This window comes from Schistocerca cancellata, chromosome 3 (genome assembly GCF_023864275.1).
Source record: "Schistocerca cancellata isolate TAMUIC-IGC-003103 chromosome 3, iqSchCanc2.1, whole genome shotgun sequence".
In the NCBI taxonomy this organism is placed as follows: Eukaryota; Metazoa; Arthropoda; class Insecta; order Orthoptera; family Acrididae; genus Schistocerca; species Schistocerca cancellata.
The window spans coordinates 555,923,915-557,068,841 of record NC_064628.1 but is presented as its reverse complement, the minus strand read 5'-3'; the positions used below and the strand labels follow the sequence as shown (position 1 = coordinate 557,068,841).

At 41.9% G+C, this 1,144,927-nt stretch overlaps 1 protein-coding gene and 1 non-coding gene across 2 annotated transcripts; one reads left to right on the top strand and one right to left on the bottom strand.

Moving 5' to 3' along the window:
* Nucleotides 1-157,766: 157,766 nt before the first annotated feature.
* On the top strand, nucleotides 157,767-157,841 carry Trnat-ugu (transfer RNA threonine (anticodon UGU)). Its single transcript has one exon. It is a non-coding gene; the product is annotated as a tRNA-Thr (tRNA).
* Nucleotides 157,842-237,442: 79,601 nt separating this feature from the next.
* On the bottom strand, nucleotides 237,443-739,285 carry LOC126175399 (Ca(2+)/calmodulin-responsive adenylate cyclase). Its single transcript, XM_049922190.1, has 28 exons — nucleotides 739,231-739,285; nucleotides 615,774-616,057; nucleotides 608,595-608,795; nucleotides 586,365-586,377; nucleotides 585,648-585,853; nucleotides 507,915-508,064; nucleotides 494,831-494,949; nucleotides 454,823-454,934; nucleotides 416,072-416,199; nucleotides 412,873-413,031; nucleotides 411,525-411,669; nucleotides 397,680-397,841; nucleotides 394,998-395,099; nucleotides 389,785-389,970; nucleotides 377,073-377,351; nucleotides 371,089-371,363; nucleotides 368,967-369,087; nucleotides 358,570-358,689; nucleotides 345,369-345,530; nucleotides 319,667-319,889; nucleotides 312,861-312,985; nucleotides 309,744-309,918; nucleotides 298,783-301,012; nucleotides 263,250-263,382; nucleotides 263,144-263,161; nucleotides 261,744-261,960; nucleotides 258,839-259,188; nucleotides 237,443-238,590 (listed from the first exon to the last, which is right to left on the bottom strand). The coding sequence occupies exons 2-27, from the start codon at nucleotides 615,939-615,941 to the stop codon at nucleotides 258,839-258,841; spliced, it is 6,279 nt and encodes a 2,092-aa protein (XP_049778147.1). The 5' UTR covers nucleotides 615,942-616,057; nucleotides 739,231-739,285; the 3' UTR covers nucleotides 237,443-238,590.
* Between the last annotated feature and the right edge of the window lie 405,642 nt (nucleotides 739,286-1,144,927).

The following is a 1,144,927-nucleotide window of genomic DNA, read 5'->3' as shown; positions in this document are numbered from 1 at the left end:
CAGGGAGGTCCGGTGCCATGTGATGCCACCTCAGACGCCTCTGGGCAGATGAAAGTCATGTTTGGGCATTTGGCACCATTACCGTAACAGGGGAGTACCTCGGTCTCTCATAACTCTTCATCATCATGGTGACGACGACCTTCCTTTTACTATTCTCTCGCGAATAGGAACTCATCTGAACTTTTCCAGCAAACTGGAATTAGGCCTGCCATAAACCCATTGCTGGTTCTTTCAAGAATCGGTATACTGTGCATAAAATGTCACACGTCTCAAACTATGTGTTGCACAATCGTATTATAATTCTGCAGGTACATTCAGTTGTGTATGTAGATACCGTATGCAAAATATGTCACGGCCACAGTTAGTGGTTAGGCAGTAATAAATTACACAACTTCGTGCTTAAGGTGGCAGTTTTACTGCGTGAACTGCGAAAATGTAGTTAGAGATTTTTTTTTTTTTTTTGAGGCGGGGGGGGGGGGGGGGGGGAGGACGTCGGCGGGAAAAAGTTTGACATTATGTCTTAAGTTTGTTGAAAGTTGCGAAAGTGTCATTCTCAAACACTAGACGATATACTCTGGATAATTTGGGCGCCGTGAACTGCACTTCTTCAAGACTTGGCACAGTTTCTGACTATCACTTGCCTTACTGTGAAAAACTTTTGACATAAGATTATACCTCTTAATGAATAGATGACAGTATTTTTTATTTTTAAATTCGGTCGATAATTATGTGAAATATAGAAAATCAAGTTTTTGTTGCCCCTAGAAACCCTTACATGGGCAACGTGCAGCTCAACTGACACTGTGCACTATCTTATTTTTTCTTTTTTTAGTAGTTACCGTCAAGTAACAATTTATTGTACATCTAAAAAATATGACGATGGTGTTTATATGTAGCCTACCTAAAGGATAGTGAAAGTCACAGCAAATGCAAAATAAACAAAAACCATGAGTACATACAATAATGCAAAATACAGAGGCTGGCAGTTTTTTAATAGACCAAATGTTATGAAAGGGTGGATGCAACTGTTTTATTCCAGTACAGTACAAATCTATATTAGTCACAGAACAATTCATTTGCACTGTAAATTAATAATAGATGACACACTAATGTACAAATTACTACTGTATCAAAATTGAGGAAAATTTTGACTTGTTTCTTTGGAGAAATACCTTCCATATTCATTATCTAAGTTGATCATTCTTTTATAACAATTAAGAACAGAAATTTGGGACTGTACCTACGCACAGATGGTAGTTTGCTCCAGATATGCGCAATGATATACTGAAACAAAGTTAAATGTTTAAAGGGAAAATAGATTGTAAAAGACATATCCAAGAGAGATAGTAAACTTGTGTGACATATCTGTTGACTCCTGATTGCAGATGGAGAATAAAAACCATCTATGCAGCACTGTGATCAAGACCACCACTCATAACCATAGGCCTACTCAACATGAAAGAAAGTAATATTAAAGAAAAACATGAAGAATAATTCTAAAAACTGCAGTGTATGATGTATGAAATAAGGGCACAAGACAATAAGTTACTAACACATTATGGATCATACAATGAGAGACAGTGGCAGTTAACATATTCAGGGATCAAATGATTTAACTGTGGTGTAGTTTAGTATTCTAGGGACAATAATTAATTCTGATGGTGCCTACTGCAGCACACTTTATCTTTACTCCCTGAATAAATATTTAGTGAAGCTAGAACTTGTTTCTTTAGCAAGTATCCAAAGTGATAACTGAAAATAGATGCCAGAACCAGGACTCAAACCAGTGTCACTGTTTTCCAAGTAACTGCTTACCGTGAAGCTATCCAAACATGCCTCTTGGCCTGACTCAGTGGTTCCTCCTACTTGCCAAAATTTCCTCTGCTGATTGAATTATCAAATGGACATAATATATCATAATATGAAAAATCAAAACTGGAATAAACCTTTCAGTCTGTTGTAATGAGTAGAGGGTAATGAAAATTTCTGCCAGACTGAAATTCTGGGCCCAACTGAGACTTTAGAGCAGATCTTTGACTCTCCAGGAAATATTTCATCAGTGTAGCCACCCAAGCCTATATGTTTGCTTGACTTGAAGTAGCAACCTGTCAGTAGCACTTTCTCATGTATCCAAATTACGCAGTGCTCTTCTATGTCCTTTACTGAAAGTGAATCTTTCACTATACATAAACTATGTGTCACACTGAAACTTTGTGAGATATTAAAACCATATGCCAGACAGACACAAACCCAGAGCTTAGCAGTTATTATTAGACATTAATTTAATGTTTATTATGTTAGTAGTGTTTAATCAAATTTAGCACTTAAGGCTGCAAAGATTAGTATCATTGTTTTGAAACAGATCTTCATGCCTGACTGAGATGACAGAAATTGAGCAAATTTAGGGGCTTGAGCAAAAAATTTACTGAAAATTTCTTTTTCAGCCTATTATCACCCCTCCTACATCTGAAACAGCTCCTGTTTGTATACAGTGTCAGTTACATCCGGGCATTCCCATCACATCACATTATGTAGGGTGCTTACATAGGCACAGGTATTGTTAGAAAAAGCTACTTATAAGTCATACACTATCTTCAACATGCAGACATACAAGGTCCCAATGAATACCAAAAACTTCTCAAAAGACTCTAGTTAAATTCTCAAGACATTTTCCAAAGCATTAAAATAAATAATGATAAAATCCTCAAAAAGAACAAAAGACAAATTACATTTCAAATTTGAATCTGTGCAATGGCAACATCAAAGTTAACTTCAGATACTTTTGCCTGTAATCAATGAATTTTATGAATTATGTGTATCTTATTTCTTACTAAGTGCATGAAAAATACTATCTTTTTTTTTAAAAAAAAAGCTGTTAATATGAGACATAGAAAATTTTACAACATTTATTTTGAGAAGACACTGAACAACAAGCTTAAAAAAAATGAGTGAGGAGGAGGCAACAAAGTGGTCACTATTTGAATGCCTGATGTACTCACATCATACTGAGGTGACAAAAAGTCATTGGATACCTCCTAATATCCTGTAGGACCTTATTTTGCTCAGTGTATTGTAGCAGTTTGATGTGGCACTGACTCAACAACTGGTTGGAAGTCCTCTGCAGGAGCATTGAGCCATGCTGCCTCTATAGCTGTCCATAATTGCAAAAGTGTTCCCAGTACAGGATTTTGTGCACAAGCTAAACTCCCGATTATGTCTCATAAATGTGTTATGGGTGCTCATATCATTCACTCAAATTGTCCAGAACGTTCTTCAAACCTATCAGGAACAATTGTCACCCCGTGGCAAGGAGCATCATCATCCATAAAAATTCCTTTGTTGTCTGGGAACACAAAATCCATCAATGGCTACAAATAGTCTCCAAGCAGCCAAACATAAGGATTTCCAGTCAATGATTGGTTAAGATGGACCAAAGGACCAATCCCTTCCACAGCCCACAACATCAGGAGCTGCCACCAGCTTGCACAGTGCTTTGTTGACAACTTGGGTCTATGGCTTCATGGGGTCTGCACCACACTCAAACCCTATCATCAGCTCTTACCAACTGAAATCAGGGCTCATCGGACCAGGCCACACTTTTTCAATTGTCTAGGGTCCAATCAATATGGTCACAAGCCCAGGAGAAGCACTCTAGGCGATGTCATACGGTTAGCAAAGGCACCCATGTTGTTTGTCTGCTGCCATAGACCATTAATGCCAAATTTTGACACAATGTTGTAACAGATACTTTTGTTGCATGTCCCACATTGATATCTGCAGTAATATCAAGCATTGTTGCTTGTCTGGTAGAACTGACAACTCTACGCAAATGCTGTTGCTCTCCGTCATTAAATGAAGGCCATCAGCCACTGCATTGTCCCTGTTGAGAGGCAATGCCTGAAATTTTGTATTCTTGGCACACTATTAATGCTGTGGGTCTCAGAATATTAAACTCCCTGATGATTTCTGAAATGGAATATCCCGTGTGTCTATCTCCGACAACCATTCCATGTTTGAAGTCTGTTACTTCCCACGTGTGGCCACAGTCTAGTCAGAAACCTTTTCTATGAATCACCTGAGTATAAATGGCAGCTCTGCCAATGCACTGCCCTTTTATACCTTGTGTACTATCAGCATCTATACATGTACACATCACTATCCCATGACTTTTGTCACCTCAGTGTAAGCTCAAACAATTCAGTAATATCCCTCACTATATTCCTCAGTAATCAGACACACTTGCATGCTGAAAATTTTGGTATTTATAAGAAGTACTGCAATGTTATCAATATATTAGGTCTTTGAAGCACTTTTAGAAAATGTGGACAAATGCTGAAAAATTCTTGAGCTGGATGCTAAAAGAAATTCTACATTCATCAACAAAAATAACAAAGCTATCGAAATCAAAATTCTGTTTCAAATAAAAAAGACCACATCAGTCATATGATCATGGCAACATACATTCATCTTTTAAAACATTTCCAAGTTTTCTACTTTTCCTTACTGTACTAAGTTAGCCCAACTATTTGTTTTCCTGCTTTATTTGATGATTGTGGCACATTAAGTCAGTAACCCCTCTAAAATTACCTTTCCTACTTCATGTTGTAATTTGTCTTTCTTCACCTTCCTTGAACAAATTATTTCAAGCATTCTATCTGATTCATTTTTCACTTCAAATTTCCTAATTTTTTCCTTTTTTTATGTCATATAATTCTCTTTTCACTATATTGTCTATTTGATTTTTCTTCATTTCCCCTTTCTGTTCATTCTCATCCTCTCTCTCTCTCTCTCTCTCTCTCTCTGCCTCTGTCTCATTTACAGATGGCGAGATACATACGCACGTGGAAAAAGTCAGAGGCACAGGGTTCACATATACACTGGAGGAATAGATGATTTTTAAAAACTAGTGCATTACATGTGTCTGTGCACTACCACTCATTCATCTACAGGCGAGTTGTTGCCCTTCTCAAATCTGGGTTTTGTTTTCATGTTAGCTGAGTGGTCACTAGTATAACTGTTTAAATTTCTTGGATGTCTGAGTGCTTACTAGGAACAGTCTATTGTTTCAATAGCAATGTAGCAGAAAGTACTGCCACTTGTATCAATGTTTGGATTGACGCTCGTATGACTCCAGGCTTTTGTTTGTTTGTTGATTTTGGTTAGAACAGCTCAGTGTCTGTCAAACTGTCAGTGAAGAAGCACCTTTCATTCCCCTAGCTGAACAGGCAAGTACTCCATTCATTTGTGAATTATTTTTATGAGCTTCAAACAAGAGTGACTTATTTCCAAATACCTGAGTGGTTACTAGGACAAATCGTTAAGTTTCTAGCATGCTTGCTAGGAACAGCTTTTCATTTTAATAGCAGTGCAACATAAAGTACCACTGCTTGTATCAATGTTTGTATTGTCCCTCTTATTGTACATGCTTTTGTTTGTTTGTTTTGGTTAGAACAACTCAGTGTCAGTGAGATCATCAGTGAGACAGCTTCCCGCAGCAGATCAGATGAGTAGACCATTTGTTTATGAATTATTTTTATGAACTTGAAACTGGAGCAACTTATATTCAATTATCTGAGTGGTTACTGTCTAGACTTTATTCCACCATCTTCAATATGGATAGGAAAAGTGATTGCTGTGTTCAGATGCAATCTGACGTGTTGACTCTTCACTCACAGCTCCAGGCAGTGTTGGCTTCAATCATACAGCATGAGGTTGCTGCCAGTGGGCATCACTGTTGGGGGCTGGATGTGGGGATCTGAGGGATGTCCAGCATGACCCACATGTCCCCCAATTGGTCCACTACTGTGGCCACCTCAGGTACTGCCTATACTGAGGTTGCCCCTCACCTTTGGTCAAGTGAGAGGTTGTCCTATGGTGTGGCACACAGTGAGAGACTTTCTGGGTGGCTGATTAGAGAGCCTCCTGGGGTCATCTGATCAACAGGTTTTGAATGCTGTCTGTGGCTGACAAAGACCTTGAGACAAATGCAGCTGCTTGTCTTGCTCCCAAAGAAAGCCTCCAGCCTGCAAGGTCAGGGCAATCACAAAGGATGGGATTACTGGTAGTTACTAAGATGTAGGTGCATAATGTGGCACCTTACGGATTCAGCTTCCTATGAGGGTCTTGAAACCAGTGTGCACTCTATGTGTGTACTGGAAGGATTCATTCCAGAAGTGGAAAAGCTGCTTCAGGCTGCCATGAAGAGCATAGGGCGCAGCCAGCAGCAGGTGGTGTCTCATGTCAGTACTGATAATGTATGTCACTTTGTATTGGAAGAGATTCTCTCTGGTTTTGGACAGCTAGCTGAAGTGATAAAGACTGCTAACCTTGCTTGCAAGATGAAGGCAATGTTAGCTTCAGTCGCACAGCTTGAGGTTGTTGCAAATGGGCATCACTGTGGGGAGCTGGATGTGAGAATCTGAGGGATGTCCAGCATGAACCACATATCCCTCAATCGGTCCACTACTGTGGCCACCTCTGGTACTGCCTGTACTGAAGTTGACCCCTCATCAATCTGTAGCATCAACAACAGAACTGAAGGTGGTTGTTTGGTACAGAGCCAAGTGGAGGGTCTGAATCAGAGTCTCAAGTGGTTCTTTGACCATGTATGTTGCAGATTCCTCAACTTCCACCATAGAGTGATGGGTTCCCAGGGCCCACTTAATACATGTGTGCTCTACTACAAAAAGGATGTGTCTGCATTGGTAGGGAGGGCTGTGTAGAGAGGCTGGAGGGCTTTTAGATTAGTGGGAAACTATAGAAAGGGATCAGTCTAAAAGGGTGCAGGTCAAACACAGAAAGTAGACCCAGCAACAGTTGGTACTGTAGTTGTAAATTGTCATAGGTGTATTTGGAAAGTGTCAGCTTCAAGCATAACAGAAAGCACTGAAACTCAAATCATTATAGGTATGGAAATCTAGCTAAAGCCGAAAATAAAGTTCAGACAAAAATTTTTACAAAGGACCTAACCATGTACAGAAAGGATAGATTAATACAGTTGGTAGTGGAGGGTTTATTGCTGTCAAAAGTGGTATACCTTGCAGCGAAACTGAAGTAGATAGTTCCTGTGAGTCACTGTGGGTATAGATTATACTTGACAACTGGAATAACTTAATAACTGCTTCCTTTTACTGACACCCCAACTCAAAGTGTAACAGTTGCTGAAGACCGGTCTGGCACACAGTTTTTATCTGCCAGGAAGTTTCATATCAGTGCACACTTCACTGCAGAGTGAAAATCTGGAAACATCCCCCAGGATGTGGCTAAGCCATGTCTCCGCAATATCCTTTCTTTCAGGAGTGCTAGTTCTGCGAGGTTTGTAGGAGAGCTTCTGTAAAGTTTGGAAGGCAGGAGACGAGGTACTGGCAGAAGTAAAGCTGTGAGGATGGGGCGTGAGTCGTGCTTGGGTAGTTCAGATGGTAGAGCACTTGCCCGCGAAAGGCAATAGGTCCCGAGTTTGAGTCTCGGTCAGGCGCACAGTTTTAATCACCAGGGAGTTTCATATCAGAGCACACTCTGCTGCAGAGTGAAAATCTCATTCTAATTGCTGAACAGTTCACTGAAAACTTGAGTCTCATTTCAAATAGGTACCACACGCATACAGTTATAGTTGGTGGTGACTTCAATCTACCTTCAATGTGTTGACAAAAATACATGTTTAATGTCAATGGTAAGCATACAACATTGCCCAAAATATTATTGAATGCTTCTGAATGCTTTCTCAGAAAATTATTTTGAACTATTAGTGCAGGAGCCCACTTGAATTGTAAATCTCTGTTGGTCCATCATGGTTATGTGACATCAGCTGGTAAGATGGCAAAATGAATTGCTGAAAGTGGTTGCTTTCAGAATAAATTAAATATCTTAAAGTACATGGCTGTTTGTGAAGTTTACTGGCATTGAAAAATTAAGTGTAAATGGTTGTGAAAATGTATTTGACATTTTAGCAACAAATAAGTCTGAGCAAACAGGATCATCATGACAGATACAGAAGTTAGTAGCCACTAGGTTGTTGTAGTCAGACTGAATACTGCTAACACCCAGACTCATAAAATGTAAAATACATCTACTCATATTTTAAAAAAGCAGATAAAAATTCTGTTGATGCCTTCCTAAGAGACAGTTTCCATTCATTACGATCTGACTATATAAGCATAGACCAGATATGGTTCAAATTCAGAGGAATAGTATTGACAGTAATTGAGAGATACATACCAAATAAATCAATAAGAGATGTAATGGTCCCTCATGTTATACAAAATAAGACAAATATTATTGCAGAAGAAACAAAAAAAGCTTGCCAAATTCTAAAGATCACAAAACTCCCAAGATTCATGAAGTTTTACAGAAGCTCAAAATTACCACCAAATTCAATGTGAGATGCTTTTCATAGTTTCCGCAACAAAACCCTATCTTGAAATCTGGAAGAAACCCCAAAGAGATTCTGGTCACTTGTATAGTACACCAGTGATGAGATCCAGTCAATACCTTCACTATGCGATGACAATGGTGACAGTGATGCTGATGTTACAGTGCCATTAAAGCACAGTTACTAAACACAGTTTTCTGAAATTACTCCACCAAAGAAGATGAAGTAAGTATTCCACAATCTGAATCAAAAACAACTGCCAACATTAGTGACTTAGAAGTAGATGTCCTCAGTGTTGCAAAGCAGCTTAATTCAGCTACTTAAGGAAGAATTTTGGAACATATGCTGTGTTTGAACATTATTTACTTAAAAACAGATTCAGAAAACATCATTCTTAAACACAGCTAGCTCTTTATTCTCACAAAGTAATGAGTGCTATCAACAGAGATATCAAATTGATTCCATACTTTTAGATTTTCAGAAAGCTTTTGATACAGTTCCTCACAAGCAACTGATAATTATAAAAATTTTGTGCCTATGGAGTGCTGTCTCAGTTTGAAACTATATTTGTGACTTCCTGTCAAAAAAGTTACAGTCTGTAGTAACTGACAGAGTGTCAATAGGTGTAAAACAAAGCATAGTGCTATATATAGAGAGATGCTGAATAAAACACATTTGGCTGTCAAGGGAGCAATGCATGATGTAGAATCAATAAGAATATTGTCAAGTGATCTTTCACAGAATGCAAAGAAATTCTGGTCATATGCAAAGGCTGTTAGTGACACTGAAGTTAGTGTCCACTCCCTAGTGAATGAAACAGGAACTGAAATTGAGGGTAGCAAAGCATAAGCTGAAATGTTTAACTTCATTTTCAAATGTTGCTTTACAAAGGAAATCCCAGGAGAATTGCACCAGTTTAAATCCTGTGCCACTGAAAAGATAAGTGAAGTAAGTATTAGTGTGAGTGGTGTTGAGAAACAGCTGAAATCATTAGAACTGAACAGAGCTTCAGGCCTCAATGTAGCCCCTGTCAGATTCTATACTGAATTTGTGACTGAGTTAGCCCCCCTTCTAACCATAATCTCTCATAGATCCCTGGAACAAAAAAACTGTGCCCAGTTCCTGCAAAATGCACAGGTCACACCCATCTACAAGAAGGGTAGTAGGAGTGATCCACAAAACTACCATCTAATATCCTTGACATCAATTTGTTGTAGAATCTTAGAACATATTTTGACATCAAACATAGTGAGGTATCTTGAACAGAATGGCCTCCTCAATGCTAACCGGCATGGATTTCGAAAACATCAGTCATGTGAAAAACAACGTGCAGTTTCATCACATGACACAGTGAAAGCTTTGGATCAAGGCAGTCACATAGATTTCTTGATTTCCAAAAAGCATTTGACTCAGTATCACACCTACGGATACTGTCAAAAGTACAGTCATATTGGGTATCAAGTGAAATTTGTTACTGGATTGAGGAATTTTGGTAGGGAGAATGCAGCGTGTTATCTTGGATGGACAGTCTCCATCAGATTTAGAAGTAACTTCAGGTGTGCCCCAGGAAAGTGTGTTGCAACCCTTGCTATTCATGTTGTGTATTAATGACCTTGCAGACAATATTAATAGTAAAATCAGGATTTTTTCAGATAATGCAGTTATCTACAATGAAATACTGTCTGAAAGAAGTTACAAAAATATTCAGTTACATCTTGATAACATTTCAAAGTGGTGCAGAGATTTTAAACTTGCTTTAAACATTCAGAAATGTAAAATTTTGCACTTCAAAAAACGAAAAACCATATTATTCTATGACTATAACCTCAATGACTCACTGCTGGAATTGGCCAACTAATTCAATTACCTGGATGTAACACTTTGTAGTGATATGAAATGGATTGATCACATAGGGTAAAGCATGTAGTAGATTTTGGTTTATTGATGGATTACAGGGGAAATGCAATCAGTCTACAAAGGAGATTGCTTACAAATCACTCATGTGACCAGTACTAGAATACTGCTCAGGTGTGTGAGACCCATTCCAGATAGGCCTGACAGGGGATACTGATTATAAACAGGGAAGGCCAGCACAAACGGTAACAGATTTGTTTAATCTAGGGAGAGTGTCACAGAGATAATGAAGGAACTAAAATGGAAGACTTTTACTATCCTAAGAAAGGCTATTAATGAAGTTTCAAGAACTGACATTAAATGATTATTCTAGGAACATAAGAACCCTCCATGTATTGCTCTCATAGGGGTCATGAAGATATGACTAGAATAGTGCACATGCAAAGGCATTCAAACAATTATTCTTCCCATGCTCCATATGTGAATGGAACAGGAAGAAACCATAATAACTGGTACAATGGGAGGTACCCTCTGCCATACAACTTGTGCTAGTTTGCAGAGTATAGATGTAGATGTAGAAAGCCATCATGTAAAACAGAAGTACTATCTAGCACTCACAAAGGAAGTGTTATAGGCCCTCTCCTGTTTCTGATATACATAAATGATTTAGGAGTGTAGTTTCAGTTCTCTGAGACTGCAGACGTGTGTGCAAGTTGCGTTTGCATGAGCGTGTGTGTGCGTGTGTGTATGTATGTCTACTGCTGACAAAGGCCTTAATGGCTGAAAGCTACAATTGTGTGAATCTTTTTGTTGTGCCTATCGCGACTTAGCATCTCCCCTATACGGTGAGTAGCAACTTTCCTTCTCTGGTATTGTTAAATGATTTAGGAGATTGTTTGCAGATTATTCTGTCATTTACTGTTTTATAAACTCGCCAGATGATCAAAATCAACTGCAAAATTATTTAGAAAGTATATCTGTATGTTGTGCAAACTGGCAATTGAATCTAAATAATGAAAAGTGTGAAGTTATCCACATGAGTGTTAAATTGAACCTGCTGCATTTTGGTTACACAATAAATCACACAAATTTAAAAGCTTTACATTCAGCTAAGTACTTAAGGACCACAATTATGAATAACTTAAATTTTAATGACCACATTAGATAATGTTGTGGGCAAGGCAAACCAAAGACTGTGATCCATTGGTAGAACACTTAGAAAATGTAATAGATCTACCATGCTTGTCTGCCCTCTTCTGGAGTACAGCTGTGTGGTGTGGGATCCATATCAGATAGGATTGATGGAGAACATCAAAAAAGTTCAAACAAGGGCAGCTTATTTTGTATTATCACAAAATAGGAGGGAAATTGCAAAGAATATAGTATGCAAATTGGGATGGCAATCATCAAACAAAGTTTTTTTTTTTTCATTTTTTTTTTTCATTTTGGCAGCATTTTCTCATGAAATTTCAAAACTGACTTCCTGTTCAGAGTGTGAGAATATTTTTTTGGTGGTCACTCGTATAGGGAGAAATGATCATCATAACACAATAAGAGAAATCAGAGTTCACACAGAAAGATTTAAGTATTCTTTTTCTCCACATGCTGTTCGAGAGAGGAACAGTAAAGAAATAGCTTGAACAGTCCACCACTTAGTTGTGAATTGTAATGTAATCATGTAGATGTAGATGTAGGTGCGCTATCCCTCATTCATCTACAGGTGGATGGTTACCCTCCTGAAATTTTGACTGAGCAGGGTAGTGCAGTGGTTAGCACACTGGACTTGCATTCGGAAGGCGATATTTCAAACCCACATCCAGCCATCCTGATTTAGGTTTCCATTAATTTCCCTAAATCACTTAAGGCAAATGCTGGGATGGTTCCTTTGAAAAGGCATGGCCAATTTCCTTCTCCATCCCTCCCTAAACTGAGCTTGTGCTCTGTCTCTCATGACCTCATTGTCAATGGGACATTAAACACTAATCTCCTCCTCTTCCTCAAATTTTGTGTTTTATTTTGACTATGCACTTTTCATAAGTGTAATATAGCAACAATACATAATACAGAAGAGGAATTGACATTTTCCCAGTGCACACAAGTAATGGAAAAAGTTAACAGTGGAAAAAAACATGTTCCCATCATATATTTTTATGACTGCCAGATCCGTCATTTGGGTACAGGGAAAACATGAAGTGGAGGTGACAAAGAAAAGTACAGGGGTATAAGAAAAGAAAGCAATCTCACAACATTATGTTATGAGAAATACAATGAATGAAATGAAATAAGCCTGTGGCATCGTTGGCCGAGAGGCCCCATGTGGGGAATTTCGGCCGCCGAGTGCAAGTCTTATTTCAGTCAACACCACAATGGGTGAATCACATGCTGGTGATGAGGATGAAACAATGATGAGGACAACACAACACTCAGTCCATGAGTGGAGAAAATCTCAAATCTGGCCGGGAATCAAACCCGGGCCCACTGCATGGGAGGCAAGCATGTTACAACTCAGCTAAACAGGCGGACGATACAATGAATAGTATGAAGTAACACACAATTACAGAAGTCAAACTGAAATTTCAAAGTGACCAAGAAACAGGCAAGTCAAAGCTGAGACCAAAAGACTGGAATATGTTAGTATGAGATAATTAAGGACACAAAGAACCTTTACAAAATGGGTCATCAAAAAATCAGATGCAACATTAAGCTTAACTCAGTTCTTTTTAACCAGTTTCAAAGAATGTTGTGTGGACATACAACGTCACACACAAACAATGCAACCTAGCCTATGGCGGCAGCATTTCTCCATTCGCCAAGTGACTAAAAAGTGGTAACCACCATACCCACGAGGTACCACATTCATCGATAGCGCACAGAAATCTGACATTAAACATTGGCCCCTGTGTGAATCACCCCTGAGTTGGCTAACTACACATAAAATTAATTTAATTACTTCAAACTCACAACAAAATAAATGACGTAGTACGGAATGAGAACGTGTGTCATTGAAAAAATTAATAAGGACTTATGGTACCACAAAGAGATTTATTGACTAATATCAAGGCCAAGAGAGAACAAACATATAAACAGAAACTCCAACTGTGACATTTCATTAAATGAACTCAGGCTGGTTGGCAATAGACTTAGGGGAACCTAATTGGAAATTATGTGTAAATGAGACTGGCTACTGTGAGTGACAGGATGCCAGTCTAGACAAGCACACTCTGCTGTATCGTTCCACTGATTGGTCTCTTGCGTCAAGATACAATAAAGCATGAAATGGGCACTGGGAGTGACTGCTGTGAGTAAAAGGCTGGCATGAAAAAAAAGATTATCCTGAATACAATTGACAGGCTTCTGAATTTGCCGAAGCTGTGCAATGTTACCGAAATAGATGTTGAAAGATGAGACACTGTCATCTGCATACAGGATCTACTGAAGCGTTGTACTGCAAAGAGATGATCCCACATCTGCCAGTGATTGTATCACGTCTGCGAAAATATAAAGATTGGCTCCCGGGTGTCCAGACATCGTTACAACTAACTGTTCTCTCCATATAAACGGAAGAGCCCTAGCGACTGCACTCCGCAACCATTGAGAAACGAGACCCCACCTCTCCATTTTTCTCAATCTTGCAAAAAACAGTTGTTCACTCCGATGTTCTCGAATAAACCTATCATGGCCCAGCAGTGGTTACCGTGCCAATCATGTTTTCTAGCAAGGAGACCCGATATCCTCAACCAATCTCTGCAGTGCAGTACACATTCAGTTCTCTCAAAAAAACAGCACACAGTTTCTGGAGGTCCTGCAGCCAAACTCCCAGCACATTTCACAAGACGAGGGAAGCTTTCTAGTCAAAACAAGCTCTGTCTTGTCCATAAAATGATTTTGTGGGCGCCATTTTGGCAGGGTGTGGCAGCATTTAAGAAACATGACATCTGGAGAAATTTGTCGTACCGTCTCACAGGGTATGCTGTTCCTCTAATAAACACATTAGCAGGGCATCAGCCTGATGCCGCTTTACCTGGGCCCACACATGAGATAAGGAGACCAGGCTCCCACACCACATCCACTTGCTAATAAAGTGGCTAGGCTGGCGCCAGGATGCCAGGCACCATAAGTTTCTAAAGAAGTGTCATTTAGCATTCAGCCATGGTTTTGCCACCCTCTTGCTTGGCCAACAGCAGAACAAGGCTGACCGCCAGAATGGCAGCCCATAAACCACTGCCCTGCCATGCACATGGCCCACTTCGGTGATTACAAAGGAATCCTCGCACTTGCTTGCTGCTCAGGGAAAGTTTGAAGCTGCCCCTAATGGAATGGTCACCTCCAGCTTCAAAATCTGACTCTGTAGCCAAGTTTAATTCTACTACTGCTTCTCAAGTCATACAAGTACTGTTAGATCAGTCAGTGGTTTACCCTAACCCTAATAGTCCATCAGATTAATATCAATCAGGGAAAATTTAGATACAACAAAGGCGAATGTAATTGTACGAGGTGCATTCAAGTTCTAAGGCCTCCGATTTTTTTTCTAATTAACTACTCACCCAAAATCGATGAAACTGGCGTTACTTCTCGATGTAATCGCCCTGCAGACGTACACATTTTTCACAACGCTGATGCCATGATTCCATGGCAGCGGCGAAGGCTTCTTTAGGAGTCTGTTTTGACCACTGGAAAATTGCTGAGGCAATAGCAGCACGGCTGGTGAATGTGCAGCCACGGAGAGTGTCTTTCATTGTTGGAAAAAGCCAAAAGTCACTAGGAGCCAGGTCAGGTGAGTAGGGAGCATGAGGAATCACTTCAAAGTTGTTATCACGAAGAAACTGTTGCGTAACGTTAGCTCGATGTGCGGGTGCGTTGTCTTGGTGAAACAGCACACACGCAGCCTTTCTCGGACGTTTTTGTTGCAGTGCAGGAAGGAATTTGTTCTTCAAAACATTTTCGTAGGATGCACCTGTTACCGTAGTGTCCTTTGGAACACAATGGGTAAGGATTATGCCCTCGATGTCCCAGAACATGGACACCATCATTTTTTCAGCACTGGCAGTTACCCGAAATTTTTTTGGTGGCGGTGAATCTGTGTGCTTCCATCGAGCTGACTGGTGCTTTGTTTCTGGATTGAAAAATGGCATCCACATCTCATCCATTGTCACAACTGACGTAAAGTAAGTCCCATTCATGCTGTCATTGCGCGCCAACATTGCTTGGCAACATGCCACTTGGGCAGCCATGTGGTCGTCCGTCAGCATTCGTGGCGCCTACCTGGATGACACTTTTTGCATTTTAAGGTCGTCATGCAGGATTGTGTGCACAGAACCCACAGAAATGCCAACTCTGGAGGCGATCTGTTCAACAGTCATTCGGCGATCTCCCAAAAGAATTCTCTCCACTTTCTCGATCATGTCGTCAGACCGGCTTGTGCGAGCCCAAGGTTGTTTCGGTTTGTTGTCACACGATGTTCTTCCTTCATTAAACTGTCACACCCACGAACGCACTTTTGACACATCCATAACTCCATCACCGCAAGTGTCTCCTTCAACTTTCAATGAATTTCAATTGGTTTCACACCACTCAAATTCCTAAAACGAATGATTGCACGCTGTTCAAGAAAGGAAAACGTCTCCATTTTAAGTATTTAAAACAGTTCTCATTCTCGCCGCTGGCGGTAAAATTCCATCTGCCATATGGGGCTGCCATCTCTGGGACGTATTGACAATGAACACGGCCTCATTTTAAAACAATGCACATGTTTCTATCTCTTTCCAGTCCGGAGAAAAAAAATTGGAGGCCTTAGAACTTGAATGCACCTCGTATGATAATCAATGAAACACAATGAAAGGGGAGGTGCCTGACGGGTATTACCACAACAGTGGCCTGCCTGGGAGGCACTGCCATCTTTCAACATATCAGTTGAGGTGTGGCTGAAAGCATATAAACAATCCAAGTTCAGAAACAATCTGGTGGTGCAAGGCTATGTTGCAATTTAAAGCTAAAAAGAAAAGAGTTAAGGACATTGAGAAGCTCTTATTGCTATATAAGTAGTCATGAGAAATGAAGGTCAGAACTGATAAAGATCTTTTTCAATGACGATTATCAGTAAACAGGTTTTTTTAAGCCAAGCACGACATTCAGAGAGGTTGCTTGTGATTTAGGATTTGTGGGGGGAAAATCTTCATAAAGAGAATAGTTAATACTAGTAGGAGGTGAAAGTAACAGTTTGGACCACAATCTTAATCAAACAATTGAGTCTGGCATCAAGCACATTGCTGAGAATGCACACTAGGGTGAAGGTTGTGTCTTGAACCACTCAGGAGAGAGAAAAGATCACACAGGAGTGTAACTAGTTCGTGACCCCTCATTCAGTTACAATATTTATGGCACTGATTGCGACAGAATGCTTATAATAAGGGGTTCCTTGCATAGCTAATTAACAGAAGCATCCAGCACGAGCAAAACAATCTCATTTCGTAAAGGATTCTCCAGAGACAAAGCCATATGAAACCTCAAAAATGGAGTTCTGGTAAAAATAAACAAGGAAAAACCTCTTCTTGGTGTACCATGCAGCCTCCCCAAATCCTTTGATTGTGTAGACTGTATAATTCTACTTGACAAACTAAAATATTAATGCATTAAAGCCATATCTCTTTCTTGGGTGTAACTGAAAGTAGAGACGATGTTGACAGTCTTTATCATGAGAATAAAATGAAATTCAGAATGGAGGGACATTATGTGTGGGGTTCCACAAGGATGCAGTTTTGGCTAACTGTGGTTTACACCATCACAATGCAAGGCACATAAATAATTTTCATCCAGCTTCTCAATCACCTAAGCTTCAGTGTAATATGGTATAAAGGACTTCAACAAGCACCTGTGAAACGAAAAGTGAGAAATTGAGAATCCCTGCCTGTTCAAAAGAAAATTCAGAACACTTTAGACTCTCCTTCTACAAATTACTTGTTTATCTAGATTCAAGACCTCGAAGCTTCTCTTAACTGTATAGTTAGAAACAATGATCATTGTAAAATAGGAAGACAATTAGTAATTTGTTGTAAACAGGCTTCTGCTGTTTCATACATAGTAACTTACTAGGTACATTTATGTGCTGTAAACATGAAGAGTATCGTGCACACATGACCACCATCCCTGGCAGCTTGGAACAGAATGCAACTGTCACATGGAATGGAAGCAGCAATCTGGAGGGGGCAGGAAAGGGAAAGGGATAGCAGAGTAAGCGTCAGGAGAGGTGGCTGTGGGGCAGGGAGGTGGGGAGGGGAGTGGGCGGAAGGAGCAATAAAGGAGAAGAGCAAGGAAAGATGGATGGGTGCATTGGCAGAAGGCGGCACACAAAGAGTTTTGGAGACAAGAATATGGAGGAAGTGATAGGGCAGAGGTGTGGAAATTGTTGACGGGGGCTGTTGGGACATTATGTTACTGTAGGTTGAGGCCAGGATAATTTAATGAGCAGAGAATGTGTTGTAAGGATAACTCCCACCTGCACAGTTCAGAAAAGCTGGTGGTGGAGGGGAGGATTCCGACAGCTTTTGTAGTGAAGCAGCAATTTAAATCAATGTGCATGAGGTGTGCTTGCTTGTGTGAATGAATGTATGCGTGTTTCTCTTCCTTTTCCTGGCAGAGGCTGTGGCCAAAAGCTAATGTGTAAGTGTATTTTAACTATGCCTCTCTGCAGCTTTATGTGTCACTTTTACAGTAATTAGTACTCTATCTGTTCCTTACATTGTTGAAATTTCAACCTGGAATTTCCATTATTTGTTTTTAAGAATTGTTTCCTTTACTCACTGCACATACTTGAACATCCTCCTCCTTGATTTCTGAAAAGTTTTGGAGGCTCTACCAATTTTAGCAGCAATACAGTGTTTGAAAAATTAATATCCCTTCACTAGCAATGTAGGTATTTACATAATTAGTGCAATGTGTACACTTTTTTTTCAGCTTGTTGACAAGCTTACAAAATGCTTGGAAGTGTGAGATTTGGATGTAAATGCAGTTTTCAGGAAGTTGATTGGTGTGGCATAATTCTATGTTGTGCACATAATGTAACTGTCATATCATGTTTAATTTTGTAGTAACCCATACATTACTACACATTTGCTGCCACTATCATTGTGCACATCATGCAGTTTTGAGTAGTGTGCCGCTTGGCTGCTCCAGGCCTCCACCAGACATTGTTGATCATGGTCCAGCATCTCAATAGCCTGTAGCCAAAAGCCAGTGGCTCCTGGCAAATAAATGCTCTTTATATGGCCATGTATCAGCCCCAGCTGACAGTCTGTACATGTCAACAGGTCTGTGCTCATCACTAGTCTTGTACATGTCCATAAACTGTATTATTTTATTAAGTCCCATAAGATTTCACACACATTTGAACATTTGTATTGTTTTATGTATGTTTACACTGTTACACCATTACACAATAAATAGTTGTTTATTTCTCATGATTGTGTCTTTTATCATGTTCTGAGCCACAACAGATTTAGTTTCCCCTTTCAACAGCAGAACATGTTGTCTGCATTTCTGCTAGTTTTGAGTTCATTACAGAGCTATGTTAGAGAATGTACCTCAAAAAAACAAAAATCAGACTTCCAGGGACTCAATAAATTTTATACCGTGTTTTCCTCTCATTATAACAGAAATCATTTTGATGTGTGTTAATACTTCAGTTCTGTAAGGTAGCATAAGAAATTCCTAAATTAAAAGAAAAAAATCACCAATCTAACCTACATGTTATTGGTTTACTATTATGAAAAAGAACACATTCAACAAGTAACAACACAGCCACACTGTGAATGCTGTTCTCAAGCACAGGATGAGTTAGTTGCTCTTCATAAGCAGCTGGGAATCACCCCAAAAATTGTCAGCCAATTGGAAGATGCTGCAAATGGGTGTGTTGGGAGGGCTATCAGGATACATGTATCAGAGATAACAAAAGGCACCTCACATGTGACCATCATCAATGGACACTGTTTCCTCTACAGTAGGTGTACGGTTTATCACCATTTGTTCACTTGACAATGTGTCATGCCCGTTGTAGGTCTAAGGCCTACCTCCTCCTCTTCCTCCTCCTCATTCTTCGTCCTGGTGTACCTGAGATAACCAACTTAGGGATTATATAGTGATAAATTGAAATACTGTGTTGTTAGGGCCTCCATTCGGGTAGACCGATCGCCTGGTGCAAGTGTCTCGAGTTGACACCACTTTGGCGACTTGCATGTCAATGGGGATGAAATGATGATGATAAGGACAACACAACACCCAGTCCCTGAGCAGAGAAAATCTCCGATCCAGCTGGGAATTGAACCTGGGCTGTTAGGTATGGCATTCCATTGCGCTAACCACTCAGCTACCAAGGGCGGACTATATAGTGATTAAAAATACTAATAACAACATCAAATTCTCAATTGATCACTTTATTGTTTCTGATGGTGGTAATTTGAGCATACTCCCGTCAAATCCCTACCCAATATTCTGCAAATTGGTTAAAGACATAGCAAACTGAGCTGAAATTTTAAATTCTCAGCTATTTCCAATGTCATGGTCTTTCTGCCAAAGGACATACCTCTTCCAGTATCCGCCAACAGGATGGAAGGAAAAATCCAGAAGTTTGGAATTTGGACAGTTGCAGGATCTAATCCTGGTATCCCCCACCACATATACCAGTCCTAGTATCCATCAATAGGATGCAAAAAGAATTGTCCCACACAGAGGGTATCAAGTTAATTGATTAGTCAATCAATTTGATAGAGTGGAGGACCTATTTCCAAGACATCCACAGTCAAGCATTTTCAGAAAGGCTGGTGATTTCCCAGGTACCCGCTAATTGGTTTCTGATGGCACACCGTTGCCACCTAGCTCTTCCAGAACCCAGGTACCCGCTAATTGGTTTCTGATGGCACACAGATGCTACCTAGCTCTTCCAGAATGCCTTTGTACCATCTGCTGCAGCTTTCCATAGCACAGGTAGCGTGAGAACAAAGGGATATACCAACTATCAGCGGCAGGAATGGGGAGGGTGGAGGAACGTCTTGGTCTCTGTGTGTTTGCACACATTAGTTCACTCACAAACAGGAAGTATCCACTTGAGAGAGAGCTGTGATGTTGTCATAGGTATCAAATGTCAAAGGTTGTCACCACCTGATATTTTGTTCAACAGGAAGTAGCCACTTGAGTGGGGTTGGTGCACATGCTGACTTTCAGTCCTGCTCTGGCTAGCAGCGGTGATGCGTGGTGTGGTCACGGCAAAGCCAGCGGCACATGGATGTGCGAAAATGCAATTTCCTGGCCAGTGTGGCCCCTGGCATGTCTGCCCTGCAGTCAGTGTGAAGGCACAATTTGAAGATTTTTTACAGTGAATTACATGTGGTGAGGTATGCTGACATTGCTTTCATGAAGGTATTCCTTGTGCAATAGGAAAGGAAGCAATCTATTTAAGTATTTCTTTTCGATGTGTTTTACAAGACATGACTCTTCCAAAACAGCAGAGGATGATGAGTTTTTCCTGCCTGATAAAAGAGAGATCAATCCCTTGCAAACTGAATTTTATAAATAAACAATACATTTTTATACCCTCTGCTACGTAGTCAAATTACCTGTCATGGGATCCTTCCAGTCCACCAGTTCAGTTATTTAGCCTGCCAATTTTTTTCTGGGAGTGGTGGGGAGTGTGACGTCCTCTGGTTGTGGCATTGAGATCTGGCTCGATCGATCTCTACAAGTCAGAGTGAGCACACATGCGAAAATTTTCCAAGAAGTCAACACCTCCAATCAGCAGCAGTGTTATTACATAATTAGGACATGTAGTTGCTGGACATGGTAATACTGCAGCTTCCATGCCAACAGCTCTGCACAGAGTAAGCTATTTTCCTGACAATTTTTTTCTGAGTGGGGAGGGGGGGGAAGTAGGGAGGGAAGAGGAGAGGAGGGGAGGGAAGGGCTAGGGGATTTCTCAGGAAGGGGAGGGGATAAATAATTGATCAATTAAATTAATTTGATATCAAAAATATGCTTGTACCAGTGAGGGGGGATGGGGGGTGGGAGGGTTGGGGATTACCAAAGGGGTGGGGGAGGAGGAGGAGGAGGAGGAGGTGGAGAAGGAGGGGTGGGGAGGTTCCTCAAAAGGATAGATTATCCCCACAGGGTCATAAATCAACTTCCAGGTGTCATAATTAACAACAAATTTGCCTCTGAATGTGTGTTTGCCCCTGGAAGTATGCAACCCACACAAATAAAATGGGCCAGAACATGTATTACTGTACTCCTACACCGAATTTCGTCATCTGCCCAGAGATTCGCAGACCTGTCATTGTTTGTCATTTGCATTCATCATCAGGTGAGTGCGAACTGGTCAGGATACGCGAATCAGAAGGCTCTCTGATACCAGCGATCCCAGGCAGAATTCACTTCAGGAAACACAGTTTCCAACTAATTTCTTATAATGTCTCCATAAATTATTTAAATGAAGTCATAGCTGCTCGTTCACCTCTGATTTTAGGAAGGGGATGCAAATCAGAGCTCAATACATGCAGAATGTTAATGTTGTTAGACCCATTCTTTTATAGTTCGTGGAACAGGAAGGCTATGTGTTTGTCCTTGCTCGCCCACACACTGCCCGTAAAACTCAACGTGCTCTGCAAGATGTGCAGCAACTTCTCTGGCTAGCATGATATCTGGACTTGGCTCCAAATCTAGTTCATGAGAATACGATTGGACGAGAAGTGACTCTTGTGACTTGCCAACCAACAATGTTTACAGAACTACATAAATAGTTGGAGCAGGCTTGGCATAACATAACCAAGGACAGTATTCATCATCTGTCTGATTGATTGGATCCCAGAGTTAGCACCTGCACTGGCGCCCATGAGGGCTATACCATGTACTAATATGTGTGTTTCAGCAGGGATTTGTATCTGGTACCTCAGAACTGGCAATGCCATGATCCGTAAATGTAATCATTTTATTTACTCCATATGCAGCGTTGCATCAATAAATCTCGAGTGAACTTGAAACCTCTAGAAGGGTGAAATAATTTCTTTCCACCAGTGTATATTAAGTTTGTCTTCTCTGGCCATGCTTATAAAAGGTCATTCAATTACAGGAATTAAATAGCAATTACAATACAAAATACGTAACATTTTCACTGTCATTTGACATACACAGGAAAAGAACTCAATGGATTGTTACACCTTGTCCTCTGATTGAAGTGAGGAATTTTATTTATAAATTACTCACTGGAATCTAATGTTCTTTTCGCAGCTGTGAGTGTCTATGTAGGACATGTATTTCATACATAATCTTAATACATTTCACTCGATTTCAGTCTGTTCACTTAACATAAGGTTGCCATATCTAGCTGGGAACTCGTTGTGACACTATGAGATGGGGGTGTAGTAATGGAGTAAAAAATTTATTTAATATGAGCTCCACCTGGACAGGCCTCAGGAGGCCCAATGGTACTGAGCAGTTCATCTTCAGCCTTTTGGCGTCACTCGATACGGATATGGAGGGGTCAGCACACCTCGCTCTGCCATTGTCAGTTTTCTTGACTGGAGCCACTACTTCTCAAGCAAGTAGCTCCTCAATTTGCCTGACAAAAGGTGAGTGCACCTCACTTACCAAAAGCGCTTCGAAAACCAGGCAGTCATGCATCCAAGTGTTAGCCAAGCCCAACAGCACTTAATTTTGGTTAGCTGATGGGAACCGGCGTTACCACTGCAGCAAGACATTTGGCATTTAATAGAATTGATTTTTAATACAATTACATGGACCTTGTTGCAGAAGAACTGGTTTGTACACAATATTTCCCCTTTTACGTATTTAGAAAAGTCCATATAAAATGGTATGTAGGTGAACTGGCTCCGTAAGATTGATTCTACAGTCTCCAGCAGCAGTTGAATTCTTTCATAAATCTGTTGGAAAATTTCAGGGAAAACACTCTTTCCACCACAGCGTTGTGTGAGGGAACAGAAAACAAATATTCACATAATCTTATCAGCTGGCATTTGTGTTCAGCATTTTCGGTTTCCTTAAGAAAGTAGATTCACCTTTCTTCTACAGAGATCTTAGACTCTCCATTTTTCTGAGTTACACTTAGTTTCTAAAAATCTCTTCAGGTACATACCTTTCTGAAAATAATTGTCACCTGATATCTTCACATTATTTTTAGGCAGGTTTATAAAACTGTTTTCAATCATAACCCAATATGAGGTTTCCGATAGCATCATCAAATCAAATACTCGAAATTTATTGAAAGAAATAGCCCGTCTCTCTAAGTAACCAAATGCTATGGTAAGAAAGGCATTGTCTCTTCTTCAGATTTCGAAGTCAGTTTAATTATTTGTTGGTTAGGATTCTCGTTCTTTAATTTCTCCACATCCATCTTGACTTGCATGCCAATAAAATTGACAGACTTCAATTAATTCAGACATCTTTTAGTACTAATTAACATAATTCTTATTTCAGTTATCAAGACTTTATTCTTCTCCAGGCTTTTTATATATTTTTTTTCAAATACAGCCAAGTTTGACTGCAGAAACATGAAATAAATTTCACTTATAGGAAATTATTTTAGGTGGCCTGTCTTCGGTGTCAAAAAACTGTTTTAATGAAATCCAAAGTTGAAGAATTCTCTTTACTTTGAGCATTGACAGCCATCTTGTTTTTGAGTGAGATAGAAGAGTCTGATGACTGATATCATATAGGCAGAACTCTTTCAGCTTCTCTGTCTTAATCGTGTATATTGAAAAATACTTACATATTTTCATGATGATTATTTCAGTGTCGACAGTTGAGACTACAGCAGTGCTTGTATAGTATTGTGAAGAATATATGAAGGGCATCCAATCTCTTCCACATCTTTTCCCAGTTCTTCTTTAATTTAGTGAAAGACATTCCACTGACCGTGTCGATGAAGCCCTCTGAAGTTGGTACCATCTCGACAAAAAAACATTGAATTTTTTAAAGGAATTTTCAGTCGTCTTAAAGTGCCTAGCCAAAACTTTGTATTTGTCTCTGATGTTTCATTATTCAGCAAATCAAACTTCAACAGCTTCTATCTAATTCCATCAGTTTCAGTTTAGTACTGAATGAGGAAACAACTTTCTAACCTTGTAGCTCGATATGTTGGCGACTATACTGTAAAATGAAATTTATTGCTATTGTTTTCTGCATTCAGACACGTAGTGTAGTGTGATAATATTTTTAACAATCACTATAGCTGCTGTCCTGAATGTAGACTGTGTGGGTATTATGTGGTGTAGAACCATAATAACACACTTTTGCTGTCGAATGAACATTTATTTTAACACTGATCAAAGCAAATACAAGAGAAGCTGTCGAACTTAGCGCACAGTGTGACATAGACAAAGTGAACTAAAAAGTAAAGTCAAAGAACATCGGTTCAAAGACATGGTGCTTACGCCAGAGGCGCCACAGAGGCCCCCCCCCCCCTCTCCCATCCCCCAGCAGTGCGGAGCATGGGGTCAAAGCTAGCTCATGTCAACACAAAATCCTCATGCCAGCATGGTGGATGAAGGCGTTGTCCGGCAAGCAAAGTGGGCGGCTTGCAAGCCGCATCAGACAGCTGCACAGGTGGTGGCGAGTCATTGGAGGCTGCATCGTCAGTGGACGAGGCGCCAGAAGTCTTGCCGGGGCATGGGAATGTGGCTCGGAGATGGACCACACAGGTTTTAATTGGTGCACTGAAACCATATTTGGTCGTCCATTGTGTAGAATCACGAAAGTATTAACTCCACAGTGTTAGATGTGGTGTGGACTGGAGTATTGTGGTTGCAGGGCCACCCGTACAGAGTCATCTCGTAGCATGACAAATTTGCATGATGTCAGGTCTTTGTGTACAAACACTGGTGGCATGTGACTGTGAGGCAGGATGGGGGGGGGGGGGGGGGGTGAAGGCGGGCGACATGCACACACACTCATTCTATAAGGGCTGTTGCTGATTGCTGATGCCCCCGAAGGGAGGCAGACAGGGTGGGCACAAGCGATGGTGGTTCACTGACCTATCCAGGCCAGAATGGCGTGGGCGGTGCGTTGGCAGCAGACAACGAATGAGTGTGGGGCACAGCAGCCATGTGATGCAAGGAATCCCACGAAGCGAGAACATGAGCATCCTTGCCGTGCCGGAGTGGCTTGGGTGGGGCGTTGGCAGCAGTTAACGACTGAGGGCGTGGCGCAGCAGCCATGCAATACAAGGGATCCCGCAAAGCGAGAACATGACCATCCTGTAGATTCACCTGCAACGGCACGGGAGCGGCAGCAGGGAGAGGGATACTCGATACAGGTGCGATGCAATGTGAAGACACAGCAGAAGTAAATGACGGTTCTGAAAGAAGCAGCTCTGTGGACAGGCTGCCGATCATATTCCATGCATGTGACAAATCAGCAGAGGCACCGGCAATGTGGGTGCGTAATGCCTCGTTCTGTGTGCGGAGCTTGTCGATTTGTGGGCTGTGTAGTAAAACGCTTGAGCAGAGATGCACATGTGGAAAGCATTGCTAAGGAAGCAGAGAGCAAAGTGATGCTGAACTCATTCAAGCACAGTATGGTAGAACCAGACACGTGGCAGAGCATGGTGGCCTGCAGGTCTGGTGAAAGTTCATAATGGTGTAGGAACTCCAGCCTAATCAAAGACTCATCCACGTCAGCGACAAGGAAAGGTAGCAAATGGTGATAGGTGAAGCGAAATCTTGATGGAGCCAAGGACCACGATAGGAGAGTGATTTGTAGCGATCAGAGCAAGGTTAGCAGTAGAAAGCATGCTGCCCATGTGTTTGGCCGGGATAATGATTACATCAGCGCCAGTGCTGACGAGGAAGCGAGTGCCCGATGACAAGTCGGTGACGTAGAGGCTTCACGTCGCTGGAGCAAGTGTTGCGGCATCTGATGGTAGGCGCCATGAAGGACTGTGGTGGGACATAATGCCTAAGCATGCTTGCTGGTCACAGTTAGGAAATGCGCGAGGCACATGGCAGTTGCTGGCGGCGTCCCAATAAGTAGCGTGGAACCAACACAGCGCAGCTGACTGTGTCGGGGCCGGAAGCGAATCTATTTGTATGATTTTTCTTAGAAATCTGATGCCTCACATCTGCCTCATCTCTGTGGGTTACTGAGATTTAAGAGCTACAAATTTCACACAACTCTTTCTGAATGGTACATCCATTCTTGACAAAAGACCACTCCTTTGTGTATTCAACCGAAAAGTAACACCTTCTCTTTCCATCCTTAGGCATTTTCGTAAGCTATAATAAGTTCATTAGACAGTAAACAGTCGTCAGTAACACTAGTCATCGAAGTACACGTCGCTGCACACTTCACGCCACATTTATCCGCAGTAACCACATCCAGACATTACTATCTTGCACTCGTGCGTATTACGTTTAAAAAGAATCATTTTATCAGATCGCTATTCAAAAGAGAACTGGCCGATTCTTCTGCGTGGCGCAGCTTAACAATTCCAGCCCCACTCTACTGGAGAAATTTGGTATTTTCTCGAATTATGGCGCTAGATCTAGAAGATGCTTGCATCATTGATACGGGATACGCAACATGCAACACTCTGTGAGACGACCTTGTCAACATAAACTTGTTGACATAAATAAAACTAACTAAGGCTGAATTTACATGTTGCGCTAACAGATGACGTTACTTCAGAATTTGAGACTAGCTCGTGTCAGTATTTTGCAAAACCTGGGAAAAATTGGTTCTTGTCGGGACAAGGAGGTCCATAACAGTGACGGTCCCGATATATCAGGACATATGGCGACCATAACTTTATACATAATAAAAAGTTACAAAAAAATGACTTCAAATATTTTTCTGGAGAGAGAAAAAAGTTTGACAATAATAACTTTATAATTTTTTTTAAGTAAAATGTAGTTCGTTCATAATGTATTGTCGTGCTCGTGGTAGACGTGAGATCAGGAAAGATGAATCGCAGACACAATGATGTAACGTTCAAGGACCTGTCTTCTGAACCAGGAACCTCCACGAAAGTTTCTAGTACATACAGATTAGGTAGTTCCTAAACATATTGCGTAAGAATCCAGGAAGTTGCATCGACGACCAGAAATTGTGGTTTACATATAAAAATGCATACCAATGGGAGTGATTGAACGTGTGATTTATAGCACATGCAAGAAAACACGTACCGATAGCGAGTTATTTGTTTGGTCTTTAATTATATTAGGCATTAAAGGTTATTTTTGATATATGGATTGATCTGTATGTGATTCTCGTTAGTGTAATACAGGCCATGGTCCATGGTACCATTTGGTAATGTAGTGGTCTCACACTGCACATATACATTGTTAAATACTGCATGTACCTGTTGACACTAGTTCATTCACATGATAGCAGCTAAATATAAAATAGCAAAACAGATGCTACTTGTGGCCTGACTTCATACATCATCTCTTACATTACAAAATTATCTTTCTTCATCCACTTAAAAACGTCAATACTACGGACCCTATATCTAAGGCACCGCCAAGAATTAGAATTAATCCGCCTCAAGGATCGGTTCGTTGCTCACGCTACCGTGTTCCTATAGTCAGTAGCAGCGCCCCAACTGCATTAAACACTCCTTGTGTTTTGTGTATGCACTTCTCAGCTGAAACTTTAACTAAGTCAGTTGTCTCTTGGGTGGAATATCATTTCAAGTGGACAACGAGAACTCATTTCAAGATCACTACACAGTATTACAGGTACGCAAGTATACATTACTGTAGTCTGCACCTGCACGAACTATACTGTTAGCTTTTGAAGTCGATTTTGTACTGATTTCTTGAAAATAGTTACTACTGTAATTCCTCTCCGTCTTCACTTATGTACATATAGTTTTACAAGTTTCTAGGCATTACTCACGAGAAATCCGATTAGAATACAGTTAACTCTTAACCAGACACATGGCCATCGTTGAGTTCTTCTGGAGACTGACTAACTGGCGCATTTCTGATCTAATGTATCAACACCACCTTTTGTTCTGTTGTACAATTCAATTATCTCAGGTTTTCCACTGTTGTCATTGACTGAATTGTCATGGTGCATTGATGAGATTACCACTACACTTCGATTCTTTTTTGGGACATAAGATGCCAATGTTTTATCCTTCACAAAACCAAATAACGTAGATCCTACTACCCGTCGTTTACTGGCTAAAACTTCTGGTGGTATTTCCCTTTTATTTTTGCGCATCGTTCCAACATAGGTCAAACTATTTCAATCAGTTTGTCAACCAACCCCACAGAAGAGAACCAGTTATCAGCAGTTATATTTCTGTTTGTTCCAAATAAAGGTTCTGCAAGCTGCAGTACATTCTGTGTTGGAACTGAGAGTTGGCTTGTTTTATTAGTGATAGCTTCGCCCATATAGATAAAAGCATTGTATAAATAGTGTGTTTTAGCGTCGCAAAGGCACATAATCTTGATGCCATATTTAGCAGGCTTTGATTTCATGTAAACCCTGAAAAAACATTTCCCTCTACAAGGGCAAAGCATTTCATCAACTGTCAAATATTCTGAGCAGCTATACTTTTTCTGACAGTTCTGAATGAAATTTCCAAATATTTCTGAGATGAGACCAGCGCGATCATTAGTTATTCTTTTTTCCCTAGAATTCACATCATCAAATCTCAAAGCAGATAACAGGAACATAAATCGCTTTACCGACATCGTTATTCTGAATATATCTCGCCCAGTTCCATCAGTTGCACATAAACTTTCTATTTCTTCATGGCCAGATTTGAATACACCTGATAATAGCAACAACCCAAAGAATGCTTTCATTTCCACAATACTCACATGGTTAGTGTAAGTAGCATTAGTTTTATACTTTTCTGAATATTCTAATATTTTCTGATTAGTGTGAGTGCAAATAATTGCGATCATTTCATCTGATATCAGCAACTGCCATGATTCAATTGGTGACATGTTACGCTTTTCACGAGCTGTACCGATGAGACCAGGCAGGTAAGTGATGATGTTGTGGCTTCTAACTCTGAACCTAGCTGGTGGATGAGTAGACCACCTGAATCGATTTTTGCCACGAAAATATGCACTACTTGACAGCCAGCTATCTCTCTCTACTGAATCATCATATGATGAATTACTTGAATCAGAAGCAATTTCTTGTTGTGTATTTTCATCGTCACTTATGTTCTCTTCATCACAAGGTTGACAATCACTTAAAAGATTCTGTGTCTGAATAATTTTCGTCTAATAATAGTTCACAGATTCCTTTTTCAGTGAGGCCCCGCTGCATTGTGGCAATAAAGTGCCTGAAACACCACAAAATAAATCGGTATACGCTGACTTCAAAAATCCCGTATTTGGAATCGCGGGTCAAATTGGACCCAGCGATGTCACTTACCTCCACTTCTAGTAAATTTCAATCAGCGAGCTCCCGACCCCTGGTGCACCTCACAATGTACTGACTTGTGAGATTACACTGGCGCGCGAAACAGACACTCCGCGCGTTTCCATTGTTAGACGGTTTTATTGTTGTCGGTGGGTCCAAAATGACCCACGATTCCGGTTAAGGGTTGACGTATCTAAAACCTTTACATTTCAATACAACAATTTGCACGTTTACAGATTGCCTGCATACCTCATTAACATTTTACGGAAATAATTTTTTTTACGGATAGTATCCCCGTCATTTGTTCCTAAAAGAGAAGGATCACGTAATAACTTTAGGCATTACTGGCGAATCGGTCATGATCGCTTTAGTCATGCTGTGAATAGCACCATACTCGTGCAGGAAAGCATCGGAGACGTGATAAAATCACTATTCACGTAGCTCCTTCGGAAAAGGAAAAGAAAAATTATACGAGTTTGAGACTTGTTTTATATTATTTCTGGATCTTCAACACAGGTAACACAATTTTTTGTACACAATGCGCGCATCGAAACATTCCTAGAGTGCTTGCTATATGACATTATTTTCGTCTCTTTGCTAACGTTATGTGTAATAGCTAATTGCTATTGTGCGTGACAAAACTTACTGCTACCACATGTACATATACACTCATAGAAACCTATATAGACACGGTAATTCATAAGAGAATGTAAGAAAATTCTTTGCTATCGCTACGTGGTTTTTCCAAAATTGAAGTGATGTTCTGCGCTCTGCCCTTATTGGTTGTACAGTTAACTTTATTCATGAGTTCATCCGTCACCAGGTGGTTAACAAATTTTACTTGATTTCCGACACAGCGGATAATTAGGTAAACGATAAGACACCATCATCTTGTGGCCGCAAAAGTCTTTATTTACTATGGGGCTTTCATGTAACCAAGAAAATGAAATTGTCTCATCACTGTACATAACAAAAATTTTCTTTCGACAATAACCTCGATGACAGTCATTCCCTCATTAGAAATCTTCACGATCTAGGTTCGTTTGAGTGTAATTATTCGTCAATTTATATACTTACATTTTTATATACACATCATACAATGTTTCTCGCATTTTGCTCACCACATTTAAAATCACACGACAAAAACTTCTCCCACAAGCAGACAGAGCAATCACTGACCCAGATTCAAGTACATGATGGTTAAATGAAATCCTTAAATTACAGGCTAACACATTTACTTTATATCTTAGCTACAGACCGCAGATAGGCTTATAATATGATCTTTTGCCTAAACTTTACGATCACTAGCAGTCCTTTAGTAGATTATGTTTTAAGGAGATAGCATTGAGCTGACTACCCGTGTTGCATTTGAAGTTCTTACATACACTCATTCACATACATATTATACAAAACACTTTCATACCTTGCTGATGGCCGATAATTTTTCACCCCCTCTTAATAGGCGTATAATCAAACTGCTTTTACTCGTACATACTAAATGGGTCATGTCCATTGACTCCGATGCCCTTAATCAGTACTTAAACTAAGGTCGCAGTGGTCATACTACGCAGTTTCCTCTCACACTTCAAGTGCTGCATGTTTTCACGTGAATGGGGGACTAGTCTTCTACGTGCTAGGTTCTGTTGCAACACCAATAACTTTTGCATATGAATTATACATACATTCTCACGTACTTGCAGCCAGGGCATTACCCCTATAAAAACTAAAACTTGGTATGTCGTGGTAATTTAAATTCCCAATTTCTTAACACTATTAACTGAGCAAAAAATTATACTCACTGTAATTAGTGCAGTCCCATTACCAAAGCCTGTGCTCATCTTATTTTACATGTTCTTGCAATATATGCATTCAGTTACGGGAAATACTTCAAGTCATGACGTGGATACAGACCATTAATTTTGCCTGTAGGCGGGTGGGCCAATAGGTAATACGAGCTAACAACATATTTAACACCCCCACTCCATCCTGTGGTCAACACGGGGGGGGGGGGGGGATTAAATGTGGCCGTCGCCAGTTTGTTGAACTAGCCGCTACAGAAAGATTCTCATTTGTAACATAGATAATACTCACTGTGGGTTTTTAATTACGCCTCTGTGTTAACAACTTTACTTGAGGATTCCATTGGGGATAAGTGCTGCTGTTTGCATTAAAGGGTATCATATTCTGCTGACTGGAGTGACACTGGTTGTATGAATTATATTGTGTTGTACTGAACAGTGATGTGTTTTGAATACTGGAATTGCACTGACTACGGTTATTGTGGTTATTTCAGATGCATTCTTCATTACTTTGATAACCCGGATAATGCCCATTATCGTCTCTCCTTCACCTCTTCTGAATTGAAGAGTCAGTATTTAAATACCCGCCAGCACTATAAATCTGAGGCGCCGGTGGCGGGGCAACAAATATGACACAGGTATCAGCTGATCGGCGGTGATTGTGGAATGCATAAGTTGTAATTAATGTTCACCAACCTGCAGTCTTCTATAGCTGTTGTCCCCTGCGCAGAGAACAGCACGTAGATCGTGAATATGTTATCTTGGGGCTATAATGAAGTCTTAGCGAGGAACTGATATTTTATAAATAATTAAATTTCCAATTGCTTTGTTTATAGGTGATGTCAAGCGCTTCTTATTAGCAGAATACGAGAAACTGCACAATTATATTCCACTTAATGAATTGCAAATAATCTCCAATCTTCATACTTTCATAGAAACAAAACAATGCTCTGTGATTTGCATGATTACTATCAAATTATTCTCAATTACATGTCCACATAACCAGAAATTGCTAATATAGTCTTAACTGACACCGACCGCGGCAGAGAACAAGTCTGTCCTCCGAGGCTGCTGAACCAGCTCTCACATGTACAAACCAGATTTTGCCAATAAAGTCTTAACTGATACCGTCCGTGGCAGACATGTCTGTCCTCCATACCAGCTTTGGTCTTACAGCCGACCACATCGCCCGCTATCCAAGTCAGGCACAGTCTGAAGATCACCGATGACCTCCATCTGCCTTTTCGTTTTACAGCTGTTATATTATTCTACTGGTTATCAATACTTATGAATTAATGGAATGATAGCACGCTATTGAGAGATGCTTTTATATGAAATCCAAGTAAATACGCTGTTTCGTTTTTCTAATATTAATAACAGAAGGTTATCATTTTGGCACGCAACTTCCGAACGCAGCAGCCAACGCGGAGAAGGATCACAATTTAGGCGGCCTTTTTCAGGATACCCGCGCCGAACAAACCATCTGTCATCAGTATCTCACATCGCATTACATCATCTTGCCACTGCTGCCTTCTCAACTGCTCTAAGAAGAGCATCTTGTAGCAGAGTATGCTGGCTGCAAATCCAGAAATATTACAATGTGCATTGCGAACTTGCTTTTCAGAATACGTAACACATCTTTATCAAAATACTTTCTTAGGCATCCCTGTCTAGGACTGTGAAATTCTGGATTAGAGTTTTTTTCTCAATTTTTCTTGAGCGCATTTTGACCAATACTTTTCCAAAAAGTCATTTTTGAATTGTTCGTACGAGAGCATAGCCCGTAGGCCAGATCCGCCCTGGACAAAGCCTGTGTCGTGATGAATTGAATCTTTTGTGGGTCAGACCACGTTTTAGGCAATACGATTCTAAAAGATTTCTGGTAAGAACATCTGAAATTGTCTATTTTTGAGGACTTTCGCCCAACAACACAAGTGTAATGGTGGGCCCTTTCACAAATCTCCTGCTGGAATAGTTTGGTGAGAATTGTCTACCTGAGCATACGTCATCAATGCATGCATTGTTTTGAGATATCGGATTATGACTGCGGTTACTGGCTCCATCTTATTGAGCTAGATGTGATGTATTATCACCAATTTGCTCTTTTACAGTGTGTAATTCCTATTCCACACGATCAGTTTGACTAATTAATTTATCTTGAACCTCTTGTTGTCATTTGGACAGATCCTGAGTCAGTGTTTCCCTCAAGGAATTAAGTTCGCTCTTAACAGCTTGCACTGCAGTGCCCTATTCAGCATGTACCTCAGCTCTACTTCGAATTTTTCAGTAATCTGAATATCCTTTTGTTTTAGAAATCCCTTTGTTTTTCATTCGGGCTGAGCAGGCACATTTTCTAAGCACGGCACTATCTGCTTCACTGTGAGCTTCAGACTATTTTGCGCTGGTTGCAAAAACGTCCGAACTGTCGCACAAATGTTTCACCTTTCCAGGAAAGTCCTTAAGGGTTTCCAGCAAACCTGATATTTACGTTTTTATGTGATACAAATCGAATCGAAATACCTTTGTTACGCGGTTAGCCACTTCTGCATTCAACTTTTCGTTTAGTTTGTTAACTTGTTCACTTACTTGCTCCACTTGTTGTTTCAAACTAGAAAAATCATTAGATGTAATGTCTTGTTTATGGTTTACTATTCATGGTTCCTTGTTGTCGTTTTAGTGTTGAAAACTCAGTAGACATGCTTTCTAATTTTTGCTAAATCAGTTCAAGAGTACTTGAGGAGTTGTAACAGATTCAGTCGCGAGGGCTGATGTTACATTATCTACTCCGACAATGGGGCTAGAAATCGTTGCATCTGGATCAACTGCTTAATTAAAATTCATAGTATTAACTTTAGCAGTAGAACTAAAGGTCATTATATTAGATTCTGTACACATGTTAGTTGCAACTAGCGATTTAATACAACTCACCGCAGCACATCTCGCCGTTAACCATTTGAGTATTCTCATGTACAGTATTAGTGTCAGTGTCATTTTCAGCATCTGCTGACGAGTAACACCATAAGAAGGGGTTGGACCACTCTAGAAACTGATCACTTTTCGTAATACAACTGTAAATACTGCAGAGGTAATGTTCTCCACTCGTTAATGCACATAGCGAAAAGCATCTTTGGTAACAGGCGCCGATCGCACTAATCACTGGCATGGGGTAACTAGGGTAATCGTAGTCAAGCGCGTGACGTCAGTACACTGAAACCAACATCTGTCACGCGACTTGGGGCAGCCGCCAAGCACAGACCAACTGTGACGCCGAGTTTAATGTTTCTCTGATTACACGCTGTGTGGAATGGAGTTGCAGTTACAGTCTTTCTCATTTATAGCTGAAATCAAGCACTGATTTTAACAAAAAAAAGCCATTTGCCTTATTACACAAGTAGTAATGCAATCAATCTGATTTCTCCGAAATTCCTATAATTAATGCAATTATCACCGTTTTTACACGTGATCAGGTGAAACGTACTGACAGTTCTGTTTACAAGCAACAAAATTACAGATTTCCAGTAATACTTATTTTTCGTTGCACTGTGAGGCTTTTTAGTCCACCGTTTCTACAGGAGTGGAACACAAAATATCAATTTGGCAGGCAACATTACTTTTCTGACGATTCCTCTACATAATAAGTGGAATGTTTCGTTATCTTTTATAAGAAATGAAATCCGTTTATAACTATAAGGTCCAGTTTTTTACGTTGAATAAGAGTTTATATTTCATGACTTTTGCCACTTAATGATGTCAGTTTGTAAAGCAAGTAAAAAATTGACAGTTTACATTAAAAGAATCTCCTGAGGGAGTTTAAATGGTTCACTCAACAAGAACAGATTTTATTGATATAATTATCAGTGTACACTAATCTTAAGTTGTGTATGGCGCTGTCAGAAGTAGATCTGCACCACTAAGGACTTTCGTATCAGTATATAAACTCATTCACGACCTGCTGGAAGTGTTTTTTTAATGCTGTGATAAGTCGTGGAGGATCAGAATATCAATCTATGGGTCTGAAGCGGCTTCCGAGAGATTTTTGGTACATATTCAGATTGGTAGATCTACTAGTGCTGATTACTCTGCATAAATAACGACCATGATTACATACCTCGACTAGGAATCGCTAAAAAAAAACTGGAGTGCCACATTTGGCAAATTTCACCATATTGTAAAATTTGTAGTACCAGTATCTTGAACAGAAAAAAAACAAGGGTGGATTATTTATCATATCCAATGATGATGTTTATTTGTGCAAAATGGGCCAGAAAGTATTAGACAAATGTCCATTCTTAATGTGAAAAACCCTTTTAAAAAATTGGTTACCTCAGCTTTGCCTAAGGAATGATGTTGCCCTTCAGCTGAATAAACATATTTCAAACGTCCTCCCCCTTGACAATCACATTCATCACCTTAAAAAAAAGCTGCACTCACCAAGTATTCTAAAATAAGCTACGTGATGAAGTGAGACTCTACAGCAAGAAGCTACACCATGCTCTGATTAGAAGAGTCCTCAGAAAAACAGTTTTGTTTAATAATCTGTGATTTTGTGATTGTTTTGAAAATAGACTTACATACACACGTGGTGGACTTACAGCTGCAGAAGTCAGGCCATCTACAGCTGTGTTTGCCTGTGTGAAATAAATTACTGAATTTGAGTCCCATTCCGTAAACCTTCTCTGTATAGCTCTGTTGCTGAGAAGTCAGAAATTAATACCTTATATTTGTTTCAGTGTGTAATTCAGAATATCAGTTTCGAAATTTCTGTGCCTTTAAACTGTGTTATCATCTTAATTTTTAAGAAGGCTGAACTGCCCCCCCCCCCCCATACTGAGTTTCCACTGCAGCAAGAATTGTATTAAATAAAGTAATAAATTTCCACAGTACAATGATATAAGTTCTGTAAGGCCTGTTTCCCTGTGAAAAATTAAGTGCTTTTATTATTACCATCAGTACTTTCATTTTTATTTTGTGTTAACTGCTGATTTTAGAATTCTGTGAATATGTTTTCATCAGAAATGTACTCTCCTCCTGACACTTTACGTGAAAAAGCTGCAACCTTAACACATGCAGTGTCGCCTATTGCAGATCCTAAGGAAGTTGCGTACAGTGTACATTGCTTTCAAAAAATGGTTCAAATGGCTCTGAGCACTATGGGACTCAACTGCTGAGGTCATTAGTCCCCTAGAACTTAGAACTAGTTAAACCTAACTAACCTAAGGACATCACAAACATCCATGCCCGAGGCAGGATTCGAACCTGCGACCGTAGCGGTCTTGCGGTTCCAGACTGCAGCGCCTTTAACCGCACGGCCACTTCGGCCGGCCACATTGCTTTCCATGTAAAGGATTTTTGTGTGTATGTGGGGGGGGGGGGGGATATTTTCAGTCTGCTCTATGAAGCATATGGCCATGCGTCGTAAATAGTCTCTTTTCACCAGAAGTGAGCAGCAAAATTATTGTGTAAAGCAGATAACCACACACTGTGCAGAATGCTTTTAAGGCTCTTGGAATTCTTATTCCCCAAGACCTGTAATCCTTAATGGTTTTTCTTACTGACAACATAAACCAGTTTCTGCTGAACTATGATGTACTTAACACAATACTAGTTGACATTCTTTCAAATCAGATTTCAGAAATGTACATATTATGGAGGACTTGGGCAGTACTTCTCACGAAGCGCTGCTACCTCAAAGTGTGTTTTTAGTTCAAGCAACTGAGACGAAGCACGAGAATCAGCCTCTAAAATAGACATCCAATGTGTATTGCACTTCTCAACTATTTTCAATCGATTAACTCAGTCATTTATTGCTCTGAGTAACTTTCTATAAGCAATTTTACGAGATGAAAACTTGGAAAACCAACAATACGTTTCTGACAACAACAATTCTGAATTCTGTGGCAAAGTTTCAGCTGCAGCAGAAGATACCGCCAGCTGCATAGAATGGCAGACACAGTGAATTACGACAAGATGAGGAACTTCTCTTTTCAAATTCTGATACACACCATTGTTGATGTCTACCATAACTGCTGAATTGTCAGTACCCAAACTGCGCATTAAATGAATGTTCAAGCCATACTCATGTTTGCTCTATGTAATTACTTCTTACAAGACTTACATGTTACCAAACAGCAAAGAATGATGAGCAAGAGAAATTCAACCCCCACAAATTGATTTTCTTAGAAATAAACAATAAACCCTTGAATTTCCTGTTATGAGACCCTTCCTCCCCTCCACCAAACCACCATCCTGTATTACACCATGGAAGGGATGACAGCATCCTCTGGTGGTGCTACTGTGTACTAGGTCAGTTGTACTCCGGAGGCCATGGCGACCACATTGCTTCCCGCCATTTTCCCCACCATCTTGGATTATTGGATTACGTCACGGAACAGACGACAGTGCCCTCTGGTGGCTGTACTGTGTACTAGGTCAGTTGGAGTCTGGACCTTGTGGCGAAAACACTGGATGGTGGGTACTGCCTCTCGTTGTTTAAATAAAGACTGGTACATGCAAAATAAAGACTTATGTCCAGCACAGGTCAAGTCCTTTCCTGCCAATCCCTAGGAAGAGGTGGCGGTTGGGTGACTTAGGTTAGTGGAGGTAGCCTAAGTGCCCTTTCTTTCCTGCCATTTTCTTAGGTTAGTAGAGATAATCGAATTGGCCTATCTTCCCTCCAAAATTCAAACTTTGCACCAATCCCTAGAAAGAGGTGGCGGTTGGATGACTTAGGTTAGTGGCGGTAGCCCAAGTGAGCTATCTTCCTGCCGTTTTTTTTTTTAGGTTAGTAGAGGTTGCATTGTCCTGATGGCAGGTGGGTGTGGCACTTTCCCACCAGAGAGGTTAATTAATTGATCAATTTAATTAAATAGTCAATCAAATTGATAAGAGTGAGAGAGGGGCCTATTCCAATAACTCAGACCTGAAAGTGTACCTGCAGGGGAGGGGGTTAGGGGGAGGGGGCAGGGGCGGGGACGATAGGTTAAGTACATATCAATCAAAAGGAAATGGTGGAGACATGAAAAAGCACTTAACAGAACAATAGGTTAACTCAGACTTGAAAGTGTATCTGTAGCAGTGAGGGGTGGGTTTTGTGAGAGGGGAATGGGGGTGGGAGGGTGTGGGGGAGCAATAGGTTAAGTGCAGTTACATGGAAAACCACTTAACAGAACAATAGGCTAAGGACCTGTCAATCAAAGGAGAACAATAGGTTAATTACTTCTCAATCAAAGGAGAGCAATAGGTTTGCCCTGAGTGCATACCTGTCCCTGATGTAGGCAACCTGCACTAACAAAATGGTCTCATTCTCTCCTAGCTCTACTACTTATTCATACTCCGCTGCCAGGATGACAGTCTAGAATTTCTAATGCATGGCCGTGTGGATATTAATTAGTACATACGCGTCAGAGGCAAGGACGTTATGTAGACGCAATATTTGAAAGTAACAGAAGTTTTTCCTAAGCAAAGGAATGTAGTCACAATTCATGGTATTATTTACTTATCTATGAATTATATCGAAATGAACAGAAGATAACAGAAATAAATAAGAACAAAATAAGTTCACACTTACATGTGTGAAATACGTTATTGTCGTAGCAGAATTTATGTGACAGAAAAGCACCTTTAAATTCTGTTACAGTATAGAGCGTGGTGAAGTTGTGATGTTATAAGTCAGCGTTAATTTATAATAATAATTGTTGAACCCAACGAGATTACTGTGGGAGAGTGGGGTTTTTGGGTGGGAAGATACTAAAATGCAACATAACAACGGGAAAAATGAAATAAATAATGAAGTATATAGAACAGTAGCATGAAAGAAGGAAAAACCGACACAGAAATCTTAAAAAGGCAGTACACACATAACGAAAATTAACAAAAGTGACAAATATTGGAATCAAGCATTAGAACTTACCTAAAACAAACGTTAATTCTAATTCCCGATTCCAATCTTAGTTACTTTTTCGCAGCAGTTCAAAGAGCAGTTACAAGTGCAGATACCCCATTTCATTTCAGTGCTCACATCTGCCAGGAAAAAGATCTAAATAATGAACCATGAAATTGTTGGAATCGGTAACTATAACTGACGTATATATGAGGTCAAGTCCAGTGTTGGTTTGCAACCACTCGATGGTTCATAATTCTGGACATGTTTACAGGAAGTGTGTGAACTCAGGTTTTTGTAGGAGTTCAAGAGTTATTATTGATCTCTGAACAACTGTGAAAAAGTAACAAATATTGTAGGTACTGTTCCAATTTTTTTTTTCGTTGTAGTGAATACCAAACGTGGAAATTCGATAACAGTATAGTGCACACACTTGTTGCAAAGACCGTCTAAATGAGCCGTGGAATGATTGCAGTCGCTAACACGCCCCACGACATTACAGAGTCTCCACCAGCTTGAACAGTCAGCTGCTGACATGCAGGGTCCATGGATTCATGAGGTTGTCTCCATACCCGTAAACGTCCATCCGCTTGATACAATTTGAAATGATACTCGTCCGACAGGCATCATGTTTCCGTCATCAACAGTTCAATGTCGGTGTGGACTATGCCCAGGCGAGGCGTAAAGCTTTGTGCCATGCAGTCATCAGGGATACACGAGTGGGCCTCTGGCTCCGAAAGCCCGTATCGATGTTTCGTTGAATAGTTCACACGTTGACACTTGTTGATGGCCCAGCACTGAAATCTGCAACAGTTTGCGGAAGGGTTGTGCTTCTGTCACGTTGAACGATTCCCCTCAGTCGCCGTTGTTCCCGTTCTTGCAGGCACTTTTTACGGCCGCAGCGATGTCAGAGCTTTGATGTTTTACCGGATTCCTGATAGTCACGGTACACACATGAAATGGTCGTACGGGAAAATCGCCACTTTTTCGCTACTTCGGAGATGCTGTGTCCCATCGCTCGTGCGCTCACTATAACACCACATTCAAACTCACTTAAACTTTGATAATCTGCCATTGTAGCAACAATAACCGACAATTGTTGCCTTATATAGGCGTTGCCGACCGCAGTGCCGTATTTTGCCTGTTTACACATATCTGTATTTGAATACGCATGCCTATACCAGTTTCTTTGGTGCTTCAGTGTATACTTCTCTTTTGTTTTGTTCTCATTTATTTCCGTTATCTTCAATTCGTTTTGATGTAATTCGTGGTTATGTAAATAATCGCTTGAATTGTGACTGTAATTTTGTCGTATGCTGCATTCTTTTGTTTACGAGTATCATACTGTCCTCTAAGCAGCGTCCTTGCCTCTGATACGACGTCACTGTTAAAACCTGATGGGTGAAATTGGACACTGGAATTGACCCGGGCTTTGTAGTGAAATAATAAATGCAGGCTCTGAAAACTTTTGCTAACATTAGCAGCAATCTGCACGAGAAGTAGAAAAGGGTTGATAACTGTTCGGCAAGTCGTTATTTCGGAGAGCACTTATAGAAACTGGAATCTCATGTTCGTCAGCTGTGAAAATGGTGATTATTACAAACACACACATCATTTCCAATTAATGGAATTTTCAGATAGACTGAAATACGCTATTATCAAACCATTGCATAACAAAGGGAATACGTCTGATGCTAGCAACTACCACCCAACTGGACTCGCATTCGGGAGGACGACGGTTCAATCCCGCGTCCGGCCATCCTGATTTAGGTTTTCTGTGATTTCCCTAAATCGCTCCAGGCAAATGCCGGGATGGCTCCTTTCAAAAGGCACGACCGACTTCCTTCCCCGTCCTTCCCTAATCCGATGAGACCGATGACCTCGCTGTCTGGTCTCCTTCCTCAAAACAACCCAACTACCACCCAACCTCACTTCTGACAGCTGTATCCAAAATGCTTGAAAAAGTAATGTATTCAAGAGTAGCATCACATATTTGTAAAAATGAAGTACTAACAAAATGTCAATTTGGTTTTCAGAAAGGCTTTTCAACAGAAAATGCTATATATGCTATTACTGATCAAATATTAAATGCACTGAATAACCGAACATCACCCATTTTGTGATCTCTCTAAGGCTTTTGATGGTGTGAATCATGAAATTCTTCTAGATAAAGAAATGGCGCTGAGCACTATGGGACTTAACATCTGAGGTCATCAGTCCCCTAGAACTTAGAACCACTTAATCCTAACTAACCTAAGGACATCATACACATCCATGCCCGAGGCAGGATTCGAACCTGCGACCGTAGCGGTCGCGCTGTTCCAGACTGAAGCGCTTAGAACCGCTCGGCCACAACGGCCGGCTTTCTAGATAAGCTTAAGTGTTACTGTATGTGTGGGACAGTGCACAAATGGTTTAATTCGTATTTAACTGGAAAAATGCAGAAGGTTGAAATTAACAGTACAGATAGTCTGCAAAAATCAGCAGAGTCCTCTAACTGGAGAGGCATCAAGAATGTTGTCTCACAGGGTTTAGTCTTGGGTCCCTTATTGTTCTTAATATATATTAATGACTTGCCACTTTATATTCATGAAGATGCAAAGCTAGTTCTTTTTGCTGATGATACAAGTACAGCAATCACGCCCAACAAACAATAATCAGCTGAGGAAATCGTAAATAAGGTCTTTTAGAAAATGAAAAATGAAGTGTCGTGTGGCTAGGGCCTCCTGTCGGGGGGAAATTATTAAGTGGTTCTCTGCAAATGGACTCTCACTAAATTTCGAGAAAACATAGTATATACAATCCTGTACAGTAAATGGCATAACATCATTGATAAATATAAACTATGAATATAAGTCTGTTGCTAAAGAAGAATATTCAAAATTTCTGGGTGAGTGCACTAATGAGATATTGAATTGGAAGAAACACGATGATCTGCTGAAACAGTTAGGTTCAGCTACTTATACTATTAGGGTTATATCAAATTTTGGTGATGAACATATCATTGAATTTAGCCTACTACGCCTAATTTCATTCACTGCTTTCATATGGCTCATATTTCGAGGTACTTCATCATTAAGAGAAAAAGTATCCATTGCACAAAAGCGTGTAATCAGAATAATAGCTGAAGCCCACCCACGATCACCTTGCAGACATTTATTTTAGGAACTCGGGATATTCACAGTACCTTCGCAATACAAATATTCACTTATGAAATATTTTATTAATAACCCATCCCAATTCTAAAATATCGACGAAGTGCATACCTACAACACTTGAAGAAAGGATGATATTCACTAGTCTGAGTTAAATTTGACTTTGGCACAGAAAGGGGTGAATTATGCTGCCACAAAAATCTTTGATCATTTGCCAATTAGCATTACAGGTATGACAGATAGCCAACTAACATTTAGAAACAAATTAAAAGAATTTCTGAATGACAACTCCTTCTACTCGATAGATGAATTTTTATATATGTAGTAGCAACCGTATATTCTCTGTAAAGAAAACTTCGTTAAAGTGGCATGTTCCACATCTTTACAAAATGTTGTATTCGAGATATATGAAATAAGTATTAATGTATGTATGTATGTACAAATATGTTTGCTTCTGCGCATCGTTTACTGCCTCTTCCTGGTCAAGCTGAAATCGCGAGACTGTTTGGTTTTGACTCTGCATCTACTTCTATACTCTGCAAACCGCTGTAAAGTGCATGGCAGAGGGTATGTCCTATTGAACCAGTTATTAGGGTTTCTTCCCGTTCCATTTACGTATTGAGTGAGGAAAAACTGACTATTTAAATGTGTTGGGTTTAATCTAATCTTGTCCTCACGACTCCTACCTGTGTGATAAGAATGAGGTTGTAATACACTGCTGAATCATAGTTTTGAATCTTTGTAACTAGGCTTTCAGGCTAGCTTGCGTCTATCTTCAAGAGTCGACCAGTTCAGTTTCTTCAGCATTTATGTGTTACTCTCCTACGGGTCAGACAAAACCGTGACCATTCGTGCTGTCCTTTTCTGTATATGCTCAATATCCCCAGTTACTCCTATATGGTACGGGTCCCACATACTTGAGCAATATTCCGGAATGGGTAGATTGTCTTTTCCCAGTATTTTACATAGGCCAAAGTCTGCCACTTGTTTTACGCACGACTGTGATCATTCCATTTCATATTACTACAAAGTGTGGAGTTGCCCAATTGCTAATATGACCCATTGATGTTAACTGATGTTTTAGGATCCTTCGGTTTTTGGTTTTGTGAAATGCACAATTTTAAATTTCTGAGCATTTAAAGCAGGTTAAAATCCTTGCACCACTTTGAACCTTATCAAAATCTGACTGAGTATTTAAGCATATTGTTTTAAATTGTGCTTCACTGTAATTAACTGCGTCATCTACGGTTACTATTAATATTGTCCATGAGGTTATTAATTTACAACATGAACAGCAACCGTACCAGCACAATTCCCTGGGACACACCCAAAGTTACTTCTACATCTGACAATGACTCTCCATCCAAGACAACATGGTGCATCCTCTCTACCAAAACATCCTCAGTCCAGTCACAAATTTCATTTGATACCCCTTATGATCGTACTTTTGACAATAAGCATAGGTGTGGTACTGAGCCAAATGTTTTACGGAAATCAAAAAAATACTGCATCTTCCTCACTGTCTTGATCCAAAGCTTTCAGTATGTAATGTGAGAAAAGTGCGAAGTGGGTTTCGAATGATCGATATTTCCGGAATCTGTGCTGACTGGCATGGAGAAGGTCATTGTGTTCGAGATACCTCATCATGTTTGAGCTCAGAATATGTTCTACAACAAGTCAATGTCAAGGTTATTGGACAGTAGTTTTGTGGATCATTTTTACTACCCTTGTTGCAAACGTGATCTACGACAGATTATATTTAGAAGAAGGGCTAACTGTCACAAATTCGGTACAGAATCTGATAGGGATTCCATCTGGTCCTGGAGCTTTGTTCAATTTTAATGATTTCAGCCGTTTCTCAACACGACGTACACTAACACTACTTCACTCATCTTTTCAGTGGTATGAGGATTAAATTGGGGAGATTCTCCTGTGTTTATCTGTGTATAAAGGAGCTTTTGGAAACGGATTTAAGCGTTTCAGACTTTGCTTTGCTACTCTCAATTTCTGTTCTGTTCATTCGCTAGGGAGTGGACACTAACTGTGGTGTCACCATTGTCTTTACGTACTACCAGAATTTCCTTGTTTTGTGAAAGACCATTTGACAATATTCTGCTACGGTAGTCATTGAAGGCTTTGCGTATTGCTCTCCTGATGGCCAAACACACTTCATTCGGCATATTTCCATCTGTAGCCCTGTGCTCCGTTTTACACATATTATACAGTAATCTTTGTTTCTTTAGAAGTTTCTTTACAGTGACTGCATCGCTTGGAGAGTCCCTCCTATTATGAACTGTTCGCTGGATACATATTTATCCAGTGCATGATCAACTATTCTTTTCAGCTTGACCCATAGTTCCTCTAGATGCTACTGTCCTGCTCTGAAAGTTTCAAGTTCCTCACTGAGATATGACATTACTGCTTTTTTACTTAGTTTATTGAAAATCTATATCTGTCTGCTTGTTTTAGTTGTCTTTAAGTACTTTGGTAATCATTTTTGCCACAATCGCGTCATGATCACTGATACCAGTTTCGATGTGGGTGTCCTCAAAGAGATTAGGTCCGTTTGTTGCCATTAGATCTAGTATATTTCCATCACGAGCGGGGTTTCAAACAATCTGTTCTACGTAGTTTTAATAGAAGGCATTTAGGAATGTTTCAAGAGATTTCTTGTCATACCTGCCTCTAACAAAGCTGTAATTTTTCCGAATGATTGTTGGATTATTTAAGTCTCCACTGATGATTACAGTATGACTGGGGGGCTTACGTACAAGCAAACTGAGATTTTCTCTAAAGTTTTCGGTGACATAATGAGTGAGTCTAGTAGCCGACAGAAGGAAGGATCCAACTGCCATTTTACGCCCGCCCTTGTACTGACTTTTGCCCAAACAATCTCGCATGCAGCTTTAATTTACATCTCGATGGTTTTGAATTTCTTGTCTACTGAGATAAATGCACCACCTCCATTTGCCATTAACCTATCCTTGGGATATGCACTTAAATTTTCCCGAAAAATCTCAATGCTCTCAATTTCTGGTTTCAACCCACTTTCTGTACCAAGTATTATGAGGCCTTCACCGCTTTTCAGGAGCACTTCAAACTCTGGCACTTAGTTGCAATTGCTTCGGCATTTAACTAGTGGGATTTTAACACTCTCGTTTGTAGTGGGCGTTCTTTTTTGACCTTACACTTATATTTCTGGGTCTCCTACAGACATCATTATAGCCCACCCTCTGATTGAAACTGAAAACTTCTGCAAAAGTTCAGATTAGAAATGGTCATAATCAGTAATATTCTTAACCCTGCATAATATCGACGTGTTCAAGAGATCTTTCTTCTGGGCATGGCTACAATGGGAACATACATTGTAGATCGTTGCCCAGCAACTATATCCGGAGCCGGACTGGAAAGTGAGAGACCTCAATTTACGTAAATTTCGCTTTATCAACCGTGAGTATATTTACTTTTCCATGCGACACTCATTGCATTGTACGTACTGAAATGCTGGTAACGTAAGCTAATTTCGCTGCAGCTACGATTGGAGTAAAGTTTTAAAGTATTGGGGAGGGAGACAGTTTGGGAGCGATCTCTCTCTTCGTGCACGTTTCAGCTTACAGCAGCATAATTAACAGCAATCGTAAAAGATCACTGCTCCTCATTTTGGCACACTTACCGTACATAGCGTTGGTTTTGACGCGTATGGTTATGAGCACGGCAGTTGACGCCATGCTGTCAGGCCTTTATGCGGTAATCACAATTCCCTTTTGTTGTTTGGATTCAGAAACAAACTTGGGCACCAGCAGAAATTAACCCAAGAAGGGGCAAAATTCTAAGATTGCCGTTTTTCATGTTAAGTGATTCAATGTGTCTGAAAATGTCTCTTGTCCCAAAAACTAAAGCTGACAGCACAACTGAAACTTATGGTACGGTATCTCAAACGTTTAATAGTTATCCAACTATTTTAAGGTAGATTCCTTTCATTCCTAAATGGCAAGCATATTTAACCAGTATATATAAAGCACGTCTTTTCATATTGTTAGTAGGAATGCGGAAGCCACCATTTTGAATTAGCAATATGAAATTAGAGGCTTATGTGATGAAAGGCAGCATATTCCACGAGTTAGTAAATCTATGCTACTGTGGCATCACTATTCACAATTGAATACTGACGTCGTAAATGTTACAACCGTTACTTTAATCAACAGCCAAAATACTGTGGGCCGTGGGGCAAGAACAGAGAGATCTCTCAAAAGCAAGGACGACACAGAAACAAAGAGCTGTTAACACGCTCGTTACAAAGACACAAAGTTAGTCCACACTAACAGTTACGTGTTCAACTGCTTGCGTCGCCTGTAGAGCGAAGCTACTGGAATGAAAACATAGGCTGCTGAATTATCCAGCCCGCTCTCGTGCGAATCGGAGCCGACATCGATGACTGCGGGTTCTCGTTAAGAGGAAGTTCTTGTCGAATTGTTAACGTCTGCAGCGGCTGACTCCACGGACGGTGACGGCAGGGCGAAAGTGGCGGTGTGGGGTCGTAGTCAGCAGGAAAAGATCTAGGAGCATTCGCGGCCGATGGCGAGGCTACCGTAGCGCAGTGTCATCTGACGAAAGCAGGAATGCTGGTTTTACCCGTTTAGTGGAAACCCTCTTTGGCTTGGCGTTAACTAAGAACGTCATTGAATGATAAATCATGATAAAGTTGATCCACGATGAGTCATTGCGAACCGAAAGATGAGGAAGTACCAGAAATTATTGTGCCTTTCATCGCAAGTAACTGTCTCATCCAGATCTGTTCGAGCGTGGCGTTAGAAACCTCGGACGTGGAAACCAGTGATCGCGGGTGACGCCAAAAAGCGGAAGGTGCCTTGTGACCAACAGTTTCACGTTGCAGCACTTCTTGAATGCGGATGTCTTTCGGTTTGTGTGGTCAGCGAAGTACACTGTTCCTGATGTGTCCCTCAGGAGGCGTGTTGTGCACCACATCCGATTATAATAAAGTATTCATTACTGAGGACAAAATGCATGTTATTACCTGAGACGCTACAGGCTTCGAAGGAAAGCTCAAGAAGTCGGAACCAAAGATCAGGCTGTTGCGACACGTACGGCAGTGCGTCGAATTTACTATGTGGCGCGAAAAGCCTCTCGGTGGCGAACTGTCTGCGAGATGCATTCGACTTTAAGTGTCCGGCGCTTGCTCGGATGTTAATGTCGGTTGTAGAATAGTCTGAATGTATCCTAAAACACCCGGAAGTGTCTTGGAGGAGTAGTGTCCACGTTAGTAGGCGAAATCATCTCGGTCTTGATTAGCTTATCGGCCGCCTTTGTGGGAACTGCCATCTGCAGTTGAATACCGACATCGTAAATATTGCAATTGTACTACTTTAATCAGCAACGAAAATCAAGGACAAAATACTCTGGAGCGGAAACAGAGATCTTACAAAGCAAGGAGGACACATAAACAAAGATGCTGTTAATCCTGCCGTCACATAGATACAAAGATAGTCCACACTTTCAGTTACTTCTTGTTGCTTGCTTCGCCACAGTATTATAAACACAAGACGTTGTTTACGGTTTTTACCAAAAATTTCGAAATGTTCTTGACTGATTTACATCACATATTTACCCAGTGCTCTAACAAACACTCGGATGGACATAGACTATATATTTTACAATATATAAATTTGTATATTAAGGGAAAACGTTGATGCCCAAAAATCTCGAAAAGTTCGTGATCGATTTAATAGAAGTTTTTCCACAATGCTCTAATAAGCATTTAGACGTGCACACTATATATATATATATATATATATATATATATATATATGGTGTTACAAAAAGGTTTCCACAATGCTCTAATAAGCATTTAGACGTGCACACTACATATATATATATATATATATATATATATATATATATATATATATGGTGTTACAAAAAGGTACGGCCAAACTTTCAGGAAACATTACTCACACACAAAGAAAGAAAATATGTTATGTGGACATGTGTCCGGAAACGCTTACTTTCCATGTTATATATATATATATATATATACTTCACTTAACAAAAGAGAGCAGCGGCGTTTGCGTAGAGTTGTCAGTGCTAACAGACAAGTAACATTGCGAGAAATAACCGCAGAAATCAATGTGAGACGTACGACGAACTTATCCTCTAGGGCGGCTAAATTTGGCGTTAATGAGCTATGGCAGCAGACGACAGACGCGGGTGCCTTTGCTAATAGCACGACAATGCCTGCAGCGCCTCTCCTGGGCTCGTGACCAGATAGGTTAGACCCGAGACGACTGGAAAACCGTGGCCTGATCAGAGGAGTCCCGATTCAGTTGCTGAGAGCTGATTGCAGGGTTCGAGTGTGGCGCAGACCCCACGAAGGCATGGATCCAGGTTGTCAACAAGGCAATGTACAAGCTAGTGGTAGCTCCGTAATAGTGCGGGCTGCGTTTACATAAAATGGAGTAGATTCTCTGGTCAAACTGAAATGGTAATGTTCGGCTACTTGGAGACCATTTGCAGCCATTCCCAAACAATTGTTCCGATTGGTTTGAAGAATATTCTGGACAGTTCGTGTGAATGGTTTGGCCTCCCAGATCGCCCGACATAAAACCCATCGAACATTTATTGGATGTAATCGAGAGGTCAGTTCGTGCACAAAATCCTGTAACAGCAGCACTTCCGCAAATTTCTGCAGGGGCTTCCTGCGGCTTGTTGAGTCCATGTCACGTCGAGTTCCTACACAACGCCGAGCAAACGGAGGTCCGACACGATATTGGGAGGTATTCTACGACTTTTGTCACTTCAGTGCACGGTACATCTGCAACGATAAAATAGGTTGGCAATGCAGCAGTTCCCTACGTTCGTGACACGACTTTAAAATTACAAGCGTAATTTAAGCGATTATTAAAGTAGAAATTACTGTCTTAAAGCTGCGTCACAAGTAATAACGTACTATGAATAGGACTCAGTGCTTACAGATGAAAAAATGTTTTATTTGAAATAACCTATGTAATCAAGCAAACATTAATAGCAGATAAAAAGCAGCTACATAATATAATAAAACTGAGAAGGCAGCAGGTTTTTGAAAGCAGCAGCTTTCATACTACACAGACGGAAAAAAATCGCAGCATCAAGCAAAAAGTAATGTAGAATAATGGAATTACCGTAATACATTTGTCTAGGTAACATATTCAAGCGATTAATGTTGCAAGATCACAGGTTAATGTAAGCACGAGATAAGCCATTGCAGATGTGAAATGGTGGTACATTAATAATCGTGTAACTGCTAAAATGTTGAATGCAAGCATTGTGTTCTACAGGTGCCAGTTAGTGGGACGGAGTTCCAGGCCTGTTACACTTGGACGGTCAGTACAGGGACCGTTTAAGCTGATTTTGGATGACGCTGGTGTTGCCATCCGATGATGTTGCATGCGTGCTCGAGTGGAGACATCTGGTGATCAAGCAGGCCCAGGAAACATGTCGAGTCTGTGTAGAGTACGTTGGCTTACAACAGTGGCGTGTGAGCGAGCATTATCCTGTTGGAAAACAACCCCTGGAATGCTGTTCATGATTGGCAACAAAATAGGTCTAATCGCCGAACTGACGTACAAATTTGCAGTCAGTGTGCGTGGAATAACCACGAGAGTGCTCCTGCTATCATACAAAAACGCACGAAGACCAAAACACCAGGTGTAGGTCCAATATGTTTAGACCACAGACGTGTTGCTTTCAGGTGCTCGCCTGGCCTCCTTATAACCAACACACGGCCATCAGTGGCAACGAGGCAGAAATGGCTTTCATGAGAAAATACACCTGCACACCATCCTCCAGTGAGCTCTCGCTTGACACCACTGAAATCGCAAACTGTGGTTGTTTGGAGTCTGTGGTATGCACGCTACAGGGTGTCTGGCTCGGAGCTGTCCTCGGAGGTAACCGATTTGTAACAATTCACTGTGTCACTGTGGTGGCAGTTGCTGCTCGAACTGCTGTTGGCGACGCAATACGACGCGCCAGAGCCAAACGCTGGACATGACGGTCTTCCCTGTCAGTAGTGGCACGTGACCATCTCGAGCTTGGTCTTCTTACTAGAGATGGGGGATCCGCTCTTGAACTAATTCATAGAGTTGAATCTTTCAAAGGATTGAACAATCAGTGATTCAGAAAAAAAGAACGGTAGCTCCAAACGTTTCCCACGGCAGAGAGAGAGAGAGAGAGAGAGAGAGAGAGAGAGACGGAGCATATCAGCAGCGCCTCTGCTGGTCAGAGCACAGTGCACGCCACACAACACAGCCAGCGCCGGCCTCTGCCCTGCTTCTACCTTGGCTGCCTGCATTGTGCAGTGCCCCATTGGATTTTATGTTTCACATATGCCGTGCCGTCTCTGTGCGTCGTCTGCCGCGTGCAGTGTCGCACTCTGTCGGCGATCGTTTCAGTCGCATGTCCTGCCCTCTGGGCAGTTGATGCGAGCAACAGGACAGAGAGCCACCTAGCGGATAACATAGGAACTACTTGCAACAACCTGCTCGCAAGGGAACGGACGATTTGTCTCGGAGCGGGTGAGTTCACCGCTCCCCCCACCCTCGGAACTCGCCTGTTCAACGCTCACCCCACCGTCTCGACTCTAGCCAGAGCGTTGAGCAAAGCGACTCAGGTGTCACTCTGGTCGCTGCGGTCTCAGCTCACGCAGTAATACAGCTCGCGGCTCGACCTATTCGACTCAGCGCCTCTGCATCGGAGTTCGTCCCTACTGGATATTGTTCTTCAAAGTAATACCGCTATGTATATTACATTATTATGTTATGTATACATCAATTGTTTTTATTTTATTTTTATTTGTTTAAACTGATTAGATTAGGTTCCTGATGACTCCTCTTACTATAGGATTTTTATTATGGACACCCGAATTTACGCTTTAATTACGAGCGAACCGATAAACGTATTGCAAAATGTGATACACCAATATTTTCCTTGTTTTATTCTGCGTAAGGCTATATGCAGCACTTTCGTTTTACAGTCAAATTTATATTTTGCGATTTTAGGCTTCTTCGGAAGGAAACGTTCACTTTAAAAATATATGGCTTGCGATGTATTTGTATGAGGTTAATGAAATTTTAATACACTCCTGGAAATGGAAAAAAGAACACATTGACACCGGTGTGTCAGACCCACCATACTTGCTCCGGACACTGCGAGAGGGCTGTACAAACAATGATCACACGCACGGCACAGCGGACACACCAGGAACCGCGGTGTTGGCCGTCGAATGGCGCTAGCTGCGCAGCATTTGTGCACCGCCGCCGTCAGTGTCAGCCAGTTTGCCATGGCATACGGAGCTCCATCGCAGTCTTTAACACTGGTAGCATGCCGCGACAGCGTGGACGTGAACCGTATGTGCAGTTGACGGACTTTGAGTGAGGGCGAATAGTGGGCATGCGGGAGGCCGGGTGGACGTACTGCCGAATTGCTCAACACGTGGGGCGTGAGGTCTCCATAGTACATCGATGTTGTCGCCAGTGGTCGGCGGAAGGTGCACGTGCCCATCGACCTGGGACCGGACCACAGCAACGCACGGATGCACACCAAGACCGTAGGATCCTACGCAGTGCCGTAGGGGACCGCACCGCCACTTCCCAGCAAATCAGGGACACTGTTGCTCCCGGGGTATCGGCGAGGACCATTCGCAACCGTCTCCATGAAGCTGGGCTACAGTCCCGCACACCGTTAGGCCGTCTTCCGCTCACGCCCCAACATCGTGCAGCCCGCCTCCAGTGGTGTCGCGACAGGCGTGAATGGAGGGACGAATGGAGACGTGTCGTCTTCAGCGATGAGAGTCGCTTCTGCCTTGGTGCCAATGATGGTCGTATGCATGTTTGGCGCCGTGCAGGTGAGCGCCACAATCAGGACTGCATACGACCGAGGCACACAGGGCCAACACCCGGCATCATGGTGTGGGGAGCGATCTCCTACACTGGCCGTACACCACTGGTGATCGTCGAGGGGACACTGAATAGTGCACGGTACATCCAAACCATCATCGAACCCATCATTCTACCATTCCTAGACCGGCAAGGGAAGTTGCTGTTCCAACAGGACAATGCACGTCCGCATGTATCCCGTGCCACCCAACGTGCTCTAGAAGGTGTAAGTCAACTACCCTGGCCAGCAAGATCTCCGGATCTGTCCCCCATTGAGCATGTTTGGGACTGGATGAAGCGTCGTCTCACGCGGTCTGCACGTCCAGCACGAACGCTGGTCCAACTGAGGCGCCAGGTGGAAATGGCATGGCAAGCCGTTCCACAGGACTACATCCAGCATCTCTACGATCGTCTCCATGGGAGAATAGCAGCCTGCATTGCTGCGAAAGGTGGATATACACTGTACTAGTGCCGACATTGTGCATGCTCTGTTGCCTGTGTCTATGTGCCTGTGGTTCTGTCAGTGTGATCATGTGATGTATCTGACCCCAGGAATGTGTCAATAAAGTTTCTCCTTCCTGGGACAATGAATTCACGGTGTTCTTATTTCAATTTCCAGGAGTGTACATTATAGCCAAATATATTGTTAATGTAAATCTCAAGTTACAACATTTTCCGATCACCGAAAAAACCACGATAGTGCAAAATAAATCAATAATCAAAAACTTTGTCATATCGTGGAAATTTCAATAAACAATACAAAATTCTTACTCATTATCTGTGTTACTTCAAAATAGGATCAAATTAGATCAAAATACAGGTATAGTACTGGAATAAACCAAGTTTAAAGGGCAATGTGCCTTCCATTTATTTTCTATTGTAAATGAGTGGTGAGTCATGAAAAAGAGCTAATTCATTTCAGGGAGTGAACAGTTCTGATCCAATCTCTGAAAAGAACAGTTTTGCCCATCTCTACTTCTTACTATCGTACCTTCGCGTTACTGCCGCTGCAAGCAATCACGTACAGTAGCTACATTTCTGCCATGTCTTTCTGAAATATCGCCGAACCAAAATCCAGCTTCTCGCAGCCCTATTACGCGACTACGTTCAAACTCAGCTGTTGATAATGGCATCGTCGTTGTCTTAAAGATAATCTTCGCTAAGGTCAACTCACTACGTCCAATCTCAAAATTCCTAACGCCACTCTTATCCGACTAGCGCCAAAGTTCAATAGACGTAATCTTTTGGATGTAGAAACATGCCTATCAACTTCCGCTTATCTCGCTCTACATCTTCTTGTGTTGCGATTTTTTTCCGTCAGTGTATTTATTGATTAAATGTAGATAGCATAAGCGTGAATCAATGAATGAATGAATAATAAGCTTACAACCAGGGTAGCAGTTACACGTAGTCTATCTTGGCCCATACCACAAAGGTGTGATGCACACAAAAAGTTCAAATTAGCTGCCTGACAAACATAGTGAAGCACCCAGAAAACATGGTCGAGATGTAATTTAGCTTGGTAAATGTACACACTTGCGGCGGGTATGTCAATGATTAGAACTGCAATTTTCTCTGACGGCCACAGCAGTGCGTGTCGTTCGTGTTTCGTGTTGTTACTAGGGCAGTTGATATTTTTAAAAAATCAGATATATAGAGATTTAAAAAACAATTATCGTTATCTACTCTCGATATATGAAGCGATATATCGTCGGGGAAAATGTCGAAGTACCGGCCTTTAAAAACGTCGGTTGCATATTGTAAACATACTGCCAGTTTTAGAGCTACATATTTAAGTATCGATTGATAATTAGATATTCTGTACATCACCAAGCTAGCAGTCTGCGTATCCTCCTTTGAGAAAGAACTGAAAGTAAAACGATGCACGTTCACGCTTGGCGATAAACACTTAGCTAACAATGGTAACTGCATGTTAAGTGGCACAATAAAAGGTGTCCGATGATTCCATCGTTCGGTTTCGTCGCATATCGGATTTGTTCGGAGCACTTCATGTCGACATCCCTGTTTGTTTCATTTCTGTCAAAGCCAGTGACATAGCAGTTGTAGTGTTGAAACTGAGCGTGGTGAAACTAACCCTTGCAATTCCTGTTGGTAGCGCAGAGAGCCGATTACGTCAACGATTCCCCTCGCACGTCTTCGCCCACCGCAAATACCAATTTTGTCATTTTCAGCAACTGTTTTTGAAGAATACCGATGTGACGAAATGGCACACTAGTTGCATTATTTTTTTTCACGCAACTGGTTAGCGATTTATTCACGTCAGAAATCTTGTTATCCCATTTACACAGTCACCCCCCCCTGCCCCCTCCCCCCAGTGCCATTGGATTACTTATTTTATGCCACCTGTACTTTCTCTTTCTTCACACATTCAGAAAGAGAGATTAGACGTGATGAAAGCTCAAAAATTAGTGAGACTCCTTCACACAGCGAAAGTAAAATTATGTTCCACTACAATTTCAAAAGATCAAGTTCAAATACTTACCGAAAATTATGAAAAAAATATAATGTAAAATAAAAATGTCGGCACTCAATATTGTCATTTTTATAACAATATATCGAGAGAATAATATTACCGATGTTATTCGATGTATTTTGGAAAACCGATATTTCGGTATTTTATCAACAGTCCTAGACTTGTTACCATGCCTGTTATGGTATACAAGGAATGTGTAAAGCATCAGACGTTGAGTGGTCACTGTGTAGGACAAAAAGATCCCACTTACTCATATGGGACAGCGTTATGAGCACATAGCAGGGTTTGTAAGGGACCTCATTGCAGGTCTGCATTTAGCCGGCTGGTCGGATCGTACAACATCCATATTTATGGGGCATTCAGATGGGAATGTGATGACAGACATATTCATCGTCAAGGTTCTGGCGGACCACGTCTAACCACCACGAGGGGGAACTGTCGTATTGTGCTCCAAGCACATTGTAACCCATTCACATCTGCGCCTGCTATTCGAGGGCAAGTAATGGGCTCCGTGCAACGTTCTGTGTCATCCTGCACCATAGGATGGAAGCTAGATTATGGAATAGCATGCCATGTCTAGTCTCCCGTTTAACACAATAAACACAAACGGCTACGTTTGAAGCAGTGCCGTGAGCGGAAAGCATGGACTGATGTTACCTCGCTTGCGACAGTATTTCGGTGCCACTTCACTTGAGAACAGTGTTCATCCACACGTTATGTGTCTCTATGAACCATCTGTGTGATGTTGAGGTACTCCCATGGCCAGCAAGATCTCCAGATCTGTCCCTGATAGAACATGTCTGGGACCAGCTCAGTGATCAACTCTGTCCCATTGCGCATATTCAGAATATCAAGTACCACTTATAACAGTTACTTATTATTTTAGTGTACAATGTCTATGTTTACAGTTCAGATTATACGATGTTCCTACATACGTTTGAAGGAAGAGTCAGTGCTTTATGATCCACAGCTGCTCTGTAACTATTAGGAAATTTTATTTGCACATTGCGAATCTAAATTGACGTCTGTTGTATTATACAGGATGTACATGAAGTCTGGGAACACTTTCAATTATTTACTGCAAAAGAACCAAACATTGTACAGATATCATACATATGTCATTTTGAAGAGAAACCCTGAAAGTTTTCTTTTTTTTTTCATGTAAACCGCCACAGCGTAGTTTGGTAATTTGCCGACAGTCAGCGCTAGTCGCAAACATGGCGAGTTCGGGTGCTGAGCGAGCTTTCTGTGTGTTGGAGTTCGACAAAAACAAGTGTGCTACAGCTGTTCAACGGATGTTTAGAAGTACGGTAAGAAGCCATCAACAAGGAAGGCCATTTACCACTGTCACAACAAATTCATTACGACGGGTTGCTTGTGCCCGGCAAAGAGAAGCGGACGTGCCAGTGTAAGGGGAGTGGAATTTGTACGACAGACATTCATAAGGAGTCCAAAGAAATCAGTGCGTCGTGCAATGGCTGATGCCTCAAATTCAATCGGGCCCTCCAATCATCTTTCAGCAGGATGGGGCTCCATCCCAATTTCAATTGTGAAGTTTTTGGGTACATGAACAAGGAGCTGCTGCATTGATGGATAGGCCGTGCTACAGAAAGGGACAGCTCTTTCATGAAATAGCTTGCCCGATCACCACAGCTCACTCTGTGTGACTTTTTTATGTGGAGACACATTACAGATCTGGTGTATGTACCACCTCTACAATGTGGTGTAGCAGATCTCTGGGAGAGAATTCGGGAAGCGACTGCCACAGTCGACGATGCCATGCTGGGACAGGGATGGCAAGAATTCGATTACCATGTTGATGTCTGCTTGGTCACTCATGGTTCGCATATCGAATGTTTGTAAGAAAAACTTTCAAAGTTTATCTTCAAAATGCAATATGTACGACATCTGTACAAAGTTTAGTTCTTCTGCAATAAATAATTGAAAGTGTTCCCAGATTTTATGTACACCCATTGGGAAATGAAAATCTGTGCCAGACCAATACTCGAACGCGGATCCGGCTTATCGCGAGTGGCCGCCTTATCGGCTATCCATGCACACCTCCTGGACCGCCCAAACCCATAAACTCAAGTGATGTTTGGGTCAGTCTGGGAGGCTGCACGGATAGTCGAAGTCTACCCTGTTAGCGATAAGAGGGAAATCCGGGTTTGAGTATTGGTCTGGCACAGATTTTCGTGTATTCCCAATACAGCTGAAGTCAAATTACATTCGCAACTCCCCAATAAAATTTCGGAATATTTATAACATTCATTGGGCAGCTTGTCTCAGAAGCGGGTACAACGGCCTTATGACAAACTTACAAACCGATTCAGAGCATTCATTCAGGCAAGAGATGATGTAACATCATACTGATAAATGGGTTCATACTGCCAAGTAATTTGTAAATGTGACTCGGTTTTGTAGCATCATCTATCCTTTTAACAAGTGAAGTTTCTTTTCGTTTCCTCCTACCCTTCATGGTGCTCCACTTTTTTTGTTGTCAGACAACGTATAAAAAAATCTATGTTTTAATGCTTTGGTGCAGGCACTCTTACAATTGCAAAAGACGTAGACGTAATTATTTTGTGAGGGCTTCTTCGACTGAATTTTTTTGTAGTCAGCTAATATGAATTAAGTCTGCGTTCACCTGTCGAACCCTACGCTCTCTCACGTCAAATTTTCAGTGGCGTCCGATCAAAGGCGTCGCAATGCAGTTGATAAAATTACTAGAAGTTTTAAAAGGACAATTAACAGATTTTGGCACTCTGAATTGAGTTCCATTTTTGGAAAGCCTGTTTCTTCCCCGCCTCATTTCATTCAAACCGGGAAGCGGATCTTTCTTATCAGAAGCCGATTCTTCAGCTCTTGAAGCTGGGGGAAGCAATTTTCAGATAACCCAATTCGTTAAGGAAATACTGCAGAAATGTACAAAATGTGTTAATACCCGTAGTGTCTGAAGAATATTACAAATAGCTTTATTAAAGTGAAGTACAGTCGCAAACCAACTAGCCAATAAGATTATTTCCGACTTTTGTTTTAATTGTTTGAGAAATTATTGTATTTGAATCAAATAGAAGTAAAATCAAATTGATAGTAACATTCCTTTTGATGCCTTGCTTTTCCCCAACACACATGTTCGCTTGTCGTTATGGCATTTTATGTTTTTAATTGAAATGTTGAGTTTTCCATGGACATGAATCTCAACCTTTTGCTCATTTTATGGTTCCGAGCCTCAATCGGTAAAAACGGAACCCTTATAGGACCACTTTATCTTCCGTCTGTTTCTTTGTATTTCCGATTGTTAAAAACCTTTTCTTCTCAGAACGAGTAGACCTGCAAAGTTGAGATTTATGTCACATACTAAGGTCTATGGTCCCTTGGTGATGTAAAAACAGAAAGTCTCTAAGACAGTGCGATCAAACATACGGCCGTCTATCTCACACAACTCAAGCACCTTGCAAGTATCAAAGACGCAGCACACAGGAAATATACATGGCACCCGAAATATGAATGACACCTGAGCTCCGAGAAACGCCGGCCGGTGTGGCCGGGCGGTTCTAGGCGCTACATTCTGGAAACGCGCAACCGCTACGGTCGCAGGTTCGAATCCTGCCTCGGGCATGGATGTGATGTCCTTAGGTTATTTAGGTTTAAGTAGTTCTAAGTTCTAGGGAACTGATGACCTCAGAAGTTAAGTCCCATAGTGCTCAGAGCCATTTGAACCATATGAACCGAGAATCACCTCGCCTACAACCGACAACGCAACAGAGTAACACAGTCAGTGAGAAATGCAAAACTCAGGTACGCCCACTTGTCAAGTGAGGATTTTCAAAGGCCTTCCGTGTTGTGAAAAATCTGTGAGGGCTAGCAATAGGCAAGCCTCAGTCTCCAGCTGAACTTATCGTTCCTATTGAGGATCTAAGTGAGCATTTCGCCACGCCTACATCTCCACTTGACGAACTTACAAGGACGTAGACCATAGAATCCCTTTAAGTATCTGCGATCGATATAAACGATTTTTTTTTTTTTCTGCGGGCAAGGAAGTGATTTGCGCGAATTCGTCTGTAGCTGCAGAACACGTCATTGTCGCAATACAAGCTATCAGTGTTCTCGTCGACTCATTATTGCCGCTAATAACATACGTTTTTAACCATTCTCTGACCTTCAGCATTTTCCCAATGGCCTCTGCCTAAAAAGGAATCTGTCAAAGAACCTTCTGACTACAGGCCCATTTGCATTCTACCTGCATTATCTAAGGCTTTAGAATACATAGTTCACAATCAGCTTACCGGTTAATTAACCTCAAATAACCTTCTGGATGAATACCAAGCTGGCAGTAGTAGGATAAGGAGAGCACGAGCCGACTTTTGATACCGAATTGATATGAAAATCAATTAAATTGATCAGTTAATAATGGACCAGTATTCAGAACGTTTAAAAGTTTCAAAAGCTGCTCGTCTGCCACAGTGCTGTGTGGCATTTTCCATATAATTTTATTGATGATGACCTGATTCTCGTCTTGAGCTCCTTGAATGTATGAGTTGCTATCCGTTTACTCCATACCAGAATAAGCTCGTTTTTAGCATTGATAATAATTCGCTGCATGTCCTCAAAGTACCCCACATGCATTTTTAAAGGTATGCATGCAGTAAATCAGCAGTATTCTTTTGCTGTTCTGCCCACAGGAGCCTGCATTTTCTAGACCATTCAAATCAAAGAGTGATAATGAGACATATGTTTTAAGGCTCCAGTTAGTCCAATGTCTAAACTGTAACTGGAAGGTATATAGCGTTGGCAGGAGTCTCAACAATCTTATGCCCTGTTTCAACTGATGGGAAGAACCCATATATTGAATGAACTAATGTATCGTTGAGGTTTCAGTTCGTTGCAGTGTTACATTCAACACGGATTATACTGACAGGGAGAATATCCACTGCCTGATCAGATTTGTAAAATGTACTAGGATCTGTCTTCAAAATCTGTCACTTTGTGAAATACAGTAGCTTATTGAAACTTTCTTCTTAAAGTCAGTTGATGCATTAACCGACCTTATTTCAGATTTAAGTGTACTGATGTTTGCACGGAGCTCAATCCCTTTTCCAGACTGTTTTGAAACTTCGTTTACGTCGTCAATATCTTATTCACAAGGTTCAGTTTCCACAATTTCGTTCTTACCATTAATTTCTAGATGCAGTTTAGCCTATGTGATATTTGGGATGGTGTTTTACGTCTCCAGTCCAATCAGTGTGGTACTCCAATCTCCAGTCTTTAAATCGATTGGTGGAAAGTAATTCGCACGGAATACAGACGATCGTTCTTTTAAAGTCTGAATGTACGACATTGTATCTAAACATCAACTGGTGAGTGGATGCTCAGTACCAGTCCTGATATATCATTCGTAAACGGCAGTAGTGACATGATGCATAGATGACCACACATCCATATATTAAAATCTTGGTAGCGTCGAAAATTGTAGAACACATGTCTTCTGCCTGTGAAGTATCGTTGTAATTCTTCTGGGGGTCGCAGGTCGCCGAATGAGTCGAAATAGTAGACGTTAATCGTATTTCTTTTTTGACATATGCTACCCAATGAGTTTTAGGTCCTCCTGCTACATCCATATTCACAATTCCGCATTCTCCTGATTTCCATCTAGTCTTCAGTAATGTATTCCGCGTAAACACGTCTCGGAATGTTGAATTACTGCTTAATAAACTTGAACAGATCTGTATTGCAGCCTTTTTTTGTTTTGTTTATGTAGAGACCAAGTCCTTTCTCGTATGATTTTAAGTATAGCTCTTTTCCGATGGGCTGCTGCCTCCACCACGCTGTTATTTCTTCATGCCTCCTGCAGTTGTTCGTCATAGTTTTGTGCATTCTTGACTGTCCTGGCAATAGCCGCAGCACCTCCCTCCTGTGAACCCCTCACTGGGAGACCGGTTCAAGTGGTTCAAATGGCTGTAAGCACCAGGGGACTTAACATCTGGGGTCATGAGTCCCCTAGAACTTAGAACTACTTAAACCTAACTAACCTAAGGACATCACACACATCCATGCCCAAGGCAGGATTCGAACCTGCGACCTGAGCACCAGCGCTGGTCCGGACAAAGCGCCTAGAACCACTCGGTCACAGAGGCGGCCTCAGAGTCCGGCTAGGGCAGGAACGAGGAAGGAAACAATTCCACCCGACGTCGTTGGTGTTGGTATCGTAGAACAATGGGTGTTTTAATAGAACTTTTTTCCTCGCTCCTTTCTGCTTCAGGGCGCTTTTAGCTGCATTCAACGCTGTCAGGATACAGTTTTTCATGCAACTTTTGGTTGTCATCTTCTTCCTTAGCGCCCTACCTGCAGCTCTCATAACTTGGCTGAATTTTTTCGCACCCAAGCTTAACTTAGCTTAACTACGCATAGTTTTTTTAACTGCAAAATGCTGCAATGCGTTGACCTATACCAATATCCATTCTTGTATTGCTTTAGCTTTATCAGTTAAAATTCGATCGGCGGCACGACGATCTTTATTAGCTGCGTGTGCGGTATTCTGTTCTACACTCGCTTCGTCGGGCAGATTTGTCACCTATCACCACGTGCTAATCAATTTTGAAGTTTTGTTCCAGGTCCACAGTAGTTATATTCAGGAATGTGTAATTCGACTGGTACTTCATCGAGAATACCACCTCCTCCTCTGATGCGTCTACTATCACGCATGTTATGCTACTCAGGTGGTTGTGGTCTGCTGTTTTCTTCACCATACAATATAAGTTTTATAATGGATTTGTATTTCACATTGCTTCGGCTTTTGGCATTCTTATATCAGATCAATCAAAAGCAATATTTCACGATATATTTCCAGATCTTTAGGCGAATAATTTACAGTTTTTGTGGGTCTTAGGAAAGTAAGGTGTAGTAGGCTGGGTGTTCTTTGAAATTTTATAACCGATCTATATTGTTTTTTCATTTAAAGTTATAGGCTGCATGCACAACATGTATCGGTTTTCATCACTGACACCAAATGTTGTGTCTATCCAAGCGTCGTTGTGACGGTTATTGATATCAGTAACAGCGTCATCGCCGTCATTGTGGAATTTCGCTGAGAGTTCATCGAGATATTCAGTAACTGGTTTCAAGGTTTCTCGTAACGCCTGCTCCCACTTAAAATGCCCTTCCTGACTCAGCAACCTTTCTCGCGAACGGCCTTCCGTGCCTCGATGACTTTGCTAAGTCGACATCTCGTTGTACACTAATCGGACTTACGTGCAGCGTGAGGTTTTATATATCCGCTGTGCTTCATCTTCTTATGCTGCTCCCCTTTCTCTGTAACAGCTACTTTCCCATCAGTTAAGTCGTCTACTTTATTTTCAATTACGGTAACCAGTTTATACAATGTGCCCTTCTCAATATCAGCTAATTCCCCTTCACTTAACTCGTTTACTTTCTTCTCGACTGCAATAACCTCATCATTCATTGTATTGTTCAGTCTCAGAAGGGTAAGGCAATACGCCTCTGGTTCCTTGCGTATACCTCTAACTTTCCGTTCGACAGTTTGAATTTTCGCGTCCATGTACAAGCGAATGTTTTGTCTGTGCACACCTATTCTATCAAACTGAGCCCCCGCCATGCGTGCGAATTTATCCATGGTGATGCGTATACTGATGTACTCACCTCTTTGCCTGGCTATATATGTAGGAACTCCTGGAAGTTCCGTCTATACCTGCGATCTTGTTTTATCAACAACGAGAAACCCATAGTGTGAGTTAGTTCAGCAATCTGTACATATCTTTACAACACCATTGAACAAAACAGAAATCTCACCGAATTTGATCTTGGTTCTTCACACCAACATCGTCAAATATGAACATTGTGTTTGACCTCACTTTTTCCATTGGAGGGATATCACTGTTCCCACTGAATATCGTGTATGTCACACCATTTACACCCTGCAATATCTCCTGTAATAGTTGGTATTTGGGCTGAAACGGTGTTTTTGAAAATACACATGCTTGTTCAAAGTGGACTCCATCCGGATGTGTTAGCAGTGACATTAGAACATTTATCTTATTGCAGTTGGATGGACCTACAATGTATGTATGTATGTTGCATGTATGTTGTTGGGATGGTGTACGCCATTCTTCTTCCTGTCTTCTTGCACACTGTCAAGTTCCAGTCGCTTACAACAAGGTCTTGGTGTTTCACCCACCCTGCCATGATACCTACTGTGTCACGTACTGGTGTGCAATGGGTTTTTATAGAAAATAATGACCACTATGCCCTTCCATGATACCGACTATATCAGGTACTGGCGTGCAACGGGCTTTTACGGAGAATTTAGTTAAATGACATAATTTTCTGCTGTTGCATGTTTGCAGTAAAAATACTGGTGGCAATAGCTTTAGTACTTGCAGCATAATGAGAGGTAAGAGATAAAAAACACATACATGGTTACATACATTTTTATTCAATGATCATACACAGGATGCACTACATCAACAGGTTCTTTCCTTATCTTAATACCAGTACGAATATAGAAGATAAAGCCTTCTTGTGAGCACAAAATTCAGCTTATTGGCACTACATTAGTTTTCGTTGGCACCATATTGATCCACTGTGCAAAGTCGTCTGCATGCACATTTTTCATACTTAGATACTCGGTAATGTTTCTATACACAGCTTCAACACAAGGCAACCATCTGTTTGGAGTGTTTCTATACACAGCTTCAGCACAAGGCAAACATCTGTTCAGTCTTTCCAATGCAATGGATAACACAATCTGTAGACTGAACAAGTTTTTAATGGTGGAGTGCTGTAGATAGATGGATGGTAGCCTGATATCTCATGGAGTGCAGAATCACTATAGACTGTTGTAATGGATAGAGTTAGAGGAGAACAGTAAATGTCTGGAGGAGGACGGCTCGGACGATGCTCATGGAGTGCAGAATCACTATAGACTGTTGTAATGGATAGAGTTAGAGGAGAACAGTAAATGTCTGGAGGAGGACGGCTCGGACGATGCTCAGTGGTCAGCCGCTACTTGATGTAGGCTTTTCCATGAGAAGTTCATTCCATCCCACCTCTGTAAACAGCAATTTAATACTTTTAGCTGCATTCTCGATCTCTATCACAACACGCCAGTCTCTGTCTTCAGTTTCCTCGATACTAATATGTGAATGCTTCGAACCACTAGCAATTAAATCATACACTGAAGTGAAGATTAGTGGCACACAGGAGTAGTGGGACTAAGTTCATACTAGCGCATTTTGTTAGTGTGGATTGCCTATATCAGGGGCAGGTGTGCACTCAGGGGCAAACCTATTGTTCTCCTATGATTGATAGGAACTTAGCCTGTTGTTCTAATTTGATTAACAGGTACTTAACCTATTGTTCTGCTAAAAGGATCCATCCTTTTGATTGACAGGCACTTAACCTATCATTCCCCCAGCCCCTCCCACCCCCTGCCACTCAGGAAACCTCACCCCTCACTGTTACAGGTACATTTTCAGGTCTGAGTTACTGGATACCCCTCTCACTCTTATCAATTTGATTGACTACTTATTTAACCTCTCTCCCTCTGGTAAATCTCACCCCTCCCACCCCACTCTCCCAGAAAATGGTGGGAAGTTCAAATTCCATCAGCATAATGCAACATACCGCAGCTACCTCCACTAACCTAGGAAAATGGTGGGAAAAAAGGGCACTTGGCCTACCTCGACTAACCTAAGTCATCCCACCATGACCTCTTCCTAGGAATTTGTGGGAAAAGGACTCAGCCTATGCTGGACATACCTTTATTTTCAGTCTTTATTTAAACAATTAGAGGCAGTATCGCCACAAGTGTGTTCACCCTGAGGTCTGGAGTCCAACTGACCTAGTACACAGTACTGCCACCAGAGGGCATTCTGTGTCATAATCCAAGATGGCGGACTGGTAGTAGAGAGGAAGGATCTCATAACAGGAAATTCAAGGTTATATTGTTTATTTATAAAAAAATCAGTTTGGGGAGGTTGGATTTCTCTTGCTCATCATGCTCTGCTGTTTGGAAACATGTAGGTCTTGTAAGAAGTAATTACATGGGGCAAACATGTTGCATAACCTAATGTTTGGCATTGTACTCTGGGTGTCTTAACCTAATGTTTGGCCCTTTTTTGGCACTTTACCTATTGTTCTGTTAAGTGGTTTTTCATGTCACTACCATTTCCTTAAACTATCGTAGCGCCTAAGACACCAAATTAAGTAATTAGTTATGTCCTCCCACCATTTTCTGGTACACTTTTTGAATGTCACATTCTTTTGAAAGCCATTTCTGCCACATTCTTCTTTGCCACCCACCCGCTTAAACTATTGTATTACGTTTTACATAAAAATTATGCAAATTAACCTAGTGCTCTGCACTTAATCTGCTTTTCTGCTCCATGTCATCCACTCACACACACCCTCCCCTTAACTATTGCACTGTTAACACCGCCTTGATATAAAAAATTTGTGCAAAGTAATTAAATCGATGTTCTTCAAATGCATGGGATAGTTTCTTTTAATTAGCAGCATCCTACTGGTTGGTAAAATCGACAGAATATCGTTTAAACAAAAGATCTCTAATGAAAAACACGTCCCACCACTCAATGCATGACACCAATGGCGCTGACTCCGCATAGGTGTCCGTGCCGGTTCCGCAAGCATGATGTGGTGGCATCTCTTTCATACATGACACTCAAGAAATTCCTGTTGAAATATATGTTCACCTAGGCACCATTGCTGGTGCGATGATGCATAGCTGCGGTGCAGGCTGAATTGTTTCTAGTGATCCTAACAGGGCAGCCCATCCATCACTGAATTTACCCGTCAAACTGTTGGTGCTGCTGGCGTGGGAGCACTGTCTGCCATAAATTTCTGCAGACGAGATTTTCAATGCCAAAATTATTTTGTACAGATCGCTACATAGCACTGACAGTTAAACCCTGAAAAAGTTGTCTACAGATCGTCAAATACATACAAGACTCACAATAATATTGGGAACCAGTAACATATTTATCAGTGTAGCTACAGTTAAGCATTACGATTGCTGCTGCAGTCTGACACCAATCGATGTACAGGTAATGTCTCTTCTTGACAGTTGTGGTTCTGGAACGAATCTCAGTATCTATAATGCACATAATTTTCCACACAAAAATCTCTCTCATACCCTCATGGTTATTGTTGTGCTGAATCTATGTGTCCCCCGTGATAGGACACACACTCATCTTCTCTTTTCATGACATAATATAAGCCACAGTAATATGACACTGCAATATATACGCGTTTTACACAAACAGTACAGCTATCTTTTGCATCTGTAGAGCGTCCAAAAAAATTATGGTATGCCTACACTCACACCAGCTATATGTCTCGATTCACCTCAGTGCTAGGAAAGTATCTAATAAAGTTTTCGAATCAGCGCTTCTGGAATGTTTTGCATCCTGCCAAGATTCTCTTAAACAAGTGTTACGAAGGACAGGCGTGCGGCACTGTGTGATAATGAATGCCGCACACACAGACGTAATGCTTGGAAAGACATCACCAACACGGGTTGGTGTACTGAAATCAACATCACTATCAATAGAACAACAAGGAAAATGCGAGGCTAGGCTTAGGGTGGCCAGTAAGGGGACATCCTGCAAAGTGGCCTACAGATTGTCAAATACAGAAAGACTCTTACTCAATTACACTGCTCTGCCACTGAGGGTGGGAGCTTGAATATTAGAGCATGAAACCGATCTCCAACCTGGCAATATACCGCCGCGTGCTGTGTCAATATAGTCAACACATAATTCGTATCATACACCATACAAAATCGCCCATTTTACATGATTCATATATCTATTGACCGCTAGACACTTGTACATAACCCGCGATGACAGACAGCATAAACACATGTACCATAGGTATACTTCTCGCTGCACTACGTGTTTCCTGTGAGGTCATCCACTCCCAACTCATAACCAGAGCTCTCTCAGTAGACTGAATTCCCTCTCAGAGCTGTTCCACAAATTCGGGGTCAGCACAAACGTGTTACTGTTTCTGGTCTGGACCTGCTTGCTTGCTTTTCTACACCCATCTCCAGACTCTGGGATTACAAGAACACATGTATTTTCTCATGGTTTGCCATATTATTATACCATTAGCGCAATACATATCTATATCAAGCACATAGCAGTATCCTACTGACCGCTCGCGCAACATATCTCCAAAGATATAGACTGGAAATTATTTCTCTACAAACCTGAAACTTTAGAGAGGTGGAGTGTGCTCTAAACCACTAAGTAACTAGAAACTTATCGCATCTGCAAAGACCTTTACGTGAGAAATCAAAAACAAAAAAAAAAATAGAAGAAACTGATATTTCCTCTCAAATACCAATGTCGGTGATGTAACAGATTCCAAATCACCCCCTATAATTTACAAAGTCGAATAAGGTCTTTCTAATATCTAGAGAACCAGCAAATGTGTTTTCCACCTGCTAGATGCACACACCACAATCGATGTTCCCTCGAATAAAGAAAGGTGCGAAATGTGCATAAGCAGTCAACAGGACAATTTACATGGAAGGGAATAATGGTCCAGCGCAGACACACGTCCAAATTGAATATTCTCAAATTTCCACATGATCACGAAAGCTATCCAACATATATCAAGTATTAGTTCGCTATTTGGCCGTCTAGAGGACAACACAGTTAAGTCAGCTACATTCCTACACTCCAACAGACCTGTCCATTCCGATGGCTCCTACCACTTAATGGGAAATGTGAATCATTCCCATCACAGGTCACTGGTGCTGCATGCCAAGAATGCAAAGACAGAATCGTCCTAGGAAAAAAACCAGCTTCTTGTATATTTTATCCCTGTATTTACAACTGAATGTTACGATTGCAGTCTCAGTTGAATGACATTCTACAATGAGCAAAGTAATACACCTAGCTCGTGGCTGTGGCTCTAGAAATAGAAATATCCATACCATTCTTATGACTTGACATACTCTTCCCTTTGCTATCACAGTACTCCACGTCAGATCCACACCTTCCTTATGACTGTATACAGTCACAAACGCATACTTTATAAGCCTGATGCTCAAAGCGAACCTATCACACACCCCCTACTACTAAGTATAATACTTAGTCAATAACTGATTGCTGGTGATACAAAATAATACTGACCGAAAATCAACGATGGGTGGACACCTCTCATAAGTTTTTTGTGAGTGCTACCAGTGTGTCTTAGGAAGAGAGACATAATCGTCTTACAAACCGCTATATGTTAAAAAAAACACAATCATATTACCATCCCAAGCAGTCTTGGTTCTACAGGTGCACACAAGTATCCATGTTAAAAGCTACACCAGCTTTATAAATCTACATATGGCATTACCTACAAATGATATGGTTTTACTAGACAAATACCGTGACACTGAATATAACTGGTGATCGCCGGAGTGTGTATCAGACCAGCAGTGCATTACACATTGCCAATAGTGCTCCCTCATAATAAAATTACCGAATTATGAAAGTGATTCGGCGTGGTATGAAACTGGTATTTGCAACCCCCTCATGCCACCATCGCTAGATATTTCTCCGGTATTTGTAGCATGCATCTGCATTAAGGGATAACAGAGAGTGAATGGGGTGATCGATTGAGATGGAGCTGTAATGAGGACATAACTAATTACTTAATTTGGTATCTTAGGTGGTACAATAGATTAAGGAAATAGGGGTGACATGGAAAACCACTTAACAGAACAATAGGTGAAGTGCCGAAAAAGGGCCAAACATTAGGTTAAGACACCCACAGTACATTGCCAAACATTAGGTTATGCAACATGTTTGCTCCATGTAATTACTTCTTACAAGACCTATATGTTTCCAAATAGCAGAGCATGATGAGCAAGAGAAATCCAACCTCCCCAAACTGAATTTTTTTATAAATAAACAATACAACTTTGAATTTTCTGTTATGAGATCCTTCCTCTCCACCACCAGACCACCATCTGGGATTACGTCATGAAAGTAACAACGGCGCCCTCTGGTGGTGCTACTGTGAACTAGGTCAGTTGGACTCCAGAGCCCATGGCGATCACACTGTTTTCCGCCATTTTCCCAGCCATGTTGGATTATGTCACGGAATGGACGACAGTGCTCTCTGGTGGCAGTACTGTGTACTAGGTCAGTTGGACTCCGGATCTCATGGTGAACACACTTGATGGCGGTACTGCCTCAAATTGTATAAATAAAGGCACGTCCAGCATAGCCTGAGTATTTTTCCCATCAATTCCTAGGAAGAGGTGGTGGTGGGATGACTTATGTTAGTGGAGGTAGTCCAAGTGTCCTTTTTCCCACCATTTTCCTAGGTTAGTGGAGGTAGCCATAGTATGTTGCATTCTGCTGATGGAATTTGAACTTCCCACCATTTTCTGGAAGAGGGGGTGGAAGGGGGAATTTACCAGAGGGGGAGAGGTTAAATAAGTAGTCAATCAAATTGATAAGAGTGAGAGTGAAGTATGCCTGTAGCAGCGAGGGGTGACGTTTCCTGATGGGGAGGGGGGTGGGAGAGGGTGAGGGAACAATAGGTTAAGTGCCTGTCAGTTAAAAGGAAGGATCCTTTTAGCAGAACAATAGATTAAGTACCTGTCAATCAAATGGGAACAATAGGTTAAGTACCCGTCAATCAAAAGAAACAATAGGTTAGCCCCGAGTCCATACCTGCCTCTGATGTAGGCAATCCGCACTAACAAAATGCGCTTGTATGAACGAAGTCCCAATACTCACAGGACTTAATTGTCGTCTTCTCATCCACTACACCCTCACTATGCCCATGCAGTATCACTGAAATGTTCTGTGATGGCGCATATGATTGGGTCCATTATGAAGGGGTGCTGATTAGGACTCCCCAGTGCACTTCAGCAACCAGGGGCTGGCTGGGTGTCTTCAACGGACAATAACAGCTGATTGTCCTGCTCCATCAAGCAGACCAGTTGTGTGAGAAGTTACCAGGGAGCTGTCGCTGCTGTGGGTCCTGACAGGCAGGGACAAGTGACTGTTGCAGCCCCTGACAGGCTGGAGGACATCGCATCCACTGATGAGCAAAGAAGAAAAACTGTTACAACCGATGATAGGAGCACAAAGATTTCATTGTCTCACATGGCAGTAACAGAGACAGCAAGCACGTGTGCTTACTTCTCCGCAGCTTCTTCCTATTCTGTTGCTGCTGTGGCTTGGCGGCATTTCATGATCCTGGCTGGCACATCATGATGGCTGACTGACAGCAACTGAGACTGCGGAACTGCTGGGCCCACCTTATATCATCGATGTGATCAGATGCTGTGTTCCTATTGGCTATTGCCAATAGGGGGGGGGGGATTTTCTTGGGCTTTCCCATGGAGGGACGTCAGCTCAGCCTTGGGGCAAAGAAATTCCCTCCAAAATTCGAAATTCCCATCAAAATTCGAAGTTCCCGCCAAAAGCGTAGTTGGGGGTGGGGAGGGGGCTGGGACCCACTTGCAGGCTGATGAAAACACATAATGTCATATGGGGGTGGGGGTGGGCGTGGTCAGGGGGTGATTAATATATCAATTTAATTAATTTGTGTATCAATTTGAGATAAAAAGTAGGCTTATGCCCCCCTTACCCTACTACTTCTGGCTTATCGAATAATTGCAGCACAGCGACTGCTTTTACAAAAGTGAATCCACTGAAACAAGATGTGGACAAACAGGAGGCAACTATTATGTGCGTTTTAGATTTCAGCATAGCTTTAGACACTGTGGGCTTGCTAAACTGAAAAGTCAACATTGTTCCATTCATACCTCATATAAATCCAACACTGTATAGTGATCGGAACACAGAGGTCACAATGGAAGACTGTAGTATCAGGGGTACCACAAGTATCAGTATTGTGCCCATGACTTTTTCTCCTTATATGTTAATGATGTATTGACTCTTATCTCCCATTGCAAATTCCATTTATACACTGATGACTGTCAGTTATATCTAAGTACAAGCACAAAAATTCAGCACACAGCCGTGCCTAACGTAAGTGCTGAATTACTTGCTTTGCCAGAATGGGTGCAGAACATAGGTGTGAAAATTAACCCATTTAAAACGCAAGTAATCTTAGTCACACACAAGAGAATCATTTTTCTCAGTTCAGAGAATCTCTTCCACCCTGAATCCTAAACAGCACAGAAATTAACTTTTCTTCTTCTGCAAGGAATTTGGGGATATTTCTGTACCATCACCTAGACTCGATTGAACACACAAGTGCAGTTCATTACAGAAATATAAAACGTTATTTCCTTTCGAGTTTAAAAAGAAATTCATAGAGTCCTTAATCCTACCCATCCCTGATCATGGTGATCCTGTTCTCCAAGGACTTTCGTATTATGGGTGTTCACATCAGCTGGAGCTGGAGCTGGCGATGAGTGCTTGTGTGCCATACATTTGTGATGTATGCTCTTTCAACCATATCACTCCTGCCTATGCACGATCATCATCGCTACATGCTCATAAGCTTTGTTTGCTGTATCGTCTCCTGAATCATTGCACTCTTTCCTACTTATCTTCAACCCTTACACTACTATCTGAACAACACAACAGAAATACTGGTTAATAACATACCAGAATCCTCTCTGTACCACTGCATAAAACAGCCATGTTCTCTGAATCTTTTTCAGTATTAGGAGCCCGACTTTGGAACACACTTACTCAATTTAGATCCTTTCAAACTTCAGAAGACAGCTAATGGGCCACCTTCTACCACAAAAGCTCTCTCTTCTTGCAGCCCATTCTCATCAACTCTACCTCCCCACGATTTTTCCTTCCCCTTGTCTGTAAAGTTCTTTATTGAAATTCTCTTCTTTCCTAGCAACCATTGTAACTTTCATTTCAATACTCTCCTCTTTCATTATCCCTTCCACTTCTTCTAACACCAAACAAGACTTCAGAAGTGTGAAACTAATCAATATCATTTTCAATGCCTCCATTACTTTATTATGATTATGATTATTATTATTAGTGTCACTATTATTTTATTGTCAGTATTATTACTGCAAACTATTTTGTTAATAATGCAAATCATTGTTATTGAGTTAGTCATTAATAACTAATTAATATCATTCTTAGTTCCTCCATTATTTTATCATCATTATTAGTGTTACTATTAGTATTGTTATTGCCAGCTGTCATTTTTAATAATGATGCATATTATTATTATTGTGATTGTTATGTAATATTTCTTTGTATGTGTTGTTTCTGGTCAGATGTAAGAGAGATCCTTAAGGTCCAAATCTGGTCAGGTTAAATAAGCAATAAATAAATAAATATTTTGATACTCACAAATTTCCTCATCAAACTTTGTTTTGGGGCCCACAGTGCAACATATATCTTTTAATGACATGATTATTATGAATAATAGCAAGCTACACTGTTATAAAAATTGTTTATATTTTGTATCATTCACGATGATTCCATTTCGACTTAATGCCATCATCAGACGCTCTGTAAATACATAAGTAAGCAATGATCTTAATATGATGGTCTTGTAACTATGATCTGAAAAGCTATATTACATCATTAGGTGTATTTAGCTTACATATAACATCGTTGCTGTCATGTCCTGTTTTTTATTAGAATTATTGCTTTCTCCTAGGGGTACACTGGAGATGTTTGTAGGATTTTAGCTGGTTTCATTATATGCTACTTTTGTGACAGCATGGATGATAGTGGATCAGCGTATTACATGTTTACATAGTTACCACTATAAATAAGTGATCTGTGAAATTCAGTTGTTTTTTTATTATTTTTAAAGGCTTGGTTCTAATTATGTTTTTGCCTAGTGTTTGTTTTAGTCTTACATGAGATTTTTATTTTACAGTTTTAATTTTTTCGTAATAATTTTGTTATTGCCTATGATTTATGTTGGTGTTATGTCTCTGTTTAATACCCTTCATGTTGTTATCGCTGTTATTATGGACATGTTATTGAGCATCTCTGATATATTACTTTACCTGTTTTCTTGGTTTATAATGTGAATTAAGTTTTCTATGTACTGTTTGTGCTTTAGGTCGGTTTATTCGTTCAGTAAATTTGTTGGGTTGCTATATGCATCTGAATATGTCTCTATTTCTTTGAGGATGTTCCCTTTGGCCTAATATGGAGGATTTCTAGTGCTTTGTTTATAGGTTTAACGTCGTATTTTTCTGTTTGTAAATGTTGAAAAATGTGGATGAGTGGTGACCAGAGAAAGTGAAAACAACCATCCACATACATGGAAACCAACTAAAATGTGATATATATCTCCAGTGTACAGCTAGGAAAAAGTAATAGTTCTAAAATAGACAGGCCACGACAGCAACAATGTCACATGTGAAGTAAAAACGCCTAATTCTGTAACTAGCTTTTCAGATCATAGTTATAAGACCATTATATTAAAACCATCGCTTACTTACATATTTACAGAGCATGTGACGATAGTAATATGTCAAAATGAGCTTATCGTGAACGATATAAAATGTAAACAACTTCCATAGCAGTGTATCTGGCTATTATTCATAACAATTCCTCATCAAAGCCTATGAGGTACCCCCCGTTTACCTAAAGTCATGAAATTTGGCAGCTGAAGCAGTTCAAGTAAAGGAAAAGAAACGGAAAATTGTTAATTTGTAATTAGATCACCGAAAAATATTTATCATTTGGTATCCGACTGTCTCTCCGTCCGTCTCTTATGACCCCTTTTTCTCAGGAAGAGGTGGACATACCAAGTTGAAATTTATGTCACATACTAAAGTCTATGATCGCTTGGCGATGTAATAAATGTAAGCTTCTAAGTCAATACAGTCAAAAGATATGGCCATTTATGTCACATATTTTGATATTCGCAAACGCACTCATTAAAATCTACAGGGCGCTTTCCATTGTCATAGAATTATAACATTTGGAAATAAGAAGCGTTCACAATCTAAGTAACGGAAAAAAGTCCGAAAATTATTTGTCTGTAATTATACCAAACGAAAAAATATTGCTTTTCTTATTTGTTATCCTGTTTCAAACTTGAAATTAAAGCATTATCGAAAGTCTTACAATTCGCGGTATCGATATCTTCCTAGTATCAATGTCGATAACGGCAAAAATCGTCGAGATTCGTGATCCCCGTAACGGATGAACTGTCTGTATACATAATTAAGTTTGTATGGAGCTTTCAGAGCGCGAATCCTACACGCACCCGACCAATTTTTTTGATACCATTTTATTAGGTTGGTTTCGTTCTGTCTGTTTAATACAAAATTTACAGTTGATTTTAAACTAACTTTCCGATGAGCTGGAGAGTCGAAAATTACATCATGGCTCAGAACTAGATGCCAAGAACTCGCATGCTTGGTCTGGTGTGTGACAGAAGGTAGTCGTTTAGCACTAACACTTTCCTATGAGATACGGTCTTGAAACTTTCAGCGGCGAACTTGATCGATAGCAGATCAGAGACATTACAGTTAGCGTCTGCCAGGCGAAAGCTGGGGTGTGGCTAAAAGTCACGTGGGCGAGAGCAGATATAGCAGCTCGGATCTAGACAAGCGGCCGCGTGACAATCCCGAATAATACACCGTACGTATAGTTACAAATCACGAGAGTTAGTCTCCTTGTTCAACAAACAGTTTTAATCTGGCAGGAAGTTTCATATCAGCGTACACTCCGCTGCAGAGTGAAAATTATAAGGGGCGACCAAAACGTTTCTGTTTGATGACGCTGCTGCAGGGTGCATACAAAGTAGCGTGACTCCTATGCGGGTATACAAGCACCGACATGTAAACAAGGGAATAGTGTGGCATTCGTGCCTTTCTGACATGTGTCCGGTAAACGTGGAAACGTGAACTATGGAGACGTTATTACCAAATACATCCAAACAGGACCAATGTGCTGTTATTCTTTTCTTGGCTGCCGAAGGACAAACATCGGCAGACATCCGTCGGAGAATGAAGGATGTATACGGGGCAGTATGTCTGTCGAAAACCAACTGCGACAAATGGTGTTGCTGCTTCATGATAACGCACATCCCCACGTCGCAAATGATGTAACACAGAAGTTATGCAAACTCAAGAGGGAGACACTGTAACACACGCACTAGAGTTCTGATGTCTCCCCATGGATTATCACGCCTTCACTCCCTTGGAAGAGACCTGGAAGGGTCGACGATTCCAGTCAGATAGTGATGCGCAGCAAGCAGCTGCAAACAGCTACTTTCAAACTGGTGCGTCTGTGGCGTGATTGCCTCAATGCTCGTGCCGATTTTGCCTCGCAGGCATGGACTGCACAGCCTTCTTATGGAAACTTTTTGATCGCCCTTGTAATTGTGAAAATTACCATGTCGTGTTTTCGGCACATCAAGTACCAGCGTTATGGGCCCCAGTTTATCAAATTCGGCAGCAACAGCTGTCACGCCAACAGCAACAGTTTGCGGCTCAAGAGAAACAGCAGGTCGTTCTCCTGCAGCTCGTTTCTCAGCAGCAACAACAACATTAATAAATGGTCGTGGCTACGTCCCCAAGGCCGTTTGCTGCATTCAACGATTCTGGGAGAGCTGGGAAATCTGCCTGTGCGGCATTTCGAACTGTGATGTTTGCTAGTGGCATTTCTGGTAGGCATCCAAGTGCTTTGCTTTTGTCTTCTAGTTGTCGTTTATACGAAGTGGAGCAGAAATTACAACTACTCTTGGAACCTTGTGAATTGTCTTTCATTATCTCAGTGATCTTTGTCCAAATACCGCTGCATGCAGACAAACCCAAAGGAAGATTGCATATGCTGTAAAATGCAGACACTGCCCTACTGCATTTTGTGGCAAAGCAAGGAAATCTGACGAGCGAAACAACGTCTCTCTCTTTGCGGGAATCATACGATTTCCATGCGAGCACTATGCGACGTAGGCACTAGTACATACAGAAGATCGAGCTGACATGCCCACCTTCATTGCTCTTGCCTCCTCCTTAACAGTATCAGCCACAGTATATCCATTTCCATGATTCTCAGCTGAAATGCATAGGGCGGCCGCGGTGGTCTAGCGGTTCTAGGCGCTCAGTCCGGAACGGCGCGACTGCTACGGTCGCAGGTTCGAATCCTGCCTCGTGCATGGATTTGTGTGATGTCCTTAGGTTAGTTAGATTTAAGTAGTTCTAAGTTCTAGGGGACTGATGACCACAGATGGTAAGTCCCATAGTGCTCAGAGCCATTTGAACCATTTGAAATGCATAGAAATTTTTACAGTTTCCCTGACCCCATTTTTCCATTCATGCATAATTAGGATAGCGTATTTGACTGTATTCTGCACATTTCGTAAATGCCGCATTATGTCATCTTATGCTCATTTACACTGACATCGTGTTTTGGATTTTACGTTTCGTAAATTGAGTTGGGAATAACGTGTAGTACCACATTGTACTAATACATCTATAAAAACACCCGAAAAATTAATTCAGAAAGTTTCAAAGAATGAGAAGATAAACAAAATGTGGTTATAACTCGCTCCTAGAGATCCAAATGGTTAAGTAGCCCACTTCCCTATATGATACGTCAACAATTTGGGTCTTAAAAACAAAATTGAAAAAACGCATTTTCCAGAGCTCCTGCAGCTCGTCGAAGTTTATAACATGCATCTCATGAATGAAAATGTTTCGTATTTGGTGTTACAGTCTAAAAATACTACGGCGGAGATGTTGCATCTCTGTCTACTGTCGTTGAGGATTCGATCGCAGATAAACAGTTGTGACAATCAAGAATATGAAGATGACTGCTGCTAGTTACAGTCCCTAATTTAAGTTGTGCTCTTAGATTCCTGTCTAACGGCAACTCGGAAATCGCTACACATTCGGAAAAAATCGTAAATTATTTCTGACAAGAAAAAATATATAGGTCTCTGTCGGTTGTTTCACTCACAGCAATTTCATATTTTGTTTTTTGAACACACAGAAATCACGAAATCATTACTGAAGAAGTGCGCTCTTACATGTAAGTAATAACGAATATTGCAGAAAAATTTTAACTTACACAAATAACATTGTCTCAGAACGCGTTGCATATATAGAGGGAAGAAATTTTTTTTTCAGCCATTCGTGCGTAAACCCGTACCCTTTTGCACGGGATTCCCACGCGCTAACCATTTAGCCACGCCAAACAACAGAAACAAGGCACTCATTTCTCTTATTATTGTGTAGAGGAACGTAGGCTGACTACGTTGCCAAATGGTGCTGCATAAGTCATAATTGCGTGATACTTTGGAATGTTTCCAATATCAGGCTTCACATAATTGCTTTCCGTTGTTACTTGAAAGTTGTAAACACGTTTCGATAATTACTAACTAAACCATTTGTGGGAAAAAGTACACAAATTCACTTTTAACGTCAGTTCACACTCATGTAATATACATAAGCAGAGCCGATGTCTTGATATTTAATGATCTTTAAACTCTAATTTTAATTTGCATAAAAATAACACGTGTTTTGAGAGCATATTGGCCGAAAACTTTTTTTTTATGTTATCATCCACAGCAACAACCTAACCTAACCATATTTCCAACAAAGCAAAATAGTCTTTTGTGAACTCACTTTCCAACCGAATGCGTCCTCTGGTGATTCTTTAGTATCACAATCACTAAATCCAAAGCTAAAACCGCTAAATATGTTAAAAATGACAAATTATAGGAGTACATAAACCACAGCTCACCGATCGACAGGCCGCACCGAAATCCAAAACCTCTCGGTATAATTGTCGTAAAATCCGTGGGAGGACTGTTCGGTAACAGGTCTCATCTGCTTACTGAATAGGATATTTCGATAAAGAACCGAAAATGACGTCACTACCGAGACTAACCTACTACACCGATCGGTATGAACGATACAGAATAGGGCCCCTGCGGCATGCGTGGCTGCGGTTGGCCGAGGCGACCGCTTGCGTAAAGAGGGGAATCCAGGTTCGAGTCCCAGTCCAGCACAAATTTTCATATGTTACTAGTAAATCTTGTAACAGTTATACAACAATATTCACAGTTTGCAAATGCACTTCATAATCCTCCAGATGTTGTGGTAACAAATTTTGAAGGAAATCAAGACACATTACTCCATTAAGATGGTTATCTAGACTGATAAGTTGGTCATCAATAATAACGCACCACACATTCACTGAGAAACGTCGTTGAAAATTTTGGTTCCACAGTAGGGGGCAGATTTCCATCTGCCCACACGTTGCGCGTGTAATTGACGCCGTTGCGGATAAATGTTGATTCATTAGTCAGCAGAATACCTGGAATACAGCGTCCATTGGCAACGATATATTTACAGAATTCCTTTCGGTTGACATCATCTCCTAACTGCAGATGTTGCTCCCTCTGCCGCTGATGCAGATGCAGACCCGGGTCTATACTGTGCTTTCACTTGTTGTTTGTGAAATACCGAGCTCGAGGAAAATTTGATTGTATCAGACAAATACCAAGCTGTGCAGCAATTCTTCTAGAACTGGCAGCCGAGTTGCGTTCTACCCTCTCAAGAATGTTCTCAACTTCACTAAGAACTTGTTTGGACTAGACATTCAGATACAACATGTACTCTGGGAAGCGTACCATGCTCACGCAATCCGCAAAACACCCTGTTAAATACACAGCTTCCAGGAATTTATATTCGCCAACAATGGCCCTGAAATTCTCATTACAAAAACCGTGAACCAAGATCATGTCACCAATGTCCGCTTATGTTAAGACTTATGGCATTTTGCAGTACAATGAGCTTTCATTTTTCGGGTGTTCGGTCAGAGCGCTGGCTGGTCAAAAAAAAAAAAAAAACAAAAAAAAAACAAAAAAAACTGAGTGAAGGGATCAACAACGAACTTCAACGGATGTCATGTGATGTCCACTACAACCAAATACAACGAACAATAACGAATAAAATGCTAAAGAAGAGAAAAAGTGATCGCGGCTTTGACTTGAAACGAACCGTGCATTTTTTACGTTGTATTCAAATTTGTGTCTGTGTCATGCTGTAATGTCCGTTTGCAACATCCAGAAGTAACATATGGACCTATAATGACAGTTGATTCTGACCAGTTACTCTCTTAGCAGCCACAAGCAAGTGACTTTCAAATTGGAACCGCAAACGTTCGATGACAAGGCTACAAGTCAACCGAACCTCCACCGGAAAACACGTCTGGTGTGCCCTGCACGGCACTAGTGACAACACGTGTGTCATATGATAGGAATCTCTTATCGACGCACCTACGTAAATTGTACGCCTGGTAAGTGAGTCAGATATGCCTTCTTGCCGGTTTAGGAGTGCATATGAATGTGATCACTCCCAAGGAAATGATGAAAAATATTAATTTGTCACATAAGCTGGAAAAGAATGAATGCAAGTGTTTCACAATCACATAGTTTCTCTGTTCTCTGTCAAAACATGTATTTAACGTTTTTGATGTTGCGTTCCGTTTTGGACGGTTTGGCACTTGAATTCCTCTGTTTTAACATAGTTCACACCTGTTTATTTGTTATTTCCATTTCTGTGAGACGCCCATGTGTGGTATCTCGCCTGCTCTCACTATTCATCACATTTACTTGCGACAGTAACGTATTCTTACTACTTGATTTATATTCAATAACCAATGTATAGTGTGACAACTGGCAAGACTACAGAAAGAGAACAAACATTTCAATGACTGGACAGAAAATTCATGATGTTGTGAAAAACAATGACATGAGGGAGTTGTGAACACGGCTCGCCCACTTGGCAGTGCAACACCGTGACCAAATAACTATGACGCCGCGTTGTTCAGTTTCACTTGATTATTGCACCTGCAAAGCTTGGACCGTTCACAGTTTTTACGAGGGTGAGTCAGATGAAAACATTAAATCTGTAATAACCAATCGAAATTTCGCGCCGTTATCCTGTAAGTTGGTAAGCGTGCTACAAGCACTGTACAGAATGGCCTGTAGGCGGCAGCATAGTGCAGATGAACACATACCATCGCAGTATCAGTATAAAGATGGCTGCCCCACTTGCGACTTGCACCAGGGAAGAACGTCGTTCCGTTATGCGGTTTTTGCGTAGTGAAGGTGTGAAACCTATTGAAATTCATCGACGCATGAAGGTTCAGTAGGGTGATGCATGTTTGTCACAGCAGCAAATCTATGAATGGAGTAGGAAGTTCGCAAATGGTGTGACTTCAGTGGAAGATGCTCCTCGTCCAGGTCAGGCACAACGAGTTGTGACTCCACAGAACATTGCAGCAGTTGAAGCCATAGTGAAGGAAAACCACCAAGTGACACTGAATCACATTGCAGCATGTTTACAGATTAGTCATGGGTCAGCACACCACATTGTGCATGATGTGCTCCAGTTTCACAAAGTGTCTGCAAGACAGCTGACTCCTGAAATGAGAGAACGGTGTGTTGATGCTTGTGAAGCACTGCTTTGGCGCTTTGAACGAGGAGGTGATGGCTTCCTTGCAAGAATCGTTACTGGGGACGAAACCTGGGTTCACTTCCACCAACCGGAAACGAAGAGAGTGAGCAAGGAATGGCGCCATTCCTCATCACCAAAACTAAAGAAGTTTAGAACAGAACCATCAGCAGGGAAGGTTATGCTGACTCTCTTTTGGGACGAAAAAGACGTCATTTTGGAGCATGACAAGCCTAGAGGGACCACTGTCACCATTGCATCACACACAGATCTCCTAAGAAATCATCTGCGGCCTGCAATCAAATCAAAGCGACGTGGATTGCTGTCAGCAGGTGTCCTTTAGCAACATGACAATGCAAGGCCCCCCACTGCCCATAGAACAGTTGCAACAATGGCAGACCTGCATTTTGAGTGTCTTCCTCATCCACCATACTCACCAGACCTTGCCCCAAGTGATTTCCATATGTTTGGACCACTCAAAGACGCAATGGGAGGAAAGATGTTCCGTTCTGATGAAGAGGTACGCCACGCGGTGCGTGAGTGGTTGTGTGGACTACCAAAAGAATTTTTTTCTAAAGAAATTTATGCACTTTGTAAGCGCTGGAGGACTTGCATTAAGCGTGAGGGAGATTATGTTGAAAAGTGATACAGCTTTGTACCACTTCTGCACAATAAATAATATTTAAAAAATATTTAAGGGTTTCATTTGACTCACCCTCGTATTTTGCTTTTTTTTTCACAGTTCAGTACACCTTCCCGTTTTCAAGCTTGATCTGCATTCAGTTTTGACGGGCCATCTTACCATTAAATGTGAGGGGGTTTCCCTTGTGAGACGTGAGGTAAGCAACATGTGCACATGCAGGACTCATTGCCCCACCACGCAAAGGGGAAGTGCACATTGAAATGGTCAGAACACTATGTAGCCTAACATCGCTTTTGTCGTGTTCGCATATGAGTGCAGGTGAAGAAGGATGTATGACTGATGCCCATGATTTTCAAACAGCTGTGTTCTGGTACATCCTTCGAAAATACTATAATGTCATCTAGGTAAAACATACATGTCTTTGGTTTCAATCCCCTTAAAATCCCATCTAATAGTCGCTAAAAAGTTGCAGGTGCATTCTTCAACCTGAATGGCATATGTTTATACTGATAGTGTATGGGATAGGAACAGTTGCCTTATCGTCTGGCGCTACTTCCAACTTATGGTATTCACCCAGAAAATCCATCCTTGTAAAATACTTACATTGTCCCAAACTGTCCAATGTGTCCATGATATTCGGAATCGGATATGTGTCCGAAATGGTTTTCGTATTCAGAAACCTATAATCACAACAAAACCTATATTTCCTTGTATCATCTACCGACTTCTTAGGTATGAGAACTACATTGCTTGAATATGGACTATCGCTGTGCTCTATGACTCCATCCCGTAGTTGTTGTTCTATAAATTCCTCTAGCAGCGGTTGCATAAGACGTGCTATCCTATATGGTTTCCTAAACACTGGTGTATTATCCTCCGATGGAATGTGATGCTTCGTAATCGGTGTTGCTGGTAACCTACCCTCCGTTCCGAACAAATCGCTAAATGTTAATAACAATTCCTCCAACGCGATCCTGTCGTCTCCCTGCAAATGCTCTAATTTTCCCCTTAATTGCGCTGCATCGACGTGAGGTTGTGGACCACTGCAGCTGCGGCGGGGACGGAGCCTCTCCGTCGTTTCTAGGCCCCCAGTTAACATACAATACCTATTATTAAGCATATTTATGGGTCTCGGTGTCGAAATCTGTTAAACACAAATGTAGACGACGATATGTGCCCTCGAAGATGATGCAGCTGTGCAGTTGAGTGTTGGCCAAATTAAATCTTCCGTATTCCATATAAGTTTGTCAGAAGCATCATAACCCTTAGTTGGTAACATGTGACAAACTGGCACTAACATTAACTTCCGTCTGGGAGACTAAGATGACCAAATTTACCATTTTACGCCCGCTTTAGAGAATTTCGAAAATAAATACCTATTTGAAATGTTGATGAAATATTAATGCTAAGATATTTATTGTGTTTAAATGATATATTTAAGTACAATGTACAAAAATTAGAAAAGAGAAGTATTCGTTTTTCAAATCAGATGGTTTATAAGGGTTGGTTATTCTTACATGAAAGTTACAAAATTAAATATTAGTCTTTCAAATGAAATAGTTTCTAGAATTGGTTGTGCTTCCTGAGATACCTTGGTCTATATGCAGATAACGGAAAAAGTTACAAAGTTTCCACGCAGATTTCACGTATTTTCCCTAAGCACGGTAAGCCCTTGGGTTTATCACATTTCACGTACTTGTATTCCGTCATTCCGTTGAGTGTTTGGGACATATCGCTTCTTTCAGTTTTTTCATCGATCACTATCTCTTTGCTGTTCACCGAAAATATTTGAAGCAGTTTTCCTTAGGTCATCCGTTAAGTTTGGAATTTCGAAGCCATCTGCACCATTCTTAGCTTCTTAGTGACACATGAGTGATTAGTAGCCATCGGTAAGAAAGAAACATTTGAAAAATAAGGTGTGTACCAAGGAAAACTTACTCGTGTACCAGACGGAGGAAAACTCTTACCTATACAGTAACATCCGTCTGCGAAACAACGTGGCTGACGAATGAGCGCGACCGATACTGTCGCGGAAATGTAACAATGACGTTCAGACAATAATGAGTTCAACTCACGTATGAATCACACCTGAAATACACTCCTGGAAATGGAAAAAAGAACACATTGACACCGGTGTGTCAGACCCACCATACTTGCTCCGGACACTGCGAGAGGGCTGTACAAGCAATGATCACACGCACGGCACAGCGGACACACCAGGAACCGCGGTGTTGGCCGTCGAATGGCGCTAGCTGCGCAGCATTTGTGCACCGCCGCCGTCAGTGTCAGCCAGTTTGCCGTGGCATACGGAGCTCCATCGCAGTCTTTAACACTGGTAGCATGCCGTGACAGCGTGGACGTGAACCGTATGTGCAGTTGACGGACTTTGAGCGAGGGCGTATAGTGGGCATGCGGGAGGCCGGGTGGACGTACCGCCGGATTGCTCAACACGTGGGGCGTGAGGTCTCCACAGTACATCGATGTTGTCGCCAGTGGTCGGCGGAAGGTGCACGTGCCCGTCGACCTGGGACCGGACCGCAGCGACGCACGGATGCACGCCAAGACCGTAGGATCCTACGCAGTGCCGTAGGGGACCGCACCGCCACTTCCCAGCAAATTAGGGACACTGTTGCTCCTGTGGTATCGGCGAGGACCATTCGCAACCGTCTCCATGAAGCTGGGCTACGGTCCCGCACACCGTTAGGTCGTCTTCCGCTCACGCCCCAACATCGTGCAGCCCGCCTCCAGTGGTGTCGCGACAGGCGTGAATGGAGGGACGAATGGAGACGTGTCGTCTTCAGCGATGAGAGTCGCTTCTGCCTTGGTGCCAATGATGGTCGTATGCGTGTTTGGCGCCGTGCAGGTGAGCGCCACAATCAGGACTGCATACGACCGAGGCACACAGGGCCAACACCCGGCATCATGGTGTGGGGAGCGATCTCCTACACTGGCCATACACCACTGGTGATCGTCGAGGGGACACTGAATAGTGCACGGTACATCCAAACCGTCATCGAACCCATCGTTCTACCATTCCTAGACCGGCAAGGGAACTTGCTGTTCCAACAGGAAAATGCACGTCCGCATGTATCCCGTGCCACCCAACGTGCTCTAGAAGGTGTAAGTCAACTACCCTGGCCAGCAAGATCTCCGGATCTGTCCCCCATTGAGCATGTTTGTTACTGGATGAAGCGTCGTCTCACGCGGTCTGCACGTCCAGCACGAACGCTGGTCCAACTGAGGCGCCAGGTGGAAATGGCATGGCAAGCCGTTCCACAGGACTACATCCAGCATCTCTACGATCATCTCCATGGGAGAATAGCAGCCTGCATTGCTGCGAACGGTGGATATACACTGTACTAGTGCCGACATTGTGCATGCTCTGTTGCCTGTGTCTATGTGCCTGTGGTTCTGTCAGTGTGATCATGTGATGCATCTGACCCCAGGAATGTGTCAATAAAGTTTCCCCTTCCTGGGACAATGAATTCACGGTGTTCTTATTTCAATTTCCAGGAGTGTATTTGATCAAAATAAACCCGCACATGTTTCAACTGAACGTTAAGAAATTTCATATCTGCCTATGAGACAGACCAACTAAACGACAAGCGACAGCTGGAATTGTAACTTTCTTCCAGGCATGCTTGATAATGTTGAATATGGGGGCACTGAATTGATTATGGCTAAGTGCTTGAAGGTTGATGACTGCGTTACGACTGCCGATTTCAATATCAGCGGTGTCGAGTAGAATCTGTTCATGAAAATATTTAGCGATCTTTTCTCACAGGTGAAAAAGTATATGTCCAAAGGTCGAACATGTGACGTTGAGCCAAAGGGAATGGTTGTTAACTTCATGTGTTTATCTGGAATTAACAAATGGGGGTCAAATGGCTCTAAACATTTATGGGACTTAACATCTGAGGTCATCAGTCCCCTAGACTTAGAACTAATTAAACCCAAGTAACACAAACACATCACACACATCCATGCCCGAGGCAGGACTCGAACCTACGACCGTAGCGGCAGCGCGGTTCCGGACTGAAGCGCCTAGAACCGCTCGGTCACATCGGCCGGCCTGGAATTAATGAACAGATCCTATTGATGGAGTGAAAATGAATTTAGAACCAGACAACATTTTGTTTCAGTACTGGGAGAGAGATTGTTATCCCACCATCGTTCAAGAATACGCTTGTCCACTTTGAAGTCGTTGTGTGTAGGTTCGGAGATGGGTTTATTTTCTTTAGCCCAATGGGACCAAATGCACCACTTGGTTCAAGGAAGACAATGAGTAGTGGAGAAAGATGTCTAACTTCCATGAAAATAGTTGGCTGAATGTAACATTCCAGACGCTGCTCGCAGACCGACAATCGCGTCTTGTTTACCCGTGCTAGACAGTGTGCTGTCTCTGTGAATGTCATAATTAAATCCAAATTGATTGGTATGTGCAATTTTAACTGCTAAGTAGTCCGTGAATTCCACATCAAATGCTATCGTAGAATTCTCTATCTCTTCTTGCGCTTGAGTATGTTTGGACGTTAAAGAATGCGTTACTTTGCGACTCACAATCTTTTGAACGCATACAGGTAGATCCAGCTGTTAAATCCATCAGTCCAAGCGCTCTAACTTTTGTGCATGCTCACCGGCTTATTTAAATATCACGCACAGCCGCCGGCCGGTGTGGCCGTGCGGTTCTAGGCGCGTCAGTCTGGAACCGCGTGACCGCTACGGTCGCAGGTTCGAATCCTGCCTCGGGCATGGATGTGTGTGCTGTCCTTAGGTTAGTTAGGTTTAAGTAGTTCTAAGTTCTAGGGGACTGATGACCACAGATGTTGAGTCCCATAGTGCTCGGAGCCATTTGAACCATTTGAGCCACGCACAGCCAGGGAATCGCCGCTTTCCTCTTGAAAAGTATACCAAACATACTAAGATACGACCTTGAGTTTCTCACGTTTTGATCCTTGTTGTTCATAATATTTCTGATAACGAGATAGACAGTTCTTGCCCTTGGCCCTTCTGAAGTGATGCATAGTCATTAGCTAAATCATCAGTAAAAGGCTCATTAACTGGTTCGACTTCAGTAATTTGCTCAGAAGGCATACTGTATGCATCTGTTCTTCACTCTCCTCGATTTCATTGATAATGGCATCTTCAAGTTTCTTGATCAAACAGAAGATAGTGTTTGCAATGGCTCTTTCCTCTTCATGTACTTCACGTGATGAGGACAGTACTTCCAATTGGTGTAAAATCTCTAATATCTTGTTTACTTCAATTCTCATTGTGCACAATAGAAATACAAAACAAAATGTCCACTCATAGTTCACTATGTCACTCACACACAAACACTGTGGTGTCACATTGTACTTCTCTTGCACTGCCAAGGCACCATGCTGCCGCGTGCACCGATCATCTGCACTCGACGTTCTGTCATGAACCAGTTAGAATGGGCAGCTAAAATGTGCGTTCCTTGATATCTAGTTGATCAGCTGTGCCTACGTACAAAACATGAGCTCAATGTCTATCAATCACTTAGCAGACATACATTGTAAGACCATAGCGCAACAAAAATTACGCGTTTTCAGAGAGAGTAAATGATATCGGCTCCTGCGCACAGTTCTACTGCGGTACGGAGAACAGATGCTTCACAGTGTGGACGTGAAATGACGTGGCAACTGGAAATATACTCCAAAGCCGAAGTGCGCATGTCAGTACGATTCTTGTGGGAAAAACGTCTAAATTACACACAGATTCACGCTCGTCGTGTAGACTATATGCCATATCGTATCCCGCTACAGTAAAATGGTGCCAACGATTTGACCTAGGCCGCACACACGTGGGTGATGCTGATGGGGAAGGAAAGCCATTGACATCGGCCACAGACGACAACGCCCTGGTAATTGGCAAGCTTGAAAGAACATTTGAGAGGGAAAGAGATTTTCCAGGAACGAGAACGCTCACACAGCGATTCTAGAGTGGCTACGGATTTCTATTGTCGAGGAAATGAACGACTGATAGAATACTCCGATCGTTCAGACACTTGGCGGCTGTTGAAAGATAGTGCCATCTATCTGTGTCACTTTAAAGTGTAGCGCAGCATCCAATAAAAGTTACTTGGCCTGCCGTAATAATGTGTTGCTTACTTTTGCAAGACCACTCGTAGGTGTCCGAATGTATACGCCAGCATGAAACACGTGAAGCTATGCATTGCACCTAACACTGAACTGAAGCTCCAACCTCCTTTAGCATTATTCCAAAACATTACACGGAAGTCCGTTGACGCTTTTCGTAGATTCTCATTACAACTAAGGGGAAATTTAAAAGTGGCACGCTAATTATGGATGAACAACATAACCCGATGAAAGCCTGGCATTTATGCTCTGGTTATTTGCAAATAGAGGCATTTATCTAGGTAACTGTTTCGTATGTTAGTAGCTGATAGTAGATCTCAAATAGTTCCCGATGTCTTCAGTGAAAGATGCAAATCACATCAGAACTTTATTAAAGTACATGTTACGAATATAATGTCAATAAAATGATTAATGATATATGAAATATAAATACTATCTGTCACAGACTACGTCATAAAACCTGCTATAGAGTTTGTTAGATAGGAGAGAGCGTGAACACGGGAAAACGATTTTTATTTGTTCAGTTATTGCATCAAAACCCTATAAAAAACACTGATACCTGAGCGATGTAATTACAGCTGTCCTTTGTATATTTTTAATTTTAATCGGCTTGATATATATTCGTATAATTTACTTTCAAGGAAATTTATCGTGCTCTCGCTTTCTCTTAAAAAAAATTACAAAATTTTTGCTTATTCACTCCAATGGCGCCTGACAAAAGCTTCAAATGGATTTATCATTTTTCTCAGGTAAACCTTTGAGTGTCTCGGCAATTTTCTACCGCTTTTTTTTCTCCTTTTTTTTTGCAGTGGATCACTTGGATCCCACAAGCCGCTCTAGACGAATTTCTTTTTGAAAATTCGTAGCCTGGTTTTAAAAAAAAAGTTTTTATGTGTCTTGCATGAGCAGGATTAAAAATAATGTGTTCATTAATGTTAATACTAATCACGTAAACATATCCTGTAAACTGACGCGTTCCACATCATTTCCATAAAAGAGTCGTTCAAACGATGTATGGAACATGTCACTAACTAATTCTATACTGTTATGCAAAACTTAAGGATAAAAGTAACTTCGCGTGATGACTCTGGCAAGTAAAATAGCTGGGTGATATCTGAACCATACATAGAAAGAAGTGGGACAGTGTAGTACAGGCGGTAACTGAAAGAAACACATATGAGACGAACAAAAATGACGCTTTTATTCAATAGCAATAATAAAACTGAAGTCACTGCGATTTATGATGGTGGTGGACATTACAAAAGGCGGGGCACTGTTCTTAACCCTCAAATGGAGTTGTGCAGTCCTTTTCGATACCACTGAAACTTTGTACCCCTCCTATTTCCTCTGTTGGTTATTCTACTTTGGGTACTTCCACATCTATTGTCGGCAGGTGCCCGCATCTCGTGGTCGTGCGGTAGCGTTCTCGCTTCCCACGCCCGGGTTCCCGGGTTCGATTCCCGGCGGGGTCAGGGATTTTCTCTGCCTCGTGATGGCTGGGTGTTGTGTGATGTCCTTAGGTTAGTTAGGTTTAAGTAGTTCTAAGTTCTAGGGGACTGATGACCTAAGATGTTAAGTCACATAGTGCTCAGAGCCATTTTTTTGTCGGCAGGTGATAACCGACCTGCTGACAAACTATAAGCATTGTCGAGTCGTCAGCTTCCTCAGTGCACAGCTGGAAAGTTTGTGGGGTGCCAGATTGACAATACGAGACGATATTTCTGTTTTCTGTATGGTCCAAGTATATCATTTTACTTTTAGGCTTAATTAGTTTTTTCATTTAGTTTCAGTGTCACTAGCTTCGAGCTCTCATTCACGTATATCAGTGACTGAATCAAATTTTCTGGTCTTCGAACAAAAATCGTATGAGTTTAGAAGAAATCTCTCCCAAGATCGCGAGTACCATTTCTGGATTCAACGAGCAAACGACGTGCGCTGTGTCCCCACGCCAGCAAGGAAAAGACCAACCATTATCGTGTCTGCTACAGTCGTCAAGTTTGCTAGACCTGTCGTTCAGGGATATGTAACGATTGTGGAAAACAGAATTTCGGTGAATTTGTGAAAAATTGTATATCTGTTCAAAGGTGAAGTTCATTGTATGTTGCTAATTCTTCACGGTCTGTATGTTCATCTTACAGCAATCTATAACTGTTCTTATTTCTAATGCACTAAGCGAATTTGAATTTTTATGTTTGATTTCACTTCGCTACTTTGCAGGGTTACATAAACATGTTTTCCATTTGAGATTTATTTGGAGTTTTTTGGGTGCTAAACTGATGTTTTGTATTTTCCTACATGCAGGAAATTTATGACATGCAGGAAATTTATGATCTCTGTGCTACTGCACGTCGGAACATTGTGTCCCTCTAGTCCGAACACTGGTCTTCGATGTATGAGAACAAACTCCGGGAAATTAAACACCTCCCGATAGCTTTGACGACTTCCTCTCGCCGCGAGGAGATACTTTTAGCTGGGCACTGTCGTTTCAATCATCGTCATTTGTTAAGTGGAGACCTACATCACTCTGTGCGTACTATAACCAACCATTGACAGTGAGTCATTTTCTGATCCATCGCCAGTTTTATAACCGCTTACATTTGAATGTATGTTTGCCTTCTGATTTATCAGATATCTTAGCAGGTACTCGTAAGCAGTAGACCGCATTTTAATTTTTATTCGTCGTGGTAATTGTGTTGTGGTCTTCAGTCCAGAGACTGGTCTGATGCAGCTCTCCATGCTACCCTATCCTGTGCACGCTCCTTCATCTCCCAGTACCTACTGCAACCTACATCCTTCTAAATCTCTTGGTCTCCCTCTACGATTTTTACCCTCCACGCTGCCCTCCAATACTAAATTGGTGATCCCTTCATGCTTCAGAACATGTCCTACCAACCGATCCCTTCTTCTAGTTAAGTTGTGTTACAAATTGCTCTTCTCCCCAATTATATTGAATACCTCCCCATTAGTTATGTGATCTACTCATCTAATATGCAGTATTCTTCTGTAGCACCACATTTCGAAAGCTTCTATTATATTCTTGTCCAAACTATTTCTCGTCCGTGTTTCACTTCCATACATGGCTGCACTCCATACAAATTCTTTCAGGAACTACTTCCTGACACTTAAATCTATACTCGACATTAATAAATTTCTCTTCTTCGGAAACGCTTTCCTTGCCATTGCCAGTCTACATTTTATATCCTCTCTACTTCGACCATCATCAGTAATTTTGCTCCCCAAATAGTAAAACTCATTTACTACTTTAAGTGTCTCATTACGTAATCTAATTCCCTCAGCATCACCCGACTTAATTCGACTACATTCCATTATCCTCGTATTGATTTTGTTGATGTTCATCTTATATCCTCCTTTCAAGACACTGTCCATTCCGTTCAACTGCTCTTCCAGGTCCTTTGCTGTCTCTGACAGAATTACAATGTCATCGGCGAACCTCAAAGTTTTTATTTCTTCTCCATGTATTTTAATTCCTACTCCGAATTTTTCTTTTGTTTCCTTTACTGTTTGCTCAATGTACAGATTAAATAACATCCCCCTGGTAGGCTACAACCCTGTCTCACTCTTTTCCCAACCACTGCTTCCCCTTCATGCCCCGCAATTCTTGTAACTGCCATCTGGTTTCTGTACAAATTGTAAATAGCCTTTCGCTCCCCGTATTTGACCCCTGCCACCTTCAGAATTTGAAAGAGAATATTCCACTCAACATTGTCAAAAGCTTTCTCCAAGTCTACAAATGCTAGAAACATAGGTTTGCCTTTAATATGGCGAAGGAAATTTAATTTTCAACCTTTTGAGCGTCGTCCTCAGAAGGGAAGCGATTGTTTTTAGCTGTCTCTCTACTGCAGTCTACTAGGCTCTGAGTGTTATCGACTTCAATTTAATCCGGTCATTGACCATTTAAAGTTATGACACGGGCGCTTATGACCTCAGCTGTTTTGCGCCCTAAAGCAACAACAGCAGCAGAAAGTACAGTAAATTACCTTTCATGGGTAAAACAAAGGGGATATCCTTTTGGACCCTGTAACGCCATTTATGATGCAAAGAAGCCGTAACTCCATTTGAGGGTTAATAGTGTGTGTAGTCACCACGGATAGCACTGCGCGGCGCGCTCTACGACGTGATCCCATGCTGGCCACAATGCTGGTAAGGTGTTCTTATGATAAGGTGTTCCATTCCTCCACTAGCGCGGATGACAACTGCTGGGATGCTCGTCGGTGCATGTGGATATGCTGCAGTACGTCTCTCGAATGCATCCCACACATGATCAATAGGCTTTAAATTGCGGGAATGGTGAGGCAAGACCATTCACCGAATGTTCTCTTGTTCCAAGAGCTCCTCCACCTGGCCGGTCGGGGTGGCCGAGCGGTTCTAGGCTCTATAGTCTGGAACCGCGCGACCGCTACGATTGCAGGTTCGAATCCTGCCTCGGACATGGATGTGTGTGATGTCCTTAGGTTAGTTAGGTTTAAGTAGTTCTAAGTTCTAGGGGACTGATGACCTTAGAAGTTAAGTACCATAGTGCTCCGAGCCATTTGAACTATCCTCCACCTGCACAGTTCGATGCGGTCGCACATCGTCACCCTTGAAAAGGCGTGTTTGGGGAAGGAGTATGGTAAACTATAACGTTGACTGCCGCGTGTACTGTGTTCAAAGATTTGTGGTCAGTACACCCATGCAGTATTATGCCTCCCTCAGCATTACAGTTCAACCACCAAAACAATCACGTTGGACAACGGTCCTGAGCACATTACATACTCCCACCTCTTGCCGTATGAGGGTGCGAAGGCTGTCAGAGGGGAGAGAGAGTGACTGGGGGAAAATGATTTTTACTTATTCGGTTATTACAACCAAAAAAATCTATAAAATGAGAGTGATTCATCAGTGATGTAGCTACAGCCTTTATGAATATAAGCGAAGATAATGATCAGGTCTTTCGTACAGTTTTAACTTTAATTGGAATAATTTATACATTTTCGTATTTTTTTACTTTTAAGGAAATTTATCATGCTGTCCCTTTTCAATAAAAATATAAAAAGGTTTGTGCTTATTCACTCCTTTGCCACCTGACGAATGTATCTAATGAATGTATGTTCTTTCTCATATTCCCAATTGTACCTTTGAGAGTACTTTGGCTATTCTTTATAAATAGCAAAATGTTCAAATGTGTGTGAAATCTTATGCGACTTAACTGCTAAGGTCATCAGTCGCTAAGCTTACACACTACTTAACCTAAATTATCCTAAGGACAAACACACACACATCCATGCCCGAGGGAGGACTCGAACCTCCGCCGGGACCAGCCGCACAGTCCATGACTTCAGCGACTGAGACCGCTCGGTTAATCCCACGCGGCTATAAATAGCACTTTATTTTGTTTGGCATTTTGTGCAGTGGGCCACTTGGATCCCACACGCACCAATGACGTCTATATTGTACTACTAGCGATATTACTTTCTCTTCGGGCTACACCATCGTTCACGCAACTCACGTCAACAGCAAAAGTAGCTGGAACGCAAAACGGCAGGTGACTGCCCTGTTATGCGAGCGCCAAAGCGGGGAGGGCGCGAACTTCCTCTGATGGTTTGATGAAAGACCGACAACCGGCGAAAGATGAGCGAGCACCTGCGAATGCGAACTGAACACGTCGAATGGGGTTCGCTTGTTTTTGCCACCGTTTACACCAGAGATAATTCTCTTTCGTTGATGTTCGTTTGTTTGGATTCACTGGGCCTGGACAGACAGAAAGCAGTCTGGCGGTGAGGCCTGCGGCAGTGACGACCAGGTTGCATCGCTGATCGTTCGTTACTATATTAGTGTCGGTCGCGCAGAGTGCGACTTTGTCACAGCCTGCCGCACCGGCCGGCCCCGAATTGCCTCAGAATACAGACTCACCGCAGGCCGGAAAGGCAGTGAGCACTTGCTGGCGCATTTGGCTGCTGTTTGGCGGCAGCGGCGGGTGGAACATATGTTTTACCGTGCTACACGCGCAAACTGCTAATGAGGTTTCGGGTGCTTCCGCGGTGTGACAGCTGACGCAGCAACAGCAGCCGGTAAGGGCAGTAATACACTATCAAATTTCTTTGTCAAAGATTTGATCAAAGATGTGATCAAATATATTTGACAAAGATCGTTGACGTGGTGCTAAAAAGGGGTATTACAAGTTGTTGTCAACAGCAGTTGCATGTACCACAATTGTACTGTGTGCACATGCGGGAAAGAAGCGGGGGAAGAAAAGGAAACGGGTGAAGCCGTGGGTTTTACGACGACACGATGAAAGCATTGAACAAAACTTGTTACGTGAGCTTATAGTGAGGACGTCAAGTCGTACTTCAATTACTGAAGAATGGATGAGCATACATTTCTGTATGTGCTCAGTGAAATGTATCCTCATATCACAAAGCAGAATACTCACTTAAGAACTGCTACATCTGCAGAAGGCAGGCTCACTGTAACATTCCGATTCCTTGCTACAGGAGAGGATTAAGTTAGATTAGGTCTCCAATCTTCTAAATCTATTTTTGTATTCAGGGTGCCTCACTTTGTAAAGCGCCTCATCAACTTCATACATCTCTATTAATTTTGTAGTTGTTGGTACACACCAATTGTATTTACCAGCAATGATTATAAAAACACTACAGATGACAGAACACTGCAGCGATGCCAGCGCTCCACGTGGTAACATGTCACATTGCAGTGAACAGAAGACAAGCGACTTCTTTGATCAAATCTACAGTGAGGCCCTAGATTTGATCAAATATTTGACGACATTTGACAAAGTTCCCTATTACACCATCAAATTTCTTTGACAAAGATATCTGACAAAGATATTGGACAAAGAAATTTGACAGTGTAATACTGGCCTAAGCCCAGTTGCTCTTTCGTGTTCGGCGTCCCTTGCCGCTGAATGCCCGCCACAGTCTGCTGTGGCAGGAGCCACACCAGCAGCAGCTTTCTGTCTGGCCAGGCGTTAAATTAGGATTTTCAATGCGGCAGTAGCTGTAAAGCGCAGGTGGTCACAGCGGTGTTCCTCCTGCCCGGCAGGATGAGCAGCAAGTTCGCGTCGGTGGCGGCCCGCCACAACACCGGCCTGCGCCCCGCATCCACTACGAACCCCTCCAATCTGAGCATCCTAAGGGCGAAGCTGGTACGAGCCCTTCTCGATACTAACGGTAAGGTGCAACCTACAGCTGCATCGCGTTCCGCTCTTTACTGCGTCAATCAGCAATTACTGTCTCCTGATTTTTATCTCTGTAAATATATTAACTAATAATGCAACAAATTCCACAAGTCTGGACACGCCGCGAGAAATGCATGCTGTAACATAAATGCAGATGCCAGCCAAGCATGCAGGCTGCACTGTTGTACTTGACAACAAACGGCACCAATGCAGTGTCCTCAGTACATTGCAAATGCCTGTCATTGTCAAATCAGTGTTATTTGTGGTTGTGAGTGCCTTATATCAGAGCTACGTGAATTCAAACATGGAAAAACTGTTGGTACTCGTATGGTGGGTAAAGATAAAGAAGCTTTGGTATTTCGGGACGCACCACGTCAGTTCATACTGCTAAGCCACACCGTGGGAGAAAGTGTTGTGTGTTGAGTGATCGTGACAAACGGTTATTAAAGAGGATTATGGCGAAAAATTAAAGAACGACAGGTGCAAAAGTCACTGCAGAATTGAATGTCGCATTTGCGAGCCCTGTCAGCACCGGAACCCCTCGAATGTGGCTCCAAAAGCAAGCCAGGCGAACTGGGATACTAGAACCACTAATCAGTGACGCAAGTGTCCATAACAGGGCAACGTGGTGCCAAAGCCATAAAACTTGGACTGTAGAGCAATGGAAGAAAGTTATTTGGTCAGATGAGTCGTGTCTCAAACTGTGTCCGAGTTTACATCCCAAGAGTGAAAAATAGCAAGAGGTTTGGTGGTGATTTGGGCAGCTGTATAAGGATACTCCAGAGCCCCGTGATTACTCTGCAGGGTAGAATTACTGCCAAGGGCGATATGACCTTTCTGACAGATTTAGGTCCGTCTCACAGTACAATGTTTGTTCCCTAATGGTGACGCTGTAGTATTTGAAGAGGACCAGACCCCTGTTTATACAGCTCACATCGTGCCGGACTGGTTTTGCGAGCACTAGTATGAATTGTCCCCTGCCCACCACAGTCACGAATCTCAGTATTACTGAGCTGTTGTGATCTTCCTTGGAGAGAAGGATGCATGGTCGCCATCCACCTCCATCGCCATTACTTGAACTTGCCACTATTTTGCAGGAAGAATGGTATAAGATTCTTCTGAAAATCATATAGAACCTATATTTATCCATTCTGAGATGATTGGAAAATGTTTTGAATGCCACCGTATAAGGCATGCTAATACGTTGTGTTTTTGGTGTTTCCATAGTACTGTCCACCCCCTGTGCTTGAACTTCTTAGCATGTCTTATGTCTATGTGGTAGCATTGAAATGCTTGAGAACAATGGTCGACATTCTATAAATTGTTTATGCCATCGGATTCCCTCTGACTGAATGAATAGACGACGTCGGCACGTAAAAGTCATCTGACCTCCGCAATTTGTTTCTCACAACAGACGAAAGCACAAAACAAAATAGTGGGCCGAGCGCAAGATGCCATGCACTGGAAGTACTAATTACTGTGTCAAGAGAAGCAGTCGTCCGGAGGGCGAAAGGAGAGCAGAAGCTATCAACACCATTCAGAAAATAGCAGCATGATGGTAGTAAAACAACGATGGAATACATGCGACTGGATGTTTTGGAAACTTACAGATCCAGTATGTGCTAGGTGTCCTGTTAGTTGATTAACTGATGGTGACCCCCTGGCACACCGTATTCATACTTTCTTGGGTACCGCTATTAGGGAATTTTAAGTGAAGTGAATACCCACTATACACTGAAGTGCCAAAGAAATTGGTACACCTGCCTAATATTGTGTAGGCCTCCCGCGAGCACACAGGACTGCCGCAACACGACATGGCATGGACTTGACTAATGTCTGAAGTAGTGCTGGACAGAATTGACACCATGAATCCTGCAGGCCTGTCCATAAATCCGTAAGAGTACGAGGTGGTCGAGATCTCTTCTGAACAGCGTGTTGCAAGGCAACCAAAATATGCTCAAAAATGTAGCCAGCGGAAGTGTTTAAACTCAGAGGAGTGTTCCTGGACCCATTCTGCAGCAATTCGGAACGTGGGGGGTATCGCATTGTCCTGCAGGAATTGCCCAAGTCCGTCGGAATGTACCATGGACATGCAGGCATGCAAGTGATCAGAGAGGATGGTTACGTATTTGTCACCTGTCGAGAGTCGTATCAGGAATTCCATATCACTCCAACTGCACATGTCCCACGCCATTACAGAGCCTCCACCAACTTGAGCAGTCCCCTGGTGACATGCAGGTTCCATGGATTCATGAGGTTATCTCCATACTCCTATACATCCATCCGCTCGATACAATTTCAAACGAGACTCGTTCGACCAGGCAACATGTTTCCAGTCATCAAAGGTCCAATGTCGGTATTTACAGGCCCAGGCGAGACGTAAAACTTAGTGTTGTGCAGTCATCAAGGGTACACGAGTGGGTCTTCGGCTCTGAAAGCCCATATCGATGATGTTTCGTTGAATGGTTTGCATGCTGACATGTGTTGATGGCCTGGTCCCGTTCTTGCAGGATCTTTTCCTGGCCGCAGCGATGTCGGAGATTTGATGTTTTACCGGATTTCTGATATTCACAGTACATTCGTGAAATGGTCTCACGGGAAAATACCCACTTCATCGCTGCCTCAGAGATGTTGTGTTCCATCGCTCGTGCGCCAACTGTAAAACCACGTTCAAACTCACTTAAATCGTCTCGAAAACCCAAACACCGACTTTTGATATACAAAAAACAGACGTGCGTAAAATTTAATTCCAAGCAAAAGGGTTAATAACCTTAAATTAACTTAACCCATAACGGTTAAAACCTGAAGTTACTCTACTTACGACTTAAAAGTTACACAACGTCTAGCCATAGTTGCAATAATAAATACAAGTTTTCATTGTGTAACTCACCTTTTCCTTGGAATTCAGTGAGGAGGTTGCGTCTGCTTTTCCATGGCAGAGAGCTCTGAAGTCAGTAACCACGGACGTCAAATAAAGTCTCAAATCATTCTTAGCACAAAGTCTGTGTCTGTATTTATTTTTGAAATAGGCATATGAAGACAACTACTTTTCGCACAAATGTGTAGATGAAAAGTGTAAAAAGCCGATATGGCTTTATTCTCTAACACTGGGCTAAACTTAACCAAAAACTAATTAATGGCAAAGTTTTATAACTTCGCTGTGAATGAAGATCTATGGATATTTCAAGGAGCTGTTCTTTTTAATTGTGCTTCATGCAAATTCTAAAACTGTGGACTCTTCGTAAGGATTGCGAATCGAGTTGTTATTGGACATAGCAGAGAAATATTCTCTGAAGGTTTTTCCAAGTTTTCCATCAAAAGTTTTTTGACCATTTTCTTGAAATTTTCATCCTAAGAAAGATGATTTTCCATCAGGATGTCGTGAAGGGTATCAAAGCACTTGATTTGAAATGAAAAATGAATGATTCGATACAGTTTTGCAGAATATAAACTTTTATAGTTGACCCCTGTAGAGTTAAGTTTAAACTGTTAATTTTTGAGAAACTTTCTGCCAAATAAGCTAAAGTCTGAAGGTAGATTTCATCTTCCATGCATTTTGCTTTGTGAAAGGTATGGCTGGTGAGAAAAACGTAAACTTAGTCTTTAAGATCATACGCTCTGGAAATAGTTCGATCTCGAGATAGCCACCTAACTTTAGTGTGAGACAATAAACACTCACAAAGCACTGCAAAGATGTGGAGTTTGTAGGGTGAGCCTTAATAAAATTAATTATTTTCACTGCGACGTCACAGATTTCGATCCATCGGATACGCATTCAGAAACAAGAGCCTGCCTATGAATGCAACAATGTGTGTAAGAAACGTTAGGTGCTACCAATTTCACTATGAGAACAAATGCCTACATAGCGAGTCCAGGCTATTGAATTTTCGCGAAGTATTCGTCGGTTAACTTAAATATAGCTGCTCCTGCAATTCCGCTTTTTATTTAAGGGCCTATAGAGTAGTAGTTCCCCTTCTACAGATTCCCCAGTAATACGGACGAAAAGTAACAAGACGGCTAAATCGACATAATTAGTCGATTCGTCAGGTTGAATCGCAAACGTAGGACTGGCACGAACTTCATTAATCAAGAATCAAGAATTTTATTCACCGTAGATCATTTTACAATGATATTGGCTTCGTCATACAAGATGTACTAGTACATACAGAATAATAAAATAAACTTCTATCAATACATTATAGAATACATTTGAAGCATGGCAGTGTACCAAATTACAAAGGATAGCTTTTAAAAGTTAACGCAACAAGCTATCTTATAATCTAATATAATATGGTATTTTATTGTTTGTAGTATAAACTTTGTAATTACACACGGTTAACCACAGCACAAAATAATATGTTTAACTACAGACAACTTTTAAATGCTTATATTCTCCTCAGGCATCTCAAAGAATTCTTTAATGTCATGGATTCTTTAATGTCATGGATGATCTGACAGCCAGCTGTACCACTTAATTTTAAAAGAATTTGTATCCATAGACTGATCATGAACTGGCAGTTTATTGAGCATTTTGAGTGGGTTAACTTTGTGGGAATTTCCTGTTCTCGCTAATCTGTGGCGCGGTATGTCTAAATTACCGTTAGCCCTGGTGTTGTGTTCGTGTATTTCCCTTCTGGCAATAAATTCTGAAATATTATTTTTAATATAAAGTACAGACACATAGATGTATAGATTATAATTGTAAGTTTTCTGAGCCTGGAAAAAATAGGACGACAGTGCTCCCTATGACCTCTTTTACATATTATACGTATGACTTTTTTTTTTTTTTTTAATTTCAATACGTTTATGATGTGAGGGGACTGCCCCCATATAAGCAGACCATATGAAATATGTGACTGGAATAGCCCAAAGTATGTCACCCTGAGGTACTCCAAGCTCACCACCTCCCTTAGTTTCAAGAGAAGGTATGCCACCCGAGATATTTTTTCACATACATGATTGACATGTTCCTCCCAACATAGTTTTGAGTCAATGTGAATACCTAAGAGTTTTACCGACTTATTGCCTACTTCATTTGATGTTCCCATTAAAAGTTGTTGTGTTTTGTAAGGGTTGCATAGGAGCTTATTGGCTGCAAACTAGTCCAGGGCCTTATCTAGTGTTTCTTTTGTTAGGTTATTCAGATCTGACATGTTCTGATGTGTGGTAAGTATTGTTGTATCGTCAGCATAACACACAACAGGGTGAGCTATATTTTTAGGCAAATCATTAATAGTGACAATGAAGAAGAAGGGTCCAAGGATAGACCCTTATGGTACACCTGTGCTGATTTCCAAGATGGAAGAATTTAAATTTCTGACTGGAACGAATTGTTTTCGGTTACTTAAATACGAATTTATCACAGATAAAGTGCTCCCTCTCACCCCATAAAACTCTAGTTTCCCCAGTAGTATGTCAACAGGAATGCAATCGAAATCTTTGCTTAGGTCACATAATACCAGTGATACCATGTTATTATTTTCAAAAGCTGTTAAGGTTTGGTCAATGATTTCCAAGATGGCCCGTCTTGTGTTCTTCCTCTTTCGAAAGCCAAACTGATTGTTACATAGGATATTGTGTTTTTCAAAGAAGTTGCTTATTTGTGTGTGTATCAGCGCCTCAAATACCTTTGAGAATAATGGAACAATGGAGACTGGTCTGTAGCTTTGGGGGAGATGTTTATCTCCTTTTTTAAAAACTGGGACAACTTTTGATACCTTGAGTGCATCCGGAAAAACTCAAAATTCTACACATTTATTAAAAATATAAGCTAATGGTTTGGCGATTGAGTGTATTGTCTTTTTAATTATGTTATTTGGTAACCAATAACAGTCCATACTTTTAGAACCTGAAAATTTGGATACAGCTTTTGTAACATCAGCAGGTGTGACAGCCCTCCATTGAAATGCCAGGTTAACAGGCAGTGGTGTTCCAACAAGGTTCATTGCAGATGAATTTGTTGCTTTGATACTGTTACTTATTTCTTTAACTGAGTTTGAAAAGTACTCATTTAATTCTTCAGGATCAAGCAGAGCTGTTTCTGTGCGTTTCGGTGTATTCTCTTGTTTTATTATTTGCCAGGCTGCCTTGCATTTATTGAGATCTCTTTCTATATAGTTCTCCACTGCTTGCTTTTTTGCCAGAAGAAGTTTAGCTTTATAGTATTTTTTGCATTTCAGATATGACCTATGAATGTTCACACTCTGTTCTGCCCCTTGGTCAGAGGCTTGTTTATGCATCTGGTACAGCATATGCAAGTTTCCTCCAATTTCTACTAGCTCTTGTGTGAACCACTTCAGACTTTTCTTTTTCATTTCATTTGGATATCTAATTTTTTTTACTGGTGAGCAAGAATACCATAAATCTATGTGCTTTTTAAAGAAGTTACCAAAGCTAATTTCAGCTTCCCTTTTTCCAGGTTGACAATTATATATAAAGTCCCAATCTGCACTTCCTAATCTATCAACAAACATATTTATGTACTCTTCCTTCTGTCTTCGTACCACTACTACTTTAGATTCTTCAGTTTTAACTGGCTGCCTCTTACAGAGTGTGAAGAGTAGTGGCTCATGATCTGCAAGTCCACTTCCTGCAAGTCTAACTGTAAAATCCTCCCTATGGAAATTCACAATAATATTGTCTATACAGGGATTCTTATGTGTGGCACAGTTATTTGCACAATAGAGGTCTAATGATCTTAGCATATTCAAAAATGTCCTAGCAACTGGTCTCTGTGTGTTTACCATTTCTATGTTGAAATCACCACATATAGCAATTCTCGTTTTACTCTTCAATATTTTTTAAATTATTAATTCACATTTTTCAATAAACAAATTTACATCACCATCTGGCGACCTATATAGACTAACTACCACTATATTTTCATTCATTAGTTTTACACAATTTAACTCCCCATCTAGCTCTGAGGAGTATGTATATACATCAATTCTGGAAAACATTATTCCTTCTTTGACAAAAATTCCCGCCCCACCATTCTTTCTCTGTTTTCTACATATCATGTCTCCCACAACATACCCTTGGAGAATGAACATATTCACTTGTTCTTGTGTTAACCAGTGCTCAGATACACATATAACATCTACATGCTCAGTGTTACATAAATGTTCTAATTCTAAAATTTTATTTCTAATACAACGTATGTTAACTTGTAGAAAAGTAAGTAGTTTGTCTCTGTCTGTATTCCTCTGAGAGCAATTTGACTTTACATTTGAAGTTGTAGGTTCCGTTAATGTCTTTAATCTTGATGCACTGTGATCATATGTGTTATGATAGTCACATACCTGTTCATCCACTTGATGACTCACTTTGTTAACTGCTTTTGTCTGTGAAACCACTGCTGATCCCACCAAAAATCCTGGTCCCTCGGTTGTGGTTTCTTTTTACGGGTTGACTGCCGTACTCCACGTGTTGGTATTCTCATCCCTTGAGCTTGATTTGCTGTTCTTCTTTTTGCAAGTAGGTCTCTCTTCTTATATGGTGCCTTCTTTCCTGCCACCTCATTTGCTGCTTCTTCAAACTTTTGCACTGTCCTCGGCAGTTGATCATATCGCTGGACAATGATACCATATTGACTCTTCTGTGAAAGATTTTCGAAGCTGTACTATGTGGCTGCACTAAATGTTCAGATCCAGAATGAGGTTCGTCATTATTTGCAACAGATACAGACATAATTAAACCATTTTTCCACTTGTTAGCTTCAACACTAACTTGCAATTTTATTGTGAACGGAAACGATTCTAATATACAACAGGCAACTTACTGCATTTGCCACAAGTAAAGGAGAAGTAGGCTAGTGTTGAAAATCAAAGACCTGACCACCATGTAACCATTTCTTAGTGGGCCGTACAGTTAGCAGTGTTAGAACACAAAAATGTTGGCAGACTAAATTTCTATTGTATCGAAATCAAATGCATTTCTAGCATTGTTACATTACTGTAGATCAGGCATGTGCAGTAAATATTAATTTTTTATGGTAATAATGTGATAAATTCTCAATGTTACACATAGGTAACAAGGGGCATTATAGGGTTAATTTAATATTATTATGATAATCCAGCAGGAACTAAGAAAACATTAATAGGCGTAACCATGAACCCTGCCTTTTTTATGGACAGGAGTTTTGGTGAACCCCTTGAAATATTTTGCGAACCCACTTGCGGTTCATGAATGACAGCTTGGGAAATGATGAGATGGGTAACACATATATGGAACCTTTTCACATGGTTCCTTTCATATTCGAAAGTAGACTGCATAATAATAATAATAATAATAATAATAATAATAACAATCACCAGTTTCTGCAAAATATTGTAATTTACGTATAAAAAAGGTAACAACAAGGGGAAAAAAAACTGTTTCCCCATTCTACATAACCTTTGCAAATTGTTTGGAGACTCTACAATCAAGTCTTTTATATTTATTACAATATTGTGAAGTTTTCCTGTCTACCTTTGATGGGAAAAGGTAACACCACTTCCTTTTAGGTTCTTGAACGGGTGGCTGCTCCTCACTTCTGTGATTTTGAGGTTCGGATGGACACTCCTCTCCCAAGCTATTGCGAATTAGGGTTCTTAGTGATAATGGTATTCTGGTGTGGTGAATGCCGCCTGCTGAAGATGCGGAAGTACTAGTCTCATTGCCAAATCTTTCATGAAGGTTTTTCTTTCAATACCGTATTCATGTGATCTTCCTTGCTTTGAAAGAGTATGAATGAATTCAATATAGTCATGTCTAACGTGGCATGAAAGGTAGTCACTGAATACGAATATCTACAAATGCAGCGACTTCTGCTGTAGTTTGCACATTTTGTATCTGCACAATCCACCCTTCCATTTGTCAGATTATAAACCACAACTATTTCTGGCTTTTTGTATCCGGATCTACTGTTGAACAAAAATGCATGTTTGATAACGTTGTCACTGCCCTGCACTTCTTAAGAATGTACGATGATGCAATGATGTCATTTGTGTAGCCGTAGCCTTCTGGATCACTTCTCTTAGAGAGAGAAGCTGATGGAATTATCCCTCTGTTTTTCCAATGAGTACCAACTCATGTCAGTATTTCTTTTTCAGTTCTGTCGCATCTTCCACTGGAGAGAAACCAGTTATCTCCAGCTATTTTATGATTAGACAATAAATTGGCCAGGCTAATGTTAGGACGTCGTTATCAGGAGAAAGAAAACTGGTGTTCTATGGATCGGAGCGTGGAATGTCAGATCCCTTAATCGTGCAGGTAGGTTAGAAAATTTAAAAATGGAAATGGATAGGTTAAAGTTAGATATAGTGGGAATTAGTGAAGTTCGGTGGCAGGAGGAACAAGACTTTTGGTCAGGTGAATACAGGGTTATAAATACAAAATCAAATAGGGGTAATGCAGGAGTAGGTTTAATAATGAATAAAACAATAGGAGTGTGGGTAAGCTACTACAAACAGCATAGTGAACGCATTATTGTGGCCAAGATAGACACAAAGCCCACACCTACTACAGTAGTACAAGTTTATATGCCAACTTACTCTGCAGATGATGAAGAAATTGATGAAAGGTATGATGAGATAAAAGAAATTAGTCAGGTAGTGAAGAGAGACGAAAATTTAATAGTCATGGGTGAATGGAATTCGAGAGTAGGAAAAGGGAGAGAAGGAAACATAGTAGGTGAATACGGATTGGAGGTAAGAAATGAAATAGGAAGCCGTCTGGTAGAATTTTGTACAGAGCATAAATTAATCATAGCTAACACTTGGTTCAAGAATCATGAAAGAAGGTTGTATATATGGAAGAACCCTGGAGATACTAAAAGGTATCAGATAGATTATATAATGGTAAGACAGAGATTTAGGAACCAGGTTTTAAATTGTAAGACATTTCCAGGGGCAGATGTGGATTCTGACCACAATCTATTGGCTATGAACTGTAGATTAAAACTGAAGAAACTGCAAAAAGGTGGGAATTTAAGGAGATGGGACCTTGATAAACTGACTAAACCAGAGGTTGTAGTGAGTTTCAGGGAGAGCATAAGGGAACAATTGACAGGAATGGGAGAAAGAAGTACAGTAGAAGAAGAATGGGTAGCTCTGAGGGATGAAGTAGTGAAGGCAGCAGAGGATCAAGAAGGAAAAAGACAAGGGCTGGTGGAAATCCTTGGGTAGCAGAAGAAATATTAAATTTAATTGATGAAAGGAGAAAATATGAAAAGGCAGTAAATGAAGCAGGCAAAAAGGAATACAAACGTCTCAAAAATGAGATCGACAGGAAGTGCAAAATGACTAAGCAAGGATGGCTAGAGGACAAATGTAAGGATGTACAGGCTTATCTCACTACGGGTAAGATAGATACTGCCTACAGGAAAATTGAAGAGGCCTTTGGAGAAAAGAGAACCACTTGTGTGAATATCAAGAGCTCAGATGGAAACCAAGTTCTAAGCAAAGAAGGGAAAGCAGAAAGATGGAAGGAGTATATAGAGGGTCTATAAGGGGCAATGTTCTGGAGGACAATATTATGGAAATGGAAGAGGATGTAGACGAAGATGAAATGGGAGATACGATACCGTGTGAAGAGTTTGACAGAGCACTGAAAGACCTGAGTCGAAACAAGGCTCCCGGAGTAGACAACATTCTATTAGAACTACTGACGGCCTTGGGAGAGCCAGTCCTGACAAAACTCTACCATCTGGTGAGCAAGATGTATGAGACAGGTGAAATTCCCTCAGACTTCGAGAATAATATAATAATTCCAATCCCAAAGAATGCAGGTGTAGTCACATGTGAAAATTACCGAACTATCAGTTTAATAACTCACAGCTGCAAACTACTGACATGAATTCTTTACAGACGAATGGAAAAACTGGTAGAAGCCGACCTCGGGGAAGATCAGTTTGGATTCCGTAGAAATGTTGGAACACGTGAGGCAATACTGACCCTATGACTTATCTTAGAAGAAAGATTAAGGATAGGCAAACCTACATTTCTAGCATTTGTAGACTTAGAGAAAGCATTTGACAATGTTGACTGGAATACTCTCTTTCAAATTCTAAAGGTGGCAGGGGTAAAATACAGGGAGTGACAGGCTATTTACAATTTGTACAGAAACCAGATGGCAGTTATAAGAGTCGAGGGGCATGAAAGGGAAGCAGTAGTTGGGAAGGGAGTGAGACAGGGTTGTAGCCTCTCCCTGATGTTATTCAATCTGTATATTGAGCAAGCAGTAAAGGAAACAAATGAAAAGTTCGGAGTAGGTATTAAAATCCATCGAGAAGAAATAAAAACTTTGAGGTTCGCAGAAGACATTGTAATTCTGTCAGAGACAGCAAAGGACTTGGAAGAGCAGTTGAACGGAATGGACAGTGTCTTGAAAGGAGGATATAAGATGAACATCAACAAAAGCAAAACAAGGGTAATGGAATGTGGTCAAATTAAGTCGGGTGATGCTGAGGGAATGAGATTAGAAAATGAGACACTTAAAGTAGTAAAGGAGTTTTGCTATTTGGGGAGCAAAATAACTGATGATGGTCGAAGTAGAGAGGATATAAAATGTAGACTGGCAATGGCAAGGAAAGCGTTTCTGAAGAAGAGGAATTTGTTAACATCGAGTATAGATTTAAGTATCAGGAAGTCGTTTCTGAAAGTATTTGTATGGTGTGTAGCTATGTACGGAAGTGAAACGTGGACGATAAGTAGTTTGGACAAGAAGAGAACAGAAGCTTTCGAAATGTGGTGCTACAGAAGAATGCTGAAGATTAGATGGGTAGATCACGTAACTAATGAGGAAGTATTGAATAGAATAGGGGAGAAGAGGAGTTTGTGGCACAACCTGACTAGAAGAAGGGACCGGTTGGTAGGACATGTTCTGAGGCATCAAGGGATCACAAATTTAGCATTGGAGGGCGGTGTGGAGGGTAAAAATCGTAGAGGGAGACCAAGAGATGAATACACTAAGCAGATTCAGAAGGATGTAGGTTGCAGTAGGTACTGGGAGTGAAGAAGCGTGCACAGGATAGGGTAGCATGGAGAGCTGCATCAATCCAGTCTCAGGACTGAAGACCACAACAACAACAATGTTAGGACAGGGTGTGTAGACTTATTTAAGTACAAAGCAGGTAGAAAACAGTGCCTCTATGTCATCTAAAGGATTTTTTTAATATCAAGCACAAGAAGGAAGTCACTATGATAAGTATAACTAAATGTTTAATAGTCTTTCACGAAAATATAAAATCCAAAAGAACAAAGTTTAGGTGTTAGAAGTTAATTCACAAACACTAGACAGCTCAACTGTATGTCCTACAGAGATTTAGGGCACAGAGAATGCAGTTTTCTGTTTAGCTTTAACCGCATATGAACTTCTTTTGGCGGTAGAGGCTTCATGAAAGTTGGACATCGTGTATTTATATTAAAAGAGTTATTTCATTTAAAGTCAGAAATAACATTATTACATTATGTGGTGATAAATTTTCGAGCTATCACCTGTTCAAGTATGAGAACATAGCATGCCAAAAAAGTAATCGTAATCGGAGTGTACCAATCCCACAGTGGTAATACAGATTCTTTTTCTCAAAAATAAACCAGACACTAGCTCCAGTATCTTGTCCAAAAACAAATATAATAATTTGTGGGGAAGTAAATATCAGTACAATGAAGTCAGATTCCTACTTTAATATCCTGTACAGTTATGGAATATCTTCACTTGTAAATTTTCCTACTGGAGTAACCAAACAATAAATATTAGAAGGAAGTGCTAGGTTGCAGAAAGCTCTTTAATTGCTCAGAAATGTCACTTTTCACCTGGGTAGGGCATCATCTGGCTATCTCGGGTGATGTACATCATCAGTTACAGCTACATACAGTAAGATCACGCTCATCAGTTATAAACATGGCCTCAGCACGAACTGCCGGTGCATACTACAAGAACCACATCCATCAGGTTAAAGAGCAGCTGCTCACCTCCCTTACATCCAGGGCAGAAGAAGACGTCTTTCAACTGATCACAGAGGTAGGTAGAACTCCCAGTTCCACTCTGGCCTCTGAATATTAGGAGCCTACTCCCGTCCTCCTCGAAGGTTTCCAGAGGCTGTACGCCAGGCGACTGATGCTATACGTCATGTGATAGTGTCATACCAGATGAACAGTTTGGGTTTAGGAATGGCCACTCCACTTCTCACCAGCTGCTGACAAGGAACCCCTTGAGTGTGAGGTTGCAAGTTCAGTCATTAGTAAGGCTCATTTTAAACTACTGTGTTAACGATTAGGACAGGAAAAATATTAGCTGTAGTGCATCAGGAGGGCGACAGAAAATCACTGTCCAGGTGGTCCAGATATCAACCATCTATGAGTCGTGTGTATTGCATGTCACAAAATGGACGTCCGCAACATTAAAGAAATGTTCAAAACAAACCATTAACATGCACCATGAACACCGAATGAAAAATGGCATGCCACAGTGATAAAAAAGCTTGGCACCATCAAGACTGAAGGCGAACTCCTTGGGAGTTATAAACCGTGTGGGACGTTCAGCTAGGTATCCACTCTTGAAGAATCATATTGCTGTAATGCACACAGTAAAGATACTGTTTCGACTGCAGACAGCACAAACTGTTTTGTGCATGCGACAGACTGTGAAATGAAACATAAAATATGCTACAACATTTTCGTGTTGTATGTTGATATGAAAAACTTTAACTGTGAATGTATGATGTGCTGATTGCTGCGTAATCGAAGTGATTGCGTAGACAACTGCACACAGTACTTATTGCTCTAGTTAACCACGGACTAATGGTTTACAGAACAATCGACTTAATGTACGTTGAAAAGTGCCTAGTTGTGATCATAAACCATAAATCTGAAAACAGTAGTTGAAGTATATAATCCACATTATTACGTCAGACTACGTCACGCGTTAATTGAAAGAAGCGTCTTTAATTCTTGTCGCTGTATGCAGATTGGAATTAATTCTGCAAACATCGAGTGCTCCTAGAATGAGATTTTCACTATGCAGCGGAGTGTGCAGTGATATGAAACTTCCTGGCAGATTAAAACTGTGTGCCGGACCGAGACTCGAACTCAGAATGAGGTACTGGCAGAATTGAAGCTGTGAGGACAGGTCGTGAATCGTACTTGGGTAGCTCACATGGTAGAGCATTTGCCCGCGAAAGGTAAAGGTCCCGAGTTCGAGTCTCAACCCGGTACAGAGTTTTAATGTGCCCAGAAGTTTCATCGAGCCTTCCTGTTAGATCTGTAGCAGGTACCCATTGGATTATGCACTCAAGCATCATGGACTAACGAGGTGAACGTCGAAAACTTGTCAACAGCATCAGCTAAATGGAAACTGTTTTAAAGGAACATTGACTAAGAGACACCGCATATCTAATCAGTGATGTAAAAGCTCAATATGCATCAGCAAGAGAAACTTCTCATGGTGATTAATTTTACATAATAGTAAATTGCCATGTTGCCTTGCTATTTTGATTTCTTTTCAGTAAAAGCTTTCAAAAAAATAGTTAACCTGGTTTTTTGGTTATTTTATTTCTTTCCATAATCAAAATAATATTGCGAATTGATGGACTTCCGATATAGTCCATGTTATTGCAAACAATTGCTATGAATACTAACAAGGTAAAAGTTCCTTCATTAGCTTTTAATTGCCAAAGCTTCTTTGTTTATTTATTTCATAGGTGTTGATCTGCATGTGCATGTTTTACTGTCTTGCATGTGGTCTGACGCAAATTATTGTGCTCCGCCGATGAATTTTGCGCGCTATGCATTATTTGCCATTGCATTATTAGGTAAAAACACATCATGATTTATTTAATTTGTTTAGGAGAATATTTAATCAGTGGTAGTCTGTTTGGTTTAGACTAATGGGTGATAGTCGTATTGCAGCAGTTTTTGGATAATTACTTGCATGCACAAGTGTAATGTTCAGCCAAATGAAAGAAAAGTAGACTATTCCTGTTTCCAGTCAACTTAAAATTTCCGGGTGCGGTAAATTTAGGGGAGATGGATGGGAGTATTTTCAGTACGAGTAGTTGAACACGGTCGGTTCTAGCCCAGTCGAAGTTTGAGAGATGCTGTTTCAGATGAAACTGTTACATTTTGCGATGCCTTCTAATCTGTGATCGCCTCAAGATGGGATTTGTAGCTCCGTGTCTGACAAGGATGATGAATACATGGCTTGACATCTGTTCCAGTATCACTTTCATTTGCTAAGCACATATCATAATCACCTTTGTACTCTTCATGTGCATTTTCCACATAGCCGAGCTTATATGACACCACACATTACACTGACTCATCTTGCAGAAATGCCAACATTTCCTCTGCCACTTCTGTCTCACTCTGCGAAATTCTTTGTGTTTCTTTATGATGGAATGTCAACTTTGGCCCCAGTTGTTACAGATGGAATGCAATGGTAGCTTTGTTTATTGTTTCCATAGCTTTGCTTTGTATCAATACCACTAGCAATGTAGCACGGTTGTGAGTTACTCATCAACTAAGCAGTTCAACTGTGCTCGATAGTCTCATGCTGTGCTCACCACTGGCTACATTTGGTCCTGCCCCCTGTTGCCATTAGGAGCCAAAATTGCAGGTACATGGTAGACAATACGTGGGGGCATCGAATGCCGTAAACATCATTGGCCTTTTGTGACCTCATGCTCAAGGGGTTTTCTTGTGACAGCGGTAGAACTTACATTGAGGACGCTGGGAACAAGGGAGTATCTTGGAGCATACAATGTTTATTGGATCCTTCTGTCACCCACTAGACTTATCTTCTGGTGTTACTGAAAACTTTAGAGAAAACTGCAGTTAACTTGTATGTAAGTTTCCAAATCATACTGTAATCTTTGGTATAGACATTAATCATCCAACAATTAATTTGGAAAATTACAATTTTGTTAGTGGTGGACATGATAAGAAATCCTGTGAATATTACAAAATGCCTTCTCTGAAAAGCACCTAGAACAGATAGGAACATCACTCATAATGGAGACATAGTATATCTAATGGAAACACATAGACCTGACCTCTCTGAGGATGTCCACATCGAATCTGGTATCAGTGACTGTGATGTGATTATGGCAACAATGATTACCAGAGTACAAAGTACAGCTGAGTAGCCCAGATGCAAAAGCCACTAACTGCATGATAAGTGAAACTGACGTAATAGTGATAAACTCATTCTATCCAGACTACTTAAGTTAAAGACTTCATTTCTTTTTTTAAAAGCAAGTAAAAATAATTAACTACTTGATATTAATGACTGAAAACTGTGAGTGTTTTATACACTAAAATGTTAGTGAAATACTGACTTAGAGGTTTTTGCACTACATTTATGGATGTAGCGGGTTTTGCAAACCCTGCTATTCGGTGATATGTCAGGAATGACAGAAGGAGGGAATTTAATTGTTGTGAACATAACCAGAATATGTTTTATTTCAAGGATAAGTCTGAAAATTCTACAAAATTAGGATGTCAAAATACGAAAGTGGCATTATTTTACCAGGAAAAACTGATATTTTGTGTCAAAAAGAGAACAAAAATGAATTTTGAGCATTAGGTTTTTTTAAAAAGGAAATGCACCATCATGCTTTGGCTCACCATACAATTTGCACACCAGATGAAAGAGTTTTCTTATGGTTGGCTCTCCCACAGCTATCAGTAGATATGACAGATTATCATTAGTGCTCTATCAAATTATTCACTTAGTGTCATATCTCCCATCTCATCTATGTTCTCTTCCAGTACTATAATATTGCCTTCAAGTTCATCTCCCTTGTATAGGGCCTCCAAATACTCCTTCCACATTTCAGCTTTCTCTTCTTTGATTAGTACTGGTTTTCCATCTGAGCCCTTGATATTCATGTGTCTACTTCTCTTTTCTCCAAAAGCCCGAAGGCTGTATGTTTCTACTCTAATGAAATATGATTCTAAATCATTACATTTGTTCACTAGCTATGCCTGCTTAGCCACTTTGCTCTTCCTGTCAGCCTCATTTTTTTAGACATTTGTATTTCCTTTCACCTAATTCATTTGCTGCATTTTTATACTTCCCACATTATACAAGGATTTTTATTAGGTCTTGTTTTTTTGCCTATTTGATCTGCTGCCTTCACTATCTCATCCCCCAACAACAGTATTCTTTTCACCTGTTCTAGCCAACCATTACCTAACGCTCCCTGTGAAACACTCAGCAACTTCTGGTTCTTTCAACTTATCCAGGTCCCATCTCTATAATTTCCTACCATTTTGCAATTTCTTCAACTTCAGTCTAGAGTTCATTACCAATAAATTGTGGTCAGAGTCCACATCTGCCCTAGGAAACATCTTACAATTTAAAATCTAGTCCCAAAATCTCTGTCTAACCATTATGTAATCAATCTGGAAACTTCCAGTCTCTCAAAGTCTCTTCCACATATGCAACCTTCTTCCATGATTCTTAAACCAAATGTTAGCGATGATTAAATTATGCTCTGTGCAAAATTGTACCATGCAGTTTCCTCTGTCATTCCTTTCCCCCCAGCCCATATTCACATACAATTTTTGCTTCTGTTCCTTTTCCTACCATCAAATTCCTATCCCACATTAGAATTAAATTTTTGTCTTCCTAATCTATCTGAATAATATATTTTATCTCATTATACATTTTTTCAGTCTCTTCATCATCTGCAAAGCTAGTTGGCATGTAAACTTGTACTGCTGTGGTGGGTGTTGGCTTAGTGCACAAGAATACTGTTTTGGTTGATGTTACAAGACCTGATTAGTTAATCAGCCAGACCGTTGCCCAAGGCTGCTGCCCTCTTTATGAACCACATGCTTGTCTGGCCTCTCAACAGATACCCCTCCATTTTCAGTTGCACTTGGGGTTGCATATAAACTGCAGCAATGTCCTCAAACAAATTTCTTTTTTTCTGCTGTTCTTTTTCCATCTTAATACAATGTTCTGGATAGGACTAAAGTTTTTCCAGGTTCAGAAATTAATTTCACAACTAGCTGAGAAGTTGTAAGAATTGCAAATATACATAACCTATTATAACTTTTAGGTGTCCTGCTACATTTATTTATTATTTCTGAAACTGTCTTAAGTGTTTCAGTATTCCATCATTTTCAAAGACTATAAAATACAATACAAAACTCGTATCAAAAGATACAAAACATACAGGGATATCAGAATGAATCATCCTATTTGGCACGTCTATGTTTCTGAAACTAATAAACACATGCAATGAATATTGCTTTTTGATGAATGGGAAAGTCAAAAACCTTTTTTCATACGTTTTCATAGGTGTTCAGTAGCCCCCTTGAGATGCACAGGGTATGTCAATGTGGTATTCAAATTGTTTCCCCACTGCAGTGAGCATGTCTTGAGTTACAGCTTCCACAGCCGCTGTTATGTGATGCCTTAGTTCATTCATTGTTGTTGGTAAAGGAGGCACATAAGCAGAGTCTTTTATAAATTGGCCACTAACCTAAGGCTGAATCATTTGGTCCACTGTGACTGATCCATTATTCAGTAATCCTGCGATTTAAAAATTCCTGCACTTCCAGATGCCAGTGTGGCAGTGCCTCATCCTGTTGGTAAATGAAATCATTCAAATCAGTCTCCAACTGTGGGAAAAGAATGTTCTCAAGCATATTAATATATGTGCGTCTTGCAACAGTGTTCTCAGCAAAGAAAAATGGACCATGCACCTTTTCCCATGAAACTGCACAAAACACATGTGGTTGTCCCATACCCCACATTCTCACTTTATGATGATTCATCTTTCCATTTAAATGGAATGTTGCCTTGTCAGCAAACACTAAGTATGGAAGAAAACTGTCATCCTCCATATTGAAAAGAACGAAATTACAGAATTCCACACATTGTTTGTCACTCACATGAAGAGCTTGCAGTAGCTGAATTTTGTGTGGTTTCATGTCTAAACGTCGACGCAAAATGGTGGGCATGCTGAGCTGTCAAGCTGCATGGCAAAAGGATTTATGCAACTCCTTATAAAACTATGGCAGGCGCATTGAATGTCTGTGTCAGACACTTGGGGACGGCCTGGCGATTTGCCTTTACATAAACAACCTGTTTTTCAGAATGTTCATACCATCATCTAGTGCCTTGTGCTGTAGGAGGATCCACAACACACTTACTATGAAAGTCATGCTGAATAATTACTACTGATGCGCACTGCGCAAAATGTAGAATACAAAACATTTTCTGTTGTTATGGCACCATTTTTACTAGAACTGAACTACACATACACTGCTGCTATCTAGTGAGAACCATGTAAAATTCATAGAGTTTGCTCTTTCCAACAATACATTGTACATGCACATACCTCAAATAACATAATAGTCATGATTTTTTAAAATCGGATGATCCTTTTTGATACACCCTGTATTACTTTTTCACTGTTGATTAGAGACATCGCACAGAGAGTTGAATATCGTTTTTGGATTACTAAATGTTATTGCATCATATGAAACATAGAAAATTGTGAAAAGAGTATAATATATAGCACCAAAATCGTTTACCAAGGGACAAGTGCAAAGTGCTATCAAGGAGCAAGATTGCAACCAATTGGAGTAAACTGCTACACTGTGATAACAGTGGATTTGTTTGTTCACAACTACGTTTTTCATACTTAAAGGATATAAAACAATTCCCACTTGTAAATTATTCATAAAAATTCACTTTACGAAGTTTTACCACACGTATTTTTTTTTACAAAACAATGTGTAACAGCTTTGAAAGCTTGGAAGTGGTACAATGGAAGAAGCTGCTGGGCAGAACTAGGGTACAGTGAGGCAAATTGTTTGTTAACAAGCATAATTATTAACTAATTATGACATGTAAAATAATTGCATCAGTAAAATTTCATAAATATCCTTATTAAAAAGTTTTGCAAAGTATTGAAATATCAGTAGACGAATGAAGCAATTACTTTTGGAAGAAAAGGTGGTGTCCACATATTTCCATCTCTGCCAGTAAGAGCAAAACCAAGTGATATGGGAGCAAATGCATAAATACCACACAAAAAGAAAATTCAAACATGTTTCATATTGCAATTTCTTGTATGAATCAAAGATAACTCTTACAGAAGACATATAACCATGTAATAAAACTTAGCTGGAATTGTATGCCTATAATTATACATTGTAATCATTATATTATACATTGTAATCAAAATTAAAATTAAAGAAATTATAGAGGTGGGTGGGTCGGAGGAGGGGGTGGGAGGAGAATAGGACTAAGATTAGCACAATTTTATACATTGTAATTAGTTAAAAATTATGCTTGTTAACAGACAATTTGCCTCATTGTACCCTAGCACCACCAAGTATCTTCTTCCATTGTATCATTTCAAGCTTTCAAAGCTGTTACACATGGCTTAAAAAAAACCTGCTATGAACATTGAAAAGTAAATTTTGATGATGGGAATTGTTTTATATATTGTAATGATGAAAAACATACTTGTGAGCAAAGAAATGGGTCGTGTACCATGTATCTAGCACAGCCTAACAGTTTGGTCCTTTTAGTTTCAATCTTGTTCCTTGATAGCAGTTTGCATATGTCTCTCGGTTAAGAATGTTGACAAGATACAATGTATTCATTTGATGATTTTCACTGATTCAGTGATGACATTATATTTGCTAAGCCAAAAAACCATATTCTACTCACTATACTATGCCTCTAATCAGTGGTGAATGATTCCCATGAAGTAATGAGTGCTGTTGACACGGGATCTCAGATTGATTCCATATTCCTAGATTTCCAGAAGGCTTTTGATACTGTTCCTCACAAGTGACTATTAATCAAATTGCATGCATATGGAGTATCGTCTCAATTGTGTGACTGGATTCGTGATTTCCTCTCAGAGAGGTTGCAGTTCCTAGTGATAGATGGAAAATCATAGAGTAGAACGGAAGTGATATATGGTGTTCCGCAAGGTAGTGTCATAGGCCCTCTGCTGTTCCTGATTTACATAAATGATCTAGGTGATAATCTGAGCAGCCGCCTTAGATTGTTTGCAAATGATGCTGTAATTTACCATGTACTAAAATCATCAGACGATCAATTCCAATTACAAAATGATCTAGAGAGAATTTCTGTATGGTGCAAAAAGTGGCAATTGGCACTAAACAAAGAAAAGTGCGAGGTCATCCACTTGGATACTAAAAGAAATCCGATAAATTTTGAGTATACAATAAATTGCACAAATATAAGGGCTGTCAATTTGACTAAATACCTAAGAACTACAATTACAAATAACTAAAATTGGAAAGACCACATAGATAATATTGTGGGAAAGGCCAAACAAAGATTGAGCTTTGTTGGCAGAACACTTAGAAGATGCGACAAACCCACTAAAGAGACAGCCTACATTACACTTGTCCATCCTCTGCTGGAATATTGCTGCATGATGTGGGATCCATACCAGGTAGGATTGACAGAGGACATCGCAAAAATGCAAATAAGGGCAGCTCATTTTGTGTTATCCACTATTCTGGATTAAATCTCACTTTGGCACAGAAAGGAGTGAATTATGCTGCCACAAAAATCTTTGGTCATTTGCCAAATAGTATTAAAAGTCTGACAGATAGCCAACCAAAATTTAAAAGCAAATTAAAAGAATTTCTGAATGACAACTCCTTCTACTCAATAGATGAATTCTTAGATATGAAGTTAAAAAAAAAAAAAAAATAAAATAAAAAATAAAAATAAAAATAAAAAAAAATAAATTAATTGATTAATTATTTTGTGACACGTTCCACATCATTACAAAATGTCGTGTTCATGATTTATGGAACAAGGATTAATGTATGTATGTATGGGTGAGAGTATCATTGATATGATACATGTGTTGGGGTGGCAGTCACTGAAACAGAGGCAGTTTTCTTTGTGGCGAGATCTATTTACGAAATTTCAATCACCAATTTTCTATTCTGAATGCAAAATTATTTTTTTGACACCCACCTACGTAGGGAGAAATGATCATCATAATAAAATAAGAGAAATCAGGGCTTGAACAGAAAGATTAAGGTGTTACTTTTTCCGACGTGCCATTCGAGAGTGGAATTGTAGAGAAGTAGTATAAAAATGGTTTGATGAAGCCTCTGCCAGGCACTTAAGTGTGAATTGCAGAGTAACCATGTAGATGTATATGTAACATATTTTATATCTTTTGATACCACGTTTGTATCATATTTTATAGTCTTTGAAGATGAGGAATGCTGGGATGCATAAGCAATTTTGGAAATAATATGAAGTGTGGCCAGGACATCTGGAAGTTATTAAAGTGCTTCCAATGGTAGCTTCCCTCATAGCATTTTCATGCAAATTTAGCTGTATGTTTATCATAATTGTGCTAGGAGGAATAATGAAACAAAAATGGATTGCTGCTGTTGAAGCAGTAAGACTATGTAACCTCAGATTTAGGCATAAAAACATAGGATGGCACAGAAAAAAGTAGCCTGTGTAAGTATAAAGGAAATGAAGTGAAATTACAGAAACAGAGAGCTGAAATGGACTTACCAATTGTTTACAACGAAAAATACAGTGAAAAATACATTTATAGAAGATGTTGAAAGCGACCCCCTGCAACATCAATACACAGCTGTGAATGTCTAAGCATATTCAGATACAGGCAACGTACAATTGGGATATTGATGGTGGCAACTTTACAGCTGATATTGTCTTTCAGTTCCTGTATTTTATGTAGATTTGCTTCATAGGCCTTGGTTTTCAAGCGTCCCCTCAGGAAAAAATCACTTGCTGTTATATGTGGTGAACATGGTGACTATAAATGATTGCTGATAGTTCGTTCCTCAGTGAAGATATCATGAACTCATTCCAGGGATAACTTAGACATGTAGCATCTTGCTCCATTTTGCTGGAAGAAGCAATATTGTCTTTCATATCCAGTGAGTTGAGCACAAAATGTATCAAAAATTTCCATATATGCAACAGTGTTGAGGGTAGTGCCAAAAAATATCGATCCAATGATGTGCATTCCTATTACACCACACCAACACTGACTTTTTGGTCATTGAGTGGTTGCTGATGTACAGTGTTAGGGTTCTCCATTGCCCAGTACTTCATGTTCTGTGAAATCACATGATTGGAAAGGTGAAACCATGCTTCATCACTCATGACATAATGGATAGGGTCTAACAAACCATTGTTGCTGTTATTCAGAAGCCATGTGCAGTAACCTCAGACTTTGAATATCCACAGGCAACCTCTCCTTGTTACTTGCACCTGTCGGATGAATTTGCAAGTAGATTTCTTTGAGCTCTGAATAACTCTTTGGCGAATGTCTGTAATAACTTCTGGTGTGTGAACTGAAGAAATTCTTTGAATTTACATTTTGCATGGATCCATAGGTCTGACAATTTTTATACAGCCTCTCTTTTTACTGGTAGTTCTCTATCTGCATACTTGACCCCGAAAATTTCCTTAATCAAACAAATATGCTTCCACAATTTTAATTCTTTCTTCTGTCAAGAAAGTCATTTTGCAGACCACAAAGAGAAAAAACATCTAATGTCAGTGATGAAATAAACTGAAATGTTTGCAGAAGAATGCTAACAATTGTTTATTGCATAAAACTTTTCATTGTTGTATCTGTTTTCTTCTGAAATAGAAGTCAAAATATTGCATTTGCTTTCAAAGGGGAGACAGGCTACTTTTAACTGAGCCACCCTGCAGATGCTCCATTGCACAGACTGGAAACAATGGCTATTGAAAATTATCTGTCACTTTCTATGATAAGGCTTTACTTGATCTACTATCTGTCCAAGGAAGTGGATCAACTGTGCAACAATAATAATGAAAATCAAAGGAAAGCTACATCAATAAAGCAAAGAGTATTGTGTCTGTAGCAGAAAAAATGAATGTCAAATCCTAGGTACCAGTATTTAAAAATAATAATAATAATAACAATGACAACAATAACAACAACAACAAACAAAGGCTGGGAAATCTGAGACAAATAATCACCTGTTCTTTAATCTTTTCAATTTATTTTCTTTTTTGATACTTTGAAACCCTAATGTCAGTTGTGTCACCTATTCTTTTACAGGCAAAATTATGGAATATGGAAAAGCCTTGGAACAAAATCATTCAAGTGATTGGTTTGAATGGAAAGATCTTGATGAGCTGAGGAAGAGGCATGAAGACCTTGCCAAGCAATATGCCATGCAAGTGAAGAGTGAGCAGCAGGTGTCAGAGGACCTGCAAGAGATACAGTGGCGCAGTAAGTTGCAAGTAACTCGGCGACAGCAAAAGCAAGAAGCTGTCAAGTGGCAAGCAGAGCGATCAGCCCAGGCAGCTTATGAGTACCACACAATGATATGGCAGCACCGTCTGAAAGAGGTACAGCTCCGCAAGGAGGCACAGGCTGTGCGTGAACGCAGGGAGGAGGCTGCCAGGGTCCGTGCACAGAGTGAAGCAGAGGCCGAGCGCAACAAACTACGGGTCCAGCGACGCTTACGACATGAACAGTACCTCTTCAGCATAGCTAAGCATGAGGCACATGCCCGTGAGTTGAACAGGCTTCGTACACAAAAGGTCTGTTGCCCTACAGAGACTGCTTCTCCTTACTCTGTAGGTGGAAGTTTCCGTTACTTTTGGTGGTCAGTAGGAGCTTTGCATCTTACAACTATTATCCAAAAATCTATCTTCAATGCAGGAAAAGATAGATTGCTACTTACCATAAAGAAAGCAGGTTAAGTTGGAGACAGGCACAGTTAAAAGACACTTATACAAAACTTTCAGTCACAGCCTTCATCAGCAAAAGAGAAGTACCCTCCACTCATATACAGAAGCAAGCACACCACAAGCATACATGACCACCAACTCCAGCAGCTCGGGCCAGAATTTTTTCTAAAGGAACGTTTGAAAATGGAGTTAAGCACTTCTGCTTTTGCTTTGTTACCCTCAATTTCAGTTCCCTCTTTATTCACCAGTGACTGGACACTAACTTTCATGCCACTAACAGCCTTTACACATGACCAGAATTTCTTTGGGTTTTGTGAAAGATCATTTGCCAATATTCTTCTACAGAAGTCATTGAAGGCTTCACGCATTGCTCTCTTGACAGCCAAACATGCTTGATTCAGCATCTTTCTATTTATAGCCTACTGGTTTATCTTATGGCTGGTATGCAGTAGTTTCTGTTCCTTTAGGAGTTTCTTTACAGTGACTGTATACCAAGAAAGTCCCTCCCATCACCAACAGTTCTACTGGGTACATATCTATTCAGTGTTTGGTCAACTATTTTTTTTTTAAATTGAGCCATAGTTCCTATACATGCTCCTGTTCTGAATTAAAGTTTCAAGGTACTATTGGAGATAAAACACTAATGCTTCTTTATCTAGTTTGTTTATCACTTACATCTACATTCTTGTTTTAGTTGTCCTTTTTACTTTGATAAGCATTCATGCTGCAACTGCTTTAAGGTTGCTGATAACAGTTTCAATACAAACATCCCAAAGAGATCAGGTCAATTTATTGCCATTAGATGTAATATATTTCTATAATGAGGAGGGTTTTGAAAGAAATATTCTAGGTAGTTTTGAGAGAAGGCATTCAGTAATGTTTCACAGGATGTTTTGTCATGCCCACCACTAATAAAACTTTATTTGTCCAGTTGATTGTTGGATGATTTAAGTCTCCTCCAGTGATTACAGTATAATTGGCAAACTGAGGTTTTCTCTAGTGTTTTAGATTTTATCAAGAGGTGAGTCTGGTGGTCGATAGAAGTATCAATTATAATTTTATGCACATCCCTCACACTGAGTCTTGACTAAATGATCTCATGATTTCCCATTAACCTAAACCTGTCAATACAAACTTACATGTTCCCTAAAAAATCTTACTAGGTCAACTTCCAGTCTTGACCAGCTTTTTGTACCTAGTTTTACACGAGATTCACTGCTTTTTAGAAGCACTTCAAATTCTGTTGTGAATAATTTGGCAGTCAACTACAAGGATTTACCTCTTTCCTATGGGGCCCTGTCTTTGTTTCTTATACTGGTACTTCCATGGATCCTACAGCTTTCATTAGCTAGTCCAGATGGAGAGTCTCTAACACTACCATTCCCTATGTTCTATTCAAAAGTCATGATTATGCAACTTGATTAGAATGTATTGCAGTTCTTCAGATAGTTAAAAACAGCTATTTAAATGCATAATTGTATTTGTGGGAAACAGTAATAAAGAAAAATGGTTCTCAAATGGTTGCAATGAGTTTTCACTGATATATTCATGGCTCCACATGTCATCTTCTTGTCATCTAGCAGATGATGTTTCAGTACAGATTTTAAAGCTTAAGCAAAGATAATTATTTGCATTGTCTTATCATTGCAGTTTAATTCCCGTCTGAACATAGCAAACAATGAAATTCAGACACCAGCATTTTTGCTCATTGCTAAAAAGAGTTTTTCCCCAAATTCCATAGATTTCAGGACAAACAATGCCCTCCAGTTGACAAGATTATAACACATATCACATGCAGTTTCAGTTGTAAATGATGCATATTCTTTCTGCGGTACCAGGACAACTCATACTACACAACTTATAAAACAAAAACTGTCCTACTTTTGCCCGCAGCAAAGACTCTGCTACTTGAACTCCAAGCATCGGTTGACTTGCTTTTAGCATGTATCACAACAATATATTACAGCTTGGAGTTTGACATTGTTCTGGAACCAATTAAAGATCAAAGTAATTTTTGTACATATTTTTCTATGCACATAAGTGAAATATAATAAAGAAGACACAATACTTAAGTTTCGTAAATTTTGCACAATTAAAGATAACTATACATTATTAAACAAAATTTTGAATTATAGCTTTGGAAGGTTTGCAGAGTATGTTGCATTGCTATATTGATAAACATTTATATTTTACGTGGCTGATGTCTATGGAAAATTATAACAGTTCTTGATTTAATTGAAAGGAAAATGTTACGAAGAAATTAAGTAACCAAGTGTTGCAAAATGCAAAATATATGTCAATTATGGTCAAATGAAAGTAATGGAATTTATAGGATAATTAACTTCTTTAAAATCAAAAATAAAAATGGTATACTAAAGCATTCCAGCAGACCTGGAACAGAGTAACAGTGAAATAAATATTTCTGTACAATACATTGACCCTATCAGCCCCTCTTTTGAATATCAGACTTGCAATTTTAGATAAGTCATTGCTGAAAAAAAAAGAATGGAATAACAAATTTTGTCAATTAGACCAGTATTGTAATCTACTACTGATTAAAGATCCTTATAATTATGGTTCATTATTCGTAACCTAATCCAAAATCCCTGGTGGGTATCCCACACACACAGTCAAATACGTGAGTAGCAGCGTATAATAATAATAATAATAATAATAATAATAATAATAATAATAATGGAGGCCAAGGAAGAGAATAGGCCTCCGGTGTGTTCTGCCAGTCATAAAAGGCGACAAAAAGAACAAACCATTAATAGGGCTAACCCCCCTTTTAGTGTGATTAGTTGGTTCAGGACAGAACTAAAGAAGCCTCGGACAAGCGCCGTCTTGGTCGGGGACGACGTTTGAACCCCATGCCCGCCCATAATGGTAACGACACTGCTAGCCAACTGGAAAATGATTTAAATCCAAATAGAGGTGTTTTGCAGGATATGCTTCCTGCAACCACCCTAGAAGGAAAACAAAGACAGAGGATGAGATGGTCAGATGAAGTTAATCGACACCTCATGTTCTGTTATTACCAAGCAACAAACCTAGGAACCAACACAACTGGATACAGATCACAAGTATACACAACATTTATTACCAGATATCCAGAATTAAAATTTTTAACAGAACAACGACTAGCTGATCAGATCCATGTAATAATCAAAAATAACAGGATACCGCAGTCAGAATTAGAAAACATCAAACAACAAGTACAACAAATACTGGAACAAAATAATGTGCAATCAGAAGAAGAAGAAAATACAGTAATGGACTCAAACATCCCAGAGCAAACAAACAAACAACAACACACATCAATTAAACAATCAGAGGAAAACAAAATCTTAAGACAGCCACCAGAACAAGCACAAATAGAACTCGAAGTAACACACAAGTTAGATATAGAAGAAAAATTTCAGCTGACATATATAGAATACAAAGACACAAATACAGACATTAGACCATTCCTGCATAGACCGCCAAATAAACCACAAGTCGAAACAACAATAAAAACTATCAACACAATCATACACAACAAAATAAATGAAAACACAACTATGGAAGAGTTACAACTACTGGTTTATATAGGAGCACTCAATACACTAAATATACACACTGGTCAGAGATCAGAGCCAACCAACACACAGAAGAAACCCACAAAACCAGCATGGCAACACAGGCTACAGATCAGAATAGAAAAACTGAGAAAAGACATTGGACAGCTAACACAATTTATAGGAAATGAAATGTCAGAAAAAAAAAAAAAACGAAAAAGGTTAGGTAAAATCTCACAACAAGAAGCGATAGAGCAATTAGATGAAAAGAAGCAGAAATTACAAGCATTGGCCAAACGACTTAGAAGATACAAAAAAAGTGAAAATAGAAGGAAACAAAACCAAACATTCAACACAAACCAAAAAAAATTTTACCAGACAATAGATAACACACACATTAAAATAGACAATCCACCAAACATAACAGACATGGAACACATCTGGAGCAACATATGGTCAAACCCGGTACAACATAACAGGCATGCACGATGGATACAAGCAGAAACAGATATAAAGATGATACCACAAATGCCTGAAGTGATAATTTTGCAACATGAAGTCACCCAAGCAATTAATTCTACTCACAATTGGTAAGCCCCTGGAAAAGATAAAATAGCAAATTTCTGGCTAAAGAAGTTCACCTCAACACATTCACATCTAACTAAATTATTTAACAGTTATATTGCAGACCCATACACATTCCCTGATAGACTTACACATGGAATAACTTATCTGAAACCTAAAGATCAAGCAGACACAGCAAACCCAGCTAAATATCGCCCCATGACATGCCTACCAACAATATACAAAATATTAACTTCAGTCATTACACAGAAATTAATGACACATACAACACAGAACAAAATTATAAATGAAGAACAAAAAGGCTGTTGCAAAGGAGCACGAGGATGTAAAGAGCAACTGATAATAGATGCAGAGGTGATATATCAAGCTAAAACTAAACAAAGGTCACTACACTACGCATACATTGATTACCAAAAAGCTTTTGATAGTGTACCCCACTCATGGTTACTACAAATATTGGAAATATACAAAGTAGATCCTAAATTGATACAGTTCCTAAACATAGTAATGAAAAATTGGAAAACCACACTTAATATCCAAACAAATTCAAATAATATCACATCACAGCCAATACAGATTAAGCGTGGAATATACCAAGGAGACTCATTAAGCCCTTTCTGGTTCTGCCTTGCTCTGAACCCACTATCCAACATGCTAAATAATACAAATTATCGATACAATATTACTGGAACATACCCACACAAAATCACACATTTGCCATACGTGGATGATCTAAAACTACTGGCAGCAACAAATCAACAACTCAACCAATTACTAAAGATAACAGAAGTATTCAGCAATGATATAAATATGGCTTTTGGAACAGACAAATGTAAGAAAAATAGCATAGTCAAGGGAAAACACACTAAACAGGAAGATTACATATTGGATAACCACAGCCACTGCATAGAAGCGATGGAAAAAACAGATGCCTATAAATATCTAGGATACAGACAAAAAATAGGAATAGATAATACAAATATTAAAGAAGAACTAAAAGAAAAATATAGACAAAGACTAACAAAAATACTGAAAACAGAATTGACAGCAAGAAACAAGACAAAAGCTATAAATACTTACGCTATACCAAATTGACCTACTCATTTGGAGTAGTGAAATGGAGTAACACAGACCTAGAAGCACTCAATACACTTACACGATCACAATGCCACAAATACAGAATACATCACATACATTCAGCAACTGAAAGATTCACATTAAGCAGAAAGGAAGGAGGATGGGGATTTATCGACATTAAAAACCTACGTTATGGACAGGTAGACAATTTAAGAAAATTCTTTCTAGAATGAGCAGAAACTAGCAAAATACACAAAGCAATCACTCATATAAATACATCGGCTACACCACTGCAATTTCATAACCACTTCTGCAACCCTTTAGATCACATAACATCAACAGATACAAAGAAAGTAAATTGGAAAAAGAAAACACTACATGGCAAGCACCTGTATCATCTAACACCGCCACACATCGATCAAGACGCATCCAACACATGGCTAAGAAAAGGCAATATATACAGTGAGACGGAAGGATTCATGATTGCAATACAGGATCAAACAATAAACACCAGATATTACAGTAAGCATATTATTAAAGATCCCAATACCACAACAGATAAATGCAGACTTTGCAAACAACAAATAGAAACAGTAGATCACATCACAAGCGGGGGTACAATACTAGCAAATACAGAATACCCCAGAAGACATGACAATGTAGCAAAAATAATACATCAACTGCTTGCCTTACAACATAAACTTATAAAACAACACATTCCCACATACAAGTATGCACCACAAAATGTACTGGAGAATGATGAATACAAATTATACTGGAACAGAACCATTATGACAGGTAAAAAAACACCACATAACAAACCTGACATCATACTCACCAATAAAAAGAAGAAATTAACACAACTAATCGAAATATCCATACCCAATACAACAAATATACAAAAGAAAACAGGAGAAAAAATTGAAAAATACATCCAACTGGCTGAGGAAGTCAAGGACATGTGGCATCAGGATAAAGTTGACATTATACCAATTATACTATCAACTATAGGAGTCATACCACACAATATCCACCAGTACATCAATGCAATACCGCTACATCCAAACTTATATATACAACTACAGAAATCCGTAATTATTGATACATGTTCAATTACCCAAAAGTTCCTAAATGCAATATAACATATACCGTACATTTAAAAGGAAGTCACGCTTGATCAAGGTCCGTGTCACTTTCCATTTTTGACCAGACATAACGTCTGAGAAAAGAAAGAAAGAATAATAATAATCTTTATTCATCTGTCTTAACTTTATAGTCTTGGACATTATAATTTTTGTGCTTTTATAACAATGATATCATGCCATACATATAATTATCCTACACATCAAGTATCACGTTATATACTCTTGTATAAATGTTTACTACTAATAATACACTGCAACATATAAAAGTAGAACTATCTGTACCGTAGCTCAGAATTATTTAACTGCATATAAACATCTTTGAATTAACATCTGTTTCAGCTTCTCCTTATAAAGTTTGCCATGGAGTTGCTCTATATTACAGTAAAATTTGCTGAAATCGCCTCATTTATAATTTTGAAATCTACCGAAACTGTACAAATATTTCAGTCCCGACACATTCAGTGCACTTTTATATGCTGATTTTTTGTATAAAGCGGAATGTGCCTAATGCAGAAATGGAAAGTAAATCCTAGAACATACTAAATAATTCATTCTATACTGTGGAAAAGAGCCTATACATTACTACTGTATTACAGTTCATTAGTAATTCATGACTCTACGAGGCCGTTGCTTTTTAACACCTCTGTTAAGGAGCGCAACCAAGAAAAGAGGTCCAGTGCAGTGCGGTGCTACTGGTGCGGCCCTCAAACCGCGCCACTCTGTGCAACAACTGTAGTGCTTCGGGAAATTCTGCATAAATTCTAGAACCACTTGGCCTTCCTCCATCTTGAACACACAATATTTTAAATAGAAATGTGAGAGAGATGAATCTGACCTACTGCACATTGCATGTTTGTGTGTGCAGGTCTCAAAACAGCCACAAGCAAAATGTGGACGCAGAGGCCAACAAGTACCTGCTGTAGGATCCATAGAGTTTCAGTGTATGTGTAGAGAAGATCAAGGAGTGTTTATGTATTATTCTGTGATTTTAGTGACTGTGATGATTGTTAAGGACAAATGAAGAAATGAGATTAGACTTTTAAGTAATTCATGTGTTGGACTTGCTAAAAGCAAGACATGTTCATAAATTATGAGTGGTTCTTAAACCAACTCGCTTATGAATATTAATTTAATACATTTCTAAAGCTCAAAATACGAGTGAAATACGAGAAGATGGAGATATTTACATGTGAAATGCGAGAATGTTATTCTGCACAATACAATACATCATTAATTGGTGAAAACATAAAGATTGTATATTTACTCCACATTTTCTATCGTCAAAAAGCGTTAGAGAGTGGCGACCAGTGAAAAGACTCGAAAAAGTGGGAATTTTGGGAAGAAATTGAAGAAGGTATGATGTGCTGCCATAGCAACCAGATATAACAAGACAAGAGAACTGTTTTGTGTAATTGGATTAAGTCAAAAAATCAAATGGAAAAATTTGTGGATGCAACAAAAGGGAAGACGTAAGGAAGTAATTAACAGTAAAAGGATGGAAAGAAGACCTTGATGTATTAGACTAAGAATTGAATAATTCAACAAAGAACATGCAGTGGGGGGAGTGTACAGCTCTCACACACATTGCGGCAATGCTGACGTGGAAACAAAATCCGATGCCACCGGCACCAGTTGTGGTTCACCGGTGCTGACCTGCTTCCACAGCTGTCTACTGACACCGACCTCGACACAAACATCTGACGCCACTGGCTTGCTATTCAATGGTGCTGACTTGCCGTCACATCAGTTTATCTGCATTGCGAGAATTCTACGCTGGGTGAGTGCAAAACAGAACTTCAGTACCTTAGCAAGAAGTGAAACAAATAGTAGAGTGACTTTTATTGGTGTAGTTATCATACTCAGAGTTGAATTTTTTAAAGTGATTACTAGGTCTAAATATTATAAGAATATGGATCAGGAACAGCAAATTGGAGAAATGTCAGAACCAGGCATGGCTAAGAAAATTAGTAAACAAAGGCCAGACTGGTCTGAATTAATAAACCTAATCAAAGCTCAAAATGCTAAATTAGATGCCTAGAGTGCAGCTTCAACTGCTCAAAATGAAACCTTAAATAAGAACGAGGCTCAGTAAATTCTCAATTAAATTTGTTAAATGTCAATGTAGAATCGAAAGCAAAGAATTTGGTAGTCTATGCAAAAGCATGGGGGCTTTAAGGATTGAAATTGACAATTTAAATAATAAAGTAGAGGATTTGAAATTAGAATTAAAGACTGAAGTAACTAACTATTTAAACCTCTATGTAAATCAACTGTTCACTGACTTTAGTCAGAAACAGAATGATCAAATTCAGGATTTGATAAAAAAGTTAGAATAAGATATTGAAGATAAATGTAATAATGTGGAATCTGAATTTAGTGGAAGGTTAGGATCATTTGAAAATTTGTTTTATGTTAAGTTTGATGCTGTAAAACAGAGACCACATACTTTAAAAGGGAGCATTGATAAGAATAGCGAATTAATACCAATAATCCAATCGCAAATTACAGTCGTTAATACATGAGTAGAAAATGTAGAAAGATGTTCCCAAGAGATGATAGCTAACTCTCATACAGTAAATATAAGTAGCCTGGAAGAACAATTTGAAGGAATTATAGATTGAAAAGTCACTGAGAGAATAACATCCAGGAATGTGTCGCCTCTTGTTTCTTCTGAATGTACTGATACCAGGAAGAGCATAGACGAACTCTGGAGGGATGTCAAACTTATCCAGGAACATGTAGAAAAATGAATAGCTTCACCTAACGCTGTGTTACCTAGTGAAGTGTTGTTCAAATAAAATGTACTGGTCTGCACTTGCTCAAGTGAAGTTAATATCAGATCCATAGGATCTGGGTGGAGTTAAATATTCCCCAGGGACGTTAACATTCTTAGTTAACGGGTGGAGTGATGACCGTCGGGTCCCCGAGTTGTTTTCGGTGTTTCTTCTGCATTAATTTTCCTGCACCGAATTCCTCCAAACTTTTAAACTATTCTATCCTCCCACACTTAGAGGTACTGGTAAAAACCTTACCAGGGAGAATTTGTTATTACATCATTCAAAATTGCTCCTGGTAAGAGATTTACTTCTTCCAGTCATTTAGGCTACTAACAAGCTCTAACTCCCTATGAATTTTTGGTTGCATCATCCTCAGTTGTGAGAGAAACATACCAGCGAGTATTTATTATTACATCATCCAAAATTGCTCCTGGTGAGAGATTTTCTGGTTCCAGTCAGTTAGATGTCCTGACTTTGTTCGACTGCAGCATGAGAACTGCACACATGTTGTCTCCGATCTCAGTCATTTGGCACAGCCTTGGGACAGGATATATTAGGTGCCTGGTCAGTTCTTATCTCCCTCGGTCATGGGAATACTATTCTCATGCAGAATGTAATATAGTCAAGCCAGCTTTTGCCTTTTTGCTCGGCACGAGGTTTCTGTCCTTGCTGAGCTGGCCTTAGGACACCTGCAGTATTCTTTGACAGATGTACCGCCATAGTCGGTCCAGAGTTCAGATTTATATTTCCTAATGCATATTTGTCTTAATGAATGGAAGTGAATATTACGTTAGTAGAACATATAATATTTGATGAGTAATTACATAATGATGATACTATAGCATATAATTTTCTATTTTGTATAGAATATTTTATACCATTTATGAGATGTGATGTAGACGGGATGGTTTGTATTGATTTTGAAAGGGGTGGGTAATGTAAATAAGAGCATGATTTACACCAAAAGATAAATAATCGCTAACACTGACTGGTTCTTCACCATTTGCTGTCTCCATAGGGTTGCTAAGATTTTCTTTTTGCTAAGATTTTCTTTGGGGATCTCAAGGGTGAAGGTGGGAATGCCCGTTTTGTAGGAGACGATTAACACCATACCTAATCCGGCTTCTCACTCAAGTACCGGTGAGGTAGGGATCCTGGGGAAGGGGATTGGGAAGGGTTTCCCATCTTTGGGGCTGTCTTCTTTCTCTTCTTCGATCTTAGCAACCATTTCTATTTTTTCCTTTCTTACTTCTCTTTTGAGGACCTAAGTAGTTTTTTCCTCTTTCCATATTCATATACTCCTATTGCAGAAGTCCTTCCTAGTCAAACACATTTATACATACACACAAAGAAACAGGAATACACAAACAATGAAATCACAGGCTAGAAGGATGTAAGAACCGTCAAGGGTTGTAGGAAAGTAGATATATGTACATCTAGAAAGATGCACACATTGTTTTTATTATGACAGTTCTTTTCATGTAAATAGGTGATACAGAACCGTCATAATTGTCATGTAAATAGGCGATGTAGAACCGTCATAATAAAAACAATGTGTGCATCTTTCTAGATGTACATATATCTTCCCTCATTATTTTCTGCCACTTTCAGTTGACTAGTAGCACTTCAAGAGATACAGTAACATGATGTCCAACAAATGGTATGAGTCATTAACACTTAACGAAAAGATTAACGTAATTGAAGCTAGTGAGAAAGGAAAACTCTCTGTGTGCAAAATTATGTTGCGTTTCAATTGCGGTAAAACACAAATTTATGAGACTTTCAGAAATAAGGATAAGATTCACAACAAATGGATGAAAGCAAACGCGCAGATGAAAAGAAAGATGAGGAAGACCGGAAATAAAGAAATTAATGAAATAGTGTGGGCAATCTTTCCTTTATCTGGACCATGTTGCAGAGTGAGGCTCTGAAAGTTGCTAAAGAGTTCGAATCACAGAGTTTAAGGCATCCAGAGGAAGACTGCATAGTTTCAAAGCTAGGCACAACATTGTGTGGAATGAAGTGTGTGGGGAAGCTAAGGATGTGCAGGAAAGTGTAGCAATAGAACGGAAGACAATACTGTCCAACTTAATTATGAATTATAACCGAAAAAATCTGTTCAATGCCAATGAAACGGGTCTGTTTTATTGTGCGGTGCCTTCAAAATCACTAGCAATTTGAGGTGAAAATTTCAGCAGTGGAAAAATGTCTAAGGGAAGACTCTCTGTACTGTTGTGTGGAAACATGTTAGGTGAAATGGAGAAGCCACTGGTGATTGGGAAGGCAGCAAAACCATGCTGTTTCAGGAACATAGATGTCAGTAAGCTTCCAGTCACATGGCGAAGCAATAAAAAGGCGTGGATGGTGAGTGATCTTATGGAAGAATGGCTGGGCTCTTTCAATGCCAAAATGAGAAAAGGAAATCGCCAAGTTCTTCTTTTCCTAGACAATGCAACCTGACACCTGAAAGTAATGTTATCAAACGTGAAATTGGCTTGGATCCTTCCAAGTTAAACCAGCCTCACACAACCCATGGACCAAGGGGTGGTTTACACATTCAAGTGTCATTATAGGCGATCACTGATGCAGTCTCTTATTCTTAGTGTTGAAGAAGCTGAAAGTGTGTTTGCCCTTGTATGGTCAGTTTCTGTCTGTGGCTATTGAAGTTCAAGAAAATGCAGCAGCAATTGCTAAATTAAAGAAAATGTGAAACATTTCATGTAGTGCAGGTGATTACATTCAAAGCGATGACTTTGAGTCAACTTACTCCACTTTCACTTCAGCAAGAGATTTAAAAGAAATCCGCAAGATGGAGGATGATGAAGAAGAAACAAAGGAAGAAGAAGAGGTGCATAAGTATGTCCCTAGAGAAATTAACACACCTGGAGATGCCACTGCATGCATAAAGGATGTTATCCAAGTTGTTTGAACATCTACTGTGCTAGAGTGAAGGTGAATAAATACAGTATGTGCATATTGCTTTTTTTTTCTTTTAATTTTACTGTACTTTTGTGCATTGATATCTGACAAATTTTATGCAGCCTGGTGAGTTTTGTGTAATTCGGAAACTTATCAATTTGGAAAATTATGTTAGTCCCAGGCGATTGCCTTTTGAGCAAGTTTTATTGTGTTTGGCAACTTATTATAGAATTGTCTCCCAGTTTTGAAAGGACTGTGATCTGTAGCTCTTTTGTTAGTCAGTGTCCTGTGATAGTCACAAATGGTTTGTGGTTTGTAGTTATTGATGTTTCTGTTTATTACACTTATTTCATCACTCTCTTTTACAAACGTTATGTTCTTAAGAAAAATACAAAGAATATGGTCTTAAGGACATACAAAGAATACAGTCAGTAAATTAAATTGTAATTTTGGAAGTAGTCCCCACAGGACTGGCGTAAATTGCTTATTGGGTGCCCCACCCCAAATCTCAATCCCACATTGTAAATGTGACTGGATTAAATGGTAGTACATTTGCTTAAGGGCGATGTACTTGAGGACAATATTTTGGAAATGGAAGAGGATGTAGATGAAGATGAAATGGGAGATACGATACTGCGTGAAGAGTTTGACAGAGCACTGAAAGACCTGAGTCGAAACAAGGCCCCCGGAGTAGACAACATTCCAGTAGAACTACTGACGGCCTTGGGAGAGCCAGTCCTGACAAAACTCTACCATCTGGTGAGCAAGATGTATGAAACAGGCGAAATACCATCAGACTTCAAGAAGAATATAATAATTCCAATCCCAAAGAAAGCAGGTGTTGACAGATGTGAAAATTACCGAACAATCAGTTTAATAAGCCACAGCTGCAAAACACTAACACGAATTCTTTACAGACGAATGGAAAAACTAGTAGAAGCCGACCTCGGGGAAGATCAGTTTGGATTCTGTAGAAATACTGGAACACGTGAGGCAATACTGACCTTACGACTTATCTTAGAAGAAAGATTAAGAAAAGGCAAACCTACGTTTCTAGCATTTGTAGACTTAGAGAAAGCTTTTGACAATGTTGACTGGAATACTCTCTTTCAAATTCTAAAGGTGGCAGGGGTAAAATACAGGGAGCGAAAGGCTATTTACAATTTGTACAGAAACCAGATGGCTGTTATAAGAGTCGAGGGGCATGAGAGGGAAGCAGCGGTTGGGAAGGGAGTGAGACAGGGTTGTAGCCTCTCCCCATTGCTATTCAATCTGTATATTGAGCAAGCAGTAAAGGAAACAAAAGAAAAATTTGGAGTAGGTATTAAAATCCATGGAGAAGAAATAAAAACTTTGAGGTTCGCCGATGACATTGTAATTCTGTCAGAGACAGCAAAGGACTTGGAAGAGCAGTTGAACGGAATGGATGGTGTCTTGAAGGGAGGATATAAGATGAACATCAACAAAAGCAAAACGAGGATAATGGAATGTAGTCGAATCAAGTCGGGTGATGCTGAGGGTATTAGATTAGGAAATGAGACACTTAAAGTAGTAAAGGAGTTTTGCTATTTGGGGAGCAAAATAACTGATGATGGTCAAAGTAGAGAGGATATAAAATGTAGACTGGCAATGGCAAGGAAAGCGTTTCTGAAGAAGAGAAATTTGTTAACATCAAGTATAGATTTAAGTGTCAGGAAGTCATTTCTGAAAGTATTTGTATGGAGTGTAGCCATGTATGGAAGTGAAACATGGACGGTAAATAGTTTGGACAAAAAGAGAATAGAAGCTTTTGAAATGTGGTGCTACAGAAGAATGCTGAAGATTAGATGGGTAGATCACATAACTAATGAGGAAGTATTGAATAGGATTGGGGAGAAGAGAAGTTTGTGGCACAACTTGACCAGAAGAAGGGATCGGTTGGTAGGACATGTTCTGAGGCATCAAGGGATCACCAATTTAGTATTGGAAGGCAGTGTGGAGGGTAAAAATCATAGGGGGAGACCAAGAGATGAATACACTAAGCAGATTCAGAAGGATGTAGGTTGCAGTAGGTACTGGGAGATGAAGAAGCTTGCACAGGATAGAGTAGCATGGAGAGCTGCATCAAACCAGTCTCAGGACTGAAGATAACAACAACAACAACATTTGCTTAAGGATGGGAGGGATGTTGTATGTGCAAGACGTTTTAGTAACTAAATATTACTGGTAACCTTTCTACAGATGGAGCTGATATGTTCTTTCCAAGTGAGATGTTCGTCAATCAGAGTGCCAAGAAACTTAAGTTTATCAGATGTTTCAACTGTAGAAAGTGATTCAATATGAGTATTATAATAATTTAACATGAACTTTTATTACTACAGTTTTGCCCTTATTCAGTATAAGTTTATTCATTTTTAGATATTCTGTGATCATTTTAAAGTTCTCTTTATTGTTTAGAATGCTAGCTGCTCAGTATAGTCCTAGCTAATAAATGATCAACATAGTTCAATAGTTTTGAGTTTTGTGGCTGTGTTATGTCAATATATACAAGAATGGGCCTTGTATACCTCCCTGTTGGACTCCACAGTTGAGAGTTCTCTATGTTGATTATACTGCTTTAATCTTAATTTCATTGCTATAACTTACAATTAGTTTAGCACACTGTCTTCTACATTGGAGATAAGAACTTAAGAATTTTAGTGCTACTCATCTTATATCATAAGTTTCTAAATTGGATAATAGTCTGAGGATGTTGCTAATAACAGGGTGGAGTGGTATTCTTCCTCTGTGGACTTCAGGCCCTTAAGGTCTGGGTCAGTGGTTCCCAACCTTGGGGTAGTTACCCCTGAGGGGTAAAAACTAAATGTTTCAATTCTATTTCAGTCACAAAACTAAATTATTTTCGGAAGGTTCATAGCTATTATCTCAATTTTGTAAGACTCTAATACTGATTATACACTGAAAAGCCAAAGAAACTGGTACACTTGCCTAATATCGTGTAGGGCCCCTGCGAGTATGCACAAGTGCTGCTACACAATGTGGCATGGCCTCGACTAATGTCTGAAGCAGTGCTGGAGGGAACTAAGAGCATGAATCCTGCAGGGCTGTCAATAAATCCGTAAGAGTACAAGGGAGTCGAGATCTCTTCTGAACAGCACGTTGCAAGGCATCCCAGATATGCTCAATAATGTTCATGTCTGGGAATTTGGTGGCCAGCGGAAGTGTTTAAACTCAGAAGAGTGTTCCTGAAACCACTCTCTAGCAATTCTGGATGTGTGGGGTGTTGCATTGTCCTGCTGGAATTGCCCAAGTCTGTTGGAATGCACAATGGACATGAATGGATGCAGGTGATCAGACAGGATGCTTATGTGCATGTCACCTGTCTGAATCATATCTAGACAAATCAGAGGTCCTATATCACTCCAAATACACACTCCCAACACCATTACAGAGCCTCCATCAGCTTAACAGTCCCTGCTGACATGCAGGGTCCATGGATCCACAAGGTTGTCTCCATACCCGCTCACACCCATCTGCTTGAGACAGTTTGAAATGAGACTTTTCAGACCAGGCAACGCATTTCCAATCATCAACAGTCCAATGTCAGTGTTGACGGGCCCAGATGAGGCACAAATCTTTGTGTCATGCTGTCATCAAGAATACATGAGTTGACCGTAGGCTGCGAAAGCCCATATCGATGATATTTCATTGAATGGTTCACATGCTGATGCTTGTTTATGGTCCGGCATTGAAATCTGCAGCAATTTGCAGAAGGGTTGCACTTCTGTCAGGTTGAAAGATTCCCTTCACTCATCATTGGTCCTGTTCTTGCAGGATCTTCTTCTGGCTGCAGCAATGTCAGAGATTTGATGTTTTACCATGTTCCTGATATTCAGGGTACACTCGTGAAATGGTTGTATAGGAAAATCCGCACTTCATGGCTACCTCAGGGATGCTGTGTCCCATCGCTCATCTGCCGACTATAATACCATGCTCAAACTCACTCAAATGTTGATACCGTATTTACTCAAATCTAAGCTGCACTTTTCTTCCAGTTTTTGTAATCCAAAAAACCGCCTGTGGCTTAGAATCGAGTCCAAAGTAAGCGGAAGTTCTGAAAAATGTTGGTAGGTGCCGCCACAACTAACTTCTGCCATCGAATATATGTAGCGCTACACAGGCATGATTTGCAGGCACAAAGATAAATACTGGCGCCAAAACCTCCGAGTCAGTAAATAAATTAAAAAAAGAAGGTGGAAGACGAGCTTTTTTCTCCGCCCCGAGTATCGACCACTGCATTATCGTACATTATCCAACGAAGTAAATACAAATTTCGTATTGTTCATCTTCTAATGTAGCAGCATTTCAATGTACTATGAAAATCCGACTGGCAAGACTGTTTGGGATGTTTGTCAATATGGGAAACTCTACGTTCTGAATTTTTTTCTACCTGTGAGAAATGACGGTTGCTAATAGGAATTTTTATGAATTGTGAATCACATGCAGTATTCTCTTCACCATAAGAATAATATGACTATATACATTTTGTCATGTATTCTTTCGTGTTTGCAGCTATCTCATTTAAATCCTGTCTACATAATAAACTACGAAACTAGAGTGAGACAACAGCAAACGCGGAAGAATACACATATCATGTCATGTTTATTTTCATATTATTCTTATGCCTAATAGTGATACAGTCAGAAATGAAGCACGGCAATTGACTAGATTTTTAAATCTAAGATGACTAATTTCTGTGCAGAATGTAATGTACTAAAGAGCGGTCTGCAAAGATTTTCAAACGGAGGAACATTTTCGCTAAACTCTCCTTCACAACATCTGTTGATCATTGTCAAAGAAAGCAGCAGTGTAAGTAACAACAAATAGCAGTCTCTTGCCATTGTTTCACTAATGAGATGATTCCTCCTTTTTTTTAAAAGCGGTGATACCGTGCAAAAAAGCAAGCCATGCGGCGAGCAGCGACAGGCCGTAAACACTCACTATCAGAAAGCGACAAACAATGCATGACACAATGCATTTTCAGCTTAGAGTGATGTAAACACCTATAACAAAGAGAACGGCACTTATCAGATAAAAAAAAAAAATGAGCAATCAATTCAAACCAGACGAAGCACATGAAAAAGGAAGGGTACCCGTATAAATACGGACGGAGCGCCTGACGCTTAGCAATGACTACCTGGTGAAGCTTACCTGCTAAGCTTACTACTGGAACCAAACTACTGTAGCTGTATCATCATTCATTCGACCTAAATTGTGTCTCATATTATAACGGACCAACTGTTTCGATTTGGAGGTGCGGCCTAAAACTTTTTTGTTCCCTTAAATTTCGAGTCTCAAATTTCAGGTGTGGCTTAGATTCGGAAAAAATTTTTTCCTTGATTTTGAGTCTCATTTTTCAGGTGCAGCTTAGATTTGAGTAAATACGGTAACCTGCCTTTGTAGCAGCAGTAACTGATCTAACAACTGTGCCAGACACTTGACTTATACAGGCATTGCTTACCACAGCACTGTACTCTGCCTCTTTACATATCTCTATATTGGGATACCATGCCTATAGCAGTTTCTTTGGTGCTTCAGCATACAAGTTATCAATAATTACTCTGTCTCAAAAAAGTATTTCATTCTACTGGCCAGTTACGTGCTAAAGTTGGTGGTAATGTTGGGAAAAGGGGGGGGGGGGGGGGGGGAGGTGTTGCTAGCTGTCTCACTGCAGTCAGGAGTAGTGGTCTAAGAAAGGTTGGGAACCACTGGTCTAGGTGCTGCAGCTGTTTGTCGAAGAAGGCTCTTCACCAGCTTGTTATCTTGGAATGTGTGTTTGGAGAAGCTCAATAGTCTTCCTTTTCATTCAGCTGGTAGGATTATCTTCAGTACTGCTGTAGGCAACATTCTGTATTAGGTAATATATATTATGGTTGTGTACTTGGTGTGATACCAGGACTGTAAAATTTCCTTTCTCTACTAGGAGAATGATTGTCTCAGAATCCTCTCAGAGGCATTTGTGCACTTTCCTCTCTTCTTTGGAGAAGTTTGGCTTCAGTGGAACAGCCTTAGTAAGTATAAGGTGTGTTTCACATCTTATTTCCTCTGCAGCGTCTGTGGAAATATAAGACAGTCTGTTCCAACATGGTGAAGTACGCAGGTGGTAGGGTCATTAGTCTCAATGCAAAATTTAGTCCCCTTTCCTAGTACAGATAAGGTAGCCTCATCAGTTATTTTCTCTTTACTGTTGATTACAATTCTATGAAGTTTTTCTTGTGGTGATTTAGCCATAAGACTTTTCTATTTAGCAGCTTGTCTGCTATGCTCTGTTGGCTCGAGGCAAGTTAACTGTGTCTATCCACTCACACAAGGCAGGCAAGAGTGTTGACACAAACTGCAGGTGAAGTATGAACAGCTCTTTAGAGATCCCATTGAGTGTGCATTGAGGGTACTAGATCCTCTCCCTGACTAGTGCCAGGCTGGTTTTTTGGTGATGTGGTTCCCTCAATAGCTGCTGGAATAGCCTCTTCAACATATTGAATGAGGCCCACAGGCCTGTGCACTGAGAGCACATGGTGTTCCTTCCCATTCTTTACTGCCATGTCTCAAAAGGGTACCATTATTTGCTGGATGTATGAATTTGTTATGATTAATATACCCCTACCCTCTTGTGTCTGCCTTCCTTTGACAAGAGGCTTTGGCATGTTTACCAACAGATGGAGTGAATCTTTGAATCTATCCAGGAACAGCTGGCCAAACCCTTGGAATTATACCATTAGACATATTACTGTGATCACTGTGACTCTGTTTACAGTTCTAGCTGATGGTGCATCCTGTGTGGGTGCACTAGTGAATTAGGTATATACCAGGATGTACATTGTGTCTGTATACATTCATCTCACTAACGTCACAGGTACAGAAAAGAGTTACAAAAAAGGCTTTTGACACAAGAGGCCAACACTTAAGAAATTGTGAAATTTAACTAGTTTTATGGTCCGGTGGTGAAAGTGTACTGGAAGTGGACTAATTACACTATTTTGAATAAACATCATCCCATTTTCAAAGCCCCATGAGCCACTGATGTCCATGGTGAATGTTGACTAGGTTCTGATAACTGACCAGTATAGCTCAGCTCCAAGTAAACCACACAGCAATCAGACTCATGTGGAGCACAACCATTCAGCAGAGCCTCTTTAGTATGGATCCCAGGCAGTTTATTGGTGACTACTAATGGTGATGGACTGGTGGAAATGACATGAATTTTTTTGCAGTCTATAAATGGAGTTCCTCCTGATTGGTGGATTGGCGATAAGTCGTATTTTTCTGCTTCATAGTGTTGCTGGATTACAATAATTATGTATGGTGAGAAACACAAGACAACAGGTACACTGTAGCCATAGCAGGATGAACACTAGGATGTAGAAATCAAGATATCTGTGGGACCTTTCATTGTCTGATCCAGTAATGTCCAGCATGTCTATATGCTGTGTGTACTCAAATAATAGCTATTCTTGATGCTTGCAGGGGGTCATTGTGATGTGACTCAACAATATTTAATGTAAGAACAATGAGCTGCAACCTAATTTTCTCAACTCTGTAGTGGGTTCACAGCACTTTGTGAACATGTGCATGGTGCACATGGGGCCTGAGCCATTGCAGTATTTTGTCTTACTCTATGCTGCAATTCCCTTTGCCCCCTTTCTATCTATTCTTCCTCTCTGAGTTGTAAACCATGATGACTTCTTTGACATAGATTGAGCTTACACTGAGATTCAGATTTTAGTCACTCTTCCACTTCCTTGGTCTTTATCATATCTCCTTTTTTGACTAATCAAGTAGAGTTCTTCTTAATGGGTCTGACCCTCCAGTTCCCAAAATTTTCTCAGTAGTGCAGACTGTGCAAGGAAACTTCACCCACTGGATATGATAACCCACCTTATTCCCTTATTCACCTGGTTTGCAGAGAGAGAGAGAGAGAGAGAGAGAGAGAGAGAGAGAGAGAGAGAGAGAGAGAGAGGAGAGAGGAGAGAGGAGAGAGGAGAGAGTAGCCAGCCGGCCCACCCATTATGGGGTCATCAAGTATGTGTGCCTCTTGTGGTGCTCAGGGGAAGAGATCCCATCAGAGTACATCATCAAAGTGGACAAATCACAATGATAATGTCTATACTGTCCCCAGGTGATGGTCATACAATCCAAACAGTCTCACTTAAAAGATCAGGTGGTTACAATTCTGAGATATATGGTCACAAGACATTTCCTCTCTTAGTTACACCTTGCAAGGAAAACTCATTTAAGAAACAAAATATGCTCCCCAACCCATGGTCTGTTCCAGAACAGATTGCAAATCCATATTGAATTTTAAAACATTGTTCTTTGCAGAACAATTGAAAATGAGTATTGTGGAGTTGCATCAATATTAATCACACAGTCTCAAGCCTTGCCCTGCTGTACTAAGCCTGGTGATATCCTGGTCACTATTACACCTCATAACAGCCTCAACAGGGTGCAAAGGATAATTTTTCATCATTATCTTATGCTATAAACAGATAAAGAATTATAGGTTAACTTAAAAAGAACTGGACCCACTTTAATCATTGTGTCCAGCAAGGCTAGAAGGCTAGTATGACAGAGAATGGAACATTCATCCTCACTTTTGAAGTTGTTACAAACTCAGGGAATCTGAAGATGATCACCCATTGATATGATGTTAAATATATAAACCATATTGTATGTAGTGTTTTGAATGCTTGCACTTTCAAGACATGTTGTCATGCAGTTTGAATCACCCAATTTGTGGAACATTACACGAGAACATTTCATATTGAAAACCACCAATTTGTTCCCACTCACTGACTTTATAATATTAGTGGTATTTAAAAAAATAATGTAATATTTTATTTATCACTTTTGCTGGTGGCAAAGCTTCTGAAATGGTGAAATGGTACATAGAAAATTTTTACATGTTGGTAATGAAATTATATTCCACCATTCAGCATCAGAATCCCATCAACCCAATGAGAACGTTGACCAATGGCATTGTTTAGAGGCCAGTGACAGATCTCAAAATTACTCAGTTTGCATAATTACATTGTCTGGATACTGATAGAAAAGACCAGTAAAAGAGATCTCAGGGACATTAAAATAAAAGTTCGTTACAGTAAATGCCGACTGAACACTAGTAGCGTTTGGCTTTGTCCTCCAAACAATTCGTTTGCAACTCTCCTTCGCTGCAGCCTGAAAAAGTTCTAAAATGCAACATAATAAACTGAGATTGGCATTAATGGAAGAGGAAAGTAGGTTCTTAATTCAAACATGGCTACTGTAATTAAATTAGCATAATTATTTAGCCAAAATCTACAGATATGAGAACAACACTTACATTTTGTGAAACAGCCATTGAAAACAAACAAGAGCGAGAGAGAGAGGGAGAGAGAGAGAGAGAGAGAGAGAGAGAGAGAGAGAGAGAGAGAGAGAAAGCAAGCTAACAGCTTCTGATTTTATGTAATCCAAAAACAAAATATGGTGACTCTGTTCAACTTGCTTTAAAGTTTTGATATATAAACGTTTCTCTGGCTCATTTCTTATCAGAACAGCAAACAATACATTCTTTTCATTAAATCGTGGTCTTTTCTCCTTACTTTACAGATTTATTTAACAGAGAAAATTTATTCTTAATGTATTTTAGCTTTAATGTAATGATTGGGGCATATTTTATTAATTATTCAAAAAGCAACATTTCAGCTTGTGATGTCTACATAATAGAACATAAAATAAAAGAATATAAAAACTTTTACTGACTGAAGTCTTTGAAGCTCAGAAGAAATATGAATGATTACATCCTGTACAAATGATGTCAAATTTCACACAAGTAGTAACCAAGGTACTACTTCAACAGGAAAGAGTGCTTACTTTCCCCATTTCATCATTATAAATTAGGTCCAAATAGTCCCAAGCATTCCCCATCAGGGAAAAGGTGTTCTCCCCACTATTAGCCCTTTTGCATATATTCATGGCATTGGTCTTTTCTCCCTGAGCAGAGCAGTATCTTCCTTGATAGATATCTCTCAGAAAACAGCTACCCCCCCCCCCCCCCACCCCCCACTGCCCATTCCATCACATTCCACAACCACAAATCACACCTAAACAACAACAAGGAAGTGCAAGAAACGGTCTGTAGGACAGTATGTTCATCTCCAGTACCAGAAACCTCCTCAGACATTTCTCAACTGGAATTAAAATTCCAAACTTAAAAGAAGAAAAAGGAAGAAAAGAAGAAACTGATGGGAAAGATGACTCTGGTAACTATAACAGCTTCAGATCCTCTGATGCCCTGTTGAGAATTTATGAAAATTGACAACAATCCCCCACTCAGATGGTACTGGCTCTCACTTAAGCATGACATTAAGTTTTCAACACTTTTTATTTTACTTTAATAATAAAATGTGAACATTTCAATGAATGTAGGAGTTTGTTTTCTTATATCTAGGAATCATGAGGACTAAAACTTTAGTTTCCAATCATAAGCTCCAGGTGTTCATGATACTTGAGTAGTTTATTCTAATTCCTTGTACTAGTTTTTCGTTAGTACATACTAGTATCATTATTTATAGTAGTTTGTAGTCTGGAGGAACTCTGGGTAACTGAAAGTACTCTTTTCAACACTTTTAAACTCTCATAAAACATAATAAAGCTAGTGGTGTATAGCATTCAAACTTACCAGGATAATTCCTATTAAATGTGTGGCTTCTGTCACGATATTGTCCTTTCCCCCAAGCATCAGTAACTATACCTTACATGTGGGTTGACCCTATGAGTGCACTTTCTCCTTCCATTCTGGTAAGTATGCCGCTTTATAAAACATCCCTATTCATCAGGCCACGGGTCAGCTATCTCTATGTAGGTACGCCTGCCCTATATTGTTAGCAAATGTCAGGTATGCCGTCCCCTTAACCTTTATGATTGGGCCTCATGGTTCATTGTCCAAGTATACATCTTTATGTACACTATAATTAAATATTACCTGGTAAAATAAAAATCTATTTTACACTTCACTCTCACTTCTTAGTACCCCATTTAATACCCTAGAGTCCTCCTCTGCTTTTCAACTTCTATAATCTTAGTAGATTAAATCTGGTTTTGCAGGACAGAGCGGGTCAGATCATGGAAAGGGGCCAAGGGCAATTACTGTTAGTTATACAAGAACACACACAACTTTATTGCTCAAACCAGTGCACAGTTTTCTCCTTAAAATAACAAAGGTCAATCCATGGCTGAGGCCCCAAGTAACTTCTCCAGAATAAGTTTGAATGAGTGCTTTTAAAACACCAGGATTCAGAGTAATGGTTGAAGGCCTTACTTAAGCAAAATTACAGTATCTTCTCAGCTAAAGGTCGAAATAATATTTCAGATCAGCTAAGGAAATTCTTTAAAAGCTAAGCATTTACATATTCCAGCTAAAAGCCATATTAAGGAAAATTCAAGTTAATTCTGTGGTTGAAAGCCCAACAAAAAAAATTTCTTTACATAATAAAGAAGAGGCTTTAAAGATAAAGTTTTTACACTGTACAACAGCAAAACATCTTAAGAAAACTTGAAGTATCTTATCGGCTGAAGGCCCAAACAATTACTCAAGAATAATTAAATACAATCTTTACAGAACACGGCTGAAGACCATTTCAAGAATTCAAGATAATTAAAGAGAAACCTTACAGACAAGGATTTACATACTACAGCCTCAGGTTCTGAAACAAACATGGCTGAAGGCCTAAATACAGGGCAACAAGAATTTTAAATGAAACACAGCTGAAGGCCTAATCTTAAAGCTGTTATGAAGTTCAGCTGAAGGCCATATATTAAACATAAAACAGACAATATTAATACATGGCTGAAGTCTCTGTGACCAAATAAAATGATAATCACAAACAACAAACAGTGGTGCTCAGAAGTGTTCCGAGGGTCAGCCTGGGGAGAAAATTCTAACCACAGTTTAGGTGAGACAGACAGCCAAGCATAACACTAAACAATTGGGTTGCAGCATGACCTAGGGATGGCTGACGAACTAACCAACCACCTAATGAATTCCCTTCCACCTGACCAACAGCACAACAACCAAAGGTATCAGCAGAGATGAGGGTTGCAGCAGGACTATGTCTTAATAATTGGTGTATAAACACAGTCAAGGCACAATAAACACTCAAAGAGAAAAAGAGAACAACACCAAGCTGTTGAACTACATACCGTGCTGGGCAGCATCAACACAGCAAGAAAAACACACTGGCGCAGTACTACACTAACAACCAGGGCAGGTAATCGGAACATTAATGGCCACAAGGTAGAAGATACCGCTGGTGCACTTCACTAATAAATTATAATCATTTCAAAGGTTAAACACTATACAAGAAGATGGCTGCAAAATTTTGCCGACTCCAACACACCATCACATTGCTGCGGGCGGGGATGGCCCAAGATGCAACAACCAGCAATCAACAAAGAGATGTCACAATGGTTGAGCTTTCATGACAGGTTCACTGATTACTCAACTCCAGTATGCAGGTGCGGTGGGTGATGAACTTAGCAGTTCTCGCAGCTAATGCCACACAACTCCGACCGTGCGTGCATGCCACCAGCGGCCCCAGCCTGATCACATGCCGCAGAGACTTCCTCGCTGCTCCACCGCAACCGACCAACTCCCCACACACACCATGACACAGGAATATAACTGCCACACCAAAGAAGTTATGGCAGTACTAGTATCAATAGACGCTGCTTCTGCCACTGATGGAGGCAAGTGAGCAACTCGTTCAGATAGTAACTGAGGGAGGAATAAGACGCCACTCGATGGTGACAAAATGCCCAAAAGGAAAAATGGCATTAGTGCAAGCCAACCATGGCTCAGTAGATACTATGTCTACACATATTATTCAACTCATGGTAGATACTATGTCTACCTATTTTGTTCAAGCCCCACTATCATACTGTTTATCAATTTATCTGAGTATTCGGTACACTGACTTTTCATAAATAAACATCACAATTAACTTCAATCTGGCTTGTGTTCTCCTTCATTACTCGTGCTTCCTGCTTATGTATACTCTTTGTAAGATCATCATAGTTTTTCTATACTTTTGTACATAGGCGATATGGAATCTTCGTAGGCGATGTAGAACTGATAATAAAAAAAATGTGTGCATATTTCTAGATGTACATATATCTTCTCCCCTGCAACCCTTGGAAGTTCTTACATCCTTCTAATCTGTAACTTCATTGTTTCGTATTTCTTTGTGTGTATGCGTATGTGTGTTTGGGTGTTCTGATTCCTTGGCCTTCTTATGTGAAAATAAGTTGTAGGTTATTGGAAACCATGGAGACTGGGAAGGACTTCTGCAATAGAAGTATATGAATATGGAAAGAGGGAAAAATAGTTAGGTCCTCAAAAGTGAAGTAAGAAAGGAAAAAAATAGAAATGGTTGCTAAGATCAAAGTAGAGAAAGAAGACAGCCCCAAAGACAGGAAACCCTTCCCAACCCCCTTCTCCAGGATCTCTACCTCGCCGGTACTTGAGTGAGAAGCCAGAGGAGGTATGGTGTTAAATAAGGGCCAGCCAGAAATTGTGCTCGCATGCAGTGCTCCTGCACATGTGCAGCTTCCGGGTCACAGCGTGCACGCCGCAGCCGTCAGCGTTAAGAATGTTACTATGACCAAACTTAAACAAAAAATATTTTCAGCATTTTACCTCGACTGAGCCAGTGTACTTAGGTATAGTAAGGTATGTCACTGTACTCCGCTCCTAATTCCTCCAAGAATTGCTGAAACTGGCGATGTGTAAGCCCATGTGTCTTCAGATAGTTTACAGTACATAGAACAATGTGCATGATGTTTGCTATAGTTACTGATTTTGCACAAAGCGCCTCTTGATGCAGAATGCAGTGAATTTCATACAACGTCTTGTCTGTGCGTCCTAGCTTTTTGTGCATCTGTGCTATGAGTCCTCTCTGATGGCCTTGCATTGATGGTGCTCCATCTGTGGTACTGAGACTAACCGATTCCAGTCCATACCGACACCATCAATCGCTTGCTCGACAGCTTGGAGTAAGTCTGCACATGTAGTAGTCCCTTTCAAATGTACTAAGTCCAAAACATCCTCGGTTACACGAAGTGCGTTATCGAACCTCATATGTATATCACAACCTGGGCTGTATCTGTAAAATCTGTTGCTTCATAGAGCGCAACAGAGAAAGCAACAAAGTCTTTAGCCTTATTTATTAGCTGGCTGTGCACATCGCCAGCCATAGCACTGATATGTCTTGTCACTGTTTGTTTGGATAGACTGATTTCTTGAAACCTGCTAAGGTTCGTGGGACACACAAGTTCTGCAGCATCAGTCAGACACCCTTTCACAAACTCCCCTTTGGAAAAGGGTTTCCCAGATTGTGCAATTCTTAATGCGGTTTTAAAACTTGCTCGCAGTGAAGATCTAGTGTGGTTATCATTCTGGAAAATTGAAAACAGTACATTGTACACCGTACAGTAAAATAGACATAAATGTAACACAAGAAACTAAGAGTTCAAGAAGTATGAGTTACTTTGACGTGCAGTAAAATTGAGTTGTGTGTCTCATCCATTTTCTTAAGGACATTTAATTTTGCTTGCCATTCTTCACTGTTGAGTACACTACACTCATCTTTGTGATATGTATTGTAGTGTCTTTCAATTGAAAACTTACGCTGGCCACCTATTATTCAGTGGCACAGCAAACACTGTGACTTTTCGCCAACGGCTACAAAAAAGAATTGCAGTTCCCAGTCATTTTTAAATGACTGAGAACATAGATCTCCCGTCCTTTGCTTTTTCACAGTACCTGCCATTTCTCAGTACTTCTCTGTTAAGGTTACGGTCACCAGGGGTAAACAAGACTGGGTATGTTGCGCTCTTGCTTGTACCACATAAACAGGGAAGTGGAGCTGCTGCCGTTCATTTAGGACACATGTCTAATAACAGATGTCACTGTCGCACACGTGCACAGCACTTTTGCACATCTGCACACTGTGCAGCATTTGGCCAGCCCTGTGTTAAATCGTCTCCTACAGAACGGGCATTCCCACCTTCACCCTTGAGGTCCCCGAAGGAAATCTTAGCAACCCTATGGAAACAGCAAATGGTGAAGAACCAGTCACACTTGTTTGCGAGGGTTGTTTGAAAGGTGTGACGTGTTTTATGTTAGCCATTATTTATCTGTTGGTGTAAATCATGCTATTATTTTCACTACCCACCCCTTTCAAAATCAATATGAACCCTCCCGTCTACATCACATCTCATAAAAGGTATAAAATATTCTATACAAAATAGAACATTATATGCTATAGTATCATCATTATTTAATTATTCATCCAATACTATATGTTCTGATAACGTAACATTCACTTCCATTCATTAAGACAAATATGTGTTAGGAAATATAAATTTGAATTCTGGACCAACTAAGGCGGTACATCCTGTCAAAGAATACTGCAGTTGTCCTAAGGCCAGCTCAGCGAGGACAGAAACCTCGTGTAGAGCAAAACGCAAAATCTGGCTTGATTATATTACATTCTGCATGAGAATAGTATTCCCATGACAGAGGGAGATAAGAACTGACCAGGCACCTAATATATCCTGTCTCAAGGCTATGCCAAATGATTGAGATTGGAGACAACATGTGTAGTTCTTTGCCTCATGCTGCAGACGAGCAAAGTAGGACATCTAACTGACTGGAACCAGAAAATCTCTTACCAGGAGCAATTTTGGATCATGTAATAACAAATGCTCGCTGGTATGTTTCTCTCACAAATGAGGATGACGCAATCCAAAATTCATAGGGAGTTAGAGGTTGTTAGTAGTCTAAATGACTGGAAGAAGTAAATTTCTTACCAGGAGCAATTTTGAATGGCATAATAACAAACTGTCACTGGTAAGGTTTTTACCAGTACCTCTTAAGTGTGGGAGGATAGAATAGTTTAAGAGTTTGAGGTAATTTGGTGCAGGAAAATTATTACAGAAGAAACACCGAAAACAACTTGGGACCCAACGGTCATCGCTCCACCCGTTAACTAAGAATGTTAACATTACTGGGGGATATACAACTTTATGTCTTTTACCCTGTATTTTCCCTTTTCTGATCCAGATGTTAGATCCACTAAAAATAATGTCTTGGGATGGACTACCATTTGTACTCGGTAAGGTCCTTCATATTTTTGGAAAAACTCACGTGTTTCTTTCTTTGGGGCAGAGCTTTGAAGATGTTGTTTTACTAGAACTAGGTCATCAATCTCGTATTGAGGTTTGACAGCTTTCTCATTATGTCTACTTACTCATTGTTGTGCTTTTTCAACTAAGTTTTTAGAAACTAGTTCCTGCTTAAGTTCGTAATCATCATTAGGCTGTTCAGGCCAAATAAAACATTTAATAAGAGGTTCTCCTACAAAGGGTTTGCCTATTATGTCTAAAGGTTGATAAATGTGGCAATTCATTTAAAATAAGTTCAAAGTCTTTAATTTTTGTTGCCCATAAAGTATGTTTTTCATATCAGTAAGTACGGCATAATTTCCCAATTTCTTTCATAACTCTTTCACATGGATTTGAGGATGTGTTATAGTTGGATATTAATACTTGACAAATACCTTCACAAGCAAGAAACTCTTTAAAATCGTTGCTTACTAACGGTGGTCCATTATCTGTGAGAAATCATTTTGATTTACCTACCTCCAGAAAGTACTGTTAAAAACAGTGTATAACTGTTGGCGTATTTGCTTTTTTGACAGGGTATAGCTTAACATACTTTGACCAGGACTCTATGATGACCGAAATGTATGACACTCCTCCCTTTCCTTTCAGAACTGGTCGAAAAAAAATCCGGTGCTGTGAGATCATGTAATGACTTAGGAAGAATCTGGTACATTTTGTACTTCGCATGAATGTTATTCTCTTTCACCTTCTGACAGATCTCACAGGTTCTGATTAAAGATAGTACTTTATGCCCTATCTTCTTAAAATAATAGGACTTATTCATGTGAGCTATACACTTTTTTATTCCGAAGTGTCCATATCACTTACAAACATACCACACAATTTCGTCTTCCATTAACTTCAGAATACATATGCGCCAATGTTGCAATGTTATACTGTCTCTCCAAAACAAATTATGCCCTGTAATTTTCCACTTCTGTGCTTGATTAGGAGGTAAAAAATTTCTGACACACCTAGCAAACATTTCTGTAAAATAGGGATCATGATGGATGTTTTCTGTTATTCTTTGAGCCATCTCTTGTACCCTGGTGTGTGGATATTCTACTGTCACAAAATTAATTACAAAAATTATGCTGAGTCCTTCCATATGTTTTAATTCTCCCATTCCTATGGGTAATCTAGATAAAGCATCCAGTACAATATCTTGGAACCTGTTATATATTGTATCCTAATATCATATTCCTGGAGGAAAAGCATCCAGCCAATTAATCTACCATGTAACAACCGACTACTCATTAAAAAAGATAGAGCTTGATGGTCTGTATAAATGTGAATTTCTGAACCCCATATTAGTGTTTGAAATTTTTGGATACTCCATGCTATGACAATAGTTCTTTTTCAGTAGCTGAGTGGTTTAATTCGTGTTTATTGAGATTACAGCTAGCAAAAACTATGGAACTATGGTTTACATTATCTAGACCCCACTCTCCTTGAAAAAGTTCTGCTGCGATACCATAATCAGATGCATCAGTTGACATTTTAAATGGCTCACCGATACTCGGATTATGTAATACGGATGATTCTACCAGTGCTCTTTTTACATTTTCAATCACAAAACTTGCCTCTTGATCCCAAACCCACAGTATTCCCTTTCTTAAAACATAAAATTCTTGGGTCGTTCAGTTCTTGACCTCGTATATACCGTCTGTAGTATCCGGTCATCCCTTCAACTGTCTTACATTTCTAGGGGGTGAACATTCTTGAATAGCTTTTATGTGCTCAAGATCCGGTAATCCCCTGCACCCCTACAATATGCCCTATAAACTTAAGCTCTTGTCGCGCAAAGTGCGATTAGACAATTTCACTGTAATACATTGTTCTTTAAATTTTTTTGGGGTCTTACTCAAGGTTAGACAATGTTTTTCCCAGGTAGCTGAGATTATGGGGATATCATCTACATATATTATTAAATCCTTCAATAAATCTCTTCCTGATGCCTCATCCAGAGCATGTATAAATATGGATACTGAGATATTTAGACCGAACGGTAATACATTAAAATGATACGATTTACCATCAAAGTGAAATGCTGTATACTTCTTTGAGTCATGATGTAGCCTAATTTGCCAATATTCCACCATCAGGTCCATCATGCTAAAAAACCTTGTTTTCTCAAATTTGGATAACAACTTGTCGATGTTAATTGGTTTTTCTCATTCTGTCTCTGTATGCTAATTCAATGTACTTGCATCTAGCACTAATCACACATCTCCTGTAACCTTTTTTACCACTACTAAAGGGTTATTAATGGGGCTAGAACTATGTTCTACTATATTGTTGTCGATCATTTTGTCAATTTCCTCCTTAGCTGCTTCTTTCAAACTTACCAGTACTGGATATGGCTTACAGAAAAATGGAGTGTCAGCTTTCATTTTTAAACTTACATATGTAATTGCTGATATTACCAGGGCGATCAGAAAATACTACTTCATATTCCATCAGAATTCTATATAAATCCAGTTTCTGTTCAGTGGCCAATAATAGAGACTCATTTACTTTGTTTTGTATGTCAGCTCGATGTGATACGTGCTCTACATTATCGATCTTTGCTGTAGCAGTTAATCATAAACATTGAATCTCAGTTGTTTGTCTTGCAATGTAATTATCTGTCACAAATGGTATCCAACATCTCCTGTCATCTTTACCAAAACAAAGAAGATTTTCCTCAAAATTCAGCATGACGTTAAATTCTAATAACCAATCAAAGCCAAATAACACATCCCCATTAATATTTTCTACTATTAAAAGTGTTTGACAAAATGGGATATTTCTAATGTGGCAGTTCACTTGGGTTTCGTGTTTCACAACCTTACTTTTTGTCCCGGATATAGCGATTATGTGAACTCCAGGTACTGGTAACAGTGGTAAGTAATGTTTAGTCTGTAATGTCTTAAAGAACATGCTGGAAATGAGTGACACTTCACTCCCTGAGTCTATAAATATGTTAACTTCAGAAGTCTCCATGGTTCCTGCTACTATTGGTTGTGGATTATTGGTAGTCAAGCTTGGTTCTTCCAGTAACAACCATTCTTTTGTAGGTATTTTGTGCATGAAATTAACATACTTATTATGAACCAGGCCTCCTAGTCTATCTCTACAACCTGGGCCCTGGCCCAGGATCCAGATCACACTACGTTTTCCTCATTATTAGTAAACACTGGTTGGTTACTAAATCATTACTACTTTGTGGTCTGTTATTACTTGGGACATATTTCTGTGAAGTTACTAGACCTAAATTCGAAGGTGAATGCTTCTTCTGATAATTATAATTGCCATTATTTCTGTTGCACTGGTGTACTCTAGCTAAGTTGGCCTCATGTCTTTTAAAATTATTATTACTATTCCTTTTGTAATTCTGATTTTCACTTTGGCGTATGCTCTCATTGTGGTCTTTATTTGAGGCATCAAGTGCATCCACAAAGGACAACAATTCTACTGTTTTCCACCCACTACATAATACAAGGGTAATCCCAAAAGTAAGGTCTCCTATTTTTTTTTAAAAATGTACCTAGAACTGTTTATTTCTACAATGGTTTACATCAGTTTACAGCTTGAACATTTAGCTATTTTTCGACATAATCACCATTTATGTCGATCCATTTTTGTGGATGCTGTGACAGTTTTTGTATGCCCATGTCATACCAGCCTGCTGCCATGCTGTTTAGAAAGCTATGAACCTCTTCTTTCACCTCGTTGTCAGAGCTGAATCACTTTCCAGCCAAATATTCTTTTAAGTTAGGGAACAGGTGATAGTCACTGGGCGCCAAGTCAGGACTATAGGGTGGGTGGGTGATTATGTTCCACTGAAGAACAACAGTTTGGTGAGCGATGTGTGGGTGAGCGTTGTCATGGAGAATGTGAATGCCCTTGCTCAATATTCCTCTTCTCTGGTTCTGAATTGCCTGTTTGAGTTTTTTCAGAGTCTCAGGTACCTGTCAGCATTAATTGTGGTCCCAGTGGGCATGAAGTTGACCAACAATACTCCTTTCTGATCCCAAAAAATGGTTGTCATGACTTTACCAGCAGACTGTGTTTGTTTGAATTTCTGTGGCTTTGGCAAAGAAGGATGCCGCCACTGGCATGATTGTTGCTTGGTCTCAGATGTAAAGTGGTATGTCTAGGTTCTGTCACCCATGACAATTTTGAGTCCAGAAAGTTGTCCTGTTTGTCTTCAAGGCAGTGAAGAAATGTGCAGGAAGCATCAACTCATTGTCACATGTAGTCCTCAGTCAACATGTGTGGCACCCATCTTGCACACACCTTCCGGTAGTTCAATGTTTCTGTTAAAATTCTGTGAGCAGTGCTTCGGGAAACCTCAGGAACCAATGTGCAGAGATCATCCAGGGTGATCCACTGATCTTCACGCATGCTTTGCTCAACCTTCGACACTGTCTCCTCAGAAATTGACGGTCTCCCGCTCCTTTGTTTGTCGTGAATTTCGGTCTGACCAGTTGCAAACTCTCTACAACACTAATGAACATTTTTGACATCCATGCATGACTCACTATACACTTCGTCAGTTGGTGATGGATTTCAATCAGCACAGTGCCCTATGCATTCAAAAACCGAATGACTGCATGCAATCCGCACTTGGTGGTAACATCCAACGGGAGCTCTATTCTCAACTGCTGCCAAGCCAAGACTGAGTGCCTCAGCACAGCGTGTGCATGTTTACACACAGCATGTGAAGCACTCTCCATAGTGCGACCAACTGCTACACAAACAGAGTTCTCTGCTTATAAAAGAAATAGGAGACCTTACTTTTGGGATTACCCTTGTATATCTTTCCTCGCATAAATGGGTAATCGTCTTATTAAAATTGTCACTAACCCCTCTTCTTACATTCGATTATCTAAGTACTTCGCCCATGTTAAATGCCAGCCAACATACTTTCTCAATGTTCCCCATGTATTATTGTAATACTTTGGGTCCCACAAATCTGATATCAGTTTTTCCTGTGCACTAGCAGACCAGTAGTTTTCCTTAAATTTCTTCTGGAAGTCTCCTCAAGAAGAAAAGTTCTTGATATTTATGGTACTCCACTCCGAGCCTTTCCCTAAAAGGTACCCCACAGCAAATTCAATTTTCTTAGAATCTTCCCAGTTCTTTGGCAAGGTCTGGTTGAATCTTTTTAAAAAATGTGTTGTGTGTACATCCCTGTCTGGCTTAAACTTAGGGAATTGCCTGGATAATCCTGAATTGGCCCCCCATTGTAAATCAATCATCACTTCACTGGTCAATACCACATTAGGAGAAGCCACCCTCTTGTCTACTTTATCCTGGATAAGTTTAAATTCTTTCCACAAGTCATCTATAACCTTTCGGGTATCTGAAAGTTCTGAAGAAACAAAAGGTGACATGTTCCCGGATGTTATTCTCTTGGTGACTTTTGATCTATATTTCCTTCAAATTGTTCCTCCGGACTACTTATACTTACAGTATCAGAGTTAGCTATTCTCTCTTAGAAACTTCTTTCTATGTTTTCTACTTGTGTTTTAACGCCTGTAATTTGCGATTGGATTATTGGTATTAATTTGCTGTTCTTTTAAAGTTAGCAGTCTCTGTTTTACAGCGTCAAACTTAACATTACAAACATTTTCAAATGAACCTAACCTTCCACCAAGTTCAGATTCCACATTATTACATTTATCTTCAATATCAAATTCTAACTTTTTTGTCAAATCCTGAATTTGATCTGTTTCTGACTAAAATCAGTGAACAGTTGACTTACATGGAGATTTAAAGAGTTAGTTACTTTTTTCCTTAATTCTAATTTCAAATCCTCTACTTTATTATTTAAATTGTCTAATTCAGTCTTTAAACCCCCCATGCTTTCACATAGACTACCAAATTCTTTGCTTTGCGATTCTATTTTAGCATTTTAACAAATTTAATAGAGAATTTACTAAGCCTAGTTCTTTAATTAAAGTAACATTTTGAGCAGTTGAAGGTGCACTCTGGGCATCTAATTTAGTATTATCAGCTTCATTTAACTGTAAACTCTGGGCTTCTAGTTTGGCATTTAAAGTCGCACTTAGTTCCTTTCTTAAAGCTGCTGAATCTGCACTTTGGGCTTTGATTAAATTTACTAATTCAGACCAGTCTGGCATTTCCTTACTCACTTTCATAGCCAAGGCTGGTTCTGAAGTTTCCCCAATTCTCTGTGTATTATCCATATTCCTATTAGTTTCAGATCCAGTAATCATTTAACGCATTAACTCTAAGTATAATAACTACACCAATAAAAGTCACTCTACTGTTTGTATCACTTCTTGGTAAGGTACTGTGGGGATCAAGATGTTACATATGGTAATATCGAACCCAACATTAAGTATTTGCTCGTTTATAATGAATTAACTTTATTTTGATCATGTCGGTACAAACACATCCGCTCGAATACAGAGTTTGGAACACACTAAGATCAACAGTTTTCAAAGTTCATTCTCAAAGATGAGGTGGTCGACTCTTGCAGTCGATAACCGCCACAGTACTAAAGTTCTATTTTGCACTCACCCGGTGTAGAATTCTCGCAATGTAGGTAAGCGGATGTGATGGCAAGTCAGCACCGGTGAACAGCAAGCCGGTGGTGTCAGATGTTGGTGCTGACGTTGATGTCGGTAGGCAGCTGTGGAAGCAGGTCAGCACCAGTGAACTGCAACTGGTACCGGTGGCGTTGAATTTTGTTTCCGTGTCTGCGTTGCCGCGATGTGTGTGAGAGCTGTATACTACCCCCATTGGATGTTTTTAGTTGAATTATTCTTGTTGTATCTCTTCTTAGTCTATTACGTTGAGGTCTTCTTTCCACTCTTTTAACGTTATTACTTCCTCACGTCTTCCCTCTTGTTGCATCCACAAATTTTTCCATTTGATTTTTGGGCTTAATCAAATTACACAAAATAGTTCTCTTGTCTTGTTATATCTGGTTGCTATAGCAATACATCATATCCTCGTCTTTGATTTCTTCTCAAAATTCCTGTTTTTTTGAGTCCTTTTCACTGTTCACCATGCTCTAATGCCTTAGACGACAAGAATCGATGTGGAGATGGTTTGCCAATTTCACATCTCTCTCACATCAGTTGACTTACTTGGTATGCACAGCCGATTTTCCTCTCTGGATTGATATCCAAAAACTTCTTCTCTGAAGAATAAAGCTGGTTAAGGGAATTTACCCAACTCTCTCTCTCTCTCTCTCTCTCTCTCTACTCATGAAATAAGTGGGTACTCACACAATACTTTTAGTTTAGTCTTGGTATATTTCAACTTCCTCAAAGAACTAATTCACCATTTCTCACATAAATATTTGATAGTTTGCAAGTCATCCAATTCGTCTCCCATTAGACTCAATTAAATACATGTACAATATCATTGGTTTAATAAACACATAATTTATGAACATGTCTTGCTTCTAGCAAGTCCAACACATGAATTACGTAAAAGTCTAATCTCATTTTTTCATTTGTCCTTAACAATCATCACAGTCACTAAAAGCACAGAATAATGCATAAACACTCTTGTTCTTCTCTACACATACACTGAATCTCTATGGATCATGCAGCAGGTACTTGTCGGCCGCTGCATCCACATTTTACTCATGACTGTTTTGAGACCTGCACACATGAACATGCAATGCGCAGGAGGTCAGATTTGTCTCTCTCACACTTCTATTTAAAATATCGTGTGTTTGAGATGGAGGAAGGCCAAATGGTTCTAGAATTCTCAAAGCACTACAAGTTGTATTAACCAAAATCTGTGTGCAAACAATGGTATTGCGTGGTCCAACACTCCTATCAAAAGTTTTCCATCAGATAAGTTACATCCAGTGGATTTTCTGCCCCACTGCAAGATAGCTTTATGTCAGGCATGAATGACAATCAAAAAATTAAATTTGTTAAAAGAGTTCTTGAAGGTGAAGAAGCTCTGTCATTTAAATTTAAGTCAGTGGGAAACATATCAGAGTTCTGAGAAAAGTTTTTAAAATAAATTTTGGTCGGAAGCAGAACAGGAGAGAATCAAAATTCAATTTTTGAGTGGTTTTAATTATAGGAATACGGACAGCACTTTGAAACAGTTTTATAAGAACCAAGTTAAAAAATTAGCACATCCTGACAAAACATTGGACAAAATGACTTTGATTGATACACTTAAAAGGAGATTACTAGAAAGATTGCTGTGGGATTTAGTACACAGACCTGACGATTGTCTTGAACAGTTGTTACTATATGTTGACAGGATGGATAGTGCAGTAAAAAGAAGTATGTACCATAATAAAAGGAATGATAGAAACCACAATCAGAGTAATCATAGAAACAGAGATAATGGTAACTTCCATCAGGATCAAAGTGTCAATAGAAGTTCTAAACAGCAGCAGGATAGAAATAATGGGAATAACCATGGGCTTTTTAACAGAAGAAACGATCATGGAAGTAACTACTCGGACAATGGCAGTTTGCCTCAATGAAGGTCCAGAGTTTTGGGGTGAAGAAACGTAACAAGTAAGGATCCCTAAGTTACACTTGCAATTAGGTGATAATAACAGTATTGATGCTATGGCATTTGTATCCGAAACTGAACAGAAGGAATATCAGATTTCTCATTTATGTTTTGATCAAAAGTTTTGAGATACTATATCTAATTATGGTGATGTAAGTGCTAATCAAAAACCAGAATGTGAGACTAATGAGAATTTTGATGTAGTGTGTACTAATTATTTCTTCTCTTGGGTGGAAAGCAGTGTTGTTGATGTATGTAAATCAAGTGATGACTGTATCAGATCTGAACTAGGTGGTATTTTTGATGTAGATGAGAATGAGAGCTGTGTAATAACCAAGGATGGCAAGTCTGAGACTGGTGGCTTATTGCAAATGAATGTAGGTGAGGTAAGTGACTTTGATGGAGATGAGATTTGTATTGTCAGTGATGTTGTTGATGAAATAATTTTGGAGGAATAAGATGATGATGAGCATCAGGTGTTTGTGGAGTTTAAGAATAATGAAATTTCAGAGTTATTTTCAATGATGTTGACAATACAGGTAAGGTAAATGATATATGTGATGTTGTAAGTGAGGGTCATGGAATACCAGTCCAGTTAAAACAGTTTTTCATTAATGTCATGCAGAGTAATGGTCCAGACAGTAAAGGCGAGGTATCTGTGAGCCTCTAGAATAAAAGTGAAAACTTTTTTAAGTTTGTTTGGGACCAGATTGATGATAACTTGGATAAAGGTGCATTCTGGAATTTGTTACCTGTGGTTAGTCAGAAATTGTATCCCAATTGGTGGAATGAAGTGAAAGAGAATCTAAGCAGGAAGTGTAATTTTGAAAGCTTTGAATGCTTCATGCCTGTGTGAACATTTGAAGAAGAATACTGTTTGGGATTGGAATCAGGAATGTCAGAATGCTTTCGTTGAGATCAAAGGATAGTTGTGTCAAAGTCAGATATTGTTCAGACTGAATTTGTCTCTTCCTTTTTGTATCATGCCTGACAGTAGTGATGTTTGTTTGGGTGCTCGTTTATTTCAGGAAGTTGAAGTTGAAGGTGTTACTGAACATAGATCTCTTGCATTTGCTAGTACAGTGTTGCACAAGCATGGAAAGACATACACTGTAACTGAGAAAAAACTTTTGGTTTAAATAGGATGTTCAACAAGTTTAAACCTTATTTACTAGGTCACAAAGTCATCATCTATATTGATCACAAAGCATTATGTTATCTCCAGGAGTGTAAGCTGCACCATAACAGAATTACTTGTTGAGCCTTGTTTTTACAGCAGTTCAATTATGACATCCGATACATTAATGGCACAGACAATGTTGTTGCTGATGCTTTGTCTAGGCTGCCTTTAGGGAGTGAATAATCTCACAACTTTGGAGAAAGAGAGAAAGAGTTTAAAATTATGTACTTGAGAGGTGTGAAAGATGAAAAAGAGATCTTGAAAATTTGCAAAAACAACTGAAGGTATCAAAATTATGATCAAAATTGAAAATTGGTGAAGGACATTTTGGGTAAGAAAGGAAGAGAAGAGACTGAACAATATTATAAGGTACACATGTATATTGTATTCAGGAGATATATATGACGGTAGTATCTGTTCCGGAAAGAACAGTTACCGTAAATGACCATGCAGCTTTGCTAGAAATGAAATGATAATTAAATGGACACCCTAGCTGCAAACAGGCATTGATGTACTTCATTGGGGACATGTTGAAAATGTGTGCCCTGACTGGGACTCGAACCCGGGATCTCCAGCTCACATGGCAGACGCTCTACCCATCTGAGCCACCGTGGGCACAGAGGATAGTGCATCTGCAGGGACTTATCCCTTGCACGCTCCCCGTGAGATCCAAATTCCCAACATGTCCACACCACTACATTTGTAGTGCGCCTAATAGATGTTTGCCCATCATACATGTTGGGAATGTGGATCTCACGGGGAGCGTGCAAGGGATAAATCACTGCAGACACACTATCCTCTGTGCCCGCGGTGGCTCAGATGGATAGAGCATCTGCCATGTAAGCAGGAGATCCCGGGTTCGAGTCCCGGTTGGGGCACACATTTTCAACATGTCCCCAATGAAGTACATCAACGCCTGTTTGCAGCTAGGGTGTCCATTTAATTATCATTTCGTATTCAGGAGACATAAGATTGACTCAGATGATTGGAAACTATGATGGCTGGAACATGCATTGATACTTCAATTACTTATAAACATGAGAGTTTTGGTCATTGTGGAGGAACCAGCAAAAGATCCAGGAAAACATCTATTTTTATAACATAGGAAGGAAGGTAAGGAAAAGAATACCAGCTGTGGGAGATGTCAAAGAGTGAAGGTAAGTAACCAAACAAGTAGAGGACAAATGCAAAACATACCGCCTAATTCTAACCTAGACCTCATGTCTGTGGACATCTATGGACCTTATTTTACTGAGAGGAGAGGAGGAGATTAGTGTTTAACGTCCCGTCGACAACGAGGTCATTAGAGACGGAGCGCAAGCTCGGGTGAGGGAAGGATGTGGAAGGAAACCGGCTGTGCCCTTTCAAAGGAACCATCCCGGCAATTGCCTGAAGCGATTTAGGGAAATCACGGAAAACCTAAATCAGGATGGCCGGAGACGGGATTGAACCGTCATCCTCCCGAATGCGAGTCCAGTGTGCTAACCACTGCGCCACCTCGCTCGGTCCTTATATTACTGTGGTGATCATTTCTCCCTATGAAGGTCGGTGACAACAAAATATTTTTGCATTCGGAGAAGAAAGTTGGTGATTGGAATTTCGTGAGAAGATTCTGTCGCAACGAAATATGCCTTTCTTTTAATGATGTCCAGCCCAAATCCTGTATCATTTCTGTGACACTCTCTCCCATATTTCGTGATAATACAAAAAGTGCTGCTCTCCTTTGAACTTTTTTGATGTACTCCATCAGTCCTATCTGGTAAGGATCCCATACCGCACAGCAGTATTCTAAAAGAGGACGGACAAGCGTAATGTTGTCAGTCTCCTTAGTAGATCTGTTACATTTTCTAAGTGTCCTCCCAATAAAATGCAGACTTTTGATTAGCCTTCCCCACAACATTTTCTATGTGTTCCATCCGATTTAAGTTGTTCTTAATTGTAATGCCTAGGTATTTAGTTGAATTTATGGCTTTTAGATTAGACTGATTTATTGTGTAACCAAAGTTTAATGAATTCCATTTAGCACTCATGTGGATGACCTCACACTTTTCCATATTTAGGGTCAACTAGAATCTCTTGCTACTAGTGGTGTAACAGAAGTAACAAAATACGTCAATGATCAGGGACTCAAGGTGAATGTCACCAAATCTCAACTACTGACATTTAAAACAGGAAGTTCTCACCACAACAATAAGAATAGCGTATGTAATATCTCTGCAACAGAAAATGGTAACTGTAAATTACTGGGTGTGTATGTTGATGAAAACTTGCGGTGGACATACCACATTAATTATGTATGTGGTAAAGTCAGTAGTGCCATATATCTCCTCAGCCAGCTAGCAAAGATAGTTCCTAGCCAAGCACTGAAATTAGTGTATTATGGACCACTTTACCCCTTTCTCAATTACGGAATTGAACTATGGGGCTGTGCAGCTGATGTACATTTAAAAAGAATACTACTACTACTACTACAGAAAAGAGCAATAGGACATATACATTGGATGGGACATAGAGATTCATGTCATGAAGTGTTTGTGCAGCACAAATATCTGACAATATATTCTCTGTACATCTTCAAAATAGTTGTATTTCTTATAAGTCAACCAACAGAAGCTATCAAAGGCAGTGACGTATGTGACCACAACACTAGAACGAAGTGTAACTATTTCCGTAAGAGAACAATGTTAAAAATAACTGATAGAAGTCCATATATCGGTGGTTTGATCTGGTAAACAAGCTACCAAACGCTCTAAGAATGTACGCGGGAAATTTCTTTAAAACAAAATTAAAATCTTTTCTCATAAAAAAATGTTTATATTCTCTCAACGAATTTTAAGATAGTGATTGTAACATGAGGTATTAGCATATCAGTTGTAATGCGATAAATGTAAAAAAATAGACATAAGAAGCAACAGCTACAGAATATAGTGTATCTTGTAAGTGTAAATATAACCATAGTATTAAGTCTGACGTTTGAAAAAGCCATAATTATGATGGCTCCACACAAAGAAAATGTAAATAAATAAATGAAGGTTTGTATATAATCCAGTAAGTATAAATACACTCCTGGAAATGGAAAAAAGAACACATTGACACAGGTGTGTCAGACCCACCATTCTTGCTCCGGACACTGCGAGAGGGCTGTACAAGCAATGATCACACGCATGGCACAGCGGACACACCAGGAACCGCGGTGTTGGCCATCGAATGGCGCTAGCTGCGCAGCATTTGTGCACCGCCGCCGTCAGTGTCAGCCAGTTTGCCGTGGCATACGGAGCTCCATCGCAGTCTTTAACACTGGTAGCATGCCGTGACAGCGTGGACGTGAACTGTATGTGCAGTTGACGGACTTTGAGCGAGGGCGTATAGTGGGCATGCGCGAGGCCGGGTGGACGTACCGCCGAATTGCTCAACACGTGGGGCGTGAGGTCTCCACAGTACATCGATGTTGTCGCCAGTGGTCGGCGGAAGGTGCACGTGCCCGTCGACCTGGGACCGGACCGCAGCGACGCACGGATGCACGCCAAGACCGTAGGATCCTACGCAGTGCCGTAGGGGACCGCACCGCCACTTCCCAGCAAATTAGGGACACTGTTGCTCCTGGGGTATCGGCGAGGACCATTCGCAACCGTCTCCATGAAGCTGGGCTACAGTCCCGCACACCGTTAGGCCGTCTTTCGCTCACGCCCCAACATCGTGCAGCCCGCCTCCAGTGGTGTCGCAACAGGCGTGAATGGAGGGACGAATGGAGACGTGTCGTCTTCAGCGATGAGAGTCGCTTCTGCCTTGGTGCCAATGATGGTCGTATGCGTGTTTGGCACCGTGCAGGTGAGCACCACAATCAGGACTGCATACGACCGAGGCACACAGGGCCAACACCCGGCATCATGGTGTGGGGAGCGATCTCCTACACTGGCCGTACACCACTGGTGATCGTCGAGGGGACACTGAATAGTGCACGGTACATCCAAACCGTCATCGAACCCATCGTTCCACCATTCCTAGACCGGCAAGGGAACTTGCTGTTCCAACAGGACAATGCACGTCCGCATGTATCCCGTGCCACCCAACGTGCTCTAGAAGGTGTAAGTCAACTACCCTGGCCAGCAAGATCTCTGGATCTGTCCCCCATTGAGCATGTTTGGGACTGGATGAAGCGTCGTCTCACGCGGTCTGCACGTCCAGCACGAACGCTGGTCCAACTGAGGCGCCAGGTGGAAATGGCATGGCAAGCCGTTCCACAGGACTACATCCAGCATCTCTACGATCGTCTCCATGGGAGAATAGCAGCCTGCATTGCTGCGAAAGGTGGATATACACTGTACTAGTGCCGACATTGTGCATGCTCTGTTGCCTGTGTCTATGTGCCTGTGGTTCTGTCAGTGTGATCATGTGATGTATCTGACCCCAGGAATGTGTCAATAAAGTTTCCCCTTCCTGGGACAATGAATTCACGGTGTTCTTATTTCAATTTCCAGGAGTGTATGTTTTGCTTTATACACTTCCTTTTGCAACAGTATAAAAAGTTATAAGAATTCATTTCCTCCCTACAGACAGCCAGAGATTCCTGTTATTTGCCACGGAAAGGAAAGATGGAGTGTCAACAGATGATTGTGCTTATCAGAATATCATATAGCAATCACTGAAAATGGACAGATGCAGACAGTTACAAGCTAATACCATACTTGAGTAGAATCAGTAAGAGGAAACAGGTTGTGGCTATACAAGGTTTAACAAAATGGTACCAAAAAATTTCAGGGGATTGCAGAGGGGATGCTGAGGAACAAAATTAAGGACAGGAATCCGTGTCTGGAAACATCATCCAACAATTCTGCAAATGTCAAAGCTGTAAGGGCGAACATCTACTGTTAAGCCAACTCTTTGATAGAAAAATGAATTTATATGCTCTACAGTATTACTGTGATAAGCACTGACATGTTTGACACCATTTAATGCCACAAATGGTGTTAAGCCCGTTGTGAGATCTTCTTGTGGTCCATCAGTATATGAACTCTTGTTAGCTACCAAAGGGGTTGCCTCGTAGCAGGCACCTTTAACTTCAACTTCAACACTCGTTATTGCTGTAGGATGATTTTTCTGGACTGGGTTTCCTATCCTCAATTTGTCCCTCAAGACACTCTCTACAATCTCTGGAAGTTAGTATCATTTCATTACACTCTATTTATATAAAACTTCGAGTCATGTCCCAGGCCATGTGGCTTAATGAATATTGTGATGAACAGCTCTTTCAATGCAGTGCCGCAACACTGGAGCATGAAACACTAAGCTATTAGCACTCACAATTTACAGGCTGCCAGCAGGAAATATCCCAAACTTCAGAAAGAAATTAGAACCAGTTTTAATAAAGTTATATGAACTTAACAAGAGAATAAATAACTGAGGCAATGGGAAGCGTAAGGGCTTAAAGCACAGACTCACCAATTTTGAGATTTTAGCATGTGCACATGCTTCTGACATCTACTGATCTTATGGTGAGCCAACTTTATCTATATCTGTTGGCATACACTGTATATATGAACATACATGAAAAGCTGCCTCACTGATTTCTGGGATATTGATTTCCTTTTGGACCCAAAGCACAAAGCATAATTTTGTTGATCTGTGCCGCTCAATCATTATCTGGGGTTTGGAATGTAATGTACATAATGTACATAATAGTAGTACTTTGTGATTGGTGATATATCGGCAGTTTTATTTGAACCTCTAGCCACAGACTCTGCTTGACGAAAATCATGTTAACAAGGACCCTGAGGTGCCAGTATAGATCATAACTGTGTGTGTCATGCTGTTAGTGTTTGTTCTTTGTGTTCTGATTCTAGTTTCACATTAATTACAATCTTAACAGCTGTCAAAAGTCATTATGTCACTAGCCTATATATTGAAATTTTGTAAAAAAACATTAATAATGTAATATAAACCTAAATATTAATTAATATTTCATAACATAAAGTGGGTACATTATTTTTTTGTAGGAAATATAGGATGTTGAAACTTGGTTAAAAATTAAGACAGACCTAAGAGACTGGTGGTCTTTCTACAAATTTGTTTTTCATGAACAATTATTTTTTAAAAAACTTTGTATCTGTGTTTTGAAGGCTTATAGTTCTCAATCCATCAGCTATCTGTAAAGATTTTCTGTCAGATAGCACTGACTAAGGACAACGTAAGCTTTTGATGTTCACCATTGGATTATTTGCTATGATAAAGTTGCCGATAAGGATTGAAGGACGTTATGCAAAAACCATCAAAAATTTGTTTTTAGAACCAGCAAGCTTACATGTAAGTAGTCTATCTCACGATGACCATGAGTTAATAATAAAATATGCTTATCAGTTAGGTTAAGATCGTAGAAGAAGGGTATTATTTTAGAGCCTCAAAAATAAAAACTCAGTACTGGTGTTCAGAGACAAATTACAGGAAGAAATTTATGAAGTATACAGTGTAGATGGAAAATATAACCTTTTCTTAATTGTTTTCCTAAGGCACTTTGAGTCTTGTTTTCCCCTACAAACAAGGCTAAAATCAAATAAATGCTGTAAATGAGTGAGTGAATTGTCTTATACAGAATTTTTCTCTGATCATTATCAAACATATATAATATTAGCTTCTTTCACTAATATTCAGCAACAACTATTCTTTATGTCATATTTAAGTGCTTATTGTACTGAGTAATTACACCAAGCCTTGTTTTGTGTTTATAATTTGTATTAAAGATACAATAACATAGAAGCTTCTATATTATTGTTACACAAACAATGTTTATTTTCCTGCAGCTTAGCAGTTAATTCATTTATGAAGCGGAGTTCAGAGACCATGTGTAACTTAAAAGTAATGTAATGCAATTCTTAGGAAGCAGAGGAGAAACAAAAACAGCAGAAGCTACGACGAGTTCTACTACAAGATCTCAGCACAAGACTAGCAGTGCGTCATCATAAGCCAATCATAGCCCAGGAGGCAAAGCAACACTTGAAAGTGCTTTCATTGAAAATTCTACAAGAATTTCAAAGGAAAATGCTTGCAGAGTGTGAAGACCGATACAAGGGTGAGTAGTAACTATAGGCCATTTCCATTTCATTGTCTTGGCAATTATTCAACAAGATTCAATGTGTGTTGTTCACCGGCAACAGTTAACTGAAAGACATTGGACAGTCACAGATACTGGTGATCTGATGCTGATTTTTTTTAATGATTCTACATAGCATTATTTCAGTCTCTCCACTGGTTTTGCTGCAGACAAAATTATGACATGATTAATGGTTGGCTCATTCATGCTCTGTAGCTCTACATGTTCCACACTTCTTATCAAGAAGAAGAACCTCCAAATCTATGGAACAAGTCAAAGCAATTAATAGAAACTTAATATGTACTCTGCATAACCAATGAACTGTCATTCTACTGCTTGACACTATTTCTGCTTATGTCAACTATATGTGACTTGGTAAATTAACAGGTAAGCCACTGCATTCTCAGTTGTACTGGATGGCTACTATTAGCTTAATATTTACATGTACATTCTGGTATTTTTCAAAGAAAACAGTTACCTACACTTGTAACAACAGAGGCCTGTTTATAACATAATAGTAATTATCAAGCAGTTTTTGCTACTAGCAATGCAGATACCAAGGATTTTCAATCTATGAATGTAGATAACCAGATAATTCATAGAAGGAGTGGTTCTTTTCAATTGGAAGTAATTCTCAATTTCGTCCTTTATGTTGGATGGGAGTTTCTTGGGATCTTTTCACCAGGGTATGCAGATCCATGCTTAGTCCTAGAAAAGGAAGTAAAGTCTATATGAAAATTATTTTTGTGTCATGTATTATGATTAGAAAAATCACTATTCAGCTGAAACTGCAGCCTAATGGGACCCCTTCTGTTATATTCCCTCATTCTGGAGTTAGATTTATTTCTATGTCTGTGAATGTGATCTTTTGCTTTCAGTTGTAAATTGAAAACTATATCCATGTAAGAGGGATATTATGAATTCCATAACATTTTATTTTACCACGGAGAATTTAGGAGTCCATAGAATAACAGGTTTTCTCAGAGTCAAAGAATATACAAAGAGAATCATTTTTCTTGTTTAGCTCTGCCAACGCTTTTAGGGGAGAATGCAGTATGAGAGCCAAACTGAAAGGCAGTTAAAAAATCCTGCTCGTATAAATGAGTCAGAAATCTTTCATAGGCTACTTTCTCAAAAACTTTTGAAAAGACTGGATGGAGTGAAAGTCTGTAAACCGAGATGGCTTCCTTGTCTCCAGTTTCAAAGATGGATATTATTACAGCTTATTTAAATCTGTCAGGAATTATGCCCTGGGCTGTTGACAGATTGTAAAGATAGTTCAAAGTTAGTCCTATCACATCTGCACAAGATTTTAATTTTGTGGTAGAAACACCATCACAGCCAAAAGTTTTTGGCTTAAGCCCATCAGTCCTTAGCTGTGGGAAGCAGTCCAAAGCTGCATTTAAAAAACTCTGTGCATCCTCAATTAGCACATCTGATGAAAACATGGCATTAAAGTCTCAACAAAAAGTGATTTTCTAGTTATGTACACAAAAATTTATTTCACTCTTTCTCTAACTGCTGCAGCAAGTTTAAGATACCTCTTATTGATACTGTACTACTATCTTGTGTATTTTTGATCCACTTCTGTGTACATCCATACTCTGCAAAAATGGGTTTTAAAATACTGAAACAGACTAAAATAACTGATATAAGCCCATAGTTTTGTATTTTTGTTTGATGACCCTTCTTCAATGTGGGAATGATGCACATTTTCTCTGATTGCTAAGAACACTTCATTCCTCCAGCAAGTTAGTTCTTCTGTATACTCCATGTAGAATTGTATAAATACCACTCAAAGTCCTGTCACCTATCCTCTGTTGAATGATTGCAGTTGATTTTCTATCCCACAGTCAATTATTTTTATCATTTTGATGTTCATGGAACAAGAGGCATGGTATAATCTTCCTCAGTGAAACAGTTCTAGAAAAAGTAATTTAGTATTTCACCTTTCTCTCTGTCATCTTTTGTTTCAGTGCCATTATGGTCGCTGAGAGTCTGAACAAACGGCTTTGATCTGTTGCCAGAGTGGTAAATGCACTTTCAGATTCACTGAATGCTCAAAACATAGCTCCTCTTACATTATTTGTGGCTTGATTCAATTTTTGTTTGCCTGTGAGGTTTTGACTGAGTATTAAACCTATGGTGAAGCTCTCTTTATTTTTGGAGCAACATTTAACATAGCTGTTGAATCATGGTGAATCATTCGCATATCTAAAAACTTTGATCAGAGTATACCTGTCAAAGGTGCACAGTATACTACTCTTGATTTTTGTCCATTGATTCTCAACATTTTCGGTCTCAGAGATGAATGTTTAATGTTGATTGCTCAGGTACTCTGAAATATGTTCCTTGTTGCACTTACTAAGCAGAAATATCTCCTTACCCTTCTTTACATACCTGTTTACACCTTTACTAACTGATGCTATAACAGCTTATGATCACAGATGCCCTTCTCTAAATTAATTGAATCAAAAAGTTTGGGTCTGTTTATAATCAGGAACTCTAAGGTGTTACCCTCACAAGTCAGTTTTCTGATTAACGTTCAAGGTAATTTTTTTTAAAAAAAGCACTTTGAACAATTTTAGATAATTCCCTGTTCCTACTACGTGATTTAATAACTTGAGTCTTTCAGTCTTGGTAATAAGTTGCAATGTTCATCTAATACTATAATATGATTGATAAATTTACAGCTAATGTCCTCAAATTTTTCTGTGAAATGTTCTCACTACTACCACTCCTGAAGCAAACAGTCCCTAAAAGCATCTAATTACCATATTTGACCCACTTTCAACACTTATCTTCACCTTAGTTATTTTACATTTGGGTTCTGTGCTAACCTCACTAAATATTACAGTATTTTTTACAGCTGTAAACACACCTCATTACTGACATCAAGTCTGCATTTGTGATATGAATTCCACATGGAATTCCATTGCTATTAATATATGATATCAACCAGCTTCCTGTCCCTAGAACTATGTGGACATTGTTACCGTTTACATGTGAGATTAGTTCCATTTCCATGGATTCTCTGCATTTCTATATTGACATTTCTTTCTCTGATAAACCGTGGTGGCACAACATAAATTAGTGGGCATGTGGAGTGAGTCCTCTATCCTAAGAAACTAACATGTGCACACATACTCTGTTACTCTTGTTGTTGCTTTCTGTGTGTACTTCAAGCCTGATCTATTAAGTGGGGTTTTAAAAGTTTTCATCCAGTAGCATAGCTCAGGAAATTTGTGTACAGGAGCTCATAAAATTATGTGAACCTCTCATTTAAGCCTTCCACTTGGCTCCAAATCAGAGGACTTCTTTCAGTTTTGAGAATGTTGCTGTAAAATGCTTGTTTGTCTTCCACCTCAGGCAGGAGATCAGCTGTCTTCAATGCAATCAGCCACCTGTGTGAAATGAAGATGGCCTCTGAAACCAGCCAGCAGCCATCGTTTGTGACAATATGAGCCACAGTTTACAGCTGGCTGCATACAGTGTGCTATGTCATTGCTGGCAGAGTCTCTCCACACCTCAGATGAGACACTCTGGCAAGCATAGGTGTGGACACTGGTCTTCCTTCCCTACCTGCCTGCTGTTCTCCTAAGGATCCCAGTGTGAGTCAGCTTGAAGCAGCACAAGGAATATACCAATGTTGTCTGATGAGGCAGCACACAAAGGCAGCTGGGTGGCAACACTGACCAGAGTGGATGGGCACCACCTGTCTAACCAGATAAGAACTAAACATTCTTCGCCCACTTTGGCACAGCAAGTGGCTAATGTGCTACACTGCAGGAATGGAACTGCATGCATGCCAGCTACTTCTAAAATTATTTTATTTCATAAAAAAGTCTTATTCTCTCACATCTCATAATCTCATTTGTCAGCTTCATAGTGAATTGCCTGTCATTCTGTTAATGGTCATAACTATTGAGACTTTTCAAAATTAAGTAGCCCACTAAACAAAATTTAAATAGTTTTCAATGGAAAATAGAAATCACTATGAGTTTACATTTGGTACATGTTAGATTATAATGTGAATGTGGACTGATAAGGATGAATATGATTTTATTCATAGCTGTTATTTTCTCAGCAACTGTGATATATATTTCAGAATAAAATTCATTTCTCAGCTGCAGAAATAGAAAATTTATTTTATTATACTGCTTTCAAAAGATTAATCTCTCATCTTCAAAAGCCAACAAAATTTGGGATGAATTATTAGAGCTTTGGAATATATGACTTATTTAGTTGCAAAAAGAAAAAAGTTTTCACGTACATATATTGATTAAAACATAGTGTTGTGTTTGTAACCTCATTATGAAAATGTGTACACTCTTCCCAAGGAAAGGAACATAGAACTCCTGAACAGTTTTAATATAAAAGATATTGTCACTTAAGTTGGAATTACAATGCATATCAATCTGTTTCATCTGCACATGACAGGGGTACTCTCAACTGAAACAACACAGTCTCAAAAACAGCTCAAAAGAGATTGGCACTGCCCTTAAAACATTTAGAAAACTATTCTTTCAAGGCATTACAAAAACTTTCTTAATATTAGTTTAGTGGAGGTCAGTATCTTCTTCACAGAAGCATAATGGCATGACATGTCAAGAAATGTACATACCAGTATTGCATGTGATAATTATAGACACAGCAATAATTTGCAGTATATGAATCACCTCTATTTATTTGTACATAGTCAAGTTGTTGTGTTAACAGCAAGGAACATACATAAAAGCAGATAAAAAGTGTAACTAATATAGAAAGGATAGAAAGGATAGATTGCTACTAACCATATACAGTAGACTTTGAGTCAACTCAGTGCCTCCTCTATATGGTAAATAACAATTTCTCCCTTCCGTACTGTTGTTACTCCATCCTGGACTTTACATTGCTCGAAAAATGTAACTAACGTATATGAAGGAAGTTGTATATAATACATACGAAGAAGATACTGACATCTGCTAAACCAATATTACATAATACACTTCTTATACTTTGCATGCCTGGGCAGTCAAATTCTAATAATTTATAATATCACAAATGTTTTAGGCTTGTGAAAGTGACAGATCAATAAATCAAAATAAATTTTATTACTCAGTAATGCCATGGACAGTCACAATCGCAAGAAACTTCTCTATTTTTTTATGAGGTTACTGATTACGGTCTGTTTCAGACCACCTTCAGTCCTACCACCGTGATGGCAGATGGTGGCGGTAAATAAACCAGGCACTATGGCTCCAGAAACCCTAACTGCTTGGGTGATTAGCATTTGTGGAGATGTAGTGCCAGCTCCATTTACTGCCACCATCTACCATCATGGTGGTAGAGCTGGAAATGATCTAAAATAGACCGAAACCAGTAACCTCATAAAAATAAGAAGTATCTTGTGGTTGTGACTGTTCATGTGCTTTTTTTTTTTTTTTTTTTTTTTTTTTTTTTTTTTTTTTTTTTTTTTTAAAAAAAGGACCCTCTGTTCTCCAAGAGTAATGTTCTCAAAAAATAATAAATTTTGTAATGTGCAACTGATAACTGATTTGTATACATGATAGTTGAATGTATTGGAAGTTATCACAACATTGTGGTTCCAAGTGATGCTTCAGGCACCAGAGGTGCCACAACTTTCAGCCATTGTGTCTAAACACTATCACATCCCATGGCAGCAGCCTGAAGCCTGGTGACCGTGGCCAATGCAGCTTACAATTTTTTTTTTTAATGTGTAAGATTCCCCTTGCACTCTTACATGGCAGGTGCAGTCCCTATCCATCTTTAACCCTTATCCATCTCTATAAAAAGGAGTTAATAGGAGTAAAAGCAGTTAATAGGTGTGATCTCATTTCAGCTGCTGTGCTGCTTCTCCCTATCACTATGCTATAAAGTCTCATCACGTACTGAAAATGCTCCAAAAAAATTTAAACACTAAAAAGAAATAAACAGACAGTAATCAGCACAGATAAATACACAGATATTATTCTCTTCTTCATGGAAGCCCATGAGAAAAGACTGAACTAAATGTTGCGTAGAAACTACTATTGCAACTGGTGTTGGAATGTGCACTTGACTCCACATCTGAAACTGTGACTCTACATCTGAAACTTTACAGTATTCAGGTACGGTTTGTAATGGTCATAAAATTCAGTCTGAAATAAGTAATAGTAGTGCTTATGTTAGCGTGACGATGCACTAGAAAGTCACCTTATATAATGGAAACTCTGTAGAGTACGAAAACAGTTAGAAAATGTTAATAGACACTAGGCAACACAGATAAATACACACTTCTTCACTGAAACACTTAAAAACTACTAAACTAAATGTTGTGTAGATACAGGTACCCCCAAACAATGTGGGTTCCAAAAACCACTGAGCATGTGAACTTAAAATCATTTCTCTTGGACAGCTCCTTCTATTCTGTTGACGAATTTCTGCTTAACAACTGGTAGGCAGAAAAGAGAGAGATAGAGAGAGAGATAGACTTATTTTTAAGCCTAGTTTCATGAGTAGGCCTAAAATAATAATGTGTTATTAACATTAACACTAATCATATATACATATCCTCTACTCTGACTCTTTCCACATTATGCTTAAGAATCGTCCAAATGATCTACCAACTAACTAGCTACCAAACTTGCACTTTTCTCAAATAACATTCAAAAAGTCAGGCACCAGTGCAATCAGGGAGATGCAGATTTCTCATTTTCAAAAAATCATTTGATTCAGTACCACACTAACAATTATTACCAAAATTATGATTATATGTAATATCAAAAGAAATTTGGCCAGGCAGAGAGTTGATTGGAGTTGACTGTTAGGGAGAGCACAACATATTATACTGCATGGAGAGTCATCAACAGAAGTAGTAGGAATTCCACCATGACCCATAAACAATGGAAAAGTGCTATGACTGTTTTGTTCTCATTTTAAATTACTAACTGAGCTGACAACTTTAATAGTTACTTCAGATTTTTTTGCATATGGTGCAGTTATCTACAGTTAAAGAAAAGCTGCACTGACTTTCAGTCAGACCTCGATAAAATTTCAGAGTGATAAAAGTCTGGCAACTTCCTTTAAATGTTCAGAAATGTAAGACAGTACACATTATAAAAAACAAAACCAGATTATCTTATGACTGCAACATAAATGGATCACAGTCAGAGTCATTCAACTCTTGGATGCAACAATTTGTTGGGATATGAAATGTAATTATCACAATGGCTCACTCGTAAGTCAACCAAATGGCAAATTTTGGTTGATTAGTAGGATATAGGCAAAATGCAGTCAGTCTACAAAGGAGGTTTCTTACAAAACGCTCTTGTGACATCCTAGAATAGCCTTAAGTGTGTAGGGACATTACCAAATAAAACTAATAAGGGATATTTAGTGTATAAAAAGTATGGCAGTGCAACTGGTTATACATGTGAATTCCATGGAAGAAGAGCATCACAAAGATTGTATAAAACTTGAACTGGTAGATGCTTTAAGACAGTCACCAATTATCCCAAGAAAGCCTGCTTTCAGGGTTCTAGAATCAATATTAAGTGAGGAACCTAGAAATATATGTTGCTCCTATAAAGACTGGAAAGACAAGGTTAGCCATTTAAGCAGTCATGCTTCTCATACTCAATACACAATTGGATAACAAGATGCCTTAACGTGTGGTACCATGCTAAATACCCTCTGCAAGCACTTCACAGTTGTTTGCAGAACAAGAATTGTGAATTTGCAAAATGACTTAAGTCTGTATTTCCATGATTTTGAATTCTGGTCATAGCAATGTTCCAATATCCAACTTGCATCACTTAATACTAAAATGACTTTAGTTTGTAACTTCTGTACATTATTTCCAGTATGAGAATACCGGCAAAACAGCCTTGGTCCAGGACTCAAGTTGGTTCAAAATGTGTGTGAATACCTAAGGGACAAACTGCTTAGGTCATCAGTCCCTAGACTTACACATGACTCAAACTAACTTAACTAACTTATGCTAAGAACAACACACACACACACACCCATGCCCAAGGGAGGACTCAAACTTCCGATGGGAGGGGCCGCGCAGTCGGTGACATGATGCCTCAAACCGCGCGGCACTTAAGTTGGTTGGCTTGTCAGGTACCAATGATTATAACAGATTCATGTATAGCTTTAAATTGGTAAAATGTCTATATTACTATTGACTGTATGATAGACCTGCACTACATAAGTTGAAAATGAAAATGGCATTTAATAGTAGTGCTTTATGTATTGGTGTTGTTGCAAATGAAAAACATAATTACCATACGAGGGGGAAAGGAATTAAAAGGGGTGCAGAATACAAGAGACCTACAATAAATGTGCTAAGGTTAAAGGTTTGGAGCATGTATATCATGTGGAAGTTAGGTTCACCTGCTCAAACAAGACCTGTTTGCTGATAAGCAATTTGGATTTAATTTTGTTTTACAATATTGTTGTACACAATATTCTTGTACACATCATTCTAGCTTGCCAAGACTGGCAATGACATTAGTAATGCAGACTCTTGTTTATAAGATATTGTCATACATTTCAGATGCAGGAAACAATGTTTCAACTAGATTTACAATAAGTCATTGTTAGAAGCAGTTAATTATATGAAAGATATTGAAACTAAAAACAAACAAGATGTGTTGTTACAGGGACAAATTGAAAGCACTGCCACAAGAAGGTGAAGACAAAGGAAAGATGAGGCTGGTACTAAGGCAGCTATGTTCAAGTATTATGTTAGAGAATTAGACAAGTGGATAGAGGCATGTGAGAAAGCCTTCCTCAGTGTTTATTGTGTTACTGAATCAGGGTTGAAGAGATTATGTAAGTTCGTGCTCAGTGGCAAGTCTCCTGAAGACCAACGTGGAAAAAAACAAACCAGAGAATGCAAAAGAGGCTGATATACTTGCTTCTATTCATGCTCATATTGCTTCATGTCTGACTAAATAAACCCACTATGAAAAAACAGATGTTTTCTGCTTAAACAGTAAACTAACTATAAAAACAATGCATGAAATGTTTCTTGTCAAATGTCCTGATAGTAATGTTTCTTACCACTATTACCACAGATATTCAATAACCATTTCTGTTTGAGATTTGGTAGGCCCAGTGTAGACACATGCATTACATGCGAAGAACTGAATGTTGAAGTGAAAAGCAGTGCACTTAAAGATTGTGCTAAACATGTAGCTGCAGCAGGACTCCTAGTTCACAAACGTCACAACAAAATGTTTAACACCACACTGGAAGATGCAACCAAGTTATGCACTAGAGAGAGGATTTTCTTGCTTTAACATTTGACTATATGCAAAATGTATGCTTGCGTAAGATACCAGTTCAGGACATGTTTTATTATTGTCAACTGACAGTTCCAGTTTTCTCTCTGCATAAAATGGAAACTAACTCAGTATCGTCCTACATATACCTTGTGGGGCAAGCTAAGAAAAATCCAAATGAAGTATGCAGTTTTCCCCTCCATTATTTCAATACCTGTGTTTCATCTAGTATTAAAAAACTCTGGCTGTTTTGTGGTGGATGTCCAGGCCAGAATAAGAACTAAACCTAACTGATCTTCAACAAGTGATTTTATCACTTACATATTTTTGGTATCTGTATATGTCATGGATACCATTGTACACAAATCTTTTGAGGTGAATAAATATTATTGTCTGGTACCAGAACTGTTGACATGATAATACCACTGTTGTTGTTGTTGTGGTCTTCAGTCCTGAGACTGGTTTGATGCAGCTCTCCATGCTACTCTATCCTGTGCAAGCTTCTTCATCTCCCAGTACCTACTGCAACCTACATCTTTCTGAATCTGCTTAGTGTATTCATCTCTTGGTCTCCCCCTACAATTTTTACCCTCCACGCTGCCCTCGAATACTAAATTGGTGATCCCTTGATGCCTCAGAACATGTCCTACCAACCGATCCCTTCTTCTGGTCAAGTTGTGCCACAAACATCTCTTCTCCCCAACCCTATTCAATACTTCCTCATTAGTTATGTGATCTACCCATCTAATCTTCAGCATTCTTCTGTAGCACCACATTTCATAAGCTTCTATTCTCTTCTTGTCCAAACTATTTATCGTCCATGTTTCGCTTCCATACATGGCTACACTCCATACAAATACTTTCAGAAATGACTTCCTGACACTTAAATCTATACTTGATGTTAACAAATTTCTCTTCTTCAGAAACGCTTTCCTTGCCATTGCCAGTCTACATTTTATATCCTCTCTACTTCGACCATCATCAGTTATTTTGCTCCCCAAATAGCAAAACTCCTTTACTACTTTAAGTGTCTCATTTCCTAATCTAATACCCTCAACATCACCCGACTTAATTCGACTACATTCCATTATCCTCGTTTTGGTTTTGTTGATGTTCATCTTATATCCTCCCTTCAAGACACTATCCATTCCGTTCAACTGCTCTTCCAAGTCCTTTGCTGTCTCTGACAGAATTACAATGTCATCGGCGAACCTCAACGTTTTTATTTCTTCTCCATGGATTTTAATACCTACTCCGAATTTTTCTTTTGTTTCCTTTACTGCTTGCTCAGTATACAGATTGAATAGCATCGGGGAGAGGCTACAACCCTGTCTTACTCCCTTCCCAATCACTGCTTCTCTTTCATGCCCCTCGACTCTTATAACTGCCATCTGGTTTCTATACAAATTGTAAATAGCCTTTCGCTCCCTGTATTTTACCCCTGCCACCTTTAGAATTTGAAAGAGAGTATTCCAGTCAACATTGTCAAAAGCTTTCTCTAAGTCTACAAATGCTAGGAATGTAGGTTTGCCTTTCCTTAATCTTTCTTCTAAGATAAGTCGTAAGGTCAGTATTGCCTCACGTGTTCCTGTATTTCTACGGAATCCAAACTGATCTTCCCCGAGGTCGGCTTCTACTAGTTTTTCCATTCATCTGTAAAGAATTCATGTTAGTATTTTGGAGCTGTGGCTTATTAAACTGATTGTTCGGTAATTTTCACATCTGTCCACACCTGATTTCTTTGGGATTGGAATTATTATATTCTTCTTGAAGTCTGAGGGTATTTCGCCTGTTTCATACATCTTGCTCACCAGATGGTAGAGTTTTGTCAGGACTGGCTCTCCCAAGGCCGTCAGTAGTTCCAATGGAATGTTGTCTACTCCGGGGGCCTTGTTTCGACTCAGGTCTTTCAGTGCTCTGTCAAACTCTTCACGCAATATCGTATCTCCCATTTCATCTTCATCTACATCCTCTTCCATTTCCATAATACTGTCCTCAAGTGCATCGCCCTTGTATAGACCTTCTATATACTCCTTCCACCTTTCTGCTTTCCCTTCTTTGCTTAGAACTGGGTTTCCATCTGAGCTCTTGATGTTCATACAAGTGGTTCTCTTATCTCCAAAGGTCTCTTTAATTTTCCTGTAGGCAGTATCTATCTTACCCCTAGTGAGATAAACCTCCACATCCTTACATTTGTCCTCTAGCCATGCCTGCTTAGCCATTTTGCACTTCCTGTTGATCTCATTTTTGAGACGTTTGTATTCCTTTTTGCCTGCTTCACTTACTGCATTTTTATATTTTCTCCTTTCATCAATTAAATTCAATATTTCTTCTGTTACCCAAGGATTTCTACTAGCCGTCTTCTTTTTACCTACTTGATCCTCTGCTGCCTTCACTATTTCATCCCTCAAAGCTACCCATTCTTCTTCTACTGTATTGCTTTCCCCCATTCCTGTCAATTGTTCCCTTATGCTCTCCCTGAAACTCTGTACAACCTCTGGTTCTTTCAGTTTATCCAGGTCCCATCTCCTTAAATTCCCACCTTTTTGCAGTTTCTTCAGTTTTAATCTACAGGTCATAACCAATAAATTGTGGTCAGAGTCCACATCTGTCCCTGGAAATGTCTTACAATTTAAAACCTGGTTCCTAAATCTCTGTCTTACCATTATATAATCTATCTGATACCTTTTAGTATCTCCAGGGTTCTTCCATGTATACAACCTTCTATCATGATTCTTAAACCAAGTGTTAGCTATGACTAAGTTGTGCTCTGTGCAAAATTCTACCAGGCGGCTTCCTCTTTCATTTCTTAGCCCCAATCCATATTCACCTACTACGTTTCCTTCTCTCCCTTTTCCTACACTCGAATTCCAGTCACCCATGACTTTTAAATTTTCATCTCCCTTCACTATCTGAATAATTTCTTTTATTCCATCATACATTTCTTCAATTTCTTCGTCATCTGCAGAGCTAGTTGGCATATAAACTTGTACTACTGTAGTAGGTGTGGGCTTCGTATCTATCTTGGCCACAATAATGCGTTCACTATACTGTTTGTAGTAGCTTACCTGCATTCCTATTTTTTTTATTCATTATTAAACCTACTCCTGCATTACCCCTTTTTGACTTTGTGTTTATAACCCTGTAGTCACCTGACCAGAAGTCTTGTTCCTCCTGCCACCGAACATCACTAATTCCCACTATATCTAACTTTAACCTATCCATTTCCCTTTTTAAATTTTCTAACCTAGAATGTTCTAAAAAAAGTAAATCTGCATCATAAACAATGAGTTGGTTATGTCCATACAAATCAAAAGCGAATATAAAGTTCACAGTCAAATAGATATATGAACAGATAAGTCAGCAGATATTCAAACTATGTGAGAAAAATAAGTGACTACAGAGTTGAATATGTTTTCAGGATTGAATACATGTTCCCATAATCTGATGGATAGACAGCTCTCTAAATTTATTGCCATAGTTACTTAGTTTTCTTTTACAGTGCTTCTGATGTAATAATTTACCTTAGAGTGATGTAAATTTAATCCAGTATACATAAAAATTTAAAGATGCAGTAGAGCTTTCTTTGGCTTTTTTTGTTTGGTGAACTTTGTTTTGTTTATTATTGCATAGATTGCTGTGTCCTTAAGTTTTTTTCTTTGCATTAATGGGCACTGATTATTGTTCCTGAATTTGTACTCTTGTAGTTACATCAGTTATTTCTTGTCACTTTGAGGAGCTGTAAGCTTTCCAGTGTTGATTTTTTTCTGTAATGGGGTTTCTTGTGAAGTACTGTGATGTTATATTCATGTCATGTTATAAGGAGAGTTTTTTTCCTTATTTGCTAATTTTTGTTAGCTTATGAGTAATGATTGTATTTTCAAAGAAATAGATGTTGTTGTTGTCGTCTTCAGTCCAAATAATGGTTTGATGCAGCTCTCCATGCTACTGCATCCCATGCGATCCTCTTCATCTCCGAATAACTACTGCAACCCACATCCTGCTGAATCTGCTTACTGTATTTATCTCTTGGTCTTCCTTACGATTTTCATCTATGACACTTCTCTCCAAAACTAAATTGGTGATTCCTTGTTGTCTCAGAATGTGTTCTGTCAATTCGTACCATCTTTTGGTCAAGTTGTGCTACAGCTTTCTTGTCTTCCCAATTCTATCCAGTACCTCCTCATTAGTTATGTATTCAACCCATCTAATCTTCAACATTTTTCTGCGGCACCACATATTGAAAGCTTCTATTCTCATTATGTCTAAACTGTTTATCATCCATGTTTCACTCCCACACTTGATAACATCCCAGACAAATACCTTCAGAAAAGACTTCCTAACACTTAAATCTATATTTGATGTTAACAAATGTCTCTTCTCCAGAAATGCTTTTCTCCCCATTGCCAGTCTACATGTTATATCCTTTCTACTTTGGCCATCATCAGTTATTTTCCTGCCCAAATAGCAAAACTCCTCCATTACTTTAAGGGGAGTTGGAAAGATGAAAAGGACAAAATTAACGTTTCTTTTTTTCATTATAAAATTATTTGGAGTTTTCTGAATAAAACAAATCAAGTTTCACCCTTCTAAGTGAATTCTAAGTGTGTTTTTTATTGCTGCAAAGTTGACGCACCGCGTAAACGGTTGTAGCGACTTGGGTGTGTCACCTCTGATGGCGCCGCTCGCTGGCTGCAAGCAGGGTATCTTTGCGGAATTAGACAGTGTTTTGTTTTCCATCGTTGTATGGCTTTATCTCTGTGACAAGTGACTGTTCATATCAGTAAAAATAAATGCTATACTGTGTGTGTTAACTTGTGGAGTTTGCTTTGTGTTGTTTAGCTGTTCAATTTTGTGTATTTGATGAATTTTGCTCATACCCATTTTACGTATTTTTTGTGGATATCAATATGCCCCATTTCAGCAATCGAGTGTTTAAGAAAAGGCACAATTAGTGGAAGAAGAAATCTTTTGTTGTTTTGAAGGGAGATGCTGCTCAGACTTATACACCAACTACTCCAAATGAATATGATAGAACTTCTTCCAGCAAGAAACTTTCTGAAAGCAAAGAAAAATTTGAAAACTATGAAAGTGACAGTAATGATGTGAATGAAATAATTAACATTTCTTTGCTCTCTAATATTTTGAAACATAACGTATTTGCAAAGAAACAGGACTGGAATTGAAAATAAGTTCACGCATTGGTTTGGCATGTAAAATGTTATTGAAGTGTAACAAATGTGCTGCAGAAAATTTGTTTTCTAATTCTAACAGTATTCCTTGTAGTGGTAATAGTGGAAAGAAGGTGTACAATATAAATGTTAGGCTAGTGTATGGCTCGCGTTGCATTGGCAAGGGCAGAGCTGCAGGGACGATGTTATGTGGAATTATGAACTTGCAAAAACCACCAACCAATTTTGGATTTTATAATTAATTGGTGAGATCTTCTGCTGAAGATATTGCTCAAGTAACAATGAAGAAAGCAGTTGAAGAAGCTGTGACAGGTAATGGGAATTGTAGAGATTTAACTGTTGCTTTAGATGGATCATGGCAATGAAGAGGTCATAAATCTCTAAATGGGGTTGTGACAGCTACCAGTGGAGACAGCTGCAAAGTAATTGATGTTGCTATTCTCTTAAAACTTTTTAGATGTAATGGAAATACCAAGGGCGGACATAGTGAAAGTTGTGAAGCAAATTTTCACGGCACGAGTGGAGCGATGGAAGTAGAGGGAGTGAATGCAATTTTTTCCCGATAACAGGAGTGGTACAATGTATGATACACTACCTATCTAGGAGATGGTGATTCTAAGGGATATAAAGCTGTAGAGGAACTCAAACCTTATGACAATGAAATTCACATTAAACAACAGGAGTGCATTGGACATATCCAGAAGTGCATGGGAACTCACTTGCACAAACTAAAGCAGACATTAGGATCCCAGAAGCATAGTGATGGTAAGACTCTTGGAGGAAGAGGAAGATGACCAATGAAGCAATTGATAGATTGCAGAGGTATTATGGGTGTACAATTAGGTAAAATACAAGAAGCGTGGAGCATATAAGGAGAGCAGTATGGGCATTATTTTTTCATACTTCATCAACAAATGAGTGCTCACAACGTGCACTGTGCCCCACAGGTGATGACTAATGGTGTAAGTACCAATCAGGAAAGGAATATGTCCATAAAAACAGTTTGCCAAATGCTGTAATTGATGTAATTACGCCCATATTCAGAGATTTACCACAGCCAAGTTTATTGGAAAAGTGTTTACATGGGAAAACACAAAATCCAAATGAAAGTGTAAATAATTTAATTTGGATTAGGATTCCCAAAAGAGTGTTTGTACAGATAAAAACATTGCATTTTAGAGTGTATGATGCAGTGGCAACATACAATGAAGGAAACATTATCAAATGTGATGTGTTGAAACGTTTAGGTTTCCAACCAGGACACAACACCATTTCCACAATGCGTGTAATTGATGAAGGAAGACTAAAAGGTGCAGGAAGAAGAGACAGAAGTCTACAACATGCAGCAAAAGGGAAGAAAAGGCCAGTGAAAAGGAAACTAACACTGGAAAAAGAAGAGGATGCTGATAATCCATCATATGGGGCAGGAATGTATTAAAAAACTTTGGAAGCCGTTTCCCGTAACTTTAAATTTTCATTTTTGAGGAACATTTTCTCAAAAACTACTAACAGTATATCAATGAAATTTATGCACAATATTGTTTACTTCTTTTCCTTCATTTTTATAACAAATTGTAAAAAAAATATTGTATAATTCAAGAGTCACAGAAAAAAAAGTGCAAAATTTTAGAGAAAAAAATAAGTATCTGTTTAAAAAAAATGTAAAACAAAAACCAATAAATGTTTCTTAACATGGCATTATAACTTTGTAAAGAAATATTCACTGAACATGCAGTCCAAATTTCAGAGCAATATGTTTAATGGTTTCAGAAAAAATGTTCCTTCTATTTGCTAAAATTAAAATGGAGGAGATTGATCGTTCTGGCTCCCCTTAAGTATCTCATTTCCTAATCTAATTCCCTTAGCATCACATGATGTAATTTAACTGCATTCCATTATTCTTGTTTTGATTTTTCTGGAATTCATCTTATATCTTCCTTTCAAGACACTGTCCATTCCATCCCAAGTCCTTTGCTGTCTCTGACAGAATTACAATATCCTTGGCAGATCTCAAAGTTTCTATTTCTTCTCCCTGAACTTTTAATTCCTACTCCAGATTTTTCTTGGTTCCTTTTTGCGTATTCAGTATATGGATTGAATAACATCTGGGACAGACTACAACCCTGTCTAACTCCTTTCTCAACCACTGCTTCCTTTTAATACCCCTTGACTCTTATAACTGCCATCTGGTTTCTGTACAAGTTGTAAGAAGCCTTTCTCTCACTTCAGAATTTCAAAGAGAATATTCCAGTTAACATTGTCAATAGCCTTCTCTGAATTTACAAATGTCATAATTATAGGCTTACCTTTCCTTAACCTATCGTGTAAGGTAAGTTATAGGGTCAGTATTGTCTCGTGTGTCCCTGCATTTCTCCAGAATCGAAACTGATCTTCCCCGAGTTCAGTTTCTACCAGTTATTCCATTCTTCTGTAAAGAAGTCATGTTAGTAGTTTGCATTCATTATCTATTTTCACTCCTGTAAGCAACTGCTTTCTTTTGAGTAGGAATTACTACATTCTTCTTTAAGTCTAAGGGTATTTCTCCTGTCTCATACATCTTGCACACCAGATGGAAGAGTTTTGTTGTGGCTGGCTCTCTCATGGCTATCAGTAGATCTGATGGAATAGTGTCTACTCCCGGGCACTTGTTTCAACATAGGTCTTTCAGTGTTCTGTCAAATTCTACTTTTAGTATCACATCTCTAATCTCATATTCCTCTATATCCTGTTTTATTTCTATAATATTGCCTTCAATTTCATCTCCCTTGCAAAGACCCTCAATATACTCCTTCCACTTTTCAGCTTTTCCTCCTTTGCTTAGGACTGGTTTTCCAGCTGAACTCTTGATGTTCATACAGCTACCTCTTCTGTTTTCGTGCAGGTGGTATCTATCTTAGCCACAGTGAAATATGCTTCTCTAATTCCTTACATTTGTCCTCTAGCCATTCCTCGTTAGCCACTTTGCACTTCCTGTCAATGTCATTTTTCAGACGTTTCTATTCCCTTTTACCTGGTTATTTTGCTGCATTTTTATATTTTCTTGTTTCATTGCTTAAATTCAGTATCTCCCATGTTAACTAGGGATTTCTATTAGGTCTTGTAGTTTTACCTATTTGATCCTCTGGTGTCTTCACTATTTTGTCTTGCACAGCTATCCCTTCCTCTTTTACAGTATTCTTTTCCCCTGTTCTAGTCAACCATTGCCTAATGCCCCCTCTGAAACTCACAGCAACCTCTGGTTCTTTCAACATGTCGAGGTCCCATCTCTTTAATTTCTTACCTTTTTCCAATTTCTTCACTTTTAATGTAGAGTTCATAACCAATAAATTGTGGTCAGAGTCCACATCTGCCCCTGGAAATGTCTTACAATTTAAAATCTGGTTCCTAAATCTCAGTTTTATCATTATATAATCAGTCTAAAACCTTCCAGTGTTTCCAGGCCTCTTCCATATATCCAACTTTCTTTTGTGATTCTTAAACAATATGTTAGTGATGATTAAATTTTCTCTGTGAAAAATACTATCATGTGGCTTCCTCTTTCATTCCTTTCCCTTAATCCATATTCACCTACTATATTTTCCTTCTGTTCCTTTTCCTACAATTGAATTCCAGTCCTCCATTACAATTAAATTTTCATCTCCTTTAACTATGTGAACAGTTTCTTTGATTTCATCATACATTTCTTCATTCTAATCACAATCTGCAGTGCTGGTTGGCATATAAACATGTACTACTGTCGTAGGTGTGCGCTTTGTGTCTTATCTTGACTATGGTAATGCATTCACTATGCTTTATATAATAGCTTACCCACATTCCTGTTTTCGTATTCATTATTCAACCCACTCCTGCATTATCCCTATCTGACTTTGTGTTTATAACCCTGTATTTACCCGACCATAAGACTTGTTCCTTCTGCCACTAAACTTCACAAATTCCCACTATATCTAACTTCAACTCACCCATTTCCCTTTTTAAATTTTCTAACCTATCTGCCTGATTAAAGGATCTAACATCCCATGCTCCGATCCATAGGAATGCCAGTTTTGTTTCTCCTGGTGATGACATCCTCCTGAGTAGTCTCTGCCTGGAGACCCGAGTGGGGTCCTATTTTACCTCCAGAATATTTTTCCCAATAGAGTGTCATCATCACTTAACCATACAGTGGATGTGCATGCCCTCGGGCAAAATTATGGCAGTAATTTCCCTTTGATTCCAGCCTTTTGCAGCACCAGCACAGTAAGGCCATTTTGGTTGATGTTACAAGGCCAGGTCAGTCAGTCATGTAGACTGTTGCCCCTGCAACTACTGAAATGGCTTCTGCCCCTCTTCAGGAACCACACGTTTGTCTGGCCTCTCAATAGATACCCTCTGTTGCGATTGCATCTATGGTAGAGCTGCTACTGCAGAAATAGATAGTAGAGGTCAATTATGTACCGCTGATTTGATGTTCTGTTTCTTTCTTTGCAGGCATTACACATGACTGATTTTTAAGGTGTACTTTAACTGCTTCACTTATGTGTTTACAAAAAGGCAATACTTGAAAATGTGTGTCAAGCTCCATTCTCGAACAACAGTTAAGAAATGTATAAGTGGCAACTGTAAGCAACACCCAGGCAACCAACTGTTACTTCATGTTATATGAATTTTTCAGCTCCAAGATTATAATTCTCCTAGGTATGAGTAATATCACCTGTCATCAAAAAATGGGGGGCTGTGTAATGGATCATTTCGAGGCTGTAGCAATTGGCTAATTTTGGCCACTTTTGTGGGTGATGCCATCTGTTCCCTGGCCTCAATGGGACAGGAACTGTTCTCACTCATGGAGTGAATTGGATAGTCTATCTGGCAAAGTTTTGCTCCGATATAAATTTGAAGTGTGCCATTTTCATGTATGTTCTTAATCTCTTTGACTTAAGACTGTGTTGCTGCATCATTTACAGAAGAGATGGGATAAATCTCTTGGTGGCAGTGTTGTGACAGACTGTGGTGATTGTTGTCCAATCCAGTGGTCAGACTTGGAAGTTTTGAATATTGTCAAATGGTTTCAGCACATTGAATAGTGGTATCAAGGAAGTGACTGTTGTAATCCTGTCTCATGGGTTTAAGCGAGACACATGCTTTTGGGTTTGTAGCCTAGGTGTAGCAAGGCCTAGATATTATCCAACACATCATTAAATGTTTGAGGAGAAGTCTATAGGACAAAACTTTTATATCTTCAAATTTAACACATATTTCGGACAACAACACATATAAGTCACTGAGTAAGTTGACCTGTGTACAAGTCGGCATTCGATTAAACACTGAGTCTCAGTCTAGCGGCCGCTGCTCGGCTGGCCGCTTAGGTGGCGCAGCTGCTGCGTGGCTGGCACTTTGAATAATCGGCGAGTCACAACACTTTTCCCCCCTTTGAAATTGTTGCACTGGTCTTGATGGAGGTGTCCTGGAGATGGCTAACGTCCATAGGCGTTGTTTGACTCGCCATAAAGTCTCGAGGAGGAGGCTTCCCGTACGGACGGAAGTGTCCCCGATGATAACGGGTTGAGATGACAGGAGATGTAGGGGTTGAATCTGCTGGGGCCCCCTGCACCAATCTGCCCGTTGCGGCAAGTCCTGTTGATATGACAGGAGACATGGGCGATGTGTCGGCGTCTGTTGGAGGAGGAGGCAAGTAGATGTACTCTGACAGAGGAGGGTCCTCCGGTTCCTGCATGGGCACGTCTCCTGGTGGCGTCCGTTCTGGTGCTGGCATCGCAATGACGGTGAGAGGGCTGCGTTGTGAGTATTGAGAGATGCCAAGATCCCGAGCATCAGGTAGAGCCAAAGGTGGTGTGGCGGCATTCGGAACAGGCGTTGCTGGCACCCGAGTCCGAAGCTGGTCCGAATGACGTACTGCAACGCCCGTGTCCGTCTGGATTTCATACAGGCGTCTGCCACGGCGTCGTAAGATGCGGCCCGGGCTCCATTTTGGCCGCCTGCCATATCCCCGCAGCCAGACGAGGTCATCGGCGGTGAACCAGCCAAGTGAAGGCACCCGCGGCCGTGAGGTGGGAGGCCGCAGAAGATGAAGTAGCGTGCGGGGCTGTCGGCCATGTAAGAGCTCAGCCGGGCTGTGATCACCCATGGGGGTGAAACGGTAAGATGCCAGGAACTGGAGAAGCGCGTCATCAACAGCAGAAGAAGTCAGAAGTTTCCGCATCTGAGCCTTAAATGTGCGGACCAGTCGTTCAGCCTCACCGTTGGATTGTGGATGGAACGGCGGGGCCGTGACATGCGTAACACCATGACGAGCACAAAAATCCGCAAAGTCGTAAGAGGCAAATTGCGGACCATTATCAGTAACAAGAGTAGAGGGGAGGCCTTCCAAAGAAAAAATGGGGGCCAGAGCACTGGTGGTTGCCGCGGTGGTAGGCGATGTGCAACGGACAATGAAAGGAAAGTTAGAATAGGCGTCAATTACGAGGAGCCAATAAGTACCTATAAAGGGTCCCGCAAAGTCAGCATGAATGTGCTCCCAGGGCTTCTCAGGCGAAGGCCACGGTGACAAAGATGACTTCGGGGCAGCGGCCTGTGACGCACAAGGGCCGCAGGCAGCAACCATGTGTGCGATGTCAGAGTCGATGCCAGGCCAGTACACATGACGGCGTGCCAGAGATTTTGTGCGAGACACACCCCAGTGCCCCTGGTGAAGGAGGCGCAAGACCAAAGCACGCAAAGACTTAGGTACCACAACACGCGGCGAAGCATTGTCAGTGGAGAGGAGGATAACACCATCCCTAGCCGTGAGGTGGTAGCGCAAAATGTAGTAGTTCCGCAATGGATCAGAAGTCTTAGTGGACGGGCGATCTGGCCAACCCTTCTGAATACAGCGTAAAACCCGGGAGAGGGTAGGGTCAGAACCCGTAGCAGCCGCCAGCCTGTCCCCAGTGATGGGGAACCCGTCCACAACCCGTTGCTCGGCAACATCCAGGTGGAAACACAAAAGTTCGTCCCTATCGAATGCCTGATCAGGACCCATGGGAAGGCGAGACAAAGCATCAGCATTCGCATGTTGAGCCGTTGGCCGGAAATGAATCTCATAATTGAAACGGGACAAGTAAAGAGCCCAACGCTGGAGGCGGTGTGCAGCCTTGTCGGGAAGTGATGTTGATGGATGAAACAAGGAAACAAGCGGTTTGTGATCCGTAACAAGATGAAATTTTGAGCCATAGAGAAAAACACCAAACTTATGAAGAGCATAAATGATGGCCAAAGCTTCTTTCTCAATTTGAGAATACTTTTGTTGGGCATCCGTGAGCGTTTTGGAGGCATAAGCGATGGGTTGTTCCGAACCGTCAGAAAAACGGTGCGCAAGGACTGCACCGACCCCGTATTGAGAGGCGTCTGTGGCAAGAACAAGATGTTGGCCAGGTCGATAAGTAGCCAGGCACGGGGCCTGTTTCAGAATAGTCTTTAATTTCCGGAAAGCCGCGTCACATGACGCGGACCAGTGAAAAGGCACGTTTTTATGCAACAGGCGATGCAACGGCTGAGCCACCGACGCCGCAGATGGTAAAAACTTGTGATAGTATGCTATTTTCCCCAAGAAGGCTTGCAGTTCCTTAACAGATGTAGGGCAAGGAAGGGCATCGATCGCAGCAACAGTGTGTTGAAGCGGACGAATACCACCCCGAGAGAGTTGAAACCCCAAGTACGTGATATATGCCTGAAAAAATTGTGATTTCTGAAGATTACACTTAAAACCGGCAGTCTGTAAGACATTAAAAAGTGTGCGGAGATTTTGAAGATGTTCTTCAGTGGTGGAGCCAGTGACAACAATGTCGTCCATGTAATTGATACACCCCGGGACAGGGAGCAATAATTGTTCCAAGAATCGCTGAAAGAGAGCAGGGGCGCTAGCAACCCCGAATGGCAAGCGTTGGTATTGATAGAGGCCGAAAGGCGTGTTAAGGACCAGAAACTGCCAGGAAGCAGCATCGAGAGGAAGTTGATGATAAGCTTCCGACAGATCAATTTTAGAAAAATACTGTCCTCGAGCGAGTTTAGTGAACAGTTCTTCAGGACGGGGCATAGGGTAAGTGTCGATGAGGCATTGAGCATTTACAGTGGCTTTGAAATCGCCACAGAGACGAATATCACCATTGGGCTTAGCAACTACAATGACAGGAGAGGACCACTCACTGGAACTGACAGGAAGCAAGACCCCTGAAGAGACGATGCAACTCCTGTTTTACCCGATCACGAAGGACCACAGGAATGGGCGGAGCCCGAAAAAACTTAGGCCGCGCCATGGGTTTGAGCGTGATATGAGCTTCAAAGTCGTTTGCATGGCCTAACCCAGGAGAAAAAAGGGACGAAAATGTCGTCGACAAGGAATCCAGTTGAGCATAAGGAATAGCGTCAGAGACAATATTGACAGAGTCATCTATGGATAACCCAAAAACGCGAAAGGCATCAAAACCAAAAAGACTTTCTGCGGTGCTCTGGTCGACCACAAATATGGGAACAGTGCGAACGACAGATTTGTAAGATACTTCAGCATTAAACTGTCCCAAGAGAGAAATCTTCTGTTTATTGTACGTCCGTAATTGCCGAGTGACGGGGGACAGGAGTGGAGAACCCAGCTGAAGATACATCTGAGAATTAAATTATAGTGGCAGCAGAACCGGTATCCACTTGCATGCGAACATCTCGACCAAGGATTTGGACAGTGAGGAATAACTTCCCTGAAAGGGAAGAAGTGCAATTGACAGACAACACAGAATCAGAATCAGCGTCATGTTCATGATCATCATGTATGCGGTCGGATTTACAAACGGAAGACACATGACCTTTCTTTTTGCAATTGTGACACACAGCCCAATGTTGGGGACAATCCTCGCATGAATGTTTCATAAAACACCGCGGACATGAAGGAAGTTGCTGGGGATTTTGCTGCAGTTTCTTAGTGGGTTGTTTACGGCTAGGCCGAGGCTGCGCATGGGAACGCACTGCGGCCACGTCGGCCGGCGGGGACGCGCCGCACGCGTCGTCAACAGCACACAGAGGTTGTATTTCCCTGACGTCACCCCACGATTCTATTTGCGCTCCAGCGGCGCGAGAAATTTCAAAAGACTGCGCAATGGAGAGAACTTCATCTAGAGTCGGATTCGCCAACTGAAGGGCACATTGCCAAACTTCTTTGTCGGGCGCCAACCGGATAATAGCATCCCGTACCATGAAATCGGCATAGGATTCTTTGTGAACGTCAGTAACAAATTGACACTTTCGACTGAGGCCGTGAAGTTCAGCAGCCCAAGCGCGATAGGACTGATTTGGTTGTTTTTGACAACGATAAAAGGCAACACGAGAGGCTACCACATGCGTTTGCTTTTGAAAATAGACAGACAGAAGGGAGCACATTTCAGCAAAGGACAAAGATGCAGGATCCTTCAAAGGAGCCAATTGCGACAACAACCGATACATTTGAGGTGAAATCCAGGAAAGGAACAGAGAATTACATGGTTGTTCGTTCGTGACATGAAATGCCAAGAAGTGCTGTCGAAGACGTTTTTCATAATCAGACCAGTCTTCCACCATCTCATCGTAAGGTGGAAAAGGAGGTACAGCCAATGACGAGAAACGCCCCGCATTTGATGCCGCGACGAAATCGCGAATCGCCGCTGTTAGAAGCGTTTGCTGATCGTGAATCGCCGTCGTTAGCAGCGTTTGCTGTTCAAGGAGATTTTGCAAGAGCTGCTCGACAGTAGCCATGGAACCCTGTGAGTCAACGGTGAAAAGGAAAAATCCACTACCTCGTCGCCAATTTTTATATCTTCAAATTTAACACATATTTCGGACAACAACACATATAAGTCACTGAGTAAGTTGACCTGTGTACAAGTCGGCATTCGATTAAACACTGAGTCTCAGTCTAGCGGCCGCTGCTCGGCTGGCCGCTTAGGTGGCGCAGCTGCTGCGTGGCTGGCAGACAGCGCCGCACGTAGAGGACGTGCATAATTGCGCGGCGGCACTTTGAATAATCGGCGAGTCACAACAAAAACATCATGTGACTTGTCAATTAAATTTTCATCTCCTTTAACTATGTGAACAATTTCTTTTATCTCATCATACATTTCTTCATTATCTTCACAATCTGCAGTGCTGGTTGGCATATAAACATGTACTACTGTCATAGGTGTGCACTTTGTGTCTTATCTTGGCACTGTGCAGTGCTGCACAGTGCTAAGAGTTCATGAGCTTTGGCTGCAGCCATGACAGGATTTATACCGCCACTACTGAAGCTCCAAGACGACGAATGAGGAGCTACGTTTCAAAGTGTGTATGTCAGTGCTGCAGTTGCACCACTGGAAGTTTAAAAACAATTATGTAAAAGCTGTAAAGAGCTTCTTGTAACTCTTACATGTACTCTAAAAATAATATGAGGTATTGTGATTTAAAATAATTGGATGTACCAGCACCAGCACCACATTTGTCAAATCACACCACTCTTTGATTAGTAAATGCAAGTTTACCTATGTTGCTATGTTGGTTTTGCTTTTTGAGGGATCAAAAATTGCTTTTATGGTAATTACAAATCTCATATATCATGTCACCAACTTGAAAACTGGCAAAATTTTTGGCACTTGTGATTGTCCTCATCAGTAAATTTAATAGAGCAAGCAATAAAGAAATGAAAGAATAACAAGGCTTGTGGTGAAGGCCGGATATACACTGATCTGTTAAAGAACGCAAGACCACAACTCGAATTGAACTTCAGTTTTTAATATGAACAATTTGGAAGATAGAAACCAGATCTGCAGACTAGAAAGACACAGTTAAATGCCCCATATTTAAGAAGAAGGATCCCCTTGTGTGCAATAACTACATAGGAATTGCTTTACTGGATGTCACTTACAAAATTCTATCTATCTATATGCCTATTAAACAGGCTGATCCCAGTAACTCAATAACTAACTTGGGCCTACCAGTTTGGCTTCCACAGAAATAGATCCACATTAAATCATTTATTTACTGTGGGACAAGTAATTGAGAAGGTGTGGGAATTCAGGGTAGGTGTCCTCATATTGTTTCTAGATTTTAAAAAGGCCTCTGATTGCAAACACTGACAGCCTTTGATAAATGTAAAGATGGAATTTGAAATATCCTTAAAGCTAATGAGATTAGTTAAAATGTGTACAGACAAAACTTCATGTTGTATGATGATACATGTACAAGAAACTGAAAATTTTGAAGTTTACACTGGACAGAGACAAGGAGACACCATTTCACCTATTTTATTTAACCTTGTTTTACAGGAGATCAATGGACAATTTAGTAAAAGTAATCCACAATATATCCAACATTACTAGACTTGCCAGTGCAGATGATCTAGCATTAATAAATAGTTCCAAACAGAATTAATCAAAATGGTGAAAAATTATTACACAGTCGTTGAGATAACACAGTATCAGATCACGAGTATGAAAGTCAAAATGATGCACCTCTTGCTGTAGATGGAGTCCCTTCTAAGACAGTTGGCCACTTATAGTTCTTAGGTAGTCTCCTTAGTAATAACAATAAAATGAATACAGAAATAGATGCCTGTATAGCAACAGCAAACAAAATATATTTTAGTTTTATAAAAATCTTAAAGAAAAGATCACTCAGTACTAACTTCAAAATTCACTTGTATCAACTGGCTATTATGCCAGTAACATTAAGCAGATGTGAAGCATTAATATTTAGAAAAAAAGGTGAAGAAAAACTGTTACTGTAAAATTTGGAAGCAAAATACTAAGAAAATTTTTTGGACCAGTATATCTTGAGAAAATAACATGGAATGGAGGATAAGATAAAAATAAAGAATGAAGCCATATTCTGAGAATGATAGAGAATTAGACTCCCTAAATAACATTATGCAGATCAATAGATGGAACAAGAGGAACATGAAGATCCAGAATTAGGTGCTGAGGTAACATCCACGAGGATACAGCCAGGGTAAACATCAACATCATATGGACAAATAGTGCATGTGATGGAAAGAAATGGAAGAGAATCATAGAGCAGGCATATGGTCGATACGGCCCTTGCAAAGTAACATAAAGTGATTGATCCTTTTCAAGAATTTCTCCATAGGTTGTAGTTGCTGCATTGCAGGGCTATTCATAAGCACCTCAGGTGGTTCAGACTATGACTGTGCAAAAATTACAAGACATAGAGAAAATAGACACATATCAGTGGATAGAGCATCTCTCAAAGTTTGTAACTTGCATCATAGTTGCTCAATATGGGCCCCATTTGTGACAAAGCAAACGTCATGACTGTGTCTGTTCACTGAGTTGACTTTCCACAGGCATGAATTAATTTGATGCAATAATATGAAAAATGTGATCTGTCTACGTGCTCTGGCAGGCATGCCCCTAGTGGTGTGCTATGCAATTATGCCACAATATGATGAAAATTTGGAGAGATACTCTACACACTGATGTGTGTCATTTTTCTGTATCTCTTTGTTTTTATAGATTTATTGTATTTGTTGAAGCATACATTGAGTTGATCCACATTTCCTGTAGATTCTCTTTACTGATAGCATCTACAGAACATGGTGAATGAAGCATGTTGGAGGTGAAAGGGATACATCTTTTTACCTTGTAGTGTTTTCCTCATAAATATTGATGCTATACTGAATTGTATAGTAGTTAGTCATTTCCTAGTTGTTGGGCTGCAGTGCAGTACATGTAGCACTGATCAAAATACACAGTTAACAGTCATCTGTGTTAAATATTTTTCAAAAGAAGTACAACTGTTACCTCTGCAAACACATTTCAGTTTGAATGCGGGTAACTCACTACAGTTAGCGCTCGTGGTCTTGCAGTAGCGTTCTCGCTTCCTGCACATGGGGTCCCAGGTTCAATTCCCAGCGGGGTCAGGGATTTTCTCTGCCTCGAGATGACTGGGTGTTGTGTGTCTTTCATCATCATTTCATCCTCATTCACTCGCAAGTCGCCGTAGTGGCATTGCAGAACTTGTGGAGCGGCAGCCGAACGGCCCCGCGAGGGGTCTCCCGCCTACCTATGCCATACGTTTATTATTATTACTACAGTTAGCAATATTTGCTGAAGTAAAACACAATGATGTTAATTTTAATGTAGTTCTTAAAAAAATTGTCTTGTGCACATCTATACTCTGCAAATGACCATGAGGTGCATGGCAGAGGGTGTGTCCCGTTGTACCAGTTATTAGTGTTTCTTCCCATTCCATTCACATAAAGAGTGCAGGAAGAATGATTGTTTGAATGCCCCTCTGCATGCCATAATTATTCTAATCTTATCCTCATGATACCTATGTCAGTGATATGTAGGGGATTTTAGTGTATTACTAGAGTCATCATTTAAAGTTTGTTCTTTAAACTTTGTTAATAGACTTTCTTGGGATAATTTATGTCTGTCTTCAAGAGTCCTCCAGTTCAGTTCCTTCAGTATCTCTGTGACACTCTCCCATGGATCAAACAAACTTATGCCCTTCTCTGTATTCATTCAATATATCCTGTTAGTCCTATCTGGTACCGGTCCCACACACTTGAGCAATATTCTAGAACCTGTCACATGAGTGATTTGTAAGTAATCTCCTTTGTAGGCTGATTGCACTTCCCCAGTCTTTTACTAATAAAATGAATTCTACCACATGCTTTACCCATGATGGAGTCTATGTGATCATTCCATTTCACATCCCCACAAAAAGTGTTACAGCCAGGTACTGTGTGAGTTGGCTGATTCCAGCAGTGAGTCATTGATACTATAGCCATATGGTACTACATTTTTTCATTTTGTGAAGTGCAAAATTTTACATTTAAAGCAAGTTGCCAATCTCTGCACCACTATGAAATCTTATCAAGGTCTGACTGAATATTTGCAGCTTCTTTCAGATAGTCTTCATTATAGATTACTGCATCATTTGCAAAAAGCCTGGGGTTACTATTAATGTTGTCTGCAAGGTCATTAATATACAATGTGAACAGCTTTGTTCCTGACACACTTCCCTTGGGCACACCTGAAGTTACTTCTCTATCTGACAATGGCTCTGCATCCAAGATAACATGGTGTGTCTTCCCTATCAAAAAGTCATAAATCCAGTCAAAAATTCCACTTGATATGTCATATGATCATACTTTTGACAATAAGTGTAGATATGACACTGAGTCAAGAGCTTTTTGGAAATCAAGAAGTACTAAATGTACCTCACTGCCTTGGTCCGAAGCTTTCAGCATGTCATGTGAGAAAATTTCGAGTTGCATTTCACATGATCAGTATTTTCAGAATCCAAGCTGGGTGGTATTGAGGAAGTCATTCTGTTCAAGATACCCCATTATGTTTGAGCTCAGAATATGTTCAAAGATTCTGCAACTAATTGATGTGTAGGATATTGGACGGTATTTTGTGAATCATTTCTACTTCCCTTCTTGTAGATAGGTGTGACCTGTACTTTTTTCCAAGAACTGGGCATGGTTTTTTGTTCAACGGATCTACGATAGATTATCATTAGAAGAGGGGCTAACTCAGCCACAAATTCAGTATAGAATCTGGCAGGGATTCCCTCGGACCCTGGAGTTGTTCAATTTTAATGATTTCAGCTGTTTTTCAACACCACTGACACTAATACTTATTTCATTCATCTTTTCAGTGGTATGAGGATCATGAACAAAAAATTACATCTACATACATTGTTCATTAGTGACATTTACATTTACAATGTTCAATAACAATGCATCATAGACTACATGACTATACTCTCAATTAGAGTCGTATCCCAGAATATTGTGAATAGTACCAGTTGTCTGTAAAATGAGATAACTGACATTAATCTATCAACAAGTGCAAATGAAAATACTAATAAGCACACTCTGTTATTAATGACTGAAGGTTTGACAACTGTAATGACACAATAAAGTCATGTTTCTTTTACAATAACCTAGTTGTTGTTGTGGTGGTCTTCAGTCCTGAGACTGGTTTGATGCAGCTCTCCATGCTACTCTATCATGTGCAAGCTTCTTCATCTCCCAGTACCTACTGCAGCCTACATCCTTCTGAATCTGATTAGTGTATTCATCTCTTGGTCTCCCTCTATGATTTTTACCCTCCACGCTGCCCTCCAATACTAAATTGGTGATCCTCGATGTCTCAGAACATGTCGTACCAACCGATCCCTTCTTCTAGTCAAGTTGTGCCACAAGCTCCTCTTCTTCACAATTCTATTCAATACCTCCTCATTAGTTATGTGATCTACCCATCTAATCTTCAGCATTCTTCTGTAGCACCACATTTCGAAAGCTTCTATTCTCTTCTTGTCTAAACTATTTATCGTCCACATTTCACTTCCATACATGACTACATTCCATACAAATACTTTCAGAAAAGACGTCCTGACATTTAAATCTATACTCGATGTTAACAAATTTTTCTTCTTCAGAAATGCATTCCTTGCCATTGCCAGTCTACATTTTATATCCTCTCTACTTCGACCATCATCAGTTGTTTAGCTCCCCAAATAGCAAAACTCCTTTACTACTTTAAGTGTCTCATTTCCTAATCTAATTCGCTCAGAATCACCCGAGTTAATTCGACTACATTCCATTATCCTCGTTTTGCTTTTGTTGATGCTCATCTTATGCACTCCTTTCAAGGCACTGTCCATTCCATTCAGCTGCTCTTCCAAGTCCTTTGCTGTCACTGATAGAATTACTGTCATCGGCGAACCTCAAAGTTTTTATTTCTTCTCCATGGATTTTAATACCTACTCCAAACTTTTCATTTGTTTCCTTTATTGCTTGTTCAATATACAGATTGAATAACATTAGGGATAGGCTACAACCCTGTCTCACTCCCTTCCCAACCACTGCTTCCCTTTCATACCCCTCGACTCTTATAACTGCCATCTTGTTTCTGTACAAATTGTAAATAGCCATTTTCTCCCTGTATTTTACCCCTGCCACCTTCAGAAATTGAAAGAGAGTATACCAATCAACATTGTCAACATTGTGCTGGCATCGTGACGGTGACGGTGAGAGGGCTGCGTTGTGAGTATTGATAGATGCCAAGATCCTGAGCGTCAGGTAGAGCCAAAGGTGGTGTGGCGGCATTCGGAACAGGCATTGCTGGCACCTGAGGCCAAAACTGGTCCGAATGACGCACTGCAACACCCGTGTCCATCTGGATTTCATACAGGCATCTGCCACGGTGTCTTAAGATGCGGCCCGGGCTCCATTTTGGCCGCCTGCCATATCCCCATACCCAGATGAGGTCACTGTCGGTGAACCGGCCAAGTGAAGGCACCCGCGGCCATGAGGTGGAAGGCCGCTGAAGATGAAGTAGTGTGCGGGGCTGTCGGCCATGTAAGAGCTCAGCCGGGCTGTGATTGCCCATGGGGGTGAAACGGTAAGACGCCAGAAACTGGAGAAGCGCATCATCAGCAGCAGAAGAAGTCAGAAGTTTCCGCATCTGAGCCTTAAATGTGCGGACCAGTCGTTCAGCCTCACCGTTGGCTTGTGGATGGAACGGCGGGGCCGTTACATGCATAACGCTGTGATGAGCACAAAAATCCGCAAATTCAGAAGAGGCAAATTGCAGACCATTATCAGTAACAAGAGTAGAGGGGAGGCCTTCCAAAGAAAAAATGCAGGCGAGAGCACTGGTGGTTGCCGCGGCGGTAGGCGACGTGCAACGGACAATGAAAGGAAAGTTAGAGTAGGCGTCAATTACGAGGAGTGAATAAGTACCTAAAAAAGGTCCTGCAAAGTCAGCATGAATGCGCTCCCAGGGCTTCTCAGGCGAAGGCCACGGTGACAAAGATGACTTCGGGGCAGGGGCCTGTGACGCACAGGGTCCGCAGGCAGCGACAATGTGTGCTATTTCAGAGTCGATGCCAGGCCAGTACACATGACGGCGTGCAGAGATTTTGTGCGAGACACACCCCAGTGCCCTTGGTGAAGGAGGCACATGACCAAAGCACGCAAAGACGCAGGTACCACAACACGCGGCGAAGCATTGTCAGTGGAGAGGAGGATAACACCATCCCTAGCTGTGAGGCGGTAGCGCAAAGCGTAGTAGTTCCACAACAGATCAGAAGTCTTAGCGGATGGGTGATCTGGCCAACCCTTCTGAATACAGCGTAAAACCCGGGAGAGGGTAGGGTCAGAACCTGTAGCAGCCGCCAGCCTGTTTCCAGTGATGGGGAACCCGTCTACAACCCGCTGCTCAGCAACATGAAATGAATCTCATAATTGAAATGAGACAAGTAAAGAGCCCAATGCTGGAGGCAGTGTGCAGCCTTGTCAGGAAGTGACATTGATGGATGAAACAAGGAAACAAGTGGTTTGTGATCCATATCAATATGAAATTTTGAGCCATAGAGAAAAACACCAAACTTATGAAGAGCATAAATAATGGCCAAAGCTTCTTTCTCAATTTGAGGATACTTTTGTTGGGCATCCGTGAGCGTTTTGGAGGCATAAGCAATGGGTTGTTCCGAACCGTCAGAAAAACGGTGCGCAAGGACTGCACCGACCCCGTATTGAGCAAGAACAAGATGTTGGCCAGGTCAATAAGTAGCCAGGCACGGGGCCTGTTTCAGCATAGTCTTCAATTTCTGGAAAGCCGCCTCACATGATGTGGACCAGTGAAAAGGCACATTTTTATGCAACAGGCGATGCAACAGCTGAGCCACCGAAGCTGCAGACGGTAAAAACTTGTGATAGTATGCTATTTTCCCCAAGAAGGCCTGCAGTTCCTTAACAGATGTAGGGCAAGGAAGGGCATCGATCGCAGCGACAGTTTGTTGAAGCGAACGAATACCATCCCGAGAGAGTTGAAACCCCAAGTACGTGATATATGCCTGAAAAAATTGTGATTTCTGAAGATTACACTTAAAACCGGCAGTCTGTAAGACATGAAAAAGTGTGTGGAGATTTTGAAGATGTTCTTCAGTGGTGGAGCCATTGACAACAATGTCGTCCATGTAATTGATACACCCCGGGACAGGGAGCAATAATTGTTCCAAGAATCGCTGAAAGAGAGCAGGGGCGCTAGCAACCCCGAATGGCAAGCATTGGTATTGATAGAGGCCGAATGGCATGTTAAGGACCAGAAACTGCCAGGAAGCAGTGTCGAGAGGAAGTTGATGATAAGCTTCTGACAGGTCAATTTTAGAAAAATATTGGCCTCCAGCCAGTTTAGTGAACAGTTCTTCAGGACGGGGCATAGGGTAAGTGTCGATGAGGCATTGAGCATTTACAGTGGCTTTGAAATCGCCACAGAGACAAATATCACCATTTGGCTTAGCAATTACAATGACAGGAGAGGACCACTCGCTGGAAGTGACAGGAAGCAAGACCCCTGAAGTAGTGAGACGATCCAACTCCCGTTTTACCCGATCACGAAGGGCCACAGGAATGGGCCGAGCCCGAAAAAACTTAGGCCGAGCAGTGGGTTTGAGCGTGATATGAGCTTCAAAGTTGTTTGCACGGCCTAACCCAGGAGAAAAAAGGGACGAAAATGTCGTCGACAAGGAATCCAGTTGAGCATAAGGAATAGCGTCAGAGACAATATTGACAGAGTCATCTATGGATAACCCAAAAACGCGAAAGGCATCAAAACCAAAAAGACTTTCTGCGGTGCTCTGGTCGACCACAAATATGGGAACAGTGCGAACGACAGATTTGTAAGATACTTCAGCATTAAACTGTCCCAAGAGAGAAATCTTCTGTTTATTGTACGTCCGTAATTGCCGAGTGACGGGGGACAGGAGTGGAGAACCCAGCTGAAGATACATCTGAGAATTAAATTATAGTGGCAGCAGAACTGGTATCCACTTGCATGTGAACATCTCGACCAAGGATTTGGACAGTGAGGAATAACTTCCCTGAAAGGTAAGAAGTGCAATTGACAGACAACTCAGAATCAGAATCAGCGTCATGTTCATGAACATCATGTATGTGGTCGGATTTGCAAACGGAAGACACATGACCTTTCTTTTTGCAATTGTGACACACAGCCCAACGTTGGGGACAATCCTCGCGTGAATGTTTCGTAAAACACCGCGGACATGAAGGAAGTTGCTGGGGGTTTTGCTGCAGTTTCTTAGCGGGTTGTTTACGGCTAGGCCGAGGCTGCACGTGGGAGCGCACTGCGGCCACATCGGCCGGTGGGGCCACGCCGATTTGTCGTCAACAGCGCACAGTGGTTGTAGTTCCCCGACATCACCCCACGCCTCTATTTGTGCCTGAGCGGCGCGAGAAATTTCAAAAGACTGCACAATGGAGAGAACTTCATCTAGAGTCAGATTCGCCAACTGAAGGGCACGTTGCCGAACTTCTTTGTCAGGCGCCGACCGGATAATAGCATCCCCTACCATGGAATCGGCATAGGATTCTTTGTGAACGTCAGTAACAAATTGACACTTTCGACTGAGGCCGTGAAGTTCAGCGGCCCAAGCGCGATAGGATTGATTTGGTTGTTTTTGACAACGGTAAAAGGTAACACGAGAGGCTACCACATGCGTTTGTTTTTGAAAATAGACAGACAAAAGTGAGCACATTTCAGCAAAGGACAAAGATGCAGGATCCTTCCTTGGAGCCAATTGCGACAACAACTGATATATTTGAGGTGAAATCCAGGAAAGGAACAGAGACTTACATGGTTGTTCATCCGTGACATGAAATGCCAAGAAGTGCTGTCGAAGACGTTTTTCATGATCAGACCAGTCTTCTGCCGTCTCATCGTAAGGAGGAAAAGGAGGTATAACCAACGACGAGAAACGCTGCGCATTTGACGCCGCGATGAAATCGCAAATCGCCGCTGTTAGAAGCATTTGCTGTTCAAGGAGGTTTTGCAAGAGTTGCTCGACAGTAGCCATGGAACCCTGTGAGTCAACTGTGAAAAGGAAAAATCCACTACCTCGTCGCCAATTGTTAGAAATTCAAGTTTAACAGATATATTTCAGAACAACACAACAACACATATAAGTCACAGAGTAAGTTCCCAAGTAAGACAAGTGCACACGTTAGCATTTGAATGAGCACTGAGTCCCAGTCTAGCGGCCGCAGCTCGGCTGGCCGCTTAGGTGGCGTAGCTGCCGCATGGCTGGCAGACAGTGCTGCACGTAGAGGACGCGCGTAATTGTGCGGCGGCACTTTGAATGATCAGCGAGTCACAACAGATACCTTCTAGTATCTCCAGGATTCTTCCATGTGTACAACCTTCTTTCATGATTCTTGAACCAAGTGTTAGCTATGATTAAGTTATGCTCTGTGCAAAACTCTACCAGATGGCTTCCTCTTTCATTTCTTAGCACGAATGCATATTCACCTACTATGTTTACTTCTCTCCCTTTTCCTACTCTCCAATTCCAGTCACCCATGACTATTAAATTTTCGTCTCCCTTCACTACCTGAATAATTTCTTTTATCTCATCATACATTTCATCAATTTTTTCGTCATCTGCAGAGCTAGTTGGCATATAAACTTGTACTACTGTAGTAGGCATGGGCTTCGTGTCTATCTTGGCCACAATAATGTGTTCACTATGCTCTTTGTCATAGCTTACCTGTACTCCTATTTTTTTTATTCATTATTAAACCTACTCCTGCATTACCCCTATTTGATTTTGTATTTATAACCCTGTATTCACCTGACCAGAAGTCTTGTTCCTCCTGACACCGAACTTCACTAATTCCTACTATATCTAACTTTAACCTATCCATTTCTCTTTTTAAATTTTCTAACCTACCTGCCCGATTAAGGGATCTGACATTCCACGCTCTGATCTGTAGAACACCAGTTTTATTTTTCCTGATAACGACGTCCTCTTGAGTAGCCCCACCTGGAGATCCGAATGGGGGACTATTTTACCTCTGGAATATGTTACCCAAGAGGACGCGATCATCATTTAATCATACAGTAAAGCTGCATGCCCTCAGGAAAAATTACAACCGTAGTTTCCTCTTGCTTTCAGATGTTCACAGTACCAGAACAGCAAGGCCATTTTGGTTAGTGTTACAAGGCCACATCAGTCAATCATCCAGACTGTTGCCCCTGCAACTACTGAAAAGGCTGCTGCCTGTCTTCAGGAACCACACGTTTGTCTGGCCTCTCAACAGATACCCCTCTGTTGTGGTTGCACCTACGGTACGGCTATCTGTATCGTTGAGGCACCCAAGCCTCCCCACCAACGGCAAGGTCCATGGTTCATGGGGGAGGGGGGGGGGGGGGGGGGGGGGGGGGGGGGGGAGGGGGGGGGGGGTACAATAACCTAATGGCAATTAAATTAGATTCTACGTGTGGTTCCTTATAACTTTAGTGATTTTACTATGGGAAATTGAGAAAATAGCTTTCTAAACAGTTACTGGGAAAGCAAGACTAAATACATTTTATTATTATGAACTTCTCTTCGTACATTTAACAGTGGAAATTGAACTTCAAATATATCCTTTACATAAAGTGAAGATATCGTGACATTAGGAATTATTATTCTTAGATCATAGATATAGTATACTACTACAAGGTTCAAGCCAAAGTTAATGCAAGTTTCTGCTAGTATGGTTTTACGCAAAGATAAATTTTCAACAGTCAAAGATAACCATGATGGGTTAACTGAAAATCAGACTTTGTAAATAACTTTAAAATGCAGGTTGTTCAGAATGTAGAGTGCAAGAAATAAAGGAAAACTAATTTTGAGCTACTTCTAGAATTAAATTAAAATATCATGCCACATTCACATAAATTGGAAGGAAAGAAAAAGGTTTCCGTTTCAAAGAAAGAACATTTTTTTGTAAATTCATCACTAATAATTATTATGTAATGGTAATTCAACTTACATGAATAGGCAGCAAGCCTCTATAAATTGAATGGCATACAGAGCCATGACGGGGTATATATGACCCGGGACAACCGGGAGATCTGGGAAAAACCTGGGAATTTTTTTCATCCGGGAGAAAACTGGGAAAAAACCGGGAATTTTTTAGAATTATGGGAATTTTTTGTTTTAGTTTTCTGTTAAATTTTTATAGTTTTGACTGATAAGAAACAATACCCTAACAAAGGATGTTACTGTATCCTCCTCCTGCAGAATAATACTGCAACGATAAAACATGAATGAGAGACAAAAAAAAGAAAATAAAAACTTAAGTTGTAAAGGAAATATGCCATATGCAAAAAAACACAGAGCTCATACAAGTGTTTGCGAGCAGCAGAATGTTTCAAAGGCTTTAGGAAGACTATGCAATGCTTCATAATCACAAATTGCCTCCGATGAGTGTGACGTCACAACCATTTACATTAGATTTGTTTGAGCAGTTGTGAGTGGGCTCATGTGCATGCACAGTTGAGTTGCACATCTGTAGTACCTTCTCCTACTTCTGGCTACAGAAGTGTGGCTGTTAGCTGTGTAAGCAGTAGCAGCAAGCAGCAAGATGCAACCCAGAAAAATTTTACTGGCGCACGCAAGCTGCCATGTTCACATGGGGCAATTCGGGGTATCTGTTCCCAGGAGGGGGGTCACCAAATTCACATTCTTGAGGAAAAAAACCTTATTTCACAAAGTGCCTAGTATCCAGCCCATGTTGGTCTGTCGATTATTCATATGATTTTGAAACACATCCCTGTTGGTTTTTGAACATTTTTGAATTAATTCTAGGTTGATTTCTGAATGAATCATAAGCTGATTTTTGTAAGCATGCATAGTGTATGTGATGTCTCTGCCAGTGGAGTCCCTGTCGTATCTAGAAATAAAATTTCCCACAGACAAAAGGGGATGATGATATACGCGCTGATGGAATAAAGCTGAACAGATGATTGCCAATCGCTGTCTGATTATGCAGTTGATTGGGTTTGTGAATGATCAGCGTTGTTATAATTACTAGTGAAATGCATAGATTCGGACTACCAGAGTGGAAATAAATGACTAGCAGGAATAACAGGCAAGAAAGACTACGTATTATCTTCTTGGTGTATCCAAGAAAATGAATTGAAATAAGTTTTGACATGGCAGGAATAGTTACAGAATTAGTGATGACAAGATTGTTTGTTAGAATGAGGAAGGAGAAGGAAGGAGGGCATCACACAAATTATGGAAGAATATGACAATTCCAAATTTATATAAACATTTCTTACTACTACTTTTCGATCTCATACTTGAGAAACTGGAGCGTATGAATGAAATGTGAAACTATTTCCTAACAAAAAGCTTTTTGCCTGTAATAGGCCTCATAGGCACTTGATATTGGTACTTCATGAATTATATTCTGTTGTGTTATAAAAATGACCATTTGCGCCAAAACAGTTTTGTTTATTTGGTGTGTGTTACAACTGCTGCAATATTAGAAAGGCCTATTTTGTTTTATCTAGCGGACAGTGACAAAAGGATGTAATCAGATCGAGAAACCACACCAGTCTTGAGTACTATTTGTATTAACAGCTTTTCGAGTGTTAGACATTTCGATTTTTCATGAAGAAAAATGTTTGACAAATGTTGATGAGGTAATAGATTGTTTCACAGAAAGGAAAGAATGCTATGTAAAGCTGTAGCAAGATTAGAGAGAGAAAAATGCTAGGAGCTAAGGATTGAAAAGATGTGTACTGTATTGCTTGTCTCTTGTCTTTACTGGTTTTATGTACCCTATATTTAATTTAATGTCACACAAAACAGCAAGTTATTAGCTAATAGGCAGTAAAGAGTGCAAATTGTCTGAAGAGTTCTTGTTCTCCCAGTTGCAAATAATCTGATCCAGTATTAATTGAGAGTATTTTTAAGAGGGTCAGGATGTCAAACAGGCCAACTGGGAGCAGGAGAGGCACCACAGGACATTTTAATTTCCACTGCTCTGAATATAGTTTGATGGCAACCATTACAAAATATACATGCTTCAATTCCACAGAGCGAAATACAGTGACATGCGATAGAAGAATGCTATGTGAAGAGGTGTGGCACTGGACTTTGGCACACTTAAGACCAAATAACATGTCTTACATTTCCTCTAACAGGTATGTTTTATGTGTCAGACTCTTCAGAAAGATGTGCCCTACAAAATGAACATAATTTTGAAAATTTGTTTTTTTTTGTAAGTTTTTGATGTCCTATCTCAAATGCTTGAGGGAGGGGGAGGGGGCGTGCCACTATCTATTATTTCCCCAGTTTGGAAATATCGTAGATCCAGGACTGATACACAGAGCAGTCAGAGTTGTAGTGGGGAGGTGGGTAGTCTCCACGTGACCCGTGTTCACATTTAGTGATTTTGCTGTTTCCTCTTTGTTTAGTGCTGCCACGTCAAATGAAAACAAAACGGATATCTGCTGGGAGCTATCAAGTGAATTAAAATACATTCACGTAATTACGGAAGGCTAAAATATGTTATTAGTGTCATATTTAATTTTATTTCCACCTTTCTGACAGTCAAGTATTAATCGTCTTGCAGAACAATGAAGTTATTTATGTCGATTTGCAAAAGAAATTGGACTTTTATTCATATTTTCCACTGAGGCAGTCAACGTATCTGAAACGAAGTATTTAATTCCACACTATCGGCTAGTTTCAACTGTTTACTGCATTTCAAGTTCACGAAATCTTTTAGCACATATGTCATTATACCATAATAAAGAACCAAACATGAGATTATACAGTACTAGTACTCCAAGAAAATGTACATCCCGAAAACCACACTGAAAAGCTTAATATCAGGTCAAGGCCTACTTCATTGGGAATCTGGACATATAAATGTGCTCTTTAAGTATGCTCTTTAGATGTGCACATTTTAGTATGGTTCATGCAGTTCTGATGGTCTTGGAGTATCCTCTGATATTTTGTTTCTTTTATGACATAGTGAAAGATCTTTTAATGTTTTACATGCACGAACATAAGGGTGTCCTACGTCATCATAGCTTGCACAAGTGCTATAACCCCTGATATCTGGCGCTTTGTGGCAACTGCTGAAACGTACCTATTTCTAATTTCCTTTTATGGAAGTTGAACTATGTATGAGAATGTATGATCAATTTCTTAAATCACAGAGGTCTTGACTCACATTTAAAAATCAACTCTTTGATGATGAGCCATTTAGAAGAATTTCAAGCCCAGAAGATCAGACATTTATGTAATTATTTAAACTGCTGCTGGCACATTTGTGTGATATATGTTGAAGTCTAACATGCGCAAAGAAGATCAACATTATATGTGAAAGGTTAGCTTCTCTTGCAGCTTATTAACCTTAGAGACTAACAATATATGTGAAAGCTTTGCTTTTCTTGTAGCAACACTATGTATATTAATTTAAACCATTAACTCTTCCTGTTTGTGTACTCGCGCTACTTAACAGTGATGTTGCTATTGGTTGACTACATCACGTGTCCTATGCTCTGAATATCCACTGTCATCGGCTGGCAGGATAACTTGACATGAGCTATGACTGGCTTACAAAAGCACATCACAATCTTGATTTTGATGCTTCCGAAAGTAACATGCAGTGTTTGGTGGAATTCGAATTTAAACTTTCGTAATATGAAAATATGCAGCGTACATGTTGCTGCATATCAGAGATCTTTCCAAAACGTGTTTTTTTCCCTGAGTTTTATTTCCTAAAGTGACGGGAAATTCTACACCCGTGTATAAAACCACAACCATACAAATAATTGATAAGTTTTACAGTTCCAAGGGAAAATATACTGTCACTTAAGATGGGAAAAGTGTGTTTTCACACGGGAGAAAGTGTATTTTTTACTGGGAAATCCAGGAAAAATCCAGGAATTTTTTTCCCTTGTACACATATACACCCTGCATGAGTGCAAGACGAGACAAGAACTAAGCAGCAACCTCAAAAAGACAAGCAATAACAGAGATAACTTGCCATCTTTCCTTTACATAGTAGTTCATGGAATCTTTATCTGTCACTGAGAAATGTGCAGTTTCAATACTCTACTTGTGAGAAATATTCTTTGTTAAGCATATATCATTGTAACTACTTTTACAACTAATGAGAGGCATCACACATTAAATGGCCCCAGTAGATAATTCTGCTCAAGAAACCTATTAAATTGAAAGTAATCTAATTTTGTGGCAATTCTCTCTTTTGTTGCAGAGATAAGAATCAGAAATCAGAGAAAGATTGGGAAACCATTTCCTGCTATAAATTTTACAGGTAACAAAAGACTTAATGTTATAGATGTTCATATGATTACTGCTATACATGGATGCCTTATTATAAATTGATTCTGTTTTAAATTTTTTTCACTGTGAATGGTATGTTTTTTCAGATTCCCAAGCAAGTGTTCAAAAGTGGAGAGATCAAAATGTGAAACAGGAAAGTGTAATCCAAAACTGCAAGTGATAGTTTGATTGATGCCATTCCGGCACATTGTAAATTAAATGTATGTACGATTAAATGTTTTTGACATTGAACTTTTTTGTATTAATTTACAATGTTTTGACATAATTTCAAATTAAATTCTTGTTTTATACAATTTGCCAGAGGATATCGTATTAAGAAACTGGTGTGCCATTCCAGCACATTGTAAATTAAATGTATGTCTGATTAAAATCTTTTGACATTGACCTTTTTTGTATTAATTTACAATGTTTTGATATCATTTCAAATTAAATTCTTGTTTTATACAATATGCCAGAGAAAATTGTATTAAGAAATTGGTGTAGCTGTTTTATACATAATTTATGTGAATTATCAAAAAATATTCTTGAAACATGTTTAAATAAGAAGAATGTACCGCTGACTGGAAAATAGGCTATATTTCAAAACCGCACAAAAAGTTAGAAAAGATGATTGTGAAAATTATAGAATGTCACAGTTAACAGCATCATTAGCAGACTGTATGGAAAAAAATCTCCAACCAACCTGTGGAAAGCTTCAAAATCAGTAGAATAAATCTAAAAATAATAATTGCAATTCAACGTTATATAAGAATTCCATACCAAAAATTAAACAATGGAAACTTCACTTCACATGACTGCCAACTTGAGCAAGTCTTGAGTTGGTCATCAATGTGTGCGTGAGTGTGCAAGCTTGTGTGTATGAATGGTTTGTTTCTCTAGTCCTCTTTTGCTGATAAAGGCTGTGGCTGAAAGCATTGTGGGTCTTTTAATTGTGCCTGACTGCAACCTAACATGTCTTCTTTATGGTAAATAGCAATCTGTCTTTTCCTACACTGTTCATATCATCAATTAAGATTGGCAGATTCACTGCTGGTCAAATTGCAATGTCAAAAAGGATAAGATAGCAAATAACAAAATTTTACTTCTTGTGCGTATACAGTATACAGTGAAACACCTATTTTATGTTTTCGTGCAGTCCAGACTTTTAAAAAAATGCAAAACTGAGGAAAATGCAGAATTGAGGAAAGTGTTCAAACTCCCAAAATACAAGCAAAACACATTTAATTGGCATATATGTTTAAAAATCACTATTCTCTCCAATACTTTGTATAAAATCTGTGTAAGTGAAGGAAATTAAATGTGCAATACTATGTGTATACATTAATTTGCGGTAATGAATTACATCATTTCTTAAAAATCACAGATGTGTTACAACAAAAAACTCATCGAATTATTGAAACTGGTATCTGGGTACAAGGTAATTGAGCTATTTTCTGACATGCTATGACCACAAATTACATGTTCGAAACACATGTTTTTTGAGAGATCATCCATTGTGCTCACCCAGAAAAAAGCAAAAATTGATGAACCTGTTGAATGAAACCAAAACATCACAGCAGCTAAGTGGTTAAATCATAAGCATAAATACAGAGATCTGCTTAATGACAAACTTTCTCACCATTGCTGTTACTGTTTAATGATTTTCTTACAAGCCACATTTCATATGCTCACCACCATTAAAGTGTTATTTTAGGCTTGATGAGATGTGAAAAACTGAGTTTACTCCCCCAGCTGATGTTACAAGCTTATTAGAAGTCAGCTCAGTGAATTTCTGTACACTGTGTAAAATGTAAATTTGCAAGAAAACTCAGGTGCTACAGTTAAGCTTCATGTCCTCTATCACTGCTGCCAGTCTTTATGATCTACAGTGTGTGGTGCGAAGTATATACGTGAAAAGTGTATCTAGTTTTTGCAGCTAAATAATGTTAGATTTGAATATGAAAATCTTTAAAATGTGCCACTCTCCATCTCCACACATCCAGTAGTTTTTGCTTTAGGACCCAAACATCAACTGATGTCATACGCACCCAAGTCAAAACTATAGAACACAAACACAGAGAGGAGTTAAATAACTATACGTCAGTCCCAATTGACAGAATAGAAGACAGATAAAAACAGGCACGTGGAAAAAGGGTTAAAGGACACAATACAGAAACAGAGGTCCAAAACTAAAAATTAAATGGCCTTCACCATATTGCTTCGGTGGATAAAAAGTAAAACACGGTCGACAGCCCGTATGTCATTTGCTAAAACGGCTGATAAATCAGACAGAAAACACAAGCTGGACATAAAATGCTAAAAAAAGGGCATTTTATAAGGAAGTGGTGGACAGTTAAAATTTGGGTGCAATATGTACAAAGTGGTGGGATAGTGCCACTTAGCAAAAGACGATGGCTAAAAATGCAGTGCCCAATATGCAGCAGAGTTAAAATAATCTCCTTCTGGTGGGAGGGCTGAGAGGAGGTCGTGTGTTAATGTGGTGAGGTGACTGCATGGGATATTGGGTGACTTACCAAGCCACCAGCCAATAAGAGTTCTCTAGCCAGAAATGAGCATGTTTCATTGATTATGACTGAGCATATTCTTTGAGATTCAGTGTTTGGATTTGAAAGGCTGGTGATTCATATTGTTGCTGAATACAGTACATTGGAATTACATGCAAAAAGATGAGACTGAGTTACATGTAGCACAAGAAAAGGTGATGGCTGGGCCCCTTTGTCTCACATTGGTTCAGTCCAGAACACTTTGTGTCAACTGTCTTGTTCTCCATTACCACAGTAGTTGTATCATAATTGTGTGGTGAAGCTAAATGTTGCAAGTTGTGTTGGCAACACCGATTGTGGATTTTGTCAGTGCCTCTCTTATGTCTCCCCTCCCTGTAATGACCTAAAATGTTCCCTTAACTCTGCCACCACCTGTGGTGAGAACCATCTTCCTTTTGTGTCACTTATAACTCATTCAGTCACTTCAAATGTCAATAGGGAAAAACGAAACAAAGTAAAGCAAGATGCTGGGTAAGAAGTTAGAATCAAGGTAAAACTTACTAGGAAGAAATTGGGGAATTTTTAGCATTGATCTTATGGGATTTTCTCAGGGACTATGAATTTATGGTGTAGAATCGCAAAAAATGTAAAATCAGAGAACCTGACATTGAAGTTCCACTGTATTAAGAAGAATGCATGGCTGAATTTGTAAGTGATTTGGGGATGCATTTGGTGCAAAATTTAGTATACAGAACTGCCACTTCTGGCAGTGACAAAGGCAACAATGACTCTAACATAGGTAGGCATAGTGTAATTGATATTGGATGACTGATATGGGCACATGTACTTTGTTCTATGCTGCTTCAAGCCTCTGCCACAGTTCAACAGTGGTAGTGGCTGGCCAATGACACAAGCCAGTCTCTCAGATATTTTTAATGCATGAGAGACATGGAGAACATGTTGGCTAGGAGAACAGTCAGCATCCCCTGCACTGTGGTATGTCAGGACACAGCTACCTGTCTTAATACATTATAAATACACAAGTTGGAGTCCAAATAATTGGCTATGAGAACCAGGCATCCCATACCATCACGTCACATGCTGGATATGGATGACTAAAATATGTGATGTCTAGATCTATATCTATACTCCGTAGACCACTGTGAAGCTCATGGTGGAGGATATGTCCAATTGTATCAGTTATTAGGGTTTCTTTCTATTCCATTCACATACAGAGCACAGGAAGAATGATTGTTTGAATGCCTCTTGTGTGTACTATAATTATTCTAATCTATGCTCATGAATAAGATTCTCATTTTGTGAAGTGTGCAGTGTTCCATTTTTTAACATTTCAAGCAAGTTGCCAATCTTTGCACCACTTTGAAATCTTATCAAGATCTGACTGAATATGTATGCATGTTCTTTCAGATACTATTTCATTATAGATAACAGCATCATCTGCAAAAAACCTGAAGTTGTTGTTAATATTGTCTGCAAGGTCATTAACATACAACATGAACAGCACGAGTCCCAACACATTTTCCTGGGGTACTCCCAACACTGCTTCTACATCTGACAATGACTATCCATCCAAGATAACATGCTGCCTCCTCCCAACCACAAAGTCCTCAAACTAGTCACAAATTTCACTTGATATCCCATATGGTCATTCTTTTGATAATAGTCGTAGGTGAGATACTGAGTCAAAACATCTTTTGGAAGTCAATAACTCCTGCATCTACCTGACTGCCTTGATCCAAAGCTTTCAGTATGTCATGTGAGAAAAGTGTGAGTTGAGTTTCACAGCATCAATGGTTTTGGAATCCATGCTGGTTGGTGTAGAGAAGATCACACTGTTTGAGATATATCATTATGTTTGAGCTCAGAATCTTTTCTAAAATTCTACAACAAATTGATGTTAAAGATATTGGGCAGTAGGTTTGTGGGTCACTTCCTACTACTCTTCTTGTAGATGTGTGTGACCTGTGCTTTTTTCCAGGAACTCAGCATAATTTTTTGTTTGAGAGATCTGTGGTGGATTAGAGTTAGAAGAACTCTGTTGCAAATTCAGCATAGAATCTGACAGGGGCTGGCCGCAGTGGCTGAGCTGTTCTAGGCGTTTCAGCCCGGAACAGCGCGACTGCTACTGTCGCAGGTTCGAGTCCTGCCTCGGGCGTGGGTGTGCGTCATGTCCTTAGGTTAGTTAGGTTTAAGTAGTTCTAAGTTCTAGGGGACTAATGATCTCAGATGTTAAGTCCGATAGTGCTCAGAGCCAATCTGATAGGGATTCCACTGGGCCCTGAGCTTCGTTCAGTTTTAATGATTTTGCGTGTTTATCAAAATCACTGACACTGATACTTACTGCAGTCATCTTTTCAGTGGTACAAGGATTAAATTGGGGCATTTATCCTGGATTTTCCTATGTAAAGGAACATTTCAAAACAGAGTTTAGCATTTCAGATTTTGCTCTGCTATCCTCAGTTTCAGTTCCTGTTTAATTTGCTAGGGATTGGGCACTAACTATGGTGCCACTAATAGCGTTAACATATGACCAGAATTTCTTTGGGTTCTGTGAAAGATCACTTGACAATTTTCTGCTTCAGTTGTCATTGAAGGCATCATGCATTACTCTTGACATTCAAATGCATTTCATTCAGCATCTCTCTCTCTATAGCCCTATGCTTTGTTTTACACCTATTATGCAGTAATCTCTGTTTATTTAGAAGTTTCTCTAAAATGACTGTATACCATGGAGGTTCCCTCACATTACAAACTGTTCTACAGGGTACATACCTACCTAGTGCATGGTCAACTATTCTTTTAACCTGGAGGCAGAGTTCCTGTACACCTTTCTGCCCTGTGCCAAAAACTTCAAGTTCATCATTGAGATATGGCAATACTGATTTTTATTAGTTTATTGAAGATATATATCTTTCTGCTTGTTTTAGTTGCCCTTTGTACTTTGGTAATGAATGTTGCCACAACTGCGTCATGGTCACTGATACCAGTTACGATGTGGACATCCCCAAAGATGTCAGGTCTATTTTTTGTCATTAGATCCAATATATTTCCATCATGAGTGGGGTTCCAACTACCTGTTGTAGGTAGTTTTCAGAAAAAGCATTTAGTAATGTTTCATTGGATGTCTTATCACTCTCATCACTAATAAAATTGTAGTTTTTCCAGTTGATTGTTGAATGATTAAAGTCTCCACCAATGATTACAGTATGATTGGGGAACTTATCTACAAGTGAACTTAGGTTTTCTCTAAAGTTTTTGGTTAAATCAGGAGATGAGTCTGGTGGGCAACAGAAGAATCCAATTATTTTACGCCCACCCCTGATACTGAGTCTTGTCCAAACAATCTCACAAGTAGCTTCAATTTCTATTGTGGTGGATTTAAATTTCTTGTCTACTGCGACAAATACACTACTTCCATTTCCCATTTGCCTATGTTTTCAATAGACACTTAAATTTTCCCCATAAATCTCACTGTTATCAAATTCAGGTTTCAACTATCTTTCTGTACCTCATATTATGTGAACTTCACTACTTTTCAGAAGCACTTCAGACTCTGGCACTTTGTTGTAAATGCTTCAGCAGTTAACCATTAGGATTTTAACACTCTCATTTCTGGAAGGCATTTCTTTCAATCTTACACTTATACCTCAGGGTTTCCTACAGCTATCTTTATCTGGACTGGATGGAGAGTCACCTAAAAAATCCTTGTTTGCACATTGCACACCGTTAGCTTCCTGAGTAGCAGCCTCTGAAGTGTAGTGCACACCTAACCCATTTAGGGGGACCCTACAGTTCTCAATCCTATGGCACAAGTGCAGTGAGTCACACTTTAGTTTGTCATAGAACCTTCAAAGTCTCCATTTCAGTCCTTTCACTTGACTCAGAACCAGAGGGACACAATCAGTTCTGGGGATAATGCTGTAAATTGTGACATTCCAAGTGCAAGGCTAGTGTTCTCAACCTTCTCTGCCAGATTCTGGAATGACTCAATTATGACCTTGGATCCCAGATGAGAGGCACCACCCTGTTTCCTCAATGGCTGCTACTATAGCCTCTTCAACATGTTGAATGAGCCCCCCAGGCATAAACACTGAGTGCACCTGCTGTCCTTTCCTGTCCCTTGCTGCCGTTTCCCCAAGGGATAAGGTGCTTTTTCTGTCCTTGGAGCCTCCACACACGAATATGTCCTTCATGATGCTGAATTGCCCATTTGAGTTGTTTCAGAGTCTCAAAGTACCTGTCAGCATTAATTGTGGTCCCAGCGATTCATCTCCAATGACGAGGTGAAAGAAGAGGTTCATAACTTTCTAAACAGCATGGCAGCAAGCTGGTATGACATGGGCATACAAAAACTGCCACAGCGTCTACAAAAATGGCGATTATGTCGAAAAATCGCTAAATGTTCAAGTTGTAAACTGATGTAAACCACAGTAGAAATAAACAAGTCTATGTACTTATAAAAAAAAATAGAAGACCTTACTTTTGAGATTACCCTCGTAATATCCATGTACACTAATACACTTGCAGGCACACTCAGATAACTTATGAAAATCCTTCAAATAAAAGGTCTTTGATTTTGAGCTCAACCAAACGTTCACTCCATCATCTTTGTCAAATCATTGTCCTTTGGCGAGGTTTGGTAAAAGAAAAAAAATGTAATAGAGCCAAATCTGGAGAATATGGCTGATGAAAAAACAATTCAAACTCTTGGGCACCCAGAGTTTCCAGTATTGTGATGGGGTTTTGCACCACTGTGTTATCCTGATTCAAAAGAACGCCGTGCACCCATTTTCCATGCCTTGCTTTCTTTATCACTGCTCTCAAACAGCACAGTAGGTTGCAACAGTATGATGCACTGATAGTTATGCCCTTTTGCAAGTAATCCACAATAATTATTCCTTCTGCATCCCAGAAGACCGATGCCATCACCTTACCAGTTGATTTTTGCATCCAGAATTATTTTGGGGTTGGGGATAAAGGATGTTTCCATTGTTGTGACTTGTTTTGTCTCAGGATCAAAGTAGTGATCCCATGTTTTGTCCATTGTCATGTATCTTGCAAGAAAGCTGCCTTCGTCCACTTCAAGTTGGTGGACAATTTCTTCACAACACTGCACACTCTCCCGTCTCTGATGTGCATTCAAGTCTTTTGAGACCCACTGAAGAAACTTCAGACATTCCCAAAATATCCACAACAATATCAAGAGCACACCTATGGGAGATTCCAAATGTGGTTCCAATGTGCTGCAACATTGTTTGACAATCCTGCAAAATTGTATAGTTAACTGAAGTCACTGTTTCGTCAGTGGCAATGGTAACAGGCCTTCCACTCCTTGGCGTGTCTTCCACACTCGTTCTTCCACGTTTGAAGTTGGACACACAGTTTTTCATTATTGCATAAGAAGGAGCACTGTCTTTAAGTGTATTCTACATGTATTTCACAATTTCTGTGGGTGTCATTCCTATCAAATGAAGATATTTGATCAAAGCACAGTCAGTTCTTGGTTCTCTCAATATTTGCCATTTTGCTTACACTAAGGTATACAACAAATTTAGTGTCAAAACTAATAAAGCTGGAGCTGCAAAATTTGACTAGCATTCCCACAAAGGGTCACCATAAAAGTAGGTGGTTTTGTTCGTGTGAGACATTACGGTAACTTTCTCAGGCTAGAAGCTTTTTGACTGCCTCTCGTATAAAGGTATAGTATAGAATTAATAGTTTTTAAGTATGTAATGGAAGATGGAAGTGTGTGAATTTGACTCCTGACTGTGTGTGGGCTTAAATAATGAGTAGCCACCTCATGAAACAGTAGTCAGCTTTGAGGACTGGAGCAGGCTACAAGTTCATATGAGCAAATGTTAGACTGTGTCTCGGTAGTGTCCAGATATTTCCAAGTGTTAACACGGGGACTTGGATTTTCTTGTGCTTGTTGGCATGAATACTTTGAAACAATTTACATTAGATGAACTAGACAGTACTCTGAAACTTTTCTGTGACTTTTTGTGAGTGACTTGAACAAGTTATTTTAACTGAATCACTAATATGGAAATTTAATTTAAGACTTGTGCTGACTGAACTTTGATTTATTTCCAAGATTTTTACTGGAATTTTGCACAATTATTAACATGAAATACTACTCTGATTATTTCTAAGCTCTCATACAGTCATAATTTAATTCAGTGACAAAACAATTATTAAGTTGATACAGTATTGAGGAGACAGTGGGTAAACTCAATTTTATTTAAATCACAAAATACAGTGAGTTGAGAGCATTATTTTACACCACATATGCTGCCTGCATATATTTTTGGAACTTTTGTGACTAGACTTTGAGGGTAAATGTGAAATACAACTATAGTGTATACATATCATAAAAAAACAAACCACACATTCTGGTACCCTAAGTACAGTGGCTTTGGACTAAGCAGTGCCAGATAGGCCATGTGGCTCCAGACACTGTCGCACTGTCTGTGTGGGTACTTATCTTTCTGAAAACAAATTCATTTTCAGACTCAATGTATGTGACATGACTATGATTTTGTGTAGCAAGGCGAACAGTGTCAGTCCTCTTGCTTGCTGTTCATATGAAGCCATAAATATCCTCCATAGTGCTGAGTATGGCCCTCCTAAAGCAATAAATTCTATTTTCCATGACAGTCATGGGATCAATGTAAGCAGCAATATAATGGAACAATAAACAGCAGTCACAATAGGCCACATGCCTGTCACTCTTGAATTTTCACAATAAAGTGCCTGGCAGAGGGTTCAATGAACCACCACCATGCTATCTCTCTACCATTCCACTCTCAAACGGTGCACAGGGGAAAAGGAGCACTTAAATTTTTGTGTGCATGCCCTGATTTCTCTTATTTTATTGTAATGATCATTTATCCCTATGTAGGTGGGTGCCAACAGAGTGTTTTTGCAATTGGAGGAGAAATCTGGTGACTGAAATTTCATGAGAAGATCCTGCCACAACGAAAAATGCTTTTGTTTTTAATGATTGCCACTCCAGTTCAGGTATCATGTCTGTGGCACTATCTCCCCTATTTCGTGACAATACAAAACAAGCTGCCCTTCTTTGAACTTTTTTGATGTCATCCATTAGTCCCACCTGATGTGAATCCCACGATGCACAGCAATACTCCAGGATAAGACAAACAAGGATGTTGTAAGATGTCTCTGTTGTACATCTGTTGCACCTTCAAAGTTTTTCTGCAAATGAATGGCTTTCTTTGGTTTGCTGTACCCATAACATTATCTATGTGATCATTCCAATTTAGGGTATTTGTCATTGTAATCCCTAAGTATTTAGTGTAATCAAAATTCAACGGATTTCTTTTAGTACTCATGTGAATAACTTCACACTTTTCTTTATTCAGGGTCAGTTGCCACTTTTTGCACCAAACAGATATCTTATATAAATATCATTTTGAAATTTGTTTTGGTCATCTGATGACTTAACAAGATGGTAAATGACAGCATCATCTGCAAACAATCTAAGAGGGCTACGCAGATTGTCTCCTATGTCATTAATATAGACCAGGAACAACGGAGGGCTTTATAACACTTCCTTGGTGAATGCCGGATATTACTTCTGTTTTAATCGATGACTTTCCATCTATTACTATGAACTGTGACCTTTCCGACAGGAAATCAAGAATCCAGTCACACAACTGAGACGATGTCCCATAGGCACGCAGTTTGGTTTGAAGACACTTGTGAGGAACGGTGTTGAAAGCCTTCTGGAAATCTAAAAGTATGGAATCAATTTGACATCCCCTATTGATAGCACTCATTACTTCATGAGTATAAAGAGCTAGTTGTGTTTCACAAGACCTATATTTTCTGAATCTATGCTGATTATGTGTCAATAAATCATTTTCTTTGAGGTAGTTCATAATGTTTGAACACAGTATATGTTCCAAAACTCTACTGCAAATCAATGTTTCGACATCTGATGTGAGATGATTACACTTCTTATATAAAGTAGAAGATAATCTTCTGAAAAGCAACTGTCATTTAAATGAGATTTGAGAATGACAAATCCCCTGTGTAATCTTCAAAAAATGGTTCAAATGGCTCTGAGCACTATGGGACTTACCTTCTGAGGTCATCAGTCCCCTAGAACTTAGAACTACTTAAACCTAACTAACCTAAGAACATCACACACATCCATGCCCGAGGCAGGATTCGAACCTGCGACCGTAGCGGTCGCGCGGTTCCAGACTGTAGCACCTAGAACCGCTCGGCCACTCTGGCTGGCGTGTAATCTTCCCTTATATACAGAACATTCAATGCCAGTAATCCTGTCTATGAGGCAAATTTGAGAAGTTCTCTATATGGAATAGAAAGAAATGACTTACCACTGTGAAACTTTTTAGTTTAATCTTCCTGTGCTCTAATCCACTCGGTCCAATGATTTTCCAGTGCCTTGATCTTACCTCAGAAATGAGATCCCTTCAGGCCTGCGAAATACACACCAAATTCAGATGTCGCTTTGTTTGAAGAGAATCTCCATTCACCAAGGTAAATTCTGAGTTGGCAAAGATATGGAAGTCTGATGGAGCCAAATCAGGTGAATAAGGTATGTGTATGTTTGTTCATGTATTTTGTATAGTACTGGGTCCAAGCATCATCTGTGGTCACAAACTGGAGCGAAATATCTTGTTAGCTGCTCTGAAAATGGATCAAACATAGTTCAGACATTTCCATTCTGTTGTGTTTCTGATCTGTGTTAAGAGTTATGTCACCCATATAGCACATCATATTTTCATAACCAATTCTACTGTGAAAACCTAATTATTCCCACACAGGTGACATTCCTCCAGCTTCAGCAATTTCTCACAGTTTCAGTTGGTGGTCCTTCATGACCATTTTATGCACTTTTGTCGTAATTTCTGTGGTAGTGGCACAACTTGGCCGACCACTATGTAGGTAATCATCTAAGCTGTCCTGGCCAAATTTAAACTCATTTGTCCATTTGGCAACAGCTGATCATGAAGGAGCAGAGCCCCTTAGTGTATTCTGAAAATCGTCAAAAATTTCCTTTGGTTTCATACCTTTCTTTACAAAGTACTTAATCACTACTCAAATCTCGAAATATTCCATCTTCATATATCACTAAACAGGAACAACAACTACAGAGACGCATTCACACCACTGATCTCTACCCAGAGCACTGATGCACCATGTGTTTACTCATAAAGGATGACCTGTTATTACATGGGAACCTTTTTGCACCACTGCTGACATCTGGTGGTGATTGCAAAACTTTTCAAACTACCATCGTATGATGTGTGGTTTGAATATCCAAGCACGTAGTACAAGTCCTACCATTTTGATGTTTGTTGCACGGTGAATGCATGGAACTACAGTTTTAAAGGCCAGCAGCATGTTTATCATCTTGACTTCAGGGTGAAATTGTTGTGTCAGAACTGATCCATTTCACCTATATTTTATAACATACACAAAGAATGAACACTAAGACAGTGAAATAAAAAATAAAAAATGTACATATCCCAACAACTGATAATATGGTGTATTCACATTGCAATCTGCAAGAATCAAGAAATAACATATTAAGGAAACTAACTGGTGCTTGCTGGGAGATATAATGAATACGCCTTAAGAATTGCAACATAAGCAATTTTTTACCCTCTTGCTGAATACTGTTCTCCTGTTTGGTGTAGAAATAGTCATGTCAACAAAATAGATATCCATCTAAATGGCATGATGAGAGTCATGACGGGACCTCTTAAATCCACACCAATACCACGGCTGTCAGTACTTGCCATTATTGCCCGTTCAAATGTCTGATGACAACAAGCAGTAACACATGAATGGATGAAACTCAGAAGATCTAGAGACTTACCAATCCATGAGACACTGAACAACTTACCGCATACCCAACTAAAATCTAGAGAACCAATCTGAGTAAACAATGGACACCAAAAAGCTGTAATCTAAGATATAAATGAAAAATTGATGGACATCTTTCCATGGTCATTAGAAGTCAGGTAAAACATCCAATCACCCAACCTTCTGGAGTGAATCAACAAAGAAAAATATGAAGCACCCTCAACCTTATCAGAAATGGCCCCATGTCATGACCAAAACAGTGCTACACAGAATTACAGGAGATGACCAATGTGACTGTGGAATGTTGAAATAAACTTTGAAGCACATTTTGCGTGACTTCCCAAAAAGATAATTTGTGGGCACCTGGAAGACATTGTAGATGCAACACCTGCAGTAAATAACTGGCTGGAACATTGGATGTCCAACTACGATGAAAAATGGATATCTCAACTTCTTGTAGCTAATGCTGGTTCTCCAGCTTTCATTATTTTGTATACAAGCATATATTCAGGGTCAAGAAAAAATGCCACTCTTAGAGGTCAGACAGTGATTCCTCATCCAGATTCAGGACAAAGTTTTATGTAGTAAAATCAGATCGGATGAATTTTGAAAACACATGTATGAAAATGAGGAGCTGGCAACACTGTCACATGGTGCAATGCATCGAAATGTACAGAGGAAGATGTATCACTTTATGCCACTGTACCAGCTGCTGTAGTTCACTGAGTGGGATGCTGGGCACAAAACCCACGTCCACCACGCAACTAAGATTTGCATCCTTGTCAGGTTGCTTTTTTTATTTTTTATAAGTCTGTTCCCTAGTTCTTTTTGTTAATAAGCAGGGCATCATTTTGTCACATGATAGCAGGATTCATTAAACTGCACACATCTGTCTACTTACCATGCAGTGCACAACCACAACTGGTCCTGTTAAATTCAAGTAGGGCAGCTTCCCGATGGAGTACACAAACGATGAATGTATCAATATGCTTTTGGTGTTGGCGCCTTCGATAACCAAGCTGCTGCTACTGCTTGTGCATATGCTGCATGGTACCCTCAAAGGCACCATACTGATAAAAATGTTTTTTATTGCCATCTTCGTCTGCAAGCAGTAGACAGAAGTCACCCAAGGACTACAAGTACCCCACAAACACAATATGATTCTTGGAACTGTTCACCAATTACCTTGGCGAAGTAACCAAGATCTTGCAAGGCAGTTCCAGATATTTCAGTGACTGGTTGTTGAAGTGTTGCATCATGAAGAATTGCATCCATATCATTAAACATTAACTCAACACCAGCAACTAGAAGACCACATTCGACAAGTACAGTTTTGTGAATGGCTTTTGCACCAAGTGGGAGATGAACATTTTATAAATAATGTGATATGGACAGAGAAATCCAACTACACTCATGGAGGTATTTTCAACCTCTACAACAGCCATTATAGGTTGGAAATCGGACCACATGTTACCTATGGACATGGCTTTAAGGTATGCCTTGGAATAAACCTGTGGGCTCAAATTGTGGGAGGAGTGCTTTTGGACCCTTACCTATTGCCAGACAATGCACCCCTGTATCAAACATTTCTTTGTAATACTTTACCTGATGCATTAAAAAACATTCCACTTGGTGTTCAGCAACAACTGTGGTGTCAGTATGATGGTGCACTGCCACACTTTGGAATAAATGTGCATAATTATTTAAGTAAAGCATTTCCAGGGAAACAGATTGGTCATAGAGGTCCAATATTCTGGCTTCAACATTTCCCAGACCATAATCCACTAGATTCTTTTTTGTGTGTGGGGACCTTAAGGGACCATTAAAGAAACATGTTTTTAGTACTCCACCCATGGACATACACAACCTGATACCTCGCATTCCTGCTGCTTTTGCAATTGTGGATACAGGCGTGTTGCATAGGGTCCATAACATCCAGGAAGTGGTGAAGTGTTTGCAAATGCAAGGTGGTCACTTTGAACATGTTCTCTAAAGTGAACGGTGCTCGTACATGTAAATGGAATTATTGTGTGTTGCATGATGTGCAATCTAGTGTAGCCTACCTACTGTTTTTTTTGTACCTCAGTGGATGCAGACAATGTTACTGCATCAACTATTATTTTCTATTTTATTTATTTGTGTCATTGATAAACAGTGGTTATTTATACCTGTAAGACGGTGATGTTATGTCTGAAGGTTATAGTAGTAATAGAAAGAAATACACAAAATGCAAGATTTTAGATGTGTAAACTGAATAGAAAGTTTGGCTAATGGGACAGCTCTGACACAGCCCAGAGTTCATGCTACCTGTTCTTGGCCATGCTGCATGCAGTTATAGCATTGCCAGTGTCTCGTTTTTAAATCATGTCAAAGCTATTGATGGGACTAGGTTTTGCTAGATACACTTTTGTCTTGAACAGGGATGAGGAATTGAATGCTAAGTGCAGCATTTTTTCTTCATCCTATGTAGATGTATCTACTTGTACTGATTCATATCATTTTATCTTATCTTGTACAAACTTAGCTGTATGTACTTGTGAAATATAATTCTGTAAGCCATAAGCTAATTGCAATTGCAAAGCAATTTGTAAGTCTCCCACTAATTTTAGCTCAAGACTATGAGGATATTGTGTATATGGGTATGAATTTGATACAAGATGTTATGTCCTTACGTAATGTAATATTACTGTAATATTCCGGCTGCAAGTACCAGCAATGATGCACTACTGTAATTGAGACAACAACACTCTTTGCTATGAAAAAGGAGCATCTATGGTTTTTGTAATTGTTGGAGGTAAGGAATGGTGATTGGACATGGCTTTTTCTGGGGTAAGGTAAGTTTGCATATAGACGTAATTTGAAATGCAGATGAAATACAACTTGTAATCGCAGTTATCAAGAATAAAAAATTTAATTTGCACATTATGCAACACACAATAATTCCATTCTGTATATTTGATGTCAAGGCTTTTGTTTGATTTTGATCCCCAGACCTTCATTAAATGATTAGTATGTTTATCAGTTCAATGCAGAATGATTTCTTCATAAATGAACAATACTGGGTGAATCTGCTACTATCATGGTCCAAATGATGCAAAATATTTCGCCATCAGCTTGTGTGTTAAAGATGTTCTCTAAGTGACCAGTTTGTTAGTAAGAATATATCATAGTGCCACTGTTGTTCAACATTCTCATTCTGAAAGTGTTTCCAGAAAATCTTACGGTGACTGTGAGTACTTTAGCTGCCATGAGAGACAGAGAATTCATCGTGAGTTATGGCAGTTTTCATTTCCATGTATGTATACTATTGGTAAGAAGTGTACTATAACGTGTTTCTGTGTTGCATACCCTCTCCTTGTTCGAGACCTCTATGGAGACAGAGGGGCCAGTAGACTGATGCTGTACGGTTCATCTCAACAGACCACCTGAATGCCCAGACTGCATTCAAGCAACAGCAAGTTTACACACCAGAAATCTAATATTGTCCTTTTCTGTAGAGTCTTCCTATTTCTATTAGTTATAGATGTATATTTAAAAAAAATATTCATGTGTAGATTTGTACTGATTTTGTGTGTGTATTTTGAAACTATGTGGGTCATGGGACGATTTTTTTTTTTTTTTTTTTTTTTTTTTTTTTTTTTTTTTTTTTTTTTTTTTTTAGTGATTTATGGTTAGGACAGGCACCCAGTCGAGACTGGAATGGGAACAGAATACAACAGACAGTATTCAGTCAGTTGAGGAGGTCCTTCCCACTGATAGTTCAGTACCTGCAATGACCACAGCTAGGACTGAGTAGTTTAACATTAAAGATCTTTTACTTAGTATATCCAAAGTGGTGCAGACATTAACTGGAAATCAACAACTGATGTCTGCTACAGTGCAATCCGTAGCAACTGAACAGTCTAGGATAACTTCCACACAAAAATCAATGGCAGTGGAAGAAAACAAAATTTCCACTATAGCTCATACTGTAGCAGTTGAACAGGCAAGTCTCCCTGCTAAACAAGATTGTCTCATTAAACAGCAGGAGGCACTAGTAACTGAACAAGCAAATGTCAAGCTAACTATGCAAGATATTATTGTTGTGGTTGAGTCATTGCAAACCAAACAGTATTTTGAGAGTTTGAAATGTGAATTGGATCATTTAAGCATTCGGCAAAGTGATCTTGTTACGGAAATGGCAAATCTTAAGCTGTCCCAGGAGAAAGTTTCTGAGGAAATTTCTAAAATCCAAACCAAAGTAAAAGATGTTTATGCAACTGTAGATTCTCTTGTGTCCAAACTGGAACTTGTTAAATCAGATTGCGTCACAGTTATAGAAGAGAGAGTGACACACTGTGCTAATGAACAACTGCAACAAGCTGTGCAAAATGTTCAACTGGATAATGTGTTGGATTCCACAAGGATCCAGATTGATAGTGATGTGATAAGCCAACAATTTGGTGAAGAGTTCTTGAAGTGGAAAGAAAGAGCGAGTTGTTCTGACACGCATGTCAAATTTTCCGTGGAACCAAATTAAAATGTAGTGAATTTGATGTCAGTGATGAATAGCCCAAGGCGTACGACAAAAAGTGCACATGTGTTGTCTGACCCTGTTTATGGCAATATACGACCCACAACATATACGCCAGTATGTCAAAGGAGGAGAAGCTCCTAAAACACTGGCAGTTCCAAGCCTTCTGTCCAGAGAAGAAAACTGTTAACCCCGTTGTTTTCATTTGTGCATTCAGAGGTGTTTTGCCCCGTGCGTGGGCTGATGTGCAAAAGATTTCTTTTGTCGCTTGCTACATAGAAGGGGAAGGTAGTTTATGGTGCACAGATATTATGGAAACCTGTGGCATTTACAAGGCTCTTGAGCTAGCATTCTTGAGTAGGTATTGGTCTAAGGGAATTCAAGAATGGCTGAAAAAAGAGGTTTATAATTCAGAACCATTCTCAGTCAAGAGTGGGAACTTGTGTTAGTACTTTGAGAAGTACCTGAATAAAAGTAGATACTAGGAGACTCCAGTCCCACATGTAGATATTTTGAAGATTATGGCTAACGCTACAGATCAGTTTGCATAAAAAATCACTTTATTTATGAAAATACAAAGTACAGTCACCAACAAACTTTACATATTCACATACTCCTTTACCTTTAACCCAAATGAACACAGACTCATTTACAGATATTTTTCTCTTATTACGAGTATACAACACCAGTGCAGATGGAGACGTATAAGCTGATTTACCAAAGTCTTTATTTGCAAGTTCGGCCACATGGTAGGTACGATAGGCAATGATGTCTCTATCAACAAAACTTTCAAGTCCAGGAACACTGGGTACACCTGTACCTCCACGTACAACGGCTACAGTGAGCCACCCATTACTGTGTGAAAATGTATCATTAATGTCAATGCTAAAATTAAGTCTACAACCACAGAAAACACAAGGTCCATCGACAAGTGCAGTAGCAGCAACACTCTTGACTGGTATGCGGTTCTTCTTATTCCCAGCTGTTGTCGCAAATTCTATGTTCTCGATTGTTTTATAGACTGTATGTTTAGAACGGCGACGAAGTCTCCTGTAAGGCATCATGATGGCTTTCACACGGTAATGGGTGGCTCACTGTAGCCATTGTACGTGGAGGTACAGGTGTACCTAGTGTTCCGGGACTTGAAAGTTTTGTTGATAGAGACATCATTGCCTATCGTACCTACCATGTGGCTGAACTTGCAAATAAAGACTTTGGTAAATCAGCTTATACGTCTCCATCTGCACTGGTGTTGTATACTCTTAATAAGAGAAAAATATCTGTAAATGAGGTTGACATGACACCAGAAACTACCGGTCTTTCTTGTGAGTAGTCATGAAGTTATAGGTGCAATTGGTATCAGGACGCAGAAGGTAAAGATACAGACGCTTATTGAATTAAGAATAGGAAATGTAGCGACAATATGCACATTCCTAGTAATAAATAAATTAATAGAGGACTGCATTTTGGGTATTGAGAGTATCCGGGAGACGGACATAAAATTTGACTTCTCTGTGGGCTGTGCCTCTTTTAAGATTCGTGATGAGAATGTATGTGTGGAACTGATCAGAGAAGACTGTAACCATGGAAGATATTGTTGGGGTTCAACACTTAAGGTTGTAAGGTGTTTAAAGAAGAGTTGGAGATCAAATGCAGAAGAGGTTTATCAAGTATGCACATTAACTGATGATGTATTTCAAAAGACATCTGAATGTAACTGTTTGGATGATCTGCAGCGAAAACAATTGGCAGACTTATTGCAGCAGAATATCAATGTCTTTAGTGGAAAACCATGTAGAGTGAAAGCCTGTGTGTGTAATTTAGAAGTGTACCCACATAGTACATATTGCCAAAGTTTTTATCCTGTACCTTGGTGACTTTGATGATCTGTAAATGAATAATTGCAACAAATGTTGGACTGGAAGTTAATTGAGCCATCCCCGAGCCTGTACTGTAGTCCTTTATTGGTTGTCCCTAAACCAGAAGGGCAAAGTTCAACTAGTTTTGGATGCAAGACAGATAACTAAGATTATAGTTCCTGTCTGCACTCATCCAGAAAATATAAATGAGCTTATACAGAAGTATCATGGCAATAAATTCTTTTCAACTTGTGAACTTAGACCCTCTTACTAGTAGATAATGCTAAGTCCTAAATCGAGGAAGTACGCAGCATTTGTTTATGCAGAGAGAATTTTAAGGTTCTCCAATTTGGCCTAAATGTTAGCTCTGGTGTGTTTAGCCAGGCACTGGATGCTGTTTTAGGCCCTGAACTGCATAGTCAACTTACGATTTTTGTCGATGATATTCTCATTGCTACATCATCTGGGAAAGAATGCATTAACCTCTTGGCCAGAGTCATAAATGCATTTAGTACAGCAGGCATGAGAGCTAACCTGCAAAAATCTAATTTTTCACTTGAACAGATTTGTTTCCTCAGGCATATAATAGACAATAAGGGAATAATGCCAGTTTCAGTGAAGGTGTGTGCCATCAAGATATTTCCCACACCATCAAACAAGATGCAGTTCAAATCTTACATAGGAATGACAACTTTTTATAGGCGATTTTTAAACAAACAGGTGATGAATGCAGAGCCCTTACACCAGCTTCTATTAAAAATGTACAATGGAGGTGGACAAATGACTGTGAAGTTGCATTCCAGCTCATCAAAGACACTCTTGCAGATGCAAAATTGTTACACCATCCGGATATGACTTTGGAGTTTGGTTTAATGACTGATTTATTGAGCATTGGTTTAGGTTGCTGTTTGTTTCAAATCAAGGACATCAATAATCAGTCAGTGTTCTGTCCCATAGCTTATGCAAGTCATGTGTTATCATGTTGCGAGCACACCTACACAACCAAAGAATTGGAAGCTTTGGCGGATGTGTGGGCGTTTAGAAAATTCCACTATTACTTGTTTGGAGCATGCATTACTGTGTACTGCAATCATCAAGCTCTCACATTCCTGCAACAATGCAAACTACTTTAAGCTCGTCTATCATGCTGGACCTTGGCTTAACAAGAATATAATTTCAGAGTTGTGTACATAAAGGGACAACATAACCAGATTGCAGATGCTTTATCTAGACTACCTGAAGGCAGTGGTGTCGAAGATGAGGAGAAGCATAATAGGATTTTGCTGATGAAAGATATGGAATCCAGGAGATGATATTTATACATGTCTTAGTAACCTATATGTCCTCCAACAACAAGATGATCATTGGTTTACAATTTTGAATACACTGAGTCAGCCAGACCAACGGCAACTCTGAAGACTTTTCAAAGTAGTTGATAATGTTTTGTTCTGCAAAAGGTCTGATACTTCAGCTAAATGGTGTGTAGGGGGTGTATACCAGAAGATTATGTGAAAAAGCTCATACTGCACTCTCACTATGTTTGGGGACATTTTGGCATACTTAAATGTGCAAGCAAGATAGGTAGCTATTGTTGCTTTGTGAATATCAAGAGAAGAGTTCAGCAGGTTTTGAAGAAATGCAAAGTTTGACAGCTGACTAAGCCTTGTTACAAAGATACACAAGATGAGGTGCACTTCATCATTCCACATAAGCCCTTAGATCTAATCTCTGTGGACACCTGTGGGCCAGTTCCAAGGGCAAGAGGTTGGATTTTTGGCTACGTTTTCAAAGTATATAATGCTGTACTCAATTCAATCAGCCACCAGCAAATCTGTTATCAAGAAATTGTTTTCTGATTTTATTCCATCTGTTGGGAAGCCAAAAATGATTCTAATAGACAATGCAATGATTTTCACGTGTTATACTTGGAACCATGGACCTTACCGTTGGTGGGGAGGCTTGCGTGCCTCAGTGATACAGATGGCCGTACCGTAGGTGCAACCACAACAGAGGGCTATCTGTTGAGAGGCCAGACAAACATGTGGTCCCTGAAGACAGGCAGCAGCCTTTTCAGTAGTTGCAGGGGCAACAGTCTGGATGATTGACTGATCTGGCCTTGCAACATTAACCAAAACGGCCTTGCTGTGCTGGTACTGCGAATGGCTGAAAGCAAGGGGAAACTACGGCCATAATTTTTCCCGAGGGCATGCAGCTTTACTGCATGGATGGTGTCCTCTTGGGTAAAATATTCTGGAAGTAAAATAGTCCGACATTTTGATCTCCGGGCGGGACTACTCAAGAAGATGTCATTATCAGGTAAAAGAAAACTGGCGTTCTATGGATCGGAGCGTGGAATTTCAGATCCCTTAACAAGCAAGGCAGATTAGAAAATTTAAAAAAAGAAATTGATAGGTCAAAGTTAGATATAGTGGGAATTAGTGAAGTTTGGTGGCAGGAGGAACAAGACTTTTGGTCAGGTGAATACAGGATTATAAACACAAAATCAAATAGGGGTAATGCAGGAGTAGGTTTAATAATGAATAAAAGAATAGGAGTGCAGGTTAGCTACTACAAACAGCATAGTGAACGCATTATTGTGGCCAAGATAGACACGAAGCCCACGCCTACTACAGTAGTACAAGTTTATATGCCAACTAGCTCTGCAGATGATGAAGAAATTGAAGAAATGTATGATGAGATAAAAGAAATTATTCAGGTAGTGAAGGGAGATGAAAATTTAATAGTCATGGGTGACTGGAATTCGAGAGTAGGAAAAGGGAGAGAAGGAAACATAGTAGGTGAATATGGATTCGGGCTAAGAAATGAAATAGGAAGCCGTCTGGTAGAATTCTGCACAGAGCATAACTTAATCATAACTAACACTTGGTTCAAGAATCATAAAAGAAGGTTGTATACATGGAAGAATCCTGGAGATATTGACAGGTTTCAGATAGATTATATAATGGTAAGACAGAGATTTAGGAACCAGATTTTAAACTGTAAGTCATTTCCAGGGGCAGATGTGGACTCTGGCCACAATCTATTGGTTATGAACTGTAGATTAAAACTGAAGAAACTGCAAAAAGGTGGGAATTTAAGGAGATGGGACCTGGATAAACTGACTAAACCAGAGGTTGTACAGAGTTTCAGGGAGAGCATAAGGGAACAATTGACAGGAATGGGGGAAAGAAGTACAGTAGAAGAAGAATGGGTAGCTCGGAGGGATGAAGTAGTGAAGGCAGCAGAGGATCAAGAAGGAAAAAGACGAGGGCTAGTAGAACTCCTTGGGTAACAGAAGAAATATTGAACTTAATTGATGAAAGGAGAAAATATAAAAATGCAGTAAATGAAGCAGGCAAAAAGGAATACAAACGTCTCAAAAATGAGATTGACAGGAAGTGCAAAATGGCTAAGCAGGGATGGCTAGAGGACAAATGTAAGGATGTAGAGGCTTATCTCACTAGGGGTAGGATAGATACTGCAGGCAGGAAAATTAAAGAGACATTTGGAGAAAAGATAACCACTTGTATGAATATCAAGAGCTCAGATGGAAACCCAGTTCTAAGCAAAGAAGGGAAAGCAGAAAGGTGGAAGGAGTATATAGAGGGTCTATACAGGTGCAATGTACTTGAGGGCAATATTGTGGAAATTGAAGAGGATGTAGATGAAGATGAAATGGGAGATACGATATTGCATGAAGAGTTTGACAGAGCACTGAAAGACCTGTGTCAAAACAAGGCCCCCGGAGTAGACAACATTCTATTAGAACTACTGATGGCCTTGGGAGAGCCAGTCCTGACAAAACTCTACCATCTGGTGAGCAAGATGTATGAGACAGGCGAAATACCCTCAGACTTCAAGAAGAATATAATAATTCCAATCCCAAAGAAAACAGGTGTTGACAGATGTGAAAATTATCGAACTATCAGTTTAATAAGTCACTGCTGCAAAATACTAACGCGAATTCTTTACAGGCGAATGGAAAAACTGGTAGAAGCCGACCTCGGTGAAGATCAGTTTGGATTCCGTAGAAATATTGGAACACTTGAGGCAATACTGACCTTATGACTTATCTTAGAAGGAAGATTAAGGAAAGGCAAACCTACGTTTCTAGCATTTGTAGACTTAGAGAAAGCTTTTGACAATGTTGACTGGAACACTCTCTTTCAAATTCTAAAGGTGGCAGGAGTAAAATACAGGGAGCGAAAGGCTATTTACAATTTGTACAGAAACAAGATGGCAGTTATAAGAGCCGAGGGGCATGAAAGGGAGGCAGTGGTTGGGAAGGAAGTGTGACAGGGTTGTAGCCTCTCCCTGATGTTATTCAATCTGTATATTGAGCAAGCAGTAAAGGAAACAAATGATAAGTTCGGAGTAGGTATTAAAATCCATGGAGAAGAAATAAAAACTTTGAGGTTCGCAGATGACATTGTAATTCTGTCAGAGACAGCAAAGGACTTGGAAGAGCAGTTTAACGGAATGGACAGTGTCTTGAAAGGAGGATATAAGATGAACATCAACAAAAGCAAAATGAGGGTAATGGAATGTGGTCAAATTAAGTCGGGTGATGCTGAGGGAATTAGATTAGAAAATGAGACACTTAAAGTAGTAAAGGAGTTTTGCTATTTGGGGAGCAAAATAACTGATGATGGTCGAAGTAGAGAGGATATAAAATGTAGACTGGCAATGGCAAGGAAAGCGTTTCTGAAGAAGAGAAATTTGTTAACATTGAGTATAGATTTAAGTGTCACGAAGTCGTTTCTGAAAGTATTTGTATGGAGTGTAGCCATGTATGGAAGTGAAACATGGACGATAAATAGTTTGGACAAGAAGAGAATAGAAGCTTATGAAATGTGGTGCTACAGAAGAATGCTGAAGATTAGATGGGTAGGTCACGTAACGAATGAGGAAGTATTGAATAGGATTGGGGAGAAGAGGAGTTTGTGGCACAACTTGACAAGAAGAAGGGACCGGTTAATAGGACATGTTCTGAGGCATCAAGGGATCACAAATTTAGCATTGGAGGGCAGCGTGGAGGGTAAAAATCGTAGAGGGCGACCAAGAGATGAATACACTAAACAGATTCAGAAGGATGTATGTTGCAGTAAGTAGTGGGAGATGAAGAAGCTTGCACAGGATAGAGTAGCATGGAGAGCTGCATCAAACCAGTCTCAGGACTGAAGACCACAACAACAACATGTGTTGATAAAATGTCACCATTGTGTGCCATGAACTGGTGTTCTAAAATGTGTGAACTTTCAATCCAGATGTAGGGACATAACTATGTGATTTATTTATGGTTACTTTCACCATGCTTGATTTTCTTGTCAGTTTTCATTACTTGTAGGATAATCTACAGATTGTTTTTTTTTTATTCTATAGGTTATTCCATTTTTTACTAGTTTCTGATTTTGTGTCTTAGCATTAAGTGAGTTTCATGGACTCTCATCTGAATAGGGTATCCTATCTCTTTTCCTGTTCTTTTGTCTATTAGTCTAGTGTTCTAGTTTTATATGATCGCAGATGGGAGCATTGTTGCTGTTTGACTGAAAAGGTAAAACTTGAAAATAATATTATATACACGTAAATGTTCTGTAACATTATGTGTTATGTTTTGTCATGATTACTGTGTCTCATGCTAACTAGTGACTGTTTTATACAGTATTCTTTGGAATTGTGTGAAATCACCTTCAGCGATATAGAGACAGTGAAGTTTGTTCCTGTGAGTTGTTACAGGCATATGTCCTGTCTGACAATGAAACTTCAAAGGAAGTGTTGTCGATTGACAGTGATAACATTTTTGTTGTGTTAGGCAGAATACTGTTACCATGCAAAGACTGATCCATTCTGCTCAATCGCTAGTACACGTGTGACTGTTTGCACCAATCTTCTCTGAAGAGTTTTAGTGCCATTTTTGAATGCAATTGCGGGTACTCTGGACAAAGTATCTGATGTTGCAAAGATATCTCAGAGTACATTGTTTTCACCATGCTGCAACTTGTTTGTTTGTTTGCTGGACACTCTTGGGTGCAAGTACAAACACGAACCGAAGTGGTCTGTTTATACACATGAGCGAGTTTGGTACAGTTGAACGCTAACTCGTTTTATTTCAGATAGGCACTGTAGTTAGCCATTTTGTTCTTGCTCATTCTTTTGTACCTTTTTCTATGCCGTGAGAACTTCTTCCTTGGCGCTGTGAGGCCTTAGTAGTTCCATTCCAGCCTCCAGTCCATGCAGTCCTTCACTAACAGCTTTGCATCTAACCACCTGACCAGCCAGCACCACCATTCCATCCCGATGTCTTGCAGCTTCTCACCATCCTGCTGTACCATCGGCATCACACAGTTGACTTCGTACCATTATCACTGCATTGTTGATATAATATCTAGATTGTGATTGTCTGTTAAGTGATTTTTGTATTGTGGGAATAACTCTGTTTTCAAAGATTCTAAACAGTTCTGCAATCATTTCAATGATTTTTGTGTAATTTTTTTTCATACAAACTGAGTAACGTTTTTCTTTCAATATTCATGCTGAAAACCAATATGTTTGATTCAGAGTTCCGGTGTTTTTGCTAAATATGATAATTACAACTGGTCTGATGAGGCCCATTGGGGAGTTTTGATATTGAGTTTCCTCTGCCAACCATGCCTGAATGGGTGGGCCTCATTTCCGCTGTAAAATCCATTCCCAAGAAAATTAGTATGATTATTTATGCCAGCTAGTAATGAGAGTTGCTAATAAAGCACAGAAAACTCAATGATTTAATTTATAACCATAATATTCATGAACAAACCATTTAGAAACTTCATTACTTTGAAAATTATGTTATTCCAATTTATCTGTTTGAATAGATGTTGTGGCCACATAATAGTTTTTAAAAAAAAGAAAAATTTTGACCAAGAGGGGGCCATGTAATGCCCCTATATAACATAATATTATTGTAATATTCTGACTGAAAGTACCAGCAATAAAGATGCGCTACCGTAATTGAGATGACAACACTCTTTGCTGTGAAAAAGTAGCATCTATGCTTTTTGTAATTGTTGGAGATATGGAATAATGATTGGACATTGTTTTTTGTTTGGGTCAGATAAGTTTGCATATAGACATAATTTGAAGTGCAGAGGAGATATAACTTGTAATCGCAATTATCAAGAATAAAAAATTTAATTTGTGAAAAAGGAGGTAAATATCGTCTACGAACTTTTATTCGATGTTGGATCTCCGGACCTTCATAAAATGATTAGTGTGTTTAGTAATCCAGTGCAGAGTGATTTCTCAGCAAATTAACAGTCTGGGCAAATCTGCTATCATCGTGGTCCAAAGAACGCAAAATATTTTGCCATCAGCTTGTGTTAAAGACGTTCCCTAAGTGACCAGTTTGTTGTAAGAAGATATCATGGTGCCACTGTTATTCAACTTTTCACTTGAAAGTGTTTCCAGAAAATCTTACAGTGAATGTGAGTCCTTTAGCAGCCACAAGAGACAGAGTTTCCATCACGAGCTGTGGCAGTTTTCTCCAACTATGCCTGTCATTCTCTGCTAACCAGAGAAATGGAAACCTCCGACTGCCAACTCATCCTGTACCTAACCCGTTCTGTCCTTACAGCAGCCACGAAGAAAACATCTTATCTGTGTCAAAGTCCAAAGTCAAGTTAATTAATTTTTACTTATGACACAGCAGTTCATTATGAAGAATATTTAAAGTGGAGTGTAAATGCAAACACCAGTAAAATGGTAACTGGTGGAATAAATGAAAATTTAGTACTTCACAAAGGGATGGGAACAAAAGCTGCTACTGATTAATAAAAATATCTAGAGGTGAAAATTACAAATGATGTGGAACAAGGCAAAGAATCTAGATTAAGAATATATTCGGGAAAGGTGAGTCCTTCTGTATTAAAAGGACTCTTTTGAAATACAATGAAACAAGAATATTTAAAACAATATTTAGGAGAATTTAATATATATGGTTCAGAAATTTGAACAATGAGATAGCAACTGTATTTAAAATTAACAGCTGCGGTGATAAATTTCTGGAGATGTTTGGTACTGCTATTGAGAAAAGAAAAATAAGAAATGGAGTAATCAGAGAGGCAGTTTATGTAAAAAATTCAGTCACTGATTTTGTTCAACAAATACAACTACAATGATATGAGCATGTAAAAGGTATGCACAAAGGCTTCCAAAATGTATAATGGATTGGATAACAAATAGAACAAAAAAAGGGGGATGACCAACTAATACTTGGGTTCATGAGATTTAATTACTAATGCAGAGAGGAAAATTTCTGAAAAATTGTGGAGATATAGGGAAGTGTGTCAGTTTAGTAGTGTACAAAGGGGCGCAGGAAATTTTTCAAAGTATTAATAACAATAACATCATGCAGTAACCATTCAAATTATCAAAACAATTACAACAATTAAAAAGTGAAGAAAGACGAGAATCAGAATAGTTGGATAAAGGTGCTTTATTCATAACTACCCATTTCATGTCAGTATAGACTCGGCTTCAGGTTTGTCAAAAATACAAATCACTGTGTGAAATTTTTGAAATGGTAGAAGTACAGAACCATAGTGCTGACATTCAACAAGAAACAATAATGAGTACTCACAATGGTTGTATTTCACAATGGAGATGGACAGTAACAGATTCCCAACTTTCACGAAGTTATCCATGTTAAAAGTTAAACCACAACGTTGGGTTGTCATAATAAAATTGAATAAACCCAAAAGACACTTGTAACACTGTACAAAGTGTGGCTGATAAATGAGCCAGGCCTAGAAAAAGTGGGGAGAAAACTAATAATACTGGAACATTACTGTGAACAGGGAAAAAATGCCTAAAAACAACTAACATCTAGGGAAAGTATATGGGAAATATTATCCCAGAAATAGTACTCCACTATGGAACCAAAATGTTGAGAATGGAAGAACTCTGAAAAATAGCTTACTGGATAACATCATGTAGGATAAGGTCCAATGAACAACATCTATATAAAACCAATTAAGTAAAATTTAAAATCCCATGTAATGTGCATACTTTACCTGTATTTATAATTCGTCAATGTGTTATAAGCAGCCTGTGGAGGCTAACAATACGCTGGAAGGTGGAAGCCCACACTGACTTACAGGCAACCAAAGTAAACACACTAACAAAGGAGAAAAACAAACACAAATAGGAGAACAACTGAGGGCTGGGAACTGTATTACATAACTTTAAAATATGTAGTTTATTGTAGGCATAAATGAAAAATAAAAGATAAACAGTGCCTCAGTACTATAAAATTACAAAAGTAGTAGTATTTGAATATTACATAGTGGCTAAATTAATGTGAAAATTATCCTAATACCTACCTGAACGGGCTCAGCTAGTGGCCCTTTTCTTACTGAAGACTTCTTTATTGACCTTCTTCACAAAATCACTATCCCAAACATTTGATGCTGCTATATGCTGAATAATGTGGTATACTCATTGAAAGGCTTCCATTTTAAGTGGTATGCTATGTAACCATTGTTATAGTGCCCTACAAGCTATGTTTTTGTACTTCATGGGATGATTTGATGACTGATTGATAGTCGTACTGGTAGTAGCAGGCTTCCACAGAAGATCAAAAGAGGAAGTAGTGCTTTCCATAGTTACACAGTCCAAATACAGTGGGGAGTTGTCCATGCTATGTTCGGTTGAAAATTTAATTTCATCTTACAGAGAGTTCAGACAATTTAAAAGCTGGTTATAATCATTATCTGAACCTCTGTATAGCATAAATAAATCATCTGCATATTTACTCCTTTGGTAATTTTACAATATTGAGGTACTGTTGTAAAGCAGACTATATTTTATTTTTCATTTGTACCTATAATAAATTACAGATTTTTTAAAGTTATGTACTACGGTTCCCAGCCTTCAGTTGTTTTCCTGGTTATGATTTCCTTCTTGCAGCTGCTCATGTGTATACTTTGGTTGCCTCTTAGTCAATGCGGCCTTTCGCCTCCCAGTGCATTCCTACCCTCCACAGGCTGATTACACCACATCACCCAGTTACCAATGTAGCAGATGTATGCACATTACATGGAATTTTAGCTTTTACTTTATTGGTTTGATAGAGTTGGTGTCTACCAGATCTTATAATACTGGGTGATCAAAAAGTCAGTTTAAATTTGAAAACTTAATAAACCACAGAATAATGTAGATAGAGAGGTAAAAATTGACACACATGCTTGGAATGACATGAGGTTTTATTAGGGGAAGTGGGGGGGGGGGGGGGAGGGGGGGGAAGAAGGATTTCACAAAGTGTCCAACAGATGGCACTGGACAGCAAAACTGCTACCGTGATGGGTGAGAAGTACACCGATATGTTACAGAATCGCATCATCCCCAGCCTGGCTGATAAACACCTGCTGGAATGTACGATGTTTATGCAGGATGCACTCCATTCCATATTGCTAGACATGTGAAAGATCTCTTGTGCGCCTCGTTTGGTGATGATCGTGTGCTCAGCCGCCACTTTCATCATGTTTGGCCTCCCAGGTCCCCAGACCTCAGTCTGTGCGATTATTGGCTTTGGGTTTACCTGAAGTCACAAGTGTATTGTGATCAACCGACATCTCTAGGGATGCTGAAAGACAACACCAGATGCCCAATGCCTCACCATAACTCCGGACATGCTTTACAGTGCTGTTCACAACACTACAGCTATTGTTGAGGAATGATGGTGGAAATATTGAGCATTTCCTGTAAAGAACATCATCTTTGCTTTGTCTTACTTTGTTATGCTAATTATTGCTATTCTGATCAGATGAAGTGCCATCTGTCGGACATTTTTTGAATGTTTGTATTTTTTTGGTTCTAATAAAATCCCATGTCATTCCAAGCATGTGTGTCAATTTGTACCTCTCTATACACATTATTCTGCGATTTATTCAGTTTTCAAATTTATACTGACTTTTTGATCACCTACATAGTGTTATCCAGTAAGCTCCTTTTCAGTTTCCTTTCATTCTCATTGTTTTGGTTCTGTACTGGAGTATTATTTTTGCGATATTATTTCCTATGTACTTATAGTACTTTCCCTTGACTATAATTATTTTTAGGCATTTTATCCCTGTACACAGTAATGTTCAGTTCATTGTTAGTTTTCCCCTGGTCTTTTCTAGGTCTGGTTCATTCAGCAGTCATGCTTTGTACATGTATGTTTTGCGTGTACTCAATTTTATTATGACAACCTATCATTGTGGTTTGACTTTTACATGGATAACTTCCAAAAAGCTGGGACTCAGTAATTATCCATTTACATTATGGAAGTATAACCATTGTGAGTACTCGTCATTATTTCTTGCTGAATGTCAACACTATGGTTCCGTATTTCTACCATATCAAAAATTTCAGACAGTGATTTGTATTTTTAACTGACCAACCTGAAGGTGCATCTATATTTATGTGAAACCAGTAGTCGCAAATTAAGCACCTTCACCTTCGTATAGCTATATGACTCCTGAAAATACATAATTCTTGACTTTTTAATTGTTGTAATTTTTATGATAATTTGAATAGTTATTGAGTGTTGTTGTTGTTATTAATAATGTATCTGATATGTGGTTACCCTCTCCAGAAACTAGTTTTTCAAAGTAGTTAACTGAGAAATAATTCTCATAAATATCAGTGTTTGTCTTTAAAATTCACATTAGTGTTTGTCTGTTTGCATTTGTTATAATTTACTCTTACACTGAAGAGCCAAAGAAACTAGTACACCTGCCAAATATTGTGTAGGTCCCCTGTGAGCACGCAGAAGTGCCGCAACATGATGTGCCATGGACTCAACTAATGTCTGAACTAGTGCTGGAGGGAATTGACACCATGAATCCTGCAGGGCTGTCCATAAATCCGGAAGAGTATGAGGGGGTGGAGATCTCTTCTGAACAGCACGTTGCAAGGCATCCCAGATACGCTCCATAAATGTTGATGTCTGGAAGGTTTGGTGGCCAGTGGACGTGCTCAAATTCAGAAGGGTTTCCTGGAGCCACTCTGGATGTTGCATTGTCCCGCTGGAGTTTCCCAAGTCTGTTGGAATGCACAATGGACATGAATGGATGCAGGTGATCAGACAGAATGCTTACATACATGTCACCTGTCAGAGTCATATCTAGACATATCGAGGTACCATATCTCTCCAACTGCACACGTCTCACACCATTAGAGAGCCTCCACCAGCTGACATGCTAGGTCCTTTGGTTCATCAGGTTGTCTCCATACCCATACATATTCATCCACTTGATACAACTTGAAACGAGACTCATCCAACCAGGTAACATGTTTCCAATCGTCAACAGTCCAATGATGGTGTTGGCAGACCCAGGCAAGGAGTGAAGCTTTGTGTCCTTCAGTCATCAAGGATTCCTTAAAATGAAGACTGTTTCCAGAAAATGTTACTGCATGCTTCCATAGTATACCTCATAGTAACCTGGCTTCATCTGCCAGAGATGCTGGTCATGTGTGTGAGAGTTGTGTTCGGGGTGGGGGGAGGGGAGGGGGGAGGGGGCATGTTCTTCGTATACGTGCGCGCGTGGTGTAAGTATCCAATGAAGGGTTTGTTGGCCAAAAGCTCACTTTCCAACTGTCTTTTTGTTGTGCCTATCTTTGACTCAGCATCTCCGCTATAAGGTCAGTAGCAAACAATCCTTTTCTTAACACTGTTACATTCCATTCTGGATTTTCCAATGTTTGATTTCATAATGACATAGCAAATCTCATTAAAAGTTAGTCTCCAATCTGGGAAGAAATTATTACCACTTAACTTTCACCACTTGCAAATATTTGTGTTTCTGGAAAGGAAATCAAGATGCAGCATGCATGGGATTTTTACAGTAAACTGTTGTCTAGTAAGGCCGGCCGGAGTGGCCGAGCGGTTCTGGGCACTACAGTTTGGAACCGCGCGACCGCTACGGTCGCAGGTTCGAATCCTGCCTCGGGCATGGATGTGTGTGATGTCATTTGGTTAGTTAGGTTTAAGTAGTTCTAAGTTCTAGGGGACTGATTACCACAGCAGTTGAGTCCCATAGTGCTCAGAGCCATTTGAACCATTTGTTGTCTAGTAAACTGGCTGGATGTAGCATGTTGAATAACACAACATGATGTTCGAGTCAACATTTGGGTTTGTGACTCCTTTACCTTAGTTTTGTACATTTGAGGAAAATAAGGTTACTGGCTGTTTGCTGAACAGACTGATTTTATTTATTTTTCCTGCATATTGTAGTACAATAAGTCTGTTTTCTCTGAAACAATGTATTTAGGGCAGTAATAATTTTCTTGAACTTGAAGTTCCAGTAAAAGTATACACATAAAAAGACAGCTGAATAAGAAAGATGATATAGGCAAAATGTTGAATGAAAAAAATTTGTTACAAATGAACCTGTAGGCACAGATGTAAATATGAAGGGCACATAATCACAACCAAATAGGCAAAACTGTCACTTTTTGCATCTGGTATTATATGACATGAACAGCCAGAAAATAAATATTCTGCACGATAGTTTCAAGATAAATAAAGAATTTGTATGCTTTAAGAAATAGTCTTATGTGCAATAATGAACAACAACAGTTTGCCAGTGATTGCAGATATGACAAACAAATTACAGTACATTCATTTACACCCCTCATGTCTCATGCATTACATTCATGAACATACTGCAACAATGCTCTCTCTCTCTCTCTCTCTCTCTCTCTCTCTCTCTCTCTCTCTCTCTCTCTGACACACACACACACACACACACACACACACACACACACACACACACACACACACACAAGAAAAATGCACATTCCATTCACTAGCAAAATTTATAGAGCTGCACTCTTTCTTTTACATGAGTTAGTGATACTATCACTTTCTCTGTAATACAGTTCTGGCATGAGTATATGCCAATAACAATGACAAAGTACAAAATAATCATCTGAGTATTAGAAGGGATGATATATGGTGCTGACAAACACACACAAATCCAGGAGAAGAAAAAACTGGCCATTTTATTCCCCTGAAGTACCTATTATAAACAGTCACTTGAAACTCTAAAACAATATTCAGTCTGCATCGTAATTTCAAGAGTACCACTTTATTGTCACATCTCACGTACACACCAGCAGTCTTCACAGGCAAGAGGAAACATAGTGAAAGTAGTCGAAAGTCCAAATTGTGTGCATAGTATTCTACAGAATTTACACATTTAATTGTTAATATACAAAATTTGTACTGGAATTGTTGATTAGTGCTTCTGATAACAGTTACACATACAAAAAGACTCATTAGCTCAGAACAATTAAGCAAAAAAATGTAGATTAGCACAGATTTTAAATGCTAAGGAATTAATAAGTTTTTGATTACTATTTGTTTAGGGCCATCCAAAGTACTTCTGTTGTTGTTGAAACGTAGTAATAAAGTCAGCAAGTCTGCCGAAATATGGTTTTATTTTGTATTTTCTCTATGGTCTCTGAATTAAATTACTTGAATGTGAGCTACCTGTTTTTACATTAAATACACACAAATATTACAGCCCAAAAGTAAAATGGTAATGGAAGGCTTCAATCCTGAATAAGTCACTAGATATCTAAAGACTTATTGGGATAGACATATCTACATATACAAATATGTGAAAAAGACACCAAAAATATACATTGGCAGTAAGAAAAATTGCTATATGTTCGGAAATGCTAATATTTACACACACAGAAAATACAACAACAAGAATTTATTAAAATGTATTTTCTTTAAAATTAACAATAAATTACTTTCTACAGATTATTTAAATCCCAAACAAATTAGACACAGCAAAAAATTTGGAATAACACCCAGAATATTTTTATGCAATGAAGAATGCAAAATAGAGTTAACAGCTGCAATTTGTGTTTTCGACTACTTTTATTTTACTATCTGCTAATATTGACAATGTTCCACATGACGTTGTATTTTGCTTTTTATTTTTTTCCAGTTTTTAACTTTACACACTGATCCTTTCCTTAATATTATGTGAGGCATATCTTCTTGGTCTGCTATTCCCATTTGTACATTTAACAAATATTTGGTGTTTTGTATAAATGCAGTTAACAAACCGTCTGCACAGATGCTGTGGAGACTTATCTGATGTCCGATATGGCTAACACCTCTGGAAAAAAGAAAAAGGAAAATCAGAGACATGAAATAATATGGTATGCAAAGCTATTTTTCATAATGTATCACACATATTGTGGCTTCCTTTGTATTTCAATACACGCCTCTTTTAATGCTTCAACAAAATGAATACCAAATCATCTATTGGCCACGCACAGTGTGTGCAGTGCTTCATTCACCATTACATTCATTTTCATTTATTAGGGCAATACATTCTCAGAACGTTTCACATTTCTCATCTTTTTCCTGCTTATATCAGAAAGTGTTGTCTGGATGCACATTTCATATTTACGTTTACATTTGGCTCCAATTTTACTACTTGCTATGTATTTACAGCAAGTTTTATTATCTATACCTCATCTACCTGTATTTGTCGTGCAGTTATTTATATTTATAGTTTTTGAATACCTTCAATTTTTTCAATACAAAACAGACAGGAAGTTAATGGTAAAGAAAAAGTAACTATATTACATAACATCTCCAGACTAACATTATTTTTAATTCTAAGGACGACAGCACATACTTAACAGTGGGTCAGTTCCTCTATTTTGCTACTATTACAACATTCAATCTTTAGAAAGGTTTTTTAGTCATATCTGGTACATGCAATGCAAATTTGCTTTCTGATTCTGGACGTGTTATGACTATTTACTGTTGATTTGTGAACAAACTGATACAGCATGCAACATCTACACTTATAAATTAAAGTCCCCACATTGTATTTTTCAGTCTGTATGTGAAGGCTAATCTAAGGAACTACTACAGGGATTTTGATACGGCTTTCACTAATAGATAGACTGAGTCGTGAGGAATCTTTTAGAATGGTGGAACCTAATATCCAACAGAATTCTATGCAAAGACTCAAAAGAAATTCAGTTGGGTTCAGGTTGGGGCTTTGAGCACGCTAATCCAGAAAATCCATCTGATTTTCTTCAATCCACAATACAATGGTCCTTGCTTTGAGATCAGTAGCATTATTGTGGATATACAGAAAAGGCACAGATCTGAACTGTACCCAAAGTGTGCTAACATCTAAAAGGTTTCAAATCTGCCCCAATTCATTGCTAACCATCAGATCTAATGTCCTCAGTGTTCCATAGAGCATTGCTGTTGAAAACTTGCAAATGATGTCCTCAGTGCAAATCATGTGGCATTACCAGAGTCATGTACTGAAACTGTCCATGACAATCTGAACATTATAGACAGAAAAAGGTCCAGAATGAAAACAATAATATTTGATGAGCAACAGGGCTCAATATTGTGACGATTTCTTTTTTAAAATATGTGAATGAGCTTCCTAGTACACAAGATAATGAACCATTCAACACCATGTCTTCCTATGACACATCTATTCTGCTGGAGAAATGATCCCTGTAATGTTTGTAAGGAAGTTCAAATTTATGGGTTAACTTCTCAAAAACCAAAGTAATGTACTTTCAGCCTGGGGGATCAACCTGGAAATGTCAGATTGATCATGTACGTAATAAGCTAATGTCTAGTCTCCATGCTTCAAGGATAGCCCCCCTATATATAAATTCAGAGGTATTAAGTGTATTATATTGGGCTTTTGTACCATTTCTGTGATATGGTACTATAGTGGTAATTAGTTACTTATTCCACAGATCAAATTCACAATAAGTGTTGTGATATGGAATGCGTAAAAAGTGCAAATGTATAACACCTATATACTACTTCAAAATATGTACAAGAAATAACATTTATATGACTGAATTGTGCAGTTTTTAATGGCAAATTATCTCTACTCAATAACTCTTCTATGGTATGGAAGGGGTCGTTAAAGAAAATCATCTTTAATCTACATTTTAAAACACTTATGCTGTCAGACGTTATATTTCTGTGGGTGGATTGTCAAAGAGTTCTATAGCTGCATATTTCACCTCTTTCTGTGCCAAAGTTTGGTTCATTAGAGGGTAATGGTGATAATTTTTCCTTCCTAAGTTGAACTTGATGGATTGTTAATAACAAATTTTATTAGTTAATAAAATGTTGTGAAGCTGTAGTTAACATACGCCACTGATTAAGGAGATACCTGCAAGATTTACGTTTGTGAAGTCCACACATTATTCTAATTACTTTCTTTTGTGCAATGAATACTTTTCCTATGTGAGAAGTTACCCCAGAATATTATCCCATAAGACATAAATGAATGAAAATACATTAATTTTTTGACTTCTCTATCCACAAAGTTGCCAGTTATTCTAATGGCAAAAGTTATCAAACTGAAACGTTTTAGCACATCTCCTATATGGTTTTCACAGTTGTTCATCAGTATTCACAAATAACAACTTCTTATCCTGTTTATTATTTGTTTGTGATAAACTAGGTTAACAGGAGGTAGGATATTTTTGTTAGTATGAAACAAGATGAACTGCATTTTTTTAAAGTTTAAAGCTAGGCCATTGTGCAAAACAATTAAGTAACTTTCACAAAAACATCTTTATCTATTTTCTCTGTTGAGTTTTCTTTCATCAACTTCATAAAAATGCTTGAATCATCTGCAAACAGGACTAATTTCGCCTCTTGATTCAGGTAAAATGGCAAATCATCATTATAAAGCAAGAGCAGTAGTTGGGCAATGATTGAATCCTATGGGACTCCCATTGCATATTATGTGGCACACCTTATTGTATTACTCTAGCAGCCTAGGGTAATTTTATGCATTCTGTTTCTTAAATCAGAACTAAATCAACCATTTGCATATTCCATGACTAAGTTCTCTAAAAAAATATTATGACTGACAAAATCAAATTCTTTCCTAAACAGGAGATGTTTTATATTTAAAGATTTTATTGTGTGTTCAGTAAATGTATAAACAGCTAACCTGATAGAATGACCATTTTGAAGTCCAAACTGCGGCCCTTTACTACCCAGGTAGGTTAACAAACCTGGTACATACAATTGCCTGCTCAAAAATTTTAGGAAGTGGTGTGACAATGGCAAGTAGTTGTTGATATCTATCAAGTCACCCTTTTTATACAGAAGGCTAACAATGGCACTTTTCAATATTTCTGTGAAAATACCCCGAGTTAATGATGCATTGTGTAAGTGACTAAGAACATTACAACTATAGGGCCACAACTTTTTGGGTCTTGTTCAAGATATTATCCATGCCCTATGGACATGTACTATTTACAGTCATGATGATGATCTTCTCCAATTCAGATGGTGATGCAATATTAATTTTTAATTCATTAAATGACATCTTTATTGATTCTTCAGTGTACTGTTTTGCTTTCTCTTCTGAACTATTTGAATCCATTATCTTGCATAAAAAGTAATAATTAAAAATATCTGGTAGTCACAAACTGCCCTTTACAACTCTCCCATTCTCTTTAAAACAAATTCTGTCATGTTCTGTGGCATCTTTACCGGCCTCGTTTTGCCAAAATTCCCTATGTATTGATTTTACTTTGATATCTGATCTGTCAATTTCAGAGAAGATGTGCATACCCCTGAAGTTTTTATAATGTTTCATAATATGTTGCAGTGTTTCTGGGGCATTATTTGTGTAGTGAGTTTTGTGGGGAGGAACATATCACACACTCATTTATACAGTAACTGAACCAACTTGAGTAACGCCAACCTCTTCATCTATTATGGATCATATCTTGAAAAATGCGTGCAAATATGTGTATAACATGTTAGTTTTAGTGGTCACAATGCTCAAATTCTTGCAATGAATATTTCAGGACACTCAATTCCCAGCAGAATATGACACATAGTAAGGAATTTCAGTACAAAAAATGTGGAATGTTTTTGTTCTCTCCTAAACGGTAAAAGTTGGAAAGATGTATATGACTGTAATGATACCAATGGGAACTATGAGTTATTTTAAAGCAAAAAAAAACTAAAAAATTTTGTCAATATTGTGTAATTCCAAGAATAAAACTAAAGCAAACTGGCAAATTATAAGGAAAGAAATGGGCAACAGGCCAGTTAATCACAGTAATATAGAGCTGATTATGAATAAAAATAAACTGACCGCAAACATGTGGCTAGTGCTTTCAACAATAATTTCTCTAATATAGCACAGTAGTTAATAAATATACACCTTGACAAATAGCCAGCCAGTCACTCAGATCAAAAAATTCACCCAAACACATTATTTATGTATCCAGCAACACCTGAGGAACTGTCAATAATCATAAAAGAATAACCTAATAAATATTCAGTGGGTGTTGTTGGGATCCCAGATGCTATTATCAAACTTCACACAACATTTATTGTGGAACTGCTAACAGACATAGTAAATTCATCTTTTGAGAGTGGTGTGTTTCTAAATAATCTAAAAACTGCAAAAGTAACACCTTTGCATAATAAGGGTGCAAAAAGTAATATTATTAATTATAAGGCAGTTTTAGTATTTTCAGACTTCAGCAAAATTATGGAAAAAAATGTTCCTTGGAAGGTTAACAGTTTTCTTGAATAGAGAGAGGCTGATAAATGACTCCCAACATGAGTTCAGAGCTGGAAAGTCAACTCAGACAGCAAATTTTGCCTTCGTAAATGAAATATTAGAAGCAGTTGATGATAAGCAACATGTATCTGGGATATTTCTGGATCTAAGTAAAGCCTCCAAATGTTATTGATCATGGCATTCTCTTGCATAAATTAAGTAATTATTGAATTAGAGGCCAGTCTGAAAGGTGGCTCCAGTCGTACCTCAGTAAACGTCAGAAGATGACAGAAATAAAACACAAAGATAGTGAAACACAAAAAATTTCTAGTTTTTACAGTGATGAGGAGAAAACCAAGTATGGAGTCCCACAAGGGTCAGTTCTGGGATCTGTCCTATTTCTGCTGTATATGGATGACTTGGCTAGTAAAATCCGCGATGGAACCACTGTACTCTTTGCAGATGACACTAACATTCTGATTAAATTACAGAATGAGAGAAATCTGCAAGAGGCTGCAATATCAGTTAAGCGCACCTCAATGCACTGGTTGAGGACCAATAGGGTCGTCATAAATTCTGAGAAACTGTGGCAGTTAACTTCCACACCACACAAAACCTCCATCCTGTAAACCTTATTTTCATTATCAAAGGAGAAAATGTGTCTAAGGTCAGTGGTACAAAATTTCTAGGCACTCATGTTCAGGCAGATCTGAAGTGGGAGGTGCACCTAAACAGTCGCTACTTATGTATGGAATAATTTTTTGGGGGAATTTCACAAATTCTACAAAAACATTTAAAATACAGAAAAAGATTATCAGGGTGAGAAAAAGGCTAAATGCAAGGATTCCTATAGACCCCTTTTTAAAACTCTCAAAATACTGTTGCTGCCTTGCTTGTATATACAGGGTGTACATAAAGTCCAGGAACACTTTCAATTATTTATTGCACAAGAACCAAACATTGTACGATATGATACATATGTCATTTCAAAGAGAAACCCTGAAAGTTTTTTTTCATGTATACCGCCACAGCGTAGTTTGGTAATTTGCCGATAGTAAGCGCTAATCACAAACAGGGCGAGTTCAGTTGTGAACCAAGCATTCTCCGTGTTGGAGTTTGACAACAACAAGTGTGCTACAGCTGTTCAACAGAAGTTTAGAACCAGGTACAGTAAGAAGCCACCAACAAGAAAGGCCATTTAGCACTGGCACAACAAATTCGTTGGGAACAGGTTGCTTGTGCCCGGCAAAGAGGAGCGGACATCCCAGTGCGGGTGAAGTAAATGTGGAGTGCGTATGAGAGACATTCATAAGGAGTCCAAAGAAATCGGTGCATCGTGCATATTGTGAACTCAAAATGGCTCCATTGACAGAAGCTGTCTATGAAACCATTCACACTGGAGCTAGCGCAGAAGCTCAATGATGACGACAAAGACAAGCGTTCTGTATTTTGTTTGCAGTTGCAACAACTGAATGAGGATGGGGATGGCATTGTTGATCACTTAATTTTTGGTGAAGAAGCAACTTTTCACACTAATGGGAAAGTAACAGGAATAATTGCGAATCTGGGGTACAAAGGATCCACACGAATGCACTGAATTTGAGCGTGATTCCCCAAAGGTAAATGTTTTTTGTGCCTTGTCATGTCGAAAACTCTACGGGCCATAGTTCTTCACCGACAGCACTGTCACTGGATATTCCTACTTGGACGTGTTGCAGCACTGGCTGATGCCTCAAATGCAATCGCACTCTCCATTCATCTTTCAGTAGGATAGTGCTACACCTCATTTTCATCATGAAGTTCGTGGGTACCTGAACACAGAGCTGGTGTATCGATGGATCGGCAATGCTACAGAAGGGGACAGCTGTCTCATGAAATGGCCTCGCCAATCACCAGATCTCACTCCATGTGACTTTTTTCTGTGGAGACTCATTAAAGATCTGGTGTACGTACCACCTGTACCACGTGTTGTAGCAGAGCTGCGGGAGAGAATACAGGAAGCAACGGCCACAGTCGATGATGCCACGCTGGGACAGGTATGGCAAGAATTTGATTACCGTATTGACGTCTGCAGAGTTACTCATGGTTCGCATATCGAATGTTTGTAAAAAAACTTTCAAAGTATCTCTTCAAAATGCAATATGTATGACATATGTACAATGAAACTAGGCAGAAGATGAACTGTTACATGAACACAGTAAATACAGACTTATGAAAAGAGGATTGTATTATACTGGAGCTATGTTATATAACCATTTGTCTTCTTACCTAAAATGCATACCAACATTAAATGCATTTAAAACAAAGTTGAAACAGTTCTTGCTTGATCACTGCTTCTCGTCTTTGTCTGATGTTATGGAACACCATAATAGGTAAACCTCATTTACCAAATTTGTGCATATCATGCTGTCTCACTTAATAACTGCTATTATCACATGTAGAAGCAATGTAGTACATCAACCTACATTGTAAATTAACTAGGTTTACCACTGTCCTATATCATATGTACAAACAATGTACTAAAATGATTCTTGGAAAAATTAACAAATATAGAGTCTTTGTGTTACAGAATATGACTCTGACGATAGTAGCTTAAGTCAAAAAGGGAATCTAATGTAACAGTCTATTTTTAAATGTTTGTATTGTGACTGTATATACAGTATTGATTTCCAAAACCACAACAGTGAAAGGGGACAGAAAAATAACTAGCACAAATATGTAATTTTGTGGTTATAATACAAGGAATAAGGAATATTTTAACTTAGCCACAGAAGACTTAGATTAATGGATAGAAGTCCATGTATCAAAGGTGCCATGTACTGCAACTCCTTACCCAGTGAGCTCATAAATTTAAGAGAGACGTCATGATAAGGTTTATAGTTAAGTGGAAGCAAGGTTAAGGATGACTCAATGAATATACTTTCTTCCAAATGCCACAAACCCATTTTGCCTCATACTAAAGCATTTTTGTTGTAGGTCAGATGTCTATGAATAACACCTTCTGAACGCAAACAATACAACTAACACAACGGCATTGTTCAAAATGCTTGCTCTATCCTACTGCCTCATTACAATTCAGAATGATCTCACTTTTCCTTGAGTGTGTCTGACCACATGCTCGGTGTAACACGTAATATGCTGGCCAACATATGGAAGACAAATTTTGTTCAGTTCAATAGCTAATGAGGGCTGCATCGCATTAATGATGAGCTTTATGGCATATTTCAGAGGTGTAGTTCTCCAGAATATAGGTGTTTCCATCAAAGATACCTACAATGTAATGTTAATGAAGTACCTGCTGAAGCAGAAGACCTGGGGAACTGTTTATCATGAGGATGGCACTGAGGGAAAAACAAAATTATCTGTTGATTATCTGTGTCATTGTTTCAACAGTGCCTTTCCTCTCAAAAGACATAGAAAAGCCATTCAGAAGTGATGGGTACAAAAGATGAATCACAAAGGGAATAATCATCTTTAGTGCAACCAAGAATTAACTTTATATAGAATGTACTGTACAAAACAAAACAAATTGTGGTCCAAATTTCCAAAGATACTTTAAAAAGTATAAAAAAAACTCCTCAGTGAGGTTCTTAATATATGCAATCATCAAACTACCAGTTTACTGTGTTGTTGTTGTTGTTGTTGTTGTTGTTGTGGTTGTGGTCTTCAATCTGAAGGCTGGTTTAATGCAGCTCTCCATGCTATTCTATCCTGTGTGAGCCTCATCATCTCCAAATAACCATTGCAACCTACATTCTTCTCAATCTGCTTCCTGTATTCATCTCTTGGTCTCTCTCGACTATTTTCACACCCTGCACTTCCCTCCAATACTAAATTGGTAATCCCTTGATGTCTCAGAATGTGAACTAACAACCAATCTCTTCCTGTAGTCAAATTGGGCCACAAATTCCTTGTCTCCCTAATTCTATTTAGTACCTCCTCATCAGTTACATGATCTAACCAACATTCTTCTGTAGCACCACATTTCAAAAGCTTCCCCTCCTTTTTTGTCTAAACTGTTCATTGTCAATGTTTCATTCCATACATGCCTACAGTCCAGACAAATACTTTCAGAAAAGACTTCCTAACAGTTAACTCTAAATTATATGTTAACAAATTTCTCTTCTTCAGAAATACTTTTCTTGCCACTGCCAGTCTACATTTTATGTCTTCATTTAAGCCATCATCAGTTCTTTTGCTGCCCAGATAGCAAAACTCATCTACTACTTTAAATGTGCCATTTCCTAATCCCATTATTCATGTTTTGCCTTTGCTGATGTTCATTCTATATCCTCCTTTCAAGACAATGGCCACTCCGTTCAACTGCTCTTCTGAGTCCTTTGCTGTCTACGACAGAATTTCAGTGTCATTACCTCAAAGTTTTTATTTCTTTTCGCTGAACTTTAATTCCAACTTCAAATTTTTCTTTCGTTTTCTTCACTGCTTGTTAAGTGTAGAGGTTGCATAAGATAACTTGTAAGTTCAGTATTGTCTCAATTGTTCCTGAATTTCTTCAGAATCCAAAATGATCTTCTCCAAGGTCAGCTTCTACCAGCTGTTCCATTCTTCTGTAAAGAATTTGTGTTAGTAGTTTGCAAGCATCACTTAATATAGTTTGGTAATTTTCACACCTGTCAGCAAATGCTTTCTTTGGAAATGGAATTATTACATTCTTCTTGAAGTGTGAGCATATTTTGCCTCTCTCATACATCTTGCCAACTAGATGGAGAGTTTTGTCGTGACTGGCTCTCCCAAGACTATTAGTAGTTCTAACAGAATGTGTCTACTCACGGGCCCTTGTTTTGACTTAGATCTTTCAGAGCTCTGTCAGTTTCTTCTCTTAGTAGCGTATCTCCCACCTCATCTTCATCTACGTACACTTCCCTTTCTACAATATTGTCTTCAAGTTTATCTCTGTTGTATATACCCTCTACACACCCCTTCCACCTTTCTGCTTTCCCTTCTTTGCTTAGGATTAGTTTTCCATCTGAACTCTTGGTATTAAAACAGCTGCTCTCTTTTCCCCAAAGGCCTCTTTAATTTTCCTGCAAGCAGTATCTATCACTCCCCTAGTGAAATATGCTTCTAAATCCTTACATGTGTCCTCTAGCCATTCCTGCTTAGCCACTGTGTACTTCCTGTCATCTCATTTTTTCAAAGCTCTGTATTCTCTTTCATCTGCTTCATTTCCTGCATTTTTAAATTTTCTTCTTTCATCAGTTAAATTCAGTATATGTTACGTTATCCAAGGATTTCTATTAGGTCTTGTCTTTTTACCTATTTGATCCTCTGCTGCCCCCACTATTTCATCTCTCAGAGCTACCCATCCCTCTTCTACAGTATTTTTTCCCCTGTTCTCGTCAACCGTTGCCTAATGCTCCCTCTGAAACTCTCAGCAACCTCCAATTCTTTCAAATTATCCGGGTCCCATCTCTTTAATTTCCTGTTTTTTCCCAATTTGTTCAGTTTTAATCTATAGTTCATAACCAATAAATAGTGGTTGGAGACCACATCTGCTCCTGGCAATGTCTTACAATTTAAAATCTATTTCCTAAATCTCTGTTTAACCACTATATAATCAATCTGAAACCTTCCAGTGTTGCCAGGTCTCTTCCATGTATATTACCTTCTTTTATGATTCCCAAACCAAGTGTTAATGATGATTAAATTATGCTCAGTGCAAAATTCTACTGGATGGCTTCCTCTTTCATTCCTTTCCCCAAATCCATATTCACCTACTACTTACCTTTTCATACTTTTTCTCCTATCAAATTCCAGTACTCCATCACTATTTAATTTTCATCTCATTTAATTATCTGAATAATTTATTTTATTTCCTCACATATTTCTTCACTCTCTTCATCATCTGCTGAGGTAGTTGACATATAAACTTGTACTGCTGTCATAGATATTGTTTCAAGTCTGTCTTGGCTACGATAATGTTCCACAATGCTGTTCATAGTAGCTAACCTGCATTTCTATTTTATTATTCATCATTAAACCTACTTCTGCATTATCCCTATTTGATTTTGTATTTATAGCTCTGTATTCACTTTACCAGAAGTTCGGTTCCTCCTGCCATAGAACTTCACTAATTCCCACTGTACCAAAAATCAACCAGCCAATTCCTCTTTTTAAATTTTCTAACCAATTAAGGGCTCTAACACGCCCCTGTCTGATCCATAGGACACCAGTCTTGTTTCTCCTGGTGACAACACCCTCCTGAGCACTCCCTGCCCAGAGATCTGAATGTGGGACTATTTTACCTCTGGAATATTTTACCCAAGAGGACTCCATAATCATTTAACCATATAGTAGAGCTGCAGGCACTCAGGATTATGGCTGTAGTTTCACTCTTGCTTTCTGCTGTTCACTGCACCAACACAGCAAGGCCACTTTTGATTGATGTTACAAGGCGGAAATTTTCACATCTGTATGTAATGCGATAAACAGCTCAACCAAATATTGTTTCCCAGAAGTACTAAAGACCTCAAGAATAATTCTAGTTTCTTGGAGGTATGTTCCATTTTGCAATTAAATGAAAGACAGTTTGTTTTTTGCCATACAGATTTCACTTCTTTTATTTATAAAGCACATTTAGTGGCCTGTAACTGTATATGCGAAATGCGTTATGTAGTAGTTAAAGATAGATTGCTACTTAACTTAAAGAAGAAACGTCTAGTTGCAGACTTCTCGGGCTGGAATGCAACATCACGTGGGATGGAGGGGGTGGGGAAGGCGAAGGGCTAGTAGTGTATGGGTGGGAGAGAGATGAACACTGTCTGGTGAAATGTTGAGAGAGTGGACTGCCAACATGGGCAGCGCCACAAGGTTGTGGGGCAGGGAGGTGGGGAAAAGAGGAACAAAATAGGAGAGGAATGGGGAAAAGACAGGCATAGGCATTGGTAGAGGTCTGCAAATAAACAAGGTGGGATGTGAGAAGGGGGAGAAGATGATAAGACAGAGGGGGTGGAAACTACCCTCCACCCAACAGTTTCCACTCCCTCTGTCGTGTCATCTCCTTCCCATTCTCGTCCCCCACCCTGTTTATTTGCAGCCCTCTGCCAATACATCTGTCACTCTTTCCCTGCTTCTCTCGTTTTTTGTCCCCTCCCCCTCCCCCCCGCCCCACCCCACCCCGGCACCCTGCCCAACAACATCCAGATGCTGCACCTTCAGTAGTCTAGTCCCTGCACACTCCACCAGACAGCATTTGTCTCTCCCCCCACCCATACACTATTATCACTATCACTATCACTATCACTAGTAACACAGTAACATACTTGCAACTACTATATAATCCATTTCTTATATATTATATAAAAGAAAATATGTATTACAGGTCACTGAAAATGCTTTATAAATAAAAAAGGAGCTGCCTTCCATTTAGTTCAAAAGACAGAACATATCTCCATGAATTTTGAAGCAACTAATGAACATAGGAATATGCCTTTTCTATTCTATAAAAACTATTATCACCCTTTTGTTATACTCCCAACTTTTTTTCCATCAGCTGGCGGATAGAAAATATCGGGTCGATCATGCTTCTTCCTTTCCTAAACCCATGCTGTCCTTTACCTAGCTCCTTTTCTATCTTTTCACTTATTCGATTTTGTAAAATTCTTTCAAAAATCTTGGCTGTATGAATCATAAGGGTTAGTCCACTGTAGTTTTTACAAAGCCTTTTATTGCCTTTTTTGAAGATTGGGAACAATGTCTCCTCTTCTCCAATCATCAGGTATTGTACTGTTTCTCCACACACTTGACAGTACTCTATACAGCCACTGCATTCCCACTGGACCTGCTGCTCTTATCATGTCCACTGATACTTCATCAGGTCCTGGAGCTTCCATTACTTCCCTTGTAATTTGTCCTAATTCTGCTTCCCAACTTCTCTCAATTTCTCCATTATTTGTTGTTTCCTCATGTACCTGCTCCTCAGCATTTAACAGTTTCTTAAAATGTTCTCTCCAGAGATCTTTTATATTCTCTGGATCTTCAATCACAGTACCATCCTCTGGTTCCATCTTTACCGGTGTTTCAGAAGCCTTCCTTTTATTTTTCATCATTTTATAGAACATTTTCTTATTACTCTTCACATCTTTTTCAAGTTCTTTTCTAAACTCTTCCCATGCATTTTTCTTTGCTGTTTCCACTATTTATTTACACTACTTCCTTTCCTCTACATATCTTTTATGGTCCTCGTCATTTTTAGTTCTCCACCACTTTCTCCATGCTCCATTTTTTCTTCTAACTGCTTGGATTGTGGTATCATCTCACCAACCTCTATCTCTTACTTTTTCCTTTCCAGATGTTCCACCACATACTTTTTGTGCTGCTTCGACTAAATTGCCTTTGAATAAACTCCATTCTTTTTCTACATTGCAGAAAACGTCTTTTGGAAATTTTTGTGTGATTAATTCTCTATACTTTTCAGCCCTTTCACTTTCCTTCAGTTTCCAATCCCGTATCCTCACCATTTTCTTTTGGTTTCTATTTTACACACAGTGATTCATTATCCGTTGTCCCACCAGTAATCTATGGTCTCAATCTGCTGTCATGCTTGGAATTACCTTCACATCTGTTACTTTCTCTCCCCATTCCTTATGTACTAGAATTTAATCAATTAAACTCTTGATTCTTCCATCTCAACTGTATCCGGTGATAACATGACTTTCTCTCTTCATAAACCGGTTGCTTGCTATTTTAATTCCATTCCTCTGGCACAAATCCAGGAGTCTTTCGCCTTCTTCATTTCTGTCTCCATATCCAAAACATTCTAATGCTTGCTCAAATCCATTTCTGTCTTTGTCTACCTGTGCATTAAAATCTCCTATCACTATATTAGCACACTCCATAGTGATAGGAGATTTTGATGCACAGGTAGGCAAAGACAGAAAGGTTCTAATATATGTATAAGTCCTAATATATGTTTATAAAACTAGTTTTGTTGAAATTAACACGCTAACTAATCATTACTGCTAAAATAGATACAACATTTAAATGTAATTCCATGTACAGAAATATCCATTTGAAATGAGATAATTAAGTACCCACTGTTAGACTAATTCTAATACCCACAGAATCCCTTATCCAATTTGTCTTTATATTTTTTTCTTAACTTTCTATATGAAACTAAATCGAACCCACTGGAACTCTTTGGAAAGACTAGTAGCCAGAAACAAAGTGGATTGATAGTCACTCCAATGGAACCACCACAGAAAGAAACAATTAAAAAGGTCACACTTATGCATTCATAATCCTCAGGCAATCCTGTGATGAACACCCAAGATAGTGTGCCATGGGATTACACACTCAACAACAGAATATCCGTCCCTTTCTGGGGAGTTACACACACAAAAATATTCCTTGTGCAAAAAAGAATAATATAAATAATACAGAAAATACTAATGTGATCAGCCACAAAACATTTTTTTAAAGAACATAGTATATTGCCAAGCCTCTGTATATATATTCTAGAAACTGTCTCTTTTGAGGGGAAAAATTGTTTAGTCTACTTACAACTGACAGAGAAATCCACAACTGATACACACAAACCAAGGTAAACATTCATCTGGTGAGCCAAAGATTGTGCATAGTTGTTCTTGATCATCTAGTGGTAAAGCTTGTGCCAGGAAATTGAGAGGTTACAGGATCAAATCCCATTCATACTGTGGAAATTTTCAGTCTGACTTTAATCTAGCTTTCCCCTCCCAACAATGTATGGGACTACCACGAATGACACAAGGTTAGGATTCCATGTTAAATTGCAGGCCCCTCTTCTCCATATGTAAAACTGGTGTAGATTAGGGGCATGAACATCACTGAAGCGCACCTTACCCTTGAACATCACAGAATAATGATTAACAAGCCAATTAATAAAATAACAGCAATACTTTTAAGACAAAAAAGGAATTGATAGGTGCAATACACTTTTTATTCTGTTGATGAGTACCTGAAGGCAAATTTGCATTAAGTGTACGGTCCCATCCTCTCCCCCCCATATAATTTAAATCTTAAAGAAAACTGTTTCCTAAATATATCATGTATGATACATACCCACAGTCATCAACAGTATCCATACTACTGCAACAGTGCATTTAATTTGCAGTTGCCTTACATCTCGTATAGTTGTTTCACTGTTAAGTGCCTAGATCAACTTAAGTCATAATATTCATGTGTTGATATGTATCATATTCTATGAATGTACTAACATGCATTCTTTGTATTTATTTACGTTAACATTGCCTGTGTGTGTTTTGTCATTTCTGTATCCATAGCCATTGTTTTTGGCACAACAGGCGCGTAGAATTTTGATGTCTATTTTACTGTAAAAAGAACTTTTAACATTACAAATATCAAACTTTTTTTAATGTTGTAAATGCCATTCCAATATGAAAATCTTTTTACTGTGTATCTAAGATTTTGCCGTCATCTTAAGTTGAGAAGTACCTGCAATGAAAAAATATCTGGAATGTGTCTGTCCGCTGGCTAAATTTAGAAAAAAATATTTGTTAGGAAACTGCACAAATCGGTCATGTCAATAACAATTCATAGCTCAAAAGCCTGCCAGTGAGGGGTGAGATGGAGAGCAAAGTAATGGTATTTCTCACCAAACACACTGTGAGGAACCTACATCCTCACGTCATAGATCTTCATTATTTTTTGCCATTTTCTTTATTAAGGATATTCTTTTCTGTTGCACCATACGTTATTAGGTATTGGTAAGTCATGTAGCAACAGCTGGTTAAGCTACGCCCAGTAGTAAATAATAATCTCTGCCTCTGCCTGTCAATAAGGGCTCATGATTTGTCATTATCTGTAAATGCTGGGCATAAAATTTAGTAGTTGTTGTTCAATAACATTCATGACACTGGATCAATCAAAATAGAGGAATGTTGCGATGGTGGTTTTAAAATGCTTCAAGTGTTTTACTTTGTCTCTCCCTCCCAATGGAACACACTGCACAGAAGATTAATACAGTCATATGAAACTGTCAGGAGAGTCTCTCTGTGGGATGTTCAACTCCTGTATCACATTTGCACCTTCTTCAGTCTTGGCAAACCATCAGAACCCATTTTGCACTTTTTTCCGGTAGGTTTTTATTGACAACACAAAGTGTTGTCACCTGTGATGATTTTTTTTCACAAAAAAGAATTGTTCACATTTTGAATTTCAGTCAAGAAGTGTTATACAGCCATGCTTCATCATTTTTGTTTGGGAGTCAAGGCGTACGGGACAAACTTTGCACAAAATTTTCTGTTCTTCAAAACATCCTGGAGAATGTCTTGGAGTCTTTATTTAGAAATGCTGCTCTATTGCAATTTGTGACACAACAATGTTGACACAATACAGTCACATGTCCACTATTTAGCACTGCCTGCTCACAGTTGATTTGTTGAATGTGCACTTGGTGTTTATAATTGTTAGTTCAAGCTGTCAGATTCACTGACATCACTTATATACATAAGGAATAAAATTGATCTTAGAACTTTTTGGAAAGGCGATGTTTGTTATAATGAATTATAATGTTTCAGCCAACATGTTCAATATTAGATTATTCATTCCTGTTAGAATTTTTGGCTGCATTGAAGAATTACAGGACTTTTTTTCTAAAATCTGATATAATTTTATCTGGTTTTATTTTACACCATTAACTTATTTTTACAAGTTAAAGGTTTAATGTGAGTGTATGTGCAAATAAAAACACAAGTGATCATGTTTTTGACTTTAAAATACTGTATGCCTCATGTGGCAGCACACAGCACACATTGACAGATATATTTTCAGAAATACCAGAATGTTAAGAAGACTGTGACAATTATTGTACCACTGAAATCTTTTGAAGTCCATAACACTTACAATTTTAAACGAATTGCATTCTAAGTAGCATGTCCAAGGTCATAGATTCAACTAAGTTCCTATGGATTGCAATTAAAAACAGCTTAAAATGAGAACACCACATAGAAAATGTTGGGTGGAAGGTGAACCAAAGACTGCATTTTATTGGCAAAACACTTACAATGTGCAACATATCTGCTAAAGAGAGTGCCTGCCTACACTATGCTTGTCTGTCCTCTTCTGAAGTATTGCTGTGCAGTATGAGATCCTTACCAGATAGGATTGACAGCTGTCGTTGAAAAAATTCAGTGAACATCAGCTTGCTTTGTATTATCACAAAATAGAGGAGAGTGTGTCACAGATGTGATAAGTAAGTTGGGGTGGGAGTTGTTGAAACAAAGGTGTTTTATGTGTCAGTGATATTTCATGAAACTTCAATCACCAACTTTCTCCTCCATATGCCAAAATACTTTGTTGACTCTTACATACATAGTGAGAAATGGCCATTGTCATAGAATAAGAGAAATCAGAGCTAACATGGAAAGATTTAGGTGTTCACTTTTATCATAGGCTATTCAGGAGTGGAACAATCAAGAAATAGCGTTAAAGTGGTTCTATGAGCCTTTTTGCCACACATTTGAGTGTGAACTGCAGAGTAATTGTGTACATGCAGATTGTGTTGAAACACAATGTCCGACCACAGCTGCATTCATACTGTGCATACCATCAACAAAATGGGTCCTCTTGATCATTTTGTCAGTACTGTTTGGATGCCTGGAATTTAAACGAGGTCTCTGTGCACGCTGTCTTTTTATTGTAATCATCCATAAGGGTTAACTAATTTTAATGTACAGACTAGTTAAGGCTTTCATAGCCTCTTGTTGAAAAATTGCCTTTTGGCTTCTGTCTTGGGTTCTTTGACCAACATCCGTTTGATGATTTTTCTGATGTTTCACATTGACAAGTTGCTGACATTGTCAAAGCTTCATCCTCCATTGCTTGTGGTGGACTCAAGTGGAGCTTGCAGCCACAGATTATATATAACTGGCATGTAAACATCCAATGGCTTTTCCATGGTCTTCACTGCAGCAGTTCTCACCTTGTTACTCACAACGGTTGTTCACTGCAGCATGGGAATCTAGGATCCATTCACCTTGAGGCTTTCCTCTTTCTTGTTGAAGCTATTGTCATTTGTGTGTGTTTCTATGGCTTCCTTGAACAAGTGGGCATGATAAGCTCTTCCCTACACCAAGAACTTCTCTGTTGGAATTTTACTACATGATCTGTGTCACACTATGCATGCTCCACCGCAGCTGATTTCTCGACCTGGCCCAGTCTGCAATGCAGTTTCTGTACAGCGATTCTGATATCCATGGTTTGTCCATTCATTGCAACATAGACTTTTCCACATGCACATAGTATGAGGTATGTGGTGTATTTCTGAAATTGCAAGTGGGTCCCTTTTCTGCTTTGCCGATCTGAGACACACTTTGATCTTCATCAGCCAAAGAACCCAAGACGGAAGCCAACAAGCAGTTCAAATTTTTTTATTCTCAAGAAGGCAATGAATTAAGCTATAGTGACGCTTACATATGGGCTAACTGATTTTGATTGAGTGTTTAAGGAGACCAAACAGCCAAGGTCATCAGTCTCCAGTGCACCCCCCAGTATAAGAACAGTGTATGCTCTGTGTTTTTGTATAGAGTAAATTCTCTATGCACCAGTGAGAAAGTGTTCTAAATATTTGCATAGCATATATCTGAAGCAGAACATGGGAACCTGGCTGGGATAATCCAAGTGGGATGTGAGAACCTACCTAGAGACCACATCCAGGCTGCTCAGCACACAGACCCCTCATTGTTCATTTTTAGGGCAGATTTGATCTGGGGCCACCCTGAAAGTTGTCATGTTAACATGTGCATCTACGGGGTTAGGTATGGGCTGACTCATTGGGTTTGCTTGAGAATGATGGAAGGCCTGTAATTACTTTGCTAATATTACAGATTATGAATAAAATACAGCCTGTGCAGGAAAATGTAAAAATGGTTCAAATGGCTCTGAGCACTATGGGACTCAACATCTTAGGTCATAAGTCCCCTAGAACTTAGAACTACTTAACCTAACTAACCTAAGGACATCACACACACCCATGCCCGAGGCAGGATTCGAACCTGCGACCGTAGCAGTCCCGCGGTTCCGGACTGCAGCGCCAGAACCGCACGGCCACTGCGGCTGGCAGGAAAATGTAAAAACAGAAGTACAACATCAAATGGCCAAGATCGCTGTTGTTCAGCATTTATTGTAATGACTGGTTTCAGAAAACTAAGTTGACACCATCAGATCTTCTGAGTCTATGCATTTGACCAAGATTCAGTGAAATGTACTGCAGAAGATATGATGATGGCAACACAGTTTGCTGAAACCAGTCATCACAATAAATGCTGGTTGTTTAAAGATGTATTTCTCTTTCTGATTTAGTGTAGATCACCACCTAACTTGATAATGGCTCTGAGCACTATGGGACTTAACATCTGAGGTCATCAGTCCCCTAGAACTTAGAACTACTTACACCTAACTAACCTAAGAACATCACACACATCCATGCCCGAGGCAGGATTCGAACCTGCGACTGTAGCGGTCACGCAATTCCAGACTGAAGTGCCTAGAACCACTCGGCCACAGTGGCTGGCTAACTTGATAATGTCAGGCATATATACTACATAGGGAAAATGTTTCCCCTACAAGAAATTCATTTTGGCTGTGTTCCCAAATAACAAAAGACATCAAAGGAGTGGTCAAGCTCAGAAGAACTCTAAGGAAGGTGTTAACTTTAACACTAACATATTCAGCAACAGAAAGGGATTTACGAATAACCTATTTCATTTGACAATTGCTTTTTATCCCATTTGACTCCATGATGGAAGAGATACACAGCTAAATAATAAGGGATGTGTTACCCTCTATTGTTCACTATACAGTCATTTGTATTACATGTGTAAGAATCATTGATTTTTTTTGTGTTGTTTTAATTAATATGACAGAACAATAATGGTACACACTGTATCTGAAAAATAGAAAATTTGTGTTTTAATATTTTTAACTATACACTCTTAACTATGTATTTTTGTTTTCATTTCTGTGTAGCAGTAAATGTCCACTATGAGGGTTGGAACTTAAATACTGGCAACTATTTATTCACAACCGATACAAAAGAGTTACAAGTTTGCACTTGTTACTGTCCTTCAAAGTAGTCACTAGCATAGTGTAGAATCTGTTGCCAGCAATGTGGAAGGCGTAGTATACCGTTAGCAGAGCCTATTCGTTGATGGTGCGAATGGAGCGTTCTAAAGTTATGTAATTCTCATGTACGACTGTGATGGTGTTATCCTAATGTGTTACTTCCTCTATGGCAGACCGTCAATGCACAGTATTACTGTTCATTTTTGGAGCATCACATGTGACCAGCTTTTTGAAAGAAGCGGCGACACTTTCTGCACAACCCACCCATCATTTTGCACGACAATGCACGGGTGCATACAGCGCAAGCTGTGGCTGCTCTGTTAGGTCGATGGGACTGGCAAGTACTGTACCATCCACCATACACCCCAGATTTAAGTCCTTGTGACTTTGATTTGATTCCAAAGATTCTGAAGCATTCGCTTCAGAACTGTTCCAGAGATTTGACAGGCAGTAGACCACTCCATTTGCACCATCAACAGAACAGGCTCTGCCAACGGTATACTACGCCTTCCACATCACTGGCAACAGGTTTTACACAATGCTGGTGACTTCTTTGTAGGACAGTAACAGGTACAAACATGTAACTCTTTTGTATTGGTTGTGAACAAACAGTTGCCACTATTTAAGTTCCAAACCTGATATATGTATCTCTATGGAAACTGATAACATAAAGCAACAAAACAGTCCAAATATTAACTATACCATAAGTGATACACATTTAAAATATAGTAAAATTTTGAGTTACCTAAACATCACTATCTGGGTCTGTTTCACTCCTGGGCTGCCCAAAATTTCTTGTAATGCTTTCTGACATAGATCTTATGTTAGCCAAATTTATATCTGTGTCTGTCGTGACAGCTGAAAAGTAATCAATTCTATCAAGATCAGGTACAGTATCAGCTGTGTTGACATCCTCATCGGTACGGTAGCAATTGTCATACTCTGAATCGTACAGTACACTGAGTGAATCCAAGCTCATCATAGCATCAGAATCAAAGATTCTTGAAGAAGCGCGAGATGACATGCTTGTGTTGTCATCCATGTCTGCATCATGACCTAAGTCATTGAAAACAGAATTCACATCACTTAGAGCTCCTGAAAATGAAACAAATTGGTTGTTTAGCAATTTCTTTATTCAACATTTCTATTTAAATGCTTATAATTACAAACAAATAAGCTATAAATAAGGAAATGGAGATTGATAATTTACACTAAGAAGACAACCATCTAATTACAATCACTGCAGCTACAGCAACAGAAGGACAAATGATAGAAAAATGCCAGATACTGAATGTGTAGTAATGTTCCACTGACACGTTCACTTCATGTTACAACTTCACTGTCCAAAGACAACTCAAAACTACAAATTCACTATCCACAGACAAAAAGTGGTCTGCTATCACTCTCCACACCTTAGTGTTACCGATAGAACATTGAAATAACTCTTACAGTGACCAATCACTGAACTGAAACAGTATGGGAGGAACAATAGTAATACAGAAGATAGATTGGTGTCACCACTCTCATACTCTTTCAATTTGAGACACTGGTAACTACAAAAGGAATTGAAATGACCTACTGGCAATATAGTCAGGATCTCTCCAAAATCTCCTCAAAGGGAGGACTACTTTTTCAGTCATATAACCATTTTTGTAGCTGTATTGGGAAAATCTGTCTTTTGATATACATAAGGCGCATCACAGATCAATCAAATAAAGTGTTCTCAGAGCACCAACAGTATATTTTCAAACAATAGTTGCTGCATGACCAATATAGTCAGTCATTATGCACAATTAGAGCTGGAGGCATCCAATAGGAGAAGGCACAAGGAACATGAACTGAACTGTTTTTCTCCGTATTACCTTATATGCTTTTTTGTTGTAACCCCTTTTTTCTTTATACATTTCTATTCCTTCTTTGCAATGGAAAATATTACTGACTGCCCCATTTTATCTATTCAACTAAACTGCAATGACAGCAAAAAGAACATGCTTAACACACTTGTTTCTCCACATAATATCAAACTGCAATAGTTATAAAATTGTCTGTTAACAAATACAGATTAGGTAACGTTTTCAAAATTCGAAGTTAAACTATGATTGCACTAGGCAAAATAAAATCTTTCCAAGTTGTAAAAAAATGGAAGCATCACAAATTAAAAGAGAGTTGAAATGGTTTGTATGTGTGTTTGACAGATCTGGCAAAACAAAAACACAGGATTTCTAAGAGGATACCTATTAAATGCTATTAATGATAACCAAAATGCATATTAATGATAAGCAGAGCTGAATTTTTGTGATTTGCATGACCATGTTTCATGGATAACATGATCAAGGGCGAATTCTTCATACAATGGAATGCATTAGAAGTATAGAAAGCAAAATATGCTGTCAACCTGTAGATCTTTTTTTCACTGGAAATGTAAATGAGAAAAACACCAGTTGTCCTACATACTGAAACAATGTGTAGTATTGCATTATAATTTTTTGCATAACTCACACTAACTGCAGCTTTCATCTATGGAATATCTTAGCAAATAGAATAAGTCTGACTTTCACTTGGACATGATGGTATCAGATTGTCTGCTGGTTAGCAGATAGCAATCATGCAAACTATGAGTAAGATACAAGACATCGGTAGATTTTAGTCACATTATGAGGGGCATACACAGTTACTATTATATGTCTAAAGTTGTGCGGGCACTGGGTTTGTCAGGAGTCACAGTTAGAGGATATCGTGTGAACAGCTCAGTCTGGGTAAAACCACTGCTGCCAGGGTCAGTTGCACAAAGGATAGAAAATACATGCTGTTTTATGCTATTTTAGATTATAATAGCATGATGCACATATTCTCATTGTAACGGATCACACACAGTTCACTCCTGGGCAACTTCTATTTGTGCAAGAAGACCAGAAGACCACCCAACAATCATCTGCTCACTATGCGGCTAAAGAAATTACTATCTGTTGCAAACACTTCTGACAATTATAAGGAAAATAAAATTGGCAACCATGGAAAAATTGGATCTGGACTATATTAGTGGCTGGTGGTGCATTTTAAAAGCAGTTCATCCTAAACTGCATAAAGTAATGGCCTCTCTTCACAGTAATGTATAAGTTCAGTGTCTCCATGTGATGAATTATTACATGGTTTGAATGGGACCCTTGATATATCTGACACTGGTCCCCAACGGCTAATGGTTTTGGACCTACAATCAGACCATGTACACTAATTTCTTTACCTGTTAGTTTAATGCACATTCATGAATCATTACACCATCTTAACACTCAGATATTGCCATAAAGTGATTCAGTGAACACTTCACCAATGTGTAATAAGAATAACTTTGATTACTTAACCTACTGAACATACGTAATACACTGTCAAGAGGGACATGAACCTACTTGGTTGACCTCAATAAGCTGAAAGTAGCTATTGTGTTGTCACAGATCAATAAAGCTCCCCAACACTTTTGGAGTTTTCTGAAATCCACACCATGCTGAATCAGTGCAGTCATCAGGATGAAAGGAGAGGATATGAAGAAGAAGTTTAAATTTGTTCCTCATAAGTATACATCAAACTTCTAAACTGTGCTGTTTATAGTAGTCTTATCTGTAAACAGGCATTTTGATGGCATATGAAAATTTTACCTTCTGCATCAGTAAGGCCTGTTTCATTGAGCATTGAAACATTTTCAAGTGCTGGGTCATCTGTTGTATACCCAGTGGATTCCCTGTCTGCCAGAAGAGGCTCTGAGGCAGCACCCCCTTCATCATCGTCATCTTCACTCCACTCTGACTGACTAGCTTCACCTGCACCAGCACTGGTGGCAGCACTCACTTCCAAGATACGTTTTACTTCTGCCTCCTGCACATAAAGTGTAAGGTTCACAAGGGTATAAAATATTTATAGTAAAACCTGATCAGTAAATATCACTGCTTATTATTTCTTCAAGTAAATTTAGAAAATGGGAGCAAAAATTATCAGAAATTAAATAGAAACAAAGTCAGTTTGAAAAAGATAAGCAAATTTATACATATGGCAGAAGGGAAGAAATGTAACAGAGAAATTCACAACTCATGGTCAAGGTAAAGGAACACATCAAGGAGCAAATAAATTTTACCCATAATTCATTTACTATATTTATTCTGCGTTTACCCTATTAATACTTTCTCTCACATTATAGCTTTTTTTTATCATTTTATTTACTTCCATCTAACTGCTAATTTCTCCTTGTAAAGCTACTTCTCATTCCACACACGACCTGTCTCTCTGACTGCACTGGTCAGAGTCTGGCACAAGCAACCAGAGATAGCGGTGATGGTGTGTGTGTGTGTGTGTGTGTGTGTGTGTGTGTGTGTTTTTTTTCTTCTTTTTTGTTTTCTTTTCTGATGGAAGCATTGGCCAAAAGCTTAATGTGTAACTGTCTTTTGTTGTGCTTGTCTGCAACACTACATGTAATTTTTAAGGTGAGTAGCAATCTGCATTTTATCCTTTCCATAATTGGCGATATTCTAACCTGGACTTTTCATTGTTTGATCTTGGCAATGTTAGGGACAGATGGTGGTCCCTCACGACAGAATCTGTGCACCCCAATTGTACGGGTCTAAAACAAGTCATGTCCAAGTGTGAGAATGTTTTTCTAAATGTTTCATGTAGTGTGGCATGGGACATGAGTACCAGCCCAATATTCACCTAGTTGGATGTGGAAAACTGTCTAAAAGTTGTATCCAAGGGCGGCTGGCTCACCAGCCATCATTGTTAAGCCACGAGACAAATTTGATCCATGGACGTTTCACCTCCCCAAATCCCAGAGGCAGTGCATTAATGCATTCAGCCATCAAAGTGTGTCCTTGTAAAGCTAGGGCAGTTCCAAAATTTGATATTATTCTTTTGAATGTTTACAGGTTCAGCTGCACGTCCTTCTGGTATGACATGGCAAACTGATGGTTTTCTTATGCTCTATAAAAAGCAGTATTTTGGTACTATACTATGCCACTTCATGAAAAAATTTAAAAGAAAACTAGTAATGTACTTATCAATAGCTTACCAGTTCCATGTCCAGTGGCTGCTTGTAATAATAAGTCAAGAAGGATATAAAGATATTTTTCACAGGTATTAATAAAACATCTTGAGACAGAAACACAGAACTATACCTGCCGCTGAACCTCCTCTGCTATTCGTTTTTCTTCTCTCTCAAAACTGGACACATCACTTTCTTTCTTACAATCCTCATCATGAGTATCACTTTCCAAATTTTCATATTCACTGGTGTCTTTGCTTTGACTTCTGTAAGTAAAAACAATTAATTCAATCAAAGTAAATGGCAGTTTGGGTGATATTGAGAATCTTTAAATATTAAACAAAAAATAAAAAAATAAATAAAAAAGCAGAAATACAGACTTCAGTTTAGAAATATGCTTACACTATACAGAAAGCTGTATACAACATACATGATTTAGTATTTCTGTTATACGGTGATGACATTAAGTTGGAGTGAAATTAATATATTTATCCATCTCCCCAGTAGGCCTACATCTTACTACACAAAAAGATCTGAGAAGTAAGAAAATAAAATGCCTCATGTAGAGTACCGAAAAATGCCACACAGACCTTCCTCCTTCCATTCTGCTTCTACACTTCAAAATGACATGCCTTGAAAATTCTGATAATGAAGGAATATACTAGGTGTTTTCTTTAAGCATCCCAGATTATATTTAAAATATGTTTCATTCCACACTGTATGTTTTAGAATCTTAGATCACATTCTGAACTTAAATGTAATGAGGTAGCTCTAGCAAAAGGACTTCCTTCAAGCCAACCAGCACAGATTTTGAAGACATCATGCATGCAAAATCCAACTCATGCTTTTCTTACATGACATCCTGTAAGCCATCAATCAAGGCAATCAGGTGGATGCCGTATTTCTTTCCCTCTGAAAGGCATTTGACGAAGTATCACGCTAAAATTTAATAATTAATAATGGTACAATTGTATGAGGTATCAAACAAAATTTGTGTCTGGACTGAGGATTTTTTAGCCAGGCAGATGCAGCATGTCCTTTTGGATGAAGAGTCATCAGTAAATGTTGATGTAGAAGATGAAAGTTTTGCAAATGCAGTTATAACTGGCATCCAAAGGGTTAAAACTGTGTATGATACTGCCACCAATAGCCATGCTGTTAATAACAAACAGAAATGCAAGCATGTGTTCATCTTTTGAACAATAAAATTATTTTTAAATGTACTTTTTGACAAAGTGAAAAAAATTTAAAAGCCTTTGCAGGAACTTAATAGGACATGAAACACTAACAATAAAATATACTCAAACTAATGATATATTTCAACACGCACTCCTTTCTCAGTGTTGGACTTTTTGGATTATGTCTTGGCTAGACATACTTATAACTCTATACATACATCTACAGCTACTTGCCAAAGCAGGTAAATAGTGCGACGAATATTAAAAACTTCAGGTATAGCTGCTGTACTATAATGATCAAATTTCTCATGTATGGAGTGAAGCACGTGTAAGTTTTATTTTAGAAGTTTTGTAATATTTAGTGGTTATAATGTCACATAGACTGACAACGGGAAGCATTGAAGCAGCTTATTTCCATAATTTTATTATGTGTTTTCCTTACATGCTGTTTTCTGTGCGATGTGCAAAACTGTTTGCATATACTTATGCAAAAAAGATATATTTTCTGTCTCTTTAGATGTGTATTTCAGAAAAAAGAGCCAGTTGAGCCTGCTACATGGTATGCAAATTACTTACAGCATAGCAAAAAGTATGCTACTTTGTCTGTTAGCAGATAGTGGAAAGAATGATGACCCTACATCTTCCACAGATTCACGTTCCTCAGATATTGATATTCCCTAATCTGACAGCCACTGATTTAAGGAAGTAAAGCATTCCAGAACACTGCTACGAATCTGCTGTGATGCACAGATGTCAAAACATAATGATTTATATATTTTGTATATTCAAAATAACCTGTCCTTAACAAAAGCATTACTTCTTTGTTACCCTAATGCAAACTGCTGATCACACACATCCACAAACTGTTACATTTGTACAAATATTTGTTCAAATATATAGCATATTTATAAATTAACATTACAATGTTGAGTACAGCCTTCTGTGTTACTGTTAATCATAACTAATAATGAAGGATATGAAAAAACTGTAGCCATTCATTGCCTTTTGCTCATTAATTCATTCCAATGTGTTTTCGAGTTTATATTTTGAAATGATGTAGAAGTCATACAGTTATTCTTTCAAGTGCATAAGTTTTAGTTTCCTTTTGTCAGGAATGCCATATATAGGTTAGGGTGAGAAAAACCAAAGCAGATTAGCTCTAAAGAATAACTGTGTGTCTTATGTGTGACCTGAAGATGGAACACAACACAATGTAATGAATTAAAAAAGTTGGTATTAGTAAGTACTTATAGTCTCTTCTCCATCTTCATAATCACCTATGGTATTATATTGAACTTGTGCAAACTTGACCAGTAATGCAAAGTGACAACAGATTTTATAATTTCATAAATATGACAGCCCATAGAAATCGATAATCAGATATGTTATTAGTTAACAACATACAAGAATAGTATTAGTAGATCAATAATAATGTACAACTTTTTACTCCACTTGATTAGGAGCAGAAGTGTGTGCTGTTACTAAAATGCGTTTGAGTCTGGAAGTGTAAAAGTCAAAATATATACTGCAAGAACTCTTCGACATTACTCATTGCTAACTGTTCTGATGCTATGCTAATTTTTGTATATTTATACTCAAGACAATATGTATTTAACAAGTTGGTCAATACAGTAGTGAACAACCACTTGAAATCTGGACAAAACCAGACCAGTCATGAAAGAGTACTGAAATATAACATACAAGGATGGAATCTAAAATACCCTCAGCCACTAAGTTGAGGCTAATAAGGCAAGTAAGATATTCAGATACTCTTGTACCACAAATCCTAAAAATATAGATATGTTTTTCAAACTGCACAAAAAGTAAAATAATAATGATAATAATAATAATAATAATAATAATAATAATACAGTATAGTATTAGAATAGAAATTGGCTAGAAAATAAGCATAGAATTTTTATGTGGTGCTACAGCTAATTTACAATAGCATTAGCATGACACAAAATTTCTGTTTGATAAACACAATATTTTCCCATAATATTTAATTCTCTAACTTCTAGCTCAACATAAATAAATGGAAATGTCGTGTGGCTAGGGCCTCCCGTCGGGTAGACCGTTCGCCTGGTGCAGGTCTTTCAATTTGACGCCACTTCGGCGACCTGCGCGTTGATGGTAAATGCACACTAATGTTCTGTTAAACATACATCAAACACTGATACATTCTTCTTGTGGCAAGCAGTGAAAAACTTAATCCAAATTAATTAACACATATTTTTGTTAATTACAGTAAGGTTTTAATATAGACCAAAGCTATCCTTTTTTTATTTTAGGAAATCATTCAAAATTTTTTCTCAACATGACTACACATTTTTAGATCTCACTATTATGAAACAGAATGCTTAAAACAGCATTTCAATATGCTTCCTGGTTTCTGTTCACCAGACCTTCCCACAAGAAAGTTTTTGTTACTCCCAACACAAATGTGAAATCTGTTGACCCCAGAACCTACTGAAATATTTTGGCTAATTGATCGACCTTGAAACTAGGTTTTACAGAATGACTTAACAAAATGTAAGAAGAAACCATGGACACAGGTTATGATGAAACCATGCTCTTGTTACACAAATGTCTTGTGTAAAATATCAGAGCACTAATTCACACTGTTTGTATCAGAGGAAAACATTAAATCTTTTTTGAAATCTTACATCTGATTTCTATGATGGTTACTGTGTATCTATGAATGATTGATTCTACTGTCGCAAATATGAGTACCTGTTCCCTTATCTGTACACAACACAATATAAGGATGGTCTGGAATATATTCATTTCATTTGCTGATGCAGCTATATTATAAAAACTCGTGATCTCAAAGTTTTTGAATTTTTTTCATTCTGAAAGTATAACGAATGAAGACTCTGTTAGTGATGTTACAATTTGAACGCTTGTTCTTGGGTTGTCAAAATGGACTGGCATCTTCCCTTCAAGTTCTGATGCATGAACTGTAAACACAGTTCTAAGGTGCAATGTGTTGTGTGCTGAACACAGTCTCTAAACAGGGATCTTTGCCTACCGCCTGTGCATCCAAGTATGACTTGGGATCCACCCTCACAGATTTAGTTCCATCAGCACCTCTCTCCAACTTTTTTTCAAAGATCACAGAAGTTGTTCTGTGTACCTTGCTGGGATTAACACTCCTGAAAGGAAGGACACTGTGGAGAAATGACTTAGGCACAACCTAGGGCATTGTTTCCAGAATAAATTTTGATTATGCAATGGAGTGTGCAGCAATTTGAAACTCCCTGACACTTGCCTGTGAACAGGAAATATCACTGGTTCAAGACTGACCTAAGACACAGTTTTAATGTGTTTCAAATCAATGTACACACTGCCACAGAGTGAAAATTCATTCTAGATATAGTCAACAAAGCTAATCAATTACGCTACCTACCTCTTTGAGTGACGAATGCCACTTTGGGAAAGGTAATGTTTAAGTCTTCTGAGTCCTGTCCATTTCAACCGTAGCACCAAACACAATAATTCATGTGAACTAGCCCTCTTTTACAGACACAATGAGTGTCCAACTCTAGGAAATTAATAAATGATTATAGTGTGGAATTAGTAACACTGAATGTAAGAGAAACTGGAAGTACAGGAATTTCTGAACAATGCACCCAGCATGTATGATCTCAGCCAGAGGCAATTATATTGAAAGTTAGTAAATGTGTGTTTGGTACACATGTAACAGCATACAGAATTTCACAATGTTTTAAGCTATTATTTTCATTGTTTTGTTACTGTCATCTTGTTCAACAGTCATTTTGGTTGTGGCGGTGGTGGTGGTGGTGGTGGTGGTGGTGGTGGTGGTGGTGGTGGTGCTGCTGAGATCCCCCCGTTGCCTCCTCTCCAACCTCTCCTTACTTGTCTCCTTGCCCCATACATCAATTATACCCCCTCCCCCTCCACCCCCCCCACCACAAGTCCAGCCCCATTGTCAGCCTGGGCAGCTGCTCATTGATGACTGGTGTCACTTTGACAGAGTATGTACATTTAGCTTTTAGTGAATCTATGTGTGCATGATACTGGAAAAAAGTAGCCCAGAAGCTAGTGAACTTCTTAGAACTATAATGTGTATTATTTGCCAGACATCAATCAGCTACAAGCAAGTAAATGGCTACCCCAATTTTTGTTCACCCATTATATCTTGCAATTTCCATATGCTAAATGAAGGTTATTAATGTGTTCCATACACTACACATTGTTGCTGTATTTATCAGAAGTGACATTGCTTGTAATAACATTTAATTCACCACTTCCTCATTTCAATGATTTAGCCACATCATGACACATCATCCCCCACCCCACCCATTAGTAAGCACAACACAAAAGGGGCTCATGGCAAATGTTTCACTGCAGGTTCAGTTGGAGGTCCAGAATCTACTGAATATTTAATTAGAAGTATCCACACATTAAATTACAAGATTGTTGAGCTTGATTGTTTCAGTATCTTTGCCTGTTATTTGCAGCTTCAGTCGTAGATAGCTGAAACTATGAACTCCATCCAAATTTGTTGTATAGCACAATAAATGATAAATGTATGCACGGCACAATAACTAAGTAAACCTGTAAATATTGTACATTACTTGAAATACAGCCATTCTTATAATCATTTGTAATCCTTGTTTCTTTTTGTCTTTGTGTATTAAAACTTTCAAATCTGAAGTGATATCCCAGTGTTGGCCTTCAGTTTGATTTTCAACACAGTTCTTCATTTGGCTTTTATTCTTCCCATTTTCCACAGTAAATGCTGTCAATAGAATACATCTCTTTTAATGACTGTGCCACTTTCACAACTTTTGGTTGCACACCTGCTACATGCAGCTTCTTGTTTAAAAGTAAGGATTAAGGACATTTATATTTTCTGTTTCATTACATTACTGCCTTTTATTTTTCACATATGAAACATTCCTTGTACTTTGATAATTACCAAAAATGAGAGGAAAGTTATATAAGCTTCAATTTCTGCCACTTGCAATCAGCTGACATGCATCCTTTTTACATACCAAATCACACTGTCACATACTGTGGCCCCAGATATGTTTCTTAGAGGACAAGGAGTGAGGAGCAGAGTAAGGGTATGATATGCTATTTTATCTGAGCAGAGAAAATTACTAACAGCCCATTCAGCCATTAATAGTATATAAAGTGAGGCCATATTATTGTTCTATAGCTGAAATCTAAAATGAGACAACAACTTCTCTCTCAACACATACCTTTTTTGGGATGTAATAAATTGGATTCAGTACTGATACAGCACACTTTGATGGTTCAAAAAACTTTCATTTTTAACATATTAAAAACAAAACTCTGTTTTATATCACAGCTTATGTGGTGGAATAGGATACTATTGATGTTTCAATCAGCATTTGGAGGCCGAATCTTCTTTTCTATAAAATGCTTAGCACTCAAGCACCTAGCACTATATGATGAATTAGAAAGGGAAGCAGCAAGGAAGGTTACAGCAAAACCTCAATTTTATAAAGTGTTTTAAGCTCCAAGGGTTATCTAAAAGCACAAAACATCCAGCATTAATCATTACAACTGTGGTTTTCACAATAATACACACTGTTGGTTACGAATCTTTTGCTATCTATGAGTATGATATAATAAGTCTATTTTGAGAAGTATGCAGTACTAAATATTTAATATAATTGTACATATCCAACAGCTAAAACCGAACTCAATCTGACAGAGTACACGTGTTCTTCATCTTTATACCTCTAAGTAAGTAGGTTTGAACACTTATTAACTTGCGTTATTCCAAACACTACACGATGGATCACCAGCAACAACTTTATCCTACAAAATTTACTCCAATTTATTTCATATTTTTTAAATTCTAAAATGCATTTTTGTATATGATGTTTGTAACCACTTGTCATTCAAAAAACTATCCTGTTCAAATCTCACACATAAGAAAACTGTCATATGCCTGAAATATAATTGTTTGGAAGATCATGTCTAAACTGCACAAGTAAATACTTTTAAATTTCTAATAATTTACATGTTTTAATTCTAAGTGGAAGACTTGCACTTGTACCCCACAACTTTCTTCAAAACCAAGCTTATTCTGGGTCTAGAAAGTCCCAAATTACAATGAATGAACAATGAACATCTCTCTCTCTCTCTCTCTCTCTCTCTCTCTCTCTCTCTCTCTGTGCGTGTGTATGTGCACATTTGTGGGCATGTGTGAGCACGCGCATCGCGCATGCATGTAGTTCTTGCGAGTATAGAGGAACAGGTAAAAGATTCTCACTGATTTATCACACCTGAAAGCGTCCAATGGATTGTAGTGGATTACATAGTAAAATGAAGTTGAGCGTGTTGATCTTGCGTATCAGGAAATTTTATTGTATTACATTCCAAGGGACAACTAAGTATATAATATTGTGCCATATAACACCATTAGGAAGACAACCCCTCCTTTAAACTTCCTGAGTATTGATAAATGAATTAGTACAGAAAAGTACCAAATATTCAAACCAGTATTGTCCACCGAAGAAATATTACTCTCTCATATGTCAGAATTCCATTCTAAAGGCTTTCAAATCTGTCAAAAGTGCCAACAATTTCTTTGATGTTTCTGCATTCACAAAAGCTTCACATCTGTAACTATAATTAGCAATTTGTTTTGATCAATATTTGCTTCCCTCTTTTTCACAATAAACACTAAATTGGTTTACTCAACAATAATGAATTTAATGATCAACTAGTCACATCATTTTTAGAACGATGTGCAAAATAAGGTTAAAGGATTTTATGCAATACACCTCTTCAGCATTCCTTCAAAAGGAATGTGTTGTCCCATCACTTTTTTTTCTGCTCTTGGAAAACAAGAAGTAATAAAATTTCAAAGCCACACCAGGAAATAAAATTACAGGATTTGTAATGCTTCTGTTTGTAAGTAAGTTATACTAACAGCATTTCAACACTTTATGAGTAAAGCAGACTACTAACTGAGTAGCAGAAGCACTGAGTCATAACAGGCACACCCAAAAGAGAAAGAAAACTTAATAGCTTTCAGAGTAAATCCGTTGGGAACTAGAATACACATAAACACATGAATGTATATATGTGCATTTTGGAGAGAGCAGAGGGATGGGAAGCAGGAAGAGGAGCAGGAAGAGGATAGCAAACGGCTTGGTACGGAAGCAGCAGGTTTGCTGACTAGCAATGTGGGAGGGGAGGGGGGGGGGGGGGAGGGGGCTGGCATGTGCATATGTGCATGACCTAGGCTTGTGATACACAGGTGCCAGAGCCAGTGAGGTGTGGTGACAGTACACAGGAAGAGGGAACTGCTGGGTAGAGGGTGTGGAAACAGTGGATTAATTGAGACTGAGGCCAGGAGGGCAACAGGAGTGAAGGATGTGTTCCAAGGGTAACTCCCATCTGTGTAGTTCAGAAAAGCTGTTGGTGGAGGGAAGAATCCATATGGCCCAGATTGTAAAGAGCTACTGAACCCAATGATGTTGTGCTCAGCTGCATATTGTCCTACTGGATGGTCAACTTTATTTATAGCTACTGTTTGGCAGTGGCCTTTCTGATCAACAGGTGGTTAGTTGTCATACCAACATAAAAACCTGTGCAGTGATTGCAGCAGGTTTTTTGTACGCCATAGCTGCTTTCACAGGTGGCCCACACACTGATGACATAGGGGCATAGGATAATCCTGTGACAGGACTTGAGTAGGAAGTGCTGAGAGGGTGGACTGGACAGGTCTTGCACCTTGGTTCACCACAGGGTTATCATCCCTGTGGCAAGGGATTGGGATTGGGATTGGGAGTAGCACAGTGATGGACCAAGATATTGTCAAGACTGGCAGAGTGGAGGGGGGCTGCAATCAAATACTACTTTAAGAGAAGTTGAAAGGTTATTATGTAGAACATCCCTCATTTCATGGTGTAAGGACAGATAATCAAAGCCTTACTTCACTTCTTTCACAGGCTTATCATACAAGCAGGGCCACCAATAAAGCAGCCATGTTGTGTACAAAAACTGCTGCAATCACTGCATAACTATTTTATGTCAGCATGACAACCAACCTGGTGTCCATCAAAATGAATGGCCATGACCAAACTGTAGCCAAGAACAAAGTTGACTACCCAGCGGCCCAACATGCAGTTGAGCAAAACAACTCAAGTACAATAGTTTCTTCTCAACCCAAACCATGTGGATCCTTCTGTCCACCACAAGCTTTTCTCAACTATGCAGATGGATGTTACCCTTCCAACACATCATTTACTCCTGTAACCCTCTTAGCTTCTGTCTCCATTAATCCACTGTCCCCACACCCTCTACCCTGTGCCCCAGCAATCCCTCTCTCCTTCATTCCTAGCCAGCAAACTTGCTGCCTCCATCCAAGCCACTACTTACGCATCCCGCCCCCCCCGCTTCCTGTCTCCTGCCGCTCTCTCCTCTACACATCACCTGACACAACCCCCACCCCACCCTACCCTACTAAACCTGCATTTTGTGTTCAGCCAGCATAACGTATGGGCACGTGTGTGTGTGTGTGTGTGTGTGTGTGTGTGTGTGTGAGAGAGAGAGAGAGAGAGAGAGAGAGAGAGAGAGAGAGAGACATACCCTAGCTCAGCAAGGGATTTATTCTGAAAGTCAGCAAGTACTCCTGTTCTTCAGTATATGCCTGCTGACAACTCAAAGCTTCTGCTGATTGGTGAGTGGTCTTCTTTACTCCTAAAGTACGAGGGTTGGAACTTCAATAGTGGCAACTATTTATTTACAGCTTGTACAAAATAGATACATGTTTCAAATTTTTACTGGCCTTCAAGGTAGTCACCAGCATTGTGTATAACCCATTGCCAGCGATGTGGAAGTCTTAGGATACTCTTAGTAGTGTCAGTTGTGTTGGCAGTTCGAGCAGCACTGTCTAATGCCCGACAAATTTTCAGCAGTTCTGAAGCAAATGCCGTGAAGTGTTTCCTTCAGTTTAGAAATCGAGTTGAAATCATGAGGGGTTAAGTCAGGGGAGTGCAGCCTCATCAGTCAAACAAATCAGTAACAGCTTACACTGTGCTTGAGCATTGTCCTGCAAAATGATGGTCAGGTTCTGCAGAAAGTGTCATCACTTCTGTCCCTCAGCTGGTCGTAGGTTGTGTTCCAAAAATAAACAGCACAGAGACAGAAGTGATGACACTTTGTCAATTTCTGTAGGACCTGACCATCATTTTGCAGGACAATGCTCAAGGACGTACAGTGCAAGCTGTCACTGATTTGTCTGACTGATGGGGCTGCTAAGTGCTATACAACCTACTGCACTCCCCCGACTTGAGCCATTGTAAGTTCAACTTGATTTCTAAACTGAACAAAACACTTCATGGCATTGGCTTCAGAACTGCTACACATTCATCGGGCAATAGACTGTGCCGCTTGAACTGTCAACACAACTGGCACTGTTAAGAGTATCTTACAACTTTCACATCACTGGCAACAGGTTATACACAATGCTGGTAACTACTTTGAAGGCTAGTAAAACTTTGAAACACGTGTCAATTTTGTGCGAGCTGTAAATAAATAGTTGCTACTGTTAAAGCTCCAAGCCTCGTATTTACATTCTGCTAGATCTTCCCTTGCTATATTTATACTAACAGCATGTCATTTTAGGTTCATGAATGCAAGTTGTGTCTGATGACCAGTTACTATATTCCATATTACTTACAGTGTACTCTGCAGATATTTTCAAGAATGAAATGACAGCAATTTAGATGCCCAAGTTTCTGTCAGTGTGAAATGGAACATAACACTCAGTGTTCACCTAATCAGACTAAAACTTTAAACCAATTATTTGTTCTGCTGTAAATCTGGTACTTAGAAAATTCCTGGTCTATAAAAACAGTAAATATTAGTCTTTTTCAATATTTATTCTTGGAATACTGATGCTTTCTTGGATTGTGGGCTTTGAAGAATGTCCAGGGCAAGGATCACTTTTGAGAGACACCATCATCTTCAATTAATTATTTTCATCAGCCCAGTTTTACCAGTGGCATTCCCTAAGTAACAATCAGCGCAGTATATGGGCTGACAATACTGTCACAGGAACTTTAGCTTTGACACTGGTAAATATTTTTGGAATGATCCTCACATGGTAACAAAGTGTAGTTTTGCAGATGGCACATGCATTAAACACTTTTATTAGCACTCTTTCTTCGTCTGAATTTTATGTAAGCATTGGCTTTAAAAAAAAGGGCTTTTTGATTTTTGATTCCAACGTTACATGTACACTGTTGGCCATTAAAGTTGCAGCACCATGAGGTAGTATTGCAACAAGTGTCAAACTGGCATGATTTGTACTGCATAATTGGATATGCAAAAAATTAGCATTTCAGCACAACCACATGAAGCAGATAGGAGTAATTCCATCAAAATTCTTTAATAAACCAAGATTATACAGCAGGTTCCTCATCCAGAAATCAAATATGAATGTTGGCCGCTTGGAAGTGTAAGTAGGAGAAATGCAGGGCTGCATTGAGACAGAGGATGTTCAGCTGTTGACCTAGCCAGATTACTCACCCACTGAAAACATCTCATCATTGATTGGGTGCCACCATTTACCATACACTAGGGTTGATGAATTCTGACGTGGAGCTGAAGCAGAATGGGATGATATACCTGAGTCTTTCACAAGCTCAGTTCAGCTCAATAGACAACCGCGTTAAGAGTCTTTTTGCTGCAGAATAAGTAAAATCTTGTTATTTGATATTCTTCCTTGTGTCATGTTTTTAATAGCCTGCAGTGTAAGTTTTTAGGCATGAGAGGTAATACGGAAAACAAAGAGAGAAGTTCTATTTATGGGAGACTATGTGATTTTGTAGCACTAACTTAACAATGATGTGACATAACCTATTACACAGCAAAGGTTTTCATGCATGAATAGAATGATTGAGAACTAAAACTAAACTGAAAGAAGGAATGTTGTGTTCATTCTGCACACATGTCTAGAACTGTGGGTAAGGTCTTAGAGATGTCACATTCATTTTGCAATAAAAAAATCCTCATTTTTGTGTAAAATATGCCCAAGATCATGCATAAACTGTACATGTCTCTTCCTTACATGCACAAATCAACAAAGAGGAGAAACAGCAAATCACTGTGCTATTAAAGTATCCTCTTCCAAAATCATACCACTGATATCTTAGAATGAACACCAATCTACAAATAATTGAAATTTTGGCAATATATTGTTCAGTTATCTGGCAAAATAAGCATAACATTCTAAGCTTCTAAGATGTGCATACTGTCATTATTTAGAGGGAAAAAATAAAAGAACAGCGAATAGCACTGGAGCACTGTAAACCTAGAATTTAGGTACTTATGAATAGATACTAAATATATAATCCAAACAAGTTAGAAAATAACAAAAAGAACAACAGTTTTCTATTACTATATAAAGAAAATATTGTGCAATAAATTCAATGTATATTTTATCAATTAAGTACTGTGAACACTCACATCTAGATAATTTCATGCAAAGTATTACAATTCACTGAATATATTTTATCAGAACTAAATCTGGCTATCAAAAGTGGTGTCTTACTTTACCACAAACTAAAAACAGCGTATGCACATTAGTAACTGGATACATTTAGACTACTTTATCTTCATCCTTTTTTATGTGTTACAGTGACTTCTTTCTTCAACATATAACCCAGTGAATGTTCAATTCAGTTTGCGACATTGTCAATATCTCCAACAAAATTTTAAAATAAAATCTGAGATGAAGATCACTGTGATAAGGAAGAGGAGGTTGGGAGAGTATATAGAACTCACAGAGTAAAAGATAGTTTCAGTGCAAGTGAGTATTTAAAATAAATAAATGGTTTCTACATTTCTAAGCACTCAGAAACAGTGGCCATGTATGTGAGTTTTCTACTATGGAAGGACCTTGTCCGAAAGCTTCTCTATCTTAGAATTAGTTTTCATTGTGCTTGTCTGCAACTCAACATCTCTTCTCCGAGGTGAGTAGCAACCTATCCTTTCCATATTGTTTCTATGTTCCTTTTTTTTTTTTTTTTTTTTTTTTTTTTAACTTCTGAAACATACTGATTCTATTGTCTCCTTCCAAATCTTGTTTAATATTCCTTTAGGTACTAATATATGCAGTCATTTATTTTGTTTTGACTTCATATGCATGTAACACAGCCATTCTTTCCTGCTTGCTCTGGATATTCATACACACAAAAGGGTGCTGCAAAGGTGACTCATTTATTTTCCCAAATGACAGAAGAAAATTGAGAACATCCCTTCTAATGTGAGTTAGGTCAAATTCATCAATTCCCTACTTTGTAATGTTCACATCTATTTCAGCTATGCAGATTATGTGGCATGACACTGACCCAGACTACATGTCCCCATCCAATTATTAATGCAGGTTTGTACACTGGTATTTTAATTCCTTGCATGCTGTGTATTCAAGCTATGCTTCTTGGACATCAAGAAATACTGCATCTACTTTATGGCCTTGATATATGGCTTTCAGGTAGTCATGTGTGAAGAAAATGAGTTGGGTTTCATTTACTTGATCTTTTCTGGATATGTGCTGGTTGGCATTGTGAAGATAATTCTGTTTGACCTACTTTTTTCTGTGTGTTCAAAATAAGTTCTAAGATTCTACAAAAGAAAATGTGAGTGGGATTGGACAGAAACAATGTGAATTGGTTCAGCTACCCTTTGTGTAGAAGGAAGTGTCCTGCACTTTCTTCCAGCTACAGAGCACAGTCTTTTGTTCAATGGATCAACAGCATGTTGGTGTTGTTGTTGTTGTTGTTGTTGTTGTTGTTGTTTCAGTCTGACAACTGGTTTCTGCAGCTCTCCATTACACTCTTTATCTCCGTATAAATACTGCAACCTACGTGGATCTGAACATCTTTAGTCAAATGTTAGTCTCCTTCTGCAGGGCTTACCTGTTACATTTCACTTCATTACAATACTGACAATTTTTTGATGCCCTAAAGAGCCCTATCAACTCACCCTACTTTTAGTCAAGTTGTGTCATACATTTCTTTCCTTCTCGGTTTGATTCAGTATCTCTTCACTAGATATCCAGTTTCCTCACCAAATCTTCAGTGTTGTTCTGTAGTGCTACATTTCAAAAGCTTCCATTTTCTTTTGGTCTCTATTGTTAATTATCTACATTTCATTTGCATACAAGGATACACTCAAGACAAATGCTCTCAGAAAAGACTTCTTAACATGCAAATTTATCTCTAATGTTAAAATCTCCCCCCCCCCCCCTCCCCCTCTCTCCCCACCCTCTCTCTTTCTGTGTGTAAATGCTTTTCTTAAAACTGCCAGTGTGCAGTTTATACACTGAGGTGACAAAAGTCATGGGATAGTGATATGCACAGATGGTAGTAGCATCATGTATACATGCTATAAAAGGGCAGTGCATTGGCAAAGCTGTGATCTATGTGAACAGAAATTAATAGACTTTTAATGCAAAATGGTAGTTGGAGCTGAATACGAGGGATATTCCATTTCAGAAATCATTAGGGAATTCAATATTCCAAGATCCACAGTGTCAAGAGTGTCCTGATAATACGAAGTTTCAGACATTACCTCTCACCACAGATGATGCAGTGGCCAATGGCCTTCACTTAACAAACGAGAGCAGTGGCATTTGCTTCGAGTTGTCAGTGCTAGCAGACATGCAACAAAGTGTGAAATAACTTCAGAAATCAATGTGGGACATATGACAAATGTATCTGTTAGGAAAGCAAGGGGAAATTGGTCAGAAATGGGCCATGGGAGCAGACAACTGATGCTAGTGCCTTTGCTAAAAGCACAACATTGCCTGCAGTGCCTCTCCTGGAGCTTACAAGCCTATCAGTTGGACCCTTGATGACCGGAAACCATGGCCTGGTCAGATAAGTCCCAATTTCAGTTAGTAAGAGCTGATGGTAGGGTATGAATGTGGCACAGACCCCATGAAGCCATGGACTGAATGTGTCTACAACATACTGTGCAGGCTGGTGATGGCTCCATAATGGTGTGGGTTGTGTTTACAAGAAATGGGTTGAGTCCCCTAGTCCAACTGAACCAATCATTGACTGAAAATGGTTATGTTTTGCTATTTGGAGACCATTTGCAGCCACACATGGACAGTTCACCATATCACAGGGCCACTAGTGTCCGTGATTGGTTTGGAGAACATACTGGTAAATTAGAGTGAATGACTTGGCCACCCTTATTACCTGACATGAAGTCCATCAAACTTTTATGGGACATAATCAAGAGTTCAGTTCATGTACAAAATTCTGCACTAGCAACATGGCTCAATATTTCTGCAGGGACTTCCAATGACTTGTGGAGTCCTTGCTGTGTCGAGTTTGCTGTACTACGCCAGGTGAAAGGAAGTGTCCCTTGACTTGTCACCTCAGTGTACAGTCTCTGCTTCAGTCACTGTCAGCCAACAGCTTGCTGCTCAAGCTTACTGTCAAAACTTTCCTTTGAGGTCTAGCATCTCATTAATACCTTTAGTGTCAACCTGATTGAAGTTGACTTCACTCCAGTACACTTGTTTTAGTTTTTTTGATGTTCACCTTATAATCTCCCTTCAGTACACTCCACATAACTGCTCTTCCAAGTCTTTTGCCATCTCGGAGATAATTACAGTGTCACTGACAAACCTCTAAGTTTTCATTTCTTCCTCCTGAACTTTAATCCTCTCTCCAAATTTCTCCTTCACAGGTCGCTCAATGTATAGCTTCAATAACATTTGTTTCACACCCTCCCCAATTAGTGGCCCCTTTTCATGCCCTTCAACACTTATAACTGCAGTCTGACTGAAACTGTGTGCTGGACCAGGACTCAAACCTGAGACTGTCTTTTGCGGGCAAGTGCTCTACTGACTGAGGTGTACAAGCACAATTCATGATAAGCCCTCATAGATTTATGTCCACCAGTATCTCATCTCCATCCTTCCAAACTTGACAGACATTCAGAGACGATGAACTGTCAGAAATAAAGCTGTGGGGTTGGGTCATGAGTTGTTCTCAGATAGCTCAGTCAGCAGAGCACTTGTCTGCTTGCCTGAGGCATGGTCTGGCATATAGTTTTAATCTTCCAGGAAGTTTCAGGTCAGTGAACACTACTGTGCAGGTCAGCGAACACTACTGTGAGCCTGCCCATATTCTATGATGGGGTCTGCAGTGCCTCACTTATTCCTAAACATCTCTGGAATACAATCTGATTTATTCTTTCGTACAGCCTTGTATATTATCCTTCCACTTTTCAGAAAACCCGTCTTTGCCCAGTCTATGACATTTGAGCTATTGGTAGTCATACAGCTGCTTCTGTTTTCTTCAGAGATTGCCTTTATTTTCCTACAGATGGCATCTGTCTCTTCTATAGTCATGGATGCTTCTACAGCTTTGCATTTCTCCAATAACTTTTTGCACTTCCTGTCAACATCAGTTTTTATATGTCTGTATTCCATTTTGTTCTGTATTTTTCTCATTTCATCGATTACATTCAATATCTCATGTGATATCTTATGATTTCTACTGGGTTTCGTATTTTTTTCAGTTGTTCCTTTGCTAACTGAACTATTTCATCTCTCAAGGCTATCCATTAATCTTTTCTTGTATCTCACTCGCCTGTTTCAGACAGCTGTTGACTGATGGTCCCTCTGAAACTCCCAACAACCTCTGGTCCTTTCAGTTTGACCAGGTCCCATTTCTTTACTTACCTGGCTTTTTGCAATGCTTCAGATTTTATCAGCAGTTCATAACCAATAAATTAGCTGAGTCTATGTCCACTCCCAGAAATGTTTTGCAACTTCAAACATGATTTATGAATCTCCATGTTATTAATATACAACATATCTGAAACCATCTGGTGCATTCAGCTCTTCCACAAACTTTTTGGGGTTTCCAAACCAAGGTTTGCAATGATTAAACTGTTTCCTATTTAAAATTGTACCACACTGCTTTCCCTTTAATTTCATTCCCCAATACATGTTCTCTTACTATTTTTCCTTCTCTTCTTTTTCCTACTGTCAAATTCCAGTCCTCCAGTGTAGTTAAAGTTTTGTCTTGTTTAATAAACTAAATAATTTATTTTATCTGATCATACATTCTTTCAATATATTTATCATCAAAGGAGTTGGTAGAAACACACTTTTATTCCTGTAGTGAGTCTTGGCTTTGGATCTGTATTGACTATAATAATGTGTTCACTTCACCATACATAACAGTTCACTTACAACATATTTTCTTACTCATTTTAGACCTACTCCCGCATTATCTCTATTTGATTTTGTGTTGATAACTTGCTAACAACCTACAAATCATTCCTTCATGCCACCACACTTAACTAATTCCCAAGACATCTATTTCCAACTAGCCATTTCTCTTTTCTAGCTTTCTATTGTGTATTAAGGCTAAAAGAGAGGTTAATTTGACCACAAATACAGTATAGAATCTATTGGAGATCAATTTTCTTCATGGGGGTACCAATGCAATGAATTTATTAAAACAAGGTGAATGCCAATCTCAAGTGATTTTGCAGTTCTGTACAAAATAGAATATATTATATTATATTATATTATATTATATTACCTCCACTCAGTAGCTGTCAAACCAACAAGACAGCAATTGTGAACTAAGACAAATGGAAAACACAAATTTAAAGATGCTGACATTTCAATATGTAAGGCATAGTTTTGTGTTACAGGCAAATATTCACTTCATAATATTTCTATTTGTAGAGGTAATATATTCTATTTTGTACGGAACCACAAAACTCTTGAGAATGGCCTAGAAGGCTGAAAATAATCATGAAGAAATAAAATTGACAAAACAAAAGTGGAAAATGCCACCTTTTGGTAAGGATTCAGTTGGGCACTGGGGCTTTGTCCAATTTTAGCAGTAGCAGCTGTCTCTCAACACCACTGACAGTACCATCCGCATCACTTGTCTTTCACAGTGCTGCGAGAAATGGAGAGGGGCAATAGTTCTGGGTCTTTCTTTGTAAATAACAATTTGAAAACGGAGTTAAGAATTTCCACTTTTGCTTTGCTACACTCAGTTTTGGTAAGAGTGTTGTCTACAAGTGTCTGGACACTGATTTGGGTGCCACTGACAACCTTTACATATACCAGAATTTCTTTGGTTTTACAGGAGATCTTTTGACAAGACTTAGCAACAGTCATTGATGAATTCATGCACTGCCCTAATTTCACACAAAAGGATTCTGTTTAGAATATTCATTACAATGGGAAGTACCCTCTGCCATGGACTTCACAGTGGTTTGCAGAGTATGGCTGTCTTACTGATGAAAAAACAGTTGAAGTGTGAATTTCACAAAGACTCACATTATGCAGTTCCAAACAAGAGAGAATGATATGTTAGCACTGGAAGTATACATTACTGGTTATGAACCAAATGAAACACTATTTGTAAAATTGCTTGCAAATTGACTACATTATAAGCTGCAATGGAGTCAACGCACAAGTCAGCTAATCAAGAAGCTCTGTTTAGCATACATTCCTTTATAGGCATCTCTCAGTGAGGTGACTTGAAGATAATTGTGCTGGGTTATTTTGGATACTGTAACTCCTTGTTTCCTTGTTTTCCTATACTCATAAAAGCTTATTTATGTGTATCCTATGTGGATGAGTATTTTGATCTGTTTATTGTGAGGGTGAGATGATCTCTGGTGTATAACAAATAAAATCTTTGCCTCAAGTAAATGAAGTAATATTCAGCAGAAGCAAACATACAAGTACTGCATAAAGTATATAAATGCACACCGTGCAGAACTCTCTTGAAGGATCTTGGGATTCTTACACTCAATTCCCAGTATACTTATTCCATAATGCCTTTTGTTGTTGATAATGCCAACAGTTTCAGCTGAACTGTGATTTATATGTCACAATGCAAGATACAAAAATAATTTTCGTACTAAGTTTGCCTACTTTTCTAAGGTTCAGAGTAAAGTCACATACTCTGGTGCAAAATCAAACAATAGTTAGGATGATAAGAACAATATGGGAAGGACAGACTGCTACTCACTGGAGAGTACATGTCCAGTTCAGACAGGCACAATGAAAAAGACTGCTAAAATAATTAAGCTTTCAAACAAAGTTGTCCTTTTGAAATAATAAACACACACACACATATTCACACAAGCACATCTCAAACACACACATCAACTGTTTCCAGGTGCTAGGGACAACTGCAGGATGCCACTAATCATGGCAGAAACCTCTGTACTATCCGTTTCTGTGACATATGCTCTACATTTTGTGCACATTTTCTTGCAATGCAGTAGGCTTATCCATCACTTCACCTAATGAAATAGCTGATTATCTCACTGAATGTAAAAATATAAGTAACTGATCCTAGTACCTAACATACTGGGGGTGAAAAAAACACAAAAACATTACTATGCACAATATGGTGTAGGAAAATGGGTGGCATTCATTCAAAACAGCTTCCAGACATCTCAGAATGAATAAATACAAGTCTCGTACTGTCTTAAACTATTCTTCCAGCAAAATAGCCACAATTTCAGGTAATGATGAAGGAGGTGGATAGTAATCGTGCACCCTTCTCTCCAAAGTAGACCACAAAGGCTAAATAATGCTGAGATCTTGTGATTGTGATGGCCAGGAGGAAGCAACAATTCTTCTAAGTGCTCACAAAAGCAGTTCCTGGATGATACTAGCAGTATAGTCAGGGGCTCTGTCCTCTTGGTGCACATCATCACCACTGGGGAACAAATGTTGTATCATGCATGGACCTGATCAGTTGAAATGGCTACATAATCCTTGATAGTAATGCAACGTTCCAGAGTAATTATGGGGCCCATGGAATACCAAGATACTGCTGTCTAAATTATCACCCCCCGCCCCCCATGTTTCACTCTGCAGTGTAGGCTTGGGATGGCATACACCAGATGTAACCTCTGCCAGAACTCAGAAACAGTGTGTGACAAGACTCAGCTGACTGAATGACTTTCTTTTAGTGCTCCACAGTCCAGGCTTTATAGCTTTGGCAGCTGTAATTCTCATAATCTTTTCTTTTTTTCCACAATTCCCTTCGGTGACCATGAGTCATGATTAACAAACACATTTTCATCCTTGTTGTTACTTAGTGTATGATGTTTTTCCAGCTTTCCCTGTATGCCGTTTAAGTCTTCACCACAGTGCCTTTTGAAACATAGAACACTTTTGGTTACCTTTGATATGCAAGTACCCACCATAGGATCACCAACAATTTGCCCATGTTCTAGTTCATTTAGCTCTGACCTAATGCACTCAAAACTACACAGAATATAGATCTGACCATGACTGGCACTTGTAATATAGTGACAGGATTGCACAGGTGCTGTTTGTAGTCAAATACAACAGCACCACCTACAGGCTTGGTTATCATCTCCACTTATTTTCAAGAATGCATTTCTTATGGTTTTTCCAAATTTTTGTCCATTCCCTGTAAACAATGCAAGAAACACATACAAATGGGACCTAAGTAAATTGCCACATACTACAATACACTGTTATGGGAAACTGATTCTTAGGGCACTTGGCAGCTGGAATGCCAGAAGTCAGAATGACTTTGTTGACATTGCAAGGACACTAGTATACTTCACTGAATGGGCATGAACTTCCACAATTTGATGTACTAAGTCCTTGTCCATAGCAATACCATAAACATTATGCAGTGATATTATTACAGGAAATCTATGAGTACTTGGTATTTTAGAATCTGTTTGGTGTATCAGAACATGATCTAGTCCAACCAAACCGCTACTTCAGAACTTGGAACCAGATGCAATTAATAATGGCATTTATTTGGCCATCAGTGTTTGCAACTATACACTTAATGAATACATTATATTATACATTTAAACTATTCATACTGTGTCACCTGTGTTTACAAGCTGAGAGATATTATTTATAGAGTAGATATAAAGAACAAATTACGTTAAGGTCTAATAGATGTAAGTTCAACATGCTGTCAACAAATAACTCAATACAGAAGTGAAACACTTCACAGACAAACCACAAAATGAGAGCGCACAATGACACAGTCAATCTAGACATCTGGTATTTTTCTTTGGCCATTCAGCAATACATGAAAACAATCTTCTTGAAATTAACAGCGAAAACAATCAGTTTTTGACAAAATAATTTAATTGGCTTGATAAAAACTCTACTAACCAAGTGGCGGCAGAGCACACACATAAAAAACGGTTGTCGGAGCCAGTGGCTCCTTATTCAGGCAGAAGCGTCGAAGGGGAAGGAAGAGGGGTGAAGAAAAAGGACTGTAGAGGTCTAGGAAAAGGGGTAGATTCTGGAAAAGTCATCCAGAACTGCAGGTCAGGGGAGACTTACCACACGGGATGAGAAGGAAAGACTGATTGTTGGGGTCTGCATTGGATGAGATTTGAAAACCTGAGAGCTTACAGGTGGAAGGCAGGGTAACATGAAAGAAAGAGATTATAGCTTAGGCATCATGCACGATTTAATAAGAGTGAAAAGCTAAGTGCATTGTACATACCTGATGTTGGAGGGGGCAGTGAAAAATAGATGGGTAAGACACTGAAAGATGTAGAAAACTAAAACAGAGTGAAGAAAAAGTAGCTACTATGAAGAGATGCTGATACAGAAGAAATTAACATAAAATAAGGCCAGGTGTGTGGCGAGAATCAAGGACATGTTGTAGTGCTAGTTCCCAGTTGTGGTGTTCTGAGAAAATTTTGTCTGGGGAAAGAATCCCCATGGCGCATGTGATGAAACGGGCACCTAGGTCACGACTGTCATGTTGAAGAGCATGAACTGCAACAGGATATTATGTGTTGACAATGCATAATCTCTGCCTATGCCCATTCATCCTAATTGATAATTTAGTGGTAGTCCTACTGATGTAAAACGCTGAACAGTGTTTACATAACAGCTGGTACATGACATGTGTCATTTCACTGGTAGCTCTCTGTTTGATAGTATGTTTTGCCAGTTACAGGGCTGCTATAGGAGGTGGTAGGAGGGTGCATAGGGCAAGTCTTGCAGCAGGTACAATCACAGGGGTAGGAACCATAGGGTAGGGAGATGGGTGCAGAAGAAGCATAGGGTCTACCAAGGGTATTGTGGAGGTTGGGAGGGCGATGAAAAGCTATTCTAGGTGTGGTGGGCGAGATTTGAGACACTGAATCGCATTTGAGGGCATGATTTTAGGAAGTCACAGTAGCTGATTAATACATTCCACACAAGGATAATATTTAGTCACCAGTAGGGTGCTCCAAAGTTGTTTTTTTAGGGAGATCAGCAGTACCGCCATTCGATGTGATGGTCCAGAAAATCTGCTTTTGAACTAGGCTGGTCGGATAATTATGTGCAGTGAAGGCCGAGGTGAGGATGGTTGTGTACTGCTGTAAAGAGTCTGCATCCGAACAAGTACGTTTGTCTTGAGTGGCAAGGCTGTATGGGAGAGAACGTTTTCATGGAAACGATGGAAACTGTCAAAATGTAAGTACTGTTTTTTGTTGGTAGGTTTAATGAGGGCAGAAGTGTGTAGCTGGCCTTCAGTGAAGACGAAATCAACATCAAGGAAAGTAGCATGGGATTCAGAATAGGACAATGTGAAATTTAATTGGGAGAAGATATTCAGAGATTCCTGGAATATCAATGGGTCAGTCTCACCATGAGTCAATATGGTAAAGATGTCGTCAATGTATCTAAACCAAATCAGGTACTGAAGACTTATGGATCCCAGGAAAGCCCCCTTCAAGTGACCCATCAAAAGGCTCTCAGGAAGGAGCGATCCTGGTCCCCATGGTCATAACCCTGATCTGTTTGTAAGTCTGCCCCTCCAAAGTGAAGTAGTTGTTGGTAAGTATTAAGCTGATTGAGATGAGTAGGAAGAATGTTATAGGTTTGGAATCTGGTACACACTGACTGAGGAAATGTGCAGTAGCAGACAAACAATGTGCATGGTGGATGTTGGTATAGAGGGAGATGGCATCAATGGTGACAACCAAGGTGTGTGGTTAGAGTGGGATGGACACAGATCTCAGACAGTCTACGAAATAGTTGATATCTTTGGTATAGGAGAGGAGTCTTTCTACTGTGTGTTGCAGGAGCTAATCAACTAAGGCAGATATAAGTTCGGTGGGTATTTTGAAGCCATCAACTACAGGACAGCCAGGATGATGTTTGGGTGGGGTAAGAAATTCTATGGACTGAAGTGTTAGTCTTTGTGAGGGGGCCTGAGGTTTTTGGAGGGACTGCAGGTCAGTTTGAATCAAGGGATGGGATCTTGATGGCAACTGGCAAAACATTTAATATCACAAAGGGAGAGCCACCTGTGAAACAACATGCGTCATATACCAGCTGTTATGTAAACACTGTTCGGCCTTTTACATCGGTTGGACTACCACCAAATTCTTTAATAAGATGAATGAGCATAGGCAGAGTGTATGTGCTGGCAGCAAGCAATATCCTCTTGCAGAGCATACTCTACAACATGACAATCTGACCTCTGTGTCTGTTTCACCACACATGCCATGTGGATTCCTCCCCCAGACACCAGTTTCTCAGAACTCTGCAGGTGGGAACTAGCACTACATCATCACACACCTGTCCTCCATTTATTAATTTCTTCCATCTCAGCATTTCTTCACAGTAACCACTCTTTTCTTCACTACGTTTTAGTTTTATACATCTTTCATTGTCTTACACATCTATTTTTCATTGCTCCCTCCACCTCTGTTACATAAAATGCACTTAGCTTTTCACTCTTATTAACTAGTTTCACTATGTTTTAGTAGTAATCCCTTTGTTCGATATTACCCTGTCTTCCACCTTTAAGCTCTCAAGTTTTCAAATCTCATCTGATGTAGTCCCCAACAATCAGTCTTTCCTTCTCATCCTGTACGGTAAGCCTCCCCTCTGGCTTCAAAAGCTTGCCTAACTACCACCCTCTTTCATGTGTGTGTTCTGCCACCACTTCTTGAAATTAAGTTGTATGTTCCTAAATAAAAACCAGATGGAATATGCATTTATCTGCATTTCATACACCATGTTGTCATAAGATAGAGTTCTTTCTGCTCTCCTTTCTCAGGTTGGTCTAGACGGCAAACAATACATGTCAGCATATGTCACATTGTGCAACAGACGCTAAAATCACATGATCACAAATTTCACATCATCTTGTTCCCTCATTATTACATAATCCTGACATCCCAATATTAATAAAAGTTCAATTTCATATTTTTCATACTCTAATAATTTCTGGCCTGTGATATGAATAGTGATTCAAGTGTTACACTGCTATTACCATACACACTCGTTTTTTTGTTACATTAACATGCATGAGCTTACTGCTATTATTCACTATGAAGAGTAATCATTACATTTTAATCATAACCTTGAAAAAACAATGTTCATATTCAATTTTTGTTTGTTTGTAGATAGATGCCTGCAGTTCTGGTACATAATGGAATCCCTGTACCACAGTGCCATAACACACAGCTAGGAAAACTGTAAATAAAATAGCATAGCCACTGATGAAGCAGAGTATCATAGGATAATTTGTTTCCAGCAGCTGTGTCAGGCCAGTTCAGATGACTTCCTTGGCCATCTGGATTTGCCTAACAGAACTGCAACATTTCTGCTGTGGCTGAAAACTAATTACAACACAATACTTCACTTTATCAAGGGGATGTAGTTTTTTTTTTTTGGCTCCTCTAGAGAAGTGCTATGGTTATGTGGTGTGGACATTTCAGTGTGGAACATGACTGGAGACATGTATCTGCAAACAACAACATACTGATTACGTAATTTTTTCAAGGTGTTGATTAAAACTTAATGACTAACTATTTACGTATGAGGATGAAGAACAGTTTCAAATACTGAAATTTCAGGAATACATTTCAACCTTTTATATAATTCTTCCATTTTCATTCAGATTAATAACTACGCTGTATGGCCAAGATGAAAACAGCCCAAATACTGCTGATAATTTCAAAAGCTGCACTCACAGAAGAATTTTAAGCCGTAGAAAGTCATATGGCATGTTTAAAACCTTGTCTTAGATTAGGTTAGATTAGTACTTGTTCCATAGATCATGAATACGACACTTCGTAATGATGTGGAACGTGTCAGGTTAATAAAAGGTGTCTATACAAAATATTACATTACACAAAATATTACATGACATTTAATATTTTTAATTTCTTTTATAGGGGTTGGGGAAATTACCCACTTACTATATCCAAAAATTCATCCAATGAGTAGGAGGAGTTGCCATTAAGAAATTCTTTTAATTTCCTTTTAAATGCTATATGGCTATCTGTCAGACTTTTGATGCTGTTAGGTAAGTGACCAAAGACAGCATAATTTATCCCCTTCTAAGCCAAAGTTAGATTTAACCCAAGTGAAAGTGCTGGCAGGTCGACAGACACACAAACGAACACAAACATACACACAAGATTCAAGCGTTCGCAACAAACTGTTGCCTCATCAGGAAAGAGGGAAGGAGAGGGAAAGACGAAAGGATGTGGGTTTTAAGGGAGAGGGTAAGGAGTCATTCCAGTCCCGGGAGCGGAAAGACTTACCTTAGGGGGAAAAAAGGACGGGTATACACTCGTGCACACACACACATATCCATCCACACATACACAGACACAAGCAGACATATTGGTCTTTAAATATGACTGCTTGTGTCTGTATATGTGTGGATGGATATGTGTGTGTGTGTGCGAGTGTATACCCGTCCTTTTTTCCCCATAAGGTTAGTCTTTCCGCTCCCGGGACTGGAATGACTCCTTACCCTCTCCCTTAAAACCCACATCCTTTCATCTTTCCCTCTCCTTCCCTCTTTCCTGATGAGGCAACAGTTTGTTGCGAAAGCTTGAATTTTGTGTGTATGTTTGTGTTCGTTTGTGTGTCTGTCGACCTGCCAGCACTTTCATTTGGTAAGTCACATCATCTTTGTATGTATATATATATATATATGTTTGTGTCTGTGTATATGCGGTTGGATATGTGTGTGTGTGCGCGCGCGAGTGTATACCTGTCCTTTTTTCCCCCTAAGGTAAGTCTTTCTGCTCCCGGGATTGGAATGACTCCTTACCCTCTCCCTTAAAACCCAAATCCTTTTGTCTTTCCCTCTCCTTCCCTCTTTCCTGACGAGGCAACCGTTGGTTGCGAAAGCTAGAGTTTTGTGTGTATGTTTGTGTTTATTTGTGTGTCTATCGACCTGCCAGCGCTTTTGTTGGGTAAGTCTCATCATCTTTCTTTTTAAATATATTTTTCCCACGTGGAATGTTTCCCTCTATTATATTCATATCGAACAATCCATTGCCCTCACCCACCTAATCCTTCACCTACACATCCACTCAGCCAATCAACACACCCATCAACTCCTGTCCCCAATAAAAGTCCTCAATCTTTCCTCTCCCACATCCACACCAGTTGTTCAGAGCATCCTCCTACAGGCCAACCGCAAATTAGAACAGCATGCCACCCTCCACCTTAAAAAACTATCCAATCTCCTGGTTTCCCACCTCCGGAAAGGCAACTCACTCACCCTTCACAACCTTTCCAGCAAACCTCAACCTCCTCTCATTGCACACAAACCCAGTCTCTCCCATCTACTCAATCTCCCACTTCCAGCTCCACTCCCTCCAAAACCTCAAAACTCCAATCAACACAATCTGGAACCACAACACCCCAATTCAGTAGTTAACCTCTCCTCCAAACCTCTCTCCCAATCCGAAACCTCTGTCCTATCCAAAGGCCTCACCTTCAGCCCCACTCCCAGATTTAACCAAACAGCCCTGGTCAAAGATTTACTGTCCTACAGCCATACTCTCTGCTGGAAATATCACTTTGCCACGAAGAAAAATGATCCTAATCCTACTCCCAATGATCCAACTCCCCAAGATACTATCCAAATTGAACCATGCCTGGAACAGTTCCGTCCTCCGTCACAGCGGGACCCACCTCCTCTTCCTCAAAATCACCCTCTCCTAACCTTCCAGGAATTTCTGACTTCCAGCCTTGCCTCTCAATCCTTCTTAAAAAACCTTAATCCTACTCCCAACATCACCACTGCTGAAGCCCAGGCTATCCGTGATCTGAAGGCTGACCAATCCATCGTCATTCTTCCGGCGGACAAGGGTTCCACGACTGTGGTACTTGATCGTCTGGAGTATGTGGCTGAGGGACTGCGTCAGCTTTCAGACAACACTACTTACAAAGTTTGCCAGGGTAATCCCATTCCTGATGTCCAGGCGGAGCTTCAAGGAATCCTCAGAACTTTAGGCCCCCTACAAAACCTTTCACCTGACTCCATCAACCTCCTGACCCCACCAACACCCCGCACCCCCACCTTCTACCTTCTTCCCAAAATTCACAAACCCAATCATCCCGGCCGTCCCATTGTAGCTGGTTACCAAGCCCCCACAGAACGCATCTCTGCCTACGTAGATCAACACCTTCAACCCATTACATGCAGTCTCCCATCCTTCATCAAAGACACCAACCACTTTCTCGAACGCCTGGAATCCCTACCCAGTCTGTTACCCCCGGAAACCATCCTTGTAACCATTGATGCCACTTCCTTATACACAAATATTCCGCATGTCCAGGGCCTCGCTGCGATGGAGCACTTCCTTTCACGCCGATCACCTGCCGCCCTACCTAAAACCTCTTTCCTCATTACCTTAGCCAGCTTCATCCTGACCCACAACTTCTTCACTTTTGAAGGCCAGACATACCAACAATTAAAGGGAACAGCCATGGGTACCAGGATGGCCCCCTCGTACGCCAACCTATTCATGGGTCGCCTAGAGGAAGCCTTCTTGGTTACCCAGGCCTGCCAACCCAAAGTTTGGTACAGATTTATTGATGACATTTTCATGATCTGGACTCACAGTGAAGAAGAACTCCAGAATTTCCTCTCCAACCTCAACTCCTTTGGTTCCATCAGATTCACCTGGTCCTACTCTAAATCCCATGCCACTTTCCTTGACGTTGACCTCCACCTGTCCAATGGCCAGCTTCACACGTCCGTCCACATCAAACCCACCAACAAGCAACAGTACCTCCATTATGACAGCTGCCACCCATTCCACATCAAACGGTCCCTTCCCTACAGCCTAGGTCTTCGTGGTAAACGAATCTGCTCCAGTCCGGAATCCTTGAACCATTACACCAACAACCTGAAAACAGCTTTTGCATCCCGTAACTACCCTCCCGACCTGGTACAGAAGCAAATAACCAGAGCCACTTCCTCATCTCCTCAAACCCGGAACCTTCCACAGAAGAACCCCAAAAGTGCCCCACTTGTGACAGGATACTTTCCGGGACTGGATCAGATTCTGAATGGGGCTCTCCAGCAGGGATACGACTTCCTCAAATCCTGCCCTGAAATGAGATCCATCCTTCATGAAATCCTCCCCACTCCACCTAGAGTGTCTTTCCGCCGTCCACCTAACCTTCGTAACCTCTTAGTTCATCCCTATGAAATCCCCAAACCACCTTCCCTACCCTCTGGCTCCTACCCCTGTAACCGCCCCCGGTGTAAAACCTGTCCCATGCACCCTCCCACCACCACCTATTCCAGTCCTGTAACCCGGAAGGTGTACACGATCAAAGGCAGAGCCACGTGTGAAAGCACCCACGTGATTTACCAACTGACCTGCCTACACTGTGAAGCGTTCTATGTGGGAATGACCAGCAACAAACTGTCCATTCACATGAATGGACACAGGCAGACAGTGTTTGTTGGTAATGAGGATCACCCTGTGGCTAAACATGCCTTGGTGCACGGCCAGCACATCTTGGCACAGTGTTACACCGTCCGGGTTATCTGGATACTTCCCACTAACACCAACCTGTCAGAACTCCGGAGATGGGAACTTGCCCTTCAGCATATCCTCTCTTCTCGCTATCCGCCAGGCCTCAATCTCCGCTAATTTCAATCTGCCGCCGCTCATACCTCACCTGTCTTTCAACATCATCTTTGCCTCTGTATTTCCGTCCCGACTGACATCTCTGCCCAAACTCTTTGCCTTTACAAATGTCTGCTTGTGCCTGTGTATGTGTGGATGGATATGTGTGTGTGTGTGTGCGCGAGTGTAAACCTGTCCTTTTTTCCCCCTAAGGTAAGTCTTCCCGCTCCCGGGATTGGAATGACTCCTTACCCTCTCCCTTAAAACCCAATCCTTTTGTCTTTCCTTCTCCTTCCCTCTTTCCTGACGAGGCAACCGTTGGTTGCGAAAGCTAGAGTTTTGTGTCTATGTTTGTGTTTATTTGTGTGTCTATCGACCTGCCAGCGCTTTTGTTGGGTAAGTCTCATCATCTTTCTTTTTAAATATATTTTTCCCACGTGGAATGTTTCCCTCTATTATATATATATATATATATATATATATATATATATATATATATATATATAGATATATATATATATATATATATATATATATATATATATATATATATATATATATATATATATATATATATGGTTATAATAGAAGGAAACATTCCACGAAGGAAAAATATATTTAAAAACAAAGATGATGTGACTTACCAAATGAAAGTGCTGGCAGGTCGACAGACACACAAACAAACACAAACATACACACAAAATTCAAGCTTTCGCAACCAACGGTTGCCTCGTCAGGAAAGAGGGAAGGAGAAGGAAAGACAAAAGGATATAGGTTTTAAGGGAGAGGGTAAGGAGTCATCCCAATCCCGGGAGCGGAAAGACTTACCTTAGGGGGAAAAAAGGACAGGTATACACTCGCACACACACACATATCCATCCACACACACACAGACACAAGCAGACATTTGTATATATATATTTAGTTTTAGTGAGGCTACAGTGAAGACCTCTAGCTCTTTAAATAAGTGTCTGCAGGATGGTCTGAGATGAGCTCCAGCAATTATTCTGATTACACACTTTTGAGCAATGAACTCTCTTTTACCCAATGATGAGTTACCCCAGAATATGATGCCATACGAAAGCAGAGAATGAAAATAAGTGTGGTAAGCTAATTTACTGAGATGTATATCGCCAAAATTTGCAATGACCCTAATAGCATAAGTAGCTGAACTTTAATGTTTCAGCAGATCTTCAGTGTGTTTTTCCCAGTTCAACCCCTCATCAATCCATACACCTAGAAATTTTGAATATTCTACCTTAGCTACCGATTTCTAATCCAAGTGTTTATTTATTAATGGTGTCATTCCATTTACTGTGTGGAACTGTATATACTGTGTTTTGTCGAAGTTTAATGAGAGCCCATTTGCAGTGAAACACTTAATGATTTTCTGAAAAACATCATTTAAAATTTCACCAGTTAATTCTTGTCTGTTGGGTGTGATAGCTATACTTGTATCCTCAGCAAAAAGTACCAGCTTTGCACCTTCATGAATATAGAATGGCAAGTCATTAATATATATTAAGAACAGCAGAGGACCCAAGACCGAATCTTGTGGTACCCCATTCTTGATTGTTTCCCAGTTTGAGAAATCACCAGTTTTTTTGCATATTATGTGAACTGCTTATTTCAACTTTCTGCACTCTTCCAGTTAGGTATGGTTTAAACCATTTGAGCACTGTCCCATTCATACCACAGTACTTGAGCTTATTTAGAAGTATTCCAGGATTTGCACAATCAAAAGCCTTTGATTGAGCACAAAAAAATCCCAATGGGTGACTTCCGGTTACTCAGAGCATTTAATATTTCATTAGTGAAAGTATATATAGCATTTTCCGTTGAAAAACCCTTCTGGAAACCAAACTGACATTTTGTTAAAACTTTATTTTTACAAAGGTGTGAAGCTACTCTGCAATACATTACTTTTTCAAGAATTTTGGATAAGGTAGTCAGAAGAGAGATTGAGTGGTAGTTGTTGACATCAGACGTATCCCCTTTTTTATGCAGTGGTTTAACAATGGCATACTTCAGTCTAACTGGGAAAATACCCTGATTCAGAGAGCTACTACATATGTGGCTAAGAGTCCCACTTATTTCTTGGGAACAAGCTCTTATTATACTGCTGGAAATGCCATCAATTCCATGTGAGGTTTTATTCTTGAGAAAGTTTATTATCTTCCTAGTTTCAGAAGGAGAGGTGGATGGAATTTAAACTGTATCAAATTGTGTGGGTAAGGCCTCTTCCATTAACTGCCTTGCTTCTTCTAAAGAACATTTAGATCCTATTTTCTCAACAACATTTAAAAAATGATTATTCAAAATGTTTTCGACTTGTTGTTTATCAAATTTCCATTTGCTCTGGTGGTGATGCCGTCATCCTGTACTTTTGGTTGCCCTGTCTCGCTTGTACTAATATTCCAAATTGTTTTGATTTTGTTATCAGAGGTATTAATCTCAGACATGATGCACATGCTTCTGCACTTTTTAATAACCTTTCTTAATGTAGCACAGTAGTTTTTATAATATTTGGCTGTTTCTGGGTCATTACTCTTTCTTGTTGTTAGATACAGTTCCCTTTTGTGGTTACGAGATATTTTTATTCCTTTAGTAAGCCAAGGGTTTTTGCATGGTTTCTTATGATTAGATTTAACTACTTTCTTGGGGAAACAGTTTTAAAATTATCTTACAAGTGTATCATGAAATAAGTTATATTTTAAATTAGCATCAGGTTCCTTGTACACCTTATCCCAGTCTAACTGCTAAAGATTTTCTCTGAAATTTCTAATTGTTGAGTCATTAATTGAACGCACAACTTTGGAGGCTAGTTTTGAATTACTGAATGGAACTATGTCATATACTGTAACTAGCTGACCATCACGATCAGAAAGGCCATTCTCAACAGGACAAGAATTTATGTTTTTAAACCTATCTTGGTCTATAAATGTGTTATCTATCAATGTGCTGCTGTCCTTTATTACCCGAGTAGGAAAATTAATGACAGATGTCAAATTGAAAGAACCGAGCAAGACTTTAGAATAAGCCTCTGTCATGCACTTCACAGTGGTTGGTAGAGTATAGATGTAAATGTAAATTAGGAAAAAATGACAACACTATGGGAGTGAAGCAGTAACTTTGCTTAAGTTGAAAATGAGACCAAAAGATAAAACATTTTGTTTATTCCACTGTGAAGCAATGATGAAACAGAAAAATTTACAAATCGAACAGCAATATGGGAATACAGGCTATAGACTGTATAGTGGGACGCAGCACTCCACATATCACCTGTGTCTGAAGAGGTAATCTGAGTTAACAACTGCTCTAGGCAGTTATCTTTATGAATGAGCCATGGACACAGTAGAACACCTGTAGTTTTCACACACGTTCCACTGTGTAGATGACATTGTCCTGTTTTCAATTTTGATTTGGGTACTATTTTAACTCTCAATTTTTCACTCACAATGACCTTACATATAGTGTACAAGAACGTTTCCTTGCATCTTCCCACACTGAGCAGCCCACTCCTATATCAAGGCTTGCACTAACTTTGAACATAAACACAGCTTTGCTATAGTCAACATTCACAAGACCTTGTTTGTGGGTGGATTCCTTAAGTGAATTCTGTGTGAGACTCAACTGTTTATGAGTGGAACAAATGATTTGTGTTAGTACCTTGGGAGACAGTAAAATATTGAAGTTTGAGTTCTCTTTCCATTGTGGTTCTCATCATCAACTGAAGACAGACAATGATTTTTCCTCACAATTACAACTGTTCACTCGAATGCTTTAGTTTCATGTTTGCACAAAATGCCTGCTCTGAAAAAATGTAACATTTTTAAATGTACAGTTTTTAGGTTTATCCTATCCTTCATTACTGTGAGTTTCAGAAGCATAAAAAACACTTGTATGCGTTATTTTATTTCATAATTCCATAACAAATTTTTGGAATATTATACCTTGGTCATGACATATGCTGAATTAATGTTAGCCCCTTTCAGTACCATTTAGTTTGATGAAGTGCCAAAGTGATTACAGATGATGTATTCAAAATGAGCCAGTGTGATGCACAAGACAATCGCAATACAACCTGATTTGCAGCTACCTATTATGCAGGTACAAGTTCATTTGTTTCATGTAATACCGCACTTGTAGATGTTAATGCTAATTCAATTCTTGTCCCTTTTTTATATATTTTTGTTGTATAATTATCAAACAATACTTCAAAATATAAATGTAAATTTTTACACATAAATAATAGAACATCAAGTGTGACTTTAGAGAGAATGTAATACCACGATGCCTAAACGTAGATATTGTCAACAAAAAATTTAGCTATGAGAAAAAATGCTACTCTTGAATGAATTTCTGATAGAAAAATGCATATAACTCTAAAATTTAGTAGTTATGCATTGCATGGTCATTTTGAAAGCCTATGGTGGATGTAATGCCACTCTACACTCCATGCGTCCACATGTTGTTTCACTTCCTACTTTGTGTTTCATGCAAACTTGCAATCCCCATTTTTATTTTTTAAAATCTTTTTGAGGTGTTAGATTTATGTGTGTTCAGCAATGGGCAAAATACTGCGCTTGGAGTCGAAGAAGTGTTTCACCTAGTAATGGTTTTCCATACTTTTCATAGTCTGGCAACTGGAGATTTTGTTTTAATATTATCTCTGCTGTATTTATTCAGTAATGAATATATATTTACTTTCTCTGGCTGGGTGTTTTTTGAATAGTACACACATTGAACAGCACCATATCCAACGCAAACAAAATAGGTTGGCCCAACTTTCTTTCTCACGAGTGTGGCTCGTAATGTTCACATTTGATCTGCACTGTTTTTTCCAGAGTTGGTCTCATCAAAGTGTAACATAGATTAATACAACATGAAAACCTTTATTTTTATGCTGATTTCATGGGTAGCATGTGGAAGTATTTTTAAGACATCAGTACTATTACGCACACATACATCACTTTCAACAAATTTGGGTACTTAATACAAAACACAGTTCTGAAAATCAGTTTATGGTGCCTGAAAGTTTGTCTGCATGTTGGTAAAAGATTTTTTTGAAACTAAGTGAAATGTACTGTGTAGCATAAATAACTCAATCCACATTGTGATGAAGGAACAACACTCTGTAATGATTAATGAAGTTTTAAAATAAAAATGACTGTTTACAGAACTTATTTTTTCTGTGTTGATAATTAAGGAGTCTCCCATGCTTCCACATGTTTTATTTGTATGGCATATGGGACCTTACCAACTGTGTAAAGTTGACACACAGTAATACTTCTGGCAAGCGCATGAGCTTGAGCCATATTTCCCCACAGACAATACTATTAATTACTCTATTTAATATGATTTAGAATTCCTGTGAAGCTTATAAATATAGAAGATTGTACATAGGTAGTCACAGAGAAAATAGAAGAATCAGAAGTATACAAATAGCTATTAAAGAGAAAGACAGCTACAATTCATGCTTTGAGATATACACTATACACATAGAGAAGAGGGATTGCACTTTTAGCTACTACATGCTTTTTTCTCTTCAATTTCTAGTCTATGTGTACCACCCATTTTACTCATTTACTACGCAGCTATCTCCAAATTATCTATACTTTCAAACAAGTAAGTGCTGTTATTTGTGTAAGCTCTTTCCTTTAGCCTTTTCAAGATTTACAGGCTCCAGTCTGTAAACTACTTTTGATATTTTTCATCAGTATGGTAATTTAAGAATGAGAGGATTATTGTCTTGTGAAATCAAACAATGCTAATGTTTTGTCATTGATAAGTCATATGTAAGACTCAAATATTACTCACTTACTCCTCACGAAATTTACTTTTAACTTTTGTTAAATTCATTAGAGAAATTTCATTAGAAATACATAATCAGTGATTTTTGTATAAAACTGCATTTGTGCTGCATTACTTCTGGTTGTGCTGGTGCTATTTATGTTAGTATTTTAGTAAAATGAATATATACTAGTAAACTTCCACAAAGATGAAGTTAAAGAAATTAAAATAGAAAAGCAAATAACATGCCTCAGTATTTGGCTGTTAGTATTGGTCAAGAGAAAAGATTACACTTTCGTTTCTGATTAAATGGGGGCCTACCTGGAACTGGAACAACGATGAACCCCCTGGTTATTATCCTTACTGACCAGCTGACTGCAACTGCTGAAATTATCACCTGGAGCTGTCAGTGGATATTTGCAACCAGTTTGTATTGGGGACACAGAAACAGGCACATGGCGCTGGATTTTTTGAGATTCCTGATTAATCTCACTTTCAGTCATTGGGATAATGTTTCTTCCCCTTTTAAGTGAACCTTCCTTGCTGCTTGTTCTTTTTGTGGGCATTCTTTCATCCTCAAACTTACAATCTACACGACAACTACATGCATTGTCATTAGAATCTGTGATATTATTCAGTTCATCCTGCTGCCTTCTTGCAAGTTCTTGTATGGCAGCTAAACCCACTTGTTCTCTTGGAGGTTGACCACTGAGATTGTTATTATTACAAATGCTAACATCTGCCTGGTTTATTACATACCTTCCTAAAACCATGGCATCCCTCTCCAGGTAACTTGACTGGCCCAATTCAGCTAAAACCTGATTGACATTCTTTAACTCCTCTAGTGATATTATTTCTTTATTTTGGTGACTTTTCTCTGGTTTAGGAGGTATATTCTTCAAAAGATTTTGGTCCTCTAATAGCTTCTGAATTTCACGCTCAAAGTTTGGTATCTTATTAACAATGTCCGCACCACTGTGATGGTACTTAGAAATGGGAGGCACTGAAGGGAACTTCCCACTGCTTGGAGGCACTGAAGATATTGGTGAATGGGAATCACCTTTCTTAGCACCTCCAGAAGATGCACTATGATGACGAGCAATTTTGTGACCCACATCCTTCCTGTCAGTTTGACTAGAACCATCCTTTTTCGATGATTTTTCACTGGCAGATGTGATGTGTGAAACATTGTCGTCATCATCATCATCGACATCGTCTGTCAAACCAGTCATGGACTCCTTAATATCAGAGTTCTCCACAATAGGTGACTGTCTTAAATGAGATGCAATATTTTTACAAAAAAAGTTTTCATCTCGTTGCACTGATGCACTATCACTTTTACTATTGCTCAAAGCACTTAGCTTTTTGTCTAAACTATGGACTTGTTTTACACTTTTCACTGCACTACGGACAGCCTGACCACTGTTGCCAGAACTCTGCAGTACATTGTGAGGCACAACTTTGTCCCGCACCGGATAACGCTGGCCACGGTGTCCGATGTACTCGAAACTGCCACAGCTGTCACCACGGTATGACTCTTGACCATCTGCTGCTGATGGAAGGGGACTGCAACAGGCTGATGAATCCATGGTGTTTGTAGTTGCAGCTAAAGCCAACAATGTAGCGGGGGGAAGATTATCTGTATTGGTTGCAACAGACGATTTATTACTTCTTCTAGAGTTACTGGTAGAGCTGCCATTGTCAAGTCGATGGCGACCAGGTGACAGACTCCAGTCTCTCTTGCTGGTGGAGGACCCTCCATTATTTGAAGAATTATTCCTGCTGGACTTGCTACCTTGATGGTGACTTGATGGAGAGAAGCTGCGAGAGGATGAGAGGTTCTGTGTGAGAGGAATATCGTGTAGTGGGGGAGCACTAGGAATCTTTCCAGACACAGGGTTATTATTATGATTTCCACCTACAACAGCAGAACTACTAGGTAGGAAGCACTGACCAGGTATATAATCTACTGAGGCTCTTGGGGAATTCTCTAGGGAAGAAGAAGGATCAACTTGAATGTCTGATGGATACAACCACTGCTGGACAGAAACTTCTGCATGAAGAGGCGGTGATGGAGAAGGAGAAGCATCAGCATCTGTAGTTCGACTATAACTTTCATCTGATGAACTAATGCTAGGGGAATGGTTCAGTGAGCTTATTTCATCTGCTGAAGAATGAATGCGATGTTGTTGCTGATGGGGACTCGAGAAATATAAACCAAAGGAACTGGCACCCTGTAAACTTTCATCTGAGTAATGTCTCTGAAGCGGATTATTGCGTAATTTTGTTCTTGCAGCTGGCTCTTCCATTCTGTATCGAAACTGATGGTGGGGAGGTGGTGGGGGTGGAATTACAGTACGACCCCGATGTCTGCCAGCAGAGATATCTTTCGTTGGAGGTTTAGGAAGTGGTTTTAAGTATGGCTTGAGTTCAGCTCCATTCAAGTCCCTTGTCGGATGTGGTGGATTTGTTGCACGCGCCATTGCACCACTTACTCCACCAGAACCATTTGTTACAGGTCCATGGCGTACCACAATTCCTCCATCACCATTACCGCTTGCACCACGTGGCCATGGCGGAGCATATTTTGCAACCTCTGCAGACCGCTGTGAAACCTTTGTGGAAGACGTGCCCGACTGCTGGAAATTTTTGTTATGGGGAGGTAGTGGAGGTGGAGGCAAATTGCTATCATCATCCAAATTATTGTTCCTAGATTTCTTCCCTTGGCGTGGCACTATCTTGTGAGGTGCTCCAGCAGAAGGTGGAAGAAGGGGTTCACATTCTCCACCAGCTCCCGGTCCACATCCAGATCCTGATTCTCGCAAGGGTGGCAAACGTGGAGCACTCCTCATTGAATACCCTTCACTGGCATTGCCTCCGACTCTGTGACTTGGTGGTTTCCCAGCTCGGCTGCCAGAATCTCCTGATCCTCCTTGATGCATCTGGTGCACAAGAGCTAGAGGTGTTGCTACTCCACCATACATGTTTCCTAGAGAAATAGAAACATAAATTAGCATGACTAGAAATGAGAATGATGATAAGAGACAAGCAAAACTGAAACATTACATTCATTCGAAACTTCACACAACATTTTTCTACAAAGAAATCATATCTATCTAAATTATTTACAAAAGTTCCATTCATACACTAAAATTAAATATTAAACCAACCACATGTTTGCATTTTAAAATTTGATGTTAATTAAACATATGGTAGTGGGCCAAATATAAACCTGAATTTTTGTCTTTATTCTCACTCAGTGTACATCTCAGCAAGTGGATTCAAAAGATATCACACACATGTGGTGAATAGATCATGCATTTGATGAGGAACAAAAGGAGTAGATATGAATATTTTGTACTAAACTAGAACATTGTCAAACGTTACAACACAGAACCACACCAAGAGGCCAAGAACAGACCTATGAAGTAGTGTCTGCCCCCGTCAAACAGAAACAAGTTTACCAGGTAATAAAGTGCTAGTGATAGCTCTTGTTTGAATATAGGGTTGTTTTTTTGACTGATAACTTACACGGAGAAGTAACAGTGAAGTTTCCAGTGGGGCGGAACATATTACCTATCACAACAAAAGATAACAACAACCGACCCAAAATTTATTTCCTCATTATAGCAATTCAAATTCTAATATTGTTCTATTAACAATACTAAACTGGAAGAAATGTGTTTCAGAAACTTAAAACACCCATCTTACAGTCCACAGTTAGCATGCAGAGACTCTTTATTTATTTTGGTTTTTTAAATGTGAGGTAAAAGAGAATAAATAAATAAATAAGCACACGTACAAAGCAGTCACGTACAAATGACTATAAATATAATTAGTTTGATAAAAAAGGACTGTTAACATACTTCCAAATTTGAACATTGTATGGAAATATAAGTAATCTTTGTTTTTTATTTAGTTCATTGGTTTTTTGAAAAAGTCTTATATTTGACCCACTTGTTAACATTGCATAAAAAACAACTTACAGTGCCAACAATGTAAATTAATTGAACTGAAACTCAGTGTATTAAGACAAAACTTGACACAAACTATTAGTTTCATTGATTCATAACATATCTTCAAAATGGCAAAAAAAATGGCACATCTGAGTAAATGAGTTGATGTAGCTTATTCTTCATACACAGTTCTCATGGTCCTTTTGCTTCATGCATTAGGAAGTTCTAGAGCCCTCTTCAGGCAACACATTTCTGATACAGTTTTTTCATTAAAAGAAACTTTAACTCTCCTACAAAATCTTGATATATATCAGTAATGACAGATACGATCCATGAATCTGAAATAGCACTGCTAGTTAGAAAATGTGAGTAGCTCCCCCATAATTCACAGAACTCTGCAAAAATGGGAGATGGGAATAGATACAGGTGTGAAGACAGCATGGGGCTTATCATATAGTTGCAACTATGAGATTCAAGCAAAGTCCACATATAGAGCCAAAGGAAGAATTTTTAATCTAATGGAGCAAGAAATATTGTGTGTGTTGGCTTCATTTTTATGAGACTCACATTGTGTCCTGATGAAGGTTCAGGAGTAAAATGAAATGCAAGTTAGAGATATTCACAAAGAAACTGAAGGTAAAATAATACATATATATAATCTGTTTTTAAGAAAGTAAAGGATGAGAAATATTAAGAAATTTCCAAGGAAATCATAAGATGATTGATAACTAGCTACCAAACAATTTCTAACATTTCACCAAAGGCTGGAATGTGAACGTCAGTAAAAAACAACAGCAAAGCACGCAAGCATGCTGCCCCCCCCCCCCCCCCCCCCCCCAAAATCAATCTCCACACCCCATCATACACACCTACCTTTCATACAGCTATTGGAAACACCCAAAATTACTGTTATGAGCTGATTTTTCAAATGTAGTACCTGTGTTACGAATAATGTACAAGGGTCGACTTAAAAGTAATGTCTCCACCTTCATAACTCTTCAACAGTTGACAGCATTGGTATGCAGCAGGTACTGGCTTGTTCCGTAGACTCTTCTCTTCAGCTCCAGTTGGCAGGAAGCCTTAGAATTGAACAGTTGTGTTGTTACAGTGTAAAGCATGGAACCCAGCACAGATGGTCAGTCAATGTGCAGTTATTTCATTCTTGACAGCGGAAGGTATCACCCCAAAGGAGATTCATCAGAGAATGAAACGTCAGTCTATAGAATATCGACACAAAGACTCGCCCCAGAAAAAGAAATTCAAGACGCAGCTCTCAGTTTGAAAAACATGGCCACAGTGTTCTGGGATGCAGATGGTGTTACCCATGTTGATTTCCTTGATCATGGAACAACAATAAATTCAGATCATTACATCACAATTCTGTGAACTCTGAAACGATGGCTAACAAGAGTCTGAAAGGAAAAGGGAAATGTTTTTCTGCAGCATGACAATGCCAAACCATACACTTCACATGCCACCACAACAGAACTTCAGAGACGGAATCTCAGCACCATACGGCATCCTGCACACAGTCCAGATTTAGCACCGTCTGACTTAGATCTGTTCCCAATAATGAAAAACGAGCTGCAAGAACATAATTATACTTCTGATGAGGACATTGAGAGAACTGTGAGACTGTGGTTGCAGAAACAGTGTTGACTTCTTCTGTAACAGCTTCAGAAAACCTGTTTCATCATTGGCAGAAAAGTATCCAATAGGCTGGTGATTATGTGGCAAAGTGAATATTGGTAATTAAAGATCACATTCTAAGGATTATTTCTGCATTCGATTTATTAAAATATTCCCATCCAAACCCAATTAACGAAGGTGGACGCATTACTTTTCATTCAACCTTCTTATGTTCTGTTCAGTCTGTGATATAATGTGCCATTTCATTCTATAAGTATCTGTTGATATGCCTATATCGGATATCATGGCATTCCGTAAACAAAAGTTGAATGTGTGAAGCAGTGTATTTGCTATGGTCTTCTTGAGAGTATTTGCACTACTGTTCAGACAGATGTGGCAGCGTGAAGCTGATGTTTCTTGTTCTACAAGCTCAACAACTAGTCACAGACACTCATCATGCAAATGTCCCCCTCTATCTTATCAAAATCTCACAACAAACCTAAGAAAGAGTTTGTATATCTACCAAACACCCTTAAAATTATCTCAAATATTGTTTATGAAGAACTAATGAAACTCTGAAATGAGATTTTCACTCTGCAATGGAGTGTGCACTGATATGAAACTTCCTGGCAGGTTAAACTGTGTGCCGGACTGAGACTCGAACTCGGGAACTTTGCCTTTCGTGGGCAAGTGCTCTACCAACTGAGCTACCCAAGCAAGACTCACGCCCCGCCCTCACAACTTTACTTCTGCCAGTATCTCGTCTCATACTGGCAGAAGTAAAGTTGTGAGGGCGGGGCGTGAGTCGTGCTTGGGTAGCTCAGCTGGTAGTGCACTTGCCCGCGAAAGGCAAAGTTCCAGAGTTTGAGTCTCGGTCCGGCACACAGTTTTAATCTGCCAGGAAGTTTCATAATGAAACTCTGGTTTTTTAGCATTCTACTCCTACAATGAGATGGATTATTTAGTATCATATGGAACTGTATCACCATCGTAAGCACTTTACAGTAATGGTGACAGTAGAAAAATAATAATGATACAAACTTAGTGTAATGAAATTGCTCTTATTTGGACATGTAGTCGAAAATTTTATTTCCCAAGATCTGCCATTTTATCTTTTGGACCTTTTTAATAATTTTGTCCATTCATACTGTCTCCATTTATATTTTATCATTTTTCATAGCATTCTCTCTAACACTTGCATTGCTACTTTTATAAACTAGCTTGCAGAGATGAGGAGGATGAGAATTGTGGGAAGGATGATTTGCATTTTAGTGGATATGCCTTATAACCAACTACCTAGAGGTACATAAGATCCTGACTAGGGTAAATTCAGAAGCTCACACATCAAACTGATTTCATCTGCAATTGTCATAATAAATCTTCAAACATTATCTCCAATTTATAAGCCAGCATCTACTTCCACGTCATCTCCTAAGAGCTACAACATATTCCAGCACAGCTGTACAATTTTATAAACATGTGACTGGACAAACAATGGCAATAATTAGTACTTCTACACACTGGTTTCAATCTGTAGTCCAGGTTAACTAATCTATGATAAAAAATACTATTTGTATTAGAGCCTTAACCACAAACAAATGCAAGGCATCACTGAATGCAGTAGCAAAATTTTGTAACATGCTCAAGTGAGATCAAACCTGAGCAGATGACACTGTGACGTCATATTAGTTGACCATGGCAACCTCCTCAGCAATAGCAGCTGTATAAAAGATACTCTCAATAAACAGACACGATAGGAGGGACAATAATAACTAAGACAATAACTTAAAAAATATAAAAAAATAAGATAAAGACAACACAGAACACTGAAAGAGATTATATCAAAATGCAAACATAAAAATAAATAACTAAACAAAACTCTACAAATTAAGTATTTCATTAACAAAAAAGAAAGGTTCATAACTGGTGCCATAAAGAGAAGTGAAACACACCTTCCTAAAGCAATAATTGTGAGAAGAACTAAATAAATTCAGTTGCAGACTGGAATAATTATCTTTGAATAACATATGCTTAAAATGTTTAGCAGTTCTTGTGAGTATCATCAGCTAACTGAATATTTATTTCTGTTTCTTTTCTGTGTTAAAATTCCCACACCAAATGAGTGACTATTCAAAGAATTTTTAATCAGCGAATTTCAAGCTCTTTTTATTTAATTCAGTGAGCATGACTCTCTCTCTCTCTCTCTCTCTCTCTCTCTCTCTCTCTCTCTCTCACCCCCCCCCCCCCCAACAATACATTAAGACATTATTGACACTGAATGCGAAAAAAATTCATTGTAGCTTTCTAACTCTTTCTCTATTGATTTATATTCATAGCTTTTCTAATACTCTTGATTGTTAACATATGATTTTATTTCACTCCGGAGTAAGTGGTAAATTGTCAATTTAGTAAAGTTTAGAACAAGTGAAAGAAATACATACCCATCTCAAAAATTATTATAAATGTTAATACCTTAATTACACTGACAGGGCACTGCAGCTGTGCAGGTCTATGTATTTGTATGTGTATTTATTTATAAAATAGAAAGAAACATTCCACATGGGAAAAATATATTAAAAACAAAGATTCCATGACTTACCAAACGGGGGGAAAAAAAAAAATTATTGTGCCTATCTACCAGCGCTTTCCCATTTGGTAAGTCATGGAATCTATGTTTTTAATATATTTATTTATTTATTTATTTATGATATGAATTAATAGAGGGAAACATTCCATGTGGAAAAAATATATATCTAAAAAGAAAGATGATGAGACCTACCAAACAAAACCGCTGGCAGGTCGATAGACACACAAACAAACACAAACTTACACACAAAATTCAAGCTTTCGCAACAAACGGTTGCTTCGTCAGGAAAGAGGGAAGGAGAGGGAAAGACGAAAGGATGTGGGTTTTAAGGGAGAGGGTAAGGAGTCATTCCAATCCCAGGAGCGGAAAGACTTACCTTAGGGAAAAAAAAAGGACAGGTATACACTCGCACACACACACATATCCCAATGCTCCAATGTGTGTGTGCGCGAGTGTATACCTGTCCTTTTTTCCCCCTAAGGTAAGTCTTTCCGCTCCCGGGATTGGAATGACTCCTTACTCTCTCCCTAAAACCCAAATCCTTTCGTCTTTCCCTCTGCTTCCCTCTTTCCTGACGAAGCAACCGTTTGTTGCGAAAGCTTGAATTTTGTGTGTGTTTGTGTTTGTTTGTGTGTCTATCGACCTGCCAGCGCTTTTGTTTGGTAAGTCTCATCATCTTTCTTTTTAGATATATTTATTTATTTATTTAAACGTCAAGTTCCATAGGACCAAATTGAGGAGAAAATCTCCAAGGTTATGGAACGTGTCAGTACATGAAATTACAACACAAAAGTAATAACAGATAAAAATAAATGTTCATGAACCTGAAAAAAGTCAGTCCATAAGTTTAAGTAAACGCTATCAGCAATGCAGTAAGAATCAGCTTAATTTTTCTAGGAACTCTTCGACAGAATAGAAGGAGTGACCCATGAGGAAACTCTTCAGTTTCGATTTGAAAGCACGTGGATTACTGTTAAGATTTTTGAATTCAAGTGGCAGCTTATTGAAAATGGATGCAGCAGTATACTGCACACCTTTTTGCACAAGAGTTACAGAAGTCTGATCCAACTGCAGATTTGATTTCTGCCAAGTATTAACCGAGTGAAAGCTGCTTATTCTTGGGAATAAACTAATATTGGTAACAAGAAACAACAATAAGGAATATACATATTGAGAGGCCAATGTCAAAAACCCAGACTCGTGAAGAGAGGTCGGCAAGAGGTTCGTGAACTCTCACCACTTATTGCCCGAACCGCCCGTTTCTGAGCCAAAAATATTCAGTTAGCTATGAAGGAGGAGTTGTCCAAAAGCTCAGGAAAGTTCTCAATCCTGTTAATGACTTAACAACTCATTGCCTCAACTACACAGTGAGTTGTTATCTCTACTTCTTCCATTATTTATATTCCACCAAGGAATGTCTATAATCATATTTACAGTTCTCAACTCTGTTTCATGCTCCAATAGATGACACTGCAAGTCCTGAACATGCTATTATTGTAACCTTATGATAATAAGTACATGGTCAACTATAAATTCCCTCACTTTGTACATCAAAGTATTCTCACAAGTAGAGAGGTATAATGAACCTCAATCAGCACTACTGTCCAACAATACTCCAGTCTTAATGACACTATGTCAGCATTTAGTCAGAGTTAGGAAACATGTATCTACATCTGATCTAGATGAAATACTGGAAATTTTGATTCTGTTGTACCTAATGTAATCATACCAAATTCCTGAAGGATTTATTTCCTTGTGGGAATTATAGAACACTATGTATGAAGGAATGAATGAGTGAAATAAAATGCTCCCTTTGTAACTGTGATTTGATCTCCATGTATGATCGCTTGTTTTTCTGGCTCCTACTGAAACCTAATTGAATACACAGGATACTTTTTTGATTACCTACTTGACCATATCTGATGGTATCTTACTTCTCTCAGCAACAAATCTCATCTGCTATAATTTGCACAACAGTCATTTAACTTAACTTATTCATCTAGGAAGCACACTGCTTCTTCTCTGCTCACTCTGTCATTTATATCTTCATCAATACTTTTAATATGTTAATAGTAATCCATCATGCCTGCCACTGCAAACATTTATTGCTACTATTTCCATGCTTGCACTGTGAAAAAACAATGCAGACTATCTTGAAATGGAATGTGGCTGCACCTGATCATACAACCACATTGGTTCCCATTATGGCCAAGTTTCAGTGATAATTCACAAATTCATACGAAAATGAACAATGTGAGATAAACAGAGAAAGAGGGAAAGAATTAAAAATGAACAGCAGAAAAGACAGAGGACAATGTGGAGGAAGAGACTGCATTAATAGTAGTTGGCAAGTTAGAATGGGGAAGTTCATGAGGAAGACATCACATTATTATAAGTCTCAGAGAAAATCACTTAAATAAAATATTTTGCTTGTTTTCAGTGAATAGCATTTCAGAGCTCTATAGTCCGATAACTAATCATTCACAAAGAAAGTTACCATTGCACAAGATCATGCAGTCCTTAATAATATTTTATGCTTGCCCATGGTCATCTTGTGGCATCTGTTTAAGGATTAATGGACATTGTCATAATGATACAATTTCATAAAATCTAATCATTCCCAGCCACACTGTGTAGTTCAAACATCATGCATTTTCATCCAAGTACATCCTAATCATTGCTGAGTGGTAACTGCTAACTTGAGGTTTGAACAACTTAGCACAACTATAGGTCCAATAAGATTTTATTATAACTGTGTAAGGGGTTGAGCATTTCCAGTACAGTATCGTACTACATATAGTCTTTAAAGGAATTTGTTATTTATAACTGATTGCACTTTTTAGAAGAACAACTATGTCAATACATTCAGCGTAAGAAAAATGTTGCCCTTCATCATAATTTAATTTAACTTTAGAAGTATCATGCAATGCTAAAACCAAATTGGAAAGCAAGCCAAATAATTTTCTTTGGCTAAATTCCTTTGATTGCATACTAATTTTTTTATTTATAACTTGTTTGTTTTACAGTCCAAAGGAATTACATTCGGCCTTCTGTTGTTAAATATTTTTACTGTTCTGTAAACTAGCATGCTGCCATATTTAATTACAAATTAGATTAAGAAGCCTGTAAATACCCATCTCATGTGATTTTGATACTCCATGCAAATAATCCATGCAACCTTATGAACTAACTAATGAAACTATTCATAAAATTTTTGTTCTATAATCAATCATGTACAATAATCAAATTACAAAAGTCATCCTGAAAGTTATATGCACAGGTTATAAAGAATAACAAAATAGATTTTTAAATGCACCCAATTCACATAATTTTGGATTAGAATATTTTATGATCATACAGTCACAGCTGGAGATGTGTCTTAAACCAACACTTAAAAGCTGAAACGACAGGCACTTTATAGACAAAAACACAAGCTTAGCAATAAGAAATGGTATAAAAGGATGAAATGGAGAGAGAGAGATGTATTAACAACTCTTATCAAATACACGTTTATCATGTTGTGCAATGCCAAAGAAAAGTCTCCTTACCCAAACTAGGACCAGTTCTGAGGCTTGGGAGATCATCAACTCTCACTGTTCCAGGTTGCTTACGGTCTGTCAGAAAGTAGGTTGTCATATCACCTTTACCTTTCACTTTTACTTTACCACGACACTGGAATTCATATGGGTAATTCTTCAGTACTTGATAAACTTCTTCAGTTACCTACAAGCAATTAATTCTTGCAATTATTTTCTGAGTATTTCAAAACTTAACAAAGTCATGCACAAATAGATGGAACACATCTAGAAAATACAATAAAGTTTCAATGCAGTGATGCATTGGAAGATCTTAGTTATTTTCTGAACCTTGATAGAAGTAGCCAATGTCCTTGTTGTGAGCTTTACAAGATATATGTCTCTGCTCTTTATATCCAGCCACATGTTATCCAATTGCCACATGCCTCTTGACTAACAGTGTAGCAACTATGCAAAGGATTACATCACATACTGCTAGACTTTGTTCTTCACAACACAATTGTACCACTTTGTCAGCTGCCTCATTCCCGTAGTCAAAATTTCACCATTGTTCCTTGCTGCGGTAACTGTAAAAGTATGTTCTGAATATCGTGAATAAGTGTTTCTACTGGTTACAAGTGTTGAACAAAATCTTCGATATTATGTAGTCTACACTGTCCCCATCAGATGATCATTCTCACACCTCCTTTTGCAACACCACTGAGGGTATTAAGCTAAGAGTACACACCAACTAACCATTATAATTTTTGTCACTATTTTCATGAAGAGCTCACTGGTAAGCAGCGTTCAACTTTCACTCAGTTCTGAAGTATCTCATGAAGAGTAAGAATAATTAATCTCTGCAATTTGATGCATTTCTTACTTATATAAGAAATTATATATTCTGTCTGAGGTCTGCTGCAACAAGAACTTCGATAATAAACAAGATAACAATTTAAATTTTCTCTTAGATTAAGGCTTAAATTTACTCATGTAGTATGGAATTGGGTGAGGTCAATGACTGTATTACAAATTTATGACATAATTTTTACTACTGCTCTAACTTTTTACTAATTTTTATTACTGTTACGCATTTTGGCAGTGTGCTGCCATCATCAGGTGCACTGCAGTTAGATGTTCATCTACATGAGGTGTGATGAGGATTTTTTGCTGGATATGCCAGATAGATAATATTCCAAAATTTAACCATTTTTGCTGGAAACTTGTCTTGCAAACATCTAAATGTGAAAGTGTAAAGTGAAGGTGTTGTATTCATTGCTGTGCTCTGTGCTGTAGACAAATAAATTTCCAGGAAAAATTATTAAATTTTGGTACATATCCTCACTGGCACACCCAGAAAATAATCCCCATCATACTTCAGATTAACGTACATGTGCATCTAATGATAGCAGCATGCTGTCAAAACATGTTGTGCTAATAAATATTAGCAAAATGTTATTGACACAGTAAAAATTATTTCATAAAATTAAATTAAGAATATGCAACTTGATTTGTGGGAAGAATAGGGTTGTAACTTGATTTGTAGGAGAATAGAGAAGTTAGAAATCTCAGATCTCTTCAATGACTATTTAGATACAGGGCATTTGATAATTCTACAGCATTGATGCAAGTGAATCAGATACAAAATTTCCTTCTCTTTGATTTTTTCAGTGGCTCCAGTACTTCACGAGATTGGGTTAAAGATTACTGCTCAAACAAACAACTGTGCACATCCACAAAAGGTAATGTTAAATATCTGGTAGCACGGCGACAGTGTGGTGTACTATGAATTGCTTCCAGACATCTAACTGTCACTGCTGAAATTTATTGTCAACAAATCAGAAACTGTCCAACAACAACAACCATGAAGACTGTGTACAGTGATGCTACTACACAATAATGCCTGCCCACATTCTGCTAGGCTGACAAAAAACACTATACAGGAGCTATGTTGGGCAGTCATTCTGCACGCATCTTATTCCCTTGATTTTGTGCAGTTATATTTTCACCTTTTCTGCTCTCTATGCAATAACCTCCAAGGAACCTCCTTCCTGGATGGAAATTCATTCTAAACATGGCTTGACAAGTTCTTCACCTCAAAGTCATGTGATTTCTAATTGTGGAATTGAAAAGTTACCCCACCACTGCTAGACTGTTGTAAATAGGGATGTAGGACACATTATTGATAAGTCTCTGTTACGTGTACCTGCTGTGTTTATTAAATTTATGGAAAAATTCTACGAACTTATGCACCAATCCAATATATGCTGCAGCCTTTACTGTAATTTTATCAAATAAATATTCTATAATATTACTGCAGGCGTGTTCTGGCTTGCGCTCAGGTTCTCCAATTCTAGTCTCAACATACAGGTATCTAGAGATTCTATGGTTGCTCTTGCTTTAAGGTGTTCCAAATTTAGCAGCCACATCCTCTCATCAAATGCTACGATATAAATCTTTTTCTAAAATTACTGTCGATTCCACAAATTAAATTGTTTTTCTCTAGTACTTCTTTTAACAAGGCAACATTCAAGTACTGGTAACACATACATTTGCAAATTAGAAAACTAATTTTAGCTTTCAGAACTGTTAATTTCTTCCTCAGAAAGGGAAGAGGGGCAGGTCACCCAATGGACTGAGATTGACCTGTCTCATCCTGGGGTCTGATTGATCTGCCTTTTCTATCTAACTTTCTCCGTAACCTATACCTCTTTCCTCGCTTTGAAACTATAAATAATTTTTTCAACTTTTAAATGTGCCTATCAGCAGTACTTACATTTCTCAACCTGAAGGTAAATAATTGCCATTAGTTCCGTCTGTTCTGTAGTCTTATGGGTTTCTCAAATAAATTTCCCTTTTCGGTGCAGTCGTTTATTAACAATCACTTATGAATTGTAGTAGTTATGGCCCTCTACAAATTGCACAGGCAGAATGGTGTTAATGTTTTATTAATATTTGCCACTACGTGAACTTTCTTTCCAACTCATTTCATAAAGCTGAAATTTTCCCTACGTGACAGGATCTACAGAACATGATGAGTGGTAGTGAGGATTCTGCAGGAGATAGGATTACATGTTCCCCTATGTTACCGTAATATCTGCTTACACAATCAACAAAGATATACATGCAATTTATATTACAATAAAATACCTGTATGTGATTTGGTAAGCCCGTTGAATCCATGCGGCTCGCAACATTCACTGTATTCCCCCAAATATCATACTGTGGCTTCCGAGCACCAATTACACCTGCCACCACAGGTCCAATATTGATACCTGAAGTAAGGAAATCACATGCAAGTATAGTGTTAATATAGGTGTAGAACACTCACAACAATTAGCTGAAAGCTCCTCTCCTTCCTTCTCAGCATGGATTTTTGACAGAAATCCAATAGCCATTTAAATGTATGTGAAGTAAAAACATGAAAAGAATTTTAAATGTTGCAGAATTAGTGTTACTCTACTTACTGACAGAATATGATTATACATATATCCCTCACCATTATGGCTACACTGGGGTTGGTTGCAAGTTGGCAAAGCCAATGAATGTGAAACTGAATTCCTAGATTTGGTGGCATTCTGATGTGAAGCATAGCCTGAAGTCTAAGTTTGGTTCAAAGGGGCAATTTAGTTAGGGATTGTTAAAAACAGTATAGAATGCTTCAATTAATATAGGATTATGCCACATGGAGTGGACAATGGGGGAAAGAAGGAATAATAGGAGGGAGGTTTGCATTTAGAGCAGGGCTATCGGAGACTGAGGCCTGGAGGATTATGGAATCATCTGGTTTTTCCTCACCATCACCCCTGCCTCTATTCTCTCTCTCTCTCTCTCTCTCTCTCTCTCTCTCTCTCTCTCTCTCTCTCACTCTCTCCCTCCCTCCCGCCTCACCTCCAAATCCACTCTCATCCATCATCATGTGCCACGCGCAATTGCCCATGCCAGCAGCTAGAACAGTATCACCTCTGCACCTGCTACAAGAATCTCTATGTAACAAGTGTGGAGGATATGGATGGGACTGTGGATAAGTGGCACTAGGTGGGAATGTTGGTTGGCCGGGAGGCATATTGAGGTAGTCTGTGCATTTATAATAAACACTGTGGCCAGATGGTGCAGTGGTTGATGCAACTACCTAGTAAGCAGGAGATTCCAGGTTCAAATCCTGGTCCACTACACATTTTCAATCATCATCATTGATTCTGCACGAAGTCCAACAGCAGCCGAAATCAATAGTTCCTCCTCCACCTTCAACTAACTTAATATTCATATACTGTGCACCTGCTGCCGCCTCCTCCCTCTTAACCATCAGCTTCCCTTCCCCAAGCTTCCCACCCTCCTACTCCATACCTCTTTTCTTCCCTAGCCCACTCCACCACTACCAGAGACAAACCCTCAATCCATGTAAGCTGCAGTGTGGGGACAATGTCAGCAACGCGCATTGTGTGTGTGTGTGTGTGTGTGTGTGTGTGTGTGTGTGTGTGTCTACTCCAAAACTTCGAAATCTACCAAAGTTGACTTGTTTACATGCCTTTCACAATTTAGCATCTGTAATGTATGGTGAAATGTTATCTTATAGCCCTTACTCCTTACATTATCAAGATAAATTTCAGTTATTTTTCTTATAAAATCATCACTCCAGCTGATGATATAGCAACAGCCTACACATGAATCATTTTGTATTAATTAAGGGTGTTTCCCCCTCCTTGGCATCCACACTGGGATTACCAAACTATGTGAAAGTGCCCTTTCCTTGTTCCTACATTAGTAACATGGTGAACATGTGCACAACATTCTGAGGTGTCACTAACTTTTATAACTAAATTTAGGCGCTACCTTGAAAACATTAAACTAGTTAATGAAATACCTGATACCAGTTAAAATAGGACCAATTGATACATGCTTCTACTGTAGTGTGCGATACACAGTAATTTTATTATTTATTATTATAATGTTGTTGAAATATATGATTATGTTCCTTTCTGTTATCACATATAAATAATTGTTTAACATAATTTAAAGTAATTTAATGCCTTGCAGAAGACAAAGTTCATCCTCTCGTTTCTTACGAAAAGTTATGAAAATGGTTCAAATGGCTCTGAGCACTATGGGACTTAACATCTGAGGTCATCAGTCCCCTAGAACTTAGAACTACTTAAACCTACATAACCTAAGGACATCACACACATCCATGTCTGAGGCAGGATTCGAACCTGCGACCATAGTGGTCATGCAGTTCCAGACTGAAGCGCCTAGAACCACTCGACCACAGTGGCCAGCTGAAAAATTATGACTCTGTTAAAAATGAAAATTGCATGTATACATATTTCTGTCAAGTCAGTTCAATAGTTTCACAATCATGAAAACACAAATTTCTTAATAGAATGCAATTTTTAAATAATATATGCAGAATTTTCAAACAAACTTATTTGGAAAACACAGTAAAATGTCTTAGTCAATCATTGAAAATGCAAACATCTGAAACTTTAACAACCTCTAATGGGATTATTTGTAGGAATTAATAAAACTTTAGCACTGAAACATCTACAAATGTAGGCAACTAAAATAGTTAAATACTGCAGCTGAAATCTTCAACTATCGAAGACATGTGTTAAAACCTAAATTTGTACAGGAAAGGTGTCTGTTTGACAAAAACTGTTATTTCAGATGTGTTAGCTTTTTATGGAGAATGTGTTGTCATATTTAAAACTCCACAAATGTGTAATTCTTCAATGTTAATCAAGAAAAGTTAACATTATAATAATGAAATAATTGTTTGTAATTATTACTTGGTTACGTAAGGGCCAGCACAAAGCCAAGGAAGTTAGTTGTTATTGGTTGTTGAGAAGTTATTGGTTTGTGTGACAGATTTTGAAGCTAAAATGTACTATTTTTCAGCCTTTTCACTACTTCACATCTTTGCACTGTAACCAATAATGAACCATGTTCCTTCTGTTGTGACAGTACACAACACTAAACTAATTTTGTATAGATGACACTGTTGCAGCTTCATATTCAGCTGTAGATAGGATGGTATATTAGGCACTTACATGTACCAGAAAGAGAACTCAATGAAGATATTAGTCACCCCAATGAATAATAAACTGATGTGGCACAAGCACTTGGGTAAGTTAACTAAAAAGTTCGGTGCTACCTGCTTTGCACTTTGTAATCTGTCTCACTGAGTTGACCTGCAGATTGAATTGCTAGTATACAAGACTGTGGCAAGAATTTCTTATCACATTCCACTTTGAAAAGTTTTGGTCAAGAATGACCAATGGCTATGAAATATACCTTCGGCCAATATTTGCTCTACAGAATAGGGAAATAACTCCGGCCCCAGTGAGTTTTGTGTGTGACAGTCATAATGATGATAGTATGCATGCACGGTGACGAGCCACATGTTTACTACTCATCACACGAGTTGACTTTTCCAAGGGATATACCATGATGTTCTATATAATTCAGATGCTTTTTGTTTGTATAAAGAATCTGGTTTCAAGAACAAAACTTCTGCTCTGCACAGGATCCTTACATATTAAAAGCAAGCAACAGACCAGAACTCCTATCTTAAAACTTAATATAGATAGAACCAAAGTTGTGAGGGTGTCCTTGAGTGATGTCCTGATAGCTCAGTTGGGAAATGCACTTCTCAAGAATGGCAAGGCTCCAAATTGGGTTTGAGTGTAGCTTCCAAAAGAACTGCAGATGTGTTTCGATTTGTTACGAAGGCACAAAATATAATAATGAATAGCTTAGTAAAAGTTCTATACCATTCTGCTATCATTTTTAACTATATTTGTGAAATGCTTCAAAAGTATTAAATTGAATAAACATGAAGATTATTGATTTTAAATGTACCCACAGCACAGTTGATAGCAGTATGATTACAGCACATAGCTGCACAATAATTCTGCTACAGCAACCAACATCCATTTCATATCTTTGAAAAAATGTCATGTGTCTACTCGTCATGTTTTTTTACACTTTGACTATGTTCATTTGTCACAATGTCATGTGGAGTGTAATTATGTTGCATATACACAGACACAAGAAATGTCTGCTTGTGTACAGGCCTGTATATGTGTGGATGGATATGTGTGTGTGTGTGTTTGCGTGAGTGTATACCTGTCCTTTTTTCCCCCTAAGGTAAGTCTTTCCGCTCCCGGGATTGGAATGACTCCTTACCCTCTCCCTTAAAACCCAAATCCTTTCGTCTTTCCCTCTCCTTCCCTCTTTTCTGACGAGGCAACCGTTGGTTGCGAAAGCTAGAATTTTGTGTGTATGTTTGTGTGTCTATCGACCTGCCAGCGCTTTTTAGATATATTTTTCCCACGTGGAATGTTTCCCTCTATTATATATATATATATATATGTCTGACATTTGGCATAACCCCCAAAGGCCTCACACTTAAAGTTCCCATCTCTGGCTGCAACCCTTCTTTCCATCAGTCCCTATACCAGTTCCAAACTGAACAATCCATTGCCCTCACCCACCTAATCCTTCACCTACACATCAACTCAGCCAATGAACACACCCGTCAACTCCTATCCTTAATAAAGGTCCTCAATCTTTCCTCTCCCACATCCACACCAGCTATTCAGAGCATCCTCCTACAGGCCAACCACAAATTAGAACAGCATGCCATCCTTCACCTCAAAAAACTATCCAATCTCCTGGTTCCCCACCTCCGGAAAGGCAACTCACTCACCCTTCACAACCTTTCCAGCAAAGCTCAACCACCTCTCATTGCACACAAACCCAGTCTCTCCCATCTACTCAATCTCCCACTTCCAGCTCCACTCCCTCCAAAACTTCAAAATTCCAATCAACACAATCTGGTACCACAACACCCCAATTCAGTAGTTAACCTTTCTTCCAAACCTCTCTCCCAATCCGAAACCTCTGTCCTATCCAAAGGCCTCACCTTCAGCCCCACTCCCAGATTCAACCAAACAGCCCTCGTCAAAGATTTACTGTCCTACACTCGTACTCTCTGCTGGAAGTATCACTTTGCCACGAAGAAAAATGATCCTAATCCTACCCCTAATGATCCAACTCCCCAAGACACTATCCAAATTGAACCCTGCCTGGAACAGTTCCGTCCTCCGTCACAGTGGGACCCACCTCCTCTTCCTCAAAATCACCCTCTCCAAACCTTCCAGGAATTTCTGACTTCCAGCCTTGCCTCTCAATCCTTCTTAAAAAACCTTAATCCTACTCCCAACATCACCACTGCTGAAGCCCAGGCTATCCGTGATCTGAAGGCTGACCGGTCCATCGTCATTCTTCCGGCAGACAAGGGTTCCACGACCGTGGTACTTGATCGTCGGGAGTATGTGGCTGAGGGACTGCGTCAGCTTTCAGACAACACCACATACAAAGTTTGCCAAGGTAATCCCATTCCTGATGTCCAGGCACAGCTTCAAGGAATCCTCAGAACCTTAGGCCCCCTACAAAACCTTTCACCTGACTCCATCAACCTCCTGACCCCACCGACACCCCGCACCCCTACCTTCTACCTTCTTCCTAAACTTCACAAACCCAATCATCCCGGCCGCCCCATTGTAGCTGGTTACCAAGCCCCCACAGAACGTATCTCTGCCTACGTAGATCAACACCTTCAACCCATTACACGCAGTCTCCCATCCTTCATCAAAGACACCAACCACTTTCTCAAACGCCTGGAAGCCTTACCCAATCCGTTACCCCCAGAAACCATCCTTGTAACCATTGATGCCACTTCCTTATACACAAATATCCCGCACGTCCAGGGCCTCGCTGTGATGGAGCACTTCCTTTCACGCCGATCACCTGCCACCCTACCTAAAACCTCTTTCCTCATTACCTTAGCCAGCTTCATCCTGACCCACAACTTCTTCACTTTTGAAGACCAGACATACCAACAATTAAAGGGAACAGCCATGGGTACCAGGATGGCCCCTTCGTACGCCAACCTATTCATGGGTCGCTTAGAGGAAGCCTTCTTGGTTAAGCAGGCCTGCCAACCCAAAGTTTGGTACAGATTTATTTATGACATCCTCATGATCTGGACTCACAGTGAAGAAGAACTCCAGAATTTCCTCTCCAACCTCAACTCCTTTGGTTCCATCAGATTCACCTGGTCCTACTCCAAATCCCATGCCACTTTCCTTGATGTTGACCTTCACCTGTCCAATGGCCAGCTTCACACGTCCGTCCACATCAAACCCACCAACAAGCAACAGTACCTCCATTACGACAGCTGCCACCCATTCCACATCAAACGGTCCCTTCCCTACAGCCTAGGTCTTCGTGGCAAACGAATCTTTATGCTTTATGTGATCGCTCTAAGCTTGTTGATACCAGTGCCTACCAATTTTAATTGTATATTACAGCACTGAGGATGGTCACTAAGTGACCGAAAATAGATTTTGTGGATAATAAAACAAAAAAATATGACCAATGCTGTTTCTCCTTCCAATTACATATTGCAGTGTGTATGACATCATAACTCCTGAGGTATGTGTTGTACATTGATATATTTTTGCAAGTGCATTCAATGGTATATGAGAATAATGTCTGCAAAATGTGTTGTAACAGAGTTACTGGTAAATAAATAACAACAAAAGGTCATGCCTGTTGCTTCAGTTTTACTACATTAACAGTGAAAATTTAGTAAGCGATAAACTTTTCATCCTTTCATCATTTTGCAGGGGGCTGTCAGTTAGAAAATTATATGTAAAATTGGTTCCAGGTCACTAAGTGCGCTCATTTTCAAATACTACATGAATATAGTCTAGATATCTACAAGGTAGATTAAAACTAGCAAATGCTTTGAAGCATTTTGTGATTGTTTCATATGAAATAAAGTGTCAAGAATTTAGTAAATCACATTCTCAGGTAACTATATGCAACTCTTTCCAAATATTTTAAAGAACTAATAATAAACTTTATAATGATTATTGATAAAAACTTACCAACACGCAACATGAAGTTGTTGTATGAATTTTCATTTATGTTCACTAATTTTTCACGCATAGCAAACACAAATTCTACTAAAGTGCTGAGATAATACCCCGCACTTGCATCATCATCGTCATCCAGGATACGCAAATCAGGCATCAAGCCAACGGCAGCCATGTATGTGGATCCAACAGTCTTAATTTTATCAATAGCTTTGAACCTCTCTTCTCCAAGAAGCTGAAATGAAATCAGCTCTTAAATACAAACTTCACTCTCAACTGAAATAAATACACAAAGGAGCACTATTACACAGTTACATGGACCAAATGAGCATTCCTATTTGAGTGAAAACCTGTTGGATGAAAACAATGAAGGGGTCTCTCTCTCTCTCTCTCTCTCTCTCTCTCTCTCTCTCTCTCTCTCTCTCTCTCTCTCTCTGACACACACACACACACACACACAAAAATCCAAAACCTTCACTACTAATTTCTAAATTACAGCTTAGGCAACAACTGAAATACAGTTATTATACACTGGTTAAATTAAGACTACTGGTAATTTTTATTGCTACTATCTTAGCACACTTCCTTTCAGTAACGAGTACACGCATAAAACATGTGAAAAGTATGAACTGTTTGCAGATGCATTTTACAGTGTGATGTAAAGAATTTTTAATTGATGAAGTACTTAATTTTTACAGCTCATTGTTGTACTCTGTAAATAGTTGGTAGAAACTGTGATGCATCTGGAACTGTCATCTCTTTATGGCATTTTGTAAAATAATCACTATGTTATATAGGGTAAACGGTTCAACAATTTGAGAAATAACAGGCAATGTCTGCTTATTCACACACTACACTTGTGTCCATACAAATGCTGAACATGAAGAAGGTGAAATGGAATACATATATTTAAAAATGAGAGTGACGGAAAATACAGAATCATTAAGCAGGAGTAACTAGCCAATAAGTGCAAACCTGTAGAAGCATTCATGACTAGGAGAAAGGAAGTTGCTGTCTACCAGAAAATTTAAAAAAACCTTTGGAGAAAAGAGAACCAGCTGTGTAAATATCAAGAGCTCAGATGGCAAGCCAACACTAAGCAAAGAAGGGTAAGCTGAAAGGTGGAAAGAAAACACTGAAGGGCTCTACAAGAGAAACAAACTTGAGGTCAATATTATAGAAGGAGCAGAGTAAGCAGTTGAATATGAGATGCGAGATACGATACAGAATTTGACAGAACACTGAAAGTCTAACTGGAAACTAGGCTAAGGGAATAGATGACATTCTCCTTGAATTCTTGAGATTCTTGGGAGAGCCAGTCATGACAAAACTATACTATATCGTGAGAAAAATATCCGAGAGAGGTAAAATATGCTCAGTTTTCAAGAAGAAGAAATCTGCAGGTGACTTTGTAATTCTGTCAGATGTTCCAAACAACTTGGAAGATCAGTTGTTCAGAATGGATTGCCTCCTGAAAAGATGATGTAAGATTGACATCAACGAAAGTAAAACAGGTGTCATGGAAATTAGTCAAATTAGAGCAGGTGATGCTGAGGGAATTAGATGAGGAAATGAGACACTAAAAGTAAAAAATAACTGATGTTGGTCAAAGAAGAGAGGGTAAAAAACGCAGAATGGCTATTGTCGTCTTTGGGCTCATAGCCCTCCAGCATAACAACACTGCACTACAGGTGGCTTATGCCAAAATTAAAACTGGTACAATGGTGAACACCGCTACTGCAGTTCTCAGCACTTAGTTCACCGATGGGCAGCAGTAGCATTGCACCAAGACGGCACAGTCAGCATGGACTCACACACACACACTCGAAAAGAGGTCTCACTGTAGTCTGGTGTCTCAACAGTTTTTAGGCTGCCATGTGGCTACAGCCAGTCAGTTCTGCACAAACAAGCTCTCTCTGGACTTTACGGTGACTGCTGCCACAGCTCCTTAACCACTCTGCTGGAATCCTTCTGTGACCTGTCATTCAATGCTGGTCTACCTGTCTGGGATCTTCACCTTTGGTGTTATGTGGGGCTGCCAGCAGTCATCCTCAAGCTGTGAGACTTAGCCTCTACAGCACAGACATCTGGAATTTATGAATTTTGGTCCAATGCATTGTTTGTGTAATTAGACTCAATCAGTTTCTTATGAACCTGTACTCTGACTCTAGTGACTATGATTCAGTTTTCAGCGGCTGACAGTCCATCTGGTCTTTCAAAGACAGAAATTTAATAGTGAACTATTTCTTGTGTGGTGTAATTATGCTCCAAAGAAGGAGAGTTGATGTTGTATGCTCATTTCAACAAACTTTCTTTTCATTGTCTTCTTGGACCATATTTTCTCTATGTCAAAGCTGGCATTGCTTACTTCAAATGACAAAGTGGTATTTTTCTGTGTGCACACTTGTGATATGCCCCAGGTAAACAGTGCTTCTTCACGTGCTTTTGAAGTTTCTGATGGACTGATCTTCGCTCCTCATTTAAATGTGTCTACATCTACAGATTGGACGACTCAAGTCTTACTACTTCTACAAAGGACCCAACAGGCTCAGGAGCTGATGTTATAGATGTCTGCCATCACCATATATCTCCACAGAGTTATCTCACATTGACCCACTGGTAAAGCAGCACTTAATCGATCACAGGACTCAGGTAATGTCTAGCAGTGAACTTTTTTTTTTCCCTATCATCATCATCATCAGTTTTCCACTATATTAGCAGCTCCTTTGCCCTCCATTTTCTATGATCCATTACTTCCTTCTTAAGGCTGCTGTATGTTGTACCGTCCATCACGTCATCCAGTATATGAAATCTCTTCCTTCCTTGCTTGCTTCCTTTCCCACTCTACATAACCTTCTAAAACTGTTTTTATCAGTCCGTCATTCTTTCTTGATATATACCAAATCCAATTTATTTTTCTGCTTTTTATTAGATAATTGCAGCATCCAAGAAGAAATCTTGGGAAGACTTTGGAAACAGGTTGGAGACTATGGGTCAGGCTGCTGGAAAACCATTCTGGAGTGTAATTAGCAGTCTTTGAAAGGGAGGTAAGAAGGAAATGACAAGTATTTTGGACAGGTCAGGAAAACTGCTGGTGAATCCTGTGGATGCCTTGGGCAGATGGAGGGAATATTTTGAAGAGTTGCTCAATGTGGGTGAAAATATGATCAGTAATGTTTCAGATTTCGGGGTAGAATGGGAGAGGAATGATGATGGAAATAGGATCACATTTGAGGAAGTGGAGAAAATGGTCAATAGATTGCAGTGCAATAAAGCAGCTGGGGTGGATGAAATTAATTCGGAACTCATCAAATACAGTGGAATGTCAGGTCTTAAATGGCTACACAGGATAACTGAAATGGCCTGGGAGTCAGGACAGGTTCCATCAGACTGGACAAAAGCAGTAATCACACCAATCTTAAAACATGGAAACAGAAAATATTGTAACAACTACAGAGGTATCTCTTTAATCAGCGTTGTGGGTAAAATCTTCTCAGGTATTGTTGAAAGGAAAGTGCGAGTATTAGTTGAGGACCAATTCGATGAAAATCAGTGTGGGTTTAGGGCTCTTGGAGGTTGTCAGGACCAGATCTTTAGCTTATGGCAAATAATGGAGAAGTGTTATGAGTGGAACAGGGAATTGTATCTATGCTTTACAGATCTAGAAAAGGCATATGACCGGGTTCCTAGGAGGAAGTTATTGTCTGTTCTACAAGATTATGGAATAGGAGGCAAACTTTTGCAAGCAATTAGAGGTCCTTACATGGATAGTCAGGCAGCAGTTACGAGTTGACGGTAAATTGAGTTCATGGTTCAGAGTAATTTCAGGAGTAAGACAAGGCTGCAACCTGTCTCCACTGTTGTTCATATTATTTATGGATCATATGTTGAAAACAATAGACTGGCTGGGTGAGATTAAGATATGTGAACACAAAATAAGCAGTCTTGCATATGCGGATGACTTAGTTGTGATGGCAGATTCGATTGAAAGTTTGCAAAGTAATATTTCAGAGCTAGATCAGAAATGTAAGGACTATGGTATGAAGATTAGCATCTCCAAAACGAAAGTAATGTCAGTGGGAAAGAAATATAAACGGATTGAGTGCCAAATAGGAGGAACAAAGTTAGAACAGGTGGACGGTTTCAAGTACTTAGGATGCATATTCTCACAGGATGACAACATAGTGAAAGAACTGGAAGCGAGGTGTAGCAAAGCAAATGCAGTGAGTGCTCAGCTATGATCTACTCTCTTCTGCAAGAAGGAAGTCAGTACCAAGACTAAGTTATCTGTGCACCGTTCAATCTTTCGACCAACTTTGTTGTATGGGAGCGAAAGCTGGGTGGATTCAGGTTACCTTATCAACAAGGTTGAGGTTACGGATATGAAAATAGCTGGGATGATTGCAGGTACTAGTAGATGGGAACAATGGCAGGAGGGTGTCCACAATGAGGAAATCAAAGAAAAACTGGGAATGAACTCTATAGATGTAGCAGTCAGGGCGAACAGGCTTAGATGTTGGGGTCATGTTACATGCATGGAAGAAGCAAGGTTACCCAAGAGACTCATAGGTTCAGCAGTAGAGGGTAGGAGGAGTCGGGGCAGACCAAGGAGAAGGTACCTGGATTCGGTTAAGAATGATTTTGAAGTAATAGTTTTAACATCAGAAGAGGCACCAATGTTAGCACTGAATATGGGATCATGGAGGAATTTTATAAGGGGGCTATGCTCCAGGCTGAACGCTGAAAGGCATAATCAGTCTTAAATGATGATGATGATGATGATGATATTACATCTAGTAACTGTTTTTTCTCTCCTACTTTTCTCAGTACATCTTCATTTTTTAATCTGTCCATCCAACTTATTCTTCCCATCCTCTGCCGTGTCCACATCTCAAATGCCTCCAGCCTTTCTCTGTCTTTCTTCCTCAGAGTCCATGTTTCAATGCCATACAGAAGAACACTCCATACATGACTTTTATGAGTCTTTTCCTGAGTTCACTGTCCAGGCTGCTGCAGAAAATTCTCCTTTTCTTATAAAATGCCTCTTTAGCCATTGCTATCCTTGTTTTGATTTCTACCCTGCTTCCAAGATACTTAAAATTTTGCACCTGTTCTAATATTTCTCCATAGAGCATAATTTTTATTTCCTCCTAGTGCCAATACTTTTGTTTTCTTTGTGTTAATTTTCATTCCATAATTTTTTTCCGTTAGCTTCAATGGTGTCCACTAAATCCTGTAATTCTTTTTCCCCTGTGGCTAGAAGGACCGTGTCATCAGCAAACCTCAAACATCCCACTCTTCTTCCTCCAATTTCTACTCCTTTGTCATCTAATGAGCATTGGTCAATCATATTTTCTAAGTAGAGATTGAAATGGGTAGGTGATAGACAGCCTGTTCAAACAAATTTTGGGCTTGCAGCCGGTCGTCGTTCAATACTTCGCACGATATTTCAACTGGGCACCTGCCAGTCATCTTCAGGTGAGCCGTCGCAGACTGGCGATAACGTCCTCTGCTCCGCAATATATAGAGCACTGTAACTATTCTGCGCATGCGTCGAAAACTTGATAGTTGAACCAACAGTGCCCGCCGGCAGCGCCCTCGCTGGTGGAATAGCGGAACTCAGTCACCCTCTGCGTTGCTGTTTGCCACGACCGTCGACGCACTCTGTCGTCTTCGATTTGAGCAAATCGTGGAGATGATGGGATTCCATGCACTGTCCAGCTGGTAGCCGCTGTCACGGTTTAACAGATTTTCCGCCAGTCGTATTTCTACGGATTCTTTAATAATGGAGTCCCAGAAAGAGGTTGCTGTGGACAAAATCATTGTTTTCTCATACTCCATTGAATGTCCACGATTTGCTCAAATCGAAGATGACAGAGTGCGTTGAAGGCCGTGGCAAACAGCAACGCAGAGGACGACTGAGTTCCGCTATTCCACCAGCGAGGGCGCTGCCGGCGGGCAGTGTTGGTTCAACTATCAAGTTTTCGACGCATGCGCAGAATAGTTACAGTACGCTATATATTGCGGAGCAGAGGACGTTATCGCCAGTCTGCGACGGCTCACCTGAAGATGACTGGCAGGTGCCCAGTTGAAATATCGTGCGAAGTATTGAACGACGACCGGCTGCAAGCCCAAAATTTGTTTGAACAGTCAATTCGCCGGGAAAATTTTAAAATTCGCACGATAGACAGCCAGCCTGTCTCACTCATTTTCCTAGTCCGATCCAGTTTGTACTTTCTCCTCTCAGTTTAGTTAGGCTTTTTGATTAAGATATAATGAACGTACAAGTCTTCTGGTTTTCCAGTCCACTCTCTTTTCCCTCGTTATAGTCACCAGCTTGTCCGAAGCCACATTGTCAAATGCCTTTCCTATATTAATGAAGCACATATATAGGTCTCTTCCTTTTTCAATAAACCTTTCTCCCAAGATTCGTACGTAGGAGGCCTATTGTGTCTCTGGTGCCCATATTCAATCTAAAGCCAAACTGCTCCTCGCCAAGATTCTCCTCCAAGATTCTTCAAGTCTCTTATTAATTATTCTTAACATCACTTTGGCTGCATGTGCAATGAGGCTGATTCTCCTGTGATCACTGCATTTCTTGGTTCCTTGTTTTTTTTTTTTTTTTTTTTTTTTTCAGTAATGGAATCATTACTGTTGTCAGCAAGTCCTCAGGCAATTCATCACTGTCATATATTTTATTACATAACCTCAAAATTTCTCTTATTCCATCTTGGTTCAAGCATTTTAATATTTCTCCCCGTATTGTATCTGTACCTATCGCTTTGCCATTTTTCATTGCAGCTATGGCAGACTTTACTTCTTCCAATATGATGGTTAGTCTTTTCTCGTCATCACTTACGCTGTTAAGTGATTCGAGTTCCAGAGTTTCTGGTTTGCAATCTGTGTCATATAGCTCTTTTAGAGATTCTTCCCATCTCTGGAGGACATCGTTGTGATCTTTGTACACTACCTCTTCATCTTTACTCAAAATTTCCATGGTAACACTTCCTGCTGTTTTGATCCCATGTCATAGGCTTTACTCTGTTGTATAGTAAGTTGTATCTTCCCTTTCCCTTCCTGTCCAGTTCTTCCAGTCCCCCTCCCTACGCAGGAGCATAAATCTATCACCACTTTTTTTTTTTTTTTTTTTTTTTTTTTTTCACTCTGTCTTCAGGCCACAAGTGGCCCATCGGGACCATCCGACCGCCGTGTCATCCTCAGCTGAGGATGCGGATAGGAGGGGCGTGTGGTCAGCACACCGCTCTCCCGATCGTTATGATGGTTTTCTTTGACCGGAAACGCTACTATTCGGTCGAGTAGCTCCTCAATTGGCATCACGAGGCTGAGTGCACCCCGAAAAATGGCAACAGCACATGGCGGCTGGATGGTCACCCATCCAAGTGCCACTCACGACCGACAGCGCTTAACTTCGGTGATCTCATGGGAATCAGTGTACCCACTGCGGCAAGGCCATTGCCTTGCAGCAGCTCAATGCGGAGGTCAAAATCCAATATTTTGCAATATGGACCTTTAAAATCCTGTTTGTTGGACTATTTTGATATCCAAGTAGACATGGCAGCCACTTGACATGGGACTTTCATCTGAAAAAAAAAAATAAAATTGGACAGTCATACAGGGACTGGATAGCTCATTTGCAAGGGCTTCCTAGGGATTGCTGTTTCCAGTGTTCTAATCCTAAGAGCAAACATGCTTAAATGGATTTCCTGGTTTGGGAGATGATACTGGTCCACTCTCCAGAAGCAGCACACCACAATGACCTCTTCAGGCTCAATGTCCTGTCTCCAGCATGTAGGCATTTCAAGTTGTATGAGAAACAACATTCACAGGCAGTCTGTGAATGTTTGTTTCCCATACAACTTGAAATGCCTTATCTATGTGCAGCAATTGCTCCTGAATATCTGATGATGAATAAATTCTGTAATGCATCATATGACCAAAAAAATCATTCCTTACCTGATGTCCAACTTTTATCTTTGTGACCCAGTCAGCCCAAAGCCAAAAATACTGATTAGACACAATCAGTTCCTTGTGAACCAATACTTTGACGCTGGTAATTGCGATTCAGTTTTCTGTGGCCAACGGTCCACTAGGCTTATGTATATAATGCCATTCATCAACAGATACTTAATTGTGAAGTATTTCTTGTATGGTTAATTATGCTTCAAAGAAGGAGAATTGAATTTTTATCTTCATTACAACAAACTTCCCTTTCATTGACCACCTGGGCTTCCATTTCTCTATATCTGATCTGCCATAAGCCACTTAAAAAAGCATTTGTAAAGACAAGAGGAATTTATTAACATCTAATATAAACTGAAATATTTGGAAGTCTTTTCTGAATGTACTTGTCTGGAACATATTCTTGTATGGAAGTGATATGTCGACAAAATCTATTCAGACAAAAAGATAATAGAAGCTTTTGAAATGTAGTGAGAGTGCGGGATATTACGTGGATGGATCAAATAACCAATGAGGAGCTAAGGAGTCAAATTGAGGAGAAAAGAAATTTGTGGCACAAATTGACTAAAAGAAGTCATTGACTGCTAAGACACTTCCTGAGATGTAAAGCTATATTCAAATTGGAATGAAGGGAAGGGTGGGAGGGTAAAAATTGGAAACAAGAACCTACAGGTGGCTACAGTAAGCACGTTCAAATGAATAAAGGGTGCAGTAGTTATTCAGAGATGAAGAGGCTTGCATTAAACAAGTCTTTGGACTGAAGGTACAAATGATGCTCTACTCACAGCTCCAGATGGTGCTGGCTTCAGTCACACAGCTTGACGCAGATGTCAATCGGCATCATGGTGCTGGCTTCTGTCACACAGCTTGAGGCTGTTGCCAATGGTCATCACAGTGGGGGTCAGATGTGGGGATCTGAGGAATGTCCAGTATGTCCCCAAGTTCCCAGATTGGTCCACTACTGTGGCCATCCTGGATACTGCTTGCACTGAACCTGACTCCTCATTTGTGATTGAATGCGAGGTTGTTCCAAGGTGTGACAAGCAGTGCAAACCTTTCCAGGGGGCTGATCAGAGGGCCTCCCTGATTCATATAACAAACAGATTTCAAGTGGTGACTGTGTCTGATAAACATCCTGAGCCAGATGCAGACACTTGCCCTGTTTCAGGGGAAATCTCTTGGACTGCATAATTTGGGCAGTCTCACAGGGTTAGATTACAGGTAGCTAGGAGTTCCAATATTAGGCATGTGATGGCACCCTTAGCAATATAGCTGCCAAGGAGGGGAAGGAATCCAGCACGTACTCTGTGTGCATACTGGGAGGAGTCATACCAGACGTGGAAAAGCTGGTCCCAAATGCCATGAAGAACACACTGCAACTGCAGTGGTGACTTATGCCAGTACCAATTATGTGTGTGTATCTTTGGATTGGAGTAGATTCTCTCTGGTATCAGGCAGCTCATAGAAGTGGTCAAGACTCCCAATCTTGCTTGTGAGATGAAGGCAGAGCTCTCCATCTGTAGCACAACTGACAGGACTGACTATGGACTTTCAGTGCAGAGATGAGTAAAGGATCTGAATCAGAGGCTCAGTCAAGTTCTGCAGCCATGTGGGCTGCAGATTCCTTAACTCACACCACAAGGTGGTGGGTTTTTCAGATTCTGCTTAATAGGTCAAGGGTCCATGTCACACAAGAAGTGAATACGTAGGTGGAGGGGGCTGGGCATTTTTAGGTTAGAAGGTCTCTGGAAACTACAGAAAGGGAGTCAGTCAGACACGGGGCACGGCAAACACAAGATGAGGATGGACCTGTAAACAATTCGGATTATAGTTGCAAACTGTCACAGCTGTTCCAGTTCCAAGCGCTAATAGGAAGCAGTGAAGCTCAAACTGTTATAGGTACAAGTTGGTTCAAGCTGAGAAGTTCAGTGAAATTTTTACGAAGGATCTAACCATGTTGGTAGAGTGTTTACTGCAGTCAGAAGCAATACTTTGTAGTGCAATTGATGTAGCTAGTTCCTGTGAGTTAGTAGGGATAGAGATTATACTTGGCACCCACTGCAGAGTGAAAATCTCATTCTGGAAATATGAGAGCTGATCAACAGAAACTGAGACTGATTTTTTCCCCTTAGCTTCCATGATAGTTACCTACCTGTACCATGACTATTTGAAAATAGTGGGTTTTTCTGTATAATGTCAACTGGCAGCAGCACTATCTTATCAGTAGCTTGGTAGTAAGGCTACATTTTGTGGATGAACTTTGTATTTCAAGTATCAAAGAGTGGAGGTGACACAAGAGGAGCAGAGATTCATTTCTGGAATAGATCATCGCTGGTGAGGAGTTATGACTACATCACCACGATTATAAAGGAAAACGACCCAACTTGCTAGGTAATCCAACAACAAAAAAGGTGAAAGTTGCTCCATCGGCAGTGAAAGTGATGGTGATCACATTCTTGACTGTCGTGGAATGATGTACCAGCATGCAGTTCCCTCTTATATTACTGTGCAGCAGCAGTATTGTCTAAAACTAAGGAAGCACAATGTAAGGAAATGACCAGAACTTTTTCAGACTGGGTGGTGACTTTATCATGAAAATACACAGCCTCTTGTCGCAAATCAAGAGATGCAGTCTCTGGCTCAATTCAACATTACCTGTGTACCACATCCACCTCATAGCCCTGATCTTGCAACTTGTGATTTTTTTATTCCCACCACTACAGGCAAAGCTTCAGGGCATTTTAACAGAACTCCGAGACTGTGATGAAGGAGACTGAAGCAATTCTCAAGAACCTGACAAGAATGGCCTGCATCATGTGTTTGAGACCTGGCAGAGATGCTGTAAGAAGTGCATTGAGATATCTACAACTACATCTACATCCATACTCCGCAAGCCACCTGACGGTATGTGACGGAGGGTACCTTGAGTACCTCTATCGGTTCTCCCTTCTATTCCAGTGTCGTATTGTTCATGGAAAGAAGGATTGTCGGTATGCCTCTGTGTGGGCTCTAATCTCTCTGATTTTATCCTCATGGTCTCTTCGCAAGATATACGTAGGAGGGAGCAATATACTGCTTGACTCTTCGGTGAAGGTATGTTCTCGAAACTTTGACAAAAGCCCGTACCGAGCTACTGAGCATCTCTCCTGCAGAGTCTTCCACTGGAGTTTATCTATCATCTCCGTAACGCTTTCGCGGTTACTAAATGATCCTGTAACGAAGCGCGCTGCTCTCCGTTGGATCTTCTCTATATCTTCTATCAACCCTATCTGGTACGGATCCCACACTGCTGAGCAGTATTCAAGCAGTGGGCGAACAAGCGTACTGTAACCTACTTCTTTTGTTTTCGGATTGCATTTCCTTAGGATTCTTCCTATGAATCTCAGTCTGGCATCTGCTTTACCGACAATCAACATTATATGATCATTCCATTTTAAATCACTCCTAATGCGTACTCCCAGATAATTTATGGTATTAACTGCTTCCAGTTGCTGACCTGCTATTTTGTAGCTAAATGATAAAGGATCTATCTTTCTGTGTATTCGCAGCACATTACACTTGTCTACATTGAGATTCAATTGCCATTCCCTGCACCATGCGCCAATTCGCTGCAGATCCTCCTGCATTTCAGTACAATTTTCCATTGTTACAACCTCTCGATACACCACAGCATCATCTGCAAAAAGCCTCAGTGAACTTCCGATGTCATCCACCAGGTCATTTATGTATATTGTGAATAGCAACGGTCCTATGACACTCCCCGGCGGCACACCTGAAATCACTCTTACTTCGGAGGACTTCTCTCCATTGAGAATGACATGCTGCTTCCTGTTATCTAGGAACTCCTCAATCCAATCACACAATTGGTCTGACAGTCCATATGCTCTTACTTTGTTCATTAAATGACTGTGGGGAACTGTATCGAACGCCTTGCGGAAGTCAAGAAACACGGCATCTACCTGTGAACCCATGTCTATGGCCCTCTGAGTCTCGTGGACGAATAGCGCGAGCTGGGTTTCACATGACCGTCTTTTTCGAAACCCATGCTGATTCCTACAGAGTAGATTTCTAGTCTCCAGAAAAGTCATTATCCTCGAACACAATACGTGTTCCAAAACTCTACAACTGATCGACGTTAGAGATATAGGTCTATGGTTCTGCACATCTGTTCGACGTCCCTTCTTGAAAACGGAGATGACCTGTGCCCTTTTCCAATCCTTTGGAATGATACGCTCTTCTAGAGACCTACGGTACACCGCTGCAAGAAGGGGGGCAAGTTCCTTTGCATACTCTGTGTAAAATTGAACTGGTATCCCATCAGGTCCAGAGGCCTTTCCTCTTTTGAGCAATTTTAATTGTTTCTCTATCCCTCTGTCATCTATTTCGATATCTACCATTTTGTCATCTGTGCGACAATCTAGAGAAGGAACTACAGTGCAATCTTCCTCTGTGAAACAACTTTGGAAAAAGACATTTAGTATTTCAGCCTTTAGTCTGTCATCCTCTGTTTCAGTACCATCTTGGTCACAGAGTGTCTGGACATTTTGTTTTGATCCACCTACCGCTTTGACATAAGACCCAAATTTCTTAGGATTTTCTGCCAAGTCAGTACATAGAACTTTACTTTCGAATTCATTGAACGCCTCTTGCATAGCCCTCCTCACACTACATTTCGCTTTGCGTAATTTTTGTTTGTCTGCAAGGCTTTGGCTATGTTTATGTTTGCTGTGAAGTTCCCTTTGCTTCCGCAGCAGTTTTCTAACTCGGTTGTTGTACCACGGTGGCTCTTTTCCATCTCTTACGATCTTGCTTGGCACATACTCATCTAACGCATTATGTACGACGGTTTTGAACTTCGTCCACTGATCCTCAACACTATCTGTACTTGAGACAAAACTTTTGTGTTGAGCCAACAGGTACTCTGAAATCTGCTTTTTGTCACTTTTTCTAAACAGAAAAATCTTCCTACCCTTTTTAATATTCCTATTTACGGCTGAAATCATCGATGCCGTAACCGCTTTATGATCGCTGATTCCCTGTTCTGAATTAACTTTTTCAAATAGTTCGGATCTGTTTGTCACCAGAAGGTCTAATATGTTATTGCCATGAGTCTGTTCTCTGTTTAACTGCTCAAGATAGTTTTGAGATAAAGCACTTAAAAAAATTTCATTGGATTCTTTGTCCCCGCCACCCATTATGAATGTCTGAGTCGCCCAGTCTATATCCGGCAAATTAAAATCTCCACCCAGAACTATAACATGGTGGGGAAATCTACTCGAAATATTTTCCAAATTATCCTTCAGGTGCTCAGCCACAACGGCTGCTGAGCCAGGGGGCCTATAGAGACATCCAATTACCATGTCTGAGCCTGCTTTAACCATGACCTTCACCCAAATCATTTCACATTTCGAATCTCCGTCAATTTCCTTCGATACTATTGCACTTCTTATCGCTATAAACACGCCTCCCCCCTCACTGTCCAGCCTGTCTCTGCGGTATACATTCCAATCTGAGTTTAGGATTTCATTACTGTTTACGTCTGGTTTCAGCCAACTTTCTGTCCCTAGTACTATATGGGCGTTGTGACCGTTTATTAATGAGAGCAGTTCTGGGACCTTTCTGTAGACGCTCCTGCAGTTTACTATTAGCACTTTGAAAAAGATCATCCAAACATTAAACTGGAGTAATAAACATATGAGAAACATCAGTCTCGGTCTTTGTTGATCAGCAATTGTTATGAGCTGCTTTTACAAACGCTCAACTGATATGATACAGTTATTGAACAGTTCAAAAGAAACTTGAGTCCTATTTCAAATAGGTACCCCATTCATACAATAATAGTTGATGGGGGCTTCAATCTACACTCAATATGCTGTTGAAATTACATGTTCAAAGCTGGTGGTAGGTATAAAACATTGTCAGAATTTGTACTGATTGCTTTCTCTGAAAATGATTTTGAACAATGAGTTCCGGAGTTCACTTAATGTATAAATGTTTGCAAAAACATATTTGACCTCTTAGCAACAAATAACCCTGAGCAAATGACGAGCATCATGATGGATACAGGGACTAATGACCACCAGGTCGTTGTAGCAGGACTGAATACGATAAAAAAAAAGTCTACTTAAAAAAGAAGATAATAATTTGCTTAATACATTCCTAAGAGATTTCTTCTAAACTGACTGTGTAAGCATAGACCGGATGTTGTTTGAATTCAAAGAAATACTATCAATGACAATTGATAGATGTATAACAAATAAATTAATAAGAGGTGGTACTTGTCCCCCATGGTGCACAAAACAGGTGAGAAGATGGAGAAGCAACAGAAGAAGGATGCCAACTTTGGAAGAACTCATAATCCCCAAAATTGGTGAAGTTTTACAGAAGCTCAAAATTTAGTCTGAACTTCACAATGTGAGATATTTTTATTAGTTTCCACAGTGAAACTGTCTCAAAATCTGGCAGAAAACCCAAAGAAATTCTGGTCACGTTTAAAATACAGTAGTAGCAAGACACAATCAACCCCTCCAATGTGTTATAGCAATGGCAATGTTACCGATGACCGTGCCACTGAAGAAGAGTTAATAAACATTGTTTTCTGAAATTCCTTCACTAAAGAAGATGAAGGACATATTCCAGAATTCAAATAAAAAACAACTGCCAACATGAGTAACTTACAAGCAGATATCCTCAGAGTAGTGACGCAACTTAAATCACTTAATCAAGGCAAGACTTTTGGTCCAGATTGTATGCCAATTAGGTTCCTTTCAGAGTATGCTGATATAACAACTCCATACTTAGCATATGCAACACTCATTCACTGTACCTAAAGCCGGAAAGTTGCACATGTCAGTACCAATACCCAAGAAAGGAAATGGGGTAATCCACTGAACTACAGATCCATATCGCTAATGTCAATTTACGAAAGGATTTTGGAAGATATACTGTGTTCAAACATTATGAATTACCTCAAAGAAAACAATTTATTAATGAATAGCCAACACAAATTCAGAAAATACCATTCTTATGAAAGACAACTAGCCCTTTATTCTCACGAAGTAACGAATGCTATCGACAGTGGATGTCAAACTGATTCCATATTTTTAGACTCCCGGAAGGCTTTTAACACCTGTCCTCACAAGCAGTTTCTAAACAAATTGCACACTTACGGAGTATTGTATCGGTTGTGTAACTGGATCCATGATTTCCTGTCATAAAGGTCACAGCTCATAGTAACTGAAAGGAAGTCATTGAGAAAAACAGAAGTAATATCTGGCATTCCCCATTCCCCAAGCAAGTGTTACAAGCCTTCTGCTGTTCCTGATCTACCTAAAGAATTTAGGAGATAATCTGGACAGCCCTCTTAGGTTGTTTGCAGGTGATGCTGCCATGTACCATCTTCTAAAGATACCTGCAGGTGTAAAAAGCGGCAATCAACTCTAAATTATGAAAAATGTGAGGCCATCCTTTTGAGTTCTAAAAGGAACATGCTAAATTTTGATTGTATGATAAATAACACAAATCTGAAGGCTATAAATTTGACTAAACACTCAGGGATTGCAATTATAGATAACAGACTGGAATGATTGAATGATTACATATATCATGTTGTGGGAAATCCAAACCAATGGCTCCACTTTATAGGAATAACACTAAGAAAATGCAAAAGGCCTACTAAAGAGACAGTGTATACTCTGTCCTCTTATGCAGAATTGCACGTGCTATGGGATCGAAATCAGACAAGATTAACAGAGGAAATGAAAAAAGTTCAAAGGAGGTCAGCTCATTTTGTATTATTGTGAAATAGGGGAGAGAATGCCATCAATATGATATGCAAATTGGGATGGCAATTATTAAAACAAAAAACAGCAAGATCTCATGAAATTTCAATCACCAACTTTCTCCTCCAAATGCAAAAATATTTTGTTGGCATCTACCAACAGAAGGAGAAATTATCACCATAATAAAATAAATCAGAGCTTGCCCGGAAAGATTAAAGTGTGTGTGTTTCCCCCACACTCTTCGAGAGTGGAACAGTTGAGAAATAGCATCAAGATGTTTTAATGAACCCTCTGCCAGACACTTAATTGTGAATTGCAGAGTAATCATGTAGATGTACATGTAGACGTAGATGCCAACAATGATGATGGTGGCACCAGCAGCAGTAGCAGCAGCAGTTGCATGAAAAATTGCATTAACTGATGTTAGTACATCAATTGAAAACTGACCATAACATGTGAACAGCATATCTGAATGTATCACCAATTTGTGCCTCTGGCACATTTGAGGAATTGTGTAATTGCTTGCTTCTATGGTGAGACCTGAAATACTGACACCTTTGGATGGAAGATGTGATATTACCCAAAACACTACTGAGGAAGTTTAGAGGACTGGCCCTTGCAACAGACTGCAGAACAAACTGTGTCACCAACATACATTTCATGTAAGAACCACAAAAGGCAGGGTAAGAGACATCAAGGTTTGTACAGAAGTGTATCGATAGTTGGTTTGCCCTCACTCCATTTGCGAGTGGAAAGGGAAAGCGAATGACTAACAGCAGTGTAAGGTAACCTATAGCATGTCCAGTGTGGTACCTTCTGGTATGTGTATGTATATGCAGATATAGATGTAGGAATTAAGTGCTATGACATAGGCAAATGCTGCAATTTTGGATCTTTGTCTATCAGAATTGGAACAAATCATCGTCTTACCTTAAGTAATGGAGCCTCCTTGATGAAATGCAGGATACGTAGTATCAAGAAGTTAAAGAAAAAAGAAGAAGAAGAAGAGAGGCAGAAACAACCTGTAGGTTTTGATTTGCCAGTAAAAGACATGCATTGAAAGGTTCATGAGATGGGGTGAATAAAATGGGTGATAATGTACTGGTACTGGGTAGTAGCACTCAAATACACAATATTTTTAAAAGTCCCTTATGATACAAGTACACCAGCTTTTTAAAAACAGTATGAGGCAATATATTATATTGTAGTGTTCACTTCATAAATCGTAAGTCAACAGTTGAAATATCACAATGGGAACATTAGAACTGTAGGCATGAATAAGGGCAGTTTATGAAAAATATTTATCAGAAGAGGGTGGAGAATAAGCTAGAGCATACAGACAGTTCAGAACAAACCCTAATAAATGAATAGAGGCTCAGGTTGCTAACATGTTCTGCATTCCTTGACTGGTTTCAGTTTTTATATTTAAGCCAATTTTCAGTGGCTCTCAAAATGGCTTGAATATGAAACCTGAAACCAGTCATGGGATAAGGCAAATCTCAGTAACTGCAGCAGCTATTCATTAATTCAATATACTGCTGCAATGCAACAGAATTCTCAAAACATGGAGAAACTAATAAAAACCCAAATGTCAAAATTTCAGGAAAATTAAAATAGCACACATAACAGAACAGCAAGATGGGAAAGACAACACAATGAAGGGATTCCAGTGCTAAGCTAACTATTGCATATAAGTACTGTTAAATGTTCGAAATAGCTTATTCATTCCTTTGTTGCTTTTCTTCTTTGGTCTTAATCTTTGGCTCATTAAAGCTGCATTCATTTGAAAGGCTCAGGTGTTTACTTCCAACTGGTTCTGTTGATCTTGACATCACAATCAATTCCTTTCACTGATTAATGTTGCTTTTTGGACATCATTTGGCTTGAGGCTGTGAGCATACATATTCTTTCATGTCTGAATTTAATATTTTTGATGTTTTCATAAGTTTATTTCTTAGTGTTGTTGCAGAGTATGTGATACATTGATGTAGTTACTGCTGGTTAGTCGTGCTCAGTTTTGAAAACCAATCCTTGCACTCCAACAACACTGTTTCGTTTCATGCACATCTTGAGAACAAATCTGAATGAAACATCAAATCAGAAAGTGCAATAGATATTTGTTACAAGATGCAGGATCAGTTCAGTAAGTTTAAGAAAAAATGTAGCGAATCAATAAATGCACAGCCATCTGAACTCAAGCAAGAGGTTACAACAAATTGTCTGCAGATAGAAGTGAAGCTGGTTGAAATACATGCTCAAGTAAACTCTTAACACAAGACTGTAAAACAAACTCTAATGGACAGTACAGTAGTGAATAAGAAGGTATTTCATGTGAAAAATAAGCGTGAACAAAATAAAAATTCCATCATTACAGTAGTTTTGGGTGTGCAATAACAAACTCTGATTTAGAATCAAAAGTACAGGTATTAGAGGAAACAACGAAGAATGTGAAAAATTGCAACGCACCAAATGACATGAATTTGATCAAACAAGGCACCAAACGACACAAATTTGATCAAAGATGATGTAGGAACTCCAATGCAATAAAATTGTGATGCAGGTTGTTGTATGAAGATGATCACTGATAACATGGTCAGCCATGGACAATTTAAGGAATTTGAGTCACACAAATAATGAAATGCTGTTAATTTTATGAAATAATTTAGATTTGGGTACACATGAATTCAGGATGAGTCACAAATAAAATAAATAAATAAAAATAAAAAAATCTATATTTGTGTATGACACATGAGTGCAGGTGCTAGAGCATAGGGAAACAATGTGGCTGATCAATTCACTATATTTGCAGACACTGAAAGTGTATTCTTTCACAAGTATTGGTTGCTAGAGAAACAATGAAGAATCAAAGAAAAATTAATTTGATACACAACTATGATTGCAGCAGAGGATAAACACCGAATTTCCTTCAAAAATATTAGGATTAAAATAGTTATCTGGACCATCCCGTCAGTGATGATGACCTGGTTATTACTTTAATAAAATATTGGCCATGAAAAGCATGAAGACCGTTAGCTTCAGGTACATTTGGTGATTTTGATGAGTCACTGACTGTTTACGAAAGATTGACAATGGGGGAGCACCAGATGAGTCTGAACAAGGCACAACACATTGCAATCAGTATTTTCAGTGATAGATAATCTTGCTGCCCATCATGCAGTCAACAGAGTGATAATCAGCCAAGATATAATGAGATGTGCAATGACAGTCACTATAGAAATGGTGAGGCGAGAAAAAATTATTTTGAAAGAGGGACCAACAGAACCACTCTGGAATATATGAATAATTTAATGGGTTGTCTCCAAAGGTATGAATGATCAAATGTGATACAGAAGACATCAAGACTGAACTACTAAGGAATGAAGTACAAACTATAAATGACGCTCTGATTCCAGTGACTGAACTTGGTGCAGATGTTTGTAAAATTGCAGGCATTGTAAACTCTGATTTTGATGCTACAGCAATATCCAGAAATTTGTATATATAGCTTCATGAAATAGAAGAGATACCTGTACTTCCGGTAAATCGTGTGCATATAGTCACAGCAACTGGTCATAAAAGTCAAGCAGTTACTGGGCAAGTGCTCACTAGGTGCGATATTTCAAAAAGACACTTTCATATGACTACATTGATTACTGAATGTTTAACTGTGGACTGGATTTTTGGTAACAAAAGGTTGACCAAATGACGTTGTAGAATTGATTTTGGAAGAAAGCATTGTGATAATAACAAAGAATTGGAAGTTAACTTCATCAGATCTATTGCAGAAGTGATCTCCGCGAGTATGGGAGTTACGATTATTAAGACGATAGACAATGCGATAAAAGTGCCAGTTTACATGAACGGTAAATGTCCATGGTGAGAGGAGAAGAAAGTTGGTAAGCCATGTGAAAAATTTGGGGGAAAAAATTGACAGTTTGAGTAAATTTTCCAAATCTTACATACAAGAATTGCGAGAAGTCTAACATATCCACACAGAGGTATTTTCCAATAAATCTGGACTGTTTAAAGGATGTCAATGTTAAATTAAGTTGCAACCACAGTAACGGTTCAAGATGAATTCATTCTGGGTGGGCCCCACACTCTCAATAAATTTGATGAAGGAAATTATTTCACAAGATTGCTTTAAATCATTTTATTTGCACTACTAGCTTTGGGCACTGCCCATTCTCAAGTAAAGGGTAGAACTCCTCCTGTCTGTGAAAACTCTTAATACCAGTAACCAGTAACTCCATAATCAAATAGAGATTTGAAAGAGCATGGATTTCTCTGTCAATAACTAGGCTTCTAGTTTAAAGTTACACATGTAGCAACTTTCTGTATCATATTATATTATTTTTTAAGAGGTCATTTTTGCTTCACCTGCAAAATTTAACAAAAGGGCATTACAAGATTTTCATTGCCTATCATGAAAGTGCATTTATAGCATTATCTGTACAGTTTGCTTTCAGAGTATGACATCTGTTACCATGCTTCAAGAAAGTTTGGTGGGCAGAAGTTTGGTGGGCAGAAGATGTGTCAAAGTCATATGGATCTTGCACCACCTTTCACTTTGTATCCATTACTGCCAGGCAGAAGAGAAACTTTAGAAAAGGAAATCAGGTATATGGCAGTGGATGACATAATCACAGGATCAGACGGCGAATATTGTAATCTGATACACACAGTAATCAAAAAGGATGGCTCAGACAGACTCCTTTGGATGCCTGAGCTATCAGCCTTGCAACTTTCTTCCTAGCAAGAGCACACAGAAAATACAGAAAAGCTTTTGCAAAAAATTAATGACACTTGTTACCTTAGTAGTTTCAATATAACAAGTAGTTATTAGCAGTTGGAGCTGGAGGAGACATGCTGAAAATCCACCACATTCTTGAATAATGAATGTCGCTATCACTTCAAGCAGGTGTTGTTAGGTTTAAATGTTTCATCTGAAGCATTTGTTTAAGCTCTGGATAAGATTCCTGAGGAGAAGTTTTCGGAGAACGTAATAGTGTACACAGATAATATGTTGGTTGCATCCACTTCTTGGGAAGAGCACACACATATGCCGGAAGAAGTTCTGAATACATTTAAATTGGGTAGAGTCATGCTCAATCTGCAGAAATTGGATTTTGCAAGGGAGGGAATAATTTTCAGGGCATGTCATCCCACCAGGAGGAACTGAACCATATCCAAACAGATTAGAAGCAATTCAAAATATCCTGGTACCAGCTTGTAAAAAAATAATTTTAATCCTATCTAGGCTTCTGTAATATTACCAATGCTTTATTAAAGGACACTGCTTATCATACGATTCACTGCAATTAATTAAGAAGACTTCCATGTGGACACCAGCTAGCAGGAAGAATTTGAAGAGAGCTCTTAGAAGCTCCGCTATTGTAACCACCAAATGTTTATAAATAATTCTATCCTGGGATGGATGCAAGTAAATTTGGTGCTGGAGCACATTTACATAAAATAGTCATTAAAATGATCAGGAACAACATTGTATGACAGCATTTTCAAGTTAAAATTTTTCAGTGTGGGAAAGCATGATGCCCTCATAATTGTTTGGGGTTCTGAGATATTCAGCTATTTTTGCTCAGACAACATGCCATTGTACAGACAGATCATTTACCATTATCCTTCCTGCTTCAGTGCAAACTGATATGTAACAAGATTGCTAGATCGGCTCTTGCTTTACAAGAATTTGACTTTGAAATCCAGTACCTTCATGGTGAAAAAAATATGGTGCTTGATGCTTTTCACATCTTACAGAACATTTAAAGGATGTTTGCATTGAGACTCCATGTGCCAAGGAGGTCAAGATTAATTTCATAAGAGTAGTTGGTGTAAGAACAGATTAGAAATTTTCTATGCATTATAGAGATGGGATAGGAGCCTGATGAAATACTTCAAATGGTAAAATGAAAAACCCAGACAAAAATCGAGAAAAGATCTGAAGTAATTACACCCACAAGATCAAATGGAGAAGGAGCAGTTCAAGCCAGGGTGCTCTTTCCATGAGTTGGCAATATTTTGTTGAAATTAGGTAGAATCTTAAGAGAACATAATGTCAAAGTAATCTCCTGCCCTCCTACAAAAATGTGGGCTCTTCTCAGTTTGGCAAAGGACAATCTGAGATTGCAGAAGGCTGGAATCGACAGAATACCTTGCCAGTGTGCAAAGCCTACATTGGTCAGACAACGCGCACAGTGCATGAAATATGTGTTGAACTTGATCAACACACTCACCTATCACAGCCCAGTAAGTCATCCATAGCCAAGCATTGTACCTCCACAGAACATTCCATGGATTACTTTGTCATAGGATTCTTGATCTTGACAGGATCCTTCTGGGATTCAGTTATTACGGAATCAGGGGAAATACATTTAGTGCAAGATCTTATTAATTGTGTTGGTGGCTCTCAATTGGGCAAGGCATAGGACCCAGTGATTTCATTAATTTCCCTATGACACATCTAGTGACATTTAATTTTATTAATTTTGACATCTGAATTTTAACTTCATAGTACTAGAAATCTCCAGTGCAAAACACTCATCTATGATGGCAGAATGATTGTCAGCTGAAATATCATGGCAAGAAGTCTTAGTGATCTGGCTGCATTTCAGAAACTTCATTGAATATATTATTACACCTCGTTCATAACAATATACTGCATCAAATATCTAACTGAAATGTAGAATACTTAAAGCTACGTATCCCTAAACAACAGGTGGAAAGTTTAATCAAATACATTTTATCAGTCACAAACATTTCTGTCCTAAGAAGTGCATACAGAAATTAGAAGAACAGGTAATTTTGACAAAATTTTGCAATGAGTAGAGAAGTTGTAAAAAGTTGTGCATGAAAATATCCATGATAGGAAATAAAGGGTTAATGTGCAAGTTTCTCAATCAATTGATGAAACTGAATTGGACTTTTTTTGCCGAATTCCAAGATTTAAATGAAACTTCACAGATTCTGGTGACTGTACAACTGTTCTCTAAATTCATTCCATTCTTTCTACTATGTAAAGCGAATAGCAAAATTATCATTAAGAAGTTAAAGAAAGAATATTTTGTAAATGTCTTCTCACTGACAATGTTCCACATTTTTGATCAAACATTTGGTATTAGTTTACCCTAGAACAGCAAGTCTGGCACATCTTGATCTTTCAACCTATTGCCAGGTATCAAATCCAGCTGAATACATTATGAGAGAATTAGGACAATTGTTTATAGCATATTGTGGCAAAATAAATTGAAATCAAATACACAAACTAGCAAGCTTTGCACATGTCGTTAATAATTTGGCTCATTAAAGCACTGAACCACCACCTTGTACTGTGTTGTTTGGCAAGAAGCCCGATACATTTTTGAAGAAACTATTCATTTCTGTGATCATCATCAAGAACTATCACAAGATGAAAGGCAGAAGGTGGTACTGGAACAAATGAATAATATGCCATAGGCTAGGAAGTTAGCACAAAATAAACCAGTTCAATCAATTATCTATAAAGTGGTTGACTACATACTGTTAGATCTCTGATGAATTCATCATTGGTAAAGGATAAAATAAAGAAGTTCTATCAATGGTGTCTGGGACCATTTCATTACTGCAAGACTTATTCACCTGAATTCTGTGGAATTAGAAATTTTGAATGAAGAAATATATTTTGAAATCTACTAGGAAGAGGATATAAAAAATATCCTGAACAAAAGGACAAGAAAGTCTTTAAATTTCTGGTGTTATCTCGATATGTATAGTGTTTTGATAAGTAAGTGTGAAATAGACAGGTTGTGAATCCTACCAATGATAGTGTGTATAAAATCACCACTTTTTGCTGTGCCAAACTACTCTGCGTGTGACTACTATTTACGTTTTCAACAGCATGGACAGAGCAGATTTTATTTTTATTTGGTACAGTTGGCTGTTTTCTTTCTATTACTCTTGAGGTACCAGTGCACAAAGTTACATCATCCTGCACAGGGAGGTGATTTGTGGGGGAGAGAGAATGTCAGCTCACATCGTATGAAGAACTAAAATGCCTTCCAATGCATGGCACTGCCAATCATGATTGCACAGGATGTGCTATGCACTGGTCTGTCCACAGCAAGCTGCATGGAGTCAGAGTGTTTGTCAACGAGTCCACTTGAGCTACATGATGCCATGAAACTTCAGTTGCTATAAAGCAGAGTGCTCACTAGTGCAGTGGATGATTAAGATGAATTAGTGCACTGTAAAATGTGTTCACACCTGGATATTCCAAATTCTGAAGTATTTATGTACAAACATGTATTTATTTATGTAAATGGTGTGCCACAAATCTCTCTCTGCCCTACTCCCTTTTCTTTCTTTATTTCTGAGCTAGCCATTAATATTTATATGGTTAACTCTGACATATAATTCATCTTCTATGTACCTTTTGTACAAGACATATTTAAACTTGCTACATGATCATGTAATTAGTTGATGTTTGCCTACAATAAAAATGCTTATTAGATGGTGATTCTTCTTAAACTCACACTCTTCCAAAGATAATGATTTTTTTTTTTTTTTTAATAAGAGAGACTAAGATTTGCTGGTGTAAAGTCTACTTTTTTTTCCAAAGACATTTACAGAGTATGCTGAAAAAACACTGCTCATTGCAATTAGTAGATAGTGGATTAATTTCATACACACCTATAAACTTTTTGATAATTATATAATGCAAATGACGGCATTTCTTAAAGTCTAATTATATACAAGCATTAGTTTTTGTGGAGAGAGATTTAAAGATTTTTGTGCCCAAATGTTCCTATTGGTTACTAGTTACCTTCATATTATTTGCCACAATTTGTAATGACCCAAGGTTGGTACACTCTGATTCAAATTGAATCTACCAATGCCAGGTTTCTCTACCAATGTTTCAAATACCGTTATTTTTCATATTTGTACAAGTCTATTTTTTCAGGGGAGTTTGGGGTATTAATGTGTTTTCAGTTGTTACTTTTTCTTTACCCTTTTTAAAACTGTTGGAAACATTTTGTAAGTTCAGACTGCAAGTATACCACATTATTTAGTTTCCTCAAAGGTTATCTGTGATTAGAACAAGGGTGTGTTGCTATTGTAAAGAATTGATCTCATTTGAAAATTTATTTTCTTCAGATTCCTGGCCAATAGTGAATGAAGCAATATGAAGTGGAACAAATATGTGAGGACTGATATGGAACAGCATGTGAGTATTGTGTCAGAGAAGGCGAGTGGTTGACATCGGTTTATTGAGAGAATTTTGGGGAAGTGTGGTTTATCTCAAAAGGAGATGCTTGAGGACTGTTGAAGTTTTTGGGATCCACACTACATGAGATTGAAGGAAGACAATGAAGCAGTTGAGAGGCGGGCTACTAGATTTGTTAATGGTAGGTTCAAACAACAAGCAAGTATTTTGGAGATGCTTTGGAAACTCAAACTGGAATCCCTGGACAGAAGGTGATGTTCTGTTTGAGGAATGTTACTGAGAAAATTTAGAGAACTAGAACTTGAGAGCTGAGTGCAGATAAATTATACTGCTACTAACATAGGTTCTGCATAAAGACCATGAAGATAAGTATGAGAAATCAGGCATCACATGGAGGCATACAGACAGTCATTTCTCCCTCGTTCTATTTGCAAGTGAAACACGAAAGGAAATGACTAGTAGTGGTAAAGAGTACCCTCCATCATGTACCATATGGCAGCTTGTGGAGTATGTATGTAGATGTAGATTTAGAAACTACAGCTCCTGTTACACTGCTGCTGCTGCTGCTGCTGCTGCCACTACTGCTACTTCTACCACAGCTGTATATAGAGTCACTACATTCTAATACCAACAAAAAAAAAAAAAAATAAAAAAAAACACAACAATGAAAGCAACAGTATCAACTATGGCAAATAATTAGTTTAAGGTAATAGATAAATAACAAAACAAAACAAACCTCATCAAAGTCTGCAATTATCTCATTAAGCAGTCGAAGGCACTCCACACCCTGATTGTTGCCATCCAGTTCAGTGTAGAATTCATGGTAATTGGTGACAGTTGCAAACACGACTCCGACTCTTGAGTAACTTTGGTGGTAGAGGTCCTGTGAAAGAGTGTTCTGTGCACCACAGCCACACAGAAGGACGGGAAAGGGAAAAAGAGTGCGTAGCATCAGTATACAAAGCTTACACTCAGCCATCAGCAGCTTCTATGCACTGCAGCTTGGTTATAGCGGGCCATAACAACTACTGCCTACATCCACAACAACAAGGAAGGGCCACTACAACCACTAAATTAAAAGGCTCACACATTATCTCTGTTATTAATGATTACATTTTCATTTGAAAGTTAGCTTTAATGAATATGTCACAATTCTACATGATTAGATACTTGCAAAATTGATTAAGTAAGTCACTGGTAACATACAAACTGAATTATGTCTATGACCCTACCCTATCTAACTAACACACCAAATTTTATATGATGATATAACCAAGTTTAGAAGAAAATAAAGCAATCAAAGTGCATACAAAAATGCCACATAAATGGTTTGAGTAATTTGTTAAACATTAGGTAAAGTAAGGGAAATGCAACCACTTACATATAGCACACTGATGTGTGTAGCATTAAAATACATAACAGAAAACAGCCTCGCCATGGCTGTGGGAGACTACATTTGGATGTCTGTGTGGTTGAGTGTGTGAAGGTGTGTACTTTAACTAGGAAAAACAGCAAGAACTAATTTGAATACTGTTTCCTGTTATACAATATACATATCAGTCCAAAGGTGAGTGGTTGCATTTTCCTTATTTTACATACTATTCCACTGAAGAATTTCCATTATTGTTAACAAACATTAGTTAGTACAAAATCTTTTCAAATGTCTTGCATATTTTTGTGAGAGCTCTTACCATCAGAAACAGGCACATTTCGCATGCAAGGATTCTTTCCTTGTTAAACACAATCCAGTAGATGCCCTCTTCGACTGAACAATACAATTATAATGTCTACCAAAATAAAAATATTTTCTAAAAGTTCTGTGATACAGTCTTAATATAGTTATCTCATAATGTACAAACATGTGAAAAATTAACTCAAACTAAGCCAATTCATAAAAACCTAAATACTTCAACTAGACATCAGACTCTTAAGAGCATAATTTCTTAATCCGAAACAAATTTGTATAAAAATTTATCTATCTATGTATCTAAGGATCTATCTATCTATCTATAGTAGAAAGAATAGTGGCTGTTGTAATATAAAGCTAATGAACTATACATTTGCAAATTATAAACAACTAGTTTACTGAAAAGGGGTATTTGGAAAAAGCTGACTAAAAAAATCTGACAATTTTTAGTTTAAAAATTATGCATCAGCAAGTGATGAACCATTCAAGAAACAATGGCAATGCCAGTATTCACTCTACACTAATATACGAGTATGTATGGGGAAGCTCAGCATCAAAGCAACTTCACTGCTACTAACAGGCAGTTAATGCATAATTGGAGCACAGCAATAAATGACATCATTAAACATAAAGAATAATTGAAATTTAATGTTATTCTAAACAATTATCTCATTCATGTCACTTAAGGTATTGAAAGAAGCTCTGCAGAGATTGATTCACTGAGAAGATTCTGAACATACAGTTTCTCTAAATGTGATCATTAAGTATGTCAAATTTCTCTTATTTTAATAATGTGTTATATTCCACTTCTGTTTTACATACATGATGGTCCTGGAAATAAGTACCACTCTAAATACATGTGCACGCTTCATTAAAAGGTCTTGGAAAGGCATAAAAATAAAAAATCTACATTGTATTTATAATTCTCAAATCACAATCTACAATGGAACCTTGCGTAACAAGTACCTCTCATAACATGCAATTCACATAATTAGCAAAACAAACTGTAAAAAAATGGCTCACTTAACGAGCAGTTTTCACGTAGTGAGAGACAACAATTTAGTGTGACGTCACCAGTCATTCACATGCAGTGGAGGAAATGTTTAACAATATGAACACCTTTCACTCTCAGCAGAGGCATATGAACAACGTCTTTAGTACGTACTGCAGTCTGGGTTTAGCACTCTTTCTGCTACCATCTCAGTGCAACTTGGGATCAAACATTTTTCTAAACTTGTGTTCACAGAGTGTAACTTTTTTTTGTGCAAATTTTAATAACCTTCGTAGAAATGTCCCTGAAGATAAAGCCACAAGAAGACAACCATAAGAGAAAGAAAATGACTTAGAAATGAAACATAAAATCACTGAAAAATGGAAACGTTTTGTGAGCATTGCTGATTTAGCAAGCACATAGAATTGGTCTATATCAACTACTTGGACTATCCTCAAGAACAAGGACACAATTAAGGAGATAGATGCTTCAAAGGGAGTATCTAAACAATAGTTTCATATTCTGGATGATGTCAAAAGGTTGCTCCTTATATGGCTAAATGAAAAGCAATTGAAAGGTGACACTTTTAACGAGAACATCATTTGTGAGAAGGCGAGAATAATTTTTGCTGAACTTGTTAAGAAGATGACAGCATCATCACTGGCCAACGAAGTGTTTAAGGGGAGCTGTGGGTGGTTTAAGAAGTTTAAGAGAAGAACCAGCATCCACAGCATTGTGAGGCACATCGAAGCACGCTCGTAGATTCTGACATTTTCTGCCGCAACAGGTTTTTAATTGTGACGAGATGAGTCTATTCTGGAAATAGATGTTGAAGTGCGCCTTTAAAAAAGCAAAGGAGAATACATTGCCAGGTCACAAGCCAATGAATGACCTTCTCACACTACTATTCTGTGCAAATGCAAGTGGTGATTTGAAAATGAAGCTGCTGCATGTTTATCATTCAGAAACTCCAAAAGCCTTCAAGAAGTGTAAAATCCAGAAGAGCAGGTTAAATGTGATGTGGAGATCCAACAACAAGGCTTCAGTGATATGTGACCTTCTTTGTGATCGGATCAATGAAGTGTTTGGTCCTTCAGTGAAAAAATATTTGCTCAATATGAATCTGCCACTCCATGTGTTGCTTGTTATGGACAACACTCCTGTCCATTCTCCAGGCCTGCAAAACCACTTCCTTGAAGAATTTCAATTTATCAAGGGAATTTCTGCCTCCCAACACCACTCTGTTACTCCAGACTATAGATTAGCAGATTTATAAATTTTAAGAAGCACTACACTAAAGCAATTTTTGAGCTTTGCTTCAACTTGACTGAAGCCACCAATTTCACTCTAGAGAGTTTTGGAAATATCACTTCTACATCGTTGCCTGCATCAAGATGATCGGAAAGCTGTGGGAAGGGGTTACCAAGAGAACTCTCATTTCTGCTTGGAAAAAGCTTTCACAGAGTGCGTAGTCAAATGTGACTCTGAAGCATTTGAGTTAGTATCTGTGGAGACAGTAAGCAATGAGATTGTGTCTTTGGCCAAGAGCAAGGGACTAGAAGTGGATAACAATGATATAGATGAGCTTATGGAAGACCACAGTTTAGAGGAGGAGGAGGAGGAGGAGGAGGAGGAAACAGCAAAACAGCAGCCTTCTGGCACAATAAGAGAAATGCCAAAAGCATGGGAATCAGTTGCATCATGCACTGAAAATCATCACCCCAATAAAGCAGCCACTGCTATGTGCACTACAAATTTATTTGAAAAATAATGCTCCCCAAGTTTTGAAGTATCAGAAGAAACAAATGACTACAGGTAACTTACTGGAAAAAATGAATTAGTTCTGTGTCAAGCATAATAAAGTGCATAATACTGCATGTATAATTTTCTTTGAATAAACGGCAGGAGTAAGATAAAACTTTTAGTACTTTTTCTGTGTAGAACACATTATCTTATTTAAAATTAATTTATATGGAAAAATGGTTTAGCTTAACAAGTGTTTCATACTATGAGTAAGATTCTGGAACGAATTATGCTCGCTATGCAAGGTTCCACTGTAATGTACAATGATAACCAACTGCAATCTGTACAAATGCATGAATGAAAATGTTGTTGCTATTAGTACTATTTGCCTCCTTCCACAGACACAATGGACAGAGAATTTTGCCTATTAAGTTCTGTTTTAAAAGGAAACCTTCAGAAGATGAAGTATCCGTAACAGAAGAGCCAACAAATGAGATTTATGAGACAAAATATCTTCTACACCTGGAGACTACAAAAATTATACTGTACTATTTACAGCTTTCACACCAACGATGTTTGAGGCTGTATTTCACTGTGTAACTAAAACTAAGGTACATTTAACCAGAGTACCATCCATCATAGCAGACAATGATGGTTACTGTTGGAAGAAGGCTGCACATAAACATCACTTGTTCCATCGTAATAGATGGAATGTGAAAAAAGAACAGATGGGAGAAGTAACAGAACCAGTGACTCATTGGTGTTCGAGATTGGTACTTTAATAACAGAAACTGCACACAGTGATGAAATGCACGGAAATAGACCCCCCCCCCCCCCTCCATGAGGGCCTCAATTATAAGGTACAAAACAATAGGATTCTTACGGTTCTTGTTCGGTCATCCTTTGTAATTGACACAATTTGAGGAATACCTTATTTCAACCATGTAGGACAGTTAACATGATCTACTGTAGTCTTTTGTTGTGAGAGTGATTTGATGCATCTCTCCATGCAAATCTAACCCGTCCATGCCTCTACATCTGTGTGTAACAACACAACTTACAATGATTTGAGCCTCTTTACTGTACACAAGCCTTGTTCTTCCTCTACAATGCTGCCTCCCCCCCCCCCCCCCTACCCCACCTACTTTCACTACTAAGTTAATGATTCTTTGTCCTGGAATGTGTCCTATAACCAATCTTCCTTTTAGTCACACAAATTTCTTTCTCCCACTACTCAATTCAGTACCTAATCATTAGTTGCTTGATGTATCCATCTAATCTTCAGCATTCGTCTGCAGCACTACATTACAAATGCTTCTATTCTCCTCTTGTCTGAACTGCTGATCATCTACATTTCACTTCTCTACAAGGTTACACTCAAGAGCAACACCTTCAGAAAATACTTCCTAACAGTTAAATTTATATTCAGTGATAGAAAACGTCCCTTTTTCAAAAATACTTTTCTTTCTATTGCCAGTCTGCATTTTATATCCTCTTTACTTCATCCATTATCAGTTATTTTGCTGCCCGAATAGCAGACTCTTTCACTCTTTTCAGTGTTTCATTTCATAGTCTAATTCCCTCAGCACTACATGATTTAATTAGATTAAATTCCATAACAATATTTTTACTTTTGTTGATGTTGATCTTGTAACTTCTTTGAAAGATGTCATCTATTCTGTTCAAATGCTCTTCTAACTCTTTTACCATCTCCGAAAGTTTCAGTGACATCAACAAACCTCAAAATTTGACTACCCCTCCTCAAATTTTAATCCCCTTTTGAAATTTCTCTTTGGTTTCCTTTACAGCTACCTCATTGTACAGATTAAATTACATTGGGGATAGGACGTATGCCTGTATTACTCCCTTCTCAACTTTCTGACTAGGGTTAATATTGCCTTGCGTGTTCCTGCATTTCTCCAGAACCCAAACTGATCTTCCCTGAGATCAGCCTCTAACAGTTTTTTCTATTCTTCTGTAAGTATTCTGAATTATTATTTAGCAACGACGACTTAATAAACAGATGGTTAGCACTTATCTTCTTTTGAAGTGTCAAGGTATTTTGCCTGTATCATGTAACCTGGACACCAGGTGGCATAATTTTGTCAGGGCTAACTCTCCCACAGATCTCAATAATTCTGAAACAATATAGTCTACTCCAGGAGCCTTGTTTCAACTTATGTGTCTCAATGCTCTGTCAAATTCTTCTCACAGTACCATATCTCTATAATATCTCCTATTTCACCTTCATCTGCTTCCTCTTCTCTTTCTATATAACTGTTTTCAAATCTGATTCCCTTATATAGGCCCTCTATACATTTTTTAAGCTTTCCGTTCTTTGCTTAGTACTGGCTGTGTATTTAAGCTCTCGATATTCATACAGCTGCTTCTCTTTTCCCCATGGTCTCTAATTTTCTACTATCTTCCCTAGTCATGCACGCCTCTAGCACATTACATTAGTCCTACAGCCATTGCTGCTTAGCCACTTTGCATTTCTTGTCTACATCATTTTATAGGTGTTATTTGCCTGCTTCATTTGCAGCATTATTATATTTTCTCCTTTAATTAGTTAAATTTTGTTTCTCTTGTATTATCCATAGATTTCTGCAGGGCCTTGTCTTTCCCCCTACTGATCCTCTGCTGGCTTCACCATTTCATCTCTCATAGCTAACCACTCGTCCTTTATTGTTTTCCTTTTCCTCATTTCAGTCAATTGTTGCTGACAGGGCTACTTTTGAAATTCTAAACAACTGCTGGCTGTTTGAATTTATACAGTTCCTTTCTCCTTTTTTGCAATCTCTTCAGTTTTACTCTGAAGTTCATAACTAATAAATTATGGTCACTGTTCACATCTGCCACTAGAAATGTTTTGCAGTTTAAAATTTGGTATCAGAGCTGTGGCTTGCCATCATGTAGTCTACCTGAAACCTTTGAGTGTCTCCATGCCTCTTCCATATAGACAAACTTCTTTCATTATTTTTAAACCAAATATTGGAAAAGATTAAATCATTGTCAGTACAAGATTCTACCTGGTGGCTACTCCTTTTAGAACTCTCCCTCCTATTCCTTTTCTGTCTCGTCCTTTTTGTATCATTGAATTCCAATCCCACGTCAAAGTTAAAATTTTGTTCTCTTTAATTATTTGAATAATTTATTTTATCTTGTAATACATTTTTTTCAATTTCTTCATCATTTGCAGAGCTAGTTGCCATACAAATGTGCACTATTGTGGCAGATGTGGCTTCGTGTCTACTTTGGCTATAGTAGTGAATTTCCTTCATGATTAGACTATTCCTGCAGTACTCCTATTTGATATTGTATTTATACTCGTGTACTGACCTTACCGAAAGTTCTGTTCTTCCTGCTATCGCACTTCACTAGTCCCAGTATATGTAACAGCAATCTATCCGTTTTCCTTTTTGAATTCTCTAGTCTACCTACTTGGTTAAGAGATCTAACATTCCATCCTCAGATCTGTAAAATGGCAATTTTGTTTCTACTGATCATAGCATTTTCAGTACTTCACAAACAAGGGACTACTTCACCTGGAGAATAGTGTACCCAAGGGTACGCTATTGTCATTAAGCCATACAGTACAGCTGCATGTCCTCAGAAAACACATTGGCTGTAGTTTTCCAATGTTTTAGCCTATCACAATTCACCATAGCAATGCCATGTTGGACAACATTACTAAGGCCATATCAGTCAGTAATCAAGACAGTTGCTCCTGCTAACATAGCTGTTGCCACTTTTCAGGAACTATATGTTGTCAGTTGTATATTGGTCAATTTCAGTAGGGCCAGTGATAATACAATGTTTTGCAAGAAGGTAATCAATGGGTCAGTTACCTTAGGCTTTGTGCAGATCATGACAACTAAGCAAGGCCGATTAGGGTTTAAAATCACATTGTCAATTAGGGCAGGCACTAGACACGGAAAACAAGTTGACATTATTGAACTGATATTCCCCCCCCCCCCCCTTCAAAGGGGCCATCACAGCACTTGCCTTAAGTGATTTGGGGAAACCTAGATTAACCTGAATCTAGAAGGTAGAAAAGGAATTTGAAACCTGTTCCTCCTCCATGCAATTGCAATGGTTGACCTATGTGTCATCTCAGTGAATGGGGTGAGAATAGTTTCTTTGATAACACTGTCCCACAAAGAGCAAATAGTACAGGATCTTCAGGTTTTTTGTTCACTTCTATTCAAACTGACACTGAACTTTCTTACAATGACTCACATAATATTTGAAATAGTAAATTTGGGAAACTGAAAGCAGATGGCAAGTTCTTGCAAAGACAAACATTCACAATCTCTATAAGGGATATCATTTTTAGATCAAAAACGAGGCAATCATGAGATACACAGCGTTAATTCACCAAGCTCACACAGGCCTCTACTGCATGTCCTGGGAATTCTGCAGTGACATTAGTTCCTTATGAGATTTATGGCTGGTAACAAGAACTTAGGTTTGAAAGTAACAGCAGCAGCTATTCAGAACTAACATTATTCCCAACTGCACCTACACCAGTCCTGTAAAAATCAAATTCTCCTTTGATTTTTTTGTCTTTTCCCAACATAATGTAAACTATTGTGTGAGTTTACTTTTATTTTCTGTGATCTAAATAATTTCAATAAAACGCCTTGCTGTGAGCCATTCTCAATTTTGAATGCTGTCCACATTGAGATGAAGCTAATATTCCCAAATGTTTTCAGTTGTTTTGCTACCACATGCAACCTGAAATTGAGCAGTTTCTTCCTTTGTCATTACACCTTCAATAATATATACTTCATGCTGTATTGTTCCAAGGAAACGAGAGGAGGAGGAGGAGGAGGAGGAGGTGTGTGTGTGTGTGTGTGTGTGTGTGTGTGTGTGTGTGTGTGTGTGTGAGGGAGTGGAGAGGGAGACTAAAAAGAAAACATGGCAATTTAGAAGCAGGCATTCATATAAAGGTCATCTATAAGAATGTCCTTGCAATTATGAAGCCCTTAGTATGATTTTATACCAATCTGCGACTGAACATAAACAATAGGATAACAATTATTTTCAAATGCCTGTGGTATTATGACTGTCTCATCAAAAATAGTTTCAATGCTTTTGTTATTTTGTAAGGGCAAGTAGTCCATTAACTGGAATTCTGAAAGGTACCTAAGAGCAGTCAGCTTCTTTTCACTTCCAAATTATTTCACTTCATTTACATCATCATCATGATCGTCATCATCATCATCGTCATCATCATCATCGTCATCGTCATCGTCATCATCATCGTCATCATCGTCATCATCGTCATCATCATCATCATCATCATCATCATCGTCATCATCATCATCCATCTCTTCTTAAATTGTTTGTATCATCTGCAGCATATACTTTTACTTAGATCTATATCTCATTAATGCCCACTCTACAAATAAAATATACAGGGAAAACCACAACTCTTCTTTTTTAATAGTGACAAACTATTTGGAAAGAAAAACAGATTTTGACTTCTTTAAATGATACGATCTGCGTTACTCTTGAAAGGCCACTCTGACAAACTGCGCAGTTTCCACCACCTAGCTGGTGCCAAAGATCTCACTGCTTTGAGCATTTTTATGTTGCAATTCATAAATGCAGTGAAAATGAATGAAGCAAATTAGATCATCATTAGAGAGTACCACAGCACTATTTAAATATTAATGGTGCTGCTGTGTATTATTTTCTTTGGTATTTGGAAGCTGGTACTGTTAAACAGAAGTATGTTCGCAGGAGACCAGATATTGCTCAACATGATTGGCATGATTGAATTGTAAAATGAAAATCATTAACTTCATTTCATAATAATTCTTTAGTTGCTTTTGTTTATTCCTTTTGATATATATGAATGCCATTAAAATAATAGAGGGAAACATTCCACATGGGAAAAATGTATCTAAAAACAAATATGCTGTAACTTACCAAACGAAAGTGTTGGTATGTTGATAGCGACAATAACAAACACAAACAAACACACACACAAATTTCAAGCTTTCGCAACCCACGGTTGCTTCATCAGGAAAGAGGGAAGGAGAGGGAAAGACGAAAGAATGTGGGTTTTAAGGGAGAGGGTAAAAGAGTCATTCCAATCCCGGGAGGGGAAAGTCTTACCTTACACACACACACACACACACACACACACACACACACACATCCATCCATCCGCACATATACAGACACAAGCAGACATATGTAAAGGCAAAGAGTTTGGGCAGAGATGTCAGTCGAGGCGGAAGTACAAAGGCAAAGACGTTATAGAATGACAGGTGAGGTATGAGCGGCAGCAACTTGAAATTAGCGTAGGTTGAGGCCTGGTGGGTAACGGGAAGAGAGGATATATTGAAGGGCAAGTTCCCACCTCTGGAGTTCTGATAGGTTGGTGTCAGTGGGAAGTATCCAGATAACCCGGACGGTGTAACACTGTGCCAAGATGTGCTGGCCGTGCACCAAGGCATGTTTAGCCACAGGTTGATCCTCATTACCAACAAATACTGTCTGCCTGTGTCCGTTCATGTGAATGGACAGTTTGTTGCTGGTCATTCCCACATAGAAAGCTTTACAGTGTAGGCAGGTCAGTTGGTAAATCATGTGGGTGCTTTCACACGTGTACACCTTCCGGGTTACAGGACTGGAGTAGGTGGTGGTGTAATACAGCAAACCCATCAACAAGCAACAGTACCTCCGCTATGACAGCTGCCACCCATTCCACATCAAACAGTCCCTTCCCTACAGCCTAGGTCTTCATGGCAAACGAATCTGCTCCAGTCCTGAATCCCTGAACCATTACACCAACAACCTGAAAACAGCTTTTGCGTCCCGCAGCTACCCTCCTGACCTGGTACAGAAGCAAATAACCAGAGCCACTTCCTCATCCCCCCCAAACCCAGAACCTCCCACAGAAGAACCCCAAAAGTGCCCCACTTGTGACAGCTTACTTTCCGGGACTGGATCAGACTCTGAATGTGGCTCTCCAGCAGGATACGACTTCCTCAAATCCTGCCCTGAAATGAGATCCAGCCTTCATGAAATCCTCCCCACTCCACCAAGAGTGTCTTTCCGCCATCCACCTAACCTTTGTAACCTTTTGGTTCATCCCTATGAAATCCCCAAACCACCTTCCCTACCCTCTGGCTCCTACCCTTGTAACTGCCCCCGGTGTAAAACCTGTCCCATGCACCCTCCCACCACCACCTACTCCAGTCCTGTAACCCGGAAGGTGTACACTATCAAAGGCAGAGCCATATGTGAAAGCACCCACGTGATTTACCAACTGACCTGCCTACACTGTGAAGTTTCCTATGTGGGAATGACCAGCAACAAACTGTCCATTCGCATGAACGGACACAGGCAGACAGTGTTTGTGGCTAAACATGCCTTGCTGCACGGCCAGCACATCTTGGCACTGTGTTACACCGTCCGGGTTATCTGGATACTTCCCACTGACACCAACCTATCAGAACTCCAGAGGTGGGAACTTGCCCTTCAATATATCCTCTCTTCCCGTTACCCACCAGGCCTCAACCTCCACAAATTTCAAGTTGCCGTCGCTCAAACCTCACCTGTCATTCTACAACATCTTTGCCTCTGTACTTCTGCCTCGAGTGACATCTCTGCCCAAACTCTTTGCCTTTACATATGTCTGCTTGTGTCTGTATATGTGCAGATGGATGTGACTATTTTTGCATGGTAATTTATGTTCTCCAACAAGATATCAAACCATATTTCACAAAGTTGTCCACCTCCCCCTCTTCTTTGCCTTCAACATCCACAAATAGGAGAGCTCTGGTTGTCACTCTGCTGTACAAAACTTCATGCTTGGGCATTAGGTATCTGCAGTGTGGTGGAGCAAGTGAGAAACAACTAGTACTCGCAAAAGTTCAAAAGTTGTCTTTTCAGAAAGTCTTAACTGTGTGCTATCTGAATTATGATCCAAATCTTAGTGCAAGCATCTTGCTAGTGTGTTTTCTTATCCTTAAAATATGATGTAAAGTTGGTTATGTTTAAATATGGTTCTCAGGCGAGACGTCAGATGTCACAGTGAAAACTCCATAAATAGGCATAAAGTTAAATGTGTGTTTCGTCCGCCAACAAAACTCAGAGCTCTCTTGGGCTCATCTAAGGACAGCCTTGGCCTAAGAAGACCCGGTGTTTACGAGATTCCTTGCAGCTGCGGCATGTCGTACATCGGACAAATTTGTTGCACTATAGAAGAGAGATGTACTGAACACCGATGCTACACTCGTATGGAGCAACCAGAGTAGTCAGCAGTAGCCGAGCATTGTCTTAGTACAGGCCATTCTATGAATTATCAACACACCAAAATTCTCGCGTTGATGAGTCCATACTGGGACAGTGTTATTAAGGAAGCAGTGGAAATATGTAGCGCGACGAATCTTGTAAACAGACACATGGGCTTTCAGCTCAGAACAGTTTGGGATCCAGTAGTGGCCATACTGAAGTCGCATCGAGCAGAGAGGAGTACTATTGGTCATACGATGGATGATGATTCGCCAGCAACATAAATATTCTGTTGACAGCAGGAGGATAGTCGCATGCCTACATGGACACGTATTTTTACTTGCGGCTTCTGACAGAGGTCACTGGGGCAGTCGATGGCAGCACAGAGCAGCAGCGGCAGCCTCCGCACATGCGCCAAAGTCTTCATCCGGCAGGTGGTGTTCCTCTCTTTCCAGCCATCGGTTGATATCGTTGCTATTGGCCATCAAATTTGGCGCCTCCACGTGTGCACACTTCCTGCTTAAGACTGGCATAAATAGTGGGCTCTAGTCATGACTTAGCAGTGTGTTCGTTGCACCTGAATATGTCGGCCAGTTGCGCTGGTGAAATATTGTGGAGTTTTCACTATGACATCCGACGTCTCGCCCGAGAACCATATATACAACATGTCTGTCGGGAAAGCCTCAAGCAACACATTGGTTATGTTTACTTGTGAGAAGAAAACTCGAGTACTCTTCCTAACATATGTTTGTCTAGATCATTAGCCGTGCAAGAGAGGTACCTGAACAACTCATACCATTAGTTACATTAAATATATTCGCATTAGAGAACACACACAAACATCAGCTGTATAATGGAATAATAATGAAAATTTTTGCCAGACCAGGAATCAAACTGGATTTCCTACTTTATGTGAGTGGTTGCTTAAACTGCTTTGGCTATCTGTGCAGGTCTCATCACCACATCTGAACTTCCATGTGTCATCAGTCATGCATCACAACCTGCACTTATTCACATTATGCAATTCCTTTTCAGGGGGCTGCCTTGGTACCAGCAGATAGATACAGTAGTGCAGTGCCTGTGTTATTAATAAGTACGATGCAATATTCCTTCGGACATGCATGTTTATAGAAAATAATCTGTAGATGAAATATTGACATGCCATCATGGTTTTTCCTGCTGTTTGATGAAGTTGCAAATGAAACACACAGAGATTAAGTCAGTGCTGATTATTAAACAATAAAATCTGAACTTTATAGTCACCATGTTGCTGCGGAACTGGTTATCAAGGAAGTGCGTGGCAACATGAGCTGGCAAGAGGTTGAACAATATTCTTTTGTTGCTGTGTTGTAAGGCATCCATTTCCCTCTTCTCTTCATTGGCCTATACAAATGAATAAAAGAAATGAGATTCTTGATATTTAATTTAAGCCATATCTTATGTATTATAACTTCAACATTACTTTAAGACTTCCGCATATGTGATTCAAGACAGGAGGTAGAACTCCCCATATGAAACTTACGAGCAATTTCATAAAACAGTACAATTGTGTATTACATAATTATATCCACATTTAACATTACATTTGCAAAACACTATATATAAGTCAGATTTCCACACCAATAATTCACATTACATACGTGAGTTTCTTAACTTACAAAATGCTTTATTGCATACAGAGCCACACAAAATGCTTCAACAGCAGGTAAATGTTTGACAGATCCCAGGTGGACACAAGATGTGCAGGCTGTCAAAGGCTAGTCTATAAAATGCAGCTGGAAGCAAAGGGTGAGATCTTCCCTGAGAGATATCACAAAACATCTTGACATGTTCACCAGGAACAGTGATGAGTTTCAACTGCAATGCAAATACAGCATTTTTTAGGATACTCTGGAGCTCCTGGCAACCTTCTTGTGCCTGGGCAAGTTCTGTGAAGTCTATAGGACTTAAAACACTATTGACACACGAGAGGCTATCAGCAACTACATTGTCAAACCTGCTCAATGCCAGTGCTAAAATGAGCTATAAACTCTAGGTGGTTATACAGACAAGGTGACTTGCTGTCGCTGCTCTGCTTAAAGGTGTAAGTCCATGGCTTATCATCTGTGTAGACGGTAAATTCCCATGCTTCTATCTAAGGCCAAAAGTACTTAACACCTTCATACATGGCCAGAGGTTTGTGGTCACAGGCACTCCAGTTCTGCTGCGATGGTGACAGTTCATGTGAATAGTAAGCAAGCGATTGACATGAGCCATCTGACAACTGTTGCAACACTGTGCCAATAGCTGTCCGACTTGGGTCCACCACTAAAGCTAAGGATGGATTGAACTTGGTGCATGCGAGAAGCGCAGCATTTGCCATACTCTGTTTTGCAGAATCAAAAAGCAAAGCACATCACATCAATTCACTGAACTGGAGCATTGCCTCTAACCTTCAGGCAGGCAAGAGCTGCAGCTAATGGATCCTGTAGTTCTGCTGAACATGGTAGATGGTGGCAATAGAAATTCAACATTTGCAGGAACCAGCATAATTCTTTAACAGAGTTCGGTTTGGTATTCAACTTTTCTGATAATGGTAGGAACCCACAGAAGATATCTGATAGCCAAGGAAAGTAATTTCAGATTGCCTGAACACAAATTTAGCCATGTTAAAGAGCACACCCTACTGCTCTAAGTGCATTAACACTTCAATAACATATTGTTGGTGTCGCTCCTTGATGGCCAAAAAGGTACGAATATCATCGATGTATGCAAAACCAAAATGGCAGCCCATACAGAAATGAATCAATAAATCGCTGCCCTGTCTGAGCAGCATTCCGTAAACCAAATGTCATGTACACACTCTCAAATAACCAAAGGAAGTGATAATCCCTTTTTTTGTATGTCTTCCTCTGCTAAAAGGATATGGGTGTAGGCTTTGGCACAATCAAAGGCACTGAATATGGCTGCAGTATGCAAGGCATAATTATAGTCCCACAACAATGGTACTGGGTAGCAATCTCGCACAGTTATGGCATTAAACATGCGATGATCTCCACGCTTCTTAGGTATTAAATGTAGAGGAAATGATGATGTGCCATTTGATAGTCAAATAATGCCTTCTTTGAGCACGATGTCAAACTCAGCTCTAGCGATAGCCAGGCGATAAGGTGCCAAAGGGCTAGGTCTGCAGGATACCTGTGGGCTATCAGTAACTTTAATATGGTGCACCATATTATATAACACTTGTTTAGGAGTACCTGGAGGTCTAGTCAAAGCTAGAAATTGCATAACAGAGAGGCATATGTACGATCGCTTGGTTGTGTTAGCTTGGTGTTGTGCATTGCTGCACTATGGCAAAATCCTGTAACAGTCAGGCTGGTAACACTGTCAATAAGCTGAGTGTTCACCACGTACAGCAGCAGATGGCAATAAGTCAGAATATAATACACTACTTTGTCCACATTAATGGTGCAATTTCTTTAACAGATCACGGGTAACACTAAAAGTAGTTCTTACTTCATTGATAAACAAACCAGTGAACTGTTCCAACTGTTTTCCATTCCAGTGACATTTGTGGAAGAAATTACACCAATAATGTGGACAAAGTAATGTGTTGTGTTCTGAAGAATCAAGTTTTTCTGCGATAAAAACAGGTTTCTCATTCTGAGATAGACAGACAAAAAGAAAAATTGCCATAAGTAGCAAAGTTATGTAAAAATTGCCACTGGCTTACTTTTAAAAAATTAAGGGGAATTAACATACCATATATTGTTTTATCAATGCACTTGCAGTGTACAAAGCCGTTGCATTGCCTGTAACATTCTTATTTTAAATCTTCAGAGAAAATGTGCTATGTGTAGCCTAAAAAAACAAAGGCAAATATATTTATATATTGGCAAACAAATAAGAACAAGAAATAATTATTTAGAAGAAAGAGTCGTTCATTGAGTGTACCATGCTATCTGTGACAGCAGTTGAAATGAAAAGACTGCATAACATGGTAAAAATTTTTATACATTGAAATGTCCATACAATTATTGTTGTTACAATCAGTAACTGTGAGCACAGATTTGCTTCTGAAAAGGAAGAAGCAAGTCAGAAATATTTGTTTTTAGTTTGCAGCACATAAAAGTAATGTGATTATTCAAAACATTAAAATATTCATAGTGAAACGTACCATGTAAGCTGTGCTTGAAGTCAAAAAGTAGTGGTCAGTTTTGCTGTAATGTGGGTGCACAGGGGTGGGAGGAAGTCATGTGTCATCCAGTGTACATATATCTTTATTGTTTGGACAATCTTATACTTTTGGCTTCAAGTACAATTTACATGATATGTTTCACCACAAATGTTTTTCTGTTTTGAATAACCATGTTACTTCTATGCACTGTTAACTAAAAGTAAACATTTGTGACCTGCTATTCAAAGGCAAATCTCTGCTAGCAGTTATTGCCTGTAATGATAATAAATATATGGACATTTCTATGTATTCAGAATTTTTACTGTGTTATACAAGCTTTTTGTTTCCACTGCTGTCACTGATGGCATGGTATGCTCAATGAACTTGTCTTTCTTCAAATAATTATTTCTTGTTCTTATTTGTTTGCTAATGTATAAATATATTTTCCTTTATCTTTGTTTTAAAATAAGAATTTTATAGACAATACAATGGTGTTGTACATTGCAAGTGCATTTATAAAACAACATGTGGTATGTTAAGTCCCTGTAAATTTTTTAAAAGTAAGTCAGTGGCAATTTTTACACGATTTTGTTACTTACGAAGGTTTTTCTTTTGGTTTATCTTTCTGTCATCTGAAGATGGTAGTTAAGTTACTGGAAACCAGTCATCACTTTTTAAAAATATTTCTGATGTTAAATGTGATTGGATGTTACATAGACAATTTTTGAAATTTTTAAAAAGTTTTATAGAAAGTTTTTAAAATTTTTAGAATTTGACATTTGATTATGTGCATATGATCGCTTTCTCCTATTCCAACAGTGTCACATGTATTTAAAATTATATTTAGCACAACTAGAAATAGGAAAACTATTGCAAAATCCTATGTTGGGCACAATTATGAAATCGATTAATGAGGAAGACAGAAATGGACATTGAAACATTAAACTTAGGTGTAATTAAAAAACTAAATACATTAATCCAAAATATAATTACAATAGTAAAGGAGTAGAATGTGGCATAAAACTTAAAATTTTTCAATAGAGGCATAAGTAACAGAAATAAAATTTAATAATGAGAACGTAGATTTATTATAGAAAGGCCTGGTGTATAAGTTGCCAAATACACCAACTCACACTAATACAGGAAGCATTATTGCACATGTAAAAATAGCAATTCATACAGCTATCACTTCTATTGCTGAGTGAAACTACTTTGCTAGAAAAATATCCAAAATATTTCATTATCATCAGGATTTCCTTCCAGAGAGCCAGGTTGGAACTTCATGAACGATATGCCTCCATTGGTTTCTGTCCTGGTATAGTTTTTCCCTCTCCACTACATCCCATGTTATTCCTCTCCTCTTGAGATCTTCCTTAACCTTGTCTGTCCATCTCTTTCTAGGCCACCTAACTGGTCTTCTTCTTAGTACCAATATTTATCAAACACAGTTATAACAGTAAAAATAATAATTTATTTGAAAAAGAAGATGAAAATATTGATACAATTTGTGAAAATATAGAAAAAAACAATGCTGTCAGACTCAAAGCAGACAAAGAGAATATAGTAGTGACCATGTCCCAAACAGATTACATAAATAAGACCTTAGAAGTTTTTAGTAAAAACAACATTACTGCCATACAAAAAGACTCAACTAATCAAATCCAAGCCACAATAAAAAAGTCCTGAGTAAAACTGATTTTGTTACTCAATAAAACAGGAAAGGCATGAACCCATCTCCATCCGAATCATGGCCCAGTCAAAAGCCCATAGAGAAAACACTCGTATCAGACCAATAGCTAATTATGTTGGCAGTCTCGCATCTCTCTTTGCAAAAAATTCTATTATATTGTGACTCAGAGCTACATATATGATAATCAGTGCATGGTAAAGAACTCTAGCAACCTAATACTACAAATTAAAGACAATCTCATATAACGAAAAATTTATTTCCGTAGGTACAACAAACATATACCCCAACATATGAGCTAATGGAACTACTGAAAATATTGAACATAATTTGCGTTACATGTGAGAAAATGTGCACAGTCAAAATAGGATGTCTTCTTATTTTATTAAAATTAACATTCCCTCATAAGTATTTTTAGTTCAAAAACCAACTATGTATATGTAGAACACAGTATAGCACAGTAAAGTTGCCTTGCTAGTACACTAGTGAATATTTTTCTTCAACATATTGAGAACAATACATTTTTCTTAAAACTATCCAAAATGGACTAATAAAATTCAGAACTATCACAGATATGTAGATGATACATTGCTTTTATTGGAAGGAGTAGGAAACAAAATAGAAATCTTGCATTCACAGTGGAATAGGGTTCATAAAAATACAATGTTTAAAATCTTAAATGAACAGGATAAACTTCCTGGCTCTTGAGATTGCAAGAATCTACCAAATACAGACAACCACAGACTATTTTACAAACAACAGCTCTTATCATCCAAAAACACACAAAAAGCATTTTTTCGAACATGGACAGAGAGACTAATAAAATATCCATTGACTAAAGAAAACATATCATCTAAATTAAAAGTACTAAGAAGAATTTCTCACAAATAAAAATAAAATAAAATAAAAGATAATGTTACCTTAACAAAGAAAAATTCTATCAGAAGTACACAGTTCACTATCATACCATACTTGGAGAAAATTCCAGATAAAATTAGGCTTGTGCTTTAGAAAGCCAACCTAAAAACACAACACAATGTGATCACAAATTTGTCATAACATGGAAAAATCCCGTTAATTTACACATGCAGGTGTTTAGTGTGTTGTTGTTGCAGCTGCCAGATTTAATCATGCATCAATGAATGACATTGTATGCAACAGCAGCAGCAGTGGCATTTTATTCTTTGACTTTTTGCATTACATACTTCTTGCATTGTAATATGTACATAGTCAGTGTTTACCCATTATGAGATAATGATTAACATTCAGGGACATTTCCAGTTTCGAGTATTGGGTGGAGCTGTTAAGTGTTTGAGTGAGTGTGTTTATTCTGATACATAAAGTTTCTACATTTCATGGATCTCAAGAGTAATATTTCAAGCAATACCACCTGGCTTAACAAATACACACTTAACAAAAGTTGGACAGCCCTAATTCCAGCTACACCTGACAAGCGGTGTCCCCAATGCTCTTTTAAGCTGATGTGAACTTAGCTACAACCCGCTAGATCACTGCTTTGATGTGGAAGTACAGGACACCATAAGTGCCCCACTAGTGGCAAATTCTTATGACAAGCTCAAGACAGAATTGATCTGTCACAGCCTCCAAAGAAGAAAGAATTCATAAAGTGCTGACACAAGAGGACGTTGGAGACCGCAAGCCCTCACTGTACCTTTGGCACTTAGTGAGCAAGTTGGATACTGGTACTGTTCCAGATAATTTGCTGCACACTGTATAGAACTGCTGCTTACCACAACAAGTCAAGGTAGTTGTAGTGCCCCAACAGAAATATCATTAGACACTGTTGCAGAGCTTGTTGACAGATTCAAGAAGCCATTGCTCCCACTCAGTTTATCACAGTAACAGAGCCATGCAGCAGTACAACGGAGATAGCAGCATGTGGATGTGCTGATTATGACTCTCTAGTGCCAAGGTTGATTTATTGTGTACACAAATTGGCAAGCTGTTGTCTCAAAGCAGCACTAGCAGTGATAGGTGGTAATACCACAGATCATGAAGGAGCTGTTCATTGACTAACACTACACCTGCTAATGAAGAGTGAAAGGCACAGCTGACTGCCTGTGAACATCATGGCACCTGTTTATCAGTGATAGCCAGTCAGGCCAAAAATATTTGGTGGACATTGTTTCCGATTTATGTATGTTGCCACAAACCTCAGTGGATCACTGCAGACCACTGACAGTTTACTGTTTGTCAGCAGCAAACAACTTTTCCCTATGGAAGCCAACGAATGGAACTGGGTTTAGGACTGTGTTGCCCCTTCATCTGGGACTTTAATGTTGGTGACATCTTGGAAGCAAAACTAGTTGCTGATCTTATTGCCAGACTTTTGGTCTGTCTATCTCACAATGAGAAACCTGTTTTTATCGCAGAAAAACTTGATTCTTAAGAACACAACACATTACTTTGTCCACATTATTGGTGTAATTTCTTCCACAAATGTCACTGGAATGGAAAACAGTTGGAACAGTTCACTGGTTTGTTTATCAATGAAGTAAGAACTACTTTTAGTGTTACCCGTGATCTGTTAAAGAAATTGCACCAATAATGTGGACAAAGTAGTGTATTATACTCTGCAGAATCAAGATTTTCTGCTGAAAAAAACCAGTTGCTCACTGAAGATTTTAGAGTAACTGCCTCTCTATTATCCTGGGACCCTAATCTGTTGGGTATAACTTGAGATACTACAATTTTTATGGTTTTAAGCCATTCTGATTTCTGTCAATTACAGCAGCATCTTTTATGGGAAAAAAGTCACTCTATATATTTTATTATATATATATATATGAATATAATAGAGGGAAAAATTCCACGTGGAAAAAAATATATCTTTTATCTAAAAGAAAGATGATGAGACTTACCAAACAAAAGCGCTGGCAAGTCGATAGACACACAAACAAACACAAACAAACACACAAAATTCTAGCTTTCGCAACCAACGGTTGCCTCGTCAGGAAAGAGGGAAGCAGAGGGAAAGACGAAAGGATTTGGGTTTTAGGGAGAGAGTAAGGAGTCATTCCAATCCCGGGAGCGGAAAGACTTACCTTAGGGGGAAAAAAGGACAGGTATACACTCGCGCACACACACACATATCCATCCGCATATACACAGACACGAGCAGACATACACAGTGTCTGTGTCTGTGTATATGCGGATGGATATGTGTGTGTGTGTGCGAGTGTATACCTGTCCTTTTTTCCCCCTAAGGTAAGTCTTTCCGCTCCCGGGATTGGAATGACTCCTTACCCTCTCCCTTAAAACCCAAATCCTTTCGTCTTTCCCTCTCCTTCCCTCTTTCCTGACGAGGCAACCGTTGGTTGCGAAAGCTATAATTTTGTGTGTATGTTTGTGTTTGTTTGTGTGTCTATCGACCTGCCAGCGCTTTTGGTTGGTAAGTCTCATCATCTTTCTTTTATACACACAACAAAAAATAATATTTGAATGTACAACAATTGCCAATGACAAATGAACATATTTCCGTAGAAAATACAGTATGCTGATTGCATTTATGTACATATAAAACATATAATCTTATTATTACATGATTGTTACGAAATATCATCACTGACAGATGCTAAAATGCATTATTCATATGGCAGGTCACATTATAATGATACGAATAATCACCTATGCATAAGACAATACTATATATAATATAATTGATGTATTAAAAGAAATGCATGTCTTTAGTAGCACAGATACCATTAATGATGGGCAATGTCTGAAATCATCTGGTAAAATGAACTAGTACCAATAATCAGCTCACATCAAAACATTGATTACTAATATGACATATTTATGATTTCAACAAGATGCTAAACACCAAATGTACAAGCCATTAATAAGGGAGGTGTTAAACAGTCAGTCACCTTGCACTGAGCAAGAAAGTCAAGCAGTGTGTGGATAGACAATGTCTTGCAGGAAAGTCCACTGTTCACTCTGGTACAGTTCCGGCAGTACCTGCTAATGTATTGCAGCAGTTGATTCAAAACTCACTTGTAACCCTTCCACATTGACATTTTTATCCTTGGGCAGAAATTCATCATGAATCGGTGTTGGAAAGACAATCATGATTATCTTAATTGTAGATTTTGTCACCCGATTTTTCTTCTTGGAAGGTGGGGAAGCGAAAATTTTTTGCTGACTGCTGTTTGGTTTCCTTACCATAGTGGTAGCACCAGGGCTCATCTCCCATAATGTGGATTCCGGGCAGATGTGTTGATGAGGTCTCCAAACATTTCCATCCAAGTTTGCTTCTGCTTGTCTATCAGGCTTTGTGTTATAAATTGGGCACAGATCTTCACATTTTCAAATGTTTGTGAACGATAGTGCTTACACTGTCTGTACTTACATTCAGTTCTTCTGCTCTCATTCCTAAAGACAGCCAACAATCATCCGTGAGTACACATCACAATCGTTCTATGTTGTCTTGGAGTGTGCTTGTTGATGGTCAACCTGAATGCATCTCAGTCTCAAAACCTTTCTTTCCATCTCTAAAATGTTTAAACCACTCAAACACACCCTTTTACACACTTCTTCAACATTGTACACTGCACTAACATTCCACGAGTCTCTGTTGTTGTTTACCCTAATCTGAAGCAAAACTTCATGTTAACACACTGGTTCATATTGTGCTCCATTTTGCAATGACATGAGTCCTCACACTGACTCTATTAGCTTCACTGCTGCATGCATCACTGGTCACTTCTGTGATTTGACATCTCTCTCAATGTGTATGCATAAGTGTCTCATCCTAACCAGCGCAGTTTTTAATGTATGGGATCATTCACCAGACTTTTCAGATGCACCTTGTATTCACGAAGACCTCTTCTTAGTTAGAGAACTATTTTTGATCACAAAATGGCTGTTTTAGTGTGTACATCAACAAGACCATGCCTAGTGAAGCACTGCAGCACTGGACCAATGTTCTAGTTAGTGATAGCTTCATATTTTTAATACCAAAAGCAAGGTGCCATAAACATGAAAATGTCAGCAAAGTCAAAGAAGTGTTACATTTGGAATGGTTTATGAACACTAAAATTGCCACCACAATTTGTAAATGACCTCTGATGGTACCAAATCCTGCAAGTTTGCTGCCATTTTCAATTCCATGGTATCTCGCTGTAGGTAAATACTTGTAAAAGGTTTTTTAAGACAAAACTAGTCATGTAACAAAAAGGTGGTCTTCATTAGCACTACCCCTTGTTCATTGAGTAACATTAACTGCTGTGTATAGAACTAAAATGTTTGTTGAAATGAAATTATGCCCAAAGACAAAAGCAAGAAACATTACACACTGAAGTCTCATTCTGGAGAAGGTCATTTTTGTGTGTATTAGCTCAGATTGGAGGTAGACAGTGGAGGGTAGGCTCTTCAGTGGAACCATCCCAGCATTTGCTTTCAATGACTTTGGGAAACTATGAAAAACTCAGTTCAAAGGCTGCATGTAGATTTAAACTGCAGTCATTCTATCTAAGGGTGCAGTGCCTTAAATCACTGTCACCTCACAGTCATTACCAGTTTCCTACAGTTTAAAAGTAATTTACATCAGTCCTGGGTTCCTTTATGGAAAATATGACATTACTGATACACCATTTAACACTTTGATTGTCGGTTTCCATAAGAAATCGAAATCAAATCAAGGAATCAAACTAGAAATTTAAGGGATCTATATTTATCAGCTTTGGATATTGATCAGATGAACATATAGGAGAATTTACAGGATGCTGCCACTGGATATGCACCACACATGCAGCTCTTACTGAAATTTATAAAGATAAATTAAGTACAAACCTGTATCTGCCACAGGAAATCAAGTCGAGCCGTCCATTCTACTTGTCGACCATGAATTATAACTGCTAATAAGAACATTAGAATGTAGACAACAGCAAGAGCGTGCTGTGGGACAACTGACCTGTTAAACAATAAAGTCATATAAATGATGAGCATAGACTATGTATTTGCTCTGATAAAAAAATTAACATCCATAGTAAAACCAGAAACCACTTTGTATTATTATTCTATTTAAGGAAAAGAACATGTTTCTTAGTTTCACTGTTCCTCACTGTACCATTCTAAAAAGTAAAATATTATTCCATACTACATTTTGGAAATATGAAAGTATTCTTAGCATTCACAGTGCAAAGCTCTCACTGCAAGAGATACTTTTATATTTATCAACCTTATTAGAAAATGAGGGGTGAATGGGTTGATCTTCGCCATTAACAAAGTGGTGTAATGGTTCATACTGTGTGTGCTTATTCAATAACAGGCAATCTCAAATTTCCATATCATGGAGATTGTGCCTTGAATATGGCCACAATTGCATATTTTCACAGCCTTGTCTAGATGAGCTAATTCTCTGTCTTTAGTGACCCCTCTGCTGTCTGTACTTTCGATTTTAACTTTCTTTGTTGACTTTCAAACCTCACTGAAGTTTGTGATGTGTTAGTGTATATGTGCACAGCAGCAAGAAAAGAGGTGATACAATATCTGGAGGAACAACCATCAAAATGAACTGAATAATATGAAGTTGTTTGCTGAAGAGAGAAAATTGGTAGCAAGTTGTTATAAGATGACTATAAAAATAGTAATGTTACAAAGCACAAACAATCTTTCTGAAGCACTTTGCCTTTCATCACTTGATGTATGGTTTTAACATATACCCTCACATTGTCATCATTGATACCCATACTTTGTGAGATTGGATATGAGCCAATTTGTTGCATTGTCAGAGATGTGTCTTGCCTGAAATCCCAAACCACTATCTTACCATCCTTTCACCTACATTGTTGTCTTCAAAACTCTTTGGACTTTGGTATATCTGCAACTACAAAAACAAGTGAAGGCACTTGGTGTAATATCTGAATCTTAGAATGGATGCACTCCAAGAAGCAAGCTCATGCAAGAAATTTAAAGACAAGTTTCTTGTGATGGCCATTTTCACAGCAGCTGTATATAAATTGAAGCACTTTAAAAGAACAACTGCATGCTCCACTTCACTTTCTTTTTATTTAACTTGGGCACCCAGACATCTTTTACCTTATTTACAAGGAATCTTCAGCGGGTGTCCGGAAATATTATATGATTTTTTCCATTTGATACAACAACTATTACACTACTACTAAATGACTACATGAAAATGCCTTAACCACTCACTGTTTACACTGATTGATCATACAATAGATAGAAATTCCAAACAGATGAGAACAAATTCCATTTCTCTCCTAAGAATGTAAAGGAAAATAATAATAATAATACACACACACATACACACACACACACACACACACACACACACACACACAGAACACTTACCACTTACATCAACACACATACAGTCAAACAAAAACAACTGAAAGCAAATGCTGAGAAAGTTGGCAACACATAGAAACAAATGACATTAAAGACACAGAAAAGGCAGTTACGGTGCTATATTTCAAAAATAGCAACCTTCAGGGAAATTGTGAGTCTTCAACCAGTTTGCCACATCGGAGAAAGCTGTTTGTCTTACAAAAAATCAAATAGTTGCTGATCTGTAAGTAGTTTTTCATTTTATTATAAAAAACTTCAATGAACTGTTTTAAATCTATAACTTATATGTGCGAATGATAACCTGTATGTGCAAACAAAAAAAGTCATGTAATATTTCAGTGCATCCACTGAAGATGGTTTGTAAATAAGACAAAACGCATCATGATGCACAAGTTGAATTCCCCAACTTTTTCCCAAGTTCATATTTTCCTTTTTCTTCTACCCTGGAAACATATTAGATATAACAAATTTGCATATGTATAAAATCTTATCTATTGTTAACCAATACTTAAAATAAAAGCTCATCAGGTACATGACCTGCAGCATGTACAAAATGAATGAAAAATGTTATTGATACTTAGGTCAACAAATTATAACATACCCAACACGTTCATCATAGCAGTCAAATAGCGAGCGATGGGAGACTTCGATGAGGAGAATATAAACAGTTGCCATAGCAACAAGAAGTATTCCCTTGACGAGAATTGGAAGTCGCAGGAAAACAGCAACTGCAAGATACCCCAGTGTACATGAGAGAACAACGTACTGCGGCAATGGGCATGCTCTGTGATCTTGCCCTACACCAGCACCATCTAGTGTAACATTGGCGGTTGCACCAAGCCGACACGGCTGCAGTGCATCAGCACGACAGGTAAACTGCAACATTAAGGAAAATGGCAGATCTTAGATCTGGGAAAAGAAGATTTTGTAAATTTGGAATGCATTTATTTAAAAAAGAAACCACTGAAGTAACATCAGGAAACAAATCAATTTATCTATCAGAGATGTGAAAACTTATGTAAAGTGGTTATTTAAGACTGGGAAGTTTTCTTTGTGCTTCCACTTACAGAACACACAGAATTTTTAAATATGGAAAATAATTTAATAACACAAGCAGCAGTAAAAGCTGACAACAATCAATATGTACTGAAGGCAGACATTGCGCTTAGTTTACTGCCTAACAGGTTGCTTAGATTTCTTTTGTGAGTGCAAGATAGGGAGAAGAAAATGTGGAAAGGAAAGGAAAACAGAACAGTTGGAAATTGGAAAGGGAACACGGATTAATAACTGACTCCTCAGTGCATTGTTTAGAATCCATTATGGCTGGTTGCAGGGATTGAACAAACCATATGTAGTGGAATACAGAGATGAGTGATATTCCATACAGCATTTGTAGAATGCTCTTTAGGTATCCTGTTGTCAGAAACTAACTACAAAGGGAATCTTGATGCTGCAATATATAAGAAATTCTTCAAATAAGCAAGTCACTATATGTACACTCACTAATTTCATCCCAATCACATACTTTGGTTTTACAACACAGTTACAAAATTTTAAGATAGTCATAAGACACAGCACAAGACACCAGCCTTGATTCATCTTCATTAAAACATATTTTCCATTTAGCAATATTCAGCAGTGTTTATGTTTAATGACAATATTTACTTAAGTATAAATACCTGTGTCAGCGAACCACAATGCACTGCTTCATCCTGTATATATTTTTATTTTTGTTCTCCTTGTTGTTAACTGTATTTACCTTTCTTGAATGTAGCTTTTTAGTTTTCTCTCTTTCCTTTTGTACACATTTCTCACTTCAGCATCATCAACCATTATTCTCCCAAAAACATAGTGACCTCCCCCAAAAATTCATTGACTTCTTGACAACTTCTATACTTCAGATTTGTAACTATAAATTGTCTTTATAGCTTAATAGAAGCTCTAAATGTCTCACCCTTACACTCACACTACCTCTGTTTCCTCTTGCTTTCTATCTTCCATTTCAGTCTTCCACTATTACAAAAAAATCCTCTTGTTTTGAATGCTCAAGATTCAAATTTTATTTGAGACAAACAGACTATATCGGCTTACAAATCAATTATTCAAATTCTGGGGCATAAGATAGTTACTGTTATAACATCATGCTCTTTCTGAGTTAAAAATAAAAAGAAAAAGTGGGCCATGTGAGAGCACAAACAAATGCTGGCACATTCTACCACTGCTGAGACCTGTGGTGGGAGGGGGAGGGGGGGTTATTATTTAATGATAAAATGGAAGAAAGGACTGGAGGAAATGAAATTGTTCTACAGGGTGGTCCAAAAGTAAGGAAACACCCTGATAAAATCCAAATGGAGTAACAAACAAGGAAACAGAGTCCCTACACGTGAGTAACGGGAATGGGGAAACTTTATAGGCTATGCCACCAACATAGCGGCCATCTTGAAAACCGCCATCTTGGATTCAACTCCAAAATTTCAAATGGGAATGTGGTCATGTGACATATCAAACAGATAAGAGAATTTTGCCAGAAAACAACGCCTTTGTTATTTTAAACATAGCTTTATTCATTGTCGGGTTATAGCCAATTATTTGTGGCAGCAGTGGGAAGGTCGGCAGCGTGAGTATTACATACTGAGAAGTCATAAAATGGAGTCTGAAACGATGCAAAGCGACTATCCCATGCCTGATACATTACATGTATTTAACTGTTAGGTATCATTTACTCATGCTAACGTTTTAATCATTGTTTCCTTATTTACAGGTAAAATGGAAATGTCGTGTGGCTAGGGCCTCCCGCGGGTAGACCGTTCGCCTGGTGCAGGTCTTTCGATTTGAAGCCACTTCGGCGACCTGCGCGTCGATGGGGATGAAATGATGATGATTAGGACAACACAACACCCAGTCCCAGAGTGGAGAAAATCTCTGACCCAGCCGGGAATCGAACCCGGGCCCTTTGGATTGACAGTCTGTCACGCTGACCACTCAGCTACCAGGGCGGACATTTACAGGTTACAAAGTGTCCTTAACACATGAAATCATCTTGATATCAGGAGAAAGGAGCACATGGGTCATTGATGAGGATTTCAACAGTCGTCACCCAACCGGACAGCCCATCACTCACAGCGCAGTTGCCAAGCTTTTGGCAAAATTCTGAGCAACAGGTTTTGTCGCAGATAAGCCTTAGGCTGGAAGACCAAAATCCGCCACCGATGAAGCAACAACAGTGAGCATTTTCCATCATTTAGCTAGAGTCCGCTATGGAGTACTCGTCGCCTGTCACAAGAATGTGGGGTTAGCTGTAACTCCATACTGCCAATTTTATCGCAGCACAAATGACACCCGTACAAAATTCAGCTGCTCCAACACCTGAACGAGAACGACCCAGACCATTGGGTACAGTTTGCAGAATGGGTGACACAGCAGCTGCAGATAAACCCACGTTTCCCCTATCAGGTGCTGTTCAGTGATGAAGCCAATTTCTTTATCAATGGTGAAGTGTACAAGCAGAATCACAGATACTGGTCAGACACAAATCTGCACTGGATTGATGCTTCCAAAACAGTCGACTCACAGAAAGTGATGGTCTGGTGTGGTGTGTGGGGTACCAAAGTCGTTGGACCTTTTTTTATTGATGGTACGTTAACATCCAATGGTTATCTGAGGTTATTGGATGAAGAAGTGTTTCCCTCGTTGTTAACGGAGGACAGTACATTTCCAGAATTCTTCCAGCATGCTGGAGCCCCACCACATTATGGGCACAATGTGCGAGCATACCTGGATGTGCAGTTCCCTCAAAAGTGGATTGGTCATAGGGGTGCTGTGGAGTGGCCACCACGTTCACCAGATTTGACTCCTTTGGATTTTAATCTTTGGGGTCATGTCAAAGCACTGGTTTATTCTGTGAAAATACAGGATTTACATCATCTAAAGCAGCGCATTGTTGATGCGTGTGGTCAAATTCAGCCAGATGTGTTGATCGAAGTTCATCAGGATTGGGTTCGGAGGGTAACATTAACAATCCAATATAATGGACAACATATCGAGCCATTCCTATGACTGTTGGTGGTCTCTCGGGACTGTGTAACATGGGCGTAATGTCTTTTCAGCACACAACACACATCCTGCCGAGCATCCCACCGCTGCCACATGTAACTGGCTATAATCCAAGAATGAATAAAGCTATGTTTAAAATAACAACGGCATTGTTTTTCTGGTGAAATTCTCTATCTGTTTGATATGTCACATGACCACATTCCCATTTGAAATTTTCAAGTTGAATCCAAGATGGCGGCTTTCAAGATGGCGGCCATGTTGGTGGCATAGCTTATTAAGTTTCCCCCTTCTCGTTCCTCGTGTGTAGGGACTCTGTTTCCTTGTTTGTTACTCCATTTGAATTTTATGAGAGTGTTTCTGCACTTTTGGACCACCCTGTAGAATTAACTAGAGAACTCTCTCAAAAATTTCAGCTAAAAGAGCAAGAGCAGGGCAAGATAGAACAAAGTAACCTGTGGCTGTGTATGATATTTGTGCCTGCTGCTTGAATAGCACAGCTTCCTCTAACTCTTCCTTGAATTTTGTCACAGCAGAAATTCCCAGATTTTACTAGATAATTAATCTGTTACTTTTTGCACATGTCTACTAATCAGAAGCCATATGGAAGAAAACTTTTTCTCTATCTTTCGTATGAAACTAATAATAACAACATACATTTTTAAAAGAAAGTATATACTGAAAATTATAATGTTAATACTACCCGAGTTTTACACGAACTGAGGGAAATGCAACTACTTACATACCTCTAGCAGACTGATGACTGGAGCAGAGTAACACATAACAGAATGCTTTTGAGCATTAGCTTTTTTTCCAGCAGTAGTACATACATTCACAAACGCAACCAAACAAGCACCGAAACACAAACTCATTTTGGGGTACGTGTAGCTGTGTGTATGAATGTGTGTCTTATAGCTGGAAAAAAAGCTGGTGCTCGAAAACCAGTGCGAATTCAGTTTGCTGTTATGTGTCACTGTCCTACATCCATTGATCTGCTGTATGTGAATAGTTGCCTTTTCCTTATTTTACTTATTTCTCTGGGCAGGAATTTCTTCCATAATAAGTAACAATATTATGCGGACATTATACTGTGGCAGTCGGCCACGACTGTAAACAAAGAGAAGTCACAATGCTGAAGGGGAGAGGAACAGTGAGGGGCAATAAGCCCCACCTCCCTCTCGTAGTAATTTCCATTATTGTTTTATAAATTAACTGTAATCATTACGCAGACACTATATCGTGGCAGTTTTAGGTGGGGAATGTTTTTAACTACGGTTGCATAAGGTACAGGTAGAGGTCGAACCTTAACTACCACTACCAGCCGCAATTGCACTATAGCCCCTACCAAATGCTTTGCATACCCCAATTTGCTTTGTGTTGTGGATTGACTGTTTTTTTTTCTTTCTTTCTTTCTTTCTTTTTTCAGAATGGGTGAATGGACTGGTACCGGCGCGTAAAAGGATTCAAATGCGACTCTCATAACAACAAAAGGAATCAGCGATCTCTGTTACTTTTATGTCAGTTCTGCTTTTGAGAAAGCACACAACACAGACATAAGATGGCAGCCCTATGAGAGGGAGGTGGGGCTTATTGCCCCGTACTCTGTTTCTCCCCTTGTCAGTCTTGAGTTCTCATTTGTTTACAGCAACAGCCAACTACCACAATGTACTGTCCACATAATATTGTTAGTTATTATGGAAGGTAAGTTCAGAAGACATTCAGTGGATCACAAAATAAAAATGTGATTTTAATCAGAGCATGATCAGAAAATGACAAGTGAACAGCATGTGAAATGTCATGAGTTCTGCAGATGTGTAGCCAATGTATAAATGATGCTACTGCTGTGATAAGTTAGTATAATTATCATTGTACAAATGGTTTTTTTATGTACTGATGTTAGTTTCTCTCAACTACCCAATGTTTCATGTCACCTTATGAATATTGTAAAACATATCAACAGTGACAAAGGAACTGGGGTGCATGTAATTGAGCATAACAATGTGGAACTACCTGCACTACTGAGAACTTTCACTTTTTTCTTCTACGAGCTGTGCAGTTTTTATTACAATGTATATTACATAAGAAAAATGACAACTTAATCTGACTGGACAGGTGTAATACAGCATTTCTGATTAAATAATATAATGCATGTCAAAGAGTTTAATCTTTTAGTGTGATTACCCCAAATCACTGCAGTGTCTTTAGCACTATCTCATGTATGTTTAGAGAAAAACACTCAATAATGTTGTCTATGAAACAATGTAAAAATGTAATCACAATTAATCACATGGTGGTTGCAAAAAGAAAAAAAATATACATCAATTTCTCAATTATCATCCTCAAAAAATGATAAACTGGAGAAATATTCAGAGTCAATCATTTCTACTCATCTTCACACACCTGGAAACACCTTTATGTCACTTTCTTACAAAAATAAAAAAATCAAGGCCCTGCCAGAAAGGAAGGATGAGAAAATACACTGAAGTTAATAAAATAAATTTTATAAACAGTACCAGGTAGCCTGCAGATACTCACAACATTGACTTGGGCAACAGTGTACAGCAACACAATAGTGAAGACTGTAATGGCGAGACGCAGTGTGAAGCTCTGCGAGATATCCCAGAGGATCCAGCGAAGGCGCACGGCAAGTAACAGCATGAGTACAACCGCAACCCACACGAATGCTGTGAGGAAGAGCAGCAGCAGAATGATGGTCTGTGGCAGCACTACAGCCTGCAGACCTCCCAGCAGCAGCAACAGCACCAAGGAGCAGGCTAGCGAACTGCTGAATCCCACATCTGCATCTTCGTGGTACTAAGGAATGTGAGCAGAACCCATAAAGTTTCACGAACTTCAACAAATACAACAGTTCAAATTACAGGTTGAATGTTTATTCAAAGAAAAAGCAGTGTGTTAAAAATGAAAAACAGATCTGACAGTTCAGAGCATATTGTTAGAAAAAAAAATGTCTAACAACCAACCTACGCATGTTGCTCTTACAGGGTTGACAGAGAAGCTGCCATACCCTTCACAGGGCTACAGTTACTTATCATTGTGCCCATAAGTCAGGTACATCCTATACACAACCATTTTTAGTGCCCCCCCCCCCTGATGGTATTCCTCTGGCTACCCAATTTATATAATATCCTACTCCACCCTTACACCACACCTACTCCAAACTCCTTGACATATCAGTCACACCACAGTGCAAGACCTGCCCAATGTCTCCTCCCAATATATCGGTTCCCAGTCCAGTCACGGGCCTATCCTGTTCTATAAAGATACAGAGCTACTTGTGAAAGCAGTCATATTTTATACAAACTCAACAGTAATTTCTGTACATAATTTTAAGCGGACATGAGAATCAACAAGTTGCACACCCAAATGAATTACCAGCGCCAAATGGTAGCCAAGAGAAGGAAGATTGTCTTTAACATACCATTGACATCAAGGTCATTAGAGATGGAGCACAAGATCAGATTGTGTCAAAGACAAAGAAGGAAATTGCCATGCCCTTACAAAGGAACCATTCTTAACTTTACCTGGAGTGACTTAGGGAAATCATGGAAAACCTAAATCTGGATGCCAGGCATGGTTTGAGCTGTCACCCTGCCGAATGCAAATCTGGTGTGCTAATCATTGCACCACCTTGCTCAGCCCAAACTGTAGCCAAACAGAGTTGACCACCCAGTGATAGAACACACTGCTGAGAGCAACCATGCCATATCGATTCTCCTGCAAATATCAAATTATGTGGATTACATAAAAAAGAAGGATAAACCTGTCCTCGATATCTACTAGCTCCTGTCCAGTCACCTATCATAACCTACTCCCTACAGTCTCAATCTTCTCCTGCTCTATCTTTCTTCCCAACTCGATCCATGATGTAATAATGATATATTAAGAGAACCACAAAGAAGTGAAATTCTCAGCCAAGTTCTGGAGCTGACAGTCATGTGTGCGTGAGGTGTGGTTCTTTGTGAGACTGAATGGTGTGTGTTTCTCTTTTTCTGATGAGGGCTGTGGTCGAAAGTTTATGTGTAAGTATCTTTTAATTGTGCCATTCAGCCATTTAATTGTTATCTTTATGGCAAATAGCAAATTATCTTATCCTACAATGCTGATATTCCTTTCTGAGTTTCTACTTTTAAAATACTGACAAATACTTCTTTATTATGACAGGTTTTAGTAGTAAGACCTGATAACACATTTACATACAATGTGAACACCTGTAATATTGTAAAAATGGTTCAAGATGTCAAAACAAAGTTTTAAAAAAGTGACTGTAAGCATATGGATGAGTATTTTGATATATAAAAATATTCTAAATTTCTTTGCCTACTGTGAGTATGAAATGCCTTTGATTTTATAAAGACATTTGAATGCTTATATTTAAACCTTTCACTGCTTTCTGTGGAGCTTTCCATAAAAATGCCTACAAAATCTTCAACACATGGTTATGCGTTACACAGTTAGTACAGTGCTGCTACCTTTGCCCCTTCTGTCCAACAAAACTGGCTAGCTTCTTTTGCAAAAACATACAGTGAAAACATAAACAATCATGAAATGAGTATATTTTTTCTTCAAGTGCTATAGTATGCAAACTATAAAAAGTACAACCCTCTCATTATGAAAAACAGAAGCTGCTCCAATATCTTATGACTAAAAGCAGTAACAACTATTAATGATTCATCACAAAACTTCTAACTTCATAGGTGTGGGTTTCTTGCTGTGACCAGTGTCAGTTTCTATACAATTCTTCTGGGCTGTTTATCATGGCACATTGCAAAACGAGCCAACACTTCCACTGAAATATTTGTGTGTTCTAAAATAAGAGACAATCAACAACTCAGCAGAATTTTATGGAAATTTAGATCTATCAGTTAACAAAAACGTTATTCATATATAACAAATTATTAGATGGGATACTCTGTATAAACTGATATATGTATTACAACTTTAATTTCTGTAGTAACACATTCACTGCGTATATATGAAGTCTCGTCATTTCATGGTGCTGACAAGTATCTTCAACTAGACTACTTATCAAAACAGCTAACTATGTCCATGACATGTGCTATACAGAACTCCTCAGAAACTCCACCCACGCACCTGATTGACATACAGCTGGCTAGTGAATATGAGTAAGGCAGTGAGGGCCTAGTAGAATACATATAAGTTATGCCATCCAAACTATTTCTCAATAACTGCTATTCTTTGTGTTAACAATCATCTACGTTTGCCTTCCTATCACAAAACATTTTGTGTAAGAATTACCTATATCTCTGTCTCCTATAAGATAAATTTTATGACTGTTTGAAAGTGATTCACTGTGGTTATGAATGGATATAAAAATAACATACAAACTCTGTGTAATTCAAATATGCATAGCTCACAGTGAATATGTTACTATTAACAGGCATGGGCCAATACGAAATTAACTGGTAGCCTACTGAAAAGAAATGCACCTGAACCATGCTGAGGAATACACACTATTGCAAGGTATCCTTGCATTTCTGGGGGCCTTTGGTTTATATGAGGTTGAGTAGAGGCATTTGGTGAATGGTTCTTGAGACTAGTGTGTCAACCAGAATGGTGCGAGTGTTAGAATTTAAGGCAGTAATCTGACAGCTAACCAAAGGAGAAGAAAATGTATATGCTTGGATTCATTTGCAGTCACGAACAAGTCTCTGTGCTATAAATAGTTTTGACTTAATTGTGGTGTCAGAAGCATTTATTACTCCAAATGTCCAAAGCAAAGAGTGGCTCAATATTTAAATATTTGGTATGCGCTCTCCTGCCACAATACCTTACACACAGTGATCAGTGACTCACAATCTTTGTTTAAAAATGTAGGTGGGACAGAAAAAACTGAGAGTGTGATATTTAAAATAAATAAATAATAATAATAATAATAATAATAATAATTGTGAAATAAATGGTAGTTTGTGCCAACAATAGGAGTGTGGACATCCTTTGTTGAATGGCAAGTAGGATCCAGCATAGCAAACTATGTGGCCGGAACAGAATGTTTAATGAACGGTGAATTGAATAAATGGAATGTATTTACAAGGCTGAACAACAGAAGAAATTACAAGAATAGGTGGGAGACGCCTTCAATTTTGCAGAGAACACCAAAAGTCAAGGCAAGGGAAAGTAAATGTCGCAAAGTGCAGTGACACAGTTTATGTACAAATGCTACAGTACAATATTTGACCAGAGCAGCCTTATTTTCTGGTGAGCACGATAGCATGTAATGCTCCAGGGTGAACTGTGCTGGAACTTTATTTTACGTCTTTATCAAAGCTAAGGAGTGACTGTCGGATTAGTACCATCAAAAATTATGAATATGCCCAAAACAGAAGAAGTATATGAACATGTGAATGACAATCAGGAGGTGAATATAATGGAAAAGCAGACAAATCTAAGGATTCAGGATTTTTGTAAGGCAGTGAAATCAAAATGGGAGATAGTATTACATACAGCAGAGTGTCTAGTTCACAGCTGCATGAAGGGCCACAAAAGGAATAAATGACACTTAGTGAATTAAGGGAAGCACAATGTGAATAGTTTTGGAGAAAACAGGAGTTCAAGGAGAAGAGAGAGATGGAGGAACAATGGTTGAGAGAAGAATTAATGGAGAAACAGGAGGAATACCGTATTTACTCGAATCTAAGCCGCACTTTTTTTCCGGTTTTTGTAATCCAAAAAACCGCCTGCGGCTTTGAATCAAGTGCAAAGTAATCGGAAGTTCTGAAATATGTTGGTAGGTGCCGCCACAACTAACTTCTGCCGTCGAATATATGTATATACACAGGCATGCTTTACAGGCACAAAGATAAATACTGGCGCCAAAACCTCTGCGTCAGTAAATAAATTAAAAAAAAAAAAAAAAAGATGGAGACGAGCTTTTTTCTCCAACGCGAATTTCGACCACTGCATTTTCATACAGTATCCAACGACGTAAATACAAATTCCGTATTGTTCATCTTCGAATGTAGCAGCTTTTCAATGCAGTACGAAAATCCGACTGGCAAGACCGTTTGCGATGTTTGTCAGTATGGCCAATTCTACGTTCTGATTTTTTTCTACCTGTGAGAAGAGATGATTACTAATGGGAACTTTTGTGAATTCTGAATCACATGCAGTATTCTCTTCACCATAAGAATAATACGAATATAAACATTTTGCCATGTATTCTTTCGTGTTTGCTGCTATCTCATTTAACTCCTGTCTGCCTAATAAACTACGAAACTAGAGTGAGACAACACAAACGCGGAAGTATACACATATGTCATGTTCATATTCGTATTATTCTTTTGCCTAATAGTGATACAGTCAGAAATGAAGCGCGCGTGGCAATTGACTAGATTTTTAAATCTAAGGTGGTGACTAATTTCTGTGCAGAAAATAATGTACCTAAGAGGCGTCTGCAAAGATTTTCAAACGGAGAAAAATTGTCTCTAAACTCTCGTTCAGAACATCTTCTATCATACGCAGTTTATTATTTGGTTCTTGTTGATCATTATCAAAGAAAGCAGCAGTGTAAATAACAACAAATAGCAGTCTCTTGCCATTGTTACGCTACTGAGACAATTACTCCCCTTTTTTTTATTGTAAGCGGCGGTAGCACGCACAAAAGCAAACCATGCCGCGAGCGGCGACAGGTCGTGAACATTCATTATCGGAATGCGACAAACAATGCATGACACAATACAGTAATGCATTTTCAGCTTAGAGTGACGAAAACACCTATAACAAAGAGAACAGCAATTATCAGATCAAAGAAAAATAAGCAATCAATTCAAACCAGACGAAGCACGTGAAAAACGAAGGGTACCCGTATAAATAAGGACGGAGCGCCTGACGCATAGCAATGGCTACCTGGTAAAGCTTAACTGCTAAGCTTACGGCTCGAACCAAACTACTGTAGCTGTATCGTCATTCATTTGACCTGAATTGTGTCTCATATTACAATGGACCAACTTTGTTTCGATTTGGAGGTGCGGCCTAAAACTTTTCTCTCCCCTTGAATTTCGAGTCTCAAATTTCAGCTGAGGCTTAGATTCGGGAATTTTTTTTTCCTTTATTTCGAGTCTCATTTTTCTGGTGCGGCTTAGATTCGAGTGCGGCTTAGATTCGAGTAAATACGGTATCCAGTGTTACAGGTACTAAGAAAACTTATAGCATATCTATTGATCTGGTGAGTCAGAAGAAAGCAGAAAAGAATGAAAAGCTCAGTGGCTAAGAAAAATGGAAGTACAGAAGCATGACAGAAAAAAAGAGCAGCAGCAGAGGACAGAAGATACCAAATCAAGGGTTTCCAAATTCGACACAGAACTTCTAAGACCAGACCAGACTGAAACAGTTCCAATGATCAGTGAAGAACTCTGAACCAAGTACACTTTTGGGTAATGAGGAAAATTCAAAACAAAAGAGCAACACATAAGCAATGTATAGGAATGTAACCAAAACCGAGGAGATGGTAACAAGGACAAACAGAAGGTGTGATGGACTATGCAATCCAAGTTGTAACAGTCAAGAACAAAGTTACAAACGACACTCAGCAGAATCAAAGCAGATGATCAGAATACATCGAAAGGGAGTTAGCAACAGTGTCCAGTGCTGAATACAGTGAAACAGTAGTAATAGAATGTCACTTGCAGGTTAAGTGATACCAGCAAATTTGATCCAGTAGGTGTAATCAGTCCTGATCCACTACATGTAATCAGTCCAACCACATTTCTTAAAAGTTAAAAGGAGGTTAGCTTACTGGTTGTACAGAAAAGGAAAATACCAACATTACATCCACAAAGCTGATGGGATACTCAGAAGTGAACTCCATGCTCACAAAAATGACAACCAACAGCTACTCTAACTCTGAGCCTGCATTCTTGGAAGGAGACTGCTTAAAAGAAACTCAAAATGAAATAAAGTGTATGCAAGTAAACAGATCCAAATACCAGACAAAGAAATTTACAGTGATGAAAGAAGAATGAAGCAAGGATAAGATGGGAAAGCAGTACATGGCACAAAATTCAGAACTATCTCAAAAACATACAAAGTGAACCAAACAAAAAGAGACAGAACATACTATACAGTACAAAAAGGAATGGAAAAATGAAAACTATGAGCCTCATTACACTGGGGTGACAGTTCTCTTAAAAACTTTAAGTGTGTAAATGACTACATAATTTTTCTAAATGTTACTGCAATGAAAGAAAATTAATCAGTCAGCAGTGGGAGAGCAAAAGGGATTGTATGAATGGTTGTGCTTGTATCTGATGCTTAACAATCTTTTTTTTTTTTTTTTTTTTTAAATTCAGATCTTGAACATGTCAAGAGCTGATGCCAACAGCAGCAGCAAGGATGAGTAACAATCTGCACAGGTGCAGGGTAGGGTTGTCCCCTTCTACGAAGCACAGAGATGAGCCAAATCGACCCATCAACAATGAGCAGAAACAGAACAAATCTGCTCACTCCCATGCAGTGGGCTTACACTGAATCATCAGGCAGGACTCTGTGCAAGCAAGATGACCCATTGGCTGTCACACAGCTGGTGTACAAGAGAGAATTTACCCCTAAAAGCACACATAAGGCCAGCTGCTATGTTCAGCAAGAAAACCATGTGTGCTGTTCTGTGGGAGTGCAATGTGTTACCCCCCAACCATCACAGACTATGAGATATGTAAGATTTTTGAAAACATAGTCAGCAATCTTAAAAGTAGTTAAAATTTAAAACAGTCTTGATCGCAATCTTGTTAAAATATTTTTTATTGGAGTGAGTGACCAGTTTCGACTCTATGAAAGAGTCACCTTCTGACTCCAAAGCTGTGGATGGAAACTGATAGATGAGTTCCGTCAACCCTCAACACACTTGTAACTGCTCATCAATAAAGGAAGTTTTATAAAAACTGACTGCAAGTATTTTTTGTTGTGGTGCAAATTTATTTGTAAATATTGCAATTGTTTGTAGATTACATTATTACTGTATATTGAAAACAAAATTGTAATACCTTGTAAGATTATTAAATTATTTGTGTAGCCAGGAGGAAATTTAGGTTTTGTCAGATAGGAAATTAAATAGGAAACAATGGAAAATCCATGACAGAATGTAACAATACCAGAGAAGGAAAGTTGCTACTCACCATATAGCGGAGATGCTGAGTCACGATAGGCACAATAAAAAGATTCACACAATTAAAGCTTCGGCCATTAAGGCCTTTGTCAGTGGCGGACAGTCAAGTGTTGCTGTTTAGACGGAGGGCAGGAGAGAAGATGCGGAGGGTGGAGGGGGTAAGTAGCGGAAAGGAGAGAAATAAAAGAAATTAAAGGACTGGGTGTGGTGGTGAAATGATGGCTGTGTAGTGCTGGAATGGGAACAGGGAGGGGGCTGGATGGGTGAGGACAGCGACTAACGAAGGTTGAGGCCAGGAGGGTTACGGGAACATAGAATGTATTGCAGGGAAAGTTCCCACCTGTGCAATTCAGAAAAGCTGGGAAGGATCCATATGGCACAGGCTGTGAAGCAGTCCTTAACATGAGGGATACCTTGTTTGGCAGCGTGTTCAGCAACAGGGTGGTCCACTTGTTTCTTGGCCACAGTTTGTCAGTGGTCTTTTTATTGTGCCTATCGCAACTCAACATCTCCGCTATATGGTGAGTAGGAACTTTCCTTCTCAGGAAATTAAATATATATACCTGAAAAACCAGTTTCCAGTATAATTGTTATAGTGTTCAGCACCATAAATAATTAAAGCACACATCTTTTACCTCTCGTAAACAGCCGGAGCTCAAAAAGTTCAACGCTGAAGCAACTGAGAGAATTATGTTCTCCTATATCCTCTAACTCAAGAAATGTGGACACAGTTCCCAAATATGAACTGAGTCTGTCTTCCTTTTCATGTTTCTTTATAATTAACAACATAAAATTGGTTTTGTTTGTTAAATATCTTCAGGTCATTCTGTGCTTCAGCTTACACGTAGAGGAAAAAAAATGGCTTGCACTTTCTCTGACGATTGTCATCCCCGGGTGTAGAATTTGAGTCTGTGGAGCAGGTTTCATCATCTAAGGATGGCATCGGCTCTTTTGTAGTTTCCCTTGTAGTGTTCACCCTTAATGTTATCTGGTCTATATTCACACTTTCTTGTGACAAAACGTCTTTATAAATGTCCTGAGGATTATATTTTCTATTGGATCCAAGTTGATCTCTTGACTGCCTCTTTGTTGAAGTAACTATGTTTCTGTGTGCTCCCGGTGAGTCAAGGCATGTTTCTGACTGTGAAATGGCACCAGTTGAACCCTCTCTGTCACCAATGAACACACTGGTATCCTGGCTGTAAGATCGTATCACTGAGGATCTTGATTTACTTCAACTTGTATGTTCTTCTGGTCAACTGTCAGTGCCTATGGTAAAATGTACATGGCCCTCCTTTTCCATTTGCTGTTCCTCAATATTAAATATTTTCCAGGTACTAGAGACCACTATTATTGATATTATTAAAACCACATAGCCGCTCAATTTGCTTCCAACAGTGGACACACTCTTTCAGCTCCTGTGTAACTTCATTTAAGGCAGACCTTGCTTCCACAATGCTTCGAGCAACATCACCTATAGACTTCCCATGAGTTGGTACAAAAGCGCCCACCAAATTTCATCTTTTCTTTCTAAGCTTCTCTTCCTTGCTGAAGTTGCTTCTCCACTGAAAGCTTTTTCTTAATATTAGCCTTATTTTCTATTTCATGAGTAAGTTGTAACCATTGCTGTAACCCTACTGGAGGTGACCAACAACGATCTTCTAATTCACCTTCTGCTCTCTGAAGCTCCCTGCACAACATCTCAATTTCACCTTTCAGTTGTGAAACCTCAAGATCAGAATAAGATGTCCACATCTCAGCATTATCACAACCTTGTTCTAGTAGTTGTTTTTCCAAATTCTGCTTCTCTGTCGTCACACAATCCTGTTCGAACCTAGCTTGCTCAAGCTCTTTCTGCAATTTATCTGATGCAAGTTCTGCCTTATGGAGACACTCCATGTCATTCATCATGCATCTTAGATGTTTCTTGGAGTTTTTATTTTGATGATAGGCATAACAACATCCAATAAGTGCTCCAAGTAAAAGCGTTATGAGGATGATGTCATTTGTTCCATGGCTGTAATCTTTCAGTGGGCCAAGCAGTACAACATCCATAGCTTTTAGTGCAATTTTCTGTTTGTGAATGGGATCTTTAATTCCCAGAACATTGCTTAAGTAATGTGTGTTATTAGCTGCTAGTCTTGGCAGAGCTGCTCCTGTAACTCTGTTCACAATAAATGTCGGAATGGTACTGTGGTAACTCAACATTTGTTGCTAACCACTCAGCATTTTGCTCTGCAGTCCAGTTATGAACTTCAGAGTGAATCCAGGCTTCCCATAATTCCTTCACAGGGATATGCTTGTCATTATTGAGATGGAATGCATGTTGCCTCCGTTCATGACCCCCTGCATAGTTCAATTCTTCTCTCAAAAACTCATCTGTTTCAGAGAGATCTAAATTCCCATTTGCATCACCATCCAACTGCCTATCCAAAAAACATATGGTCTCTAGATCCACCCAATCCTCTGAGGCCTGTGTCAGACAAGCAGCATAATCATCACTGCAGCTTTCACCAATATCTGCTGTGTAAGAGTCTGAATCACGGAAGACAGAATGGGAACTAAATCTGCTTAAGAAGTTTCCAGAGGAATGGAATGCCAAGATTTGAAGGTTCTTTCCTGTCTTACATCTTCATGTGATTTACTTTCACTGTTTTCTTCATAACAGAAGGGCACAAGGAGCAGGCACAGAACTGACACAGTTTTGGAAATGGCTATGTGCATTGTATCAGTTGAAACACACTTTTATTGATTCAGATTAATGCAAAACCAAGTAGCACTTCACCTCCCACACTCATTCCTCTTTCACTAAAATCTCACAGAATACTCTACTGCACATGCACAGCAAAATACTTATTACAAACAAATACTGCTACACACTGCGGAGAGACTTTTTGAACACCTCGTAGTTTAGGTTTAAGTGTGATGTTTCCAGCATTTATTATTCTGATTGTCTGAAGTAAGGAGTGACTTCAGATTTAAATATTTGGTACTGAACAGTTGCACAAGCGTCGAGGGTTGACGGAACTCATCTAGTAGTGTCCATCCACTGCTCTGGAGTCTGAAGATGACTGTTTCATAGAGTCGAAACCGGTCACTCACTCCAATAAAAAAAATATTTTAACAAGATTGCGATCAACACTGTTTTAAATTTTAATTTTAACTATGAGATATGTATCAACTCACCAACAAGCTAGAGTGCTTCTGTATGTTAATGGCAGTGTAGCGAGATGTGCATTTCAATTCTTTTTTTTGTTAGTTTCCCTTCTGTTCTCTTTCGGCAGACAATTAAGAGTAATAGTGTCCATGTGGAGCATGTAAAAATGAAAAGCTACTGACAACTCAGATTCAACATGATGCCATTTCGAAGATTTCGAAGATATGGTAAATGAAAATTTTCAATATAATGAGCTGAAATATTTGTGCAATCACATTATTTGTTTTCGTATGTAGTAAATCAAAATAAATGGTGTACACTGAAAAAATTTTTTTGTGAGCTAATGAAAGTGGTTTACCAATGCAGTGAAATGTCTGCAACTCTGAAAATACTTGAGAAACTATTTCTTTGTAAGAAAACTGCAAAAACAAATATTCCAGATGGACATTTCATAAAAGTTGCATTCCAACACAAATATGTAGCGCACCCATTTGGTTACAAATTTGTAGTTGAGAAATAGAGTTTATCCTAGGGCAACTGAAAGGAAATGAAAGCATTAAGAACCATCTAGTGATTAATTGTGAAAAATTTGAAACTGGTAATGGTATTTTTTAAATATATATATATGTCTCCAACCATGTCTTTATTTGGCAAAATTGGAAACTAAATTATTATTGGAATAACGTGTCATGTCAGATTATCTCACTCAATAGTTAATTCCTCCTCCCCTCCCTCCTCCACCTCTTGTTTATTAGATAATGCTACATTTAAATCAAGAGACACTAAATTTTCTATGTAGGATGGCATCTTTTAGGGTGTTATATGATAAATTTGTTGGTAGTAATGTTGTCATAATAAAGAGTGATTGCTGGGTAAATTAGTAATATTGTGTTAGTTATGCAACTGCGATTTCCATGTCCTAAATTTTTTTATCTTTTATTTTCCATATTTTCTTGTAAATTTGAAAAGGAGATTTAGTGGGGGAATGCATGGTATCTTTATCTTTTAGGGGTCTGTGGTTCTTGTGGTGTTGAGTAGAGGCAGTTGGCAAGTGACTGTTGAGACGAGTGTGTCGACCAGAATGGTGTGACTGTCAGTAATTAAGACAGTAACCTGAGAGCTAAGCAAAGGAGAAAAAAATTATATGCTTGCATTCATTTGTGATCAAGAGCAAGTTCCTGTGTTATAAATACAGGGTTTTCAAAAAGTTTCTCCACAGTGCCGTATGATTGTTAGCTGCGCATGTTGTATGATTGTTCACCTGCCTGGGTTTTTCAACTAAACAATAAATGCACAACGATACTGCAGTGATATTCTGTACCTATTCATAGGAGAACTTATGTTTAGTGAAATACTGAACAGTTATTTTCAACAAGATGGTGCAACCGTGCATACAGCTCATGTTTCAGTGTCACTGCTTGCTGACGTTTTTGGTGATCGCATAATTTCACAGGGACTTTGGCCTCTATGATCGCCTGACCTACCACCACCTGACCGCCCAAAATCCATTGATGAATTGAAAACTGCAATATCCACTTTCGCTGCTTCTGTTGCAGAAGAAATATTACATCTTGTGTTTGGAAACATGATCAGAGGAATTGAACTGTGTATTCAACAACATGGGGGACACTTTCAACATTTAATGTGAAATTTTGTAAGTAAAAATGAATATTCAATAAATTCCCAACTTGTATTTCGCAGAGTTTCATTTCGGTATATTCCTGCACCATACGGCATGCGCAGCTAACAGTCATATGGCACTGCGGAGAGACTTTTTGAACACCCCGTAGTTTAGGTTTAATTGTGATGTTTCCAGCATTTATTATTCTGATTGTCCAAATTAAGGAGTGACTTCAGATTTAAATATTTTGTATTTACTCCCCAGCACTATAAGTAAACCAAAGACAAAAGACTTAAATGCTGTATTATTATAATAATAACATAAAACTTACCTGATTCTCTTTCTCCCTATCTTTGAAGCACAATGTTGCGAGGTTGACATGGGTTGACTTTTCTCTGTCAACACTCCGTGCATCAATAGCTTGTGCCAAATACTTATTTACACGATTTGATGGTTGATGATACACACTAGAATGCCGTTTCTTGAATGGTCTTTTGAACTTCTCTGTTACCTTGTTCTGCAACATGTATACACTATTATTCTTCAATGAAAGGTTTGGTTACCAACATACATTGGGCAAATACCATGGGGGAATATTAAAAAAAAAAAAAAAAAAAAAAAAAAAAAAAAAAAAAAAAAAAAAAAAAACACCACCAACAGACTGATATAATAAGTTTTAGAGTGTGTGTGTGTGTGTGTGTGTGTGTGTGTGTGTGTGTGTGTGTGTTTTCATGTGCATGTGTGGGCGCATGTACATACTCATATTTTGTCTGAAAGCTCTTTCCACATGCCTGCTCAGCTCTTCCACTCTGGAATAGTGATCAAACCTTATACATGCTGATACAAAATAACTATCCACACTTAATGGGTGTAATGGGTGCATAAAAATAGGAGTAAAATGTTAAATACAGTTTGTTTTCTGTAATTGCTTTATTTTCAGGTTACAACACATAATATTTGAGGTAGGTGTACATTATGGACCAGTACGGGCTTTTGGCATGTTGTATTCATCTGATGTGCTTTTTAGACTCCTCTATACTGCTCAGTTGATTCTGCCATGAAATGCCATTGTTTACTTGACTTCAGTTTCAGTTTCACTGTAGTGGCAACAGACATACTACATACTTTCATTCTGTCAGTCATTCATTGAGTACAGTTGTTGTGTATGTTATGATGGTCTAGGGACTCAAACAGTGAATATGTGGATATAGACCATCTTCATGACACAGCAGAAGGCAATGCATGGGCAGAAATAAAACAGTACATGGAGATGTTTCCAAACAGAAGAGTACCAAACCATCAGACACTCACAGTTGTGGACAGGTTTTTAAAGGGATGTGGCATTTGTGGTGCACCACAGTTAGGTTGTCATCAACTGGATGGAAAGAGCTTTGGGAACATATTGGAAATGGCAGCTTAAGATCCAACCATAAATACTCACTGTATATGTGTCACCATAAGGGTTCCTCAATCAACTGTATGACACCTGTTTTGGAGACAGCAATTCCGCCCATTTCTCGTGAAGAAGGTACAGGAGCTGACACCTATAGGTATCTACAAATTTCGGTTGTGAAGCAAGAGACTATCTCAATGTTGCGTGTCCTGATAAGTGGACAGTTCATGGAGGACCAGTTGCTTTGAGCCACCATATCTCTGAATCTTAACCCCTGGACTTACACCTTTGGGACCTCCTCAAAGAGCTCATGTATGGTACTGAGTAACTGAGAATGTAGCAGAACTACAGCAGAAAAATGAAAATGGGTGTGCAACTGTGCAGTATAAGATGAACAGTGCATGCAACATTTAGAGAGCAGTAAGACATCGAGAACCTCACTGTCTTAATCTACAGGGACATCATTTTGAACATGTTCTGGTGTCAATGCACAGTGCTCAAATTCTACCCCTTCATTTCATTGCTTTTCGAGAAAAATTAATTTTGTACTGTTTGTGCTGCTCTCATGATACCTGCTTTACTGCATAACTCTGACATAAAGCAATTTCAGACAAAACTTTATTTAACATTCTACACTTTTTTGATGCATAGATTATACCCATAAAGTTTTTACAGTTACTACTTTTGAATCACCCTGTATAGATAGATATGTATCATATTATATTTCGCAACAATTAATTTGCACATTAAGATTACTTTGTCATCTTAATTGTTACGCTTAAAAAATATTTTCCTGTAATTGACATTACCATTTATTAATGATGCAAATTTGTAGATATAACTGACTTTACATCTCAAATAAAAAGCCCATTCATCTCAAGAGAACACCAATTAACAGACAGTGTGTCAAAAAACCAGAAATTTTTATGGGGTGGGGAGGGGGAGGGTACTTAATGGAGCTAAGTCTGCAAGAGTGGCAAGATGTAGGAATATGTTGGAGAGAAAGTTTTCACCTCCAGAGCTACTTCCTATACATCCTTCTCAAATTTTTCTGGTCCAACACAATTTGCTCAACACTTATACTAACTACCTCTCCCAGACTTTCCTCAGCCACAATTGCCCCACAGTTATTATCTACAAACATATCTTGCATGTACCTCCTTCTCACCCTGTGACAAAAACAGCTCCCACTTCCAAAAAACTGAGGAGCCAACTGTCCCTTTTTCATTCAGTACCACCTAGGCCTACAATACCTTAACACATTACCCTGTCAAGATTCTGGCTGTCTCGCATATGGCTCCAAAATGAGATCTGCTCACTTCACTCCTTATATATCCTTTCCAAAGTACACTCTGTTGCCCTCCATTGTCCTCTTATTATACACAACTCTTTGTGAAACCATGACATCCCTGACCACACATGTTGTATACCAAACAGCATGTGTTAGCGGACAGCTTTTAATATGGAATGACCACCACCAAACAGCATGAGTGCATGACTGGACACAAAAGAACAGTGTTTTGGTTATACCTGGTATCCAGTTGTTGAGTAATCTCTAAAGCATCATTCCAGAGAACTGATTGCCTTCTACATTACAGGGGACATTTGCATATTACCATCCAGCACCAATTTGCCTCTACCATCCTCCAGAACTTACTTCTGTCTGTTAACACCCCCCCCCCCCCCCCCAGGTTTTATCATATTGGTAGTATTTCCTTACATACTTTTTTATCCTCCTCCTCCTCCTCCTCCTCCTCCTCCCTCTCTCTCTCTCTCTCTCTCTCTCTGATTTTTACCCATTTCTTTTTCTAATTTTCTTTTATTTGTCAATTGCAATACTCATTCCACTTCTCTGTCCAAAAAAGTAGGACTAGTTTTTTTTCACTTTTATATGTGTCATCGGCAGTACCGGAATTTTTCTTCCTAAAGATAAGAATTGGCCGGCCACTTTGTTTCATTGTAAATTGATTTTGGTTTTAAATCACTAATCACTTCTCTCCTTCAGTATCTTATTATTTTCCATAGCGATTAACGGTAGCCCACTGTAATTTTCAATCCTGTGAGACATTATATACATTTTCTACACAATTATGTTACCACGAGTAGACTTCAAAAAAGAAAGTTACACATTATCATAGCAGACCAAGTAACTTTTGTTGAAGACTGCAATACACTCCAAAGTTACACAGACACATGTCACTATTTTTTCCATATTCACAAAGTCTCTATAAACAATGGTCGGAACATTCTACCAATTGTTAAGTTACTCAACAATACAAATGCACTCCTTATCATGGTACCATTCAAGAAACTGCTGTGCAAATGTACTCATAGTTGAAAAATCTATGATTGATGTGAATCAATTCTCGATTAACTGATCACTGTTGTCTATGGTTGATAATAATAATGGTGTGTGAGGAGGGCCTCCTGTTGGGTAGACCGCTCGCCTGGTGCAAGTCTTTCGATTTGATGCCACTTCAGCGACTTGCTAGTCAATGGGGATGAAATGATGATGATTAGGACAACACAACACCCAGTCCTGAGCGGAGAAAATCTCCGACCCAGCCGGGAATCGAACACAGGCCTTTAAGATTGACAGTCCTTCGCGCTGACCACTCAGCTACCGTGGGGGGAGAGGGGGGGGGGGGGCGGGGGGGCTGGGGGGATTTTGATGCCAATGGTCTTTCTTACCCATCAGCATCACATATGTCTCTGCATTATTTATTGAGCTGTTTGCACCATTTCACTACAGCTGGATGTGAAATTGCACTTGTTCCAAATACTGCTATAATTTTGCAGTGAATCAGCATAAAGTTTGGATGTTTTGTCCACAAGAAACTTACTGTCCCATGTACTTCAATGTAGGGATGCACTTCCGGTTGCTGCACCATTTTGTTTGCATACTGTCATGTGCCTCTTAACTGTACCACAGCAGAACTGTGTCTGCAAGCAATGCAAAACATGTTATGTCTCCTGAGAATGCACCACTCTTGTTGTGCAATGGTCTTATATGGAACAACATGTTAAAGTTAATTTTTGAAGTCCCCTTGTGCTTAGTTCAGAGCCAAATCAAAACACCTAAACAAAATTTTATTGGTAACATGAGATCCAGTCCCCCACAGCACATATTTGATGTTGGCTTAACTTGGGACATATTTAACTATTCATAACCACATATCTGTATGTTAATTATCACTTATATATTAGTATTACAATCCATAATTTGAAGGACACACACACACACACACACACACACACACACACACACACACACACAATCTCTCTCTCTCTCCCCCTCTCCCCCCCCACCCCCCCCCCCCCACCCCAATATTAGCAGTAACTCCTACGCTTTCGAGGAACGCTGTATCACAGTGTTACAGACTAACTGTTTATGCCATCACATCGTAAGAGGAGAGACAAACTGCTAGCTTTATAGCAACAATTAAGTTCTTTGGGGAACCTCATCCTCCACTTTCCACAGCTTTTACAGGCCCTTCAGTTAATCTTGTAGGAAAAGTACCTCAAAATACACTTCAGTTAATGTGTTGCAAATGGTAACTTTTGCAAATAATTACAATCATCATAAACAGCTGTTCCTGAACTGAAATCAGTATTATTCTGTAAGACATTTTAATATGTGAGGGTGTGTAAAGTAAATCTTATTACTCGCACGCCACACAGTTCATACACTACATTTAGTGGTATAAAACTTATAGACAAGAGAGAAATTCTATGCATTGTCAACCATATCTTTTTTAGCATTTTTTGTAATTTTGACCACTAGATGACTGGTAAAATATACATCTACAGCTCATATTTGTTGATACATCCTGTTATCATTGCTCAGTTTTTCACAACTATCTGAAAAGCTGAGGTAAAAGGTAATAGTAAATTTATACAACAAATGAAATTAGGTTTTCCCATTTTTACTAATATTGTTAGTTAAGATCAGTTCTTTTAGTATGATTTGTTATGCTGAATGCAGGTAAATAAAAAGAAATCTTTTATTTGCACAAAACATATTTTCATTATTTGTTATGTTGTTAGTATAGAACATACTTTTGCTTTTTATTTATGTACAGGATGTGCCCAACATTTTCAAAAAATATGTATTATTCAGAGCAAAAAAAGCGGCATCCTCCCCACCTCACCTTGCTGGCTATATCTCGAAGGTCCAGTGCTTCTGTGCCCCCAAAAGGGCGACCTCCGGTTGTGGAGGGGTCAGCGTGAAGAGCTCTCTGCAAATCTAGCACCTACAACCAATGGCAGTGGGCCATTTACTCTACAAATGCAGCCGCTAATCATTGTGTTAAAAGCTGCCCAAGTTCCATCAAGCATGTTTGTCTAAAAACTTTGTTTATGCAACTAATACTTTATGCAACATATTGTACAGTTTAGTCAATAAATAGCAGTATACAGCTATTCAAGGAATCTACAAATTTAATGAGGCAACACTGCAAATTTTGTTTAAGTATCTGAATGCTGTTTTTTGTGATCACAGGAAAAAATAGACACTTGATCTATCATTGATATTTGTGTGACAATATTAACTATTATATATATATATATACTAAAAATATGAAAATATGCATACTTCCTTTTTGTGATCACACAAAAAAAGACTATATTAGACTGTCACTGCATTCCTTTCCAAAAAAACTAATCATGAGTTATTTAATAAGATTTAATTTTGGTTTACAGAAAGTATAGTTAGTATTGTCTTTAAAATTATGTTCATGTTAGTAGAGAATCCTGAGATAAAAGAAATTATATAGCTCAGTTTCACAATGCAAAGCATATCAGAGTTTGTTAAGTTAGTGCAAGTCAAGAAAAGATAAAATCCCCATTTACCTATACATGAAGTCACAAGCAAAGGCAGAACCCAATAATCAGATACTCCTCCGCCTTTTTTTTATCGCATCCTTCCACAAATTAGAAGGGGGTGGGGACAACACAAGTGTTTGTTCCCTTTCTCTATCTCTCCCTCTCTCTCTCTCTCTCTCTCTCTCTCTCTCTCTCTCTCTCTCTCTCTCTCTCTCTCTCTCTCAGGAAAGTGGTAAACTATATTTGCAAACTGAGGAACACAATGATAATGATTGCAGTTTATACTCTATAGCTTGTAACTTCATGCACATTTATGGTAGCCTGTACTCAACCTTGGTTGCTTAAGATTCTGAAGAAATAACTGTTACATGTAAGAAAGTATGATATAAAGTCCTGTGGGAAAAAAAAAGCAACCAACAAGTCTCAAAAGCTTTCTTCCCCAACTATGACGTACTGCTTACAAGACGACATGCACTTTCATGTCATGTAGAGATTCCATATTGCCACACACTGTTAAACTGTGTAACATACCAAACAAGCAGTTACACATTTAAAATAAATTTGAAATTTATTAAGCTGTTATGTATATTATTTAGCAAAAAATAGGAAAACCCAGTAACATCACACAGTTATCTCTGTTTGACCAAAAAACACACTAACAACTTGCTAACAGAATCTTTCTATCACGTGTGCCATGCACTTTTGATAAATAATTAAATCACTTAATTACTGCCATTAGGAAGCAAGAAACTGCACTCTGCGAAACTGACTCTCAATTTTGGCAGGCATCAATTCCTCTTCTGCATCTACCGATCAACTACAATGACTTCTACAGCTTTTTTAAAGTTACAAATTAGAAGTTATAACTCAGTTTACTCCTAAAAGCAGGACTAGTTTTCTAGAAGCTTCACACCACACAAACGAACAGCAGCTGTTCAATGACACCACAACTTGACAGACTACATAATGTATAATGACCACTGTAAAGTCTGATAGTGTTGTGTGAATAACAGCTTTTCATCCACAAACAATGTAAAATTTGACTGTTACAGACCACTTATGATTCAGAGTGCATCTTCTGGTGTAACGTAAAGCTTAAGCTAAAAGGCTCTGGGGCATTCTTTTAAGAGAGTGCCAGGTAAGGTTTACTGACAATGTACCAATGGTGAATTAATCTGAAATATGAGCACTGACAGTATGGCACTAATGCTACAAACAGCGTACAAAATACTGCAAGATTAAGCAATTATCCTAGGTAATATGACAAATCTTAAAGTGTACGACTATTTTATCTGTGGAATTTTTTTATGTCATTTTCTCTGTTCCTTCATATGCAACTTTTATTCTACTAGCAATTATTCCTTTACTTTTAGCCGGGAATGCTTTTATGCCCTATTCAAAAACTGTTGTTGTTCCTAAGGCTAAAGTGTTTTAAGACAAACACCCTCTACTGAACTAAATAATACAGATAATACTCAATCTCCAAGACTGTACTAATGTGACAACATATTTTACCAGGGAGACTGTTTTATGCACCTACCATGTCAGTTGCAGTACTTAAAATACATCCCTTAAGAACCCCAATCTTGTTTTATTCATATGTAGATGTTCAACAGTAGTGTATTGAAGTAACGAGTGTCAGACACCTTTAGTAAGCAACAATAGTCGTGGCTATTGTTCATTCTAAATCAGTATAACCAGTACTGTCCTCTGTCACAGAACAAAACTTGAAAGCAAATACAATTCTTAAACATTCTTACAACTAGCCAGTGAGGCAAGGTGTCACTGATGCTAAATATAGGCAATACATCCCGAGGAGAAAATTAGATTTTGTGAACAACTGCAAAGCAAATCCAATAATTCTGAGATACCAGTTTCAACTGTACAGTTTGATCTGTAAGATCACAATGAATATTCGAAACATCACTTTACAATTAATAATCTTTGTCATCCTACATGGAATCAAAATTTAATGCTATCAAGCAATATTTGGGAATGACTGGCCTTACCTTCCTTGCAGCATTGGCTTTGTGATCTCCTGGGGCCACAGCAATGTTTGAGAAAGGAACCTCCATAGAATACTTAATGGAGTGTAGCAGTTGTACAACTACACTGGAGACATTCTTGAATGACAATTTCCGTCTCTGGGCTGCTCCCATGACTGATCGCACCTAAACAAGGAAACTGGTTTATAAATCTTGTTCATGACATACTGATGTTTTTGCTTAGTGAATGCATTAACAAACTTAATCTTGTTCTTGAAGTAACTAAACTGTGAATGATCTAAAGCCTAGGAAGATGATTTGAAACAAATGCATTAAAACTGTGCATGGTCTTCAAAAATCTTACATGGTTTAAATATATAATCTTATACAAGACCTGATGGAAATATGAACAACTTTGTTAATGAAAATTTATGTCATGTATACTTTTAATGACTTCATTAATTTTACTGATTGTTGGACAGAAGTTGCATTGGGATTTAAAGAAATAGAGTACAGAAAATTTTAAGTAACTGGCACACTATAAATTATAAATACATACAGTACACTGAGAAGTACATCCAGTTCATTCAATATTAATTTCAGCAAACACAGACACTATTGATTACTACAAAAGAAAAGGGAAGATGGATAATTTTTTTAATTTTAAAAGCAGCAAGATTCTCAAGGAATTGTGAACATTACTTATTGAAAGCTTTGTTCAGTAAATAGCAGTTTTCAGAATCTTCATGCTGATTTAGAATGGTGATCATTGGTGGTTAATGATTTTGTTAATATCATCTGAACATGAACCTCATGGATATGTTCTTTTTGCCTATCATTTAATTCTATTTCCACTTTCATTATTGTCTGTTATCAGTTTATTGTAGCTCGTAGACAGCATTTTATTACCTATGGGCTCCAACTGCCAACTTGGACAAAACTTATTTTCGAATATATATATAGGCAAAGCCTCCAAACCACAGATGTTTTGCCTATGATGCAGACTCTCTGCACAAAAAATTTTCAGCACAGATATCTTGCACTTTAGTGATAGACACCACAGTCTGATCACTGGGACACTATAAACCACAGGATAAGAAAACTCTAGAATGTGATTCAAGTCATTTTGGGGATTCACAAAGGAGCAGCGTTTATTTGAACTCAAAACAGTCAGTACATGAAAACATGTCATCCCATGTTCTAAAGATCAAACCTTTTTGCTGCAACCAAAAGGCACTAAAAAATTCACCCACTGAACACTAGTTTGAAAAAACAAGCAGAAATTTAATCACTCATCTGAACTATTATATAGTAAGTTGTGCATTATTCTAAAAGTTTCCAGCAGAATTTTATAACAACTGAGTGATAAACCCTGGACATTTAATTCTAATTTAAAACTGTTATTCACAATTGTACTGTAGCATATTATTTATTGTATCTATTATTGAAGTATTTGTGTGTCCTTTTTCTAATGTTTATAGTCTTTTCTTTCTGTTTTTAAATATTCTCCTGAGTTTTTGAGACTAAACAAAATGGCTGTCCACTTTTTCCATATTCAATTAACTTTTGCTCACTCAGCGCTATGGACCCTGGTTAAATGAAATTAAAATAAACAAACCCATCTTCTGTTAATCAGATCATAAATCTTAAATAGAAGAATTAAACCTGTATTATAAAAGTCATTATGATGAAAAATTGTTTCTTAGATTTTAAGAACACAAATGTAGATTGCCTTTATCATGTACCAAAGGAACCCTCCTTTGTGTATTGGCTCTACTAAAAAACAAATGAGGTCACAGGTAGTTGAAAGATTAATGTATACAAAGCTTCCTTCACTTATACCACCCTGCGCTGAACACTATGAATTTATAAACCAACAAGACTGACAACATTCTCCTACTGTGAATGATCCATTTTGGGAGCAAATGTCACCTGCCTCATATAATTATATCCAAGTATTTATGAGAATTATATGTTGGTTCAACCAGCTTAGACACATGGTAAAAAAGGAATTAATAACACAGTTATTAATGCAAGAATATTTAATGAAGCATTCCTTGAGTAAATTAATATTAACATTAATAAAATAAAATATTTAAAAACTGATGGAAACTGTATATAGTATCATAAAAAGTTGCAGCAGGTAAACAAACACAAAAAGAAAACTGTAAGCCTCAGTCTTTGGGTACAATCATGAGTGTGGAGCAATAGTACACTATGGAACCACAAGAAAGGAGAGAAAGAAGGTGGCCGATGTAAAAGAAGTAACTGCAAAAAGGTATCAGTATCTTTGTACACACATCATCTGATGTATCATGAGATTACAGCCATTACTATATCTCTATGCAGTATGGTTGAAACCTCCAACTGTATTTATTAGTTTTATTTTATTTGCAATCAGTGTTATGTTTTAACATTTCCAATCAGTGTTATGTTTTAACATCTTCAAGCATAATGTTGCACCAAAATAGATCAAGCTTATGGATGTGACAGTGGCAATCAACTTCAACAAGCAGGAGTTGATGTGTTGCAGCCATCCATACCATAAACAGAAAACAAGGCACACCATAATGGACTTTAATTTTATGTATCCGCTATGAGATGTATAATGATTGTTGCCCAGTGTCCATATGAACAATGAATGTCATAGAGGGCATAAAAAAATTAGTGCAGGGTATAAAATAAAACTAAAATCCTACAAATACATCTGAAAGTGTCATTCCTGGTACATAATGCACTATCAGAATGGTGCCATGAACAGTCACAACAGTGAGGAGACAATGATGAAGATGGAGGTGATAAGAACAGAGAAATTTTTTTGTCAGTGAATGACTGAATAAAAGACCCAAGCATAAAAACTAGGCTGCTTCTGTCAATATCTCTCATACTTCTACAGAAAGCAAGGACCCAAATATTTTACATGGTAAATCAGCCAGTAGGAACTGTTTTACAAGAATTTAATGTTACTGGGGTAAAATATAAGAACACAAGAAGTGAAGATAACAAACATCTAAAAACTGGGTGACAGAAGTGCAAAATAGCAGGACAGGTATGGGTAGAAGGGAAATGCAAAGCTGTACAAGAATGCTTGACTATAGGAAAGAGAGATGCCACCAATAGTGAAAATAAAGAAAACTTCAGAAAAAAGAGAAGCAACTGTGCGAGTATCAAGAGCTCAGATGACAAGCCAGTATGAGACAAAATAAGGAAGGCTGAAGATTAGGAGGAATACATGGAAGGGTACAAGAAAAAACATCTGAAGACAACATTACAGAAAGCAAAGGAAGATTAGTGTTTAACATCCCATCATTAATGAGGTCATTAGATCAGAGATGAAGCACAACCTCAGATTAGGGCAGGATGGGGATGGAAACTGGCTGTGCTCTTTCAGTGGAACCATCCTGGCATTTGCCTTAAGCAATTTAGGCAAATCATGGAAAATCTAAATCTGGATCTGGATGGTTGGTTGGGAATTTCAACCATCATCCTCCCAAATTATAGTGGACAGAGAAGAGGAAATGGATGGAGATAAGATGCGAGATACAATGTTGTGAGAAGAATGTGATGAGCACTGAAAGATGCAAGTCTAAAGAAGGTCCCTAAAGTAGACAACTTTCTCTTAGAATAATTGATTTTCTTGGGAGAGCCACTCTTCACAAAACTAATCCATCTGATATGTGAGACAGGAAATATCCTTAGTATTCACAAAAAAGTATCAATTCCAGTTCCAAAGAAAGGTGGTGCTTACAGGTTTGAATGCTTGACCATCAGCTGATTTACAGAAGAATGACAAAACTTGTACAAGGTGACCTCATGGAAGATAAGTTCAAGTTCTGGAAACCTGTAAGAACACACAAGTCAATATTGACCCCAAGATTTATCTTAGATGACAAACTGGAGAAAGCTAAACCTACATTTGTAGCATTTGCGCATATATAGAAACCTTTTGACACTGTTTAGTGCAATATACTCTTAGAAAATCTGAAGATAGTAGTAGGGATAAAATACAAGGAGTGATAGGTTATCTACATGTAGCACAAAAACCAGACACATAACTAATGAGGAAGTATTGAATAGGATTGGGGGGAGAAGACAAGTTTGTGGCACAACTTGACTAGAAGAAGGGATCGGTTAGTAGGTCATGTTCTGAGGCATCAAGGGATCACCAATTTAGTATTGGAGGGCAGCGTGGAGGGTAAAAATCGTAGAGGGAGACCAAGAGATGAATACATTAAGCAGATTCAGAAGGATGTAGGTTGCAGTAGGTACTGGGAGATGAAGAAGCTTGCACAGGATAGAGCAGCATGGAGAACTGCATCAAACCAGTCTCAGGGCTGAAGACCACAACAACAACAACAACAGTTTGAAGAGTCAAAAGACATGACAGTGAGACAGTTGAGAAGAGAGTATGGCAGAGCTGTAGCCTGTCCTTCATTTTATTCAGTCTGTACACTGGGCAAGCATTAAAGCAGGTCAAGGAGAACCTTGGAAAGAAGGGACAAGAAATAAAAACTTTGCAGTTTGCTGATGGCATTGTAATTCTGTCAGACATGGTAAAGGGCTTGGAAGAGCAGTTGAATGGAATGGATAATGTCTGAAAATAGGTTATAAGATGAACATTAACTAAATTAAAACAAGGGTAATTGAATGTATTCGAATTAAATCAGCTAATAATTACAGAATTGAAATAGAAATGAGCCACTAAAAGCAGTAAATCAATTTTCTTATATGGGCAGCAAAATAACTGACTAAGGCTAAAGTAAAGAGTATAAAACATTGAATTCAATTTAAAATGTTAGCAAGTCTTTTCTGTAGGTATTTTTGTGGACTGTAGCCTTTGATCTGTGAGTTTAACAGGGTGCAGCAGACTTGTAGAAATGACTTTAAGGCTAGGTTGTAGAAAAGTTGCATAAAAAAAAGGGGTCTTGCTACCAGGGAGCAGTCACGGGAGATGTGTAGGCCAACTGCTACAAGAAAAGCTAACTACAGAATACCAGGTCAGAAGCACCATGAAACCAAGCATCAAATTTAGTCAGCTGACAAAGAAAATTAGGGCCCTGTGTAGAGATTCTGATAGTGAGGATAAGGCACTAAATGCAGGAGGAGCAGGACACAGCCTGGCTAGCAACTTAGAATCTAGCATCAAAGGTGACATGGAGGCAGGGCAAGCAGCAACAGCACACACTCCTGTGGGGTTTACTTAAGTTTTGCACTGACATGACCAACCCTCGATTAACACAGCTGTTAGCCATGTGAACAATGAACTGAAAAAAATCTGATATCTGTGCCGTGCCCATGGCTGCAACTGAGATATGGGGAAACATTAATCACGGCCTGCACCTGAATAGAGGGGGAAGGAAAGATTAGCTGCTTATCTTGCTGAAAGAGTGGAAGGGGGGGGGGGGGGGGGGGCGGCTCAAGCACCAAAGACAAAATCTTGGTGATTACCGGAATCAAGGAGCACATTTCTTAGGTTAGAGCCAGGTTACAGATAGAGAGTATTGAAAGAAATCAGAGCAGAACAAGAGCATAATATATGTAGAAGTTCTGAGAAAAATACAATTTAATTGTTTCATCAGAACATTGTGGCACTTTCTGTGTAGCAAATAGTTAACAAAGGTAATAGATACCCACAGAAGGCAATATTTCTAACAAATCTTTGTTCCACTTGTCAGAATATGTGAATTTCCGAAGCATTTGTATATGCCCCTCTGTTACTCAAGTATGGTTGTACAACAACCCAAAATTTAATGTATATTTTGAAATTTAGTCAACTTGAAACGCTAACTGCTTTCTGAGATTAAGAAATTCTTGCCAACAATTTTTCATCGTGATGAATAAATTTCAATGCACCCCCCCTAATGTTGGTACCAAAGAGTGACACAAAATTTCTGCAATAACAGGCATACCACGGTGGTATAGTTTTCTGGTTACCCCGTTTTTTCACTGTAACATCTTCGCACTTTTTTCATTTAAGAAAGACTGACACACTGTTATCTAACACACTACTCAAAGTAAGACAAATGAATCTCTCAGAAATGGTCTTTTGATACGCTTAGGACACATAGAAAAATATTACATACCAGTACAATATTCTAATGATAACAAGAGGAACACACACTGACAAGCTTTTTTATTAAGTCTGTAAGTCAAAATATGCTTCAGATTTTTGTTACCTGTACGACATTCATGAGGACAGTTTTACTTAAGATCTGTGGAAGAAACATTAGTGTATCTATTTTTTTGTAATATGTTTTCTTATTTTATATCATGTCCCACATAATTAAGACTGCTCACCATGTATGTATGGAACAGAAAGCATATCTAATCTGATTGGTTGGTTGGTTGGTTGGTTGGTTGGTTGGTTGATTTAAAGGCGGGAGAAGGGACCAGACTACCAGGTCATCGGTCCCTTGTTCCTAATAAAACAATGCCACAAGTGTGAGAATAACATGAACGAAACATATAATACAAAATGGAAAGAAAGGAAAAACCACAAGAACGAAGGGAAGACAATGAACACTAAAAGGAACAAAAGAGGACAAGAAAACAACAGAGATGCTAGAAACAGAAGAGAGTAAAACATGAAAGCAGATTACAGTGGCTGGCCAACCACGAGAACAAAAAGGGAAAGCCAGCCACTCTGCAACAAATTGAAACCTCCACACTAAAAGCACTAGGGTAGAGGACACGGAGGGACAAAGGACATGCTCCTCAGCCTACATAGAAGTATAAAATCCACTCTCATGGATAAAACATAAAACTAAAGCTGCTGTGGAGGCATTGTCGCCCAACACCAAAGGCAGGGTGCCGGGAAAGTTAAAAGTCTGCCGCAGAGCGGCTAAAAGTGGGCAGTCCAGCAAGAAGTGGACGACTGTCATTTGGGAGCCACAGCGACACTGAGATGGGTCCTCGGGACAGAGTAGGTGACCATGCGTTAGCCACATATGGCCAATGTGGAGCCGGCAGAGGACAACTGATCCCCTGTGAGAGGCCTGCATGGAAGACTTCCACACTTTCATAGTCTCCTTAATGACACGCAGTTTGTTGTGCGTGCTGTTATGCCATTCGGTCTCCAAAAGCTGTAAAACCCTGCAGTGTAAGACAGAACGCAGGTCAGCTTTGGAGATGCCTATCTCCAGAAGCAGTTTCTGCATTGCCTGTTTGGCTGCATTGCCGGTTTGGCTGCATTGCCGGTTTGGCCAGCCTGTCAGCAAGTTCGTTACCGGGGATTCCGACGTGCCCTGGGGTCCACACAAACACCATGGAATGGCGTGACTTTTCCAGGGCATAGATGAACTCCTGAATGGATACTACTGGAGGGTGGCGAGGGTAGCAATGGTTGATAGCTTGTAGGCTGCTCAATGAGTCTGTACACAGGACAAATGACTCGCCAGGGCATGAGCAGAAGTACACAAGAGCAAGAGATATGGCCGCCAGCTCTGCAGTGAAAACACTGCAGCCAACTGGTAAGGAGTGCTGCTCAATATGTCCTCCATGAACGAATGTGAAGCCTACATGACGATCGGCCATTGAGCCGTTGGTGTAAACCGCTTCAGAGCCCTAGAACACACAAAGAATCGAGAGGAAGTGACAGCGGAGAGCGGCGGAGTTAACGGAGTCCTTAGGGCCATGCAAAAGGTCCAGATGAAGCTGCAGCTGAGGCGTAAACCATGGACAAGTACATGAACGGACTGCAAGTAGAGGTGGTAAAGGGAAGGACTCCAGTTCAGAGAGAAGGGACCGCACAAGAACCGCAATCGTTAGCCCCGATCTGGGCCACCAACGTGGGAGACGGACTGCCACAGGCGGGAAAAGGGGATGGTAATTCAGATCCTTAGTGGAACTATGAATGTGTGCTGCATAATTGGCGAGCAGTTGCGCATGTCTGATATGCAGTGGAGGGACACCAGCCTCCACCAGAACGGTGGTCACCGGACTTGTCCTAAAAGCTCCTGTCGCTAATCAAATCCCACAGTGGTGCACAGGGTTGAGTAAATGCAATGCTGAAGGTGCTGCTGAACCATAAACCACACTCCCACAGTCAATTTGGGAATGGAATAGGGCTCTGTACAGCTGCAGCAGTGTAGAGCGATCTGCAACCCAATTGGTGTTGCTCAGGCAATGGAGGGCATTGAGGTGCTGCCAGTACTTCTGCTTAAGCTGATGAAGATGAGGGAGCCAAGTCAATTGAGCATTGAAAACTAGTCCTAGGAATTGATATGTCTCCACTACAGTGAGTGGATCGTCATTAAGGTAAAGTGTGGGTTCCGGATGAACTGTACGATGCCGACAGAAGTGCATGACACATGACTTTTCGGCCGAAAACTGGAAGCCGTGGGCTAGAGCCCATGACTGCGCCTTGTGGATGGCTCCCTGGAGGTGCCACTCAGCAACAACAGTACTGGAGCAGCAGTACAAAATGCAGAAGTCGTCTGCATACAGAGAAGGTGAGACGGAGGGCCCAACAGCTGGTACTAGACCGTTAATGGCCACTAAAAATAGAGAGACAGACAATACAGAGCCCTGCAGGACTCCATTCTGCTGGATATGGATGGAACTATGGGAGTCACGGAGTGACAGGAAGTTTTGGATAAAAATTGGGAGTGGTCTCCGTAGACCCCACTCATACAATATGACAATGATATGATGTTGCCAAGTTGTGTTGTATGCTTTACGTAAGTCAAAAATATCGCAGTCAGGTGTTGCTGTCTGGAAAATGCTGTTCAGATGGCAGACTCGATGGACACAAGATTATCAGTGGTAGAGCAACCCTGGTGGAAGCCGCCCTGACATAGAGCCAGCAAGCCACGTGACTCCAGGACCCAACCCAACTGTCGACATACCATACATTCCAGCAGCTTACAAAGAATGTTGGTGAGGCTGATACCTATCCACATCAAGTGGGTTTTTATCGGGTTTGAGCACCGGAATGGTGGTGCCCTCCCGCCATGGCGATGGAAAGACACCGTTGCACCAGATCCGGTTGAAGATGACGAGAAGATGTCACTTGTAGTCACATGAGAGATGTTTAATCATCTAGCTGTGGATGCGATCAGGCCCAGGAGCTGTGTTGGGGCAATGTGCAAGGGCACTGAAGAGCTCCCACTCTGTAAATGGGGTGTTATAGGATTCACTGCAGCATGTAGTGAATGAGAGGATGTTCCCTTCCAGCCGCCATTAGAGTGTGCAAAAGGCTGGGGGGGTAATTCTCCAACACAGAGGCTCGAACAAAGTGCTCAGCAAAGCGCTCGGCAATCATGTTTGCATCAGTACCATTTATGGTAACACCGAGGACAGCTGTTGGGGACTGTTACCCATTTGATCTTCGTCCAGATTTGGGAAGGTGACATTTGGCACCCAATGGTGGAGATGTATCTCTCCCAACACTCCTCCTTCCATTGTTTGGTAAGGTAGCGAACACGGGCACGGAGATGTTTAAAAGCTATGAGGTGCTCCAGGGAAAGGTGCCAGTCATGCCACTGTAGAGCTTGCCGACACTCCGTAATTGCTTCAGCGACTTCCGACAACCACCAAGGGACTGCCTTACTCCTTGGGCAGCCTAAAGAACGAGGGATCACATTTTCTGCCACAGAAACAATTGTGCTAGTAATCTGCTCAATCATCACATGGATGTTACCATGTGGGGGAGATTCAGCAGTGACAGCAGAGGTGAAAGTTCCCCAGTCTGCCTTGTTCAAAGCCCATCTGGGCAGGCGTCCATGTGTCTGACACTGGGGCATGACGAGAAGATGTGGAAGTGGTCACTACCACACAGGTCGTCATGTACTCTCCAGTGGATACATGGGAGAAGTCCTGGGCTGCAAATTGATAAATCAATGGCCGAGTAACTACCATGAGCCACACTGAAATGTGTGGCAGCCCCAGCATTTAAGAGGCAGAGGTCGAATTGCGACGATAGAGTTTCAACATCTCTGCCTCAGCCAGTATGCATGGTACCACCTCACAAGGGGTTATGGGCATTAAAATCTCCTAGAAGTAGGAAAGGTTTAGGGAGTTGATCAATCAGTGCAGCTAATACATTCAGGGGTCACCATCTGGAGGAAGATAAACATTGCAGTTATTTCTTGTGTCGTCCCTATTCTGACAACCACAGCTTCAGGAGGGGTTTGAAGGGGCACAGTTCACTACAGACCGAGTTTAGGACATAAATGCAAACTCCACCTGAAACTCGATTATAGTCACTATGGTTTCTGTAATATCCCTTATAGCCACAGTTGGCAGGAGTCCGCATTGCTGGGAACCAGGTTTCCTGGAGGGCAAAGCAGATAGCAAGTGTAAAGCTTAACAGTTGCTGTAGCTCGGTCAGGTGGTGGAAAAAACCACCGCAATTCCTCTGGGGGATGACATCATGAGACTGGGAAGGCATGGAACACTCATTCAATGAGGCAGTTTACGCCTCAGAGTCATGTGATGCCACCGATTTATTGCCTGAGCAGTCTATGTCCATTTTGTCTGAGGGTCTGGTGACATCTAGGTCCTCTGGAGACGCCAGAATCTCCACCCCAGCCTCATCCGCAGAGCTCGTAGGTAGCGGTGGTGTGGGTGCCACTGCAATGTCTCTGGTCTTAGGGGCTTTCTTTTTGGATTTCTCTCACTGCTCCTTGGGTTTCCCTGGCTAGGAGGACTTCAGTGGCTCAGTCTCCGGGACTGAGGATGAGCGTGAAGCCATACAACCAGCTGCTTTTGGGCTCTTCAGCCACTGGCAGGTGTTGCCTTTTCCACTAGAAGAAACCTAGAAATGGAATGACCCAAGGTACCCCTTCCTAGTGAGAGAAGCCGAAGACGACTTACGCTTCTCCGGCTTAGAAGTGGGGACAAATGGCCCCGATGGTTGGAGGAGCGGGAAAGGGGGGGGGGGGGGGGTGTTGCTCCCGAAGTAGGTGGTGCAGGAGAACAGGGAAGGAAATGCCCCTCACCATCAAGGGGGGAGGGGTAGTCTTCCGGTTCTGAGAGGTGACTTGGGTTGGCAGAGCTGATGGTGCCAGAACTGTTGTAGCAGCAGCATAAGACAATGTGATACACACAGGATGCAGGTGTTCAAATTTTCTCTTAGCCTCAGTGTAGGTCAGTTGGTCCAGGGTCTTGTACTTCATGATTTTCCTTTCTTTCTGGAGAATCCTGCAGTCAGGCAAGCAAGGTGAATAGTGCTCTCCACAGTTGACACACATGGGAGGCGGGGCACATGGAGTGTTGGGATGTGATGGGCGTCTGCAATCTTGGCATGTGATGTTGGAAATACTTCCAGCACTTAAAGCGCCGCATTGGGGTAGGGATATAGGGCTTTACATCATACCAGCAGACCATCACCTTGACCTTCTCGGGCAATGTATTACCCTCAAAGGTCAAGATGAAGGCACCGGTGGCAACCAGATTATCCTTCGGACCCCCGCCACTCTAAATTGGCACACAGCTCATCGTCTGAATGCAAAAGTAGGTCTCTGTGAAATATGATATCCTGGACCATAAGCTCTTATGGGCCATGATGGTTACAGAAACATCCCCCAGCTTGTGACAAGTGAGTAACTCCCGTGACTGCAAAGAGGATGCTGTTTTGATCAAGACTGACCCAGATCACATTTTTGACAAGCCCTCCACCTCCCTGAACTTGTCCTCTAAATGCTCAACAAAAAAACTGAGGCTTCATTGTCATGAAAGATTCCCCATCAGCTCTTGAACATACAAGGTACCAGGGCGAATAAGGTCCACTGCCATCCCTAGCCTGATGTTCCTCCCATGGTGTTGCCAGGGAGGGGAATGGTTTGGGGGCCTACTTCTGTGTGTTGAATTGAGCTCGTGATTGCTTAGAGACTGCTAGTGTTTCACTACCAGCAAGAGATGATGGACTACACTTCATCGTGTGTCATCTGCCCTGATGCCACCCACTCTGACCAGGGGCCATCCCCACGGGTGCCACCCAGCCGCAGCAAAGGCCACCTGGCAGGATGGCCATTGCCGGGAGTCCCGATGCCCCAGGGGGATGGGCATCTACCCCTTGGCATACATGGGGAGTTAACGGCACAAGCATCAGCAGAGCGATTCCTGTGTGGTCAGAGGGGTACAACTAACAGGGTACGTGGTGGCCCCACCACAACAGACTGGCTACCATGCTGGATTTCAGGTGCAAAGAAGTCCATGGTCATCATCAATGCAGAAATCAACACTGCATAGTGCATGGTGGTAAATGCACCCAGGAAGGTACCCTCCGTCAAGAGATGGAGAATGGGCAGGACTGCAATGCAACAATGAGAAAGTGCGCTAAAGATCTCGATGCATGATGGACATGATGCACCTTTTAAGGCACCCTTCCCTAATTGGCTCGCTCTATGGGAAAATTTTGAAGAATGGAGGTCAAACGCTACAGAGGACCATCATATAAAGGCCGAAACATGTGAAACTCCTTCAGGCAGGAATACCTCAGGCCTATTCTAACCCCCAGACCTGCAGGGGGGGATCTATCTGAACTTGAAGTTTAGAAGGAAGTATATTTTATGAGTGCTGGGCTGTCATACGAAGAAACACAAGGCTAAATAGTTTTGATGTTGCAGCAGGGTTATCAATGTAAATACACACCACACAGTAAAATATTGCTACAGAGGACAGTTGCCAGCTTGTCCTGCATAATGCTGAACCTGCTGAGCCTATTTAAGTAAATATAGTGCTTGTCAGGAAGCAACTGACCACATCCAAGCATAGATGTCAAACAGAGGCACCTCATTCTTCTCTCTGTCAGTTGTTTGGAAATATCCTGTATATAGGACACTGTTATTTGCACAGTTCATGTTACAGTTTATGCATGTTGTATCCATGGGTCACAAAAAGCTCAGTTTCCCACTATAAATTATTCAGGAAGTTGCACCAGTTTACAACAAAGTCATACTTTTGAGCAGTCAAGTGATAACTGTCATCACTTTCTTCAACAGTAGGTAATACATGACCATTTGTAGATAGTCCACAAGTGTGGCATTTCCATAAATTTGGTCACATTTGTAGTACTGCATGCTGCGTGTCTTAATAAACCACTAAGCAGTGCTAATCACTTCAAATATGTAAAAAGATGGAAATCACTTGGTGAAATATTCAGAGTGTATGAAAGTTGATTCAACAGCTCCTATATGAATTGTTAAAGAAGTTGTTGAGTTGATGCTGCAGCATGCATTTCAGCATGCATGCAGCAGAATGGCATTCAACAAATACGTATATATGTCACTGATACACTATTTTGATGAATGTGTCAGGTGCCATGGTAATTACACACAAAAATAATCAATACATGCTCACATACAAACCTTTGCTGATACCGACACTTGATTTATTTTCAGGTTCTATTGGAGGAAGGGAGGTGGGAAATCAAGGGGGGAAGGTGGGCAGAGTGGAGAGAGGAAACCTTGCGCATTGTAATGCCATTAATGATGTTTGCCAAGTGTTAATTCTCTTACCAAGGAAAAAAATAATTCCTGCCAAATGAAAGAACAACTGAAGATAGATTGTAAGTGCAGGACACAAGAAAATTGTTTTAACTTACAGAACCTAGGGAATTTTTGGCACATGAAATAAAATGGTTCATCAGAACAACAGTCATATTAACATTCCATTATAATTCACATCTGAGCTTTTCAAAAATTCTCATTAGGTCCCTTCTTTTACTGTCCATTTATCACCTGTGAATTTTCATCTCTGTTTATTCTGTATTAGGTAACCTTTTCTTCTTATTAACATTCTATGTGACCAAATGTCATTAAAAAAGTTAAGTAAAATTCAAATGGAGAACAAAAATTTCAAAGTATGTGCAAAACAACACGTTCAAAAATAGCAGGTCCTGGATTTAAAATGGGAGGTAGCACTTACCTTCCGTCTCCTAGCAGGTGGCACAATGAAGTACGTGGTGACACTGTTATCCCGAAGGTACTGGTTCCTTGTCCCACCGTGGCCTGCTTCAACTTCGTACTCACCACCGAGATAGTCCAATGTAGCCTGCGTTATGTGCACACGGCTGCAAAAACAATATCATTATTATATATATATGAATATAATAGAGGGAAACATTCCACGTGAGAAAAATATATCTAAAAAGAAAGATGATGAGACTTACCAAACAAAAGCGCTGGCAGGTCGATAGACACACAAACAAACACAAACATACACACAAAATTCTAGCTTTCGCAACCAACGGTTGCCTCGTCAGGAAAGAGGGAAGGAGAGGGAAAGATGAAAGGATTTGGGTTTTAAGGGAGAGGGTAAGGAGTCATTCCAATCCCGGGAGCGGAAAAACTTAGCTTAGGGGGAAAAAAGGACAGGTATACACTCGCGCGCACACACACACACACACACACACACACACACACACACACACACACACACACACACACACACACATATCCATCCACACATATACAGGCACAAGCAGACATTTGTAAAGACCAATGTGTGTGTGTGTGTGTGTGTGTGTGTGTGTGTGTGTGTGTGTGTGTGTGTGTAGACCAATGTGTGTGTGTGTGTGTGTGTGTGTGTGTGTGTGTGTGTGACGAAGCAGAACCTTATGAGATGTGCTGTGGAATGACTCAATTCACAGCAGCAGCCAGTTCAGGGTCCTTCTATGTAAAGGCTTTCAAAAATGTGTTGATAATTTGAAAGGAGGTAATTCTCATTGCAGCAAAAAACAAAATCCAAGAAACATGAATTGATAAAAGTTACTTTCCAAAATATGAATACCTGTTTACAGAAAGGGAAGCACGTAATGTCCACTCTTGATACTTGTTCAAATGAGGTGCTCAACAAGATGGTCACCCATGTTAGTGGATCCCTCTTATTTTCAATGTAGGGAATCACATACAAAAGTTGACCCAGTTATTGTTATACCTACTGACAAGCATTACAGATACAATACCTTTGCATCTGTTCTTCTGTTAATAAAATCACAATGGGCCAAAAGATTATGTACATAAACTAACAGCACAAAAGGAACTAAAGCACAGACAAGCATCACATGGATATTTTCAGCCTTATCAATGCTTGTTTGATTCTCCCTTTTAGTACAAGTTTATGTACATATTCTGATGACCCATTTTATTCTTATTAAATAATCTTATGTGAAGATAACTGTATAAACAACACTAGTTATCAAATAAAAACATATTTCACTTGCCATGATGTAAGCTGTACTGTTATTTCTAACAGTGCAACTTTTATGGCTTACCCAGGCTCTCCACCAGCTTCCATGTGGTTTGCAAGTGTGACATCATTAGACCAGACATCATACTGCCACTTTCGCAGGCCCAGCACACCACACAACACACGGCCTGAGTGGATGCCAACCCTCATATTGAGTTGGACATCTGTTGCTTCCACCACAGACCTGTTAACAGTGATACCCAATATAGTGCTTGTAACCAACATCTTGCACCATGTAGTAGTAAGTTGGTAGTATTTTCTTACCACCCTATTCTACAGAAATATTGGATAGCACTGATTACAGAAAATAAAGGATAATGCCAAACTTTTATTGTTATTACTCTTGAAACTTCCTGGCAGATTAAAGCTGTGTACCAGGCTGAGACATGAACTACAGACCTTTGGCTTTCATAGGCAACTGCTGTAACAAATTAAGTCTGGAAGGAAGGAGATCATGTAAGGCTGTGAGGACAAGTCACGGGTTGTGCTTGGGTGGCTCAGTTGGTAGAGCAGTTGCCTGAGAAAGGCAAAGGTCGCAATCCAAGTCTCGCTCTGGTACACAGTTTTAATACACTTGGAAGTTTCATATCAGCGTACACTTCGCTGCAGAGCAAAAATTTCATTCTGGTTAATACTCTTGCTTAAGATTGTGAAGTAACGACATAACTGGAGATTTTCACCAATATACCTCAGAAGAAAATGATGACAGTGATGGCTGATTTAAACTAAGATGGGGTGAAACTCAGAATTAATTTATTGCATTAATCTACTAAAAGGAATTAATTAAAAGACTAAGATGGGATGATACACATTAATGATTTGAAAAAAATAACAGAGAGCTTTTATTTTATTTTTAATTTGTTTTTTGTCCTTAAGAATCAGTATGCCTCAAAACTAAAAAGAGTAAGAATATTAGAAAGTGGTTATAAACAAATACTGCATACATCTAATGGCTATTTTACTACATAATCATAGTGATGACCTAGATATTTGTCATAACTTTGTACGAGCTTTCCTGTACCCTCTACAAAAGGACATTCCCTTGTCCATCAAGCCATGCCATACCCTGCAGATTCCTACTAGAGGAAAAATGTCATCTGATCCATTACCTTTTCATCTTTGAAAATAGTTGTTTCTGGAACTGCTGGAAGTAGAAGCATGCTATCGGTGCCCAGTGTATTGGCAGTAGAGGCATGCAGGCAGCATACTGGAATGAACATTGCATTCACAGTGCCTATTACAATGATACAGTATGCTGTATTATGTAGTAGGTAAGAATGGCAACAGGCAGAAACATTCCATACCCAACTTAAGTCATCCGACTTCTGCTAATTCTTTCAATCTCAGAAAGGGGTCAAGTTACATTGTGAGTATAGTATCCTCCACAGAGCAGCCAAAATTGTTGTTGTCCCTGGTGACATGAAGTCCTGTGGCTTCCTCAAATGAGAACTTGCATATAACTATGATTAAGGACATTACTGACAGCAACAGACATTTTTTTTCTTGCAGAGGATCCATGAAAGCTGGTACATGTTTATGACAAATGTCTTAATTGCCACAATGATTATGATGAAAATCAGTCAACACATATCTTTACATAAACTCTTGTCATCATACTTACTTTCATTTTCAGCCACATTTGAGGTTAAAAGGACTGTACTTCACATATTTTCGAAAAAGCATTTTAAAGTCTCAGTCTATGCTACACAGGATCTATATTTAGTAAGTACAATTCTCGACTGGTTTATTTAGTTGGTATACCAGTATTAATGGATGAGCATTTAACTTTACTCAGATACCCTACAAGAAAAATGTTGTTTGATTACTGAACCACTGTTCTTTAAATTTTGCGAACCTGTGCCAACTAATGGCATGCTTTAAGTCTGGACTTAAATCGTACAATAACAGGTAAGTTTCATTTTTTCACACAGCCAGTTACAGTATTAGATTGCTTACATTCATGGACAAAAGCTATTCTCTCTCTCTCTCTCTCTTGGCCAATAATTTTTTGATGTTTTTGAATGAAATCGTTGAGGCCATTTGACTCTAAGCTTTACAATTCATTTATTTCACTTTTGTAATTTCTGTTGTAGAAACATTTTCAAGGTTTTTTTTTTTTTTTTTTTTTTTTTTTTTTTTGAAAATGCAAATGTCCAGCATGTCTGAATAGAGCGCCATCATCAAAATATTACAACACTTACATGGCTGTATACACCCATCATCTCATCACAAGATCAGAAAAAGGAGGGATTCTAGTCACAAATTCCACTATTCCACTAACAGAAGACAGTCCTATAAGCCCTTGTTTCAAACTTATAACATAAACTGAATTGTGGAAGTTTAGTTACATGAATATGAGATAAGCTGGAGACTAAAAAAAAGAGGCATTCAACCTTTTCAAAACACCTTTTGACAGACAACCACTCACATGTTGTAGATTGTTACATTTTACCTGCTGTCAAGAAAAAGCTAAAAAATGACACACACACATCTAGAAATACTTTCACATCAATATACATATGGCACAGAATGCCAGATTAGTTTGCAATCACCAAATGTGGTGTCCTCTCCCTTCTGTGTTACATTAACTTTCAGTTATGTAGTTGTTACACTACAGTAGCCAATTAAATTTTATTTTTCAGTTTTTGCTTATGTAGTGATTTTTCATGATGTTAAAAGCTTTATTTTCACTTGAGTTAAATATAATAGTTTCTGTGTAGCATTTAAAAGTAATGTTTTAATTTGGAAACACATTGTACATCTTCTTTTCTGTATTCACTGGAACTATGTCAGGACTATCTGTGCAAGTTGCTTATCATTTTATCCTTCAATTGCAACCGACAATAACAAGGAAGTTGAAAGACAGTTTTTGACCAAAAAGTGTTTCACAGAACATCAGGAAAATATTTCCTATGTAACATCTTTTAAGCTCTGTTCTGTGTAGAGTTGTAATGTAATTATTATAGCTTTCTATTCCAAGTCAGAGTGAGGAATTGGCTCACCATTTGTGTATGTGTGTGTGGAAAAATGTATAAAAACCATTCTCAGACTGGCCAAAGAAATATTAACACACTACATGGGTTTGATGTTGATGGGGCGGACTAGTTTATTTCATGAGCCAGCACACTGAACATCAAACTAACAACCAGGACAGAATCTGAAAAAAAGTATCTTACTGTAAGATAGTACAAGGTACAGACTCATTTAGCACAGAAAATACTTACGCAATAGCATCAATCATATCGAGCCCCATTTCAACACAGCAATGGGCATGATCGGACCGAGGCTCTGGCAGGCCAGATACACAATAGTAACAGTCGCCGAGGATCTTAATCCTCAGACAGTGGTTGTCCTGTTACACACAAAATTAAAATACTTTAGTTGAACCGTTGTTACTGAAAAAACTATTGTAACAAATGCATTGTAACAGTAGCAATAGTAGTAAAGACAAAGGAGGAGTTTTATGGAAAACAGTGGAAGTGCAGATCTGCCCTTACAAAATATGGTATATCCTTAATCTGGTCTGTTTGTAACTTGTAATTATTTTCTGTGTACTTCACCCATTAAATGTACCCATATGTGTTAGCTGTAGCAGGTGTAACTATGTAACACATACATCTTAACTGTGGAAGAGATTGCCAGTAGCATTGTGAGCCTGCCATGTACTCTCCTCTCCCTGACCCCTTGCAATGATGACAATAACATTAGCTAGCTCCTTTTTCCATGTTCCCAATATTGTTTAATATGGGTTGTGTGTATCAAACTATTTTAAAATCATCTACATATTGTGACCAGCACTTTTACACATATGCTTCCTGCAATGAACACACAGTTCACTTCAATGACATCCAGGAAAACTTCAGTTTTTTGTAAATGAGACACTACCTCACCACCAAAGAACTGACATTGCTTGCATTACTAAAGCACTGTTTGTCATAATTTCTTAGTGGGAGAATTTTATTATATTTTTAAATATGACCAACACGGTGAAAAGATTGATAAGAACTGATAAACTTAATGTCAGTAGGCAAGAAAATTACAACAAACATGATACTGTACTTTGTGGAGGGGAGGAAATGGGAGGGGAGGGAGAACAGTACGACATGGGGCACAAAATAATTATGTGGGAGCTTATAAACATTTATATTGTTGCTACACATATTCGAAGAGGGGTCCAGCACAAGCAGCAGCTACTCAGCTTCAGCTTCAGCTTCAGCCCCCCCCCCCCCCCCCTGTGGTCCAGCACAATAGCACAGATCACTCCATAACCTACCACCATCTCTGATGGATATACCCAACAGTCAGTGGCTTCTCCAGGAATGGCTCCATACCACTGACCATCTTCAACAAATCCAACAACTCCATCTCAACAGGCACAAAACAAACTCTCGCTTACAATATGATACCGATGTCGTCAGACAAGATACACAACACAACACAGCAAATTATTGACTGGCTACATCATTAGCCTCCATCAGATTACTCTATCTTCCCAACGTCTCTAAATCATGCCAACATGGCACCTCTATTGATAATCCAGAATAAATTCACAACACCGCTCCCAGTACTCCAGAACTGGACAGTCTGTAAGATCATCACCACACCCGACCACCGTGGTATAATACAGACCATGCGTCTACCACTGGACCTACTTAGGGTCAATCAATGTGGCAGTTAGTTAGTTACATGTTCTATTGATCATTTAAATGATTCTTCCATTGAAATGATGTGGAACGAGTTAGTATATAGGATATGTATACATGATTAGTGTTAACATTAATGAACACATTATCATTTTATTATTGTTAATGTAATCACACTTTTTATACTGGTTACCAGTATAAATTCATCAATGGGACAGGAGGAGTTGTCCGAGGGCAATGATTTTAAATTAGATTTAAAACATGCTTCAGTACCTATTTTATGTTATACAGTATGATCAAAAAATTTTACTGCTGCATACTGAACTTCTTTCTGAGCAGCCGACAGCTTTAACAATGCACAACAAAGTTAATTTTTCCCTCTAGTATTGTAAATACACTAAGTGATCAAAAGTATCGAGACACCTGGCTGAAAATGACTTACAAGTATGTGGAGCCCTCCATCGGTAATGCTGAAATTCAGTATGGTGTTGGCCCACCCTTACTTAGCCTTGATGACAGCTTCCACTCTTGCAGACATACATTCAGTCAGGTGCTGGAAGGTTTCTTGGTGAATGGCAGCCCATTCCTCACTGAGTGCTGTACTGAGGAGAGGTATCGATGTCGGTCGGCGAGGCCTGGCATGAAGTCGGCATTCCAAAACATACCAAAGGTGTTCTATAGTATTCAGGTCAGGACTCTGTGTAGGCTAGTCCATCACAGGGATGTAACTGTCACATAATAACTCCATCACAGGCCGTGCATTACAAACAGGCGCTCAGTCATGTTGAAAGATGCAACCGTCATCACCGAATTGCTCTTTAACAGTGGTAAGCAAGAAGGAGCTTGAAACATCAATGTAGGGCTATGCTGTTGTAGTGTCATGCAAAACAACGAGGGGTGCAAACCCCCTCCATGAAAAACACAACCTCACCATAACGCGACCACCTCCGAATTTTATTGTTGGCACTACACATGCTGGCAGATGATGTTCACTGGGCAATCATCATACCCACACCCTGCGATCGGACCGCCCCAATGTGTACCATTATTAATCACTCCACAGAATGTTTTTCCACTGTTCTATTGTCCAATGTTTACACTCCGTACACCAAGCGAGGTGTCGTCTGGCATATACTGGCATGATGTGTGGATTAAGTGCAGCCGCTTGACCATGAAACCCAAGTTTGTCCACATCCTGCCTAACTGCCATAGTACTTACAGCGGATACTGATACAGTTTGGAATTCCTGTGTGATGGTCTGGATAGATGTCTGCCTGTTACACATTATGACCCTCCTCAACTGTTGGCAGTCTGTGTCAGTCAACAGACGATGTTTGCCGTAAGCTTTTGTGCTGTACATGTCCCTTCATGTTTCCACTTCACTATCACTTTGGAAACAGTGGAGCTAGGGATGTTTAGGAGTGTGGAAAACTCGCGTACAGATGTATGACAAAAGTGACACCCAATCACCTGACCATGTTAGAAGTCCATGAGTTCCGTGGAGTGCCCCATTCTGCTCTCTCACAATGTCTAATGACAACTGAGGTTGCTGGTATGGAGTACCTAGCAGTAGGTGGCAGCACAATGCACCTAATATAAAAAACGTAATATAAAAAATGTATGTTTTTGGGGCAGATACTTTTGATTACATAGTGTGTGTACATCACTGTTCTTCTCAAATTGTGATTGTTTACTTATTTCATTAGCATTAGCGAAAATGCGTGTTGTGACAGCAATACTAAAATGCTTAGTGCTTTGAAGAGCTACCTACATGAAGTCTTTGGGTGTATGCCACGTATTATTCTAACTGCCCGTTTTCATGCAGTCAATACTTTTTTCCTAAGTGACGAGTTACCCCAGAAAATTATTCAGTACGGCATTATTGGGTCAAAATATGCAAAATACGTCATAAGGTTGATACATTTCTTTCCAAGATTAGCAGTGATATGAAGAGCAAATGCAGCTGAACGTAATTATCTGAGAAGCTCAGTACTATGCTTCTACCAGTTCAAGTTTTCATCAATATGTACACCCAAAAATTTGTATCTTTGTTCCCTACTCCCCCACCGCAGAGGACAAGCTCTTACAAGCGTGGATAGTTCACCCCTCTGACAATTCATGGCCTTCTTCCATAAAATTGGTCGCAGAATCCTCAATCCTTGTACCATCAGCCAGGACTTTACCTATTATTTGGAAAACTACTCTGTTTTTAGTGTTATTGACGGTAAGATGGCATATTTACAAATACCAGTGTCTCCAGATGGCATTCATAAAATGGCCATTATCATGCCTTTCAGATTGTTTGAATTTATGTTCATGCTGTATGGACTTAAGAACATGACAATATGGCAACACTTCATTGGTTGTCTGCTCTTCAAATTTACATTCCATTATGGTTACCTTCATGAGATTTTAATTTTCTGACCAGATGAAGAATCTCACAACAACCATTTCAAACAATTTCTCAACACCCTTTCTCACAACAATGTCATAATCAACAAAGGCAAATGTCAACTTCAGTTCAAAGTACTCATCTTTCTCAAATTCATTTCCAATGCATCATGCATCCGTCGCACAGCACAATGTATAGAGGGACTATCCAACAGCTGTCTCCATCAGAAAACAATCAAGTATTATGCCAGTTTCTAGGCACGATCAATTTCTATAGAAGACACATTCCACACACAGTCTCCCTGAAAGCACCACTAGCACAAGCTCTTGCCGGCAATAATAATACCACTGGCGAATTCAAACCCACATGGGCAAGTGAGATGCAAAGCCCTTTTCACCCTTTTCAAAGCATTAAGGACTGCCTTATCCAGACCATTACCTTGGCACACTCCCTCACTATGCACAGCACATCACAGCAGCAAAAGCAAAAGAAACTGCTATCACAGCTATGCTACAACAAGAGGTGGGGTGGTGTGCAACAACCATTCTATGCTTCTCACATAAGCCCACAACATCACAAAGCAAGTGGTCTGCATATGAGGGGGAGTTACTGGCACTTTACAAAGCAGTATGCTACTTCAGACGGAACATAAAGGATGCCCCCTCAGATCTACACGAATCAAGACCCACTTGCCAACTATGCAAAACCCACCCAAGGGCACATGCTCCCATTGGTTTTAGTATTTAGACTACTTTGCCCAGTTCACCATGGACCTCCCCCGCCTCAAATGCTTGGAGAACACTGTGGCAGATTATTTCTCATGAATCTTGAGTGTCTTGTCATCTAATCTCAACTATGATCAGTTTGTAGATGCACAACAACATTATGAACATTTACAAGTCCTCATCTATGACCTGTCCACAAACCTATGGACTGTATGTCACCCTGTCCTGGGAGCAACCCACCCTATACTCCACTATGTTTCACAAAATCGGACACACCCTCTATTCATCAAAAATACTGTTATTTTGTATTGGAACAGCTCCACAATTTGGCACACCTGGGCATTTGCCCAAACACCACATGGTGATGAACAGGTTCATGTGGCCTAATGTAAAGAAAAACTATAAGCTCCATGCTAGCGCACACATCCCATGTCAGAAGAGCGAAGTCTTATGTCACACAAAACCATATAAAGGATTTCCGAGATCCCAAAGGGTGCTTTCATCAAATACATAATGACCTTATCGGTCCACTACCTGACTCTGATTACTACCACCATATTCTCCTGGTGATCAATCATGTCACACATTGGGTCGAAGCAACAGTATTTCAATGGCTGAACCCACTGCCAAAGCATTTGCTCAAATGAGGGTCTCACACTTCGGCCAGCCAGTTTCCGTCACAACAGACCAGGACAGGCATTTTATGACTCTGCACTCTTTTTCGAACTATGCAATATGATGGGCGCTAAGCATTTTAGAACCACAGCATACCACCCTCAAAGTAACGATCTGGTCGAATGGTAGCACCACATATGACAGGCAGCACTTACATGCCACGAAGAGCTATGAATGAAGGTGCTCCTGTGGGTTCTCCTGGGACTTCGTACAGCAAAAAGACATGACCTTCAAGCATCACTGGGTGAAATTCTATACAGCGAGACATTATCCCTGCCAGCAGACTTCATGCTCCATGAACCTACGCCCCAGGCCTACTGGACTTAGTCACACATGTCGAGAACCACGTAGCATGCCTTCACATACCACTGCCCCTCCCACACTCACCACCTGAAGTCTTTGATCACAAAGCACTTGCAGACTGTGACTTCATAATGTTAAGAAAGGACATGTTACAATCTGTCCCAAATCTCTCTACTCAGGCTCCATAAAGTGCTCCAAAGAGACTACTGAACCTTCCAAATGTCATCAACTAGAAAATCTGCAACTGTGTCAATCAATCGACTTAAATCTGCCTGGACACTACAAAACACCTCACCGAATGTCAACACTTGCCAAGCAACCCTCTCTCTGACACTTGCCTATCCTGTTGTTATTAATGCTGTACTGCCAACCTTCAAATTATGACTGGATATCTGTGACTTCCTTCCCGGGGACCCCAACATCCAACTTGTTGACAACAACCTCCTCACTGAAGGACTGCAGAATTATGACAACATGTTTACTTCCATTGAACCTCCCACCAGCCCTATCCACCCTTCACACTGCCATCCCCAAACACTGCCACACACTCATGCTATGGCCTGCTTCACTGCAAACTGATCTGCCTCCACAATTACCATCCGTATGCCAATCGGCATACACTACTGCTCCATGACCCTTACTGCTGCAGATGATATTGCACCTGAAAGACCTGTCTGTCCCCATGCCATCAAGCCACCACATCACTCCACACAGATGCCATCATGCCACCACATCTCTCCACGCAGTTGCCATTATGCCACCACATCACTTCACACAGCCTCCCTCATAGTGCTCTGCACTAAGGGTGCCAGAAGGTGGATAAGTGTGAGGGAGGACACTGTGGAAACACTGCACTGCTGGCCAGTTGACCAGAACCCCAGTCAGAAACCCTTTGACAAGTGATCTGGCTTAGGGCTTTGTTGTCTACTGTATGCTCTGTGTGATGATAAAGTGTTCTATATTGTATCTGGGTTGCGCGATTATTCACCACTGTCACTGTCTATGCCCTGGAGAATCACAATTATTCTAGTTTCAATGGTATACTATAACAGTCTGATTTAGACTATTTACAACACTTCATATATCAAACTGAACATAAACTAACCTTGTTTTTCTTAAAAATGTTCAATATGTGCAACTTTAGTTATGTGGCACACATGCAATCTATATTGGTCAACAAATCTGGAGCCTCTCATCTCTGGCAGAAACAGCATTATCCATCCTTGTATTGACTGACCAAGTGCAACAGGCATGGAACTCCGTCCTACAAGCTGGTATCCGCCACCTTTATGGTAAAATGCATGTACGTTTGCATTCAACTTTCTGGCTGTTACACTGGTTATCAATGTACCAGCATTTCACATTTACAATGGTTTATCTCAGGCTTGCATTAATTAACCTGTCATCTTGCAACTGAAATTTCATTACTCTACATCAATTATTTTTTGATATTGTGAGTTTTTTCTGTCAGTGTATATGACTATTTTAATCATGTTCTGTAACTTTCACAGTGTCTGTTTAGCATTAAATGGAGCAATCATTTGGGTGACAAAAAACTGCAGATGGAGAAAGTTTGACTCCTGTATGGTAAAGGGACTGCAGTCAGCTGGTGAGTGTAACTTCCTGTTCGAAGGGAAAAGGCAATATGCAGAAGAATACCATGCCACATCAGTCACACAGTTCAAGCAACCGACTAGCATTTACACAGTACTCGTTCATGTGGTTACCTAAAACTATGAGCTACTCTTCAATTGTGACCTTGCACCACAGTCTACAATGCTTACAGTTGATACCAACAAAATTTATTTCTTTGACAGGCACCCTGTACAGTCCCACAAACAGAGGAGAAGATAGCACAGAAGAAAGAAAGAAAGAAAGAAAGAAAGAAAGAAAGGCAGGAAGGAAGGAACGTTAGAGTTTAATGTCCCGTCGACGACGAAGTCATTAGAGACGAAGCCAAAGCTTGAAATAGGGAAGGTTGGGGACAGAAGTCAGCCATGCTCTTTCAAAGGAACCATTCCAGCATTTGCCTCAATCAGTGTATGGAAATCACATAAAAAACCCAAATCTGGATGTCCAGATGGGGATTTGAACTGTTGTCCTTCTGAGTGCAAGTCTAGTGTGTTAACCACTGCGCCTCAGTCATACTGAAGGGACATTTCTGTTGATGATGAAGTGAAGGTGTACACTGTGTTCTGACTGATGAAGAGAACAAAATCCTCATTCGTGCTCAGGCTTAACTCAAATGCAAATGCTTCGTTGGTGTGCGGTATTTCCCACATTGAGCCAACGCCGGCCCAGAAAAAAATATGTATGAGACTACAGATGAGCCGACAACTGACCCAGATACATCCATCAAAGCAATTTTTTAGTATTACCTATTGAACACCACTACAACAAAATTTGATAATAGTTGCAAAATTTTTAATGAAATCTAAACAGATTACATATTTCTACAAAAATAAAAAATGAGCAGGGGCTCAAACTCTGATGCTGATCAATACTCTCTTATTAACGTAAAATAACTTTTACAAATATTACTTTCTGACTATACAATCCTGTTAGACATACTTTTTTATTTGTTTTCGAACTACTCGATTTCAGGATTTCCAAAGTTATCGATAGCACATAGACTTCATGCACTGTTACCAGTCACACTGAAAGATCTTTCTCTAAATCAAAAACAATAATAAAAAAAATACTTCCGGTCAACACTGTGGCAAAGTAAAGTACCCCTTTATATACCCACACTGAAATTAGCGATACTGGCAAAGATTTTGTGAATATTAAAGTTAAGAAAGTAAATCCATATAAATATTTTTGTTATATTTAAAATTGAATGAGAAACTGTACACATTATTGTTGTATACATGGTAATAAATAAAGATTCTAAAATAATGAGTTTTGTGTTACAGTACATCCTAAGTTAATATCCTTACAAATTTTTGCTTGCTGGTTCTGGATTAGCTGTAACTGTCAGCCAAACTTACGTCAACTGAAGGTGTGAAGTTTGCATTTGCATGCTAGAGTCGCCTCTGAAAATTTGAGCCAATACAATGGAAAACCACCTTCTAGGAAACATCTTGAGCTGAGCAGACGCGAGACTGGACTGGAACACAGTTTTCTGAAGCTTTTAATATGGTTCTAACTCAAATGTTTTCAAAATCAATAAATACTGTATACATCTGACTGCCTTCAGCCATAACTTTCAGGAATAAAAGAGGGGCAACGGAACAGCTGCAGTTAACTGGAAAGGCAAAAATTCCACAGCCTCCTTGTAGACATTCATAAACCATAATTCAGTTTGAATTAATTTTTTTGTTCTGTGATTAAGTTTGGAAACACCAAATGATTATGAACAAGGGAAAAGGACATTTTATTGTTTTCCAAATTTTCTTAGGCTCAAACAATACAGCACTAAAGGCAACCATTAAATTTTAGATTCCTCAAAACAGCCACTCTTTGTTTTAATCACTGTCTTGCATGATCTTGGCATGCGATGGGTCGATTTTTTTCATCTGCAATTGGTCTCCATTCTTGTTGCAGGACCTCCCACAGATGTGTCCCACTCATGATTCTCTGTTTTTGGATCATCCTGTCTAACTCAACCCTTAGTATCTTGATTGGGTCACAATCAGGGAACTGACAGACCATTCCATGTTTTTCAAAATTTTCTGAACCTCTAGAGACTTTGCATAGTTCTGACAAGTGGGATGTATGTTTTTGGTCTTTGTCTTGCTGCAAGGCAAATCTTTCGCAATAAGATGCGAATCACTTGTCTTGGCATGCCACAGTAGAATGGCATGATAATTCTTTTGATTCAGTTTTCCATCTACGTTCATCACATCTCCGACTTTATTCCCGCCAAAAGGCACCTAAACCACCACAGAACCCCCTCCGTGCTTAAGAGTTGGAAATATGCACTGAAGATTCAAGTGTTGATGGTGTAACCAGCATACTAATTGACAGTGTTTACTTCCAAATATTTCCAACTTGGATTCATCAGTGAATAAGACTCTTTCCCAGGCCCATGCTGCCAAACGTTGATGTGCCGTAGCCCACTGACGCCTCTTCTTTTTGTTAATGGAGCGTAACAATGGCTTCCTTGCTGCCACATAATCCTGGAGGCTGTTTTCTGGTGGGTGCTGTCGCAGTGTTGACTCATTGTTGTACCCCTAGTTGTGTTTAGTTCTGCAGTCAATTTACGGACATTTTTGAATCTGTTACATATACTGGCCACTACCTAATACATCTTCTGCTGTTTGTTCTGATATTTTTCTGGATACTGCTCGGTGAGGATGATGATCACAGGAGCCTGTATCTTTATGGTCTTGACGACTCTGCTGATGGAAAAGGTTCAATTCCTTCAATATTTGACTAGCACTATTGCCTTCTTGGTGCAAAGTGAGTATCTTTACCCGAGAATTGTAAGGAATCTGGCACTTTGGGACAATTTTCAATTACTCTCGCTGCATATAGGCTTCGCGGAACTACAACTGAACGGAATTGTAAGACCAGGTAACGTCAGTCTACATAAAACTGGGCAATACCAATATGCATGAACATGTACAACAATTATCTGTACAATACTGTGTCCTTATTAACCGTTATTTGCGCATACTATTCTGTATTATAACCAACAACTCACATACACCACTCCCATCTCGCAAATATATGTACGCAAGGTGATCAGTAACATTGTGAAAAACTTGTAAGGATGTTAGACGACAAAATGTGATGAGAAATAACTGTTCAGAAAGAAATTCAATACGTTTTCATCGTTCCCGAGTTAATTAGTGTTGAAGTTAGCCAATCAAGCCGTTGCGCGCTTAATTCAAGCGGCCCGCCAGAGTCGGTGTCGCCAAACGTCGTCTGTCTTTGGTTTCCTAAAACCGAACAAGAGAGCGATACAAAAATTGGACATCGGACGGAACTATGGATCGAACCCGAGTCATAGGCTGAGCAGTCTACTACTGCCTATGTTATGAGAACAGCTGACACGATCTAGTCTAGTCTATCCCAGCTCCCTTCTATACGCCCGAAAGCGTCATCTTTCCGACAACGAAATTTGCCGCTATCTGCTGTGGTAAAGTATGAGTGACTGAGAATTCCCTGATTTTAAAATTAAGTAATATGTAAACAAAGATCGTTATAAGAACGCAACAAATGGTACATTTATTGTGAAAGCTGTAAGAATTTTATTCTGACATTTTGAAGTAGTAGTTACGAAAGCTACTAGTAGATGGCGCTGTAATAAGCAACAACTGGTACTAGCATACCTCAGGGACAGGTTGAAGTCAGGTATTACACTGAGTAACATGTGTTCCTGGTACTAGAATATCACAGGTTAGAACATAGTATTACGGCAGCATGGCGCAGTTTTCAAACACGATTTAATATTCTAAAAGAACCCGATGCGAAAAACATACGCAATTGAAAAATGTCCCCCAGTTACTGGACTAAAATCACCATCATCCGAGAAAATCCGTCCGAAGGAATGTTTTGAAGCGTTCCAGTACGCATAAAACTCTGAGAAATAGTCTGCACACGAAACTTCCTGGCAGATTAAAGCTGTGTGCCGGACCGAGACTCGAACTCGAACTCGAGACCTTTACCTTTTGCGGGCAAGTGCTCTACCAACTGAGCTACCCAAGCACGACTCACGCCCCGTCCTCACAGCTTTAATTCCGCCAGTACCTCGTCTACTACCTTTCAGACTTCACAGAAGTTCTCCTGCGAATCTTGCAGAACTAGCACTCCTGGAAGAAAGGATATTGCGGAGACATGGCTTAGCCACAGCCTGGAGGATGTTTCTACAATGACATTTTCACTCCATTGTGGAGTGAGCGCTGATATGAAACTTCCTGGCAGATTAAAACTGTGTGCCGGACCGAGACTCGAACTTCGGACCTTTGCCTTCGGTTGGTAGAGCACTTGCTCACGAAAGGCAAAGGTCCCGAGTTCGGTCTCGGTCCTACACACAGTTTTAATCTGATGATGATGATGTTTGGTTTGTGGGGCGCTCAACTGCGTGGTTATCAGCGCCCGTACAATTACCCAATCTTTTGCTCAGTCCAATTTCGCCACTTTCCTGGATGATGATGAAATGATGAGGACAACACAAACACCCAGTCATCTCGAGGCAGGTGAAAATCCCTGACCCCGCCGGGAATCGAACCCGGGACCCCGTGCTCGGGAAGCGAGAATGCTACCGCGAGACCACGAGCGGCGGACACAGTTTTAATCTGCCAGGAAGTTACATATCAGCGCACACTCCGCAATAGAGTGAAAATTTCATTGTAGAAACATCCTCCAGGCTGTGGCTAAGCCATGTCTCCGCAATATCCTTTCTTCCAGGAGTGCTAGTTCTGCAAGATTCGCAGAAGAACTTCTGTGAAGTCTGGAAGGTAGTAGACGAGGTACTGGCGGAATTAAAGCTGTGAGGACGGGGCGTGAGTCGTGCTTGGGTAGCTCAGTTGGTAGAGCACTTACCCACGAAAGGCAAAGGTCCAGAGTTCGAGTCGCGGTCCGGTACACAGTTTTAATCTGTCAGGAAGTTTCATATCAGCGCACACTCCGCTGTAGAGTGAAAATTTCATTCTAGTCTGCACATGTTTCCATTCAAAACCAAAAGCCACCAAGTCATTCCTGTACCCACTGTGCGAGAAAGATCTGACTTTGCGAATCAGATTCTCACAATGACTGCTAATGTTGATTGCATCTGGTGCACAGATGAAGTACATTTCCACCTGAATGGATCCGAGAATAAACAAAACTGCCGAATTTGGGATTCCGAAAAATCCCTATTCGTGTGAAGCGAAACCACTGCATTCTTCTAAAGTTACTGTTTTGACTGCGGTATGAAGCAGAGGCACTACCGGACCTTTCTGCAAGCGAGAATCGATAACTAGGGGACGTTATGCTGCTAATTTTGAAACAATTTTGAGGATCCACCATGCACCTAGTGCCTCTTGCAATTAGGGCCGGACCTCATCGCACCGAACAGGTGTATACCGTTTTCTTGTCGAATACGCCGGGAATGGAGTCACTACATTGGGTTACCGCAAGTTTACTGACGCGGGCATGGACTGACTCCCATATTCACCCGATCTGACTCCTTGCGACTAATTTTTGCGGGACGCATCACACTTCGGAACTAGCTTAGTATCAGGGAATAAGTCCAGTTTGTCGATCACACTAAATTCGGGCTGAGACACTACAAGATATAGTGGCAGATCTAGTTGTACGTTTGTGACACCTATCTACTGAGGGCAATGGACGTTTGGAAAGATTGTGACGTGACTACAACGATTGCTTGTAGAGTAAAGCGCCTTCTGTAAGCAGCTTTCGTAAGTATTATTTCGAAACTTCTGTGCAACATTCTTACAGATTTCACAGTAAACACATAGTTTGTTGTGTTCTCATTCCAACCTTTGTTTTCATGTTATTTAATTTTTTTTTTGGATACCCAGGTTAAGTGCAGATTTCGCGATATTTCTTTAAGTTCTGGATTAGTATATCAATCTGTTGTGACGTATGTGCAAACGATGGACGAAACTCTGTTCAGGTTGTATGTTAATAAGCACATAATACTATAAATATTACTCGGCAGTACATAAAGATATTATCGTTTTTGAATCAAATAATCTCAGTAGAGACTACTCAAAATAACTCTATGAGTTTTAATGAACCCGTGGTTCTGAGACTGTGGCCTTAAAAAACAAAAATTAAACGTCTTAATGCCCTGTCATTATGGGAGTAAGAGAGTTATTACGTTCGTAGAATGTCAATCCACATCACAAGAGAGGCCTATATAATACTACACGTATATTTTCAGCGGAAAATATTCCGCTTATGTAAAAAGTTTTATTCGACATGTTTTGCAGTACCGTAGCAGCTACTATGTCAACTTCTGTTGCTTTTCGTTCTATACATTTGACACTGTATGTGTTTTTGCCAACACGTTTGAGCTGTTTACTGTCTAGTACTCTTCTTACCAATGTCACCACCGAGCGAGGTGGCGCAGTGGTTAGACACTGGACTCGCATTCCGGAGGACGACGGTTCAATCCCGCGTCCGGCCATCCTGATTCAGGTTTTCCGTGATTTCCCTAAATCGCTCCAGGCAAATGCCGGGATGGTTCTTTTCAAAGGGCACGGCCGACTTCCTTCCCCGTCCTTCCCTAATCCGATGACACCGATGACCTCGCTGTCTGGTCTCCTTTCCCAAAAACGACCAACCAATGTCACCCGTCCGCCTCGATACCTGAGTGGTGCCAGCACGGCAGCTCAGCGTGTTCGGTCAGAGGGTTATCTACGTCTGTAAAAAAAACGAGTTATTGTATCAACTGGAATGCTGTGCTAAGGGGCCCCAGTTCGATTTCCGGCAGGGTCGGAGATTTTCTCCGCTCAGGGACTGGATGTTGTGTTGTCTTCATCATCATATTTTCATACAATTCGACGCGCAAGTCGCCGAAGTGGCGTCAGCTCAAAAGACTTGCACCAGGCGACCGGTCTACCCGGGAGGCGGCGCTAGCCATACGACATTTCATTTCATTTCATTAATGTCCCCTAATGGGGGCATAACGTCACAGTTTCTTAATGAACAATTTTCTAGAAAAATGCGTAGTGGTTGGTAGCAACGTGACTTGCTCGTTTTCATTCTGTATGAACCACGAAGGTGTCTCTCTTTTTGTTATTTTGCTTCGCAGGTTTTCTGTTTCTCTGTTTACGCTATGTATCTGTCGCTTGTATCAAAGCAACCTCTTAGTTGCAAATAATGTTTATGAATTTAACTCAAGAACGTGGCCCATCGTATGTTTAAGTTAACTTCCAAACTGGATATATGTTTTTACCTTTTATATGTTGATTAGAACTTCGTCGTCGTCCTCCATAAAGTGATGTTTGTCTCCGATAGCGTTTTTAATAGCTGAAATAAGAGAAAAAATAAATCCAAACGAGCAGAGACTCTCATGAAAACTTTCAACGAAACAGAAGAGGGCTGAAAAGAGAAGCTCTCTGCTCCGTCGCGTGATATAGGAACAAAAAGGCTAATTAATTTTGTGTGTAGCCCTACCGGCTCGAATGACGGCGAGTATACGGAAGATCCTGTGGAGACCAGAACCAAAGATATGGTGAAGGTAATACACGATGAGGTGTTGAACGACCGGCAAGTAGATATCCTCTCGATAAATAAACGTATAAGCATCCCAAGAAAAGGAACATTTAAATTGTAAATTCAACATATTGTTCCATGGAAAATGGGACCAATGTTCTCTCTTGATCAAAGGCTGAAACGCCTGTTGAATTCCCATCAGATGGCCAGACACGTTCTCGCGCAATGCGAGAAAGTTCCTGAGGCTCTATCACGCATTTCATCAAGCACGAGATTACTTCATAATTGCAGACAAGAAACAATCATTTGCATACATTCTACAAAGAAGGTGTAACTGACATGTAACGTTTTATTTCGTGATTCGAATGGTGTAACATTAACCGATCACTCAGAGGACAGAAAAACGATTACATATAAGCCTCCCTGTTGCCTAAATCTCGCGAGGAATAACTCCGTGAGAACGTCATACGAATAGTCAACTAACTCCAGTATGAGACGCTACCAGGAAGGTGGAAACAATGTGAACAGCTTTTACTGTCTAAATTCCAAGATATTACGTTCAAATATAGGTCAAGAAACATCTTACTTCCGAGACTGTATAAATCACGTTTTGATGATGACGATAAAAATCAGAATTATTCTGGCATATATGTAGGAGCAACGACAAATTTTCTTCCGCACACCAAGCGTGACTGGAAAAGAAAGAACGTGAATGACTGTGGTACATCACGATACGATGGCCTGTGAATGTATATCACACGACTTTGTTCCTTGTAAGAGACGTGGCCAGGCGGTGCAGTGGTCAATGCACTGGGGTCGCTTTCGGGTTCAGTGGGGTTCAAATCCTGTCCTTCCGTCTACACTTAGGTATCCATCATTGTCCATATCCAGCGAGGCAAATTCCGGAATCGCTCGTTTCGAAAGGACACGACCAAATTGGTTCCTCATCCTTGTCCTATTTGAGCATGTGCGCTGTCTTTAACGACCTCATCGTAGACAACACATTAAGCCCGACGCCTCTTTCCTTCATCGGAAGATTGTTAACAGGTTGACCTTGGAGCCGATTTTATGGGGCTTTCCGATTAGGCGGCAGTCCGGCGTGTGTATTCGAGTGAAACCAGAAGATGAGTCTATCGAAAGCCAAAATTTGTTACTCAGTATAATAAGGGAAAATTTTCTGTTCAGCTTTCCGTGTTCATATAGCACTCCACTGTAACTGACAGTTAAATGGTAGCGAAAGTTAGCAGTGAATCTCTTTTTGAATAGCGCTGTTGTGAATACGTTATACGAGGTGTGACTATAAAAACTATTGCCGTAAAACTTTTATTTCAAAAATATTTGTATTTAGTTATTGTCACCCTCAATAAATTCCCCTTCTGTATCCCTATAACGCTCGAAGTGAATTTTACATTGATGGAAACAGTGCTGGAAATCCTCCTCTGCAAGCTCCTTGATGACGCGTGCTGCTTTTTCTTTCCTGCTTCAACGGAGTGAAATTTTATTTCTTTTGCAGCAGATTTGACCTTGGGTAACAGATAAAAGTCATGTAGTGCTAGGTCAGGCGAATAAGGAGGGTGTTCTGACACTGAGATGCTGCACTTTGTCAGAAACCTCTTAGACGATGTGGTATGAGTTGGTGCGTTGCTTTGAGGCAGAACCCACGACTTGTCCTTCCACAACTCGGGTGTTTTTCCTTATTTTTCCGCAGTGTTGAACAAGAACCTGAATGTAGTAATGTTGATTAATAGTTTGACTATCGCGAAGCCAGTGAAGATACACAATTCCAGGAATATCGAAAAAAACAATCATCAAATCTTCGAATCTTGATTGCTCATTCCAGCTTTTCCCGCTCTCGCTGAAGTTAGGCACTTCCAGCGCATGGATTAGCATTTAGTTTCTGTATCATAAATGAAAAACCACGATTCGCCCATATTATCACAGTTTCCAAGAAATCATGATCATTTTCAATGGTATTTAAAGTTCCAGTATAATGATTTTTACGATCTGCTTCTTGTTCGATATTGAGAATTTTCGGCACCAAATTCACGCATATTTATCTCATGTTAAATTGATTATGTGAAATTTGCCTTACACGCTCTTTGTGAATTCCTACAGGTCGCTTTCAAGTACTTCTAGGCCACCCTGGAAACGCTTGAACCAGTCAAAAACTCCCGTACTCGATAAACAGTCTTCGCAATACACTTCCTTTAGTAACAGATAGGTTTCAGTAGCTGTGCTTCCAAGTTTCGTGTGAAGCTCCACGAAAATCTGTTGCTGTATTATTATTTATTACACTTATCTTTTTCCGGTGAAACTGAATAACAATTCTCACCTAAACGAATACCACGGCCGCGTTCATTTGCCTACAGACACCGGAGACGCCGCATTCATTCATCTGCGAAAGCCTCGCGTCACAGCTATTGGTCGTTCATTTTTGGCGTGAGCGTTCTTACTCTGTGACAACATCGGTCCCATTACTTTACAGCCACGTCTCGTATGTCATCCAAGACGTGACGGGACGGAAAGAGCCAACCACGATTTTTCGGAAACAATTAGCAGATGTGCTCACTAGGGATTCATATGAAGAAACACCAGTCATTATTGACATATGAAGAAGCAAACGTATGTTGGAAAAAATGGAAGGAAACATTCGTAAAGTCTGTAGATATTGTCTGTATGTTACAAGACTGACACAAAAACGTTTGGGCGCAATACACTTAGAAAATTAACTAAACAGGTTATTACCTTCTGTAATACGTGCAGATCTAAACGCCGCCTTTGTACTGAATGTTATAATAAACTTAATTAAAATTACAACATTTGTTTTTTAAATCTTGTTACTGCCGTTTCCATGCACTGATGTCGTCCAAACGAGAAGTACACTGTCGGTCCGCACGGACAGACTTCTTCCAAACGGGAATTATACTGTCACGCTTAGGGGACCGATGCTGGCCAAACCAAGAGTCCCATGGGACACACGGTGCGCTTATCGTGTTAATAGCACGATGTTAACAGTACCAGTTAGTGAGGTGAAACATGTTCGATTTGGAAACTACTGCAATATCTAAGACCCTGATTAACAGCCATAGTTTAGTTCAGTCATGTTCCGTAGATCATTGTCACGATTATTTTATCGATATGATGTGGAACAAGCTAGATTACAAGATATATATGAATAGTGCTAATATTACATCTCTGCAGAAGCGCCTGAAATAAACAACTACTCTTGCAGTATGAAGCAATGGAGAAACTGAAGCATCGCCGTAAACACCAGACACCGCAGAGCCACGGCAGAACAGACAACTACAGCGGAGTGTTCATCTGGTCCAGAGCTGGGCTTTTATTCCACAACTGCGAGGCTACTAATCTCCTGCTTGCCGACGGTACGAAAAGCAAGGATGAAGAATTCCATAAATGAACACAAAGGACGCAAAAACAGGTGGGATGCAGCGAAGAGAACAAAAGAAAAGATTGCACAGCGGAGCTGCTCTGCAGGGAGCACTGAAGAGGGAGAGGTTGCTGGCAAGTCGAAACAAAAGGCAGACGAGGCATCAATAAACAAATACTACGAAGCACGAAAAGTTGTATTCCACCATGTAAAAATAGGTAAATGACAATTCCACGGACAAAATAATTATTTATCGATCCTCCGGCATAAGTAAGTTCATGTTACTGACTTCAGAGTGGATTTTCTTTATTATCATTCAATTTTTATAAATCCGACGCACAAACGAGCCTTGTATGGTGTACAAAATAGGGTTACATCGATCGGCTTTCTTTAAAAACATTGGGTGGAGTGAGGAGAGAGCATTTTCAGCAATAACTTTTAACGACTTCAAATTCATTTCAAATTTGTGGTGTACACTACGTTCAATATTCCATTTTTTTTACTCTAACTGCATCGAATTCAGGATAGACCCCAAATCAGTACGTTGTTTATGGCAATAAGCTCATATCAGGTGAGGTGGGCTCCTCGAAGCCTGCCGACAGTTCATGTGAGTTCTGTCTGTTGTGTCAGTGGACGTCGGTTACGGAGAGTTGCTTAGCACACTGCTCTACCTTTAGATCTACGACCCATAAACCAAAGTGAAATGTATGTCTTATTCTGCCGATTGAAAGGGCTTCTTCCCATTACATTCGCGTATGGAGCGCGGGAAGAATGGTTGATTCAATGCCTCTGTGCATGTTGTAATTAGTCTAACCTTGTCTTCGCTATCGATATGGGAGCGGTACGTGAAGTTGGGGTGGGGGTGTTGTAGTATACAGGGTGCTTATAATTGAAATTCACCTACTCACAGAGGTCAAGGGTGGGCTGTAATTACCTTATGTCAGCGAAACGTAGTAGGTATTCTAATACGTCACTGTTGAAACGATGTATGCTAGAAAAAAAAAAGTTCCAATTTTAGCCACCAGGTGCAAATCTGGTGCTCTGGGGACAAGAAATACGTGTAGAAATGATTCCATATGTAATGGATTACGCACGGGACGTGAACAGAAAAGGTCAAACAAGTGAGAAAGGCATGATGTTGATTTTATCAAAGACCACCGCCTATACATTTTGGTGTGTATGAGCAGCAGACAAGTCGAAGAGATGCTGCATCCCTAAAAAGACGTGGTCAACAGTTCTCGCAGCAGTTCCAGCGGAATCTGAGAAACGTATTCCTGTATACTAACCTTCAGATCACGTAGAGACCGAACGTGTACCTGGCAAAGGTGTTCTTTTAAATATCCCCAGAGCCAAAAGTCATATGGACTGAGATCTGGAAAAGCTTCTGGAGATACCACGTTCGTGGAAGGTTGCATTAAGCATATCTTTCACTGGGGGAGCACAGAAGATGTTGCCCCATCTTCCATGAAAACAGTAATTTCCACACAGTTGCGCTCTTCCAAAGCAGGAATCACAAGCTGTACAAGGAGGTCTCGATAATGTACAGACTTCAATGGTACACATGACATGTCCTTTTTGAGTATTATTATCCTCAAAGTAAAACAGACCGAGAATAAAGGTGCTGTGAATGCTAATTACACAGTTACATAGGGCGAGTGCAATGACTCTTCGTGAACAACACGCAGTTTAACAGTACACCAAGTTCGGCAGTTCTGTGCCTTCAGGACACCCTAGTGTAATATGGGACTCTTCATTCCACAGAATATTGTCCAGCCACATGTCATCAACTTCGATCCGTGCCAGAAACCGAAGAGCAAATTAAGAACGCTGCCGCGGATCAAGAGGTGTCAATTGCGCACCATCTGGATGCTGTACGGGTATCAGTGTAATACATACTGCAAAAATTTCCGTACTGTTGACCGTGGGATGGACAATTCTCGCGACACTGCCCGAGCACCAGTATTGCCCGGAGCACGTGCTGCACAGTCAGTTGCAGCAACAGCAACCTTGTCAATAACTTCCGCCGGGACAGCACGTCTTCCTCTTCCAGGTGCCACGCCATGCTCACCCGTGTTCTCGAGTTTCATTATCTTTTCTTTAAACCATTTAATGACATCGAGCCTCCCCTCAGTCCTTCCAGTCGGCGAAACTCTCTTAATGTAGCACTGTGCTTGCTGCCGTTCACATAAAGCAGTTTCACTAACAGTGCGCGGCCTCTGTTCTCGACAGCCATACTGTCTGCTCACGTTATGGCTTGTCAAACGACTGCGTGGATGTCAACCTGTCATACAAACAGTGCACAACGCCCAATTTGCATATCGTGGCCTAAATTGGAGGTTTTTTTTCAGCGTAAATCGGTTCCTAGTTAACGCATTAGCTTACCTGCCAAGTTTCGGCGCTATACGATAATTATAGCTCACACTAGAGCTTTGCGAGTAGCTGCACTTTAATTATAACCGTCTGGTACATTCCTAGATTCATCAGTTGAAATTGCTTCCAGAAATTTTCTAAGAAGATTTTCACGGGACAGTTTGCATCACCTATTTTCAACCGTTTGTTACTTGAGTTCTTTCAGCATCTTCGTGTTTCTCCCCCATAGTCGACCATTCCTGCTGTCCTCCTTTGTATCTTTGCAATATTGCCCGTCCTTACTATTTAGCACGGAACTCACACACTTCAGCATATTAGGATGGGTCGCACGAGTGTTTTTATGCAATCTCCTTTGTACACAGAGAGCACTTTCCCATTATCCTGCCAATGCCACCTGCTTTACCTGCCTACGACAGGAAAACGCGATCGTGTCACATTATGTCCCTGCAAACTGTTATACCAGGTATTTGTGTAAGTTTACTAAACCCAATTCACAGCATGCTACTTTTCTACGTTTTGCAAATGCACTATGTTACAACTGTAAGCGTTTAAAACAAGTTGCCCATTTTCGCACGACTTTGAAATCTAATCTTACCTGACAGAACATCTGTGCAGCTTTTTCAGATAGTACTTTACTGTAGATCATCATCTGCAAAAATGGCCCACGTCTGGAGTTACTTCGACACCCGTCTATTAATTCTCCAGCCAAGATAATATGCTGTACCCTCCTTGCGAACCAAACCTCAATTTTCTTTGATCATCCATATGATCGCAGTTTCATTAATAAGCGTTGGTACGGTACTGACTCAAATGCTTTTCAGAATCCAAGAAATACTGCATCCACCTGACTGCGTCGATCCATGGCTTTTAGGATGTTAAGGTCATCTTACCCTAAATGGAAACGTAACTTCACTTCCATTTAGCTCGTCAACTGCCCTCACAAGGCTGAGCAAACGCCCATTCAATTCTTCGATCGAGTATAAATCTTTGACAGTGACGGAAACCGAACCTGTGTACTTTGCACTGCATCTTCAAAGTCAACAGTCCACGCAATCCACTGTTCTCTTCACTGTTGAACAGTCTTGGAAATCTCAGGTGCCTCGTATAACTTCTTTGTGATTACTACTTCCGAAGCAACCTGTCCTCTACTCCACAGTTTCCATCTGCTTGTTTTCGTATGTTGTTGTTGTTGTTGTTGTTGTTGTGGTCTTCAGTCCTGAGACTAGTTTGATGCAGCTCTCCATGCTACTCTATCCTGTGCAAGCCTCTTCATCTCCCAGTACCTACTGCAGCCTACATCCTTCAGAATCTGCTTAGTGTACTCATCTCTTGGTCTCCCTCTACGATATTTACCCTCCACGCTGCACTCCAGTACTAAATTGGTGATCCCTTGATGTCTCAGTACATGTCTTACCAACCGATCCCTTCTTCTAGTCAAGTTGTGCCACAACCTCCTCTTCTCCCGAATTCTATTCTATACCTCCTCATTAGTATTCTATACCTCCTCATTAGTTATGTGATCTATCCATCTAATCTTCAGCACTCTTCTGTAGCACCACATTTCGAAAGCTTCTATTCTCTTCTTGTCTAAACTAGTTATCGTCAACGTTTCACTTCCATACATGGCTACACTCCATTCCGTTCAACTGCTCTTCCAAGTCCTTTGCTGTCTCTGACAAAATTACAGTGTCATCGGCGAACCTCAAAGTTTTTATTTCTTCTCTGTGGATTTTAATACCTACTCCGAACTTTTCTTTTGTTTCCTTTATTGCTTGCTCAATATACAGATTGAATAACATCGGGGATAGGCTACAGCCCTGTCTCACTCCCTTCCCAACCACTGCTTCCCTTTCATGCCCCTCGACTCTAACAACTGCCATCTGCTGTCTGTACAAATTATAAATAGCCTTTCGCTCCCTGTATTTTACCCTTACCACCTTCAGAATTTGAAAGAGAGTATTCCAGTCAACATTGTCAAAGGCTTTCTTTAAGTCTACAAATGCTAGAAACGTAGGTTTGCCTTTCCTTAATCTTTCTTCTAAAATAAGTCGTAGGGTCAGTATTGCCTCACGTGTGCCAACATTTCTACGGAATCCAAACTGATCTTCCCCGAGGTCGGCTTCTATCAGTTTTTCCATTCGTCTGTAAAGAATTCGCGTTAGTATTTTGCAGCTGTGCTTATTAAACTGATAGTTCGGTAATTTTCACATCTGTCAACACCTGCTTTCTTTGGGATTGGAATTATTATATTCTTCTTGAAGTCTGAGGGTATTTCGCCTGTCTCATGCATCTTGCTCACCAGATGGTAGAGTTTTGTCAGGACTGGCTCTCCCAAGACAGTCAGTAGTTCTAATGGAATGTTGTCTATTACCGGGGCCTTGTTCCGACTCAGGTCTTTCAGTGCTCTGTCAAACTCTTCATGCAGTATCATATCTCCCATTTCATCTTCATCTACATCCTCTTCCATTTCCATACTATTGTCCTCAAGTACATCACCGTTGTATAGACCCTCTATATACTCCTTCCACCTTTCTGCTTTCCCTTATTTGCTTTGAACTGGGTTTCCATCAAAACTCTTGATAATCATGCACGTGGTTCTCCTTTCTCCAAAGGTCTCTCTAATTTTCCTGTAGGCAGTATCTATCTTACCCCTAATGAGATAAGCCTCTACACATCCTTACATTTGTCCTCTAGCCATCCCAGCTTAGCCATTTTGCACTTCCTGTCGATCTCATTTTTGAGACGTTTGTATTCCTTTTTGCCTGTTACATTTACTGCATTTTTATATTTTCTCCTTTCATCAATTAAATTCAATATTTCTTCTGTTATTCAAGGGTTTCTACTAGCCCTCGTCTTTTTACCTATTTGATCCTCTGCTGCCTTCATTACTTCATCCCTCAAAGCTACCCATTCTTCTTCTACTGTATTTCTTTCCCCCATTCCTGTCAATTGTTCCCTTATGCTCTCCCTGAAACTCTGTACAACCTCTGGTTCTTTCAGTTTATCCAGGTCCCATCTCCTTAAATTCCCACCTTTTTCCAGTTTCTTCAGTTTTAATCTACAGTTCATAACCAATGGATTGTGGTCAGAGTCCACATCTGCCCCTGCAAATGTCTTACAATTTAAAACCTGGTTCCTAAATCTCTGTCTTACCATTATATAACCTATCTGATACCTTCTAGTATCTCCAGGATTCTTCCATGTATACAACCTTCTTTCATGATTCTTAAACCAAGTGTTAGCTATGATTAAGTAATGCTCTGTGCAAAATTCTACGAGGCGGCTTCCTCTTTCATTTCTTAGCCCCAATCCATATTCACCTACTATGTTTCCTTCTCTCCCTTTTGCTACTCTAATTCCAGTCACCCATGACTATTAAATTTTCGTCTCCCTTCACTACCTGAATAATTTCTTTTATCTCATCGTACATTTCATCAATTTTTTCGTCGTCTGCAGAACTAGTTGGCATATAAACTTGTACTACTGTAGTATGCGTGGGCTTCGTGTCTATCTTGGCCACAATAATGCGTTCACTATGCTGTTTGTAGTAGCTTACCCGTACTCCTATTTTTTTATTCATTATTAAACCTACTCCTGCATTACCCCTATTTGATTTTGTATTTATAACCCTGTATTCACCTGACCAAAAGTCTTGTTCCTCCTGCCACCGAACTTCACTAATTCCCACTATATCTAACTTTAACCTATCCATTTCCCTTTTTAAATTTTCTAACCTACCTGCCCGTTTAAGGGATCTGACATTCCACGCTCCGATCCGTAGAACACCAGTTTTCTTTCTCCTGATAACAACGTCCTCTCGAGTAGTCCCGCCCGGAGATCTGAATGGGGGACTATTTTAACTATTTTACCTCCGGAGTATTTTAGCCAAGAGGACGCCATCATCATTTAACCATACAGTAAAGCTGCATGCCCTCGGGAAAAATTACGGCTGTAGTTTCCCCTTGCTTTCAGCCGTTCGCAGTACCAGAACAGCAAGGCCATTTTGGTTAGTGTTACAAGGCCAGATCAGTCAATCATCCAGACTGTTGCCCCTGCAACTACTGAAAAGGCTGCTGCCCCTCTTCAGGAATCACACGTTTGTCTGGCCTCTCAACAGGTACACCTCCGTTGTGGTTGCACCTACGGTACAGCTATATGTATCGTTGAGGCACGCAAGCCTCCCCACCAACGGCAAGGTCCATGGTTCATGAAAATGAAAATACATTAATCGTTTGGCTACAGAGCCCGCAAATTACTTATTGGTACCGGTACATTTACTGGCGGCATTAAATGTATACTGGGAAGAGACTGGGGCGCACTTACTAACTGGTTCGTCAACAATAGCCTAAAATTTGGGCTGCTGACGGTGAAATGATAAATGTCCACTGTCAAATTTGCCGACATGAATTCCGGTGGCAACAACAGAGAAAAGGGTGAAAGCTGAATAATTCGAATGACTTGGCGATAAGGCTTCCGTCTCTATTAATAGCCCCTACAATGAAGCTGGAGTAGTTAGCATTGTTACGTATTATCTACACCTGTGTCAGTATCTATATCTAAACTCCACAGGCCACGATACGGCCCATGGTGGACGAACTTTGTTGCCATTGTTATCCATTTTCTCGCAAATTCCAATCGCGTATGGAGTGAGGAAAAATATTTGTCTGAACGCCTCGGTATGTTCCTCAATATCTCACACCTTACTCTCTTTATCCCTAAACGAGATATAGCCCCTACGATGGAAGCAATAATATTTCTGCACAACTAGAATACCTGCTGTGTACATTTATCCCATACGGTTTGAAGTGATCAGCGTTATCTATCTTTCTGAGCTTTTCGTTTCCCTGAACATCATATTTACGCTTTTGTATGCACAGTACCATCTGCAACGGTCCAAGCAGCCTCCAAATGCTGCAGCAGTATGCAAGAATTGCCGCACCAATGTCTTGTACGTTGTTTCCTGCACAAGTTCACCGCAGTTCCCATAACACCACCAAAAGACGTCTTCAGTTCGTCCTTCTAACTCGGATTTCACATTTTCAACTCATTTCACACCCTGTCTTAATATTACCGCAGAGTGATGTTCGAGGTGATAGATAGCAGAAGTTTACCACTGCTATAGGAATCGGATGTTACCGAGCACCTTTTGTTTATGAACGTTATCATCAATTTATTCCTGTTTAAAATGCGCTGCTATTGAATTCATTAAATGTTACACAGTATAAGTAACCAGAAAATGTGGGGAAAGCTGCAGCACAACTGAAGATGTGAAGACTGGTCGTGAGTCGTGCGGCTGGATATCTCACAGTTGGGAAGCACATTGCCTGCGACAGGCCAGGTTCAGTGTTCGAATACCAGTCCGGTATCCAGTTTTAACCACGCATGAAGTTAAAAACAAATAAACAAACGAAAGTCAGACTCCACTGCTGTATCATAGATTTCTCTTGAAACAATCCGCCAGGCTGTGGCTAAGCCATTTCTCTAACATATCCTCTCTTTCAGGAATGCCCAAAAAAATGTACAAATGTGTGTGAAATCTTATGGGACTTAACTGCTGAGGTCATCAGTCCCTAAGCTTACACACTACTTAACCTAAATTATCCTAAGGGCAAACACACACACACCCATGCCCGAGGGAGGACTCTAACCTCCGCCGAGACCAGCCGCACAGTCCACGACTGAAACGCCTGAGACCGCTCGGCTAAACCCGTGCGGCCCAGGAATGCTAGCTCCGAAATTTGTGTAGGAGAACTACGAGAATAGATGTATTGACAGATAAGATGCTGCGACAATGGACAACGATAGTCGTGCCTGGGTTGCTCCGAAGAACATAACTCGCGAAAGTCAAGGTTCCGGGTTCAAATCCCAGTCCGGCACACAGTTTCAGTCTGCCAGGATAGTTCGAGTTCACAGTGTAAGCTGATCCGAATTTCCCTTTAATCATTCAGCGATAATATGAACCTGTAGACAATAGCAGCGCCAGCGAGTTTTGAGAACGCTGCTAAGCACATCTGGTCAATAACTTTATGTGGAAGAAGACACTCGCTGCCCCTTCCCTCAGTCTTCTTCTACTGTCACTTAACTGAGTTCTATCATCCAAAAACTGTTTGACTGGAAATACACAGAACCATAGTAGTTTGGTAATTTGTGTACAGTGTTCAATGCCCATCAGAATTATAGGAAAATGGAATTACCCGTTCATCTGTCAACTAATAGCAACATGTCATGTGCGACGAAAGCAACAACCTTTTCAGGTAAGTCTTCTCTCCTATAGCTGTGGTGACTATTTCGAGAGCCAACAAATGTTGGTACGATGGGTTCGTGGTAGTTAAGCGACGCTGAAGTGGAACCTACCGCGAATTGCACATCAAATCCCTTTTCAATGAGCTATTTCTGTTCAGCAGTAGGTCGAAACAGAACCGTGAAAATATTCTAATCATCGGAGTGATTACTGCTAAACATATTTTGATAGGAAAATACAAATCTGATATGTTCCAAAACAGTGTCTGGCAAAAGAGGTTCTTTACCAATGAAGCCGTCGCGTACTCGTGTACTTCACAATTCGGCGGATGGCATGCGAGGACGTCTCATTCTTTGAGACTGACATGGCTTAGACATTAAATACGGAGCACTCCAGTACCAGCCATGTTACTCGTATCTACATCTACACTCCGCAAGCAGGGCCAGTTTAAGGACCAAGCGACAAAGCTGGTGTATTACACGACATCTGTCGTATATGAGTCTGCAGTAGCGTCCGAAGAGTACAAGCCTGGACGTGCAAACAGTTTCGTCAGCCCTATTACACGATACATCTAACGTCCAAGTTTGCACCAGTTCCCCAATGGTGCATACACTAAGGGAAAAAAAAAAAAAAGAAAAGAGACGCACCACGAAGGAATTATCCTAATGGGGCGGAATGATGTACATGTACAGAAAAACAAATGAGTACAATTTCAAAAAAAATTGGGCCATTCACTCAAGAGAAAAAGCTTCACAAATCGAGCAAGCAATAACACGTTGGTCCACCTATGGCCCTTATGAAAGCAGTTACTCGGCTTCGCATCGCTTGATAGGGATGTTGGATGTCTTCCATGGGATACTGTGCCACATTCTATCCATTTTGCGGGTTAGATGGTCAAAATCCCGAAATGGTTGAAGGGCCCTGCCCATACTGCTCGAAATGTTCTCAATTGGGAAGAAAGATCCGGCGATCTTGCTGGTCAAGGCAGGGTTCGGCAAGCACGAAGAGAAACAGTAGAAAATCTCGGTGTGTGGCGTAAGCATTATCCTGCTCAAATGTAATCCCAGGATAATTTGCCACGAAAGCCAACAAAACAGGGCGTAGAACGTCGACGTACCGCTGCGCTGTAAGGGTGCTCTGGATGAAACCAAAGGGGTTCTACTATGAAAAGAAATGCCTCCCGAGACCATCACTGCTCGTAGTCGGACAGTATGGCGGGCGACAGTCAGGTTGGTATCCCACCGTTGTCAAGGACGCCTCCAGACACGTCTTTGCTGGTCACCAGGGCTCATATCGAAGCGGGACTCATCACTGGAAACAATTCTACGCCAGTCAGTGAGATTCCAGGACAAAGACGTGCTGTAAAGGGCGACGCCACTGGAGAGTGGAAATGAGTGATTTGGACTGACGAAACACGCTACACCTTGTGGCACTCGTACGGAAACGATTGGGTTTGTCGAATGCCTGGAGAACGTTACTTGTCATCGTTGTGTAACAGCAATAATGAAGTACGGAGGATGTGATGTTATAGTATTTGGGGTGATGTGCGTGGTTAAGGTATGGTCCGCTTTACTGCGCTTAAGAAACCGCTGAATGCGGAAGTTTATTAACACATTTTACAGCCTTGTGAATTGCGTCAATAGAGGAACAGTTCGGAGACGATGATTGATTACATCAGCTTGACAATGCACCCTGTCATAAAGCAGCAAACGTGCGACAATGGTTTCTGAACAATAATATTCCCCAAATGGACTGGCCTGCCCAGATCGCCAACCTGAACCCAATGACACACCTTTGGGAGGTCTTGAGGAAGAATGGACTGGCACTCCTCCACAGACATTCAGACACCTCATTAAAAGTGCCCCCCCCCCCCACCAATAGAGTTCAAGCCGACATAAGCCATCATACCCAATACTGATATCCGCTAACAGCTGCCCAGATACTTTTGGGCAGATAGTGTATCTACACTCCTGGAAATTGAAATAAGAACACCGTGAATTCATTGTCCCAGGAAGGGGAAACTTTATTGACACATTCCTGGGGTCAGATACATCACATGATCACACTGACAGAACCACAGGCACATAGACACAGGCAACAGAACATGCACAATGTCGGCACTAGTACAGTGTATATCCACCTTTCGCAGCAATGCAGGCTGCTATTCTCCCATGGAGACGATCGTAGAGATGCTGGATGTAGTCCTGTGGAACGGCTTGCCATGCCATTTCCACCTGGCGCCTCAGTTGGACCAGCGTTCGTGCTGGACGTGCAGACCGCGTGAGACGACGCTTCATCCAGTCCCAAACATGCTCAATGGGGGACAGATCCGGAGATCTTGCTGGCCAGGGTAGTTGACTTACACCTTCTAGAGCACGTTGGGTGGCACGGGATACATGCGGACGTGCATTGTCCTGTTGGAACAGCAAGTTCCCTTGCCGGTCTAGGAATGGTAGAACGATGGGTTCGATGACGGTTTGGATGTACCGTGCACTATTCAGTGTCCCCTCGACGATCACCAGTGGTGTACGGCCAGTGTAGGAGATCGCTCCCCACACCATGATGCCGGGTGTTGGCCCTGTGTGCCTCGGTCGTATGCAGTCCTGATTGTGGCGCTCACCTGCACGGCGCCAAACACGCATACGACCATCATTGGCACCAAGGCAGAAGCGACTCTCATCGCTAAAGACGACACGTCTCCATTCGTCCCTCCATTCACGCCTGTCGCGACACCACTGGAGGCGGGCTGCACGATGTTGGGGCGTGAGCGGAAGACGGCCTAACGGTGTGCGGGACCGTAGCCCAGCTTCATGGAGACGGTTGCGAATGGTCCTCGCCGATACCCCAGGAGCAACAGTGTCCCTAATTTGCTGGGAAGTGGCGGTGCGGTCCCCTACGGCACTGCGTAGGATCCTACGGTCTTGGCGTGCATCCGTGCGTCGCTGCGGTCCGGTCCCAGGTCGACGGGCACGTGCACCTTCCGCCGACCACTGGCGACAACATCGATTTACTGTGGAGACCTCACGCCCCACGTGTTGAGCAATTCGGCGGTACGTCCACCCGGCCTCCCGCATGCCCACTATACGCCCTCGCTCAAAGTCCGTCAACTGCACATACGGTTCACGTCCACGCTGTCGCGGCATGCTACCAGTGTTAAAGACTGCGATGGAGCTCCGTATGCCACGGCAAACTGGCTGACACTGACGGCGGCGGTGCACAAATGCTGCGCAGCTAGCGCCATTCGACGGCCAACACCGCGGTTCCTGGTGTGTCCGCTGTGCCGTGCGTGTGATCATTGCTTGTACAGCCCTCTCGCAGTGTCCGGAGCAAGTATGGTGGGTCTGACACACCGGTGTCAATGTGTTCTTTTTTCCATTTCCAGGAGTGTATTATTCTGCGTTCGTGAAATGCTTGAGAGGAATAACCGTATTACCACCGTGGTGAAAAAATTTCAGTGGACCGAACAGCAGAGTTTGGCCTTCTTTCTTTCATCTTCCATTTTGGAGCCAGTAAGATCACTGGGCGACTGGACAGATCATTTAGATCCGCGTAATGATTTTATACAAGACCAAAACTTCTTATGATTTTAGTCAGATCGTCAGCGAAAATTTTACTCTCACTTTCACTGAAGCTTCTCTCATTGCTCCCCTTACGCTCATTCTCACTACGTTCAGCTTATGTTTCACTTAAATCTGTAATTAAGCTCCCTTTGATTTAGTAGCAACCTTGTAACGCGACTATTACCCACGCTGAGTCTTTACAATGCCTTAAAGCCTCGGTCGGCCCGTACTGGTATAACGCGTGTTGAACAATACTTTTGGATTTCATACATCAGTGCTCTACAGCTTCGTCCTCAGAACTGAATACTTAATGTTGACTGCTCAAGTACGCTGGAATTTGTATCCTGTCATTCTTGCTAATGGGGTTCATGAAGATCAGATTCAGAATTTTTGGTGATGGTGATAATGATGATGATGATGATGATGATGATGATGACTACGGTTATTTTAAAGAGCTTTAGGTAAATGATTACTAGTCTCTTAATCCTCTCACAAGTGATCGCTGATGTAAGGACGAGACTTTTTCCCATACAAATCGTTCGATCGTATATATTACACTGAAGTGTGAAATGTGCCCGCCACGAAAATCAAAAATATCACTGTGTAAAAAACTTAAAATTGAAACCTAGAACACGTTGTTTCATCTATTTGTCCGTGAATGTACATGGAAAGGTATATCAGTGTAAGTTGAGTTCAGGAGCGATGAACAGGTTGGGTGGCGTCTCGAGCTAGACAGGCGGCGAGAGGACTCGCCCCCCGGTGTAACATACACTGATGAGCCAAAACACTATAACCATCTGCTAAAAGATCTTGTTCGTCCGTGATTGGAACACAGTACATCACTGATTCTGCGTGTCAGGAATCCGACAGTTTGCTGGTAGGTTTGTGGAGGCGTGTGCCATTAGATATCTATGCAGAGGGTCAACATGTGAACACTGCTTCGGAGATCGAACTCTGTACGATGAATGGTGTGCTCCGGAAGACTTGTGTGTGCACCAGCACTGTGCTCTTTCGCCAGATATGCCACAGATTACCATCTATCTTACTTTACAGAGCAGACAAGCCTACAAACCCCACGTTCTGGTACAGTCGTGCACATCCAACAATTTAGGCTTAGTGGTGGTTTCAATGTGCTCCTACCTCTTTCCGTAAATGCTCGCGACAATAGCACGTGAGCATTCGACCAGCTTCGCCGTTTTCGAGATACTCGTTCACAAACTCTGCGCAATAATAATCCGCCTTTTGTGAAAGTCGCTTATCTCGGTGGATTTCTCCATTTGCAGCCCATATCTTCGCTAGGATAATAAGCCGTCCGTGTCTGCTCCGCTTACATACTTTGGTTATCACGGCACGTGCCTGCAACGCCACCATGCGGCAGCCAACGTCGCGGAAGAAAGTGGTCATACACGTAATGTTTTAGCTGATCAGTGTATATTTTAAGAAATATTAAGAAATTTGCGTTAGCTCTGGTGCTGGGCTGAGATTACGTAACGATTTAGAAAAGTGGCACAAGAGGAATATGAATCCTTGTTAATACTAACATGACTCACTGATCACTGAGGAATATTATACAAGCAATTATCGCCGTTGTAAAACCCCATTTATTTGTAGTTTCTCGACTTAGAAAAAGGTATCTGTATAGCCTACTGTAATAGAAGTGTTTAGTTATTGAAATACGAAACAGTGCACGAGTCCTCATTAAATTCGTTTTAATTCAGAGAATATTAACAAATGTCTTAATTCACGGCCCCCATAAGATTTCAAAACTATTTTCAGAATGAATGTTTTATAAGTAACTGGATCTCATCTGGAAGGCAGTTACATCATACAGGAATGTACAGCTCATATTAATTACGGCGAACGAAGAACCTGCCGCCTTATTCATTTATTTAAAAAATGATTCTGAAGTACTTAATTCCTAATTAGCCGTGTACCGTTAGATACGAAAAATGGTTCAAATGGCTCTATGGGTCTTGGCATATATGGTCATCAGTCCCCTAGAACTTAGAACTACTTAAACCTAACTAATCTAAGGGCAGCACACAACACCCAGCCATCACGAGGCAGAGAAAATCCCTGACCCCGCCGGGAATCGAACCCGGGAACCCGGGCGTGGGAAGCGAGAACGCTACCGCACGACCACGAGCTGCGGACCGCCAGATACGGCGAGCGAAAATAATATTAGTTCTTTTGATAAAACGAGAGGCCGGCCGTTGTGTCCGAGCGGTTCTAGGCGCTTCAGTCTGGAAACGCGCGACCGCTACGGTAGCAGATTCGAATCCTGCCTCGGGCATGGATGTGTGTGATGTCCTTAGGTTAGTTAGGTTTAAGTAGTTCTGATTTCTAGGGGACTGATGACCTCAGGTGTTAAGTCCCACAATGCTCAGAGCCATTTGAACCATTTGATAAAACGAGAGTTTATGAACAATTCGATTATACCGCCTCCGCTCCCGAAGCTGCCATCTAACAGTGTCACAATTTCTGTAGCGGCCAGTTGCTGAATGTAATACAAACTGCGCAAAAGACACTTGTCGATGTCTGAATAGAGACTGTTCTCACAATGGAATCGGCTACCTTCATCTCTCCCATAATGTCAAGATTCCAGGGACTATGTAGAATAGTGTCTCCGGTATTAGGCGTGGTAAATTTCACCGCCAGAAAGATGTTTGCGGTGATCCAGAGCTGTCGTCATAATTAGATAAAGAAACAAAGGCGATGCGCATAATTGATAGAAACAGTAAGATGAACGCTACATATTTCCTGGAATCCAATAATACTTAAATCCATCGAATAGACTACCCTCACTTGTATGGAAAGAACAGGAGCATCATCGAGACATAACCGTCAGACTATTCCTTTTCCGGACGCCGCGCACTCGCGTGCGTGCGTTTTGACTTTACGGGTGCTCACCGGCGAAGTTATCAGCGCACTGCCACATTTTAAAAGGAACGAATGTGAATAAAATCGCTAACTTTTTGCACACAGTGAGGATGAAACCTATAATACGACACTTATGTACTGAGTACCATCTCACCACCGTTCACACAACACAATCACTCTTATCTCATATGCCTTAAACAACGGAGGAAGGGTGAAAAGTGCTACAGCAGGCATTAAAACACAAGTAAAATGACAAAGGACCTAAAGCAACGGCACAGGTACATGTGAACGGCTGATCACTAACATAAAACGTGGGTGAGCGAGGCACCCTGGCAACACATTCCTGGCACACACATTAAGACCACCTCCATAAAATCTCAGAAACGTATACGAGATGCAAGAGTGACTAATTCTTCACTACCGCTACAGCATTTGGAGACTTTGTTAGATACGCGTGGGAGTAGGCAACAAGAGTATACGTAACACGCTGCTTGAAGCCGAAAATTTTTTTATTCCAGTAACTACTGTTGCCAAAATTTGTGGTTCAGGTCTTACTATTTCGATGCACCATCCAATATGAACGTCGTCTGTTATATCTGGATTCCCTCACCAGCATAATACTGCAAAAAAGCAGTACGGAGAAATGAGAAGGAATTTCCATGTCTGTGCGCCATTGCGTTTTACTGCAATGTTCTTTGTAATGTGAAACAACATTTCTTCCAATCTCGTCCTGTTAGTGTAGAAATTAGTCCGAAATGATTTAGAATTCTGTCAAAAAGGTGTTTCCAATACAACTAAATTTGCAGATCCTCTCATGTGCCCATAACGTCATCAGTTTCTTTGATTTCGAGTGGTATGGTGCACGCTACATGAAGAGGCTCCTGGGTAGACACTGTACAACGGTTTATTGGCAATAGTATGATGCACACTTCACAAGCCTATTGCGAGTTACAAGGATTAGCACTTGGTAGTAACTGTCCGCTGAATATACATGGTCTTCGTCGGTCTCCAGATCGGCAAAGAAGAGCTGCCAGAAGTACGGTGATCTGTGCTCATGCTGAGATTGATGAGCCACAGGGTGCAGTCAGCCCAAGTTTCCTGACAATGAGCGTAGCTCGGAAGTAGTGCACTTAACATAGTGCCTGACGAACCGCTGGTGTGGTCGGTGTAAGCCTGGAATGCAATTTGACGGCATAAATACTGTCACGGTGCATGCATATGGCATGACCTGCTTGTAGTAGGCATGTGACATCGTTGAGCCAAAACAAAGAGTCCAAGATTGTTGCGAATGATTGCAGCAGGCAAAGATTCTGTGGACGAAAAATCGGTGGGAGTGGCTGTTGTCTGGAAACTTTACTAGCACGTAGCGATCAGAAACGGAACGATTATGGGTCAAATGTTGCATGTTGCATACTTCACGTATAAGGCGCTACTGCTACATCAGTGCTCAATGGGCTCCCTCCGTTCTCGTTGTAATTATGCTATTATGACGAATCTTACAACTGTGGCGCTGCGATCGCTCCATATTCGTTGACTCGTTCTCTCTTAATGAAGCATGCAGTAGTGTACGGCTAATTGCGACTAACTGTTAGTATAGAATACAAGTACACGTTCTTGCGGTTGTGTAGTAGCACTGATAGGGTGAAACGACCGATTATCGGAACAAGAGGGCTTGTAACGAACCTGCGTTTTGTGATACCTTTGAGGATGTAAGATGAAAAGTAATTGCTGCTAAGTACACAGCTGTACATGTGTTCCATTAGGAGCGGAGTGCTATCTAGAATAAGTTTCAAGTTATAGTCCACGTTTCACAAAAAATTTCACCAAATGCAAACAAAATGGTTGTATTCTTGCTTATTCGCCCTCCATCATGAGAAAACGTATGTACTCCCTCAAACGAAATCTGAGATAGGAACAGCGTCACCGTTATACTCCCACGACAAGAAAGCGCGATATTTCTGCTTTCATTTGATCATGCCAACTTCCGTTTATAGGCTAACAGCGAGTTGTGTATCTTATCATTGATTTCTGTAATTTATTTCAATAACTAATCACTACTTAGAGACTGCGGCTAACGGCCTTGTCGCAGTGGTAACACCGGTTCCCATCAGATCACCGAAATTGGGCGCTGTCGGGCTTGGCTATGGGTGACGGTCCGGATCTGCCGAGCGCTCTTGGCAAGTAGGGTGCACTCAGTCCTTGTGAGGCAAACTGAGAGTTACCTGTCTGAGAAGTAGTGGCTGCGGTCAAGAAAACTGACAACAACCGGAAGAGCAGTGTGCTGATCACATGCACTTCCATATCTGCATTCAGCGACGCCTATCTGCTAAAAATGACACAGCGGTCTGTCAGTAACGTTAGGCCTTCCGAGACCTGTTCGGACAGAGTTATTTACAGAATGCACTTCATCCTCATCTCATGTTTTCTGGTACTGTCTTTACAGACCCCATAACACCTTGAAAGTGTGTGTGTATGCCAACGTAATTGTTAGATATTCTCTGAATAGATATTAAATATTAAAATATAATTTAAGCAGCATTCGAAGAAGTTTTATCTATATAAATGCATGTACACTCAACCACCAAAGAAACTGGTACAGGTATGCGTACTCAAATACAGAGACATGCAAACAGGCAGAATACGGCGGTGCGGTCGGCAACTGCCATATAAGCCAAGTGTCTGGCGCAGTTGTTAGATGGGTTACTGCTGCTACAATGGTAGGTTATCAAGATTCAAGTGAGTCTGAACGTGGCATTATGGTCGCCACACGAGCGATGGGACACAGCATCTCCGAGGTAGCGATGAAGTGGGGATTTTCCCGTACGACCATTTCACGAGTGTACCGTGAATATCAGGAATCCGCTGAAACATCAAACCTCCGAAATCGCTGCGGTCGGAAAAAGATCATGCAAGAACGGGACCAACGACGACTGAAGAAAATCGTTCAATCTGACAGAAATGCAACTCTTCGGCAAACTGCTGCACATTTCAATGCTGGGCCATCAACAAGTGTGAGCGTGCGAACCCTTCAACGAAACATCATCGATATGGGCGTTAGGAGCCGAAGGCCCACTGGTGTATCCTTGATCACTGCACGGCACAAAGTTTTATGCCCCACCTGGGCCCATCAACACCGACATTGGACTGTTGATGACTGGAAATATGTTGCCTGGTTGTATCGAGCAGATGGACGTGTACGGGTATGGAGGCAACATCATGAATCCATGCACCCTGCATGTCAACAGGGGACTATTCAAGCTAGTGGAGGCTCTGTAACAGTGTGGAGCGTGTGCAGTTCGAGTGATGTGGGACCCCTGATATGGACACGACTATGAAAGGTGACGCGTACGTAAGCATCCTGTCTCATCACCTGCATCCATTCATGCCCACTGTACATTTAGACGGACTTGGGCAATTCCAGCAGGACAATGCGACACTCCACACATCCAGAATTGCTACAGAGTGGCTCCAGGAAAACTCTTCTGGTCTTCAAACTCCCCAGACATGAACATTATGGAGTTTATCTGTGATGCCTTGCAATGTGCTGCTCAGAAGAGATCTCCACCCCCCCCCCCTCCTCCCGTACTCTTAGGGATTTATGGACAGCCCTGCAGGATTCACGGTGTCATTTCCCTCCAACACTACTCCAGACATTAGTCGAGTCCATGCCACGTCGTGCTGCGGCACTTCTGCGTACTCGTGGGGGACTGTACACGAAGTTAGGCAGGTGTACCAGTTTCTTTGGCTCTTCAGTGTATAAACAGAACAATATTCACTGCCAACCGATCAGTTATTATTTTGGTACATAAATTCTGTCATTCTGGCAGACTGGATGTTTTTTGACATCTCACCTTGCTCTTAAGAATGGCTATAAAGCCGAAATCATGACCGTGTGAAATAAGTAAATAATGATTTTAGATTAATGGCTGAAATTTCTTTCGAAACGTTTGTGTGTGTGTAGCAGGAATGCAGCGAGTCCGCGGTTATACTTGCGAACTTGCGTACTCGCTCTGCTTTCAGAGCGAGTCCAGTCCACTTGAACCCGACAACAGACTCAGGGACGAGTGGTCTGCAGCGGAGATTCACGAGTCGAGTCTACGGACACACGGACACGGTAAGTTCGGAGATGACGTCATACGACTCGCTGGCGAGGTTAAAGTGAGTATACCGAGCAAATTTCTGACTTTTACTAACACGAGAGGTGAACCCGTGTCGGTGTTTGTCTTGCAGGCGCTTGAGCTGCTTGCGGCGGATGACGCCTGTAGCTTGGCAACCATCCGGACGCGTCTGTACGTCTGGTAACCTAAGCGGTCGGCGAATGACCGTGTGTACGGCAGTTCTTTTTCACCGAACTGCAGGAACCACTAATCCTATCGTGAAAGTACACAGTGCCCAAGTCCTGGAAAACGCACAGGAACAGTATCACGGAACAAGCCGCATCTAATACTGGACGTTACACAGCGACACTAACACGACAGTGTTGGGCCTCTTCTCTGAGACAGCAAAATATACGCATATCGAACGCAGACACAAGGAAAGTCAAATGAATATGACTATGAATAAAAATTTCCGCGAACCTGATGCTGCGACGGGAATAAAGTCCAAGGCAAATATCTTCAGAAAGGAAAGACTCTAATGCTTAAGTTCACATTAAATATTCACAAATTTGTTTTCTGAAACACTTTCCTTGCCATGGTCAATCTACATCTCATATCCTCCCTACTTCTGTCACCATCAATATCCTGCTCCGCAGATAGCTAAGCTGGAAACTTAAGATACGTGCTTGCAAATGACCAACGTTTGAAACTGGCCAATCGATTGGATAATAAAAATAATACAATCTACCTGCACTACATTTTTACTCTCAAAACAAAAGTAAAAAATCAATTTTTAAGCTCATCTACTACGTCTAGTGTCTGATTTCCTAATTAAAACTTCTAACAATCTGCAGACTTAATTTGACTACATTTTGTTAGCCCCGTTTTACTTTAGTTGTTGTTCATCGTATGTCCTCTTTTCTAAACATTATCCATCCCATGCGGGCTTTCACGGCCCCTTATTTTCGATATTGCTGATATTTGATTTATGGGGAAAATCAGTGATATGCTATAAAACTCAATTCCTTCTCAATTAGTGCTTCCCTTTCAGGTTCTTCAAGTCTTCCAACTCTATTCTGGTTTCTATACAGGTTGGGAATATGATTACTTTCCTTGTATTTTGTTCTTATCACTTCTAAATTTCAAAGAGTGATTCCAGTCAACATTGTCACAACCTTTTCCCTAAATCTAAAACTGCTATTGTAAATGTAGGGTTGCCTTTCTTCAACGTAACTTCTAAGATTGTTCTAGGTTCAAGTACTGAATCACGTGATCCTACAGTTGTCCACAATCCAAACTGATCTTTCCCGATGTCAGCGTTTACCAGTCTTCCATTCTTCTGTAAATAATTCGTGTCAGTATTTTGCACTGATGGTGGTTCCGTAATCTCTCATTACTGACTTCTTCGGAAATGGAATTTTAACCTTCTTGAAGTCAGAGTTAATTTCACCTATCTCAAAGTTTCTTACAGAAGTACTAGTGTGAGATACTCCCTCAGTCCTAACGAGACCAGCGCACAATAAAATTAATGTCTGGCAATAGTATGGGACTGACAAAGCGAGCGACACTGATTAAAAGAATACTCACGTTAGCGAGTTGATCGAAGCGGCCAAACAGCTCGTTCAGCAGCCGTACCAACTCCTGCGCTGTGCATTGCGAGGCCAGCACCGTGAACCCGACGATGTCAGCGAAAAGGATGCTGAAACAACAGGCAGCCATTGAAGAGGACATACAAAAACACGATCTAAACACGTCAGAGCAACAGAAGCAGAAGTAATATCTGATTACTACAATGCCAGGTAAACTGCTTAACAGACGTCTGCAAACGCATAAACGGCTCGGTGGGGTGTTACGTGTTTGGCAGGGTATCAAAGTAAGATACGAGGAAACGATGTGGAAAGATTTAGACTACAACTGTGATTAAAGAACTGTCGCCGGATTCGCCTCAAATGGCTTAGGGAACCACGCAAAAAGTAAATCATGAAAGCCCGAGTAAGAATGGAAGCCAGTCCCTCCGACGAGTGAAGTGTCTTAAGCCGATTTTTACACGAGCGACTTTCTTCTCTCAGTAGACTACTCGTGGCAAGTGTGTACTGCAGCGCATCTGGTCTAGCATTCCTGCATGGTGCCGCACTTATAGTGAGTGTTGGAATGTTGTGAAAGCATGAAGAGACTAGCAATAATAACAGAGTCTATCAATAAGAAACGGAAAATTCATGGTGAAGGTCCTTAACTGAAGTGGCACGCTGAATTCTCTACACTCGTGAGAACTGAAAGAATTCGAAAAATGTCATCTAAACATTCAAAAAAATCAACAGTCACCTGCTTGAGAAAATATTTACCTATAAACACATCAAGCCACATTTATAACCCAATGTATGGAGACATTTTGCTATATCATTTTTTGTCCAATTTTTCTTATAAGTGGCAAATAATATCCAAAACTATTTTCCCTCCCTACTGTAACTGATTTTTTCACTAGTTTAACAGTTTAGAATAAAAAATGTTTCCCTATTTCTTATGTACAGCGAATGCTATTTATTTGTTCAAGTAAAGGTATTCTAATTCACAAATAACTTTTTGGTTTAAGATACGTCCTATCTGCTGTGCGAGAGCACTTGAAATATGAATTTCACATGCAATCTTTGCAACGTTCCATGAAAACAAGGCAGTCAACAAAATAAAGACTACGTTAACACAGTAACACCAGATCCATCACTGTAAGATGAATGAGCGAGACGGGAATTTGTTAACTTCACTATCTCCAGACGCAGCCATTGTCCGCTATTTTTGCTCGTCCGCTGTCTTTAGCATACTCAAGATTTTAGAACTCTACATTTGGCACAGTCAATTACTCACTGTCGTCACCGACACACTTGTGCGTAGCGGCTGATTTTTACCACGCTGGCAAGTGACACGAATATACTAGTAGTAGTCGATTAAATTAGTTTTAACCATACATCGCCTCTTTCATTTCACAACAGTGCTCGCGCTCTGTCTCTCTCTCTCTCTCTCTCTCTCTCTCTCTCTCTCCCCCTCCTCTCCGGCGCGCGCGCCACACACACACACACACACACACACACACACACACACACACACACACACACAACCTACTGTAGAAGCACTGTTTGACATCCACATCTGGATATACGCGTTCTTAGCCTTCTGAATCCTATACGATCTTCAGTAATACATATCACTGTTACTCCATTACGTTTTGTCATCTACCCATTCTCTATTAAGTCGTCGTCTCAGTAGTCTTTTATCTCCTGATATCGGAAAAGAACTTCCTTGTTCACCTATTCGCTTAACAACATGTTTCACAAATCTATTTCATTTCCATTATAGTTTTAATGACGTCTTCAACTCCACTCTGCCCGTTGGTCCATTTGTCAGTCTTTTCGTCTCTCCCAGTAATTCTCAGGACGCAGGAATCCCTTCCTCGTTGAAGTTTCCCCAAATTTTTGCTGATTATCACATTACAATTAATGTCTCGCTGCAAATAAGCCAGAACTGGAAATACAAATCCATTGTAAACCTACATTTTCAGACATCGGAATCTAGGTCCTGAAAGCCCTGTTCAGTTTACTAAAAACACTACTAAGCATCAGGTTAACTGTTCATTCGATATTTGGTTGCATATTATATTTGTATTGTTTTGCTGAAGTTAATTTGCACTAGAGGCAAACAGTACTATAGCATTAATAAAACGGAGGCAAAAAGTACTATAGCATTAGTAAAACGAACGATAGTTCGTATGTTCCATCATAACTTTCTCAGTTTATGGGTCCAGAAGTGCCTTTCGGATTGATGGCAATAGTTATGGCGATATGGAACCTCCTTGCGCTACTCTTAATTCTGAGTTTACAGCTGTCCTGATGAATTTATCACTATCTTGATGAAGACTAATTGAAGCTGCAGCATTGACTTACATACTCTTCAGTACAGCGAAATATGTTAGATTAATGCCCAAGCTCTCAGAGACTGCTAGAACTCAATTTGATTAAACTCAGTTATACGCTTTCACAAAATATTTGTATCCCGGGCAAAGTGGTAATTCTTAGTCATTGATCTGTTCTATAGTTTCATTCATAGATTTAAAATTGTTCAATGAACTATTTTCATTACTAAATCCAGTTTGTTCCCTTGCCTCATTAAGAATTTAATACTTTTAGATACGGATTGCAATAACCTTTGTAAATATCTTTTACAATACTGACAGCAGACAGACAGGTCTAAGTGTATGTCTTGTCTCGCTTCTGGTGAAGTACAATAGGTTCAGCAGAGCTGTCTTCACACAGAAAGTTCTGCAAAACATTTGCCCCTATTGTGGTATTCTGTTTCTGATTTGTAAGTGTAACGGAACGAGCCACTGCCCAGGACTGAATTCAGGGCATTCCCAAATGGCCACAGTCGCTGAACAGCTGACAAATCACCCAGCAGAGCTGACTCGTCTGTGATTCCACCCGCCATGATGTAGCAACAGCCCAGACTACGTTACTAGCCCCTGTTGGAGAAACTTCCACGACGGTTTCCATCACAGTCAGCCCTGAACAGCTGCATTTAAACCCCCCTGGCCAAATCGTCAAGGTCGAACAGCTGGGCAGCAATATGACGCCCAGTCTTTGCCATTCAGCAATGTACTGTTGACGATGCTACCACCACCGTCGCCGCTGATCTGTCCTCTGACCGCAGTCTGATCAACAGGGTGCTCGGGCAGCTCAGCACTCTGCCGCCTGCACGTGACTACGACGCTGGCGTCGAATCCTCCTCACGTCAGCCGAGGCTCAACGGATGGCTCTAGACTTTCTCTTAGGCATTGGTGGTAGGCATTCGCTACAGTTGATAAGGATGTCGCTTGGAGGTCAGTTCTCCGGCAGACACCGTGTCTGTTCTTTGCCGCGCTCGCCAGGGATCAACAGTACAGGCATCTAAGACTGACGAATGTAAATAAACAGTAATAAAGGGCTTCTTGCTTCCGTGAGTATCTTCTTCTCCTGCACCGACATCCAACTTTGGTAGAGAACCACCGCCCACACCAAGACTTCATAGACACCCCCTTAAGTGAGTACGCGGGACAAAAAAAGTCAATCGCCCCCCCCCCCCCCCCCCCCAAGAGACAAGACGCCAATACCGTGGAATACCGCCTCTCGTCTTGATAAAGATCTCAATCAGGCAATACTGAGTGTCATTAAGTTTCTTCAGATTTACATATCCAGCTGAAGCTATTAATAGGCGATTGTACCCTGCAGATCTATCAAAATATGTGGATACTGACGATACGTTTCACTCGCTGCTCCACATAGTCCCACACATTTTCTATGCAATTAAGATTGGGAGATTTAGCGAGGCAATCGTTCTGCAACAGGGTGCCACAGTGTGCGCCAAACCAGGAACGTATGCGTGAAATTCTGTGAAACCGGCTGTTTTCATCTTGGCAAACGAGTGACCAAAGTACACTCATCCTGAAGATGAAGATAAGTACAATATTCCGAGAATGTTGAAATAAACATTCAGGTCCATCTTAGAAGTACCTTGATGAATGAGTCCAAATCATGGTACACAAAACATCCTCGTAAAATCAGAGAACCAAATCTGGCATGAGTTAAAGCCTTCAGAAATGCCTTGTATCATTTGAAACAAGGCAAATCGCGATTCGCCAGACTACACTACATACTCTACACACTTCCAGTCAGCTACTATCCAGCTTCTGTGTTGTTTGGCCCAGTGAAAGCATGCAGTTTTATGTGCTGCTCTGAGCAGTAGCCCCCGGCGAAGTTGCTGGATCTGTGTTCATAAACATGGGCAGTTCCTGTCGAGTTTGAAACTGAACGTCATTCGCAAGGCGTGACGCTAGTCTCCGATTCGTGAGAGTTATTTTTTCAGGATCTCTGTGGTAACGTCGTGTTCACCATTACTTGTGGATACGGTGCACAGTATGCTTTCTTACACCACCAAATCGGGGAACTTTGACCACCAGTAACAAGCTCTACACCGCTTCAATGTAACGGTTTGCTCTTTTAAGGAGGGGAGAGGAAGAGAGGGTGGCTAATATTTTGACAAGTAAGTTTATCGTTTCTACGGAAACACTATCACCTTTGCAATAATTTCCTTTACTCATACATCGATTGGTGTTTTACATCTTGTCCGTTACTCTACACAGAAGTCCACAGCTCGTGGTCTAGTGGCTATCGTTGCTGCCTCTCGACCATGGAGTCTCGGGTTCGATTCCCGGCCGGGTCGGGGATTTTCTCCGCCCGGAGACTGGGTGTTTGTGTTGTCCTCATCATCTCATCGACGACGACGACGATCATCATCATCATCATCATCATCATCATCATCATCATCATCTTCCCGGAATAATGTTTTCATTGTGAACTATCTGTGCTACAAAATCGTGGTTCAAATGGCTCTAAGCACTATGGGACTTAACATCTGAGATCATCAGTCCGCTAGACTTAGAACTACTTAAACCTAACTAACCTAAGGACGTCACACACATCCATGCCCGAGGCAGGATTCGAACCTGCGACCGTAGCAGCAGCGCGGTTCCGGCCTGCAGCGCCTAGAACCGCTCGGCCACACCGGCCGGCTACAAAATCGTGTTTTAAAAACATACAAAGGGTGCTTGATAATTCCTATTAAAGACTTTTACGGGTTGTATAGGCATGATAGATGAAGTTTTGACGAGGAACCCACGTCCGGCTATGGTAGCGTCTGGATATGGAATCAGTTTGAGGATGGGTTCACTTCCACATGTCCTATCTTCAGCTTCACGGTAGGCGCAGAAACTGAGAAGAGGACGCCGTTGTCGGTCTTCTGACGTTATGTGCCCTCTGTTTAAAATCCCTGCATCAACGTGCTGATAACTTGTAAGTTTTTCACAAGGCAGTAAGGGCGACCGGGTACACAGAGATGTTGGGGAAGCTAGACGTAATAGCAGAGCTGCAAAATGGATGTGTAGAGAACGTTTCCGTATCGTCTCTCAGTCCACCACAAAACCATTCTCGTTCGACTACAATAACAGCTGCATTAAACTGGGAAGTCCGCAACTAGCATGATCCACAGGAGAGAACCCGACGACGAACACTCGAAACACTGCCTATGCCATGGACGTGCCCTCACGGGAGTGTCTGGCGTGTTGTGCGTAACCTGCTACTCCAGCCTCTTAGCACAGACAGAATTCGCACCCATCGTTTTCGGCAGATTGTACGCTGCGTGTCAATTTCTGTTCTTTGTTTCTATATGGTACAGTCACAGTAATGTGGCCACCACTTACATTCAACGTTAATGTGCAATAACCACTCACATACGGCAGGTAGCAGCACGAGCAGTGGAGGGTATATAGATCATGTCGGATCTGTGGAGACGTGGAAACACTGCAGTCGTTATCGTAAAGTGGAAACAAAGCGATTTATCAACATCAAAAAGAGTGTGATCATTGGCTTTCGGGCCCAGGGTGAAACCATTTCTGGAACGGCTTCGTTTGTAAACTGTTGGCATGCTTCCGTGGTTGAAGTACACCATGCATGACTAAATGGCATTATCCAAGAGTGTCCCCTAGGCAACTATGGTGCACCACGGGCCATAGATGCCAGGGGGTGAACTATAACTGCGGAGATGTGTACGGGGGAATAGACGTGCAACAACCGATCGTCCAGATGAACCAAGAGGCTACCAACAGGGTCCCCTCAACGACCATTCAGCGAACGTTGCTGCATGTGAGCCTCTGCAGCAGAAGCCAGGTTCATGCATCCGTGCTCAGTTGCTGACTGCTGTTCAGTTCCAACGAAAGTTGAAATTTGCACACCAGTACCACAACTAGACGTCTACTGAGTTCCAGGTGAAGAATGTTTTACGCTCCATCAGACAGACGGCCTTTGCGTGTGCAGCCCTGCACCAATCTCCGGAAGGGTCCCGGCCGGGGGAGGGAGCAGTATTATTGTCTGTGGAATGTTTTCGTGGCATTCCCTGGGTCATCTCGACATTTTGGAAGGCGTCTATCCTTGGAGACCATGTCCACGCCTACACACAGTTTGTTTTTTCCTCAGCAAGATGGCATTTATTAGCAGCATAATATAACGCGACACGTAGCACGCAGTGTGCGCGCGTGGTTCGAACTGCTCCAAGCTTGGTTTACCATACCTCCCTCACCAGCAAACTCCCGAGATTTAAATCTAATCGAGAATCTGGGCTGTTGGCGCCTTCGATCCTCAACCGAGAAACCTAGTGTACCTCGCCACGCACTGCTGTAATCACATCAGTATCGCTACGTTCCAGAACCTCGGTGAATCTCTTCCTGCACGTCAGCTCTGCAAAAGGTAGCGACCCTGCCTTCCTCCGACCTCTTAACGCTCTTATCCAGTCGGTTATAGGACGACATACAGTTCAACGTGGGCTTAGAACCACGGTGAAAGCGGGCATTTTTCACATTAATAAACACTGTCAAAGGTGAAAGAACTTGTAAGACCCGTTGAAATTTCTAGGCCCGACAGAGGATTGAACCACAAACGTTTGAATATTAACTCTGACACTTTGTTTCTGAACAGCGACCCATACACTCACGACTCTTTAATCTTTAAGTTATTGTTTTGTGCCGGCCGGAGTGGCCGAGCGGTTCTAGGCGCTTCAGTCTGGAACCGCGCGACCGCTACGGTCGCAGGTTCGAATCCTGCCTCGGGGATGGATGTGTGTGATGTCCTTAGGTTAGTTAGGTTTAAGTAGTTCTAAGTTCTAGGGGACTGATGACCTCAGATGTTAAGTCCCATAGTGCCCATAGCCATTTTTTAATTGTTTTGTGTTAAATGCAGTAGTGGGTTAAAACTGTCTTGGGTGAGAGGAAGTTAACATTTCACCTGTTTAAACTGTACAAGGCGGCAGTGCAAAATCAAATTGTGGTGATAGCTAGGTAATGTTCCGCTTCACCAATTTACAGTTACCACCATGTGTGAGATTGGTTATGAAACCTCGTAACAGCAATTGGCAGTATGTGTCACAGGAGTTTAAAAACACTTCGTCCTACCTCAGTTTTCCATTCAATTCGCTAAACTTGAGTTTCCATAACATAAATCAAGGAAACCTGTGTTTTCTAAAGTAAAAGTTATTTGAATTGAAGTAAAACAAAGCTTCACACGGTAAATATTCGTTAAAGATTTTTATATTTTTACTTTTACGTGAAGCATTTTGTCTGTTCCAAACTGAAATCGTATTTAGCAAATAACAACAACATTATTCTGTGAGAAGATTGCGTTTGACAGTTTTCTGTAGGTTTCCTCTCTTTCTGCTTGCGAGATGTTTGATCTTCGCTTGTGCATTCACATTTTAAATAATGAGAAAGAAAAGTTTATTTAAATGCAACATCCGTCCGTGCTTAATGACCGTGCTGTTCACCTTCAAAGAGCCAGCGTTTGACAGGAGATTGGGTGGGGGGGGGGGGCAGAGTGGGGGGAGCTTCTGTCCCGGTAGAGGTAGAAATCGGAAGCGCAGCAAAAGGTGGACGAGGCATTGGGGGGAGGTTAGAGATGTTGGCGCCATCGTGACTAATCGATAGCCGCCTTCCCTCGCTTTCAGTACCCGTTAACCACTATGGAAGACGGCACTGCCGCAAGACGAAAGACACCACCACCTTACCACAGCGCGTAGTCACGGGATATCTATTTACTAACTGACGTTCACGACCGACGCTGTCAGATCAAATGAATCCTGTCATTGAATTTCCGTGGTCGTGAAACAAGAGTACATTCGCCAAAATGAAGGCACTATTGCTTGAAGCAACTGGGGGGAAGTTCCTAGCTAAGATTCTACTGTCAGTCCCACACGCGAACTCTATGGACAAGTGTCAACAACAGCTTAATTTCCTTTCGTGTGCGCCGTCCACTCGTCATCTCTAGCTTCACGTCACTCTTCTACAACGTCCCAGGACGAATTGTCAATATTCAGGGATACGACACGAACTACCATTCGAAGCAAAAAAGTATAGCAAACACTGACTGTAAAATATATTCCTTAAGAGGAAAGAGCATTTCTTTATCTTCGATGTTGTGAAACTAATCTCTTCTACTGCAAGCCCTTTGTTCTCCATGTTTCTGGAGGAGGTAGTACGCACCAAATCAAGAAACAGTTGTGTCGTAACCATGGGCTCTAAAATCCATAACTTAACACTTTCCGTACCAGCAATACAAAACTAAACTAATTTTAAATTTTTTTCACAAAATACAGCTTCACCGTCATGGCAAGCAACGGAAAGAAGAAGAAACTGGTAAAAAGTAAAGAACTGTTTTAAAGTTGTGATTTCACTTTGGAATCACTGGAACACACAGTTTTCAACTACGCATCATTTCACCAAATGTATTTGAAAGCAATTGCGGATTTTTTATACACCCAATCCCACATCTGGAAACTTCTATGAACTCATAATGCCTAAAACAAACTATACTCATAAACAACAAACAATAATAGGCCTGAAACTTAATAAATTTATGTCAAAAGTGCATACTGCTCCAGTGGCTTCGTATCTCCTAAAATCGCGTAGCACAACCTCCGAGCCGACTGTTGCTTTGAAAGCTGTAAATTACTGCTACAATGCACTATATTTGTTGAAGTACATCAGTGTACGACTAGAAGTCTCTGTCTCGCAAGAACATCGACGGTTTTACGTGAAAGGCACTGTCACATAAAAAAATAATAAAACGTTGGTTTCATGCAGAAACCACTAGTACTCTAAGGATTAACTGTTTTGAGCTCTTATTCAGGAGAAGAGAAGCGTTTCACAGAAGCGAAGACGAAGTAGTGCTCACAGCTCTAAAGATATTCATTTTAAAGCCTATGTTTTCTGGGCATTTTTTCCTGATTTGGTGAAGATATGGAAAGCAAAGAGCTTTCACTAGAAGAGACGTGTCTCTCAGCGAGAAGACAAAAAAGTGCTAAGAGCTCTTAAGGTATGCATTTTAGAGACAGTTTTACTTCGTATGATCGTTTCTGTCACATCCCTCAATATTGACCATTCCTCCTGGGGCACCCTATACATCTATACTCCTGGGGTGCACTATGAAATTTTTAGCAGAGGTACTTTTTGTTCTGTCCTATATCTTCCCAAGTATTCCGCACTCTACTGTACATTGCATGTGGAGGGTATGCTTTACAAATTTTTTTTCTCGTCCAACTGATTATTGAGCGTGGAACAAACGACTTCCTATATGCTTCGTACACCCTAGTCTGTCTCACCTTTTCCTCTTGAGTCCCGTATGAGATATACGACGGTAGCATCAGAGTGGTCGCACAGTCTTCTAAGTTTACCCAACAGGGTTTCGTGAGAACTAAGTCGCCTTCCTTCGAAGAATTCTCATTTAACTTCCTCTAATACTTCTTTCACTCTTTAGAATGGGCTGTGCCGACCTGTTAGCATCCGAAGAACGCGTATCTGAATTCATGCAATGTCTGATGTCATGCCTACTTGATAAGAACTCCAAACACTGTAACAATATCCTACAACTGATTTTACTAGCGTATCGCTTGCGATTTCCTTTACAGTTGCACCACACTTTCCAAGCACTCTTCCAACAAATTCAAGCGTTACACTCCCATTTCCTTATACTGCTTTTACGTAGTCCCTTCTTCCTGTATGATCTGCACGTAAAGAGAGCTGACATTCGTAACACCAAGAGGAAATGTTGTCCACGTCTTTTAGCTATTACTGACAAACGTACGACGACAATGCTTTCCCATACGCATCCTCGTCAGTGAAGAGTCTTATATCTCTGACCACATCTGACAATTGTTTATGAATATTAACAAATTAAAGGATCCGTTAGACTTTCTTCGGCATTTTAGTTTCTCTGGAACTTTCGTTGTCCAGTATAACGCACTGATTTGTTATTGGACACACATTCCCACTATCAATCACATGTTTTCGAGAAACTCTGTATTGTCTTATCTTCTTTAGTGATGGATAGGGAGGCATAGTTTGTAACGCCTTTCGGAAATCTAGGATGACGCAATTTACTTCTTCAGATTCTTTCATTGTTTGATAGATGTCGTCAATGAATAAAGCAAGCTGCGCCTGACCCAAATAGTTTTCAATAATAAAACTCGCTACAGTCGTAAAAATTATTTCTAAATAGGTAAGAACAACCCGGTTTCAGAACACACGTATTAAAATATGAGTCCACAAAGGACTCATAACCAAGGTTAAAATAGGTTAAAATGTGTTAAAACAGGGACTCACATTTTAATATGCATCTGAAGATGGGATACATGCCCTGAAACCAGGTTGTGCTTTCTCTTTTGGAAATAACTTTTACAATTGTAGCGGACTTTTTATCATTTGCGATTAATAAAAGTTGTGTATATCCCGTGAAAAGAAACATAGTGGCTTTGTTTCAATACTTATTGGTTCTTTGAGAGACACTTGTTTACCTCCTGAAACTTCACAATGCGTGACCTTAGACTAGGCTCTAGCATCCTACAGCAGACGGACATCGTGATATTGGTCTGTAATCTGTGTATCCGATCTTTACACTTTTTGGTAAACAATGCTTTAAGAAGGAAAATACCTATTAGCTAATTTCGACTGTTCGTCATTTTCAAACATCTGAAATCCATCCATAATAAACGTAACAATGGTTTATACGTTGTCTGTCTACATGAAACATTTCGTGTGGAATTATACTTCAAAAAAAGTTATTTTTCGTATCAAAAGCCTCAAGCTTCCCATCACATTTGATTAAATAGCCAGTACACATGTAAAGGTACACTTCGCGTTCATGTTCTTTTGTAACAGAAATAAAATACAGTAGTGCACGACATTACATCTATTAGTAATACGCATATAGAAAGCTTCCCTGTCGTAACAAATGGTTCAAATGGCTCTGAGCACTATGGGACTCAACTGCTGTGGTCATAAGTCCCCTACAACTTAGAACTACTTAAACCTAACGAACCTAAGGACATCACACACATCCATGCCCGAGGCAGGATTCGAACCTGCGACCGTAGCGGTCGTGCGGTTCCAGACTGTAGCGCCTTTAACCGCTCGGCCACTCCGGCCGGCTCCTGTCGTAACAGCTGTGCCTTTGTTTTGATGTTTGTGATGAGTACGTAACTCTGTTTGCGAAAAATATTTGTACACTAGAAGTTTAATGTAGACAGACAATATATAAAACAATTTTACAATTTTTGTGGGTATATTTCAGGTGCTTGAAAACGAATAACAGAGTTAGCTACTAGCAAGGACCATAAAAGTATTGCAGCCTATTTGGACCACGTTTCGATTTTTAAAAAATACTGAGGCTTTGGATCCCCATAAGTACAAAATTCTAAAACTGTGAGTGTTCTCTGCTCTTTTCCAGTCACGCGTGACTATTCGGGCATCATCACGACTCTGCTACGGAGGTAACATGACAATAATGGCGTCTGTACGAGCTCGTCCGTCACACAATCCTGTGACCATTCGTGGCGCTGCCACCTTGTTGGAACGCGGTCGCCGTTGCCTCTATTTGAATGCAAACATGTTACAACTTCTGTACGGGTCACGAGTCCCGCGCACAAGAACGTTTCAGGCTGGAGGTGATTGCACGAAAAACGAACACTGCGGAATACTGCAGGTGCTTGTGCAAAGCCCAAGTCCACTGTAATGCAGCGAGAAATCCTTCCAGAGAAAAACACCAACCACTGTCAGAGTTCGCAATGCTGACAATATACAGGAAGCCGGAGCATGTCTGGTAAGCATGGAGGAATGAATACGAGACTGAGTTGTCGCTGTGCAGGCAGCTTTATTCCGCCCTCGAGACCACGCGATCACGCCACGTGACGTGACGTGAGATGAGATGAGATGAGATGAGATGAGATGGCCAGAGAGGGCGTGTCTCCAGTCCGTTGCCGTGTACTCGCTGCCCGCTTCGAATACATTGCCGCCGCTGGTTGTTCCCAGCGAACAAGATAGCCTCGCTCTCTTAATCGGTGGTTGCAGCCTAACCACCTTGGCTGCAGCACAACTGGCGTGTAAGTAATCTCTTTTGTAGACAGAACAGCAGTTTCACAGTATGTACTGCTCTTTCATTCCACTGTCGACGACAAATCGCTGGAAACAGTAACTATCGTTAAATACATAGGAGTGCCCATCAGGGACGACGTAGATTGGAACGACCATTACAACAAATAATAGGAAGAGCAGATGTCAGGTTGAGATTCATTGGAGATATCTTAAGAAAACGTAATTCGTGGAAGAAAGAAGTGGCTTACGAAACACTCGTTCGTTCGACCGATTCTTGAATATGACCTGTTGTTCATCAATCTGGGTGAGACCTCTACCGGGCAGGACTGATATAAGAGATAGAGAAGATCAAACGAAGAGCGGTGCGTTTCGTCACGGAATCGTTTAGCAAGCGCGAGACCGTTAAGCCCGTTTGAAGAGAGCGACTTTCTAGACAAAACCGCCTAGTCGTGTGTGTGCGTCACATACCAGCGTATAAATCAGTCGCCAACTACGTCGCAAGTGGGGCAGTAACGTCACGAATTCCTAACTACCAACCCATTCTGTAAAAACCGCACATCAACAGCACGTTCCATTTATGAAATATTTTCAGTGCAAGATTTATGTGATTGCGCTGTATATATATGTTTTCATGCAACCCTCAGTGCGGGAGTTTCTACTCGCACTTTGCCAATATTTTTGGTGTTCAACTGTGTGGAAGATTTATTGTAATAATTTGTAAAGAACATTTGAGTTTTGTTATTAATAAACTGTACAATAATTGCATATTTCATATGCATATTTTTGTAAGAAATATTTCATATTTTTGTAAGAATGGCCCTTCATACGAGATGACGTATTGGCGAAAGTAAAGCTGTGAGGACAGGTCGTGATTCTTGATTCGGAAGCTCAGTCGGCAGAGCAGTAACCCGCGAAAAGCAAAGGTTTCAAGTTCGAATCTCAGTCCGGAACACAGTTTTAATCTGCTATGAAATTTCACATCCAATTTTGTCGATGAAGACAAGAGTAAAAAAAGAAAAAGAAACTCGTGTCTAGGGAGCCACAGTACTGGAATAATACGCACATCGGCGTTGCTATAGACTCACTTGTCACGACTCGTCCATTAAGACAAAGTTGCCCGTTTAAACAGGACTTTAGGGCGATGTTCAACAAACTTCAGTGGCAGACGCTACAAGAGAGGCATTGTCTTTCAATGAAAGTTTTTCTGTTTCAATTTCGGGAGCATACGGTACAAGAAGAGTCTAGCAGTGTACCACTTCTACGCACAGGCGTCTCACGAAATTAAATTAAAGCTCATAGGTGGTTTACCGCCAGTCATTCTTCCTACACACCATTCGCGAAAGGAAAAGAGGAGGGGGAAACGATAGCAATAGTAGTAGTAGTAGTAGTAGTAGTAGTAGTAGTGGTGGTGGTGGTGGTGGTGTTGGTGTTGGTGTTGGTGACAGTACCCACCGCAAAACACCGTAAGGAGAGTAGGTGTAAATGCAGCAAAAAGAAGGAACTTAATTTTGAATACCGTTGGAGAGCAGTGTGCGGTGGCGCTGTCTGCAGGCGCCAAGAAAGGCAGCAACCTGAACTACATCGGCGCCTTCATCAAACACCGTCAAGGTGCGCTGATTGGCAGCAGGCACGCGAAAGTTGGGCAAAGGGCAGGTCGAGGCGGACCCAAGGTCGTACTCCTACTCTAGGGCGGTGAGGCGGAAACGCTCCAGGGCGGTCGCTCAGAAAACCACTCCATTCGCCTCTGTATAATGCTCGACCAACTTACTTGCGTCCGAAATAATCGCGCCCGAAGCTGGCCATGTGATACATGATCGCTTGCTTCCCAAAAACGCACGCGCAAGCGGACGCTTCTCGGTATTACACGCAGGTTGCGGTTGGAGTCGCGATATTATTACCCCCATATAGACTGAAGTGACAAAAGCTATCGGACAGCGATATACACATATACAGATGTCAGCAGTATCGCGTACACAAGGTATAAAAGAGCAGTGCAATGGTGGAGCTGTCATTTGCACAGAGGTAATTGGTGTGAAAGGGTTTACGGCGTGATTATGGCCACACGATGGCAATTAACAGACTTTGAACACGGAATTTTAGTTGGAGCTACATGTCTGGGACATTCCATTTAGGAAATCGTGTGCCGAAAACATCAGATATCAGGCATTACCTCTCACCATGGACAACGCAGTGGCCCATGGCCTTCAAGTAACGATTGAGAGCAGCGGCATTTGTGTAGAGTTATCAGTGCTCAGACAAACAACATTGCGGGAAATAACCGCAGAAATCAATCTGGGACGTACGAAGAAATTTGGCTTTAATTGACTACGGCAGCAGTCGACCGACGCGAGTGCTTTTACTAACAGCACGACATCGCCTGCAGCGTCTCTCCTGGACTTGTGACCATATCGTTTGGAGCCTAGACGGCTGGAAAACTGTGGCCTGGTCAAATGATTCCTAATTTCAGTTGGTAAGACCTGATGGTAGGTTCGCGTCTGGCGCAGACCCCACGAACCCATGGACACAAGTTGTCAACAAGGCATACTGCAGGCTGGTATTGGTTCCATATCGGCGTGGGATGTGTTTATATGGAATGTAATGGCTCCTCTGATCCAATTGAACCGATCATTGACTGGAAATGGATATGTTCGGCTACCTGGGTACCATTTGCAGCCATTCATGGACATCATGGTCCCAAACAAAGATGTAATTTTTATGTATGACAATGTCACTGGGTCACAATTGTTCGCGATTGGTTTGAAGAAGACTCTGGACAATTCGAGCGAATGATCTGGCCACCCAGATCGCTCTGCATGGGTCAAAATCGAGAGATCAGTTCGTGCACAAAATCCTGCACCAGCAACACTTTCGCAACTCTGGACGGCTTTAGAGGCAGCATGGATCAATATTTTTGCCGGGGGCTTCCATCGACTTGTTGACTCAAGCCATATTGAATTTCTGCACTACGCCGGGCAAACGACGGTCCGTCGTGATATTAGGAGTTATCTTGTGACTTTTCTCATCTCAGAGTAGGGCATCGTGGAAGATCTCTACTGCTTCAAAGTTCGGAAGGTCTGAAGAGTAACAGTTGCATCATCGATCATCGCAGTCATAACCGGTTCTGTGTAGATATGCGAAAGAACTTGCTCCTCTTTCAGCAGTATCCTACAGTACGTCGCTGGGAGAGTGAAATATTCCTATGGGAAAAGTGTTCGAGACATATCCGCTTTCAAGAACAGTAGTCGAAAGGTCAGCACACTATCGCTAACGTTAGTGTGTTGTAGAATTCACAACATTGTTGGATGTCCACGTATTATAACCTTCCTGGAGACGGGAAACCGCTGTAGAAATCAACAAAAATTCCGCAAACAACGATTTTGGGAAACTCAGCTCGCTCTGTTCGGCAGTAAACACCAGCACCTAGATTGATACCGTGGTCCTCGAATTCCGGAAGGTGCCCGATACAATTCCACTCTGTCGCCTAATAACATAGTACGACAATATGGAATATCGGACCACCTTTGTGACTGGATCGAGAAATTCCTAGCAAACAGAACGGAGGGAGATTTTCAGATGTTCAAAAATGGTTCAAATGGCTCTGAGCATTATGGGACTTAACATCTTAGGTCATCAGTCCCCTAGAACTTAGAACTACTTAAACCTAACTAACCTAAGGACATCACACACATCCATGCCCGAGGCAGGATTCGAACCTGCGACCGTAGCAGTCCCGCGGTTCCGGACTGCAGAGTCTAGAACCGCACGGTCACCGCGGCCGGCGATTTTCAGATGTAAAATCCAAAGCTATGTTATAGGACAATTACTACTCACAGTGAAGAGCTCCATGAGGCTGATCGCAGAGGATCGATGCTTGGTGCAGTGATTAGCAGCTGATCATGAACATAAACAAATCTAACGTACTGAGTATGAACAGGCAGGATGACCGATGATTGTACTGATTACGGGACTGCAGAACTATTACTGGAAGTAGTCACATCCATTAAGTATCCCGTAACATGTGTACGCAGCGATTTAAAGTGGAACAAACACGTAAAATGCATATACCAGAGCGAAATAAACTTGCAGATACCTCAGAAAGTACACCTACGAAAGAGGTAGTTCACAATACTTTCGTTTGACTGTTACTTGAGTACTGCTCTTAAGTTTGAGACCCTTATCAGATAGAACGTATAGTGAAAATACAAAAAATATAAAGGACAGCAACGTATTACGTCACAGGTTCGTCTCGTCTTCTAAGCGCAAGTGCGTCACATGGATGCTTAAAAAAATCAGAGACCATGACAGACGCTGCAAAGAGAGGCGCTGTGCATCATCGTGTGGTATACTGTTAAAATACAGAGCGCGTTCGTTCCTACGACAGCCAACCAATATATTGCTGGCTCCTACGTATATTTCACTAAGTCCATAGAGGTGAAGCTACAGAGACTGGAGTTGACACGAAGGCGTACAATCGACGATCCTTCCTGCGCAATAATCACGACTGGAACAAGAAAGTAACAAGTAAGAGTGGTACACGGAGTAACTTCGGCCACACAGCACAACGTAGTTTCTGGAGTTTACATGTACGAGGCGCATTCAAGTTCTAAGGCCTCCGATTTTTTTTCTAATTAACTACTCACCCGAAATCGATGAAACTGGCGTTACTTCTCGACGTAATCGCCCTGCAGACGTACAAATTTCTCACAACGCTGACGCCATGATTCTATGGCAGCGGCGAAGGCTTCTTTAGGAGTCTGTTTTGACCACTGGAAAATCGCTGAGGCAATAGCAGCACGGCTGGTGAATGTGCGGCCACGGAGAGTGTCTTTCATTGTTGGAAAAAGCCAAAAGTCACTAGGAGCCAGGTCAGGTGAGTAGGGAGCATGAGGATTCACTTCAAAGTTGTTATCACGAAGAAACTGTTGCGTAACGTTAGCTCGATGTGCGGGTGCGTTGCCTTGGTGAAACAGCACACGTGCAGCCATTCCCGGACGTTTTGGTTGCAGTGCAGGAAGGAATTTGTTCTTCAAAACATTTTCGTAGGATACACCTGTGACTGTAGTGCCCTTTGGAACGCAATGGGTAAGGATTACGCCCTCGCTGTCCCAGAACATTGACACCATCATTTTTTCAGCACTGGCGGTTACCCGAAATTTTTTTGGTGGCGGTGAATCTGTGTGCTTCCATTGAGCTGACTGGTGCTTTGTTTCTGGATTGAAAAATGGCATCCACGTCTCATCCATTGTCACAACCGACGAAAAGAAAGTCCCATTCATGCTGTCGTTGCGCGTCAACATTGCTTGGCAACATGCCACACGGGCAGCCATGTGGTCGTCCGTCAGCATTCGTGGCACCCACCTGGATGACACTTTTCGCATTTTCAGGTCGTCGTTCAGGATTGTGTGCACAGAACCCATAGAAATGCCAACTCTGGAGGCGATCTGTTCAACAGTCATTCGGCGATCCCCCAAAACAATTCTCTCCACTTTCTCGATCATGTCGTCAGACCAGCTTGTGCGAGCCCGAGGTTGTATCGGTTTGTTGTCACACGATGTTCTGCCTTCATTAAACTGTCGCACCCACGAACGCACTTTCGACACATCCATAACTCCATCACCACATGTCTCCTTCAACTGTCGATGAATTTCAATTTGTTTCACACCACGCAAATTCAGAAAACGAATGATTGCACGCTGTTCAAGTAAGTAAAACGTCGCCATTTTAAGTATTTAAAACAGTTCTCATTCTCGCCGCTGGCGGTAAAATTCCATCTGACGTACGGTGCTGCCATCTCTGGGACGTATTGACAATGAACGCAGCCTCATTTTAAAACAATGCGCATGTTTCTAACTCTTTCCAGTCCGGAGAAAAAAAAATTGGAGGCCTTAGAACTTGAATGCACCTCGTAGATATAAATGAAGTTGCCAACGGGTGACAGTACAGTGGCGGTTGTCTTGGAATTATCTGGTTCGAATCCTGTTGACGGAAGAAATGTAGTTTTATGTGGCTGCGAATGGAAGGGGAAGTACTGATCTACAGTTGCTCATTATTAGACTATTCACCAGCGTACAGAATTAAATTAAAAATTTCTTTGAAATGCTTGTTGACGGTGATGCGACCTTCGGATAAGGTTGGTTTACCCCCCCTCTCCCCTCTTCCCCCTCCCCCCCCCCAACAGCTAAACAACGCCATCGGAAAGTCAACATGATCTTGAACAACTCATATTAACACCGATGACGAAACAGCTTCGATTCTGTTTTGATATACGTATCTTGGGAAGTGAATCTAAATGCACGATCTGTGTTATCTGAATTGATTTTGGTCCAACAGTTGTAGTCTATAAACCTAATGCCATATAAATAACTGAATATAGTTCAGTTGATTATGCCAAATGAGCTAAGCGACCCAAGGAATATCTTTGAAGATCAATGGTTTATTCACTAATACGTAGCTCTGCAGTAGAGACACTAGTTATTTCAGTAACACTAGGAAAAAAACTTAATTCCACAATATGTATGAACACACTTACCTATGAAAGTTTTTAAGTTTCTGTACGGTCTCTCAGAAAAATCCTTAGTCGCGATGTGACTGTACTCACGAAAAAAAGTCCCAACAGTCGCAGTACATGTCCGTTTGCTCTCTAGAAATCAAAATACACAATGATTTGAAACTCGCGTCTTGGAAAGAGAGTTCCTCATTCTTTCGAATCTATAAACAAGATTACTCCCAGTTTGTAGCATGCTATGCATTATCCCCATCACTTCTTTTAGCTTGCCTCCTATTGGCTGCCGCTACTATACCTTCTCCATCATGCCACTCCGTCCTATTGACATGCATTGCATTACATTACAATTCAGTATAATGGTCACTCTATCAGCCAACATTAATAGAAAGAGTTTCGTAAGGAATTGCATTTAACCGTCTATTGCTAATCTAAGACATATGCTGTATAATCTGTATATTTTTATTACTAAATAAAGGTATAGAAGTTTAGATAATAATATGATGTAGCTATGCGTGCTGTGGTGTGTGTGTGTGTGTGTGTGTGTGTGTGTGTGTGTGTGTGTGTGTGTGTGTGTGTAATTGTACGTAAGTATGATTCGGAGGAATTTCCATCTCATTCGCTTGTAGCAGAAGTTCCATCTGTGTACAGGCGAAGACGTGTCGGCGCCTGCTGGCTAAGCCCCGCTGGATGACCCTGCATAGCTTCTCGCGTAACTTCTTCAGCCATTAAATATCCAGCTTTCCCTCTCTGAACTCTTAACAAAGCCAAACATTAATCCAATTAGGGGAGCTGAATCTGAGAAACTGCCTTCATGGTTTGCTGAGTACTCTTGTTGCTGTCTTCAAGCACAGAAAGTACAACAGAGTGAATATGCGGATCATTACGTTTTTTCTGCGACTGGTGTTTATGCATATCTTTGGCCCAGCTTTAGCCGTGATAAATGCAATACTAGTTTAGCAGTAGAATAAACGTTTTAAAACAGTTCTTATTTTTAGCTCTTCAACTTCAGCGTGCGTTTCGAATGTCTGTTTTGCTACAGGATGGAAGAACAAGCAAAATGCGGCATGGTCAAAACGCCTACCGTAGGTGATTCTGCACGGCAGTGGAGGTATGCGGGTTGCCAGGTAGCCATACTGCAGGCGCTTGCTGAGTCAACTGTGTTGTGCCGAAGTTGCCTTGAAATATACTGCTAGTTCCAGAGAACTACATCACCTTTATTTTTACGCTGACGGATACTTCACGTGAACCTCACTAAATTTTCTTTCCCATTACTGAAGTGTATCCTGTTAGACAACAAAAGTTACTGATTTTAATAATTTCTTTAGCTTTTGTTAAGCGTGCATATACAAAAGAGATTAGACATTGTATTTTGCCCTGTTTCTACATTTTACGAGTATTGCAGAATAGCATCATTACTTCAATAATTCGCAATTACGCACCAAGTAGTGGTTTCAACTCCCAGAGGCAGCATTCTTGTGGCGTGTCACTTTTCGAACTTTTCCTCATTTGTGATACTTTCCATTATTTGTACCTACCGGGTTGCCCGCAACGAATTCGGTTTCTAAGTCATTGTACAGTAATTACACTTCTGTCCTTTTCATTTTCATAGCATTATTCTTGTAAGTGTTCATGGAAGATAACTGCGGTTTTTTTTCCCCACATTAAGGTCGAAATTTTGGAGAAAACTATTTTTCTTTCTCACATTTTACCAAACCACGTCATCACCAATTAGATTAGTAATTCAAGCGCGCGCACACGCACACACACACACACACACACACACACACACACACACACACACACACACACACACACACAAATAAAAATAAAAATCAAGAACGCAATGCAAACAACTGTCATTGAGTTGTATCTGAATACTTCTTCCTCCACCGTTTTGTGCAATGGGGAGTGTGCCTTTTATAAGCTAACTGTGCATGAGATGTGATTTTTGTTATATATTAACGAAGATGATCCATCTTGGCGCTTGAAAAGGAGCACGCGCTCGAAACTAACTACTGGCTAGTAAGGTATTTATTTAAAATAACAGCTTAGTGGAATAACGTTGTTATTTCGACTTACTGGGGTTGCGTTGCTCTTACATACTGTACATATCGAGGGAAGACCATGACTGTTGAACTGGAACTCATATGAGGTTTAACGACTTGAGCTCTGCCACGCATCGTGAAATGGCTTGCGGGCATGTACGTATGTAGCGAAGTAGTGAATGACGATAAGAGAAGGGTTGGTTGTTTGGTTGATTTGGGGAAGGGGACCAAAAAGCTAGGATTACAGAAGAATGGGGAAGAAAGTCGGCCGTGCCATTTCAAAGGAACCATCCCAGCATTTGCCTGAAGCTATTTAGGAAAATCGCGGGAAACCAAAGTCAGGATGGCCAGATGCGGGTTCGAACCGTCGCTCTCCCGAATGCGGATAAGAGAAGGGAAGGAAAAGTATGAAACGTCGTGTAGGCATACAGCTTCTTATAAACAATCAAAAAATCTCACGATATAATGTGGCTGTTAAAGTCACAGAATTCTCCGTCACCCTCGACATATTACATTGGTAGTTTCGTAGAGTCTCAGACAGTCTTTGCTAGAAATTGGTGAGAATTATGTAATGATCAAAACGCCTATACACAGACTGCGCTGTTAACACCGCCTCTCCCACTTTCCTTGGCATGGTAGACGCGTATGCTTTCGTCACACACTACAAAATGACTTTGGAACGCAGATGCAGACGTATTTGCCTTCAAATAAAACTGTTCTGTTGTGTAGGTTGCATGCGTCATCACTGAATTAAGCTCAAGACACAAGTCTAAAATGTGGTATATATTACTAAAATTTATACAAGAGCCAAACTGATTCCTTGAATAATGTTTCACGAGATGAAACATAATTCATGAATCCAGACATTCTCGCCAGTGTTGTACAGTCGCTGTTGCGAAGTTGCAACCTGAGAAGAAGCTTGGTTAGATATACTTTGTAAATACTTGTTCTAAATTTAATCTAAAATGCCTTGTATGTGACGGAGTTTTGCGTACACTTGTTCACTGCCAACACCGTAGAAACAGCTTATTTGTATAATCCATAAACGACAGGGTAAAAGTAATATATACGCTGCCTGCCAAAAATAGTTAAGCACCAAGAATACAAGGCCGGATGTCCATGTAACTTCGTACATGTACGCATCTTGGGCAGGTATGAAAATGATTAAATTTGCAATTCTCTGTGACAGGTAGAATGGCCAGTGCATTAGTGTTGCGCTTGTTCAGCGTTGTTACCAGGTATGATCGGGCATGTAAAGGGAGCGAACAGCGTCAAATGTTTACTGAACACTGCGAAGGACACAGATATGCTGTGTGCTAGTGCCAGGAGTAATTATAGTCTCCTGGCAGTTTGACATGAGCCTCACTGTGGCTGTCTAAAGGTCAGCTGGTCGAATACGTTATATGCAGGTTTGTGGGTATCCCAATGCAACAGTGGTCCGCTTGGTCTGCGTGACACCGTGAGGGCTGGCGTATTCCTCGTCGAGGTTCCGACTGACCATATTTCCAACACCACAAGGGAGGATCGCCGTATTGTGCACCAAGCACATCATGGTAACCCTTCACATCTGGATTTGCTCTCCGAGCATAAGTAATGAACTCCCTGCAACATTCAGTGTCGTCCCACACTATTGGTCGGAGACTACCAGCAGCTGGACTAGTGAATAACTGCCCCGTCCAAAGGCTGTCATTAACACCCTAACATGTTTGTTGATAGAGATTTAGGAATTTTCTTCCGCCTGTCTCGTAGGTAGGAAACCACCCACGTTTCACTAACGCCAAGAACACTAATTGCGTCTTGATAAAACATTACTGTTCCTTTATTGTTGTTTCATCCACCTTGTTCCATCTGATATGGGGGTGGGTTTTCAGCAGTACATACAGTCTGCTCTGCCGCCAGTCGGTTTGAAATACACGAGATCTAAACGAGGTAACAAAGAAGGCTTGATATTTACGGCCTTTTTGTAAGACCGCGAGTGGTGCCGTGATCAGGGAGCACGAATTGCTGATGAACGATGCCGCATCGTGTTCAACCACGAATCGTGGTTCTGCACTGCCCTGGGTGATCATCGTCGCTGAGTATGGCGGCGACCTTAGGAGACACCCCATTCTTCCAGTGGTTTGTAGAGTCACAGTTGTGTTACTGCTGGCGTCATTGTTTGAGGACGGCTGGTAGTTAAAGAGGGAACTCTGACGGCACAACGGCACCTCACGGACATCCTGCGTCCTCACGTATTACCTATAGTGCGACAATACCGTGGTGCCATTTTTCAGCAAGACAATGCTCGCCGAACATGACGCGTTTGTCTATGAACTTTCAGCATGATGTTGAAGTACTACTGTGGCCAGGAAGATCCCCAAATCTGCCCCCGATACAACATGCGTGGGACCAACTTGATCATCATCCCTGTCCCAGGATATCAAGGACATGGTACAACACTTCTGGGCCAGCTTGCCTCAGGAGAGCACACAATGGCTTTATGACCCCCCCCCCCCCCTTGCCGGCCGCGGTGGTCTAGCGGTTCTGGCGCTGCAGTCCGGAACCGCGGGACTGCTATGGTCGCAGGTTCGAATCCTGCCTCGGGCATGGGTGTGTGTGATGTCCTTAGGTTAGTTAGGTTTAAGTAGTTCTAAGTTCTAGGGGATTTATGACCTAAGATGTTGAGTCCCATAGTGCTCAGAGCCATTTGAACCATTTGAACACCCCCTTCCCAAATAAATAAATGCACGCATCCCGGAAGTATGGAGTGCAAACGTCATACTGATAAGTGGGCTCTTGCTGCCAAGTTCTTCGTAAATTTGACTCGATTTTGTAATCACTGAAATAACGTCAACCCCTGAAGTTTCATTCCGTTTCCTTCTAGGTGCTTCAATTTTTTTATCAGGCAGTGTACATTAAAGGTACACGAAAATCTTCTTTGTGCGACTTATCGTCCCCGACGTTTGTCTATAGTTTCCTGAATCACACAGAATATGAATTCTGTTTCCGTTAATTTCCCGATTTTAAAATAAGGCATTCAACTGGGTAAACTATGGTGTAAATATCCTTATATTCCCCCTGACAGTTTTTCAGGTTAGCTGTTTTTTCCAGCTGCATTTAAGAAGCCGGTGGTCTTTAGATTCTCCTTAGCGCCCCCGCTCGCCAGACAGGAAGGGCGTGTGCCGCCGCGAGCCCGCTGCCCCCGCCGCCCCCGCCACCGTTAACAAGCGCTAATTTCCCCAGAGTTTTGCTCCGCCTGTATGGCTGGCCGAACCATCGACATCGCTGCACAGCTCCTGGTGTGCCGCTCGCCATCGAAACCATTTTTTTCACTTTACTTCGAGAACACATGGACGAGTGAACAGGTACAGAGATCTTACTGGGAATGTACAATAGGTATTCAACGTACAATATTCCCAATGCGGATAATTTTTAAGGTTCACTCAGGCGATAACTCCAAAATAAATTCTTCGTGAACAGCGAAATGTTAAATGGAATGGAAGGTATCATCCTATCTAAATTCCACACGATTAGTGTCACTTCACTGACGAAGTCAAATGGAGAAGGTTCAAAGTGGTTTTCACATGGCTTACCGTGTTTCACCCTACATTTTTTTCTTCATAATCGAACAAAATGTGCGCTGGTAACTCACTAGTTTAAAACAATGTGCGTCCTTACCAACTGGTCACTTTTTTTACGACGTGGGATGATGTATTACACAGATAGTGTGTGCGTGTAATAGCATTAACAAGTTCTTATCCAGTGCTTCACACAAAACAGACTACGTCATTGGCAACTAAACTCATACGCTAATAAATAATGTCATAAACAGGCAAATAGTGTAGTTACGTTCCTTTATATTTTTAATTTGGGTATTTTATGCTCTCCGAAATCAGTGGACAACGTTTGGAAAAAAAAAGCTCTGGTAAAAACAACTAATTCCTCGCGCCTCTTTTCTGGCTTTTGCGTCGTCTTTTCCTTTTTTCTTTTACTTTAAACACACAGGAAGCATTGTAACGTGCCAGTACGTATCCGATGAATCAGATGATGTATTTAGGAATACTCATTTGACGTCTTATTGATGTCACACAGAATTAATTGTCGATACAAATTTCGTTTGTGTATCCATGACAAGACTCAAATCTATAGAGGTATCCAAACCAAGTGTAAGAACTACGACGACAGCATACACACGGGAATGATACATGCAGTGTCTGTTCTTTCTGACGTGTCCAAAAAAAAGAGAACCTTTTTGGCCCTACAAGCACTATGAATCAAGACACAATAGAATTACGCACAATACCTGTCAGTGGGTATTTATTTATATCAATGGGGAAAGTTGAAAATTTGTGCTGGACCGAGATTCGGAGCCGGGTCTCCCACTTACTAGGCAGTTGCGCCGGCCACTACGCCATCTGGACACAGAAGTTACCACAACCGTACGGACTCCTCTAGCACGCCTCATAGCTCGGAGAAGCATGTTCACTCCGAGTGAGCCAGGCACTGGATGCTTACGCATTTCTTCAATCAGGAAATCGCTTTGGAACCCACGTAAAGATAACGCAAAGCTTCATTTTACTGTTTCTGCGGGACAGCTTGTGTAAATTCTCGAATTCGTTTTTATTTGCAATACACCGGGCCAGAAGAGTTTATTTTGGTCCTGACTGTTAGAACTTGTTTCCAAGAAGGAAAATTGTGTCCTCTTAAGTGAAATAAACTTTGTGTCCATTGAACATCTGGGACTTCCTTTTGTGACCCTCTACGGCGGACATTTTACAAAGTTTTCATTCTTCTCCCTGAGCTTTAATTCCCTTTCCAAATCTCTCCTTCGTTTCATTTAATCCATTCTCAACGTACAGATTGTACAGAATGGCTACAGCCCTGTCTCACTCCTTTCTCAGCTGTCTCCATATTGTGTCCTTTGACCCTTCGAACGGCAATCTCGTTTCTGTACAAAATGTAGATATCTTACTGCTCCTTGTATTTTATCCCTGTTGCCTTCAGAATTTATGAGAGTGTATTGCACTAAACAATGCCAAAGCTTTCTATATATGTACACAAGTGATACAAACATAAGTTTCCCCGCCGGCCGCGGTGGCCGTGCGGTTGTGGCGCTGCAGTCCGGAACCGCGAGGCTGCTACGGTCGCAGGTTCGAATCTTGCCTCGGGCATGGGTGTGTGTGATGTCCTTAGGTTAGTTAGGTTTAAGTAGTTCTAAGTTCTAGGGGACTTATGACCTAAGAAGTTGAATCCCATAGTGCTCAGAGCCATTTGAACCATAAGTTTCCCTTTGTTCAGTCCATCATCTAAGTTAAGTCTTTGGGGTAAATATCTCTCTGGAATCCAAACTGAACTATTTTTTTGTTTGTATAGTCCTTCTGTATTACTCTCTGTCCTTTCGGACTTCCCTTCTCCTCCGAAGCTGCCTAATTTTTCTACAAGCGGCAACTATCGTTCCTACAGTCATGCATGCTTCTACTCGTTTGCATTTCTTCCCTAGCCATTATTTCTTTGCCATTTGCTACCTGCTGTCAATATTATTTTCAGATGTCTGTATTCTGTTTGGTTACATGCGTTACTTATGAAGTAACAGCACCGCGTACAAGGCTAGTTCCAACATTCCAACATCCGACTTTAAGCTGTTCGCGCTTTTAGCAATGAGTGACCTTTTTCTATAAGTCTCTCATACAAATATGTTTTATTCCGCTATTCACCTTTCTCTTGGCCATTTCTCAATTCTTTCTCATTATTATATGATACGGTATTATATTCCTGCACGCAGGTTACTATACATTGATACAATGATCCTTTGGAGTATTATTAATTAAATTCAGGATTTCTCACAATGTATCTAGGCTATGATATATGTAATTCAAATATCTGATAGTAGAGAGGTACTGAATTTAATTGGGGAGAAAAGATCTACATGGCACAACGAGGGGGTCCAAATGGATGTAGTTTTGTCGTTTGTAACTATCAGACAGAGACGAGGATGCTTCCACAAGATAGACTAGTGAGGTGAGCTGCATTACCAGTCTTCAGACTGTAAGCCACTACACCACCATCGTGAGAAGCTAAATTTGGGATAGAAATGGATTACTACACAATAAAAAGGCGTGTTACAAAGTGATTAACGTAACAGCTGAAATTAACCTGCAGGCAGTAAAGCAATTTGCCAGTGGTGAAAATGCGGGACTTCAGGTTCTCATGTGATACGAATGTAGTGATATAGATATAATGTAAGAACTAACCCTGCAACACCGTATCACTAGTGAAGTACGATCTTTGTAACAGAAAAATACATTTCTTCACGATATTCTCGCTGCAAAATCTTACTGTGGCATGTGTGTCCTCGTATGTTTCTCGTGGTTCTCCGAGTTTTTATGTTTTGAATATTGTTGTTATAGGTATCACCGTGAAGCATGCAACTGTTCTCTTGAAGTCAAAAATAAAAAAAAAATCAAAGCAGAAATTGAAATACTAGAATTTATACATTTTTCAGTTACTGTTATTTGTGTAAGATTTTATAAGCTTTGTAATGAAAATATTTGTTTGTAATAATATTTGAAAAACATATTTGTCATTCATTCCAAAATATTTTACGATGTCACAAAAAATGAGGTCATCACTTTCTTTCGCCATCACAAAAAGAACCACATGCGAATGAATTTGAACACGGGGTGCCGGAATTCGAAACTGTGCTCGCAACCTGCCTCCCTCTGATGTACGCCGAGCAACCCATCTGATGAAGTCCCGTCGAAATTTCGTCCCTTATTTTCTCGGAACTATCGAGTGTTGCCACATTAGCAAAATAGGTGCCATTTATTTTCACGCTGTGACGTTTCGACTGTGTCAAAGGGCGACCTATGGAGGGTTCAACTTTTAATTTTAACAGATGTATGTCTGTAGCTATAATAGGATAGCATCTTTAATCTGCACGGCATTGTTATGACGTAAGGTGTTGCAGTTTTACAGAATATAACCGGAGAGTTAATATGGTACTACGCGTAACTTATTTAACTAGGGCGTAAACAGGATTGCGTGTAAAATTCGAAAGGGCAAACACACGCACACGCACACACACACACGCAAACTAGAAAATTAAGTAGCGATGTAGGTTAGGTATCGGGATTAGGATTCAGCTAGGTTTACACATTGAGCGTGTAATCTTAATACGAGTTTTGATTTTTTCTTAATCCTGCGGGCTGCTGGTGCAGACTTAATGTTATCATTAGCGTTAAAACAGAGAACTTTGTCTGTCCCTAACGACGTCACTGCCAAAAGAAGTCGTCAGTCACTAACAGAGACAAAACCCACAGCAACTAGCACGTCAAATTCGACTGTCAGGATTTCAAAACTTTTAACGCAGCGGTGTGTGGCGAGGTACGTTATTATGTTGAAATGAAAAACATGAAAACGGAGAAAGATCATTAAGGAAGAGCATAGAAGTGACGGAAAGTAGAAAATATATTCTGTTATGTGAGTACTGTGTCACAGCGTGCATTCTACCAAACAAGCAATTGAGTTGCAACGGCTGCAAGCCAGATGGAACGGATTTCTACCGCCAGACGGGAACCAAAGTTACGACAATTTATTACCAACGGCATGTAACCCTGCTCCCTCCAGCCCTCCCCCCTCCCCCATCAAGTGACACATTACCGTCACTCAACGAAAACCCAATAAAAAATGAAAATAAAACGCTACATGTCATATTTACAACACCTCATCCCATAAATCAACAGTATCGAAATCAAATGACAATGCGGTTACAGAAGTTTTCATAAATGCATTACTTGAATATTTTTTAGTTTAGGATCGTAGTTGGACTGAAAACCGTTCTGATTAACGTGTCGTGACACTTTGTCACATTAACGAGGAATGATTTACACTTACGAGGGCGTGTTGAAAAGTAACGCCTCTGAATATTTTTATGTGAAGTTTCTTCAGGATTTTTAAATAAAGCAAACTTTATCAAGATTATACATCTTTATTCTTCATGTCTACGCTCTGCCGCTAGAGGGCTTAGAATCGTAGCGTGTAATATGGCGGCGTGTAACGTAACTATGTCGGTGTCTGACGAACAGCGTGCTGTTATCGAGTATCGAATTCGATGAGTTCGTCCTCGCGTGGAGCACACTTTTCTTCAGCATGACAGTGCCAGACCACACACGAGCGCAACGACATCTGCAACAATCCGCCGCCGAGGGTTCCCCGTCAACGATCATCCTTTATAGAGTCCCCAATTGGCCCATTCCAATGTTCATCTGTTTCTAGAACACCTTCGAGGACTTCACTTTGATAGTGACGAAGCGGTGCAAGCAGAGGTGAGATTGTGGACCCGTCAACAAAGTCAAACATTGTACAGCGACGGTATCAACAAACTGTGGTTTGACCACATTATCCCGCTAGCAGACTAAATACATTTTGTTGTCGTTTTTGTTACCTCAGTCCAAAGGCTACTTTGATGTAGCTCTCCACGCTAGTCTCTCATGTGTAAGCCTCTTCATATCTCTACAACTACTGTAACCTACATACGTTAGAACCTGCTTACTATAGCCAAGCCATGGACTCTCTTCCAATTTTTTTTGCCCCCAGTCCTTTTCTCCATAATCGAACTGACGGTTCCTAGATGCATTAGTCTGTGTCCTTTCGGCTGAACACTTCTGTAAGTCAAGTTGCGCCATACATTTCTTTTTTCCCCAATTCGACTCAGTATCTCTTCAATAGGTGTATGATATAAACTTTAGCATTCTTTGTATACATTTTGCCACTTACGTCATATTTTAATAACGATTATGTTTTGCATGTCTCGTTGTGAAAACACCACTGAACTGTTGATACGTACATTGAGGTGACAGAAATCATGGGTTACCCCGTAACATCGTGTATGACCTCCTTTTGCTCGGCGCAGTGCAACAACTCAACGTGACATGGACTCAAAAATCGTTGGAACTCCCCTGCAAAGTACTGAACCATGCTGCCTCTATAGCTGTGCGTAATTGACATAGTGTTGCCAATGCTGGATTTTGTGCACAAACTGACCTCTCCACTACGTCCCATGTCTGGCGAACTGGGTTTCTAAATCATTCGCACGAACTGTCCAGTATCTTCTTCAAACCAACCGCGAAAAAATGTGGCCTGGTCACATGGCGCATCGCCATCCAGAGAAATTCCATCGTTGTTTGGAAATGTAGTCCACGAATGGCTGCAAATGATGTCCAAGTAGCCGAACATAACCACTTCCACCAAATGCTTGGTTCAGTTGGACCAGAGGACCCAGTGCATTCCACATGAACACAACCACGCCATTACCAAGCCACGACCAGTTTGCTCAGTTCATTGTTAACAACCCGGGTACATGGCTTCGTGGTGTCTGCACCACACTCGAATCCTACCATCAGCTCTCACATACTAAAATCGGGACTTATCTGACCAGGCAACCGTTTTCCAGTTATCGAGGGTCGAACCGATACGGTCACGAGCCCAGGAGACACATTGCAGGCAATATCGTGCTGTTAGCAAAGGCACTCGCGCCAGTCGTCTGCTACCACAGCTCATTACAGCCGAATTTCGCAACACTGCCCTAAGGGATACGTTCGTCGGACGTCCCACATTGATTTCTGCGGTTATTTCTCGCTATACTGCTTGTCTATTGGCACTGACAACCATACGCATACTCCGCTGCTCTCGGTCGTTAAGTGAAGGACGTCGGCCACTGCGTTGTCCGTGGTGGGGAATAATGCCTGAAATGTAGAATTCTAGGTACACGCTTGACACTGTGGATCGCAGAATACTGAATCATCCTAACGATTTTCGATATTTCACATGCATCTAGCACCAACTAACACTCCGTGTTCAAGGCCTGTCAGTTCCCGTAGTGCCGCCATAATCACATCGGGCACCTTTTCACGTGAATACCCGAATACAAATGACAGCTCCGCCAATGCACTGCCCTTTCATACTTTCTGCATATGGCTGTCCTATGACTTGTCATACCAGTGTCTAATGTCTGTATAACCACCATCGAAGTAGTGATGCAAATTAATTTTTTTACGATATTAATGCTTGTGAATGTGTCACTAAATAACTGATTTATTCCTGAGGGAGCGATCTACTAAATTTCTGAATCTGACCAACAAGTATAAAATTAGCGAATATGCTACATCTATTACTTTGGCGACTTTTTCTTGCCTCGGCGCGTAAGGCGAAAGAGAGACTTGAAAGGCATTTGTTACAAATCAGTAGTGCAGTCGACAACCGGTGTACATACTGAGCGGCTATTTCAAAGAAGCGCCAAAGAAACTGGTATAGGCATGCGTGTTCAAATACAGAGATATGTGAACACGAGAAATACGGCGCTGCGGAAGGGAACACCTACATATGACAACAAGAATATGGCGCAGTTGTTAGATCGACTACTGCTGCTACAATGGCAGGTTATCAAGATTTAAGTGAGTTTAAACGTGGTGTTATTGTCGGCGTACGATCGATGGGGCACAACATCTCCGAGGTAGCGATGAAATGGGGATTTTATGAGGGTACCGTGAAGATCAGGAATCCGGTAACACATCAAATCTCCGACATCGCTGCGGCCGGAGAAAGAGCCTGCAAAAAACGGGACCAACGACGACTGAAGAGAATCGTTTAACGTGACAAGAAGTCCAACCCTTCCGCAAATTGCTGCAGATATCAATGCTGGGCCATCAACAGGTGGCAGCCTGAGAATCATTCAACGAAACATCATCGATATGGGCTTTCGGAGCCGAAGGCCCACTCGTGTATCCTTGATGCCTGCACGGCACAAAGCCTAACGCCCACCTGTGCCCGTCAACACCGACATTGGACTGTTTATGACTGGAAACATGTTGCCTGGTCGGACGAGTCTCTTTTCAAATTGCATCGAGCGGATGGACGTGCATGGGTATGGAGACAACTTCATGAATCCAAGGACCCTGCATGTCATCAGGGGACTGTTCAAGCTGGTGGAGACTCTGTAATGGTTTGGGGTGTGTACAGTGGGAGTGATATGGGACCCCTGATATGTCTAGATGTGTGTCTGACAGGTGACACGTCTTCTCTGATCACCTGCTTCCATTCATATTCATTGTGGATTCCGCAATTCGGCAATTCCAGCAAGACTTGCGACAACACACACATCCAGAATTGCTACACAGTGGCTCTAGGAACACTCGTCTGAGTTTAAACACTGCCGCTGGCCACCAAACTCTCTAGACATGAACATTATTGAACATATCTGGGATGCCTTGCAACTTGCTGTTCAGAAGAGATCTCCACTCCCTCTTAGTCTTACGCATTTATGGGCAGCCTGCAGGATTCATGGTGTCAGTTCCCTCCAGCACTAATTCAGACATTAGTGGAGTCCATGCCACGTCGCGTTGCGGCAATTCTGCGTGCTCACGGGGGCACTACACGATATTAGGCAGGTGTACCAGTTTCTTTGGCTCTTCAGCGTACTTCATTACACTATTTTGCACAAAGGTGACTAGCAATATCGATTTAGTATATCTGTAGTAAAATGGCGTCTCAGCTATATAATCGTTTCTCAATCATGATTTATTTCAATCCTGAATAGATGCTGAAGTACAGCAAGCACGGTGATCGAAAAATGATTTACCACAAGCAGCAGCTATAACACCGATTTGAGACGTGAAGATTCTGTAATGTGTTAACTGCTCTCAGATTATACGTTTGTGCTTCAATTAATAGACAAGAATGTTTTTATTATTCTGTGAAAACTGTAACAGGAGGATTCGTTATTGTAGTGAAGGATGCTGCCATTTAATGATGAACAACCTGCTACAACGATCAGTAATAGTGTTGTCTTAGTATTACTTCGAAAATTTTCAGTTCCTTACTCCTATATCGTTTTCTAAAGTCATATTGTAAATCAGAGAGTAATTATATGCAGTTCAGATTTTTGTGCAGTACTGTTAACGTTACGTAACAGAAGTAATAATGGATTCCTTCAACATGTAGTAAAAGTGGTTAGTTAATTTGTTACTGAAATCTGGTATTGCTTCGATATTGAACAGTAACAGAAAAAAGTTATAGTCAAAGACAAGTAGAAGGTTTACTTATTTAACTGAATGGCCGCTTTGTTAAAGCTTGTGGTGGTTAATTGACTATTAAGGTCTTCGGTAGATTAACGCAAAAATCAATTTTACAATTATTCACGTTTCTCTTGTTCGTTACAAACGTGATAAAAATTGTGCGTGCTTCTTTTTTTTTTACTAAATTCAAGTGGAAAAACTTCATGACGGATCCTGTTGATGAACTTCAGTAAAGATACAAGGGCAATGATCAATTGTGTCCCTTGATAACTGGCGAACGAATGGTTTAGCAGAAAAAATGTCTTCAGTTGCAAAAGTTACAACGTAAGGTTGTACTGATTGTCGTCGTATTGCTGAATAGACGCACTGTGGTTTGTTGGGTATCTCTAAGTCATTTGAATAATGACCATGAAGAAAAAGTGAATCGTGTGTGTAACGTGCTTCAGAACAATACACAATCTAGCATCCACTACTCTATTCGGAATTTTTCTCAACAAAAAAATTAAAACGCTTCATGAAAAATAATACACTGTAGTGTTATCTATTCTTATGTATAGCTAAGGTGTGTATGGTGTCACGTGAGTGTAGCAAGATTAGGCGAGTACAGGGACACAACTGGACACTTGGCAGTTAAAAGTCTCGTCAAACAATCACTACAGTTAACTAACTGTTGAGACCGCGAGCTGTGTGTTGGGCAACTCCACTGCACGCTAGCCTTTCGTCTCGTAATGCAAGTTGCAAGGAGCAGCCTGCTAGCCAGGCGGAGAGAGACCGCTTGCCATTCTAGTGGCCTGCAACAGAGGCCATCAGCGTAACAGAGAGCTGCGTTTCATGTCAGTAATCACGTGGAGTAAGTACGTGGAGATTCATATCACTGCTCGTGGCTAAACAGAAGAGTTCCAGATCCCTCGCATCTCACCTGCCCAGGAGCATCAACCCGTTCGCCAAAGGAGTCGCCATCCATGCCGAAGACGAGTGTAACGGAAATCAGCAGCCCAGCGACATCGCAAGACGGAGCACTGTCTACGTCGGGAAGGAGATAGTCGTATTCACCAATTTGTACCTAGTCTCCAAACCGAACATTGGCAGAAAGTACGACAATTGCTACAACGAACACATGAAATTTGAGTGTTTGTGTTACTGAATAAATCACTGTCTCAGACATAAACATTTGTAGTTATTTCAGTAGTCGTAACATTTATTTGTATGCTTGCCTAGCTGTTTGTTAGCATTAACGGCTCTGTAGACACAGAAGTATCAATGGCAACTCGTAGGCTGTTGTCAATGCACAGAAGTCACAGCAGCCACACCGATTGTTGAAACTAAACTAAAATACATTAAAAATAAGCAAGTCCTGTCACATCTTCTATAGGCCATATCATTCGTTTAAAGGTGTTGTAGCGTACAGAAGGTTTCGGAGTGTGCTGTTACCACTACTAGTCACAGACACTATAAAGGTATGTATTTACCAGGTTTCCTGAATTCCGAACAATCTTAGTTCATTTTACAGCGACAGTTCATTGCATACCAACGTATCTAGGACTTAAGGAGTTATTGCGTGCACGAGTGCGGGGTGGAGGGGGAGCTCGTTTTAGTTTCGTGGTAAATGAAACAATTTTGAAATTTAATGACACTGGGTACGGTTGCCACAATGCACCAAGTGAGTATCCTGTACACGTTCTACCTTTCTTCAAATTGAAACTGAATTAAGACTTCCGTCCATCTGGCGGGGTCAGAATGACAGTTCAGTTTGTGTGTTTTTTTTGTTTTTTTTTTTTTTTTGTTGAGGGGTCGGGGAGGGAAGGGTGGGGGAGTATGGGGAGTGGCCCCTGCCCTGCCCTGGATAGCCCTTGAATTTTAGCAGAAAGACCGAGAACGTCCCTAAAAGGAAACCAAATACATATTAGCTAGGTTGAAATAACTGGAAAAGATGAATATTCGAAGACGAGCTGATTGACTGTCCATGGCTTTACTTCGTCAGCGTCACAGAAATTCTCAACAAATTCCAGGCTCAGAAGCTAAAGAGAGTCGCGCGTATTCAAAGGTTTACTTTTCATACTCTGAAAGCGGATGTCCCAAGACGATCCTCTAAATCTATTACTTTCTCGGACATAAACGGCTAAGTGGATGGGTAACAATAGATCACAGTCCTTCTGTCTGGAAAGCGGAGCACTAAAATATGAAAGAAAGGGGCGGCCGTAAATTACTGCAATGACACTACTAGCTCGATAATTTTTTTTTTCACTTTTTACACTAAATCTGCATATCCATAACGAGACAAACATTTTCTAGTTCCTGGAGTTCAGACAACACAGCTATTTATCGATATTTGCGATTATAAGGGTTATATTATACACTGTGAGTTAGAACGTAAGTGCCATAAATACTCATATGGGAATGGATCTTAAACTGAGTCTTTAAAGATACTGAAGTGTCAGTCCCAAATGACTATTCAATGTTTAATTGACAGAAGAACATCGTAAGCTCCTAGTAACTGTCAAAGTGGCGACCTGAAGTCTACATACAAGCTTTCCAACATAAACGATTCAAAGAATTGAACTACGCATTAAAAATCGTGTTGTATATATGTAGACTGAAGTATCGAACGAAAATTTGTATCCAGGCCAGAGTTTAGAACCCGGCTCTCCTGCTCACTAGGGAGAGCGCCAGCCACAACGCCACCCAAGCACAGTGGCTTTGTACGCATATGCATACTGAAGCGACGAATGAAAATTTGTACCATCGGCGGCAGAAGACGCGCGTTCGGATCCCGACCTTTGTACAAATATTCATTTTTCGCTACAGTCTCCATATGAAATATCATGTGTGTTTGTGACTTCGAAAAGACTCTGGAACCATATAGTTTCATTTGATTAAAAATCATGTGGCACCATTGCTGACACACTTGTTCCTGAGAAGCGCGTAGTTGCTGCTCATTCAGTATTCACCACACTATATCCTGTGAAGTGTGTATTTTAGCGACAACTTGACGCATATCAGTTATCTTCTCTCGCACAATCCGACACCACTTCCTCAAATTCTGCTACGCGAATACTTCTTTGACAAGAACTTTGGCCAGCCCTTGGTGGCTTGAACGGCTCAGCTACATTTTCAGATTCCATCCGCAGTGATAAATTTGTTCCACTCAGGAGGGTGTCTCTTGCGACCTTTTCTCGGACTTACTTTCAGCTTTTCGGGTACTGCATCCCACTCCAGCATGTATTACTTCGATTTGTCAAAGTTATTTTCAGTAGAAAATGGCGTCGGTGGTCCTTACAGTAAGCAGAAGACAAGTTCAAAGTTTTATCAGTTTTTAATGTACTTTAATGGAGTCTAACGCACAGATACAGGATACACTATTGTTATAATATTTACCCACTGCCACATACCGCATGGGAGTACAGATTTATGAGAGGTAGTTAAGAATTTTTATCTGACACTCCAAAAAAAAATCAAGTTGCGATCATGATGACGGTATTAGACCTCCTCTATACATTCAACTTTCAATGCAGCACTTTTTTCCCCTAATGATGACTTGAAAGAAACCAAGGGAAACCTATAATTTGGCTGTTCAGGAAAGAGGAACAAGCCACTGATTGCCGTGCCAGAGAGACAAAATTTGATATCCCACAGAAGCAGTGAGTGTGACTGCGTCCTGTGTGGAATGAAGTGAGGCGTAGTCGCCGAGCGTTACCCTAGTCAGCTTCGCCTGACGCTTAGTCACGAACGCATCTCGTAACCTCAGGAACGGATTTTGGCAGTACGCTCCTGCGACAGACTGCTCTCTTACAAGCATAATTTGTTAGCACCAAACCGCGGAAATCCCAAGAAAACGATAGCATCACATTGCAAAGTGATGCTTAAGTCTGACATTTTCCGACGGTGGTGACTCCCGAATCTTCCAGTGCTTGCTTGGCTCATTTGTGTTGGGCTCATGATCATATACCCAGCGGCTGTAAACATACAATGGAATGACCTGGCACAATTTCAAAATTTCCACTGCTTCCTCAGTTCGGTTGGCTTTCTGGACGGGTGTGAGCAGCCATGGTCTTCGAGCCCCAGAGTCTATACCTCTCTTGCAATTCCGGTTTCTTAACAGAGAGATAGTTTGGCACTTTGTTGTTCGTCATTCAGACACCAACTCAACAACAATGTATGAGAGCTGTTTGTTCCCTTTCAAATGCCTAAAGCGAATCACCGCACGATACTTCAATTCATCAATTCGTTGCATCATTCTGTTTTGCATTGTGCCGCGGGATTACCGTAACTGCACACGTGTAACTAAAGAACAAAAAATTAAGCAACTTCATTTATTCTAATAAGATACGAGAGCGTGCTGAAAAGTAATGCCTACGGATTCTTTACGTGAAAAGAAAGTTTTTTAAATAAAACAAACGTTATTAACATTCTACATTTTTACTCTTCGTATATATATATATTTATTTCACAATAGTCACCCTGGCGACGAACGCATTTCTTCTAACGAGAGACCAGTTTGTTGATAAGGTCAAAGTAGAACGGGGTCGGCAACGGAGTGCGAAATTCCATGCGGGTCCGGGGTGCGGGCCACGCCCAGGGTAAACTCTGCATGAGTCCGTTTTACTCGTTTCTTCCCCGAGGTACTCAGTACGTTTCATTTAGTATTGTAGTGTGGCATTTTTCGGTCGGCACACCTCTCTTCAGCTCGGCAGAATCGTGGGGTCAGTGGTGTTTACCTTGCCCTATTAGTATTTTGAAGGAAGTTTACAGATCCGGTGGCTGTTTGCTCAAGCAGAGCCACTCTAGCGATCTGTCCTCTCAGACCTTTAAAAAAGAACGGAAATGACAAAATAGAGAGACGGGAATTCTGACTATATATTACGCAGTCGCGTAAGCGACGGAATCTGCAAGTTTGCTATGAGACGATATTACGGTATCATACAGAGAGAATTTGAAGATTTAGTTGACGAGGAAAATGAAAAACATACAGTGATAGACAGACGGGTGTTATTGTTCAATAAATGAAGAAGCATTTTGTGCTAAATTTGTTGGCATGGAGCACGATGAAATTGGTGGTACAAATAGTAAATTTTGTGAAGTCAAACGCATTATTCCACTGTCTTGCTCCAACAGTTTTCGGTGGAACTGAATAAAGAGTACAGAGACTTTATATATTACTGCATAGTACATTGTTAAGTAAAGGGGTACACCTGAAACAATTTTTTTTTCGATTTAAAACTCGCTACTTTTTAATTTATGAAGGAAAAAGAAGTGTAAGAATGAAAGTAGAACACCAGGAGTGGATTGCTAACCCCGTATTTTAAGTGGACGAGACTGCATGCTGCGCACAGTAAGACATTGCAACGTGAGAAACCACTTCTTTCTGATTTGGTGGGGATGCATTAAAAACAAAATCGCTTTTTGTATGACACACAGTCTAACAAACACAGTTCAGATGCGAAAGTTCACTGCCCTTAAAGACACCGCGAAGTTTGAAGAATTCATTGTGCCCGCCGGTGTGGCCGAGCGGTTCTAGGCGCTTCCGTCTGAAACCGCGCGACCGCTACGGTCGCAGGTTCGAATCCTGCCTCGGGCATGGATGTGTGTGATGTCTCTAGCTTAGTTAAGTTTAAGTAGCTCTAAGTTGTAGGGGACTGATGACCTCAGATGTTAAGTCCCATAGTGCTCAGAGCCGTCTGAACCATTTTTGAATTCATTGTGGCCTTGGAAGGATAGTTTCTTAAACGTTTTAAGAATAATGCAAAGCTTACATATGATTTCGAGATGTTTACCGTTCAGCGGTAAGCACCCCTGTGCATGTGGAAATGTAAATGATTGACCTGCAAGGTAATTCCCGTTTTAATGACCAATCGTTTTACCTTATAACCACCCAGGGCGATTACACTGCTTTTCTTAGATAGTTTCCACGTCTACACAATGAGGTTGCGAAAGTGCCGCAACATTTCGATCGACTTATACGCGTGAAAGACATTTTTACGTGACAACTTGAGTACGAAAATCTGTGAAATTGTATGCGTTTGTCAGTAAGCTGACAGTTTTACCGAACATAGGTTATATTATGTCTTCGGTGTGCCAAAAATTATTAAATAATCTGAAAATTTGTTTTGTTTGTGACCTACGTTTTTCAGAAATATGAAATACAAAACGAGGTCGTGCGCAATGCCACTCTACTTCTATTTAAATGTGGTGCGTTTGTAGTTTCCCGTTCTCCTCCCTCCAATCGCTCTGATAGCGTGCCGTGGCGGTGGGAGAATGTGCAGCGAGGTCCAAAATCTTAGCCACTCCTCCTGTAGAATGTTTGCCTTTGCTGACGGGGCCAGAACCTCACCTCTGCTTGCTCCGCTTCATAGCTATGGAATTTGAGTCCTCGAAGGTGTTCTTTAAGTTTTGGAAACAGATGAAAATCAGATTGGATAAAGTTGGGACGGTATAGAAGATGATCGATGACACAGAACCCAAAGCGTGGGATTGTTGGACACGTCACAGCGCTCATGCGTGATCTGGCATTGCCATGTAGATGGAGAGGGTGCTCCATGTGTAGACGAACTCTTCGAATTCGAAACTCAATTACAGCAAGCGGTTTCTAACTCACCAACATAGTTACGTTACAGAGAGCCATGCGACATGCTACAATTCGTAGCCCTCTGGCACCAGAAGGCTACAAATATGTAGACACGAAGAATAACTATGTAGAATGTTAATAACGTTTGTTTTGTTCAAAAAGCTTTAAGAGTTTTCAATAAAAAGAAATTCGAGACATTACTTTCCAGCACTACCTCAATACCAAAACTTAATGTCTGCCAATCGTCGATGTAGAACTGCTGCGGACGATAATGAACATCCGTGTACCGTACCTAAAATTACAATCAACAGACTACAGATACCGCGTTAATAAGATACTTCATATTCATTCCGAGAACCCAGCAATTTGGGCACCGTAACATGTGTGTGCCACTAGAAGCGTAAATCACCAACAACGTCTCTGATTTGGAGGACGGGACTCACCTGACGTTCTCGTGCTTCTGGATGTAAATCTTGTGAAACTGGCCCTCCACTGGAGAGATGATGTCCGCTTTCATCTCCATGGCGACGTGCTGTGGCAGCACCGACAGTAGCAGCCGCTCCTGCAAATGAAACCGTTGGTGTCAGGTAAAAAGGCGGGGTCAGGGAAGCAAGGCAACACACAGGGGCCACCAGTGTGGCGTTAATAAGACACAGACTGCCGAAAGACGTCCATCAAGTTGTAATATCACTGCAGTTATATTTCATATTTTACTGTAAGTGACAACGTGTAACAGTAGTTGGCCTATCATCACAAAGTTAACCATGATCGCCTCCTATATCTGTTTGTAAGTAATTTACAGCCATGTCTACATCAGACATGGCTGAGAGTATTTTTGTTTCGTCATTACAACTATAAGAAAATGCGTGTTTTTCACAAGAGACGCCTTTCGCTTTATTGCAGTAAAGCATCATAAATCTCTGTAATTAACAATATTTACAATTTGATTTCTTTTTTTATAACGAAAAACAATTGTTAGCAAACTGTTGGCTTCTACTTACTCTACAGGAAATGCCGTCTGCTAGCGCGTCCTTTGTTTCATTCTTCATTTGGCACTGGTACTTGTGGTCTGATTTTTCAATGCTTTGCAGAACTCTGCAATTTTTACGTTTTACACAGCATTCTTTTTAGTGAACCTCTGTTTATTTGTATACTTCTAAGCGTGTACTGCCGACATTGCCGCTAGTCTTTTTCTTTTCTCTGTAGTTAATTACGTATGTGTTACTCTATTTAAGTAAGTTGCCGTGTATTTATATACTGCACAAGAAAAATGGAGGAACTGTGATGGAGGTTTTTTGTGAGCAGGTTGGGGGAGGGGGGGAGGAGCGAAGATGCATGGACGTAAGTACATGATGGATAATGAGTTGTAAGAAAAGGTGAGGAGCAAGACGTAAAATGGAATTGGTGGGAGGGCTGGTGGTAGAGTGGGAGAGGGTGAATAATGGAAAAGGCCCTTTCCTTTTTCATGTGATTTCTCGAATTACTTTATATAGGGGCCCCTTATAAAAATTATTTGGTCACTGAGCAACTGTTTAATTTGTGTTAATGCTTTGCGCATATGGAAATTTTCGTGGAATGGTAGGTCGTCGCTATCTTTACTAAGTTTTGTTGAAGTTCATATCTCTTTCAATAGTGCTTGGTCTGTGGTATTTCTGCTTTAGAAGGTACGCAAATCTTGAATGGTTTGAACGTATTTCAATGCTCTGATGTGTTCTTTGCAGACAATCTAGAACAGGAATACCACATACCAAACACTACTTGAACCTCTCGCAATCTAACACCCCCCCGCTCCCCCCCCCCCCCCCACACACACACAGTTCCATTTTCACTTCTTGCCCTTCACCTTTTTTTTTCCAACTCACTCTCCATCATACTACTATGCAATTATGTCCACTCATCTTTGCTTCTCCCTCCCACTGCTACTCACCACAAAAACACTCTCACTATTCATTCATTACTCTTACACAGTACATAAATAAACAGCAAGACAAACTAGACGTGCTAACAGATGGCGTTTGCCGATGTAGGATTAGACAAATGAAAGATCAGACATCGACCACAGCGTACGAATATTTTTGTTTGTTACCTCAAAGACGGGAGTGAGCTAATAAAGCAAAATTTTATCTGTTTTTGTAGATGTAGTTTTAAATCAGTCAATGACGTGAGCGAGGGAGATAATAGGTTAGAAGGATGGCGTAAACATCTTGGTGGCGTGTCAAGGGCAGTTTTGTACAATGGCCGCTTCTTGTGACAGGAAGTGAAAGCGAGGCAGTTTACGTCAAACCCAGCTAAGAAGACTAAAATATCAGTCTCAAGAGCCTGGTGCAGAAATCGACTTAGTAGGAAACTTCACAGAGCCCTATTCTTCTGTCGTTCGAGAGGTAGAAATTTGCCTACAAGAACAAGGTTTCAGTCAACCACCGAAGGAAGGCCAACGCTTCTCGTGGTTCACCAGAGGTCACTTCTAGACGCGCAGTGTTCGGAAGAAATTGTGTTGTGCGACCGTCTTCGACAAGAGTGTGTCTGCCTCCGATGCTAGGTATCCAAAGAGGATACTGTCGCCGCAGAAGCCCACGTTGCAATATGCAAGTAAACTCTCCGACCTTGGCAAAACTTTGGCCCATTTTTTCCCTGTTTTCTCCAACGCCTAATGGAGTTCGTGTCATTATAGCTCGAGCATGAAAGAATTATGAATGTATGTAGTTTTTTAGAGGATTCCTGTTTTCATAAATTCTTTGCGCGACTATACAAAATAATAGATTGTGTGTTGTTACTCCCATCCATGTAACACATTACAATCTATCCACGGTCGCAATACTGCTGCTCCACCTTTTAAATACTTTCTGTCGCGATACTTCTCCTCAGTTCTTCGAGTAGGTTCGAACCAGTAACTTCTCATCAAGAGCATTCCTGTTAACACTATTTCAGTTGATCTGAGAGGTTACTCTTTCCAAAACTTTAAAAAGTACTTTTAATTCGATGACAGTCTTTCATTCATTTATTTCAGCTTCTCATACAGACACAATTGTTTGAAGTAATCAACGACACAGAAAGACACACATACATGCATTTGTATCCATCCGAAGGAACGCAAAGTGAAAATTAACTGTCAGTAGTCAGTATAAAATACGATCCACATCTACAAAGAAGCGTTTGATAAAAATGAAGTGTATAAAAATATTCTGTTTAACAATTACCTTCCTCAGTATAATTAATAATTAAGATCCAATACCTCCCTAGTACTTTAGTAACATTACGAACATTATACGGCTTCAGAGTACAAAAAAAGTCTGCAAATTTAGAAACGTTACCATACAAATTTATGTACTATTGAGTAACACTTATCGATTTATTTACACACAAGATTTTTACATGACATCGATCTTCCATGCACCGAATGACATCATTACTTCTCCCTAAGGAAGTAGTAGCCTAATTCTCTTTATCATACATTTGTTTCGACTACTATGTATTCCAATGGAAGTAATAAATTTGCATTAAAATCGTGTAATATCAACACGTATGTCCTACATTCCGTTCTGTCCACGTTACACCCACTGCTCTCACGCACTTACTGTGACTATGTTCACGTAAATTAAAATAGTTTTTTTCCGGAAAAATTGAACTAACATCACATTACGTACTTTCACTGATCATCTATTCACCGATTCAGTGCAAAGAATACCTGACAACCGCCAGTATCCTGCAATACAACTTTACAACCTAGATAATATGACGTAAATGTTTAAGTTTAACAACACATACTAAACCCGAACTGACCGTGGAGCATTACTGAAATACACTGTGCAAAAGAATTAATGGATCACTTTTTTATATACTGTGACTTTCCCCCCTTGCAATGTCGAAGTATGAAATTTGGCTCAAAGGTGCCCACAACCTATTTATGTAATGGCGCCCTGCGACATCACCTTAAAGCTTGGTGACACTTTGAACAGGAAGGTGTCGGTACATGCAAAATAAAGACCAGAGGTCAGAAGTTCGAGCTTAACTATATCTCACCCCCCCCCCCCCCCCCCCCGCCCCGCCTTGTTGCCTCTGCAATGGAGGTCACAACCGCGACGCCAAGCATTGAAATCACGCAATTTTCACATTTCCGGTTTCAGACACACCGCCGGTCAGAATCGACATAGAAAGGCCTCAGGAGGTGGCAAAAGGGCGTAGATGAAACCATACCTTTCCTTGGGGCGTTCGTTATACCCACATTTCACGGTTGAAAACGACAGTTTGCAATGCGGTATGCAACAGAACAATTTTTTTCACAGCCTTTGACTGCTGGTACTTCCATCACCGCACACTCCCCTTAGACAATTCATCTATCCTCCAAGGACATTATGGGGTTGCAATCTCATTGAATGTTATTTGAGCGCTTTGGAATGTAGCACGACCGCAATTGTTGGTATACAGCAACCACTTGAGATCGGTAAAAACCATTCGGCGAAATCTGAGGCAGCACCTCCGTGCCGTGTCTATGGGGGGGGGGAGGGGGGAGGGGGGAGGGGACGTCAACATGACACATACAAAGATAAAACGGGAAGAAAACTTAACGCTTCCTACATCTGAGTGGCACTATACTGCTGATCTAGCGTTTGCTTGCGGGCATGTGTATTCTGAGCGGTGGACTGACTAAATTGTTTTCCTTAGCCATCCCTAAAAAAAAGCTTGAAATCTTAAAAAACAGCTGGCATCCATCACAGAGGAGTCAAAAGAAAGGAGTGAGACGTGCTTAAGGAGGGAGAGGGGGGGGGGGGGGCAATGAGATGACGAACTTCCCGTCGTTCAAAACATTCACTGTGGTTTTGGACAGAATTACGGTGAAATTTTGTGGCATGTGGCACGTTACACCTCATATTATCTTCTGAGTGGTGACTTTTCTTTCATCTGTGTCAACACCTTGCCATTTTAAGCGTTAATGAGGCCGAGGATTACGTCGCAGAGCGCCATGTTTTCCATCATTATAGAGGAAGGTTGTAGGCATCCTTCACCAAAATTTCACACCTCTGCGTCACAATAGGGGGAAATGACGGAGTTTCAGAAATTGACACTTTAATTCTTTTGCACAGTGTTGAAAACAATTATTTTGGTTGTGGAATCTGTGTACCCCAGGGATGGCCAAGAATGCAGCTTGTGAACCGTGCCCCGGCTCGGATGCCACAGTGCTCAGCTTGTTTACTCGCTCCCCCCACCACCACACCACGCTGTCTGAGGGGGATGAAGGGCAAAACTGTTAATGCGCCGTATTTAGATGGCAACATAAATGACAAACAACATAAATGACAAACAACACAAATTCTCAGTATTATCTAATATTTTTGGCGTACCATAGACATAATGTTATTTTACCTGTTACAAACGGCCGGTATACAGGCAGAAAATTTTACAGATTTTCGCGCTCAGGTTGCAAAGTAATCGCGACTCGTTTAGTTACATAAAGGAAAACAGGTCTTTCACACACATATGCTGAATGAAATATTGTAGCAGTTTTGCATCCTGATTATGGAGACGTCGAATCTCTACCTGAGGAACACAATGAAGATGTACTGGTCAGTTTTAATGTATAAGAATACGTCTTTGAAACGGGAATTGCATTGCAGAAAAATCAGTTTCATCTGCACATGTACTGGAGCGCTCTCAACTGAAACAGCAAAAAATGTAAAACTAACAGTGTCCTCAAAACGTTTGGAAAACTATCGTTGCAATTCCTTGAATGTCGCAATGAATCCTTCAAATTTCGCGTATTCTTTAACAACAGTGGGATTAGGGACCTACACTGTGTTTGTCCAAATTTGCTCCTTCTACAATGCGATTTTCTTTTTAAATGCATCCTCATAAAATCAGAGAAAAGTTGTTTCCCACCTTGCAATGTCTTACTGCGGGCAAGTCGATTTAAAACGAAAGGTCTGCAGTCCATTCAGGATGTTCTAATTTTCGTTCCTGCAGACCTTTCTCCTTCATAAATTCAACAATAGCGGGTTTTAAATGGAAAAATCATTCCAAGCATACCCTTTGACTTAACCAACATACTCTGCAGTAATATATTTACTTTCAATAACTTTCCTTTTGTCTCGGAAACACTTTTTCAACAACCTTACGCGTTTCGACTTTCCGTCATTTTCAAAGGCAGTGTTACGTTAGTACAAGCGTACTTGTCTCGTGATCAAGAATGTTGACGTGATACATCTAAGGAACAGTTTTGTGACTAACGTAAAACTGCCTTTGAAAATGACGGAAAGTCGAAACGCGCAAGACTGTTGGAAAAATAGAAGTGTGGTCAAGAAATAAGAAAAGTTGTTAAAAGTGCATCCAAATGGCCGCGTCGCCTCACAGCATTTTTATGCGTATTGCAGCTAATATCTAAATTCTGCACAGTCTTCGTTCAATCCCGTCAACTGTTCCAACTAACATTGGAATGATGCATGTGTCTTCACAAATTTTACAATTCGAATGACCAATATCTTCATGTGCTCCTCCATACCTGAAAATTTGGCACAAAGTGCTTCATGATGTACCGAACCAAAATCTCATCTGTCGCTCGTTGTACTGTTTTGCTCTTGTCAACTAAATTTTTAAATTCTTTCTGCATTGTTTCGTAACGTCAGTTCATAGCAGTACCTGTCAATTATGCGACTGCATAATGGGCATAGAATTCTCATCCCTCTCTCCTGTCATTTCCATTAAATGTGTCCTCAGATCAACTGAAGAAGTGATAAAGGCGAAGGTTGGACAAATTCTATATTAATATCCACTAACAGATGGCCGGATATTATTAATCGGACAGTGTACATATAACAGCATTCTCCACATGGAGCTTCCAATGTTTCGCACTAGATCATATAATATATAGTGGACAGTTATGGTCCTATAACGCTCCCTTCAGTTACTTCTACGTGGAACAGTGTAAAACATAGTACCCTATCAAGAGTGACAGTCCGTCGCCATTTATTACGGCATGCGTTAAGTACTTGTAGTCCACTTCTCTGTCTACCTTTGACGATTGTGCAGAAACATGCTAGACGCCAATGGTGAACGGAAAGATGTCACTGGAGACAAGACTAGTATAAGATACTGTTTTCGGACGAATCCAGGTTTTGTTTGTTTGAAAATGATGGCCGCATTTTGGTTCGCCGCAGACAGGGGAGGCGATAACAGTGACTGCATTCACACAATACATACAGCGCCATCTCGATGCCTTATAGTGTGGGGTGCTATTGGGTACAATCACAAACCACAGTTGGTTCGTGTCCAGTGCACTGTGATCAGTGTGACCTGCGACATATCCTTTCTACGCCAGACGCCATTTTTCAGCAAGACAATGCGCGACCACATATTGGTGCACCAACACGTGTCTTTTTGGTGTCACAGGATGTCAGATCACCACACTTGTCGCTAATCGGAAACGTGTCGGATATGGTGAAACGACAGATGTAGCGCTCTGGCCCAATGCCAACCACAACAGATGAACTTTGGAACCAGTGAATGCAGCATGGATGGCTATACCACAGGACGCCATTCGCGCCTTACACGCATTGATGCCTTCTCGCATGGAACAAGTTATCAGAGTCCATGGCGGATCCTATGCCTACTAGACAACAGGACACATGCTGAATCGAGGTGACTGAAATGCTAATCATTTCTGCAGAACATACTAATGTACATGCCTTTGAATATAAACGTCCTATCTCTAGTTGTTCAAGGTATTCGGTCTTTTTTTCTGAGCTTGAGTGTTTCTCCAACGAACAAAGTAAGCTGGTTTCCGCTTGAATGGTTAACTACAGTGTGTAATTGATCTATTTTCGTGACGTATTTTAAAAACTGTTTCGCGCGCAAGATACTATGAACAAGCTCTTAGCAATGAAAAGCAGGATGATGAAACTAGCACCTTTGCATAGAGAAATTTTAAGCATTAGTTTGAGCAGTAGGAGCAGCAGCTTTTAAACTTACTGCTTTTCGTAGAATATACAATCCTTTTTTTTGTCTAAAAATAAACCTATTCGTGGTAATAAAAAAATGGATTCTGGGCGTGTATCGTTGCCAGAACTACTTCAAAAATGAGCAGCAAAATATTCCGAAAAATAATTCGAACTGTAGTGTGAGAGGTTTTTCCACCTACGCTGACATTAAGCAGCACGTTCTTCTTCCAATACAGTGAACAATGTAGTTAAAACCAAAGAAATTCTAATTGCAAGGTGTCATATTGCACACTACAGCGGAAACGCTAAAGTAGTTTGTAAATTTCGTTGCTTTAACCATTACTCTCGCAACTCCCCTTGGAGCCTCCCATTCTCTCAGAATATTTCTGATATTAACCCTGGCTCCTGCTTTCTGATCTTATTTCATTAGCGATTTTTCTTGAAACCATTTTTGGGACTGGCATGTGTGTTGTGCTTTTCGTCTGGGTTGACGTATGGTGATAAAAAAATACAAATAAAATAGAAAAACATAAAATAACATTCACGATTAAATCAAAAGAACCAATTTCAGTTTAAACAGCTTTGGTAGCCTGTCGTTTGTACACTTTATCAACTCCCTTGTCTGAAACTCAGCGTTGTTGGCACGGAACAGAGACGCCCGAGGTCTGACTCTTTGTTTCTAATTAAGATTTTGAGGAGGCAATAAAGTCTTGAAAGGAGTCCATTATGACTAGTGGGTTTAAATGAGAAACAGAAAGAAAGCGGCCAAAGCGGCATAATTCTGAAAGTCTTAAACTCGAGCCTGAATGATAGTTTTGTTTTTGGTGACGCTATTAAAAAAAGGAGAATGTGACTTTCGGATTTTCGAATATTCAGTCTTTATTAGTACTATCGTCAGGATCAATTAAACTTATTGCGGTCACCTGGGAATTGCATAACGAAACACGTTGCTACAGATACAAGGTTTATCATAATTACGAGGGCGTGCTGAAACGTAATGCTTCCGATTTTTATGCGAAAACTCTTTAAGCTTACTAAATAAAACAAACATTATTAATGTTCTACATCTTATATCTTAACACAGGTACTGTGGTGACGAACACATTTCTCTCAACGAGAGACCAGTCTGTTGATATGCTGTCACTGCAGATTGTCTGAATTTGTTGACGGAGCCAAAAATATCGCCTCTGTTTGCACCGTTTCATCACTATCAAAGTGAAATCCTGGAAGGTTTTCTTTAAGTTTTGGAAACACTTGATAATCAGATGGGGCAAAGTGGAACTGTGTGACGATGACAGGGAGCCCAAGGCGTCGGACTGTTGCAGATGGCGCAGCGCTCTATGTGGTGTGGCATTGCCACTGACGAAGAAGAGTGTGCTCCGTGTGCAGACGGTCAGAAACTCAAATACAGCACGCTCTCACGCACCACCATGTTAGAAGCTACAATTCGGAGGCTTCTAGCGGCAGAGGTTTGCAACTTGCGTCAGCGAAGCCGCAAAGTCGACCGAGTAATATGCATGACATGTAACACCTCAAACAGCACTGAGGAAATAAACTCTGAGGCATTACTTTTCAGCACGCCAACTTCGGAAGTCTATTTTCTCGAGAATTTCTGAGAGTAGCATCGAACTGCTTCCGGAGAGGTACAACTGGGTTCTGAGCTTCACGTACCCCAAGTATAAAAAAAAAAAAAATACAAAAATGTAATTCCTGTATGGTCCCCTAGTAAGGAGGACAATATTTCATTCTGAAATCAGTAGTGGCTCGCAACCGCACATTCTAAATTATGTCGCCAACGGGTCATTAGCAGATCGATGTTCCCTGGAACATTTCTCTTTTATTATCGTATATTTTCACCCGTTTCGGTTTTCAATATTACTTATAATACACGCTGTATGCACAAGTCATCAAAGTGTCCGCTGCCATCATCTGATTTGGAGCCATGCTCAACTTTTCCATGCCACTATATGCTGTTCGAAAGACATTTGCTGACCGCGTATCTCTTGGTGTCAGCTGTGTTAAGTATAGATACACTACCTTTTAGTGATACGAAGATTTGTGGCTCAAAATGGCTCTGAGCACTATGGGACTCAACTGCTGAGGTAATTAGTCCCCTAGAACTTAGAACTAGTTAAACCTAACTAACCTAAGGACATCACAAACATCCATGCCCGAGGCAGGATTCGAACCTGCGACCGTAGCGGTCTTGCGGTTCCAGACGGCAGAGCCTTTAACCGCACGGCCACTTCGGCCGGCTGAAGATTTGTGACGGGCTAATAGATAGTGTATCTATACGCAACACAGCTGATGCCAAGATATTCGCAGTCAGCGAAGTTATTTCGAATTAATTTCGGAACGCTGCCAATCGTCATCAGTGTCATTTCATCCAGACATGCAAGTAAATGCTATATCCTATGTCATACAGTTGCTTACAGCTGTACTGTGGTGGGTAAGTAGTACAACCGTATTTGAGGTGGTCTGTTCTTTTATTAATCTTCGCGACGTCACATTTATTTCATATTCATAATCCAACTTAGCTACAGAGCAACGTCAAATGTAACACCGCTAATAAGGATGCAACCAGAAATCTGAAGTTGTTTAGTGCCATGATTGGGAAAATGCGCAGTTCTGTCCCTTTTTCAAGAACCGTCATCCAACAGACGCACATAATAGACCTAAATCACTGACGTCAGTCTCTTAGAATTTCAGAGCATGTTTTATGTTCACAAATCATGACCTTCCTGGAGACCGAAAATCACCTCTGAAGTGATCAACATGGATTCCACAAACATCGACGGTGTGGTAACCCCGCTCGCTCTGTTTGTCCGCCACAACAATAAGGCAGCAGAAACCGGCAGTCACGATGATGAACACTCAGTTCAGCGGCAAGTGGTAGAAGAGAGGCCTACCCTACCAGAATATGGTTTGATTCGAACTCATGTGGAATCTTACTAAGAATCGCTTTTCCCGAGCACCATTAGTTACCAGAACAGGAAAGGGTGAGAGCGGGAGGGCGGGGGTCACGGAGTTACACAACGTAGCCTCTGGTCACACCGTATGCTGGCTTGCTGTGTGTAGATGTCGTTGTGATGCTGTTCTTGGATTTGCAGCCAGATCTTCAAGTGAAGCTGACAATATTTCGTGGCAGTACGAATGTTTGTTTTCTTCAGGTGTGACGCTGGAGCCAGCATCCCTTCTTCATGGGAGGTTTGCAAACCTACGCATATTTACCAGTGTCTTCAAGCGACTGGTTGTCACCCAAAGCTTTATAGATAACAAAGTTCAGTTTGAAAATAAACTGATAAAGTTTGTCCTTAACAACTCCACCAATTGCGTAGATGATTTCTATCTACCCGTGGCGGTCAGGAATTATTATTTCATGTATGCTTTTAAGAAAGCTTGTAAATGGGTCAGGATGTCACCACAGTTAGACATACGTACATCGACAGTCCAAAAAACTGTCGTGACTGATTATTCCTGGCGTATAAGCGCTGTAACTACTGTGGTAGCTTGAATTAACAACTGTAAACAAATGACGTGCTTTCGACAGCCAGTTATGAGTAGGCGTTCTTAAGTAGAGGAAGTGTGGCCGTAGTGTCAACGTCGTTGTGTCAAAATCGCAATGGAGCAAAATCTTCGCCTCAAGTGTGTAAGACTTCCTCCAGACTATACATTAAATATATTCGCAATTGCGAATATGGACAATCATCAGCTGTAGAATTGAATGACGATCTTTGCATCGTAATTCAGAATAACGTAGGCACTGCAATATCATATCGTACCGTATCCCCCACACCGCCTCGAAGAAGAGAAAATTGTGCGCAAATTATGTACCTCACGCTTTGATTCTCGCACAGCCACAACGACGCGTGGACGCCTGGGGTGACTTGATTGAAACGCAGACAATTCTGTTCTGGATAAAAAATTATCACAAGTGACGAATATGAACCTAACATAAAACGACCAAAAGCAGAAATTCACACGAAGGACCAGAGCTTTGACGACGTTAACCAATGTGACGCGCGTGTTGAACAACGTACTACAGAAGGACTTTCGTGGCAGTTTCGCAAGACTGTATGAACGTTCTGTGCGTTGTGTGCAGTCGGGGAAGACGCTAGCATTGAAACCATCCTCTTGACTTTTCTCTATTTTACATTAATCCAGTCGAGAAATTTTTTTTGGGGGTATGAATGCGTAATACGAATGGAAATAAACTTCATTACGATTTGTTGTACAAACTATGTAACTAACTAACTATATAACTAATCAGAACAACGCCTTGCGGTCCTTACGACCCAAGTCTGAAGAGCGTATTCCAATTCTGATACGAAAAGCTTCTGGCAGAAAACTGAAGACCTGAAGAGTGTATTTAAACAGAAAACGGATTCTGTGGGCAGCAGATCCGTCGTGCCTTGGCGTTCAGATCATAACCGCAAGTAAAGCAAGATGAATCTACATTAGTTTCTTTCTTAACATATGCTGGGAGAGCGTCTTCTAAAATAGGGATAATTTTAAGAAGTTTTAATATCAAGACTGTGATTCGTCCGCCAGCCAAATTAGTGTCCTTTCCGATTGTGTTAAAGATGATCTGGGGCAAAGGAAATTGTTTATAATATTCCATAACACTGTGAAAAGGCAAAGATTGGTCAAAGTATGCATAATTTCAGGACATATGCGTGTAAGATCGCCACCACACACGACTACAATATCCCGAAAAACCCGCGTGAGAAACGCACTGAAAGATACGGAGATTCAGTTGGTTGTTATCACTTCTCATTACAGGTACTGTGTTCTGAAGTAATCTACTAAAATTAGATTGGCAGATAACGTTATTAACATGGAAAAGGGGTGTCCTCTGAGCGAGGCGTGGAAACGCGCGCTGGCCACCGTTAAAGACGACATTCTTTGATTCAATCGGCAAAAGATTTTGAGGATTAGTTTTTTTTTCAGTTTATTGGCTTTCGGGCCGTGCCCATACAGCTATATCAATAGTAATGTTAATTATGACGATACGAAAGTAAGGACAACACATCTCCGAGCGGTGAAAATCTCCGACCTGGCCGGGAATTGAACCCAGACCCCTTCGTTTAACCTGCCGCCCTGACAGCGCAGCTACCGAGGCGGGCATAGGATGATTAGTAACGGCAGCGATACCTCACTTTTGTTTGCCTTCGCGACCGGCAGCGCTACTTCTAGTCTGTAAGTGGGGGGAAGGGGGTGGGTAGCACTTCTAGGCACTTGCCACGTGTACCGAGCACTCTGCTGTCCTACAAAGCAGCGCAATCTCCGACGTGGCATCAGTTCGACGAAACTCAGTAACAACAACGTCTCACTTGCAGATACCGCTCAGCTGCGACGTCGAAATACTATGTCACTTTGAGTTTTAAGGCCCGACAGAAAACTCGAGAAGAGTATCAAACGTATGTCTCCGAGATAGTTTACGAAGTCACATACAAGTGTGTTTGTAGAAGTACTTGTAAAACATCAAAAGAAGCCATTTCTTCGGAGGAATGACAGTAATTAAGATGATGCAGAAAAGAATGAGCTTGGCTGTTTCGACGAGGCACAGGCAGTGCGCTTCCATCGAACGAATACTCACCAGCTTTTCGTTCTCGTCTTCCATCTCGAGGCGGGCAGCGATGCAATTCCTCGTGTCCAGGAATGCCTTGCGCTGCGCGTGCTCCATCAGGTTGTGCATGAAGATGCCCACCACGTTCACGCACAGGAACACGATCATGTTCGCCGTCAGCTGAAACATCGACAGAGAAGGACTGTTATCCTCCTGCTCTGTACAATCTATCATAGTATTATCAGTCCTGTACACGGAGGAAATTGCTAACGCTAGTAACAGTACAGCATGGGGAAAAGTAAATATGTAAAACTATATTATTCAAAATTCCTGGGAGTGCACAGTGATCAGAACCGAAGTTGTAAATCGCATGTTGTAGACCTTTTCAAACGTTTGAGCTGCTCATGAAAACATGAAAAATTTAGATTACTTTTCGTACTTGCATTGACTAATGTCACACAGAATAACTTTCTGGGGCGACAGGCATTTGAATGTGGTGGTACAGGAGAATGCTAAACATCAGATTGGAAAGCAACGAAGATGTACTGAACCAAACTTGGGAAAAAAAGTTATTTAAAGCAGAACTTCACAAAAGAAGATATCGGTTGGTAGGGTACCTTGTGACGCATTAAGGAACGGGCAATTTGTTAATCAAAGAAAGTGTGAGGGTTACAACGTGCCGTACTCATGCGGGGATGAAGACGCTTGCACAGGACTACCGTGGACAGTCGCATCAAACCAGTATTTGGACTAAACACAACAACAAATCACACACAAAATTACTTTTATTTTACACTGTAGACACATTAGATTTCGTTTCCTGTCTAACAGAATGCAACGCTGCGGTTGCAGTAAAGAATAAGGAGAAACGGTCGTCTGGGATTGTCGACTGGGAGACCGTGAGAAGTGGGCACAGCTGGCTAGTCGGGAAAGGTTTCCCTCCACCGTACACAACGGCCCACTTCCCAGCGGTGTGTCAGAGTTATCGGAAGTGAAAAATATATAACTATAACGGATGTGTGTACAGTGTGGTTTCATATTCTGCTGAATGACGACGAGAGAAGGCAGAGGGTGGAAACCCGATGCCGACGCATAGCCTACTCCCCTCAAACAGCATACCATGGAAGCCACCGTACTCAATGGTCCCATTATCTCTACCCATGACGTTATATTTGGAATTACACCTGTTATTCAGCGAACCATAAACGAAATTTCATTAGAGGTCGCTTCATCCTTCCAGATGGCGAATAGAAAGTAGATTATTACAGCCGCAAATAAACACAAACACAATCGAAATATTGCAGTTCACTTAATGACATTACAGTAACGGGTCAACGGTAGGGAGAGGATGGGAGGGAGGGGGGTGTTCACGGGGACAAACTAGAAACGCGACAGTAAGACTAACACCATTCCAAGACAACCACGTAAAAATAACACACACGAATTCCTGCAGACTAACCGAATCAAAAGATACAAAAAACACCACTGTAATCGAATATTCCGTTGATCTACGAGGGGGTAACCAAAAAAACCGGAACAACATTGCCGTGAGAGGAGCTTGTGCAGTACGCATTTTTGCCTCTAGGCGTGTATAGCGTATCTCATTGCCAGTTCAGTGCTGCCTGTGCTGTCGACCTGGCTTGCTAGGTTTATCTGCAGTGATTACTTTTTTTTAGCGGTGTTTTGTTCTTGTTTCGTTTTTTTATGATGGGAAGTTTGAGTGAAGACCTGTAGCTGTTAAATTTTGTTTTCTACTCAGTAAAAATTATGCTGTAACTGTTTTAATGTCGAAAACAACTTACCAAGATGGGATGATGGAAAAATATCAAGTGTACGTGTGGTTCACTCGATTTAAAAATGGCGACATGTTGACTGATGACTAACCTCGTTATGGACACCTTATGCTGCCCCAATAGACGAAAATACCGAAAAAATTCGAGAGCTCGTGCTCACACACCGTCGGCAGGCAACTGATCAACTGTCGGAGGTTAGTGGATTATCTTGGAGCTCGGTTCTGCGAATTTTAACGGAAGATTTGGGAATGAAAAGGTTTGCTGCCATGTTTGTTCCTCGGGTTCTAACTGGCAATCAAAAGGAAAGTCGAGTTGAAACATGTCGTGCTTTGAAACAACAACCTGAAACTGATCCAGATATTGTGTCAAAGGTCATTACTGGTGATGAATCATGGTGCTAAGTTTACGTCCCAGTAACAAAGCAACAGTCAAGCCAATGGAAGACGTAGTCGTCACCCTGTCTCAAAAATGTCGTCAAGTCAAATCAAACATCAAAATAATCCTGGTTTGCTTTCTTGATGCCATGGGCGTAGCTCATTCAAAGTATATTCCCCCAGGTCAGACAGTCAATCAAATCTTTTATTTTGAAGTTTGAAGAAGATTGCGCAACAGTGTTCGTCAAAAAAGGCCCGATTTGTGGCAGACAAGAGACTGGTTCTTCCACCACGAGAACGCACCTGCACACACAGCCATCTCTGTTAGATAGTTTCTGGCTAAAATGGCATGGCTCCGCTGTCCCAGACACCTTTCTCACCTGATCTGACTCCGAACGACTTTTTCTTATTTCCACGCATGGAAAGGGCATTAAAGGACGCCGATTTGACAACACTGAAGAAATCAAGAAAAAAACGGGGGAGGATCTGTCAGCCATTTCTACAGTTGACTACACAAAATGTTTTCAACAGTGGAAGTACTGGTGAGGCAAACGTATTAGTTTTAATGGGGAGTATTTTGAAGGGGATAAGGTTGTTTTGTAAACAGTTTGAAAATATATAACTTAGCACCATGATTCATCACCAGTAATGACCTTTGACACAATATCTGGATCAGTTTCAGGTTGTTGTTTCAAAGCACGACATGTTTCAACTCGACTTTCCTTTTGATTGCCAGTTAGAACCCGAGGAACAAACATGGCAGCAAACCTTTTCATTCCCAAATCTTCCGTTAAAATTCGCTGAACCGAGCTCCAAGATATTCCACTAACCTCCGACAGTTGATCAGTTGCCTGCCGACGGTGTGTAAGCACGAGCTCTCGAATTTTTTCGGTATTTTCGTCGATTGGGGCAGCATAAGGTGTCCATAACGAGGTTAGTCATCAGTCAACATGTCGCCATTTTTAAATCGAGTGAACCACACGTACACTTGATATTTTTCCATCATTCCATCTTGGTAAGCTGTTTTCGACATTATAACAGTTACAGCATAATTTTCACTGAGTAGAAAACAAATTTTAACAGCTACAGGTCTTCACTCAAACTTCCCATCATAAATAATGAAACAAGAGCACAACACCGCTAAAAAAAACTAATCACTGCAGATAAACCTAGCAAGCCAGGTCGACAGCACAGGCAGCACTGAACTGGCAATGAGATACGCTATACACGCCTAGAGGCAAAAATGCGTACTGCACAAGCTCCTCCCACGGCACACCCTCGTGCACAGCTTGAAGAAAGACAGCGATGATAATACATGTAAAACACGCCACGTCGCCACTACCTCACATTCGTCAAAAAAGTCAAATATCAGTAAGAAGCAAGAGGTCATCAGTCCCTTGTTCGTGTTACATCCAATTGTCATATTACTCAGGAGTGATAAAGAAGAGGCACTAAAATTAATTTTGATGCCAGAGATGAGAAATAAATGGTAGAGGAAGGTAAGTATATATCAGGCCAGAGGCCAGAGAGGAGACAACGGTCTCCAAGGGCTTATCTAACCCCGCCCCCCCCCCATCCCTTCCCACCCTCCCTCTCATCGACCCGGCGCAAGGGCAACAAAGTAACGTAATAAATAATTTTTTCTAACCGATTGAGTACTTCACTATTAAATTTATCCATCTAACCTTCAGCTGTCTTCTGTAGCACCACACTTCAAAAGATTCTACTCTTCTTGTCTGCATTTTCAATCGTCCGCGTTTCACTTTCTTAAAAGGTTACACTCCGCGTACATACCTTCAGAAAACTCACTAATATATAAATTTATATTTGATATCAATACGCTTTTCTTGCTGCTCTCAGTGTGCATTTATATCTCCTCTACTTCGTCGGAAATCAGTTCTTTCGCTGCCCAAAATGCAAAATTCTTACTACTTCCAGTGTCTCATTTTGTAATGTAATTCTCCCAGTATCACCTGATTTAATTCTACCACATTCCATGACCATTGTTTTACTATTATCGATATTCATCTTACAACCTCTTTTCAAGACAGTACCTATTCCGTTTACCTGTTTTTTGAAGTCCTTAGACGTCTTTGACAGGATTATCGTGTCCCCATCAAATTTCAGGGTTTTTATTTCTTCTCCCTGAATTTTAGTTTTCTTTGCGAATTTCTCCTAGGTTTTCTTTTATTGCCTGTTCAGTGCACAGTATAAATAGAAGGTGATATAACCTTGAAGTGTCCGAAGACTAACAATTTTTAAAAAGTGATACTGAACGCGTTTGTTTCCCTGAGAGAGTCTTTTCTTTTTATACAACTGTTGGCACTACAGTGATGGTTCACGTGACGTGTACCACAAACAAGACCGGTTTAAGGCCCTAGCGACACAAGTCACCTCTGGCGCCTCTAGGGCACAATTTGGACATCTACATACATACTCCGAAAGCCAGCGTGTGATGCATAACGGGGGGATACCTCGTACCTTTCCTGTTCCACTCGCAAATGTAGCGAATGAGTAAAGATTGTCTTTGTGCCTCTGTATGTGCACAAAATTCTCTTATCTCGTATTAGCAGTTTTTACGCGAAATGTACGTTAGCGGCGGTAGAATCGTTCTGCAGTCAGATTCAAGTACCGGTTCTCCAGTTTCTAAATAGTATTCCTCGAAAAGAACCTTGCTGGGATTCCCACCTAAATTTACGAAGCATCTCCTTCACACTCTCGTGTTGATCAATGCTACCGGTAACAGATCTAGTAGAACGGCACCGAACTGTTTCGATGTCTTCTTTCCACCCGATGTGTTGAGGATCCCAAACACTCAAGCAGTAGTCAAGAACGGGTGGCACAACAGTTAACTTTCCTGTCTTCTTTATGTATGTGTAACATTTTCCTTGAATTCTCTCAACGCACCGAAGTTGGCCATTCGCCTTCTCTACAACAAACCTTACGTGCTCGATCAATTTCATATCGCTTGGCAGTGTTACGCACTGATATTTAATCGACGTGATTGTGTCAAGCAGCACACTACTAATGCTGTATTCGAGCGATACAGAACTGTATTCCATCTCATCTGCTTTACCATATATCTTTCTACATTTAAAGCAACTAGAAATTCATCACAACAACTAGAAATTGTGTCTTGATCATCTTGAATTCTCCTCTAATCACTTAACGACGGCCGGCCGAAGTGGCCGAGCGGTTCTAGGCGCTTCAGTCTGGTCGCAGGTTCGAATCCTGCCTCGGGCATGGATGTGTGTGATGTCCTTAGGTTAGTTAGGTTTAAGTAGCTCTAAGTTCTAGGGGACTTATGACCTAAGATGTTGAGTCCCATAGTGCTCAGAGCCATTTGAGCCAACTTAACGACGATACCAACACGTCCATCATAACGTAATCAACAAACAGTCGCAGATGGCTGTTCATCTTGTCCTTCAAATCATTTATGTACGAGGTCGCGCTGATACGTAATGCCTCTGCATTTTTCATGTTATAACTCTTGAAGTTATTTAAATAAAATACTACATCTTAATTCTTCACGTCTACATATTTGCAGTCCTCTGTCGCAAGATGGCTCCGAAATGTGGGGCATAACATGTACGTTCACACACGGAGCACCCTCTCCTGCAGCATGACGACAACAGACCACACACGAGCGCTGCGACAATGCGACGCCGTGGGTTCGCTGTCACTGATCATCATCCACACAGTCCCGACCTGGTCCTATCCGATTTGCATCTGTTTCCAAAACTTAAAGAGCACCTTATAAGACTTCACTACGGTAGTCATGAAGAGGTGGAAGTAGAGGTGAGTCTGTGGCAGTATCAGCAAAATAGTCTCTCGCTGAGAGAAATTTGTTCTTCGCCAGAGTCACTATATTGAGAAATAAATAATGTAGAGATGAAGAATTAATATGTAGAATGTTAATAAAGTTTTCTCTGTTTAAAAATCTTCAAGAGTTTTCGCATAAAAAAGTCGGACACTTTACTTTTCAACACGCCCCTGGTATATAAAGAATAACAACAGTCTATCACACTTTTCGGAACACCTCTGACGACACCCTTCTATTTGATGAACAATCGCCGTCGAGCAAAACGTATTGGATTCTATTTGTTAACAAATCTTCAAGCTGACCACATATAGGAACCTAATCTGTATGTTCGGCAGTCGATAAATGTCTACCGCTGGGCACAAAGAGTGTATCATAATTAGTAGCAAATACAACCATCTCCACGCTTACTAGATTCAGTGACCAAGTCATGGTAACTAATGCATGAAGAAGAGAAGGAAAAGGGAAGGGGGGAGAGCCAAAGTGTACGTCCCTTGTGTGGAAAAATGGACGAGGGGAAGTGTGCGCACAAATAATGTATCGCTTGTGTAGAAAGATGATTTCGAACTGGCCCTAAACAGAAAAGGACAATGTTTAGGTAACCACGTGTGGCACTGGTAGGTATTTAATGAAACTTCTCAGTAACGGTGTGCCTCAAATTCTGCGATACTTCGTCATTTGAGTGGCTGCCGTATCCCTAGCGGTTTGTCCCACGTGCCGGCCGTTTCTCAGTTACGGAACGACTGAGGGGCCGCTGGCTGCTATAAAGCTGATTTAATGTACAAGATGCAGAGGGGTTGGAGGGTGTCGGGTTGGTACGTTTCCTCCGGGGAAGCGGCGGTGTGTTAGGCATTCAGCGCCCCCCACCCCCCTGTCGATAGCCGGAACGGCGCAGTGGTCCCCCGGCTGCTGGAGACGGCCTGAATAATATAACGGCGCAACACGTGCCCGCCGCCCAGACACGTGGCGCCGCACGTGCGTAGCGCCGCCGCTCCCTGTCGCTATGTCGCGCTGGGGCAGCCAGAAGTTTCTAATTTCGTCCACTTAACGCACACGTGCAATGTACACGGCAACGCATAGAATTGACAGATTGAGTTTACTGTATCCGTATATTTTTTTTTTTTTTTTAATTTGAAACTACAAAGAGTATGTATGTTTCATTGCCGAGGAGACCCGGAGAATGCCGCGGATACGCCATGTGGTGCACCGCGACACATGGCCGGATCCAATACGGCCGTCCAGCGCAGAAAAATGCGCGAAACACTGCCACAACTCTTCCCACGGCCGGTAGATTAAAGAAAATGTGTAAGAAGGAAGTTAAGTTGTATGTAACTGAGTTCAAGCAACTGCACCTGTCACAGATGCGTGCATATGTTTTACATGTCTTGTGATTAAGTTAAGGTCCCGGACAGGTTAAAGCAGAATTTCTCAACAGTTTGTTTAGTGAAAAGTGAATAGATCTACATCTACATGACTGCTCTGCAATTCACATTTAAGTACTTAAACCTTTCTGTTCGAGCTCTGATTTATCTTATTTTATTTTGATGATCATTCCTACCTATGTAGGTTGGGCTCAACAAAATATTTTCGCGTTCAAATATTTTCGCATTCGGAAGAGAAAGTTGGTGACTGAAATTTCGTAAATAGATCTCGCCGCGACGAAAAACGTCTTTGCTTCAATGACTTCCATCCCAATTCGCGTATCATATCTGCCACACTCTCTCTCCTATTACGTGATAATACAAAACGAGCTGCTCTTTTTTGCACCCTTTCGATGTCCTCCGTCAATCCCACCTGGTAAGGCTCCCACACCGCGCAGCAATATTCTAACAGAGGACGAACGAGTGTAGTGTAGGGTTAAGCTGTCTCTTTAGTGGACTTGTTGCATCTTCTAAGTGTCCTGCCAATGAAACGCAACCTTTGACTCGCCTTCCCCACAATATTATCTATGTGGTCATTCCAACTGAAGTTCTTCGTAATTTTAACACCCAGGTACTTAGTTGAATTGACAGCCTTGAGAATTGTACTATTTATCGAGTAATCGAATTCCAACGGATTTCTTTTGGAACTCATGCGGATCACCTCACACGTTTCGTTATTTAGCGTCAACTGCCACCTGCCACACCATACAGCAATCTTTTCTAAATCGCTTTGCAACTGATACTGGTCTTTGGATGACCTTACTAGACGGTAAATTACAGCATAATCTGCGAACAACCTAAGAGAACTGCTCAGATTGTCACCCAGCTCATTTATATAGATCAGGAACAGCAGAGGTCCCAAGACGCTTCCCTGGGGAACACCTGATACCACTTCAGTTTTACTCGATGATTTGCCGTCTATTACTACGAACTGCACCTTCCTGACAGAAAATCACGAATCCAGTCGCACAACTGAGTCGATACCCCATAGGCCCGCAGCTTGATTAGAAGTCGCTTGTGAGGAACGGTGTCAAAAGCTTTCGGGAAATCTAGAAATACGGAATCAACTTGAGATCCCCTGTCGATAGCGGCCATTACTTCGTGCGAATAAAGAGCTGGCTGCGTTGCACAAGAACGATGTTTTCTGAAACCATGCTGATTACGTATCAATAGATCGTTCCCTTCGAGGTGATTCATAATGTTTGAACACAATATGTGCTCCAAAACTCTACTGCAAACCGACGTCAATGATATAGGTCTGTAGTTCGATGGATTACTCCTACTACCCTTCTTAAACACTGGTGCGACCTGCGCAATTTTCCGATCTGTAGGTACAGATCTATCGGTGAGCAAGCGGTTGTATATTTTTGAAGGAAATAAAACAGTGCGACTGTTCTGAATTGAGAAGAAAAATGCTGTTCGTTTTTATATGGGAATTATTTACTAAACCAAGGGCAAAAAATCTCTTTGATCTACGAAATTATGGCAACACATAAGAGAGAAATGATATTTGTGTTTTAATGAAAATAAGTGACTGTGAATATTTTTGGACCAAAGACGTAATATTCAATATTCAAGAAGTCATTCACTTAAGATTTGATAGTGAGAAACGTTAATCTACAAATTTAATTACTTGAACGGAAAATGAGCTTATACTTCTGATCAGCCAAAGTTTCGATATTATCTGATTCTCCTTCTAACGAGTATAAACAGTTATTACAATTTACGTGAACTTGAAATTTCTTATGAATACATCTTTCTTTCAGTTTTTATTATTTTCGCAAATGAGAGTCAGATTTCAACGTAATAAAACTAATACTGCTCAGTGAATAATAATAATAATAATAATAATAATAATAAACCCCGTGGAGGCCCGGGAAAAGAATAGGCCTCCGGTATGTTCTCCCAGTCGTAAAAGGCGACGAAAAGAACAAACCACTAATAGGGCTAACCCCCTTTTTTTTCGTGTGATTACTTGGTTCAGGACAGAACTAAAGAAGCCTCGGACAAGCGCCGTCATGGTCGGGGACGACGCTTGAACCCTATGCCCGCCCACAATGGTAACGACACTGCTAGCCAACTGGAAAATGATTTAAATCCAAATAGAGGTGTTTTGCAGGATATGCTTCCTGCAACCACCCTAGAAGGAAAACAAAGACAGAGGATGAGATGGTCAGATGAAGTTAATCGACACCTCATGTTCTGTTATTACGAAGCAACAAACCTAGAAACCAACACAACTGGATACAGATCACAAGTATACACAACATTTATTACCAGATATCCGGAATTAAAATTTTTAACAGAACAACGACTAGCTGATCAGATCCGTGTAGTAATCAAAAATAACAGGATACCCCAGTCACAATTAGAAAACATCAAACAACAAGTACAACAAATACTGGAACAAAATAATGTGCAATTAGAAGAAGAAGAAGAAAATAAAGTAATGGACTCAAACATCCCAGAGCAAACAAACCAAGAACAACACGCATCAATTAAACAGAGGAAAACGAAATTTTAAGACAGCCACCAGAACAAGCACAAATAGAACACGAAGAGACACACGTGTTAGATATAGAAGAGAAATTTCAGCTGACATATATAGAATACAAAGACACAAATGCAGACATTAGACCATTCATGCATAGACCGCCAAATAACCCACAAGTCGAAACAACAATAAAAACTATCAACACAATCATATACAACAAAATAGATGAAAACACAACTATGGAAGAGTTACAACTACTGGTTTATATAGGAGCACTCACTACACTTAATATACACACTAGGCAGAGATCAGAACCAACCAACACACAGAAGAAACCCACAAAACCAGCATGGCAACACAGGCTACAGATCAGAATAGAAAAACTGAGAAAAGACATCGGACAGCTAACACAATTTATAAGAAATGAAATATCAGACAAAAAACGAAAAAAGTTAGGTAAAATCTCACAACAAGAAGCGATAGAGCAATTAGATGAAAAGAAGCAGAAATTACAAGCATTGGCCAAACGACTTAGAAGTTACAAAAAAAGTGAAAATTGAAGGAAACAAAACCAAATATTCAACACAAACCAACAGAAATTTTACCAGACAATAGATAACACACACATTAAAATAGACAATCCACCAAGCATAACAGACATGGAACACTTCTGGAGCAACATATGGTCAAACCCGGTACAACATAACAGGCATGCACGGTGGATACAAGCAGAAACAGACTCATACAAGATGATACCGCAGATGCCTGAAGTGATAATTTTGCAACATGAAGTCACCCAAGCAATTAATTCTACTCACAATTGGAAAGCCCCTGGAAAAGATAAAATAGCAAATTTCTGGCTAAAGAAGTTCACCTCAACACATTCACATCTAACTAAATTATTTAACAGTTATATTGCAGACCCACACACATTCCCTGATACACTTACACACGGAATAACTTATCTGAAACCTAAAGATGAAGCAGACACAGCAAATCCAGCAAAATATCGCCCCATAACATGCCTACCAACAATATACAAAATATTAACTTCAGTCATTACACAGAAATTAATGACACATACAACACAGAACAAAATTATAAATGAATAACAAAAAGGCAGTTGCAAAGGAGCACGAGGATGTAAAGAGCAACTGATAATAGATGCAGAGGTGACACACCAAGCTAAAACTAAACAAAGGTCGCTACACTACGCATACATTGATTACCAAAAAGCTTTTGATAGTGTACCCCACTCATGGTTACTACAGATATTGGAAATATAAAACTAGATCCTAGATTGATACAGTTCCTAAACATAGTAATGAAAAATTGGGAAACACCACTTAATATCCAAACAAATTCAAATATTATCACATCACAGCAAATACAGATTAAGCGTGGAATATACCAAGAAGACTCGTTAAATCCTTTCTGGTTCTGCCTTGCTCTGAACCCACTATCCAACATGCTAAATAATACAAATTATGGATACAATATTACTGGAACATACCCACACAAAATCACACATTTGCTATACGTGGATGATCTAAAACTACTGGCAGCAACAAATCAACAACTCAACCAATTACTATAGATAACAGAAGTATTCAGCAATGATATAAATATGGCTTTTGGAACAGACAAATGTAAGAAAAATAGCATAGTCAAGGGAAAACACACCAAACAAGAAGATTACATATTGGATAACCACAGCGACTGCATAGAAGCGATGAAAAAAACAGATGCCTATAAATATCTAGGATACAGACAAAGAATAGGAATAGATAATACAAATATTAAAGAAGAACTAAAAGAAAAATATAGACAAAGACTAATAAAAATACTGAAAACAGAATTGACAGCAAGAAACAAGACAAAAGCTATAAATACTTATGCTATACCAATATTGACCTAATCATTTGGAGTAGTGAAATGGAGTAACACAGACCTAGAAGCACTCAATACACTTACACGATCACAATGCCACAAATATAGAATACATCACATGCATTCAGCAACTGAAAAATTCACATTAAGCAGAAAGGAAGGAGGAAGGGAATTTATCGACATAAAAAAACCTACATTATGGACAGGTAGACAATTTAAGAAAATTCTTTCTAGAACGAGCAGAAACTAGCAACATACACAAAGCAATCACTCATATAAATACATCGGCTACACCACTACAATTTCATAACCACCTCTACAACCCTTTAGATCACATAACATCAACAGATACGAAGAAAGTAAATTGGAAAAAGAAAACACTACATGGCAAGCACCTGTATCATCTAACACAGCCACACATCGATCAAGACGCATCCAACACATGGCTAAGAAAAGGCAATATATACAGTGAGACGGAAGGATTCATGATTGCAATACAGGATCAAACAATAAACACCAGATATTACAGCAAGCATATTATTAGAGATCCCAATACCACAACAGATAAATGCAGACTTTGCAAACAACAAATAGAAACAGTAGATCACATCACAAGCGGATGTACAATACTAGCAAATACAGAATATCCCAGAAGACATGACAATGTAGAAAAAATAATACACCAACAACCTGCCTTACAACATAAACTTATAAAACAACACGTTCCCACATACAAGTATGCACCACAAAATGTACTGGAGAATGATGAATACAAATTATACTGGAACAGAACGATTATAACAGATAAAACAACACCACATAACAAACCTGACATCATACTCACCAATAAAAAGAAGAAATTAACACAAATAATCGAAATATCCATACCCAATACAACAAATATACAAAAGAAAACAGGAGAAAAAATTGAAAAATACATCCAACTGGCTGAGGAAGTCAAGGACATGTGGTATCAGGATAAAGTTGACATTATACCAATTATACTATCAACTATAGGAGTCATACCACACAATATCCACCAGTACATCAATGCAATACAGCTACATCCAAACTTATATATACAACTACAGAAATCCGTAATTATTGATACATGTTCAATCACCCAAAAGTTCCTAAAAGCAATATAACATATACCGTACAGTTAAAAGGAAGTCACGCTTGATCAAGGTCCGCGTCACTTTCCATTTTTGACCAGACATAACGTCTGAGAAGAGAAAGAATAATAATAATATCACTAAAATAAGACAAGCTCGTACGTGGACTATTACAGAAGTCTGTAGAAGTATAACTGCAAATTAAGACTAAATCCTTTAACTTCAACTGTTCGTAAAGCAATATTATTAACTGAATGTAATGTACCGGCGTATACCAGAACTAAGTGACGTGGCGGATGGACAAAACGGTCCAAAGTGATAGAGTAAATCATCATCGTCAAGTTCGCCTGGCCTTAGTGTGTACCATCTCAACATAGTTTTATTTTTTCTTTAATAATCTTCAAAAGTCAATTTACTTACTTTTCCTTAAAAATGGCGTTCACAAATCATGCTGTCACAAGGACGTAACTTTAATCACAAAATAATGCATTGCAATTCATCAAGATAAAAACCGTAATCAGTTCGCTCATTGTGTCGCTCATTGTGAATAGCTAATGTTTCTAGACTACTGTTAGAGTGGTAACCTACATGGGTGTAGGCAGGGCGAGGGTGGAGTGAGGTGGGAGGGGTAGATATCCCCCACCCCCTACAGAAATTAGTGCACAAACTGAACTCATATATTCAGTCGGCACACACAAACGTATCAATTCAGTACTATGCTAAAAAAAAGGCAAAACATTTGGCCAGTATATCCAGAACTGTTTCTCGTGAAGTTCCGAAACTATTTCGCTATTCACCATGAAACAATGATCTTGTCACTTTAACTTTAGGGCAATGCAAATAGCAACAGAAATTTGGCACACGTAGTTCGAATGTTCTGCAGATTTTACAGCACGTAAGAAGAAAAAATAAAGATTGTGCCTTAGACACATCACTTGTTTCTCAACAGCCAGAGAAGTACAGGAAGACCAAGAGATTCCCCGTTATGAGGCCCATTATGTCGAAGAAGTAAACCAGAAAACTGTAAGTCTCCAAAAACAGCATTTGGAACAGTGATCAATTTCTACTTAATTATGAACTAACTTCTGGTGCGACCTTATCTAAAATAAAAAAAGGGGGGGGGCGGGAATAAACAGTTGCCTCGATCCATTCTGCGCACAATACAAGTCATAGTCATACAATAGATGCTGGACCTGTGAGTGGACACCTAAGAATAAAACAGTATACTTGCCTTCAGGATGAAAAAGTTCGACACGACTGTTGAAGACAATCTTCTACAGAACATACATCTGGAGGCTAGCATAAATGGGAAAATGTCAAACGGTCTTTTAAAATATTTTTTAGTGAATGTTGTTAATAACAATGTCGCAAATCCTTTTGATGCATACTTCTTCCGGCAATATAAAACGTATATAGAAGAACAATAACTAACTCCATAAGAACTCTCTGCAGCGACTTCGAGACTAAATTAGGAAATAGGATTTTCATAATGAAAATGCTTTGTATTATTCATAACCGACCGGTTGACTGCTCCAGTGTATCAATATTAATGGCGAGCGCCTGGGAACAATACTCCAGCACATTTTACTGAATTCAAGACTGTGGTCCATGTGACATTTCATTTTGCAGCTCAAGAACGTTATTCTGAGGACTGTGCAGAAATTGCTTTTGTCACATGTGCCTATTGTGATTCTGCATATAGTTTCACGCATTTGGTTAAGGACTCATGTACATTTTTAGAAACCGATAGTGGGCAAACTAGCAATAACACAATCAGTGCTGTCACCATCCTAATCACAGTTGTACGTAAAGTTTCTAAATACAACTGGAACACCGAATTTCTGTTCAAGCCGAGTCTTCCCTTCTTAGCTGCCCCACGTTCTTCGCTGCATCAATTAACAGAAATGTAAGTTTCATTTCATTGCCATTTGTTATCAAAGCACCATTCTTGGGAAATAAATTATCACCAAAGCCATTAATTAGCCATCGCGAAGTAATACCTCTCCGTAGAATTAAATGGCCGCAGGATCGACTCGTTGATAACAGTTTATCGTGCTGGACTGCCCTGTTGCAATGTTCGTCCTCGCCCCCCCCCCTTCCTCCTCCTCCCCTCCCCTTATTACTCTCCGTGAGACGCCGATGCTCACTGCCGAGGCGTGATTGTGAGCCAGCTCGGGCGAGGAGATCGATGAACACGGCTGGTTTAGGCGTAGCCTGCGTGACCGAAGGGAGTCATATGGGTTACGTCCTGCGACGCGGCCGTCCCCGGGACAAGGAGCATGCCGTAGAACTGGAAAAGACACAGGTCGCTCAAATCTGTAAAAAGGACCAAAGAACGATTCGCAGAATACTGACCTATCTCAATGACGTTGATATTATGTAGAAATATTGAACATAGTCCTACATTATGCTCGCGTATAATGCTTCTACTGGAGGCCAAATAACTATGCAGAAATCAACGGGGTTTCTGAAAGCATCGATTGGGTGTACCCTGGTTTGCTTTGCTCATTTATGAAATTAAGAATGCAGCAGACGGGGGATTTCGGACTGATGTCGGACTGAGCGAGGTGGCGCAGTGGTTAGCACACTGGACTCGCATTCAGGAGGACGACGGTTCAATCCCGTGTCCGGCCATCCTGATTTAGGTTTTCCGTGATTTCCCTAAATCGCTCCAGGCAAACGCCGGGATGGTTCCTTTGGAAGGGCATCCTTCCCTAATCCGATGAGACCGATGACCTCGCTGTTTGGTCTCTTCCCCCAAACAACCTAACCCCAACTGATGTCGGTTTTGACATCCATGATGCCTTCGATACACTTCCGGAACGTTCCCCAGTACACACGCAATATCTGAACGGAAGTGCGATTGGATTTATTACTTCCCAGCAACAGTCTCTTCTTCTTAACGGACAGCGTCATCAGAAGCGAACCTATCATCCGGCGAACCTCAAGGTAGTGTGACAGGGCTGCTACCGTTCACGTTCTGTATAAATGAGCTGGCGGTCTGTATGTAGCCCTATAAAGCTGTTGGCGGATGACGCAGTTATGTGTAACAAGGTGGCGTCATTGGCAACTTGCTATAAAATGCGGAGTTACACACGATCAGCCCCTGTTGCAAGAGTACTAGTGACTCTGAACAAAAATAAATGCAAGGTAATGCGCGTAAATAAACAAAAGGACCCGATATCATCTGATTACACGATCGACGATCTGTTACTGAAACCTGCCACAGCCTTCAAGTATCTACGAGTAACATTCTGGAGTCCTCAGAGGTGGAACGGTCACACAAATCTAGCTGTGGAGAAGGCAGGTGACACATTAAATAAATGAGTCCGTAGGAAATGGAGGGAGTTCCAAAGTATTTTCATCAAACGCCTAGAGATGAAAGATCACTTCACGTTCCGTTGCAGACGTAAGTTCACTGATATTCCCCAGCAACATAAGCCGTCCTTCAGTATTTGCCGTTCCTGGTACGACGAGATTTCACCGAACTAACGAGATTTCACCGAACTAGCAGAGCCTACTAGCGAAGTGCGCTGCATACCTTCACTATCTGACGCAGTAAACTGGTACGTGATTTTCAAAAAGAAAACCACGAGAATGAGTATCTCTAAACAGAGAATGACATGTTAGAAGTGAATCAGAAACTATAATTTTGCTCTGCCCATTTATTTCATACATAGCATACACACAATGCATACGTACTCTGCACAGTACCTACGCCCTGTCGCCTCTCAGGGGGCATAAACAGTAGAAAAAGCCACTGGGAAGTGTCAGCGAAAGTTCTGCGTCGAGAAAAATGTTGTTCCTCTTGACGTCATCTATCACCCCTTGACGTTTGATGTAAAGATTTCGAAGCACACCGTATACTTCATCCAAGTAAGAGGTCTCTTCTGAAAACCTCGTTTGACCAATCCTGAAGTACTATTCGTTGCTGTGCGAACGTTTCGCAGAATAGGTGATACGAGGAAACTTTAGTGATACTCGAAGTATGAGTCAGGCTGGAGGAGTTGACAACTCAGTTAGCATAATGGTCACGCGAACTTTCCGGGATAAGCAGAAAACCCAAAGTTCTAGTCCCAACACGGCAGAGTTCTTGTTAGAAACAGACGGTCAGCTTGACTTCGGCAAAGATAAAGGCAGTTCTGATGTTGGGACTGATAACGTAGGCAAGACTTAAGAAAAGTTAAGACAGTTCATAGCATTTGTCGGCCTAGAAAAAGTGTTGAACAATGTAAAATGGTGCGATTTGTTCGAAGTTCTGAGAAAAATAGCAGCAAGCTGTAGGGATACACGGATATGTACAAGAACCACAAGGGAAAAATAAGGGTCGACTGCCAAGAATGAAACGCTCCGTTAAAAAGAGTATAAGGCAGGGATGCAGTACTTCACACCTGGTGTTCGAATTACACATCGAAAAAACAAGAGCAGATATAAAAGAAAGGTTTAGAATAAGGATTAAAATTCAGCGTGGAAGTATATCAATCATAGCGTCGCTGAAGACATTGCTATCGTCAATGAAAGTGAAGAAGTACGAGGTGTATTCAAGTTCTAAGGCCTCCGATTTTTTTCTCCGGACTGGAAAGAGATAGAAACATGCGCATTGTTTTAAAATGAGGTCGCGTTCATTGTCAATACATCCCAGAGATGGCAGCACCGTACGGCAGATGGAATTTCACCGCCAGCGGCGAGAATGAGAACTGTTTTAAATACTTAAAATGGCGACGTTTTCCTTACTTGAACAGCGTGCAATCATTCGTTTTCTGAATTTGCGTGGTGTGAAACCAATTGAAATTCATCGACAGTTGGAGGAGACATGTGGTGATGGAGTTATGGATGTGTCGAAAGTGCGTTCGTGGGTGCGACAGTTTCATGAAGGCAGAACATCGTGTGACAACAAACCGAAACAACCTCGGGCTCGCACAAGCCGGTCTGACGACATGATCGAAAAAGTGGAGAGAATTGTTTTGGGGGATCGCCGAATGACTGTTGAACAGATCGCCTCCAGAATTGGCATTTCTGTGGGTTCTGTGTACACAATCCTGCATGACGACCTGAAAATGCGAAAAGTGTCATCCAGGTGGGTGCCACGAATGCTGACGGACGACCACATGGCTGCCCGTGTGGCATGTTGCCAAGCAATGTTGACGCGCAACAACAGCATGAATGGGACTTTCTTTTCGTCGGTTGTGACAATGGATGAGACGTGGATGCCATTTTTCAATCCAGAAACAAAGCGCCAGTCAGCTCAATGGAAGCACACAGATTCACCGCCACCAAAAAATTTCGGGTAACCGCCAGTGCTGAAAAATGATGGTGTCCATGTTCTGGGACAGCGAGGGCGTAATCCCTACCCATTGCGTTCCAAAGGGCACTACAGTAACAGGTGCATCCTACGAAAATGTTTTGAAGAACAAATTCCTTCCTGCACTGCAAGAAAAACGTCCGGGAAGGGCTGCGCGTGTGCTGTTTCACCAAGACAACGCACCCGCACATCGAGCTAACGTTACGCAACAGTTTCTTCGTGATAACAACTTTGAAGTGATTCCTCATGCTCCCTACTCACCTGACCTGGCTCCTAGTGATTTTCGGCTTTTTCCAACAATGAAAGACACTCTCCGTGGCCGCACATTCACCAGCCGTGCTGCTATTGCCTCAGCGATTTTCCAGTGGTCAAAACAGACTCCTAAAGAAGCCTTCGCCGCTGCCATAGAATCATGGCGTCAGCGTTGTGAGAAATGTGTACGTCTGCAGGGCGATTACGTCGAGAAGTAACGCCAGTTTCATCGATTTCGGGTGAGTAGTTAATTAGAAAAAAATCGGAGGCCTTAAAACTTGAATGCACCTCGTATTACGGGATCCGATGGATGGAATGAACAGTCTAATGAGTACAGAATATGGACTGGGAGTAAATCGAAGAAAGACGAAAGTAATGAGAAGTAGCAGAAATGAGAACAGCGAGAAACTTAATGACAGGTGACCATGAAGTAGGTGAATTCTGCTACCTAGGCTGCAAAATTAACGCATGGCGGACGGAAGCCAGGAAGACACAAAAAGCAGGCTGGAACTGGCAAAAAGGGCATTCCTGGCCAAGAGAAGTCTACTAATATCAAACACTGGGCTTAATTTGAAGGAGAAATTTCTTAGAATGTACGTTTGGAGCACAGTATTGTATGGAAGTGAATTACGGACTGGGGGAAAATTGGAACGGAAGAGAATCGAAGCATTTGAAATGTGGTGCTACAGAAGAATGTTGAAAATTACGTAGACTGGTAAGGTAAGGAATGACGTGGTTCTCCGCAGAATCTGCGAGGAAAGTATTATATGGAAAACACTGTGAAGATGAATGGACAGAATAATGGGACATCTGTTAAGACATCCCTTATGGGATAAAAAGCGTAGCAGATGACAGATATTGGATCACATCCAAAAGTAATTGAGGAGGTAGATAGCAAGTATTACCCTGAAATTAAGAGGTTGACGCAAGACGGGGAATTCTTGGCGTGTTGCATCAGTCAGAAGATCTGCTGACGAAAAAAAGAAAAAAAAATCATGACAATACATCAGCCTTGTTGGCGCTCATGAACTAAGGACAAGACGCACAACACCACTACCTGCATCACATGGATAAGGCGACTATATCAGTCATCCAAATACTGTATGTAAAAAATGGAATCGCTAACTCGGCTAGGAAATAGACATCCCGTTCTGCACCAGATACAATTGCGTATCGTGTGGATGTGGAAGTATAATGTTGCCAAAGTAAAATCAGAACAAATACCTTGCCTTTCGGTGAAGAGAATCGAGTAGAACGGAGTGCTTTTTGTATAGGGGGGACGGAGTTCGATCCCAGAGGCTGCACAACCAGCCGGGGCGGCATCGATTCTGTTCCGGTTCTGTGCAGAGCTTTACGGGGCCGGGCGCGCAGCGGATATTTGCCATCATCAGGAGATCAAAGGCACCGTTAAGCCCCTGGAACAATGCCGGCGAGCGGGATGCACTCGCAGCGCCGACCACGCCAAAGCCTCGCGCCGCGCCTCACACACCCTCGGCTGCAACAGCTCCACGCCAGCACCACATCGGATCGATAATTAAAGTCACACAAACGCAGACGTTTTATTCAAGTAAACGACTTCCGCCGTAACGCAGAAATGGTGGTGACGTGGCGGGACAAGCTTCCGAGAACTATCCCTGTTGCTGCTATGGGAAAGTTATAACAGACGGTTCCTGCATTCTTCTGCTGTAGTGATTCACAGCACCGTCTGTACCCATCACTCAGTGTACGAGATAATTTGACGCAGTATCTGTCTTCATGCTGAGGCAATCCACTTGCCCCAACCACTCCATATGAAGTATAACAATTCTCTATCGAGAGATACTGTCGTGTTTTGGACCTGAACCAACGTTAAGCCGAGGAAAGCAAAGGTTGCGATTGAAGCTGAAAGCATCAGTTTGTTGTGTTACGCCTCGGAATACAGCAGACGGGGCTACTAGAGGCGAAGTCCGTCCGAAGCACATTTTTTCGAGCGTACGTAAACTCCTAACTTACGTCCTTTATCCTTTCTTGATGCATTTACACGTGGTGTATGCTTCAATTGGGCCCACAGCCATATATTCTTATTTTTTAGGGGAAGTAGAACAGCTGAACAGCTTTGAATTTTACTCACAGACTGGATTCAGACATTTGCATTTATTCAGACACGTTTCCATTAAGAATGCTGCATGATGCGCCAGAGCGACGCGATACTTCATCTATGAGTCACCGCCACAAATTCTCGAAAGAAAGGGATTATTTCCTGTAGCCAGTGCTCGATCGTAGTTTGTAATGCAGCATGACTTTTTGCGAAGAAGTTTAATAATGTCCCATCACAGGTAATGAGCACCGGAACAATGTGGGAAAGCGACATTCACTCATGGGCAATGCCCTACTTGAAACTGATGTAGCTTTCCTCTGAACTCTTATGAGATGTCAAATGGATCAAAAGGATTTAGTATTCTGTGGATGTCTGGAATGGCAGAGTAGCGCAGTTTTTGTTTTATTGTAGATGGGTATCATTGAAGGAAAGCAAAAAAAAACTGAAACAATACGGAAATATTGCCTAGTCCTCACGAATAATACAAAGGCGTCTGCAATTTTACGTCTCGCACAGATGTAATTCATCAAAAGGGTCACGAACCTCACTCCCTGATCCACTGGGGAGATGTTGGGATTTCACCCACTTTCGTTCGTTACTAGGAATCGAAACGGCCCTGTCTGGATCGAGGGTTACGGATGCAGCTAGATATTTATGTACTCACGAGGAGAACACAGCAATTCCCATACCCAGATTTCTCAGAAACTTTGCTCAGTAGAATAAGAGTTAAAATAAGCGAACATGTGTCTCCCATTCCTGGGAAAACGACGGCCAAGTTTTCGAAGTAGTTTATGAGTCTTTTAGCGATTAAATAAATCAACCGAAGCGGTGGCACGATTGGTCATCTGCGAATCAGTCGAGATGCGTGTTCCTTTTCTTTTTAATTTTTTATTTTTTTTCACCCTTCTTCCATTGAGCACAATTTCTGGGAAATCGGGTTGTGGTATGTGGCACTTGTGTTGCTCTCCTCGTCAACGAAATTATAATAAAAAAAGAAAAATAATCCTGAGTATTTGCATCTACATTTCAGTCCTTCGTGTAATCTTCCTGCGTATGGCGGACTCGTGTGTCACTACCATCCTCACCTCTTTCAGCACTAGTCAAGAATACCGCTCAGGAAAAAATATGTTTGGCAAACGTATTTGAGATAGAATTTATCTGATTTTACAGCAATGGTCATTTCGCGGAATATATGTGCGAGGGCTTAATACGTTGCTTGGCCCTTCTTGAAATTTGCAACCCTTCTTCTGTCATCGCGTATCTCGCGTAGTAAGGGAGGAATAATATCGCCAAGGTCGACGTCAACATAGTAGGGCCACAAGTTGGGGCTGAGGACCGAAATCGGCTGTGTATTTTTCATGCTATATCTTAAGCTATTTAGGCAAAGCACTAAAAACCTAAATCTCCATGTGCAGACGGGAATTTGAATCGGTGTACTTCCGAAGGCGAATATCATTGTGTATATTGTGTAGAGATCATGATACTCAACTAAGAGAGATTATAGCGTACAAAATTAAACACCGTCTTTTTCTCGCACCACACATTTGTGACAAATCCACAGCCATTAAATGTAGAGTAGCCTACGAAGAATACACTGAGGCTAAAAAAGTCATGAGACAGCAATATGCACATATACAGATGGCGGTAGTATCGCGCACACACGGTCCAAAACGGCAATATATTCGCGGTGATGTTATTTGTACTCAGGTGATTCGTGTGAAAATGTTTCCGACGTGATTATGGTCGCACAACTGGAATTAAGAGACTCTGAACGTGGAATGGTATTTGAAGTTAGAGGCATGAGACATTCCATTTAGAAAATCTTTTGGGAACTCAATATTCCGTGATCCAACGTGTCAAGAGTTGCCGAGGATACAAAATTTCAGACATTACCTCTGACCACAGACAACGCAGTGGCTAACGGCCTTCACTTACCAGAGAGCAGTGGCGTGAAATAATCGAAGAAATCAATGTGGGACGCACGACGAACGTATCCGTCAGAACAGTGCGGCGAAATATGGCGTTAATAGGCTATGGCACAGACGGCCGACACCGCGATTTCCGCTGGTTAGAGCTGATGGTAGGGTTCGAGTTGGCGCAGACCTCACGAAGCCATGGACGAGGCACTGTGCAAGCTGGTAGTGGCTCCATAATGGTGAGGGCTGTGTTTACATGGAATGCACTGGGTGCTCTGGTTCAACTGAACCGATCATTGACATGAAATCTGAAATGTTCGACTTCTTGGAGACCGTTTGCAGCCATTCATGGACTTCATGTTGCCACACAATGATGTAATTTTTATGGATAACAATGCTCCGTTTCAATTGGCCACTATTGTTCGCGTCTGGTTTGAGAACAATCGGGACAATTCTAGCGAATGGTTTGGCCACCGAGATCGTCCGATATGGACATAATGGAGTGGTCAGTTCGTGCATAAAATCATGCAGTGGCAACACTATCGCAATTACGGACAGTTATTGGATCACCATGACTCAATATTTCTTCAGGGGACTTCCAATGACTCGTTGAATTATGCGATGTAGAGTTACTCAAAAGGAGCAGCAATACGGCATTGACAAGTATACCACGACTTTTGTCACTTCCGTATATACACTCCTGGAAATGGAAAAAAGAACACATTGACACCGGTGTGTCAGACCCACCATACTTGCTCCGGACACTGCGAGAGGGCTGTACAAGCAATGATCACACGCACGGCACAGCGGACACACCAGGAACCGCGGTGTTGGCCGTCGAATGGCGCTAGCTGCGCAGCATTTGTGCACCGCCGCCGTCAGTGTCAGCCAGTTTGCCGTGGCATACGGAGCTCCATCGCAGTCTTTAACACTGGTAGCATGCCGCGACAGCATAGACGTGAACCGTATGTGCAGTTGACGGACTTTGAGCGAGGGCGTATAGTGGGCATGCGGGAGGCCGGGTGGACGTACCGCCGAATTGCTCAACACGTGGGGCGTGAGGTCTCCACAGTACATCGATGTTGTCGCCAGTGGTCGGCGGAAGGTGCACGTGCCCGTCGACCTGGGACCGGACCGCAGCGACGCACGGATGCACGCCAAGACCGTAGGATCCTACGCAGTGCCGTAGGGGACCGCACCGCCACTTCCCAGCAAATAAGGGACACTGTTGCTCCTGGGGTATCGGCGAGGACCATTCGCAACCGTCTCCATGAAGCTGGGCTACGGTCCCGCACACCGTTAGGCCGTCTTCCGCTCACGCCTCAACATCGTGCAGCCCGCCTCCAGTGGTGTCGCGACAGGTGTGAATGGAGGGACGAATGGAGACGTGTCGTCTTCAGCGATGACAGTCGCTTCTGCCTTGGTGCCAATGATGGTCGTATGCGTGTTTGGCGCCGTGCAGGTGAGCGCCACAATCAGGACTGCATACGACCGAGGCACACAGGGCCAACACCCGGCATCATGGTGTGGGGAGCGATCTCCTACACTGGCCGTACACCACTGGTGATCGTCGAGGGGCACTGAATAGTGCACGGTACATCCAAACCGTCATCGAACCTATCGTTCTACCATTCCTAGACCAGCAAGGGAACTTGCTGTTCCAACAGGACAATGCACGTCCGCATGTATCCCGTGCCACCCAACGTGCTCTAGAAGGTGTAAGTCAACTACCCTGGCCAGCAAGATCTCCGGATCTGTCCCCCATTGAGCATGTTTGGGACTGGATGAAGCGTCGTCTCACGCGGTCTGCACGTCCAGCACGAACGCTGGTCCAACTGAGGCGCCAGGTGGAAATGGCATGGCAAGCCGTTCCACAGGACTACATCCAGCATCTCTACGATCGTCTCCATGGGAGAATAGCAGCCTGCATTGCTGCGAAAGGTGGATGTACACTGTACTAGTGCCGACATTGTGCATGCTCTGTTGCCTGTGTCTATGTGCCTGTGGTTCTGTCAGTGTGATCATGTGATGTATCTGACCCCAGGAATGTGTCAATAAAGTTTCCCCTTCCTGGGACAATGAATTCACGGTGTTCTTATTTCAATTTCCAGGAGTGTATGTAGAAAGAAATGTGTTGTATGTTCCTACTGTGAGTTTTTGGAGATTCCACTGACGATTCTTATGCTCTGACTTTCTATTAGCGATTCTGGTGACTACGTGACTGTGTTGTCGGATTCCTTAGTTGAGAAAATCATCATTAGATTAAACGTTCCCCTCTGTCTTCCTGTTATAGATACTTCAAATGACAGTCCGCTGCGTGGTGGAAGTCAATCCCCTAGCAGTCAGCTTGTTGCTAACTAACCGCAGGCAACACAAGGCGAACCCAAACTCCGACATAATTTCGGAAACTCTTCAGAGTTATTTTTCCTGAGTTTTTTAGTATAAACTGCTTGCGGCGTCTTGTGACTAACTACAGCGGAGTCGTTTTTCGTTCGATTTTGTGCCTCCATTTATCTTTGTACCTATATTGCACTAAAAATATCTCCACAACTTCGTAAATTTTCACGGTACGCGCTGTGTGTGTGTGTGTGTGTGTGTGTGTGTGTGTGTGTGTGTGTGTTTGTAGACAAACTTAATCTATTCATTCACGGTACTTGGTGTTGACACTATTAACAACGCATTTTACTCACCGCCCTAAAATCTGCAATAACGCATTCGAGATGGCGACCTAGCTTCGAGTGACACACGGACGCCGCCTCGTAAGGGTTGTCAATATAACAAAACCAATCATTCACGAAAACAGAACCATCTTCATCATTATTGTCGTAATCACATGAAAACATAGCCACATTACTGTTCTTTACAGGTCTAATCATGTCACTGTACTGGAATCGTCCTCCGAAGCACAAACACCGTCCTTTACATGTCGTCCGCAGCTCGTGGTCGTGCGGTAGCGTTCTCGGTTCCCACGCACGGGTTCCCGGGTTCGATTCCCGGCGGGGTCAGGGATTTTCTCTGCCTCGTGATGACTGGGTGTTGTGTGATGTCCTTAGGTTAGTTAGGTTTAAGTAGTTCTAAGATCTAGGGGACTGATGACCATAGATGTTAAGTCCCATAGTGCTCAGAACCATTTGAACCATTTTTTTCTTTACATGTAATCCCAATCGTCATTCTCCCTAGGAACATCTGAAAGATCATTGCCAAAAGGTCCGAAAGTATTTCAGATTCGTTCATTTTCTATCGTTTTGTCAATAGGGCCATAGCCAATAGGGCCATATTTAAAAGCGCGAGAAACAGCAAGTACGAGAATGGAATGTCTGTGTTATTCTAAATTCGGTGCAGGCACTGCGCTGAGTATAGCCACTGTGAAATACATTAAATGTATTCGTAATGGCGGACATGGGCAACCGTCAGCTGTAGAATGGAATGGCACCAATGAAAATATGTGTCGGGCAGGGTTGACGACATTTGGAAGTTTGGGTCTGCCCGTGAGTCGTGCACGAATAGCCAAATTGTAAGGCGATCGCTTGCGGTAAGCGGGAAATCCTAGTTCGAGTCCCGGTACGGCACAAATTTTCATTGTTATTCGATTCTACAGCTGATGGTTATCCATGTTCGCAACTGTGAATACATTTAATGTAAAACACGAAGTATTTAAAATATTAAAATACTCAACAAGCAATAAGTACATGAAGGCCACCTAGTTTCATACATTGACTCCCAGTTTTCTCTGTCTCGTGATGACTGGGTGTTGTGTGCTGTCCTTAGGTTAGTTAGGTTTAAGTAGTTCTAAGTTCTAGGGGACTGATGACCATAGATGTTAAGTCCCATAGTGCTCAGAGCCATTTGATCCATTTGACTCCTAGTGTAAACACGTAAATGACGAGGTAGATAGAAATATATAACAGCAGATGGCGTCTACAGAAAGCGTGTAGGAAACACGAGTTATCTCGAGATCCTACTGTAACGGATGGCGCGTGAAATAGGAGTAAACTAGGGATCTGTCCGCAGCCACGTTAAGTACTTCCAAGTTCTGCGTCGGGCTCGTTTTTCTGCAACTGTTAGATGAACCGTAACACTGATACGTATCAGTATGGTTAGATTTCCTGTGGAAGAATCGGCCGATATGCACCTAGTGTATGTGTTCACTGACTGCAATGGAACAGCGGGAGAACGACGCTTTGCTGAACTATTCCCGGGCAGATGGCAACCACATTACAGTACTTTTGCATCTTCACTCTGTGTTCTGTGTTGTTCGTTGTAGTGATTGGATATTACGCGAGTTTTAACTGTTGTGAAGCTATTTTCACAAAAACCATAGTAATTGGGATCAAAACTAAAATAAATCATTATGATAGTGTTACTCTGCAACGAGCCACCGGAGACCATGCCTCTCTTTTTACCGAAACACAGTATATGCTTCTTTTATGCGAAAACATTTCAAGGGCGGTGAGTTTCCGAAGTACTGTACCTGCCTGCCGTAATGTGCGGGCGTCAACAGTGTCGATCGACGAAAGGAACACGAAAGTGATACCAGTTACTGGAGGCAGGGAGACACCGTCAAAACTGGCGCAGAGACCGCAGACGGCAGTTCGCAACTTCACAGCCGCGCTCGGCGGGCGACTCGGTGCCACCCTCGACTGCCGTCTCTCCGCTCCAGTGGAGGGGGATGGTATAGGCATCCCCACGATGTGAATAGACACCAGCAGCGGCGGGTACAATGGAGGAGGGCCGCGCACGCCAGGGCCAGTAATCCAACAGAGCTGGAACCAGCTGGCACGGGATATCGACAGCCACGAGGCCGGCTATCTTATGACTCCACTGCCGTAGGTGGCGCAGCGGGGGGAAGGCCCTTACCAGTGTCATCGCCAAAGTGCCCTCTCCGCACGAAATCTGTATGACTTCTGCATCTGATGATCAGAACCTGAACGCTATAAACATGATTTTTTATTTGAGCACTTTTCACTTCGTGCGACCCCCAAGAAGGGCAAATACTGCCACATCTTCCCGCAGGGTTGTATTCTGTCTACAGTCTGAAAACTACACGGTAAAGTTCCATTAATGTGATCGCCGCCTGTGTTCGACGCGAGCGTGCAGCGACTATCCACAGATGGCAGGTGCCAGCACGAACAGTGGAGGATATATAAATCGTGTCGGCAGGACGCAGAGAACACTGCAGTCGTTGTAGTAAACGGAGAGATTTATCTGAGTCCAAAAGAGTATGATCGTTGGGTTTCGGTTTGTAAACTGTTCGTGTGCTGCCGTGGTTAATGTATACCGTGGATGCCAAAATGGCGCTATCCAAAACCGGCGCCGAGGTAACGATGGCGCACCACGGGCCTTAGATGACAGGCGTGAGTGACGGCTGTGGAAATTAGTACGTGCACGCCGAAGTGCAACTGTTGAGCAACTGATGGCCCAGATGAACGACCGTTCAGTGAGCGTTACTGCGTAAGGGCCTCCGCTGCAGGCGCCAGGTTCATGCGTCCATATTGCCTGCTGTTCATCGGCGACGAAAGCTGAAATTTGCACGTCAGTACCGCAGCTGAACGTCCAGTAAGTGGCGACAGGTGGTCTTTCCAGATGAATCACGCTTTATGCTCTAACGGACAGACAGCCGTTGGTGTGTTCGACGTGAAAGTCTGAAAACAGACACCCTGTATGCGTTATGGACTGGGGAATGTTTCCGTGGCATTCCCTGGGTAATTGTCATACTAGCGGGAGGGGGCCCATTCTTCCTTCATTTACGAAGTTAATTTTTCTAGACCCCTCACTTCATCACTTATCCCAAACTACCTTGATGCTGTGGTCTTCAGTCCGAAGACTTGTTTCATGCAGCTCTCCATGCTATCCTATCCTATCCTCTCCTGTAAGCTTCTTGATCTCTGAGTAACTACTGCAACATACATCCCTCTGAATCTGCTTACTGGATTCGTCTCTTTGTCTCCCTCTACGATTTTAAGCCCCCCACCCCCCACATTTCCCACCAGTACTAAGCTTGTGATCCCTTGATGCCTCAGAATGCGTCCAACCAACCGATCTCTTCTTCTAGTCAGGTTATGCCACAAAATTCTATTCTCCCTAATTCTGTTTAGTACCTCCCCATTAGTTACGTGATCTTCTCATCTAATCTTTAGCATTCTTCTCCAGCACCCCATTTCAAAACGTTCTACCTAACCTCCAAATCATCTCTTTCTGTTTTGTCTGCAACGTTTCTCTCTACCCCCCCCCCCCCCCCCCAACGTATCAGTTACAGAGAAGATGTCATGACACTTAATTTATGATTTATGTTAGATATTAAAACACTTCTCTCCAGTTACGCATCTGTGCCTTTTTGTACCAAATTGTAAAACTCATCCACAAGTTTAAGAGTGTTATTCCTAATCTAATTTCCTCAGCATCGCCTGACTTAATCCGACTGCATTCCAGTTCTTTTTGTTTTACTTTTTTTCAAGACACTATCAATTACGTTCAACTGTTCTTCACGTATTGTTTTAATTACAGTGTCGTTGCAAACCTCGAAGTATGTACATCTATTTGTAATAAAGTCACATTTAAAAATTCCTCCTTGGTTTCCTTTACTCTTAGTTCAATGTACACACTTTTCTCTGATTCTCTTCGCCACTACTTCCTCTATTTCATATCGGTCACCCCTTCTAACTGCAGCATGGCTTCGGTGGTCTCTTCTGCATTACATTCCCTCCGAAAATCATGGGTAAGCCTCGCATCTGGGATGTATCGTTATTTTATTTCTTGTGGTCACGTGCCATTCTCGCCACTTTAACCTAAGTTGTCTTGTCCTTTTCTCTGCGCGATGTCTAAAGTCTGGTCTGTGTGATTTTGCAATTTTAACTCTCTATTTGTTTCACTCACAGCTGCCAGACGGTACAAGTGATTATGACCGATTTTAGCAGTTAAAAGCTATATTCACATCAACCAAAATAAAAATGAAAAAATATTCGAAAAGAGTCGAGGTGTCTGTTCTTGCAAATTTGTATTTTCTTTGTGAGACAGAAAGGGATTGGACTTTCTTGTATGGACGCGAGAAAAACCTAAAAAAAGGGCAGTATGAGATATCGACATAATTATTTTCGTTGAAGTTTTAATCGTGTTCTGAATACTAAAACTAGGCTACTGGGCCTATCTCTCTCCACTGACACCTACCCACGGCGAAGAGACTGAATAAGAATGTGAAACTGAGCAGTATGATCGATGTCGTTACAGTTGAGGTAACTCAGCGTTTTAAGAAAATACCATGCGATTATCGCAACAGCCCATTGTACCGGAGACCATACAACAGGGACTATCAATACCCTGGTGCAAGTACGTATCACCGGATGGTCACTTCAAACTTTCATAGTACCTTCACCACGATATTAGCACCGTTTTTTGCTACGTTTCAAAAAAGTTTTTCTTGTAAATTCTTCCCGGTTACCAAGTGCTCCCTCGCAACCAGATTTTTCGCTTTTTATGTTCGACTATATTTGATTAAAACTTTTTTTGTTGGTTCATGTTTGTCTGTAGATGATCTACATTAACTCTGCAGCAACAACCGGCCAGCTCATAACAGAAGTTTGCTTCGAATTGTGAGTTGTCCCTAGTTTCTCTTTTTTTTTTGGGGGGGGGGGATATTTACTTTTTCAAATTTTACGCTTACTGAAAATCGGAAGATAGAGGAAGTCAATTCGCTGCATTAAGCACAGCTGCAGACTAACTCGGCAGTGAGCACGGAGCCGGTTCCCAGAGAGACAGAGGTGGACCGTTTGGCGCGATGATGCATCATCCGAATGGAAAGGGGAAAGTTAGCACTGAGAGCGGATCTTACTCGACAGTAAAAATGTACCGAAACCACTAGCTTTCTAGCGGGAAGCACCGATTTTTCTTTATTAAACATTAATGATTAAAGTCATCTTTTAGGAGAACTGGTACCAGTAGGAGCCTATGGTTTATCAGAGCTTCGTCACAATAACAACACTATGCTGCAAACTTGTAAATTCAGTCAACAGACCACTACTGTTAACTCATCGAAGATGTACGAAGGGCTACGAAGTGTCAGGAAATATGCAAGAGATTTCGGCAGCGCGCCGAGCTCGCCAGTCGGCGACAGGACATACTCTGAGCCTGACAATATGTGAGAGTCAGCGACAGAATACATTACGATGCCGTTATTACATAATATTCGACTTTAACACGCTCCTGAAACTTCTTAACTTGGTGAAAGGAATCGTTTCACAATACTAAACTGTTACATTTTTACAGTGTTTGCAAATAACCGAGTTGTAATGACATCGCGCAACTTCCATATAAACTAGCTACCCGCACCACTAATTTGAATCACAGGTCGCCTGCTTGCATCTTCTGATGAATCCAGTGCGCTACTAGATCTGCTTTTGGGGACATTATTTACGAGAGCATCACGTATTAAATGTAAGAGGAAACCCTCTGCGCCGATTCATTAGGATAATCCAAGAAAAGATCATCTTAACAAGCGCTGTGTCCGGTAGGAAGGCTTGTCCAGTATACTTTACGTCACCTGTACCACTTTCTACGGAATCACGACTGAACCGAGAAACTTGTATGGAGGTTCAAATCATGATAGGAGTTTGCAGCGTCCAAGCAGAGAGCAATGACTTTTGTGTCCGTCATTTAACAAAAAGCCCTAGGGATGGTGACGAAACGTAGCAGACGCGAAGCGACAGAAACTTGAAAATAAAGCAGTCGTATTCTTTCCAGTACAGCTGCTCCACAAAAAATAGCGTTCGTCTCGTTGCGCGATATCCACCTCATTATCTCAGCGTGAGAAATAGTGCCTGTGCAAGAGTAGAAAAAAAAAAAAAAAAAAAAAAACACTCCTGCTGGAAACCTTACAGAGACCGAATCTGAATAACAGTTGCAAAGGAATGAATAGCGGCAGTTTCAAAAACGTGCTACCTAGCATGCATGTAAAAAGATCTGCCGATAAATTTTTCATCTCGCCGAGCAAACGGAGCTTTTATTTTTATTTTTGAGTCTTTTGGTGGAAGAGAGAGAGAGAGAGAGAGAGAGAGAGAGAGAGAGAGAGAGAGGAGGGGGGGGGGGGGGCTGTGCAGAACACTGCTGTCGGCCGTTTGCAGAGAACATGGCCAGGAACCACAAGTAAACCCGCGGCATAACCTGCGTCCTCCGCCGTGTTCCTCCTCCTAGTCCACTCGCCTCCGCAGCGCCCTCCCCCCCCCCCCTTTTCAGCAGTCTTCGTCCCCTTCCGAATCGATATCAATAAAAGCTCGCTGCTCTTGGCTTCGGCTGCGGTCGCCACCAGTGAAGAGCTCGTTCCGAATTTGTGCTCCTGTAACAGACGGAACGGCGCGAACCAGCTTCAGAGACTGCGCACCCCAACACAGGCGAATTACTCGTAAAACTCGGAGGCACCAAGCGTGACGAGCCGATGCCAATCTTCATTATGGGCGTACATAAAAGCGCTTTAAAAATGGGCGTACGTAAAAGCGCTTTAAAATACAGACTGCACAGGGGCCTACACTTCCAGAAGCTGCTGCCGCCGCCCATGTTACACCTAACAGAACACAGTGTTTCAGAAAATTTCCGAATACTGTGACACAGGGTTGCAGCCTACTTCTATCGTTGTTAACTCTGTACATTCAAAGGAAGCTAAATACAAATTTAAAAATAGATTAAATTTCAGTGAGAAGTAATAAAAACTTTCTGCTTGCCGATGACAATGTAGGTCTATCAGAGACGGCAAGAACTTTGAAGAGCAGTTACGAGGAATACGTAGTCTCTTGAACACAGGTTATAAGACGAACGACAAAAGAAGTACAACTGTATTACTTAAAACGTTATCTATTCCAAATACACTGTTGTATTCACAAGTACTAAATTTGGAAACTGTGTCTGTATTTCGAGGCGGCGGAAACCACGGCGCGCAAATTACTGACTATATTCATCCGGTATTTGAAAATTAAAATATTTAGTGATTTCTAATAAACCTAACACATCATTTCAAACCTTTTCAAAACGTCCGATACCCCCCCCCCCCACACACACACACACATACATACACACACACAAATAACGAAAGAAAAAAGTTTCACTTGCTGTAGTTTCACTGTTCTTGCGCTGGAACTTCAACATCTGGTATGAAGTTTTAATTTACTATTTCATCACTTCCATATATAATCGCTATCCACTTTGCAGATCGTAAGTACATGTACTACTAAAGACACCACCTATGACATGAAATATATAGCTTTTACAGCACAATAACTCATTTGTGAAGTAATCAGACGTCAGAAGCTCTTTTATACATGGGAGTTATATTCTTTAAGGAATCAGGGATTAGGGTTTACAGTGGCGTTATCTACTTCAGAATTTATAACTGCAAAATCAGCAGAACATGGAACACAGCAAGCAGCTACATTTGGTAAAATGAATTCCAAGAAAGCTAATTTACTATCCTGTGTTCAAATATGGATGCGGTGGTCGTGAAAGTGTTGGCAGCTTCCACAGCCCTTCCATTGCATTTTACTTTCGATTTCCCCCTCCCAACCACTCCATTCTCTGGTCGCTGTAAACGCCTTAGGCCTCGCTCATACATTTTATAACCGCAGTGACCCCTCTGCTGAAGTCACGCCAAGGTGCACAGAGGGCCTTCCTCCCGCAGTTGCGAATATTCCCATGATGGCTATTATCATCGAAATGGCGGTTGTTATAGCATCTGATTTGCAGTTTCGCTGTTTATTGAGGGAAATACTGCGAAACTGCCGTCGAGTTACTCCGTAGAAAATGGGAGAAGGGGACTAAAACGAAGAGGGAGAGCATGAAATGACATCAACCAGTACCCAACACTACATACACCGTCGATCAAAGTGTTCCTATTCTGTAAAGATAAAAGAAGAGGATTAGATTTCTTATAAAATGAAAGACCTGTCCAAATCGCATTTACTTACAAGTAGGCTGTTTAGGTAACGCCACGTAGCGCTCTGTATGAAAATCACTGGCTGTGCTGTGTTCAATCTGTGGCTGGTTGGCATTGTTGGAATATTCGCTATTGTAGTGTTGGGCAGTTGGATGTGAACAGCACATAGCGTTGCGCAGGTGGAGGTGAGCCGCCAGCAGTGATGGATGTGGAGAGAGAGATGGCGGAGTTTTGGGAGCGGATGATCTGGACGTGTGTCCATCAGAGACAGTCAATTTGTAAGACTGGATGTCATGTACTGATGATTATATATATATAATTTTTTGAACACTATTAAGGTAAATACATTGTTTGTTCTCTATCAAAATCTTTCATTTGCTAACTATGCCTATCAGTAGTTAGTGCCTTCAGTAGTTTGAATCTTTTATTTAGCTGGCAGTATTGGCGCTCGCTGTATTGCAGTAGTTCAACTAACGAAGATTTTTGTGAGGTAAGTGATTCATGAAAGGTATAGGTTATTGTCTACAAATGCTAGAAACGTAGGTTTGCCTTTCCTTAATCTAGCTTCTAAGATAAGTCGTAGGGTCAGTATTGCCTCACGTGTTCCAACATTTCTATGGAATCCAAGCTGATCTTCCCCGAGGTCGGCTTCTATCAGTTTTTCCGTTCGTCTGTAGAGAATTCGCGTTAGTATTTTTTAGCTGTGACTTATTAAACTGACAGTTCGGTAGTTTTCACATCTGTCAAAACCTACTTTCTTTGGGATTGGAATTATTATATTCTTCTTGAAGTCTGCGGGTATTTCGCTTGTCTCATACATCTTGCTCACCAGATGGTAGAGTTTTGTCATGACTGGCTCTCCCAAGGCCGTCAGTAGTTCTAATGGAATGCTGTCTACTCCGGGGGCCTTGTTTGGACTCAGGTCTTTCGCTGCTCTGTCAAACTCTTCACGCAGTATCGTATCTCGCATTTCATCTTCATCTACATCCTCTTCCATTTCAATAATATTGTCCTCAAGTGCATCACCCTTGTATAGACCATCTATATACTCCTTCCATCTTTTTGCTATCCCTTCTTTGCTTAGAACTGGGTTGCCATCTGAGCTCTTGATGTTCATACAAGTGGTTCTCTTATCTCCAAAGGTCTCTTTAATTTTCCTGTAGGCAGTATCTATCTTACCCTTAGTGAGATAAGCCTCTACATCCTTACATTTGCCCTCTAGCCATCCCTGCTTAGCCATTTTGCACTTCCTGTCGATCTCATTTTTGAGACTTTTGTATTCCTTTTTGCCTGCAGTGGAATAACCTCGTCCCAAAACCGTAGCACGCTGCCGCTAGAGAAGCCAAAACAAGACGATGCACGTAATTCATAAAAATGAGAATCGTGGGGTAATTTGTTTTCGGCAGCATCGCAAAAGCTAGAGAAGTGCCAGCTTAATCCAAGGGACCCTTTAGCTCCATTTCCGCAGTTGTTGGATACGGACTACGCACGATACTAAATTTTTATTAATCGCGTGCACCAGGTTGTTTTGGCTTCTCTAGCGGCAGCGGGCTACGGTTCTGGGACGAGGGTATTCCACTGCGTTCCACGACTGCAGACACGACAGGCAGGCTAGCTCTAGTTCTTCGTATAATGGAGGTCACTGCCAAGAACTCTTGTAACAGTCTTTTTCCAGTAAAGTAGCTTTCTTTTTGAACACCCTGTACAAGCCGTCATACTTCCTATACTCAGCGAATGCAATGGGAACACAAAATATGGCACTTTAAGCATTGTCTGCTGTGCATTTCTGGACAGATGACGACAGCGTGAAAAGCACAGAATTCACAGCAAAATTATCCTTATTAGTGGGTAGAAATACTCTACCAACTGATAAGGGTAATTTTGGATTTCTGCAGCTTCTGATTCTTAATACGCGTCGTGCAGAGCGCACCATCAGGAGACAGGAGCTTCATAATGTGGAGAGAAATTATTCTCTCCGTGTTGTATGCGGCCGTAACCTTTGGCCAAGCGAACGGAAAGCTATTACCGCGGTCTGATGCAAGAAGTTGCAGAGAGGCGTCGGTGGGGTGACTGAATCCCCCGCTCTGGCCCTAGAACGAGGTTAGTTGATGCTCGTCCAGCCCCCCCCCCCCCTTGCTGCTGGCGGGGCTGGAACACTTAACAGAGTATAGTGCGACGGACCAGGATGTCACAGTGGTGACCCGGATGACGCCACGACCAAGCCTGGCACTGCGCCGCTTCCGGGCCTTCGTGATCAGAAATGATGTCCTCTCAAAACAGAGCGGCATCGAGCGACCATAAATGCCGCCCGGCCCGGTTGTGCAGCACCTGTCATCGTCTGCACCCACTCCCAGGGTTAGGCTACTCCACGACCGGCTTCGTCCTGATGTCGGTCATCCAGCGTAATGCTACTAGATGTCGCCTGCAACAGCTGCGGGCTATGGGCAGCGCTGATGCTGACGGGATCTGAACGGGTGGGTTGGGGCGGGGTGGGGTGGGGGGGGGTGGGGGGGGGGGTGGGGGGTGGCGGCGTATCTACTGGCTGACTTCTGGGCGTGCACCAGGCAGTGCACAATTCGCAATTGCACGCCCCTAGCTGCCGAGCAAGGTTTCTCTGCGCGCTCGGGTGCTTTCTCCACTGCGTCGCACATTTTCACCAACGGCGTGACCAACTTCCTACGGGGCTCGCTGTAGGCGCGTGCCTGCCACCTGCCCATGGCTGACGCAGCCTTACACTTGCAATGTGCTCACAACGTTACGTCGCCATTGGCTCCGCTCGGCTTCGCGACTCCTTAAGCCGGATGCCTCCGGAGGCTGCGTGCACAACTAAGCACACCCCATAAGCCGGTACTAGCTCAACTGTTGTACTGCTTATAATGAATACAGGGGTTATTCTTTTCTCACTGCTTTTAAGACACTATTGCGGCCTCCAACTGGCTCTATATACCTGCTGCCCTCCCAAAATGCTGTAAGTCATCACAACCCGAGTGAGGTTGTTTTTCAATCTCTGATCGGTCGAGAAATTAAAATCCTAGGGGCAATTCAAATGTTGAAATGTGTGTGAAATCTTATGGGACTTGACTGTTAAGGTCATCAGTCCCTAAGCTTACACACAACTTAACCTAAATTATCCTAAGGACAAACACACACACCCATGCCCGAGGAAGGACTCGAACCTCCGCCGGTACCAGCAACCCAGTCCATGACTGCAGCGCCTAAGACCGCTAGGCTAATCCCGCGCGGCTAGGGCCAATTCAGAGACGCTTTGCGCAGATGGGTTGCGCAGTGTCTCTAGTGCGCCAGTCTATCGCGTCAAGTCGTAGTTTCCAGCTGTTAGTGCAAAAATGGTTCAAATGGCTCTGAGCACTATGGGACTTAACTGCTGAGGTCATCAGTCCCCTAGAACGTAGAACTACTTAAACATAACTAACCTAAGGACATCACACACATCCATGCCCGAGACAGGATTCGAACCTGCAACCGTAGCGGTCGCGCGGTTCCAGCCTGAAGCGCCTAGAACCGCTCGGCCACACTGGCCGGCTTGTTAGTGCACATTGAGCACGTAAACATACCTAGAAATAGTATTTCAAACCAAACCGGAAGGCTTGCAGAGAGGTTTCGCCTGACTGCCTGCACTCACATAACGTAACTGTCACGAGTTTGGTTCTCCGTGATAATCCTCGGCCGCTTACTGCAGCGAAGATGATTCCGCAGCGTTTTCGTTGGGAATTGTTTGATCACTCACCTTACAAGCCGGACTTGGGTCCCTTCGAGTTTCATCTTTTCGTTCACGCGAACCGCTGGCTACGCGGACTGCACCTTGGCATAGACAATGGTCTGCAGACCAGAGTAGGGAATTGGCGAAAATCAAAGGCGGCTGCCTTCTATAACGAGGGTATTGGAAAGTTGGTAACACGCTGCGACAAATGTCTAACATGGAGTGGTGACTGTAGACAAGTAGCTGGAAGGTGTAGCTAGATTTTGCAAATAAAACGTACGTTTTTAATTTTCACGTTGGTTTCTATTTCGCGACCAATCGGCGGCTGAAAACAAAGTAGCCCTCATATAAGCAGCCAAGCCATGCTGAACCCAGTGCAGTATTGTCGTATGGGATTAGTTCAGGCCTGTAGAGAAGCAACGCAATGAAGAGATATCCGAAGTAGGCTACTGTCGTTGCGCATTCAGCAGTAGCAACTTCAACAAATTACATCCGCATATACACTGTCCACTCACATTAATGTGACCACCAGTCAGAAGCTTGAATAACCACCTTTTGCAGCGCGGACTGCTGCGAGACGTGCAGGAAGAGAGCCAATGAGGTTCTGAAAAGTTCCGCCACGGATGTGGAGCAATGACGACTCCAGTGCCTCGGCCAGCTGCGCTATGTTTCTCGGTTCAGGATCCATAGCGCGTACAGCCCGGTCGAGGTGGTCCCAGATTCTAGATTGGGTTTAGATACAGTAGGTTTGGCGGCCAGTGGCGCACTGTAAACGCATCCTGATGCGCTTCGAACCACGTATGTACACTGCGAGCTGCGACACGTTGCACTGTCCAGCTGGTAGATGCCACCGTGCTGAGGGAAATCAAACTGAATGTAGAGATGGATATGGATACATGCATACTTGTGTTGATCTACTGTGCCTTTCAGAATGACTAGATCGCTCAGGGAATGCCAGGACAACACTCCCCAGACCATAATGTTCTCTCCATCGGCTCCGACCCTTCCGACAATTGTCGCAGTGCGTTTGCTTTCAGACGTTTCGCGCCGTAGACGCCAGCGGTTACCTGCGAAGGCCACACGTCGCCGCTCAGTGGGAGACTAGTTACAGGACTGGCGTGCAAATTCCAGTCTTCGTCGCCGATGAACAGCAGTCAGCATGAGTGTATGAACCAGCCACCCGCTGCGAAGGTCCACACGCAGCGACGTTCGCTGAACGGTCGTCGAGGAGACAGTTAATAGCCCCTCGGTTCTTCTGGGTGGTGGTCAGTTTCTCAACAGCTTCACGTCACTTCGCCTGCACACATCACCACAGCGGTCGTTCACCCCCTGACACCTATGACACCACAGTTGCCACGGCACCGGTCTTGGATAGCGCCATTTGCCACGCAAGGCATACTTTCACCACGGCAGCAAGCGAACAGTTTACGAACTTAGCCGCTTCGGAAATACAGTAAAACTTGCTCAAAACGGAATCGCCTGGGACTAAAATAATTTTCCATATTGGACAAGTTTCCGGATGACACAAAACTCACTGGGCTACGTAAAATTCGTCAGGTATCACGTACAAAAGTACAGTAAAAATTTTTAATTATGCGTGTACTGTATTTACGTACACCTTCACTCCAGAACAGTAGATGTTTATTTGCTGTATATTGGACAATGGAACACTGGACTTTTACACTAAATCACAAATAACACGGCATTTCTATATTTTTACTCTAACTTTCAATTCGTTTATTGTAGTATGTAGATACATATTATCCCAATGTTTATTTGCTTTACATTTCGCTTTTTTCGCCACATATCAACGAGGGAAACTTGTTTTAAGTTTCTGTTCAAAATCGTTTTTTCTAGGCAGTTTTTTGCACCATACAATAGTTCCAACAAGCTGGGAGAATTTGTGTGTGCTGCAAATTGCATAACATCGTTTATGCATGCAATGGATTCTTCAGGCGTATTAATTTTTCTAGGTACATCATTTTGCTCCTCTTCCTCACCGTCTGTGTGTCTTTTAAATGTGTTGCTGAAGTGAAAGTAGAGTGATTTGACAGAAAGTAATCACTCCGAATGTAATCATCTGCACTACGTGATTTCCGATTTTGATTAATTCAGCAATTGCTGCTGCATTTTCTTGAACTTCGATGGCCACAGAATCGTCTTGTTCTTGACCCCCCAAACCCCGCTTTGTTGAAGCATTTGGTCACAGTTTCGGGTTTTATTTCCTTTACCGCGCAAGAGCAAACGCACTTTCGGCTTCTTCAACACTAAGAATAAGAGATTGCAGCAGTAATCCCCTATAATGACACTTGAATGTGTAAATAACGCCCTGGTCCGTATGTTGTGTGATGCTGGTTGAACATGGAGGGAACGAAGCCAATTTCACGTTTGAAAACGTTAATTTCGGATGGTGTGTTACATTGTCTAGGAAAAGGAGAACTTGGCGATTTCCTTTTTTCATTTTGCACTGAAAGAGCTCCATAAGACCACTCACCATCCACGCCTTTCTATTGCTTCGCCATGTGACTGGAAGCTTACTGACTACTATGTTTTTGAAAGAACGCGGTTTTGCCGCCTTTCCAATCACCAGTAGCTTCTCCGTTTCACCTAAAAAATGGTTCAAATGGCTCTGAGCACTATGGGACTTAACAGCTGCGGTCATCAGTCCCCTAGAACTTAGAACTACTTAAAGATTCGAACCTGCGACCGTAGCAGTCGCGCGGTTCCGGACTGAGCTCCTAGAACCGCGAGACCACCGCGGCCGGCGTTTCACCTAAAATGTTTCCACACAGCAGTACAGTGAGTCTCTCCTTGGACACTTTTCGCCGGTGAATTTTTCTCCTCGAAATGCTAGCGATTTTCAAGGCAGCGCGAGATAAAACTCTTGTTTCATCGGCACTGATCATTTCCTTGGGGTCATAATTCACAATTAAGTTAGACAGTATTCTCTTCCATTCTGTTGCTATAGTTTCCTGCACATCCTCAGCTTCCGCAGACACTTCATTCCACACGATGTTGTGCCTAGATTTTTTTTTTTTTTGTGGTTTTAGGGCGCACAACTTCAATGGTCATTAGCGGCCTCACTACTCTAAGAATGCACTGCGAGGCACAAGTTGACAACAACAACTAAAAGGGAAAACACGATAAAAGACAGACTGACAGGCATAGGATTAAAAAACAGCATCATCAAATGTCCTTAGAGAGGTTTGTCAAAATGATAAAACGAAGAACACGAGCAGCTGCTTGTGGGTCATCCGCTAAAATGGCATCGAAAGTACTTGGCAGGTTAAGATCTAGGCGCAGTGTGGTAAAATCTGGACAGGACATTAAAATGTGTCGAACCGTCAGCAAGTGCCCACATGGGCAGAACGGCGCCGGCGCAGCCGTCAGCAGATGGCGATGGCTGAACCGGCAGTGTCCAATTCTTAACCGGGCCAAAACTACCTCCTCCCGCCGAGAAGGGCGTGAGGAGGACGTCCAAGCCACGGGAAGAGGTTTTAAGGCCCGAAGCTTGTCTGTAAGTGCAGCCCAATCGGCATGCCACAGCGATAAAATGCGCCGACAAATGACCCTGCTAAAATCGGACGAAGGGACACAACAAGAAGCTGTCCGAGGCTGGAGGACCGCAGCCTTGGCCGCGGCATCTGCAGCTTCGTTCCCAGGGATACCGACATGGCCAGGAACCCACATAAAGCTAACCGGAGAACCGACGTCCACCAGCTGCTGAAGAGAGCGTTGGATCCGGTGTACGAAAGGGTGAACCGTGTACGGATCACTGAGGCTCTGGATGGCGCTCAGGGAATCGGAGCAGATGACATAAGCAGAATGTCGGTGGCGGCAGATGTAAAGAACAGCCTGGTAGAGGGCAAAGAGCTCAGCTGTGAAGACCGAACAATGGCCATGGAGCCGGTATTTGAAACTTTGTGCCCCGACAATAAAGGAACACCCGACCCCGTCATTGGTCTTAGAGCCATCTGTATAAATGAAAGTCATGTTGATGAACTTCGAACGAAGTTCCAAAAAAACGGGAGTGGTAGACCGAACCGGGGGTAACCTCTTTTGGGAGCGAGCTGAGGTCAAGGTGAACGCGGACCTGAGCCTGGAGCCAAGGTGGCGTGTGGCTCTCGCCCACTCGAAAGGTTGCAGGGAGTGAAAAATTAAGGTGTTGAAGGAGGCGACGAAAGCGAACTCCAGGGGGTAGCAGGACAGAGACATACAACCCGTATTGACGGTCAAGAGAGTCGTCAAAAAAGGAACGATAAGACGGATGGTCGGGCATTGACAGTAGCCGACAGGCATACCGACAAAGCAGTATATCGCGCCGGTAGGTGAGTGGCAATTCGCCAGCGTCAGCATGAAGACTCTCTACGGGACTAGTATAAAATGCTCCGATCGCAAGTCGTAAACCCCGATGTTGTATGGAGTTGAGGCGGCGTAAGATGAATGGCCGTGCAGAGGAGTATACGAAGCTCCCATAATCCAGCTTGGAGCGGACGATCGACCGATATAGACGAAGTAGGACGGTTCGATCCGCTCCCCACGACATACCACTGAGAACACGGAGGACATTTAAAGAACGGGTACAACGGGCAGCCAAATATGACACATGTGGAGACCAGCTAAGTTTCCTGTCAAATGTAAGGCCTAAAAATTTGGTTGTCTCCACGATTGGGAGAGCAACAGGACCGAGTCGTAAGGACGGTGGGAAAAACTCTTTGTAGCGCCAGAAGTTAATAAAGACCGTCTTCTCGGCAGAAAAACGGAAGCCACTGGCGACACTCCAAAAGTAAAGACGGTCAAGAGAACGCTGAAGACAGCGCTCCAGGACACGTGTACACTGCGCGCTGCAATAGATGGTAAAATCGTCCACATGTGCCTAGATTTGAAACTGTCCAGCCATCATGTGGATGCCTTAAACTCTGTAATTCCAAGCTCTTTAGAGTCTTTCACAGATTCACTCTGCAACGTGGGTCCAGTTAAATTAAGTTTTTTGCCCGCACACTTACGAACCACTCCCACACTATTTCGTTAATTTCTTCATTTCCGGTATTCTGCCTTTCTTTTCATCTGCCAGTTCCCTTTCATCCATTCGTCCCAAATCTTATCATTGTTTGTCTTAGTCTCTTAAATTTGCGTTTTACCGCATTTGAATCGCAACATAATTTTGCGCACAGAGAATTTGCCTTTCTCACTCGTCTCGATTACATTCATCTATTCGTTAAGTGTTAACGACACATACCGTTTGTTCGAACTGATGTTAGTGTATCTCCTGAAGTGCTACTAGACAACTGAAACTGGGAGAAAATAATGACCTTGCCACTATTTAACAGACAATACCCACCTCTTTCACTGCGCGCATTGCAGCAGTGTTGGTATAGGTGCAATAATGTTCCTGTATGCGCCGGCGTACGTGAATAATAAGGAAAACGAGAAAGCCGACGAACACAGCGCTGACGTACGAAGAGTTTCCTTTGATGTACTATACCGACACTGAGCACAACTTATTTGTTGTTGCACAGAGCGGCACAGTTTTAGGCCCACACCAATAGCGCCGCGCTGCACTGGACCTCTTTTCTTGGTTTTGCGCCGCTTAACAGAGGTGTTAAAAAGCAACGTCCTCGTAGAGTCATGAATAACTAATGAACTGTAATACAGTAGTACTGTATAGGCTCTTTTCCACGTTATACAATGAATTATTAAGTAAGTTCTAAGATTTGCTTTCCGTTTCCGTGTTAAGCACATTCCGCTTTATTCAAAACATCAGCATATTAAAAGTGCACTGAATGCGTCGGGACTGAAATACTTGTACGGTCTGGGTAGATTTCCAAACTATACACGTGCCGATTTGAGCAAGTTTTACTGTACTTCCCCCTTGGCCTGTAAGTGAGGTAAATCGCTCCGTTTCCGCATTACAACAACGACTGTGCTGTTTTTCCGCGCCCCTCCGATACGCTTTAAACATCCTCCACTGCTAGCGCTGCCACCGGCCGTTTGTAAATGGTTTTTGCACGCCGAAGTCGAACGTAGGCGGTGGGTACATTAATGTGGCTGCACCGTGTAAATGCTTGCCACATTACGAACGGTACCCGAACGGAGGAATGTCAGTTAAAAATTTGGAGATAAGCTCTGTCCACTGATACGTATTTTCTATAAGTCGTTTCCACACAGCCGTCTTCTGAAACCCTGGAGGTACTTATGAACCAACCGACGTTAGGCCAGGTATCATCAGTTAGCATTCCGCTTCCAGTAGCTTTTGGGATAATTATTTCTGAGCTTTAGGTTAGAACGTTAATAGCTGGAGAGAAGTTTTCAGGGATTACAACGCTGGCCGCCAGCCAGCTTGAAGGTGTATGCACGCGGCGGGTCGCCGCCCCGTTTTATTAACGTTAAACCCCTTCTCCGCAAGACCCGCCAAGCCAGGCAACAATCCTTCCTGCAAAATTGAGGAGGCTCCTATTCAGGGCGCGGCCGCACCATACCTAAGTAACACCACGCTGACTCGCAAGGCCGGCTCGCGTCAGAATATTAAATTTTGTGTGCCGCTCACGTCACGTCGCGTCACGCCATAGAAGCTGCGGCGGCTGACGAGACGAGGCGCGGCGCGACGGGACGGGACGGGGATTAAAAAAAAAAGAGGAAAAAAAGGTGAGGGAGAAGCCAATATAAAAGGGGAAACCTGCCGCGACACAACCTGGGCCACTGAGAGAGTAAGCGTCTCGTCTCTCTCACATACCGTGGAACATTCTAGAGTCACTGAATTCCCATCGTGTTCAGGTGTTCTTAGAACACACAACTTTATTTAAATCAGTACGACACAAAACACAAGTAATTATTAAAGGTGCGCTTCCGTGTGTTTTGTCCAGAAAACCTAACAATTCATACTATTATGTACTGACTTCCTGATCTGTACATCCCTAACCCTAGTTTGACACACTGGGATGTAGCACACCCGAAGCCCTCTTACCGTTAATTTTAAGTATGCAAACCGCAGAAATCGGGCCTGCTACCCCTAAAGCCAGTGGCATCACACTGGAAGCGTGAAACCGTCTACTGCACCAGTCCGTCATCGCCATCTAAATATTTGAATAAAATATTATCAACCTTCCAAAAGAATTAAGTCATGATAAAACATAGTATGCTCACTTTATTTTTCACTCTGATGCCAAAATATACTTCAAATAAAATGCACTTAAATTTCACACACTGACTGATAGTGAGATATGAGTGAACAGTGTGGCACTACATTATTTAATTAGTTATTTGTAAAAATAGTATTGTAAACCAGGAGTAAATCTAATGATTGTCTCTAACCAGAAGTCTGTGAATGTATGTGTATACGAATTAGCTTATTTTAAATTGGTCTTAACTTGTAAATACTTTGACATGTCCATGTAAAAAAAAGAGATCTACAGATGAATAAAGCTACTACTACTACTACTACTACTACTACTACTTTTACTACTAATAGGTGCAGAGCCCCAAGTTGGGTTGGATGATGCCTGTAAAGAGCTGATGGACTGGCAGGGCAACTATAGAAAGGCAGAAATAGTGCGCTGGCACAATCCATTACAAACCTTGGATTTTCGTATTCATGAGTTCTGAGTAAGACTGTTGGGACGCCCACTCCGAGACGCTCGTCTGCCTCGATAAGCTCCGGCAAGTTGTTTTCTCACTTGGAGTGCTGCTCTCAATATTTGTATTTACGATGCTGCTAGTGACTGCTACATCTGTTACCTCTCACCCCAGGGACTCTCACACTGACTTCCGTTGTGAAACCAGCCACATCCCTTGATTTTCTTGTGCCTAGAATTAGCCTGCACTGTAGTAGTTAGACGAAGGAGATAAGTTTATTCAGATCCTTGAGTCCCCTAAGTCACTTGTTGCGAGTATCCTATCGAGTCCCAAAATCGGCGCGTCTAGCAGGTGCCCCGCGACAGTGTTTGGCGCTGATCCAAGCTATCAACCTGCCATCACTGAAAGCTTGTTTTTCGGCATTTCTTTCCACTCGGAAATTCCAAACTGACTCATAATTCCTTCCCCCTCTCTCTCCTATGCTTGAACACGACAACACAAGTAAGTATACCGATAAGCAACATTTTGTACCGACTTTATTAAGTTTAGAACGTACCATTACCTGATACCCCACCTGATCGGCACCAATTGCCATTTTTCGAGACAGGTAACTATTATTACTATTCCCACACTGAACGCATAGCGGTTACCCTTAACCTTTTCAACCTATGTCTGTATCTACGAAACTTCTTCGAATATCACACCTAAGTGCTCAGCAAAAGGTTCTGAGAATTACTTTCACTGTTAGATTATTTCTCTACCATTAAACTGCCGAATAGCAAGTGAGAAAAATCTTACCGTGCAATCTCTGAGTTCTCTTGGTTTATTATGGTGGTCATTTCTCCTTACGTAGATGGGAGTCGACGAATTACTTTGGCATTCGAAGAAGTAATTAAAATTTCCTGAAAAAATCTCGCAGCATAGAAATACGACTTCCTTTTAGTTTACATAAAGGTGACAGACACTACCCTATTTCGCGATAATACATACTAAGTTACCTTTCTTTGAACTTTCTACACGTCCTCCCTCAAACCTTTCTTTTGAGCATCTGAAAATTTCTTCCATACAGGTATTCATTTAACTGCAGGAACGAGACAGAAACAAACAGAGTACGATGTATGCGGCCTTTTGTTAGTTTCTGATCGCCAGATCACCATAGCCATAGTAGTTTCTCCATAAATGACACTTGGAGTTTCTCATGGCGTTCATTCAGAGACACCCGTTGACTTAGTATCTCTTTTTCAGTAACGTTCGAATTCTTCCACGTTAAACATTGCTGTCGCTTCCCCCACCCCCTTTCAAGTAAGTTACATGACTTTTCCCGGTTGAATATTAAGACGTAACACTGTTATGTTTTGTTTATGATTAACACTTCGCCGTCGGCACGTCTTGTACAGATTTATTCGCTTTGCGCCGGCGGCGCTAATTCGGATTACTTGGCTTGTCGCCAGCCACTTGTCACCTTTCCGTTGATGACAAACTTCAGACACATTGACTTTTGCGCGCTTTAATTTTCCGGAAATCCTCTATTTTGCCGTATCGTTCGACAAACTCGAATTTTCATTACAAGTAACTTTTCTGCAAGTTCTACATTAATATAATAATTATCATTGCACAGGTGATACCTCTTTCCATCAGAAGGTGTCAATAGTTCCATCACTGTTTTTGCTCAAGGCTGTCCAGCGCCGGAATATATCTTGAATAAGGAAATGTATCCCGTAATCGAATCACACAGCATCCGAATGAGCATGCCGTATTTTATAATTTTCGACGGATTGTAAACTTTAAAACTTAATCGTCCTTGCCACGGTATCATTCGGTCATCAATTAAGATGTTTTGACGTAGATTCCATGCCGTATTTTATAATTTTCGACGGATTGTAAACTTTAAAACTTAATCGTCCTTGCCACGGTATCATTCGGTCATCAATTAAGATGTTTTGACGTAGATTCAATGTTTCTTTAAACTTTTTGTAAAAATAATCAATTACGAAACGCACTTTGACAAGCCGGTCGGCATTATCGGGTTTATTGTTGCTGTCGGAAAAATGTAAAAATGATAATATGTGTCTGAATCGATTACGGGACTTCGTTTTGCGAAATATCGGTGTGTCTATCAACGGATTCGTTGACCAATAACCATCGATTCCTTTTTTTTTTTTACAATTCCTATAAGGATAGCAAGCCCAAACCATTTTCTAAGTTCGGGTCCCGTAACGTCGACAAACTTGGCATTTTTTAAATCCAGTTTCGTTCTATTGCAATTTTTATTGCCGTACTTGTTGGTTTCGTTGCTAATATATTCAAATAGATCACTCCCAATATATAATTCTACGATATCCTCTATGCTCTGTGTATCTTTGTGAAAAATGTTTGGACCCGGGGATCCTTCAAATTTATTATTGGTCCTCGGTAAATCAAATTCTGACCACTGTGCACTGCATTCTTCGTCTGATTCAGCCGACTCAGTTGGCAACCTGCCCGTAGCGTTCGTCGAATTCTTCTTGTACGTATTTCACTGTCTTCCTACGATTCTGCTTCACTTCCATTTTTTTGATACCCAATGTCTTCTTCCCTGTCGGCCAAGTCGTCCGGAACGTCAGACAAGACGTCCGCGGATTCATAAACAAAAAACTTGTTGACGAGTGTAACTTACTGTTACCTAAAGAAAACACCAACAGAATGCAAAAGATACTAATGTGCTGTCGCCGGCCACTGCGCGATACTATGCTCACGATACGACTGTGGTGTCGCCGGCCGTTGACCGCTATATCGCGCACACCACTGTGGTGTCGCCGGACGGCATAGTGTTGATACTATCACTTCAGACAGACAATAGCGGGCTATGGAATTTCCTGTTATTTTTTGCGTGCAGAAAATAATCTCAGCCGAAAACTGGATGACATCTGGAATCGATACTGTCCATCTGAACTTCATTTGCGAACACGCCAGTGTCATAAAAGAGGTCACGTGAATAGCGGCAGTATATATCGACGAAAGACAAAAATGATTTTCCGCTTCGGACAAGGACTAAGAACTGCCTCTGCAAATATTTTCAGGGCTTAGCAGTAGTTCTAAACGGGAGTCATAACTGGGTACACATGCACCTAACATTCTTCCGGCACATTCTCCTGCTCTCTTCCGCCCGAACAGTCCTCGGAAAGCCCAACGATACTAGACTACCGCCTTTTCATCCTCAGCTGACTGTCATCGGATGCTGAAATGAGGGGCGTGTTGTCAGCCTGCCACTCTCCCGGCCGTTTTCCGTTTTCGTGACCTGGAACCGCTACCACTCGGCCAAGTAGCTCCTCAATTAGCATCACGAGGCTCGGGGCACCTCGGTAAGTCAACGGCGCATAGCGACCCGGATGGTCATCCATTCAAGTGACACCCACATCCGACGGTGCTGAACTTCGGTGAGCTGACTGGTAACGGTGTACCTACCGTGACATGGCCGTTGACTGCATATTAAATGCCTTATGCCAGGTGTGGTGGAATTAAAATGCACGAAGAACTCTGTGGTCAGTTCCTACTACAATGAAGAATATGTTCACAGAAAAACTTAAAATTAATGCAACAGGACATAATTCATAACAGCGCTCTATAACATGTAGCGCCATTTTATTGTATTTCACTAAATAAAAAGTAAATTCTCGACTTCCTTCCATAACCCACAGACACCAGTCCTTGGACTCTTTGGCGTACGATTTGTAAGCTGCGATGTAAAGACACTATTATCGCCTAGCTCTAAATGTGGAAAAATGTAATGCGCATGAGACGGAGAAAACAATCCCATAATGTTCAAATCCAGACTTGACAATCACGTCGATTAAATATCTAGGCTAACATTACAAAGAGGCATGAAACAGAACGAGCAAGTAAAGTCGATTGTAGAAAGACGAACGCTCTACTTCGATGTATCGGGGGAATTTCAGGAAAGTGTAGCTCAGCTCCGAAGTAGGCCGCGTACAGGACATTTGTGCGACCCGATCTTCATTACTGCTCGAGAGTTTGGGATCTCAACGAGGTCAGATTAAAGATATCGAAGCAGTTCAGAGGCATGCTGCCAGATTTGTTACAGATAAATTCAGTCAACATGTAAGTATTTTAGAAATGCCCAGTGAAGTCACACAGGAATCTCTGGAGAGATGAAGACGTTCTTTTTGCGAATCATTACTGAGAAAGTTTAGAGAACCGGCACTTGGGACAGTTAGCAGGACTGACAGATCGCAGGAATATCCTACTGCTACCAACATGCTCCTCGCCTAAAGTCCGCAAATATAAAATATGAGAAATCGGGGCTCGTGCAGGAGCAGACAGACAGTGATTTTTTTCCCTACAGCATTTGCGAGTGGAACACGAAAGGAAATTGCTAACAGTTGAGCAAGGTACCCTCCGTAATACACCGTATTGTGGCTTGTGCAGTATGTATGTAGGTGTAGATTTGCAAGTCAACTATATAATAGAAGAGTGCCGAGAGTACGTTGTTCCTTACCCACACAACACTGGGAAGGTTGTTTCCGTCACTGCGTTTAACATAAAACCAAATTACACACCATCATTAAATTTCAGAATTTTATTTACGACCCGTTTCGTTTCCTTTTCTTCATATCAGGTGGCAGTTCCGGTTTTCAGCGCACGCGAGTTGCTCCTAGGTAAACAAACAAAGTCGACATCTCTGCAGTCCTGTGAATTTTCGTTGTGCAATTTACTTGATGGCTCTGCATTTGAGATTCACACATGGAGTATTTACAAACTTTACTTTTTCTTTAAAATTCATTTCCGCATCGTATGTCTAAGGGCTTGGACGCTAATTTGGGACCCTATAAACGATGTCGCAGTCTTCTTAAAATTGAACAGAGATTTTAGTACTATTTTTCAAACATCTCTCTACAAATGTTTTAACACTAATTCAGACAGGAGAAACAGGTATGGTTGGACGTGTATTAACAATTTTCGACAGCTCTGAAAACAGAGTACAAAGCAGGTACAAGTGTTTCGGAGCACATCCACCATCGTACCTAATGAATATAGGGCTTCGTAGCAGACCCCGACATCGTAAATTACTATTGCAGTGGGCAGGCGATCAACAAGACTAGGCTGTAGATCAGTGGAAGAATGCGTGTCGGCTGGTCAGATGAGTGACGTTTCTAGTTTCATCAGAACAACAGTGGTGTCCGGATACGCCGTAATGCAGGTGAACGGCTGCTCGAAATAGGCACCGTTCCGCGGGCGGAGGCTGGTGAGTGGAGTGTTTTGCTGTGGGAATCGTTCACCAAGGATTCCATGAAACCTGTGGTAGTAATCGCAAGTACTGTGACAGCTGTAGACTACGTGAAGTTGGTTGCGGACCACTTGCAACCTTTCATGCTTCATACATTCTTTGACAATGATGTCTTCCAGCAGGAGAATTGACCAGTTCACAAGACCAGAAACGAGTCACAGCACTATAGTGAACTCGCCACATTTGCAGCCGATTGAGCAGATCTGTGGCGCTATCGGGCAGCAGCTCTGCTCGCATTAACCACCGGTCCGCAATTTACGGGAAACGCGTCATACATGGGCCGATCTGGTGCCCCATACCTCAGGAAAACTACCGAGACCTTGTCGAATGCGTACCGCGCAGAATCGTTGCTGTATTAAGACGGTAGAAAGCGGCTCATCAGTGTAGCACAGAACTTTGTAATGCGGGCAGCCAAGGCCGTTAATCTTCATACTGAATGGAAGCTGTCTTGCGGTTCATTGTACTTCCATTCTACATTAGTGTAAGTTGCTGTTACAGAGCGTGCTGGTTGTGATACTTCCCAGCAGATAAAGACTGTGTGCCGCACCGGACCTCATTCCTGGGGTGTGGCTTACACCCAAACCTCCAGATGTCAGACACTCAGACCGTTAATAAACGTTCTAGGTCGATAAAATTGACCCAAAACTCCGATTTCGTTCGTACTATACGCTGTCGTCCAGCAGAATGGGCGTAAAGGTTAGTTAAAAGTAACACCAAAACTACGGAACACGTGAAAAGTGTAACTGTGAGTAATTAACACACATTGCTTCCGTGGGGAAATTGGTAGTGTGTACCTTGGTACCTCGTACGAAGAGTTCTGCGTTCAACCCCAATGACGAAATTTTTTTTTACTCTATTATGCGTGAAAGTGTCAATGGGACAACATGTTTACGACATGTAAAAGGGCTGTTTGGAGTTTATAGCAGTCTTCTCTTGGCAGTCTGCTTTCGCTTCGTTTCTTTGAAAGTAGTAAACATATAGAATGCATTTGTAGTTTCACAGAATAGACAATCAGAAAATAAAAATAAAGAAACAACTGCATCACACTTGCGGAAGTAATAATAATAATAATAAAAATAAAAATAATAATAATAATAATAATAATAATAATAATAAACCCCGTGGAGGCCCGGGAAAAGAATAGGCCTCCGGTATGTTCTGCCAGTCGTAAAAGGCGACGAAAAGAACAAACCAATAATAGGGCTAATCCCCCTTTTAGTGTGATTACTTGGTTCAGGACAGAACTAAAGAAGCCTCGGACAAGAGCCGTCATGGTCGGGGACGACGCTTGAACCCTATGCCCGCCCACAATGGTAACGACACTGCTAGCCAACTGGAAAATAATTTAAATCCAAATAGAGGTGTTTTGCAGGATATGCTTCCTGCAACCACCCTAGAAGGAAAACAAAGACAGAGGATGAGATGGTCAGATGAAGTTAATCGACACCTCATGTTCTGTTATTACCAAGCAACAAACCTAGGTACCAACACAACTGGATACAGATCACAAGTATACACAACATTTATTACCAGATACCCGGAATTAAAATTTTTAACAGAACAACGACTAGCTGATCAGATCCGTGTAATAATAAAAAATAACAGGATACCCCAGTCACAATTAGAAAACATCAAACAACAAGTACAACAAATACTGGAACAAAATAATGTGCAATCAGAAGAAGAAGAAAATACAGTAATGGACTCAAACATCCCAGAGCAAACAAACAAAGAACAACACGCATCAATTAAACAATCAGAGGAAAACGAAATCTTAAGACAGCCACCAGAACAAGCACAAATAGAACACGAAGAGACACACGTGTTAAATATAGAAGAGAAATTTCAGCTGGCATATACAGAATACAAAGACACAAATACAGACATTAGACCATTCTTGCATAGACCGCCAAATAACCCACAAGTTGAAACTACAATAAAAACTATCAACACAATCATACACAACAAAATAAATGAAAATACAACTATGGAAGAGGTACAACTACTGGTTTATATAGGAGCACTCACTACACTAAATATACACACTAGGCAGAGATCAGAACAAACCAACACACAGAAGAAACCCACAAAACCAGCATGGCAACACAGGCTACAGATCAGAATAGAAAAACTGAGAAAAGACATCGGACAGCTAACACAATTTATAAGAAATGAAATGTCAGACAAAAAACGAAAAAGGTTAGGTAAAATCTCACAACAAGAAGCAATACAGCAATTAGATGAAAAGAAGCAGAAATTACAAGCATTGGCCAAACGACTTAGAAGATACAAAAAAAGTGAAAACAGAAGAAAACAAAACCAAACATTCAACACAAAACCAAAAGAGATTTTACCAAACAATAGATAACACACACATTAAAATAGACAATCCACCAAACATAACAGACATGGAACACTTCTGGAGCAACATATGGTCAAACCCGGTACAACATAACAGGCATGCACGGTGGATACAAGCAGAAACAGACACATACAAGATGATACCACAAATGCCTGAAGTGATAATTTTGCAACATGAAGTCACCCGAGCAATTAATTCTACACACAATTGGAAAGCCCCTGGAAATGATAAAATAGCAAATTACTGGCTAAAGAAGTTCACCTCAACACATTCACATCTAACTAAATTATTTAACAGTTATATTGCAGACCCATACACATTCGCTGATACACTTACACATGGAATAACTTATCTGAAACCTAAAGATGAAGCAGACACAGCAATCCCAGCTGAATATCGCCCCATAACATGCCTCCCAACAATCTACAAAATATTAACTTCAGTCATTACACAGAAATTAATGACACATACAACACAGAACAAAATTATAAATGAAGAACAAAAAGGCTGCTGCAAAGGAGCACGAGGATGTAAAGAGCAACTGATAATAGATACAGAGGTGACATATCAAGCTAAAACTAAACAAAGGTCCCTACACTACGCCTACATTGATTACCAAAAAGCCTTTGATAGTGTACCCCACTCATGGTTACTTCAGATATTGGAAATATACAAAGTAGATTCTAAACTGATACAGTTTCTAAACATAGTAATGAAAAACTGGAAAACCACACTTAATATCCAAACAAATTCAGATAACATCACATCACAGCCAATACAGATTAAGCGTGGAATATACCAAGGAGACTCATTAAGTCCTTTCTGGTTCTGCCTTGCTCTGAACCCACTATCCAACATGCTAAATAATACAAATTATGGATACAATATTACTGGAACATACCCACACAAAATCACACATTTGCTATGCATGGATGATCTAAAACTACTGGCAGCAACAAATCAACAACTCAACCAATTACTAAAGATAACAGAAGTATTCAGCAATGATATAAATATGGCTTTTGGAACAGACAAATGTAAGAAAAATAGCATAGTCAAGGGAAAACACACTAAACAAGAAGATTACATATTGGATAACCACAGCGACTGCATAGAAGCGATGGAAAAAACAGATGCCTATAAATATCTAGGATACAGACAAAAAATAGGAATAGATAATACAAATATTAAAGAAGAACTAAAAGAAAAATATAGACAAAGACTAACAAAAATACTGAAAACAGAATTGACAGCAAGAAACAAGACAAAAGCTATAAATACTTATGCTATACCAGTATTGACCTACTCATTTGGAGTAGTGAAATGGAGTGACACAGACCTAGAAGCACTCAATACACTTACACGATCACAATGCCACAAATATAGAATATATCACATACATTCAGCAACAGAAAGATTCACATTAAGCAGAAAGGAAGGTGGTAGGGGATTTATAGATATAAAATACCTACATTATGGACAGGTAGACAATTCAAGAAAATTCTTTCTAGAACGAGCAGAAACTAGCAAAATACACATTGTATCATCTAACACAGCCACACATAGATCAAGACGCATCCAACACATGGCTAAGAAAAGGCAATATATACAGTGAGACGGAAGGATTCATGATTGCAATACAGGATCAAACAATAAACACCAGATATTACAACAAGCATATTATTAAAGATCCCAATACCACAACAGATAAATGCAGACTTTGCAAACAACAAATAGAAACAGTAGATCACATCACAAACGGATGTACAGTACTAGCAAATACAGAATACCCCAGAAGACATGACAATGTAGCAAAAATAATACATCAACAACTTGCCATAAAACATAAACTAATAAAACAACACGTTCCCACATACAAGTATGCACCACAAAATGTACTGGAGAATGATAAATACAAATTATACTGGAACAGAACCATTATAACAGATAAAACAACACCACATAACAAACCTGACATCATACTCACCAATAAAAAGAAGAAATTAACACAACTAATTGAAATATCCATACCCAACACAACAAATATACAGAAGAAAACAGGAGAAAAAATTGAAAAATACATCCAACTGGCTGAGGAAGTCAAGGACATGTGGCATCAGGATAAAGTCGACATTACACCAATTATACTATCAACTACAGGAGTCATACCTCACAGTATCCAACAGTACATCAATGCAATACAGCTACATCCAAACATATATATACAACTACAAAAATCTGTAATTATTGATACATGTTCAATGACCCGAAAGTTCCTAAATGCAATATAACATGTACCGTACAGTTAAAAGGAAGTCACGCTTGATCAAGGTCCGCGTCACTGTCCATTTTTGACCAGACATAACGTCTGAGAATAGAAAGAAATGATAATAATAATAATAATAATAATAATAATAATAATAATAATAATAAGCACATAAGTCTGAAGTAATGGCCATACGAAGATTAACATTTTTCGGAGACCTCTACCGAATGGATGGAAATAGACAAACAAAACAAATACTCCTATATTTCTGGAAGCTGAAATTGACAATAGCATGGACTATAGAAGTAAGGAAAGATCTGGAAAGTAACAACATCAAAGAATCAGAAATAAGAGAAAGAAACTGTTTTAAAAATAAAATTCTAAATTTGGAAGGCTTTCAAAGCAGAAGAAATAGAAAATCAAGAACGTGGACAGGAGAAAGGAAAAGACATCATGGGGAGAAAATGAGGGAATACTGGAGAAATAGGAAACAACAACAAAGGAAGAAGAGGAACTGATGTTGTTAACGTGCTCCTAGTTGGTCAATACGATTGAAAAATAACGCACATAACTTTCAATCAACGAAGCGGAAGCAGACTGCCAAAAGAACATTGCTACAAACTCCGGTAAGTCCTTCTAGTTGTCACGAAAATACTCTCCCATGCAACTGTTTCACGCGTAAACAGTTAAAAAAAATGCCATCAGTGGTATTTGAACGCAGAGCCTTTATCGCAACGACCGAACGTGCAATTTGTTTATTTTTTTAATGATCTCATTTTGTTCGTCATTGTTCGTTACATTCGTTGATGGCGGCCGTCCCATGAGATCCGTTCAAGTTCATCGTTGATCTATTCACTCAGTTTTCTTATTACAGAGGGCAACTATCCCGAACACGTGAGCTACGGCGGTCTTCTCAGCCAAGCGAGATCAACAATGCGCACCTTCACAGATACGCTTTTCCTGTGTTCCGTAGCTCTGGTGATACTTTTAATTACCCTATACGCAAGTTCTACTGAACCAAAGCGCACAGCACGCCCTGTGTTTTGGTTGATCCTCTATCAACAAACAACATTCGCTACCGATCTGAGTGTCTCACATCTGGAGGTTTGCGTGTTAGCCATTAATTCGCAGTATCGTTTCTTCAAGGAAATATTCTCCCACAAGGTACACAAGAGAACGTCTGTGGAGTTTGGGAAGTAGGAGCAAGGTACTAGCAGGAGTGAAACTCGGTGGGCGGATGTGAACGCATCCGTCGGTAATAGCACGCAACTGTCCAGTCACATACGTTTTATTATTCTCAATCAAAATATTAATTTCAAACGTCAGTCATGAAAATATTAGTTTCAAAGTATTGGTGATAGACGCAAAAAATGCGAGAAGTGGGGATGAATTCTTTTTATTAAAGATATTTCGAAAAAAGAACTGTTACTTGGAATCGACAAAGAACTTCCGAGTTCCGGAGACGGTAATACCCTGACGTCTGATTTTCATGACGACGGAGGCGCGGAACAGTGGGTTAAAAGGTTTTCTGTATGTTGCCTCTTGCAGGCGCTCAAATATTGTACAAAATGCATTTTTAAAAGTTTACACCAAGGCTCAAATAAATGGCTCTTAGCGCTATGGGACTCAACATCTGAGGTCGTCAGTCCCCTACGACTTAGACCTACTTAAACCTAACTAGCGTAAGGACATCACACACATCCATGCCCGAGGCAGGATGCGAACCTGCGACCGTAGCGGTCGCGCGGTTCCAGACAGAAGCGCCTAGAACCGCTCGGCCACTCCGGCTGGCTTACACCAAGGCTGGCAACTATTTATTGGCTGACTATTTCGGGCTTTACCTATTTTTCACAAACCATGTATTTTGTACTAATCGCTAACTATAATTTGGTATCATGCTTGTGAGGCGTTGCGGCGAGAACGGATACTGTTGGCTGGTGGAGCGAGGCATGGTATGTCGAGGTGGGGGAGGGGGGGGGGTAACACGCCCCGCCTGTATGTCCCGTAAGTACGCAGTGCAGGTAACACAAACCTGTGACCTGAGCTTTCACGAGCTCCTGATAACCGGCTTACTTCTCCGAAATGGATGTGAAGGTAATCCCTACGATGAGCCAGCAACGGCATCATCACTCATTTTCGAAAATATCACAACGAAACTAGCGCAACATAACACAGGCAGCAAGGGCACAGCTTAGCGACAAAGCAGACCACAATGCAGTCAACAGCGGCTAGTAGCACGCTGCACAGTTGGCAACGATAATCTGCAATGCGACACGAAGTTTCCCGATTGATACCGATCAGACCTGGGGATTCCGCGTGTATTTGTGTCATGTTTGGTGTGGATAATTCTTTGTATGTGATCATGCTTTAGCAGTCGTTTATCTAGTACGATCTGATCCATGTGGCAATGATATTTGATACACACTGGAGACTTTGTTCTCATTGGAATACACTGTGTGTCACGTTGGCGTATTTTTCGTAGATGTTATAGCAAATAAGAATAAACTAACGTGACACACAGTGTATTGCAATGAGAACAAATTCTCGATTGTACATCAAATATCGTGGACACGTGGATCAGATCATGCTGGATATCGAAAATCTGAGGTGAATCTGAAGCGAGATGACATGAACAAAATTGTCCACAGCGAACATAGCCCAAATACAAAATACGTGACTTGTGAAAATGGGCAATGCCCGAAACTAGTCAGCTAATAAACAGTTAGCAGCTTTCGCGTAAACATTTAAAAGCGTCTTTTATTCAGTGGGTTAAAAATCGCACGAAACCTGCAGGCTGCTGTGACCGTGCAGAAACAAGAGAAGTAACAAAATGTATCAGCCAGTCATTGCTTTGTATCCGTTCTGAACTGGTCGACACACATTTGAGCCAACTATTGCAGTTATCGTTACTTATTTATCGAAGACTATTAGGTAGTTAATATTAAAAGGCGCAGTGCCTGTAATTTTAGTTCAAGAATATAGAATTTACTGCCAGTCAAATTATGGATATAGGATTTCTTGTTGGACAGCCAAAACCTTGTCGCCCACTCGTAGTTTCGCCATCCTTTATTGTTAATTGTGAGTAGCTTCCTTTACCAAACGAAATGCAGTGAAAGTGAGATTACTTTATTTTTCAACCAATTTGTAGAGAGTATAGCTTTATTCTATCGTTGGGTGCAGCTAAGGCAATCGTTTATTCCCTGTTTTACCATTTAGTACTTTTTGGAGCTTAGTGGAGCGAGACTTTAAAGAGTCAGAAGCGTATTCCAGCGTCTCAGTCATCATTTTGAATTAGACTCGACCGGAATATTTCATACCACGCACTTTCTGCGTCAGGTTGACATATTTACTCTGTGTTTGCTTATATTATAATGCATACTAATACTATCACATTACCGTCTGACATAAACACATCACATTAGTGCTTAATTTCTAAAATTTTGGTGTCTGTTACGCACCTCTTGAATCATTCAACACCCCCCAACTTCCCATAAAAATCACAAGTTTAGATAAAAATTATACCGAGGAATGTTTTTTTTCCAAAATACTGTACTGAAATTCAGGTTTTTAAAGCAGTTTCCTTTAACCAAAACAGTAAAATCACAACATTTAATACATACAACCAGTGCTACCGTCTGCTTCCGTTTGCAGTGTCACGTTGCTCTCTAGTTCTGCTTGTTACACATTGGAAATGTAGGTATCCTTCGTGACTACGACGTCATGTTTTCAACTGCTGCCAGGGGCAACGTTTAAACAGTTGCACTGTAGCTGCTCAGTGTTTTACCAGATTCCCCTCAAAACCGAAACAGGTGACCCGTCTACAAACTGAGTAAGGATATACATATTAAGGCCTGGGTAACCAACGGGACATTTTTGTTCACACATAGTTATCCTCTCCTCTGTTACTTAAAAGTAAACGGTATTAATAGCAAAACTGAACTGTCAATATTTAATTTAGGTTTTATTCGAAAATTTTTATTTGTGAAGGGGAAACAGAGGGACGTTACAGTAGAAAGATTCATCGTATAGCGCAAGAAAACGCAATTTCCTCAGCGAAAAAAGCAAAACAGAAGTACATCCAATATCGCTTCAATCTGTCGTATATAAAAGAGGTTTGTGTGTGTGTGTGTGTGTGTGTGTGTGTGTGTGTGTGTGTGTGTGTGTATACTTTACTTGCATCACAAGTAATTGCTTTGTTTATATAAAAGCGCAGAACTTACGCGTTCAACTAATTTTTATTACTTATGAAATGCGAACTATATTCTGTAAGGATATGAAACACGCAATTGACTAACACTGAATAATGTGCGGTTCTAATTATGTGCAAAACAATGAAACAAAGAGAATCTTCAGCACCTAGTTTCTCTTTTACACATTCATTTATGTTTATTTCCCTACCGAAGCTGCCAATACTACCGGTTTCCCTACCGTTTACAGCATCGTTCATGTAGTGAACTGTAGAGATCTCTCTGTCACAGGATCTACATCTGGAGCAAATTCTCATTTTAATAACGCGACGATCCTTCCACTTGCTCGAGCTCACTACGCGCCTCTGACTGCGAGCCTACTTCAAGACGACAACGAAATACGATGAAATATCTCCTCCGTCGTTACTTGAAGGCGAAAGAAAATAACAGCTATCGAAGTTGGAGAAAATGAGACGCAGTAAGAATCTCTTGGACGGTAGTAAATCTGGGAGAGAGGGAGTATATTATATTGTGAAGTTTATTCGAAGGAAAAGTGGTCGCCAACGGCGGTTGTATCCGATCTGAAACGCAAGAATAGACGTAGAATACGAGGGGGAGGGGGGGGGGGGGCAGGAGGAGAAGGCTGGCTGTGAACGTGGGGCATGGGGAGGGGAGGGGGGGGGGGTTCGATCCGCTGACGCTGCGCGGGGTCACGACCTATGCAAGGACGCTGCGGGCCTCGCGGGCAGTAGCAGAGCCAGCAGCAACAGCTGAGAGCGCAAGGGACAAGGGCCAAGGGGCAAGTGCGGGGCCAGGGTTGAGATAGGAAGAACCGACCGGTTAAAATCAATACCGGTATTTTAGTTGGGAATAACCAGTATTTTTCGGTATTTGTTTGGTCTCCTTAAAGCAAGTGTTTATTTCTTTACAGTAACAGGGGAAAAAACCGAAATATGAACTAGACATAGCAGCAGCACTAAATGTTTTGGTTTTAAATTTTTTTTTAAAAAAAAGATAGTAATTTTTATTCGTAGAATTTACATTGGTTTGAAATATTGCTCTGTTACAGAAAATAGGAAGATCGAACAGTGCTAGCCGGCCGGTGTGGCCGTCCGGTTCTAGGCGCTTCAGTCTAGAACCGCGTGACCGCTACGGTCGCAGGTTCGAATCCTGCCTCGGGAATGGATGTGTGTGATGATGTCCTTAGGTTAGTTAGGTTTAAGTTGTTCTAAGTCTAGGGGACTGATGACCACAGATGTTAAGTCCCATAGTGCTAAGAGCCATTTGAACCATTTTTTTGAACAGTGCTATTTTTATAACAGTGCCGACAGAAACGAGCAACAGACAGTTCGCTGGAACTGGTACAGCATTGCTGAGACACTACTGTACCAGTCACCGTGTGGCGTGGCCTATTAGATGGCACGCGCGTACATACAGTGTGGAAGGCTTACCCCGTCTGTTCAGTACCGTAGTTTCTCGCTGTCGTCGGTGCACATCATTTACATACAGTGGTACACAATGGCACCATCCACAGTCTGAAAGTAAGTATTTTACGAAGTGCGGATTGAATGAAGTACAATGCTCCATTTGCTGTAACCAATCAGAAATTGGAGGAGCCACAACGAATTTGTGATATCAGACAAGGAGAAAACTTAAATTTTAACACTTCTTTCACAGTTTACAATAAAAACAGAAAGTGGCTGACGTGCTGCCTGTGTCTACATGATACGCCTTTATCTACTTGTAGCCCTTGAAAGCGAATGAATTAACATGACTAATAGAGTTCTTCAACTTCACTCTTTAGCACTAGCTATTCATAATGAAGATATAGTGGTATGATCTTGGATTACAAAATGACTTTTGAGCAGAGTTTTCAAACTGGTAATTTCTTGCAGTATACACCCGCTTATCAGTGTTCAAGAAAATCATCGAACGGTGAAACGGAGGACGACTAATCTTTCTTTTATTTGCGTATTTCTTTTAAAATTTGGATACTACGTATATTGAAACTGCTGGAGTCAAAACTGTCCAATCTTTTTCGATTTCTACGTTTCCTACAGCAAATAATAGGAAGAAAAAACCGAAAGTGTGTTATTTCAGAAGTCTGTTATTTTGAGTGGTTTTAACAGTCTGGCTGAACTGGCGTTGAAGTAAACCGATATGAACGAAAACCGGTTGTTTCAGCAATAACCACCATCCGTAGGCCAAGGCCACCATCTCAACACAACACAGGGCAATTCAAGTTTAATATAGTGATCACAAACTGCAACTAAACTGAAGGGCAGTTATAATTAAACCTTCGCTCCTTGACAAGGCCCCATGAAGAAACGACTGGTCGTAGGACAATGAAACTTCGTGCAAACATTTGTAAGCACGTGCGGAAGAGAAAGAACGACTAAACCACTGAAAGAAACAAACTTTAATTTCCACATGAGATGGTAACATTTGTTAATTTAGCATCATGTTTAGGTTCCAGGCTACAAACGTCGCTCAACGACCATCCGCATTCATGAAAGCCTGCAACCGCATCAGGGATTATCTGCAGCACTTTTCTAACAGTGGATCATGGAATTTTCTGCTGTCGTGACACAGATCGTACGCTGCTTGAAGATAGCCCACTACAGCCAGCATTCTCAGCTACGGCAACAGTTTGTGGCGCATTTGGCCGTCAACCTCCCACAGGAGCAGTTCCCAAACCGCCAGTTAATTCGAACTTTCGACTCACGTTCTTCGACCCAGTTGCAGAAACAGAACCTCTCCGTATCCCTTTAAGGCGTGGATGCTAGCGAAGAGCAGCAGCACTATTCCTCTTGTGATGAAACAGATTTACGAGTGGAGCCGTGCTTATCTTCTCCAGAGCCATGTTCACTGTATGCAACTGTAAATAACCATCATGCTTATTTTTCAACCCTGCGTCTTCGTACCAATACCGGCGCCTAGCGGCAAATCATGAACTAATATTACTAACAACGCAAATCCTGCAGCGCACTGTCTGATCGTCATTCCTATAGAGTTTGGTACCGATAAGATAATTAGTTTTCGGCCTACACTGGCTGTAATGGCGAAAGTTTAATTATAACCACCCTGTATTTAATGCTTAGCGATACATCAATAAGAATTACAGGGAATCCATCTTACTACCCGGATAACGCAGGGCACAATTTTCAGCATTTCACAGTGTTATTGACTGAATTTAATAATTTAAAACGCTCTCATAATCTACTGATTAAGGGCTATAACCTTAATTTAAAGGTTTAACACAATACGTTGGATGTTACAGTTGGAAAGTGTGTAATACGTCGTGAGACAAAATCACTTAACGGCACTCTAATTGCCCATGCTGTATTAACCCAGTATTTGAGAATCACAGCTCTTAGCGACTTCCAATAAACTTTACAGTTTCAAACCTTTAGAGAACTTTATGCTGCTGACATCGTCCACAAAGTAATGCATGAAAAAAAAAAAAGTATATCGATAACCACAGTTTCACTGTTCACGCAAAGACGACAACGTCAGTCAAGAAGTATTACTTAATTACTTATTTACTACTATCTCCACTCGCAACACATATTGCAAGCACTGTCCACATATACTACTGAAAGTAACTGCAAAATTAAATTATATCACTGTACGATACATAGATCGATAGATATGGCATTTATACATGGGGGTTCGATTCTTTAAGGAATCGGAACTGGGACTATTCTGCTTATAAAAGAAAAGCACAACTTGGCGGACGTTCTACAGTATTAACTTTTTATAACCGATTTTCGGCTTACATTGCTATCACAAGACTTTAACTGACTACCGGCCCCCAGGGCAGTGCCGAGGGCGTGGCAAGTGCGCCCCCGCCTACACTGCAGGTACGTAGGCGGCGCAAACAATTACAGCAAAGGAACATCAAGGAAAGACGGTTTAAGAATTAACCGGTAGAGGTATGTGAGTTCTCTTACCCCTCATGTCTTTACCTTCTCCTTACGACTGGGAGCCTTTCCGACGACCCGCGACTGCAAACGTGCGAGCTGTTGACACAGTGTCATTTCTACAATGTCATTTCGCTGCAGCAGCACGGTAAACGAACGACAACTACCGAACAAACTTCTATCGCATATGTGGTAACAGTGCTCTTGGTTCACATAGCAGTCGTCTACACAGTTCGTTCGGGTTCAACAATGGGGAGTTGTTCTTGTTGTTTTGCTACGGTATTGTAGGATATCAAAGATCAATGACCGGTTGTTGAACCAAACGTTCTATTTGCCTACAGGCTTCAGAGTTTTCCCGAATTCTATCTACTGAGGGCTGATGAGGAGCGACGGTGGAGGAAGCAAGCAGAAAAGATCGAGGGAATATGTAATTTACTAGACCCTCTAGCAGGTACATTTCTCCTGAAACTTGAGCTTCTCTCGAAGTACCGAATGTTCACATAACTCAAGGGAATGCAGTAGGGTCAAGTTCTCGACAGGTGAACACCTTCGTCATTTTCAAGGCACAAATAAAACGTAGGGTCCTGTGCATGACAACTGCTGTCTGTAACATTTTTCACTAATCCTGATTTTTTATTAAATCTATTTAATAAATTTCTAAATCTACAGACAAAATTGCCAAAAGGTAATAGTGGGGGGGGGGGGGGGGGGTTCGCACCTTCGCTAAGTTCTGCAGGACTGCAAGGTCGTCACAGAGGACACAATGCTTGTGAGCAACACTGGAAGACCCACATACTGGCCAACTTTCTTTCGCTTACGCCTTTTCCCGCAGTTTTTCGCAGGGTCGGCATGGTTACAACGGATTTGGCATGGTTAATGGAAAGGAGTGGCCGGAACATACTGGCCAACTATGGTACATGTAACATTACTGGTTCTATGATATGTTTTATATTGTATCGGTCAACCAGTCAATGATATGAGAGCTACATGGAATGAACATGAACGTACCTGGAGGTTCCAGAACTGTGACTACATTGCTGTTCAGCAAGAACTGAGTTACTGCCAAAGCTACCAGCCAGTACCATGTCCTCCACCTAGTAAACAAAGCTAAAAAAACTCAACCTGCTGGAAGCCCTGGAAATCAAACATCTGATCCACGTCCTGACTTAACACTGAACGAGGAAACACAGCTCTCTACTTTCCGTATAAAACTTCAAGTAAGCCCCACACTTCTACGTTTCTTCTCACGCTGTTTGTTTCACTCCATTCCTTCATTTTTCCTCTATTTACTTATTCTATTCAGATTGTCTATGTACTCCGCTTCTTCCATACATTCCCTACAGTAAGAAAAAATTCTTCATGCCCCTGCTATACAATTTAGATTGTCTGTTTCCTGATGCAATAGTCAATTATGTGTTTAACGACCATTTATCTTCTCTCTTCAAGCTATTCTTCAATACTCTTGCCTTTTGTTAATTTTTTTATTGTGATCATTAGTTATATTTAAATTGTTACACAAGCTATTAGATTGAATTACCACACGTATCACTTCTCATCCGCTGAGTGTAATTATTCTTTACGAACGCTGTCCTCTTCCACCTCAATGTTCACGTGCGCATTTGCAATCCCTCGCCACCACACACAGACGCGCACACCCACCCACCAATACACTTATCGTTGTCGATGTTTATTCTTAATGTTCTTAGAGTTGGTTCCTTTTACATTTACTTACTGTATAACTCTTTAACATTTTCAACTCCGTAACCATTTGCATATCAGTCTCAATGTGTAATACCTTTCCAGCCATGTTCAAGAATCTGGTACCTTACTTAACGACGATAAACAGTGAAGTCTGATGGTCTTGAAAGCTGAAAAACTGTTAAAAAAGTACATCAATACTTCAGAACATCATAGCCGACACTGTTAAGGCAACCGCTTGCGATGTGAGGGAAATTGGGTATGAGTCGGACAAATTTTCATACGTCGCTAACAGGTAACACAGCTCATGTCAAAGAATTGTAAAAGACGTGCTCATGTAAAATCGGACGATAGTTATGAAAATAAAATCTGTGTAGTCATACGCGTAAATTAAAATTTACCTCATTTTCTGTATTCATTCATACAGAATACACTTCAAGCTGCAGAAATTAGATTTCTTAGGGAGGTGAGAGGTATTGTCAGTGAAGAACATATAAGAAACGAAGATATTAGGAACGAATTAAATGTTTATAATATTAACGAAAAGACTGAAGAAAGTAAAACATTATGGAAACATCATCTACAAGGAATGAGTGCAGGGAGAATCCTATGTCTGACCATACTTTACCAATCTAGAGGAAGAAGGGTTATAGGAAGACGTAGAACAGAGCGGGTCATGGCATGCCAATCTTCACGTGTGCAGCGTGTGTGGGCCAAGGAAGGCCTGTCACTCGGGTTTGCTCGGGCCTTCTCGTAAGTATACCGAAAGACATGACATTTCATTTCATTTCATTTCATTTCATAGAGCATTGCGGTGCGGCATTCTGCAGTCGGCGCAACTGTGTGAGCTCTGCAGAGTTGTGGTGTCACTGTCCTTCGCTATTTGTTCTTGATATGAAGAACGTTCACAGTTCCAGCGGCTGTTTGCACAAAAAGCGATGGAAATGACAGAGTAAGGGGATGCGAATTCTCAATTTGTATAAGCGACTGGTACTGCTTACTTGCTACGAAACGAACTCTTGGGTTAAATTTGCAGGCCCGCACTTTAAGAAATTTGGGTAAGAATGGTAAAATTTCTGACGCATTATTTCATTTTCAGTTGCAACAGTTTTCAATGGAAATACACGAAGAGTACGGCGATTTCATATACATCTGCAAATTACGTTGGTTAAATCAAGGGCCATGGCTGGAACTATTTTTCGATTGAAATCTCGCTACTGTTGAATTTATGAAGCAAAAAGGAGTACAGGAAAGAAAATTAGAACATCCGGAATGCATTGCAGGCTTCACATTTCAAGTGGACTTGCCTGCACACGGTCCACAGTATGACAATGCAATTTAGCTTCTTTCTGATTTGATGGGCATTCATCTAAAACGGAAATCGTGTTACAGAACGGTCATTCATTTAAAAAGGAAATCGCGTTATAGAATAGACATTCTGACAAAGAAAATTCAGTTCCTATGGTCACTGGCGTTAAAGAAAGCAAGAGGTTTGAAGAATTCGATGTGGCCTTGCAAGAATTAAAATGGTAAGTTTGTACGGAGTTTGAGGACACTGTCAATCTTACACCTGTTTTCGACATCCACGGTTGACACAAGTTTCCCCAAGTGAAATTCCATGATTTCCAGACAAGTTTTGGCATTTTTCCCAGATAAATTTTGAGATCTCAAGGGTAAGTAAAGACATAAGTTGACAAAAAAAAAATGCAAGGAATTTTGTATGTGAGCAAACATCTTAAGTACTAACATGAACAGCTTTTGTAATGAACTGTTTTAGATGGAGAAAACAAGCCAAATGGCACGTGTTTCATTAAGGCCACAACAGTTCTTTTATTTCAATAGAATGAAACACATTTGTGACAAAAATACGCATTTCTTTGGAGTCGCAAGACAAATTTAAAATACCTTCACTGATTTCAGAAATAACCTCAGAAAAATGTAGGTGTCTTGAATGAAGTGTACAAGGCGGGAAGAGTTGTGTAAACGAACAGTATACGTGATCGCCAATTAAATGTTGGTCCTGCTACGTTCGTTATTGTCAGTTATTACCCAAAATGTCATGTCTATTATTTTACAGGTATTGTGTGACTTTTCTTTGAAGAAATATATGAGTACATGGCGTACAAACTGCCAGTGACTGCCACATACTTTCTAATATATAAACTACTTACGAGGTTCCAAAATGTACTAGAATAAATAAAATGTCTATAAAACGCCGTACTGTACAATGTACTTGTGGTGAGACAGTTGCAATTCCTGAAATCCATCGCCCGTGGCTTCTGGCCTGGTAAGGAGCAACGCTGTCCTAGGTCATTGGGTAAACCACGAAAACCCGCAGTACTATGCCACACACACAAACATACCTGTCCTGCAGGCAGATCGGTAAGACTAGATCTGATGGGCAGGGCTTGCACATTAGTGGGAAATGATGGTCTTCAGATAGGCAGAAGTGGCCTGCAGTTTTGGCTCGTCGTGTAAGTCCTCTCATATGGCCAGCTATTCACATGTTACAGACACACCATGTTGATGAAATGAGACCACAGTGATCAATCCATGCAACAAATAACTTGCGCAAATGCTCTGAGAATCAGTGCTAATGAGGATAGGTAGCATTTCATCACATAAAGGTGACCGAGGAGCCGCAGATGTTTCACCGGATTCCTGATATTCACGGTACACTCGTGAAATGGCCGTACGGGAAAATTTCCACTTCATCGCTACCTCGGAGATGCTGTGTCCCATCGTTCGTGCGCCGACTACAACATCACGTTGATCTTTACAAATTGTCACTGTAGCAGCAGTAACCGATCTAACTACCGCGCCACACACTTGTCTTATACAGGGCTATTACAAATGATTGAAGCGATTTCAAAAATTCACTGTAGCTCCATTCATTGACATATGGTCACGACACACTACAGATACGTAGAAAAACTCAAACTTTTGTTCGGCTGAAGCCGCACTTCAGGTTTCTGCCGCCAGAGCGCTCGAGAGCGCAGTGAGACAAAATGGCGACAGAGAAAGCGTATGTCGTGCTTGAAATGCACTCACATCAGTCAGTCATAACAGTGCAACGACACTTCAGGACGAAGTTCAACAAAGATCCACCAACTGCTAACTCCATTCGGCGATGGCATGCGCAGTTTAAAGCTTCTGGATGCCTCTGTAAGGGGAAATCAACGGGTCGGCCTGCAGTGAGCGAAGAAACGGTTGAACGCGTGCGGGCAAGTTTCACGCGTAGCCCGCGGAAGTCGACGAATAAAGCAAGCAGGGAGCTAAAAGTACCACAGCCGACGGTTTGGAAAATCTCACGGAAAAGGCTAAAGCAGAAGCCTTACCGTTTACAATTGCTACAAGCCCTGACACCCGATGACAAAGTCAAACGCTTTGAATTTTCGGGGCGGTTGCAACAGCTCATGGAAGAGGATGCGTTCAGTGCGAAACTTGTTTTCAGTGATGAAGCAACATTTTTTCTTAATGGTGAAGTGAACAGACACAATGTGCGAATCTGGGCGGTAGAGAATCCTCACCCATTCGTGCAGCAAATTCGCAATTCACCAAAAGTTAACATGTTTTGTGCAATCTCACGGCTTAAAGTTTACGGCCCCTTTTTCTTCTGCGAAAAAAACGTTACAGGACACGTGTATCTGGACATGCTGGAAAATTGGCTCATGCTACAACTGGAGACCGACAGCGCCGACTTCATCTTTCAACAGGATGGTGCTCCACCGCACTTCCATCATGATGTTCGGCATTTCTTAAACAGGAGATTGGAAAACCGATGGATCGGTCGTGGTGGAGATCATGATCAGCAATTCATGTCATGGCCTCCACGCTCTCCCGACTTAACCCCATGCGATTTCTTTCCGTGGGGTTATGTGAATGATTCATTGTTTAAACCTCCTCTACCAAGAAACGTGCCAGAACTGCGAGCTCGCATCAACGATGCTTTCGAACTCATTGATGGGGGCATGCTGCGCCGAGTGTGGGAGGAACTTTATTATCGGCTTGATGTCTGCCGAATCATTAAAGGGGCACATATCGAACATTTTGTGAATGCCTAAAAAAACTTTTTGAGTTTTTGTATGTGTGTGCAAAGCATTGTGAAAATATCTCAAATAATAAAGTTATTGTAGAGCTGTGAAATCGCTTCAATCATTTGTAATAACCCTGTATAGGTGTTGCCGACCGCAGCGCCGTATTCTGCCTGTTTACATATCTCTGTATTTGAATACGCATGACTATACCAGTTTCTTTGGCGCTTCAGTGTATATTCTCGTACATTCTCTTCCAGTTAGGACGACTCCATCGACTGTAACAGTGGCCATATGGCACCCTTCATATTAAAAAATGTTTAAATAGTTGTAAATTGAAGTATAAAAACTCCCTCAATTTACCTCTGAGTAAAACTGTATTTATGATCTATAAATTATCTATTTGACAACTCTTAAAATTTGACTTCCAGAATTTTTCTAACGGAACCGAAGGGTTAATTATGACGTCTGAACTGTCCGTTTCCTACTGTCGATTTGCACCATCTTGAAATTTGGTAAGCTTGTCCTTACATTTGTTGAATACAGCACTATGGCAGCACTGTATCTTAATTATAATGGTCAGTTAATCTAACATGATTTTACAAATTTTAGTTCAAAAGTCAGTTTTACTGAGTAACTTGAAAATTTAAAAAAGATTACTTCACAGAAACTTCTACCGAATGCTTTTACTTAAAACTCAACGTAAATCCACAAGTAGAACTCCCTACCTTTAGTATTATGTACTTCTGAATTTTCGTAAAAACTGCATTTTTTATGGAAACTAATCAGCGGATCATGCTGAATTGTGTGACTACAGGCAAGCTGACCAGCTCGAGCGTCACAGGAGCACCTCGGAAGACGTCCAGCGCAGCTCTGGATGAAACATCAGGAACCGAGAAGTTTCTTGGACCTCGGCCACACAACCAGGAAGACTCGCCAACAACTAACGCATCCGGTCGTGTAAGCTTTCATGGAATGATAATATGAATTCATTACATAAAACTAAACTGCAAAGCAGGAGATTATTGGACGTATTCGTAAACAAAACTAACAGCGCCAATTCTTTCAGAGGAGCAACGCCGGTTCGCAACATCAGCGCGATTTCGTGATCTTTAGCAAAATTCGTATGACGTTACATCGACACGTCTACTGCGTGGTTACGATTAGTAGCTCAGCTTTCTGCCCTAGAACTTTATTTTTGTTAAAGTTGCCTGTAGAGACTTTCTGTGCCTTTTTTTGATGATGAAATGTGCCATATTCTCCGTAAACAAATTTATTGCGTTATTTTCCGTGTTAGGTGAAAAGGCTGCTTTTAGTTTTAGGACCACCCGTAACTGAACGTCGGAGGCACTTGTAATTTGCATTATCGCTAAAATGTTTGTCTCCAGCCAATTCAACGTTTTTCCGCACACAAACTTGAGTGCCAGGCTATCCACTACGCTGCAGGTTTGGCACTGGTTACTTGGCGTAAAACGTAGTTAATTTAGCTATTCCTTTGTTGCTATTACCTCCCTGACTGCCTTGTACCACAGAGCCATCACGTCGCTGGTGGAAAGTATCAACTGTGAATTGCTCCAAAAAGTCTCCTAACTGTGATTCAAAATTTTTTTTCGTTTTATTAGAGTTAGTGAGTCCATTGTGAGAGTATTAGACAACTACGAGATGACGTTTTAATTATGACTTCGAAATGTAAAATTACGCAATTTACTTACTGTTCTTACGCAGGTAAATCCCTGCAGTAGTGGCGCTTGTTCATATGGCCACGCCATGGTATCGAAGCCCGGCCAAAATAAAATGGCGCACCTGTTTGATAAACTGGAGCATCGTGCGGCAATTCGTTTTTGACAGCAGCGAAATATTGCAGCTGCTTCAGAACGATCCGGACATTTAAAGAAGGCATCTAGATTGGCCTGACACAGCTGCAACATTTCCGCTGCTGTCGAAATCGAATTGCCGCACGATGCTTCACTTTATCAAACGACTGTGCCATTTTATTTTGGCTGTTCTAGGGTCGGGCTACGTACTGCAGCGCAGCCATGTGAAAAAGCACAATTACTGCAGGCATTTACCTGGATACGAAAAGTGAATAAGTTGCGTGATTTTACATTTCTAGATCATGATTAAAACTATTTCTCGTAGCACATTTGGATCTTTTTTTAACGAATAATCTGTACATCCGAGAAAAGTGATGGAAATACTGGGAATACTTAAACACGGTGGGTCAGGTAGGTGGAGAACAGGAATTTGACACCCCGTCTCCGAGAGGCAAGTGTGAGAAATGGTGCCGGTCAAATGGTGAGAGCTGGAGGGTGGGGTGTACCAACTACAAAGCAGATCTGTTGGTCGCAATCAATATACACGTATTGTTGGTTGGTTCAAACGTTAGCCTTGCTCTGCATCTTCCACCAGCGTTACCCAACGACAACTGGCTCTACCGCACGGTAAAAATAGCACTCAGAAGGGGTCGGACCCTCCAACTGGAGGAACGCACTTAGCCACTGATCGACGAGTGTGCGCCTGTGGCCGATGCCCACGGAGAACTAACGTGGTGGTAACGGTAGCTCAGTCAAGGCCCACTGCTCCACTGCGTCGATGTCACTGAGCGTCAGTGTGCGCACAGTTATCCCTGCGTCGAACTGTATAGTCCGTAGACTCATAGAAGGCTGCAGAGCTCAGTTGGCCTGATCTGCCCAACGTCGAGCTCACTTTCTCTCAGGCTCATCAGGCTGTGTTTGGTCATACCCAGGTTCCCTCAGTTCTTAGCCATCACTCCCAACAAATGCATTACAACTCGTATTGGTATCTCACTACATTTGACGAGCAACTGCCACGAACGCTTGAGCTTTACCTGTATGCTGGAAACGCCTGTTACCCTAGGAACGGTACCAAATACCAGTTACATCAGTTCTACAGGTAATTACTACGCATTCCTCCAAGCCGGCCGCGGTGGCCGTGCGGTTCTGGCGCTGCAGTCCGGAACCGCGGGACTGCTACGGTCGCAGGTTCGAATCCTGCCTCGGGCATGGGTGTATGTGATGTCCTTAGGTTAGTTAGGTTTAAGTAGTTCTAAGTTCTAGGGGACTTATGACCTAAGATGTTGAGTTCCATAGTGCTCAGAGCCATTTGAACCATTCCTCCAAGGGGCTACATCGTGTTCCCCAGAAGTGAACCTGAATACCGGTTTTTGCCATTGAGGGTCAGCGGCCTAAAACGACTGCCCCAGCAGTTACCACGTTGGAGGGAAGCAAGTGTGGCCTTCCTGAACTTACTTTCCAATATTATTATGGCACTCTGATTTCGGTTCTCAACGCCAAACGGTTGTGGTTACCAGAGCAGATGTTCCCTACTACTGTACGCGCCTAGGATATATGCAAGACACTATTGTGCTTATGCTCAAACATTTCAAACTAATAACTATTTTTAATATTACTTCTGTATAATTAAGTCGTGGAAGATGAAGAGGAATAACGTGTGACTAAATTTCGAGGTGGTTAGTTAAGAGCTCTAGAAGTTGTGTGTCTTTTCGGTATTTTTTTATGACCGGTGAGATACAAAGTTTAAAGTTGATACGAATACATAATCTGATGAAAAAACTCTGTCAATAGCTCTTCCCTGTATACAATCTGAAATGAATAAATTCAGTAAAAGCTAGCGATATGCACAGCTTGGTAAAATCTGTGTAGATTAACTACCTTTTATTTCAACTGAGAACTCTCACATTTCAGTATATTGTACATACAAGAAGTTAACGATGTGCTGTGGCTTTTGACCATTGTTCCTTAAACATTTTAGCCTCAATCCACACTAGAACAGACCTCTCAGATAAAGCAGGAATTCGTGCCATGTCTTCAAAAGACTTCTGTTTGTTTTATCTTGTTAGTTACGGTGATACTTTTAACTAGGGTTCTTTCAGGAAAAGATCCCCGGTCAGCAAAAAATTATCTGAGGACTGGAACATCCCTAATGGGAATGCAAGTATCAGTTCTAATGATCAGAAGGGGTATGACTCAGAGGCACTTGTGACCACGAGCTGATCAGAGCAGGGTGATGTAAATCCAGTCGGCGCCAATGCGCGAAATCCACATCTGTGGAGCGCCAGAAAAGGAGTCGTGAGTGTTACTTGCCATTGTCTCCATGTCTCTCCGCGGTCTGCCTCACACGTTTTATACTTCGATAAATTATCGAATTTTCCTGTGTGGAACTTCCATACGAGAGCGAAAAAGAAATGCCCTCCTTGTTTGCTGTCTTCTATAATACAGTCTGTGTTAGATATTGCGTAGCGAGTGCAGTGTTTTGTGTATGACGAACTGAATTAGACTATGAAATTTGATTGATGATGTCCAATTAGGGTGAGAAATATTAATGACTGAACTTACGGACGGCAATTAACAGACATGTTTTCCGAAATATATAAACAATAACGTTGGCGAGCTCTTAATGGCCACTGTTTGGAAGGTACAATTCCAATATTTCACCAACAAATCAATTACAGAGAGTACAGGACTTGATGGTAGCGAATGTGAAATCATTAATTCAAGAATTGTGAACAGGAGGCAGGCGAGCACGGAGTGTGAGTGAGTGGTCCAGTTAAGGTCCAGTGGTATCAGTCATATCTGCAGTAACGTTTATTTATATTGCTGAGTTTACAGAGTTATAAATGTCTTCTGGGTGGCAGTCAGCGGCCGGTCGTATTCGCTGATGCCCTGCCAGCGATATATGATGTCGGGGCGCAGGGCAGTGAGCCATGGCCGTGTGCTGTCTCTGCGGCAGCAGGGGGCAAGAACACGTCACCTGCCCACATGTTTGGCGACAAAGTGCGGCTCCCACCTCAGTGCTCTCGTAGACAGCCTGTAGTGTGCTCAGGTGGAGACTGCCACCTGGTGTCAAGACGAGGCCCTGGATGTCCAAGGGTGCATCAGATACTCAGGACGGACAGGCTTGTGCGAACGCGCCACGCCTGGTTGTTGTGCAGATGACAGCTTGCGGATCATCCACGATGACCCGTAGTGGTGGAGGGTTGGCCGACTACCAGTCTTCTCATCCGCGACGTTCCAGTATTCAGCAGCAGCAGACCACGACAGTGGTATGCATCAGGTTGTTGCATCTCAGTGTTGAAGTCAGCAAGGAGGTAGAAGGCAGACCATCATCGATCGGCCCGTCGTAGTTTCACTCTAGTTCTAGAGAGACGGACAGATCGGCAGCATGACTGAATATGTCTTTCAGTGGCAATATTTATATATATAGCTGGTACAAAATAGATACGTGTTTCAAAGTTTTACTGACCTTCAGAGTAGTCACCAGCATTGTGTATAACCCGTTGCCAGCGATGTGGAAGTCGTAGGATACTCTTAGCAGTGCCAGTTGTGTTGAGAGTTCGAGCGGCGCGGTCTATTGCCCGACGAATTTGTAGCAGTTCTGAAGCGAATGACATGAAGTGTTTCCTTCAGTTTAGATATCGAGTTGAACTCACGAGGGCTTACGTCAGTGGAGTGCAGTAGGTGGTACAGCACATAGCAGCCCCATCAGTCAAACAAATCAGTAACAGCTTGCACTGTACGTGCTTGAGCATTGTCCTGCAAAATGATGGTCAGTTCCTGCAATAAGTGTCATCACCTCTGTTTCTATGTTGTTCATTTTTGGAAGACAACCTACGACCAGCTTCGAGACAGAAGTGATGACTCTTTCTGCAGGACCTGACCACCATTTTGCAGGACAATGCTCAAGCACGTACAGTGCAAGCTGTTGCTGATCTGTTTGACTGATGGGGCTGCTAAGTGCTATACCACCTACTGCACTCCCCTGACTTAAGCCATCCTAAGTTCAACTCTACTTTTAAACTGAAGGGAACAGTTCACGGCATTTGCTTCAGAACTGCTACAAATTCGTCGGGCAATACACCGCGCCGCTCGAACTGTCAACACAACTGGCAATGCTAGGAGTATCCTACGACTTCCACATCGCTGGCAACCGGTTATACACAATGCTGGTGACTAATTTGAAGGTCAGTAGAACTTTGAAACCCGTATCTATTTTGTACGAGCTGTAAATAAATAATTGCCACCATTAAAGTTCCAACCCTCGTATATGAGCGCATTTGCCATCGTTTGGTGGTCCCCATCAGCGCTCCTTGCATCACTGTGGTAATTTAGTAATTATTCTGGATAGTCGGGCTCATATCTTTCTGCCTATGTTTGACTTCGCAGTGGCGCTTGGCGCTGAAGTTACCTAGCATAACTGCACAGTGCCTTGTTACGCAGTACTGCGACGTCTGAGCTTCTCCCTTACTCGCTCTGAGGTCGTGTGGCAATGCTCGCCCATGCCCTGACGTCTGTTGTATCGGTGTTACACACTGTTGACAATTCAGCTGGTATACAGGCCAAGAAATACCCTTCTATGTTCCAAACTCGCACTGGTAGAACTTATTAAAATATTTAAACATTTACAGTACAATTATTCTGCTGTGTGACACTGCTATGAATTATTATCACAAAACCGCTATTGTGGAGAAGTCGCGGTTTTTACGTAAGATACGTGAAAGGCGCATACATCAGATGTGGTGTGTTCAGGATTGCCCCCTGCGTGTTTCGGCCACCATAGTTACGTGTATGCTTCGCAGGCTAGGCATGACCACTGCCTCACCTAGAAGGTCGATTGTAGTAAGAATAGCCAAGGTACATGTACAGTCAAGCCACCACAGCGTTCGGGGGCCCTGCCTCGCCACTGCTTGGCTTCTAAGTTGCAGCACATAGTGCTGCAGTCGCTATCACTGATTTACGTCCGCGCCGTCTCGTAAAACTGCGCGTGTATCCTATCTCCCAAGCTCGGAGAAACCAACAGCCGCTTTAATTCTCCGCTGCAGAACGCGCCTGCTGCTACCGCTCCCACTGCCCGCCAATGTGCAGCGCTGCCCTTGTCCTGAACCACGTCACACGGTGTGCTTCCGCCAGCCGCTCTGTGCGTACCGCTTCCCAGTGTTCGTTATGACTGCCACCCGAGGCCATCGCCTCATGCGACTGTGCCGTTACTAGTACACTGCCTATGAGTTCCCATTTTCGTTGGAATGCGTCGCTATATTCCCTGCTCCTCAAGACACAACTGTTCTCAAGTTGAGTTGTCATTCCTTTCTCATTTCAAAGAGAGCATTTCACAAAATCCAGACAAAACTCACTCAGCAAAGGATATTACAGTACTAAGTCTCAAGGTACACTATTTCTTCCAGGTGTCACGTAAGTCTACACTCTGCTCTGCACGCTACCTAACAGTGTGTGGCGGAGGGTACTTCTGGTAGCACTAACTGATTTCCCGCCGCCGCCCCCCCCCCCCCCACCACCTATCCTATTCCACTCGCGAATGGAGCGTCGGAAGAATGACTGTCGATAAGCCTTTGTATTAGCTCTAATATCTAGAACTATCTCGTTCTGGTTACTTCGCGCGATATGTGTAAGAAAAAGTAATATGTTGTCAGAGACTTACCGGAAAGAGCTTTCTCGAAATTTCAATGTCAAATCCCTCCAAGATTCACAACGTCTGCTACTGGAGTTTGGTGAGCATCTCTGTAACGCTCACGCGTGGATTAAACGATCCCATGACGAAACGCGTCACACTTTGCTGGATCTTCTCTATATCGTCCTACCTGTTACGGATCCCACTTTGAAGAGCAATACTCAAGAATCGGCCGAAAAACCGCCTTTTAAGCCACTTTACATTTCCTTAACATTCTTCCTATGAATCTCAGTCTGCCTTCTCCTATTCGTACCATTTATTTTATGTGGTCATTCCACTTAAAGTCGCTCTAAATAGCAACTCCTGTTTCCAGAAATTGTCATCAACAGAGTAGTTGTACAGTAGTGGATTTCTTTTCCTTTGTATATTTATTTACATTCATTGTCAAGTTCCAGAACCTGCACCATCCATAAACCCTCTGCAGGTCATTCTGCAAATCGATACTGTCTTTTGGCGTTGCTACTTTCTTACAAATAGCCGTATCACCTGCGAACAGTCTTAAAGAGCTCCCGACGCTTTCTACTAGACCACTTATATACTATGTAAACAGTACGCTCCTGGGATATTCCGAAAATTATCTTTTACGTGATCGATTTTGTTCCGTTAAGAGAGACGTGCTGACTTCCACCTGCATGGAAGTCTTGAAACAAGCCGCAAATTTGGTCAGATACTCGGTAAATCACATTATTTTCTCCAACCGGCAATGCTGGACGGTGTCAAATGCCTTAATGAAGTAAAGGAACACGCATCAACCTGAGCGCCGTTGTCTACAGCGGTATGAATCTCATGGAGGAACAGAGCAAGCTGAGATTCTTCCTAATATCTCTGCTAACTGAATATATGTTGATTTTTACAGAGATTTTCGTTCTCCAAATAACGTCATAATTCTTCAGTAAAGAACATGTTCTATAATTCTACAACGGATCGATGTCAACGTTATAGGCCTATAATTAAGAGCATCTGTTCCATAGCCCTTCTTCAAAACAGTAATGGCCTGCGTTATTTTCAGTCGCTACATACCCTTCGTTGCTCCAGCGATCTACGACGAATTGCTCCTAGAACAGGAGCAGGTTACTTGGCACTGTTCTCTAACTTAAAAATCCCCATGTAAACACCACACGTACTCCGCTTCCCCTGTCGACGCTACCTGTGTGTAGCGCACTTCTGATCTAGTAAGGGGAACTTCACAGATGGGGACTAGCATACCCGCCCTCTCATTTGTCCGGACTGGGCAGGAAAATCGGCCTCTGACCCAACAGGAGAGGCATCCAGTGCTGGCTCAGACGTATTATCAACACTGGGTAGCACCTCGTAGCTGTTGCTAAGGCTTAAGAAGGCAGCTGCGCGGCCCGTTCCCTCTTCCTCTCAGCGACAAGTGACCAACGACTGTCCATCTCTCATTCTCGAGTAAGAACGGACTGGTCAGATGGTACTCATCGGAAGACAGAGCGGCAACCACGTCACGAGGGGATACCAACGACACCTAAGGTCCTCTGGTCTAGTCACCGGAGGTCTGATGCCGCAGATCTGAACACTTGCTAGAAGGCTGTCGACTTGGCCAATGCTGCTTGCAACTGTTAAAGACAGCAGACAATTCTCCTGTGTCTGCTCACTACAAGTACAATCCCTATTCATATCCTACTGTGTAAAAAATTGATATGGGTTATCAGACAATACAAACAAAGCAGTGAGGAGTAACTTAGACTGCTAACAGACCCTCGTCTTCCAAGGGATTCGGTCGTAGCTCCGAAGCGCCTCTGGTACTAGTGAATCCCACAGTGCCGCGTCACCTTGTAGTTTACCTCCTAGGAAACCCAAACGGAGCCCTCACTAGCAAGATGAGTACTAACCTGCTGCCAGGCGAGGTTGGGGAAGAGCTCGCGGGCGAGCGCTCCGGCGACGGCCATGTGGACGGCGGGCAGCGAGACGCCGAAGAGCGCCGCCACCCAGGTGCGCAGCGGCAGCATCGCGTACGCCAGGAAGACGGCGAACACCACCTGCCACACGCCCTCCGCCGCCACGCGCCGCGTCTCCGACTTCACGCCGCCACCGCCACCTGGACAACACACAGCCGCAACACTCGTGGAACTGATACCGAGGCTGCATTGTTTGGAGACTTAACAGTTAACATCGGTATAGATATACATTTTCGTGTCATATACGGACTATTGCCGCAAGCTATGTTTTACTGTCCGTCTTCAGACGGCTGCACTTCATTCTTTCAACACAGAATTATATTGGTCAACATCAAGTCGTCCGCTTTTGCACTGCGGAGGAATATATGCTTAGTTAGCGCCACTTTGCCCTCTGTATGGATGAATTCAATAATGCAGAAAAATATACCAATGAACAGTAATAGGTGACACGAAATGAGTCAGTTATATACACTAACAGTACATCTGTTCTAGAGAAAGTCTTTTCCTCTAGTTTGCCTCCGACTGCATTTCTGTGAGGATGTACACCTCTTAATTCAACCAATATAGTCCGGGGACGTAATTCTGACAGCGCAGAAATCACGTATGAGGTTTCCCAAGGCTCAGTCTTAGGTTTACTATTCTCCCTTATACATGTACGATCTTCCTTATAATATACAACAATCAGAATTAGTTCTTCTTGCAGATGACTATAATACTGTAATCAATCCAAACGTACATACAGGAACAGAAGAAATGGTAAACAAAGTTCTTAAAAGTATCATTGACTGGTTTTCTGTGAATGGTCTGACCCTCAATTTTAACAAAGACGTAACGTATTCAGTTCTGCACATGTAGGGAAACTACACCAATGTTACGTGTAACGCATGGCAAGGAGATATAAATGGGGTGAGAAATTCAAAATTTTTGGTACTTCTAAAACATCTTATTTCAGCAACATCTGCACTTAGGATAACTGCAAATCTTGCGGAGACACACATCATTAAGTTAAGAAGTTTTCCATATTTCCATTCAACAATGTCAGATCGAATCTTTACGTAAAGTCCTCATCGCTCAGAAATCTGCTGTAATAATAATGCGGGGGACTCACCCACGACCATCTTGTAGACGTCTAGGAAATACTGATTACTGCTTCACAGCATATTTATTTACTCACGAAGTTTGTTGTAAACAAACCACTACAGTTCAAGAGGGACAATGACGCTCATAATTACAAAACCAGGAGCAGAAATTGCATTAATTACTACACATTAAGGTTGTCTTTAGTACAAAAAGGAGTGCACAATGCTGCAACAAAAATTTTTGATCACTTGCCCAGCGATATAAAATGTTGGACAGGTAGAAAAGTAAAATTTGAAAACAAACTGAGAAAGTTTCTTCTTGACACCTCCTCCTATTCCGTACAAGAATTTCTATTACTGTAATCTGTAAATCGTGGTTGGTAAGGAATTACTAACCACAACTATATATCTTTTTTTTAGTTTTGTAAAACCTTAGAAATATTCAGAATGTAATCATATCAGCAAATAATTTTGATATGCGAATGTAAAATTCTCGTTCCATATCATTATGATCTACGGTGTAAAATGATTTATGGAACATGTAACTAACCAACTAACTTTATCACACAAACAACTCTGGCATATAAACGCTTCACAAACATCATGTCAGTTGCAATTTTAGGCACTTACTTAACTCTGAGGTGACAGAAGTCGTGGGACCGCAATATGCACTTATTCAGAAGGCGGTAGTATCGCGTACACAAGGTACAAAAGGGCAATGTATTGGCTGAGCTGTGATTTGTACTCGGTGGTCCAGGTGAAAAGGTTTTCCACGTGATTATGGCCGCACGACGAGAAATAACACACTTTGCACGCGGTATGGTAGTTGGAGCTAGACGCATGGGACATTCCATTTCGGAAATCGTTAGAGAATTTAATATCTCGAGATCCACAGTGTGAAAAGAGTGTCGAGAATACCAAATTTCAGGCATTACCTTTCTTCTTAACGACCGAGATCAGCGGCGTTTGCGTAGAGTTGTCAGTGCAGACACACGTGCTACACTGCGTGAAATAACCGAAGACATCAATGTCGGACGTACAACGAATATAGCCGCTAGGAAAGTGTGGCGAAATTTGGCGTTAATAATCTACGGCAGCAGGCGACCGAGGCGAGTGCACGACATCGCCTGCCGCGCCTCTCCTGGGCTCGTGACCATATCGCTTGGACCCTAAACGACTGGAAAACCGTGGCCTTGTCAAATGAGTCCCGATTTCAGTTGGTAAGAGCTGATGGTAAGGAACGAGTGTGGCGCAAACCTCACGAAACCATGGACTCAAGTCGTCAACAAGGCACTGTGAAATCAGGTGCTGGTGGTGCCATAATGGTGTGGGTTGTGTTTGCATGGAAGGGACTGGGTCCTCCGGTATAACTGAATCGATCATTGGCTGGAATTGTTACGTTTGGTACTCTGAGATCATTTGCATCCATTCATGAATTTGATTTTCCCAGACAACGATGGAATTTTTATGGATTACTTTGCGCCATGTCACCGGGTCAAAATTGTTTGCGATTGGTTTGAAGAACATTGTGGCAATTCGTGCGAATGGTATGGCCAACCATCAAATATTTACCGGACATAATGGAGATGTCAGTTTGTACACAGAATCCTGCACTGGAAACATTTTTGCAATTATGAACTGCTATAGACGCAGCGTGGCTCAACATTTTGTGCAGGGGACTTCAAACGACTTGTTGAGTCCATGATACATCGAGTTACTGCACTATGCCGGGCAAAAGGAGGTCCGACACGACATTGGCAGGTATCCCATGACTTAGCATCTCAGTGTACATTCCGTGTATTTGCTATGCGAAGCTACCACTAACTTCCGAGGAATGAGGCTCTGAGCACTATGGGACTTAACTTCTAAGGTCATCAGTCCTTCCGAGGAATCAAATGGTTCAAATGGCTCTGAGCACTATGGGACTTAACATCTATGGTCATCAGTCCCCTAGAACTGAGAACTACTTAAACCTAACTAACCTAAGGACAGCACACAACACCCAGCCATCACGAGGCAGAGAAAATCCCTGACCCCGCCGGGAATCGAACCCGGGAACCCGGGCGTGGGAAGCGAGAACGCTACCGCACGACCACGAGATGCGGGCTTCCGAGGAATCAATGAGGCTCTACTACGAGGGTTGTCCAGAAAGTAAGTTCCGATCGGATGAGAAATAGAAACCACAGTGAAAACCAGAAACGTTTTATTTGCAGTATAGTCGACCCTCCTCCTTCGAGTGTGTTCGCAGTATTGATCAACTTTCCATCATACGTCATAGAAAGCAGCCGCCTGTGCTTTCGGCCAGTTATCTGCACTGGTATGCAGCTCGTTGTCTGTGGAAAATTTTTGTCTTCATAGCCAGTAGTTCTTGTGAGCAGAGATGAGACTCAGGGAAAGCCAATTACGGACTGTATTGTGGGTGATCAAACACTTCCCATCGGAAACGCTGCAGGAGCTTCTTGATTGGCCCTGCAGTGTGCGGCCGAGAATTGGCATGAAGAAGGAACTGCTCGACAGTAGTGTTATGTGGGCTGCATGACACAGGCGAAATCTCAAACCAGGCCCTAATACTCGGCAGGAGACGCTATTCCCTACGCATCTTTACGTGCTCACTGTTCACTCAAAACTGAAAAGAGCGACGCGACACGATCAATGGGCATACTAGAGACACTGCCCAACACATCTGTCCAAAGCTTTGCCGTATTTTCCCAGTGGTTTCCATTTCGTGACCGATCGGAACTTACTTTCTGGACAACCCTCGTATATAATAGAAGCAAATAATGTGTACTGGCCTGCTACAAGTTAATAACAGAAAAACAATTAATTTTCTTTTTTTATTAAGTGGTAATTGACTGTAGATTTTTGATACAAAATGAAATGTCCGTCAGAGACTGTACTGTAAATTAAGACGTATATTTGCGTATCACCGAATTACTTTTACTCTTACGCAGCCGGCCGGAGTGGCCGTGCGGTTCTAGGCGCTACAGTCTGGAACCGAGCGACCGCTACGGTCGCAGGTTCGAATCCTGCCTCGGGCATGGATGTGTGTGATGTCTTTAGGTTAGTTAGGTTTAATTAGTTCTAAGTTCTAGACGAATGATGACCTCAGAAGTTGAGTCGCATAGTGCTCAGAGCCATTTGAACTCGTACGCAAGCCAGATGAGCAAATTATAGCTTCTAAAAGTTCGAAGCAACATATTTACCCCACCATGTGAGTTTACATCTAATTAACTTAAGATTGAAATCATAAGCAGGTTAATAAGCACATATTTTTAGAGTACAGCTATAGCACATCTAAGTCGACGCTAATTAAGGACATATACGGTACAGGAGCGGACGACTCGATGGTGACGAATATAATACCGTGTTGAAGTATAGCGACCTGGAGATGAGACATGATATTCTGATGCCGGTCGTGGTTGTAAAATAAAGCTTTTTGAGAAGTATTTATAGCTGCTTACATCCATCAAGAATCAATATCTGAAAAACAGCCTCGGAGTTCTACAAGGTCCTCTATGTATAATATAACTTTATTTGATTAATGAACAAACGTTTTATCTTTTTTACATGAAAATCGAATTAATTCATCAGCATTTCATTACATTAATTTATCCATGGTTGAGCTCCGTGGCTGTGGATTTGATTACATTAACAAATACAGCAATCAGTCAATTTTTGTAAAGACTTTTTTTTCATACATCTTCAATTGCCGTAATTCATTTATACCGTTACCAATACAATGTTTCCCGTTGCCAAATTTTCCGTGATCTTCCCCAATATGAATTGGTTTTCCTACGAGTATCTAGTTTCATCACCGTTTTGCTCAAAAATTTGAACGAATGAGTACGGATTGGGTGTACAGACCACTATGAAAATAGTCCATCGAACAAGACCTGTCCGGACGGCTAGAACCTCCCGCAGCTATGCTTCCACAGGCCTCTTAGCGTCGTATCAACATGCAAACCTCTCCGCCCTTACGGACAGTGCTACCAGCTGTTTCTCCTGATCTGGATGGGATGTACAACTGCCCAAAAATTGCAGGCCTGATGAGAACCAAATAGCTTGCACGGGCTCTTCACGTCGCATGGATGGACAACATTGATAGCATTTGAAATCCATGGATTTTACTGCTCTCGGAAGAAGATCACAAGGTGGAGAGACAGAAACCACGAGGACTTGCTGCAGATCGCCACAGCGGATTCGATAAGTAGTCTTATAGCATCGCCGCGTTCCTCTGGGCCTCATCACACGAAGTACTTACGTATCAGTACAACGTTATTGTCGACTGTATTACATGAACTACATATTTCTCTGATTAAGACCTATGTTCAGTACTAACTGACGTCTTTCGGCGCGGAATGCTCACTCTGTCATTGCTTCGCCCGGTGAACATCATATCCCTTCCCGTTACGGCGACACCTCGAACGGTCCACCCCTTCTCAACAGGTATGCCATGTACGGCGAAATCAACACGCCTTTTCACCGGCGATGAAATTAAGTGGCTGGCAAGTGACACGTAGTTTAAGAAGAAGTGCGCCATTTCCATCCCTTCTTAACGCAGATGGCACGTAGCAGTCTCCATTTGTACTGAAGTAGCAGCACGTGTAAGGGGCATGGTTGTATCCTGACAGATCAGTACTTTTATTTCCCCCAAGGTGGCGTCTTCATGGGACGCCGTCGTCCCAGCACAGGATTACCACGCAGGTCTTGAGTCAGTCGCTTTTGATGACAGACTTTTATCGAATTGGAGTGAAACAGCTTTAACCTTACCTAAGTAGTAAAGTCGGCAGTCAACAGCGATTTTTTATGAACATACATTCAGACAAAATAGCAAGCTTTAGTACAACATTCGTTGTTATTCGTATGCCTGTCTAGTTCACTCGAAAAATCATCTGTTATTATCAACAGTCAAAATGCAATCCTTTTTTTCTAACCGAGGAACACATCAGTAACACACCAAAAGACAATTAAAAAATTCTTGAACTAAGAATACCATTCGGTATGCTTGTAGATAACAGAGCTTAACTTGGGATCTCCTGCTTACATGGCAGACGCTCTATCCATCTGAGCCACCGAGGGCACAGAGGAATTATCCCTTGCACGCTTCTCGTGAGACCCGCATTCCCAACTGTCCACGACCTACATTCGTAGTGTTCCTAACAGATATTTGCCCACTCACTCATTACTCGAGCCAGACTAAGCTGACGAGTCCCGTAAGAGTTCGGGCAAATTGCGCACTCGCACAGGAAGATGGTTTCTGTTCTCGAAAGAACAGATACCACTGATGACCGTGTAGCTTCTCTAGAATGAAATGATAATTAACTGGAAGCGTGCAAGGGGTAAGTCCCTGCAGCCGCACTATCCTCTGTTCCCTCGGTGGCTCAGATGGATAGAGCGTCTGCCATGTCAGCAGGAGATACCGGGTTCGAGTCCCGGTCGGGGCATACATTTTCGGCTGTCCCCATTGACGTATATCAACAACAACTGTCGGCAGCTAAGGATTTCGATTTTATAATCATTTCATTCTAGAGAAGCTGCACGGTCATCAATGGTATCCGTTCTTTCGAGAACATAATTACATGATAGTTCTGCAGCTGCGATGTCATATGTTTCAAAGTATAAGCACTTGTGAAATTTCATTCTTCCATTCTGTCCCCGGAAACGCGAGTGTACAGTGATACATACACATTCCGTCTCATCACCGCGACTCTTACGTTCCGATACTTGTAAGCTATTCTGTACGTGTTACATGTGGAAACAAATGTTTAGTCCTATTAATGCCCACATACAATATTATACAGATGATACACTAAGGTGACAAAAGTCATGGGATGCCTCTTAATACCCTGTCGGACATCGTTTTGTTGGGCGTAGTGCAGCAACTCAACGTGGCACGGTCACAGCAAGTCCCTGGAAGCCGCTGCAGAAATACTGAGCCACGTTGCTTCTACAGCCGTTCATAATAATTGCGGAAGTGTTGCCAGTGCAGGATTTTGTGCACTAATTGATTTCCCAACTGCGTCCTAGAAATGTTCCGTACGATTCATGTCGGGCAATTTGGGTGGCCAAATCATGCGCTCGAACTGTCCAGAATGTTCTTCAAACCTATCGCCAACAACTGTGGCCTGGTGACATGGTGCATTATCATCCACAAAAATTCCATCGTTGTTTGATAACATTAAGGTCATGAATTGCTGCAAATGGTCTCCACGTAGCCTAGCAGAAACATTTCCAGTCAATGATCGGTTCCGTTGGACCGAAGGACCCAATCCATTCCACGTAAATACAGCCCTCAACATTATGGAGCCATTTCTCATACGTAACACACTGATTTCTGCGGTTATTACATTAACTGTTGCTTGTGTGTTAGGACTGACAACTCTACGAAAACGCCACTTCTCTCGGCTGTTAAGTGGCCATCGGCCACTGCGATGTCCGTGATAAGAAGTGGTGCCTGAAATTTGGTATTCTCGCGCACTTTTGACACAGTGGATCTCGAAATACTGAATTCCCTACCGATTTCCGAAATGGAATGTTGCATGCCTCTAGCTCGAGCTATCATTTCGCATTCAACGTCTATTAATTCTCGTCGTACATCCGCAAACATGTCGGAAACCTTTTAACGTGAATCACTTGAGTACAAATTACAGCTCCGCCCATGCCCTGCCCTTTTGCACCTTGTGTACGCGATACTACCGCCATCTGTATATTTGCATATCGCTATCCCATGCCTTTTGACATCTGAGTGTATATACGTTATTTGGTTGTGATATGTTCTTAGTAGTCTTCGTCTATAGCGATCGGAGAATGCTATTATTTGAAAGTATTTATTTGACGTTTATGCTTTTTTTTTAACTTCTATTTTCGATATGTGTGTTTCCAGAGCATGTAGACCCTATGGAACATAAACTGTCGACATTTTTGCGTCTGTTGTCGTTGACAAAAACTGCTCCCTTTCTCACTGTCTAAAGAATTACGTAATCTACAAATCGCGGACTTCAACATCACCTAAATACCCCATTGCACGGATTTTTTACAACAACCTCTCACGACAAAGCAGAACTGGTTGCTTGTTGACTGAAATTTACTGGAGGATGTAAGCCGCCAAAGACAATAAGCAGACCCGCTGTTTCGGCAGACAGACACATCATTGTCTTCAGCTGGTGACAGCTGGACATGAATCAACGCACTGTTTATACTGCGAGCAGTGTAGCAACGGATGGCCAGCGGCGTCCACCAATCAGTCGGAAAGCCTGGCGTACGCACCGTACTGCGAGACACAGAAGTGTAGCGGGCTGCCGCTTACCGGCGCTGTAGGCGAACTGGCTTCGTAGTCTGTACTGACAAGGGAACCTCCCCATCGCACCCCCCTCAGATTTAGTTATAAGTTGGCACAGTGGATAGGCCTTGAAAAACTGAACACAGATCAATCGAGAAAACAGGAAGAAGTTGTGTGGAACTACGAAAAAATAAGCAAAATATACAAACTGAGTAGTCCATGCGCAAGATAGGCAACATCAAGGACAGTGTCAGCTCAGGAGCGCAGTGGTCCCATGGTTAGCGTGAGCAGCTGCGGAACGAGAAATCCTTTGTTCAAGTCTTCTCTCGAGTGAAAAATTTACTTTCTTTATTTTCGCAAAGTTATGATCTGTCAGATCGTTCATCGACGTCTCTGTTCACTGTAATAAGTTTAGTGTCTGTGTTTTGCGACCGCACCGCAAAACCGTGCGATTAGTAGACGAGAGCACGTGCCTCTCCAATGGGAACCGAAAATATTTGATCGCAAGGTCATAGGTCAACCGATTCCTCCACAGTAAAATACGTCTGATATATTCTATACGACACTGGTGAGGCATGTGCGTCACATGACAGGAATATGTTGTCGACCCACCTAAATTGAACACTTGGCGAATGGGTAAAAAGATTCTTCTACCTTGCCCTATTTAGGTGTTTCGATGTTTGTTTAGGTGTAGCGTCCACATACTACGGCGCAGTTACCTCGCATCGGACGGACGGACAGATAATAATTGTCTGAAAATAAAAAATTAAACTGTTCACTCGAGGGAAGACTTGAACCAACGACCTCTCGTTCCGCAGCTGCTCACGGTAACCACGGGACCACGGCGCGCCTGAGCTCACATTATCCTTGATGTTGCCTATCTTGCGCATGGACTACTCAGTTTGTATATTTTGCTTATTTTTTTCGTAGTTCCACACAACTTCTTCCTGTTTTTCGATTAAACTGTGTTCAGTTTTTCAAGGCCTATCCACTGTGCCAACTTACAACTAAATCTGAGGGGGGTGCGATGGGGAGGTTCCCTTGTGAGAGTGGGTCTTGGCAATCCACTACTCCTACGTTCCGACCACCTTTGTAGACGCCCAGTAGTACCCAGAGCAACAATAGAAACGATTCTGTCGCAGAGGCTGTACCTTTCAAGTCGATGATAATGGTGATGAAGGTAATGTCGCTGAATTATCACAGATTACAAATAAGGTGCATAAAAAAGCGGTACCTTTACCTGTGAGAGAGCCAAACCTGTGAGAGAATAGTCAACTAGTTAGGGTACGCGATGGAGCAAACGTATAGGTGCCTGGCCACGCGTTCTAAGATTCGTTAGTATCAGAGAGCGCCCCCCCCCCCCCCCCCCCCAACCACGATGAAGCCGTTAGCGCTTTACGCATCGTGTGGCATACAGGTAGGGAACTGGCTGTCTAGTGGTGTCTGTCCAAAAGTCAGCTTTTTCACAAGAGAAAATTTTAAGTTTGCGGCTGACTGTAAATTCATAATTATATATCTCTTATAACATGGTACTAACCTGTAAATGTAAACTTTCAATCACAATGTATAAAGCTATTGTTGGAACTTTTTGTTGAGCGGCTTGTGCAGTCTGTTATGAAACATTTTGGGTGGTATACGTCTCTCTGAACGGCTCGTGTGTGATTCGCCGACGTTGATGCCCATCATATTTTCGAACCTTTTTTGAATGTGGCACTGCAGCAGTCACGTCCATATTTTTACAATATTTAACACCCACGCCACATTATTTTAATCTTGTACAAGACAAAGCTAATAATATGAATGTTTCCCACGACAGAACACGGAACACACAAGCGAACGACGTTATCAGGCGGTGATAGCACACCCCACTGCCATGACTACTGGGATGTATCCACTTGACAGCAAGGCACTCGGCAGTTTCTTTCAGTGTAATACCATTCAGCGCACTCTGTGAGGGAACTGTTTAGCTACGACCGACGCCACTTGTTGGACACAAAGATCTGTCTCTCTGGTAATGATAATGTTGTCAGTCCATTTTTCAACGTTCATGACTTACACCACTCAGCAACAAACCAGCCAAGACGCCGATGGATTAACGAACATTTTATAATTACTTTAATAGGTGAAGATCGCTCAACTGCAATCCAAGCCCTCCAAAAATTAATGATACGAAATTTATTGAATCAACTGCAGAAGTAGTAAGCGAAATAATCTCATCAGAAAAAAATTAGTTACCCAAGTGCGCACTCACATATGAATCGTTAAGCCTTTACAGATGGCGGCACAATCGAGTCTCGTGCTCAAGCACGTGTGCAAAGCCTCTACGTGACGTAAGGCAGTAGTTATCAGTGAGAGACACTTGTTTCAAGTGGCATTGTAAGGAAACGTAAGGATGTGATAGAGTGGCAAGAAGGGGCAATCGTGTTTGGCTGTGCCCATGACCATCTGTGTGAAGTTCTCGATTTGTTGGCGTTTTGCGGGGCACTGTTCAACGTGTCTAAAGTAGTAGTGTAACACAGGTAGATACGAAACACTAGAGAATTGTGATCGAAAAACAAATCCTCACTGAGAGGGACCGGAGACGCGTTTCACGGACTGTGAATGAAAATAGCTTCCAAACCAGACATGAATGAAGATCCATCGAAACCTGGTAGTAAGAAAACATTGCGACGGGTACTGCAGCAACGAAAATTTGGCGTCGGTCACATTGCAAGAAGCCATTACTCACGCAGGCACATAAAGACGACAGCAAAGTTAATCGGGCTGGAAGAATATAAGACCAGTTTTCTGAACACTCCCCCACTCTATTAGACGGCCAGAAGAATCACCTGACGTGAACTCCGTAAAAAAATCTGTGGGACATGTTGGAACAGCGGGTAAAACCCGACAGCATCCTCGCAATTTGGTGGAATTGGGCGATCAAATCCTTAGCGAGTAGCTTAAACTGAATGCGACGTACCTGAACAACCATGTGGACACAGTTCCTAACAGAATACATGCCGTTATCAAGTTCAGGAGCGAACTTACACGGTTTTTTAAATGATGCTTGTAATGATTGTTCTAAAAGTGAAAAAATTTTTGTCCACTGAGCTTATATAATGTACACTATATAATCTAAAGTATCCGGAGACGCCTATGAAATGCAGAATTGACATAAGAAGTCACGAGAGGCGAACCTGCCAGTATAAAAGGAGGTGAGGAGTATTGTTTTGGCCGTAGAGAAGCACTAAAAGCAGAATTTTCCTTCAGGAGAGCTCAGTGCCTTCGAATGTGTGCTAGTCATTGGACGTCACCTGAGTTCAAAATCCATCACGGACATTTCAATCTTTCTAAGAATGCCCATGAACTGACGGACCGCAATTTTCTAGTGTTGCAGCATGTGGTTGTAAAAAATCCCATGGAATCAGGAAGGAAGCACTCGCGGGTTCCGAAGTGCTACCAGCGGTCCAGCTAGCACAACGACAGTGTGTAGCGAATTAAACAGAATGGCATCTAATGGCCGAGAAGTTCCTGTAGTAAATGCCAACCGACGCATTAAGTGGTATGAAGAGCGTCGCCACTGGACAACCGGTGGCTGGAAACGAGTGATTTGAAACTGTGAAGCACGATATACCCTGTGGCAATTCGATGGAAAGGTTTAGGTTTCACGAATGCCTGGAGCATTTTATCGGTCGTTATGTGTAGTGTGAACAATTAAGTACGGAGGAAGTGATGTTACGTTATGGGGGTGGTTCAGGTGTGATCCACTTGTTGAGCTTAAGAAAACGCTAAGTGCGCAACGATGTGAACATATTTTACGCACTGTCTACTGCGTACGATAGAGAAACAGTTCGGAAACGATGGCTGTTTCCATCAGCTTAACAACGTGCCCTGTTACAAAGCAGCAAATGTGAGGCAATGGTTTCTGGACAGTAACAGTCCTGAAATGGACCGGAGTGCATAGATCCCCGACTTGAACCCAACGAGAACCTGCATCAGAGTAGGCTGGAGCGGCTCCATTAGTTTTACTTCTTAGATGGTCTCAACTGGATAAAGTGTTGTCTACCTTACTGGGTAGGCTGTGCTGACGCCTCCGGTGGTGGTGGTGGTGGTGGTGGTGGTGGTGGTGGTGGTGGTGGTGGGTTTTGGAATGAGTTAAAATGTCGACCTCGCCCCAACATCCAATATTACTACCTTCTCTGGTTACGGATATTGAGGTACAATCGCCTACCATAGACAATCAGACACCTCACTGATAAGAGTCCCAGCAGAGTTCAAGCTGTCATGAAGGCGAAAGATGGACACACAGCATATTTATGTCCATTTATATGTGCCCGAATAATTTAGAAACAGAAGTGTATGGTGTTCGGCGTTCGCAACGTGCGACAGCGCAATAGGTCACTGGGTGTGACTAGAGATATTTTAAAAGATTTCCTAACGGATTCCTAACGCTCATATTGCACACAGATTTTCTTAAATGCAGGCCTTTCACTTTATTGCGATGCAAACACTAAACTTCGCCAAAGCTTGTGCTTCTTTGTTATGTAGTCGTGGTGTTCTGTAACAATTATCGGATGGGTCTGGCAAGCATGCCTCGCGAAGAGGATGCTGGGAACCAGTGGAAAAAGATGGCGGCACCCTTGCAGGTTTGCACCACCGTGGCGCAATGGGGTGCCGTTAGATTTCTGATAGCTGACGGGTTCAAACTAATCGTCAATCGACATATGTCAGTGCAATGTAGTGGTAGATGCCTGAGTTGAGCAGAAGTGGGCGATGGGGCGGGTGCCATCAAACGGGATGTGACAAGTGTTGAAGATTCTCAACACCCAGGAGGCTCTGTGCAGTCACGGAGAACAACACTGCGAGTGAAACTTCCTGGCAGATTAAAAGTGTGTGCCCGACCGAGACTCGAACTCGGGACCTTTGCCTTTCGCGGGCAAGTGGTCTACCAGGAGACGAGATACTGGCAGAAGTAAAGCTGTGAGGACCGGGCGTGAGTCGTGCTTCGGTAGCTCAGATGGTAGAGCACTTGCCCGCGAAAGGCAAAGGTCCCGAGTTCGAGTCTCGGTCGGGCGCACAGTTTTAATCTGCCAGGAAGTTTCATATCAGCGCACACTCCGCTGCGGAGTGAAAATCTCATTCTGGAAACATTGCGAGTGTTGATAAACTGATACGGGAAAACAGGCGTATTACGCTGAGTAATACTGCAGAAAGGATAAACATTAGTGTCGGATAATTATTCATGGTGTACTGATGTGTACTAATTATTCACGGTGTACTGATGTTCAAGAAAGCGTGTGCAAGATGGGTTCCAAAATACCTGTCAACAGAAATGAAAGAAAGACATCAGAATTGAAGTTCATCTACTTGCCACCCCCCCCCCCCCTTGTACACCAAAGGTCACACATCTTCGGATCACCATATTTTTAATGAAGTCTAGGTAGCAGTGAATATCTAGTTACGTAGAATTGAGAAGCATTGGCAGAAGTTCATAGAACTTGAGAGGAATGACACTGAAAAACACAATGACAAAACAAAAATCGCAACACCAAAAAGAATTAATGCAGAGTAATCAAATTTTGGGAATACATTTGTCTAGGTAACCTATTTAAGTAAACAACAATGCAAGATGACTGGTTAATGCAGGCGCGAGATAAACCACTGCCTATGTGAAATGCTTGTATATTAATAACCAGAGTAATCGCCAGAATGACGCAGGCAAGCACGCAAACGTGCATGCATAGTGTTGTACACGTGTCGGTTGTGTTTCTGGGATGCAGTTCCAGGCCTGTTGCACTTACAGAGACAGTTAATGCTGTTTGTTGACGAAGCTGGAGGTATCGTCCGATGATGTCCCATATGTGCTGGACTGGAAACAGATTTGGTGACAGCAGATCAAGGCAACATATCGAAACTCTGCAGAGCATGTTGGGTTACAAAAGCGTTATGTGGGCGAGCGTTATCTAGTTGGAAAAAACATCTTGGAATGCCGCTCATGAATGGCAACACAACAGGTAGAATCACCAGAATGACGTACAGATTTCACACGGTCATCACTGGCACCGAAGCAGAATCAACTTTCATTAGAAAACGTAACAGACGTCCAGCTTGCCCTCCAGCGAGCTCTCGCTCGACACTACTGAAGTCGCAAATGGCGGTTCTTTGGGGTCAATGAAATGCACGCTACAGGGCGTCTGGCTCGGAGCTGCTGTTGAAGTAACCGATTTTTAATGATTCGTTTTCTCACTGTGGTGCCAACTTGAGCTCAGATTGCTGCTGCAGATGCAGAACGATGCGTCAGAGCCATTCACTGGACACGGTAGCCTTTCTTCTCGGTATGCCACGCTGCCGTCCGGAGCACGGTTATCTTGCGACAGTACCTGTTGTGACCACCGGTGCCAGCAATCGTGTACAGTTGCTTCATTCCTGCCAAGTCTTTCTGCAATATCGCAGAAGGAACGTCCAGCTTCTCGTAGCCCTATCATAAGACCTCGTTCACACTCAGTGAGGTACTGACAATGGCATCATTGTCGCCTTAAAGGCATCCTTGACTATCAACAAGTCACATAATCCATTCTCAAAGTGAATTAACGCTCACGACCTTTACAGCGTATATTTATTGCATGCTCAGTGGCACTATTGGGGCCACACTTTTCAGTGTAAGTTCTGTATTCAATTCGCGTAACAGATACTTTAAAAAGGACCGGTTTTTTTACTGGATGGCACTTACATTTTAATGTTGTAATTCTTGGTGGCACTCTGATATTGTAGGAGGGTCGTTCAGTATGTAATGGATTAAATTTTGTCCCTGAAAGGAGTTAGGTTTTATTCAGGATTCCAATACACCATATTGTTCCCCACTCTTTGGCTACAAACCCGTATTTTTCAACATCGAGAGCCCTACGCCATCTTATTAATAGGGGCTGCATTCCGGCATGGTACTACTATACTGGTAGAGGTAGGAGTCAATGTCATGCTGTATCGATCATCTCCCCATCATCAACGTACTGCTCCTCGCAGAGTGCATCCTTTATTGGGCCAAACACATGGAAGTCTGAAGGTGCGAGATCCGGGTTGTAGGGCGAATGAAGAGACACAGTAGAATCAAATTTTGTGAGCGCCTCTCGGTTGCAAAAAATTGTCACCACCAGCCTCGTAATGTGCAAGCAATTCCGCACAGATGGTACTTCGTTGCTCTTTATGGTCTTATCTTAGGCGGCGAGGAACCCAGCGGCCGCACCCCTTTGCATACGGCAACTTGTGGACGAGTGTGTCAGCACTACTAACAAAGATGTCGAGTTGTGCAGCGAGGTGTTTGTGATTCGTCGATCACCTCTAATGAGAGTGTTCGCAAATTCTACATTGTACGAGTCACAGCGTGTGCGGCCGGCCGGCACGCGGGAGATCTGACAAGTTTGCGCGACCCTGTTGCGATGATGACAGTCGCCTCGCCCAACGACTCGCCGTGCTCATGTTCACCGCCAGGTTTCTGCAGACATCAAAACTAACTCAATGACAGCTCTCTGCTCGGAACGCATCTCCGTTACAGACGCTATTTTGAAGGCTCGTATAGCGCCGCCACCTATCAAAACTTCATGAAACTATAGGGGCTGAAGCGGGAATATTTCCGAAGACTCATATCAAATTTCGTATTTGTTCAACTGGAATTGGCCAGACAAAAAGTGTGTTGCATTATTTATTGCACGACCATTGCAGATAGTAAGTAGAATCTAATATTAGAATATCTGCAAACTGATTGATTTAAGCACGAGAAAATGCATCAAAATAGAAATAGATGGTAGGAACATACAGACAGAATGCCTGAAAACATTATTCCGAAGCAAATTCTTGTCTACAAACAGAGGGGCAGGGAGAGGGAAAGAACACGAAAGAGAAGCCTGGGCGTTCTTGACAGGAACACGTGAAATCAGCTAATGCATGAAGGGGATGGGGGACGGGAAACGGGTAGGGGGAGGGGGATGAGGAGGAGGAGGAGGAAGAAGAAGAACTTCGAACTGTACGATGAGTTAGGTAAGGCGAGCCACGTAATAGCCGAATGTAGCGCCACTTGTGGGTTAAACTATCAATAATATTGATTCAAGGGTGTACATCTTAATGAAATAGCAATTTATCTATTTTTTTTAAGGTTTATCCTATCGCATGCGATCAGCTGGTTTTCACAAGTTTCTTTTAAGTTAATAGCCGGACGCACTTCCATCCGCACGATCTTCAGTTAACATAAGGGAGGAAATTCGAGTGCACTATCTCTGAGTGAATAGCGTATTTTTTATTCTGTCATTACCGTTGTTGAGGGGGTGACGTGCAAAGAGGAACATGGCCACGAAACACAGTTATTCACAATCAACGTAAAACTTATTCCAGGCACACTCGTATGAATTAAAATAACGTACTGCAATGTAAACGCTTCTACTTTTGGTCAAAAAGGCTGTTCATATCTGTAAAACAAATATACAATGAAAATATTCCTTTCAAAATGGTTCAAATGGCTCGGAGCACTATGGTACTTAACATCTGTGGTCATCATCAGTCCCCTAGAACTTACAACTACTTAAACCAAACTAACCTAAGGACATCACACACATCCATGCCCGAAGCAGGATTCGAACCTGCGACCATAGCGGTCACACGGTTCCAGACTGAAGCGCCTAGAACCGCACGGCCACACCGCCCGGCAAAATATTACTTTAAAAAGCACGTTTCAATATGGACATGTTCTCATTTGCATGAATAATTTGGACATATTCGTGTCTGAATGATTTTCAAAAGAAAGTATCTTTTTTCTTCTTTTTGTTTCCTTCAAAATATCTTACATCGTACTGCATAATACTTGCAATACTGTATCACATCATGTATTTGTAACAATTTAGTATGTTATATTAAGGAAAAGTTATAAATTGGTAACTTTAACATTGATAATCCTTTTCAGCGTTATATCGAATATTCTGACTTTATTGTTGCTTCACAATTAGTTAAAATATTCCAGTCCATAACACAATATAGTATATAGCAACGGCATTAACTATTATTACAAAGATTCTCTGAGGTCACTGTTAAAAATGTAAACCAGATTCATCTCTAAACAATTGCAAGCAATTTTCTTTACGTCTTCGTTGAACAACTGGGGTATATCATCAATGATGGATGTATAGCAACCTAATTTCACTTTATTTCGCCAGTCTTTCCCGAAAATAGTTTACGGTTAACCATCAATATTATCTTGTCATCTGAAATTGGATGGCAAAGAGTTTCGTAATGGTCCATTCGCTTTTCTAAAGATACTTTTGCTCATGTATATCTTGCTGGGACCTCTGCACTGCAGTTGCCTTTACATCAAAGTGTTTCCCATAGCTTCGTACTTTTGAATAAAAATTCGGTTTATTTCACTTACATGGTCTAGATTTTCGTATGACTTCTAACGAATTCACGTCTATTACTCTCCAAACATCACAAATATCTCTTACTTCATCCACTGATTGGCAGGCCTCATTATATTCCTCGTTTGTTACAACTGTTGGGCTTTTTCGTCGAATTTCTGCACTCTATAGCAGTTAAGTAACCGTGTTATCATAACAATAAATACTGATACGTTGAGAAAAGTCATGGGATAGCGATACGCACATATACAGATGGCAGTAGTAATGCGTACACGAGGTATAAAAGGGCAGTGCACCGCCAGAACTATCTTTTGTACTCAGGTGATTCATGCAAGTTCGTGTCCGACGTGATTATGGCCGCACGACGGCAATTAGCAGACTTCGAACGCGGCAGTTGGAACCAGACGCATGGAAATTCCATTTAAGAAATCATTGTTGAATTCAGTGTTCCGAGATCCACTGTGTCAAGAGTATGCCTTTTTTGTCATCAGTCTACTGACTGGTTTGATGCGGCCCGCCACGAATTCTTTTCCTGTGCTAACCTCTTCATCTCAGAGTAGCACTTGCAGTCTACGTCCTCAATTATTTGCTTGACGTATTCCAATCTCTGTCTTCCTCTACAGTTTTTGCCCTCTACAGCTCCCTCTAGTACCATGGAAGTCATTCCCTCATGTCTTAGCAGATGTCCTATCATCCTGCCCCTTCTCCTTATCAGTGTTTTCCACATATTCCTTTCCTCTCCGATTCTGCGTAGAACCTCCTCATTCCTTACCTTATCAGTCCACCTAATTTTCAACATTCGTCTATAGCACCACATCTCAAATGCTTCGATTCTCTTCTGTTCCGGTTTTCCCACAGTCCATGTTTCACTACCATACAATGCTGTACTCCAGACGTACATCCTCAGAAATTTCTTCCTCAAATTAACGCCGGTATTTGATATTAGTAGACTTCTCTTGGCCAGAAATGCCTGTTTTGCCATTGCGAGTCTGCTTTTGATGTCCTCCTTGCTCCGTCCGTCATTGGTTATTTTACTGCCTAGGTAGCAGAATTCCTTAACTTCATTGACTTCGTGACCATCAATCCTGACGTTAAGTTTCTCGCTGTTCTCATTACTACTTCTTATTACCTTCGTCTTTCTCCGATTTACTCTCAAACCATACTGTGTACTCATTAGACTGTTCATTCCGTTCAGCAGATCATTTAATTCTTCTTCACTTTCACTCAGAATAGCAATGTCATCAGCGAATCGTATCATTGATATCCTTTCACCTTGTATTTTAATTCCACTCCTGAACCTTTCTTTTATTTCAATTCATTGCTTCCTCGATGTACAGATTGAAGAGTAGGGGCGAAAGGCTACAGCCTTGTCTTACACCCTTCTTAATACGAGCACTTCGTTCTTGATCGTCCACTCTTATTATTCCCTCTTGGTTGTTGTACATATTGTATATGACCCGTCTCTCCCTATAGCTTACCCCTACTTTTTTTCAGAATGTCGAACAGCTTGCACCATTTTATATTGTCGAACGCTTTTTCTAGGTCGACAAATCCTATGAAAGTGTCTTGATTTTTCTTTAGCCTTGCTTCCATTATTAGCCGTAACGTCAGAATTGCCTCTCTCGTCCCTTTACTTTTCCTCAAGCCAAACTGATCGTCACCTAGCGCATTCTCAATTTTCTTTTCTATTCTTCTGTATATTATTCTTGTAAGCAGCTTCGATGCATGAGCTGTTAAGCTGATTGTGCGATAATTCTCGCACGTGTCAGCTCTTGCCGTCTTCGGAATTGTGTGGATGATGCTTTTCCGAAAGTCAGATGGTATATCGCCAGACTCATATATTCTACACACCAACGTGAATAGCCGTTTTGTTGCCACTTCCCCCAATGATTTTAGAAATTCTGATGGAATGTTATCTATCCCCTCTGCCTTATTTGACCGTAAGTCCTCCAAAGCTCTTTTAAATTCCGATTCTAATACTGGATCCCCTATCTCTTCTAAATCGACTCCTGTTTCTTCTTCTATCACATCAGACAAATCTTCACCCTCAAAGAGGCTTTCGATGTATTCTTTCCACCTATCTGCTCTCTCCTCTGCATTTAACACTGGAATTCCAGTTGCACTCTTAATGTTACCACCGTTGCTTTTAATGTCACCAAAGGTTGTTTTGACTTTCCTGTATGCTGAGTCTGTCCTTCCGACAATCATATCTTTTTCGATGTCTTCACATTTTTCCTGCAGCCATTTCGTCTTAGCTTCCCTGCACTTCCTATTTATTTCATTCCTCAGCGACTTTTATGTCTGTATTCCTGATTTTCCCGAAACATGTTTGTACTTCCCTCTTTCATCAATCAATTGAAGTATTTCTTCTGTTACCCATGGTTTCTTCGCAGCTACCTTCTTTGTACCTATGTTTTCCTTCCCAACTTCTGTGATGGCCCTTTTTAGAGATGTCCATTCCTCTTCAACTGTACTGCCTACTGCGCTATTCCTTATTGCTGTATCTATAGCGTTAGAGAACTTCAAACGTATCTCGTCATTTCTTAGTACTTCCGTATCCCACTTCTTTGCGTATTGATTCTTCCTGACTAATGTCTTGAACTTCAGCCTACTCTTCATCACTACTATATTGTGATCTGAGTCTATATCTGCTCCTGGGTACGCCTTACAATCCAGTATCTGATTTCGGAATCTCTGTCTGACCATGATGTAATCTAATTGAAATCTTCCCGTATCTCCTGGACTTTTCCAAGTATACCTCCTCCTCTTGTGATTCTTGAACAGGGTATTCGCTATTACTAGCTGAAACTTGTTACAGAGCTCAATTAGTCTTTCTCCTCTTTCATTCCTTGTCCCAAGCCCATATTCTCCTGTAACCTTTTCTTCTACTCCTTCCCCTACAACCGCATTCCAGTCGCCCATGACTATTAGATTTTCGTCCCCCTTCACATACTGCATTACCCTTTCAATATCCTCGTACGCTTTCTCTATCTGTTCATCTTCAGCCTGCGACGTCGGCATGTATACCTGAACTATCGTTGTCGGTGTTGGTCTGCTGTCGATTCTGATTAGAACAACCCGGTCACTGAACTGTTCACAGTAACACACCCTCTGCCCTACCTTCCTATTCATAACGAATCCTACACCTGTTATACCATTTTCTGCTGCTGTTGATATTACACGATACTCATCTGACCAGAAATCCTTGTCTTCCTTCCACTTCACTTCACTGACCCCTACTATATCTAGATTGAGCCTTTGCATTTCCCTTTTCAGATTTTCTAGTTTCCCTACCACGTTCAAGCTTCTGACATTCCACGCCCCGACTCGTAGAACGTTATCCTTTCGTAGATTATTCAATCTTTTTCTCATGGTAACCTCCCCCTTGGCAGTCCCCTCCCGGAGATCCGAATAGGGCACTATTCCGGAATCTTTTGCTAATGGAGAGATCATCATGACACTTCTTCAAATACAGGCCACATGTCCTGTGGATACACGTTACGTGTCTTTAATGCAGTGGTTTCCATTGCCTTCTGCATCCTCATGTCGTTGATCATTGCTGATTCTTCCGCCTTTAGGGGCAATTTCCCACCCCTAGGACAAGAGAGTGCCCTGAACGTCTATCCGCTCCTCCGCCCTCTTTGACAAGGCCGTTGGCAGAATGAGGCTGACTTCTTATGCCGGAAGTCTTCGGCCGCCAATGCTGATTATTTATCAAAATTTAGGCAGTGGCGGGGATCGAACCCGGGACCGGAGGCGTTTTGATTATGAATCAAAGATGCTACCCCTAGACCACGGTGTATACCTAGAATACCAAATTACAGGCATTACTTCTCACCACGGACGCCACAGTGGCTGATGGTCTTCACTTAACGACAAAGAGCAGCGGCGTTTGCTTAGCGTTGTCAGTGCTAACACACAAGCAACACTGCGTGACACAACAACAGAAATCAGTGTGGGACGTACGACGAACGTATCCGTTAGGACAGTGCGGCGAAATTTCGCGTTAATGGGCTGCGACACCACAAGTGGCTTTGCTAACAGCACATGGCATACAGCGCCTCTCCTGGGCTCCAGACAATATCGGTTGGACTCTAGACGATTGGAAAACCGTGGCCTGGCCAGATGAGTTCCGATTTCAGTTGATAAGAGCTGACGGTAGGGATAGAGTGTGGCCCAGACCCCACGAAGCCACGGACACAAGTTATCAAAAAGGCACTGTGCAAGCAGGTGTTGGTTCCACAATGGTGTGAGCTGTGTTTACATGGAATGGACCGGGTCCTCTGGAAGTTCGGCTACTCTGAAATAATTTGCAGCCATTGATGGACTTCATGTTCCCAAACAATTATGGAATTTTTATTAATGACAATGCGCCATGTCAACGGTCCACAATTGTTCGCGGCTGGCTCGAAGAACATCCTGAACAATTAAAGCGTATGTTTTGGCCACCCAGATCCCCCGACTTGAATCGCATCGAAGATTTGTGGGACATAATCGAAAGGTCTGTTGGTGCACAAAATCCTGGGCCGGCAACACTTTCGCAATTATGGACGGCTGTAGAGGCAGCATGGCTCAGTATTTTTGCAGGGGACTTTCAACGACTTGTTGAGTCCATGCCATGGTGCACTACGCCGGGCAAAAGAAGGTTCGTCACGATGTTCGTACGTATCCTAAGAGTTTTGTCACCTGAGTGTATTATGAGGGAGCACAGAAACACAAACTAATGCTAACAGCTGCTCTGCGCGGGAACGTCTGGCTGTGGCTGGAACTAATGTCACACGACTTTGAATTAGCGCCTCCTGTTGGAATAGTTCTCCTTTGGATGAAATGTGTATGTGGAGAGGTTCGCGTTTTGCTCTGAGACATGTATTTTCACAGGCTTTTATCTTCGTCCGTATCACTTAAACTGCAGATCTGATTGGATTCTGCTAATGTTATACGTACCCTTCCATTCCGTATCTCCCTTGCTTTAAATTGCGGACATATTCGCCTTTGCGTGTAACCTCTGTTATCGAATGGTGTGAATACGGTACAGACCTGCGGGGGTGGCGGTGGCGGCGACGCTGCCCACGGCGGCCGCGGCGGCGGCGTCCGCGCCAGGCGAGGCGGCAGCGGTCGCCGGGGGCGGCGGGGGCGGAGGGGTGGGCGCCTCGCCCAGCGGCAGCGCGACGGCGCAGAAGGTGGCGCAGAAGAAGAGCACGGCGTAGCACAGCCACAGCAGGTAGCCGTCGTGCAGCAGCCGCGAGCGCAGCACCACCAGCAGCCCCACGAACAGCACGCAGTGCGCGCCGTGGTACACGTTCTGCGGCGTCGGCGACAGCGCGTGCGCGCCGCCCAGGTTCGCCAGCACCTGCCACAGCCACAGCACCGGCCCCCTGCTCACTAACGCCGCTGCACGGCAGCATCTTACTAAATGTATACTTCGACATCATCTCCTGCACTGGTTATACAGGGGTTGGCCGAAGCAAAACAAACCCTTCTACATCGGAATTTCAGAATTAAAAAAAAAAAAAATAGGCTATTACTCGTTGCGGACTTGCATGAGATGCACTGTATTTCAAGTTGACGGGATGGATTGTGCGCACAATAACAAAGACATCTTTCTGAAATTTCGCTGAATTACTCCTCGGGCATGTCCACAAAGAGCGACAGGCTATTTCTTAATTTATGCATTATTTATTGCCAAAAAATAAAACGTGACCAAAAACACGCTACAAACTACATCTTTGATTCAAACGCCCGCCATTTTATTGTTTTTCGAAATTTTAAAAAAACTTCGCTATTACTCCGTGAACCATATCCTGTAGATAAAGAAACCTGTTTGTTTCTTCATTTTAGGTAAAGCTTTTGACAATGTTAACTGGAATACTCTCTTTCAAATTCTGAAGGTGGCAGGGGTAAAATACAGGGAGCGAAAGGCTATTTACAGTTTGTACAGAAACCAGATGGCAGTTATAAGAGTCGAGGGGCATGAAAGGGATGCAGTGGTTGGGAAAGGAGTAAGACAGGGTTGTAGCCTCTCCCCGATGTTATTCAATCTGTATATTGAGCAAGCAGTAAAGGAAACAAAAGAAAAATTCGGAGTAGGTATTAAAATTCATGGAGAAGAAGTAAAAACTTTGAGGTTCGCCGATGACATTGTAATTCTGTCAGAGACAGCAAAGGACTTGGAAGAGCAGTTGAACGGAATGGACCGTGTCTTGAAAGTAGGATATAAGATGAACATCAACAAAAGCAAAACGAGGTTAATGGAATGTAGTCAAATTAAGTCGGGTGATGCTGAGGGAATTAGATTACGAAATGAGACACTTAAAGTAGTAAAGGAGTTTTGCTATTTAGGGAGTAAAATAACCGATGATGGTCGAAGTAGAGAGGATATAAAATGTAGACTGGCAATGGCAAGGAAAGCGTTTCTCAAGAAGAGGAATTTGTTAACATCGAGAATAGATTTAAGTGTCAGGAAGTCATTTCTGAAAGTATTTGTATGGAGTGTAGCCATGTATGGAAGTGAAACGTGGACGATAAGTAGTTTAGACAAGAAGAGAATAGAAGCTTTCGAAATGGGGTGCTACAGAAGAATGCTGAAGATAAAGTGGGTAGATCACGTAACTAATGAGGAGGTATTGAATAGGATTGGGGAGAAGAGAAGTTTGTGGCACAACTTGACTAGAAGAAGGGATCGGTTGGTAGGACATGTTTTGAGGCATCAAGGGATCACAAATTTAGCATTGGAGGGCAGTGTGGAGGGTAAAAATCGTAGAGGGAGACCAAGAGATGAATACACTAAGCAGATTCACAAGGATGTAGGTTGCAGTAGATACTGGGAGATGAAGAAGCTTGCACAGGATAGAGTAGCATGGAGAGCTGCATCAAACCAGTCTCAGGACTGAAGACCACAACAACAACAACAACAACAACAAGTAAAATTTGCAGAAAGCAGGATTTTCATCATGAACACATCTCATTTCAGACACAGCGACTTTAACTCCTCGCATGGAGGCGTCAATTCTGACTGAATTTCTTAAATAAATCAGAAAATGTTGTCCAAGAATGAAATAACGTGCAATAAGATTTACACTGATTCCTTGATTCATTTTTCTAAATAAAAACCGTAAAAATCCCTTATTTTATAGGCTGACTGAGGAGAATGCATCCTTAATCAGTAACAATATGGACTTAAGATCACGGGGAGTTAGCTGTGTACTCCCAAAATAACGGAGCTGTAACGCCAAATATTTACAACGTTGTCGCAGATAAGTTTTTGTCGCTGCAATTGCGTAAGATGATGATGTAGAATTTATTATCGAATCAACAGGATGTCCAACGACGTCTAGCTTCAAATGTGGAAGCTTCCCTCAACATCATGAACTATGAGATAGCAAAACAGAAGGGACTTCAAGATTCGTTCTCTTCTTGTTTTCTTCGATGAACTTAGTTCTAAACTGAGCCATGTGCCAACACCAAGTTTCACTATCTCGGTTTATTTCGATATCTGCCCTTAAAAATGCAACACAAGTACTCCTGAACACTGGAGGAAAAATGATATCTATTCTCCATTACTAAAGCTATCAGTGGCTCAGAATGGAGTTCAGGACGAAGGCACAAAAATCTTTGTAGGGTAGAAACGAAAATTTTGAAAATACCCTAAAATCATTTCTTCCTGACAACCACTTGTATTCCACGGACGAACTTTAATCAGTATGTAAAGTTAAAAAGGGGAAAAAATGTATATCGCTAACTGCGTGAGCACCTTAGTGTTAATGACAAGTACCTTAATTCTTATAAATTTCGAGCTAGTGTGCTATTCAGTAACCTGTACATGGCCTTCATAAAGCCATATTTGCAAGCAAAGTATGCATAATATAGACTCAACTGACTCGTCCCATATTACTTACTTAAAAATATTACTAATAATATACGAATATGTAATTAACTCAATAACTCAGTACGATCACCGACAGTGCACACTTATCACTACTTGGACACCAAAAGATGTTCGCGCTAAACAACATTCCCCATTGGGGAATTTACTATTCTACAACCTACATGTGGCCCGAAATAAAAAAAAAATAATAATTAAAAGGTATCTATGTAAGGGTGTTTTTTTTTAACTGGCGCTTGTTGTAGAAACCATGAAATCAGCACCTAGTTACTAGAGTGTTGAAGTTATTAAGATGTGTAAGTTTACGTTATTCTATTGCATTCTTTTTCTTAAGGCGCCTTCTGCTAGCGAAGGTTAGCGAGACACGTAGTTTGAAAGCGCACAGCGGCACGTTTCTTGTGACGTACAGCAGTGCCAGTTTTGAATCTCTCTCATCAACGAGTATGTCGGCCCTGCAATGGACCTTTGGCATGCATCTTTCCTTCGACAATAAACTGGAAAAATTAATATCTCTCGTCCATTCATAATGTGTTTAAAGTTTTGTCTTTCTTGATATTATACGATTGGTGAATTGAAAAGTGACGCCTCCGTATTTTTAATGTGAAAACTCTTAAAGCTTCCTAAATACAAGAAATGTTATTAACATTCCACACCTTTATTCTTCATTCTATATTTCTCAACACGGTTACCCTGTGATGAATACATTTCGCCTAACGATTAACCAATTTTTCGATACAGTCACTACAGAAATTTTCGCATTCGGGAGGACGACTGTTCAATCCCGCGTCCGGCCATCCTGATTTTCTGTGATTTCCCTAAATCGCTTCAGGTAAATTCCGGGATGATACCTTTGAAAGGGTACGGTCGACTTCCTTCCCGATCCTTCCCTAATGAGACCGATGACTTCGCTGTTTGGTCTCTTCCCCCAAACAAACCCAACTACAGAACTTTGATTTTGTTGACGGAGCCATAATCTCATCTCTGCTTGTGCCCCTTCATCACTATCAAAATGAAGTTGCTTGTCCCCCTTCATCACTATCAAAATGAAGTTCTCTAAGTTTTGGAAAAAGACGAAAATCGGATCAATGACAGTGAACTTAAAGCGTCGATTTGTTCAGATGTCGCTGCGATTTAGTGGGGTCTGTCACAGCCATGCTGAAGAAGAGGGTGCTCCATGTGTGGACGAACGCTTCGAATAGGACGCACTATAACAGCACGCTGTTTCTCACGCACCGAAATAGTAACGTTACACACCGTTATCTTACATGCTTCGATTCGGAACCGTCTAGCGGCAGAGGGCTGAAAATACGTCGACATAAAGAATAAAGATGTAGACTGTTAGAAAAAGCTTTCAAGAGTTTTCATACAAAATATTGGAAGGCACAACTTTGAGCATGCCCTCGTAATAGGTTGCAGTTGTTCTCGCTTTTTCGTACGGTGAGCGCGCTGCAGTCGTGGACTGTGCAGCTGGTCCCGGCGGAGGTTTGAGTCCTCCCTCGGGCGTGGGTATGTGTATTTGTCCTTAGGATAATTTAGATTAAGAAGTGTGTAAGCTTAGGGACTGATGACCTTAGCAGTTAAAGTCCCATAAGATTTCACACACATTTCAACATTTGTTTTGTCCGGTGAAGGACCTCGACATTTTATATTTTTTATATCCAGCGTGCAGATACAATTCAAAGGCCTCAACTCGTTTTTTAATACTTGAGTCCAAGGTCCAAATTTTATATCCATGAAGGGAGTAGGTAATATGCAGCACCGTTTGCGAACTTAAGTCTGATCTCACGAAGAATTTTCATACATTCTTGACTTGTTTGCTGGCCTGGTCAGTTCTGGATTTTATCCCTACCCTGTATTCGCATTGTTTGTTCGAAATGGTACCTAAGTATTTGGAAGAGAACACTTGTGTAGCTACATTGCCTTTAACTGTGAGATTTTTTTAATTTTCCTTTTAAGGAAAAGCATGATTTTGCTCTTTGAAGGAATACACTGAAGGGCACTTACTTCGTCAGTTATCGTAACAGTGTCTATTTATTGCCAGATCATTCTGATGAGTAAGCAAGATCTGCCCAGCGCCGTACTCAGAGGCAGGCTGGTGTCAATATTGAAATCTCACTGTAATTCCGTAAGCGGAAACGCTGTGGATATATGCAGTACTTTCAGCTCAAACTGCAGAATATAAAAGCAGCAGTATTCAATTAATGGGGAAAACCAGTAGTGGCCAATGATAAAATCCAGCCGAAGTTTGTTGAGAGACAGATTAATCGATTTTTTTTCCCTTTTAGCACGTGAAGCCACAAGAACCAATGAACCACAGAGACCCAGTTGGCATTTCACGTTACATACCCACTTACTTCAAGTATGCAGACTTAACTGTCAATGCATCTTTTATTTAGACTGCTTGCTTCCCACAGCAGCACTTTAACGGTCTTTCCCTAATCTCACAACGATAATGTAGAGGAAAAGTGAAGACTCCAGAGTCAGGAGATAATGAACTGTCCGGGCGAGTGAAAGTTACAAGGCCAGCTTAAGAGAAGTCGTGTCCCGCCGATACACAGGGGAGAACAGTCCGTACACAGCGTTACACTGCTGTTTGGCCTCTGCGCTGCGGCGAGCGCACACCACTTGCACCGCGATAAATATTTAACAGTGCAACACAAAGGCGGAATTTAGCAGTCAGGCTGCAGCGGCAGCATAGCACAGGTCAGCCGGGGCCGCTGCGGGTGGTCCCCACAGTCGAAAGGGCGGCCGGGAAGTACTGCAAGGCGGCGCCAGCGTCTTTGCCGACGGCGATTCATACAATTATCACAGCGCACAACACAGAGAAAGCAATGTGGCTCTCTTGACGCAGTCTCGCAGAATGTGGCAAAGGCGGACGTCTGAGTTTCTACATGCAAATGAATTACGCAGCATGCCACTTGTCTTTTCAGTCTCGGAATATATCATTCAATCAACTATAGAGAGGCCACTACGCACACAGTACTATTATACATCGTGTAAAGAGTAAGGCTCGTACAACAGCAGTAACATCCTTGAAGAGCTAATGAGTTGGCTGTTAAATGCACTTGCAAAAATGCTCACTCGTACCAGAACTTAATCGAGAAACTAACATCGTTGTCGTCTCAATTATTACTGGAGGTGGGTTTAATACTGTCTTCCTTCTTTAGGAATATGTTCTAAGAGTAATAAAACGATGTTCCACGAAAAAGTTGTACGAATATTACGATGGGACGGAAATCTGTATATGTGATGTGATGTTATTTGATGTACAAGTACAGACAAACAAATTTCAGAAAAAAAATTGTATGATTTATTCAAGAGAAAGAGATTAAACAATTGAAAAAGTTAATATGGCTTTATGGCCCTTATGCAAGCAGTTATTAGTCTTGCCATTGATTGGTAGAGTTGTCGTATGTCCTCCTTATGGATATAGTGCCAAATTCTGACCAACTGGTGTGTTAGCCCGTGAAAATCCCGAGCTGGTGAAGGGCCCCGCCCATAATCCTCCAAACGTTCTGAGATGGTGAGAGATCCGGCGACCTTGCCGCCGAGGTAGGAGCACGAAGACAACCAGTAGGAACTCTCGACGTGTGCGGTAGGACATTATCATGTTGAAATGTAAGGCCAGGATGGCTTTCCACGAAGGGCAACAAAACGAGGCATAGAATATCGTTGACGTACTGCTGTGCCGTGAGCGTGCCGCGGATGACAACCAAAGGGGTCCTGCTTTGAAACGAAACAACACACCACAGCATCACTCCTGGTTGTCGGCCGGTGTGGCAGGCGACAGGTAGGTTGGAATCCCAACGCTGGCGAGGCGTCTCCAGACACGTCTTCGTTAGTCAGCGCAGCTCAGTTCGAAGCATGACTCATTACTCTAGACAATTCTACCCTAATCAATGAGACTTTCTCGACAATGGTAGAGAGTTATGTCTTCCTGTTTACATATGTTGAACTCTTAGTTGTGCCCTACAGACCCTGTCAGTACGAATGAAATCGTTGATCAAAAGTTCATGCGGTACACTTGCCAGCTTTTGGACGCTGTATCTGTAATTGATTTGCATGCGTCATGTAAACATTTTATCGCGTTTATCAGGTCTATTATTCTGTAATGATTTTTGTTAGAAAGCATTTTTGGAAGATAGATGAATGTCAAGGCATTCAGTTAAAATTGGTGTTTCAGTTATCACATTCAAAAGAAACGGGGGTCTTCCTACGATAACTCAACCTGGACCGTTTCTGCAAAGAATGTTCCCGACATTTTGAGAATGGGAAGTACAAAGCATTTGATATTTGTAAATATTACTTCGACCAAAGAATCAAAGTGCACTGACAGCTGTCATTTATGCTGAAATGCACTTAAAAACTATTCATATTGTTTATTTTTTATGTTACACTCTTCAGACGTCATGCTTTGTGAAGTCATTCTACAGGACGTGTACTGACCCCCGCGAGCAGCGCGAAGAGCGCCACGCACTGCGCGACGCTGGCGTGCTGCAGCTTGAAGGTGTAGCGGCGGTAGAGCGCCTCCAGCTCGTCATTCTCGAAGCGGTGCCTGTTGAGGAGGCGCGCGAGCCGGCGCGCGTCGCTGGCCGCCTTCACGCTGTGGTCCATGCCGCCCCCGCCGCCGCCGCTCCGCCTCTCGCAGCCTCCCCGCGGCTACCGCCACTGCCACGCCCCCTCCGCCGCCGCCCGCACCCGCCGCCAGCACTGCCACATCGCCGCAGCGTCTGCAACACCACAGAGCACCACGCCCACACTATAGTACGAACATCGATACACACTACTGGGGAACAACGTATCGCAGGACTAGCATAGCACGCAGTGTGTCCACAAACTCCCGCCATAATTTTCAGAAAAATCCTAACTTGCAAACTATTAAAGATAGTGAACTGTGGTTACTTATAAAACGTTAAATATCTCTCAAAGTTTTTTTCCTTTGTTGCAAATTTCTATTGGAGTGCATCAGAGCTCCACAGTCAAGAACAAGCATAATGAAGTGGTTCAAAAATTTCAAGGGACACGCAGTGTCAAAGACCTTCCTGGAACTTAATTTGAAGCACATTTTGACAGAGTAGAAGATGCCTTTCAACGTCATTCCACCCAGCACCACCCCCACTCATATTGAAATTTGAACATGCTGAATGACATTTCCTGATAGGTGGATGGCCCCCACGTCACACCATTGGACTTCTTTTTGTGAGAGTAGGTCAAGGATTGCGTGTACACAACAGAATTTAATGACATTGCTGCCTATCGCGCGATAATCAATGAAATCATCAAAACTGTAGATGCTGCAATGCTGACCCGTACATGGCCAGAACTCTAATACCGCCTCGATATTCTACAAACGACGAGTGGGGCATTCATTGAAATTCTGGCGGAACAGGAAAAAATTTGAAAGTTACTAAACATTTCACAACAAATCATGATGCTCCATATCTAATAGTTTTTAAGTTGTTTTTTTTTATATAATGTAGCAGGACACTATGGAATCCCTATACATGTTCAACATGACCGCTTGCGTTGCAAGTAATCAAAGAAACTTCGAGAAAAGATTTTGAGTCTGCAGCAGAGTATGCGCTGGCGTATTTTGGTAGCTCAGTCGACAAGAGCACTTGCCCGTGAAAGGCAAAGATTCCAGGTTCCATTCACAGTAACGCACACATTTTTAATCCGCTAGGAAGTTGCAAGAAAATTCGCTATAAACCTAACAAAGCCGCTGGCGCGTACACTCACACCTAGGACAAACCTTTATAGGGTGTTGGTGTTTATCTACTTGACGTCTTGTGTGTGAGATTTAGTGTAAAATGTACATTTTTCACCAAAAAAAAGGGTTAAGACCTGAAGATAACAGAAAAGTCTGTTGAAACCACTTGTGTTAAAAAAATATTTATGCGATCTTGGCTGTTGATTGGTTTTTGTCATCATCGTCTTTAACATTCATCGTTCCATTCTCCGAATGGCACCATTTTCTGCCAATAAAAACCGTATTGATAAGACTTAACATTTGGTGGGATTTCTCAATAGCAACACACATTCAGCCGTGATTTGTCACTCCACACAACGTTTTTCCGTGGTTCAATCGTACAATGTTTACGCTCTTTATACCAAGGGAGGCGTCATTTGGCTTTTACCGGCATGATGTGTGGCTTATGAGCGGCCGCTTGACGGTGACTTCCAAGTCTTCTCACCTTCCGCCTAAGTGTCATAGTACTTGCAGTGGATCCTGAGGCAGTTTGGAATTCCTGTGTGATGGTCTGGACGACCCTCGTCAACCGTCGGCGGTCTCTGTCAGTCTACAGACGAGGTCGGCCTGTACGCTTTTGTGCTGTACGTGTCCCTTCACTTTTCCACGTCACTATCACATCGGAAACAGTGGACCTAGGGATGTTTGGAAACGTGGAGATCTCGCGTACAGACGTGTGACACACCCAATCAGCTGACCACGTTCATAGTCCGTGAACTCCGCGGATCGCGCCACTCTGCTCTCTCACGATGTCTAATAACTAATGAGGTCGCTGGTATGGAGTACCTGGCGGCTCCATGCACCTAATATTAAAAATCGCATGTTTTTGGGGGTGTCCGGATACTTTTGATCACATAGTGTATATAGGGTATCTCAGTAGGGATGGTCAATTCACGGATGTGACAAGAACGATCATTCGAAGCTAAAATGTCTACTGAACATGAGCCTAAAACGCATACCTTTAAGAGCTATGAGCGTACTACATCTTCACTACTGTGAAACTCATCTTTTCCACTGAAGAAGTGCTCCTAGCTCTTAAGGTATGCATTTTAGAGTCCACGTTTACTCAACTTTTTTGCTTCGAACGATCGTTCCCTCATATCCCTGAATAACACCCTTAATGTGGACATTGACTGTTAAAATCTGTAGTTTAAATTAATGTTCTGTTGCTCTGTGCCAAAAACGTGGCAGATGTTAACATAATTGAAAACACACTGTGTATAATTTATGGATGTCCATCCTACTTCAAGGACGAGGGACTTCAGCTGATGATATATATGAGAAAAAGTACCATCACAGCTGCATCTTGAGTACGTTTTTATTATCTTACACGACTAATTTCGGCGGCACATTACCGCTATGCTCAGACTCCATCACTGCCAAAAGAGTATTAGATTTCATTGGCGCATTTATTGTGGAGTCTTTGTTACTAGCACAGGTGGCCTAGCTGTCGTCAGGAGTCACGAGTCTGTTGTGGACGACACGGCGTCGAGTAGACTCCTGACGAAAGCTATCCCACGTGTGCTAGTAACAAAGACCCCACAATAAATGCGCCCAGGAAATCTAATACTCTTTTGGCAGTGATGGAGTTTGACGATGGCCGTGCCGTCGAAACTAGTCGTGTGAGACAATAAAAACATAATCAAGATACAGCTGTGGTGCTGCTTTTTCTCATACATTGCGTACAATTGGAAATTACTGTTGAGTTTATAGAAATCGCTTTTTTTTAACGACGTTTGTTACCTTCTAGAATAGACGCACAAAATTTCGTTACCTATACATCCATATTGTTCCTCATCCAGTATTCTTCCTTAAATTTTAATGCCTTTTTGTTTCATTCACCTTCGAGGCTATAAACCGTGTGCTTTGTGTTTACTGAACAACTTCGCGCCAACTAACAGGTGGAACCTGCAGTCACAACAGATGTTAACGTGTTACTCATGTTTTGTTCTGATAAGACAACGTTAATAAATTGAGGAGCATTGTTTAATATACTGCATAAGCGTATCTTAATGCTGTTATGTTGTTTCTGCACCGTCTCTCTCGTTGCATCGTCAGGCGCCCAGTATCACGAATGCTCTGGCGGTGACTCACGCATCCGGTGGCCGCCAACGTGCTCCGTTCGCTGACCTACACTCCGTCACTACCTGACAAACTCGCTAGCGCACTGTATACGTCACCGGAAAAGTGTCGAATCAAGACATACTAAACAATGCCTAGGACAATTTGGCAAATTGTTTAACTTAACACTTTTCCTGGGAAACATGTAAAAATGTTAGGTATTTATTAAATTGCTAAATGGAAACCGAATGAAACAATGAAATAACATTTTCAAACTAGAAAATTATATATTTATTAAAGTTAAATTAAAACACGAGAATTATCACAATTGTATTTGTCTGAAAATTGGCTTATCCTAAGGTGTTTTAATACTGTTTTAACGACTACTAACATGTAATAAAAAATTGAAAAAAGGTTTCTAATCATAAGTCTACTAAAATTTCAATTTTTACATACTTCGAAGCTGTACTACTTTTGTGCTTTATTTACTGTAAGAAGCAAAACTGCAATGAAATTATGAATTAAAAATAACTTTTTAATTCCAAACAAACACTTGAGGTTCTGGCACTTATTTTTGCCCTTTTACTAAACAAATCAAAGACTTTTTCTTTAAGAATTACTCTAAATTAACTGTAACACTCTATACAAAATCGTTGATTCACTGCATTTGCACCATCATCAACCACAACATTTTCACAGTTAACATGTGCAGCCTCCATTTTAGCGAAAGAGGCACTCTAACAACTGTAATCCAACCAGACTGAACTTAAACTGTTACAACAATGATGTCTGGGGAACTTTTAACTCTCAAAATATTGAAATTATCCATCTTTCATACTCTGCATTAAACGTAACCGCCATCCTATTAAATGACTAGGCAAAGTATAAAGTGAGATGCATTTCATGCCGTTCCTGCCACTCTGGCAGATGGTGTACCACTTTCAGCCGAACTGGACGATTTGGGGTGGCCTTGGACAGAAATCTTGATAAAATCGTTATGCCCTTTATAACCAGAGACTTCTTTTCACAGAGCTGTGTACAAACTCAACCTGAAATCTTACTAAGGGACTAAGCGGCAATCTGAAGTTTATAATTTTTTGTATTTGTGGTACGTGAAGTTCAGGATTCGTATATCACTGCCCCAAGGCAGTTCGACTCAACTTTCAAAAGTTCTCGACAAAATCGGCTTTGAAGTTCTCGAAACTACTCCAATTCACTAAATGTAGGACAGTTTTTCCCTGTGAGCGTAGCTGTATCGGTAGCGTTCGGGTCATGCTTCTGTCTTTTTTCGTTCCATTCGGTTAACTACATCATTTAAATATAAAATCAACTGAAATATTCTAATTAACTTTATAATCTTTTATGAAAACATAATTAATGCTAAATTTTTATAAATTTTTTTCGTACAAAATTTGTCGTATAACGGAACTTCTGGTAGTAGCATTTCGACTGCGGCGCTACGACGAGATAATTTTCTGTAAGGATTTGCTCGTAATATACGAGGGCATATGTCATGCGTATTGAAACGTTACTGGATAAGGAGTCTCCAAGAAAATCTTCTTGTCTATTCTAAGGACCAAGTAAATAATTGCCGTCATCCACGTCTGATATATAACAAATGTTTTGCCATATTAGAAGATTTTGACGCACAAGGCCGCAAAACACTATTTTCTGCTTCATCCACAGCGATCCCTTGCAAATGATGTCGTGTCCCCTCTAACCGTCGTGGAATTCGCCGAAAGCAACTGTGTCTTGCTCCAAATCTTATAAAAAATGGCTCTGAGCACTATGGGACTTAACTTTTAAGGCCATCAGTCCCCTATAACTTAGAACTAATTAAACCTCCTGCCCGAGGCAGGATTCGAACCTGCGACCGTAGTGGTCACGCGGTTCCAGACTGTAGCGCCTAGAACCGCTCGGCCACATCGGTCGGCTCCAAATCTTATAGTATAAGTCTCGTGCAAGGGGCATGGGATCTCAGTTTCGGCAACTGTCATCAACTGGTAGTAACGCGCGTGATGCAAACTTTGTAACCACACGCAGAAAAAAGTTACTGTTCTCTGTAGACAGGCGCACTCTAGTGTCGCGTTTTCCCTCAATTCACATTCATGTTTCATAATGATAATTAGATGTGGTCAATTATCATATATTTGATAAATGTTATATTTAACTCACATAGGTATTCGAATTGAACTAAAAAATAATGAAGTCGCTTGGAGAACTGAAAAACGTATTTTATCGAGAGGTTTTTAGAGTTGGATCGAATTGCTTTGACAAACTAATATTTGAGTTCTGAACATCATGCACCATAAATATAAAAAAATAAAAAACAACATCCTATTGCTTTGTAGTCCCCTTGTAAATGTAATTAGTGACCAACTGAGAGACTGCTTCTCGACGTCAATACTGCAACTGTTTATTTCAACCTGTTTATGATGGAGACGTGTTCTTTTCCTCTGATGAAGCAAGGCTGTATTTATACTTGTCCGAGCTTTATCCTATGTAAAGTAACCAAATATGTTATCATTAGTCATAACTTCTCTGAAAAAGATTGCAATATACTGAACTATCTAAATATCACCCACAAAAAAATTCAGTTCCCAACGGAAATCACAAAGGAACGATGATTTCCAATTTTAGGAGTTTTTGTTCGTCGCACAGATGGTGGCATCTTGGGACAGACTATTTATCAGATGCCGATTCACACAGACCCAAATTTAAATAGCTGCCACCACCCTTCTCAAGCGATGAGGGTCCTCACAACTTTAGCTGACGAGGTCTGAAGGATGAGCTTCTACAATTAGAGAGACTTTTCGAAGCAATTCGATGTTCTAGTAATAGATACGTAAGATGCTAAGAATAAAGCCTACGGTCGACGTAAGAAACCAAGAAGAAGACAGAGAGAGAGAGAGAGAGAGAGAGAGAGAGAGAGAGAGAGAGAGAGAGAGAGAGTTAAAACGTTGACTTTCCTGCCATGTACGGGAAAACTTTCTCATGAAGAACAACATTAAAGTGAGTCGTCGTGCTCCAGCGAAGACATTAGCAATTCTGGGTCCCATCAAAGATGACTCGACGATCCGATAGACGAGTGTGGCTTTTCGTACATCGGGGAGACGACCAGAACAGTCCACGGAAGACGCATGGAACACCGTCGGTACACACGGCCGTGCAGCCTAATAAATCAGGTGGCAGAGTACTCCATCGACACTTCAAACTATGCGGTATGAAAATACCGAAATTCTATCGTCAGGCATACTTTTTGGGACTCGGTGGTGACAGAAGTACCTGGCAGAGAATTAAATTAACAGAGGTGACTGTTCGAACGTTGACAAATCATGAATCCATCCCGTCGCCACAGACTGAATTTATGTATACTATCTTCCGCCAATCAAAATCTCTGGCGCATGCGCACATGTTGTTTAACACGTTGAAACTGGTACGATTTAGTCTGTCTGCCGACTCTGAAAATTGCAGAAACATATACGGCGGTAATATTAGAAGAAGAAGAAGAACAACAACAACAAACAAAACAAGTAGAAAAATGGTTCAAATGGCTCTGAGCACTATGCGACTTAACTTCTGAGGTCATCAGTCGCCAAGAACTTAGAACTACTTAAAGCTAACTAACCTAAGGACATCACACGCATCCATGCCCGAGGCAGGATTCGAACCTGCGACCGCAGCGGTAGCCCGGTTCCAGACTATAGCGCCTAGAACCGCACGGCCACTCCGGCCGGCAAAACAAGTAGAAGAAATGGAGTTTATGTGCCAGCATTCCTGAAATTTATAGTTATAGAAATGAGAAAGATTTTCAACTGCTCTGAGATTTCACATACATCTATAAATCCAGCTATACTTCACCAGAAAAAAAAAAGAAGAGTTTCACGGTCAAACTTCTCCATCATACACAGTTTGCAAACAGGCAGTTGCAGCAGTGGCATCGAGCAACAGCATCTGAATTGGTCACTCGGTATTATTTTGTAAGATTTAAATTAGGAGTTTCTGCATATGAGTGGCACTCAAAGTTTTATTTTCACTACGAAAGAAATAGAGTTACGCAGTTCAGTTTGTGTTTGTTTTCAAGTACAATTCTGCAGTCCTGGTACGCACTGAATCATCACGTCACAGTGCCGTAGTACATCGCTAACAGAATCTAATATTATCTGACAGTTCCGCATTTCGTCCGTCCGCTGTCCTTTGATTCGCGCGCGGTTCATTCTAACGCATACATTAATATGTATTCTATTCTCACCTCTTTCCCCAACTCATTTATCTTGCCTGTTCTTAATATTTTCCTTTCCACAGTCATTTTTAATGCCACTACATTGCTTCTATAGTAGCCTAGCTGTCATCTACCTTCCTCCATACGAATAAAATGAAAAATTTCGCTTGTACAGTGCGTGCACAGCAAATGTCGTAGAGGTGTACCTTACGGTATTCCATACGCAGCGTTTCCGCAACTTCGCCCCTACTGTATTTGGAACGTCTTCTGATGAACACCGAATACAGAAACGTAATGCGGCAATACATGCAAAGAAACAAGAGCGGAAACAAGTGCCAACACCTAATATAGTCAATACCATTTAACTCCGCTACATGTAAATGCGATTTATTTTATTTCCGTGACTGTTTAAGTGTTTTTTCCATTAAATTTCGGTGGAATGGCCTTACTATTAACGTTAAAAATACGTTTTAGTGTGGAAGGTTCATCCACCGCGGCAGGTGGTCTGTATCCTGCACCTTGTCACACTCGTACAGCACACCTGCTTCACCCGAGGCGAGGCCCTGCTGCTGTCCGTTGGTACTGCAGCGCGGCACTCCCACCCTTCTCAGCGTCCGCCGCACAGTGTAGGAGACTGATGCTTCTCTGGCGAAAGTACCTGGAATCTCCAGTACTCCCCTGAATCTTTCCATCCTGTGCAACTACGAAGACCTGCATTCTTTGCACAAGGCTTTTTTCTGGACGCCTGGGCTGCGATCCGTACACTGGGTGGCAGGAGTCTGTGTCCATCTTCATCCTCTCCACATCTGACGCAGTATCCCGGCGGACATGACAGGGTGCAATGCCATAAGTGGTGGTGTTTCTGCATTGAAGGCATTCCGAAGCAGTCAGCACTAACTCCTGTTTTGTGATACCCACCTCCTTCGCATGTGCAAATGCGCTCCACAGTGAGAACAATATCCGCAAGTCCTTGATCTCTTCCCCTTGTCTTGTTTGTGAGTACCCGATAACACTGCTCCTGGCATCTGCTGTCTTTGATGTTCGTTCAATGCCGTGTAAAAGAGTGCGACTCAGTGTCACGCCTAGCTGTTCTGGCTGTGTTGGTGCTGGATCATTCGCCTTCCTGTTAACCCTAGAGCACTAAAGGACGGAAAATGTTTCATTTCTACTAAACCATCGTATATTTTACTATCCCAAATTTTATTCAAAGGAAGCCATAATTTATAGGTTATATATCTATAGGTTATATACTGCAATTTTAGATCTCCAGTGTTATATTACAAACAAAATAAGTACCAAATATCCTCTTCTATATCCTACAACGACAATTCCACAGCTCAAAATGTTACTGAAAATCAATGCATAATTTATGTTATGCACTAGATACAAAATATTATAATTGTTTTATCACAAAATGAATAGAGAATTTTCTACTTTAGACACTATTACTACTATCTAACCCAGGCCTCTCTCGGTGTTCTGCACAAATTTCTCTTGAACAATGGTTTCAAATATAGTTTTCTCCTTTGAGGTTATCTCAATTTCTGCTGCTGCTCACATTAAGCTCTTCAAGCAAATCACCCAATATGTTAGTGTCAAAATTAAAAACGCTCAGCACCACACACATATTGCTAATTTCAGTAGCAAAAGACTGGTAACACTGGAGAGAGGCAATGTGATATACGCTAACACTCTTCCAACTGTGGCTGCTTGATATTTCACATAAGATGACACACTAAGACAAATTATAAGCGATAAAACAAATATGCCTACTATTAGAAAATAGACACACAATTCCTAAACATTCGTAATATTTACAAGAGTCCCAGCGTCAGCAAATCGCTGGAGTCAGGCAATAAATAATTCAGACATTGTTAATAACAATGTTTGCCCCGAGGTTATTCAAGAGCACGTGTCATTCTCTTGTCAAGACTGGAGGGAATCACGAAGAGATACCAAGTGTAATCGTAAATTTTACGAGGGTTAGTAATCTAAGGTTAGCCCCGCCCGGTTAGCCGTGCGGTTTAACGCACTGCTTTCCGGGCGGAAAGGCGTGCCGGTCCCCGGCACGAACCCGCCCGGCGGATTAGTGTCCAGGTCTGGCGTGCCGGCCAGTTTTTAAGGCGGTTTTCCATCTGCCTCGGCGAAGGCTGGTTCCCCTTGATCCGCCTCAGTTATACTATGTCGGCGATTGCTGCGCGTACACTGTAATTACTCTACCACACAAACATTGGGGTTACACTCCTTTGGTGTGAGACGTTCCTGGGGAGGGTGAAGGGGTCCACTGGGGGCCGAACCGGACAATAACCTTGGGTTCGGTGTGGGGCGGTGGTGGGGTGAGTGAACTACTGTAGCCTGTTGGGGGGTTGTGAACCACTGCAGGGACGAAACCTCTCCGTCGCTTCTAGGTCCCCAGTTCCATACAATACAATACAATACAATCAAGGGTTAAGGTCTATCCAAACTATTGGTCAACTACACGAAACTGAAGGCGACGTCACCATCAAATCTTGGGGCAACCGCACTGGACGGAACGTTAACACAAAATCACCTTTCTTAGCTCGGGTCTCGAATGTTGAAAGTCAGGTTTATGAGCTTCCACCAATCGTACAGAAAGTCGGAATATTGTATCAAAATTAACGAACTCGCAATGATAGAGTTTATTCACGGGCAAAGCTTGTAAGGTAAAGTGCTGAGTAGTTAACCGACAGAATATGTGACTCATTGCCTGTTGCCTATCGTCTGATCTCTGACCCACGTTTGACGTTTGTTTATCGGCGAAAGATCCCGAGGCAATAGGCAATATATTAATAAGTCGCAAAATCACCAAACAAATTTTAATAGGAAATTGTCATCAAAACGTTTGAAAACATCGACATTGTTTGCTACGGAAAATGTGCACATGCACATGCACAGACACAGAATAATTTTTATAAGGCAATACATAGAGCCTTTTTTATTGTCCGTTGTGTTTCTTTTCCTCGCTAAGTTAGAAATAACCTAAAAAAAATTCTCCTTAAGTAGATCTGACTTTTCGCTGGCAATGAATTCAATTTATGTCTTCATTTACGCAAAGTGGAATTTGTTTCTATATGCACGTATTTTCAAACCTAAATCATTTTTTTGCTTCCTCTTTTGTTGACGAACACTGACTGAAAAGATATGCGAGCCGTGATGCAACAATTACAGTGAGTCATGAGAACAAGACAACAATAAAATGACTAAGAAGACTCAGAAGCATGAAACTATTATAACCTGAGTAAGCGAGGCGAAAATAAGTTAACTTCCGATGTTAGCAGACAAAGCCGTCATCTCCGTATCTCCTCTTCCCCTCACACACAAAAACGCACACTAAGCACTCTTTCCTCCCGAGAAACATTGATGTCGACGTCCCATTCCGCTGACGGCCAGTGGCAAGCCCAGTAGTTCCTCTTTCTGATGGGTTCAGGTGGTAGGCATCGTAACATAGTTAGAACTTGTACTGTCCATATAATTTCCTCTTCTGCCTCTAAGAATCTCGAACACGGAGCTGCCACCGCTGTACCATCAGTGTCCACGAATTACCAGTTGTAATTTAGTGTTGGCTGATCACACGTGTGCACACAGTACCGTGTGGAAGCCAGAATGCTTCCTTGTGGTAAGCTATTCTTCTTTATTCTCCACCCACTGTTCTCAGAGACGTTGACGTAAGATCTCCTGGTGTGGAGAATGGCTCCTGTCGAGGATGACAGACGGTGGTATCACATCTCGTTATGGTTCTGAAAAAAATTGTCAGCGTGAAAGCCAAGGAACCACTTTGCTGTATGCAGTGAACTTGAGGGTACCGCGGCGCATACATCCCACACTAGGTCAAACTGCCGAGATCACAGGAAGCTGGTAGCGTCAGAGAGCGACTCGGGCCAATCACGGCCGGCGGCGTCGGACGCGCGGGGGCTATTAACGGGCTGTGTACCCGGGTCGCAGACCCGCGGGGAGAGGCGACCGCTGATTGGTCGCTCTGACGGCGCCTGGCCAGTGCAAACACCGTGGAATTCCCCAGGGCCGCAGCCCCTCGTTCTCCACGAAGCTCATTCGGCTGCAGCACCTGAATCACTCGCTGGCTATAAACTGCAGGCTTTCAGGGCCGGTGTTTACAACCTTGGTGATTTCTGTTGTATGGGTGTTAGCCGTGCCGTAACTCATGTTCCTGTACCGAACACTTTGTTTCCTAATTCTAGAGACGAAATCAGAGGTTATACAGACACAAATCTATTTTTCATACTTAAAGAAGATGAACAAGCCAAACTGTTCATACGTAACCGCTGGGCAGCTGAGTCCCGACGTCATCTTCTACTCACCACACGCATTTGCTGTCAAACACACAAAAAGTGACAGGAAGAGAACACCCCCTAATACCGAAAGTAGTTGCTGTTACGAAGCGGATGGCAGTAACTGTAGAACGTCCCCAGCGGGCGAAATAGGATTAAGCAACAATTATGGCAAAAAAGATTAGGAGATCTTTACGGTTATTTATTAATAGAAGTTTTGCAATATACAAGGTCCAATAACAGTAACGTGACCACAGCGTAAGTCCGACGTCAGCGTGGAATACCCGCTCATAGGCGGCAGCACTAGCAGTGGAGGGTACATAAAGCTTGTTGGGGAGGGTGAAGTGAACATTGCAGTCGTCGTAATGCGGGAACGGAGCGATCTGTCTGAGTACAAAACGGCATGATCATTGGCATTCAGGCCAAGGATGGAAGCATTTCCGCAACGGCTAAGTTTGTAAACTATTCGAGTGGCGCCGTTGTTACAGTATCTCGTGCATGGCAAAATGTCGTTAACCATTACCGGCGCCGAGGGAACGGTGGTGCACCACGGGACATAGATGCCAGGAATGAACGACGGCTGTGGAGATGTGTACGGGCGAATAGACGTGCAACTGTTGAGCAGTTGACCGCCCAGATGAACCAAGAGGCTACCAACTGTGTCTCCTCAACGACCGTTCAGTGACGTTGCTGTGTATCGACTCTGCAGCAGGTACCTAGTTCACGCAACCACGTTGACTGTTGCTCACTGGCGACAAGGGCTAGTATTTGCACAACAATACCTTAACTGGACGTTCACTAAGTGGCGACAGGTGGCCTTTTCAAATGAGTCACGTTTTATGCTCCACTGGACAGATGGCCTTCGATGTGTGCGACCCTGCAACAATCGTCGGAAGGGTCCAGGACAGAGCAGGGAGCAATACGGTCTCGAGAATGTTTTCGTGGCATTCCCTGGATGATCTCACCATTCCGGAATGCACAAGTAAGCATCATCCTTGGGATGAGATCCCTTGGATCCATGTCACCCGCTATAAGCAGATTGTTTTTTCTCGCCACAATGGCATCTACCAGCAGGACAACACAACATTTCACACAGGTCGCACTGCACGTGCATGGTTTGAAGAGCACCACGACGAGTTTCCCGCATTCCCTGGCCACCAAAGCCGCCCCGGAATTAGACCAAATTGAGAATCTTTGGAACCAACCACCTCGATCGGGTTGTTTGCACCTTGGATTCTTAGTCGTGAAAGCTAGTGCTGCTGGCCACAGCACTGGAGTCGGCATAGCTTCACTTCTCAGTCTGTACGTTTCCAGAACAACCTGCACGTCAGCGCAGCATAAAGTAGTTATTCAGGCTTTTGACAGCTGGTCACATTAATGTCACTGGACCGTCTTTAAGTGCTGTACGAAAATGGTTCGTGTCAATATAGTTCCAGGATCACATGCATTGATTTATCTTTGATCACTGGTATGGTGACTAACATCACTATTAGCAAACCCAGTTTGGCTCTTCTTGGTGACGACTGTAGATGAGTCCTATAAAGACTCGCTGAGACGCTGTCCTGCTGCTGTTTTGAGGTACTGCCTTATACCGTCTGCTGAGGAGCTGTGTGTCTGCTTATATCTGCACTTGGCGGATCGATGTCCACGTGGGAACTGTTTATGTGATTCAGCTCCCCCATCTATGGGTTTTCTGCATCCTGCAAAGGCTTCAAATACCACGCGTAAGATTTTCATCATCTTTCGCTCGCTACGCGTAAACTATTAGTCCTACAGAAAAAATGAACAGGTCCTTTTTGTATGAAAATCAGTGTAGTTAAATTTTGTACTAGTACATATTTTCGCTGGCCGTAGTTCTCGAATATTCAAGGAAAACGTATAAAAGTGACATTCAAACTAGTTTTTCTTGAATAACTCTAAAGTCATGGCCTCCGGCGAAAACTTATCCCAGTACAAAATTTCACTACACTAAAATTACTAAAAAACGTCCCTGTTCATATTTCCTGTTGGACATTAGTTTGTACGTACCGAACGAGAATATATGAAAATCTTGCGTGTGATTTTTGAAGCTATTGTGGGTCGCATAAAACCCATAGGTAGGGGCACCTGAATCACCCCATACAACAAAAATGTTACTAAGAGCTTTTAAAAATCTCACGAAGTACCTTAAACAGAAAATAATGGTTTCCTCTCCTAACATTTGGCACTTGACTAAGACTTAGAAATTGGTTTGTTACAGAATAATGTTTATATAGAAGTTATTTTAACAGTAAGAGGAAAATGCATCGTTTTCACGATCACTGGATTTAGATTTATTTTGAAGAGCTTATCAAGAGCCCAAGAAAACCAATGGCTTGGAGGCTACAGAGGAGAGGCGAGCGTGGCATCAACTTATAAAGACACTATTTTACCAAGACAATCCATACAATAACTCATCTAAAATGGATAAAAGGGTTGTCTAATAAAACTTTTGCCTGAAAACCCACAAAATGTTCTAGAATTCGACGAACTGTAAACAGTTCTAATGAAAACAGATTATTTCGAAAAATGCTAAGAAACCGGAGGGCGAGGTATAAGCAGATGACTGTCAGCTGCCGATACAGACCATGTGCTACAGAGCATTTATCTGTGAATGTACCACGAACGAAAACATAGTAAGACCTTGCGGTAACACTGAGATTACATCTTGGTTTAACGCAGTCTTTCATTTGTTGACACGGTAAGTACGTGAATGCTCCACGAAGTCTGTGAGAAAGGGGAAGACCAGGGTGACGAACATACCGGGGGAGTTTTTAATATCGCAGGCTTTGCCATCTGGACAAAAACCTTCATCGTAGGACCTGTTTATTGCGGGGAACTGAACTGAGGCACACAAAATTCGCAGGAGACCGCACACACACACACACACACACACACACACACACACACACACACACACACACACACACACACACACACACACACACACACAGAGAGAGAGAGAGAGAGAGAGAGAGAGAGAGAGAGAGAGAGAGAGAGATATGCTGTCACGAGCATACAAGGGTACGAACATGCAATGAATAGACAGCACAAGGTGTTCTTCAGCAAACGAAAGATTAGCATTGTTCACGTCAGAAGCAGTAGCAGTAATGGTGACTGTAGTCAAAGTACAGTAAATCAGCGTTCTTAGCACCCTTTCATTCACTGAAGAATTCCCCCAACTATAAACTCGAGAGGAGCGACAGATTCGGCAAAAAAATACACTGGTGTCCAAAACTGAAGCAATAAACGGAAATTTTGCCAGGTTGCGTCCATTTTGCCACAAAACAGTACAATACAGTACAGTACAGTACAAACAATGTAAAGAATTCAGAATATAAACAACTGCAAAATACGTCACAGTAGACGAAAATGTTTTTCGTTTTTTTCCAACTTAACATATTTGCACACACATGTCGACAACTGGTTAATGTGCTCGCTATGCGGTGTGACCAACTCTGGCAACAATTAGACCTGACAACGACGGACCATTCTGTGAATTACGTCATCAATGCCATGTTGAGGCAATAACGCCCATTCTTCCTCCGGAGCTGCTCGAAAGTCTTGGAGAGCGGTTGGTGGATGATGACGTGATGCAACCCGTCTCCCTAGTGCATCCCAGCCATTATGCATGGCATTCAAATCGGGAGAGCGAGCGGGTGACGCCATGCTTGCAAAATCTTCCGTTTCCAAGAAAACGTCAACCACCGGTATTCTATGAGGTCCAGCATTATCGTCCATCAGTACGATGTCTGGCCACACAGGACTTGCAACAACCGCACATGACGTCCCAAGGTCTCGTCACAACACCTGACAGCAGTTAAACCTTGCCGATTCACCCGTACAATTTCATGAAGAGGTCTTCGAGTGGTCAACATAATCCCTGCCCACGCCATTAGCAATACTCCTCGACATCGGTCTCTTTCCACAATGTTCGGGTCTCGAAGTCGAGTTCCACATTCCCTTCAAGATGCGAATCCGTCGATAATCACTCTCCAGACCGAATCGGTACTCATGGAAACAACATTGGCCACTGCTCGACTGCCCATGTGGCATGTTGACAACACCACTCTAGATGTTCACTTCTGCAAAGACGCGTCAGAGGTACACATACAGCAGGTATCCGACAGTAAAGGTCATTCCGTCGAAGGCTTCTCAACACCGTCTGTCTCCATACATGTCCAGTGGATACTGCTCGTTCAAAGACCAGTTGCTACGCAGTATTAAGTCGGTGCCGTGGAGCCCTTACAGCCAAATAACAGCGCTCTCTTCTCTCTTTCTGATGTCACTTGTGGTCGACCCTACCCTGCCCTGTTCTTCGGGATACAGCTTCGGTCTCTCTAAACTGTTGCCATAGCCGAAAAACAACAGAACGATTCACGTTAAGCCGTCGGGCCACATGAGTTTACGAATGTCCTGCTTTCAGTCTTCCTATGGCCCTCAACCGCAGCAAGTCTGGTAGGCGTCTCCTCTGTGCCATGCTGCACCGACTGTGACTGCGAACGCTACCCGATAAACACTAGACCGGCTGATAGGTGCCTTGACGTCACCGTTGGCGTGGTATTCCGTTGACCGAAATGCCGTCTTCCGTGCAGAACACGATCATACGGACATCTGTTAACAGTTTTTATGATCATATCCTGAATAAGACACAGGACGCGAAAATTGTTGTTGCTTTAATTTTGGAAATCACTGTATATTCTTACACATTTTTATTAACCTAAGTGCTCTGGTTTAATGTGTGTTGTAAAAGGCTTATGCATTCATTTAAGAAACATAGCCAATGAAGCTCACGCAAGTGGAATAGCATCCATGATACAAGTGTGCGTATACACTGAGCTGAAAAAAAAAGAAATCAGGTGGCGACATGCATGTATTCAGATGACGGTAGTATCGCGTACACAAGGTATAAAAGGGCAGTGCACTCATGGAGCTGTCACTTGCACTCTGTGATTCATGTGAAAAAGAGTCCAACGTCATTATGGCCGCACGACGGGATTGGCAGACTTTGAAAGTGTAATTTTAGTTGGAACTAGACGCATGAGACATTCTATTTCGGAAATCATTAATATATACAATATTCCGAAGTCCACAGTGTCATGAGTATACCGAGAATAGCAAATTTCATGCATTACTTCTCATTACAGACAACGCAGTGGCCGATGGCCTTCACTTAACGACAGCACGACATCGCCTGCAGCGCTCGACTGGGGTCGTGACCATATCGGTTGGACCCTGGACTACTGGAGAACCTTGGCCTGGTCACATGAGTCCCGATTTCAGATGGTAAGAGCTGGTGGTAGGGATCGAGTGTGGCGCAGTCACATGGATCCAAACTGTTGACAAATCATGTGCAAGCTAGCAGTGGTTTCATAATGGTGTGGGCTGTGTTTATATGGAATGGGCTGGGTCCTCTGGATGTTCGTCTACTTGAGACCATTTGCAATCATTCATGGTTGTCATGTTGCCAAACAACAATGAAATTTTTATGGATGACGATGAGCAATGTCGCTGGGCCCCAACTGCTTAAGATTGTTTTGAAGAACATTCTGGACAATTCGAACGGGTGATTTGGATACCCAGATCGTCCGACATGAATCTCATCGAATATTTATCGGACTTAATCGAGAAATCAGTTCGTGCGCATAATCTTGCACCGGCAACACTTTCAGAATTAGGGACTAATACAGAAGCAGCTTGGCTCGATATTTCAGCAGGGAATTTCGAACGACTTGTTGAGTCCATGCCACGTCGAGTTGCTGCATTACGACAGGCCGGGCAAAAGTATGTCCTACATGATGTCAGGAGGTATCCCATGACTTTCGTCTCCTCATTGTGTATCGACCGTACTACCGGGCGTTCTTTCATGAGAAACGTAAACGAGATAGTAATAAAGAATTTTCAACTCGAAAAGGTATAGTTAAGTTGTTTGTTTATTTATTTATTTTTTGTTTGCACTTAAAGGAAAACTCCAGTTAACAGAACTCCGGTCAACCGAAGCCTTGTGTTCGGCTGCGGTTAGCACGGAGAAGTGAACGCCTGATGATGTGTTGCTTGCGCACCAACCGTCTCACCAGCTTAAATAAAGCTACAAATCCAATAATACTGCAGTGGAGTGGTTCCTTCTCTTTCCACTGCGTGTGTATTTTTGTGCTATGATACAGGCTGTTAGGTACAGTATACTATGATCTTAAAAAGGTAATTTTAACTTCAATAAAGAACATAAGCCCAGCCTAGAAAGTGATTTTGGAATTCGTCCGACCTTCAAAACTTTCGAAAATATGTACAATACAAAAAAACTGTAGTACGTATTAGGTGTTCACGGTTCAAACGAAAAAATTGCTAACCAGAACAGGTTCCCCCTTTCAGTTCGGCAAAAGTGTTTGTACTGTAGATGTCTGAGGTCCTTTTACTCCCTGAAATGCCCACACATCAATACCACGTCTAGTCGTTATGTAGGCGAAAATAAAACGTCGCACTAACAAATATCCGCTATCAATGGACTACGCCATTTTTCAAGTTCAGATTTACTTCATTCTTTTTTTTTCTTTTTTCCAAAACCACCGTACAAAGGCTCGTCCATTCCCTATATCCAACGGCAAGAACGAGACGGGACGCTGTTCCATGTGCCCTCTGCCACTGCTTTGCTGACGCAGAGATCGCTGCAACATCCGGTGAACTGCAGTCGGCTGCTGCGCTACTAGTTGGCGGCCCAAGTTTTAATTACGGACGGTCGGCGCTGGCCAACTTGCAGACCTGGCAGCCACGACGTCACGGCTCATGTTGCCTGCTGCCACCACCAGCGCGCGCTTGTGTGTGTGTGTGTGTGTGTGTGTGTGTGTGTGTGTGTGTGTGTGTGTGTGCGCGCGCGAGATCCCTTAGGAATTCACACAGATTTAAATATTTGAGTTCGATGACAGAATGACGGACTGATAAACGCACAGTATTTGGAAATACACGGTAACTGAAAACACTGACAAGAAACGAGTAGAGTTGTGGTACAGCCTGACTGGCAGCTAATTATGGACTAAACGACCGAGAATATCAAATTTCCGCTACAGGGCAAATAAATCTTACGTGTGGACCAACCAATCTTTCTAAGCTGTTATTTCAATTACTTCCTTACAAAATATTTCCATCACGGAGAAGAAAGGAAGAAAGATTATCGTTTAAAGAACCACTGATGACAAATCCATTGAAGATGTACTACAAACTTCGGTAAGAGAGGAACGGGGAACGAAATCGGCAGTGTTCGTTTGAAGTTAATCATCCCAGCAACAGCCTTAAGCGATGAAGGGAAACCACGGAAAACTTTTACCTGGATGACCGGATGGTCGGTTAGCAAGGAGAGTGGAATTAGAAGCTTTAAATAAAACCGCAATGAGTATGTCTCAGGAACACTGTAACAGATAACGAAAGAACGTTCCCTGCACGTCATATTAAGCATGGTAGTATTTTCCTTTATGCCTAATAGTCTTATTCACAGAATAGTTCGAGATCGATGTAAAACTTTCCAGACCAAGTTTTCGAAATTCCCCTATGGCATATAAAAAAATCGGGATCTTTTCCCCAAGTAACTTGAATCTACCTGTTCCTTTAAACCATTATTTGTAATCAGTGTTGGTAGCTTGGAGAGGAGGGACTGTGCGTTCAGGGGTATAAAACTAATGTAGACATTCAAAAATTACAGTACATACACTAAACATTTTAGTCTGTAAAAAAAAGATAGCCTGACATAAAAATAAAAAACCTCTTCCAGGACGGAGTCAGGGCAAGTTTGCTTTCGTCATGTTTTTACATTATCCTGTTGATTTGCTATTAGCGCACTACATGAATCTCACTTCGTAACTCGACATCTCTATCCATTACACTACTGTGAACACAGAGTATCCGTGCCTGTGTTTTCCTTACACATCCTGAAAGGTGTTAACCACCGATCTATAACAACTTACATTCAGTTATAATTATACCTACACAGACGTGTTTTCGACAGATCTGAAATGTTACTTTATAAATATACAAAAAATAGCATCAATTTTAATTAACGTCTAAAAATATTATAAATAATTTTACATATACAAATAAATTGGTATATTCATTGAATGACGCGTTGTTCTAATGAGATGGTGTGTTTTAATTGTTCATGAATTATTTTGTGTATCAGAGTTAAAATGTGCGGAGAAACTCTGTGAAACGAAATGTAGTAGGTACATTCGTTTGTGTAACGATATAAAAAATGCGGTACGCGTCTCCCCCCCCCCTCCCCCGTCCTCTCTCTCTCTGCCTGCCTGCCTGCCTCAGCTCTATATCACTTGTACGCCTTTGTTGAATAGGTATATTAATTTCAAGTTAAGTAGCGGTGTGTCATTTGGAGATCCCTTTCCCTGGTAATTCATGTTATATGTGATTTTGTTATGCATTGTTTTAGTCCTGTTTCAGACAACATCGAAGAGAAGTTGCTGGCACGTTGTTTGGCGGTCACGGCCGAACACTGTTAGTGTTCGTTCGCCAATTAATCCTCACATTATAGTTCATACGTCCCTGAATCATTTTTACCGATCTCTTTTTCTTAAAATCCGGGTAATGTTACTATGCGAACCGCGTAATATACAGATAGGACAATGGTCTCCAAACAATGTCGCCTACCAACGCACTCCCTGGCCTGACATAATGAGGAAGATGGAAGGCGCAGTTCAGCTCAATTAGAAAAGGGAGTAACATTTTTATGTGCCATGTTTTATAATTTCAATAATATTGTGTCCAGCAAAGCAAGAAACATTCGTGTAATGTTCTTAACCGACAATTAACATTCATTCAATGCCTTCTTAAAAATAATGTTTACTAGCAGAGAGAAAATCAATTAACAATCATTTTAATTAATTTGTTCATACCCATCAAACAAATAATAATACAAAACCTTATTTTTTTAAAAAACAGTTTTGACTGAGAAACGCTACATATCCTCAGTGTTGGAAAAACTTACACCACTGGCCATTAAAACTGCTACACCACGAAGATGACGTACTACAGACGCGAAATTTAACCGACAGGAAGAAGATGCTGTGACATGCAAGATATTAGCTTTTCTGAGCATTCACACAAGGTTGGCGCCGGTAGCGACACCTACAACTTGCTGACATGAGGAAAGTTTCCAACCGATTTCTCATACACAAACAGCAGTTGACCGGCATTGCCTGGTGAAACGTTGTGATGCATCGTGTAAGGAGAAGAAATGCGTACCATCACGTTTCCGACTTTGATAAAGGTCGGATTGTAGCCTATAGCGATTGCGGCTTATCGTATCGCGACATTGCTGCTCGCGTTGGTCGAGATCCAATGACTGTTAGCAGAATATGGAATCGGTGGGTTCAGGAGGGTAACACTGAACGCCGTGCTGGATCCCAACGGCCTCGTATCACTAGCAACCAAGATTACAGGCATCTTGTCCGCCTGGCTGTAACGGATAGCGCAGCCACGTCTCGATCCCTGAGTCAACAGGTGGGGACGTTTGCAAGACAACAACCATCTGCACGAACAGTTCGACGACGTTTGCAGCAGCATGGACCGTCAGCTCTGAGACCATTGCTGCGGTACCCTTGACGCTGCATCACAGACAGGATCGCCTGCGATGGTGTGTACTCGACAACGAACCTGGGTGCACGAATGGCAAAACGTCATTTTTCGGATGAATCCAGGTTCTGTTTACAGCATCATTATGGTCGCATCCGTGTTTGGCGACATCGCGGTGAACGCACATTGGAAGCGTGTATTCGTCATCGTCATACTGGCGTATCACCCGGCGTGATGGTATGGGGTGCCACTGGTTACACGTCTCTGTCATCTCTTGTTCGCACTGGCGGCACTTTGAACAGTGAACGTCATATTTCACATGTGTTACGACCGGTGGCTCTACCCTTCATTCGATCCCTGCGCAATCCTACATTTCAGCAGGATAAAGCACGACCGCATGTTGCAGGTCCTGTACGGGCCTATCTGGATACAGAAAATGTTCGACTGCTGCCCTGGCCAGCACATTCTCCAGATCTCTCACCAATTGAAAACGTCTGTTCAATGGTGGCCGAGCAACTGGCCCATCACAATACGCCAGTCACTACTCTTGACGAACTGTAGTATCATGTTGAGGCTGCATGGGCAGCTGTACCTGTACACGCCATCCAAGCTCTGTTTGATTCAATGCCTAGGCGTATCAAGGCAGTTATTACGGCCAGAAGTGGTTGTTCTGGGTACTAATTTCTCAGGATCTATGCACCCAAATTGCGTGAAAATGTAATCACATGTCAGTTCTAGTATAATATATTTGGCGAACGAATACCCGTTTATCATCTGCATTTCTTCTTGGTGTAGTAATTTTAATGGCCATTAGCGTATATTCATAACATATATGTCAAACAGAAGATTCAACTAAAACGACGAAATCCAATATGGCGTCTCCTCAGAACGCGATACGACCGCGAAGGTCGATAGACGTCCCAAATGGTCGAAACAGGAATGTGCACATCATAGTCATGTCATGTAACGGTATCATCGCGGTGAACCTAACGCCTCCCACAAAAGGAAAAGTTTATTGATTGATCTGAGGGAACTGACATCTATTGAATGTCTAGAAAACAAAGTATCTCATTTGGACTAAATGCAGAGATGGCATTAGTAGTAGGGCTAGGCAGATAAAATACTTCCCCAATTTTTCCGGTGTTTAAATTTTCTTCCCCAGAAAATTCCCATGGCTTTTCGTTTCCACAAAAGTTCCCAAAAAATACATTTTTCCAAAAACTGCGAAAAACAATAACCTGGAGTCGCTGGAATTATTTGCAATTAATGAAAGCTACTAACATAATACAACACTTGTTGCTGAATGTTAGATGACATCACCGCAGTTCCAGTAGGCCAATCTCTTTCGGCTGAACTCGTGGGGTTGGGTGCTCGGTCCCAGAAGAGCCGTAGCGTCAGCAAGTTGTTGGGTCACCTGTTGGCCTAGGCGTACTTGTAAGGAGGGGGAGACCTCCACCCAGGGGCTTCCGCGCGTGCGGGCACTTGTGCAGATTCCTCTCCGTTTCGGCGGCCGGCCTGCTGACTCGGCGGTGAGGGCCACTCAGTAAGTGCTTCGTGTAAACATTAAACACGCTGTCGGCTACGCCACTCCACATCGCTGTTCAGGGCACTCCATAACGCCAGCAAAATATCTCCGAGGCTGACCCTTTTCGTCAAAAAATAGGAGGGGCTTTATTAATATACATGCCATAGCAGATTCATGGAACAAATCAATAGGAAAACATGGAGTTAGGAGCCCCAAAAGGCGTCGACCTGAAATTCACTATGCGAAGATAAATAAGAGGCTGCTACCGATGAAGCAACGAGACCTGTCATACCGGAAAATGTTGAGAAGGCACCTAGGCGCACAGCATTATGTTAGTACACTGTTACTTAGATTAAACACGGGTGTTGCACCATGAAGCTGTTAAAACCTTCCGAACGCTGGACTAGAAGCACGTTTACAAGATATGTGATGAAGCAGCATGCAAAAAGTAAAACGTTGTCTTTGTACCGAGAGCCCATCCCTGCGGTTAAATCGTTTTTTTTTCCCCTCTCTCTCTTCTTCTTCTCCTTTGTTTTGCGGAAAGTGATACCGCGATTTTCTGAGAGGCACGACGTATTACTGTCGCATATTTAATGTGAACTGATATACTGGAACTCTGCGTACTGGAACATAACCAATCGACAACTTGATTAGTTTTGATCCACATGTACATTGTTAATTACTTATTAAAACAAGCAATGGCTTGAAACTTCCCACCAGATTAAAACCATGTGCAGACCCGAGACTCCAACTTGAGACCTTTGCCTTGTGCGACCAAGTGCTCTATCGACTGAGCTACCTAAGTATGACTCGCGTCCCGTCTTCACAGATCAACTTCCTCCAATACCTTATCTCCTACCTTGCGAACCTAACAGAAAGTCTACAGCGCAACTTGTAGGACTAGCGCTCCAACAACAAAGGATATTGCGGAGACATAGCTTAGCCACAACCTGAAGGATGTTTCCAGTATGAAATTTTCGCTCTGCTGAGCAGTGTATGCTGATATGAAGCTTCCTAGCAGGCTACAGGCAAAGGTCGCGAGTTCAAGTCTCGATCCAGTACACAGTTTTAATCTGCCAGGAAGTTTCATATCGCGCACACACTACTGCAGACGGTAAATTTCATAATTTCATTCTGGAGGCAAGGGCCTGTTACAGATCTGTCATGTCACCACCACTATTTAAATTATATATATATATATATATATATATATATATATATATATATATATATATATATATATATACACGAAAAGTCGTCCTAGGAAAAATTTCGTAAATGTGTGAGAATGGTATTACAAACTGAAACTCTAACATAACTACATCATTTACTACTGGTGACGACCGAAGTCGTCATATCACAAGAAGGGGAGTATATAAATTAGATATCTAATCAGTTACAAGTAGAATACAAAAAGACTGGGATGTGAAGATTAATTATCAAAAACGGTACACCTTACTAATGATGTAAATCAAGACAGTAACGAAGTCGAAGCGCTCTGTAACTTTTGCTACTTGGCATCTATTTTAAGAATGAGGCAATTTCAAATTTAATAGGCGAATCAGTCTGGCCAGAAAGTCATTTCAAGAGTCAGCTCCATCTTATTGAGCAGGCATAGGATGAATAGAACAATAAGGATCATATTAAAGTCTGTGTGAGAGATTGTAGACCTGTGAGGAGGAGAGACATGGACAACTTGTCAGAAACAAATTAAAAAGCTGGAATTATTAGAGGAGGACTTTTGGAGATCAGAAATAATTTCAAGTAAAGCCGAAGTTAAGGGCCGAGTAATTGTTACGGAGAATGGAAGTGAAAGAATAAATATGTAAGGTGTTGGACAGAGGAATAATGGAGTGGTATGTAAAGGTAAGGAAAATGGAATGAACAACAATATCAAACCTTGGACTGAGATGCGAAACTGAAGGGAGAAGAGGATGATCCAAGATTCACTGCACTATAGGAGACCAATAACAACAACAGATTTTAAAACTGGAACATAATGTCATGCTCAGTAGTTCGGTTATGATGAAATATAGTAGACCTTGGACAACAAAGAACACCAGTAAAAAGAGAGGAAGAGCGTTTTTTATTCAGTAAAAGTTACCTCTCAGTATCACATGGCACCGTACCCAGAAACCTTTTAGTCAAAGAAACCCAATTAAGTGAATAAAGGAAGATTTGCATTGGTTTCCTACCTCACATACGTGACCTATTAAAGAAGAAACGTGGTAGACAGGAGTGTTTTCAGTCAAAATTTAAGAAAAACTCGCAGCGAAAAACAAAATGAAACTCATACAAGAAGACAATAGGTTTACGAAGTTAATCATAAATCTCAAAGGAAATGCTTGAAAGAATTTGTATTTCCCCCCCCCCCCACACACACATATATATATCTCCTCTATATATATACTCTCTCTCTCTCTCTCTCTCTCTCTCTCTCTCTCTCTCTCTCTGGCGATTCTTGCAGGAACAAAAAAAACTGTTTTTAAACTATCTTACTTCTGACAGCACGACTGCCTAAATTTAAAGTAGTTATTAATTCATTATACTACGAAATAATTATCACTCCAGCTCGCGGCCACTTTGCTGCCTCATCTCTCGAGGACTGTCTGGATTTATTGTTGGGCAAATATTTCCACTTGAGTGGTTCTCTCGGTGCTTATTCACAATTCGGCACTTAAAAAGTCTGGCTTTTGCCTCTTCGCCGGGGGGGAAAAAGTCAACAAATGGAGCTTCTCAACGTTTGCAAATGCAGTCTGCGCCTTTCCCCCTTCATCGCGGTCCTGGACGCTCTCTGCGATGGATTCGCGTAATGAAATGCTACTGGAAAATAAATTGCAATTTCCCCTTAATTAATACGGTTTCTGGGCAGCTTAACGTCTACGTTTCGCGGCGGCTCCCGTCAAATAAACGCCCCTCTCCTCCAGACAGCCTCAGCAGCGATTCTCTCGACGTTCCGGCAGAGACGTCGTAATTTTCCTCGCACAAAGTTGTTTTCCGGCTCTCCACAGGAGAGGCAGCGCCGACGTTTGTTTGTCTGCCAGTCCACTCCCTTCAAGGGTCCCGCCCGCCACTGTCTCCGCTGCTCAGTTCTCCCGTATGACGTTATCTGCATTCCCGCTTTTGTTTCTCTGTTGCTACTAGCGAAACTTATGCCAGAACCAGTACATAGGTTTACTATCAGAAGCAACGAATTTCAGATAAGAGCAGCTACAAAAACTCTGGATTTCTTTCTCATTAGTTTCCAAATATCCAAATATAACAACTTGTCGAAAACTAAGAAAGTTTTGTATACAGCACGAAGCTGAAATTCTGCAGTGAGTGCAAATAGCAAAAGTAAAAATATAAATACATGGCGACGCTGTATACGAGAAAACAACGCATCTTACAAAAAGACGTTTTTCTGTCAGTGTCACATCGCACTTATCAGTTATCAGCAGTAAGAGGAAGCATTTGTTTGAAATTTAAAAACAGTCTTCTTAATAAAAGCCAATTTATGACAGCTGAAAGAGAGTTTACAGTTTAATATTTTCCAGACTTTTTCAGTCTGTCGACCGCTATTAACAGACTGAAAAAACTTTATTTCCTATTTCGGTTAGTTTTGCCGTTAGCAGATCCGAAACTCAAGACTGCATTTTACAAAATACGTAAAAATTATTTCTTTGCAGTGAAAATTTAGAATAAACTAAGAGACGTTGCTTACAAAGGACCGAGCCAATGTTTTCATCATTTTGAATGAAAAACATTCTTACTGCTGTAACAACTTTGAGTGTAGCGACAATTTAATACCAAGCAATATAAAAATGTTTCTCAGTAAATTTTCATCGCATATATTAAAAGAAGGAGATCTTGCTTTAACGTACCGTTGACAACGAGGGCGTTGGTGAGAAGCCCTAACTGAGTTGGCCACGGACAGGGAAGGAATTTAGTCGTGGCCTTATTGAAAAAATCATCCCGACATTCGGTTGAAGACTCTAAGAAAACTACAGTCTGCATGCTGGGCTCGGATTTTAGCGTCGCTCCTTCCGAAATTAAATTTACGTTGCTTCGTTAAACAATAGTGATTACGAGCAAAATAAATGAAAGTTCAGTTTTGTAGTACAAGAAGTAAGTACTGTGGTAGCCGGTCGGAGTGGCTCTACAGTCTGGAGCCGAGCGACCGCTTCGGTCGCAGGTTCGAATCCTGCCCCGGGCATGGATGTGTGTGATGTCCTTAGGTTAGTTAGGTTTAATTAGTTCTAAGTTCTAGGCGACTGATGACCTCAGAAGTTAAATCAATAGTGCTCAGAGCCATTTGAACCAGTACTGTGGTACAAAAAAATCTTTCTGTGTGACGATAGTAGCCCACATCTGAACCTTCGTTTTTCATAACTTCTCATTCTGCAAAACGCACAGTTTTTATTTTTGTTTTATTATTTCACTATGAGTGTTTCATCTCCAACATGTCATCTTCAGTTGGTCTCGTTTTATTTCTGTGATATATTACACAAAGCTTTTCTTTGGTTCTTCCGTTACAGCGCTAGGAACTATTATTTCTCTATTTTATGTATTTTTATGATTCATCATCGCAAACTACATTAACTTTAAAGACTGGTTGTACATGATAGTATTTTATGACGACATGCCATCCGCGAAGAACTCGGAATTTGTGTATTTTACAGAACTAAGAGGAGAGTTCCTGAAGATAACATCATTCAGCAGAGAACAAAAAGAAGCTTTATGTTTTTCATAAGTTGTAAAAATCAAAATTATATTTCGCAAGCACGGATAAGCGGCTTCGGGAACGTCTGGCCCTCGGAAGGTCTCATTAAGTTCTCTCTTTCACTTTCTCCATCACTCCTTTTTATGTATCCTTCCCATTTTCTCCAATCTTCTCTCCAATTAGACGTTATAGTTACGCAAATTTCTCCCTTTTATTCTTTACTGTTTTCGTTTGTGTGCCATTTTAACTGCAGTACACATAATACACACCTCTAAGAAAAAAATGATGCACCACGACGAAATAATCAGAATGGGAGAAATCGGGAGAGGTGATGTAGATTTACAGACAGCCATATGACTAAAATTTCAGAAAAATTGGCTGATTTATTCAAGAGACAGAGCTACACAAATTGAACAAGTCAATAACGCACTGATCCCCTTCTGACCGTAATACAAGGAGTTTTTCAGCTGGTCATTGATTGACAGAGTTGTTGGATGTCGGCCTGAGGGGTGTCGACCTAACGCGCCAATTGGACATTATTTGGGACATAAAAATCCCGAACCAGTTGGAGGGACCCTAGCCATAATGTTCCAAACACTTTCAATTGGAGAGAGATCCGGCGACCTAGCTGGCCAAGCTAGGGTTGGGCAAGCATGATAAAAGCAGTAGGAACTCTCGCCGTCTGCTGGAGGGCATTATCTAGCTGAAATGTAAGCCCAGGGTCGCTTGCCTTGAAGGGCAAGGAGAAGAGGCGTAGAATATCGTCGACGTACCGTTGTGTTGTGAAGGTGAAGCGGATGAGTACCGAAGGGGTCCTGCTAATAAAAGAAATGGCAGCCCATACCGTCACTCCTGGTTGTCGAGGCGCATGGCGGGTGACAGTAACGGTCGTATACCATCGTTGTCCGGGGTGTCTCCAAATACGTCTTCGCTACTCATCGGGGCTCAGTTCGAAGCGGGATTCAACACTGACGACTATTCTACTACAGTCGATAAGATTTGTCTGGAAAAGCCCTGGACAGCGGTAGGACACCTACTTTAATGTCACCCGCCATTCCGCCCGACAACCAGGAGTGATGGTCTGGGGTGTCATTTCATTGCATAGGAGGATGCGTTTGGTTGTCGTCCACGGCACGCTTCCAGCACAGCGGTAAGTCGTCGATATTCTGTGCTCTATTTTGTTGCCCTCCATGGCAAGCCATCCTGGGCTTTCATTTCAGGAAGAAACGGCAAGAGTTTTGCTGCTTCTCTTCGTGCTCGTCAAACCCTGCCTTGACCTGAAAGGTCGTCAGATTTCTCCCCCCAATAAGAACGTTTAGATTTAGAGCATTATAGGCAGGGCCTGGTTGGCTCGAATTTTTGTGGATCCAACTCGCCAATTGGGCAGAATTAGGGACGATATCCCTCAGGATAACATCTAACTACTATCAATCAATATGAAGCAGAGTAAATGCTTGCATAAGGGCCACAGGTGGAACAAACCATTACTGACTTGTTCAATTCTGTGAAGTTTTCTCCTCTTGAATGAATCATCGAAACTTTTCTGAAAGTGTAGTCTTTTTTTTATCTGTACATGTAGAACATATCTACCGATTTCTTCGTGGTGTGCCCTTTTTTTGTATTAGACTGTATTTTGCATACACTTTTTCTTAGGTAAGTTTCTACTGCACTCGTTGCATGTAACCCTTGTTATTGGAAGGTTTCCTTTCTGTATGCTTTGTACGTTCTGGAAAACTTGCATCGACGTCAGGGAATGTATCATGGAAACGGTAAATATTTCTATCACTTTGGTATATCAAGTAACGGTTTAAAATACACTATGTGATCAAAAGTATTCGGACACCTGGCTGAAAATGAGAAGTTCGTGGTTCCTTCCATCGGTAATGCTGGAATTCAATATGATGTTGGCTCACCCTTACCCTTGATGACAGCTTCCACTCTCGCAGGCATAATTCAGTCAGCTGCTGAAATGGCAGCGCATTCTTCACGGAGTGCTGCACTGAGGAGAGGCATCGATGTCGGTCGGTTAGGCCTAGCATGAAGTCGGCGTTCCAAAACATGCCAAAGGTGTTCTATATGATTCAGTTCATGCCTCTGTGCAGGGCAGTCCACGAAAAACGCGACCACACCGTAACACCACCGCCTCCGAATTGTACTGTTGGCACTACACACGCTGGCAGTTGACGTTCACCAGGCATTCGCCATACCCAAACCCTGCCATCGGATCGCCACATTGTGTACCATGATTCGGCATTCCGCACAACATTTTTGCACTGTTCAATCGCCTAAAGCTTGCGCTACTTATACCAAGTGAGGCGTCGTTTGGCATTTACCGGCGTGATGTGTGGCTTATGAGCAGCCGCTCGACCATGAAATCCCAGTTTTCCCACCTCCCGCCCAACTGTCGTAGTACTTGCAGTGGATCCTGATGCAGTTTGGAATTCCTGTGTGATGGTCTGGATTGATGTCTGCCTATTGCACATTACGACCCTCTTCAACTGTCGGCGGTCTCTGTCAGTGTACAGACGAGGTCGTCCTGTATGTTTTTGTGCTGTACGTGTCCGTTCACGTATCCCCCTTCACTTACAAATTGGAAACAGTTGATCTAGGGATGTTTAGGAGTATGGAAATCTCGCGTACAGACGTATGACACAAGTGACACCCAATCACTTGGCCACGTTCGAAGTCTGTTGAGCTCCGCGGAGCGCCCCATTCTGCTCTCTCACGATGTCTAATGATTAACGACGTCACTGATGTGGAGTACCTAGCAGTAGGTGACAGCAGAATGCACCCAATATGAAAAACGTATATTTTTGGGGGTGTCCGGATACTTTTGATCACATAGTGTATATTAACGTTTTTTATCGAGTCCTGATGCATCATCGTTCAACTTTTAAAGAAATGTAAGAATCACTTCGCGCAGTAGACATTTTCTCCTGAAGGAAAGAAACAAAAAAAACTTTGGCATTTTCGGTCGTGGCGCGCTGTAAAGTACAATGGAGCTCTTTTGCGAATGAAGCTCATTTTCTCGGTGTGCTACTTGGAATGGATGCGACGTACTCTAGATTGCGAGCTTTTCTCGGAGCGCGCGTCAGCTGCGTGGCCGCCCCAGCAGGAGATAGAGGCAGGCGCTCATCCCCAGAATAAATGCCGGTACTTAGCACCGCCATTTCCGCCTCTGCACTGCTACCGATTCCAGAGTCCGCCCGGAGAGCTGCCGTGGCGCGCAGCTCACCCCGGGTTGCACACTGCGGCTGCTACCTTTTATGCCCAGAGCTACTCCACCCGTGTTTCGCTGAATTACTCCAAGCGGGTCGGAGGAGTGTTTCGTAAACAAGACGTAGATGTAAACTTCGACCGTTTTGCTGGTGTAATAGTCGTTCATATTTATCTCGGATTTACAGTCGTATGAAACTACCAAAATTAAATATTTGAACAGCAACGATTTTTGCCTCATCGTGTACTACACCAATCAAGATACGACAGCGAACAGGAAACTAAATGTTATCTACAACTTGTACAGAAGCCAAGCTGTAGTTAAGAGTAGAACGTTCAAGGGCAGCAGTAGTTACGAAAGGTGAGTCAGGTTTGTAGCCTACGCAGCCTTTACACTAAGAAAGCAGTGAAGGAAACTAAGGAGAAATTTGGAATTACAATTAAGAGTGAAGTAATTTAAATTTTGAGATCTGCCGATAACATTCTAATTCTCTCAGAGACAGCAAAGGATTCTGAAGAGCAGTTGGACGGAATGTACAGTGTGTCTTGGAAAGGGATTACAGCACGAATAATAACGAAGATAGAAAAAGGTGTCCGTAATTAAATAAGGCAATTCTGGGGTAACTAAATAAAGAAATGAGGCACTAAAATAGCAGTTTAGTTTTGCTTTTTGGGCACGGAACTGGAACCTGAACGATAACCAGTTCAGACACGGAGAAAATAGAAGCTTTTGAATGTGGTGCTACATAGGAATGGCGAAGACAAGATGCTTAGGTCGTATAACGATGTATTCCTGAACCGAATTAGGGGACAAACACATTTTTTCCCAAACTGAACTAAAAAAAGGCGATTGGTTGATAGGACCCTTCCTAAGGCAATAAGGAATAGTTTATTAGGTAGTGAATAGTGATAGTGTGTGTGTGTGTGTGTGTGTGTGTGTGTGTGTAAAACTGCAAAGGGAGGCCACGGCTTTGAAACATTCAAGCACCTTTAAATGAATTTGGGTTGCAGAAATAACGCAGCAAAGGTCAAGATACAGATCGGAGGGCTGCATCAACCCAATGTTTGGAAAGAAAGATAAGAGCAACAGAAACACTTATTATATGTTTGCAGACGGACGGAGTTGCCAAAAGTGGTTTCCAGCACTGTTTTGGGTTCTTCGTGTGCTACACCGAGTTAGACGGTACACAGGACTTACATTCGGGAGCTAAGAGCCACATGGATGCAAGTTTTCCGTGGCGATCCTAAACCACTTACGACGAAAGCAAGTAGGCTATGCAAAGGGCGGTACGTAAATCCTTAATCTTGCTTCCGTATTTATTTTTTCGTTTTCAGGCACTTGCTTGAATATAACTAAGAATTTCCGATTAAGTTTTCAATTTGGATTAAATCAAGATAGGCGTGGAGTATGCAGCATTACCCGCTCACACAGTTGTAATTTTTCTTGTGCCTGTAACTGCGGTTAGCGTCAACATTTCGATTTTACAGGTGACGAACTTGAATAAAAATTATCTTTTGAAAAATCAACATGAAAGAGAATATCGTGTGCCATACTAGGGCCAACGTCCCTTATTATATTCCTATGTAACCTTCATGAACTTCAATGTCAGTATTAGTTACCTTTTACTCGGGTGTTTTAGATTTTGATCGCAACGCTTGATGAATTCTGTGATCTGAGTACATATTTCTTCACAATGATAGGAATTCTTCCTTGTAACGTTAAAGACGCTATATGTCTCCGAAAGCATAGTGTGTACCGCATTCCATGCATATGTGGCATGTAGTAGATGGGGAAGCCTTTTTGACCAGTAGAGGAGAGATACCAGGAAAATCAGCGATACATGAGACTACAGCAACTGAGCAAATTAGCTGTCGGCGAGCTCTGTCTGCAGTATCATTGGGATGTAAAACACGACGAGAGCGGTATCTTGGTGCAGACGCCAAGTCTTTTGGACAGTGTTGTTAAGGAATCTATCGAAATAAAGAGGTCTGAAAAGCTAGTCAACAAGGATGGATGTTTCAATTTAAACAAGCGTTGGGAGACGGCACTTAATATTTTTGAGATCTCGCCGACCATCACATCCACCAGAGCTGAGAAACGCTGAAGGAATGTGCGTTTCACGGGATATCAGTGCGGGCACTGAAAAACAAAAGAGCATCAAATGGCGCAGTGAGCGTCGGGAATCGGACTCAGCTTTAATACACAGCGGCACTACACGAAAACAGTACAAAGTCTTGTTGGAGTCCAGACAGTACAACTCGCAGCACCTGAGGAAGACGACCGGGTCGATCGTCGAAATATTGTACATCAATGAAATCAAGAACCCCACTGTACACCCGAAAGCACAGTACACAGCAACTGCACTGTCCGTAGAATTGCTCCAGCGCTCGCCCTTCGCAGCCTGCATTGTTAGACTCTAAAAGTAGGCACTATTGTTTTCAATGATTACGGAGTTCACTGTTGCGCTGCTGCTCTGTAATTCAATATTAACAACCATACAGCAGTAAAGAAATAAATGTTACGTGGGCGTCGTAATCTGTATACGGCAGTGCCTGGTCTTGGCAGGAAGCCTACAACATGAAGAGCCCATCCGTGATAACTCTTGGGACTGTCCTAGGGCTTCTAAGATTACTAAATAATATGCACTGTGTAGTTAGTAACTATAATTGTAGCTGGTGTAACTTTTTGACAAGCGAATTCCAGTTGGGACTTCTAGGACACATTCCCGAAAACTTGATGCTTGGGGTTATTATAGCATCTTATTTGAAGTCAAAGGTACATACATGCAATTCCTAGCCACCCCAGATGTAGCGGCTTGCATTATTCCCTGTCGTCTAAAGGCAGTATCGAAGCAATCTCGGCCTACTGTGGCTTTGTTGTAAACTAACCACGACGTCTCTTTGATACCCAATGTCCATTTGAGTTTTGTGCAGAACGTCAGTTATCCTAAGTTAAATTTATTATTGTTATTGTCTGTGTGTTTCATTTAAGAAGTAGACAAGCTAGGAAGAACAGGAAGTAACTTGGGAGGGTAAAGCAGCTAGAACTCTGAGATACCCCTACATGCCTCGCAATAAAGCTCGATCGGACAGTTACTTTCAAAGACCATTGCGAGAACATAAAGCTCGAAGCCTGCAGCCGAAATAATAATATCTGCAACCTCACTAACAGCACATGAGGGGCTCGATCAAATATTCTACGTACGTCTGCTCCTTCTCTATGTTTCTGTGCAGCGCCAGTCGGGCAGAACTTCGCACAACCCATGCACGTTGACACCGCTCCTGAGGACAGATGCCGCATAATGATGATGATGATGATGATAATGATAATAATAATAATAATAATAATAATAACATACGACCAACTCGAGTAAACAAAATCTACCACCCTATATGTACAGCGCCCCCGGAGTGAGACGATGAGCAGCGGCACAGGTTAAGAAGAAAAAACAGGAAAATGATTCCAGACATCCCATTTTGGGGATGATGCATTATGTCCCAGAGTAAAAGTCAAGAATGAGCTTTCTCCCAACAATTGAATCAATTGTACTATCACTTCCCGCTCGTCGAAGAGAATTGTGGCGAAGCACGGCAACTTGAAGTAATAGCGCGCTGCCGGTTTCCAACTACCCTATCGGACGTTAAGACTCTGAACAGACTGCTAACTCGAAGTGATGGGGCTACATTACTGGAGACGAAGCCTGCGAATGTGGAGAACTTCAAGATGCTGAACATCTCTTGGTCTACCCGAAGTTACCTTAACCTTTTCGCTACGGTGAACTTCTGTAGAAGTCGGGAGCGAATGTGCCGCCCAGCCGGTGGACTGCTGTAGCAGTTCCGCCTCGCGTCGTATTTCTCCGCTCCACTGCGCTCGACTTGTGTGGAAGCTTGACCTATGCACCATCGAGCGGCTTTGTTCGAAGTCTGTAGATGGAAGTTGCATTCAGTTTCAAAGCACTGGTTTCGCTTGAGTTGCACTGCTCATTTACCACCTTGTTTCTAATCTGAAGTGACGTGTTGTTAACCTCAGTTAGTTTCTACTAGAAGTGATACGGCAGACAAGCGGTATACTGTGGAGCAAGCTCTTTCCCTCATAGTGGGTAGTGACTTTGAAGATGAAAGCGAATCATGGGCCGAATCTGACGATAAACATGAAACACCGAACGTAGCAGCTTCTACATCAGGTACACGTGCTACTCCAGCTGTTCCAATGACATCCCGAGACTTGGTTGTGCACAGACACGATACACATCAAAAACATGTGTGATTTGTAGAAGTATTTTCCCGAATAAATAGAAAGCATAAAGTTCAATAATAGCGATAACATTACGAGTGTGAAAGCAGGACAGAGCAACGCCGCGTGAAGCGCGAAAAATATGCCGTACGGCGAGCACGCTCGGGCGGGACTAGCGCTTGTCCACATTGCACGACGCAACAATCACGGCGCCGGCGTGAAAGGCATGCACAAGCTGGATGACCTGATTTTAGCAAATGTTCCAGCAATTAACACTGCCGAACTCTGGGACCAAAATCAATTTGAGAAAGTCTTGTATACACGTCTGTATTTGTGACTAATTTTAGTGTATAGCCCTGGATAAAATAATAATAACAATAATAATACTAATAATAATATGAAATTGCAGTCTCAGGTTCTTAGCCAAGTTTCTGAAATGTCTTGCGAAGCTAGTAAAGTCGAAGTGTAATTGTCAAATTTATTTTATTTTAACTTGGTGCCCAGATGACTTTCCAGTTGCCAGTCATCAGTTAAACTAATGCAAAGAAGTTACGAGCGCTATCTGTCTGTGAATCCCGTAAACTTCATTCTGTGTATGATCGTATTTTTATCTCTCTGTGTAATTCACTCTCTGAGGCAATGATTGGCGAGCAGCATAAACGAGCGTGGGGAACCGCCTAAAAACCACATTCAGGCTGGCCGACGTACCGGTCTACTGCTCGTAATCTGCCGGTCGGATTCCGCACAGGTATAGATCAGCTCCCCGTCTCCTAAGCCAGCTCGCTGTGCATTAAGCTATACCAGCAGGGCTAACAACTTGATCCGACTACAAACCCGATACAAATTTCAATGTTTCGCCGTCATCTAGCCTGTGGTGCTACATTTGTGTAAATCAAGTTCGACATGTCTTGCCGGAACCATATTCTGATTGCACTGTTACGTAACCCTCTCATTATAAATGTATGAATGAGAGTATGATGACCAACGTCGCAAACCGCACATCGCCCAGAAAGCGCGAAATAGGAGGCTGTTCCCAGACGCTTCTACACGCCCAGAACATCACCTTCTCCGGACAAAAATTTTCAGTGGTTTGATGAATGCATCAAGATCTGACACGTACCAGCAGGTTTGACTATCTCCCCCGTGTGAAGTACGCCGCTGAAGACCATTACATCTAATAGGATTGAAGAGTATAGATGCTTTTGACAGCAGAAACTTAGATTATTTCTTGAGTACCGAACGCTGTGTCAGTGGTTTGGCGAGGAAAGGTACGTAGTGAATTTAGATACATGGACAATACCATATCGAGTTTGACGCAAAAGGCATTACGATAATGTTGCCTAAACTGTGTTATTTTCTTGAAACGAAGCACAACAATCAATCGAGAGAGAGAGAGAGAGAGAGAGAGAGAGAGAGAGAGAGCAAGAAACAAACGAATGGAAAATCGTTATCCGAAGAATTGTTGGAACCATGACAGACAAGAGCCCACACATTTTAAACTATATTTAGCAATTACTGAAGTAATTAGGGAAATACATTGTTAGAAACAAGTGTCTATCACTTAAAAGACGGGATTTCAGATAAACAGAAAACGCTGCTTTGGGACAGAATTAAAAGAACTGAGGAAACATGAAAAGGTCGAAAAAGTGAATAATAACTCTTTTTTAAACTTTTTCTTTATTTTTATACAGGCACAGAAATAATGAAGTACTCCGATTGGTCGTTTTATAGAAATAGTAGTCTCAGATTTCAGGATACTTACTCTGGAATTTGATCCCTCCATTTAAAATTTTACGTCTTTTGCTCTGTGACGACTACCTCAAGACTGTACCTAGCAATAGACTCATGTAACACGCTTCCAGAACTCCCCAAAGTTAAACAATGAATTGCATACACTGCTAATATACACTTGTTGTTCTGCTTCACGAAAATTCTCTTTACGATCTCGTAACAAGACACTAAGAAGAGACTTGAAATGAAGTTTTACATCAGACTTTTTCTTAATACAGTCGTCTCTACGGAGTTACAAGGAAAGGAGACTGATATTTAAGGCCCCGCCGACAACGAGGTCATTAGGGACACAGAACAAGTTCGGATATTTGTAGAGTAGCAAAGGAAATCGTCCTTGTGGTTTTAATGTAACGATCCAGATTTAGCTTCGGCACTACAGAAAACTAAATGTGTATGGTCATACGGGAATTTGAACCTCGGTCTTCGCGAATCTAATTCCAGTGTCTTAACCACTGCGTCAGTCCTCTCAAGGAAGAATCCCATGATTTAAAATTGTTAAATTAGGTATTTAAAAAGTTCCTCAATGTAGCGAGCACTATATTCGTTGTAAAATTATAGTTGCACAGAATGTGCAAGGAAAATACAAGGGAATTGATGATAATTTGTGCTGCGGCCTTAACCCGTGGAGAGCCACCCACAGAAGTTTAAAGAATCCAAATCCAAGGCCCTAGCAGCCAAATGTGTGTTTCTCCTCCACTCGTTCTCCTTTCCTCCAACGTTCCCTTTGGATAGTCGCAGACATAAATTACAGAGTTTGCCGGCTCAACGTCGTGTTGAACCCACATGTGTTCACGAACTGCCAATGGCATTCCTTGCTAGAACTACACTAGGACTTGTTGCTGGAAACTAAGGTACCTCCAAGTCCTTAGACTACGACAAAGAAAGAATACCGCAATAAACATTTGATAATCAATTGAGCAAATAGTATGAGTAACAGCAACTCGACGTTGAGATAGAAAACTGCAACCATCCCAAGGGAACACTGGAGCAAAGGGGAATTTGAGTGGAGGAACTCTTGTTTGGGTGATAATGTCCCTGGATTTGGATTCTTTAGCCATTTTCTGCTGCGGCCTACATGAGCATTATTTATAAGAGCCATGTACAGACACAGCATGGTCGCTCTCGACGCGTTATGGCTGCAGTACCGGGAATTTTTGACAGAGTGTGTCAGAAAATTCTGTGCAAATGTAATTGTATAATGAATACAGTGGTCGCCATATCGATCAATCTTTTCAATACCTAATTTAATACTGTTCAGTCTTATTCGTATATATCCCCCTCAATCCCTCCCTACCTTCCCACTCTCTCACATATATTACCGCCGAGCTGCTAAGAAAAATTGAAGCAAAACATATTGAAAACAGGAACGAAATGAGACCTGACTGGTTGAGAGGGTATGTAATGCTTTTCCTGTGATTACAAAATCGAGTCTAATTCACTAAATATGAGCCCACTTATCAGTATAACGTTGCACCCCCGCGGGCCTGAATGCACGCACTGATTAGGTTAGGAAAGGGGAAGGGTTTCACAGCAGTTTTATCTCCTGCTGAGGCAAGTTAGCCTGCAGCTCTTCTAACTGGTCTTTGATATTTTCGATACTGTCACTTGGACGGAGATTATGTCCAACCTGGTCGCTCACATCCTCTACCGTGAACAGATAAAGGGATCTTCCTGGCCACGGGAGTGACTCATCACCACTCAGAAAATTCACACACACACACACACACACACACCACACACACACACACACACACACACACACACACACACAGCTATAAGAACGTGCATTGCTGTGTTAGAAAATGGCACCACGATACTGTACCACACAAGGAAGCAGGATACCATAACATATCCTTGCGCCGTCAGAGTTCTCTAAATCACAACAGGCCGTGACGTGAATTCATGTCTGATGGCTCTCCACACCACGGCGCCAGGGTAACACCACAGTGCCTCTCCAAAACATTTGAAGAGTGTAACCTCTCCGCATGCTGCCGCCACACTCGCCGACGATGGCCACCCGAGGTAGTGCTGAACCACGCTGAGCACAATGCAAAACCATTCATCAGCTGTCCATGGTTTCCAGTCACGGCACCACACCAAATGCAACCTTATGTTGTGGTCGTAAGTGGCTCCTACGTGTCTGGCGGTAGTTGCGATTAAGGGTGCGCGATGACACAGAAGATTGCAGCGAATCCACTACTTGCTGTCGACTGTCAGGCGCAGACGTTAAGGGGTTACACTGTGATTGGTGTACAGTACGGCTATCTTCCCTTGTGGTGATCACACGTGTATGACCGGAGCCTTGCCGACCAGTATGCCTACAATCACGTTCCCATGCAGTGCAACATCGGATCACTGTCACATCCCAATGCTGGATAAACCTGCATATTGCAAGGTTCGAAGATCTGTACAACGGAGAAGCACTATGAGGCCCCTTTCGAAGTGTGTCAGTTATTCACAACGTTGCCTCCACGAGCACCCGATATCTCTGATACCTTCAGAGTGAAATACAACCTGACGGTGAGTACGTGCACTAAGCTACATTAATACCCCATAATGTCTTCTGGGTAGTTCGCTTTTTTTTTGGCAGTCTGTATATAACTGGGTACTCACCAACGAATAGCAAAGGGGTTTGCAAAACATAAAGAAATATTTCGCGTGCTGCAATGTACATACTTTTATGCGAGACATTTTTCGTTCTTCATCTGACAGGGATCTTCGTGGATCAACCTGAAATATTACAATTTTCAGGTCTATGGAACAGTTACACTATACTGAAAATCGTGTCTTGTTGTTTTCTACATAAAATGAAGTAATAGTAATACTCAATTTTTTACGTGTCCTGGAAAACCTTTTATTTTCCTGTATCAGGTCACAGATTCTGGTACTGCACTTTCCATGATTTTAGTTTTTCTACATACTAATGTTCTGAAATAGCACACGTTTGAAAGTCCATCGAACTTAATTCTATACAAAGAGTCGTGTCAAAGACGGAAAATTAGGGGAAAAAATTCGTGTCGTCGCAATGAACTAGACGAACCTTTTCGTTCAGACGATATTCTTTGGTCTTCGTTAACTGGTCTACAAATTTGAAAGCTGATAGTTTCCACTAATGTTGTACACTAATGAACACTTAATCACAAGAACTGTTGCAACTGCGAATTCAAATTTGTCCGTTTTATTGACTTGCTGAGCTTCACTGTTTTGTACTAGTATTGTCAACTTTTTAGCCTGCTGCTTTGGAACGAAAGGAGGACGAATAGAGCTTAAACTTCCGTCGACGACAAAGTCGTTAAGGGCATGGGGCAGCTCGGATTGGGGAAGAAGGGGGAAGGAAATCGACCGTGCCCTTTGACAGCAACCATCCTTGAAGTTGCCTTACGTGATTGAAGATATCTAACTATGAATGGCCAGACGCGAATCTGAACCGCCGTTCTGTCGAATACGCATCCAGTATCTTTGTACTAGACTCTGTTTCACCCTGGGTCATCATGTTTAGCTTCGAGGAGCATTTGCAAATATTGGTCAGATGCGAAGCGTTGTCGGCGCGGGCAGATATAGATCTGCTAACGTGTGGAGCGGTTTGAAACAGCTGTGTGCTGAGTGACGGGTACTTAGAGAACGACTCTGTGCAACATCTGCGCACAGCAGATTTTCCGGCCCCGTCCTGCGTAACAGGGTTTCGGAGTGGTGGCCAATGTAAACTACGTGAGCGCACAGTGCCGCTGGCTTTATTTTGGCCGTGACGGGGGCCACCGGCTAATTCTGGTGCTTGACGCAGGAGCAGGGCAATAATACCACCTTTTATAGAAGGAGTGTGCGGCGTACGCACGACGCAGTCTGACGCACTTTCGCCTTCTAAAATTAGTTCTACAATGAAATTTGACGTCGTCAAACTAGGGCACAGGATGAATTTTGGAAAAACTTTATATTTTCGCACTGGATGGATTTATGACAGTTGAACAGTTTCGATTCTTATACGCGATCGTCAGATTCTGTATCTTGTTACAAAACTAACACTGTTGTAAAACGACATCGCATCTTACAGTGACTCTTTAAGAGTCGAAACCAGTTAACTGTTGTTCAACATCTTGTGATGAAACGACATTGTTCTATCCTTACTTGATGTCGCCAACCGTCGCAAAAGCAGACATTAAGCTGGCTTGTGCATATAGGTACAATATGGAAGCATGTACGTTACGTCCAGAGAGGTAGTGCAGTAGTTGTGGTACGGAACGGATTACGATGCTTACTGTGTTGTTCAAAATTTTTGGATTTTGTCTTCTTTCGCAAACACTTTTAAAATATTTTCACCTGTTCACTTTGTGTAACTTAATCGTTTCTCCCGAGCAAAGTGGGCCACTGGTAGCACACTATACGATATTCGGGAGAATGGCCCGCATCTCGTGGTCGTGCGGTAGCGTTCTCGCTTCCCACGCCCGGGTTCCCGGGTTCGATTTCCGGCGGGGTCAGGGATTTTCTCTGCCTCGTGATGGCTGGGTGTTGTGTGCTGTCCTTAGGTTAGTTAGGTTTAAGTAGTTCTAAGTTCTAGGGGACTTATGACCACAGCAGTTGAGTCCCATAGTGCTCAGAGCCATTTGAACCATTTTTTCGGGAGAATGTCTAAACATTCTCGTCCAGCCATTCAGATTTAGGTTGTCAGCCAATCCTTCAAAGAGGCTAGGACGAATTCCGAGATGGTTTCTGTAAAAACTGTCATCTATAACTTTTCTTATCTGAGCTTGACCTCCGTCTACAATGAGGACATGGCTTTAAAACCTAATTTTTCTTACTGTTTCAGAACGTTGTCTATCTTCTACCTACAGCTACGTATCTGCTAGTGGAAAGGTGCTCCTATCGCGGAACAGAAAGGCAAATATGATCCTGTTTATTCAAAAGACTCGCACTTAAATGTGGGGTACCAGCTGCCTCATTCTACTTCCCTCAGCACCTTTAAAAATTTCCCCAACAATTTTGGCATGCGAACATACTATCGCTCTTTTTACATGCAATTCAGCTCGAATTCCCACAAAGTTCTCAGCTGTAATTCACTCACACCCACTAGTCCATCGCTGCATGTCCCTCATACCCACCTACTTGACCATTCTCACTCGCTTATTCAGCCTAACTTATTGTCCTAATGTTTGTCTCTCTCTGTCATTGTCTTCCAAGTCATACTACTACAGTCTCCTCTCACTGTCACAGTCTTCCTGCTACTGTCTCATTCATTCCTTCCCACTCCCGCTGTCTCGTCTCACTGTCACTGTCGCTCGCTTCCTCGTTATTGACCCTGTCTCTCACCCACGTCGACTCTCTCTTTCTCTTTATTCCTCTGCCACCGGCACTGTCTCCTTTTTCTAGCACTGCTCTGTCCTGTGAACTATGCACCACTGCCACTGTCTCCCTCTCGTTCACTCACATTGCCACTGTCTATTATCTTCCAGTATTTATTACTTTTCCATCTTTTTCCCATTACCATTGCCTTCGTCTCTCTCAGCATAAAAAAGCGCGAACAAGTTCTCATGCCAGAATTTTTAGGAATTCTGTAAGGGTGTTTACGAAGGTGAATGAGGCAGCTGGTACCGCATTTTTCAGTCGCAGCCTTTTAAATAGGAGCATAATCGTCATTTTTTACACGATAGGAGCATTTAGCTGCTGGTTCCCTTCTTCCCCTGCCACAGCAAGGCATGTCATTCACATGAAAAGAATTGTATGGGTCAGTACAATTTTGATAGTTTACTTAAGTGAAACTGAAATAAAACAAAAATAATTTTACATCCCAGACCAGACTTTACGTGCGCGAAAATTTTGTATGTGCTTCAGTCCTACAACATGAGTGTCACTACAGCATAAATCTCCGTCCTGCGCCATTTTATGAACAACGTTTTCGCCTCACTCTGGAATTTATATGCGTCTAGTATAGTGTACAAGTACAGTAAATTTGAACCTCTATATCTCGGAAACGGATAAAGATGTCAAAAAAAATTTCAAGGTTGTTACAAATATATCGTAAAAATTCGAGCCATTTGCTGTGGCTACCCATCTTGGAATCCGCAGCTTAATCTTGGTACAAAAATGGTAGAAAAGGCTTTTTTCAGGTTTTCTACGGTGTCTGCCATAATCTAATGGTGCCTCCATAAGCTGCTTATTGCTCACCGCAGACCGCATCGATTTTCCTAAGCAGGTGTGAGTGTGTAATATTCATACTTTGCCCCTGTACCGTAAGATAGTGATACCAAGACGATCCTTCTGTTGGGTATATAAATGGTCCCTAGCCAAAGGGCCATCCAAAACACTTGACCCTACCCTTCTGTCACCAATAGAACCCGATGTATGAGCCCCGGACGAATCCCGCTTTTATGCGCGGCGTTTTGGAACCCAATAGGTAGCGCACGCTGTAGCCTGCGTTCCAATACAAATCACTGAACATACATACATACGCGCATACGTTCCACATCTCCACCTAAACCAATGTATCTATTTCGAACCGACTTCGCAAATATATCACTATCTGTAAAGAAGTATCTCCTGTAGGTACGGGAGTCGGTGTAAAAATATACACAGCTCTGAAACGTCTGGAGTAATTTCAACCAAATTTTGCGTACACATTTCACATTATATGAACAAAAATACTAGGACAGTAAGATACACCACCTATCCCTAGGGCTTCAGGGGGTGGGGGGGCGGGGGGAGGGGATACAAAAATGTTCGAAAACCAAGCTTTGGTATTTCTCTCACGCACATAATTGATTTGGAACTATTTAAAAGTATGAAGCGCAATCTGTCTCCTATTTTTGTCAGAAGAGGCAACACAGCAGCAAGCCAATAATTGTGTCGACGTGTTTCGAGACCAAAGATAACGCCACTAGGCTGCACACCACGCATACATTGGAAATCCTCACTAGTATCACATGGTGTAAAACAGCGCAGGATCAGAAAGTTGCCAGTGGCTGCTGTTTTTATCAAAACGAGAATTAATTACTGCTGTCAATAGGCCTCAAATTAAAACGATTAATCTATGGAGTAAAGTTCACTCCTGATACTGCTGGGATGTATGTCAATTATGTTAAATACACAGCCACAGTCCGAAAACTAGTTTAATATGAAGCTTAGTGGCTGAGGGCCACAAGATTCAAAAACTTATTTCAAGTTCTAGTTCTTATTCTTATTGTTAAATTTAAATGAGTATAGCTGCAACTTTGCGGCGAAAGACATTGCAGATTTCCTGATTACTACGAACAGCCTAGTGTCACTCTTACTGATGATACAAGAAGTCACCATAAACTGTTCCATGGCATTGTATACTAGAACTCAATAGATATTGGCCAAAATATGCCCAGAGCATTGAATACAATAGTCACCCTTAAGTATATATTTGGCCACATGTTGGCGAGCAGAATCGTTTCCTCTCTCCTCGAGTAATTTATAGCGCAGGCCAGTAACTGTCGAGTATCCCAGTGAAGCAACGATGGAATTCGGACGCCAACATGATTACTCTGCAATCCACACGTAACTGTTTGGTAAAGGGAGCATGGAACCGTTCCACTCTCGACAAGCACACAGGAAAAATAATCACCTAAATCTGTAAGCGCGTGCTCTAATTCCTCATATTTTATTAAGATGGCCATTTTACGTAGCTGGGAGTCAACGAAATATTTTGGCATTCAGAAGAGTAAGGTGTTGGTTGTAGTTTCGTGAAACGACATGAATACGTAAATGTAGGTGTAAAAGCTTAAACGCCCGAGGTGACCAACGGCAATGCTGATCGCCACGTTGGGGATTTCGGCAACGAATTACTCGCCCACCACCAAGTACCGCACCAGTCCTGCCAGAAGCCGCCAATTATCCGCGATTAGGGCCACCCCTGACCTTTGGCCGCCGCCTCCGAATCGGCCATTGGCTGACGCTCGGCTCGAAAGGAGAATCCCTGGTGATTGGGCAGCTATCAGAGCAGCAACAGTAATGAGGGAGTAAGCCACAGAGGAAGGCCTCCTAGACACTGGCTGCTGATGCTGCCGCCAATCATCGCACGATACGTCGGCCACAATGACGACGTAGCGCTGCCCGATACTTGTGGTATAATCCTATTCAACGTGCCGCTCTTTACAAAAATCCAACATTGACTGCGAACACTTGATCTGTTACACATAAGTTGCTTAAAGTTAAAAGTGCTTTTTCAACTGTGACAAAGTCCTACGCAATGAATGTTAGTTCCGATTTAACGTTACGTCTTTCAATCATTACATTAAATTGCTTGAAACTGTCCTGTCCATTCCATTCCCTCTCAACCTTTTTACTTACGTTTATTTGAGCAGGTTTCTCCGTGTGAATCACGTTTTCGTATTTGGTTTGTCTTTCAAAAATTACCACTAACGTCCCCTCATTCTTGAAAGAATCGAACACCCGTGTAACAAAACAGTTCCAAATGTCTGATTAAAAATGAGTTAATGTGTTAAATATTTGACGCTAAGCATATAAGCACGATACAGTTTAGAAAAGGTTTGGAATTATCCTTACAGATTGTCGGAAGTCGCTAAGTGCTCTCATTTTCAAATACCGGACGAATAGCGTCTGGGTAGTTTGCGAGCCATGAGTTACGCTACCTCAAGACTTGTACACACATTCAAAGTTTGATCCATGACTTATTATGTTAAACCTTTAACGTAAAGTTGCACCTCTCGATGACTAGCTTGCGAGACCAGTTTAAATTTTTTAACTTTCAAAATTCGCTCAGTAATTATATCAAATACTGAAATTCAAATTTTTGTTGCCCCTGGAAACCGTCAGATAGGCAGCCTGAGAGTAGGTGACTGCTTTAGCCGTTCAGATCCCCAGCTTCTCTAACATGCACTGCCGAGTCAAAACCACCTCTTACTCTGAATTACGCAGTAGGTTTGTGGGAAATAGCTTTCGTGAACTTATTTTTTAAACCCTGATACGAGATCACTCCTCATCTTACTTTTGACACTGCTTAAGAAAAGCTGTTTTGAAGTAGTGGAGGTATTTCTGTACAAGCAGTTGGTCAAAATAACTCTATTCTGAAGACTCGTTGCACTTAAAAGATGATGTTTTAATTATTACTAATTAATTACAACATCAATAAACAGTCACTTAAAACTCTCTTAACGCTTTGTTGCCTGAACTATCAAACAACAAATTTCCCGGTTTCTTCGTGGATAACAGTAGCTAATAGCAACAGAACAACAGGTTTTTTCGGAATTTTATTTATTTTTTACCATTTTACGAATGTAGCACATTTGAGTACCGTCTGACCCTTCAGTGGATTGCTGAGCAACAGTTCCCAGTACAGCATTTTTCCTAGTAATGACCCAAATGAATTAGAATGCATTAAGACTACAAATCATTGAACATTAGGTAGGTAATTATGTAGTTACTAAATGGTTCAGGAAAAATATTTTTATTTTCTTTGCACCAAGGAAATATCCACAAAATGACCATCTGCAGTTTAGTACATACATAAAAAATCTTCCTCTATTTACGGCAAAAGTAACAAAATTTTACCTTTCTTTCCTAATGTTACATACTTTGAGTTCAATTTCTTCTTTTTGTTGCATGTATTGCTCTCTGTCAGAACTTGACTTGCAGCTCTGGAACTGATATGTTTTGCATTAATTTTGCCCATCAGTCGCTGAGCAACATTTATCCCGAACTCCAGAAGTGGATCTTGCTATATAGCTCACAGTACAATTCATAAGCAGTTACAAACAATTACCGCATCATCTTTCCAAACCATAAGTAGGTCTACGTCTGTGAGCATGGTTCACAAATCCCATACAAAAACTGTTCTCCTTTACTATAGAAGGGCACTGAACGTTAATTGGCGGCCGGAGTGGCCGAGCTGTTCTAGGCGCTTCAGTCTGGAACCGCGCGACCGCTACGGTCGCAGGTTCGAATCCTGCCTCGGGCCTGGATGTGTGTGATGTCCTTAGGTTAGTTAGGTTTAAGGAGTTCTAAGTTCTAGGGGACTGATGACCTCATGTTAAGTCCCATAGTGGTCAGAGCCATATTTTGAACGTTGATTTTAATGACATCCTCCTGCTTTCGCGAGACAAATTACTTACCCTAATTTCCGATGACGTTATTTAAGGTGAAAGTAACCTTATTTCGTTTCCTTAGAAGGTGAAAGTCCTGTGGGAATCTTTTCCTGTTTATCCTCATTGTGCCACAAACAAAAATTTTATCTACCTTTAGCTTTCCAAGCAAAAAAAAGTAAGTGAGAACGTTATCAAAGTTCAGTCTCCCGTTTGCGCCCCAAAACTTCTTTCAAGGAACCTAAAATTATCCTTACACACAATTTTCAAATCCCCCCCCCCCAAAGCTTCATTTATCCCTTTACAAAACTTAAAGGCAAAAATGTAGCTTTTCAGGTCTGCAGTACGCTGCAGTTTGTAACCGCTTTGTACAGGTGTCATTCGGTTGTATTGTTTCACCGCGTTGCTTACTTTGATGAAAATAATTGAGTTATCTACGTTTCCTCCACCTTCTGTAAATTTTAGTCTCGGAGATCTATCTACTTTTGAAAGTGTTTTCAAGCAAGCAATCATTTACTCCTTGTTTTTCACAATTCTTCACAGTTTCAGGTAAACTGGCCCACTGGTGCCCACTCTATCAAAACTCTTTCAAAAATTGCATCAAAACATACTGCTTTTTCAGAAATCTCGTCAAACTCTAAACCTGCAGGATTTTCATCATAATTTGCATCAGTATCATTGTCTTCATCATCCCCTACTTCCGATTGTTCATCATATATCAAATGTTTTAGAAGAGCTGTAAAAATTCCGTGATCTGTTGGTATTGCCAGTGCCCAAAAACTAGTGCTTCTCTGGGAGAACATACTTACAATAATGAGAATCGTGCTAACACTAGAGGATGCTTGGCCCTTATGCAGTTAGCTAGACAAAGCTAATAAAATACATCAACGAACGCGACAAAAAACGCTTCTGCGGAAGTACACGGAAAATGCACGTACGGCCAGACGGTACTATAAACCACCTCATGGTTTTCGGCTTATTTCGTAACTAAGAATTACAGAAGAGCTGCAAAAGAAGAAAGTAGAACCTAACCATCATGTCTATGTTGGTACAAACAAAAATTGCTGATAACTGTACGACAAAAAATAAAACAAATACGTTCTCTGAAAAGCAAACCTTCACCTGTCACCAAAGATTATACAAATATTCTCTTTGACTGGAAAACTCGATTGAGAAGACAGTGGAGTGTTTTAAACTCAATATAACCATGCACTTTAAAAGTGGCATCAGCCCAGGATGGGGGAAATACGTGTGCAGCAAGAATAAACAAGGATCGAAAGAGGTAGTATCTGCAAGTATCAACAGGCGACAATTGTTTTATACTTTTTCTACACAGAATCCAGTTTCAGTTTGATGGTCCTCAGATGCGACAGTATTTGTTAGATTTTTATTTCAGTATTTTTTTAATCGTATTTGTTTTTGTAGGTTTTAGCCCTGGCATCCTCTTTCAACCAGTTTCAGTCAATATATCACAAAATTATTTGTTTGCAAGACGAACTAGTAATTTGTGAAGGACTTCCAATGTCATTTTGATGCTCCAAATTACCTGTGTAATTGGCCATCAGTATTGCTTAAAAAAGAAACGAAACTTAATATCATTCATAACACACGTCGCAGTGCTGATGTAAGACTTGTTTGACGTCATGAGAATGACAACACAAGCCATTCGAATACAAGCAGCAGCCTCAGTGGGGGGTGAACGCTCGGCCAGGTATGATGGCAGTCTTGTGTAGTTATGAAATGCTTCGACAGGAACAAATGCACACTGTGTTTCCCTACAGAGAGAATTTCAACACCAAGGCAGCGAGATATTACAGTGCAGCGTACTCGTGATATAATTGCTTTTGTACCGAATAATAATAATAGTGACAATTACCCAAATAGGGCAGAAATCAGTAGATATGATGTACATTTACAGACAAACAAATTATTACCATATCAGATAAATTGGACGGTTTATTCAAGAGAAAGAGCTTCACAAATGGAGCTAGTCAATAACGCGTTTGTCCACCTGAGGCCCTTATGCAAGCATTTATTCGGCTTGGCATTGATTGGTAGAGTTGTCGGATGTCCTCCTCAGGGATATCGTGCCGAGTTCTGCCCAATTGTCTCGTTGGATCGTCGAAATCCCGAGCTGGTCTGAAGACCTTGCCCATAATGCCCAAAACGTTCTCAGTTGGGGAGTAATCCGACGATCTCGCTGGACAAGGTAGGGTTTGACAAGCACGAAGACAAATAGCAAAAACTCTTGCCGTTCGCGGGAGACCACTATCTTTCAGAAATGTAACAACAGGACGGCTTGCCCTGAAGGGCAACGAAACAGGGCGTACAATATCGTCGACGTACGGCTGTGCTGTAAGCGTGCAGTGGATCACAATCAAACGGGTCCTCCTATGAAATGAAATTACACCCCAGACCATCACTCATGGTTGCCGGGCTGAATGGTGGGCGACATTTATGTTGGTGTCCCACTGCTGTACAGGGCGGTTACAGACAAGTCATTGGCATGTAATCTCATTGACTGGAGCAGAATTGTCTTCAGTGTTGAGTCCCACTTCGAACTGAGCCCCGATGACTAGCGAAGTCGTGTTTGGAGACACCTCAGACAGTAGTGGTATACCAACCTGGTCGCCCGCCACAAACCTCGACAATGATGGTATGAGCTGCCGTTTCTTTTTATAACAGAATCCCTTTAGTTCTCATCCGCTGCACACTTATTGCACAGCGGTTCGTCGACGACATTCTACGCCCCGTGTTGCTCTTTATGGCAAGCCATCCTGGGCTTACATTTTAGCAAGATAATGCCCGCCTGCACAAGGCGAGACTTTCTACTGCTTGTCTTTGTGTTTTCCATACCCTACCTTGGTCGCCGTGTCTCTCCCCAGCTGAGAACGTTTGGAGCATTATGGGCAGGCCCTTCAACGAACTGGGGATTTTGACGATCTAACGCCCCAATTGGACAGAATTTGGCACGATATCCCTCAGGAGGACATCAAAAAATTATCAATCAATGTCAAGCCGAATAACTGCTTGCAAAAGGGCCTAAGGTGGACCAAAGCGTTGCTAATTTGCTCGATTTGTGTAACTCTGCCTCTTGAACAACTCACCCAAATTTTCTGAAACTGTAATTACTTGTTTTCCAGTACATGTACATCGCATCTACCGATTTCCGTCCCATTCGGATAATTCCTTCGTGAACTTTTTTTCTTAGAATGTATACCGAAAGAAGGCAGGCAGCGCAACAGTGTATATAATGGAACCGCGGACCTGCAACCCTGAACAACCAGCGATCACAAGATATGTCCACAGGAGTTGTGGATGTAGGGTTCCATGTTATTAGTTAAATGACATTTTTCAAAGAAACCGTAGGCAGATCTCTCTCTCTCTCTCTCTCTCTCTCTCTCTCTCTCTCTCTCTCTCTCTCACACACACACACACACACACACACACACACACACGACACAACTCACCTGCAGAACTGCAGCTGTCACTCGGGTGGGCACGGACGCACGAGGAAATATTGTATGTCCTATCCACCTAAATTGGTTTAGGTAAAATTAAAGGGGGAAATTTAATTCCAAAGTTTCAAACGGGAACTCGAATACCGCTCCGGTGCAATGTGAGAACAGCTTGCTACCGCGTCCATTAGTTGATAACAGCACTCTTCAACTCGCACACAAATTGCAAAACAAAGCTTTACGAAGTTTATTACAGCGGAAAATCATAGCAAAGCTTGGGTTTGGCCGAATCCGTCTCCTCTTCAAACACCGTATCCAGCAAGCTCAATTAAAAACCTTGCGATATCTATCGCAAGGTCACAAATTGCCCGCAAATTCCACTGCCGCAATTACCCGGACACAGCAACTAGCGGCAAACCTCCGATTTTTCTCTTGGCTGCTCTCCGCAGCCCATTTGACGTGCTATACAGAGCAACGCGCTGCGCGCTAGCTTGTGAAATAGGGAGCTGATCCAGACCCGGATAGAATCAGCACGACGGATTAATGACCGTCGACAGGTACATCGGACAGACTGTGATTTTTAGTCCGTTACCCAAGCTGGTTAAGGAAATGCTGGGCTCGACAGCAAATACCGCCGCAAGAAATGCAATTCACGAACAGTTAAAATAAGATAGCAGAAAGAACAAAGTGTACACGATTAATAGAGCGCTGGCGCTCACGACGTCCCTTCCTTTGAGCTACCTTAACGTCTGTGGCACCAGGAAGGGCATACGGCCACAAAGTTAAATAAGAAAAGAAAATTGTCAAATCCGGACCAATCGAACCCCGTACTGGACGGGATGCACGTCAGGGAAATTAGTCGGTTGCGACAATCGTTTCATCGATATGTGTTAACAGGAGCAGTAACACACGGAGAATAGCCAGTAACCTACTCCAAAACCGGCACTATCGCCCTGCCCCGTCCTGACTGCTGCCTCCATGTAGCAGCACCGCTCGGTCGTTGGCGCAGTTTCGTTATTCTACCTGTTTAGTTCAAAAATGTGTGTGAAATCTTGTGGGACTTAACTGCTAAGGTCATCAGTCCCTAAGCTTACACACTACTTAACCTGAATTATCCTAAGGACAAACACACACACACACACACACACACACACACACACACACACCTATGCCTGAGGGAGGACTCGAAACTCCGCCGGGACCAGCCGCACAGTCCATGACTGCAGCGCCCCAGACCGCTCGGCTAATCCCGGGCGGCCTTTCTGTTTTAGCGCCCCTATTAATACATATCAATAAAACGATTATCTTACTAGACTAATGTAGGATTGCTCTATCGAATAGGTGCCTAAATTCGGCTTTAAAACTTATTTTCCTTATAAACAGAAACAGACGCTTTCCGTTGACACTGGGCGTCGCATGAAAGACGTGATTAGCAGTATTTCTTTGGGCTGACTCCAGCTGTATATTGCAAAAACGAAATTGCAAATATCTGCTGCTAACAGTCGGGCTTTGTAGAAAAACGCACTTCATTAAGTGCAACATGTCCGTTTCAGCATTTTGCCAGTGCATAGTTTTGTCCAGGGTAAATGCTTTTACTTCTTTGGTTTTTTTGTCAGTTTTTTGTACGGGAAAGAGCCGACCTTATTCAGCCGACTGTGAGTGTCTGTACTCTTCTTACAGTTACTCACAAAACCGATTCAAACAAAAGAATGAAAACGAAAGTGAAAAAGAGAATGAAAACTCTCGTATGCGTACGTCACTCTCCGAAGTGCAGAGGACCCTTCTGCCGAAATTCATAAAGGGAAAGACGGATTTTCCCCGCCAATATAATTCTCTACAATGTAGACAAGGAAGAAATGGGATCTTGTGGCATGATGCTCATTAGAACATAACGCATTGTCTTACTTCGTGTTTTAAGTCAGCAAGAAGCGGCAATACACCCATTTCCCTTTTTCACACAGCATTTCCTTCCTTTTTTATTGCATCTTTTTACTGCAGATGGATCATGAGTATAATTTTTCATGCGCCTAAACTAAACGAGATCACTTCTTCCTGTAAGCATTTTTGCGTTACAGTTCTTTTTGTTCCAGCATCTTCAAACAGTGAATGTTACTTTCCTGTATTTTCTGAATGTAAAGTTTTTATAAAGCAGGAGTGTCTGATCACTTTAGCTAGACATTACTTTTACACTGTTCTCGTTATTCCGTATCATTATCCTACATGTCCAACAGCGCGTTTCAATAAATTAATATCTCGGCAATAGCTCCAATAACAGTATTTCTGTCCATGAAGGACGCAATTGTTCGGCGAAAAACTAGCTCTCCTATCTAAAAGTTAAGTTGCAGCATTCGACCAGGATGATTAGTGGGCTCTTCCTCCATCTTATCTAAGTAGCTGCCCGTTCTTTGGTAACCTGGACTATAGTCGTTCTGCACTGTAGTGCTGATAATGCTTGGCTTTCATTCGAGCGCACGTACGTTTTATAACAGCCGGCGAGTCATGCGAGTCGAGTAGTAACAGTCAGACTTCAATAACTGCGTTACGTGGAATAATATTTAATATAAAATATGAGAATAACGACGACTGCTCGTAAAGTATGAAAAACGTGATGAGAAGAAGAGTATTCGTAGTATGGGTGAAGAAAAGTGTGATAGGGAACTCTTAAACAAGTACTAGTAGTGTACTGTCTAAATGTGATTCGCGTTGATAATGTTATGTAAACTAAATGAAATGGGAATAATCATACAAAACGTTTCAACTAAATTTTCGTGGATTTCCGGGGGACTAACCCTGAACAACAAATGGTTCAAATGGCTCTGGGCACTAGGAGGTCGTCAGTCCCCTAGAACTTAAAGCTACTTAAACCTAACTAACCTAAGGACATCACACACATCCATCCCCGAGCCAGGATTCGAACCTGCCACCATAGCAGTTAATCCTGAACGACAATAATTATATTCATCCACACACATTATAAAGGCAAATACCCTCTCTTCTGTCATTAGCTGTGCGTTTCAGTTCCACGTAGTTGCCTTACGTGCTTTCGTCCAAATATTTTTTCCTACAGCGTACTCTTCCTTTCTGTCCCGGCACTTTCCCCTTCAAGAATTTAATGTTGTCTGTTGACATAGTCGATGAATTTTACTTCTATTTCCTTTATAATCTTCGATCTTTGTTTATTTCCTTAAGATTTCCAGGTTGGTTTTTCTTTCCGTCCAGTATCAGACGTGTTTGTATAAACAGTTAAAACGTTTTCTATACGTACATATTATACATCAGACTGGGTCTTGGCGAGTGTGAAACGTGTGTCGAAAACGGAACAACTACAAATTCATATTCCGCGAGTTAACGTGAGTTTTGCAAACTTTAAAAACTGACAACCTGACATATTATTGTGACAGAAATCTCGTCGCGCATATACGAAGCTCAATGAATTACAGTAGTGACTGCTTTCGTTCAATACATCCTGCAGGAGTCAACGAAGAAATATTACCTTCACCATAGGGATTATGCACATTTCAAGAGGATGTGACAGCTGCATTTTCACGTTGAGGGACCTGCTACAGACCACGCATGAAGCAGAGTAAGCAATTTCAAAATTTTACATCGCCATAAAACTCTCGGCACCGTAAAAACTCTGCAAGCTGTCCAGATAATTTATAATGTAATTTTATTGACTTTATTAAGTAGACGTTTCTTCGAAAGAATTTAGTTAACAGTAATTAGATACGCAAATCCACCTTATCATTATCTGCCCCATTATTTCCCTATCGCAGCCACTAGCCGACTTTCTTGTTATTATATGTATCTCTGTGTTTTGGAGGATTAGCTCCGGCATGTGTGTGTTCAGTACTTTTGTTGGAAATTTCACATGTTTTTAAGCTGTGCGCTTTTTGGTTATTTTTACATAATCATTCATGAGCTTTCTGTAATTTATATATTTTCGGGATTTTTCTGACCAACTGCGAAAGTGACTTATGGTAAATTTGGTAGCTAAACGGGATATCACATCTCATACGTGAGTAAATGTTGTATCGTAAATATTTAGGCACATTACGGTCGAAATTCGATAATGTAGCAGCGCAGGCCTGTGCAAACGCCTGCTGCCGTAATTGCCCTGCTTGCTCTAATCAGTTAGCGCAATATTTCGCAACCACGCCTCTTTCAGTATATCGACACGACCGCTCGGCCAGTGACCAACGGTAATGACAAAATCCGGGACGCTTCGGCTTCATACAGCATAGTGGAAAGTAGAGCGTGTGACATCTGGAGCATCTGCTCACCAACTAGCCTCCCCCCCTAACCCCCCCCCCCCCCGCACCACCCACTTGATTTAGGCATGAGTATTCTGTACAAAAATGTTGTAACAATTAGGTCAACTATTTCGCGTACCACTAGAGAACCCGGTCCACTAAATAGTGTGGATAGTGTGTGCACGATACATAACCGTAAAGACGCCTTGGTATGCACGATACATAATCGTAAAGACGCCTTGGTATGCCCCGCGTGACCCCACAGCCTGGTGACCATTACGTCGCCAGCAGTACTGGGCGGTAGTAGCAGCAGTAGTGGCGCTTCGTCTAATGCTGGCGCAGATATGCCACTACAAATATCGGGTTGCAGTCTGTCAGGCATGCAACGTTAATGGTGACATCCGGGTACGGGGCCCCGCCTCGCGTCCTCATATAGCTGGCGGCGTCTGCGGATGGATTGTGGATCGGTGGTTGGGAGGACCTCAGTTCGACCCTGATGGACCCGCAAGTAGGCAGTCGCGTAGGATGCCGTACAGAGTTAGCTGCGGATGGAAGGTGTGTGACGAAGGTCTAAGGTAGTAGTCCATTCTGCAGTGACAGCTGATTCAATGCCACTTGCTGGTTGGGTGTCCAGTGTTTAGACACACCGAGGCTGTCTTGTTGGTGAGCAGATGCCCCAGGCGTCATGCACTCCACTTGCCGCTATACTCTCAGAGAGTGCCAGGCTTCGGAAATTGGTCACTGATCGAGCGGTCGTACTAGTTTGCAGAGATGAGTGTGGTGGCAAAATGATGCTCCAGCTGATTTTGAAAAGCAGCACGATTACAGCATTGGCCACTCGCACAGGTCCACGCCGCTACACTTACCTAAATCTGTTCAGAGGTTGTTCCATTACACCACTAAACAAGTTATTGATCACGTCCTCTAGAGAAGCGGGAGTGGAACGACACAAGTTGTAAGCTTAAGCCATTCTTCCTCTTCGCTGCATCAATGGTTTTTATTCTTTGCAGCCGGTACGTCATCCAGTTCTCTCCGGAAGTTTGTTGTAAACAACCCACCGCAGTTCAAAAGGAACAATGATGTACATAACAACAATACCAGAAGGAAATACGACACCTATTACCCCACGTTCAGGTTGTCTATAACACAAAAGGAAATGCACAGTGCTGAAACAAAATTTTTTCCTGTGATATAAAATGACTGGCAGACATCAAAGTAAAATTTGAAAACAAACGGAAAAAAGATTCTCCTTGACAACTCCTTAAAATAATTAATGTTCAGCATGTAGCCATATTTACAAATTAATTTGCGAAGTGAATGTAAAATGGCTCGTTCCACATCATTGCGAATCATCGTGCAAAATGATTCATGGAACATGTAACTAACTAATTATGCACTCTGCACAGCGATCTAGTAAAAATAAACGTTCAGACAGGCAGGGAGATGGTTTTGTTCAATGCCTTCCCAGATAAAGTCCACTAAAAGGTACAGAGCCCCAGTTGTGGCGATGAGCTTTTGAATTTATCACATATCCCTGCAGTTCACAGGATCATCACAACTGATTAAGATTTCGAGGGCAAATGGTACACAGGTAAAAAGAGAGGGGTTCAACACAGTTGCAGTACCATTGGCTTTTGTCACTCGTGGTGGGGACAGTGCTTAACGCAATCAGTGCTCTTGTCGAGAGTGATTTCACTGTAAAAGCAGCTCATCCACCACTTGCCAAACTTTAGTCTTTGTAAATGATGACATCAAGTCGCGGCGGACAAGTGTGCTGCTATCTGTTTCTTTTTTCCTTAAAAAAAGTTTATTCACCGACAAAAATCAAATAATTGTTACAGTTTATTACCGGCTCGATGAATCTGATTTTCAGTTACACAATGGGAACTCCACGTAGAAACAACAACAACATAAGAAAAGATAGAATGCTACTTTCCGTAAAGAAGACGCGTTAAGTCGCAGACAGGCACAATTAAAAAGAGATTTACACAAAGCTTTCGGCCACAGCCTTCATCGCCAAAAGAGAAACAGAGACAGGCCGAGATGTTGGGAGTTGGTGGTCTTGTGTGCGTGAGGTGTACTTGTTATGTGCATGAATGGCGTGTGTTTCTCTTTTAATGATGAAAGCTATGACCCAAAGCTTTGCGTAAGTGTTTTAATTGTGGCTGCCTGCGAATTAACGCATCTTCTTTACGGTAAGCAGAAATTTATCTTTTCCTGAATTGCTGATTTTCAGTTAGCTATGCACGCTGTAATTAGCAACGGCAAGAAAGTAAAATGTATTTATCGTGTAGAAGCAGCTCTCTGTGCCCCTTCTCTTATTTTTTAAAACCTAGTATTTCAGGTCCTGAAAATATTTTTTCTCTCTGTGCGTTGGACAGTGTGCTCCAAAATACGTCTGCATGCTCTAGCATTGTACTCTATAGTCACATTTGCGACGTATCGATGTATACCACCTTTGCACATCGGACAAGCCTCCAGCACTAACGACTGTGATGACGCGCGGACTTCCAACACCTTGTCCCCTACTCGTGGTTTCACCTGCCTGCAACCACTTCCCGTACATGCTCACGACACTACGATGCGAACACCTGACCAGCTTCGCTCTTTGCGAGGTGCTCGTTCCCAGGCGCCGGGCCGTAAGCAACCGCCCTTCGTCAAACTCGTTTTTTTCATTGGATTTCTTCATCTGTGACTCGTACCGCCGACAGACTGATTAACATTCGTCTCCGCTCCGATTATACACTTTCCTTGCTGGGTAACGAGTCCTCCGCAACGCCACCAGACCTCGTTTAATCTCACGATGGGCCGTTTCCATAATGTTTTGACTCATCAGTGTACTTAGTTTTCCAGCTAACATGTGGAGCACCGTGGAAGAGAAATATGCGATTTTACGACGAGAAGAAGACAAAGCAACAGTATCAGACGAAGAATGTAGTTTCGAGCGGCAGACCGCTCATACAGGCTCTATTACTCTGACGATGTGAAACACTGTTGTAGTCAAGACGTGGAGAAAGCTGTTGGTATTATGGTGCAGTAATTCTGTGGACGTTCTCGATGAGTTACAATGGTCATCTGGGAACATAATGAAGCAACATTTCGCGAAATGCGGATAAATAGCGACTATCTTTTAATGGTGCAGGCATTAAACCTCATCGTGCAGAGCTGTGAACGCTACCGCCTGGTCTTTTAGAGAAGTGAGCATCCACCAACGTGTGATAACGACCAAAAAAGTGGATGCGCAGCAGCTGACCGCTGAGCCTCGCATTTCCGCCATTCATTCGCCGCCAGCCGCGCCGCCCTCATTAAAATGCGCGTCCAGATGACTCGTTTCATCAGCGCTGCGACTCCCACTCATTGCTAATTGCGGAGGCGTAGCAATGTGTCGCTGGAAAACATGCTGCTAACCCGTAAACGGACTGGTCTCCTACCTACTGGCGTTTCCATTAGCTCGGCTAGAGGAACATATCTCAGAAGCCAGCCCCAGCGCGATGCAAATTAATATAGTTCATTTACAGAGGTTGACGCAAAAATAATTCTTGTAAATCCCAACAGCAGTTACAGAAATCCAACTAAACATAGTGTTGAAAAGAAATCAAAACTTACATGTTGCTTTTCACGGACCAATAGACAGAATCATAATCCCCTCCACACGATATGTTGATTTCGTCGTCCATTCATATGCACTTGCTGAGTCTAATTGTGAGGTTATCCACTGCCCGTTTGATTACAATTGCGATATTACGCATTTCACGTTTAATTCATCACAAGCACACAAATGCGGTGCTGTGTAACGTTTACGACTAATACCAAATATTGACAGGCCTCAGTTAACGATAACTGTCGCACATATGGCAACGACTGCCATGCGGTTTGGAACGTCGTACCAGCTGAAACATGTAGTACTGATGTCGTGGAAAACAGTATAATGCAAGTTAAAGTCGCCTGTACTTATATGTAAGATATTTTCATTTATTCGTATATTACATGTTTGCACATTTTTGTTGCGTCTTCATTTTTTTTAATGTGACACACTCGGACGATATTCATTCTCTGTGACTTCTTGTATGTTGCATATGACGCACCGATAAGTCAAAACATTATGGCCACTGCCCACCACGAGGATGGGTGCCGCCTGGTGGCGTTGCGGGCACGTAACGCATTAACAAAAGTATGTAAGCGGAGCAGAAACGGACGGGGCATTACCCTAGTGAAGATATGGGCTAAAATAGTGAGAATCACTGAGATAAGCGACTTTGACAAAGGACAGGTTATATTTACGAGAGCCTATGAACGAGTACCTCGAAAACGGCGCAGTTGATCGAATGTTCACGTGCTACTGTGCTGAGCATCTACGGAAATAGATAGGACAGTGAAACTACCACTAAGCCTAAATGGTTGGACGTCTACGACTCTTAACACAACGTGAGGTTTGTAAGGTAGTCTGCTCTGTGTAGTACGATAGATGATAATCTGTTGCATCTCTGGCGAAAGAGCACAGTGTTGGTGCACACACATGTTCCGGAGCACACCGTTCATCGTACGTTGTTGAACTTGGAGCTCTGCAGCAGACCAACCCTACATGTTCACATGTTGACCCAACGACATCATTAATTATGATTACAGTGGGCACGGAACCATCGGGGTTCGACCGTCGATCTATGGCTCTTCGGGTCAATCACGTTTTTGCTACGATAGGTCAATGGTCGTCTACACAAACGCCGTCATCGAGGCGAACGGTGGCTCGAAATGTGCGTCACGCAAAGGACGCAGGCTGATGAGAGCAGTATTGTGCTATGGGAGACATTCTCCTGTGCTTGCAGAGGACATGTGATGGTAATCTAAGACACGCTGACAGCTGCGAACCATCTGCAACCCTTCAGGCTTGAAGTCTTCCCCGACGGCATGTAACCTTTCAGCAGTACAATTGTCCGTGTCACGAAACCAGAACCGTGCTACAGTGGTTTGAGGAGCATTGCAGTGAACTCACGTTGATGTCTCCGAGGCAGCAGACCACCCCTACGTGTTCACTTATTGACCCAACGACACCGTCAGTTACAAACGCAGTGGGCACGCGATCATCGGGATCCGACCGTCGATCAATGGAAACGTTTCGGCTCTTCGGGTGAATCACATTTTTGCTATATTAGGTCGATGGTCGTCTCCAGTAACGCCGTCATCGAGGTAAACGGCGAGGGCGCAGCGCGCCACGGACGCACGCTAGTGGGAGCAGTGTTAAACTACGGCAGACTTTCTCCTGCGCATGCATGGGACGACCTGCGGTACTAATCGAAGACACGCTAACAGCTGCGAACCACATGCATCCCTTCGTGTTCCCCGACTGCCATGTCATCTTTCAGCAGTATAACTGCCCGTGTCTCGTGATTGTACTCACGCTGATGCCGCGGAGAAGAAAATTCGCCCGAATTAATCCTATGAACCCACCTGGGTCGCTATCAGGCGCCATCATCGCGAACGCTAATCAGCAGCCCATTATTTACGTGAAATTACATGACCTGTGAGTAGACATCTAATGCCACATACCAAAACATACCTACAAACAAAATGCCGAATTGCTGATAAGCAGAATCAGTGATGTGTTTCGTTCCAAAGGCGGACAAACAAGCTATTAAGCAGGTGGTCATAGTGTTTTGGATCAACAGTCCATACTTTCTGTTGTAAATAACATAAATAACATTGTCTTATATTCGAATAGTGGCGCTGTTGTTGTTGTTGTGGTCTTCAGTCCTGAGACTGGCTTGATGCAGCTCTCCATGCTACTCTATCCTGCGCAAGCTGCTTCATCTCCCAGTACCTACTGCAACCTACATCCCTCTGAATCTGCTTAGTGTATTCATCTCTTGGTCTCCCTCTACGATTTTTACCCTCCACGCTGCCCTCCAATACTAAATTGGTGATCCCTTGATGCCTCAGAACATGTCCTACCAACCGATCCCTTCTTCTAATAAAATTGTGCCACAAACTCCTCTTCTCCCAAATTCTATTCAATACCTCCTCATTAGTTATGTGATCTACCCATCTAATCTTCAGCGTTCTTCTGTAGCACCACATTTCGAAAGCTTCTATTCTCTTCTTGTCCAAACTATTTATCGTCCATGTTTCACTTCCATACATGGCTAATCCTTAACATTCTGGTGTCGAAATGTACGTGGAAATTCACAATTTCCTGCGTGATTGATCAATTAACGGCTTATTTCATGCTGCAGAAACCAAGAGACGATGTCGGACCGTATGAAAGTTAGTACATTCGAATGTAATACGAGAATCATGCAAAATGACGATCGCATTAATTGCTTGGTTTAAAAGAATGTTTACGGCATGATTCGCGAGCTCTGTTTTGTATTGGAAGTGTGGCTCTCTCTCTCTATTTACACGCGCACTCAATAGCGATTTGGAACAGCCATCTCCAGGAAGAGAAAATGGCAGACGCCGTAGGAAAACCCACCAGCAAACTCCACAACAAAGGGAACTACTCGTACAGGAAGGACTCTCGCTACGCACCTTTGTATGTTTTTTGATAGATTTGCAACATAAAGCACGGCTGACGATTTTAAACATTACAATTTAACGTACATCACAGAGTGTACAAAACGTGGTACATGACAAATGCTGTCACAGTGTTTCTAATCAAAGGTACCAACACGCAGGAATTCTAAGATGGCTCTCTTGTGCATTCAATGATTCTTGGAGTGGCCGACAGCACACGTCACCACGACAATCAGGGCGAAAGACATTCCTGCTCTCTACCATATAGGCTTCTGTAGTTAGATTGCTAATGACTGTGTCACGAAATTAATAATACGTAGTACAGATTTCTTTGCTAGGACAACATTGTTTCAGAGGTCGTGCGGAATAAAATTTAAAATAAAGTTAAAGTAAATTAAAATATCTGAATTACATGCATCCGCTTTACTTTGCTATACGATCACTTTTTTTCCGGCCATTTTTAGGTTTTTGAGAGATACCTATTACGCTGGTGCCATTAAACGTTTTCTCAGTAGCTGGTCCATGAAAACAGTTCTTTTTCGCTTAGGTCTACGCCTTATTTTATGCTCTACATGATCGAATGACTTTTCAGGATCACATAACCTTTTATTATACCTCGATACAAAAAGGAATAAGACCGCATAATACGGGAGCTCCTGAGGGTCAATATTTTGAAGGGTGCAACGAATGGATAAAGACGTGTGCGGCCTCAGCAGGATCCTACAAGCACTTTGAAACTGATGACAGCTAACTGAACGTATTTGATATGTACAAAAATCTGCAATTTCCGTCTAGTTTGCTATATGCCAGACGCCCTACAAAGAGAGAACACGTCCGTCACTGCAGTTGAGTTGGTCGATTTCGATGGCGCTCGGATCCGCATGAGGAGATAATTCAAGATCGGAAAAACGTCGTCTACTAATATGCAGCAACGAATAGTTCCTTACTACTTGAGGAAATTGTCTCTTTTTTATCTAGGTCGTCTACAGTTCATGTTCCACACGCAGTCGATCCCTGAACATTACGGGGTATGATTACTTTTGCGAACTGAGGGTGTATGCACAAACGATCTACTACTGGCCACGCGCAGGGAGCAAGTTCTGGAGATCCTAAAATGATTCTAGATAATTTGGCTAGGTATGTCTCTCAGGTTCTTTCCCCGACGTCCCTTAATCGTAGTATCGAAGAATAACGAGTAAACGACAGAAGCGTTCCTCCCCTCCATGCCTCGCAGCTTCTGTGACGTGTGAAGTTGCACTTGCGGCTGCGGCACGAAGTACCGCTCTCTTAGCTTTGTGCAGCGTCTGAGACGAATTTCGCGACGTACTTCGTTTATTTAATCGGAAAACTTTATTAGCGGACCGATTAATTCCCTGCACTACTACACCGATAATATCAATCGCCAACTTCACTTTCACCAGCAGGATAAGATTAATCTACGTTAATATCAGTAATTATAAGCCCTGTAGTTGTCTAATTACTCTCAGCAAGACTCCAAGATGCCACCACTAGACTGGAACATAACGCCGGTAGTATCAGTAGCAACAAAACAGGAACGCGGTTCTAACTCAACGCGGAACACACACTAATAAAAATCGTAAAACCGTTGTGCATCATTCCACATCCATGCACGAGGAACAACCTTGCCAGCTCTCTCATTTTCTCCACAATGGAAAAAAAACACTACAACTATCATTTAAGTATCCAAAAACTGAAATCAGTAATACTCTAGAACCAGCCCCACTTGACAGAGTCCACGACTCCAAGAAGAAACAGATTTCAGATTGCCTGACACGTCATCACAAAAGTTTCACCTGCAGCACTAACAAAGTCGAGCATCAATTGACGAAGTTCAAAAGCAGCGTGCAACACAATTTACACGAGGATGTACCGAGCAGAATTGTCAGGGTTGAAAAAGACACATCGTAGTTTGACAACCCTGTTACGAAGCTGCTACGAAAGCAAAGAGATCTTCGCTGCAAATTTTAACTTAGTCAAAGCCTCACAGACAAACAAAACCCTAAAGAAGCTAATTAGCTGAAGGAGGACAATGCGGGAAAGGTTCAGTTGATACGAAAGTAGAACTACCTATTAACTTGACGGGAAATCTCAGACGTTCTGGTGTTATGTTAAGTCAGTAAACAAATCGCAGCCATCTGTCATGGCATTATGTGACCACAAAGGCACTGAAACAGTCAATGACACAGAAAGGGCTAAATAGTAAACGTCTGTTTCCAAAACTGTTTCATAGAGGAAGATCGCACTGCAGGGCTTCCTTTCAAACGTCGCACGGACGACAAAGGGGCTGGAATCGAAATTAGTGACCACTGGACAGGAACGCACCTGAAATCGTCGAACAGAGGGAAGGCCAATGGACCTAATGCAATGCAGTTCGATTCGGGACAGAGTATGGAAAGAACTAGCCCCTCTTCTAGCAGCGGTGTACCGTAGGTATCTTCAGGAGCGAAGTGTTCCTAATACGAAAAAAGCACAGGTCATTCCCGTTCCCAAGAAGGGTCATCGAACAGACGCGAAAAACTATTGGTCTGTATCTCTGACGTCGGTCTGTCGTAGAATTCTGGAACATTTTTGATGCTACACGAATTATGACATTCCTGGATACCGAAAATTTCGTCTGTAGGAACCAACATGTGTTCGAAAACAACGACCGTGTGAAACCCAGTTCGCTCTGTTCGTCCACGACACCCAGAACGCAGTAGATACAGGCGCCAAGGTAGAGGTCGTGTTCACAGACTTCTGCAAGGCATTCGAAACAGTTATGCGCTGCCGCCTCATGAAGAAAATAACGAATATCAGACCAACTGTGTGACTGTATTGAAGAGTTTCTACCAAACAGAACACAACCTGTCTTTCTGAACGCAGAGAAGTCTTCAGATGTAAACGTAACTTCGGGCGTGCTTCACAGGAGTGTTGTAGGACCATTACTTTTCAAAATATGTATAAATAACATAGCAGAAAACGTCAGAAGTTCCATGAGGCTATTCGCGGATAACGCTGTTGTATACAGATAATTCGTGACGCTAGAAAATAAATTGTAGCGAGATGCAGGAAGTCTTGCAGAAGTTTGATGGTTGGTAAATGGAGTGGCACTCACACAAACAAATGTAGCCGACTGATATACACAGGCACGAAGATACTTTATTGTATGATTAAAAAATTTCAGAACAATCACTTCAATAAAATACCTAGGAGTACGCATACGGAGCGATATGAAGTGGAACCACCACGTAAAATTAACAGCGAGTATGTCAACAAGGGAAGCAGCTCACAAAACACTCGTTCGATCAGTACTTGAGTACTGCTCGTCAGAGATGTATCCACATCAGATAGGATTGATAAAAAAGTAGAGAACATTCAAAGAGGAGCAACACGTTTCGTTACAGGTTTTTTAGTAAGCGCGGGAGTCTCACGGAGATGCTCGGTCGGATGCTCCGAGAGAGCTTCTGAAGTCACGTAATCGTCTACTGTGGCAGTTCCGAGAGAGTGCATCCTCGAAGAGTCAACCAAAAGTCACGTAATCGTCTACTGTGGCAGTTCCGAGAGAGTGCATCCTCGAAGAGTCAGCCAACATATTTCTTCCTCCTAACTATATCTCGCGAAAAGACAATCAAGATAAAATTAGAGAGATTCGAGCCCATCCACCCAGAGGCTTGCCAGCAACCGTTCCTCCCGCGAACCACACCCGACTGGAACACGAAAATGGGGAAGTAACAGTGGTATACTTAGTACCCTCCGCCACACCGGTAAGGTGGCTTGCACAGTACAGACGCAGATGCAGAACATCCGGCGGGGATGCCAATCGACTCCTCGATTTCGGATTATCTAAAAATTTTATTTCCAGCAAGTGCTTGGAAACGTCAGCCATCTTGGAAAATTACTCGCCCCCGAGCCAGTATCGTCGGTCTCCAACACAACCCATTTAGGAGGATTACGGGAAGGCCGGGCCATGAGCTCCGGACTGGAGGCAATCTTCCCTCGATACTCGAAACCGGCATTTGCATACGCAATAGCAACAGGCAAACACACACAGGCTGGATCAGAAAATGTCGTGTAGGCCAAATACCTTACTGATATAACATGACGTGCCGACAGACGGTGTTCTGACCAGCGACTGTAGCAGGCCTGTGCGTTTGTGTTCTATCCTGTTTTTATCTACAAAGTACAATGTTGGTATAATCAGTCAGCAAAATGATGAGCGAGCATGTGAGTTCCCTCCATCTTCCTGCCCCCCCCCCCCCCCTCTCTCTCTCTCTCTCTCTCTCTCTCTCTCTCTCTCTCTCTCTCTCTCTCTCTCTCTCTCTCATGCTGTTCCAGAAAGTTATACTGGTCCTTTTGAACCAGTGACGACATGGTGCTCAGAGACGCCAGGGAGTGTTTATTTTCCAGAAAATGTAATAACAGTACACGGTATACAGAAATCAGCAACTAAGAAACTAATGCAAGGAATGCACAACAGAATCTATAAAAATCATCTCACTTTGCACGGCTATTCTGGACAAGATAGTGAGTCTTAGGGTGGCTGTACTGTAAAATAAGGTATTCTGCCGAGACAGCGCCCCCCCCCCCCCCCCCGCGCCCCCCGCCGACCCAACATCACGCGGATGTTTGTCGACACCACCTCCGCAATAAACTTCCGTTACAACCAAAAACAACCGAAATCTTGAGTGTAGTATAATTCAAATGACAAAAACAAACAGCGACAGTCGGCTAATGATGTACCCGTCTGTTCGAAGCAGGTTAATAAACAGCATTAGTTAAAGGCGGCTTGTTGCTGAATTTTTTCTTACTAATTAGTACGAGTGTTTGTGGCTGGTCGAGTATGGTGATTTTCCCGTAGCAATGCAGAGTGCAGACGCGGCCGCTGCTCACGCACGCTGCGTGCACGCAGGCAGACAGGCACGCAGCCGTGCGCCCGGACGCCCGAGGCCGCAGCCGCGGCCGCACGCAGTATCGACTCGGCTCGCGCTCCCGCCCTCTCACCGCGCGCTGCACGCAACGCAGCCGTGCGCTGTGGCCGGCCTACACACCAGGGGCTACAACACACGTTCTCTACATTATGCCTCGTTTACGCCGGAGCGAATGGAAGCGAACAAGCGTGCGTAGATAATTAGCCAACGATCACTACAATTCACTTGTTCCTGGAGTTTATACTGGAGCACACATAAGAGAGCATAAGAGGGCGATCATCACGTGGCAGCTTCATGAACGCCGCGTTTCTGTTTCTTTTAATAACAGTTACACAGTTTTAACTCTAAACAACGATGGTGATAGGTGACGTGTGAGATGCAAAACTGTGATATTTATTCAGCAGCACTGTTTTGTGGGCTCCCTCCTTTTCAAGAATCTAGCAGAATGCCGTAGGAAATGAAGAATGTAGTAGGTGACTGAATATTTATTCCAATGTGAAACGTGTTACGAGATGCGTTTAATAAGTAATATGACAAATTTTCTTCCCCTCAAAAGCAGGTTGTTTTTTTCAGGTTTCCAATACACCACATTATGCCCCTCTCTTTTGGCTACAAAACCTTGTTTTCTCAAGATCATCTCCGCCACCTTACTGGGAGGGACTATATGCCCGCATTGTATCACTCTACTGGTCGACGCCAGAGCCAACGTCTTGCCGCGTCAATAATCTCCCCCTTCATCCGCGTACTGCTTCCCGCGGAGAGCGTCCTTCATTGGGCCAAACAGATGGAAGTTGGAAGGAGCGAGATCCGGGCTGTAGGGCTGATGAGGAAGAACAGTGAAATGAAGTTTTGTGAGTGCCTCGCGGGTGAGCTGACTTGTGTGGGAACTTGTTTTGACAGGGATAACGAAATGTCCATTTGCATTTTTGTGTCTACGAACACGCGGAAGTTTTTAATTCAATTTCCTAACGGTAGCACAATACACTTCCCAGTTGATCTTTGCAACGTGGGGGAGGACATTAAACTGAATAACCCCTTCGGAGTCCCGAAAGATCGTTGCCGCGACTTTACCGGTTGAGGGTCCGGCTTTGAACTTTTTCTTCGGAGGGGAGATGGCATGGCGCCACTCGTTGGATTGCCGTTTTGTTTCCGCTCCAAAGTGATGAACAGATGTTTCACAGTCTGTGACGATGTTCGACAAAAAATTGTCACGACCAACCTCGTGAAACGCAAGCGACTCCGCATACATGATCGTTCGTTGCTTTCTATGGTCCTCTGTTAGGCGGCGAGGAACCCTGCACGCAGTCAGACTTGAGAACCACAACTGGTGGACAAATGTGTCAGGGCTACCAGCAGAGACGTCCAGTTGTGTAGCAACGTATTTGACTGTGATACGTCGAACACCTGGAATGAGACTGCCTGCACGTTCCAACGCTGCAGGTGTCAAGCTGTGTGCGGCCGGCCGGATTCGGACAGATTTACGCGATCTTTTTACGACGATGGCAGACGCCACACCCAACGACTCATCGTGCTTTTGTTTCCACCAGCAGAGCGCTCTCTGCCAGGAACGCACAGGCGCCATTTTGACGGTTATGTATAGCGCCGCCACCTATAGGAACTTCATGAAACTACAGGGGTTGAAGCGGAACACTCACGATGTACCACAACTAATTCCATATGTTTTCAACGGATATTCGCTGAGAAAAAAGTGTCTTCCATTACTTACTGAATGTCTCTCGTACTTTAGGGTACTTGTCATTGAATTGCAGCTCCAGACCTTAATTAACATTAATCTAAAATGTCTTACGTCCGTCGGCTGACGTTTTTCGCTGGCTTATCAAATGCATATGAACTCTTGATCGCTTACTTTCAAGGAAATGGTTTTTGTGTTCCTTCTCAATAAAAAGAAATACAAAACCTCCAATATATTCAATGGGTTCGTGCATGGTGAAAACATTTCATATATCGACTTCTTTCTGACGTCCCCAATTGGACAATTTGGTGCTTCGGTTACTTTCTACCAATCCTGTTTCTTTTAATTCGGTATCTGATGTGGTCGATCTTCTGTATCTCATAGGCACCTCTGATCCATACCGATCCGTTACCAACATTATTTGATTATCTGACTATCCCATCGCTCACGCACATCATGTTAACAGCAAAAGTAGTTCTCGCGCAAAACAGCAGACGAATGATATCTACTCGTATGCTGTTACTGCCAAAGCGGAGAGGGCGCCAACTTCCTTTGTTGGTTAGCTTTAAAGATTGAAAGTCAGTGGAATACAAGCCACTTGCCTACCGCTTACTCCAGAATAACTTCTTTTTTGCAGATACTCGTTTGCTAGTGTTCTCTCCCGTGAACCAGGCACTCTACGACATCAATGACTTTCGTTGCTTCAATGCAGTTACTGCGAAATCAATATCACTTTACTCTGTGGCTTAATGTAGAAGCATAAAAATGTATTCAATACCGGTTATCTTGTAAGACAATTTACAACCCTTCAGAACTAAGTCAAGAGGCGTTTACACAGCCTACATTAATTGCATATTGGCAGTAAAATAATCAGGTAACATTGCTGTACACACGGATGGTCCATGTTTGGTGACTCTGTCGGTCACTGTTGCTTGGCAATATGAGCGTCAATACATTTCTGGGCGAGAAGTATTTACTAGAGCGATGATATTTTCGCTAAATGGACGAAAGCAACCCAGTGCGAGTGAGTGCGGCTCTCCCCCTTCTGCCTTTCAAAAGTTAGAGGGGAAAAAAGGCAAGGGTGTTCACGATGAAATGGACAAAAAAGGTTTTTTTAGTTTGGGAGTGATGGAAGGCAAAAACAGTTCGTAAACAATGCTCAGTTACAGATAGTACAATATGGAGAAGTTTAACAGGATAATAAATAAATTACCTTACAGCTTACTGAGTAAAAGTATGCATGATTTTTTTTTAAATTTTAGGGCCTCAAGCGCAGACTACGAACGTCACTGGAACACGAATTCCAGTGAAATCACGCTAAGGCTGCCGCCACTCCAAAGTTGGGCAGTGAAATTTGTTACATCTGAACCACTGACCTACAGTCAGTTTCGAAACTTTTTGTTTAAACACTCTGTTGTTCCTTGACTATGTTCCAATTACTCTGAGTTGCATCAGTTACCTAAAAACAGTGACTTCTAAATCTTCATGTTCTCAATACAATTGAAATACCCGTCACTTTACATAATGACAATAATATACAATTTAAGTTGTAAGTTTTTCTGTTTTCCATCTTTCCTTAGTTGCTTTAAATTCGTCGAAGTATATTCCATCTATGCATGTGATTGAAGGCAGTTTGTTTATTACAATACGCGTTTCGCTTCTTTTATTTGTGAGCATCTTTAGTGGCCTGTAACACACGTTTCTTTTTACACATACAATGAACGTATTATGTGGTAGATAACTATATGTTGTATCTACCACATACTACGTTTGCTGTATGTACAAAAAGAAACATGTATTACAGGCCACTGAAGACGCTTCACAAATAAAAGAAGCGAAACCCGTATGACAATAAACAAAACGCCTTCAATTAGTTGCATAGACGGAACATACCTCCACAATTAAAATTGTATTGCTGCGTTTGACCTGACCAGATCCATTTAAGTTTGAATACTACAGCCTCAGTGTACAGCAGTGCATGCGTATATGTTTATTGAAAGTTGAATGGAAACAGTTTCGGCAGCAATATACTTACGTTTGTGTACACGAACGTGTATGTATGTGGTGACTGGATGCTTGAGTGGATATGCCGTTTCATTATCGCTTACATGGCTTCGCGATTCGACAGCGTTGTGTATACAGCGCCGTGTTACGCCTGAGTCGTCGCTGCTGTGTTTCACTGTTACCTTTTATCTGCGTGTGTTTTAATTTGTTCGTTAGTCTCTTTGTAAAGCATATTCTTATATGTGCCAACGCTAAATTCGATGAGGAATTTGCTTCTGCTGTCCAGTGGAAAGCTTTCTGTTATACTATTGTCATTTCAGCCCATTCCGGCTGGTTACCGACAGACTGGCATACTAGGCTCTCAGAGGCGGGGTTAATGTCATGGGTTTTTCTGTATTATAGCTGTTATCAGACACGCCTGAAGTAGCGAAGATAAATGAGAGGAGGACAGACTTATTATGTGGCGCGATTGTCATTAATGAAACAGAGCGAACTCAGACAATTTGAAAGTAAAACACCGTCCCAACAAACCGACTAAGTTCTCCTTTCCCTTTCGCTGAGTCTTCGCGGTTGCCACGTGTGATGTGTCAGCCGTTGTCAGCGACACACAGTGTGTGAAGCGTACTCTTTGCTTTCACGTTCACTTGATCGGCTTTACAAGTGTGGAAAACCTGATGAGGAGGAAAAATACGTCCACACACGTCTGTTTTATCCAAGGGAATTCCAGCCGTAATGCTCAGTGTTTGTTTGGAACTTCGTGAGGCGGCCCAAATTCCTGTACTGTTAACTGATCTATTCGTTGTGATCTCATATCAATAATTAGTATTTTACTTACAATAAAGTAACATGGACGACGCTTTGCTGTGCGTAAAGCTCGTATGCGCTCCTGTTTCAAATACGACAAAGTGTAAAACATAACAGAAGACGTGGTAGTTATCAAAGTTGTTAATGAAAAAGGGCCGCTCACTCAATATAAATTCATTGAAACAGCTACGAGGTAATCCGGAAGATTGGCGTAAGTATATATGTATAAACCCTCTCAACACCACGCGGCGGCAGAGTGTGCCGCAACTGCAGTGTTCGCGGAATGACGTGTTGTTCTTTAGGCCCCTCACTTTCTGTTTATAGGAAATCCCACGGTCGCCCTTCCCCCGAGTATTGCATGTGTCTGTCTCCTGTTTCCTTGTACAGTCAGTGAGAAACTGTCCGTTGAACTGAGAACATCGCACAGGCGGCACTCCGTACTGCGCGCGGTCAATCATGTACCTTTTCACTTTGCCGTACCTCCCTTTGCTTTTACCGTTGTTTGTGCAAAGCGTCGCTGCATATTGCGGGAAATGCAATGCACATAATTACGCCTTTGCTTCCTTTTGATTTTACAGGAACAGGGACAATATACATGATGAAGTTATATCTCAGATACTTCGTAGGCTGTCTGAGGACGAAGATGAAGGCGCAGAGCCTCCATGCCTCCAGGGGAGGAAGAACGTGTGAACGTAGATTGCCGCAGCAGCGGCTCAAAACAGTCAGGGGACGAACACTCAAACGCCTTAAACAATATTCAAGCAATTATTACTCTTTTTACTTCGGAAAAGATGGGAAAATACCTTGGATAAGCAATTGATTATCCCTGTCGACTAAAACGAAATCAAGGTATATCATAAAAGTATTGCCAGGTCCGGCCTGCGCCGACAGAAATATTTCCTCGGAATTTGGGCGTTAATGAGATTCGTTACTACAAGTATGATTGAAGAAACACACACCTATATGTTTCAGAACGGAGATGTACAATTCAATATATGAGGGAAAGATATTCTAGGTTTACTACTTCTTCGAAAATGAAGAGTCCTTGTGGAATTGTATTCTTGATCGCTCTCACCAAAACTAGCCACGCCAGTGCCTGAAGAGCTTGGAAATGTAATGGTACAGAGATGATGGCTTGCTGAGCTGTGTTTTCTTGTGAAAGATGTATGTTCCTACAGAGAAGCATCAGGTTTGATGAGAGAGCGATCAGGGGAATACGAGAGAACTATGATAAATTAGCAGCCATTAGGAAGGTATACAGGGACTTTGAAAGTAACTGTAGAAACAAGTATTGCCGGCCAGAGTGGCCGAGCGGTTCTAGGCACTACAGTCTGGAACCGAGCGACCGCTACGGTCGCAGATTCGAATCCTGCCTCGGGCATGGATGTGTGTGATGTCCTTAGGTTAGTTAGGTTTAAGTAGTTCTAAGTTCTAGGGGACTGAACACCTCAGAAGCTAAGTCCCATAGTGCTCAGAGCCATTTGAACCACTTTTGAAAAACAATTATTCCCTATCAGAATTTGTGACCACTGATGAAACTCTGCTTCCCCTTCGAGGTCGGTGTAGTTTCATCCAATACATGCCTGCCATGCCAGCAAAGTACGGCCTGAAATTTGTATGCCATATGCAATAGTACCCCCCATGAACCATGGACCTTGCAGTTGGTGGGGAGGCTTGCGTGCCTCCGCGATACAGATAGACGTACCGTAGGTACAACCACAACGGAGGGGTATCTGTTGAGAGGCCAGACAAACGTGTGGTTCCTGAAGAGGGGCAGCAGCCTTTTCAGTAGTTGCAAGGGCAACAGTCTGGATGATTGACTGATCTGGCCTTGTAACAATAACCAAAACGACCTTGCTGTGCTGGTACTGCGAACGGCTGAAAGCAAGGGGAAACTACGGCCGTAATTTTTCCCGAGGGCATGCAGCTTTACTGTATGATTAAATGATGATAGCGCCCTCTTGGGTAAAATATTCCGGAGGTAAAATAGTCCCCCATTCGGATCTCCGGGCGGGGACTACTCAAGAGGACGCAGTTATCAGGAGAAAGAAAACTGGCGTACTACGGATCGGAGCGTGGAATTTCAGATCCCTTAATCTGGCAGGTAGGTTAGAAAGTTTAAAAAGGGAAATGGATAGGTTAAAGTTAGATATAGTGGGAATTAGTGAAGTTCGGTGGCAGGAGGAACAAAACTTCTGGTCAGGTGACTACAGGGTTATAAACACAAAGTCAAATAGGGGTAATGCAGGAGTAGGTTTAATAATGAATAGGAAAATAGGAATGCGGGTAAGCTACTACAAACAGCATAGTGAACGCATTATTGCGGCCAAGATAGATACGAAGCCCACACCTACTACAGTAGTACAAGTTTATATGCCAACTAGCTCTGCAGATGACGAAGAAATTGAAGAAATATATGATGAAATAAAAGAAATTATTCAGATAGTGAAGCGAGACGAAAATTTAATAGTCTTGGGTGACTGGAATTCGATAATAGAAGAAGGAAGAGAAGGAAACGTAGTAGGTGAATATGGATTGGGGCTAAGAAATGACAGAGGAATCCGCCTGGTAGAATTTTGCACAGAGCATAACTTAACCACAGCTAACACTTGGTTCAAGAATCATGAAATAAGGTTGTATACATGGAAGAGCCCTGGAGATACTAAAAGGTTTCAGATATAATGGTAAGACAGTGATTTAGGAACCAGGTTTTAAATTGTAAGACATTTGCAGGGGCAGATGTGGACTCTGACCACAATCTATTGGTTATGACCTGTAGATTAAAACTGAAGAAACTGCAAAAAGGTGGGAATTTAAGGAGATGGGACCTGGATAAACTGAAAGAACCAGAGGTTGTACAGAGTTTCAGGGAGAGCATAAGGGAACAATTGACAGGAATGGGGGAAAGAAATACAGTAGAAGAAGAATGGGTAGCTTTGAGGGATGAAGTAGTGAAGGCAGCAGAGGATCAAGTAGGTAAAAAGACGAGGGCTAGTAGAAATCCTTGGGTAACAGAAGAATTATTGAATTTAATTGATGAAAGGAGAAAATATAAAAATGCAGTAAATGAAGCAGGCAAAAAGGAATACAAACGTCTCAAAAATGAGATCGACAGGAAGTGCAAAATGGCTAAGCAGGGATGGCTAGAGGACAAATAGAGGCTTATCTCACTAGGGGTAAGATAGGTACTGCCTACAGTAAAATTAAAGAGACCTTTGGAGATAAGAGAACCACTTGTATGAACATCAAGAGCTCAGATGGAAACCCAGTTCTAAGCAAAGAAGGGATAGCAGAAAGGTGGAAGGAGTATATAGAGGGTCTATACAAGGGCGATGCACTTGAGGACAATATTATGGAAATAAAAGAGGATGTAGATGAAGATGAAATGGAAGATACGATACTGCGTGAAGAATTTGACAGAGCACTGAAAGACCTGAGTCGAAACAAGGCCCCGGGAGTAGACAACATTCCATTAGAACTACTGACAGCCTTGGGAGAGCCAGTCCTGGCAAAACTCTACCATCTGGTGAGCAAGATGTACGAGACAGGCGAAATACCCTCAGACTTCAAGAAGAATATAATAATTCCAATCCCAAAGAAAGCAGGTGTTGGCAGATGTGAAAATTACCGAACTACCAGTTTAATAAGCCACAGCTGCAAAATACTAACACGAATTCTTTACAGACGAATGGAAAAACTAGTAGAAGCCGACCTCGGGGAAGATCAGTTTGGATTCCGTAGAAATACTGGAACACGTGAGGCAATACTGACCTTACGACTTATCTTAGAAGAAAGATTAAGGAAAGGCAAACCTACGTTTCTAGCATTTGTAGACTTAGAGAAAGCTTTTGACAATGTTGACTGGAATACTCTCTTTCAAATTCTAAAGGTGGCAGGGGTAAAATACAGGGAGCGAAAGGCTATTTACAATTTGTACAGAAACCAGATGGCAGTTATAAGAGTGGAGGGACATGAAAGGGAAGCAGTGGTTGGGAAGGGAGTGAGACAGGGTTGTAGCCTCTCCCCGATGTTATTCAATCTGTATATTGAGCAAGCAGTAAAGGAAACAAAAGAAAAATTCGGAGTAGGTATTAAAATCCATGGAGAAGAAATAAAAACTTTGAGGTTCGCCAATGACATTGTAATTCTGTCAGAGCCAGCAAAGGACTTGGAAGAGCAGTTGAACGGAATGGATGGTGTCTTGAAGGGAGGATATAAGATGAACATCAACAAAAGCAAAAAGAGGATAATGGAATGTAGTCGAATTAAGTCGGGTGATGTTGAGGGTATTAGATTAGGAAATGAGACACTAAAAGTAGTAAAGGAGTTTTGATATTTGGGGAGCAAAATAACTGATGATGGTCGAAGTAGAGAGGATATAGACTGGCAATGGCAAGGAAAGCGTTTCTGAAGAAGAGAAATTTGTTAACATCGAGTATAGATTTAAGTGTCAGGAAGTCATTTCTTAAAGTATTTGTATGGGGTGTAGCCATGTATGGAAGTGAAACATGGACGGTAAATTGTTTGGACAAGAAGAGAATAGAAGTTTTCTAAATGTGGTGCTACAGAAGAATGCTGAAGATTACATGGGTAGATCACATAAGTAATGAGGAGATATTGAATAGGATTGGGGAGAAGAGAAGTTTGTGGCACAACTTGACCAGAAGAAGGGATCGGTTGGTAGGACATGTTCTGAGGCATCAAGGGATCACCAATTGGAGGGCAGCGTGGAGGTAAAAATCGTAGGGGGAGACCAAGAGATGAATACACTAAGCAGATTCAGAAGGATGTAGGTTGCAGTAGGTACTGGGAGATGATGAAGCTTGCACAGGATAGGGTAGCATGGAGAGCTGCATCAAACCAGTCTCAGGACTGAAGACCACAACAACAACACGAAATAGTAGAGCATTTTATGTGCACAACTTTGAGATATACAAAGGGAAGGTCCGTATTTTATATCGAACAAACCGTTATACACAGTTATGTGACTGGTTTGGCCCATATCAGGTTCTCACAGAAATGTGACCACCGACAACTACTACAATAGCTGTCCACTGGTGCAGTTCCTTCTGGAGAACGGTGTAAAAATTCTTGGTAAAATGAAAAAGAATAAAAAAGAAATTCCCTCAGACTTACTGGGTCTGAAATCCCGAGAAAGGGGCTCTACGCTACTTATATTCCAGAACGATTGCACCCTGGTATCTTACATGCCACAGAGGGAAAAATGTGTCGTCTTGTTACCTGCAACGCACGATTGTGAGAAAACAGACACAGAAACGCGAAAACCTACCCCCAACAATGGACTATAGCCACACTAAGAAGGGCGTGGATGTAGTTGATCAAAAGTGTGCGCTTTATTTGACTTCGATAAAAACGAAAGGTGGCCGTTGTCAGTATTCTTCAGAATTTTGGAAATGGCAGGAACAAATACACACGTATTGTGGAGGTGAAATAATATAGACCAAACATTCTGTAGACAGAACTTTCTGGAAAACATGGCCTCCTGGTTTCCTGAAGAACACTACTAAGACCGTACAAAACTTAAGAATTTGCCAAATGGATACATATTTCCTATCAGACTACCGAGAACCAACTAATACAGAATCGACCATCGGATGATAATCGGATGAAAAAAAAAAGAGTAGATTCGTGCTAGAAATGTGGACCAAACAAGAATAACAAAACTACTGTACGCTGTTAGATATGCAGACATTTTGTATGTAAGAAACAAACAACACGCCAAGTAGTTCGCGGCTGGAGTCGTCGAAGAGAAGATGAGGAAATGGAAGTGCAGAGCGGCTGATAATTAGTGTTTTCATATTTATATAACTGTAATGTGTAACATCAGTAGTTTCAGTTAGTATGAGAGATACATGTATATGATTAGTTTCCAATTATGTATAATATTTAATAAGCACAGTATAAAGTACTGCTGTTATAATAGTTACGAATTCATAAAACAGAACCGACCTAATTTCTTTACAAGTTTTCCAAACATCTTAATGTTATATCACTAAACTGTAACAATTTTCACGAGACAAACAGATCAGGAACAAGATGCAATATTGTGAACCAACCGTGTGAACCAGCCGAAGTCAGCAGATCCAAATTACCAATTTTCATTACAGTCTCGTGTTTTAAACTAAAAAATTCACTTTACCGCAAAACTAATAATCCATAGCATTTGCGCTATCGCCGGTACCTTCGTCGACCGCGCGCGGCGCGTCGCTCACATCTTCGTGGCAGACGACACATCTGAAACCTCCCGCCAGCGCTCTCTCTAGTGTCTCCGGTGGGTGGCGTCACGGATGCCATCAGACGACGTCGTTTTCGTATTTGTATTTGTCCCTGCATTCCCCTGCTCCGTCGCCAAGTCTGTTTATGGCGCATATCGAGCTTCGCCGCCCAGGTTTCTCGGAAGACTGAGTGAGGCTACATCGATATAACAGGACGCCAGTAATCTCACAGCTACCAGTGATTGTATCTTATAGCCTCTAGTAAGTGAACCACTTCATATAAAGAACAATTCAGAAATTGATGTTTCTCAGCACCAATGAAGGACTCATAGCAATCCAAGTTATGCATACTGTGTGTTTCAACTTTTACGTAATGTAAATGAATGTGTTAATACTTTATTCATTTCGCAGATGTCTGTTATGTTAAGCTATCTCGTAAAGTAAGGATACGACAACATTAAAATATCTCGACATCTTTGAACAAACTCTTGGCTTATGTCCAGAATCTTTATCACAACTTACATCTTTGGACTGTAAGACTGGAAAATACTGCAACACTAAAAAGTGTGTAATGAGAAAGGCGTGGAGTTCGCTGTACCGGCATACAGCAAATATATTTCACCTTCCGCATACATGTACAGAAGTTTATAAACCCTTTCATTTTTGCAAATTATGCTAACGTTCCTCAATCAGTACGACGGCATACAACTTTCCTGTCACAGCGCTGCGTGGCAATTGTCGATGTTCGAAACAAATTCAACGATGTAAAAGTGTGTTAATGTATCTCATGCTGATGAAATCGATGATAATGGTGGTGGTGGCATGACCAATGAAACATGTAGTAGTGTTAAAAGTAAGTGTCTGAAGCAGTGTACCAATAATTTTGTTGAGTGCCATCTAATCAGTCGCACCATGTACAAGCAGTCCATTATGGATGGCATACTGGACTATGGAGAGTTTGCGTGTGTGTGTGTGTGTGTGTGTGTGTGTGTGTGTGTGTGTGTGTGTGTGTGTGTGTGTTCGCCTCGCAACGCACTTCTTCACGACCGATGTTCTCAGTTTTGCTGCCTTATCACGATGCAACCTAAGCTATGGACGTGTTGTGAGGTGTAACAAGAGTTCAACTTCATTTCGAGCACACTTGGTACTGGAGGACTTCGTTATTAAGCAGAAAAAGTTCAGTGCTATGCACGAAGAGTTAATTCCCGTGGTGATTCTTTAAATAAATTTCCAGTTTTAATACGAACGCTATTTCTCGGTTACACTGATTTACAGTTGGTTGCCCAGCATCAATGTAATGTGTACAGGGGATTCGGTATTACAGTTTAAGTACTGAAGTGAATGTGACGATTCGATGTGTACATGGATTTGGGGACTACATTTTAATAATTGAAATGAAAGTGATGATGCGGACCAACCCCGTAGAAACGAAGAACCAAGAACAGTAATCATGGTCGCATTTTCAGTTCATTCGGCGACTGAAGTGCAAGTCTGAATTGTATAGCCACAGTGTTTCTTTTACAGTAGGGTCGTCACATCTTTACTTACGACTTTTCGTAAGCAAGGATGACGTTCATACAATGATAAATACACACAAAAATTCTTCGAAGCATTGTCTACAGAGATACAAGAGAATATCTATACGAGGTGTTCATAAATGAATGGCGCAGTTTTAAAAATTAATAATAAATCGATTTATTAGTTTATGTCGGCAAACATGACAGCGTAAACAGCGACAATGGTCCAAGTTTTTTTATGCATCAATCACAATCCTTCAATACGTGCTCCCTCGGTCAAACGACACGCGACTACACGGCAATCAAATTTTTCCCAAATTCGGTGTAACACGCCCTCCGTGATGGTCTGCAGTGCATGCTTTATCCAAGCACACACTTCGAGATACACGGGCATTGGCGATACACAGACTCTCTCTTTCACAAACCCCCACAAAAAGGAATGGCAGGCTGTTAAAACCGGCGAACGGTCTGACCACAGGAGAAAGCTGTTGTCTGCTGTAGCAACACATCCATTCCAAGGTTGGTGAAGAACACGACTACGAAGCTCTCTTACATTGCTGTTAAAATGGGACGGAGCGCCATCCACTTGCAAAATATGATCATAACTGGTGTTCAGCTGGAGCAACTGCCAAGTTTCCAATATGTATAGAAATGAGTTAGCCGCCTCCCCCCCCCCTCCCCCTCCCCCACTGCTTGTTGTTCGAAGAATAATGGGACGTGCACTTTCTCGAGCATGTTTATGTTCTGTCAGCGTATGTGGTTTCTTGCTTCTCCAGGTATGGATATTGTGTGTTCACCTTGCTACTTACGTGGAAAGCGGCTCCATCGCTGAAAATGAGTCTTTCTATCAAACCAGCGTGCACTAATCCCAATTTGTACGGTTTTAAACATAGTCCCTAACGTAACACCTTCCACACTGCAATCTTTAGCATGAACAATTCCCTGCTTGTTTTAGTAAGTGACTTCCGACAACTTGGTTGAAACGCCTCGTGCATTCTTTCGACATTTGCATCAGGCATACGGCGTCAACCAAGACTCTTCCTGTTACAAAGACAACCAATTTCCGTGAACTGTCGGTACCATACGCCTACGTTATGTGATGGGTGTTTCCTAAATCGTGCACGGAACTCACGCTGCACTGTGACCACAGATTTGGACACCTCAAAGTGGAACACTATGAAGCGTTCTCCTGTTCCGACGCCATCTTCGGAACGGACGACATGCATGTGCACAAAGCACTGCAAACGAACATTGGATACTGCATCAAAAACTTCTGCTCTGAAGTTTTTCCATATAAAGTAATAAAACGATTTTTTTTTTAACCGCACCTCTGATTTATAAATATTCTGTGCTACTCTGGGAGGAGGTAGATGATGAGGACTGTAGCAACAGTGGAAGCAGAAATATCTGGTGCAACGGACGCTCCGGCTATATTGTTACTGCCCAAGTAAATAGACAGAAGCAGAGATTGAAGAGTCGCAAAAGTGAAACGCTAGAGGAGCTCGACGTATCACACATTACTAAACAGCTGGCTGAGTACGCCGCAGCCAGTTCCACAGGCCGATGTGCGCCTGCTGCCCCCGCGCAGTGAACGTCCCTGCTGGCAACATTCCGTTCCGCGGCCCCCTCTCCAGAGAACAAAAGGAACGCTCAGCCCAGCAGCCGCAGTGCCCGGGGAGGTGGGCTCGCATGCCGCGCTACCATCAGGCTTACGCTCCGCACAGGTTATCTCGGCTACCGCGCGCCCGAGGCTCTCGGCAATTACAGGCCGGGTGTGGACAATCTTGTCCGACAGATCAGCACCAGGCCGGCCCAAACTTTGGCCGAGGCCCGCACGTGGCTCTGTTCCACACAGTCACTCAGTGGCCGATACACCTCGGTCTTGAACCAGGAGGCTCAACCGATGGCACTGACCAGAGCAGGCAGCATGCCCGTCGGTGTTATTTCATACGAGAGGGGTTCAATAAGTAACGCAACACACTTTTATTCTCGGCCAATATCGATTAAAAAAGTGCGGAATTTGTTGTCGAACATCGTGCAATATTCCTACTTCGGCCCCTACAGTGTCATGAAATTCCTGCTGGTGGCGACGATATATGCAGCCTTCAAAATGGCGCGTTCAAAGCAGAGAACTGTCCTTAAAAGTTTCTTTTGGCGGATATCCACAGCGTCGCAAATATCATAGGCGCCTGCAGGATGTCTACAGAGAGTGGGGAATAATATGGTGTATTGGAAACCTGAATAAAACCAACCTGCTTTCAGGAAAAAAGTGTCATGCTTCACTTATCGAACGCTCCTCAGTCTTCATTGAGAGTACTAGTTTGCTCTCCACATCAGTCTAATCCATGTTCAAACCTCTCCATAACAACTGAATCTACTTACTCATTCAAGCTTTTTTTCCCTCTACCATCTTTACACCCCCCCACCCTCCCCCAATTCTTTCCAAAACCATACCTTACGATTCATCCAATCAACCGATCCCCTCTTTTCATCTACTTTCACAAATTTCTTTTCTTCTCAGTTCGATTAACTGCCTCCTCTTTATGAATCTAATCTATCCATGTCATTTTCAACATTCTTCTGAAGCAGCGCCTTTCAAAAGCTCCTATTCTCTTATAGTATGAACTATGTGTCTTCCACATTTCACTTCTGTACAAGGCTATACTCCAGATAAGCATCGTCAGAAGACACTTCCGAACACACAAATTTGTATTCCACCCTTTCGACTTCGCTCACCGTCAGTTATTTTGCTCTCCAAACAGCAAAACCCTTCTACCCCTTTCCGTATTTGCTAACCTACTTCCCCTAACCATAGTGTCATTTAATTCGGCTACATTCCATTAACCTTTTCAGTTTTGTTCATGCTCATTTTCTAACCACTTTCAAGGCATTATTCATTCTTTTCAACCACTCTTCTACGTTCTTTGCCTGCTGTGATTGAATTGCCGTATTATCACCAAACGTATACATTTTTATTTCTTCAGGATGAAGCCTTGTTCTTTTTCCAAATTTTTTTGTTAGTTTTCTTCACAGCCTCCTCAATAAGAACGCGGATGGGGTACAACTCTGTTTGCCCTCTTTTCAACAAGTGTTGCCCTTTTATGTCCTTAAGACTCCTGTATCTGTAGTTTGGTTTCTGTACAAGTTGTGAATAACCTTTCGCTGCCTATGTTTTATCTTTACTAACTTCAAAATTTAAAAAAAATGAGTAATTTAGTTAACTTTCTCAAAAGCTTTCACTAAATCTACACACGTTATCAACGTCGGTTTGCCTTCATTCTACTTTTCTCATAAGTGGCAGAAGTAGGCTCAGTTTTACTTCGCGTATTCCAACATTTCTCCACGATTGAGAGATAACTCGTTTCAGTATTTTGCAACCATAAATTATTAAAAAGATGGTTCGGTAATATTCAACACCCTTAGCACATGCTGTTTTTGGAACTGGAATTACTGCGACAACGACGGCACTATTTTCTCCATCCTCCCGACACGGTTTATCACGTCCACTGCTAGTGCTGCTACATGCTGCCTGTGAATAACGTTCACGTCAAATATAGGCGGCGGTCACATTAATGTGCCTGGACCGTGTATAATCCATACTGAGGCGTAGTAGATGTGTTCGAGGGAGCTTAAATGATCTTTTGAGGAAAGACAGCGTTCTCGCGCAACATTTAGAGAACAGGTATTCGACGAAAGCTGCGCGACTATTCCGATGTCACCACTGTGTACTTCGGATGTCTTAAGAAAAAGATAAGGAAAAGTAGGAGGCATAAACAGACATACCAGCAGTTCTTGTCCCTCACCACCTCCATCCGCGAATGGAGGGAGACAAAAATTCGCTAAAACTCTCACGAAGTTGGTATAGCGGCTTGAGGAATTTCGCTCCCCCACTGCTGAAGCCTTGGCAGTGCATTTTTCTGCAATCAGCTGTGGCAGAAATCGGCTCCTGACACCGCCCATTCACACTGGTGGCAGTCTGACTCACAAAACAGCAGACGTTCTATCGCCCCCTATGCCTTCGGAGGTGAAATGACGATCGTCCGTAAAACTTTTGTAGATGCCCTGCTGTACGGCGGTTTACTTGCGTGAAGACACTGTCTCATGGATGTTGAAGATCCATCTTAGACACTGCTGCCGTAGAAAAAGCGAATTATTCTGTAACCTCCAATTCGTTATGACCCATGCGTCTTTAACCCGTTATCACCCCACGTTCGAGGTCGGGTAACACAGGACGTGCTACCATATTCGCTACCACAACTATCTGTAACAGGGCTCATATAGTGTGTCCACAGTCGCGCCACACGCCTCAACCAGCAGTAACATTCGGAAATCATCCAGCAGTAACATTCGGAAATCACACAAGGCATGTCTTCAAATGGTACATGCATTCTCGTGACTTTCAACCGTACATTTTGAGGAGCGGAAAAAGCACATTCGCCAAGTTGCTCATCAAGATATTTACAATCTGTAATTGGAAAATGTGTCACCGTCCATGAATAAAAAAAGGGGAGTAAAGATCATCCCGAATCCTAAAAACAACCCAGTGAAAACGTCGAACGCGGTTCTTTTGCAGACTATCTTTATAAATTATTAATTTAATATCCACTACGTTCCTACTTCGATGTTTTCACTTGTTCCTTTCTAGCTTTCGGAATGGCTTTAGCCCCTTTTTCTATTCATGGGTGTTTGGACATTTGCGAGTTACAAATTTTAAATACCCTGTTGAGAATGTTGGGATATGTGCTTTTTCTGGCTATTAAACAGATCGCTTCTATGGAGTGACAGTAAGTAGACATAAACCTAGTCGCTTTTATATTCCATTACCTGCCATTGCCAAAATTCTAATACGTTGTTTTATACATCCTTATACAAATAAACCGCTGATGATGCAAATATAGTTCGCTAAACCGGCCGTATCTTTCAATAACTGTCGCAGCGTTCCTACTTAATCAACATGGAATATTTCGACTGTGGATGCCCTAAACAAAATGTGTTACGGAAACTGCCTCACTCCAATGGAATTTATCAAATATCAAACCAGTTCAATTGTCAGGGGATAATCTTAACTTAGTGCCTACATTTACACTCTGCAAACCACAGTGAAGTGCATGGCAAAGGGTACTAGCCATTGTTCTAGTTATTAGGGCTTCTTCCCACTCCATTCTCGCAAGTAGCGCGGGACGAATGATTGCTAAAAAACCCTGTATGCTACGTTTAATCTTGTGTTCTCCATCCCTGCAGCGGTGATACATAGGGGGAACATAGTGTACTCCCAGATTCTAGTTGGTTCTTTAAAGCTTTAGAAATAGGCATACAGGGGATAGTTCGCATCTGTCTTTAAGCATTTGATAGTTTCGTTTGTCAACAATTTTGTGAATCTCTCCCGTGGATAAAACAAACTTATCACCACTCGAGCTGCCTTCTCCGAAAACGTTCAGAACCCCCAACTAGCCTTATCTGATACGGATTCCACAGACTTCAGTCATATTCTATGATGGATCGCACGAGCTTTTTTGTAACCAATTCCGTTTCTACACTCTTTGCATTTTCCCAGTATCCTGCATAAACTACGACTGAGCCTGTGTGTCAATCCTGCGTGTGATACCTACAATACAGCTGGCCGTGGCTATTTTAATAGGTATGACAGTAACCTGTGAAACTAGCGTTGCGGCCTGCTGTGATTGCCTTGTCGGCCGGCGTGCAGATAGAGACGTCAGAAACGAGTTCCAGACCGGCCGCACTGGTAGCAGCTGGGCGAGTCACGTCCACAGCTGCAGGCACTGGAGCCTGCACAGCAGCGCTCCCACCTAGCAGGTAATCCGATCCTCCGTGCAGCCTAGGCAGACAGACCTCGTTGACCCAGCGCAAGGCTTCTGACCTGAGGTAGCGCTAACTCTCACTACATACATCGCCCCTTCTTCTCGCAGACATGCTCGGGTTCTGCCCGAGTATCACGACGAACAAATCACAGGAAAATCTACGTAGTAACTATAACCACTGAAATTCCACGCATAAGCCCAGAAATACAAAGGATTACGTCGTAGAAATTTGCTGTTTCCGGGAGACAATTGCAAGATGCTACCTATTATCTTGTTTCGAGAGATGTGAAACGCGAGTATGTCGGTGGAATATAGCGCTCATGTGATGAATATAGCTTCCGATCAGAAAAAAACACAACATATTGGTACGCATTGCACGAACTGACTCGCGAGTAGCCAACATTCAACCATCCGCTGACGTTGACCAAACGCGCTCAAGAAAATCTATTCGACTACGGCAATAACAGCACGGAAAATCGTAGCAATGGTAATGGCCAGAGAATTTAGTTATATATATATATATATATATATATATATATATATATATATATATATATATATATATATATATAACAATTCGGACAAGAACAAAATAAAAGGTTTCGAAATACGGTGCTACATGGGAACGTTGAAGATTAGATGGCTTGCTGAGATTAACAAGGAAGTAATTGAGCAGATTGGGAAGGAAAGACGTGTAGGACACAACCTGAGGAAAAACAGGATCAGTTGATACGGTACATCAAGAACGGACTAGCGTGGAGAGCTGCGTTGAAGCAGTTTTTAGACTATAGACTATAGATTCACCATCGAAATTTAGAAGAGGGGATTTCAAAAGTTAAGTTACACGTACCGTCCCATGCTATGAACGTTCCACATTGTCAGAGGAGAGTACATCACCCGGGTTTCCTACAGACGCAGTTCTCCTGTGGTACAGCAAAGACGTGCAAAAAAAGTGTTGGAGTGAAACGGTGCGGCAACTGCAAACTGAGTCCATAGATAAGGCGCGCGATTCTTAAGCGCAAAACGTCTGAATTGCATAGACATTCACCGTGAAATTCTGGCTGCTAATGGACCTAATATTACGTCGCGCCCAGCCGTCAACAAACTGACGAAGGCCGCACAGACGTGGGTGAAGGTGATCGGGGAGGATGGCCATCGACATCAATTACAGACGATAATGTCCAGGCATTCGAGGAACCCAATCGCAGCAATCGCAGATTTTCCAACGATGAGGTCGTGCGCACAACGGCTCTGGTGTATCTCCACGACCAAGGAGCCTATCGTTGAGGAACTGGTAGACCGTTGTTTACAGAGACTTCGTGATTACTTAGAAAAACAGCGTCATGTGTCTGCGTTATTTTCAGCTGCAGTACAGCATTCAATAAAAGCTCACTGACCCTATCATATAATGTGTAAGGAATGTTTTACGAATGAAGCAATTTATTAGAGCGACACCTCAGTTAAGTTTCCACAGTTTGCTATCAAATGGCTCTGAGCACTATGGGACTTAACTTCTGAGGTCATCAGCCCCCTAGAACTTAGAACTAATTAAACCTAACTAAGCTAAGGACATCACACACATCCATGCCCGACGCAGGATTCGAACCTGCTCCTAGCTCCTAGAACCGTTCGGCCACCCAGGTCGGCAGTTTGCTGTCGATCTGCTAAGATAAAATTCACCATTTCTTAAAGAACTTTATGTTATGAGTTACTAATCAACCAGGACAAAAAAAATTCTAAGCGGAAGTAAAGAGGTTGATTTAGGAAGATTCGTACAGCAAATGTAACCAAATGGTACGCGTAGTCTGTCCTCAGTAGTTAAGTAAGCCTTGGCGAGATGCTTCGTTAACCATCCGTACTTTCTTTCCGTCTGCCAATATTTATTTTACTTTTTGTTTCGACAAACCGCCCTCAACGCATCAGAAAAGTTTTACTGAATGGTGCTTAAAGGTATGTGCTGTAAGTAGCCACGGCTCTTTACCTACGAGGAAAAGCAGGCGCGTTTGACATGCTACAGGCGCAAATGGCTGATTTAGCGTGTGCACAAACGTAACCGCCACGCGCTAGGCGAAGGGATGTGGCCGCTGTAGGCACAAGAGCGAATATTTTGTACAGAATTAAGGAGTATTTCAGGATAAGCTTCTTTATTGATTAAAATTACCACTATTATCATTATTATCATCGTCACTAGAGTAACACATTTCACAAAATGTACTGTTATAGTTCTGACAAGAATCCCACGTTCGGAAACGCACTTTTTGGGTATCAAACCGATCACTTTCAGATCTCTCGCTTCACAGTGTGCACACAAACTGAGAACAGAACGCCTTCCTCAGTCCCTACCACTTCCTACTGCAATTATGACACTTATGACACCATTTACCAGTTTCGTCCGACTACAGCAACGGCTGCGAGAAACTGGTACGTTCGCAGTTTGGATGGTTAACTGTGGTGCTGCAAGGACTTTCGAGATGACGTCCATCGTCATGTAGAAGTGAACCCTAGAGCAGTACTCGAAAACTATTTCTCACGCCATGGGGCCCTGTAGGGAACGCAGGTCAAAGGTCACCTAGCTCCCGCTGTGTGCGTACCGTCGTGTGGGAGATATGAAAGCGATCGCATCCTCAAACTTATTTTTCATCCACACGGCAACTTTTCTGGATACAAGTTCCTAACCCAAACTTTGTATAATAAGTCTTCTCTACGGCTCCTAGAATTGTGAAACACTGCGCATTATTTTGCATTCCATCCTACTGCAGACTTCATTTTTATAATTATATGACTAAATTTTCAGTAAAACGTTACTTACTACATGTTACCCGCTAACTGTGTCTTATCCAGACCTCTCACCTTCTGGTTCTCAGGAAGCACCATTCCTGGATCCAGAGAGCTCAACATGTCTTCAACGTGCAGAGTACTGCTGATACTAAATGTAAAATGTAAGTCGATAAATAAAAATAAGGAAAACTGGCCAGGTGCGGGTAGCACTTGCACACTGATGGTTCGGTACAAACTTAATTACGTACATGAACAATTCATCCATTCCGAGATACTGCTGATTTTTGTATGTTATCAACACGGATACTCGCAAGCTATCGATCCCATGGATTCCAAGACTTAAGAGCATTAACTTTTTATACCTGGGATTCACTGTCATGTAGAACTTTATAAAATACATCACATTTACGCCAGTGACTAACACTTTCTTTATTTCACGATTGCAGTTTCGGCCTTAGGCCATTATCAAGTGCAGCTGAAAAATACAGAATATTTATAAATTATTTAAGAAAATCGTTATGCATCTTGATATTCAGCCGATTACACAGAATGAAAAACGCAATTGTGTAAGCATGTTACTCACATTTTTGTGGCTTTAAGCCATGTCAACTTAAAATGACCTGAAACATTTGTATGTCGTTGTCATTACTATTGAATACATTCGTGACGCTGTTTTGCTGCCGTGGAGGTAGCTTTAATAAAGTTCTACATGACTGTGAATCCCAGGTATAAAAAGTTAATTGCTTGCCTAGCCAGGCACACGGGATGTTGCTGAATTACCAACGAACGAAGATAAAACTACTTAAGACAACGGAATGTATAAAGTTTAACAAACAGTGCAAGAATAATGAAATTTTTCCAAAATACATCAACGTGAAAATTAAAGCTATTGTACTGTACTGTAAATTAAGACGTATATTTGCATATCACTGAATTACTTTTACTCTTACGCAGCCGGCCGGAGTGGCCGTGCGGTTCTAGGCGCTACAGTCTGGAACCGAGCGACCACTACGGTCGCAGGTTCGAATCCTGCCTCGGGCATGGATGTGTGTGATGTCTTTAGGTTAGTTAGGTTTAAGTAGTTCTAAGTTCTAGGGGACTAGTGACCTTAGATGTCAAGTCCCATAGTGCTCAGAGCCATTTGAACCATTTTTTGAAAGTTGTGCCATAAATTTCCTCTCTCCCCAATTCGATTTAGTATTCCCTCGGTGTTTATTCCATCTACTCGTCTAATCTTCATTATTATTCTTTAGCACCATATTTCAAAATATTTTATTCTCTTCTTTTCTAGATTGCTTACTGCCCACCTTTCACTTACTTTACACCCCATACCAATAACTTCTGAAAAGACTGCCCAATACTTAAATTTGTATTGGATATTCATAAATTTTACTTTTTCAGGAAGGCTTCTGTTTGTGTTGCCGGTCTGCATTTACATCCTCTTTACTTCGGCCATCTTCAGTTGTTCTGCTGCCAAAATAGCAGAACTTAACAAGTACTTCTCTTGTTTCGTCTCCTAATTCCCTCAGCATAGCGTGATTTTATTCGACAATATTATCCAGATTTTACTTTTGTTGATTTTCATCTCATTACCTATTTGCAAGATACTTTCCATTCCGATCAACTGCTCTTCGAAGTACTTCACCGTTTCTAACAGAACAACAGTGTTATTGTCAAGTTTCCAAATTTTTATTTATTCTCCCCGAAATATAATTCTTATGCCAATTTGGTTTGTTTCCATTACTGCTTGCTCGGTGTATAGACTGAATAATATCGGGAATAGGCAACATCGCTGGTTCACTCCCTTCTGGACTACTACTTCCCTTTCACGGCCTTCGACTCTTGTAACTGTAGTGTGGTTTATGCACAAGTTGGAGATAACGTGTCATCACTCCCTGTATCTTACCTACGCTAACTTTAGAATTTCAGACAGTGTATTCCAGTTAAAATTGTTAAAGGATTTTCCCAAGTCTACAAATGTTGTAAACGCAGGTTTATCTTTCTTCAGCTCATCTTCTAAGATACATTACATGGTCGGTATTGCCTGGAGTGTCACTATATTTCTCCAGACCCAAACTGATCCTCCCCGAGATTGCATTATACCAGCTTTTTCCAGTCTTGGGTAAACCATTCGTGTAACTTTTTGCAGCGATGATTTGTTAAACTGATGGTTCTGTAATAGCTCTCAGCAACTGCCTTCTTTGGTGTAGGATTTCTGAGGGGCAGTCAAATGAAAACCGAACATTCTCGGCAGCGAGACAACGGAATGGTCCCATTCAAGAGTACTCACCAGACGCGTAAACACATGTATCACCCGGGCGACATGATCAGTTCCTGTTTTGCAGAATGTGTTCGGCTACGGACAGATCCGCAGCCGCACCCACTTTCGCACTTTCCCATTCGCCTGATACCGACGTCAACGCATGTTTTTCTTCAGGTCGCCAACGATGTGGAAATCACACGGTGAGCGATCCGGGCAGTACAGAGGACGCTGCAGTTTTTCCCAACCAAATCGCTATAGCGTACCCTTTGTCCGATTGGCAGTGCGCCTGTGACTGCAGAGGCCCTCTCCTCGTCGAGTTCCTAAAGCATGAAACCACAATCAATGAGCAGAGCTATGAAGACATTTTGCAGAAATTGCGATGCGCCATAAATACAAAACGCCGTTGAATACTGTCGGACGGAATCATTCTGTTGCACGATAACGCTCGCCCCCACACAGTCAATCGGGCGAAGGCTACCCTTCATCGATTTGGTTGTGAAACACCGCAATTTCCTTCTTACAGGCCGGATCGTTCACCGTGTGATTTTCACATTGTTTGCGAGGCGAAGCAAGACATGCGTGGACGTTGGTTTCAGTCGGACGAAGAAGTGCAAGAGTGCGGCTGTGGATCCGTCAGCGGCCAACCGCGAGGGGGGGGGGGGGGGCATAAATGTCTTAACATGTGTCGTGATTACATTTGAATGGAACCATCCCACGGTCCCGTTACGATGAGTCTTCGGTTTTCATTTGACTGCCTCTTACATTACACTCTTCTTGATGTGTCAGTGTATTTCGCCTATTTCATGTATCTTACACATCACGTAGAATAGTTTTGTCATAGCTGGCTTTCACAACGAGGTCAATAATTCTGAAAAAAATGTCTATTCCAAGGGCTGTTTTACGGTATATGTCTCTCAGCGCAGTGTCAAGAAAGGTGGAGGACTTCCCCGTAGCCGCCTTGCAGCCCGCCCTCAATCCTCGCCTGCGGTCGCTGCCGCTACCGACGCCCAGACCGGAGCTGAGTCGCGCCATCTGTAAACCCCGACACTCACCCCCAGACCCCAGTCCACCCCCCGTTTTCGGCTCCGGTGAGGGTGGCAAACAGGCTGGAAAATGGGCCGCCAACTACAAAAACGGCGACCCCACTCCGCTGCTAATGTGAGGCAATTCCACAAGCGCTCTCTGGTGGAATCCGCCCCTGCACGTGCGTCACTCCAGAGGCGAGGGTGCGAGCTCAACCCCTTTCAAGCCGCAGCCTCTAAGTGGGGCTATGTGCATTTAGTGCGGGTTCATTTATGGCCACTTACCTTCAACAGGTTATCGGCACCACGCACTCTTGCTGTCAAGGTTACAACCTTTCTGTCATCACATACGTGTCGTTGAGAAATAAGTTCTGCACCTTTCTACTGTTCTGTAGGTCTCCACTTAGGGTCACGGCAAACTATTCACATAAATGCTACATAACGATAAAAAAATAAAATGATAGTGTGGCATTGTTGGCCGGGGGGCCCCGTCCGGGGAAGCTCGGCAGCCGGGAGCAAGTCTTATTTCAGGTGAGGCCACATTGGGCAATTAGCGCGTCGATGATAAGATAATGAGGAGGACAACACAACACCCAGTCCACGGGCGGAGAATCGAACCTAGGCCTGCTGCAGGATGGGCAAGCACGTTACCACTCAGCTAAGCAGGCGGACTGCTTGATAATTAATGACACGTTCTACAGTTTCTTGGGGAAACATATAGACACGTAAATGAACCTCAGATGTGTACAACGACATAGCTGAACTGCACATGTCGAGAATGTCATAAGACTTTATACTGCATACTCATGAACAAATACAGTTTCACATATACCAGTTTTTAATTTTTTGTCTGGGTCGTATTTTCCCAGAATTAAATAAAAATTGTTTCCCTCTTCTGGTTGACGCAAGTGGAGCGAAGGAAAACGACTATCTATATTCTTCCGTACGAGCCGTAATTTCTCTTATCTTGTTTCCGCCATCCTTGAGGGAAATGTAAGTTGGCGGCAGTGGCATCGTTCTGCAGTCAGCTGCAAACGCCGGTTCTCTAAACTTCCTCAACATCGATTCGCTAAGGAACGTCGTCCTCTCTCCAGCAATTCCTATTTGAGTTCATGAAGCATTTCCACAATACTCGTGTGTTGATCGAACCTACAGGTAATAAATCTAGCGGCCCGCCCCTTCATTGCTTTGATGCCTTTAATCCGACGTAGTGGAGATCCCAAACACTTTAATAGTACTGAAGAATGGGTCGCACTAGTGTTCTGTACGCTGTCTCGTTTATAGTTGACCTACGCTTTCCTAGAATTTCCCCAATAAGCCGAAGTCGATCATTCGCCTTCCCTAAAACTGATCGTACACTCTCGTTCCATCCCATATGGCTTTTAAACGTTACGTCTATGTATTTAATCGACGTTACTGTGTCAAGCAGCACAGTACTAATGCTGTATTCGAAACTTACAGGGCTAGTTTTCCTACTCGTCTGCATTAACATACAAATTTTTCTACATTTAACGCAAGCTGACATCCATCACAACAATTAGAAATTTTGCCTAAGTTATCTTGTATTCTCCTACAGTCACACAATGTCGACACCCTGCCGTATACCACATCATCATCAGCAGACAGGCGCAGACTGCTGCTCATCCTGTCGTCAGATCATTTATGTACTCGCATGTAAAGAATAATAACGGTCATATCACGCTTCTCTACCGCACCCTTCAGGACAGCTGTATCTCTGATGAGCACTCGCCGTTCAGGAGTTTCGTTAACCCATGGGCATATACAGCTGTCTCACAGACAGTCGTAGTTTCCAGGTCTGTTATTACACCAACGGTTGTGAGACGGGCCGAGCAGCTATAGCTTCACTTCTTCTTCTTCTTCTTCTTCTTCTTTTTCTTCTCCTCCTCCTCCTCCTCCTCTTCCTCCGTTAAAAGATGACAGGAAACATGTACCACTGGAAAGCTGAGAAACCGATATATTTAATGGTGTATAAAACAATTTATTTCTTTCGACATTTTGCTAGTTACAAGCAATCGTTTCCAGGTTTTATTAGATCCCCCCCCCCCCCTAATTCCATCAAAAAACACGCTGCAGAAATTTTGTGTGTGTGTGTGTGTGTGTGTGTGTGTGTTTGTGTGTCGCACCAACATGAACTAAAACAGTACTATCTTCACTCCTCGTCACTTCAATAAATAGTAAGGATAGATTTATAAAGAATACCTATCAAAAAATTATATAATTTTGAGAGAAGTGTGCAAGACAAAATATGCTTGGTTTCGTAAATCATTAACGATCTGCAGTGGGACATTGCACGAGCTGTCCGGAAATGGACAAACGTGGAATCACACTGTTGCATAATTATTTAATCTGGATGACATTTCTTAGTAACATATAACGCAGATGATAGTGAACAATATTTATAGTATATTGTTTCAAATATTTGAAGGTGTTACTTGTGAAGAGTAAATGCAAGGACTTGCAAACTAATTTGATTGTCATTAAAATCTCAGTATTATCAGAGCAGCATTCAGCAAACGACAATGCGGCATTAAGTGCTCTACATGCTTGGAAATGAAAATCATTTCAGTGCACCGGACGTTAGTAGCTGGAGTAATACGGTCAACATTATGTATATAAGGAAGCATTTCGCAGCAGGCTTCTTATTCATAAACTGCATCTGAATATTGGTTGTTTACAAGATATATATCGCTTCTCGCATTGGTCGGGATCTCACGACTCATGCTAATATGGAATCGATGGGTACCAGAGTGCCATCCTCAACATCGTACACGATGTCGGCTGCCCCACGCGACTAGCACCGAAGGGGAAAATTTCAGCCATGGAGGATCGTACAGCCACGTCACGTATCTTCAGTCAGGAAATGGGTTTTTCGCAGGAACATTAGATTCCACAAGGTCAGCGCGATGTAGTCTGCAGCACCACGAATTCTCAGCACAGCTACCGTTGTTGCGACTTTCCTTGATGCAGCAGTAGCAGCAGAGATGAGCTGACACTGGTGCGACCAGTGGTAACACTGAAAACAGGGGTGGTACCACGTCGTCTATTCAGCCGAGTCCCAGTTCTGCATACAGCATAGTGATGGACGTGTGGAGGCTCCGAGGGAAAAGAACGTTGCAAGGTTACATTTATCATCGTCGTATGGTCCTAGTAACTGGTGCGATGGTATGCAGTGCCATTTCTGATGTATTAACGCCAGTGGCTGTGACCTACCTACGAGGTCTAATGACGTAATCTTTCAACATGATAAATTAAGACTACACGATGCCCGTGCTATACTGATCTACTTCGACACAGTGTGTTCGACTGTTGCTTTGTGACACGATGGAAACATTTGACGAGGAGAAGACGGCAAATGCCATAATCCAATTTCCCAGAAACTTCGCTCAGTGTAAGAGGAGTTACAATAATGTGTCTCGGCTTATCTGTAGATACTGGACCGTTTCTGAGAAAAAGACTGTGAAGGTTTTCGACTTCATTTTGGTGCTTTTTAGCGCGCGATAAGGTTAGCCCAACAGGTGGCACAGTGGCTAGCGTTGCAGCCTTTCACTATTACGCCCTGTGTACGAAACCCGATTACTGTTTTTACTGTTTTTATGTTTTTCATTAATCTATCCATGTACCACGCGACTGTTTCTTATGAAGTTAGCGGATACAATGGAGTTATATTAATTGTAAAGTTACAGCTGGATTTCACAGTAGGCGTTACGTACTGATTACATAACATAAGCGTGTGCGGTATTTTCAGGGGTTGCACTCTTTTTAAATTCTGATATTATTATATTTCATTCGTACATCGGTTTTTGATTCTTATATTTTACTGTTATGTTTATTCTTCAGGAAGATTTGGTTTATTCCCTTGGATGAAACCGATCGTACAAACATAGAACTATCTACAACCACCAGCATCGCGCGAAAACAGGTTTCTCACAGCGACATTTCTTCGTATTAATCTCACTCGAGAAAGACACTTCGTGAACACTGCTGAAAGTTTCACGCGTTGGCAATAAACTGGCGCAAAAACCACGCAGAACTGATCACTTTACCGAAAACTAGCGCTTGCAGTTGATTATTAATCAAGAAACACTTTTTTTCTGTTTTTTTATTCATTTATCTGATAGATAACTAGTAGACAAATAAGGACAACGTTAGTTCAGTATACAATGGAAAACATTCGTGTAATGACAAACATATGTAAACAAATGATAAATAAATAAAAATAATCTGGTTTTGAACACGGAGCGCCAAAGTGTGAAGACATAACGCTAGCCACTATGCCACTGTTTCGGTTGGACTGTTTACTTGCAAAAAGGTACATAAATACCTCGAAAAAATTAACCGCATATACACGGATAAGTGATATACGTGTTCTCTTATTCTGACCTCTCTTCCACTTAACGAAGTTTCTGGGAAATCGGGTTATGGCACTTACCGCCTTGATACTCAGACTGTTTGGAGCCGTTTCTGCTCCTTTCTCCAGAGGTAGCAGAACGGCCTACTAGATTTCGCGCCCCGTATACCTTCAAATCACCAACAAATTTAATTATTATTTTCCTGTTATACTGTATAGAATTGTACATCAAATTCGTCACCAACAATTTTTTCCTAGTGTTACCGATCCAATGGCCAGCACGGTATATGAGAACCTGTTACCTAGTCGAATGACGCGCCGCCTATTGATGATGTGTTTATGACAGGAGGGCATGCGGAAGCTGTACTTTAAGCTAATTCGCGAAGCCGAATCTCAACAAGCTGTCTGAAGAGCATTAATTACAGTCCAAACGTCACACTATCAGACTGTCGTATCTATGGGTTTACTTTCATTTATGCCTATGCACTGAAGTATATTACGTGGCTAGTAAACAATAATCAACAGAAAGATAATACGGCAGTGACATCAACCACCAATCCTCGTTCAAATAATTCAACCGTAACAGTATTTCTGTGAACATGAGTGAGGGAAGCTCATAATGTTAATAACATCCTTTCTTTCGTCACTGATCTGTTTTTATAACGTGAACTGCCAGCGCCAAGCGCACTGTTGGTTTCGGGAGCGACGCCTGATGTATAGGCCTCCGGCATACCTTCGCAACAGTGCCGGTAGCGGCCGCCACAGGACTCACTGCGGCTCCGGCTGCCTTCCTTCAATAGTTTATGTCGCCCCACCGCTCGAGTCACTTCTGCGCTGTTTTCTTTCTTACAAATTCCTTTCTTCTCTTTTAGCAGCCTCTTGCGGAAATTCCAGCACATCGTACACTGACACATTCTGTTTTTTTTTTTTTAACCCTGAAATTCATAATACGAATTTATTACTACTTACCAAATTTTGCAAAAAGAAAATATCAGGTCAGAAAATATGAATCTACTGGAAATTCATCGGCCTTAAAAAGAACTTCTGAGTAAGAAATTTGATGTATTACAATTTTTGCATCTTTAGTGGCCTATGTAATACTTGCGAAATGGTTTCCTACCGACTACGGAAACCATCTTCAATTCGACACTGTGCTCAGCGTCTAATGACCTCTTTGTCGTTGTGCCGCTATCCCTAAGCTACCTTCCTGCCTTCTTTTCTGTCGGTGATAGCCGGCCGGAGTGGCCGAGCGGTTCTAGGCTCCACAGCCTGGAATCGCGCGACCGCTGCGGTCGCAGGTTCGAATCCTGCCTCGGGCATGGATGTGTGTGATGTCCTTAGGTTAATTAGGTTAAGTCCCATAGTGCTCAGAGCCATTTTGAACTGCCGGTGATAACATCACAGGGTTCTTGACATCCCTTGTGTTGACTAGTTGACAGGGCTCACGGCGCGAGATATCACGTAGTTGAACCTTGGTAGAGGTCAAATGTAATTTTTGTGTGTTTTCTGCAACGAATGAGGTGGAGGAAGGATATGCTGTGTTCACCCCGATGTATTCACGCGCTTAATAAATTCTAAATTCTTCATAATCGACGAGTCCTTAATTCACACTCATTCATTTTTTTGTCTCTAAGACGTCATTGACTGCGATCTGCTTTAACATTCTATTGTCATTTGGATTTCCTTTGTCGATGTTCAGTATACGGAGACACCGTTTCGGGATATCTACGGCGTATAAAACGCAGGATCTTCAATGTTGCTGTACGGCCAAATTTCAATCAAATACTGAGGCAAATATGGCTTCTTGAAATAAACCGATGTGTTTATTTACCCTATTTGAGAGCTCTTGAAAAAGAATAGACGAACAGTAACAACTATTATTACCGTCTGCAATTAGACTCTCAGCGAGAATAACTGAAAATTGTTGAAAATGTCAAGGCTAAGGCGATGGCCAGCGAATGCGATGTCTACCTGGGAAACGACACAACGTTGCCAGCCTTACCTATGCACAATGAGTGGATCACCAAGTAACTGTGTAGAAGGTTCCACTGTAAGCACTGGCGACAGTACAATGCACATACACAAAAAGAAAGAAAATATAGTGACATGCGTATCAACCGCACATGGTGGATAAAATTTTAACTTGACGTGAAACTCTTCGAGGGGAGGTCGAATTTTCCTATATCGGAAATAGAATAGCTAAAGCAGGACGATGCAAGGATGACGGAATAGTAAGGCTTGCTCAAGTCCAAAGGGCTTTCTATTAAAAAGAATCAGCTTCTAACAACCAAAATTATGAACCTTCAGAGCAGAAAAATTTGATTATAAACCACGTATGGAGCGTACTTCTACGTTAGTGCGAAACGTGGGCAATGGGAAAGGTGTTACAGCAGACACGTGAGGATCAGACGATCGATAAGGAACGAAGTCCTGCAACAAGTGAACGAGAAACTACGCCTAACAATGAACGCTATAAAAAGGATAAACAGAATGGTTAGTCGATGTTGAAAACTGTAGCCGAAGGGATTGTGGAATGATAGATTAGGTATGCGAAAAATACACATGAACGTGACGCAGATTCACGACGATGTGTAGGACGCAGAAATTATGCTTAAATGAAGAGTAATAATGCCAAGCGGAAGACTTGGAGAAGTGTATCTAACCAACCTCAACGTTGTTGATAGAGACAGCAACAGCTACTTCAGTATCTTCGTAGATAAAAAAGATGTAAAAGACAACATGGAAGAAAACTTCCGTAGCTTTGTGTACTATTGACATTCAAAAACAACTGATATGAAGTGTCCAACGTGTCCTTCTATCAGTTAAGTGGAATTAAGAAGACTTGTTTCCGACATCAATGTGTTTGATTTCTCAGGTCTTTGCCGTAACACATGGGTTCTCACCACAACCTTCTTTCAATACAATAATAACTTTTATGAGCAGATTGACGGGGTGGCTATGGGCAGTCCTCTCAGTCCTGCTGTGGCTAACTTATTTATGGAGACTTTTGAACAACGGGCGTTGCAGACCGCCAGTAAGAGACCAGCCAGATGGTATCGCTATGTCGATGACACGTTCGTAGTACGGACACACGGAGCAGAGGAGTTGCATGCCTTCCTGACACATTTAAACAGCATTAATCCGAAAATCCAATTCACTATGGAGACGGAAAGGAATGGGCAATTGAACTTCCTGGATGTGTATGTGATTAAACGACGGGACGGAACGTTGAGCCATAAGGTGCATAGAAAGCCCCACACATACTGATCGTTAGCTACACAAAGAATCAAACCACCACCCTAGACAAAAAAAGAGGTGTAATGAAAACTTTGGTAGACAGGGCGTACAAACTTTGTGAACCTGATCATAGTATGAAGGCTTTCACGACCGGATGACATATCTTCTGGTAAACCTTCCGGGATGTAAGGTCGTGGTCCATGAAACTCTTCAGCTCCTAACGTTTCGTCCATAGCTGCGCTGGACATCTTCAGAGGGGTGTTTCTCCTCCGGTGAGTCTTGCCGTCGGCAAGGTGCCGACCTTACCAGGAAGGTGCCGACGGCAAGACTCACCGGAGGAGAAACACCCCTCTGAAGATGTCCAGCGCAGCTCTGGACGAAACGTTAGGAGGTGAAGAGTTTCATGGACCACGACCTTATATCCCGGAAGGTTTACCAGAAGTTTGTAAACCTGTTTATTTGAAAGATGAGATTGAACATCTATGGTCAACTTTCGTGAAGAATGGCTATTCTAGCAAGGATATAGATCGGGCATTTCGCTCTAGGCAGAGAATCAGGAGTAACGACGAACAACAGTCGTCCAAGGGCAAAGTTTTTCTTCCGTTCATTAGTAAGGTCACAGACCGCATTGTAAAAGTTTTAGGCAAGTATGGGGTGGAAACTATTTTCAGACCCACCAGAAAAATAAAAGAATTTTTAAGGTCGGCAAAAGATGCACGACACCCTTTGGCTACACCGGGGGTATATAAAATTCCTTGTAGTTGTGGACAGGTTTACATCGATACCACAAAGAGAAGTGTGAACACCCGTCTTGTTGAACATAAAGAGGAATTGCCGCCTGGGTCACACGGATAAATCGGCCGTAGCGGAACATGTTTACCAGGAAGGTGATCATGAAATAAAATTCAGCGAGACGTGCGTCATATCAAAAACCTCGCATTATTATGCACGCTTGTGTAGAGGGGCTATCGAGATTGATAAACATCGTAATAATTTTAACAGGAAAGACGAAGGTGTTAAACTGGATAAAATTTTGATGTCAGCGTTGCACCGCAAGCGTGACGATCGATTACTTTCAATCGAGAATGTTGGCATTACCAGAGAGAATCTCATAGCCGACGCCACGTGATCGACAGTGGCGCCCTCTGTACTGACTATATAATCAGCGTTTCTTCGAGTTCTCTTCGCAGTTCGCCGCTTTACCTCCGAGGATTTCTCCCGCAGTCGGAGACGAAACGCCAGGAGAAAGTTTTATACTTCGACCACGGCCTATCAGCCCGGAAGTTTTAAGTGAAGAGATGGGTTCTGTTCATAATTATCTCTTCGTTGTTCTAATCAAAAATCCCAACTCAGTAAACCTCATCCAAGTTTATTGTATCTGAACAAACTGCTGCTTGGTGAAGAGACCTGGGAGGCAGTATTAACTTAGCGACACTGCCAGTTGCGAGATGTACCTCCCCTAAACCAATGATGCGTGTTCCGAAATCAGCTCAAATTGAAATTAAATCGAAATGAAGTAGAGAAGTCGCTGGCGCGTCTGTCGATTGAATGGCAGGGGCTAGATTCAGATGCGTTCCTGTAAGGGTGCAACCACGAACCTCTCTCGCTCCTCCTCTGCTTCCCAGGTTAGGTCTTTATCAGAGTATCGACCGAGTTTAATTCACGCGCGATGTGTGTTGCAGTGACGCGTAGCGAATAAGTAACAGATAGGGGAAAGGGAGAGGAACCGTGAGCGAAACGAGGACTCGGGGGGGGGGGGGGGGGGAAGGAAGAGAGGAACCGCTGAATGAGTTTCATCGAGACGAGATATGCGGGACGTTCTGTAGCACCCTCATCCGCAGTACTCGGCAGTGAAAGGACGCCGGCTGAATGCGAAGGAACGTAAGCAACATGTCCTCATTGCAGATGGCATCGTAAAGCAGGAAGAGCAGCACGAGGCCCGGGCGTGGCACATATTCTGAGTGCGGATGGGTTTTAGAAAGTGAGTACGTTAACCTAGAGCTATACCAAGGAACTGTTCCTATGATTATGACGCCTAAGACAAGTGATCGTCACGATTCTCATTATAGCGCGCTTAATTATACATCACGTTGTTTTTGCTTAATAAACTAGTTCTTTTTCCATTATTCCATCATGTGTGCAAATTTATGTCTGTTCTTCTTTGCTCGCTTTATTAAAAAGAGAGTGCCATTATTTCTGTGGTTACCTTTTCATGTTCATTGGTTTCAGGCGCAAAGATGACTAGGAGCTATCTTGTTTAAACATCGTGTAGTCTGGCACAACACCCAACGCAAAGCCCGAGAACCATTCAAGACATTATTATCAGGGTTTTAGGCCAATAGAGATACGTCTGACTTGCTTCCCTAATCCGAAGGGACCGATGACCTCGCAGTCTGGTCCCCTCCCCCAAATCAACCAACCAACTAACAGAGGTAACACGCAACGACCACCCTCATTCGTGCAAGATATTTTCTTTCGTCAATCTAAAAATCCGATTATTTTTCCTCCGAATCACAAATGAATGACTGTTTGTTGTAAGTAGCTGCCCGTCGCCTCAGTAACGTCGATTAAATATTTAGATATAACGTTGCAAAGCGACATAAAATGGAACGATTACCTAAGGTCGGTTGTAAGGAAGGCGAATGGTCCACTTGAGTGTACTGGGAGATTCTAAAAACTGTAGCTCCTCAACAAAGGAGACAGCGAACCGAACATTTATGCGACCCATTCTTGCCTGCTGTTCGAGCTTTTGGGATCCCCGTAAGGTCGGATTAAAGGAAGAAATCGAAGCAATTCAGCGGCGTGCTGCTAGATTTCTTACCGGTAGATTCTATCAACACGCGAGTATTACGGAAATGTTCCGTTAACTTAAAATGGAACCCCTGGAGGAAGTAGTAGTTCTTTTCGTTTACAACACTAAGATACTTTAGAGAACAGTCATTTGCGGTACATTACAGAACGATCCTACTGCTACAAACCTACATCTCGCGTAAGGTCCACGAAGACAAGAGAAATCAAGACTAGTGTGGAGGCACAAACAAGGTGGCCAGAGTCAGACTGAAAAGCTTGTAAGGATATTGCAAGATAGGTTGTGCTGAGAACTAAAAGTTAAGAACAAAAATTCTATACTTTACGCTGTTTCAGAGTTAATTAGCATTGAAGTTACTTAATAAGCCCATTGCGCGTGCAAACTCAAGCGGCCCGCCAGATACAATTAGTGTCATTTGTTCTCATAGCGCCCGAGACTGCTCAACCTTTATTGGCTCGGATTCGAGCCTTACTACCGTCCTACGTCCAGTTTTTTTGTATCGCTCTTGTTCTGTTTTAGGAATTTGCGCACGCAACGGCCTAATTGACTAAGTTCAGTGCTAAGTAACTCAGAAAAGACGCAACGTATCGAATATTTTTACCAACTGTTTCTCAGTACAACCTGCCTTGCAACAACGTGACTAGCCTTTTAGACTCTTTCTGACCATCCTGCGTAGATTCGGGACAGCAGAGAGCCGACAACACTTGCTTGGCAACAGTCGTTTTTCCCTCGCTTCATCTGCGAATGGAATACTGGCAGTGGTAAGCGGTACCCTCTGCCATGCCTGTATTGTGTGGAGTAACGAACTGTTGAGACAGCGTGGTAATCCTACATGTACCCATTATTAGTCGATCAAAATGCAAATTCCGAGCACAAGACAAAGTACAGCAGCCGCAGGTCATTACATGAACTAATGCAGAATTCTGTCTCGCAGCACACGAGCATGAGCGCCAGGGGCTATTTGAGTATCACTTTGCGAACAAGTCAGTACTTCGCATAAGAATAACGCTGGACTCCCATTTGTGGAAACAGGATTCTAATATTAGTGCGGACTTTCATATTTAGATATTCCGTGGCTTCCCTAAATCACTGTCGAGACGCTGTCTTTGAAAAGAAAGGATACGCCTGGTTTCATTTCCCTTCCTGTCCTACTGCGACCTGCGCTGCAATGACATTATGTCGACAGCAAGTTAATCCCTCGCCGTCCTTTCTCTTTTCGATAAAACTCCCTGTTGCAGCTGATCAGATGAATGGCGGCATTGTGTGTACCACTCAAAGCGACATGGCGCATTATTTCTTAGAATACATTATTCCAGCTGTAGCAGATTTATCCAACACAGAATTGTATGAATGCGCGCTTTTGTATTTGTGAAATACAATTTATGTTGGTCAATCTACTTAAGGTAACGATACTGCAGGTTTTGTTTGTTGGCAACAATAAATAAATGAGCTTAAAGTGAAGATTGCCTTTCGTTCAGCGCGAAAGGGATCACTGTCGTAGCTCCTGTGAAGTACGATCTAACGCTGCGTAAGGTAGGTATGTACAAGAAGACTGTCAGTAAAGACTTTCGTACGGAGAACAGTCAGGAACGTTGCGTGAAAAATGGTTCAAATGACTCTGAGCACTATGGGACTCAACATCTGAGGTCTTCAGTCCCCTAGAACTTAGAACTATTTAAACCTAACTAACCTAAGGACATCACACACATCCATACCCGAGGCAGGATTCGAACCTGCGATCGTAGCGGTCGCGCGGTTCCAGACTGAAGCGCCTTGAAACGCTCGGCCACACCGGCCGGCGAACGTTGCGTGAAACATGGACGCTACATTCGTCTGCTACAGCCTGACATATCAGGGATGTCTGACCAGTGCATTCAGGTATACCACTTGTAGCGTGGCACTCTGATGTAGTCCACGCTCCACTCCACCTCATTCCACCTCAATTACAAACACTAATCAAAAATGTTAAAGACGATTTGGGCGGAAATATTTCTTGAATAATTCCCTTTATGCAGTTGACATATAATTAAATTCACATTCCCGAAAATTCCAAACGGAAACAGAATTATACAAAGAAACAATAAGAAAAAAATGAGAAGTCCAAACGGTGATTAAAATAATGTGGCAAAGGAACAGAAATAAAGTAATTACATTTAAACCAATTAATTGAATGAAAATGATCAAGTAATTTCGATAAAAATTAGAAAATAAAAATGGTAAAGTACCTGATGAGATTCGAACCCACGACTTTCTGCCTGTGTAGCCCTTACCCTACCCACTACATCACGCAACCAGTGTGTACAATGCATGACTTTTAACGCTACAGAGGGTCACGAAAATTTCCGAAGTTTTATTTCGTCCATTACTTACAAACGAGGGCCCGCCAGGGTGAATGGCTGCATTGTGTGATATTTACTTACTTTTATTTATTTATTTATTTATTTGTTGCCATTTACAGATGACCTACTACCTTGTTACTAGGAAAGCTCGTACTTTCACAATATGAAATTGTATGTGTACAGTACGTGAAACTCATTTGTTATTTTTAGTAAGGATTAATCATATAGAAGACGTGTGTGGCACTTGGGATCTTAACCTACGTCACTAGATAGATGGTTTCAAAAAGTCGATCCCATTGCGGGGGATCTCTCCTTGTGAGTTGTGGAAGCCATCATTTACGGGCAACTCCATTCACCCAGCTTTGACCCATGTCAGAGTGTAACAGCTAAATGGTGAGAGCGCTGCTGATCGGTGGCCGCCCTCCCGCTGACTGCTGACATTTGTGCGGGACTGACGAGCCCCGCAAAGGTCAGCTGCAGAGAGCGTGCGCCGCTGCCCAGCCGGCAGCGAATCGTCCCCTCGCCCAGGGGCGCGGGCCACTTGTCTCTAGCGACACGCCTCGTTACTGACCACCTAGGGCGCGTTGCCAACACCTTCGCCCGCCTCCCGAGGCCAACAGCGTGCTGCTGACGACCCAGTGTCGTTTCAAGTGCAAGGCAGCACTGTCGTGCATTTAACAACACTAGGTGCAACTCTTAGTTACAGAACACTGAGACTGAAACGACGAAGAGTGCTCCTTTCTTATCGACGCTTTCACCATTCTGGTCTTCGTATCTTGCTGTTCCATTTATATGACCATGTCTACTAACTACAACAAAGTCTTTCACATTTTTAATTATACTCAAGAGATCATAATTATTTTTACATTTGTTGAATTTGTATGTTAAATACGAATCACATTTCTGACGAACTGCCAGCTACACCGGTCTGCGTGATGTGACACAAAGGGCGATGAACCCACACAGAACAAACAGCAACAATATACTAGGGTAGGGCGGGGCTAGTTGAGCGATTGGTTATAGCTCCTCAACGTTAAGTCTTAATGGCTTGTTATGCATACTGATGGGTAAGTAATTTATCCCTTTGCAAAACTGTCCATAGTAATTAATTTCTACCATGTCGCATTTAAGAGCTAGAGCTGTTTAAATGCAAACAGTCAATTACGTTCAACGTACCCCATAAATGAGGCAAGTTCAGCAAGAGTTGGTTCAAATGGTTCAAATGGCTCTGAGCACTATGCGACTTAACTGCTGAGGTCATCAGTCGACTAGAACTTAGAACTAATTAAACCTAACTAACCTAAGGACATCACACACATCCTTGCCCGAGGCAAGATTCGAACCTGCGACCGTAGCGGTCGCTCGGCTCCAGACTGTAGCGCCCAGAACCGCACAGCCACTCTGGCCGACTTTCAGGAAGAGTTTGGTGCAAACTGAGCACTTAGAACTCTAGCCAAACCATGGGTTTCTATTTGACAATCAACTTTTTAATTATAGTCTTTTAATGATGTAACAGTAAAACTAAAAGAAATTTTCTTTTAATAATAAACAAAAAATAGAATCAACAAAACAATAGCGTATGTTCCGTTTAAAGTTTGGATTATACTCAGTCTTTCTATTCAAAAACAAACTTGAATATTTATGTAATTATCAATACAGCTTATACTAAGAAAGAAAATATTAATAAGATCTTGGAAACTTAATCGTCGTTGTCACTGTTGCAGTTTACAAAAATGAAAGTATATGCCCATCACCTGCAAACTTGACACTGGATACATGTTTCCCATGGTAAACTTGCAGAATAGCCTTTGCAACACACCAGACAGAAACAATCATCGTTTTTTTTCCAAACTCGACTGAAGCATTTTTTTAGGAAAACTCTTTCTTTATGAATGCTCTTTCTCGGCTTTTTAATTTTTGTTGCGGTTTTGTTTTGTTCCTCTTGCAATGCTTTCTTTTCAGGACTGTCTGTTAGAACAGCAGCTTACCTCTTTCTTCTGTTATTCTTTTTTCTTCTTTTCTAGGACTTGATTTTGGATATGGTCGAACAATTTCTGGAGAAAATGTATGCGTTAGGTGGAACAGCTTGTTCTTTATTGTTTACAAGGTTCGGTTTCAGTCTGAATGGTGAACGTAGGAGCAGTGGGATTAGGTTCAGTGCTGGACACTAGGCCTATAGCTTGCTCTGGACGACCTTTTTCCAGCTTGACAGTTTCTGGAACTGGACGGTCGGTTACCAATGACGGTGAAAACCCATCCTCACTAAAAATGTTCGTATAATATGGGAAGATGCCAGGCTTTTGGAAACCGTTGACAATATTTATACTTGTCTGACCCACTGGCAACGAGTCAGTGACAATTTTTGTTATATCGTAATAATTTCGTAGCCACGCATCTTCAGCAGCAGCGCAATACTTTTTGAATGGTTCAAATACTGAGACATCCAATGGCTTCAGCTTGTGGCTACAATACGGCCGAAAGGACAACATTACAACTCCGCTCTCTTTGGCCAAATTTAGCGTGGTCACGTTCAAATGAGAGGAGTGATTATCTAATACTAACAAAACACGGTGCTCAATGGACGGTTTCGCACTGGCATTGCCTGCTCCTATACAATCAGAGGGGCCACTATTAAGAAAGTGTCTCTTAAATTTTTTTCTGGGAAAAACAAACATAGAAGGTACTGTTTTTCCATAAGCAGTCACAGCAGTTAGTACTGTAACGTTAGTCCGTCGCTCCCCAGGAGTCATGGAGCCGAACGTTACGCTTACTCCTGGCAGCTACAGTTTTATTTGGCTTCAGCACAGTGTACACTACTGTTTCGTCTACATTCCATCGCCTGAAGCACTGAATCCATGAATATCCATTACTTCAGCTAATTTCTCAAAAAAAACTTTGACATTCTCAGCATTAAATGATGTTGTCTTACCACGGCTGGTGGGTTCTGATTTTCGAATGGATAGCGCCGGATTGCGTTTTGAAAACATCGTAAACCATTCTTTTCCGATCTTATTTGCACTCCAGGAGAATGGAATTCTAATGCCAAATTTAGCAGCACACTCGTAGGTAAGGCAACGAACATCTTTTGGATAATATCCATAGAAGACTGATGCCATTTGTAACAAGTATTTTTTTTTAACGACTCCTGTTGCGTGGGAGAAAATAACTGGCGGTCGCACGATGGGTTTCCCTCCGACGACCGTTTCTTTCCGCAATTTGATGCAGTAGCGTGCGGTGAAGTTTCCGAGATATTTCGATTTCCCAACTTACCCTTATGCTCAACTAGCCCCGCCCTACCTTAAACATGATAACTGAAAGAAATATGCAATGAGATGAGCAGAAGTGACACTTTCATGGATAGACTATAATTATAGTGGAGTCATCACGATTTATAATGGTCCCCTTGGCATTACGTAAGGCGCGCCATGGTTATTAACAGTATGTGATGACCACGGACGGTAATGCGTGCTCTGCAACGTGCTCCCATGCTGGCCACAATATTGGTACAGAGTTCTTGTGGTAGGGCGTTCCTGTGCTGCACCAGTGCGCTTGACTACAGCTGGCGGGTCTTTGGTGCATGTGGAGGTGTCGCAATACGTCTCCCAAAGCATACCACATGTGCTCGAATGGATTTAACTTTCTCATAGCAGGATACTTCATTTCAGCTCACTTAAGAGCAAATGTAAATTATGTATTAGACGATTTGCGCCTGAAGAAGGACGCACATGGCCCGTAATGGATAGTATGATTTAATAAAACACGCAAAAATTATATCTGAAGGCGTTTTCATCCTAACTTCATATATAAGAGTGCCTACTGCCCGCAACGTGTCTCTACTGCCACACAAAATTAATAACCAATGATGACAACGATTCTCTGCTATAAAAGGCTTTGCCCATCGACTTAATTCATTAATCTTCAAACGATTGAACACGTTTCTGTCCTCCTCATTCACACTGTTATATCTCACGAAGAAAAACCCATAATTCTTTGATGTTTCAGTAACAATCTGATTACCAATCTAAAATCTAGCCCATGGGGCTAACGATGGACATGCACACGAATTACTTAAGTTGAATTCTGGTCCCGTAAATTTACTTCTTCGCTGCCATACGATAATTACAGCCCATAGTGGACTTCCTCGATCGCTGCACTTTACTTATAAGCACCCGGATCATTGCAAACACGGGGAGATATACTGTAGTACAGTACATCTGCGTATAATGCCCTGCGTTCGTAAATAATGTAACGTAACTTATCTCCGTGTTTCTTGCTCCACTCTGAGGCGAAGAGTCTCTGACAGGCGGCTTAGATAGCAGAATTGATCTGATCCCCCTCTTTTGGACGGCCGTCTTCTTTAATCCCGCTGGCCTGGCCGGGAGGATATTTTGCATGAACAGGCCGGACCACGGGCCAGAGGCCAGCAAAATGAAATCGCGTCTGGTCGGAAATCACGTTTCTCTGGCGGACGGTCTTTTCCGTACCGCTGCAGCGTCTCTCCCCTTACAGGACATGGCTGCGCCTGCGCGTACATAGAAAGAAAGAAAGGGAAAGAGAGAGAGAGAGAGAGAGAGAGAGAGAGAGAGAGAGAGAGAGAGAAGGCAAGGAAGACAGCTACTGTATCGCCCTCAAAAGCACTTTGTACGAGACTAGTGAAATGTAAGTCTCACATTATGTTCGTGGAATACGGAAGTCTATATGTACATACACTGTGTGTTTCACAGTTCCTACAATAGGCTTCAAAGCGTTGCAGAGGGTGTAGATAAAATAACATTCAAATCTTCCGCTACCCTGTACGCACACAGCACAGACCATGAGCTCTGACCTGCGTGCTCTGCGGGAATCACGCCACGGGCTATGCTTGGAGTACACATCGTTGTATTCTCTTCTACGTGACGAAGGACGAGCTCTCCGAAGTCCAGTTTGCACCGCGTCTGTGGAGCACCACTGTAGTTTCGAACATACTCTGTTTCTCGCAGCCGTTCTAGTTGTAAGACGAAACTGGCATATTACGTCACAGCTACAACTCGGAGTGACGACAGAGTCCTCTTAGTGTTTCTGCGTCCCGTGAAGCGGGGCATTTGAAAGTGATCTGATCTTCATACTCACATCCAAATGGTAAATTTTCAGACTTGGGTTACTCATCAAAACTTTATTTACTGAGTCCCCTATACAAATCATAAACGCCTGTAATAATAACTATGGAACACCGTATATTATTCTACAGTAGAGCCCTGAAAGAACTACAATTCTCTTACGCGTAACATTTCGCCAGAACCGGACGCCAGTGACACCAACTGTGGTCAGCTAATGAAGCCATCAGTAACATATCTGCGTTTCACAGTAATCCCTTGCATCACCACCAACAAAATGCATTTATTATGTAATGCATTTCATTATTGACAGCAGTGACACAGGATGGTTTTGATTTTATTTGAAAACACAGTAAGAACGTTGCCTTAAAAGGCTACTATTAATAATTTTACCGTTTGCTTATGGTCTATTTGTGCAGAGTCTCAGACACACAACTTCTTGTACACTTTTAAACATCGAAAAAATTTTACATAAACAAAACAGTTACACAGATATTACTACAAGTAGTCAACAGCGATAACATTATAGGTCTTCCACAGAGTATTATATGCTTTTGTACAGAGGTTATTTACCTCAACAATTTGCATCACAATTTACTTATATCTATTTTAGAATTCTGCTTATTTCTGTGTGTTACTATTTTTATTTGATTATACAATCGAAACATCTGAAGAAATTCACTGATTCGCTTTCAGGTTTTTCGTTTAACATTTTATCTTCATATTTTCTGTAATGTGAATATCTCCAGTTCTTCTAGCAAATCAATTTTATGTCCTTTATTTAGTCGGTGGAGTACTTTGACATTTTGCTCTATTTTTCCAAATGGTTGTCCTGTATTACGTATATGTGCTTCTATGGCTGATGATGTGTGTCTGTTGTGTGTGTAGGCTTTTTGTGCTCTGCCTACTTGGTGTTGAAATTTCGGCCTGTTTGTCCAAGGTAGAACATGGAGCATTCCTAGCATGTTACCTTGTACATTCCAAAGTCTGAGTATGGATCATGCTTACACTTTATGTATTATTTTTTGTTGTAGTTTATTAGATGTAGAAAACCCAATTTTTACTTTGTGATTATTGAAAATATTTGCAGTCTTCTGTGATACATTGCCAATGTATGGGATACTAGATATACATTTGCTTTTCTCTTTTTCTTCTGTGGTGCAGTTTGTACCTGGGTCTTTCTTCACTTTTTCTAGGGTTGTGTCAACAATGGAAGCATTGTAACCATTGGCAACTGCAATCTTTTTCACTGTGTTTGTTACTTGTTGCATGGTTCCTTGGTTCAATGGTACTTTACTTACCCTATGTAGCATTGACCTGTATGCTGCCTGTTTATGGAAATTTGGGTGACATGAGGTTGCAGGAACTGTGGTGTCAGTCATTGTATTTTTCCTATAATTTTGAATGTGCATATGTTGTTGTGTCTTGTTATATTTAGGTCCAGAAAGTTGATGCTTTTATTTTGCTCATGTTCCACTGTAAATTTGATTTTCTCATGTAGATTATTGAAGTAATTTAGAATGTCTGTGATGGCTTTGGTATCCCCTTTCACTAACAGTAGTGAGTCATCTACATATCTCCCATGAAATTCAATTTTCTGTAGGCAAGGTTCTTGGCTGTTAAATAATTTTTGTTCCAAGTGATTTATGTATATGTCAGCTATGGTACCAGATATACATGATCCCATTGCTAGGCCATCTGGTGGTTTATAAATGTTGCCATTAAAAGTGAAGTAGTTGTAACTTAGGGTTAGCTGAAGGAGTTTCATAAATTCAACAATTTCCGTGAATGACAGTTTCTTGTGTATTACTATTACAGCTTCTTGTATGGGTATGTTTGAGTAAAGGTTGGTGATGTCGAGTGATATAAACAGAGCGTCTTGGGGGAGTTTTCTGGTTTTTAGTTCTTTAGCTAGTATCATGTTGTTTTTATGGAATATGTAGCTTCATATGTATAATTTTTCATCAGTATGCTATTCAGTTTTTGTGATTGTTTGTATACTGTGCTATTTATAGAGTTGACCACGGGACATATCGGATTTCCATCTTTGTGTATTTTTGGCTGTGCTCTTAGGCGTGGTGCTTTTGGATTCATGCATGTAACGTGTTTCTTTTCAGTTTCTGTCAGTAGGAAATGTGTGTTCTTTAATTGTTCCTTAATTTTATTTTGAAATGGTGTGCTGAATGTTATTAGCATCAAAAAATCCACGTGTTTTGTCTACGTATTCCTTTTATTTCATCACAACTAATGTATTGCTTTTGTCTGACTTTACGACTATGAATTGGTTGTTTTTCAATTTGTTATTTATGGATTTTAGTGTTTTTCATAATTTATTTTATATTTAGATCTAAATTTATCTTTATTCATTTCTTTCTCGAGAAGCCTGCTTGCTTTGTGACCTATTGCTGCTTTTGTATTACAATTTAATTTTGCAACATCTGCTGCATTTTTAGTTGCAGCTATGATCTGTTTGTGCATGGTTGTTGAGCTTAGGTTTTACATACTATTTTAGTCCTTTTTGGAGCAGATCATTTTCTCTTTGGTCAAATTTATATCTGTGTTATTCACCACTTTGTTCTAAAATGCGTGTGTGTGTTTTTGTCAGTTATCTCAAGGTTGGATTTCGTGTTTTGTTTGGATGTCAGGGTCTGTAGTTTCTTGTTATGTGTATTGCAAATGGTCAAATACTCCTTGTCAACTATGTCTTGGCCGGCCGCTGGTGGCCGAGCGGTTCTGGCGCTACAGTCTGGAACAGCGCGACCGCTACGGTCGCAGGTTCGAATCCTGCCTCGGGCATGGATGTGTGTGTTGTCCTTAGGTTAGTTAGGTTTAAGTAGTTCTAAGTTCTAGGGGACTTATGACCTCAGCAGTTGAGTCCCATAGTGCTCAGAGCCATTTGAGCCAACTATGTCTTGGATGTGCTTACATATGCTGTCATAAAGTGTGGGTTTCATGTTGTTTGCTGCTTCTATCTGCATGTTGAGTAACTTCCTGTTTAGTAAGTCCTTCTTCTTGTATAACTGCCTTTTATAACTTTTGCGATACTGCTGTTAGAACATATTTTCACTTTTATATAATTCGGAATTATACCCAGTTGTTGGAAGTGCTCGTTGAATCTTATGTGTGAAATTGTTTTTAATACTAACTTCACAAAAAGATCGACAACCAACTAATAATCGCGTGTTTTCTTTAAAGTCAACGAAATGAAGCAGACACTCACACATCGGCAACATCCCATAGAAATGGCATAACAAACACAAAGAACGCACTTGAAAATGTGATTCATTTCCCGAAAAGCGTCGTGCGAAAAATAAAATAAATAAAATCGTGACTGGTAGCAGAAGAGTTCTTTATAAACAAACCTAAGGATGTAGAACTGTGCTACTGCTTAAAAACAGGACTGTAATTCGACATCAAGATAAATGTGATGTCTGCTGTAAGTCTTCTGATGCGTGCCATTTGTGGTTTCTTCAAGCGACTCAAGGAGAAAGCCATTATTGAAATCTACTATCAAAATTGAAAAGAGCATCCAGCACAGGAAAAAATATTAACTCACAAATAAACAGTCCGTTAAATTGCTTAAAATTACATGCATACGAAGTAATTCGAGATGAGAAGGCTATGGGAGCAAACGATCAATGTGGGCTAGTGATTAACGCAGACTTTGCAAATTCGGCTCACTCAATATGTAAATAAAGTCGAGGTAGGTGGAGCAGTAAATTAACATGGAGCAGTAAATTAACATGAAAACTGAACCGTGGGCGTCGAATGGGAAACTGCTTAATTATGCAGATTCTTGCTTATTGCAAGCAATAGACTGACACCAGATTCTGAACATTTATTTTAACTCTACCACCTGTAACCAGAATGACTTACGAAGAGAGACTAACCATTTTGTACATCGAAGCACGGAAGGGGGCCAACTGTATGATTTTTCGAAAGCTGCTCGGAGAACTGAACTGTAAGAGCAGAGCTCCCGAAAAGCTGCCATTGAAATTTAAATCCATCTCAGACATACTATTTCATCACGTTAGGAATATTGAAACGAAATGGTCACCAGATACCAGTATAGCTGTAAAGAAGACGGCCTGAAGTGGAACGACGGCGTTCATTGTCTTACACGACGTCGTAAAACATCAGGAACATCCTTGCAGACTCCTGGGAACTTAAAAGGCCTCTGTTTATTGTACATTATAGTTTCCGTAATGAAATCAAAGAAGAAAAGAGGCTCACAAATATGCAATTAATGAGAGAGAAAGTGCTATTTTTTCTGGAACTTAATGGTTCAACGGCAATTTCGCAACCATTTGTGTTTGACAAAACCGCTGGATGAATCAACAATCACGGGCAGGGACGGCGCCAGTACCTAAGCTTGACTTGTTGATGTAAGATTTGGCCAAAGTGTGTACACAAACTTTACTATCGCAAAAAATGATCCTGCTCCACCAAGATCCATCAATAAGGTTCAATCTTTAAGTTTAGTTACTTAAATTAGCCACAAGGGAAAAAAAGACCACGTGCGACTATGAATCGCGCCCTGATGGTCCATTTTCACATTCTCCATCCGATTAATGCAGAAACAGCTCAAAACGGAGAATTTCCTTAATAGTTGCTGACCGTTAAGTTTGAATGTAACGTGAAGCCGCGCGGTGGAGTACGCATACCAATTTTCCCTCGATCGGATAATTCGCGCAGAACTGGTATCAACTTGAGGGGCAAAGACAACGGCCGTTCATTCCCTTCCGCTGCCATGTTTACAAACAGAACTGAGAGTAACGGTCCGGCGCATTCGATGGCTGATCTGAGATGTATCACTTAGTGTACAGCAATACTACGGAAGTTAACGCCATTGTTGTCTCTCATCACGTTGGGAGCGGCAATGTGTTAGGACCGTTCGTGTAGATCAGCACCATTCGCGTTCAGGAGTTTGCTGCTGTCACGTTGATTGCCAGCGATCAATTACACAGCCTTTGCTGCGAGCACCCCGGCATCGCTATCTCACAAATCGGGATGAGGAAAGCTTTGTTGTTCGGCCCCTGCTCCTGTTTTCAGCCCATTTTACATGTGCGACTTTCTGCACCTATCGACTACTCGAAGTGTGTGCTCTTTTCATGCCTGCAAGTAAATCAGCAACGAAACACGACGCGAGTGTATCTATTACGTCAACGCTCTATACATTGTATCGAATGTGGAGATCTAAATTACGGAGTATGCTGCAGGCTGTGCGTGCACAGAGACAAGGGACTCTGGCGGCGTCTGCTAACATCGGCAGCTTTATAATCTATTCTGGTCGAGCTCACTCCTATTATACACTGAAGCGCCAAACAAACTGGTATAGGCATGTGTATTCAAATACAGAGAAATGTAAACAGGCAGAATACGGCGATGCGGTCCGCCTATATAGGGCAACAAGTGTCTGGCGCAGTTGTTACAACTGTTACTCCTTCTACAATGCCATGTTTACAAGATTTAAGTGGATTTGAACGTGGTGTTATAGTCGGCGCTCGAGCGATGGGACACAGCATCTCCGAGATAGCGATGAATTTTCCCGTACGATCATTTCACGAGTGTACCATGAATATCAGGAATCCGGTAAAACACCAAATCTTCGATATCGCTGTGGCCGGAAAAAGATCCTGCAAAAACGGGACCAACGATGACTGAAGAGAACCGTTCAACGTGGCACAATTGCAGCCCTTCCGTAAAATGCTGCAGATTTCAATGCTGTGCCATCAACAAGTGTCAGCGTGCGAATCATTCAACCATTCAACGAAATATCAACGTTATGGGGTTTCAGCGCCGAAGGCCCACTCGTGTAGCCTTGATGAATGCACAATATAACGCTTTACGTTTGTCCTGGGCCTGTCAACACCAACATTGGACTGTTTATGACTGGAAACATGATGCCTCGTAGGACGAGTCTCGTTTCAAAATGTATCGAGCGAACCGACGTGTGCGGGTATGGAAAAAACCTCATGAATCCATGGTCCCTGCATGTCAGCAAGGGACTGTTCAACTGGTGGAGGCTGTCTAATGGTGTGGAGCGCGTGCAGTTGGAGTGATATGGGACCGTTGATACGACTAGAAACGACTCTGACGAGTGAGATGTGCGTAAGCATCATGTCTGATCACCTGTATCCATTCATGTCCAATGTGCCTGCCGACTTACTTTGGCAACTCCAGCAGGACAAAGCGACTTCCCACACGTCCAGAATGGCTGAAGGAACACTCTTCTGAGTTTAAACATAGCCGCTGCCCACCAAACTCCCCAGACATGAACATTATTGAGCATATGTCGGATGCCTTGCAACGTGCTGTTCAGAAGATATCTGCACCCCCTCGTATTCTTACTGACTTATGGACAGCCCTGCAGGATTCATGGTGTCAATTCTCTCCGGCACTACTTCAGGCATTAGTCGAGTCCATGCCATCTTGTTTTGTGGCACTTTTGCGTGCTCGCGGGGGTCCTACACGATATCAGGCAGGAGTTCCAGTTTCTTTGTGTCTTCAGTGTAGAAACGGATTTTGTGCTTTCATGTTTGCTACATCTTTACTGTGTTGTTTACTTCGTTTTCGTAACTTTGAAAAGGTTTCACGAGGTCTTGGCATTTTAATTACTAGTTTTCTCCAACAAGAGAATGACTGCGACCATAATTACACTGCAAGAAGTGTTCCTGGGCGTGCTAGTATTGTAGAAAGATGGCGAGTTAAGCGAAATACTGGCATCAGGCTCTTTTTCCCGTTGTGTTTGGTCGTTGCAGGCGTCGCATGACATCCTTTTATGTTCGTTTGTTGATCCTTCTACTCAGTTTTTTATTACAGAGGCCAACCAGCTCTCTGACCTAACAAGCTGAGCTACCGTGCCGGCGTCAATCATTTCACTGTAGTTAAGAGACTGTGAATGAGGCACGGGGCCTGCTGTTTAACTACTTTCCTCGTACGATTGGTGAGGAGTTGCGCATCGATGTCGGGTGATTAGCCCCAAAGGCTGCCCCGCGACGGAGGGATGTTGAGTGCACCGAATTGTACACCTTAGAGAAAACAGCTGAAAATATTGATTGGCGCATTGTAACCGCATAAGCAATATTTGTGTGTGTGTGTGTGTGTGTGTGTGTGTGTGTGTAAAAGATGAGGACGGGCGCGGTGGCGAATACTCTATTACGCTGCTAGTATAGGGTTGCAGGTCGATGCGCCCGTCGCCCGCCGGCAGCGCCACAGAAAGTGTGCCGCGCTGAGTTACGCTCCATTAGAGGTTAACCTGCGTCAACCGCGTTAACTTCAATGGGCCGTTAATAACACATCGCCTTACGAGGCAACTTTGCCAGCCACGCAGCTCCTCACCGCTGCGCCAATATACACCTGGATGTGGCGCGCCTTCGTCGAATACGGATGTGTCACTGCCGTTGATGGCTGTTCTTACGGGCAAAGCAAGTTGTTGACCTGACGAGGTACTACAAACAATTATGCTCTCTCCTCTTCTTTTTCTGTCACAGTGCCTTCGGTAGTGACCTGTGCTTCTTTAAATTTCTTTCGGGCAAAGATACAGTTCTGACACCAGAGGAGAAAAACATGAATATGTTTCTTCTTAAGAGGCTCCGACAGGAAAGTCGGGAAAAGCTGCCTCAAACCATCATTCCACATTCCTCACCAAAAATTTTGGCATGCGAATATATATGCGCTCTTTTAAAACAGAACTTGCTAAATGCTTTTACTCGGTCTCTCTTTCTAGGTAAGCCTACATACTCAGCATCTCCCTCTCATTGCCGATGTCTATGTATGTCTCTCCCACACAGTCTCCTCCTTCTCCCATTGATTTACAGTACATCCCACTGCCACTGTCTCCAAAATACCTCAGCAGTTTTACTTTTTCCCCAACACCCAAGTGTTTAAAACTTCGCTACACTGTTAGGGCGAGATGTGCTGCTCGTGTGCAGCTGATGATACAGACGACGCTTCTCCTGAAGCCCTATCGTGACTCAGTCGACTGTTCCTGGCAAGTATATAAACTGCAATGCCCCTTGTGTATTATTCCTGTACGAGAATCGCGTGTTTCCGTAATTGTTGTTTTCGCGTACATTGTGAAGGTCTGTCCTGTCCAGTTACGCGCGGTGACAATGAGGTTTTCAAGAGATGATCCCTACAAAAGTCGAAGAGCAGTAACAGAATTAAGGAAGTGGCAATGACAATAGAATTTACTAACGACCAAAGCAAAAATCATTGTTAATGCTTTTGACAAAGGTCGTGTGATTTGATTATTTCTCCACACTGTTGACATCCGACTTGGAAGAAAATGTCGTCCAATCATTTGAGAGCAGTTTTTATAGCCTCGAAAAAATATATTCATGCCAAGGTATCAATGAATGTACTGTCCAAGAAACAGTATCGGTAAATCCCTAGGTAGTGCGGAATTGAGCACTACATATCACGATAGGATGACTCGTCAGCGTAACAGGAGGCAGGGAGTATTACGTTGTCAGTAGAGAAGCATAAACAACAAAAAAATGGTTCAAATGGCTCTGAGCACTATGGGACTTAACTTCTGTGGTCATCAGTCCCCTAGAACTTAAAACTACTTAAACCTAACTAACCTAAGGACATCACACACATCCATGCCCGAGGCAGGATTCGAACCTGCGACCGTAGCAGTCCCGCGGTTCCGGACTGCGCGCCTAGAACCACGAGACCACCGCGGCCGGCCATAAACAACAGAACGGGTCGTTCAGGAGAGATCAATGACTTCGAATGCAGCCTAGTCACTGGATGACCAAGACAAGCTAAGTTTCGTGTACTTATGGATAAGGACCGTCCAGTTTTGCGGAGGGTGGTTATAAAAAAAAATGCATGAAATCACCGGAAGGAATCATTCTTAAGTCCAAATTTTTATCAGCAGTCCATTTACCACGACAGTCCGTAGGGGGTTAAAAGGAATGGGATACGATGGTAGAGAAGCTTTTCAATAAGCAATATACTTTTCTAGTTAATGCCAAGCGACATTGAGGTGGGGTGGAGAGCAACGTCACTCCCTAGTAGAGGAGTGGAAACGAGTGATTTCGAGAGACGAATCACGCTCTACATCATGGCAATCCGAAGGAATAGTTTGGGTTAGGTGAATGCCTGAAGAACGTTATCTGCCGTCATGTGTAGTGTCAGCTGTGAAGTACGCAGCAGCTGTCGTTACGATACGGGATGTTTTACGTGGTTAGGTTGTGGTCCCCCTCATTGTGCTTAAGAATACGCTGATTGCGGGAAGACATGAACACATACAACACTGTTTACTGCGTACAGGAGAGGAACAATTGTGAGGTGGTGATCGATTGTATCCATATGAGGGTGCATCCTGTTATAAACCACCATCTGTGAGGCGGTGATTTGTGGGCAGTAACGTTCCTGAAACGGGGTGACCCGCCCAAAGTCCCGACCTGAACCCAACGGTATAACGTCGAAGTGAGCTAGGACATCGACTTCGCCCCATACCCCAGCATCAGACATCACTACCTTCTCTGGTTTCAGCTCTTCAGGAAGAACCGTCTGCCATTCCTCCACAGACAGTAAAGGCACCTCATTTACACTTCTCCAAGCAAAGCTCAAACAGCCATAATGTTACCCTTTATGGAAGCTTTAAATCTGCTCGGAACACTATGCATGAGGTGTCTGAATGGCAGGCGGTTCTTCCTGAAGAGCTGGAACCAGAGACGGTAGTGATGCTGGATGCTGGGGTATGGAGAGAAGTCTACGTCCTAGCTCACTTCAAAGTTATACCGTTGGGTTCCAGTCGGGAATCTGGGTGGGTCAGCCCATTTCAGGAATTTTACTGTCCTCAAACCATTGCCTCACAGTGTACACATCCCATTTAAGTGTCTACTAAGATACTCCACGGAGTGTATCAAAAATAATCATCCGATTTGGCACGTCTATATTTCTGAAATTAATAAACATATACAATGAATTTTGTTTTTTGATGAACGGGAAACTCAAAAAGTTGTTTTTCATACCTCTTCATAGATGTTCAATATGTCCCCATTTAAGTGGACGGCATGTCAATGCGGTATTCAAATTGTTCCCACACTGCATCGACTATGTCTTGAGTTACAGCTTCCACAGCCGCTATTATGTGACGCCACAGTTCATTCACTCTTGTTGGTAACGGAGGAACATAAAGAGTCTTTTATGAACCCTCACAAGAAATAATCAATCAGCTCCGTCGACCTTGGAGGCCCGTTACGTAATGCCGAACATTTGGTCCAGTACGACCGATACATCGTTCAGTAATCCTTTGATGTAAAACTTCCCGCACTTCCAGATGCCAGTGTGGCTGTGCCCCATCCAGTTGGCAAATGAATTCGTTCGAACCAGTTTCAAACTGTGGGAAAAGAAAGTTCTCAGGCATAACGAGGTATGTGCTTCCTGTAACAGTCTTGTCGGCAGAGAAAAATGGACCATACATTGCACAAAACACATTAAATTTTGGAGAGTCCCTCTCATGTTGTACAACTTCATGTGGCTGTTCCGTACTACATATTCTCACATTATGACGGTTCACCTCGTCGCTAAACACTAAGAGTGGAAGAAAACTGTCATCCTTCATATTGCCAAGAACGAAATTACCGAACTCCACATGTTGTTGTTTGTCACCTTCACGAAGAGTTTGCAGTAGCTGAATTTTGTATGGTTTCATGTGTAAACGTCGACGCAACACACGCCAAACGGACATCGTGGGAATGTTGAGCTGTCAGGCTACACGACGAACGGAATTCTGCGGCCTCCTTATGAAACTAAGGCGGATGCGTTCGACGTCTATCAGACAGTCGGGGACGGCCCGGCGATTTGCCTTTACACAAACTACCTGTTTCTCGGAATTATTCGTGCCATCGTCTAATGCTCAGTACTGTAGGAGTATCCACACCATACCTAGTACGAAAGTCACGCCGAACAGTTGTTACTCACTCGCACTGCACAAAACGTAGAACACAAAACGGTTTCCGCTGTCCCGACATAATTTTTACTAGAACTGAAGTGTCCGTACACTGCTGCTCCCTTGTGGGAACCATGTAAAATTCGCGAGTTTCCTTTTTCCAACAGTACACTGTTCACGCACATATCTCAAATAAGATAAGTTATGATTTTTTTTAAATCAGATGATTCATTTCGATGCACCCTGTGTTTACAGATAGTTTTGATCAGATATTGTATTTACAAGACAGTAAATAGCACGTTTTTACTTTATTCTTTGTGGTTCTTGTAAGTGTCAAATAACATCGGAATAAAATTTCGTTTAGTAGATTTGACTTTTCCACTCGTTATACGTTTTTCCTTGGGAAACGTGTTTCTTCTGTTTACTATCTTATTTACGCACAGTGTATGTTACTTTTCTTTTTCTAGATATTGTAATCCCTAATTACTTTTGCATTTTACTTTCACATATTAGGTCTCTTTCGTGGTAGAGCAACACATGGAAAAATACAAAGTCTATATCCAACATTTGCAACGTGTCAAGAAAACAAAGCAAACAACAAAGTAAAGATTGAGACGAAAAAAAATCCATTAAAAAATCCCCGACCAGTATGCAGAGTCGCTGCTGGAGTATTGGTTGTTGTTCGTGTTTTGCTGTCTCCACCCACCCACGTCGCTGAACTGAATACATCTTTCCAATCCCTGTTTAGAATGGGTATACAAATTACATTTTTTTTTAAATGTATTCGTAATTATGTATACACTGTCGTTTCCCGTTGAAAGGGCGTCGCATGGAACAAATGTTGAACGATATATGGATTGGTTCATTCCAGCTACACATTTTAAAAACGAAATTACATGTATCTGCCGAAAACTTGAGAGCCTGTATCCTGCCTGCTATCTATGTTATCATTAACCTGTAGCTCTATCCAAAGCTGCACTTAACATCTTTCTTATATCAGGAGAAATATGAGAATAAATGCTTTACGTACAATCTTAAACCAAAATGGGAAGTTCTATAACTCTGGTGAATATCCGATTCTCTTCGCAAACGCAGGCAGGGCCTGTCGTCAACAAAGTGATTGTCGAAAGGAATACACAAACGAAACAGCCACAGGATGCACACGGCTTACTTTTATAACCTGATCGGCAAAAATTTAGCAAAAGACATCAGATAACGTTAATTAATAAAAGTCAGCATGTTTTAGTAACAATCGCTGCCGCGCAAAACAACAGCTAAACCTACCGTTGGGTACCACAGTCAAACACAAGGGGGATGTGTGTTGCATCAAAGAACAACTGTGGAAGCTCACACTTGATTTGTAACTTTAAAGAGTTGTACCGTCATGTACAAACCAGTTACTAGCATTATGTTGCAACATCTGATCGAATAAACGGAAAAGTGTTGAAATTGAACTCCTTCACTTAATTTAATACATTTTACATACTGCTTTCCTGTAAGGAACTCCAATTCTTCCAGTTCACTTCGAAGAGCTTAGCCCTCAGTTCTAGTAGTTCTGAAACTGTCTCATCCAGTTTCTTTGAAGCAATTAATAACAGAGAATACACACCAAACTTCTAAAAAAACTAGCCGACATTATTCCAACATCCTGTACCGTAGCGTATGAAAAAAAAAAAAGCCTATTTTCTCTAACGAGTACAGACACTCAGCGTTCTGAATTGCAGTAACTGAATGGTTCAAATGGCTTTGAGCACTATGGGACTCAACTGCTGTGGTCATAATTCCCCTAGAACTTAGAACTACTTAAACCTAACTAACCTAAGGACAGCACACAACACCCAGCCATCACGAGGCAGAGAAAATCCCTGATCCCGCCGGGAATCGAACCCGGGAACCCGGGCGTGGGAAGCGAGAACGCTACCGCACGACCACGAGATGCGGGTTGCAGTAACTGAGCGAGGCCGATAACGAATAGCTGTGTTTTCGCTCTTTGAATGTTTCATCTTTACGTTACCCACCACCACCACCAACTAATGCAATTAGCACTTAACGTCTGCCGCGGATATCCTTTCTTTAAATTTTAGAATGAATTCAGTCACTGCACGACATCGAATCGGCACATTATCACGGGCCACTTTCTCAATGTGTGTATCCCGCCTCTATTTATGGCAGTACCGCGACTTCAGGTTCGGAAAATTGGAAAAGATGAGACCACCACTATATGTAAGATACATACCACACAGTTCTATCAACAAAACGTCATTACTATTTTCTGTTCGACCTTTATAATACACTTACAGTTTCAGAATCTACATTAGCTGTCGTCGTCGTCGTCGTCGTCGTCGTCGTCGTCAGTCAGAAGACTGACATTAAATTTCAGTCATACTTGCTTTTTTTAAAGAAAGGAAGAAAACAGGACAGTAGGATGACAATTACAATTTAAGACTTCTTGTGGTGTTCAATCCGAAGACTGGTTTGATGCTACCCTATCCTGTGCAAGCCTCTACATCTCAGAATAACTACTGCCACATATATACTTCTGGATCTGCTTGCTGTATTCAACTCTTGGCCTCACTATGACTTTTACCTCCCACACTGCCCTCCAATACTGAACAGGTGATCCCTTGATGTCTCAAAATGTGACCTATCAACAGATCCTCCTTTTATTCAGGTTCTGCCACAAATTTATTTTCTCCCCAACTCTATCCAGTACCTCCACATTAGTTACGCATTCTACCCATCTAATTTTCAGCATTCTTCTGTAGCACCACATTTCAAAAGCTGCTGTACCTTCTTGTCAAAACAGTTAATCATCCATGTTTCACTTCCATACATGGCTCCAAGAAGTGCAAATCCCTCCAGAAAAGACTCCCTAACACTCAAATCTATATTCGATGTAAATAAATTTTTTTTCTTCAGAAATGCTTTTCTTGACACTGCCTGCGTACATTTAATAATTTAATATCCTCTATACTTCGGCCATCATCAGTTATTTTGCTGCCAAATAGAAAACCTCATCCACTACTTGCAGTGTCTCGTTTCCTAATCTAGCTCCCTCAGAATCACGTATTTTGAATCTGGTTGTAAATAATTTTTTTTACAGAAATCAAACTGAATTACACAAAAAGCGATCCAGTAAAATCAGCTAAAATCCAGAGCGTAGATAACAACGGTGCAGAAGTTGATGTGTGTTCCTTGACCACCTAAAGCCATTCGATACAGGTCCACACTGTTGTATAGTGAACAACAGAAGAGTTTTCGAAATCACAGAACATATTTGTGACTGGACTCAGGACTTTACCAAAATAAAACGTAACAGGACGTTCTGAACGGAACTAAACCGACAAATGTGGAAGTGAAAAATGGGAGTGAAATAATGTTTAAAATACATATAATCTGTGTACTAGGTAAAGTCAAAGCTCCAAGAGGTTCTTCGCAGACGATGCTGTAGTATACAGAAACCTTGCAACGCCGGAAGCGTTCAGCGAAACACAGAGAAACTGGCAGTTGAACCCGAACGTATATGAAGTTGACGAACTAGGCATAAACGGAAGAGATCGATTACTTTTGGGTTAGACCACTGGAGATAAATCGCTGCAAACAATGGCGAAGTACGTAGAGGTACCGCCCATAGCGACCTAAAGTGAAATGCCAGATAAAACCAACTGTGAAGTAAAGCAAAAGGCATGCTGAGATTCAGTGGGGAATCTTAAGGAAATGTGCTTCATCCATAAAAGAAGTGGCTTACAAAGTAGTGTAAGACAGATTCTTGAGTACTGTTCGTCAGTTTGCGACTCTTATCAGGATATATTAATATTCAGCCGAAGATTCCAACTAATATTACAAAGTCTTGGGTTACAAGAAGGGTAATGTGTCTTCCTCTCATGAAATCACCACAACACAAAAGCACCACCACAACAAGAAAAATGTGGAAATCAGAGCTCATTTAGAGGCCTCCTGATAGTCGTCACCTACCGCCTCTTCTCCTCACTCCCCCCCCCCCCGCGCGCACACGCACACACACACACACACACACACACACACACACATGCCCGAGGGAGGATTCGAACCTCTGCCGGGACCAGAAAAGGGAAAGCGACAGTACATAAAGTATCCTCCACCATTCACCGCAAGGTGGCTTGTGGAGTATATGTGTAGATGCAGAAGTAAATTACTTTGCATTCTGCTTGGAGATACAAGGTATGGCACGAAAAGGCGCAACTGAACTTTGCAGTCTATCCAGTCACCTATTATTACTAAAATGGGATAGTTTCTCGGATTGATTTGCCTAAATAATCAGCTTATGAGCTGACCATTATATAGATTTCTGCCAAGAGTAAGAAGAAACTGCAATATATCAGTGACTGGTAATACTGAACAGAAACGCGCTGACGGAAGGCGCATGCGCAGCTTACCTTTGCAGATGATCCTCACGCCCCGTGACGACCCATGCAGGGACGGTGCGTCTCTGTAACGAAACAGAGCACTCAATTAAAAGGCTGCAGGTGCAACGAAGTTAAGGAACATATTGAATGAAACGATTCTACACACACTAGTCCTCCACATTTTTCTTTGCAGACACATGATCCAGATATAAAATTGGTTCCATTTCTTCAACTGTGAAAAAAGTTCTATATGCGTTTCCCTTTGTTGTACGGCCAATGCTAGAACAATTTATTCCGTTCCACACATTCGCAATTGGAAACCTCTGTCCACACTGGAACCTGCTTGAAAAGATCCAAGATGAACTATGTGCCGTGATCTCAAGCAACCCGCCGTCTACTGCGATACGTAAAAAAATTATGACGTAGAATGACCTCTGACACAAAGAGGCAGTTCCGCCGTTTTCAGTGGAAACGTTTATTGTGAAGTTTCAGTGTTGGGTCGACCAGTAATTGTGCAAGTCATGTGTAGGTTTATATTGGAGAACACTACGGCTTTTAAGAATAAAGAAACAACACGCACCGAGTAACGCAAAATCAATGTAATCTAACATGCATCACCAGATAAAGAAACGTTTGTTACTTCAAAAGACATAAGCTGGTAAAAACTATGCCAAATACACAAATGACAGTCAAAACAAACTGAACATACAGATATTAATGCACAATAAGCAGAGATATAAATGAGAGAGAGAAGACACTTGAATGACCCTGGATGAACACCACATGCGACATCTTAGTCTAAGACACTGTAACTAAATCTGCCAATTCTCCAATACTGCCCAACCAGATAGGTAATGTAGCATCCGCAGCAATCAGCACCAATAAAACAAAATTCTGACACTTGTATGACTAACAATGCGCGACCGCAGCGGGCGGAACAGGTGGAGGAACTCTTGGAATGAGAGATATTCGGCAAATGGACTGGCCTGCCCATTCCTCCGACTTCAATTCCATCGAGCATAAGCGCGATGCGTTGAGAACACGTACTGCAGCACGTCCACATGCATCAACGACTGTTCAACAGTTCTCAGCTGCGCTGATGGAGGAATGGAACGTCGTACTACAGGAACTCCTTACCTACCTTGTGGCTGCGATGGGAGCACGTTGCAGAGCATGCATTATCGTCCGTTTTGTCAATTAAGAAACATGTCCAGCCTCTTGAAATTTACAGGGGACCATCATAAATTGCGGTGACTCCACTGTAGTTATTGTCTACATCTTCATCGATACTCCGCAAGCTACCGTGGTGTGCGTGACCGAGGGCACGCTCTACCATTACTTGTCACTTCCCCTCCTGTTCCACTCGCAAATACAGCGGAGGAAAAACGACTGATTCCACACCTCCGTATGAGCCCTAATTTCTTGTACCTTCTCTTCGTGGTGGTCTTTACACGCGATGTAAGTTGAAGGCATCGGAATCGTTCGGCAGTCAGCTTCAAATGCCGGTTGTCTAAATTTTCTCAATGGTGTTTCCCGAAAGAAACGCCACCTTCCCTCTAGGGATTCCCATTTGAGTTCCCGAAGCATCTCCGTAAGATTTAAGTTTTGTCCGAACCTACCGGCAATGTGAATTTCTTCTGTCTCTTCCTTCAATCCGACCTGGTACATATCCCAAACACTAACAGTACTCAAGAAGAGTCGCACCAGCTTCCTACATGCGGTCTACTTTACAGGTGAACCACTCTTTCCTAAAATTCTCCCAACAAACCGAAGTCTAGCATTTGCCTTCCCTAACACAGTTTTCACATGCTCGTTCCACCTCATATCGCTTTGCAACGTTACGTCCACATATTTAAACGACTTGACTGTCAAGCATGACACTAGTAATACTGTATCCGAACATTACAGGTTTGTTCTTCTTACGCATCCGCATTAACTTACATTTTTTCACATTTAGGGCTAGCTTCCGTTCAACATACCAACTGAAAATTTTGTTTAAATCGTCTTGTATCTTCCTACAGTCAGTCAGCTTCGACACCTTACCGTACACCACAGCATCATCAGCACCCATCCTGTCCGCCAAATCACTGGTGTATATAAACAACAATAGCGGTCCTATCAGACTTCCCTAGCGCACTCCTGACGATACCCCTCTCTCTGAATAAGAGTGTCATTTCTGTTCGTCTCATTGCAGATTTCTCTCAGTTACCTTCTATACTATATTGTAGCAGTTCTTTCCATGTATGATCTAACTTTCATCGAGCTGTGTTACTTCATACTGACATACTCGCATCACGCTAAAGTTAGTTTCGTCCTTAAGTTTTGCACACCAGGGTATTTACGGGCGAGCAGCGGCACGTACACGGTCTTTTATCTAAGGTTTTCAGCCCTCCGTCTGGGGGATGTTATTACCTTTTACGAGCGGTATTTTAGCGGCGGGCGTGCTTGACGGCAGTCTGCATAATCTGGGCGAGGGAGTATCCGCGGTAGTTAAAACACTACCAACGTTCAGGTACCGATCATTGGACTTACGAATTATTTTAGTGAGTGCCGACGAACTCTGTTAGAACATTTGATTGCGGTTCTTAGTGATTGAGTCTGAAGACCCATACGAATTTCAAGTTTATTTGTGCGACTTAAGGCAGCTGACAACTTTAACTTATTGCTATGGTTAATACTGCGATTCAGGTCTGATGTTTTGTGCTTGTTACTACAGCAATTGTTTACGGTAATGAGCCTTAATTTTATGTTGGGACTGATAGTGAGAATCTGTGCTGTGGACAGCTTTTAATATTTGCTTTCGAATTTCTAGATTAATGGGCTGTTAAACGAAATTTATACGGATGTGTTCAGTTTACATTTCTCTGCTGCACTACATTAATTATTTATTATTCATCTTCGTTTCAATTTGAATCCGCAGTGGTGTAAGACCACATTCGCAAATGTGTCTAATTGCAATTAACATTTATTGGGTTTACATGATGATTATTGTTTGGACAGCGTTACTACACTTCTGGAAATTGAAATAAGAACACCGTGAATTCATTGTCCCAGGAAGGGGAAACTTTATTGACACATTCCTGGGGTCAGATACATCACATGATCACACTGACAGAACCACAGGCACATAGACACAGGCAACAGAGCATGCACAATGTCGGCACTAGTACAGTGTATATCCACCTTTCGCAGCAATGCCGGCTGCTATTCTCCCATGGAGACGATCGTAGAGATGCTGGATGTATAGTCCTGTGGAACGGCTTGCCATGCCATTTCCACCTGGCGCCTCAGTTGGACCAGCGTTCGTGCTGGACGTGCAGACCGCGTGAGACGACGCTTCATCCAGTCCCAAACATGCTCAATGGGGGACAGATCCGGAGATCTTGCTGGCCAGGGTAGTTGACTTACACCTTCTAGAGCACGTTGGGTGGCACGGCATACATGCGGACGTGCATTGTCCTGTTGGAACAGCAAGTTCCCTTGCCGGTCTAGGAATGGTAGAACGATGGGTTCGATGACGGTTTGGATGTACCGTGCACTATTCAGTGTCCCCTCGACGATCATCAGTGGTGTACGGCCAGTGTAGGAGATCGCTCCCCACACCATGATGCCGGGTGTTGGCCCTGTGTGCCTCGGTCGTATGCAGTCCTGATTGTGGCGCTCACCTGCACGGCGCCAAACACGCATACGACCATCATTGGCACCAAGGCAGAAGCGACTCTCATCGCTGAAGACGACACGTCTCCATTCGTCCCTCCATTCACGCCTGTCGCGACACCACTGGAGGCGGGCTGCACGATGTTGGGGCGTGAGCGGAAGACGGCCTAACGGTGTGCGGGACCGTAGCCCAGCTTCATGGAGACGGTTGCGAATGGTCCTCGCCGATACCCCAGGAGCAACAGTGTCCCTAATTTGCTGGGAAGTGGTGGTGCGGTCCCCTACGGCACTGCGTAGGATCCTACGGTCTTGGCGTGTATCCGTGCGTCGCTGCGGTTCGGTCCCAGGTCGACGGGCACGTGCACCTTCCGCCGACCACTGGCGACAACATCGATGTACTGTGGAGACCTCACGCCCCACGTGTTGAGCAATTCGGCGGTACGTCCACCCGGCCTCCCGCATGCCCACTATACGCCCTCGCTCAAAGTCCGTCAACTGCACATACGGTTCACGTCCACGCTGTCGCGGCATGCTACCAGTGTTAAAGACTGCGATGGAGCTCCGTATGCCACGGCAAACTGGCTGACACTGACGGCGGCGGTGTACAAATGCTGCGCAGCTAGCGCCATTCGACGGCCAACACCGCGGTTCCTGGTGTGTCCGCTGTGCCGTGCGTGTGATCATTGCTTGTACAGCCCTTTCGCAGTGTCCGGAGCATGTATGGTGGGTCTGACACACCGGTGTCAATGTGTTCTTTTTTCCATTTCCAGGAGTGTATTTCCATGGCATTTGTCCACGCAATTTATGTACAAATTGTTTCGCTAATTTGCCTATTACATTATAATGGCCTAAGGGTTAGTTCTTTAATAGATGTATGAGATTCGGAGAGCTGGTGTAGAACCGTCCCTACGACATTGAAACAAGCCACGCTAATGAATAGTCGACACCAAAGATGGATTTTAGAACTGCCGCCGGAGTCTTAATATCTTACCAGTAATCGCGCGTTTGAGGAAACTTCGATAATTAAACGGTTGAATTACTTTCAGTTTTGTCATGACCTATGTCGGTAATTACACGATATTAAGACTACTAGCACGTGTCTGTTTCGCTCTCAGCGTCCAGGTGGCCGTTTTTAGTTTCTTCGATTCCGTATTTAAGGCGCTTATAGGTTGTGTATGTTTCGCATTATATTGGTATACTAATCATCATCAGATTTCGACATGTCTGAAACCACTAAAAATAATCAATCTGATATTCAGTATTGTACATGTAATTCTGTGCAATAGGAAATGTTTATCTCAAATTTCGCTACTTATCGCTGTAGTGGCTGTAAAAGGATTGTTCTCGTTCTCTCTCTCCCTCCCTCTCATTGTCCTATCCCAAAACCGTGTTACTTTCTGTCAATCCGGACAGGCAACAGGAGGGTTTCAAGTTTAACCGAGGAATGCAACACATTGTTTCATAATCACGAATTTGATGCCAACATCACTGCTCTCCTTTCACATCAACAAAGTCTTTCTCCCAACGAATATGCATTCCTGGAGATCATACCATACAGAAAAGTGGTGGAGTTATCAATGATCGAAGACAAGGTTCTATTTATATATATTACTTTTGTGATTTATCTTACAGTATTACATGCCTATAGGCACCTATTGGTAGAATTTAATTTCAGGAATTTGCAAGATGTTAATCTATGCTGTACTATTTTATTTTCCATTGACAGATTGGTGAAACTGATAAGGCCACGTACAGATGATCTGACTGAACGTGGTGGGAGGGCGGGAGGAGTAGACGAGTGTGCAATACAACTTTGTGGAAGGTGGATGGACGGATGCAACTGAACACCAATTTCGTACAAAATGAAACCCAAATCATTTCAAAGAGAATAGCTCCGAACAGCACAATAGGGTTCACAAAAAGTGGCTCCGAGAACACTTGCTGTACGTCATTTTATATATATATATTTTACACGTACTGGTTTCCTTGAAAGCAATGATGCACTGATACGACTGTATGTGTGACGGGGGAGATTGCGATAAAAACTCTAGAAGATCATATATTTTTCTTGGGGGGGTAATACTCTTCCGTGTCACTCGCTGTGTATCTGTTTTGACACGGATTTCAAAACGATTGGGTGTAGCAGTTAGGCATGGTAAACAGCAAAGGTAAAAATCCAGACAAATATAGTCATGCCGTATCGGGGGACCATCTCATATAAATTAGCGAGATGGTTTAACAAGAAAGGGGTTAGAATTGCTTTCAAGGCTGAAAACAAATTAAGATAGAGGCCGAGGAATAAGATCGGTCCAAATGAAAATTGGATGGGGAAATTGGGAATGTATGAAGTAAAATGTCATGATTTTGAAGTGAGATATGTGGGGCAGACGGGACGGAATTTTAAAGTTAGATTTAAAGAGCATAATAATAGAGACAACGATTAGTCAGCTGCAGCAAAGGATCTAAAGAATCTGTATCACTCTTTGGGGAAATAACGGAAAGCATGTGGGTGTTGCACGTTAAAGAAAAAGGATAGTTGCTTATCAAATTTAGAGAAGGTAAAGATTTATTGTGCATTGAAAGATGAGTGGGTCGGAGTTTTAAATGAGAGGAAGGAAGTGTCTAAAGGGCATTTCTGGGCACAATTTAGAGATATCTTCCTTAAGAAGTAGCCACCAACATAAACTGAACAGCCAAAGACATTGATACACGGCCACCGCGAGCATGCGGAAGTACCCTAACACGACGTGGTATGGTTTAGACTAATGCCTGAAGTAGTGCTGGAGGGAACCGACACCATGAATCCTACAGGGCTGTACATAAATCCGTACGAGAACGAGGGGGTGGAGATCTCTTCTGAACAGCACGTTGCAAGGCATTCCACATATGCTCAATAATTTTCATGTCTTGGGAGTTTGGTGGGCAGCGACAGTGTTTAAACTCAGAAGAGTTTTCCTGGAGCCATTCTGTAGGAATTCTGGACGAGTGGGGTGTCGCATTGTTCTACTGGAATTGCCCCAGTCCATCGGAATGCACAATGGACTTGAATGGAAGCACGTGATCAGACATGATAATTATATATGTGTCACCTGTCAGTCATATCTAGACGTATCAGGGGGTACCATATCACTCCCACTGCACACACCCCACACCATTACAGAGCCTCCACCAGCTTGAACAGTCCTCTGCTGGCATGCAGGGTCCTTCGATTCGTGAAGTTGTCTACATACCCAGGCGCGTCCATCCGCTCGATACAATTTGAAACGAGACTCGTCCGACCAGACAACATGTTTCCCGGCCGATGTGGCCGAGCGGTTCTAGGCGCTACATTCTGGAACCGCGCGACCGCTACGGTCGCAGGTTCGAATCCTGCCTCGGGCATGGATGTTTGTGATGTCCTTAGGTTAGTTAGGTTTAACTAGTTCTAAGTTCTAGGGGACTAATGACCTCAGCAGTTGAGTCCCATAGTGCTCAGAGCCATTTGAACCATTTGAACAACATGTTTCCAGTCATCAACAGTACAATGTCGATGTTGACGGGCCCAGGTGAGGCGTAAAGCTTTGTTCAAATGATTCAAATGGCTCTGAGCACTATGGGACTCAACTGCTGAGGTCATCAGTCCCTTAGAACGTAGAACTACTTAAACCTAACTAACCTAAGGACATCACATACATCCACGCCCGAGGCAGGATTCGAACCTGCGATCGTAGAGGTCGCGAGGTTCCAGACCGAAGCGCCTAGAACCGCTCGGCTGCGGCCGGCGTAAAGCTTTGTGTCGTGCACTCATCAAGGGTACACGAGTGGGCCTTCGGCTCCGGAAGCCCTGTCGATGTTGTTTCGTTATTTAGTTCGCACGCTGACAGTTATTGATGGCCCAGCATTGAAATCTCCATCTATTTGTGGAAGGGTAGTACTTTTGTCGCGTTCGAAGATTCTCTTCAGCTGTCGTCGGTCCCGTTCTTGCACGATCTTTTTTTCAGCCGCATCGGTGTCGGGGATTTGATGTTTTACCGGATTCCTGGTATTCACGGTACACTCGTGTAATGGTCATACGGGAAAATCCCCACTTCATCGCTACCTCGGACATGCTGTGTGCCACCCCTCGTGCGCCGACTGTAACACCAAGTTCAGATTCGCTCACATCTTGACAGCCTGCCATTGTAGCAGCAGTGGCTCATCTAAGAACTGCGCCAGACATTTGTCTTATACGCGTTGCCGACAACAGCGCTTTATTCTGCCTGTTTACATATCTCTGTATTTGAATAGGCCTGCCTATACCAGTTTCTTGGCGCTTCAGTGTATTTTACGTTGTAACACAGGATTTTCGCATGATACTTCCGTTCGATTGCAGCATAGGGGCAGTTTTAAGTTAGAATGGGGCAAGGCCAGATATGAATTTATCAACGATTTTATGATCGACAGTAGTATATTTAGTACTGAGCATTGGACTTATATCATCGTTAGTATGTTATGGCAGCAGCTTTCAGTCTGCAACTGTACTTCGGGAACAGTAACTGCATCGGCTTGTGATGTTTTATTTTTTGTATGTTGAGTTGACAATGCATGCGTGCAGCTATTTTTTTAAGTTATGACTAGGCATAATGGCATAAAAAATTTAACTCAGGATTTCTACAATGCTTATACGTCTGTTGGTATGAGGAGGATTGTTTTATCTAGTTTCCTTGTTTTTAGCACCTGAAAATGGGATACTGTTATCCCGAAACATGTCGTGGCAAATGCACGATTGACAATTGGGCTGAATATCCTCAATATTGCTTTGTGTGTATCTGGCTTCCCGCAAGCCTAAAAGAACTGTCCGTCTAGCTGCAACGGAGTGGGATTGACAAAGAAAGCACACGTGTTTCATCTGTGGGAGAACGGGCATGTAGAGAGATCCTGAGGTGGACGGCAGGTAGCGCGCCGCGACAGGTCAGGCCGACGTGCGTGCGTGCTGCCGGTTGAGCAGCCGCGTGCTTGTAGCCGCTAGACCTGCCCCTGACATTTGCACTACGAGGCCCCGCCACACCCCACAATCTGGCACATACATTCTCCTCCCACCAACTTCAGTGGCGGAAGTACCGCACTACGGTCGCACTCCTCTACAGCGTCCCCAGCTCGTTGTCTTGTGGTTGGCGTTGCTGATTCTCGATCACGTGGCCCCAGGTTCGATCCCCGACCTGGTTGAAAATTTGCTCTCTCTCTCTCTCTCTCTCTCTCTCTCTCTCTCTCTCTCTCTCTCTCTCTGTGTGTGTGTGTGTGTGTGTGTGTGTGTGTGTGTGTGTGTGTGTGTGTGTGTCGCATGCGTGCGCATCGATGTCACATAAAAAGACTTGCGCGTACTTCCCACGTGGAGTCTTCCGCCATTAATGTCATACGTAAACTTCATTTCCGCTATTCCAGCTGCCATAAGATTTGAGATTTCCTCCTGACCCAGGGTTCTACAGAACAGGCCGCGTCGCCATCACCTCTAGGAAAAAGAGGTTCCCAGATTTGTGAGTGGCTCGAAGTAACACACAACCCAGCACATTGTTCTCGACGGCCCGTGTTCATAGGAGACAAGGGTATCGTCAAAAGTACCGCATGTGTGGCGGACCGCTGTTATCTTCAACATACATAAATGATCGGCCGGACAGAATGAGCAGCAGACCGCAGCTCTTTGCTAACGGTGCTACGGTTTACGGGAAGGTTTCATCACTGAGTGACTGTAGGACGATACGAGATGACTGACAAAATTTCTAGGCAGTGTGATGAACAGCAGGTACCTCTAAATTTAGCAAAATATAAGTTACTGCAGATGAGTACAGGCGTAAAGCTGCGAAGCGATATGAAATGCAACGGGCCTGTAAGGGTTGCAGTAGGGAAGGGGGAACGGACGACTTCGGTTTTTGGGAGAATTTTAGGAAGGTGTGGTTCATCTGTAAAGGAGTAAAACGCATATAGGACACCAGTGCGACTCATTCTTGAGTACTGCTCGAACGTTTGTGATCCGCACCAGGTCCAATTGAACGAAGACCTCGAATAAAAGTCAGAGGTGGGCTACTAGATTTGTTCCCGGGAGGTTCGATCAACACTGTAGTATTACGGAGATGCGTCGGAAACTCACATGGGATTCCCTGGAAGAAGGCGACGTTCTTTTCGAGGAACAATATTGGAAAAATTTAGAGAACTGGCATTTGAAGCTGATTGAGAAACGATTCACTACCGTGAACGTACATTTCGCCTCTGGACAAAGAATGTAAGGTAAATTACAGCTCGTACGGAGGTATAATGGCAATAGTTTTTCTCTCGCTCTGTTTGCGAGTGGAACAGAAAAGGAAACAACTAGTAGTGGTAGAGGGTACTCTCCGCCAAGCATCGTACTGTGGGTTGAGGATTATTTATGTACATGTAACAACAGTATGGGCTATGTTGTTCGTTTATCAATTATCCAATATCTTACAGAGAGAACTGTGGTATGCTTTTGAGAATACACATTCGAGCAGATGCTAGTAACCCCATGAAGTTATTTGAAAGTGTATCTGACCGTGTACTAGGTACTGAAGTGAAAATGAATTTAGACGTGCTTTTGCATGTAACAAAAAGCATTATATATATAAACTGGCTGATATCAACACTGCAAAGATAGTAAGAAAAAGAAGAAACAAGTTGTATTACTGTACTGCAAGAAACTCAGGAGAAAGTGCAGCCGATAACCTCACAGCACTTGGCTGAAAAGTACGTTCTCCTTATCTTTCTTACGAGATACGTAGCCTGAGTGTTAACCACACTGTGTGGCCGTTTCAGTTCTGCGGCCGGGAACCACTAAGAGGTTGCAAACATAATAATTCTTTGCCTTTATCCACACTCAATGAAATTTTCATCAAATTCTACAAATACTAGCCCAAACAGCCTGAGTCCATCTGAGGTGAATAAGGTCCGAACGACGTTTTCCACAATCTGAATCGGGAGATGATGATCTACCATTATCTGCCAACCACAGCAGCAATCCTCTTTCCTCTGTATCTAGAAGGAGGGACGAGACGTAATTTCATATTTTTGCTAGGAAAGGTCAGTCTCTGTTTTATGTATACATTTTTGGTCACTGTGACTCCTTTTATAAGCCCCGTTACCCTCAAACACTGAAACATTTATCAGATGTGTAAATGAAGTCTTGTACTATGTCATATAAACATTTACGTCCACACACCGCCAGCCACCTTATGGCGTATGATTTAGAGTACTTCGGGTACCACCAGCGCCGGTTCCGGACCGTTTTTCCACACAAGCGACTTTTTAACATTTCATAAAGCACATTCCCAATAAACTATAATATAAAAAATCAATTCTGTTTAATCTGCCCTCTCGTCTCCCCTACCCCCGCTTTTGGTTGACAGATTTTCAACCGTGCCAGTTTTCGCTAGTAATTTTGATTTGCACTGAATACACATCTTGTACTTGGGGCCTACCCGGAGCCCCTCTCAGCTTGGTCCCTCAACAGGCCGCTCGTAAATGTGACACGTCCTGTATACAAACTCACAGTTATGGCGCCTCTGATGCCCATCTCAGCTTAGTGCCCCAAGCGGCCGCCGTGTGTCGCTTGTGTCTTAAACCGGCCCTACACACTTCGTTCCCTCTACCATTCAAGAATGGAATGCTTACTTAAGTAAAATACTCAACCGAGGGTTTTAAGGTAGTTCCTATGTGGGTGCTTTACTTTTCACTGAGAATCTTACAAAGAATCTGATCATTACTTTGAAAACCATGACACCTCTTGGGCTCTGCGAAGTAATCCACTTGGCCATATATTCCCCAAAAAATTGTGTTTCCGTGAAATTCGTTCCGTAAATCTGCAACAAATCGTTATCAACTATAACAGACCTATAGTTACGTAATACTGTACCGCAACTTTGTTGAAAATAATAATCATTCGAAAGGCATTCGTTGTTCCAACAACTGAGCAATATCTCCCTTTCAAAAGACCGCTGTTTCGGTGTTCATCGTACGTTGTGTGATGGAAGTGGAAATTTTCGAAAGTATCGAAGAATTAAAGTGTTTCGTATTCTTCCCTTGCTGTCTTGGGAAGAAGGAAATGACCACAATCAAAATAAACAAAGAAGGCAATTTTTTTTTCAGGACACGTTCCGTTCCATAATTTCTAAAATCGCAAGTCGCAAGTAGGTATAGAAGAATTCGAAAATCTCTCTTTTCCAAACACGAAGTGCAAATCAAAATTTCTCTAAACTACTGACGTCTCCTTGCTGTGAGGCCCAGTACTGCATATTTCTACGGGAAAATAGGAAATCGATTATCTCAAGAAGCATTTAACAGAGCTTCTTTGACAATGATCTGCTTTGTCTACTTAACGCTTTCTCATACAGCGATGTATGTCGCTGGAGATTGAACTTATTTTCAGTTGTTTTGTGAGATTATGTATAATTTTTGCTGGTATTACTTTAGACCTCACGAGTGATTCCTTCTGTTGATTTCATGTGATTTTTTGCCACCACCCTCTGCAGTGCTTTGCCTTGTCTTTGTCTAGGTGTGGTTCTTCTTTCGCGTTTCAGTTTCTCAGTCAATGAACTTTGGACAGCTTTAGAAGATCTAAATATCACTGATGCGTTTGTTACTGAGGCGATATTAAATGATTAATCCACGTTCGAAGTTACTGAGCTCTGTTGACCAATACAGTCTCCTGTTACTGCGTCTCTATGGAAAACACAATACTCTTCGCCTCTTTTTATAGTAGCGGGTCTGCCTCTCAGGATATCAATCACATGGGGACGTCCAGATTTTTTTTGATCAGATGGTGCATACTAGTTACTGTTAATACTACGAAAGCGTAAAGTTATAGCTTTCAGAACTGACTGTGCTGAAGCGAAGAGGTATTTGATGGCTACTGCAATGCGTTATCTTTCGTTTCTATGACTGGCCTCCTGAGTCAGATGCCTGAGCTAATTCAGTTTCTTCTATTCGCTACTCAGTTTCATTAATTCACAATTTTTTCCCTTCAATGTTGCTGCTCTTTTGCTGATGCTTAAAGGACGCCACGGCTCGTCGCTTCGGACTAGCGCTCCTTTACTTCTCACCCTTTCGGTAGAAATTTTTCCATGGAAATGCAATCGGAGATAGTGGAGGCCAAATGGCTCCACAGCAGCCAACTGCGATTTTCCTACCGAACTATCGGCGCGTTTAGCCGAGACACTGCGCGAGAGAGCTTGCGAGGCAGTCTCGCTCTCGCGAGGCGATAAAAGAAGCGGAGCCGTTCGGATTCAAGGGCCCCTTGGGAAACGGAGACGGTTTGGGGGGTGGGCACGCGATAACAGTTACCCAGAGTTAACAAGAACGTTGCTTCTAACGTCCCTCGCTTGATAGCATATACACAGTAATTTTCAAAACAGGATTTTGTGGAAGGTGATACGGCAGTAGTCGCTGAATGTTGAAAATGCTTTGCGAAGCTAGTACTGGAAGGATTCAAACGCCGGCCTTCTTATCTGGCTACCTGGATCAAGAATTATTTCGGCCTTGTCTGCAGTCACTACTTCTGTGTTTGTTAGACTCTTAACTGTGCCTATCGAGGGCTAAGAGAAAAGAGAATCACAAACAAATACATGAAAGGTCTGTTGCATGCATTCACTAGCCAATCGGCTTGTCGTACTTCTCTGCGGATGTACGTATTAGCTGTGTGGACGGACCACTATAAATTGTAGACTGTATTTAATGTATGAATACAAAAACATTTGCAATTAAAAACATGAAACTTTAACAAAGTAACAATCTGCACAACGTAAAATGTTACGTAGTTTGCCGCTACCTATTTCTATTAGCACTGCTATTGTGAGCAAAGGTCTGCTGCCTGTGGCTTTGCGAACACGTAAGTAAGTCTGATCCTGTTGCAGCTTTTTTAAATCGAAGAGAGTGTCTCCCTATGTTTCTTTTTCGCTCACTGTCCTGTCGTTTGTCGCTAATACCTATGAACTGTTGAACCGTGTCGGATTTGCTCTTGACGATAGTTACGATCAGCGATCAGCCTGTGAATGTATCCCTTTCGCTGGCTGGAATGTTCCGTGCAAGCAACTGATAAGTATGCTGTGACTGATGTAGCGTGTAATTTCTATATTTACTTGACGACTTCAAGACATCAAGTTCTTTCCTCACTTTATTCTCTGGAGGTTACCGGAGAGCTTTGGTACACGTAAAGATATAAAAACATTGTTATTTTTTTAGGGTGGGGGTTGACCTCCGTGTATCCCCCCCCCCCCCCCCCCCGACGGCCTCAGTCCTCCCTGGATACGAGCCATTGCCTAATTACAGAAAAGTGAAACAGATTTTCAGACTTTGAAATGAAGCACAGGGAGCTTAGTGAAGCAGCTGGCGTGTGTATACAGTGTGATTCAGCTGCCCCTATCGCTGTTGTTTCGGGCAACCCTCTATGTTATATCTGGCATCAACAATCACGCGCGAAATTTTCATATTTTCTCGCTCGCTACGAGCAAACTGTTAGTCCTACAGGAAAGGTGAGCAGGACCTTTTTATAGGAAATTTAATGCACTTAAATTTTGTACTGGGACATGTTTTCACTAGAGGCCGTAGCTTTGGAGTTATTCAAGAAAAACGTACTGAAGTGACCTTCAGACGCATCTCCATTTTCCCACTCAACCCCCAGCGGTCAGGATTACTACTGTCTTGTTTCATGGCACTCCTTCCTACCACTGGACAAAAATCTGCACGATTTATTTTACACATTTATTTTACACATTCGACACTTTTGGTCTTCACTATCTGGTCTTATTACGAAACCGGTTTAGTTGAGCACTTACAAATCGCAAAACTGACGTTTGCGTAAATTTTAACGAACAGTTTTGACAATGTTAACAGCACAAAATAAGCAATCGCTTCGTTCTATTACGAAACTACTGTGCTTGTAGGATTAAGTTTGGATCGAATTATCAACGTAATTAATTTCGCAACGTTTATGAAAGTCTTTTTCCTTTCATTGTCCTCACGGTTACGTTAAAATTACTAATGTTAACGAAATAGAGGAGTGTGCTGGTGGCGTACAACTCCAATCAAGAGAGACCAAAAAAAGGTGAATATCGGGAATAGTTAATGTAGCCGAAAGCTTTTGTACAGTGGTAGGAGGGAGTGCCACGAACAACATGCAAGAAATCCGGAAAACCGTTGGTACCAGTGAAAACGTACCCTGGCACAGAATTTCACCACAATAAATATCCTACGAATAGGTCTTGTTTATTTTTTCTGTAGCACTAACAGTTTGCTCGTAGCGAGTGAACGAATATGGAAACCTCGCGCATGGTTTATGAAGACCAGGTATAACATTGCGGGTTGCATAAAATGACAGCGGTAGGGGCAGCTGAATCAATCTGTACGTCCTTCCGAAGCGTTTACGCCTTGGTGGACTTGTCGAAGGTCAGGTCTCAACGGAATGCACACAATAAGTTAATCTTATTTCACTGTAAGAGATGTGAAGGCGTCAGTTAAACCTTCCACTAGCCGATTTCCTCGGGGATATCACAGCTACGTGTCCCACGTATGGAGAACGCATCGCAATGACGTGTGTGTGTGTGTGTGTGTGTGTGTGTGTGTGTGTGTGTGTGTGTGTGTGTGTGTGTGTGAGCGCGCGCCTTATTTACTCTACAGACTAGAGTGGGAAAGCAAGATGAGAAAGTAATTTGCCGCAACGAAACGCGAACAAGGCGGCGCAATTTTCCAGAGGCTGCTGCCCTCTTATTTCCGTCTCGGGGCAGGCTAGACAGGGAAGCCGGCAAAATGGAAGCACGGCCGGGCAGACGAGACCAGCGCCGCTCGATCGCCGCGCCGCGACGCTAGGCGACCGTCGACCTGGGTCGAGCGATCGATCATCGTCGACCGCGGAGGCACGGCCACCTCGGCCGCCAAACGTCACCGCGGGCTTATCAGGTCACGGCCGAGGGCTGCGCTATCAGCTTCTGCTGAGAGCTGCTCAATTGACGTGTTGGCGTAACAGGCGCTCTGCGAATGTCCTCGAGCTCAAGTTGTCTCGAGCGGAAAACGACTGCGCTTAAAAGGAAGAGCAGGCAGGCGGAGGAACGTACGTAACGTGCTATTCACTACGCAGTGCAGGCTTTCATGTGCTATATTTACATCCTGAACAATTTTTGCTGTAAGGGCACCATGCCGTGGTATATGGCATGTGTCAAGTGTATACGTTTCGCTTCCCAATGGTAGAGATATCATCAGAAATATGCTCTGTACAAACCCAGCATTCTTCACAACGGGATCAGTCTGCAATTCATACAGAGCCACAGAGCGGGTTACTAATGGCAGGTTGCATCCTTGGACACTCCTGTTCTATGAACATGAGACCATGTTCTAAGGCATGTTTCAGTGCCAGCGTTCTGCTCCTAATGCTGGAAACATCCACAGCGGCTTTAAGATCGTAGTTAGTTGAGTGTCAAGTGAGCACATTTTTAAGTTCAAAAATCAACTAACTACGTCGTCGTAGCCTATGTGGATGTTTCCACCATTACCAGACGATACTTTAGACACCGAAAACGTGCCTCAGATCACGGCCTAACGTCCATATGACAACAATCACCAAGTTTGTTGACTTCCTCCACAATGTATGTAGATTGCTCTCTTATCTCTGTCAAGAACATATTGAGTTTATATAAAACGCATCAGCTACACTTTTAAATAACTTTCGTGGAGTATTCTTCTCATTAAAACAAGAAAATGGATCCACATAAATTGTTGTAAGTCCGAAAATGCTCTTCTGTGTTGTTCAACGAAATGAAGTTCTCACGTCACCTCATAACAAATGTTTAAAATTTCTCCTGCTGTTTTAAACACACTCGACGCAATTTTGACGGTCACGAATTTTCAGACACTATTTTACCGTAGTACTAATCTCCTACGCCCATAAGTATGTCTGCAGGCATAACGTTACGCTTTCTGCAGGTTTAAGCTTGTCCATTACACCTCAGTAAAAGCTTAGCCAATTTCTTAACATTATGAACTCAGATACAGTTCAGATGCTATTTTCCACATAATTTCAGGTAGTATTTTCCCTTAATTTTATTTTGAATCAGTACATCCATGAATCACTATAACATGACCAGGCGTAAGATTTACCTTCGAAGAAATCCATATAAATAGTAACAAAGACAAGATTTGATAATTCGATAAAATCTGAAATTGTTTCACTGATGTTTGCTGCAGAAGTTTATGCCGTATTATCCATCACACACAAAAACAATAACTATGTACGTAGCTTAGTTGCATGTAAGTCCTCAGTAAGGTTGCTGTGGACGTACGTTATTGCTTCCTAATTCCGGCTTGTCATATACGGCCAAGTGGTTGTGAAACAATATGGCTTCTTTCACTTTCAGTGCGGGTAAGATTACAATCGCGATTGAATGTAACGTGGGTATTCGTCGTAATACGTGTAAAAAGCCCACCAAAAGCTGTCTCGGTCAAGTTGCTTTGTTTGTTAAATGTTTTGCACCAGGAGCAGATCTACGCATTATTAATAATCTCTCCATTTCGAGGCTCACAATCGTAATTATGACTGATATTTAACGTTGCACTCACAATCACTGTTCTGTTACTGAAGAAATATGTAAGCAAAAAATAACAAAAAACCTTTATAATGTATTACGTGCTACGAGCAAGACAGTATCTATATTATCAACCTTCGTAGAGTTTTAAAAGGGCATATGACTCAGTCCATCGTGATATGCTACTTATCGTACTGGCAGATATAGGATTTATCGAGAAGCTGCTGAAGATCAGTAGACCAACGCTAACGTATAGCCCAAAATAAAATTTCAATTATGTTACTATTGAAGGCTTTGAAATCAGAATATGAATTTGACCCTCTACTTCAGCGGCTTATTAGAAAAAAAAATATACAAGAACGGCACAAGGAATTAAAACTTCAGAACTTGTTCAAAAGTTTTAAGGATTGTGACTAAGAAGAATGGGGGTGGAAGTAGTCTGTTTAGTTCTTGCACATGACATAGAGATAAGGACAATAGGTTTTGCAACATTAACAGAGCAAAGTAATGTACTAACAGAAGCAGCAGTTTTCAACTATCTTTACAAGAAGGGGAAGAAAAAGAAAACGGAAGTAGTGTAAAATTTCATCATGGACAGTAAAATCCCGTTAAACACAGGATACGGGACAATCAAAACGTGTGAATATCTTTAAATATCTGAATGAATGGATGACAGGCAACAGCCCACCTGAAACCAAGAACTGGCAGAAAAATGGAAATAGCTTTCCATCCCAAACGAAATTTTACAGTATAAATTCGTTTTCCAAAAATAACAAAACCGTCATAAAACTAATGTGTTTAAAGGCGTGTCTTACCCTCTCTGAGGTATGATTACTAGGGGAATTAGAAACAAAAAAAGATGAAGATGTTACACAGACCGTGATGACAGGGTGTTGTGTGATGTCCTTAGGTTAGTTAGGTTTAAGTAGTTCTAAGTTCTAGGGGACTGATGACCATAGATGTTAAGTCCCATAGTGCTCAGAGCCATTTGTTACACAGCCTATTGGGTGAGAATTACAAAACTGGAATCTACACTACAAAAATGAAACAAGAAATATATTCTATTACAGAAACAAATACGACGCAATACGCATATGTATAGCTCAATTATTATGGTCACCTAAGAAGACCGAATGATTCCTCATAGGCGAAGCGCAATCCCAGCATATTTGAATGAACACACAAAACTAAAATATCGTGGTATATGAACGTTAAAAAAGATCTAGACGAAATGAGTAATCAACCACAAGACACGCAAAACTGGGACATTTTCACACCAGCTGTAGTGACATTAGGGGCTTTCCCAGATAAGAAACGAAGACTTGATGCCAAATCGAGCGCCATTCTAGACACAGTGCACTGATGACAACGTCTGGCTTTACAGAAAAAATAGAAACTCAAAAGAATCATTATAATGACTGTAAGCGTATCGTGGCCCTTAGATGGCCAACTAAAGAAACAAATACGAACTTCCAATAAGATGAACCACACGAAAAATGTTGACTTCCCACATTTCAGAAGACTGCTATCAAAACTCATTTAAAGCAGAAGATAAATTCAAATCGCTGGGAGCATTTTTGTTATACCATCAGATAATGCAGTGATGCTAGCTCTCAAGCAGTGTCTGTGGCTGCCGCAAGTGAATTGATTATAAATTTATTGAAGCGTTACTTCAGTAGTCAATCGCAATGTACTTCGTTCACATCATACAGTATAATTCCTCATAATGTTAAACAATTTCAATTCCAGCACCATCAAGGAACCGAATGTTGGCTGCGGAACGACGACAATTGCAACACAAAGGTAAAATTTTCCTGCTCCAAATTCTCACTTGAAGTAAGTGGTGCTTAACCTACAATTCTTACTCTCCTTTTAGAGGGAATTCAGGGTGGCCGGTAAAAAAAAAAAAAAAGAAAAAAAAAAAATCTTTTTTCGTTACTAGGTTTGAACGGCACACCGCTGCTCTATACACAAGGACAATAACACGCTTTAGCTCCTTGGTGACAAGAACGTGGTACAAAGGCACTGACAGTTGGAAACAACTGTCTTATCGACATCCCTCGACATAAGCTGACCGAGTGTAAGGTGAGAGCACGGATCCTGTCAGAAGGGGCCGGCCGCGGATATAAGTAGAGGCCCTTTCGCAACAAGTAGCCAACGAGGCGGAAGTTTTCTGGCAGCTGCCCACGGGGTAATCAGCGGGACGGTTGGAGCGTAAAAACCCTGTTCCGCCACGCGACGTATTAACATGATCACGGCATACAACTACACGAATCGCACGCTGATCTTCTGATGATTGCTCTCAGAACAGTGGTTCCCACTCCATCTGCTGGAGTCCCAACGGCGACTAACGAAATCTGCGTTTGACACTTTACGATGGAAATTGCGAAGGTTTCTCGAAATATTGTTAACCATTTAATGCCGACTGCCGCGAATTCGCATCATACCATTATGACGCTTTTAAGTGGGAGAAGAACTGTTTTCGAGCACTAGTGCCGCTTGAAGCAACTTTTACATGAACGAGCCCTGTGCGTGTGATATGTGCTGGTAACTACTGAACGTTGGTTGTATTTGTGTAACGAGCTTCATTTATCGTGTGCGCGTTGCGAACAAAGACGCGATGTTGTGTTCACTGTTTCTTGATATACAGCTAAATACGTAGACAAGTTTCATTCTGAAAATGGTATCATGTTTTGCTAATATCTGTTAGGTGCTATAATCCATATTTAGATATGATAAACTAGATACAACTTCCAGTGAACACGAAAATACTGTTTTTGTAAAATAGGCATCATCAGAATCTTAGGCACATTTATTTGTATATGCAAGAGGTACACCAAAATGAAGAAAGGATAATTCCCATTCATCTTTAGTGTTCACATGCTTCAATTCCGGAGAACGACGGTTCAAAGCCGCGCCTGGTCATACTGATTTAGGTTTTCCGTGATTACCCTAAATCGCTTCAGGCAAATGCCGGGATGTTTCCTTTCAAGGGCACGGCCGACTTCCTTTCCTAATCCGATGGGACCAATGCCCTCACTATTTGGTCTCTTCCCCCAAATCAACTAACCACGCTTCAGTGCCATCTTGTGTTTGTGATTTAGGTTGCTGCGCTTTTATTTATAACAATGATCAATGGAGTCATGTGGCCAATATGTTTCAACTCTGTTCTCGTATTCATCTCTTGGTCTCTCTACGACTTTTACCCCCACGCTTCCCTCCAATACTGAAATGGTGATCCCTTCATGTTTCAGAATGTGTCCTGTCAGCCGATCCTTTCTTCTAGTCAGATTGCGCCACTTGTTTCTTTTCTCCCCTATTCTATTCAGTACCTCCTCGTCAGTTACATCGTCTACCCATCTAATCTTCAGCTTTCTTCTGTAGCACCACATTCCAAAAACTTGTATTCTCTTCTTTTCTAAACTATTTATTGTCCATGTTTCTCTTCCATACATGGCTACACTCCATTCAAATCCCTCCAGACAAGACTTCCTGACACCTGAATCTATACTCGATGCAACAAATTTCTCTTCTTGCCACTGCCAGTCTCCAGTTTATATCCTCTCTATTTCGACCATCGTCTACTACTTTAAGTGTCTCATTTAGTAATCTAATTCCATCACTATCACCTGATATAATTTCATAATATTCCATGAACCTCGTTTTGCTTTTGATGATGATCATCTTATGTACTCCTATCAAGACACTGTTCATTCCATTTAACTGCTCTTCCAAGTACTTTGCTGCATCTGATAGAATGGCAATGTCTCGGCAAACCTTAATTTTTTTTTTAAATTTCTTCTCCCTGAACTTAAATTCGTGCTCCAAGTTTTTCTTTGGTTTTCTTTACTTCTTGCTCAAAGAAAAGCTTTAATAACATAGGGGATTGGCTACAACCCTGTCTCACTCCCTTTTCAAATTTGTGCTTTCCTTTCATGCCCCTCGACTCTTATTACTGTCATCTGGTTTCTCTACAAGTTGTAAATAGCCTTCCGCTCCCAGTAAGTTATCCCTAGTACCCATAAAATTTCGAAGAGAGTATTCCAGTCAACACGGTCAAAAGCTTTCTTGAAGTCAACAGATGCTAAAAATGTAGGTTTCTTATCTGAGAAGCCGTAGGGTCAGTATTGCCTCTTATGTTCCTACATTTCTACGGAATCCAAACTGAGCTTTCTCCAAGTCGGCTTCTACTAGTTTTTCCATTTGTCTGTAAAGACTTGTTAGTATTTTGCTGCCGTGACTTATTAAACTGATGGTTCGGTAATTTTCACACCTGTTAACACCTGCTTTCTTTGGGATTGGAATTACTATATTATCCTTGAAGTCTGAGGGTATTTCGCTTGTCTAATACGTCTTGCTCATCGGATGGAAGAGTTCTGTCTTAGTTGGCTCTCAATAGCCTTTCAGTAGATCTACTGGAATGTTGTTTCAACTTAGGTCTTTCAGTACTATGTCAAATTCTTCATATAGTATCGTGTCTCCCATCGCTTCTTCATCGACACCGAGCTAGGTGACGCAGTGGTTAGCACACTGGACTCGCATTCGGAAAGACGACGGTTCAATTTAGCGTCCGGACTTCCTGATTTAGGTTTTCCGTGATATGCCTAAATCGCTTCAGGCAGATGCCGGGATGGTTCCTTTGACAGGGCAAGGCCGACTTCCTTCCCCATCCTTCCCTAATCCGATGAGACCGATGACCTTGTTGTTTGGTCTCTTTCCACAAATTAACCCTCCAACCCTCTTTCTTCATTACGTCCTCTTCCACTTTCACAATATTGCCCTCAATTGCATCTCCATTGTACGAGGTGCATTCAAATTCTAAGGCCTCCGATTTTTTTTCTAATTAACTACTCACCCGAAATCGATCAAACTGGTGTTACTTCTCGACATAATCGCCCTGCAGACGTACACATTTTTCACAACGCTGACGCCATGATTTCATGGCAGTGGCGAAGGCTTCTTTAGGAGTCTGTTTTGACCACTGGAAAATCGCTGAGGCAATAGCAGCACGGCTGGTGAATGTGCGGCCACGGAGAGTGTCCTTCATTGTTGGAAAAAGCCAAAAGTCACTAGCAGCCAGGTCAGGTGAGTAGGGAGCATGAGGAACCACTTCGAAGTTGTTTTCACGAAGAAACTGTTGCGTAACGTTAGCTCGATGTGCGGGTGCGTTGTCTTGGTGAAACAGCACACGCGCAGCCCTTCCCGGACTTTTTTGTTGCAGTGCAGGAAGGAATTTGTTCTTCAAAACATTTTCGTAGGATGCACCTGTTACCGTAGTGCCCTTTGGAACGCAATGGGTAAGGATTACGCCCTCGCTGTCCCAAAACATGGACACCATCATTTTTTCAGCACTGGCGGTTACCCAAAATTTTTTTGGTGGCGGTGAATCTGTGTGCTCCCATTGAGCTGACTGGCGCTTTGTTTCTGGATTGAAAAATGGCATCCACGTCTCAGCCATTGTCACAACCGACGAAAAGAAAGTCCCATTCATGCTGTCGTTGCGCGTCAACATTGCTTGGCAACATGCCACACGGGCAGCCATGTGGTCATCCGTCAGCATTCGTGGCACCCACCTGGATGACACTTTTCGCATTTTGAGGTCGTCATGCAGGATTGTGTGCACAGAACCCACAGAAATGCCAACTCTGGAGGCGATCTGTTCAACAGTCATTCGGCGATCCCCAAAACAATTCTCTCCACTTTTTCGATCATGTCGTCAGACCGGCTTGTGCGAGCCCGAGGTTGTTTCAGTTTGTTGTCACACGATGTTCTGCCTTCATTAAACTGTCGCACCCATGAACGCACTTTCGACACATCCATAACTCCATCACCACATGTCTCCTTTAACTGTCAATGAATTTCAATTGGTTTCACACCAAGCAAATTCAGAAAACGAATGATTGCACGCTGTTCAAGAAAGGAAAACGTCTCCATTTTAAGTATTTAAAACAGTTCTCATTCTCGCCGCTGGCGGTAAAATTCCATCTGCCGTACGGTGCTGCCATCTCTGGGACGTATTGACAATGAACGCGGCCTCATTTTAAAACAATGCGCATGTTTCTATCTCTTTCCAGTCCGGAGAAAAAAATCGGAGGACTTAGAACTTGAATGCACCTCGTATAGATCCTCTGCATACTCCTTCCATCTTTCTGCTTTCTCTTCTTTGCTTAGAACTGGTTTTCCATGTGAACTCTTGATATTCAAACGGGTAGTTCTTTTATTTCTCCAAAGGTCTCCTTAATTTTCCTGTAGGCAGGATCTACGTTTCCCCTAATGATATATGCTTCTCAATTCTTTTATTTGTCCTCTAGCCATTCCTGCTTAGACATTTTGCACTTCCCGTCAATCCCATTTTTAGTCCTTTGTATTTCCTTTCGCCTGCTTAATTTGCTACATTTTTACATTTTCTCCTTTTCTCAGTTAAATTCCATATCTCCCACGTTACTAGCCCTCGTCTTTTCACCTACTTGATCCTCTGCTGCCTTCATCGTTTCAACTCTCAAAAAGCTGCCAATTCTTATTCTACTGCATTCCTTTAACCCGGATTTTGTAAATCGTTCCCTAACAATCCCTCTGAAACCCTCTACAACATCTGGCTCTTTCAATTTACCGAGGTCCCATCTCCTTAAATTCCTACCTTTTCGCAGTTTCTTCAGTTTTAATCTACAGTTCGTAACTAATAAATTGTGGTCAGGGTCTACATCTGCCACTGGAAATGTCTTCCAGTTTAAAATCTGCTTCCAAAATCTGTCTTTTCATGTTAGTGCCTCATATATTTCTTCTCTCCTACTGCTTAGGATGATGGTGCTGAGAATGAGACCGATAACATTTTTCAAGATCGGGGGGCTGTTCCCAGAATGCCAATACTAATAGTGCAGTAAAGAGACCGCTGCTGTGGGAGACAGTACCAGCTATTTGTAGCAGAGTTACACCTGTTTGGAATAATTCGTTGCCAGAAGCAGATCACGTGAAAGCTCCCACAGATTATTTTCGCAGTGTTTTTGGCGACTTTCTTTTAGAGCATACGGTTTAACGAACTAACATATTTTCTGTTCAGAATAACATAAGTAGGTCATTAAAACTCACAAAAGACGAACGTGAGCAGTTTCCTCTAAGTATATCGTCTCCCTCGCACCCGTATGCACTGGGCAATGGCAAGTCCAGTGACATGTGCTTATTTTATATCACGCGATTTGTGGAAAGTCATAAAGAGAAATGTGCATTTAAATGATAATGACAAAATAACTAATACCCATGACCCAAACAGAGACAGACTGTTCAAAATACGTCCCGAAATTGGCTTGTTGATTCCGAAGTTTCAGGCTAGACCGCAAATTCAGATGATTTGTGTTGCTGAGCAGATGGTTCCATTCAAACGGCAGTCTGCAGGGAAGCAATGTTCTCCCAAGAAGACCAATAAATTGGGTTATAAAAATATTTATTTTATGTGACACAAAAAGAATGACACATAATTTTGAGATTTATACAAGCAAACTTATTTTAGTGGCAGGTTGTCCGGACGTAAGGGCATGTGGAAATATTCTGTTAATTTACTGAAGACAGCCAGAATAATCTTTTTTTTCACAACTGGTTTTCATCTACAAATCTGCTTGTTGCATTGATGAAGAAGGGGGATTTATTCAGTGGGAACATTTCCCCCCCCCCCCCAAAAAAAAAAAAAGAAGCAAGGAAGGGGCACTTTCGAAGAAAAGAGGGCTACGGTTGAAGGTTTAGAGTTCAGAGGAGTAAAAATGGTTTGACAACAGAGGTGTAGTTCTTGCCAGTACATCTGCATCTAATCATCCAGTTAGTGCAATAGAAATAACACAAAAAGCACACAGTCAGTATCATCCCCTAACATTGTTACAATCTACAATAAATTCATGGGAGGGATGGATTTGATAGATGCTCTAATTTCATGTTATAGGATTTTCATAAATTCAAGGACATACTATCAACGGTTGTTTTTTCATCTGTTGGATATTGTAGAAGTGAACTGTTGACTGCTGCATCGAAACGAATGTGACATTTTGGGAATTCCCTGTCGCAAACAAAATGATGATCTGGAATTCAAATCCAGATCCTCTCTGCAAGCAAGGAAAAGACATGACACGAAAAAAAGAGGTACGCCCTCATTGCGTATGGAAACCGAAATTCAATGTAAGAAGGTCCAAAAAGTCAGTCCCACATATGTAGAATAGATCACTAGCCCTTTGTAACAGAAAGACAAAGATGCAGAAGCCCTATCTGTAAAGGGCAGACTCATCATGTGTACAAAATGCAAGCTTCACATTTACCTAGACATAAACGCAAATTATTTTAGTCAATTTCATGAGCAAAATAACCTTAATCTCGTGCATTTGCTTTAAAATAAACACAAATGTAATTCAAACACATACAAATTATTTCTTTCTATCTTATGAGAACGTTCAATAAAAAAAATCCCTCCCTCAATGAAGAGCTTTCAGTCATCTATTTCTCAAATTCTTGTTATCACATATTTGACACATACCTGATTATATCAGTTATGTGTAACATTTCTCACATTTGACATTAAAAATGATCTAACACCCCAATACTGGGAACAAAATTTGACTTCTGATTTTTTTCCTCAGTAGAGATTAATTCAGGCGCCGACGGGTTAAAAGAGAAAACAGGAATGCGGCGGCAACTTTCAAACAACCAATGTCGCCGAGAAACCCTAATGTTTTGTTTTTGATTTATTAAACCAACAAGCAACAAGGCAATGAGACGACTGGTAATGATCACTTCTGACATTCTCTTATGTTCTGCTTGCTATCGGCCTGTGAACATCAGTTGAAATCCCACGCCCATTCCTTTAAGTAGTGCCGAATGGGTTCAGTATCCTTAATGCCTCATCCGATAATGCACAATTTACCTTTCGTCCAGATGTTCTACTTCTGTTTCAAAATTCACTCTCCGACGAGACGGAAATAGGTAGATGTGATGTACGTGTACAGGCAAACAAATGGTTAAAATTTCAGAAAAACTGGATAACTCATTCACGAGAAAGAGCTTCACAAATTAAGCCATTCAATAAAGTCTTGGTCCATCTGTGGCCTGTATTTCTTTTGGCAAATGCACGCACAAAGACGTACATAAGTCATAATACTTTCCTTGGTGAAGTTAGAATACTTTTACTTTAGTTCAGATGTCATTCTATTTCTTCTTCCGCAATGACGTACTGACAAATGTGTTCCATGAACAATATCAAATAATTCGTCATTTGTTAATAATTTAGTACATTATCGGTATTCATTTCCATTGGTGTTATAAGTTCCTTTCTTCCACTAATTGTTATTTCCGCAGACTTGTATAATATTTTATTGTTCCCTTGGCTCCACAAGTTTTCTGCGTTTCCTCCTTCGACTGCAGTGCATTTATTGAACTCATCATGTGCATAAAAGACCTTGTTATCTTTTGGTTTACTTTGTAGGTTAAGGCACCACAGTTTCGTCAAATTTCGCACCTGTTTACAGGACATGCGCGAACGCCATCGATTTATTTATCGCTCTCCATCTGTGCCCTGTCGTCGCATTCATTTTTGCTTTATAATTAAAGCCGCGTTTTCGCTTCCTTAAGTCACTTCACACACTGTCGTCCAAGAAGAGCAATCATCACACATTAACCAAGGAGACTCTGAAAGCTACGAAATTGCCCGGATAATTTTGTTTCAAATACCTTCACCCTCCTAGGTAAAACATTATTATTAAATTCTTTGCATTCACATTACCGCCCATCCAAAGACAACAAAGTAGTTAATGACAGGCCTTTCTCGTATTTACTTCAATGTCCGTAACCAGGGCCCGTTTTCCGCACAAGCAACTTACCACTTGGCGCCCCCTCCCCTCCCTCCTTTTCCCTCGTGTCAGTTTCCGTTACTAATTGTGATACGCACCTATACAAATCTTGCACTTGGGCGCCCCTCTCAGTTTGGCACTCCGAGTGACGCACAGCTGACCAGAATCCTGGAAACCTGGCCAAAATTTCAAAATCTGGTTCAAGATGGCCAAAAATGGGTGTAATACAGCTTCTGGCCCTTCTGATAACAATTTTTACACCACAATCGAAAAGCTCAAAATAGCAATTCCAATATCGCGATAAAGAGTCTACACAAAATGAACTGGACAATAAATGTTGACTGTGAACATTAATAATTTTAATGGCAAATTATAACAAAACTGGCTCTATTACTACCTTTATTACAGAAAATATATATCAGTAACAAAACGTTTGTAAGTCTTCTTTATAGGCCTTCTTCCTCTTGTGCTTTTAGGTCATCTTCATTTTCTTCATCTTCTTGATCAATATTTGTGTCTTCTTCATCATCCTCTGCTGCAAGTACCAATACGCCAACAATTTCCTCGGAAATGGTTTCCGCAAAGAAGAAATAGAGGGATCCGTTGTTGCCAGAAGTCTCCAGAACACGTCCTCCATATTTTCCACGAGAGAAGACTTTCGGACAAAGCTTAAACGACATAGTCTTATTAGTGTGTTTTTTTATTCCTGCGCATCCTTCGACAGCTGACCGATTGACAAAACTGTACTAATTATATTTTCATTTTTTAATAGCTTGTAGCTGGGTTTTAACGCTGACTCGCGAAGCTAGTGGCACATACTTAAGGGAGGTATGAGACAGAACGCGAAATATCGTGGATCTAAAACCTTATGCCACTCTGTTTCACTCGCGTTTTAAAATTTCTTTTCTTTGCATGTCCGGAGAAATTAATTAACAAAAGCCAATTGTCAATTGATGATTAAACAATGAAATTGGTTTTCATAACTAGGTACATATCTTCCGAAATGGCGTACATTTTTAAAAAATTCGGTCTGATTTCATTGAACAAAAATATTTCATCCGAACGACGCAGTACTTTTCCAGCCCGGCTCGGCGCGCGGCTCTCAAATTAATGCCGCGTTGGACCTAAAATTCAACCTACAGACAGAAGAAACAGGTGGCCGCTTCTAAGACCTGGATTCAACAGTACCAAAATTACTCTCGCCACTATTAAAAGAAGCGTCTCAACTTCAATCTTCTTTTATAGCCACTTTTTCAGGATTTTGGCCCACTGTGCGACGCTTTGTACCGCTTGGACTTCAAAGCGGACTGGTTCGTAATCCTCATGTGCAACATAAAAAAGCAGCTATCCTATAAATATGCCTTGGGGTACATGTAATTGATAACGTGTTCATACACAGTTTTGTCTCTTATGTGCCTCTTCATAGTTGTAGGTGTTCAAGCACACCCTGACGTGCCGAATATTCGCTCACAAAACAATACTAACTTAACATATCTGTAGGACAAAGAGATATACATGGTTTCTTCACTCATTAATATACCTTTTAGTGGCTCGGGAAGATGTAAAATATGCAGTCACAAAAATCCTCGATTATTCAACAACAAATATCCGGCAGACAGAAAAGAAAATTTTGAGTCGAAAGTGAAACTGTCTCTTCTGGAAGTAGATTTCTATATAAGAATTTTTCATCAAAAACTAGTATTACGCAAAGAAATTTATTTGGTTGGAAATTTTAAGGGTTGTTCGCTGGTGGAATGGGCAGTGTAGGAGACAAATACCCTTATTTCTAATCAATCTAAGTCACTGTTCTACCTCTTTTTCTGTTGTCTATGAATCATGGAATTAGGCAACTAAGAAGGATCCGTTCAAAAAGAGTGTTTGCAGGACTTGGCATATGGAGTGCCACATGCATTACACTCAAAGTGGACGCCACAAATTTTAGTACGATCTCCTGTCTTCCCCACCATGTGAATAACCTGCGATCAAACGGCCAGAACAAAACCCGATGAAATTATTCGGTAGGTGCCACATCAAACTACTACATCTGAAGGAGCAGTCGCAGTTCATTCTTACGTCCCCCCTACCTCTCTCTCTCTCTCTCTCTCTCTCTCTCTCTCTCTCTCTCTCTCGCCCCGTCAACTACTGGAAGTCAGGATGTACTTCAAATGAGTTAAGTGAAAAAGGTGATCAAAATAAATCGGGAAGTCACACCCATTCAAACGGAAAATACGTTGACAACACGTTTCAAAGAATGAGTCACTACAAATGGAATGGTGCTTCATGAAGGATTTTTAAACATTTTCTTTACTTCATTATTTTGAAATGGATACAACTCCATGGGTATCACGTAAATTTGAAAAATCTTCATTATCTGAAAGTGTTTTCAACAGAGTGAGTAGGCAATGGTAATACAGAGTTACGCTGCCAGCAACAGCTCCTTTGGACCTATTTCAATCCTATCTCTCCGCTACGCCTTCTACGAAAGAACTCGTACCGCTACAGAGACGTCTGGTGCGAAAGCAGACAGTGAGGTAACGTTATGTTGAACACGGGTTCGGGCAGACAGGAGAGCTGGCGCACCCCTAATGGAAAAGGCACTAAGCGCAGGTAATTGGTCTTTCTGATGCCCATAGCTTTAACCTATCACGAATATTCTACATGAAATATTTCGCGAAGAGAAAAGCTTTGACCGACATAAACTGTCAGTTTTGAGTTATCACCACCACCACCAAGAGTAAAACTCGCAGAAGTTTGAAAATTGGTGCAAATTCATGTTTTTATGAAAACTTACCTTCACAGCTTTTGGTAGTACCCTCTTTCACGCTACATTTACCGACGTATTATCTGAAGCCACTTCTTGAAGGTCAAATGGAAGGCCTTTTTGAGACTTTCTTTCAGTACTACTTTGGCGGCAGACTGAGACAGACACTCACCAGGAGTTTCATTTCTTTTCAGCAAAGTAAAAAAATAACCGAGAAAAGAGGGGTTCTACAAAGCGGATACGCAAGTGGTTGATTTAGGGATGCCTTCACGAAAGTCAGTGTTTTCGTCGCCGGGCGAGTAGGCATGTTGCAGTGGTGGATCAAGTAGCCCCATCGTGGACCAGTTCCCGCTCTTGTTTCAGAAAGGCATACTCCAACATGAAAATCTGCATCCACTCTTCTACCCCATATCTGGTACTACGCAAGAGTCGTATTTTACAGGGATGAATGTAAACACCAGCCTTTCGGCGCCACTTCTCGCTCCCTTTACCTCTGTTGAAAAAACATTCGTTATCGATTCTTCTTTAGGTAAAACTGCCGCAGCAGCGTTTAGTCACAGGTAATATCGCTCTTCATCTGCAATAGTTATTACTACTAAGCGTTTGTTGACGAAACTTCAGGCACCAACTGTTCCATTGCTGAGATTTAAAAAACAAAAATAAAACCCTTAATCGCTCATATTATTTTATTAGCATCATACTTTTGTCAAGGTTTCAGCCAAATGCTCTTCCGGTATCAGCCTGCAGCACGAAACTGAGTAATTTCTTTGTTTTCGACGTTCTGGGTAATACAATACGCTGAAAACTAGTCATTAATGACCAGCGTAACGTTATAACAGTTTTTTTATTCTGCATCAACTGAATGAACAAAAATGTTTACTTTTAGCGCCATTTCTTTCCGATCGATTGGGAGGATCTGTCAAACTCGCTGCGCTTTGAGGGGGAAACAGCTCGGAGCCGGTATAAAGAAGGGCATAGCCTGCGCCCAGAATAAAGCTGCCACTTTTACGGGTCGTAAAACGCCCGCCACTGCTTCTAACTGCTGCACCCCTGCGAGGTTAGCCTGGGCGAGTGGTCCGGCGCTACTTCGATATAAAAGTGACAGGCGACGTGTCAGCGTTAAAGCTTAATAAGCCCCTCTCAAAATAATTACTGCGCTACCTCAGAGCCCAGCAGCCGTTTCAGTTCTACATTCTTTGAACGCCGTCTCCCAATGCGTACTACGAAATGTCCTCTGTCCTTAACGTGTCTGAAAGATGATATTTTCCACTGTCAGTGAGTCAAAAGCTCACGAAGCTACACACGCTAAGCTGTAAGCCACAGCAATATTTTCTTTAAGGACGCTGCTGTCCCCTAAAATAATTTTCGACGTTTTCCATTTTTTAAAATTATACATCTTTCTAATGACAAGACGTTATCTAAATTTTTCATGCATACAAAACCACTTCACGAAACAGTCTCTTCAACCCGTTTTGCATATTTCAGTCTTACAGCGCCAGTTCAACTGATCCCGGGTACCGAAGCTGATGTATTGATCTGTTCATCCTCCTGGGAAGGTTTTCCTTACAATTCCGCCCTCACTTACTTCTTTTAGTACTTCATCATTTCGAACTTTATCAGTCTACATAATTTTTAACGCTCTACGATATCAGCACGTTTCATACGATTCAGGTGCCCTCTTCATCAGATTTCCGATGTTTTCTTGGACATGTTTGGAACGTAAACGTACACTTCCTGCATCTTCTTTCTCAGTCCCTTCTTGATACAAGCAGTGCTCCTTTGTTGAAGGAAGTTTTCTTCATTTGTGCCAATCTACTTTCGATATCTATATTTTATTTACTTCTGAGATATATGTCTCAAAGTACATGGAAAGTATAGTGGAGTGTGTGTGTGTGTGTGTGTGTGTGTGTGTGTGTGTGTGTGTGTGTGGGCGCGAGCGCGCGCGCGCACACACACAGGAATACGTTGTACAGTCGATGACGTACTGGACACGTGCAACATATCTAAATCGCTTGTGATCGCATGTGGTTCGAACTATAGTTTTACTGCGAATAGTATTTATTTTATGTTTTATCTTGCGCTCCATCTTTGAAGGAGAGATGTAGTAATAGCAGAGTGGGTTGTTCAGGAGAGCTCTTTGACTTGGAATGTGCACTAGACACTGAATGTCACCTGAGTAACAAATCCATCATGGAAACTGGAAAGGGAAAGGAACCACCACAGCTAAACGAAGACCAGACAGACCTGTCCTGACAGGGACGATCGACCACTTCAGAGGGTGGTTATAAAAGTTTCATGAGATCATCAAAAGGAATCACTAATGGGTTCCGAAGTAATACCAGCAGTCCAGCCTGCTCAACGACTATTTGTAAGGGGGTTCAAAATGGTACAATTGTCGAGCAGCTTCTAATAGCTACAGCGCCTGAGAGCAAGCATCCCTTTCGACACCTCTTATATTCCGTTTGCCACGAAAGGAGGGCATGAAACATGATGCTTGAAAATGCATCAACACCCTTTACTTCGGATCACCTTCAAATTTTGTCGAATGGACCTGAACGGTCTATAGTGGTTACATCCTGTATACCACAGGTAATATTGTGGTCACCCTGTACTCCAAAGGGCCCAGATAACGTTCAAAGGTGTGGTCTCTCCGTGTCGATTTCAGGCGACAGTGTGTCTGAAAAGTTTTCCTACACACCTATAAGAAAACCAAGTGGTTTCAGCAGTGGGCGTCGTGGTTCTGACGCCATCTACGTCCACATTATTACTCTGCAATCGGAAGAGAAACGTTAAGACTGAATTTTCGCCTCTGTTTTAACGATTGCAACCCGAATTCACATACACCCTTAGCAATCTCTCCCTTGATTCGCGATAACGCAAAATTCCTCCAACGCGAAGGCGTCAAAAGAATGGGTTAAATTTGGGTAAGGCGGGGTGTGTTAACGTCCGCGATGACGTTGGACAGAACTGTGGTGAAATTTGGTGGCTATATGACATCATTAACCCACCTTGCATCTGAGCTCTGACTTTTTTCGCATGTGCCAAAACCTTGCTGTCTGAAGAGTCACAGAGCGCGCGGGCGACGTCGCAGGATCCCAAGGTTTTCCACCAACAAAAAGAAGAGGGTTGTAGTCACCTATGAACCAAATTTCAAACTTCAGCGCTGCAATGGGACACGATCATGGGTTTTCAAAAATATGACCCTTTAACTGTGGTTTGTCGTGTTGTGATGTTTGATCCCTCTTTTTCACACTCCAAGAAGTGGAGCAGGCTGTTTGAGATCCGATCCATTATAGAGCTCCAGTTCTTTTCTGCTATACATCCCAATAGGCTTGAAGTGGTGCAAAAGTGTTCCCAACTGGGAATAAAAGGGACGGGACATCCAGTTTCGGCACTCGTCCGACAATCAAGGGAATCGTTGCGAAAACCACGGCCGACTGGGAAATTAGAACAATTTCCAATTATTTCTCGAACTATGTCGTCTATAGTTCCACTTAAAATTGTGCGTGCGAGCGACCCCGCGCACGCTTGTGTGTGTGTGTGTGTGTGTGTGTGTGTGTGTGTGTGTGTGTGTGTGTGTGTGTGTGTAGGAATTCTATACCATTGTTACCAAGTAAATGGCAGCAGTTTCCTTCTGCGACTGAAAAATTGTGGAAGAATTGAAGAACGATACACGTGGGAACAGTTGAACATCACTCTATTAATATAGACACTATTTCTACGTAATACCGATATATACCTCCAGGCAGGAGAGCCATGGCTGCAGTATTCAACTTCGAGCGTGTGCATTACTCAGCGAAAACACAATGTAATGTAAGCAAGCAGCGAGTGAGTCTCTGCGGCGGCACCTCGACTCCCTCCTTCAACAGGTGCCCCTACCAGTGGTGGGTAATTTAAGCCCATTCGTTCCACCTCTGCTATTTTCAGATTAAGAATCCAGTGCTTCATCGACAACCTCCACTTCGCTATCTGCTCGATATCTGCGAAAGAAGTGAGTAAAATGGTGACTTTCAAGAGACCGAACCATCAATTGCTGCTGTTCCCCTTTGAGTACCTGATCAATGGCCTCATTAAAAGACAGAATCACGACTCTCGCTGGAGTAACGAAAAACTTTCTAGCACTCTATAGAACACCAGAGACATTCGGGAAGAGGAAAAGAGTCACTGAGCGAACTGTAACTGCCTTCCAATTAATCCCGCAGCGGAGAAGAGACACGGCGAAGTAATTTTCTGCTGTAAGGCACCAGCAGTTAGAGGCACTGTATCGTGGTGATCGGTAACAAGACGATGACGACGCAAGGCGCTTTTAGTACCGTACGTCATGATCCACGTCTGCATTCGGTTGCGAATTTGAAGAATTCAGAGTCTGTGATTAATTTTACTTAGTTCTAATCATCATAGATAAAAATTGTAACAATCAAGAAAGCTTTAAGTTCATATGAATCTATATTCATTTTTGTTTTTACATTTGTATACTTTTTAATCTGTGACTTAGTCGATAAACCTCAGTTTCCAAATACATAGTTTCAAATGTCGACCCCCTCGTCGGTCCTAGAATTTTTTTCTGTTCTTCATTTCTTATATCTGCGAAAAGAGCTTCCGTATGTGAAAATGCAAGTTTAAACTGTACGCCCCCTTATAAGCGGCTGGTTCTGTTAGTTTACAGGCCTGACGAAGGGTACATTAATACCATTTCCAACATAATGTCGAAGCATTATGGTGTTAACAGAAATATTCTGCTTGATGGAGGCTATACTTCAGAAGACAGCACGCCATTTCATCCAGAATAAGTTAAGTAATGTCGTACGAAGAGAGTTCTGTACAGAGGAAGATCTCTGATTAAATCAGAGACATTTCAGTACAGTTCAAATGGCTCTGAGCACTATGGGACTTACCATCTGAGGTCATCAGTCCCGTAGACTTAGAACTACTTAAACCTAACCAACCTAAGGACATCACACATATCCATACCCGAGGCAGGAGTCGAACCTGCGACCGTAGCGGTCGCGCGGTTCCAGACTGTAGCACCTAGAACAGCTCGGCCACTCCGGCCGGCTCAGTACAGTTGAAGACAGTTGCACGGAAGTGACAAAAGTCACGGGATAGCGATATGCACATATACAGATGGCGGTAGTATTGTGTACATAAGATATGAAAAGGCAGTGAATGTGCGGAGCTGACGTTTGTATTCAATTAACAGACTTCGAACGCTGAATGGTAGTTTCAGCTAGACGCATGGGACAGTCTATGTTGGAAATCCTTTGGGAATTCAATATTCCGAGATCCGCAGTATCAAGAGTGTGCTGAGAATACCAGGTTTCAGGCATTACTCCCCACCACGGACAACGCAGTGGCCGACGGCCTTCACTTAACGACCGAGAGCAGCAGGGTTTGCGAAGAGTCGTCAGTGTTAACAGACATGCAAGACTGCGTCAAATAACTGTAGAAATCAATGTGGGACGTTAGGACAGTGCGACGAAATTTGGCGCTAATGGACCATGGCAGCAGACGACCGACACGAGCGCCTTTGCTAACAACACTGCATCGCCTGCAGTGCATCTCCTGGGCTCGTAACTATATCGGTTGGACCCTAGACGACTGGAAAACCGTGGCCTGGTCAGATGAGTCCCAATTTTAGTTGGTAAGAGCAGATGGTGGGGCTCGAGTATGTCACAGGCCCCACGAAGTCATGGACACGAGTTGTCAACAAGGCACTGTTCAAGCTGGTGGTCTGTGTTTAAAAGGAATGGACTGGGTCCCCTGATCCAACTGAACCAGTAAATGACTGGAAATGGTTATGTAGGACTACTTGGAGACCATCCGCAGCCATTCATGGACTTCCCAAACATGTCACTGGGCAACAACTGTTCGTGATTGGGTTGATGCACATTCTGAGCAGTCCGAGCGAATGATTAGGCCACTAAAATCACTCGACATGAATCTTATGGGACATAATCGAGAGTTCAGTTCAGTTCACAAAATCCTGCATCAGCAATACTTTCGCAATAAGGACGGCTTTAGAAGTAGCATGGCTCAATATTTGTGCATGGGACTTCCAAAGACTTGTCGAGTCCATGCCACCTCGAGTTGTTGCATGACGCCGGGCAAAAACGAAGTCCGACACGGTATCAGAAGGTATCTCGTGCCTTTAGCCGCCTCAGTGTATTCTGTTAGCTTATCTTATATCCAGTACAGGCCAATGACACTACTGCTAACCACCTTTTGTGACGAATATTTTGTAGTGTGATCTTATCGGCATTCCCTTTTCATGACCGGAATTCTTCCATCACAATAAAACAGGAGGCTCACATGGACATACTCCGCCGTAATCATTTCCACTGTCTCTTCTCTCTCCGGCTCTTATTGCTTCTATCTCTCTCTCTCTCTCTCTCTCTCTCTCTCTCTCTCTCTCTCTTTCACTAGCAAAGTCACCTTCTCTCTCCTTCTCTCCCACTGGCACTGTGCCCTCTCTCTCCCATCGTCACTGTCTCTTTGCTACTCTTTCTCAGCACAAAATGCTCGAACGTATTCGCATGACAAAAGGTTTGGTGAGGAATGCAGGATTAGGGTTCCACACCTTTCCGTCAGAGTGGTTTAAAGAGTGACATGTTCACATTTTTGCGCTCCGACTGGTTTCCTTCTATACCCTGCTGTAACAGGGTATGCCGCTTATAGAAAACGAATTCTATATATCAGTGAAATTTTGTGTCTTTATTTATATACTTTGACGCATTTACATATTTTGACTTATGTAAACAGTGAATAAGTACGCATAATATACGGTTAACACAAAATCATTTGCTAAGGAGAAAGGAAGCATTCACTTTTCTGAAGCTGAAAGTATGGCTGTAATATGATGCGATAGAGAAGAATACACAGATGCTACATCTTGTAATTTAGTGGAGTCTGCGGTGTCACCCCCTGTTTATAGGGCACCATATTTTATTTAGATATTCTGTAGGTGTTCTGGAGGCGTAAGCGTTCGTGATTCAATTTTTAAAGAACGTAATTCAGGAGTACTGAACAGTTATTTTTTCAGAATACTGTCCCGTGTGCCTGGCCCAGTAACTGCGCATAGAAGAAAAAAAAAAGAAGAAGTATTTCTCATTTTAAATCAAAACTTCGAATCCTAAGCGCAATCCAGTACAACGTGGAAATTACGACTATCGTAATCAATTTTTAAACCAAAATGTACAAGAAGTGTTCTTTCAAAAAACTGGATGACAAAAATACTTTGGTATTAATTTCAGAAACTTATGATCAACACAAAACGTAGCTATACCTTCCACTGGTCGCGTGACTTGGATCGTAATATACCTCACTGCGAGTCGGTGTTTCTGGATCAGAATCTTTCAGCAACCTTTCTTTTCCAAATAACGCCACGCAGTAGCGAATATTTGTCAGAAATACAGGTTCGGTCGACGTGGCCCAAAGGAACTGCCAAACTGAGCTGAATTGCGTTTGCGTGAAGATCGATACCGTAACTGACTAAGCACAACGGAAGTCTGGAAGAATGAGACCAAAATTTCAGCTAGTGGAGAGAATTGCAACTCTCTTAAATCTCTATCACTGGCAGATAAAATCTCCGACAGGAGTAAGATTTCTGCAGTCTCGTATCAGGGCACAAACGACCAACTCATAACCTTGATCACATCGGTTATTATATTTTGGGATAAGGTTACGGAATGTTACGAAAGGATACGAAATTAAAAGCACAGTCAACAGAACATGCGTAGCTCTGGTTTCTCAGTCTTGAGAATAGCTAATTGATAACCTAATGTTACCTACTGCCTTCATTCTTTGTTTTTTGTTCCCGGATACGTTTCGTTACTGCAATACCGTCTACAGTGGGTGTTTTTTCCTAATATTTTACGCAGTAAATTTTGTAACACTAACGTAACCATCATTCCTGTAGGAAGTACACTGTAACATCTTATTCTGGACAGGAGTGGCTGGACGATGAAGAATAAGGTACTACGTGCACCGAAAAAACATCGTCTGTAAAACTATTCGAAAAAATATAGTGTACCATGGAATAGATATACATGCTAAGTCACTAAAAAGTATGTATCGGTAAACAAAAAAAGCTTTGCAAGAAGCAGTCTTCCACTCCAACTTACTGAAGGCGACTGATAAAGTTACTTACAATGAGGATAATAACAGACAGAGCTTCTGTAAAGTTTGGAAGATAGGAGACGAGATATTGGCAGAAGTAAAGCTGTGAGTACCGGGCGTGAGTCGTGCTTCGGTAGCTCAGATGGTAGAGCACTTGCCCGCGAAAGGCAAAGGTCCCAAGTTCGAGTCTCGGTCGGGCACACAGTTTTAATCTGCCAGGAAGTTTCATATCAGCGCACACTCCGCTGCAGAGTGACAATCTCATTCTGGAATAACAGACAGATTTGTTTTAACATCCGCTTCAGAATGCACGAGAGCCATTAGCTATTAAGATCAAATAAGTAGTTTGTCCAATAATTTCAGTAGTTATATAGCTAGAAATAAACATTCCCAAAAAGAAAAGTCGAGAAAAAACTTTTCTTTTTTTTATTCGTGTTACACGAGGCTGTTGAGTGAAATGACTGTAACGGAAGACACGGTTTAATGCATTGCACTTTCACGCAGTGGACACACACACACACACACACACACACACACACACACACACACAAGGCGCCCGTACACACACGTGTATTTGTTCGACACTAACTGTGATAAAAGTTACCTGACCACCTGCAGCCACAGAATCACAAAAAAGAAAAAAAGTTGAGCTGCTGCTGTAGTAGTGTATACTTAGCTCTACGGGAGTGCAGCAAATAGAAGTTGCCGTGTCGTGAAATGCGATAGCCAGACCAGGAAGAACTCTGTCCGACAGCGGTGGCTCTGGAAGATGTCTATCTAGACAAGTCGGGTTATTCACTCGCTGCATGCATACTTTCGTGACCTACTTTCTACCAGCATCTAGACGTTACTAGGTCAGGTCACATTGCATGAAACCAATTGTAAACGTATCTACGCTGTAAGTCCATTTTTTGTCATCGACAGTTCCATTTGTAATGATGGAACACAAAAAGCTGCTCAACTACATAATAGAATTTCGTTATAGACTTTAATTCAAAAAATCTCAGATATAACGTTAGAACCCGTGAAAGTCAGATCGATTTACTCAAATATAAAACATCATTTGGTTTCATATTTTCTTGTATAGTTATCAGTATTAATATTTTTATTTAGCAACATACATAGCAACTTTTTGTTCTACCTAGGTTAGACATACTGTTCGTTCAGTAGACACCTCGAAGATATGGACATGTTAGAAATACATAATACATATTATGAAAGTAAGAGAAAGTAAAACAGTCATCAATCCGATGATTGTTTGGAACACCGCATTGCTTTACCAGGAATGGTACTGTTGGAGGTGGTATACCGTTGCCTTCCTCCCTCGCTTGAAATGATTTACCCAGCACGGTGTAGAGGGACCTACAGTTCAACGTGGATTCCAAACCACGGCACTTTTCACATCAACAAACATTGACAGAGATGAAAGAAGCGATATATGGGAGATAAATCTTAGGTCTGACCGGGTACAGAAACCGCATTTGTGGACTGGCACTTCGCCACCGAGCCATCGAGCTGCACACTCAGTGAGGTGCCAAAAATCATGATACAGCGATATGCACGTATACAGATGGCGGTAGTATCATTTGCAGAATGTAGAATGTAGAAAAGGACAATGCATTGGCGAAGCTGTCATTTGTACTCTGTAGATTCATGTTAAAAGGTTTCCGACGTGATTATGGCTGCACGACGGGAATTAACAGATTTTGAAGGCGGAATGTTAGTTGGAACTAAACGCAAGGGCCATTTCCAAGATAGTCAGGGAACTCAATATTACAAGATCCAAAGTGTCAAGAGTCTGCCGCGATGCTAGATTTCAGAGTATTGCCTCTTATCACGGACAAAGCAATGGCTGACGGCCTTGGCTTAACGACCAAGAGCAGAACCCTTTGCGTAAAGTTTACACTGCTAACAGACAAGCAACACCGCGTGAAATGCAAGTAACAGGAGAATCAATTTGGGACCTACGACGAACATATCCGTTAGGTCCGTGCGGCTAAATTTGGCGTTAATGGACTATGGCAGTATACGACAGACACGACGGTCTTTCCTAACAGCACGATATCACATGAAGCACCTCTCCTTGGCTCTTGACCATATCAGTTGGATCCTATACTACTGGAAAACCGTGTCCTCATTAAGTATGTCCCGATTTCAGTTGGTAAAAACTAATAGTAGGGTTGCTTCTAATGTGGCGCAGACCCCACGAAGCCATGGATTTAAATTGTCAACAAGGCATTTTACAAGCTGGTGGTGACTCCTAATGGTGTGGTCTGTGTTTACATTGAATGGAATGGGTCACCTGGTCCATTTGGACCGATCATTGACTGGAAACGGTTTTATTCCGCTACCTGGAGACAATCTGCAGCCATTCATGGACTTCATCTTCCTAAACAACGATGGGATTTTTACGGATGACAACGTGCCTGGTTAACCGGGCCACAATTTCTTCGCGGCTGGCTTGAAGAATGTTCTGGATAATTCGAGAGAATTATTTGGCCAGCCAGTGGCCCGACATGAATCCCATCGAACATTTATGAGACATAATCGAGACATCAGCTCGTGTACAAAATCCTGCACCAGCAACACTTTTGCAGTTATTGACGGCTATAAAGGCATAATGATTCAATATGTCTCTAAGAGACTTCCAACGACTTGTTGGATCCATACCACGTCGAGCTACTGCACAATTCCACGCAAAAGGGGATCCGACACGATATTAGGGTCCGTACCATGACTTCTGTCTTCAGCCTGGAACCGCGCAACCGCTACGGTCGCAGGTTCGAATCCTGCCTCGGGCATGGATGTGTGTGATGTCCTTAGGTTCGTTAGGTTTAAGTAGTTCTAAGTTCTAGGGGACATGACCTCAGATGTTAAGTCCCATAGTGCTCGGAGCCATTTGAATCATTTTTACTTCTGTCGCTTCAGTTCATGGTGCCAGCACTACATGATATTTTCCCAACGCGAAGTTCCTCACCATGCGGCGGCAATTATTATCTTTGGTCACCGCTGGCATGGCTTAATAAAAGTTGGACAGACTATATTGTTCATCGTACCAGTATACTGTAGTGTTGAATTACGTGCAAATTTTCGTTTCAGAACTAGACGGCGATTGCGATATCTATGGCACTGGGAGCTGGGATGGACTCAACTCCGCAATTTCTGTTGCCACTTACAGGCAAATGTGCAGGTCATTTCACTGTCGCGATAACGGCCCGACATTCGTGCTGCGCTTTACGTATTGCTATGACTACTTCTGACAATGCTAAAGGTATAGCAGTGACGTCTTCTGGAGAGTAGAGAAGTTAAGTGCAGTAGTACAGTCCATCTTATAGGCAGCGGCAACCTGTGCGATCTGAAAAGCAAAATATAGTTAGATTAGTGTTTGTCCGCAGCTCGTGGTCGTGCGGTAGCGTTCTCGCTTCCCGCGCCCGGGTTCCCGGGTTCGATTCCCGGCGGGGTGAGGGATTTTCTCTGCCTCGTGATGACTGGGTGTTGTGTGATGCCCTTAAGTTAGTTAGGTTTAAGTAGTTCTAAGTTCTAGGGAACTGATGACCATAGATGTTAAGTCCCATAGTGCTCAGGGCCATTTGAACCATTTGAGATTAGTGTTTTATCTGGCTACAGCTCCTTACTGGAAATGTCGTGTGTTCAACAGTTAGTATTTAATTCAATTAAAATTGCCTTAAAGATAAATCAAGTGCAGTTCATTACTCAAAAACCACGCGTTAAATACTATTATGTGGCATCCTTTTGATTTGCAATTACGTCCCTTTTGTGTAGATTTGTGTACATATGGAAAAGAAACGGAAAATAGATAGTGAGGGCAGAAATTTTGAACAGCAATGGGGAAATCAATATTTCGTGATTGAGTCAAGTAACAAGACAATGAGTATAATTTTCAATGAAATATTATCCATTCTAAAAGAATACAATATAAAATTTCATTATGAGACTAAACATTCTCAGAGTTATTCAAAAGTTACCGAAGCCAACGGTTATAAATCTATGCGTCTTTGTAACATTATTTGAAGTCAAAGCAAACGTCTTTTAGGAAAGTAATTCCTCGTGCTAGCCTCTGCATGGATCGCTCAACAGAAAAATGTGGAAGATCATTTACTGATGGCTAATTAATAAAGGACTGCAAGACTGCAGCAATTGAAGATGTGCATCCAGAAAAAAAACCCAATTTATTTAAAAATATTAGTTTGTCAGCAAACACTTTGCTGGAAATTGTATGAGAAAATTCGACAGAGTGGTTCTCTATGGCTCTGGATGACTCAACATATGTTTCTGATACTGCTCAGGTGTTAAATTTTTATTAGAGGGATAAACAAACATTATAAGATGTCCGAAAAGCTTCTAGACGTTCATAGCATTCCCGGCACGGCTACAGGAGAAGAAATTTGTGAAGGAGCAGAAAATGCTGTTCTGAAAAATAATCTTCAATGGAAAAACGTGTGTTGAAAAAATAAAGGTGTCGTTGCTCTTGTGCAAACGTGATAGAAAATCACGAAGGATCAAAATCATTAATCGTACATTGCATCAGTCATCAAGAGTCTTCGTGCAGAAAACGCTTAGTCACGTTAGAAGTTTTGAAGCCACTAATGGCAACTGTCCATGATATGAAATCACATGCTTTCAATCACATCAACTCCGCGAGTTTATTGAAGAAAATAACGTAACATATTATACCGCAGCACGCTGGCTTAGCTGTGGAAAAGCTCTGACGCGATTGTTTGGGCTCCTAACAACAACTGAAAAATATTCTTGAATGGAAGGAATCGTCCTCTGGGTGAGTTATAAAATTAAGGGTTAAGGAAGTTAACGTTAACAACAAATTTAACTTAACATACGAACTACATTATTTGAAATTACAAAGAGAAAATCTGCCACTGCCTTATTTCTGCAGTCATATTAAATCCTTGGGACAAAAAATTGTTTTGTTTCATCTTAATTGTACAAAAAAAGTTTCGCACATTTTGAAGTATGCCAAACATTCGGTCAGTAACAGAGACTCAATTTGCGGTAGATTCCGCAGTTGAAACTTTGAGTGCTTTAAAAATAAATTTTGAGTCTCGTTTTTCAGGGTTTGATCCAACTGCAAATGATATCAAGATTTTTGAAAATTCTTTGAACGCCTATGTAGAAACTCAAAACTTCGAATGGAAATGATTGGTATGGAATGTAGCGAATTTTATACAGATAAACATTTAAATTCACACTGCCAGATTTTTGTTAGTGTCTTCCACTCACACAGTTTGCAGTTGTGTAAGTTTGTTCGTGGCTACTTATCTGTGTGAAAAAAAAAACATTCTCCAAAATTAAATATACAAAAAGTATTTACGGATCTAAACTATCTGAAGAGCATTTGAAGTCGCTGCTGATAATTTCCACTAGTTAATTTGATCAAAAACTGCGAGGAATTGTAAATGGGAAGTTACAGCCAAATACATCCCATTAATAATAATCATCACAATGCTTAATTTCATTATGTAAATTGCTGAAGTATGTCTGGTACGGTAAATTTTCAGCAAATCTCATAATTAAATACAGCTAAAACGTTCAGTAACATTATACAAGTCAACTAATGTGAGCTTCACTGGTCATGAAAAAAACTAGTTGGTGTAAGTACTTTGTATGATTTCTTTGCATTGTAAATCCTACTCTGTCCAATGTTACTTCGCTTAATGAGTATGATTCGTTCCTGCATCTTACTCGTAATCAACACTCGCTAAGCGAAATATTTTTTTTCCGTACTAATCCATGTAGAATAAGTCAATACGTTCCATTCCGAAAAAGCAGGTGCTCAAACAAATTTCTAATACAATGGTGTAATTTTTTATTTATAGTACAGTACATCCCATTTAGAAGAAAGTTGTCCGAAGATATTTGTTTATCCATATGCTTCAATATTTGTCGAAAAAGACATAGTATTATCGTTAGTTAAATTCGTATCGTTCAGAGTTACTGATTCATGGGCATCTTTAATGAAGTCGTGTTAGTTAATGAAGGCAAGTCAGAATTGGAATTCATAAGCAGATACTAAAAGGGAAAGGCTTACCATGCGCTGGTGAATAAAAGACCTTGAAACATCGTTGTAGAGAATTTGCAACATCGTCGGAGATTGTACTTTACAGGGCGGTAGTTTAGAGGAGAACGCGTGCCTTAGTGTTCATTTATTGTGGCTAAAAGCGACCGATCCTGGCCAGAAGCTGGGTTTCCACATAGTTATTAATGACTGAAAAAAATAGCATTAAACAGATTCTTTAGATGAAACATCGTTCGTTAAACGAGTCTGTTTCTTAGATTTTTTTTCTACTCGTTGTGGGAATCACTCTTTATGGGATGTGCTCGATAAGCAAGGTTAGACTTTAATTTAAAAAAATTACGGCGGGGCGTATACCATACATGTCTCATGTCTGACCCGTTATTGTGGGCCAGATTGGCGATCTTTGCTGGCCGTTGTTGGCCCGTGGGGCGTAGTTTGGAGACCCTTGGTACGGATGATCATTTTTTAAGGGATCGGCAGGCAGTGCTCAGGGTGCTGTTTGAAACCTCAGTATTCAAAGGACAGTTAGCTGCTCATAACCAATCTAAGTAAGTCCATTTCCAGAGTTTTTGGAAGGCTATTGAGACACGTTAGGTTGACAAAAACAGGCGGCTCCTAATGGCTAAAACTGCCTCTCCGGTGTATCCATATGTGAGGTACGACCCAAGTTCTCATAAGGGCTTACTTTTTAAAAGAGAAAGCCTTCTTAGTTGAAATTATTTACTTCATAATGCAATGGAATACAGACCCGCAACAATTTGGAAAAACCTCTACTGCAACGTGTCACCACTAGCTGTTTAGTACATCTCGTCTTCATTAGCATCACAAAACCAAAGACAAAAATTCTAATACCCATTAAGAAACTCAAATTTCTGTATTATTCCTGGCCTCAAAAGTATCCTACGATGTAGTTATCCTAACCATACTTTATTGGTTAAATTTAGCCACCCCTAAAGAATCTCTGACGAAGTTTACTTACATGTATTAGCTTTCTGTGAAAATACAAATAAAACTGTGTTCGTTCCGTTTTTGACAAGTGAGTTTCAACCGTTAACAGACCTGCTGAGAATTCGAGTGAAATGAATGTTCTATGAGAGCAGTTCTTTACACCAACGTCCCTTTCAACTACTAAGGAATCGACGCTTAGTATCACTAGACTTTTTTAGTCAGCAATCAATTAGTCAGCTATTTGCTGGTTTATCACCCAAACTGAATGTGACCATAGAGTCCAATCTTCATCAGAAAATACAGGAAACGTATTAGCACTTGTGAATTTCGACCATCTTCGGCTGTATACTGGAATGACGACAATGAAATTTTGTGCTGGCCGCGACTCGAACTCCGGTTTCCCTCTTTACGTGAACGGCCATTCGTTCACGAATCACGGCCACACCCGAACTTCCACATGTCATAGCCCAGGTGTCACATCCGCAGCTCGTGGTCGTGCGGTAGCGTTCTCGCTTCCCGCGCCCGGGTTCCCGGGTTCGATTCCCGGCGGGGTCAGGGATTTTCTCTGCCTCGTGATGACTGGGTGTTGTGTGATGTCCTTAGGTTAGTTAGGTTTAAGTAGTTCTACGTTCTAGGGGACTGATGACCATAGATGTTGAGTTTCCATAGTGCTCAGAGCCATTTGAACCAGGTGTCACAACATGCGCTCGTCCGTTACGTATATTTCCTTCCAGGGTGGATATATTCATTGAGAGTTGCTGCCTGGTGTCGGCGGATAAATACGAAATAGTAATGATAGTAGCGGTATGTTACTACGAAAGACTATGCATTGTTCCTTCGGACTTGCATGCATTTATTCGCCAATATCATGCCCTCGACTCCCAATAAGTATGTTCCTGCTGTACGGGAAGATACATAACGTACTAATGCAGGTTGTGACACACGGACGACGACATACTGAAATTTGGGTCTGGCCGTGATTCGTGTACGGAGAGCCGAAGCGGTTAAGGAGACCGCTCGCGTTAAGTGGGAAGCACGGGTTTGAGTCCAGGTGCGCGGTCTCGCACAAATTTTCACTGACGTCATTCCAAAATACAGCCGAAAGTTGTTCGTAATTGCAACTGAATACATTTCCTTTGTTCCCTGACGGCTGCAGTCGTTGCATTGTTTGTTCCTTCGGATTGGAAGCGGGGGAGGGGCAGGGAGAGTGGGGAGGGGGAGGGGGATGGGGAGGGGGAGGAGGAGGAGGAGGAGGTGTAGACTGCTCGCGAAGTATTCACACTAGTTACTAAGCCTTAGCATTTCATGTACTTGCATGAGTTGTTACTCGCAGCCTACAGTGGCACGTTTTTCGTAAGCTACATTCCCGACGAACAATTCATGAGATACCAAGAGATTAGTCAGACTCCATACCGATATGTGCTGACTTCGTCCAGAGTGTACCTTGATTATGGAAGAACCCATACAGCCTTCTGGGCAGAAGATAATGGGGCTATCGTGAAATACATTTGTGCGGACCAGACCGGCCTGAAGCCACAGGGAGAAGCTGAACGACAGGGTGTATTGTCTCGGCAGGGGCTTGGCGGCTGGTGCTTTGTAAACGAGACGGCGGCCGGGAAACGCGAAGGGGAAACATGGAACGAGCCGCTAATCGCTTAAGCAGATTACTCGGCGCCCCGTGCTCAGACCACATGGCGGTGAGGTGCGCCAGGCTCCAGCCGTCGTGCAATCGGCAGAACCAACCACAACTGGTACCAGGTTGTATAAACTCCCAGCCCCCTCTCCAGATATTTCGATCGTTATTACTGGTCCCAAGTTTAATTAAAGCGTCACACGTACTTTTCTTTGATGAAGAACTCTTATGTAGGAAAACGACGGAAATTCAAAATTTGAGACCGTGTGTCTAGTACCAACCCCGTGTCCCAGTTTAGATTTTAATACAGCTTGATTATATTACCGTTTCATAAATGTAGTTTACATGTCGTTAGCAATTAACATTTATTTTAGTCGCCGTTTATTAGTCAGCAATTTCACCCTAACAATACTTCAGTTCCCAATCGCACTAGCACATTTAAAGTGGTCTTCTGACAATTCTGGTGTTTAATCTGTGTAAACATATTCTCTTGCAAGAACACTGGCAAATTTTCTAATCACTTCACTGACCAGAAAACGCACGATATTGTAGCATTTCCAACTCCGCATTCCCGGAATGAGCTTGATCCACTGACGCTTTTCATAAACTGGTGTATAATTGTAATTTTATAGCGAATACTAAGAACGACGCGTTTACGTTGCGTCCCTACTGCGAATTCTCAGAACTGGCACGATCTGTCAGAAGTGAAGGTTCAGACGTCTACACACAACAGCAACGATGACAGTTGGCAGGATGAGGACAACCGCCAAATAGGCCAGCAGAAAGAGGGTGTTTCGGTTCACCGATTTTCGGATAATCGATGTTCTACTGTACTAAAAATGGAGAGAGAGAGAGAGAGAGAGAGAGAGAGAGAGAGAGAGAGAGAGAGAGGCAATATGCCTAGTGTGACGATCATAGTGGGCGGAACACTTCACTGAATCCCTCAAAGCAGTCATCACTGTTTAGGCTGAAGCAGCTTGCATGCAGTTCCAAGAAAACAAAAGCATCCGATGCCTGTGTGGTTCTTTCTTTTCAGTTAAAATAGCGTTGTGGAATATCCATATCGCTTGTGTGATTTGATCGTCCTGTTATGCAACTTTGATCATGTGGTTGGGAGCGTGTTAGCCAGACGCGCCTCGATTTCACGCTTGCTCCGCGACGGCGCTATTTTTTTGTGCAGCAGTGCACACACAGCGGCGGATGCGCATGTGGAGCGTGTCAGCACGCGTGCACACGCACTGGCGCACACGCGCGGCGATCCGCGGCTGATGGCTGCCGACGTCACAGTTTCATTCCAGGTCACTGTGTCCCGGGCTTACAACGGCGGGGGGTGATTCATGGCTCTTCTCTCTCTCCTATTCACTGGGCGAATTTCCTTTTAACGCTAACGCCGACCACCTTAAAACGGCAATCGATGCCAGCGTTATACCTCTGCGACGAATTTTTTGAGATGTGACCGTGAGATAACCTAATGGAAACAGAGCAATCAGACTGGGATTAGTTTCCGAAATGCGTCAGCAGAGTGTAAACAATAGTAACGGTGAGTCAGGAACAGACTTTCTCCCAGCAGAAAAGCAAATTGTAACATTACATATTACAACAGGTCGCAAGCCTAATTAGGCATTCTTGTGTCAAAAGAAAATGATGAAGCATAAGGCAATGTTGACACACACACACACACACACACACACACACACACACACAAACTCTTTCCTTACATCTGTTCACAATATAACACAGTAACATAATCTTGCAGATAAATGTGCTACTAACTAGTAAGTCAATAAGTAAATGGCCAATGAGATAGTAAACAGCAATATATGCCTCTCAACACGTACCTTGAATGAACTAGGTGTAACAGTTTATAAAACCAAATAATGACACACATGAAACTAGAAGCAATACTGAACAGGGAAAAGCTTGAAATGATTTTGAATTTAAATCAGTGCGGTCTACTAATCATCATCATCATCATCATCTATAACTTCACTGCCTAATACAGGGTCTCTAAGCATGTGCATTAACCAACTTGCATTAGAATAGATAACACAGTAAACAGTTCTTTCCTGAACTCGGTTTGAAGCAACTACACAGAATACAAATCTAAATGCACTGGCTCTGCAGGAGCCTTTGCATTGCTTCATTAAACAACTAGGCAGGTACATGAGGACTTTCATCGTTTAATGAACCATGCTCATTAACAAAACTATACTAGTATGTGTAAGAAAAGGTAAGTATTCTGATTTTTAAGTACTAATTAAGTACAGCACAAAAAACTATATCTTTTTAAACAACTGCGCATTGACAAGCAGTCATTTGACCTACTCAAAGTTATAATTGGCTGTGCAAATGACAACACAAAGTTAAATTCAAGTTCAGCTATTTTCTTATGATAAATACGGGCACCCTGAATTAAATTCACTACGATAGGAATCCTGCCCAGGTTTGTGATTTGGGATAATCACGAGTGTAAGATAGAGTTTTTAGTAACATCACGATTTTTATTAAAAATCAAGCAAATGTCACAAATACCTGGTCCATTTCCAGAGTGCCAAATATAAAACAATTTAGTGGAAGGCTGGTGGCACAGATGGCGCAATTTGCAGGGGCTATAAACCTGGCGGCTATGCAGTCATGGCAGTACTGTTGGCCTCGCCCTATTACTGATCATCTTGGCGTCGAAATAATATTTTTATAGGGCCAAAAACCATGCCATGATAATGGTATCACCAAATTCAGCATCCGAGGCCCACAAATGTTGAACTTAAGCTCTTCTGGCCTCCAAACTCCAGGAATATGAGCCACTATGATCCGCTGCTCAGACCAGACTCATTACTCGTCACCAAGGACGAACTGCCACTTGGGAACCAACCACACCTTTTCCACTCCGCGAGGCTACTTCCGTAATTACGGGGCTTCCCCACATTTTTTAAATTCAACCCTCATCATCATCATTATCATCATCATCATTATCATCATCATCATTATCATCATCATCATTATCATCATCATCATGTTTTCTGCTATATTAGCAGGTCCTTTGCCTCTCCATTTTCTGCGATCCATTGCTTCCTTCTTAAGGTTTCTGTATGTTGTACCGTCCATCACGGCATCCAGTGCCTGAAATCTATTCCTTCCTCGCTTCCTTTTCCCTTCTACATAACCTTATAAAACTGATTTTTTATCGGTTCTAGGCGCTTCAGTCCGGAACCACGCGGCTGCTACGGTCGCAGGTACGAATCCTGCCTCGGGCATGGATGTGTGTGATGTCCTTGGGTTAGTTAGGTTTAAGTAGTTCTGAGTTCTAGGGGACTGATGACCTCAGAAGTTAAGTCCCATAGTGCTTAGATCCATTTGAACCATTTTTATTTTTTATCAGTCTATCTTTCTTTCTTAATATATGCCCAATTTAATTCCTTTTTCTTCTTTTTATTACACTTAGTAATTGTCTTTTCTCTCCCACTCTTCTCAGTACCTCTTCAATTCATCACTCTGTCCATCCAACTTATTCTTTCCATCCTCCGCCATGTCCGCATCTCAAAAGCCTCCAGCCTTTCTCTGTCTTTCTTCCTCGAAGTCCACGTTTCAGCGCCATACAGAAGAACATACAAAACATTTTATGAGTCTTTTCCTCAGTTCTCTGTCCAGGCTGCTGCAGAACATTTCCCTTTTCTTATAAAATGCCTCTTTTGCCATTGCTATCCTTGTTTTAATTTCTGTGCTGCACTTCCAGCCGGCGTCTATCGTACTTCCAAGATACTTAAAATTTTGCACCTGTTCTAATATTTCTCCATACAGCATAATTTTTATTTCTTTATTTCCTCCTAGTGCCAATACTTTTGTTTCTTTGCGTTAATTTTCATTCCATAATTTTTTCCGTTAGCTTCAGTGGTATCCACTAAATCCTGAAATTCTTTTTCCCTTATGGCTAGAAGGACCATGTCATCAGCAAACCTCAAACACCCTATTCATCTTCCTCCAGTTTCTACTCGTTTTTCATCTAATGAGCATTGGTCAATTATACTTTCGAAGTAGAGGCTGAAAAGAGAAGGTGATAGACAGCATCCTTGTCTATTTCTTTTCCTAGTCCGATCCAGTTTGTACTTTCTCCTCCCTAATTAGGGACCAAGTCATTTGCAGCACATTACGTAACAATCATTTCAGTAGTTACGTAAATTCACAAGCATAATTTTAAACAACATCGTTCAAAAATTCACGTAACTGGAACATGTGTACATAGTCAAAGAATTTCCATGACGGATACAACATTATACATAAGCAATACCGCAAATTGACATAGATTATCGATACAGATACAAAATAGGTCAAAATTAGATGTTAAATATTTTTCGCAGCACTGTAAACTCCGTTTGTCTATTCATGCTTGGAGTGTGTACAGATGGGCTGTAAGTTTAATAGTTACCACCTAATATCCAACAAATTTTACGAGGTTCAACGGATAAAATATGAGTCACCTTCTTAAAAGATTACATATTTCGCTCTGGAGCACCGCAGATGCTGCAGAATTGATACTAAGCCGTTGTGTAACCACCCACAGCAAAGAAGAGTGCGTTATGTATCACTCGGGTGTGTAGAATCGGCGCACAAACATGGGTCGACATGGATTCGTTACAGAATGGGAGAGAGGATCTATCGTATTCCTTACGACACCGTCAATTAAGCTATCCCATTTGCTGGTGTGTCAATGTAGACTGCCCAACGTGTCCACATGGAACGCTCTACCACACACCCCCGTGTAACGTGGCCTTAAAACAATTCATGCAGAAGCATCGTAACCGGCAGGGACAGGAGGCGGGTGTCACACCTTGTCAATGACAATCGATATCAAACCCAATACGAATAGTGCTGACTGTGAACAGATGTCCGTCTCACCCAGCTTCTGCGCGAACACTGCAAAGGAAACTGTATCCAACGGACATTTTGAGAAGACTATCTTGCAAAAATTTCACAATGGCATACTCGGCTGCACGCCTTCAACAGGCCAAACGCTGAAACTGGCAGCAGCTACCTGAAGGCATCTAGTGTGGTTGAACGAGTCGTCATTTTGCCTCTCTCTCTCTCTCTCTCTCTCTCTCTCTCTCTCTCTCTCTTTTTTTTTTTTTACGATGCAAGGCGTCGAGTGCACTGACGATCCAATGAGGGGCCAAACACGTATTGTATGGAGAGTGTAGACCAGGCTGGAAATGGGTCTGTTATTAACCTTACTATTTTGGGGGAGGGGGAGAGGAAACTTCCGTGCCATTACACTCATTACTCGCGGCAGACAATCTTACAGAGTCCCGTAAGAGTTCGGGCAATGCGTGTGCATCCAGCACAGAAGAAGAATGTCAATGGCCGGTTTGCCTTAACTAGATGAAGATGGTATCTGTTCTTTTGGACATGTCCGAAAGAACAGATACCATCTTGATATATATGTTTGTTTATTTTGTCTTTTTCTCCCTACAGGACCAAACTGCTGAGGTCATCTGTCCCTAAGCTTACACACTACTTAATCTGACTTATAAACTAAATTACGGTAAGGACCACACACACACGTGCCCGAGGAAGGACTCTAACCTCCGACAGGGGGAGCCGCGCGAACGCCAACACTGACAAGCCGCCTTAGACCGCGCGACTACAACGCGAGGCTATTGTGTAAGTAAATAATAGCTCATGGTAAGAAAATAGTCTCATTTTCAACGAAACATTTTTATATGCTTCCGTTAGAAGTTTCACGGGCGAAATTTGCAATATAGTAAATAGGTAATTATTGAACAACCGGCCCAGACAGCCGCACGGGTTAGCTCACTGCTTCTGGGATTGGGGGAGGATCCACACGGTGGATTAACGACAAGGGCCTGCGTGCCGACCAGCCTGGATGCGGTTTTCAGACGGTTTCCCACATACGACTAAGTGAATATCGCGCTAGAAGCTACGCTAAACAATGCCGACCACGTGAAGATAAGGGATAAGGCCAAGAAAAAAGGTAATTATTGGATATATTCCAGATATAGTTAGTCTGGGGACGATTCGCAATGTATCGTAAGTCAAGGAAACTTCACAATCCAAGACTGCTAAAAAGAAGAGCATGTTATTGGAAGACCGGTTTCGACAGAAACAGCTGTCTTCATCGGATCTTATGCTTTTGAATTTTAATAACATATTATCCATCATTATTGAACAAAGGCACTAAGGCAAACAACGAAAGATATTGTCGTTATGAGGATGTCAAATATACAGAAAAATTCCAGTAGGAAAGAGCTACTGAAGTGATGGCGATGGTCTCAAGCAAACAGTAACTGTCACATGATGATTATGACGAAATAAAAAGAACAGAGATTTATTTAGGATGAACTAGATGCAAGTCGTAAAGGAAAATATATAATGGAGCAATTGGTGTGAACTTCAACTGCACCTCGAATACATTGACTTTCAAAATCGTTTGGTTCGGTTTGAACAAAAAATTTACTAGCAGGCTACGCGAAGCAAGGCACTGATTGAACCTATTTCAGTTTATGAAGAATATACACGTTAGTGACACAGCTTCCATTTCGCTTTATTAGAACAGTGATACATCCGTAACGGAAGGAGGAGTCAGCAAGTACACTATACATTCAAATAATTTTCATTTCCACACAGAATGTACAGTCCTCAACGAGGCTACTGTGACCCTCATTTATGTGAAGAAGACCGTTTGTTACGTTTGAAAAAGGTAATATAAACATATGTATGATTTTATCTGGAATTAAAAATCATTTTAACAAATACAGTCGTCTCCACGAAACAAAAATCTCACACTTCATAAAAAAGGAGATTCCACACCACCAAAACAACTGAGCAGTCAAAGCAGTTTCCAGATTTCTGTCTCGGGAATAAATCTGAACACGTGTGTTGAAAGACTACCGTCATAGCCCGCAGGGCAGAAATAACTTAATGTACCTTATTTTCCCTTCTGTAAACTCCGATATTCTCTGAGAAATTCGGCTTCCAGCTATCATCATCCCACATCTGAAGTCTGTTAACTCGCGACGTGCTGCCACGACCACCACTCGCCTGCTTGTAACAGACTGCTCAGGTACCTTATATAACCGTATACATTCCTTCTGGCTGCAACATTCCGACGATATACATGGCACATCACCATGTGAGACGAGCCTTCCCGTGACTTGCGACCACTCAGTTACTGTTCTTCGGGAAAAAGAATCTGCACGTAGTACTTTTTGACCATATGCCACAGACGATATGAGAAATTGGACGACATCAGTCACAATCTTATTCGTTAAATCACCGAACTCATTACCCCGACAAGATCAACTCTTGTGGGTTTCACTTTAACAACAACACTGAAAGCACGGACGGCGAAGACAATTATGTTTATGTTGCCACGCAACATAAATACGAGTAATTCACGTCACATTTTTGTAATGATTTTTATTTTATGACCGTATATCTCAATAAACAGGTATGTTACTGAAAACGTAGTAACAGTATTTCCTTACCTATCAAAGATGCACGCAGAAAGACGTCTCGAAGCTCTAGATATACTGCTACAGGACCGGCCACGTACTTCGAAGCAGAGTTTTCATTTAACGATATTGACCTCTCAACTTGCCCAACGCCTCTGCTACATACCGAATACCTGCCACACATTTGGCGTATTTCCTGTCGGCTTTCGTCTCGGGATCTTGAGGCGAAGTGTCCCGTGTCTCTGACGTTCCGCCAACACGAGTGGCCGGCACTAAACCCTTCACTGCCAGCGGTGGACTGATCTCCGTCAGCAACGGACGATAAATCATTGACAACGGCGAACATAGGAAAAATCATTAAACTGATGTTGGCCAAAGAATAGGAGAAGGATGAGGCCAACAGTCACACGTCATCAAGTGACCACGAAAGCCACATCAGTTTTACGTCAATTTCGTTTTTACGTGGTGATAGTACAATCTAGCCGATAGAGACTTTTCCTGTCGTTTGGTTACTAACTTGGAAGTCTAGAGCGTAAAATAAGTAAATATTGTCCATTTGCAGTCTGTGGGTTACTATTCAATAAGTGGTCAACTTGGGAAACTCATCAGACATTATACTCCAGGGAGGAATCGTTCATCAAGAAATATCCACTACTTAGTTCGCATTTGGTGCTCCCTGGTGAGAGTGAAAATGCCTAAGGGACGGAACAAGTTAACACAAAACCTTACACTAGGGTCAAAAGGCGCAGTTTGGGCATCGATTCTGTATTCTTGTGTCGAAGTCGAACATAAATTAGTAGCGGACAATTTACTTGCACTTAAAGGCGTAACTATAAAAGAAAAATGATGAATGATTCTTTTGCCACTCTCAGGGCGATAAACAACAACCTCGTAAAAAAAGTCACCTGGCCCTGGCCTTGTGAGGATCCCAGTGTTTCGGTGACAATGAACATCTCAACGGTAGCGAAGAGGCAGGAAAGCTTCTCAGTATGACAGAAATAGCGGAAGAGGCACCTCATTCAACAAAATCTACTTGCGTCCCATTAAATAGCAACAATGTCGTCGGCATTTGTTCATCACACATGCGTCCGGAATTTAAATTCTGGAGGTAAATGGTACAAATGGCTCTGAGCACTATGGGACTTAACATCTGAGGTCATCAGTCCCCTAGAACTTAGAACTACTTAAACCTAACGAACCTAAGGACATCACACACATGCATGCCCGAGGCAGGATTCGAACCTGCGACCGTAGCAGTCGCGCGGTTCCAGACTGTAGCGCCTAGAACCGCTCAGCCACTCAGGCCGGCGCGCACAGATGCCGCACAACCAAGGAACTAAAATAATTCCAGTAAACTAAGTAAGTGTTAAAGCTACAGATTTCCACAAAAATCATGTGAAAACTCTAATGAACAGTTTTAATGCAAACAAGAGACATTCAAAACATGAAATAGGGACAGAAAATAAAATAGAGTATACAATCTTGGCAACTAGTACAGGCTTGGAAATTAATCAGAAAAAAATTAACAGCCAAATCCTTGAAACAGAAAGAGACTTGGAAAAAAAGAAACATTTGTTAAACATTTAAAACGAATTCAAATGGATATCAGCCATAAATCTCTGCTTGAACTGTAACTAGGGAAAACTGGCACTTACCCAACAAAACTGGAGCGAACCTTCCAGATTTCCCTGTGCCAATAGCAACTACTGCTAGAAACCAAACCAGATCCACGAATAGCCAATGAAAATAAATTGTAAAATTAAAAGGCTAAAGACTAACAAATTGTCTGCTAAAGACAGAACTTTTACAGAACTCTTTGAAGCAAGCTTACCCGAAACCATAAAAGAAATTATGTTGATCATGCAAAACATTTGGCGCCCTGACAAATTTTGAGATGACTGGAAACCTGCATTGATATATTCACTATATAAAGAGTGAGAAAGAAGTAATGTTAACAGTTACTGTAGGTTCTCTCTTCTTCTTGTCGAATTCTATCTAAATTTCTTCAGGACCGGACAACAGAAACACAAACCTCAACAACAACGACGACGACGACGACGACGACGACGACGAAGAAGAAGAAGAAGAAGCGAAAGCCGCGAAATCAAGCACATGTCCAACCAAATAGATGTTGCCCAGAACAAATGTTCATTCTGAAACTAGTTTTCAGACATTGTTGTTGTTATCTTCTTCAGTCCAAAGACTGATTTGATGCAGCTTTCTATTCTGTGCAAGCCTCCATCTCCGAAGAACTACTGCCACCAACGTCCTTCTGAATCTGCTTTTTGTATTCACGTCTTCGTCTGCCTCTACGGTTCTTACTCCCCATACATCCCTCCAATACTAAATTGGTGATTCCTTGATGCCTCGGAACGTTTCGTATCAACTGTTCCCTTTTTCGAGTCACGTTGCGCCACACACTTCCTCTCTCCCCAGTTCTGTTCAGTTCCTACTCAATATTTACGTGATCTACCAACCTAATCTTCAGCATTCTTGTATAGCACCACGTCTCAAAATCTTCTGTTTTCTTCTTGTCTAAACTCTTTATTACCTATTTTTCACTTCCATACAAATTCTCTCGGAAATTACTGCCCGACACATAAATCTACATTCGATATTAACAAATTTCGTTTCTTCAGCAAGGCTTCTCTTGCCATTGGCGGGATACATTTTATATGCTCTCTACTTCAGTCGCCATCAGTTACTCTGCTGCCCAAATAACAGAACTTATCTACTATTTTAAGTGTCTCGTTTCCTAATCTAATTCCCTCGACATCACCTGTTTTAATTCGACTGAATTCCATTATCCTTGCTTTGCTTTTTTTATGTTCATCTTATATCCTCCTTTCTACACACTTACCATTCCGTTCAACTGTTCTTTCAAGTCCTTTGCTGTCTGACTGAATGTCATCAGCTAACCTCCAAGTTTTTCTTTCTTCCCCTCAACTTTTGTTTCCTTTACTGCTTGAAGTACAGATTGAATAACATCGGGGATAGGCTGCAACCCCATCTGACTTCATTCTCAACTACTGCTTCTCTTTGATGTCGTTTGACTCTTATAAATGCAGTCTGGTACTGAGCAAGCTGTTTACAACCTTCAACTCCCTGTATTTTATCCCTGATACCTACAGAATTTCGAAGAGTGTATTCGAGTTAACATTGCGAAAAGCTTTCTCAAAATCAACATAGTTATAAACGTAGGTATGCCTTTCTCTAACTTATATTCTAAAATACATCGTAGGCTCAAGCATTCCCTCACGTGTTTCTACGCTTCTACGGAATCCAAACTGATCTTTCTCGAGGTTAGATTCTACCAGTTTTTCTATTCTTCTGTAAGGAATTCCTGTTAGTATTTTGCAACGACTTAATAGGGTGGTAGTTCAGTAATATTCACTTCTGTCTGCGCCGGCTTTCTTCGGAAAACGTCTAAAAAATGAGACTGATAGGACGTGCGAAATGGCTAAGCAGGAATGGCTAGAGGACAAATTTAACGATGAACAGACATGTATCACTAGGGGAAAGATGATACCGCGTACAGTCAAATTAAAAAGGCCTTTGGAGAAAAGAGAACCACCTGTATGAATATCATGAGCTCAGAACACCAGTCCTCAGCAAAGAACGGAAAGCTGAAAGGTGGAAGAAGTATATATAGGGCCTGTATAAGGGAGATGACTTGACGGGAATATTACATAACTGGTGGAGGACGTAGACGGAGATGAGATGAGATGGGAGATACGATATTGCGAGAAGAATTTGATAAGACAGTGAAAGGTCTAACTCGAACCAAGGCTCCGGGAGTAGACGACATTCCGTCAGAACTACTGGTAGCCTTAGGAGAGCCAGTCATGAGAAAACTGTTCCACCTGGTGTGCAAGATGTATGAGACATACGAAATGTCCTCAGATTTCCAAGAATTCCAGTTCCATTTTTCAGACATTAAAAATATATAAGAAGAAAGTAGTCTATAAATTTGTTGATTCTGAGCTGATAACTCAGTGGACAGTAAGTATTGAGGCGAAACAAGCGCTTTATCATTGTAAGAGGTACAGAAGCGAGCGAGTGTTCCGGGGCTTGCCGCTGTTCACTACTACCAGCGCCACGTCATCATTACGCGCTTGTGCGTTACACACAAAGAATTGCAACATAATGTAAGCGTGAAGTTAAACATTAAAATAACTTTTCCAAACTTCGTCAATGTATGCTTCAATATATTAAAATTTAACAGGCAATCACATAGCTCCCAAAATCCCGTTGTCTAACAACAATCGAGCAACAGACTAGCCTAAAATAAACATTGGTCATGAAAATCGTTGCCATCAAATGGCATGAGCATTCAAATTTACAGAACATATTTAAAACATAAAATGGATCTCTAACTACATAGAACAGAAAAATTTTGGTGTGGTCATCAAATGAGAGTGTCTTCATGAGACACAAGCACTCATTTTACACAGAATGACAAATATTGTAAACTTTCGTAAGAGTGAACGAAAATTAATCAGCGTTATTTAAGTCCTCGTTACGCTGAAGAAATAACATACAGACTACGAGCATAAAATAATACGGAAGTATATTAACACTTACACCGATATGGAAAAACGCATGCTGAATTTTATCGACACATTAAAAACTTCCAAACATTTTGAGTAAAAAGGTTTAGGATTCTACGAAACTCTCGGGATAGCTGAAATTGAAAGGGAGGAAGATTCCGGTAAAGGCGAGGTTCTTAGGTAAAATCGAGAGAGTGAAATGAATCGCAGTGGTAGAAGACGGCCCGAAAGAAAGCGCACACGCACACGCACACACAGTAATTACAAACTTCGCTCTAAGCAATCTGCTGCATATCGTCGTGTTAAAATGCTTGCTTTAGAGAGAGTATTTCGAGAGTGATCACGCCCACACGGGGCTTAATAGCGTTCGCAAAAACAAACACCTGCTGACACAGTGTTAGCAACAACAGATTAGCGTAGCAGCCCCCGTACTCTAAACACCTGGCACTTCGCTGCCAAAATAACCGCTTCTCTCTGTAACATTTAACCGAGGCAGCTTTACATTAGACTTCCCGCTCCCACGCGGAATTCCGCATGCCCTTTGAATTAGTCCCTTAATAATAATCTTTTTCTTTGTCTCTGCAGAGTGACTTCATTATCTTCGTGGATTAACGAGGAAACTTAACACATACTCTACACACAGGGTGACCAGCCCATTGACCGAACATGCTGACCTACCGTGCCGACAACTACAAGCTACTGGAGCAGTCGGAGTGCAGTCATCTACGTTTATATATAGCTACTTTTCAAATCTAAGAGATCACTGAGGAAGAAATTCGTGATTTTTCCCGATACGACGTCTGCTGATACAGAGAAACATTTACTGTGCACAGCAACAGACTACCATTCTACAGTCAGAAGCTTGTAACCGAATCCAAATTCAACTGCACTGACAACTAGATCAATGCTACGAGCAGCTGAACTGAATTATAATACACAATACTGACCGAAACCTAAATGACTCTGGATTACAGTGGATGAAGTTGTCACTTATACGGTATAGAGCTTATACCATCACCGCAGCAGAAATGTATGTGCGACCGTTGAAAAAGCTTATTTGTCACTACTGAGGAGCTCAATCGGCGTAACGCACCCTCTGCATAGGATAATCACATGTCGATGACGGTACAGCAGACAACATAGAAAAAGTGGAATACCTATAGCAGTACTGAAGTCTTGTAAAGCTCTACGGCGCATTAGATCCATCTGAATGAGCTGCGTCATGCATGCTGTCGTCACATCACACGTTGCACTGACGGGTTTACATCTCTTTCAGTTCTCTTCATGCTATTGTACGTGTGAACTTTCATGTATCACTGCTGTATGATGCTCAGGTAAGTGCTACATTTTCATGTAAACACAAATGAGTCAGGAAAGCTGGTTATCATGTCCCTATCCCCCACCTTCACTCTGTTCTTTCCGGACTCTAAACTTGGTTACGCAGTGTCCTTTGTTACAGACGACACACGATTATCTCTCGTGTAACATCAGCCGCTAGCGCAAGACATTCGACCCCCCCCCCCCCCGTTAACGACACGAGTTGAGCGTTTCTCAGCTTACTGACGCGATATCACGTTGTAGTTCATATTACACAAAATGACTCCGAATCCTGCTGACAGACTGATTGTTCAAGAATATTGTATGCCTATTTTGTGTTAAGGGATCCATGGTCTTCGGTGGCTTGTTACGAAGCAATTTCATGTTCTTTAATAAAATGGTGCCCAAAATTAAAGCAACAACGGAAATTTTTAAGGTTGCGTTTATTTTGCCACAAAGCAGTATAAACAGGGGATAAAGTACAAACACTGTGAAGAATACAGAATGCAAACAATTGCAAAATACGTGACAGTACACGAAAATGTTCTTCGTTTTTTCCAACTTAACAGATTTTCACACACATTCCGACAACTGGTTAATGTGCTCACTATGCGGTGTGACCAACTCTGGCAGCAATATAGGCCTGACAACGACGGACCATTCTGTGAATAACGTCATCAATACCATGTTGAGGCAATAACGCCCATTCTTCCTGCGGAGCTGCTCGCAAGTCTTTGGGAGTGGTTGGTGGATGTTGAAGTGATGCAACCCGTCTCCCTAGTGCATCCCAGCCATTATGCATGGCATTCAATTCGGGAGAGCGAGCAGGTCACGGCATGCTTGCAATATCTTCCGTTTCCAAGAAAACGTCAGCCACCGGTGTTCTATGAGGTCCAGCATTATCGTCCATCAGTACGATGTCTAGCTACACAGGACCTCGCAACAACCGCACATGACGTGGCAAGGTCTCGTCACAACACCTGACAGCAGTTAAACCTTGCCGATTCACCCGTACAATTTCATGAAGAGGTCTTCGAGTGGTCAACATAATCCCTGCCCACGCCATTAGCAATACTCCTCGATACCAGTCTCTTTCCACGATGGCTGCGTCCCGAATCTAGAAATTCCCTTCAAATGCGAATCCGTCGAGAATGACTCTCCAGACCGAATCGGGACTCATCTGTGAAAATAACATTGGCCTACTGCTCGACTGCCCAGGTGGCTTGTTGACGACTCCACTCGAGACGTTCCCTTTTGCAGAGATGCGTCAGAGGACCACGTACAGCAGGTCTCCGTCAATAATGATCAGTCTGTCGAAATCTTCTCTATACCGTTTGCCTCGATATATGTCCAGCGGATGTTGAGAGTTCAGATGCCAGTTGCTGCACAGTACTAAGGCGGTACCGCCCTCCCTTACAGCCAAATAACGGTCCTCTCTTTCTGATGTCACACGTGGTCGGCCCTGCCCTGTTCTTCGGGGTACAGTTTTGGTCTCTATAAACTGTCGCCACATCCGAGAAGCAACAGAACGATTCACATTAAACCATAGGGGCACATGAGTTTGCGGCTGCCGTGCTTCCATTCTTCCTATGGCCCACCAGTGCAGTGTGTCTGGTAGGTGTCCTCTCTGTGCTATAATGCACCATCTGCGACTGAATACAGCGATTGTGAATGTGGGACTACCCGGCAAACACTAGTCCATTTGATAGGTGCCCTAAAGTCGCAATTGGCGTCGTTTTCTGTTGACCGAAATGCCATACTCCGTGCAGAACACGATCGCACGGACATCTGTGGACTGGTTGTACGATTATATCGTGAATTAGACACAGGACAGGGAAATATCGGTTTGTCGCTTTAATTTTAAACATCAGTGTACATGTTACCCCTACATATCAACGTTTTTGCACTACACTGGAAATATCTGGCCAACACTGCATATGTGAACGGTATGCGCTGTATGTCTTGTTTGGAAACACGCTTCTTCCGTTCGCTCACTCAAGGTACTTTCTGGTGCTAACAGCAATGCCCGCTATCCTCTTCGCCCTTTTGTTTTCAGTATTCCTCGGTTTGCCTCCGTTAATTTTCTGCCAGTATCTTACGTCAACAGTTATACACGGTAGTGTGGAGAGGTTTACTGATACAGAGTGGGCCGACATGCACCACGTATCTTAGTATACTTAACGCAAGAGAAGAGCGAGACAAGATCCCTGTACCGAGTTGTTCCCGCAGTGACGGTGACTACGTGACATTACTTTGACAATTCATCATCATTAAATATATCTACAATGCTGTGTATCAGGTTAACGAACAACCAACATTGTCGCAAAACAAACTCCGGCCAGAACCGAGCAGTACCGAACCCTATATTGAAGAGTGGACGTTACTGTTGTTAACAGCAAGTACAATACCTCTATGAAAGACTACTTAACCATTTATCTTCGACGCTCGATTTCTCTTTTATAGAAACACTTTTCTTGCCATTGCCATTCTATATTTTATACCCTCTCTACTTCGGGCCACCATTTATTTTGCTGCCCATACAAAAAAACGCCGATCCACTACCGTTCGTTCATTTCTCTATCTAATTCCTTCGGAGTGACCTGGTTTTACTTTTGTTGGTCCATAACATATAACGTCTTTTCACGACACCAACCATTCCGTTCAACGGCTCTACCAGTCCTCTGTCGTCGACAAACCGCAAAGCTTTATTTCGTCGTCCTGAACGTAAATTTCTTTTCCAAATTTCTCATTTGTTTCTTTTTCTTACTACTTGCTCAATGTACACATCGAATAACGTTGGTGAGAGACTACAACCTTGTCTCACTCCCTTCTCTGCTGCTTCCCATTCATATCCTCCGACCCTTTTAACTGCTATCTGGTTTTCATAGGAGTTGTAAATAGCCCACCGCTCGCTGTATTTTATTTCTGTAACCTTAAGAATTTCAACCAGAGTGTTCTAGTCAGCCGGCCATGGTGGCCGAGCGGTCCTAGGCGCTACGGTTGCGGGTTCGAATCCTGCCTAGGGCATGGATGTGTGTGATGTCCTTAGGTTAGTTAGGTTTAGGTAGTTCTAAGTTCTGGGGGACTGATGACCTGAGAAGTGAAGTCCCATAGTGCTCAGAGCCATTTGATTTTTTGTTCCAGTCAACATGCTCAATTGTTTTCTCTAAATCTACACACGTTGTAAACTTAGATTTGGGTTTCTTCAACCTGTCTTTTAAGGCATTGTAGAGTCAGTATTATTTCGCGTGTTGCTACATTTCCCCGGAATCTAAACAGATTTTCCTCGAGGTAAGCTTCTAGAATTCGGAATTGCAGTCCCAGTTTCCTGCACGTACGTTACATGAAGGGAACAGAGGTGAGTAGTAATCTGCCGTGCCCATACAGCGACGTGAACACCTGTAGGTAATACAGTCGTAGGTAAAGAACATTTCTACTGAAGCGTCGAACGGAAGAGACCGCCCGCCGGCTGACGTCACGTGACATCCGGTGGCAGCCATATGGCCAACTGGCTCAAGGTCCGCACACCGGCAGACGACCCCGTGCCCTTGGTGCGACTTTAGGTCACACGCGCAGGGCTTGCAGCCGACACCAATGCTGACGCTGCCAGCGTTGATGGCGCTTGGTGCTTAGTGCATAAATCGATTTCACTTAAATTGCCTCAGGCCACACCATTTTCACTTCGCCACTATACGCAAAATAACGAAACGACAAAAATCTCTAGGGGGGAAAACTGATTTGTTTGTCGAAGACATTGCTGACACAATAACTTTATACGGGAGGGGGAGTCATAATTTATAATTTTCTACCTACCATCACGAAGAACGTAAGTTATATAGTTAATATTTTGTTTCTTTTGCGTCCGTTTAGCCAGCTTCAGGCCGTCAGAGAAATGTTGATCTCATTCCAGAGAGAGACGATATAACTACTCCAAACACCGCAAAGAGCCTTTCTCTAAAAATTTATAGGTCAAGCTTCAACGAACGCAAGTTAAGAAAAGCCTCTCTCTGAATGAGCACAGCGGTAAAATTAGTGGAAATTAGGCCATATGCTGAGCCATAGAGACAGTCTTCCTGGCGGAACACCACTCGCGAATGGAAAAAAAGGGAGGAATGATTTTGGGTACACTGTGCAAACACCGTACGAGCAGGCAGGATAGTTCAGATGGTACAGGGCAGTACCCACCTCCTGCACAGGCAGATGAAAGACATAACCTATTGCTGGGTCCCTGAACGCATGGCGATCGAGGGGAATGAGGAAGCTGACAGAACAACGAAAGCAGCCTCCCAGGGAAATACCACAGTTCAGTTTAACTTCCCCTAGATGCTAACTTGTCGTGGATGACAATGAGCGTTGCCTGACTGGGAAAGGCAGTAGCTGGAAGTAGTCAACAACAGCTGTGGCCGCTTACACAGACTATGATCGGAGTCCAACAAAGGACGAAGTGGTCCTCACCACGATTCGTCTCTGCCCCTTTCCATGACCCACGCTTATCTCTTGCGGTATGATAGTCCACTGGAATGCAGTGCTTGCGGCGTCGCACTCAATATCTACCATGTTTTAACATCGTGTGTTTTGTATGCTAGTAAGAGAGAAGCCTTTTGTCTAACCAATGACTCACCCTAAATTTTAGGCGATGACGAACAATAGCAAGAAAATTGACATTTCGTGTGGCTTCATTTATTTGCACGAAGGTTATTGATGTCTTCTATGTTGGCTGGCTTATCCTATTAATTCCACGATCAACCAGCCGTCTGACTGCCAGTAACTGTTTTATTACTACTATTAAAAGTGTGACAATGGAATGAATACTGGAGATCGTATGAGAACTCATTTGTGACTGTGGCCGTAGATGTAAGGCCTTTGCTTTTCGTTTTAGCTATAGTAACTATTCAAACTCCACTACCAAGATCGTGAGAACGGGCGCTGGTGACCGCTTTGTTTAGTGCCCAACAATTTTGATCCATCCACATCCATCCACGAAGAACAGGTGCAAATTGCGTTGAAGTGCTCTTACTACCTAACAAATCACGCGAAGATGGTCTCTACCCAAAGACAAGTTGCAGAACTCCTTTCTAAGACCAACTAATGACATATGTCCTTTCTTTTTCTACTCCCTTCCTGTCCAGATTGATTGATTGAGAGAATATGGGACCAACCGGCGAGGTCATCACTCCCGCGATTCCAAAGGGGGTTACATAAGAAAGATAGTCTGCTAAAAGGGAACGGATTCAGTCAAAGGAGTCAAATTATAAAAGAATGAACATTAAACACAAACAGTATAAGCATAAAAGGTGAAACCAAATCTAAAAAGTGGAAAACGGGGGAGGGGGGGGGGCGGTCATGGGGTCACAGACGGTGTAGACTGCAAAAGAAGTCTCAATCACAACCAACCCGCCCCTGCTCCAAGACGAAAGGAGAACCTTACATCTGGAAATAAAAACCACTTTCACGGAGGAAACAGAGGAACAGGTATACCATCCGTGAATCGTGCGCTAATATTAAATTTAAGGAAGCAGGAAGACTATACTTAGCACGAAGGGTCGAAAGAAGGGGACATGCCACCAATATGTGAGATATCGTCAGTGTGGCGCCACCACCACATTGTGGGGGTGGGTCGTTACGTAGGAGGAAACAATGGGTGAGCCAGGTATGGCCAATGCGTAAACGACATAGAACAATGGACTCCTTCCGACAGGGACGGAAAGAAGTGCCCCAAACTGCAGTAGACTTCTTGATTGTGCGGAGTTTATTACTATGAGTAGTAGCGTTCCAGATAGCATTGCACTGTTGTGCAAAGAGAGATTTGACGTAGATCCGCTTATCCGCAGCTGGAATCGTGAAAGGAAAATGGGGGAAGTATCCGCTTCTCTAGCCAAATGGTCAGCCAATTCATTCCCTGGGATTCCCATATGACTCTGGACCCAGAGAAAGATGACTGAACAGGCGGCACGCTCAATGGCAGAGAGCAGGTCATGGATGGCAGAGACGAAGGGGTGACGAGAGTAACATCGATCGATAGCCTGAAGGCTGCTCATGGAGTCGGAACAAATTAAAACACTGTGGAGAGAGGCCTGAGAAACAAAAAGGAGGGCCCTGTAAACGGCTAGAAGCTCTGCTGTAAATACACTACACGATCCTGGCAACAACTGGTGCTCGAAGCTGGTAGGAGATGTGAAAGCATATCCCACCTTACTAATAGTCTTAGAACCATCAGTGTAAAGGATGGTGGCACTCTGAAACTCTGCAAGGATGGCACATACAAGATGCCAGTAAGCCATAGGGGCAACAGAGACCTTAGGACCCTGGAAGAGAGCGGTCCTAATCCGTGGTCTAGACACCATGCAAGGGGGGGGGGGGGGTATGGGAGGAAAGACACAGGGCGCAGTCCAGTGAGTGCAGATAGAGATCCTGGCAGAGCACAGTGAGACACATGCCAACCGGCAATCCCACCCATAGGCGGGTGTTAGGAGGGAGACATCACTCACTGGCGAAGAGCATAGGGTATACAGGATGGTCAGGGAATTGGAGAATGGCGACTACATAAGAAACAAGGAGCTGGCGCCGTCGGATGTGTAGCGGGGGAATCCCTGCTTCTGTGAGGAGACTATTAACAGGACTACTGCGAAAGGCACCAATAGCCAGATGCACCCAACAATGATGGATAGGTTCAAGGAGTTTCACAGTGGAAGGAGCTGCTGAGCCATAAACCTGACTATCATAATCGAGCCTGGACAAAACCAGAGCATGGAAAGATGGAGAAGAGTGGAACAGTCTGCACCCCACGATGTGGGGGCCAGGAGGCGGAGAGCATTAAGCTTCCGCATGCATGTAGTCTTTAGGTGATGAATGCGGGGCAGCAGTGTCAGTTTGTTATCAAAAATAAGGCCCAAGAAACGGGACTGTGTCACAACATCAAGCAGCCAGTTGCGTCAATGAAGTTCTTGATCAGGGTGTACTGTGGGTCGACGACACAAACGCATAACCCGCGTTTTGGAGGAGGAAAACTGGAAGCCATGGGCAGTGGCCCTCGTAGAGGCCCGTCGGATGGCACCTTGGAGCTGGCGCGCAGCAGACGCCATAGAGTGGGAGCAGGACCAGGTGCAGAAATCGTCAAAATACAATGCCGGGGTAACCAGAGGCCAAACAGAGGTCACAAGCCCTTTTTTGTCAATGAGAAAGAGCGTGACACTTTGCACAGAACCCCGTGGGATACCATTCTCCTGAATCTAAGGGGTGCTAAGTGAAGTGCCAACTCGAACCCAGAGAGCCGGTAAGATAAAAATCGGAAGGGGCCACGGAAACCCCAGTCATGGAGGGTAACTAAAATGTGATGGCGCCAAGCCATATCAAACATCTTATGTAGGTCAAAGAACACTGTGACAAGGTGCCGGGGGTGAGTAAAAGCCTGTCGGATGGCTGATTCCAATCGGAGTAAATGGTCAGTTGGAGATCGCCATGCCCGGAAGCCACACTGATATGGTGACAAAAGGCCCTGAGATTCGCGTACCTAACAATCTGGAGTTGACCATCCTTTCAAGCAGTTTACAAAGCGCATTTGTAAGGCTAATGGGACACTAGCTGCCGAGAGACGCTGGGATTTTCCCGGGCTTTAGGACGGGGATAACTATACCGTCTCGCCATTGTGACGGAAAAGCACCCATGAGCCAGTTGTGATTGAAGACCCGGAAGAGCTGTTGCCTCTGTGGGACGTCCAAGTGTTGAATCATCTGATTGTGAATGGAGTCTGGCCCTGTGGCTGTGTCTCGTGAAGAGCTAAGAGCCTGCACCAATTCCCATTCAGTGAAAGGAGCAGTGTAGGGCTCAACATAGTGCAGGATGAAATGGAGGGGGGTCTCTTCAACTCTGCGTTTCTGCTGGAGAAAGGAGCATAGCAAGCGGACAACAATGCCATCACAAAACGTGTCGCAAGGTATTCTGCGAGAACCAATGGATCAGTGCACAGAGCTTCTTGGATATTCAGACCCTGGTCAGTTGACTGTTGCTGGCGGCCCAGAACGCTACGGACCTTCAACCAAACCTGGGCATATGTCCCCATGGCGGAAACATGGCGCTCCCAGCATTTCTTTTTATTCCGCTTAGTAACCTAACGAGCCTTAGCACGAACACGCTTTGAAGTGAGAAGGTTGGTCTGGCAGGGCTGTCGCTTAAATCGCTGCAGCGCCCATCGGCGGTCCTGGGCAGCGACTGCGACGTCCTTGGGCCACCACGGTACCGGCCGATGACGAGGGGGAACTGTGGATAGGGGAACCAGTGCCAGCAGCATGAAGAAGAGCAGCAGAGATGCCTTGCACGACTACGTCAATGTTATTCGAGAGGGAGGTGTCAAAGTGGACAGCAGACATGTACAAAGGCCAATTGGCCCTGCAGAATGCCCAACATGGGGGCCTGTCTGCCTGGCGGCACTGGGAAGTGGTCACTGTCACAAAGGTCATCATGGGATGACCAATGTAGGGAAGCCACGAGGGCAGGGGAGGAGATCGCGGGATCGATAGCAGAGAAGGTGCCATGAGCACCACTGAAGTGGCTAGGGAAACCATCGTTGAGGGGAGAGAGATCGAAGTCCGTGATAAGTTGGTCGATTACGATACTCTGAGCCGTTGATGTAACACTCCCCCACAGTAGCTGGTGAGCATTGAAACCCCAAGGAGGGCGGGAGTTGCCGGCCGTGGTGGCCAAGCGGTTAAAGGTGCTACAGTCTGGAACCGCGCGGCCGCTACGGTCGCAGGTTCGAATCCTGCCTCGGGCATGGATGTGCGTGATGTCCTTAGGTTAGTTAGGTTTAAGTAGTTCTAAGTTCTAGGGGACTGATGACCTTAGAAGTTAAGTCCCATAGTGCTCAGAGCCATTTGAACCATTTTTGAAGGGAGGGAGTTGCTGAACTAAGGTAGATAGTGCAACATAAGCAAGTGGTCTACCTGGAGGGAGGTAAGACATAGCAAATTGTGATTGCCAGAGTCTTTTGCAATCTAATCGCTATCACATCCAAGGTGGTACGTGGGGGGATCCAGTCCTAAGGACATCGGAGCGAACCAAAGTGCAGACCCCATCAGATACTATCCCAGTGCCAGCACGGTTCAGACAGAATGCCAGATAACCACGTGAAGTGGGCGAGTGGTCGTCACGGAAATGCGTTTCTTGGAGAACAAGACAGAACGCAGAATAAGAGGAGACATGACGTTGTATTTCCGGCAGGTGATGACAGTAGCCGTTGCAGTTCCATTAGATGATTGTGTGCTGCAAGTCCAAGGTAGGCATGAAGGAGCCGAGGAGGAGGTCAGAGCATTTGGTCAGTAGTTGTCACCGACAAGGATGGGGTGACGTCCATAAATAAGACATCAGACTCAGGTTGCGAGAGGGGAGTTGGCACCTCCGGGGGCACCAGAGACGCCTTCTCTTGGGATTTATGTCTCTTCTTCTTCTTCTTCTTCTTCTTCTTCTTTTCCTCCTGCGTGCCCACAGATAGTGTGCCTCGTGGTGGTAAGACTCTTCTGCCCTCAGAGACGCTGGGGAGAGGGTTCCAAGAGGGAGCCTGATCGCCGCCAGATGCCGAAGAAGGGGGGCACTTCTTCGGCCGAGTTGGGGGGGCGACTCCCTGACGGGAGGTCGTGGGAATGGCAGGAGAGGTGGAATGGGGCTGGGGTAAGGACAAGGGAGTAGTAGTAGTAGTAGTAGTAGTAGTAGGAGGAGGAGGAGGAGGAGGAGGAGGAGGAAAGGAAGTAACAGAGGAAAAACCGGATGGAGTCTCACATACTTCTGGCGAGCCTCAGTGTAAGACAGGCGATCCAGGGACTTATATTCTTTTTCTCTCTCGTAAGCCGGGCAATCCCGTGAGTGAGGGGAGTGGCGGTCAGCACAATTAACACACAAAGGCGGCGGAACAAAAGGGGTTCCCTCATGGATGGGGTGTCCACAGTCACCACACAAAGGGCCCACTGTACAGCAGGAAGACATATGCCCAAAATGCAAGCACCGAAAGCACCGCATAGGTGGAGGGATGTATGGCTAATGTCACATCTGTAGCACATAACCTTGACTTTCTGTGAGGGGGGGGGGGGTGTAACCCCCTCGAAAGCCAGAATGAAGGCGCCAGTGTTGGTGCAGCCAGTATCGGTGCAGTTCTCTTTGTAACCCATCTGCACAAGTCGAACAAAATGAACGCCACACTGCTACAGATTAGCCCAGAGTTCCTCATCAGTTTGTAGGGTGAGGTCCCTATGAAAAAAGACTCCCTGGACCATATTCAGAGATTGGTGAGGAGTGATAGACACTGGGACGTTGCCAAGACGATCACGGGTGGCAGAAGCAGCTTTGATCAACAGAGCGCCCGACCGCATCTTACTAATAGACTCCACCTCACCGAACTTGTCCTCGATAGTTTCCACGAAAAGCAATGGCTTTGTGGCGGTGAATGTATCCCTATCCGTCCTAGTACAGACGAGGTAACGGGGAAAAGGTTCCAGCCCAAGACAGCGAGCCTGGCCCTCCTCCCATGGGGTAGTCAGGGAAGGTACGGCTGCTGGGTCATACAAGACAGCATTTAAGGATCCTTCACCATTCTAAGAGACGGCCGTATGAGAACAGCCAGATTTTTGCTGCTTGATATGCTTCATGCGTCAAGGATCCTCCCTAATACCACCCACTCCGCTCTCCCCATGGGCGCCACTCAGCCACAGCAAGGGCCATCTGGCACGGTGCCATTGCCGGGAGTTCTGATGCTCCAAGAAACAACCACTCCCTGGCATACGCGAGGAGGGAACAGCTCAGATATCAGTAGTGTGATCCATGTGTTGTCATGGGGCTCAGCCATATGGGTACATAACAGCCCCACCACACGGACTGGTGACCTAGCAGAGTGGAAGGGGGCTACAGTGGGGAAGGGAGAGGGGAGAGGAGTCCACACCGTAGATGCTACGGAGGGAGTTCTTCCCCATATGGCTCACACTAAAAACAGGAAATTTTGAAGTGGAGGTCAAACCCTCAAATGGGACCGAAACGCCAAAAGGGTGAAAGAACCGCCAAAAGAAACAAAATTGCAACCAATGCAGAAAACCAGGTGAATAGCCAGATCGGCATAAAGCAGAACACCAAGAGAGGGGAAGGAGATGGGAACGGGGAAGGAGATGGGAACGGGGAAGGAGCGAGGATAGGGAGGGAGCGAGGGAGCAGGAAGAAGAAAAAGCAAGCTAGGGAATGAAGACTGAGCTGCAATAGCTCGGGGCCCCGTGTGCGCCACGCACCAACTCCTGCGGGAGGCCTTCCTGTCCTGATTCTCTGCGTAAATTCTGGCCTCGGCTACATGTTTGGTGTGCCTTCCATTAGAGGGACAATATCATCATACACTGTTTTCCGCTGGAAAATAATCTGTTGCTGCTGCTGTTTCACCGTCGTACGGTAGAGCGTGTCTTCGCGCTATTGGGACCTCTCCTCTCGGGGTGCATGAATGTATCGTGTATAGAAGTGATTATAGTGACTATGATATTATAACGGTACGTTTATGTCGATTAAGGAGAAACAGGTGGGAGGAGAGAGATTTCGGCATACGGATCATCACGAAGAATGGATAGATTTACATGGCATCTCCCTATGAAACAATGTGTGGTATGTTGAGATATGACCCACGACACTGGCGCACAGTCTGGAGATCATTATCTCTGATCAACTTGTAGGTTAGACAGCGATGATAAAACCTCCCTCCGATACCTGAATTCTAAGAACTAAATGTGAATCCGGAAAAGGGAAGTCACCTAAACCTTTATGAGCAGGTTTATGCCGACTGATAAGATATACTACACTGCCAGCTCAGCAGTGTTGTCGGGGTACCGGTCTCTCTGCTGGCAAGGTGTGTTGGCGCGGCTGTGAATGCCAAGGGGTGGGGCGCGAGGAGGAGAAGTAGAGGCGCGCATGGTTATGCATCTGCGCTCCCCAGGTGGAGCAGGTTAGGCGGACGTGAGTGGAATACTCGCAGCTCCCCGTGTTTTGAACGCGGGGCCTGTCAGCTCTGACAAGACGCTGCAGCTCTCTGTGACTTGTTTGTGCGCTCGCCTCGCGGCGACAGCATAGTAGCGTAGCAGCACCGGCTTGCCCGGTAACTAACATTAAACACAGAGCGTGCAGATGTGCAGCTCAAGCTGGCGGCGACTTGTAAACAACTACGACGCCACTAAAAGTTATGTAAACAAAGAAAGAGGGCATTAAGGCAGCTGAATCAGTCGTTGGTATCTAAGATATCAATGAAAAACTTAAAAGTCATAAAATGAACATCCCAAAAAATTTCTACGAGACTATTTGCTAGTATTGGCCAAAATACTACAAACTGGTGAGGGGCTATTATGGTACGCCACCCCCTTTCGCCTTCTCGTACCCGCAGCCTTTTATTCCATAGAGTGAGGTAGTTGTTAAAGGCAATGGAGTCGCATTAGGAAGGAATGAGAGAAATACCCGTCTAGGCAACCATTGACATCTACATTACTCTGAGAACCACACTTAAATGTTCGCAGAGGTTCCATAAACAACTTTCAGGTTAAGACTCTTTCTCTACCATTTCAATCTCGAGTAGCACTTCGGAAAAATGAACATCTAAATCTTCTCATTTTATTACTGAGACAGTCATTTCTCCCAATGTCGACAGGAGTTAACAAAATATTTTCGCATTCGGAGGAAAGGCGTTAGTGATTGAAATTTCGTGAAGATCTTTCCGCAATGAAAAATGGATTTGTTTTAGTGATTGCCACCAAAACTAGCATATCGTATCCATGACACTATCGCCCCTATTTCGCGATAATACAAAATGAGGTGCTCTTCTTTGAACTTTTTCGCTGTCTTCCGTCAGTTCTATCTGATAAGGATCCCATAGCGCTGAGCGATACTCCAGAACAGGTTATGTCTCCATCTCTCAAGGACTGGCAATCAATATTTAAGTGGTATCCGTAAGCCGCTCAGTGCAAATGCCAGGTAGACTCGTTTCGAAAGGACCCGTCTAATTAACCTTTCTTATCCATGGCCAAGCTAGTGCTTCGTCTCTGACAATCTCGTCGTCAACGAGACTTCAAATAGTAATCTTCTGTCCTTTTAAAATTTCTCTTTTGTGGCATTCCAAACGAGTGACGGTTCATCCAAACAGTGTTTAAAAACACATCGCAGCTTTGTAACGATTACACAACGAGAAAAATGTCAACGCTGCTAATACTTAAAAGTGACTTACCTCAGTGACAAAAATCGGTCGTGCTGAGTGAGCATCTCAGTCTGACGTTTAGAGTGTTAATGGTACTATGTGAATTTGGTGACACCGGCACCCCGCGCGTAGACCCCAAACTGGCCCTTCTGATCTAAATGTTACGTCCGTTTCCTAAAAAACGTTATGCGAGTTTCTGAATGACATACCAACAACACAACCGCCAAAGTCTCACGCCGCACTTGAGTAGCAGAGGCAATGCTGTCTCTCCATGACTCATGGACCATTAAGGCAACGTATGCTTGTGCTGTGGCTTTAAAATTGGAAGTGTCCAGTTCTAATAGTGGCGGTGGAATAAAACTCATCGCACGCTGAAATGGTACACCCCGGAAAGTCACGTGAATGGAATTTCACCAAACAACGTACTGACAGTTGGGGTGACGGTCGAGTGCAGGATGGACAAGCAACCGATGTCAGCGAGCTCGGTCAATCTCTTCCCCAGCCCCCCACCCCCCTCCCTAGGATATCCGTGCGCATAAACGCGCCGCAGAGGATGTAAGCCGTCGTCGCATCGAATCAGCCTCACAAATTTACGGTGAGAGCTGATGAGCCGGCCAGGTTGGATATGCCTTTTAGGCTGTTTCCGACATCCAACTAGGTGAATTCCGAGCTGGTTCCTGCATCCCGTTTCAGATACACGTTGCGCCAACATTTATAAAACATTCTCACACTTGCACATGAGATTCACCTGTGCATTCACAAATATGACAGCAACCCAGGAGTCGCTAGTAGACGCCCGCAACTATCTGGAAGTACCATCGCTAGACACGGGGAAATTAGGGTTGACCGGAGTTCGCCTCATCGTAGTGTAACACTAGTGTGTGGCTGAGTTTCCCAGGCGAGCCGCGCGTTTCCCGGAATGGCACGGCGCGGCTCCTATCGCGCTCTACCGCCGCCGCCCAGACGTGCAGAGCAAATATTTGTGTGCAGGGCGAGGGCGGCGTTTATGACGGCGTTTAATAGCCGGCAGGGCGGCGGGCCGCGTCCGCAGTCGCGCCTGGTCACGCCAGCGCAGTCGCCGCTACAGCACACCGGCCTCTCGCCTGCTCACACGTTTTACGGCTACGTGCTCCTCACGCCGCGTAGACGACGCCTGCTGAGTTAACTTTCAGGCTTGAATGTCTAATTCCATTTTATACTTGCGTCTTAGTTCATTATTTTTTTATACGTACACACAACCCAGTCGTCATCGTCGAGTTAGCGATGTTCAGGCCTAAGACTGGTTTGGATCAGCTCTGCATGCTGGTCTACACTGCTCAAGTCTCTTCATCTCTGCGGAACTACTTCAACCAACATCCATTTAAATCTGATTACTATATTCAGGCCCAGGTCTCCCTCAACAATTCTTAGTCATCCCGCCCTCCCACGCACGACTTCCTCCCCTCCCCACTTCCCCTCCATTAGCATACTGACGAGTCCTTCATACAGCAGGGTCTGTTCTGTTAACTGATCCACTTTTTCTAGAAAAAGTTAAGCCATACATTTACGAGGTATGTCCAAAAAGTAAGTTCCGCTTGGTTATATACAACAAACGTGTACAAATACAGAAAATAATATTTAATGTACAAAAATATACAACTGTTAAACTATTCTACATAGCTTCCCAAATTTTGTAGGTACTTGGCATAGCGTGGAACAAGTTTTTGTATGCCTTCTTCACAGAAGGTTGCCGCCGGTGTATTCAACCACGTGGTAACATATTCTTTCAGCTCATCATATTCGTTGAAGTGTTGACCGCCAAGGACAGATTTTAGGTGTAAGAAGAGATGAAAGTCCGTAGGGGCGAGGTCCGGGCTGTTCGTCCCAGTTCATCAGTAACCACAGACAGGCGTCCAATTCGTTCTTCTTCGTGTACTAAATCACGTCCTTCATTGAACAGTCTTACCCATATTCTAACCATTGATTCACTCATAGCATTTTGTCCGTAAACCACGCAGATTTGCCGATGACTTTCCTTTACTTTAACTTTCTTTGCATTTAGAAAACGAATCACAGACCTGATTTCACACGCGGCGGCATTTTCAATTACGGCTGATATTATAAAGAAGCACTACAAAGCACACGTCGGCGGCAGCGATCTGAAAATGGCGAACATGTCTTCTCCTTGAGGCAGAGTAACTGCCGCGCATGCTTGGAATTGCGGTCGTAGCGCTGCCGTGGATAGAAATAGAAACGGAACTTACATTTGAACGACCCTCGTATTTTGCTCCCAGTTCGATTCAGTACCACTTCATTACTTAGGAGAGCTGCCAATTTAATCTTCAGCGTCAGTCTATAGCTCACCACATTACAAAAACTTCTACTCTCTTCTTGTCTGAACTGCTTGTCGTCCGTGTTTCACTTCTGTACAACGCTGCACTCCAGGCAAATGCGTTAGGAAGAGACTTCCAACAATTAAATCCATCTCTGATGTCAACAAATTTCTCTTATTCAGAAATGCTGATATTGCTACTGCCACGCTGCATTTTATATCCTCTCTACTTCGGCTAAACTCATATACCACGTTTACTATCATATTTCATTATCTCATTACCTCGGCATCGCCTGAGTTAATTAGGCTACAATCCATTACTCTTGGTTTACTTCTGCCAATTCTCAGCTTATAACGTGTTTCAGCTGCTCTTTCAAGTTTTTTACCGTCTCTCGCAGCATTGCAACGTCCTCGACAAACCTCAATATTTTTATTCCTTGTTACTGAATTTTAACTCCCTACCCAATTTTCTCCTTGCTTCCCGTCAGTGTATGCTCACTGTACACATTGAACAACAATTGTCACAACCCCTCCTCAACTACTGTTTCTTCATACTTAATAGAAATCGACGTGTGCACTCCCCATTATCAGCATTTCGCTCAACACTACGATTGCGAATTCAAGAGCGCGGACTATTGCTACGTGAGCGTGTAAATGAGGAAAATGCTGTTTCCCCAGATCTTTCTCGAATGTTACTCGTCTCTTCCTACTTGGTGAGTATTATAGACAGCTGACTGATTATCTTCTCAGCACAGTTCTCCCGTGAGTTAGTTGTAGTTCGTCACAATTCTTCCTGTGTGCCTTGGTATGCAGTCTGCCTTCTCCATGGTTAAATTCATGCAATCATTGTGTGCTCCATTCGCTGTGTGGGTGTCTGACTTGATGTACTCAATCATTATTAGAAATGTATGTCACTTACCGTTTCTTTCGCCAGTGGATGACTCATTAATGAGTAACTAGTGGATGACTCATTAATGAGTAACTATGAGTGAAAATGCCAAGTGGTTTCGTCGTTAGACGGTACATACCCCTGTCACTGGCTGCCTAAGTCATTTCAGAGGTACGAGAAAGATAACAGCTTGTCAACTCCAATACTACCTTCATCCAATACAGACCTGCACTGTTCGAAAGGTCCTACGAAAAATCACAGTTTAAGTTGTATCTAAAATATCTATTCGATTTGAGAATACCAAAATTAATAATATATTTCCTCAACATTCCTGCCTTTTTCTCGAATCATCAGCCTTCTCACGGGTTTGATGCGGCCCGCCGTGAATTCCTCTTACGTGCCAACCTCCATCTCAGAACACCACTTGCACCCTACATCCTCGCAGACTCTGCACCGAATCTTCGCATTTCTCATCTGCATACCTATTTTCAACATTCTTCTGTAGCACCGTATCCCAAATGCTTCGCTTCCCTTCTTTTACGGTTCTACCGCAGTCCACGTTTCACTACAGTACAATGCCGTGTTCGAAACATACTTCCTCAGAAACTTCTCTCTCAAACTGAGGCCCATCTTTGATACCTATCTCTTCGCCTGGAATGCCCTCTTTGACTGTGCTAGCCTAATTTTTATAAAATCCTTGATTCATCCGTCATGGATTCTTTTTCCTTCTTTTGCATCCAAGGTAGAAGAATTCATCCACCTACTTCATGATCATCAGTCTTGGTGTTAAGTTTCTCGCTGTTCATATTTTTGCTAGACCTCATTACATTCGCCTTTCTTCTAGTTCCTCTCAGTCCATATTATGTACTCATTAGGCTCTCCATTCCACTCAACAGGTCATGTAATTATTTACTTTCACTGAGGACATCAATGTCATCAGCGAATCTTATCATTTATATCCTTTCGCCTTGAATTTTAATTCCGTCACTGCTTCTTCGCTATATAGATTGAAAAGTCTTATTCCCTTCTTTTTAATCCAATACCGCAGTTTCCCATCCCATTGTCAATAGTTTGCCCCATACCTTTGTTCACTCCACCGCCCTCTTTGTAAAGGCCACTGATTGAACGATGGTGACTCCTTAGACCGGAAGTCCTGGGCCGCCATTGTTGATATTTTGTGTTCAAAATTTAAGCAATGGCTGGGATCAAATCCACGATCCAGGACGTTTTGATTACTAGTCAAATACCATGGGTTACCTACTTCGTCTATTTTCATCCTAAACAATTTTGTAGTATAACAATGCTAAACTTGACAAAAAATTTTCCCTCAGAGATATACCGTCGGAAATGAACATCGAGTGGTGGACGTTGGGCGATGTTTGTGTGTCTTCAGGGGGTGAAACAATCTTTTACTTCATTTAGGGTACGACAACAGTATATTTGTTAAGATACATTTCAGTGGTTTTCAGCTCAGGTGTTGCTGACGAGTATTCACTTTATTAAAACTCTAACTGGCGAATTCCAGACTTACAGGCCATTTCCAAGTGAAATAACACTAACGAACATCGTTTATCGTTGTTAGAATTTAGTGTGGAGTAAAAATGGCGCGCCAAGTAAAAGGGGGCGCTCGATGTAGTGAGAGAGCTGCTTCTGCGACATACTGGCTGCGCAGACCGCTCTGGCTGCGGAAAGAGCGCTGGCGAGGAGACGCGTTCGCTACTGTGTATATCTAAGAGGGAGCGCCGTCTATTGTCAGACGGACGCTGGCAGCACGTGGCGGCCACATGTGTGGCCAGCCGGCGCTCCGGAACGCAACATCGCGGAATGCGACGCCGGGGTCACACGTTTGCCATTGCCGCGGCTGGCACTGCGTGGGCTACGATGTCGCACTCAGCAGCTCGTCTTCATTAAAATAAATGTCGCACACAGCCTGCCTCATCCCCTGGGACCTGCATGACAGTTTCTCCATTCCTTTCTGTTCCATTTGTCTGATTAACGTACTGGACTTTAATCCACTCAGGTTCAAAGTCCGCCATTTCATCCAGATTCTCGTATACCGTGGCTTCCCCAGGTCATCCGCGAAGGCTTGGTTAGATAATGTCACGGCCGATTTATACCTGCGCCCTTGTCCGTTCCAGTGCGCTGAAGTACGAAATACATGATGTCGATGACATGTTACACCCAAATCTTCCTTTCTTCCCTTAATCTGCGTCGTCTTCGTCTCTTTCGTCTAAAAATCATTTACCTACCCAGAGCACACTGTTGAATACCAAGTTTATACAGTCGTGCATAACTGAATCAGAGAATCGTAGGTAGTGACGGCCGTTACGGAGCATAGCATGAACTACATGAGAACAAAAGCACTTCGAAAGCGTTCGGATGCCACACTGCTCAGAGATTCATCAGACTTGAGGGGGGACCCCACGAGCTCTCATCTGTGTACAACGTTTCTCAATCGACTAAGATCCGATAAGCGACTGTTTCTTCTTAAGGTACATGTCATCTATGAGGTGCTGTTAGGGAACAAACCGTTGCACATTGACAGTAAGTTTCTGTATCATCCGCTGGTGATTGATATGAATGCCCCTTTATTTCATGCAAACATACCCCACACAAAAATACACTGACAACACTCAAAAATAATTAAAAATGAGTAATGAAATTTCGGGAATACATTTGTCTCGATAACATACGTAAGCGATTAACATTGCAAGATTACTGCTTAATGTAAGAGTGACATAAACAGTTGTAAATGTGAAACGTTGATATACTAATAACCGGTGTAACGGCGAGAACATTAAATGCAAGCATCCAAACGTGCATTCATAGTGTTGTACAGGTGACGGATGTCAGTTTGAAGGATGGAGTTCCTTGCCTGTTGCACCTGATCGATCGGTCAATACAGCGACGAATAACGCTCTTTGTGAACGACGCTGGAGTAGCCCGGTGGTGTCCCATATGTGTTTGATTGAAGACAGATCTGGCGATCCAGCAGGTCAAGGCAACGCGTTGACACTCTGTAGAGTATATTAGGTTACAACAGCGGCATGTGGCCATGCGTTATCCTGCTGGAAGGCATCCCCTGGAATGCTGTTCATGAATGGCAACACAACAGGTCGAATCACCAGATTGACATCTAAAATAAAGGTGCATGTGATAACCACGGGAGTGCTCCAGCTGTCACATCAAATTGCACCCCAGACCGTAAGTCCACGTGAAGCTCCAGTGTTTAGCACACGGGTAGGTTGGCTGCAGGCCATCAAATGGTTCAAATGGCTCTGAGCACTATGGGACTTAACAGCTGTGGTCATCAGTCCCCTAGAACTTAGAACTACTTAAACCTAACTAACCTAAGGACATCACACACATCCATGCCCGAGGCAGGATTCGAACCTGCGACCGTAGCAGTCGCGCGGTTCCGGACTGCGCGCCTTCAACCGCTAGACCACCGCGGCCGGCTGCAGGCCATCAGCTGGCCTCCTCGTAACAAACACATGGTCATCACTGGCACTGAAGTAGAACCAGCTTTCATCAGAAACCCAACGCACATCCACCCCGCCCTCCAATGAGTTCGCTTACCACCACTAAAGTCGCAATAGGCGGTCGTTTTTTGGTCAGTGGAAGGCACCCTACAGTGAGGCTGACACGAAGCTGCCCTTGAAGTAATCGATTTGTAGCAATTCGTCATGTCACGGTGGTACCAACTGCTGCTAAAATTGCTGCTGCCGAGGCAGTACGAAGCGCCAGAGCCGTACACTGAACACGATGGTCTGCCCTCTCGGTAGTGCCACGTGGCCGTCCGGATACCGGTCTTTTTCTGACCGTACAGTCTCGTGATCACCGCTGCCAGCAATCACGTACAGCGGCTACATTCCAGTCAAGTCTTTCTGCAGTGGCGCAGAAGGACCATACAGTTGCTCGTGGCCTCATTACACGACATCTTTCAATCTCAGTGAGGGGTTCATGAATGATTATGATGATGGTGATGATGATGCTTGATTTGTGGGGCGCTCAGCTGCGCGGTTATCAGCGCCCGTACAAACCCCCAACTTTTGCTCAATCCAATATCGCCATTTGCATGAATGATGATGAAATGAAGAGAACAACACAAACACCCAGTTATCTCGAGGCAGGTGAAGATCCCTGACCTCGCCGGGGTTTTGATAAAGGCGTCATAGTCGCCCTAAAGGCATTCTTGACTAACACCAATCCCAAAGGAACTAAGGCTAAAAACCGTTACAGTATGTACACTCCTGGAAATTGAAATAAGAACACCGTGAATTCATTGTCCCAGGAAGGGGAAACTTTATTGACACATTCCTGGGGTCAGATACATCACATGATCACACTGACAGAACCACAGGCACATAGACACAGGTAACAGAGCATGCACAATGTCGGCACTAGTACAGTGTATATCCACTTTTCGCAGCAATGCAGGCTGCTATTCTCCCATGGAGACGATCGTAGAGATGCTGGATGTAGTCCTGTGGAACGGCTTGCCATACCATTTCCACCTGGCGCCTCAGTTGGACCAGCGTTCGTGCTGGACGTGCAGACCGCGTGAGACGACGCTTCATCCAGTCCCAAACATGCTCAATGGGGGACAGATCCGGAGATCTTGCTGGCCAGGGTAGTTGACTTACACCTTCTAGAGCACGTTGGGTGGCACGGGATACATGCGGACGTGCATTGTCCTGTTGGAACAGCAAGTTCCCTTGCCGGTCTAGGAATGGTAGAACGATGGGTTCGATGACGGTTTGGATGTACCGTGCACTATTCAGTGTCCCCTCGACGATCACCAGTGGTGTACGGCCAGTGTAGGAGATCGCTCCCCACACCATGATGCCGGGTGTTGGCCCTGTGTGCCTCGGTCGTATGCAGTCCTGATTGTGGCGCTCACCTGCACGGCGCCAAACACGCATACGACCATCATTGGCACCAAGGCAGAAGCGACTCTCATCGCTGAAGACGACACGTCTCCATTCGTCCCTCCATTCACGCCTGTCGCGACACCACTTGAGGCGGGCTGCACGATGTTGGGGCGTGAGCGGAAGACGGCCTAACGGTGTGCGGGAACGTAGCCCAGCTTCATGGAGACGGTTGCGAATGGTCCTCGCCGATACCCCAGGAGCAATAGTGTCCCTAATTTGCTGGGAAGTGGCGGTGCGGTCCCCTACGGCACTGCGTAGGATCCTACGGTCTTGGCGTGCATCCGTGCGTCGCTGCGGTCCGGTCCCAGGTCGACGGGCACGTGCACCTTCCGCCGACCACTGGCGACAACATCGATGTACTGTGGAGACCTCACGCCCCACGTGTTGAGCAATTCGGCGGTACGTCCACCCGGCCTCCCGCATGCCCACTATACGCCCTCGCTCAAAGTCCGTCAACTGCACATACGGTTCGCGTCCACGCTGTCGCGGCATGCTACCAGTGTTAAAGACTGCGATGGAGCTCCGTATGCCACGGCAAACTGGCTGACACTGACGGCGGCGGTGCACAAATGCTGCGCAGCTAGCGCCATTCGACGGCCAACACTGCGGTTCCTGGTGTGTCCGCTGTGCCGTGCGTGTGATCATTGCTTGTACAGCCCTCTCGCAGTGTCCGGAGCAAGTATGGTGGGTCTGTCACACCGGTGTCAATGTGTTCTTTTTTCCATTTCCAGGAGTGTATTTGAAGCAAACCTGATTTGCATCTTAAAGTGGCGCTACTAGCTACTAGGGCCACTCTTATGCGCCTGGCACGAAACTTGAATAGACGTCTTTCAGATGTAGGAACATGCCTACCATCTTTCGTTTATGTCACACGATTCCTTCTTGGTGCCGCGTGTCTATTTTTTTCTGTCAGTGTATTTCTATCACCTACCTGGAAGAATCACTACTGGCAAGCACGTAGCACTGTTTCAAGTTATTCTCAATCCTACATTGTCATGAATATTCAATGATAAGTCAAAACATAATTACTAGCATGTTGGACCAACTTTGTAACGCAGAATTGCTGTGATGTATAGATTCCGTAAGTGGTGCTGTCGCAGTTGTAGAACCAAATGTCTACACACCGCCACGCAATTAAATTTCGGCCGCTGGTTTGTGACCGCTAATATGGCATTGCATATCATGCCGGATGTACTCCGTCTGATTCAGATCAGACTAATTTGGTCCCGAACACATGCACTTGCATTCAATACCACGCTCATGAAACCATTACAGCACGGTTCTGGACTGTTATAGTGCTGAAAGCAGCCACCGCCGTCAGGGAATACATCGTAAATAAAGGGATAAAGGTGGTTCAAAATAACGTTCATGTAGACAAACTGTCGCTTGTCAAAGACGCTTAAGTCAGTAGACTACTCCATTTGTGGCTCAAGTCTTCGCAAGGACTCCGCGTTCGTCTTTGCACCCCTCTCATACTTTCATTCGTGACCGCAACGTCACCAGGCCGCATCCAATTTTGCAGTGGTGGCGATGTTTAGGCCGATCACTGTATATACCGACGTGTACTTAGCAACTGATATTAGGTTTTCTCACGGTTCTGGAGCCCAGTAGCTATATTTCTACGCCCAAGCTAATCTCTGGGCCCCGTCACGAGATGTAAGAAGAGGGAATTGGGAGAGGGAACGAGGGTGGCGTTTGCTTTCTACGTAGTCGTCGTCGTCGTCGTCGTACTCACCGTCCCTCACTGATTTGTTGAGAGCTCTGCTGCACTGTGACCCGTTTATCCGCGGTGACAGTTCCTCTCACTTACGTCGCAGCCTGTCTTCTACACGTTGAAACTCTAAACAAGTTCATTCTGGCATTGGTGGTTTTATCAAATCACGAGTACATACGCAGCACATTTTACACGACGGTACGAAAAAAGTTGAACGCCCGCACGACCTCGGTAACAGACGGTTGTATGCCTCAGGCGCCTCCTAACTTGCAGCCACCAAATGCTTCTATTGCCCCTCCTGCGCTTGCATGACTGTCACCCCGACTTGCGGCACAAGGATGAAGACAGCCAAGTCACGCGATCCACCGAATCACATGACTCGGAAAGGTGAAGGAAGGGCGGAAGACAGATTAGGTTTTGACATCCCGTTGACGAACAAATCATCAGAGACCTAGGAAGATGGCCGAAATGTATACGGACGAGGTATCAGCTGAAGAAAAGGGGTTTATGCGGCTGCACGCCTGAAATCTAATGGTTAATCTTTTCAGAGACACTATTATTTGGAGACATGAAATAATACCTTTTCCGGGCGACACGATCCACATCGCAGCTGAAGTTTCGTCATGGTGGTTTAGGCTTAAAGCGATCATAGAACTTATTTTCTTCCTCAGAAGCACAGTGGAACGCAGCTACATTCTCATGAATACAGTGCCTAATTTGGAAAAAAAATGTAAAGCACGCAGAAGACGTGGCCGAATGTCTATGTATGCACCTTCACACACGTATAAGCAACTGGTGGATATGTAAATGATAAGAGTTCCAACTCATTTTTCTCTGCGACAGGTAGAACGGCCACTAGAGTGCATCATCGTTATTACCTGGCCTCTTAGGCTACATAAGGTCTGTGGAAAGTGTCTGATGTTGCGTGGTAGGATAAGGAGACGCCGCGTACTTGTATGAGACAGCGTTCTCAGCACCTGGAAGAGTTTGAAAGTGACCTCACTATGGGTGTACATTTGGCTCTCTGGCCGATTTGTAAAAGTATCCCAATTTGCTGGGCATTAGGATGTCGCAGTGGCCCCATGTTTGACTGCATGGAACACAAGTACAGGCATACTTGTCCGGTCTGCCAAGTCTGATCATCACAAGAGAGCCGAATTGCGCTCCACACCCATCATAAACCCTTCACAACTGCTCCTGTCTCACTAGAACAACAACCGAGTCCCTGCCGCCTACGGTGTCGTCCTGCGCCATGCTTAGGTTGCTGTTAACATCACAAACCAAATGGCTGAGTTTGGTATGGTGCGGTAACCGGCAAGCACGGACTGCCAGGAATGGTGTCGCATTACGTTCAGGGACAAATAGCAGTTCTGCAAAGCCAGGTTGTACGGCGTCTTTGGTGGTTACCTGGGAGAGGTCCAATTCTTCCAGTGTCGTGCAGAGACACAGCTATGTTAGTCCAGGTATCAGGGCGAGAGGAGCCATCAGCTATGCCTTCCGATCACGTCTGCTATTGATTCAGTTAGGTATGACGGAACCACGGTATTTTACGGGCATGTTTCTTCTCGCCGTGCGGGATTAGCCCAGCGGTCTCAGGTGCTGCAGTCATGGACTGTGCGGCTGGACCCGGCGGAGGTTCAAGTCCTCCCTCGGGCATGGGTGGGAGTGTTTGTCCTTAGGGTAATTTAGGTTAAGTAGTGTGGAAGCTTAGGGACTGATGACCTTAGCAGTTACGTCCCATAAGATTTCACACACATTTGAACTTTTTTTTTTTGTTGCTTCTTCAAGTTACCCTCTCATACGACAGTACCGTGGAGACATTTTTCAACAGGACAACGCAATTCACAAACAGCATGTGTGTCTACTTACTGTCTGCGTGAAGCTGGTATATTGTGGCCAGTAACATCCCCTCCCCCCCCCCTCCTCGGTATATCTGTGGTATCAGGTACGACGGCAACTTCGTCCGAGTGCCAGTGTCCAAGAAATCAAGCACCAACTCGAACAGCTGTGGGTGAGCTTGCCTCATGAGAGGACGCAACGGCTTTGTAACATCACTTCAAATTGTATCAGTGGTGTATGCATCTAGGTCAGGTAAGGTGGAACGCATGCAGGCACGCACATGCACGCACGTGCTTTGATAAAACACTATCTACAGGTTGCACAGAAAGTTTCAAATTCTGCATTAAATTTAAGAACAAACGTCTGCTGTTGTAACTGCTAGAATAGCAATGTTGTAGAATTACGATCAGTGTTTCTGAAGCAACTATTTCAAATTTATTCTTCTTTCTCCTTTTAATATGAAGAGAGATCTTTCCAGGGTACCATAAGAAAAATCCTTAGCAGTAAAAAATAGTAACTTCGCACTTCACACCAGTCCCTTACACGGTGGTAATGCTACAGATAAGGAAGTACTGACGTAAATCAAATGTGTGTGCTCTAGTTGCGGAAGATGCTGTCTAAGAAACACTTTCTACAGAAATCTTACGTAGTCGTGTAAGATCACAGGAAGAGTTTTAGCAGAAAATATTTTCATCGTTCCACAAGTGACTCGTGGAAGACTTCTTGCGGAACGGCAGTATACGTCAAGCTGCCATGCTTGCCTTTAGCGGAACAAAGGAGTCTGGTGGGAACGCAGACAGGAAGCCACTCGCCTTTACTGCGCCAGCTGTCTGCGCCCAAGTCGGACATCGGGTCTCGGCGCTTCGGTCAGCTGTCTGTGCAAACGACAGTGTGCAGCCGGTTATCGGCTGCTTATGCCGAGCGATCAGAATCTGGTCGTCTTGTTTACAAACAAACCAAATCAAAGGCCAAGAGACTGACTGGTTGCTGTCTCGAAAGCAAATCCAGTATGTATTTACAGTAGACTTGAAACAACTGGAACAGACAACGAAACTTTCAAAACTGCTAGATTTAGAAATAATCAGTTCAGAGATATAAAACATGGCACAAATATTAAAAATAACTTCCAATCAGGATGCTACTGAAAGATGGCACGAATACTATAAAAATTGTTATCAAACTCAGAAGGAGACCGTGCCTATTCGTCGTCACCGATTTCGTCCAAATCCTTTGGTATAGGCAGGGCTTGGCCAGAAATGGAAGTGACAGAAGTGGGAGCTCCAGACGGCCCAGAGCTTAGGTTTAGGGAAAAAAAAGAAAAAAAGAAAAAAAAAGATTTTTAGCTAGAGTCGGCCGACACACGAGCCATTTACGCTAGCGTAGTCTCCATGCAGCGATTAGCGTAGCGGAAAAAATGCGGAACGGCATTCCGAAGATCGTGGATCCGAGCCCCTACACAGAATTATTTTCTTTTCAATTTTTCCTTCACTTGCACCGCAAATGAATCTAAGTAACACTCAATATCCCGTACTTTACATTTTCATAAAGGCATGAAAAGGGAAGAAAAGGAAGAATTGCTATTGCAAATAAATTTCCAAGTTGCATTCCTTTCAAATGCACTCCTCTAGTGGAACACAGCGATGTCTTTTTTTTCCCTTCAGGTGAAGAATTTGATAAAGAAGCTTCAGAACTGCTCTCATCTCATTGAGAGAGAAGAAGAAGTCGCATCCCGAGAAGGCTGCACCAAAAAAACATTCCAACGTACGTCACCAGCTAACGAATGACGCGTTACGCGTGGTTTGCTGCGAAATTGTTCGATGACAGAGGATCCTTTATGTATCTTAGCTATTCGTACTTTTTTTTAGAAACTTTAAAACAACGACGTAATTCTAAAAATTTCGCGTTTATAATATGCGCAAGACGCCTACAAAATTACTGTTTCCCCTGTTTTACTATGAATTTCACAACAGCGCGTGTAAATAATCAGCTATAAAATAATGAGAGTATCTAATTTTATACGAGTTCTCGCGTACGCCTTACAATCCCTCCCTGGAATTGTATTTTCAATTCCAAACTTTTCCCTGCCATTCCTTTTCATACTTTTTACGAAAATCTTTGTAAGTACAATATACTGAGTTATTTCGATTTATTTGCAGGGCAAGTAACATACAAGTTTAAAATGGAAAATGGAAAAGAAAATTACTGCACAGGGACTCAAACCCACGACCCTCGGATTATCGCCCTATCCTCTTTCAGTTGTAAGTTGACGTGGAAGGCTCATACCTCGCCCAATGCGCGCCAAAAATTCTATTTTTTCCAAACGCTTGGCCATCTGGCGTTCCCACTTCTATCACTTTCACCTCCGGCCAAGCTTTGTGAATGATGTTGTTGTTGTTTGTTGTGGTCTTCAGTCCTGAGACTGGTTTGATGCAGCTCTCCATGCTACCCTACCCTGTGCAAGTTTCTTCATCTCCCAGTACCTACTGCAACCTTCATCCTTCTGAATCTGCTTAGTGCATTCGTCTCTTGGTCTCCCTCTACGATTTTTACCCCCCACGCTGCCCTCCAATGCTAAATTTGTGATCCCTCGATGCCTCAGAACATGTCCTACCAACCGGTCCCTTCTTCTCGTCAAGTTGTGCCACAAACTCCTCCCCAATTCTATTCAATACCTCCTCATTAGTTCTTTGTGAATACGATTAATTTAAGCGACATCGATGATGACGAGTGGGCGCGCCCCTCTTGTAAAAGTTCCTCCAAGAAGCATTATATAATTTACCACCAGCTCAAGGTCCATTAGAAGTTACAGCACCATAAGAAGTATAGGTCAGCCTTAAAAATACGAAAAACAGTAAACAACGACTAAAGACGCCCGTTGATTCCAGTATTTACATAATCTTATCGTAATAGAAGGGATAATGGTTCAAGGAGAAAAAGTAATTTAATCCCGTTCTACACAAATGTTAACAGATTAAATGTGGTAGCAAAAACTACGTCCAATCAGCGTGGTTTTACCAGCGGGGTAGGCACTAATACAAGCTGTTCATACCTTTAAAACTGTAATGGTAGAGCACACGAAGATCAAAAAATATTTCCATCTTGTTTCTGCTAACCTCGAAAAAGCTTGCGACGAGGACGAAGAAAACTTCCAAGGCATGCCCCTCGCGCGCAATCTGTCCCGTAGAAGTGCATCTATATTTCCAAGGACATGTACGAGAACATCTAAAGCTTTAAGTCCTGCAAGTGTCAGCGAATAATTCCAGGTAAACTTTGGTGTCCACGGAGGATCTGCTTTCAGTCTACTATTACTCAATGTGGTAATGAAACATCTATGGACACAAACTCCGTGAAACTTTTATAGTCTTACGACATTTCTGACAGTACACAATGGAACATTAGCCGATCAGTTCAGGTACCTGGGATCGGTAATAATATCAAAAGTTTCCGCGAATAAAGACACTGAAAATATCATAAAATCTACGCAGCTGAAATAGAGCTTACTACTCAGCGCCATCTGCGATACGAAAATGACATTCGAATTCGAAAGAAATATATTTAAACGAGTCATAAGAAAAGCTTTAAGGTGCGGTTTAGAATGGTGGGCCATGTGCAAATCATAAGGACAAAAGCTCCATGCTATAAGACAAGAACGCTACGCAGATCAGGAGTGACTCCGCAGAACAGAGCACAAAACGAGGACGTCCAGGGCTAGTTTACTACCAGACACAACACAAAAGCTTCAAGAGATTCGCCACGCGGGTATGAGCATGTCACGTGCCGTGAATCAAATCATATTACGAGAACAATACTTTATATAAAAAAGAACCCGAAAGAGGCCGCAAGTGCACATTAAATAAATGGATTAGGACCCTCAAGAATGACCTGAGAGCGACGGGACTGCGTCCTGAAATGACGTACATGCCTTCAGAATGGAGGCCCGGCCCCAAGGAACATGGGAATTAAGAAACGGCAGCTGCAGAGGAGGAGGAGGAGGAGGAAGAAGAAAGTGCTTTAGGTTGCAGTAATCGTCTTTGGTGTCTTACAGTACTTGTTTCACATACGTGGACAATGGATAAAACTGAAAATTTCTCTGTATCTCTGACATGTGATAGCTAGGTCGACAGTCTGCAATGTCCGCTACGAAGGACTCCTCCCGCCACCGGTAAGAGGCTCTAGCGGGCCGTCACATGGGTCTGGCTGCTTCCGTCAGTCCAGTCCTGAGATCAAGTCCCTGCCTCTGGGCTGCTTCAAGTCACTTGGAATCGTGCTCTGCTCAAGTATCTCGTCATTTACAATATACTTTCGTGATCTGACTGTTCACTGGATTTCAGCTGGACTTCGTTTTCTTTTGATGTTCTACGGAAACGAACTAGCATGATCCTGGATTATTTGTGTGTGTTCTACACTTTACAAGAACCAGGTGCAGACTGCAACTGTGAGCTATGGAGAGATTATTGTGTATTGATGACACAGTGGGACAAAGAAATGTGAAGAACAGTAGAGTAGGAATGGTTCAATATTTCAGGTTTTTGATGACTAAAGACAATCTTGAATATTTCTCGGTAATTCAGCCAAGTGATGTCCAGAAGGCGAGAAATTTCGACGCGCCTAATTCCTACCACCTTCAGATGTTCCTGCTGACTAATCTCTGCTCGGCGTCGCCTTTATATCCTCTACGAATCCGACTACATGAGACACTAATAACTAAAGACGCTGCTATCATTTAAGGACGGCTTGGGTCCCAACTTTAGCAAGATCCAAAGCACAGTGACAGACTCCGTGGAAATCGATCCCACCACCGCAACTGAAGAAGACGAGGACGCACTGACGCTGACGCCGGCTGCGGCTCTACTGAGGACCCTGGGTCAACACCCGACATTGCGCTCCCCCACCATCGCACCAGGTCTACGCCCACAGGCGGCCGGCTGGAGACTGTGGGAGGGGGAAAGAGGCTGTAAAGGCGTCACTCAGCAAAAATGAATGACCGCACCAGCCTGAGGACAACTCCCCTCCTTTCTCCTGAGGCCAGTGCTGCTGCAAGTTTTTTTTCTTTTTTCTCTGCACCAGTTTGAGGACAACAGCATCTCTAGATTATCTGAAGCCAATCCAACAAGCCAGGTAATCATAACAACAAACCGACAGGTTCAGCAGAAATAACGTTTTCACGTTTAACCCGAACACATGCCGAGCAAGGAACACCCGCCAAATAAGCAACTAAAAATGAATCAGTCAACACAAACGTCTGAAGAAGTCGACTTGGCGAAATACCGCGCCCAGCAGGTCGACGCCACGCCACATGGCTGAATACCCGAGAAATATTCCAGATCTTCCAACGCCGGGACAATCTAAAATAAGACATCTAGAGACAATGCAGTAACTAGTTAAAGAAGAAATAAAAAGAGGGCTATCGAAAGTGGTCAAGACAGAGACCAAAGGAAGTCGGTTGACACCTAAAATGCACAGTAGACTAAAATACACTGGTGTCCAAGATTAAAGCAACAAAGCCGTATTTCCCCTTCCTGTATCTAATTTATGATGAGAGGGTTGACTGAAAAGTAATGTCTTCACCTTCGAAGCTCTTCAACAATTGGCAGCATTGGAATGCGGCAGGTACTGGCTTATTCCGTAGCCTCTTCTCTGCAGCTCCTGTTGGCAGGAAGGCTTAGCATTGAACGGTTGTGTTGCTACAGCGTAAAGTATGGAAATCTGCACAGAAGGTCGGCGATTTAAGCAACGTGCAGTCACTGAATTCTTGACACGAGAAAGTGTCACCCCCAACGGAGATTCATCGGAGAATTAAAGCAGTTTTCGGTGATCGTACTGATTTGAATACTGTGCGTCGTTGGGTGAGTGAGTTTATAGATGTTGAGGCGGGAACATCTGACCTGCATGACAAAGAGTTGAACGTCCTGTCACAGCAACCAGCGAGTTTCTCAAGCAAATGAGGACAGATTGATTCAGGACGATCGTCGTATCAGTCAGAGAGAAATTGCAAGCACAATCGGCATTTCACAAGAAAGTGTGGGTCACATTATTGCTTTGCTTGGCTATCAGAATATCTGTGCACAATGGGTACCCCGGATGCTGACTCCTGTAATGAAATCTCACCACCGTACGGCATCCTCCATACAGTCCAGATTTAGCACCGTCTGACTTCCATCTGTTCCCGATAATGGAAGACGATCTGCGGGGACATTACTATGTTTCTGATGAAGACAATGAGAGGACTGTGAGACTAGTTACGGAAACAAGTGCCGACTTCTTCCGTGACGGTTTCAGAAAACTTGTTCATCGTTGGAAGAAATGTATCCAATTGGCTATGTGGAAAAGTGGATATTGGTAATTAAAAATCACATTCTAAGGACTATTTCTGCGTTTGATTTATTAAAATATTCCCATCCAATCCCACTTTACGAAGGTGGAGGCATTACTTCTCATTCAACCCTCGTATAACCATACAAACTATCAACAGATGTCTGTACGATCGTGTTCCCCACGGAAAATGGCACTTTGGTCAACGGAAAACCACGCCAACGATGACGTCAGGACACCTATCTCATGGAGTAGTGTTTGTCGGGTAGTCCCAAGTCCACAATCGATGTGTACACAGTCGGAAACGGTGCTGTATGGCACAGAGGAGACGCCTACCAGACACTCTCCCCGCGTTGGAGGGCCTCAGGAATAATGGAAGCACGACAGCCGCAAACTCATGTGCCCCTATGGCTTAATGTGAATCGTTCTGTTGTTTCTCGGATGTGGCGACAGTTTATAGAGACCAAAACTGTACCCCGAAGAACAGGGCAGGGCCGACCACGTGTGACATCAGAAAGAGAGGACCGTTATTTGGCTGTAAGGGCAGGGCGGTACCGTCTTAGTACTGTGCAGCAACTGGCATCTGAACTCGCAACATCCGCTGGACATATATCGAGGCAAATGGTGTAGAGAAGATTTTGACAGACTGATCATTATTGACGGAGACCTGCTGTACGTGGTCCTCTGACGCATCTCTGCAAAAGGGAACGTCTCGAGTGGAGTCGTCAACGAGCCACCTCGGCAGTCGAACAGTGGGGCAAAGTTCTTTTCATAGGTGAGTCCCGATTCGGTCTGGAAAGTGATTCTCGACGGATTCGCATCTAAAGGGAATTTCGAGATTCTAACATTGTGGAAAGAGACCGATATCGAGGAGGGTCGCTAAAGGTGCGGGCAGGGATTAGGTTGATCACTCGAACACCTGTTCATGAAATTGTATGGGGAACCGGAAAGGTTTATTGCTGTGAGGTGTCGTGACAAAGTCTAGGGACCTCATGTACGGTTGTTGCGAGGTGCTGTACCTCCAGACTTCGTACTGGTGGACGATAGTGCTCGACCTGATAGAGCACGAGTGGTTAATGTTTTCTTGGAAACGGAAGATATGCACACATGGCGTGGCCTGCTCGCTCTCCCGACTTGTATCCCATGTAACACGTCTGCGATGCACTAGGGAGACGGGTTGCATCACGCCAACCATTCTCCAAGACTTGCGAGCAGCTCCGCAGGAAGAATGGGCGTTATAGCCTCAACGTGACATTGATGACTATCATAGCATGCTCCATCGTTGTCAGGCCTATACTGCTGCCAGAGGTGGTCGCACCCCATAATGAGCAAATTAACCAGTTGTCGGAATGTGTGTGTGTAAACCTGTTAAGTTGGGAAAAACGAAGAACATTTCCTTCTACTGTCATGCACATTGCACTTGCTTATGTTCTGTTTCTTTACATTGTTTCTAATTTGCAATCACCTGTTTATGCTGTTTTGTGGCGAAATAAACGCAACCTTGCAAAATTCCGTTTGTTGCTTTAATTTTACACACCAGTGTAGACCTAAGACTCCGGCTAATATTTCAACAAATGTTGGATAAAACAAAGGTTTTTCTTCTTTCAACCGTAAGTAAAGGGGGAGCGTGTCTAGCTCTGTGTGGCCTGTACTCGGGGCTTATTATCTATACACACATTTACTCATCTATTGGAACATACACAGAAACAGATGCCAGAATACCACTGAGGTGTACAGTGACTCTTTGATGTCTGCAGTGAAACTCGCCGCAATGTTAAAACATTATCTACATGTCACTGTCAGAGTCTCGTTACGAGATTATAGAAGAAATTGCAATGAAAGTGCTGTCCTATCAGTGCACTGTTCTTCTTACAAGTTTTTTTTTTCACTGCTGTTAACAAAAACGTATCTTTAGATTTAAGATGATGGTGGTTACATCAACATCTGAGTTCACACAGCACTGTGTGTCGACATTACCTTACGAATCATCTCAATTCATATATTACCATTTAATCTGAACTTCGACTCGGTCTTATGATTGTAAAAGGAAATCTCAACAGGATCAGGTATAAATTTTCCTTTGCTTTTTTTGGGGAGGGGGGGAATTATATGTAATGCATATGTGGATGTTAAATGTAATTAACTACAATGCTTAACATACAGTGCTGGAATAATTTACTGCATCACCAATTATTACTTCCTAAGTTCGTCTTTGGCGGCCGTTTGCTTCAGGTCTTACCGGTCCATTGTTAAAACCGTCAGTTACACGTTCTTGCCTTTACTGTCTCACTTCCTATCACATTTTTTCCGACAATATCCAACTCCTTGTTGCCATTGTTGTCATCTACAATGAAGCAGTGTTTATACATTAATTTCAATTTGACACACTGAAGTGAAAAGATGGGCAGGTCGGAACAATTAACGCCACAGAGAGGAATGCTGCTGTACTTACTTCTGCGTCACTTCGTCTCAGGACAAGAGAGATATTCCTCTGCAATAGGTTTCCATGCGTCTACACTTTCGAGGTTCCCGAAAAAAAAAAAAAAAAACGGGGAGAAAGGGAATGTTGATCATGAGTCAGGAAGACGTACAAAACGAACGGCTACCGTCAAACAAGATAGGGCATTGAGAAGACTTACTTCCGTGAATCGTCGCTTGTCATCAGCTGAATTTAAGCGAGACTGAGAAGAAATTTGTGACGTCTCACGATCAGTAACCAGTAGAGCTGTTAGAAACAGACCACTATAATTTGGACTCGCTGCCCGTCGACCTACATAGAAGCTATTCTTGACTGAAACAGTGCGTCAACAGCGGCTAAAACGGGCAGAAGTATACAGGTATGCGACAGGTGACATGGGCGCCGGAGATGACGCACAGAGTAATCTTTTCAAACAAGAGTACAGTTAATCAGCATGGCTCTGATGGCAAAGTATTGGTGCGTCGCAGGGTAGATGAATTTTTGCCTTCGCGTGTAACACAACCAGCCAAACATCCGGCAGGACAGATGATTTAGGGATGCATTTCTACCCACAGAGTACGTCGCCTGGATTTCATAAATGGCACAGTCAGTGCAAATGTATACACACTGACAACCAGTCTGGAGATGTTTCCAGTCGCGTTTTCGACGATGATTCTGCTCCTTGCCACAGAGCTGTAAAGTTAAGTTATGTGATCAACGTTTGTATCAAGCAAAAAGCGAATGATGATCCACCGTAATTGTTACACATTTCTAAATTTCAGGTAAAAACTTTATGTTAGAATGGTCTGGAAATAGCTCCGATATCAATGCTACTGGGAACTGTTGCAAGGTTATGTGAAATGCTCTCGCAAAAAAAGAAGCCACGGAACAGACAAGAACTGTTGGAGACTGCTGTGCGTGTGTGGTTTCGTGAACTGTGTGAGGAACACATGAATAAGTTAATTCCATTAATGTCTATGCAATGGAAAGTGTCGATTAAGTCACGTGGGGGACCGACCAAGAACTAAAATGGCAACAGTGGATTCACATGATGTTACTGTGAATGTATAGACAAAGAGAACTATCAGAGCTACGTCGTAAAATTAATGTTCATTGTTTCTACGGTGACTAACACTCATAGTTTAAGGGGAAAAAAATACCAACCACTTCGTGCCTCGAGAAAGTCTTAAAATAACCCATTTTACAGAAATAAGTCAAGAAAATTAACCAAAATGAATATATTTTTTCTGTATATTTGCTTCCTATAGAAACAGAAAAATTATGCCATTTTACGTAAGATACTGAACAATTACAACAAAAGTACTGAATTGAAGATGATAGAATAAATAATTCGACTACTGTACATATCGTGAATTCCTGCAAGCGGAAAATCCTAGGCACGTGTGTAAAAGTGAGCGGCGTACCAAGTGGGAGCAGCTTCCGCAGACAGAGCGCCACACCACGTCACGCCGTCTGCGTAGGGCCTCTCACTACGTTTTAGCCACTTCTCAAGCGGCGACGCCATTCCAGCTGTCCCCATCCCCAAACTACTCCTCCAGGCCGCCCACATGCCATTAAATTTACGACCGTGCTTTGTTTATAAACAGCGTCTGGTGCTATTCGGGGCGAGCACCCGTCTCCGTCTCTCTCTCTCTCTCTCTTTCTCTCTCTCGTCGTTCACCTTCTCCACGAAGTGGACGTGACCCTGGATAATTGTGGTCTTAGGCTCTCGGCAGTCCGTGACAAATACCAGCGCTACATAATCGGGCTACAAGACACCGCTCCTCGGCGAGTAAACATGGTCGCACGCAATCCTGCTAGCTGGCATATGTAACTATTGCACATAAGCGCCCATAATTTGTCCCCGACTCCACAGCTCAAACATGTTGGCACAGTTTGTATAATCCAAAGGATGGAAGATTAAGGTATAACATGCCATCGACGACGAAGCCATCACATATGGAGCGCAAGCTGAGAAAAGTGGATGGTCAAGGAAATCGGCCGTGCCCTTTCAAAGGGCATTCGGTTTAATCGACTTAGGGAAATCACGCGAACTTAAATCTGGATGGTGTGATGGAGCTCTCAACCGCCGTGCGAATGCATACGAGTATCCGTTGTGCTACCACTGCCCCATCTCATTTACAGCATTACGAGAGCAGACGGAAAGGCCATATCGCTCGTAACTCCGTCGATTGGAAGGCAAACGAACAGCTGATCACAAATTTAGCGCATAACGTAAAGTAAAGGCGCTTGTGCAATCTACTGTACTCCAAAATGGTTCAGGTCCAAAGCAGCTTGAAAGATTAAACTGCCAGCGCTCACTTTTCCCACTGGAGCAAAAGTATAATAACGTAAAACTGTTAAATGTGGCCTTGTTGTTAGTGTAACCGTTTCTAGATCGTAGGGTCTCGGGTTAGATTCCCGGCCAGCTCGGAGATTTTCTTCACTCGGAGACTTGGTATGTGTGTTGTTCTAAATATTTCACCTCATCCTCATTGCAATGTCGCCGAAGTGGCGTCAAATAGGAAACTTGCACTAGGCGGCCGAACAACCCCAGACGAGCTCTCCCAATAAATGATGCCATACCACCACCACCACCACCACCACCACCACCACCACCACCACCACCATCATCGAGGGCTCTGAATATCGTTTCAGATATAATGAAAAGAAAATACGGTTTTCTCTGTCCCAATGGGAAAGCGTCATTACACAGGGTTGTTCCATACCGAATGAGTGTTTCAGCTTTTGAAAAGACAATGATATTTGTTTTACTGATGGCATTCCAAGTAGACCATGCCCTGCACTTTTACATGAACAGTCAAACTCAGCTCTTCTCTTTGTTTATTGGTACGTGAAATGTTGGTTTCGCAACGTAGCTGACGCAGTTTCTTTTTTTTTCGCAACTCTAACTTACAAGCAGAAGGAATCTTTCAGCTGTAGCTACTAAAGTCGAAACGAGAAAAATCATTCTTCAAAACCTTGAACTGGTACCTAACGGGGAGCTAATGCTCGTGTTTTAAGATCCACAGCCCTAACCCTATCATTGCTACTGAATACTGTCGTTCGACCAGGATCAGCAGTGCTCACACTAAGAAGATGGACGTGGCAACTCTATCAGTCAATGTGAATAATTACGGGATACATTCGGAGTAAGATACCCTATGGCTTCCTGTACTCAGCAACCCACCTTCTCCAGCTCTAAGAAAATCAGAAGCTCTGCTGAAGGTCTGGAACAACATTCAGAAGAATACTCAGCTATCCATTTACCACGCAGGACACCGACGCTTGAAATCAAGGAAGCCGTCGTACCACATAACCAACAACTTTTTCTGTTGTCTTTCAGTGTTAACCTTTCACATAAAATCTGGTGGAAGCAGTAATCTGTTGTCAACAGACATCTAATCGAAAGCCCTTCGATCTCGCCAGATATCAATGGATTATCATGAATCGGACAAGGCAGGTGTGTGTACTGTGCGGACGGGCTAGTTACGCAAACTCTGAATGTGATGCCTCTTTACTGTCAATCCACCATATCGTTGCAGACTGTCCTCTTCGAGCGTACAAGCGAACGATAGTGGAAATTCCTACCCATCAGGAAACGCGATCGAATGGATCAGCGAACTGGATCTGGAGATTCAAGATTATACGAGCTTCTGATTGTGCACATTTTGTCCACAAATGTTTTACATAATAATCTGTTTTCATAAAACGATGAACAGGTAGTGTCTCATTGTTGTATTCCTTCAGAAATTGCTTCATTAATCGTTTCGCAGCAAAATGACAACACCACAGCAACTATGTTCATTGCTGTAGGCCCTACACATTATTATGATTAGCGGCAGTGGTCAGACACAAAGCACTGGCAGCCAGAAATTTTCCCGTTTCTGGCAGTTCCGAACTAAGTGGCCCGGAAATTAAGTGATTTACAAACAGTACTCATAAGCATAGCGCAAACTTCTTTTCTTTTTTAATGGTCTTGCAGAGTGTGGGTGAGGCAATTGCTACTAAGGAGGCGTGGTACACAGAAGCATATTTTATGCCTGATGTCAGTGTTGATAGTTACCGTATTTTATCACATAAGCTCCCCTCCTCACAAATTCCCCTCCCCTACGATTTTTCATCGTTAAGAAATTATTTTATTAACATAGCGCGCAATTCCCTCCCCTGGTTCGTTCTTTCTAGGGCGACCTTCAAATGACTTGACACTGGACAACAAGGAACACAGCGATGCTTGGAATAAAAATATTTCCATTGCCACAACATACCTAAATTTGAAAAGTGAAGATGCAGACGTATTTCTAGGTCAGTTAGTTAGAAGTCGTCATAATGTCAAAATATTCGAACTACATGGCAAAATTTAAATTTAAGGTGTTACCTTACGCCGATACAAACGGAGTGAAAGCTGCAGGAAGACATTTCTCCGTTGATCCTAATTCAAAACGGTACTGGCTGAGACAAGAAGATAAACTCATGGCTGAAAAGACAAATCCCAAATCTTTCCGTGGGTCTAAAACAGGGATATACCCCGGAATTGATAATGGTGTAATTGCTTATCTCAATGAAATTCAGGATGATGGTTGTGCTGTCTCTTACGAAATTATGCAGAACAAAGCTCGCGAAATAGCTGCCAAGCTCAACACTGGCAGAAAGGATTTTAAAGCAAACATTGGCTGGGTGATTCGTTTTATGAGACGACAAAATCTCCGTCTACGAAAGAGAACATCTCTGTGCCAGCGTTTACCTCAAGGCCACACGGATAAGGTAATCGAGTTTCATCGTTGCGTAATACATGTGCGACAGCAATATGGATTTTTCTCTCCCAGGTTCGTGACGCTGATCAGGTGCCGGCGTTTTTTGATACGCCGCATAACACCACCGTTGCTCCAATTGGCTCAAAAAGTGTCCTTGTGAAGACGACTGGAGCGGAGAAACCAAGATGCACAGTGATGTCGCGTATTCCAGCAGACAGCAATAAATTTCCGCCGTATGTCATCTTTAAAAGGAAAACATTACGAAAGGAGACTACCCTACATGGAATTCGCTTACGAGTTTAAGGAAAAGGGCTTGATGACAACAGATTTGTTGCTGGATTGGTTAGAGAAAGTCTGGGGAGACGACCAGGGGGCATTATTACAAAAGAAGTCCCTTCTTGTCCTAGACAGTTTCCAGGGTCAACTTGTGGAGGGCGTAATGGAGAAAATGAAACGGATGAAGTCCCATCCTGTCATTATCCCTGGAGGTTTAACGTCCATTCCTCAACCTTTAGATGTCAGAGTCAACAAACCTTTCAAACAACATCTTCGACACCTGTATTCAGAATGGATGGCGGCAGGATGTTATCAGCTGATTCCAGGAGACAAGAGAGGAGACACATGAATACCAACGAAGTGCGAGTGAATAATTCGCGCATAGCACAAAATTAGTGTCGATACTGGTAAGAAGAGTTTTTAAAAAAACTGAAATTTGTGCCACTGACGGTACCGAGGACGACTTGTTGTGGAATAATGAAAATAGTGAAGACGCTGTGCTATCTGAGCCTGTAAATAGTGAAGAGAGTGACGAAAGCAACGCCGCAGAATAATGGGGAAAATAAACAGTGGTTTGCTGCCCTTCATTATAAGTGTAATGAAACCGTGGTATGAATCCAATTCTTTGGTGTTAATTGAAAATAAATAACGTTAGGTACCACTTTTTTCACAAATTACCGTAAATATAACTTTTACCTACCTAACACAACGTTTCACTTCCTCTCTGAATTCCTAGAAGCATCACTCTACTAATAGCGTAATCCCCTCCCTAGTGTTTCCAAGAAAATTTTTCGAGAAAAAAACGTGGGAATTACGCGATAAAATGCGGTAGCTTTGTTTTCTGAGACGGACTTGTATGCAGCAAACGCAAAGCACTGAAAATTGGTTCATCATTCTACAAAAAGGTTGTTAGGGATACAGAGTACCGATCGTTCTCACTGATCCATTACTTCGTGGTTAAATAGAGCACCTAAAAAACGAAATTTCATTATCTTTTGTCATTTATAAAAACTCAAGTACCGAAGAAAATCCTATTCCATTCTACAGATTAACTGGCGCTAGTTTTGATGATGGGGGAAGAGTGGAGGGGGTAATAGCTAATATCTGACTGCTCAAGGGTAATGGGCTCAGAGACGTTGGAAACTACTGGTCTGGAGGCATATGCTGCTGGTGGAATGATTAATACAGTATGAGAAGAGAGAGACAATGATATGCAGCAAGTGGGCGAATTAATTACTGTAAGGGATTGTAAGAGGTCCATGATTAAGGAATTTGTTGCTAGTGCACTCGAGCAGATGTAATTTCGATGTATTGCTCATGCGCTGCGTGCGATATGTAAGCTATAAGAGAATCTCAGACCAGAGAGCAGTGTTGTCAGCAGTAGGAACTGTGTAGTACTAGTAGTAGGAGTAAGTAGTTGCTAGCAGTCGTGTGTATGGAGTTGGCTGGGCCGGTCGTGGGGCGCGATGGCGGAGCCTGAGCGATATAATATAAGGTAAAAGCAGCCACGGACATATGTAGTATTGTTATATCAAGTCCCATGTAAATGTTTAAAAATCTCTTAATAATAATCTTTTTTATAAAAATTAACTTTTGACAATCATTCATCTCAATTTAAAGAATTTACTAATTTCTCCAATCCATGGTCATCTCGATTTTTGTAAAGAAAAATCAGTTGTTTCCTTCTATACATGACAAATTTATCGGCCAGCATTGCACTGGGCTGTGCCAGAAAAATTTATTAGAAGAGCAGGTATATATGCGTTATCCTGCGACTTCATTGAGGTAAGAATTTTCAATTTATTCAGTATGATCTTTCAGGGCCATGACGCAGCACTGCTGACGTCCAAAATTTACCAGTTTAAATTCACAATAAGTTATTGAAAGGTTATAAGTGAGTCACAATTTTTTATTGAGATATTAGTCACATTTTATTATTGATAGGTCACGCAATTTTTTTTATAGGGAGGTTACGCTGAATGTGAATGCAATATATAACTATTTTTATCTGTTGGAAGGTTACATTGAATGTGAATTATAAATAATTATATTTTTCTGTTGGGAGGTTACAGGATGACGAAGTTTCCGTCTAAGGGCATTGCTGCAGCGAATATGAGCCGGCCGCGGTGGTCTAGCGGTTCTAGGCGCTCAGTCCGGAACCGCGCGACTGCTACGGTCGCAGGGCTGCCTCGGGCATGGATGTGTGTGATGTCCTTAGGTTAGTTAGGTTTAAATCGTTCTAAGTTCTAGGGGACTGATGACCACATATGTGAAGTCCCATAGTGCTCAGAGCCTTTTTTTTTTTTTTTTTTGCAGCGAATATGAAACGTAGCGCGACTCTGATGCGGGTATATAAGCGCCGACATGTAGGCGACATGTTGGTGTGGCCTTCGTGTCTTTCGTGGTGCGTGAGATAAACTTTGACGAAATTATAAGCAAATGCTTCCAAACAGGACCAACGTGCTGTTATTCCTTTCTCAGCTGTCGAATGGCAAACAACGGCAAACATCCATCGGACAACGAACGTGTATGGGGCAGCATGTCTGTCGAAAACAACGGAAACGTCCAGGAGAACTGCGACAAGGGGTGCTACGGCTTCATGATAACGCTCGTACCCGTGTCGCAAAGGTCGTAACGCTGAAGTTGAGCCAACTCATGTTGGAGACGGTCGAGCACCCATGCGATTATCATGCCTTCGATCCACTAAAAACGGCCTTGTCGGGTCGACGATTCCTGCCGGACGACAAAGTACACCTGGCAGTAACGCATTTCTTGACGGAGCAGGACACGGTGTTTTACACCGATTCACCGCTGCTTATGGAAGAAATACCCTAATGTTATTAGCAATCTCTCTCTCTCTCTCTCTCTCTCTCTCTCTCCCCCTTTCTGGATGTACTGCACGCTGTAACGAGCTTTGAAACAAACCTAAACATAACAAGAAACTTTGAGAACAGAACTTCTCCAATAGTAAGGATGCCGAACAGGCGGCAGAGTGAAACTCTTTGGAAGAATGGTGCCACTATAAAGGTTAGACAGCCGACGGCTGAAGTGGCAAGGTGCGGCTTTGGCGGAGCGCACGGTGTTGTTTGGGAGCGCAGACCGGCGGGGTCCAATAGCGGCCGGACGCGAAGGAAACAGCGTCCTGGTCTCCGCTCTGCTCCGCCCCATCCAAGTGGCTCTCGAAAAGGGCGGCGGCGCAAATGGGAGCTCAGAGGCTGAGGCTGCCAGAATCAATGGCTGCTTCAAGTGAGGGCCGCGCGGCAATCGCTCGAGCAGCGAACAGAACGACCCCCACTGCGGCCGAGAGGGTGGCGCCGTACCGTGAACTTAGCCCGCAGAGCAGAGGCTACAATTGAAGTGGCGGCAAACTACCCATAGAACGCGGTAGCGAGATGACGGTTAAACGTCCCATCCACACAGAACCATCTTAAGACTGAATACGAGCTCTGACCGAACTAATACAGAGAAGGGTATTCATTCCCCCACTCGCAGTAATCAATTTACGGAAACCACGCAAGGATTAAATCTGAATGCGCAGACGGGAATTTTGTAAGTATAGGATGAATATCAAGAAAAGCACAACAAAGCTAATTGAAAGTACTCTTATTAATGAAGCTGATGGAATTACACAGGGTCGCACACAAACACCCGGCCCCGGGTGCTAGATTGCTCATTGTCCCCTACCAATTATCATTATTGTTTCGACCTTGTTGCGCCTATGTTTTGTGTTGTCAGTGCGAAAGCCGTTCGGACTTCGTTAAGATGTGTGAAGTAAATATCTCAGCGAGGTGTATCATCTTGAAGAAACAATCGCAATAGTGAAGTTGTGCGCGAGTATCGGTTTCTTCAAGGAAAGGCGGAGCATTCTCGGAAAGAGGTTTCCTGGCGTTTGCATCCCACCGAAGAGCAGTATACAGGATTTGGTGACAAATGGGCGTACTAGAGGATCCGTTGCAAACTCAAAAAAGAGTCAAGCCCTGTCTGTTCGTACATCTGCTATCATCGCGAATATTCGAGACGAATGATACAGAGTCGACACATAAATTGTCGCAACAAGTCAACGTTTCGCGCTGGTCTTCTCAACGTGTTTCACACCATATGGGGATGAGGCCCTACAAAATGACATGTGTCCAAGATACGAAAGTGGAAGGTAAGACAAAACATGTGTAATACTGTACGTGGCTATGTCAAACAATTGAGAGTGGAACGTTGGACACGCTACTGTTTTTTTAATGAGTGATTAAGACTGATTCCATTTGACATGACGGTGAACTCCTGGAACACCTGTTAGTGGTCTACGAACAATACGATTAATGAGGAAACCCCTCTAGGTGAAAAAATCGGAGTGTGGTGTGCTGTGTCCGTCAAGTCGGACTGTGGGTCTCATACGTTTCGGAAAAAAAGTGAATGTTAATGTGTACAAGCGATTCAGGAGAGGAATTTTACGCACAGTTGATTCCCCCCCCCCCTCGCTCCCTCCAATAAACATACGTATCCTGTCTTTCGACAAGATGGGGCTACCTGTCACACTCCACACGAGTCGTCAATCTCACGAATTCATTTAATATTCACAGAAGAACTGTGAGCAAAGGATTTTTTCTGCCGCGTGTTCACACCTAACCACATTTGACTTTTACCTGTGGAACAGCGTACGCAAATAATCCAACAACGTTAAAAGAGTTGAACATCAATATTCGCAATGAAATTTTGAGAACTGACGCGGCAGAGTTGCTCAAAGTGTATTTTGCATTTTAGGGCGTGTGAAAATGCACTGAAGCACAAGGTCATTTTCAGCACCTAACGTAATACAGTAAATGCAGACCTTCGAATCAACTTATTTTTTATTTCTTTATCATCTAATTATTACATGTTTATCTATCTGCTCGTGGCGGGCAACAGTTCGTGCGTAACTGGCGAGCAGTCTGCATCCGGGGCCGGTTTTTCGTGCGCCAACCTTCATTAGGGAGTGACAATGAAAGCAGTAGATGAGTTTTGATATATATATTTGAAATGTGGTACTACAGAACCATCCGAAAGATTATGCCCCGATTAAAATACCTTTGCAACTGAATTTTCAGGGAGTCGAGTGGTAGCGGCCAAACGCGAGCCAATAGCCAGTTGTTTTTTTCTCGGGCGCCACGTGCTCGCTGCTTTGCCCGTTTTGTAGATAAGTGCAGAGACTTGTAGAGCATGTATGGCTGCTTGCCAAGAACTATGACCCCGACAAAGCACTCTGTCAATCACCAAGTTATTTTAATCGGACTATTGATGAGCAGATAATATAACTAATGATGGGATACTAAGCTTAAAAAAAACTGATGGTACAACTTTACTAAAAGAAGAGATCGGTTCATAGGGCACGTTCCGAAGCATCAAGGAAACGTTAATTTGGTAAATGAGAGAAGTGGGGCGAAAAATCTTTACTACAGTAAGCACTTGTCAGGGACAGTTCGGACCGAAACAAGAGTAGTCAATAGCATTTCACAGCGTTCGGGTGGTCTGGTCACGTGGCGTCGCTCGCTTGCTAGTTTGGAGACCTAATATTAGATTTCATCATATTCTTTTTTCTGTATTAAGAACTCGCGTGTTATTACAGTACTGTACTTACCCTACAACGTGGAAACTAATTACTGCAAGAGTACCAAACTAGGCAGAATTAATGTCAAGGACATAGTGAAGAGAAATAATGCGTAATCAGTTCAACTGAAACACTTTTGATGTGCCTCTACGGTAGATCATACGATTACCTACCGGTACCATTACTGCTACAAAAGGGGCTCAATATGGCGCCCATCACTGTCCAGAAGAGACTGAAAGCGCAGGATTGCATTCTGCACAGCAGAAAGAAGCATTTCCGTAGGTACGCTAGCTACATCTCTTGATATGCTGCGCTTCAGATCAGCACGTGTGTGATTGTTCCCCTGGTAAACCCTGCCCTTCAGGTAACTCCACAACCAGAAATCACAGGCAGTGAGATCAGGTGATCGTGCCGGCCAAGCATTTGGAAACGATCGGCTGATAATTCGATCGTTCCAAATGTGTTTCGGAGAAGCAGGTGAACTTCACGAGCGATGTGCTGTGGGGCCCCATCTTGCATGAAAAATTGATTTCAACGCGTGCCTCTTCTGTAGGGCGGATATGACATGTTGCTGCAGGGCGGATATGACATGCTGGCGAAGCATATCGCAGTAAAGCTGCCCAGTTACACTGCACGTCTTTGGTCCTTGACCACCAACCTGTTCAAAAAATAATGGGCCAATGATTAACGTAGCGCCGTCAATACACACTATATGGTGACGCGTTCACCATACAGAGGAACCATGCACAGTGACTGGAGCCGGCCGCGGTGGTCTAGCTGTTCTAGGCGCTCAGTCCGGAACCGCGCGACTGCTACGGTCGCAGGTTCGAATCCTGCCTCGGGCATGGATGTTTGTGATGTCCTTAGGTTAGTTAGGTTTAAGTAGTTCTAAGTTCTAGGGCACTGATGACCACAGATGTTAAGTCCCATAGTGCTCAGAACCATTTGAACCACAGTGACTGGAAGATCCCCACATTCGGCAATTTTGTGTGTTGGTCTCACCAATCTGAGAAAAATGAGTCGTCTGTCCATAGGTCGGTCCAGGGAAAGCCCTCGTCCAATCCTTGCGAGAAAGTGGAGAGAGAGAAGTCGACACGTCGTTGAGCGTCCTGTGATGCAAGCTGCTGTACGATGTGGATCTTGTTCAGATACCATTTGAGAATGGTTCGAAGCACCTTCCGCACAGTGGACCACGGGATGTTCAACTGTTGACACAGCACGCCCACAGCCTGACGATCGGGAATTGCGCGCAGCGTTTCCTGCCATAGCAACAGCGATTTTATCAACCACCTGTGGTGCAACCAGTCGTCGGTCTCTTCCCAGAGCGACGCCCATTTCTCCCGTTGATTCCAACTAGTACTTGATGCTCCGCACAGCAGATAGAGGAGGAGGATCCTTCGGTAATGTTTTCAGGAGGCGATACTCTAGAAGTGCAGCTGCAGCATTACTGTTGTTATAATAATAATAATAATAATAATAATAATAGAGCTTCACCAATAATACCCTGCTCCTTTTGCCCAAGACCATGTCGACAAGTCAACAAATGCACTGCGACTGGTGAGGTGTGTCAGACTACGAATCACGATGAGTGATCATGGCAACTGGTGGCCATAGTTGGAACCGGACGGTGGCGCTGTGACGCATAGGAATCATGCACCCCATAATCTGGACATTAATGTTACCAAGTTTGATACTTATACGGTAATATTTCCGTGCTATAGCGTGTTAACTAGGGAAAGTTTAACTATAATCACGCGGTACGTTGTTTCAATGTAATAACGCATCGAAGTTTTATCACAAACATCAAACATTTGTTAAAATTAAAAGTCAGTTAACGGCACATCAACAGCAAAGAACCTTTTGGAGATCCTAAGATAGATAATACTAATGCCAAGATTTGTATGTGAACGACACGGTTTCGTGGTTATGGTGCTTGAATAAGAGGTCAGTGTCTTGCTAAATACAAACTTTTTCAGCATTTTCACTTTTTATATCATATTCTGGTTCTTTCTTATTCATGTAACTGAAGTATGCTCTGTAATATTTGATGTTATTTACATATGAGAGCGTGCTCTCTTAGGAACAAGTTCTTTTTTGATTTTATGACTTCAGTCTGATCGGAAAATTAAAGCTGAAACCAGCTTGTTAAGAATACTTCGCTGTTTACTCCGAATATGACGCAATTTCCGATGGTGTGAACAGGCAGGAACATTAGAGCACAACTTGAATTGCTGCGACTAAAACGAGCAGCAACGAAATTTGTATTCTTGTTTGTCACAAATATTTAGCTGCCATCGAATCGTCAACACCACGTCCGTAAATGCTGATGTTATGGTGTCCGTCGGTGATCTGTACCAAAATTTCCATACTCGCTAAATGATCATTTAAAGACGAAATATACATTTAACTGTAGAAAGTAACAGAATTCGCCAAGACAACTAATCAATGCAAATTGTGCTACAAATTACAAAAAGATATCGCTGAATCTTTACAATAAATCGGTGTTCCAGAAGCAGAAGCCAACAACAAGAACACTCACGTACTGAAATATGGACCAACTTATATTTCCTTCCCTTTTGTCACAAAAATAACAGCTGTGTGACAAAGTACATTATTTCAAGAATCATTTGCTGACAAATTTTTCCCGCAATGTTTCACACGTAAACATTCAACTTTCTATATGTCTGTCACAGCGCCAACAGGACATCCAAGATAATGTCTCCGCCAGACCCGACACAAGCAGTCTAACATCTGTGACACAAGCACATCCGAAATGAAGGAAACCCATTGGCTCTCATTGTCCTGAAATGCTGTTCGTTAATCACCCTCCTAGCCGAGCTGCCTCTAACGTTAAGTCCGTAACCAGGCTCATATGCTTGAAGTAGCTGTAGTTTCCCGTACTTAATCAGAGACGAAAGGGCTGCACAAAGCACACGGGAGAGATGCATTTAATCCATCTTCGGACAGAGGACGAAGACACAAACAGCATTTGAAGTTAAGCCTATTTTTGTAAAGCACACGATTTTTGGAAAGCATACGATCAATAGAAAATAACATGGGTCTCCGTGGGAAAGTGTGAGAATAACAGAACGGTGCTATCGTGTTTAAACGTGCCCAAGACCACACAGTGAACGATGTTACACCGTCTGTCTGTGTATCAACGTTGAGTGTCCACCATGTTTACAAGAAATGGTGTTTCCGCTCACAGCCATGTAACATAGTATTTAAATGATCCTAACAGACAGGGAAAAGGATCCTAGCCGACAGTGCGAGATGACGAGGGTCACGGTTTCAAATGCGATGGGAACTGGTAGACTACTGTCAGTGAAAGCTGATCCATCTCAACCAGCTTCCGAACGAACAATGCGGAATAATGAAACGGATATTTGGAATCAGTAGCCTCGAAAATGGCCTTTGCTCCTAGTAGTACAAAAACCTGCAGCTCTTCAAGCAACCAAACGACACAGAAAATAAACAATAGTTGATTCTCAAACAATGCAAGTCCGTAAGTGGACCAATGGTCCAGTAAGGTGTTGAATTTGAAGTGTGTATTGTGCCTAACGGACCCCAGATGGTTCTGTGATATTTTTGGGGTGTTTTTTCGCACCATGTCATGGGTCCATCTGTTCAAGTTACCATGTGCACGATTCGGGATACTCACTCCAACATTCTCGATGACTACGTGCTGCCGTTTCCTTCACATGATGCATGCTGTGGGCACTCCCACCTTTCAAGATGACACATCCGTGTTCAGAATGCAACAGAAACACCTTCCTCGTTTCATCAATTCTCAGGCACTTTGTCGCTTCTTGGTTACCCACTAAATAAGTATCTCGATCACACAGAAAATGTCGGGACCATTTTGAAAACAAATGAAATGTAGCAATCAACTTCCCCGCAGTCTGGTAAAGGAGAGCATTTCGTCAGCTGGATATGGCATAGCTGAAGAAGTTCCAGACTTCCCTCCTCAACAAAGAGGCCGTTATTAAGGCTAGAGGCGGTATTATCGTGAGTTCTTATTTGTTTGGAGCGATTACTTTCACCACACGTAAACTACAAAGAAAATAGACGCTGAATGTTCACGCTACAGTCAAGCGTACCAGAAAGACACTACTGGATGGTTCGTCACGTAATACTCTGGCCCTAGCTACAGCACCCGCCTGCTTATGCGCACATCACTCCACCTGGTGACTGTCGCCGAGTCTCTGAGCTGCTGGAAAGAATCACGCGGCCCGGTACCGACCTGTGGTGTGGGCGGCGCTCCCAGAATACCCCTCGGTCGGCGGTCACGTGGCTGGGCTGGGACGGGCGGCGTGCTCAGGCCTCGCTCCGCTGCCCTGGAACACAGGAGGGACGCACAATGCAGCCGGCTTTGCTGCTTCGCTGCCGCACAACACAGCCCGTATTAAACGGCCTCCTCTGCTTTGTTTTCGCCAGTTTTCAAAAACACCTGCCTCAGCGGTGCCACAATGACGTCGCAGTATTACTGCAAATTAACAGCTCCAACAAAATTTCTAATTCCCTTTAACACACACACACACACACACACACACACACACACACACACACACAGAGAGAGAGAGAGAGAGAGAGAGATTGCCAGGTGATGTAGAACTACTGGTTCATCAATGTACAGAGACAAACAACGAATTAAACTCCTGCTAAGATACTGTAGACACCATTAGAGCATATCTAGTAGTAATTAATTCGTCCACTGGCTGCATATCTCGTCCCACGAAATGTTAATTATTCCATCATAAGATTGTGTGTAGTCTGTTCTTTCGGACATGTTCGACGCACTAGCATAACTGATTCGCCTCGTTGGGACGTGAATCCACCACCTTCAGTGCGAATATTCAATCACGTTCGACTTCCTGCGGTGTGAGCATGGGTCGGTCGGGAAGTGTGCCGAGGTAGCCGGCGCATTTACGATAAACACTGTGTCCGGATGACTCAGTGATTACCGCAATATCCTTGGAAGCAGGAAATCCCGAGTCCGGGTCCGGCACACATTTTCATTCGTCGCCGCTGCTTGCATATCAAGTCCCGATGCAACTGACATAAACAATTTCTTCCCTTTCCTTTCTCCCCCCTCCACTCTGAATGAACATAACCGTTCCATCGGAACACGCCTCTCGACTCCCATTTCGGAGGTCTGGACTTCAAATCTATGTCCAAGCATCCAGATTTGGCTTTCCCCTCAGTTCGTCTAATGGCAAATACTCGTAATGTTCCTTCGAAAACGATGTTTTCCATTTCCTTCCCAACTCCAGCTTGTGCTCCGACTCTTAAGAATCTTGTCGTCGATGGGACCTTAAATCCCCGATCTTCCACAGCGTATCCATGATAGTGGCTGAGCTCAATGAGTTGCTCATTAAACTGCAAGAAGGAAGACAGCAATGAGACACTTTTTAGACAGCTTTGTCTATGCGAAGCTGAGTTTTGGGTTTCCATACGACTTCTATTGCGTAAACCGTTTGTGTCTTCATCATTACTATTTGACTGGCGCATAAGTTCGCAGCGGTTTGCCGTTAGTTTAGCAAACGTAACAGATACATATAACGGAGACTTTCGTGATCAAAGAAACAGTACACTCTCCTTCATTACTTACAACAGTCTGCCAACGCTGGGAAAACTTTACCATTCGCGACTGTGGAAATCACATGGTTTTGAGACGAAGAACTCATCGAGCATTTTCGGTGCGCATTTTCATCCGGATAGTAAGTTCCTCGGAGGTTGTTCGACAGAGAAGGAAAGGTGAGAATCTGAGGGCGCATGATCAGGTGAATAAGATAGGCGCGGCGTGCCTTCCCAACCCAAAACTTGCATAGTATTTTTTTGTCAGTCTAGCAGAATGCGGGCGACCTTTATCGTGTAGTAGCACCACTTCACGCATTCTTCCTGGTCGTTGTTCTTAGATTGCGTCTTCAAGACAGCTCAGTTGTACACATATGCTAGCAGTGATGGTTACACTTGGTGGAAGCAATTCGTAGTACACCTCACCGTCACCTCACAAGATGTACAACACTATCTTTTGTGGCTGCGCGGATGTCTTTGTACGCGGAGTAACTGCTTTGTTTGGGCTCAAATCATTCCGTCTTTTCCTTATGTCAGCATAAAGACACCATTTATCGTGACCGGTAACGATACAGAATAGACGGTTTTATTCACGAGCAAGATAAGATGATCACATGCTGATTTTGCTATTTTGGCTTACAGCTTGCGATACGCATACACCCTATTCTTTAACCTTTCCTCCCACAGATTGCAAATGTCGCACGATGCGATGGTGGAATGATCGCAGCTCATCATATCTGCCAGTTCTCGAGTGCACTGATGACGATCATTGTGGATTAATGTCTTTAAACGATCTTATTCAAACCCCGAAAGTCCTCCTGAACGTGGAAAGTCACGTCAAAACGAGCCTCTTTAAACATGAAAATCATTTCCTTGCCGTGTTCTGACCAATGACATTACCCTAATACACTCCCCAAATGTTTCTGGCTGCCTCTGCTGCTGTCACCCACTCACTATCTCCAAAAGATGCTATAATAATATGTTAACTCTAACAACAACAGTGAAATACAAATAAAAACTGACAACGGACCAATAAACGCATAACAACCGGAATACCAATATGCAAAACAAAAACGCTAAGAATTATCCATCAATTTAAGACATATCTGTCATTCATTCTGAACGCTGGAGTCAGCTTTGATCCTGTAACTTGTTGTTTCTTAAACGTATTACGCCGACTGAAGATAGCTGGAACAAACATTCGTGTATTGGCAAAAATGATGCTCCCGCCCATATACATTGAAGTAATGGACAATGTGTAAAGGAACCGGAACATAAATCATTAACAGGTTACCCAAATATATCCATTATTCTTTCACCATCTTCAAAGTGATACGTTCGTTCCAACGCCGCTGTTGCCTAGTAGGACCACAGAAATGCAAAATAGAGTGTATTTCAGCACAAAACGGTGTTCACAACACAACTTGTACCAATGCTCTCAGTAAAGACATGAACTCACCTGGGGACGTCACTGTAGAAAAACCGCAGGTCTCTTGAGGTAGTTATTCCTTACGAAGTGTACAACAGTAAAAAATAGTAGCTTCATCTAATATTCACAACCGGTCTCTGTGCCGCTACGGCGGCACTACCTCCATTACATACGTCTGCCTACGAATTTACGTGTAATATTTGTTTCCTTAAAGACATTCAAGAGGCACCCACGGAAAAATGCATATAGCCAGCACTCATCAGCATACAAAACGCACTCTGTCAACATGTAGCGCATTGTTAGGTGGCGCCACTGCCATCACACACTGTAAGGTCTTGCTGGCGACGTAAAAGCCCATGACTCAAAGGGCAAAGAAAACCCACTACGCAGGCGAACAATACTTAAATTATTTCCGCGTGGCTGGAAAGAAGAACTTCCAGCCACCATCTATGCAATAATTCCCTGTGTGCCCTCAAAATTTCTACTACAGGGCGCATGCAGCGACAGCCATTATTTCATCAGGCTTTTAGTGGCAGCATCTCCCACTTTTCTAATGTTCCAGCCCAACGATACTCCACCGTACTTTCGGGAGAGATACTACGGTGTCCTAGACGTACTGTGCTATCTTCTCTGTTCGATATACCCAATTTGGAGTCTAGATTAGAGAGCACTCTGCGTCCGGAACAGATGAAGAGCCTAACTAAATAATCACCATTCTTCCTGAGTGTGCCGCTTCGGATGCTGTGAATTCTTTACGAAATAATACACTGGTATGTGAAATTTAAAGACGAAAGTAGGTTCTTGATAAACAGTTCTTGTGGGTGAGCGTTCCATTCTCCAGCAGCGCGGTTGATAATTGCTGGGTGGCCGCTGGTGAGTGTGTGTACGAGCTACACGTCTCCCAAATGCACCGCACACGTGCTCAATAGGATTTAAGTCGCGGGATCGGGGAGGCTAGTCCATTCGCCGAATATCCTGTCGTACCAAGAGCTTCTCCCTCTACACTGTTCGATGCGGTCGCGCATTGTAATCCACAAAAATGAATCCACAGCCGAATTTAACCGTGAAAAGACGCACGTGCGTGATCGCTTGAAAGCGTGGGAATTGTACATTACAAGGACCATCCAGAGCAAGACACAAGCCATATGTGATTTCCGTGGAACCATAAAGACAATGCAGCGGCTACTCGTCTACGAGATCACCTTTATAAGTGTAGCCTACGTCCACAATCTATCAAACACGTGGCTCAAGAACCTTAATAGGAACGAGGAAATATACCGAGATCTCCTTGTGATCAACTAATTAAACTTCGATGTCTACTATGTCCGCGACCTCATCTGATGAGCATCTAGCCTCTCGAAAGCCTCATCGGCTTCACTGAGAATTATTACAACAATCTTATCGATGTTAGAGATCCATTACTGGAGGAAAGGTTTTCATTTAATTCGTCCTGGTTACGATACACGTAACGACCATACTATGGGTCTCACGTTGCTCAATGTTTAATATCAACGTGTTCACACTGTTGTCACAGATAAGATGAAACATTCAAATGTTCTCAGTTTAATTTCCAATGGATGGACAGATGCGTCCGGTCACCAAATGATTAATTTCATTGTCACGACACCAAAACCACCTTTTTCCAAGTGTATTCGCCCCGGTTACTGTAGGGAAAAAAAAGATTTAAAATACGCAATGGGCTACCACTGAGAGATGTCTAATTCTAACTACGTTCAGAACAAACAAAGCGAAGTCGTCGGTTCCCAGTTTCTCTCTTATACACTGAGTTACGCTTCTTTCACTACCAGTGATGGCAATACTACCTGTAATGCTACCACTTACTACGTCATTTGTGTACTGCTAACGAACCGTAGTTCAGGTAAAGCTTAGCTCTACTGTCCACACATCTAGACCACCAAAAAGATCATGTTCGACAACGTTGGAAGCACGTAATGCACCGGGAAACACTGTCGAACAGTTATCAGCAGCGCTGGTGGAGGACTGGAACGCCCTATCACGAGAGTCCCTTACAAACCTCGTGGCCATCACGGCAGCAAATTGCAGAGCACGCATTGTCGTCCGTGGTGATCTCATACACTATTAAGAAGCATGTCCCACCTTCAGTTATGTCAAGGGGATCATTACTCATCGCGGTGTGTTCAGTGGAATTATTGTCTTTGAATAAAGGTGTCATTTCTACCTATTTCTTTCAGTTAACGTCTGTGCTGTAGTGTGTCAGTTCTTTCTAATCATTGTCCACGTTCCATCGAACTGTGTTACGTGGCACTGAGAAATCATGCTGAATTTTCTTTTGTCCTTAATTTTTGCACAACAGTGTACTCTAAGGACAATGTCTGGAAAGACAACGGAACAGTCACTTCCTGTACAGCTCCATCAGCTTCAACTACATCCTGTCAACGAGAAGATGTCAGTCAGCTAATGTTCTTTTCTTTTCAGCGCACTGTTGAAGTGTCATGGGATCATGCCATCAGGCACAATAATTTACAAGTCTTCGTAACGTTTATCCAGACCTCATGCCCAGAAAGATGGAACGGTCCTGTTCCCACAATTTCATCACAACTGAAATAGCCATCGACACGCTAGACAGAATCCAGTGTCCCATTCTTTGCTGACTGCCATATTCAGCGATGCTCGCTGCACCTTTACCTAAACTAGAGTACTCGAAGTTGAATTTGCACTGCAGGAGCCTTGAATAAGGAAATGCTAGCAAGATTTTCCCTCCACCTGATTAGATCGGAGTTACGGAACTGTCATTTCTTGTCAATAATACTCGTGAGCTCCAATCGGACGATGCCGAGTATTCTGATACAAGAATCAGCAGTTGGACACTTCCGGTTGTTTTTCCACTCTTACTCGTCTGGAGCGTCTTTCCTTAATGTCAGAGATATTTATTGCTTGTTGAAACAACAAATTGTCACTCATTAGTACACTCACACACATTGGGCGCAGTGTCCCCTAACTGGATGCGTCCTATTTCCTTGTCGAGTGGAACGAACTAAGTGTGTACACTAATTTACTAAGCAGGTTAAAGCGATCTAATCTAGGAATCAGGTGAAAGACACTGTAATACGAATAACCGACATTAAGAGAGATTGAGGTGGATTGCTCGTAAAGTTGTCTGTTTTTCGGCTGTCATGCATACCTTCAGGGAGACTTGTAGCCGCGTGCACCCCATCATTCTTCCCTCGGCAATTCTCTGCTGCCAATGCAGGCAGAAACACGCGGTCCTTTTGTGGCCGACGTACCGTTACCACACTGTCACGTCGCAGAAATGCAGGAGAGCGAATGGCGGAATCTGGACCTGTCAGTGGCCGTCGCCCTTCTCAAAAGCGAGGAAATTAAACGCCACAAAAGAAAGAGCAGATACGCTTAATGGCGGGAGGCTTACCCTCGCTGTTCCGCGCAGTGGAGGCACTGTGACAAAGGATGCCACACACCTCTGCCAACAGCCCTGCACGTGTTCCGCCCCGAGGAGGGACAGGCGTTCCAAATGGAAGGAAATACGCCTCTTGAGTACCAAGCAATCGTCTACGTCGGACCTGACTAAAAGTTGCAGGTCGAGTCTCTTGAGTGGCTGGTTGATTAAAGGAGAGGGGGCGGAGGGGGGGGGGGGGCTGGAGGTGTTAAGGCACTAAACAGCGAGGTCATCTGGCCCCCTGTGAAGAAACAGAACATCTGCAGTTAGTAATGTCGAACAGAAATTTAACAGAACTATGGAAGTCTACAGGTTCAACATGCCGAAAGTAAACTTCTCCAACAGCACGCAGCTGCGAGGTTTTCTTCTAATTTTGGTGAGATCTTCGGCACTGACGGGGAAACATTATTTTGTAAACTACTTGAAGGTAAAGTTTGTAGAGAAAAGCGCTTTAATCTGCAACAACATAGTAATATCGCTCAAAAGAGTAGCTGTGTGAAGAGAAGTGCTCAAAAACGACAGCTGACACGTCCATCTTCATTCTTCAAGAACGTATATGACAATGGTTTCCTGCAATATCTCATTGAAGCTAGAGAACAGATGTCTCAGACAGTTCTTGGAGAAGTCACAACATATTCAGTTCCAGCGGAATCTACACAAGGAAGAACTAAGTATCCGTGTGCTACCAAGAGGTGCGCAACAAAATACGAATTAGGACTGCATACCAGAGCTCTGGGTCTCTATAGATTAAACCACCGACGTGAGTGGGCGTTACGTTGCAAATCTACATCTACGTGATTTACTCTGCTATTCACAGTAAAGTGCCTGGCAGAGGGTTCAATGAACCACCTTCAAGGTGTCTCTCTACCGTTCCACGAACAGCACGCGGGTCTAAAAGTTGACGGGTGTGGAGGAATGTTCCTATTAACTGCCATTTCGTTTGACAACTCCATAAAGCTACTGTGGCCGGATGGTGTCAACAGAGAGAACGTTTTGCTACTAGTAACAGATGATGCTTCATATATGGCTAAAGCAGCCAAGGGGCTTCAGATTCTTTACCCCAGTATGGTGTACGTCACTTGCCTTGCAAATACGTTGAACGGAATTGCAAAAGAGGTGCAATCAAATTTCTCTGATGTAGACAAATTAACTTCCTGTGTAAATAAACTCTACATCACAGCTCCGATGTGGGTGCACAAATTGAAGGAAGGAGCACATTCACTGCCCCTCAGCCTGTTCTTACACTATGGCATTCTTGGCTTAATGACTCTGAGCACTATGGGACTTAACTTCTGAGGTCATCAGTCTCCTAGAACTTAGAACTACTAAAACCTAACTAACCTAAGAACATCACACTCATCCATGCCCGAAGCAGGATTCGAACCTGCGACCGTAGCGGTCGCGCGGTTCCAGACTGTAGCGCCTAGAACCGCTCGGCCACTTCGGCCGGCTTGGCTTAATGCTGTTGAGTATTACTGCACCAACTACACCAAAATAAAGTCTTTTGTGAGCTTGATAGCGATGAATCATGTGCTACTGAAACTGTGGAAGAGGTCTTTACAGATACCTTGTCTGGAAATTTTGCATACATCAACGGCAATTTTTTCAGTGGTATCGAATGCCTCAATACGACTGGAAGCTACTGGTACTCAACTGCATGACGCCCTGAACATTGTGCGACATGTACAGATTGAGTTGGATCGAGGTCGTGGTCATGTGGCTGACAAAGTGAAAAACAAATTGCAAAGTGTTCTACAGTCCGATGCTGGACATTATACAATGCACAAAATTAGTGACAGTCTTTCTAGGACTGCCACAACATCTGAAGACAATGGACCAAAACTGGCCTGCAGTGACCTCGCCGCCTTCAAATACGCTCCTATGATGTGGAGAGGTGGTTTTCCAGGTACAAAAATATCCTCAGCGACAACTATATATCCCTGGGAATGCGCCTTGAGATACAGTGCAACTCTGCTGGAATCAAAGATTGATAGGAGGAGGAGGAGGAGAAGGAGATTAGCGTTTAGCGTCCCGTCAACAACGAGGTCATTAGAGACTGAGCACAAGCTCAGGTTAAGGAAGGACGGGGAAGGAAATCGGCCGTGCCCCGGCATTTGGCTGAAGCGATTTAGGGATATCACGGAAAACCTAAATCTGGATGGCCGGACGCGGGTTTGAACTGTCGTCCTCCCAAATGCGAGTCCAGTGTGCTAACCACTGCGCCACCTCGTTCGGTAGATTGAAAGGACTGTTAACTAATTTGGGACACTTTAAACAATTTGTGTGCAGTGGTAAAATCAAGCTTTTATTATTTGGATAGGTGTTATTGTTTTCACTGTACTTTGTGGTTTATTTCAGACACATACAGACATTTAAAAAGTGCTACCTGGTTTCAAACAGTGCAACAAGTAAGAAAATTTTGTGATGCATGGTACAGAAAAGTGTCAACAACGTTTTAAATAAATTTATATAGCTCATATTTTATTTTTAAAGTCATATTCAGGTAATTCTTAATATTAAAAGCAGTTATTAAAAACAGTTGTAAGTAGCACGATGTTGTTTATTAACTCAAGAACGACACGCTTCGCCTCGGTTACGGTACCATCTCACGAGTGCACAAGCTTTAAACACTGACCTAGACCAGAGAGCATTCATATGCATGCTCTGTGTGAATGCGGACGCGTCTCAGGTGCCGTTGGTCTGGGGTCATATTTACAGCTTGTGAGTGTAGTCTTGTTCTGCGCTGCTACGTCTATAGTAAGCAACGCTCATGAGAGAACCTGAAGACGCCCTAACCGAACGCGTCGTTCTTGATTCAATAAATTAATTGTGCAACCTACGACTGTTTTTAATATTAGCCATGATAAGATTGCTACATGATCACGCCACGAGGAAATGGAATAGTTTCTACATAATTTTGAAATCGTAAATGCTTCCGTATTTGGCGTTTTTATTTTCATTAACATTCGGGCCATAGTAATGAGGGACGCGCATATCGCCAATAATGAAACTTCTTACGAATGTGTATACCGAAATACATCGCACAGTAAGAGGAAATTTACATCTATCGAACTGAAGCGTGCCCTGGCAATCATCTGGAGTCTGAATTATTATTTTTACTCAAAATGTAAGTGGCTTCCGTCTGGCAAGTGACAAGAATTGTTCCAGAGATACCGCGCGAATAGTGCTGATTCATTGATCAGCTGGAATGGCTGGCTCTGTTTTCCATGCCATCCGGGCCTAGTTATGAATGTTTCTAAAAAATCAAAATCACAAGACTAGCAAGACTGAGTTTTCTGCAAACACTTCAATTCTGCGACGGAGTTTACTCTTTCGTATGCATCTTCCGTGTCGAATGGTATCACAGTCACGGAGGCATTTAATGCCTGGTTTACTTGGCTAACTGATTTATCTGAAATTTGTAAACCTTTTGGCTATTTCTCTTAATGAATACCGTTTTCCTTGTAGCAATACCTTTATTACAACTTTTTTTTTTAGTTGGAGGATAACTTTTTGTCTAATAATTTCAAAAATGCTACAGACATTTCACATTGCAAAAATTAATTAATACTTTATAAATACATTTCCTGGAGTGAAAGAAAGTAGTAATTCCCAAAATTTTTGCTTGGAGTCCAAAAATTTTCCACTCGTCTTTATGGTACGCTTTCCTTACTTCTTCGGCAAGTAATTCCCTTGGGTGTTTTGTATGCTCTGATTCAAATTTTCACCACTACCGGTTCAGCGGCAATTCAGTGCTGTACCCCACAGGAGCTATTCGCTCTAACACAAAAATGTCCGACAAAAAAGAAAAAGAAATACTGAATCCTTGAGCTACGGGTAATCTTACATGTTACCAGAAATAAGCGTTTCCTATACCTCTAAATTAAAGTCTGCTTTTATATGTAAAATGAACACTGCGACATATTTTCACCTCCATTCCGCGGCCCTTTTCGAAGCGCCACCGGTCCAGTCTCTGTGACTGCAGCAGATACGCCAGCACGTGTGGACGCCAGAGTGCAAACACATTTGCTCGCGGCGGCTGAGCTCGCCAGATAAGAGGCCGACTCAGCGATTTACTACAGCTAAGCCGGATCGCTGCACCAGAGCGAAAGTGGGTGCCTGTCCGCAAGAGCACGTATCCCTCTCGACGAGGTCGCATTTATATACTAAAAAAGAAGAATAATTCAGTTCCACGGATTTGCTCTGGTCCAGAACTCAGTGGCACATATTATTAATATTTCTCCCACATTCCAACATGAAAACAGGCGAGCAAAGAACTACTGCTAAGTTACTGTCAGGAGTAACAATGGCAAATGTACTACAATGAATTACACATAAATATTGAGCATCCAAATATAGAGTACCACGTCTTTTCGTTCCTGCTGATTCGGTACTATCAACAACACGAAAAAATATTACCTAAAACTAATGGTACTTACAGTGCTGTGGATAACACTGAAAGTTGGAAAAAAAGAAAGATTACAAACTTTCCTAGAGCCTCTGATTATCCAATGTGAAAGTTCGAAAATCGCATTATCGTCAAGTGCTACGAAGAAAAAAGTCACAAACATTATTTTACAATAATATTTGCTACTTTTTCCACGCAGTTAGTTAGATGCATGTTTCATAGACAATTTGGACGATTCTATTATCAAAATAACGGAGCGAGTCACTGTCCAGTATTCGTGTACATAGCTAGTTGTCACTTACTGAATTCCTTTCTGAACCACTGGCAGTTTTAATATTGGGTAATAAATGTAATTTTTTCCTCTACTATACTTACTCTCTATAGTTAATATACTATTATTATTATTTATGTTATCATTCTCATAACTGTAAAGAGGTAGTTACCAGGAAACATCACATGCTAATTCACGGTAAGCAGTGAAGAAAATACAGAAGTAATATACTTTTCGAGTTTAGAACCACTTAATTTACGTACTGGAACTCATTAACTAAAGTTGCAGCAGAGAGCGAAAACCTATTAATAAATCATGTAAAACAATAAAGATCAGCTACACAAACAGCGGAAACCTATTAACAAATCGATAAAGATAAGCTATACAAACTCTCAGTACGTTACGATTCCAGTTACATGGATAAAAAAAAATAAAACAAAGTAGGAGTCAACAAGTGTTCGAGTCCGTTAGAAAAGCCGAAGCAGCACTTTAATGTGCCGTAAGACTAGGAGCTAAATGACTACCTGAGGTACACGGAAAGTAAAAGAGAAACAAAGTAAAATGGAGAAAGAGTTCGCGAAGAAGGTAAGAAAGAAAAGACAGCGGAAAAAGAGAAGAAAGAAGCTGACCATGTCTCTATTGGATGGATGCATAGTTCCCCAACTTAACACTAAGAAAAGAGGGTAAACTAAGTGCGTTAGGAACCAAAATATACTGCTAGGTCTTGAAACTGCAACACTGTGATGGCTGCGTGCAACAAACGTGTAACTGGCATGAAGAGCACTACGTACTTGGGTATGCAAATGTTCAGCATTTCACTGCAGCCGCACGACGTAGGTGGGAGTAACGTCATCTATATTATGTTCATACGGAATCCATACTCAGCGGCTTTCTCAATCAGAAATCGTATTTGAATGTTAGTTTATTTGTAAGATGATCATTTTACGCCTCCTGCAATGAAGAGGAACATCTACCAGCACAAATAAAGGCACTAGTGCAATTACCAGGTATGTACATTTTCGGCCGAAAATAAAATTTCATTATGACTGCAAAGTCTGGAAATTGCTGAATCGTATGGTGCACGAATGAGACCTCTCCATCGAGGGCTTGCCTTGTAAATGCAGCAGAGAGTAGTCATATTCTAGCATTTGAAATGGATCTGGGATCCTCATCACTGTGGATTAAAGGAAGATAACTAAGCAATTCAGAGGCGGGCAGCTAGATTTGTTAGCGGCAGATTCGAAAAACACACAAATATTACTCAAATGGGAATCTCTGGGGGGGGGGGGGGGGGGGGGAAAGGAATCTTTCTTTCCGAGGAACATTATTTAGAAGATTTAGAGATCCGGCTTTTGAAACTGACTACAGAAATATTCTACTGCCGCCAACATATATATTTTGCGTAAGGACCACGAAGATAAAGAGAAAATAATTAGTAATGGTACACCCTACCCTTCGCCATGCACGGCACGGTGGGTTGCGGACCACGTATGTAGATCCAAGTAGTTCACGGTGGTTGATGTTGCACAAGTCTGTTTTTAGACTCCTTGTCTTACCTAAAAAAGCTGTTTCACTATAACATTAACAATGCTGAAAATGAGAAATTTACTATTTCAAATTACAAGTTCTTTCAATGCTCCACTGAACACAAGCATGAAGTTCGCTGTAGCGCATCATTATCACATCTTATATATCATGAGAAAGCCTCAACTACATTGACTTTTCCTCAAGAAAGACGTTATGAATTTCCTCTGACAATTAAATTTGAGAAACAAAGATGTCGTGAAGCTTGCCAAGAAGACTGTGCCATCCTCAGACATTAAATTTTATAATAAGCTGGCCTGTGACGGAACTGTTACGGATGGAACATACTGTTTATCAGAAGGACAAATGCAATGAACTACTTATTACCCTTCCACGGGTTACAATAGTCATGGGATACTACCTGAATTCGTGTCATACCTCCTTTTGCCCGACGTTCTGCAGCTATGTGGCACGGACTCAACAAGTCGCTGGAAGCTCCCTACAGAAATACTCAGCCATGCTGACTCTGTAGCCAGTCGTCTGCTGCCACAGCCTATTAATGCCATACTTCACCGCCCTTTCTTAAGGGGCTCCGGAAAGGCTCAAAATCATGAAAAGTTCAATTTTTACTTTTTTGCGTTTTCTGAATCTGCAGACTATTACCTTTTAACAGATATATAATTTATTCAATTCCGAAGACTACAACTATTTTTAAATTTTTTTTGAAATGTGTTCTACATGGGCGTGACCCACTGTGGCGCTGTTAAACTGCTGTCAAATGGTGTTATTATTAACGTCCGTGTTCATCAGGTACATTTTATTGATGTGAAATAAAGTATGTGTTGTGGCTAACCTGTGATGGTTCAATATATATCGCTGGTGTGATTGTCGATTGTTTCATGTTTATTTACTCTGTCGTTATCTCGAAAATATTCGTAATTAATTCTGTTTCTTGAGTCTCTGTTTTGTTGAAGTATAATAATGAGTAAAAGTAAAGTTATTAGAAATCCTTTGAAGGCTTTTAAGAAAAGGAGAAATGTTGGAAAGCCAAAGGTATGTGTTATTACTGTAAACAATAAAGACGATAACCAAGTGAGTGAACCTAACCTCTCAAGTACACCTGCCCATAGCAGTCAAAGTGGGAAAGAAAATACTTCACAGAAGAAGCTTGGTTCAATGAGTGAAAACTATGAATGTTTTATGGGCGAATCGGATGTGAATGAAATATTTGATATGTCGGTTCTCAAAGGAATTTTTTCAAACTGTGTAAGATGTATTCATTGTAGTGAAGTTGGTCTGGAACTCTCCATAATAAAGCACGTAGGACTTGCTAGTGAAATACAACTGAAATGTGATAAGTGTTCATACATGACGACCTTTTGGAACAGTGTTGCAGTAACTGCAACTGAAGAAAATGGTAGCAAAATCTACGAACACAATATTAGATTTGTTTATTCCTTGCGTTCAGTTGGTAAGGGTGCTACTGCAGGTGCAATTTTCTGTGGCATCATGAATCTTCCAAATCCCCCAACCAAGTTTACGACCTATAATAAATTAATAGGGTCTAAAGTAGAAGATGTCTGTATAGAATCTATGAAGAACGCTGTGGAAGAGGCAGTAATGGAAAATAATGGTAACAGACTGCAGCGTTCGATGGTACCTGGCATAAACGGGGACACACATCTCTTCATGGTGTAGTATCTGCCACCAGTAGGTATACAGGGAAAGTTTTTGATGTAGCAGTAATATCAAAGTATTGTAGATGTCCACAAAAATATAAAGGTACACATGAAAATAATTGCAAAGCTAACTATAGTGGCAGTAGTGGAGGAATGGAAGTGGCTGGTGTTGCCAGTATATTCCAGCGTTCTGAGGCGTGTGATAAAGTGCGATATGTTAGTTACCTTGGTGACGGTGATTCTAAAAGTTTCAAACATGTTCAAGGACTGAAGCCCTATGGTGATGATGTTGTAGTGCAGAAATTTGAGTGTATTGGACACGTACAGAAGCGAATGGGAACAAGACTTCGGCGACTGAAAGCTTCGTACAAAAAACAAAAACTCAGTGATGGTAAAGGGTTGGATGGGAAGGGAAGGTTAACTGACAGTGTAATTGACAAAATACAGAACTATTATGGAATGGCTATTAGGCAAAATACACAAAGTGTCGACGAAATGAAGAAGGCTGTTTGGGCTCTTTTTTTTTCATACTTCTTCAACCGATGAAAATCCCCAACATAGCCTGTGTCCCAAAGAAGAAGACAGTTGGTGTAAATATAACAAAGGATTGCTAACTGGAGAAGTGTACACTCATAAGCATAGTCTGCCTCATGCAATAATGGAGGTGATAAAACCTATTTTCAGAGACTTAGCAGCACCTGAACTGTTGAAAAAGTGTATTCACGGAAAAACTCAAAACCCCAATGAAAGTGTAAATAGTGTTATATGGTCGAGAATCCCCAAGACTGTATTTGTTGGAATAGAAACACTTCACTTTGGTGTGTATGATGCTGTTGCGACTTTCAATGATGGTAACATTGTAAGGTGCAAGGTATTTAGAAATATGGGAATGAAGATAGGTTCTAACATGGTACGAGCGATGCTTGCTTTAGACAAGGAACGCCTTCGGGCTGCAGACAGGGCTGTAAAGAGTCTAGAAATACAAGCAAGAGTAAACAGGAGGAGGAACAAGAGGAAGCTGGAGGAGGAGTTTGCAGAGGATGAAGATAATCCATCCTATGGACCTGGAATGCACTAAAAAGTTAATCCAATCTTTGTCGCTCGATTCCCAAAACTTTTATTCTCTCATACTAATTACATGTTTTCTAAGGATCTTCCAAACATATTTGTTTCAAACTTTCAGTAAATGTTACACAGTACCTTCTGCATAATTTAACACAGCCTTTTTCCAAAAAACTGTATATTTTTGAATATATAAATAAAAGATTGCAAAAAAATGTTGTGAATTTTCATTACAATTGAAAAAAAATCATCTTTAATAACTGAACTAAAATTTTGTAAAATCCCTGTGTTAAGTTCTAGCCCACATTCCAATAAATAATCTGTAAAAAGTTCAACTTCCTACCTCAAATACTTTGTGAGGAAAGATGTAATTTATAAGCGTTATTTTAACATTGCAAGTATAGGGCGTTCCGGAGCCCCTTAACGGATGAATTCGTCGTACATCTCACATTGACTTGTGCGGTTATTTTACAAGAGGTAATGCCTCAAATTTGGAATTCTCGGCACGCTCTTGACACTGTGGATCTCGAAATATTGAATTCCCTAACGATTCCGAAATGGAATGTCCCATGCGTTTAAGATCCAACCGCTATTCCGCGTTCAAAGTCTGTTAATTTCCGTCGTGCGGCCACGATCGCGTCGGTAACCTTTTCACATGAATCACTCGAGTACAAATGACAGATCCGCCGATGCACTGGTACCTTGTGTACGCAATACTATCGCCATCTGTGCATCTGTAGATCGCTATTCCATGACTTTTGTTACCTCAGTGTACTTTTATTATGGTATCCAATCTTTTTAATTTTCAGAGACCTCATGATATTTAATAAACTGTAAAATACTGATATTCTTTGTTTCTCCAGTTACTTGTTTATTTATTCATGTGTTTAATAAACGATGTTTGGTGCAAGAGCGAGTCAAGTCCTATTTTTTCTTTAATTCAATAAATATCACAGTAAATCTATCTTTGTTTATGTAATTAGCTATTACGGTGCTGGACAGCCTCCTTTGTTTTACTCGACAGAGTATAAATGTGACTTATCTGATTATTGCACTAATTTTCCCAGATAATGGATTTACACAGCGGGCCGCAGAGACCTCGGTTCATCATTTCACGATACTGCTGCTGGCATCGATCTGTGTCCCACAACAGCATGTGAATACTGAAGCCAGTAGTTTAGTCAAGGGAAACTTGACGCCATGCACGATCTTAGCGAACCGCACAAGTGCTCGCGAGGACGGACGTACTGTTTGCCCAGCAGTACAAGGATAACGCAGCCACGTCACGCACTGTACCTTAATTATGGAAATGGATTTGTTTGCAGCAAGATGAGTATCCACATAGACAATGTGTAGTGTACTACAGATTGTCAGCACGGCTACCGTTCTTGTACTATTCTTGTGGATCCTTTGGCATCGCAGCAGAGAGGGGCGAACCGACATCAACTCTGGGTAAGAATGGCACCACGTCGACTTCTCAGACGATTTTAGATTCCGCATGCTGTATCACGATGGACATATCCGCCTGTGGAGGCCCTGCAGACAGTTACCGTCGCCATTTGGCATTTGTCATCGTCATATGGGTCTAGAGCATGGAGCGATGGTTTGGGGTTTTCTTTAATACATAACACCATCATGTCTAGCACGCAACGCTGGTAATTTGGAGAGCAGACATTACATTTCTGTTAATGTGATGGCTATACCCTACGTTACAGGAATCCGTGACGTTATCTTTTAGAAAGATAGCACAAGACCTCACGTTCCAGTGTTCTCCTGTTGCCCCGGGCAGAAACTTATTCGGATCTCTCACTTATCAGGTACATCATTTGGTCACCGGTTGACAAGAAACTAACACGCCATCATTCGCCATCCACTGCAACTGGATGAACTAGGGTACAGTACTGAGGTAGCATGGAATGACGTACACGCGTCCGTTCGACTCGACGACCAGACGAGTTACAGTCACTGCTGCTGCCGCCTGGTGATAGCTGCCCAAATAACCTAAAACCTAATGATCTATCCTTTTATACATCGAGGTGGCAAAAGGAATGGGATGCCTCCTAATATAGTGTCGGACTTCCTTCCGCCCGGCGTAATGCAACAGTTCGACGTGGCATGGACTCAACAAGTCGCTGGAAGTCCTCTACACAAGTGTAGCCAGAGCAGGATTTTGTGCACGAACTGACCTCTCGATTATGTCCCATAAACGTTGGAAAGGATTGATGTCAGGAGATCCAAGTGGCCAAATCATTCACTCGAATTTTACAGAATGTTGTTCAAACCAGTTGCGAACAATTGCGGCTCGTTGGCATGATGTCACTGTTTGGAAACTAAGTCCATGAATGACTGTAGATGGTCTTCTTCAAGTAGCCGAACATATCCATTTCCAGCCGATGATCGATTCAGTTGGACCAAAGGACCCAGTCCATTCCATGCAAACACGGCCCGCACCATTGTGAAGCCATCACCAGCTTGCACAGTGCCTTGCTGATAGCTTGGGCCCATGATTTGGTGGGGTCTGCGCCACACACTAACCCTACCATCATCGTTCACCACCTGAAATCGGGACTCGTCTGACCAGGCCATGGTTTTCCAGTCGTCTAGGGTCCATTCGTTATAGTCACTATGCCAGGAAAGGCGCTGCAGGCGATGTCGTGATGTTAGGAAAGGCACTCTCGTTGGTCGTCTGCTGCCATAGCCCATACAGGCTGAATTTCGCCGCACTGTCAGAACGGATACGCTCGTCGTAGTCCTACATTGATTTGTGTGTTTATTTCACGCAGTGCTGCTTGTCCATTAGCACTCCACTCAAATGCCGCTGCTCTCCGTCGTTCACTGAAGGCAGTCGGTCACTGCGTTGTCCATGGTGAGGGCTAATGCCTGAAGTTTGGTATCCTCGGCATACTTTGACACTGTGGATCCCGGAATATTGAATTCCCCAACTATTTCCGAAATAGTATGTCCCATGCCTCCATCTCCATCTACTATTTAGCGTTCAAAGTCTGTTAATTTACATTGAGTGGGTATAATCACATAGGAAATCTTTGCACAGGATTCACCTGAGTACAAATGACAGCTCCGCCAACGTGATGCTCGTCCGTGAACGTGAATGCGTGCTTGCTTGCGCGTGTGTGCGTGTGTGTGTGTGTGTGTGTGTGTGTGTGTGTGTGTGTGTGTGCGCGCGAGCATAAGGCTGTCCCATTACTTTTGTCACCTCAGTGTACCGTATGGGCAGAACAGGTAAAAGGTCGAGATTTCTGAACAGAAAAACACCACGTGTCAATCCAGCCACTATGCTCGTTCGGCTTTAACTCGGCAAATTATGCCAAGTTTTCGTCCAGATCTCCCGCACCATTGTGCCGTCCTCACGTGACGCTCGGGCTATTGCCAGTTTTAGACGGTGAGGGAGGGGGGGGAGGAGTGGCGACTCGGCGACGCTAATCAATTAAGCTCCTGGAGCAGTCTCGGCAGCGGCCGTAAGTCGCAGCCCACCCGGAATGCTCCGCGCGGGCCGTCGCCTCGCCTGCGCTGTCCCAGCCTCACGTCGCCCGCGGGCCGGCCCCCACCGGTGCGTGACACGCCGCGCTTTGTGGCGAAGCAGGGTGGCCTGCCTGTCAGGCGCAGACTGCTCCGGGCAGTCTGGTACCTACACGCGCCCGGTGGCAGCCTGCTTGCCTCCGACGACTTCCTCAGCGGACGCAGAATTTTGTTGCACTTCAGTCAAGAACGACCTAATTTCATTAACACTTCCCTTACTTTTCGAAACACTAGACGCGAACTCATATACCAATCCAATATCCTTTGAAAGTACGTAAAAATTCGTACTTCTGCACGCTTCCGCCACGTTCCCACAAACGTCAAATAAAATGTGTGTAATGATACGGAGACGGACGTTGCTTTTGATATCCAGACGAAAATTATTGTCATTGAACCGAAAATTGGTCAATACTTAACTACTGCTTAAAGGTAAAATTTTGAGTTCTGGCCACAGAAAGGTCAACCGGACCCAACCGACTACCAAGTCATCCTCCGTCAATGGCGACGTTGGATAAAATATGGAGAGGCATTTAGCCAGCATACCAAGTTTTGATCTTGGGACCCCCTGCTAGGTGCTCAGTTGGCCTCACGAGATCGAGTGCATTCCGTACCAGTCCTCCCTCAAGGAAAAAAATTCGTTGTAGTGCCAAGAATCGATTCCCGGTCCTGCGCATGGCTGTCAGCCGCAATGTTCATCATTTACGGAAGCGAACTTTATAACTTCTTATTGACATTAAAATGCAAATGTGACACTCATTTCCTTTATTTATTTAGAAGGACGCATCCTTACTGCTGTGTGAAAATACGGAACGCCGCTACAAATACACGGTTCAATCACAATGTGACCACCTTCACCCCCCCACGTTCCCCGTCAACGTGCAATGACCGCTCACAAACGGCAGGCGTAAGCACTAGCAGGAGGGTATATAAAGTGTATCGGGTGGTACGCAAACAGTCGTCGTACTGCGGCAAACAGTAATTTATCTGACATTCAGAAGGGCATATCATCGGCTTTCGGGCCAAGGGTGGAATTGAAACGGTTAAGTTCGTAAACTGTTCTCCTGCCGCCGTAGTTAAGTATACCGTACATAGCAAATGGCCAGAAATGAGAGATAGGGGTGAAGGACGGCTCCGGAGATGGGTGCGGGGCAATAGACGTGCAACTGTTGAGCAGCTGACCTCCCAGGTGAAACAAGGAGCTACCAACAGTGTTTCCTGAACTACCGTTCACGGAACGTCTTTGCGTATGGGTTTCGGCAGCAGACCCCTGGTCTATGCACCCATGCTGACTGCTGATCATCGGTGACGAGGGCTGGAATCTGCATGACAGTACCGGAAATGTACGTCCATCGAGTGGCAACAGGTGGCCGTCTCACATAGATCACATTTATGTTCCATTAGACTGAAAGCAACCACCCTGCAACAATTGTCGGAAGGGTCCAGTTCCTGGGAGGGATCGTTATGGTCTGAGCAATGTTTTCGTGACATTCTCTCGGGGATCTCGTGATTCTGCACGATGGAACAACATATATATGCATCTATAGTTGGCCACCATGGTCACCCCTGCATGCAGTTTGTTTTTCCTCGGCACGATGGCATTTACCAGTAGGACAATACAGCGTGTCAACAGCTCGCAATGTAAGAGCGTGGTTCGAAGACCAGCAGGATGCGTTTACCGTACTGCCCTGGCCACCGAACCCCCCGGGTTTAAACCCAATTAAGAATCTGTGGGACCATCTCGATCGGGCTATTCGCGCCATGGATCCTGAATGGAGAAACGTAGCTCAACTAGCCACGGCAACAGAGTTAAATGGTTCAAATGGCTCTGAGCACTATGGAACTTCTGAGGTCATTAGTCCCCTGGAACTTAGAACTAGTTAAACCTAACTAACCTAAGGACAGCACACACATCCATGCCCGAGGCAGGATTCGAACCTGCGACCGTAGCGGTCTCGCGGTTCCAGACTGCAGCGCCTAGAACCGCACGGCCACTTCGGCCGGCGCACTAGAGTTAGTACGCTTCAAATTCATGTCGGTATCTTCCAGAATCTTATTCACTTTCTTCCTGCACGCCTCGCAGCGGGCTGCGCTGCAAAAGGTTGTGGTTCTGGCTTTTGACAGGTGAGCACATTAATGTGAATCGACAGTGTAGTTACGTTACACACTGCCATGGTACACACTTCAATTCGGAGCCCACTGGTAGGGGGTCACAAATATGTACACAGGAAGAATAATGATGTAAAGTATCTTCCATTTAAGAAGTTTTAAGAATTTTCACAAAAAAAATTCGCAGGCGTTAATTTTCAACGCACCCTCTTATTGCAACATTCCTGGTGATCTTTCGTGGTGAGTATGCTACGGGCAGCCCTGCCTTCCAATGTGGTGACAGACGTTTTCACTGGGTTGCATGTGTAGTTCCTGATATGACGAGCTTTTAGGCCGTATCACACCGTAACTAGCCTCCTGAATCACAGTATCTTAATCACATTATGATTGGGACTAGTTTGAACAGAGGGTGAAACGTAGTATCCCAATAATCTGACAGCTAATGGACATGACGTACCTGAATAAAATTGTGGACACTGTTTGTAGACGAATTGGGGTCCCCAGCGAGTCTACAGGCAGTGTTACCCGGTTTTAGTCCAATGTCTGCTGGAGGGGATCTAATTTTTTTGTCTGCTGTGATAACACATTCGCATTTAGAATGTGAAATTACATACAAAAGCGTGTACATTTCGCTACATCTCTCTCTCTCTCTCTCTCTCTCTCTCTCTCTCTCTCTCTCTCTCTCTCTCTCGAAAAATATTTATTTTGCCGTCACCTGAAATAGTCTTTTGCTGCCAGTGATATCACTCACATTAATGACTAACAACGTTGTACACCCTTCACTGGTAGTTTTATACCCCATTGACTGAAGACCTGCCAAAACTGTGAACTTCTTGTTCCAATTCGATATAATAACGACGTTACTGAAGTCGACTGCGAACGGTTCAGTTTTATCAGACCTCATTACAAAGCATTTATTTAACTACGCCAACTCATTTCAACGAGAAAGATATGGTGTATCTACAAGTCGGGTATAAAGCATATTCTCAGGCATTAGAAACAGGTTCAAAAGTAATCCAGACAAGAAGAGAAGAGAGGCTTTTGAAATGTACTACACAATGATGCTACGGATTAAATGAATAGAGTATGTAACTAATTGGAAAAAGATGTGGTCGATGGGGGAAAGGGGGGGGGGAAGTACTGAATCGAACTGGCGAATTAAAGAAATTCGTGGCACAACTTGACTACAAGAAACGATCGACTGATACGTCATACAGGCATCAAGAAACTGTTAATTTGATATTAGAGGTAAGTGTGCGCGGTGAAACTTTTAGACAGGCACTAAGGAATGAAGATAAGATTAGTGTTACACTTGAGTTCCTCTCGATATTTTTGACTATCACTACTACTATCGTGGGGTGATTAGTGACCCCAAAAATTATTAGTATCTCCATTTGCTTTGATTCAATTTTTTATGGTAATTGTTTTATACACATTCATTTCAACTTGTTTACAACTGCTTTAATATAAATATAAGGTATAAGGAAGCCAGAAACTCATACAAAATGTTTATTTTAATGTCTACATTTTTTCAATTCTCAATGCAGAGGTAATTTTAAAGTAACAAAATTTTATATTAGTAGTAACTCTTCTTTTTTGTTTCATCTGCCTAGTTGATTAAGGTCCAAATTAATCTCTGAAAGGGGAAATGTAATTTTTATGCGTAGTAAAGAAATTAACAGCCATTACTTTATGCTTAACAAAAATTTCAATTTCTAACATACGTTGTTCGTAATGAAGTTACTCTTTGTCGCATTCTACACATAATGTCTTCTGCTGAGAGCGGTTTTTGCAGACACATTTGTTGCATCTTGAAAAAGTGACTGACACTTTTTGTCATGATTTATTGAGCAAAAGTTACATCTTTCGTGCTTTTTAGGTCCGCATGAGCTTGATGGTTGGAACTGCTCTTTGAAACGAAATGCTAAATCAATTAATGTTTTCAGACTTGTTGATAGAGTTGGTACGCTACAGTAGCACGTTGTTTCATGTGCTTTACAGTTAGAGTTGTTCTTTCATAAATTGACAACGTGACATCTTTGTGCTAGGATTGGAGTACTCCCATAATACGTAACTTAACAAAAGCAGTATCCACTACAGCTAGGGGCCACCTTTCACATCTTCTTCCACATTTACAGAAAGCACACTTCTGATCAAGAGCATCCACGCCCCCCTTTGTAGAAGTGTAAAATAGAATAATATCAGCTTTACCACTCTGCTGATCAATGCGCTTGTCATGATGCATTGATGATAGCATGACTACTAATTTACTTTTCTTGGGGACATAGGAGCATATTGTTAAACCCTTTGTGAAATCAAATTTTGTATGTCTCACTTCATATGATTTATTGGGCAAGAATTCTGCTGTAATTTCTCGTTTCTGTTTCCGAAGTGTACTGATGTAGGTCAGGCCAATCTTTTGCAATTTATTAGCCAGTTCTACAGAGGTGAACCAGGTATCTCCACTTACGTTTCTGTTTGTCTTAGCAATAGGCTGAACCAGCTTCACAACAGATTGTGTTGGGATGCTTAGTTTTGATGGATTTGGCGTTGTCGCCTTCCCTGAATAAATAAAAGCGTTAGCAGATAATGGGATTTTGCACAACACAAACACACAAATTTTAACCTATATTTTTGGGGTTTGTTTTGTAGATACACTCGAAAACAACAGGGTCCATGAAAGCCTGTAAGCATTTCAGCAACTGTAGCAATAGTGAGCAGCTATAATTTGCTGCGGAGTTGGATATAAACTTGTTAAACAATTCAGAAATAGCTACCAACTAGTTACCTCATTGTTTTCTCTGTTCCCTTGTTGCTCGGTTATCAACTCTGATAACAGACAAAAGAAGAAGAAACCGTTCCTTGGACATTGTTGCTCTAAATATTGGTCTTCCTGTTAGCTCCATAGCAAAAAGCGAATCTGCATCCTCATGGTTAGATTTACAAGCGCCTGCGAGATAAATCAATCCGGAAAAAACTCTCACTACTTCTGGAGACACATGATCAACATCAGAGACCATGCTTCAAATGGTGTAGAAGGCTTTCATTGCCGAGCAGGTCCAATCAATCCCGGTAATTGAACAATAATATTAGATTTTCTTGTTCTAGAACTACTGGGCGGGTTTCGCGACCATTTGAACCTGATCTTCCCGTAATAGTAACTACTAGAATCATTTTCAGAGATTTCGTCTTCTGTGGCATCCAAATCAGAAACTGTTGTGTCTGTATTGTGATAACTGTGTTCACTTTCACAATCACTTATATCGGAATCATGTTCGTGGCTTCGTTCTTCTTCTGCAGATTCATTGTCTATGTTGTCTAAATAGTCCATAACCTCTTCCGCAGTCGTAACATGTCCGTCGAAGCGAATAGATTCACTTCTCATTGTTATGTCACAGACGCAACGCAGAAAACACAATGGAGTATTCAGAAATAATGTGCACGTAAGTACTTTCTTGGGGTCTTCAGTGACCCCAAAATCCAATTACTCAGTAACAAACATGTCACGACTTGCACTAACACGTTTCCTTGAAGGCAACCGACTTCTAAGAGAATACATACAATCTTTGGCGCAAGGGCGGCGTCATTCCAGAGATAAATTAAGTTATGTTTATGCTGGGGTCAAAAATTAAGCTCACGATAGTCACTGGGGGTTAAAATGGATGTAGGTTGGAGTAGTTATTCAGAGATGAACAGCCTTGCACAGGATAGGCTATCTGCATCACACACAACTTCCGACTGAAAACAACAAAAACAACAGTAGTAGTAGTAGTAGTAGTAGTAGTAGTAGTAGCAGCAGCAGCATCAGCAGCAGCGGAGGTAGAAACGCCGCTACTAGTCACAGTACCCTCCGGTTAGGTCTTGATTGTTCCCTATATACTGCTTCATGTCATCGGTATCTGTTCAGTATTTGTTTATAGTACTGTTTAAACTGTCAGTGTTAACGAGAGACGAACGTCAGCATGTAACATATGTTGTTAGCTCGCAGTAACTATTGACTTTGGTTGCACTTGCCTGTCTCAGTCGCTTTGAGCGGTCGCTGACCCAGCCGGGCTGTACTATATGCCGTCCTTAACAACGGAAACAGCTGTGGCAGCAGCTACTGCATACGGCTGTCACTGAGGCGGAAAATATTACCGCTTCGTCTCCGGGAACGTGCAATCACTGGCTTGGCTTACATAGCTTAAACAACTTCAGATAATTTTTGAATTGTCTAAACGTAGTTTGAAGAGATCGCAATTACTCAGTTAATAACGTGAGAATATTTCATCAGCGGACGACGTCTCTTGTCATAATAGCGCACTTTATGTATTTCCTTCACTTAGCTTTTTGTAGGTAATTATGGAGACTCAAATATTACAATATTTTATGGACCAGGAATTTATAGAGCTATCAAACTGTAGCGTTTGAGCAGCAGGCATTGCGTCATGTTTGATGCATACAGCAGGTAGCTAGTGTCAGGAACGTCTCACTATGCGAAAAGACATCTTTGCACATTGACATAGCTTGATAGCGGCACTGTATGCGAGGGATTCAATCAAAAGAAACTGCAACACGGAGGAGGCAGGAGATTGTTTACATGTTTGCTCACCAGATTAACTCATGGCTGAGCTAATATCATGTTGCCCCCTCCCCCGTCAGTGAGATGGAATTTCGGAGTGTACCGGTACAGTACGAAAGACACTGCTCAGGGGTGGAGCGTCTGCTTCTGATTAACAGTATTAGGGACTAGGGGTGAGAGAGATCTAGAAAGCGAAATTCGTCGAAAGATTCTCAAACTAACCTAAAATCTGGGTTTCATACTAAATAGATTTCTAAGGCCGCACAGAGCGCAATGATGAGCCAGTGGACGGACGTCAGAATATTATTTTGTATTTTATTATACAATACCAGACAAGAAAACAGAAACACCCAAGAGGACACTATCAGATCTCAGTAGAATTTCGTACACGTACACACCCTCGGCGGATATTTAAACGATTAGAGCATCAATTCTCTCCGAAAGGTAGAATGGCCAGCACAGTACACTAATGTTGTTCGTGTTTAGTGTTGGTATCCGGCTTGGCACGGTATACAACGCGCGTGACCAGCATCAGATTTTAAGTGATCATTGAAGTACTCGTTTGAGATATCGTTATCAGCACTTTACATAGCTCGAAAGGCTAATACCACACGATATATAACTGCGGTTTGAGTGGTGCTCCGCATCATGTTTAATTTCGTTTCGTCCTCCCCTTCTAGATGCTTCACTTTTTGCCAGTGCCTGAATTATCAAACTTAATTTCGAACAGTATAAAACGTGAGACATGGAAGTTTTTCGCGGCTGCATTCTGGTATAAAATCTTCTCCGTGTTCAGACCGCGTCAAATCGGAGTTGAAACTCGAACGCTGTAAGATTGACAGCATCTTGTGACAAAGACGATGGTGTTAACCTTCGAAAACTCGCGTTTCTACTCCGATTTGACGCAGTCTGAACACACAAAAAATTTTCTACAATGTAATACACGGGTGGGAAACTGGCGGCCCCGAGAAGAAATTCGTGGGAGGGAGAACGAGGCGCTCGGATTGTGTTAATTTCGGCTAAGAAACAATCCATGCCTATGCCATCCGTCATCCAAAGTGGTTTTAGAAAAATATTTAAAAATGCTTGACAACAATGTCTGTTGATATTTACACACTACATATCAAATACTTGAATGAGCTGCCTACAGCCCACAGTCGTTAAGTTACTCCTAATTGCTTGTTTACTGGAATTGTTTATTGCTCTGCCGATTTTTTTTTTCTTAATTCTTCCTCGTACTGACAGTAATCAATAATTCTTGTCTGTTGTTGACCTGTTAGGACACTGCAACTGTTGAAACTGAAGGGAATTTATTATGAATTATCTGCTACCAGTTGGTTTCATAGGCGTCTATTTTTACAGGATATTCCAAGATGCCTGGCATCTCATCATATGTTAACATACTGAAACTGCAAAACATCGGAAGTAAGTAAACAATGTTCATGACACATAAATAAATTTAAACATATGAAGCTGGTGTTAACACGAACTGAATGTACTCTCACTGAGGTGGTATTTTGTTCGCGTGGCTTGTTGGGAAAGTAATGCTATTCATATTCGTGCTTTACTCCACAAACATCAACGTCACGGATGCTGTAGTTTTGATTTTATCCGCTAAGAGCGTTGATTTCGCGTCACGTGACTGGCCAGCCCGCGAACTTAAGGAAGTATGTGAAGAAGGCCCATAGGTCACCAAAGGTTGCCGATGCCTGGTGCAATGCATATAGTGACCGAGCTGGGGCATTGGTTAAGATACTGGACGTTTCAGACAGAACGGCAGGTCAAGTATGAGTCAAGCTATCCGCATTTAGGTTTTCGGAGATTTCCCTTAACAGCCAATGATTACTGAAGTAATGATTATTGAAGCAATGGTTATTTTCAAGGAACACGACCGATTTCTTTCCCTTGTGTATCGCCTCTAATGAACTGCTCGTCGACGAGAAACAAACCCTATCTTCCCACTCTTCATATCCCAGGTGTACGCCTGCTATACGAGATCCGGCAAAAAATAACGGGATGAAGGTTGTAACATACTTTATTTTTATTTATTCGCAACTTTTACTTTATCCCCTTCAAAATACTCCCCTTCACGATCCCTACACCGTTTCATGCGAATTTATTTCTGCTCAAAGCAGTTCATTCACTTTCTGAACGCATGTCCATGGTTTTCGTCGATTTTTCATTACGACTTCAGCTGTCTCAAATCTTGTTCATTCAGTGCAAACAGAGAAAAAAAATCACAAAGAGTTAGGTCTAGTGAGTAGGATGGATGTCCGAATGCAGTGATCCCATGCTTAGCCAAAAATAACTTTTCACGTTCTTGCACACCATTGTAGAAGAAACTTTCCTCGTGTGAAAATGTTCACGTAAAATCTGCGTAACTGTTTCTTCGTCGATTCTTTCAATGCCAACAACCACACGAATACTCAACCAACAGTCTTTTCGGATTAATTCTCCAATTTCTTCATGTTTTCGTACGTTGCTGACGTTGAGGGTCGGTCTAAAAGGGTCTCATTTACAATCTCTTCATCTTACCCTTGTTTCAATTTCTTTAAAAAATGAGCCTTTGTGACGTCCTTCCCACTTTTGACTCAAATTTTCACATTAATCTGCTTTTTTTCTTTTTTTTTTTACGAACTGCGGAGACACGGTTCTGAAACTAAGGAAGGCCACGGCCCGATTGATCTGTCGGCAGGTGAATGGGTAGCGAAAATGAAGGGAGGGATCATCACATGACTCGGCAGTGTACCGTCTGACCCAATGGGGCCGCCCCGTTTGTCTGTTAAAAAATCAATCTGGTTTGGTTATTTTTTTGCCAGACCTCATACGTTCGCCCTACGCAGCACGAAGTATGATCTTCGGTCTCTTTCTTCAGAGCTCGGCTCGGTAGTTGTGAACAGTTTGATTTCAACAGTGTTCGGATCGCTATTGTTCGTCTTCGGTCGCTGCCAGTCTTGGTGATGAAACAGTAACGTGTGCAAGAACACTGTAGTAGCCCTTCTTATCGGTGCATTTTCCGCATTTGTCTTTCTCATGAAATGAGTGATACATCAATTTGTGTTCGCTAGGCGTAGATCATTCTAGTGAATGCTAATTCATTGCTTCCTCCACTCCAGCACACTTTGTTCAATAAAATGTGAAATACAGTACTGGTGCACTCCGCCACTTACAGTACAATGACTTTCGTAGAAAAGGTGGTCTTTTAGAACTGAGAACCGTTATGTGAAATATATGATCTACAGGGCCTCCCACTGCAACCTCCCTTATTTCAAAGACTCAGGAAAAAAACCACAGTAGATACGACAAAGAAAAATGCACCATATTGTTGGGCATCTCAAAGAATCTATTTATCATCAATACATCTCTACATGTGAACCATTTGTAGCACGAAGAATATCGAGACTATACTCAATTTCTTGCCAAGTTCATTGTAACATTTCCTCTGTTATTGTTGCAGTCGCCTTAGTGATATGGTGTCGCAACGTCGGAATATCGTCCACTTTGGTCGCCTACACATGGTCCTTCACGAATCCCCAGATGAAGAAATCAAGCGGCGTAATGTCGGGTGAACGTGGTGACCAAGAAATGGGTCCGATCCAACGATTGGGAAATTTCCTAACCAGGAACTTGGGAACAGCCGTTGAACAATGCGGCGGAGCTCCATCTTGTTGAAAAATGAAGTTGGGTTGCAAGTCTTGTATCTGAGGGTACACAAACTGCTCCTACATGCCCAGATACACTGACCCATTCACTGTTTGTTCTGCAAAGAAGAACGGTCGAACAATATTGTCGTGCATTAGCCTGCACCAGACGTTTAGTTTAGGACTATCACGAAAATGTTCAATGACAACGTGCGGATTTTGCGAACCACAAATCCTAACATTATGCCTATTAAAACTGGAGGTTTGATTGGGACACCCCAGATTGTGACGTTTATTTAGCAAGCACATCCCATAGCAGTGCCTCATAATCATTGCAACAGTCTCTAAATGTTAATGTTTCATACTAAAAGGGAGGAAAATTATGATTTTGCTTCCAGTCGACGAAGGGGTCATTGGGGATGGAGGTAACGCTGTAAGTGTGGACGGATGGTGAAAGATATCGGCCGTGCCATTTGAAAGGAACCATGCACTAAATGCGATACAGCAAAATCACGGAAAGCCTAAATGCAGGTGGCCGAACGGAGAGTTGAACCTCCGAATTTGAATCCGCGTGCTACCACTGCGCACACACCGCACGGCATTTATTTCGTACTGTTTGAAGTTAACGTAACCAAACATTTCAAAATTTAATAATCTTGTAAATGGTGCTCTCCATTATTAATAAATCAGCAACTTGTTACTATAAGTGTCAATTATTCCTTTGTATCACTACTTATTTCGAGTCGCGTTTTTATGCCGTGTTTATTCACGTTCGCGCATGTCACACTATTCAGCTACCCTTATATGTCGTTCCTGTACCACACGGTGAAGATTTTTCAGCGTGTTATCGAACACCGTCTCCGAGACAACGTTCAGCAGTCAGTCAGTGTGGTGGCCTAACGAAAGGATGTGGAAGAACACATTCGAAATTTTTACATAAAAGTATGGAGAAAAGTACACATGAGAACAACAGGCACGCCCTTCCCTGTTGAAGGTCGGTAAAAACACATCACAGCGGTCCTAACCATACCTAGCACTACAAAACACGTTCGCTCGAACTTCATGCATTTATTTTCACACTCACAACTTATAAATGTCCGATCGTAATTACTGTTACTAGTAATCACATTTTTCTTCAATATTACCGTTAAAAATAGTAAACTGTCGCACATATCAATATCTGTGCGAATTAGAACGGGGGGGGGGGGGCTGAAGTTGACAAAACGTGACCCTACCAATAATCAACATAAAGAAGCACCAGCTCTCCTACCATTACAGTCAACTTCCTCAGAGATAAAAGCTCTACTGCGAACGTACACACACCAAACTAAATGCTTCAAACCACGTCCTGTCTATCCTCCCACGCAGAAACTGTACGTTTACTTTGCTGCCTCCAGGATACTTTCTGCACATTACTTGCTGAGCGGAGCATTATAACACAGGGAGGTCAAGAATTTACGACCGACAGTCGGGAAAAATACTCGTATATCCTGCGTGGTCGTAAATAGCCGTGTGCTGTTGCGATGCCAGTTATCCGACATAGGAGTAATGGTGGACCGATGCAATGTGCTATCAAACAACTGCCGAAGAGCACTGCATACCATTGTAGATGGTCTGTCTCTCTCTCTCTCTCTCTCTCTCTCTCTCTCTCTCTCTCTCTCTCTGTCCACGTCTACTCTCTCCTATCCTATGTGTCTACGTGTGCCAGACAGACACGAAGATTACTCCAAGATCCCTCCTATACTCATTAGTATCCATATTCCTGACTCGGAAGAAAATATCAACACTGGAAGGAAACATTAATACCGGAAGGAAACAGTAGTACTACCTGCTAATTTTTCCCCAAATGATGCAAGTTTCTTTAATGAAGTACTATCTGAAAAAAACTGTACAAATATTCAATCATACCTTGATAAAGTTATCAGAGTCATGCATGGTATGGCAACTTACTCTTAATGTTCATGAATGTAAAACTGTGTACCTCATAAAACGAAGACAGATAGCATTCTATGTCTAGGATATAAAAGAGTCACAATTCGAATCAGTGAACTCATGCATGTACCTGCGTGCAACTATTTGTAGGGATATAAAACGGAATGATCACGTTGGCTCAAATCGTAGGTAAAACAGGTGGTAGACTTCAGTTCGTCGACAGTATACTGAGAAAATGCAGTCAGACCACAAAGGCGATAGTTTTAAAAGCACTTGTGCGACTCATCCTACAATGCTGTGGGACCCGTATCAAGTAAGACAAACGAAGGATGGCCGGCCTGGTGGCCGTGCGGTTCTAGGCGCTCCAGTCCGGAGCCGCGCTGCTGCTACGGTCGCAGGTTCGAATCCTGCCTCGGGCATGGATGTGTGTGATGTCCTTAGGTTAGTTAGGTTTAAGTAGTTCTAAGTTCTAGGGGACTGATGACCACAGCAGTTGAGTCCCATAGTGCTCAGAGCCATTTGAACCAAACGAAGGATGAAATGGAAATGAAATCCCATGCTTCTTTACAGAGCGTAGGGGAACGATGCGGGAGACCCGCACCGCCTTACTAGGCAAGATCCTAAAGGAGGTGGTTTGCCGTTGCCTTCCTCCGACCGTAATGGGGATGAATGATGATGATGAAGACTACACAACAACACCCAGTCATCTCGAGGCAGGAAAAATCCCTGACCCCGCTGGGAATCGAACCCGGGACCCCGTACTCGGGAAGCGAGAACGCTACCGCGAGACCACGAGGGGCGGACCAAACGAAGGATACTTATCATTTAAAAAAAGGGCGGCAAGAATGCCAGAGGTTGGTTTGATTCACTGGTAAGCATCACGGAGACGCTGAACAATCTCAATTGACAATGAAGATAAGATGCAAACTATCCCACTAAATTACATGAATGCGAGATGTCTGTTCATTCCGACATGTCCGAAAGCTGAGACCACGCATTCATGTAACTGAGTCGCCTAGAAGGGCAACGGATCCACGTTCTTCAGTGCGCATGCGCGACTACGTCCGTCCTCCTGCGGGAATCTCAGAGTAGCAAGCATGGAATAAATAGGCAGGGGCTGGGGTTAGGTGGCGATCGGTGGGAATTTGTGTAGGCCGTGAAGCGTGCCGAGACCGCGTAGATGCCGTACCACTGCGTCCCGGATGAAGCAGTGGTTAACGCTCCTGTCTAGTACGCAAGAGACGCTGGATGGAGACGCTGGCTTCGCGTCCCGGTCCGGCACACATTTTCACTCGCCGCCGCTGATTCCGCGTAACGTCCGATGCAGCTGACATTAACAATCTTCTCCCTTTCCCTTCTCCCTCTTCCACCATCAATTTTCTTATATCCCGCTAAAGCCTACTTACAAGGTTTGAAGAACCAGCCTTAAGTGAGTCCTCTAGGAATATTATAAATTTCCCTGGGAATAGCTCCCGTACGGTTCGTGAAGGCAAGATTAGATTAATTCCAGCTCGCTTAGAGGTGTTCAACCACTCACTCTCCTCGCGCTGCATACGTGAGTGGAACAGGAAGAAGTCCTAAAAGCACTACTGGGAAGCACACACTGTCATACACTTCACAATGCTTTCCAGGGTATCGACGTACATGTGAACAGCGAAATAGACATAAAATTGCATTTAATGTCACTCATCACTTGTTCTTACAAGAGGATCGCACGAACTTCCCTTCACCTATTTCACTCATATTAACAGTGTGTGTAGGGCACGACTAGGGCTTCAAAACACGTAAACAGGAAGACGCAACTCAACTGCTTTCGAGAAAATAAGTTTGAAAATTTTAGGCACGGTTATACACTTTGTATTGTCCAGATATGTATATAGCCCGCAGGTGAGCGAGTAAGCGCTTAGCTTCTTCATAAGCGCGAGGTGTGCGGATCGAATCTCGCTGCCGGTACTGCTTTTTTGAGAGTTATCTGCAACAATATTCGGTGATATTGTTCGACATGTGATGTACGTCGCGAAACTGCGTGGCTACCGGGAACTGGTTATGAACGTAAACGCAGTTTGTTTTACAATGAACATTGAAAAAACTAAGCACATATAAATATTTGCGTCCATTTCATGTGATGTGCATCGCAATAATTGTTTTTCATGCATCTACTATCAGTATCATCCTGACGGTTGCACTGCTCCGCAGGTTTCACGTTACACCATCATAGATGTAGATATAATAATATAAATAAACTGACCACACTTATCTGAAAGTTCTCGTGTATCCTTTTTTCATTTCCAATCTGCTTAAGAAGAAATTTTACTCCTTTATTTCAGGATAAATATTAGGAAAATGATAAATGAATGATTAAATACTGATCATTTGCATAGTCGTAAAAAAGTTACGTGAAAATGAAAAAAAATAATAACTGCCGACAGTGCGACTTAACCCAGAACGTGACGCTGCAAACCAGGAGCTTACGCGCTCGGCTGCGGACTCCCTTAACACATTTATGTATATAAGCACGTCTACAATCTTCAAACTCGATTTTATCGAAACCGGTTGATAGTTGCGTCTTCCTGGTTTACATTTGTTGTGGTCCTAATCGTGCCCTACGCGGCCTGTCAATAGGAATCATATCGGTGAGGGGAGTTCGAATGGTCACTTACAGTAATTCCCCTTTTCAGATCAGTAAAAAGTAAAGTTATATGACTAGTACGGAAAAGTATTTTAAAAATGCTTAATAATTAAATAAGATCACATTTGTTTTAAAGCATTCAATAGTGAAGACAGTAAACGCTTCCTTCTGTAACAGTGATTCACACACCGCCCGCATCTCGTGGTCGTGCGGTAGCGTTCTCGCTTCCCACGCCCGGGTTCCCGGGTTCGACTCCCGGCGGGGTCAGGGATTTTCTCTGCCTCGTGCTGTCCTTAGGTTAGTTAGGTTTAAGTAGTTCTAAGTTCTAGGGGACTTAGGACCACAGCAGTTGAGTCCCTTAGTGCTCAGAGCCATTTGAACCATTTTTTGATTCACACACATAGCACAGCACAGCACAGCACAGCACAAAGATTACCCACATAGTGCCTCATATGCGATAACGGCAACGCTCTCCATCCAGTCGCCTAGCGAATCCATTATTATTTCTTGAAAGCTGTATTCAGAACGCTCAAAACCCACCAGCAATTGAATTTTCCAATTTTTTGGATGGTCGTAGTAAGGCGTTTCCTGTATTGCAGTTCAAATCAGTCCGAGGCATTTGGTCAAAATAGTTACAATACTCACTTGTCATAGAATCAGTGACATGAAACTAAAAGAACTCAACCCGCATTTCATCTTATAATTTGTCATTTATTTGTGTAATTTCTCAAACGAGAAAGAGCAGTTAGATTAGGAATAGCTGCAATGTTGGACAAAAGACCCCACCTCTCTCATCTTGACAACCGAATCGTTCGACGTGGGAGATCCATTATGTCAGATCATCACGCGTAGGTTAAGAATGAGGTAATGTTTTAGTGCATCTTACTGTCTTCCTTTATTTGGGGTCAGACGAAAGAGCACTCAATCTCCGAACTCCAAATGGAACAGAGGTTTCCGATGGTTCACCGGATCTAGAGCTACCGTCAGTTTTTTTAGTTCGAATGAGAACGTTAACATCAAAATTAATTGCGTCAACGAGAGGAGATCCATTATAGCTATAAAATAGTATAATTCTACAGACATGCTGAGTGGTTGAAATCACTCGGTAACTCAACACTGTACAATAATACGCGTGCAGTCATACCATTCATATACTATTTCTCCACTATGGCGTCCCACAGCCGCGTTAACCTATGTTAACAGCACGGCACAGACCACATAGATTAACAGTGGCACGGAACACCCCTATCTGAGAAAAAAAGTGTTGTGTGTTGGTATACACCGACAACAGGATGCCATGTGTGAAGAAGAAGAAGAAGAAGAAGAAGAAGAAGAAGAAGATGATGATGTGATGATTATTTTGCTGCTGCTGCTGCTGTTGTTGTTGTTGACGGCTGGATGTGGCTGTGAAGTGTAGAAGCTGATCTAGTGAGCAGAATGATACGTAGCGTGACTGGCTTTTGTTGTGGTGTGGTGGTAGTGTCAGGGCAGTGAGACTATCCTGGAGGTGGCCGTATAGGCCTGAAACTGTGTGTGTGTGTGTGTGTGTGTGTGTGTGTGTGTGTGTGTGTGTGTGTGGAGAGAGAGAGAGAGAGAGAGAGAGAGAGAGAGAGAGAGAGAGAGAGATGTAGCATTTGCAGACGTCCTTGACCGACAAAGGAAACTGATATGGGGCAACTCACAGATGAATCATATCTATCTCTTCACATTCAGCGCCCTCCCACATACCAGTATGTTCAACAGGGCAATGTACCGCTTCATCACTCCCCACACCAAGAATACTCTGAAACTTGCTTAATCCACATACTCACTTGATGGTAATCCAGTTAAGCATGTTTGCTGTGCTGCAAAAAGAAGCGACTGCCTAGAATGTCAGTTCTACCAATCTGCATGTGTTGCGAGTTGCAGTTGGTCGGACATGGCCCTGTGCGAAATATTAGCGCTTCATTTCATCTAGTCTATCCCCTCATCGTATCGAGCAAAGTGGTTAAAATACAGCACTGGTACGCTGGCTCAAATCTCTGTTCACTCAATCGCAACCACTTAAATTTTATGTGGTTCCTCAAATTCATATCAAGCGAATGGCGTGAAGCTTTCTCAAATAGGTCGTCTCTAATTGCCCATAAACGTATGAAGCACCAACGGCTTAATCGCCGCACTTTTACACAATCACAACCCGTTTCGTTCCGTTACAGTTCGTCTTCTGATTCGAAAATGTTTCCCAACCGAACAACAAGGACTATCGAGAAAAAAGTCTGGGAACATACTGGATAAGAAACGTTAGAATAAATCAGCTGCCACGGGTTTCTCATCTTTATAGTATGTCGAAGTGTCCGGAAATCGTTTCTCTTCTGCTAAGTTAAATACTTTGTATTCGATACAAGCGTTCCTGAAGTGAGAGACGTGATGGTGGAGGTTAATTGCGTCAGTACGGTCTCTTCTGAACATGAATCAGGGCTCTACTTTCGTGCTGCTTCGGCCCACGAGTTACACCCGATTTAAGTTTAACCAAGAAGACCAAGGCTAGTCAGCAAGTGTCCCGAGTAATGTTATGTCGGGTGGTAACAATAGGCAAAACGTCAATGATGGTCTGGAACGTAGAACTGCATTTGTTGATCGACAGTTACCTTACTGTGAATCGCAACACGTGAAGCACCATGTTTTCTCGTTTCAGACGCGTGCCTGTTAATACTCTGGATCTGAATTGGCAGTTGTCTGTGTATTTATCGATGCCACACGAGTCGTAGCGAAATTGACTTGGCAAGCAAACACTGAGATTTAGGATGGTGACTTTGGAAGTACTCACGTCCGAAGATTGTTGAGAATATACTGAACACGTATACTGAAAGACGTCACAGTCCGTTTTAGCGGACTTTCCTGGTCACCTCTGAATTTTAGAATGGCGTTTTGCCAGTGTTGCACACAGTCCGGTACATGGATTCTTTATGTCTTTGATACGCATGACGCACAGTCTGCTTTTGTAGTCGTGATTTATTAAGTTTAGTACGGAACGTAGTATGCAGTCACTGTCACCGATTCCTGTATCATCACGCTGTTTCAGAAAATAATCATGAAATTGTACTATACAGGGAGAACCAGAACTCCGCCGACAAACTTTCAAGAAACCTGTAAACATAAGCTCTAAAACGCAGAACGTAACATGTGGGTTCATAAGAAGAGATGTTTCACAGTAGCAAAGATGAACAAGTGCTCATAGCTCTTAAGATTGGCTATTTCTTCTTATTTTGATCAATACTATCACCTCCGAAACTAGCAAATATAAATACAATGCCACGTTCTTTATTGCACTGAATCTAGAGTTACTAATTCAGCAGCTGTGTTCAACGTATGAATTCTCCATCCTGAACATGTCTATATTGTGTTACCAAAAGTCAAGCGCTACACTTCAGATTTAAGATGACGAGCAGTTCACACTTTTTCGTGTATGTCATTACGTTCATGACGAAGTTCCCACCAAAACAAACAGACTGCGTAGCGTCTAAGCATCTTTGGCAGACGAATCTTTCCATTTTGGTGTTACCTCCTTCCCCCACCTTCTCTTCTCTGTCTTAGGTCTAACGGTAAAGTAATTTCACTATGCAGGAACTCAGATTATTTCTCAGGTGTAAAGAAGAACCGTTGGAATCTGCCGGCACTGAATGTTAAATTACGCCTATTTCTGCGACTTCTACGTACGTATTTTTTCTCTTCAGTACTTAACTTTCTCTGACGGCACGTTTATTTCCTTTCATTTTGGAACCACTGTCTTGTTCTCGGAAATGCTGATGAATTCTTAATAAGCTTTAAAGACTTAACAAAGTAGCTTAAAGACGTAAAGCAGGGAACCGTTGTCGTGAAGGAATCTTGAGTCCAGACACACGTTTACCGCAGTCTCCGAGCCCTTCCAGCGGAACCAGAATGGAACATTTCATAAGGCTAAAGCTAATTCTGACCTATTCTTATGAAACTCGCATAACGCAAAGTCTGTAACAAGTCCCCTGCTGAGGGAAGTTAAACCAAACAAAACAAAAAACTTAAATTGCTTTCACCGAGCAATAAAAACTTAATTAAATTTTGGTTAAACGCTTGTTCTTCCACAGTGGAAAGTTCTAATGAAGAATAACATGAAAAACATATGCCATAATGTAAGGATACTATTCCCGAATATTGTGTGTGTGTGTGTGTGTGTGTGTGTGAGAGAGAGAGAGAGAGAGAGAGAGAGAGAGAGAGAGAGAGAGAGAGAGAGTTGTAGGACTAACACTCCCCTGGAAGAAAGGATTTTGCGGAGACATGACTGTTAGCCACAGCCCTATGAGGAGGGGGGGGGGAGGAGGAGGAGGAGGAGGAGGAGGGGCCGATGTTCGCAGAGGGAATTTTTCATTCTGCAGCGGATGTTGGCTGGTATGAAACTTTCAGATACGGTGCCGTGTCGTGCTTGAGTAATTCAGTTGGTACAGCATATGCCTGCGAAAGGCTAATATCGCGAGTTACAGTCTCGGTCCGGCAGACAGTTTTAATTTCGTATCAATACATTCTTCACTGCACAGCGAAAAATTCATTTCTTGACTAGCTGTTCATGTTCCATACTGTAATACTTTTGTTTTTATACGCACTGAACGCAGATCTTTGTGACGTAAGACCGACTACGTTACAAAATGTACTCCTGACTGGAATGCACGTAATTGGGCAGAGGGGTAAATTTTAGGTAATGTGTCCAGTTGCCCAGCTGATGTGAACACGTCTACTAATCAATATCGACGTAAGAGAAATAAAGATTAGAGTTTAATATACCGTCGATGACTAGGTCAGTAGAGAGTAACTGCGAGCTCGGATAGGACAAGGATGAGAACATAAATCGACCGCGTCCGTTCAGCCTACAACGATTTTTGGAAACCAGGAGAAACCTTAACCAGGATGGCTGGACGCGAATTTTAACACCTGTCCTCCCGAATGCGAGTCCAGCACTCCAACTATTGCACCACCTCATTCGCTCTGGAACTCAAGAGGCGGATTTGTTGAATATTTCAATAATTTTAAAATGTTCTTCGGTTTTCTAATTTTATTTGTTTTATACTGTTGTACGCCAAATGTTCTTACTGAACTTTCTCACGTTCCGTAATCCTTCATACCATCAATTTAGGAAAAGCGCGCTCAGTTATTATGTTACAACTGCTATTGTCGGTTACAAAGATTTGAAGTTTGTCGCGGGTTGACTCAATTTTAGTTAATATTTTGCCAGAATATGAGTTGACTGAATCATACAATGTATAAAGTTTTTGTTCGAAGTATCAGTGTGCGTTATTTCGCCCTAATCCTCACTGAACAAAAAAAAACACACATCTGAATGATGGAAATCGTACAAGGGGGGCGTCCTATAAGTAATGCAAGACCTTTTTCTGAAAGCAGGTTTGTTTTATTCAAGATTCCAATACAACATATTATTCCGGACTCTTTGGCTACAAAACCGTATTTTTCAACATCATAACGTAATCTCCGTTCAATGCCACGGCCTTACGCCAACCTATCGGGAGGGCCTGTAAGCCCGCGAGGCACCACTCTACTGGGCGATGTTGGAGCTAACGTCTTGCTTCATCAATAACCTTCCTGGTCCTTCGTTGCTCTTTATGGTCTTCAGTTAGGCAGCGAGTAACTCAGCAGCCACACACATTCGAGTACCCGAACTGGTGGACGCATGTGTCTGCACTATAAACAGAGAGGTCTAGTTATGCAGCGAAGTGTTCGTTTGTGATCCGTCGATCACCTGGAATGAGAGCGTCCGCACGTTCCTACATTGCAAGTGGAATTGCTACCAATGGAAAATTTTGGGGAGCGAGTGGACTAAACCGCAAAGTAACTCTGGATGAGTGTTACACGCTGGATGCGTGTTACACGCCGCATTTTGTGTTGTTTACAAGTTATTTTCATCGTTACATCGTGGAAAACAATTTCGTCAGTAACCATGGAAATCGATGTTTTACAAAAAGGTTGCCCGCATCTCGTGGTCGTGCGGTAGCGTTCTCGCTTCCCACGCCCGGTTTCCCGGGTTCGCTTCCCAGCGGCGTCAGGGATTTTCTCTGCCTCGTGATGGCTGGGTGTTGTGTGCTGTCCTTAGGTTAGTTAGGTTTAAGTAGTTCTAAGTTCTAGGGGACTTATGGCCACAGCAGTTGAGTCCCATAGCGCTCAGAGCCATTTGAACCATTTTTGAACAAAAAGGTATATTTTTAACAAACAATGTGTAGCAGATCTTATGAGTGGTCGATATTAATATACTGGAAGAACGCGCTGATTGGCGCTGTGGCCAACTGTTAAACTTTTTTTTGGCTACTTACAGCATAAAAATTACTAGCATCAGTAACAGTTCACAAATATCATTCTTACAAGAATTTACAAAATCTATAAATACCAGCTGAGGCGAGCAGCATTCACTTTTGAGGAACAGGTTTAGCCAATGCGTTGCTATTTTCGCCAATGGGAGCACATGCGTGTCTACACAGGAAATACAAACAATGTGAGAGGCGCAATCTTGGAGCCCCATATATCAATTCCATCAATGATATACGGCAATCATCCCAGATCCTTTATGTAATTGAAACGCCTTAACTCTCAGCATAAGCACCATCCAAATAACACTCATGTGAAAACACGTGTCATATCAATGCTTATAGTATACTGGCGACTGTGCTACTTTACATGACTTGTGTCATTTTTCCTTATGTTAAACGTCACATTTTTTTTATTTATCCATGAATCAAAGAAACAGAAATAGGTTTAAGTATTTCACAACTACAAGATGTGATTGTACGTAGGACAACTGAAAAATTAAAAAAATTAAAAATTATGTAAGTTACTAGAGGGTGGGAAAGGAATTGGTTAGAATTGGCACACTCGAAATATCGCACGTAAGATGATCTATGATTCTATAATCGTAAAACTGTTTTCTGTGAATACCAAGCATTGTAAAATGCCATAACGCTATTAAAGAAGGGGTAGTGGGATAAAGAGGATACACAAGGTTAATCTCGACATATTAAAAAATCGTGCAAGAACTGTCTGTAATACTGTAACTATAAATGTTCATAAGTTTACAACTTTAAGTAATGTGTTTCTGTAAATATTAAAAGTGTGGCCAAGACATAACAGAAGTTACTGAAGTGCATCCAAATAGCCGCTTAGTGTCTCAGCATTTTCATGCAAATTGCAGCTTACTCCCTACTTTAAGGCAGTGGGATGACTTATAACGAGTTGTTCGACAGACATGAATAAATTGATTTTTATTAGCATCTGGAAATGAGGAATTAAATATACAACAGCAAGAAGTGAAGGGTTGCAATAAATTATATTAACACCTAAAACAATTGCACTGTCATGGAGGATTCTGTGATTTCGTTATGCATAGAAATAACTAACAGGGACTGTCACTTATGAACACAAGCAGCTACATGACAATTTTATACGCAGATTTTGATGAGTCACGGATTCCTTGTGGAAATACTAAGATACAGCATGTCCAAAGTATCTACGGAACGTGATGAATTCGACAAAGTAAGTTGTGGTGTGGTTAAAGACGCTGCGTACTTCGTGCGTCTCTGGTGTCCCTTAGAATAACGACATACCGGTGGGTGAACGACAAGATTAAGCGGACTCAGGATACGTTGGGATCATGAGGTATACCAAGGCGAGGGTCGAGTGACGCAGGCAGCAACCTCGCGGACAGCTGCGTCCCAGTAAAGGCGGAGCTAATACTCCGGGGAAAACTGGGGGGAAATGAGGAAGAGCCCGAAATAGCTGTGTGGGGGGTCTGCAGCAGGCTGAGGTGAACTCACCGTCTCCCAGACACTGGCACACCACAGCGTTTCACGTGGGGACCACAATCATGCTTCTGTGTTACATAAACGACGTATCATATTGACACCGAAAATGGTGTTCTATCTGCACATTCAGTAAACGACTGTACGGTGTGTGTTGAACATTTTACCATACTTCACGTTCCAGTAACAGACGAAGCGTTGGGAAGGATGAAGTCGAATGAGTCTGTGCTAGCCGCTACTAGACTGATTTAAATTCTTTGTCCCTAAGGGAGTGCACGCAGCATTACGGCAAGTAATCGTTAATCCGGCCCACTGTGGGTTGAAGCGCAGGAATTCGATCGATTTTCGTTTTGAGGATTTTCTCCCTCGCTAATTTTGTCCTACCACGAACGCCAAATGCCGGCCGCGGTGGCCGAGCGGTTCTAGGCACTTCAGTCCGGAACCGCGCGACCGCTACGGTCGCAGGTTCGAATCCTGCCTCGGGCATGGATGTGTGTAATGTCCCTAGGTTAGTTAGGTTTAAGTAGTTCTAAGTTCTAGGGGACTGATGACATCTGTTAAGTCCCATAGTGCTCAGAGCCATTTGAACCATTTGAACGCCAAATATACTTCGACACCGGCAACCGTAACGACACGAAGTAAATAGCCCCGCGTCTTGTCGCGGGCGCGCGCATCGGTGTAACGAACCTTATGTTGGCAGGGGTGTAGAGGGGGAACTGCCGGCTGACAGGGCCCTGGGGCAACATTGTATGTATTCAAGAGCGCCCGCGCCCGCAATAGCACATTTTTCCACCTGTGACCTACAGTGCTCCTGGCCTCCTCGCCAAAGCAGACGGGTAATCTTTAGCCGTTGCAGACTTACAGAGTTGTAAAATTATTCCTAGGCAACTTTCAAACGGCTACATAGCGGTCTTGGGCAATTTTTCTCCCTACAGGATTTAAACTTTGTTCATTCACGTTGTACCTTAACACTGACAACGGAGCATCAGACCTGTTAATCACGGGTTTTGATGCGTCTTAGATACGTTTTAGATGGATACGTTCTGAGTTTCCTACAAAATCGATGTTGAAGTTTTATGCGTACCTCTTAGATCCCTAAGGTTCCATATCGTATTTTCACCGAGCCAGAGGTATGCAGGGGCTAAGGTTGACAGCTACCATGCCCGTGTTTTTTTTTTTTTTCATTTCTTTATTTTCACCTTACAAAATACAATTGAATAGTATACATAATGCAAAATTAGTCCAAATATATGTTTTCGGAGGAGTAATTTCATTAATAAACCAATCATTACGGCACACTCTCTTCAAATATGTAGTCTGTCTGTGGTCTGTAGTTACAATTCCAAATGTATGGACAGCTCCGAAGAGTTTTCAATCCACGTCGGAGCAGATGTGCTGTTAATCTTTGATACATAAACTTGTTCAATCATTGCCACTGGATAACTTGTGTGCCGCTGTCGGCGGACATGTAAGCTGACGAAGACGTTGTGTGTTCGCGTCATGTGCTTGCGTGTTTTTCCACTTGAGAGAACGCTCGTTACAACGTTGCTGACAGCGTGATGGAACCAGCGAATCCCTGTGCTCAGGTGTTGGTACCATTCCGGCAGATGGAGCCCACCCACAAACTCCTGATCAATCGTCTGCCGACCATCTCCATGTCGCTTGCAAAAATTTCCCGTCTCCCCGAGATCGGCTCCAGGGTAAAGAATTTCGGTCGGCGCCACCAGCTTTCCAGCCGTTCGACAGGAAGGTCGAACCATGGGCAAACTACTTTGCACGCATCGAACGGCCTTTCTTAGCTCACTGCATCTCTGTTGACAACGAGTGGAATGCTTTCTTTCTGGCATACGTAGGCCCAGCCATTTGTCATCTACTGAACAACTAATTCCAGAAGAAAATTTCTAAGTAGGTTTCCGCAAGATATTGGGGTACATTGTTCGAGCACCTACCACCTCACTTTTTTCTATTTTTGTTACTCGGTTCTGTGTTCTAACCTCTTGAGATGTTCGTTTTTGTACATATTTAGGGTTACCTGTTATTAGAACCGAATACGATTCTCAGACGACAATATTTTCTTCGGACCAACAACCGTAGCTGCTACATATGGTAATAACGTTAATATCATGAATAACCGGAACTAAAACGATTCTCCCAATGAATCTCAGGTTGTCATCTGTTTTACCAACAATTACTTTTATGCGGTCATTCACCTTTGCGCCGCTCGGGACGTCGCTCCTACATATTTTACGGTAGTTACTGGTTATTTTGGTTTATCGCTGACGATGTAATAGAACAGCAACAGATATCTTCCCCTATTTACGCGCAATGCATTAGATTACATTTATTTACGATGAGGGTCAACTGTCAGTCTCTGCGCCAGACATGGAACCTCTGCAGGTCTTCCTGCATGTCGCTATAGTTTTCTGGCGTTGCACGTTTCCTGAAGACAAACTGTAACGTTTAACTCCAAATTTTCAGAATGAAATTTTTACTCTGCAGCGGAGTGTGTGCTGATATAACAGTTCCTGGTAGATTAAAACTGTGTGCCGGAGCGAGACTCGAATTTTTCTGCGAAGAGTTTCTGTGAAGTTTGGAAGGTAGGAGACGAGTTGCTGGCAGAATTGAAGCTGTGAGGACAGGTCGTGAGTCTTACGTGGGTAGCTCACTTGGTAGAGCACTTGCCTGCGAAAGGCAAAGGTCTCGAGTTCGAGTCTCGGGCCGGCACGCAGTTTTAATCTGCCAGGAAGTTTCAAGACCAAATTTGTCCAACCGCTCAATATTTTTTCCTAAATCTTCAACTGCTGTAATCCTTATCCGCTCGAACATTTTAGTTATAGAAATGTTTCTATTAATAGATGACTCGCTAACCAACAAACTGTTCACATCTAATATTACGTAAACCAATGAGTATAAATAACAGAACAGCACTGGCAGTCACCACATGCTTCAATGCCTCACGGGAGAGTAACAGAAATGTTTAAAAATGTCAACGGGTAGACGATCGAATAAAAACTCAATAAGTTACGAAAACCTGAGAGTAATGAAAGTAACAATACGAAACGTGTTGAAAGAGTAACGGAAACTCCTTAACTTAGGGTGTTGTATTAGTTCGATTCATGCATTTTTTTTTTCTTTTTGTGTTGGTAAAAGTATCTATACAATTTTTGCCGTTGAGGATATTTAGTCTGTTGGCACCTATCAAAATGGTTGTTTTCGCAATATCGGTGATTACTTATTTTTTATTTTTTATAAAAATGAATCATAGAATTTGTATCAAATTTTGCTATAAAGAAGCAATAGGGTAATAATGAGCGTATAGCATTGGTGGCCGGGAGACCCCTCGCAGGGCGGTTCGGCTGCCGCTCTACAAGTTCTTTAACGCCGCTACGGCGACTTGCGAGTGAATGAGGATGAAATGAAGATGAAAGACACACAACACCCAGTCATCTCGAGGCAGAGAAAATCCCTGACCCCGGCGGGAATCGAACCCGGAACCCCGTGCACGGGAAGCGAGAACGCTACTGCAAGACCAAGAGCCCAGGACAGCGTACCAATCCTTTAGAAATGATAAATATTGCATTTGGTCAGTCTGCTATGTGTAGAACAAGGGGCTAGGAGTGGTATAAGCGTTTCGGAGAAGGTGGTGAACACGTTTAAGATGCTTGCTCACAGCCTAAACGTCCCAGTACATCATCAACCAATGAAATCGTGGAAAAACGTGTAAGATACGAATTACCGATCGCCAAATCACAATTAGAGAAAGCGACGATGTTTGCACATCAGCTGGCTCAGGTTGTGATGTTTTTCTCAGACGTCGTCGTTATGAAATGTGTGACAACAAATTGTGTGTTCAAATGTGTGTGAAATCTTATTGGACTTAACTGCTAAGGTCATCAGTCCCTAAGCTTACACACTACCTAACCTAAATTATCCTAAGGACACACACACACACACACACACACACACACACACACACACACACACACACACACACACACACACACACAGGAGGACTCAAACCTCCGCCGGGACCAGCCGCACAGTCCATGACTGCAGCGACAGACCTCTCGGCTATTCCCGCGCGGCGACATCGAACAATTCCAAACTTTTTGAACTTCGAACAAAGACATAGGCGAAAGTGCCTTTCGCAAGACTCACTTGATGAAGTTAACATCGATGCAGGACGACTGAAACACTGCGTAACAAATGATGAAATATGGCTGTATGTATATTACGTCGAAACAAAGTCTCAATCGTCCTAGCTGAAGCATTGTGGATCGCCAAGATGGAATAAAGTTCAACATGTGAGATCAAATGCAACGGTTGTCCTCAGTGTGTTCTTCGATTTTAATGGCATAGTGCACCACGAGTTCATGTCACCAGGTCAAACGATCAATCAAGTTTATTACATAGTAGTTCAATGTCGTCCGCATTAAGCGGTCCCAGTATCTGGAGAAGCTATTCGTGACTTCTGCAGCACGATAATTCACCTGTTCACACAAGGTTGCTAGTTCATGAATTTTATTACAAAGACTACAGCAATGACGGCCCGGGCTCCATATTTTCCAAACATGGTCCCATGTTGCCAGAAATACAGAATTCTTTAAAGAGTAATCGCTTTATAAGCATGGATCAGATTAAAAACGCATCGCCGCGATAGCTGGTCCCAAAGATAAAGTTCCAAATATGGTTCGAGGATTGAAAGAAGTGCTAGGATAAGGACATATCATCCAATGGGACTATTATAAAGCGGATGGGAATAAATGAAATTCTTTCCAAAGAATATTCCCTTTCTTTTCGAACACACCTCTTGTAAGCCAGAATATACAAATTGGTAATTATTTGTAAAAGTCTATAAAAATTGAAATTGTCATTAGATGATGTGAACCCAGCTGTCCGCTCCTTCCACCAGGAGAGACAAAGCCGAGTTGATAAGCAAAAAGTAAGGACAGCAATTCAAGAAGAATCCGGAAGTAAAATTTTGTCCACTAATCTAACTAAAAATCCTAACTAGTTTTGGTAATATATAAGGTCAGTAAACGATGATAGCCAGTGACCATAATAGCATCGAGAGAGACATGACAGAAGGCCGAAATGCTGAATTCGGGCTTCCGAAAATGGTACACCGCCGATGATCGTAATACGGTTTCTGATTTCAATCATCGCCGGAATGGCAAGTATTGAGGAAAGTGATCGCGGCATCGAAAATAAACTGAAATTGATCAGCAGTGTAAAGGCAACTAGACTGGATGAGATACCTGTGAGTTCCACAGAGAATACGCGAAACAACTTTTTCCCCTTCTAGCAGTAGCTCACCTTAAATTACCGGAGCAACGGAGAGTACGTAGCGATTGAAAAAAGGGGCACCTTATTTTCGTTTTCAGGAAATGTGGTCAGACTGACACATATAGAGGCGCATATCGCTTACGTCAGTCTGTTGTAGAATGATGGGGCACGTTTTATGCTTACGCAATATGAAGTTCTTTGAGAAAAAAAAAATCCTCTATCACAATCAACCCGGATTCCGTAATGATATCTTGCACTGTGTGTCAATGAAATCCAGCGCGCTGTAGACAGAGGTGCTAGTGTTGATGGCGTGTTGCTCGACTTACGGAAGGAATTCCATACATTTACGTACAGTAATTTAGTGAACGAAATGTGAGCTTACCGAGCATCGGATTTGTGACTGTAGCAGAACAGCTGACACCTGGCCGTAAACATAAAATAACGTACTATGGATAAATACGTCGTGAGATCGATCACTTTTCTACACTCCTGGAAATGGAAAAAAGAACACATTGACACCGGTGTGTCAGACCCACCATACTTGCTCCGGACACTGCGAGAGGGCTGTACAAGCAATGATCACACGCACGGCACAGCGGACACACCAGGAACCGCGGTGTTGGCCGTCGAATGGCGCTAGCTGCGCAGCATTTGTGCACCGCCGCCGTCAGTGTCAGCCAGTTTGCCGTGGCATACGGAGCTCCATCGCAGTCTTTAACACTGGTAGCATGCCGCGACAGCGTGGACGTGAACCGTATGTGCAGTTGACGGACTTTGAGCGAGGGCGTATAGTGGGCATGCGGGAGTCCGGGTGGACGTACCGCCGAATTGCTCAACACGTGGGGCGTGAGGTCTCCACAGTACATCGATGTTGTCGCCAGTGGTCGGCGGAAGGTGCACGTGCCCATCGACCTGGGACCGGACCGCAGCGACGCACGGATGCACGCCAAGACCGTAGGATCCTACGCAGTGCCGTAGGGGACCGCACCGCCACTTCCCAGCAAATTAGGGACACTTGCTCCTGGGGTATCGGCGAGGACCATTCGCAACCGTCTCCATGAAGCTGGGCTACGGTCCCGCACATCGTTAGGCCGTCTTCCGCTCACGCCCCAACATCGTGCAGCCCGCCTCCAGTGGTGTCGCGACAGGCGTGAATGGAGGGACGAATGGAGACGTGTCGTCTTCAGCGATGAGAGTCGCTTCTGCCTTGGTGCCAATGATGGTCGTATGCGTGTTTGGCGCCGTGCAGGTGAGCGTCACAATCAGGACTGCATACGACCGAGGCACACAGGGCCAACACCCGGCATCATGGTGTGGGGAGCGATCTCCTACACTGGCCGTACACCACTGGTGATCGTCGAGGGGACACTGAATAGTGCACGGTACATCCAAACCGTCATCGAACCCATCGTTCTACCATTCCTAGACCGGCAAGGGAACTTGCTGTTCCAACAGGACAATGCACGTCCGCATGTATCCCGTGCCACCCAACGTGCTCTAGAAGGTGTAAGTCAACTACCCTGGCCAGCAAGATCTCCGGATCTGTCCCCCATTGAACATGTTTGGGACTGGATGAAGCGTCGTCTCACGCGGTCTGCACGTCCAGCACGAACGCTGGTCCAACTGAGGCGCCAGGTGGAAATGGCATGGCAAGCCGTTCCACAGGACTACATCCAGCATCTCTACGATCGTCTCCATGGGAGAATAGCAGCCTGCATTGCTGCGAAAGGTGGATATACACTGTACTAGTGCCGACATTGTGCATGCTCTGTTGCCTGTGTCTATGTGCCTGTGGTTCTGTCAGTGTGATCATGTGATGTATCTGACCCCAGGAATGTGTCAATAAAGTTTCCCCTTCCTGGGACAATGAATTCACGGTGTTCTTATTTCAATTTCCAGGAGTGTATTACAATAGTGATGACAAATCACAGGAAAAAAGGAACAGCCGTAAAATACCTACGAGTCATCGATCGTCCGGAGCGACCGAACGTGCACCGAAGACAGAACTAAACGAAACGTTCCTTTCGTCCGTAACTGAGGATTTTCCTGACGGCATGCAACCTCACACGCGTGGCCACGGCCAGAATCCACACTCTCTTGGCGTTGTGCAATGCATGAGGCAAATTTACACGACGTACTGCACCACGCATTTAATGAGAAGCGTTATTGCAGGACCTGGATACATTATCTGCACCGTTACACAAGATCAATGTAAATATGGGTCGGTGACCTCACTTTGACCAGCTAGACAGGGTTATTCTCATAACTCCAATGTCAGTATCATTCGTGTTCAGGTGATTCATGTGAACCATGTGAATAAGTTTCCGACGTGATTATGGCCGCACGACGGAAATTGACAGACCTTGAACGTGGAATGGTAGTTGGAGCTAGACGCATGGGACATTGCATTCTGGAAATGGTTACATAATTCAATATTCCGAGATCCAATGTGTCAACAGTCTGGTGAGAATGCCAAGTTTCAGACATTACCTCTCACTACGAACAACACACTGGCCAACGGCCTTCGCCTAACGACCGAGAGCATCGGCGTTTGCGTAGAGTTGTCAGTGCTAACAGTCAAGCAAAACTGCATGAAATAATCGCAGAAATCAGTGTGGGCGTAACACGAACGTATCTGTTAGGAAAGTGCTGCGAAATTTGGCGGTAATGGGCTATGGCAGCAGCAGAACGAAGCGGGTGTATTCTCTAACAGCACGACATCGCCTGCAGATCCTCTCCTCGACTCGTGACCAAGACGTTTGGATGTTAAGACGACTGTAAAACCGTGACTTTGCCAAATGAGTCCCGATTTCAGTTGGCAACAGCAGATGGTGGGGATCGAGCGTGGCGCAGGGCCCACGAAGAAGTGGACCCAAGTTCTCGACAAGGTACTGTGCAAGCTGGTGATAGCTACATAACGGTGTCGACTGTGTTTGCATGGAACGGACTGGGTTGTCTGGTGCAGCTGAACCTATCACTGACTGGAAATAGTTATTTTCGGCTGCTTAAAGACTATTCACAGCCAATAACAATTGAATTTTTATGGATGACAACGCGCGATATCACCACGCCACAATTATTGTTCGTGACTTGTTTGAAGAACATTCTGGACAATTCGAGCCAATGCTTGAACACCCAGATTGCCCCACAAGAATTCATGGGACGTTCATGGGACATAGTTAATGTGTGCACAGAATCTTGCACCGGTAATATTTTCGTAATTATGAACGGCTACAGGCGCAGCATGGCTCAGTATTTGTGCAGGGGACTTCCAAAGTCTTGTTTAGTCCATACCACATCAGACTGCTGCGTTACACAGGGCAAAAGGAGATCCGACATGATATTAGGAGGTATCTCATAACTTTTGTCACCTCAGTCTAAGGGTCGGCCGCCTCACTTTGACAGCGAGGCCGGATTATTGTCAGTACTCCAACGTCAGTAACCAGAGTCCTGTGTCCTGTAGCTGTCTACCTACTTTCACATAGCCTCCTGCGCTACCATATCTAAACTGACTGCCACAGTTTTCGCATTCCATGTGGCCTGAATGGAAAGAGCTTGCCCCAGTTAGCGGTTGAGATAAATATTGATAGGCCATCGGGGTCTCATGATCTGTTGGAAGGTATGGACTACGGCCCTACTAGCAGGGAGCCACTGATTTGAGTGGTTGCTGGGGAAAGTGGTTAGAAATTGCAACACAAATAAAAGATTTAAGAACTAGTACAAAGAGATATATTCCGAAATTAGCGCAGAACAACATACCCTTAACCGATGTCAGCCTCCATGACGTACACCATTCACAGTACGACATATAGAAACAGCTTTCACCTATAGCTAGACAAATTTAACTGAGAACACTTCACAGAGACAATACTGAACCATGAAAACTATGTTTCGGCAACTAAGCGCGGGAGGGGGAAGGAGGGGGTGGTGGCAGAATTCGGCGAACCTCACCGCATGTCTGACGCTGCTGCTTTCCCGTACTAGCGAAATACAGGCGATAGCTAAACGACCGAAACGACTATCTAAGCATCTCTTTTAGACTGTGCCCGAGGTCACGAACCGTTAACATTTACCGCCGCTTGGCGAGGGCGAGACTGCGACTTGTGGCCGTCCCAAGCTTCGTTCCAGAATGGCTAGTGCAAATAAGCGGTTTTCCAGAATGGCTAGTGCAAATAAGCGGTTTTGATAGCTGGTCCGCACCTCACACTAATGTGTCTACGACTGAAAAAGTAGATCCGGTGTCAACTTCTTTGGTGGACAAGCGGCTAGCTTTCGCCTGCCATACACCTGGCCGCTTCCTTTTTACTCCAAAAATTTGCTAACCTGGCGCAGCCTCGGCCGTTGGAGCGGTGGGATGTTTTCTGTGTTCGTTCGCCCTCACAACGGTGAAGACGCTCCGCTTGAACTTTGATCTATTTAACGTCCGCCGCCATTATGAACAATACATTAATTCCTTTCAAAATTACGGCAACCGACATCTGTTTACACATCTCGGCTCCTCTGTACGGAGGAAATTATTATTAAAAGGTTTCTTCCGTATCTGTAACTAGTTAGATGCTTTAATTTGCGGTTGGATCTTTAGATACTTTGAAATAAAATTGATAAGCAAATTATGGATAGAGCAGCGGTTTTTTCCTCGTCAAAATGTCGTGAATCTGTTATCGGAATTAATATTCATTAATTACTCTCGATTCCTCGTCAAAACGTCGTGAATCTGTTATCGGAATTCATAATCATTAATTACTCTCGACCCATCCTTCGTTTCCGGCCTTGCGCGGCCGCCCACGCGCTCGTCACTGCACGTGGCGTTCTTGAGAGGGTTCTTGCCACTATCCGTTACAACGCGACTACTGGACTGGGGTATATTCACTGCCAACAGTTGAATGCACAGCCTCTAAATCGTTGCTAGCACCTCCCGCCAATAATGCACCGAACAATAAAAATGAATCCAGTTCAAGCTTAATAAGGTAAAAATCAGACATAAACATCGCTCAAATTTGCACGGAAACAAATGAAGTCTACTGGTATCATTACCCCAAGACAAGTCGGTCCCTTATCGACCACCACCTCAAGCTAGTTTGGTCTGTCTGTAGGGAACAAGTCCAGTCTCACTGATCTGCAACACTACGCGAGAAAAACACATACGCGCCTAAGCAGAATTCGAAGGTAGCAGAGGCGTTATAGAATGCTTTTGTAGGCTTTCCGTACAGGAAAAATAGTCCCGTTGATCGCGAATGATAACTGATAAGGGAACCGCATCTCCTCGTCACCACCGAGTTCGTCCAAATTTATGGTGTATGCAGGTCTTGGCCAGAAACGAAAAGTGTGAGCCCATACCGTCAAGCGTTGAGGAAAAAGTCGTATTTTTTGGCGCGAGTCGGGAGAGGCAGGAGCCATTTTGTTAGCTTAGCGTCTTAGATGGTTGTTAGCGCAGCAGAAAGAGTGGATAATGATAATGCGAAGGTCATGAGGTCGCGTCCCGATACGGTAATTTTTCGTATTTTCAATTTTTACGGTACTTATCCGCAGATAAACGGGAACAATGCATTTTGTATTTATTAATTTTTTATACATGGCATGAAAAGGTAAGGCAAAGAAAAATTTGGGATTGCAAATATAGATTGACGGAAAAAAATCGGAACGTCAAGAAGCAAATATACACTGATGGAAAAAAAATTGAAACATCAAGAAGGATTTATGCGACATAAAGAAAATTTATAGTCGTGTTTCTACACCTGAAAGAGATGTCTATTCAAATTTGGCACCAGTCGCATAAAAGTGGCGCTAGTAGGCGCCACCATCATAATGTAAATCAAGTTTGCTTTAAATACAGGCATTAACAGTCGAAGGCTGGATGTGGCGGAGTTACGTTAGTCAAGAATGCCTTTAACGCGACAAAGACGCCGTTATCAACACCCCACTGCCTTTGGACGAGGTCATATAAAGGTCTACGAGATGCTGGCTGTTTCTGGGATACTGCAGCAAGTAGCCACTGTACATGATTGCTGGCGGCGATGGGCACGAGAATATACGGTAGCAGGAGACCAGCTCTAGACGGCCACGTGGCATTACGGAGAGGGAAAACCATCCTGTTCGGTGTATAACTCTGGCGCATCGTACTGCTCTTCAGCAGCAATTTCAGCAGCAGTTGGCACCACTGGAAGGCAGCGTGATCTACCGGGTGATCAAAAAGTCAGTATAAATTTGAAAACTTAATAAACCACGGAATAACGTAGATAGAGAGGTAAAAATTGACACACATGCTTGGAATGAGATGGTGTTTTATTAGAAAAAAACGTATTGCTAGACGCGCGTCGTTTGGTGATGATCGTGTGCTCAGCCGCCACTTTCGTCATGCTTGGCCTCCCAGGTCCCCAGACCTCAGTCTGTGCGATTATTGGCTTTGGGGTTACCTGAAGTCGCAAGTGTATCGTGATCGACCGACATCTCTAGGGATGCTGAAAGACAACATCCGATGCCAATGCCTCACCATAACTCCGGACATCCTTTACAGTGCTGTTCACAACATTATTCCTCGACTACAGCTATTGTTGAGGAATGATGTTGGACACTTTGAGCATTTCCTGTAAATATCATCATCTTTGCATTGTCTTACTTTGTTATGCTAACTATTGCTATTCTGATCAGATGAAGCGCCATCTGTCGGACATTTTTTGAACTTTTGTATTTTTTGTTTCTAATAAAACCCCATGTCATTCCAAGCATGTGTGTTAATTTGTACACCTCTATCTACATTATTCTATGATTTATTCAGTTTTTAAATTTATACTGACTTTTTGATCACCTGGTATTATGTTTCCTGATGAAAGATGATTTTGCTTCGGTGCTAGTGATGGCAATGTGTTGGTTAGGACGATGTCAGCTGAGGGCCTGCAAACAGCCTGTCTGCATGCTGGACACACTGAGCCTTCACCTGGAGTTACGGTCTGGGAAACTATTTCGTATGACAGCAGGGGCACACTCGTGATTATCCCATAGCACTGATTGCAAATTTGTTTGTTGATTCGACCTCGTGTGCTGCCTTTCATGATCAGCAGTCCAGGAGGTGTTTTCCAACTGGATAATGGTCGCCCATATACCGCTGTTGTAATCCATCATGTTCACCATAGTATCGACATCATGTCTTGGCCTGCTTGATCACCAGATCTGTCTCCAATCGAGGACATAAGGGATATCATCGGACGGCAACCCCCGGGTCATACATGAACAACACTAACCGCTCCTGTATTGACCGACCATATGCAACAGGCAAGGAGTTCCATCCCGCAAACTGACACCCGGCACCTGTGCAACAATGCATGAACGTTTCCATGCCTGCATTCGACATTCTCGCGGTAACGCCGGTTATAAATGTACCAGCATTTCAAATTTACAATAGCTTATCTCGCGCTTACATTAACTTATGATCTTGCACAGTTTATCACTTTTTTTTACCTAGACAAATGTACTCCCGAAATTTTATTACGCGAATTATTTTTTGGTCAGTGTATTTGCAGTATAGTTTTCCCCTCAAATGCACTCTCTACGATGTCTATTTTTTTTACCTTCAAGTTAATAATTTGATTCTGAAGCTTCAAAAGCTGTTCTTATCTCTTCCAGAGGGAAAAAGAAATTGCATCCCAAGACGATTGCATCAAGGTTCGTTTCATCACACATCACTACATATACTCGCCAATACTTAGCGAATTCATGCGTTACTTGTGGTTTGCTACCGAACTGTTCGATGAGAGATATCCTTTTATGAATGTGAACTATTTCGTTTCTCTATAGAAACTTCAAAACAAGGATCTAATTGTAAAAATGTTGAGTTCATAATGTTTGCTAGATGCCGAGAAAATTACTGATTCTCTTTTTTTTTACGATGAATAGCACCTAACAGTTTAAAACCATCAACCAATAGAATAATAAAAGTATGTAATTTTGTATAATACGTTCTTGTGTACCCCTCAAAATCCGCCCCTGAAAATTTATGAACAATCCCAGCTTTTCCCTTGTCTTTCATTTTAACGCCTTTTGTGAAAGTCTTAATAAGTGCAATATATTGATCGTTATTTCGATTTATTTGCAGCGCAAGTAATATAAAAACTGGAAAGACAAAATTTCCGCTTAGGGCCTCGAGCCCATGACTGCACTCTTTCCGCTGCGCTAATTGCTGCCTGGAGGCCACCAAAAATGCTTTTGTTTTCTAAAGGTTTGGCCCTCTGGAGCTCCCACTTGTATCACTTTCATTTCTGGCCATGCCCTGCATATACCACAAATTTGGAAGAAAACGATGATGACGGGTAGGCGCGATCCCTTTGTAGGTCCGGAGTTCCCGGATTAACCCCATGGGCTCCTGATCGCTCCCCAAAATTATTTCACACTCAAGGCTTCTAGCCAATCCGAATCAGGAGCATGATGTAGGCGTTTTTATTGGCGATTTCCGGCTACCCCTAGTAGAGATTCTGTAATCTCAGCGCGCGCGCGCGCGCGTGTGTGTGTGTGTGTGTGTGTGTGTGTGTGTGTGTGTGTGTGTGTGTGTGTGTCTGCGTCTGTGTGTGTGTACCATTCCACCATTTGTTTTTTTGTTTTAGCTTTGAATCATATTGAGGCAAAGACAAAGTACTTTCTGCTAGAAAGTTGTCGCACAGAGTCCTACAATCATGTTACTACGCATGTTTGCAATCTAATGGAAGAAGCCTTACGGACTGGTCCTCTATGATGCTGTTCGTATTTTGCAGAATCTGAAGGTCAGTGCCCGGGCATCAGTTTTCTAAAATAGTACTAAGCAGTTCTCCAAAATTCTCTATAAAACAGGAAAACCAAAATAAGTAGATTTCAATAAGTATATTTCCGAGCGCGTTTAAATATGAAACATTTAAAGATAAATTCTGGAGTAGACGACAGCTAAGTGCGTAGCGCGTTAGTTTTGACATCACAGATTGTTTCTTCGATTCTTGATACTAGCAACTTTTTAATTTTTATTCAAATTCTGTACTTATTAACAAACACTGAACCAAAATTTTTAATGAAACATCACCTTCCTATTATAATCACTAGTCATATTAAAATGAATTTAAATTTAATATGGATACGCGAAATGCCTTACTGTTAAATGAAAAAATTAATACGTCAATAATACTGTTCAGAAACATAGTATTTAATTTTCTATTTGATTTCACTCGAGGGTACTGCCCACATAAGGTCACGCGTTCGAGTCCCCATGGAGTTACAATCTGACAGCAGGTTTAGTATAATAATAAATTTGCAGGCACCGTGCACAGTAACTGAGATTGCCACTGCATGGACTCAAGTTGATGTGGATGAAACTTAAAGTGATGGAATACCCCCCCCCCCCCCCCCCGGGGGGGCCCATTTCTAGCTTTACCGTCAAATCTGAATAATCCCCATGAAAATTACTGGTTCCAGCTTCGACTGCGTGTGACTAAGGAAATCTCCGACAAGACATGGCACCGCGCCTCTCGCTATGCAGCTGTCAGCCTACTAACACGTCTGTGAGACGCGCGTACACCTAGCACTTCCCTGAACGGCGTTGCCGCTGCACAGTCTGAGCCCTTCCGCACATCAACTTGAAGTATCCTCCTTCCTGCGCCTCGCTATACGCGGTTCTGTTGACCAGCTGGACTGGCTACAGTAGCCCCTTAGACGAGCGTCTCTGAGCGGCTGTCCGCCGCGCTGCCCTACTGCAGTGGCTGGTCCCCCGCACCGCCACTGTGACGCCACCTCCTGATGCGGTAGCCGCGTCATCGCCGGTCGCTCGCTATCTTCTGCGGGAGTGCAGCGGCGGCTCCTTAACGCCCAGGCGTCAGCCATCTCCTCGGACTATGTATTGCAGTCATCTCATGGTTCACGAATGCGTGTCGTTTCGCAAGACTGAGTTATGTTCGAACGTCTGTTCCAGAAATTTCAACAGTAAACCCGTCCGTGATGAACGCCTCTCTTGAAGCGTGTGCCACTAGAGTTTGTTGAGCTACCATAGTGTTACTTCCAAACAGAGGGTGTCTTGATTAAAATTTCATCCTTATGGGAGCTTACTTCGTGCATTTTCAGTATAGAATAATGTCAGTGCTACAGATGGAGAATGGTGTAAGTATATGATCACTTGTTGGTGTGTCTAAAGGCTTTTTAACTCTTCAGTTGCAGAACGCAGTACATTGTGGCCACAGGACGTGCATGTGCAGCTTTCTGTCAACTTCTGGACTTTCGGAAAGTTCGAATGATTGGCATGAGGGGATACGGGATCATCACACCAGCGTAACGCAGAGTCTTGGAGGTAAACCTGGGTGGTGACGAGACGACCCACGACAACAGTGGGAAAGGAAGAGTCATGGGTCTTTGCGGTAGGGCTACATCACTAAAAAACCGTTCGGTGTTCACTGACTGACGAACAAATCATGACAACAGGTGTGGTTGGTCGGGACAGAGGTTACAAAGTGTCAGCAACGAACCGTCGGGAACATTTGCCACGCGCCATTTACCGCTGACACCATACCAGAAAGAAGAGAGGAAACTGTTGAGCCAGCGTTAACTATGACATTGTCATATTCAGCAATTAGCCTCGCTTGCGTCTGAGGCGATGATAGTTACGCCAACGTGTCTGTAAATGGCCTAGTAGCAGGTCAGAGGAAGCAACAATTTTCGAGACTTATCTCTCAAAGTGCTGGAATCATGGCGTGGGGAGCTTTTGGAAGTGACAATCGGAAAGATTCGGTTATTTTTGAGTGGAAGCTGAATGCTCACCATTATTTGGCAAGAATGGTACACATTATCGTCAGACAATCATGATTCCAAGTCTCGTAAATTTTCATCCACAGTATACGTCGGAATGCAATGAGAAGACATGTACCTTTACACCAGCCTGCAGCCCGCCATCTTCATGAACTGACACAGCACGTGTTTCAGGCATGGAAAACCGTTCCTGATGATGACATGCGGTGACTGTTTGCCTGTCTGTCAGAACGAATAGAAGAGTACCATGAAGCCCTCGTCCATCCCCAATTCCTTGAAGACTCGAACTTCCACTTACAAAGCAGCTTCAAAGGTCAGATTATTTTACAATTTTGCTAATGACTTAATATTTGTCGTTATAATGTCAATACCCAGTCTTTTAGCAGAAGTAATAAAAAGTAACGAGTAAGAGGCCGTGAAGTATTGTATTAGCAGTTGCAGGCTTGTAGCCGCAGTGTGGCGACATGTGTGTCAGAATACATATGCATGTATGGGGATTGCGAGACGAGGCTAGCTGCTCGCTGTGGTGATAACCGTAGCGGGAAGGTCTATGAAACCACACCTGGGCAAGTATCTTTTTGCCAGCAACGTGACTAGGCGCCAGGTTTTAGTGAAGCAAGTGTGCCTCGCAGTGATATAAAGGTCTGAATTTTGAGGCAGAAGCATTCTCATTGCCAAAGTCCTGCAGCACCACCATGACGCCATGGCGGCACCGGACAATAATATGACTAGACATCTCCAGCAGCAGCCGTGAATTCAAGATCGTGTTGCACCTGTCGCCGCCAGTATTAAGTTGCTCACGGGACTTCATGCCACAGCACACAACGTGCCGTGTGCAGCTGCTGCAACCAGCACTGAGTTATTCCCTCTCCCCCTACCACCGACATTACGCCACGGCGCCAGCCATTATGTGATTCCTGCCAGACAGCAGCAGTTTGAATCCATTCCGCGTGCAGCAGACTCCGCGCCGCTGCAGTTAACGCGTGCAGAGCCGAGAGGCCGCTGCAGGCGCCGTCGCAGACGAAGTAGCACGCCGCTGACGTTGCGACCGTGGCCTACAGAGGCCACGCGCTGCCCACAGGCCTGCTGTCTGCAACGCAGGGTGCGTAGGCAGCATCTTCTCACCAGGGCGGAAGCCACCGCCGTACATCAGCGTGGGTCATGGTCAACAGTTGCTTGTTTGTGCTTGCCCAGCAACGACTTAGCATGTAAATAAACTGACGCAAAGCAGTCGCAACAGCACGGAGGGTGTCTGTTCAAATTTCGCGTCAGTTGCATAAGACTGGCGCGCTGATAGCACCAATATAAGGGCGCAAATCAGATTTGCTGTAATTCACGCTGTAACGGTCTGAGCATTAGTTACCTTTGAGATTGCACGTGGTGAGTTGATGATAGTCGAGAAAGCCTTTAAGGCGACAAAAACTCCATTATCAACATCTCACTGAAATTGAACGACATCTTGTAATGAGCTACGAGGAGCTGGATGTTCCTTCTGCGACATTGTGTTTGGTATGACTTCGACGCATCGTACTGCATCTGCAGCAGCAATCTGAGCAGTAGTTGCATCACACTGACACAAAGAACTGTTACAAAACCGTTATCTCAGGGACAGCTACGAGCCAGACGTCCTGTAGCGTGCATTCAGCTGACCCCAAACCACAGACATTTCGACTTCAGAGCGAGAGCTCACTGGAGGGCAGTGTGGAGCTATAACGTGTTTTCTGATGAAAGGTGGTTCTGCCTCGGTGCCAGTGATAGCGGTATGTTGATTAGGAGCAGCTCAGTTGAGGGCCTACAACCAACCTGTCTGCGTGCTAGACACACTGGATCTACACTTGGAGCTACGGTCTTCGTATGACAGCAGGGGCACTCTCGTGGTTACCCCACGCACCCTGACTGCAAATCCGTACGTTGATCTGTTTATTCGACTTGTGGTGCCATTCATCAACAGCACTCCAGGGGGTGTTTTCCAACAGGATAACGCTCGCCTACGTACCGCTGCTATATTCCAACATGCTCTACAGAGTGTCGGCGTGTTTCCTTGGCCTGCTAAATCACCAAATCTGTGTTCAGTCGAGTATAAAAGGGATATCATCGGATGACAACTCCAGCGTCATCCGTAACCAGCATTAAACGTCCATGTTTTGATCGACCAAGTGCAACAGGCTTGGAACTCCATTCCATAAACTGACATCCGGCACCTGACGACACAATGCATGCACGTTTGCATGCTTGTATTCAACAAACTGGCGGTTACACCAATTATTAATTTCCATCACTTCACATTTTCGATGCCTTATCTCGCGTCTACATTAACCTGTGCTCTTGCAATGTTTACCACTTAAATATGTTACCTACACAAATGTGTTCTCGAAATTTCATTACTCTACATTAAATAGTTTGTTGTGCTGCAATTTGTTACAGTCAGTGAAATTAAATGAGAGCCTTCTTTATTGACAGCAGTGTTTCCACTGGTCCCTCCAGCCTGTCACCTCCACCACTCAACACTCCGAGTGCTGTTGCCTCTTCAACGTTAAAATCTAAGTAAATTTTGGAAAGGTTTAAATTTATGTTTAATGTCAGTTGAAAGTCGCAATGTGCTCTCATTATCGAGCACTAGGTGAGAATAGTATGGATAGCCTGCGCGCCATGAGTTACACTGCCTCAAGACACATACATAGTCTCTAATGGAAGACCTCAATGGAAAAACATCCCACGTTCACCTTTGGTGAATTTTCACTTTTAATATGATACTGGATGTACATACCTAGAGCTACGTACCTGCCGAGAACAACTTACGAACTCTAGCTCTTTCACTTTAAAACAGCAAAATACAGTTTCGAATGAATGAAATAATATCCCCAGTCCTTGGACTTGGGCAGTTTTTCCACTCACTAAAACCTTGGAAGCCACATTCAGTTTTCAGTACCTCATGGCAGCTGCAACAATCAATAAAAATACTTTTTCTCAACAATGGACCGGCTTACTACATACTGTATTGTTGATGTTTTATATATTTTACAATCCACTCGGTTTCCATGAAACCTATGTAGTGAAAGCATCATTTATGAAAGTTGATATTTCTCACGTTCTAATATGGAGGTGGTTTCAAGCGATGGCGATCCAGAAGTTTGTGTAAAAACCGTAAAGTGCCTGACAAGCGGAAACAATGTGGTGAAACAAACAGGTCATGAGGAGAAGAATATATCACACAAACAGGAGAAATACATCCGTGTCGAAAAACAAGCCCTAACTGCAAGTGAAGAGGATGATGTTTGTTCTCTGAAGAAGAAAAGTCGGCGATTTTATGTAGTTTTAATGGTTTAGCTGTGAAAAATAAGCAACATGTTCATCTTTGTAGGCAGATGTTTTCTGCGGTTGTTTCTCGTCGAAAACTCCAAACGGATTAACATTTCCAGTAAACCTTTATAATGAAATACAAGGTAAGTAGAAGGTTAGCGCCTTTATTCATATTTACGTGCATGATCAAACACGGTTCTCTATTTATGAACTCTTATGTAATATACTCATAATAATTTCTCCCTCCCTTTTTGCCTCTCTGTATGCTCCCACTCCCCTTCGTCTCTCTCTCTCTCTCTCTCTCTCTCTCTCTCTCTCTCTCTCTTTCTTCGCCAGGTTTTTTTTTCTGTAAATTTAATCATTATTAGACATATAACATTATATATTGTAGTGCAACAAGCAGTCATCTAGTATGCCGCAAGGCATTTTGCAGTCTTCATGGCGTTAGAGAACGGAGAGTGAAAGCCCGGCAACACTAACTCAGTGGGAATCTCCTACTGATAAGAGAGTGTACATACTAAGAGACTCCATAGAAAATCTTCGGATTTTTAATTTTCATAATTTCAGCATATAGTTAATGCAGATCTGAATGTAGTAATTTTTTCCCTTAACAAATCTAACAAGTTGGTGAAGAAATACGATCTTTTACTTATAAAGTGAGGCACTATGGGAGCAATAGAAGTAAAAATCGATGTTTATCATCAGATCTGAGTGTTACGAAAATTTACACTCTGTATCGGGAGAAACACGAGCCGGGAAATTACTTAAAAACAAAAAGTGGTACTTCACCCAAAAAAGTAAAAGCAGAAGTGAAATAACAATGTTTTCATAAATACTACAGAGTCAATTTTAATTATGGATTTGGCTGTTCTGTTACAGACGTATGTAATTCATGTGCCGAGTTGCAAAGCAAGTTGAAATTTTGCGCAAATATTGGATTTAAAGGACATGATACTAAAATTAGCAACTGACAAATGAAAAGATTCTGTCTTCTATGACAAGAAAAAGTTCACAAATCTTTCCAAGGAAAAGTATAATGCGGATTTTCATTGTTTTGACTTCCAACAGAATCTGCCATGATCCACGTAAACGAAGAGAATCTGCCATGATCCACGTAAACGAAGTTTATTACCTCCATCAGCTTTGAGAATCCAACTTTTGTATTCACAGTTGAGAAACAACAAAAAGTACAATGTTTATGTGGGACGAAACACAAAGGTGTTAGTGGAATCATTTCATGCCTGAACAGCGACATTACAAGAACATTAGCACCACAAGTTGACACTCTTTACTTGTTGTCCGATAGGTGCATTGGCCAGAACAAAAATATAGCAATGGTTCATTATTTCACAACTTTAGTTGCTTCCGGAAGATTCAATTACATCAATCATTACTTTCCCATGAAAGACCATAGCTCTCTTCCATGTGACGCCAACTCTGCAAAAATAGAAAATATTAAAAGAACGAAAAAAGGTACTACCTCCTAGAGAGTGGGAAGATATTGCCAAGAATGAGGCAAATTCATTTTCTCTTGAAGTATGCACTCCACATGCCTGAAACTTGCAGGGAATATAAAAGTGAGTAATTAATAAGTGATGACTAAAAATTACGTTCATTCGGCAAACCATCTCCTGTTATAACGTCTTTGCCTCTCCTCAAGTATTTTGTTCTTTGGACAGTATGTTTTTCCACTGAGGTCTTCAATTTAAATTCTTGATTTATTGTATAAAATCTTTGACGTAAAATTATATCTGTTAGTGAGTAGGTTATAACAGAATTTTACATTCTTAAATTCGGTCAATAACTATGTAATATTGAAAAATCAAATTTCTGTCGCCTTAGAAGCTGTTAGGCAGGAATGAAAGTTCCATCATTTAATACCCGTTTGTGATGAACACCTTGACAAAGTTTGGAAAGTATTGTTTGCGGAAGTAACTTCGGTCAGATGGGCATGAGTGTAGGTAATTTAGACGAAATGTTCCCGAAGTCACGCTATTACGAGAAGATGACATGCAAAATACATGCAAATCATCGCAATCTGTCACGGTTTTCAGTCAATGCTCACGGTGGTAATTTGTTCCAAACGTTGAAGATCTCTACTGTAAACTGTAGACGGTGAGTGAGGCAGCAGGCGGGCAGAGTGGCTGCAGCCTCAGCAGGTGAGGCTGGCGGCGTCGCGTGGGAGCAGGCGGAAACGGCCGCGTGGGAACGGCTGGCGCGGCCCGCGCCTTGCAGAGCCTGCCCCGCGCTGTCCAAGGTCGCCATCGATTCCCGGCGCGTACCAAGAGCGCCCGCAGCTGACGTCAGCACCGCACCGGTTAATGCGTACGGTATCTCCCACGTGACAGGCCTGTCCCTAATTCATCATCCACTCCAACTTTCACTCTTCAACCAACACTAACAAAAAAGCGTCAACATAAAACAGCCATCGCTATCTTCCTCCAGATCAGTTTACGAACAATATGCCACCTCAGCATGGAAGGAGAGACAACGAGAGGGCTTTTCACGTCTAATAATTTTGGTATAACTATTCGTTTGCGCAAACCGGCCAGTGGTACGATGGAAGTGTAATAACATGCTTACTGTCAATGTCTGCAATTGCAATCGATTGGTAGAATGCTTGCTTAATCATAAATATTAAGTACTTTTCCAGCTACGAACGTGCAGCACCTAACATATAACGATTTCAGACAAATTTCTCCCTCGCAAGTTCCATTTAGACGATCTGTATATCACATTTCTCCTTTCTTCCAGCTACTGGGGGCGTTCAGTAACTAATGGAACACTTTTTTTCTGAAAGATTGGTTTTATTCGGGATTCCAATGCAACATATTATTCCCCCACTCTTTCGGCTTCAAAACCCTATTTTTCAGCATAATCTGCGTTCAATGCGACGGCCTTACGCCACCTACTGTGACGGCCTGTATGCTCGCATGGTAACACGCTACTGGCCGACGTCGGCGCCAACATCTTGCTGCATATTAACCTCCCCATCACTCACGTACTGCTTCCCGCAGAATGCAGTCAATCATCAGGCTACACAGGTTGAAGTTGGAAAGGGCGAGATCCAGGCTGTAGGATGGATGAGGGACAACACTCCAACGAAGTGTCGTGAGCTCCTCTCGGGTGCGGAGAGTAGTTCGAGGCCTTGCGTTGTCATGGAAAAGGAGAAGTTCGTTTGCATTTTCGTGGCGACGGACACGCTGAAGTTGTTTTTTCGGTTTCCTGATTGTAGTATAATACAGTTCAGAGTTGGTCATTGTACCATGTGGAAAGACATCACACTCCATGGATTGACGTTTAGTTTCCGGTTCGAAGTGATGAACCAATGTTTCATAGCCTGTACCGATATTTGACAAAAAATTGGCACGATCAGCCTCGTAACGCTCAAGCAGTTCCGCACAGATGGTTCTTCGTTGCTTTTTATGGTCTTCTGTTAGGCGGTGAGGAACCCAGCGGCCACATACCTTTGTGTGTGTGTGTGTGTGTGTGTGTGTGTGTGTGTGTGTGTGTGAGAGAGAGAGAGAGAGAGAGAGAGAGAGAGATATTGTCGATCACATCGAATAAGAGGAACTGCACGTTGCAACACTGCAGGAGTCACAGTTGTGAGCGGCCGGCCGACACGTGCGGGATCTGAAAGGTTTGCGCGACGTTGCTGTGATGATAACAGACACCTCGCCCAACGACTCACCGTGCTTTTACTCACTGTCAGATCTCCGTAGACATTCTGCAAGCGCCTATGAATGTCTGTGATGCGCTGGGTTTCCGTCGAAGGTAAGTCAATGAAAGCTCTGTTAAGAACGCAAGTCCGTTACAGATGCCATCTTCAAGGCTTTGTATGACACGTTCACGTATTGGAATGTCATGAAACTGCAGGAGCTGAAGCGAGAATATAGCAAAACGTCCCGCAACAAGTTCCGCATTTTTCAGCCGAAATTGGTCGACAAAAAAAATGGTTGCATTATTTACTGAACGCACCTCGTACAATGAAAGTACGTGGATTTATAACTCAACATCTTTTAGCGAAAAGATAACTTCTAGAACATCAGAGAACGATTACTGGATTTCACAGAATACGAACCACAGATTTTACAATAATTACTGAGCCACAGACGTTGCTCGGAAGCGTAAAAGCCAACATTAATACAAGATAGTTGTCTTGGGAAAAAAAAATCACTGAAACCTAAGTCCCATCATTAATAAATTAGAGGAAAGAAACAACCGCGAATGCACTATAATCATCAGGCCCATTACTGGTATCATTGTAGGGAGAAATTGTACGTTTCTATTCCGAAGAAGTAGAGAAAGTCACACAAACAGGCATCGCAACATATACAGTAAAGAATTTTTACACATTTAGCTGTTTCTCACCAAATGTTGCAACAATGGGCGCCGTAGTGTCGCTGTACTGTCCATTGGAGAATGAAGAAGACCGGTCACCACCTCAAACGTAATTTTTTGAATTCAGTCTCTAAATGCAATTGATTGTTAAAAATAAAAGATTTCGGTAAAAAGTTTCGATGATCCCACCCCTCAGAGACTCTAAATGGGAGGTTAATCTTAGACTGTGGTCGAAAGAACCCACTTCACGCCACGTTTCCTCGTTTGGAAACATTACATGCCTGAGGCTAAAAACTTTCAGACCTTGGCGCCACCCCATTATTTATGCGACTGGACTGCTTCTCGGTTGATATACAGAGCAGCGTGCACCTGATCTTTCACCCACGATATCTAGTCTGGCGAAACTTAACTTCAAGGCGAGCTAACTCATCTGACTGATGACGACGTAATGCAACGCACCTTCTCGGGACGTAGAGAGACGCGAGTGTGGGCGGCCGGAGGCAGTCCTCAATGTGACGACCATCTGCATCCGTGAAGTTTGTACTGATACCGTTTCACAACTGTTCGCAACAATTTTCGAATGGTGGGCACGGAGAGTTCAGCCGTCTAGACGCACCTCGTGAACTTCCTGAAGATCGTGTTGCGTCCAGCATTCTCAACCATAGCAACAGTAACGTCTTCAACAGTTTGTCGCACAATTGCGGCTTCTCCCAGGAGCAGTTCCCAAATAGCCACTCAATAAAAGCTTGCCACTTACGATCGTCAACCCCAGTGCGGAAAGAGGACGTCTCCGTATTCCTTTGGTGCGTCAGTACTCACGAAGATCAGCAGCATTATTGCTGTTGTTTTGAGAAAACAGCTTTACGAGTAAATCCCGGCTCACCTTGTTCAGCCGTTCGTTGACTGTCCGCCGTAATCCACACTGATGCTTGCGTGTCAACCCTACGTCGCCATACCAGTACCGGCGCCTAGCAGCAAGTTATGACACTAAAACTACTAACAACGCAAATTCTGCAGCGCACAATTTGAACATCATTCCTATAAAGTTAGGTACCCACACGGTAAAGACACTGTAGCGCCAAAGAAACTGGTATAGGCAGGCGTATTCAAATACAGAGATATGTAAACAGGCACAAAACGGCGATGCGGTCGGCGACGCCTATGTAAGACTAGGCTCAGTTGTTAGGTCAGTTACTGCTGCTACAATGGCAGATTATCATGATTTAAGTGACTTTGAACGTGATGTTACAGTTGGCGCACGAGCGAGGGGACACAGCATCTCCGAGGTAATAATGAAGTGGGGATTTCCCGTACAACCATTTCACGACTATACCGTATCAGGGACCGGTATAACAATAAATCGCCGACATCGCTGCGACCGGAAAAAGATCCTGCAAGAAAGGGACCAACGACGACTGAAGAGAATAGTTCAACGTGACAGAAGTTCATCCCTTCCGCAAATTGCTGCAGGTTTCAATGCTTGACCATCGATAAGTGTCAGCGTGCGAACCATTCAACGAAACATCATCGATATGGGCTTCCGGAGCCGAAGGTCCAGTCATATACCCTTGATGACTGCACGACACAAAGCTTTACGCCTCGCATTGGTCCGTCAACAACGACACTGGACTGTTGATGACTGGAAACATGTTGCCTGGTCGGACGAGTCTCGTTTCAAATTGTATCGAGCGCATGAACGTGCGCGGTTATGGAGACAACCTCATGAATTCATGTACCGTACGTGACACCAGGGGACCGTTCAAGCTGGTGGAGGCTCTGTAATGGTGACACGTACGTAAGCATCATGTCTGATCAACTGCATCCATTGTGTTCATTGTGCATCCCGACGCACTTGGGCAATTCCAGCAGGACAATGCGACATTCTTCTGAGTTTAAAAATTTCCGCCGGCCACCAAATTCCCCAAACATAAACATTATTGAACGTATCTAGGATGTCTTGCAACGTGCTGTTCAGAAGAGATCTCCACCCTCTCGTACTCTTACGGATTTATGGTCAGCCCTGCAGGATTCATGGTGCCAGTACCGTCCAGCACTACTTCAGACATTAGTCGAGTTCATGCCACGTCGGCTTGTGGCACTTCTGCATGCTTGTGGGGACCCTACACGATATTAGGCAGGTGTACCAGTTTCTTTGGCTGTTCAGTGTAGTTTTTATAATTTTCCGTGTATACTCACTCTCTCTCTCACTCTCTCTCTCTCTCTCTCTCTCTCTCTCTCTCTCTCGATGTTAGTTCTGTGCACAAGAGCTCTAAGTCGTTTACCACTGATAATGTCACTGAAAGCTTTTCTCGTCTAAATATAGTGTTTTGCTTAGTATTAATTTCGGAATATATCAATATTTTTGTTACTAGTTCTTACTAGAGTTCTGATATCCTAATGTGCTTCCCAGTATCCAACAAATCAGGCACCCCTACGGAAGTAGTAAAGGAACACTGCATCGTAATTTGGAATAACACTGGCAATGCACTATCATACATTTTAATAATGGTTGGCTTCCTAAAAATGGTCTAATCGAATGTACTATCATCATGCCTCCTGAACCACACACTAAGGAAGGGAAGGCACTCGTCTTTTTCCTCGTCTAGAGTGAAGCAAATACTCTTTCACTGCCGCAGCGCAATTCGTATGGCAGAAACCCGCTTCACGTCGGGATCTCAGCTCGCCGGGAGTCGGTGAAAGGGCCGAGACGCACCTGCAGCTAGTTGGCAGCCACCGTGGCGCTCCTGACTGGCGGCTTCATTACTCGCAGGATTGGCAGACGAGCGCTCTGTCGGTAGACGCCACACAGCCCGCCACTCCGCACCTGGGTTCCCGCACCTTCAAAAGCGTCGCCTTTCACGGGTTTCTGCTTTCCCGCGCCCAGCCGAGGTGCCTCGTATTTCCGGCCAATTTCTGGAGGGCGGCGGCGGCGGTTCCTGTATACACCGACACGCGCCAAGTGTCGAGGGCGGCGGCGGCGGCAACTGTCTGCGGCTTTCGTGCAGCCCCCGCCGTCTCAATTACCGCTGACATTCCTCGCAAGAACCTCTCTACGCTATAAGCGACTTTCTCAAGACAAATGTCATTAGTCTTTCACGCCACTTTGCAGGGCCTTTCTGCTACTTAAACACCGTGATAAAGATCTATATAAACGGAAACGCCGTTTCCTCGAGCAGCCTCTTTTCTTTAAGAGAAATCAGATCCGGTAATTAGTACTGCCTTTATAGAGGGTACAGCGCCTAAATCTTCCACCCCAAATATTTCGATAATGGAAGAAGCAGTTGATATGCGGATTTCACATATTGGAATGGTAGGCAAGGACCGGCCTATGCAGAGTTTTATGAGTTTCAGATGTGCATTTATTTACAAACAGTGCAAATATTTCAATGGACAATGCCTATTGACAGTACCACAATCAAAGTAGGCTATATTACAATGTCAGTGGTGTTTCTTGCAGGAATCCAGTGCAAGTAGTTTACAAGGCATCTTAGTTTAAACACTGTAAACATCGACAGTTGTTTGTTCATGTAGTAGCATAAAGAATGTGAATTTCACACATTTCCTAGGCCAAACGAAACACAAAGGTGAATACCGTACCTCTAAGGAGGTCCGACACGTAAACAACCAATGTACTCTTAAAGCCTGTGCTCAAAATGACCGCCAACAAGTCAAAACAAGTTTGCAGTCTGCCATGCAACTGTTGTTTCACACGTTCTAGCATTTCAGCGGAAATCGCATCACAGGCACCAGTAATACGCCGTTTCGTACCATCTGTAGTGTGTGAAGAGGATGACGTCTGTTCGGATACCTTTCGGTGTACATGGTACACGAACCAACGGCATACTTCCTACATTCACGATAAATTATGAGCATACCCGATTTTTTCGCACTGGGAAACACCGTCTTACATCGTCCACTATCGCACAATAACTGACAGAATAGTCGTAATGCAATTGAACTGTACGCAAAACACAATGTAAAGAAACATAACACTGTCGCACGTAAGTAATAGGATGGAACAAACAGCTGTCAGTGTTTACAATGTTCAGAATGCGGTAACCCGTGAACTGCTTGCACTAGCTTCCTGCAACAAACAACACTGACATTCTCATTTACAGTTTGTAGGATGTTTCTGTCAATAAGCATTATACCATTTTAAAATTTGTAACTGTTTTAAATAACTGCACTTTCGTAAATTCTCAAAATCCGTGAATTTGTTGCAAATAGTTCCGCGAAAACAGCACATTGATACAGCCTACCAAGTCCTATATACATGCCATGCAAGAGGTAGGTGATTCACCCTATGTACAAACCGCCACAGATCAGGTATTATTTGACTTATTTGACTAGTTTCGCTCATCAGACGCGACCATTCTCAGATATTCATTGTCCTGGTGGCAAATACGTTTACAGTTTAAAACGCCGCGCAGCACCAGAGTCAACACGAAGTAATGAGCGTACAAGGAACATTGCAGACTCACCTCGCATCATTTCGTGTTGACCATAGTGCCAAGCGATGTTTTAAAACTCTAAACGTATTTGCCACAAGGACAATGAATATCTGAGAATAGTCGCGTCTGCAGACTGGTTAGAACGTACGATGTGTCCCATGCAGGCGAAAATTGCGTTTGACAGAAATAGTGCACACTGTAAATTACCACAAATATGAAGGTATGCATTTAGAAGCATGTTAATGACGCCAACGAAGTCCTTGTGTGGTACAGATAGCAACACGACGAATTAGGAATAAAAGGTATGGTGCGAATAGGACTCGCGCTCCGAGGGTACAGAACAACTTTAATTGTGCGTGTAGGTACAGCATCCATCCAGGGAATCGGGAAGCTCGACGATTTTTGTCTGTTATCGCTGTCGATACTGGTAAGACACCTGTCCCGGGAATTCCAAGACTTCAGAGAGTGTTTAAAATTTTTTTTGTGTGATTTCGCATTTGCTATTGTAATTGCGTTTACTTCATTAATTTTGGAGCTATATAAACATTTTGCTACGAGCATTAGCAAAACTAATTATTTAAGCTTTTTTAAAAATAATAATGTTCGTGGGAGCAGAATCGAAGTTTACAGAGCGGTTAGCGTAATTTTTTGCAATGCTACGCACTCAAACATTATTTAAGTTTTTAAACTGTAATAATTAATGTAATTATGACAAAGTAACTAATAGATACTTAACTCTGATACTTCGCTTCGAGCCACAGGGAATTAAACTCCCGTCGAAACTGTAAGTATATATTTCACCAATAAATATTTATCAAGAAACAGTCCTCGAAACGTGTAACTGCGAAAGCGGTATGTTCACGGCGAAAGTGATCAGGTATTTATAAGACCGGAACGTCCTCGGCTTATCTTCACTCGTAATTACGTGGTAATACGGTTAGGCCGGGGTGTAATAGCTCGTATGAAAATAGAAAATTAAGTTGATTACTTACTCATAAGTATTAAATTTTCTCCAAATTTATAAGCGATGATTGAAAAAGGTATCAATATTACCACACAATGCATCAAAGTTGGGGAAAAAAGTTGTCAATTATTTTAGCTCTTCTAGCGTCGCGGTTTATTAATCACTTAATAAAAGAAAGTCTTCCGGTCCAGATTGTATACCAATTAGGTTCCTTCCGGAATATCCTGATGCAATAGGTCCATACTTAACTACCATATACGACCGCTCGCTCGACAAAAGATCCGTACCCAAAGGCTAGAAAGTTGCACATGTCACACCAATGCTCAAGAAAAAGTTGCAGTAATCCACTAAATTACAGGCCCGTATCATTAAAGTCGATATGCAGCGGGATTCTGGAACATACTTGTGTTCGAACATTATGGATTACCTCGGATACATAGTCAACACGGATTTAGGAAACATCGTCCTTGTGAAACACAACTAGCTCTCTACTCACACTAAGTGTTGAGTGCTGCTGAAAATGCATTTCAAATTTATTTCGTATTTTTTTTATTTCCAGAATGCTTTTAACACTATACCACACAAGCGGCTTGTAATCAAATTGCGTGCTTATGGAATACTGTTTCAGTTATGTGATTGGATTCGTGGTTTCCTGGCAGAGCGGTCACGGTTCGCAGTGGCTGACGGAAAGTCATCGAGTAAAACAGAAGTGACTTCTGGCGTTCCCCAAAGTCGTGTTAAGGCCCTTTGTTGTTCCCTATCTATGTAAACGATTTAGGATACAATCTGAGCAGCCGTATTAGGTTGTTTGCAGATGATGCTGTCATTTATCGACAAATAGTCATCAAAAGATCAAAACAAATTGCAAAACGATTTGGGGAAGATATTTGCATGGTACAAAAATTGGAAATTGACCCTAAATAACGAAAAGTGTAAGTCATCCACATCAGTGCTAAAAGGAATCAGTTAAACTTCGGTTACACGATAAATCAGGCAAATCTAAAAGGCCGTAAATTCAACTAAATATTTAGAAATTACAATTACGAACAACTTAAATTGGAAGGAACACAAAGAAAATGATGTGGGGAAGGGTAACGAAAGTCTGCGGTTTATTGGTAGGACATTTAGAAAATGTAACAGACCTACTAAAGAGACAGCCTACACTACGCTTGTCCGTTCTCTTTTGGAATACTGCTGCGCGGCTTGGGATATCTACCACATAGGCTTAATGGAGTACATCGAGAAAGTTCAAAGAAGAGCAGCACGTTTTCTATTATCGCGAAATAGGGTAGAGTGTGTCACTGACGTGATACAGGATTTCGGGTGGACATCATTAAAACAAAGGCGTATTTCGTCGCAGCGGAATTTTCTCACAAAATTTCAATAACCAACTTTCTCCTCAGAATGCGAAAATATTTTGTTGACGCCGAACTACACTGGGAGAAACGATCAGCATAATACAATAAGGGACATCATAGCTCGCAAGGAAAGATGAAGGTATTCGTTTTTTCCGCGCGCTATTCAAGATTGGAATAATAGAGAATTATTGTGAAGGTGGTTCGATGAACCCTCTGCCAGGCACTGAAGTGTGATTTGCAGTGTATCCATGTAGACGTAGACGTACATGGTAATATCTCGTTGAAGGAGAACTACAATAAAATAGGATTTTGGGGTTTGGCTTTAAAATCTGCGTTGAAATCTTCTACGACAGTCAACCAAGAAAAATAATCGTTGCCGTTGTTATCGTACATCACTGTTTCTGCATTCTACACTCCTGGAAATGGAAAAAAGAACACATTGACACCAGTGTGTCAGACCCACCATACTTGCTCCGGACACTGCGAGAGGGCTGTACAAGCAATGATCACACGCACGGCACAGCGGACACATCTGGAACTGCGGTGTTGGCCGTCGAATGGCGCTAGCTGCGCAGCATTTGTGCACCGCCGCCGTCAGTGTCAGCCAGTTTGCCGTGGCATACGGAGCTCCATCGCAGTCTTTAACACTGGTAGCATGCTGCGACAGCGTGGACGTGAACCGTATGTGCAGTTGACGGACTTTGAGCGAGGGCATATAGTGGGCATGCGGGAGGCCGGGTGGACGTACCGCTGAATTGCTCAACACGTGGGGCGTGAGGTCTCCACAGTACATCGATGTTGTCGCCAGTGGTCGGCGGAAGGTGCACGTGCCCGTCGACCTGGGACCGGACCGCAGCGACGCACGGATGCACGCCAAGACCGTAGGATCCTACGCAGTGCCGTAGGGGACCGCACCGCCACTTCCCAGCAAATTAGGGACACTGTTGCTCCTGGGGTATCGGCGAGGACCATTCGCAACCGTCTCCATGAAGCTGGGCTACGGTCCCGCACACCGTTAGGCCGTCTTCCGCTCACGCCCCAACATCGTGCAGCCCGCCTCCAGTGGTGTCGCGACAGGCGTGAATGGAGGGACGAATGGAGACGTGTCGTCTTCAGCGATGAGAGTCGCTTCTGCTTTGGTGCCAATGATGGTCGTATGCGTGTTTGGCGCCGTGCAGGTGAGCGCCACAATCAGGACTGCATACGACCGAGGCACACAGGGCCAACACCCGGCATCATGGTGTGGGGAGCGATCTCCTACACTGGCCGTACACCACTGGTGATCGTCGAGGGGACACTGAATAGTGCACGGTACATCCAAACCGTCATCGGACCCATCGTTCTACCATTCCTAGACCGGCAAGGGAACTTGCTGTTCCAACAGGACAATGCACGTCCGCATGTATCCCGTGCCACCCAACGTGCTCTAGAAGGTGTAAGTCAACTACCCTGGCCAGCAAGATCTCCGGATCTGTCCCCCATTGAGCATGTTTGGGACTGGATGAAGCGTCGTCTCACACGGTCTGCACGTCCAGCACGAACGTTGGTCCAACTGAGGCGCCAGGTGGAAATGGCATGGCAAGCCGTTCCACAGGACTACATCCAGCATCTCTACGATCGTCTCCATGGGAGAATAGCAGCCTGCATTGCTGCGAAAGGTGGATATACACTGTACTAGTGCCGACATTGTGCATGCTCTGTTGCCTGTGTCTATGTGCCTGTGGTTCTGTCAGTGTGATCATGTGATGTATCTGACCCCAGGAATGTGTCAATAAAGTTTCCCCTTCCTGGGACAATGAATTCACGGTGTTCTTATTTCAATTTCCAAGAGTGTATATGAACATTGGTTATACATTGACGCGACCCTAAACAGCAATCAACTGGACCTCTAAAATTTCAGAATGTACACACACACACAATGGCCGTTTGCAGCGCCCGGGTCACTGAAGGACTACTTTTACATGATCCGTTTGTCACAGCTTTTCTTACATTGTGACGTACATACGCAACAGATCCTAAACCTGGATTTGCATTAGCTACTGCCGGCCCGTTTCTTGTGCACGCCTCATCAAAACCAACAGTTTAAAAGTGTCGCTATGTCAGGTTTCAGCAAACAGTTGCGGTATGGGAAGAAAGAATGACAGAATCTGTGACGATGTCTGGCAAAGAGACGGTAGACCACAGTAGTGACCAATTTCAACTTCATACGCGAAACTATTCCTGCGAAAAAGGGGTCTTAACAGGCAATCGGATAACAAATTACAAAAAATATTTTTTCGTATGATAATTACAAATTACCAGATTTAGATTTTTTTCCTTTACTTACATGTGAAGCCTCCCTCATTACCGAATTTCATGACTGTGGGTCAATGGAAAGTACCCGATACCTTTTGATGTCAATCTGTGAGTATCAAATATGTGACATGGATAGTTGTATCTTTTGATTGCGAAGACTCAAAGGCCTTAAAATTTTCACTCCGCCACGGCACCGTTGAACTTAGTACGTGACACAAATTTTAATCTGATACATTGACCCACTTCATGAGAAGAAGGGTACTTAACACACGGATGGACAGACAAACAGAGACACAGCAGGATCACAAATTGATCCTATACGGGTTGCATTTTCACTGATTGTGGGATCGAGCCCTCCTCAGGGGACACCGCCTTAATGTAGCACTGTCCTTGCGGGTGAGGGCTATGCTGGCGATAGCGTAGCTACCAGCAGGGTCACCCATGCCAGACAGGCCGCAGGGGAGGAGCCAGACCAAGTGTGTCCCACAACGACCTATCGAAAACCTGTCTCCTATCATTTTCCTATCACTAGCCCATCCTCCTCCTTTTCCTTCCCATTTCCCCCACTTAACCGATGCTGGCGGTTAAACCATGTATAGAGGCGCGGATGAAATGCCAAGCCCATATGCCGAACATTTGGCAAATCGTCAGTGCCTGGGCGATACAGTGGCAGCCCCACCAAAGCAATCGTAAGTGGTGGGCAAATCACCCGCCCTTCTTAGATAACCTGATTACTAAAAGCGAGACGAGATTACAAAACCGGATGGATAAATTGGTAACGACATTTACCATAAAAAAGGATACAAAAATAGGCTTTTGGAATATACGAACCTTGAGGGAGAGTAGCAAGCTGAAACAAGTGACAAGGGAAATGAATAACTATAAACTTGATATCCTGGGATTGAGTGAAGTGAGGTGGCCAGAGTTTGGTGAAATGCAGACATCGGATGCAATTACGTTTTTATATTCAGATGAACAGGCTGATAGAGCAGAACAAGCAGCCCGGAGGGGGGTGTGTGAAAGAACTATATGATATCATTAAGATGCTCTCAAAGAAAAGCTTCCAGAGGAACCGACCAGTAAGCAATAAGAAAGGGGAGATACTAACTACACACGAAGAACAATCACGTAGGTGGAAGGAACACTTTAACGAATTTCTAAATAGAAACCTTGGCAGTGAGGTAGAAGAACAAGAACAAATGGAATACCATGATCCTAGTCCCAGCATTGGTGTAAATGCACCCACGAAAGCAGAAATTCGGATAGCACTGAAGCAGATCAAGAATGGGAAGGCGCCACGACCAGATAATACAACATCTGAGATGCTAAAAACAGACTTGGACACCACTGTCGAGTTGTTGTACATCCTCTTAGAGATAGAGAGAGGAGAAACTGCCAGCACATTGGAAACGAGGTATTATCGTAAAAATACCCAAAAAAGGAGATGTCACAAACTGCAACAACTGGCGGGGCATTATCCTATTGTCGGTACCGAGTAAGGTACTTTTGAGGATCATTTTATAAGGCATTAATGATTCTGTGGAAGCACAACTGAGGAGAGAGCAGGCGGGTTTTAGAAAATATCGAAGCTGTGTGGACCTTATCAATACTTTCAGAATTATTCTGGAACAAAGTGCGGAATGGCAACATACTCTCTACCTTACCTTTATTGACTTTGAAAAGGCTTTCGATTCTGTCAGTCGAAGAGTCATGTGGGATATACTTGCAAAACATGGCATTCCAACGACGATTATTAACATCGCCAAGGAAATGTATGAAGACTATGAATGCCAAGTACTATATAACAGAGAACTAACAGAGCCTTTCCAAGTTAATTCGGGAGTACGACAAGGGTGTATTCTTTCGCCAACACTACTACTTTTGGTGTTGGACCATGTGGTGATGAGAGTGATGGGGGGCACGGAAGAGAGGTGAGCAATGGGGGATGCGGGATAGTCTCGAAGATCTAGATTTCGCAGACGATATCTGTTTAATTGCACATCGATTTCGAGACATCGAAGAGAAACTGGCCAGGTTACAGAGAGAGGCGGAAGATAAATGTTCGCAAAACCAAAGAAATGCGGATAAATTCGACCATCACCAATAGACTGACCATTAATGGAGAGGACGTAGAACAGGTCCCATCTTTCCTCTACCTCGGAAGTATAGTTACGACTACAGGAAGCGCTGAGGAGGACGTCCGTACTCTCATCCGCAAAGCACGTGGTGCGTTTGTACAACTGAACCCTGTTTGGAGAAACAGGAACATCTCAAAGAAAACCAAACTCTGGCTTTTCAATAGCAATGTGAAATCTGTTCCATGGTTGTGAAACTTGGAAGGTGACTAACCACATCAGAAACCAGCTCCAAGTTTTTATCAACCGCTGTCTCTGGCGTATTTAAAATGTGAGATGACCAGATATAATTACACATGAAGATCTTTGGAGGGAGACAAATCACCAACCAATCAATATACAAATCAAGGAAAGAAAATGAAACTGGATTGGGCATACATTGAGGAAACCAGATGGTTCTTTTGAAAGGGTGGCACTGAATTGGAACCGTAAAGGAGTTAGAAAACGTGGCCGTCCCAAACAAACGTGGAAAAGGTCGATAGAGAGAGACGCTGCGGAGGATGGGAAAACCTGGAGTGAAGTGAAGAGACTTGCTAGAAATTGTACCAGGTGGATGAATTTTTCGTCATGGCCCTACGTTCCAGATAGAACGACAGGAACTAAGTCAAGTCAGAGGGCTGGAACCCTAAAAACGCTAATTATGACGAAATAGCTTCAAGGAACGTATAGGAGAAACTTGGACGATTGGATGGACAGGAAAATTGATTAAATAAATAAAAAATGTAAGGGATCAAAGGGATTGGAAGGTTTTTGGTTCATTAAATACCGTTTTCAAAGCCGAGTTTCTGATTTTTCAGAAAGGAAAGCTTACCATCAGTTTCAATGTGGCGGTGAGACGTAGAACTTCTATGCAGAAACCATCCATAGACTCAGCATTCTTCATCGAGCAATGGAGACGTGAACGTTGGAAATTACTAGAAAGACTGGAAAATATGAAGGAAGTAGTTGCGTATAAACAATGAAGAGAATTAAATGAAGATGGGCGGGTATACAACTGTACTGTATTCCAAGAGATGATAAAACACCGCGACGTCGACTTAGGAAAGTGGGTGGACGACATTAGAAAACGAGCTACACAAGCGATAAAGTAGCATTTGAGACTAAAAATTAATTCGTAACATCAATAAAAATTGATGAGTGGAAAAATTTGCACATCAACTGTGTGTGCGATGCAAGCGCGGTCGAGAGGTATTTTTCCTGTATTTTTCCACGTCGATACCTTGTTGCATTAAAAGTCCCTATTTATTTCCTTTAAAACGAAGTCTTCGTAAGAACTTTAACACTGTCACTAACATGGATACACCTGTGATGACTAGTTGATAGCTAGAGGACGCCAGTGACTGGTAACGGTTCAGAGTGATTCCTCGAGAACCGGTGCAGAAGGTACAGATATGTGGGGCATAAAAAGTAGTGCCACTCCTGTCTGTCAATCATTATCTTCGAAAGCCCAGGTTTCAAAAACCGCCCAAGGCAAAGAGCGACGCTCGCTTTTTCGCCGCCATCAATGAGTCAGCACGCATTTCCGCAGAAGGCACAGTTCACCTTTGGGACACACAGACCAAAAGTTAAGGCCCCATGTTTTAGCAGCGGCCCTTGGTGCCGAAGCATCCGAACTTTAGCGAAGGCTGCTGGTTTTCGACGAGCAATCTAACTCTCTTTTTGCTCACTAGTCGCTTAAACTAGATTAACAAATGTTACAATGATATCTGATAAATACGACCGCAATAGAACCTTAGGTGCATCCACAGAGCCGTTCAATTAACGCCAAAAACTCTGCTGCAATTCGTTTGACATCACCAGTCTTGTCCACCTTCATTTCCCGTATATTTAAGGATTTACTGCATTTGATTTTCACCTCTTGACCTAGCTCATGGCCGCCAGTTCAATCTCCTGCGCAAGCCGAAGAGTTACGCACACTTTGCCATTCATTGCAGTGCTGTCACATCAGTTAGGAAGTGAGCTTTATGAATCTGTATCTGATGGTTTTATTCAATATACATGTTCTTTGAGACAGCCAGCGGCGACATTGTCTTAACTTTGAAATATCTCCTCTCCTTCACTTTCGTTAATTTCTATTGGTAGCTTGATCATAATCACAGTGATTACTCTAGAGGCCGAGGGTAATTGAGTCTGCAAGTACAAAAGAAAACTGAAGCCTGGCTAACTCTCACGACAGGACGCTTTAAGGCAGGTGCCCACTTTAGCAACAAAGGACAGACTATCTTAATAATTTCAGTTGCAGTTTAACTCCTTTTAATTCCGGTCGCGCATAGCGCGCACACTCCCAATCCTCTCTTTACGAAATATCAGACGGCACTATCTCTCTCACGCGCCGAAGCTGTATCGTTCTGCCAACTCTAAAGCATATTTTATTCCCAATCTACGTTCAGAAAATGCCAAAAATATGCAAAAGTTTACAGGAAATGCTGACAAAAAAGAGTCAACGCATTTACCTGAACTATCAATAAACCAGAAACAACACATTATATACAATATTGATTTGTAAGTAAATTATCCAGTTAGTATTACGTTATGACACCAGATGGCATGTGGATATTGATAAAGCAGTGTGGCAGCGCGGTGGAAACTAAAGCGTTCCTGATAACGCAATTTCGTTCTGTAAACAACCATTGACGTATCAGGAGAAAATGATAAAAATATGCTATATGCTAAAAGGGATTTTTTCATGGTACATCACTTGAAAATATGCTAAATTTGACCATAAAAACAACAAATTTGTAACGCTGTCGAAGCAAACGGTGGGCGCCTAGCGGCGTTCTTATAGGTAGTATAATGGTGCTTCCCCATCAGCGACGCCAACTTGCTGGATTAATGATGCCTAAGGCTAGACTCGATCTGTCCGGGAGAAGATCGATATCTGCACCGTTAAATGTGGGGAAAAATTTAGAAGTCTGTAAAGATACAGTTAATTTTTTTATTCACCGCTACAATGTATATTTTATATGTATCGAAAGGTTGTGAATTTTTTAACTGTAGGAGATAAAGGGATAAGTAAGGTAAAGACGAAGAAATTATTTTATTAACAATTTTGAAAAAAAAATGTCTCACGAAAGAGGCGAAGAATGTCAAAGCCACCATCCAGCTTCGCGCTCCAAGGAGGGCAGTAACCTGGAAACTGATGTGACTGTTGTGGAGCCGCGGAACCAAGGCATAAGAGGCACGGCATCCACATGCTGCCTTTATCAATAAAGAAACAAGAACATTTTGACATTCTACTAGTCGGTCATTGCATTGTATTGTATTCGTTGTAGACTGAGAGATTTGTAACACCGCCAGAGCTACTAAAATTATCCTTCACTGTATTTCGAAGAAAGGGGCAGTACCTCTATTATTATCTGAAGAATATATTGAGATTTTAGTTGAACGGAAGAGAAATTAGTGCTTAATGTTCCGTCGAGGTCTCTAGAGACCGAGGACAAGCTCGAGTTAGGGGAGGACGGGGAAGGTTGGTTGATTTGGGGGAGGGGAACAAACAGTGAGGTCATCGGTCCCAACGGATTGGATGGGGAAGGAAAGCGACCATGCTCTTTTAAAGGAACTATCGTGACATTTGCCTGGAACGATACAGGGAAGTCACGGAAAACCTAAATCAGACTGGCCGGACGGGGATTTAAACCCTCGTCTTCCCTTATGTGAGTCCAGTGTGCTAATAATCACTGCGCCAGCTCGCTCGGAGATTTTAGTTCGGTGACCAATGATTTATTTTAAATAGTGAATTTATTTCAATCTCAATGGTTTCGAGTAGCGTGTAGTTTCTTTTTAATCGCTGCGTGAAGCGGAAACACGCTGTTTTAACATCTGAGGCTCATTGGGCTTGTTACCGGAACATTTTTAATGTAGTCAAATGCGAATTCTAGTGTCCCAGTTACGATTTTGATACTAGTGAATTAATTTTACCAGATAATTTTTACTTATTTAGGTCCCCTTATTGCGGTGGCTCAACCGAGTCACAATATATAAACTTTTACCGCTCTCGTTTGGAGGCGTCTTAAACACTCTTTAGTTAAAGCCTCACTTTTAGGGTTTCGTAAATCAATTGCTAAAAAAGAACCTGCACAGGATCATTTTGTTGTCCGTCTGTCTGCCCGACTGTTGAAAAACCTTTTTCTAAGGGACAGATAGACATATCAAGTTGAAATTTACATATCACATAGTAAGGTCTACAGTCCCGTGGCGGTGTAAAAAATGTAAGCCTTTAAGTCACTGAAATGAAAAGATACGGCCATTTGTGTCAAGTATTTTGATAATCGCTATCATCAAAACTCCTACAGTACTTCCCGCTGACGTCGAATCATAGAATTTGTCAACAAGCAAGGTTCTACAGTAAAAGTACAAGAAAAACATCCGAGAATTGTTAAATCGTAAGTATATCACACGAAAGTCTTGCAGTCCGCGGGGAAGCGATTCTTGCCAGTATTGGTATCGGCAGCGGCAAAAATCGTCGAGATTCTTTATTCCCGGGATGGATGAACTTTCTGTATACATTGTTATGTTCCTACTTGAACTTTGGCAACTTTTTTTTAAAGAGAGGGAGAGTCATAAACGACCTTCAAATAGCAGTGGGTGACAGCTAGGCAAACACGGAAATGAAACACGATAAATGTACAAACGCTAAGCATACAAATTCCCACCGCACACTGGAAGACACTATCGTCTGTGAAGTTTTCGTTTACGCAAAATCGACACCGAGATGCCCTCTTAAGACAATCCGGAGGCGGACGCTGGTGGAAGCGGCGCTGCTGGGAGACGGCTAGAAATGCGACACCCACGGCCGTTCCGCCGCCGCCGGACCCGCGTGTGTAGGACGAGTGGAGGCCGACGAGTGCGCGCCGGGACACGTCGGGCGCCTCGCGAAGCCGCCAGACTGCGCAACGCTACACCGCCACTGGCCTAGTCTCTACATGGGGCGCCAGGGTGTTAGGAGGGGGGCGCGCCGAGTGGACATCTGGAGGCTATTTCTTGGAGGCGGGGACAAACTACTCAGTCTTGGATCGACTGCACGTCTGCAAACCGGTGTCGAACTGGGTTTCAAGGAAAAGCAGGAAGGAACGAAACAAAATACACGTAGTGATTCTGAAGTGCACATCTGTTGGATAACATTCAATACTCTGATCCTCGATGATCAACCGTGTAATACGCTTGAATTGTCCACAGAATGCTGTCCACAACATACGAGCATATGGGTCGCTGCTGTCCAAATCTGTCCCACTCCTCGACGGCGGGCCTTCTAGGATCATACGAAGTATGAGGAGGGTTCCTGCGGCGACGCACTGCAATCTGAACTGGCCCCAGGCATGATTATTCTTCTTAAAGTCAGCAGAAACAGCATCCCATTCCGTAGGTCGACTTCTCTCCTGCAAGAAACTGTTCACGGGGTGCATTACCATCTTTAAAGACGAACGCATTTCGTAACAATGACTGTGCCCCTGGATAATACTATGGCGTACTGAACAGAAATGCCTCCGAATTTTTTATTCTGTTCTCAATATAGGTTGAGATATTACATGCCATGCATTACTCCGTACACGTTCTAACTTCGCTGAGAGCTCCGAATTTCATTGCGTCACATAGCACTGTGTAACGTAACTGTGTTTACGCTTGACAATCAGCGCGCTGTGATCGAGTTTCGAACAGCAGAAAATTTCATCCATACATGCAGCGCCCTCTCCTTCAGCATCACAATGCCAGAACACACGCAAGCCCTGCGACTTATGTAACAATCGATTCACTGACACCGATCATCCTCCATACAGTCCCGACTTGGACGCATTCGATTTTTATCTGTTTCGAAAACTTGAAGAACACCTTCGAGAACTTCACTTTGACAGTGGTGAGGTGGTGCAAGCAGAGGTACGGTTGTGGCTCCGTGAACAAAGTCAAACAGTCTACAGTGACAGTATCAACAAACTTGTTTCTCGTTGAGAGAAATGGGTTCGTCGCCCAGGTGACTATGTTGACAGCCGGCTGGTGTGGCCGCGCGGTTCTAGGCGCTTCAGTCTGGAACCGCGCGACCGCTACGGTCGCAGGTTCGAATCCTGCCTCGGGCATGCATGTGTGTGATGTCCTTAGTTAGGTTTAAGTAGTTCTAAGTTCTAGGGGACTGATGACCTCAGATGTAAGTCCCATAGTGCTCAGAGGCATTTGAACCATTTGGACTATGTTGAAAAAGTGTGGAGACATGACAAATAAATATGTAGAATGTTCATAAAGTTTGTGTTATTTAAAAAGCTTCAAATGTTATCACATGCAAATTCGAAGGTATTAGTTTTCAGTACGCCCTCTTAGTTGGAGGACACTGTCCCGATGCTTCTCAGCCCACAAAGTACCCTCGACAGATAAAGGAGGCGTCCTGCCGCAGTAAAAGATGCCAGCTGAAATCCTAACTGACTTACCAGCCGGTTAAACTCTTGTATGCCTATGACGTGTAATGAACCATCCCCACGCTTATCTGCGCCAATTAACAAGGGGCAGACAATCCTGCACTCGTCGGTGAAGATAATGCGACACTACTGATCCACATTCATTTCGAGGTATTTCCCACCTCCTTCATGCAGGACCCGAAGCTTGGTGGGGAGGGGAACGTGGACAGGAAGATAGGAAGAGGCAGCGGATTTGTACTGTTGCCCGGAATGATCCAGAACTGCAGTCACATTTATCTGTTACAGGCGGTTGTGTACTGATTGTATCGAAACTGCCTTTCAATACCAAACAGGCGCGCAGTTCTGTTGCACTGTACTCTGAGTACGCCATAATTTGTAGGCAGCGATCATCAGCTAGTTGTGACCGCGGGCGACCACAGCGAGGCAAATCGCAGGTGCAAGCGGCAAGCTTCGTGGAATCCAGCAGCGATGAACTTACGTTTCCGTTATTCGCAGAATAATATTGTTGCCACGGATGGAGATTATGTTGACACGTAGATTGAGTGTTAGCCTTGTATGTGTTTAAATTCAAATTATATCGAGCTGTTAAATCCGTTTACACACCGTCGGCCCCAAACACACACTGGGAGAGTCATCGTTCTGCTTATACAATCAACGAGTTTATACACCCCCCCTTCCCCAGTCAACACTAGTCAGTATAATGACAATTAATTACAGAGGTTTGAAACAATTTTTTATTATTTTTTATTATTTCTTTTAATCAGTTTTCTGACTGCTTTGATGCGGCCCGTCACGAATTCCTCTCTTAAGCTAACCTCTTTATCCCAGTGTAGCATTTGCAACCTACGGCAATCTCTGCCTTCCTCCACAGTTTTTGCCCTCAACGGCTCCCTTTAGTACCATGTAGATTATTCCCTGACTTCTTAACCCATGTTCTACAGTTCTGTCCTTTCTTCTTGTCAGTATTTCCGGATGTTACTTTCTTCGGCGATTCTGAGAACCTCCTTATTTCTTATTTTATCAGTCCGACTAATTTTTTAAATTCTTCTTTAGCACCATGTCTCAAAAGTTTGAACTGCCTTGTTTTCCGGTTTTTCCACAATCCATGATTCACTACCATGCTCTGCTCCAAACGTACATTTTCAGAAATTTCTTCCTCAAATTAAGGCCTATGTTTGACACGCACACACCTCTCTTGGCCGGAAAAGCGCTTTTTGCCTGTGCTAGGCCACTTTTTACGTCCTCCTTGCTCCATACATCAGTGTTATTTTGCTGCCAAGCTAAAAGAATTCCTTAACTTCGGTTACTTCGTGACCACCAATTTTTTTATTAACTTTCTTGCTGTTCTTATTTCTGCTACTTCTCATCAGTTTTGTCTTTTTCCTCTTTACTCCCAATCATATTCTGTTCTCATTAGATTACTCATTTCATTCAACAGATCCTGTGACTCTTCTTCACTTTTACTGAGAATGGCAATAACATCGCATAATCTTATCATTGATATCTTTTCACCTTGAATTTTAAACCTACTCTTGAAACTTCCGCCATTTCTTCTTAAATGCATAGGCTCAACAGCAAGAGCGAAAGACAGCATCCCTGTCTTAGATCCTTTTTAATCCGAGCACTTCGATCTTGGTCTTCCAATATTATTGTTCCCTTTCAGCTATTGTAAAAATGGTATATTATCTGTCTTTCACTATGCCTTACTCCCATTTTTCTCAGAATTTCGAATATCTTCCACCCATTTGGACTGTCGAACTCTTTTTCGGTCGACGCGTCCTAAGAGTGCAGGTTTGTTTTTCTTCGCTCTTACTCCCCTTATGAAGCGCATTGTCAGAATTGCCTCTATAGTGCCTTTATCTTTCCTAAAACCAAACTGGTAACAGCTGATAGAGCCTCAATTTTCTTTTCATACTTCTGTATATTATTCCTGTCAGCAGCTTGGATGCTCGAGCTTTTTAGCTTATTGTGAGAGAGTTCTCGCACTTAACTGCCCTTGCTAACTTCGGAATTGTGTTGATATTTTTTTCCGAATCTCTGATGCTACGCCGCCAGTGTCATGGAGTCCACACACGAACTTTAGTCGCTTGGTTCCCACATCTCCCAATAATTTTAGAAATTCCGATGGAACGTCATCTTTCCCTTCTGATTATCTGATCCCAAGTCTTGCAGAGCTCTTTTAAATTCGGATTCTAATACAGGATCCTCTACGTCTTCTCTATCGACTCCAATGTCGTTTTCTGTCACGTCATCAGCCAAGTCGTCCCCCTCATATAGGCTTTGCATGTACGGTTTCACCTATCTGTTCTCTCCTCCGCTTTTAACGTTGGAATTCCCATTGCACTCTTAATGTTGCCAACCTTGCTTTCAATTTGACCGAAGGCTGTTTCGAATTTCCTATATGCTGAGTCGGTCCCCCCGACGATTATTTCCTTTTCTGTTTCTTGACATCTTTTCTGCAGCCGTTTCGCCTTGGCTTTCCTGCGTTTACTATTTATTTTACTCCTAAAGGATTTATATTGGTGCATTCCTGTCTTACCTCGAACATTTTTATACTTCCTTCTTTCGTCGACGAACTGAAATATTTCTTCTATTGGCCGATATTTCTTAGCAGTAAGCTTCCTCATACCTACATTTGTCTGTCCAACATCTGTTATTTCCATTTTTTGAGAGACCTACTCCTGCTCAGCTGAACTGCCTACCGTGGTATACACAATAATATCCTAGTTATAATATGGTAACACACCATACAGAAAAATTCTAGCTATTGGTAATTTGCATGCCAACACGACGCATTCTCTCCAGGATCTACAGAGAATGAAGACCCGATGGTATAAAAATTATTGCCCTAATCTTGCACACCTCACTCAAGTGGTAGTACGGGAAGTTTTTTTTTTATGGGAGACTTCAGTTGTCGAAGTCACAGAGCACTTCTGTGCACCTTTATTCGTGTATGTACATGCCGAAGTCCTTACAGGCAGTCAGCTTGACTTAATTTTCAAACGATCACCATAAACCGTTGTCACGGCAAGGAAAATAATAGCTTTTAGAATTCTGTGGCAGAATTTCGGACATGGGTTATCAGTGAAACATCAGATGTCTGTAGTACTGAGATAGAATTGTCCATACGACGCTATACTAAAATCAGATGTTTTATGTCTTTTCTGATGAGTAAACTAGAGAACTTTGGGTATGACGCTCAAGACACAGGACGAGGTAATGAAATACGTATTAATATAAAGAAATACTTCACTTGTCTTTATTAGCAAGATGCCAAACGAAGTCGTGAAACAAGAAGAATATGAGGGGTAGTGTTGGTTTCCCCACTGTAATAAGATTGTTGATATGTGCGTGTGGAAGAAAAAAAAAAAAAAAAAAAAAAAAAAAAGAAGAGGTCACTGTTCAGTTGCGTATGATACGAAACGTCGCAGAAGTGCCTAAAGTCAATTATAAGATTGAAACGATACATTCTTTTGTACTGACAATTCTCCAGCGTATGCTTCAGTTTTTATTGTCTATATGGACGCAGTACCCTTTAAAATTCTTGGCTAACTTACTTGTAGCCTCTAACATTTGTATCTCTTGAAAAATACAATTTTATTATGATTCTAAGATCTCTGCAAGCGTGGAGCGATCCATATGACTTTTTACTCATACACGCCTGGTAAAAATAATTATTTGATGAATTTTTTAAATAATGAAGGGAGGAATCCAGAGTCGAGGAAATTGTGAGTATTTTGAAAAAGTAAAACGAAACTTCCGAACTACCTGTGTACAAGATAATTACAGACTGGAAACGTTGCACTTCTGGCTACTGCCATACAACAGTAACTGTAAAAGGTCTCATGATTATCCCATATCAGCAAAGTATGTTATTCGAGGTCTGTTTAAAATTTTAAAAATAGCAAGTGTCAAATCTCCGCTTACTGGAGCCATTCCATTTTACCAACGACTTGGAATCCTGCAACCTATGGGCAAGACGGATGAGACGAATATAAAGTGTCGCATATGCGCTACTTTTTCACATTGCTACGGCTAACTTGAAGGAATATGATTTGCGACTGAATAACAGTAATAATAATAATAGTAGATAAATGTCTGACTGCTAAGCGAAGCGAAAAGAACTCTTCTCATAACGTAGTCCAGTACTGTGAATAATCAGAAAAATTACTTACAATTAAAATAGACAGTCAGAAAATACATATCAGAAAGAAGATTACACAAGAAGACCAAAACCAGTTTTCGTACACAACTGATTTGTGTTAAAAAAAACAAAAAAAAAAAAACAAGCACTTGATCTAGGAAAACCTTGACAAAATAGCGCAAGAAGAAACTTCGAGAAAAACATGAAGAGATTGAAAGAAAGAAAGAAAGAAATAAATACAAAGCACGTCAGCTACTTACATTCGGATATGTGACAACTGTGCCCCACGAAATTTGCGCTCACACAAGAAAGCCTTTGAAATTTGCGCTCAGTATTCCTGGAAACTACCGCTCACTAAGTCACGATCTACATGGAGCCCCAAGAGTTCTCGCCCACCGGACACGTTCCGCGTGTCCGCAAGTGACGTGCTGTCACTGCCGAGCCGCCCAGAAGCCGCCCCGCGAATCGACAGCTACGTTGACATCGCGCTGCCGGAAGCAGAGCGCCAGCGACGATCGACATGCCGTTCTACTGTGCGCCTTCTTACAGATTAATAGTATGCTGTTTCTGGTCTTTCTAACGTTTATATCCTCCTTTTCCTTCTTTTATGATGCATAGTCGGTCCTAATATGAAACATCCTTATGCATTGTCATATCAAGAAATTTGTTTCTTTACTATTATATTAGTTATTTTATGATGAACTCTGCTCTTTTAAAGTACTATCTTACTTAATTAACAGTTTCATAACGCTCACATATCTTCCACTTGGCAATAATGACGATGTGCGGAACTGTAATTACAAAGGAAGTGGAGGAGTTCATGTTTCCAAGTCACACGGAGGACGCTATCATGTAGCACTACGAGTAGGAGCAGAAAGTATGTAGGTCTTATGTCAGCTATATACGTGCATTATCCTGGCATTTTAGTTAGTGTGACAACGCACCTCATGTAAATTACATCTATCATATGCTGACCCACAGGTACGGACCAAGTATTATTGGATGTATGTGTCGCCTCTGTTCTTTCAGACGTGTCGACAAGTGAAAATTTGTGCCAGGCCGGGACTCGAACCCGTATCTCCCGCTTCACGCGAGCGGTCGCCGTAACCGCTTCGGCTCTGCGAGTATGCCTACCATCCAACCCAAAATCCCAGTTTGCCGCAAAGTAATTCCGTAGCGCCCCTTGTCCATTTTCCTCATTGCTCGCGGCATTTCGCACGATTCCCTCGAGATGTCTGAGCTAGGGTGTATCCACCATTGAAGATATCATGAAATGCTGTCAAGGATTAGGTAATATTATTAAATTTGTGATTTCTGTTCATGTCCGAAAGAACAAACACCACACATATACCATACATAAGCGCCTGACAGCGAATAACGCCACCATCACTGCGGATGCTCACTACTTTTGAACTCTTGTGGTAATCACGTAAAGCTGCGAATGATGAGGATAACAAACACAGAACGGTACACGCATAGTGTGTGACAGGTTGAGAATTTGTGTTGGACGGCAGGCGTGATCGCACACCCGATGCAGTGAAGGCGACCGGTCGCGTAAAGCGGGAAATACGGGTTGGACTTTAATGCCCGACTGCGGCAAAGGCCTAAATTTCGCATCCTGTGGCCGTATAGGTATGAGCAGCCCATTGTGGCTCGCCTTCATTAATTCTATCTTAAATATTTTGTGACCAAAGCCGTTTTGGCGTGTTAATTACTTTATGTGACATGTAAGTACTGCTTATGTCTTTTATTGTTAATCAGTACTTACACTCTTTACAGAAAAGTGTCTTACCCTATAACTCTGTGACTATGTTACAGGCCACTTTAATCGTTTTCAATTCTGATGAAGGCACTCCTAGTAGTGTCGAAGCCAGGTTAATTAAGTCTAAAATAGTGGCCGAGGGCTTATTTCTTGCAATTGTAGCCTAAATTTCTCTTATACCATATATTATTTTATATTTAGTGCTTTGTCTAGAAGAAGAGACAGGACTTTTTATTCCATTTGACCTAAAATTTTTGGACTGTGTCCACAGAAAAATAAATTATGATAACTACCAACTGAAAAAAAAATTGTCGTTACAGGTCTTGTTAGAGCATGCCCAGACCTCCACACCAGTACAGCACGCCAGTGGACCTTTACTCATCCTTTTCTGACCGCAAATTTCATCGGATCCCTTACCGGACACAAATTAAACACCAGCGATTCACAGCTGAAGGTAAAGATGCAAATAATAACACAAAAACTGTGTAGGAGGCAGTTAAAACGAGGTTGCGTTGTTTTAAAACTATTAACGAACGAAGTGACTAAGTTTCTCATTAACTTAAAAATCACATGCTACAAGCTGGTTCTATTATTACCTTAGCAGCTGCCACCAGTTGAACTTCGTCTCTGAAACAAGCAAGAAAAAAGAATTACTACAGCTTCAAACACAAATAAATGGATATAAGAAAACACAGATATCGAAGGCAAAGCAAAATTGTTTTAAATTTTCATTGAGTTAAAATTTTTTAGCGAAGTGTGATGCTGGAGGGAGGGTCTGCTTGATTTAAAAGGTCATCTGAGGCACACAGCAGGTTAGCAGTTTAAAGAAGGAATGTTGTATGATCCTCAGTGTCAGCGGGTAACAACTACTTCTGCACACACATACCTCCACAGTAACAGCAGGTTCGTTAAGTTCTTGATATTTGCACCACATGGTACTTCCGACAACACGTATCATGCGGTTCTGAGACTCGTGCAACCTTGCTGTTTATCTTCACTGCGAAATCTAACCTGTCAGTTTCGCTGTGTGTTTATTAAAGCAACTTTTCATTTGGTTCACTATGATCAGTGGACTCAGTTCGAGACCTTTCTACCCCACAGATAAATCTGAGTCGGCACTAAGCCATGGCTGGGAGACGGGTTCTGAGAAAGGCATAGTTTCTTTCATTTCTCACTGCGCTCGCATATTTTAGTATCCATTATGCCTTACATAAAGGTAGGTTTCGTTCGCGTTGTGGAAGTTTGAATTTTTCGAAGTTGAAAAGGTGCTATCTGCAAGCAATTCAATAAAATAGACATCTAATGTTTGATTTAGACATTTTCATTATATATCGATACTACTATGGTAGACCGAATGTGCTGTTTGTTCATTACAATAAGGGCTGCAGCAAGGTTCGCTGCAGGGTGACTGTTCCACCGGCCGTGTCGGAGGTGAAGAGGAGGTGGGGGGCTTGGTCTGTGCGATCGACAGCGGTTGACCGTGACTGAATTATTCCGCCAGAGAGGACCCCGATGAAACGTTAAACTGGGCTGTATGGCAAACACAGCTCGCACGTGACGAGCAATGATTGGGGATATAGCATCGTTAGCGTCGTAATGAAGTCCATTATCGTTGTCCAATACAATAACTAGTTGCCACTTATTATACCTGCATCTACTCACATGTAGCCACTGTAGCTTGAGAATTCGATTCTGCAGGGTTATCACCAATAATGGCCCTGTGTACGAGTTAACAACACACGTTCGAATTCAAACAGTTATCCGGAAGATGAATTTCTGACCGGATGGTCATTGTAATACCGACGTGTTGAGCTTGACAGAAGGAAGATCAGTATCCGTGTCAGCAAAAACAGCAATTTTTTACACCAGTTTATCATCCAGATTGAGGGGAAGAGAGAAACACTCGTGGCAATATTTTCCTGCGAGACCGTGACGGGCCACACGTTGCACCGTCTGTCCTCGCCTTCCCTGCAAAAAGATGTAACGATTCTTCTGTGTCCCATGTTTTTTGACCTGTCAGGGAGGTATTTCCAAGGGAAATGTGCGGCTAGTAAGGGGACCAACTATTAACTTGTAAATAATAGATTTCAGCTATCAGTCGTCCTTTTTAAATTTTATTGTCAGATCTAGATTTCAGCTAGAAACTAGCCATTCTCAATGCACTATCATTTTTGATCATTGCATGTAATGCCTGTTGGTCGGGCTTCATCCACAGTTCATTGAGAAGTAACCTGATGGACCAACTATGTTCACTTGCCATAATAAATTAACTGCTGTCTGTGACAGCTATTTTGGCACACGCCCCTAAGCCTCATACGCAAATAGGACGAGGTGAAGGATTTTTTTTTACACTTCTTTCATGTCCACACAAATGCTGACTTCACAGGATTGGTGTTGTTAATATCAGTGTGACACGACTGGTTTTTATTACTCACAAAAAGCAAACTTTACACATTTCTGGCGTTGTGTAATTTCGCTCGACGATGTAACTGCAAAGAGATGTAACGATTCTTTTATGTCCCATGTTTTCTGACGTATCGGGGAGGTATTTCCAAGGGAAATATTGTGTTACACTTAGCTGAAGTCTGTCCTTTCCAGCAACTCTCTCTCTCTCTCTCTCTCTCTCTCTCTCTCTCTCTCTCTCTCTCTCTCTCTGTGTGTGTGTGTGTGTGTGTGTGTGTGTGTGTGTGTGTGTGTGAAGGAAAGTCTGCCATCCGGTAGCCACTTACGCCACCGGGCAAAGACGACACTCAAAGCAGGCCGCTGGTTGAGAAAACGCAGGAACAGCTTCGAGTTCTGTCTGACCGACCGTGTCTGAGATAAAAAAGGGCTTACTCCTCTGCAACGACAGATGTTAGGAGTTGCATTCGATCGCCTTACAGAATAGTCTACAATCTTTTGAGAAGACAATGCGCGCCTTATCCCTTCCCAGCTCGCCTTCTACAGCTCTTACGCGTTTTTCTTTTCTTTTTCTTTCTGTCTGTTCTCTGTTGATGGCTGCCTGATTTGTATGTCCTCCCCTTAGAGTCCCTGCTCTCTTAAATTATTTATATACATCTGACATGAAGAACATCACATTCTACAGGGACAATTTCTTTGTGAGTCTAACACTCCGTTCCTCCTACTAGCAACTTGAATGTTTCATAAAATAACACTGCTTAAGCTCTCTCTCTCTCTCTCTCTCTCTCTCTCTCCACCGCAGATCAGAGCCATGTTCCAATAGGTACTTTCGAGCCTTATACCAGACTAACCAGGGCCAGCATTCTAAAAAAAAGCTGGAAGTTGCAACTGGTATACGAGGTAAGAGTACACGCTGAAGTCGTAGCCTCATTTCAGTAAACTTTTGCCGCTATAACCAAAACCTCGAACATTTCAATACGTTGAATTTCCTAGTTGTACTCACTATGCGATACTGCCTATGTGATAGCTTCACATCGCCTCGGGTGATCAAGCATGGTTCATGTCCCTGACAGTAAGTTCCCTTAAGTTGTGGACTTCGATTGTCTTGTAACTTTGATACTGCAGAAACTTACTGTGCGCTTCTTCAAATTGGTCTCGTGATGAACTTTCAACAAAGTGCCTCTAAAACGTCTGGTGAGTAATATCGTAAAACACTTTAAGATACAAGCAAAACATCTTTGCTTGGTTTCAAAGCAACGTCTACTGGCCGCACTATAATTTTGGACTGCTCGTAGTTGCACAAGGCAATGAAATCTTTGCAACGTCTTCTTCTCTTTAAGCAATTACAACGGCGTAAAGGAAGAATGAATCCTCCGCTTAACCAAACCTCTGTGAACGAAATTCCAACTCCTCTCAGAAACAATCGCTGATTTTGTCAGTGTCTGTCGTAAGGGATTATCTTGTCTATCGCTGCGTTTAATAATATTCGACCTAACTTTCCCGTTTCGTCAAGTTTCCCTCCACCGTGAATGTTTCTAAAACGGCGTGAATCACATTTATACTCATTGTTTCCGTCGCATACTCTTGCACCAGCACTATGTGGGTCTCCGTTGCGACAACGAAACTTAACGTTAATGGACTGTTCCTCTGCGTGGAGTCTTCGGCGTCCCTAAATTCGACTAGCCGTATCACACAAATCTTTATAAGTTTAGCATGTTCCACACTATGAGGAGCTCCTCAATCCCTCTCTCCACGAGAATTCAAGAATGTTTGACATACGATGGATTGCAAATGTCTGTCTACTCGGCGAAATTTGAAGAGATATCTTCTACTTCAGCTCATTCTGTCTTCAGAAAATACATATATGGCAGTCGTTTTCTCATAGTAGTCGAACGTCAATAGTTCACTTATATCACTGCTGCAGTTTGCCGTATCAGTTCCGATGTTTCCATTATTTCTTCATGGTGTTTTCAGTACAGTTTCTCGACTAACAGCGCATTTTAGGAACAGTAAATACAACTTGCCAAGTAATATTAAACTGCGAAATGATGAAACGTTCTTCGTAACTGTAGTGAAGTTAAGGAAGTAGCGGTGTTTGCTTAAGAGATGCTGTCGAACGGTTCAGCTCGGAAAGAAGGACATGCCGAAGGCGAAGAGAACATTCGTCGCACAGTTTAAGTACGAGATAAATATTCATGGCGCAAGTAAACAGTCACCGTGTGCAAAAAATTCATTTTAAACAGTAAACAATTTCTACATAACCAGCCGCTATGATGGAGTTTGCTACGTAACAGCTGCGGTTCTTGATCACAATGTGTAAGTTTTCAGAGATATCGAATGGAGGCTGTGAACGATAATGGAAATCGGGATGCGACACACACTCTCCAATAACGGGAAACTTGACGGTAAACTTTGGAGAGAAAACCGTTCTTCGGATGGCAAGCATGTGCAGGGATCAATATCCTCTCGTGTTGAAAAAGGAGAGAAGTTTGGGCGTTCTTCTCGAAACTAAATGACGGCGCTACGGTTGAAATATTTCTTACTATCTCATCCTGAGCGGGAGATGTTTAAACACAGGCTCTCCGCATCACTTTCGAGATTGCTCTTAAAAATACAAGAAACTGTATGCTGAAGAAAATAATCTCCAATTCATCAAATGTATAGAAATTATCGTTTTACGTGCATAACATCCAGAATAGGAGTACTGATACGTGTTTAATCTGTGTAACGCCTCGCTACGAACAGCGTGGGGCGTGCCGAGTACAAATACAGAAAGAAAGACTCAGATGGGCACCAGCACTAGAACGAAGTCCCACGTGTCAGAGACTAATACAGCAAACAGTCGGTTATTTCCTATGCAGACGACAGTCCAAAGAATCGGCGGACGGTTGGGTGGACAGGAATACCAAGCAACTTCTTGGCAGATTAAAACTGTCTGCCAGACCGGTCTCTAACCGGAGACCTTCGTCTTCTGCGGGCAAATGCTCTACTGACAGTTATCGAAGCACGACTCACAACTCGCCCTCGAAGCTTCACTTCTGCCAGTCCCTCCTTTCCTGCCTTCGAAATTTCACAAAAGTTCTGTATTATATCTTCCACGACTAACACTCCTCGAAACAATCCCCTAGTCTTTGACTAATCCATTTCTCCGCAATTTCTTCTTGCAGAAGTGTCAGTCCTACAAAGCGTGTAGAAGAACTTCTCTGTACGTAGGAGAGGTCGGTACAGCTCTCGCCTGCGAAATGTGAACGTATCAGGTTCTAATCCGATTTAGCACACAGTTTTAAAATGTAAATAAATGTCAAATTAGCGTACATTCTGGTGCAGAAGGAAAATTTATTTTAGAAAGGAATACAATGCCTTTGTGTATTAGGATTAAGGGTCAGGAATAAAACGTAATTTTAGTTTTGTTTGCGCTCCTAAAAAAGACACGTGGCGTAGTAAAGAAAGCGTATAAGAAGAGCAGAAACGAATGGACAATCATAACAGCAACGTTATGGTTCGCAAATGGGGATAACCATAAGCGACTCTGACAAAGGTCAGATGATTATGACCCGACGTCTGGGAACGAGTATCTCGGAAACGGCGAAACTGGCCAGCTGTTAGCGTGATACTGTCTAGAGCCTCTATCAGGCGTGGCCAAAGGATGACGAAACCATGAGTAGGCGACAAGGTGCTGGCGTCCACATCTCACCACAGAATATTGAGATCGGAGGCTGCCCGCTCTGCTAAGTAGGATAGGCTGTGATCTGTTGCAGGTCTGACAGAAAACAATGCTAGTACAAGGAGAAGTGCTTCGGAGCACACTTTCAGGAGACACTGTTGAACACGGGGCTACGCATCAGACGACTGGAACGTGCTTCTGTGTTGAGGCAACTTCGTCCCAAACGCACCTTCATCGAGCACGGAATCATCGAGATCAGACCGTTGCGCAAAAGAAACGTGTCGCCTAGTGGGTAAGTGACGTTCTTATCACACCAGGTCGATGATCGTTCCCGGATACGCCGTATTCCAGGGGAATGGCTGCTCGAAAGATGCACCGTGCTACCGACGATGGCATGTGGGAGCAGTATTATGTTATGGGGGGGGGGGGGGGGACTTTCATCCGGACTTCCATAAGCCCTGTCGTAATATTCGAAGGAATCATGACAGCTGTGGGCAACCTGCTTCCTTCGTGTGTGACCGAGTGAGGGGGTGCACTGATTAGCACACTAAACTCGCACTAGCGAGGACGACGGTTCAAATTCGCGTCCAGCCATCGAGATTTTGGTTTCCCGTGATTTAACTATTTAGGGTAAAGGCCAGGATGGCTCCACTGAAAGGGCACGACCGATTTTCTCTCTCCTCTTCACCCACTCCGAGCTTGTTGTCGGTCTATAATGAGCTCGATGTCGACGGGACGTCAAACCCTCAATTTCTCTCCCTCGTTCATGTCTGATGTCATCCCTGACTTGGATGCCACCATCCAGAAAATTAAGTGCCCGTGTCACAGGATGTGTCACAGTTGTTTCAGAAGTTGGAGAGTGAGTTTACGTTGATGTCTGCCACCAAGTTCATTTAGTCTGAAGACGACGGAACACAAACCACCGTCGAGTAATTTAGGGGAACTGCGTTGTCTTTGAGTAGATACCTGGTGCCAAATACCTAACACAGACATTTGCATACATGATACGAAGAATCGCCACTGTATTGCGTTCCATATGGGGAACAACTTGCTATTAAGATTGTGGTCGAAATGTTTTGGCTCATCAGTGTACACTAAATGGCTACAATATTATGGGTACTAGAGTTAATAACTGATAGGGATACCACTCCCCGCTTCTGTAGTAATAGAGAGGTAGAGCAACACCGAAAGCATGGACAAAGTTCACAGACGTGAAGCTCACACCTGTCCGACTGCTCAGTGCATATAGTAAACTCGTGGCAGCAAGTGAACACACTGTGTCTGAGGCGGTTTTATGAATATAATTTGATGCCTTACTTTAATCCAGTACTCACTGTTATCTCTCTTATTTTATTCTGCTTTTTAGCATTCTGAAACTCAGTCGGTAAAAACGGTACCCACACAGGAGCACTTTCTTGTCCGTCTCTCTGCCTGTCTGTCCGTCTGTAAGACTCCTTTTCTCAGGACCGGGTGGAGTTACCAAGCTGAAATTTACGGCAGATGCTAAATCCCACGGTCGCTTGGCAGCGGAGAAAATTTAAGCAGTTAATTCAATCAAAATATACGGCCATACATATCACTTATTTTGGGGCTCGTGAAGTCACTCATCACAACTTTTGCAGTTCTGCCGTCCTTAGTTGCGTGTAATATTATAGTATGTTGATAATTTTTAAGTACAAAAAAAGCATGTGAAACAACATCCACGAATTCTGCAAGAAGAACTTTGAATTATGTCTACACCAGAAAATCAAACTGTCCGAACTTTTTACAGTCTGTATATACATCATCCCAAATGTACACCAAACTGCATAAACAGAAATATGTACATATTCCAGGCCAGTGAATAGGCCTTGCAAAGAATAATGGCCAAACACGTATGGCACAAAAAATGTTTTCGCTCAGTTGTAATCAAACGGTCCAAAAGTAAAAAAATTGTCACTCATCACAACTCATAGATCAACTATCTATACTCATGTCCATTCTGGTGGTCTAGCAGTGAAGCGCGTCCCTGGAAACCCAGCGGTCGCAGGATCGAATTTCGGTTGGACCGCGGATTTTTCAGTCTTAGTTTTAACCTAGACTTTATCTCTCAATGACGTGAAGAGTCACCACAAACGAAACGTCGTTAGAATTCCTGGTTAAACTGTATGTCTCCTTTGCACGGTTAGGTAACTGCGGCCTGTTAGGGACACGCAAGTCGCCAAAGTTGCATGCATCATCATAATCATCATCCTCTATATACATGTATGGAAATGTCTAAGTACGAGTCTTAATCGCACTTTTTGTAACTGAATACACGGATATTTATATTTATTCTATCATTTTCTGCTTATTTCAGTATTTTACGTGTATTTTATTGTGAGGAATGGCAGGTGGCTCTAAATGTAGAAAATTTAAGTTAATGCGGAAGAGTAGTAAAAACAAATCCTATTGCTCGGATAAACATTAGTAGTGTCCTGCTTAACACTGTCACGTCGTTTAAATATCTGAGCGTAACGTTGCGAAGCGATATGAAATGGAACGAGCATGCGAGGATTATGGTAAAGAAGACGAATGGTCGACTTGGGTTTATTGGGAGAATTTGAGGAAAGTATGGTTCATCTGTAAAGGCGACCGCATATAGAACGGTAGAGCGACCTATTCTTGAGTACTGAAAGAAGACATTGAAGGAATTCAGAGGCGGGCTGCTAGATTTGTTATCAGTAGGTTGCAACAATACCGAAGTGTTACGGAGATGCTTCCCTGGAGGGAAGGCGACTTTCGTTTCGAGGAACTCTACTGAGAAACTTTGGAGTAGAGGCATTTGAAACTGGCTGCAGAACCATTCTACTGCAGCCAGCACACATTTCTCTTAAGGATACGAGAAATTAGAGGCATATACACAGTCGTTTTTCTCTCGGTCTATCTGCGAGTGGAACAGGAAAGCAAAAGGCTAGTAGTGGTACAGGGCACCCATCGTCGTGCACCGTCCGTTCTCTTGCGGAGTAAATGTGTAGATGAACAAATGGTATGCACCCGTTGTAGCGTAACAAGGGTTAGAAGTGGCGTACGATATTTCATCAGCGCCCCTGATGAGAATATTTTACAGTACTGCCCAAACACCAGAATGGGTGGGGGTGAGTGAGATGCGTAGAACCAAGACGAAGTGTAGCACGTAACACTTCAGTCAGTTTTGCCCGCCAGTTTTAAGCTATTGTTGTGCTACTTTGCGTCCATAATGTTCATTACATATGACAAACACGCCAAGTGTTATACGCCCAATCAAGAGCGATAGTATTCAGTAGGCTACACATCAGCTTTTCGATAGATTGTCACAGGCGAACGCTGTGTTCGTAAGTTGACTCATTCATAGCTACCGCAGGAGAGAACGGTAGAAGCTTGTGGTACGAAACAGAGACAGGGAGCCAAGTAGGAACGTCACAAAGTACTCTGTCATCGCATACTAAGTCGAACGCATCCGCCTTTATCCGAAATACTAGTGAAGGAAAGCTATGAAGCACTAAGAGCCTATTGAGGACTACGCGCGACGCGGCTGGACAGATACACACATGACCTGGCTCCTGCACGCTTCGTCTAGCGTTCCCAGAAGCGGCCCGCGTGTCCGTGCCTTGTGCCGATCTGCTGTCGCTGCTGATGCGGAGCGTGACTAGAGCGCAGGGGAAGACAGCGCAGCAGCCGCCCCCGCTATCTCCTCGCCGCATTCCTCTGCCGCCCACGTCACCGTACGACACTGCCCGGCCACTGCCGGGGCTGGCTCAACCTACAAGCCACGCTGCAGCACCCAGCTCCCATTACGTTCACACACTTAGGTTGCTTAGTTGTTTACTTCGTCTAGTATCCTATAAATACAAGGATGAAAATCAAGGAAGTAGGTCAGTATCCTGACCGATCTTTTCCAACCTTCTGCGAAATATTCTGTGACAGAAAGCGTCCCAGGGAGGACTGTCACTCATTAAATGGTGAACATGATCTCTGATGACTGACTCGGCGAAATTTCTTCCACATGGAGATACAATTCTATTAAACATCACAAAATCATCTCACATACCACAATGTTGCCCTCTCCGCCCCTAAGCTCTTTCAGTGCGTGCAGCCTATCTGTTTCCAAGCCCCTTGCCGGACCCACCCACATCGAACCATCTTTTGAGGAAGAAAAGCTTGAATTCGTTGTCCGACAGCAGTAGTGCACGCTTCGATATACCACTCCTCCACCACCACCACCACCACCACCACCACCACCACCACCACCACCACCTCCTCCTCCTCCTCCTCGCCAAATAACTTCTCTGGTGCCCACTACATGTTGAATGTTCCCTCCAAAGCATTAAGTACCCATTGATTTAATCCATTACAGTATGTCAAGACTAAATCATCTAGAAGATGAAGTTAGAAACTTGGGGTGAATTTTAACTTACGCATCGAAATTAAAAGTGGAATCTGTTGGCAGTTGTGAGTTGGCGCGTCATTTGTTGCCGGTAGAGGTCTGCCAGGTGGAACTAGCTCGCTCATACCCAGCGGAATCAATATGGTCGTAGCACAGCAGCAAAAGGTGATCTGCATTCTCCGTTTCAACAGGTGTAATTCAGTTACAACTGGGTGATGCGATTTTCGTCCAGAGTGAGTCAGTGTACCACCTATATCTCAAGGCTTTCGACGATGCCAGCAGCAGTTTCTACATACTGAGCGTTTATGTGATTGAAACCCCTTACGCTAATTCAACATGCATCGCGCATTCAACGTAGTTTTGAACGAAGTCTAATCGTCGTGCCAGAGGAAACTTAGCCTTTCATCGTGTGCCTTTTTGGCGCGTTTTGTGTTGAATTTAAGAGTTTTAATCCAAATATGATTCAGTTGCTATAAGTCCTTCGTAGTAAAGATAAAGTTTTGTGGCTTCACTCTTACTGTGGAGACGGAATATTGCTTTCCTTTCACTATAGTGTTCACTATTGAGGCTATGTTGCAATTACGTAAGAACAGGTGGTACACAGTAGCCACGTATCACAGCCGATCAGAAGAGAGACTGCTGAAGAGACTATTCAGATCGTTACACCGGTTTCAAGACTTCAGCCAATCCCAGTAACCAATGAATAACTGTTAGCTTAAGGCTGAGTCGAAATTCGTTAAGAGTCGGCTAAGAACCATTTTCGGCATGGCTATCACGTTGAAGCCATCTGAACACTTTGTGTGTTTCTTGTTCCTCGTGAACCTTGAGGTGTTCCGCTATTAGCATCAGAGTTTAGCTTCTACAAACACTCATGATCAACATTAACTTCCGGCACCAATGAATGGTACACTAGCCTCCGCAGTGACCCAAGTCCATTATTGAAAAAAGTGTTGTTAATCCATTTGGGACATACTATCACTACAGATGATCGCTAACAGTTTACAAATACCGTCGTTCACGAAACACTTCCTCCTTCGCCCGGTGCTTTAGCCACTTTCTTTATCCGTAACACCAACGAGTGAAATTACCACATAGAAGCTGTCAGTATCATCATATACCTACCTCACCGTGTACAAAACCTTACCCACGTCACAAGCTCAGCGTTGCAGAAATCGAGTTGCGATTTTTGTCCCAACAACAACTCGATCAAGTCTGTTGATTTACGTTATTTATCAAGTCTACGCATTCAGAATTTCCTGGAACCATATCATCTTAATAGCCAGGTCACTGTTCAAAGTCAATGTCTGGACATTCCCATGGCTTTGGTCAATAATAGTAGGTATAGACACTGCCTGAGCAGTCTTTCGTAGTAGTTGCTTTACAAAAACATGGAAAGCGATGAACACAATCCATTCCACAAAAACACACATCTTAACGCAAGAGGTCACCACAACGTCGCATAGTGTTCTGTTGAAAATAAAAACTTCTAATCAATCTACCTTCTCCAAATCCTACTCAGCTCAAAATTATTCCACTTACGTAACTGAAAAGCTCTCCATCACCTACGGCGCAATGTTTGACTACGCGAAGAGTCTGCGACGCTGTGCTAAATGCGAAGGCACTCTGGAAATTTCTTTGCGCAGACAAATAACTGACGTAGTCTACACCTCAAAATTCTACAAGATAAGCGTTTTGCTTAGCTTGCGTTAATTTCTGTTTTACTGTAGCCGAGAACAACTATTGCATTGCTTCGACTAACGATTCCCATTCCTCTACTGTCACCGATTTTTTTTTTTTTTTTTTTTTGCACATTAATCAGTTAGAAAATTACGAAAAGTCACATAACAACTTGCTGCTACACCTGTATCATGCGAAGCAACTGCACTTTTCTGATATATCGCTGAAACATGTGTGGAAGCAGGGGGGGGGGGGGCTAAGTACCCACATAAAGGTTTAAATCTGAGCTACCTCTCGGTTCTGAAATTTTTAATTGCATTCTGACGAAATGATGTCCACAAGATAGGGCTGTAAACGAAGGCTCTCGAGTACATGTGATTGACCAAATAAAGAAGACATATGAGAGTGTAAAAGCTAGTGGAAAGTGACTAGATATAAGTGAGTAGATGTCACTCGAGTACCACTTGCGGAAGACGCTAGAAAAGCCACTTGTAGCGAGCGGCGGTAAATTGAAGAGCGCCACTACTTAGGCGCCAAATGCCAGCCCACTGACATCAGCGCAGTCAGCTGAGAGACTCCGCTCTACGTTTGCTTTCAGTCCAGCCTGTCCACACACCATCTCCCACATCAACTTCTTCTAAATGGGAAACAACACGTAAGCACTGTGAAACATCAGCTTCACTGTTAAGTATCTATATACTAACCAACAGGTGACCACACTTACTATTTAAGAGGCGAGTGTGTTCACACTTCGTTGAAAGGCGTACATTATCATACACAGGGGGATGCAGCTGCCCCTACTGCTGTCGTCTGTGCATCCTGCAGTGTTATACACTGAAGCGCCAAAGAAACTGGTATAGGCATGCGTATTCAAATACACAGAGATGAAAAGTGGCAGAACACGGCGCTGCGCTCGCTACGTCTGCATAAGACAAGTCTCTCGCTCAGTTTTTAGATCGGTTACTGCTGGCAGGTTATCAATATTTAAGAGAGTTTGAACGTGGTGTTATAGTCGGCCCATGAGCGATGGGACACGGCATCTCCGAGGCAGCGATGAAGTGGGGATTCTCCCGCAGGACCATTTCATTTCACGAAGTGTACCGTGAATATCCAGGAATCCGGTAACACATCAGATCTCCGACGTCGCTGAGGCCGTGAAAGATCCTGCAAGAACGGGACCAACGACGGCAGAAGAGAATCGTTCAGCGTGACAGAAGTGCGACCCTTCCGCAAATTGCTGCAAATTTCAATGCTGTACCACCGCTTTCGCAGCCGAAGGCCCACTCGTGTGTACCCTTGATGACTGCACGACACAAAGTTTTACGCCTCGCCTGGGCCAGTCAACACACTTCGCCTGCTGCCGTCAACACCGACATTGGACTGTTGATGACTGCAAACATTTTGCATGGTCGGACGAGTCTCGTTTCAAATTGTATGGAGCGGAATCCATGGACCCAGCATGTCAGCAGGGGACTGTTCTAGCTGGTGGAGGCTGTGAAATGGTGTGGGGCGTGTGCAGCTGGAGTGATCTGACGTATGGATACAACTCTGACAGGTGACACGCGCATAAGCATCCTGTCTGATCATCTGCATCCATTTATGTCCACTGTGCATTCCGACGGACTTGGGAAATTCCAGTAGGACAATGTGACACCCCACACGTCCAGAATTGCTACTGAGTGGCTCCAGGAACACTCTTCTGAGTTTAAACACTTCCGCTGGCCACCAAACTCCCCAGACATGAACATTATTGAGCATATCTGGGATGCCTTGCAACGTGCTGTTCAGAAGAGATCTCCTCCCTCTCTTACTCTTACACCACGTCCTACGTAAGCGATGAAAAGCGAACGAGGCGCGCTGCCGGACTGCGTGAACAGGCGAGCGACACAATGCGAAGCGGTGCGATTCGGTCGTTCTGTCCTACGTGAGCCGTCAGATGCGAGGCGGATGTTAACAGTTCATGAGAAAAAAGCGTTTTCCGATTTTCCTGCAGCAAAAAATTATGTATGTTAATGAAGCGAAGCTACATCAACTCCTACAGTTAGTTTTTCGGTAGATATTCTCCTTTTCCATTAAAAATTTAAGAACCGCTTCTTTCGGTTTTGGAAGTTTTCTTCACTATATAATACTTCTCCTTCGATTATAAAAATCACTAATTGTTGCAAGGAACTGATTTTTCCGTATCCTACAGTATCGTATCGCAACTTGATGATGAAGTGTCAATTTTTTCGATATTTGTCATAGTCATTGTGATAATCAGTTTCTAAGTAAGCTATCGCATCAAATTTAAGACTGTGATTCTTCAGTTTCTCCCGGCGTATTTGTTGCTCGAACAGTGCACGAGTATACTGCCGGTTCATAGTGTCCAACGGGCACAATATTTCGGCGATCAGACGGCCGCCCGCCCTCATGAGCTCAGTTCGTCAGCGCACCTGACGATAGCGACATGTCTGATCGGCGAAATTTTGTGCCCGTTGGACACTATGAACCAGCAGTTTACCCATGGACTGTTCGAGCAAATTTAAGACTGTTTACAGCGAAAAATGTGGTCGCTAGCTACTTTACATTTGGTTAATTTTAGGTGATATGTTCCTGAGTATAAAATTTAGCTGACATATCTAAATTGTTTTTAAAGCTGAAACAAAAGCCATATCTCACTACAGAATGGAGAAAGATGCTGAAGTATTTTTATTTGAGGGCGCAGGTGCTGAGGGCGCTGCCTGAGCGCGCCACCTGGAAATAGCCTGCAGCTCAGTCGTGAATAGTTGTGAAAGCAGACGCGTTTTCTGCTGTCAGCACACCCGCCCTTTCAGTACACTGCATTCATTATGGACAGAAGGAAGACATTTTTAATGGAAAACTCGTATCTCAAGAGGAACTTTTTGATCTCCCCTTATGTATATTATGCGGAATGGACACTACTGTATTCCTTTTTCAAAGCTGTCGAAAGGTCTCCAGACAGACAGCGATCTACCGAAGTCTACGAGCTATTTTACGTCTCTTTACCTTCAGAAAGGTAATGGAACCAGTCACAATCTAGTCACCGAGAGGTTAGAGAAAGAAAGAAAGAAATAAAATAATGAAAGGAAAAAGGTTTGTCACTTCCATCATTTCAGTTGTTCACGCAGTGAAACTTCAGCATCATGATGAAATTTCAATTTATTATTTCATTTTGCAGTCACCATGAACATACACCGCTGAATTTATCTATGAAATTTTATCATTATATGACACATAGGTCAGGAGCTATAACGTCATAAAAATTGAGATCGTGAAAATTAGCTTTTTTATACAAGTACATACGAGTTCGGGGTTTCTGGTGAAGTACGTAACTAACGATTCAGCCCTTTATTCCCGCCCTGGTAAAATGTGTTTCTAGCGAGCAAGGGAGAGCCCAGGTTAGCAGAAAGGCGAGAGCGGCTGAAGTTCTGGTGCGGGTGCAAATGTTATCACAACGTTCAAGTGCTTGCAGGTAAGCCCTGAGATGATCTTCAGTTGTTTTCTTTCGAGGCAAGTTTCGAAGTTTCAGTTTACACAGAAGGAACTTTAGCTTTCCTCAAAGCGCTCCGCATTGTGGCAACATATTCTCCCATATTTTTACACTTATTCACTGGCTTGAAACAAAATGTTTCACCACTATATTTATTCAAGTCACGAAAAATGCAAACGATTATATCAGTTTGCTGCCTACGTGTATCGTAGGAATCTAGACGGCATGATAAAATCGTTGTAGGAGACTACAATCCACAGATCAACAGACAGAACCAAGACGAGGGAATAGGCGAGGAGAACCCTTAGCAGTATAGAGAGCACAAAGACTTACTACAATACACCAAACTGAAGTTCATGGCGTTTGTCTTCTTTATGTTCTGTGTCACTTTACTGCATATTGATCAAATGTAAATTTTCTGGTTCTCTGAGATTACAAAATTGCTTTCATTATCAAAAAGAATATTTTCCGCCCTGTTTAACGCCACTGGCAAGTTATCGATGCACATCAGGGACAGTACTGGTCCTAAAATGCTACCTTGAGGAATTCCTATACTAATTTATTTTGGCTCTGCTAAGTATTTTACTAAAATTTTACCCTTATTTGAGGAATGTGTTATGTCTTTGCATCGTACCTATTAGGTAACATCGGAACAGCCATGAGCTAACCCTCTTATTCCCAACGCTTCTAGCTTATTTAGCAGAATGTTATGGTCAATCGTGTCAAAGACTTTAAAAAGATCTAAAAATATGCCTGCGAACACTCATCTTTGTCAGTATCGTGAAGTACCACTTCTGTGAATTTTTCTATGGCTCATCCTGTACTTCTACCACATTGGAAATCGAAATGATTCACTTAAAATTTTGTATTTATTCAATTAACCTATTAATCTACTTTTCATAACGGATTACTTAATTTTTGAGAACAGTGAAGCAGAGAAATCGACGGTAATTTAGTATGTCTTCTGCATTACGTTTCTTTAGTAGAGGTACAGCTCTTGCACGTTTTAAATGCTCTGGAAATTTCCTTGATGTGATGGATTCGTTTATTATGGTTGAGGGTGCCTGTATACACTCTACGCATTGTTTCAGTGTAGACACACACACACACACACACACACACACACACACACACACACACACACACACACACATTGGCACCAAGGCAGAAGCGACTCTCATCGCTGAAGACGACACGTCTCCATTCGTCCCTCCATTCACGCCTGTCGCGACACCACTGGAGGCGGGCCGACACCACTGGAGGCGGGCTGCACGATGTTGGGGCGTGAGCGGAAGACGGCCTAACGGTGTGCGGGACCGTAGCCCAGCTTCATGGAGACGGTTGCGAATGGTCCTCGCCGATACCCCAGGAGCAACAGTGTCCCTAATTTGCTGGGAAGTGGCGGTGCGGTCCCCTACGGCACTGCGTAGGATCCTACGGTCTTGGCGTGCATCCGTGCGTCGCTGCGGTCCGGTCCCAGGTCGACGGGCACGTGCACCTTCCGCCGACCACTGGCGACAACATCGATGTACTGTGGAGACCTTACGCCCCACGTGTTGAGCAATTCGGCGGTACGTCCACCCGGCCTCCCGCATGCCCACTATACGCCCTCGCTCAAAGTCCGTCAACTGCACATACGGTTCACGTCCACGCTGTCGCGGCATGCTACCAGTGTTAAAGACTGCGATGGAGCTCCGTATGCCACGGCAAACTGGCTGACACTGTCGGCGGCGGTGCACAAATGCTGCGCAGCTAGCGCCATTCGACGGCCAACACCGCGGTTCCTGGTGTGTCCGCTGTGCCGTGCGTGTGGTCATTGCTTGTACAGCCCTCTCGCAGTGTCCGGAGCAAGTATGGTGGGTCTGACACACCGGTGTCAATGTGTTCTTTTTTCCATTTCCAGGAATATATATATATATATATATATATATATATATATATATATATATATATATATATATATATATATATTGGGACTTCATCTAAGCCTACTCAATTTTTCTCTTTTAGTTTTCACTTTTACTGATCTCATGCTCTTTCGTTGGTAGCAATATCAATGTACTTTATGCATAATTATTTTCATGTGTTTTATTTCCTTTTGAGAATTTTTGCAGTAACTTCCTGCAATACTCGAAAAATGATCATTCATATTGTTTCCTAAGTGGTGTGAATGATTTATTGCTTACTATCTCTTCTCTCTCACTTATCAGTTATGCCTTTGTTTGTCTCTCCCTGTTTCCTTTTTTATGACATCCCGGACTGCTTTGCTTTTATGCTCTGTATTGTTCATTTTGTGTCTTTAAATGACTCTTTTTGCAGCAATCAGCACCTTCCTATAAATTGTTTGTACCTATGACGGAAATTCGAAAATTGACTCATTACTCTTCTCTTTCGTGGAAGCAAGGCACTAAGTGCTTGAGAGAACTTTTTAATACCTGCTGCTATCCATTTGTTTTTGTGAGACATTGATACTGGTGAGTGTTCTTTCGGAAATGTCTTTTTAAAGTAGGATTTAAATAATGTTGATAATGTAAAGAATTTCACATTTACATGGTGTTTCTACACTTTTCATCCCAACTTTGGTTTGCTAGATCCTTTGGAAACGCTTGTATTTACATTTCTAATAAATGTCTTTAGTAAGCCTGGAGTTTAGTGAATTTTTCCGTACCCGATTTTACTGTTATTATTTGGCAAAAATGGTCTGATCGTTCAAAATCTTTTATAACTACATCACACTTTCTCCTGCCCACGCAAAATGGTTATTTCCTTGATGTGATCAAGTCTTGTTAATTCAGCAGCCGATATTTCAAAGTGTTTACGTGTTTGTCTTCACTTACTGAACTAAGGTCATGTCTTGATTTGAACTGCATTCCTTTTCTGATATAAATACATGTTCCTCCGCACTTTGATGTAGTCCTACAATACGTCTGTCCTTTCATACAATGTTAATACTGCATGTTGGATTTCTGTGTCTCTACACCAGGGCTCAGTGACACAAACTACTGTACAGTTCAAAGATTGGAGCCCAATTTCAAATTGTAGAATTTTATTTTTTATTGATTACATGTTTGATGAAGAACTGTTAAGTCTGTGAAATGTCCCATGTTGCTTTCTCCAACGGTTTGTTTTTCTTTACGATATGTAGTATGTTTATCATTTGGTGTGATTTAAACTATCTGGTTAGTGGTTGTTTCAGCACTTTTTGAACTGCTGGAGACACTATTTACGCAGGGGAACCTGTTGTTTGGATTTCTCCTGAAGAGTACCAACTCCTCCTACCCGTCACAACATGTATTTGATGATGCCTGGGTCCAGATCTACCTCCTATACTCTCATGCATCAGCAGTACCAATCTTCCTGTACCTGTCCCGTTTAGGTGTAGGCCATGACTAGTGAAACCTCATCTACTGATAGTCTCAACAGGCACCAGAGCAACATGTGTGAAGTCGGCTGCCGTCTCTAACCCCACATAAATCCGCCTCACAGCTGCACTGAGGTGTTGCCGGTCACACCCGAACAGCTCAAAAAAGTGTACATAGGTGCGGTGAACTGTGTTTCACTTTAAATCAATCTATTAGTTGTTTATTTATTTACGTATTTGTGTCCTTTGATTATGAATGTATTATTTGTTTGATACCTCGCATGGATAGTGCAAAGTATCTACGGTCGGACGATTTGCCTCGAGTAAAGGTAATACATTTTATACACAATCTTTGCTTGTCAATCAGTGTTTCTATTAGTGAAAAACGTACCAAAGTCTGTATAGTAGTTCCTGAGATTAGCCTTCATACGAAAACAGAAAAAAGTCAGCGGCCTACTCAAATTTATACAGGGTACTCCAAAATTATCTTTTCAATTTGGATCACGCGTTTCAGAAATGGGGATAGGTGGTAGAAAGATGTGGTTTGCGGCATTGTGTACACACTTTTCTTTCTTTTTTTTCCTGCAGAAACACACGTAAATGAGGATATGCCAGGCTGGTCATGGAACTGTAATATCGCTTAAATGTCCTACGAGCTACGGACAGCGCACACGGGGAACTCTGTTCAACGGCTACTAAAACTTTAGGCCACAATTCACACCTTTCTGTCTATCCACATTTATGAAATATTCGTGATCAAAACTGTAAAGATCATTTTGGAACATCCTGGATAACTACGAAAATGAACTAAACTCCGTCCCAATTGGACTCGCAAGGCTCAGCGGTACCGATCGACCGCCGTGTCATCCTTATCCGATAGGCTCAATGTATTTGGATAGATCTCCCGGCCACTGTCAGAGTTTGTGTTCGGGGCCACTACTTCACAATCAATGGTAAGGAATTATGTATTTAGCCATTTATTTAACATCGACCGCAAATGCTGCACTGAAGTGCAATTCTTTGTTGAAAAAAAATGTAATCAATTATTCTCAGACTTCATAGAAGAATAATGGCTCGCAACAAATATTAACACAGCATTGTCGTGTTTCAGTTTTACATATAATGAGCGCAGACTTGATACTTAACGTTTTACGTTTTCGTAACGGTTAGCAGGTAACAGAAAGGAAGAAGATACAGGTGTCCAGTTTTGTCTGCATTAGCCTTTCATAATTAAGAGCTCACTCATTTGATGCTTTCCCTTCGGCACGCCTGTGAGACGTAATTGCGTCGGCAGGCGAGATGCTGTGATACGCTGGGAAGCCGGTGGGTGGCTCGTACAGCGCCGGCAGCGAGGCGCGTCTAGGAGGTGCTCCGCCACAGTGGATGTTTCCGCAGCCAGGCCTCTGTGTGGCACGGCACTGCTGCTGATAATTACACCGGCACCAGCCGTGGCCGTAATGAGAAAATGCGTGCCAATGCATAGCGGATGAGCGCCGAGCAAGCTCCGCGCCTCAGCCGCCTTCTCCAGTCTTCCGCCCCATTTAGCTTTCCACTGCTTTCGCGCTTCTACACCAGCGCGTGTCTCGGAAGTTCTTCGCTGCAGGCTAAATTAACGCCACAACGTGAGTACGGCGCCTGTAAGCCTCCGCAACGTTGACACATGCGAAATCACTTGTTATATGACGGAATTTCATCAGCTCTCAAGCAATAGCAAGAAACCAAGTCTATGTTTATTGAACATTCTGTCCGCATTGTGTACGTGCGTTTATGCTTTTTTGGACTGAAACAACAAGAAGCTTACACTAACAAGGAGAAATCCCCATCGCACCCCCTCAGATTTAGTAGTAAGATGGCAAAGTGGATAGCTCGTCAAAAAATCAATACAGATCAAGGATGAAAACAAGAAAAATGTGAAAAAAGTAAAATAGAAACAGTGAACGGCCCAAGAACAAGAACTGCAATACAGAGCAGGCGGGAAGAGAAATGGCGTGGTTAAGCTGTTACGGTGTTTGTTTGCCAAGCGGCCGAGCCGTGTTCGAATCTCACTCGCGCCAATTTTTTTTCCGTTGTTCGCTTTATTCAAATTTGTGTCTGTGTCGTGGTGTAACTTCTTGTTCATGGGCCGCTCGCTGTTTCTATTTTTTTCACAGTCCAGTACACCTCCTTACCGTTTTCATCCTTGATCCGTGTTTAATTTTTGACGGATTGTAGACTGGGCCATCCTATCACTAAACCCGAGGGAGGTGCGATAGGGAGTTTCCCTTGTAAGAAACATCACAGGAGCTAGAATGAGATTTTCACTCTGCAACGGAGTGTGCGCTGATATGAAACTTCTTGGCAGATTAAAACTGTGTGCCCGACCGAGACTCGAACTAGGAACCTTTGCCTTTCGCGGGCAAGTGCTCTACCATCTGAGCTACCGAAGCACGACTCACGCCCGGTCCTCACAGCTTTCTTTCAGGAGTGCTAGTTCTGCATGGTTCGCAGGAGAGCTTGTGTAAAGTTTGGAAGGTAGGAGACGAGATACTGGCAGAAGTAAAGCTTTGAGGACCGGGCGTGAGTCGTGCTTCGGTAGCTCAGATGGCAGAGCACTTGCCCGCGAAAGGCAAAGGTCCCGAGTTCGAGTCTCGGTCGGGCACACAGTTTTAATCTGCCAGGAAGTTTCATCACAGGAGCTATTAATCTCGCTGTCGAAATTCACTACAAGTGCCTTGTCATCTACATCTAATCGTACTCCGCAAGCTACCTAATAGTGTGTGGCAGAAGAGACTTCCGGTACCACTAATTGATCACCCTTCCCAGTTCCACCCGCGAAAGGCGCGTGGGAAGAGGAGGAGGAGGAAGTTAGTGTTTAAAGTCCCGTCTACAACGAGGCCATTAAAGACAGAGCACAAGTGAAGGATGGGGAAGGAAATCGGCTGTGCCCTTTCAAAGGTACCATCCCGGCATTTGCCTGACGCGATCTGAGGAAAACACGGTAAACCTAAATCAGAATGGCCGGACGCGAGGTTGACCGTCGTGCAGAATGCGAGTCCAGGGTGCTAACCACTGCGCCACCTCGCTCGTTGGCGCGTGGGAAGAATGAGTGTCGTTAAGGCTCTGTACTAGTTCTAATTTTCCAAATTTTCTCGTTGTGGTGATTTCGCGAGGCATATGTGGGAGGAAGTAATATGTTGTCCAACTCTTCCCAGACAGGGCTATCTCGGAATTTCAATAGTAAACCTCTCCTTGACGCACAATGCCTCTCCTGCAGCGTCGGGTGCCGCAGTTTGTTCTGTAACGCTTGCATGCCGACTAAAAGATCCCGTGACGCGAAACGCGGCTCTCTCTCTCTCTCTCTCTCTCTCTCTCTCTCTCTCTCCCTCTCCCTCTCGTTTTAGTCCTACGCGTTGACCATTAGTGGTAGTCGCACTGTCCACTGTGCACACCGAGTTTCGATTTCTATTACAATCGCCGCCACTCCCGTCTTGGCGAATAATAGCTCATTCCTGCAGTCATTTATAGTTCACGTAAGGGAAAAAAAAACTATTGTACATATTAAGCGGCTAAGCGTCCACTCCTTTCATACCTACTAATAAAAGAATTTATTTCGAACAAGGACATTCAATAGAGTATAGTAAAACACAATTCTGGCCAGAGCTATATTTGTTTCCATCTGTGAACGAACGGAGCAATTCTAACATATACGGTTGTTAACATTTAGATTCGTGGTTATCAGCAATCTCTTGGCTTCGTGTGAGAATGCAGATCTGATTCGTGAAATTGTTTATATATAATCGTATTATAATCTCCAGAGTGAGAGGGGGGAGAAGGATTTGCAGCATCTGTAAACTGAGGCAAAGGAATGAAGGTCTGTTGTAATCACTTTGTAAGTATTGTAGCCTACCGATCACATCTGGTCATAAATACGCGAAGCTGGAAACTGATTGCAGCAGAACCAGCCGTAGGAAAATGCGGGTGTTATGCTTCACAAAATGTTACACAGCCATCGCAGTGTTGCGAGGCGAGCTTGGCTGACTCTTTGTCAGAGCAGGGACCTGAGGCCGCCACCACATCGGGCCAACGCCGGACCTCGGAAGCAGCTTGCCCCACCAGCACGTCGCCTGCATGCCCCTGCTGGACAACCCAGGGTGCGTGATCCGTGCCGCAAGACAAGCGACCGCAGCTATCCGAGACCTCCTAGAATACTGACGGGAAAAACAGAACAGTTAAAACCGATAGCAGTATTCTAGTTCTCAATAAACGGTATTCTTCGGTTTTTGGTCTCTGTTATAACGAGTGGTTTTTTTTTTTATTTTACTATTAACTAAGTGAAATATCGTCAATGCAGCAATGCTAAAATTTTTACTTTTTAAACAAACCTTTTTTAAAAAAGGTGTAATTTTTATTTGTAAAAATCATATTGGTCTGAAATATTGCGATGTTATAAAAATGGGAAAAGCAATCACTGCTATTTTAATACCAATGCCGACAGAAAGAGAAACACATGGCATAAGAACTGGTAGAGCATTTATGAGGCAATGTCCCTCTTACCCTGTGTCGTAGCATAAGGTCGTGTGTACGTACAGTGTTCCAAAACCTGCTCCCACGTGGTGTGTTTGGCAGTTTCTCGTTGTCGTCCCCGGACAACCGCCGTATTGCAGAATGGCAGCAACCCCAGTCTGGAAATGTTTTTTGACCGAGCGGTTCTAGGCGCTACAGTCTGGAACCGCGTGACCGCTACGGTCGCGGGTTCGAATCCTGCCTCGAGCATGGATGTGTGTGATGTCCTTAGGTTCGTCAGGTTTAAGTAGTTTCAAGTCCTAGGGGACTGATGACCTCAGAAGTTAAGTCCCATAGTGCTCAGAGCCATTTGAACCATTTTTTTGGAAATAAAAATGGTTCAAATGGCTCTGAGCACTATGGGACTCAACTGCTGAGGTCATTAGTCCCCTAGAACTTAGAACTAGTTAAACCTAACTAACCTAAGGACATCACAAACATCCATGCCCGAGGCAGGATTCGAACCTGCGACCGTAGTGGTCTTGCGGTTCCAGACTGTAGCGCCTTTAACCGCATGGCCACTTCGGCCGGCTTTTGGAAATATTTTTACGAAGTGATGTCGCAGTGAAGAACAACGTTTCATTTATTTTAAAAGATCACAGATTTGTCCAGCATTTCTGAAAAAATAATGAAAGGGACGAAATTATGGTAAAGGTTATAAATTAGGAATTTAAAACAGTTCATTCGCAGTAAACAATGAAAATGGAAAGTACGTGATCTGCTGCCTCATTCTACATAATATGCGTTTATCCGTTTGTAGTCATTTATGACGGACAAAGCAACATGAAAAACATAGTTCCTCAACCCGTGTTTTCACTGTTTAGCACTGACTTTTCGTAATGCCCAAATAGTGGTATGATTAAACTCGATTACAACATAATATTTCAGCACAGTTTTAAAAATTTAGGATCAACAGGAAAATACTCGTTTTTCGTAGTATTCACTTTCGGAGAGAACAGCAACGGTGGACAGACTTAAGTTTTCATTTAATTTAATATTTTAAATTCTGTGTATCTGAAAGCCGATAGAATCAAAAGTTTTCAATCTTTGCTCGATTTCTACGTTTATTACATGAGATAATAAGAAAAAAGAACAGGAATGAAACACCAGTTATTTTGATTGGTGTTAACGGTCAGGTTAAAATGACGTGGGAAAATACTGATATAATCGAAAACCTGTTGTTTCAGTGAAAACCGCTACCCCTAGCCCAGTTCCGGAGTCGCTGTGTCGGAAGCTTTTGCGTCACAGGCCGCTGTCCGGCCGACGCTGCGCTCAGTCAAGCACTGCGGGGTGGCAGCACGTAGGAGCCCGCTGAACGGCGCTGCCGAGCTTCCTATTACGGGGGACCGTAACACGGCATTTCGAATTACAAGCCGTTTAATTCGCGATGCACTGAGCCACCCCCGGCACACTCTCAACCCATCTCCACCAGACACTTTCACTTTCATTATTGTTCCCACTAAAGGAGCACATTTGAACCGCGGTATACAACAGTGCTATTTAACATCATAATAGTACGATAAACATGTAACAGCTACACTGCCCAAACGCTCTGACTCAGTCTTACACCTACACACAAAAAAAATTATCACTCTGATTCAGGAATTACATGCTAGTTGCTTGTCAAATCGCACTTAGAACGAGTTGACAAAAAGTATTAGATCATAACACAGGCCAACAAAAAATTTCTTTTGAATACTTTTTTCACTTTAATAGCTGATCGCCATAGATTTTTATGAGCTGAATCCAAATCTAGCCTTAATTGTTTTGTGTCACCCATAGTTTTCGAGCAATATGCTTTTTACTATCTAGTATAAAAATCCTATGTTATAAGGTAAACGTGGAAATTAATGGAACGCTTTCTTACAACATAAGTATGGTTTGTATTTACAGCAAGCTACTTAAAACAATGATATGTGTTAACAGACATTTCACTTGTAAGCTGGAATTGGTTTGTATTTTCTTTCTCTTTTTTTTTCTTTGAAGCTTCTTGTGTAGCTTCTTCTACGATGACTCGCTTGCTGAACTTCTTGGTGAAGTGGCCAACATTAGTCCCCCATCATGCTGGTGTTCCAGCGGCCTCGGTAGCGTTTTTCCATCAATTTAATCTCCTGGTGAAAACACCCTCCTTGCTACTCGCTAACATCTCCCCTATTGTCCGGGAAAGTATCAAGGTGACATTCAAAAAGTGAACTTTCAGGCTCATTAAACAGCCTAAAGTTTTAAACTTCTTTAACATTGTAGCTATAATAGAAACATATTCTGGGTCTTTTTATGTCCTGAGAACTTTGTAACTACTTGCTTGAATGATACCCATGCTTCTTTCTCATTTAAGGTCATTGCGGATTCAAAGTTAACATCAATTTTTAAATGTCAGGTCCAACAAAGACGCCTTATTTTAGTTTAGCTTCTGAAAGGTGTGGAAACATTTGGTAGAGATACTTAAAACATGGTCCAACCTTAGGCAAAGCCTTAAACTGTTTCATTAGGCCGAACTTTATATGTAGAGGTGGTAGGAGTATGTTTTTTGGATCTACAAGGTTTTTGAGTAGAATGTTCCTCCCACCAGGTTTTAAAAACTCCCTCACTGGCCAATTCTTTCTGCACCAGTGTTGATCTCTAGCCCTACTGCCCCATTCACACCATGCCCTACTGGTCGGATGGTGGACGGAAGGTTAGGACAGCTTCGTATCTTCCTGTTTTTCGAATTATGACACAGCCTATTTTATTTGTCACTGTTTTTAGGTTTCTCATAGCTTTCTTTCATATATACAGAATGTCGAACAGGTAGATACATACTTGGTACCATTGTGTAATAAAACAGCCTTTAATCGAGTTTTGGATGAATCAATAAACAGCCTCCAGTGTTCCTGTTTGTATTCAATACCAAACTCATTCATCAGACAGGGAATGTCTGAGCAGTACACTAAATCACCTTCTTGTTGAAAAAACTTGGAAAATTGCTGTTCTCTCTGTCTATACATGTATATGCTGGTTCCAACTGCCAATAAGTTCTTTTCTCTTAATCTACATCCAAGCAATTCAGCTTTTTCTTTTGTTACGCCCAGATCCCTAACCAAATTGTTAAGCTCGGTCTGAGTAAACAATTTGGGCTCTATAATTTCTGTATTACAATTGAATTCATCATCATCTGGTTCATCTAAATCAGATTTACATCAGGAAACACTTCTGTTTGAATAGAAATCATCTGGTGGTTCAGGAACCGGAAAATCTACACCATGCCCTACTGGTCGGATGGTGGACGGAAGGTTAGGACAGCTTCGTATCTTCCTGTTTTTCGAATTATGACCAGTAATATCAACACTGCAAAAGTAGCAACGATCGGAATGATTTCTTGGCTCCCTCCATATCATAGTAACAGCAAATCTAAATACTTTTTTCTCCTTTTTGGACCATTTTCTCAGATCTTCAACACACACATAACAGACCTTATGCAGCGCAGAAGATTTATATTGATCAAGTTTAAATCAACCTTTTTCATGAAGTCTGTAATGTTTCTTTGGTGTTTTTTAATCACAAGTTCACCATAAATATAACAAAAACTATCAGCAGAGCTTTTACAACCACGATTAGACATTATACTGAGCACATGTACAAGAAACGGGAAAGTGAGGTTAGGATGACAGTAAATAAAACACCATCTGTTAACACAAAAATAGAATGGACCTTTTTGTGCCAGAAAATGTTTTCAGCAGTGCTACCAACTTCATTTACATTCATAACACCTCCATTTTAAATTATTTTAACTATATAAAAGCTGTTAAATTCTATTAAAAAATCGCTTAATTTAATAAATTTAACTGTAAAATCAGAAGAAATGATGGGTAATACAGTTTTTTAAGCATCATATTTGGATTTCCTACCCTAAAAAACGAAGGAATAAGGTATTTTCAGCAAAAAAGTTGGCCTGTGTTGACGTCATTTATAAGCGCTCTTACGAGACTGGCAAATTAGATTTCATTGTTTCTTTTGCGGATAACAGTGCGTGACAGGTGCGTAGCAAACTGTCTGTGCCAGCAAAGTCGACACTTTATCTCCTTCTCTTCACGTGATCAGAAGGTTACCAGTAGGGTGTTACTGACGGTCCACCTGCACCTTCGCCCTCGCGCTGTTAAGTGCCGCTTGCATCAGGCGACGTTTTTGGCGCGTTGTCGGAGATACGGTACGGTGCGCCTACGGACAGCAGTGGACGGCCCACAGCAGGACGGCGAGGCGAGGCGACAAATCACCACAGAAAGCCCCGTGGCCCGCAGCGTAAAGTAATTCGCGCGGGCAGCCCATAAATACGGCGAGGGAAGGAGGCGCAGACAGACGGCTCGCCGCGGTCTATTAAGCCCGCTAAACAGCGCCAGGAGCCGCCCGCTGCCCTCCTCCTACTCAACGTGTCGCCAGCGAACACCACTGTAAACGGAAACACACAACGCATGTGAGTTGTTTTTTTCCTTCATTTATAGTTGCCCAATTACGACACCCACTTCGTTTTCGTTTTTACATGGAACTATGTACTTTTTACTCTTGCACTGGGAAGAGCATTAGAAAAGACAACGTGAGTGCAACTTTATCAAACAGTAACAAGATAACAGCTAGGAGAAGCACTGTCCTGCCGCCAAAAGAAGAGCTTTCACACAGTCCACAGTCTCCATGCAATTATTAAACATTGTTCTTTCTACTTCCGTGTTCCAGGAAGTGAAAATCCGTCGACTTAAAGATTTTTTTACGGTGTTAATTTATATCCCAGTCCTTCCTGAATCAGAATATGTACGGCTTTTGAATGTTTGGCGCATACTAATAGGAAAGAATAAACATTTTCTAAACACCGACATCCACACTTTGTCAGCTAGTTTAAGTAACAACTGAACGTCAGTTCAGCGTTGTGTTTTCGTTTTAATCGAGGTAGTGATTTGAAATAGTACTTGATTTTAGGAAGTAATTTTGTTCTATTTACACTTTATCTTATCCGCTCAGATTGCATATACAGGGTGAGTCACTAACTATTGCCACCAAGAACAACTCCGAAAGTATGATAGGATATGAAACGTTTGTGGGACAAAAGTTGCATGGGACAACGGGGGCCATAATATGACGTTGGTTTTTTGTTTGCTAGGTTGGGTCACTTCAGAGATATGAAGGTCAACTTTTTTTTCCCTTGGGATGCTATATTTTGGTACACATATTCTGATAGCGGCTATCGAGACGAATCCAATGATGTGTAACAGTAAGGTCTTCGAGAGTCAACGTAGGTTACAAACGTGGCATGGAAATTAATGTTAAGATCTTATGGGTTCAAACTGCTGAGGTCATCGGTCCCTAAGCTTACTCACTACTTAATCTAACGTAAACTAACTTACGGTAAGGACAACACATACACCCATGCCCCAGAGAGGACTCGAACCTCCGACGGGGGAAGCCGCACTGACCATGACAAGGCGCCCTAGACCGCACGGCTACCCAGGGCGGCAAAGGTGGCATGAACCTCCATTTACGTAAGGTGTTCGAAATGATAACCATTGGTATCAATTCAGTGTTGCAATCTACTTCTCATGGATTGAGTGGTATTCCGTATCACTTCGACACTTATCGAAGCACATGCTCTGACAATTCTCTCTCGTATGTCGTGCAAATAGTAATTATTCGCCAAATACGGCGTATCCGTCTAACGTGCAGTTGGCATGTTAACACCATTCGACGGTTCCGCAATACAACACTAGTAGGTACGGTAAGACTAGTATTGTCGAATCAAGCGAATCTGAATGATGTATTCCTTCGAAGAACAATTCGATATGCTTCCCATTTACGGAAAATGCCAACGTAATTCAGCGAGAGCTAGAGACACGCTGAAAGATATCCTGAACGTACTCACCCTACACGTCATACATTTAAATTTGTGTATGATAAATTGAGAACAACTGGATCTTTAACGCATCGGAAATATATCCGGCAAAGGAAAGTTACTAACGAGGAAACGGAAATTGGTACTCTTGTCACAGTGGTTCGAGAGCCTTGTGTTACTTCGCGTCAAATCGCAAGGGAATTTGGCATGAGCCAGAGTAGTGTTGTTCACGTTCTGCATCGCCATAAATATCATTCTTGCCATATCAGACTCCAACAAGAATTAACTGGTACGGATTGTATGCGTCGCATTGAATTCTGCCGACAGGCTCAAATTCAAATTCAGAGGGATGACACATTTATTAATTTGATTTTATTTACTGACGAGGCTACATTCACGAACAATGGAAATGTTAATTTGCATAACATGCGTTATTGGGCAACTGAAAATCCATGTTCGCTGCGGCAAGCTGCACACCAAGAACCGTGATCGGTGAATGTATGGCGTGGGATTCTGGAGTACAGAATTATAGGCCCCTATTTCATCGAAGGAAATCTTAATGGCAGGAAGTACACCACATTCCTGCAAGAAACATTAGGTCTGTTATTGGAAGAAATACCTTTCGGAACAAGGGACAGAATGTGGTATCAACACGATGGGTGACCGGCACATTTTTCGCTGATGGCTAGAAATGAGTTTTAGAGATAATTCCCAAATCGCTGGATTGGACGCGGAGATGTGTCGTGGCCCGCTCGTTCGCCAGACTTGACGCCTCTGAATTTTTTCTTGTGGGGATTCGTAAAAGACATTGTTTTACTTTCGGGGTTATTCCAGGTGGCAATAGTTAGTGAATCATCCTGTGCAAGCGGAGTAAGGAAGTTTAACCGTGGAAATAAGTTTAAAGGTAACAGAGGACCCATGTCACTTTCTCTGTCCAAAGAGCCTCGAGTCATTATGTAAGTAACAGAAAGCTGCTATAACGTGATTGACATAACCATGTTCTATTAGTGTCAATATCAGATGTTATAAAATATATCTATAGAGACTTAGCTAGCAAAAACATGTTTGCTAAATGCAGATTCCAACGAAAGTTTCAATCACTGTGTGCGGGAACGCTGGCCTAAACAGTATCTGTCGCCCTCAAATCACTAAAAACAGCTGTCACGGTTGCAGCTTTGTCTCTCAATTAAGGGTCAGGCCCTAAGCTGAAAGTTTTCAGTTATATGGGCATGGAACCTGGGGTGAACATGCAGAATGCGATTCTGTCAATGAACTACCTGAGAATGCGGGATGCTGAGGAAAGGGCCCGGAAAATAATAAGAGAGGCCCGAATCCAAAAGATGGCCGCCAAGCGTAAGCTGGATGACACAAAAACCCGCAACGATGACAACTATGGACTTGCCGAGCTTTAACTTTGAATGTAGGTTGGAAAGAACTATGATATTTTTATCTCTAGGGACAATTTCCTTTGAAACTGAGACACATATATCAATGGAACTTGGTACAGAGATTGATTATATTACTTTCATTAAAATGTATTAGAATTACAGCAATCAAATGAAATGTTTAAAAAATACTTAGATTTTTTAAAGCTGTGTTTTCAGTTCACGTGCTTTTTTTTTAAATTTATACTGTGATAACAATGTTACTGCCAAGTAAGTAAATACACTTTGACGAAAATGAGACAATTTACTCAAGTTTCGAATTTGGTTTGATTTGAACATACATATAGTTTTTGAGAAAAGTGCACCATCGTTACTACGGTCAACCATACGAAATTAGCTCCCGCTTAGGCTTTCCAACAATCTCTTTATTTATTGTGACTGCAATTTCGAACATTACTCATAATAAGCCAGAAGACACAAATACAAATACGCATACAGGAATCAACATTGCCGCTGGTCCAAACATCGAATGAATACCAACGGCTTTGTAAGGACTCGAGTAATCACAAAACCACATAAAAACCACGACACCAACAAACTTATTACGTTCGTAGAGTTCCGCTTGACAGTTGGTTACCGCAATAGCATGTTGGTCCACATTTACAATGTAATACAGAAAAGATTCAGCGTTTCATGGGTCCGCTAAGTCCTTGATAGCCTTCCAGACGTATGCGGCATGAGATATCTACGCAAAGGTGTCCTTTGCAATTCGCGAAAAGTATGAGCAGTGTTTGTGGTTGCGGAGATAGTTCCAAATAGCGTCTTAAATATGTTCCATCGTTTTCATACGAGGCGCTTTTAGTGACTATGAAATAAACGCGAACTCTACCATGCTCCTGAAACCGCTATATCACGATTATGGTCTTGTGACAAGGACAGTTGTCCTGCTGAAAGATGCTATCATTGTCAAAGAATACACCAAGGAGGAAGGGATGCAGATGGTGCAAATGGTTCAAATGGCTCTGAGCACTATGGGACTCAACAGCTATGGTCATCAGTCCCCTAGAACTTAGAACTACTTAAACCTAACTAACCTAAGGACATCACACAACACCCACTCATCACGAGGCAGAGAAGAAGGGATGCAGATGGTTCACATTTATGCTCGTGTTCTCCACAGCTGTCATATTCTTTGATTACTAGCCCAGATCTGATGGAAGCCAATGTGAATGACCCCAAGCATAATACTGCCCTAGCCGGCCTGCGTCAGTGGTATGTTTGATGTTACAGACAGCCGTTCCCTAGATTACCGTGTACGGTCCAACAGATATGGTTACGAGCCCAGGAGAGGCGCTGCAGGCGATGTGCTGTTAGCGAAGACATTCGCTGCCACAGCCCATTACCGCCAAATTTCGCCGCACTGTCCTAACGGGTATGTTCGTCCTATGTCCCACATTGATTTCTGTAGTTATTTCATGCAGTGTGCTTGACTGTTAGCATTGATAGCTCTAAGGAAACGCCGCTGCTCTCGGTCGTGAAGTGAAAGCCATAGGCCACTGTGTCGGGCGTGTTGAGGGGTAATGCCTAAATTTGGTATTGTCGGCACACTCTTGACGCTGTGGATCTCTGTATACTGAATGCCTGACGATCTCGGAATTGGAATATCCCTTGCGTCTAGTTCCAATTCCGCGTTCAAAGTCTGTTAATTCCCGTCGTGCAGCCATAATCACGTCGGAAACCTTTTAACATGAATCACATGACTACAAATGACAGCTGCGTCAATGCACCGCCCTTTTATACATTGTGTACTCAATACTACTGCCATCTGTATATGGGCGTATCGCTATTCCAAGACTCAGTGTATACTTTGCTTCTGCGTCACGTGGCAGCAACGCCACCAGGTGGGCAGTGGTCATGACGTATGGCTCATCAGTGCACATGACATACACAGTTCGACAATCCGCCTGCAAATGGCTTAGCAACAAGGAATTTCTCGTGTAGATAAAGAGTGTGTCATCGTGTTGAAGACGAAACGTCTTTTAAATATTTGTTTTATAAAAAACACGCTTTTCACCAACATTAATAATTTTCCAACACTTAAGCGAACTTTTTTTATGTCATATATGCATATGAAAATGAAATTACTTTTTCAAGCACGCTAGAGAGTGGCTGAGAAAGTAACTCAACCTGCTGGTACGCGTAGGCGGTGTCTCTGTGGTCTGTCTCTAAGTACCTCATCGGCCTTTAATCACACTTCAAAGGGTTGTCGATTGCTGACATTTTAGATGATATTTTGATCTAAAATTTGGTCGAAAAGAATGTTTGGGACTCTTTACAACCGCCTAGAAATATTTGGAAGTATATATTCGAGGGATAGGAAAAAATTGTATAGTAGCGTATGTAGTCAACAGAATTAATTTTATACCATTGACAGATATGATTACTTTTCCCGCTTAATCGAAGAGTATGTTGAATAAGTAACCAAACAACGGCGAGTAATAAGCTAGTATGTTTAACTGCCTGTACATTTGCTTTGCTACCACTGTGGAATCAACAAACTGCCGAACATTCTTGCGTGCCTCGTCAAAGCCTTATCTGCTACGACATCAAATGGCCCAGGAAAAATGTTGGGCTGCTTCAAATGAAAGTGCAACAGAGGCTGAAGATACGAATCAAGCATCGCAGCGCCGACGCACACACACACACACACACACACACACACACACACACACACACACACACACACACACACAAAATAGGATTCAATTAGTCGATGGATGCCTACAACCCTCGTGCAAAAGCGACGAACTGCAGAGCGATCAAACACATGGCAGCAAATACTGAAGCGTGTGGATGATGATTGGATGGCTGTTGAAGCTGTTAAAGCATTAATTGATTCGCTATAGGCCTGCTTGTGTAACACTGCTGGCACCTGATGGCCCTAGTTATTTGGCAAGTTCGCTTACCCAGCAAGTTGACAGTTCCGTATTCTGTACAAGCAAGTGTGAACGGGTTTGCTGATATACCGGGTAGGATAACAGCGCTACATTTGCGGAGCATTACAGCTTTGTGAGACATGAAGCGAGACTTCATCCACAGCCACTGCTTACCCTGAATTAAATTACAATTACTGGAATGTAATGCTCTTATTTGCATTGAATCTCTGGAAGAAAATCGTAACACTTTTCTTCTGCAGGCGGTACGGAATAGCGAGTGCCAACATTTGCTTTCTAGTGATCAGTGCTGGAGCAACAGTCGAGGCTTCAGGTACTTAATGGAATGTTGCCAGCTGACAATTCAACGTGTTTCTCATCGTTTACGAGAAGTTTCACCTTTTCAGGCGCACCGTTATTGTACTACAGAATATTTCTTGGAGGAATGCGTCACATTTGATCGATCGTGTAATAACAGTATGTATTTTGAATCTCCTTGGTACCCCAATTCATAAGATCTGCAATTACACTGAAGCAGTGCAAAATGTCAAACTAATAAGGCAGTAGTCATGCAAATAACTGATATTAACAAATCGAGGCAATACTGCAAAGCAAAACAGAATAACTGTTAGGGGCACTTATGGAAAGCTATCCTACTTAATGAGTAAGCATATTGGCAGTAGAGAATTTCCCCAAACCGCTCAGATGACAACTTCCAGGTCGAGGTTTGTTTAATAACCGATTTCAAGTGAAACGTCACATGAAGAAATGTGTACAAGACGGATGACTAATGGTTAACCCGGGTCTAAGGTCGATTGTACTGATGGCACAGCCTTGGTTTACACAGAACTTTTTAGCAGTTGTTGCTTTCTCGCCAAGTGAAACATTTTGTCTCCAACACCGGAGGGCTGGTTTGCGAGACAGTGAGCGTGCCCGCGCCGAGGGGCGAGTTACCGTAAGTCATGTTAATTGGGTCGTAACGTCAATACGTATCTGCTGACGTAGAAGCGGCGATCAGTGCAGCAGTGAACACATTTTCGCTGATTAGCAACACGTTTCGGTGAAAAGCTGTGTAAAGCACTTTAGGTCGAGTGTCTTGTACTGAGCGAAGATAAGTATATTGCCTTTAGTTTCCAGAGAACATTGTTAAAATTGCCAACATTTCTGTGTTACGTGATTGCCAACTTCGAAATCAACTGAAACCACGTATAAACTAGCAGTAGTTAGTTCACGCTGCAATGTATAAATTAAACTAACATTAGACGCTATGATCCAGTCCACCGATGAACTGTTGCCTCAAGAACTTGCAAAGAGAACCACAATGTCAAGCACACTCCTGTTCATTTCAGAAACTTCCAGCTATTAAATTAAACTGGTAGAACACATCTTTGTGTAGGCACCTCTGTGAGGTACGAAGCTGACTTGTGCATCCTACGTAAACGGGCATGCTAACCTGTCCGATAGCAGAACTTAGGTATATCAGATGTTAAATTAACAAAAACAAAGAAGTGGGTGTTCCATGATGTAGTGACATCTGTGAAATGGATTAATACCTACACAAAAGGAAGTGGGAGAATAAAGCTTGATAGTGGAACACAGCCTAATATACATGAATACACTACTGGTCATTAAAATTGCTACACCACGAAGATGACGTGCTACATACGCGAAATTTAACAGACAGGAAGAAGATGCTGTGATATGCAAATGATTAGCTTTTCAGAGCATTGACACAAGGTTGGCGCCGGTGGCGACACCTACAACGTGCTGACATGAGGAAAGTTTCCAACCGATTTCTCGAACAAAAACAGCAGTTGAGCGGCGTTGTCTGGTAAAACGTTGTTTTGATGCCTCGTGTAAGGAGGAGAAACGCGTACCGTCACGTTTCCGACTTTGATAAAGGTCGGTTTGAAGCCTATCGCGATTGCGGTTTATCGTATCACGACATCGCTGCTCGCGTTGGTCGAGATCCAGTGACTGTTAGCAGAATATGGATTCGGCAGGTTCAGGAGGGTAATACTGAACGCCGTGCTGGATCCCAACGGCCTCGTATCACTAGCAGTCGAGATGACAGGCATCTTATCCGCACGGCTGTAACGGATCGTGCAGCCACGTCTCGATCCCTGAGTCAACAGATGGGGACGTTTGCAAGACAACAACCATCTGCACGAACAGTTCGACGACGTTTGCAGCAGTATGGACTCTCAGCTCGGAGACCATAGCTGCGGTTACCCTTGACGCTCAATCACAGACAGGAGCCCCTGCGATGGTGTACTCAACGACGAACCTGGGTGCACGAATGGCAAAACGTTATTTTTTCGGATGAATCCAGGTTCTGTTTACAGCATCATGATGGTCGCATCCGTGTTTGGCGACATAGCGGTGAACGCACATTGGAAGAGTGTATTCATCATCGTCATACTGGCGTATCACCCAGCGTGATGGTATGGGGTGCCATTGGTTACACGTCTCGGTGACCTCTTGTTCGCACTGACGGCACTTTGAACAATGGACGTTACATTTCAGATGTGTTACGACCCGTGACTTTACCCTTCATTCGATCCCTGCGAAACCCTACATTTCAGCAAGATAATGCACGACCGTATGTTGCAGGTCCTATACGGGCCTTTCTGGATACAGAAAATGTTCGAATGCTGCCCTGGCCAGCACATTCTCCAGATCTCTGACCAATTGAAAACGTCTGGTCAATGGTGCCGAGCAACTGGCTCGTCACAATACGCCAGTCACTACTCTTGATGAACTGTGGTATCGTGTTGAAGCTGCATGGGCAGCTGTACCTGTTCACGCCATCCAAGCTCTATTTTACTCAATGCTCAGGCGTATCAAGGCCGTTATTACGGCCAGAGGTGGTTGTTCTGGGTACTGATTTCTCAGGATCTATGCACCCAAATTGCGTGAAAATGTAATCACATGTCAGTTCTAGTATAATATATTCGTCCAATGAATACCCGTTTATCATCTGCATTTCTTCTTGGTGTAGCAATTTTAATGGCCAGAGTGTAATTGGGGTGAATGAAATGGAAAGGAAACCGTATGGGAAAGAGATAGGAAGGAAATGACTTCCAGTCGCACAAGGCATTGTGCCGCACCGGGATTCGAATCCGGATGGCCCGCTTCTCTAAAACGATTGCCTTAACCGCCTCGCCCATCCGGGCACGCTACGTCAGACCCAAATTCCCCACTTCCCGCTCGCCGAACAGCACGACCCCTTCCCTTTAACCTCCTACCCGCAGATTTCACATTCCCGTAGGAGTTCCGAAATGGAATGTGCATCCGTACTCAAACTGTTTCATCAAACAGCCGCCGCGCTCATAGAATTATAGATGTGAGTGGCGTCTGTTCCGTCGGGAATGTAGCAGTAAACACTAACGATCCGCTAACATTCACTTGTGGTGCGACCTAAGCTAATTTTGCGTCTGAAGACCTGTATGCTGCAAGAACGGCATGTTATACTGTATTTGTCAGGAACAGTACAATCCATACACAAAAATGGCCTGATATTCCATACGCTCGTCTTTTGATCAGTAAGTGACATGGCAGAACAGCAGCGACCACCTCCGAAAAGCCAACAAACATAGCACCAAGTGGAGGCAGATATTCGTTGGCTGAATGAGAAGTGAAATTCATTGTGTCCAGTAGCGTAATATACAACAAGGTTGGCAGCCCTGCAGCCAGGCGACTAGCGCGAGTTTTGGTGTTCTCCTAAAGATAAGTTATTTTAGATTATAAAACATATAGATCAGTACTGATTACATGGTAAATAGGTGTATTAGTGTGCCTTTTAAGTGTACCATTAAAAGTTTCATTTTTCTTTACGTAATAAAGCAGAAGACGCGAAAAGACCATACAGTCGTATTTTCTGTTTACGTTCTGCTGCAGCAAATCTATAGAATTTCGTTTAGTTGTTCCTTGCTCTCTCCCACAATTTAAATTAGCGTACCTCTTCATTATTTAACTAGCATTTCCGGAAAGTAGCGTAAAGTTTAAGTTGTTGTTTCAGAAACTTTGCACTTTAGTTTTTGTTTACACACAGTTGCGTATAGGCCAAATTTGTGTAACCGAATTTTCGTGTTTATCTGTAATTTAACTGACTTATTCTTAATAAACCATTACGTTTATCATGAGTGAAAAGTGCTTGACTTGCCACAGAATTGTTAGGTCGGGGCTTTGGTGTGATGGGTGCTGTAGTTTTTTCCATGTGGGTGACTGTAGTGGCGTGGGAATAGGGTAAGTAAAGGAGACTCATCAGTGGTTTTGTAGGATTTGTAGTAGAGATAGGAAGATACTAGAACAGGAGGGGAAAATTGCCGCCCTTCAGGCTGAGTTAGACAAGGCCAGGGGAGATCTTGACAGGTTAAGGAGGGAGAAGGGTAAAAAGAGGTGGGAAGTGGCAACAGTCAACAGGAGGAACAGACCCAGAACTTTGTCTGAAAGCTTCATGGTGAATGTGGAAGAGAGATTTGACCTGTTGCTTCAGTTAGAAGCTGGTGAGCCTCAAGCAGTTGCAGGTGTAGACAGGGCACAACAAACTTTCAGCTGCAAATTGAAAAGTAAGAACGTAAGGAAATCAGTAAAGAGGAAGAAAGTGTTGTTGTTAGGTAGTTCCCATGGAAGAGGTGTTGGCCAACTTTTGCAGGATTAACTAGGATCAGAATACCAGGTCACCAATTTTTTCAAACCTAGTGCTGGTCTGGAGCAGGTGACAGAAGATTTAGGATCACTTTGCAAAGATTTCACTAAGGAAGACACCGTGGTTATAGTGGGTGGGGCAGGTAACAGTATTGACAGAGATCCTGTGTACAATATAGAGTGTGACCTGGCGAAGATTGCATCAGCATCGAAGCATACTAGTGCTGAGTTTGTATCTTTTCTTGGGCGCCAGTTTGTATCTGTTCTTGGGCGCCATGACTGACCTCATCTGAACTCTTCCGTCAAGAGAGTTAATTTGGAGCTGGAACGGCTGCTTATGTCGGGTGCAGGGTCACACATTGGTGTGGTTCCTGTTGATTCCCTCAGTAGGTGGTATTATACTAGGCATGGCCTTCACCTCAACAGGAAGGGTAAGGGTAAATTGGCTGGGGAAATAGCTGGAAAGTTAAAGGGGGGAGGCACTGTCATGAGTTGTAAAATACCAGTGGTTATAGGGTTAAGAAAAGACCCTTTTTTAGTGTAGGGAGGACAGAAAGAAAGCAAATTTTGAGAGGGGTTAGAACCGAGACAAACCTTAAGTTTGATAAAGAAATCAAAAAACATAATTCCAGCTTATTATATCAGCATGAACAGCTATTGGTTAAGAATTTTCAACTGTCAGCAGATATTATAACTCTACCAAATATTATAACACTCAGTCAATGTGAAATGTCAGCTATCTTTATTGCATCAAAATATTCGAGGACTGAGAAATAAAATTAATGAATTAACTATCTGCACAGATGAATTAGAGTCTTCAAACCCAGCTGACAATCTGCCTCTCTGAACATCATGTGACCACTGGTATAGAACTTTTAAGTGTTACAGGGCTTAGGTTAGCATCTCACTTTTGTAGATCAGAAATGGAGAAAGGAGGAGTTGCCACATTCATTAGGAACTGTCATAAATTTAAGAACATAGACATTCATAAATTTTGCCTAGAACAGCATATGGAAGCATGTGCAACAGAATTAGAATTTCACAAAAAATCCTTCATAATATGAAGTGCATATCGAGCACCTGCAGGTAACTTTAATCTGTTTGTAAACCACATTGAAGCTGTATTGGCCCATTTAACAACCAAAAACAAAGAAATAGTGGTTGCTGGTGATTTCAATGTAGATTTCCTTAAAGACTCTCCCAATAAGAACTTATTTGAGTTAGTAACACTGTCATTCAACTTAATTCCCACTGTAAAGTTCCCCACTAGGGTAGCCACTTGCTCACAAACAGCCATTGATAATATCTTTATAGAAAAGTCCAATGAACAAAATTATATTACAGAACCAATAGTCAATGGCCTCTCAGACCATGACATGCAGTTCCTTCTGTTAAATGTTAATACTGAACAGGATATAAAATCTGTTAAATCTGAGCTCAAGAGGGTAATCAATAAGACAAAAATTGATTATTTTAGGACACTCCTCAGAGACATTCACTGGACTGACGTTTACAGTGCTCATGGCATGAATGAAAAATGTTGCTTATAAAGTGCTTACCTTATTCGAACACTGTTTTCCCCCAAAACTTACCAAGGTTAGAGCAAAGTCTACAAAAAAGCCATGGATTACTCGAGGAATAGGGGTATCTTGTAAAACAAAAAGAAAACTGTATCTGTCAATCCGAAACAGTTCCGATGTTGATGCTATAGCACATTACAAGAAATACTGCAAAATATTAATGACTGTAATACGGATGTCAAAGCAAATATATTACAAGGAAAAGATAGTCATATCAGATAACCAAATAAAGACAATATGGGATATAGTGAAGGAGGAGACCAGTAGAACCAGACATGAAGAGAAACAAATAGCATTAAGAGTAAATGATACATTGGTGACAGATGTGTATAGTGTTGCAGAACTTTTTAATAAACATTTTATAACTGTTATCGAAAAGATGGGGTTGTCACGTTCGGTAGATGCTGCTATGGAATACCTCAGACCAGAAATTTCAAGTAACTTCCATAATATGAATTTGACCCTCACTACCCCAACAGAAATAATGTCCATCATAAAATCTTTAAAAATCAAAAACATCTAGTGGGTATGATGAAATATCAACAAAAGTAAATAAAGAATGTGATTCTGAGCTATGTAACATATTAAGCTATCTGTGTAACCAGTCATTTATCAGTGGAATATTTCCCGAATGGCTGAAATATGCTGAAGTTAAGCCACTGTTTAAGAAGGGTATATTTTGTAATCTGTCAAAGGCATTTGACTGTGTAAATCACAATATCCTTTTAAGTAAATTAGAGTATTATAGTGTAACAGGAAATGCTGCAAAATGGTTCAAATCTTATATCTCTGGCAGGGAACAAAGGGTGTTATTAGGAAAGAGACACGTATCAAGCTATCAGGCATCATCCAACTGGGAACTAATTACATGTGGCGTCCCACAAGGTTTCATTTTGGGACCCTTACCTTTTCTTGTGTATATCAATGAACTTTCATCAGTAACATTACCAGATGCCAAGTTCGTTTTGTTTGCCGATGATACAAACATTGCAATAAATAGCAAATCAAGCATAGTCTTAGAAAGATCAGCTAATGAAATACTTGTGGACATTAATCACTGGTTCCTAGCTAATTCTTTGTCACTGAACTTTCAAAAAACACACTACATGCAGTTCAGAACTTGTAAGGGGTGTCCCACGAGTATATGTCTAACATTCGATGACAAGAAGATAGAAGAAGTGGACAGTGTTAAATTCTTGGGATTACAGCTTGATAATAAATTCAACTGGGAGGAGCACACCACAGAACTGCTGAAGCGTATTAACAAATCTCTGTTTGCAATGAGAATTTTGTCAGACATAGGGGGTATAAAAACGAAAAAGCTGGTATACTATGCTTACTTTCATTCCATAATGTCATATGGGATTATTTTTTTGGGTAATTCATCAAGCCAAGCTAAAGTTTTCCGGGCACAAAAACGTGCAGTAAGAGTTATACATGGTGTGAACTCAAGATCATCCTTCCGAAGCCTGTTTAGGGAACTAGGGATACTAACTACTGCTTCTCAATATATTTATTCCTTAATGGAATTTGTCATTAAAAATATATAACTTTTTCAAACCAACAGCTCAACTGATGCAATCAATACTAGAAATAAGAATGAACTTCACAAGGATTCAAAGTCAATTAGTCTTGTACAAAAAAGGTGTGCATTATTCAGGAACACACATTTTCAATAACTTGCCAGCAGCCATAAAAAGCTTAACAACCGATGAAATTCAATTTAAGAGAAGCCTAAAGGATTTATTGGTGGCCAACTCCTCCTACTCCATTGATGAATTTCTCAGTAAAACCAACTGCTTTGTATATAACTTCTGCACAATTTCAGTGCAGAAATGTGTTCATTGTCATTTTGTGTGTGTGTGTGTGTGTGTGAGAGAGAGAGAGAGAGAGAGAGAGAGAGAGAGAGAGAGAGAGAGTACAATCTAACTTCTGCACCTTTTCAGTGCAGTAATGTGTTCATTGTAAGTAAGTATTTAGTAGTTGTATTACACGTTTATTACCTTATAAATAAATAAAAAACTTTTTTATTTTAAATTCAGTGCATTAGTATTTGTAAAATGACTTTCATATAGTGTTCATTAAAAAATGACGATCATTCCACTTGGGACCTGTGGAATGGTACATTAGCTTATTTATTTTAGTTGTAAATATTTGTCATGTATTATTGTTTTTCTGACGTGTTCCACATCCTGGAGGACCTCCTGACTACGGATCAATTGGAATGAAAGTAAATCTAATCTAATCTAATCTAAAACAACAGTCGAAGCCCTTCCAAGAAAAAACGACAACGCCATCAACCTAGGTGCCGGTATCCGCTGTCTCTGTGAGAAGAGTACGATAGTAGGAGCATATTGGGAGTGAGGAGAGTCGGCGGGCCGGCTGGACACGGTACGGCGCTGAGGGCGACATTAGGCGCGACTTGAGCAGCGGCGCTTCGTTACGGGCAGGGCGAGGGCGGGCCCCGGGCGGCGACCCGCGCTAATGAAGCGAGCCCAGCCATTGTGTGGGCCGGCCGCGCCGCCATTGTCCGCGCGCCGCGGCTACTTGTTGACGGCCGCGCTCCGCGATCTGTCGCCTCCCGCCAGATGGCTCGTTACGCCCCTGTCCTACGCTACGCCCGCCGCTAACTCGCTCCATAGCATCGTGTCAAACCCAAAGCTGCCTGATTAGGGTGGATGTGGATGTTTAGATGCTGTAGCATATGACGGAGATGGCACATGGACGAGTAAAAAAAAAAAAAGTTTGTCGAGAGTTTTAAATGGAGGAATGAGGCGGATTCCAACACATCAGTGAAGAGAGAGTGCTGTGACCGGCCCGTTGAAGGTATTGCTCCAGGAATTTAGAGCCGGCCATTGTGGCCGAGCGGTTCTAGGCGCTTCAGTCTGGAACCGCGCGACCGCTACGGTCGCAAGTTCGAATCCTGCCTCGGGCATGGATGTATGTGATGTCCTTAGGTTAGTTAGGTTTAAGTAGTTCTAAATTCTAGGGGACTGATGACCTCAGATGTTGAGTCCCATAGTGCTCAGAGCCAACTAGGAATTTAGAGGGCAGTGTACACAATGGCTTTCGCGGATGATATTGTGGTAATAGCAAAGATAATGCAGAACCTGGACAAAATGGAAATACTCAAGGAAGAAGCTAAGAAAGTATGTCCAACTACAAATGAAAGTAAAACAAAATTCGTGGTAATAGGAAGAAGAGCTCAATTAGGACCAAACCATCTAACCATCAGGAACCTAACAATACCGCAAACAGACATATTTACTTGATAGGTTCCCGGGAATTACGCCGGATAATATTGTAAAAACCGCGCAATATTTCAGCGAGACAACTGCCCGCCATCTTCAGGTGCTACTGTCGCGTCGCTGAGAAGCTCGCCAATTTATATGCTGGCTTTCTAGAACAGCGCAGGCGCCAGCGCCATGACGTCATCGAAGACCAATCGTAAACGGCGTCGAATACCAGAGCCCTCTGCTGGAGAAACGGGTCGCGGTCTGCGGAAGCGCGCCGCGGCGTGGGAAAATGCGGCCGGGAGCGACGGACCCCTTCGCGCGCGCGAGGGGTTGGCGCGCGATTTAAGTATCTGTGCTAATGTTTCCCATCTGAGTTGTCTCGGTGCAGTTGCTAATCTGCGGCTGACGATTCCTTAGTGCCGCCAAGGCTGGCTCCCAGGCTTTGCTCAGGTCAAACCCAGTATCTCTGTTTATTAGGTCTCTGTTTATTAGGTCACTGCTTATAGGTATTTCGACCGCCTCTTTGATGATGACCGCCTCTTTGATGATGGAGTCCTAGTATGTGGAAGCATACGAGAGGATCTTGGTTTCTTCATAATTCATGCCGTGTCCCATGTCAAGGCAGTGTTCAGCAACTGCAGATTTCTCTGGCTGACCCAACCTCGTGTGACGTTTATGTCCGTCGCATCTGTCTTTAACCGTACGGCACGTCTCGCCAATATAAGACTTCCCACATTGGCACGGCATTTTATATATTCCTGGTCTCCTCAGGCCGAGGTTGTCTTTAACAGAGCCCAGCATAGATTGCACTCGCGCTGGGGACCGGAAAACGCATTTAATCCGGTATTTCTTGAAAATTCTGCCCACCTTAAAAGACACGCCACCGACATACGGTAGAAAAACCAACCTCTTGGTGTTCTCTGCTTCTTCAGACTGTTCTTGAGGTTTGGAGTGTGCTGGTCGAAATGCATTCCGGATCTGCTTCTCGCAGTACCCGTTTGGGCAAACACAGAGCGGAGATGGCTGAGCTCTGCCGATAAGCTGTCCTGATCTGACATGGCCCTAGCCCTACGCACTAGCGTCCGTAATACACCACTGCACTGTGAGGGATGATGACAACTCGTAGCTTGTAAATAGAAGTCTGTGTGCGTAGGCTTCCGGAACACACTGTGACCCAAGGAGCCGTCTCCTTTTCTACGAACCATAACATCCAGAAACGGGAGCTCACCATCTTTCTGTACCTCCATGGTGAAACAGATGTTTGGATGGAGGGAGTTCAGATGTTCCAGAAAAGAAGGAAGCGTTGCTGTCGCATGCGGCCATACCACAAATGTATCATCTACACATCTCCAAAAACATTTGGGTTTCAAAACCGCCGTCTGAAGTGCTTTGTCCTCGAGATTTTTACAATATTATCCGGCGCAATTTCCGGGAACCTATCAAGCAGATGCAGCGCCGGGAAAGCCTCAAAGAGACACATTTACTTTAACTACATGTCAACATTCAAGCCGTTGGAAGATGATCAGGTGCTGCGCATAACATCGTAAGATCGAATTTACTACCCAGGCAGACGAAAATAAGAATATATCAGACAATCATCAAACCAACAGTGTGCTACATAAGCAAGACATGGACCCTATGAGAATATAAACTGTGCAGAATGGGGGAAAAAAGATAACTTAGACAGTTATGCACACTGCCGATATTGTACCGAGCGTGAAAACTAAAAGATTGAGATGGTACAGACATGTGAAGAGGAGAGGGGAGGACATGCTAATAAATGGAGTAATGGATGGAGAAGCCGAAGGAAGGAGACCACTAGGATGGCCAAGAACGAGATGGAAGGATAATACCACGGGACACGTGGAGACAATGGCCCTGGGAGATGAGGATGCACCTGACAGGAAGGTGTGGAGGGCTGAACTGAGTGAGGTCAAGTACCAGCTATGGTTTGTGTGGCCAGTATAAGTAAGTGTTCACACTCACCCAAGGTGTGACTGCGACAGTGCAAACCAGTAGTAGCATTAGGCCATTTTGTTAGTGTCGGTTGCCTACATCAGGGACAAACACATTCAGGGGGAAACCTATTGTTCTGCCGCTATCAGCCCTTAACCTATTGTTACATGCCACTTTGCATCAAATCAATATCTAATTAGTTAAGCACCCCCAATCTTCCCGATGACACGACGGGCTGCCCCCACCCACTCACCCCCATTTTCTGTACCACTTTTTGAATTTTATGAGCTTTTTAATGGGATTCTGAGCCACTTTTCACTATCACCCACCCATCTGGGAAATCTGGGACCCCAGACTACTTTTTATCAAATTGATTGACTGATTAATTAAATCAGTATCCTTCACTTTTCCTTGATGGATACTGAAACAGTTTGATTGGCAGGAGATAGATTGCTGTGTATGGAATATCGATTAAACAAAGGGATACAAGACAGTGTGTGAAATTGTAGCACCCTTTTTAAATTCCAAAACATGTAATTATATTGTCACAAATCGCACTAAATATATCTGGTGATAGTGTCTTGCCATCTGCGAGCTACACCATTCGTCGGTTGCTGGGCCGTTCCATACCGGCCAGGACCTGAGATGCTACAAGTAGCAGTGCACTTGGGTTTGCGCTAATCCCCCCCCCCCCCCCCCCCCAACAAATGCACACTTCTTGTTGTGTGGGAAATACCCCAGCCTTCCTCCTCCATGGCGCACTTCCTTTCTTTGTGGCACAATAATCACACCATGTGGAGCCAGCAGCAGACCAGAAGCCACACCTCCTTCCTCCATGGGACACTTCGTGCAATTTTGTGGGAGGTGGGAAATAGCCCCAAACTTTCTTTGTAGTACACTTGCGAGAAATATCCCAGCCTTCTTTTTGTTAGCATGAAGTGCTACAGGAGTTATCAGAAATACTGCTGAAGTCAATAATAGATTGCTCTATTGATTACGTTCTGGTCACAAGATCGTGATATAGGGGATATGAGATTGATGCAGTAGTTCACAACAGTTGCAGTTGCACTCAGTCTCTGGAAGAAGAACAACTATGAAGCATCGCCAGCAACAGTCGAGAGCCTTCTCTGCCTCTCCATCACAGAAGATGTGTAAAAATAAGTGCTCATTACATGTTGTTGCTACTATTACTGCATGTAGTAGTTCCTTCTCTTCTTTGCCAATTTCTCTTTCTTTGTGCAACTCCACGTCATTTCTTCTTCTTTGCTCAGCAGCCTCTGGTGTGCCTGCACTGACAGTGACATCCAGCATGTCTGGACCTGTAGCAGTTATCATCAGTTTGTTGGGTCCTGCAATGGTAGCAGCACCATGGGATCCTGTAGCGCACTTGACCAGCATGCTGCAGCACTACAATGAGCTGTTGTTATCCACCTCACTCATTGATTTAGACACCCAGAAGACACTCAGAAGAACTGTGCAGAGGGTCCTACACCACATGGTGCAGGTCAGTACTGGTTTCTGACAAATGCACCATCCCGAAACATTCCGGTTTCACCGCTAGGTCGACGTGTTGATGTGCTGGATGCTTTTCACATCAACTTATAATTTAACAGCTAGCTTTTCAACGTGCTTAAATTTTGGCATAGAAGCGTCAGTTGACAGTGAGTGGTATGTTGTGTTAGGGATTGAAAATGCATTGGCAAGTGTTGAAGTGTTGTTTATGGAGTTGGAATGGGATGAAATGTCACGCAGAACACTACATCAACGAAAAGATGACCTCTGAGTATTCACAGTCTCCGGACATTTACTGTGCTACCTATAATATCTTTGTACGATGGTGTGACACTCATGGTGAGATCTGGAAGTCAAGCCATTTATCAGCAACACTCCACCATTACAAACTTCTATAACCTACGGGCAGTGCCATCCCTTGAGCTAGAAAGACATAACAGTGGGCTGCTGTGTTTTCCGACTATGTATGAGATGATGTGGACAATCTCCTGAAGTAGAATGTGCTTGGAGATGATTTATATCAGTGATTCAACATGGTGTCAAACGAAGAAGCTTAAGTAACACCTATCAATCTGAGAGAAATACATTTTGAATTTACTGCATACAAGAAACAGTTATTCCGAAAAACTGTAAAAAATGAGTCAGCGGCGTTTATTTTTGATGTAATATATCCCATGTATCAATGCTGAAATGTAAATAAAATACATATTACCCAGATGTTCGTTGTTTTTCTTATTTAACTACTCTGTCATTATATAATGTAAGGAGTAGCCATAGTAACTCAGTCGCTAAGATGATAGCACTACAGTGGTAGCGGTCACATATATTATTATTATTTCTTTCCTTTCTCAGACGTTATGTCTATTATTATTAGTATTATTGTTATTATTATTATTGTTATTTTTATTACAAGCGTACATTTTTCTATAAAATTCCATTGCACACCAAAACCAGATGAAGTCGGTATCATGCCCAGGTGGATGAAGCATCAGGACCTTGTTGTAACTGACTGGTCCTGTTTTGGTATGGAAGAAGAAGAAGAATGGTATACTCCTTCCTGATAACATAAGAGCCGCAATTGCAGATCCATCAGACTCTGGCAAAAAAAAATTTTCTCATGTCTACTGAACACACCCCTATTGAGTCCGCTTAGTTGGTGTGTTCACTTACAACAAATTCCTAATGCTTCACCCACCTGGCCATGATACAGACTACGTCAGGTTTTGGTGTGCAATGGGCGCTGATAGAAAAATGAATGCTTGTAATAATAATAATAATAATAATACTAATAATAATAATAATAACACTACATGGCAAGCACCTGTATCATTGAACACAGCCACACATCGATCAAGACGCATCCAATACATGGCTAAGAAAAGGCAATATATACAGTGAGACGGAAGGATTCATGATTGCAATACAGTATCAAACAATAAACACCAGACATTACAGCAAGCATATTATTAAAGATCCCAATGCCACAACAGATAAATGCAGGCTTTGCAAACAACAAATAGAAACAGTAGATCACATCACAAGTGGATGTACAATACTAGCAAATACAGAATACCCCAGAAGACATGACAATGTAGCAAAAATAATACATCAACAACTTGCCATAAAACATAAACTAATGAAACAACACGTTCCCACATACAAGTATGCACCACAAAATGTACTTGAGAATGATGAATACAAATTATACTGGAACAGAACCATGATAACAGATAAAACACCACCACATAACAAACCTGACATCATACTCACCAATAAAAAGAAGAAATTAACACAACTAATCGAAATATCCATACCCAATACAACAAATATACAAAAGAAAACAGGAGAAAAAATTGAAAAATACATCCAACTGGCTGAGGAAGTCAAGGACATGTGACGTCAGGATAAAGTTGACATTTTACCGATTATACTATCAACTACAGGAGTCATACCACACAATATCCACCAGTACATCAATGCAATGCAGCTACATCCAAACGTATATATACAACTACAGAAATCCGTAATTATTGATACATGTTCAATAACCCGAAAGTTCCTAAATACAATGTAACATATACCATACAGTTAAAAGGAAGTCACGCTTGATCAAGGTCCGCGTCACGTTCCATTTTTAACCAGACCTAAGGTCTGAGAAAGGAAAGAAGACAATAATAATAATAATAATACCAGTAATAATATGTAGCCACTATAGCGCACTAATCTTACCAACTGAGCTACAATGGCTACACATTACATTACACATTGCGTAATGGTTGGGTAGTTACATAAGAAAAACAACAACATTTGCTATTATATACATTTTATTTGCATTTCCTCAATGATACATAGATTGCCCCCCCATGAACCATGGACCTTGCCGTTGGTGGGGAGGCTTGCGTGCCTCAGCGATACAGATGGCCGTACCGTAGGTGCAACCACAACGGAGGGGTATCTGTTGAGAGGCCAGACAAACATGTGGTTCCTGAAGAGGGACAGCAGCCTTTTCAGTAGTTGCAGGGGCAACAGTCTGGATGATTGACTGATCTGGCCTTGTAACATTAACCAAAACGGCCTTGCTCTGCTGGTACTGCGAACGGCTGAAAGCAAGGAGAAACTACAGCCGTAATTTTTCCCGAGGACATGCAGCTCTACTGTATGATTAAATGATGATGGCTTCCTCTTGGGTAAAATATTCCGGAGGTAAAATAGTCCCCCATTCGGATCTCCGGGCGGGGACTACTCAGGAGGACATCGTTATCAGGAGAAAGAAAACTGGCGTTCTACGGATCGGAGCGTGGAATGTCAGATCCCTTAATCGGGCAGGTAAGAAAATTTAAAAAGGGAAATGGATAGGTTAAAGTTAGATATAGTGGGAATTAGTGAAGTTCGGTGGCAGGAGGAACAAGACTTTTGGTCAGATGATAACAGGGTTATAAATACAAAATCAAATAGGGGTAATGCAGGAGTAGGTTTAATAATGAATAAAAAAATAGGAGTGCGGGTTAGCTACTACAAACAGCATAGTGAACGCATTATTGTGGCCAAGATAGACACAAAGCCCACGCCTACTACAGTAGTACAAGTTTATATGCCAACTACCTCTGCAGATGATGAAGAAATAGATGAAATGTATGACGAGATAAAAGAAATTATTCAGGTAGTGAAGGGAGACGAAAATTTAATAGTCATGGGTGACTGGAATTCGTCAGTAGGAAAAGGGAGAGAAGGAAACATAGTAGGTGAATATGGATTGGGGGGAAGGAATGAAAGAGGAAGCCGCCTTGTAGAATTTTGCACAGAGCATAACTTAATCATAGCCAGCACATGGTTCAAGAATCATAAAAGAAGGCTGTATACCTGGAAGAATCCTGGAGATACTAAAAGGTATCAGATAGATTATATAATGGTAAGACAGAGATTTAGGAACCAGGTTTTAAATTGTAAGACATTTCCAGGGGCAGATGTGGATTCTGACCACAATCTATTAGTTATGAACTGCAGATTGAAACTGAAGAAACTGCAAAAAGGTGAGAATTTAAGGAGATGGGACCTGGATAAACTGACTAAACCAGAGGTTGTACTGAGTTTCAGGAAGAGCATAAGGGAGCAATTGACAGGAATGGGGGAAAGAAATACAGTAGAAGAAGAATGGGTAGCTCTGAGGGATGAAGTAGTGAAGGCAGCAGAGGATCAAGTAGGTAAAAAGGCGAGAGCTAATAGAAATCCATGGGTAACAGAAGAAATATTGAATTTAATTGATGAAAGGAGAAAATATAAAAATGCAGTAAATGAAGCAGGCAAAAAGGAATACAAACGTATCAAAAATGAGATCGACAGGAAGTGCAAAATGGCTAAGCAGGGATGGCTAGAGGACAAATGTAAGGATGTAGAGGCTTATCTCACTAGGGGTAAGATAGATACTGCCTACAGGAAAATTAAAGAGACCTTTGGAGAGAAGAGAACCACTTGTAGGAATATCAAGAGCTCAGATGGCAACCCAGTTCTAAGCAAAGAAGGGAAGGCAGAAAGGTGGAAGGAATATATAGAGGGTTTATACAAGGGCGATGTACTTGAGGACAATATTATGGAAATGGAAGAGGATGTAGATGAAGACGAAATGGGAGATAAGATACTGCGTGAAGAGTTTGACAGAGCACTGAAAGACCTGAGTCGACACAAGGCCCCGGGAGTAGACAACATTCCATTTGAACTACTGATGGCCTCCGGAGGGCCAGTCCTGACAAAACTCTACCATCTGGTGAGCATGATGTATGAGACAGGCGAAATACCCTCAGACTTCAAGAAGAATATAATAATTCCAATCCCAAAGAAAGCAGGTGTTGACAGATGTGAAAATTACCGAACAATCAGTTTAATGCGTCACAGCTGCAAAATACTAACGCGAATTCTTTACAGACGAATGGAAAAACTGGTAGAAGCCGACCTGGGGGAAGATCAGTTTGGATTCCGTAGAAATGTTGGAACACGTGAGGCAATACTGACCTTACGACTTATCTTAGAAGAAAGATTAAGAAAAGGAAAACCTACGTTTCTAGCATTTGTAGACTTAGAGAAAGCTTTTGACAATGTTAACTGGAATACTCTCTTTCAAATTCTGAAGGTGGCAGGGGTAAAATACAGGGAGCGAAAGGCTATTTACAATTTGTACAGAAACCAGATGGCAGTTATAAGAGTCGAGGGGCATGAAAGGGAAGCAGTGGTTGGGAAAGGAGTAAGACAGGGTTGTAGCCTCTCCCCGATGTTATTCAATCTGTATATTGAGCAAGCAGTAAAGGAAACAAAAGAAAAATTCGGAGTAGGTATTAAAATTCATGGAGAAGAAGTAAAAACTTTGAGGTTCGCCGATGACATTGTAATTCTGTCAGAGACAGCAAAGGACTTGGAAGAGCAGTTGAACGGAATGGACAGTGTCTTGAAAGGAGGATATAAGATGAACATCAACAAAAGCAAAACGAGGATAATGGAATGTAGCCAAATTAAGTCGGGTGATGCTGAGGGAATTAGATTAGGAAATGAGACACTTAAAGTAGTAAAGGAGTTTTGCTATTTAGGGAGTAAAATAACCGATGATGGTCGAAGTAGAGAGGATATAAAATGTAGACTGGCAATGGCAAGGAAAGCGTTTCTGAAGAAGAGGAATTTGTTAACATCGAGTATAGATTTAAGTGTCAGGAAGTCGTTTCTGAAATTATTTGTATGGAGTGTAGCCATGTATGGAAGTGAAACATGGACGATAACTAGTTTGGACAAGAAGAGAATAGAAGCTTTCGAAATGTGGTGCTACAGAAGAATGCTGAAGATAAGGTGGGTAGATCACGTAACTAATGAGGAGGTATTGAATAGGATTGGGGAGAAGAGAAGTTTGTGGCACAACTTGACTAGAAGAAGGGATCGGTTGGTAGGACATGTTTTGAGGCATCAAGGGATCACAAATTTAGCATTGGAGGGCAGTGTGGAGGGTAAAAATCGTAGAGGGAGACCAAGAGATGAATACACTAAGCAGATTCAGAAGGATGTAGGTTGCAGTAGATACTGGGAGATGAAGAAGCTTGCACAGGATAGAGTAGCATGGAGAGCTGCATCAAACCAGTCTCAGGACTGAAGACCACAACAACAAACAACATAGATTGCATTACAGCAACAACAAAGACTGATTCAATTTTTACAGTATTTCCTGAATAACTGTTTCTTGTATGCAGTAAATTCAGAACGTATTTCTCTGAAACTAATGGGTGTTCCTTTAGCTGCTTCTTTTGACACTGTACTGAAGCAGTACTCTAAATCATTTGCATGCACACTATACGTACGGAGATTGTTCACGATGTCTTTATACACTATTTGAACACATGGCAGCTCTTTGTTCAGTCTTTCCGGCGTAAGGGATAGCATCGTCCTTAGGCCATACAAGTTTGTAAGGGTGGAGTGTTGCAGATAAATGGCTTGACTTCCCGATCTCATCAGGAAAATGGCTCTGAGCACTATGCGACTTAACTTCTGAGGTCATCAGTCGCCTAGAACTTAGAACTAATTAAACCTAACTAACCTAAGGACATCACACACATCCATGCCCGAGGCAGGATTCGAACCTGCGACCGTAGCGGTCACGCGGTTCCAGACTGAAGCGCCTTTAACCGCACGGCCACACCGGCCGGCGATCTGATCAGAAGTGTCACGCCATTGTAAAATGACGTTACAGATAGCACCAGACTAGGACAGTAAATGTCCGGAGCTGGAGAATAGTGGGAGGTCATCTGTTGGTTGATGTACTGTTCTGCATGACACAGTTCATCCCATTGCAACTACGTCAACAACACGTCTCGAGGCATTTTGAATCCTTAACACAATGCACCAGTCACTGTCGATTGAGGCTTATAGGCCAAAATTTAAATGCTTTTAACTGGTAGCTGTTAAATTATAAGTTGAAGTGAAAAGCAGTAGAGTACTGGCAGGAATCGGCAGCTTCTCATCCACCACATCAACGCGCTGTCCTAGCAGTAACACCGTAATGTTCTGGGCTGGTGCATATGTGAGATAAAAGTACTGACCTGCACCACGTGCTGTAGGGCCCTTTGCACAATTATTCTGTGAATTTGGGACTTGCCGGGTGTCTAAATCAATGAGTGGGATGGGTTACAACAGCTCGTTGTCCTGCTCCAACATGCTGGTAGGTGCCCTACAGGATCGCAACTGTTGCTAACAGTACTGGTCTTTATAGGCCTGAGTTCGCTGTAGTTCCCGATGAGCCGATGGTAGTTGCTGCTGGTCCATACACGCCGAATTTCGCTGCCAGTGCGCACACACCAGAGGTGTGAGAACTTGACAAAGAAGAGGAGGAGGAGGAGGAACTGTTACATGCGGTAATAGTAGCAACAACATGTGATGAATACTTATTTTTACACTTCTTCTGTAATTGAGACGCGGGTGAGGTTCTTGAGTGCTGCTGGTGTTGCTTTATGGTTATTTTTCTTGCAGAGACTGACTGCAACTGCGACCTGTGAACTACCACATCCGCTTATATTTCCTACATCATGTGACCGGGAATTGATTACTCAATCAATTTATTGACTTCAGCAGTATTTCTGATAATTCTTGAAACAGTTCATGTTCAATTACATGAGGAAGTCTGGATTATTTCCAGCGAGTGTGCCACAAAGAAAGTGTGCCAGGGAGGACGGCTGGGTTATTTCCCACAAAAGCGTGTGAAGTGTCCCAGGGGAAGGTGGCATGTCTTCTGGTGTGCTGCTGGTTCAATGTGGCGTGTTCTGTGTGCCACAAAGCACGGATGTGCGCCAGGGAGGAGGAAGACGCAGGTATTTCCTGTGCGACAGAAAGTGTGCTTTTGTTCGGGGGGGATTAGCCCAAGTCCAAGCACGCTGCTACTTGCAGCGTCTCGGACCCTGTACAGAGTGGAGCGGCCCAGTAACCGAGGCATCATGCACCTCAGCGGACAGCGGGACGCAATCATCACATATATTTAGTGCGATCTGTGAGAATGTAATTCCGCGTTTCGGAATTTTAAAAAAGTGCTGCAGTTTCATACACTGCGCCTTGTATCCCATAATTTTTGTGACATAATTTAGTAACCGCGCGGGATCAGCCGAGCGGTCTAGCGCTGCAGTCATAGACTGTGCGGTTGGTCCCGGCGGAGGTTCGAGTCCTCCCTCGGGCATGGGTGTTTGTGTTGGTCCTTAGGATAATTTAAGTTCAGCTTAGGGACTGATGACCTTAGCAATTAAGTCCCATAAGATTTCACACACATTTGAACATAATTTAGTCTTAACCACCTAACATGTAAGAAGAACGTTGCCACTAATTTATAAAACAAAGTGTGCATAATGACAATTACTGATCGAGTTAGAAAGAAGTGATCCAACTATCGCACCTATAAACGGTCAACTGTCTACTGATCCGTGTCGCAGACGATGAGCCATCGACAAGCCCAGTCCTAACTAGCTGCTTCACGAGTAGGTAAACGAACAACGAAAATTGGATGGTCGGTCGGACTAGCGAGGTTCTGCTGTATTTCTTGGGGCCAATACTATCTCATTTCACTGCCACAGCACAGTTGCCGCGTTGTCGTGAATTAGTTTACAAGGACAAACATGAACAACGAAAAACGTTCTGAATTAGGGTGCACGTTCACAAATATATTACGCTAAGCATACAAGGGCGTACAGGAAAGTAATGCCTCCGAATGTTTTATGTGAAACTCTTGAAGCTTTTTAAGTGAAACAAACTTTATTAACACTCCACATACTTATTCTTTATATCTACACATTTCTCAACAAAGTAACACTGGCGACAAAGGTATTTCTCCCAGCGAGATGACAGTTTGTTGATAGCTTCACTGTCGAACGTTTGACTTTGTTGATGGAGTCACAACCTCACCTCTTCTTGCACCGCTTCATCGTTATCAAAATTAAGTCCTCGATGGTGTTTTTTAAGTTCTGGAAACAGATTAAAATCGGAAGTGTCGAAGTTGGGACTGTAAGGAGGATGACCGATGACTGCAGGGTCAAGGCGCTGGTGTGTGGTGTGGCATTGTCATGCTAAAGGAGGGGTATTTCATGTGTAGACGAACTCTTCGAATTCGAAACTTGATTACAGCACGCTGCTTCTCACGCAGCGACGAACGTTACACACCGCTATATTACAAGCTACAACTCTGAGCTCTCTAGCGGGAGACGGCTGCCAATAAGTACACACGAAGAATATGTAGCACGTGAACAACGTTTGTTTCATTTAAACAGCTTTACGAGATTTTACGTAAAATATCCGGAGGCATTATTTTTCAGCACGCCTTCGTATTACTTATCCCAATCTCTCTGCTCCTTTCTGCGATTTCGTCTTACGGTTCAAAAGTATGCTCTATGCGGCGATATCTGTTGTTAGCAACATCAACTTTTTGATCACTGGTTATATCTCAGCGTGAACGGATCACACATGCGCACATGTCGAGAAAGACGTGTGAACCCACCTTACGAGTGGGGAGAGGTAGAGTGCAAGGCGAGGGGCCGGGCTTTTGAACGTCAGAGCTGAACGTGCAGAGTTCAACGTGCAGATACGATGTGACTTGTGCTTACGGTACGTGGTATACGCGATCGCAGCGTGCTCCAGTGGCAGTTATAGGCTGTATCTGGCTCGCAAATCATACAATTTACGAAACGGAGGGTCTGTAGTATACATAAATAAAAACTTCAATATTTATGGATATGTTGTAATGTAGAAGGGAAATACCATGTCCAATCAATAAGGAAATCGGCGTCTAAGAGTTCCATTACAAACAGTTCGATACAAAAAATTCTCCACGTAAGATAAATATTACTTCACCATTTTCACATTTTATTAAAACCCTAAGGGCACCCTTACTGGATCACTGTTCTTATTCAGTAGCACAATCTTTCCAACATATCACATACAACACTTGAAACCAAGAATGTGCACATCATCTTACCCCGAGTAGTGCTAACTGTCTTGTAGATTAAACCAATCGAACAAATTTACTCCTCACAAATAGCTGACTTTTATTTAAAGAACATCGAATATTATAGAATAACTTTTATTATACTAATAAAGCATCAGAACCGATTACAAAACACGAAGGTTAGTAAAAAAATATTTTGATGGAGTGGGACGCCAACCGACAACACATTACCTCATTCTACGACGCTACTCATTGCGCTACACCAATCATCCGTAACTAGTGACCACAGTTTGCGTGTTACATATCCTGAAAGCTTTAATCGAAGATACATTACTAACATTATTACGAAGTGTACCACGAACAATGTATTTTTGATGGACCCTTGATGTGCTGTTGCCTTGAAACGGCATCCTTTCATAAGACGCGGGTGCAATAATTCTATAACCACGAATGTGGTATTTCCCGTCATTTTATTACAACGAACCATACAACTGACGACGAGTTTTGGAGATATCCTGAATTTGCTGGTGCTCACAATCATCTTCTACACACATGGGATTCAACTGAAAGCCAATGTGGCGCCTCGCGTCTCTGTACTGAAGGGAGACGGCGTGCATATGACATTGATCGTGTTCTGTCATCTCACTGGTCTACGTTCCAACGCACGTCCAGAACTCGTAACGTACTAGATATTGCTCTGCGCGTTCAGAAGGACTCTCCGGCATGTCTTTTCCACGCTGTGATATCAGAAACTCCCTCAATGCTCGAATGCACGGCCCTTGTGACGACGGCTTTAGATGGCCCAAGCGGAGTATGGGACCAGAAGCAACTGCTCTCTCCTCGTCGTCCGTGGCCGTCCCGGCCGCCTGCTCCCGAGTGCAGCGCCTCCATTGATTCGTCCTTCAGGCTGCTGCTCACGCTCCTGTCCCTGACTCTAGAGGAGATAATCACACTGGCCGTGTCTCCCACGGCTGCTCCTGGCTCCCACAGCCTCTTACAGGAGCCCTGCACCCTGCCAGAGATAACAGCTTCTGACCACCGCGCTTAATCTTAGAAGCGGAAGAATGCACCGACCGGTACTAAACTGCGAGAAAGTAAAGTACGCATATTCAGTTAAGTATCCTTCCTCCTACTCGTATATTTTTACACCGTGCTTTGTGCTACTATCATTCCAATATAACAGCCGATTTACGCTTTCATCTGTTGGGGAACTGTTTCGCTTGCTATAAAACTAAATAACAGCATTTCTTGTACTGACAAGTATAGCGTCAACCAGAAAGCCATTTATCTTGCAAACGACCTATTCCAACGTTTTTACCACCACTTTGCGAAGCTGTAACGCCGGAAGGACTGCGCTCTCCTGCTAACAGTAGGCCGCTACCTGCCACGGCACGAGCGATGGAGTCTGTGCGGTTGTCAAATGTATTTTACGTATAAGAACTAGCCGGATGATTGTGCTTGTAATTATTTAACTTTTCTGTACTAGGAACCAATGAAGAAAACTATTTTCAACTGATAGCTACACACTGGCTCCCTAATTCTATAACTACATCTGTCGTATAATACCACTATCATTTTCCCAGTCTCTGTTCCTTTCACGAAAGGTATCTGAGAAGAACGACGGTCCATGAACTTCCGTTTGAGATCTAATTTCCCCGATTTCGCGAGGCATATATGGGAAATGTAATTTCTTGATCAATTATTCTTCCACCGTACGCTCCCAAAATTTCAACAGTGATCTTCTCCGTGATACACAATGCCTCTCTTGTTGTGACTGTCACTGTGATCTGTTCTCCGTTGTGTGCTCGCGCCGACTAAACAATTCCGTAACGAAATATGCCGCTCAATTATCCAACTTGGTAAGAGTCCTACACCGATGGACAACACTCAAGAATTGGCTTAGCAAGTGTTTTGTAAACATGTTGTCACTAGCTGATACCTGGCGTTGCCCGGCAACTTTTTTATTTCAACCTGCTATTACTCCCTGTTGTTCCACTGTCGACTGAACAGCGGCTGCACATACCGTTTGCTCCGGTATGCTAGTATCGACACGTCTGATTGTTCACACATGGAATTGGACCCGAAGATGGCGTATTGAAATGCCGAAACTGATTGTCAAAATAAAATAACTCCTCAAAACGTATGGCTGGTGATTTTCCTTTGTAAAAATTTTTATTAGTCCATCCCCCCCCCCCCAGCCCTCTCTCTGTAGCGACTGCCCGCCACCCCACACCCTGTCCATCCCGCCCCCCTTTCCTTTCTCTGACCATTTATCCCACCACCTATGTGTGTTCATTTCCCTCTTCTCTCCCCAAGTTATGACCCCTACCCCTGTAGGAAGTTACTGGTTCTTACAGCCTTAGTATTTCCTTGCAGGTAGTTAGTAGTGAGTGTACCAAGTTTCGGGGGTAGTTCTTACCTATGGCTTTTCCTGCATACGCACACATTTCACACGTATATTTCATACATATTTGTATGCGTATTGCACCAATATCTGTTGCGAATCGCGCTCTGCATTTCACTCCCACGCAGCTCAATGTCTATGACGTCGTATCTCCTGAACTGTGTGTTGTATAATGGTACAATTCTGCCGATACATTCAGTGATATATGTGAATACTGTCTACAAAATGTGTCGCGAAAACAGTAACAAAGAATTAATAAATAAAAACGTGATGCTTCGTGCGGCAGTTTTACTGCATGAAGAGCGCAAAATTACTAAGCGGTAAACTTTTTCCTTTCATCCCTACCGCCACGTCTTCCATAAATTGATGGTTCTTACTCGCACAGCGATTCTTTCTAAACAGTAAGTGATATGCGTACCAAGTTTAGTTGAAATCGGTCCACTGGTTTAGGGGGTGACGTGGAACATGCATATGTACTCGTACATACATTTTTATAATATATATAGATTACATTTTAGGTCGCTCCGGATACGGCTGCTCCTGAGTATTTTACGCATGTTGCTCCTTCCAGTGATTTCTCACCAACAGCATAACCGAACATTAATGGGTCTCTTCGCCTCTTCACGCGCACAATGTCGCATTTATTTACGCTTGGGGTCAACTCGAATCCCTGCACCAAACATCGATAAACTGCAGGTCGCTCTGCATTCTGTTACAGTCTTTTTGCGTTGCAACATACTGTACTGATGATAAAAACGTCTGCAAAAAGCCTTCTAAAGCTTCGGACAATACCCACAAGATGACTGTTATATACTGTAAACTGTAATGGCCCTGTAACACTCCCGTGGGGCTCTCCAGGAATTACTTCTACACCTTCGATTTCATACCCTTAAGTAAAACGTACTGATTACAAGATTAATAATTTGAAACGGCAACCAGCCACAAGTATGGTTTGAGAAAGTGTACATATATCAAACCATTATGGGTTTCAGATTTGCTGGAACTCCATCTTCAGATGCGTAGTACAGACATTTTCTTTCTTCTGTCAGCTATAAAACGCAGAAAGGTGGTGTTCAAGCTGTTTCCGTAGAATTTAGCAGTACTCATTCAACTTTTAGAACCTACAACACAAATTCGTGAGGAATTCGTTGCACAAAAAAAGACCACTGTGTAAAACCTGGAACGACTAAAAAACGAAGACCCAGAAAGAAAGCAAAAAAATATTTAAATAGCCCTCTGAGGATGCATTTGTTATAAAAATGAAAGTGGTAATGGTTTGATTTAAATTTTCTTAAGCCATATTTATAGATAGATGGTGGTTGTTTTAAGTTCCGAAACTTGTGACTGTACAATAGGCAATGTTCTTATAAATGTTTATTTTCGACAAATGGGTGATAATGCGTATGTTCTATTTCTTAGAAAGTCGTGAATCCAGTCAAAAATGTGATCGGATATTCTATGGGCTCATATTTTGTTCACCAAACATCTATACTTCTACCTTTCTCCGACCCTCTGAACTGACTTCCCCCGTCACAGCTCATCTTGATATTTTGATATTTTTCAAAGGTCCAGGTTAATAGTAGGGGTAAAAGCAACACTATGTGACAGAGAAAAATAATCGTAGTAAGGACTGACAATTGAAACCCGGACCTGTCGATCTGTAGTTAAACACTCAGTTATCGAGCCACACTATGACAAATCACAAAATACAATGACGTTCACATCTACAAAGAGGGATGTCTCTTTTTTTCCGAAAGTTTCAGTACCACTGCGTAGCTGCGTAGTTATTAATAATATCAGATTCTTTTGACTAAGGGCGCTTCGACATCTCATTCAGGTAGCTTTGCTACTAAGGTCTGGTGCCTGCACTTGGCCCCTTCTCTTTTAGAGGAAGCCAAAGTATACACCTTTCAGCCATCAATTTTCAACCTTATTTTATTTGGCAACCAGTTTCAGCGTTTTACTACGCCATCGTCAGGCCCCTGACCGACGTGTAGGAAGAATCTACCTCGCTTGTGATCAAAACAGGTGGCAGCAATACTGGTATTAGTAGATATTTGCTACAGTGATCACTTCAACAATCACCTGCTGACTGTGTTTTGATCACAAGCGAAACCTCTATTAGGACACCATTTTTTAAGCGTTTCTTTGCCAGCCTTATGCTAATGCTGATAGTAGAGCACAGTAACACGTTTTTCCTTCCTTGGACCAATCATCTTTTGGTTACGGTACTTTGTTCCATAGCCGTGTTTGCAAAGAAAAATTGGTATATTAATCCCACCGTAAGTCGGACAGTGTGAAAGTACTTATCTCTCACGCACACATTTTTCAGTCTGTTGTTGGTATTTTCTGTTCGCTGTTAACTTATCTGTCTTTCTGGAAATTTTTGTCCAACAATAACACCGCTTGAAGTGATTTAGGGAAATCACGGAAAACCTAAATCAGGATGTCGGACGCGGGTCTGAATAGTCGTCCTCCCGAATGCGAATCCAGTGTGATAACCACTGAGCCACCTCGTCCAGTACGCGACAGTGTTAATGTCTCTCTGGAATCAATATTCAGATTTTACCAAGTGCTTCGTATGATTCGTTAATAATTTACTGACAGCGCAAAAAGCAGTTCTGTTGAACTATTTTAGAGGTTCAGATCACGGTAAACCGATACAGAAGTCTTCAAACTTCGTGTTTACCATTAAAATTTTTCTGTTAACTACCCCACTTATTTTTATTTTGCCTTCGTCGACAGACAATCCACTAACGATGTACATAAAGCCTAATACGAAGTTGAGCAAAAATATCCCTTAAAACATAAAATACACCTAATCGTACAGCTTCAAATGACATAGTTAGGAATGTTTGCAGTCAAAAATAAATCAAAACAGCACGACGTAACAATAAAGTCACAACTCAATGTTCGCTACACACTATCAGAAAGACACCGGATACTTGTGGATTCCTTGTACACAGGAGAGAACTTAAGTAAGTCAGTTGACGGTCTTCAGCCGTTTATGTGCGAACGTTTCTCTGTGCACACTGTACTTCTTGGAGGCGAAAGTGACACTGTTAAGCCTCCCAGCGAATTACTGTTACAGTCACCGATGTTGAAACCTAAGAAATTAAATCTGTGAGGATGGGTTTGGGAACTGTCACGGTTAAATATCGTTCTAGTAACTCAATGGTATGAATTGTGTATCAAATACTGTGAGTGCTAATGATCCAACGGTTTCCCGGAACAATTGGCACGAATATCTGCTTACCATCATGTCAAAGGCGTTGGAAATCCTCCTCTTCCGTCGGACTACATAGCCGCTTGCGGCAGCGGGAAATATACAAACAGAAAAATTTGCTTCCCCGTCTCACCTTTCGGCTGAGCTCAAGTTCTGCGCAAAACTGAACACTGAGCCGAAAGTTTCAGTTTCACGATGTCAACAGCAGCCATATTTCTGTACTCCCACAACGTGTATGACAAAATCTGACAACAACGCTTAGTTACAAGATCACTCAAACGCCCATACCAAACACGAGTATGAGAAACATCGACGACTGCCAAAGAAACATGCGTTTCTTGGTAGCCCAGTATGGACAACGCTCTAACTTAAAATATATGGATGAACAGACGCCCGAAGATTGCGTTCTATCGCTGGTAACATTCAATATTTACGTGAACGATACGCCTCCAGATCCACACTGTTACATTGTGCTACGGTACGTCCATTTTCACATCAGGCTGCAACAACGACTACAATATAAATCGACTACAATGTCAAATCCTGAAAACCGTCTAGTGGTGCTGTGGCAACAAATTCGTCCACAATGTTGAGAATAGCCAGCCGCGGTGGTCGAACGGTTCTAGGCGCTTCAGTCCGAAACACGCAACTGCTACGGTCGCAGGTTCGAATCCTGCCTCGGGCATGGATGAGTGAGATGTCCTTAGGTTAGTTAGGTTTAAGTAGTTCTACGTTCTAGGGGAATGATGACCTCAGACGTTAAGTTCCATTGTGCCCAGAGCCATTTGGATCATTTTGTGGAGAATACAAGCATTTATTTTACGAAGGAACAGCCTATCCTCTAGAATATCGTCATTAACGGCACAAGGACCCCGTGGTTGACGGATAGGAAGTCCTTCGGGATGCATATGGCTCACGAACTCCTCTTCCACCTTCATGTTGATCATGCCCAACAAAAATGCCTTAAATCAATACAAGCTCAAAATGGCTCTGAGCACTATGGGACTCAACTGCTGAGGTCATAAGTCCCCTAGAACTTAGAACTACTTAAACCGAACTAACCTAAGGACATCACACACATCCATGCCCGAGGCACGATTCGAACCTGCGACCGTAGCGGTCGCGCGGTTCCAGACTGTAGCGCCTAGAACCGCTCGACCACTCCGGCCGGCTCAATACGAGCTCTCTGATCCTTTTTCACCAGCAGAAATGTGCGGACACTCAACTGCGCCTCTACAAGGCTGGAGTACTTCCGTCATGTATATATGGAAGAAAAGCTTGGTGACAGAACGGCCATCGAAGACTGATCAGCCCTTCGGCTCTATACGAAAGTCGACGCCCTTCGTGATATAGTTGTAGGGCTGCAGACAATTTTAGATTCGTTACCAACCCCTCCTCACCATATTAGAGGAGTTGGATAATGACCGTGGTTAACCCAAATGAAGACCAAACTAGGAACAGGGACAAACAACATCTCCCCGCAGAGTATGTACTGGCACAGTCGGAGGGCAGTAAGTGATTTTGCAAGTCCAGCAGAGCACACCTTCAACGTGAATGATTAAATAAAATAATCAAAAATCCTTAGCACTAATCTCACCAATCCAGTCAGATCAGCATCACTGGTGGTACTGTACAACAATTATCATCACAAAAAAAGTAAACTATGGCAAGTAAGGAAAACGAACCACGGATCTGGTGATACTGTATGCTCGGTATCTGTGTAATGCTCTCTTTTGAAGCAGTATGTAATGTTCTATTCTTGCTCTCTCCTCTATGAAAGATTCAGTTACGTAAATGGGACTTGCATATACGCTACCAATGCTTTGCGAGTAGCATCCTTAACGACTGTATCAGCTCTTTCATTTACTTCAACGCCGGAGTTTGTTTTCATCCAGATGAAAGCTATGGTGTGGATCCGCTGAACACATTCTTAATAGGTTGTACGGTTCATCTCTGCTTTACCACTCTGACATCTGGATAACATCTTCTGAATTATTTTCCGCCAGCAATGTCTCTTCTATTTTTCCGGCCGTCATTTAGCTCACAACTTTAACAGCGAGTTGCCACCCCCTTTTGGCTCCTACGCAGCTGTACCCTATCACGAGGCGTAGCTCAGTTCCTCCGAGAGTCGAGATCGCTCTGGGCTTTGTCGGCCACAAAAATAGGTGCTGCTGTACGGCTGTTGCCCCGCTTTGTTCGTGGCAATGACACGCCGTTTATTTCTTTAATGCTGCCTGTGGGTAACGGCACTACAGTAGCCATCTTTGGAGCGATGACTGGTCGAGAAAACGCCAAGTTTCCACCAGCAACATTTGTCGCATTTAACATCCTAAACGCACGTTTCAACTTCGTGCGTGAAGTCTATGTCCCCTATTCATTTAGGAAGGTATAATAGGAACCAAACCAATCGACCTTCGAATTACACACGGAATTTGTTTTTACCCAAGAAGTCTATGGTTTGGACTCGCTTGACACATTGTTAATAGGTTGTATGGATTCCCTCTTCTTTAGCACCCTTTCTGGAATTGGAGCGGCTGTGTTCCTCTTAACCCAGCTGAATTTGCGTCACTTTCCGCCATTTTGAGGCGTCATGGAGTCTCGTGCCTTCCAGAACTTTTCCAAATACGCTACGGCGTAACTGTATTGCCACTACGTAGTCCGAATCAACAATTTCACGCGATCAAACGCCGCCTTCAATTCCTGCGTCGTATTTGTCGTTACCTCTGCGCTGTGACCATAAAATCCAATATGACACCGGTTCTGTTGTTTACCTTCCAGGACTAGTGCTTTTTGCAGGAAGCATATGACTACACCGGACAGCTCCTCTGAAGTTTGCAGGAGTATGTAGTTGGCAGCTTTGAGCGTTGCCTTACAGCATGCTCGAACGGGTTGGTTTGCAACAGCTTTGAAAATGGTTCAAATGGTTCTGAGCACTATGGGACTTAACTTCTGAGGTCATTAGTCCCCTAGAACTTAGAACTACTTAAACCTAACTAACCTAAGGACATCACACACATCCATGCCCGGGGCAGGATTCGAACCTGCGACCGTAGCGGTCAAGCGGTTCCAGACTGTAGCGCCTAGAACCGCTCGGTCACTTCGGTCGCCCAACAGCTTTGACTGCGAAAGCAAAGGCTGCAGACGAACTTTACGTTCAAATGGCTCTAAGCTCTATGGGACTTAACATCTGAGGTCAGTCCCCTAGAACTTAGCTAAGGACATCACACACATTCATGCCCAAGGCAGGATTCGAACCTGCGACCGTAGCAGCAGCGCGGTTCCGGACTGAAGCGCTTAGAATCTCTCGGCCACAGCGGCCGACTTTACGTCACCGTTTAAAACGCTAAAATGCCGAATGGTCACATGACTAACCGTGGTACAGCGCAAAGATAGCCAGTGGGTTCCTACAGGAAATAGCACACACCGTTTTTGGTACTTCTGTACGTGTCACGATCCATATCTGATGGCTGAAGAGAATGGAAAAAAATTAACTGCGCGATTGGAGTATAGTCTGTAAGCTTGGCACAGGGCCGTCACAGAGATAGACGCCAAATCTCAGTCAAACACAACAGTAAAGGTGTCGCGCAGCGTATTATTACTTCAGTCTGTCTTGCTAGCGGATTATGAGTACGTACTGTGTTCACCTGCGTGCGTATCACGCACCGATAGGCCAGAGATAAAAACACACATAGAAAACGCACAAACAGTTCTTTTCTATAATGTAACATCTGTTGATTGAATAGGGAAAGGTTTTGTCTATTTATTTATCGTATGGCGTGCATTATGAACTTTTGCTCACAACAATACCTATACACATACAAAGATCAAGGACTTATTAAATGTCAACATTTCCACACAGATTTCCATCGTAATATAACATAACGGACAACAGCTATAGATGGATCTCAGTATATTTTTTGTAGTTTATCACACCACTGGTCGGGGACAGGAAACACTTGAAAGGACCCTTGTAGACACGTGCGCGGTATGTTGATTCAACGCGAGTAACTGTGCCATTGCGCACCAGAGTCACAAGACTGTGATAATGATTAGCCCCTTACGTGGAGAGTGTCTTCAAATCTTCCACGGCCCATTCGAGTGTGGTTCAGGGTAGTCTCAATTGGCCGAGGCTGGTCAAGTCCTGGGACTTTCTCCTAGATGCGGGGCAGTTTCGGGTATTGTGGGAGACAGTTATGTTGCTAGCAGTGTTCCCATTCATCGATGGTATTGAGTTCAATTTCAGTCAGTGTCCTGGCTGTAGTAAGAGTGAAATGTCTTGCTCTTAATCTTTCTCGCTAAGCAAAGAATACATCATTCAGTATTGGAATATCGGGGTTATCGGCAATCTTGTGGAACTTACGTAAAGGGCGCTCTGGTGTCTGATAGCAGAAGGTGGAATGTGACTCACGACAGGTGACCAATACGTGGGAGTAGACACTACCGACGCAAAGCTTTGTTAAGATGTATGTCTGTCTATTTTGCGTGTTAACTACAAAGCCACATCCATGCTCAGATGCAATTTCCGTCTCTCAAAGTAGACATCAAGGGATGTGCGTGCCCGTCTATTGGACGGATGAAAACACGCAACCTCTGTTTTATTTGAGTTTCGTTGTAACTTCCATTTAAGGAAAGGTTGGCTTAAGATATCTAAATCATAAGTTACGATTTACTGAGTTGTTTCAAAGACTTCGAGTCGACTAGCTGTTGCCCAATCGTCCGCATAGCCAGACTTCCTGGACTGCGTTGGCAGAAATATCATATCAGATATACATACATTAAACAACATGAGCAACAACGTATCCATCCGGTAAGCCATTAGTCAATACTTTTTGACAGCTCGTGCCTTTTCCTGTCGTTACAGTAAATGTCATTCTATCTAACATGTTGTCAATTAGGTTTTTTTGTCCATTTGCGTGGAACAAGTCGTAATAATTATAAATCAGCCCGCGCCTCCAAACGGTGCCACATGCTGCATTTAGATCAACGAAAGCAACTTACGTTTTCTAGTTTATTTGGTAAACTGCTTCAACAAATGATGTTAATACTAAGACGTGAAAAGCGCAGCTCCGTCCTGGTTAGCATCCAGCTTGCTCAAGAGGAAGGTTTTGAAAGACCGCCAATTGCAGACATGTCTATCAAGGAATTTTTAAATAGTGCGATTCGGTGATAGTTATTTGGCAGGTTTGATGCTCTGCCGAGTTTGAGTATTGCTATAATTTTTGATTGATTTTTTGGTGCGATTGAACCAGATATCATAATGTCGGGGAAGAAATCCCCAGTCATCCTTTTGCATAGTTCCTACCACGCAGAGGAAATTCGATATGGATTTTATCATTCCACGATAATTTTACAGGTTTTAGAGATAAGAGCAGCAAAAATTTTCAGACACAGAAACAGTTCTTGAGAACTCTTATTATTCACTAGCATTCATTTCGATCAATGTAAGTCTGCTACTTTTTACGGGATTTATCAGTTGGTGCCTTGGATTTGGACACCATCCTATTGGCTCATATATGAGCATTGTCCCTCATTGATATTTTGTTTCCACCCAGCTGCCTTAGTAATGACAATGCTTCAATATCTGATGTTCGAAAACTGAATGACTCAGCAGCCTCCTTACTCATAGAACATGCGCTGTATCGAGGTTTTGAAGAAGGTTATAACTATTTCCGGGTCACAACTTTTTAGAAATTCATCATCCGGTCTCTCGTTAGTTTCATTTCAACCTGGAATACATTGCTTGCAGTAGCCCCTGGAGATTGTTTTGTTTGTGCACTTACCGTAGTTCCAACAAGCCTCTCAAATAATTTACTTTTCGGGGGCGCTAAGCAGAGTGATTTGTCCAGTTTTTTTGCAAGTACATCCCACGCGCAATTTAAAATTAATTTGTCGCAAGACATGGACACACACCGTTTTCTCAGAACCCTCCGCTATGAACTTTGGTTCTGTGAATAAATGCAGTGAAATCATTATACGAGTCCCTGACTATTCTTACCAGTTAATGGAATTTTCAGCCTTAGTCGTTTTTTAATTGTTTTTAAATATTATACACGTCAGGTGTTTCGACTTAACACCCTATCAGGAACACATTAAAACAACCTCGATGTACTGTGCCGCTTCTTAATTTGTTAGTTTTAGGTAATGTTTGTACTTCGTAAGTGTGTCTTGCCACCTGGCCACTTCCTGCCACACTGTACGCGGTGTTTGCATCACGATCTCTCACAGTAATACCTGTGTGCGCGTCGAACGGACACTGTGTTGTGTGCGGATCATACCGCGTTTATTTTGTAGGCGTGGCCGTATTATGTGCTGCACCGGTGGAGTCAGCTGGTGTGCTCAAGATAACATCCGACAGTCGTTGAAACTTTTTCCGCCACCTTCTTGGACACACTTAAAATGTTTCATAACGCATGGATTACATATTCAGTAACTTTGGCGTCCATTTTCCATTTCACATGCCTTTATGACGGATGGGTTAAATATTCTGCACATTTATTCAAGTTTCTATTTCTTTCAGTTCATTTTACCTGCGTACAAGGTAGGTCCATGCACCTTCCGGTATTTTTTTAATTAATTGTTTTTTTGTTTTTTTATTGACAATCTGATGTTACCACAAAAGGGTGAAACGCGTTCCTGATATTAAATAACCTCGCAACCAAGACTGTTTTTATTGTGAAATAATTTGAAACCGGTTGCTGCACCCTGCCACAATGGAGTGGAAAATTTTTTATAAGGTTAACAACGTAATGGACGCCGATACGATATTGCAGTGGTTGTATTATTCCGAATTACGATGCAACATTCCCTCGGCACTGCAACGACTACAGCCGTTATGAAGTACAAGAAATGTGTTTTGCAGTTGCGAACATTGACAAGCGTCAGCTGTATAATGGAATGACAATGAAAATTTGTACCGGACCTGGATGACGACATGTGGAAGTTTGGGTCCGGCCGTAAGTCGTGTTCGGATAGCCAAATTGTAACGCGACCGCTCACGATAAGCAGGAAATCGGGGTTCGAGTCCCGGTTCGGCCCAAATTTCCATTGTCGTCGTTCCATTATATAGGTGATGGTTGTCCAATGCTCGGCATTGCGAATATATTGCTTGTGATGGACGTCAGTTGGGCCGACAGTAATTAAATAATGTGAGAGAAATGATCAGATAAGGATGCAGACAGAGCAGTGTCCTCTGTGGCTCAGCTTTCCCACCGAACAGTTACAGCCAAAGTGTTAAAAAGGATAACATCGGAATGTACCAATAAAATGGAAAATATGTTGCAGTAGAAAAAAAGCCTTACCACATCTAAAAGCAATTAAAACAGGGAGAGTTTAAAACATTGTATCTGAGAATAAAAACGTTTTGCTAGGGGAAAATTACGAACCAGTTCAACTGTTCGCACGTTGTCCACCAGTGTTAAGAGACGATTAGACACCAATAATCTGGAAGACAATGATTAGCGTGGCAAGCCGGGACGAAGGGGGGGGGGGGCATTCCACAAGGATATGAACTGCTGTCTGTCAATCTCCGCAACCACAACTTGGGGGCAGCCCGCTTCGCAAGGTGAAACTATGGCTTAACCTGGTACGACCGATGCAGACACGACACAGGACGCTGGATACCTGGCGGAAGGAACGAAAGGAGGAGCGCCGTACAGCAACAGCCTCCTTGACAGGGCGCAATGCATTAGAATGAGCAGTAGAGCCCGTAAATACGCACCTCGGGTCGTCAGAATTGGACCAGTAGTCGCTTCTTAGAATTTTTTAATAACATCAAGTCAGTATAATGTAAAAGCGATATAGTCAACGTAATAAGCAAAATAACCGTTAGATGTGACCGGTTCGAGCATATCCAAAGGGTATGGTACAAAACCATCACTGATCAAAATCTGATGAGTAGCGTCAGAAGCGCCAGGACCTTGTTAGCAGATCGTACTATTTACATGGGGAAGTGGCGATACTAAGAAGACCTGCAGAGGACCGACGCTTAGTGTACGAGTGTTACACGTGTAACGTATTGCTCATAAAGACGTGAGGAATGGCCACTTATTGTCTGATAAACGATCGCCGACCAACAACTACACGTAGTTACAACAGGAGTGGGCGCCGCGAGTAATTTACAGTGGACGGATCACATAGAAAACTGTTTTGGGAAACATAGTCCCTCCCGAGTCTTTGCTCCTGTACGTAGGTCTTACCGAATAATAGCTAAGTGTCCTTCTTTCCAACCAGACCATCATTCGTCAGAGTCCTGAGCTAGTGTAGTCTACCTAAATTCCGAAACCTCAAAATTCGATATGTCGGAAATACCACTTCCGCGCAAGTATAAACTCATTTTGTATCCACTACTACTACTACTACTACTACTACTACTACCACCACCACCACCACCACCACCACCACCACCACCATTTACTAATAATATCGATATTATTAGCAGCGCCAGTAGTACAGCTAGTATTGAGGTTATTTTTATTAAGTACTGTTTTTCATATTGTCATCAGACTCATTCAGATCATTTTAGTTCTATAAATACTATTTCATTACTGTCCTTCTTCTTCTTCTTCTTCTTCTTCGGCCTGTCTTAATCTACTGCCGAATATAGGGCTGCTCCATCAGTTACCATTGTCTTCGTATTTGAGCCACGTGGTAACATCGCGTTCCAGCCACCAGCTTCACGTCATCAAGTTATCTCTTATGGGATCTTCCAATGCCTTGTGGTCACATGGTATCCAGTGAACAATTATAGGGATCCACCTTCCGTAATCTGGGCGAGGTAAGTGTCCTACCCATAGCGACTCAGGTCTTGCAGTTCTCTGTAGGACGTCTAATGCCTCTGTTATTCTACTGTCCTGTGATCCAGTAGTATCCCTGAGAATGAATCCCAGCATCTGTCGCTCCATGGTTCGTTGTGTGAGCTGTAGTTTACGAGTCATAATTTTCAGACTAAGCTGTAACTGGTAGTACGCAAATAACTAGACCTTAGCCTTCAGATTATGTGTGACATTCTTGTTGGTTAGAACGAATCTTAGTTTCCGAATTGCTGCCTAACTCAGTCCTATTCTCCGTGGATCTTTTTCATTTTGGCTTTTTTTTCCTCTTTTGATCTTGTGTAATTATCACCCGCTTCTCTAGATTGGTTTCCGACTGTAAATTGTGGTCTGTCTGGGCTTTGTACTTCTGTTTTACTGATATTCATTTTATAGTCAATCTTTGCCGAGGCAAGTTTTAGTTTTTAGATAACACTCTTTAGTTCTATCAAATCTTCACTGACAAGTATAACATCACTAGCAGCACGCAGATGGATCGGATATGAGCCACTCACTTTTATTCTTCTGTTATTCCAGTCCAGTGATCTAAAAACATTTGCCAATACAGGAGTGAACAGTTTGACGGAGATGTTACCTTGTGAACTCCTTCACCGATTGGGATCTTATTGGTGATAAAGTCTTTATCCGTTCCGACTGTCACTGTTGCCTGCTCATAGATTTATCTCAGGAGCTTTACCTACCTTGAATTTATCTTGACATTTAAAAGGGCATTCACGACTGCCCAAATCATCGCGGAGTCCAAAGCTTTTTGATACTCTGCACGGTGTTCTGGAACTATTTCTTCAAATTAATACGGGAGGCAGAGAACATCAATACAAATATATTTAGTTATCGTCCCGACGGCACTTTCTAATGCTAGGGCCTGTTTATACAGAAGGTAGTTTAGCACGCCAACAACAGCAGCGGCATTCACAGGAAATGCTCGAATGCGCGACCAATTGGCCTATATGCACACAGCACATCGTCGGACAGACAATTGATTGTCGCGTCCGTTCGATGACTCCTGGCCTGTCCGCAATGGTACCAGCAGCTATGGCATTTCTAGGGACGATGTCTTGTGTTTCCCCAACGGTTTCATGCACCAGCTGCTTCATATGCCCCCAGAAGAAGAAATCCAGAGATCTTAGATCAGTTGACCTGCGTGGAAGGCCACGGGGTCACCTCGGCCGATCCATCGATTCCCGGAGGTGGCTCTCAGATGATTCCTCACAGCAGAACTGAAATAGACTGGCGCCCCATCTTACTGGAAGTACGTACGTCCTTTGTCCATCATTCAGAGGTACATCTTAGAGCAGTTTTGGCTACACATGTTCCACAAAGATGCGATATCTCCGCGCGTCTAGGAGGAATCAAAGAGTGTCTGGTTCAATCAACCTATCACCGAGAATGCCAGCCAAACTGTTTGATGAGCACGAGGTTGAGTACCTTGTGGATTCGTATGTGCCTAGACATGCGAATTGTAGGTACCAAAACAATGTTCACGGGAAAACTAAGCATCGTCAGTGTACAGGACCCCGGTGGGAAGTAAGCGGTCAGTGTGTTTCAAGAACCACTATGTGAACTACACGCGTTAGGGAAAATCTTCAGATGCTAGTGCTGCCACGCGCTGAAGATGGAACGGATGAGGCTGCTGGTCACATAACACATATAGATGGAGTGTCTTCAACACGCCGCAGAATCTCGTCTTCTATTTCGCGAGTTCGCACAGTTCGATTCCCACCTGTATCATACATATTTGCACATGAAGTGCCTGTTTCACATAGCAGGCGATGCAGACGTCCGGATGTCTGCTGTTGCGGCACCCGTCGGTCTCTCACTGAGGTTCGTCCATTCCCAGTCACGGACCCGTCAAACAGATGCAAGTCAGCCATTTTGGCGTGAGATATAATAGTGGTTTTGCAGTGTCAGTGGCTATTTTAGGCAGTTCTTTCTTTAACAGTGTTTATTCTTCTGCTGTAAATGTGGCGTTCGTAAAGCTTTTTGTTCTTGGATAAAACTGTGTGTGGGAAGGGGACTGGGGCTAGTGGCTTTTTGTGCACTTTTATTGAAACATCAGATAATGTCATTTCTTGTTATTAGTGCGTCGTATGTTATGACCTACGTATCTAAAATACTTATCCATGAATCATCAACGCTTCAAGCCCAATGGATGGGAAATTATTGATATTAATGTTATACAGTGTTACAGGGAATATACACGTTATATATGCCTACGAGTTACATTAATAAATGTGAAAGGAGACATGAAATTCCATAAGGTTTGTGTCCAGATTAAAATTAGCCCAAACTATGTGCGCGTCAAAATCATCGCAGAATCCAACCTTACAGCACCAATCAAGATGTTTGGAGCAAAACTACAAATGCAGCAAGAAATAAATAACAAACTGAACGAGAAAGCCTCATTAAATCAATAATTATATGTAGCTCACCTACAACGTAACAATACTTCCACTCCACTAATAGTGAGTCATTTACTTGGATTCATTAATACATTACTTACAGAAGTCGTAACATAAGACGCACTCACAACAAAAAATTACGTAACATGTATCACCAGAAGTGCACAAAAACCAGTAGCCACACTCCCCTCTTCAACACAATTTTATCCTAGAATAAACAAGCTTACGAAGATGACGTTTACAGCAGATGAATAAGCACTGTTTCACAAAGGACTGAAATACAATTTACAACCGAAATTGAATGAAATAAACATAAAAAACATAATAGCTACTACTAAAATAGCCCTGACAATGCAGAACTATTAATACGACAATAAAATACACTAACTATAAAATTAGCTCAGTGTGTAGAAAGGGAAAGAAAGTAACAACATACTCGTAGAATCCATAATTACAGAACAGCTGACCATAACATCTTCTCCAACATAAATAACAAACTCGCCTCAAATCAAGCAACACCAATAGCTATCGCAATCAAGGAATACAAGGGCAGTAGCTTCGTCATAATCAATCAATAGATTACATAAATAAAGTACAAGACACTTTCACAGTTAATAAGGAAACTTATTTGTTTTGAAGTTCTCTACCTCCTGAATAGTTTCGGAACACCCTGTACAGAAGTCAGATTAATCCTAACGTTATATTCAGTTGTTTGTTGACGGAGCAGGCGAACTATTTATCATATTAAAGCTGCTGTTTGATGAATAACCATGATACAGAAGTACTGTATGTGTAAAACCCTGATCCGACGTAAGAGTGTCTGAAAGCCCTAATATGATCACGCTACATAAATAGGATGATTAGGGAGTACATCCCATCGACGACAAGGTCAGAGGAGATGAATCAGAAACTCGGATTGGAGACAACTAACAAAAGAAATCGGCCCTCTTCTTTTTCAAAGGAACCATCTTGGTATTTGCAATAAGCAATTTAGAGAGATGGCGGAGAACTTACATTTGTGTGGGTGCTTGGCTATTTGTATTCCTCTCCTTCAGAATGCCACTCCAGCGTTCTCCCATCGCGAGCAGTGTTAGCTGTAATTGCGGGATAGGAGCGAAATGATAATGGCGCACCCCAGAGGAAACGATGTAGACTGCTTAATGTTTATGAAGTGGCGCTGGTGATTCAGCAAAGAAAGCTGTGAAGATGAAAAAAAAAAAAAAAAACTGCGCCGGTGCGGTCGGTTGGGACACGGCAGCACGCTACAGCGAGCCGCGGCTTCACGTCGGACTCTCCTGCGGTTACGGATGTGAACGGCGGTGCGGCGGTGGAGGCGGCGTTCTGCCTTTGTCGCATTTGTGGCGAGCGGCCGCAACGCGCGGCCAAGCGTGACGGCAAGCACCGCACAGTGCTGTGTGTGTGTGTGTGTGTGTGTGTGTGTGTGTGTGTGGTGGTGGGGGGGGGGGGGAGGAAGCGGAGAGGAGGAGAGAGACAGAAGACAAGTCTGCGCTCGACGCACATCAGACGCTTGACCACCTGCCACCTCTACGGATGCACTGTGCTGCTTGTCGTAGGTCGGCTGCTTGCATGTTTGGTAGCTTGTTCGTTTAGTGTACTCAAATAGGCGTTAATCATTATCCTTATTAACGCACTCTGGGAAGGATGTGGCCTACAAACGATATAGTTTCCAACTGCCATCCTCACTCGTATTATTATACTTCAGTAGACAAAACCTGCGATAGTTTAGCTGCTGTTTCGAAGTAAACTTTAAGTGCGAATACACAGAACGAAAACTGAAACTGCAGGTCAGGAAAATTTGGTTCGCTATTCACTTACAAAGACAAATGATCAGTCAATGATACAGAATACAAGTAACATTGCGTATCCTACAGAGCACGCACACACACACACACACACACACACACACACACACACACACACACTCAAACCTAGATTTTACCATCTGAACTGCAGAACCATGCATGCGATAAATGTCAAATTGATATGAAGTGTGCAACACGTTTGGACACGCAAATGAACCCCATTTCAGTGCATATGCACAAAGAACATCGGTTACCTGTGAAAATATCGTGTTATGCGTCGCGTAAGAAGATGAAACATCTACCAGCACGTGTCTTAATTCGATAGCGGCAGTGTCGTGGCCAATGGAGGCTGCAGTGTATCGATCGGCAATGTAACAGCTCGCCTTGGTTTGGATTCTAATACAAGTCGTAGCTAAAGGTAAGTTAATGCTCTCCGTACTGACCGTACGGACCATTCATTACCTAAAGGTCGCTACGTCATCCTCTGCCAGTAACGTCATTCGGATGTAGTACGTAGGGCCATCTGTCAGGAGAAACCTCTCACTGCAGCTGTCGGGTTCTCCGAAAGTGGAGCCGGTACTTCTCAGTCAAGAAGCTCCTCGATTGGCGTCACGATGCTGAGTGCGCCCCATCACAGTTTTCCCAACAAGGAAAAGTGCCTGGCAGTATCGGGAACCGAACCCAGGTCCTCCAGATAGTAATCCGACATCGTCAAACAAGACCAGCACCTCGCTTGACGTTATGTAGTGTCACTGGGTACGAAATACCATCATCTTTGAATCGCATTGCCGCTGATTTGGAGATGACACTGATAATTTTGGATGTGGAGCGCTCAACAGCATGATCATCAGCGTCCTTAAGAAAGTTCAGCAAGTCATAAACAGGGGGGGGGGGGGGGGGGGGCTGGTACGAAGGCTGTCCCCCACACCCAGAGTCGTTTACAGTGCTTACCCTACCCAGTATTTGGGGATGACGCCCGACAGTTCACAAAATTTCTAAACTCATGTAACACAGACGTTGGTATCAGCAAGGATGGTGGCCAGATCTCCAACCACACCGAGGGCTGCCCTTATGTCAGTAATAAGATACACTCAGCCAAAACATGCTGAACCGAAAGTGGCAGACCACAAATTTAACAGAGTGGTGGATCCTCCTGCCAGAGGAGGAAACTATGTTAAAGGGTTATGTCATGTGCGCAGTCTGGTGAGCAGCTTCTTTGGCTGTTTTATCGACTATGTCGTTTCCTCGTATCCCGATTTCTCCCGGCACCCAGCAAAAGACCACCACCTTGTCACGGCGTCGAGGCCGCTGCAAGGATGGATGAGCTGGGTCAATTGGTCTACGGGATACTTTTGGTGGACGGCTTGTAGCGCACTTAGCGCGTCAGGAGGGAAAAAAAGCACGACAAAACTCGTATTGTGATACCTGTGAAGTCACTACAGTGTCGCCATAATCTAATTCAGCTCCGCATAATAATTTATTAATTGTTCTGGACGGCGCACTTTAAATGCCCTTTCAGGAAAAATAGCTGAATAGCCGAGAGAATTGTCTTGCCGGAATCCATCTGTATAAACAAAGCGAAACTGTGGTCCGTACTTTAAATTGAGGAAAACAGTTGTAAAAACGTGATCAGTAGTACAGGTGTTCTTTTACTGCGTAGTGTTTAAAATCACTTTGGGCCTCCGAAGACGCCTAGGCGGTAGTTTGCTCCATCCCTGGCTGTGATTTCGGAGGTCTGATATATCCAGCTCCTTGAGACAGTCAGTAGCAAAAATCCCGAATGGCTTGGTCGCATGGGGCCATTAAAATTTGGGGAGGACCGCAAATAACTGAGGCAACCCCGACATTTTCGAAGCCTGTCGAGCAAGGAGGAGGCACTGCCGATACCGGAATGGCTGTTCACTATCCTCTGCACACAAGGTAATTAGCTGGTTCGATAGGCTCTCGTCGATATCTGAATGCCTCATGGTCAACAGCATCTAACACCTTGACATAGGAATTACGGGATGATCTATAAACCACGCTGCCGTAATCTAACCGAGATCTGGCAAACGTCCTGTCCAAATTCGGGAGGCTGGACATGTCAGCTCCCCAGCTAATTTGGAGCGCAGGCGTTATACTTCTGATATGTTAAGTTCGGAAACTGCCTTATTTCCGAGGACTCCGTGACGCTATCTTTCAACCAGGCAACTCAACTCAAGACTGCATGTCGCTCATGCTGTCCTGACCTACCGCCAAACAAAGTTCCACTAAGTACTGCATAGGAAATTCTACATACGAACGCACCGAATGCTTCTTTTATTATGGGCAGATATTGAATCAGTGTTAGTAACAGACAAATGAAAAAATACAAAGCAAATGATTATCTTATGGCAATATATATATACAGAAATTATTAAACTACTGTACGTCAGTATTTAAACTTTTTCTCCAGTTTAAAATAATACAAATCACACAAATGACAACAGCTACAGATGGATATCAAGGTATTTTTTTTTTCACACCACTCATTGCTCTCAGGAAATCTTCGAAATCACCTGTGTACGCATGTGCGAAACATGCTGATACAACATGAAGAGTTGCCTATCGTTCCGCACTACAGTCACAAGGTGGTGATGTAGATTTGCCCCACTTGTGGGGAGTGTGTGCATATCTTCCATGGCTCGTTCGATGCGATTCAGAGCAGTCCAATTTGCTCATGGCTGGTCAAATCCAGGGGGTGTCTTCTGGATACAAAGTAGTTTCAGGCAATGTGGATGACAGTTTTGTTGCCATCAGCGATTCCATTCATCGATAGCACTGAATTCATTTACAGTGACAGAAACGCAACAGTAACAAGAAAGATTATAGCCTACCGTCCAGTAAATCTCCCGACATCACCACGAAGTTGTCTTGTCGGAAAAGATAACCCATATGTCTAAAATGAGAGCTATGCGTGGATTGAACCGATTGCTAATACTATGACAAACAATATTAACAATCACACACACATCAACAAAAAACCACTAAGTGTTGTTGCAGTGATCGTTTGTGTGTTCTCCTTAGTCCCACCACATCAGATTACTGAACCGACATTGCGTGATTTCTCATTCACTGACTGTCATCCTCGACGCTTAAGTGACAAAAATCATAGCGTAATCCCCAATATCGTGTCAAACCTCCTTTTGCCCGGCGTAGAGCAGCGACGCGACGGGGCATGTACTCGACTAGTCGTTGGAAGTTCCCTGCAGGAATATTGAGCCATACTACCTCTATAGCCGTTGATGATTGCGAAAATGTTGCCGGTGCAGGATTTTGTAAACGAACTGACCTCTCGCTTATGTCCCATAAATGTTCGATGGCATTCTAGGTCCAAGAAACATCGCGAATTGTTCAGAATGTACTTCATACCAATCACGAACAATTGTGGCTCGATGACAATGCGCATTGTCAACCATGAAAATTCCACCGTTGTTTGGGCACATGAAGTCCATGAATGGCTGTCAATGGTCTCCGGGTAGCCATAAATATTTACAGTGAATAATCGGTTCAGTTGGACAAGAGGACACAGTCCATTCCATGTACACACAGCCCACACCATTATGGAGCCATCGCCCAACCTGCACAGTACCTTGTTAACAACTGGGTTCCATAGCTTCGTGGGGGGTGCGTTACACTGTAACTCTATTGTCAGTTCTTACTGACTGAATCAGGACTCATCAGGCCACAGTTTTTCAGTCGCCCAGGGTCTAAACGATATGGTCACGAGCCCCGGAGAGGCGCTACAGGTGTCGTTAGCAAAGGCACTCGCATCAGTCGCCTGCTCCTAAAGCCCAGTAACGCCTATTTCGCTAAGCTGTCTTAACGGATGCGTTCTTCGTGCGACCCAAATTGATTTCTGCTGTTATTTCACGCAGTGTTGCTTGCCTGTTAGCACTGACAACTCTATGCAAACGCCGTTCCGTTGTCCGTGATGAGAGGTAATTTCTGAGATCTGATATTCTCCGCACACTCTTGAGACTGTGTTTCTCGAACTACTGAATATCCTGAGAATGAATGTCCGATGCGTCTAGTTCCAACTAAAACTCCGTTTTCAAAGTATGCCAACACTCATAGTGCGGCCACAATGACGTCGGAAACCTTTTCACATGAACCACCTCAGTACAAATGGCAGCAGCACCAGTGCACTGCCCTCTTATACTTTGTGTACGCGATACTACCGCCATCTGTATATGTGAATATCACCATCCCATAAATCACGAGCAAATTGTAATTCAGAATCAGTCTTCAGCATAAACCAAAATTTTCTAGTGATCTGTTGGTTGACGATACCTGATTTTCCTTATTGGCTTCCATTGCAGCGGCTCGGCTTCCATTGCAGTGGCTCAATCTATTGTACCTACGGTTCTACCTTCAGTTCTTTCTTCAGATTTCCTTCTTCTTAAAGTGACGTCGTTGGTTGCCAGGCCGTCTAAATGTGTCTTCTTTTACCTGACCACAGAAGGGGGTTCCTTGCGTCGACTTTATCATCTTGACTGGTGCAATTATCGGCTTTTCTTTTTCTTTTCTTTTTTTTTTACTGATGTGTTCACTGTTTGTTCTTCGTATTTCAACTTCATTTAACGTTATTTATCTCTCATTTTAGGAGCCTCAGTTTGAGCTGCTTGATGAGCTGTATTTCTTCTCTCATTCCTACGGGGTTTTGGAACAAGATCTGCAGATCCATATTGCTCGTTTCCATGTTATTTATGTCATCCATTAGGATTTCGGTAGGAGAACTGCAGAGTTTTTCAGTGCTTTCTGCAGGTCCCATTTTCCGTTGGCAACAATCGCTATGTCACGACTGAACGTTCATGTCTAAGTTTTCAGTCTGTCAGACATTCTGGCTTACCTTCTGCGAGACACTTCTTGTCGCTACAGGCGGAGAGGCCGCTCTGCCCAAGTCCGCCTCGCCGGCCCCTGTCGCATAAGTCAGAGGCATGTTGACAGCGCCGGCCGTGCGCTCGACCGCGTCTCTGGGCGAGCTGGGCCACGCGCCGCCGCGAGCACACAGCACGCAAATGCTTAGTGTATGACGTAACACATGTTGTTACGAACCCTCCCAAGCACGCCAGTGCAGTGACAAGCGCGTTGGCAGCCTCGCAAGGCCGGAAACTAATGAGGAGTCGAGAGTAATTAATGAGTATGAAACCCGAGGACAGATTCACCTTTTGGACGAGGAACGTACTAATTTTATTTGGAAGTATCTAATAATTCAACCGCGAACTCAAGCATCTAAATAATTACAGAAACGAAAGAAATATTGTAATAATAACGTTATTTTTTCTGTTTTCCGTCTTACCTTAGCTGCTTTAAAATTCGTGGAGGTATGTTATGTCTATGCAACTAATTGAAGGCAATTTGTTTATTGCTCTACGCGTTTCGCTTCTTTTAATTGTGAAGCCTCTTCAGTGACCTGTAATACACGTTTCTTTTTATACATATAAACATATAATGTGGTAGTTACAATATGTTACTTTGTCACATTTTGTCGTGTTTTGCTCTTTGACAGTTACCAGAGTGAATAATCACAATAAAAAGCTCCTAACATTGCAAGAAAACTTTCATAAACAATGGCAAAGAAGGTACTCAATGACTAAATCGATATAAACAATGTATCTCTACTCACGCTAGCCACCAAAACATAACCAGAATATATAGGGTGTGCCAAAAAGGTACGGCCAAACTTTCAGGAAACATTCCTCACACACAAATAAAGAAAAGATGTTATGCGGAAACGCTTAATTTTCATGTTAGAGCTCATTTTAGTTTCGTTAGTATGTACTGTACTTCCTCGATTCACCACCAGTTGGCCCAATTGAAGGAAGATAATGTTGAACATGTGCCTTTACAAGTACGACACAACATGTGGTTCATGCACGATGGAGCTCCTGCACATTTCAGTCGAAGTGTTCGTACGCTTCTCAACAACAGATTCGGTGACCGATGGATTGGTAGAGGCGGATCAATTCCATGGCCTCCACGCTCTCCTGACCTCAACCCTCTTGACTTTCATTTATGGGGTCACTTGAAAGCTCTTGTCTACGCAACCCCGGTACCAAATGTACAGACTCTTCGTGCTCGTATTGTGGACGGCTGTGATACAATACGCCATTCTCCAGAGCTGCATCAGCGCATCAGGGATTCCATTCGACGGAGGGTGGATGCACGTATCCTCGCTAACGGAGGACATTTTGAACTTTTCCTGTAACAAAGTGTTTGGAGTCACGCTGGTACGTTCTGTTGCTGTGTGTTTCCATTCCATGATAGATGTGATTTGAAGAGAAGTAATAAAATGAGCTCTAACATGGAAAGTAAGCATTTCCGGACACATGTCCACATAATATGTTTTCTTTCTTTGTGTGTGAGAGGAGTGTTTCCTGAAAGTTTGGCCGTACCTTTTTGAAACACCCTGTATAATTAATGGATCTCCCTCCCCCCCTTCTCTCTCTCTCTCTCTCTCTCTCTCTCTCTCTCTCTCTCTCTCTCTCTCTCTCTCTCTCTCTCACACACACACACACACACACACACACACACACACACACACACACACACACACACACACACGACAGTTGGCACCACTGCACATGAAAGACACAAATATGTTGATCACTAAATGGAAAATACAAGCGATATATGCGACGTGTTGAATCAAATGTGGGTGAAAGTCCGCCGGAAATCGGCCGGCTAGAGCATGGAAACTGCGGAATACATCTCCAGGACCATACGCATGAGGTAACAGCGCTGGAAATCGAAAACACAAAATGATAATTTCACATCACGAAATTTGTGCTGCAAAAGTTGAGTCTAACCTAAAGAAACAAGAGCAAAACACGACAAAATTTAACATAGCAATATATTGTAACTACCACATAATATGTTTGTATAGAAGGAAACATGTATTACAGGCCACTGAAGATGCTACACAAATAAAAAAAAGAGAAACGCCTATGGCAATAAATAAACTGCTTTCAATTAGTTGCATAGACGGAACATGGCTCCATGAACTGTAAACAGAATTTGGGAGGAATTAAACTGTTTAAAATGGCGGCGGCCGTTAGAAAGATTCATGTTTAAACGGAGCGACGTCTTCGTCCTGAGGCCCGCACGAACACAGAACATCCCGCCTTCCCAATGGCCGAGGCTGAGGCTGGGCCAAATTAATCAACTTCTAGCGCAAAATGGAAGCGGCAAGGCCTATGGCTCAGCAGGCGACAGCTACGCGCTAGACAAACCAGCGAGTTGGCAGCGAAACTACCTTTTCAGCCACAGACACACTAGTGTGAGGTGACGACCAGCTAACAAAAGTCCTGAGCATCGAAGCTCCAGCCTCATTCTGGAACACATTCTTGCAGGGTCCGCTAGCTACCGTCTCGCCGCGACCGCCTGTTGTGCCTACGCTAAGCTCCGCCAAGCGACGATAACGGTTCGTGATTTCGGAGACAATCTTATAATGGTGCTCGGATTTGACCACCGTTTCGGTTGTTTGGCGATCGCTTGGATTTTGCTAGTACGTGAGAGCAGCAGCGCCACCCATGCGGTAAGTTTCACCGGATTCTGCCACTCTCCCCCTCCCCCTCCCCTTTCCCTTTTTTTGTTGCCAAAAATTAGTTCTCATGGTTCAGTATTTTCTGTCTGAAGTGTTATCAGTTACACTTATGTAGCTTTAGCGGTAGGTGAATGCTACTACTTCGGTATGACAGGTGCGCAACCTATGCCAGCATGTGTTATCTGAAACTCACTTGTACTTCCGTTACCCCGCGTAAATTTGCTAGTGCCACATATCTCTTCAATTACACGACTGCAAATCTTTTTCACACAAGCAACAGTTGCGGAAGGCGATAAGTGCTCAAGCGCACCTCTTGCCTATATTAATAGTAACCTTAAATTTGATCTTTAAAGTTTGCAACTGAGAAGAATCAAAATTTACGTAAAACATTCATCTTTAAATGTTGTCACATCAAGGACGCACACTTCAAAAGCAATGTAGCTGAAAATTGTCAAACTGATATACTTACTTTAAACTGATTTCTGAAAACACATTGCCATCGCGTTAAGCATTTTAATCAGGCCAATGTGTAGTGTTGATTCCCATCAGTGCTTAGTAGCATCTGATCGCGGAAGTTATTCGAATTCTCAAATACTGAGATATTAATGAAGTACAATTCGACTTCGTTTCTAAATAAGCAATAACAGAAAATGTTTAACGATAGTGCGCGACCGGTATATGAGGGTTTCCACCCCTAAACAATCCGATCCGATTCCAGTTTTCTTTAAGGCCGTTAACAGCATATAAGAGAGAGAGAGAGAGAGAGAGGAGAGAGAGAGAGAGAGAGAGAGAGAGAGAGAGAGAAGAAGAAGAAGAAGCGTAGCTACAGACTATATATAAATGGAAACAAACTCCGGACGCTTAGAATAGAAAGGAACTTATTAACATAATCTTTGGTTGCATAGTATTGAGTCTCTGTTACACAGTGGCTTATCGTTATTCTATTTCATACACAGTTTTACAAATCGTATTTCCGTTCGATGTAGGTAGTACAGGGGAAAATATGTGACGCTACAATGCACACCAGTAATATCATCTAGAGATATTCTCAACATCTCAGCAACGAAACTGTGAAACTCAAATGCACACGGCTTCACATTCACGTAACGAAATTTTGAAGTATCTCTTCTTGGAATCAACGATACCTTTAAATAATCTACATTAACAAAAACAACCCCGTAATAGTAAAATACTCAACGACAAACATGGCGTACTTTTCTTGCTTTCTGAAGAGCACAGTCAGCGTCTACCGCTCGCGACACTACTTCCAGTCACAGTATCACTCAGCTAAGGAGGCGGTGCTGAACACAGCCGGGGAATGTATTCTTCATCGGAAGATAAGCCTGGAATTGTCACCACTGTCTGACGGTACAACGCGCCCGCATCTCAGAGCTTAACATTTACCCCTGATCGCTTGAAGCGTGGTGTTATCTTTATACCGAGAAGAGTCCCTTGCATGAACAGCTGCTGCCCCACTGCGAGGAAACACGGGGGCCCCCTTTACGGCAAACGACCGCTTTGGATGGAAGCCAGGTGGCGTCTGCAGCAACTTTCAGCTTTCAAGTGGCTTCGCACGCCGTGACGTAACAACCTGCCAACCGACTCATAGTAGCGTGCCTCAGCATTGGCTCACTCTAGTATTCCTACGGTAATCCACAAGAGCGACGAGTTACAGGAGCCCTACTTAGGCCGCCAGTAATGTGTTCTCTTATCTGGGAGCATTTAAAGCGAACTCTGGGGTATCTGAACGAAGCACGACGCTAACGCACGTACTTCGCAACCACATTCAGCTATAGTGGGTGCTCTTTTTGGCGGAGCACAGTGCTTCTCTAGCACCCACGGCTCCTCAGGAATCGCTGCCTGCCTGCATAGTATGAGCCTCACCGACAGCCACCGCCTCCTGCAGGCGGGCTAAGCTCTAGATAGGCCAACAGCCTGTCAGTGCAGGGAAGCCGGGCACGTGCAGTCGCGCACCGAGTTGCACCAGTTCGCACACAAACCAACTCCTCAGTCATCATTTAGTTCCTAACACACTAAAATAGCTGTATTTATGGTAAATATCTATGTGCCTATGTTTAACGCCAAATTTTGAGAAATGCATATTTGGTGTTGAAGAAAGAACGCTAAGAAAAAAGCACCTGTTTTAAACACTTCAGCAGTTCAAATGATGAAACTACCTGGCAGATTAAAACTGTGTGCCGGACCGAGACTCGAACTCGGGACCTTTGCCTTTCGCGAGCAAGTGCTCTACCATTTCATTCTAGAAACATCCCCTAGGCTGTGGCTAAGGCATGTCTCCGCAATATCCTTTCTTCCAGGAGTGCTAGTTCTGCAAGGTTCGCAGGAGAGCTTCTGTGAAGTTTGGAAGGTAGGAGACGAGGTACTGGCGGAATTAAAGCTGTGAGAACGGGGCGTGAGTCGTGCTTCGGTAGCTCAGATGGTAGAGCACTTGCCCGCGAAAGGCAAAGGTCCCGAGTTCGAGTCTCGGTCCGGCACACAGTTTTAATCTGCCAGGAAGTTTCATATCAGCGCACACTCCGCCGTAGAGTGAAAATTTCATTCTAGTTCAAACGATTTCCGATAACAATGGCCAACAACCATTTTGCATTTGGTGTTTGTTTCAAGAACTCTTATACACAAGGTGATTCAGCTGCCTCCTACCGATGTCATTTTATGCAGCGCTCAATGCTCTAGCTGGACTTCAAAAACCAAGAGCGAGATTTTTACCTTCTCTCGCTTCCTACATGCGAACATTTAGTCTTCCCAAAGAAATTAACAGGACGTTTTGTAGAAAATGTAATGTGGATAATTATGTACTGGGATATGTTTCCGCTAGAGGCCACAGTTTTCGAATTATTCCAGAAAAATGTACAGTAGTGACCTTCGAACGTATCGCCACTACCACACTCACTCCCTGTTACCAATGTACAAAAAATGGCGACTACACAAATTATTCCCGCATTCTACGTTTATTGGTCTTCATTGATTGGCATTATTATGCCAATGGATTTGTCTACCACTTACGAATTGTAAAACTGACATTTGTATAAGTTGTAACTAACAGTATTGTCAATTTTAACAGCATGAAATAAACATTTACATTGGTGTATTCGTCACCTCGAGGAAGATCAGTTTGGTAGAAATTTAGGAATACACTTGGGGAAAAGAGGAATTTGTGCCACAACCTGACTAAAAGAAGGGATCAGTTGGTAGGACACGTTCTGAGGCATCAAGCGATCACCAATTTAGTATTGGAGGGAAGCGTGGAGGGTAAAAATCGTAGAGGGAGACCAAGAGATGAATTCAGTGAGTAGATACAGAATATGTAGGTTGCAGTAGTTATTCGGAGATGAAGAGGCTTGCACAGGACAGAGTAGCACGGAAAGCTGCATCAACATCTAGCTAACCGCCCCAGATTGAGTCGCCTGGCCACCAAGAGCTGTTGCATAACGATTTGATTCACGGATCCAGTTATATGGCTCCTTCCGTGTATAACGATTTTATGACTGACGTGTGGGGCCTGAAGATGGCATCAATGTAATGCCGAAACTGGTAGCACATCATAAAATAAATTTCTACAATACATACGGCTGTTGGTAAATTGCTGCATCAGGAAATATGTATAGACCTCATTTTCAATCATCACTGTCATTGTTCAAACATTTGATACCGTATTAAACATGTTAAATAAAACCAAGGACCCGGTGATGATATACAGACTTGCCGATACATTTAGTTTACAAAAACTAGCGATTCCCACTCATATGACGCACCTCCATTTCTTGTTCCATATATTGCACGAATGACACTGCATAAAAATGTGGAACACACCAACTTGAAACATTTATTTTGTTTACGCGTTTGACAGTACAGCACTACTAAATAACACAGAGAGAGACACAGGATCTGACTAGCGTCGCAACACTAATCATTAGTGCAATATATATTCCGTCTTATCAGCAACACGTCCGTGGAATGAATTACCCACTAACCAGAATCTAATCCAAAATCACGCTGCAGTCAGGTGAAGATTAAAACTTTTCCTGTTATTCGAATAGCCCCCTAGCCCAGTTGACTTTCTAGTGACAGGTCTGGGAAGCAATTAGTTCGGTAGTCAATTTCTAAATATTATCCCGCTCGACAAGAGGGACGTTTGCTATCTATAAAACAGATTAGGTTTACTGGACCGGCCGGAGTGGCCGAGTGGTTCTAGGCGCTACAGTGTGGAACCGCGCGACCGCTACGGTCGCAGGTTCGAATCCTGTCTCGGGCATGGATGTGTGTGATGTCCTTAGGTTAGCTAGGTTTAAGTAGTTCTAAGTTCTAGGGGACTGATGACCTCAGAAGTTAAGTCCCATAGTGCTCAGAGCCATTTGAACCATTTTTAGGTTTACTGGCTGCATAAATTTCAGTGGATCAACTAACTTTTATTTTCATTAAATTTATCGATTTTTCTATCACCGCTAAATTGATGATTGTTACTGTTTATAATGAAACTTGATAACGTACTCTGAAGTATTAACAACAAAACAATTGACATCTTTCTATCACAATAAAATGTCAGAGTCAGTTTCCTGGGAGTCAATTGTTACCTTGAATAAATAGAACAATGGGCGGGCGATTTTTAGGGGGACTTCAGTGTGTATCACTGTAAGTCAGTGTGTAGTTCGCAAATTACTCGTGGCTTCCAAGTAGCAGCAGCACTTTCAGGTAAGGGGTATCGTTTGTATGAAGGCTATAGCTGAAATGGACTGGACCCCATGTGTATTTCGGCAATATCTCATTTGATTATCATCATTTCTGCTGATGATCGAAATCGACTGACTTTCCAGGGTCGCTCCATGTGCTGTTGCGCTGGAAATCACGTGGCCTTTGGACTGGCTTCTAGATTGTGTATTATCGGTAACCTGCAAGCCGCAAGAAGCAGAGGGCTGTCACGCAACTACAACGGCGTAAGGAGTCCTGCATGGGGCACCATCGTCTGGCGAGGTACTCCGGTTCCTTTGTCTTCAACTTCCTCTTATGCAAAGGCATCACGACTTCCTGTACCAAACAGTGAACCAGTATTACTGGTACTTTGACAAATACTCCCAGTTTTCTCCGTCCCCACCTAATTATCTATTCTTTTCCCTTCAGCCTATATTTCTCGCTCTTCCTGCGATACATCTGCATCTTTCTGTACTGCTCTTACGCATTTCTGTCATTATATAAATACTCCCTTTTGACACGAATTGCATTTTATTAACAATATACTAAAGAAACTACAAGTTAAGTTGACATAATAATAATAGTAATAATTTAATGTAGCTCGTGTACTACAGAGATTTCAAAGTTAACGATGAGGATCTTGAGTCTATCTGCTTAGAAGTGAGAGAGGGCAAGAAGACCTTAATCTTCTCAAATAAAACAAATACATACTTAAATAAGGACGTTTCTAAAAGGAGCGGTCACAAGAAAGAGCTCCACTAGCCAGTGCATGACGATCAAATGGTTCAAATGGCTCTGAGCACTAAGGGACATCTGAGGCCATCAGTCCCCTAGAACTTAGAACTACGTAAACCTAACTAACCGAAGGACATCACACACATCCATGCTCGAGGCAGGTTTCGAACCTACGACCGTAGCGGTCGCGCGGTTCCAGACTGAAGCACCTAGAACCGCCCGGCCACAGCGGCCGGTGCATGACGATCACCATGGTGGAGATGGACGTAGCACGCATATCTCGCTAGGGAGGGAGGGGGGGGGGGAGGCTGGCGACGGCGAAGACGCGGACGATAACTGTCCTTATTATAGGCTAGGTTGCTTCTCATGTATTAAAACTCACCTAACACTTGTAGAGAAAAAAAAGCCTTTATTATACACTGAACTACAACACGTAAAAACGATGAATAAAAATACTAAACGGTCTGGTCGAGTTATCCACTCAGAGCTCGTTGACTTCCTCTCTGAAACACTTCAACCCAAATAAGGGTTCGCTGATGTCAGCATAAAAAACGCAGTTAAAACGAACTGGAACCAAAGTGGTACACTACGAAATTCACACACTGGTGGATCTTCCCTACGAAGGAGGAAACTGTTTATCAATGGACAGTGTCCTTTCGTCACCCTGGTAAACTTCACTTCCTTTCATGCCGTCACCCCGTGGCAGCACTCTGTAAATGTAACTAGGTCTTCTCAGGCTACTATCAAAACCGTGCTCTACCCACACTAATATGGAATCCCGAGTGTAAAGTTTTTCGTATCCCTATCGACGATCTTCAAAAAATGGTTCAAATGGCTCTGAGCACTATGGGACTCAACTGCTGTGGTCATAAGTCCCCTAGAACTTAGAACTACTTAAACCTAACTAACCTAAGGACATCACACACATCCATGCCCGAGGCAGGATTCGAACCTGCGACCGTAGCGGTCGTGCGGTTCCAGACTGTAGCGCCTTTAACCGCTCGGCCGACGATCTTCGTTTCTGTTTATTTTGTCATTTATCTTTCCGTTTCATCCGATTCCTGGTCTCAAGTTCAAGAGGCGAGAACATGTGTAAGCTAGCTGTATTTGCTTGCCTGATTTGAGGGCGAATCTGAATTTCAGAAGTGCATAATACGAAATAAAGATTAAGAAACCCAAGGATGTAGAAGTATTTCACTTTTTTCTTCCGTTAACTGTTACAATTCGTAACATCAGTATTTTCAGAGAATCATGGATCTGTCAAGAAAGAGAAAGAAACATCAAAAACTTTGATTCAAATTAGTCACAGGTGACTGCAGATAGTCAGTAGTTGAAAGCAACCGTGCGCAGAATAAGACTGTCCAACAGATGGCACGTTACGTAAGGTGGACTGGCGCACAATCTGAGTGTAAACAGAGCTCGCCTCGTGCCGACGTGCTGACACGGACATCCTCCGCTAGCGACCACCGCGAGTTTTCCGCGGCGCCTTTTCGTTCGCGTGTAGTTGCCATTTTGACCTCAGCAAGACGCCACTGGTATAGAGCCGTCAGCTACCCCCTCTCCGTTTACCCATTCCAAGAGAACGCTGGCGTAATGGTTTGGTAAACACCCGTCAGCGACGTTTACGTTAGCGCTTGATGTGGCAAAATTTAGAACTTATGAAGCTCAGAAATATCTGATGGTCTCAGCTGAAATCTCTGATGGACCTATTCGCGGTGTACCTAATCCAGACTGCTAGTCTCGTTGAGGAACAATAACCGAAAGTAATAATTTGGGGAGACTGTAATTTCACATTCCATTGTCGGCGAGAACGAATGTTCTTCCTTCTTACAGCATTGCTTCTTGCGAATAATGTGGGTCCAAAGAGCCTTTCTTGCCGTGATTTGTCCAATGACGTATCCACATACATGGCGCAATCGTTTCTGGCTACCTCCGCTGCTGTCATCCCTTTACTGAACTCGAACAGAAGAATACGTCAGAAATGTTCTGATTTCTCCACTTGGCACTCCATTTTCTAGCGTCCACAGCTCCACTCTCCATCGCCAAATGAGAAAATGACAATATGAAAACTCAAAAAGCAACTGTGAACTGCAAATAAAAAAATTACAATCGATAAGTAAACTCATATCAAGTAGACTACCAACATGCAAACCATAACCAATACCGACTTGTGCACCAAGCCAATAGTTTGGGGCATCCTTGTCGTCGACAGGATCAATAATTCGATATCCGCACCCGTACACCAGAAACGATTAAGTCTCTTTCTTCCCGCGCTCCACACGCGATTGGAACAGAAAGAAGCCCGAATATGTGGCAAAATGCGAAGCACTCTTCGCCATGCGCTGTGCAGTGGTTTGCGGAGTAGAGACGTAGATGAAGGTGGTGATCTCTGTTCACGGCCGGGACCAGACACTTTAATTTACAGTTGCCAGCTGCCACGACACGGGCTCTCAGCGAGCATGCAGCCAGCCACGTACCTGTGGACACGTGGACGGAGACAGAAACACGTGGATACGGACATGGACAGGTAGCGGCGCCGGAAAGTCGCGCCACGCCCGCCACGCACAGCCATTAGCTAATTGCCACGCACAGGGTGCCGTACACTCCAATCCCCCGCGAAAGCCATAACCTCTGTAACTTTTAATGGAGAACTGCGGGGCATTGGGCGGGGGGGGGGGGGGGAGGTGGAGGTAGGGCAGGGTGGGAGAGGACTACAGACTAAATTTGTTACTCGTCGGTGTCTAACGGAAGAACAAAGGACAACCAGCAAAACGCCACGCCAACATTTACACTAAATGGATTGGATGTATTATGCTGAAGTGTGTACAGTTGTTTTAAAACACATGCGCAAATTTATTAGGTGACTTCACCTGTAATCACCAACTCTGAGCACAAATAGGTGAATTTATCATCTTCCCCATTATATAAATTTGGGCAGTTAGTGAAGTAGTCGGCTGTACACTATGTATAAAACACACTTCCACATACACTAGGCTCTGATTTTTCTTGTCCTTGAATACACTGTCCCAGCTTTTTGGGAACTTCCCCTTAGTTATAGGGTCAACGCTGAACTAGAAGATCCCATCTAATTATTCCCATTTGCGACTACTCCGCCCCTCCACCAGTTCGCCTGGAATTTGGCTGCAAAGCCACTGGATGAAAAAGATGATGGAAGTGTCGTTTCACCGTTGCCTCCAATATCAACTCTAGACGCAACTACGTCAGCTACATCTGTGTTATTCGGTTATTCCTTCAAAAGTCAGTTGCTTTTATGAAGAAGGAAATTGTGTATATCGTCGTTATCTCGGATATTAATTGAGAACTAACGCGGCAAGTTTTTCCTAGATGTAGCCAAGTTCTAAGTTTTAGGCAGTCTGATAAGAATCCAGTCTCAGCCATTATAAAATATGAGAGACGACCTGACGATAGTCTTATTCTCCTCGAGAAAGTGTCACGGGGTGATGTCGAGGACTGCGGTCGTGCAGCAGTGCCAACATATTGGAAGTGTGTGGCTGAGTTATACATATTGTTCTTCACGAAAATTTACAGGAATAAATCAAGTCTAGCAGGTGTGGTGGCTTCGTGACGGGAGTGATGTCTGCAAATGATGCACGATCAATCCGTGGATCTGGCAGGTCTCTCTTCAAGCACTCATCGACATTGTACGCCACTGTGGTAGGACCCCGTCTGCTAAAAAAATGTACTTTTATTCCTATTCCTTCTCGGCTGCGAGCTGCGGCATTTTCTAATGTCCCAGTATGCACCAAGGAAGATTCTTTACAAATCGTGCATCCAGGAAAGCAAGCGTGTTAGATGTGTGAAGAACCACTGTGCCCTCGCTGGTGATGCCATACTGGATAGTTGGATATCCATCGTCCGCGTAGAGTAACACCGACCGAACACCAGTTATTAATAAATTCAAGGAGATACGTGAAATCATTAGCGCAAAGAGGCTGAGAAGTTAGTGAGTCAGAAGTAAGTGCAAACATACTCGCACTTCAGCAAATTATTTCTTAAAAAGAAGCATGGTTTGAATTCAAAGCAAAAAGATGGAGGTTTAATACATCAGTGACATCAAGCTCTTTAGCTCTAAATGGGCAAGAAAAGGGATGGAAGGAGGTCACTGACTTGTTTAGGCAAGTGTCCCATTGTTTGTCTCAACTGATTTGACGAAACCAAAGGAAAGCTGGATGAGAATGGCTAGACTGGTATTTTAATCACACTATTCCTACGGAAGATCCCACGGTTAACCAACGCGCTACATCACTGCTCAAATTCAGTAGCTACAAGAGCGGCGGCACTGTTAACATCAGTAACTTTAAAAGGTAACGCCCACCCCAAAACGTACTGTCGAAATTTCTAGTCATAATCGGCAACGAAAGAAGATTAGAAACGACCGTCGATATCGCCATTATCAGAGATAGAATAAAAGTTCAGTAGGACAGGTATCGAGATGTTACAATCAGCAGTGGCTCTATTGAAATATCTTCCCCGTAATTTCATGAAGGAATTAAGAGGAACCACAGTAAACATACATCATCGGGATGCTCGGAAGAGGATTCAAACGATTTTCCTTTGCTGGAAAATTCTCGACAGCATCGCCAGTTGAAACCAAATGCTCCCATAGTTGCCACAGTGCAAGAAGTGTGATTCAGGTGTATATTGGTGCATTCAGATATTAATTCTGTCTTCCCTGAGGATTGGAGTATATGACAGAGGAATCGTTAACGTTGTCAGGCGCCTCCATTAACTCAATGAAGAGCTGTGATTTCTGATGTTACAGTCTTGTCAGGTACTGCACGTTAAGACGAAGTCCCTGTCATTGGTCGAAATATTATTCGAAAAATAGAATCGCCAACGCTGCTGGAAACTCTGAAGAATATCTTCTTCGAAGAAGTGACTGCCAGGCATTGGCACTTGTCTTCATATGTAGAAATAACATCTGACTATATATGCTATGAAACAACGAGTTTGTATGTCTGTAAATATGTTTACACATGCTGTACCTAAAAAGAATGAAACCACTGCTGGAAACAACATACAATTCTCTTTTCTGTCTAAGTTTAGCAAAAAAATTTAACTGCCTTATAACACAGTGAATCACTTTGTAATATGGTCTATGTACTCGTGACAGGACCAGCGGAAACCAGTTTTCGAACAGTTATGTAAACTGATACCATGCACCTGAAAATGAATTTCCAGAGATCGGAATGAATCATGAATTTGAGAAAAATCAGATTTAATGATTTAAAACTGTTTTTTCCTTGCAATTTTTATGACAAATTTTATCTCAGCATTTAGGAATCATTATAGTGTAAAACGTGTGTAATGATGGGGGTGAGTATGTTCTTGTGCTCTGTGAGCCAAGGTAAGGATATACTCAGAGAAGAGGGTAAAGACATTACAGTGATTATTTAAAGATACAACACACACAATGATGCGCTGTAAAATACATTATCTTTCAGGACAAGGACAAATTTCCATTCCTAAACTCACTGGCACACCAGGCAAAGAGATCTCATCACGCTTCAAAGGTACCTGTAATTACAAATTATACACATGTAACAATAAAGCACCTCTTAGTGGCAACACGTTCTCGAAACTCGTCGTACCAATGAATACAGGCAAATAAAACTGAAGCAGAAAAATTTTATAGGCTTAATTTTTATAGGCTTAGACCCCAACGAATCCCATACAATAGTGATAAATTTAAGTATAACTGTTTCCGCTTATTTTAACATTATTTGCAAAAACTGAGTCGGAAGCTTACACAGTTTGCTACTCACGGAACCGGACGATTTGAAGTACAGGGGGTTGGAAAAAAATATGGGAACACCGTGAGAGATGCACTCTTTATCATAAATACAATGCTGGACACGCCTGCAGGTTGCGGTGTTGTGAAAGATCACGAACGGCACCTGTACAATGTTCTCAGTACTTACAAATGTCAGTCGTGTTCAGAACAGTGTTCTGTGTAATACTGGGAGCACTATGTTGGAGCTAGTGAATTCCAGCGTGGGCAAATTGTTGGCGCGCTTGTGGTGGGTGCTTCAGTAACCACGGAAGCTGAAGGGAATGGTGTTTCAAGAGGTAGCGTCTTTTTCTAAAGTTGTTTCACAGAGGAAGATTGCACTGTAGTTCCTTCTCTAGATTGTCGCACAGATGACAAAATGGTAGATATCGAAATAGACGACAGAGGGATAGAGAAACAATTAAAATCGCTCAAAAGAGGAAAGGCCTCTGGACCTGATGGGATACTAGTTCAATTTTACACAGAGTACGCGAAGGAACTTGCCCCCCCCTTCTTGCAGCGGTGTACCGTAGGTCTCTAGAAGAGCGTAGCGTTCCAAAGGATTGGAAAAGGGCACAGGTCATCTCCGTTTTCAAGAAGGGACGTCGAACAGATGTGCAGAACTAAAGACCTATATCTCTAACGTCGGTCAGTTGTAGAATTTTGGAACACGTATTGTGTTCGAGGATAATGACTTTTCTGGAGACTAGAAATCTACTCTGTAGGAATCAGCATGGGTTTCGAAAAAGACGGTCATGTGAAACCCAGCTCGCGCTATTCGTCCACGAGACTCAGAGGGCCATAGACACGGGTTCACAGGTAGATGCCGTGTTTCTTGACTTCCGCAAGGCGTTCGATACAGTTCCCCACAGTCGTTTAATGAACAAAGTAAGAGCATATGGACTATCAGACCAATTGTGTGATTGGATTGAGGAGTTCCTAGATAACAGGACGCAGCATGTCATTCTCAATGGAGAGAAGTCCTCCGAAGTAAGAGTGATTTCAGGTGTGCCGCAGGGGAGTGTCATAGGACCGTTGCTATTCACAATATACATAAATGACCTGGTGGATGACATCGGAAGTTCACTGAGGCTTTTTGCAGATGATGCTGTGGTGTATCGAGAGGTTGTAACAATGGAAAATTGTACTGAAATGCAGGAGGATCTGCAGCGAATTGACGCATGGTGCAGGGAATGGTAATTGAATCTCAATGTAGACAAGTGTAATGTGCTGCGAATACACAGAAAGATAGATCCTTTATCATTTAGCTACAAAATAGCAGGTCAGCAACTGGAAGCAGTTAATACCATAAATTATCTGGGAGTAAGCATTAGAAGTGATTTAAAATGGAATGAAAAACAAAGGAAGTAGGTTACAGTACGCTTGTTCGCCCACTGCTTGAATACTGCTCAGCAGTGTGGGATCCGTACCAGATAGGGTTGATAGAAGATATAGAGAAGATCCAACGGAGAGCAGCGCGCTTCGTTACAGGATCATTTAGTAACCGCGAAAGCGTTACGGAGATGATAGATAAACTCCAGTGGAAGACTCTGCAGGAGAGATGCTCAGTAGCTCGGTACGGGCTTTTGTCAAAGTTTCGAGAACATACCTTCACCAAAGAGTCAAGCAGTATATTGCTCCCTCCTACGTATATCTCGCGAAGAGACCATGAGGATAAAATCAGAGAGATTAGAGCCCACACAGAGGCATACCGACAATCCTTCTTTCCACGAACAATACGAGACTGGAATAGAAGGGAGAACCGATAGAGGTACTCAAGGTACCCTCCGCCACCCACCGTCAGGTGGCTTGCGGAGTATGGATGTAGATGTAGATGTATTTGTAGAAGAGTTATATAGTATACAGGCAGAACCGAGAAATATCATCCGCTACGTCACAATGCGGTAGGAAGAGTGTGTTGACTGCTCGTGACGGACGGTCACTGAAGTGGATTGCGACAAAAATAAGGGGACGACAGCTGCAAAAATCACTGCAGAACTGAATTTCGCTCTCTTGAACTCCGTCAGAGCTTCGAAAGAAGGAATCGCAGGGCGAGCCGGAATTTCAAAACTACACTTCAGTGACGAAAATGTCCGTAACAGCAAAACATGGCGCCAAAGCCATAAACCATGGACTATGGAGCGATGGATGGAAGTCATTTGGTCGGATGAGTCGGGTTTCAAAATGTTTACAACTTCTGGCCGAGATTACGTCCTGAGAATGAAAGATGGGCGGGGAGGGGGTCGGCGGATTTGGGCACCATGGTTTTTCTGCAAGGTCGCATTACTGTCAAGGATTGTGAGACCATTTCGGCTGATCAGGTCCACCCCATAGTACAATGTTAGTACCCCAATGGTGATGATGTGTTCCAAGACGACAAGGCCCCTGTTCATACCGCTCGCATCGTCCAGTACTGGTTTTGTGAGATGAGGGTGGATTGTCGCTTATCTCCTGGCCAGCACAGTCGTCACATCTCAGAATTATTGCGCCTTTGTGGCATGTTTTGGTGAGAAGGACGCGAGGTCGCTATCCACCACCATTATCGTTACCTGAACTTTCCACCGTTCTGCACGAAGAATGGTACAGGATTCTCTTTAAACCCATACAGGACCTGTATTTATCCATTACGAGACGACTGGAAGCTGTTCTCAATGCTAATGGTAAACCTACACCGTATTAGACATCGTAATGTGTTTAGATGTTTCCATATTTTGTCCACTCGCTGTATAAGAGACAGGGGGTTAAGTAAAATACTGTCGTATTCATGGGGCATTTAAGGCATAAATCAGGCAAGTAGAAAGACAGTCACAACAGCTGCTGATGTTTGATTTGTTGGGCGCTCGACTGCCCGGTCATCAGCGCCCGTACAAAGCCCCAATTTTTACACAGTCCAATTCTTTACACAGTCCCATCGAGCCACTGTCACTAATGATCCTGATGAAATGATGAGGACAACACGAACATTCAGTCCCCGGGCAGAGAAAATCCCCAACCCGGCCGGGAATCGAACCCCAGACCCCGTGACAACACCTGATGGATATGACTCCAGAAGTCAAAAGCGCTGTAAAACATGCAACAGGTATCTCAATGCGATTCTAGAATGCTGACCACACTTTATAGTCCTAACGTTAAGGAGTCTTCGCCGTGTACTTAATACCGACCTCTTGGCACCAGGGGGAATCTAGTGTTCCTTCATTGTCCATTAAAAAGAGCGGCGTTTCCAGACTTAATACCTGGCGCACTGTCCAACACATTTACGGAGCTTATAGTCCTCTCGCGCTCTGCCCAAGTGTACTCATTTCTCACTTGGCCACGGTCTCTATGTCAGTTCACAAGACTCGAGGACATTTGTTACCCAAGCGCTTCGGTGAAATGTTGGCAGGGGAAAGAGAAGGGTAGAAGAGGAGAGAGAGCGGAAGAAGAGAGAGAAAACAATCCGAAAAAATCTTCAGTAATTCTTATACCATTCGTGGATGGATGGGGCGAGATAACTGCTCGTGTGACTCAGAATGAGGGGTTCCATAGTAACTGCAATTTGTTTCCAGAGGACGGAGACTCGGTACTGACGAGTTTTTCCAATAAGTGTGTCTACTAGCCCCGGTTTTGATCAACCATCACCTGGGCGGTGTTTTTGGTGGTCCGCGTTTGTGTTGTGTCTCTAGTCGTCCTGAAGACGACGTTTATTTTCTAGGTACTTCTTCATTCTAGGAAACATGAAGAATTCACAACAGGTGATAGCAGAGGGAGGGGGAGGGGACGGGGCGTAGGCTTTTTGCGAGAAGTCATTTTCCATTATGCGGCCAATACTTACGTGACACAACGTTATATAATCGGTAAGGGTTGTTGAAGTGGAGGAGCGAACATTTTAATTGCCATAATGATGACAGTACCCCCCACCCAACCCCCTCCCCGACGGTGACCCACACGATCCTCATAGCACTTTAACGAAGTGTTACCTGGAGGAACAAGGTCCTCCGTCATGTCTAGAACACAAACCAACAGTGTTTTCACCTTGATTTTGATCTCCACTGCTTCCATCGGGCGTGCTGATTGAAGAGAAGGAGCTCAACACTGCAGATTTCAGGAAACAGAACTTGACTTTAGCAGTTTGTTTTGTCACGGCACTGACTACAATATCGCCGAAGACGTGAAACCGTTTACGAAATGTGCCTTTTAATTTGGCCCGCCTAGAATTGCTAGTGGCTGTACATCGCATTCATCTCGATGTAATTAGTCCACGTGTGTCTTTTCCCTCTCTGGCAGTATAAACTTCCATCGCATTCTCAAACAAGCTGTTGTGTGATAGGGTCTCATACGTAGCAGGACTGCAATGTCGATAGACTGCACGCAGTAGTTTTGTGAAGTGTTACTGTAGTAATGACTGATCAGTTTCCGGATCTATTATTTATGTTTTCTAGGAGTTCATTTTTGTTTTATTTTTCCTAATCTATCGTCAGAAATTTACGATATCATATTAGTTGCCCCTCACCCATAATAACTTTAAAACCATCGAGGAGCTGTAGTAAACTTTCATAGAATCTCCAACCAGGCTACACGGCACTGCTGATACTGCTGCCGACTATGGTAATAGCAATAGTTTGGACACTTGCGAGTGCAGAAGCGATTCGTGAAACAGGAGGCAATATCTGAAACGAAAATGAGCTCATTGCACCAATCACGACGTGTCAGAACGGGAACCTAGAAGAGTATTCTGACGGCCTGCTGGAACAGCCTGACGCAAGGCACCAAAAGAGGAGGAATGACTCGGACAGCGGATGGGGTCCTGCCGATGCGTGTCGGCTGACGCGCCCTGACGTCACCGCGAGCGACACCCACACGCGTGTCGGAGCACCTGTGGCGGTGCTGATTTCACGGTCGCGCCTCTGACCAGTCAAAATCTTGCGGCAGCAGGATAGTCACTCTTCTCTCACTACAGACGTGCTTCCACTATGCCACTAGCTGTAATGTTCCAGGACCCACCACAGTAGCCGAAGTCGCTAACGCATGCTAACGATGTGGTGGGAGCCAGTTCGGATCCTTCCGGTGAAGGAGTTTCGCCCATCAGCAGATGTGTTGGCAGAAAGCTGGTCATCAGCCGGCCGGTGTGGCCGAGCGGTTCTGGGCGCTTCAGTCTGGAACCGCGCGACCGCTACGGTCGCAGGTTCGAATCCTGCCTCGGACATGGATGTGTGCATGTCCTTAGGTTAGTTAGATTTAACTAGTTCTAAGTTCTTGGGGACTGATGACATCAGAAGTAAAGTCACATAGTGCTCAGAGCCATTTGAACCATTTTTGAAAGCTGGTCATCAACAGACTATCCAACCAAGCAAGACGGCGGTATGGTAAGACACAGTATTCACAGTCGATTGGACTGGGGTTCGAATTCCTTTCTCGCCATTACCTTTTGGGTTCTGTACTTTTTCACAGACTGCTAAATATGCAGTTACGGATGATTCATTCGAAAAGGAGCATATGTTCCGTCCCTAATGATCTTGTCGTCTACAGGACGTTAAGCCCTAATCTTTCTTCCTTCCAACTATATGCAAGTGTCCCGCATTAAAAGCCGGACGTCTCTGTGGTTTCTCAAGAAGTGACCGAGCGAGATGACGCAATGGTTAGCACACTGGACTCGCATTCTGGAGGACGACGGTTCAATCCCGCGTCCAGCCATCCTGATTTACGTTTTCCGTGATTTCCCTAAATCGATCCAGGTAAATGTCGGGGTGGTTCCTTTGAAAGGGCTCGGCCGACTTCCTTCCCCGTCCTTCTCTAATCCGATGAGACCGATGACCTCGCTGTTTGGTCTCTTTCCCCAAACAACCCAACCCAACTCAAGAAGTGAGGGCAACAGATGACCGTACTGATGGTAATCCGTCTATCGGACGCAATGTTAAATACGACGCCCCCTTTATCTACTGGCTATTTGGGACGAGCACATCCCATTCTAGTCATTATTTACACGCTCCGCGCCATCGACAATAGAAACACTACCATAAAAACACTCGTGACTCCGTCTACACTCAATAACATAAGTGGACAACCAAACCTCACTCTTTGGAAAATCGCCCAGCTGTTTTGGAAACATGAAACTCTCCAATTAGCCAATCTTCCAATATGGGATTTAAATTGTTATTTCAACAATTTTGATTTATTGTTTCCTCTCTGCTCGACATCCTTTTATTTATTCAGCAGTTTTTCATTTGCTCCTTTTCAAGAATTGATGATGATAAAACACAGAAACACGGTGCGCAAAAATGGAACCCCACTGTTTCCTCCACGTGTGGGTTTATAGCAAGAATTTTCTGCGTTTCGAAAGTATTTTTTAGCGATGCTACGCCACCTTTCCCTATACAGCCAACTGCTTTCAACAGCTACCGAGGTTATCTTCAAAGTCATTTGTATGTATCGCGAATAGCAAAGGTCGTAGCGCATTTCCTTCAGATAACGCGGCGCTAGCTTTCTACGACCTAGGTACACAAAACAGCTCAGAACACTGCTGTAGAAGCAACAAAAGAAACATGCCAAATTTAAGAGGACGCGAAAACTCTAAGATTGGCAATGTTTTAATAAAGCTCGAAACTTTGGACGGCCTTCAGTGCGAGGTGATGTTAATACCCTTCCACAAACAAACTCTGTCTCCAAACCCGACAGAAAATTCTAAGATATTCTCATCGTTTGTGAAGTACACAAGCGGCAAGACACAATCGCCGCTAAAGCGGAGTTACTGAACACAGCTTTTCGAAATCCCTTCACCGAAGAAGACTAAATAATTATTTCAGAATTCGAATCAAGAAATGCTGCTACCAAGAATAACTTGGAAATATGTATCTCCAGTGTACCGAAGCAGCTTAAATCACTTAATAAAGGCAAGTCTTCTGGGCGAGGCTCTCTACGAATTACGTTCCTCTCAGAGTACGATGATATAATAGTTCCATACTAAGCATTCATCTAGAACCGCTCAACTGAAGAAAAGATTCGTACCTGATAACTGGAAAGTTGCACACCAATGCTGAACAAAGGAATTGGGAGTAATTCTCTGAATTACAGACCCATGTCACAAACGTTGATTTGCTTTAGGAGTTTGGAACATATACTGTGTTGGAAAATAATGAATTACCTCTAAGTTAAAACTTTTTTTTTTTTTTTTTTTTTTTTTTTTTTGCGGTTTTAGGGCGCACAACTTCAATGGTCATTAGCGTCCAGACTACGTTAGGAATGCACCGCGAGGCACAAGTTTAAAACAGCAACTAAAAGGGAAAACACGATAAAAGACAGATTGACAGGCATAGGATTAAAAAACAGCATAATCAAATGTCCTTAGACAGGTTTGTCAAGTCGATAAAACGAAGAACGCGAGCAGCTGCTCCTGGGTCATCCGCTAAAATGGATCTAGAGTACATGGCAGGCCAAGATCAAGACGCAGTGTATTAAAATCCGGACAAGACGTTAAAATGTGGCGGACCGTCAGCAATTGACACATGGGCAGAACGGCGCCGGCGCAGCCGTCAGCAGATGGCGATGGCTCAACCGGCAGTGTCCAATTCGTAACCGAGCCAAAACGACCTCCTCCCGCCGAGAAGGGCGTGAGGAGGACGTCCAAGCCGCGGGAAGAGGTTTTAAGGCCCTAAGATTGTTGTCCGTAAGTGCAGCCCAATCGGCATGCCACAGCGATAAAATGCGCCGACAAATGACCCTGTTACAATCTGATGAAGGGACACAACAAGAAGCTGTCCGAGGCTGGAGGACCGCAGCCTCAGCCGCTGCGTCTGCAGCTTCGTTCCCAGGGATACCGACATGGCCAGGAACCCACATAAAGCTAACCGGAGAACCGTCGTCCACCAGCTGCTGAAGAGAGCGTTGGATCCGGTGCACGAAAGGGTGAACCGGATACGGATCACCGAGGCTCTGGATGGCGCACAGGGAATCGGAGCAGATGACATAAGCAGAATGTCGGTGGCGGCAGATGTAAAGAACAGCCTGGTAGAGGGCAAAGAGCTCAGCTGTGAAGACCGAACAATGGCCATGGAGCCGGTATTTGAAACTTTGTGCCCCGACAATAAAAGAACACCCGACCCCGTCATTGGGGTCATATTAATGAACTTCGAACGAAGTTCGACAAAACGGGAGTGATATACCGAACCGGGGGTAACCTCCTTTGGGAGCGAGCTGAGGTCAAGGTGAACGCGAACCTGAGCCTGGAGCCAAGGTGGCGTGTTGCTCTCGCCCACTCTAAAGGTTGCAGGGAGTGAAAAATCAAGGTGTTGAAGGAGGCGACGAAAGCGAACTCCAGGGGGTAGCAGGGCAAGGCATACAACCCGTATTGACGGTCGAGAGAGTCGTCAAAAAAGGAACGATAAGACGGGTGGTCGGGCATTGACAGTAGCCGACAGGCATACCGACAAAGCAGTATATCGCGTCGGTAGGTGAGTGGCAATTCACCGGCTTCAGCATAAAGACTCTCGACGGGACTAGTATAAAACGCTCCGATCGCAAGACGTAAACCCCGATGTTGTATGGAGTTGAGGCGGCGTAAGATGGATGGCCGTGCGGAGGAGTATACGAAGCTCCCATAATCCAGCTTGGAGCGGACGCTCGACCGATATAGACGAAGGAGGACGGTTCGATCCGCTCCCCACGACATACCACTGAGAACACGGAGGACATTTAAAGAACGGGTACAACGGGCAGCCAAATATGACACATGTGGAGACCAGCTAAGTTTCCTGTCAAATGTAAGACCTAAAAATTTGGTTGTCTCCACGATTGGGAGAGCAACGGGACCGAGTCGTAAGGACGGTGGGAGAAACTCTTTGTAGCGCCTGAAGTTAATACAGACAGTCTTCTCGGCAGAAAAACGGAAGCCACTGGCGACACTCCAGGAGTAAAGACGGTCAAGAGAACGCTGAAGACAGCGCTCCAGGAAACATGTACGATGCGCGCTGCAATAGATGGTAAAATCGTCCACGAAAAGGGAGCCTGATACATCAGCTGGGAGGCAATCCATTATTGAATTGATCGCTATGGCGAAGAGAGCGACGCTCAAAACTGAGCCCTGTGGCACCGCATTCTCCTGGCGAAAGGCGTCGGACAGGACAGAACCCACACGTACCCTGAACTGTCGATCCATTAAAAAGGAACGAATCGAAAGAGGGAGGCGACCGCGAAGGCCCCATGTATGCATGGTGCGGAGAATGCCCGCCCTCCAACAGGTGTCGTAAGCCTTCTCCAAATCAAAGAACAGCCGCAGTCGGGCGCTTCCGCAAGACGTTATTCATAATGAAGGTCGACAAGGTAACCAGATTGTCAACAGCAGAGCGGCGCCTACAAAATCCACATTGTACATTGGTAAGTAGGCGTCGAGATTCGAGCAGCCAAACCAAACGAGAGTTAACCATTCGCTCCATCACCTTACAGACACAGCTGGTAAGCGAGATGGGTCGATAACTGGAAGGCAAGTGCTTGTCCTTCCCCGGCTTAGGAATCGGTACAACAATAGACTCGCGCCAGCATGCGGGAACATGTCGCTCAATCCAGATGCGATTATAAGTACGAAGAAGGAAACCTTTACCTGCAGGAGAAAGGTTCTTCATCATCTGAATATGAATAGAATCAGGCCCTGGAGCGGAGGACCGTGACCGGGCAAGTGCATTTTCGAGTTCCCGCATGGTGAATGGGGCATTATAACGTTCACGATTCGAGGAGCGGAGGTTAGGTGGCCTAGCCTCCTCTGCCTGTTTTCGGGGGAGGAAGGCAGGGTGGTAATGAGCGGAGCTCGAAACCTCTGCGAAAAAGCGGCCGAAGGCATTGGAGACATCCTCAGGGGCCACAAGGCCGTCATTCGCGACCGTCAAGCCAGAAACTGGTGAGTGGACCTTATTGCCAGATAGCCGGCGCAGGCTACCCCAGACAACAGAAGAAGGAGTAAAACTGTTGAAGGTGCTTGTGAAAGCAGCCCAGCTGGCTTTCTTGCTTTCTTTAATAATACGACACTGCGCACGTAATCGTTTATAATTGATACAATTCGCCACTGTAGGGTGGCGTTTAAAGGTGCGTAAAGCACGTCGACGAGCACATAAAGCGTCTCTACATGCTGCGGTCCACCAGAGGACCGGTACGCGACGTGGAGAAGAAGTAGTGTGAGGGATGGAATATTCAGCAGCAGTGAGAATGACTTCCGTGAGGTGTGCGACCTGACTATCGCAGCTTGTGAAGGTTTGATCCTGAAAGGTCGCCCTGGAAGAGAAGAGCCCCCAGTCTGCTTTGGAGATGTTCCAACTAGTTGAGCACGGAGAGGGGGTATGATGCAGGAGATGGATAACACACGGGAAGTGGTCGCTCGAATATGTATCAGAAAGTGCATACCACTCAAACCGGTGTGCAAGTTGGGTAGCATATATAGAGAGGTCTAAATGGGAATAGGTGTGAGATGTGTCCGAAAGAAAAGTAGGGGCGCCAGTGTTGAGGCAGACAAGATTGAGCTGGTTGAAAAGGTCTGCTAACAGGGAGCCCCTCGGGCAGGATGCTGGAGAGCCCCAAGGGGATGGTTGGCATTGAAGTCTCCAGTTAACAAAAATGGTGCAGGGAGCTGAACAATAATTTGCATCATGTCTGCCCTGGTAACGGCAGACGACGATGGAGTGTAAACGGTACAAATGGAAAATGTAAAAGTGGGGAGAGTAATTCGAACGGCAACTGCCTGCAGGCTTGTGTGCAATGTGATGGGATCGTAGTAAATATCATCCCGGACCAGCAACATAACCCCTCCATGAGCCGGAATACCTGCCACAGGGGGTAGGTCAAAACGCACAGAGGTGTAGTGTGCCAAGGCAATCTGATCGCATGGGCGTAGCTTCGTTTCCTGGAGGGCTACGACGAGCGGACGGTGCAAGCGGAGCAGCAACTTCAAGTCCTCTCGGTTGGAGCGAATGCTGCGAACATTCCAGTGAATAAGTGCCATCGTGAGAAGAAAAAGAAAATGCAAGAAGGGGTCACCTCGAAGGCCGCTGAGGGCCTGGCTTCGAGCGAGCACTGCCGCCGCTATCAGTAGGCGGACAGTCATCGTCCATTGGTTCTATAGGTTCAGCGGCCATCTTGCTAAAATGGCCGGGAGGGGGAGCTTCCTCCGCCGGTGAACGGCCAGATGTTCGGCTACCAGCGGTGCGGCCAGGCGAAACGGATGACGGCCTGGGGCGGCAACCGCTGGGTGGCGCAGGAGAAGAAATGCGCCGTGGCGCAGGAGGAGAACTGTGCTCCCTTTGAGCCTTCTTGGAAGGTCGTTTAGTGGAAGTACTGGTCGATGGCTGGGAGTTCGAGGTACGTAGGAAGTCTGCACGGGACGGTTCCTTCTTGAAGGCCCGTGCATCTGACTTCTGGGTCTTCGTCTTGGCAGAAGCTGATGAAGGTGCTTGTGTCTGAGGGGTGACGGGAGGAAGAGGAGACGTCGACCGGGCGATCTTAGCACTGGCCGAACGGATGACCGTAGTGCTGAAGGTCAGATCACATGTCTGCGTCGCCACCTCCCTGGTAGTCCGAGGAGAGGCGAGGACAGTACTGTATTTCCCCGCTGGGAGCAGCGTGGGCTTCCTACTAGCAAATAGCTTGCGAGCAGCCGAGGTGGACACTTTCCCTTTGACCTGAATTTCCTGTATACAGCGTTCTTCCTTGTAGATGGGACAGTCGCGGGAGGACGCTGCATGGTCACCCTGACAGTTCACACAACGAGGAGACGGAGGTGGACAGTCACCCTCATGGGCATCCCTGCCACAAGTGACACGTTTAGCCGCATTGGAACAAGACTGGCGAGTGTGATTAAAACGCTGACACTGGTAGCAGCGCGTAGGTGTCGGGACATAGGGGCGAACAGAAATAACCTCGTAGCCCGCTTTGATGCGCGACGGCAGGTGAACACTATCAAAGGTCAAGAAAAGTGTCCGGGTCGGTACAAGGTCATTGTTGACCTTTTTCATGACCGTATGGACAGCCGTCACGCCCTGCTCAGCGAGGAAAGACTGAACCTCCTCGTCAGTCATCCGTCGAGTGATCTAGTATATACCACACCACGAGACGAATTCAAAGTGCGGTGAGCCTCCACCCGGACAGGGAACGTGTACAGGAGTGTGGCCCGAAGCAGTTTTTGTGCCTGAAAGGCGCTCTCAGTTTCTAGTAACAAGGTACCGTTACGCAACCTGGTACAAGACTTGACAGATCCGGCTATGGCATCTACGCCCTTCTGGATAACGAAAGGGTTGACAGAGGAAAAATCCTTTCCGTCCTCAGATCGAGAAACTACGAGGAACTGTGGGGCAGGCGGTAGTACTTTTGTCACTGGTGGCTGGTCAAGTTTCCGTTTTTGGGCAGAAGTCGAGAGAGATGGAGTAGAATCCATTGCGGAGGAATCCCCCATGATTGCCAGCGTCTCCGATGGCGCGCTCCTTCCTTGTGGGGACCCTCTCAGAGGGCACTCCCGCCTTAGGTGAATGTTTACACCTCACGTCACACCTCCCGAGAAACGGACGGAGGGACCAATCGGCATGGTCGGAAGGTGTCAGCTCAGGCAATCACCCCTCCCTGAGCCTGGCCTTTACCAGGGGGTACGTGCGTGCCTTACTTGTCTACCCAGAGCGGGGAATTACGCGTTACCCCGTCACCGGCTACGCGTGCGAACGCATGGGTCGGCCTTCAGGCACGCACATGGAGGAAGGAAGAAGAGGAAAAAGAAGGGAGAGAGGGAGAGAAAGGACAGACTGTCTCAAACGTCGAGGCGGAGACCAGTGAAGGCAAGGGAAAGAGTAAGTAAGACAGTGAGATGGAGAGGAACAAAGAAAGGAACCAACCAAAGGAAGAAAGAAACCAGAAGAAGTGAAAAACCAAAATGACCGCAAATATAGGTCGTGGAACCGTCCGTCTCCGGACGCAGGCGCTAACTACCCCCTTGAGGGGGAGGGACTCCGTTTAGTGGCCTCTTACGACAGGCAGGAATACCTCGGGCCTATTCTAACCCCCGGACCCGCAGGAGGGTTACCTCGAAGAAAACCATGTACTGACATGTGGTCAAAACGGATGCAGAAAATATCATTCTTATGAAACGCAACGGTTTTCTACTCACGCGAAGTGGAGAGTACTATCGAGAGAGGTTCACAAACTATTTCCATATTTCTAGATTTCAAAAGGACTTACAGTCGGCTCTTACTTAAATTGTGTGGCTATGGATATCGTGTCAGTTGTGTGACTGGATTCGTGATTTCCTGTCAGAATGGTGATAGTTCGTAGTAACTGATGGAAACTCGTCGAGTAAAACGGAATGATATCTGGCGTTCCTAAAGGAAGTGTTATAGGACCTTTGTTGTTCCTGATCTATAAAATTGATTTAAGAGACAATCTGAGCAGACATCTTAGATTGTTTACTGATGATGTTGTCACTTAAAGTCTTATAAACTCATCAGATTATCAAAACCAATTGCAAAATGATTTAGATAACATATCTGTATGGCGAAAAGTGACAACTGTCTCTAAATAATAAGAAGTGTGTAGCCATCCGTGTGAGTACTGAAAGGGATTTGTTAAATTTCGGTTACACGATAAACCACACAAATCTAAAGACTGTCGATTCAACTAAATGCCTAGCAATTACAACTGCGAACAACAAAGATAATTATGTGGACAAAACGAACCAAAGCCTGTTTTCTTTGCAGATCACTAAGATGCAATAAGTTTACTGAAGAGACTGCCTACACTACGCTTGTCCGTCCTCTTCTGGAGTACTGCTGTCCAGCATGGCTTCCTTATCCAATAGGATTGAGGAAGGACATCGAAAAATTTTTTTTTATAACTGTTGTTTGCGTAGGAGATGCAAGAGTCTATGAATACTAGCCACATCTACCCAGTGATTTCTTCTAAGTCGGTGCTATAATAATTCCCCAATTACAGTTCAACAAAAGAAAATTAAGTGAAAGTTTATTTTAGTTTCTCTAAATTGTCTTTTCTATAACCTGTAACGGAAATACTAAGGCTATTCATGAAGTAAGGTCCAATCGTGCACGAAATGGAAACTACACGGAAAATCCGATGGAGCTTTGCGTGGATGTATTGGGCAGTGTCTCTAGCCAGCGTCACGTCGCACTTTTCAGCTCTGAGCGCACAGTGAGCACATGAAGATGCCTAGATGATAGTGTCTCCTGCCCAGTATGACGGCCTGGTATGAGATTTCACCCGATATGCAGTCCACATAACTCCCAAGCGTTTCCTCCTTCGTAACAATGATCAGACGCACTCCGCAGGGACAATGAAAAAGCTCCTGAGCCGTTTTCGATGGGCAGTGTTTGATCACGCACAATAAAACCCGTGTAACTGGCTCCTCCTGAGTTTCATCTCTGCTCACACGAACCGCGGGCTATGAAGACAACACCTGGACGCGGAAAACGAGCTGTTAGATCAGCGTAGGGAATTGGCGGAAAGTTCAGGACGTTGCCTTCTACGACGATTATTGGAAAGTTGGCACAACGCTACGACAAATGTCTAAGTTGGAGCGGTGACTATGTCAAGAAGTAGCAGGAAGGTATAGCAAACTTTCGCAAATAAAAATCATTTTGATTTTCACTATGGTTTCCGTTTCGCGACCGATAGGACATTACTTTCCGAGTAGCGCTCATGTATAAACGTTATCTGCAAGTGCCAGAAAAGGCTACTAAGAAAATTAGCATATGATGTTGTGATGATGTAAGGGGAACTGCATTGTTGAAGCCTGAAGTACGCGATATGCTCTGTATGTAAGATGTTCCTTCGCGTTAATTCACAAAAAAACTGGTTGAAGTATCTCATTTCAAAGCCTATAACTGTTTTGTTTCTACCAGAAAGTCACTTTGTCCTGTTAGCAATTTGATGTACCATATATGATAACGGGACAAAATGACTTCCTGGTAGAAACAAAAAAGTAATCTGATGTACCATGTATGATAAGCGCTAAGACATTGCCGTCATGCGCCCATACCACCATCTCCATCCATATATGATAATCTCACCAGGCTCAACGTTTGTCATCCCCTTAGAAGAGCACCCTGGTCGCTTTATAGCGCTGTAGAAGACGCAGAACTGGCACCAGGGGGCCAGGTGACACTCTACCGCTGGAGTACTCCGTGGCAGTGAAATGGTGCGCAATCTACCCTTACACTTCTCCGCTGACAGGGAAACCGTATGGTTCTAGAAGGGACAGACAGGCACCTGGAGATCGTTTCGCGCGAAGGAGTGAGTCGCGTCGAACCAATCACGCGGGTAGGACGCCTATGTACGTGAGAAAAGTGATCGTGGTTAATATACTAACTTTGTAGTCTAAAATTAATTTCGTATAGGTGAGTTGTTATACAATAAAAAGGCGATCGTACGGTACGGTATCGGCAACGGTAAACTTAAATAAGCTAGTGACAAATGGTGCGAGTGCGATCAGAACACAAATGGACGCGATACTTTAATAAAGTGTTCACATATTGCAACCTCTTCATTATCATTGTTAGAATATTTGGAAAGGAATTAATTAGAGAACAGTGTGGGAGAGACGACATAAGCTCGTGGTCAGAACTTTAGTTATCGGCGCACGTACCATGGGAGTAAGTTCCCCCTCCAAAACTGGCTCCTTATGAATGTCCGATGCCTAATTTTCCAATCAGCCAGGCTATACCACTTAATAATCAAGTATAAAATAAAGCTAAGACAATGGTGTCCCCCATTTGTGAAAGACCGTAAAAGGTGTACATCTGAGCAATAAGTGGCAGTCGGGCCAATGGTCCCATTAACTGAGGGGTAGTGTCTAACACTTTAAACTTTCACGCGCCTCTAACAAGGGGAAAGCTGACCTCGGCAATTGTCTTTCCACGAGTACATCTAGTTGTCACATTCTTCCACGTGTATTTCAAATTGGTAACGGTCACTGTGGATACCCGAAGTATTGTCTAACCGTTTGTATGTCGTCTTTTGCCTTTACATGGACCACGGTGGCACTGGAAGCGTATTTCTTAGGACGGTGTTTGTGATCCCTGTCCATCCATCCATCCAGCTTTACGTTTCCCGTTGTTTCTTTAAACTACTACTTCCCCAATCCGAGCTTGTTCCCCGTCTCTAATAACGTCCATGTCGAAGATACATTAACGTGTATCTTCCCACAATGAAATTTTTCACTCTGTAGCGGAGTGCGCTGATGTGAAACTTCTTGCAAGGTGTGCACGTTGATAATAATCAACTGCATTACGCATTTTTGCTGTGAAGTCATGTAACGGGCAGTAATCCACAAACAACGGCCTATTCACCGCCAGGGAATATCAAGCAGTATCGTGTAACGCCGCCTGCAGCCTTTGGCGGGAAAGAGCGCCCACAAGTTTCTTCAGGATGCCAATACTCAGCGGAAACCACTCATATTCCAACAAGAGGAAATAAACAGTTAAGTGGGCTTAGAGCGTTTCTTCGACAGGATAAATGCAACAGTTTGTAATTATCATTGAGAGAATAAGTTACTTGAAGATATAGTAACGGTTCCAAGTTTAATAACTAAAGTTAATTATCTGTCACAGCAGCTATCTAAGTATTCGAGAAGACGGATTGCAAACACGCAGGGATGGGGGGACAGGAGTAGATCGTATCCAAAAACGCACTGAGAAAAATTATTATTATTATTATTATTATTGACTTTTTTTCTCAGACTTAAGTCTGGTTAAAAATGGAACGTGACGCGGACCTCGGTCAAGCGTGACTTCCTTGTAACTGTATGGTATATGTTATATTGCATTTAGGAACTTTCGGGTAATTGAACATGTATCAATAATTACAGATTTTTGTAGTTGTATATATATGTTTGGATGTAGCTGTATTGCATTGATGTACTGGTGAATATTGTGAGGTATGACTCCTGTAGTTGATAGTATAATTGGGATAATGTCGACTTTATCCTGATGCCACATGTCCTTGACTTCCTCATCCAGTTGGATGTATTTTTCAATTTTTTCTCCTGTTTTCTTCTGTATATTTGTTGTGTTGGGTATGGATATTTCTATTAGTTGTGTTGATTTCTTCTTTTTATTGGTGAGTATGATGTCAGGTTTGTTATGTGTTGTTGTTTTATCTGTTATAATCGTTCTGTTCCAGTATAATTTGTATTCATCATTCTCCAGTACATTTTGTGGTGCATACTTGTATGTGGGAACGTGTTGTTTTATTAGTTTATGTTTTATGGCAAGTTGTTGATGTATTATTTTTGCTACATTGTCATGTCTTCTGGGGTATTCTGTATTTGCTAGTATTGTACATCCGCTTGTGATGTGATCTACTGTTTCTATTTGTTGTTTGCAAAGTCTGCGTTTATCTGTTGTGGTATTGGGATCTTTAATAATATGCTTGCTGTAATATCTGGTGTTTATTGTTTGATCCTGTATTGCAATCATGAATCCTTCCGTCTCGCTGTATATATTGCCTTTTCTTAGCCATGTGTTGGATGCGTCTTGATCGATGTGTGGCTGTGTTAGATGATACGGGTGCTTCCCATGTAGTGTTTTCTTTTTCCAATTTACTTTCTTTGTATCTGTTGATGTTATGTGATCTAAAGGGTTGTAGAAGTGGTTATGAAATTGCAATGGTGTAGCTGATGTATTTATATGAGTGATTGCTTTGTGTATTTTGCTAGTTTCTGCTCGTTCTAGAAAGAATTTTCTTAAATTGTCTACCTGTCCATAATGTAGGTTTTTTATATCTATAAATCCCCTTCCACCTTCCTTTCTGCTTAATGTGAATCTTTCTGTTGCTGAATGTATGTGATGTATTCTATATTTGTGGCATTGTGATCGTGTAAGTGTATTGAGTGCTTCTAGGTCTGTGTCACTCCATTTCACTACTCCAAATGAGTAGGTCAATACTGGTATAGCATAAGTATTTATAGCTTTTGTCTTGTTTCTTGCTGTCAATTCTGTTTTCAGTATTTTTGTTAGTCTTTGTCTATATTTTTCTTTTAGTTCTTCTTTAATATTTGTATTATCTATTCCTATTTTTTGTCTGTATCCTAGGTATTTATAGGCATCTGTTTTTTCCATCGTTTCTATGCAGTCGCTGTGGTTATCCAATATGTAATCTTCCTGTTTAGTGTGTTTTCCCTTAACTATGCTATTTTTCTTACATTTGTCTGTTCCAAAAGCCATATTTATATCATTGCTGAATACTTCTGTTATCTTTAGTAATTGGTTGAGTTGTTGATTTGTTGCTGCCAGTAGTTTTAGATCATCCATGTATAGCAAATGTGCGATTTTGTGTGGGTATGTTCCAGTAATATTGTATCCATAATTTGTATTATTAGCATGTTGGATAGTGGGTTCAGAGCAAGACAGAACCAGAAAGGACTTAATGAGTCTCCTTGGTATATTCCACGCTTAATCTGTATTGGCTGTGATGTGATGTTATCTGAATTTGTTTGGATATTAAGTGTGGTTTTTCAATTTTTCATTACTGTGTTTAGAAACTGTATCAATTTAGGATCTACTTTGTATATTTCCAAAATCTGTAGTAACCATGAGTGGGGTACACTATCAAAGGCTTTTTGATAATCAATGTATGCGTAGTGTAGGGACCTTTGTTTAGTTTTAGCTTGATATGTCACCTCTGTATCTATTATCAGTTGCTCTTTACATCCTCGTGCTCCTTTGCAGCAGCCTTTTTGTTCTTCATTTATAATTTTGTTCTGTGTTGTATGTGTCATTAATTTCTGTGTGATGACTGAAGTTAATATTTTGTATATTGTTGGTAGGCATGTTATGGGGCGATATTTAGCTGGGTTTGCTGTGTCTGCTTGATCTTTAGGTTTCAGATAGGTTATTCCATGTGCAAGTGTATCAGGGAATGTGTATGGGTCTGCAATGTAACTGTTAAATAAATTAGTTAGATGTGAATGTGTTGAGGTGAACTTTAGCCAGTAATTTGCTATTTTATCATTTCCAGGGGCTTTCCAATTGTGTGTAGAATTAATTGCTCGGGTGACTTCATGTTGCAAAATTATCACTTCAGGCATTTGTGGTATCATCTTGTATGTGTCTGTTTCTGCTTGTATCCACCGTGCATGCCTGTTATGTTGTACCGGGTTTGACCATATGCTGTTCCAGAAGTGTTCCATGTCTGTTATGTTTGGTGGATTGTCTATTTTAATGTGTGTGTGATCCATTGTTTGGTAAAATCTCTTTTGGTTTGTGTTGAATGTTTGGTTTTGTTTCCTTCTATTTTCACTTTTTTTGTATCTTCTAAGTCGTTTGGCCAATGCTTGTAATTTCTGCTTTTTTTCATCTAATTGCTCTATTGCTTCTTGTTGTGAGATTTTACCTAACCTTTTTCGTTTTTTGTCTGATATTTCATTTCTTGCAAATTGTGTTAGCTGTCCGATGTCTTTTCTCAGTTTTTCTATTCTGATCTGTAACCTGTGTTGCCATGCTGGTTTTGTGGGTTTCTTCTGTGTGTTGGTTTGTTCTGATCTCTGCCTAGTGTGTATATTTAGTGTAGTGAGTGCTCCTATATAAACCAGTAGTTGTAACTCTTCCATAGTTTTGTTTTCATTTATTTTGTTGTGTATGATTGTGTTGATAGTTTTTATTGTTGTTTCGACTTGTGGGTTATTTGGCGGTCTATGCAAGAATGGTCTAATGTCTGTATTTGTGTCTTTGTATTCTATATATGTCAGCTGAAATTTCTCTTCTATATCTAACACGTGTGTCTCTTCGTGTTCTATTTGTGCTTGTTCTGGTGGCTGTCTTAAGATTTCGTTTTCCTCTGATTGTTTAATTGATGCGTGTTGGTCTTTGTTTGTTTGCTCTGGGATGTTTGAGTCCATTACTGTGTTTTCTTCCTCTTCTGATTGCACATTATTTTGTTCCAGTATTTGTTGTACTTGTTGTTTGATGTTTTCTAATTCTGACTGGGGTATCCTGTTATTTTTTATTATTACACGGGTCTGATCAGCTAGTCGTTGTTCTGTTAAAAATTTTAATTCCGGGTATCTGGTAATAAATGTTGTGTATACTTGTGATCTGTATCCAGTTGTGTTGGTTCCTAGGTTTGTTGCTTGGTAATAACAGAACATGAGGTGTCGATTAAAACCACAACAAAAATAGCAAACCATGCGGGTTTCGGACATTTAACGGGGAGTGAATGCTTGTCTGCTATACAGTCTGTAAATTTATGCTTCTTCCACCGTCCCCTTATAGCATAAGGAAATATGGCGACAGGGTTCTGCTTTCACGCTAACTGTAGAGCGGTGGCTGCGTCCCTCCCCAGCGTAGAGACGATATAAGAAACTCGCCCTTCTGCTCTGGGCTGTACACCCTCCTCTAGAAGCGCTTCTTCTTCCCCTGTCAGCAGCCATCTATCAGTCCTGAGGACATCGTCTGTCGATATTCTCCCCTCCACGTCTCCTGGCATTTCGTCAACAAAAGAGCAATAACTTGCTGCTCTTCCCAAGTTCTGCCCCCCCCCCCCTCCCCACCCCCGCCATTTCTGAGGCGTATCTAGAGTTTCGCCCCCACCAGAGAGAAGTTTGTTCAGCACATTCAGTGATAAAAGACAGGACACCAGGCCGATTCCCGCTGCACCTCGGTTGGGACAGCCAGTTTCGCGGTGCAGATTTTTCGTTGTACGTGCACAACTCGTCCAACCAGGAAAGCCTATCAGACGAGCCATAAACAACCTAACATGGCTCTTAGTGCCATTTCACTATCAAACTGCACGGACACGAACTACCATACCGTGTAATTTACCTCGCATACAAGCATTCCAAGTGAGAAATGCCTACAGTATAAGTGAATTTCTGTGATTGTTCTGGAGTTATGGCCATGTCTGCAGAGAGAAACAGAAGACCCTGTCTGCTGACCGACTGTAGTAACTGCCCAACAAAAAAACAGAAGGAGAAAGAATTGTTACAAAACAGAACCAAATATGATCTCGTAGCTTTATTAAACCAGATAAGTCTTAACCTGCGAGATGGATAAAATCTAATTTCAGTTCCGAGTGTAGTTGGATTACAAATTAGTATCGAAAAACTGAGCACAGAACCACAGAAAAAAAGCACCACTCCCTAGATCTAAAAGTGAACTATATCAGGTATAAATATGTGGAAGAATTCATATACCTTGGATCGATTTCTACTGAAGTCATGTAACTGAGGCAGAGATTAAAGGAAGACTGCAGGTGGGAAAACAGATGCGATCATTCTCTAAACGCGGAAATGAACTAAGACTATATAAACATTTATAATGCCAGTAGTTGTCAAACCTGGAGCTCATGAAAACAAGAGTTTAACAGAATGCTTACATTTGGGAGAGACGTCCTCAGCAAAATGTATGGACAAATCTGAGCGCCAACTACTGTAGAATAGAAAAGGCGCCACAATACCGGACTAGAGGAACTATACGGGGAGCCCAACATCGTTGGAGTGATGAAAAGCAAGAATGTCCAATGGGCTAGACACGTAGTGAGGATGCGAGACATGAGATTGTGCAAAACTGCAATGGACTGGATCCCACTAGGCGGCAAACCAATGGGACGACCTAGGAAGAGATTGATCAATGGGGTCAGACGTGACTTGCTGAAGATGAGTTTTGGGAACCTTGGAGTCAGGTAGCAGAAGACAGAAAGAGGTGGAGAGGTCCTCTGGGCCTGATCCCGTAAGGTAAAGTAAGTAAGTAAGTATGTATGTATGCCTGAATGCGTAGTCAATATAATTTGAAACTAAGATACCGGAAATCTGTCAGGACGCATTCAGTCAACATTCTGAACCAAATTCTTATTCTAATATTCATCTGGAGTCGACTTACTGACTCTCCATCCTTTCATCAACCCCATCAGTGTCCCTAGTCTGATAAATTTCTTAAAATTACACACAAACAAAAATAAAATGGCCATGTATCTCGAGTGTGATTACAGTATCACAGTGTTTCATCATACACGTTACAAATGGCCTTCTCTCTCCCCTCGCCCTCCCCTCTTTCGACTACTTAATCCGAGCATCTATCTAGTTATGGAAGACACACACTGTAAAACAAAATCGATTGTAATGCAGCCTGGCATTTCTTCACATATGCATCTACATCCACCGACGTACTCTGCGAACAGCTGTATAGTGCATGTCGGAGAGAATTTCGTACCAATGTTACCGGTTCCTGTCTTATACCACTTGCGCAATGAGTGAGGGGAAAAATATACCGCTACGCGCGATAATCCTCCTTATGCTCGTCCTCACTATTCCTGCGCGAAAAATTCGATGGTGGTAGCGTAACGGTCGCACGGTCTTTCTCGCACACAGGCCACAGGCCCAATAAGGTTTGGGACAGAAGTAAATCGCCCTCTACGGAGGATTCCCACCTCAATTCCCCGAGCGTCTCTGCTACTCTTCACATGAGCCACACAGACTTGTTCCGGTCGTTGCAGCCAGTCTCTGTATTCTTTCAATTTCTGTCGAACACTTACATGATAAGAAATCCAAACACTGGATCATTACTCTAGAATTTGTCGCCTTAGTGTCTTGTGAGAGACTTTCTTTACATATGCACTCATCTTTCCCAGAAACCTTTCAGTAACTTCAAGCCTTACTTTCGTCTTTGTCCTTTTCATATAGCCTCTAAGCATTACCCTTAAATTCTTCGACGATGAAGCGTGCTCAATACGTTTACCACTAATCTCTTACTCGGCTTCATCTGGCTTCTCTGTCTTTGTTACAGGAAGTGCGTTGCATTTACCCGTATTTGAAGAAAGCTGCCACTCATTTTTCCAGTTAAAATGTTTGTATCTTTCTCCGTTTCTGCATGAGCATCCAACCGCGTGTTTTATTCTAGACAACGGCTTCGTGAGTAGCACCAGGATAGTGGTGCTAATTCTACATTGAGCACTGCCGGAAGGCAAACTCGTTTTTAGTGTTAGACAATATTCTGTGGCCTCCTAGAGATCAAACCTGTATCTATCTATCTATCTATCTATTTGCCCGATACATACTCGGCCAGGAATATAAATGAAAACTTATTCAGGTGTCTGTAAAAACTGTGAACCACTTCGCATTAGTGCATGTGCCAAGAGTAACAAACATAATGATATTTTCTTTGATACCATGGAATAGATTTAATTTACCGTCTTTTCCTTTTCCACATTTAATACCAGACATCATGAAACTGTGATGAACGGTAGTTTAAGGAATCGATTGAAAACTGCGACCACTCACAACTGACGGTACATTTTGAAGCTTAATGTCTAATCTAAATGTCTCGTCTTTACCACAATTTTTAATGAACTGTATTCTGACTGGTTAGGTTTTTAAATTGGTTTTGTACTAGTCTTTCATGCTTATGAGTACTGGCATCCAGTTGTGAATGTGAAACCTATTCTAATCAACATCACTGAGGCAAGACACCCGATTACAAATTTCAAATACAGACAATCATGCATTTAATTTTGGGAAACGAGTGATTTCACTTTCCGCTGCCGCGGCTCTGTGGTTTGAATGCCTTTCATGACATAACTTATTAGACAGGCTTTCCTTTCAAAAATCTAAAGTTTCCCCATGAAAATAGAAGCTTGTAGGTAATATCGGGAACCTGCAAGGAAGATAAACCTTTAAACATCCTGGCAGATTCAAGCTTTGTGCCGGACCGAGACTCGAACTCGGGACCTCTGCCTTTCGCGGGCAATTGCTCTATCGACCGAGCTACCCAAGCACGACTCACGACCCGTCCTCACAACTTTACTTCCGCCAGTACCTCGTCTCCTACCTTCCAAACTTTACAGAAGCCTTCATGCGAATCTTGTAGAAACTAGCACTCCTGGAAGAAGGGATATTGCGGAGACACGGTTTTGCCACAGCCTGGGGATGTTTCCAGAATGAGATTTTCATTCTGCAGCGGAGTGTGCGCTGATATCAAACCTTTGGAAAGTTCCCGGGTTCGAGTCTCGGTCCGGCACACAGTTTTAATCTGCCAGAAGTTTCACATCAGCGCACTCCGCTGCAGAGTGAAAAATTTCATTCTGGGAAGATAAATGTTAATGTATCTTCGACATGGACGTTATTAAGGACGGGGACCAAGCTCGGATTGGGGAAGAAATAGTTTAAAGAAACAACGGGAAACCTAAAACTGGATCGATGGACAGGGATCACAACCGCCGTCCTAAGAAACACGCTTCCAGTGCCACCATGCTCCATGTAAAGGTAAAAGACGACATACAAACGGATAACAGAAAAGACAATACTTCGGGTATCCACAGTGACCGCTACGAATTTGAAATACACGTGGAAGAATGTGGGAACGAGATGTCCTCATGGAAGATGAGCTGATTAGCTAACGAAATTTTCACTACATTCCTATCAGGGGAAAGTACAGTAGGCTACGATCTAACGTAAGGTGGACAGGAATCGTCACGCAATGGGCAGCTATTACTTTTATACGCACTGAAGAAGACACGATACATGGAGACATTTCGAAGAGGCAGTGCAAGGTGAAGAAAAGGCCATAATTACTGTTGTTTGTTCTTGTTGACGATGACAGTAATTTATTTTCGGTTTTTCTCTAAACTTTCATTACGACCACTAGAAAAGAAAAACTGTGTCGTCTTGTTCTCGCTCTGATGTTTTATTCGATAAACTTTAATGCACGCACATCCACGTTAAATTCATTACCGCAAGCTTCCTGCGTGCATGCGAGCCATAAAACAGCAGCTGTGCAGAGCAGATGGGAGCCGCTCCAGAAAATTTATGATCAGCCGTATTCTGATGAAGTTACATCTAGACGTCTAATTTGTTTGAGTAGGGTAATAACTACAAAACTTCAGCCGCGCCGCGCTAGTGTGATCGCATGAACGTCAGTAACTCCGGAGAACTTTACTACGTGTGACGACGTTTGCGGGAAACACTTCTCTCATTGCTGGCTAACAGCGGTAAAACGGCGCAACGCCCCTGGCTTCCGCCCTGCGCACACTGTTTCTGTTGCAATGGAGCGAAGGCTGGATGAAAAAGGTATCGCTCTAGTCAGTTTACATAAGTAATTTTAGACTTATATTATTTTGTTTCATTCATTCCGTTGAGCAATAAACGTCATCACATTCAAATACTAGAAGAACATAGGTATTTCAATGTATCCTTACGTGTGTCTGCTTTTAGAGAGCCTATATTCGACTGCACAAACAGTACAATCGAGTCAGGCGGAGAAAAGAGGAACGCTGATTGTTTACGTGTGGTGTGAATGATGTGTTGGTCTCCGTACATACAGACACGGATGAAACACACAAATCAATATGTGCGACGTATCGTGTGGACGCAGAAAAAAAAAAAGAGTTCACGGTGAACTATGTGCTCAGTTTTATGCGTGTATGAAATTACAATTTTCGCCTGAGGAACTCGGTGGGTCAATGGTCAAACATTGCGCGTGCGCGAATCACGTTTATACATATCGAGGACCGTACTTTGATGTGAATACGCCTTGAACAGTGCCGTATCAATCACTGAACTGAAAATATTTCGCAGATGTCATCGAGTAGGGCACTGTATAGACGAATATTCTCCGTAAATACCTTAGTGCTGTGTGAATGAAATTACGCGCGCTTTGGAACTACAGTCCCATGGAACCACGACACCTGCGACAGCACTGGAGCCCTACCACTACCAGTTAGAGATGTACACCGAAGCGCCAAAGAAACTGGTAGAGGCATGCGTATTCAAATGCCGAGATGTATAAACAGGCAGAATACGGCGATGCGGTCGGCAACGCCTAAATGAGACAAATGTCTGGGGCAGTTGTCAGATCGGTTACTGCTGCTACAATGGCAGGTTATCAAGATTTAAGTGAGTTTGAACGTGGTGTTACAGTCGGCGCACGAGCGATGGGACACAGCATCTCCGAAGGTAGCAATGAAGTTGGGATTTTCTCGACCGACCATTTCAAGAGTGTACCGAGAATATCAGGAATCCGGTATAACATCAAATCTCCGACATCGCTGCGGCCAGGAAAAGATACTTCAAGAACGGGACCAACGACGACTGACGAAAATCATTCGTGTGATAGAAGTGCAACTCTTCCGCAAATTGCTGCAGATTCCAATGCTGGGCCGTCAACAAGCGGCAGCCTGCGAACCACTCAACGGAAAAATCATCGATATGGGCTTTCGGAGCCGAAGGCTCTCTCGTGTACTCTTGAAGACTGCATGACACAAAGCTTTACTCCTCGCGCGGGCCCATCAATGCCGACACTGGACTGCTAATGACTGGAAACATGTTGTATGGTCGCACGAGTCTCTTTTCAAATAGTACCGAGCAGAAGGAGCTGGCCAAAGTGGCCGAGCGGTTCTAGGCGCTACAGTTTGGAGCCGCGCGACCGCTACGGTCGCAGGTTCGAATCCTTCCTCGGGCATGGATGTGTGTGATGTCCTTAGGGTAGTTGGTTTAAGTAGTTCTAAGTTCTAGGGGACTCATGACCACAGCAGTTAAGTCCCATAGTGCTCAGAGCCATTTTGAGCAGATGGACGTGTACGGGTATGGAGACAACCTCATGAATCTATGGACCCTCCATGTCAGCAGGGGACAGTTCAAGATGGTGGAGGCTCCATAATGGTGTGGGGCGTGTGCAGTTGGAGTGATATGGGACCCATGATACGTCTACATACAACTCTGACAGATGACACGTACGTAAGCATCCTGTCTGATCGCCTGCATCCATTTATGTCCATTGTGCATTCCGACTGACTTGGGCAGTTCCAGAAGGACAACGCGACACCCTACACGTCTAGAATTGCTACGGAGTGACTCCAGGAAGACTTCTTAGTTTCAACACTTCCGCTGGCCACCAAACTCCACAGACATGAACACTACTGAATATATCTAGGATGTCTTGCAACGAGCTGTTCAGAAGAGGTCTCCACCCCCTCGTACTGTTACGGACAGCCCTGTAGGATTCATGGTGTCCATTTCCTCCACTACTACTTCAGACATTCGTAGAGTCTATGCCACGTCGTGTTGCGACACTTCTGCGTGCTCGCGGGGGCCCTACACGGTATTAGGGAGGGGTACCAGTTTCTTTGGTTCCTCATGGTATAACGGCTCTCGTGACATTATTTCAACGCAGAACTGCCAAGTAACAGCATGGTCACCACTTTATCTCGGAATTCTGTAAACGAGTTAAAGTGCTGCCAAAGATAGTAAAACTGCAACACCCGATCAGGTTCTCAGTTTCAGAAGTAATGTAGTATCTTTCTTCTCTTTAAAATAAGATGATGTTCCAGTCGTGATTAATAATTTGTCCAACAACAACAACAACAACAACAAAATCATTATTGTAACAGTACCGACCTCGCTCCCTCCAATTTTTCTACCGTTTAGTAAAATAATAGTCACTCATACTTCCATTTTTTCAGTGTATCTGCCATGTTTCGCAGTTTTTGATTTCTCACATAATAAGTAAATAAAAAACAGAGTCAAATGAACAAATCTGCAAGCCGCCATTATACGGCGTTCCCGCGAATGTGCCATAAATTTTCTTTGCTGAGACTGGTCGAAAACAGCTGCGCGCGAGTTATTCGTATCTGGCATATGGTGTACACGTGACTGGGATGGTCTGTTTAGGCATTTCGAGAAAATGAATGAATTTCTTCGAGCATTCATGGCACCATACACTTGTGACAATTACATTTAATGCCGAAGAATGCTTATTTTATTTTCTTGATCCTCGTTTTCGTTTGCTTGAGTAAAGGTAAAGTGCAAGGAGATGAAATCGGTTTTATTGCTTTTGAGTTCCTTTCTTTCGGCTCCGAATGTCACACAGGAAATTGATCACTGTTAACCAACACAAAAAGGTCCGTTCAACGTAGCGTAACTAGGTTAAGTTAATCAGTTAATTACACGTTCATTTAAACTGTTTAAATTTAGTTTCACCATTCCCGTTGTGTAATAGGGCGATGGGGCGAATGTTCCGGCACAGCAACTCTACGTACATCTGCGTGCACACAATCACACCACTTCTGTTGCTGACTTATTATTTTTTGGTTCTCCCTTGCTGAACAACTTGTCTGTCTTTGACGTATGCTTTATCTTTGTGCACAGCGAAATCTTTCATTTACTAAAGCGTCGCAGTTCGTGGTCCTTTGTGAAATACTCTACTTTTGCACTGTGCATCTGAAAGTAACGTAGTTTTAAAATCGTAGTTCTACCTTATTTTAATTTCGCAAGACGTTCCACTCACAGTAACACGTTTCTTCCCCATTTTTAACATTATTTTTTACATAACGCAGTTCATCTATAACGTCCCGTAATGAATACTACACTCCTGGAAATGGAAAAAAGAACACATTGACACCGGTGTGTCAGACCCACCATACTTGCTCCGGACACTGCGAGAGGGCTGTACAAGCAATGATCACACGCACGGCACAGCGAACACACCAGGAACCGCGGTGTTGGCCGTCGAATGGCGCTAGCTGCGCAGCATTTGTGCACCGCCGCCGTCAGTGTCAGCCAGTTTGCCGTGGCATACGGAGCTCCATCGCAGTCTTTAACACTGGTAGCATGCCGCGACAGCGTGGACGTGAACCGTATGTGCAGTTGACGGACTTTGAGCGAGGGCGTATAGTGGGCATGCGGGAGGCCGGGTGGATGTACCGCCGAATTGCTCAACACGTGGGGCGTGAGGTCTCCACAGTACATCGATGTTGTCGCCAGTGGTCGGCGGAAGGTGCACGTGCCCGTCGACCTGGGACCGGACCGCAGCGACGCACGGATGCACGCCAAGACCGTAGGATCCTACGCAGTGCCGTAGGGGACCGCACCGCCACTTCCCAGCAAATTAGGGACACTGTTGCTCCTGGGGTATCGGCGAGGACCATTCGCAACCGTCTCCATGAAGCTGGGCTACGGTCCCGCACACCGTTAGGCCGTCTTCCGCTCACGCCCCAACATCGTGCAGCCCGCCTCCAGTGGTGTCGCGACAGGCGTGAATGGAGGGACGAATGGAGATGTGTCGTCTTCAGCGATGAGAGTCGCTTCTGCCTTGGTGCCAATGATGGTCGTATGCGTGTTTGGCGCCGTGCAGGTGAGCGCCACAATCAGGACTGCATACGACCGAGGCACACAGGGCCAACACCCGGCATCATGGTGTGGGGAGCGATCTCCTACACTGGCCGTACACCACTGGTGATCGTCGAGGGGACACTGAATAGTGCACGGTACATCCAAACCGTCATCGAACCCATCGTTCTACCATTCCTAGACCGGCAAGGGAACTTGCTGTTCCAACAGGACAATGCACGTCCGCATGTATCCCGTGCCACCCAACGTGCTCTAGAAGGTGTAAGTCAACTACCCTGGCCAGCAAGATCTCCGGATCTGTCCCCCATTGAGCATGTTTGGGACTGGATGAAGCGTCGTCTCACGCGGTCTGCACGTCCTGCACGAACGCTGGTCCAACTGAGGCGCCAGGTGGAAATGGCATGGCAAGCCGTTCCACAGGACTACATCCAGCATCTCTACGATCGTCTCCATGGGAGAATAGCAGCCTGCATTGCTGCGAAAGGTGGATATACACTGTACTAGTGCCGACATTGTGCATGCTCTGTTGCCTGTGTCTATGTGCCTGTGGTTCTGTCAGTGTGATCATGTGATGTATCTGACCCCAGGAATGTGTCAATAAAGTTTCCCCTTCCTGGGACAATGAATTCACGGTGTTCTTATTTCAATTTCCAGGAGTGTAGTACTCAGTATGTCTCAGGAGGAAGAGCAAATACACTCTAAGATAAAAAACCGACAATCACGAAAGGATTATCCCAATGGGAAGAAAATCTGTAGATGTGATGTACATGTACATGGACAGGCAAACAAATGATTACAACTTCAGAAAAACTGGAGGATTTATGCAAGAGAGGCCTTAACAAAGTGCCCAATTCAATAACGCGTTGATCCCCCTCTGACTCTCATGCAAGCAGTTATTCGGCATGGCATTAATTGATAGAGCTGTTGGATATTCTCCTAAGGGATATCGTGCCTAATTTTGTCCGACAGGCACGTTAGATCGTAAAATTTCGGAGCTGGTTGGAGGGACCTGCCCATAATGCTCCAAAGGCTCTCAATTGGGGAGAGATCCAGCGACACAGCTGGCCAAGGTAGGGTTTAACCTTGTGTGCGCTGGCATTTTATTGCTGAAATATACACCAAGGATGGCTTGCTATGAAGCGACGTACCGCTGTGCTGTACAGGTGCCACGGATGACGACCAAAGGGGCCCTGCTATCAAATGAAATGGTACCCCAGACCGTCACTCCTTGAAGTAAGGCCGGATGGCGGTGGCCAGTCAGGTTGTTACACCGCCGCTGTCTGGGGCACCAGCTGACACGTCTTCGATGGTCATAGGGGCTCAATTCGAAGCGAGACTCATCACTGAAGATAAATCTACTCCCGTCAATAAGATAGCAGGCTGAAGGAGAGTCTGGTAATTTCCCAAACAGAGGAGGGATACCAACCTGATTGTCACCCGCCATACGGCCCGAGAACCAGGAGTTTTGGTGTGGTATGTGGTGCCGTTTCTTTTCATAGCACGACCCCTTTGGTTGTCATCCACCACACCCTTACAGCGCTGGGGTAGGCCGATGATATTCGACGTCCTGTTTTGTTGCCCTTCATGGCAAACCATCCTGGGACGTCCTGTTTTGTTGCCCTTCATGGCAAGCCATCCTGGGTTTCCATTTCAGCATGATAATGCCCGCCCGCACAGGGCGAGAGTTTCTAGTGTTTGTCTTGATGCTGCCAAATCACACTTCGGGTAGGAAGGTCGCCGGATCTCTCCACAATTTAGAACTTTTCGCATTATTGGGAGGGCCCTCTAACCAGTTCGGGATTCTGACGCTCTAACGCACCAATTTGGGCAGAATTTGGCACGACATCCTTCAGAAGGACTTCCAGTAACTCCATCAATCAATGCCAAGCCGAATAACTGCTTGTTTCAGAGCCAGAGCTGGGCCAATTCGTTATTGACTTGCTCAGTTTGTGAAGCTCTCTACCCTCAATAAATTATCCGTTTCTTCTGAAATTCCAACCGTTTGTTTATCTGTTTATGTGAATCACATATACCAATTTTGGTCCCAATCGGATAATTTCTTCGTGGAGCGTAGGTTTTTTTTGTCTTAGGGTGTATTTTGGGAGGCGGGAGTATGGACTGACTCGAATAAAACATTTCCCTAACACGTGCGTAATTTTACCGGTAATCGACTAAATTTTCATTTCGCATGTTTAGGTTTTTTTGTTTTGAAGTTAAAATTGCAAAGTTGAACTCGAGCGAACATAGGCGAATTTTAGAACTGTGAGTGTGACTTGATTTGTTGGCCAATTCTACAGTATCGTTTAAGCATGCCGCACATATTTACAAATTCTGAGTAAGTCGATAGGGTATTTGTGTACTGGATTTTTAGGGGAAGAGCTGCTTCTGATGCTGCGTGAACAGAATACGGTAAATGATTTCCTAAACGCAGAGCAGCAGATTCAGGAGTGTTTACTAGTGTTTTGGATAAACTACATGAGACAGGAGCAGTGCTCATCTGAACTTACAAATGAACAGAATGTGGATCAAGCAGAAGACATTATTCAGTGGTCAGTCGTCTTTGAACAAGCACACGCACAATTCAATTTCTACACGTACCAGTATTCCACATAAAAGAATGTGGCGGACATCACGTATGCACGGCCTCTACCCTTCTCGTTTGTAGCGGATTCGTCACCTTCTTATAAGATATGAAGGTAGACGATTGGAATTTTGTTTCCGTGCAAATCGTCGAGTAATCCCGTTGTGAGACTATTATCCACTAGCTTAGCCCCCACTGCTTCCGCTAGCGTAGACTGTATAGTCAGCAACGAGCTTTTTTTCCTTATCGAATATTTATGTCGTCCGCAAATTGTAACACCTAAACTTTTCGGGCGAGTTAAGCCCATAGGAGCATAGTCTTTTCCGAAGGTATTTCTGACCAAAAAGCGATTCTGGTAGCTCGAATCCAAGATTTTTGTTAATTCTTCCTTTTGCGTTTTTTGAAGTTATTTCGATAAAAACTTTAATCCCCTAACACATATTTCTTCATATCAAACAGAAAAGTGAAATACCTATTTTCATAAATTTAATTTAAAATTTTAACAACGAAATATACGTTAAAAAATTTCATTTCGTATTTCATTTCCTTAGCTAATGAATTTCCAGAAACAGTGAAACATTTATTTTTATGTCTACCAGAGAAACCAAACACAAATTTTCTTAGATTTAGTTTTGAAAATGCTTTCATAATGAAATACTTTCACAAACGTTTCCACCCCTCCTTCACCCCCTTAGGTAATTTCCAAAATCAGTGAAATGAGTTTTTTTATTCCTAACCGAGAAGTTAAATACCTAATTTCATAGATGTAGCTTTAAAAAGTTTCTTTGATAATGATTTATTTCCAAAATAATTTCGCGCTCTATTTCACCATCATAGATGTTACATTTCGAAAATGCTGAAACGTATTTCTTCATTTCTGACCGAGAAACCAAATATCAATTTTTTGTAGTTGTAAGTAGGCTGTATAGGTTTTTATGTTGGTAACGCCACGTAGTGTTCTGTATGAAAATCACAGACTATGCTGTGTGCAGTCTGTGGCTGGTTGGCATTGTTGCAATATTCGCTATTGTAGTGTTGGGCAGTTGGACGTGAACAGCGAGTAGCGTAGCGCAGTGAGCCGCCAGCAGTGGTGGATTTGGGGAGAGAGGTGGCAGAAATTTGGGAGCGGACGATCTGGACGTGTGTCTGTCAGAGAAAGGGAATTTGTAATACTGGATATCATGAACTGATTTTATATATATATATATATATATATATATATATAATGACTTTTGAACACTATTAAGGTAAATACATTGTTTGTTCTCCATCAAAATCTTTCATTTACTATCTATGCCTATCAGTAGTTAGTGACTTCAGTAGTTAGAATAGGAACGAAGATTTTTGTGAGGTAAGTGATTCATGGAAGGTATAGGTTATCGTTAGTCAGGGCCATTCTTTTGCGGGGATTATTGAAAGTCAGATTGCGTTGCGCTAAGAATATTGTGTGTCAGTTTAGTGATGATCAGAATACGTAAAGAGAAAAATGTCTGAGTACGTTCAGTTTTGCTCAGCGGAGTGAAAATCAAATAACGTAAGAGGTTTACCAGCACAGTAATACATAATTTTCTAAGGGGACATTTCATAGTTCTAGCTTCAAAATTGCCTTAATAGCGACAGAATTCTTTTCAAAAACCTTTAATCTTCAATTTCAGCCATTAGGGGAAGAATTTCGAAAAATCCCTTCTTAAACGACATTTACAGTAAAAGGTCAACACCCTCCCGAAACACCAAGTTCCTGTCCTTAGTGGATTTGGCTGGGCGATGATGAGTCAACCAGTCAAGACTCTGCCTGTTAATATTCTTTACATTCTACGCTGGGAGAAAGTGTAGCCCAATTTATAACAGCGTTAATGATAAAAGTGCCACAGCAGAATGTTCGGTTTGTATCGGAGAGAAATTTTGGTTGTACAAAATGAATAGCATAAAAACTTTTTTGTACACTTTTACTAACAGGGAATGATGGATGTATCACAACATAACTGGGACGAAAATAACTTGATGGCACCGGAAGAAACAGACGATGAGACGCAGGGAAGCGAGTGAGAAATATACAAGTACAGTAAATTTATTTAACGTAAGGGAAAGCTTTACGGGGTAACAAAGGGGTGGCCATGAAGCCTGTTTTAGGAATGTTCAGTAATGAACAATGTAACAGTTTTGTACAACCACGATAAAAGTTTCGTCAGCCAGCTTATGCCTTTGAATAAGGATGTGTTTCAAATATAGTGCACAAACCTGCAGAGTAAGTAAAAGAATCGGTTCGAGAACACAAAGGTGAAAGCGGCTAAGGATTTTACTATTATTTTACGAAATGAAATGATGATGTCAGGCTAAGAGTAGTTGAACTCGCGAGTTTGGCGCGAGCAACAAGTTTCAGCTACCAAGAAATGTACGTTCCGTAACGAGCTATGTTAGCTGATAGACAGCTTAATGTTTAAAACGATTTACAATATAATTAACAGTTCTCCAAAAAATATTACTTTTCGCCCATTATAATGCTGATGCCCGAGAGATCAAAAAATTTAAGCGAGCAAAATGCGAGTAGTGGAAAAAATATTAAAAATCAACGAACGTACATTGCTACGATGTAGACTTGGCATAATTCTATCAAGCAACATACTACAGTATCGTTTAGCGTGAAATGTGTTCGAACATAACCTTCAGGAAACGTAATTTGAACAAAGTTTACGTGTCCAACACTACCCAACCTTTCCCTACACACTAACTGGGTGTTTCTATAGTGTACAGGTTTCTTGCAGTAACAACATTTTTTTTTCCTTTTTAAAACTTCCAGCATTAGCTGCGTAATAAATAGCAATGCTGTAAAATACGAGAGCGCAGGCGGCAGCGGGGCTGTTGCGCTCCTCATCCGCAGACACAGCCGCCGGCTGCGGCTTCCCCATGGATCGATGCGAGGCCCGAGCCTGCTAGTGGCACGCAAACACCAGGAGGCGGCGGTGGTGGGGGAGGCTACACGCTGCTAGCCGCTCAGCTGGCGGCGCCGCAAACAAAGGAGCCGGGCGACACGCGCAACACGGCCCCGAGTGTGCACAGACAGGCACACTACACGACGCCATGCACTTTTAAGTTACGTTGTCCGTGCGCTATCTTGTGTAACTTCGTATTTGTTATCCAATTAAGGGTTGCTGAGGGCGAACGCAAGCGGCTTCATACCAGGGGGTACTCAAAAGAAACGGAACTAATTTTTTGGTGGACATAGCTTTCTTAGTACTACGTTTTGCCGCTAGGAGCGCATAGAGCGGACTCCGTGTCAGTAAGCAGATGCCGCGCGGGATAAGCCGAGCGGTCTGAGGCGCTGCAGTCATGGACTGTGTGACTGGTCCCGGCGGAGGTTCGAGTCCTCCCTCGGGCATGGGTGTGTGTGTTTGTCCTTAGGATTAAGTAGCGTGTAAGCTTAGGGACTCATGACCTTAGCAGTTAAGTACCGTAAGATTTCACACACATCTGAACATCAGTAAGCCGAGTGCCGTCGCTGAAAGAGATGAGAACGAAGGTCCCGGGTCGAGTCGAGTCGGAGATTTTCTCCGCTCGGGTACTGCGTGTTGTGTCGTCTTTATCGTCATAATTGACATTACTATTAAAATGGGGCCATGGCACGTATGCAAATAAAATTTAAAAAAAGGTCAGGTGTAGTTTCGGCAGAGTTTAGAGACAATTGTTCCGTCTTATGGTCGTTTTTAGAATGGCTGATTTTCGTGAAGAGCGTGCAGCGGTGAAATTCTGCTTTTTGATTGCAAAAAGAGGAACAGAAACTTTTTAGATATTAAAAAAATGCGCACAAGGACGATGCTGTGGGGAAAAACTGAACTGTGAGAGTGGCGTACTAGTTTCAAAATTGGTGAAACATCAACTGATGACAAACCTAGTTCTGGTCATCCTTCCACGTCCCGAACATAAGAAAATGTTGAAAAACATTCGTGCAATCATCATAGAAACATTCGTGCAATCATCATCGAAAATCGACGGAGGATCACTGAAAAAATTGTGGAGCTGTTGGGAGTGATGGAGAGTTCAGTGCAGCGAATTGTGACAGAAGATCTGGAAATGAAAAGGGTGACTGCCAAATTCGTTCCACGACTGCTGACTCAACAAAAACGAGGTCGCTTGGAAGCAGGCTGTCCTTTGAAAGATGAGTCCCTAAATGATTTGAACTTTTTTTTCAAAAATTATCACTGGTCACGAAACTTGATGCTACGCTCACGATCCTGAGTCACAGCAAAAATCAAGCTAGTGGAAGCCTTCAAGTTCTCCTCACCCCAGGAAAACTCGTCAAGTGAAACCAAACATTAAGACAATGCTTATTTGCTATTTCGATGAGAGAGCAGACGTCCATTCACAGTTTGTTCCGCAGCGTCAGACAGTTAACCAGGTTTTCTGGTTGCAAGTTTTGAAAAGACTGCACAACAGCGTGCGGCTTAAGAGCCCTGATTTGTGGCAGTTGGATGACTAGGGAATGATGTGGCTGGCAGATCACTTACAAAAAACATGGATAAGACGCTCTGATAAGAACAGAAAAATTTCTCCCTCATATTTTAGAGAGCAAGCCGGACATGTCACATGATCTGTAACGTCGTACCATATTCGTCAGATTTCCAGCTGCAGTACCAGTCAAGTCTGTGGTTACATTAATAGCTGCGATCTTGTCAGAATACAAGGAAGTGCAGTCAAATAAAACGTGGCGCAGTGTGATCTGTACGCCAATAGCTGGATCAAGAAGCGTTGCGTCACACGCCTGAGTCACACGTGAAGACAGATGTGAAGGACGTCAACTCGTCTGTGTGGCTCGAATGAGGTACATCATCATGACAGCGTTGTTGACATGACTGGTTTCGGGACACTATGTACATCTTCTGATTGCTTAACTTGTTTCTTTGTAATATCAGTTTCGTCTTCTACTGTGGTGAATACGAATGTTTGTACAAATATCATTCCTTTATATGAAGTGTGGATGACTTGTATAATACAGAAAAACATATTTATGTGGATGCAATCGAGAACATAAAGTGAGTTTTTTTGACGGTTTTTGTTCATTACGCATTTCTGGGAAGAAATACGAAGTTGTTACATGCAAACAGCATGCACCTATTGCGTTGTAACTGTGGCACACGAATATTTTATAATATTATTCATGGTAGTTGCAGCTTCTGATATATGCTTTACATGTAATGTTTATGTTTAGAACCAAAGTTTGTTCACCATACAATGCTATCATTTATCTCCTGATAAGCAAAGATCTCCACTACGTTAGATAGCTACCTTTGGCTGCCTTAAGAATCAGGAATATCTGTGATTGGTGGATTACTGGAGGTATCATTGCTGATGACAATTCAACCGACATGGATTTACCTGTGGGGAAATCGAAGCTTGACGGTGGTGACGGACTATTTAAAAGATAACATAGGAGAACCATGGATAATTTGCATCATATGGCATCTTTAGCACGTAGCAACTGTGCTGGAGAAGAAACAGATCTATATGTTAATGACTGACTAATAAAACTTTCTATGTCAACATTTTTACAGGCAACTTTTTTTGAGCACGTAATAAGAAACATCCATTCTATCATCTTCTGAAAAGGGATTTGCAAAAGAAATTTAGTTTCCATTATGTAGATTTGAAATACAGCATTTTCAGCCGTCATTCTTCAGCAATTTTATAATTGATTTTATACGACATAGATGAAAAAGAAAATCCCTGAAAAAAATGTGGGCCTTCTCCTTGAACGTATTTACCTACAATATTGAAAGAGAGTCATAACACAAACTATAAACAACTTGCATGAAATGGTTCAAATGGCTCTGAGAACTATGGGATTTAACATCTGAGTTCATCAGTCCACTAGAACTTAGAACTACTTAAACCTAACTAACCTAAGGACATCACACACATCCATGCCCGAGGCAGGATTCGAACCTGCGGCCGTGGAGGTCGCGCGGTTCCAGACTGCAGCGCCTAGAACCGCTCGGCCACTCCGGCCGCCAACTTGCATGAAATCACGCTGAAAAACCTATTATTATTATCATCTTCTTTCCTTTCTCAGACCTGAGGTCTGGTTAAAAATGGAAAGAAACGCGGACCTTCATCAAGCGTGACTTCCTTTTAACTGTACGGTATATGTTACATTGCATTTAGGAACTTACGGGTAATTGAACATGTATCAGTACTTACAGATTTCTGTAGTTGTATATGTAAGTTTGGATGTAACTGTATTGCGTTGATGTACTGGTAGATATTGTGTGGTATGACTCCTGTAGTTGATAGTATAATTGGTATAATGTCAACTTTATCCTGATGCCGCATGTCCTTGACTTCCTCAGCCAGTTGGATGTATTTTTCAAGTTTTTCTCCTGTTTTCTTCTATATATTTGTTGTATTGGGTATGGATATTTCTATTAGTTGTGTTGATTTCTTCTTTTTATTGGTGAGTATGGTGTCAGGTTTGTTATGTGGTGGTGTTTTATCTGTTATAATGGTTCTGTTCCAGTATAATTTGTATTCATCATTCTCCAGTACATTTTGTGGTGCATACTTGTATGTGGGAACGTGTTGTTTTATTAGTTTATGTTTTATGGCAAGTTGTTGATGTATTATTTTTGCTACATTGTCATGTCTTCTGGGGTATTCTGTATTTGCTAGTATTGTACATCCACTTGTGATGTGATTTACTGTTTCTATTTGTTGTTTGCAAAGTCTGCATTTATCTGTTGTGGTGTTGGGATCTTTAATAATATGCTTGCTGTAATATCTGGTGTTTATTGTTTGATCCTGTATTGCAATCATGAATCCTTCCGTCTCGCTGTATATATTGCCTTTTCTTAGCCATGTGTTGGATGCGTCTTGATCGATGTGTGGCTGTGTTAGATGATACGGGTGCTTCCCATGTAGTGTTTTCTTTTTCCAATTTACTTTCTTTGTATCTGTTGATGTTATGTGATCTAAAGGGTTGCAGAAGTGGTTATGAAATTGCAGTGGTGTAGCCGATGTATTTATATGAGTGATTGCTTTGTGTATTTTGCTAGTTTCTGCTCGTTCTAGAAAGAATTTTCTTAAATTGTCTACCTGTCCATAATGTAGGTTTTTTATGTCGGTAAATCCCCTTCCACCTTCCTTTCTGCTTAATGTGAATCTTTCTGTTGCTGAATGTATGTGATGTATTCTATATTTGTGGCATTGTGAACGTGTAAGTGTATTGAGTGCTTCTAGGTCTGTGTTACTCCATTTCACTACTCCAAATGAGTAGGTCAATATTGGTATGGCATAAGTATTTATAGCTTTTGTCTTGTTTCTTGCTGTCAATTCGGTTTTCAGTATTTTTGTTAGTCTTTGTATTTTTCTTTTAGTTCTTCTTTAATATTTGTATTATCTATTCCTATTTTTTGTCTGTATCCTATTTTTTGTCTGTATCCTAGATATTTATAGGCATCTGTTTTTTCCATCGCTTCTATGCAGTCGCTGTGGTTATCCAATATGTAATCTTCCTGTTTAGTGTGTTTTCCCTTGACTATGCTATTTTTCTTACATTTGTCTTTTCTAAAAGCCATATTTATATCAATGCTGAATACTACTGTTATCTTTAGTAATTGGTTGAGTTGTTGATTGGTTGCTGCCAGTAGTTTTAGATCATCCATGTATAGCAAATGTGTGATTTTCTGTTGGTATGTTCCAGTAATATTGTATCCATAATTTGTATTATTTAGCATGTTGGATAGTGGGTTCAGAGCAAGACAGAACCAGAAAGGACTTAATGAGTCTCCTTGGTATATTCCACGCTTAATCTGTATTGGCTGTGATGTGATATTATTTGAATTTGTTTGGATATTAAGTGTGGTTTTCCAGTTTTTCATTACTATGTTTAGAAACTGTATCAATTTAGGATCTACTTTGTATATTTCCAATATTTGTAGTAACCATGAATGGGGTACACTATCAAAAGCTTTTTGGTAATCAATGTAGGCGTAGTGTAGCGATCTTTGTTTAGTTTTAGCTTGATATGTCACTTCTGCATCTATTATCAGTTGCTCTTTACATCCTCGTGCTCCTTTCCAACAGCCTTTTTGCTCTTCATTTATAATTTTGTTCTGTGTTGTTGTTGTTGTCGTTGTTGTTGTGGTCTTCAGTCCTGAGACTGGTTTGATGCAGCTCTCCATGCTACCCTATCCTGTGCAAGCTTCTTCATCTCCCAGTACCTACTGCAACCTACATCCTTCTGAATCTGCTTGGTGTATTCATCTCTTGGTCTCCCTCTACGATTTTTACCTTCCACGCTGCCCTCCAATACTAAATTCGTGATCCCTTGATGCCTCAGAACATGTCCTACCAACCGATCCCTTCTTCTAGTTAAGGTGTGCCACAAATTTCTCTTCTCCCCAATCCTATTCAACACCTCCTCATTAGGTATGTGATCTACCCATTTCATCTTCAGCATTCTTCTGTATCACCACATTTCGAAAGCTTCTATTCTCTTCTTGTCTAAACTATTTATCGTCCATGTTTCACTTCCATACATGGCTACACTCCATACAAATACTTTCAGAAACGACTTCCTAACACTTAAATCAATACTCGATGTTAACAAATTTCTCTTCTTCACAAACGATTTCCTTCCCATTGCAAGTCTACATTTTATATCCTCTCTACTTCGACCATCACCAGTTATTTAGCTCCCAAAATAGCAAAACTCCTTTACTACTTTAAATGTCTCATTTCGTAATCTAATTCCCTCAGCATCACCCGACTTAATTCGACTACATTCCATTATCCTCGTTTTGCTTTTGTTGATGTTCATCTTATATCCTCCCTTCAAGACAACATCCATTCCGTTCAACTGCTCTTCCAAGTCCTTTGCTGTCTCTGACAGAATTACAATGTCATCGGCGAACCTCAAAGTTTTTATTTATTGTTCATGGATTTTAATACCTACTCCGAACTTTTCATTTGTTTCCTTTATTGCTTGCTCAATATACAGATTGAATAACATCGGGGATAGGCTACAGCCCTGTCCCGCTCCATCCCCAACCACTGTTTCCCTTTCATACCTCTCAATTCTTATAACTGCCATCTGGTTTCTGTACGAATTGTATATAGCCTTTCGCTCCCAGTATTTTACCCCTCCCACCTTTAGAATTTGAAAGAGAGTATTCCAGTCAATATTGTCAAAAGCTTTCTCTAAGTCTACAAATGCTAGAAACGTAGGTTTGCCTTTCCTTAATCTTTCTTCTAAGATAAGTCGTAAGGTCAGTATTGCCTCACGTGTTCCAATATTTCTACGGAATCCAAACGGATCTTCCCCGACGTCGGCTTCTATCAGTTTTTCCATTCGTCTATAAATAATTCGCGTTAGTATTTTGCAGCCGTGACTTGTTAGACCTGTGTTGTATGTGTCATTAATTTCTGTGTAATGACTGAAGTTAATATTTTGTATATTGTTGGTAGGCATGTTATGGGGCGATATTTAGCTGGGTTTGCTGTGTCTGCTTAATCTTTAGGTTTCAGATAGGTTATTCCATGTGCAAGTGTATCAGGGAATGTGTATGGGTCTGCAATGTAACTGTTAAATAATTTAGTTAGATGTGAATGTGTTGAGGTGAACTTCTTTATCCAGAAATTTGCTATTTTATCATTTCCAGGGGCTTTCCAATTGTGCGTAGAATCAATTGCTCGGGTGACTTCATGTTGCAAAATTATCACTTCAGGCATTTGTGGTATCATCTTGTATGTGTCTGTTTCTGCTTGTATCCACCGTGCATGTCTGTTATGTTGTACCGGGTTTGACCATATGTTGCTCCAGAAGTGTTCCATGTCTGTTATGTTTGGTGGATTGTCTATTGTAATGTGTGTGTTATCTATTGTTTGGTAAAATCTCTTTTGGTTTGTGTTGAATGTTTGGTTTTGTTTCCTTCTATTTTCACTTTTTTTGTATCTTCTAAGTCGTTTGGTCAATGCTTGTAATTTCTGCTTCTTTTCATCTAATTACTCTATTGCTTCTTGTTGTGAGACTTTACCTCACCTTTTTCATTTTTTTCTGACATTTCATTTCTTATAAATTGTGTTAGCTGTCCGATGTCTTTTCTCAGTTTTTCTATTCTGATCTGTAGCCTGTGTTGCCATGCTGGTTTTGTGGGTTTCTTCTGTGTGTTGGTTTGTTCTGATCTCTGCCTAGTGTGTATATTTAGTGTAGTGAGTGCTCCTACATAAACCAATAGTTGTAACTCTTCCATAGTTGTGTTTTCATTTATTTTGTTGTGTATGATTGTGTTGATAGTTGTTATTGTTGTTTCGACTTGTGGGTTATTTGGCGGTCTATGCAAGAATTGTCTAATGTCTGTATTTGTGTCTTTGTATTCTATATATGTCAGCTGAAATTTCTCTTCTATATCTAACACTTGCGTCTCTTCGTGTTCTATTTGTGCTTGTTCTGGTGGCTGTCTTAAGATTTCGTTTTCCTCAGATTGTTTAATTGATGCGTGTTGTTCTTGGTTTGTTTGCTCTGGGATGTTTGAGTCCATTACTGTATTTTCTTCTTCTTCTTCTTCTGATTGCACATTATTTTGTCCCAGTAGTTGTTGTACTTGTTGTTTGATGTTTTCTAATTCTGACTGGGGTATCCTGTTATTTTTGATTACTACACGGATCTGATCAGCTAGTCGTTGTTCTGTTAAAAATTTTAATTCCGGATATCTGGTAATAAATGTTGTGTATACTTGTGATCTGTATCCAGTTGTGTTGGTTTCTAGGTTTGTTGCTTCGTAATAACAGAACATGAGGTGTCGATTAACTTCATCTGACCATCTCATCCTCTGTCTTTGTTTTCCTTCTAGGGTGGTTGCAGGAAGCATATCCTGCAAAACACCTCTATTTGGATTTAAATCATTTTCCAGTTGGCTAGCAGTGTCGTTACCATTGTGGGCGGGCACAGGGTTCAAGCGTCGTCCCCGACCATGACGGCGCTTGTCCGAGGCTTCTTTAGTTCTGTCCTGAACCAAGTAATCACACTAAAAGGGGGGTTAGCCCTATTAGTGGTTTGTTCTTTTCGTCGCCTTTTACTATTATTATTATTATTATTATTATTATTAATCACCACCATCACCACAACCACCATCAAAATCTCCCGATACATGGAAAACGTTAAATAAACAACACACTCAACTTCTCTTTAGGTTGTTCATCCTTGTTCCAGTAGGCTTGTTTATGTTCTTCCGACTACTTCGGTCTGTGCTGTTTTTGTTTTGGTTTCTCTGATGGAACTGCCCATTTGCTGATTTGCGTCTGAAGGTGTGTCTTTCTAAAATGTAGGTTGGTCCTGTGTGTGCGTTGTTGACGTCCTTTCGTATTTCGTTCAGCTAAGGTGTCGGGTTCTTAAGTGATGTTACATAGAATATTATCTTTTTTTGTCAATCGTTTTTCTGGTAGCCTGTTTACATGATAAAAAGAATTTCACTCGCCATATCTGAAGGATATTCTAGTTCTTTGTGGAGACGGATCAGGTCTTTCGCTGTTTGAGATAAATTTCAAACTAAAATCATTAAGTCTTCTGTAGGTTGTTCGTCCCACTTTTTTATTATTTAGAGTCTTCGATTTTGTGTGGGTCAAATTTTGGGACCACCTGCGTGTTCTTGTCGAATTTTCTTTCGGGATTGAATTTTTGATTCTGGTTAAATAATGACACCAATCGATGTCTCCTCTTCTGCGTACTTGTACATCGCAAATTTCTATTTGGCAGTCATAGAATATTGGCACAAAATTAGTCTGAAATTCTCCTAAATGATGGATAGGTGACCGCCAAGTTTTTTTTGTGCCTTCTTCGAAGTGAGCATATTATTATTATCATTATTATTATTATTATTATTATTATTATTATTATTAACACATAGTAAAGAAATATTTCACTGCTGAAGTTGTAATCGTGGCTTAGGAAAGGTATTGTGTTGATCATGACGTTTTAATAGAAAGCATCCCATTATGTACTCTGAATGACTTGTGAAAATGAAATACATCCGAATCAGTATATCGAAAATAACTGTCTAGTATGTGAAGACCCGCAAAACAAAGTAATTTTGTTATATCGTTAACATAGTACAGTTTTTATTTACCGAGATACTGTAGCTTGACGCCTATTTTTCTTCTTTTTCTATAGCTGTATTTCAATTGCATACGTCAGCCTTTGAAAAAATGATGCTTGCGACATAATGTGATTACCACCTGACGCAATCGCACTGTGAGTACTGTTCTAAATTGTTTTGATGGTAGCAATATTATGTTTCCCCCGTTTCTGTTGTGCTTAGTGCGAGACAAATTATTTTTTAGCTACAACAAGCCATCACTTCTATTTGTCTGTAACTGTAACAAGGCAATTACACCGCACAAAGAACCGTAGGGGTGTAAAAAATCCATGTATACAAAGATACAAAATTATCACACGGCAGTATGAACACGGTGTCTGAACGTCACTAACTCAAAACCTTCAATGACCTCTAACGGGGAACCAGTACACCTGTAACATTTTTTAACATAAAAAGTGTACTTCATCTCGTCTCAAAACAGTTAAATTTTACGTACAGCACTTAGTTTCCGTTCACCTTACATAATCAACGTGTGTCGTACTAACAGAACATAAATAATGATACTATTGGTCAGATCAGACTTGTGGAATGATATACATTGCTGAGGTCGATTAAATACTAGCTTTGGGGTAGCAGAGCGTAGTACTCGGTTCTGTTCTAGTCTAAACAAAAAGTAAAAAAACATTACCACTACTGTGCGGACCTGGCGCTGCTAATCACTCACCTGCAACAGAAAGAGAGAAATGTCAGGGCAAATGTATTCACTCCAATTCTCTTAAATTGTCTATCAACATACCTCTAACCCCACCTCCCCCGTCACTCCCCGCCGCCACCACACACACACACACACACACACACACACACACACACACACACACTATAGTGTGTAACATTATTATAGCGAGAAATGACACGGTTAAATATACAGCAATAGAAAAAAAAGGGGAAGTTCCAATTGCGAGTGAGATAATACCAGCCACCACTGACTTCAGTCTGACATTGTCAGAGTTAGTAAAACATTTTCGAAACGTCAACTTTTCGATTAAGTCCTCAATTAATAGGGCTCAAATCTCACGCATGGCTCATGGTAAAGGAATGTAGCACAGAGGTAACGGGAGAAAGGAACATTTTGCTGCTGGTGTAAGACAAAATATAACCCGTCATTGTGATCCAAGATGGATATGTTGAGCGGAGCCTGTTCCTTGGCCTCCACGACCGAATGACCTCACAATCATTTCGGTTCTTCTATCTGTGATCACCTCTGAAGGGGTGAAAGCAAGAAATCCTTAGTAACTGCAGATATGAGTGCAGTATTTCATCCTGTGGTGTAAGTGCAGGTGTGAAAGAAATATTGTCTCAAAAGAAAATAAAGTGAAATGTAATAAACCTTTCGTAATATGAACGGTAGCTGAAATGAAAGTTCTTGCAATTTGATGGGTGTAACTCAGTATCTTCAGAATAGTAAGTAAGGACGTAAATGTATTCTGATTTTGATGCTCTTGCTGCTTCTCTGCCGATGCTGTTTCCTTGAAGTGTGTTACCTGAAAACAGGCCGGAGAATTTCATTGTTCTCACAACTCTTGTAAAGACAGTTTTTGTTTCAGGTGTACTATTTATTACGTTGCAAAGTTCTCGTCGAAATCTTACTGCTTACAGACTCCCCTACTTCCCCTCACACTCTTTATCCATCTTTTATAATAATCAACAGATTTTTGTTGTTGTATACAGTAGATTCGCTGATTAGAATTACAAAAAGTATCGGTAACTGTAGTAAATATCATCATCTGGCACTTAAAAAATGAAATGCATTGAATGTGATATAAACTCAACCGCAATTCTGTTTTTTAAGGAAATATCGTCGAAATTTTCTGAACAAACAATACTGATTATGTTTTTGTAAATTACACAGAAACTACTCTATCCCGAATCTTCCCAACAAATTTCTAGTTTTTTGGTGTGAACAGGATTTCAATAAATACTACAGCAGTCTATTTGGACGCTTTGTATACATCGTCAATAAGATTCCGTTTTACAGGTTTCAGTAACTTTTAAGTAATCATGTGTTACGATGAGCAATTGCATAATAAGCTGACAGTTTGTTAGCCAGAGTTGTTATAGGTTCCAAACAGTGTAAAAACAGTGTTTTTGGTGTCTCATTCAATATGTAATTGTCTGTAACTGAACTGTTCCAACTGTAATTAAATGAACTGATTATTCATGTTCCTAGCAATGGACAGACGCAATATTGACAAGCACTCGACGTGATGTTACTAAAAATTACGTTGCAATGTTCAAAAGCTGAAATTATCTACATCGGTCCTACCTAATGACATAATTAATTAAGCAACTTGAATTAGGTTTAGTGTCACGTGAAAGGTAAGCTAAATTAGTTCTAGGAATCATATGAAGATGAGCTCTTAAGTTTCAATCTGAACGTGAGGACGACACGTGAAAGTTCTCCTTTGGAGTACATTCCAACATGTATGTAGCTAAGTGGTATTGCATTCCTTCTAAGGAATGAATGAACGATGCAGCCTCCTTAACAACATGATCGTACCTATATCTGATACTATCTTCGAAGATGCCACAGGCGACAGTAAAAATAAAGTACCTCAACCTAAGCTAGTCAGTAAACGTTTTTGTTGACGAGTGTCATTCTTCAAGAAACTATCCCTCACCTAATATTGACTTTAAAAAAAAGAAAAAACTTTGATGCTTTTCTTAAGTGAGCATGACAAATCACCACAGCAAGCAATAAATCTCTCTTGCTTGTATGATCCTCAAGAACCTGACAACATATTTCCATCACATGCAAACCAGAAGCAGTTCTGCTGATAGTACCGCGCGCCGCGGAATTTGAATCCCCACCAGACGTCATGGGCGTCGAAGACCCCTAGAGGTCTCTGCACCATCGAGCCGTAAGCTGTGGCGGCGCGCGCCCACATTTAGTGTGAGAGCGCCACAGTGGAACACGTGGTTCCAGCGGCCAACAGCGGCGCCCCCGATTGAGTACTTAAGCGCCTGGCTCAGCCAGTAAGCCCAACTTTGCGCACGTCTCTTGACACATCGCCTAGCCTTAGACAGCTTATTTGCTTTCTTGATGTGTGGGCGAGTGGACGTGGTTGTTAGGTTTTCTTGTGACTCCGTTGTTTCGATCTTGTTGTTCTTTCTGTCCTTCGTTGGTCGTGTCCGTCCTCTCCCGTTGTATTGTTGTTCGCGGGTCACGACGCACTTTCCGTCACTTCAACCCCACGACGGTTCCGGTCGCCGTTACAACAATTACGACCCTATATAAAGACCCTCTGTAGAGGAGGAGTATTTCCTAATGCCGCTCTTATGACGTCTCTCTCTCTCTCTCTCTCTCTCTCTCTCTCTCTCTCTCTCCCTCCCCCCCCCCCCCCCCAAGTACTTACTATTGTTTCCAGACGCGCACCTGTATTGCTGCCCCCGTCCTCAAAAGACAGCTCACTTTATTTTTTTAGACGGCTCTCTTTATTTCATCTCCCACCTAACTGTGTATTCACCCGTTATAGTAGGCCCTACGTATTCCTTCATCTTCCCTTCGCTTCTGGTAAGTTTCGTGTTTCTTTCCCTTCCTCTTTGTCCTACGGCTCTTTTGATCCCTGCCGGTAGTCAGTTGCTATCAGTTTATCTAGACGTTGTATCTGTTAACAGTTCACTGTTTTTTTTTTAATTTTATTTCTTTACAAGGCAACTGAAGATAGAGTCAAGTTAACTATTTCTCTTTGCTTTCACCCTATGCTAAAAAAAACTTCCATACACTCAGAATGAGTTGTTTTCCTCTCGTCTGGCCTTCCGACAATTTTTTTCCCTGAAAACCTTTGAATTTGACTTCTAGGCTGAATTTGTTGAGTACGGTCTACTGTTCAATGTGCATTTGTCGTAACTAATTTTTTGTCTTACCTCCCTACACATTTCCTCTGACTGTTTACCCACTCTGGAAGAGTGAGTTGATTATCTTTCTTGATGTCTTCCTTCATTCCCTCTAGATGCCCATGGGAGATGGCCAAGTTTTTTTCCGATCTCATGTTTTATTTTAGAACAGAATTAATGTATTTCCTTATTTGATCTCAAAATCTAATTGCCATCTTTCTTCTTAATTGGTCTTAATACTGTTCGCAAGATTCTTATTTCTATTTTTTCCAAATAATTTAATGCTGTTTTGCATCTAGATAAAAGTGTTTCCAACCCGTAGAGGGCATCTGGTTCTCGGCGCCTTCGTTCAGAAATTCTCGTCTTTTGTTCACATTCTCTGAGGACGCAACTATTATTGTGAGACCGTCTGGACAGATCAAAGAATTCATTTTTTCCGATCTACTAAACTGTATGCAGTTACTAACTTTTTTATTTTCTCCTCTGCTTTCTAAACTTTTACCAGCACACAACTGAGTAATGATGGAGACAAACTGTCTCCTTGTCTGACTCCTGACACAATCTGAGAGGTACTAGAAGTTGTTTCAAGAAATTTAAAGTTAGATAATGTGTTTGTAACAGTTTCTTCGCTTATCACGAGAGTTTTCCAGCCTAGAAATATTTGAACAAACTCTTAAATTTCTTGAACACCTTCTAGTCCCTCCCAAATTTTATCAGGCGTCAGGCAAGGAAACAATTTGTCCATGTATCTGTTGCATCTATAGAAGCCGTGTTGCGCTGCAGAACTGTCTAAATTAAAATGTAGCCGCGTTCTTCCACTGCCGTTATCATCATTTGTGTTGTTTTATTACTACTCAATCAGCATACACTTCCATGACGAGAATAATGTTATTTGTAGAACTAAACTTCATCAAGCATGATTGGTGGGGTTAAAGGGATGTACCGAAGGTCTTACCAGTTGTTTTGTTTGGACTGTATGGGAATGATATTTTGTTTCGTACGTGTGTCATACACATGTGCATCGCGTAACAACATTTCAACAAGACGTTGACGCTCCTTACCGAGATAGGAAAGTAAAGGGGATGGTGTGTACGCAGCGCAGAGACAATACGTTGGTGTCTGGAGTTAATTTTTTGAGCACGTTCTACCCAAAATATGTTTGCCATGCAGTGACACAAAGCTGGTACAACTGAAATCCGTTCAGACGTCCTGAACCTGCACTATAGTGAATATGTCGTGATAAATGACAATGTGTGGCATAACGGCATTCGAACTTCACTCTCTCCAACCATATATGACTAATTCATTACATTTCTGAACAGAGTTCGCTGATCTTCTCTCTTCCCCCCTGATTTCGATTATTTAATTTCCGTGAATTTAAATTTAATTTTTATACAGTCCTACGATAAGATACGACACTGTTCTACTGTAAGTCATTTCCGCCAATTGTGCTATTCCCACACCCCCTGTGGATGAACCAGAGGTTACGGTTTTCTAAAGTGATAGAAGGGAAACTTCAGTGATGGTGATAATCAATGTGTGTTGGAGGCGTGTCGAATGGCATAGATGGGTAGGACAATTGATCACGATAAGCCGGACCCCCAGGTTAGAATCCTCGCCTGAAAAAAACTTACATTTGTCACAACATATTCCAAACACACCTTTAATTTTCCGCGTACAGCTGTATATACGACTGTTCTGCAGAACCGGCAAGCGTTTGATACGGAAGCTACTAGCACCGCTCCTTCACAAGCTGCTTGTACGTGATCTGAATGCTAGACGACTTACTGTTCTGCAAGAAACACAACAGCCAGTCCAGACGTACAATGAGAGAGAGTTATGTGCGTGTTCCTTTCTTTCACGTGTCTTGCACGGAGCCTGCAGCCGTGCTCGGCTTCAGAATTGTCTGAATTAAAATGTAGCCGCATACTTCCACTGTCATATGCATTCAAGTGTCTTTCCTCACGTGTTCCAGCGACGCCCAAGAGCCACACAAGTGAAGGCAGTTTTATAGGCAGCACGTGACGCAGCTCTCCCCCCCCCCCCCCCAAATCCCCTAGATCTCTCTCTCTCTCTCTCTCTCTCTCTCTCTCTCTCTCTCCCCGCTTAAAACAGTATTATACAAAATGACACAGTCTGTGTTCGTATTAGAACTGCGCCCGTGATACCCACACTGACTATTTGATGGGTGTACTGCCGGCTGGATTGGCAGCACGCTCTTTCAATGCATCGGTTTCCGATTTTAAATCTCAAACCACTCACACACTAACGAGCACGTGAACGTCGATGACGAGCAGAGTGGCAAAATATTATGGTTTCCGACGGGTCTCAGATCAACTTGCCATTTACTCATGGAAGCATGGTATTCCTTCCAGTGGTGACAGCAGTCTGGTTGCTCGCACTGTTGAGTGCTATAGCGGACAGCTGGCATTTGTGCCAGTTTAGAGCGATAGTGGATGCAGCGTGCAATGTGGACTGCTACGAATCGAGGGTAGTCTAAACAGCAGCTGGTGTTCTAAAGAGATTATAAATCCCAATGTACGGCGCCGCCTCCCCCCCCCCCCCCCTCCACTCAACTCGGGTGTCTTATTCAGTAGGTCAGCACCCGTCAACATTCCGCGAAGAATGCAGTAAAGGCGTTTTCCGAAGAGCACTTGCTACCATTTCCATGGCACCTTCACCTTATATGGCGTCCACTAAATTTATCTGAAACGTGGTCAGAAACTTAAGTTGTTAAAAGTGCTCCAGCAACCAATGTTAGTGCACAGACGTCACATGGAGATTTGACGGGAACATATCCAGGCCCTTTTATCTCAGACCTTACTATGAACCGTTGAGGCTTTGACTGCGAAATATACTGAACTCTGAAATCCCAGTCATTTATCATGTACCTAGTCTGCAGTATAAAGTTCGTCGTCATATGTTACCTTATTGGCGTTGCAGATTACACTAATGTTAGTGAAATTTTCTGCTAGTAACAACTAGTCCGAGCTGTCTGCAAACAGTGTACACTAAGGAATTGTTGTTAAATGGTTGTAGAATTGCAGCTAGTATACATTGAGAAACCAAAACCTTATGACCAATGCCCATCGCAACGATGGATGCCGCCTGGTGGCATTGCGGGCACGTGACCCTAGCGAAGATATTGGCTGCAAATGGGGAAATCCATTGAAATAAGCGACTTTCACAAAGGGCAGATTATTACGCAGAGGCTGTGAACGAGTATGTCGAAAACTATGAAGCTGGTTGAATGTTCACGTGCTACTGTCATGAACATCCACGGAAAGAGGTAGGAGGACAGTGGAACTACCACTAGGCGGTAAATGGTTGGACGTCCGCGACTGGTCAGAGGACGTGGGGTTCGGAGGCTTGCCTGCTCTGTAAAGTAGGATAGAGGGTGGTCTGTGGTATGTCTGCCGAAAGAGCATAATGCTGGTGCATGCACAAGTGTTTCGGAGCAAACCATTCATCGTAAATTTTTGAACATGAGGCTCCGCGGCAGACCACTTCTACATGTTCACATGTTGACCCAATGACATCGTCAATTACGATTGCAATGGGCACGGGGCCATCGGGATCCGACCGTCGATCAGTGGAAACGTGTTGGCTCTACGGATGGATCAGTTTTCCTATACTAGGTCGATGGTCGCCTCGACAAGTGCCGTCATCAAGGCGAATGGCAGCTCCAAACGTGCAGCGCGACACGGACGCAGGCTATCGAGAGAAGCATTACGCAATGGGATACTTCCTCCTGGGCTTTGCATGGGACCTGTGGTAGAAATCGAAGACATGTTGACAGCTGTGAAGCATCTACATCCTTTCATGTTTGATGTGTTCCCCGACGGCGACGACATCTTTCAGTAGTGTAATTGTCCGTGTCTCGGAGCCAAAACGGTGATGCAGTAGTTTAAGGAGCATTATGGTGAATCCACGTCGATGTCTCGGCGACCAAGTTCGCCTTATGTAAATCGTATGGAACCCGTCTGGGTCGCTATCGGCCGCCATCAACGCGTATGTTAATCAGCAGCGCGTTATTTACTTGAATTACATGACCTGTGCATATACATCTGATGCCACATACCTCCACTAACCTACTAACAAACTGTCGGATCCGTGATACGTAGAATCATTAATGTATTTCGTTCCAAGGACGTATGAACAAGTTATTAAGCAGGTGGTCAGAATGTTATGACTCATCAGTGTAACTGCATTCACGTACCATGATGAACTGCTTTATGAATATGGTGTTCATTAGAAGATTATCTTTCATTCCAAAGGAGTATGCTAGCCCTGTTTTTACAGTTCTGTCCATGCTAAACAAGTGATTAACGCTCTTTATGGGTTTTGCGGACACCGTACTGGACATCTGAAACCTACACCCCAATTTAGCTGGAATTTCCCCTCCAGACATCAGGCATGAGGTATCTACAGGCAGTGAAAAGTATGATGTACCTACCTCGGATAAACGTTCACTATAGGGTCGTCATTCTCCTGACTGACGCCCAGTAAACGTTTAATGAAGGCAACCAACATATAGTACTGGGCAACAGATGGGTTTCCCATTCCGTATGTGGGAGACAGGGACTGAACACCACTGGATGATATCACTGGAAAATCTAGCTGCTAATTTCACTGAAGAATGGCACCTGTGGAAAACTCTAAAGAAAAGCTCAGAACATGGATCGTAAAGTCAAAAGACAATTTGACGCTAGATTTCAACTAACTACGGAAGTTATACCTATGCAGATTACGTCTTGAAGGTGTACTTTATGTCAGCAAGCTCGTAAGTCGTTTTGGGTGCAAACTATTGGGCTGAAGTTGTTTAGATTGTCGTCTTAAATTCTTTTGTTTTGACATTCTTTTGATGTACACCATTGTAATGTGTGTCCTGTTACATGTAACTTTCATGAAACTTTAAAATTAGTAATTACTATGTGCTATTACGTGTGGTTATATACGTGTGAACATTTGTGTGCTGTAGTTTGATGCTTTAACACGGATAGACAGATACGCTAATAAATAAATCAATCATACTATCAGCATGAAGTTGATATTAAGCTGTTGATACTCAAAACATTCAAGAAGAGTTGCTTAGTGCTGCATACGATGAAACACTGATTCGTCTATATCATAATGCTCAACCGACTTTTCGGTATATTGAAGACTGTACTAAATAAGCAACCCCTGTTTAACGATACAGCTAGTTGAAAACCTTCAAACTGTGTGGCGCTGCATGTATAATGAGAGGCCGGAACTAATGGTATGGCAAAGGAAGACAAATCGGTCGTTTGCTGCTGAACCCTATGTGGTGCTTTTGTCTCCGTACAGTCCTGCTGGAAATTGGCCGTATATTCAAATCGGTGGCAATCTGATTCAGTGCACACTGGTGATCGGCACGTATGAAAACATTGACTCTGTAACACTGAATATCCACAACAGGCATTATTGACCTACCTGGAAACTGGAATTATTGTGTGATGTCCGATACGCTATGACCTCTGCGTACACTCCTATTACCTTCCCACGTCCGAAGTCTGTTTGTTTGCAACGTGCTTCCAAGTTCAACGAACATCTGTACGTAAAAGGCTGCTCAGATATCGCACGCTACGTCGTATGTGACCGCAACATTCTGTCCGTCATATACGGCAAACCTTCGGATCGGAACAACCCTTCCCATGAGTTTCGGCCACTCTGTTTATAAAATATTCTGTAACAAATATATTTTTATCTTAATTCGTTCTTACTATAAATTATGTATGAACCTAAAGGGGCTAGCTGCAACGATGCTTATGAACAACATGAAATATAGACAGACACAAACGGTAGCAAACTGGTATGTAGTAATATCATTATTCACATCAGCTACTCCACAAAAAGAGCACACGACAATCGGATTTTTGTAATGTTTTTTTTTTATTTATGGTACGAGAAGTTCATCTGGAATATCTATCTTCCGAAGCAGTTCAATGCACCTATCAAAAACTCAAAAAAGTCGGCTTCGAAGTTTTTTGAATTTCTTCAGCACCCAAAATTAAGATCAATTTTTCGACAAGCAGCATGGCTCTGTGGTAGAATGCTCGCCTGCTACGGTGAGGGGTCTGGGTTCAATTCCCAGCCGATGTTCTACGAGCATTTCCGTGAAGCGAAAAATACATAAATCGATAAAAAAAACAGTAGCATGCGAGACTGCTATAGCTGGTTGGAGTCTCGTATTGGTCATTACTGTTTCCGTTCAGTTTGAATACCTACGCCATTTAAATAAAAAATTCAACGAATATATGTCAATTAACACATATCTAATTGTCATTTTTATGAAAAATGCACGCCATCTTATTTCTACATGTACATCACATCCACGAACCAACCTAACGGTGAGTGTCTGAGCCTCTGTACTACATCCAATTCCTCGCATTTTCTCATCGAGGTCATTTCGTGAGACGTGTATGGAAAGAAGAAATATGTTGTCCAACTCTTTCCGGAAAGTGCTCTCTCGGAATTTCGATAGTGAATCTTTCCGTGATGCACAATAGTTACACAGCGCAAAAAAATTTCACTCTAAATATAAGTTCTTCATTACCAACCTTTTCTTAGACGGTGTTAATAAAACTGTTTACATTAAAAATACAATTTAATATTTTTTCATTTTTATGTATTTTGCGTTTCAAGGTAACATTCGTTGAAAATTTTGTTTAGAAATAAAATTTACCTTAGCGAAGAATCAAAACCGGACCTTCCAGATGGCAGGTGAGCGCGCTACCACAGAGCCACGCTGTCTAATAATTAGGGTATGAAAGCCGCATGTGCAACAACCGAGTTTTTTTTCTCGAGAATTTCGAGTGTTTCATAACAATGCTTTGGTGGATTGATATTTAAGTTCTGGACTTTACGTACCGTAAACATAAAAAAATACTGATATCTGATTGCAATGTGGCCACCTTGCAAGTGAAAGAGGAGTCAGAAAGTGCAATACTTATAATGCAATCGCAACGCTTAGCGAACTAGTGTTAGGCCTCTGTCAGACTGACACCTTTTGAAACATTTTTGCGAGAATACAGCAGTTTTTGGTCACTGAAATTGGCCAACGTGTTCTTATTCCAACTCCAAAAAATTTTATCTTGTTAAGCCTAATAAACTCAGCTTTCCAGCAAGTCCTCCACAACTGGTTTCAGCTGCAAGAACACATACTGCATATGTTTCATCCACTGTCTAAACGATTAAAGAAGTACCGACTCGTAATCCGGACGTTGCGACTGAGATCACAGCAATTAGTATTTCCTTTAATGCTAAACAAGACGAAAGGAAATTCATGAATTTTCAATACTGTTCCAGCTTTGCCTGTTTATAGACTTCGGCGCCCATTCTCCGGGAGTGCAGCCTGCTGGTTCCTTGGTGGAAACCTTGCTAAGGTGTTATTCCCACACCTCTTTACCAAGCTCCGTGTTGGCATGTACGGAGTCACCACTCCAGGATGGGCGAAAGGGCATGAGGAGACAGCGGTATCGCATTATACAGAACTGAACAAATACGGCCAGCGATGTTCATTAATGGGTTCCAGTAACACGTACGGAAGATTCAGCTCTTTGGTTCAATTTCCATGCTGATTTAAAATGTAGCCAGGAGTGCAATTAAATACTCTGTCCTCGTGCAACCGCGTTGCTCTTATTGGCAAAATATACACACACTTTATCTTTCACTCCACTCTCTGATATATCTGATAATGGTGAGTGAATGCCAAAATTTGTTGAGGTTTTCAAGCGTTTTGTGATTGTGTCAAATGGAAATGAAGTATTTACAACACCACACAAAATTGTCTCCCTGTATAGCGCCAAATTATTCCATTGTAATGTGTCTTGTGGTTGCCACTTTTTGCAGTAGCTAAGACTACCAATTATAATGTCCAGCGCATACATCAAATGTACACCAATACCACCTGAAGATACCCAACGATAAATGTCCTTGTGTAGCTGAAACCGGTCAAGGTTACCAAGAAAAGAAGGGCAACGGTGATTTTGTCGGTCTTCTAGTCATTAGCATGAAAACGCCTTTCTGGACGCAGCAGATGAATTTTTACTTTCACCTTTGTAACAAGGCACCCTCAGTGCATGTCCTGGAATATTGCACAATTCTTCGTTTTCACATAGGCTTATTGGTTTTAACATTCAAAACGGTCTACATAATGTTTTACACTAAACTGAAAAAAAAAGACTGACATTACGCAGGGTGTATACATGGACAAGGAAAAGAATTCCTGGATTTTTCCCGGTTAAAAATACACTTTTTCCGTCTTAAGTGACTGTGTACTTTCCCACGGAACTGCAGAACTTATCGATCTCCTTTGAATGGTAAAGGTTTTATACACTGACGTAGAACCTCCCGGCACTTTAGAATACGAAACAATCTTTGATGTGCTGCATCGTGTACGACGCATATTTTCTTATTACAATATGTTGCATTACAAATTCGAATTAAACCAAAGACAGCACTTCACCTTCCGAAGCATTGAAATCAAGATTGTGATGCCCTCTTGCAAGCCGAAAACAGCTCGTGTCATGATCTCGCCAGCCGATGACAGCAGATATTCGAAGAGCATAGGACACGTGATGTAGTCATCCAATAACAACATCACTTAAGTTGCGAGCACACACACAGAAATAGTAAAAGTTAATGATTTAAATTAATATACATAATGTAGCTAGAAGAAAAGCTAACCTTTCACATGTAATATTGGTCTCTAAGACTAATAAGCTACAACAGAAACTAAGCTTTCACATGTAATATTTGTCTTTTTTTACGTGTGTTACACTTTAAGAGACATCACACAAATATGGCAGTAAAATTTTAAAATAATGACTTAAATGTTTGGTCTGCTGGACTCGAAATTCCTTTAAGTGGCTGTTTCTCAAACTGTTAAGTTTCAAACGAGAGCTAAACGCTCTGTGATTTAAGAAATTCATCACACAATCTCGCAAGTAACATAATTATGTTGTGTAAAAGGAAAGAGCAACGCTTTTCAAATCACCATTCGCAATATTTTCCCGCGATTTGTTACAAATAGGATCGTTTCAGCAGTTGCCAGGGAGCACCAGAAAAAAAGCGTTACTGTGCGTGTGCATCAACGAAGACACAGGACGCCCATATGTTAGTACGTACAAAGCATTAAGAGACCTTACATTACGTGATAAAAGAAACAGGACATCAGAGGATATTCCAAGAACATCAGAATTTCGTAAACCACACAAAAATGCATAATTCGGCTTAAAGTGCACATTCGTATGTCCAAATTTACAATTAAGTAAGCTCCAACCTGATTTAAGCTTTTCAGTGTGGTTTTCAGGATGCAATTTTTTTTAGAGTACCAGTTCTGTAGTATCTCATATTTGTTTCTTTCTTATTGTATAATGCAATACGTGATGGATGACAAAAACGTGCACTTGAAACTCTGCAAACAGTTCAAAGTCAATACTGTGGAATGAAACCGAAACACTTTGTTTCAAATAAATTGACTGCCTCAGCGGAAAAGATTAATAAAAGCCAAATTTCTTTAGAAAACTGACAAAAACTTCACTGTTGTGCAAGGTGATTAAAGCTCGACTGCCACAAACGTGGAAATAAAATCAAATCAGAAAACTGGAAGTACAGTACTAATATGCACCAATCTGGCAGCTTGGGCGCGCCAAAAACATTTTTCCCGTTGGCGTTTGGCTGCTTGCGCTACTGTACATACAGCTAACAGCCACATTTTAAGTAGCCAGAAGCGGGAGAAGACTGCTCATACGGGACTCAGTTGAGCATGCACATGAGCCCGCAGTCAGTTGCTCAAACGAACCTAATTTTGTAAACAGTTGTGACGTCATCGGAAGCATCTGTTGTTATAACGTATTGCACGGTCTTCGTCCTATGGCTTTTGACACATTTTTCTGTTTGCAGACGCTTGTGTGTGCACTGTGTTTTGTTTTTGTAAATGGCGAATATCATTGGCAAATTTAGTTTCATTTTGTGTTTTTTCTCTCTTGTGTGTGTTATTGCTACAGTATTATTCTGCAGTAGCGGGATGAAGTAATATTCTTTGTTAGGATATCAGCTCTTACTAGTCAAAATTGCAGGAATTTAACTGAAAACTAAAACAATGGAAAATTACCTGAATTCCCGGTTTCCTCCTAGATGAAAAAAATTCCCGATTTTTCTCGCATTTCCCGTTTGTTCCAGGGCATATACACACTGAAATTACAACTTCTACTTCATGATTTTAAGATCATGCAGTTCTCATTACGCAGTTCTCACTATGCAGTTATCCCTCGTATGGAAAATGGGCTAACAATCGAACTTTCTCGTGTTCAGTCACTGTGATTTCAAACATAACATTAGTTCAACCGTGATTTTCACTATCTTTTGTTTATGTAAGACACCCAAAACAGCAAACGAATTAATCTTATGTTACGAAATTGCAGTGACACGATACGGAAAAGTGCGACTTGTAACCAGTTTTTCACACGAGGGAAAAACATGAAGTAACGAATTAGACTTTTATTATAGGCAAATAGATTTATCAGTACCTCTTCAAGTCAAGGATAGGTTATACCCGAGTTCATCCACCGAAAAGGGGGTGTCACATTTAACACTTCCGGTATCTGATCACACACTTGTGCGAATGAAGGTCTCCCCCCCCCCCCCCCAAGTAAATTACCGGCAACTGATCAGGGTCATCCAGGGGAACCTACATCCGTCATACGGGGGGAGCTCCCCTTCACTCAACCCTCCCCACCCCGGTCCAATTCATACCGCCAGCCGCCCGCGGTGGTCTAGCGGTTCTAGGCGCTCAGTCCGGAACCGCGCGACTGCTACGGTCGCAGGTTCGAATCCTGCCTCGGTCATGGATGTGTGTGATGTCCTTAGGTTAGTTAGGTTTAAGTAGTTCTAAGTTCTAGGGGGACTGATGACCACAGATGTTAAGTCCCATAGTGCTCAGAGCCAGAGCCAGAGAGCCATACCGCCATCTTGATCTTTTTTAACGGCGGCACTTGAGTGGGTGATGTTCTCTGTGGAGTTGGGTAGCACACACAGAATCAGGCTGTGTCTACTTGTTAATAACAAATATGTGTGTGTGTGTGTGTGTGTGTGTGTGTGTGTGTGTGTGTGTGTGTGTGTGTGTGTGTGTGTGTGCGCGCGCGCAAATTAACGTATTTATGGTGTAGGACATTATGACAGTGCAGTGTGTGGCTAAATCAACGACGTCATGATATATTATGCAAAAATGGAAGAAACATATGTCCAGTAAGATGGAAGACTCAAACATGTTCATTTCAAGCCAAGGAGCTATTTCAAAATCTGCCTCTTGTGAGATATTGAATGATTCTGCAATATGTAGTCTATCCACGATCCGAGGTGAATTAGGTGCGTCCATCAGCTTGTTGAAGTTAGCTGACAGGAAAAACCTATCAGAAGTACAACAGCTCTCTCTCTCTCTCTCTCTCTCTCTCTCATATATATATATATATATATATATATATATATATATATATATATATATGAGATCTGTGAGAAAAATAATTACATTGACTTTTTATCTATCAAGTTTTTACGTTTTTATTTTTTTCAAAGAACCATCTAGACCCCTTCAAAGTAGTTCAAAGTAGTTCCCTTTGGCAGCTAAACACGGGCGGAGTCGCTGTTGCCAGACTTGGTAGCAGCGCTGAAAGTCTTCAACTGGTAGGGCCTGTAACATTTAGGTCACATTGTTTTTAATGTTCTCCTAAGCCGCAAAATTACGTTATTTTCAGACTTTTTCAATTTCAGGAGAGTAAACAAAGTCGCAAGGACTCAGATCATGTGAACAGTGGGGCCGTGGAACAACAGGAGTGCCTTCTGAGGACAAAAATTCCGTGGAGGAAGTGGCTGTGCGACACAGAGCGTTGTCAAAATGCAGCATCAACTTGACTGCAATGTCCGGTCTCTATGCACCATTTTCCTGAGCATTTCATGGAAATATTTGTAAACAATTAGTTTACAGCTTGTCCTGGCGGAACAATCTCACAAGAGCCCGCACACTTTCGACGTTTCCGTCGCTTTTTGAAGTTAAAGGTCTCCTTGAGCGAGATTAATCTTCAGCGTGTTCCAGGCCTCCCAAAAATTATTTGTGCCATCGAAAAACTTGTCCTCTTGATCAGGATTGTTCCCCATAGAACTGTTTTTCAGCTTTTCGAGGGCCACACTCGCCGATTTCCCAAGTTCAACACAGTATCTGATTTCATGAAGTTGCTCTAAATTCCATTGTTCCATTTTCGTAAAACCTAATTTCACTGATGGCACTCTGAAAAATCAAATCATAGCTCTACGGAGCTGAAAATCTGATGAGAATCTGGATGGGGCGAACACACCGGTCTATACAAGTAGAACACGGCGTTGCCAGATCGCTCGCAGCATTGTCAGTCTCATTAAAAACTCGCACATCTCGTACACTCTTGCAAACTTATCCCCACAGTACTATTGTGTGTTAACATTCTCATATTGGTACCAATAGTGTCACGGCATATTCCGGTAAATACTTACAAAATGCGTGACACTAAGGAGTGAAGTCATAGCGAAATTCTAAAAGCGCAGCAGTTTTACTCGTTTCCAAAAACATGCAGAAATGCAGTATGTACATTAATTAGCACACTCCTACAAATAGTGTGTCGTTGTTCTGGAATGAAGCGCTGCTTGCGATGTCACTGTCAGCTGTGACACTGACGGTGATTCTTCTATCAGAAGAATGCTCCAGAGCGGTTTGTTACTGCCATCAGCGAATTTATTAGGTACTGCTAGCCATCTTTTTCCCGTTTTCATAACATAATGTAATGTAATATTGTGAACTATTTGACATGGTTCGATCTACACTTAGAGTTATCAATAAAGTTCTGTTACAATAGTCATGGATGTTGTTTACTTTACATGTCTTCAATTTACAATTTCAGTTTTCTGTAAACGGTAAACTGCCACGAAAACGTAGACTCCATAACCTGACTCACTTTACAGTTTGGTTAAACAGTGTATCTCTGCAGAACGGTAGCGACGAACGTTCTTCCCCTTTTCCGGATTTAATTTCATCTCTCCATCCGCACTGCGCGCTATTCTGCCTCCAAACTGTCCGTGGGGAGGGTGGATACCACTGTTTCCGCGCCGTGTACGCTTCCAGCCTCCCGGAGATGAACAGTTATGGGAAACATACGAAGCCTGAAAAAGAGAGAGAGAGAGAAAGAAAGAGAGAGAGAGAGATATATTGACATCCCGTCAGCGGGTCGGGAGGCGTCACTTGCCGTCAATTAAGGGGCGTCTGTTCCGTTAATGCGATGAATTACGGCAGCCAGCGCTGGCGCGTCGTCACGTTTTTCACCTGACAGGTGCGGATAACGAGTGCCTGCGCACGCGACACTGGATTCTGGTGGGGTCTCCGCACAACTGCTCAACGCTAGAGGAGGTCGGCAACAGCGCGAGGGGGAAATGTGTGCGGACGCGAGGCCATCCTGTCGCTCGTGCCGTTGACCTGTTGCCGTAGTCTGCCGAGCCAGACTCGTGAAAACAAATGCCGAATACACGTAAAGTTCACGGGTCACACTAGTTGGAGTGAAAACGTTTTTATTTCTAGGATAAGGCTCTATTTAATACTTACGTTATCCAAAGGACGTTAGGGAAAGGAAACGTAGTTTCGGACTGCGAAAAACTTGGAAACCCGTCACTATGTGAAACACCTCTTCGACTCAAGCGAAGTACTGTATCCATTTATCAAAACATATAGATCCGACACACACACACACACACACACACACACACACACACACACACACAATAAGGATGTGCGAAGTTTGCAAGAAAAAGTAAGAATCGAAATAACGTGGGATTGCACAGAGTGTAATGTGGCGTTACACACCACAATGCTTTCGGAACTGCCACGCCATGAAGACATGCAAGACTACTCATTTTCCGTGTAGTGGGTATTTTCCTATCATAAATTCGTTCAACGGGAGCATTTCTTCCTGTCAGTAAGTGCCTTTTTTGTTATTGTATCTACGTTTTGTCGTTGTGTTATTAAATCCCTTCTGAAGACGTCAGTTCTGAAGAAGCCCACAAAGATTTTTTTCTTTTAAACTACTGCTTATATGTAAAAATATGTAAAGTATTGTTTCAAATACTGTATTGCGATTGTCTCGCGCACCACGCTGCCCTGAATCGCACGCATCATCTCGAATAGCTTAGGCACTGATTTCGTCGAACTAGAGGGTACGGCAAGGGTTTAAAGCCACGTTTTCCTAGGAGCAGGAATTTTGCGCCGCGTTGTAAATAATGTGCCCGACATAGTGCATCGTTCCCTGGACAATGACAAAACAGTGGACATGTTTTCAGAGACACTGCTTTACGTCAGGTGTGACAGACCAGTTGGTTTTGGACTTGTCGAATACGTTATACGCCATGGTCCAGTGAATGAGTGACGAAGACGGTGGAAGAGTATCCGCGATCCACAAGGAGAGTCAGCTAATGGACATGCAAAGGTTTCTAGAATGTGTGGAACATGAAAGGGACAGTTTCAAATGTTATACCGAAAATGCGATAAATTGCAGTAATGCGTGACATGGTCTCTGCAGCAACGGTGAAAATAACTGCTGAGAAACAGCAGAGTGTGAACCGCTTTCCCCCTAATCCCAGCAAACATAGGAATCATCTCTTTTAGCGGCATGATCACATCCTCCGACCAAAAAATGGAAGGAAACTAATGCACTTCTGAAATAGTTAAGTAAGAAAAAAGAAGACAGACGCCACTTTTAATAACTGTGTCGAATACCTGTGGATACAACCACTACAAGAGGATGAAATAAACTTTTCATTCAATACGATGACTATGACCGTGAAAAAATTTCGGACTTATTATGTGGACCAAGATTAGAGTTCTGAGAATAATAATCGAGATGGGAGTATTACACCAACAGCGTCAATGCGATTCTATGTCAGCAACGGTGGATTAAAATCAAAGTCGTTCGTCTTCGCAGCATTCGTCAACGTCGCTCCACAGGTCCGCCATTGACGCGCCTACACCACCTCTTAGTGAAATTACCCGAACAAGTGACACATTCACTCAAGCATTCGGTTTCTCTTTAAATGACTTTACGATGAGTAGCAGTAATACAACAAATAAAGCTGAACAAGCCAATTAATGTTTCAAGTGCTGAAGAATATATTTTGATGAGACAACTTTTTCTCACCTTCCAGCACCATTACGTTTCACACTCGTGTTAATGGATTCTTCCACCTCTTCTTGGTTGAAAAAATTCAAATTTAACTGCAGTTTGTTCCACTATTGTGCGTATTAATAACTAACAAGTTTTCAGCGTATAAGGCCATCATTATTTAACAATTAGCCTCGACAAATAACTTTAGTTTTCAAGGTTTAGTTACTTCAACACCAGTATTCGTCAACGCCAGTCAACTGCTAATCTTATGATGGCCTAATAAGCTGTAAACAAGTTAATAATAAATCCATATTAGAGGAAAAACTGGCCTGTCATTGTTTTTCACTTTTAAAATGATTCATACTTCCATTAAAAATGAACAACGAAACATTGCAACCTGCATGCCGCGTTTAAATCCGGACAAATTTCAATTTGAATTTCCCGCCACATAGTAGTTCCGCCGGAGGCCGCGATTAGCGTTTTTGAAAGCGATAGGCCTCTAGTAAACACTCAGAACCTCAAAGTGGCGGAGATGCTATGGACAAGTGCGGAGTACAACTGAAGAACTGCGATTATCTAAAGTCTTTGGGCTGAGCGTTCGCCCACTGAAATAGTTTGATTCTTCGGGTACACTGTTGCCAACTGTTTACGAAATTGTGGCGAAAATTTTTTTTAAGCTAAGCTGCATGCTGTATAGGCAATTACGTGAAGCGTAAAACACAAAAAGATAAAAAACACGAATTAAATTTTTTCTAATTATGCAATGCTGGCTATCAATCTACTGTAAAAGATCTGTGTTTGTTTGCAATGGAAACTGGATTTCTCATGTGCAGTAAGTAATTACAAATAAGACGACGTGACATTTTCATAAAAAAAGGCAAATAGATGTGTTACCCAGCACATATTTGATTAATTCAATGTTTAAATTACGTAGGTATTGGAACTGAACGGAAAAAAATTGACCGAAACAAGACTCGATCTAGAGACTGCCAGTCACGTGCCCTTTATGCATTTCACGCTTCACGGAAATGCTAGTAGAGCACGCAACTTTGTTTAAAAATTGTATTCTCCCCCCCCCCCCCCCACACACACACACACAGCGAGAGAGCATTTTACCATACAGAGCCACACTGCTAGTCGTAAAATGTCTTATTTCAGCATCCATTTTCTCGAGAACTTTTGAGAGTTGCATCGAATTGTTTTGGTAGAGGTTATATTTGAGTGCTGAACTTCATGTACCATAAATAGAAAAAATTTCACAATGCAATTGCCGTGTGACCCCTTGTGAGACACACATTCTATTCAAATTAACGAATAGACGATGTTCTGCAACTAGTGGCTTCTCTACCTCTCCAGACTTCAATGAAAATTTATAAGTCTTTTTGCAGTTGCGGGAATTTGCATTGTGCATACAGGCTGCTGACTATAGTTTAATCGTCGTCCTGTGATCACGGACACAGTAGTTAAAACGTTTTCATTATTATTCGGAAAAAATAAAGTTGCTTACATACACTGATGGAAAAAAATCGCTACGCCAAATAGTTGTGCGACAAACTGAAGTTAGTAGGCGTGCTTCTACTTTTGAGAGATGATGTTGCCTATACAAATTTCGCAGCAATTGCATAAAAGGAAGCCCATTAGGTTTGCTTTAAATATATGCTGTAACGATTGTTAGCGTTACTTACCTCCGAGACTCGACGTGGTGTGTTGATGTTAGTCGAGAAAGACGCCATTATCAACACCTTACTGAGATTGAACCAGGTCGTGTAATAGGACTACGAGAAGCTGGATATTCGTTCTGCAATGTTGCAGAAAGGCGGGGGCTCACTGGAGGGCAGAATGGTGGTCTGTTGCGTTTTCTGATGAGAGCTGGACCTGTCTCTTTGCTGGTGCTGGTTAGGAGGCGGACAGCTGAGGGCCTGCCACCAACATGTCTGGTTGCAGATACCCTATAACTATGACTGTAATTAAGGTCTGGGGTGTAATTTCATATGAAAGCAGAACCACTCTCGTGATTCTTCCACGCACCCTGACTGTAAATTTGTACGTCAACCTTGTGATTCGAACTTTGTTGCCATTCATGAACATTAGAGGGGGTGTTTTCGAATAGGACAACGCTCGCCCCACATATCGCTGTTGTAACCCAACAAGCTCTACGGAGTGTCGATATTACCTTGGCCTGGTCTAACCCTAGATTTGCCTACAATCGAGCACATATGGGACATCATCAGACAACTCCAGCGTCATCCATAACCAACATTGATCGACCAAGTGCAACAGGCGTGGAACTCTATCACACAAACCGACTTCCGGCACCTGTACAACACAATGTATGCACGTTTACATGCTTGCATTTTGGCAGTTACACCTGTTACTAATGTAGCAGCATTTCACATTTGCATTGTATTACCTCGCACATGCCTTAACCTGTAGTCTTGCAATGTTACCTAGACAAATGTATTCCCAAAATTTCATTATTGTACGTTAATTATTTTTTAGTGTAGCGATTCTTTTCCGTCAGTGTATTTATCACCGCATCTCACAATTGTCTCATGCCGCTAGAAGACCTTTGCCAAAGTGGAGATGCAGACGTTTGTAAATGTGACAGTATACATGCGATGTGTTACGACAGCAAAAGGAACCTGTAACCACTGGAGGCAGTGCCCCAAGTTCCTCCAAAAAATCGTAACACAACAAACACACACACACACACACACACACACACACACACACACACACACACACACACGAATGTCATACTAACTAATGTAAACAGACCCGATGATGGAGGTTTAAACCTTTGAAACGCGTAAATATAACGGTGACTGGTAACAGTAAACTTGTTGTTTCAATTAATGTCAATGACAGTCACGGTAAAGCCTAGCCTAAAGTACCTAGCATCATTTTTCAAGACTATAATTCACTCGGAGCTGCAGCTTCTTGTCATATGACACGGCCATTCGGTGACACGACCGCCAAGTCGCAGGTGACCACGTGGTTGCGCAGCGGGAGAGGGGACGACTGGTGGCAGCCGCCGCTGTGCAGAAGGCCTGCTGAATGAATGAAGTGTTGTCCCTCAGCGTTAGAGGCCACTGCTGTCTGCTACAGAGGAACCGTTTAATCCGAGCCTCTCGACGCGTGGCCGTAGATTAATTTATGCTGTTGAGCAGCGAGCGGCTGGATCTCTTACACATAATCCTCATGCATCAAAAGCAACGGACGAATTCCAGCGCGCTGGGTGACGTCTTACGACAGGCCCAGATAGCAGAAGCAATGCTTAGCAGGCCCATTACCCTCTCATCTCTGTGCACTACTAACTGGTTTCAAGTGTCGAGAAGGCTGACCGCCTGAATGAAGAACTTTATCCAGTTACACGTGTGTGTAAATATTATTAATAATTTCATACACGCATCGGCATATGGGGTGAGAAGATGTAGCAACGTAAAATTTCTCTTCACAAGACTTGCACAATTGTTCTTGGCCAAAGTCAAAAATACATTGCAATGTCTCCTGAAGTGAGAGCATGCTGTACTACTGACTGCGACGAATCCATAATCTCGGTAGAACTTGCAGTGATGTTCGAGGAGAGTTTCATTCCTTTTGAGGCGTTGCACTTCAGTCACGTACTGAGAATTGAAGGTTTCTCAAAGATGCGGCGAGAATTTAACACTTTACAAATGGTGGTGGTGGTGGTGGTGGTGGTGGTGGTGGTTAGTGTTTAACGTCCCGTCGACAACGAGGTCATTAGAGACGGAGCGCAAGCTCGGGATTGGGAAGGAAATCGGCCGTGCCCTTTCAAAGGAACCATCCCGGCATTTGCCTGAAACGATTTAGGGAAATCACGGAAAACCTAAATCAGGATAGCCGAAGACGGGATTGAACCGTCGTCCTCCCGAATGCGAGTCCAGTGTGCTAACCACTGCGCCACCTCGCTCGGTTTTACAAATGGTCTAATTTAGTACAACAGAACAGAAGCGACAAGCAGGAAATTCACAATGAGGATGGATAATTTTCCTAAGATCCAATATGTGCGTCACAGGAAAGTTCCCTGGTTTTATGCAACAATTTATCTTTCAGAAATCCACCTTCGTGTATTTGTTTGCAGATCCGCATGGTATTAGGCCAACGATTAGCCTTGCAAACGTCACTGTTCGGAAACGGTAACAGATCAGACTAGCGCAGTTTTAACTGCAAAATAATGCATACAACCGAGAAATGATCTGAGTAAATATCTCATGGGGGTTCGGACACTAATTGAAAAGTAATGAACGAAAGGACACTACTTACGTCCGATAGTTAGTGTCTGAACAATTCGCCGAAAATTTCGCCTACTTTTTCCGGGGACATGTGCCATCACAATGATCAAGAGACAAGGCGGCGGCTAGAATTAAAGACGGAGCCAACACAATAGATACATTTGAATAACCTTTACCGATCAAATACATTTACAACTAACAAACTGACATCTGCTAAACTTGAGCTCCTAATGACAAAAGGAGATATCACAGAAAGAAGAGAGGCAGTCGCTGTGCTTAGTTTACAGGGGAACAGTGTTTACAACAATTATCCAGGGTACAACCACGCCCCACCGACGAGTACATGCTCCTGCTGAACGGCTTCAGCCATTTGAACGGGGTCGCACTGTGCGCCTGCGGGAAGCTGGAAGGACTGCTGCACACGTCGGGCACACTGTAGTGGTGGAGTGTCGCCGCTTTGCGCAGTGGACTGCGGAACAGTCCCACGCTTGTAGACCACGTTACGGAAATCCTCGTAGTACAAACGCACGTCAAGATCGACGCACTGTGCGAGCAGCATTGGTAGACCGATCACCATCCAGGGACGAAATTCGGGCGCATTTTGCACCTCTTCCATCATCAGGGGTCATTGGGGGCTGTCTACTTGGAGCAGGACTACGATCACATGTGCCTCTGGCCAAGCTACCATTGAGACCACGACACCGCCAAATTGACTACTCTTGTGTCGTGAATTAGTTGACTAGGAAGGGAATCACGCTCTGTTGTCTTCAGTGATGAGGGCAGGTTCTATCTGTATGAGACCTGGTGAGCTGCCCATTCCAGGCTACGACACACAGGCCCCATCCAAGGCTCCATGGCGTGGAGGGCCCCTTCAGTTACAACTCGCGGTCACGTTTGGTGTTTCTGCAGGGTAAAGTAACCAGAGCCCGCTACTTTTTACAGGCTGTTATCTCCGGGCTACTGGCATTTCTTCGACAAGACGGTGATGTGCTTGTTCAGCAAGATAGTGCACGTCACACAGGGTTGCCGCAAAGCAACGTGCTCTTCGTTATGTAGAACACTCCTCTGGCCAACAAGCTCATCAGATGTCTCGCCCATTGAATGCGTCTGGGACATAAAGTGAGAACTTACTCGTTATACAGGCTCTGCAAGAACCACTGCCTAATTGGAACGAAAGACACAAGATGCTTTGGACAATCTATCGCAGGATGTCATTCGCCACCTTTATGATCGTTCGCGTGTGAGAATACACGGCTTCAGAGCCGCCATATGGTGGGTACACTGTGTACTGATACGACTGTTTGTGGGAACCGTCTACTGTGACATGAATGTTTCATTTGGTCTCAATTTGTTATCATATACTTCTACAACAATGGACTACTTATCATCCAATAATCGATAAAATGACCTTGTCCTTGAGAGAGTTGAATTTTTTCCGGCATTATATTTTGTTGATTAGGCAGCAATGCGGAAATGTATCTCAAGGCTTCTGAAGTCAAGGAACACGTATCAACTTGGGCGCCAGTATCTGCTGCTGCTGCTGCTGCTGCTGCTTGTGACTCTACTAGGCTATCGCCCAGGACAACGACATGGGGGTCCACAGTGGTCCGCTTTCCAAAAAGACGAAGTACTCCATATTCTGACAAAGATGCACCACTGCCTAACATTTTGCAATGACAGGCATTTGCCCCTTTTCAGGTATAAACGTGAGAACAGGCCAAAGTCAGTCATGCCCCACTCTCGCCACGAGTTTGAAGCTAATTTAAATTTTAATTATTTTTGTTCCGAATGAAGTTCTTGAACACCTTTTACTGGAAAGGTGTTGAACACAATCTCTATTATGAGGTTGCAAAAGTAATATAATATTTCGATCAACATGTGTGTGTGAAAGACCATTTATCGATTACGAAACTAAGTCACGATTACGTGGCAAATTCAGTGCGAAAATCTGTGATATTGTCTGCATCTGTCCGTATGCCGACAGTTTGTTCCAGATAAACATATTACGTCTTTAGTAAGTAAGTAATACTGCAATTTTGTTTTGTTTGTGATCTATGTTGTTGAAAAATGTGAAATACGAAACGAAATCGTATGCAGGCCGATTGCAGTACCATTTGAACGCGGCGCGTCCACAGTCTCTCTCTCTCTCTCTCTCTCTCTCTCTCTCTCTCTCTCTCTCTCTCTCTCTTCCCCCCCCCCCCCCCCCCAGACAGCTTGCAGCGGTAATAAATGTGTAGCTAGACTAAGCGTTTTGGAAATCATTTCAGGGCACCGCTCGCTAGCCGATTTCTTGCCTCAACGCCCCCCCCCCCCCCTCCACCACACCTAATACCAGTCCCTTACTCTGCTGTTCTCCCTACTTCTGTTCCCACCTGTTTAGTTCTTTTTGTACTTTATCTGGGCACTTAAGATTCAACTCTTATCGATAACAACACAATCTGAATGTTACCAACTTCCTTTGTTTTTTGATACCTAATAGACCATTAAAAAAAAAATAAAGAAAAAAATTGTTTCAAGCACAATGGGACTTAACATCTGAGGTCATCAGAACTACTTAACCTAACGACAGCACACACATCCACGCCCGTGACAGGATTCGAACCTGCGACCGTAGCCGTGGTTCCGGACTGTAGCGCCTAGAACCGCTCGACCACAGCAGCCGGCCTCCATGTTTCACTTCCATACCACTGCGCACTCCAGTCGCGTTTTATAATGAACGTGTAAGTATCTGGTATGAGTAGAGAAGGGTCTTGAGAGATCAACGTTTTCTCCGCTGTGCTGATCTGCTTCTGATATCTTCCTTGCTTCGGGCAGTATGCATCTAGACTGCATAACCATTCCGCTTCTTCTACTACCGTGTCACTCTTAATTTTGATGTAAGTAGTCATTCTCCTTTCTACTAATGTTTATCATTTTTGTCTTAGACCTGTTTATCGTTAATTCACACTTTCATGCAGCTGAAGTTTTTCAAACCACCACTATAATGTGTTTTTCCTAGGCCCCATATTACGTATCCACACTCAGCGTTTGATCAGAGGCATCTGACGTGTCGTTAGTTGTGAAAACTATTACGAAACTGACGACGATGACACAGGATTACCTCCATTCAAGAACATGTTCGTCTCGTATCGACTAATCTTATCTTCACAAAGTTACTCTGATCATACCTGCATTATCTCCTCGCACGATAATAGGATAAAATATTACCAAACATCAATTTGCTAAGAAAATCTGCAGTCATATTATGCAAGAGAGCGCCCAGGACTATGAAAATTAAGCTATGAAAATCAAGTTTTTACAATACCAATTACAAAGAGGTCAAATTATGCTAGGTGCATTTTATTGCTGAATTTTAATCTAGTAATAACCTGCAGATGGCATGAAGTAATGTTTGTTTTTGTGACTGGCATCAGCACTGTAAAATAACAAGCAATTTAACTTTGTTTTCAGTGATAACATCTTGAGACATAAGGGTGATTACGTCGTTTTTTAAGGCCTGTTACTGTTCTCGCTATGCGCTTTTAGCGACCTGCATATCCGTTTTAAGTTCCGGGTCGTATTTACGGTCCACCGCTGGAAATATTTTTATGATAGGTGCGCCTATAAATATTCTGTAGTGAAACAGGTTTATACTGCTTGTGATGTGCTACGTAATTCGTAGACTGGGAAACGGATACCTCAAAAAAATAGAAGCACTCGCTAAAGCAACTTTTAATTTTATTGTTATGTTTTATCTTTGTCCAAACACGCGGAAAATGGAAATTTTTCTTCGCGGTTAGAATCTTCGTAAGTTTCTATTAATGGAGACGCCACGAAAACCTTTTGCTATATTGCATAATGTGTTTTTCGTTCCGTTGTATGACTAGTTCTAGCCTAACCACTGAACGGAGTCGTACTGGTTCTGGCTAACACACCATAAAACTGCCTCACTTGGCTTAAGAAATTTATCAGAAATAGGCTAATTTTTTCTGCACGTGAACCAACATTACGTTACCTATTGATATTTAACTTATGGGGAAAATAGTATACATAATGTCCCTAAAGGTGTGTCACGCACTAATGTCGACAGAAAATCAAGTGAAGCATTAGAACAAATAGTGAAAAATGTGGAACAACCACAGGTAGACTGTTAACCATTTCTGTCGTTCTGAAACCGTAAAAAGGAATTCAAGAGTCAAAACTTCCGAAACGGAACGCAAGAGGCATAACATGTAGTACCTGTGTAGATGTTTTATATCCACATAGTAACAATCGATGGTCGGAGCTGACTATATTTTTAGGTGTCTCAAGTATGGCATGAACTGTCAAAAAATCACGGGAAATATTTACAATATTATATCAGAATACTACGCCACACTGTATAAAACGGCATAAAATCGACATTTTAGAATTTCACGTGATGTATTACGAGAATAGTCACCAGAAACAGCCACGCCAGGTGTTATACCTATGTCAGGACAACGTGGACGTACGTCTCCCTCTTACTTAGATAACTTAAAAACATAAAAATTAATTCCAACATGGTTGTTAGTGTAATTCGTGATGACGAAAATTATGACTGCAGAGTCAGTTATACCTCAATAATTGATGAATCTCTTCACTTATAAAAAATTAAGTCTAAAATTGTTATAGAACTACAGCACCTTGTAATTCTCAACCTTTATATACGAAGGTACTTGAAAATGACAATCTTCCGAAACAGGTGTCGTAATTATCAATAAATATTCTAAGCAGTGATACTGGAAGCTTACTTACAATGTCCTTTCAAGACATATAATCCACTGCAGGCCCAATCATCAAGGAAGTATTTTTATTTGATGATAAAATTAGTGAATCATATGTTGTAGTTACATTAGTTGTCACATCACATATCAGCTATCATATCATATGATTACTGAATACTGCATTCGGTGATTTTGCATAGTGACCTATTGTATAAAAGGAGGCACTAGCATTCGTAAATTATAATAACATCAGGTTGATGTAGTAACGAGTACTTGGAGGGATTAATTGCTTACGGTAAGTTTCGACGTAGGGCGTTGCTAGTGGTTAAGTTGGTTATTCATTAAGCATGCCTCTTCGTGACATTCTAAAAAAATAGATGGAGTATTGCTTAGAATATAATCTCCCTTATACTGTATAAAGTGGCAGAAATAAGTTTCATTTTGCCCATGTCAATTCTAAAATGAGCCGAACCAGTCGAACATTGTTCGTTCTGAACAATTCACACAATAGTCGGACAGCGGTGCCCACACAAAATAGACTCGTTTATCAAACAGGTATGAGTAAGTTTTTTATGTTTATATCGGGACGAGGGATTTGTGTACATTGGAGTAGGGCTAAAGATTTCCAAAACGTCAGCTACTTGGATTCCTACAAAATAGCCAATCAATCAAAAATGGTTCAAATGGCTCTGAGCACTATGGGACTTATCTGAGGTCATCAGTCCCCTAGAACTCAGAACTACTTAAACCTAACTAACCTAAGGACATCACACACATCCATGCCCGAGGCAGGATTCGAACCTGCGACCGTAGCGGTCACGCGGTTCCAGACTGAAGCGCCTAGAACCGCACGGCCACACCGGCCGGCGCCAATCAATCTTTAGTGGTTCTGTATTGTTGCACTATGTGCATTTCTCGACATCGTCAGGGTATCCGGCGGGTTGCCAGTATTAGAAGAACAACGAATGGCTAATTCTTCCAGTCAGCTCAAAGTGATATGCCCTTCAAACTGACTGACCCAGGTTAACATCAACTCCGTTCGACGCCGTAACTCATAGTGTTTCAGATTAACAAGTTCTTGGAACAGGCGAGATGAAAGACGCCATACATGAAAGAAAAACTAAATACCATGACCAACTTGGGACCTGAGCCTATATCTTTGGTTTCGAAGCCTGGCACCTAAGCACTGATACACAGAGCTACACCGACTGCACTCTGATACGACTCTCAGCCTAGAGGCTGACGGGAATAGTAGTATCGATGGAAGTCCGATCTTCTCGGCGCCGACAGCTTTCTCGGCGCTGCAAGCTTAGTAACGACCTAAGCAGACAACCCTCATCGGTGTGTGAACGTGATGAAAGGAGACGTAACACGCGCAGTTCAAGATCACAGAAACGTAGTATATAGCCGAGTTGTGAGCGACGTGACTCTCATCAAAATCGTTCCCCGTGTACTGCCGCGTCGTCTTATGACCTACTTCAAAACTTAAAATGTTAAAATACTATTACCACTTACATATTTTACAAAATGACGCGTCAGAACACCAACAAGGATTTTAACGAGTTTGAAAAGGTATAAAGTGACTGTCATGTTCAATGAAGCACGCGGGGATCCGATGTAGGGCGAGGTAATGGAGGTTATCCGTTACTTGGCCACGTGAATGGGTCTGCAACCTGACTACTACATAGGACAGTAGTCTAGCCATTCACAGACCCCTTGCCCCATTGATATAAATCAATGCTCATTGCAGCTAAATGTCTGCTGTGAGTGTCTTCATTCATAGTGGCTGCAGCATCAAAACGGTGTCTGTTCTTTCGGGACATGTCTAAAAGAATAGACACCACATATATAGTTCACAGAGTCTCGTGTCATGTTTGGATGAGCTTTTGTCCTACTGAAAATTGGCACCACGTTATTGTCGCATGAGGGGTGACACACCGAAACGTATGATGTCCAAGACGCACCGTTGTGCCGCTACAGTTCACTCAGTCAGTACTAGCTGTGACCTGAAGTCATATCTTACGCCTCCCCACACCCTGGCGCCAGGACAAACGCAGCTGTGCCTCTCCAACACATTGGAAAAATGGGACCTCCCCCGAGGTTTTCGCCGTACTCGATGACGATGGTCATCCAGGATGGTGCAGAACTGCGACTCATCGCTGAACATAATGCGACACCATACGGCTGCAGTCCATGTTTCCTAGTCACGGCACCACTACAGACGCAGCATTTCGTGTTGTGGAGTTAACGCTATTACCCATGGGACGGTAGATCCCATGCCCGGCTGCTGCTCGTCTCCCACCAATCATGCGGAATCACACAGAATTTTGCAGGGAGTCCATTATTTGTTCTCGGACGGGAGGCTCAGATGTCAAAGGGTTAAGACGTGCTCGGCGCCAAATACCATGATCCTCTTTTGTGGTACTGAGGCGTTGCCGAACGGAAATCTTGACGACGAGTACGCTTGTCCTCACATTCCCATGTAGCTCAACGTGGGACCACTGTCATATCCGAATGTACCACAAATCCGGTACTGCACGATTCCACCAGCTGGCCGAATGGAAACGCAGAATTAGGCCTTTTTAAAAATCAATCAGGCGCTTACGACGCTGTCTCACAGGAGTAAGCGAAATTTCCGCGATCTTCATAGTGATCACTTAACCTCAGATCATGCCAATTATATATCCTACCAGGCCTGGTAACAACACTAAACCACTCTGGTGGCTGTTCTATCGCAGAGTATTGCTGTAAAATCATTTACACAAACCGCCAAAGGCGCATACGTTTGTGAAGTTACCTCAAGGTCCGACCATTTTTTCTAGGTGCTCCCCTTTTTTGTCAGGCATTGTATTTGGGGAGGGGGCGTTGAGACAGCAACGAACAATGCCCCACCCCCTCCTCCCCCAGAACTCAATCCTGGATGCATGCCTGAAATGAAGGTAGTCTTTCAAAACCGCATTGAAGGCAAATGTTGGTAGTGACCGGAAACAAGCGAGTAACTGTCCCATGTCATACACCGACTTCAAACTTTAATAAAAATATACCCCAAGAAAAGAAAACCAGGGAAACCACGAAGGAATTATCCTAATAGGATGGAAATCGGTAGATGTGATGTACATGTACAGAATATGTTGGTCCACTTCTAGACCTTATGCAAGCAGTTATTCGGCTTGGCGCGGACTCACAGACTTATTGGATGTCCTCCTAAAGTATATCGTGCCAAATTCTGTCCATCTGACAAAATCCCAAGCTGGTTGGAGATTCGTTCCTATAATGCTCCGAAAGTTCTCAGCTGCGTACAAATCTGGCGACGGTGCCAACCAAGGGAGGATTTGGCAAGCATAAAGCAGCAGAAACTCTCGCCATGTGCAAGTGGGCATTATCTTGCTGGGATGCAAGCCGAAAATGGTTTGACGAAACAAAAACGGGGAGTAGAATAAAGTCAACGTATCGCTATGTTGTAAAGGTGTCTCGGATGACAACGAAGGGGGTCTTGCTATGAAATGGAATGGTTGCCCAGGCCATTGCTTCTGGCTGTAATGCCGTATTACAAGGTACAGCCACGTTGGTAACCCACTGCTGTCCAAGCGTCTCCACAAGCTTCTTCGCTGGTCATAGGGGGCCAGGGATTTCATTTTCTGGAGTACAACTGTTTTCAGTAGTGAGTCCCACTTCTAACTGAGCCCAGATGACCAGTGTACTATTCCCATGACGCCTAGAGTCGTCTTAGAGTGAACTACTAATGAGTCTCACAACACAATGTACTGTACAGGGTGTATCAAAAAGAATCATCCCATTTGGAACGTCTATGTTTCTGAAACTATTAAGCATATACAATGAACTTTGTTTTTTGATGAACGAGAAAGTTTTTTTCATGCCTTTTCATAGGTGTTCAATATGATCCCTTGAGATGCACGGCATGTGTCAATGCGGTATTCAAATTGTTCCCACACTGCAGCGATCATGTCTTGAGCTACAGCTTCTACAACTGTTGTTATGCGATCTTCATTCATTGTTGTTGGTGACGGAGGCACAGAGTCTTTTATAACCCCCCCCCCCCCCAAGAAATAATCACATACACTCAGGTCCGGTGACCTTGGAGGCCAGCGATGTAAGGCTGAATCATTTGGTCCAGTGCGACCGATCCATCGTTCAGTAATCTTTTGATTCAAAAATTCCCGCACTTCCAGATGCCAGTGTGGCGGTGCCCCGTCCTGTTGAGAAATTAAGTCTTTCGAATCAGTCTCCAGCTGTGGGCAAAATTTCTCTAGCATATCGAGATATGTGCTTGCTGTAACAGTGTTCTCGGCAAATAAAAATGGACCATACACCTTTTCCCGTGAAACTGCACAAAAGTCACTAAATTTTCGAGAGTCCCTCTCACGTTGTACAACTTCATGTGACTGTGCCGTAACCCATATTCTCACATTATGACTGTTCACCTTTCCATTTGAACGGAATGTTGCCTCGTCATTAAACATTAAGCGTGGAAGAGAACTGCCATTGACCATCTTGCCAAGAACGAAATTACAGAACGCCAGAACCTTCACGAAGAACTTGCAGTAGCTGAATTTTGTATAGTTTCATGTGTAAACGTCAACGCACCACACGCCAGATGGACACCGGGGCAACCTGAGTTGTCGAGCTGCATGGTGAACGGATTTCTGCGGACTCTGTATAACTGTGGCGGATGCGTTCGACGTCTGTGTCAGACACTCTGAGACGGCCGGGCGATCTGCCTTTACACAAACAACCTGTCTCTCGGAATTGTTCATGCCATCGTCTAATACTCTGCGCTGTACGAGGATCTACACTATACCTAGTACTAAGATCACGCTGAACAGTTATAACGGACCCGCCTGACCCGCCCCACTGCGCAAAACGTAAAACAACGGGAACCATGTAAGAATCGAGGGTTTGCTCTTTCCAAGAGTAAGTTGTTCACGCGCATATCTCAGATAACGTAATAGTTATTTTTATTAAATCGTGAGATTCTTTTTGAAACACCCTGTATTTCCTGACTAGAAAAGACAACGGCGTTCTCAGAGAAAATGTGCTCTGTCATTTTGGGAATTATCCTCACAGCTGCTTCAGCTTAACCTTGTTATCCCTCAGGTTCTCTCGGCGTGATTGATGGTGTACTTTCCGGGTGTTAGCCGAGTTGTTGCTTCCATTTTATGTAAAAAAATTTCGACGAATGACACAGTCGTCTTCTTCACGTGCTACGAGTTTAGCTGTCATGTGTAGTCGATGCCTCAACTCCATCCAGACTGAACTGTCGTTGGTCCCGTGCAGCTACTTATACACTCCTGGAAATGGAAAAAAACACATTGACACCGGTGTGTCAGACCCACCATACTTGCTCCGGACACTGCGAGAGGGCTGTACAAGCAATGATCACACGCACGGCACAGCGGACACACCAGGAACCGCGGTGTTGGCCGTCGAATGGCGCTAGCTGCGCAGCATTTGTGCACCGCCGCCGTCAGTGTCAGCCAGTTTGCCGTGGCATACGGAGCTCCATCGCAGTCTTTAACACTGGTAGCATGCCGCGACAGCGTGGACGTGAACCGTATGTGCAGTTGACGGACTTTGAGCGAGGGCGTATAGTGGGCATGCGGGAGGCCGGGTGGACGTACCGCCGAATTGCTCAACACGTGTGGCGTGAGGTCTCCACAGTACATCGATGTTGTCGCCAGTGGTCGGCGGAAGGTGCACGTGCCCGTCGACCTGGGACCGGACCGCAGCGACGCACGGATGCACGCCAAGACCGTAGGATCCTACGCAGTGCCGTAGGGGACCGCACCGCCACTTCCCAGCAAATTAGGGACACTGTTGCTCCTGGGGTATCGGCGAGGACCATTCGCAACCGTCTCCATGAAGCTGGGCTACGGTCCCGCACACCGTTAGGCCGTCTTCCGCTCACGCCCCAACATCGTGCAGCCCGCCTCCAGTGGTGTCGCGACAGGCGTGAATGGAGGGACGAATGGAGACGTGTCGTCTTCAGCGATGAGAGTCGCTTCTGCCTTGGTGCCAATGATGGTCGTATGCGTGTTTGGCGCCGTGCAGGTGAGCGCCACAATCAGGACTGCATACGACCGAGGCACACAGGGCCAACACCCGGCATCATGGTGTGGGGAGCGATCTCCTACACTGGCCGTACACCACTGGTGATCGTCGAGAGGACACTGAATAGTGCACGGTACATCCAAAACGTCATCGAACCCATCGTTCTACCATTCCTAGACCGGCAAGGGAACTTGCTGTTCCAACAGGACAATGCACGTCCGCATGTATCCCGTGCCACCCAACGTGCTCTAGAAGGTGTAAGTCAACTACCCTGGCCAGCAAGATCTCCGGATCTGTCCCCAATTGAGCATGTTTGGGACTGGATGAAGCGTCGTCTCACGCGGTCTGCACGTCCAGCACGAACGCTGGTCCAACTGAGGCGCCAGGTGGAAATGGCATGGCAAGCCGTTCCACAGGACTACATCCAGCATCTCTACGATCGTCTCCATGGGAGAATAGCAGCCTGCATTGCTGCGAAAGGTGGATATACACTGTACTAGTGCCGACATTGTGCATGCTCTGTTGCCTGTGTCTATGTGCCTGTGGTTCTGTCAGTGTGATCATGTGATGTATCTGACCCCAGGAATGTGTCAATAAAGTTTCCCCTTCCTGGGACAATGAATTCACGGGTTCTTATTTCAATTTCCAGGAGTGTAGTTGCTTGTGAGCTCTACTCTCGACGGCCACTAATAAAGCCACTTGATGCCTTTTTTTCAGAGCCCGCATTGGTATTCCATGACAAGTACGTTCTCACAGCGTTTCCCAGCTCTGGTGGGTGTGACTGGCGGCGAAATCCGTGTAAGTTGCCAGTCTCAGACCTTGTTTAAGTTTACTATCTTTTGCCCGAAAAAAGTATGTTCTTTGAGAATTTTTTTCCCGGGATGTGTTATATATATCAATGTCAAATTTGGTCAAAATGTTTATTGATGTTTCCTCCACAAACTGGAAATTTTTCGACCGGGAATGTCTAAGAGCAAAGGCGCAAGTGCCATCGCAACGAAACAAAATTTCAATGTAGACCTCCACGCGCAGTATGTCACAAGTCAGCCGCCTCGTCTGAAATCAAAATTGAGTTGACGTTAGCGAAGTATATAAGATTCTTTAGGAGTTGTACCTCGCATAAGTTGTTTGAATCATAGGAAACAAAAGGCAGCCATTTGAAAAAATAGGTTTTTTCATCGAGTTTTCGACTTCGTCGACCAAGTAAAAATATTTATAGTTGATGGATCGGAATAAAAGTGGTACATTTCCTAGACAATTTAGTTAGCTTCGTCGGAAACAAAGAATCATGCCAATCGGTTCAGTAGATTTGAAGTTACCACAGCGCGCGATAAAAAAAACGTCATTTCGATAAAAACGCGTTTGAAGTTTTGACTACATATAAATGCAATATTATGCAACATACGTTCAATCTGCTATTCCGGGTCCATAAACTAGTCCTTCCTCTTCGAGGTCGTTCCGCTCGATCTGGGCCATCCTACGTTGAATCCAGTTGTCGTCCCAATGCTTGGCGAACTGCGTCGAATAGAGTCCCAGGGCGACGTCCATCGTTGTCATGGTCTTCAGAATTGCTGAATACCCTAGTTGAAGCTGCTCTCTGCCAGGAAAGTCGCAATCTCCACAGTTTTCGCACCAGAATGCAAATGCTTAGTGGCTAACCTCCAAACACATGCGTTCAAACTTTCATTTGAATTTTGTGTGTTTACTCCCAAGCACCGGTACAATAACGCTTCCTCTGAAAGAAAAAAAAACTGGTGCGTGAAAAAGGCCCATTTCAGGCAGGCGCATTTTTTTTTGTTCAACCGCGAATAACAAACATTTCCGTTCCGTATTCGGAAAAACCGTTTCAGGGGTGGTTCCAAACACTTTTATGGATCCAAAAATGCAATTTTTAAAAAATCGATTTTTTGAACCAAAAGATAGTAAACCTCCCCTTAAACTACAATCTCTGGTCCCTGCAACCCCCAACACTTTCGGTGTGCGTCGGAAGTGTAACTCAGAAATAAACAGCGGCGAGATACCAACATTAGTGCACAGTCTGGCTGGCGCCCAGGCAGCGAGTATCTCTAACTGTACAGCACCAAAAGAACTGGATCGGTCGTCGAAATATTGCGAGTAAAACGGAAACAGCAGCTTGGCTGAATGCACTTGTGAGAATACTGTAGTACCTCTGTCTATCCGATATGTAGATATCAATAGACGCCTCACTAGCAACCGCAGAGTCGTGGCGTAGTGGCTATCTTCCGCGGCGTGTGGGTGTATCATGCAGTGTCGGTGCCGCGGCTGCAGAACGCTATTTACAAAATATTGTCGAAGTAATTAATATTTATGCCACGGAACGGGTGTCTTTCATATGAATGTTGACAGTTCAGAATTAGTGATTCATTTAACAGTGAAAATTCCGAAACCGCATCTCGTGTCGGGAGAACAACAATCAACCGCGTCGGGTCGGTTACGGACAGCTAACATGTACTGGTCTGCATAAAACATTATGAGAGAGAGAGAGAGAGAGAGAGAGAGAGAGAGAGAGACAGGGGGGGGGGGGAGGCATATAAAAGGTTTGACCGAGTATCAAGACCGTAGATACTTTTCGTCCGGATATCTAAGGCCTGTCAATTCGACTAAATATCTGGGAATTACAATTTCGAGCAACTTGAATTGGAAAGCCCATACAGATAATATTGTGGGGAAGGCGAAACAGAGACTGTGATTTGTTGGCAGAACATTTACAAGACGCGGCAAACCCACTAAAGAGCCTACATTACACTTGTCCGTCCTCTGCTGGAATATTGCTGCGCGGTGTGGGATCCTTACGAAGTAGGATCCACGGAGGACATCGAAAAAGTGCAAAGAAGGCCAGCTCGTTTCGTGTTATCGCGCAATAGGGTTGAGAGTGTCATTGATATGACACGCGAGTTGGGGTGGCAGTCACTGAAACAAATGCGGTTTTCTTTGCGGCGAGATCTATTTACGAAATTTCAATCGCCAACTTTCTCTTCCGGATGCGAAAATATTTTGTTGACACCCACCTACGTAGGGCGAAATAATCACAATAAAATAAATCAGAGCACAAACGGAAAGATTTTGGTGTTACTTTTTCCCACGCGCCATTCGAGAGTGGAATGGTAGAGAAGTAGTATGAAAATGGTTCGATGAACCCTCTGCCAGGCACTTAAGTGTGAATTGCAAAGTAACCATGTAGCTGTAGATATCGTAGCGCTAAATCATGGAACACTGGTTTAACGATCGGTATAACTAATTACCCCACATAAATGATTAACGCCAACTGCGACGACTCTGTCACTCGTCTAATCTTGTAACAGACTGTCTGAACATTAGATTTAATGTGTTGTGCGCCAGGCATTTGTCCTGAGTGATTCACTTCACGACAATAGACTTCGTTACATACCAGTGGACTAAATGACTGAAGTAGCAAATGACGATTAAATCTACTATTGATATTATAGTTGTGAACAGTGCAATGCAAAATTTGAAGTGTTTGAGTTCGATCTTACCAGTTAAAGATGGATCTGTTTGTGTGTCTCCTCAACGTGTCACTACTAATTCTCGCTTACAGGCCCGAACACTTAGCTGGAAGTGGAAGAAGCAAAAAGTCGTCAGCCGCGGGAAATCCAGCTGCGATGGGCTTACGCAGGCGGTCGTTAAATGTTTACCCTTTGTCCCCGTGTTTCTGTGATCTGTGTACGAACTGAGAAGTACCAGTATAGACTAAAGTGACAGAAGTCATGGGATAGCAATATGCACACATATAGATGGCGGCAGTACGGCGTACACAAGGTATAAATGAAATTGTTGGTGCATTGGTGGAGCTGTCATTTGTAATCGGAAGATTCATGCGAGAAGTGTCCGACGTGATCATTGCCGCACGACGGGAATTAACAGACTTTGAACGCGGAATGGTAGTTGGAGCTAGATTCATGGGACATTCCATTTCGGACGTCGTTAGGGAATTGAATATTCCGAGATCCACAGTGTTTAGGAGTGTGCCAATGATTTCAAATTTGATGCATTACCTTCACCACAGACAACAAAGTGACCGACGGCCTTCACGTAACGACCGAGAGCAGCGGTGTTTGCGTAGAGCTGTCAGTGCTAACAGACAAACACCACTGCGTGAAATAACCGCTGAAATCATTGTGGAAGTTACGACGAACGTATCTGTTAGGGCAGAGAGGCGAAGTTTGGCCTTAAAGCGCTATAACAGTAGACGATATCGCTTGCAGCACCTCTCCTGGGCTCATAACCATATCCGTTGGTCTCTTGGCGGCTGGAAAACCATGGCCTGGTCAGATGAGTCCCGATTTCCGTTGGTAAGAGCTGATGGTAGAGTACTAGTGTGTCGCAAACCCACGAAGCCAACTTGTCATCAAGGCATTGCGCAAACTGGTGGTGGCTGCATAATGGTGTGGGCTACGTTTCCACGGAATTGACTGGATTGTCTTGTTCAGCTGAACCACTTTGAGACCATTTGCAGCCATTCATGGACTTTAAGTTCCCAAACAACAGTGAAATTTTTACGGATGATAATGCGTCATGTCAGGCGCCCACAATTGTTCGCACTTGATCTGAGGAACATTCTAGACAATTCGAGCGAATATTTATGGGACAAATCTGCAGCTCAGGTCGTACACAAATTCCTGCACCCGCAACACATTCGCAACTATGGGCGGCTACCGAGGCAGCACGGCTCAGTATTTCTGCAGTGGACTTCCAACGATTTGCAGTAAGCCGGGCGTGTTATGCACCTAAGTAGAACGTTAGTTTACTCTTGACTTTTTACCAAGGTCCGTGGCACTACACCGATACAGTGTCTGCGACAGCCATATTGAGTAGCCAGTTCCATGTATTAGCAATTCAATCCCGTTGTGAACGACACATTCAGTAATGTTCGTTCACCCGCTGCCGTAGATTAATTAGAAAAGCAAATTTAAAAAAATAGTAAGTGGAGGTAGCGAGTGTACATAAATTTCCTAATTAACGCGAACGGAAATTGACAGCACGCGAATTGTCTCCAAAACGGAAATTTGCGCTTTGTGAGTGTGGAGGTAACGACGTGATTAGAGGCGGCGAGCGCGTCGTGAATAGCGGCTTGGCCCGTGGCTGCGGCTCTCGCTCTCAGAGCGGCCTACCAATTACCTTGTAACTACGCTGGCGGGTGCATCATTAGCTGGTTACTGCGCTGGATTTATGCCCACCACCCGTGCCAGCATCTCTGATAATTTACAGCCACATTCCTCTTCGCTGTCTCTTATTTGTAGTGTCTAGGATTTGTGGACAGATTCTGTGTTCTCCTTGGCCACCGCCGTGCCGAGACATTTTACACAACTTTGCGGCGTAACTTAACTCGTCTTATTTTGTGGTGATGATTGTGCGATTAGAGCACTCAACAATGCGCCTATTAGGGCCACTGAAATGTAATAGATGAGCAGAACAAAGGGGCATCCTTCAATAAAGTACTTTTTAGATTTTTAGCATTTTGTTATAGGCTACCTATAACTATAGCAAAACAATAAGAATCAGAAAACGTTTTACTGCTTAGATTATGTAGGTAATGTATTAACTTCCAGCAAATGTGGGACATAATTTTTTTTTCTGTTGTTGCGATCTTCAGTCCAGAGACTGGTTTGATGCAGCTCTCCATGCTACTCTATCCTGTTTAAGTTTCATCATGTCCGAGTAACTACTGCAACCTACATCCTTTCTGAATCTGCTTAGTGTATTCATATCTTGGTCTCCCTCTACGACTTTTGCCCTTCACGCTTCCCTCCTGTAATAAATTGGTAATCCCTTGATGCCTCGGAGCGTGTCCTGCCAACCTTTACTCAGGTCGTGCCACAAATTACTCTTCTCCCAAAGTTCTATTCCGTACCTCCTCATTAGTTACGTGATCTACCCATCTAGTCTTCAGCATTCTTCTGTAGCACCACATTCCGAAGGCTTCTATTTTCTTCTTTTCTAAACTACACTCCTGGAAATGGAAAAAAGAACACATTGACACCGGTGTGTCAGACCCACCATACTTGCTCCGGACACTGCGAGAGGGCTGTACAAGCAATGATCACACGCACGGCACAGTGGACACACCAGGAACCGCGGTGTTGGCCGTCGAATGGCGCTAGCTGCGCAGCATTTGTGCACCGCCGCCGTCAGTGTCAGCCAGTTTGCCGTGGCATACGGAGCTCCATCGCAGTCTTTAACACTGGTAGCATGCCGCGACAGCGTTGACGTGAACCGTATGTGCAGTTGACGGACTTTGAGCGAGGGCGTATAGTGGGCATGCGGGAGGCCGGGTGGACGTACCGCCGAATTGCTCAACACGTGGGGCGTGAGGTCTCCACAGTACATCGATGTTGTCGCCAGTGGTCGGCGGAAGGTGCACGTGCCCGTCGACCTGGGACCGGACCGCAGCGACGCACGGATGCACGCCAAGACCGTAGGATCCTACGCAGTGCCGTAGGGGACCGCACCGCCACTTCCCAGCAAATTAGGGGCACTGTTGCTCCTGGGGTATCGGCGAGGACCATTCGCAACCGTCTCCATGAAGCTGGGCTACGGTCCCGCACACCGTTAGGCCGTCTTCCGCTCACGCCCCAACATCGTGCAGCCCGCCTCCAGTGGTGTCGCGACAGGCGTGAATGGAGGGACGAATGGAGACGTGTCGTCTTCAGCGATGAGAGTCGCTTCTGCCTTGGTGCCAATGATGGTCGTATGCGTGTTTGGCGCCGTGCAGGTGAGCGCCACAATCAGGACTGCATACGACCGAGGCACACAGGGCCAACACCCGGCATCATGGTGTGGGGAGCGATCTCCTACACTGGCCGTACACCACTGGTGATCGTCGAGAGGACACTGAATAGTGCACGGTACATCCAAAACGTCATCGAACCCATCGTTCTACCATTCCTAGACCGGCAAGGGAACTTGCTGTTCCAACAGGACAATGCACGTCCGCATGTATCCCGTGCCACCCAACGTGCTCTAGAAGGTGTAAGTCAACTACCCTGGCCAGCAAGATCTCCGGATCTGTCCCCCATTGAGCATGTTTGGGACTGGATGAAGCGTCGTCTCACGCGGTCTGCACGTCCAGCACGAACGCTGGTCCAACTGAGGCGCCAGGTGGAAATGGCATGGCAAGCCGTTCCACAGGACTACATCCAGCATCTCTACGATCGTCTCCATGGGAGAATAGCAGCCTGCATTGCTGCGAAAGGTGGATATACACTGTACTAGTGCCGACATTGTGCATGCTCTGTTGCCTGTGTCTATGTGCCTGTGGTTCTGTCAGTGTGATCATGTGATGTATCTGACCCCAGGAATGTGTCAATAAAGTTTCCCCTTCCTGGGACAATGAATTCACGGTGTTCTTATTTCAATTTCCAGGAGTGTATTTATCGTCTAAGATTCACTTCCATACATGCTACACTCCATACAAATACTTTCAGAAAAGACTTCCTGACACTTAAATCTATACTCAAAGTCAACAAATTTGTCTTCTTCACAAACGCTTTTCTTGCCATTGCCAGTCTATATTTTATATCCTCTCTACTTCGGGCAAATAGGAAAACTCTTCTACTACTTTAAGTGTCTCATTTCCTAATCTAACTCCCTCAACATCACCTGATTTAATTTGAATACATTTCATTATGCTCGTTTTGATTTTGTTGATGTTCACCTTATATCCTCCTTTCAAGACACTGTCCATTCCGTTGAACTTCTGTTCCAGATCCTTTGCTGTCTCTGACACAATTACAATGTCATCGGCAAATCTCGAAGTATTTTTTTCTTCTCCATGGATTTTAATTTCTACTCCAAATGTTTCGTTTGTTTTCTTCATTGCTTGCTCAATACACAGATTGAATAACATCGGGGATATGCTACAAGGCTTTCTCACTCCCTTTCCAACCACTGCTTCCCTTTCATGCCCTCGACTCTTATAACTGCCATCTGGTTTCTGTATACATTGTGGAAAGTTTTTCGCTTCTATATTTTACACGGCCACCTTTAGAATTTGGAAGAAAGCATTCCAGTCAACACTGTCAAAAGCTTTCTCTCAATCTACAAATTCTAGAAAAGTAGGTTTGCCTTTCCTTAATCTTAGGTAAGTTGTAGGGTCAATATTGCCTCACGTGTTCCAACATTTCTACGGAATCGAAACTGGTCTTCCCCGAAGTCGGCTTCTACCACTTTTTCCATTAGTCTGTAAAGAGTTCGTGTTAGTATTTTGCAGCTGTGACTTATTAAACTGATTGTTCGGTAATTTTCACATCTGTCAGCACCTGCTTTCTTTGGGATCGGAATTACTATATTCTTCTTGAAGTCTTAGGGTATTTCGCCTGTCTCATACATGTTGCTCACCAGACGGTAGAGTTTTGTCAGGACTGGCTCTCCCAAGGCCATCAGTAGTTCTAATGGAATGTTGTTTACTCCCGGGGCCTTGTTTCGACTCAGGTCTTTCAGTGCTCTGTCGAACTCTTCACGAGGTATCGTATCTCCCATTTCACCTTCATCTACATCCTCTTCCATTTCCATAATATTGTCCTCAAGTACATCGCCCTTGTATAGACCCTCTATATACTCCTTCCACCTTTTTGCTTTCTCTTCTTTGCTTAGAACGGGGTTTCCATCTGAGCTCTTGATATTCATACAAGTGGTTCTCTTTTCTCCTAAGGTCTCTTTAATTTTCCGGTAGGCAGTATCTATCTTACCCTTAGTGATATGCGCCTCTACATCCTTACATTTGTCCTCCAGCCATCCCTGCTTACCATTTTGCACTTCCAGTAGATCCCCTTTTTAGATGTTTGTATTCCTTTTCGCCTGCTACATTTATTGTATTTTTATATTTTCTCCTTTCATCAGTTGAATTCAATATCTCTTCTGTTACCCGAAGATTTCTACTGGCCGTCGTCTTTTTACCTACTTAGTCCTCTGCTGCCTTCACTATTCCATCTCTGTATTTCTTTCCCCTGAATTTGTCGATCGTTTTCTAATGCTCTCTCTGAAACTCTGCAACCTCTGGCTCTTTCAGTTTATCCAGGTCTCCTTAAATTCCCACCTTCTTGCAGTTTCTTCAGTTTTAATCTACAGTTACGAACGAACAAATTGTGGTGAGGTTCCACATCTGCCCCTGGAAATGTCTTACAATTTAAAACCTGGTTCCTAAATCTCTGTCTTACCATTATATAATCTATCTGAACCTTCCAATATCTCCAGGGCTCTTCCACATATACAAACTTCTTACATGATTCTTAAACCAAGTGTTGACAATGATTAAGTTATGCTTTGCGCAAAATTCCTCTTTCATTCCTTACCCCCAGTTCATATTGACCTATTACTTTTCCTTGTCTTCCTTTCCCTACTATCGAATTCCAGTTCCTCAATGACTATTAAATTTTCCTCTCACGTAACTATCTGAATAATTTCTTTTATCGTATCATACATTTCCTCAATCTCTTCGTCATTTGCGGAGCTAGTTGGCATATAAACTTGTATTTATGTGCTAGGCGTGGGCTTCGTGTATATCTTGGCTACAATAATACGTTCACTATGCTGTTCGTAGTAGCTTATTCGCGTTCCCATTTTTTAATTCATTATTAAACCTACTCCTGCATTACCCCTATTTGATATAGTAATTATAACCCTTGTTCACCAGACCAGAAGTCATGTTCCTTCTGCCACCGAACTTCGTTAATTCCTACTATAATTTTAACCTACCAATTTCCCTTTTTAAATTTTCTAATCTACCTGCCCGATTAAGGGATCTGATACTCCACGCTCCGATCCGTAGAAAGCCAGTTTTCTTTCTCCTGATAACGACGTGCTCCTGAGTAGTCCCCGCCCGAAGATCCGAATGGGGGACTATTTTACCTCCGGAATATTTTACCCATGAGGACGCCATCATCATTTAATCATACAGTAAAGCTGCATGCCCTCGGGAAAAATTACGGCCGTAGTTTCCCCTTGCTTCCAGCCGTTCGCAATACCAGCACAGCAAGGCCGTTTTGGTTAGTGTTACAAGGCCGGATCAGTCAATCATCCAGACTGTTGCCCCTGCAACTACTGAAAAGGTTGCTGTCCTCTTCAGGAACCTTACGTTTGTCTGGCCTCTCAACAGATACCTCTCCTTTGTGATTGCACCTAAGGTACGGCTCTTTGTATCGGTGAGGCACGCCAGCCTCCCCACCAACGAAAAGGTCCATGGTTCTTGGGGGATATATTTTTTATTGTTGTAACTATCTTTCACTTGACTACTGACACATACGGCGGGGAAAAATTGTAAACCTGGAAAGACGACGTCGATTTTGATCCGATGACGGCATATGTCACTGGGAAGGGGGTGGGGTGGGGGGTTGAGAGCTGGTTTCAACATCGTCCGTCAACAGATAGCGCTGTGACATATCTACCAGAACGCCATTTGTGTCTGTCCTGTAATAGGGAATGCTCACAGGCAGAAAGCTCAGTGTTGTGTGAACGTGCGAAGCAAGCGAGCAGGCAATCATGCCACGGAGCCGCACTCCGGGCCGACGAGTTCAACACAAGCCAGGGACCAAGTGTGTAAAACAGCCAACGTCCAAACCCGTGTGACCAAGGGTAAAGTAACATCTTGCAGCTCAGAGCACTTGCGTGCTGACTAAAACTCATTTTGCAAATATGACTGAGCGTAGCATTAAGTTATAAATACCCGAGCCTAGAGGCTCCAGACATTCAGTCGTGCCGCCATTCTGCCTGCGCCTGGAGTCAGAGAGAATGACACACTGTTGAGTTTCTGAGGAACAGTGATGAAAATCTGCTGCCTGGCTGCCGACAAACGTGTCGAGTTTCGGACCGAGGCGGCACAGTTGCGACTGCTGGACTTGTGTAAACTTCACCAATGCGAGAAGCTAGTGTGCGGCCAGTCTCCGCCATCTGAGGGACTTCGGATGACAAGACTCCAAGCTATCCACAACCGGATGGGGGAGGCACACCCTCGTGGCCTCCTAGCAACCTAGACATCATCGGCCATCGTCCTAGTCGACCCCTCATAGGTAACGAGGGCCTTATTGCTCTTGTCAGTTGTCGCACCCGAGCGTAGGAGTATGCGCATAGCCGGCCATCCGCTTCTTCGCCGGGTCGCTGGCCACGCGGTGCCGCGGAGGTAGCCGCTCACGACATGGGCAACGCACGTTCTGCCATTCTGTCATGCCACCACGTCTACCTTCTTTATTGCGCTGATTTCACACATCCGACAAGCACATATGTACCATTTCATTGCTGTACGTCACATGACCACTTTATTTGAGTAAACAGGTATATACCCAGTTTGAATACTTTAACCAGTAAGTTCTATTTTTATTTGGCGTTGTCACGCACAAATATAAATAACCTTCAGGCAGAGGAATCTGCGTTTCTCCCATTAAACTGTGGAGTTTGGAATCATACCCTTCTGCCCAAGGAAGGGGAAGTTGATACAGAACATAAAAGCGCACACAAATAAAAAGACAATGGCGATGTATACGAAATTTGTTGCAAATATTGTTCTAAGCATTACACAGACCAGGAAGGAAGAAGTTGTAAGAAACGCGTTCAATAGTATCTAGATGCGTGTAGACTGAACTATTTCAACATATCTTCACAGGCACATACAGAGCTCGCGCGTTGTCTAAGCCCAGAGATTTTGTTTATGCTCAACACCCACCGTTGCTTGAAGCGCCACCCAGTGCATCATGCAGTAAACAACGAGCTGACTCCCTCTGTGCTTTTTCTCTCTCAATTGCAAGCTTCCATACATTCCTAAGTGCATAGCCCGTATCGATATTGAAGGGAGTCCAATTTCAACTGGTTCCCTGATCACAGAGTCCCAATAGGTCGATCCATGACCAAGTATTCCGGTTGCTCAGGTAAAATCTTGCGATTATGTAAAAGGCTGTGCTCTGCCACCGCTGAATTGTCCAATACCCGTATTTGAGGTGACGCTGATGATTGACGCAGTGATCGGCAACAACCCGTATAGCCGGGCCAATAAAACTTTACCACACTTGTAAGAAATTTTATGAAATCTCGGCACTCTCATCTTTAACTGGTCGCTACATTTCTTCAATTTTTCTTGGTGGCTGGAAGACTAGTCTGAATCCTTGCCTGTTTACGATTCTATCTATCTCTCCAGTAGTTGCGACGCAGTATGGAAGCCGCGATACGTGTTTATCTTCTCGACTTGTTTGAACGGCGTCGTGTCATGGTTTCCTCGACAGCGTTGATCTAATATCACTGACATAATACCCGTTCCTCCTGAACACCGTCGTCAGATGGTTAATCTCCGAGCAGAGGTGGTCCTTATCCGAAACAGTCCTGGCTCTGTGTACGAAGGTGCTCAGCTTAGTTCCCTTCTGAGCCGGATAGCGAAAGCTACGCCCGTTGATACACCTATCAGTCTACATCGGCTTTTCTGTACACACAATGGCCGAGTCGTTCTTAGTATTCCCATTCGACCAACTGATCTATGAAAGTTAACTTCCCGTCCTTCTCCACCTCGGCTGTATACCTGAAGTTAGGGTGTATAACATTCAGATAATCAACGAACTGCAGCAGCGCCCCACTGCCTTGCGGCCAGATTGAAAACGAATCGTCAACGTATCCGAAGAAACAGAATGGCTTGAAGGGAGCGCAGTTTCATAATAGCCTACCTTCGTGAACCGGGAGACCAGATCGAGACTAACCATAACTTCATTCGGGCCTATTCTCATCTGCTTTTTGATATCAAGAAATATTTGTGAGTTTTTAATATGAAATCTACATTGGCCGGCTATAGGTGCCAATAATTTTTGAAGAACTTTGCCAGCCTGTTCGTCGTAGAACCGATAGCACTAATAACTGGCCTCAATGGAACGCTATCTTTGTGTATCATAAGCAGACAATACAGCCTGGGTAGCCTAGGTGCTCTTGGCGTTAATTTCTTCGAAGTTCGTCAGAGTAGCCAGAGTCCTTTAGCAGCTCTCCTGTCTTCCCGATAAGTGCCGATGTGGTATCCCGTTTGAGAATTCAGTATGCGCCATCTACCAACAGTAGAGCTACTTTCTTATGATAATCTGTAGCACTGAAGATAACTGTAGCATTCCCCTGCTGGGACTCTGATCAGGAAGCATTTGAAATTAGAATTAAAAAAAAATCTTTATTCAACCAATAATATCATACATGATAACCCACCACCTCATACATTACTGGGTCTTAATATGTACAATACATTCAGCGATATTTAGCAGCACTTACTAATTCTAGTTTTAACCTTCTTACATGCTACAGGATGTGAGATGTTAGTTATTCAATGGGTAAGAACTATAGTCTACTTAACTTCTCTAAGAAGCTACCTCCTGCAGACTTTTTTTTAAATCTTTATTTCAATAACATATATAATATTTATACAAATTAACCCACCACCTTAGTGATTAGTGGGTCCTAATGTTAATACAATATTATATGTTATCAGCAGCTATTATTGTTATTACAATGTTACAATATTTATTTATGAGCTACAGACAGTGTGACACAGTACATGTTAATAGGCAGATTACAATTGTTGATCTATACGCTACCACCGAGTTGTTAATTTTCCTACCTACTTGTTAATTCCTAACTGCCTGCAGCATTACAGGTGTGTCACCCTAGATATAAACCTACTTCAAGGCCCTGCTCATCGAGCTAATCCCGATGAGCGTGACCCTGACACCGGGCAGGCCAAAATTGCTTGTCGCTGCAGGTTCCTAATTTAGTACCTACTTCTAATGCTACTAACTACTGTACTAACCTACGTCAAATCCGGTGCTGTCTTAGTCGAGAATAGGTATACCCCAGTCCCCCTAGCCCTGCACGTAGCGGATTCCAACTGAAAGTCGGCCTGTCCACGCACAGGCGGTACAGGATTAGGGTACTAGGACACGTTCAGTGGTTGTTTCTAGTCGCGAAAGTCCCTCAGATATGCAGTCAGAACTTTTCGTGATACCTCATTTGCCAAGTTGTTCAGAGTTTCGAAAGTCTCTTCGTGTCTTAATAGGTCTTATGTGTTGTTGCTTGGAAGTTGTTGTCTTAATGTAGCTGCTACATCATCGAAAAGGGGGCACTCGTAAACCACATGGTCGGGAGTGCCCTCCAAAGCGCCACAGTCACACTCAGGTGTAGCCCTTTTCCCAAACCGACATAGATATGTCGGGTAGGGCCCATGATCAGTGAGAAAATTAGACCCTGTGTTGGTTCGAAATACCTCATGCCTAACCTTTCTTTAACATTTGGCAGGAATCCGAAGGTTCTTCTGCAGACTTTGTGAAATAACTTCATTAGCGAAACCGGCTATGCACTTAGCAATGGCGCGCACTTGATAAAGAAAACGCACACAGGACTTATCGCAGTTTACCGCCTGACGCGAGGGATAGCGCTGCAGGCGGCACTGGATAGAAAGCGCAAACAAAAACTATGGACATGGACGGCGCCACCTCTGTACACGCCATTTCTGTGTTGTCACCACGACGTAACCCAGCCAACCGGATGCTCTCCTGTGGGTATAAAAGTGGGAGCCTCACCATCTCTCAACAGTCGGCCTTAGCCCCTGACTGCGATGATGGAAGCGATTATCGAAAGCTTTGGGTTTTATCTTAATTTGACACGGTAAGTAAACTGAAAACTTTTTATACATTGCTGTATGAAACATCTCTAACTTTCTGCCGCATCAGCTCGGGGTAAAACCTAGAGCTTTAGACGATTACCTTCATCGTCTTCATCAGACGAAGAGGGTGGAGGTAATCGTCGAAAGCTCGAGGTGTTACAGTGGACTGACACAGCAACAAGTTCGAGAATGTTTAATGCAACAGTGCCGTCGCGAAAGACTTAGTTTTCAACAATCAGTACTACCGATCGGTTGTAAAACAGAGAGACGCGAGAAACTTATCACTGACACTGTTTTTCAACTTCTAAATACAAAGTAACTGTTATTTAGGGTATCCGCATCGGTGCAGCCTTTTATCTGTATAGTAGTTAATACCACATTTATCCACATCTATGTACGCCTCTACATACACCACCTGATCGAAACTATCCGGATATACATTTATGGACAATGTGGGATATGTCGACTTCATATCACTTATTTTCAGTCGTTCACTGTCCAGTGGCGTCGCTTTTCACACCGCCTCAAGCATCGCTCAGCATTAACTACAGGAATTTGTCATTTATGAAGAACTGCTCCACCACTGTATGCCATTCTTTTTAACTCCACATGCACAGTCACTGTGCTAATTTGAGTGTTGGAAGTACGCTCTGACTGACGAGTGGTTGCTTCCACTGATTCCAAACGGTTTTTATAACCGCCTCTGTAATGCGTGACAGTCCCTGGCGGTTTGTATATGACTGACCTCGGTTTAGCTGAGGTTTTCCCTTCGCGTTTCCACATCACAATCACACCAGCAACATTTGACTTGGCCATCTTCATTATAAGGACTCTTAAGCCCCTGATCGATTTCTTACTCAGGTGACATCTAATGAATAGTCCATGTTAGCGGTCACTGAGCTCTCCTGGACGACCCATTCTGGTGTTCCTGCTTCTCTGCTGGCAGCACTCCTATGATACTGGCGGGTTCTCCTCTCGTGATACCTAGTGATCAATTTAGCATTTCAAACGAGTGTCCGGTCATAAGTAGAGCCTAATTCTATACTGGCGCCTGTGTGTTGAATATAATTCAACAAAAAAATTAATTACCCGATTTTGGCACTTGTATGAATTAGCCTATCCACATTGTACTTCTGTCAGAGACAGCGAAGGACTTGGAAGAGCAGTTGAACGGAATGGACAGTGTCCTGAAAGGAGGATATAAGATGAACATCAACAAAAGCAAAACGAGGATAATGGAATCTAGTCGAATTAAGTCGGGAGATGCTGAGGGAATTAGATTAGGAAATGACACACTTAAAGTAGTAAAGGAGTTTTGTTATTTTGGGAGCAAAATAACTGATGATGGTCGAAGTAGAGAGGATATAAAATGTAGACTGGCAAGGACAGCGTTTCTGGAGAAGAGAAATTTGTTAACATCGAGTATAGATTTAAGTGTCAGGAAGTCGTTTCTGAAAGTTTTTGTATGGAGTGTAGCAATGTATGGAAGTGAAACATGGACGATAAATAGTTTTGACAAGAAGAGAATAGAAGCTTTCGAAATGTGGTGCTACAGAAGAATGCTAAAGATTAGATGGGTAGATCACATAACTAATGAGGAGGTATTGAATAGAATTGGGGAGAAGAGGAGTTTGTGGCACAACTTGACAAGAAGAAGGGACTGGTTGGTAGGACATGTTCTGAGGCATCAAGGGGTCACAAATTTAGCATTGGAGGGCAGCGTGGAGGGTAAAAATCGTAGAGGGCGACCAAGAGATGAATACACTAAACAGATTCAGAAGGATGTATGTTGCAGTAAGTAGTGGGAGATGAAGAAGCTTGCACAGGATAGAGTTGCACGGAGAGCTGCATCAAATCAGTCTCAGGACTGAAGACCACAACAACAACAACAACAACAACAACAACAACAACAATCCACCTTACACTTGGCAGTAGTTCTATCCGCAGTCATGCCACGGAATCTGTATGAGCGTCGTCGTGGTTCCTCTCACGGAAAGATCAAGGGAAGTGCCATCATCCGAACTCAAATTTACCAGAAACTTCGCTGAGTGGAGGAGGGGGTAAACTAAACGAACATGTGTGTCTGTTTGTCCGTATATACTCGACTGTTTCCGGAAGAAACATAAAATTAAAAAACTACGTCAAAGTTTTCGAGGTATTTTGAAGTACTTTGTGCGTCTTTTACAGTAGGATATCCTCTGACGACATAGTGGCCCAGTGGTTAGCGTCCCGGCTTATTAATTTTGCGCCCTATGTACGAAACCCGACTATAACTATTAATTTTGTTTTTAATTTATATGACCATGCCTGTACAAGATTACTGCTCTAATGTTTTCTAGTGTGTAATGATACAACGTTGTCCTTATTCGACCACTATGTAAGATGAATGAATTAGAAACGAGAGGATTATTTGAAATGGTTTTCGGTAGTAGTGTATCTTAATCGATTGCAAGCGTCCGTTTTCGGCAAAATGATTCGTTACGCACTCTTTGCCGCGAAATAACTGCCAACGCGCGAAATCTCCACCATTGTTAACAATGTTTCTTTTCCAAATGAGATTCATACGAAGAAATGTCTGTGTGGTGAATCTACCTTCGTGCGACGCTCGTCGTGTTCGCAATATCTGTTTTCGAATGTGTCTGCGACTGGTATTGTCCAAGTGAATGCACCAAACCTTCCTGAAGAACAAACACAGGAATAAAATACAAAAATTAATATAGGAATTGATATCGGAGTGAAATATCAGAGTATGAGAATTTAAAAAGATCGTAACCCTTCAATGTAACCTACACAGACGTATTATATAATAAATGTATGACACATGTAGTGAAATCCAGCTGTTACTTTACAATTAATGTAACGTCGTCGCATTTCCTAATCTGATACGATACACTCGTGTCGTAACCTTCTAGGGCACTGAGAGACGAATGACAACAATAAAGATAAAAGTAAGTAAAAACAATAATCCGATTTCGAACACGGGACGCCAAATTATGAAGCCGCGATGCTAATCACCTAGCCACCATTCTGTCTGACTATATCGTGCATTTTTTCAGAAACGGTCGGATTTTGACTCCTGTCTTCCACTGAGCGAAGTTCCAAGGAAATCGGGTGATGGCTTTTGCCGTGTTCTCCTCGCCAGCTCCCATGGGCCCCGCCAGACCACGCGCGCCCTATCTGTGATTTGGGAGCCGCGGGCCGTATAATGCGTGACCCCTGTCCCCCGTAATCGCGCCAGACCTCGGAACGCGCATTCCTCAGCGCGGCCGCCCCGTGACGTCAGCGCAGTAGCCGCGACCCTATCAGCCGCTGCCTGAAGAAACAAACGCCACGTGCACTTCGCGTTCCGTCTTTATTTTGGCAGCATCTGGCGGTCGTCGACAGCCGCGTCATTAGTGGATGACCAAGCTAACTGCACCTAATTTATCTCTGTGGGTGAGGGCTGGTCTGACGCCATCCAGCGTCTGTTGAAAAGTTTATCGCGTTTTTTGAGCTTCTGAACGGAGGAGCAAGCGTTGTATCAGGCGCAGAAGCCGCTCAGATGAGTAGCGATGTCTAAGGAGCTACCAGGTATACGTGGGCCATTGCACTTAATCACCTTTCTTATATTAAAAAGGTTTTGATTACGAAATGGCACACACAAATTAGTACACGAGGAATACAATATCTGACGATGGCAGAAGTAAGGACGATACAAAATGCAATATTAAGAAAAGCTTTTCGGAAATGGTGCAATACGTTAACATCGAATATAAATTTTTCAGTTTCACGAAGTCTTTTCTGAAGTCATTTGTCTGGTGTGTAGCCATCTGTGGGCGTGAAATGTTGACGATGAACAATTCTGACAAGATAATGCTTCTGAAATGTGGCGCTACAGAAGAACGTAGAAGGTTAAATGGACTGATCGAGTAACTGAGGAAAAAGTACTGAATGGAATAGAGGAAAAAGAACTTTGTGGCAAAGCTTAACTCGTTTGATAGGACACATCCTGAGGCGCCAGGTAACCGCTAATTCCTTTGAAAAGGGAGAGGGAGGACGGAGGGAGTGCACACGTGTAGGGAGAGTGTAAAGGGAGACAAAGCTTGAATAAAGTAATCAAGTTAAAATGGACGGAAGTAGTGAACAAGTGGCGTCTGTAAACGATAGCTAGCGTGGAGACAAATTTCATTTCAGTAGTGTTCGTCTACTTTATCACATGTCTCTTGCTTCACAGCGTTGTTGTTTAGTTGCTGCTGTGAACTTTGGTCTGAAGACCGGTTTGCTGCAGCTCTTCATACTACTGTATCCTGTGCAAGCCTGTTCATCTCCGATTAACTACTGCATCTTACAACTTTTTCGATCTGCTTACTGTATTCATCTCTTGGTCTCTCTACAATATCTACACTCCAACCTTCCCCCTGGTACTAAATTGGTGATCTTTGATGTCTCAGAATGTGTCCTATGAACCGATCCCTTATTTTAGAACAGATGTGCCACAAATGTCTTGTCTCCCCAATTCTGTTCAGTACCTCCTCATTAGTTACGTGATCTATCCATCTTATCTTCATCATTATTCTGTATTACTAACTTTCGAAAGCTTCTGTTCTCTTTTTGTCTATACTGTTCATTGCCAATGTTTCGTTTCCACACTTGGTGTGTGTGTGCGCGCGCGCGCGCGTGTGTGTGTGCGTGTGCGTGTGCGTGTGCGTGTGTGTGGTCCGTAGCGTAAGTTAGATTAAGTAATGTGTAAGTGTACACCCGATGACCTCAGCAGTTTGATCCCATAGGAACTTACTACAAATTTCCGGTGTTTTTTCCATACTTGTCTACAGTCCAGACGCACACTTTTAGAAAAGACTTCGTGACGCGTAAATCTGTTTTAGATGTTAACAACTTTCTCTTCTTTAGAAACGCTTTTCTTACCATCGCCAGTCTACATTTATATCCTCTCTACTTTGGCCATCTCATTTTGCTGCCGAATAGCAAAACTCATCTACTACTTTAAGTGTCTTATTTCCTAATGTAATTCCTGCAGCATCACCTGATTTAATTCGACTACATTCTTCACGGTAAATGATGACAGCCAAAACAGTTGCAGGATAAAGATTTATCGAAATTCTTGACCACAGGGCGAAAAAGAATGAGGGTAATAACTTTATTTCTATTCCATTTTTGGGGAACGTATCATATAAGAAGACTTCTACAGAAACAATACGGTTACAGCGTTGCCTTTTCCGTAAATGATAGCATGAAACAAAGAGTGACTCATACTATTGGAGCACGGGAAGAACTTGGCACTAAATCCGGAGTTTACAAAATTACTTGTAACGACTGCCCAAACTACTACATTGGACAGACAGGCAGACTCATTAAAGTAAGGTATAAAGAACACATGCTAGGGAAAAATGGGGAAAACGTATGTAATTCCACGTTTCCCGAACATCTATGGCTCTTACAGCATACGCCACGTAAACTGGATGACGTAGAATTGCTTCACGAGGCGAGTAAGGGTTACAAATTGGACCTGCTCGAAGAATTACAGATTTTCAAGCATCTGTTTCAAAAAGATGGTCTTGTTCTTAATGAACAGATGAAGCTTAGAAACAAAGAATTTTTAGACAATTTCAAACCCCTCCTTGCTTTAATGTAATATAATCTGGCTGACTAGAAGTTAGTTTTCTTGCCTGTTGATGCCGGTGAGATGCGCTTTTCCTGTCTTGTTGGGATTTTACGTATTTTTTATATTTGCTGTTTGTGGTTTTCGATGTGTATGTGTGCTTAATTGACTTATGTTTTTATTCACAACGACAGATGGTTTCGTTTTACTTTAACATTTTGGTTGTTTTCAAATGTGTGTGAAATCTTATGGGACTTAACTGCTAAGGTCATCAGTCCCTCAGCTTACAGACTACTTAACCTAAATTATCCTAAGGACAAAGACACACACCCATGCCCGAGGGAGGACTCGAACCTCCGCCGGGACTTTGTTGTTTTCGCTAGTATGTATTTTACCGTTTAAGTTACGCGAGATTCTCGCGCATAACACTAGTGCCCTCTCTCATTAGACATGTTCCGTAGCGCAAGTTTCATCTGCTTGACACTAGGACACAAGTAAATTGGATTCGTATTTTCTATTTTACGTAGATTTTTTAAATGGTTCTGATATGTTTTATTTATTAAGACAGAAGGTTTGAATTAGCACAACTTTTAATAATTTTGATGCGCATGTGTATGTATCCATGGATTTTAATATGCGCGAGTGTCTCGCACATACCACAAGTGCCCTCTCTCGGCGAAACTGTCTGCCCTAGGGCTTTCACACCCTTGTCACGACAGTTCATAAGCGAAGTACTGATGCTAAGCTGTGTTCGCATCGACCCTCTGTCCATAATCATGTTGTATAAATGGAGATGATGTTTTAACTACTGACGACGCCTTTGGCACAATTGTTTTATGAATCTCCATTGCAGGATGTAATTTTAGTAAGTGAATAAAATTTTTTGTGCCTGTAATACTCTGGTAATTTCACGGTTACTTAAGCTATAGTGTTTTTTCTTTCTCATTTCCGATGCTAAGTTTTTGCTAATGAAAGTGTCTTCCTGTTCATGTGTATTTTACTTATGATGAAGGTATATTTATATATATCGAAACCGTGGTCAAGAATTTTGGTAAATCTTTATCCTGCAACTGTTTTGGATGTCATCATTTACCATGAAGAATTTCAACTGTTGCTGTTTCAACCATGTTTAAAATCTCGACTACATTCCGTTATCGTCGCTTTGCTTTTGTTGATATTCATCTTGCACCCTCCTTTCAAAACACTTTTGGACATTAGCAGTCGCTAAAATAGTCATAGAGCAACAATTAGTAGAATAAACATATCTTCACTAGAATATTCCGATCTGGGAAACTACCGAAGATGTTTAAGAAACCACAGGTCGCTAAATATCGACTTTATGTGCCTCCTCAAGTTTTCGCAGCGCAATGAAGGTCCATTAGATTACGGGCGTGCCAGCGCACAACCCTGTTTCTTCATCTGATATTTCGTCCGTTGGTCTTTTGCCACCTTCCGAGTCCGCCGTTGGTCTTTTGCCACCTTCCGAGCGAGCCGATGGACTAAAGCTGTTTGCGATCGCATGCGCTATGTTGCCGTCCTTCGTTTTACGAGGGACGTTGTGAAAATAAGTTCCATCATAGTTTTTGTAAGAGAAGATGGTATATCGCGTGACACAAACGCCATATGAATGCAGCTACCGAATGGGCATCAGCGGAGGAGGAATGATGCATGTGCAGAGCGGCGAAGAAGATAAACATCACAGCGGCATTAGCGAGGTTATTCGAGTACACATCATGGTGGCAGTCGCACATGTACTGCACGTGGTGGCCAATGTAAATGCGTGCTGTTATCCAGTATGAACGGCACGTGGGACTACAGTATTGTGTCCATCATCCATTAATTTCTACAGACTGTGTATGGTGAAGAAGTCATGTCCCGTCCAATGGTTAGTCGCTGGTGCTGCATGTTCAGAGGACATGCACCTGCTCCCTGTATTTAAAGCCGCTCTCTCGGTACGTCATTTCCAAATCGCTGACGTGGATCAGGCTGTGCGACAAAATATTGCATCTCAGGGTACCGAGTTTCACCAGAGTGGTTTCTTCAAACTGATTGCAAATTGCGACAAATATCTTTATGTCGGTGGTGACTATGTTGAAAAATAGTGCAAGGTATGTAGCTGATTATGCCATGGTGTATTTGTTTTTGGCAATAACGTTTCCGTATGACAAACAATAACGAAACTTACTTTCGGAACGTCCCTCGTAGAAGGACCAGCTTTAGTGAGCTGGATCACACTTTAAGTTGACCGAAAGATATATGGGAAAAATCGGGTGAACAAATAGGGTTCCTGCGGCTGCACCTCCGAAGCGCTAATACTCAGTCGCATCCAACTAGTCTCTGTCGAGTAGGAGAGCTTTAGAAAAAAACTTTTGTTGAATCTTGGTTCCAGAGATGCCGCAATTCGGCTGCTACTGCTCTGGACCTGACAGTACCGTCAGGATGATGCACCAACTTGCTGCTGCAATTCCTTGACAGAAGCTAAAAAAATTCCTGAATATTATGTTCTCCAATCGACGGTTTTCAGTATTTCTCAATGGAAATCCTAATAGATGGAGAATTCTGAACACTGCCCTATCCCAAGGACCAATCCTGACTCCCATCGTTTAATTTCTCTGTCCAAAATATGTCAGTTACGAACTTCCGAAAATCATGTACGCAGATGACTTGGCGTTAATATGTGAGAATAGAGGTATCAAGAACTGTGAGTTCATTCTCGAGGTGCCTCGCCATACTGAATGAGTACGGCGAATGAGAACTCCAGCCCAAATGAAACAGAGGTCACGGCGTTCCTTCTCGATAATGAAGAGGCACATAAGATGTTACTTGCACTATTCATTGTTACCGAAGTTTCCCATAACTACTTCCTCAATAACTACTTCCATACTTCACCCAGGTGTAACTGTTTGACTACCATTAAGGCAGCACTGCATGAACTTACCAAAGAACTTGACTCGGGAGTGAAACTACTACACGAAACAGCCAGGAACAGCTGAGGAGCAGATGCAAATACGCTACGCACTGCTGTAATTTCACTTGCCTACTCAGCTGGTGAATATTGTGTTCCTGCATGGGAAAACAGCACTCATCCAATTGACATAGATGTATGCCTGAATGAGGCCACGAAGACTTTTACCGATACTGTCGGGTCCATTACCATTCACTGGTTGCCTGTTCTACCGAAGATACCCTGTGATGATTCGAGTTCTTAAAAACATACGTTTTCATATTAGGTGCGCTCTGCTGCTACCTACTACCGGGTACTCCGTATCAGCGACCTCAGGTGCCATTAGACATCGTGAGAGAGCAGAATGGGGCGCTCCGCGGAACTCACGGACCTCGAACGTGGTCGGGGGATTGGGTGACTTGTGTCATACGTCTGTACGCTAGATTTCCACACTCCTAAATATCCCTGGGTCCACTGTTTCCGATGTGATAGTGAAGTGGAAACGTGAAGGAACACGTACCGCACAAAAGTGTACAGGCCGACCTCGTCTGTTGGTTGACAGAGACCGCAGACAGCTGAAGAGGGTCGTAATGTGTGATAGGTAGACATCTCTCCAGACCATAACACAGGAATTACGAACTGCATCAGGATCCACTGCAAGTGCTATGACAATTAGGGAGGAGGTGAGAAAACTTGGATTTCATGGTCGAGCGGCTGCTCATAAGCCACACATTACGACGGTAAATGCCAAACGGCGCCTCGCTTGGGGTAAGGAGCTTAAACGTTGGAGAGGAAAAACGTTGTGTGACGTGACGAATCACGGTACACAATGTGGCCATCCGAAAGCAGGATGTAGGTGTGGCGAATGCCCTGTGAACGTCATCTGCCAGCGTGTGTAGTGCGGAGGCAGTGGTGCTACGGTGTGGTGGTGTTTTTCATGGGGAGGGCTTGCACTCTTTGTTGTTTTGCGTGGCATTATCACAGCACAGGCCTACATTGACGTTCTAGGCACCTTCTTGCTTCCCACTGTTGAAGAGCAATTCGAGGATGGTGATTGCATTTTTCAACACGATCGATCACACGTTCATAAGGCACGGCCTGTGGCGAAGTGGACATGTCCGAAAGAACAGATACCATCTCAGTATACATATAAAGTTAAGGCTCACCGGCCACTTGAGCATCTTCTTCTTCTGTGCGAATGCACAAACAGTGCCCGAACTCTTACAGGAATCGGCAACGCGCAGCGAGTAATGAGTATAATGAGCGGGGGCACTACGAATGTAGAGCGGGACAATACGTTGAGAATGTGGGTTTCGTGGGAGGTGTGCCACAGAGAAATCCCTGCAGTCGCGCTATCCTCTACGTCCTCGGTGGCTCAGATGGATAGAGCGTCTGCCATGTAAGCAAAGATCCCGGGTTCCAGTCCCGGTCGGGGCCAACATTTTCATCTGTCCCCGTTGACGTATGTCAACGCCTGTAAGCAGCTAAGGGTGTTCATTTCATTGTAATTACAACACTGAATTCCAGAATTACCGATGGAGGGCGCCAAGACATTTTCAGCCAGGTGTCCGCATACTCTTGATTATATCATGTATTACATGTGTGCTGGTATTGTGAAACCGCTGCATGTGACTGTGGTACGGGGCAACAGGGGCTAAGATATACTGTGAATGACCGCTCACTCCACGCCTTTAAAGGTGGTTTGAAACACTTCCTTGAAATTAAACAATGTGATACGAGTTGGTTGATTTAAAAATTAACATGTAATTGCACTGTTTATGTATATGTGTGTTACGTACTGTTGCATAATAATAATAATAATAATAATAAAAACCCTGTGGAGGCCCGGGAAAAGAATAGGCCTCCGGTATGTTCTGCCAGTCGTAAAAGGCGACGAAAAGAACAAACCACTAATAGGGCTAACCCCCCTTTTAGTGTGATTACTTGGTTCAGGGCAGAACTAAAGAAGCCTCGGACAAGCGCCGTCATGGTCGGGGACGACGCTTGAACCCTATGCCCGCCCACAATGGTAACGACACTGCTAGCCAACTGGAAAATGATTTAAATCCAAATAGAGGTGTTTTGCAGGATATGCTTCCTGCAACCACCCTAGAAGGAAAACAAAGACAGAGGATGAGATGGTCAGATGAAGTTAATCGACACCTCATGTTCTGTTATTACGAAGCAACAAACCTAGAAACCAACACAACTGGATACAGATCACAAGTATACACAACATTTATTACCAGATATCCGGAATTAAAATTTTTAACAGAACAACGACTAGCTGATCAGATCCGTGTAGTAATCAAAAATAACAGGATACCCCAGTCAGAATTAGAAAACATCAAACAACAAGTACAACAAATACTGGAACAAAATAATGTGCAATCAGAAGAAGAAGAAAACACAGTAATGGACTCAAACATCCCAGAGCAAACAAACAAAGATCAACACGCATCAATTAAACAATCAGAGGAAAACGAAATCTTAAGACAGCCACCAGAACAAGCACAAATAGAAAACGAAGAGACACACGTGTTAGATATAGAAGAGAAATTTCAGCTGACATATATAGAATACAAAGACACAAATACAGACATTAGACCATTCTTGCATAGACCGCCAAATAACCCACAAGTCGAAACAACAATAAAAACTATCAACACAATCATACACAACAAAATAAATGAAAATACAACTATGGAAGAGTTACAACTACTGGTTTATATAGGAGCACTCACTACACTAAATATACACACTAGGCAGAGATCAGAACCAACCAACACACAGAAGAAACCCACAAAACCAGCATGGCAACACAGGCTACAGATCAGAATAGAAAAACTGAGAAAAGACATCGGACAGCTAACACAATTTATAAGAAATGAAATATCAGACAAAAAACGAAAAAGGTTAGGTAAAATCTCACAACAAGAAGCAATAGAGCAATTAGATGAAAAAAAGCAGAAATTACAAGCATTGGCCAAACGACTTAGAAGACACAAAAAAAGTGAAAATAGAAGGAAACAAAACCAAACATTCAACACAAACCAAAAGAGATTTTACCAAACAATAGATAACACACACATTACAATAGACAATCCACCAAACATAACAGACATGGAACACTTCTGGAGCAACATATGGTCAAACTCGGTACAACATAACAGGCATGCACGGTGGATACAAGCAGAAACAGACTCATACAAGATGATACCACAAATGCCTGAAGTGATAATTTTGCAACATGAAGTCACCCGAGCAATTAATTCTACGCACAATTGGAAAGCCCCTGGAAATGATAAAATAGCAACTTTCTGGCTAAAGAAGTTCACCTCAACACATTCACATCTAACTAAATTATTTAACAGTTACATTGCAGACCCATACACATTCCCTGATACACTCGCACATGGAATAACCTATCTGAAACCTAAAGATCAAGCAGACACAGCAAACCCAGCTAAATATCGCCCCATAACATGCCTACCAACAATATACAAAATATTAACTTCAGTCATCACACAGAAATTAATGACACATACAACACAGAACAAAATTATAAATGAAGAACAAAAAAGCTGCTGCAAAGGAGCACGAGGATGTAAAGAGCAACTGATAAGAGATACAGAGGTGACATAAAGCTAAAGCTAAATAAAGGTCGCTACACTACGCATACATTGATTACCAAAAAGCTTTTGATAGTGTACCCCACTCATGGTTACTACAGATATTGGAAATATACAAAGTAGATCCTAAATTGATACAGTTTCTAAACACAGTAATGAAAAACTGGAAAACCACACTTAATATCCAAACAAGTTCAGATAACATCACATCACAGCCAATACAGATTAAGCGTGGAATATACCAAGGAGACTCATTAAGTCCTTTCTGGTTCTGTCTTGCTCTGAACCCACTATCCAACATGCTAAATAATACAAATTATGGATATAATATTACTGGAACATACCCACACAAAATCACCCATTTGCTATACATGGATGATCTGAAACTACTGGCAGCAACCAATCAACAACTCAACCAATTACTAAAGATAATAGAAGTATTCAGCAATGATATAAATATGGCTTTTGGAACAGAAAAATGTAAGAAAAATAGCATAGTCAAGGGAAAACACACTAAACAAGAAGATTAAATATTGGATAACCACAGCGACTGCGTAGAAGCGATGGAAAAAAACAAATGCCTATAAATATCTAGGATACAGACAAAAAATAGGAATAGATAATACAAATATTAAAGAAGAACTAAAAGAAAAATATAGACAAAGACTAACAAAAATACTGAAAACAGAATTGACAGCAAGAAACAAGACAAAAGCTATAAATACTTATGCCATACCAATATTGACCTACTCATTTGGAGTAGTGAAATGGAGTAACACAGACCTAGAAGCACTCAATACACTTACACGATCACAATGCCACAAATATAGAATACATCACATACATTCAGCAACAGAAAGATTCACATTAAGCAGAAAGGAAGGTGGAAGGGGATTTATAGATATAAAAAACCTACATTATGGACAGGTAGACAATTTAAGAAAATTCTTTCTAGAACGAGCAGAAACTAGCAAAATACACAAAGCAATCACTCATATAAATACATCGGCTACACCACTACAATTTCATAACCACCTCTACAACCCTTTAGATCACATAACATCAACAGATACGAAGAAAGTAAATTGGAAAAAGAAAACACTACATGGCAAGCACCCGTATCATCTAACACAGCCACACATCGATCAAGACGCATCCAACACATGGCTAAGAAAAGACAATATATACAGTGAGACGGAAGGATTCATGATTGCAATACAGGATCAAACAATAAACACCAGATATTACAGCAAGCATATTATTAAAGATCCCAATACCACAACAGATAAATGCAGACTTTGCAAACAACAAATAGAAACAGTAGATCACATAACAAGCGGATGTACAATACTAGAAAATACAGAATGCTCCAGAAGACATGACAATGTAGCAAAAATACACCAACAGCTTGCCTTACAACATAAACTTATAAAACAACACGTTCCCACACGCAAGTATGCACCACAAAATGTACTGGAGAATGATGAATAAAAATTATACTGTAACAGAACCATTATAACAGATAAAACACCACCACATAACAAATCTGACATCATACTCACCAATAAAAAGAAGAAATTAACACAACTAATCGAAATATCCATACCCAATACAACAAATATACAAAAGAAAACCGGAGAAAAAATTGAAAAATACATCCAACTGGCTGAGGAAGTAAAGGACATGTGGCATCAGGATAAAGTTGACATTATACCAATTATACTATCAACAACAGAAGTTATACCACACAATATCCACCAGTACATCAATGCAATACAGCTACATCCAAACTTATATATACAACTACAGAAATCCGTAATTATTGATACATGTTCAATAACCCGAAAGTTCCTAAATGCAATGTAACATATACCATACAGTTAAAAGGAAGTCACGCTTGATCAAGGTCCGCGTCACTTTTATTTTTGACCAGACATAACGTCTGAGAAAAGAAAGAATAATAATAATAATAATAATAATAATAATATACTGAGCTCTTTCGAACATCATTGTTCTACAAAAAGTCGTTGTAAAGTGTATTGGTATGAATAGGGTAAAAATTGTGTACAGTAGTGTTTACAATTATCACGTGTGCGTACCTTGTAAATGACTCGTTCCAAATCATTGCGATGAAAGAATCGTTCAAATTATGTATGGAACATGTAACTAACAAACGAATTTTGCACGACAAATTATCGAGCAAATGGCCCGAAAATGGGGGACAGATATGTGCTATATTTCGATAACAGACCGAATTGTAGTCATCAGGGGCATTAACAGACTTGGCTTGTATCTAGAAGCTGCTTGTATTAATTGCAAGTGCTTCGTGTAGGAGACTATATTGAGTTCGTTTCTAGTGCAGTGTCATTATTGATGACATGATGATGATGATGATTGTGAATAGAAGGGGGAGGGTCATCACGCGAGCAAAAGGTTCTCACTCCATTAGGCACCGATTTAAAGTCACGAACTATAACAACAACAACCACCCTTAGTGGCCAAATATTGCAAATGAAAATTTCTTCCATTTCCAGGGCTCGAAACGAGTATGCTTCCGGGTAACAACACAGCACTATCATGCGCTCGGCGCCGCCCGTACGCGGTAGGAGGAACAGTGACGACAAAAAAAAAAAAAAAAAAAAAAAAAAAAATTGAAACTACGTAGTTTACACAGCAGTGCTGCTAAGTGTTCGTCGACCGCTCAAGTACAGACTACGGCGCAGACATGGACAACGGTGTTGACTGCGGCTGCAAACATGTGAAACAGAACACAGCCGTGGGGAAAGTGACGTTAATTACGGCGCACGTCAGTACACGTTACTTCTCTGTCCGCCGACTATGTCTACTGCGGCCATTACGATTCCGCTCGCACGCTACCACTGGCAAATTACAGCAGCGTTTCGAACACAACGCGTAAAAGGAAACTTGCCTTCGCATAGCTGCATCGCGAGACATCCTCCTAACACCTTGTCTGTACGGCCCCTTTTACCTTTACAAATGAATACGATCGAACGCCGGAATATTAACAACAACAAAACGACTGAACAATCATCCCGACGAAACAGCATTGTGTGAGCTAGGACGTATATGCAAAAACGTCAGCAAACTTAATCAAGGTATGGTTATGTAGGACGCAATGTGGACTAGCTCACTATTCACAGTGATGGAGTTTGTTACAATGTAGTATCTGCAATATCTGTAGCAATCAAATTCTACAGAATGCCTTGTACACGTGGTGTTCAGCACCTTTTTAAGATTGAATAAAACCATTTTTTGGGTTCCGTACCCCAATTCGTAAAAAACGAATCCTTAAGTATCACTTTGTTGTCCATCCGTCCGCTCGCCCTTTCGTCTGCATACCGAATATCACTTAGGTTCCTTTCAGAGTATGGTGATGAAATAACTCCATACTGAACTATCATATACAACCAGTCGCTCGACGAAAGATCCATACCCGATGACTGGAAACTTTTTTCTAATTTCCAGAAGGTTTTTGACTTCGTACCTCATATTGTAATCAAATTGCGTGTTGTGGAATATCGTCTCAGTTACGCAACCGGATTTGTGATTTTCTGTCGGAGGGGTCACAGTTTGTAGCTATCGACGGAAAGTCATCGAGTAGAACAGAAGTGATTTCTGGCGTTACTCACGGTGATGCCAGATGCCCTCTGCCTTCTCTTACCTATGTAAACGATTTAGGAGACAATCTGAGTAGCGGTCCAAAGTTGTTTGCAGGTGATGCTGTCGTATATCGCCTTGTAAAGCCATCATAAGATCAAAACAAATAGCACAACGATTAAGTAAAGATTTGTATGGTGCGAAAATTGGCAACTGACCCTAAATAATGAAACTTGTGAGGTCATCCACATGAGTGCTAAAAGGAATCCGTTAAACTGCGGTTACATGCCAATTCAGACAAATCTAAAGGCCATAAATTCAACTAAATGGCTAGGAATTACAATTACGAACAACTTAAATGGGAAAGAGCACATAGGAAATGTCGTGGGGAAGGTGAACCAAAGACTGAGTTTTACTGGCAGAACACTTAGAAAATGCAGCAGGTTAACTAAAGAGACTGCCTACACTGCACTTGTCCGACTCTTTCAGAGTACAGCTGCGCTGTGTGGGATCCTCATCAAATAGGATTACCGGAGGACATCGAGAAAATTTCAAAGAAGAACAGCACGTTTTTTTACCATCAAGAAATAGAGGAGAGAGTACCAAAGACATGGTATAAGATTTGGGGTGGACATCATAATAACAAAGGCGTTTTTCGTTGCGGGGGATCGGCACACGAAATTTGAATCACCAACTTTCTCTTCGGAATGCAAAAATATTTTGTTGACACCGACTTACATAGGAAGAAACGATCATCATAATAAAATAGGGGAACTCAGAGTTTGTACAGATGATGTGTGTTAATTTTCTCTGTACGCTGTTCGAGAGCGGAATAGAAGAGAATTTTTCTGAATGCGGTTCGATGAACCCACGGCCAGGCACTTAAGTGTGATTTGCATAATATCCAAGTATATGCACTATATGTCTGTCCGATCGTCTGTTAGACCCCCTCCCGTCACGAGCGAGTCGATTCGATGCATCTAGCTGAAATTTATGTCACATGTATATTAAACCCTATGATCCGATGGCGACGTAAAAAAGTTAAGCTTGTTAAGTCAGTGCACACAAAAGATACGGTCAATTAAGTCAATTCTAAATCTCGCAAACTCACTTATCGAAACTTACAGGGTACCTCCAGTTAACCCAGAATCATGAAATGTGGCAAGAAGCCAGGTTTCAATCTACAGCCAACCGAAAAAAATCGAAAATCGTTAATATGTTGCTATATCACACCCAAAAAAACTTATTTCTTTTCAATTGCCTCTCCATTCATCCATTAAGACCCCTTCTTCTTAGAAAGGGGCACTCGTGTCAAATTGAAATTTGTGTCACATACTAATGTATACAGTCCCTTGGCAGTGTAATAAACGTTAGCTTCCAAGTCAATTTAATCAAAAGGTACGACCATGTGTATCATGTATGTTGATATTCGCTAACTCACTCATCAAAGCCTATAGCGCACCTTCCGTTGACCTAGAATCATGAAATTTGACAAGAAGGAAGGTTCCAGGCTGTAACCAAAGTAAAAAATTCGAAAATTGTTAAGATGTAATCGAATCATACGAAAAAATTACTTCTTTGAGATTTGTTGTCCGACATCAAACATGACATTAAAACATTCTCGGGACTCTGGGAATCCCTGAGACCGACATCTTGCCACTATCAATGTTCGTAACAGACAAAAATCGTCGATATTTTTGATTCCGCGACTGGATAAAGTGTCTGTATACTTAATAAAGTCTGTACGGAACTCTCAGTGCGCGAGACGTACTCGCAACTGGTCATTTTGTTTTTAGTCACTATTAGGTACACATGCCTATGTCAGCAGCACCAGCATTACGGAAGACAGAACATCTTTCAAAATTGTGTAATTATCACTGGCGATGTGCTTTACGTCCGACGATAATGAATGAGTTGTTTGTACTGTAGATTATATAATTTAATATCTAAAATGTGTTATTTACGTTAACGGAATACCTAAACAAAGGAATGTGTTTCAGCATTTAAGATTTATGTAAATATTGCTGAAATTTTCACTTCCTTGGATGTCAGGATGTTTCGTTAAACTTGTGGCAATTTCTACTTCCTCTAATATATAAAACAAGGAACTTCTTCCAATGGTGTGCAGGATTGATAGGCATTGTTTTATGTCACTAGCTGTGTCTTTCTGTTTTCCTTAGGTATGAGCTACATGAAGGTAAGTTCATGCCAGTGAGATGTAGATGTTCACTGAATCTTGTTTTGGAATTTCTCCTGTCTGTCCTACATACATTTTAATTTTTAAACACCTACACTGGTAAATTTAGAAGCCAATGAAAAAATTGCATTACCCTAGTAAAAACATAACAAAAATGCTCAGTACACTGTCATACAAGATTTGGGAAAAAATTCAGATGGAATGAACCTTGCACATTAAAAAACCAATTTGGGAATGAACTTCAGAATACACAACGAAATCATCAGTTTGTGTGAACGTCCAACAACCTGTCGCCTATTCGCGGTTTCGTCAACCTTCGACAACTTTCTATAGATGATCAGGAAAGCAACATGGGAAAAGCCAAATAGCTTCGCCATTCCAGAGATGATCGATCCTAGGTTCCTGTAACAACCTGCTCTTTGTCAAAGTAGCTTCTCTGTCGATTTCCCGATTTGCAGCCTGTATCGTCGCTAGCATAATTCCCCATTTCCGTCTGTTTCACTTCATCTCCTTTCCTTACAGTGGCAGATGCCCTCAACGCCTCCAGGTGGCATTTTATCTCGCCATGGGTAGTGGTGACCATGTTCTTGCTCATTTTATGTATTTCTCTTATAATCAGTCACTTTCAATTTATCAGGTAATATTGAAATGCACCTTTGCAGATTATTTAAATGCCTCGATGTGTGCTATAATATTCTAATCTTGTCCTCACGATCCCTATGTGAGTGATACATAGGGTATTGTATATTCCTAGAGTCATCATTTGAAGCCAGCTCGTCAAACTTTGCAAGTAGGCTTTCTCAGGATATTTTACACCTACCTTCAAGAGACTGGCAGTTCAGTTTTTTTTTCAGCATCTCTGTAAGAGTCCCACAGATCAAACAAACCTGTGACCATTTGTGCTGCTCTTAGACCCCCCCATTACACCTCTTTGGTATGGGTCCCACACACTTTTGCAATATTCTACGACAGGTCACATGAACGAGTTGTGAGTAGTCTCCTTTGTAGATAGAGCACACTTCCCCAGTATTTGTTACATACAGAGAGAGGAAGTGTGCATACATGTATGTCTGGAATCTCTTCCCAAGTCCCTCAAACGATTTCAACTAAATTTGGCACAGAAACAGTAGGCCTTACAAGTATCAACACTGTGTGGTTTTCTAATCACCTAACTCCAATAAGAGTTGATATATAGGAAAAAAACATGTTTCATCCCTCCCATGGCACACAGGTTGTTCTCGTGTGGGAACAGCATTGGTCTGCCAAATTGACCTGCTTTGAAAGGCACCCTTTGTGCCAGGAGCAAGAAACGGCTTTCTGAGCCCTGACGTGTAGGCTGCCCTTCATGACAGGTGTGTTGTGGCAGTAGTATCAAGCAGCTTTACTGAACTGTACTGCAGGGGTACAGTGCTGATGAGTATGACTGGGGACACAATGAGATGGATAGAGGAGGCAGAGGAGGAAGTGGACAAAGAGAGGGAAGGGGAGGGAGATGCGTGAGGCAGGTGGAAGGTTTAGAGGGGTAGTGGACAGGTGGAAATGGAAGAGGGGAGTCAAGGATATAAAGAGGCGGAGGAGGCTATGGTCAGAGGGATGGTGGAGGAAGATATAGTCATAATGAACAAAAGGAAGGGAAGAAGCTGTGAGGAAAAGGGAAGTTCTATCAGCAAACCATAATCTACCACCCTTATAACAGGTACTTGTGCAAAGGAATACTGCATACTCAGTTCACTTCACAAACAATCAAATAACTCGTATTAATGAGTTTCATTACAACAAGACAAGTACAAACACTTAACTTTGAACTGAGAACTCTTGTAGCCCTTTATACAAGATCATCCACACGTGCAATGACACGTATGTGTCGCATGCAAAGGGGGACATACAAAATAATCAGTCTTCTTCAGAAAGAGAAACACAAATAACACTTCTAGTCCTGGCAACCGCTACTAATGAGAGTATGTCAACTGAACTGCGGTGACTGCTGGTCTATAACTGTGCTACATAGAGACTGCCAATGAAGGCACTACGATGGGTCGGCTAATGAAGTGGTTAACGTTGAAGCTGCTATTGAAGTGGGCTGTCACCAGTCGGGCATGGCGCTTATGTCGCCTTCACCAGTTGCACTGTCGTCCTGGAAGGAGGTCTGTCAGTGTGTAATTGGCTGACCTTTTCTCACAGCCTTCACTTCTCTGTCGTTTCCGACTGGCGTGCGTAGGCGTTGACTTTATGCCGTAACAGTACCCTCTGCTATGCACTACACAGTGGTTTGCAGACTACAGATGTAGGTGTAGATTCCTAAAGTCTCGCTGATGTAACATCAACATGACGTTAAACGTCATACTTCACAAGCACACTCGCACTATTATTAAATGCAGACCGCAGCAGCATACATATACCGGTATATAGGACGTACACGTCGACTCACTCACAAGGGAGCCGCTCGTAATCGTCATCACCGATTTCTTCCAAATTTATGGTCTATGCAATGTCTTACCGAAATGAGAGCTCCAGATGGCCAAATATTAAGAGAAAAAAAAACCTTCTTGACGCGAGTCGGGGGATGCATGAGCGGTTTATGTTAGCCTAGGTTCCAGGCAGCGGTTAGCGCAACGGAGAGAGTATAGAACGTTAATTCAGAGGTCGTGGATAGATTCCCTGTGTGGGGACCTTTTTCACTTCAATTTTTATGTTCACTACTCTGCATATAAACCACACTAATTAATATTTTCATAAAAGAGCATGAAAAGAAAAGGCAAAGTAAACTTTGGGACTGGAAGTAAATTTACAGGAATAGATTATAAGCTTAACCAGAGAAGTGAATAAAATTAAAAACATCTAGAATGAAATTTTCACTCTACAGCGGAGTGTGCGCTAATATGAAACTTCCTGGCAGATTAACCCCCCCCATGAACCATGGACCTTGCCGCTGGTGGGGAGGCTTGCGTGCCTCAGCGATACAGATGGCCGTACCGTAGGTGCAACCACAACGGAGGGGTATCTGTTGAGAGGCCAGACAAACATGTGGTTCCTGAAGAGGGGCAACAGCCTTTTCAGTAGTTGCAGGGGCAACAGTCTGGATGATTGACTGATCTGGCCTTGTAACATTAACCAAAACGGCCTTGCTGTGCTGGTACTGCGAACGGCTGAAAGCAAGGGGAAACTACAGCCGTAATTTTTCCCGAGGACATGCAGCTCTACTGTATGATTAAATGATGATGGCGTCCTCTTGGGTAAAATATTCCGGAGGTAAAATAGTCCCCCATTCGGATCTCCGGGCGGGGACTACTCAGGAGGACGTCGTTATCAGGAGAAAGAAAACTGGCGTCCTACGGATCGGAGCGTGGAATGTCAGATCCCTTAATCGGGCAGGTAGGTTAGAAAATTTAAAAAGGGAAATGGATAGGTTAAAGTTAGATATAGTGGGAATTAGTGAAGTTCGGTGGCAGGAGGAACTAGACTTTTGGTCAGGTGATTACAGGGTTATAAATACAAAATCAAATAGGGGTAATGCAGGAGTAGGTTTAATAATGAATAAAAAAATAGGAGTGCGGGTTAGCTACTACAAACAGCATAGTGAACGCATTATTGTAGCCAAGGTAGACACAAAGCCCATGCCTACTACAGTAGTACAAGTTTATATGCCAACTACCTCTGCAGATGATGAAGAAATAGATGAAATGTATGACGAGATAAAAGAAATTATTCAGGTAGTGAAAGGAGACGAAAAATTAATAGTCATGGGTGACTGGAATTCGTCAGTAGGAAAAGGGAGAGAAGGAAACATAGTAGGTGAATATGGATTGGGGGGAAGGAATGAAAGAGGAAGCCGCCTTGTAGAATTTTGCACAGAGCATAACTTAATCATAGCCAACACTTGGTTCAAGAATCATAAAAGAAGGTTGTATACCTGGAAGAATCCTGGAGATACTAGTAGGTATCAGATAGATTATATAATGGTAAGACAGAGATTTAGGAACCAGGTTTTAAATTGTAAGACATTTCCTGGGGCAGATGTGGATTCTGACCACAATCTATTGGTTATGAACTGCAGATTGAAACTGAAGAAACTGCAAAAAGGTGGGAATTTAAGGAGATGGGACCTGGATAAACTGAAAGAACCAGAGGTTGTAGAGAGTTACAGGGAGAGCATAAGGGAACAATTGACAGGAATGGGGGAAAGAAATACAGTAGAAGAAGAATGGGTAGCTCTGAGGGATGAAGTAGTGAAGGCAGCAGAGGATCAAGTAGGTAAAAAGACGAGGGCTAATAGAAATCCTTGGGTAACAGAAGAAATATTGAATTTAATTGATGAAAGGAGAAAATACAAAAATGCAGTAAATGAAGCAGGCAAAAAGGAATACAGACGTCTCAAAAATGATATCGACAGGAAGTGCAAAATGGCTAAGCAGGGATGGCTAGAGGACAAATGTAAGGATGTAGAGGCTTGTCTCACTAGGGGTAAGTTACATACTGCCTACAGGAAAATTAAAGAGACCTTTGGAGAGAAGAGAACCACTTGTATGAATATCAAGAGCTCAGATGGCAACCCAGTTCTAAGCAAAGAAGGGAAGGCAGAAAGGTGGAAGGAGTATATAGAGGGTTTATATAAGGGCGATGAACTTGAGGACAATATTATGGAAATGGAAGAGGATGTAGATGAAGACGAAATGGGAGATAAGATACTGCGTGAAGAGTTTGACAGAGCACTGAAAGACCTGAGTCGAAACAAGGCCCCGGGAGTAGACAACATTCCATTTGAACTACTGATGGCCTCGGG

Excerpts from the sequence above, each read along its gene's own strand:
- LOC126175399 (XM_049922190.1), bottom strand. The coding sequence starts at position 615,941 with ATGGACCACAGCGTGAAGGCGGCCAGCGACGCGCGCCGGCTCGCGCGC. Across the intron at positions 508,065-585,647 it reads CCAACCTCGCCTGGCAGCAG|CTGACGGCGAACATGATCGT; the intron begins GTTAGTACTCAT and ends TCGATGTTTCAG. Across the intron at positions 454,935-494,830 it reads CAGAAGCACGAGAACGTCAG|CATCCTTTTCGCTGACATCG; the intron begins GTGAGTCCCGTC and ends CTGTTGTTTCAG.